We start from the raw sequence: 1,039,923 nt of genomic DNA, 5'->3' as shown, positions 1-1,039,923 counted from the left end.
AATAAGTTCTCATTAAAAATGTCATTTTTAAAAAAAATAAGAACATTGCTTTATTTTTAAATATACCCTAAATTTGTATTTAGCCTATTAAGAGCATTTTTATATATAAAGTAAGAACTATGTTTTGATCACCGTGATTGAACTCTATTGCAGTATAGTTTGTCCTAGCTTATCTGACTTTTTTTTTTTTTTTTTTTTTTTTTGATTAGTGATATTAAATGAGGAGATTATGTATTCGAACTTTACAATATCATTTGCTCTACAATGATGTGTTCAAACTTTACAATATCATGTGATTTCAAGAGTCAAACGAGCGTTAAATCTAATAATCTACTCGAAACCGGGAATGAATCTAATAACTTGTTTCTACTTGTTAGCCGTGTTCAAGTTCTGACGATCCCCTTGCCGGGAATCTACCATTACCGATGGGTTTGGTGTTGATATATATGCTTTGGAGGGATCGAAATCGTCTCTTCTTAGGCCGACAAATGGAATCCTCCAAATCTTCTTCTTCATCATCTTTCCCGAAAATCTCTTCGATTTTCAACCAAATTGACGTCCCAATTTGGTATCTCTTCTGATCAACCTCCTCCTCCTCCCCACCGCCACCGCGGTCGCCGCCGTGTCCCTTTTTCAGCTTCTTGTTCTTCTTGTTCTCCGCCGCCACAACGACATTGCTACTACAGTTTTCGTCGTCGTCCTCATCCTCGATGCTCAGCTGCATCAACAGCTGCGCCGCAACCAGTACCTCCTCCGACGAGTCTTCTCCCATGGAAAAAAAAAAAAACTCAGCTTTAGAGAGAGAAACAAGAGAGAGAATGAAGTTGAGTGATCAAGTTCCTCTCTTTTTAATTTAGCGTAAGTAATTTCTTATGGGTTTTTATGGGTTTTGCGAAAGATCTCGTTTTTTTGAAGTTGCAGACTTTTTTTGAAGAGAGAGAAACAACAAACAGAGGAGAGAGAAACGTTGGTGGAAAATGGAAATTATAATATTTTCTCTTTTTTCTGCTTATATAAAGTTGTCCGGGCTGATCTGCTACATCCGGTTCTATTATAAACAACGAATTTATGGAGTTCTCCAAACCGTTCGATTCTTACTATATTATTGACTTTCTTGACCTCTGACATTCCAAGTGTACGCCGTCGGTTGAACAGGGTTTAAATTTGAACGGTTGTGATTGATTGGAGGAAGGTCAGTGGAAATTGTCAAACTCGTAAATATGATGTTTTCCCTAATAAGGGTTAATTTGGAAGAATAAAAAAATAATGACTTTTGACTTTGACCTTTGACCTTTACCCTTTGACCTATTTATGGTTTGGGCCTTACTACATAATAATTAAGCGTGTGGAAGACTAATTACTTTGGAGGCAAAATGGTTACTTTATTATTATTATTATTTGTTTTTTTTTTATTTAAATATTCCTCTAATGGAAATTACTATTCAATTTCAATTTCTTAACTTGATTACTATGCTTAATGCTTAATTCTGTTTAAAACCTATGACAAAAGAAACATAAGTTTCATAATTCATATGGGACGATACGAACTCGGATACAACGAAAAGAAATGTTCAGCTGATGTCATATCTCGTTCTTTACAATTCTTTATAGTTGTTTGGTGTCACAGTTATGCTTGTTCAAGGCTGGTTGTCTATGGCCTCATATTGGATGTTCCGATCATGCTTGTCCATGACGTGTTTCATAGTTTCTTGGTGTCACAGTCATGCTTGTCCAAGACTGGTTGTCTATGGCCTCATATCGAATGTTCCGATCATGCTTGTCCAGGACGTGTTGTCCATGACCACATATCCGTTCCAAACCCTTTTTACATGTTTTCATCTTAGATAAACCTTTACTATTTCATATTATGTCAATACAGGGAGAGATGACTAGTCATCACTTTTTCTACTCAGGTTATATACTATCAAAGTTGTCGTTGTTGCCTATTCGTTTTTAGCGTATAACAAAACAATTTTCTCAGACGTGACCCGACGTTCAAGTATACACCAACATTGTCCACCACCAGTCCAAACTTCTCACGACTAACTTGTTCGCAGGACTAGAACAAATGTCACGTAATCACTGCAAGAGCACTATGATTCATCGCTTTATCTGGTTCTCCAGCAGTATCTATGTGGTTCACCACAAGAAAACTATGATCAAGTATACACGAATGATATCTGGTTCACCACTTTAGGCACGCACCCATTAATTTGAGGCGAAGAACAATGAGATTGAAAGTTGAAATTGAAATGGAAAGTCAAGAACATTGAATAGAGGAAGAGATGACGAATGATGAACAGAGATGATATCCCTGAAGAGTTTGAAAAGGGAATAAATTATAGTATTTGAGTTGAGATTATGCAGGGGACATGAACAAGGAACGAACAATTTAGTAAGCACCCAGAGAACAGAGTAATTTTAATAAAAGAATCGAAGAAATCTATAGAACAAGTAACAATTCCCCACCTCTATCTACATCATACTGCTTCATTAACTTTCTTCCCACAAAAATTAGTCAAATCTCCTGCAAAAACCATAATCTTCTCGTCTTCTCCCGTCCCGTCCCGTCCCGACCCACCGACCAACCTGTTCCCTAATCACAGTTCAACCCGCAAACTTCTAAAACAGGACCATCTCTGGATACAAATGGGTTGATCCTTACCCAAAGTAATGTTAAGATTGAGGCTAAAAGAATGGACCAAACAACGATGATCGTCGGTATCCGATCCTGTTTCCCTAACAATCCCTTCAGGAACGGGTAGAGGTGGATAATCACCCAAAGAGCGAAAAATAGCCTCCCGAAAAGAGGACCCCAGGAATCGTATCCATTATTGATGGCATCTGAGATCCCGACGATCACACCGACGATGTTTATGATCAACAAGGTCGTGGGAGGTATTAACAATGATGTCCACTTGAAAATATAGAGCTCTGAAAATTCACCATCATCGGCTGCTTTGGATGTAACTGTGAAGTTGGTACTCACACCAGCTAAAACCTTGAGTAGACCTTGGAAGAGAGCAAAAAGATGCGACGAAACGCCTCCGATAACCCAGAACTGCTCGTTCCTCCACCAGTCGTCGATCCCGACACCGCCCCACTGCATCTCGAGGATACCGGTCGCAGCAATTGAAATGAAGAGTGCCATGAAAATAAGACTAGCATAGTTGCTAATCTGCAAATGGTGGATTAACCAAGCCAAGTTAACACGAAATGGAATAATTTTCTACTCAAATACAAATCAAAGAGACCTTCAAGTGAAGAAAAATTCTTGTAAATGTGAGAGAGATTACCTCAGGAACAATAAATTTTCCAGTGAGAAGACAGATAGCTGGAAGACTACAGTAAACGAGCAACGGAATCGAGGTCCACGGATAGACCACCGAGTTTATGTACGAAAATCGTTCCAACCATTTCAACCCGCCTCCATAACCATACCAGATAGGACAGTGTCTGCTCAAGAATATCTCGACGGATCCTAAAGCCCACCGAAGAACTTGGTGTAGACGATCCGAGAGATTGATCGGAGCTGACCCCTTAAACGCAGGTCTCTTCGGAATACAATACACTGACCGCCAGCCATGACAGTGCATTTTGAATCCAGTTAAGATATCTTCAGTCACAGAACCATAAATCCAGCCAACCTGAAATCGTGTTGAAAGGTTTCAGAGACTAAATCTCATAGAACGCAAAAAACGTCACGATTTTCGTTTATTACTAACCTCTTTCCCCCATTCTGTTTTATCTTCATAACCACAACTGATGACTTGAATGGCTTCTCTTAGAAGAGATGCAGCACTCACATCATGAGGAACGCCTCCATTTTCCAACAGGGTCGAGGCGACGAACACTGGAGATTGCCCATATTTCTTCGCCAGTTTTATTTCAGACACGCTCAGTTTCTCTACGCTTAGTTCTGCGGAAAAAACATATGGCGAGTCGTGTTAAATATCTATTATACAAAAAGAAAACAGCATCTTTCAAAGTCGGATTCGTTACCTTCGATTCCCTCCTCGATATTCTCGAGAGCATGGATCTGCTTTGATGCTTCTCTGTGCTTCGTCTTCTTCTTTTTCTCTTTCTTAGCCTTTCCTTTCTTGTTCCTTCTAGACCCACAACATAGACAGCACCATTTTGGCAAACAGTTGCATGTTTTGCTTGGCGGTTTTTTCTCGGCAGGAGCGTCAAATCCGTAGAGGGCAACCCTCCGGAAAACACATCCCGTACCGACGTATATCGGTCCTTGTATTCCGTCTAATCCTTTCATGTTAATCTGTATTAAAAAGTTTACATTAGTCTTTCAACTAGGCAATGGTAGACAAATTTAAAGAACACTATCCAACCAATGAATCATATACGTACATCAAAGAATACAACGTTCCGGTTTGAATATCTATCGTGTCGATCGATCCCATCAAATCTTTGAGGAAACTGCACATAACAAACTTTCTTCCCGGATGTCGGATCCATCATGAAACACATAGCTTCTCTAAGTGCCTTGCTATTGTTAATGTAGTGATCACAGTCAACATTAAGAAGATAGGGAGCGTTTGACAGAACAGCTGAGACCCGAATCTACGAAGCAGAAAATGGAAAGAAGAGTAAGGTTTACGGGTAGTGTAATCGTGATCAAATGGCAGTAGCTGAGTGATGGTCGTTTAAAGATTCAGGGGAAGAAGATTTTAGCTTAATACGTACCAGTGAATTCATGGCACCGGCCTTTTTGTGATGTTCGAACCCTGGCCGCTTTTCACGAGAAACATAAACCAAACGTGGTAGCTCGTTTCCTTCAATGTCGCATACTCCGTTCTGGCCAAGGAAAACCTGTAAAGGCACAAATGCAAAGTATCTTTAGCTTGTACTGACATGACCAATCAGACCTGAATCATGCCATTCATTTGTAGGTTTTCGAGCTTCAAAAACAGCAAGCCGTTCTTGTTAACGAAATGCTGACAGATTTCGAAGACATATTACCTGAATCATGCCGGGGTGGTCTCGAACATTGTTCCCAGGCCATGGAGTACCGTCTTGCATTGTCCAGCCATCCTCGGGAACCTTTTGAGACATGGAGACCAAAGCATTTATCCTAACCTTAAACTCTTCGTACTCTCTCTGTTGAAAGCAAAGTGAATGAACAGACAGTCAGTAACATTGTCACAGCAAACCAGAAGGATATTGTAACAGTCGCTAGCAGATATTGTCCTTTTTGGACTTTCTCTTTCGAGCCTCCCTAGCAGACGCATTATAAAAACTTTGAGGGGAAGCCCGAAAGGAAAAGCTCGAAGAAGACAATATCTGCTAGCGGTGGGCTTAGGATGTTACAGATATAGTATCAGCATCCTAACTTCAATCACCGTTCTAAATGAGGTTATATAATTTGCACAAATTGAAAGGAAAAAACTACGATTGTAACAAACCTTCATCGCTCGCCTTTCCCTGACAAATGCTGGGTGGACCTTGTTCTTCAAATAATCGATCTTCTGAGAGAAATAAAACTCGGGGGCACGGGGCTCGATATTGAATTTCTTACAGAAAGGGACCCATTTCCTTGCAAATTCAGATGTCTCCGAGAGTGCTTCGAATGTTAACATGGCTGCACCATCATCCGAGACATAGCATGCAACTTTATCGACTGGGTAGTCGACTGCAAGGATGGAAAGTACTGTATTTGCAGTGATCAATGGAGGTTCTTTTGTCGGATCAACAGTACTAACAAATACGTCCACGCTGGCTAATTCAGAAGGCTTCCCTTCTTTCTCATACCTGAAAATGTGAAAACCGAATAATCAGGCCGAGCTTCTGAAAGTACACGGAGAAATCTCCAAACTACCAAATAAACGTTTTTAATCATCACCTCAGTGACAGCCTATCGAGATAAGTTTCCCGTTCTATTGGACACCATTTTGGGAACTGATCCAGAATCCACGAAACGGCGAACCATATTTCACATATTACCGAAGTTAACCACAGGCCATAGGCATCTTTAACAGGATGAAGAATTCTGTACTGGAAAAACAGGCCGAGAATAACAAGACGAAGCAAGATGATTAATCTGTACGGATTTATCCTGCTCGAAGAGATGGGTAATTTCCTTGATAGTGGTTGCCTAGCTTCATCCATCCTGTCGAACGGTACAACGAGAGTAAAAGAAGCCATGAAATTAGTTGAATTTCTTGCCAAATCGTCCACATGAAACTACACGGGAATGCTAAAACGTCGAGTTACAATAACAGATCACGAAAGATCAAACTTAGATAGCGTAACACACGAGCATGTAAACAAGCATATAACATGCACAAAACACTTCTAACTAACAGTGGCTTACATGGGCAAATCGGGATCATCGATATCGTTTCCACCATCATCGACCCCTTGGTGTTTCACCACTTGAAGTTTATCATTTTGCTTCTTCTTCCAATCTTCCATTCGGTCCTTCCATGCCACGCTTCCATAACCATACACCGCAATATCTTTTTGGGGAACCATCGGTCTAGGTTGAGCTACGGGATGGGAATCGAGATATCAACCATAATGTATAAACCATGCGTATTAGAAACAAGCATTTGAAAGCCTCAACAACTTACAAGGAATTGATGGATCATGGAAAGGCATTGGATGGACTCGATTCCCGTGACCCATAAAATGGGGCACAAGAGCATGTTGGTCAGAAGAAATCTCATAATCCTACCACACGAAAAGGCATCATTACACAGGTTTCATTATGAAAATCAACAATTAGCATAACCAAGTCGACGAGAGAGTGTTGAAGAACATCACTTACCACCTCGCCATATGTCAGGAGAGGAATCTCAGAACCAAGGGGAGTAGGTTCAAGCTCCGACTGTCCACGGCCCGTGTTATGGTACGAGCCATACGTTCCCTCTCCAGAATGATAAGGGCCCACAGAATCAAGGTTTGCATAGTCGAACTCGTTGTCCAAATCATCAATACCATCTTCATCCTCATCACCCTCAACCCTCGGACTACCTGCAGTTTCCAACAACGATTAGAACCCGAAAAAATCATAATAATATAAGAACGATGCTAAGAACCCTACCTTTAATACGTTTGTATCTGGTTTTACACTGTGGACAGGCTTGGTTTCCCTCTCTTCTCTCATACTCATAACAAGGTCTACAAACTGGGAAAGCACATTCATTACAGGCAACAAAGAGCTCTCCCTCAACAGTTAACTCAACCTCGTCTCCACAAATCTGACATGTTTGTCCACTCAATTCCTTCACAGCCTTGATCTGAAAAAACCAAACAAAAAAAGGAAACACTAGAATAAGAACAAGTTCAGCACTGATCATCTTGAACAGTACAGCCAAAACTTAGCTGAGGCGAGATTTTGTTCCAGCCCTTTTCAGGGTTAGATCATAAAAGACTATATGAACATGTTAAAAAATGAAACTTTACATCACAAAGCAAAAAGCATCTGAAAATTTTTGCAGTATCAAAATGAAATAGAAACTAAATATCTTCAATTCAATCAACTCCTACCAAAAAATCTACACAAGCAACAGGACATGCATAGAAATTCCCTACAAGAACGAAGAATCAAAGCCCCAAATTGTCCATTTCCAAGAAACCCCAAGTTAAAACGAAAAACAAACTCAGAAAAATCCTCAAAAAATGAGCCAATGTGTCGTATTATCGAAGCGTGAAGGGGTGCTAATCTTACCCGAGCAGTCTCGTCTGCATTGATCAGAACAAACTCGTTTCGATTATGAGACCCAGCAATGAGTCTCCCAGCGGTATCCATCGTTCACAATAGCACTCTTGAAGTGAAACAAAACCCAGATTGTAGAAATAGGGGAATCCTAATTAGAAGCCGATCTCGAAGCAAATGAGTCCGCCCCTCACAAATTACCCCAAAAAAACTTCATCTTTGCCATAAAAAAACTTCAATCTTCAGCAACCACCATGGAAAAAACAACTAGAAACGCATATTTTCGTGGATTCCCTGAGTCCCCTTAGCAAAACTGGGTGACCCCCGTCTTAATCTATGCCAGAACCAAAGGGATAAACAAGAAAAAAGGAAAAGAAAGAGATAGAGATAGAGAGAGATGGAGATAGAGAGATTGTATTTTTGTGTGGAAATGAGAAGGCGTAGAAGAGAAGGAGATAATAAGAGAGGGATAAAGGGGCTCGTATGTGTGAGTGAAAAGAAAGGTGGGCCCAGAAGTGTGGTGGTGGCGCTGGGCAGTGCCCACCACCGGAGTTGGTGGCGAAAGCGAAGAAGAGAGAAAAAAAAAACGAAAACCCACTTCAAAAAACAGAGTGTTTGGGTAAAGAAACACAGAGAGAGAGAGAGAATCTGAGAGAGAGAGCGAAGAATTTGAGAGAAACCCAAATGAAATTGGATTAAGAAGAATAAGGAGAGATTAGAGAGAGATAGAGAGAGGAGGAAGGAAGTAGGATCTGCTGACTGCTCACGCGGCAAAGATTATGTCCTTTTCCTTTATCTCTCTGTCTCTCGCGCATCTGTGAGCAGTGTTGGCGCTTGCTGGAAAACGCGTTTTTTACTTTTTATGGGTTTTGGGTGTAAGAAAAAAATGTAAAATCTGAAACTTTTTTCATTTTGATCTTCGCGATCGAATTCCTTTGGATCACAATTGGGAATTAGGGTTAGGGTTAGGGTTAAAAATGGAGCGTTACTAAGAAGACGGAGTTGACTATTAAATAACGTTTGACTATAGTACGCTTCCCTTCTTTACCTTCCAAGTTTCTTTTTTAGCCCTTCCATGTTCCATCTCGGTTTTCACCCGGTTTTTTCGGGTCAAACCCGACTTCTTCTTTATTACCTTTTTTTTTTTTTTTTTTTTTTTTTTTTTTTTTTTTTTTTAATGTATTTTATCTTGTTTTTTGGTTCCATAAATTATTAAAATATACTTTTTACTTTTAGCTTTGGAAAATGTTTTTTCTTTTAAAAGTCTTATTTTTATACCAACCCATCCCATCCATCCTTTAAATCATCGAACAAAAATTAAGATTTAAAACGATGCAATGATAGCTTTGAACGTAAAGTTCTATCGTCACACCATGTTCGTCTATATCCCATGTCGGTTGAAGAGGATAACGAAGTATACTTTGTAATGGTGTGGAAACCTCTCTTTAACGTACGCGTTTTAAAAATCATAAGGTTGATAGCAATACATAATAAGCAAAAGTGAACAATATTTGCTAGCAATGAGTTTGGGCTGTTACACTGTTCTAGATCATAACCATCCTTTTTCGCGTCACTGATTGATCTAAAACAATAAATGTATTTCTAAACCGTATGTCCGTTAATAAAAAATTAAATTATACTAATGAAAACAAAAATGTAAATATTAATATGGAGATTAGTACTGGAAATTGAGATTAATTAGTAAAATCGATAAGTTAATGTGGATGAACCACATTAATTAAAGAGAATAGTCATAAGTTTAATGATTTGGGGCAATACACATATTTGGGTCTCTAAACAAATAACTTCTTCCACCTAACTTTTAATACATTTCTTAATCATCCATTATTATCTCCATTAATAATCCCTTGACCCAACCCACATTAATATTGCTCCTCCAAATTTTATAAACCATAAGATTTATTTTTCCTTTATATTTTTTATTATTGTATTTTTCTTTTTTAATTATTAAATATAAATTCTTCCCGACTATTTTATATTAACCGCTTTAATACAATATCGTACTTTAGTCTTGAGGTGATATTTGTCTGAATGTTACTAAGGATTAAAAAAACAAACATATAAATTATAGATAAGCTTAGAGAGATTCATTGGATGCTCATTTTCGTCCCTATTTTCTATTATAATTTTAATTTATGCAAAAAAAAAAAAAAATTCATTTATTTTTCGACGATTAAAACAAAAATTTTAATTTCAATATTACGATATAGTATTTTACACTTTATATATATATAAAACAAGACAGAGTCGAGCACAAAATAATAATATTTTGTTTCAACAAAATTTCACATTTTGGAGTTTATATTAAAAAAAAAAAAAAAAAGGGTAATTTAAGTAATTTAACTAAAAAAAACCCAAAATCTAGGGCTAAAATGGGAGAGGAGTAACTTTGTCGTGTTTTATTTACTTTTAAAAAAATTACCCGAAGATAGAATCGTGGCGCGGAAATTTACGTAGCGGTAAAAAAAGCGTTATTTTATGTATAAAATAAAATGAAAATTTGACCGAAGGAGGACGGGGAGTCACGGAGTCGATGTCACACGGGGCCCACCACTGTTTATTATTATTATTATTATTATTACTATTATTATTTATTACCATTTACCAGAAAAGACACAAAAAAACTACCGTGTCTGTTCGTTTAGAAATTAGAGAAACTGGTTGTGGAATTTAATAAATTATTATATTTCTTTCCCGAGCTATTTTATTTTATTTTATTTATTTTCCCAGATAATTAACGCAAATGATTATTTCTGAAATGCCACGTGGTACCTACCGGTGTCGGAGGATCAATTAGAAAGAACGTAGTTTTAATTTTTTTTTTTTTTTTTTTTTGTTATTTTATTATATTTTTAAAGTTTTCATTTTCTTATTATAACTTTAATCATTAATGTATCAATGTTACTTTCTCATATTCTCATTTTGACCCCTTGCTTTTTCTAAATTTGTGTTTCTACCCTTCACAATCTTATAATTAAAATATTAAGTCTCTAACATTGTAAATTTGTGTTCATGTCTGTATTTTAAAGAACGTAACAAATTTGACATTTGGAAACTTTTAATTTAAATAAACGACATTTTCCATAAAAAAAAAAGTAATTTTAATTTTGGTTCGTTTTTTAAAAAGATATATTTTGATTTATCTTTTTTAATTAAACGTTAAGAAACGTTTGTCTTAGTCGTTCTAATCTAGAAAAATGACAAATTTAGTTGTTTACTAAAAGTTAACACAAGTTTCGAACCTAATAAAAAAGCTTTTCAAAGTCACGAATGCATTTCGAGAAATTTACACGAATAAGACGTCATGTTAAAATATAACGTCAAAAAATAATATTTATTTGAAATAAATTGGCAAAAGATCTCACAGTTCACTCCCTTTGAGGGCTAGCATCCTCACTGACATGCTGACACACCATTCAATGTCTGACTCCAAAACTCACTACTAGTAGATATTATTATTTTTGGGTTTTTCCTTCTTTGTTTCTCCTTATGTTTTTTAAAACGAGGCTATTAGAGTAAGTCTATATGATCATATGGATCAAAAGGTCATAGATCGGGACGTTCCCATGGCGAAGGGTAATTTGGGAAATGAAAAGAGAATGATGGGAAGGGGTTCACACGTGTGAGGATGTGAAATTTGGTTGCTTTTGTTGGGAGGGCGTGAGCCCTAAGGAACACAGCCTCGCCCACACTATGCAATTTACAACAATCCATGTGATTTTGCCCCCCTCTCTCTTTATTCACTTTTCTTCAACATTCAGTCACTTGCAAATCAATGTTCATCCATTCATTTATTTTTTTATTTTTTTTTATTTGATAATAATTTTATTTTAATTTATAAATACTATTTCGACTTATAATTGTTATTTATTAGACGTAAGCATAATAAAAAGTCTGAATTATTTGCCATTGTATTTATATAAAATTTACGGAAAATAATATATGAATACAATAAAGTTTTATTTATTTATTTGTATGTATAAATTAAAATTAAATAATAAAAAAAAAAAAAAAAAAGAGGAGATTTTGTCCATGATTTAATTAGGAATTTTGCAATGAAACTGTAATCTATGGGAAAAAAGGGTTTAGGGTTAAAAGGGGAAAGGAAGTACAATCAGAAAGTTAATTTAATTTTTTAAACCAATCACCGAACGCCACTCATGAAAAGTGCTTAAGAGGGGGCCCACCGTTAGAACCCAAAATAATAATCACAATGATAATGATATTTTGAAAATTAATTAACTAATTGATTGATTTAGCCACGGTGGATTATACTCAGGGACTTCCCAATGGGTGAGCGCCACGTGGGGTGGACAAAACAATGGGTTTAGGGTTAGAATTGGGGATTGAAGTAGGGCCGTATTAGCGTTTGGTTCGACGAAAAAAAGAAACACACAAAAAAGTTAGGGCGAGAGTGGCGTAGCCTCCACCCCACGAGAACCCCAAAAAATAAAAATTAATAAATAATAATAATATATATATATATATTTTTTTTTTTGTAATAATCGTTGGAAATAAATATAAAAACGAATTTCGAGTGAAATGTTTTAGAAGTTATCTAATAATTTATTTTTTTTTTAAAGTTGATATATGAATTACAAAATTGTAATTTAAAAAATTTAGAGGTCAAATGAACGGTGGGATGATGATGGAAGACAGGTGTAAGGGTAGAGTTGTTTTGGTTTGGTGGAAAGTGAAATGGAATTTTAGAGAGAGAGAGGGGGGGGGGGGGGAGAGAGAAAATAGGGTTTGGGGGTTTAGAAAGTATGGAAGAGGGAGACAATGGGAGGCAGCTCCCCATGTGTTAAAATGAGGAATCCAGCCTAGCGCCAGGCCAACCTCTGTCTCTTCTTTAGCCACGTGTATAATATATATATTATAAATGAAAAGAAATCCGTTAAAAATAAATGAATTTTTTTACGATGATAAAGAATGAAATAAGAGGTGGAGAAAGAATTACGCTTAACATTTAGTCTTCTCTGGTTAAATTCATAGACGAAAAAGAATATTTATTAAAATTATCTTTTTTTTTTTAATATAAAAAAGGTTAATTTTTAGATGAGATGATTTGTAGAAATTTACAACTCATGAATTAAACGCATTGGAATTAATTCCCAAATAATATTCGTGTATTCTCTTTCACTCTCTCTTTGTATTTTTTTTTTTTTTTTTAGAATAATTTGAGATAAGAAAAAATGTAGTAAAAATAATATTTGGTTAATTTATATGAAATATATGCTGCAATAAAACCATATATTAAAAAGAATCAATGAATGAGTTAGCTTCAACTATTTTTTTCGATGGATTTAATTTCAAAAGTGTAAAATAAAAAAATAACCAATTATTCTGATTTGGACCGCGTTTGTAAGCTTAATGATACTCATTTTATCAAATCAATAACGTCATTTATTCTTTATCGTTCGATAAAATACTCATGAACAAGGACTAAATTTTAACTTGGATCAAAGTTGTAATTTAATGATTTTATTTGTTAATTTTTAGTTTAAGATGACTATATGGATTTCATATTTTGTGGTTTACATTTTAGGAGCATTTTTAAAATTTAAGAAAAATTTTGAAAACTAAAAGAAATAGTTTTAAAAAACAAATAGAATTTAGCTAAAAACTCTAACATTTACATAAGAGAATAAAAACCAGGATTAAGAAACTGTGAGAAAGCCTAACAATTTTTTTAAAAAGATTAAAAAAAAAAAAAACCAAATGATTATCCGACGAGGTCTAAATTTGTAATTTATCCAAATATTTATAATTTTTTTATCTTAACATGAGATCCAACATTTGGAGAAGGAAACAAAACATTCATTACAATGGTGTGAAAACTCCTCCCTAACAGACACACCTTAAGAACCTTGAGAAAAAGTTCTTGAATGAAAAATTTAAAGAGGATAATATCTGTTAACGGTAGCTCATTATTAGTTCTCATTTGGAATAATTGAGTGAGTATAACTACTACCTGAAGCTAGAGAGTGAAAAGTCCCAAACACATAAGCTGAAGTTAAGTGAGAGAGAGGGAACACTGAATAATGATGAGTAGGTGAAACTTGAAAGCCAGAAGAAGACATAGGAAATGATGTCAGATGGAGAAGGATATTTCAAAGTGATATTATGATGGAAATTTAATGAATTTGGAAGGCAGGTCCAACTACTGACTTGTGTTCAACACAATCTTCATTTACTTTTGTCAGTGTAACCCAATGCCACTTGATTCTTGTAAATTTGGTACACCAAATTTAAGGAATCAACCTTTGTTTTGGCTCTGTAATGAATATGTTTCTGCACTTTCTTCCATTTTGAGGGCAAACAAAGTGTCTTACCATTGCTGATTGCCTCTCTTCCAGTTCTTTACCTGATGATTTGATGGATGATTTAGACACTGATAAAAGGAATAAAGACTTCAATTCTAAGGGTCAATGAGTGAGAGTTGCACAAACTGTCATAAAACAATATGGTTTCGTCGTCCGAGTTCGGAATTGGAATGGACAACAAACAAGTTTATGAGCTTTAGCTGATACCCATCAAGGACTAAGTTTGAGACATGGAGAGGGTTTGGATGATCAGTCAAAAAGCAACCAGATATTACGTTTCGGTTACGATTGGCATTCTGCAGAACCTGAAACAAAGCACACAGGAGATCAATCTAAATGCCAGAAATCTACACAAGAAGTTCCAGAGAATGGACAATAAATATTCAACTAATTCACTTGAAATTATCAGTTTTGAGATACAACTTTCAACAGAAAATGGTCTAAAACGAATTGTAATCCACCAGGTGAAAACTCTTGTAAAATGCAGGCTGCCTATGAGTGTACGTAATGGGACTGTATCAGGTAAGGGTAGAACAATAAATTAGGGGGTTGAGATTGTTTTAAATCTCTTGATATCAAAACCTATCTTATCTTGTACAGCTAAGACTTGTAGGGTAAACTGAATTCAAGTTTGAGACCCAAAGCAATAAGAAACAACTTTTCAGTCAAGTAATCAAACGTTATCAAGCAACTTCATTAAGTTAATGACCCAAAATCATGAATTATTGTACTCGTAAGGATTCTTATTGTCAATCCGTCTATGTCAATTTGATATTGATTGATAAATTAATATTCAGCACCATTATCGTGGCTCTTAAACACCACAGGTTTCAAACTCTAATAATTCAAGATTGGAATAACTGCATTAAATTGTATCAAGAAGTGGAAAATTAAACACCTCAGATCAGCATAATGTGCATTATTAATAAGTTGGGTAAATTCATTTCTCCTTACTCTTGGTCCTCATGTCTTCCAAACCCGAATCGTCCCGTCTACCGAGGCAGTTATCATACATTTATCTTTCGGGTGGTAACTCACACTCGTCACCTGTGAAAAGGAAAGAAGCCTCTGTAAGTATCTGTGTATTTTAGAACCATCACCATCGCCTTAATTTCCATCTTGCTGTACTTGTATATGAGTATTTAGATAACAATGTTTTTTTGTTTATCAAATATGTATATATATTAAAATAAAAGCACTTTCTGCACAAGAATGCATTATGATTATATACAATTTCATAAATATAAACGTTTTTTTTCCGATAATGATAATACCCTGAATGTACTTTACAGAATCCTCAAAGTTCAGTTTATTTTCTATGCCACTTAATTCACATCAACTAAATATTTCATTATAAATTACATATTTAACTATAAGGAAAGACAATACATTCATTAAATTTAAATTCAATTATTAGAACAACTTAACTTAATTAAAATTTTATATAATCAAAGTTAATTTAATTTTAGTGCAATTATACTTTAATTAGTGTTCAATTAATTGTAAAATGAGATATTAACCAATTTAATAGAAATTCATTTGATATAAATGTGGGTACAGATACAAATTAATTCCATGTAGCTATTTAGTAGTGAATGACATCAATGTATTGATAATTATTTTTAGCATAAAATTGAAAGTAAGGAATACAGAGAATTAATGAAAAAGATATAAAGGGAAGTGAAAGACAAAAATGTCATAAGATGATGATCTCTGAATGTCATTGCATCGATATCCTACGTTCCTAAAAAGAAGATGGAATTAGGGGGTGGAGGGGCACCTAACATTAATGAAGAATAGAATGGTCTCATTCAATACTCTATTGACTCAAAGGAAACAATGACATTTAAAACCACCCATCGGTTTTTGCTGCAGCTCTTCATCCCATGATTCTAACTTCCGAGAGAACATTTTTAACCAACCCCTGAGCTAATATTATTCAGGACATCAATTGTGGAGAAAATCCAACATAGGCTTCAAAAATGGAGGTTTTCTTTTCATCTCCAATGGAGGTAGGCAAGCACTCATCCAATCTACCCTTTCTAATGTCTTTGAATTATCTATCCTTGTTCAAGATGCCAACCAAAATTGCAAAAACAATTGAAAATATTATTAGGAACTTGCTTTGGGAAGGTGCTAAGGAAGATGGCGGATGCACAGGCGAGTTGAGCAAAAACTCAACTTTGTCTTCAACGGTTGGTTTAGGTATAGGCAATCTCAAGCATCGAAACAACGCTCTTTTATCTAAATGGATATGGATATGCCTCTGTGAAGATGGTGCTCTTTGGTAGAATGTCATTAAAGCAAAGTACTACCCTATGGCCGGAAACCAATGTTGGCAATATCTTCCAATTTAGGTCTTCAAAAGCTCCATGGAGATCTATTTAGCATGATGTTTGGGATGGTTAAAACCTATATTAGAAGATGTTTGGTCAAGGGTATTCACACCTCTTTTTGGCATGATGTTTGGGTCAATGATACTGAGTTGGCCCCCTTGTATTGTATCCTAAGCTGTATAGGCTCTCCAATCGATCTAATGCTACTGCGGCTGATGTTTGGAATGCTGAAAACGAAGTTTGGGATATGGGGCTTCGAAGGAATGTTAAAGATGATGAAGTTGTAGAGTCGGCACCTCTTTCCTATCTTCTAAGTCAATTCTTTAACGACTTTGAATGATTCCTGGAATTTAACTCTTGACCCATCTAAAAAGTTTACAGTTTGCACTTTGATGGATGCATTAGTGAAGCCGAGAGGTCATGTCACTAAATCATTATAAGAGTTGACCTAACAAAACAGTCCTCATATGGAAACAATCTGAAGAACTTTAAGTTTGAGGGTGCTAGGACGAGGTCTTCTAAAGTGCCTGCAAGGCAAGCAACGAACTTGGACTCCACTAATAACTCATCTGATTGGTAAACTTTCTCTCCAATAAAACAATCCTCTTAACCTTTCAAGATAGATCAATGATAAAACGGTGTACTGTTGAAGGAAGTGACATAATGTTAGGCCCATTAACATTACTCACAGGTGTAGAAGAACGTGATTAAATGCCTGGTATGACAGATGTCAGTGGAATCATTCAACTGAGCAGGAGATCAATTTCCAGCCCCATTCTTTCTCATCCACACTAGACAAAATGATCAATAAAGATGGTGATTTACATACAGATTATAACACTTGAAAAAAAACTCATTTCACACAAGTTCCTGATCTGTCATAGACTCCTAGACGACTGCTTGATTAACTAAGCAGAACCACCATTACTCAAAGCTGGCTTTGGAATCTAAGATATCAGTAAATCTGGGTTTAACTGGTGAATTTTTTCAAGACAGCATTTTGCATGCATAAAGGAAATTTCAAGTTCTTGATACCCTTGGACTTAGCCAATGCCCACTCCAGTTTCTAAGCCTTAATGAGTAAGATATATAAACCCTTCCTTGGGATGCTTGTAGGGGTCGTTTCTATGACTTACAAATATAATTGTTTAACCTTGAAAGAACACATGCACTTGGCTACATAGAGACAAAGAGCATTTAGGTGGTGATGCCTTCAATCAATCCGAAGTTAAGTCTTCTACCAGAGTGTTTTCAATCTTGTCAGGTGCTTGTATTAGTGCATTCAAGTAAATTTTATCCAGCTTCTACAATGTGCAGATGGCGGTTGATTGGAGATCTTGGTGTGAGTATCAAGTAGAGAATGTGTGTGATTTTGGCCCAATGACAATTTTGTTGTTATATCCATGTGCATGGGGGAGCTTAGGCTGTGCCCACAGTTCGTCACCACATCCCTAAATTGTGAGAGTGCTTCTATGTAGACATGACCTTGCGAACAAGACTAAGTTGACCAAACAATTCGCACTCTTCTTTATGCCCATTTGTATTCTTTCATTTTATCTCAATGAACGATCAATTTCTAATCCAGTTGATGGAGTAACAAACATAGGAGCTAAACATAAGCATGCATAAGTTGCAGTGTGTGAGATTTGCAGATGCATGCAGTGTAAATATTGACTACCTATAATTTGTGCAAAAAAAAAAGCTGTTTCAGTGTCAAATCACACTCACTACATTCTAAAGGTCATCTATTGCCTACTAGAACATTATTAAAGCTCAGATAAGAGGTCTAGAATGAAAACTACGGAATGAATATGCAGCTTTTTTTATTCTAAAAACTTTATCATAAACATAAAAAATAACTGAGAGAGAGAGAGAGAGAGGGATGCACTAGATCACATAAACCGAGCAGGTGAAGGAATAAAGACTTACAACAGAGGAATGAGCTCGAAACTTGGAGACAACAGATGCATCTACTAAATCCCAGAAATAAATGTATCCATCCTCAGATCCGCCAGTTACATGCGCATCAGTATTCGTAAGGCAGCAATCCAGCTTGTAAGACTAGTGAAAACACCAGAGATGTACCGACTAATAAAGTATGATAGTCAAGATTGAAAAATAATTGAGGTGTCTAAATTTGAAGAATATGATGAGAGTACGCATAAAAATTACTTCAAGGATCTATAAGAGCACAGATGGAGTATAAATTACAGGAAAAAATAATGATGACATACCCATTATTCCTATAAATTTGATTGTTAAACAAACTAAATTAAACGGAGTATGGCACTGCCAAGATTCAGATCATGCTAACCTTACAAGTATGGCCCTTGTATTCTTGTAATAGCTCACCAGAAGACCTTACATGAAAAAAAACCAGTTTAAGAGTTTTGAATATTAATACACACGCGTGAAGAAACATTTTACATTATTACAAAAGTTAAACATACCTGTCCAATAGTCGGAGAGTTGAATCTAAGCAACTAGCTAATACGCAATTAGCATCATTGGACATGGAGATACAATTTACAGGCTGCCCCAAGTTATCTGATATTTCTCTATTCATAGAAAAAAAAAAAAAAAAAAAGACGAGTTGTCATTAGCGAATGCAAGGGGCTTCTCGTCTTTGCCTAGTTTAAAAACTTATTTTCAAAAACCAGTTTCTTTCTTCCATTTTTTTCTTGGACGAGAAACAAAAATCTACCCACGGCACACAACCAAATTGTTAAAGAAGAATCCTTTGTGAGGGAATCAAAAGTAACAACACTATCTTATTTTAATAAATCATTTAGCTAAAATTCTGGTTTGCAAGAGAAGTTAAAAAAGCTCAATTGATCTTCATTGTAAAACTGATGGGATGTTGTCATAACAATTGCAATCCTAGCAAAGTCCCCCCGCCCACCCCCCACCCCCCACATGACTACATACCTGCCAATTCGCATGTCAAAAGTTCGAACAGTGCCATCAACACTTCCTCCAATAATTTCACTTTTTGTTAAGCAAACAGACATTACACTGTCTGAAAATGTATCAATGATCTGAAGAACAAGCAAATAAGATAAACAATCGACTAGACTGACAGCTAATGAAACTTCTTGAGAAGTGAAGTAAGAAGTAAAAATTCAAACCTGAATTGGCTCAGTGCTATGAGATCTGCAATCCCAAGCACGCAATGATTGATCATAGCCTGCTGAGACTACGACAGAAGCATACTCATTAAATTTCACAGCATTCACCTAAAATAGAAAAATGTAGATAATTGCAAGATTACAAGAAATGAAATCAAGTAAGACGAATTTAATTCTTCCAAAGGCAGCTTGAATAGAAGAAAAGAAAACAAAGATTACGAAGGATCCAACTGGAAATTTTCAATAAACTGTTAGATGGTTCGAAAATTGAACTTGAAATCATAAATATAAAAGAACACGGTTAACCTCGCCATCATGTCCCCGAAATTTCCGAATGACGCGGCCTGTAGATACATCCCAGTAGAAGACTTGCCGATCACCGCCGCATGAACATAACTTGGAGTTGTCCCTAAAGCAAACAGGGGAACATACATACAACACATACATTAGTTGAAGTGCAAACGAGCCCTAAAATTGAAATCTGAGGAACACTCCAATTCTTCACAGAAAAGGGGAAGAAGATAAAGGAATTACGGGGTGACATGGACGTCGCGGACTTCACGGCCATGTGATTTGTAGGTCTTAATGTGAATACCACGGTGAGGATTCCAGAGGCGAATGGTGCGGTCCTTGCCACAGCTGAGGCAATAATTGCCATCGCTATTGAACCTCGCAGCTAGAACTCCACCTTCATGCCCTTTCAGGACATTAGCCTCCTTCGTCGGTAATTCTGATACACTCATACTTCTCCGTCCCCGCCTTTACAGCCTCCTTCTTTCAATGAGATTCATCGCCGGATGGCGCGCGTACTCAAATTTAAGTCCCTTTTAAGGAACTACGGAAAATACGAGATTAAAAAAAAAAAAAAAAAAAAAAAAAAAAAAAAAAAAAAAAAACATCAAAATCCTAGATATACATACGCGACCAACTCTAGGGCATAACTCTAATACCATGTTAGGCATCACGATCTCCACAATGGTAAATTTAGGGCATGACTCTAATACCATTCTAGGAATCACAATCTCGATATGGTTCACTTTGAGCATAAGTTTTCATGACTTTACTTTAGGCTTCCAATAAAGGCCTTATGGCAATGGAGATAGTATTCTTTTATTATAAACCCATTATCACTTCCTAAATTAGGTAGACTTTCATCCAACACTTTTCTCGAGGTCGAAGACTCAAATTCACCTCGCATAATGTTCCGAATTAATTAGGTTGATTAAGATATACCATATTACTTGTGGTAAATAAAATGAAAGTTATCGATTAATAATAATTGTGCTCTGTTTTATTTATGAGAATTATAATATTTTTTATGTAGGAATAATGTGTGGCCTATTAGCTCAGTTGGTTAGAGCGTCGTGCTAATAACGCGAAGGTCGCAGGTTCGAAACCTGCATGGGCCATCTATTCTTTTTTTAAGTAGTTCGTTCTCCTCCCGTCCACCCCTGTGCTTCTTATCCTATAGTAACGTAACACGAGGAAAATGAAAATGGGCTTTGGGCTTTGTTACGGGCCCATATGTTGCGAATATTAACGTTCTTATTTCTTCTTAGATTTTATTTATAATAATTTCATAACCAATAAAACTTATTTTAAATTCATTTCGATTTAATTTAAAACATGATTTCTATCTTAAACTATTGTTATGGTGGTTAAGATATCAATTACGGTAATTAAGGTAGCATGAAGGTAAATTTCAAGAACAATTGTTTATATAGATAATTGTTTGAGATTTTTAGCACTTTTGGAAAGCAACTCAATTTGTTGGATTGTTAAAAAAAATTAATTTATCTATAATTTATAATTATTCCATAAAATTTTAGATAAAATATATTAAAAATTTCCGAACATATACAAATTAATCTATAATTATACAATTAAGTTGTAATCATAATAAAATAAAATAAAAATCTTTATCAACCAAACAAATAAGAATTGTAACTTCTAACATAGTTCAACGTGACCATATAACTAAAGACAACTAAACATATGATAAAATAAAAAAAAATAACAATAAAAATAAGTTCCATCCCTCTACTAAATGTTCCCGTAAAGGAAGAGGATCCCTATAGACCGAACCCATACTCTAATGGAGGATAAGGCATGCCTATCTACGTTTTTATCGAGCCCTATCTCCACTTTAAGTTATTGGGAGAACCCAAGTATCAGATATACGAACATGTTTTTTTCTCAACTAATTATCAAAATTGGAACAGGTAGCTGATATGGTTGAAAATTCAAATTTTAATGGGATTAAATGGAAGTTAGGTAACTAAGACATACTGATTAATAATAATTATGCTGTTAAAAGTGTTTTATTTATGAGGCTTGTATAATTATTTATGTAGGGATAACGTGTGGCCTATTAGCTCAGTTGGTTAGAGCGTCGTGCTAATAACGCGAAGGTCGCAGGTTCGAAACCTGCATGGGCCAACTATTTCCTTTTTCATAATTCGTTCTCCTCCCGTCTTCCTTCACGCTCTTGTGCTTCTTATCCTTTAATAATCCAACACGTGGAAAATGAAAATGGGCTTTGTGACGGCCCATATGTTATCTGTGCAAGTACCAAGTTCTTATTTCTTCTTAGATTTTATTTTTTATAATAGTTTTATATCTAGGAACTCTTGCATTCTCCTCTCCAACCGAAATGAAATCGCACAATCCACTCCCTTAGAGGTTTAACGTTCTCACTGGCACACCGTATAACGTCTAATTCTAATATTAGTATCTAGCTCTAATACCAACTGTAACGGTCCAAGCCCACTGGTAATAGATATTGTCTACTTTAACTCGTTACATATCGCCATCAATCTCACAATTTTAAAATACACCGAGTAATAATAGATTTCCATACTGTTACAATGAATGTTTATTACTTCTCTGTGAAAGTAAGTGGCTCGGTGGGCGCTTTGGGTGGGAGGTATGTCTAGCACCGAACTCCCAATTCTGAGAGGCATAGAGGGCCACAGCGGAGGGCAGCCCTGCAATCCCGGCCCCCACTAATCAGCATCACCACCCCTCACTCCATCACTTGCTTTAACCTCTTTAAATGCCCATATCCATATCTCAATCATCTCCACTCTAATAATTCAACCCTATTAATTTATTTTTATGTATGCCCTCATTTGCCTTTCCAAATGTGAACCTTCAAACCAATTTCTTACCGTCGTATATTTCAACGAGTCAACCTTTTGAACGTTGCTTTAATTTTTCAACCTTTTTCTTTTGTTTGTATCTCGGGAGAAGACAGACAAGACTCTCTTCCAAAACGCTCTAATAATAAATAATTTGATCGTGTAGTGAGTATCTATAACGTAGGTCAAGAGACAACCTTAAATTAGATACAGGCCTATCCAATAATATAATAAAAATAAAAATGATTAAATTTAAAATTATAGTACAACACAAATTAAATATTTGGAGGGGCAATTTGTTAGGATTATGGTATTTAGATTAATCTATGTTTAGTAATTAAATAGAATTAGATAATAATTAAAAAGGATTTAGGGAAAATGAAATGAAATGAAGTGGAAATTATAAATTTGGTAAAAAGGGGAAAGGTGAGGGGTTTAATTCCAAAATTAGTAGAATAAATGGGCCTGGATTTGGGCCATTAATGTGAGATTATTTTTTGTACCACGCGCCAATGAATGCGAGTGGGGAAGGAATTGGGACGGTCAGAGCTGTGAGGGGGAAGAAAAATCCTATCTGGATATAGGAACAAATTTCAACCCAACACGCTTCAATATTCTCTTTTCACATTCCCTCCATTCTTTCTCAGATCAATTTCCGGCCGTCGTTTCGGTTCAGAAGCTTTGGGTTTCGTTTTCATGGCGGAGCTCTGTAACAATTTGAATATCGCTTCTATGATGAGAATGATGCATGAGACAATTAACTAAACCGGAAAGTCCAAAAGGGAACAGGAAAAGGAAAATTCTCGATTTGGGTTTTAATTTTGGGACATTCTTTTTCTTCTTCTTCTTCTTCTTCTTGTTCCAGCCAATGTAAATTGCCTCATCGAACAATTTCCCTGTGATTTTTTGGGGACGAAATTCGGCTGTTCCTCGTTTTCTTGAGGAATATTCCGCGGTTTTTGTTTTGGGTTCTTTTTAATTTATTGTTCCAGTTTCTTTTTCTTGTGTTTTTTGTCTGTGTCTTGGGTTTTCGTTTCGAGGAGTCTTCTTCTTCCTTTCGAGGGCCACTGTGAATTCGGATTCCTGAAAACGATCGGTTTTTAACTTTTGTTGAGGATCGAATCAGATCTATTCTGCGTCATTTGGGTTGTTTGTTTTTTTTTTTTTTTTTTTTTTTTTTTTTTTTTTATCCTTTCAAAAGATTTCCTAATGGATTATGACGATTTTGCTTTTCCGCCACTGGGTTCTCTCTGGAATTTCTAGCGTTTTGAATAGTGAACTTCCTTCTTAGATCGGTTTATGTTTTCAGAGTCCACTACTGAAAACGAGAAGTACAAACGTTTTTCAGATTGTTTATCGGGAAGATAACCTTTCTCAATCGCCGATTCTTCTTATCGGATTCACTATAAAATGGTTCGGTTGGATTTAGATGATTTCCGGACCATATTGGATACAGCCGGTGTCGATGTTTGGACCTTCATCGATACAGCTATGGAGGTTGCTTCATTGGATTACGGCAATCAATTGAAGAATCGGAGAGACGGAATCGTTGAGAGGCTCTATGCGTTGACTTCGCCTCCTACTCGATGTCGGAATTGCGATACGGATCGCTATAACGACGGCCGTTCTAATGGCTGTGAAATCAAACAGAGCCCCGTTGAGGCCAAGGAAGCTTCCCCTTCGACGCCGCAGTTCGTTGTAGTCGAAGGAGACGACGAGAGAGTAGACCCGTATGGAGGTTTGTTTGATGATGAACAGAAGAAGGTTTTAGAAATAAAGGAGCAGCTTGAAATTCCTCACCAGGTATTCTTCTTTTGATTATGATTATCTAGAATTGTTTGATTGTTTTTTGGGGAAATTCTCTTAACTTACCCAATTGGTGATTGTTTGGCTTGTTTCAGCCTGAAGATGCCTTGGTTGAACTGCTTCAAAACTTGGCAGACATGGATATAACATTCCAAGCTCTTAAGGTGATTGTTTATGGTGTTTTTTCTTGTTCTTTGTGAATGTAATTCTTTTGAATTTCTGGGTTCTGTTGCTTCCTTCTTCTTCTTCTATGTTTCTTAATTGTTCTTGTTCTTGTTCTTGTTTTTGTATAGGAAACTGATATTGGAAGGCATGTGAACCGGTTGAGGAAGCATTCATCTAATGATGTTCGCAGATTGGTGAAACATCTTGTCAGGTTCGTATAAGCTTTACAAATGGATAAAATGGTTGATGCTTGGTAAATTTCAGAGAATGGTTGGTGAATCATCAGCTCAAACGGTGTTAATAACTTCAATTTGTTTTGGTGTTGTTCATCAGAAAATGGAAGGAGATTGTGGATGAATGGGTCAGGTTGAATCAGCCTGGGGAGCAGACAGCTACACTCATAGGTAGCAAATATATGAACACCAGTTTTAACTTCATGATTCAATTCATTCAAAATCTTAATCTTAGTCACTCTGTTGCCAAAAAATTTAGCTAAGAATGGTTTCTACTGTTATTGACAGCTGATAGTGACTCACCCCAGCAAAAGGTGCCTCAAAATGGTTATCACCAGGTGAACGGAAATCATTGATCTTATGGGTTCGGATGTTCGTCTTCTGTACGATTGTGTTTATAATGTTTCGTTGTTGTGTAGGTTCCTGATTTTGCATACTCTCCGAATCCACACAGTGAGTATTGCATTATAGTGATATGCAGACTTCAGCTTCTTGTTTCACTTGCCTTCCACTGATTTGGTTTCTCATTTTGTCCCCCCTTTTCTTTGTCTTGTTAGATGGAGGTTCTGGGTCAGATAGAAATAACGTAGAACCCGAACCGAAGGGAAAGTCCGTTCCAAGAAGAGATGCCCCGCCAAAACCAGCACAACCGGCTCCAATGTCGTCATATACTCCTCAAAATGTATGGTAACCAAATTAGAGTCCTTTAACTCTATGTTTGGTTGCCAAAAATGGAGGAAGAAAATTGAACTTACGATTCTTATGCTTCCGAAAACATAACAAACTTAACTCAAACTGCATCAATTGTGTTGAAATTTGACAAAATTTGAGTGGTAGGTCTAAATTTTCTGAGGTCCTAGATGATATGCCTGGTCTTACTTACAGTCTGCCAAATTTGTCTTCAGCAAATAGCTGTTTTAGGAAGATTTTCTTATTATGTCTATTGAATTGATGGCCATTTGCAGAGACAGAAAGAACAACAGAAGGAAGCAAATTTTGATTCCCAAAAGCTTGCATCAGCTAGAAAAAGGCTTCAAGAAAATTACAAAGAAGCTGAAAATGGTTTGGCAACAGATTTCTTGCCTTTTATTTCGTTTCTGATTCTTTTCGAACAAATCAATACTAATTGCTCTGCTTGTCTGTTTCCTTCATCGAAGCTAAAAAGCAAAGAACAATCCAAGTAATGGACATTCATGAGATCCCAAAGCCAAAAAATACCTTCTTCTCAAAGAACAAAGGCACCGGCGGTGGCTCTCAAGGCAGACATTGGTGATATTTGGCAATGCAGCAAAGCAACATCTTCAAAATTAGGTCTCGGTATCGTCGAAACTGGAATCGGTTTATCATCCTTTCTATTTGTTACCTTTTTGATCATTAAAATTTAAACTGCTCTATCAAGCTTAAAGAGAATCAAAAACTACTTTTCGCGTAAATTTTCTCCTAATAAGCAATGCTAATGCTCTGATATATTGTTTATTTAGAATCCCCAAGTCTTAAAATCTCATTGGTGTAATTGGATCAACTTCAAATATAAAACTCAAATAGGAGGAAGGCCTTGTTCTTATGTCCATTGTTGTTTTCTGGTTTGGATCATATCAACAGGGGCAGCAGGGTAGAGGGTAGAGAGGTGGCTCATTAGTCATATTTGACCTTAAAAAAGATTATTTATTACAGCAACTTAAGGTTTGGGGGCCAACACATGTGGATGGGGTTTGGTTTGTTGGCTTGCAAGTGGTCACTCCCTTATTTTCTTGATATAATATTATGGAACATGGGGCTTGGCCTAACATAAAGAAGGGTGGTTTTCCACATACAAAAAGCTTCTACTTTTCAAGGGTGTGGGGTAGAGGATGAGAAATTTGATGCTCATTCAAAGATCTTGAAGATATCTCTTTTTGACAAAGGATAAATCTCGCAAAAGCTGTATATTTCATTAGTGTTTGGACTTGAATCAACCTTGCTTTATGATATTCTATGTTTGAATAGGTAATTTAGGGTGTAAAACCAGTAAGGGGGACCTCTTTTTACCTTTAGAATCTTTCCACTGTGAAGTGATTTATTTACTTCAAGAACAACACCCGGTAGATGCTTTCATAGCTTAAAGCCACCCAATGTGATTGATGATAAGCTTAATACAATGCTTTCGTACTTTCTTTTTACTGCTTGGTGATTATGATGTTTGCTGTTGGATGGGGTAAAGATGAAGAATAGTTTGGTTATGAGAATGGAAATTGGCCAAGCCGTTATTGTTGACTATTGACTATTGACTATTTATTATGTTGTTCATGAGTTGCTTTCAAGGAATGATAATAGTCCATTATTATCATAAACAAAGTCTTGAATGACAGCAGAATAATCCCTCTTTTTGGATTACATGTGTCTGTAAACCCAGCTGTTGGTTAAGACTTTACTTAAACAACCTCAAGCTGTAAAACCGTGTCATTTAGCTGTAAAGAGACCAGAACCATAGATCAACCACTGTCTTGTGGTTGCGTGGTTCGCTGTCGAATGGACCCTTGGTCCTACGACTGTAGAAGATCGTTCTCATTCTCGGGCAAGTTCAACCTCTGTTTTATAGATTGTAACTGTGTCGTTGAGTTGTAAAGAGACGAGAACATAGGTCAACCACTGTCTTGTGAGTGGTGTCCTATGACTGTAGAGGATTGTTCTCGTTCTCCGCAAGCCTGCCCTGCTCACTTCTTTCCTAGCATAGTAGAGAACCGTCTGCTATCGGGACTCGGGACTGCCAGCCCAATCAGCATCAGAGAACGCAAAGAAGGTGGTTAATGGTCCTGTAGTGACGAGAACCCTTTATATATTTTAAGAAAATTACAACGAATACTAAAAAGAAAAAAAGATTACAAATATACCAAAAATAGTGGAGAAGCTTTCATTAAAATTTAAAAAAAAAAAAAAAAAAAAAAAACATAAAACTATCACACAACGGTAAAAGAAACTCATTTCATGTGTTTGGGCCAATTTTTCGGCCCAAACTGAGAACGTTACTTTAAACTAGGCCCATTCAGTTAGGTCCAAAAGGTCGGCCCAAAATGAGAACGTTACTTCAACATTGGGGCCAACGTGGAATTTACCAATAATCTTCCATTAAACTAGGCCCATTAAGTTAGGTCCAAAAGGTCGGCCCATGATCATACCAATGGTCCCATAATAATAATAATAAATAATAAATAAATAATACTGATAATGAGGCCATGATTTTTCTTTTTCTTTTTCTTTTTGTGAGTGGGAAATTAGGGAGAGAAAAAGAATATAACCCTTCTCTACCACCTATTTTAGGGTTTCATGGCGTTAAACTGAATAATATCATGTATAAGTTTTTTTATTATCGACCATTAGTATTAGGGTCATGATTATGATTTAAATTTAGTTGGTCGTGTCGTGTTCTATTTGAGTATTTTTCAGACATGATAAGAACAAAAACGAACTCTCATTATTGTTCAAGGGAAGACTCAAATGAGGTATATGAGCCTAAACAATTATCTTCGTCTCCCGATAACCTTTTTATTTTTGTTTTTAAAGATCTTGAGAACATCTTTGAATCCGATCAATTCTTGGTCGAGAGTTTCTTTCCCCTTTACACAGATGGAATTGATTTTGGATGATAATCAGCTTTCTCTGTACCTTTAACTTTAGGCTAAACTAATGCATTAAGATTCCTTTTTCTTTTCTTTTATCTAATTTCTTACCGTATATCATTCATTACTATATTATATAACACTACAATAATTTTATTGAATATTGTAACAATAAATAAATAAAGGAAAACATAATGTAACTCAATTGATATGAAAGATTCTTAGATATATCAATTTGAGTATAGCTTAACTCGTGAGAAGTGTTGAGATGGATAGAATCATTTTTAGAATCATTTTCGAATACTGAAAATGAAACTCGGGAAGGAAGCTAACGTTGATGGGATAGATGTCTTACATTTGATTTGACTCATTTGATTGGAAGCAATCTTAATCTCATCTATCTCAATCGAATAAACTTCTTGAGTTTATGGGATGATTAGTTGTTGCTTTCGAAGCATCAGTGGAGTACGAATTCTTGAAACAATGCAACGATGACTTAAAATGGTATGATAGTTTATAAATTTTTATTATGGGTCCGAGCCAGAATGTCGAAAGAATCAAGAACAGTAAAAAGGGGAAAGAAAAAGAGGCAAAACCTTGTCTTGTGTTGTAGGGGTCTTCATATTCTCTGGTAGAGATAGCTGAGAAGACAAACAATTGTGGAGGGCATTGGGGATTGTTCTTGTTTTGGACAAATAACGTGTGTGTATTTGAATGGATAGAATGCCCCAATAATGAGTTCCATATACATGTATTTGAAGCACGAGGAAGGCAATTAGATATGAACATTCATACTATCTGAGCAACTTGAAAGAAGAACAAAGGGATAAGTTTGGGACATCATGATCATGATATCATTCCCATTAACCAAATTCTAGACATTGAATTGACTTGTAAACCCACCATGCAACCCACTTCCTTCATTTCTTCATTTTTTCAGTGCTTCATCATTGTAAACCTTTTATTCCTTTGTAAATTTATTTGTTTAAAACAAAATCTAGTAGAATATTAGATGATACCCCTAAAGTTAGTGATCTCGTACCAGAATTTTCACTGTTTCTTGTGTTTGGTAAAGTAATTTACATAAAAATCACATTTTGAATGTGAAATTTTACCTCGGTTAGAGAGGGGAACAAATCATTCTTTATAACGGTGTGGAAACCTCTCCTTAATAGATAAGTTTTAAAACCGTGAAACTGATGGCGATATGTAATGGGTCAAAGTGTATCAGAGCTAGACACCAAGCGGTGTGTCAACAAGGACGCTGGGTCTCCAAACGAGGTGGATTTATTGACAAAATTTTAATTTTTTTTATTCTTTCATATTGTGAACGACGATGGTATCTATATTGGTCATAAGGTAATGAACTTCCTTGTTTGATAAGTTACTAGCCGCACGAAAAATGTAATGATTTGGGCACGGTCTCGAAGAAAAGTTCAGTGAAATAGACATGTCGACGAAGATATAAACTATCTCCACTTGGACGAAAAGACCTTAGAAAGCTTTAATAATGTTCCCTAAAATTAGGTGGAGGCCGAAAAAGGTGTTATTCTAGGGACCGAGACGCCATTATGATCATATATCGAGCCGAAGTTGTAATAATTTGTGTAATGCCATTACTTTTAATTTGATTCATATTGATTCTGATCTTTATCACAAAATCAAGTATCCTTCTTTTCCAAAACAAAAACTCTGTAAAGCTTTGAAACCAACAAGAAATGGCACCAATCATACTCTAAATTACAACAAGACAAAGCGGCATGCAAGAAGCCTCTTTTCTTTAAGCTAAAAAGCCACAAAGTTAATGTGTATCCTATGAAAGGAATATTACATGGGGTAGGGAGTCCCCCACCTAATCTTCGTCCACGGGTCCCGAAACGAAGGAACCTCTACTCTTTAAGGGTTTGGTCTAGAGATATTCATAAGACTGGTGGGGCAGGACAGGAACGAGGAAACCTTCCCCATCTCCGTTCCTACCTCTTTTTCATTTATTTTTACAGGGAACGATGCGAGGATTCCCCTAGATAATTGAACTCAAACCCGGCTAAAGAACGTTGATTTTGTTTGTATTTCGTTATAAATATCGTAATGGGCCAAGAACACAACCAAAAGAATTGCTAATAAATGAAAAAATAGCATGAAATAAAAGGAAGAACAAAAAAATCTGCCCAAAATCCCTTTTGTAGAATCAATTATAAAGCACTTTAAATGCCAACCATTGCTGTCACACATCGCATTATTATGATCCAAATATAATGAATCTGAACTCATTTGTAAGTAAAAGATAAAGCGCAATAGTTTGTGGGTTCTTTTTGAAATTCATTTCTGTTCATTCACCTCCCTTTTGCCCCTTATTTAAAGGCAGCCCCAAACAATGAACACTCCAAATTATCAGCCTTACCATCACCAAATATGGCTTCCAACAACCCTTACATCGTTGCATTTTTCATCCAAATCACCTACGCAGGTATGAGCCTCATGTCCAAGGCCGCCTTCGCCTCGGGTATGAACACGTATATCTTCCTATTTTATCGTCAAGCTGCTGGTACTCTTGTTTTGGTCCCGCTTACTCTACTCTTAAAAGGGTACGTTTCGTTTTCATTGTTTTTTTATTTAGATTTGTTAATATGAACATAGCTCAACTCATTTTATTGCAAATATGTTTCAGGAAGGAGAAGAGACCGTTGTCTTTGAAGCATTTGTGCCACATTTTTGTCATTTCATTGATAGGGTGTGTATTAATGTTTATCATTAATGTCCCAAACATTAGGAATTAGAATTATCCACAGTGGTATGATATTGTCCACTTTGAGCCTAAGCTCTCTCATGGAGATGTTGTATTCCCTACTTATCAACCCGTAATCATTCCCTTAATTAGCCAATATAGGACTCCCTCCCATTCTCCCCTCGAACAAAGTACACCATAGAGCCTCTCTTGAGGCCTATGGAGCCCTCGAACAGCCTCTCCTTAACTGAGGCTTGACTCCTTTCTCTGGAGATCTCGAACAAAGTACACCTTTTGTTTGATACTTGAGTCACTCTTGACTACACTTTCGAGGGTCCCAACTTCTTTGTTCGACATTTAAGGATTCTATTTAAGAATTTACAACTCTCCAATGTAGGACTCACTCCCAACGATCCTCAACACACTAATGTATATCAACTTTTTATTTTATTCAACGAATCTTATTCTAGTCTCAATTATGAATTGGGTTTAGGATCACTCTAGCATTGGATGCATATGGAGTAGCGATTAACTATACGTCTGCAACATTGGGCGCCGCAGCTTTCAATTGCGTTCCTGTCACCACATTCTTCTTCGCACTCATACTAAGAATGGAGAAGGTGAAGCTAAATAAAGCAGCCGGGATAGCAAAGGTGGTGGGCATAATGATATGCATGACGGGCGCCGCCATTCTAGCTTTCTACAAAGGCCCTTATTTGAGCCCAATTTTGAGCCACCACCAACTATTCCACCACGTCCAAACCCAAACCCACCACCCTCCCACCTCCCAAAACACATGGATGATCGGCTGCTTCTTCCTCCTCGTCACCAGCGTCTCTTGGGGGATCTGGTTCGTTCTCCAGGCTCGATTCTTGAAGGAGTACCCGCACCCGATGGAGTTCATGTGCGCGCAGACCGTGATGAGCACGGCTCAGACCTTCTTCGTAGCCATCGCCATGGAAAGAGACCCTTTGGAGTGGAAATTGGGCTGGAATGTTCGACTCTACGCTGTGCTCTATTGTGTAAGCTCAATCAAACCACGACTTGTTGTTGGGCTTACCCAAAAATGTAATCTTTACTTATAAATTCATCATTATTTCCTAAATTAAATTAACATCTGGTTAACATCTGGCGCAGGGCGTTCTGGTTATTGGCGTTGCAAATAATGCGCAATGTTGGGTCATCCGAGAGAAGGGTCCAGTTTTTCAAGCCATGACGACGCCGTTGAACTTAATGGCGACAATAATTGGTTCCCTATTGCTACTTTCCGAAGGAATTTACGTGGGAAGGTAATAAATTACGGTAATTTAAGCAGTAAATTTTTGTGTTAAAAGTTACTGAATTTAGTGTTGTTGTTGGGATGACAGTATAATTGGAGCATCGTTGCTGGTAATGAGTCTTTACAGTGTTTTGTGGGGTAAAAGCAAGGAGCTTGTCACTGCTCCAAACGACCAACAACCGTCTCCACCACTAAAACAGGCTGATGAGCCGACATGTCGGTCTGAAGTCAACTCCACGTTAGTCTAAGCAAAAGCTGTGATGAACTTGTTCGTGATATTTAATTTCTTCTCTAAAATTGTATTTTGGTTACTAAATGCAATACAATTCTCCTATCAATTTCAATATTATGAAATGCATTTTCCATTTATCACTATAATTATTAAGAAAAATAATTATATAGTTTTGGAAATTATGAAAAATATTATAAAGTTTAAAACTTATATGAATTTAGAATCAAAATCTTGAAATAAAATAAAAATAAAATTGTCCCTGCAGCAACGAACCGGCTGCAGGGGTTTGAGCCGCACGCGCGCCGCACACGAGAATACGGCTTTGGGTCGGCTGTCGGGTCGGCTGTCAGGTCGACCACGGGCTAAGTCGTGAGTCGCTGAGTCGTGGGCTGATGGGCTGCGACTATGGGCTTTATAGTTGGGCCGAGGATGCGCAAGTGGGCGAGAAATTGGGCCGAGGACGAAATTGGGCCAGAATGCTAACTGGGCTGATGGGCTTCAGATTCAATCATTCTCAGAAGACTGATTTATTATTACTCGGTTTATCTCAAAAAAAGGAAGAAAAAAAGTGACACACCAAGCTTTTCTTAATTGCTGATTACTTTGATCACTGGTTCCTCTGTTTCAGTGGGTTTCTCCGGCGACTCTGTCTTCTCCGGCGGAGGCTCGTTCTCATCGGAAACTTCGACTTTGGTATTGCTTTCAATTGGTTCGGCATTTTCTGTAACAGAATCGGAAACTGGTGGCTCCGGCTCCGGTGGGTTGGTCTCAGACGGCTTCTCCTCCGTCGGAGGGTTTATTTTCTTCTCTGTTTCCGGTGGGATAGTTTCAGACGGCTTCTCCTCCGGCGGTGGGTTCATTTTCTTCTCAGTTTCCGGTGGGATCTCTTCCTTCTCCGATGGATCCGCTGCTGCTGTCTTCTCCTTTTCATTAATAAATTACATCCATTTTTTAAATTAATAAATTTATTAGACATTAAAGGGAAAAAAAATAAAAGATAAAAACAGGGGCTGACAGAGAAAAGACAACCACCATTGCATTATTACTCATGTTCATCAAGATTCTTTTTTTTTTCTTCTTTTTTTTTTTCTCACGATCCAAACAGATTAAAAAAAAAAAAAAAGTTCAAATAAATTACCTGATCATTGAACAAATGGCTGAGACAACGAGGCTTAGAATCCACCTTGTCTTCATCGACGATCTCCGTGCCCTGGGCGTCGCTGCTGCCATTCTCCAGTTTAGTTTCGGGCACCGTCTTCTCCGGAGAAAGCTCCGGCGCTGGAGCCGGTGCCGGAGCGTCGCCGGAGTCAGCCTTGAGAACCTTTGGCTTCGTCGCACAAGCTCCCATCCTTGTGTGTGTATGTGGGTGAATGAAAGTGTATGAGAGAGAAAATGGGGGTAATGATTTATAGAGAGAGAGAGGAAGAGGGATTTCGGCAACTTGGGATTCCGACAATTCCTAAGAAACAACGAAAAACACAAATAATTATGGGAATAACCTATGTATCTATGTATGTGTCTATATAACAAAAATATCTTCTTCTTTTTTTAATAAATATTTTAGTTTTTTCTACTATGTAATTGGAGCGGACGGTAAAATAAAATAATGTGTACAGTCCCTATTTTAAATTGTTTCATTAGAAAAATAATATAATTTTCTTGTTTAATTTTAATAATAGTTGAATGAAATAAGTTAATTCAGGATAGGTGTCGGATCAAAGTGTCCCACGTCGGTTAATTTAGGGAATGATTATGGGTTTATAATTAAATAATACACCCTTCATTAGTACGAGATATTTTGAAGAAGCCCAAAACAAGCTCATGAGAGCTTATTCTCAAAATGGACAATATCATACTATTGTAGAGAAAAAAATGGTTCGGTTCATGTATTAGGAACATTTTTAGACGACCAATCCAATGAATTCTAATGTTACTACTCAACCCAACTCTACTAAATAATAGAAGGTCGAGTTGAGCTGAGAACTCTACCATTCGAGCTACTAGCTCAACCCGTATACACCCGAAAATTTTGGGTTTGGGGAATATTATGGGATTTTGAGGAATGGGTTTGTTATGTTGTGTAATGATACAGGTTTGGCCGTATTGGAGAAATGGGCTCGCCACCATTATTTTTGGGATGCGTAATTTTTCTCTTAAATAACCATCAAAATTAGAAATTAATTAATTAACTAAGTACATATTAAATTTCATAAAAACATGGAAGCAAAGTTTGTGGGCAGCCATTAGCATATAATTAATCATTTCCTCCGATAATAATTCACACATAAACAAGAATCATCATAAGTTCAATATCTACAAGTTAACGAATGTTGTTTTAAGGGTTATTATTGGATCGTAAATGAATAAGTCAAAAGTCGTTTCAAATCATATAGCGATTTAAACTTAATTTTTCGAGTCGAGCATGGTTTCACTAGTTTAGACATGAATTATCGATCTACCTACGAACATAGGAAGCTATTATTCAAAATTCTAGACTAAGGATTGAAAAATTAACCACCATCATACATTGTATTTAAAATCGAGAAAAATGGGGGAAAAAAAATCAAGAACAGAGAAGAACAACAGAGGAAGAAATCATAAATCCATAGATGAAGATCAAGAACCCGAAATGCAGAGCCCAATTCCTCTTAAACTTACCCAAATAGCTCTCCGGCGGCTCCTGGTAATGAATCTCAAATTCCTCATCCGCGGCGCCGCCATCGAGGCCTCCGCCGGCGGTAGAGATCCTCATCTTCATGAGTTGGAGCTTCTCAGTGGCCAAACCCAGAGTGAGTTTATGGCAACGGCGCTGATACTTGAAGGCATTGATGCAGCGGAGGGTCTGAGCGACGGAGACATAGAAAGTGAGATGGGAAAGGGAGAGGAGAGCAATGGGGATCCAGCAATGGCGGCACTGGAGGCGGGGGGAAAGGGATTGGGCTAAGAAGATGAGAGCCAGAAAAATGAAGAAGAGGTGGAAGAGGTTGTGGAGCTGTTTCTTTTGAAGATCTATGGCGTGCTTCTTCTCTAGGGTCTTCTCGAAATGGAGCTGGATTAAGGTGTTCAGAGCCTGGAGAGCTGTCTCTGTGGAGATTGATGGGTGTGGCCGAGTGTGGGCTTCCAAATCCGCCATTGATTACGAGCTTGCTTCAATCTGAGATGGAGGGATGGATGGGGAACCGGCAGAAAAGGGATTTGATGAATCAATCCGTGAAGAATTCAATAATTTGGGGCTTTTTGTTGTCGACAAATTTTAACTAATCTTTTACCTCATATTTATTTTATTTTTAAATTTTAATAAAAAAAAATTATTTTTTGTGATAGCAAGTTCATGTAACACCCCATCATACTCGTAGTCACTCCTCTGATCGATGTGTGGGACCCTCCAATCCACCTCTTTTGAGATTCGGTATATCTACTTGCGCACCGCTTCATGTTCACTCCCCTCTGGGGCTCGGCCTCCTCGTTGGCACATCGTCATTCGTTCCCTTCTCTAATTGATCCACCTCCTTCGTGACCCAGTATCTTTGTTGGCACATCGCCATTCGTTCCCTTTTCTGATTGATCCTGACCCAGTATCTTTGTTGGCACACTTCATGTTCACCCCCTTTCAAGGCTCAGTCTCCTCGCTATCACATTGCTCGATATCATTTGTAATAGCCCAAGCCTACCATTAATAGATATTGTCTTCCTCAGACTTTCCCCTCAACGTTTTTAAAACATGTCTGTTAAGGTAAAGTTTACACACTCTTATAAAGAATATTTCGTTGTCCCTAATCGATGTGAATCTCACAGTTCGTGATAGTTTTGTCACGAGCTCGATTGATGTTCAAAAAAGTTCTCTCATTTTAGCCTCCTGTATTTACTCGAGATTGAACCGAGATTAAACGAGGACAAAAAAGAATTATTACCATGTGTACAAAAGCTTACGATCCAAATTCATTTGAAGCATTAGATGAAAAAACCGAGATCCAAGGATCCGAGACGTGAATTCTCATTAGAAATGAATGTGGTTGGAATTCAGATGTGATCTATAATTTCCTTTTGGGGTGGAACAGAAGGATGGTTCTTGGTTTCTTCATCGCTGCAACTCATTTCCTTCCTTTTTCCCCATAGAACACTGTAAAGGCTCAAAACCAGCAACATGGCGCCTATGGCACTGTTCATCACACACCCAGAAGAACCAAAAATGGGTTAAAATGGTGAGTAATAACAATAAGGAATGGACCATCCCACACTCACCTCCCCAAGCTAACTCCATCGTTCAACAGCAACTGTGAACCAATGAGTGTAAAAATGAGGTTCAAGGGTGTGGTAACAGCTTGGAAAACAGGGCCCTTCTTTTTTATGACCCAACTTGACAGAAAGTTTGCAATGCATATTACAAAAGTTCCCTGCAACAACGTTTTCAGTAACAATAAGCTATTAGAGAATGAAACGAGCCTATTTTTACTAGTTTTGCTTTCGGTTTTAACCAAAAAGATCTCGTGTTGATGAAGTTAGTTGTTGTTGTGAGATCCCACGTTGGTTAAAGAGGGAACAAAATATTCTTTATCAGGGCAATGGAAACTTCTCCCCGAGTACCAATGAGGACGCTGGACCTCGAAAGGGGGTGGATTGTGAGATCTCACATTAGCGGGACTGGAGAACGAAGTTTTATAAGAGTGTAGAAACCTCTTCCTAGCAGATGTGTTAAAAAAACCCTGAGGGAAAACTTGAAAGAGATAGCCCATAGCAGTGGGCTTCGGCTATTATGCTCACAGCCACTTGAAGATTGCATGCATGTACATGGCTAAGTTAAGAACAAGTGAACATCTTCAATTTTATAATGATTCACTTTGAGCATAAACTTTCGTAGTTTAGAGAGAGAGATTCGTACGCAATAAAGAACAGAAACGAGGCGAATGTTCCAACCGAGCTGCCACTCAGAAGTGTTTCGTTCCACTGCAATGGCCACAACAAACGACTGCAAAGCGCTTGACAATGTTTGTCCACACGTTAACACGAGTGGCGATGAGCCCGTCTTCAAAATCAATGCCTGAAAATATACGTTTAAGTTGATGGGTTACGATAACAAAAGACGACAAAGAAGGTGGAGTTTGGTAACTAACCTGAAGAACAAACCACAAACCCCATGAAATGCAGGCGAAGAGAAGCAAAAAACAACCAAGAATCCATGTTTTGGGGGAAGAAACATGAGACTCATGGGTTTCAAAAAGATGATAATGGAAGAATGGCTTCATGTATGGGCCTCTGTAAAATGCAAGCACTGCAACCCCTGCAATGCACACAATTATGCCTCCAACCTTTGCCATTCCACTTGCTTTCCTTATCTTTACTTCCTCCATCCTACATATACATACGAGCGTTCATCAAACGAGATCATAATTTTCTAACAAGCTAGCAAATATTGTCTTCTTTGAGCTTTCCCTTTTGAACTTCCCCTCTTTAAAACACGTATACTATGGAGAGGATCTAGCCCTACTCTAAACAATGCTTCGCACCATCCGGTGACTGACTCTGATACCATTTGTAACAGTCCAAGCCTGCTTTGGCCTGTTACGTATCGCCATCAGCATAAAACGCATCTATTAGGAAGAAGTTTCTACACCCTTATAAGGAATGCTTCGTTCCCCTCTCCAACGCGGAACTTTGGAGAAAGATTATGGTTTAGAACCTGAAAATAAGAGCAAAGAAGAAGGTGGTGACAGGGAGACAATTGAACGCTGCAGCACCCAAAGTTGCAGAAGTGTATTTAACGCCTAACCCATAAACATTCAAAGCCAGTGTAAACCTGCACGTTTTAAACACAAATGATTGCTGAAACGATCCATGAACAATTTCAAATTCAGAGAGTAAATTTACTTATAATTGTACTGACCCTAAACTGGCCTGCATGAAAATCTTGAACATCACTCCTACTGATAAGCCTGCTATTTCCTGTCTGTAATCCATGAAAAAACAAGAAACCAACTGTTACGGGTATGAAAAGATCTCGTGCGAATGAAGATAATTATCTCTTGATTATGCATGTATGATCTTCGAATCACTCACGGCCACTTGAGGATTGCATGCACATATGTGGCTAAGTCTAGAGCTTGGTTTTGAACCAGTGAACCTCTACAACGTCATAATGGTGCATTACGAACGACATGTTTCACTAGCTCCCACCCCGTGTTAGGCCATTAATTGGGGGACTCTACAAAGTAGTTTAACAAAGAAATGTATGGCTTTGGGGTTGACTTTTGAGTGAAAATCTGACCTTTAACAGCAGTCGATTAGTCCAACTAAAAGATGTGAGATTCTTGAAATATGAACCAATACCCCAATTTTAGAAGAAAAATGGCTAGGACTCTGTAACGGCCCAGATCCACCGCTAGCAGATATTGTCCTTTTTGGGCTTTCCCTCAAGGGTTTAAAACACGTCTACTTTGGAAAGGTTTCCACACCCTTATAAATGGTGGTTTGTTCTCCTCCCCAACCAATATTCAGAATGGACTTTTTCTTCTTTTCTTTTTCGGTATTATGTCGCCCCTCCCCTGAATTCAAAAAAGAAGATGTGACTTTGTCTGTCCTTCAGACTGTGTTTAACCTAAATTGGCTCTCCCCTCTCATGATAATGGTGTGATATATTCTGCTTTGGGTTAAGCTCTCGTAATTTAGTTTTGGTTTTATCCAAAAAGACGTTAAGCTAACTGAGAAAATCGTCTCTCGACACGAAAAATGAAGCTTAAGTAATTAGTTACCTTTTGAAAAATATGGTGATGGGCAGCAAGAAGAGAGTTCCAACAGCTTGCCTGTAGAAAAGGAAGATATAAACATTCATACCAGAAGCAAAGGCAGCCTTTGACAATAGACTCATCCCAGCAAAAGCGATTTGGCAGAGAATAGCAGCCAAGTAAGGCTTCTTTGAGTCCATTCTCATGAAACCAAACAACTATTTTGATCCCTCTTCCCCTTCAGCTCTGTGTGTGTTGTTTAATAAGACCAACAATCCAACCATCACCATTCAATAAAATATGTAAGTGCTTCATCATAATTGGAAGATTACTTTTCTAGTGGGAAAAGTTTTGTTATTGTGCATTACACACACCTTTATTAATGGTTTTGGGTTCAAGTCTACCAATCTGTTAGGATGCCTTAGCTGCATACATCAATGTACTTCCACTTAACACCTATCGTGGAGCTAATAGACAAACTATGATCAAACATCGCCACTAGTAGATATTGTCCTTCCTCGAAGTTTTTAAAACATGTCTGTTAGGGAGAAGTTTCTACACCCTTATAAAAAATGCTTTATTTCATACTTTATTAATATGTTTTTTAATTAGACAAGTTCTAAGGAATCATTTTCTAAAGTAAAGATCACTATCAAACGGAAAGTATAAAAGAAGTGGGCAAGTTCTTTCTGTTGGTGATAATTTCATGAAGATTTAGTCTTTTAGAATCATTTGATTCTAACAAATAAAAAGGATGGTTAGTATGGTTTTGATTGATAAAATAGAATAAAGAGGTTGGCCAAAGTGCAATTCCAGCTTAACCTCAACTTCTACAGATTAATTTATAACAAAAAAAGAAATGCTTCCCAAGCCCCTCAGACAATACTTGTGGTTTTTAAAAATACAAACCAGATTCGAACATTACTTGACTTTGACGTATTACATAGTTCTTAAGGTAGATTACAAGAATTCCCTACAAAGATTAACTCAAGTTTGGTTTGAATCTCGAACCTGGAGACATAGATTCAATGGGTTTAGCACATGCGAAACTCAAAAGAATGGATACAATTCAAAATGTACCCAAATATTGCTATCGACAAAAATAAACATGCACGTCAAATTTTTCCTACCCAAAAAGTTATATACTATTAAAATCGTGATATTGTCTTTTACGTGTAGTCATATAACATTGTTTTCAATCTTGCTTTCAAACTCTCTCTACTTCCGTTTTTTAAGACTTTCTTCTCAAAACGGAGCAGGAGCTTGAGCACACGTTGCCTGACCATAAACAACACAATCTTAACGATCTTAAGTTGACTTGATTCACTCAGTACTGAGAGTGAGCCGCACAATTGCCAAATCCAAGTGCGATAAACATCATTTCATTGTGATTGTGACCATCATTTCAAATACCCACTTCTAATGACCTTAATCACCTTATAGGTATTGAATCTCCCAATAGTTTCTTTACTTTTCATAATGGGAATGGGTAATTAGGAATGAAACTGGATGGAACATACATTCATTTACTTCACAAAGGTAAGAAACATTGAGAGAGACATCTCTGGAAAGCTCAAAAGGCAGTATCAAGATTTCAATTCCATAGCAAGTTTACGACCAAAAACTGACACTAATATTTCGCATACAATAAATATTAACATTAATGTTCTCAGGAAAAACCTTCAAAAAGAAAAGAAAATTGGAAAAAAAGTATATATTTAGGAAAAGCATCACAATCACTCTTTCTGCTACGAATATCCCTAAAATGATATGGTCGAGAACCACAGATGACAGAACAGAACAGATTCTTTTTGCCACAAATCTGGAGGGTCACCAGCAATTGTGAGCTTCCAACAACAAGGCCACCGTATGAATGGAGAATCATAGTGAATGAAAATGCATTGATACAACAAATCTAACAGAGTCCCCCCCTTCCTTCCTCCTTTGACGCCAACCAATCTCAGTTCAACATTACATGACACAAAAAAGCCAACTAAAGGGAAAAATAACTCACCAGCAAAGAAACTGACCAGCAGCTCAGAAACACTTCCTGTGGACAATGGATGGGCCCGATTCATCATATTCACCCTTTGAAATCCACATCTGATACAACAAAACGCAAGGGTTAGTGCCATTTGTGAATTCAAAACTATAACGAAATACTCTGTGGATGCAAGAATAGATTTACCTGCTGGAAGGTACTTAGGGATGCGAGAATAGACCCTCCAATCCAGACACTGTATTTCCTTTCGGGTGGGGCAACAACCTTAATCTTCATGCTGCTGGGAGCGAGGGCTGTAATTTCCTTGCTCATCCTGTCTGCAATGCCAGGGAACATGGTTGAGCCACCACTGAGGACGATGTTTCCGTAAAGGTCCTTTCTGATATCTACGTCACACTTCATGATGGAGTTGTAGGTAGTTTCGTGGATTCCTGCAGCTTCCATACCGATGAGAGATGGTTGGAATAGAACTTCTGGGCAACGGAATCTCTCAGCTCCAATGGTGATGACTTGTCCATCAGGAAGTTCGTAGTTCTTCTCAATAGAGGAACTGCTCTTTGCAGTCTCGAGTTCTTGTTCATAGTCAAGAGCAACATATGCCAGCTTCTCCTTCATGTCACGGACAATTTCCCGTTCAGCAGTAGTGGTGAACATGTAACCTCTTTCGGTGAGAATCTTCATCAAAGCATCAGTGAGGTCACGACCAGCAAGGTCTAAACGAAGAATTGCATGAGGGAGGGCATAACCCTCGTAGATGGGAACGGTGTGACTCACACCATCACCAGAATCCAGCACAATACCTGTTCAAAGTAGAATCTTTATCAATACCAAATAATCCAAGTTCAAAATTACATCATTGTCATTCAAATAGAATTCATATACACACCAGTTGTACGTCCACTAGCATATAGGGACAGAACGGCCTGGATGGCAACGTACATAGCAGGCACATTAAACGTCTCAAACATGATTTGAGTCATCTTTTCTCTGTTAGCCTTTGGGTTGAGTGGAGCCTCAGTCAGAAGCACAGGGTGCTCTTCGGGAGCAACACGAAGTTCATTGTAAAATGTGTGATGCCAAATCTTTTCCATGTCATCCCAGTTACTGACTATACCATGTTCAATGGGATATTTCAAGGTAAGGATACCTCTTTTGGACTGAGCCTCATCCCCAACATAGGCATCTTTTTGGCCCATTCCAACCATGACACCGGTATGTCGGGGACGACCAACAATACTGGGAAAAACGGCCCTAGGAGCATCATCACCAGCAAAGCCAGCCTGCACCACAAAAAATGACATTAAATTAGAGGAGGAAATGAAAATCCTTGGGATAAAAATGGATGCAACCAGGACACAAACACAAGAACACAGGATAAAAGACCCAATGAACTGACCTTCACCATTCCAGTTCCATTGTCACAAACAAGTGGCTGAATATCTTCAGCGTCTGCCATTTTTTTCAAGAACTGCACAAAGCATTATAAAAATAGAAGTTGAATAAATAAACCACACATAGCAATCTAGTATTCATGTCTCGGGCATCTTCCATTTACAATCCATTAATTAACTTCATGTAATTGATCTTCCAGACTCATCAAGTAATACAGGAATCAATATACTACTAAAAACGATTCCAGACATAAGACATCAAACCAGTAATCAAATATCTTATAGATCTTACAAACGAAAAGGAACACGAGCTGACAATAAACTGACAATCTTATCCGTTTTCAGATCGAGAAGCTACCAGAACTAATCTGAGTGATAAAAATGACACAAAAGCAGAGAACAAACACACTAAATACCAGATCAGACAACCAAAAGACCAGAATAGTTCGTCCATCAACTAAACAGACAAGAAATAAACAAAAACACGCACCAATCACCAGAAAGCTGCGCAGCTATGCGCGATTACAGAATTGCATGCGGAAATCAAAAGCTACGCATCGCCAAATCCTAGATCTCAGTTGCATAAGTACACACAGTCAAAACCCAAACCAAAATTTTCAGATCAGTTACATCGATCGGACAAAAATCACGGATCCACACCGATCGATGCAGAATTCCAAACCAGACACAAAGATCAGCAAAATTTCAGAAACCTCATCAGCAGAAACCGAATTAAAGCAACAAATCAGAAAATGAGAGCCCTGAAAAGCATAATTTACCAAAAAAACAAAAACCGCAGATCGAAGTTCAGAAGAATAAGAGACAGAAGCAAATGGCAGCAGAGTAGAAAGAGTGAAGTTAATAAAAGAATGCAAGTTAGAGAGAAGGAGATGAAACAAACCTTGGATTAAAGAGAGGAAAATGAACGAGGAAGAAGAAGAAGCCAACCTCCAAAGACGAAGGTGTGGCTGAGAGTAGTGAGAGTCGACCTAGCTAGCTGTGTTGCACGACAGGAATTACAGGAAGAGAAATCAGGGGAAGATAGGGTTTATAAATAGAGAGAGAGAGAGAACGCGCGGTAATGTAAATTCAAATGCAAATGCAAATGCAAATTCGGATGAAATGACGAATTTGGATTGGGAATTGAAGGAATCATTTCCACCACCAGAAAAGATAGGGTGACCTGGCTGACAGCTTTGCCCAGCCCCATTCTTCCCCTTCTTTCTCTTTTTCATCCAATCTCAACCGTTGGATCTTATCAAATATAAACATATTAATTAATAAATTCTGAGAAAATATGTATAATAAAACCCTTATTAATAAAATTTATTTATATATATAAGAAGAGGGATTTACACTATTTTATTATCTTATTATTTAGACAAAGTTGCTCTCTTAGTGGCAAACCATTACTCTTAACTCTACACTTTATATTATTATCTTAATTTGATTTTTCTTTTTTAATTAATACGATATTTTTAAAATGACAATTTTAAAATTCAATCCTAAAAAAAAAATTTAAAAATATAATTAATACGTGTTAAACAGTTAAATTATGTTCTATTGGCTATAGTATATTTAATAATTTATTCGTCTATCACCATGCGTCATCAATAAGAATCACTCATATTTACAAATAGAGATGTTTATAGGATGAGACAGAGATTTGAGGAATATTGAGGATAGGGACGAAATAGGAATGGGGATACAACTCATGTTTCTCGGCCCTGTTTAGCCAACAGAGAGAAATCTCTTATCATTCACTCAGTCGTTTCCTATCCAACTTCAAATTATAGGTTAAAAGAACCTCTCTATTCACGAACCCTAAACCCTAAAATAAATGAAAATACTGTTTTGCCCTTGAAAAACAAAAGAGGTTGGAAAGAAGATAATTGCTAAAATGATGTTAAAATCTTTTTTACTTTAAGAAACAAGAAAATATGAATTTTTTAAAAAAAAAATGATATAGAAATATGAGTTGGAAAGTGGGGAAGAAGGCAAGGTAGATGTAAATTAGAAGCAAAGATTAATTGGAGGATGTGGGTTTGGTAGTGTGTCTTTGTTAGGTCCAGTTTAATAATGCATTGAGGATTTGATGGTGGGGTGGTGACAGATTCTTAAAAATGGTTCCTCAAACTCCGGCAATTTAATGACGGCGGCCTTTAGATCTTCTCATCCGGCAACCCCCGCCCGCTTCGCATCCGATCTACGGCGGCCAAACAGAATTCAGCTCGTCCACGGATGGCGGCGGGTCCGTCAGGATTGAAGCTTTGGTCACTAATAGCTTCCTGAAGTCAAGAAGAAGGGAAAAAAAAAGGAAGAAAAGTTGGCGGGCAGCGGCCGCCGGCGGAGATGGGATTATGGTGGAGAGGAGAGAGAAAGATAAAAAGTTTTTACAAAAAAAAAAAATAATAATAATATTATAAATAATATATATTTGTTTTTAAAATGATGAAGCTGACTAAGATAGTTTTAACATTAACTTCAGAAGTAAAATGTATTTACATTTATTATTATTTATTATGATTGAAAATAGGAAATGTCACGAGCTAAGAGTGAGAATATTACCAAGTGAAGTATAAATAAGTTTAAAAAAATTCTAGAAAGGTCGGGATTGAGAGGGATGTGTCGAGGTAACATTCGAGATACACATCACCAACAACATTCCACAAAGACAGCAAGACAAAGGAACATTTGCACATGGTACAATGCTTCTATATATATATATTTTTTGAGGTATTTGGGTTGGTGTATGTGATATATTATATATGTGTTCTAACAAACCCAACATGTGAACTCTATCATCCAAATTCTCCCTTTTTCAGTGCAATTTATGTTTTGCTTTTCACTCTCACCTTCCATTCCCATTCCTCTCTTGCCTTCCTTTTTTTTGCCCCTTTTTTCTCACCTTCCTTTCACTCCTTTCTCCGATCCATTCAAATTCTAGACGAGAATTGCGCTAATCACGTGACACGACTTCATATTAATTAATATCTAATCAGAGATAATTCATTATTTAAGATTAATTATCGACCTTTTAATAGTTTTTATATTTAATAATCATTATTGGTAATGAACTTGTCACGGTAAAGAATTCTTAGTCTTCCTATATATATATATATTCATTTAAAAGAATTTTTTAATGAAAATTTTATGTTTTTCAATATAGTTTTAAAAATATAAAATATTTTAATAATATAATATTTCACATAGGTTCTAAAAACTCAAATTTCAATATTACTAAAATAAATTTAAAATTTTATAAATTAATTTAAGAGTGGGGATGAAAATAATGTTAAGACAAAAGTTTAAATTTAGAGCTAATTGATCGGAAAATTATAACCGAAACCTTTTTATTTGAGGGGAAAAGAGTGGAAGAGGTATTTACATTTGAATTTAGTACCCTAATCTTGGCTAGATGTAATAATCCTAATTAATTAAAAGAAAAAAAGAAAAAAAAAAGATGCTTACTTGTAAGCTAAAGCAAAAAGAACCAAAATGCTCCATCAATCACAAAAAAAGCCCAACCCCACAGCCCCACTTACCACTTCAATCTCATCTACTACTTACTTTACCTATAGTTGCACACCAAGCCTTCCCGTTCCACCGGAGCAATAACAACATTCACAACCACTTCCTCCCCCGGAGGTGGCGGCGGTGGCGGGTCAATAGCGATGAACTCGCCGTCAGGCGCCTCCTGGCTGCCTCCAGCGGCGATCTTATGGCAACTGTCAGTGAGGCAATTGCGGCACTTGGGGCAAGAATTATGGGAACTCAGCCATTTATCAATGCAATGAACATGGAAGCCATGGTAGCATTTGGGCAATACACGAACCCGATCCCCACCCTCGAATTCCGACAAACAAATCACGCATTCCCCATCGATTCCCCTTAATTTATTCCCCTCTTTTGGGTATTCCACCGTCGGAAATTTCTTTAAGACATTTCGTCGAACACCTTTCGGATGCACCGCCAAAATCCCACCGCCAAGTCCACCCGACATCGTTGCCAACAAACTGGAACACCGCAACGCGCATTTTAGGATCGCGTTGAGACCCAGAGAGCAAACTAGAGCACAGAGGAGAACCGAAAGGACCATCACTACGTTCATGTCAAAGCTCCCGAACCCAGGTCGCAGCTGCGCTGACACCGGCGGACTGGCGGTCACGGCGGGAAGGAGAAGCCTCCTTGAATTAGTGATAGACATGTGGGGAGAATGTTGAAAGATTAAAGATTGGAGTTTTGGAATTGTAATTCATTATTTGTGAGAATGATGAGAGAACCTTATATAGCAAAGGCAAATTAATGGATTGTGGGGATTGGGGAAGAAGAAAGCTGACGTGTCTTTATATATATATATATATATTTTTTTGGGCTGTCTTTTATTTTTTTAAAGCTTTCTTCACTGTAAATTTTATTTTTTTTATTTAGAAAAAAAACACCATTTGCCTTGGAAAATCCAAAATTTTAATTGGGAGTAGATTTTATTTATATAATTTTCATCCATTAATATATATGATCATTGAAATTAGAAAGAATTTATACCATAAGTTTTAATTTTGATTTTTTTTTAATATAAAATAATTTAAATAAAGTGATACGATTTAAGTTGATAAACTTCTTGTCTTAAATACCTATAATTCGAGATTTCGAGATTGTTCATATTCTTTATCTAAAATAGAAAGAAAAAAAAAAAGCATCTTTGAAATTTCAACACTGTGCTCATGTATATCTTCCAGTATCGTTGGGAAATTTCGTATCGTGAGGCTGACAGCGACAATATTTAAAAGGTCTTGTCAGTAGTAGACTTAAGCTCGCTCTTACAAAAGGTCTTGTCAGTAGATTTAAGTTCTTACAAAAGGTCTATTAGATACTTTTTAAAGTTCGTGAACATTCTAGAAACAAATTTACAAGGTGAGGCAAGAAAGTATTATTCATTTTTATCTAATTCGGAATTTAATTTCGATTTTTTTTTTCTTTTTTGAGGGTTTAAATATATGACCTCTTTATTAAAGACAACCGACACGCCTCTTTAAGACGGGTTTTGAGAGACCTCATTTTTTAGAACGAGGTAAAAATGAAATCTCGATCATCGACTCTTGAGAAAAAGTAGAGAATGTTACAAAAAAAAAATTATTGCAGTGGGTTCCAATTGCAGCCATCCTTTAGAGCAACAGCTCAAATGCCATAAGCTTTGATCTTTTTATTTTATATGCTTTCTTTTAACCCATTAATTAAATAACAAAATAAAATAAAAAATAAAAAAGCACACTATTTATGATATTGAAATTAATTTTTTTGATTGATAGTGATACTTAATTTGAAGAATAAAAGAGCGTTACAGCAGATTCCAACTATCCAATGCTTTCTTTTTATTAATATTTTTTTAAAAAAAGTTGTTATTTTTCTATTCAAATCCCAAATTAATTACAATTTTAGAAATTTAAATACCGAACAGTCACAGACTTTAAATTATCTGTGATCCAGTCACTGAAAAAATGTGTACTTTGTTGATATAGGTAATAACTTTCAATTTTTTTAAGTCATTCTTAGTCCTATTATCTCCAGTATCACTCTCATTCGGACGGGTCTCGGTTAGTTTATATATTTCTCCTAAACTCGAACAACACATTATCCGAACTAAAACTAAAGGTCTTAGAAAAAAAAAATCTAAGAGGCGGGTTTGAAAGTGCTTTATGAAAATTGCTCCTAAAGACGAGACTTTAATTTTGAAAAACTTTATTCCTTCTTTTATTAAAAAAAAAAAAAAGATCTTCTTGTGATTGTTGAACTTCAAGAATTATTACGATATATATTTTCGATCAAGAGCTTAAATGTTTAGAAATCTTCAACGAATTAAGATATGAATAACATTTCTTTATAAACACAAATCCCTTCGTCACCGTCGAAGAGATCATAAAATCTTAGAGAATTATATTAAGAGATAACATGTCTAGCTATGGGAGGTTGAGAAAACTCGTAAAAAAAAGCTTTATAAAAAGTGATTAAAAAGAAATAATTTTTTAAAAAATAATGGGATATTTGAAGCTTGGATTTGATATTATCGTATTAAAGTGATATATCAATGTAGACACATGAAAACGAGCATTATACTCAAACTAAAGCAATGTTATCTATTAGATCCTTTTGGGTAAAGAAAATGAAAGCTTATAATTTTTTAATTTTTTTTTTTAAATCATAATGATAAATCGTCGCCTAAATCTATTTAGATATTAATTGTTATAAAAAATAACGTATGGCACTTTGTGATTAGATATTATATGTTTTAATGTGAAAATGGTACATTAAATTCTAAGTAGTTGTATTTTTTATTATAATATGGTAATGTTTGTCAATTTTATTTAACTAGATATGTTTAAAAAATGAGATTCTTCTTTCAACTCGAGACGGGTTTGCTAGAAATCATGTAAGTATCATAAGCTTATAGATTCTTTCGGCTCGAGACATGTTTTTTTAGGTGAGTTATGTTGTTTTCTCCATAATAGTATTAGTGTGAGATTTGAAATCGATTAGGGAGAGGAAACCTCTCCCTAATAGATATGTTTAAAATCGTGAACCTGACGACGATATGTAACGGACCAAAACAGACAATATCTACTAGTGGTGGGTTGAGCTGTTACAGTTGGTTATTCCACTCTCGATAAGCAGCATTGACAATATCATCATTTGGTCTCGATAATATTTTCATGCATTTTATTTTTAAATATTTAATTTTAAGATATCTTAAAAACTAACGCATAAATAAGATAATCATTAAAATTACCCCACAATTATAATTTTTTTAACGACACAATTTTATAATTGGGTTTAAAATATGCGATGATTATGAACATTGTTATATTGTTATTTTATAGTACGCTTTAAAAATTATTTTTTTGACAATAAAACTATCCTGAAAACAGATCTTCTATGGGCCCAAATGGGTTGCTTTTTAAGGCCCAGGCCCATTTAAAGCTGAAACACAGATCTTATATGGCCCAAATGGGTTTCATTTTAAGGCCCAAGCCCATTTAAAGCCACGAGATGATTAAACATTTTTTAGTCCAAAATTTGCTATTTTTTTTAGACTTTAAGCTGAAATTATCGATAGACAACTCGTAGAAACAGATTCTTTAATATTAATTTTAAATACATTTTTAATTGACAATATTAAAATTTTAATATTTAACCTAATGTTTCACCTATAAACATATATAATAGGTTAATTTTGAACCGTAATTTTGGTATATTTTTATATAAAACGTGAGTGGACGAAGATTTCACAGAGTCAGAATGAGGACGGGAATTGGGATATAATATCCTGTTTAGTTGCGGAAAAAAAAATCTCTTTCCACCATCTCTCCTCATTCCCTATTTAAATAGAATTTCCACCATGTTTGGAGCGGATCATCCTGCGAGACTGAGATTTCACCGGTTAAATGAATATTTCTAAAACTAATAAATGTCAATACAAAATTAACTCAGTTGCCATAAAATATATAATACATCAAAACATTATGTTTTTTTTTTTTAACACGAAAAAGTCATTAAAAGAATAATTTTTTGTAATTGGGAAGGAAAAGGGTGGCGATGGCATTCAAAACCAGATAGTTCGACCCCTTCCCCTTCGTTAATCATACAGTGTTCAACGGTGGATCCACGCTTGGTCTCTCTCGAATCGCTTTCTTTCGGCCTTCCAACTTTAAAATTTAAGTTCGTCATCACACCATATACGTACGCTACCTTCTTCAATTTCTTCTTCTTTTATGTTGCTTTTTCCTTCTTGGATAATTCGAATTTCAGCACTTTTTCCTTCTTTCTCGAACCGGGTTTCTTCACTGATCTCATCTTCCCCACATCGATTATCTTTATCGTGTTGCAGTGAATCGCAGTCAACTGGGTCTCCAAACGCTCCAATTGGGGTTTCCGGTAAAGGGTTGGTTTCAATTTTACTCAATTTTTTGTTCTTCATATGGCTTCTTCTCATAATACTCATTCCGAGACTGCAAAAGTTGAGCAAATTCTTACTGAATTCTTCCCTAAAACGCTACAAATCATACTTGAATCGAGGTCCCCTTGTATTTCATCGCGTAATTTCAGTGGTGATCAAGTTTTGTGTTCTCCATCTTCCTCCTCCTCCTCCTCTTCGAGTATGAGGCCGAGGGATAAGTGGTTCAATTTGGCCCTTCGTGAATGCTCTGCTACGTTAGAGAATATTGACCTCTGGCGTCCTAGCTATCACGAACCCATGGTCATAGATGTTATTTTGGTGCAAAGGGAATTTGGTTTAGACTCTGTGAATGCTTCTCCTAGGAAAGATCTTGTTAGGAACTTGTCTTTGAAAGACAAACATCCATTTTCTTTGAATTCTGATAAGGAAGAGTTTGGATGTCAAACCAAGAGTGAGAAGGTTGTAGAGAGATGGATGGTTCATTATGAAAGTAGGAAGAACCGGGATACTAATTCTGGCTGCAGAAGGTCTAGTAATAGCACTGCACACACTTACAAGAAAACCATTTTACTCTTAAGATCTTTATATGCCTTTGTGAGGCTTTTACCTGCTTATAAGGTTTTTCAAGATATCAGTTCATCTGGTCAAATTCACCCATTTACACTTGTTCATCGTGTGTCGTCCTTTGTTGAGCCTTTCACTCGAAGAGAAGAGGCCGAAATGCAGCGTTTCGTGTTCACTCCTGTGGACACTTCTTGTGGTAGACTCTGTCTCTCTGTGTTGTACCGTGCATCCCTTTCTGATATAAGCTCTGAACCATCAACTCCTATGTCGCCTCAAGTTATTCCTGAATATGTTGGGAGCCCATTGACAGATCCATTGAAAAGGTTTCCAACACTCCCTGTATCGATAGCCCCATCCCATGGATCTCCATCGTCGTTACAATTCTCGAGACGTCATAGTTGGAGTTATGACCGCTTTAGACCCTCCCCCCCTTCGGTCTCCTTTTCACCTTCGCCAACGTATTCAGAATCTCATGCTTTAGTTTCGAATCCAGCCTTTTGCCGCTTGCCTCCTTCGAGCTTACCTTCACAAACAGCTGAAATGGCTATGGGACATAAAGATAATGTGAATTATGATGAATATTATCCTTCTCCTGTCTTTTCCCCCTCACCCTCGTTGTCGCCACCAATTGGTATTCCTGTAAGGCGATTGCCGAATGGTCTATTGCAGTCTGAAAGTGCTCCTCAAAGTGCACCTATAGCAAAGCTTCCCCATTCCCCTGCATTATCAAGCAAACCGAATTTGTCGCCATCCTCTCCCCTTAAAGCTTCTGGGCCGGGTATTCCATTGCCCGCTGGCTCTGCAATTAGAAAGGTATATATATTTCTTCTTATCGTTATTTCCCGCTCTGAATGTGTTGTGCTCAATGTCTTGATTTGTTTTTATCTTCTTTAGTCATTTTCTCTTGGAAGAGATGAAAGCCGAAGAATTTCAGGCTGGAGGGTATCGTCGAATAACTCACCAATTTCAAGAAGCTCCAGTAGATCTTTTCCAGATGATCTTGATGATCCAGAGTTTCCCTGCCCCTTTGATGTGGATGAGGATGAGATGACGGATAGAGGTAGCAGGTAATGACTGCTCACATTCTTCTCTTTCTGTGACAGTAATAACTAAATATGCAGAGATGTTGTGATTGAATTTATTTCCCTGCTTATGTTTGAGATCAAATCTTGTCTGCTACTTTTCTACTTTGAACACGACCAACTTACTCTTTGATTATTTCCTATACACATTATTTTTCCTCCGTAGCTATTAATTGAGAGAGCCAAAGGGATGAACTGTACAGATCTAAAGACCCCTTTCTAGTTAGGACATAAATCAAGAGATTCACTCTATTCAAGGTAATAACTTGGGTTAAAAATCCTCTGATTATGTTCTAGCAGACGTGTTTTAGTTAGAACCTTGAGGGGAAGCCCGGAAGGGAAAGCTTGAAGAGGATAATATCGGCTAGCGGTGGGCTTGGGCTGCTACAAATGGTATCAGAGTCAAAACACCAGATGGTGTGCCAGCGAGGACGCTGGGCTCCGAAAGGAGGGGGGGTGGATTGGGAGATCCCACCTCGATTGGAGAGGGGAACGAGTGCCAGCAAGGACGTTGGGCCTCGAAGTGGGGGTGGGGGTGGATTGTGAGATCCCACATCGATTGGAGAGGGGAACGAGTACCATCAAGGATGCTGGGCCTCGAAGGGTGGCGGATTGTGAGATCCCACGTCGGTTGGAGAGAGGAACGAAACATTCTTTATAAGGGTGTAGAAAGTTCCTCTCTCTAGTAGACGCATTTTTAAAACCTTGAGAGGAAGCCCGGAAGGAAAGTTCAAAGAGGACAATATCTGCTATCGGCGGGCTTGGGCTGTTACGCAAAGTGTAAAGAACAACCGGAAACTCGGCTTAATTGATTCAGTTATCAGTTAACCAATAGCTCAAATTTCAGCTTTCCAGAAACTTACAAAGAAATTTCTACCATTCTCTTCAGAAGCTCCTTTCCAGAAGAAGTTTTGGATAGTTTTCTTTAACTTCTTAATTTCTCTTCTTTTGGAGTCCAAAATATCTCACAATGGCACTTCCTGATATGATAAAAGCCATCTCTCAACATCAAAGCTCCACGATTTGGTTAATCGAGGAATAATTCGAGGTTTCGTTGGAATTTTGGCGGTGCTGAAACCGAGCATCTCAAAGAATAGTAGCAGGACATAAATTCCTTTGCTTACCTTTCCTAAACTGCCATTTCCTTCATGTTTTATCCTGTGATATGTCTACAATATACTCAAATTGCTGTCATACTGAATTTGTACATTTAAATCTCGCCTAGACCTGAATCCTTTGACCAAAAAGGAAACATTTGTGAGATGCTGGAACCCGGGGGATTCTTCCCAATCCGTAAATCTCAAGACGCTGCCGTTGGCGCTCTAGTACGTATGCTTCAAAAAGCTCCACCACTTCGCCAGGACTTCACCGATTCAGCCGCAGATCTTGTACGACCCTCGACACCCGATTCCCCAAGTAGAAATCCCCAACAGGGAACTCAGATATCTAAATCATTGGCTTCAAAGGGCCGCTATGCTGCCTCCTCTAGTATCACAACCTCTGGTCTTTTTGTGCCTAAAACTACAGCTGATGCATTGGAAGAACTACAGAGCTACAGAGAGATGAAAAATTTGTTGCTCAGGCAAGCTGGAAAGACTCCCATATGATCTGCAGTGTAGGTACCCATCTATGTGAATATTTAAATCCTATGAATACATGTACAGTAGTTTCCCTTTCCAAGTTGCAGCTCTGGTTGGCTTCCATTTTTCTTCATGTACATATTTATATGTTATATATTTGGGGAGACTGAGCGTCAAGTATATGCAGTTATGACCATATGAATGACCCTTTGAGGGCACTTACAGCTATATCCTCTGTAAATAATTTAGTACAGACTTGCTAAATCATTGAACTGTTTATTCTGTTTTTCATTGGAAATTTGAAGCTAATTTCATTAGTTTATGTTGTGCTCTGTCAGAACTGTCTGTACTGATTTATGTATGTAGAGATAAATGTTTTCTGCTGTTTCTTTTTCTTTTTTAATATGTTATTAATGATTCGAAGTTTAACAAAGTGTCTAATAAATCTATGAAATTTTTAAGTTTGTGTATATTTGATTCTTAAATTCTATAAAGTGTCAAATATGCTCTTAAACTTCCATCTTTATGTTCGATAGGTTCTTGTATTGACATGTTTTATGTTTTTTGAAATTCATGGATTTACCGAGCATAAAATTGAAGGTTTGAGGGACGCAATTAAATATTTTAAAAGGTTTTTTTTTTCTTTTTTTTTCCTGCTAAAATGTATTAAATTCTAAATGATTTACCAAAACTGTATTTTACCCTTAAAAACAACTAAAAGGGCTCGGAAAGGTATGGAATGAAAATACGATACTTGAGTACTAGAAGGCTGGGCTGTGGTGGTGTTTCGTTTAATCGCATGCTCATATTGTGTTTCCATGACGCATTTTGTTGTTTTGCCATAACTTGGGTCACACTGTTAGGTGCGGGTCACATTGTTAGGTGCGACAATGGCTCTACTAAGAAGGCACACAAAAATTTGGAGACTAGGTCATCATGGCTACTATCCTGACTTGAATCCATTTCTTCTAAGCCCTTTACATGGCCCTTATTGAACATTGGGCCAACTCATTCCCTCTAGACCTATTGTTTACACCAGGACTATTATAAATTTTCATAAAAAACATGTGAGTGAGAACAAAACATAAACGGAAGAGTAAATATCGTGACCATGACATAAGAGAATACCTTAATCCATTTTTTCAAAACACAAAAAATAAAACCAAGAAGGTAAAAGTATGCATCAAAATTGGCACCAAATGGAACCTAAAATTTAAAGAATAAAAGAAGGAATAAAATATTTTGGCGGGAAGATCATCTCTTTCACTCGCAGGCTCGCAGGCTCAAAGACGGAACCCTCAAATCCTCTGCAACTTCCAGGCTTACACAAGCCGCTATATCTGTTCCAATCCTAAGCGACAAATACAGTCGCCGACGTTCATCGGAACTGCCCTCACCGGAATGACCCGAGACGGCGTACAATTCGACGCGGCGAAACGATCATATCGAAATTCTAAGGCCGAGGGGAACCGGCACGAGGAAGCCAAATGGGCCAATGTTATCGGCAATATCTTGAAGAATAGAGGAGAATACGTAAAAGCACTTAAGTGGTTTCGGATTGATTACGATGTGTCGGTTAAGTACTTACCTCAGAAGCATATGCTGGCAACGTGCCAGTCTCTGGGCGAGGTCTATCTTCGGCTTGAACACTTCAAAGATGCTCTTATATATCAGGTGAGATTCTGGCTTTGGATAGCGTTCGTGCCTAGGAATGTATGGAGTTAAAAATTAGGTTTGGTCTGAAAAAAATACGTTCATAAAATTTCTGTAGTTCTCGATGCCAAATTGATTATGCAGGTAAAGATGTTGGATGTGGATATGATTTAGTAGTTTTTGTTTTACTTGCTGGCATTTCTTCCCCATAGACTTGGAAGGGATAGTTTAGGATCGAATTAACCCGATCATTCGGATTCCGTAAAAATGCACAGGGAAGTAAACTTGAAATTAACAACTCTGATATAGTTCGTTTTTTCGTGTTTTGCTCTATAGTCATTGAAAGTTTCATTTCATAGTATTTTGGCAGCTGTACTGGACTCTGTCGACTAATCTCCAACTTAAACGATTTAGAAGTGCCGTTGAATCATTTGTAAACCGATAGTGCTTTTATTTTTCAGTGTTCTGTCAGTAGCCCGTCTCTTACGTCTCCTATACTATGTGTTTTATCTTCTACTTCTCATTTTATGTTCTCGTGGAATATAAACCAAATTAGGTGCTGTTGTACAGCTCAATAACATATCATGATGGCCAGGAGTAATTTATGTTTACCATTCTATTTTCAATTTGTTTTTTATTGTTTATTACGGATTTCATATTTAATTGCAGAAGAAACATTTAGAGCTAGCCAAAGATGCCAATGACCTCGTGGAACAACAAAGAGCTAATACTCAACTGGGTCGTACTTACCATGAGCTATTTTTGAAATCTGACGACGACCATTTTTCAGTTCGAAATGCCAAAAAGTATTTCAAGGCTGCCATGGAACGTGCAAAGTTTCTGAAAGATCACCCACCAAAAATTGGATGTTCATTCCTCAAGGAATATATTGATGCTCATAATAATTTGGGAATGCTTGAAATGGATCTTGATAATTTGGAAGGGGCCAAAAAGATCTTAACGAAAGGACTAGAAATTTGTGACGAAGAAGAGGTGGATGAGGATGATGATGGTCGTAGCAGGCTCCATCACAACCTTGGAAGTGTATATATGGAGCTAAGAATGTGGGATCAAGCTAAGAAGCATATTGAGAAGGACATAATTATCTGTAAGAATATTGGGCATTGCCAAGGAGAGGCTAAAGGATACATTAACCTTGGTGAATTGCATTACAGGGTCCAAAAGTATGATGAAGCAATTCATTGCTATCGGAAGGCTCTTCATCTAGCAAAATCAATGGAAGACGAGGATGCTTTGGCAAGGCAAATTGATCAGAATATTAATACAGTTAAGGAAGCTGTACAAGTGATGGTTGCACTAAGAAAAGAAGAGCAGAATCTTAAGAAGCTAATGAGAGAAATGGTCACTGCTAGAGGCACACCTCGTGAGCGCAGATGTCTACTGCAGCAAAATGCTTCTCTTGATTGCTTAATTGAAAAATCAAGTACGATTTTTGCATGGATGCAGGTGAAAGCAATAATTTCTAATGTCATATTATGTTGCACTAAAATTTTTTAATGAGAAAGTAACTTCTTTGCAGCAGCGGTGGTTGTTTTTCCTAGACTTGAACCAAACTAAAGTTACAAAACGTCTTTAGGTTTGATTTTAGTTCCTTAGGTATAACGTACGGCAGTGCTTAGTCCATGAATTGCATGTTAGAGTATGCAGAAATTTTAGTTAATTTTGTGTCCGTTTAGTTTGTTTTGACGTGGGCTTTTATTCTATTTGAGTATTTGTTTGAAAATGTTTCCAGACATTTGTCAATGAGCTGACTATATAGTTTTCTTTGGGACAAGAAAAAATTGACACATTGGTTTTGTAAATTATTAATTAGAATTTGATTTAATGTTATACAGCAGACAACTTCTAATTGGAGTGCTCTCTCTATCCATGCAAGTTCATTTTTGTAACTTCAGCATCTCTTTGATCAATCTCAGTTGTTGTTTCATGTAGTTTTCTTTTATGATAAATGGAGCTTTCGTAGAAAATAAGGAAAATGTTTCATACGTTTTTTGCTGGTTGGGGTATTCTGCTCCCTCTGCATTTGACTGCAATTCTTCCTGCCTACGAAGCATTTTTTAAAATAAAAGTATGGCTCTCTATATGAGTTTTTCTTCCATGTTTTTTTTTTTTTTTTTTTTTTTTTTTTGATGAATTTAGGAGGCTTTTTGTGCATATGAGTTTAGGTAAGGATTATATACTATGGTTGTGGTACGGATGTTTTCCTTTTTGTTAGCATTGTTGTTTATTAATACTTCTGCTGTGGTTTAGCATCTTGAATTTGCAAAAAGGAAGAAAAGGGTTGCAAATGAACTTTGCGACAAGGAAAAGCTGAGTGATTCTTATCTGGCTATTGGTGAGTCATATCAAAAACTAAGAAAATTCACAAAATCCATTAAATGGTATGTGAAGAGCTGGGAAGTATACAAGTCTATTGGTAATTTAGAGGTAATGTTTGTTCCATATGTTTTATATGTAATATTGAAAGAAGCCTCCTAAACTCTACACCCTAAAATTAAACCACCTCTTCAAGATATTTGTCAAATTAGAATTTACAATTATTTTTTGTATATTTTATTTACTCATTTGTAAATAGCTCTTAATTGGTACTTGTTTCCTCGTATGCTATTTTCCTTCCAAGTTTGTTTTCTTTGTAATCTCATTTACACTCTTCTTGCGGGTCTTAATGTTGAATTTGATGCGGTTGGAATAAAATTTTTGGGACCCAAATATTGGGCAAAGATCTTCATCACAAGCAGAAGGATCAACCATGAAAGTAGGAGGTATCAAAATGAATAATCAAATCACTCACGCTGAATCTAACAACTGGGAAGGAGAAGAATCAGGAAATAAGGATAATTTGGTGTGTACTTATTGCAAAATACCGAGGCATACCAAGGATAAATGTTGGAAACTGCTTGTGATGTGGGGAGTCCACTCGGGTATGAGCAAACTGGAAATAAGGTTTGTAAAGTGAAAAAAGCATTGTATGGATTACTTCAGATAAAAAATTATCTTAGAATACTTGAAGATTTCATGGGAAGGAACTATGAAACTTTACTGTGGTAATAAGCCTGCCATCAGTATTGTCCATACTCCAGCTCAACTTGATAGAGCCAAGCATGTAAAAGTTGTTGAACACTTTATAAAAGTGAAGTTGGATAGTGGTCTCATTTGTACTCCATTTGTGCCCACCGATAATCAAATAGTAGATATCCTCACCAAAGGATTGAGCAACAACTTTGAGAATTTAGTGAGCAAACTGGGAATGGAAAGCATTCATTCAATGGCTTGAGGGGGAATGTCAAATTATAATTTACAGATAATTTTTTTGTTGTATATTTTTCTTTCTTATTTGTAACTAGCTCTTAATTGGTAATTGTTTACATGTATGATATTTTCCATTGTTTTTCTTCTATATAGATTAGTCTTGTACCGATTCTTCTTCAGTAAGAAAGAATTATCTTCATTTGTATAGATTTTTTTTTTCTCTTGCGAATATTATTTGGAAGAACTGTGAAAATTTAACCTATGCGAGAATTCAAAGTATTTTAACCTATGAAAGAATTATCTCCTCAAATGTATCTTGTGAAAACATATTTGAAGTCAAAGTATTTTAACCTATGCGAGAATTCGGATTCAGTGAGTTGAAAATTTTCATATGTGGTGATAGTGCTATTCTGGTTTGTTTTTATGCTCTTTCAATCTTTTATATTAGGGACAAGCACTGGCCAAGATTAATATTGGTGACGTTTACGACTGTGATGGCAAGTGGACAGAAGCATTAGATGCATTTGAGGAGAGTTACAGGTATTCAACTGCATTCTTTAGGATTTCCATTTTTCTTTCCTTATCTTCTACTTCATAGAGCATGTAAGGTTTTATTGTGGGCTTGGGATTTTTTTGATGTCCTTGCATTCTTTCATTTTTTTTCTCAATGATATTGTGATTCATTATATATATATAGCGCATGTGAGGGTTGAAGGCATTCTTCCTCAGTGTCGTTTTTGAGTTTAAAATACAAAAATTTAGCAGTTGATACGTTAGTTCTTCCAATTGAAGAGCACTAGTTCCCAGAATTTAAACCATGTTTTTGTGGGAACACATAAACTCACAGTTTACTAATACTGTAATCGATTCTTAAATGATGCATAGTAAGAAATTCGCTTCATTTTGATTGGTTTGCACCTTATTGCCTTCGCAAAAAACCTTCGGGTCTTTCCTTTTGGGTTCCTTGTTCTGAGATAGACTTACTTTACTTCTGAAATCATAAAATTTAGAAGAGATTGTGTTATGCTATCTTCTAAAGTTACACTCCCGGTAATCATTGATCAAAATACTTAAGAGCCTAAACTTCTGCAAGTATTTTGTGTTTTTCCCCCCCTTCTTTTTTCTATCTTTTAATGGGGTTTTAATTTAAAAATTGATGTGATTATGGATGCTTTTACGCTTTGATAACATATAAATTACCGTAATGATACTTCTTTGAGCAATTTGAAAATAAGATTGGGTTGCTTCTTTATTCATTACCATTAAACTTGCACTTGCATTAAAAAGATGAAGAGTGCAAAAATTAGTTTTCTCAAAATCAATGGTTCAGGCATTTTGATAAACACTGATGGCACATTTAATGTCCTTGCATTTGAGGGATAGTTTGATGCTTATTTGGTTGCCTATATTGTAGGATTGCTCTGGAGGCTAAACTTCCTTCTGTCCAGCTTTCAGCTCTGGAGAATATGCATTATAGCCACATGATACGATTTGATAATGTGGAAGAAGCTAGGTAAGTGTACTATACGTGAAGTGAGAACATAATCAGTTTATATTTATGGGACTTCTTCATTTAGTGATTAGAAAATAATTTTGGATATTATAGAGCTCGATTTTTTCTTTTATAGACGTCATGACTTGTTAAGCTTGTTCGTGTTATGAGCTCCCATAAAATAAATAGAGAAGATGATGTCTATTTTGCAGGCGGTTACAGTCCCAAATTGACCAATTGAAGGAAAAAACGAAAAGTGGTAATGAAACAAAATTTGTAGCAGAGGATTGCTGCTCTGAAACTGATTCAGAAGAGGCTCTGTCAGACATTCCATCTAATGAGTGCTTGTCAGAAACTAGAAAATCTTGTAACAGCAGGTTTAATTCTTCAAAATCTTTAGCTGATTTAGAAGAGCCAAATGACCCAGTTACTTCTACGTCATCCCTCAAGCGGCATGAAAGTTCACCTAAAATCAAATCAATTGACATGGAAAAATACAATGCTTCTTCTAACCCTTCTGAATTTTCGCCTAAAAGTTTGTCTCAGTCAGCTGGTAGCCAACAGACTACCATTGGTCGTAAACGTGTTCGTGTGATTCTTTCTGATGATGAGGGTGAGGATGAAATGATTGATTTCTCAAAATCAAGGCCTCATTTATGCCGGGGAGAGAATTCTGCAACTTCTGATGAGAGTTAGTTTTTACTCCTTAACTTGTTTGAGCTATAGACTTTCACAACCATTGACTGAGTGTTGGCTGTGTTTGTTCCTCAATTTCAGACAAGAATAAACAATGCTCAGGAAATATTGCTGCAGAAATTAAGGTATATCTCAAATTGGGTCTTTGAGGATTATCATGCTTGTGTTTGAATAACTTTTATCGTTTAATATTTTGTTTGGTAGGAGGGTTCAGTAACAACCAGCAAACATGCAAGCAGGTCTTGCGAAGACATTGAAGAAAGCACTGGTTCATATAAATACAAGAGTCGAATTATCGCTTCTCAAAATGATAAAGTTTTTGGAACTCAAAATGCTGAAGAAATATTTCGTTCTGATTCTGCTGCTAGTGGCTCAAAATTTGAAGTTGACATCTCGGAAAATCTGTTGCATAAATATAATGCTACCAAGTTGAATCCTTCTGAGCAGGGTGTAAGTGTTCTTTGAAATGCTAGCTTGAGATACTTATTTTGTCAATGGCTTACACTCATGCCAAGATTATTTTAAATTTAAGTTTTTTGTTTACTGTTGTCATAAGCTTCTGACCTAACTCCTAAGATATTCTCTAATTGCAGGAATGTGTTACATTCAAAATTGATAATAAGCTGATACACATAGAGATTGAATCATTTGGAGATATGCTAACCATTGAATCTGCGAAGGAAGAACTAGCATGCATTTACTATCTACAACTTCCCTTTGAAAAGAGATCAGAGGGTATTTACCAGATACTTACATTTTTTCTGCTCAAATATCTTAAGTAATTATGGGTACATAAGATGGATGGCCTTACTAAAAAAATGAAATAATTAAAATCATGGGGCTAAATGATATTAATCTATGATTGTGATGTCCCACATTGGTTGGGGAGGAGAACAAACCACCATTTATAAGGGTATGTGGAAACCTTCCCCTAGCAGACGCGTTTTAAAGCCTTAAGGGGAAGCCCGAAAGGGAAAGCCCAAAGAGGACAATATCTGCTAGAGGTGGATCTGAGCCGTTACAAAGGGTATCAGAGCCAGACATCGGATGATGTGCCAGCCTTCTCGCTGTTCCCCGAAGGGGGGTAGACACGAGGCGGTGTGTCAGTAAGGACGCTGGACCCCAAAGGAGGGTGGATTTGGGGGCGGTCCCACATCAATTGGAGGAAGGAAAGAGTGCCAGTGAGGACGCTGGGTCTCGAAGGGGGGTGGATTGTGATGTCCCACATTGGTTGGGGAGGAGGAACAAACCACCATTTATAAGGGCGTGGAAACCTTCCCCTAGCAGACGCGTTTTAAAGCCTTGAGAGAAGCCCGAAAGGGAAAGCCCAAAGAGGACAATATCTGCTAGCGGTGGATCTGGGCCGTTACAATGACAACGTGTCAACATGTCTGAATTCTTTGTAGACTAAATTGAGACTTCTCCACGTGAGTCTATGTTAGTTTCAAATCTTCTACTGTTAGTTTTTCCAAGATTACCTCTTTGGCGTTGTTTTCTTTGAAAATGTCCCTCATTCCAAGCGGAGTAATGTTGGAGGGGAGAGCAGCTAGCGAGGCAATAGGTCTTGAAGTGGGTTAGATAATTAAGAATTCTAGAGTGATCTGTTAATTACTGAAAGCATGCCTTAAATGAAGTTGAGGATGTGTTTGATATTTGACGAAGGCTCTTTTCTAGAATGTTGAAGGATTGGGTGTATGTATAAAATGAGCACAGTTAGTGATTTGTTTATTCCAGTTAATCCAGACATTGTTATTCTTCACAGAACCAAATGTCAAAAGTATTTTTATGAGTTTGGTTAAAAGTTTATAAACGATATGTGGTACGAAATGAGGAGAATTAGAAGGCCTAGTTGTTGGGGTATCATGAGTCTATCTCTGAATTTACCTCATGTTTGGGAGTATATTTTTCTAAAAGTAGTGTACCAAAAATTACTAGCAATGGTGATGATAATAGAGTTCTCGGCCAGTCTTCGTAGATGTCGTTCTTGTTGTAGGCGGATGAAGCACTTGGTCTTCCTATTGAAAGGAATCCGTAGATCCTATACTTCGGTACTTTCGGGAGAATAAAGGTGATAAAAAAATTCCTGAAGTAGAATGAAGCTTTTCTAGGAGGACAGATTGACCTTTTGTGGTCTCTTTTTTTTTATGCCACATTCTTCTCGTTGAAACACTTTTTTTTTCTTATAAAAAAAAAAAGAATTTTTTTTATCCAATCAGCATGCTAATACCTTTATTTGTTATATGCTCCTATCAAATTTTCCTCCATTTCTTCCCAGAAAATTTGTTTGATAAAAGCAGTTTTTATTGATAAATATAAAAGAGTGCTTGTACAACAGATGAAAGCCTATGACAAAGGAGCCAAGAAAACAAAAGGTTAGCTAATGACACAAGTACGAGAAAGGGTTCCATTTCCAAGAAAGAGAGAGAAAAGGACAATCACTTCTTAGTATAGAGACCTAAAGTTAGAGTTTGTACCTAACCAAGACCTAAACCTTCTCCATGAACCCTCTGCTTCTATAGAAACCCCTAATCTCCCCAAGCCAAATATTTTACAAGACTGCGAAGAAAGTAGTACACTGGAGGGCTATCCTCTATCTCGAAAGGGTGGATGGCTGTAAAACCTTCTCCACGATAGCCCTTCATGGTTTGGAGGTTGGAGGTTGATTGAAAAAAACATCTTATGGATGTTGATTTAAGCATTTAGTCGGGTAAAGTGTGTGGAGAAATATCTATGAAAATCAAAATAGCATATTCCATCTGTTGGTAGCACAATCAGTTTTGTCCCCTTGTATCTCAATTTTAAAAATTTGATTTTCATCGACATGTGTGATACAGTGGGCTAAACAATTCCTAATATTTTTCTTTTACATGCCTTCTTAGGTCTGTTACCTGTGATTCAACATATAAGTTGTGATGGGAGAACTCTGGAGAACCTTGAATTTTTAAAACCCTATGGCCATGAGAGAAATCTTTTGTTTGATGCCGTCGTCAATGGTATGTTTTATCATAAACTTATTTTCATGATTTCATTTTTGGATGTATGTTTTATCATAAACACTTTGTTCTCTAAGCATTGGTAGAAATAAAAATTTAGTCTCTTAGTTAAATTACCACCAAATCCAAAAGCTTAAGCTGATGGGTTATGATAAATTTAATTATATCAACACTTCATTTGTGATCTTGAAAATTTTTTGAAGTTCCAAGAAGTTGAATCAATATTAATTGGGGAGAAAATGACATACATGAATTTAAACACAAGATCTTCTGTTTCGATATCATGTTAATCACCACTTAACACCCTAAAATTTAATTTGTGAGTCCTTACGATTCCAATTTTGTAATAAATAAGTCTTTATACTTCAAAATTTGTAACTATTTAGTTTTGGTTGTGAAAAATATTATTAACATTTAATAAAACTCCTTATCTATTAGATTGGTCAATTTTTTTGAGACCAAGTGTTTATAAACTATAAAGTTTAAGTAATTATGTTATAAAAATTGACACTCAAAATTTAAAAGTATAGGGACGACTAAATTGTTACAAACTAAAGGTTGATAATTAAATTGTTACTTTAAGGAGAGTTTAGGGACCAAAAGTGTTCTTAAGCATGTCAATCTTATGTTGTATATGGTGCGCGGTCTCATCCAATATTGTTTATCAATATGCCATTTCACATCGTGGATGGCACGGAATAATGACTTTTATTCTTGTTTCGTCAATTGTGATCGTTTCAGAATTTGGGAGTTGTCCAGTTGTTGTATATGAGAAACTAGGTTTCTATCTCAGCTTTTAGTTGAGGGAATTGTCAATATTAAGGCTATTGATTGAACCAAAACCAATTTCCCCGGTTTTTGGTATTTTTCTGAACTGTTTATCTATCATTTAGCCTTATACTATAGTTCTGTATATCCCACGATTACTTCAAATAACAATATTATCAATCTCATTGTTCGCCAAATGTAGTATAAATGCTGTCATTAGTTTCTTGATTGCTGAACTTAAAGTGACACCAGACGTATAATTCTGTGTGTCAAATAAATAAAATAATTACTTACACCTTGACAGGATGTGTTGTTGTTCACAAAGGGGTTATTTGCTGATAGAGTCAACTTAATGAAAAACATCGTTTTATACCTTGACAGGATGGGTTTCAAAACCCTTGATAAAACTCTATATTGATTACTGCAAGGAGTTATCCGAGACACCTAACATGAAGTTGCTGAAAAAACTGTACAATCTGGAGGTATGTCATTGGTGTTAGTTGACCTAATGCTACCCTCATTCTGAATGGGACAAACTCTTGCAAGAAATGATTGCAATGTCTTTCTTCAAGGTGGATTATATTGATTTGACTGGCATCTATCTTATGTATTCTAGGCTTCAGATGACGAGATTGCGGTGCCTGATTGTGATCTGCAAGACTTATCTATAAGTCCACTGTTGAATGCGCTGCACATCCAGAAAACTTTTGCTATATTAGACCTTTCTCACAATTTCTTAGGCAAGTTTATTCTTATTGTTAAAATTGACGTTCCCAAATAGAGACCATTTCACATACTTAAAAGAAGTTAAAGTTTTTTTGGATTTTTTTTTTTTTTAAAATACTAAGATAGGAGTCTGTATGGTTCGTATTATTACTAACTTTGACACTTAAGAAGCAGCTCCGTTAGAACATTGAAATATCTGAGAAGAAAGTATTACACGTGAAAACTTGACAAATGAAACCTGAACTGAATAGGACATGCAAACTATACTATTAGTATTTGGGGTAGTAGTACTGTTTGCGTTCTTATAACTCATATGCTGCAGGAAATGGAACGATGGAGAAAATTCAGCAGGTCTTCAAGCAGTCCAGCCAGACACATGACTTAACGTTAGATTTACACTGCAATCGATTTGGTCCAACTGCTTTATTCCAGGTTTCATATATCCTTTTAAACATTTAAATTAAAGTTTTCTTTGACTCTTCATGCAAGACGTTTACATCTAGGAGGATTACTAGAACTCTTTTATGGAGAAAGATTTTTGTTCCTAGAAACATCTGAACCTAGATTACAGTTTTCTTTTGTATTGTTTGCTAAAAGTGATGTGGTTACAAAGTGGATATTTGGGATTGGATAAATGCAGGGCTGCAAGATTGTTCCCGTTTTGTGTTAGGACTGGAAATGATTGTACTGCAACGAGCAAGGAGTGTTGTTGCCACAAACAAACTAATAGAGGCTTCAGGGTATTAGATCTGATTTGAGCAATATTGAGTGTGAATAAAGATTTCCTTTGTGAGTTCTTTGAGAGAGCTTAGGCTGCATTGGGTACTTTTACTATTATTTGGAGTACTCAATTAGAAAGAAACAAAAGCATTTTTGCATTTGTAGAAGGGCATTGAAAGGAGGTTTGAAGTGTGCTTCACTTCAATGCCTCATTTCTGGCTTTTGGTTTTTAGCATTTCTTGGGCGTCTCTTTAATGTTGATTTTCACATTCTTTTTGCATCTCCCTCGTTTGCCTTGGCCTGTGTTCTCGTGTAGCCCTGTGCTATGTTCTTTTGGTTTATTATTTTTTAAAATTCTGGAATTGTCTCTGTTACTAATACCCCAATATTCAGATTTGTGAATGCCCTATTCTTTTCACTCGATTGGAAGTGCTTAACATATCTGGAAATCGCCTAACCGATGCTTGTGGATCATACCTTTCAACTATCTTAAAAAACTGCAAAGGTAAATGCATTGCCGATTTAGAAGTGATTTTATAAATAGTTCGTGTCGTTTGAGCCCTATATGAAATTTGGTTGGTGTCTCTACGAATTTCTTTATTCTGTCTTTTTTTCTTCGTATTTTAAAATCATTGATGCATCTTGATTTCAGCTATATTAATTGAGTTCTAATAATATGCACTGAGGTTCTGGTTGAATGTCAATAACCTTTCACTTCGATTTATTTTTCAGATATAGCTTGATTGTTTTCATTTTCCCAGGTCTTTGGAGCTTGAACATTGAACGATGTTCCATCACATCTAGAACAATTCAGAAGGTTACTGATGCATTGGAAGTTGGAGCATCCCTTGAAAAGCTGTATATAGGTTACTTTTTTTTTTTTTTTGCATGAATTGAAAAAACAATGGCAATACTGGTATCTTCCTCTTTATATTTAGGGACTTAAATTTTCCAATCATTCTTCGACAGGATACAACTCAATCTCTGGAAATGCCCTCAGTAGTTTATTTGTTAAGCTCACGGCACTGAATAGGTTGGATGAACAGAATTATATTTCTGCTTTTCTTTGCAGAGTTTTAAAGTTCAAATCTCCTGGAGAAAATTTAAATGAACGACCTGGTCTTTTTGTAGGTTTACAAGTCTTAGTCTAAGTGGTTTGAAGTTGAGCAAGCCTGTTTTGGAAGGCCTTCTCCAGCTTATTAAATCCTTGGGGTTGTCTGGATTAATGCTTGGGAGCACTGGTATTGGAGATGTGGGTGAATTCTATGACGCATTCCTTTATTTTTTTCCCCCTCTTTTTGTTATTTACCTTTCTGTGCAGTAGCAAGCATTATTCTTCCGTTTGGTGACAAGACATTACTAAACTCCGCAGGATGCTGCATTAGAGATAACTGAGTCATTTAGCGGAAGTGAAGAGCTTGTGAAACTTGACTTAGCTTATTGTGGACTGACATCCAAGTACCTTGTCAAATTTGGTGGTTGCATTTCTATTATACAGCGCATTCATGAGCTGAATCTTTCTGGGAATGCCATCATGCAAGAGGTTCGTTAAAATCGCCTACTTCTATACTCTTCTCATATTGGTCATGGTTGTTTAGTGATTTTCTTATAACAATACAAGTTATCCTTAATAAACTTTTATGCCATTTTTTGTTAACTAAGCTATTTTAACTTCTTATCAAGTTACTTTGTTGGATTATGCACCAAGTACACTTTCACCTATCATTCACGAAGAGGGCTAAAAAGGAAAGTTTGAATAGTTACGTTTGGGAAATGTTCTTGATATGTAGGAAGTGCGGTGTGGTTTGCAGTTACGAAGTTGCTTTTAGGAGAGAGGTAGCCCCATTGAATAGGTTATAAACTCTCGATTCATGAGTGTGATTGCGCTGAGATTACACAATCCATATGATAGTTAATTTGGGTTGTGTTCTTAATTAGATACGTATCAGACATTTTAATCCTGCTAAGAAGGAACCGTATCTTCTGAACAATGGAGCAAATATGATTAATAGGTCAATTATCGGACTTCATTTTGATTATGTTATGTCATCGAACCTGGCATGCCTATTATTAAGTTGTATTCTGTTTACCTTGACGTTGTAAAGTCAGCAATTTTATCCTGACTGATTCATTCGCGCATTCAAAGTCCTGATTATTCAGCATGACCACAGGGTTGTAATGCAGTATCGTCACTAATAGCTAACCCTCAATGTGGCTTAAAAGTCCTGCTTCTCAACAAGTGTCAGCTTGGCCTAGATGGAGTAGTTCAAATCATTCAGTCTGTAGCAGGTTGTAACATTAATGCAAAGTTTTCATACGAGGCCCAAAATGGCCAACTTTTTGTTATTAATGTTAATTTTGTATCAGGTAACTACTATCTTGAAGAGCTCAATCTTGCCGACAACGTTGATCTTGATAGACATGCCCTGCAATGTAACATAACAGAGAAAGAAAGTAAAGAACTTAAACAACCGTGCCACGATATATCTAAACCTCAAGGCCTAACATGTTCAATAGAGGAGTTGGACCCTGCCCAACAGAATTTAGAGGAGGTAAACGCTGAATACAATCATCTTGAAGTTGCAGACAGTGAGGAGCCAATTAGAGAGGCTGCAGCATCTGGGATTGATGATAGTTGTGCAAGTTCATGTGAAAGGAAATCCGCGTCTCTTGATTGCCAATCTATTTTACCACTTTCAACTGCCATTGGGATGGCAAAAACGTTGCAATTACTGGATCTTAGCAATAATGGTTTTTCTGCCAAGGAGACTGAAACAATGTTTGGTGCATGGTCAACTTCGAGAACTGGTTTGGCCCAAAGACATATTAAGGACAACATAGTACATCTATTTGTAAAGGGGACGAAGTGTTGTGTGAGACCCTGCTGCAGGAAGGATTAGTTTAATGCTGCTGAAATCTGTTATATCAGATTCTTTCTTTGAATACTCCACGTCCAGACGGCGAGGATTGAAGAGGTCAGTTCTCAGTACGCCTCATTTCTACTTCATCATGCAAATAACCATCTATTGCCATGCACAAATTATTTGCTTGGATTAACTGTTTAGCATTGTGTATTATAGGGGAAACCGGCAATAAGTTTGATTAACATTTCCAATATTCTATCACATGTCAAGTTTCTTAACGATTGAACAACTTGAAAATAGTACAATGACTGAGTCATTGAGCTCATAACTATGTATTTAAGATGTAATGTTCTTTAGAAAAAGATAGGCTTTTTCCACTTCCCTACCCTTTACGCAAACCAAGGGTGATGGTTTAACTTCATTCAACTGCATACCTGTCTTGCACCTTGCAACATGTGATGTTTCATGTAACTAAGTGTTTTTTTCTCTAGGCAGGCTAAAATTGCTTCACGGGTGGACCGACTTAAGGCACGTGGAGGGACCGGTTTTTTCACGTATAAACAAACCTTTTGGTTCCTATATTTTTCATCTTCTAACTTGTTAGTTCTTAATACTCTTTACAAAATGTATGGAAACAAAAGAAAAACAATAGAGAAATTGTATATCCAATAAAATATCAACTCATTCAATGTAATATTCAAAGTTAGGTAGAAGTTTTTGATTTCGCTATTATGACCAAATTTAAAGAACCTGTCCAAATTAATCTCATAATTGATAGCATAAAGAGATTTAATTTTTAAAAAATGAATTTTAAAGTGGGTTTAAGCTTATTAAAAAGAAAAAAAAAAAGAGGGTATAATAATTTAATAATGGCAAAGGGGAGAGTTGTTGGCATGCTTCTCAACAAATTGCAGTGGGATTCCTTTTGCTCATTTAATTCATTTGCTCTGTCCCTTCCTCAGGAACCTCCTGCCCCTAACTTTTGCTTCCTTTACCATTTTCTTATTGCCTTTATATCTTTTAGTTTCGTGTGCTAAATCATGCTTCCCTCCACATTCCTTAGCACGTGTAATCAATATCTCTTAAATTTGGTTTTGTTTCTCCTAAAAACCAATTGAATATCTTTTATTTATACATATATGTAAGATTGATTGATCAAACGCTCAACACTAGAAAAATTGAAATGTCGGGTTTGAAAACTCTAGAACTTAATGCTACCACCCAATCTCGAAGATCATGATATTTTATCTATTTAGATACGTTTAAATCGATGTTAGTTACCAAAAGTTATTTTCTCGAAGGTACAAAGGAAGAAGGAGAATTTTCCGTCCTATGCAAAAGGGGAACAAGGCAAGTGTAGAAGCAAAGAGATGATAGCCAAAGATAGGATGAATTGAAAAGTGGTGTTAAGTTAGGAGTAGAGTGAAAGGTTAGTTTGGCCCATCATTTTATAGCCGAAGAGAGAGTTAAAATAAAAAATACCCAAAAACACTAATGTGATCGATTTGTTTAGCTTGATAAGGAAGGAAAATGATATTACAGATGATGATGTTCATAATAATCGTCGTGTAAGACTTTATCTTAGTAGCACACGTATATTGTAGAACTATATGTATTATCATACGAATCACACGAGATGATGATAATACGTAGAATGATTGAATTATAAAAGAAAGAAACTTCAATGATCGATTACATTCTTTTTCGGTGTTATTTAGACTTTTAAGCAATGATTCATAAAGGGGGTTTGAGAACTTTCCGTTACTGTTGAACAATGAGTACAATTTGTGGAGAAAAAGCTGATAAATTTGGTTTAATTAACTGGATTTTGGAGGCCATCATGATCTTCCTTTGTATTTCTATGCACCAAAATGAATGGGGAATTCAATTATTTGAATCCAAAGATCTTGTTGTCTTCGATTAACTCTCACCATCAAAAGATCCTTCCCATAATACCTCTTTTGATCATATTCTATGTTGACATTGGTTAACTATATAGATTACTACTTTCTTGTATTGATGGAGAAGCTTTTATGTTCTTTCCCGTGTCGCTTTAGTTTACATATTCAACAAAATTTAACGCTTTATTAATCCTTTGAACGTAGCTTGAAAATCCTACTGTATTCCTATCTCGGGTCATGTCTCTAATCTAAAGTTTTAGCCTAATCTTAGACAAAGAGAAAGGAAGACGTGAAGCACGGATGATCACAAACCCACAGTAATACCTACAAGCATCAAACAACCAAGTAACCTTAGAATGATCTCTGCCATATAATTTAAAGGAAGACTCGCCCGAGAGGAACCCACATTTATGACTATACCCCTTATGGAAGACGTGACCACTGAAGAGACCAGAATAAAATCAAGGATGCTTATGGATAGACATGGTTCCACCTTGGTGCAAGGGAAGGATGCCCTAATTAAACATCTTCCAAAGGTCAAATAAATAACGACAAAAAAATAAATAAATAATTGGGCTATTTACCGATCGAAAATTATACCATCGTTGAGCATGGGTCTCCTTGCACCAAGGTGCACCAACAATATTCAAAGAAAACCTAAAACGTGCACTTCTCTACCAATTTTTAAAGTAATAATGCATTAATCTTTTCGTTCGTTCGTACAATTTAATATATGATTATCTCGTTAATCTTTCTTAATCAACCATAATTAGGTTTGAATTATTATCGATGAACATAGATGTAGAGAAGCACGCTTAAGAAGTTTGACAAAGGGAAAAAGCGGAGAGAAATGAAAGCAATTAATTAAGTTTTCCCTTTTGGCTAAGTGGATATGTATTCAAATCATTGCATTTTCCCTTTGAGAAAGCATAGTATATAATTATGGAGCCATACATGTATGATTTATAATATATAGTTTCAAAACAATATATTAAAACTAATATTTCATTATATTATTTAGTCAATAAAAACATGGCTAAAATTAAATATTCAATATATTTAATATCCCCTTTTAAAAAATTATTTTAAAAAATAAAAAACCCATGGGTATTCAATATAAAATTAATTAATTAATTAAGGGGTATTTTAATTACTCAATATAATTTAATAATATGAAAATTTTGATTCTCTTACTTTATATATGTAATATATAGTTTCCTTTTTGCCATGAAACAAGGAAGTGGGGGAACCATTGCCCCCTTTGACTTGGTCAAATAATTCATTAATTAATTTTTATAAAAATAAATAAATAAAAATAATGAATATGTAATTAAAATGAAGATAAGGGTATATGATATAATTGAGGACTAAAAAGTCTACAATATTTAGGTTGTGACCACCCACTCCTTATTTTCAAAATTACTATGCTTTCTCACATATACTTATATAATTAATGCTTCCCTTTGACTAAAATTATATATATATATATATATATATATATATATATATATATATATATATATATATATATATATATATATATATATATACTTTTATTTTCTTTTTTTTTTTTTACAGATTCTACGTCCATTCGTAAAAGGAAACAAAGACTTCCTTAAAAGTACATAGAAACCTCTCTTTAGCAAACACGTTTTAAAATTGTGAGACTAACGTCGAAACGGGTTAAAGTGAACAATATCTGTTAGCAGTGAGTTTTGGCTATTACAAATTGTATCAGAGTCAGGCACCGAGCGAGTACACTGGGTCTCCAAGGAGGTATGAGATTAGAGATGGCTTTTTAATTTTATTTTAAAGGAATCCAATGTTTACCATTGAATTGTTTCTTTCCTTTTAGGCTGTCAACATGTCTCACAATTGAGCTAAGAAAATTTCTTTTTTTTTTTCTCTTTTTTATTATCCATATAGAATGAATTTTCACAAATAATTGAATTTACTCTATTATTATTATTATATATCATGTTTTATTTTTAAATGTTTGATACGTTAAATTATGTTCGAAATATCTTAATTCATAATTTACGATAAAATTGTAGGTAACCGAGTATTATGGAATTATTCATTTAACATTAATATTTACTAATAATTCAATTCAATTTCTAGCTTGATGAAAATAAAAAGGACATTTTTTTTTTTTTTTTTTTTTGGCTAAAATCCAACGCCAATGATTTTGTTAGATTTGAAGACAAATTAAATTTTATTATGATAATGATTCCAATATTACAAACTAATCATCATTACTTTACTATTAACCTCATTAAATCAATCCTCCTTTAATCACTATATATATATATATATATATATATATATATATTCCCAAATCAGTAATTTATACGCACGAAAATACTAAGTAGATTACATTAACATTTTTATTCCTAGGAAACCCCGAACTCAACCAAAAAACAAAAAAGAAAAACAAAAAAAAAACAAATTTTTTTCAAAAAATAATAATAAAAAAAGGGTAATTCTGAATTTTTTTTCTCTTCTGATGAACAAAAATAAAAAATAAAAAATAAAAGAGAGAAATTTAAACATCCATTACATATATATATATATATATATATATATATATCAAAAGGCTAGCATTTTTGTGAAACATTTAAAAAAAAAAAGGAATTTTTAGACTAACCCATGAAACAATCCGATGTACAAATACGAACCCATGTCTCAAATTTTTGTCCCAAAAAAAAAAAAAAAAAAAAAAAAAAAACAAGAACAAGATGATGATCGATCACCTTTACTGTGAAAAGAAAAAAAGAAAAAAAAATTGTAATGAAATTTGAGGATGAAGCGATCTTCAAGGCGCTCTCCAGCTTCTTAATCCAATATCGTTGTGTTTCCTCGAAGGACCAGAGGCCGGAATTGGTATTCTTCTGGGCAAGAATCCGAAGAAATGGCCGTATGAATGAGGCTTTTTGGGCTTCAACTTGAACAACAAGGCGTGCTTGGTTGGGTACCCATTGCAGCATATGAGTATCTCCCCGTTCATCAACAACATCACCAATAACATCCAAGCAAGCTTCCTTGTTCTTCCTCCACCCACGAACACGATCATCCTTTTATCTTCGATTGTTATTGTTGTTGCTGCTGCTGCTGCTGAAGATTTGTGATCCAAAGTGGATGGTTTGTGATGGGAGATTTTGTTTTTGAAGAGAGAAGTAAAGGAGAGAAGGGGGTGATGAATTATGAGTTCTTTTAAAACAAATTAGATGCTTCTGTGCCTTGCAGAACTGATATGTTGGGACGCTACCACAAACTTCAAAAGGGGTTTCAAACAATCTCTCTCTCTCTCTTCTTTTTATCCTGTCCTTTGGAAACCCGTCTCATGATTTTAAAACGCATCTGATGGAAAGAAGTTTTGTCTCACAACTAGTAGATATTGTCTGCTTCGACCCATTATTATGTAGCACGGTTTTAAAATCCGTCTACTAAAGAAGAGGATTCCACATCCTTAAAGAAATAATGTTTCGTTTCTCTATCCAATTGATACGGTATCTCACAATTCATTCCCTGCTCGTTTCTCTCTCCAATTGACGTGGGATCTCACAAGTTTCCACACCCTTGAATACTTCGTTCTCCTCTCCAACAACCGATGTGGGATCTCACAATTCACCCTCTTTCGGGGCTCAGCGTCCTCGTTGACACTCATTTCTCTCTCTGATTGATGTGAGATCTCACAGATTTTCACACCATTAAATGTTTCATTCTCCTCTCCAATCGATGTGGGATCTTATAATTCACCCTCTTTCAGGATCCAGCGTCCTCATTGGCACTCGCTTCTCTCTCCAATTGATTGGGATCTCACAAGTTTTCATACCATTGAATGATTCGTTCTCCTCTCCAATCGATTGTGGGATCTCACGTAAAATTATTGACAAATTTGAAAAAGAGCTAGAGAGAAACTCGACAACATGACGGTGACCAAAACGTTTATTTGATTTAACTAATATTCTAATCGATTTTCCGTCTAACAATTTAAAAACGTTAACGAAAGATCGATGATAATATTGCAACTTTTAAAAGAGAAAACGACAGAAACACTAAAGGAAAAGGGGTTGTTTGTTTATGTCATGTTTTCGTAGGGTTAGGTGAGTGTTTGGTCCTACAATACATTAATGGCCGACGAATGGGAAGTGGTACTGTTGGGTCTGTTTTTTCACTTTCTTTCTTTTATCTTTTAAGGCCAAGGGAAAACAATGGGACAGTCCCACAATTTAAGGGTCTGTCAAAAACAACATGAACCCCCAACAGCCACTCACCCACAATCTACTCGTAGTTTAAACGTACCTTCTCGAGATACCTAGTTAAACATACGTTCTCGATCCAACCTTTAGAGTTTTATTTACGAAGAACTCTAATAACTCACCGATATCAGTTTAGGGTTTAGGGGTTACAATAAATTTAATTATGAACCTCTCGTGTTCTTAAAAATATAATTATATAGAGTAGTTATGATATGATGATCAAGTTAAAGTAATGTATAAATTGAACGTCAATTACGTATATAGGGTTGCAGTTAAGAACAGTGTGCAATAATGCAGGTATAAGTGATTTCATCGAGAAATGTTTTGATGAAACGTAAAACAATTCAGGTGGAAGATTCATACTCCGACTCTAAAATTTTCTTTGACAAAGACTATATGCTGGTAATTCTATGGCACGCCTTAAAGTAAAGTGCTCCTCCCTTGGTCCACTGTCGTTAATTTTCGATGACCTACCTTCAGTGTTCTTACCGCGCTTCATAATCTTTATAAGGTTTGAACCGTTGATCTAGACTCGGCTACATTGATTAGTTGAAACATATCAAATCATCCGTAACGATTCAAAACGAAGAAACCCTAACGAAATTAGAAAACGGGTATTAGTTGACACGAAACAAGAAAAGGGATGGAATTAATGGAGTGTCAATTCCGTTTGCGTCTTTCAAAGTTTCACAAGAGAGTGGACCCAAAAGTTCTCCCATATTTGGATGAGTGAAAGAAAGATGCCCTTCATATGGTGTTTGGCCTAATTGACAACATGGGAAGGGCACCCATCTTTGTATCATTATATCGAACTCTTTCAATAATTTAAGTTTAACGTATCGTGTCGTGTCGTGTCGTGTCGATCAATATTCTTAGAAGAAATCATAGACGACAACACATTTAGGTTACGGTGAGTTGGTACCATTCATGTGGGTCAAAACTTACCCGACAAGAAATTTTACTACCTTAAGATTATTATAGTTACAGTCGCCGTTCACTAAGGCTTCGGCCACCAGCTCCTTGTCATCAAGTCTTCTTGACCTTCCATGCATGGTTGACTTTGTGGAGACCTGTGTGTGTGTTTTTTTTTAAATAATTGTTCGAGTTTAACCACAGCAACCAACCCATGAGGAGGCACTCTCGAAACTATTTTGTCGAGCTCTTTAAAAAGAGTTGTCCGTGAATATTATGTACCTATGAATTTGTAGCGTCGAGCTTTATTAGAACGATACAAAATTAAAAGTTTAAAGACGATGAGACAATTTAGATGGAAGAGAATGCGCGAGATGTGTTCGATGAAATGCGGGACCGAATTAAATGGACGCCACAGCAGAGGGTCAGGTTTAAATGATAAAACACAGAAACAGAGCCTTTGACTGTGACTTTGAATTTCAGAAACTGTCAACAATCTTTTTTATATACTTTTTTTTTTTCTTTTTTTTTTTTTAATAAAATAAAAACATAGAACAACTATTTTTCTTCTACTTTTTATTTTTTATTTCATGAAATTTTAAATAAATATCCGTTATACGTCTAAAGAAAAATAATAATAATAAATGTCGACAGTGACTATACCAACGCTCAATTTAAATATTTTTCTAGCCATCTTAGCTATTTGACTGCGTTACCGCTTCAATAGTCATCTAGCCTAAACATTTTAGCTTCAAATTGAAGCCATTTAGATTTAGCCTATATGAATTAATGTACGTGCTTCTCAACCAAATTAAAGGCTAAGTCGTGATCCTACTCGACATATCAATTAATTAATTAATTTTGAAATTAAAAAATGTTAAGATTTTATTCGGGTTTGTTTAATAATGGTAATTGGTTTAGTAACTTTACTACATGCATATTTCATTTTTTCCCTAACCAATTTTGAAAAGGTACCATTAACATCATTCATTTGGACAAATTAAGGAACACACTTTTTTTTTCCTCGAATCTCGACCATGTTGTATAACGTTGTCATTATATGGGTGTGTCGAGATTTATTAAGTCATATATCCTAATCGTATGAAATTGAGATCGAACAACCAATTTAGTTTGAGATCACATACCTCAATCCAAACACCAACAGTACTCATCATCAGTTATGCACAACTATATTGCAACTTGAATTTCGTCGATAATGTGAGTTCGTTATTAAACCGGCCTCTTCCCTCGACCGAAGAAAAAATGACATGGATGATATTTAAAAAAATAATAATAATAAATAAATAAATAAATAAATAAAGTAAGACAATTATTTCTGATTTTATTTAATGCAATTAAAAAGCCCAGACGGTAATAATGCTCTACATAATAGAGGGGCCCATTACCTAATTAGGCCCAATTTTGTACAAATAGCCGAATATGAATGAAGTACATTTAAAACTTCCAACTTTCCATTTTTACCCCTCAAATTCATTTTATTATAAAGGTAAAATATGTTTTCTATCTATAGCTTAATTTCTATTTCGTCCTTCAATTTTAACCAAATTACATTTTAACCCTTAAAGTTTCAACTAATTTTTATTTGATTCTTCCTATTATTAAAAAAATTGAGTTGTTATATATTATTTTTTTTTAATTGAGTTAAAAAAACAATTCGACAATAAATACATTTATGATTAAAAAAAAATTGGTATGAATTTAATTAATTCCACGTGATAAATATTATAAAAGAAATTAGGAATGGCTTAAATTAAATCAAGTTAAGATGGTTCATACATAAAAATACACCTAAAATAACCCTTTTATTATTGTTTTATTTTGAATATAAAAAGTTTATAAAGTAAAATAATATATATATAAAGCAATTCCTCCTTAAACAAGATTTAATAATTCACAGTAACTTAGAAGATACACTTCAATGATATCCCAAATACGTGTAACAATTAATACATTGCATATTACCCCAACCCCCTATCTTTATTATTATTATTATTATTATTATTATTATTATTTAATCAATAATTGAATCTCTATTTTTTTTTTTCATAAATAAAAATAAAATTAAAAAATTAAAAAAATTAAAATTAAAAAAAAAAAAAATGTCTCCCTTATCTAATATTTAATAATTTTTTTCATAAATAATTGAAATTGCAGTTCTTGGATCTAACAAGAAATAATTAAAAGTCAAAGTTCAAACTTTTCTCTCTCCGCGTTAAGTCAAAAGTGTAAGAAAATAGAATGGGAATAGGATAAGGTAGATGGTGGGTTTGGTTTGGTTTGGTTTTGGTAAGTGGTTTTTTTTGCCACACCCCATTTACGACCGACATCTTTTACTTTATTGTTATTATTATAATTTAATTCTTAAGGAGATCAAATTGATTAGATTTTGTTATCATTATATGTATAGATTTATATAATTATGACATATGAATCAATGCATATTTCAAAAACCTTATCATTTACCCCTAAATCTAAATTTCATTTTCACTTGACCCGTATGCGGTTAGTTTTAAAACGTGTCTATTAAGGGGAGGTTTTCACACCCTAACGTCCTTGTTAGCACATCTACCGGTGTTTGGCTATGATACCATTTATAACAGCTCAATCTCACTGCTAGTAGACATTGTTCGTTTGGCTCGTTATATATCGCTTTCAGATTCACGGTTTTAGAACGCGTCTATTAAAGAGAGGTTTCCTCGCCATTTTAAAAAAATATTTCGTTCCTTCTTCGACATTATACTCGTGGTCCAACCAATTTGATTGGATTGTGATGAGTCAAACATTAAGTTTGAAAATGGTAAGAAAATTGATGAATATTAATGTTAAGGGTTAGGTATTATTGTTTGGTCAATTGGTTGCCAATCTTGATCGTTGAATTTTACACCATGCACGTCCTTTTCACGCCTCCTCTACATATTTTCCTTCCTTAATAATAAACTTTTTTTAAAATATATATTTAAAAATAAGAGAAGAATAATATACCCGAAATAAATAATACTATATACCATATAGCACGTAATCTACAAACTAGTATTATCCGTTCAAGTACGAGAATTTAAAGCGAGTAAATAAAAAATATTATTTTTTTTTTATACCCAGTGGTTAAATCCACATAAAACCACTGTGGGACCGGAGATCACTTTTTATTTGGCCCGAGTGAAATGATTCAAAACTATTGAGACTTAAGCATTTCTCTTTCACTAATTAATAAAGACGAAACTAAATGGCATATAATAAAACGGCTCGTGTTGGTCGGTTTTGGAATGAAAAGAAACGGGATTTCGATTAGTCGTGCATGGGATTGAAGATTCATAATTGCTAGTCAAGGATCATGATCATAAAGCAAATGGGCAGCATTTGAAATGCCTCAAAAACCACAAAGAAAGCTCTATATGTCCATCCCTTTTACCTTATTGTACTCGAGTGACGAGAAAAAAACAGTAAAAAAAAGGAACTTTTGCTTCATAGCTTTTCTCGTGGTGCCTTCGAGGAGTGAATTATGCGTACCCTTTAAGGACGAAGCTGCTTTCGGTGCCATCATTCTTCTATTTGCCTTCAAACTTGTAATCATTCTTCACACACATAATAATATCATCCCCATTATCCCTCACACGTCCAAAAAAGATCATTATTTAGGGTTTATTCGAATTAGAGTTTGAGTTCGGGAGAGTTGAGTATACGAACATTTCGAAATAGTTATAGTTGTTTGAAAGAGGAATATTATAGCTTTAGTTGCACGTTAGATGGTTTGCATTGCACGGACATTTGTATGTGGGTTGGTAAGGAATGATTTTTAGTGGTTGATGGTAATTTGCCAAATATTGTAAAGGATAGACTTGTTCGAATGTTGACTAAAATGCACGTTGTAAGGATGAGGGAGAGTACGACAATTACGCTGAGCTCATCTTGGTGGGACTCGTAGGAAATCTTTTACCATTTCCTAAGGTGTAAGTTTGTGATTCCATACTCTGATTCGAGATTGTGACTCATGGCGGACCTTTTCAAACGTGTAATCACCTCTCATTTAAGAAGCACATGCTCTTTAGAATATGGAGTGTGTGCTTTTATCGAGTCTTTTGAAATTTAATTAATTAATTAATATTTTTCTCAAACATGTTAGATAATGTTTGATTTTGTTGACGTATAAAAATTAAATTAATATCTTTCATTAAAATAATAAATTAAGAATGGAAATGTTGGAATACCAAGTGAGACAAGCTTGCAAAAATGAATATAAAATTCGTTATTTTTTATTATTATTTTAATTTAAAAAATAATTAAAGTTCAAATATTTTATTTATTAAAAAAAATAGAGGTTGGAGAAGAGGGAGACAGAAGTGGGAGAGGCCGCTTGTTATCCTCTTTCAACGAATATATTTAATAAATAAATTAATTAATAATTAATAAAATGATTTATTTAATTTATAGGCCGTGGGATTAAAGTATAAAGAAAAAAGCGAAATGAGGAAATAGGACCGACCAACGGAACCTTACGGTGGTCCCCGCCGTATACAATCGGGCAGAAAAGCCTCCTGCTTCTCCGTTCCCACGTGTACCCCATTTTCTTCTTCAATCTGGTCCGTTGATTTGGACGGTTGTGATTCCACCATGACCATAACAAATTTAAATACATCCTCTTCGTTGACCATGGACCAAACTTCTTCTCCGACTTCGACTTTTTTTTTTTTTTTTTTTGAAAAGATGACGTCACAGTACCTTTGACTCTTTCTCTCTCTTCCTTTAAACCCAAACCCACGTCTGTTCTCTACGCCTACGACTCACTCTTTCTTTCTCTCTCTCTCTCTCTCTCTCTCTCTCTCTCTCTCTCCTCCGACGATTTTTCTCTTTCAGATTCGTTTCTCCGGCGGTAGCGGTGGTGGTGGTGGGGGAGCGGGGGTCGGTTGACGGAAGATGGTGAAAGATGACTTGTGTATTACGATTCCGAGCGATTTCAGGTGTCCGATCTCGTTAGATGTGATGAAATCTCCGGTCAGTTTGTGCACCGGAGTGACGTACGATCGTTCCAGTATCCAGAAATGGCTCGACAATGGAAACAATACTTGTCCGGCCACCATGCAGGTTCTTCAAACCAAGGAGTTCGTCCCTAACCATAATCTCCACCGCCTCATTCAGATTTGGTCTGATTCCCTTCGCCAACGACTCCACTCGCCTGATTCCTCCCCTGTTTCTGACTCGGCTCTCTCCTCAGATCATGTTCTCCGCCTTCTCAAGCGCATGGAGGACGATAAATTACGCGCTGATTCGTTGTCGCGGCTTGTTTCTTTTGCAGCGCAATCGGTGGAGAATCGGAGGCTTCTTTGCGGAATTGACGGCCTCGTGCCGGTTCTTGTCGATCTTCTTGGCAATGTCGATGGCGATGTTTTGATTGCGCAGACAGTACGGCTGTTGCATTTGATTCGGAATGAGATTGAGGATAAGGAGCGGTTTGCGAAGACGATGTTGAAAAGCGATCGTAATTGTATTTCGTCTCTGCTTTTGATTCTGAGGAAAGAAACCGTCGAATTGAAAATCTGTTCAGTTAATCTGTTAGAGCATCTCGCAATCGACGCCGAGGCGAAGATTGCAATCGCGGAAACAGATGGATTGATGCAAGATTTGCTGAAATTAATGAACTCTGAGAACGATTCAGCCCTAATCGAATCGGTTCTATCGTGCCTAATTTCAATTTCAATGCCGAAACGGATTAAAATCAAATTAGTCCATCTCGGAGTGATTAAATCGGTAACGAAGCTTCTCTCGGAACCGAACTCGAGTTCGAGCATTTCGATGACGGAGAAGGTTCTGAAAGTACTGGAAACGGCATCGACGGTGAGGGAAGGGAGGACGGAGATCGGAGAGGACTCCGCGTGCATAGCGGCAATAGTACAGAAGGTGTTGAAAGTATCGAACACAGCGACGGAGCACTCAGTGACAACGCTGTGGAGCATTTGCTATCTGTTCAGAGACGAGAAGGCAGCGGAAGCGCTGACGAAGGCGAACGGATTGACGAAGATTCTGCTGTTGATGCAGAGCAACTGCTCGGCGCCGGTCCGGCAGATGGCCAGAGATCTGCTGAAGATTTTCCGGATAAATTCCAAATCGTGCCTGTCGAGTTACGACACGAAAACTACGCATATCATGCCCTGTTGATGTTCTTCATGTTCTTCATGTTCTTCATCCATTCTCAACCATTTCGATTTCTCTCTGTAAGTTATTATGAAGATCTGAGGAAGAGATTTTACTCTTTTTTCTTCCGTTTGTAAATCAAAGAAATTTTGTCATTCAATACAAACAAAATTATTCCATTTTCAACTTCTGTTCTTGCATTTTCATGTAATCCTCGCCTCATCGGATTCAGTTCAATTTTCGTTTTTTTTTCTTTTAATTATTGTTTACAGTAAATTCACAAATAAATTAAATTTAGGAATTAATATACAGACAATATTTTATTAGTTTTGTAACAATAATTTAATTTTGGTAAATATTAAGATAGAATGTATTTTTTTTTAATATTTATTCTTTAAAAAAAAAACGTAACTTAAAAAAGAAACAAGTAAAGAAGAAGGATGTGAATAAAATAAATAAATAAATAGGAAGATTTGGTCAATATGTTCACATGTGCCGTCCCAATCATTAACCCTTCCCTCCCCCGCTCTTCATTTTTTTTTTAATTAAATTTTAAATATAGTATCCACAATTATTAACATTAATTTTTTTTTATAATAAATATTTAAGTTGGTCATTTTAACTAAAATGATAACAATTTACTCGAAGACTTTTAAAAAATTCAAATAAATGACTCGAACAAGGTTATCCCCACAATTGAACATTAGTTTTCACGTACTTCAAGTCACTGAAAATGAAGGTACACGTTGTTGGTATAGATAGTAAAGAACAATAATTTCTTGACCATGATTTCATATCCACTCTCATTTGAATATGGTCTCAACGTTCTTGTTTGAAATAGAAAGTCATCTTTCCGTATCTTGAGAGGTGCAATCCATGAAAGCCCATTAAACATTCATAAAAATAAATCAAAATCAAATCAAAACTTTTTTTTTTTTTTTTTGGTTGAATAGTAGGGTGCATGATAGAGAAGAAAGTGAAATAAAAATGGGTTTCCCATTATCCCATGGTATAGGGAGTCAAATCAAGCATCATCCAACCAAATTTGTGCCTAAAATAGGTTTGAGAATTGTAGTGGATTCCCAAACAACAAATGTTCGGAATCTTTCTCATTTTTTCATGCTATTCCCCTCCAGTCCAACCTCATCACGAGTAGATATTGTCTTTTTGGGACATGTTTCGCTCTCCTTCCATCAATGCAGGATTTCACAATCCACCACCTTCAAGACCTAGTGTCCTCGTTGCCACTAGTTCCTCTGTTTCATAACACATGAAAGAAATTGACAGGTGTTATGTTCATAGACAGAATGCTCCAATTAATGGTTGGTGTTTTGCTGACTGTAAACACAAACTTTCAATTTGTTTGATAGCCACAAAAGTAATTTAAAGGGGAAAACAAAAAAGTTTGTAAATAAAAAAAATGTTTTATATATTAAAAGATTTGAAATGAAGTTAGACCCTTCAAAGTGCACACTCTCCCTCTCATTTATACGTTCTTTAATTCACAATCTTATGAAAAAGGAAGGATAAGATCTTCTTCCATGTCTATTAAATTATTTCACAACTCCTTTTCTTTTTCCTTTTTTAATTCACAAAACACTTTTTAATTTTTAATTTTTAAATTATTTCTATTCATATTTTCTAATAAATACTTTTAAATATCTTTCACATTTTTTAAAAAAATAATTAAAAAAATATATATGTGAGATATCTGTACTAAGTAATTTGTACGTAATTTTAAAATCATTCTTATTTTGTATCCATTATAATCTTTGTTCATATACGTAATTTGTAGTTCGTAGGTAGGTGAGTAGGACCGTTAATGTTTAAATGGAGCGTGATGGTTCGTCCAACCACTTAGAGAGAATGGGTCACCCACTTGATATATATATGCATTATTTGATAGGGATGTGGGTTTTTGATTTGTAATGTTTTGTTGGTCCAAACAGTATTTTATTGAAATAAAGTTGGGAAGTGCTACCAATTCAATGCCAAGCTCACGTGACCTGAACCTGTTCGACGAAATGCCTCAACCAAATAGGGGTCCCTCAAAGCCAATGGCTGCCATAGGCCCCCACCCCCTGCGTATCTGTGGTGCGTGTGGGGCTGACCCAATCATCCATGCTTTCCCATCAGCCCCCACCCTCTTATTTCTTGTTTACAATTTGGAAGAATCAATTCTTTTGGTTGATGCATTATTGGTCAAGTTTTTGAATTTCGATTTTGAGAGATCTAATGTAATGCACGAGTTTCGATTTTACTTTTTGCTGCTCCTCCAAATGTCACGATCCTACTCGTGAGACTGATGAGGTCGGCGTTTTAAATTTCTGTTTTTGTAAGTTTCTTTAGTTAAAACTCAAATTTGTAGGATTAAAGCAAACCAGGTAGCCACTTCAAACACCATCGTACATTTGAAAAAGGTTGTCTCGAAATACTCGAAATAAACGCTATTATTCTTATTATTTTAAAAAATAATCAAAATAAATAATATGGAATTTGTAAATAAAAATAAACAATTTAACCAACAGCTCTCGTAGCTCAGTTAGTTAGAGCACCCGTTTTGTAAGCGGGAGGTCTTGAGTTCGACTCTCAACGAGAGCATTGGTTTTCCATTTTCGACAAAATCTTTTATTTTCAGTTTTAAAATAAACAGTTAAAAATTTATGGATATGTAATTTGAAAAGGGCTGAAAACCTATGGGCTTGGATTTGGGCTTTTGGATCACAACTCTCAAAACCCAATTTTCAGAAAGAGGCCCACCAAATATGTATTGGGCTGATCCATTACATTCAAATTTTCAAAAAAGCATTAAAAAAAAAAATCTTATAAAGAGAAATTATGGAATTTAATTAATGGAATAAAAAAAACGTCATGTCGTTGAGTTGATGTCGACGATGTCGGCCGTGTCATTTACTACAACCGACTCTTCAACGACGCCTTGTTCCGTACACTAAATTAATTCTAAACGCACCCCATGCAATCACTCTCTTAATTTTTTTGCTAATTTCATTTAAAAACCATAATTAATTTTTAATTATGTACTTAAAACATTAAACATTTAGTTTCGCGTAAGATATAATTTACGACTCGTAAATCGTTATTTTTCTTTATTTTAATTAATTTCATTTAAATATTATATTTTTATTCGTCATATATCATATCAATATACGTGAATGACGTTGTGAATAGTATAATAGGTTTTTCAATTTTGTACCTTCGCCGAAAGCTACTCTATATATTAAATTTAGTCGTTATAAGCATAAAAACAATGTGTCATTCGATGATATAGCAATCATCGTGTTTTGTAATTGAAATAAAATTGATAGATTCAAATAATGTTTCAATTATTTAGGAGTAATTTACTCCTTTATGTTTTTTTTTTTTTCCAAAAATATTTGAATTTTTATTATTCACCTATTTTATATGCTTTTCTGGTTTGTTTTTGTGCTTAAAATTTTTATTTATATTTAGTACTCTTTTAATTAATTGATTTATTTATTAAAAAAATTATTTAATAAGTTAAGTTACGAGAAACTTTAATTTGGATAAAAAAAAGTAAAATTAATTACGGTCTCTTATGGTGTCATGTCGTGGAGATTAATTTATTTTTAAATAATTAATTAAAATAAATTAATTAATAAATAAAAACGTGACTTAATTTATAGTCGGGAGCGCCGAAGATTGATACAATGCCTTCTCCGCCAAGTCAGCGCACCATCCACACGCTGAAACGTCAAACCCTTTTTTTTATTTTTTTAAATAAATAAATTTAAACATTCAAATATATGGGTTACAGACTTTTTAAAATATAAAAATAGAATAAATAATTATAATAAATTAAACACCGTTCGTAATTTTTTTTTTTTTATAATTATTTCACTTTTAAAAGTCGTGAATATTATTTTTTTAATTTTAATTTTAATATTATTCTAAAAAAAAACTCAATATTTTTTCATTTTTTTAAATGATAAAGGCTTCATTTTAAAAAAATAATAAAATAGTTTGATATTTAATATTTTGTAATGAAAAATGACATGGATACACATTATAAAAGATATAAAAATTAAAAATAATAATAATAAAAAAGAAATAGTCAGAATCTTAACGATAGTTTTCACGTCAGGCTTGATAATGGTAATCTCAAACGGAACACGATCCGGCCGTCACGCCGTCTCCCCTCCCACGTTTAAAATTTCTCACATTACATTATTTTTTATTTTATATATTTCCTTTTAATTTTGCTTCATTAATATTATTCCATGCTTTTTCTTCATAATTTTAATTAATTTCACTCGAGTAAATTATATCAAACACTTTGTCTTCATATATCACAAAAGATCTCTCACGTGATAATTTTATCGGTTCGTTTTAATCATGAAAAACAAATTATTATTACAACTAAAAACCTTATAAATTTTTTTTTTTCAAAACTTGTGTTAAATTTTAAAATATTTTATTTTTAAGGTGAATTTTAGACTGGGTTATCACATGTCGAGCCAAAGTGTACGTCGGACTCATAAAATTGTGACTTAAACTCACATGCATTGAATTTGATATTGATTTGAAACTCCATGACGTAAGACCAACTATATATAGATGTAAGAACCGAACGAGAGAGATGAAGGCGAACCGAACGGAAACGAAAAGGAAAGAGGAGAAATTTCTTGGCAATAGGGTTTAGGGTTAGGGATAGGGACAGATGAGGAGGAAAAACCGCTTGATAGAGAAGCATAAAAAGAAGAGTACTGTTTGAAGGCTTTTCTAAGGGAAACCATCAAATATTGCAGCTTCCCACTTCACATGAAAACCAAACTTATTGTTCTTGTTCTTCGGAGCTGCCCACTTCACATGAAAACCAAACTTATTGTTCTTGTTCTTCGGAGCTGATGAGATGCAAACGCCTTTGCGCGTAGCAACCCAAGTCCACCGCTAGTAAATATTGTATGTTTTGGTTCATTACGTATTACCGTCAGTCTTACGATTTTAAAACATATCTGTTAGAGAGAGGTTTCCATACTCTTATGAGAATTTTTCCAGTGTTTAGCTTTGATATCATTTCTAACGCCCTAAGTCCACCGTTAATAGATATTGTCAGTTTTAGCCTGTTACGTGTCACCGTCAACCCCAAGGTTTAAAAAATACATCTATTAGGGAGAAGTTTTCACACTCTTATAAAAAATATTTCGTTATACTCTTCCACGGATGTGAAATATTATATGAGGTCTTATCATCTAATCGTAGCCAAAAGGAAATTACTTGTCCCCTCACTTTAAGGTAAAAGGGTAAGACTTAAATTCGTCTATATTAAGGTTATAGCTCGTGTCGATGAGCTCGATTTTACATGAAATTACAATAAACAAATGTCGACGACACATTTGATCCCTTAACTTTTATTAAAATAATAATTTAGTTTCCAAACTTTAATTCACCTAAAAACACTTATAATTTAACCCATTTAAACTTAGCTCAACTAAATGTTCCTTTGTAATTAGTTGATGAGTTTAACCCGTACAAAATACTTTATATTATATTATATATATATATATATATATAATTTAAATAAAAATCTTATTTTTTTTATATATTAAAAAAAAACTATAGAAATGAAGTGGGGCTTGATTTAGAAACTTGAAAATTATATTAAGCAATTTGACATCTTAACCAATTTTTTTTTTTTTTTTTTTTTTTTTTTGTAATTAAGAAAAGTCGGTATAAATCAGTGAATGATAGTTTTGTATTAAAATAATAATAAAAAAACTATAAAATATAATTGATTAGATGGATAATGATTTAATTATTTGTTGCTTTCTTAACATGACAGTTTATTGAATAAAAAATTACCATTTTTGCTACATTATATATATATATTTTTTTTTATTTAAATAATGAATTATTTACGAATTTAATAATGTGAATTTTCCATTAGACAGTTATAAAGAAATTAACTAATTATGTCACGGAAATCAAATGCATTCAAAACGACAATTCCAACTTTACGACAATAAACATTCAAAAAATAACTAAATAATTAAAATTTAAATAACATTTCTTCTAGAAAAAAAAAAAAAAAAAACATTCTTGTTTCTCGTTGAAACAAAAGATTATGGTTGTGTGTGTGTTTTTTTTTTTTTAAATATTCATAAATTTGTATTTAATATTGATCGATTTTTCATTTGTTCATAGGGGTAAATAAATTAATCAACTACATCCAAATGAGAGCAATCTCGTGAGAGAGAACAAAACATGTTAAGAATCAAGTCAACTTAGGTATAACTCTAGTATTTATGTTTGTTTTTTTTTTTTTCTTTCATATTTAAATTATTAAAAAGAAAATAAACATATTAGACAAAGAAAACATATGGAAGCTGAAAAGGGGGAAAAAGAATAAAATTATTAAATGGGTATTTAATTAATAACATAAATGATTCTCGAAGATCATTGCTCTTAAAAAAATATATATATTGAAAATTTTCAGGTGGGTATGATTTTGTCAGACGTTTTTTATTTTAATTTTAAAGAAAATCGTGAATTAGGTAAATTATTGAAGATCGTGGTCTCTCTTAATCCGTTTTTAATTTAGAATATGATTAGGGTGTTAATCTCTATAAATGTTGATTAAACAACCATACAAAATCTTTATAATCTTCAAAATATTAATTAAAATAAGGTTGAATTGCCAGTGAAGCATCTAAAAGGCAACCAAATATAAAATTCATAAATTATTTGGTTGGAAAATGGACACCAAACACTTTTTCAATACGGTTTAATGAACACAAATATATTAAATAAAAAAATATTGTAATTAAATGTTGGGATTTGTGTGGGATTTGGCATAAAGTGCAAAATCCCTAAGTCAAAGGTTTGATTGCAAAGTCAAGTGGGTATTGAAGGGATGCAAACAAGAAGGCATGTGGAAGTGGGGAACTTTGGTTTGGTTTTTTGTTTTTTGTTTTTTATTTTTATTTTTAAATTTATTACTAACAACCAAACATCTCATTAACGTCCTCCTCGACAAACTCTACAATAATTAATTTAATCGATTGTTCTTGTTCTTCGTTTGTGCTTCTTTCTACGTCATGATGTCATTTACTATCATGTCTTCGATTTGCTTGTGTAACTAGGTGAAGAATGAAAAACGTCGACTAACGCCCACATTTAATTAATCAAAGGTTCAACTAATTCCACATTTGTACGGTAAATATGCAGTCACAAATAGTCCATCCAAAGTATCACAGAAACCTCTCCACACCAATTTAATATTAATATATTCTAAATTTAACACGATAATTATAATTTACGTATTTGAAAAATAGGTAGAAATGTCTCGACCCATTGGAATTTATATCGTTTAACAACATGTGGAGTTGGGAGATTCAAATCGTTGATTACTAGGTCGAGAATGTATGTCTAAACCAGTTGAGTGATGTTTGAGTTGACATATATACTAAAATTTTATCACCCTAAACCCTAAACCCTAGCTCACTATCCAAAGTTGATATTTTTGAATGGTTAAACCGAAAAGTAGGGCACATTTATGGATAGTTATTATTATTCTTATTATTATTATTAAAATGTTTTAAAATTAAAAGGATTATTGCTATTTTTGTTTTATTTTCGAACAGATTATATTGAAAGTAAAAAAAAAAAAAAAAAAAAAAAAAAAAAAAAAAAAAAAACATCAAGGTGGCTGTCCAAATCTTTATGTTTTTTTTTTTTTTTTTTAATTATTATTTATTTATGGGTGAAAATGAAAGGTGGAAGAAATGAGTCAGGTCCCATAAAATGTCACGATAGCAACAGTATGTCGATGGAAACATATATATATATATATATATATATTATATATATATATTACAACAAAAAGAAAAATCAGTTGAATTTGAGAATTAAATTATATTTTATACTTTTTTCTTTATAATATTATTTATTTTATTTTTACTCATTTGATGAAGTTTGTTTGGTCTCTTTTATGACTACATACATCGTATAATCGGTCGGGACTTAACTCTATTTACTCAGTATCAATTGTCATCGGTCGAAGCTCGGTTATCACTTGATACCTACCTCTAAATAAGTTAATAAGTCTTAGGTCTTATCCTATGAACGAAACCACTCACAAAAGTCTATATATTCCCGTATTCCAAAAAGAACTTATAAGACCTAAATTCATTCCTTTTATGTATACACGATGCACGAAAATTATTCAAACCCATTAGATAAAATGATATACACGTTGTTGCATGTCGACGAGAATTTAGGTTATGATAATATTCGAAAAGTGTGTAAACATATCATAGTATTTAATAAATGTATTTTTCATGAGATTGAGAGTTGATCGGGTGTAAATATTATTTTAGATTTATATCGAGATAATGAAAGTTGATCGGGTCGTTACGGGGTTAAAATGGTAAAAATGAAAGAAGGTTTATTATTGATGGAATGAGAGACGAAATGGAGGGAAGATTGAGAGAAGATATGCAACAACCAAAAAGGTCCCATCCATTTTCCTTCTCTCTCTTCCTTACACTATCTTCTCTCTCTTCATTTTTAAATTTTTTTTTTAATCATTTAACATATAAATACTCCACCTTCCTCCATAAACTCATACCCAAATTCCTCTCTCTCTCTCTCTCTCTCTCTCTAACCTTCCTCATTTGGGTCCTTGGAAGCCATTTCTGCCATTGTTGTAAAGCTTCACAACCAGTTAGTCTCTCTCTCTCTTCTGTGTAATACTTTGATTTTGTTTCTCTTTCTAAAAATTATGATATGGGTTTGTTCAATCATGAGGTTAATTCAGAGTTCATTGCATAAAGTTTCAATTTTTCCATATTGATGTGTTACTTAACTGATCTCTGTTTAATGGGGGTTTTTTTTTTTTTTAGTTTTTGAATTGGTTTGTTTGTGCAACTGTTCTTCGTTACGGGGTGTTTGTTTCCTGAGAAAATGAGAGGGAAAATGGAGAGAGAAAATAAGGCCAAAAACACTCCACATTTTCATTCCTCCCACTAGATTTACGAACTTTATTTCTGGGGTCAGAGAGAAAATAAATTATTGAGATGAACAGTGAAATGGAAAATGAAAGAGAGTGGGGGATTGGAGATGCTGTTCCTAAACATATGATTCTAATAATTGAGACAAAATGATTCTGCATAATTTTAAAGCAACATTTTCCCATAAAAACTGTCCTTTAAATTCATAAACTAATTCTTAACCATTCAAGCAATTTATGGGATAAGAATCAAAGAAAAAAGTTTGGTTCTTCCTCCACTTACTTGGGTATTAAAATATATAATTGATTGTTTTTAATGAATTAAAAAAGAAAATTAAGATTTGTTTGAACAAATGAAAAGAAATAGAATAATGGGTCGATTGAAGTTTGGTTATATTTTATTTTTAAATAGAGATTAGGTTGACATAATTAGTTCTTACATTTGATGGCTCGCTGTCGGGGTTATTTGAGGCATTATTATCTGCTTTGTTATCTATAATGGGTAGCAATTAAAATGGGATATTGGGAAGATTAATGAAATGGGGGAAAGCGGGGATTTATGGATTAGGGGATTTCTGTTTGCCATTTTCTTAATCGGTTGTGAGGACAGAGGGATGAGCGGCGGGTACGGATCATCGCGAGTGCCACTGGGATTTGGAAGCTTCGGAAAGGAGGTCGTGTCATTAATGGAGAGGGCATAGAAAAGGAAACACCCGATTTGATCTTATCTCACTTGCTCCATAGTGATTATTTTAATCTCTCTCGTTCCCCCTTCCTCTTTCCCTCCCCCCCTATTTCTGGTGCTTTCTTTTGAGAAATGGACGCGTTTCACTCAACTTGGATTCTTCCATGTCTTCTCTGTATGAATCCAGAACCGTGCGAAGTTCATACGGGGCGATGAGAGAGGGCTGAGGATATGGTGATGCCTTTTCTCCTCCTTTTTTCTCTATTTCTTTCTCGTTTTTGATCCTCTCTGTTGCTCTGTTTTGTTTGGATCTGTTGTCCGCTGAGTTTCTTCTTATGAATCTGATTCGTTTTCTCAAAACCTGATCGATAAGAGATCGACCCTTTTGGAATAGCGACGTTTAATGCCTAGGTTTTGTTATTGTCTACGAGATTTCTACGGTTTTGGGAAAAATCTGAGGATTCTATGCATATAATGGGAAAGGGGAGAGACCCTTTTCGATTAAGGTAAATATATGAACGGATTAGAGAGAACCCAGACTCCAATGTTCTTGTTATCGCTGCCAATAAGAGCCCCAAAACATACCCAGAATCCAGAAACCAGGAACGTGAGTCGATCGCTTGCCTAGCCCATTGCATCTAAATTATGTGTGATTTGAACAAAAGGGTTTAGCTGCTGCATCAACCCCTGTGAATTTAGCCAAAGTTTATGGAAAAATCATGAGTATATTGTAGGTTAGGGAGGATATCTCCATTGATTAGTGATGTTTTGAGTGATTCTAAAAGGAAATTTATGAGAGAAACAATACCTTACCATTCTAACGTTGATGTTCCTAAACAGAGCGATAAAAGAACGCCTAGATGGTTTAGGGCGTTGGTAGATGTGGCTTGTGGCTGTAGCAGAGGGAGCTTTCTCAGACACTCTGTCTGCTTCTCTTTTCGCCTTTCCTCTTTATATTGCTGTAATTTGTCCATTAAATGCTTCGTTTCGAAGCACTCAAAAAGGCTATTATATTGATGCTGAGCTGAACCCATCTGTTTTTTTTTCACTTTCGACAATTTAATAGCTTAAATCTCTCTTTATTCTCTTATGGGTCTTAGGATTTGGCTTTATTTGCGCGTTTCTTGTAACTTTCCCATCTGGGTTTGGCTTCAAAACGTGAAATAGCTTCACTAGATCAAGCATCATTTCTGAGAAACCTCACGATCCATATTTCCAAATGGGTTTCTCTAACTTGATGTCATTTAATTTCCTTCCTTCAATGAATATAATGTCTGATACCCATTTTAATTGGTTGCTCACATAGATTGGTGCGCTTCGCAGATAAGTAGGCGAGCACAGAGTGGCTGCAGAAGCACAACAACAGCCAGAGGCTTCTGCTTATCGGACCGCGCCGCTCTTGTTTGTCGCTCGTGCGCTTACAATTTCAAACACAGATCTCGAGGCCCTTTTACTCTTGGCTATAACAACTGACATCTGTTTTGCTTTTACACCATTTTTTTTGTTCCTTCCCCCGCCATTTTCTCTTATTTATTTAGAGGCCAATCTTCCTCCTCCATTGGGTTTGAGCTCAATACAAAGCACTTGGATTAGTTTTTTTTGGGTTTGTTTTATACTTTGCTCAAAGGCGTGGGGATTGACTCTTGAGAAGTTGCATCAGCCATAATCTTAGCCGGGTCGGTGACACTCTGTTGAATATTGCTGTTGCTTTGCAGTGATCTCGAGGTATAGCCTTCGAACCTTGCTTCCTTGGGCTGTGTTTCCTGTATTTGATTATTCCAGTCACTTCCTTTTGTTTTATATTGTATTCCTGAATGAAACTCGGGCCGTGATAATTGGATTACGTGCAAATATTATAGAAGTTGCTGAGTTCTTTCCTTTGCTCTCTTGTAGAATCGTTAAGTGTTTGGCTTTTGATGTGGAATACTGCTCCTCGATCAAGACATGCTGAGCTCTGATGGAGATGCAGATGTTTTCTTCGACTCGGAAGATTACTTGCCATTGGAGGAGTCCTTGGTAACCGAAGAAGTCGATGCGAGCAAGTCGGGATATGAAATATGGATGAGAGAGCCTCAGAGCATTAAGAAGAGAAGGGAATATTTTCTTCAAGAAGTTGGTTTGAATGAATTTGCATCTTCTTCAAGTACTCGTACACAGGATTCAGAGATTGAATCTAGTTGTTCATCAGGGAGGATAGAATTGGACAGACTCACAGAGTGTAGTGGAGCTGTTTCAAGCTCTGACTATGCACCTAGCTGTAATGTAGAAGACAATGATTCAGTAGTACACCACAATGATGTGCAAAGTGCTGAATTCAGCAACGAGGCAAACGAGGCAAACGAGGCAACCAGTCGACCATCTTCTGTTTCCGACTCCAGCTTTCAACGGTGCCAAGGTGAAGGTAACGTCGAAGCTTGCAAGGATATCGATGCGAGGAAAAAGAAGATACTGACTTGGTGGAAATCCTTAAAAAACAAGGCAGCAAGACTACGAGCTATGGAGTTTTCTGAGGAATCGAAATCAAATCCTGCGAAATCCGAAAGTTGCAGAATGAAGGTGTGCCAAAACAAAAAGAAGTGTTCAGAATTTAGTGCATTGTATATGAGACAGCAGATTTGTGCTCACAAGGGCTTGATTTGGACAATGAAGTTTAGTCCAGACGGGAAGTATTTGGCAAGCGGAGGAGAAGACGGAGTCGTTCGCATTTGGCGTGTAACACGTACAAATGCCTCTAGTGAGTTTTTAGCAAATGACGCCACAAGAGAAGGGAAGTCTAGTTTCAGCAGTAAACCGTTGAGATTTGCCACTGTTGTCATTCCTGCTAAGGTTTTTCAGATAGATGAGTTGCCAATACAAGAATTCCACGGACATTCAAGTGATGTCTTGGATATAGCTTGGTCTACTTCAAACGTAAGACATCTGTGACAAATGTATGTTTTTTTTTTCGAACTGTTGAAGAAACGAAGCTAAACTCGAACCTCTTGCTGCAGTGTCTTCTTTCATCCTCAAAGGATAAAACCGTGCGCTTGTGGCAAGTTGGTTCAGATCAATGTCTCAATGTTTTCCACCATAAAAACTACGGTAAGTTGTCGATTCCTGCGTCCGTTTCGATCATTTACAGGTCGCATTCTCTTTTCTAAACTGTTATTACCTTCTATATTGGAACCAGTTACTTGTATCCAATTCAATCCAATGGATGAAAACTACTTCGTCAGTGGCTCAATCGATGGAAAAATTCGGATTTGGGGCGTCTTGAAGCAGCGTGTGGTCGATTGGGCTGATATCCGAGATGCAATTACCGCGATATCTTATCAACCAGATGGGAAGGTGCGAATTGTGAACTCTCACAAAATAAGTTAGTAACAATTGCCATATGCAGGGCTCTGATCATGCTTTGTTCTTCTATGTTAGCAGGGGTTTGCTGTTGGTTCTATCACTGGCAGTTGCCGTTTCTACAAAACATCAGGTACAACCCGTGGTGCATCCCTCACAATGTTTTTCTGTGTATGCAGATTTTGCCTCCTTCAATTCTTTTACTGATTTAGAGTTTTATGGCGTTTTGTAGGAGATGATTATATCAATCTGGATGAACAGATCAATATTGGCGGTAGAAATAAAGCCTCGGGTAAAAGGATCACGGGCATTCAGGTTTTACTCAGAACTTTGATAGTTTCGCTGAAGAAAGTATGATCTTTAAATAACGTTGCCTCAATTTGAAACCTGTTCTTTGCAGTTTTTCCGAGAGAACTCTCAAAGAGTGATGATAACTTCGGAAGACTCTAAAGTACGCATATTTGAAGGAACCAAAATCGTCGGCCAATACAAAGGTACGTATCGAGTCCGATCAGCTCACTAGAATTCGTTTTACTGGATAATCGCTGCTTCCAAGCCCACCTCCTGGTTGTCATTGCTCAATCAATCAGGAATTTTCCTAGCTTAGTTCCTCCCCGTTTATATCTTCTATTATCCCGGATTCGGCTTCAAGTTTTAGATGACTTGTAGTTCATTGAATCTTTAAGGTCTAGATGCTTACCTGGCTGTTTTCGATATGTAGGTCTATCGAAGTCGGGTAGTCAAATGTCTGCTTCCTTTACAGAAAATGGAAAACATATAGTATCTGTTGGAGAGGATTCTCGTGTATATATGTGGAACTACGATAGCGTTCGTCTTTCGTCGACGAACGAGACGAAATCTCAGCAGTCTTGTGAGCATTTCTTTTCTGATGGTGTGTCTGTTGCTATACCATGTCCTGGCACTGGAACTGAACCAAAGTGCTTGGGTAACAGCCAACCACAGTTGTCACAGAGACGGGATAACCAAGGGGATGACAGTGGTTTGGAGTGTTTTTCGTTCAGTAATTGGTTCTCTGCCAATGGTCTGTGCCGAGGTTCTGCAACATGGCCAGAAGAGAGACTACCTCTCTGGGATTTACCAGTTGCAGAAGATGAACACCAAGATTGTCATCAAAAGAAACTAAATGGCCATAACGGCGACGCCCACGACCAAGGATCTCGACTCGAAACATGGGGCCTTGTGATTGTCGTGGCTGGATTAGATGGAACTATAAAGACATTCCACAACTATGGATTGCCCATCAAGCTTTAGAAGCGCTGCTTGAATTAGCTCACTTTTCCCTGAGCTTCCAAAAGCAAAAGAGGTTTCAGAATATCAGAAAACATGGCATTTCATGTGGTCGATTCTTTTTCCTGTTTGTATCTTCCAACGGAAAAGCCTTTCTATTTTTTTATTTGTTCTAAGAGGTCCGAAATCTTGTAAATCCAAAGAGGCAGGCCACCATTTTTGCTTGTTTAGTTCTTGTGAATATTACCTGCCAAATGTAAATGAAGTACACTTAGCAGATTTCTAGTCATTTTGGTGCCTTTCTTCATGGGTTAATGTTAATTTTATTGCTTTTAATCTCAAACATGCCACACTTGGAAGAAAATTTGTAAATTTGTTCATAAGTAGTAGTCTTAAAATGGGTCAAAATTATACATTCATAAATGTTCTTTTTTGCTTCAAAACTCTAGTCGATTGAACGTATAGAGGCTTATCCAATGTCCTCCAGCAAGGAACATTAAAAGAATGCCCTCCGAGTATCACAAACTCTTATACCGAAGCAACGAAATGATATCTATTTCCCTGCGATATTCACTACAAACAAAACACAAGCTCCAACTCCCTTATTGATTGGAAAAGGAGCTGAGTGTGAGGCAGAACCCTAAACCCACTTTCAATTCCGCATTCGGCAGCCAAGAGAAACGAGAAAGACGGCGGTTTGTAAAGGGGGTGATAATCGTTCTTTGTTGTTCGTTTCCTTGATGGCAATACCCATGTCCCGTATTCCCTGTTCCAGTTTTGCTTCTTATTCTTCCTCCTCGTTTCCATTGCAACCTCGTAATCCCTTCAAGCCCCATCGCCATGGTTTAAAGATGGATAATCCCACCTCAAATGGGTCGCTCGTTGTTAGCTGTTCCGCTCGCGAAATGGGTTCCAACTCTGACCCTTTGAACGGGAGGTATGGATATCCCGCCCCGCCTGCCCCTGTACTTTTCTGTGTCATTGATAATTGCTTCCAAGTTATGGGTCCGGGGATATGGATGAAATCTTGAACGAGTGAATATAATTTGTTTATGGGATATGGTTCGATTTCTAATGTTGGTTTGTTTTGGTTTTGAAGTTCCGGACTTCAGATTGTAATGAACACTTTAAACATAACAATATGTTTGTGAAGCATCTGAAGTAGAAACTTATTTTATTTCCCTAATGAGTTTCAACTTGTCTCCCTGAGAAATTGCTGTTTTCTCTAGCATGAAGCATCAGATATCATCTATGGCTCCTAGCGGGATGACACTAAATGAAGCTTCCATGTCCATGCCATCGTTTAAATGGCGAAGAGTATTGCTTAAAGTAAGCGGTGAAGCACTTGCTGGTGATCGGTTGCAGAATATTGATCCGAAGGTTGGTGTTTGAAGGATGATAGTCTGCTACAAGCATATAGTGTTCTTCTTTTTAAGATTTTTGGCACCTTGCATTCCTCTTGAGCTACTTTTTGACTGCAGGTTACTATGGCGATTGCGAGGGAGGTTGCAGCTGTAACACGTCTGGGCATTGAGGTAGCCTGACCTTTATTTGCATATAAGATCTTTTTCGAATTGAATCTCAATGTTGTAGCAGCAATAATCTGTTTACTGTTTGGAGAGATACAAATCCGTTGATAGAATATGACTTGTTCTTGACCAACTTTCCTCGACTCTCGAACAAACTGAGTAAAACAGATTTGGATATTCTGATTCTTCACTTGCGCACACCTTGTGTCTGTAAAGTAGGTGTGAGATCCCACGTCGGTTGGAGAGGGGAATGAAGCATTCCTTATAAGGGTGTGGAAACCTCTCCCTAGTAGACATGTTTTAAAACCTTGAGAGGAAGCTCGGAAGGAAAAGTCCAAAGAGGATAATGTATGCTGGTGGTGGGCTTGGGTCTAGACACCGGGTGGTATGTTAGCGAGGACGCTGGACCTCCAAGGGGGATGGATTGTAAGATTCCACATCGGTTAGAGAGGGGAACAAAATATTCCTTATAAGAGTGTGGAAACCTCTCCCTAGTGGACGCGTTGACAATATTTGCTAGCGGTAGACCCAAAGAGGACAATATCTACTAGTGGTAGACTTGGGCTGTTACAGTAGGCCAAGGAAGCCAGTTCTTTTTCCTTGTTTAAAATGTGCGATCGTTATGGATGATGCGTTGTTTCAGGTTGCTATAGTAGTTGGTGGGGGTAACATTTTTCGTGGATCGTCGTGGGCTGGATGTAGTGGCTTAGACCGTTCGTCTGCTGATTACATTGGGTAATTTCCTTTATACTATATGTTTCTAGACGTTGGCTGATCGTTAGCTACCACATTTCGATATTACTTACCTGCATACAAGCAACATGAAAGTTCACACAAAATGAAGATGGAATAGGAAAACGAGAACATATTACACATGTTCTCCTCCTCATGAAATCCTCATATGCTGGCGCACATTGTGTTACTATCTTTGAATTTTAGCTCTCTATTTCAGGATGTTGGCAACAGTGATGAATGCTATATTTCTTCAAGCCACAATGGAGAGTATAGGCATTCCCACACGAGTGCAGACGGCGTTTCGTATGTCCGAGGTTGCGGAGCCATATATTCGACGTAGGGCTGTGAGGCACTTGGAAAAAGGCAGAGTTGTGATCTTTGCAGCTGGTATAGGCAATCCGTTTTTCACTACAGATACTGCAGCGGCCCTCCGTTGCGCAGAAAGTGAGTCAAATCGTGTTAAAAGTCTGTTTGAAATAACGTTTCGAGTGCTTATGCATTTTTTAAACATTTAGAAAGTCATTTCAAACCGATCTAAACTTTCTACTTTTTAACTAGTTGCTGAAACATGTTTGGTGGTGTGAGATTCCACATCTGTTGGAGAGGAGAACGAAACATTCCTTATGAGGGTGTGGAAATCTCTCCCTAGTAGACGCGTTTTAAAACCGTGAGCCTGACAACAATACAACACGGGTCAAAGTGGACAATACCTACTAGCGATCAGGGTCAACATTGGGCGGTGTGCCAGCAAGGACGTTGGGCCCCCAAGAAGGGTGGATTGTGAGATCTCATATCGGCTGGAGAGGGGAACGAAGCATTCCTTATAACGGTGTAGAAACCTCTCCCTAGTAAAAGCATTTTAAAACCGTGAGGCTTACGATGATACGTAACGAGCCAAAACAGACAATATCTAGTAACAGTGGATTTGGGTTGTTATAGGTGGTTAGTAATTATTTATCTCTACAGCTCTAACTTTCAAAATGTCTATCCAGTTAATGCAGAAGTTCTGCTGAAAGCAACAAACGTTGACGGGGTTTATGATGATGATCCGAAACAAAACACGAATGCACGTCTACTCGAGACTCTTACATACCAGGAAGTGACGTCGAAGGACCTTTCAGTGATGGACATGACAGCGATTACTCTATGCCAGGAAAACAACATTCATGGTATGTATTGTATATCACTTTATACAATAGATCACTGTTCTTCAAAATAATTGAATACACAACAGAAGGCAACCCGAGCTTTCGACGTCGGCTTTGAATAAACTGAAGTAACGATCATTGTTCTTCCTGATGCATGAAGTAACGATCATTGTTCTTCCTGATGCAGTTGTTGTCTTCAATCTAACAAAACCGGACAACATCTCGAAAGCTATAAAGGGCGAGAGAGTCGGGACGTTGATCGGAGGAACATGGAACTCAAACGTAACAAGTACGTGACAACAATTCTTGTATAGTAGGGATTTGACAGGAGATTTTGACATTGATAGCTTTTGGAACAATTTATTGTTTATTTAAGGTATTGAAATCTTTTGTAAGATCTAAACCTCACCGCTAGTAGATATTGTCCGCTCTATCTCGTACATATCGCTGTCAGCTTTATGGTTTTAACACGCTTCTACTAAGGAGAGATTTTCACACTCTTATAAGGAATGCTTCGTTTCTCTCCTTTTTTTAACTAATGTGGGATCTCACAATCCACTCACCTCATTGACACATCGTTTGATGTCTGGCTCTTATACCATTTGTAACAGTTCAAGTCCATCGCTAATATATATTGTTCACTTTGGTCACTGCTAGTTTCATGGTTTGGCCCATTACGTATTTGTTAGCCCCTTATTTTAAAACTTTGGAGTCTATTTGACGGAAATGTTCAAATTTGTATTTAATAAATTAATTAATTTTTTAATATTTTAGATACTTTGTATAAAATCTTATTAATATTTTTAAAGATTGGATACTTCTAAAAATAGACCAATTTTTTAATAACATGAATTAAAATTTGGTTGAAATTTTTAGACCAATTTTTTAATAACATTTAATGTGAATTAAAATTTAGTTGAAATTTTAATACGTCGTCGTTTCTGCTTGTGCTAAGGTCGAAGCCAAAAAGCTGCCTTTTCGGCTTCGTCCCTTTAAAACCCCCGAAACGAAACTCGAGGGTTTTTCATCTTCGAACTCAGTCTTTGCTCTCTTTCCGTTCCGCCATTAACAATGACGAAGTTCAGAAAGCTTGGTCGACATGCAGCTCACCGGATGTCTATGCTGAGGTTGCTCACTTCTTTCGGCAACTATCAATTAAGTTTTATGTCCCAATTTTTGAACGTCTGTTCTCTTCTTTTGGCAGAACAATGGTTTCTCAGTTGGTGAAGCACGAGCGGATTGAGACTACTGTTGCAAAGGTATCCCTATTGACTTTGTTCTTATCATTTATTGGAATCTCGATGTTTAACTTTTCTGAATTTTGCTTTTCCAAGTGATGCATTAGCTTCATGTTCACCCGAACCCCCTTCGGTTTCGTTGTTAGATTATTTTATCTTACTGAACTCTGAAGTTAATCGTAGGTTTGTTGCATTGTAAATGGAATTATCGGGAGGTTGAAAATTTTGACGTCTTGTATTGTCTGAACTGAGCTTAGGTTTTGTTTTTTCTTAGAATCTGAATTTACAGATTTGGTTAGTTACATATTTGTCATCTCTTTCCCCTTGGGTTGCATCTTTTCTGTTCCTTCAAATTTTAACCCCAAGCTTACTGTTGAAGGATATGTTTCATTCCTTGAGATCAAGTATAGATTTTTTTTTATTTAGAACATCAACACTATTATGAATTTATGACCATATTTTCAACTTATTTCTGCATTTGTCTTTCAACCTGTTTGCAGGCTAAAGAAATTCGGCGGCTTGCTGATAACATGGTTCAATTTGGAAAAGAGGTCCGTAGAACTTAACTTTTGTTTTCCCTTCTCAATGTTTTTTTTTTTTTTTCTTCTTTTCCCCTCACTGGGGAGGGTGTGTTCTGCCTCCAAATTTTGATATAGGTTGTATGCTAAGAAGCACAGACAGTTTAGTCTGGCTCACATGTTCATGTTTGACAGACACTCCAACACTTATTGGACACTTGGTAACACTAGATTTGTATTAGATACTAGTTGTAGAAAGCCAATATTAATCCAATATTTGTAAACTTCTTTAGCATACTAAATAGACAAATAATAGTATACGACAAAAATAAATTTTGAGTGTAAAATACATCAAATTCATTGTATATAAATCCATTAAACTTGTTGAATTTAAAATTTTCATATTGTATAAAAAGGATGTATATTTAAAAAAAAAAAATGCAAATTTTAACAAATGTGTCCTTATTGTGTGTGTCTGTGTCCTAGATTTGTAAAAAATGACATGTCATTGTGTTTGTATCGTATCCGTATCCATGCTTCATAGGTTGGATTCTTTATCAATTAGATTATATATGAAATTATATTTCAATTATTAGATGAAGGGCTAATTGGTAAAGGACAAATGCAAATGCCATGGTTCAAGATTTAGCTGATCTAAAATGAGTATGATGTAATAATTCGAGGGAGAGAAAAAGACAAGGCTCTGAGGTCAAGTTTTGCAATTCAATTCTAATGCAGGAAGCAAGAGATGGTATTGGGCATGGGCTTGATAAATATGTTTGCCGGTAACGGAGGAAAATTGGATTTGGTCTGCAACAACATTGGAAGCTAAGCCAAATAAGAAAGAGGCATGTCCAATTAATGAGTTAGACCACTAAAATTTGGGCCCAGGATGATGCCTTTATTTCAAATCATTCTTATTTCAGTATTAGTAATCCTCAAAAGATGGAAACCATAAATTAATTACGGGATATCAGTATGGAGAAAGAAAGACCTTCGGAAGGAAGATTTGTTGTAACTATTTGAAAGTGAAGAGGAAGCCGTGGTTTGAAGTTTGTTGGATGTTGTTGAAATTAAAGTAGCAAAGCAGTTCCAGAGACATCATATAATGTTTGATTTTAAAATGTAATGACTCTGCGTTACATAAAGGTGTATATAGTTGGGTTGTCTTCTGCTTACTCTTATTTGCACCAAGGACACTGTCATTTACTTCAGACTCTAACATGCTGTGATCGAGAAGAAAACCAATGAAATCAACCACAAACAGAGTTCTTTTAAAGGAATTATTAAATTATCTTTGAAGTTGATTAAACTGTCTTTGCTTCAAAGATAGTTTAATAATTATTTTACACCTTGAATTGCGTGCAAAGACACCCTTCCTGTGTTTTGTTCTCGAAAGGGTGCACTCTCTATAGGAGGCTTGAGAAGGATTTGGATCTTCTGTTTGAGACTGCCAGTTTGCTCTTCATATTCGGAGTTGATGGCTTAGAGATTGATGGTAGAGCCCAGATTGGGGGTGTTTTTGCGCTCTCCTTTCAAGGAGCATGGTAGAGTTTTGTGGTAGGCCAATTTCTTTGTGTTTTGTGGGGATATCTGGTTTGGGAGGAATGATGGATTTTTAGAAAGGTCAAGAGATCAATTGATGATGTTGGTTAAGTGACTAGATTTAATGCCTCTTTCTGGACATCAATCACTAAATCTTTTTATAATTATGAGCTTTGTCTTGTTCTTGGGACTGTCCTTTTTTGTAGTTAGAGGCGTACTCTATTTTTTGTGTGTGTGTGTTAGGGCGGGTGTTTTATGTATGTCCTTGTATATTCTTTCATTTAATGAAATCATGGTTTATTATAAGAAAATCTTTATTTCACTATTTTCATTTTATTCATAAAAGATAAACATGTTGTCACTTTTTTCCCCCCCAATCTAGGGTTCCCTTTGTGCTTCAAGGCATGCTGCTGCATTTGTAAGAGGCGATGATGTCCTTCACAAACTATTCACAGAACTGGCTTATCGATACAAGTGAGTCCCAAATTTGTTAACCCGTAGTTCATGCTTTTATTTATAAGTATTAAATTGGACGGATGTTATGTTCAACAGAGATAGAGCTGGTGGATATACAAGACTTCTTCGGACGCGTATACGTGTTGGCGATGCTGCACCAATGGCTTATATAGAGTAAGTGCTTACCATCGACAGCTGCTATGTTTCTTCAGTTATACAGCTGTATTAAATAATCGATAGATGATGTACGAAACGGTTATAAATAAATACTGCTGGTACAGTTTTTAATTGATTATTTGTGCTGTTGATACAAATTTATTGAAAGTTGAATCAATGTATGAATTCATAATTTCTCTATGCTATCGATACAGATTTATTGATAGAGAAAATGAGCTGAGACAGTCGAAGCCTCCAAATCCCCAACCACCTCAGAAGGCTCCAATGGATCCATGGACAAGATCACGGCTTAGCAAGCAGTTCGCACCACCCAAAGAGATCAAATCTGACTCTGAAATCTGATACAACTTTTATGTTCAATAAAGAAAGCTTTTCTTTTCCAAGAAGTTCACCCCCACCCAAATTGTTTTGCAAACTTCAGATGTAAACCAAACGAGTATAGACACTGCGTTACATACATTATCTCTTTCTCCATAGGCTGAAAGCTTTCCCTCAAACAAAGAGTAATTTTCGGCTTTCAAAGTTGCCCATTTCTTGAGAATTCCCTCCGAGTCTCTCTCAAGTCTCATCTCAACTTATTAAAAAAACATATGGTTTAGGTGTTTTTGGATGAATATATAGGTGAGGACCAAGGGCGATGGTGGACTGTGCATCGTCTTGTAGACAGCCAGCAATTGCTTTGCAGCAGCAACAAAATTTGGACATGGCTTCAAATATTGCGAGCCAGGTATGACCGAGAGCCTTCTCTCCCCAACCGACGTCGCTGCGTGCATGCATTTTATTGTATTGTCATGTGTCAAGTTATCACGTGTAGCCTACTTGCTTTGGAGGCAAATTGGTGACGGTTGGTTCACAGGGGAAAAGGAAAGCGGGTCAGATATGTTTTTCTTTTTCTTTCAAAATTTGCTTCATTTATAATTCTTGAGAATTAATGCCATTTCCTTCCTGTACTGTGTATAACTGGACATGTGACATTTTCAGTGGGGATTTCTTTATAATTAGTGCATTTTTTTTTGTCTTCTACATTTCCATTAAAATGCTTATAATGTCCATAATGTATTGTTCTTAAATTTAATATAGTCGGGGAGAGTCTCAAAAGCTTTTATTTTATTTTATTTTTTTTTTTAATTCTTAGTTTTTTACCTCTTAATTTTTTGAATTTGTCGTCAAATTTACAAAATAAAAATCAGTTTATAATTTTATTTTTTTTAGTTTTCAATTTTCGACTTTTTGGAAAACAAATAATTTTAAGGGTGATTTGTGAAGGAAAAGAATAAAACAAGCCATTATATTTTGACATATTAAGATGGTTTGGTAATTATTTAGTTTTTTTTTTAAAATTAAAATTTTAAGTTAATACACACTTCTTACCGATGTTTTTTAAAATATTTACATTCTACCAATCAACTCAATTTTTTTTTTTTTTTTTTTTTGTAACAATATTATGAATTTCTAATATGTTATAAATAAGAAACGAAATTACTATATTGAAGGAAGAAAAATCACCCACTTCGGACACTAAATTTGATTATCGAAAAAAGCTAAAAAGGTTGGTTCTTGATTAGGTTCTTGTTGTGGGGAAGGATAAAAAACAGAACAGAACCCATTGAAGACGAGACGAACATCAAAATTTGGAGGTAACTACGAATTATGTTTAAGGAAAAAAGCATCGCGAAAAGATAATTGGGTCTTTGAACCCTTTTTGCTCATCGCCGACTTCCTCACTCTTCGTCTTCCTCCCACTCACTCTGCAAACAAGATGCCCAAAACATCCCTTATGAAGATTTAGCTTGGTTCTTGCCCATATTCTTCTTCAATCAAATTCTAGGGTTGCACAATCGCCGCTTTCTGCCAGAAGCCCTCTTCTTTCATGTGAGTTCTTTGTTTCTCTCTTCCCTTAATCTTCTACAGTTTTGTTGTATGGACGTTTTCGTATCTGGGTCTTGATCTCTTACTCGTTTTGTGTCGGACTGTATGTGCTGCGAGGTTCTTCAACTTCAAAGTTTGGGCCTTTCCGGTTACTACTCCCCATGCCCCCAACTCGATCAGTAACGCGTTCTTCCTTTGTTTTCTTTTTCTTTTTCGCCAATGTATTTTTCTTCTGTTCTTGAGATTGCTTGTGCTTATGGGTATCTTTGGGAATCGATGACTTAGAATTGAGATGTTTTTTTTTTTTCCTTTTTGCCTTCTGCTCAAGTATTTGAAACGAGAGGTTGCTTTTTGAGAAACGGAGATGATCTTTCCTTAGGATTTGATTACACTTACATAGAACCCTAGTTCAGCTGGATTTTAGGCAATGTTAAGTTGATGGATTGAGTAGTTTCTGAGTTGAAGATTAACGTCTGATGCCCAAAAAGAATGCTGTACTTTGGAGTTGATAGAACTTCAATACTTTATTTGATTGTTGTAAGTGGTTTTTCTTGAGAAAGAAAAGGTTATTTGCGCTTATGATTTTTCCCATGGATTTAACCACGGCTCTCACATCCTCTTTACACTATTAGTTCAATTTTCGTAACTTGGAAGTCATATCTCTTCAAGTGCGGATTTTAAATTGATCTTTGGAGGAGATTGGGATAGGGAGCTCAGGCTACCACTCTAGATGCAGCCATGAAATTTTATTGGTGGGGTACACATGACTTCGGCACCCTGTAGTCTATTTTGACAAGTGAAAGTCCTCATGCTTGGTTAGTAGCTAGGTTATGGAAGGATTTATTCAATTGATTGAAATTAAAAGGAAATATCTTCTAAGCACATCTCGTAGGTGCTTACTTCATAAAAAAAAAAGGTGAGCTACGTGCAGATTGTTAGTGTTTAATAGTGCAACATTGGACCCTTTTTTCTTGATGTTGGCATATACAATAGAGTGGAATGCTTGTGGCTTGTTTATTTTATAGTTGTCGTTGGAATAGGTTTTCTAAGTGATGTCATTGGAATATAGAATTTGGGGGAACATTCGTTCTTTTGAAGGCTAAGGTTTGGGCGTTAAGATTTTATGTTATATTATCTGGATCTAGTAATGAAATGATCTTGGACAATTAGGTAATAGTTCAATTGATCATATTCTTTGGAGCTACAACTTTGCTCGGATAGTTTGGAGTCTCTATCTTGACTTTTTGATTTTCAGTTTGCTACTTATGGGTATAGGGAGATGATCGGAGAGTTCCTTTTCCATCCGCCTTTTCGAGAGGAGAGTTTTTGTTGCAAGCGAGATGAATAATAGGACCTCTAGAGAGGTTAGGAGGGACCCAATAAATGTTTGGTCCCTCATTAGGTTCTATGTCTTTCTTCGAGCGTCGGTGATAACATTTTTTTGTTACTATTCTCTAGGTCTTATTTTACTTGATTGTTGCCCCTTTCTTTAGTTGGGTTTCCTTTGGTGGAGCTTGGTTTTTTGGATGCCCTTGTACATTTCTTTATTCATTTATTTTCTGAATGGAAGTTCAGTTCTTTAGTAAGAAAACAGATCCGTTGGATTAAATACCCCCTCCACCCAAAGTCTCTATAAGAAACTGGAAGGCTCAAGTTTATCTTGCCAATCTAGGTTTTCTCGTAGAAACATTGTGAGCACGCTTCTTATTTTCTGCGACCAATCAACTGATTGATGTAGGATTGTTGTGTGGAGAGCTCAATTCATAATATCTGTGGGTGTGGATATGAAAGTCAAAGAATGGTTGTCTATTATTTCATGTGCTCTTTGGCATGTTTGTCCATGGGAATCTGCTGCAGAGTTCTATTGGCGTGCACATGTCTGGTCCCTTTTTTAGTTTTTCTTTCTTGCCTATTTTTTGAATTTTAATTGCCGTAAATTTTTACTACCGAAGTCTCATTAGTTTAAGCATATCCTTGAAACCTACACAAAAAATGATTCATGAGCATCTTTAGCTCCACAGAATATGGTATTCTGTTTATATTTCTCTTAAAATACCGTGTGGCTGGTCTTAGTATTTAGAACACTTGCAGTTTGGCTGATTTTCTGTCGTAGTTTGTAAATCAGATTATTATTATCATTTATATTACTCATTAAACTTTAGGCTGAATCAATAATTTAGTTACTGGATGTTTATTAATTCATTTACCTCTTGCTTAAGTCTTGGGTTCTTTTTTCTGCCAAAGTTAACTGTTCAGACCCCAACATGTTAGGTTCTTTGATAGATGCCCTCTTCTTTAGTTAATGTATCACGTAGAGTGTGCTAATGTCAAAATATAATTTTCTGCAGTATCTTCACGTGGTCGGTTGATGGAAAGATTAGCAATGGTGTTCAATAATAACTTATGGCAATGGCTTTCTGTTCCGCTACAAGAGCAATTGGGCATTAGCACAAATTCCTGGATCTAAGTCAATTTTTAAGTTCAAGCTTGTTTTCAAGGAATTTTATGAGAAAACTATAGTTCCTCAAACTCAAGGAGAATGAATAATGGACAAAGTGCTTGTGAACTTCTATAGTGTTCAGAAGTGTGGATAAATTACATGGTGAAGAGAGATGCGTGGATTGAAAAGTTTACTTAGTATCTTATTAGTCGTTGAAGAGTACATATGGTTTGTTTGAAGGGTTTCCATGGGTAGTAGTTCAACTGGTCTATTTTTATGGTCGTTGTCCACTTCGAGCATTGTAAACTTACCCTTAAAGACAATGTAATTTATTCAACGTGTAACTCCCACCTTCTTTGTGACCTTTAAGTGGCTTTTTTACGGCGTGCTATGTGAGCCATCCCTTATACTAGCAGCGACTAATGTTCCATTGTGTACTATATTTCGATATTCCATGCAACCGAAGTGACAAATAAGGTGGACAAAAAGGGGGGGGGGGGGTGGATTTCATATGGAAAGGAGAGTTTGGAGATACTTATTTTGCCTATTTTGTTTTGTAGAATATGCAAATGGTTATGAAGCTTCTTAGGGAAATTGAGCATTTTTATATAAGATTATCTAAAGCAAATTCAACAACAACAACAGGTGTCTTCGTAGGTCGAAGCTTGACTTTTTTTTTTTTTTTTTTTTTTTTTACATTTTATATGTTGATATAGCGAAGTGAAAAAAAAGTTAATGAACGAATGTACTTCTTCTCCTCGTGAACGAAATGAGTTAGGGAGAAAAATAATAGTAAGTATTTATGAGAGAGCTTGTAGGATGGTTCACTAATACGAGAAACGATGACAGCCACTTTTGAAGCATATCATGGAACATCTCTAAAACTCAAATAACCCTTGAAATTCTACTTAATCGAAGTCATGTATGCAGAAAGAATATCGTTTTGTAATGATAAATGGAACACCTTACATGTTATGGTAAATTTCTAGCTTTTACCCTATGGTTGAGCTACATGGCATTGTTGGGAAAGAAATGTCGGAGGAAGATCTTGTGGATGGAGGATAATGATAGGAAATGTAACGAGGAATCTCAATGAGGACGAGATGATAGAATTTAGATACTAATTCTTGTTATTGAACCATGGTTCGATTCCTAATTGAAGGAAGATGGAATTGTGTGTTTGGCTAGAATTGTCGAACTATTTCCCTTTCATGATTACTGGGCAACAAACAACTTTTATAGAGGGTCGACAAATTCTTGATGCATTCCTCATGACAGAACTTAGAGATGAATGTGAAAGAAAGAAGGAAACAAAAAGGTACAATCATTAAACTTGACATGGAAAAGGCATTTGACAAGTTCGATTGGACTTTTCTCGAAAACATTATTGTAGGATTCATTTCATCCACAAACTTCTCCATCATCATCAATAAAAGATCATGAGGAAAGATCTTTGCCACACAGAGTCTTCGACAAGGGGACTCACTATCCCCTTTTCTTTTCATAATGATAATGAATTGCCTCGGTCTTTTACTCACAAAGGTTGAATACGAAAGACAGATATAAGGCTTTCAGGTTGGTAATGAAGGCTTAAGCATCAACCACCTTCAGTTTGCGGATGGATACAATCCTCTTCTCTGATTTGTCTAATGTATCTTCCATAAAAATCATGATTAAGACAATAAAATTCTTCGAAAGATTCTGTAGACAAAATCTCAATCTCCAAAAAAATAGAGATTATGGGCATCAATTTTAGCATATGGATGATTGAAGTCTTTGCAGCAAATACGGTTGTGAAAAGGGTGAACGATCGAATATGTACATAGGATTACCCGGGAACTGACTATAAATCATTTTCCTTCTGGAAAACCATTATTAAAAAAAAAATAGAAAAAAGGTTGTCAACGTTATAACTTCCAAAGGCGGAAAGCTCGCCCTAATACAAGCCACACTGTCCAACTTCCCCTTTTAGCTACATTTCTCTATTCGAAATGCCACAAAAAGTGGCTACAGAAATAGAAAGACATCGTTGATGGACTCATCCTAGGATGACATCTCACTTTTCCCAGGGAGGTAAACGATTTATTGGGCATGACCTTAACGTACCACTCTTTCAAGAATGCAAAAGCCCTACTATGAAAAAAAATCTCATCATTGCTTTCTTTTGGAATTTGTGAAAATAAAGAAATAAAAAAGTATTCATAGAAAAGAAAAGACACAAGCTTATAGAAAACTCTTCAACAATGTTGTTTATCATGCTATATTTGGGTGCAAATTGTCTAGTATCTTTGTTTCCTTTAGTCATGTCTCCGTCTTTGTAAATTGGGAAGGTCTTTTGTAAACACCATGGATAATAGTCTAAGCTACTTGCTAGCGAGGGGATGAGGCATAAGGGATAAGGGATAAGCTTCATCATTGAGGTATAGATAGTCTAAGTTACTTGCTAGGGCCACTAATGATAAAATGAGCTAGGGTGCAGTGGAGAGGAGGTTTGCCTTGAACATATGGTTAGAAGGGTCGAATATTGTTGAAAAATACCAAAAAGAATCTTTTATGCAAATATTCATGTGCTACCTAAAGGCTCCTATAGTATGAAAGAGTGAATAGGTTATTTCGTTTTTTGAACCTCTACTGGATGAATATGCTACCTAAATGCTCCTTGGTGTGATAGGGAGACGGGAAATCGAGCCCGCATTAATGTAAACTTCTAGAGATTGGTTTTAGTCGTGTTGAAAATGAGGCCATTTCGAGGATCGTGCTTGACATGTCTCAATATCTTATACACAACTTCCATATGTTTCTCATAGGGTTTGTTCAGAAATTAACTTGCTACACTAGCAACAAAGCTAATGTTTGATTAGTGACGAACATAGTGTGACTAGATTGATACTGGGTATAGCCATCTTGTTTCAGCATATTTATAAAATTTTCAGACCAAGCCTGGTTTACTGCTTTAGACGACAGACTTCCTAGAGTCTACATACCTTCCACTAGTATATTTGTCCTCAAATCCAAGAGGTATGTCCATGTACACCTCTTATCAAGTACAAATAATGACAACCAAGATTTGCTGCAACAGAGAGATATACACGAATCATATTTAACTTGGCAACTGGAGCAAATGTTTCATGGCTAAAGGATTCACCTAGGCTGGGTGAATCCTTTAGCCATGAGGCGAGCTTTAAACTGTTCTATACTGACATTCGGTTTGTGTTGCATCGAAAAATTTTATTTGCGTCCAACCATACGCCTGCCTGGGGGCAAATTTGTAAGGATCCACGTCCCACTTTTTCTCAAGAACCTACAACTTCTCTAGTATGGTTGTTTTCCATTTACGTTTTTTGAAGGCTTTCTAAATTGTGTTGGGAGTTTGTATCGGTTTTGGTGAAGTCACAAATGCTTTAAAAATTAGTGACAGATTAGTGTGGTCTTTGATTGAGCGTTCTACTGTGCTCCTCTTCGTGTGCATGCTCGACTGTTTTCCTTGTGTGTGATAAATGTCGGGTTTTACGACGAGCTATTGGATTAATGATTTTGTCAGATTGGTTTATATATCCTCGGATCTTCTCTTCCCATCATGACAGGGTTGTATCATATATCTTGCTAGACCTTTTACAATGATCACAAGTTGGTGTTCTACACTGGCACTGCAGATAATTTTTCCTTGAAGTTCTCCTGCAAGCTTCTTTTGATTTTGATACCCTCACTTTTGAGCAAACACCATTAAAATTAACTTATGTTCATCCTGCCTGTATTTAGGAGAAAATCCTTAAGAGTTATGAGTGGAAGTGGCCGAAAACACTCGTCAAAGTGGGATTTGAGAGAAGATTCCCACTTTGAAGCTGATAGTGTACAAGACCATAGTTGGCCTGGAAAAGAATCACGACCTGGTTGGATTTCTGCTGAAATAGCGAGTGATGATGGTTCCAAGTGGTCTGGTATGGCGACTACCAATACCGTTTCGAAACCTACGCAAGATTGGGGATTGCTGTCAGAGGAGGAACCTTTACCTGGAACCAGAGCTTCGCTTAAGGAGGATCGCCCTAATAAAGGCTATAATAAAAATATGGACGGCACTGCTGAATGTGATGCTGACAAAAGCTACGACACGAGAATGTCCCCTGATCTAGATGGACGGAGAAGTCATGGCTCTGACCTGTCTGATAGAAATGATTGGATCAGGTCAGTGAGGTTAGATACACTGGTACTAGCTTCAAGAGCTTATATCAACTTCCTCATCCTTTGAGCACAATGTTAATTGTTCAAATCTCTCAAATTTTGTGTGGGCATACATGTTCATTCATTTGAACGAGAGTTTCTGGATTTATGTATTTCTATAAGGATTGGTTAGTTCTTCTCCAAGGGATGGGATGATCTATTGCAATTTCATTCTCGATTAAAGTTGCTTGTTTTGATTGTGTTTCAGGGGTAGGAGTAGAAGCCGCAGTTGGAGTAGAAGCCCTCCTCATGGTAATAAGCGGGACTCGGGATTTCACGATAGAAACCGAAATAGAACACGTGTTTCTACTCAATTGTGCAGAGATTTTACTTCTGGAAGATGCAGGCGAGGTAATGGTTGTCAATTTCTTCACCAGGACGATCAAAATCTGGACGATAGCTTGGAAAATAGGAACAGGAAGGGGGGCCGATCCTTTAGATCAAATTCCCATGATTTTAAGGACCATCCCAGGAGTGGAAGATCAGCTGCTCATTGTACTGACTTCGTGAAGGGAAGGTGTCATAGGGGAGCCTCTTGCACGTTTTCTCACGACAGTGCATTTCATGAATTATCACGAGATTCTCCAAATGATATTGCTAGACACAGGAAAAATGATCGGAGTAAAGAAGTGTACTTCTCACGTGGTGAGCGTGAACCTTGCAGCAGCAGTCTTGTTATCTGTAAATATTTTGCTGCTGGATCTTGTCGTAATGGAAAAAATTGCAAGTATTCTCATCATAGCCAGCCACGTGCAAGTCCAGAGAGGAAGTCGAGTACTGATAAATGGGAACACGTCCAATGTTCAGATGGTAGGGAACAGTCGTGGGATGGCTTAAAATCGAGTGAATTGGCTAGTGGTTCGGATTTCACTCAGTTGATTGAGGACAAAAAAGAAGAAACTGCTAGTGAAGAGCCAAGATATACATGGCCTTCGGATAAAAAATGTGATCATGGTTTGAATAATGAGAGCAAAACTCGGTGGGATCGAGCTGTTGATATCAAGACAGTGCGAAGCAACAAGAACGATGCCATTCCGAGCAAGGTAGAGAATGCTGGTGGTTGCACAGGCAGTTCCGACCCTAGAGGTCACAGGAAGTGGCCAAGTGATGATATGGAGATGTCTCCTGATTGGCACTACCCTGTGCAACCATCCAATCATGTAGTGAAAGGCGATTGCAACGTTATGCAAGATTCTGGCTCTCAAACTTCCACGGGTTTAGCCATTAGCCATGCGATAGTTCAAGAGGCTCTGGCTAAGAATCAAGACATTGCCATAGAGCCCATAGTAGTTGATATTACTCATTTTCGGAAAAACCATACTTTAACGAAAGATGATACTATTGCATCAGCATCCAATGATAACATTACAATTGACAGAACGGTTGCTTCATATGCTGAAGGCAATCCTTCGGGTAACGTTGTCCTTGGACAAAGAATGGCATATCACAGTGACCATCCCGACGGAACTGTAACGAATCCGAAAATTTCAGATGGAAATTTCAGAGTCAAACTGCAGGAGGAGGATGAAAGCATGCCAGGAATTAATTCTGGAACAACCGTTACTCCGAACATAGTAACGAACGATCAAATTAGGCAAATAACTGACCTTTCAGCTTCTCTTGCACAATATTTTGGAAATGCGCAACCATTGCCTCAATTGTATGCCTCCCTTAATACGCAAAGTGTGTCAGAAGCACCTTCGTTCCCTTATTCGGACGCATCCGTGGGTGCTTTGGGGGCATCGATGAAGACAGCTCCTGTTATTGAATCCTCAAAGCAACATGATTCTGCTCTCTGCAATAGCTTACAGCTGAAGAAACTTGAAGTCACTAAAACACCACAGAAGAGCACTACAGAAGTGAAGGGTGAAGTACAGATACCAAATTTGCCTCTATCATCTGGTCCTTGTGGCATCTCTGCTGAAGAAACTCTTCATGGGAAGCCAACGGCTGATGGTGATGCTATCAAAGAGAAGAATGGTGATGGCGATAACGAGAACAAAACTGACCCAGCAACAAATGAGGACTCTCAAAAGATTGATACGACAGAAAATGCAAATGGAAACGATGAGATCCATGATAAGAAGAAGAGTAAGGATACGAAGGGAATTCGTGCTTTCAAATTTGCACTTGTGGAGTTTGTCAAGGAACTTCTAAAACCTACATGGAAGGAAGGTCATATCAGCAAAGATGTTTATAAAACCATAGTCAAGAAAGTGGTGGACAAAGTCACAGGCTCCTTGCAGGATGGTCATATTCCTCAAACGCAGGAGAAAATCGATCACTATCTTTCGTTTTCGAAATCAAAGCTCACAAAACTTGTTCAGGTAACTACAAATTTCCTTTCAATTGAGTTCTTTTGTGTTGACTTTGCATTTTATAGCATTTATACTTTGCACTGCCGGTATCTCCTCTCAAATTATCCATTTTATGTGTTTAACTCTCTTATACTTGACAGAAACGATTGTTGCATTTGTTTGAATACAATCCTTTTGTTGCACAATGGTAGGTTATGCACATACTCAAGATTCAACTTGTTGCTACGATAACATTTTGACGGGCCATTTTTTAGACGTTTTCATCAGGCTACGAATGGTAACATTTTGACGTGATTTTAAGCAGATCTGGAAACCTCGTCACAGACTCTTTTTATATAAATAAGAGATTGTACTAAAACAAAAACTAAGAAGAAAAGGACCATGTGGAATTGAATAAATGACCTTACAACCCAAAACCCTAGCACTAAAGATCCTAATTGAGTCATTTTCAAAATCAAACTTGTACATCTACAATCCAAGAACACCATAGGACAAGTTTCATAAATTTTCATGAAAAAACGAGGAAGATATGGTCGATCAAGGTTGGGGAAAAACTTGAACCGTAGCTTTGGATTTTTGTTCTTGATCTTCTCCTATGGGTGTTTTTACCTCTCGACCTCTTCAAGGAATGTGTAGATCTCCTCCTCACGAGTCTATAGAGACAAGAATCAACAAAAATTATCCACAATCAAGTAAGTTATTGCCTCTCAAAGTTCACGAGAAACCTAAAAACATACCTTCAACCCCGGTTCACCTCCGTTCATGACCTCTCGTGCGTTTGTCTCCCACGACTTCCGAGCCTCCTCCTTCTAGACTGTGAACCCCAAAGAGACGAACCCAAACGACAACTGGAAAAACTCACAATCTCATGCTCAAACCTGCTCCAGCGAGCCATGGGAAGAGTAAACACTTCTAAATATTTTGTGGACAATATCTACTTTTGATCTTGATTTAGATTTCAAAATTGCTGGGACTTGTGCAAGTTTGGTTTTGATAAAGTTTTTTACTTGTATTTAGCTTATTAGAGGTTGAGCCTTCGAGGATGATAGAGAAAGTTGTATTGATCTTCCATTTTGGAGGAAAGGCTGTGTGCTATGGCAAGTTTGCTTCTTCGCTGTTTTGTGGTTTATATGGCTGGATTGAAATAGAACACAGAAGTAGTGTTCGTTTTGTGGTGCATTAATGCCTCCCTTTGGGCTTTTTATTTCAACATGCTTCAGAACTGTTAACAGCTCAACTTACCTAAAGCTGTGGCTCTCTTTTGCCAGTTGTTTGTGTTCTCCACACCTGTTTGGTCTTTTTTGTGTAGCCCTCTCTTTGTACTTAAATTTGTTCAAACGAAAGCTGGCCTTTTCATTGTAAAAACGAAAGTCGTGTCACGAGCGTATTGGCAAAAGGATACAAGGGCTCTTTAAGAGTAGTGAAGGGTATTCATGGTTGGCTAGGGTTGTTCGGTTTATCATTTTCCAAATCTTTGGAATAATTTATGAAAACTGGTACTTTAGGATCCAATATGCCATTTCTAACCATAACGTGACTAGTAATAGTTTGATATCATATATTCATAGGGATAGTGATAGAAATGTGTTTCATTAATGCATCGAGTAATGTTTGTCAGTTTGTCAAGAAAAAAAAAATCATTCTCAATGTGTTCACAAGGCAACATTAATATTGTTGATGGGTATAGCAAAAATGGCATCCTTCATCCTTGTTCGAGGTCACGCGTGCTGATTGAGACTATTATCTATTCTGGAAATTACTGTGAAAAGATCATATAGGCCAAAATCGGTTGGAGAGGAGAATGAAACATTCTTTATAAGGGTGTGGAAACCTCTCCCTAACAGACGTGTTTTAAAACCGTGAGGCAGACAGAGATACATAACGAGCTAAACCAGACAATATCTGCTAGCAGTGGGCTTGGACTGTTACAAGCACTATGTGTTGTCACGAATTGATTGCCTAACAGAAGTTTCACAAGCAGTAGGATTCATTGAGATGTTTGAGCTCACCTAGACGTGAACCTGAACAGTAGAATCTAGCATTACTCAGTGAAATAGGATATACTGAGGCACTTGAGTGACTGGAATTTTATACACCTTACATCAGCTGATGATATATCTAAAGACAGTGTAATATCAATTAGAGGGTCATGCAGAACTTGTGTAACGATTTAGCCGTTTGGCTCATGACTGTTGGGGGCAGTACGGTGTACCCCCGATGCTTGTAAATATACACCTCTTATAACCTCTCTGGTATCGTTTAAATTGACTCAGTCGCAGTATCTCGGATACGCCAGGACCTTGAAGATGGCAACCAAACACTACTTCCACGGCTGACCTGCACACACACACTTTTATATGGTCCTTGTTCTTTTGTTTGGATTCATTCTAGCTCAATCTAAAGTATTTGGTCCTCTCTCAAATGTTCTGCTGTGACAAATAGTTTACTCTCTGTTCTGTTCTGTATAATATGTTTCCTCAACGTCTCTCGTTTTCTTGTCAGGCGTACGTGGACAGAGTTCAGAAGACGACCTGAGAAGGCGAGGTTATCGAAGTAAATTCTCGTGTTTTTCATTTTTAAAAATCATCACCGTGTATTAATTTGTTAGAATGCTGCTGAATGAAATATGTCATGTGTTACTAGTGTAGTGTAATGTATCTCCCATTAGCAGCCTTTGGAAATTTGTTGGTCTTCTATTTTGTGCATTCTTCCATCTTTTATTGTTGAATCAATGGCTATCACTTTTCAATAGCCAAAGGGCTTCCATTCTTTTCCTTCTTTTTAGGTAACTTTAAACTTGTTCGATTCCTATTCAAAACTAAAGGATCGAAAATTCATGGACTAAATAGACAATAGACCTCTTTGAAGCTCAAAATACTCGATAGATATCAAACTCAAACTTGAACGATCAAAAGTGATCGATAGGTGGGGTCAAAACTACACCGTCAAAGGGAAGAAAAGGGGTAATTAAAGGGCCAACAAGTTAAGGAACAGCTTTTGCAGAAATAGCAAAGAGGTGAAGGGGAAGTATTAGTCAGAGTCCAGATTATGAGGAGGGGCAATGCCTGGAAATTGGATTTCTTTTGAATGAATGAATGAATGAAATGAAAATGCATGGTTTTCTGATCCAAACCAAACCAATCCTTCTCGTAAAATGTTTCTCTTCTCCCCATGGAATCACCCCATAAAAGCTATGCCCTTTCCCTTTTCCTTTTTTTTGGTCTATTGCCTTAAATTTCTCAGTCAAAAAGCACCGGTTGATAATGTGTCGGAAATAGCCGGTATAGCTCTCTTGGTAGTGCAAAGGACTGAAAATCTTCGTGTTATCGGTTCAAGTTTCTCCAAACATATAAACAAATTGACCAATATGAGCATAACTCAACAGACATAAAGTATATTGGGCAACACATTGCATGTTCATCTATCGAACTTTAGTTATGGCGGTATGAATAAACCAAAAAGCTACACCCGAGTTAGGTTTATTGTTAACATTTTTGTGTTCTAACAGAGATTGGGAGCAGGCTGTGTACCAAGCAAACTAAATTAGCATACCCCTTTATGGCCTCCATTTATGTGCCTCCAACCCTTGATGGTCCTTGCTCTAACCTCTTATATCTTGCTGCCTTCTACAACACAACCACATGCTTGGGAGCAACCATAAATGGCCTGCTTCTCTTTTCAATCTCCTACTTCAATACCTACTCTTTCTCAGCTGGGGAAGATAGTATAAACGGTACCGATCGAACGTTTGGTTTAGTTGCAGCTATACTGTTAACTCCATCGATGATCGCTTGTTGCTTTAAACGCATAGAATATGTGGATGGAGAAAGTTTATGATGTATTTGACAAAGACCAAATTGATTCGATGTTGAAATTTTTTATACTCAAATTGGAGATTGTAGTTTTCTTAACCTCACTCGAGACTCTCTGTTTGACTAATACTCTACGTTAGCTCTTTTATCGGGATATTATTTCCTAGGTTTGTAAAATTTGAATGGACAACAGAGCATAGGTGGCAAGCAATTATATGGACACAAAGCTTTACCCGTAGACGTTTCTCTATCTCTTGTAAGAATTGTATGGGAGTCATCCTTAGAGGGATTTCTCGAATGACGGTACCAACGAGCCCTCTCTCGTTGCTATTCCCGGATCACCCGTCCAAGTGAAATTCGATGAGATCAGATATCTCGAACGAAGTTCAATAATAGGAAAAGAAAACAGCTGACAAGAGATCTCTATTTATTACTACCTCCGTACTCATCGAAAAAAGAAAGGATGTGACAACCCGCAAAGGTCAAATCGTCGTACCCCAACTTATTGTACTAAGAAAAGTTATCATGTTTACGCGCGCGCACATATATATGTTATGTTTAAACAAGTGAATCAAACATAACATAACACAAACATTGATCAGTTGTATTTTATTAATAACTCAATATCATAACCAATATGAACATAGCTCAACAATAATAAATACGCGATCTTTTCTTTCCTTGAGTTATTTGGTTAAAATCTCCGTAACCCATATTTTTATCATTTAAGAGGCGAAACACGAACCCTAATCTATAAGAAAATGTTACGAAAATAGTCGAAGCATATGAAACTCGTAGAGTTTTGGAAGCTAATGAAGAATTCATGTCATTATAAAAAGTAAAATCCATACAGATTTAATTGTTAGTGAATATGAAAAATATAAAACCCTAGCTATGCCTAAAAATGGGGATTTTCTCATTCTATAAACCCTAAAATGATTGCATTAGGGCATGCGCAAACTTGTACGTGTAAAGAAAAATGAAGGTACCCATCAAACTTCCCTACGGACACACAAAAGAATGACGTAAGAAAACATGCCCCCCATGGAGGCTGATCAAATTCAACTACAATTTCTTGCCTTGATTTTTTTGGGACCATAAAAAATCTCGAAGTCTGTTGCCAACCCACGACATACATGTTCAAGGGCATTTTTGTAATTTAACTCTCGTACATCGAATAATGCAGGTGTAGCATCGAGTAGTTGCTCTTGCTATTCTCGAAAGAAAGCTTAAATCTTTATCATAACGAAGGTCAATTAGCTGATGAATCACTATTAGGATTTTGAGTCTAAGATTCCCTGTTCAAGGGCATTTTTGTAATTTAACTCCCATACATCAAACAATGCAGGTGTAGCATCACTAGTAGTTGTTCTTACTATTCTCGAAAGAAAACTTATAATCTTTATCCTAACGAAGGTTGATTAGTTGATTAATCACTATTAGGATTTTGAGTCTAAGATGCCATATTCAAGGGCATTTTTGTCATTTATCTCTCGTACATCGTACAATTCAGGTGTAGCATTGCTAGCTGCAATTCAGTAAATAGTCACTCTTACTATTCTCGAAAGAAAGCTTATAATCTTTATCATAACGAAGGGTCAATTAGCTAATGAATCACTATTAGGATTTTGAGTCCTGTTCAAGGGCATTTTTGTAATTTACCTCTCGTACATCGAACAGTACATGTGTGACATTGCTAGCTGCGATTCAGTAAGTAGTCAATCCTACTATTCTCGAAAGAAAGCTTATAATCATTATCATAACGAAGGTTCGTTCGATTAGGTTAATTAAGATGTCGAGCGTAAAAAAAGGAGATCGCATGTGGAGTAGCGGAAGATGAAAAGAATAAGGGTAACCCATTTGTAAGGGGTTTGATTGATTAGTAGGGGCAATTCCTTGGAGGGAAAGTGTTCCAAAAACAGGATGAAAATAATGTTAACCCTAGCTCACTCCTTTTTCCTCTTTGCCCATCCAAACTCTCTCTAAAAACCCTTATTCTTCATCATCAACCTTTTATAGAACCAATACAATAGTCTTCTAGTTTCTTACATAACTCCCTCCAAACCCCATACCCTACCTTTTCCTTCTCCCCCATCACCCTCCTCCATGGAGCCCCATCACCTCTCAAACCCTTCTCCCCATCTCCATCACTCCGCCATGGAAGACCATCATATCCTTCACCGTCATCACCACGTCCACGTCCACGACCCTGACCCTGATCCTGACCCTGACCCTGACCCTGATTCCATTTGGTCGTCGTTGTTGCCTTTTCATCTCCCCGACCCTCATCATCAATTCCCTAGCTCCTCAACCCACCTGTTGATCAGCTACGGTATGTTCACTACTCCTTCTTTGATATCATGTTAAATCATCGATGATAGTATGTTTAGTTTTTTTTTTTTGTATTGTTTATAGCTACTCCGAGTTCTAGGGTAGATGATGACGAAGAGCCGGAAGAAGAGCTTGGTGCCATGAAAGAGATGATGTATAAGATCGCTGCGATGCAACCGGTGGATATCGATCCTTCGACTATCCGAAAGCCCAAACGACGAAATGTACGGATTAGCGATGACCCGCAAAGCATTGCAGCTCGTCTTCGACGAGAGAGGATCAGTGAGAAGATCAGAATTCTTCAAAGGCTTGTGCCTGGTGGGACGAAGATGGACACAGCTTCAATGTTAGATGAAGCAATTCGCTATGTCAAGTTCTTAAAGAGGCAAATCCGGTTGCTGCAGTCAAGTGATCAGCCGCAACAGCCAAGAACTGACGGCGGAGCCGCCGCTGGAGGGTGGCCTCTTACATTCCATATGGCTGATGGTTCAGCCTCCTCGTCCACGTCCATGGAGACTACGCCTGCCATTATTACACCATCAGGATGGTGAGAGAATTAATATTTACTTAATTAATTACATGATTATGAGTAATTAGTGCTTAAATTAATATGTTTGTAATTGTACCTTCAAAAAAAATTAATTAAGCAAATGCCATCCATTTTTTTTTTCTTTTTTCTTTTTTATATTTAAAACATATTTTTAATAAAAAGTATTTCAATTATTTCATTTATATTAAAAACGTGGAGAGAAGTACCATGAAAAATACGTCGCACAGGGAAATTATATAAAAAGTGGACCTTTGATTTATAAACATACCTTATATGAAAGACCACGCGTGTCTGTAATGTCTGTAATTTCACGATTTTTTTTAAAAGAAAACATAAAATAATAATAAGAAGAGACTAATTATTATGGGGCATTTGTCAGTAATTAAGATGTATTGTATCAAATGTAAGTATATGGTCGTAACCAATCTTATCCATTATGACAATATGAGCCTACAAAGCTCTTGCGAAGATGCCTAATGAATTGGTGTCTACTATAGAACAGATGGACAAACAACTGTATATCTGGAACCTCTTTAAAGAGAGCGTGTGAGAATTGTTTAAACGGCCTCTTATTAAAATTTAGACAGTGGGTATAGGTCGATTTTGTTCTAGAAGGTTGTACTCAGCGTTTATTCACATTTCCGTCCCCGTGTTAATTCAAGAAGAAAATTTAATAATTTATTTTATTTATAAAAATTAAAAAAAAATGAAAATTAAAAAGCGTATAATTAATAGCTAATATATATGTTCACTTATGAGTTGGTGATTAGTTCGAAGTAAGGCAGTCCAAAAAGGCGCCAATTTGGGCGCGATCTTAACACATTTGGACACCTCATTCAAAAGGGCGCCAAATTCCAGGAGCAGCAAATTCCTCTTTCCTTCTCCACTTGAACCCTAGATTTTCTCCTGCGATTACTCACTTCCCTGTCCAAAATTGGGACTAGGAACAAGAAATGAAGGGTGGGACGCTTCAGATCAACTGGCACGACTCAAAGCCAGTGCTCACCCTAGATTTCCATCCACTTTCAGGTCTCCTCGCAACCGGCGGAGCCGATTTCGATATCAAGGTCTACATTCAATTTCCCTCTTCGCTTCTGATTCTTATTTTTTATGAAATTCGGCTAGCCACTTCAATTATTAATTTATTTTTTGCAATATTGGCTATTAAGGGATATGTTCTGAGTATTTAGATTTGACTGGTTGGTTGGATGTATGGCAATGGGCTAACTGATGCCTTTGATTCTATCAGATTTGGTTATTGAATTCAGGGGATGGACAAAAAAATGTCCCTGGTGCTACGTATCAAAATAGCCTTTCTTACCATGGTTCTGCTGTTAATAGCCTGCGTTTCTCACCTTCAGGTATGTAGAATGTATCTGCGTCCCTCAACATTATGTTTAGTGTTATGAAGCTAGTTCGTTTCGTGGAATATTTGTTAAATATTAGTACTTTGTTCGGTAGATTTCATTAACTGTATCGAGATCAAGCTTTAATTTTATCGAAATCTTATGGTTTGCAATTTTGATTACATCAGTGCTACAAAAAGTAATGTCCCTTCTGTAAATCATTAGCTTAATATGGTAGTTATTTTGAGTCTTTTAACGTATAACCATTTGGCTGAGTAAAGATTCCAGGACCTCAGTGTTTCAAAATGGTATTTCCCCTTTTGTAAACCGTCAACCTAATATGTATTGTACATCAAGTCTTTGAATACATTGAAACGATCATCTATACACCAACGATCATGATGCAGCTAGAACAATCCACTAAATTAAAATTTATTTGTAATACTGACATCTACCTTTCTCCATTCAAGGGAGAATGAGCACTTTGGGAAGGAAGGTTACTTCCTTACCTGCACATGGGGTGGGGTGGGTGGATTTAGTTTGGTATTTTACATTAAAAAAATTTGGGTCAATTTGGTGCTTTTACAAAAAGGCTCTTGAGCACTAGAGTTGGAGAAGTGTAAACTAATATATTTTGTGGTACATTTGAGCATCTCTTCTAATTTTTTATTTGCTTGTTTGCTTTCTTACTTCAGATTTAGAAGTTAATGTCCATTGTCTTTTGCAGGAGAACTGCTTGCCTCTGGTGCTGATGGTAGTACTTCCGCCTATTACAGATGGTGTTTTCAGTACATATTTGAGCCAGTTGCTAAATCCCAGTAGATTTTTTCTTATATATATTAGTTTTCATTTCTCACAGGAGGTGAACTGATCATATGGAAATTGCACCATTTGGAAAGTGGCCAAACTTGGAAGGTCCTGAAGACATTATCGTAAGGCCATTTATCGCCCTCCCTATTTTAACGTGTTAAGAAGCCATGAAGTTCAAAAAGTTGATATGAAAACACCCAGTATTGCATATTTAACTTCCATGACCTAGTGTCAATAAGCACTGATGTAAATGGTGAAAAATTAGTTCAAGTCACGGTGACCACCTACCTAGGAGTTAATATGCTATCGGTTTACTTGGCTGTGAAATATAGTAGGGTTAGGCAGTTGTTCTAGGAGAATAGTTAGATTTGGGCAGGCTAGTCCAAACGCTCATGAACTAAAAGGAAAAAAGAAAAAAAACCACACCCGATAGAGCAAATTTAAGTTGTAATTGTAGGAACATTTCCTAGTCATTGTTCTCTTGCAGAATTTCCACTAATATCAGTATTATCTATATTGGCTAGATTTCACCGCAAAGATGTGCTGGACCTACAGTGGTCTAGTGATGGTGCATATTTGATGTCTGGATCCGTAGATAATTCCTGCATCATATGGGATGTAAGCAAAGGTTGAACAAAAGACACTCGCAAGGGAAAAAGAGAAAAAGAAAAAGATAAATCCATTACTAGAATTAAGCTTATTTATTTGTTTTATTAACCATTTAGCTCTGGTTGTTCTTCTCCATGTTCTTCAGGATCCGTCCATCAGATTTTAGATGCCCATTTGCACTATGTTCAAGGTGTGGCATTGGACCCACTAGGAAAGTATGCTGCTTCTCTGAGTTCAGATAGAAGTTGCAGAATCTATGCCTATAAACCCCCAACCAAAGTAAAAAGCAGTGAGAAAATGAATTATGTTTGTCAGCATGTCGTTACTAAGGCAGAAAATATTTCAGTTGATGATTCTAAGGTAGAAGATGTCAAGAGTATTGTAGTTCAAGCATTTAGTATGTTGATGTTTCCTCTATTGATTGTCATTTATGCTCCAACACTGCAGTCTGTCAAAAACCACCTCTTTCATGATGAGACATTGCCATCTTTCTTCCGAAGGTTGGCCTGGTCACCTGATGGATCTTTTCTACTTGTGCCTGCAGGTAACGGTTGGGGTAGATGTCGATTGCTATTTACCACCTATCCACGGTGCTTAGGAAAATTTTCATTCTGACTTGATGAACCTTTCTTAATTGTTTGGGGCAGTTTTGGTGCATTTATCATACTATATTTCTTTATTAACTTGATTAATACTTATATTGCATGTAGTGGATCGCATCCATTCATACTAGAGATGCAGTTAGGTTTCCCATCAGGAATGTGCTTTTCGTGTGGTTTCCATTCTTCATCGTGGTTTTCATGTTACCTATTCCATTCAGCATTTCTCATGTGCATGCATATTTAAGTCTCCATTCATATTTTTTCTCTGATTGTTTGATTTGCTGCCCACTTTTCAGGTGTTTGTAAAATATCGCCGGCATCTGAACCAGTAAATACAGCGTATATATTTTCTAGAAAGGATCTCTCAAGGCAAGACTTAATTCTTTGTTATTACTAGTTTGATAGTAATGGTTATCATGATGAAGCAATAATGATAGTGATATCGAGCATCTTTATTGTCACTAGTAGTTCAACTTTTGCTGCACCCGTGCCCAATTACATTATAGTGAGTGATATCTTGGAAAGATTTAAAAACTAGAACGATCCTTTTTTAATTTATATCATCTTTCCGATCAGGCCTGCTATTCAACTCCCTGGTGCCAGCAAGCCGGTTGTAGCAGTTTGCTTTTGTCCAAAGCTTTTTAGTCTTAGAGGATTAAATTCAGGTGCTCAGATGATTTTTACCATGTTTTATGCATTACTTGATTAATTTTCAAGAGAAGTTTTATTGGTTTGGAAAATGACCGACTTCAATTTTTGTATTATGAATTCTGCAGCTGGGTTATTTAAGCTTCCACATCGGATCATCTTTGCAGTAGCAACCTTAAATTCTTTGTACATATATGACACTGAAAGTGTTGTGCCGCTAGTAATCATGGCTGGTCTTCACTATGCTGCCATAACAGATGTCGCGTGGTAAATTTTCTGCTCCTATCTCGTGACTACTCCCTTTGGCAGATTCTCATTTTCTCAATTCTGAGTTTATTGTTCTTAAAAGGTCGGCAGATGCTCATTATTTAGCACTATCTTCTCAAGATGGTTACTGCACTTTGGTGGAATTTGAAAACGATGAACTGGGGTCACCACTTGCTCTATCAGGTCACTATTTACTTCTCCCTTCCTTCCTGTTATGTTTTCTCGAAATAATAGTTTTCTTTGGTTAATTTGTTTCTCATAGTTTGCCTTCAATCGATGTAGAAGATAAAATAGGCACGACAACCAATCAGAATACGAGTTTAACAGGCGTGGTGACTGTAAACGACGATCAAAATAGGAAAACAGAAGTAGAAGAGAGACATGAAGAAAACAAAAGCGTTGAAAAACCAGAAAACATGGTGATCGAAAAACCAGAAAACATGGTGATTGAAAAACCTTCGAGTGGAAAAAATCTTGCAGAATCAGAGGGCAGAGGACATGAAATGGAAAAGAAGGAAAGTAAACAGGTATCTATAAGCTCTTCAAGCAACTCTGTTACCAGCAAGCCAGCCAAAAGGCGCATTACACCCATGGCTATTGATCCATGAGAGAGGTACGCTATGCTATCAACTGTATATTCTCTTCATCCCTACAGATTATGCTGAGTTATTACAAGCATTTTGTTGGCGGTGCTTGATCAAATGTGGATCACTGATGTAGCTGAAATGATATTTTTTTACAATGATTTGTGTATCATCTTTGATCTCATGTTCCCTGGTGATTAAGATTCTAATGATACTTGGCTCGGTAAGCTCTTCTTGGGAAGAGTTCTACGATATCGATATTCAGTTTTCGCTTCTTTGTTCTGTGCTTTTATCCCAACAAACTAACACGAAGAATAACATGTTTTTAATTTCATGCTTCTAAGGGGGTCACCAGCCAAAAATCGTTCCACAGGTATTTGTATTTTTAGACTTTCTATTGGAAGGAGTCTTAATGATAAACTTCCCGTATATACTTTATGATATAGATTCACCTCGAGATTGAGATAGATCAAGTTTCCATCTATCTAGGTTTGGAATATAACACGTCTCATCTTGAGTTTCCATCTATCTAGGTAGAAATATAACACGATGAAATTAAGATCGAGACAATGTAATTTACTGTCTCGATCTTATATCATTAAAACTAATATAATTTGTCAAAGTGAGCATAAGTTATGTACCTTTTCTGAGTCGGAGTTGTCGGAGTAAATAGGGTTTAATCCAAAAAGGTTTGTCCAATTTTTATTTTCTTGAAAGAGACATTCATACATGGAGGAAACTATTGGATTTGGAAGCCAATTAAATATCAAATATGGACCCTAAAAATAATGGAAGGATCATTTTCATCTAATCTTTACTTTATCTAATAATTGAAGTTTTAAATCTAATTACAAGATTTGCTTCCAATATTATATTAATGGAATCTCAAATTAATATTTAACGTATATTTTTATAAACGAATATTTTTTTAATACGGTAATAAAGAGTATTAAATTTGTTAATTTAACATTTTTTTTAGTTGGAATAGAAATTTGAACCTATGACCTCATCGATAGTAGTGTAAGATCGAACAATTCATATTTGAAATGCAATGACCTATGGACCTATAAACTTAAAATATATTTTCGATCAACACGTGTGAAACACAAACTCGAATTTTTTGAGCTAAAAAAACACATGAATCCAGAAGAAGTAGGAGTCATTAAATTCCTTTAAGAACATAATATGAAAAAAAAAAGATCAAATTTATTACACAAAATAAAAAGCAAAAGTAAAAACAAAATTATGATTTAGATGAAGAGTGAGAGACAACAATGATTACCAGCCAAGAAGATCCAGAATCCCCAACACCACTCTGCAAATACGCTTCAGCCCTTCTTCCCGCCGACGAAGCGTCGCCGGATAAGCCACCGTCGGGAACACTTTGAAGCCATTCCGGCAAACATTGGCATAATCCGCCGCCGCAGCCACATGCATATACGCATAATCATAAGTCTCTTCGGCCAAGTCTTTGAGAGAAGCCCGAAGCGCTTCAGCTGCAAATGCGTACTTTTCGGAGCATTGTCGGATGAGTTTTGTTCTGTTGCTGTTGTTCTTGTTGTTGTTGGCCGAGGTGGGGAGCTGAGATGAGAGGTAGGCGGAAGTGGCGGTGGCGTTGGCAGCGCCGATGGAGGCCATGATGGCGGCGAGTCCCTTGGTGTCGGCGGTGAGGCTGGTGGGGTCTGATTTCAGGGAGGACATGCAGAGGGCGTAGTAAAGAGTGCTTCTGCACGTCTTTTGGATTAGGGTTTGGTCGGCGGCTACAAACGTTGTTGGGGTTACGAGGTAGAGGAACAACAACATCACCAAATTCTTCATACCCATTTCAGATTTCCCTTCAAAATCTCTTCTTTTTTCCCCTTTTTTCCTCAATGGAAGAGAGACAGAGAGAGCTATGAAGCAGAGGATCTCTCTGTTTAATGGTTCTAAGATATAAACAATTTCTTGTCCGTTATATGTCTCTTAGTGATGGACTTAGACTATTACCCGTAGTATCAGAGTTAGACGGTGGTGTATCAACGCGGACGTTGGACCTCTTAAGCAGGTGAATTGTGAGATTCCACGTCGATTGAAGAGGCGTAAAAACTTCTCCCTAACACACACGTTTTAAAATCGTGAAACGAATGAAGATACACGATCGAAAGAGGATAATGAATAAGGCACTCACTCAAAGCAACGTTTTTTTTTTCTTTTTTTTCTTTTAAGTGATGGAGAGGGATGTAGAGAGGACAATGAAAAGATAGCACTTTGTGGGGGCAAAAGCAATGTTTTCTTTTACGCGTTTTGATTCGAAATACCCGATACAATCACTACAATATGGCTACTAAAACTTATATAGTTGGATGTACGAAAGAAAACCGGTAAAAATACCTCGAATATCGAAATTATTAATTAGAACTCTAGACAAACCCTTTTTTTTTTTTTTTTTTTCTTTTCGTTGTTGTTGTAAATAATTAGAGAGAGAAGCATTAGTAATGTGAAGAATTATAGAACAGTTTACAAAAAGCAAGAAGAAAAAGATAAAAGAAAAAAATGATTCCATTTTAATTAATAATAACACTGTTTGACTCTCCAGAAAATATAATAAATATATACACACACACATAGTCACGGGCCAAAGCCGACGGCATAAACCACCGCCACTCAACAAACACAAAATGCCATTTTTTTCAAGGTTTTTTGCTATCATTGTTTCCTCTTTTTTTTTTTTTTGTCTGTTTTCACTCATTTCTCCTATTTTACCTATTCATACTAAAAGGTTGATTTTGAGATCTCACGTTCATTCTTTATAAGGGTATGGAAACTCCTTTCTAATAGACTCGTTTTAAAATTGTAAGGTTGACAATACTACGTAACGGGCCAAAACGGACAATATCTACTAGCAGTGAGCTTAAGCTGTTACACATCCAAACTTAGTGATAGTAATTGATATCTTTTTCATTGAGCTACACTTTGATAGAAAAAACGCACTAAAAAAGAAAGAGGTGAAATTAGGATCCCATATCCAATGGGAAGAACAGTAGTGGCCCATGTTTTTACAATAAGATTACACGGTTTATTAGATCTCGAGCTTAGAGGAGATTAAATAAACAAAATAAAAAAATAAAAAAATAAAAGTATAGGTAGGTAGTTCATAATAAAATGTAAGAATCTTAATTTAAAAGGGAAATAATGTAATGAAAAGCATTTTGATTATAATGTGTTGGGTTCCTGCTGTCATACACAAAATATCCAAAAAGTTTAACTCCTTTTCACACATTATATTCAACCATTCAATACTTTAATTCACCCACCCTTCATTTATTAGTTATTGAGATTGATTATGCTTATAAAACGGTAGCTATATATAAGAGGATCGTGTTTAAATAATAATATAAATAGTCGATACTGTATACATATAAGATATTCAACCTTATCCATATATTATAGTTAATATACGATTGAGCCACAAAATACTGAGTTGTTTCACGGTATAAAAAGATATGTAATTCAATCTTAATCCTAAACGAGCTATGGACTCGTGTATGAGAAGAGCTTGTCGTTTGATTTTCTTGGGGTGAAAATGACCTTTTTACGTCGATTCAATAACTCTAACATTTAGAAGACTTGACCAAATAAATAGTTGAGAACATAAGTTTTGTACCAAAAATAAAAAAATAAATAAAAAATCACTTTTTCTCATACAAAGAGAGTAGAGGAGCAGTTCGTTTAAGTACTAATTCCCGAACTTGAACAATAGGGTTTGACCATGTCGTTGGTTCGAGATGGACTTGATTTGTGGTTGGATCATAAACAAAGTATTCATTAAAGAATCGGTTGCATGTTTGTGATATTTCTTTTTCTCGGTTTATATTAACACAATATTTAAATCTAGGTTAGGTATTTTTTTTGGAAATTATAACATCAGAATTCATTATAATATAGATTTATTTTTCAGCATTTATTGATTAGTGTAGGTGAAAATAAAAGAAAAAGGCTACAATGGGCCACCTACTTGCTATGAATTAAATAAATATGTTTTAAATTCAAAATTAAAATAATCTAATACCCATAATTTCTCTTCCTAATTTTTTTTTTAAAAAAAATAGAATATAGAAATGGATTGAGATCAAGGATACTTAATACATTTTCAATTTACTAAAACTATATATATATATATATATATATTGGTTTAATTCTGAAAATTATAAATTATTTTTGGGTTTTTTTGTTGAAAAAAAATTATGTATGGTGGAGTATTATTTTGTGAGTTTAAAATATTAATTTTATAAATAATGATAACAAGTTTAGTTAGTATTGAATACGTCTGTGGAAACTAAAAAAAAACTTATTAAAATTCTTAATGAAATAAATCTATATTAACACAAAGTAAAAATAATTAAATAAGCTAACCAACACCCTAGTTTTTATAGCTAAAGACTTTTTTTTTTGGACAATATTTAATTTTTTATTTATTTATTGAAATCTAGCTAAAGAAAACATATTAACTTAATTGATTATTATTTTTTTTAAATGGTATATTAATTAATTATCAAATTTCTCCAAAAAGAATTAATTAAAACTATTGACAAATTAACTAAAACTAGAATAGGTTAAACCTATTCAATTAAATATATTGCGTAGAAGTAATTTTTTTTTAGTAATTATGATTAGTTATTTGATTAACATCATCCTTAAATTATTTAGAATCCATTAATTAACACTTATTGGTTGATTCGTTCATTGGATTTTATTTTATAAGTATATATATACTTAAATTTATTAATTCCATAAAACAAACTCGTAAATCCACATTCTCGCTTAATACCAAATACAGATATATTACTTTTTATTAGTAAAAAAGAAAAATGCTATTAATCTCTAAACTCTTATATTTTTAGTTTGTATAAGAAGAAAAATTATTGTGGATTTTTTTTTTTTTTTTTTTCAAAATAAGAAGATAAAAGTAGAAGAAAAAAAATGAAAAATCAATCAAATTTAATTTTTAAAAAATGGCTTCTCCCTGTTTGATTATTGGAGGCTAATTAAATTCATTCCACAACCAAACGGGCGAAAATGTATAAATCCGCAGAAAATTCAAACTTTTTCCCACCGTTTGAAAGCCTTGTGTTTCATAATTTCATTATTTTCTTCTAAAGCTAAGCTATGGAGTTGAAGCTGGAGAAACCCATGTCGAAAAAAGCTCTCAACCTCGCCGGAGACGATGCAGAAAGTGCAAGCACCGAACGTAATGTAGCCAAAGTTCCGGAGGTTGGGGGCAGTCGAGGTCATTTCAGACGATGGAAAAGGACGGCGCTCTGTTTCCCGGCACGGCGGAGGAAAGGCTGGTTTGGCTGCGATGTCAGATTATAGGTAGAGATGCAGAGTTTAATTCTCCATTTGGAGAATGACGAGTGTGTTATGCTGATCATACAGCTTCTGGTCGTTCTCTTCGTTATATGGAAGATTTCATCCTCCAAAACGTTCTACCTTTCTATGGTGATTTCTCAATCTAAAAAACTTAGAAATGGTTTAGATATATATCTTTGCTCAGTTCACCAAATCTGCAGGCAACACTCACACAAGCGACAGCTACGTCGGGCAGCATACAACAAAGATGGCGAACGATGCAATCGCATACATCAAGAAGTGCTTAGGAGGTGGAGAAGAAGAAGCGCTTGTGTTCTGTGGCCAAGGCGCAACTTCCGCCATTAAAAGACTGCAAGAAGTGATGGGAATTGCAGTGCCATCCATTCTGAGAGACAGGGTAATAGGGACCCTCAAGGAAGAAGAAAGGTGGGTTGTTTTTGTTGGACCTTATGAGCATCACTCCAACCTCCTCTCATGGCGGCAGAGCTTGGCGGAAGTGGTAGAAATTGGAATGGATGAGAATGGGGTTTTAGACATTGAGATGCTCAGATCCCAACTTGAGGCGTATAAGAAAGCTGGAAAGAGGCTAATTTTGGGTTCTTTCTCAGCTTGTAGTAATGTAACAGGAATTTATGCAGATACAAAAGCTATTCCTACACTGATCCATGAATATGGAGGCCATGTTTGCTTTGATTTTGCTGCAAGGTACCTGAATTTTACCCATTTACTTGAATCAAAAGCATTGGCTAAGTGTTTGACTACGATGCAGTGGCCCATATGTGCAAATAGATATGCAATCAGGGGAAATTGATGGCTATGAAGCGATTTTTCTAAGTACTCACAAGTTTCTTGGAGGGCCTGGATCACCTGGAATCCTTCTGATGAACAAAAGTCTCTATAAGTTGAAGTCATCTCCTCCATCAACTTGTGGGGGTGGTACTGTGAACTATGTCAATGGCTTCAGTGAAAAGGTAATGCAAAAAAGCTCACCAGATTTTGAGTTTTGTTCGAGTGGAATCCGTCTGATCGAAACTGAAAATTTGGTATACTTTGACGTCTGTTTCTTTGCTCATGGAAGATTTTCTGCAGGACACACTGTATAATGAAGACATAGAAGAGAGGGAAAACGGTGGAACACCACAGATTATAGGAATAATAAGAGCAGCTATGGCTTTTGAGGTAAAGGAATATATCAGCAACCATGAGATAGAGAAGCAAGAGCACCAGTACGTAGAGAGGGCTTTGAAGAGACTTCTCCCAAATAGAAGCATCTGCATTTTAGGGAGCACGTCTTCTAAGCGTCAAGCCATATTATCTTTTATCGTTTACTCTTCGACTAATTCGTCGCCCAACTGTATCACTGATAGATTATGTAAACCTAACAGCAGAGAAAAGGCTGAAAAGATTTACATGTGGAAAGAGACAGGGTATATGAGAGCAAAACCTCTTCATGGCTCTTTTGTTGCAGCACTCCTGAGCGATCTGTTCGGCATTCAGGCTCGAGGAGGATGCAGTTGTGCCGGTCCCTATGGTCACAAGCTGCTCAACATTGATGAAAAATGCTCGCATGCCTACAGATCTGCCATTGCTAAGGTATCTTTCAATTTTGCATTCCATGAAACAGTGAACTTTGTCCAAACTAAATCTCTAACAACCTAATAGGGCTATGCTGGAATAAAACCTGGATGGACAAGAATAAGCTTTCCCTACTACATGCCAAATGAGGAGTTCGAGTTCATTTTAAAGGCTTTAGAATTCATAGCTGATTATGGACAAAGATTCCTTCCTTTGTATGCCTTCAATTTGAGAACTGGCAGCTGGACACCGAAGAAAAAGGAGCTCGCCGACCTACTCGGGAAGGAGAATTACAGAAACAGTCACATCTTAGCATTCAAAAACCGGTGTGCCAATGCAGAAGCTAAGTTAGCAGCCACAGTATACAAGCATAAATCATATATAGAATCTGCCAAAAAAATCGCAAATCTTCTCCCCAAGTTTCCTCCTGAGAGAAAGCTTCACGAGGACATTGAATCCTCTCTATTATACTTCAGAATCTAAAAAAATACCACATTATAGTTGCGTTGTAATCTTGGTTAGCACGGTAGTGGAATAACGATGCCCAACAAATAAACAATGCACAAATAAATTCTTTTTTCAAATTTTTTTTGCCCACTTCTCCAGATATCATAATCCCCTTCTTCCAAGTTGGCAGCGTAGCATAAATGAAAGGAAGAAAATATTTCTTCATTGATAAATATTAATTATGATGTGGCGTGTACAAAACTTTGTGAACGATACTCAAGAAAAACGTTAACTAAATAAAAATTTATATGACCCGATGAAAAAATGGTACAATTTACAGGGACTACTTCAAACAAATACCTCTTCTCAGTGATGCTAACTCAGGCTGAAAGATAATTCCAGCAACTCAGTCGTAATTTCAGCAACTTCTCACAGCCTAAAACAAAATTATTGCATCATCTTTACTGGATAATAAGAACCCATGAAGTCTCCAGCAAACATAGTTCTCAAAGGTGCAATTTTTCCAAGCCTTCATCATCTGCAGTAAAACATAAGCACCCACAAAGTCACCAACTTACATAGTCATCAAGGATGCAATTTTCCAGACATCCAGGAATCTGGCATTTACTGCCAACATTTATGATCTGCAAGAGAAGAGTAAATAGAAATCATCAATTGCTTCCCTGCGTTCAAGTGAAAGCACTCGGGAAAAATGAAAGGGAAAAGTTATTAAGAGTGTACGAGCTGCACTCTGCATGAAAAAGATGACATGATAATAAAATTTCAAACCCTGGTAAAGATCCTATGATACAAACACAGAGAGAATGAGAGGTAGAGTCATAAATGGTAGACCAATTTCTTCAGGAAAGTATCTGATTTTATGGGATCATTGCAAAATTCAAATTAGAAATAAGAATTTCTTTGATTTTTCTTCATTCTTCCTCCCAATCAAATAATTGAGCAGCTATTTCTTCCACTTAGAAATTTTAGAGTTGGAAATAGATATTATTTACAACAGGGAGAATGCACGAAGACCATAACAGGATAAGGTTAAAATGGGCTAAGGTACTATTTCAGTTTAATGTTGCCCAGTAATTCCAGAAGATCTACACCCACTATTTTGCAGGGATATTTATCGTAAGATTGCAAGTGAAGGACTAAAATTAACAGTACTACGCTTAATTAGGTCATAAAGCTCAGATAAACAAGCATATTTTTTTAGGAAGAAATGACGAATGACAAGTTGTTTGGGATAGAGTTCTTTTTTCTTTTGATACTTTTTATTGGTCAAAAATGTAAATGTAAGAGTTTGGCAAGACTTCTTATCCACTCTACTAGGACAAACTCCTGTAATTTCAGTTTCTTTCGTTTGAGGTTTTCTCGTCCCACTACATATTTGTACTATTGTATATACTTCTCATTATCAATGATTCATTGCCATGTATGTTTTCAATTAACAAGAAAAGGAAAAGGCTAAAATGGGTGCATGAGTAAAAGACTATGAGTGAGAGAGCTAACAGATGAAGGAAATTGTTCTTACATTCAAAGGAAATGACTGGCCATCAGAAGTTGCGGCTTCTCTTCATCTTCTTCAACATCTGCAGAAACTTCAGCTCTGATTTCCTGAACCCTTTTTTCCCAGATATCATCAATTAGTTTCCAAGTTTCGTCATTAACAACTTGTGTCTGCATAAGGGTTCAATTCACCGAGGAAAGATCCAATTATCAGTACTTCAACATTATGGCTTAGGTAAATCTGAGCATTATAGATCGATGTTACCTCCATAGGTCGAGGCGCACCAAAAGTCACAAATCCAACATTTCCAGGTGCAAATGTAACCCTTCCAGGAAGTGTAACTCCATAAATTCCCCACCGTCCAGCATACAGCAGAGCTCCATGTTCATCAATTGGACGCACAGCAGGCTGATAAGGTGCAACCAAAAATTTCCTTAAATAGTTTGAAGACACAGAATATCTGAACATTCACAAGTGAAATTATTGAATAACATAAATCCAAACTACATTGGGTGTTTCATTTAATATTTCCACATCACTATCTTTGAGACCATTAATAAATATTTTAAATACCTAAACTTCGGATTAAGAATTTCTTATCTAGTTTACTATGTCAAATTACATCACTATCTAGTTTACAATGTCAAATTCCCATAACTGAAAAATCAAGAGCATGAATTTAGATGATGAAGGAATCAACAATCTTTTGTCAAAAAGAGACTATTTTGAACCCCTAACAAACCCCTCAATGGATATTGGGGATGTTTTCTAGGAATTTCAGGCATTGATTTCTCAGTCAAGTCAGCTTTAAAAGAGATCGTCGTAAGACTTCAGGTGCACCTGGGGAAGGAACTCCCACTTTTAATATATGCAATTTAAAAAACAAAGAGACAAACCGAACAACTACCATGTGAAAGTAAACAAGCTATGATAATCACCAATGATGGAAATACATTTTTCTGAAGCAAGAAAAACCACCTGTGGAAACCGAGGAGCCTTTTCATATATGTCCCGAATTTCCTCAGCCCTTATCTCTCCCTTTTCAAGTAAAACATCTGCATAATACAAATGCTGCATATTCAATAAGTGATAGATCTTGCATGATACCGACTCATTAAAAGAAATCAACTTTGTTAATTTCCAGTGCATCTCGATATTTAAGCTAAACTACTGTGAAGATTTTTCAACAGTTGACAATTGTTGTATAAATTAAAATAAAGAATTACATAAACCAATATGACCTGTGATTGTCTCTACAGCGGAATGGTATTCTCTCAAGACTGAAAAACATTTTTCCACAGCATAACGCAAGTATTCCTCACGAAGTGCTTCAAGTTTGGATGCAAGCTGTAGAAAGTATCCAAAGTAACTGAGTTATTGAAATATTTTATTATTTAGAAAATAACAGTCATAAAGACTTGAAGAGTATTGAGTTTCAATCATGAAGACAAACATTTGGAACAAGATCACCATGATTCCTGTAGTATGCTTTGCCAAAAGCTGTCATCCCTGTCTGCAGAATCAAAAATTCTGCCAACTTGGAAGCATCTAACGTGGCCTTTGAAGAGATCCAGCACATATTATCAACCCCAAACATTTCCTCCTCAATTACTCGTGCTGTGAGAAATCCAGTGAGAAGTATTAATAACTTAAATGAAGCCAGTGAATAAAGTAGTGATTCTAATATAATTTTAAAGAGTGAATGCCAACGTGCAAGAGACTACCCTGGAAGCAAAATTTATTTTTGATTTCACATTTAAAAAGGAATTATCAACATTTAATAGACAATGTAGGACGGAGGTGGGAGTGGGGAACTGACAAGCTGAACCAATAAAGGCAAAGCCATTAAATTCGCGACTCTTCATACCTGACACTTTATACTCTGTCTAGATTCATTTAAAATAAGGTTTTAACATCAGGTATCGGTTCCATTTATTTATACAAAAGAAAGAAAAAAAACCCTGAATCCAATAAAACAACGACTACAATATTGAATTGGTAAGCTAGATACGATCCTCTCCCTTTCTCAATTTCTTCCCAAAGGAAATCCCTCGTAAGCTTCTCCAAGGATTTACTGTGGGGTGGTTCATGCAATTTACCCAAAGTTAAATTTCACCACACATAGCAACTCACAATTGAAAATTACCCATAGAAAATTATAAAGTAAAGCATAAGAATTTTATATAACTTACGAGCACATGCACGGACAATGGAATTAATATAATCTATTTTTCTTGAAAACACTCTCCCTGGAATTTCAGCATAACGCATATTTGGCTGACTACGGATTGATTTTATATCCGTCTGCAAGGATAAGAATAAAAAATAGTTAACATGCCTTTTTACCAAGGAAATGTTATAAAACTTTGAAACAAGACAACAACACTACCTCGATGAATGGGCGGTGGGTATCTGGAAAATAGGAAGCCAGAATCGCAACGGCTGCTTCCCTATATGCCAATCTTAGTTTCAAATCTTCTGGAATTTCAGTACTATCTTCCTGACCAGTTTCAAAGGTACCCTTTTGCTGCAAACCATTGAGCAAGTAGAGAAATGTTGATAATGCAGCAACCAACAAAAAATAGTGCAATGCGTTTATCCTTTTACAAGGAAAAATTGCTGTATCTAATCTCCTGAAGAATGGAGGGAGTGGCGGCAGGCAAATATGTACTAACCCTTTTCAATGCTTCAAGCAACTCTTCACGTCCAATATGGTCCAGATCCTTTCTGGCAGTCAAAATTCCAGCTTCGTTTCTGTCCAAAATTGAAAATAAATAAATACGCAACTCTCCTTTGAAGTATAAAATGCACATAAAAAATCTTGTTGAAATATAGTCACAGCTTAAATATTTTCTTATTAGTACAGTATATTTTGCAATTCTGCCCCTGTGAAATCTTCAGTTAGCTCAGCAATTTCTTGGAGTAGAGCCTCCTTAATCTCCTCAGAACGAAAAAATTTATTTCTAGCATGCACCTGCAATCACATGCAGATCCTAATAAGATATCATAACTTTTTAGGAGTTTTCTGACTCTAAGAACGAACCAACTATCTGTATACCTTTAATATGGCCAATCTTCCATCTTTAGATGGCAAACCAACTCTTATAATTTTATCAAAACGGCCCTTTCTCAACAGAGCAGGATCGAGAATATCAAGTCTATTTGTTGCACCAATAACTAGCACCTGAAAAATTCAGATTTACCGATCAATCAGAAATTAACTCTTTAAGTTTAAGAAAAGATGAGAAAAAATTCCTAAAAATCTAGGTGGGATGATTTTTTTATATGGGGGAGCTCTTTCGGATCTTAATTGACCCAAGAGAGTTAATATTTCCTATGATATAAAGAAAACTTTTTTTTTTTTAAATGAGAAACGTAACATTTCATTAAGGAAATGGAAAAAAAAAAAAAAAAAAAAAAAAACTAATGCTCTAGAAATACAAACTCCACTAGGAGAAAGAAAAAGAAGGAAAACTATAGCAAAATAAGAAAACTTTGAAAGTCAGTGAATGATTTCTATGAAAACACAACTTCTTCCATGATTAACAGCTCCCAATTTAAAAAGTAATGACTTCCGCTTCCATGTACCACTGCAGGCTATAAACACCTGGATCTCCCATCTCTCGTATTCTAAAATAACTATCCTGCTCCTCTTATGTGGACTGAATAATGAATATTAAGCAAAATTTAGATTAATAAATCATAGAAAATTGGAAAGGAAACAACCTATATTCTAAAATATGGACATATATAGATGAGAATCTGTGGCTTGAAATTAACAAGACTTCCAGATAGGATACTATACAATAACAATAAGTTCACGTTCTCTCCATACCTGTGCAGTAGAAACCTTGAATCCATCCATCTCAGTCAATATTTGAAGTAGGCCTTGTTCCCTTTCTGCACCACCCTGCATAACACATTCTATTAAATCTATATTGCATGCAATGAATATTCAAGTTCGTGCATGTTAAGTGAGGAGCAGAGTTCCATAGCAAAGCCACTTTACAGCATATCCCTTAATATAGATGCATTTGAAGCTACAAAATCAGGTCCATATTCAATAGTAATCATTTCCAGCTGTCAACCACAGACACACAAAGATGATAGTTCGGCACACAAAGATGATAGTTTGGTTACAGGTCAATCACAAATTACTGTTGTTGTTGCAAGTCTAAATTAGACTGTTTTTTTTTTTTTTTTTTTATAATTATTTTTAGAGAATTCCACGTCCCTCTTATAGGAAAAATCGACTAAATCTAAATCGATAAATAATCTAAATTCTCTAGATACGGGATAATCTAAACAAATACCTATATAATGGGTAACTAAATCTAAATAATAAATACTTCAATATCATGTGTATTGTCTTTTTTCATACAGGGACGACAAGTGGAGCTCAAAGGAATACATTCCACTATGGCAGAAGGCGCCTGAACTCAATTCCTTGCATCCAACCACTATCCAGGACATGCAACTTCAGAAATTGCTAGTGGAAAATGTTTCTCTCTTTTATCAACCAACGGGGATGTCTCCTAGCCCATCTTGTGATCACCGAATTCCCTTGGAGACTGAAGCTACACCCGTGGTGGTGCGCCCCTACAGATATCCCCACGAACAAAAGGATGAGATAGAACGCCAATGTGCAGCCATGCAACAACAAGGGATCATCTGTCCCAACTGGTCTCCTTTTTCTTCTCCGGTAATTCTAGTTCTGAAAGCTGATAATTCATGGCGCTTATGTGTGGATTACAAGGAACTCAATACAAAGACCATCAAAGACAAATTTCCAATATCAGTCATTGATGAACTACTTGAAGAATTGGGAGGAACAAAGTTCTTCACAAAGTTAGACTTGCTATCCGGGAATTATCAAATTGCCATGGATCCTCCCGATATTGAGACGACAACCTTTCAAACACATCAGGTCATTTCGAGTTTTTGGTCATGATTGAGTCATAGTTCAATTGATATAGCAACATTGTACCTAAAAGTTTTCAACTTAGTCTTGAGTACTTTAACTCAGAGGTATTAAGGTTCCCTTTACTTGAGTCTTACAAATTCAACATAGGTCGAAAGACGAATTCTACTTCTTCCCCTAGACAAACATCATCTACCTCCACTTACGAGAGACCCATAACTCAATCACAAACTTGGGCCCGTAACAGAATTATTTTCCTTCCCTTACCTGAATCTTATGATAAGCTAATATTAAAATAATTAAATAAATAATAATATTAAATTTAAAAAAAAAAAAAAAAAAGAACAAACAAACAAACAATAAAACGTTGTAGAGCTACTTAATAGCTTTAGAAATTCACCAACCGAGGAAGGAAAAACTAATATTTGACTGTGGTCTCACCAATGGAACAGACATAGGAAAGGGAAAGGCAAAGATGATTATAGTGACTAATCGCACAAAATTCCATGCTTTATTTTAATAATGATTATTTCTAGTTTCACACTTCAGCAGGATATCTCACTTTCTTGTCCTAAGAAAGCCTAAATACTCTGAGGCTTCAGTCAACTATATGCAAGTTGAGGTTGGCCAAATAAAAATTTATATTTAGCAGATCTTATGAACTGTTATTGAAAATGACAAATATATTAAATCGAGGGTGAACAATAAACAAAGAATCAAGGAGGTCATCCACTCCCTGCTTCTAGTAAACTTTGTACTCAATTTGAAACTTACAAGAGAATAGATTACGGAGTAAAAGGCCAATAAGAAGATATCATATAAAATGAACTTAAAGTTCAATTCCATGTAATAATCACATAAGCATATGGCAGAAAAAATGAAATACCAAATAAAAATGCAGGTGGAAAATTTTGAGGTAAACACATTATTTAGAAAATGGGATGAAGAAAAAAGTGTGTTTTCCTTACTCCACCAATATCAGGTCCACCACGTTTGCTACCAATGGCATCTATCTCGTCAATAAATATAATGGAAGGTGCATATGATCTGGCGCTAGCAAAAAGATCCTTCACACGGGAGGCTGCCACTCCCACAAACATCTGGAGAAATAAATAACAAATTGCTAACGTTTCTGAATCCATTTTCTTTAATCAAGTACATCAATCTACATTTAAACAATGATTTTTATTCATGTTGCAACAACACATGATTTTATAACTAACCACCCTTAATATGAAAACCCGAGTGAATTGAAACTAGGAACCCTTTGGTTATGTGAACTTAATTCACAAACACTAAAACCTCTAAATCTATTCGATTTCAACCCTAAGGACTAAGTTAGACAAGGATTGCCTTAAGATCAAACTCTTGAGACAGAACAAGTTGCTTGGCCCAAGATATGAACACTCCACAAAATAGGATGATCAATCCTACTTGAACGTTCTTGGCATGCAACTCAACGCATGAATTGCAAAATTCAACAAGCTTTTTTGGCTAAACTTGAAAGAAGCACCAAGGCTAAAATTCAATCATCACAATCTATTTCCAAAACAACCTGATGGCTAGGGTTTAGATAGCCTCCCAATGAAACCCTCATGCCACATTGACCATATCAAAACTACAATAATGCCCCTACTTAATATCATGAAAAGGATAAAATTGAAAAACAATAAAATTACATCAAAATTATTAGATAAAATGTGAATAACAATTCGGTGTTCTTGGTGATTCATATCAACCCAGTCAGCTCATTCCAGAAAGAGTGAATGGGCTGAACTCAGATGCTGTACCCAAAAGACTGAGCACCGTTAAATAGAATAAGTGAGACTGGTGCAGAATAAGCGCTTTTCATTTGGCCTCAAGAAGCAATATTTCTACTTCCATATTATCATTTGATCTTCAAATAAAATGTGTATTTGAATCAAACCTTCCTCTTTTTATTAACCAGGACAGTGAAAAAAACTAGCAAAAGGAATGGGAAATTCCACGATTTTTTATAACAAACCATTGGACTAGAAAGGAAGTGTGGGATTTGGCAAACAAGATGACCGGCCTTTTTTATGTGTACTCTTCACTCAAATTTTTGTACTCGTAATCCCTCTTCCATTTTTTTTCTCTTTTTTTTTTTTTTTTGTTGCTAATTTTAGTCTTTTTGTGAACCCCTTTCCCTTTCAAGTTGGATGAGCAACAAACCTCACCTCTACAAAATCCGTTCCATTTACAGCAAAGAATGGAAGTCCAGCTTCACCAGCAATAGCTTTAGCCAGTAGCGTTTTACCAGTTCCAGGAGGCCCATGGAGTAGTACTCCTTTTGGGCAATAGATGCCCTTTTCTTGGAAGGTTTCGTCATTTTTGAGAATTCGTACAATCTCTTGCAACTCCCTCTTTATATACTCCTGTCCAGCAAAATCACTGAAAGTGATACCAGTAGTTTCTTCGGCTGATATAAATTTTGCCCTGGTAAAAAGTCATAAAGATTAAATTTCAAATTCCAGGAATGGCACAAAAGATGATCATTACAACAAAAATATGTAACAACACATAGGGATTGGATTCAGAAACCAGAGAGAGAGAGAGATAGACCTTCCTTTAAAGAAATGAAAGTATTGAACGTCGGTCCACTAGCACAAAACTATTTATAAGCATTCTGAATTAGAGAAATAGGAGACTACTAAAGCAATTAAAAGAGCCGCAGTCTACATTGAAGCTTTTGCAGAAGTGTCAACCAACTGAACAAAATTAACATTAACCAGGGAAATATTCAAAAAATTAATCAAAGATATCTACTTACCGACTCTTTCCTAAAGATCCAAGTGTCTGGCGCTGGAGTGGTGGTCTAGTTGTTTTTGTAGGAACTCCCAAATCACAAGGTATCAACTTTGCATATATTGGTCTCATCAAGTTATCAATCCAAAGATACAGTGCAACAGAGAGTGCTAGTCGCATAGACCAAATAACTGCAGTTGCAACAGATGAATAGACTTCTGCAGGGACTGCATCCACATTAATTACATCAACATTTACTATTTGTTGATGTAACCTTTTCCAGACATCGTTCCAACAATCAATTGGCATACGATCAATCACATGACGCCGAAAGATGACTTCATTCTTTGCATTTCCACCTGTTCCATCCTTGTAATATGGTAAAATAACTGCACACGTATAACAATCAACTATCAGAAATTTTTCAGGAAGTAAATATTATACCCTTCTACAGAGATCGCTGAAAGAGAATTTCTTGAATACGTAACTAACAATCAATTGTTAGAGACAGAACAGCAAGAATGTCTTAAAAAACTAATTTACAACAAAATATCTTAAGCGGCTCTAGAAAATTGTGATTACAGTACCCCTTCCAATTTGCTAACTGTAGTCTTTTTTTTTCTCTTTTTTCTTTTTCTTGCTTTTAAATAAACTTGAAAACAAGAAACGTACATGCGTTCTGAAATATAAACAGTGACTACCTGACATTGTCTGACCGTAATTTGAGTACTCAATGAACTGGACATTGCTCGAATTAAGCAGTGTCAAAAAATCACTAAAATTAATTCTGTGGGAATTCTCGGGATCCCACTCGGTTCCCTTTAATTTTCCACGCATGGTCAATAAGGCCCTACTCCAACTAGAAGCCATTACAAGCTGCCTCTCTAATTGCAAATTCGCCTTCCTCTGAAGTTCTTCCCACTTATTTATCCGTTGTCTCTCATCATCCTTCAATTTCTAAAAAATCAAGAGAGAAAAAAAAGTTAGAGAATCAAATTAGTATTGACTTTCACCTAGAAAAGAAGTTCTTCAATTGCTGTTAAATACATGTGCAGGCACGCGTTGAGTCACTGAGAGCCAAACATATGCCTAGTCTATTGATTTTCATTAGACATAACGATGTCTTCGTCATTGCAAAAATAAAAGACAATCAACATAACGAATTTATGCAACAAACGCCTTCCATGTAGTGGCTACTTTTAGGTTTTAGTCGTCATGTAAAAGTTCGTTTTCTAAACACGAGTTTCAATTTCAGGAACTGTAGAACACTTCTCTCTCGTTCAGCCTCAGCTAACGTTTCTGCCTCTTCGACTTATTCAGTAAGCTAGCACCAAATACATACGCCAAAATTACCTTTCTCTTCTTAAAGTCCTCGAATCTCCCTAATGAAACATCAATCAGAATTTAAACATAGAAAGGAGAAGAAGAAAAAAACCTCGAATAGCTGAGCTGACTCGACGTCTTCCTCGACATTTGTGGAGGCTATCACCGCATCTATGTCCGAACTTGAAGCTTTTGGAGTGAAAACTCTGTGCTGCCGGAACTTGGGGAAAGTAAAGATGCGGTCTCTGGAACGAGTTTTGGTAGGTGAACCATGATTGCTACACGATGAAGAACAGGATGAAACTAGCTGAATTCGACCGAGAGATGTAGTGGAAGGAAGAACGGGATGCGATAATTGCATTAAATTAAGTGCGTTTGAAGCCATAAACATCATGATTCCAGCATTTAGGAATGTCTTCTACTCCTCTATCTTGTCGTCGCACTCAGTTTCTTGAGAACTATGTGATGAAGTAGAAGAATGGTGGCTGTACAGACGCGGGTTTTATCTGAGGTTTTTTGTATGTGTTTTTAGTGCTTCGTACGGGAAAATATTTATGATTTATCAATACCCAATTTTCGTAAAATAAAATAAAATTAATACTCAATTAATAAAAATATTTATTAGTCTAAAATAATATTTTTTAATATTATTTTTTAAATGTTATGAATAGTTTTATTTTTTTAATCTAAATGTATTTTGAATTTTAAAAAAAATGAAAAGTATTAATTTAACTTTTGAAAACTCGAGAATATTTCTAATATTTTTAAAACTATTTTTTAAATTAAAGTATTAAGTATTTCGTACTTTTTAACAAAATTTAATGATAATTTTATTAATTTAACCGATATTTTTAATTCACAAAATAATAAATTGTAAATTTAGTTCGATTGGTTAAAATATTTTAACAAAATGTTCTCATTTGAACGGACAAAAAATTAAGATTAATTCATATATGCAACATGTTTAAATAGGCAGTGATATAGGTTTAATAATGTCCGGATGTTTTTAAAATATTTAATTTTGATCTTTCGAATTTTAAATTTATTTCTAAATAATATATTTAAATAGTTTTTTTTCCGTTAAAATGAGATGAAAATTAATAAAAAAAATATGATGCGGAAAATTTGGAAAATGTGAGATTTAATTTATAGCATAATTTAATTACAATTAAATAACATACCAAATTAGATGAATATCCATCATAATTCTTGTGCTCAGTTTTATAAGGTAAATTTTCATATATGATTTGATGTTTGAAAATAGTCAGTAACGTTTCACATTTTTATACATCATCATCTTTAGTTGATATGAAATCTCACAATCTATTCATTTGGGCCCCAACGTCTTACCTGGTAGACTGTTCAATATCTGAGTTTGATAGCATTTGTAACAATCTAAGCCAACTATTAACAGATACTGTTCGCTTTTCCCGTTTTCATCTCCAATCGACGTGGGATTTCACAATCCATCCACAATTGAGCCCAACGTCCTCGTTGACACACTGTCTAGTTATATTTAAAATTTGAAGATGCAGTAAAAACTACGTGTATACGCGTAAGAATGTAATCTATAATCATCCAAATTTTATTAATCTAACCATATCAGTTAATATTTGCACCCATGAGGGCAGATTGGTAATTTGACATGCAAGTTCTTCAAATTAGGAACATTTGGTATGAATTAATGACGATAAAATGTAAAATCGAAAAGGCAACGGGTTTGAAAATGAAAGCTTTGGAAAGAAAATAATAATAATAATAATAATAATAATAATTTATTAAATAAAAAAAAACGCTTCCCCGTTTTCCCACCAGGACAGCTTCGTGATCAGCAATTAAAATAAATAATGAAAAAATGAAAATTAATTGCCACTTACGTTCTGTCTGTCTCTCTCATCTTCGACCTTTCTTTCTCTCTCCCTCCAACAATTTCGACGACCACCACCATCTCTGCACTACTCCCCAACACCACCTCCAGCACTTTACCCCCCACGCTGCTCAATTTCTCACACGGATTTCAAGATCCACACGTTCAACCTCGGTTCTTCTTCGCGCCATTTCTTCAATTTCTGTTTCGAACCAATTCGATTTCACTTCCTGCTCAAGGTGTGTGGTTTTCTATTCATGTCTTTCCACTTCTGATTGATTCTCTCTCAGCAACTTACTTGCATTATTCGTTTGGTGTTTCTTTTCATATTCCGTTCACTTCTCCCCTTGGATGGGCTTGAAGGAATCGCTTCCCTGTTGATTGTTTTAAAAAGAAATTGGGAATTGGGATTTTTGTTGACGAATGTGGTTCAGTGTTGGCGTTGGAATTTAGTGGTTCTGGAGTTTGAACTCAGTCGGTTTTAGGAATTCAAGTTGTTTGTGGAGGTTTGAGTAGGATTTTTTGTGTTGTGGTGATCGGAATTTTTGAGAGGATTTTGGGGTTTCTGGTTCTGTTTGAGTTGTTGGTTCGGTTTATGATGATCGAGTAAGAATGGTGAGGTTTCTGGGACTACGTGGTGACTCTTATGAGTCACCACGAGAGATCGCCTCCAGGGCCACAACTACGAGCGAGAATGGCGAGAATGGTTGGCTCATTCGGTTCTTTGACTCGGCTTTTTTCTGTGAGTGGATTGCTGTTAGCTATCTCTACAAGCACGAACACTCGGGGGTCCGTGATTATCTCTGTAATAGAATGTATACGCTGCCTCTATCGGGCTTGGAGAGCTACTTGTTTCAGATATGCTACATGATGGTGCATAAGCCTAGTCCATCGCTGGATAAATTCGTAATTGACATGTGCTCTAAGTCGCTTCAGATAGCTTTGAAGGTGCATTGGCTTTTAGCGGCTGAGCTTGACGACTCTGATGATACTGATGGAATAAGTAGGATTCAGGAGAAGTGTCAGATTGCAGCGACCTTGATGGGTGAATGGCGTCCTCTTGTCCGGCCTCAAGGAGAATCAATGAGCCCTGGAAGCAAGAACCAGGTTTTGAATAAACTATTTTCATCAAAACAGCAGTTGTTGTCCCTTGTGTCTTCTCCACCTGACCGAAGGTCCATGTCATTCTCGCCTTCATCAGGGAACAGTTGGCAAGAAGATGCTGGTCAATTATCGCCTGATGAGAACAATATTTTTAAAAAATTTATCCCAAGCCCAAAAGTTAGAGATGCATTTTTGTTTAGGAAGTCGGTAGACAAGGATGGTGATGAAACTGAAAAGGATGGGTTCTTCAAGAGGCTTTTAAGGGACAGTAGAAATGATGATGACTCAGGTTCTAAGATTCGTGATACTCTGCTCTTCAGGAAGTCGTCAGAAAAAGACAACGATGACTCTGAGAGAGAGAGTTTTTTCAAAAGGATTCTGAGGGACAGTAGAGGAGAAGATGAGGATGTGACTTCAAGCTCAGAGGGTTTTTTCAAAAGGTTGTTTCGTGATAGTAAGAATGATTCTGTGGATAAAATAGCTTCCAAGTCTGGTTCTGGGGAGGAGGATGAAAAGGAAGGATTTTTTCGAAAGCTTTTCAAGGATAAGTTTGACGACAAGCGAGATGGGAATGACAGAAATGAAGTTGATATGAGCTCTGAAGAAAAATATTCTAAATCCAGGGAAGATGATGAAAAGGAAGGGTTTTTTCGCAAACTTTTTAGGGATAAAGTTGAGGACAAAAATAATGTAAATGATAAGGTTGAAGATGCCAATGGGAACGGGGAGGAAGAAGAGCCTTCAGACTTCTCATTGTTTCGCAAACTGTTTCGTGTGCATCCGGAGGAGGCAAAAAGTATTGAATTAAATGACAACGGTAACATTGATAGCCTTCCTGAAAGTAGTCGAGGGACAGAAAACTTTTTCCGCAAGTTGTTTCGGGATCGTGAGCGTTCAATTGAAGACTCGGAGCTTTTTGGATTGAAGAAGCACAATGAGGTACGTTTACTGTTGGTCACTGATTCATTTTCCAGAAAGAAAGAACTATGTTCATTTTTCTATGATTAGAAGCATTTTTTTTAATAATGAAACTATAAGAAGGTGATATCACCTGGATGTTTCAAAAAGACTCCTAATGGCAATAATAGAACAGAAAAAGTATGGAGGAATTTAGGCTAATAGAACCAAGAGAAATTCAAAAGAAAAAAGAAAAGAAAAAAGAATGCTGCCCTAAATTTCCTCATCCTGAAGAGAGCACTAAGGGTATAGAATAATGCAACACCTAAGGTTTGAACTGCATCAGTTGCCTGACTCTCTGCTACAACTTTTTGGCACCCTAGTCTGAATTATATGCTTATAACTTTATAGAAGCATCCGGGTTCCCCGAGGCAGCGAAATGAGAAGTCAAATGTGAAGCCTCCACTTCCAAATAGTACTGCATCTCAATTCAGAAAAGGAGCTTACCATGAATCGTTGGATTTGGTTCACTCATTATGTGAGACATCGTATGGTTTAGTGGATGTATTTCCAATTGAAGACCGCAAAAGTGCACTCCGAGAGGTTGTTTATTATTTTTGTGCCAATTGAACTCTTATGTTCTTACATTTTTTCCTGAGTTCCTTACTGATATAGTTCGTACATCTCTTGTCATTCTGTTTAAAGTCTCTTGCAGAAATAAACTTAAAAGTAGCCGAGGCTCAAAATAATGGAGGTATGATCTTATTTATAGGGTACCTATATTGATGCTAATTTAGAAGTATTTTCTTTGCATATCGATGGGTGATTTCTCTCTGTGTTCTAGCAAATGTGCAATGCTATGATACTGCAAGAAATTTGTTTTGGACGTTGAACCTTTTGATTATTTAGATGTTGTTTGTATTTTCAGGCGTTTCCTTTCCTATGGGAAAGGGGATGTATCGTGTTGTCCATATTCCTGAAGATGAAGCTGTGCTTCTCAACTCTAGGGAAAAAGCACCTTACTTAATATGTGTTGAAGTACTGAAAAGTGAAGTTCCAAAGTAAGTTCCAGCAGGCTGATCTGCTTTGATGGCAATTACAGTTATAATTATCAACCCATTCAAGTCATTTTAATATTAACATTCAAAACTTTGACCGCTCTGTCTCTGTCTCTTTATCTTATTTTTGTTTTTAATCAATTTGTTTTAGCAACGTAAAGGATGCCTCCAGTGCTCAAAAGTTATCTAGAGGAGGAATTCCTTTAGCTAATGGAGATGCATTGTTGCCGAAGCCACCTCCCTGGGCCTATCCATTGTGGACAACTCAGGAGGCATACAGGAATAGTACTGATCGAATGTCCAGTTCTACTGCTCAAGCAATTGATCAAGCAATGTCGCATAAGTCAGATGCAAAGGTGAAATTTGTAAGTTTGAAACTTTCTGTGGAGAAGCAACTGCAGAATGAGTCAAAGAACACTGAAATAACTGGTTCAGACCCCGCCGAAATTGTATCGTGTCAACATGGTACAGCTGATGTTGCTCATGGTTCAGGAGCAGCTCCGAGCAGTGACTTGGAGTGGGTGAGAGTTGTGCTGACAGCTGATCCTGGAACAAGAATGCAAGACATTGAAGTACAGGGAGCACCACGTCGGAGGGAACACCGCCGGGTCCCAAGTACAATAGCTATAGAAGAAGTAAAGGTGAGATTTTGCATTTGCAAATAGCGTTTACTTTTGTGCAGAATAATAATAATCATCATCATCGCCAGTGTCTTAGAGATTTGTGATAACATCCCATATGATGACCTTCAATCAAGTTACTTCTCCTTTTGTGCAGGCTGCTGCAGCGAAAGGCGAGGCACCTCCTGGACTCCCTCTTAAAGGGGCTGGACAGGATTCATCAGATGCACAGACAAGGGTGAAGACTGAAAAAATGGTTATATTTTTCTATATTGCGTGATTGTGGTGGTTCAGAGCTTACTAATCTCTTTTTAAAACAGGCAAATGGCAGCACACCCAAGGCCAGTGATGCCTTATCTGGAGAACTTTGGTCAGTTAAGAAAGAAAGGATACGTAAAGCTTCAGAATTTGGCAAGTTATATGGTTGGGACTTGCGTTCCGTAAGTTCTGTTTAGGTTTTCTGGGATCTTTTTTTTATTCAACATACATTTTTCGTTCTGTACTGAAATCACATTAATCTTTGATAATACTGCAATTGATTGCCCGTTGTAGATATAGCCATGGACTTCATAGAAGAATTCCCAACACCCCAATGGCACACGATCTTGAATAGTGGATATGCTCTCTCTAGCAGTGGTCAATTCATATCTTTAAAGCATTATTTGGAGCCACTAAAGTGGCCAAGATCTGTCTTTAGGAAATAATTTATATGAGTGGATACTGAGCATTGTCTCAGATCAAGACAACATTTTTTTTACTTATGTTGGACTATAGTATTTCATCTGGAAGGCAAGGCATTCAACTCAAAAAGGAGCACAACCTATCACTGTGAAAAAATTGAAATAATGAAGTGGGGAATAGATACTTTGGAGCTATAATTTGATGCTTTGCCATGTTTGAACTTAGACATCTGAATCTTTGTCATTTGTTTAGTTAAGAAACAAAGACCATATATCAAATTTGTTTCTCACCCAAAAAAAAAAAAAAAAAAAAAAAAAGAAAAAAAAAAGAAGAGCTTAGACATTAGAATCAGTGGCTACCTCAGGTTACACTCTGGTACAACTTCTATTAGAGTCGTACCATAGAGTGCCAAAAGCAGCTTCTTTTTAATCTTCAATCCTGGGAATTTGTATCGGCCCACATTTTGCTGGTTAAGATCTGGTGAATCTTGACGTGCGTACTAAGAAAGAATGGGAGCATATTAAGTTCCCCCTCCATCTGCCTTTTTGTGAAAATTACCGGTTTTATGTTTCGGGGTGTGTGCTATTTTCTGAGATCTGTGGAGTGAGAGGAATTATTTTGTGTTTAGATGTTTGGTCCTTCGTTAGATTTGATTTTTCTTTTTGGGCTTCAACTTCAAAGAGCTTTTGTAACTATTCTATAGGTTCTTTTTTGCACATTTGGAACCATTTCATATAGAAGAGCCTCCTTTTGAGGGCTTGTCTTTTTGTATGCCTTGTATTCTTTCATTCATTTTCAATGAAAGCTGTTGTTTCATTAAAAACAAAATGTAAAATAGCTATCATGGGGTGAATGCATCCGATTGGTAAATATTTAAAATAATTTGCTACATCTTCCACATTTTGTTACATATGTTGTCATACTTCATGAGTATTAACTATTATTATCGATTTCCTTCAACTTGACGACATATCAATATGTTACCCAAGCACAATAATCCCGTGTGAACTTCTATTACTCACTTTCTGTAGGTTTTGGGTCTCACTTTTTGTGGGACTTATTTCTTTTGTATGCCTTTGTATATTCTTTGATATTGATTAAATGGAAGGGTTTCTGATAAAAAAGAACTTTCTAGAGCGCCAATTAGTTTATGGATATCCAGATTTGCCGTTGTTTATTTCCTCTTCTTTTTTTCATAGGTCATCGTGAAGAGTGGAGATGATTGCAGACAAGAGCATCTTGCTGTGCAACTTATTTCACACTTTTATGGTATGACCACTTTTTAGGGCTTAATGTTCAATCCCTTGGCTGAAGGCTAAGGGTACAAGACATCCCTATCCTAAACTTTCATATTGAAAGAAGATCAATGCAGGGAATTGGTAGGAGAAATACTCAATTTAGTTACTTGATAAGTTATAGATGCTTCATTTTAGTTTTGTTAATTTGTTAATTGATTGGTTTTGTCTTCCTTGTTTCTAAAGCTATAAAAGGCTTTAGATGGGTAAGTACCAAGTATAAAAGAAAAGCCTAGAAAAAGAATGACTGGATAAAGGAGCAATCAGGAACAGAGAAAAATAACATAAGAAAGGAACAAAACATAATCACAAGAGACTGCTCAATTTTTAAGAATTGGAAAAGGAGGTTAATGTACAAAAAACTCCATAAGGAACATCCAGAGAGTGGCATTGAGATGCGCTGCATTCTAAACCCTCATTTCAGGCCTTAAAATTGTACTATTTCTTTTGAGCTATAAATTGTAAAAATAAGGACTGCTACTTGCCAAAGAATCTGAAGTCTGAAGCCTATTACTAAAGGGGGATTATCAAGCTCCTTGTCATCATGTCCTTAAAATGTCTGGAAGAGGGCAAAATTAACTCTACTCACTTGTCTCAGTCGCAAGAATGTTAATAATAATATATTTCAAATTTCTTGAGCGTCTGTAAATTATTTTGGTTTTGACATCTTTGTTTTGTCATATTGCTTGTTACCAGACATATTTCAAGAAGCTGGTCTTCCTCTCTGGTTACGACCCTATGAAGTATTAGTTACTTCTTCTTACACAGCTCTTATTGAGACAATTCCAGATACGGTAATCTTATACTATTTATTTAGTTTAAGTTGACATCGAAAAAGAAAATGAAAACTATACAGATCACCACTATTTCTCTTACAGGCTTCACTTCATTCTATCAAAAGTAGATTTCCTGGCATCACTAGTTTGCGTGACTTCTTTGTTGCCAAATATGAAGAAAACTCTCCAAGTTTTAAACTTGCTCAGGTACCCTTTTTTCCTTCTAATTGCAGTTTCTTGATATTGTACATTTAGGATTCCCCTGAAAGCTCTCTCTTTAGACTTCTAGTTTTCCTTCTTTCCAATTTTTGAAAATTTCATTTCCCTGGGGTATAGAGGATGGTTTTATTGAAGGTTAAAAAACTGGACGAATCAAATTCTACGTTTCTGTTGCATTTGCTAATATGATGCTTCCATCTTTGGGTGTTGGATGAAACATGAATGGACAATTTTTTCAACTCAATCAGGACTTTGAGTAGGTGTCAGATTTGAATGTTATCTTGTCTAAATCTGTTGAAGCTCTTCTTTCAGGGATTCTATTCTCGATAAGAATAAAATCAACATTAGGTTGATAAGTGGAATATTAATTTTTTATCTTCGAAGATGGTCGACTTCTTTCGTGACTAAAGTTCCCATAAGAAGAATTTGACTTTAAAGGGAAATGCGTATTATCTTTGAAAATGTTAGCCTCTCTCCACAATTCCTTTCTACAAAAGAATCGTGTCCCAAGAATCTGAAGAACCTAGGCTTTCCTTTTGGACTGAGATCTCTTAACATCTAATATATATGTATATATATATATATGTACACACATACATACATATATATAGAATATGTATGCATGTATGTACACATTGCTCGAATATTTAGCTTATATTGCATTCATCAGTTGAAATTGTAATTCTATATTGTTTTTTTTTTTCTTATATGATTAGATTGAAATTCATCTGTCTTTTAGAGATAGGGTGGGGTGGGAAAGACAAATTTCCCTCATAGGAGCGAACTCATTCCCACGTTCGTTAGCTGCACAGCTGGAAACGGCAGCAACTAATAGTATTGTTATTGTTGTTACTTCTTTTTTACTAGTGGAAGCATAACACTACTAGAAGAAAATGGGGATGTTTTCTTGTATTTTATCCAAAACTCTATTAGCCTACATAGTTGAACTTCAAAATTATACATAAAATATTTTATTGATAATCAAATATTTGAGATGGACAAAGACTCAGTATACCTGATTTTCCCTTTTTATTTTTTCACCTCTGTTGTGATTTGTTTCATTCTTGTTCAAATACTGTACAGAGAAATTTTGTGGAAAGTATGGCTGGATATTCCCTCTTCTGCTACCTTCTGCAGGTATTATACTGATACTAGTATTGTAACTGTGTTGTTTCAACTCAGTATTTTTCAGAACCACTACAGACATTTGAAAAGAATTAGTGGAAGGGGCTGACTCAAATATTATTTGTCTTTTATATTCAATCATTTAAATTATTTCATTATTAGCTAGAGACTAGATAAGAGTTCATGCTTCTATAATAAGTTGGCTTTGTTAAGTCCTTTTATTGGTTTTTCCTACTGTATTTACCAGGTTAAAGATCGGCACAATGGAAATTTGCTATTGGATGAGGAGGGTCATATAATACATATTGACTTTGGCTTCATGCTCTCTAACTCACCTGGCGGGGTAAATTTTGAAAGTGCTCCTTTCAAATTAACCCGAGAGCTTCTAGAGGTATGTTCACTTTTGTATGAGACATTCGTGGGTGGCAACCTACACGCGTCTTCCTTGTTTATTTATTTATTATTATTATTATTATTATTATTATTATTATTATTATTATTTGACATCCTATGATTATTCCGATTATTGCCTTTTTAATTGTCAAATAATTGCAATATTGATGCTAGGTCATGGATTCTGATGCTGAAGGGGTTCCAAGCGAGTTTTTTGATTATTTTAAAGTACTCATAAACCCCTCTTTTGTCGTGAGACCTTGATATTCTTCACATCTTTCTGCAACACTGGTCTAAATTTATTGCTGCTTTTGCCCTTGAAACCAGGTTTTATGCATTCAGGGATTTCTCACATGCCGTAAACATGCAGAATGTGTTATTCTTCTTGTTGAGATGTTGCAGGTAGAATTGTTTTTTTTTTTTTTTTCACTTATGCCCAAAATTGATCTCTACACTGAACTGAAGCCTCAGTTAATAAAAATTCAAATCATTATTTCTTGTTAACTTATTGAATTGTCTGCTGAATCTTTCTATGCTGTGGAGGTAGTCCAGAATTCTATTCACCCTTGCGAAGAAATTTTGGTCACATTAGTTAATATTTTTTGTTTTCCTTTTTCAGTTTCTTGATTAGTTATTATTTCTTGTTTCATCTTTGTTGAAATATAATAGAAATGCACTTGATATCCATTCCTTTGTTTCTTGTACTCTCTTTTTTGTTTTCCTTTTTCAGAGTCAGATTGTTAACTCGTTTGTTTTCTCCACATTGGAATCAGGACTCTGGATTTCCATGCTTTAAAGGTGGTCCACGAACGATTCAGAATCTTAGAAAACGATTTCACCTCAGTTTGACCGAAGAGGTTCTAATTAATATACTTGTCGTGCGTGACTGGATATCGCATTGATAGAATCCTAACTGTGAAACTTTTTCTCATGCAGCAATGCGTCTCTTTAGTGCTTTCACTTATCAGTAGCAGCTTAGATGCATGGCGGACCCGGCAGTATGATTACTATCAGAGAGTTTTGAATGGAATATTATGAGGTTAGATTGGATTCTTTGTTTTACCATTTGAGACTGCCAGCCTAGTAAACTGTTTTGGTTGAGATTACATCTCTAATCAACTAGCAGTTCAAGGCTAATTTGTTTCTGTTGGGGTGGCTTCAAGGTTTCCCTGGATGTCAAAGTAGATTCTTTGCTGTTGGTGCATGGGCTGTTTGTCCACATGAGTGGGGTGAATCTGTGATTTTATAAGCCGATGGAAAGTACTGCTGGGCTAATCAACCGCTGGAGCAGTACTAATTTTTAACTTTCTCATTAGATTTAGTGCATAACTTGGCTTCTTTCTGGGAGAGCAGATTCAGCTTCCCTTTCCATACCAAAAATGCATACCCTGTATATAATAATTCCAGTTTCAATGAAGAAGACAGACCCCGAACTCGCGTGGCTGCCCGTACCATCTATGCTTAATGACATCATGATTGCAACTCACATAGGCGTACTTAACCCGAAGCAACAGGCATCAGTGCGAGCACATCTTGGTGATAGAACGAAAATCTCTCGCATTATATAAAGGTTTAGTTTATCTTGTTTACATTTTTGAGGTGTTTGGATCCCATCTGTGCTACAACACTTGTTGTACCAAAGAGGTTGTGATAGAAAAAAATTGTTCAGTGCATCATTGTCTGTTTCTTGTGCTATCGATTCCCATTTGCTCGCAGTGGAAAATTCTCTAATTTGATGAAATCATATATTATGAGTTTTAATGGCATTGATCTCTGCTGTTATTTAAGGCTCCTTATCTTACTGGAAGTGACATTCTACTGTTAATAATCTATATGTCAATAGCATAAATGCTTGGTGTTTCTACCTCTTTATTATGATCTTATGATGGAAGATTTTACTTCATTTTCTAATGTGTCACATCTGCATTGATTGAATGTGTACAAAATGTCAAATAAAAACTCATAGAGTAAAAGTTGCAACCTTATAAATTTAGAGTATAAGTTGATAAACTAAAAGTACGGATAACTCAAAAAACTCGACCAACCTAACTTAACTGGTAACCTCGTTGGGTTGGATTGAAATAAATGAAAACCTCCTAGATTGGGTTGGTTCATGAGTTTTGTTAATATTAAATTGGGTTGAACCGAACTAACATGTTTTCACTTACGACAATATTTTATTTTATTTTTATTTGATGTCATAATTGTTTATTTATTTATTTATTATCTTTTATGATAATCTTTAAACTAATTTTTCAAATTATAATTGAGTTGTAAAATTTAATTTAATGTTTGAAAAAAATAAATAGATATTTTATAAACTAATATTTTATTTTTATTAAAAACAAAAATTTGAATAAATAATCCGAAATAATCCGAAAAATTTACATCCCGAATAATTGAGGGATAAAATTGATATAAAAGTATAATATATTTTTTTTTTCATTTAGATTAGAAATTCAAGAGAAGAAAAAAACACCACCACAAAGGCTTACATTACGGTATTTGGGAGGGAAAAAGAAACAGATATATTTATTTAATTCCATTTATACCCCCATCCTCCTTTCTCAACAAGGCACCGTGCTGCAATTCTCTTCTATGTAAGCCTTTCATTGACTCCACTTCCGAAGTCCTCAAGCTTCATCGCCCCTTCCCCATCTCTCTCTCTCTCATCCACTTGCCACCTCCGCTTCTCCCCCGCTCTCTTCCTCGCAAATTTGGTACGGTTTCTGGGGTCTTTCTCTCAAAATCTGCTGATCTCTTCCCCCTTCTCTCTCTCTATCTCCCCACCCCTGTTTTTTCCATGGCGGTGGTGATTGGTGTTTATGATCGTCTATGGGGGTTTCTGAGTTTTCGTTGCTTCTGTTCTTGAGTTGACCTCGTTGGTAACTTTCTACTTTGTTGGTGAACGAGGGTTTCTCTGGATTACTCTGTGCATTTTCTTAGTACCCTTTTGATCGTTGTTGGATTATTTCGTTATTTATTCTGCAGCTGTTAGTTCGATGTTATTATTTAGAAACGGTGTTTTTCGGTTGCTTTGATTGATTTGTTTCCGAAAGATGTGATGTTTTTGTTTTGCCTCATCTGCTATGGGAACTGTTTTGTCGTGATTTGTTAATCGTTTTGGATGAATACTGTTAAACCTAAAATAGATCATAACTGTATATACTAAAATAGTCTAAGATTTACTAGTTTATGATTTGAAGGGTTTGTTACCAAATCTATGATTTTATGGTTTGTTACCAAATCATAGATTTGGAATGTAATCTTCATTATACGCATCTATAAATACATGAGGTCGTGACCCATATAGGTCATTGTGCCATTCAATCTAACATGGTATCAGAGCATGAGCTAGAAGGGCTAGGCCAGTTTCAACAATATGACGATGCTTGCGTTCAGCAGACCCATTTTGTTGATGTGTGTGAGGGCACGAAACACGATGACCAATTCCAAGGGAACGAAAAAATGTGTTGTGAATTTTCTGATATTCCCCACCCCAATCAGATTGAACCAGTATGCAAAACACGCAAACCTGCTCCATTGCCGACTTGAACTTGTTCACCTCCATGATAACGTTCACGCACAACGAGACGATCCAGGTCACTGGTGATATGGTCCGTAGCGCCTGTGTCGCTGTACCAATTTGGGTCAATCTTGTAAGAGGAAGTAGCCGCCAGTGCCGTAGGAGGAGCAGAAGAAGGTTCATCTTGATAGGACTCATCCATCCTATGCCAGCAGCGGATAGCAGTATGCCCCACTTTGCCGCAGATCTGGCAGGAAGGACGAGCAGAAGGGCCACGACGATCACCAGCAGGACGAGAGGGTGCATAACCTTGAGAACGACCACGACCGCGATCCCTACGCCCACGATTCTTCTGCTGACCACCACGACTAGCATAATTGGCAGAAGATCCAAGATTTAACTGAAGTTCAGCCTGGTGTTGTAGTTGGCGAGCTTCATACGTCATTAGATGTGCAAACACATCATCAAGGGTGAGGGCTTCACTCTTGGTAGTCATTGAGGTGACGAAGGGATCATAGTCAGGGCCAAGACCAGCGAGAAGATACGCGATCACATCATCATCCTGCAAGGCAGAGCCGGCGGCGGCCAGCTCGGTGGCTAGCCCTTTGATCTTGCAAAAATAATTTGCAGCAGATTGATCTCGTTTCTTGGACGTGGCAAGCTCAACACGAATCTGAGTAGTGCGAGCACGAGTTGACGATGAAAACATCCGCTGCAGGGTATCCCACGCCTCCTTGGACGTAGTAGCGGCAACCACATCATGAAGAATCTCCTCAGACATGGAGGAGAGAAGGCCGCTAAGGACTTGTTGATCCTGATCATACCACTGATTATAGGCCGGATTAGAGACCAGCTCAGCACCAGCAGCAGTTGAGGAAGGGATCAGCTTGGCAGGTGCAACATTGGTGCCATCGAGGTAGCCCATAAGCTTCGTACTCCGTAGGTAGGGTAGGTAGCCCATAAGAGAACTTGGATCCAAATTAATTCGGCAGTGGCATCAGCAACCGCCTTATATTCGGCTTCCGTACTAGAACGAGAAACTGTCGATTGTTTCCTCGAACTCCAAGAGATAAGGTGTGCCCACACCTATGCTTCCCAGTGAGAAGTTGTTATTGAATGGTGGTGAAAAGCTCTCACCTGAGGATACTACTCGCTATCGAAGTGTCGTTGGTGCTCTCCAATATTTGTCTCTGACACGTCCTGATATATCCTTCTGTGTCAACAGAGTGTGTCAGTTCATGTCCTCTCCGACTTCTATACATTGGGCGGCAGTCAAACGAATTCTCCGTTATCTACATGACACTATTGATATGGGTTTGTGTCTTACAAAGTCCAGCACTGATTTGTTGAGTGCCTTTTCAGATGCTGATTGGGCTGGGAATCCTGATGATCGTCGAAGCACTGGAGGCTATGTGATCTTCTTTGGTGGCAATCTTATCTCTTGGAGTTCGAGGAAACAATCGACAGTTTCTCGTTCTAGTACGGAAGCCGAATATAAGGCGGTTGCTGATGCCACTGCCGAATTAATTTGGATCCAAGTTCTCTTGCGTGAGCTCGGGATCTCGCAAGCGCGAGCGCCTAGCCTATGGTGTGACAACATTGGTGCCACCTACCTATCCGCCAATCCAATCTTTCATCGACGGACGAAGCATGTTGAGGTTGATTATCACTTCGTTCGTGAACGAGTATCGACTCGTCAGCTTGATGTTCGACTCATATCTTCCAAGGATCAGCTCGCCGATATCATGACAAAGCCACTGCCAGCTCCTTCTTTTAGCTATTTTAGGCGCAATCTGAACTTAGTAGTACATCGTCCAGATTGAGGGGGGGTGTTAAACCTAAAATAGATCATAACTGTATATACTAAAATAGTCTAAGATTTACTAGTTTATGATTTGAAGGGTTTGTTACCAAATCTATGATTTTATGGTTTGTTACCAAATCATAGATTTGGAATGTAATCTTCATTATACGCATCTATAAATACATGAGGTCGTGACCCATATAGGTCATTGTGCCATTCAATCTAACAAATACCACTTGATTGAGTGCTTGAACTTTACTCACTGTTTGGCTCAGCGATGCTACTTTTGTTTGGTGAAGAAAATGTTTTTTAAGATGAAGTTGCCTAATATATCATCACTGCGTCTAATGCTCTTCAAAACAGGGATTTCCTAGCATACCGATGTCTTTAGAACTCCAGAGGAAGAATTCATCTAGACCGTTTGATTTTTGTTTCATGAACCGGGGGGGATTCTGGTGCTTGTGGAAGGTCTTGTTTCGTCACTGGACTTGACGTTTATTTTTCTTCTCTCTTTCCCCCCCTTCTTTTCCTTGGTGGGGGTATGCGAAGCTATTTGAAAATTGGATTCAACACTTGGGTATATTTCTTCTTTTAGAACATTTTTTGAGAGCTATTCGTTTCAAGCTGATTGAGATAAAAGAAAATTTCCATCCTGCTAGTGGGAAAGTTGTTGATACATAGTACAGTCCCTAAATTTATCATGACGGAAAGATCACTTCCTCCCGGGTTTCGGTTTCATCCAACTCACGTTGAGTTGGTAATGTACTATCTAAAGAAGAAAGTGATGCAGCAGAAGCTCCCTCAGGGAGTCATTTCTGAGTTGGACATATACAAATATGCGCCCTGGGACCTTCCAGGTACTTACTCATTTTTATCTGTTATGGCTTGTCGTCGTTTATTTATCGATCATATTTGATAGTTGCTAATAATCTCCCACTATATGCTTCTTACGGAAATTGGAACCCTTGTTTATTTTTCAGATAAATCTTGTTTGAAAAGTGGAGATCTGAAATGGTACTTCTTTTGTCCGAGAGAAAGAAAGCATGCAAGTGGGACTCGAATAAGTCGTACTACACAATTTGGGCATTGGAAAAGTACTGGAAAGGACAGGCCTGTAGCTTACAACAATAAAAACGTTGGGCATATTAAGACTTTGACATTTGTTAGAGATAAAGCAACAAAAGGGGGTCAAACTGACTGGGTCATGCACGAGTACAGGATTGAAGAAAACAGTCTGTCCTCAAAAAATGTTGCTCAGGTAATCATTAAAACCATGATTCCATAACCTTGAAATTTTCTTCTTTCATATGGTAGTTTCAGTCGTCTGGAGTTGATGTTGTGGTTTAAAGTTAAACTTTGAATGTGCAGTACATATGTAATGCTTGGTTACTTCTTCTAATCATAATTGTTGCATGGAGTATGGCAAACATTTATAATAAGTGGTGTAAAACTTCAGGATTAAGGGCCTCATCTTGGCGTTCCCTTTCTAAGCCTTTTGCTAGTATTTCATCATACGATATCTGTTTCAATTGAAATGCTGTTATTTTTTTCTTTGACTCACTTGTTGATTTTGTATCTTTTGAGCATTAATCTCTTTTTATTTCTCCGATGAAAAGTTTTGGTTCTTGTTATAAGAAGTTGGTAATTAATCTCCTTCGACTCTATACTCGTATGGTTCCAATCCACCGTCTCCTTTCCCACAATTGAACTTTCGATGACTGACAAATAGAGAAGACTATTTTGCAAAGGTGATTAATGGGATTGATATCTGTGATACCATTGTAATGATGTGTTCATGGCAGGATGCATATGTTCTCTGCGTAATATTTCAGAAGGATGGTCCAGGCCCAAGGAATGGTGCCCAGTATGGAGCACCATTTAAAGAGGAAGATTGGAAAGAGGATGGTGTGGAGGAGATGGGTTCTTTTGAAGTTGATCTTTCCTCCGGCCTGTCAGTGCTATCTAGTAAAGAGCCACTGAATTCATTTGCTCCAGACACCTCTATGACACCAAGTAGTGTTTTTGGCTGTTCTTCAGCATCCTGTATTTCTGAAAATTTGGCATCTACTTCGAAGGAGATTCCTCAGAACATATCCGGGGGTATTGTTCCAGTGGAGATACCTCAGGATCTGGATTCTGCTGACTATGTATTTACAATTGAAGATATTTTCCCTGAAGATGGAAACTTGAACATGATCGTTGATGATGGATTTCAGGTGCACTCGCTGCTTTACCCTTTTTATGCTTTGTTGATTTGACTATGATAAATGAATTTTTAAAATTTTCTTCTTGGTGTCATTAAGTTTCTTAGCTTTTTGAACGGTTGTCCCTACTAATCTTGAGATTTGATTTTGGCAGTGTTAATAAATTTGCATTCAGATTCTTGGAAAGTTAAATAAACATGGTTTCGGGAGGTTTAAGAAAAACTGTGGGAGGGAGGGACTGCTGCTCAAACCTATGAACTCATCCAAATTCATTCCACAAACATGAGTTCAACGTCTCAAACCCACCTAAATTCAAATCCTAAGATTTGGCTCAATTCTAAAGAAAAATACTCTCAACTTTGTCATTAATTTGAAAAAACTACGTACATTCTATCATTAACGTTTTAAAACTACCATCGGAGAAGAAAATTATGCCATCCTTTTAGACTTAATATAACGCCTCATGTTGAGGGTTCACATCAAGATTTAACACCTGATAACTATGACATTCTCCTGCATTCCTTACAACATAGTAACAGAAAACTATCCACATCAACTCACACGAGTCCATTTGACATATTATGTACTCTTTCAGTGCCTCCTAATAAACCTTTCAGAAAGTCACCTAACATAGAACTGTTCTAAGCAAAACACGTAGAGTTCTACTAATCCAAGTAAGTGTCGATTTTCGTCCAACATTCTAACAATTTCTACTTCAAGACATTGATAAAAGATCAAGAGTAGTAGTACATGTGATAAGGAAAAATCAATTAGATAAACTTATATTTGTAAAGTTGTAATCTAGAGGTAGAATAGAGAGGAATAATTGAAGAGAGAAAAAGAGGGAGATTAAAGAAAAGCAAGCTGAGTTAAGATAATTAAAAGTAAATTATATAATGGGATAGTTTTAAATCTAATTTCAAAATGTTGAATCTTCAAGACGGTCACAGACTTCATTCATCTATTTTATTTCGCTACCCTGGGAATGCTTTGAATAAATCCTTCCATTTTAAGCAAGAAACCTGTTTTTCTATTTCTTTGAAATGGCATCTGGTACATGGTTGTGTGAAATCCATTTAAGTTTTGCAGCTGGTACATCTTATTGCAGTATTTGAAGCAATAAGATGGCAATCCTATTCGTCTAAGCCTTTTTTCTCTTGAAATTATCCCTTAGGTGTCGTCTCTTTTTGGATGGAATCCTTTTCTGTGTAGTTAGTCATGGGCCTTGGCAGTTCTTTTTGCAATTTATTGATATGATCTTGTGCTTTCATGGTGTGACTTTGATTTCAATCTGTTATTGATGAGGTTTACTCTTGAGGGATATCTCCCAACTGTTGAACACATGTTGTGGTTTACAGGCGACTGTTCCTGCTTCAAAACATACAGATCAAAATGATCCAATATATGGAGGTTTAGGAGACCTAGGCGCTTGGTCTCAATTGAATGCTAACATCACTGAAGATGGTAATGCTTATGTTACTGGCAATGGAGCGATTTATAGTTCTGAACAAACGTTTCCAATTTACTACGAAGCAATGTTTAGTTCAGACCAAATGCCATACTTGGAGCTGAATGATCTTAACGCTCCATTGAGTGATACTTACCGAGACACGCAAATCTCTAATGCTGTGTACAATTGTTCTAGCGTTATCGAACAGCCGTGTTTCCATTTTAGTTCCTTCGGAGCTGCCAATCAGCATGTTCCTTCATGTCAGTATCTTTCTCTGCATCATTCCAGTGATCAAATATGTCACCCCACTGATCTTGGATACCCTGATGCAAACATGTCTGCTTCCAGCCAGGTACAGAATCGGTGAAACTGTTTAAACAACTCTTTAATTATTGTTTCTTTTTATGAACATCTATCAACACTTAACCTGAATATATGAATGTTTCAGGAAAATACTCATTCCAATTCAAATGGGGGATCCAATGGCTATAAACCTCCCTGACTGGATCATGATGCAAACCTCCCCTGAGGTATTCCATAAAATATTCATCCCAATTCAATGCCATTTGCACTAATGCAATGACAATCTGTTCTGAGAATGAATGTGTAAATGCAACCTAATGTACAATACCATGATGCAGGTTTCTGGATAACTACGAACCTCGTGGCGACGCTGTTACTGTAACTTGATATTTATCATCGTGCAGGGGTTTTCTGTGGCAGTTTGTGAATAAATCTATTGTGTTGAGAGATGAGTAGTTTAAGGTATCAAATGAACAGACTGAATTAGTGATTGTGTGGCAGATATTCTTGTTAAAGAAAAGGATGATCACAGTCTCTGCTCTACAGGGTAAGTAAAGGTTTGGTTCTCCCTCTTGAATGGAACTTGCTCTTACTGCATGGTTGTTAAGTGTTTTAGACACTCTGCTTCATCTGGGAGTTCTTATGGTATCATCTGTTTATCATCACCGAAACTCGGTTTCGGTTTCGGTTTCGGTTTCATTTGAGTTTCTGAATTTTCAAATTAATAAAATAAATATCATTTAAATATTATTTTGGTCTTTTGATTCTGTTCATTTTAGACCCTTTTTGTTCAAAAATTTTTGACCCGAAACTCAAAGGAAAAAATAAGAAATCAATATCCCCAAACTATTAATATTAATTAAAGCGTGTTCATTTGGGAAGAACCATTATTATTATTATTATTATTATTATTATTTTTTTTTTTTTAAAAGATACCTTTTGTTGTAGGGGATTTGAATATCCAAACACAAAAATTATGGATGTTGAATCGTACAGATTATAAGAGACTGAGAGTTTCTTTTTTTTCTTTTTATATAATCATTGCTCTTCAGAAAAGAAGAGGAAAAAGAAAAGCATTTTTCTTGGGAATCCGATGAAGATTGAGACCCATCAAAATTCGAAATTGTGTTCTAACTTCTGGGTCTCCGCCTGTGTTTGTAATCCGCCATTAAACTAACATACCGAACAAACCTCCAAATTTCGCCATTCCCAAAGCTTTCATGAGAGCTTAACCAGGACAAAAAAGGGCTAAACAGACGTGTACTTTTGGTCATTCATCTTCTTCTTCTGGTTCTTCTGGTTTTCGCCGCCAATCTCGCTCTTTCTATGGAGGATTCTTCCCGGCGAAAAACCGGTTCGTTTTTGGACGCTCGTTCGCGTCGGAGATCTTGGTGTTGTTCATTTGCTGTGCCGCCTTCCAGTCCCGATAATTTTGTGGTTTCTCGCTCCAAAACCCCTCGCAACAAGTCTGAAAATGTGGTCAAACCTAGTGCTTCTGTTCCCAATTCCCCTCAGAGCTCTAAATCCGGGTTGAGTTTAGTCGGTCGGATTGACCCAAGAAGGATCTTGTCTCCCGGCAGAGTTTCGCCGATTGACTCCGACCAGAATGTTGAAACTTTGGCGCAACAAATGGGCACTGAAAACTCCGCAGTCGTCGATTCCCTCGTCCAACCACGAGTCGAGAGCTTTCGTGCCCCGAAGGAAAAGTATCGGGATCCTCCAGCCGGCTTGTCGCGCTCTGGTTCAGTTGAGTGTAATAAGAAGGATATCTTTGATGTGAGGTTGAATTTGAGGGCAAAGAACGGTGGATGCATGGTTTTGGAGGTGAATTCAGAAGCACTGTGTGCTAATTCAGAGGTTTTTTCTGAGCTGATTCTGAAACATAAGAAGGATTCAGCATCAAATGGCAGTCCTTCGCGTTCAAAGCTGTGTAGAATCGAAGTTCCTGAGGTGGAGAATTTGGGGATATTCAGAGAGACCATGGAGCTTATGTTTGAGGATGATATATCAAAACGCCTCTCGAAGATCGGCGTCTATCGGTCCATCGACATACTCGAGGTTAGAACATTGATCTTGATGGTATTGTTTTTGTTTTCCTTTTTGGTTTATAATTTGATTGCAATTTGTTGTGTATTTGTTTTTCTTATCAGCTGTTTATGTTTAACCCCAACTGGCAAGAACAACATTGTGTGAAACTGAATATCTTTTTTTCCCAGAAAATGTAGTATCTGATTGAGAAAATCCTTAGGTTGAACCATGCTTAACTGTAGAACGTTGAATGAAATATTTGGAATCGAAGAGCCTGTGTAACTGTGAGATGGGAGAACGAAACATTCTTTATATGGGTGTGAAAATCTCTTCCTAACAAACGCGTTTTAATAACCTTGAGGGAAAGCCCGGAAGGAAAAGCCCAAAGAGGAGACATAAGTTCTTCGATTTGAAAAAGAATAGCTTGTGTAATTGTGAGATCCCATATCGGTTAGGGAGGAGAACGAAACATTTTTTATAAGAGTGTAGAAACCTCTCTTTAAGAGACGCATCTTAAAAACCTTGAGGGGAAGCTTGGAAGGGAAAAGCCAAAGAGGACAATATCTGCTAGCGATAGACTTGGACTGTTACACATGATATCAAAGCCAGATACCGAGTGGTGTGCCAGCGAGGATGCTGGGCTTCAAGGGGGGTGGATTGTGAGATCCCATCTCGAAATATTCTTTATAAGAGTGTGGAAACCTCTCCCCAGCAGATGCGTTTTAAAACCTTGAGAGAAAGCCCGGAAGGGAAAGTCCAAAGAAGACAATATCTGCTAGTGGTGAGCTTGGACCGTTACAGTAACATACTCTTAATAATTCAGCAAACAAAAAAAAAAAAAAAAAAAAAGAGTGTTGCTCAAAAGAAAACTTCACAACAACTATAACTTGTAAGAATTATCCGACCAAGTTCTAGTCCCCTCGAACTATATGTTCTACGAAGCAGCCGAACAAATTTCTTAGAAACGCTTAAGACATACACCTCGTCCAACATTTGACCAAAAGGCTATAAAATCTCTAGAAAACAGCTTACGCCACCACCTGACGAGCTTACCAGAACCTTCTCCCGAACTTACATTTCCTAAACTGATGCTAACTCTGCTTCTAGAGAACGCTTTACTAAGATCAATTGCAATTCTCTTAATGTAGTAGTGATTATCTAGATCGAGCATGATCGATGTGTTAGTGCATTCCATGCACTAACAAGGAGTATCTTTTATCACATAGATATCTGCAAGTATCATGTTCACGAAGTGCGTCGCTTCATGTTTAAAGTACTTAGAGGCCGTGCCTTGGACCGAGGAGGAAGAAGAGAAACTAAGGAATCTGTTTATAAAAGTCGAGTTTGACGATGCAACAAGTAGAGATGTCATGGCTAGACTACGCTTGCTCGACTCGGTAACTTCACATCAAAGTATAGCCAGACAGCTCGTTTGGTCCATTTCCACTTGTACTAACTCCATTGCAAGAAATGAACTCAAGTCTTTAGTCAAGGGACTTCTCTGCAAGAGCTCAGTTTATGAGAAAGATCATCTGGGCCTCAGTAAAGAGGACCTTTATGCAGTTTTCCATACTTGTATAGCTTCATTAGTCAGCCTTTTGAAGGGATCCTCGGACACGGTCTGCCCCCGAAGATTCGTTAGGAATATAACCGAGAAGCCATTAATCGAACAAATCGCAATCGAGGTAGATAACATGAACTGGCTGCTTGAAATTTTACTTGATTGGCAAATGGCTGAAGAATCTGTCAATATATGGGCAGATCAGAAAGAACTGATTCAGATGCACGAGATCACTTCACCTATGGTTAGATACGAACTCAGTCGGGTTTCAGCTAACTTATTCATCGCAATAGGGATGAGAAAAATGAACTGTCGTTCGGAATCAAGGTCAGGACTACTACAGTCATGGTTCGGTCCAATGCTACTAGACTTCAGCTGGCTACAGCGCTGCAAAAAAGGACTGGTATGAAACTGCTGGAGGAAGCCATGGGTCAGGCTCTGCTTACTCTACCTATGAGGCAGCAGCATTTGCTATTCATGGACTGGTGTCGGTTCTTCTCGAAGCACGGTACCGAGTGTCCGAATCTTAGCAAGTCGTTCCAAATATGGTGGCGCCGTTCGTTCGTTCCTTAGAGGCTCTGAGACCTACTCAATTGAATCCAGGTAGCTCTCCCTGCACCACTTTCTTGAGCTACATAACACCAGTGAAACAGTTGTGTAAACCTGAAAGTTAACGATAGGATTGTTGTAACAGCTTTTAGAGCAAACAGACAACTTTAAAATTTACGAAAGCTTGTACTACTGATTTCCCACTTGTTTGTCACTCTCTGGAAATTATGTTCTTAAGCACAGTGCTAATGAAATTCTTAGGGTAGATTTTTCATAATACCCGTTTTAACCCCTCATATTTCTCGACCAAGCTAAATAGCGCATATCTATGACATGGAAGTTTCTTACTGAGTCGTAAACTTAAACATAGTTCAACTAGTTTAGATATATATTCTCGACCAAGCTACGTAGTGTATATCTATGACATGTAAATTTCTTATTGAATCTTCAACTTAAATATAGTTGAACTAGTATAGATATATATTCTCGACTAAGCTACGTAGTGCATATCTATGACCCGTTTCTTATTGAGTCGTAAATTCTTGACCAGCTACGTAGTGCATATCTATGACTTATAAGTTTTTTTACTGAATTTTCAACTTGAACATAGTTCAACTGGTATAGATATATATTCTCGATTAAGAGATTAGATAACTGAATTTTTCAATTTCTACACGTTATTAGACTAGAAAAAGAAGGGTCTCTCTCTATCTCCCATGTAATCTGGTATAAAAAATTTCAATTCCTCCCGACACCTACTTTAACGATATCAATCACTTTTTTCATATATTGATATTTGTCAAAATATTCTATCTTTTCACATTAAATGTGTTGGATAATCGTCACGTAAGCCTTCATTCTATACACTCTAAAAAGATTTTATTTTATTTTATTATTATTTTTTGGCTGTTTATGAGATTGGAAATCCTACCGACCTTTTTTTCGTTGATTTTAATAATAAAGATGATGATAATTGATAGTAACAACAATTATTATTATTATTATTTAAAATATGAAAAAAAAAAAAAAAAAAGGGGAATTTGGAGGTGGCGGCTGCGTGTTCACACCATGTGGTCCGAATTTAACAATTTTTGGGCCATAACAATAACCCTTTGTGGTGGGACCCACTGTGAGTGACGTCATTGCATATTTAGCAATATTATCCTAAATTATTTCAATATATATATATATATATATAATAAAGATTTTTATATTTACATAAATTATAATAATGGTCACATTTCAATTTTCAGTATATAAGTTAAAAGTATATTAGTAGTTTATTCTTTTTTTTTTTTTTTTTTTTTTTTGCTTATCTATAGTTATTTTAGAATACTACTTATTCATTTTTATTTTATATTTGTAATTATGTTTAAATTAAGAAAAATTTAAAATATTAGGGATATAAATGAAATTTACCACTTCATAATTGTCCAATTTATTTCAATTAAATTTTTCTCGAATTTAATATTAATACAAAATTAAGATTTGGTACGATAATAAATTTATTTTTTATTTTCTATTTTCTAAAATTATATTATTTTTTTAATATGAGTTTTACCACTCTTATAGTAATAATTTAAAAATAATCTCGAAAAAACAAAAAAAACAAAATAGTATCCAAATCCAATAATAAAAACAAATAAATAAATAAAGATTCCATGCATCAATAATTAGTGGAAAATGCCGTTACAATAGATAACCAAAAATATTATAATTTGTTGCTACATTCTAATCATGATATTATAATTATTAAATATAATGGCCCATTATTTAGGCATGAGATACAGGTGTTATTTGGTAATTTGAATTTTTAATTATATTCTACTATTATTCAAATAACCAATCTTTTTAAATATTGATGACATCATAAATGAAGGGAACCATTAATTATCGACTAATTAAGATATATATCATCGATTAAAATATTTTTATTTATCATATTTATAAATAATTTATGATATTGTAGCTCGGTTTTACATTTTATAACTATAACTTACAATTAACTTAGAAATTAGGTTAAAATTATATATATTAGATTTTTCTTGTAAGTCTTAGCCCTAAGAAAAATTTGAAATTATTTACGATAAATTAATAAAAATATCTATAAATTAAGTTTTACTAAATGTAGGGAATAAATATTTTTACCATGTGCAACCATTATTTATTTATTTATTAAGTAAAATGTGGCATTAAAAGGAAGTTATTTAAAAAAAAAAATGCCACGTGGATGACGAGGTGTTGAAATGGGGTCAGACTGAGATCCCGAGAGGTCTCCTCTGCAATTTTGACTCATTCAAAGCTTTTTTTTTTTTTTTTTTTTTTTTTAATAATTTTTTATTATCTTTATTTTTACGAAATAAAAAATTGGGATGGCTATAAATTCAAAATCAAATCATGTTAAAACTACTTTTGGAATTTATTCCATAATATATTTTATTTTCTTTTTTTATTCTTAATTTATAGAAATCACGTTTATTTATTTATTTCTTTTTGAATTATTGTTAAATTTTAAAATGATATTATCTTTTATCTGACCCTAATAATCTCATATATAAATTATTAATTTTTTTTTAAAGAAAGTTAAATAATTATACTTGAATTTTATGAGACAATTATAAAACTTGCAAAATTGGAAATATAAACTAATCACGTGGAATTGGACACTCATTTATTTATTTTTTTTAATTTTAAAATTGGTATAATATTAGCCCAGCTGATTATGGATATTTTTGTTTTTTTTTTTAATTATAAAAATAGAGAGATAAGTTTATATTTATTTATTTTTAGAGAAAAATAAAATAGATTTAAATGTAAACATAATCTATAATATTTATGATTTAGGAGATTTCAATATGAATAATGCTGTTGACATTTAACTCATATGTTTACTATCCCATTTTTGTCAACATGTTTTTTTTTATTATTATTTACTTTAAAAAATAACTTTTTCATGTCAAAAAGTCAACTTTTCATGAGTCCTTTTAAAGTTATTTATTGCCTTTTTAAAGATTGCAATCTAAAAGTCTTTTATTATTTACAAAAGTTTTAATTATCATTGAAATTAAATTTATATATACAAAATGACAATAAATTTCGATAATCCCGACCTGTTGCTCTAAATCTCGAATTTTTTTTGTTAAGAAAATAAAAAATACTCAAAAAGAAAGATAGAGCGATCAAAATTTGAGATAATAGTACGTGTTTTGTCCACACGGCAGAATGAAATTTAATGGAAGTTGAAAATTAAAATTAAAACGACTAAAAATTAATTTAAAATTTACAAATTATATCCTAATTTATTAATACCATTCTACAACAAAAATCCAAAAACTATAACGAATACTAATTTTTTTCCTAAAATTTATTTTTATTTTTGAAAAAAAGATATAAATTAATTTTGTTGATGACATTTATTTAATTATATAGAAGACGTAATATAATGTTCGGCATAAGCATTATTTAGTAGTAGTAAGTTCCAAAATTTAAATAATTTTTTAGTTTTTTTCGCCTATTAAATTTTTTTTTATTATAATTACAAATATTAATACGGTGTGATTTTTAATAAATCATAATTTACTAAAACAAATTTATTACATACTTCTAATACCCCTTTTTAAAATTATATTTTTAAACGTTATTATCTAATTTTAATTTCTACTTAATCCTTTGGAAAAAAAAAAAAGAAGAAAAAAAGAAAAAAAGAGGCAAATTTGGTTGGTGTCTGGTGGGCGTGTGAAAGAAGGGGAAAAGGAAGGAAGAAGAAGGTTCTTAGTGGGTGCCACCAAAAACAGGCAACTGGGTTACACGGAAATCAATTGAAAAGGATACCCTTTTCTTCGTTTACAGATCGCACACGCTTTGCCATTGTTTCTCTCACTAGCCCAGTAACCAAAAACAACCCTGTGTTTCTCTCTCTAAAAAGCCCACCTATGAAGTTGCCACGTCCTTTCCCCCCACCACTTTATCCAACCACCGTCTGCCCTCTGATCTCAATTTCTTCTTCGAGTTTTCTTCCTCTCTTTAAACCCTTTTCATATTCTCCTCTTGCTTCTTTGATTTTCCTCGAACCCTCCCTCCCTCCCTTTTCAATTCCTCTCTCTGATTCTTTCTGGGGTTTGCTGATTTCCCTCTCTTCTCTACCATGCCGGCTTGGTGGGTAAGAAAATCGAGTAAAAACAAGGACCATCACAATCATCCCACTACCTTTCTCAACTTCTTCAACTCTTCTTCTTCTTCTTCTTCTTCTTCTTCTTCTTCCCCCAAAACTGAACCTAAGAACGTCAGCGACAAACCCAGGAGCTTCGATGAGGTCTCTCCGGTGATTTTCTCTCGCAATTCCCCCAGGTGTAGCAGGGATCTGGGCACTTCTGGTGCCGCCTCTTCTGGGTTTTCCGGTTTTGACTCCGATAGTGGAGATACCAGTGTTCCTCTTCCTCGACCTACTACTTCCGGCCTTGGGATTGATCATGGAGTCGGGAATGGATCTGGGTCTGTTTCGGTTTCAAGTGTTAGCTCCTCTGGCTCTTCCGATGATCATCCATCTGCTCAAGAACACCTTCAATTTGGAGGTCTCAGGTGGGTTTCCAGTTTCGAACGTTTCTGACTCCGATCGTTGCTTGTTTGTGTTGTTCTGATATTGGGGTTTTGTGAATTTTTTGAGTTTGTGAGTTATCGTGAAACTCAAGGACTTAATTCCCCTGTTTCTGTAGTCTTCTGCTGAAGAACATGGAATATACAACCAATTTTGCAATCTATTTGGCCCTGTTGGGATCTTAATATCTCTTTACCTGCTTTGATTTCTGAAACTGGGCCTTCTGGTTTATTACTGTGTTTTGATATCTTTGTTCTGTTTCTTGTTTAGCTCCGTTGCTTAATGCTGATACGATATGAGCTAGTTTATGTTTTAAACATGTCACGAAAAGCTGGGCTTCAGCTTGTTGTTGTTTCTGAATTAGCTAATACTCCCATGGGTGAGAGATTAGAAGTAATGGCTATCAGCTTTGTCTCTGAAATGCATTTGGAAATTTAGTCCACTGTGTTTGAAATTTGATTCAGAGGATTTGCTGATACAAGAACAGAGAAAAGGCCAAGAAGTCCAGGTCCAGGATCAAGAGGACCCACCAGTCCTACATCGCCTCTCAACCTGCGGTTCTGTGGCATGAGTTTGGAGTCTCCTACAGGCAAGCTAGATGACGGGATGAGTCGATGTCACAAGCTGCCACTACCTCCAAGTTCTCCCACCAGCCCGTCTTCCTTGACCAGCACGAGAGCTATCAATATTGGCGATAACAACGTTGCTACACAACCGAAGTGGAAGAAAGGAAGGCTTCTAGGAAGGGGAACATTTGGGCACGTTTACCTTGGATTTAACAGGTAATGGTGATTTTGATTAGTATGTTTTCATGTTCTCATAGTAATGGATGCATTGAAACTATATTTTCTATTTCGGCATGCAATTTAAACTCGTTCCTCGGAACGTATAATGTTCGAATAATGATTGACCAAGATACTTGATCTAGTTTCTTGTGCTACTTGGGAGTTGATCTCCCTGTTAGCATCTCAAAGATGGCACCATATTTGTTTTTATGATTACTTCTGTAACCCATTTTCTTGGATTCATTGCAGTGTAAGTGGCCAAATGTGTGCAATCAAGGAGGTCAGGGTTATAAGCGATGATTCGACATCGAAGGAATGTCTCAAGCAATTGAACCAGGTAATTCTTATTCTCTAGCTCGAGTTCATTGCGTTTTGAAAGTTTTAACGGGTTTAAAGGCTATCATTTTGATGGTTGGTTGTAATTCTAACCAATCACTCTGTCTAACAGGAGATTACCGTGCTCAGTCAGCTGTCGCATCCAAACATCGTCCGGTACTATGGTAGTGAAATGGTAAGTACAATTATTGTAACCAAACATCGTCACTGTGAACAAAGCTTCGACTCATTGTAATTCTAACGTTTATAATCTTACAAATTAAATTTGCGCTATCAGGGTGACGAGTCCCTCTCGGTCTATTTAGAATACGTCTCTGGTGGCTCAATTCACAAGTTACTTCAGGAATACGGTGCCTTCAAAGAACCTGTCGTAAGAAACTATACCCGAAAGATCCTTTCCGGGCTTGCTTATCTGCACGGGAGAAACACAGTGCATAGGTATTTGATTGTAAATACTGCTCAGGAATCTTGTTTTCATACTAAAGGGTACTTCCTACTTTACTTCTGAACATTCATGGAATATACTTCTCATGGCAGGGACATAAAAGGGGCAAATATCTTAGTCGATCCGAACGGCCAGGTCAAGTTGGTGGACTTTGGCATGGCTAAACATGTATGTATATTAACTCTTCCCCCGAACACTTAAACGTGTCGTTTTTTCTTTATCGTCTTTAACTGATCCACGTTTTTAAATGCTTTGCTTTTTGGTTCGAATCAGATTACGAATTGTACTTCGATGCTCTCCTTCAAAGGTAGTCCTTATTGGATGGCCCCCGAGGTACTTTCTATCACCTTCTTCCACTCCCCCCGCTTTAAACAAAAGCCGAGTGCTAAAGAAGAATAAATGAAAAGAAAGAACGAATCTTTTGTCATCGAGTTTATGAAAACAAATGTTCCTCCACATTCTTCTGTTTTATATCGAACCCTTTTCTCTTAGTTGTACACCTGCGCTGTGTCCGTCCTTACCGTTGTTGCTCGTCGTGGAATCTCAGGTTGTAATGAACACAAATGGCTACAGTCTTGCTGTAGACATTTGGAGTTTAGGGTGTACGGTTCTTGAAATGGCAACATCCAAACCGCCTTGGAGCAAATACGAAGGGGTTCGACATCTTCCTTAGATATTGCTCTCAAATTCTTCATGAGCTCCTCATGTTATATTGTCTGGGGACATACTTATCTTATATCTTGACATTAACAGGTGGCTGCCATTTTCAAAATTGGGAATAGTAAAGACATTCCAGAAATTCCAGACCATCTCTCGAACGATGCTAAAAGTTTCGTGCAATTATGCTTGCAACGGGACCCGGCTGCACGTCCTTCGGCTGCAGAACTACTGGATCACCCTTTTGTTCAAGATGCAGTAACACCAAGAGCGTCCGATGTTAATTTGTCCATGGATGCATTCCTGTTTAGTTTCGATGGAAGCCAGACTCCGGTAAGCCTTTCGAACTTAGAATCACTCGGAAAAGTTGGCCATGAAGTTGAAACCTTTGCAACTTTATATGCAGCCATTGTTAGATCGGCATCCAAACCGAAAAAGTATAAGCATATGCGATGGAGATTATGCAACAAACCCAACAATCTCTTCCAGAGCTTCGAGGAGTCCTAGGTACTAAAACATCATTTCTTCACAATCTTCTCTTTGTCTAATTCTATATACTCACTTCGAGACCAATGCGCTCGCTCGCTCTACGTGCAGGGGAAACGCAAGATTGATCACATCCTTGCCTGTCTCTCCTAGTTCAAGTCCATTACGGTCGTATGGCCCCGCACACCAGAGCTGTTATCTTTCACCACCACACACATCTTACATGGGGTTGGGTCAAAGCGGATACAATTTAAACGAATATGCATATAACACAAGACCGAACACATTGTTCACCCTCGATCCATCACGAGAGTCGTTACTATTGAAAGTTCGGACTCACGGCGGATCACCAAGAAGACCTCTATGACTGAACTTTTCTTTAAAAACAAGGAAGAAAATCATCTTCCTGACAGCCCCAGGTGTGATTTTATCCATTATGTAACCATTGTGAAAATTTTGCAAGTGGGGTAATGACATATGATGTAATTGGTTAGAGATATCTTTTTGGTCCTTGTAAAGTGACGGTGGTCTGTATATGTAATACTCAGTTCAGTAGCTCTGCTATCATCAACTTAGATCAGGCATTCAAAACAGATATCTATTCAGGAGGTTTCTATAGATCAATATATGTGTAAAATATGTAGTTTTAACTACAAATCTTTACAGAAACATGAGGAATAAACCTTCAAGTGAGGCATCCTTGATTCAAAGCTGTGATTACAGTCTTTCGTAGTTGAGTTTCTCCGACTGCCAGAACGAGAGAAGGCATCATAACATATGCAACAAATGGTTAGCAAAGGAAGTAAATAGGAAAAGAAACAGGAAAGAAGATCAAAGCAAAGTCGTAGGAGTAGAGATGTCCACGGGGCAGGACGGAGAATATAATCTCGGTTTTGGGCCCGTTTATCTAATGAGGATAAAATATTCCCCACTCCTTCCTCCATTCCTTGCCTAAACGAAAAATCTCCTCTCCATTCAGGGTAGGTCTCCACGATTTTAATGTTTAAATATATGGTCTTGCTTATTCGAAACTCGTCACGAAGAACAAGATATCAAGAAACAGCTTTTGAATAAATACCTTTATAAGCATGTCAGTCGGCAGCCAAGCTGGTGCAGTTGGGACACCAACCCATGCAATCTGTCCAAGAATTTTGTGTAAGAATGTAACACTACAAATATATAGCAGGAATGAAAGAACTTGACATAAGATGGAAGCCAAAGCATCATATACAAATGGATTCCAAATGAAAGTTACTCACAAGTGCATACTCCCCCGTCTCGAAAATGCGAATATCCAATACCTGAAAAGAAGATCGACTCGTTAGAAGTCTCTCGTATATTTTAGCACGTTCGTGTGTAATCCGTGTAAACTGACCTCGCCACGGTCTTCGTAAATATAATCCAAGCCCTTGTAATAAGGTGGATGCCCCACAGATAGATACTAATGGTAAAGAAGAAGAAAATATTGTCATCAGTCCAATACAATAGGAAAAGGGTATGTCCTAATTCATGGGAGAAATGAGAAGAAAGGTTAATTCATTCCTTTTAACATTATGTCGTGTTTTCCATTGCTCCAATTTTGACAATAATAATTGAGCACAAAGGTCGGGTCATCACAGAATTAATGTGTGAGATCCCACATTAGTTGGAGAGACGAATGAACCATTCCTTGTAAGGGTGTGTAAACTTCTCCTTAACAAACGTGAAACACGTGAAGCTGACAGTGATACGTAACGGGCCAAGACTGTTACAAATGGTATAAGAGCCAATCACCTGGCAGTGTGCCAACGAAGACGTTGGCCCCCAAGGGAGGTGGATTGTGAGATCCCACATTGGTTAGAGAGTGAAACGAAACATTTCTTATAAGGGTGTGACTACTTATACTAATCACCCAAAAACGATTCCAGAAAACTACTTACATTAACGCTATTAAGATACTTCTCTTTATCAACTCGCACAATCTGACCCTTCTTCACTACAGAAATCACATAAAAAAGAAGGAAATCAACAAATCTAAAATGAATCGTCAAATTCACGAACGAGGGCAGCAGAATAGCAGAAGAAACTCACTCGAATAGACGGGCTTCTTTAGAACCTTGGGAGAGGCGGCGGGGGAGCTTGAGGTTGAAGGTTCAGCCATGGGGGGCTGCTGGGTTTTGGTCTCCGATGCCTTATTCTCCGGATCAGTGGATTTTAGGGCTCGAATGGGATTAAAACGAAGTGGGTTTCTTCTAGAACTCTGTGGGTTTCTTCTAAAACTTTGTGGGAACTGAGTGAGGCATGAGAAAGAGTTGTGCGAAAGAGATGCAGAGAAAGCCATGGCGGAAAAAGGATAGAGATTAGTGTGTGAGCTATAGAAATGTCCCTCACTCGATGGGTAGTTCAACGGAGATAACGCTAAAATGATAAACCACATATCCACAGCATAAATTTTTTAACAGGGCTGTTACTACTTCCTCACATCATCGTGGGACCCAACAATTTACCCTCGTGGGACCCAACAATTCACCCTCTTTGAAGCTCAGCGTCTCGTCGGCACATCGCTCGAATTCATCCCTTTCGAGGCCAACATCTCGCTGGTATATCGTCAGGTATCTGGTTTTGATACTATTTATAACAACCCTAACCTATCGATAGTAGGTAGGTTTTCACACCCTTGTAAAGAATATTTCGTTATACTTTCCGATCGATGTGGGATCACACAAATTGTTTTGTGAAAATGTACGGGCAAAGAAAAATCTACCCTTGGAAAGAAGTGATTCATGTTTCACGTGAGGTTCTATCGAAATATGCTTCACTCGAGGATTGAAGTACTTATTGTAGCCTTGGTGTTGGATGTGTTTTTAGCTTGTTGATCTAGTTAAAGATTCGATCTTGAGACCGTCCGAAATGAAGGAAAGCTACTTTATTCATCGAGCTTTCCATATACGTAATGTGTGATTGAACTTAGTAGACTCCACCTCGACCCAGTTGCTCGAGTATTATTTATCTTGGACTTAACCCCTCGAGCTTCAGGCCAATTTACTATTAGATGAGCTTTTTTCATTGGGCTTATTTTAAATTGTCATTTCTTATCTTCATTTTAATTTGAGACATGTGTTAATTGCAATCTATCTCAAATTCAATAATTAAATAACTTCTTCATGAATTTGAGAAACGTGACGATTTGTGATCAACTAACTCGTTATTAGAATTTGAACATCACTCAACTAGTTAAGATATTATATTTGCGAATCGAACGCATAAAATTTCACACTATTTGGAAGTTGAGAATTAGATACAAAGACTTGAAATGGTTTCTTGCCTTCCCTTCACCATTTCCAGAAGACATTGGAACCACACTTGTACTTGTCCTTCCCCTCACACTCCAATTCCAAATCATCAGAGATAAATGGAACTTTCTGCAGCCATCAACAACAGAACAGAGAAATGACTTAGCTACTCAGCAAGAACTCATCACATATTATCTAGCATTTCAAAGGCAATACTGATTAAAACTATAAGCAATGTCCAAACCAAACCTTTTGTTTAGCAAGATCTTGGCACCCTGTGAAGTTCTCTGGGAACTTGCATGTTCCAAATTGAACGGTGTATGCCCTTGCAAAGTTTGCCCCACTTGTTGCCAATCTTTTCTTGTCATTCAATTCCTGTTGCAACAATATGCTTAGAAACATCATAGAATTTGCAGCTGAATCCTAATTCAGCCCCTTTACTTTGATCCTTTCCTGTGTTTAGCTTTAAACTTAAGCGTTAGAGAGTCTAAGCTCGTTGCTAACTGATATTAGTCCAAAAGGAAAATCCTAAAGAAACAACATCGGTTGATCGACTTGGGCCGTTAGAACAACTTTCAGCATAAATCTTGGACTCCCTACTTCTAGTTTAAGATAAGACTTCTGTTTCATAAACTATGGAAATCCAGCAACTACAAGAACCATATACATTTTTGTGCAGAGTCAAAGAATCAAGAACCAAAAACATTTTCATTATTTTAGCTAACTCAAAGAATCGAAACAGGGCTATGCATGGTTTGGTCAGCATAATAGGTAGCTACCTTGTTAGCTTTACTCTTCTCAAGGTACTCTTCAATGACTCCAGCATTAGCAGAGGAGTTGGAGGCAGCCGCAGCCGCAGCAAAGAGGGTGGCACCAAGGTACAGAAGCGCAGACCTCCTTCCGTCATTCTTGGCTTCAGGAACCCTAGCCTGTTGAGCCCTAATCGCAGGCAACTTGTAACCCACAACCCCAGGAGATGCAACAGAAGGGGCGGCGTTGATTTTAGAGCTCAGGTCGGCCGATCTCGCGCCTGAAATGGCGTAGTTGCAAGCCAGAACACTGGAATTCATGGTCGCCATTGCTTGCTGCGTAGGTCTCTGCAACTGCTTGGACGAAATCAAAGTTGGAATTAATGGCGGTCAGATGTTAATGGGGTAATGAGATTACGAGGGAAACTGATAAAAAAAAGAAAAAAAAGAAAAAGAAAGGGATCTATGAGATGGAATTGGATAAGGGATTGTGGTAAGAGTGTGGATAAGGTGAGATTTCCTCACTCCCAATTGGCAAACACCATGGCTGTGATTAGGGCTTCGGACATGGAAATGTGTGTGGCAAGCTTCAATTCTGGACCCACTTTGAAATTCCAGTTCATCTTATAATTCCACTTCGGACTGAATTTTATTATTTAAAATCCGCTAAATTATAATTCCAATCCCTTTCAACTGCATTTCATTTTCAGTCAAACAAAACATCTATTATGAGAGTGTGGAAACTCTCCTAAGCAGACGCGTTTTAAAATATTTGCTAACAATGACTTTAGAACTGCTACAAATGATATTAGAGCCAGACATCGGGTGGTGCGCCTTTTCCTAGTAGATGTATTTTAAAATCGTGAGGTTGATGGTAATATATAACAGGTCAAAACAAGCAATATTTGTTAGCGATGACCGTGAACTGATATAATTTTCTTTAAAAAAAGATTAATTGAACCAAACTTAGCTATAAGGAAAAATATCAAATAGATTATCCAATCAAATTTTATAGATTCATAGACATTTCAAATATTAAAGAAACAAATATTTTTAAGAAGTCAAAAAGTGCACCAAATAAGTTTAAGAAACAAAAGATCATCATTTATACCTTGCCCTTCAAATTCAGCTTCCACTTAGCTTCAATAAAATTGCTTGACTTCAGCAGTCATAATAAGCAAACACGATTATGAACAGTGATGACAGAGTAGACAGATGATCACTTTATCAGAGCTAAAGAAGAATGAACTTCTTATCATGCCCTACCTACTACCTAAAATGATCATATTAACAATGTTTTTCTATATACATATTCCTGCAATGATCCCTGGTAAATTCTAAAGGACCTGAAAAGGATGAAACATACGTTATGTAAGCAAAATACAGAAGGCCGAGAAGAATTTTGAATGCTTTAGAATAAATTAACGTAACGGCCCAAGTCCACCACTAGCAGACATGTTCTCTTTGGTGTTTAGGGATTATGGTTTAGGAAAGGCCCAAAAGGGAAAGCCCAAAGAGAACAATATCTGGCTACTAGTGGGCTTGAGTTGTTACAATTACAGTCTAACCACAACGGCAAGACTTGAGCTATGCTTCCATGTGGACATATCCGCACCATAACACGTGACATCCAGTTAATCTTGGCTGTGCTTGTTGTAATCTGTGCTTTTTACTCCATAAGCCACCAGATCTAACATCATCATACGAGTCCGAGTCGAAATCAAAGTACTTCAAATCCATATGGGAATACAACAGCGAACAAGTGAGCAGTTTATCTTATTATTGACAATCTTTTTCTTTTCCGGCTCTTCTTTGGCATGGCCTTTTTGACAATATTGGATTCCAATGGAAAAGCCAGGGTAGATGATGGTTTCCTACAACTGGTTCTTCCCTTTCCAGAGGCCCATTTCAAGGGCAGCTTATTTACCACAGAGCTAATATCATTTGAAGAATTCAATTCAACTAGTTTCTGAATTTCATCAAGGATTTGATGGGTCCAAGCCATTGACACATCCAAGGCAACAGAATCATCCATTGGTAGCTTCCACATATTCATCAGTATTTCCTCAAATGATTGAAAAGACATGGAAGGTTTGTAACTCGGGCGATTTTCACATATCATATTCACCTTGATCACATGTTTGCAAAGATTTCCTTGCAATGACCAAGAACAATCGCAAAATGAGAATTCTGACCCTGGATTCCAAACTATATGTGAAACACTGCTGTCCTTTTGGCTCAGAACTTTGGCAAAAAGGTGATTTTCCTCATCCAAGGAAACTGAAGAATCTGGAATTTGCAGTGCACGGTGCCAAGAAGTAGAAGAAATATACTCCTCTTTGACATTTTGAAATGAGTCACTTTCATCGGCGTATCGATCTAGCCAGTAGGTTGAATGCAATTCAGTGGTCAACTTGTGAACCAACCAGTCCACCCTCTGGAAAGCACCAAGATGAGAGTCATCAAACAGTTTTGCCTTCAGCTTCATGTGATAGGCTCCAATAGCACCAGATGCCTCTTGGCTTGCAAGTGGAAAAGCTCTCATAGCAGAAAGCCACATCTCTGTAACAGTAGAAAAAGATTGACAAAAGGAAAATTCAGGGCCAAGTCTATATAATAAGGCTAAACATGTGCAATCCCTTCAATTATTAAAATATATAGCACACTAAAAAGGTTTGAGAGCAGAGATAGATTGAATAGAAGAAGTCTAACCAATCTTTGGCACCCAACAACCCTTGAAATATTCCATGAAAGCAGTTTGGTCAACAAAATCACGGGTAAAATCTTCCAAGACAACCGAAGTATCGACTCCGTCCCAAATGCTGTGCACTAACTTTCCCAGCCGTTTGAACATTTCCCTCTGAACTTCAATGCTACTGCATTTCCTAACAACATTTTTTAGCCATGATCTACGGATGCGCCAAAGGGAAAAAAGCACAGGACAACAGAATATGTCCCTGAAAAATGAATCAATGTTAATTATAACTATGTTTAAACTATACAGAGTTGAGGAAGGGAAAAAACAGAGAGATTGGTCAACCTACGTGATAGGATCAGTCTCTGTGGCTGCGTCGTCAATTAAAAACCCACTAACTTTCCATCCGGGCTCTACAGAATGAGCACGATCAAGTAAGGCCTTCATCCATTTGGATACATCTGATTTTGCAAAGCTGCGAGTGATGACCCATGCAACAGGGAGTGCATGCTGTCTAGAATCAAACACAAGAAGTGTACACAGGGGGTACTGCACAAATAAGGAAGATGAAGCATCTACAATTTTTAGTAAACCAGAAGCGATTGACATTCACAAATTTTTGTAAATCGTAAAGCACGTTCAATCACCTTAAGCCTCTTAATGCCAAATGTTGAATCAGCAGCAATGAGACTACGATGGCCAAACCGAATCATCTGTTGCAATTGCCATTCTGTTTGAATCCCAAGAATGAAAGGATTTTCTTCTGAAGTATCCTGATAAATAAATATGGATTTTTTATTGCGCTCAACCCACATGCGAATGCTAGCTTGATCATCCAGATCGAGCTCATGGGTAGACCGTTTGATGATCATCCCAAGCTTGTGAACATACTGGGAAGCAAGACTGTTTGCTTTTGCATTTGAACCACAGTATCGCTGAAGACACTCAAGATGTTTCTCAACAATGTTTGCCTCAGGAATTCCCAGATAAATCATTGACATTGTTTGTTGTTGGATCTCATTACAAATATATGGGATCCTATTGGCATTAGGGCCAATGGCCTCTCTGTCGAGTGGCCCATGGCAAACAAAGCCAGACTTGTTCACATGACGCCTCTCATTATATATTATAAGTGCCAGAGATGGACGAGCGTACAATCGCTTTACAACAAAATGGCAGGTGCAACCTCGCATTGATTGAGGTCTAGCAGCACGATTTCGCGTGTTAAGCCTATATCTTCTACTAGGTAAAATACATCCACCTTCCCCATAATTTTCAGGACCAAATGAGCACCAATATCTTCATACATGCATAAAAGGACAGGGTGTCAATGAAAGAAATTAAGGAATTTATAGACAGATACAATGAGGGAGACCTATGCAAGGGTCACTTTGTAAGAACATTGCTTTTGTTTTTTTTTTTTCAATGACAGAAACTCAATCTAGATTTTTCTAAATGAAAAAATAAAATCCTTAACTTGCTGAACTTTTTTTAGAAGGATAAATAAGAAATTTAAAAATTGCTATGAAACTTACTGTCGATATTCCAAATATTCATCATCCTTGAACTCTTTCAAGCTTCCCATCGATCGTTTCTTTCCCTTCTCAATATGAAACCGGGTCGGGCACTCTATATTAGTACATTCACCAACTATAAATGCATCTACTCGGACGTAAGGAATCAAAGCTACTTCATCATGATGTTCGACAGTGCCAAACTTGGTCCAAGTCAAATCAGCTGAATAGAACTCCTCCTCAGGCGGATCTTGTACCTGAAGATCAAGTATTGATTCAACGATAGCCATCGAAATGTAGCTGCCAAACTCCAATTCCTAGCAATCTGCAAAGCTCTGTGCATGGAAGAATGTTACTCCATAATTGTATAATCATAAGCAGTCACGAAAGCTAAGATAATTCACAATTGTACATACTACATTGCATATGCACACCTTTCTTGTTAGAGATAGTAGGGAAAAATAAGCATTTTTTCCAGTCAGTTCTATTAAGATATGATTTAAGAACTAATAGAGTATGCTTTCTTCTTCCCGCTTAAACATTATTCTTATTTTCCCCAAAGGCGTCCTGGGTCATTTCGATAAAATTTAACCCCAACCCTCTTGGAAAATCCAACCATTATTTCCACATGGGCAAGACCACTTCATAAACTGTTTTTACAAGAAAACCAACCCCTTAGAACAATTAATCACAGACTTTCAAAATCTTAATCAAACTTCATCATCCCATGTCTAACAAAGCCAAGACATAAACTACAATAAACAAACCCGTCGGTCCTATTGGAGAAACAAGAAAAACAGATAAAGACCAAAATTCACAGCAATTTATCTCGTACGAATCCTTACAGAGCATCAGGCGAAAACTAAATTCAATTAGCTAGAAACGCGAATTCTGAACGCAAAAACCAATCTCCGAAGTAACAAATTCCTGGCAGGTCTGGTTGCTGGTCAGTCAGTTCTGGGTTTTAAGAACATGCTTCTGCGCATATGGGTCAAAAACTCGAGCTTGATTGTTCCTTCTTGGAAATGAATGCCAAGCAGTCGGTGACGGTGGAACAAGAAAAGAGTCTGACCAGCGATGGTTTTGTGAATCCCTGAAGACGCAGGCATTAATGAAGAGTTGAAACAGAGGAGAACGAACGAAGAAAATGTTTGCAGTATCTTCCTCGTTAGCCTGCACCGAGAGAGAAAAAAAAAAAAATACAGGTTAAGAGTATCGGTCTGAGCCCTAAGCCCAATGGGCTTATTATTCGCTTGGCCCATTTAAATCGACATGAATAAAGCCCAAAACAAAGTGGCCCATGAGTCGGCCCATGAGTGACTGTTCTTTGGGCCGTAAGTCCTCTTATTTTATTTATTTATTTATTTTATTAAATTTAAAATTTTCTTTTTGGTAATATTTTTATCGTGTCACTGGACCCATCCATACATCTATTTATTTATTCACTTACCAAATAAATAATTAAATATATTTTTTGTTTTTTAAATATTATTAGATTTATTAATATATTTTATTTTATTTTTTTAATATAAATTATATTGAAAAATAAAAAATACCCATTAAAAATATAAAAATGGATAAAAAATCTCCACGAGGAACATAATCCCGAGATTTACTCACAGAGATCCCTACCTCGATTCTTGTAAAAATAAATTAAGAATTTTGCTAGGGTTAAAGAATGAAATAGGAGACGGGGACAGAAACAGGAAAGACTTACCCATCCCCACCCAACATCGTGGACATCTTTAAGAGCTCGTCAATAAAAGATCTTTTATTTCATTTTATTTTTTAAAAAATGAAACGTATAAATACTAAAAAAATAATAATGAAAAATATGCATTTCCAAAATTTATTCCGTCCAATAAAATTTTCATAAACATAAAATTATTAAAGAAGGGGCGAGGACGGAGAGAGAGACACAGAAGGAGATGGCTATAAATTTGTTGAAAACTGTCCCTAAAGTTCAGTGCTCCATTACTTCAAAGCCTTCCACCTCTCTGTTCTTCACAACCAGAAGGTCCTTCTCCGTCCCCTTGTATTCCCCACTTGCGTTGGCTGTTTGTTCGATGTCTTACGAGAAGGAGCTCGCGGCTGCGAAGAAAGCGGCCTCTCTCGCCGCTCGTCTATGCCAGGCAATTCTCTCTTTCTAATACCCTTATTGTTTTCCATGAAATTTGTGCAATTCTGTAAATGTGAGCGAATATGGGTGACTTCCATGATGAATTGGATACAAATCAGAGTGTGGTACTGTGATGTGATATTGTGATTTGAACCCTGCTTGTGTAATCGTTGTATGACCTAAACCGAAGTTATCAATTCATCGTACATTTACGTATCCTCATTGCTCGGGGGGTTTTATTTAAAATTCCTACGATTGAAATTGTTCTTCTACAATGTTGCGCTCTTGGAAATTTCTTTAACTATACATCTCATTCTAAGCTGATTTCATCTGCTGTTTCTGGGCGCAGAAAGTGCAGAAGGCGTTGTTGCAATCTGATGTTCAATCGAAATCAGATAGAAGTCCAGTGACTGTAGCCGATTACGGTTCGTAAAGCTTCTGTCGCTCAGATTTGTTCTGTATTTTGTTGTTACCTTTGCCAAGCCAACGAGTCAGCTAGTCTGGTCGTTAGATCACGATAATACTTAGAGTAAACAATGTGGGAATATCTCTTGTTTCGACTTCAATGGAATATCACGGTCCAAATCTTGTGGAATTCCATTAGCTTCTCTAGCTTGGGTTTAATCATATCAAGCTACCGCATTGCTATATTTGTAGCTGTGGTGTTCATTTTGATCCACTTAGCATAATCTCACGTTCTTTTGGTAATTTTGATAGCTGCTACTTTTGTCTGATCACGAGTAGCTGTCTGAGTTTCCATGAAATGTATATTGTATAACTAAGGAGATAAGCGTCAGCATAGAAGGAAATGTCGGGCTCTCAAATTATGAAAAATTGATATGATGGATATATTGAGAAAATCATTGAAGTGGTGATTGTCTTCTGCTTTCTTCACTTATGATCCCTTTTGCTTTTGTTAAGACAGGCAAATCCCTTCCCAATTCTTCTACTAGCGTCAAGATTAAGACAAATAATTTTAGTTCGTGTGTGCCTCACTGCAGCTTAAAGAGTTACTTTGATATGTCAGAGGCTGACTGGATGTACTCTTTCTATGGCTCTTCTATGTCCAGGTTCACAGGCGCTGGTTAGTTTTGTACTGGAAAGGGAACTCCCTTCTGAACCTTTTTCAATGGTAGCTGAGGAGGTCAGTATGTAGTTTTTATTATATTGTATTTAGAATCTGCTTTCTTTGACTTGTCTCAGCAAAATAATTTTGAAGTCTGGGGTCTCTAGGATTCAGGAGATTTACGAAAAGAGAGTGGCCAGGAAACATTACATCGCATTACCGAACTTGTAAATGAAACACTTTCCAGTGAGGGATCATACAGTGCTTCAACCTTAACGGCAGAAGATGTGCTCAGGGCTATTGATAATGGGAAATCAGAAGGAGGTCCTACTGGTAGACATTGGGTTTTGGATCCCATAGATGGCACCAAGGGGTAAGTTAGCAAATCAGAATTCCCTTTCTATTTTTTGCACCTGTAATTGGTTTTCGCAAATGTCATAAATAATGATGTAGCTTCAAACAATCTGATAGTTTTTATTTAGAAGTTTTTGGATTTAGAGGGGTTTTTAATCCAATTAGCCATATTTCCGGGATGTTTACTTTTGAGTTTCATTAATATTTTATTCCCCACTTAATAGTTCATATTGATGGGTTTATCTGTCTATATCATGCGCATGTGTCTCTGACCATCTGTGTCTTAGATTTCTAAGAGGGGACCAATATGCTACTGCATTGGCATTGCTTGATGATGGGAAAGTAGTTTTGGGTGTCCTAGCCTGTCCAAATCTTCCCTTGGAACCAATTGGTAGCAGTAATCAGCATTCTCCACTTGGAGACGTCGGTTGCCTTTTCTTTTCTACAGTTGGTGCAGGAACATATATGCAGTCGCTTGCTGGTTCTACATTAACAAAGGTTCGTTCTTCAATGTTTTATCCAGGAGTTTCCTTCTTGAGTAGGAAAAAAGAAATGAAATAATATGTGAGGCATTTTGCTGCACTTTAGGTGAGTGTCAGTACCACTGAAAATTCTGAAGAAGCATCCTTCTTTGAATCATATGAAGCTGCTCACTCTCTGCATGACCTCACTAGCTCCATTGCACAAGTAAGCCATTCTTGGTCCACATTTGATCTATACCAGTTGTGTTTTATTCCTTGAAAGATATATTCTATGTGGTTTGCTGAGATGATTAATTACCAAACAGAAACTTGGTGTTAAAGCACCACCCGTTAGGATCGACAGTCAAGCAAAATATGGCGCCCTTTCCCGAGGAGATGGAGCCATATACCTTCGTTTTCCTCACAAGGGATACCGTGAAAAGATTTGGGACCATGCTGCCGGATGCATTGTTGTTACAGGTGAATTCAAAATTTGGAGTTGTTGAATTACTAGTAGACTTAAGAGTTGTTAAATCATTACTAGATTTTAATGCTTCATTATCAAGTTCTGGTGATTTTAATCATTTAACATATTTTCAACGCTTCCCGTGGATTCAAATGTTAGTTTGATTATTCGAAAGGCCCATGAACTATTAACATTTTGTTTTCGTTGAAAATTCTACAGAAGCTGGTGGAGTGGTTACGGATGCAGCTGGGAATGCATTGGATTTCTCAAGAGGAAGATATCTGGATCTGCACGAGGGTATCATTGTTACAAACCAGAGACTGATGCCATCACTCCTCAAGGCAGTTCAAGAAGCTCTTCAACAGAGAACTTCTTCAACCTTGTGATTGTTCTTACGCTTGATTCTGTTCACATTGTTTTCAGCTCTGAATCCTTTTCTTCCACCCTCCCAGCTCTTCCCTCAATTGAAGCTTTTTTGAACTTCAACTGAACAAACCTTATCATTAGCAATAAAACATTCTGTAGTTGGGTTATGCCCTCTTTTTATGATCATACCATTAGACTAAGTAATACCGGAATTTTGAGGTTTTGGATTCAAATATTCTGGTGGTATAGCAAAGATTTCAAGCTCAAATGAAATTCAGTTCTTTAAAGCTTTGTCTGACAATTTATTCAAGAACTTTGCTATAACATTCCATTCATATAAGGATGACTTGCTTTATTTCATCAGGATGCCTTTATGTCCTTTTATCCATAGCCACCAATTCACATATTTCTCAGAGTGTTTCAAAACCTAAAGACAGGTTACAACAGTGGAAAGTCAGATGGGTAATCTTGTGGGTGTGTTTTGATTGTTTTTCTTAACCATCTCTCTTGCTCTTCAAGGTTGGAGGGAGGAACATCATACACATCTGTGAAAGCATCTGCCACAGGTGGCTTCTCAGATCTCTCTGCCAACTGAATTTCCTCTAATAGCTGTTTGAACCAAAAACACAGCAAATTAAGAATGTACACGACTCATTTGATGCTTATTCTTGTTTGTTTTCTCACCATTTCTTAGTTCTCGTGAAAGTATTTTTCAAAATTATTTAGTTCTCGTTGGTTGTTCTTTTTGTTCTCATTAGCAAAAAGAAAAGATATGGCAAGGAGGTTGTTTAGTTGATGCACTGAAAATTTACCTGTTTTCTTAGGCTACTTCTAAGCTCTGCTTCGGCCTCATCACTCCACCAACCATTGCTTTCAATCCATTTCCTAAATCTGGAGACAGGGTCCTTTGCAACCCTCCACCACTCCATTTCCTCCACCGGACGATACCTGGTCGAGTCATCTGATGTCGTGTGGTGTCCAACTCTATATGTGAGAGCCTGTTAATGAAACAAAAGATATCAGAACACCATAGTTATCCATTTCAAGAGATAGAGATTCAGTACCCTTCTTACCTCAATTAAAATCGGCCTTCGTTCTTGAATTGCCATTTTTCGAGCAGCTCGAACTGTATTATATACAGCAAGTGCATCATTGCCATCTACACGGATACTGCGAACTCCATAAGCCCGACCTTTTACAACCACCCCATCACCTACAAAATAATAGAACACTCTAAAATCTAAATCTAAACTACGTAATACATTCTTCACAACTGTAAATAGTGAGAAGAATGAGATACTTCGAAACTGGTCTGAAATGGGAGTACTGATTGCCCATCCATTGTTCCGGCAAATAAAAATCACAGGCACCTCCAAAACTGCTGCAAAATTCAAAGCTGCGTGGAAATCTCCCTAATGTAACATGATTCAAGAAACAACAGAAAAATCAACCTTGCAACTTGAAAGAGTACAACAAATTCGAACACTACGAGTTTTTCTTAGTATTCTGTACCTCGCTCGTTCCTCCATCTCCAAAATAAGTGACTGCACAAGCATCTCTTTTTTCCATCTTCATTGAATATGCAGCACCAACGGCATGGGGGATTTGAGAACTACAAATTAGAGTAAAACATGAGTAATAAGAGTTAGAAGTGTCAGAACATCTGCTCAAAAGTTTTGACAAATTGAGCTCAAATCTTACGCTATCGTTGATGCTACAGTAAAGTAATTGTGTCTCTTCGACCCGTAATGGACAGGCATCTGCCTCCCTTTACAATAATCATATTTGTTTCCGAAGCACTGGCTTGCAAATTCTTTCAGAGTAAAACCGCGCCATACAAGTACTCCTGCCTCCCTGTACTGTATGACATGGGAGAATTACACTAAGAACTATCAATCACACAATTGTGGTGTAACAACTTAAGCCCACCGTTAACAGATATTGTCCTCTTTCGGCTTTCTCTCTCGAGCTTTTCCCTCAAGATTTTAAAACGCGTCTACTAGGAAGAAGTTTCCACACCCTTATAAGGAATGATTTGTTCCCCTCTCCAACCAATGTGGGATCTCACAATCCACCCCCCAAGCGTCCTCGTTGGCGTATTGTTTAATGTCTGCCTCTGATACCATTTGTAATAGTCCAAGCCCACCACTAGCAGATATTGTTCTCTTTGGGCTTTCCCTTCCGGGCTTCCCCTCAAGGTTTTAAAACGCGTCTACTAGGAAGAGGTTTCCACACCCTTATAAGAAATGTTTCGTTCCCTTCTCCAACTAATGTGAGATCTCACATGTGACTAATTAGGTAAGATATTAGTGCAAGCAAATAATATTCTTTCCATGTGAGGATTTGAATGTGCTTTATATTACTAAGGAGGATGATGAGGGGGAGGTATGAAGTAACCTGTGGAACAATGAGGTCATCCAATGACAATGCTGCAGCAGAAGCAATGTTGATTGCTTCTTCTCCAAGGGAGGTCACATAGAAGGAAATTCTTCCTTGCCTTTGCGCTTCATAAAAGATAGTGTCCATTGTTTGAAGAGTAACCATGTCATTATACATCTTCATAGCAATCTCCTTGCTCACCTAAATGAAAGTACCATCAAGTTCATAAATGCCTATCGTTTCACTTGAACTTGGGACATGCTCAGCATAAATTACCTGTGTAAAATTACTGAACATACTAGGCTGGCCGTTGTCATCAAGAACACGAAAGCAGGGTACCCGCTCCTCCTCGCGCTCAGGGACGAAACTCAATTGAGGAGTAAATTTAACCTTTCCTCCTGGAAAGTTCAAAACCTTGTACAAGAAATGCAAGTTTCACTTTCAACAAATGATATCAGGAACTTGTACACAATTGAATGACAATGAATATTATGAACTCGTTCACAGTTGGTAAGAGGAACACAGAGAGATTTAAGGTGAGACTTTGAGAGGAATCTCTACTTTTTGAATAATTTATGCTCAAAAAGAGATTTGTTCCACTTTATTATGAGGTCTTTGGTGTGAGAAAAACAATAGAATCGTCGAGAGGCGTGAGCGAATTCGTAACTCTTAGATTCTATGTTTCTCTTTAGACTTCTGTCACAAGGTCCTTTTGTAATTACCTATATTGGATTTGCATTGAATTGCATCGTTGCTAGAATACAGGTTCCTTCTTCCATAACTCGAGCTTGGAGAAGGCTGCAAGCAACAATGGTGGAAAAGCCATTGTGCGCTAGCTTGTAGTTTAGGAACCGGGATTTCGGGTTCATCTAACATAGTAGCAACAATGGGAGATTTAGAATTTGGGGGTCTAACTTCTTCTACACGAACCAACCCGCGAGATGGGCGGACCCAGGACAGGTCAAGGGGAACTTTCTTGATGAACTCAATGAATCCCAAAAGTAAACACCTTTACATGAACTCATTTTCCATCTTCCAGACTACACAAATGGAATATACCATAATGACTTGTAACTTGGGAGTTTGAGCCACTAAAATACACAAAAGATTAAGGAATAATCTGTTCCCGTCAAAGTCTTACCTTAAATCTCTCTCTGTTCTTATAGAGATTCCTCTCGAAGTCTTACAAAGAACAAGGGGGAAGGAGTTGACAAGCAGAATGGAAAGGAAAAACTACATTGTCAACAAATAATCATTTAGATGCAGTCTCCGCAAACACACAATCCTCAAACGAAGATTAAAAAATTAAGAGGAATCTTATCTAAAAACGATTAGGGATTATAAAAACAAAAATACGAAACATGAAATTAGAAAACAGAATCAAAGTTGACCGAATCAGAGTGCATTCTACCTGATTGTCACGATCATCGTTGACAGAATCTATTTGTTTCTCCACTTTCGTCGATTTGAAACGATGAGCAGACAAATGGTTAAGCATATTTTCGAACCCCAAAACTTTGTTTCCGATCTTATGAACTGCAAATGGAGTTTCACGAAGCGAACCCAAGAACCGCATCCCGTTTCTAAAATGGGGGATGATCTTCGTTGCTTTTCTCACATGAAACGCCATCGCTGGACGGAGAATGCTTCAGATCGAGTCTTGAACACCGCGCAGAAGAATTGGGTCGTTGGGTTTCGTAATATAGATTAAGGGTCAGAGGGACATTGACAAGCTTGTTGCGCTTGGACAGATTTCGCCAATTCCATTAAACGAATTCTTATCTAATTTAAGATTCCACTGTCAATCGGATAAGTAGCCATCGCACGAACTTGTTGGCACTCATCCATATCCGTCTGAGAAAAAAGAGGCATTCTTCTTTATACAAGCGAAGGTGTTCATGTTCTTCACGACTCGTTTATGAAATATTTTGTTTTCAAATCATGATTACGATGAAAACTTTGCATTTATTTTCATTGCCAAATAGTTAAAATTTTAATTTAATGTTTCTAGATTTAAATTTTTTTGGAACAACCCAAAATTTTGATTTTGTTAGGTTGAATTTTGTTCTCATCTCCAATAGACGTGGGATCCCACCGTCCACCTTTTTGACACCATTTGTAAGAACTCAAGCTCACCGCGAACAGATATTGTCAGCTTTAGTCTGTTACGTAATCATTAGCTTCATAATTTTAAAATGTCTATGTTAGGGAGAGGTTTCTACGCTCTTATAATGAATATAGTTCGTTCCCATTTGAGATCTCACAATAGCCAAAGCAAACAATATCTCTTAATATTAGAGTCAGTTACCGAACCATGCAAGACACTGGTCAGAATAGAGCTAAACCCTCTTCACAAGCTAAAGTAGACAACAAGTACTAGTGGTAAGCTTGGACCGTTACAAGTAGACTATAATATATATATATATATATATATATATATATATTCATTCATACATAGGTCAATGATTTTCAACGGCTATCGTTAATAATCGTGGGTTTCAATTAGGCCACGTAACAGATTCAGATTGCGAAGTTCCGGCTCCGCCAGCTTAGCGCCTCGCCTGATATCTGGCGCGCAGTGTATCAACTATTCGTTTCCGTTATTGAAGGCTCTCCTAATGGAGTTTCGCATTCTGCAACAATCTCCATCATGTTATGCAGGTCTCTTGCTCCTTCGATTTCAGATTGCGCTTCAAAAACTCAAATTGCTGCTTTATTTTCTTAATGTCTTCTTTGTTCTGGATTGTATTTGATTTCAAGTCTAAATTAGGGTGTGATTTGATTTTCTTCTCTATCTGGGTTCTTGTGTACTTTCCTTTTTCTCGTCTCGAATTGATTTTATTGATTTAGGGATTCTGATGTTTTTTGTTTATTAACTTCTTTAATGGTCGACAAATTTATGATCAGATATCACTGAGTCTTCCAGTTTTAGTATTCGTTACGTGTACACGAAGGTGGGGCTGCTATCTGTTAGTAAAGTTATGACGATTTGGGGTTGCAATTTCAGTGGGGAGCCTTCTTTACATCCTTGTTTGATGATTTTCCCCAGGATTTTTATTAGGTTATTCGATTATTTGGATGAGCGTTTCTGAATAGGATTGCAAATTGAACAGGAAATGTCTTTTGCTCGGTCCAGCCTCGTTTCGGAATTTGGAAGTTTCTTAATTGGGCTTCCTCGAACACAACATTTTTGCAGAAGAGATGTTCACGAAATGAACCTAGGAGAAAAACACATTATCGTTCGGAAGTTAATAGGGCGGCTGTACTCTGTTCTTCTAGTTCAAGTGACAGTCCATTGAAGCTCTATGATAACGTGAAAATTATTTATTCTGTTGCTGCTGCTACGGGTCATAATCAGGTACTCCGAGTCTACTTAAGACCATGTTTGATTAATATACCACATGCATTGTGTTACGGTCATGCTCGTCCAGTATGAAGTTTTCGGCAAATCATGTCTATGTCTGGTAGACTAAGCGTCAATTCTTCCTATCTGGAGTTATATGCTATCTAAGCCGTTGGGTTGCTTTTTTTACTTGCTAGCCTATGACATTGCTTTCAAACTCTCTTTTGAAAATCTCCCTACCCACTTTCTACTCAAAGTAGGGCGAGAGACTTGAGTATACGTCATCCGGCCAACGGCGGCACACATTAGAATTGGCTGACTCATACAATGTTGTCACAACATTGCACTTGCTAAGAATACTAAACAAAGTAATAAACTGGGACAAAAACAATAAATTCTAACTGGACCATCAAAGATCTTTCTGCTTTTCCCTACTTGTTTATTTACTTAGCTCTTGCATTGATTTGTTCCTTAAATTTTCTGTAACAGGAGTCTCATCCAGAATCTCATCTCAGGGTCCCTGCAATAGCGAATGCTCTTGAAAATATGGAACTCACACCTAAGGTAATGCTCTTGGAAACTCACAACCTGATTCTGAGAGGTTTTTTCAACTGTTGGAAGCCAGAAATTATAAAACACGAGAAATCAGATTTTGAAGCCAACAAATCACACTTAGTCCCACATTTCTATCTCTCTATGTTTCCATCTCTAACTATCTCTTTCTCTTGCACATTTCATTCACTATCAAAGTCCTTTAGCCTTGTGCAATTCCTCCATAGCTGTGGTACTTTTTATTCATTATATGAACGTATGTTTTAAAATTGAACATTTTCCTTTTTTTGGTATAATATATTGCAGTTTCAAGGCTCAAATGTCGTTGAACTTCAAAATTACAAACCTGCTTCAGTTGATGACATTGTGAGTGTTCATTCAAAATCATACGTGACAGGCCTTGAAAAGGTAGCCTCTTGTTTTCTATTAATTACAAGTTTAGGGCCATGCTATTGCCAAAGTCGATGTCAAAAATAATTTTGTTTTATTTTGAAATCACTTTCAGAACAGGAATGTAAATGTTCATACGTTCTAATGACTGACTATGCATGGGTATTTGGACTATCAAAATCTTCTTTATTGATATCAATCTTGTCATTCATGTGCACACAATATAATGGAGGTTGGTTTTTTCATTTAGTTGGGAAAATTTGTAAATGCTCGCTTTATTTTGGTCAACTTGTTTCGACAACGTTGTAACCCTAGATCTTGCTTGGAGTTGCAGAGGATTTATTTCAGTTGTAATCTTTTTTTTTTTTCTTCTTCTTGCTTCTGATATTTTAAAATGTATCAGGACGTTTATAACTTAAAGGTCTTATTGCAATGGTGTTTACTTCTGCATATTTGCAGGCTATGGATAGGGCTTCTCAAGATGGTCTTATTTTAATTGAAGGCTCTGGACCGACTTATGCCACTGCCACTGTGAGTTTGTCTGGTGCAGCTTTTTATGCTTAATAATGTCAGTATGGAGTCGAGTCAGGACCTAAATCATATTCCTTCCATCATGAACTCTAACCTTAATTGTGATATAGTAAGGCAGGACCCTACAAGTCCAGGACCATATCCACTAACGTCTTTGATGGCTAATCTTGAACATAAAGACCAAGGACTATAGCCCCTCCTTTCCCTCCGAAGGAATCTACTAAACATCCAGGGGAATATTCTTTAATAGAGAATCTTTGTAACTTTTTGCTTAAAAAAAGAAGAAAAACACTTGACCATTTCCACTCTCCCTCTCTCTGCAGCCAGTTGGAATATGTCAACCATTTCCAGGCTGCAATTATGAGAATAAAATTTTTGTTTTTAGAGACACCTGGCGAGTTTGTTTTAGCAAAATTTTTACAGCATTGCCTGTGGATGTGGACAAAGAAAACTTCTATTACCTACAGCTGTAGAATTCCATTGTACTTAATTGTGAAGTTAACAATTCCCCACACCTAAGCATATTCCCCTTTCAAACCTGGCTTATATTTTCTTCTTCTGATGGACAAGAAACAATCAAGAATCATGTCCTTAAGGTCACTCTAACTACAAAGTAGCAGTGATCACTCCCCCTGTCGATTCCAACGTCACTTGATTGATTGTGAATTACTTATTTTAAAAAATATAATAACCATTTACGTGTAGGTGCAATAATTGTGCCAATATTATTTTAAGGTTATGCTACTTCAGATTTTAATTGAAATGCATATTGGGTTGTGCATCACTTATGGAAATTATTATCTTTGTAGTTCTTATAGTGATTACGTTTAAAAAAGCTATAAGAATTTTTTTTTTCTGCTAAAAACAATAATGTATTAAATGCATTAATTTCTTTTGATGAGATGCAATACATGAACGAAAAGGTAACAATGTTTTAAGAAACCCTTTTTTTTTTTCTTCGACAAAGAATACGTTTCTCCCATAAAAACTATCTATGAAGGCGCCTGATTTCTAACCGTAGCAATCTGATCTCTGATCTCACGCACATATGTCACACTCACACATGTCAAGTATGCGTCTTTTATATAATGTATCACATGATACTTCAGCATTAATGTTTTTTGTTTGGAGCAATACCATTAGCTTGACCACATTTTGATACTGTTGGCAATGCAGACATTTAATGAATCACTTGTTGCAGCTGGAGCAGGAATTTCTTTAGTTGATTCAGTGGTGATGTCTCAACCCAGCACGTTAGTCACTTCTTAATGATAATTTTGTATGTAATCCCATATATTAAGCCAAACTGCCAGTTTGATAGGAGAACTTCTGAGCTTTCTACTTTTAAGTGTTGAGACATTAGATTTTAATTCCTTAGTGTCCAAACCTTCGCATAAGCATAAGTAGTTGAAGTTTCATATTCTTGTGTAATTGGTTTCAGGTCAAAGCGTCAAAAACCTACAAGAATCCGCCAATTGGTTTTGCATTGATAAGACCTCCAGGACATCATGCAGTACCCAAGGGACCGATGGGATTCTGTGTTTTTGGGAACGTAGCTATTGCAGCTCGTTATGCTCAACGTGTGCATGGATTGAAGCGTGTCTTTATTATAGATTTTGATGCTCACCATGGGAATGGAACAAGCGATGCATTCTACGACGATTCAGATATATTCTTCCTTTCAACTCACCAAGTTAGCATTCTTTAGAAACAATATGAAATATATTTCACTCTTTGATGTGGTTATCAGAAACACGCATGAACAACTGAGACATGAGAAATTAACTGTAAACCTGTAATGCACAACTGTTGGTAACTGCATACACTTGGGGTGGTTTCCTGGACTTTGCCCTGTTTCTTTTGCTTGGTGTCATTAAATTCCATTGGTAATTTAATCCCTTCTGGTTCAGGATGGAAGTTACCCCGGAACTGGTAAAATTGATGAAGTGGGTCGTGGAGACGGGGTAGGAACAACTCTGAATATTCCTCTACCAGGGGGCTCTGGTGATTATGCCATGAAAATGGTGTTTGACGAAGTTATTGTACCCTGTGCTCAAAGATTTAAGCCTGATATCATTCTTGTCTCTGCTGGGTGAGTTCCCCACTAGAAAATTTTAATAAAGCTTGAAGATCAATCAACTTTTCCTTTTCCTTTTTGCATTTGATTTAGAAAGTTAATTATGTTCTAGTCTGAATACGTATGATCTTATTTCTGCAGGTATGATGCTCATGTCTTAGATCCGTTAGCCAGTCTGCAATTCACGACCGGAACATACTACATGCTTGCATCCAATATCAAGCAACTGGCAACGGATTTATGCGAAGGTCGATGTGTATTTTTTCTGGAAGGAGGCTACAACCTCGAGTCTCTTTCATATTCAGTGGCTGACTCGTTCCGTGCGTTTCTTGGCGAACGGAGCTTGGCGTCGGAGTTTGATAACCCTGCAATCTTGTATGAAGAACCATCAAGGAAGCTTAAGCAAGTGATCCAGAAGGTAAAACAAATACATTCACTTTAAAGTTCAATTTATTTCTAGATATCTTCTTTTCATCCTAATTATTGTGTGTACTTTCAAGTAGACCTGCATAGTAACTTGATGTGTATTTGATGAACATATTTTCGAAGATAGGAAATATAAAGCAATGATATCTTGTTGTTTGTACATGATTTCTACCCCTATTGATCACAGATCATCAACATGTATAATCTGATGCCTTGGTTTGGGGGAATCTTGTAAGCATGTAAAGGAGTGGGGCAGTGGAATTCTCGTTCCAGGATATTCCTATGCAACTCTTCTACTTTTCTTCAATTCATGGATATTTCTATACATCTTTTCTACCTTTTTCTCCATCAATGAGATTCTCATTCCATGAAAATTTTGTACACTTCCATTAGCATTATAGAACTTACTAGTTCAATGAAAAGATCTCAACGAATCTCTTTTTGATAAGGGCAAATTTATTGGTGTGGGAATCCCTTTAGTAGAAAAAGATTAGGAATAAAATAGTGTAGGTATCCATTATTTCTGGTAGCGGGAATCTCCTATCTGATCTATTATTTCTTGTAATGATTTGCGTAGTTTATTTGGAGACATTCTTCTTCATATCCCTATGTCGAAGAATTTTAGAAGTATTTTTTTTCTCCTTTAAAAATCACATGAGAGATAAATTTTATGAGATCTCACGTCAGAGGGGAACAAAACATTCTTTATAAAGGTGCGAAAACCTCTCTAGTAGACGCGTTTTAAACCCTTGAGGGGAAATGGGTGAATTGTGAGGTCTCACTTCGATTGGAGAGAGAAACGAATGCCTTTGAGGACGCTAAGCCCCAAAAGGGGTGGATTGTGAGATTCCACATCAGTTGGAGGAGAGGGGAATAAAACATTCTTTACAAGTCATTGCTGGGCCTCAAAGGAGATGGATTGTGAGATCTCACATTAGTTAGAAACAAGGAGATGGATTGTGAGATCTCACATTAGTTAGAAAGGGAGATAGGGCGTGGAAACCTCTCTCTAGTAGAAACGTTTTAAAACCTTTAGGGAAAACCCAAAAAGAAAAGTCCAAAGAGAGTAGTATCTGCTAGCGTTATTTACGGAAAGGGGAATAAGGATGTGGAAACCTCTCTGTAGCAAATGCGTTTTAATACTTTGAGGGGAAGAGGGGAAGTTCGGAAGGGAAAGCCCAAAGAGAACAATATATGCTAGTGGCTCGTACATCTGGATAAGATAAAAATAAGCTTGGTCCTGCCCGACAGAATTGGATTCAAACGCATCTTATCTAAACCATGAAATTCTTTGTGTCTGCATACTAACATTCCATGACATCTCAACTTCTATTATTGAACTCTTACGTCTTCGAAACAACTTCCTTTATATCCCTTTGTCACGACGAACCTCAACTCTCTATAAATATCGAGCTACTACGCCATATCCATACACAACAAGCCCACATTATTATAAACTTCTCTTCCAACTATCCACCAAAGATTACAATGGATCTCAAGGTAGTCGCCCACGGACAAAACGATGCCTTGCTTCACAAGCCCAAGTCTTGTGATTGGGAACCAGTTAACGTCCATGACCCATACGTGCAAGAACTGGGAAGGTTTGCAGTGATGGAGCATGTTCACGGGCTGTGCGGTGTCGGGATGACGTTCGTTCGTGTGGTGAGCGGCGAGAGTAAGATGGTGTGTGAAGGAAAAAAGTACAGCCTTGTGGTAGAGGTGAAAGAAGTGCTGGTACTTCCTCACCAATGCCCTGCTATTAAGTTGTATGTGGCCGAGGTGCTTGACAAGCAATGCGCCAAGTCCTGGGAACTCTTGGCTTTTAAGCCTTTCTGCCTACCCCCCATGGGCCCTGGCCCTGTCATCCACAATGCCTAAGCTTTCTCATCTACCTTACAGATGATGCATGCTATTGTATTATCTTTATCTATTACTAATTATGCAACAATAATATAAGAATAATAAAATAAAGACGATCTACGATCTTACGTTTCAGTCGCTTATTTCTTTTCTCTTAAAATCATAGTTAGCTTGTTAACATGAACATAACTTAGCGGTTATTGACATATATTTCTTTCATTGAAGCTGAAAGATTAGATTCTCGTAACATTCTCCCATTTGTTAAAGACTATCTATGTCTAACGACCTTATGTTTAGGTCTCTTTACCACGACCAAATTTTCGAGGGTTCGAATCTCGGACTGTGACTAAAAATACGAAGACAAAAACAAATAAAAGATGAAAATCCGATAAAACTTAAATCAAATAAGACAACAACATCCAAATTAAATACAAAATCAAGTTATTATAAATGGGGAAAAGGGTTCGGGATACAATTACAAAATGAAATAGAAAAGACTCAAATATAAAAATGAACTAATGCTCCGGAACGACCTTCTCTATAACCGCGCAGATCTGGAATGCTCCTTCACCTCGATTGGCAACCTACGGATAGCTGGAGAAAAAAAGGAAAGAGGGAAGATGTGTGAACACAGGAAGCAAAAATACTTGTAAACTCTCTAACCAAGTAGGTATCCACAAACTTTACTTTAAATTCTAGGAAGGAAGTTCGGGTCTAACCTCTACTGTTACCCACGTGTCTAAGGTGCTTTGAAGTTCCTAATAGTACTTCCGCTGCTTACAATCCCATACTGGATTCGAAAAAGGTGGTTCGCCATTTTCTTGGGTCGCAAATCGATTCGCTTTAAAAGAAAAAATATTGTTTACGGACTAATTTTTATTTGTTAATATTATTTTTATTTATTCATAATTAACTCCTTTGCTTTTTTTTTTTTTTTTTTAATATTTATAAATACCTATTTGAGTGAAATGCATAGATTACACTGTATTTATTGTTGAAATTAAAAGATTAAAATAAATGGTTGGAATAATAAATATGTACTAATTTAAAAGAGAGAATGAGAATATTTGTACCATTAGGTTTACAATTTTGCTTTAATATTATTTCTCATTTATAATTATTCAAATTATCTTAGCTTATAATCTTCTTTTATTTTACAATTGATTTTGATGATGGATGATTTCTATGTAAAATTGTGCGGTCATCGGAAAACGCGCGAGTGTCGGAATTCTCGCACCTGCAATCCACGTTCTCTCCCCGACTCTAATCTTTTTTTTTACGAGAGAATAATCAATACCGTACCATATTCGAGAGAGAATAATCTTTTTTTTTTCATCTTTGAAAAATAAGAAAGAATTAAAAACACGTATAACATTGATTCTTTATTTTGTTCTTGGGAATGTTTTAAAAAAATGAAACCTTATATATTTTTAGATATAATTTAATATTGTCCGTTCAATTTAGCTCAATCCAAACTTTTACTCATTGTATCCAACTATTAATGTGTAATTTATTACTAAAACCGAAAAATATACCTACAAAATGTTTGTACTACCCAGTAATACACTGGTTTTAATTGTTTGACTAAAACAATGCGGCAGTCATCCAAATTAAAGATCTTGATTCGAGTCAAAACAATGCGGCAGTCATCCAAATTAAAGATTTTGATTCGAAACTATCTCCAAATAGATGAATGCTCAATTAATTTGATTCGAAACTATCTCCAAATAGATGAATGCTCAATTAATCTGTGTTGTAAGATTCGATTATATAAATTTGAATAGCGTTTAACAACTATAAATATCGAACTCCAAAATATTCATGAGCAAAGTAAGTTGGTTGAAGCTATCTATCAAAGGTGTTTTAGAATGAGTTCGGGGGAAGTGTGTCCTTCAATTCCACTTCCGGTAATTAAGGATGTCAACGACAAAGAAGTGCAAGAGGCTGCAAAGTTTGCAGTGGAAGAGAATAACAGAATTGGTGGACATTGCTTCATTTACAAGCGTGTGGTGAACGGTTTGTTATATGGTATGGCCAACATACATATTGTAATAAAGAATATATTTTGGTGATAGAAGTTCAAAAGGATGATGGTATTCCTTGGTCATATATTGCAAAGGTGCGATTCAATGTGCGTCCCCTAAATGAGATGTATCTCGAATCCTTTGAAGATGCCCTTAAGGATTTCAACCGGCATTAGGCTGCGCCCTCTCTCTCTGTACTCGCAGTCACTGTTCTTAACTATGAAAATGACATAGAGTCACAATAAAATAATCACATACTAATCTATCTATCTATATATATACTTATCTCGTCCTTTTTTTTTTCTCAAATTTTGTCAAACTCGACTCTTATTTATGCATATTAAGGTACTACGAAGCTTCCTCATCGCTAAGTAAATATGATGATTATAAGTAAAATGAATAATTGTCTCAATCGCACTTTTGATGGCAGCGGACTTGTGATTGTACGGCACTCACTTCCCAGCAAGAAGTGAGTTAAGCCAATTCGTTCTTGCGTCGCCTACGGCCAAACGACGTATGCTCAAGCCTCTGGCCCCAATTTAAGAAGAAAGTTTTAGAAAATGGGGGCAGAGAGATTTCGAAAGAGAATTTTGAAAGCAACATTTGAGAGATTGAAATTAGTGTTATATGTGATGCAAGCAAAATGACAGCAACAACGACTTACAACATATAACTATCAGAGTAGGGAGATTAGTTATTACTTCCTCGAATATAAATATTAAAATGATTAGTTATTAAATATCGTTTGAATTAAAGCGCTTATAACTAGAATGATCTTCCAAACCTAATTTATAAAAATTAAACTATCCGGTATATTATACCATAAACAAATATAATAAATTATTCCTAACTTTAACGAGCATATTATCTTTTGGTTTGACACACATACAAACATGAACGAACTTGAATTTCAAGTTGGGTGAGTATTAAGGATCATAATCGATAGTACCTTGCTCGTAACTTCGAGCATTCAAGAGGTCGAATGTTGAATTTCTTTAGAAGGGTAAAAAAATAACCAAATAATTATTGTCGAATTTCAAAAAAACGCACCACAAATTTCATTTATAGATAAATGAAACATTAGCTGATATAAAATCCTAATTATACAGTTTCATCTCCTTTCCGAGAATTTATCACATTTGTTAACAAAATGTACGAATTACTTTTAATTTATAGACTATTAAAGAGAATCTACTGACCGTTTTTTGTTCATATCATTATTAGATTTTACTCGGGCAATTTAAGTCTAATTCAATTAAAATGTGTGATATAAAAGAAAATATTATAAAATTTTTAAAATAAAAAATACAATAATTTCAATAATTATATACATAATATTAAAATTAAATTATAAGTCTTATATATATATATATATATATATATTTTGGGTGAATTTATTTTTTAAATAAAAATATATTTAATTTTAAAAAATTGATTAATGCCTATCTATATCCACATTAAAAAAAAAATTACTCATTTAACTCTCACATATTTAATATTTAAACGGATTAAACAACATATAATATATTAGCAATTAGAGCTATTTGCTTACGTAAAAAAGGTGTTTAACTTAAAATTTACTTTAGAGAGAATAATCAATACCGTACCATATTCGAGAGAATAATCTTTTTTATCTTTAAAAAATAAGAGAAGAAGATTCGACTATATCAATTTGATTAGTGTTGAGCCACGGCTATAAATATGGAACTCGAAAGTATTCATGATCAAAGCAAGTTTGTTGAAACTATCTATCAAAGGTGTTGCCAAAATGAGTTGTAAAGATATGTTTCCTTCAGATCTATTTCCAATTAAGGATGTCAATCACAAAAAAGTACAAGAGGTTGCAAGGTTTGTAGTGAAATTGAAAAACGAGAGTGGTGGACATTGTTTGATTTACAAGCGTGTGGTGAACGGTCTGTCCGATAAAATCGACAACGCCTTACATGCTCATCAATATTATATTCTTGTGATAGAAGCTATAAATGATGATGGTATTCCTTGGTCATATATTGCAAAGGTGAAGCACTTTGGGCTTAACTTGATAGATCCTTATGTCTTTTCCTTTGAAGATGTCCTCAAGGATTTCAACCATCGTTAGATTGCTCACTGTCTTTACACTAAGCCCTCTCTCTCTCTACAATAAAAGAGGCCTTACTGTCTTTTAAGTATGAAAATGGCATAGAACCACAGTAAAATAATTACATACTTATCTATCTATGTACTTATCTTTGTTTACACTCATTCAAAGCAGTTTAAAAACTGGAAGGCCGTCAAATATTATAATTGACCAACTACAATTTTAATTTTGTTACTTAAGGAAGGGTCGACTTAAAGAGGGAAACGAAAATTAGAACGAACATAAGAATGAAAAAGAGAAATAAAATTCTTAATTTAAAACATATTTTCAAAAATAGGATATGATTTCTTTACACTCCATCAAACCATATTTGAGACACTTTTAAGATCAAAGGTTTTCTATATATATATATATTTTTTTTAAAAAAAAAAAAATTTTACAAAATATTGTTATAGTTAGTTTTGGATGGAAACCATTAATACTTTGTTTAAAACATATTGCTGAACTTTGAACTATGTTTAAAAAATGTCGTTGAATTTTAAAAAAAATTCATTAATACGCTCCCACTTGTTTTAAAAAGTTCAAAAATATACCTTCTTATTACATATTTGTTTCAAGAAGGACTAAAAAGGACAATATTACTGCCTACGCTTGAGTTCTTGCAAAAACATTAAAAAAAAAAAAAAATAGAATCACCAAAATAAATTTAAAAAAACATATTAAAATTAATTTAATGAAATTCACATGCTTAATACAATTATAAAAAAAAACATTTTATTTTAAAACTAAAAAAAATATTCGTGTACTAACAATTATTCTCAATTGTTTGTTTGACGTGAACAATACAACTCTATCAACTTTTATTTTAAGATTCCTTTCTATCAATTTAAATAGCATTCAGCTACAACTATAAATATCGAACTCTTAAGTATTCATGAACAAAATCGGCTTTACAAAGTCTCTTGAAACTATCAATCAAAGGTGTTAGAATGAGCTGTGTAAGTGTGTTTCCTTTTGATGAAGCACCAATTAAGGATGTGAATAACTTGATTGTGCAAAGGGCTGCAAGGTTTGTAGTAGAAGAGATTAACAGGAGGGGTAAACATCATTTGATTTACAAGCGTGTGGTGAACGGTCTGTTTTATGATCTTAGTGGACGTTGCATAGTTTATATTCTTGTGATAGAAGCTATAAATGAGCACTGTATTCCTTGGTCATATATTGCAAGGGTGGAGCACTTCCTTCGTGACGATAAGTTCACATTCTTATCTTTTAAAGAAGTCATCGAGTTCCCTGCCCCCAAGTAGCAGTACAACTACTAGACTGTTATCTCTACTTACAATAAGCCCTTTCTCTGCATAGCCATAATGATATAATAATCCTTATAAGTATCTTTTCTTTCTCTCTCCTTATTTAGTACCCTCTTTATCGCTGTATCAACTATGTCACTATGAAGATTATAAATAAAAGCGTATGAATATAATTCATCAAAATTTTCTAATCAACTTTCAATTTTAGTCTCATAGGCCGAGTAGAATAGAAAGTTAAGTTAAGTGGTATTTTTAAAAAAAAAAAAAATAATAATAAAATACAACTTTTTTTTTTTTTTTTTAAGTTACAAAACATTAAAATTTGAATCAATAAAATAAATTTTGAAAAAAAAAACGTAACACATTAAAATTAATTTAACGAAATTCATAAATAATCATGCTTAATAAAATTAAAACTAAAAAAATAATTTATTTTAGTTTTAATTTAACGAAATTCATAAATAATCTTTAAGTTAGGCTTACAAAGTCGTTTGCAACTATTTATAAAAGGCATTTGAATGAACTTCAAGAACATGATATACAGATATGAGACACAATTATGACACCACACAAACATAATTTCATGCCATTTTTTAAGAAACCTAAGACATAAATACAAAAAAAAAAAAAAAAAAAAAAAAAGAACCCTCAACTCTGGGAGTGTATAAAATACTCTTTGACCGATTTAACGAAAGCATGAAAATAATTTATTCTCACGTCCCATCTTTGAAACCATGTCCTAAAGTTTAAGGCTTTTATTCCCTTTTCTCTTTTATATGTTCATTCCCGACCCATTAAATGACAAAATTAAAGTGTAATAGTTAGTCAATCGTAATATTTGATGTGCTAGTTTTCAAACTAATTTGAATAGGTAGAAAGAAAGCATCAAAATAACTTATTCTCATGTTTCTCTTGGACACGTGTTGGATATCTATTTGAACACTTGTTAATACAATGAATATGTTAGACATTTATAATCAAACATTTGGTATCTGACATTTGATTTTGAATAAATTTTTAGAGTGAAACATACATTAAACTATTTTTAACCGTACAAATATATAAACTCATTTATTTTGAATTTCTTTCTAATATAAAATTGTTAAACTTTTTAAAAAATATATTTTTTAATTAATGTGTCATTGTCGTATTTGTGTCCTAGATTTTTAAAAAAAATGTCATGTTACCATATTTATGTCTCGGATCCATATTCATTTACTACTGGCAATACAGTAGTCTTAGTTGTTTGACTAAAACAATGCATCCATTATCCCATCTATAAAGAATCCGATTCCAAGCTATCTTCTAATTCGGGTATATCAATTTAAATAGCATTCAACCACAACTATAAATATCGAACCCTGAAGTATTCATGAGCAAAGTAAATCTGTTGAAACTAGCTATCAAAGGAGTTCCAGAATGAGTTGTGAAGAACTGTTTCCTTCATTTCAAAATCCAATTAAGGATGTCAATCACAACGAAGTGCAAATAGCTGGAAGGTTTGCAGTAGAAGAGAATAACAAGATTGGTGGACATAATTTTATTTACAAGCGTGTGGTGAACGGTCTGTCAAATGGTATTGCCAATGCACTGTTCGTGAGGTTTATTATACTATTGTGATAGAAGTTATAAAGGATAATGATATTCCTTGGTCATATATTGCAAAGATATAAATACGACAAAACACATTTTTCTTTCTCCTTCCTAATTTCTTCATTCCCACGTTTAAATACTATAATTCTGGAAGCGTATTAAATACTCTTTGACCGATATAAAAAAAGCATAAGAATAACTTATTCTCACTGTTTTTGTTCCCTGAATCTAAAACGACCCGTTAAATGACAAAATTAAAATTGTAATTAGTCAAGCATAATATTTGACGTTCTAACTAGCTTTCAGGCTGCTTTAAATGGGTCTAAAGAAAGCAACCAGTAAATTATTCTCATGTTTCTAATCGACATGTGTTGGACATATATGGAGACATTTATAATCCAATGTGAGAGAATAAAAAAAAAAAAAAAAAATTGATAGACAAGTATTTCACTACAAAATTAGCCACTTTACCTACGATCTTTCACATACATAATATAACAGTAACCAATGTGATGCTGGAATAAATGAGATATACATGAATAAACTAATATTTCTTTCCACGGTAATCCTTCCATCCTCAATCCGCACTATAGAATCTACAAACACCTGTTCCACACAACTCATTATAATATATTTGATTATAGTATCTCTAACATCTTTCTTATTTGAAAGATTACTAAATTACTACACATTTTAACTCTAAAATATTTAATATTTAAAGCAATTAGTGTTTGCTGGGTCGAAAGTCCAAATTTTTTTAAAAAGTTGCATATTATATATATATCAAATATTTTGATGCTCTCTCAAGTTGTTTGCGTTTAAATGTTGAAAAAAGGCGGGGAATTTATTTATTTTTAAATACAAATATATTCCATTTTAAAAAATTAATTAATCTTTTGCATATCTAAATGTACGTTTTTTTGTTAAATAGATCACTAGAAGAAAAAAAATTACCCACTTAACTTTACCTAGGTAAAAAAAATGTGTTTAATTTAAAATTCACTCTAGAGAGAATAATTAATATCGTTTCTTACCATATTCGAGAGAATAATATTTTTTATCTTTAAAAAATAAGAGAGGAATGTTGAATTGGTGTTTAGTGTAACATTCGACTATATCAATTTGAATAACGTTTAGCCACGACTATAAATATGACACTCCAAAGTATTCATGATCAAACCAAGTTGGTTGAAAGTATCTATCAAAGGTGTTACAAAATGAGTTGTGAACCTAAGTTTCCTCGAGTTCCATATGCAATTAGGGGTCTCAATCACAAAAAAGTACAAGAGGCTGCAGAGGCTGCAGTGAAATGGAAAAACGAGAGGGAAAAACGTTGTTTGATTTTCAAGCGTGTGGTGAACGGTCTGTCCGATGATATTTGCAACCACGACGATCCTCAACTTATGTTCTTGTGATAGAAGCTATAAATGACGATGGTATTCCTTGGTCATATATTGCAAAGGTGAAGCACTTTAGGCGTAACGGGAAAGAGCCCCATGTCTTTTCCGTTGAAGATGTACTCAAGGATTACAAGAAGCATTAAATTGCTCTCTCGCTCTCTACACTAAGCCCTCTCTCTCTCTACAATAAATGAGGGCGTTACTGTCTTTTATCTATAAAAATGGCATAGAGCCACAGTAAAATAATCACATACTTATCTATAATATATATATATATATATATATATATATATATATATATATTTTTCAAACTCAACTCTTAATTATGCTTATTTATGTTTATGCTTATTAATGTACTACCAAACTTCCTTATCGCGACGTGAATAGAAAGATTATAATTAAAAGACTAATTTATTATACAAATTCTCTAATTTTATTAGGGTACGAATTTTACTTCCTCAATATCAAGTGTTTGAGTATAAATATTAAAATGAATATTAGGTATTGTTGAATTAAAAGGCTTATAATTCGAATGATCTTCATCACCAATTCATACAAAATAATAAAATGTATAAAAAGAGTTTGTTGTAATTAATTTATTCAGCGACCTTTAATTTTAAAATTTAAAATATTACAATATTGTGATTCAAATCGTCCACTGTAATATAATATTAGGCAAGAACTAATTCTTTTAGAAAAAAATGAAAAAAAAATTCTTAACCCAAAAAAATATGTATTCAAAGAGGGAAGAATTTAAAAATAAATAAATAAATAAATAAAATAAAATAAAATAATTATAATATTAAAATAAAATTGTAAATCTGATGCTCTCTTTTCGAACAAATTTGTTTGCACTCAATTCTCATTTCTAATATTAGTGTATTCATTTATATTTTCTTTCATCATACAAAACAAATATTTAATTCAAAAAAGCATCCTAGCTAACAAACCCACCATCTTCTGAGGCAGCAAATGTCTTACTAGGAAGCAAAGCTCAATGTCCAAAAGTGAACTTTTAAGACAAAGGAAGTTATATTTGAGCAAGAAGAATCATGTTCCATGTGTCTGGGATACCGGGAAGACACCAATGCAAGCAATCACTACCACCCGAAGTTCCTTTGATACTGTAGTGGGATCTGTGAGCCTCATCCCTCAGATCGGAAAGAGCAGTTATATCCAACATCCTTACTTGTGTGCCTCTTACAGCATCCTCAACAATTGGATCGCTTGATCTATTCTGTCCTACTTTGCTTCCCCTTGATAACGGTGTGGTATTGACACAACTACCTCCATTATTCCATTCCCCGTTGCGAAAATGACGAAGAGACATGGTCCTGAAAAAAACCTTGAGTCGAGGATGAGAGGAGAGTTGTGAATCCAGCCATTGGACAATACTGTGCACAGTATAATTCTTAGCTGTTTCAATTTCTTTCAAGTTATCAAGTTCACTACGAATTCCATCTTTGTACATCACCCACCTATTTTCTCTAACTTTTGCTCGGTTCCAGTGATGTCCAGTATTAAGAACCAACACATCAAACAAATGGAGGAAGTTTCTCAAAAATGCTAGCGGACGGTCAAGATGCATGGCTACATCAGTGGTTGGGTCTGACATGTTCAATGGCAATAACTCGTTGAGGCTTGTTGACCAATAGTATAAAATAGTAGTATTAGTACTCGGAAAACGATATGCCCACCCATCTGGACGAATAGCGCCCTTAGCTTTGACAAGACCATATTCCCTTTCCTACGTCTTTAATTTCAGGACTCTCTTCCCCACCCGTGGCCATACACATCAAAGATTGAAATTGCTGCCAATAAATGCAATGATTTTGTCCTGCATTCTGAAAAAAACATATTGAGATCACTCAAAAAGTGTCAAGAATAGCAGACAAGTTGAAGACCATAAGATAAGTTAGATAACTATACTCTCAAGTCTCAGAATTCAGGGCAGGATGGAACTTGTTTAATTGCATATTTTATAACTAGTTCGCTAAATAAAAACAAGACAGCTATACATCATCTTTTTTTTTTTTTTAGGTGCGTTTGAAAACTATCATCCCGAACATACTACAGGTTACTAGTGACAAAAGAATGAAAAAAAAAGCCCACTGTTATCGCTTGTGGGAGAAAATCTGGATAAATTAACATTCACTTCCCTCGTGGAAAGTGGAGGAAGGATTCCAGCTTACAATATGCTAAAAACAAGAGGGAAGTCAAGTACCTTTTCAGGAATTCAGACCGCTCGAATGCTGGCAATTCACAATCTTTGGGAACCCAACGATATCTTTCATAGGAAAAATCAGTCCGCTCTGTCAGTCTACAAGCCCATGTTGCTGATAACCATCGCTTACATCCAAAACCAGAGTATAGCGGTCGACTATCGTCAAGGACCCATTCACCATTTCCATAGCTACAGGCTGAAAAGTTTAAGAAATAAAAAAATAAAGTAGATTCGAAAGCAGCACCACTAGTTTGGGCTAAGTACTTACTGTTCTCACTACTCTTGCTCCTGTTAAAATTTATTGTGGATGCAGCATATGTGAGTGTAACTTCTGAATGTGTATCATCTTTTGCGGTCTCTTCTTTTGTACTTGAATTTGAATATGTTTTTTCAGTGCTCTCTTTTACTGTGTCAGGTATTACAGAACTGTATGTGGAACCTACCATGAACCCTAAACAATCATCAGCTCGTAGCAAGAAAAGAAAAAGTGCAAAATACACTATATTTGCATTTGAATATGTTTCAGCATTTAACTAAATTCATTACATTTATCAATCATCTTTTAAATAACCGATTTTAACATTTTCAATTTTGTCTGCCAGGTGTAAAGGAGTATTGCATGTTCACTTGGTAAGTTTTCAATTTTCAAAGCATTAAGGCTGAATAGAGGGGTGCGAGAAAAGGGATAGCAGCATGTATCAAGAGAAAGAGTTGAACCTATGGTAAAATGTAGAGATGTATTTTTAACTCGTAGGGTGAAGTCTCCATTTAAACGAGGAATGGGGGAAGGAGCGGATAGAGATTTCTACCCATTAGCTAAACAAGGTTAAAAATCCCAATTGTTTCGAACTTTCTCATTTTGGAATGAGATAAAAATTTAACATTCAAAAACTAGTCTAAAGGTTCCAACAAGAGAACGAAGAATGCCAAGAACTAGTCTAATTACATAATCGACATGCTCTACATTTATAAACAAGGGTTGACGAGCATACCTGAATAAGAAGTTCTATACCATGCTTGAACTGACTGAGAAGTGGTAATAAAAGAATTTTCCCCCCACGCCCACAACACCACGATGGTGAATGCAAGAGCAGCCATAACAAAGGAACAATGCTTCCCTCTTGCGGGGAAATTATTTCTCAATTTCATCTCTGCAAACTAATTCATAAGACAAAGCTCGATCAAACCTCAGCACCCAGAAATATTACTTCCAGTAACGAAAATATTACTAGAGGATTACAGAACGAAAAGCAGCAAAATCAAAACCCCTGAATGTCAATCTTAGTTATTCTTATCCATGTTGAAATGTTGAATGATGAATATTCTTATCCATTACCATCCCAATCTTAGTTATAGGCTACAAAAAAATAAATAAAAATACAGGTATCCTACTTGATAGCAATCTGTCCTTTTCAGCCTTGTAGCTTCACATTCTCAAATTCTTTCCTTAAAATTGCTAGCTTCTTCAATGTCTATACATTTGCAACGCTGTGATCCAAATAAATCATGCTTAAAGTTCAAGTACTCTTAACCATCATAAAAGTAAATACCATCGTCAAGAGGCATGTAACCAAATTTTTTCATATGATCTAGTAGTATGAACATTAACTCGTATATCTCACCCATCTGACTATGGGAATTATCTCTTGCCACAAACTTATGTCTTACGTTTCTTATTTCTATGAAGCTTTGTGCTACTTCCTTCTTGAAACCTCTTTCTTCCATAAGTTTTCTCACATTATGGGCATCCATCCATCTACTTGCTGCTGCAAAGACATTAGATAACATTACATATCTTCCAGCATTATCTGGTTCCATCTCGAACAAAGTTTCTGCAGCTCTTATAGCCAGGTCCAAATTGTCGTGTATTCGACAAGCCCCCAGAACTGCACCCCATATACCCACGTGTTTTGATGCATTGGGTGCCCTGGATATTAAATCCAATGCTTCGGCAAGTCTATTTTTTCTTCCAAACATATCGATCAAGACTGCATAATGATCTAAACTAAGCTTAATATCATTAGACTTCTCCATTAACTCCATAATATATAATCCTTCAGATGACAAACCAGTATGGGAACAGGCAGACAGCACACCAAGAAACGTCACTTCATTAGGCTTTATCCCTACTTCTATCATCCTCCTAAATGCAATAAGTGCTTCCCTTCCGAGCCCATTTTGTGCAAACCCAGTTATTAGTGAATTCCACGAGACTACATCCTTTTTAGGAACCAAGTTAAACAACGTCCTAGCTGATTTCATGTCACCACTCTTACTGTACAAATCAACTAAAGCATTACACATGTATACGTTCGGAAAATTAAGGTCGCTGCTCCTTCTGGTTATGATTCCATGAATCTCTTTCCCTTTTGCTATCAAAGCAAGATCTGCACACGCACTTAAAACACCTACAAATGTGAAAGCATTAGGAGAATATTTTTCCTCCAACATTTGTTGAAACAAATCCAGGGCCTCATTGCTATACTTGTTTTTCACAAAAGCATTAATCAAAGCAGTCCATGTATGAACATTTTTTACTGGCATACTCCTGAACACTCGAAAAGCATCATCTAACTTGGATGTCTGAGTATAGGCTACAACCATGGAGGTCCAGGTAATAACATCTCTCTTCTGCATTCTACTAAAAACAGAATATGACGTGCCCGGTTCGCCACATTTACCATAAGCATTAATTACAGCATTGCAAACAATCATATTGAACTCCAATCCAATGAAAATAGCTGCTCCATGAACCTGACGCAACATTTCCAAAGCACCCAAACAGGCACAAGTACCCACAATACTCACAAAAGTAAACTCGTCCAAGACTAAACGATCAAAATCTTGTTGCATTTGCCAAAAGATATTCATTGCTTCTACATACAACCCATGGTGAGTAAAGCTAGAAATCAAGGTATTGTAGCTAACAATATTTGGATGAGGCATTTCATCAAATATCATACGAGCTTGACTCAAAAATCCAGCACGTGAGTAGGAAGCAAGAATGGTATTCCACGAGTGGATATTTTTAAAGGGTAAATCATCAAATGCCTTCTGTGCATTTTCCATAGAATTACATTTGGAATACATGTCAATAAGACGGTTAGCGAGGAACGGATCAAACGAAAGAGCGGACTTAATAAGGTGGGAGTGCAAGGACATCCCAACCTTCAAGTGTTTGTGTTTGATGCATTTTGAAATGAGAAAAGCATAGTGATCAAAGGATGGGAAAAAACCAGACAGAGGCATCATTTTCAGATCGTGAAAAAACAGAGAATTAGAATCGTTAAAGTGGGCTAGTTCATATAAATCTTCTACAAATTAAACGTCCTAATGCCCAATTAATACATTGAAGATTGTCCATTCACACTCTAGCAGGACGGCACTCAATGAGTAGTTCACCAGTAGTTGACGAAACTCCAACAGAGCAAGAACAAAATCGTATAACCAATATTATATCATACAAGATGACAATCTCTACAACAAAACCTTCATCAAAATCACCACGATTACTTCCGTTTCAACTCTAAACCAAGGCCAGTAGTTGAATCTGAAATATAATGTTAATTACTAACTTAAAAGCGTCCAACATTCTGCCAAATCGATGTCCAAACAAAGAAATTCATACCTTCACGAACTCCGGAAACTTCAACAACAAAATGTCGAGCATTGTCTACAACCTGCTCGCAAATTTCATGGATTCACTAGAAAAAAGTTTACCTCAATTCACAACTTTCCTCTTCCGTGTTTCTTTCACAAGCCGTGACCTAGAAATCCGACATGTGAACTTCAAACTTTTTTCCTCAATCCCCAATCGCAAAACCAAAGAAGCAACAAGAATTTTTCTTGAAATTCTTGGAGTATTCACCATATTTACTAGAAAACAAATTCCGCGTAGGGAAGACGAAGAACAGTAGAACACAACCTCTCAGAATTTTTCTACCGCTTATCACAATTATAATGAAGTATTTAATTTAATCAAGTCGACCTAAATTTATTTACGAATTTTTCTATTTTAATTAAAATTTAAGATTTTACCTTTATTTTTATTAAATGTCAAATTAACAAAAATTAAAATATATAAAAAATTGCAAATTTTGGACAAAAATTAACCCACAATGCCGAGACTATAATAATTTTTTTTTAAATATTATTTTTTGCATTTATAATTTCAAAATATCTATATTTCTAGGAGCAAATAATATTTTTTTCAAGAAAAAAACAAATTATCTGTCTACTGCAAAAATCCAGACTTTCCACGATGGTATGATATTATCTACTTTGAACATAAGTTCTCAGGGGACTCACTTCTAACACTCTTCGACACATCCACATCCACATCCCCATCCATGGCCCTGCTGTTGCTCCGTTTAATTTACATAGAGAGAATTTCATATAATAAAATGTAAACCGTACGTGTTTGATGGTAAGAGTTCTCGAACCTAAAGAAATCGATTCTACCCTAAAATTCAATCAAATGATAGATGACTTTTAACATACCCGAAAAGAAATATACGCTCTCGAGTTTCTACTTACCTCGTTGCTACCAATCTTGTTCAACCGACGATGAATCAAAATGTTGCTTGGTATGGTTGGAGGAAGCTCCGAGTCCCTGTCATGCTTTGTTCTCTCTCTTCTACATGCATGCATTAAATAGAAACTCTCCATTTTCTCTCTCATGCATGCAAGCAAGACTTATACCCTGTTCATTATTGCCCTTACTCATATTTTTTTCTAACGTGTTACCTTAATTATTATATTTGTCAACTTTCTTTTATATGATATTAATACGAGATTTTCGAGTTTAAGCTCGTATAAGGATCGTTTCACTTCTCGTCCTAAACTCGTATAAGTTATATTTAAGTCTTTGAATTTTCGAACCTGACATTTTAATCTCATTTACTTTTATAGTTGACGCATTCGTTCTTACTAATCATACTTATTAGATATTTTTTTATTGTTTTTAATTTAATGTGACATAAATATAAATTAAATTTATGATATAAATAATATATATTATATATGTGGGTATTATTTTGTGTATTCTTTTTTAATGTTTAATATAAAAACATTAAAACAATAATGTATAAAACTAAAACTAGAAAAATAAAAAAATAAAAAAAAAACAAACCTTTGCTTTCATCTTCATCCTCACCCTCGCATTCTTGTTCATCTTCATCATCTCTCTTTTTCTTTTTTCTTTTTTTAAATTTTATTTTCCTCTTATTTCTTTATATTTCTTTATATGTGATCACATACTATATTTGGAATATTTGGAATGAACAAAATGTGGGCGGAAATAAATTTGGAACTAATTATCGAGCAGATCCACATCGAACATGCTTGATTCGTTTTTACCTGTTTTGTTCCACGTAGAGAATATCTAATTTTGAAATGCCTAAGAATAAGACTGCAAATGTTGAGGATAAAGGTTAGTTTTGACCTGTTATATATCATCATCCGTCTCACAGTTTTTAAATGCGTTTACTTGGGAGAGGTTTTCATACTTACTGCTTGTTTTTCTCTCCAACTAAGGTAGGATATTACAATTTTAACTCAGTATTTTTTTTATCTATTAAAATTTTATTTTTCCAAATATTTATAAAAGTTCGAATTTATTACACCCATAAACTTAAAGTTTTAGGTTCCACGATGATTTGATTTCATCATGACTAAATTTCTCTCGAGCTTTCTTGACATAATTTTTCATTCTCAAACCATGCTGGTAAACTAATGAACTTTGATTTCTTCCGTCATCTCTTTTAAACGAACATCAAATACCAAAGTTTTATTTACTCAAATTCTCTATTTTAAAGTCTTTGAAATTTAATTGTTTAAAAGAAATCTATAAATTTGGTATGGTTTGTTTGTTTAATTGAGAAAGAAATTAGATTAAAAAGTTAATCTTCAAAATAATTTTTACAATAAAAAAAAATGCTCTTTTAGAAATTAAAATAAATTTGAAAGGAATAAAATAATGAAAAAAAAAAAAATCAATGATCAATTTCAACGGCGTGGATCGAGAGTCGCTGTCACGTCTTCTAGAAGACGAGATTGAGATCTAAGTGCCACCTTACATTAAATTAAATTATATAGCGAAAATAAAAGGAAAAAAAAAAAAAAAAAAAACTTAACCAGCTTTAGTCCATTATTTTTAAATGTTTGAATTTAATATTTTAAAAATAATTTTTACCAATTTAATAATATAAAGAGGTGGAGAGTGAATCTGCCACCATACTAACTTAGTAGTAATTGAGATTTTTTTTTTATTGAGTAAATTTTTAATATTTAGAATTTATTAAATAATTTAAGAATAATTAAAAGAAAAGAGAATTAAATATTTTTTTTATAAGAGTGTGGAAATTTCTCCTCGTTTAAAAAAAAGCATTACAAAATTTATTCTCAACTATATATATATATATATATATTTTAAAGTCAACATCAAGAGATAGAGGGAATATTGCAAAAGAAAAAAAAAAATGAAGCATGAAAATTTTAATAAATAATGTTTAGTTTAATCATGAAGGGCCACCTGTCATTCGCCCACATCCGATGTACGGCGTGTGTTTGCACGCGCACGCGCTTTTTTGAAAATTACACCATAGAAAGCGCGCGCGTGTTTCGCTCACTCTCCTCACCGCGTGTTTTTTTCTATTATTTCTAAGGTCGGTGATTCCGGACACTGTTCGATAAAAAAGAATATGTTTAGCAAATGAATCATGTAATTACAAAACATTTAAATCAGTAATTTGATTAATTTTTGGTAAAAAAATTAATTAATTTAATCCACCATCTACTAATCCTCTCTTTGTCTCTCTATTTTCTCTATTAATTCTTCTCTCCCCCCCTTCATTCGCCCGACCATTACATTTCATCCTCTCTGCCTCAGAAAAATGGTGGAATAGTTTCCAACTTTATTGTCTTCTTTTCTAGATCTGTTCTTTCCAAGGTAAGCCATGGCGCTATCGCTTATTGTTGGCTGTTTAGATCGCGTAGATCCCCTTCCATGTCCTCTCGTTGTTTCTTTCTTTGGTTCTTACATTCAACATGTTTTAGCTTTCTTGCGCCTTCAATGCTCTAGTTTCTGGTTTCTGCTTGCTTTTTCGTTTATGTGTGTTTTTATTGTAGATCTAATTTGGTTTTTCGCAAACTGTGGTTCCTTGTTGCTTTTTTGCTTCGCATTGGTGTTTGATTTATTCGTTTTTGTGCCATTTGAATTTAGATCTGGTGGAGTTTGTTTGAATTGTTATTGTTTTGCGTTGTGTGTGAATGAATGATGTTATCTTTTCATTATAAGTTTACGTGATTTTTGGATTTTGTTTACGCGGGTAATTTATGTTTTTGTTCTGTGTTCTGGATCGACCTTGTTAGTATGGACGTACTAAAACATTGGTTGATATGTTTTAATGTGTTTTGAAGTTGATTTATCCGATCCTCCTTGTCTATGTCTCCATTAATGTGAGTGACTGATTGCTGTAATTGTGTCGTGAATTATGGCTGAATTTTCTTTCTTGAATATTTTTCTTAGTGCTCTAGCCAGATCTATGTCAAGTTTCTCTCAAGTTGAATTTCTGTTTTTCTGGGACTTTGAATTGTTTGTTTGACGTTGATGTTTGAACGACTTCATGGGACCAAGTTTCACTTTTCATAATATCTTTTGCTAGTATGAATGCAGCTGTCAATGACCTTTGTGTATTCAACTAATTAATACTTAGTTTATTTTATTTTAAATTTCTAATCTGTCTATTCCCTTTCCATTCTCAGGTGAAAACTCTATAGGACAGAACTTTACAATTAGAAATGGCTATAGGGAAGTATTCAAGAATAGATAACCGAAGGTCTTCGTCGAGTTACTGCTCTACAGTGACCATTGTTGTATTCGTTGCTTTATGCTTGGTTGGGATATGGATGTTAACATCATCATCTGTAGTTCCGGTTCAAAATATTGATGTGCCACAGGAGAACAAAAATATTGCAAAAAGTCAAGTGGTTGAGACCAATGAGGCCAACACTCAGCCTTTTGAAGATAATCCAGGAGATTTGCCTGATAATGTAAGGAAAGGGGATGACAATGAAGGTTCTAATCAGCAGGAAAGCCAGGATGAGAAGCCTGAAGAGAAGCCTGAAGAGAAGCCCGAAGAGAAGCCAGAAGAGAAGCCTGAAGAGAAGCCGGAAGAGAAGCCAGAAGAGAAGCCAGAAGAGAAGCCAGAAGAGAAGCCAGAAGAGAAGCCAGAAGAGAAGCCTGAAGAGAAGCCTGAAGAGAAGCCAGATGAACAGAATGGGGACAAGAGTGGAGGGAATGAAGAAACTAAACCAGACGATGGAAGTAAAACAGAAAATGGTGATTCTAAGGAGGAAAATGGAGAACCAGGTTCTGAGTCTAAGCCAGAGGCGGGTGACAATGGATCCGGTGGACAAGGAGATCCTGAGGAGAATTCTAATGAGAAACAACCAAATTCAAATGATACAGAAGAGAACAGCAAAGACGACAAAAAAGCAGATGACTCAAATGATACTAAAGATGGAGAAAACGGTAACAGAAAGGAAGAGGAGAATGCGAAGTTAAATGAAAATAACCAATCCAAAAACCTGACTTCTGGTGAGGTGTTTCCTTCCGGTGCTCAGTCGGAGCTTTTGAATGAAACGTCAACACAAAATGGGGCATGGTCAACTCAGGCAGCAGAGTCGAAGAATGAAAAAGAGACTCAAAGATCTTCCACGAAACAATCTGGGTATGAGTGGAAAATTTGCAATGTTACTGCTGGATCAGATTACATTCCTTGCCTCGATAATTTGCAAGCAATTAGGAGTCTTCGAAGTACAAAACATTATGAACATCGAGAAAGGCATTGTCCTGAAGAACCTCCTACCTGCCTTGTTTCACTTCCAGAGGGCTATAAACGCCCAATTACATGGCCAACTAGCAGGGAAAAGGTTAAAAAGATTTAATATCTTTGCTTCGAAAATACGTTTTATGTTATAAGTTCAGTTTTTGAATTGTTTTTCTTTTTTCCCTTCATTCTTTGATTGTCTAATTGAGTGTGTTTCTGCAGATTTGGTACTATAATGTTCCCCACACAAAACTTGCTGAAGTTAAGGGGCATCAGAACTGGGTAAAAGTTTCTGGTGAGTACTTAACGTTTCCTGGTGGTGGGACCCAGTTCAAGCACGGTGCTCTTCACTACATTGACTTCATACAAGAGGTAACATTCTTCTCCTTGAGCTCCTGTTAGTGTAATATGTTACATGCCCATTTGGTTTGCACATTAGCATCTCCATCATTGGTGGGTGTGATAGTGTATCTGTATACTTTTCAGATCTTGCATTGCAATGATGATGCCGTGTCTTTTATCTAATCTACTTTCTCCACCACTTGCTGCTTTATTTAACTCATTCAAGCTAATTAATTGCATTCTTGATGGAAGTCACTCAGGGATATTGATCAACCTCACTATTAGCCGAGCAAACCCCCACACCCCACTTTCTCTGTTTTTACACAAATAGGTGCAGTTTATAACATTACCAAACACAAAAAAAAAATTCTTAGTAACATTTGGTAGGTAATAAATTTATTTTCTACTTTTAGCAAAATTATTCTCGTTGTGTAACATTTCTTCATTAATTCTATTGTTATTGATGCTTTGGATTGGAGGAAATTTTATTGTATGATATTGATAATTGACCAGTGAAGCTAATGGTGTGCTTGTTTATATTGGTCGTTCTGGTCTGTTATTTTTTTACTTCGTTGGAAAATCTTTTTTGAGTGAACTTGTAAATGTACACAATTTCATGCAATCTAAAAATAGATGACGATGTCTACAGTTTGTGGACGTATTGAACTGAAGAATAATGCTTTGTGATTTATGCTAAACAAATTTTCTTACCGTGCAGTCTGTCAATGATATCGCTTGGGGAAAACGATCACGTGTAGTTCTGGATGTTGGATGTGGAGTGGCAAGCTTTGGAGGATTTCTTTTTGAAAGAGATGTACTAACCATGTCATTGGCCCCAAAAGATGAACACGAAGCACAAGTCCAGTTTGCACTTGAGAGGGGAATTCCTGCCATATCTGCTGTTATGGGCACGAAAAGACTTCCCTACCCCGGAAGAGTTTTCGACGTTGTCCATTGTGCTCGTTGTAGAGTACCATGGCACATAGAAGGTAATGTGATCATTAGTACGTTTGTTGGATAAATTTCTATTGTTTGGAACCGACTTCAATTTCATGTAGTGAACAGACTTCAATTTCATCACGTCAGTGACTAAATTTATCCATTTTATCAATAGCTTGAGTTTCAATATTCACTTCTGAAGAAGCTGTGCAGGTGGCAAGCTTCTGTTGGAGCTGAATCGTTTGTTGCGGCCTGGTGGCTTCTTTGTGTGGTCTGCTACACCAGTCTATCATAAGAATGCTGAAGATGCTGGAATATGGAATGGTTGGCCATCTCTAAAACCCTCATGATCCTTTATCAATTTTAGTTGTAAATGTATATGTAAAACTAGAGATCTTCAAATTTAGAGTCCTAATAGCTTTGCATCTTGTGGAACTATTTGCAGCCATGACAGAATTGACGAAAGCTATGTGCTGGGAACTTGTATCAATTAACAAGGATAAGGTGAATGGCGTTAGTGCAGCCATATATAGGAAACCTACTAATAATGATTGCTATGAGCAGAGATCTGAAAAGGAGCCGCCTGTCTGCCCGGATTCAGATGATCCAAATGCTGCCTGGTACTTATCTCTTATAATTTTAATTACTCCAGTTAAGAAATGTGTCCATCCATACTTACTCCAGTTAAGAAATGTGTACTTCCATACTATCCAAGATCCAATTACTATGAAAAGGATTCAGCAAATATTGAGCCTCTAGTCCAGAATCATTCCCCCTCATATATGCGTTCTTGTTTGTTCAATTCCTTATTTCTAAGTAAAGCTTATTAGACCAAATGTACTTGTAATTTTCTTTCTAAAATAGGTAAGAAAAGTTTATAGCTTTGTTGCTACTACAACTGAATTTGTTCAAACCATCTGCAGGAATGTGCCACTCGAGGCATGCATGCACAAAATCTCGACAAATGAATCAGAACGTGGTTCTAAATGGCCCGAACAATGGCCAGCGAGATTGGAGAAACCACCATACTGGATGTTGGATTCTCAGGTTGGAGTTTATGGAAGAGCTGCTCCTCAGGATTTTACTGCAGATCATGACCACTGGAATCGTGTCGTGACAAAGTCATATCTAACTGGCATGGGAATTGACTGGTCAACGGTGCGGAATGTGATGGACATGAGAGCTATCTATGGAGGGTAAGATTCTCCTCCCCTCACAGGAAATATACTTCAAAATAGCTATCATATTTCTGTCGCTTGGCAGTAAATCTTATCAGTTAGTTTATATCTGGTTCTGCAGTCTTCTACAGTTAGAGTTGTGTGTAATTTTATAATTATTAGAGTTTGAAAGAGTTTACTACGTATAGGGTATAGAAAAGATGAGTGTCACTACCGGTAAATCTGTTCTTCAAATGTTGGGGCATAGGGTTGAGTAAATATATGAACGGTTCTTCACTTTCTCACAGATTTGCTGCTGCATTGAAAGATTTGAAAGTGTGGGTCATGAACGTAATCCCAATAGACTCAGCTGATACTCTCCCAATTATCTACGAACGAGGTTTGTTCGGTATATATCACGATTGGTGTGAATCATTCAACACCTACCCGCGTTCGTATGACCTTCTTCACGCAGATCATCTTTTCTCCAAGGTCAAAAAGAGGTAAAGCTTACTGCTTATTATAAACAACATCATTTATCACTCCTTTACTATGTTAGACGAACACGACTCTCCACAATGGTATGATATTGTCCAAAAAGGCCTCATACCAATGGAGTTAGTATTCCTCACTTATAAACCCATGATCATTCCCTAAATTAGTCGATGTGGGACTTCCATCATCCAACATATTAAACTTTTGCTAATGCCTTACTCGATCGATCCACGTACGCAGATGCAATCTAGCAGCTTTAGTTGCAGAGACGGACCGAATCCTCAGGCCAGAAGGGAAGCTCATTGTCAGGGACAACGCGGAAACAGTGAACGAGCTTGAAAACATGTTCAAGTCGATGAAATGGGAGGTTCGGTTTACGTACTTCAAAGACAATGAAGGATTGCTGTGCGTTCAGAAGTCAATGTGGCGACCAAGTGAGTCTGAAACACTCCAGTATGCTATTGGTTAGAGCCGATGGGTGGGCGTCTGGATTGTCATTCAACAGCACCATCATCTCACTCTACTTGATAATGATGCCAAAGGAGGAGGGGAAAGGTTAGGTCATATTCTTTTTTTGGTTTGGTTATTCAAAGTTTCAATTTCATGGGAATGCTACTTCTTCCTAACTAGGCAGTGTATCATCATCATCATCATCTTCATCTCATCTCATCCAAGGCCGTTGGGTGAAATTCATTTTATTCCTTCTTCAAAGGCTCAGTTTTCTCTGTACTCTATCATCTGATACTCGAATAGTTATTAATGAAAAATCACATACATTCTTGCATACACATGTATTTTCATTCTATCAGTTAAGGATAATTACACATTTTAGTTCTCTTTGTAATAGTTATGAAGCCGGACCTAAGATAGATAAATGACATTTATTTTTAGTTGAGTTGGTTTCTGTTAGGCATGTGAGTGTCTTCAAAATTTGTTGACTATGTAAGCTGAATTGGACCGGACAAGTCACATGTCGATTTCGTTGTTTAAGGTAACTTATGAACTAATTTTAAATTTTCTTAAATATTTTAACTACCTTAATTTTAATTCTAATGCTAAAATTACGGAAATTGTCTGACTTTCATTTTTCTAATTGGAGTCTGATTTTAATTGTTAAAATAATATTTTTGTCTAAGTTATTTAAACTTAATCGTTCTATTTTTAACCACTTTTAAACTTAGTCTTTTTAAAATTAATTTCGTTTCATAGATATTAATTAAATTTTCTAATAATTTCTATGAAAATAAAAACACTATATGCATATATTTCCAAAGAATACTTTTTTATTTGTTTTTAAAAAGTAATAAACTAATAACATCAACTGCATAGAACTAAAATTGGACACTTAAAAATATAAATATATATATTATTGATCGTGTTTAAATATTTAATCACTAAAAAAATTAAATTACTACAAATTTATTTGTTTTATTTTATAATTTTGAAAATTATAACAAAAAAAATATTGAAGTTAGTATATAGTAGAAAGGTTCTTATTATAATCGTAAGATGGCCATAAATATTCATTATAAATTATAACTATTCAACAATACCATAAATACCCTCAATCCCAACTGTTGTGCCAACACCCAACGGTCATTTTGTCGAGGGTATTTTTTGTATATAAAAAATACCCACGTTTTCCTTAAATGCTTTTAACTACTAATTAATTATTATAATTTAATATTTAGTCTTAAATTATTCTCACCTTTTTTAGTTCAATCATGAGCTACATTTAAAATGGCTAATTTTTAACATTTTCTAAATTATACCAAATATGATTGAACTTTAAAATAGGTTTTAATAATATTCTTAATATTTGTTAAAATTTTATTTTAAATTTGTTTCAAAATAATTATTTCATTATTTTTTAATTAAAATAATTAAAAAAGTGATGTGATCGTGACTTATAAAATACCAATGCACATGGCAACGACATAGATCTAGGTTTGTCCTGTGGGTTTTATATACTTAATATATTTCCAAAATTTCGCTCATTGTTTTAAAACAATTATTTTTATTAATTTTCTTATTAAAAGAAAGATAAAAAAAATAATGAGTATTAATGTAATTTTTAAAATTATTAGTAATTTTCATCTATATTAACGGTAAATAGTTTTTTTTTTTATAATAAAATACTTACCCTTTCCTTAAAAAGAAAAAATACATGTATTTCTATTATTTTTATTTGTTAAAAAGTTTTAAAAATATTAATTACTTTATGGCTATTTTTTTTATATAATATACCAAATTCAAAGATATTTTATATAATTTAACAAAAAAATCTTTAAAAAAAATTAATTACTATCTCATATCAAAATATTATTGTATATATCTAGCTTTACAGTTGGTTGAGAGTTTAGTCATTAAAAAGGGGAAAATTTCTGGCTTTTACTCCCATTTGAAGATGGGTACACGCATCAACAACCAGCCTTTTGCTTAAAGTTTGAGGTGATTTATATCGCATATTCAAATTCCCTTTTGGCCTTCTTCTCTGTTTGTATCTGTTTCCATTGCAGGCCATCAAAAGCTCTCTTTTCTCTCTTCTGCTCTCTGTGAGTTTCTAATACTGCTTGTTCTTAGATGTAACCCTTTAATTATGCTTTGATTTGAACTCAACGCGTCTGTTTTCTTCTGTTCACTGCTATTTGGACCTCCATGGCTTGATTTTCCTTCTGGGTAATGCTCAATTTAGCTTGGATATGGAGCTTTGAGTTCAATTCACTCCTTACCCATTGTTTTGGTTCAGCAGCCAAAGTACCCAATTGCATTTTCCCCACATTTAGTTACTAATTTTATGTTCTCTGCTTCAATCATGCCACGTATGAGATCCTATGTCGGTTGGGGAGGAGAACGAAACATTCTTAATAAGGGTGTGGAAACCTCTCCCTATTAGACGCGTTTTAAAACATTGAGGATAAGTCTGGGAGGGAAAGCTCAAAGATGACAATATCTGCTAGCGGTTGGCTTGGATTATTACAAATAGTATCAAAGCCAGACACTGCACCAACGAGAAGGCTAAGCCTCGAAGGGGTGGACTTGAGAGGGTGTGCCAGCAAGGACGCTGACCCTGAAGGGGGTGGATTGTGAGATCCCACATCGGTAAGGGAGGAGCCTTGAAGGGGGTGGATACGAGACGGTGTGTCAGCAAGGATGCTGGGACCCAAAAGGGAGGGAGGTGAATTGTGAGATCCCACATCAGTGGTGGAGGAGCCCTGAAGGGGGTGGACATGAGGCGGTGTGCTAGCAAGGATGCTAGGCCCCGAAGGGGGGTCGATTGTGAGATCCCACATAGGTTGGGGCGGAGAATGAAACATTCTTTATAAGGGTATGGAAACTTCTCCCCAGAAGACGTGTTTTAAAACCTTGAGGGGGAGCCCGAAAGGAAAAACCCAAAAAGGACAATATCTGCTAGTGGGCTTGGACTGTTACAAATGGTATCAGAGCTAGATATCGGGCGATGTGCCGCGAGGAGGCTGAGCCTCAAAGGGGGTGGATTTGAGGCGGTGTGCCAGCAAGGACATTAGACCTCGAAGGTGGGTGGATTGTGAGATCCCACATCGGTTGGGGGGGAGAACGAAATATTCGTAGGGTGTGAAACCTCTTCCTAGCAGACGCGTTTTAAAAACCTTGAGAGGAAGCCCGGAAGGGAAAACCCAAAGAAGACAATATCTACTAGCTGTTGGCACGACCCTTTTTCCTTCTAGCATCGATGAATCGAGCAGGGTTCTTGCTTATGGGATAATCATAGATTTTCAATGTTTGACTTAGGAAGTTAGAATGATTTGTTAGCTGACTTGATAATCAAAATGTGGTATTTGAGTATTCAAAGGATGCTAAACATGTGGATGTTGTCATGTTGCTTTGAAGGATTGAAGTTCTGAGAAAAACTACTTTCTCCTTAAATGATAACGTGCTCGAACCTTTTTGTAGGCAGACGAATAAATGGATTCAAATCGTCATCGTAAAATCGATTATCGACGTATTGCCGATAACTTCACCTCATTGGATCAGGTTCTTTCTTTTATCCTAACTGCTTAACTCCTGTGTAAAAGCATGCTGAACAGTCCATACTACGTCTACTTCGTATCGTTTTTCGGTTTTTCACCTAAGATTAAGAATAGAATTACCATATCCCATGAAAATTATGTTCAAGAACAAATGATCAAGCTGACATTCACTCGAGTACACGTTTCGGTCAGGTTATATCTGCATTGAGACACGAAGGTCTTGAATCGTCGAATTTAATTCTCGGAATCGACTTTACGAAGAGCAATGAGTGGACAGGTGAATCTTTCTTTACTTGTTAATCATTATGAAGGTTATGAATGCTTCCATAGATTGCTAGAGGATATATGTCACTGACTGCAGGGAGGCGTTGTTTTGGAAGAAGAAGTCTGCATTCAATTAGCAGCACACCCAATCCATATGAGCAAGCAATATCTATAATTGGTCAGACATTGTCTCCTTTTGATGATGATGGTTTGATACCTTGTTTTGGCTTTGGCGATGGTTAGTCTTAGTTTGTTTTTTAGATTCTTCATTGAACTGTGAGTAACCACCTTATTTTTGAGTTCTTTTTTCTGAAGCATCGACACGTGATCAACACGTATTCAGCTTTTATCCCGATCACAGGCCATGTAAAGGGTTCAAGGAAGCTCTTTTTCGATATCGAGAAATTCTGCCATACCTGAATTTATCAGGTTCATTTGAACTTTTCAGTTTACTTTTTATTTTGCTATTGATCATAATGAAGAGCTAGTTTTTAGTATCCATTTGTGATAATTTCTGTGGCTACTCTCTTCTTCCTTTGGTTCTTTCGTTTTGTTCTTGTTTCGTTCTCTATTGTTTATATGGATGAGTGAGGAAACTGAAGATAGTAAGACTGTGAGATCCCACATTGGTAGGAGAGGAGAACGGAGGAGTTCTTATAAGAGTGTGGAAACCTCTCCCTAGCATACGCGTTTTAAAACTGTGATGGGCCAATGCGGATAATATCTGCTATCGATGGGCTTGGATTGTTACAAATGGTATCATATTGTGAGATCTCACAGTGGTTGGAGAGAGAAACGAAGCATTCCTTACAAGGGTGTGGAATCCACTCCCTAGCATATGTGTTTTAAAATCGGGAGGTTGATGGCGATATGTAACGGGCAAAAGCGGACACTATCTGCTAGTGATGGGCTTGGACTGTTACAAATGGTATCAGAGCCAGTCACTGGACGATGTGAGACATTGGTCGAAGTAGAGCTAAACCCTCTCCATAGTAGACACATTCTAAAAACCTTGAGAGAAGGCTCAACAGGGAAAGCCCAGAGAGGACAATATCTAGCGATAGAATTGAGCCATTACAAATGGTATCAAAGCCAGACACGGAGTAGTGTGCTAGCGAGGACGTTGGGCCTCCAAGGGGGGTGGATTGTGAGATCCCACGAAGCCATTCGTTATAAAGGTGTGGATATCTCGACATGATACGTAACCGATTCTTTTCATTGAGATTGACCATGTAATTTTCTTCTGCCCAAGTTATAAATGTTCTAACGATGAACTGAAGCTTATTTGTAGGTCCAACCTCTTTTGCTCCTGTCATTGATTCTGCTATTAGCATTGTTGAGAAAAGCAATTGGCAGTATCATGTCCTTGTTATTGTTGCAGATGGACAGGTTGTTGGATGTGTTCTGTTCTCATGTCTGCTTCATTCTCTTAATGCCTAACGTTGTATGCTATTGAACAGGTTACGAGAAATCCCGACACGCCACCTGGAAGATTAAGTTATCAAGAGCAGGCAACCATAAACTCCATTGTTGCTGCAAGGTAAAACATTAACTTTTATAAAGTTTGGTAGCTTTTGTGCTCGAAGTCTCATAACGTTCGAATCACCAGCCAGTATCCTCTATCGATCATTCTAGTCGGGGTAGGGGATGGACCGTGGGATGCTATGCAGAAATTTGATGATAACATCCCTCGACGCGCATTTGATAATTTCCAGGTATTTTCATTGAATCTACTTGCTTGGTTGTTTTTTAATTTTCTTGGAGTTCTGAATGCAACGTTTGGTTTTGGTTAGCTTGTGATGGTTTTTGTGAGATTTCACATTAGTTGGAGAGGGGAACGAAGCATTCTTTATAAGGGTATGGAAACGTCTCCCTCGTAGACACGTTTAAAAATCGCGAGGCGATGTGTAATAGGCCAAAGCAGACAATATTTGCTAGTGGTGGGTTTGGGCTGTTACAAGTGGTAGCAGAGTTAGACATTGGATTGTGTGACAGCGAGGATGCTATGCCCTTAAGGTGGGTGAATTGTGAGATCCCACATCGGTTGGAGATGGGAACGAAGCATTCCTTATAAGGATGTGGAAACCTCTCCCTAGTAGACACATTTAAAAATCATGAGGCTAACAGTAGTACATAATGGGCTAAAACGGACAATATCTGCTAGTGGCGGGTTTGGACTGTTACAAACTGTATCAGAGTCAAACACCGAGCTGTGTGTCAATGAGGACGCTGTGCCCCCAAGGGGGTTGGATTGTGAGATCCCACATCAGTTGGAGAAGAGAACAGAGCATTCCTTATAGGGGTGTGGAAACCTCTCCCTAGTATACGCATTTAAAGATCATGAGGCTAATAGTGATATGTAACGGACCAAAACGGACTATATTTGCTAGCAATGAGTTTGGGCTGTTACAAATGATATTAAAGTCAGACACCGGTCTGTGTACCAGCGAGGACGCTATGCCCTCAAGGAGGTGGATTGTGAGATCCCACATCAGTTGGAGAGGGGAACGAAAAATTCCTTATAAGGGTGTTGAAACCTCTCCCTAGTAGACGCATTTTAAAACTTTGAGGGGAAAAGTCCGAAGAAGATAATATCTACTAGCGGTAGTTTGTAACTTAACTTTATATCGGCTTCTCTGTGTTGGTCCAGTTTGTAAACTTCACAAAAATCATGTCTGAGAGCAAAGAAGCATCAAAGAAGGAGGCAGCATTTGCCCTGGCTGCGCTCATGGAAATTCCATTTCAATACAGAGCCACCCTCTCTGTGCAGGGTTCAAAGTAAGCCCAGATTTTCAATTCCAAGTGAATTTACAGTTCCTGTTTTGATTTGCAAAAATGACAGTGAGTATCATGCAGGAGAGAATCTGTGTACGCAAAAAGTGCAGGGCCGCTTCCTCCTCCTCCTGAAGTCATCAATCATGACAATGCTGAAAACCAGAGTTCCTCATCCGAATTGGTAACTTCGTTTTCATTTTAGATCCCACGTTGGTTAGAGAAGGGAACGAAACATTTTTTATAAGGGTGTGAAAATCTCTCCCTAACTGGTTGACGGCGATACATTACGGGCGAAAGCAGATATTATCTGTTAGCGGTGGGCTTGGACGGTTATAAAGGGTATCAGAGCCAAACACCAGGCGGTGTGCCAGCGAGGACACTGGCCCCCAAGGGGTGGATTGTGAGCTCCCACATTGGTTGGAGAGGGGAACGAAGCATTCCTTATAAGGGTGTGGAAACCTCTCCCTACTAGATACGTTTGACACTGTGAGGCTGATGACGATAGGTAATGGGCCAAAACGGACAATGTCTGCTAATAGTGAGCTTGGGCTGTTACAAATGGTATCAAAGCCAAACACTAGGCGGTGTACCAACGAGGACACTAGGCCCCCAAGGGGGTGGATTGTGAGATCCCACGTTGGTTGGAGAGGGGAACAAAATATTCCTTATAAGGGTGTGGAAATCTCTCCCTACTAGACGCATTTTAAAACAGTGAGGCTGACGGCGATACGTAATCAGCTAAAACGGACAATATCTGTTAGCGGTGGGCTTAGACTGTTACAGTTACAGGGTTACAAATTTAGAGCCGGTTTGGAATGAAGTACTTAAAGAACGTTTTTTAATCTTCAGTGGCCTCATTATTATAAAAAAATTTAAATTCAATTTCTGTTGTTGAAGGTCTGCCCCATCTGCCTGACAAACCCAAAGGATATGGCTTTTGCATGTGGTCATACAGTAAGTTCTCTACCATGCAACTTTCTCACACTGCCAATACTTTGACTAATATTTTCTAATGAAATGATATCGTATTACCCGACCGAGACACTCACGAATATCTGCTCACTATTCCGTCGCTGTATTCTTACCAGACCTGCAAAGACTGTGGGGTAACCATCTCAACATGCCCACTGTGTCGAGAACCTATAACGATGCGCTTGAGACTATATGCCTAAGTCATCAAACAACTTCCTGCAGCTGTGTCTATGCAATACCAAGTTGTAAAAACGATACCCGGTTCGAGATTACTTTGCTTTTTGATTCAATTATAGTTTATAAAAACTTGTTCATCTACTTGTAAAAGTCTTATATTTACTATAAATTTTCAAACGAGTTAGATTTCTACCCGTCTTCAACTATAACAGTCTAAGCCTACCACTAGCCGATATTGTTTTCTTTGGACTTTTCCTTTCAAGCTTCCCCCATAAGGTTTTTAAAACGTATCTATTAGGAAGAGTTCTCCACACCCTTATAAAAGATGTTTCGTTTTCCTCTCCGGCCGATGTGGGATCTTACGTAAACTACGTCGTCTGTGTTTATACACTAAAAACAACAGATTGAACAGTACAAGTAGGCTTAAAATGGCTTTGGTAAAAGGGCATTATATAGCAGCAGAAGAATTGGAAAAACACAGAGAATATGAATAAGAACAAAGTAAGAAAAAAGACAAAGGGTTTATAATGAAATTTCAAATGGAATTGGTGGAAGGTGAAGATCGCAGCCAATGAACAAAGCTTTGTAGTGTAGCAACATCAGCTCTGTAATGTTTTTGTGTAAACTCCAAAAGATCTGACCATGTGAAATCAGGGTACTGTCTTGGCCCTTCTCTGCCCACCAAATCTCGTGGGGGTTGCACCACTTTATCATCTTTTGGGCACACAAAGAACACCAATGACCTCCTCACTCTCTTCCTGTTCACCACTGCTCTATGCAGACAGCTCTTGTACGCCCCGTTCGACAGTGCCTACATTATCAAAAAGGTCAGAGGTTCAAATCTTCTCGACCCATTACTTAAAAACTCAAAAGGGTTTACCATAAAAGTGTCTCCAATGTTAATAACCAAAGCATCTGGTCTGGGCTTGACAGAGAGCCAAGTGTTGTTAGCGAACACTTCAAGACCACCAACTTGGTCCTGATGGAGGATGGTGAGGGATGTTGGGTCGCAGTGAGGGCCTGTGCCGAAGGTCAGGGCGGCATTCTCGCATGGTGGGTAGTAATTGCATCTCATAATAGACCTTCCATCTTCAAAGAACTTCCTGTAATGGAGCCTCTCTACGCCCAAGCTTATTGCTAGAAGCTCCATTATCATTAGCCCTGTTCTTGTCATTTCCTCGCAGTATTTTTGGTATACCCATCTTCACAAATCACAACAAAACTTATTAAATAAAAGACAAAACCTTGAAAGAACACGTGACACCTTAATCGAAGCTAACTCCTTTTATGGAGTCTTCGAATAAAGTACACTCTTTGTTCGACACTCGAGGATTCTATTGACATGAGTAGGTTAAGAACATGACTTTGATATCATGTTAGGAATCACGACTCTGTACAATGGTATGATATTGACCATTTTGAGCATAAGCGCTATCATTCTCAACATCAGCTAAAGTGGGACTACTACCGAACAATCCTCAACAAAAAAGAAAAAAAAGTGAGAGGACGACAAACCCGGTTTTCTCGAAGTCTTGTCCCAAGAAGGATTTGAAGTAATGAAGAACATGGAGGCGTTGAGAATCATCGCTACAATACTCAAAAGAGAAGGTTTCTTTCCAAGGCAGCTTGGAGCTGAATCGGTCAGCATGAGCTCCTGAATATCCACACACTCTCCCTGCCTTCTTTCCCACGCTTTTCTTCTTCCCCAATGGCATTTTAAATATCATCTCCACCTGTTCGTACGCCGCCCTTATCAGATCCGGGTCCACCCCATGATTCGTCACCTGGAACAATCCGTGGTTCCTACACGCCACCCGGATCATCGCCGCCGCCTCCGCCGTCGCCGCCGCGTCCCCTCGTCGGAATCCGGCTAAATCTATCAATGGCTCTTGAAGCTCTTCTGGGTCGTCGACAATGGCGGCTAAGTCGGCGTGTGGCCAGACAAATTTGGTCGGAAGGTTGCCGTTGTGAAACAGTGTCGGAGGAATTGCGGCGGTGCCGGTGGAATCCATTTTTCTTTATATAATAATAATATATTATATATATATAATTTCCTTCAAAGGGTTGGATTTTGCTTTAAATATACCATGGAATGGAACTGTACGGCGATGTGATTATGTTAATGTTGCTAAGTATCTATCTAGTCTCTATTATAATAATAAATGAGTTCTTGTCTTTTTTTTCTTTTTTTTTTTTAATTAAATGAATAAAATGACACTTTTAATCGACTAATCCATTATGTCTGTTTGTCACAATTGTACTAAAACAAGAGCGTACAAAATGTGACATGCAAGTGACACTTATCAGATTACGTGTGATCGAGAAAGACAAGTATCATAATGTGACCGAGGTCGTTTTCTTACCATTATGTTATTCTGTCATTTGATATTACTTGCCAATTACTTATTTGAGTCGAGTCATGCATGACATATTCGAAAGCAAAATAATATGGGGTCAAACGGGTTTTATTTTTAATATTAATACATTCTATTGAACTAGGTCAGTATTAATATTTTCAACGGAATTTTTCGGATAATTTATTCAATTTTATTATAACATGTTAGAATTAAAATCAAGTTATAAGGTTTTTTTGGAAGTTAATTATAATAATTGTCATATTTTATTGTAAATTTTTTAAATAATTGCTGATAATTATGGTTTTAAAAAAATCCGGTGTAAAATAAAGTATGATAATAATTGATATATTAATAATAAATTGATGTGTTTTAATTATTTAATTATTATAAGATAATTAATTAAAAATTATGTACTTTAAATTGTATTTAATTTTGTTTAATCTAAATTAAAAAATAATTTCATAAAAAATATATAAATATGCAAGGATAAATTTGAGATTCGTAATTGTCCATAATTACTCTTTTACCCTTATAAAAACAATGTGTAACAGTCCCTTAATTGAGAAACAAATTTTCTTGTAATAAAAAACAACTTAAAATTAGCTAATAAAAAAAATACTTATTAAGTTTATGTTTTATTCTTTAGATTTAAAAAATTAAGAAAATAATATTTACATTTATAACCTCAATTTCTATTTATCCTTTTTGGATTAAATTATAAATTTAATCAAGATTGGGTTTTATTTGATCAATTTTCGACATAAATTTTAAATTTAATTTCGGTTGGAAGTACATAACTGTACATTTGGGAGTCCTGTTTTTTGTTTTTTTTGTTTTTTTTTTTCTTAAAAAAAATTACCATTATTTATTTATTCTGAAGCCGCAAGTAGGAAATGAGAAGGGCAAAATCGTAAAATCACTTGTTTAATTGATTCCAGCTGCTGGCTGCAACTGCAGCAATGTCAGTGTACTTTGTGTTTCTGGTCTCTTCTTAAACCATGAAGTTTATTGTTGATATGACCAAATTATCCCATAATTATATTAATTATTAATAATTAACCAACATAAAAATTTTGAGTTAGTAAAAAATAAAAAATAAAATAAAAATTCCATTTTTTTTCTATTGCTTTATCATTATAATAATTTGGCCGAAAAAAGAAAAAAAAATATATCTTTGAATTTTCAGTCGAAATAGTTTTAAATAAAATTTACGGACGGTTCTAAAAATGACCTGAAACTGGTTTAGAATAATCGAGATGATAAAAATAGGTCACAATCATTTCTCGAATCTCAATACGTCCTTTAAATTTGCCCCTATAAAAGTATAATAAGAAACAAGAAAGCAAGTGAGTAGATTTTTTATGTCCTTTTGTTGTTGTTTACGTGACGAATAATCTAAAAGAGAGCTTAAAAGTACACTCCAATTATCATTTCATAATGCATACTTCTTCTTATCCTTTAATTCATCAATCCCAACTCAATTATTTCCATTTTTTATACAAAAACTTTACTACACATCTAATCATGCTCATACATCGTAACAAATCTTCGTGGATTACACTTCAACTCCAAACATTGATCGATGTTTTGATCGATGTTTTGAGTTCTTTTCAATACACACACGTTCATAACTTAACTAATTGTGAGGTACGAGTTTTAAATTCTTTGTAATATTATTTATTTGTTTTGAAGTGATTTTTCGTAGTAAATACTATTTACACATATAAATATAAGTTATTTCAGCATGTTCTGTCTTTATTCATGTGTTTTTTTTTTTAAATCTCAAGACATCACCAAATATAGAATTACTGGAGTTCTTACAATTGAGTGTTAGGCATAGACGATAACTATTACAGGTTGGTTTTTTTTTTTTTTTTTTTGGTGGTGAAATTTATTACTTTATATTTATAATATTTTAAATATTCCTAATAATTGAGATGTTTCATTAAAATAAATGATTTGATTATGTAATTAATATACTACAACCATACATTTATTATTTTGGTTTAATATTTAAAACCCAATTTCTCCAAAATTTGTATCTGCCGTCATTTTCTCTTTATTATTTTTTGTTTGCATTTTATGTTTTGTCTTTTTGCACCATTATTTTCTTTTTTCCTGTTTTATTGCATTAAAAAAAAAAAAAAACATTTTTGATGTCTGCAATTTCTTTTCTTTTCACGTTAAAAAATATATTTTTTCTTATTAAATTCTTATGTTTCTGATTAATATATGAACATAAGAATTTAATAAGAACAAAAATCATATATATTAACGAACGCACGTGGATACGTAAGGTCATTATGAGTGCATAAACATGTTAAAATATTGTTATCGATAACAATAGTGTGAGACAATGGACTGTATAGTTTTGCAGATGAGTCATGATTTTTTTGTAGTGGACGGGCTTCCAAGTGGAGGGTTTTACGAGTGACAGTAAGAAGATATGTAAACTATAGATATAGGATCGAATTTGTGGCCGATAGATGATGGCAACAAGTGTTAGACGGAAATTTCTACAAATCTTCAACGACGACATCGACAACAGTTGTGAACAAAAAAACACTCTCTTCTTTACCTATAACTTTTTTATCTATAAAATTATAAAAATATAAACAAGTATATATTATAAATGTTGAAATGACCTATTTTAAAGGTGAGATATTTAAGTGTTCGTTCTAGGTTGTCACGAAGTAGAAGAACTAAAATAGCTCTCATATGTAACATCAAATTGATGGTCGTGTCGACCCGACAACGAAAGTAAATGAAAAAAAAAAGAAAAAAAAAAGAAAAAGGAAAAAAAGAATCCAGTTGTCGTATTGCGATGGTACGAATTGGGGGAAGGGAGGGGGGGGGGGGGGGGGAGACAGGAAGCAGACCAAAGAGGTTTCACGTGGGTTATATTCCCATGCACTTCGACCGGAAGCACTTCTGTCCCCACCAACACGTGCTTCTCACGTGAATCCCCATATGCCTTAGTTCTGTGGGCCCTCCTCTTTTTTTTTTTTTTTTTTTTTTTTCTTCTTTTTTTGGTGATGGAGAATTTATTTATGGCCAAATTCAACCATGTGACATTAGAATACGATATTTCAAACCTTATTAAATGCTTTAGTTTTTAATATTCAATTTTTTATATATATATATATATAAAAGGAGATTTCTTGTTTTTTTTCCCTTATTTTATTTTTTTAATAATTTTTTTATTTAGAGAATTTTAATTTTAAAAAAATTATTTTTAAAATGAATAATAGAATATAAAAATGTCAGTGAACCGTTAATATGAGTAAATGATCTCAGCGTTCCAAAGAGAGATCAGAGATTTGAATTTCTCCACTTTCATTTCTATTTGAACTTAAAAAAGAAAAGAAAATAAAAAAGACGGGATCACCGATTTTGGAATCAACTTATATTTTCATAAACCAATTTTAGATAATACAATGAAAATATAAAATAAATAAATAAATATATATATTAAAAATATGGTATAAATCTAATGATGTTAAAGTGTGGAAGAAGACGAGAAAATTAAATAATTAATGAAATGGATGTAGTCAGGAGCTCCAAAGGTGTTTTATGTCCTCTTGAAAAGTTTGGTGTCGTAATTACACTTCTGCCCCCACTTAGATTTATTGACTAATTAGAACCCAAAAATAAATTAAATTTATATTCTATACAAAATAAATTTGTCAACAATTTAATAAGGTTTGGGGTGGGGCTTTGTGGGATAGAAGAAATGGAACATTTTTTCAACCCAATATTTAATGAAAATATCAAAGCTGGACTCTAAGGACCAATAATACATTAATAAATTGTTGTTTTTTTTTTTTTTAATAGATATCTAATTCATAAAGATTAGGTTTGTATTATCGAGCATAGCGTAACAAAACTTATAACGACAACAAAGGAGAGTTCCTGCTCATAGAGATGATGAACAACACTAATTATCGGTAGGTCAAGAATTCGCTCAAAAAAACTGAGTCTCAAGGAAGATCTTTATAATGTTACTTTTCAATCATTTTTTACTACAATACTAATTATTTTTCTATGCGTTGTGAAAGTCATTCTTAATAGGTCATAAATCTACTGTTTTGACACTCTTTACCTGTAAGGTACCGAAAATATAGTATTTTGGGTCGCTGGATCCAGTTATCACAACCCTACACATGCATAGAAAGAAGGGTTCAAATGGAACAATATATGGAAATAACCTTAACACACCACCCTTAAAAGAATGCAAAAGCCCTACTATGAAAAAACGTCATCATAACTTTCTTTTAAAATCTGTGTAAAGAAAGAAATCAGAGAATATTTGCAGAAAAGACACAGGACCTACACAACTTTTCGACAATGTTGTTTACGAAGAATATAAGGAAATCAATGGGCACAAAATCTAAACATTGACAAGATACTTATGGCCACTAACTATGGAGTATGTTTTTTTTCATATGAAACGATAAGTATAAGAAAGATCAGGAAAAAAGAAGACATTTCCATGCATTTAAATAACAAAGAAACAGATGAAACCTTAAGAGATGTTCAGTTTTCGTGGCTTAAAGACAATTGCAAAGCGTGTTCTGCCTCCTTCAGAAATAGAGTGGTTAGCTGCTTCTGTCCCTGGCGATAAACAATGCTACACCACTGGTTCCTGCTCACCAATTTTCGTTCCTTCCTGTCATCATCTGACCTTCTGCTGCGGCCGAGGAGAATGGGAATGGAGAAAGATAACAATTGTAAGAAATGATGGACTTTTAAGAATCAAAATGGGAAGAGTTTCTTTTCAGATGCTAAAATAGAAGAATTTTGTAACGGCCCAAGCCCACCGCTAGCAGATATTGTTCTCTTTGGACTTTTTCTTTCGGGCTTCTCCCAAGGTTTTTAAAACGCGTTTGCTAGGGAGAGGTTTCCACACCTTTATAAAGAATGTTTCGTTCTATTCCCCAACCGATGTGGGATCTCACAATCCATCCCCCTTTCGAGCCTAACGTCCTTGTGGGCACACCACCTCCTCGCTGGCACATTGCTTGGTGTCTAGCTCTAATACTATTTGTAATGGCCCAAGCCCACCGCTAGCAAATATTGGCCTCTTTGGGCTTCCCCACAAGGTTTCTAAAAAATGTCTGCTAGGGAGAGGTTTCCACATCTTATAAAGAATGTTTCGTTCTCCTCCCCAACCGACGTGAGATCTCACAAATTTGAAGTCATTATTGTCACGTAAACATGATTCATGCATATCTCTACGGATTAACATTCTTTGGTTTAACTCAATTTGGTATTGATGAACCTCTCCCTCTATCCTAACACAAACACATCTAGAAAACTACAAACAGATTATTGCTTTTCCATGTACTCAGAGTCACAAAAACCATTGTAAGGTTAAAACTTATTCACCAATAAAGGATGGTACCTTGCAGATTCCGGATATGAGCCATTTACGTTCATGCTTTCAATCACTTGGACCTCTTTTAGCATCATAGTGTCGCTTTCCAGAGTTCCGGTGCCCTCTTCAAGATCCATCATCCTAAAACATGGACGGTTACCATCAGTTACCTCAAAACTCAAAAGGGATGCCTTGTAAATGCTTTTTGGATAGTAGAGTTTCAGAAGGATATCTTCACTTATTAAAAAAAAAAAAAAGGAATAAAAATTAGAGGACTTGAAGTGAGCCACAACTCAAACTTCCTCTCAGGACACCTACGAGGGTTATGATTAATATTGCATTTTGAGTATAGAAAGTAGAACAAACATCGCTAAAATACAATCTAGCAATTACTTCTTTTGAAGAAGATCAACAAGTAATTGCAAGGCTCCAGAGTCACCACAAGCCTCCCAGACTGCTGCTTCGACATCAGTTTCAGTGGGCTGCTTATCCCCTTCAGGTCCAACAACCTTACAGAAGAAAAATAATTTCAATTAGCAGAAATATTAAGCTTGACAAGAAAATAATTTTTTCAAGTTCCTCAACAAAAAAAATATACTTTCAAGTTCATATAATATTACTTCAGAACATGAGAATTTGCAACTACATAAAGAATAATCGATAGCTCGCTCGTGATGTCTCACCTCAACTTCTCATTGAATAAAAAATTTCTGTACAACATCCAGTAAGAAAAAATTTAAAGAAAGATATTATCAATTACTAATATATTGAATAACAGAACTTCCTGGAATATCATGATCAAGAGCAAAGAATTTCACATGATTCTTTATCATTAAAAGATTATTCTATTCTCTGTTTTTCCTGTTTCAGATTGGGTGAGACCAAGTAGTCAATTGTCTATGAAAAAATGTGCATGATGATTAGAATATGTGATCAACTTTCACTTCATCGAAAGTCTAACTTCTTGAGGTCTCTCGTCCTCATACAAAGATTTAGACCAATCCTACTACAGTTAAACAAAAGGGGCGTTAAAAAATATACGGATTTTCACATTCAAGACCATTAATGGTTATATCTACTTCTGATAATTATTACTGAACGTTGTACCAAGCAACAAGGAGCTTCAGCATATTGGTTTAAATGAACCCAAAAGTTGTAGCCCTACCTCTGCCAGTAATGATGAAACCTGCATAAGCTCATCCTCCTGCATAGATATAGTTCTTAAGGCAGTTAAAAATTTCTCAGGGAAAACCAGCTTGTCCAAGTAAGCAGGTATCTTGCGCTGACCGCTCCAGCTGTAATTGCAGGCTCTGTTGCTACAGACATCACTTCCTTGGATATTTGAGGTTTTTGGTGGGTGAAATCCATGATCCAGCAATCTTCTTGGTAAAAGGCATCGCATTTCAGCCTTCTGTAAACAGGAGTTAAAAATAGAAATTTGAACTCATTAGATTCAACATTTTTGTCCAGACAATGAATCGACTAAGCATTTACAAATAGTAAAACATACTATCTGTTAAATATGATAACCATTGAACATAATATAAGCTATGAACGTATATTTTAAAATCGTTAACCTGTACTTCAAGGAGCTGCATCTTCGAATCAGAAAAGGGAACATTCTGGATTGCTTCTAAAGGATAGTGTACCTACATACCACCCATCAAACAACTGGTTTTTGTATATACGAAAACAAATCTTTATAAGTGGAGGGCATAAACAAAGATTGAAAATCCAAATGATTTGAATTGGTTTGATTGGTTCGACTTTGTATAATTGTAAAACGAAAAAATATTCAACTTCATTTTTCTTCAATCTCCTAAATCGTCAGCAGGCGTAGAGTCAGCGTTGACAAAAGACTGACCCAAACCAACCCTCCTACATACCCCTAACTAAAGGAAAAGGGTGTCCAGTAGTCCTACTGTGTTAGATAGCATTACCATGAGATAATCATCTGGATTATTTTCAATGACAAATCCATAAAGATAAAGAAGCTCCTGCCAAGGATGGAAAAAATATAACCTTATCAGAAAGATAGAATAAAAATAATAAACACTAAGCTCACTCTGTAAAGGAATTTCAATGCAGAAGAAAACTGTGGACGTAACAATTTAATTTAGAGTAAGCTAAAGATGTTTCCTTCTATCATATATGCCCAAGTACAAAAAGATGAAAGCAATATTCACGGTTCACAGACAAGATTTTCGAAACTAAAAATTGATACCTCGTTCCCCTTGTTACCGTAACTGATTGAAACCTCCTCAATTCCAGAAGACCTTGCACCAGCTTTTCCGAATATATCAAGTATAAAGAACTGTTAGAAATATGCAGTAACATTATACTGAAAAGAGAATGGAAGAGTGAAATGACAACAAGGAATAGATGGTTTCATTGGCCTCGGGGGAAAAATGAAGTTGATGAAAGATAACAAAGAGGTCCTCACTTTTCCAACAAAGTTGAGTATTTAATCATTTCAACACCAAAGCTCAAAGAAATCTGAATCCTAGAAGGGAGAACTCTAAATCATTAGAAACAGAAGGATAAAAAAAAGGGGTGGAGAAAGGATATGGAATTCCAAAATAAGCAATGAAGAGTAAAAGGCATTATAAGACCAGAAAAGATCACAATACCAGAGAGGAGGTACATTGAAAAAGGCACTCCAGTAATTGATCCTGGTCCATCAACTTCCCATGTTGCTGTTGCTTTCAGATCTAAAAGTATGACGTTTAGTCAGAGAGTGACTGATGTCAGAATTTCGAAACCATGGCCAGTATCAGACAATGTTGACAAGCAAACATCCAAAGAAAAATTCATTCCATCCAACAGCTCCAAAAAATTTCCAGACAGCACATTCAAGAAGAATGATTTCCTGATATTTTTCCCTCAATCTCTTCAACACTACCATGAAAACAAAGTTTAAACAGGCATTTCCTGTTATTTTCCATTTTTTTTAATTAACTTATACACTTGAAAAAGTTGATCACTATTCCGGGAGGTATCTCTGACCCAATTGATAATCCATTTTTATAACATGATTCTATTGATGAAAGAAAAAAAGAATTCATACATGATTGCAATGAAACATCATCTGTATAGAATTTGTTCAGAATAAAGTGAAATAAACACAAAAGTGAACAAGGGATCAAAAGAACTGTAGTATCTGATAAATTTCTACACACCATGATTGCAAAAGTCAATGCCAGGAACAAGACCCTCCACCCAAACAGTTTCTTGTTTTAAAGACCCAAATGTTTTCTCACTAGCTGTGCTGTCAATTATCTGATGATCTTCACATCCTGAGATTGACTTAGTTGTAAGTTCACGTAAAATAATTCCTCCCCAAAAACTAACTTCAAATAACTTAGGTACAAGGGCGAGCACCATTTTCATTTTTCGGGCAAGCCAACTGCACCTCAGAGACAGTAGAAGTTGAAACCTCAGTATTTTCTTCGGTCAAGGAGACACTTCCAATCTCTTCTTCAATTTTAGGAAACACATAAGCATGTGGCATTGGAATGTTCAAGGCACGTGCCCAAAAAATGGAATTTGCCCTAAAAAAAATCATGTTCAATCTTGGATGAAACATGAATGGATAGTTAAGCAGAGGCTCATCAAACAAGATTAAGATAAAACTATCCTGCTAAGTTGCATACCATAGGAAATCTTCAAAGCTCAACTCCCTGAAAAAAATGAAAATAGAATATAGCACATAAAATGACTTTCCTTTGCATCAGTGAACAGCATAGTGATACAACATTAAAGACAAAAACAGACAGAGCAAAGTCTAACTTTAAAAGAAAAAAAAAAATAACCAAACTTTCATTTGTAGAATACAAGGGGAATAAAGACAAACAATCCAGACAAATGAGCTGAGTAATAAAAAGAAATTCCAATCAAGCAAAATAAAACCTAAAGGATAATAAAAAAAATGCTTTAAACACCAAAGACCACTGAGATTCATGGAATGGAACCTAACCAGGAACTACACATCTGAGGACCTCTCAACCACTTCAAAGATTCTATGGTTCCTCAAAATAAGAAACTTTAAGGATAAGATACAATCGTATATCAAAGTAGGAAAATTTTTCTAAGGACATACAGTAAAAAAAGAATTGTTTCCAAATGATCAATTTGAAACAAAAGGAGATAATGAAATCCAAGTTACAGACCTTACTGAAGACCCATCAAGAGTCAACAATCTATTAACCAATTTCTTCACTTTTTTTTCATACAATGACTGCAATGAATTTTTCTGCAAAACAAGAAAAAAAAAAAAAAAGATAATAGATTCTTGGTTAACAGGTAAGTCTGGTATGAGACATCACCATAAAATTGTAATGCCGAACATGATGATTCATATAACCATGTACAGTGAGATTCTGTGTGTGTGTGTGTGGTGGTGGGGGATACCTGTGATTTCCTGGCCGTCTATTTGTAAAACAAAAATAAAATTAAGGGCAATAGGTGTAAACTACAACTGCATTAACCATCATTTTTAACGTGCAACCTTGAGACTCATGCAGTTGATCATGAAGATTGATCATAAATGGTATTCAACAGTATCAATAAATTGACTCCATTCTTCAGGTGATGAGAGAGTAGCAACTATTCTGTATGAACTAACACTAAGATTCATATAACATATACCAAAATGAACTTTGCACCTGCAGTTCAGTTGCTCGATGAAGTGTGGTACCCTTCAGTTCCAAAAGCTCGTTATCAGTAAACCAAAGTGGATTCCCAAATCTTGCAGGAAGCACATCAAGGTACCTGATAATTAAATCACTGAGATCTCACCAACTATAGGACAGAAAAGTAAATGATCATTTAGAAAGAACGTTTATCAGAAACATAAATTAAGAAATGTCAAAGATACATACGGTTTCCATGAAGAATTTTCACGCAGCCGCTCAACCATGAGAAATAAATTCATCAAAAATCTATCATCTACTTCACCTTCTTCATACATTGCTCTACACTCTGGTCCATACAGAGGATCTTGCAAAACTCTCATTGGAGTAATAGCCAAATTTAGGGGAACAACTAATAGAACCCCTGCACAAGTAAGAAAATGATTTAGTTCCCTGAGAAACTGAGAAGTTATGACAAAAGTTACCCTGAAATACTCCTAACCAGTACGATTACAAAAGCAAGTGTGTTAGCTTTTCTTTTTCAATAAGTAACCATACTTCTAAAGATTGATGTTCAGAAAACTTCTAAAGTCCTTTCAAGAGGAGGCGACTCTAGAGAAGTGTCTAACATTTTCCAATGTTCCTTGCATAAGTAGCAACACGAGAGGGAAATTTGATGGTGTTTGGTCTGGAAACAAGCTTGTATGTTAAATGTTAATACCAAGAAGTTTTAAGTTCAAAGAAATTTTTTAACTTTTTCAAGACTCTGTATTGCAAAAAAGTTCAAGAAAAGGCCAGGGGAAGGGAGACCTCCCCTCTGCAAAATTTCAAGAAAATAGACTTGGCAGAGAGAACATCTGAGCTTTTATCAGTCAACTGTCACTAATCTTGGCTGTTGGAAGGCTCATAGTTTCACAGCAAGAACAGGAGGCCCAAGAGCCTAGGACTGATGTGCTCATCACATAACCAGCGACTGATGTGCTATCTATCTATCATCATCATTACAGAGAACAAAGAGCCTAGGAAGCCTAGAAAATTGGCTATGTAGCAGCTACCAGCATCCAAGAGTCCTTATAAAAAGAATATTACTATTTCTTCCTACCTTCAAATTCACTCTCGCCCACCAAATTATTTAGAGACTATATACCAATTCCATTGAATTTAGTCACCAGAGCTACTCTGCAGGAACAATCAGCAACCTCCACTGGAAAAACCAGATTTACTATGAGTGCACCGTACCACCAACATCAAGTTTGATAGAAGTGATTTTTATGAAAACGAACTACTACTTTTATTTTTATTTTTTTTTTCCTTAATTCTTTCATAGACGCCTATAGTTAGAATTATTTGTATGGCACATCTACGAAATTCAAATTCATTTCCAAAATAGGTCGTGTGTATAAAAAAAATAGATAAAAACTTTGAATGATAAACTCTCCACATAGAAATTCATGAGCTTCTAGCCCGATATTTATTTCTCAAATAATCAAACAACAGCGAAAGCCAAAGAAACTGCCAAGCAATTTGGCTTCATACTCAAATACTACCGCATGAATACAATTCAATGTGACAATAAAGAAGATCGAAATTTAGAATACCGTCAGAGGCATCGTTAGCAGAAAAAAGTCCACATCCTTTGCTTAAATCGCTATATTTGATCGTGCAACCTCGAAGTTCTGCTCCATTAACCTGAATTGAATCCCAGTAAATGAAAAGCCAAAGAACTCTAATTCATAACTCAGCTACACACGCATATGAACACCACTTGACTGAAAAATAAGATGCTACTGATTTCCGGAATCATGGAAACTGAAACCATTAAGCTGCTTAATTTTCTGACATCGTTTTCTTTCGATTACCTATTCAGGAACTGAGAATAAGTTCACCGTTGTTACCTGTAACCATTGGAGGAAAAGTTCGAGCTTAGCTTCAATGGAGTTCGCCATTTTTTGATGACTGCCGGTGACTGTTGCGTCTTAGGCACACGAACACAATGGCGTTTTTGGAGGGTAATGGCCGAGCGGCATTCTACAAGGGCAAACTTGTGAAACCATTATAAAATTTATTATTTTTTATATTACTCTATTTTGAGACCATAAAACTGCCTCTGCCGTAGCGCGAAAATCAGCCCCGCCGTCACGCTGCCCCGGTGGGCTTCCTCGTCGCTCACACAAACAGTTCTTGATTTCTCTCCCCTTCTGTAAGTTTTCGGTTCCACTCGAAGTTACTCCAATTCTCTCGGTTCGCAATGGCCATTTGGTTCTGAAAATCCCGAATATCAATATTAAATATTTGACGTTAATGGTTAATTGGAGTTCGTCTTCTTCTATAGCTATGGAGATTGAGTTTACTGTGATTCGATTCTGTAAGTTTCCTTGTTTCAGATTTCGTGCATTTAGGTTGTGTTTATTCCTTTGATTTAATGCGTTGCAATAAGTTTTTCTAATTCGAATTCGAAATCGAGGGCTTAGCTTCGTCAATAGATTACACCTTTAACTTTTAGAGTTTGAGTAACCATTAGTTAGTAGTAGTCATCGTAAACTTAGCTCAATTGGTTAAGCCATATGCACTCGACCAAGAACTCAAAGGGTTCAATCCCCCATGTTTGAGTGTTGTGTTGAATTCAAAATGGAAAAGGTAATAATCAGTATGTCTTGGGACAAGATCATATTGGTTTAAGTGTTAAGTGACCAAGAGACCAACGGTTGGCGGCTGCAAAATCAATGTACTCGTTCCTGTAAACTCAATGTATTTCCTAGTTTCTAATGTAACATATCATGTTTTCAGGATGTCTCGGGTGCGAATTCTGGTTATGTATAATGGCGATTGGATTTTTAGTGAGTGGTTTTGAATTCAATGGTGACGAACTAAAAGGAATCATCGTCGATGAGAAGATTACGTATATTGATCTTTTGGACAAAGTCTATGTCGAGTTTTTCATTGGTGAGAATCTTGTAGACGACCGTGGCCGGAGAACCCCCTTGTGCATCACTATCAAACGTCGAGAATCACTAAGTCAAGGGGAGGAGGTACGTTATCCGGTCCCGTTCGATTCTGGAAGTGTAAGTAATCGAACTTCTGGTTTTGTTCCTACTGCACAAAAGTCTGAAATTCCTCCCTTTCTTGCTCTTACTGAAATTGAAGAACAAAACACAACTGCCATAAGCTGTGGTCCTCAGGCAGACTTGAACTGTGATGATGAGATGCAAAATGTTGATCAACATCAACATGATGATTGTAATGATGATAGAGGACATGATAATGAGGTAGAAAACAAGCATATGCAAGACGATACTTACGGTTGTAGCGATGAGATTCATCCCCATACCTCGAATGATATGTATTTCGATAGTCTTACCATCCGAAATGGCAGAAAAGACGTCCAAGAATATGTAACATCTGATCCATCGAACTCGAGCATTCAACCCTGCTTATATTCTGAGCAAGCTGAACACTGATGTACCAAAAAATTTAACTATTGAGCAGTTGATGTCGGGTGATACTATAGCAGTGGGTCAGACTTACCCAAGCAAGAAGGATGTACAGAGCAAGTTAAGTCTTATGGCTATAAGGGGAAATTTCGAGTTCAAGGTAAGGCGTTCGACAAGAGATTTATTGTTCGTTATATGTGTAGACAAAAGCTGTAAGTGGCGACTTTGTGCATCGAAGATGAACGATTCGGACTGCTTCTTGATAAGAAAGTTCCACACTGTCCATACTTGTTTGACAGAGAAGGTTCATTGCAACCATCATCAAGCCAGTAGTTGGGTTGTTGGTCAGCTGATTAAGTCCAAGTTTGAGGAAGGTGCATCTGATTATAGACCAAATGATATAATCAAGGAGGTAGAGGAACAACTTGGAGTTACTATATCTTATGATAAAGCTTGGAGGGCACGGGAAATTGATTTTCAATGCCTAAAGAGATCCCGGGATCGAGAGAGGCGGTCTCGGGGGAGGCCAAGGAAGGAAAAACTAGTATCGATTGACAAAGAGTCGTCTCTACGATTGTGTGGGACGTGTGGTGGTCGTGGCCACAAAAGAAAAACTTGTAGGACTCTTCTTGTTTTGCAGTGAAGTGCTAGAGAACTGGGAGTTGATGAAAGAGTAACACCATGAATCCCAAACCAAAATTTATTCAGGATATGTCATGGGTAAGAGTTTATAATACTAAATAATAATTTAGATGCACATTCGATTAATTTTTTAGGGATAAGACTCGATGATTTGTGTAGCATATTAAAGAACAAAACCTCAGTTCTCGTCTCAAAATACATATATGGTCAGCCTCAAGCCTCACTCGTGAGAAGATTCAGTCTTCGCATCACAATACAAACTATACATTCAGCACCTTCTGAAACTCGTCGGTGATGTCGATGACTTCACTTTCATGTTCTTTTCTCTTCAATTCAGAAAGCTGTAAATTCAGTTCAACAATTTGCTTCTGAATTCTTTCCCCCCTGTCTGGTAATCTTGAGATAAGTACCTGATCATTCGTTCATCCAAAGAAAATATGAGCTGTTTGGATCAAATGAATTAAAACCAAAACGACGCCGGGAGGTGGCGACATCTAGAGGTTTAATGGCTCGTTATTGACATTGGTAAATAGACTCTCTAGTAACTATGGTCTGGTTTTGATTTTGTTGGATTGGATCTGTTTTTTGAGCTACCCCGGAAAAAATAAGGCATTGTTTGCTGGTTAGTGTCAAGATTTTATCGTTTTGAACTGTCACTCAAAAGGGAAAGTTGCATAGAACCGTACCTTATTTTCTAGAGTTTGGGACAGCCGATTGATTCTCTCTTTGATTTCCCTTTCAGTTGGCTTGCTTGGACTGCTGCTTGCATTTGTAGCAAATCTATTCAACTTCACATCCTTTGGGTTAAAAGCAAACCTTGCCCTGGAAGCAAACGTAAAGGATGTTATCATACCATGTGACAATGTATTTCTTCGGTAACTGAAAAGTGTAACGTATGAACTCATACCCATCTGTATCAGGATCGGGTGAAGAACTTGATGTTGCTCTTTCACCAAAAGCAAACTCCTTATTCCTCCTACAACCATATTAACATACAACTGGTTAGTTTAAAAAGGTAAAGAACATTGCAAGGCTCATAATTATCTTTTGTTTTTGTTTTTTAAAAAAAAAAAATAAGGACAAGACTAATGATGATCGACACACCAAATATGAAATATAGCAGCCTCCTGCAAACAACACTTATTTAACATGTTTGATTACTTTTATTTCTAGACCCTGGTACATGGGAACTAAAAGTGCTCAAATCCCTCCCTTTAAAAAAAGAAATAATATTATCGTCCGAACTCATCTCATTCACTTTTTTCCCATCATCCTGCGGTAAATTATGATTAAAATTTGCCAAATTTTTTTTGATGTTTTCCCTGGCTAAATGCTTAGAAATAGAAGTGGAACGTAAAATAAAGCTACCTGAACGATGCCTCTTCTTCCTCCAATACGTGCACAGGTTCTGGAGCTGTCTTAGAGAAGAGCAAATTGTGGTGACTAACTCCTGCAATACCTTGTGTTTCCAGGAACTTTATGTGACATTTCAAAGAATCGTCCCTGTAGCCATGAACAACGAGTGAAAACGGGAAAAGTGGAAAGAAAAAAATGTTGACAACTGCAAAATGTCGGTTATGGTCTCCCGTTTAGCAGCCCCAAAGGACTTCAAAGACTAGTAAAACAGTAAGACAAATCAGGACGCTAATTATCAACCTAACTGCTAATGCACTCATTTCATCTCACGCAAATTCTCGACCAAATAGAAGTGTAAACATGTAGGGTATCGAAATCATATTTACCAAACTCCGTAGACACTTAACAAATCATACTAATATAATCCATTAACGATCTGACTCAACTAGTACAGTCCAGTTGATAAAAAAGTTTTCATCTAAAATTCAAATCTCTCCAAAACGCAGAATGCTAAATATTGAGGTGTTTTCCACCTTGGTCAAATTTAGTATCACTTGAAACCTGTAGTCAGATGACAATATCAAAAATTTAAAATTCTTGTATTGTAAACCATAGGCATAAAGTGTTAAATGTGAACGTGCATCTGGATGCCTTATCATATGCTTTAGTGGAATCTATTATTTGAATCGTACATTGTAATTTGTCGATCATGTTCCTCATGCAATTGTTGTTGTGTGACAGATATATCGAACCCATCTTTTGGAAGGCTAAAAAGCTCCCGAAGATCCTGAAAATTTTACAATGTTAACCACACAATCCAACAGGCAAAACAAATAGATTATTTACATGTATTACCTGTTGACTAAAGTACCGTATCTGTTCTTTGTGCTCTGTTGCGGTTTTAAACAGTCCCCCTTTATAAATCTACACATAAATTTTAGAAATCAAAATTTCTCAGAGGCATCTATGAGCCTCCCAGCAGGAGCGCAAAACTAAATTACTGACAAATATGGTCTATGGATAAATCATGGGTATATATGTACAGGGAAAAAAGTTTACCCATTTGGCCAGTAAACTATTCTACATTCTCAGGTTTATGTATGACACATATTTAACATCATGCTTAATAAGACTTGTACATCTAACAAACATTTATAGAATAAACATTACCTGTTTCCTGTAGATCTTTTCTTCAACAGTCCCACAAGTCATTAATCTGTACACTATAACATCTTTCTTTTGTCCAATTCGGTATGCTCGATCAACACTTTGGTTATCAGTACTACAAACAGATTGAGAACATCTAGTCAATTACTACAAATTTTGTATATAAAACAAAATAAAAACTTGTCCCTTTTTTTTTATGTATCCAAATTTATGATGCTTTGAATATGGTTGTCTTCAATCCCAACACTACACTAGGAGATTTTGATGCTACACTTCCACAATTTCCATTGTCAATAATTGTGTAACAAATCTTAACATTCACCATGCATCTTGTATTAAAAATCAACTGCCTTTAAGTTTTCATATTTCTATTTTTGGATTATGAATTTTTGTAGCACATAAATGGCCCATTCTCCCTCATCACCCCTTCATTAAAAAAATAAATAAATAATAATAATAATAATATTTCATCTGATTCTTCTCCTTCTATTGCATCATTCCTTTAGACTGAACTTTCCTCCCTAAAGGCTAAGTGGCTTATTTCTTTAATTGATTCTATCAAAGATATACAGATAAACAAAGATTTTATCTGTATTTCTTCAATTTATCGAAGATATACAGATAAACAGGAAAATAAACTTGTGAATAATTATCCACAACTATCTTTTCAGTCATTTTGTAGGAAACAAACTTTAATTAAAACATGTTTGTTACTGTTTAACCAATCAATGACAATTTTCTCATGTATAACCATAAAGAAATAAAATAAAATGAAACAATAATAGCAGAGAAAAAAAAGATGAAAAGATACAGAAATCCGCCTTAATTGAAAGAAGATATTTAGTCATGATATTCTTCAACAAATTTGAGCTGCAACGTTGATGCAAGCATGAGAAAGAAATAAACATATATATTTCAAGAACCTTGGATTCCAGGCAGGATCTACTACAATTACACGATCTGCTCTGGTAAGTGTAAGACCTAAACCACCAACTTGAGATGTCAAGAGAAAAATAGAAGGTCCTCTACCTTCTTGAAAATCCTAAGAAGAGGGAAAAGAGTTCATATCAAGACTAAGGTTATATGAATATATCTTAGAGTCTTTCGGTACTTTACTTACATTTACAATCTTTACTCTGTCGGTGGCTTTTGTAGTACCGTCAATTCGCAAGAACTCATAATCATTGGATAATAGTGATTCCTATAGAGAAAAAAATACCTATATTAATTATTTCAACATTAACTTCTAAATATCTTGATTAGAAACGGTGGTACTCGTTGCAGATGCCAATTCAAGTTTCCATGAACTGGTGCATTTTTATTCAATTTCACACAACAAATACTCCCACGAACAAGTAGTTTCTATTAAAGATGTCCCTTTTAACTTTTAATTTTTTTAATTTTTTTAATTATATCAACGAGAAGTTGTTTCTTATTAAAAAAAATATTTGGATGGATAAATTGCATGCCACTGTTTATACCAAAGTTGTTTAATAGCATATTTATCATCAATCATCCTGACATTTTGCACTATGAACCAATAACCCTATTTTGTAATGAAAAGTGTCATTTGAATACCAAACGTCAGCATAAGTCAGAACCAACCTCAATAAGATTGAGCATCTTGCGAGTTTGAGAGAAGATTAGAACATTATGCCCCTTCGGGATCAAATTATCCTGCCAATAACAGAAAGGACGTTATATTGAATACACTAGCTTTTATGAAATTCAACAACGGATTCAATCAAACATCACTAACCAATAAAGACATTATGAAGGATATTTTGCAAGAGACATTGTCGTTATACACTTCATAATCATCCCTATCAGCCACATTTGCTAAATGCATTGCCAGCTTCTCTGCTACACCAGCATCTTCTGGGCTTAGCACAGTTTCCATTCCTTCCAATAGATCTTCAGCTGCTCTTTTCGTCAAAAGAAGTGGATGATCGCATATTTTCTTAAGAATCTACACCGTACCAAATGAATAATTAACTTACATATAACCTGTGGCACTCCCCCATTTGTGGCATGGGTGGATGATGATGCCATTTCAAGAAAGAAAAGATAGTGTTAGAACATAGATGAGGGCGGGGTGTATCACTTGATCTCAGCTTTATTGAATGGTGGATTAGTTTTTCTTTCAATTTTCTAATTCAAAAAAAAATTGGGAAAAAAATTAGCCCAACTTGCATTGTGAATAGTAGGGCATAAAATTCCAAAAGAAGAGACGTAAAGGCATTGTAGTTAATGAATGTTCTTAAATAAAAAAGCCATCGTTCATTAGTTCTAAGACAATCCACATGAAGCAAACAGCACTGTCAAGTGTCAACAGAAAAGCAGTAAATGATAGGTAAGTTGCATAATAATAGAATTTTCTTAGATATTTAATTGTTCCAACAGCGCAAACACTGCTTCAGAATAAGAGAAGTACCGTAAGAGCAGCCAATGGTGAGCCATCAAATGCTGAAAGTACCAATTCACTCTTCAAAAAAGCTTCATAAAGTTTTCGCTGCATCAATTAATTTGGGAATGCATTATTATTATACTTTGAATGATGTGATCAAGAAGAAAATTGATAAATAATTGATCGAACCTGACAACTAGTCAATTTGAGCCAAACAATAATGTCATTCTTTTTAGAGAGTTTGGTAGCAGCTTGATCATTATCCTCGTTAAACACTTCACTCTTCATACGACGCAAAAAGTAGGGTTGGATACGTTCCCGTAACTCCTGTAAAAAGGTACCAAATAACCATTTTCGAAAAAGAAGGTTGGAAAAAATGCAATATGTATATATATATATACACTGACCACGATAGGAGGATGCAGCTCCATTAATCTACTTACAATGCTACAGATAGCTAGTAGAAGTGTTTATTCATAATGAACATAAGATGGAAATTATTTCATTCATTGATAAACATTACAAAAACCGAAGATAATGAATTCTCCCAAAACCAAAGAGTTAGTTTTTTTTTTTTCCCCCCTAGCAAACAAAAAAAAAAAAAAAAAAAAAAAAAAAGATTTCCAGTTAGCATGAATCAGAAAAAGAACAGACAAAACTGGCCATCGAAAAGAACCTCCTGAACCTGCTGTTAGAAATTTCAAACCAAAATTACCAAAATATAGCACCAACCAACAAAAATCATAATCTACCGTGATTACTAGTCACCAAATTATCACGGGATGCAGCAACAAAAAGAATCTTTGAAGGAAAAAAACAGAGGGAGAGAGAGCTGGTACTTCCCCTTTTCACAAAACACTGTTGTTTTCTTCCAGCTCACACGCAACAAGAGAAAAAACCCAATGCTTTTTTTCCCTTTCTACTATTATAATAAATAAATCTTAATTCCCAAAATTGGGCTAAACTGGCAGGCGACAACAAAAAGGTTAAAGGTCCATAAACAAGCAATAAACATTACCTTTGCAGCCATTGAACCAACACGCTTATCTCTTTCAGAAGCCTTTTTGTCATTTCCACGAAGAATTGCACACTCATAGTACTCCTTAAACCTGAGCAAGTCCAAATTTCATACCAACAATACATGAATAAAACTTTGAACAAGTAACATGAAGAAGACGAAAAGATATCTAAAAGACAAAACAACCAATAGTAAAACAAGGATGCATACCATTTCTTGTCACCCAATAGGTCAGGACAGCAAAAATTAAACAGGGCCCACAGTTCCTAGTAGAGAGAGAAAGAGAACGGAAATTAAATATGTATGGGATCAAGCTAAAAATACACCTCCCATGGAGTATTTATGATTGAAAGCAGGAAAAAGAACTGGTAATGTGATACCTTCAAATTGTTTTGCAATGGTGTGCCACTTATAATTATGCGATGAGCACTAGGAATTTCAAGCAAACTTTTGGCTCTTTGAGTGCTAGGATTCTTTATAAGATGACCCTGGATTATAAATGGGTTGATCAATCACACCGATATATATAACGAATGGAAAGTCTACATTAATTTATAGTAAACAAGTTATTTATGACTGGAAATATCCACTACATTCAGGTAATGGCATGTCGATTGAAATGAGTACCAACCTTCAATCTATTTCAAAAAATTCAAGGCTAAAAACCACAGAACCAGTTCTTGAATCTCGGAAATTTGGACTTCTAATAAAAGAATCTAAGTTTGGTATAGAAGTTTGAATCTAACCAACTAAAACTTTGATCTGTAGGGTAGAATATAGTATAGTTTGTTTATTATATGGAACAATCAGTACAAATAAAATAAGTGTATCAGCTAAGTATTAAAAAGATTATATATATATATTATATATATATGAACAAATTCATAATTAGTAAATTACAAGTATATAAATAATGACCTCATCAAGGATCATATAATCCCATGTTGTTCCATCCTCAGTTTCTTCATCATCAAAGAAGCTGTTTCCTTGTAAAGACTTTGAATTATTCCTTACAATATCATAAGTCGTCAGAAGAACACCTTTATCCTGTTGCGGACACAAGTAATACAGACAAAACAGAACTTTCAATTATACGCAGCAATTAAGAAACCAATTGAAGGTATCCGATAATTTTGGTTAATCCCAACATAGGTAAAATTTGATTAATATCACTGTGCAACAAATTTCTACCAAGAATAATGCAATCTAATATTTAGAATTGTCTTTGCTTCTTCTAATCAATGGTTACAGGCTTAGTTTAATCACAAAACTTGGATATATCTAACCTGGAGAATATAATTAAGCTCATACTGTCGAAGTTTAGCCGACGTCCCATAGTATCTGTACAGGAATTGGAAAGCTCAGCAGCTGCATTCAGTTCTATAACAGAAGTAAAAATATATGTTTAAAATAATCCGGGCAATAAAGGGTTACTCTCTCGTCTTCTCAGAAAGACCCACAACAGCTAACTCCTTAATCCAATGGGGCAGGAGAGTTTTAGGAGCCACAACCAAGACCCTCTTTATTAAACGCGAATAAAAAAGTCCAGCTAGAAAGCCACAAATCTGAGAAGAAAGGGACAAAATATTGTATTTAGACACATCCAAGCAAACAAACAGATTGAGAGAGAACAGTTCTTTCTGTTATTACCTGCATTGTTTTCCCTAAACCCATGTCATCCCCTAAGATTCCACCCTTACCCCGACAATGTAGAGACCACAGCCAACGCAACCCTTCACGCTGATGTGGATACAGCATCTTTGCAATTCTACCTTGCAATTTGAAAGCAGACTTGTGACCAGTGGAGCTTTTTCCCTCCAATATAAAATCCTCAGCAGATTTATCAAACATGTCAATCCCATCAGAATCCTCACTCTTCTTTTCATATTTGTCATGTCGCCTTCTCACTTCATTAAAATTCCTGGTTTCACAATTTAGAACTACGCAATCATCCTCAAGGTCTACCTCTCCTTCGTCTATCGACGCAGGAGTTTTTCCTAGGGAATTATATGACCTTTGGACATCCTGATGCGTGTATTTATCTCGTCCTTCGTGATGTTTATTGTTTCCATATTCTAGATTTAGAAGTTGTTCACTCCCTTTACTGCACGTATCAACTTCATGAGTTCCCTTGTAAAACACATCGACCTTCACCTTATTTGGGGGAATTTCTACTCCATACTCACCACTCAAACCGTCGTTAAGAGTCTTAACAACATTCTCAACTTTTGCATGTTCACCTAACAAGGAATTAGATGGGTTGGTGGAGAACTTCAGACTATCAACCTCACGTTCATCGGCTTCACTTGCTTCCTCGATCCCTTTTCCACAATAAGAAGCAGATAAGTTTTCAAGAGAATCAAATTTTCTTGGTTTTTCACGATTTTTCTCGACAGACAAAAGCTCAAGCTTCGTGCTCAAGTCATTCAGAATATCCCTGATATCACTTTCCTTGTTATCGCGATGATCCAAGGGCGGTGGAGGTGGGGGAGAAGGAGAATCAAAATCTGTAATACCAGAAAAATTGGGTTCATTGAAATCAAACCCCACTGGATTATCCACGTATCCATCTTCTCGGGACGAAAGTTTGCACAGACGGCGTCGGCCACCAATCTTAACTTTCCTCGGCTGTTCGTCCACTAAAAATTACGGATGAAAAAAAAAAACAAAAATAACATCACCGACAGGAAAAGATATTACCAATAAATTCTATGGTTATGGAACTGCAGGAAGAAAATGAAATCCGTACCATTAACACCTGAAGACTGCGGAATACTATTATCATGAAGTTCGTCAACATTAGTCGATACTTCACTGAGGCGACGTTGATTCGCAAGTTCGATTCTCGAGGGCTTTTCATCTTCGTCTCCTGCCCTCTGATCTGCACACATACAAATAAACTCACGAGCGATTACTACAGAGCTACGAAATTGGAGAACCAAGAAAAAATGCGGAGTGCGCAAAAGGAAGGAAGTGAGTGTACTGTACTGTACCACGAGCGGTTGCTAGAGAGGGTTTGGGTGGAGCAGAAAGATCCTGAAGGAGGCGGTAATGACGATCGTTCAAGCTGAGAGGTTTCTTCCTACTGGCCGTGGAATCGGCCATGCCTGAGTTGAACTGGATTAGCGTTTCTTCTGCCGGAGAGATTCTGGACGCCGGCGGAACAAATCCGACAGAGGGTTTTGGAAATGGAGTTTGGTTTTGTTGGTCTTGTGTTTGAATACTACATGCGATGGATTTCGATACCTTTCCCGCTTCCCTGCAAGAAATTCGAACAATTTATATGAGATTTTTCACTCTCTTTTTCCTTTTTTAAATCTTTTTAACGTAGGGTTTTGTTATTTTTATTATTATTATTTTTTTTTTACTTTTAAAATATTTATTTTAATCCATAGACTATTTTAATTTTTATTTGCAAAATTTTAACATAAAATTTAAAAACAATGAAAAATTTTTTAATACGAAAACAGATGGTTAATTATTTTCAAATAATCTACTACAAGTTTTATTTATATTTATTTTTTAAATATTTCTAAATTCTTTATATAATTTTAAATATTTTTAATCCATTGTTTTAAATTAGTATTTTGTCTATTTGAGAAACATATATTTACTTATTAAAAATTAATTTTGATAGTATAATGTGAAATAAAATATTAAATTAATGTTATGACAAATATCCACAAAGTTTGGAATTTGTGTTTTTTTTTTTTTTTTTAATATAGTAGTTAATTAAAAAATGGTGGAAATTAATTTTATATATAAATCAATGAATAATTTTTTACGGGAAAAAAAAATATTTAAATTAAATAAAAGAAAGTAGATTTTACCTAAAATCGTTGGGAAGAAATAGAATTAATTCCCTCTATCAGTCATCGCCGCCGCTTCGGTCCTTCGCGCGAGAAACGGTCTGAAAGAGTGCAAGAAATGGAGTCACCCAGCAAATCAGAGACCACTTGCGGAGACCTGAGGATTGAAGAAGAAAATGATGATGATGATCCGCCATTGTTGAGCTCTCATGCCCTAGCTGCACTCAAGGAGTTTCTTGACGAGCAAGCCCAAACTCAGCCCGATCACTTGGAAAGCGGAGTTTCCGAAGACTCAGAAGTCGCTTTAGTGACGGAGGATTGGAGGCTGAGTCAGTTCTGGTACGACCGCGACACGGCGGAAACAGTGACTAATGAGGTTCTTACGCTGTGCCAGAACTTCGAATCTCCTCGAGTCGCCTGTATTGCTTGTCCGACTCTCTATACCTATCTGAAGGTAATTGGATCGTCGTTTTCTTTTCATCACATTTCGAAACCAGAAATTTGTTCTTAATTTTCTGTTCTTGGAGATTCTGCTTTAATTTACTCAGTATAGGTTGAAATTTCAAGTGTTGGATAAATATACATACCTTCAATCATACCGATGATCGGAATGAGTTCTGTTTTGGATTGGAAACCCTAACCAGCTGCTCCATTGGTTGTAAATATATATTGACTCTGTCTGATCTTCATTTCTCAGAAACTCGGTCCGCATGTATCTGCACAACTTCTTGAGTATGACGAACGCTTTTCCCAACATGGTAGTGAATTCACATTTTACGATTATAATGAACCGGAAGAATTACCGATGGAATTGAAGCATGATTTTCAGATTGTGATAGCAGATCCTCCTTACCTGGTGAGAGATAATGTCTATAGCTTACACGTTTATGATTAGTTTTTTTTCACACTTTTGGATACTTTGTTTGTGAATCAATTTTATATGAGCTTACTGTGCTAACATAAAGAAGTCTGAACTCTGAACTCTGAACTTTGGTGGATTACCAAAAAAATTAGGGCTGGCAAGTTCCTGCCTCTGGCTTTCTCATAACTCGGTAAAGAGACCATGACGCGTCTCCCTGGTTGATAATCTGGATAAAATATGGATAGGCGTGTCTTATCATCCAAAAGGATGTAGAAAGAGCAGGGTCGATCCCGCGTCTCATAGAAAGGAGGAATAACAGGGATGATGAGGGATAACGAACTCTACGTCTTACAGGAATGGAGTCATTCCACATTACTCCTGATTTCCATAGCTTGATTTAAGAGAAAATGGGGAGTCGGGTGAAGAAAAGACTGTTGGAACGATTTTAGTGCTTGGGATTATATGTGTGTGTGTGTGTGAAACAATGGTTTTCTATCAAGCTATGAATAATTTGTGCTCCCTTCTTGTTCGTTCTTGCAGAGCAAAGAATGTTTGGAGAAAGTCACTCGTTCAATTTCTTTCCTGGCACAGAATCGTGAATCTTACCTCCTATTACTAACAGGTATAGTGATGATGAATAACCTTCCTGCCAAGCAATTGGCTTTTTTTACTGTAAATAGATGTTCTATCAGTTGCCTGATTACCAAGATTTCTAAGATACTGATTAGATTCTTGGGTTTAATTCTGTTGTTTTGCTTCTGACAAAACATTGTGTAAAAACGAAATGCAGGAGAAGTGCAAGCAGAAAGAGCAGCTGAGCTAATGGGTTTTCATCCTTGTGGTTTTAGGCCACACCACTCTAGCAAGCTTGGAAACGAGTTCCGACTGTTCACAAACTACGATCCGGGGTCGAGATTAGGAGGTTGGGAGAAATAGGTTTAGGATCGCTAATTTTCGACATGAATAGAAATCTCCCTGTATCCCTTTGAATCTCGTTATCAAGTCATATTGTTGGTTCAAGCCTACAACGGAAGAAGGATTTGGTGAGAACTCTGAGTGAACTTCTGAAATGGAACGATGCAGAAGCCAAAATGTAGTAGAAAAAAAATGCTACTTTTGGAGCATTATTATGCAAAAGTAGCGAGGAAAGCAAACACTTCGTAGTATTTATCATTGATGTATTTGGGAACTTCATGATCTCAATTTGGAGTATTTGTTTGAACAGATAATGGAATTAATGTGTCTATTTGTGTACAATTGAGTTCATAACGTGACGTGACTATGAATCGATCGATCACGAATAGCTATAGTAAAATTCTTATTAGAAAAGAAAAGTCTTGCCTGAAGGGAATGTCTGCCCCAAGTCTTTTTGTATGTCACAAATAGAATTCCTCCACGAGATCCTTGGCATTGCTCTTCAAGAAAAAAAAAAAGCTTTCACTGTATAGTCAAATAAGAACAAAGGGGAAGAAAAAAAACTGGGTAATTCAACATAGCTCCAAGAAGCCAAATCCTTCCATTCAACAAACACCTCATTACTGTATGATAGGAATGCTGCTGACCAGTACATCTATCTCTAGTGATCACTCTATTAGCTCGGTATTACCTTCGAACTCCTAATCCCATACCAATGAACAGTCTTCTACTAGACAGATTAAATATGCAACCCAAATCTGCCCCATTATCATGCTGATTATATGGTGATCTTGTTCTATAAAAACCCATCACGTTTGAGAAAACATGTGCTTTCTATCTTCACTATCCAAGAGCTGGAGATTTACAGAGTTCTCTGCCTATTGAAGAAGAAATCCTGATGCAAGGGCAAGAGATAGGCCCTCAACCACACACTCTTTCGGCCATCAATCCTTTTAAGATTCAATAGACACATTTAGAATTAATATATACACAACTAACAACTCAACAATTCAAGGATGGAACTGCATACCCTGGCAAGGAGAAGCTGAAGGGCGGGACTAATATCATTGATTAAATCTCATACACTGGCTCAAAAGTTTCAGAACTGTAGGGTTGACAGACACACTCAATTGCATGTATCAGTTTTCTACGCGGCCCCACCGCATTGGCGCCCATATCTTTCAGCTTTTTCATGGTTAGATTTACCAGGTGAAATTTACTGATACTTTTTCTCTGGAAAATACCCACAAATTGGTTTAGTCCTAGTGATTCCAACCATCTACTTAAACCACCAGCTTTCTGCAGCTTCCTCTCCAGATTAAGTGCTCTAAGTCTCTGATTTAACAATGTGCTTCCAGTGAGAAAGACCCCAGGGCAATGTAAATGTGTAGGCTGCTTCATGGATTTCGCACTGTTCAATAATCCTGAAACCTTACAAGGCCTTGAATTGCAAGCTTCATCTGGGTTTGGGGAGACAGCTAGCTTCAGTGGCTCTTTCACTGTCGAATTACAGTGAGCAGCAACAGATTGCTTAACATTTTTAGAAGTTGATGGCAGTACAACAGCAGGTGATTCTAGACATGTCTCTTCAAGAGTTCCTGCTTGGCAATTTGATACTTTTTGGGTAATTGGCTGCAGCTGACTTTGTCCAGCATTGGGAGATGAGTATCTTGTTACTATTGAAGTGGGAGGCACTAGGATTGTGACTTTCTGCTTCTTTACCACCACCCAACTATCATCTCCGTGCAAATCCAAATCAATATCAGAGTTTGAAGAGCCAGAAAGATGAATAGGATTACTATTCTGTCTTTGCTTTGTTTTCACCATCAGATTCAACCTGATTGTTTTAGACAATAAGCAACTGAAGTTGTTGATCCAAAGTAATGGTATAACTATGCAGAAGGCATGCCAGAGTTTATATCATATGTAGCTACTTCTCAGTTCATCTACACACAATATTGTCCTGCAATCAGCAAAAATGAAAATTTTGCATCAATAGACAACAAGATACATTTCCAGTCCCCGATAAGGACATCAAGAAGAATTTCCAACTAAAAAGTTAAGGCCAACACCCAAATTCCGTGCTCAAATGCTTAACCTTCCACAGTGTTGGTTCAAGTATAAAAGCATAACTAAACGCAAACACATATCCAGTACGAACAACTAGATCGATGGAAGTTTATCTCTATCTGGTCTCACGACACGCTAGATAATTAAGGTTTTTGGTTTAGATGTGAAACAATTGAGTCAAAATCCATTTGGGATCCCGACCAGTTCCTCACCCCTTCAGCCTTACCGAGTATAATTTTGTAAGCTTTTTCCACTCATAGCGTTCTCTTTACGAGCTTGGCAATCCGCATGAACTTCGAAGTTTCAACCCTGTTAGGGCTCACAACACATCCAAAATTCGCAAGCTAATTTGCATTTTCGCGCCGACGCCTTCACAATGACCTATGCTCCCAAGTGTTTCGTGAGGTAATATTAAACTTCATAGACATACAGCGATAGCGTTTATCTAAGAACTAATTTCTGTAGAGAAGACCACAACTGACACCAAAAAATCAATTAAAATGATACATCTCTAATCGCAGAAAAGAAAATTGCCCGCGCAAAAAACTCGAAACTGATTTCGGACCTAAAGATCCTGAAGTAACACTACTTGACGGGTGAACTTGTTCGAATGCTCTATTTAAGCTCACGATCATAATTTTCAACTTCATCTCGACATCTCAGACTCAAATAATTTCTACAAAATCAGAAGCAAAAAAAAAAAAAAAAAAAAAAAAAAAAAAAGAACAATAGTGGAAGCATACCATCAATCAGATCCAATCGAGAGAAGACGAAGATCTCCACGTTGCAATACAGAAGTCAGATCATAATCGAATAGAAGGAGCAAGGATCGTATAGTGAATCTGTCAAAGGAGCCAAAAGATCATTAGATGTGAGAAAGAGAAGACGGATGAGTCTTCTACTCTCCACGTTCGTTCTCCACTTCTCGGTTTCTGTTATTCTTTACAAATTTCTCCTCCTTCCTCCTTTTATGGAAAAAAAAAATTCACAATTTTTTTGTATTTTTCAAACCAAAATATTAATTATTTCCATTAAAAAAATAAGATAATAAGAATTATATAAGTAAGAGAAGTCAATCAAGTAGATTTGTAACCTCGAGAAAAGGATTGACTATGACGACTCGGCACAGGGTCCTAGTCTCGAATCCGTCCGTCGTTGGTGTACTACTCGAGCTGCTCTTGCAGTTAGACCGAGTTGTTGCATTACAACTAGGAGATGGGCTGGCAACACACGATTTTTGGCGTGTTTCAGCATATACGTGCTCTTGGCATCGACATGTGGGCTCCCCATTCGACTTGTCTTGAACCATAGACTACAAACAAAGAGACTTCCTAGTTCATCATGCACCCAACGAGGGGTGCTCATGGAAAGGGAACGACGTTCACATGAAAAATAATTAAATTAAACTTTAAAGAAATTAGAATAAATGAGTTAATAAACTTTATTTATAACAATTGTAAAATTTATGAATTTATTAAATTTTATATCTAATAAATTATAAAATATTTAATTTTTTATTTTAAAAAGAAATCGAATAAAAAGTTTGAGAAATTATTATATATTTATTGTTCTTGTTTCCCGATTAACACAAAAATGTTCTTCTCGCAGCAGTTCTTCTGTTCGGTCTAAACTCTGAACTGAAATTCTCATTTTCTTTCGTCTTCATCTCTTTCGTCAGTCAATCCATTTCTCCATACGCTTCTCTATTAGCATGTTTCTTTGAAATACAACTGCGGTTATTATTAGGGTTTTGATCTTCGATTCATCATTCCAAGAGACGGACCGGAAGAGTTCGTCCACCTCCCATCGTTTCTCCCTGGCTTGCTGTTTGCGCAATAATCTTCACCTATCTGTTCTTCGGCTGCTAAATCCTTCTGGAAATCGAGATTTTAAACCAGAGATATGGAATCAGCGGAGGGGCTTAATCACTTCAAAGTTGGGCTTCTTCCAACAGTGTTCTATATTCCCGACTTCATAAGCGACGAAGATGAGACTATGATTCTGGATAATGTACCAAATTTTACTATTGCTTTTCGTTCTTTGCCCTTTTTTTTCGCCCTGTAATTGTTCGCTAAACTAGGTAAGTTTCATTTGTAGATTTATAAAGCGCCTGCGTCAAAATGGAAATCCTTGAAGAACAGGAGGCTGCAAAATTGGGGTTTGTTGAATAGCGATCTCATGTATTTTTGCTAATTTTTCGAAGTTCTGAATCTTTGAAAGATTTGTAAGATTGCTTTCCTTATCCATTGATTTCTTGCAGGTGGCGTTGTGCATGAAAAAGGTCTTCTTCCCCAAGAATGTAAGTAAAGAAAGAACTAGATTTAAATGTTTTTAGTTAAGCTTGAACTTGATTGCCATATATCAGCTAAAACTAATGCATGGAGATAGACTTCTTATTGACTTGATTACAGAATTCTAGCATGCTCTATTCACAATAAACTTTCTATATTCAAAGTAATAGTACATTTTGTTCCCTGTGCTGTGCAATTTTTTCTTGGAACGTTTAAAAATTGAAGACAACCAGCGGGATAAATTTGGTTCATGAGAAATTAACTTCAAATTAGAAGTATAAGGCAACTTATAGGACAGGTGAACGCACTGTGGAGGTTTTGGAGTGCAGCAAACTTCATTTTTGTCTTCCTGAAGGCTGTACTACCAAATTTAACTTTTGCTTTTGATTGCGCTGGGGAACTATTACTTTTGGTTAGACTGGTTCAATTCAATCTCCTTGTGGGAATGACAGAAAACAGCTGGAAAGACTTATACTGTGAGATCCCACGTTGGTTGGAGATGGGAACAAACCATTTCTTATAAGGGTGTGAAAACTTCTCCCTAGTAGATGCGTTTTAGAATCGTGAGGCTGACGGCGATACGTAACGGGCTAAAACGGACAATATCTGTTAGCGGTGGACTTGAGTTGTTAGCCATCAAGCTTGCAATTGGATATTAGTGCGGGTTTACGAACTTACTTGAAGAGAATCTGTTCTATAGGTTGTATAACGGTGTCCTTTGAGCTCTAAAGTTTTGATATTAGCACAGTTTTCTTACTCATCTACGTTGGGTAGTCCATATTTTCATGTCCCTTACGTAAAAACTTGGATATTTCACATTCTTCTACGACGACTGCTTAAGTAGGACAAACAAGCATCCATATCATTTATCATAGTACACCACTTGATCCCCTATGCAGGTTGCCAAAATTGTTTCTGTTTTCTGCATTGCCTAATTCTCCTCTATGGTTGGCACTCACCTTGATTTACAGCTTTACATATATGTTCCTTTCTCTAAGAGATTTGCCTCTCTGGATGTTAGGTGAAAAAATTGGACGAATTCAATCAGTTAAATTAACAAATCTGTCTTTTGATGTTCTGCAGTGCCTATATGGCTGACGAATATCACCAAGAAGATCTATCAAGAAACAAATCTATACCCTGCGCCCATAAACCATGTTCTTATCAACGAATACCGTCCTAATCAAGGCATAATGGTACGAGCTGACGTTTACCTGTTCTTAGCGCAGTTCTTGTTTGAATTATAATTATGTTCTTGCCATGATCCTCATCATAGAACTAATCTATGATGTATGTCTAGTGCTGTATTTTACCAATTAGCAACATCTTAGAAACAGTTTTTGGTTCTTGTGTAGCCACACCAAGATGGGCCGGCTTACTTTCCTGTAGTAACAATTCTGTCTCTCGGTTCTCCTGTCGTTATGGACTTCACTCCCCATTCGAGGTTGAAATCATGTCCAGACCAGTTGACGGAAAGCTTCGACGACAAGGATTCTAATGGAGCTTCTGATGTCGAGACTCACTGCCCTTTCTCTATCCTTCTAATGCCTCGTAGTTTGCTCGTTTTTAAGGATGAAGCTTATTCAGGTAAATCTTGGCCTTGATTTTGTCTTTTAACCTTCCCAGTTTACTTGATTTTGTCTTCTAATGCCTCGTAGGTTACTTGCATGGTATCAGTGACAACAGTCTTCAATGTTATGAACAGGTATGATAACAACTAAATGTAGCTTTTGCAGGATCTAATTGGTTCTTGATATTGATTTCATCATAGCAAGTTTGTTTTTCATTTCTTTGCTTTCTCAGGCAGTGAACAAAAGTGAAGTTCGTAACTGTCTATTAGAAACTGAAAATCCAACCGTTGAAGTGAACTGCAATCATAGTTCTTTCGAGAGAACGAATAATCGGCTTTCGTTGACATGTCGACTCGTACCAAAGGTTCACAAGCATTTGTTCAGGCGTTGAACGGCTCTTGAAGAAACTTTTGGTTTGTACAATATCACAAGTTTTAAATAATTTACATGGCTATCCTAGGTACGCTAACTATTGGTTTTCTTGGGTTTTATGTCCTAAAACTCATAGTTTGTAAACAAAGATATTCAATAAAGTTATTATTGATGTTTATTCAGTAAAAATTGTTATTGAATAAAGTGAACTTTACGATCATTAATCTAAATCCAATAAACTAAGAACACTTTGGCTATAGTATGATTACTTGAACTATATGTAGAGACATAAGAGTGGATCAAGTTCAAGTATATAGTCAAAATGATCTATAGTATAAGGATAAGGCTGAGTACCTTATTCTGGGGACACTATGGATGCGGCCCACTTTTGTATATGATATAAACAATGTGATCACTAAATTGTGCATGTGGAGACATGTGAGTGGGGGCGTCCTATGCAATGAGTATTGCATAAGATCGGACCATGAAGAAAACCACTCTCACTTTTTCTTTTCATTCGATAACCTAGGTAACTCGGTTTTAATCCTGAGCTAACCATGAACTCCTGTTTATTCGGAATTATCCTTAGATTTGCATGGGTGAGAGTGGCTCTAGTTCGCCGACTCAACAGGCCTCCCATTTCAGGGGTAAGACTGGGTGAATGGCTGGGGACGTGGGGTGCAAGATGGAATTCACTCCTACCCACTTTTAGGGATAGAAGAAAGGTAGTTCCCTTAAGCACTGACTCCAGGTCTTGAACAAGGGGCCCCACCCTCTCATTGGCCTGAGAGGGATTCGGTTTACTGGTTGGACCACAAACCAATTGTTCATTAGAGGATCAGTGAGACATAAGGAACAAGAAGTAACTTCAGGGGTAAAACGGTAAATTGACCCAGCTCTAGTTACGAACAACCTGTGAAGGTTCGACTTACTAATCATGGTTATATCAGATGGACAGAAATATATCTATAGTAAGGGGAGTGCAACTACTAGGCTATAGTGGAGTGTCCTAGTAGTTAACGAATGTTGGTTAACCAGGTTAATGAGTTTAATCGGTTAATCTTGGATCGTTGGAGCCCATGATCTATAGGTCCATTAGGTCCCTCTGCTAGCTCATATCGGACTAAACCATAGAACAGTGTGACGAGTGAGTTCGAAGTGTTCGAATTCAAATTAGGGAATATGCGTTACATATATACGATATATTTAACCGCAATTTTGTTTTATTTACGAATTAAACGAAAAGAGAGAATCTGAGATATTTAAATAAGATTTAAATATCTTAATCAATTATGTGTCGGAATTGATTGGGATTGGCATTTGAATTAATATTAAATATTAATTAAATAGTTTAATTAATCATTTAATGTTACTTTAATTTGAAATTCATTATTCAAATTAATTGTTGAATTAAAATGAAGAAAGTCAAAATGTTGACTTTCATCAAATGGAAAAATCCATGTTAGTGGAATTTTGAGGTGTCAAAATTTGGTTTAACCAAACTTGCATGTTTGCTAAATAAACCCCACAAGTGTCAAAATTTGAGTGGAATTTTAAGTGTCAAAATTTGGTGATCTCAAGTTTGCATGAACATGCAAACTTGACTCTTTAAATAGAGTGATCATGATACTTGGAAGGAATTCTTCATCTTGATGAAAAACCTTGAGAAAAACCTCTCACAAACACTCTCTTTCACATATACAAAATCCCTCCCAAGTTTAGTCACTCACCGGATTCCACAATCCCGTTCTAAGGCCGGAGGATAGTGGAGAAGACACTAGTGGTGGTTCGAAACCGGTTCGTGAGGCAAAAGAAGTTTGAACTACAAAAGGTTAGTATTTAAACCCATTAAGTTTTAATACTTATGAACATGCTAGTTATTTACAATAATTGATGTTCTAAAAGTGTCTAAGATCCAAATTGCTTCCGCATGTGTTATACGAACACCAACAGGTTTATGATTTTATAGTTTAATAATACGAGGTAAAGGATTCAAATTTTTTATTTTGTAGTCGTTAGTATGTGTTATAAGTCGAGTTATAACAGTTGAAAATTACAATGCAAAATTGACCGTCAATTAGATACGACATTTATGAATTATCGTCACCATTACCATTGCCCTTTACTAGATCAAATTAACTTCTACCTAAACTTGGACTAGCTAAATTAGAACTTTTAACTTTTAAGTGAAATTTAAAACATTATAGTTTACATTATAATTTAAAATTTGTGACATCCGATATAGATGGGCTAAAATAGATAATATCTACTAAAAAATAGATAATATCTACTAATTTAATTTTATTTGAGTATTACAATTTATATAATTTTTTGCAACACTTTGACAATATAATTTTATTTTTCTTTTATCATATACATAATATCATTTATTTATAATTAATAAAGGGAAGATTTTGATTTACATTTATATTTTTATTATATTTTCTTATCCACACAATACCATATAGAAATGAGTTAAAAATAACAAGGTAAATTATGTTTGAGATAATTTTTTTACATCAAATATTTTGACAATATCAATTTTATTTTTATTTTCTCATCTACATAATACCATTTATTTTCCAAGTAACAATATTAGAAAGACATTTCAACCTGATTTATCATAAGATATTTTGAAGAAAAAAAACTACAATAATGTTATTCTAGAATATATATACACATAAAATGGTGTTCCAACTTGACACATGGCTCCATAAGGTCGGGCACGTGGCTCGCTGCAAAAGCTCAATTAACACCTCTGCTCTATAAACTAAGGATCGAGTACAGTAGGTTTTCACTTTGTGTAGTCGAGGGAAAAAATGTAATAAATGAGAGGAAGGGGAAAGAAAAATAGAAGAAGCAGTGCAGGAAAAGAAGTCAAGAAAGAAAAGAGAAGAGTGGAAGAAAAAGAAGAGAAGAGAAGAATAAATGGAAAAAGATCGATAAAGCAAAAGAAAGAAGATGAGAAGAGGTAGAAAAGAGAGAGACAGAGAAGCCAGAAGAATATGTGAAAGAATGAAAGAAAGAAAGAGAACATGTAAAGGAAAAGGAAAAGGAAAAACGAGTTCCAAAAGAAATGGCCTCTTCAATTTGAAAAAGAAAAAGATGATTTAGACACAATTAACTTAAATCTAAACGCCTTCCAATTCACTACGGGTAACCAATGAATTTCATAATACAAAATTAAATACGTAGACATAATCTAAGAGTGAAATACGTCATCGATCAACATGTTATAAGTTCTGGAACTCAAAAGGAATGACATGACATCAAAGATTCAATATCCATTAAACATGTCTTCTCAAATCAACAAACTTGTTATATTAATTTTAGTGATATATATCCTCACTAAATTTTAGAGAGCACAAAACTCGAATTTATTAACTAAACTTGTAATTAACAAGAAGAACAGAAACAAGAATCACTTCGTAATAAAGTTACTAAACTCAAAATTGACGGATGAAATTCAGGAAACCAATCCACATCATAAAAAGAGAGACAGAGAGATAGAAACATTACATGGCGAGCACAAACATCCGGAAGAAACTAATCTTTCAATATTTTGAATCTACTTCCATCTTTCGCAAACAAACATTAATATGTTCAAGGACCTGCAGCACTCATAAGATCTAAAGAAAAAAAGAAAAAGAGAAACGAAGAGAGAACATAACGATGCTCGAGTCACCAGATCTCTGCTTCTTCCTCGAATCGGAACTTCTATTACACACAGAACTCGACTTCCATTGAAATCGATCTACCTTCTGTAATCGAAACTTAAAATTTCTAGGTTTCAGGAAGTGAAATAGAAAACCGGATGGAGGATCAGGTGGAGTAGCATGATGCAAGTGAAAGAGAAAGAGAGGAAAAACAATCCGTACACAATTTGTAAAGCCATAGTCGAGAAATTACGCAGATCGGAGCCTCTGGTTTGATGATCGCAGATCTCCGATTCAGAGAGAAAGCGGCTAACCCAATCTTGCCGGAAGGATTTGGGATATTTTGAATTGTTTATATTATTATAGCAATCGCCAAGCCGAACGTGGCAAACCCCAAACAGTGACTTTGCCACGTGGCCACAGAACGGAATTCATTCCGCTAATATAATATCGGGTGAATCCCAAATTTACCTCAACATTTGGATTAAAATAATTTCTAATGTTTATTGATTTTATCTAACAAAATTTTATATCAAACCTTTTTAATAACATAAAATATTTACGATAATAAATAGAATAAAATATGTACAGTAAAAAAGTCATAAATATAATTATAAACCAAAAAATAAAAGAACTACTATAATTATTATCACTAGTATTTATTAACTATCACTTATTTTTAATCATAATTTAGTTAAATTAATTTTATTTTCTTAATTCTTGAAGTTTCTATTTAATAACTATTTTATTTTTTATTTTTAAAAATAAGATCTTAAAATTTTAATTTTAATTTTAAACTTTTTATTTTATTATTTATTTATTTTTGAATATATTTCAGCATCGAATTAATCAGAATCAGGATTTCATAAATGGATAAAAGAAAAATTAAAAAAAGAAAAAAAGAAAAAAAGAAAAAAAGAAAAAAAGAAAAAAAGAAAAGAAGAAGAGTAAAATAAATACAAGAAATATGTTTGACCATGAAGAAGGTTGAGATTGGAGCTTCGTTGCGGCGATCGAATGCGATGGAATCAATCTGTTGAAGAAAAAGTAGGGCGAAAACGACGTCGATTCACCCACATCCATCCAGATCGTCTGCTTCAATCCCGTCGACTGGCCAATGGAACTTGCTCTGCCAGAGGAGTCGACAACGGCGTCGGAATCGGCGAGGTCCGGCAAACCGGACAGGTCGGGTGAAGCCTCAGCCACGGATCGATGCACTTGAGGTGAAAGAGATGGCCGCAATCAGGCAAAGCCCTAAGAACATTCGAGTTCTTGTAATCGGCCAAACAGATTGAACAGCAAGAGGCAGAGGAATCATTCTTCAGAAGCTTCGCCTCCGAATACAGCAATTTCGGATAACTCTTAATCGTTTCCTGATCGAGTCCGACATCGACGACGACGGCGGCTTCTCCCTCCGCCTGCGGCGGCGAGCGATTGGTGTTTCTCTCGACCACGGACGTCGACGATAAGCCGTTTCTGGTGCAGTAATAGGAAGCTAAGAGGATCGTAGTGATGAGAATCAAAAGCCCTAACGAGACGCCGATTCCGTAGCCGAAACCGCCGATGTTGTTTGAGGACAGAAATCCGCCGCTGTCCGCCGTGCCGTTGTTCATCGCGGTGAGACGCAGAGGATCAGTAGCCGGAGCCGGAGGAGAAAAATGAGAAGATTGGGTTTCTCAGTTGCCATTGTTGTAAGGCTCATTGATTATTTGGGAGTTTTCACGGCGCCTCCACTCAAAAGTCAATGCCAATTGCCAAGATGAGATTTGAACAAAGGAAACCCAATTTTATTTATTTACTTATAATGTAAGCTAAATGTATAATTAATAATGTTTGAATCATTCAATTATTTTTTACGTAATAAATTAATAAATCAATTTTATTTGTAAATAATAATAAAAATTTAGTCTCTCGGTAATAATTTAGTCCCTATAGCAAAATATATTATTAATATTGAATGAAATTATATATTTATATTATATTATTAGATAGAGTATATATTATTAAAAAAAGTATCATTTTGAAATCTACACATAATTTTTTTTTACATGTGTGACTATAAAGATTTAATGCAAAGATATTTGATATTGATGCATACGAGATTAAATTGATCTTATTTGATATAATTATAATAAAAAATAAAATTGAAAAATAATGCCAAATCAAAATTTATAGATAGTTATTAAAAATAAAGTCAATGGGTATCCATGTGATGGGGAGACTAAGTATGCATTATCACTGGATGAGGATTTTGAATATTTTAATCATATTTTCCAAAGTCAACGCTCTCTGTTTTTTTTTTTTTTTTTTTTTTTTTTTTTTTTTTTTTTTGCACAACAAATAATGAAAAAGAAACTGAATGCTTTTAAGGGTCATTATTTATGTATATTTGTAATCGATTTTATTTTAAATGAATGCTAAAATATCTTCAAAAAGTTTTAATTACAAAATTCTAACCATTTTCATCTCAGATTTTTTTAAGTTTTAAATATATTATCAAAACTTAGCATTTTGTTAATTTAACCAGAATCATCTTGATCATCCTATTCATCGGGATCCGAAGGATTTTATATTTATTAATATAATAAAAACAGAAACTGCTAGGAGTGTGGGAATAACTTTATTTTAAAAAATTTTGGTAAAATTATATAAAATATTTTGTTGTAATGATATGTTCATGCATGTTAAATAACTATGAAATTTTAATTAGTATTTGCGTATTCATCTTAGTCAATGCATATCTATCTAATAAAATTAGGCAAAATTTGAAAGTTGACAATGCGATATTGTTAATATCCAAAGAAAGAAGGATATTGATCGAGTTGACCTTTCTGATGAAATATGTGAGATCCCACATCGGTTAGAAAGGAGAACGAAGCAAAGTGTGGAAACCTCTCCCTAACAAACACGTTTTAAAATCTTGAGGGGTAGCTTGAAAGAGAAAGCACAGAGAAGACAATATCTGCGAGTAGTAGACTTAAACCGTTACAAAATAAGTGATCTTATAGACTATTTTCTAAAAATGAAATTAATCCATTAGTGCGTTCGTGACATAGATCATATTATTGTAACGTGGATGTGTATAAAGTTCCCTTAAGACTATAGTTTCAGAAAGTAACTATGTATAACTTCCTCAACACTTAATAAATATTGCAATTCCTATGCTACACTTCCATTTAATCAAGAACATAGAACTGGCAATGAAGCATGTGATGGTTTCCACACAACCCATTAGCTTACAGCATAGCCAGATTCTTCACACATATTTTCTATTCTGTTCTATATTAATCTACGAAAATCGGCCATAGTGATCCGGGAGTTGCGCTATTCTACAGGGATCACACACACCCTAAATAACGATCCTTGGATATGCATCTACCTACCTAACATAACAGACAGTTTTGCAGATGAAAGTTTGTAATGTATCTGCTTACCATGTATAGATAGGATTTTCGACCTGAGGAGGAAGGAGACGGAGGTCTTTACAGTGCTGTCTGTCGTAATCACGGGTCCCCGGGATTGCTCCGGTACAGAGTCTGAGGAGTTCGTTACCAGTAAGACAATAATGGGCAAACGCAAGACCGCCATCAACGACTTCAGTCAGACTAGGTGTTGAGATCGACTTCCTGATCGCTTTCCGATCGGTTCCGTTCGATTCCAATTCTTTATCACTGTTCAAGACTTTGTTGATATCAGAATACTCCAAGAATCTCTGGGTAGCAGCCTCCCATGAGAGATTGTATCTTTCCTCAGGAGTAAGAGGGTGAGGTTCGTTTTCCAATGCCTCTTTCACTTTGGCAACAAAATCTTCGGATGACTTGAATGTCAAACAGTTGGGGAAAGACCTGAAGAAATCATTGGATGGATGATCTGCACATACTACAAACTTTCCCATGGCAAGAGCCTCCGCCGTAGCGGTACAGAGCACGTCGCTGACGCTCGGGTTTATAAATACTTTGTAGCTTCAGGGAGAAACACAGAAATATACTTTCAGAGGAAGAACACAAAGAAATTCTATTGCATAAGCATTGAAAAAGAGGGTTCTTACTCGTGAAGTGAATCATCTGCATGGTCCCTTCCCCTCAAGAAGTTTACATTCAGCTCTAACTTTTTAGCTGTGCTCTGAACCTCGTGGGCGTCCTCTCCATTTCCAAACACATCCAAATTGAACCCATCAAGCTCATGCTTGTGCTTTGCAAGCAAATCTATCAGTTCTCTGTATCCTTTTGCCCAGACCATTTTGCCTAAGAAATATGCGCCTTTTGAAAAAGTTATATTCCCAAGCTTTCTATCTTCATCGACTTTTTCTCCAATTTTTAAGAACTTTGGATTTACACCATGCACATTGCAAATAACAGACTTGGGAAGATCTTGGGTGGCAGCAGAAAGTCGAAGAACCTGGAAAAAAGATAGAACAAATGGTCGAGTAATTGAAACTGTGAGAACCCACAACAATGTTAAGAGCGATCCAATCACGAAGAAACATCTAGAGGAATGATATTCTTCCATAGCAAACAAGAACAGTTCAATTAGACCAGAACAATTCAGATCATCCATTATGATTTGCCCAATTAGACTAATACCTTATGACAGTAAGCTCTGATGACCCAGTTGTTTATGTGTTTCACAAGGAATGCTTGCAGAGCGCCATTTTTCTCCCGCTTGATGTATTCCAGGTAGTTCGTATGGACCACACCGACAACGTGGTTAAATTTATCGGTCCAACGCCTGCCATGATGGTACCAATTAAGGTGTTCTGGTTCTTCCAAGATAGCTATGTCAGCGTCCTTGGAAGGGATAAACTGAGAAGTATCACCAGCTGGTATGATACTCCGCCTCTCTTTTGAGAACTATAAAACAATGAATCAGTCTAAGTTCAATCCCTCAGTGAACAAAGTTGTTAACAATTCACAAGAAACTCACCTTTCCTGGATAGAATGAAATTTTAAAATCAGGCTTAAACCCAATTCTTTCCTCAAGCCATTTACGAATGTAAGTCTCTTGCTCTTCTGGAGAACTAAAGGTGAGATGGTTAGGATAAACTAACTCCTGATCTGACATGGAAAGCCAAGGAACTAATAACGTTACACTTTGTTTTGCAGATTGTGCAAGATATGCAGCCCTAAACAACGGGTTTACAGCTGTTCCCGTCATCCATGGAAGGCTAGCGGTCGTGACGATAGCAACGTGCCTTTTCCCATCTGATGGTACGTGCTTTCCATGATCAGTCCAAAACCCACCATCATAGCAATGTCCAGTACTTTCTAGGACACTAGCTACCCTTGAATCCAATTCATCATTTACGCTATCATTTCCTAAAATAGAGGTTTCTCCTGAAGTGGAGCCCCATAGTAATTGATTCTTGCGTTTGTTACACAAGTTTTCCACTATCTTATCACAAACATCTGCAAGAAACCGATCAACCGGTTATGTACAAATTAAAACAGATAGAGGGAGGAGAACGCATCAGGACATCTTGAAACAGCCTAAGCTCAGCGTTAGCAGATATTGTCCGCTTTGACGTTAGTCTCACGGTTTTAAAACGCATCTATTAAGGAGAGGTTTCCACACCCTTATAAGGAATACTTCGTTCCCCTCTCCAACCGATGTGGGACCTCACAATCCAACTCCCTTGGGGTCAAGCGTCCTCACTGACACACCACCCAGTGTCTGGCTCAGATATCATTTGTAACAACCCAAGCCCACCGCTAGTGGATATTGTCCGCTTTTACATTAGCCTCACGGTTATAAAACGCGTCTACTAAGGAGAGGTTTCTACATCCTTATAAGGAATGTTTTGTTCTCCTCTCCTACAGCATCTTAAGCTGCAGTACTAGATAACTATAACAGGTTTGAAAATTTTACCTCTTCTAATGCCAATTTGATCAAGGAAAGATCCAGATTGCCTAACTAAGCATGCTAAAAGCTCAGGAACACCCAGTGGTGGCACCTCCTATATGCACAAAAATGGTGAGATTATTAGCTTAATTATACCACAGAAAAGAAATTGAAGCATGTTTCCCACGACTTGAACATTTTAGAAGCAAAGATGAGCCAAACCTTTGAGTCTTCAGGGTCCTTGCAGATTGATCTCTGCAAACAAGAGATTCAAGCAAATCATTATGGAAGGGACAGAAATATAACAAGTCTACGATGATAGCATTAATCTAAAGGTCATGCTAAATAAGATTAAAGAACAAGAAACATACCAAGCTCGACTTCACTTTCTCCACGAAGTCCCCGTTCTTAAAGCTTTCAAACATCTCGGCCGACGAACTCCGCTTCTCGAACTCCCTCAATCTTGTTTTCAACGCTTGGATTGGCTCCCAATCCCTAGTAACGGCCACCTCCTCGCTCTCGTTCTCTCCCCAAAACTCTCTAAACCTCACTCTGTTCCATTTCCTCATCCCAGCACCATCGATAACCCCATCCCCAACTTCCACCTCGGACACAATTGCGTTCTTAATAGCAGACAAATCGATCCGAATCCTCGTCCTGGGCTTCCACTTCTCCAGTACAGTCTTGCTAAAGTCCGGCGAAGAGTACACCCTGCGAAATTCCGATATCTTCGGCTGCAATTTCTTAACAAACTCGATTTCAGCAGGAGGAGAGGAGCCAGAACCAATTGCAGGAACAGAGAAACTAGAAGCGGAATTAAAGAAGTTCTCGATTTCCCGGTCGAACGACGTCGCCAAATTCTTGAAAGAGTTAGCTCTGTCCTTAATCAACTGAAGATCCGCATCCGCCGAGTCGCGAACCTCCCTCCAGCCTTTGGAAAGAAAGGAGAAGGCGTTGGAAGAAGAAGCATCACCGGCCATTGCGGATTGTGATTGAAGGCAATCACGAAGTCGGAGAAGGAATCCCTGGGAAAAGGAATTACGAAGGAAGAAGAGTTACGGAAGAGAAATTAGGAAATTTGGGTAAAAGATTTAGGGTGGGGTTTATCCTTCTGAAATCTCCTGGAAGCGAGGGAAGAAGAGCCCACCTGGAGAAGAGTGGAGGAAGATGGAAGATGGAAGATGGTAGATGAGAATGGAGGAATGGAGAGGGAGAGTGACGTGGCGAAGTGGGATTGGAGGGATGGAGGAGAAAGGAGAATCGTTTAGGGTTTCATTGCAGAATATTCTGAAGAAGAAAAAAAAGAAAAGGAAATGTGAACGATGGATAACAGATTGTGAGCACATCCGTTTGTGGCTGAGGTGACGGTTGGGGATTTTCCCCCAATTTTATTAGCGGACACGAAAATTGAAAATACCCTCTTTTTTATTCTTTTTTTAATTCACATTATTCTTTCTCATCGTGCCAAACTTATTTTCAACCGTTGTCATTCATTTAATTTATTATTTTTAAAAAATTATATATATATATATATTAATCTTTTTTTTTTTTTTGGTCGGCATGGACTACCATAGTATCTAACTCCCATGCTTTAGCACCCCACCCATGCTTTAGCACCCCAGTGTCGATAGGGACCCGATTCCCTCGTAGATCTCCAAAATCCACCACTACACAAAATTTCACTCACCTGCTTAAAATCAACCCAATTCATCACCTACCTTGACGATTGTTAAAATAAAAAGTTAACCACGTTTGATTACTTTAGCATATTCATAAACTAACAAATGTCCAGGGCATATGACCATTTTCCACATGTTTATGTATTGTAGATTGATAATCACTGTTCCTGAAAACACATGCAATTAAATGATACGGGGGGGGAGAATATTAGCGTGTGGAGAAAAAATCCGCATGAAAAGTATATATATTTAAATAAGAATACATTTGTGGTTACATGTCAAGGAAGAGAGCTAATGGCCACACAAAAAATTGACAAGAAAAAAGTAAGATTGTTGCTACCACTTCAAAAATAATGCCTACCTGTGCTCCCCCAAGTCTACTTAAGTTTCTTCAGACAAGCAGAACAGCATTTATGCAGCCATCATTCTCCGGATTATTGGTCACCTGAGCATACTTCCCTGAAGAGACCACACAAACAAAATATAATGTCAATTAACTTTCATCCCAAATGAAGAAAAGTCCAAAAGAAAGGAACGAAAATCTTAACTTTCATCCCAAATGAAGAAAAGTCCAAAAGAAAGGAACGAAAATCTTTACCCCATACTACTTTCCCAGCTGGTGTGACCAATCCAAGTTCACTGACATTCACCTAATGAAAAGGAAAGGAAGGGAATATGTGACTAATAAGAAACAGAATTCATTGAAGACTTCACGCACAGTGAAGAGGTTGAGCGTATGAGCAATGTACCTCAATAATAGCTCCCTTGGTCATGACACCAAGAGAAGTATACATAGGACCATTTGGATTTTTCTTCACTCCGATGATCTCGAGATTGAAAGTGCATTTAAGTTCGGGATGTGTTACATGTGCTTTTGTAAATCGAAGCCCAGATGGGCGGATAAACCTCTCATACTTGGGAGGTTTTCTTGTAAAACTAGCCCCGACAAATGTAGCTTTTGTGACCATCCTCTTCCATTGTTTTGCTGTAAGAATGCATGGATTAATGATTGCACTTTCATAGTTTATAGACAATAACTGAAGATTCTCGACAATAGCTACACAGATTGTATTGCAGAAAAACTACAATTCAAGACGAACGTTTGCAAATAAACGAATAAATCAGATATCGATACTTACTTTTCCTTTTACCAGTTCTTATCACTTTAAACATTTCATCCTCCGCAACAGGCCTGACCTAAACAATGAGGCATAAGAAGAGTGTAACCCACGATAAAAACGTTACTCTTAAACAAGCGATAATTAAGGCAACCACAAACAGCCCTTACCTTGGGCAGGGGAACTTCCCACTTTCCAGCTTTTTCTTTCCTCTTTTGCTTAATGGTGTTGCTAAGAACCTATTTTAAAGTACACAGTCAGATTCCCAGATTTATTTAGAAAAACTACATGACTAAGTTAAAAGAAAGTTCCAATATTGCATACTTTTGCCCGAGCTGTATTTTCACGATCCAGTAGATAGGCAGGAAGAGCACCTTCTTGAACATCATCATCAACCTTGCGTCTACTTGAAGACTCCTCATGCATAGCCAATCTGTTGAAACAAGCATACAGTAATTACCAATCTAACACTATTTATTTCATTCAAACTGCATTAATGTAATGTAATGAAATTTGTCAAACGCCCTAATCAAGAGAGTGCCACTTTATCGAAACTACTGCTACTACTCTAATCAATTATAGCAATACCAAATGCACAATAAAATAATGAACGCTTATCAAACTACTACAACTCCAGTCTACTATAGAAAATACGAAATGCACAGTAAAGAATTGGAAAAATGATAGAATTAAACCCCTAAAGGACTGTTGAAATACAAAATCAAAGATATTAACAACCGGAGAAGAATTCACAAGAATCCACAAAAGATACTCACGTTTTTTTCATCAGAGCCTTCTCCGCATAACGTTTCTTCGCGAACATCTTGCCCTTGATACCCAAAGCCTGCAACATTAGAGTTCAATCAGAAAGAGAACGTCAACATCATAACCAAATTGAAAATTACAAATAAGCGGAAATTGAAATAAGGAACTGAAACCAACCTTCTGAGCCATAGCAGATCGTTTGTGCACTTCACGAGCCTCCTTCTTGCGTTTGCGCTCAAAGTGATCATGGCGGTAGCCATGTCGCTTCCTGTGAAGCTCAATGTAATCTCCCTGCGGCTGTTGAGCAACAAAATAATACAGAAACAATATTTCAAATGCAAATAACTGGAAACATATACAGATTAAGTTTACGAGTCGAGAAGCAAACCATGGTGAAATTTCACAATCGCCGGCCGGATTGTTCGTATAAGATAAACCCTAGAGATGATGAAAATTCGATCAAAATTAAACCCCCAACAAACTACAGGGAGCTCTTTTGGGAGTATTCCTATGTTAGAGAGAGGAGGTGATTCAACTCTCGAAATCTTAGGTTTAAATGATAAATTTGGGCTTCAACCCATAATCAGGCCCATTATAAGCCCACTATTTACTCGGCCCACTTGCTCTTTTCTTAATTGATATACTCTAAATATAATAATAACGTGACTAATCTAACAAGGTGATTCTCTTTCTGTCCTTGGAGCATTTTTTACGACATTATGATCAATGAATGGAACTTAGGCGGAAAGTGTTTTTGCCTCTATCCTTAACTCGGGTAGCGGTTTCTGGTGTTTCAGTCACCTTTCAATAGCTCTCTTAATTACGTGCGAGAAAGCACCTTCGTCGAGTAATAGGAAGCAGGCTAGTTCCCAAAAATGCATGTTCTTTTATCGTCGGGGTCCAAAATCTTCTTTGATGAGACTTGAATTGGAGTATTGTAAGAGTGTGCACTTGAAAAGACCTTTAAAGAGAGAGATGAACTCGGCACAACCAAAGTTGGTTCGCAAGTTTGACATTTTTTTGTTGTGTTAACCCACGTAACCCAAAAATAGAGAATCGGGTTGGGTTAAGTTACTAACTACCCAAATTTGATTGAGTTATTTTAACTGTAATGTATTTAATTACAATCGAAAAAGCTTCACGTGCATTCTAGTATATTTAATCAAAAGTTTCATTAATATTTTGTAAATTTAAAAAAATAGAAATATTCTTAACGACAATTGAAAAAAGACTCAAGAAATTTAAAAAATAAAATAAAAAATTTTGGAGATAATTTATAACGTGTTAATTAATAGTTCCATCCTTATACTGATAATAAGATTTTTTTTTAACCTGGACGTGTGTTAATAATACTTTTAAAATTTAATTACTATTTTTTAAATATTTTATATTTTTTAAATAAGGACAATTTTTAGAATATTTTAAAAGTTTAAGGAGTAATTTTTAAAATATTTAGAAAATTTAGAAGGTATATTTTTATTAATTTAGGGGGAAAAAAATTATTATGTTTATTTTATTTTATTTTATTTATTTATCATCCGTACGCAAGATCTTCTCCGGGTAATTTTCGCGGTTTTCAAACCGGGTCTATTGCGGTGAACCGTCGGTATATAAACGGGGCCCATATTCTGACAGCGAATAGCTTTTGGCAACCACCTTAATTTTCCGTCCTGCATTTCGAAGGGAGACCTGAAAAAGGCTAAAAAGGCTAAAAAGGAAACAGAAGCTAGCTGAATTCTGTTCTTGAATCGGCTGCTTCGTGATCACGCATCTGCACTTCCATTCCGGTTTCTCTCCCCTACCAGACACACTGGGAGGAAATTTCCATCTCCAATGGGGGTTCCACAGACGATGGAAATTCTGAGCGCGAGAGCCGCACTTGTGAGAGAGTCGCTGCAGAAGAGCCAGAATGTCACAGAGAACATGGTCTCCATTCTTGGCTCCTTTGACTACCGTCTCTCCGCCCTTGAAACTGCAATGCGGCCTACTCAGGTGCTTTTTAATGATTCGTTGGTTAGCTTGAAGAATTTAGAAATGCATTAATTAGACACTGTTTCTTTGTTCTGAGGATTCTGCGAATTTATTCATATGTCGCGTACTATGTGTGAATTTGTGTCGTTATTGTGATCGTGCTGTGTATTTAACGTTAATTATAAGATCTGCTCGACGATTTGTTGATACGTTTGATTGATTTTAAGGAAACAGGACAGTTGCTGTTATTGTTATCTTCGTTTGTATTTTCTTTTATTTTTACTATCACGTTCTTGTTTTTGACGCGACAGATAAGAACTCATTCAATCCGGATGGCACATGAAAATATTGACAAGACATTGAAGGCTGCGGAAAGTATGCTGGCTCAGTTTGATCTTACACGCAAGGTTGATAGCTCTTACCTTCTTATTTATTTATGGCTTCTGATATGGTGTTTGTTGTTAATATTATAAGCGTCTTGTCCTATAGCAAATGTAGTTAGTTGGAATAAGTATATCATCCCCAAGCCACGCTCGTAATTCATGCCTCGCGACTGATTGGATTTGAATTGACTATAAGTTTTGTGTGATTTTTTATTATTATTATTATTATTATTATTATTATTATTATTATTTTGTGTGGATATTTGCGGCACTGGAAATTTACATGAAATTGGTAGCGTAGCATTCCTTGGTCACTTCACGTCTCAGATTGTTTGGGCACTTTAAGAGACTGGCAGGTGATAAAATCTTAAAAGTTTCCATTTGCACCATCCGGACAGGTTTCTTTGCCCTCTTAATCCTATTTCATTACGTCTACAACTTGGAAGCATAAATCATACCAGTTAAATATATAATCACCTGGAAATACGAACATACCGAACATACCAACACGACAGAGGCACATGTTGTACAAAATTAGTTGGAACTTCTTTTGTTCTTTATTGTTAACATGGTGGGACACACAAGATGTAATTGAAGCCCTTGTGCGTTCTTCTCTGGTTCACACAGAGCACATGTTTACTTTTGTCTCGGGCTGTAGGATTGTTCTCCTCCAACTTGATTTCTGAACGAATTGATGAAAAATCAGTCTTTGTTTCTCATTGTCTATTTCTCTTTAATCATACTAAAGGGGGTTGGCAGCTGCTGTGCTTGGTTATGAATCCTATTTTTGTTCATCAAGTGAAGTGGTAGAGACAAAAAGAAAAAAGTAGCTGCCGAAATAGTTGGCTTGAGCAGCACATTGCCTTTTATAGTGATGAAAATGTGATGTTCGCTTGGCATTTTGGCCATTTATGACAAAAATTTATCCCGGATGTTTAGAAGCAAAATGAGTTTAGCGAAAATCACCTTTTCTGTATGTCTGTGTATGTATGATTCCGTGAAAATCATATAATCAGTGCATTCTTTTGTATTGATAAGGCAGTAGAACCAAGTTAAATCATATATGTGATTACATGTTATTATCGTGCCTCTATTGCATTATCTTAATCATTTGGATGACTTTTTTGTTGCAATGCCTGGTGACATGTTCGTGCTTCTTAATGTTATTTTATTATGTAAGAAAGACTGTTGGCAGTTGGTGGCTTCTGTAGTTTGATCAGAGAATTTACAGTGTTAGCATTTGGGTCAGTAAGTGGAACAGAGTTCCTATTTCTTTAGTTTCATATTTTTCTTTGAACACTATTATTGTCACTATTTTCAGTGTATGCAACTTGATTTTCTGTCTGCAAATGATTATATTACTTGAATTGAAAAATGTAGGCCGAGGCTAAAATACTCAGGGGGCCACATGAGGACTTAGAAATGTACTTGGAAGCAATTAGTCAGCTACGGAGCACCAATCGCTACTTTACTAGTAACAAAAATTTCAAAAGGAACGAAGCTATTCTTACCCATACAAGCAACTTGCTTGTCAAAGCCATTTCAAAGCTGGAAGATGAGTTCAGACAGCTTTTAACAAATTACAGGTTTGTTTTCTATTTTTTTTATTGCTTTTTATGGGTAACTGTACGTTCACTGTTGTAACGTTTTTTAAGAATTGTTTTATAATCATTTGAATATTTTGATTTCAAGTAATCACCGATATAAATAGACTTCCTCGTTTCTTTTCTTAGAGCTATTCTCGTTCAGTTAAAGGTTTCAAAAGTTTGTGACAAAAAGGATATAACAGATGTTTCTCTCCTTGTTTCTGATTTAAACTAATAATCATCTTGTGAACTTATGCTTGGTTAACATTTTTAATAATGCTTTTATTTTTCTTGGAGCTGTGGTTTCATAGAATAGATGTTCGTTTTTGTAATTTCTATTAGAATGAAAATATGAGGCCTCCGATAGTAAAGACATATGAGAGTAAGGGCAAAATGTCATTAGGGGATGCGTTGTGCGGGGGGACAGTGAAAGTGTCATTAGGGGATGTGGAATTTCTGGCAAGTAAAGTTAGGAAGAGAGGTTACCAGCTTTCTGAAGTCAACTGGGTGTTTGGGGTCAAACCCAAGCCCGGGATGGGAACCTTAGATAAATGAACAGAGGATTCCTTGCTATGGTCACTTTGATCAACCCAACATTTTATAGTTTTAATTCCATCCTTTGGCTGTTATATTGAGCTGTCAATTTTGTTATTCAGATTTGCTGCCTTCCTATCATAATTTAGTCCTGTAGAAAAGCTAGGCAGTTGTTGTAATTAATATTTGAGATATTTGTACCACATTGTACTATTAATTGGTATACAAGAACAATGAATGTGGACTTATCAAATTGCAGTAAGCCAGTGGAACCCGAACGTCTATTCGACTGCCTCCCCAACTCGTTGCGTCCATCGTCAGCATCTAAGCAAGGTGATAGTGGTAGCAAAAATAGTTCTGAACATCACAACAAAAGCTTAGAAGCTTCCGTCTTCATTCCCCCAACTCTTATTCCTCCCAGGGTTCTTCCATTGTTGCATGATTTGGCCCAACAAATGATTCTAGCTGGCCATCAGCAGCAACTGTTTAGAATATACAGGTATCACCTCTTTTCCGGTTTTCTGATGATGTTTGACTAGTTAACGTTTTGAATACAAGTTTGTTCAATATGTGGGTTGTTTTTTTGTGAGATCCCACATTGGTTAGAGAGTGGAACAAAAACATTCCTTATAAGGGTGTGGAAATCTCTCCCAAGTGGACGCGTTTTAAAATCTTGAGGAGAAGCTCGGAAGAAAAAGTTGCTAGCGGTGGGCTTGGTCTGTTACAAATGGTATCATAATCAAATACCGGGTGGTGTGCCAGTGAGAATGCTGGGCCCCTAAGAGGGGTGGATTATGAGATCCCATATCGGTTGGAGAGAGGAATGAAGTATTCCTTATAAGAGTGTGGAAAACTCTCCCTCCTAGACGCGTTTTAAAACCTTGAGGGGAAGCCCGAAAAGGAAAGTCCAAAGAGGACAATATCTACTAGCAGTGGGCATGAGCTATTACATTTCTCATGCGACTTGTCACGTCCTTTGTTTAATATGCAAGTTGTAGATTTCTAGATTTCGATGAGAACATGTTATTTTATGCGGACTTTTTGATGATGCTAAGTTGCTGACTACCGACTTGAAATTCTGTATATTACGTCTTTTTAGATAAAGTAATGAAATTTTGAGTACTGTTTGAGAATGAATCAGCCTATCCCTGTTCATTGTTCTTGTATAATTCATTGTTATACTTTAGGAAGCTTATACACGGAGTGATCAAATGTTTAAAGAGCGTTTGCTTAAAGAATGTCGCATCTTACTTGTCTTACTTTCTTTTCAGCCTTTCAAAATATGGACCAATTGAATAAATTATTTCTCTTATTTCAGGGATATTCGTGGTGCAGTCTTAGAACAGAGTCTTAGGAAATTAGGTGTTGAGAGGCTTAGCAAGGATGATGTCCAGAAAATGCAGTGGGAGGCTCTTGAAGCTAAGATTGGGAACTGGATACATTACATGCGCATTGCTGTAAGGACTTGCCGTATTTGGTTGTGGTCATTTTAGCGTTCTATTCTGCGGTCCTATTTTAATTTTTATTCTCAACTATTTACTCCTGCTTGAAAAAGGTTAAATTGCTGTTTGCTGGGGAAAGGAAAATATGTGATCAAATATTCGAAGGGGCAGATGCTCTCCAGGACCAATGCTTCGCAGATGTGACTACAAGTAGCGTGTCAGTGCTACTAAGTTTTGGAGAGGCAATTGCCAAAAGCAAGAGATCTCCAGAAAAATTGTTTGTTCTTTTAGACATGTTTGAAATAATGCGAGAACTGCAACCTGAGGTACAACTTTATCCTTGCTTTCTTTTTTTGTCTGTTTCATTTGGGAGTGGAGGGATGGATGACACCTTATGGCTTCTCTTTCAAATACCTGGGATTCAAATAATAAACGTTTTCTTCCAAATATCGGACATTACTTTTAATATTTTCAAATTTATGATATTTGGGATATTATTGTATATGTTATATTGCACTTTTACCCCCGAGTGTAAAATTGCCAATTCACTTCTGAGCCATATAGTCGGTCTTTTTCAATGGTTGCGGTTGTTGTTTGCATATTTTTATGGGTTTATACCATCAAGCTAAAATGAACCATTGGAATCTGAAATGGGTGACTTATTAAACACTGTATTTGCTACAGTAAATTGATGTCATGCGGTAGGTTTTTATGCTTCTGTATGTGAGAAGATCAAAATCATATTTCCACGAGTGCAACTTGCCAACACTAAAGTGTATTTTACTTTTCAATTTCCTTTTGATGACGTGCTAAGAGCAGATGGAAACACTATTTGGAAGTAAAGCATGCATTGAAATGCGGGATTCTGCATTGAGCTTAACTATGCGCCTTGCCGAGACAGCTCAAGAGACCTTTGTTGATTTTGAAGAAGCCGTAGAAAGAGATGCCACAAAAACTGCTGTTCTTGATGGGACTGTTCATCCCTTGACTAGTTATGTGATAAATTACGTCAAGTTTTTATTCGAGTAAGTTAATACTTTCTGTGGCTTCCACTTCAATATTTCTTGTCATACTTTTCCCCCTTGAAACTATGACCCGCATCCCAGACATACCATACAACAACAGCTGCATTGTACGTTCTCCAAGTTGTTGCCTGAAGTACACGCCTTTCTCAATCATATTTACAATTATTACATTGAACTACAGCCTATTTTTTCTGCTCTGGAACGTTTTGTTTTAATTCATAGATGATCTCCAAAAGAACTTTTCTGGCTCCCCTTTTCTTCTTCTTCTTTTTCCACCCTCGTTATTTGGTCCTTCGAAGAAATGATTTTTGATACATTTTATAAATACATCAGTCTGGCTGATTGGCGCCTTTTCATATGATCTCCTGGCAGTTGCATGTCTGTTGTTTTAGTTGTTGTTTTTATATCCTATTCGTACCCTATAGCTACAAAACTATGTTTCTCACAAACATCGTAAAATGTACAGCTACAAATCTACTTTGAAGCAATTATTCCAAGGTTTTGAAGCTAGCGATCCAGATGCTCAGTTAGGCGTGGTAACTAAAAGAATTGTGCAGGCCCTTCAGACTAACCTTGATGGGAAATCTAAGCAATATAGGGATCCTGCACTAACTCAATTATTTCTGATGAACAATATTCACTATATAGTGAGATCTGTCCGAAGGTTTGTAGTATATTTGGCTTGTATGTCAAAAGATTATGATTTATCCTATTGGTAATAGTTTGTTACATTGAGTTCTCAGATCGGAGGCAAAGGATTTGTTGGGTGATGACTGGGTGCAGATACATCGAAGGATTGTGCAGCAGCATGCAAATCAATACAAGCGGATTTCCTGGGCAAAGGTTTGGTTCACTCGACTCTTTCTATTGCAAATCAATACAAGCGGATAACTTTCGATCTTTTACTTTCGGTTTTTCTCTTCTAATGCAGACAATAGATCAGTCTAAGAGCAAAAGTTAGAGGAAGTCCTATCCTTACCGGAACTTTGTCTGTATAGTGTATGATATGATCTTTATGATGTCAAGGATGACATCATGAACTTGTAACCACTTTGGTGAAAAAGTTGGTTTATTTTTCATGGGACAACTGAACTGGTTGTCTTGACAAAAAGAATTGCACTTACTTATTCAACTGTGTGCCTCTTCTTTACCGAGAGAAAAAAGAATAAAGGGAAAAAGAAAATAACTCATTTACATTAGGATGGGTCAAATAACGATCACAACTCACATTTATCACTGTACAATGTCGTTTAATAAGGTCGAGATGTAACCCTTAAAATGCAAACTTTTTCTAGGGAACGTGAAGATCATGGAAAACATATTAGCTTTTTCTCAGTATTTGCTATCAAGTTCCAAAAAAACCAAGAAATACTCTGGAGGGTTAGTATTCTAAGGTTTTTGTTTCTTGTTTGCAGATTTTGCAGTGCCTCACTGTTCAGGCCTCAGGTAGTGGTGGTGCATCGGGAGATGCTGGCGGACTGTCAAGAGCTATGGTGAGAGATAGGTTCAAGACTTTTTACATTCAATTTGAAGAGCTTCATCAACGGCAATCTCAGTGGACAGTTCCTGACAGTGAGTTGCGGGAGTCATTGAGGTTGGCAGTTGCTGAAGTTTTATTGCCTGCCTACCGATCTTTCATCAACCGTTACGGGCATGTTCTCATTACTGCACTCTAAAATGATAAAACCTTAACTTTTGTAATTGTGTGTATTTATGTGTAAACTACATGTGCAACAGGCAGATTGAGAATGGAAAAGCTTCTCAAAGATACATCAGATATTCACCGGAGGATCTTGAGCGTATGCTAAATGAATTTTTTGAGGGTAAGACATTCAGTGAACAAAAGCGCTAGTAGCTTCTCCAAATGCTCTGTACATGGACAAAGTTAGCGCAGGTACTTCCCCTCCCCCCCCACCCGTTCTTTTCTCTACAATTTGTATCATTAGATTCGTTCATCCATTTTTTAATATTTTCAACATCTACATGCTCGTATGCAGTTTCTAGCAGTATGACAAGTCCTTCCTCTTGCAGGCACCCTCATTTTTTTAATGGTCTTGTTGTGCATATGTCAATTTATTCTCGCGAGCCTGCCTAGGAAAATATTCAAAGTTGTGTTCATTAATTGTATCTCTAGAAATTTTCAGAACCATAATAATTCCTGTCAATGTAGAAGAAAAATTCCAAACGCTTGAGCTTGGCTACTCTTTCTTCATTTTTCTTTAGATTTCTTGTAATAAAGGGACAAAAACTTAACAAAATTTATAAATATGGCTGAAGGAAACGAAAGACTTCTTCATCAAATTAAATAGGATATGATTCATCTTCCTCTCGGCTATGTAGTGGTTTCTGTCCAATATACTTGGTGATTTCCAATCCTTGATATTGTAGTAGTAATAGTAGTATACGATGCTCTCCTCCACACTTTCCCTTATAAACAAACTTTCCAAAATGCCCACCGGAACCTTTCCTCTCCTTATCCTTCCTTCTCACTTCTGAGACCTGAGCACACTTTTTACATCTATTAGGTAGGTGAACAAGACCTTTTCTTTGGTGCCTACGAGTAAGAATTAAGTGACGCCGATGCGTTATATAGATTCTTTTCTCTCCTCGTAGTCTTGATTTGCCTCATGAAAGATTAATATGATTGCCAAAGAGCCATTAAAATCACATGAGGATGCCAAGGCTTATACTTTGGTGCACCTTGACCAACTAAAGATACGCCAAGGTAAGCCATCTGATAGGTTATATGGATTTTCCTTAAACTTCAAAGATCAAAAGTACAGAAGGCAAGCCTTTTGATCATTCAAATGGCTTCCTTCTGCACACTCAATTGTTGGAGATACATGAGGGAAGTAATTTTCTGTCATCAATCATGGAGGAATGTTGACTATATTTGTTCATTTTATTCCGTAGGCTTCAACTTTACATCGATGTATGCCCCTCCCTCAATTTGAATAATTACTACAATTTATCCTAGAAGTTGCTAAGCTTGGAGAGATTAGAGCGTCATGAACATGTTGATGGTTTCCTTAGAACATCAGGAATATTAAGTAGAAGCCTGTTATGCTATTAGAATGGCCTCTGGTTGCTTAGGAAAATCTTCGTTAGCGTCAACATCGACATCTAAAACCTTGAAAATTAGTAATGTCACTCTTTGAGCTAAAATATTACAATAATTACGAAGGGAAAACGTCTGAATTATAAAGCCAAATCATGATATTTGATGGTCGAAGTTTTGCCTTATTATTATTAGAGGTCTTATTTTTCAGTTGAGGTGGCTTAATTTGTTTGTACATGGGATATGTTAATTTCGGATAGGAAGTCATATTCATTGTCAAATGGAACATAAACTAATAGATTTTGTTCATTAGTTTATGTTCTATCGTATCTGAATTTATCTATTTTTCTTTTACATCTTTTGAGTAGGGGTGTTCATTATCGAGTTGTGTTGAAATATTTTTTAGATTCAACTCTATTGCTCCAATTCAACCCAACTTGATTGTGTTGGCTCCAGTTGCTTGTGTCATTTATTCAAATTTTTGTTTGTAATAAATGTATGATATTAATATGCAAAATATCCACTTTATTTATTTTCTAACATTGAATCAAAATTTGGCCACTCTATTTAAATATGTATTTTAAAAAATTATATTCTAAAAAACTTCAGAATAAATTATTGAAAATCACATTTTTTATTAAAAGTAAAATAAATATATGCATATATAAGTGTATTCATTTGTTTTTTTTTTATTATTATTATTTTGCCATTTTCTTGCTTGGAATTATCACATGTGAGAATTTCCAAACCCTAAAAACTTTCTCCAAGCGCGTGACAAACAAGGTACGTGCTTTACACGCATCCAAAAGCATATCAAAAGAAGACAAACGCCGGCCTTATCACTTCATCAACTAGAGAATTTCTACCAAATTTGTGGTGGTTACCTTAATTAATATATATATATACACACATAATAATGTGTAAAATGACCGACACCAGTCGTGGGTGATTCAATTTTCACTCTTGTAATTTTTGAACTAAAAAATAATAATTATAATTATTTAACTGAAATTGTTTAATTAACATGTTACATTTAAATTCTCTAATTAAACATTTAAATTATATACATATTATATTATTATCCACGTTGAATTGCAAAAGGCTAGTCATTTCAATTCTTACCACTATTTTGCCGTTAACAAATAGATAATATGAAATTGAGTCACATAGTTCGCTCAAGACAATTACCTTATCCAATTATTATTTTTAAAAAATAAAATAGACCCTTTAAACATATTTAGTGACAGAATAAAATAAGTTTAAAAATTTGGTAAAAGGTAGGATGAACTCATCTATATTTTTTAAAGATTTTATGTATTAAAATATATATAGTGCATGTATTATATATTAAAAAAAAAAAAACTCCTTGAAAAAGGGAGAAAAAGAAGAAGAGAACGAGGAATAATGGGGAATCGAGGAAGATAGTGTAGGGTTGTTTAGGAGAACAAAAAAAAAAAAAAAAAAAAAAAAAAAAGGAAATTAATTGAAACACCTTAAGGCCCAATCCCAATAATTCCATTGCTCCTTTTCCACATGCCTCTTCCTTTTTTCTTTCTTTCTTTTTTTCCCACCATACAATTTTTTATTTAAATTAATTTCCAATTTGTTCTATTCAAATGTTTTATTTATATATATATATATATATATATGAGAAAAGACAAGAAGAGAGAGGGGATTGTCATTTAACTTTAGATTTTCTATTTTTTTATTTTATATCTTATACATCTAATAAAATTTTTAACATTAATATATATGATTTATTGATCTATTAAATGTGAAATTGAATTTTTTATTTGATGAAATATACATAAATTTTAAAAAAAATAATAAGTTTTTAATTTCAATTTTGTAATTTAATCTAAAATTCATTTTTAAAACATGGGTTTATTTTGGATGAGTTAATGTCAGTCAATCAGTAACTATGGTCAATAGTTTGGTTAACACCGTCTTTGAATTTTTTTTTTTTTTTTGTAGGTTTGTCTTTTGATTTTTTCTTGATTTATTTATTTATTTATTGTCTAATATATATATATATATATATATATATATATATATATATATATATATATATATATATATATATATATTATTCTATCTAATCGATTTAATTTTTCTTTTAAATGTATTTTTATGACCTAGAAGAAAACGATGACCTAAAATTTAATGAAAAAAATATATAGGAATAAAGACAATATAAGATTCTTCTCAAGGATTGACGACAAAAGCGTTGTACGTGTCAAAAAAACCTAACATTTCAACAATACATATATACACATGTATTATTTTATGTACATGAACGTGTTTAATCTTGACTACATTCAAATAAAAGTAAGCTACTTATTCGAACAGATTTTCTTTTGAACTTCAGTCAAATTCTAAGAAAAAGAAAGACGCTCAGTTAGATCCAAAAAAAAATGTTTTTAATTAGTCACATTCATCTAAAAACGGACAATGATAAGTTAAGTGTCATAGTTTTTTTAAAAAATAGTTAGAAATTATCTAATTATATGTATAAGAAATTGATATAATTGTCGTTATAATTATAAAAAATAGGTTGAAAATGATCGGATAACTACATCTATAAGAAAGCGATTTGATATTAAAAATAATAGTTTAAGCTCACTTATTCGCAATAAATTTAAAAATAATTTTATGCTTTTTATATGGTCAAAATTTCACTCTAAATTAACTCTAAATTTTTTTATTAAATTAACTCTAAATTTTTTTATTAGGATATTCATAAACATGAAAGTAGCAATAATATATTTTTATATTACGTTTTATAGTATAAGAAAAATAAATAATTAAAATAAATAAATAAATCGAACGGTTATAAAAAAATCGGTAGCGAAAGCCTTTTTGTGTGGTAAAGCATGTGAGCTTTTTGTTGAAGAAAATGAAAGCACTCGATCAGCTTTAATACATGAAATCCGGAAATTACCCATTTGCCCTTGTCAAGCTTAAACGACGATTTTTTTTCCGAGTCAACTTGACCAATTTGAAAATAGGGTTACAACTCAATCCAACTCTAATTTTATATTATTATAAAAAATAAAAATATTTAATATTTATAACTATTGTGATATTTATAAGTGTTTAATATTTGAGATGTATGAGATTTTAGTTATTAATGTAATATGTATTTTTTTTAAAAAAAAAAAAAAACAACCGGACAATCTAACTCAATTCAATCCAGAATCGAGGGTTAGGCTGGGTCGAATTGTGAACTCTACTCGAGTTGTTCGGATCATCAATTTAACCTAACTTAACCGAACACGAATGTACCCCTCCTGTTTACGGTGGTCGGCTTTGGCGGCTCGAGGTGTGGGGCTTGAATATTCTCCAATAACTCAAATGTGGAAAGGAAAAAACGCCATTTTGAAATTAGCTTGGAACCTTCCTTTGCACGTTATCCCCACATTTTCTCTTTCCTTCAACAAATAATAATATTAATAAAAGACGACTTTCCCTCTTTCTATAGTTGACCTAAATTTCATTACAATATTACCATTTTACCCTTTAGTATCTCAATTAGATGCACATTTTTTGTTCGTGTACTTCTTCAAAATTTCTTTATCCGGAGTGACCTATGCAAAACATTGTCATTATACGTATATATTTTTTTTAAACTATATTATATATATTTTTTAAACGTCCATCAAATAAGGTCGATGAACAATTATTCTTTTTATACCCGATGATTAAATAGAAATTTTAGTATGAAAATGGCTTTCAGCTATATCATTAAATTTAAGTTCATTAATTATAGTATGAAGTTCATTAAAGTATGGAAAAATAGACATATGTATTTTAAGTATAATAAATGACGGTTTTAACCTTTGACTTTAAAAAAAATAATAATACAGCAAATGTTATTTTTTATAATACAAATAATTTAAAAAATTATCGAAAAAGTAAATAATTATCTAATAACGCTTGGAATTTCTTCATTTTATTATTAGAAATAAAAAAAGTTAAAAATAAATGATTATCCAATAACCTAAAAAGTAATTAAAAATTAATGACAAAAAAAAGAATAATTTTCAAAGAGAAAAGAAAAAAGGTGAGTCATCAAACACACAAAAAGGCACCAAAACTCTTCAATAATTAAATGTTGCTTTTTTTTTTTTTTTTTCACAAACTAATTATTATTGAAGTGTAAAATAAATTATATCCCTTTATTTTCCAACTACTACAGTACCCTGATATTCATTTTCTTTATTATTAATTCTTATTTATATTTTTTAATTGTTGTCTTATTCTTTTTATATAAATTAAATCTTTTTCATTAATTGAAAATAACTTTAATTTAGACGCGTATTTTTATTCTTATTTATTTTTATTTCGTTCTTTCAAAATATTTATATTCAATTTTTTTTAGTTCATTCGAATGAATATATATATATATATATATATATAAAAAGATATCCACAGCTCGGAGCTAAAACAAATAATATACGCGTGTGTGAGAGTGAGACTAGAGGCGAGAATATGGACGGAAAATATAATATTCGTCACCGACTCAATTTAGCTAATAAAGAGAAATCTTTCCCAGACTCTTTCTATGAAAACGAGAACGAGAATATGATCTCAATAACCCAATTTAGTTAGATAAATCTCTCTCCACAAACGAGAACGAGAATTTTTTTTGCCCCTTTCGAAATGGGTCATAGTGGATCGAGACTGTGAGATCCCAGATCAATTGGAGAGGAGAATGAGTGTCAACGAAAACGTTGGGCCACGAAGGAGATAGATTGTGAGATCATACATCTCTATGCTAGTGGTGGGCTTGAGCTGTTACACCGACCGTACCGAAATACCTTAATAAGTTAAGAATACTGGAATTAAATTTAATAATTTATGGTAAGTTATGCTTTAAAATATTATTATATATTTATATCACAAATTTGTGGTCCATAAATAACACTCCAAATCATCATTTTCCCAACCAATCGCCACTACTGATGAGATAGAGAGTTGAAGAACGACTTCAAAACCGCCTTCTTCTCTCTCCCTCTTCAACAGATTCTGATTCACCGGCACCGGCACCGGCACCGGCACCGTCGACAATATGGTTAAGGAATGCGCTCACCACAGCAAAAAACGCCCAAAACTAATCCGGCGAATCTACGCCGGAGTCCTAATCTTCCTCTTCCTTGTCCTTCTCACGATCCTCTTAATTTGGGCCATTCTTCAGCCGACAAAGCCCAAATTCATCATCCAAGACGCCACCGTCTTCCTCTTCAACGTCACCGCCGCTAATTTTATCTCCTCCAGTATCCAAGTCACCATCTCCTCCCGGAACCCTAACGACAAGATCGGAATCTACTACGACCGCCTCGATGTCTACGCCGTCTACCGGAACCAACAGATCACTCTCCGTACCGTCATTCAACCTAACTATCAAGGCCACAACGACATCAACATCTGGTCACCGTTCGTCGTCGGTAACGCCGTTCCGATCTCTCCCTACAACGGCGCCGCTCTCAATCAAGACCAGGCCGTCGGCACCGTCTTGTTGTCCATCAAAATCGACGGTCGCGTCCGATTCAAGGTCGGCACCTTCATCTCCGGCCGCTACCATCTCAACGTCGACTGCCCGGCGGCTATCATGTTCGGAAATCCAACCGCCGGTATTATAGTCGGTAATAACGTCGTTAAATACCAGCTGGTACGGCCGTGCAGCGTCAGTGTTTAAGCTCCCGTTATTGCCGTCAGAATTCTTGCTCTCCGTTTTCTCTCTCCTTAACGCCGTTAGTTTCCTATATTTCTCTGTCCTTTTTTTTCAATTTAAGACGATACGTCAGGATAAAGGTCTGTGAATTGTAAATTTTTCCAAATAATAAAAATGAAAAATGAAAAAAATAAAAATAAAAATTATTACGTGAATTTGTAAAGAGAGCAAAAATTTAGAGGTCGGGGGCAATTGTGTAATTTTCTATTACATTTGTATTTAATATTTATAATGAAAATTTAATATAATGTTTTAGAGATTATGCATATCTTCTCCCCATTGCCATTTTGCTTGAGCTTTGGACGTTGCCACGTCATTTTCATTTCATTACTCAACTTATTTTTTTATTTTTATCCCCCACTTTCCAATTGTACCCCTCTTTTTTTTTCTTCATTATAATTTCCACTTGCAATTTTCACAAAAATTTTTAAAAATTTTGCGATTGAATCTCTAAAAAACTTGAGTCATGCCCCCGACCCTTATTGAGAAAATGAGTTATCTAGTGATGACTAAGTTAAAACATGTCTGATTGTTAATTTCCGAGCCGTTTCGATCAGTTATGAATTTTATTTTTTAATATAAAAATCTTCTTGAAAGTTCGTGCCAAAGCCCATCCATAAGCCACCTACAAAGTATATATATATTTTTTAATAAATATTAAAAAAAAAAACAAAATTGAATAATTGGGGGATGGTTTTAGGTGGGGTGGGTTGATTTTGGATGCATATGGTAATGGGAGAAAATGGGCAAATGAAAAATGACAATTTCCTTACCTAACAATAATTGAATTAACAAAATATATATATATATATATATATATGTTTTGCTTTTATTTGTCTCCACTTAATCATATTTATTTTAATTTATTTGAATGAAAAATGATTTATGAGGTAATTGAGTCAATCCAAAGGTTCCACATGCCCTCACCAACTTACCCTCCATTTTATAAGTAAATTATTCCTCTAATTTGGTACATTTTGGTTTAAAGTATAAGCTAACATGTGATGTCTTTTCTAACCAACTAATTAAAAATGTAGCTCATCTTTCTACCTAATAAATAATTAATCATTTTTTCTATTTATTAAGTTTTTATTGACTTGACATTATATTCAATTACATTAAATAATTTTTTTTTTTTTTTGTTTTGTTAATACAATGATGTCCATTGATATTTGAATTTAATAATTAAAAAGTATTTTAAAGTGAGGTGCAAAATTAATCGATGTTTTCTATAATTTGGTAAAAAAAAAAAAAAAAAAAAATGATAATATTTTCAAACCTAAACAATCGGTTAACCCAACCCAACCTAATCATATTTTTATTGAATTGAGTTCGGTTATTTGGACTATTTATTCAAATTTTTATTTTTAATAAAAGTAAATAATCAATTCTTAAAATATATATATTTACTTTTCCCTATTTTAATGTATGTTTTTGAAAAACTACTTTCCAAATAATTAAAATTAATCCATTAGATAAAAAATAAAAAAAATAAAAATTATATATATATATATAACTCAAAATATATCTTTAAACGGTTTTAACCCATAAATTCAAGTTGGTTCTGTTCAAACCAATCTATTTAGAGAATTCATGAACCAACACAACTCAAACCTTAGGTTCAAACTAATCTAATTTAGGTAAACTCATGAACCAACTCAACCCAAACAGTACCAGTTGAGTTAGGTTGTTCAAACTTTTTGGATATTAGTTTTTTTTTTTTTTTTTTTTTTTTTTTTAATACCGTGCATGGTATTCATCTACTAGTCACAAACACATATTTTCCTTTTTATTTTTATTTTTTATCATATATATATATATATATATTTATTTATTTTCACATACATACATACATACATACATACATATTTAACCGAATACCGCCAGGTGGGAGTACATAAACTAGTTTTTACTTTTACCCCCTCGGTACTTTCTTCTTCTTCTTTTTTTATTTTTATTTTTATTTTTTATTTTATTTTATTATTATTATTATTATTTACCGCAATTATATCATATTCATGATCAATTTCCGGTGCATCTCTGCTTCCGAAATCCGATTCTCTCTTTCGCCAAATCATACTGCACCAAAACATTCTGCTGCTGAAACGCCCCGAATATAATCGCTGGCCCACCGCCGCCGCCGAGGAAGGTTACATCCGTTATCATCGTTAAGCACACCACGCCGGTATCCGTCACCAACGCCAAGTAATTCGCCGGCGGCAAAGCCAGCGTCGCTCCGCCTTTAAACTTCAAAATCAGTTCCGGAAACTCCACTGATTCCTCCTTGGATATATCGAAGCACGGCCTCAAACCGGACTCTGCTTCAACGACCTTAGCTCGGGGATATTTCACCAGTTGTTTCTCCAACTCTTCCGCTACGGCTTCGAAAATTGGTTTATCCAGAAACGTGAACGTCGAACCGGAATCGATGATCGCGCCGCCGTTTCCGACGGAGTTTGGCACGAGGTATTTGTATGGGAACTTTACCGGCTTTCTGCCGATGAGGATTCTCCGAAGAGTAAGGTAATAGTACTCTCGAAATGCGGCGTTGGATCCTGATGGATTCTCTCGGAACGGTGCGTAAATGAGACTGTTATTCTTCGATTCGCCGGATTCCGAACTGGAGTCTAGTACGAGAGGGCTACTCACTGGCGAGTCGTCGAACTGGCGTGGAACAAGGCAATGGGAGAATCGTTTCAGTCCCATTTGCGAGGGCAGCGATTCGGGACCGCGGCCGAATCCAGCAATGCCGGCTGGTTGATGAACGGACACGACGGAACAACCGACGAGAAAATCCGGGACTCGTTTCTCGGGGAAATCAAGCGTTTCAGAGAGGAGAAACCCGGCGGTTGCGCCAGAGCCGTATTGAATGCCATATCCAGGACAAGTATCGGAACATTTTCGCGATCTAGGGCTACAACTTCTACACAAGGACTTCAAATTAGGGCCAAAAATCCAAGAACATTTTCGATTTCGGCAACCAATAATCTTCGCAGAGGAAGATAATTTGGGGATGAATTTCGGAATCGTTGCAGCATCGACATTCGGAAACGAACAATTGGAACAGCGGTAACCGGCAGTACATGGGAACCAGACGAGACTACTTCCAGTATCGAAAACTAAGGATAAACTCTGCGGTGGAGTTCCGAAGGCGAGAGAGATTGAATAAGCTCCATAGCTACGAGGGAACAGAGCAACATTCTGAATGGAAGTATTTGATTTAGTTCTTGGGGTCTTGAGGTGTTGAGCTCTGGTGAGGGAAGCAGAGACAAGATGCTTGATGTTTTTCCATGGATGAGTAAATGGAAGTGAAGGGAAGACAGTGAGGGGGAGTGTGACGGTGGTGCTGGAGGAAGAAGATGAAGCAGAAAGAAGAAGAACGATGGAAAGGAGAAATGGAATGGGAAAAAACTCCATGGATTTGATTTGATCTGATCTGATCTCTGCTCAGAAGAAGATGGTTTGGGGGAAATGGAGCTTTTGATTTGCAGAGTTAATGGAGATGACAAGTTGCTGGGCACTGCAATCCACCGAGTCCACACTGCATGCCACGTTATTATCTGCCTACGTCTATGCCCAGCCCTGGTATGTTCAATTTTCCCATTGTTTATCGAATTGATTTTATAAACTTCAAATAGGTCAGGTACAAATATCACAGATTAGATTATAAACACCAAATATTCTTAGTGGTCTTGAAAGTATGGCAGAGTTGGATCAGGTTGTAATCCTATTGTTAGGTTGGTTGGGTTGGTCCAATCGAAGACATGTCAACTCTTGAACCCACTCGAATTTTCGATTTTTCAAAAATTGAACTCAACCCTAAGCTTTAAAAGAAATCTAATCCAACCCAAGGTTGGGTTGGTAGTCTAAGTTGATCGAGTTCTCTCGTGATATGAATACTACTATTGGATTAAGAGGTTAGATATTCATATTTTTAGTTAAGAATTATGTAATATTCGAGGATAGAAGATGCATTTATTTTGTTTATGGATGCGTTTTTAGCCCATAACGGACCAAAGAGACCATATTATCCTTCTTTTGTTTTTTTTCATCAAGATTGTGAGCTGCACCTTTCGTGTAGCCTAAAAATAAGCAATGGAGCTGTATATCACATGGTAGTGGTTGTAATAGCAAATGGGAAAGTGAGGAAAATAATGAAACGTTTAATTATTACCATTTAGATTAATGTTTGGTTTTTATCCCAAGAAGGGGTTTGATTCTTTTTCACAAACTTTTAAAATTTTCATTTTAGTCCTTCCATTGTTTTCTTTGTCATTTTGGTCCTTCTTTCCTAATGGAATACACATTACTAGCAACTCAATTGCACAAGTGTTAGTGTATGTATAGTTTGTTCCACTAGATAAGATTTCTAAGATTGAATGTGGCCAATGCCACTCAAGGGGAATGATTCATATGAATGTGGATTAACTATCCAAATTTGTGATAGTGTTTTAGTGTACCACAGTTTTTCTGTTTTTGAACATTAATGAGATAGGCTTTTCCCCGATACTATGATCAGTTGAGGAACAATACCCAAACCTGAGAGGGCGACCATCGAGATAAGCAAATTGGGAGGAATCCTTTCCTTATTTGACGGGTTCTTTTATCGTAAACTTGGGTATTGTTAACTTGAATGTAGTTCAGTTGACTTAGGTATGTACTTTATACCAAAGGTCAACAGAGAAGATTTTCGCATTTATACGTGGTTGAACTTCAAAAAAGAAAAAAAAAAATGATTTCATATTAGGACTGTGTCAAGTTATGTTGAGGTTGTGATAATTATTAGGGTTAGGTGAACTTGAGTATAACTCAATTGGTTAAAACATATATTTTCGACTAAAAAATTAGATATTTGAAATTCTCATTTGTACCATCAAGGAGGAAGTGGTTAAAAAGATGACAAAGTCTTCTTAGAATATATGAAATCAAAATAGTTTAGTTTCACCTAACTTGTTTTATATATATATATATATATATATATATATTCTTGTCATATTAATATGAGAGTATATTATTTTTGTCAAAATTATGTCTACACCTACCAATGCTAAAATGCCTTAAATAGTGCTATAAGAGATGTGATTAAGTGTCAATTTTTCCTACTCGATTTATATGCTATCAAAATTATGGCATCAAAATTATGGCTGTTGCTTATTCGCTTTTAATCGCATTGTCAAAAAATTAACTTATTTGCTGGGTTAGAATAAGTGCGGCACAATTGTGACACTAAATACTTAAATTTTAAAAATATCTAAAATAATTTTGAAATTTTAATATTGTATGTATCATGTCCCTAATTTTTTATATGTTTTCAACGGTTTTTTATCATTTAAAGTTTTTTAGTTTACCTTTAAAATGGATTTAAAAAATTCAATTAAATACTTCAACTATTATTTATTACGTTTTTTATTTCTAAACTTTAAATACTATTATTACATTTTATTTTTATTTTGACTTTCGAAAATTGAATTTCAATTTGGTTCTTAGTTTAAAAATGTATTAAAAATAACCTTTCAGAAGGAAAGCCGTTCGCTTCGTGCCGTTGAATAAACAATTTGAAATAAAAATGAAAATTAAACTCAAAATTTGAAAGTTGAAACCAAATCCCGTGTCATGGTGGGACCCACTTACCACCATGCTTCCAATCAAATCGCGTAGCGTACAATAAAGCTATCTCTTTACAGTTTTTGGAAAAGTAAATTTCAATTTCAAACACAAATGTAGCTGAATTTCAACATTGAATTTAAAAACAAAACAAAAAAAAAAAAAATTGAATTAATAAGAATTCAGTAAAAACAGATACGGATCAAGAACTAATAATCACAGCAGATCAATCCGGAAAAGAGAAAGCAAAGAAGATGGCAGATAATTGAGATCTAACGATTACAAGTCATAGCTGCACTTGGTGGTTTCGAACACACCATTTGAAGAAGAAGAGGAAGAGGAAGAAGTACCATTGGATGTTAAAGGCACCTTCAATGGACAGTTGATCTTCGGTTTATAGTGCCCAAATTTCACAAAGCCGAACTTGAATCTGATCCTCAAGTTAAGCTTCACATCAATCTTGAAAATCCCCGAGCTCTTCTCAGAATTAAACGCCGAAATTCCATCCGTCCCTAGCAGAATCATATTCTGTCCGACGAACGTAGGGCTGAGTAAACTGGTGTTCTTGTGCCCCTGGTAAAACTGGCTCAAATTCACCGTACTGAACCGCTGAGATTCGTAGAAGGCGCTAACCTCGACGTCGTCGTAGTAGATCCCGATCCTCCGATTCGGATTTCTGGCGGTGATATTCAAAGCCAGATTGTAGTGGAGGTTATTATTAGCAGTGGAGAAATTGAACTGCGTAAGAGAGGCATCGACGGCATGGAATTGGAGGAGATTCGGACGGAAGATCAACCACAAGAGGAACACAACAATGCCGACGAGGATGACGACGGTGATGATGATTTGACAGATGAGATTGACGATACAACCGCAGCAGCAGTTGCAGAGGCAGCCGAGACAACCGCAGCAGCCGCATCCTCCGTCGCCGCGGGAGGGGCGGTGGTAGGACTTGGAGGGGGGAGGAATGGAAGGGCCGTAGAAGGCTCCGTTGAGATGAGGCTGCCCATTGGCCATTGTAGAAGAGAGAGAGGAGAGTTGAGTGTGGGGTTTGAAGGGATGAGGGGAAAGGGGGAAATTTGGGGATTTATAAAGAAATTAGGGTTTGAAGAGTGAGAGAGAATTTGAAAGCGCGGAATTAATAGGAGAAGGGTTTATCCGCTCATCGGAGACTCTAAACTAAACGCGGTTTGACAGAATCTGAACGTACAACAACACCATAACCTTCCTTCCTTAGAAACCTTATAGGTCACCAACACATCTCTCTCAATCTCTACCCTAAATTCTTAAAAGATTTATACTTTTTAAATAATTTTGAAATATCTATCAAATATCCAAAATATAAAAATATTTTCCAAACAAAAGTCTATGCTCGAAATATTTTTAATAATGGAAACAATTATTTATTGGGTCTTTAAATTTTTAATATCTAATAGAAAAAAAAAATCAATAACCTATAACTTTATACATTTATATTTTTAAAAGTTTGAATGTATCGAGAAATTATTAGATATAAAATTAAAAATTTATATTATAGTTTTGAAAGAAGATTATTTAAAATTGATATTTTCATCTTTGTTATGGACTTGGACTTTCATGTTTTTCACATTAATTAAAATTCATGAATTTATTAGAGGTAGAATTTAAATTTTTTAAATTCATCTAGACTTTTTAAAATTAAAAAATTTATTAGACATAAATTTAAAAATTCATAGAATACACTTGTAAAATGTTGCAAGGGATGTCATGTTGAGGTTTGGTTGGCTCCTTCAAAAAACCTAACTAAAAAGAAAGAAGAAATTGATGATGTAATTTGCATTTTGATTAATTCAAGCATGTAAGAATTGGAATCCTAAAATAGTGGACTTTTTTGAGTTCTTAATTTGACTAATTATACCTCCAAAATAAAAAAATTTACAATGACATCCTTGTTTAATAGACTAATTAATTGATTAATGGATGATTGTCTTATTATGGGGCCACGTGGAGCCGCCATTTCTTTCCAAATTTCATTATTATGGGGTCATGTGCAACTCTACATCACACATTACAACTTCTTATAACTTTTAAACATGATGAATTAGATTGTTCATCCGAGCACAACTTAATGAAGACTAAAGAACGAGTGACCATTCCAAAGGGGGTCGATGATTCGATTTCCCACCTTCACAATAGTTGAACTCAAGGAAAAAAAAAAAAAAAAATTTGAAATCTGATTGCCTTGTTCATTTAAAAATGAAAGAACAAAAAAGATGTTACCTTCATGAACAAAGTCATAGTTCTTCAAATCCTTCTTCATCTCCTTCATTCTCAATCCTCTCGAATTCCTTCCTCCAAATTTCCATCTGAAAATAATCATATATCATATATCTATGCAAACTCAAAGCATTCAAAGCATTAGCAACTACAAGTTAAAGAAAATAACTCAAACACTACTTCTTTTAGAATTAATCCAAAGAGAATAACATCACAATGAAACTAGAGTTCTTAGCATGTTGACAGGAACCACACAGAAAAGAGGCAGCAGGAGCAAAATATTCTACCTCGTAATCCGAAAATCGCAATTGTTCTGCAACAAATGGAGTATTCTTATAGGGTTCCAATGTCAATTCCTTGCCTAACGTCCTTGCAAATTCCTCGAGGACGATCGTTTCCACCCGAAAACCATTGCTCATAAAATTTTTGTCCATCCACTTCATTGTACTTGTACTAGACTGGAATAGGAATCATACAAATGGCAGCATGTTTAGAGAGGCAGAGAAGCAATTGAAAGACAGAAAAATGTTCCTCACTCAATGCAACTAAAGCAAACTAACCCTGGACTTAATTTCAGCTTCAGCCAACCAAGAAGGTAATTCACCCAAGAAATAGCTTCCTTTCATAGCCAAACTGCTAACAATGAACAGAACATCTTCAAAATCCACCAAAGTCTTAATGGGAAGTCCCTGAAATACAATAAGAAAATAAAAACTAAGCACTTTTACCATTGCTACTCCACACAAAACTTAATTTCTTTCATCCATTGAACTCCAAAACTTAATTTCTTTCCTTGAACAAGAGTGTTCATTAGGGGTGTACATTCAACATGACAATTTGGACCAACCCAACCCGAATTATAGGGGTTGGGTTGGATTAATATTCCGGGCTGGGTTGAGTTCATTTTTCTAAACCCGAACTGATTTGGTTCGGTATCGGGTTTCATGGGACAAAAACTTCGAGTTGACCCGAACCGAACAACAATTTATAAGATATATTAAGAACTGTTCATCACCTGCATCACCCATATACTCGGTTGATCTCCTCGAAAACCTCTATTGCAGATTTCTAGCGGTATATTTGGGGATTCCAATGGGACATGGCAGAAAAAGTTGCCTCTTGGGATCTTGGCTCCACTGCCTAATCATTTTCAAGAACATTAAATCATATTCTATAGCGGCTTCATAAGCCTTATAGCTGCAGTGAATTTCATGAACATGCTGCTTGCCTAATCAATTTCATGAACATCAGATCAAGTTCATGAACCTTGCAGCTTATAGCAATTAATGATTACAACAGATATTGATAACTGAAATAGTTAAATGGTAAACAAATTGGATATCTCATAAATTAAGTTCAATGTAAGGCTCAAGTTAGCAGCAATTAACAGACAAAGATCTGTTTATGTAAAAACTTAGATAGAACAAACCTTGCAGATCTCGAGCCGCTCTTCTAAAAACATTGTCAGGAGATATGTCGAATATTGTTGTCGACATGGGCCAACGAAGCCTATATGGTCTAGTATCCATTCCATCCGTTAGCAACACAACCTACACATGTTAGAAAAATGTTAAGAAACTGATACTTGTTAAGTTCTGACTTATTTCTTATAATTATTTGCTAATACCTGCTTAACTCCATTAATATGATTGACTTGTTTAATCAACTTATCATCTAAGAACTTTGTTGCAACACAATAGTGGTGAGACTTTTGCTTGATTTGAGGATTATGAGCAACCCAACAGCCGGCATATTCATCAACAAAAAGGGGCTCTGCATACATATAATTCATATAAAATCAAGTTCTAAGTGTTAGATGAACACGACTCTCTACAATGGTATGATATTGTCCACTTTGAGCATAAGCTCTCATGGCTTTGCTTTGGACTTCCCCAAAAGGCCTCAAACCAATGGAGATAGTATTTCCTTGATTATAATCCCATGATCATTCCCTAAATTAGCCGATGTGGGACTTTCATTATCCAACACCTCCCCTCGAACAAAGTACGCCTCCCCTTAATCGAGGTCTGACTCCTTCTTCTTTTGGAGTCATTTGTTCGATATTTTGTTCGATATTTGGCATGGCTAAGTTTAGGGCATGACTCTGATACCATGTTAGATGAACACGACTCTCTACAATGGTATGATATTGTCCACTTTGAGCATAAGCTCTCATGCCTTTGCTTTGGGCTTCCCCAAAAGGCTTCAAACCAACGATGATAGTATTCCTTGATTATAAACCCATGATCATTCCCTAAATTAGCCAATGTGGGACTTTCATCATCCAACGCTAGCCACGTTAAAACAATTCATAAATTGTTTCATTTGCTCTACTACACAACACTCCACTGATTCTAAACTCCCTGCCCACTACTCACTATGTGCACACCAGTCGTTCGACGAAATGTCTCCCCGAAATAATATATGGAAACTGAACATACCAGGTTGGCGGGATTCCATGAACCGGAGAGACGCAGCTTCTTTAGCACTGAGGAACAAAGGGTCGTCGTCTTCACAGAGATGTGCTCTGAGAACCCCAACTCGGTTCTTGGTCCGCAGCGAAGGCGAGCGAAGTACCACAGTCCGCGGGGAAAGCATGTTTGCTCTGGGGAAGCTCCCCGTGAAAGCCATGGGTGAATCAGTTATGATGGATTTAAAGACACACCGATGCAAGAATCACTCCATGCTCGTCGACTGTGCGGCCATTTCTCTCTAATAATTACTCGAAAGCTCCAAAAAGCAACACAAATGGAGTCACGGTTGACGAACGAAGAAATTTAACCTCGGCTATGGCTCAAACTGTTCGAACCTCATCTCAATTTCTTCCGTAACTGCAAATCTTCATTTTCAATCAGTTCTCAGTTGTGAAATTTCTTTACCAAAGAGAGAGGGAAATGCCGGTAAAGGAAAGGAACCGCTCTTTCTAATTTTTTTAAATTATAAAAAATACCCCAAAACTATCATTAATTCTAATTACACTCTCAATTTTGAAATATTTCATTTAAATCTTTGTTGAATTTTTTTCAAAAATAACCCTAAATATTTTTGTCCACAAATTCATATATTTGTTGGGTATAAATTCAAACATAACTTATAAGTTAATGATTATAAATTTGAATTTATTATTTAAAAGAGAGAAAAAATTATCTATAATTTCATGTGGGGTTCTTATGCAATATGGAAGGATTTCAGGGGTCAAAATGCAAATAGTTTTTTTAAAAAAAAAGGTATTTTTGTTCCGCTACTCTTCCCTCCACATCCATCTAAACAAATTTCCCTCCTCCCATCTAAAAGCTACCAAATGCTATTCCTCAAATCTTCACCTTTAGTTCCACTCTGATCATAGAACCCTATTCCTCTTCTTCCTCGGCTTTTCATCCCATCTTCCATCTTCCATCTTCCATCTGCAAATCCTCTGTATTCGTTTCCTCTTGGCCTTTGGATCCTCCATGCGTGGCGGCTCTGGAGCTCTGAACAGGTCGGAGCCACTGCCCCACTCACAAACTGCTCAGATCCTGCCGCCTCTTAAGCGTCAGTTAGCTTTCGAGTCGAATAAGCCGCTGCGTGCTTCTTCCAATTCTTTTGATCAAGAACCTGATTCCATCGCTGTTAAACCTCTCGTGAGTGCTGCAATTTGTTTATTGACTTGTCTCTATTCTGCATTGCTGCATATTTGCTATTTGCTTCCTTGGTCACTTGTTGCTTTCAAACCGTATATGGATTCATGTACCATTGCACGTTCGTCGTCGCTGCTTGTATGTTTTAAATTATACTTTTATGAAGCCCTCAAAGTGAGTCGATTCGTGTATTAGTCTCAGTCTGAGCTGTTTGAAAATGGAATGTTTTCCTCATCATGGTCAATCATTGTGTACGTGTTTTTCTGTGGAAGTATTCATAGTGGGGCTTTCCAAACGTTGTTGAACAAGCCTTTCTAACTTCTTATCAAAGAACATTTGAAGTTAGATGTCTGTGTCTTCAACTCCTGTTGCTTGTTATAAGGACTAATCATTTATGTTTTACACCTTAAACATCATTAGAGAATCTGTCTCACATGCTGTAGATAGTTTAGATATTAAGGCATTCCAACAATATTTTATATGTCCTAGCAACATCTAGCGTTCCTTAGATTTCAACTCTTTCTCTTGTATTCTTTCTTCCTTAGGTTTGCCTCCTGGGGCTGTCCTAGGAAGATTGTGTTTTGGACCCCACGATCTAAAGAATTAGAGGAAGCTTTCATAATGGATGAAGTTTTATGTATCTAGGCTTGAGAGCAGTAAGGCATATATTAATCCTGTTTGACACGGTGAACATTCCCACTTACTTTATCTCCCTCTTCAATTACCAAGTAAAGTGAGCTACCTACATCATTTCTGAAGGGATGGGTTTCAATGATCGTTATCACTCGGCAAATTAGAAAGGTAGTTTATTTGTCCCTTGAAGGATGGAAGCTTGGTATAACCCCGTATAGGGAACAGGCAGTTCTAGTGAATAGAATGCTTCTCTCCTTGCTAAATGCTCTTTAGAGATTTTAATTAGAAAGAAAACAGATCATTAAATGGAAAATTATCTCTTGTAAATATGCAGTGATCCTTCTGGATGGCATATTATTGGTAAATGCTCTTGTTCCTTGGCTAATAACCCTTGCATATTCATAGCTAGGTGCCCTTGGCTTGCTCCTCAAAGTTTGATGTGGAAGTGGAAACGGTTGGGTTTTGGGATGCCACTTGATTTGGTGATCAGAATGTATGTGTTTCTTTTTGGAGATTGTATGCACTGGCTTCTTGTAATCTCTCTAATACTAGAAGTTTCTGAAATGCTGTTGAAAATGGGTTGAATTTATATTTTCGATGCAATCTCAATGACAAGGGGGTGATTGAGTGGATTTGCTTTAGCTCTTGACTCGGCTCCTCAATGCTGTGATTCTAGGGATTGCAGGATTTGGAACATTTTGATTCCACTTATAACTTCTGCCAGATCCCACTTTCTGAATTCACAACTACATGGAACCTTTATCAAAATAATTTCTACCGATCCATTTGGAGGGGAAAATACTTAAAAGTGTTCAATTCTTTTGTTTTGTTTTTTTTTTTTTTTTGGTCTTACTCAATAGCCATTCTACAAAAGGCTTAAGTTTTGTGGTCTACCCCGTGAGACCCATTTTGAGAGTTTTAATTTATCTGGGAAGGATGCTTCTGTTGACCTTGTAAGCGTATAGTTACTGAGAACATGTATTCTGAACTGATCTCTTAGTTTCTATTTCAATTGCATATATTGTTCAATCCTTCTTTGCTGTGTTTGAAAATTATCTTCTAATATTCTACTTGCTTCTAAATTCTAATATATATTCTACTTGCTTCTAAATTCTAATATTGTCGAACCCTTGATGTTTTTTTCAGAAACCAAAGCAGACAGGTGTTATGTATACCAACGTGGTTGAATCAAATGACTGCATTCAAGATCAGGGATTTTCTAAAGATTCTCTAAGTTCTGTTCAGACACCCGTATCTGCAAAAGGAGGAAGGATGTACAATAAGTCAAAAACTTCAAGGAGAATGACATCTGTGTTGGTGACAACAGAAAACTGAAGTGAGATTGAGAGGAGGAGTGATTTGAGTGATGGGGAGGGAGGTCCTTTTATAGGGGGATTCCCGGAGTTGGTTGAGATTTGTGTGGATGAAATTGAATTCACCTCCTCCTTCTCTTCGGCAGTAACTCATTCAAACTCTATTATTACCTTCAACACCCTCCCTTAAACTGAATTCTGCGGAAATCAGTTTAGGACTTCACTTCGTCATCTTGATATACATCTTGGATTCTGCACATCCCCATCTTTCTTCTAAGCTTCTCGAACAATGGTTGTTTCAAGGGCTTTGTGAATAGGTCTGCGATTTGTTCATCACTTCGGCAAAAGTTGAGTTCAATAATGCCTTCTTTACACAAATCACGCAAGAAATGAAATCGAACATCGATGTGCTTGCTCCTTCCATGCAACACAGGATTTTTAGACAACTTAATAGTTGACATATTATCACAATATATAACCGTCGTACCTGGTTGCTTCTGATTAAGAATTTCAAGCATTTTTCTTAACCAAATTGCTTGGCATGAGCATGCTGCTGCTGCCACAAATTCTGCTTCTGTAGTTGAGAGTGTTACAATAGGTTGCTTCTTTGAAGACCAGCAAATAGCTCCTGAACTCATCATGAAAATACTTCCTGAAGTACTTTTACGATCGTCTATATCACCTGCATAGTCGCTATCTGTATAGCCAACCATCTTCGGATCATCTCCTTTCTTGTAGAATACCCCCAAATCAAAGGTTCCTCTCACATAACGAAGTATCCTTCTTGCTGCATTGAGATGTTTTTCCGTTGGATGCTCCATGTAACGACTTATCATACTAACCGCATATATGATGTCTGGTCTTGTTGAAGTTAGGTACATCAAACTTCCCACAATTTGTTTGAAGTACCTATTATCAACCTCTCGCCCGTCAATATCCTTGTGCAACTTTAAACCCAATTCTGATGGAGTTCCAACTGTGCGCTCATCCAATTTAAATCTTTCAAGTAATTCTTGAGCATACTTCTTCTGACAGATAAAGTTACCTGCGGGAGTTTGAGTAACTTCTACTCCAAGAAAATATCTCATCAAGCCAAGATCTGTCATTTCAAATTTCTTCATCATGCTCTTCTTAAAAAATTCAAACATTTCTTCATTATTGCCAGTAAATATTAAATCATCAACGTATAAGCAAATAATGATAATGTTACCTCCCTTTTTAGTTTTCACATACAACGTATGTTCATACGGGCATTTAGTGAATCCCATCTTTTCAAAATGAGAATCAATGCGACTGTACCATGCCCTCGGAGCTTGCTTCAAACCATACAAAGCTTTCTTCAACTTGTATACTTGTTCCTCTTTGCCTTTTTTAACAAAACCTTCTGGTTGCTCCACATATACCTCTTCTTGAAGCTCTCCATGTAAGAAGGCCGATTTCACATCAAGTTGATAAATAGGCCAAGATTTCTGTGCTGCAATAGAAATTATGAGCCTGATAGTGTCTTGACGTGCCACTGGTGCAAATACCTCCTTATAATCAATTCCATACTTTTGCTTGTATCCTTTTGCAACAAGTCGCGCTTTGTACTTATCCACCTCACCGTTTTCATTCAACTTGGTTTTGAAAACCCATTTTACTCCGATTGTTTTCTGTCCTCTAGGAAGATCGGTGAGCTCCCAAGTCTTGTTCTTCTCTATGGATTTGATTTCACTGTCCATAGCTTCCTTCCATTTCTTCTCCTTTACCGCTTCTTCATAGACAATTGGATCACTATCCATAAAGAATGCAAAATAACCGCTATCACTTGATTCATAGTCCATCTCATAATCAATCATCCAATTTGGTCTCTTTCTTGTTCTTGGATTTCTTTGATTATGATCATGATCTTCTTCTACTGGTTCTTCTTGTTGAGCTTGTGATGAGCTCTCTCCATGCTCAAAGTGAGGCTGAATCGGGGCTTCAATTTGTTCTTCTTCAAGATCTACAGGAATCTGCTGATTCACAGTGATCTTTTCTTCCCATGTCCAAGTCTTCGTTTCGTCAAAGACTACATCACGACTTACCACCACCTTCTTTGTCAAAGGATCGTAGAGCTTGTACGCCTTAGAGGTCTCGCTTACTCCAAGGAACACACACTTCAAACTCTTGTCTTCAAGTTTCTTCCTTTTCTCATCAGGAACGTGTGCATATGCTATGCACCCAAAGATTCTAAAGTGGTCTACTGCAGGTTTTCTTCCGCTCCATGCTTCTTGTGGAGTCATATCTCTAACAGAAAAGGTAGGACTCCGGTTGAGAATGTGAACGGACCACACGACAGCTTCTGGCCAGAATTCCTTCGGGACTTCTCCTTTATTTAGTAAACTTCGAACCATGTTGAGAATGGTCCTGTTTTTCCTTTCGGCCACACCATTTTGTTGTGGTGTATATGCTGTTGTTAACTGCCTCCGTATGCCCTTCTCTTCACAAAATTTAGTAAACTCGTTCGAGCAGAACTCTCCACCTCTGTCAGTTCTTAAAGCCTTGATTCTTCTTCCAGTTTCCGTCTTCATAGTAGCACAAAATTTTTTGAAGCAATCAAAGGCTTCTAATTTGGCGTGCAAGAAATAAGTCCATGTTTTTCGACTAAAATCATCGATGAGGGTCATGAAATATTTCTTGTTACCATTTGATGCTGGAGAGATGGGACCACATATGTCCGAATGAATCAACTCCAAAATTGCTTGAGCTCTTCTTGATTTTCCGGATGAAAAAGAGTTTCTTTCATGTTTTGCTACTACACAGCTCTCGCAAATTTCCGTTGGTGGAGTAATATCTGGCAACCCAGTTACCATCTTCTTTGAGGACAACGTCTTTAATCCTTTGAAGTGTAGATGACCATACCTAAAATGCCAAAGCCATGTGGTATCTTCTTTCTTCACCATCAAACTTTTGGCAACGATATTTAACGTCAACGGATATAGACGGTTGGTGGTCATCTTCATCTTAGCAATCGATCCTCTTTTGGAGTCATAAATTTCACATTCATCATTTTGGAATGTGATCACATACCCCTTTTCTTGTAACTGACCGATACTAAGTAAGTTGGCCTTCAGATCAGGAATGTAGAATACATTAGAAATAGACTCTACAAAGCCATTTCTAGTCTTGATATCTACGGTTCCTTTCCCCATCACTTGGAGAGTTGAATTGTTTCCGAGAGAAACCGTAGTATGAAAATTTTCATCTAGAGTTGAGAAGAATTCCTTACAACCTGTCATATGATTGCTGCATCCAGAGTCTACGACCCATACACCTTGATCTGCAACCTTCATAGCATGGAATGACATTAATAATGTTTCTTCTTCTCTTCTCTCCACAAAATTGGATTGATCTCTTTTCTCCTTTTGGAGCCTGGTATAGCATTCATTTTTGTAATGTCCAAGGCGTCCACATCTGTAGCATTCCACCTTAGACTTGTCAAAGTGTCTCTTGCCTTTGTTTTCATAATCATTTCTGACTAGGTCTGCTGACCTGCCAACATCTCCACTTCTTTCTCGACTGCCTCTCCCACGACCTCTGCCTCTTCTTTGCCCTCTACCTCTAGGGCTTGAAGCTTCACCTGGTGTGGATATTTTTAAGGCTGTCATCTCCTCTATTGCACTTGTACGATTGAGCCTCTGCTCATGTACTAACAGGGAGCTTTGGAGTTCATCTATTTGCATCTCTTCGACATTGTTTGCTTCTTCGATAGAACATACAATGTAATCGAACTTTGGAGTTAGTGATCGCAAAATCTTTTCTACGACCGCAACCTCCGTGATTGAACCACCATGCATCCTCATTTTACTTGCAAGACTTATAACCTTGCCAATATAATCATTCACCGTTTCTCCCTTTTGCATTTGGAGAATTTCAAAGTCTCTTCTGACGGCTTGTAGTTGAGCACGTTTTACTTTCGTTGAGCCTTGATACTTCCTCCTCATAGAATCCCAAATTTCCTTGGATGTCTTCTTCTGAAGCATTGTTTCCAAGATAGTCCTATCAATTGACTGAAATAAATAGTTCTTGACCTTCAGGTCCTTCAACTTCGATGCTGCCAACAGTTGCTGTTGACCAGCTGAGAGTACCTCGCCTTCATTTGGCTCTTCATAACCCGTCTCCACCATATCAAAGAACTCCTTTGATCTGAGAAAATTTTCCATCAACATCGCCCAATGATCATAGTGACCATCGAACCTCGGGATGGCGGGCTGAACGTAGCTCTCAACTTGTTTTTCTGCTGCCATTTTTTGCTGCTGCAAGATAGCTCTGATACCAGTTGTTGGTGACAACAGAAAACTGAAGTGAGATTGAGAGGAGGAGTGATTTGAGTGATGGGGAGGGAGGTCCTTTTATAGGGGGATTCCCGGAGTTGGTTGAGATTTGTGTGGATGAAATTGAATTCACCTCCTCCTTCTCTTCGGCAGTAACTCATTCAAACTCTATTATTACCTTCAACAATCTGGGACTCAAACACCTATCTCAGACACTAGTGAGAAATTTTATATGGTTTTAATATTCTTAGGTTGAAAGTTGTAGCTGGTAACTTTTTTTTATATGACATTGTTGCTGAAAATTAATTGGTCAATATTTTGAATCCTGTTTTGTTTGTGGGGCGTTATGGGGTATGGACTTTTTAAGGGAATTTCTGAATTTTAATAGTATAATCCTTTGATGAGTATTAAAACAGCATGAATAATATTAATTAGTTTTCTCTTATAGCAGGCATTTATTCTCCTCTTACTCCAGCTGGAAACTGTCGATATGACAGTTCTTTAGGTAACTTTGCAGTTCTTGCCAATTTAATATTATTCATTCAGTCCAAGCTACCTCGATGCATGGATTCTTGTCACATCAATGGTGTTTGAAAGTATCTGAAACTTTTAGGTCTTCTGACCAAAAAATTCATCAATTTAATTAAGCAAGCAAGGGATGGCATTCTTGACTTAAACAAAGCTGCAGAAACTTTGCAGGTAAAATATAAAATACATTGAACTTTGATTTTCTGTCTAGTGGTGACTAATATGAGATATACATCACACAGGTGCAGAAAAGGAGAATATATGACATAACAAATGTTTTGGAAGGCATAGGTCTCATAGAAAAGAAGCTGAAAAACATAATATATTGGAAGTAATGTACAATAGATGTGTTGGTTCAGTTTTTTTTTTTTTTCGTTTTCATTTCGTTTGTTAAATAGAAATATTGATAATAAATTGAAACAAATGATTCATTTAGAAGTCTATTCAATATTTTCACAGGGGATTCAATACACAAGTTCCAGGAAATGTGGATAGTGATACTTCTATGTTGCAGGTTTGTAGCTTTGACTACTGTCTTTGGGCTTTAAAACTCTGGCATTTTTGTTTTTAAGAATTATTTTAAAGGAAGTTCTAGTTTTCGTTTGTACAACTATGTACTGAAATGTCCAATAATGTCTTTATCTTGAACCTATTCTGTGTAACAGTCCTAATTTGAGAGTGCACTTTGTATCCTGCAGGTGGATGTTGAAAACCTTTCTTTTGAAGAGCGTAGATTAAATGATAAGATAAGGTTGCATATTTATTCTGTTATTCATTTCTATATCTTGAATAAAAAACGATAAACTCATGTCCATAATTATATTGCAGAACATTGCAGGAAAGACTGAGGAATCTGAGTGAAGACGAAAATCTCCAAAAGTACAAGTTCTTTTCTGCTCCATTCTGTTCCATTTCCACTTAGTGCTATATGAATAAAATAACAACATTGCATATGTTTCCAATCATGATAGATGGCTCTTTGTGACAGAAGAAGACATTAAAAGCTTGCCTTGCTTTCAGGTGAACTTGTCATAAATACTTTATTTGAGCTCGAACATTACTTCTAATTTTAATATTTATTTATATCGTCCTAACAAACACAAACACTTCAGTTTAACTAGCGTATTCATGTCTAACACGTGTTGGACACCTCACACGTATAAGACACTTGTTAGTGAAATGATGATCGGATGGAGCTTTAGCTATATATTAATATTTTTTACAGTAACTTTTATATGAAACCGTACACGTTTAGTTCATTATATGAAAACCTTGCTAAAACTTAAACTAGCTCTCCTTTTTTGGGCAGAATGAAACGCTGATAGCAATTAAAGCTCCTCATGGAACCACATTGGAAGTTCCTGATCCTGATGAAGTAATGGGCTTAAAGTTTTTAGAAAGCTATTTGTTATGCGCCATATCCTTTTTGGTCCCCCTTTTCTGATAGCTGAAAGCACATTCTTATTTTCATCATGCTAGGCTGTTGATTATCCACAGAGAAGATATAGGATAGTTCTTAGGAGTACGATGGGTCCTATCGATGTATATCTTGTCAGGTATCCTTTTCCCTACATCATTGTGTTATTCTCTTTAGAGGCTGATTCTTATAGATCACATTCCGTGAAGAGTTAATTAAATGATTGTTCATATAATATCCATTTTTCTATCTTTTCAGTTTTTCTTATTTAGTAACTGTAACCTTTCTTATGCAAACAAGAATTTAATTGTTTTTTCGTATTAAAATTCTCCTTGTTTCTTAGTCAATTTGAGGAAAAGTTTGAGGAGGTGAATGTGGTCAAGCCACCCAGGAACTTCCTGCATGCTTCCAGTTCAGGATCAAACGAACATCTAGCAACAGAAGCCATCGGGGAGAGTAGTAGAGACGAAATAGAGCCTCAAGCTCACCTGTCCCAATACAGCAGTAGCTGTGATGTGATTGGTTCAAATGAGTTTCCTGGGGGAATGATGAAGATTATTCCTTCAGAATTTGATGTAAGCAATCATCCTTGTATAATATATTCACATTGAGAAAAATGTCAAAAAGAGCATAGATAAATATGCCACGACATACTTTTCCAGGGAATATAAAGAGAATAGATTGGGATACATGTCCTAAAAGACACCTCGCTTATCTTCACTCGTTTTAACTCATTTCACTACAATGAATTACATGATATGTGTGTGTTCACATGCGTGATCTGTGCAAATGGCTTTGGTCCATCATTATTCATGAGATCAGATCATGGTTGATTGCTTTTTATATGCTCCTATTATTTGATTGCAGAATGATGCAGATTACTGGCTGTTGTCAGATGCTGAAGTTAGCATTACAGATATGTGGAGAACAGATTGTATCCTTATTTAATACCACCATCTTGTTATTCATATTTTTTTAATAATAAATTTCAAGAAAGGGAAAGAAACCATAGAAAGAACTGACGATAGAGTTGAATTCTTTCACTTTAGCTACAGCAGATATTGCATGGGATGAATCGCATATGGTTTCTCAGGACTTTTTGATATCTGATGTCAGTGCCCAAAGGCCAAGACCAGGAAGCCCACATTCGGAGACAGTCGAAGCACCATCTGATGTTAACTTAAGACAGAGGTGACAAAGGAACAGGTCGGACTTTAATTCATTAATTATCTGTTCCCATTCTCATTACTCAAGATGTGATTTATAGCCAAACAAACAGTTGAATTGTACTGGAACTCAAGCTCAACTGTACAGTGTAATTTCTATAACCCAAGTAATGTACTGGGAAGATATTCCAAGCATGGTATAGAATATAAATTGCAAGGACTAGTCGTACGCGGTGTGCGGAGGTTCGTATTTACATATGCTTGTGCTTCTATCTCTTTCGACCTCTATTCTGTTTGATTTTTTATGAACTTGGATCATTTCAGGAAATAGAAACAAACTTTTGTAAGGTTGCAGATGGGCAGACGCATGTAAGATCGGTTTCCAGACATTATTAGGCCACCAAGAGCTTCAATGCGTTGGTAAAACTTTTCATCTTCAGTTTCAAATCCATTTTAACAATAAAGGGGTTTGATTTGAGATATCTCTGATAAGGCGAAGAAATAGTTTGATTTAATTGAAATTTTGAGACAAAGTTTGTTGTTAACCAAGGATTATGGAAACCATAGATTACTATAGACCTCGGTGCATTCTATTTATTATTATCAAAAACTTCTTCGAATGTTTTGGTTAAAACACTTTTTTCATGTTCGAAGTCACTCTCGAACAAGCCTTTCATCATTCAAAAATCAATTTAATGCCATATTTTATACTTTTAAACATATTTTACATACAATTAAAATTGATTTTGAAAGAATTGTTTTATTTCTAAACATTTTAACACCTTTTTTACTAGGAGGAAAATTTAGAAGCTTTTATGTAAAATCGAAGAAAAATGGATGGTTGAATACATATTTATTTGGTCAAATTTGATGGGTTTGATTCCACCTAAGATTTATTTCAGTAAAATCTTAGTATATAGTCTTCCTTCAACTTTATGTCATTGAAATCTTAGTATATTATATAGTCTTTAACTTTATGTCATTGAAATTTTAGTATATTATATAGTTTTCAACTTTATTTCATTGAAATCTTAGTATATTATATAGTCTTCACTAACTTGGGTGGAGATCTGACTACGATGGGTCCAAACAGTTCTGATTGGTCCGCGGTGGGTTTGGCTTTGGACCACCACAAACTTTTCATCTTTTTAAAATATTTTTGTAAATTTTAATACATTTTCATCTTTTTATTTATTTCTTCTAACATTAATATTTATTTTTATTTTTGCAAAATCTTTAAAATGAAAGAAAATTGATCAACTCCATCTTCATTTGGAATTTATGAAAATTTTGCTTTACTTTCTAAAATAAATTAAAAAAATTTACATCTACGTTTATTTTTGTTTCATTATTTTTAATTTTTTTTAGAATCTATGTAAAACGAACCCACAATCAAAGTTGACATTTAAAAAAAGAAAAAACCATAAATTTAAGAATCAAGATAAGATTCTTCTTTAAAATTATGAACCCACAAATCATGAATTAATTAATAAGATTTTTTCTATTTAAAAAAAAAAAAGTTCAAAAATATATTGTCATTTTAATAAAGTCAAAAGTTCGAAAATATATTGTCATTTTAATAAAGTCTGTCTACCAACAAAATTAAACTTTTCAAAGTTATGGAACCCACAGGTCACTAATCAATAATAAGTTAACAATTATAATAATTTTGGATTTTTTTTTGGTTATTTTATAAATTTTATTTATTTGTTTGAAGTACCAAAATCAATTATTGGTAGTGGGAGGCAAGTCACTTGGTCTATCTAAATAAGAATATAAATTATTAAAAATGATTTAAATACTATTGGATCACGCTTAAAAATATATTTTATGTTGTTTAGAGATAACTGGAACATAATTCAATTGACATAAAACATTTCAATCGACATAAAACATTGACCAAATGTAAAATTTGAAAAATAATTAAGGAATTAATAGACTATTTTAAAAATAAGATATAATGATTTTCTTTTAAATATTTAGAGTTTTTAAAAACAAAATTAAGAATATTTGTGAAAATTGTGGAATATTTTCAATAATTTAACATTTAAAAAAATGAAAAGGAAAACACGTCAGAAAGAGACAAGTTTGCAAATAATTGCGAAGGCGAAGCCTCCGTGTTTTCTTTCGCCACAACGTTTTTCTTTTCCTCTGACTAAAACCGTAACCATCTTCTCTCTCTACACATTTTCGACGTTCTATGGCCAAATCCGCCGCACAGAAAACCTACCCACCGCCGTCGCCGTCGCCGTCGCCATCACCTGCTAATCTCTGCCGTAGAAGCTTGATTCCCTCCTCCGCCATGCCTCCGCAAAACGGCACCCTTTCCCCTGCTCCACCGCCGTCCCCTATTGACTTGAGGCTCCTCTCCAAGTCCTCTTCTCAATCCTACACCTCCCTCAAGGACATCCTTCCCTCCTCCGCCGTCGCCGTCAACTCTCCCACCGCCGCCTCCCCCGCTAACTCCGGCTACGAAATCTTGATCCGCAACCGCCTCGTTAAGCAGGCCGCTTGGGCTTATCTCCAACCTATGTCCGCTTCTTCCTATTCCGCTGGCCCCAATCTTTTCCACGGTTTCTGGCTCCGATTCTCTACCGGCAATCCGATCTCCAGTTGTCTCGGATTCATCAGAGGCTGTATCATTCCGTCAATAATCCGAGTATTCCGGTCCTGCATTTGCCTATGACGGCGTGGTTTTCTCGGGATTTTGGATTGGCCTATTGACGACGACGACGACGACTTCTTCAGCCGCTGTAATTGACCTAAATCGATTCGATTTCGCTGTATAAATCGCTCTTATTTTCAATTTCCATGCACAAATTAGCAAAATCCAATCTCTAAGGAGACTAGATTTTCCAAATACATTCATAAAAATAGACACAGTTTCAACATTCGAATAAATTCGCAACATAGAATTCCATTTTCAATTATATTTTCCCTCTGAATTCGTTCCATTTTTGTACAGCTTTCTCACATTTACAAACATCTATGATTGTGGTTTAATTCGCCTTAAGCGAGCTCGAACCGCTGGGGGATATGGAGATGAAGGTTTATCTTCCTCATTAACGAAACTCTCTGTTTCACAGAAGTCCGGAGACTGGCCGCCGTCTGCTTCCGTCATGTCCGGATCGCCGCGGACGATTCCGACGGGTGACTGCGGCGCGCCTCTCGGTGAATCGGTCATCTTATCAGCGACTCGGGACGAAAACGAGGGCAATTTGTTCGGAGGCGGTGACGACGCCATCGGCGAGTTCTGATCGACTCTCTGCTGTATTTCAATTAAAGTAAGAATCGTTAGTGAAAATCTCAAAGATTTTTGGAATCTGAACAATACTTTGAATTAGTCATCGGAATCGCTATAAATGCCATTAATGGCGACGATACTGAGTCCAATTTCTTTAGAATTTACTGAAAATAAAATGTCGAATCGTAATTCGTAATTAGGGCAGAATATTTATCGACTGAAATCAGAAAATGGACCATCCAGTTTCTGCCACGTGGCTCAAATCTATTAAGCATTTTATTAGTTTATAATCCATAGGTTAAATTTTTAAATTTTTAAATTAGTAATAACTAGAATCTTACGCGTAATCCAGATTAATTATTCAGCTCCATTGGGCTGGGCTTCATCATTGGGCTAGAGTCCAATTTCTCTTGGGCTTTTTCAATCATTCAAGTGGGCTGGGCTTCATCATTGGGCTAGAGTCCAATTTCTCTTGGGCTTTTCCAATCATTCAAGCCCATCCAAAATTTACATCGCCCAATTTTCGTATCAAATTTCAAATGTATGCTGCAATTTAATTACAGTTTGATAAGACATTACTGGGTCGTTTTTTCTTCTTGGCTCACTAGATGAGACACTAATTACTGGGTCGTTTTTCTTCTCGGCTCACTAGATGAGACACTAATTACTGAGTCATTTTTCTTCTCGGCTCAACAGATGAGACACTAATTACTATGTTTTAGAGATGATCCAGAGAGAATGGGAAGGAATAAAGCAATACCTGAATTATGAAGGGGGAGTTCTTGAACTTAGCAGACTGGAAATCAGCAGCACATTTGAGGACTTTAAGGAAGCCAGCATGAGCCATTTCTGAGAAGTTTGTCCAAAAAAGGTAACTCAAATCCCAAGCCCTCACTTTCATTTCCACTGTCATTCTCTCTATTTCTGCTTCATTCTTCGCCAAATATGGCTGCAACATTGTTCCATACACGTGCCCACTCCCCTGCATTATATTATTAGTAGAGATGTTCATTAAACTTACGAGGCTATACCTCCATCAGTATTCACCCACCCACCCCGAATGGATCAGTGACAGCCCGAATATTAAAATTAACACAAAATTACCTTGGTTTTTGGATGCCACAAGTAGACAAGAAAAAGCAGCTTCATTTCTCCATACACAGGAAGCCTTCTCAAGATTTGTTTGTTTTTTTTTTTTTAATTTATAAAAAATAAAAATAAAAAGCATAAGACAATAAATATTACAAGAAATTAAAGAAATAAAACCCAGAAACAAGAAGCATACCAAGCAATTAAAACATCAGCAATCCTCTCAAAAAATGTAAAAATAGCCACAATAATCCTACAAAAACAACAAATTAAAACACAATAATTAACAAAATTACCCTTAATAATTAAATTAAATTAAATTAAATTAAATGAAAATTACCAATATTTGCACCAAAAACGAAGCGATTCAACGTCTAGGCTCCGGCTGCTCTTCTCCAGTGTTTTGTAACATTCAAATGCCGGATAGGCATATCCAAAAACCATCCTTAAAATCCCCAAATAAATTAATTTAAATGTAAAAAAAAAAAAAAAAAAGAAAAAAAGAAAAGGAATAATTAAGATGAAAAATTAGAATTACTTACAAGAGGCATCGTGTGATCAAAACTCCAAACATGTTTGGAACCCAAAAACCAGAATCCCTTCACAGAATTATGGATTATGGATTATGGATTAATATGGGATTTTAAAATGAATAAATAAATAAGTAATGGGAAGCCACGAACGGGCTACCGGCAACCGGGAACGGGAACGGGGTGACCTCTTATTTTTGGTGGTTTATTTTCTAGTTTTAAACCTGAATAATAGGATTTACCGTTTTGTCGGTTTTTAAATTAGTTAAGGCCTTCAACACATCCTCGGGGGCCTTTTCGTCATTTCCCTTTTAACGGTTAATTTAGGATTCCATTTCCTATTTTATAGGTATAACCAATAGACTTTTCAATTTTTTTAATGGCTTTTTAAAATAAAAAAAAAAATAAAAAAATATATTGAAATTGGAGTCTTTTACAAATTATATTAAGATTATTTATATTTTTTTTTTCTTATAAAATATTATTGAATTTATTACAATATTTTAATTTATTTATTTTTTTTTTATAATAAAAACTATGTATTTAAAAATAAATGTAAAATAGTGATTTAAATAATAATAAATAAATAAATAAAATACAAGCGAAGTAAAGGGAAGACATGTTCACCGTTCGATCCACCAAATTCACGATGTTCATTATCATCACTTTAAGCTAAACTTTTCATTAGCCATTTTTTGTTTGATGTAATGCAACGTGGTGCGTAGTTTCTTCAATTTTTCATCACAGTGTTGCACCATAGTCAACACACTGCTCCCTTTCACAGCCAGCTAATTCACTTGGAAAATCGTTGAGGTTGAACACTTTTTGGAGTTGTTCGTTTGTCCATATGGATCAAGAAGATCTGCAATCGTTTAGTAGAAGGCGTGTGGAGTTTCGTTTATGCAATGTATCAGGGTAATTGATTCTCGTTTATGTTTACTGGAATTTCTCTGGAATTTCGTTTTCTATGAACTAAATCGCCTTGCCCTTTCTGGGTTTTGATAGCTACACCAATGAATTGCTGGAGATTCACTCGGATAATCCATCATTGCACGTATTGTTCATACCTGGAAATCCAGGTGCATTTGGCTTTTTCGATGTGGGTTTTCGATGATTTTGTTGATTTCTACTTAACTTCTGAATGTGGATTGTTTTGGGGTTTGTTCTAAGACAGGGATTATTTCGTTTTATAAAGATTTTGTGGAATCATTGTATCAGTTGCTTGGAGGCCGTGTTTCTATAACAGGCAAGACCATGAGTTTTTGACTTTGTTCATATCCTTTTCATTTTTTTTTTTCTAAGAAAGCATTAAATCTTGTTGTATATTTGAGCTTACACTTTTTCTTGTTCCATTTATGTTCTTTGGCCCTGCTTCTGTCTACTTTCAGCTATTGGACATATATGTCAAACGAAGAAGGTACTTGGTCAAGGGTTTATGTAAAGTTTATATCTGTTATGCTTAATTTTATAAATTTCCCCAGTAGTTTTTTGCAAGAACAAATTTTATGCTTAATTTTATCTTTCAGGACTGGGAAGGTGGAAGGTTATTTTCATTACAAGAACAAATTGATCATAAGGTAACTGTATGTTTTTCTCCGTCGATTTGATTGAATTGTTTATGACTTAAAGGAGGAAACTTGTGAGATCCCACATTGGTTGGGGAGGGGAACGAAGCTTTCTTTATAAGGGTGTGGAAACCTCTCCCTAGCATACGCATTTTAAAACCTTGAGGGGAAACCAGAAGGGGAAAGTCCAAAGAGGATAATATCTACTAGTGGTGGGTTTGAACTATTATAAATGGTATTCGAGCTAGACATTGGGTGATGTGCCAGCGAGGAGGCTGAACCCCGAAGGGGCATGGACACCAAGTGGTGTGCCAGCGAGGATGCTAGGTCTCCAAGTAGGGTGGATTGTGAGATCTCACATCGGTTGGAGAGAGGAACAAAACATTTTTTATAAGGGTGTGGAAACCTCTTCTTAGCAAACGCATTTTAAAACCTTGAGGGGAAGCCCGAAAGGGAAAGTCTAAAGAGGACAATATCTGGTAGCAGTGGGCTTGGGCTTGTTAAACAATGATACAGTTCCTTTATAAGCTAGGGGACTTCATTTTGCATGTCCAAGATAGCTTTGTAATTGGAGATAGCATTGCAGGCCCCTTTCCCTTTCATATTTCAAGGGTTGATATCAGAATTCTGAATGGGGCTGAACTATATTCATCTTTCTTTTGCAGATTGAATTTGTTAAACAAGAGCTACAGAACAAAGAAATTCCACTACTACTGGTATTTACACAATTGATGCTATATTTTCACAATAGTCATAAAAGAATTGCACGGTGCAAAATTTTCGTTTGTATCGTTTCGATATTATCCGTGTACATCTTATTCTTTGCCCATACACAATAGTTGCTTGTTGTGCTGCTTGTACTTTTCTTGTTACTTGTCTAATAACAAGACAGCCCACATGATTGTTTGTACTTGTACATTATATTTTCCGTGGTAACTGACTCGTTAGTTATCTTTAAAGGTTGGGCATTCTATTGGATCGCCTATCTCCATTGAATTGTGCCGTTGGTTCCCGGATCGGGTATGGCCTTAAACTCTTTGTGCATCTTATGTGTTCTTAACTTTCAAGACATGGTTCAATGGAAATTCTTCTTGATCCTATAGGTTGTGTATTGCATTGGATTGTATCCATTTATGATGGTGAACAGACAATCACGTTGGCAACTTCTTATCGAAAAACTCGCAGGGTACGTGCGTTATTTTGTCTGATAACATGAATTCTACCTTCCCGCATCTACATTTTAGATACTCTATTTAGTTGGTAGCAAATGAGACATATAGATGATAGTTGATGGACTTTGAGTTCGAGACTTCGAATCTCGAAAGTTTTACTTTCTCAAACAGCTATACACCGCACCGTGTAACATGGCTTTGTTGGCTTGACCACAAACTTGTGTAATTTGGAAACTTTCGGATTCTGTTGGTCGTGTAGGAGAGTATCTGCGTTGTCCAGTGCGTGTGCACTCGGGTTGAGCCAATTTGAAGTCACTTAGAAGTTAAGACTAATGGATATGTGCTTGGTTGTTAACCAGTTAAGGGTGTTAAATATTGGTTCATATGACCTTAATAGTTAATCAAACTGGACCATGTAGAAGTCCTTCCATTCATTGCCCACAAACTGGACCTTAATCCTTTAAGCATCCATTAAAGCTAACCTATGAGGTCATTCTATGTTTTGGTAGTGCAAGTTTTGTCTCTCTGAGCTCTGCTGGGTTGAAAATTTGGTGCAGATCCCCACTGCTATCAACTTTGTTTTCTTCTTTTGCCGCGCTGTTGGGCGTATTACCGGTTCGAGCTTCAAGTTTTGTTGTGAAAAAAACTATTGGGAAGTCATGGTCCAGAACTGCTAGTGAGGCTGCTTGCTCTCACTTGCTAAAGGTGAAATGAAATCTAATATATTATCCTTAGTATGTGCTTTTTTAGTATCTGCTCGTACCTGCTACAAATTTTGGTTCGACGACATGACTGTTCGTTTTGATATTTGGAATATTATCTTTGTTTTCGACAGTACCATACAATGCGAAATGTGCTATACATGGCAATGACGGAGTTTGAGAAGGTACTCACTATGAACAATCACTTTCGTTTGGTCGTATTGGATGCCATGAGATTTGTAAGCATATGATTGTACGAACCATAATTAATCGTAAATCTCATTTGCATAACATTTTTTAATCATTGAGAGAAGCCTAGCTTGTTTTAGTTTTTGTTCTAATCTTTTGCTCTGAGGCGTTGCACTATCTGAAATATAGTATAGTTGTAACAGCCCAAACCCATCGCTAATAGATATTGTCCGTTGTAGCCCGTAATGTATCGCCATCAGCCTCACGGTTTTTTGTCTACTATGGAGAGGGTCTAGTCCTACTCTGACCAGGGCCTCTTGGGAGGTGTGCTAGCAAAGACGTTGGGCCCCCAAGGGGAGTGGATTGTGAGATCCCACATCGGTTGGAGAGGGGAACAAAGCATCCCTTATAAGAGTGTGAAAACTTCTCCCTAGCAGATACGTTTTAAAACCTTGAGGCTAATGGCGATATATAACGGGTCAAATCGGACAATATCTGTGAGTGGTGGGTTTGGACTGTTACAATAGTAGTCCAAATATAGATGCGTTCCCTTGTCACAAGATGTAAATTTGAGGAGTTTGTCCAATTAGTTCAATCAAAAGATGTAAACAAATGACGTTTCACACAGAACAAAGCCTAATATCAATAATCAATCAAATTTCTACATCTGATTGTTTATGGACAATGTTCAGCTTTCAGAAACACCAGATTGGAAATTTATGAAGAAAGCAAGTGAGAAATTATCATTTTTGTTCTGTAAGGATGATCACTGGGCTCCTATGCATGTGTTTGAGGAGGTAAGATATGAACTGTTCTTCCATTTTCATTTTGTGAACCAATTCTGCTGGACGAATGTAGTTTCTTCAATACTTTTGCTGAAGAGTTTATAGTTCATATCGTTTATGACGATCGGAATCGGGAAGTACAACGATAAGCCATTTGAGAAAAAGGAAAGGGGCTAAAGGGCTCAAAGTAATGAGACTGCCATGGTGATTTCAAGTTCTAGTTTGATAGTTTATGTTGTCTTTGGTCCACAGATTTGCAAGCAGGTCCCTGAAATTGATGTATCAGTTAAAAGGGAGGAGGGCCATAAACATGCATTTTGCTGCTCTGAAGCTGGCTCACTTCATATTGCTCAATATGTGGCAAGCTTGATCAAAAATCATCTCGCAGATTAAGGTCAGATTCTTTCTGTTGTTCACACGTCTCTGTACTATTATCCTTATTAAGAACTCTTAGAACATAAGCAAAAGAAGGAACAATGAAAGCATTCCTGGGTTACTGATACTGTTGGATTATGCTTTACTTTGAACTAGTTATTGTCTTCATGATGTTGAGGATAACGAGTCGATGCGACGAATCGTCTTTTCATCGACTCAAATTATGGGTTGTCTTAACAAGAAATGTTTTGTTTATTAGTGTATAATGACTAATGAAACATGTTGTACTTGTATAACTTTAGCCTCGAGCCTATCTCTAGATCACAATGAGTTGAGCATTTCGTGTTGACACTGATATAGGATTCTCTTGTAACAGCTCAATCTCATTGCTAGTAGATATTATTCACTTTAGCTCGTTATGTATTAACGTCAGTTTCAGTTTTTAAAACGTTGAGATCCCACATTAATTGAAGAGAGGAACGAAACATTCCTTATAAAGATGTGGAAACTCCTCCCTAGCGCACGCGTTTTACAAACGGTGAGGCTAATGGTGATACGTAATGGGTTAAAGCAGACAATATTTGCTAGCGGTAGACTTGGGTTGTTACAAATGGTATTAGAGTTAGTCACCAGACGATGCGATGCACTGATCGGAGTAGGGTTAAATCCGGAGATACGTAACGAGTTAAAGTAGACAATCACGGACATTTTACCCGATAAATAATGAAAAATATCTTTTAAAAAGTGATGGGCTCCGAGGGTGAGTAACTAAATTAGGTGGCAAATAACGTACCAAGAACTCAACTTACAAATTAAAATAGTTATTTAAAAAATATATATATTATAAAAATTCAAAAAATGAAATGTAAATTAAGAATAATTTAAATATAATTAAAATAATGTTTGAATTAAAAATAATAATAATAAAAGTTTTGCAAACTGCCATCAAATCCGAAGGACAGCGACTGTCCAAATATAAATTCCCGCAAACGGTTTTGCCAAAACTCATTCCCAATACTCTCTTCTTCTTCTTCTTACAGACAGCTCTCCAACTTCAACAATGGCGGCTCGCCGGAGAAATCTCCAACTCACCTCCCTCTCCGTCGATCTCAACATTTGCAGACCAAAACTCTCTCACCTCTTCCACCATCTCAAACCAAAGTCCTCCTCCAAATCCTCCAATCATTGCTTCTCCTCCGACTCCGATTCGCCGCCTTTCTCCGACTCTGACTCCGATACCAGAGCCTCCATCACCTTCCGTGGCTTCGGAAAGTCCGGCGGCGAGAGCGTCGCCGTCGAGAAGGATTCGGACGATCCGTACCTCGATTTCCGGCATTCGATGGTCCAGATGATTCTGGAGAACGAGATATACTCGAAGGATGAGTTACGAGGGCTCCTTCGCTGTTTCTTGCAGTTGAATTCCCCTTCTCACCATGAAATTATAATTAGGGCTTTCGCTGAGATTTGGGACTCTGTTTTCTCTGCCAGGTTCCCGGTTTCTCCCCCGATCTTCCGCTTTTGAATCTTAGCCGTCCGATTAAGATCCCCCCCCTTAATTTTGGATTGAAAAGTTTTTATTTATTTGAACTGTATAAATATCTACCACTTTTTTTTGTTTTTTTTTGTTTTTTTTTTTTTTTTACGTTATATCAATGTTTAATTTTATTATATTTTCTTTCATATTCTTAATATAAATATAAATATTAGCCGAGATTTAAATCAATCCGAACATAATTCATCTCATACAAATATTAATTTTTTTTTTTATATATATATATATAAATCAAAACTTCAGTTACCATCTTATCTTATGTTGATAAGTAAAACAAATACTTAAATAATATAATAATTTGAATTTTTTTAAAAAATTGTTGAAATATATTGGTCGTTCTCTTTATTTTAGTCTTAGTATAATCTCCGGTGAATATAATTAGAATCTTAGTATAATATAATTTCTAATGAATATAGAAACCGATTAAACAATGGAATTAAAAATAAAATACTTCTATCACGAATAAATAAAATATTATTATATACGACGAAAAATAAAAATAAAATCCATATGAATTTTATCAAATTACTTTTATTATCAATATCAAGTTTAAAAAATACTCATACAATAAAAAAAAAAAAATAACAGTAAAAAGTTTGGATATAATTTATGAGGCAACGATAGACCAATTTTGTCCGTATATTGATGGTAAGAATTCAAGCGTAATAATAATAATAATGAAAAGATGTTAAATTTGAACAAAATTTTTGTAAAGTTCATAAAGAAATTAATTACTCCGATAGCTATTAATTATTAAGAAAATAAGTTATTAATTATTATATGAAAATATCGATAACTAGTTGGCAGCTATGTGTAATGGCGATCATAGGATGATTAAGTTATGTGAAAAAGTACAAACAATCAACTAAAGACAAAAAACGACTATTAGAAACAGTTAACGGAACTTATTTCATTATTATAAGAAACTTAAACGAGTCTTATCGATCAAGCTTTCGAGCCAACTGTGTTGAAAACGTAGCAATAAAGGGATGAAATGAAAGGCATGGTGTAGTTTAAAGAGTTAGTCAAATCCAAAGCAATGGAATCTTAGAGATAATGGAGAACATGAGGGGCCTTTCTCTTCCCATTGCAACCATATCTCTTAAGAACTGCTCCACAAATGAGTGTTTGAACCCTAAAAAGCCTATAAACCCTCTTTGGTTTCAACTCCTTTCTTGTTGTTGCTATCATTGGCTTGTTTATATGGCTTTAGTGGGTGACATCTTTAGTGTCTTTGTTTGCCATTTCACTCGATAAAAGTTTATATTTTCATCGTGATATGATTGTAGAAGTTTGTTTTTGCTCGTTTTAGATTCAGGGTTTTCTTTTTTTCTTTCTCGAGTTGTCTTTTTTTTTCCTTTTCTTTAGTTAAAAACATCTCAAACACTCGTTAAATGTAACAACTCAAGCTCACCGCTAGCAAATATTGTACACTTTGACCCGTTACGTATCGTCTTAGCCTCATGGTGTTTGCTAAGGAGAGGTTTCTACACACTTATAAGAAATGTTTCGTTCCCTCTCCAACTGATGTGGGATCTCACTATCTACCTCCTTTGGGGGTCAGCGTCCTCGCTGACACAATACTCGGTGTCTGACTTTAATACCATTTGTAATAGTTTAAGCCACTGTTAGTACATATTGTCCACCCGATTGGAGAAGTGGGTTTTGAGATCACACATCTGTTAGAGAAGAGAACTAAGCATTCCTTACAAGAATGTGGAAACTTCTCCCTAATAGACGTGTTTTAAATTTATGAGCCTGATAGCGATACGTAACGAGCTATAACGGATAACATCTACTAGCAGTAGACTTGGGTCGTTACATTATCCCTGTTTCTAGAATTCATTGAATGTTTTCAATAAGACGAAAGTATTAGTCATAATAAGAAAAAGAATCATGTCTCGAAAACCTCTTTACAAAAGGGTCATAACACGTCACGTGACATAAACTCAACTACAATCGAGTATCGATGTTGAAAATTGAATTAACACCTAATTCAAATTTGTCTTTTAACAATTAGACTCCACTCTAATCTTCTAATGTGATGTCCCCTCGTTTCAATCTTTTCAAGACCGAACTCGAATAATCATATCAAGAACGCGTTAGATAACTGAAATGACAATCTAAAAAGTTAACAAAGAATTAACGTTATTTGCTATTAAAACGATCTTAAACAAAAGATATCGAGTCGAATAATAATTAATAAACTACCTCAACCTAAAGTTTAAAGATAGAAGAGATAGAAAGGGCATTGGATTGTGTCAAGCAGCTGCTGAACAAAGAGCAGACATTGGTGGAAAGCTCAAAAGGCCATATATTTGTGAAAGAAATTTGTGTATTACACAATCATTAAATTTTAATATTAAAAAAAATGATTTTTGATTTGAAAACTCAAATCTAGGGCATTTGAAACCCTAATATCAGACATGTAGGCCAACCCATCAACTGAAAATCTTAGGTTCGAAATCATCCTTCTCCACGTCCCGACACATCAATTATCAGGGGTTGAAAAGTTTGCTGTGAAATTGTAACACCCCATGTCGAGAATTCAGGGCCTGATGGTCTCGACATTCCTCTACAACATGATTAGGTTACGAGGGAGTTTGTGCTAGCCGTATGCAGTGAGAGTCTCATGTATGGTAATGAGGGAGTTGACCTAATTTCAGGCCCTGACTCAAGACGACCCTGGCAATCTTAATGATTAGGGTGCTTGTGTATTTGCTTCTTTTGATGGTTGGTCGGATAACAACCGTAACTATTGATTCTTTTGAATATTTCTCACTCACGATATCTTCGAGATCACTTTTATTCAGACGTGGTCTCGATTCATTCTTGTCTGAGTTTTACTTTAAGAAAAGGTGCATCTAAAAGGAATTGCAGGGTTTTTAAGGAACATAGAAAATGGGGTTCTTGTGGATGAGCCAAAAAGATGGCCATTGGATGAATATACAAATAAACATTTAGCTTTTTGTGGTTTTAAGTACTTGTAAAGCATTTATATTCATAATTCTTTGTTTTTTAATATATAGTGTTTGGAATATGTTACTTTATATTATCATATATATATATATATATACATATACATAATTTTTCTATTTCTCGATGTTTATCCATTTAATTATGTGTTAGATATGAACGTTGCCATGATTCCTCATTCATGCTATAAATTTCTCTCGAAGTTACTTTCTTTCAAGTGATTTGATTCATCAATAAGGGAGATATGGAGCTTGACTTGAAAATTAAGAGCGCCCGCCAACACGAGTTCATGATATTCAGAGCCCGCTAATACTAATCTAATAAGTTCAGTCGTCGTCGTCTGACCAATTGGCTCGGACACCAAACCACTCGTGCCTGCCCCCATAACCACACGGGCTCGCCCTAAATGGAATGACTCTCTTAGTTACGTTACGTTCTGACCCGAGACCAATAGCTACCTTGACTTCTAAGCTTCAATATAACGACAAATATATATATATATTCTAAGGCCTATCTTTCTCCTAATTATTCTCATAGATTTATGTTTCTAAAAGCCCATTCCCTTGTTCAACAATTCAGCCCAAATATCAAAGAAAAATAAATAAATAAATAAATTCCTCTCAAATAATATAAAATAAAGATTTAAATATCATTAATTTATTTTGATCCATACATTTTATTTTATCTCTGTCTCCATACTTTTTAAATAAATTGACCATTTTTTTTATTTATAAAACTCTAAAATGACATCATTCATAGTAATAAATAATTTCACAAAATTGTACGGTTTTTTTTTTTTTAATCCCGTACATCAACAAATTTGAATATAGCCTAATAGATAAGACACACCGGTTACTATCTCTCAATTTCTACTCCACAAAAAATGACCATTTAACAAATACGGTCTTATCGAGTAATAAATTTCTTTTGTTATTTATCTGTCGACTAAACTATTTAAATCTGTAATAATTTAGAAAATGAATTTGAAATGAAATGATTTTTTATTTTTTGTTGAAAAAAAAAAGGAATAATTTGAAATATGGAAAAGATGCATATGTGGTGACAAATTTAAAACACAGACATGCCCACAGCCGATGAATATGCAGCTGCAGCTGCCGCAGCTGCTTCTGCTGTGTAAGGCTAAAGGAAAAGGATGCTTATTTATTGCCAAATTTCTGCGCTGGACTTCCATTGCTTTCTGTCTTTTGATAATGACCACCTTTTTTAAAAAACTCCATTGCCTCTCATTGGTTCATCTTTAGGCTCTTTCCACGTGGACCGCTCGATCTCGCTTATCCAATTACCCGTTCTACATGTGTGTGCACCTGATCGATCGCCCCCAACAAACCCCTTTCAAAATTTTCATTTTTACCTCTAAGTTGAATTGAATAAGAGTTCTTAAAGTTATATTTTACATCAAATTAAAGAAATTAAATAGATGATAATAATAATAAAAAGTAGGTATATCAGAAAGGATATTATCGATATCATTAACGTAGTTGACTAATTAAAAATCTTCTTCCTCCTCTTCGAACAAAGAAGATAGACAAGGAATAGTAGCAGGAGTTGAGGAAGAAGTACTACACTCTGACTCGACAATATCGTCCATAATTTCAATGGAGTTTGACGATATCGTAGAACACGAAGAACACGAAGAAGAAGAGTACGAAGAAGAAGAGTATAGAAGAGAGGAGGAGGAACTAGAAGAGGAGGAGGAGGAAGCAAAAGCAAGATCAACCAATAAATCCACAAAGGCTCCAATAATGAGGTCATGATTAGGCTTTCCATTAGCCTTCAAATACCAACTCAAAAGCATTTCCATGCCTTTCCAATCCTTCAATCCATGAGCTTCAACCATCACCTCCATTGACTTCTTGAAGTCCAAATATGGCTCCTTTGAATCCATTGCCATTGCCACACTCTCCTTGAATGGAACCTGGTTGTTTCCGCCCACAGCCACGGCCGCCGCCGCCGCCATTATGGAATTAGTCTCTTCCAGCTCCAAAAACAGCCGCTTCCCCTGCCTTAACCTTAGCCCTCTCACTAAGGCCTCAATTTGGTCATCATCATCCGACATGTCGGCTGCTGGGTTTTCTTCTTCTTCTTCTTGTTCTTGGTAGGCTGAGTTGATGGTTCTGAAGATGTCGTTAGAGGTGCGAAAAGAGAGGGTTCTGGATTGGGAGCAGGAACGCCATAGCCATGGGGATTTATTGAGAAAATTAGGAAGCTTTTTCACTTTGTTGGCCATTTTTTTGCTTTCTTTTCTCGTGGGGTTCAAATAATGAGGGAAAGATGAATTCTTTGTTTGGCATTAATGGAGGAGTCAGAGAGAGCTGTGGAAGGGAGACAGCTTACACACAGACTGGACAGAGACCATAGGAAATTTTGTTTGGTTTTTTTTTTTTTTTTTTCCTTTAAACTTTACAATTCAAATCATGTGTATTTTCTAATGAAAAATCATTATTAAAAAAAAAACAAAAAAGATGGGGAGAGGTGTTTGACTTAGGCATTACAAAATTCGTACAGTTACAGCTAACAGATCAATATGAAATCTAAATCCAAGAAATTTAGAGCGCGATAGAATATGAGCTTAATTTTTTATTTTTTATTTTTGAAAATTAAAAAAGATTCGTTTACAATAAAAAGGTAAATGTTACTCTCTCGAACATAAACTCCTCATCCGACCAAAGTTGTCTGGGCAGATTCCGAGTTTATAGATTTATCTTTTTTAAAATATATATATATGAAGAAGGTTGAAGATAATGTTGGTTGTGTTTGGTTAAATTTAGGTTAAGGTTGGAAGTTTGGAGTGTTTGATGTTGACATATGCAAGCTGGTAGTGGTCCTAACCTCTATGTCATCTTTCATCTATTTACTTCGGAGTTGGAAGGAGATTAACTTTTTTTTGGCAAATGAGTCTCACTTTTCGATATTAAAAAATAATATAAAAAGACAATCAAACAATATCAGGTTGATTCGAGCATATACTTAGTGGATAAGATACTCGTTATCATTCTAAACACCAATAGTTTGATCTCCTCCTCTACTGTATACGAACTCTCATGCACAAAATTGACTCGAAAGAGGGTTGTTCTTTCTTAATTTCAATCTAAACAAACCCGAAACACCAAAATGTATGATGCATAGATTATCAACTATGTAACATGCATGACACAAACGCCCGTCGACGTGTTTCTAACCTATTTGTTAATAACTAATTAATATTTTATTCGAAACTAATACCTTGATTCCTCAAATCTCAAATCAGGGAACGAGGCAAGGACGAAGATTAACAATCCTTATTAGGATGGGTATGTGAAATGCAACCTTGTCTTCACCTGTAAGCTGCATCATTGTCATCCCTAACTTGAACTAGATTTCTTTTATGGATCGGTTCCACGTCCATTAGGAACATGCATCCATGTCTTCATCCTTGCCTTGCATCATTGACATTTCTAAGTTGATCTAAAATTTCTTTATGTGGTTCGATTCCACCTCCATTAAAAAAAGAAACAATGAAAATAACAACCTTCTCTGATCCATTCGGGTTGGGCCTATTAAAAGTGTCCAACCAGTAGAAATTAGACGTTTCCATTTTCTAGATACAAGGTTCTACGTTCAAATCCATAAATTAAATGTAAGATTGTTTGTACTCTCTCGAGACAAGTGGAACCTCTCCAAAGGCTAATAAGAGGTGAGGCGGTGTGAGATCCCACATTGGTTGGAGAGGAGAACGATATACGGGTGTGGAAACCTCTCCCTAAAAGATGCATTTTAAAACCACAAAGTTGATGGCGATATGTAATGGCTAAAGCAAACGATACATGCTAGTTGTGAGCTTGGATTGTTACACTTGGTAACAGAGCTGACACCGGGCGGTGTGCCAACAAGAATGTTGGGTCCCCAAGAGAAGTGGATGTGAGATCCCACATCGAAAGAAGAACAAAACATTTTCTTACAAGGGTGTGAAAACCTCTCCCTAACAGACGCGTTTTATAACCGTGAAGCTAATGATGATAACAGGCTAAAACGAACAATATCTGCTAGTAGTATACTTAGACTGTTATAGAAGGATTAGGGTCTCGAAACCGAGTTACTAAGAAAAAGAATATAAAAAATAAATAAATAAAGGAAGGTGGGGTTAGGGGACCAAAAAAGATTAGTGTGGTGAGGAGGTGGTCCAAAGATGCACATGGATGTTTTAGGGTCACAACTCCAATTGGCTATTCAGTTTGCCATGAGAGCAACCAAACAAACTACACAGCATGGCTTCATGTCCCACAATCTCCTCTCTTTCATTTTTCACTCATTTCCCTTCTCTATTACCTTCTTTTTGTATTCTTTTGGGTTTTGTGAGACATACACAGACAGATAGGGGCCATGTTTTTCAATATAAATATACATTTGGTATTCAATGCATCCAAATGTATAGCCATTCAGATTTTCTATTTTTCTACACTATTCTTCCCATACGTACACAAAACAAAAGGAAAGTATGCTCTAAAATATAAGCACTTCCTCTAAGATCAGGTAGCTCTAAGATCATCTCTGTTATATAATTTCCTAATAATGGAAGATCAAACTAGAGAAAGCAATATAAGAAGAAAAAAAAAAGTAGGGTAGGACCAATAACAACTCAGTTTATACTTATCTTAAAATGTAGGACCCATTACAGAAGTGACAGATTGATTCAGACTTTTATGTATTCATAACAAGAAACAACAAGATTCATAAAAATAATTATCACAGATAACTGTCAATGAGTATTACAAATAATTAGCAACACTGTACCTTGAATTATTGTGGTATAAAAGTAACAGTGCAACGTATTTATCTAATTATTATCAATTACTATTATGCTACGTATAGCAAAAAATTGAAAAACCAATTATCCTTAATATCAAATATAGGAGAAAAGAGACAGAGGAAGGAACCTGTGAAATAACAAGCGTGATGACGAAAGGCCGTAGAAAATAACACCTTCATTCATTGATATCATCTACGTACAAGAAGCTGAAAACTGGCACAAAAGAATCAGTCATAAAACACAATTAAACTGAAGACCGATCGATCATAAACTAGCAGTAACGTAGAAAATTTACCATCCACAATCCAAATAATAATCAGAAAACAACCGGACTATACTCATCTGGAACATGAGATGAAAAATCACAATCATTCATTTCTTTCTGTTGGAACATAACTCAACTATAATTACAAGAAGAGAGGAATAAAAGAACTCGAGGCATAAAAACCAGCACAAGGGAATATACTTAGTAGGACACCAAAAATTTCTCCAACTGTCATTAATTAAGACGGATGCTTCGATACAGAAGGCCATCATCTAGGCATAGGTTGAACAACCAGAGCAATTGAACAAGAAGCTCCAACAATTAAATACATGAAGATAATTTTTATTGAAATTGGTTAAATAAGAATAATAATAACTTTTATGCAAGAGAAACACAATGTGAATATGTTCCCAAAATTTATAGATAGAAAGCCAAATGAGACTGTTTTTCTTATAAAAAAAAAAGTTGACCAAACTAATAGCATGAACAAGTTTAGGATTTATCAAAAGTACATATGCTAAATTTGGTCAGTTAAAAGTCAAGAAGCTAAAATAGAATAAAACCCAAGGTACAAAATGGTATTTTAACCAAAACTGTTTCTTTTAAGAAAAATAGAGGTGAGGAAGATGTGATTCGGCAATCAACCAAAATCTCGCCTATTAATTTTCGTTCTCCCTCAAGGCCTCAACATGCACTAATAAACTCTTTGGGCTCCACACCTACATGAAAACAACCCCTCATACAGTTCCTCCTTCCTCACAAGGCTTACGATCATACACCCTAGTAATTTGGAGCCTATCACTTTTTTAGCCCAAAAAACCATAATGACTCTGCTGCCCAGAAGGATGCTGAAAAATCAGAAACGATCTGTCAACCTCAAAAGGCACATTCAACATCCTTAGGTAGACTTTCATAACCAGAAAGCTAAGCCTACAGAGATCCACAAAAACTAGTTTGTAAATTCGAACCCAAATCACAGTTGTATGAACTCAACTCAAAGGACTTCAGAGTTGCCAGTATTTCAAAGTAGAATCAATTTACAGATCATTTCCAGCAGTAAGTTCCTATGCTTGCTGTTTTGAAATGCATATACAATGATACTTATCCATATCTGCCTCATAAAAATTGCAAACAAAATAGTCCAATAAATGTTGAGAGAGAAAACGAGGAATTTAGGGAGAAAAAATTAAACTGTCGAATGCGCCCACGTAGAGATGCAATATTAATTACTTCACTAATGATATTCTCCAATCATTTATTTTGGTAACAAGAATTCTAGAAAGTTGATAGAACCTAAATGTTTTGAAATATATATATAATGGAAATACAATATAACCCTCCAAGCATTCGAGGTACTTGGACCCTCTCGTTCTTGAGATCACTCAAGTCCTCGACCAACTAAACAATTGTCTACCCTTTCCCCGCACCCTATTTATAACAAACCACCCTAACAACTTCCTTAGCTAATTACTAATATACCTTCAATTCCCTAGCCATGTTTGTAATTCTACCCTAACAGCAATCCTATCAATACATTTGGGTTCTATCACAAGTCTGCAAGAAGCTGATCCCAAAGTTTCCTGTCATTGAGGTTTCTTCTAAGCATTGGATGCCATCCATGACCAACATTTTTAAACTAAAGTTCGCATCAAGATCTCCTTCCAAAGGGGTTAGGCATACAAGCCATAAGCCTCAACCTATATAGAAGAATATCCATAATGACAGAAGAAAGTAAAATCATCTATCATTAAAAATAATAACTATATAAAAGAGTAGAAACACACAAAAAACTCACCTCCATCTATTGTCACTTCTAGAATAGAGATTCCTGGTCGTTCTCAAATCTCAACATCACAATTATCATCAATGATAGAATCCATTGGCTCCTTTAACTTTTTACTTGAGTAAAAAATCAGCCCCTTGATTTTTAAAATATTGCTGATGAAAATGTTAAAAGGAATTTACTTCTCTTGGAGTTGAAGGCTCAAACCCCTTCATTTGTTCGACTCAAGGAAAAAAAAAAAAAAAAGATTTGATGGCAAGGATATGCAGAATTGAAATTCAAAGGAGCATCATCAACGGACCTTGAAGTTTAACCCTCGTATCATTTCCAGATTTCAGAGGATAGACTAGAATGGATAAAACAAACAATTAGATTTAGCGATACAAAATCAGGAGGTCCTAGTGTTCTGAGAAGGTTGTTGCAGTAATAATCCAAAAGAATTTCACCATGTCTGATTGCAGATACTTTACGCCAAAGGTTACATTAGTCTCTATGGGGTACAATTTAAATCTTCAATGTAAAAGATGCTAGAAACATTAAGAACATGTTAAGGGATTGTAACAAACATACTATGCAAAACTCCCCTGTTTTATTCTCCTTTTTTCTACTAGCAGTGCACCAGATCCAATTTTTATACCCCAACAGCTACAAATTTCATCTAAAACCAAATTCTTTAAATGTTAAAGTACAAATTTGGTCCCTATGGTTTTGGATGAATTCTAACTTTCTCCAATAGGGACAAAATTTGTAATTTAACCTTCTTTACATTTCCACCTTAAAAGATATTTGTGCACATTCAATATTTGTTATCTTGAATAATACAATGAAGGAACGAATGACTAAGGAGACTAGAAGAGCTAATAGTTAATAGCAAACCAAAATATCAAGCAAAAAATCAGGAGTTTACTTCAAGAATGAAAGTTGACAAATGCATAGACCTAATTGTTAGGCCTAAGCCAACAATTTAATTATCAACAAGGAACAAAGGAGAGATTTGGGAGTTTCCCACCTCTCCCAGATTCACTGAAGAGAATGTCCAAGCCAAAAAATGCAGAAAAAAGATACCCTCGTCTCACAAACGCTCCCTCTATAACAGCCCTCCCTTACGTAACCCTCATTCTAACTACCAAAAAAAATTAAAGGCCCTGCTCTACAAAGCAAACTACCCTTCACGCCCGCCCCCGTCTTCACATGCCTACACTTGAAAACTTTTGTGATTCTCCGCCTATCACTATACTTGGCCACCAGCCTTGTGATGCATTAGGTCAGTTTTCAGAATTTAGGGTGCTGTAATCCAACGCCCCAAATGTTTTCCTCGTCTTAATCACCCCACATATCATCTTCTAACTCAAAAGAGAAAAAAAATTGCAACCGTTAAAACCAGGGTACAACTCCACTGCCCTAGCTATGCCACATTAAATCCATGCCTCGATATTACCTATAATCTCACAACCTCCATTACCCTATCAATGATCAATACCCTTCAAACATTTATATTTCGACAGATTTAGGAGCAACTGGGTGGTTGAAAAACATAAATATCAGCCAACTGAATGCAAATTGTCGCTCAGGAAGACAGTCGTGAGTTCATAACTAAAATGGAATTGATAGGAATGATGCGTACAAGTCATCGCTCAGGAAGATATGTACTGTTAAAATGAAAATTTTCTAGCTGTAGACAAATGCTCTAGACAATACAAAATACCAGCATACTTATCAAGATTAGTATTGTTAAAGTACACTTCCCTCAACTTCGCACTCAAGGTCACCAAGCTATCTGAGCCGACCATATAACTCCTCCCGATTTCACGCTTCACATTAAGAATTTAGTCAAACCCTGTTAACGCCGCCGTGCTAATCGGGGAAGAATCTCATCGAGAAACCATAGGCACCAAGAACACCCTCACATAATTTAGTAAATCCCTAAAATTAAACTACATGTCCGTGCCCAAATCCGGAAGATTACCTTCCTAATCAGCGAGCGTAACTCCAACCTGGATCAACTTGATCCAGTCAAAATTAGCTATTAAAACGTGTACCTGATCTCCAGTTGAGTTCGCCGAATATTAGGATCTGCCAGGAAATTCGGAATCCATAGAAACCTGCGGGAAGTCTTCTATGATGAATGGTTCAACTCAAACTTAGACTCCAGATTGTAAAACTAAACGAATCGAGATACTGTGAACTGAACCGGCAACGGCGGCGGGAATTCAGAGTCGGACATCGCCTCGAATCGGAGAAAACACTTGAGTTGGCGTTAAATTTTTTTTAAAGGAAACATTTATATACATTTTCATTAAATCTAATTAAAAATTTGGATTAATAACCAGTTAACTTTTTTAATATTAGTTTTTAACTAGTTCCTATAATTCAATTAATCTTCATAAATCGTTTGATTTATTAACAAAATGATTATTAAAATCTTTATTAATAGATTTCTTATTACCATAATGCAAAACTTCATTCGGTATTTATTAATCTAAATATAATTAAGTTGATAAATGACTTAAATTTTTAATTTAATTCCAAACAAAAAAATAATAATTTACTTGAACGATTCTATTGACATAATATCTGATATCATGCTAGATGAACACACTCTTTTAGCTTTGTTTTGGACTTTCGCCTTATACCAATGAAGATAGTATTTCTTGATTATAAACTCATGATCATTCCATAAATTAGTCGATGTGGAACTTTCATCCAACAAACCCCTCATTATTTTGAGATTACCATATCTAGAATTTAGAGTTTGTCTCATTTGGTATCGTCTTGTAACCTGCACCAAAATAATATTTTACTCTTAAATGTCCGGTCAACTATTGCGCCGTCTCAACAAGGAGAACCAATTATCAGTAATTTGAATGTCACATCTGGGTGAAAAAAATAGTTGGACAAAAATAGTAAAAAATGGAATTAAATTTGGATTTGATCATATTGACGTAATACCCTTTATATCCTTGGCTTGGTTTCATTATTCCCAACCCCCTCAATTACTCTTGCATTTATGTTCTTCCCCTTCCATTACATTATAACTCCCTCTCTTTTCTTCAATGCTCGAACCACTTCCCTCTCTATAATATATATATATATAATATTTACGATATGTTCGATTAGGGTTTCACCGAAGTAATTATATGTTTGAATACGTTTAGTAGTAATAATTTAAATATGAAACAATAAATTAAATTTTGATAAGATATGAAATATACCCTTTATACTAAAATTATTTTTTATTTAATAAAAGTTTATAAATGGAATAAAAGTACTTGAAAAATCATAATTAGAATAAAAATATTTAAAAATAATAACCTTGGGAATAAAATATAAAAATATGAATATAGTTTTTTTTTTTTTTTTTTTAATCTGTTTTTCATGTGGCTCATTTAATTAATGTTGTTTGAAACTTTTCGTTAGTTGAAAATTTATTTAATTTATCGCCCAAAAGAATTCATGCACTGCACATGATTTAATGGAATGTTTAAATCACCTACCTTCTTTTACGTTGTTTATTAATTAGTCACCCCCCAATTGGAGCGTGCCATGCCATCATGTGTGGGTCCCACTGCCATTTCATTCAACTACTGGGCCCCACTGGAACTCTTTCCGTTGGGCCCACCTCTAATGTCCCCACGCTTCTTCTTTTCTTTTTTTTTTTTCGGTTTATGTCATTACTTCGATATACTAATGTTTTGTTTTTATATTTATTATTTTTAAACATAATTTTAGATAAATTTAATGTCTAATTGAAGATTAACTCAAAATTAATGTCCAATGGAAGATTAACTGAATTATAATATATTTGTGAGATAAAGTTGAGAAAAATAAATTTTTTAATTTTAAAAATAAAGATTTTAATTAGCACATCGTAAATAACTTAATTATACATTGATTTCTTTTTATATGTTTAAAAGTTGGCTATACAGTCCCGTTCTTCATCTTCTTTGGCTAGCAACTCGACGCCGTTATCCTTTAAGGAACATGTAGATGACGGTACAAGTATCTTCCTCTTCACGCAATTGTAGCTTGGATGATGCATTTCTTAGTACAACACTTGTAATGACCCCTAGACGTTCATACTACATGCTATGCATGTCTGGTCCCATTTGAGGGACCACCCAGCATTGTTAATACTCAATATTTTGTAAAAAAGAAAATTCTTTGAAATTAATTATTCCTTTTTTTTTTTTTATTTTATGTTTAATAAAAATTGGAAATTTTAAATATGGTAAAAAATAAATGATAGATGACTTTATCATTTAATATTTAATTAAATACACTTCCTTGCCATGTAATATTTTTAATAAACTACTTTTAAATATAATGAAATGAAGTAAATTCAATATAATAAGTTAAAAATAAACAAAAATAAAAAAAAGGAAAAAACATGAAACATTTGGGCACTCGCAGTTAACCGCTGGTTACATAGTCCTGTGCTAAAAGAGACAGAAAAATCTGGTCTCTAAATATTCTTCTTCAACCCAAAATTAAAAATTTAAAAAAAAAAAAAAAAAAAAAAAAAAACTAAGATTCTTCATCTTCTACAATTCTACTGTCCTATCAACAGAGTAAAACTAAGCTTCACTCTAAAATTCCAAAAAAAAAAAAAAAAAAAAGAAAAGAAAAAGAAAAAGAAAATATCTCTGAACTTGTAGAATTTGATGTTCTTGGTCTCTGTTTCTAGTTTCTTCTGGTTTTGACGGCGGAGTTATCATGGAGAACGTCGAGAAGAACAGTGCTTTTGCATTTCGGACATTTTGGGTCTTCTTCCGACAGCATAACATACATCAGACACCGTGGGCATCCGACCAGCATCATCGATGTCGCTTCAGGGCTGCTCGAGTATCTCACTCTCCCCACCGTCATCTCCTCCTCCGACGACACACACGAGCTCGGCGGCGACGTCGGCGACACCGTGGCCGACCGGCTCGGTGACTCCACTCCTCTATTCGCCCTCGGCGGAGACAGGTTCAACTTCAGCTCCAGCTTCGGCGCTGCTGCTGCTCCTCCTCCTCCGCCGCCACTGTTTCTCCGGTTCATCTTCTCTTCTAATCTCCACAAATCTAAAACCAAAACAAAAATGGGTTATTTTTTAATGGAATCTTCACATGCAAATAAGCAAAAAAAAAGAAATTTTAATTCACCTGAAAATAAAAAAAAAATAAACAGAGGAAATTTGAAAAAACAGAGCTTGGGATTGCAGGGGAGTTGAGTTGGGGCCTGTAAGAGGGGCTTATTTATAAGGCCAAGAATTCGTCTGGGGTTTGCATTTTAGTCCTTATTTAATTGCGTATTTCAAAATGAGGCTTGTATTGTATATAAATTAGAAGAAGAAAATAAATAAAATAATTACTTTGCCTTTTCTTGTATTCAATTCAAATTAATTAAGCTCCTCCACTCCATGTTCCATGTTAGAGTAAGGTGAGCAAACAAATGAAGAGAGAGAGAGAGAGAGCCTCTTAGCTAAATTATTTATAAACCCATTAATATTTTCAAAAATTCAATAAAAATTAACTTTATTTTTTTTTTCTAGTAAAGTCAAAACACCACTGTAACGGCTGATAGCAGCGTCACAGTAAAACCATGAAACCTGCGTCGGTAATTACATTTATTTAGTAGGTCATTTTCATATTTCTCTTCTTTTATTTCAAGAATTTTATACTAACGTATAAGTTCATGACATTGTTTTATAAAATTATTTTAAATTAATGTTTACGTAGAATGTCATGCAGGGATAAAATTGTAATTTAATAAGAAAAAGGAGAGATAAAAGTAATTAATTATATATCCATATAAATCAATTGTAACAGCTAAACTAGAATTAAAAACCCCATCAACGGCTCCCAAAATATTTAAACACAACGGTACATGGGAAAATTAATTTGTAGCACTAAATCAACTGCATGGGGAAGAACAACTTGTTAAATGTTCGTTTACTTTATTGAGATTTTTTTAAAAAAAAAAAAATTGATTCATTTATTTTTTTAATTGCAAAATTTGGCAATAGGTTTGCAATAATATCATTTCTGGCCCTCTTTACCCTATCTAGACAGATCTTCAATTTCTTTCACTATGAGGGTTATTTTGGGCACCCATACTCCATTTTTAAATTTCATAACAATTCTATTATTATTATTATTATTATTATTATTATTATATACCAAAGTTTTTTTAGGGCTTTTTCATGCATGTGTTACTAATGAATGAGAATGAATGTAAGCCAGCTTAGTTAGTTTGTGTGGTTGGGAGCTAAATATAAAGAGAAAATTAAAATATATATATATAATTTAATTTAATAAATATAATAGTAAGTTGTATGGGAGAAATTGCACGGTTGATATTATGCAATATATGCAAATAACTTAGTTAGACGTATCTAACAAATAATAGGTTAAAACTGTCGTGCTTGACCATTTGCGTAAATGCTTCGTACATATCTAAAGAAAAAGAAGGCTAATTGCTCGAAAATACTATATTTATCGTAATCTTAACCTAATTTAGCTCGAGTGAAACTTATCCTTAATGCACAAAATCAATCGAGAAACTTACCAATTAAATAAATAATAAAAAAAAAAATATTAATGGTATGGTAAAACGCACCGTATTTAAGCCTCGCGGCATCAACTTCGGGTTATTAACTTCATGACACTGATAAGAACCTGCCAGCAACCCCTAAATTAAACCTAAATATTAAGTTCCCCCACTGCCCTTTGACATCTCCCTGTCAGCCCATGCAATGCCATTCTTCTTTAATTTTCATTTAATTATTATTTTAACAACTATTTTTATTTATTTATTAAGATTTAAGATTATTCACATGAAAACTATATATTAAAAATAATTTGATGAAATACATAAAATATTTATAAAGTATATAACATTAAAGTGGTCAGACTGACCAAATCTCTCTAAATCTAGAGTTAGTACTATGCATATATTTGTACTAAATTATAATTAATTTAAAAATAATTTAAAAATAATTTAAAAAATATTTAAAAAAAGGAATGAAATATGGGGGAGAGAGAAAAATGAAGAAAAATAAATTAATGGAAGAAGTGGAAATTTGGTTAATACAATAAATTGTAAGGTGGTTTGAGTTTAATGGGATTTAATTGGGAGCTTTAAATGGGAGCCACCAAGAGGGGAAGGCTAGTTGGAGTAATTTATCATTATTCCATTTTATTATTTTTCAAACGATAAGCTCGTATTTATTTATATCCAACCATATTATTTATATTTCTTTTTTCTTGCAACGGTTTTTTTTTCCCCACAATTAAACAACCACCCCCTAAATATAATTATTTTTGCATTCAATATTTCTGTTTCAAATGTTTCCACCTAAGTTCAAACTCTACCAAATTTTAACTCTCTTCCACTTTAGGTTGGTTCCACCCAACCTTCTCACTTCCGCTCGTTCGACTATACTTAGTCTATAAATATTAATTACGAGATCTTAGAGCCAACCTTTTCAAAAGGAGTGGATTTGTGAGATCTCGCATCAGTTGGAGATGAGAACGAATCATTCCTTACGAGAGTGTGGAAACCTCTCCCTAGTAAACGTGTTTTTAAAACCGTGAGGCTGATAACAATACGTAATAGGTCAAAATGGACAATATTTGCTAGCTGTGGGTTTTGGGTGGATTGTGAGATCTTGCATTGGTTGGAGAGATAAACGAATCATTCCTTATGAGAGTGTGGAAACCTCTCTCCCTAGTTGACGTATTTTAAAATCGTGAGACTGATGACAATACGTAATGAACCAAAACGAACTTGCGGTTGATTTTGACTATTACAAATGGTAACTGAGTCAAACACTGAGCCCCAAAAAGGATGGGTTGAGATCTCGCATCGGTTGGAGAGATGAACGAATCATTTCTGAAATTATGAAATTTCTATTCTTATTGAATTTATTTTTAAATTTTAAATTTTTATAATTTCTATTCTATAAAGTTATAGTTGATATTATACCAATTTATTAATTTTTAGCATTTTTTTAAATTTTTTATCTATATATTTTTTTTTCAAAATTATGAAATATAATATATAAAAAAATATGAGATATATATTTAAAAATTTAAACTGACTGACTCGATAATACGATGAATCTACCCAATTTTTAAAATAGTCAGTCGTATACGACCAAATGAATAAATAGGTTAAATTAATTAAATAGGTCAAACTTTGACTTTAATCGAGTCTATACCGAACTTCGGCCGACCTTTGGGCATGAATCGCATTATAAAACAAACTCATACATTTATTCCATTTGGACAATTTTATTTAAGAATTCGTTGTTTTGATTTTCAAAATAGAATAAAGTTTTTAAAAAATAATTAAAAAAACACTTTATAAAGTAAAACGTGTTTGACACATGGTAAAAATATAAATTAAATTCAATAAAGTCGTTTCCAAAAGTAGCCATAGTGGAACCATGGGTGCATTCACAATTAGCCACAAATATACATTTAAATAAATAAATAACTAAATAAATAAAACCCCTCAGCAGTGTAGGGCAACAGTTTCACGTTCAAATTTTTGAATTAAATTCAACTCACTCCATTGTACAACGGTTAAAAATATTTTTTTTTTCTTTTTCTCTCTTTTTTAAAAAAAATTAAAATATTAATTTTAAAAAAAATTGGATCAACCCAACCAACCAAAAAATAGGACCCTTACTTTTAACCAACTGAGTGTAATATGTATGGTAGATAAGTATATTTTTTTTTAAATAATTAAAACAATAACCAGATAACCCAATCTAACCCGAAAATATATAGGTTGGGTTGTGAACTTTCTTTGGTGGTTCGGGTCATCAATCCCACCCATATGAAATTTTGACGTATTATCGAAAGCTTGTAATTTAATTTAATAATAATAAAGAGGGGAAGGTGCACGTATTAAATAGGTTATTGAATTTAGTTCAGTTTAGAAGCCCAAACATATGAATGGGAAGGACGCCCCAAAGGCAGCGTACATAAAAACATAACCTCAACGCCATATTTATTCCTTCCTTAAATATTTTACATTTAGATGTAATAATGTTTAAATGTCGTTGTCCAAACAAAATGTCTATAAAAATATATTCATATTTACTAATAAGTTAAAAAAAATATTTAAATTAACATATAATTCAATGTCGTTTCATCACTGTAACAGTTCAAGTCTACTGTTAGCAAACATTGTTTTCTTTTGTCCGTTACGTATTCCCGTTAGTCTCGCGATTTTAAAATGCGTCTACTATAGAGAAAGTCTAAACCTACTTCGACTGATGTCAGCAAGGAAGTTGGACTCTGATGGTGGTGAATTGTGAGATTCCACGTTGGTTGAAGAGGGAGAACAAAATATATTTTATAAGGGTGTGGAAACTTCTCCCTGATAGACGCGTTTTTAAATTGTGAGACTGACAGTGATACGTGACAGATGACAATAAATATATTGATAAAAATTTAATAATGTTATATTCCATTTTTTTTTAAAGGAAATATGAGAAAAAGGGCCAACAAGGATCACATCATATCATATAGTAAAAGTAAAAGGATGTTTATTTGTCGAGTGTATGAATATCTTGTACTTTCCACTGACAACTATGCCCTCCATTCAATTCCCTTTTATTTCCCTCAACACCTTTTTTTTTTTTTTTTTTTTTAAAATCAAACATTAATGTGTTCTAGGTCATTCAATGGGGTTCACATAGAATGAATATCAAGCTCACCCATTTTTAACCATACCCGTTAGGACTCGAAACATAATTGATAACCAATCGAATGTTAAACGAGGAGAAAATTAGGTCAAATGGCCAAAAGCCCACATCGATGGACTAGGACTAGAGTGGCTAAGGTGAGACGAGTCTGAAAGGATTAATGTGCGCACCAGCACACGATTCTTTATTTTCTTTAGCAGGTCACATTATTCTCTTGATCAACAAATTTACGGCCAAAGCACTTGCAAATCAGATCAGATAAGGTGTAATAGCCCAAATTTATCGCTAGCAGATATTGTCATATTTGAGCTTTTGTTTATGGACTTTCCCTTAAAAGCTATTAAAACGCTGTTAGCCGATATTATCTTTTTTGGGCTTTCCCTTTCGAACTTTCCCTCAAGGTTTTTAAAACGCGTCTGTTAGGGAGATGTTTCAACACTCTTATAAAGAAAACTTCATTCTCCTCCTCAACCGATGTGGGATCTCACAGTCCACTTTTTTTCGGGTCCCAACGTCCTCGCTAGCACTCATTTCTTTCTCCAATCGATGTGCGACCCCTAATCCACCCCCTTTGGGGACCAGCGTCATTGCTGGTACACCATCTCGTGTCCACCCCCCCCTCCCCCTTTTGGAGCTCAGCCTTCTCGCTGACACATTGTCTGGTGTTTGGTTTTGATACTATTTATAACAGCTCAAGCCCACCGCTAGCACATATTGTCTTCTTTGGACTTTCCCTCTCGAGTTTCTCCTCAAGATTTTTAAAATACATAAACTCGGGAGAGGTTTTCACACTTAAATAAAGAATGTTTCGTTGTTTTCCCGAATCGACGTGGGATCTCACATAAGATCATCACACCCTTACTCTCGTATTAGGCTCCACATTTATGATAAAGTTATTGATATAGTAATATAGAACATAATTCAAGACTATCTATTATTACTACTTGAATGAATGATGTTGGTATGAAATGACATGATGAATTCGTTATAACAGCTTCAAATATATAAAGATGAATTTATTATTTATTAACTAACGCGCGCGCCTCGTGTGCCATTTTATTTTTTATTATTATTTATAAGCCGTAATATTTGGACAATTATTGTTCTTTTTTATTTTTCCAAATTAAATTTGTATTTATTTTATTTTTATTTTTGGAAATTGTGGCCTCTCTAACATTTATATTGACATCATCCTTTTATTATGAGTTATAAAATCTTACCTAATTAATATATTTGCTGTTATTATTTCTTTCCATTTTTGTTCTATTCACTCCTTGTTTGAAGTTCATTCAAAGCTTATTATAAAATAATATATATATATATATATATATATATATACAATATTTATTTATAACTAAAAATAAAGAAAAATAAATAATATTATTAAAAATGTGACATCAACCTTTTGATAGCTAAAACCTTATTACAATGGCGAATTTAATTATTTTCTTAAATTTTAAGGGTTAAAATGTTAAGTTGAGGCATATCATCAATGCTTAAATGCTCACTCCGAACCACTTGGGCCCAAGCCCAATACGCATGCAAAAGCCTATATGAAGTGATCGAATGTGGCCCATTCCATAGCCCATTTATTTTGGGCCTCATGATGGGTTTCTTGCTTAAGCCCAAAAGTGTATTGTTCTAGCGGCCCAAAGTATAAAAAGCCCAATTAGAGAAATAGCTAATTTCTAAATAGAGCAATTTAAAAAATGGTTCTTGCATTAAATAAATCTATTTCAAGCTCTTTGATCTTTCCATTCAAAATTAAACCGTCCAACAAGACGGTCACAAATATCTTCAAGTTCTTTTACCCTCCACGTTGATTTACTTCGGTCTCTGTCTTTCTATACTCTTCTATCGTTTTTACCACATTTACAAAGTATGTACATATTTTTATCGCCGTTTTTCTATTTGAAAAATCTCGTGCATTCGAGATTATTCTTACTAGTGTTGTTTGTCTGGGTATGTTTTTTTTTCCTTTTTCATTTGACCTAAGAAGATATTGGTCAAGGTCTACATTTTTACCACGGTTGTTTATTTTGCAAAATAATTTTTTTTCTTAATCCATTATGACATAAAATAATTTTTAATATATATATATATATATATATATAATTTCAAAAAATAAATGCTTTCATAAAAGACCAAGCTGGCCACGTGTATTATATATATAAAATTCATAAATTCATATAAATAAAATTTTAATGTATATTATATGTACAGAACTTGACTATTTAGGGTTGAAATTTTTTATATTTATATTTGGAACGTTAAAAAAATAAAAAAATTTCTCATTTTTATTCAAAGTTATAATATTTAAAAATAAAAGAGGTATTACAAATTAAAAAATAAAAATGAGATTTAAGAGGATATTTAAGAAGCGAGAAAACTTGAATTTATTGAATCATAGGTCGAGAAATCAAATAAAAAAATGATCTATCGAGGGTAAATAAACCGTTCCATTTGTATACTGACAAATCACTTTTTTTTTTTTTTTTTGTAAAAATATTTTTAAATATATTTTAAAAAAGTTTAATAGTATAAATAAAATTTAAAAGAATAGTAATGAAAATTTTGAAATTTTAAAATGATTTTTCAAACCATTTAAAAAATTTAAAAATATTTTTTAAACAAACATTTATCCAAAAACTAATGAAAAAAAAATTAAAGTTGAAATTCAAATTGTTAGGCATATAATACCAATAAAGAAAGAAAGTAATAATTAATATAATAAAAATTGAGAAGTAATGAGCTGTGTTCATCTATAAATAAAAGCACGACGAATTAGGAAAGTCCAGAACGCCCAGGGGAAACAGATTCCCAATTCAAATCCCCAGAAATTTAATTCTTCACAGAAATGGACGAATCCTGTTCTTCCAAGAGGTTAATTTACTTTCCCTCTCTTTCATTTCTCTTCCCTCCACAATCCTTGGAACACTGAAAAATCCAGTAACGGAACCTCTGTTTCCTTCAATTTGCAGGTTGAACGGTAAAGTTGCCATAATCACCGGCGCCGCCAGCGGATTCGGCAAGAGCACCGCCAGGTTGTTCGTTAAACATGGCGCCAGTGTGGTCGTCGCCGACGTCCTCGACGATCTCGGCCGATCACTCTGCCAAGAACTCGGATCTGAGAAAACTGTTTCGTATGTACACTGCGACGTGACGAGCGATTCCGATGTGAAGAACGCTGTCGATTTCGCCGTCGAGAGGTACGGGAAGTTAGATATAATGTACAACAATGCCGGAATCACCGGCGAAATGGATCCGACGATTTTAGGTACGGATGGGGAGAATTTCAAGAAGGTATTCGAGGTGAATGTGTACGGAGGGTTTTTAGGAGCGAAACATGCGGCTAGGGTTATGATTCCAAGAAGAAGCGGCGTGATTCTCTTCACTTCCAGTGTTGCTTCGGTGAATAGCGGCGAATCGCCGCATGCTTATACGATGTCGAAGCACGCAGTGGTGGGATTGATGAGGAATTTGTGTGTGGAATTGGGGGAATTTGGGATTAGGGTTAATTCGATATCTCCAGGGGCTATTGCAACGCCGTTACTGAGAAATGCGTTGGGATTCACGGAGGAGGCGCTGGAAGAGGTGGTCCGCTCGTCGGCGATTTTAAAGGGGGTAGTTCCGACGGCGGAGGATGTGGCGGAGGCGGCGCTCTACTTGTGTAGTGATGAATCCAGAGTCATAAGCGGGCATAATCTCGTCGTCGACGGCGGCTATAGCACCGCCAACCGCTCTTTCTCCGCCGCCGTTATCAGAAAACTGTCGTCTGCTCCGTGAATATTGTTAATTTAATTTTTATTATTCTTAATAGCAGATTGACGTATTTTCATTGAAGAATATTTTTAATAAATAAAAAACGTAGAAAAAACTCAAATTTGGAAAAATTTATAATTCGACTAAAAATGGGGGGTTGTGATGGAATTAATGAAAAGTTGAGGGGGGTGAGTTGAAATTTGGGAAAATATAAAAATGGTGGATAGATGATGATGTGACGTCGTTTTCAATTGTCATAGTAAAACGGTGAGTTTTAATGCTTCATCCTTCCACACGCTTTTGGAGCTGCCCGCATTACTACGAGACCGGACAACTCAAAATTAATTCGTATTAAAAAAATAATATAAAAAAGGCTAAAAATCATCCACTAGAAGACGTAGGCTAAAACATAAATAATTGTAATTTTTAAGTTTTAATTTGAAAAATTCATATTAAGAGTCAACATTGGCTGCTATTGCTCCTTATCTACAAAATTTAAACTCAACTTCTATGATCATTTTAAAAACATTTTGAACGTGTGGGGATGTTCTTGTTTAGTTTTAAAATAAATCAATTAAATTAAATAATTTTTTTAAAAGAAATTTCTCATAAAAATAAAAATAATATTACCTGTCAACTTATTTAAATATATAGTCTAAATATTCAATCATATGGTTAACATTATTACAATAATATTGCTAAATTAGAAAAATAGGTATTGAGGGTGGGGATGGTGAAAGGGGTAGTACGTGAAGTCCCCGTCCCTATTTATCTCATGGGCTCGTGGGAATTGCTTCCTCACTCATGAAAAATGGACGTTTCTTGTTAAGTGATAAAACATTTATAAATTTCATTGAAGTTGGAGCTAACGATGTTATATATTCCCTTCTACTCTCATTCTCGTTGTCTTAAAATTTATTTTCTATATCAACTCGTGAATGTAACTAGTCACAATCACGAGTAAAAGATAAAAAATCTAAAGGAAGTGGACGAAGATTTGAATTTATCCATAAAATAAAAAGAAGAAATTCATGATTTGACGCAACAATTGAATTTGGCTAGAGGAAAATAAGGGAATGAAAAATGAACATTTAAAACGATGATAAAAACTGGGATATTTTAGAGAGGTCATTCTCAATCTCAATCCTAATCTAAATATGACAGTTCCCAAACAATTATTCACCAGAGCTGACAAAAGGCATCTCAATATAATAAAACTATAAGTTTATAGCCACTCAACAATCAAATATACATAAATACACATCAGAGGGCTTTGATTTTGAGATGGCAGGCGGCGGCGGCATGGACTTCAAGCTATTTTGTTGGATGCTGTTATTTGGGGTAGCCTTGTGGCGGCTGTCGGCGGTGGAGCACGGAGGAGATGGCTCGGAGCTCCACTCACTGACTCAGAAGCTGATGGGTTTGGCAAGGGAAGGGGATTTCATGGAGTGGATAAAAGGAGTTAGAAGGAGAATCCATGAGTATCCAGAACTGGGATTTGAAGAGTACAGAACGAGTCAACTCGTGAGGTCTGAGCTTGACTCGCTTGGTATCAGTTACCAGTGGCCTGTTGCCAAGACTGGAGTGGTGGCTTCCATTACAGGGGCTTCTCTTTCTTCTTCCACACCTGTTTTTGCTCTAAGAGCAGACATGGATGCGCTTCCTCTTCAGGTACTCCCCCCCCCCCTCTCTCTCTCTCTATATATATATGTAGAGAGAGAGATTCAACCTTGCTAATTGTTGTTTTCTATAGAGATGATCTTGCAAGGGTGAACAGTTTCAGATTCTCCAAGCTTAATATAAAGTTTATTCTCTTCATAATTTTGAAGGAATTGGTAGAATGGGAATTCAAAAGCAAGGTCAAAGGTAAAATGCATGCCTGTGGTCATGATTCACATGTTGCTATGCTATTAGGAGCAGCAAGGTTGCTACAGAGTAAGAGACAGAAACTTAAGGTAAAAATTTTCAGCCTTATAATGGTAAATCCTGTTTTTTTTTTTTTTCTTTTAACCAGGGAAGGAGCTGACCAGGATTGTTTGTATATGATGTTGTTTGAAGGGAACCGTGAAGCTAGTTTTCCAGCCAGGAGAAGAGTGTAATGGAGCTTATCAGATGCTACAAGAAGATGCCCTTGATAACATAGATGGAATCTTTGCATTGCACGTCTTGCCTTCCTTACCAACTGGTGTCATAGCCTCCAGGCCGGGTCCTGTATGTGCTGGAGCAGGACATTTTTCAGCCTTAATCCGAGGAAAGGGTGGACATGCAGCAGCCCCACATAAGACGAAGGACCCAGTTTTGGCAACAGCCTTCATAATTCAGGCTCTTCAACAGATCGTATCTCGTGAGACAGATCCTCTTGAGGCTGGGGTAAGTTTTACTCCCTCTAAATCAAGTCCCTAATTTTATCAATTTGTTAAGACCACAAGAATGAGATAACTTTTCAACAAGATTCAATACTTCAGTCCAAACAACAACTCAAAATTGTCTGAGGGCTCCCCCTTCAACAGACTCTTAAAGGTTAGGTTATTACCTGCCTACTTTTACGGAAGAGGTTGTCTTTGAACCGACTTGAGGTCATAATAGATCGGAACCCGGAGCGATAAGAATGAAAGCCCTACCCACTGCTACACCTACTGGCGCTTCAAAAGGCTTAGATTCTATGCTACTGAAAGCCTTTTTTTAGGTTGGGGGATGTAAGCCCCGGAAGCCTTTAGTACTTCAGTAGGTATATCTCGATATATCATTTTAAAAAAACAAAAGGTTTGGAACCCTTCCCATATTTCTACATTTCATTCTCTGTTCGGCCCACCTCAGACAAAATGAGAAAAAAAGGAGAGAGAGGCCTATTGATTCGAAGTCACTACGAAAGAGTTGGTCAATAGCATAACTCTTTCTTTCCCGGGTTTCCTTTTGAAGGGGAAAGGCCTTCTCATTGGGGGGCCGTTAACTCATTAAACTGAAGGAAACTTGAAAACAGATCATAGTAAACTAATAATCAGCAATGTAGGTGGTAACGGTTGCATTTGTTGACGGAGGGCAAGCAGAAAATGTAGTTCCTGAAACCGTGAAAGTTGGAGGAACTTTTAGGAGCTTGTCCCCTGAGGGTCTCTCTTACCTCAAGGAAAGGATCAGAGAGGTATGGCCTGTTTTTCAATTGATCAACTTAACAAATTCCCATATTTTTTTAAGTTGGACAAATCTTAATTTCTACTCAACAGGTCATCAACAAACAAGCAATAGTGCACCATTGTTATGCTTCAGTGGAGTTTATGGAGGATACACCAGTAATGGTTAACAATGAAGCATTGTTTGAACATGCAAATAGAGTAGGAAATAGCTTACTTGGAGAATCCAATGTGCAACTCCTTCCATGGACCATGGGAGCTGAAGACTTCGGTTTCTTCTCACAGAGGATTGCAGCTACCATATATGGGATTGGGGTAAGGAATGAAACTCTGGGATCAAGCCGGCCGTTGCACTCACCGCACTTTGTCCTTGATGAGGAGGCCCTTCCCATAGGAGCAGCTCTTCATGCTGCTGTGGCCATGTCTTACTTGGAACACAATTCAGTTTTCAGTGATTAATTTCAATAAACATGGCAAAGTGAGGATGCACATATTTCCCAAATTAATACCAGCATCGTAATGATATTGTTAGTCTAAATGAATCAAGATGTTAACCAGCTGGTGCAGTAAAATTGCAGACAGTGTATACACACTAAACCAAACTGCGACGGGGTATTTTTCAGAGCCCTCTTTCATTCATCTGGTTCCGCACAACAGACATATCCAGCCACCTTTCTTCTGCAGCATAGATATTGGATAATAGCACATAATTGCCTGCATTTTGAGGCTCGAGCTCAATAAGTTGATAAGCTACCACCTCTTAATCAGAATATAATTTTCAGGCCGCAAACAATATGTCACAATGCACCAACATGAGATTGAACAAGCACGGATTTTATGAGCTCGTAAGCTGCTCATAGTCTCCCAGATCGACTAAGAAGATCAATAATACATGCATAGTGATTACGCGTCATGATTTCAAAGAAATGTCAACCTCCATCCACAAGTCCAGCATGGCTACAAGCTGTTAAGATGACTGTTAAGGCTACTACATCGGGAGTTAGATCTTCATCTAACATCCCCTCGAAGAGTGACACAACCTGAGCTCCACGCCCATGGACTGACAACCCTTACATTGCAGAACAACAGGGAATTAGATCCCTTTTAGGCATTTCTTCAAACAGATTCATGGCTCGCTTCATGTTTCCACACTTGGCATTCATATCTTTAAGAGCTGCCCTAACATGAGCCCCACAAAGATCAACTAAGCACTTGGTAACATATGAATCAACCCACGTGAGAACAAGCTGACATAAAGCTTGCCAATAGAAACTCATCAGATTTCACATTCCTAGAACCCATTTCAAGAAAAGTTTTGACAGCCTCATTTGGCTGCCGATTTCGTGTATACCCAGATATCAAAGCCGACAATGCCACAATATCTCTTTCAGGTGCCTTTTGAAACAAATTCATGGCAGAAAGCATGCCACCGCTTTTGCATACCCACCGATCATTTTTGTGAAAGATACAAGATTATTCACCGGCATTTCATCGAACACCTTCTCGGCAACACTTTAAATCACCCATTTTCATGTACCCACCAACAATTGCATTACATGACGCCACATTTCTCTCCGGCATCGAATCGAAACTTCTTTGCCTCCACCAAATTCCCAATGCTCGAATACCCAACAATCATAGCCGTCCATGAAACCACAATCTTCTCTGATATCAAACATCTTACGTCTCATATAAATCCTCATCAACATCACATCTCAAGATGAATCCATGAAGGCTCATCCCTTCCATCACCTTCCCCTCGGTTGCGCGCGCCTTGAGAAACGAATGATAGCTTTTGATTATGCCGGTCAACTGTAAATCAAATAAATAAATAAACATCTTACTTTTTATTTTTGATTTATTACTCAAAAAATTAAATATGAACAAAATTTAATTTGTAAATTATGTTTGATCATCATTTTTTAAAGTAAATAATTTTAATATATTATATTTAGTGTGATAAAAAAAAAAAAAAAAAAAAAGAAGAAGAAGAAAAGAAAAGAAAAGAAAATTGTTTATTTTTATTTTAAAATCAGTCAAGATTTGAAAACAATTAAAATTATAATAAAAAAGAATTAATTTATATTTATTTACCTAATCAAGAGTACGTTGAAATTTTCATTTATTTATAAATCAATTTTTTAATAAAAGAAAAAAAAAGTTTCTAAATTTGTATGTATGTTATTTTTTTTTAGTATAATTTATAATTTATCTGTATTCTAACAAAATGGTTTTTTTTTTATAATTTAATTTTTAATAAAAGACTTCAAAAAATTTTAATTCATGTATAATAAGACAAAAAAATTTGAAATTTATTTATCGCTCAAGAACAACCCTTCACTCTGTTTTCCTCTCTGTTTTCCTCTCCGTCTCTTCCCTTTTTTTCCATCGATTCTTCACCCAAAATTTTCCCGGAAACATCTCGAACCAATCGCCGTCGCTGTCGCCAAGAGCTTGTGGTTACTCCAATGGAAGATGGGTTTGGGATGAGACTTATCCATTCCACTCGTACGCCGAGAATTGCCCCTAGGCTGATCCTGGATTCCGGTGCGTCCAAAATGGCCGGAATGATGACGGTTACCGGAAGCGGTAGCGGCGGACGGACGGCTGCGATATCCCGAGGTATGAGTATGGCTATAAACTTCTCGGTCTTGAATTCTTTTAGAATCCTTTTCAACTCATCTGAGAGTATGAATTTTCAATTCGCCATTGTTTATGTGCGGAAGTACTGCAAATGCTATTAATCCTGGTTATATAATGGAAAAACCTGCTAGGGAAGACAACCTCTCTCCGAAGTAAGGAGGATAGGAACCAAAAAGTGTAATCGTATGGGATCTTAACAAAGACGTGGATGAAAATATGGATTTTGTGTCCCAAAACAATCTCAAGAGAGATTCAAATCGTTTAGGAAAATTGATAGCACAATACTTCAGAACACTAAGGTTCGATTGTTCTCTCACAATCCAAGCATAGTTTAGTAAACCAACTGGATTAATTATTTTCATACAATTGTGAATCTAGATTGAGTTTCGACTCTAGATGTAAACATTTGACCAGATTACTGCCACATGTTAGCTCAAGGATTAATACACCTTTCCTATCAATAAACGGGAAAAGAGAAAGTAACATTCATTTTTGTTTCAGAGGTTACTATTTCCAAGAAGAGGAGAGACTGAATATGGATGTAATGGAAGCATTTCGTGGGTCGCTACAGACATCGAAGCGATGGGTGGATGAACATTTGGATCCAAACTGAACTTGAGTTTTCTTTCGAGGGTATTCTCCTGTTCATCAAGGGTAAATTATAGTCATGTTCATGATGAAGCCTAGATGACTGAATTTTGCTGGAGGGAGCAGTCATTTAGAAGTTAACAATGGTTAGTAGCTTTGTGGAACAAGCTTTTTGTGAAGTGGTCATTGGGATACTGATAAGGGGGCAGAAAGAGACTACAAAGCTGGAAGATGAGCCAGAAAACAATATTTTCATTTCAAATGTAATAAAACAAATGGATTCTGTAAAACATAAAGTTCAGGTATTGAATATTACATATCTAACAGAGTTCAGAAAGGATGAACACCCTTCAAAGAATCGTGAGCCCGACACGCCAGATGAAGCTTCACTGGTGCCTGCCTGGAATACCAGATACGAGGAATAAACTTGTTTATGCTAATATATTATTGTCAAAAGGATTCAGAAAGTAATGTAAAGTATGTTCAGAAGAAAAATAGCTAACCTCATGTTTAGAACTCTCGTTTCCATAACCCTACAAAATGCAAGCTGCTTCACTCAGCTTCTTCTTCCTCAGTGTTCTCATCTGAGTTTACTTCACTGGTTTTCATTTCCTTAACTTTCTCAAGCTGTCTCAATAGATTCAACCTTTCTTGTCCATATGTCGATGGTATCTGTATGGACAATGTTTATTTCAATCTTAATATGAACGAGCATGAAAGTAAATTCTATCTATGAATCTGCTAAACACTTTGAAGTCATACCAAGGATGGTACATATCTCTGGATGGCAGCCAGCATAGCTGCATGTCCAACTGCTGTAACCTGGAAATATAAGTGTATAAATCACCAAAAATCAAACCAGACAGGCATACCAACCAAGATAAATAATCTAAATATGTAGAGCACTGAAACGTACTGGAAGAAGCATCAATACACCAATTGGAACAACAGATGCTAGGTCGGTTAGGGTTCTTCGTAGGGCATTCTTTTCTTTCCCAGTCAACTCATCTCCAATCAGTACCCTCCTAAGCAATCCCATAGCAGCAGCAACATCAATAGCCAAGAGTTGAGTGCCTTGCCATACATCCTGCCAATCAAATACTCCATCAGTGACAATTTTCGGATGCCGAGGTCGAGAAACCAATCAATCAAACCAGAACGGGGGGGCTGGGGGAAGGAATTCAAGCAAATAGACTTCCCCAAACATCATAACAATACAAAGGATTGCATGGATGAGGATCCATGCAAACAGGACGAGAGATGTCGAAAAGGAAGAGATCCAACTAGAGTATCATAAATTTACTAAATGCTATACACACGATAATTGAACCACGTAAAAATGGCTCAACTCGAGTAAATTTAATTGCTTTCCCACCATAAACCAGTGGCAATCATGAGATTATCAAACTTCAAGTCAAGAGGCCTTATGCCTTGACTGATGATAAAGGACTACGATGAAATGAGTATACTAGAAAGCATATAGTTTAAATGTAAGAAGATTGTACGAACTCATACTGTGCTAGTTTCCTTAAGCTTGTCAATAGATTTTTCAATAATATTGTCTTTCTTCTGAATCTGCAATAGTTGACTATTCTCACGATTACGGAAACTGCTTGCAGCATCATCTGTATCCTTCGGATCCTGGAGAAAGAAAGAAAACTGTGGTTAGTCTGTAAAACAAAATTAATGATAATAATGATAAATAAACAGATCAAATTTAATGAAAGACTAGAATTCTTTAAGCGTATTACTTGAATGATTATGAAAAAAAGAAAAAAAAAATTAAATGAGTCAATTGACAAGAATCCAACGTACAGAAACAGTGAACTCAACAAACATAAAAAAGACAAACAGTAGCATACTTAATAATGTACCTCATCAGTTTCTGATTCTTCCGAGCTTTTCTGTACCCGTTTTTCAAGTTCTATTAGCTCATTTCGGAGAAGTTCAAAACGATGGAACTCATTCAATTCTGTGTTCATTACATCTATATCAGAAGTGTGACGTCCAATGGCATCCTCCTGCATATGTAAAATGGTACTTCAATAAATCACAACTAAGTATGCAGCTCTCGCCAGGAACTACATGCTTGAAATTCAAGACCTGTATTCCTCAAAGGAACAAAAGACCAATAATACATTGATCCTTTCGATGTCTATAAAACATGACGGTGTTTTAGGTGATGTCCTTTGATACATGATAATGATGGCTATACGTGGCAGGGCACTTTATTTCCTCATGTCAACTACAATAAGCATCTAATAGAGTTCCATTTTCAAGGCTAGCAAACAAGAACATGGAAGAAGAATTCAGGCCTAATAACAAAGAAAATTTTCACAACAAGAGACCACAAGTTTTTTCAGTTAAGAGAAATAGCAAGCACAATTACGAAAATCTAGATACAAAAATCTTACATATTATGAAGATTAAAGCACAGAATTCCCAACATCATTACAATCGGAAGCTCACACATTCTTGAGAAATTGTAAATATGAACTATATTATTTTTTAGGAACATAAAACTATTTTATATCTGAAATAGCATTCTAGGTAGCGAAACCTTTTAAAGCTCTTTAAACACAAAAAGTAAGAAAAAAAGAGTTAAGAATGGCTTCTCCCAAACGTTTTATCCACTCCTATCCCCCAGCCTTGATCTGAACTCTTCTAGTCTATTCCATTTCAAGGGAAATTTGGAAATATAAACCCTCTTTTGTCATAATTTGAGTATAAAAAAAAAAAAAAAACCAGCAAGTTTTGACGAGGAATCTAGAGGAAGCAAGATTCATATTAAGGAAGTTGGAAAATGAGGCTCCTATTCATTCTTTTAGAGGAAATTGGAAAATCAAATTCCTCTATGATACACCATTGAAGGAGCACACCAATTTACACATTTGAACGGCAAAAAGAGTGTGCATACGCACAGACACACCAAATTTGATATACAAATGTTTATGCTTTATGGAACAACAATGACAGTGGATAGAAATCGCAAAAACACATAAAAGCAATTGTGGTTGGATGAATATCAAAAACCTAATGAAATTAGAAAAAAAAAACAATATTAAATAAAAGGAGACATACTGATCCGTCAATGCCCGACTCAGGATCAGGTTGCCAAGTAGAAGGGACCAAGTTCCATAGCCTACGAGTTCTGCCACAAACAAAATATTTGTTTTCTTTAAATAAGGTAAAAGAAATGGAGAAAGGAACACTCAGTTGCTGATAAAGGGTAAAAAACAAAATGTAGTCATTGAAATGAAGCTTCTCAAATACAGGCAGGATGTTCTTGCCTGTTGCTCCTGTTGTTAACTGTCTTAGCCCTCTTTTTATTGTTTCCTTTCAGGTATTCACGTTGGTTGCTACTGGAACGACTTTCATCAGCTTCCTGGAATCAAGTACCGATGTTCAAGAATGATGAGTCGGAAATTATAGAGGTTCTGTTACCATCACTACATGGAGCAGATATGGGCATAACAACCGAGAATAATAAACACATTATAGAAACATACATCTTTGATTCCATTCAAACCATATGAAAGAAATTACGTGCTTCCAAGATTTGATGTGAGATCAACATTACGAACTCTTGCAAGCTTAACGGTTGAAATAAGGTTCTAATTCTTGCAGACTATGCTGAATTTGTAAATGACATTCATGAGTTCAACCTGTTACGACATGGACTATTTGTCCCAGTTTATTTTGTCCATCCACCAGCCTTAGTTTAACCAAAAGTGAGAGACATGAGAAGGAACACTCACTAAACATATGTTATAATCATGCACATCAGGTTAAAAGGTACTCTACTCATCCTGCAAATAATGCAACTCTCCAATCTTCATATACCTTGTGGACACCAAGATTAGTGGTATATGATTGAGTTCAATACGTTTAGTTTGCAGATAAAATAAAAGATTGGATGCAGTGGGAAAGAAGACTTGATTATCAAACCTAACTCAGCGAGTTGATGTATGTAGATACAATATAAATTTGTATTTTGTTTTAGCACTCGAGTGCTCTTACTCTTCCATCCAATCAGATGACCTCTAACAAAGACACAATATCTTAAAATGGATCGTCTCCTTCCTTCAATACTCATTTTTTGCATTAATGCAGGATCTTCCATCAAACAATAACTTCACATACTGATCTTCTACCATTAGGTTCAGGAGTGTACCAGAAATCATCAAGATAAATGAAATACCTGCTCAAGAAAAGCTGCTTTTGCTCTGAAAGATGCCTCCAGAAATTCAGCTTCTTTCTTTAGTTTCCTTATTTTCTCAAGGTCAGAACAAGCAGCTTTTAAATGTTCTCTTCCAGAATTTGTACTTGATAGATGCAGTTCTTGAAGCAACTGTTCAAGTCGTTTCAATGCTTCTTCAACACTTTCCAAAGCCTAAATTACCAGAAGACTCGAGTAAAGTCCAAGAACAAAACAGAAAAAACAAACGAAAAATTTATGATAGGCAGATATCATGATTTATGATTCTTCATTTTTTTTTTCCCATCAAATACTCCGGCAAAAAAATTCAAAATCAAGAACACTATAATATGTGAAATTGAAGGTCAACCTATCAAAAAATAATATATGAAAATTTTTACAGGAAAAACAAATTGTCATTTGTTCTGTCTAAAAGAGCATATGCATATGCATTGCAAAAAAATATTTACATCATTATATACAAAACACGGCATGGAGATTAACTCACGGCAAAAAAGAATGGAATCTTCTGAAAAGACGTATATAAATTAGTAATTAAACAAATAATTACATGTTATCACGAATTAAGTTCCCCGCAGTCAATGAAGATTGAAAAACCCTTAGAAGACATCAGAACTTTGAAACTCAAAAATGACAGACAGTCCTAACTCAATAAGGCTAAACTTAGAAGCTTGTAAGGTTTGTCTATGCAACCCTCCAAAGTGTCTCACTTAACATGTTTAGTTTTGTAGGTTGACTGGACTATAGGCCACATTGGTAGAACAATGTTACCAGAACACCCAGCATGTATCTCTACAATTAATTTCCCAACACTTTCTAAAATGGTCTATTTTAGTGTTTATTGCGTTTAGAGTTACCAGAACATCCTCATGGCAAAGATCTCGTCAGAAAAAAAAATTCTTTCTTTTGATATTTGCTACACTCCATGCCAAATATCTCTAGGAGTATTATTCAAGCCAAAATCCACCTTCTCTGCCATGGGTCAAAACCTTTAGCAAGAAGAATCACATAAAAAAAAGATAAAAAAATCCAATCAATCTAGTCAAAAGATTTTCCAAATTCAAGCTCAATAAAATTGACCTTCATCAATAAATTCATTCATGAGACAAGAATCAAGGATTTGAAATGGAAAACAATATACTCAAAAGAAAACCTTGTCAAAGGATTCAGTTTCACGCTTAGTGGTTGAAGAATTACTTGATCCACTCTTTTCAAGAGAAATATTGGCATTTCTCTCTAGCATCTCATTCCTGAAAGACATTTTACGAAGGTTAAAAGGGCAAAACACCTGCTACTTCAAGAATGAGATTAGATCTCCAATGAATACAGAATTACTAGCTCCTGAATATAAAAGCAAGAAAAGGAGATGAAAAAAAAAGTGAAGATGATCAAGTAATTGCATCATAACAATATTATCTTCCTATAAGATGACAGTTTGAATTTGATCAAAAATCTCATCGCAATTGATTAGGAGTCGGATAAAATAAAGTAGAAACAATCAAATATAACCCATTAGCCTGGTAAAGATTTAAAAAAAAATTAAATAATAAGAACATGAAAGACGAGCTAGTAATCCCCAACTGCGGACATGATGAATAATTTGTTTTTTTTTTTTTTTTTTCAGTCGAGCAATTTTAAAATACAAAAATAGATATCTGCAAGCTTTGGACAAGTGTGAACTCTTTGCCCTCCTAATATTGGTTTGATTTCAACAAACTCATGAAGCATCAATTAATTTTGGGTTTTGAAGACTTAATGCTGTACGACATGAAAAATTGAGTGGGGTGGTTCTTGTTCTGTCAGAATCAAACATTTCAGTAATCAGAGGAAGATCGGACAAAATAATTCTACATTCCAAGAAATGAAAAAAATGTACAAAGGCATACACAAAATAAAATCAAACACATAAAGAAGAAGTTCATCCACTAATAGAAAAGGATTCCAATCCAAAATAATCAAAGATCATAATTACAAGAAGATCGGGTAACAAACATCGATAGGGACACATCAAACCTATCAACCTCATAGACTCCCACGATTTCTCCACCTCCCTAAAAGTTCTACAGTCTTAGGTTTCCTACATCCAACCCTCCCATGACCAAAGGTTTTGAAACTTATCCCATTTAACCCTTTTTACCCATTCCCATAAAAAATCATCTATCCACTTCTGGTAAGTCTTGCTCACTAAAATATCGTCCTAAACAAAGATTGAAATAACTCAGAATACTGCTTAGAACTGACAGAATAAGCACCAATCTTTTCCCTTGGAGAAAAAAGTCCTTTTTAGGAACTCATCCTAAACTTTTTCCCCCACAGGAATCCAAAAGACTTGGACACTTCAGGTTACCACCCAAGGGAGCCCAAGATAAGAGCATGGAAGGTTATTCACCTCATTACTTACCAAAAAGTCCAAGAATTCAACTTTTCAGGGGTTTAAGCCTATGATGAAATTTGTACCCCTATTAATTTTAGAACCTGAAATAGATTCGAAGAAGATAAAACACCATTAAGATTGACAAAGGACCCTTAATGGCCTGAACATGACAACAAGCCAAAGAAACCAAAAATTCGCCATTCAAATATAATGAAAATTTAAGGACTCAAACCCCTAAGCCCCGGACTCCAAATATAATGGCAAGAGTTTAGACACTTTTTGATCAACAAGGCACTGAACACAAGAATTGCATCAACAAAACCTCAAAGCCAAGCAGATTTTCTAAAGCGTGTTTTTTATTTTACCAAACTGGGTTTTAATTATGAACATATTCAAAATTTAATTGTGAGGATGCCTTTTTGATCCAACAAAAAGTAAAGGCAAGCCTTTTCCCATTTAAGAAAATCATACTCTGTAAAAATTATTTGGTGAGGAAAACTGAAGGTGAGAGTGAATATCCTTATGAAACTGAGAGATGACAAGTTGGGAACTGTAAGGGAATGGTGTAAAGAGTCAGTTCATAAGCTATCAGTTCCGCAAATGAGACTAACCTATGTGCTCGAATAGTCCGTGTATCAGTTTATATCTGTGTAGTTGTGTATGTATATAACAAAGAGAGAGGAGATGGCATCAACTTACTTCATAATACCTAGCTCTTCCATACATTCTGTCAACTTGGTATGCCTAACATTCAAAAGATTTTGTTTAGGGGACGGGATCCAAATGCAGCTAATTGAATCATATGTCAGCCATACCCTTGGTTCAAAGAGAAAAATAAAGAGTTCAATTACCCCACTGATAGAAATTTTGCCGCCTTTACATTTGAAGGACTCTCCAACCATTTACTGTACTTGATGAAGCACTCAATCCAATGAGCACAAACATCTAATGCTTGGGGGATTGCCTCAACATTTGGCGGACCTTCTCTTTTGTTCATATGCCCATCAGATGGTTTCAAATAGCCAGGGTTGTTTGGGTAAAATGGAAGCCAATCCAGCTCTTCACAGACTACCTGAAGAGTTCAAAATTGATCATAAATCTTTAATGAACCAAAGTGTCCTTGTATATGCAATGAGCAAAATGGGTACTAACCTCCACATATAATTGATAAGAACTGATTGATGAAAGGTGAGGATAGTATAAGACGCTTCCCCCTATAAGGTACCTGCATTAGAACAAGAAGCCATATACACAACCAAAACTTGAAAACCAGCACCATATTTTTTTAGGAATCCTCAAAGTATACCTGATGAAGCTTCCAAGAGAATCATCTAAAACTTCAAATCCATTAGCAGAGAGAAAAGATTGTGTGCTTCTTCCCAAGGCAATAAAGAATCCAAATATAGCCAAATCTTTCTCCAAAACCTGCATTAGGTTAATACATGCTTCCATTTTCAGCTACAATATGATTGAAAGTTAAAACAATTGGAAAAAATATGAGAGCAAATAAAAGACATTCCCCCAACTTAACCAAAACAATTTTATAAATTTTGCAATGGTGGATTCATCCACGGGGAATCATTGATATTTTCCACCTATAATTTCACCTTAGCGTTATCCTTTCCATGTAAATATTTTTTCTTTATTGATAGAACAGATTATATATTCAGTAACTGAAAGTAGTTATCTTATCAATAGATAAGAAAAAGCATTTTCGCTCGATATAGATACATGATTGATCATTCTCGAGACAACGTGTTAAGTCGTGAAGTCACCATTCTAAGTATTCATTATTCCAAACACTTTATTCATTTTTTAACATTTGTAACAATAATCGTTAGTAGTCCACTAAGTATCAGAAGCAAGGAAATCTCTTTTAAGTACACTCAAGACTCAAGGATCTTGCTTCCATCCTAATCTAACAGACAAAAAAATTTAAGTACCCAAAATCTAGCAGCGTGAGATATAGGGAAAATTAAAGGTGGGTTAGGATCAACTTACAACTATAAGATGATGTGTTACTCCTACAAAGTTATACCTAAATAACTTTCAATTAACATCTTTATTCAACTTTAAATTCAACAAGTTATCTATGGAGATACTCTTTCTCTAATAGAACGCTGACCTCACTACTCTTTTGATAATGTTACATTTGTCTAGACCATACTCTTTCTCTAACTACACCAAAGAACTGTAATTAAATTCAATAAGGCAACTTTGGAGGGTTAAGATGTATGAGTTGCTTGAAATTATCCAAGGTTAAAGAAGTTAATGTCTACCTCAATACTTTCTGATGTTGTCAATCTGGACCATATTCTTTCTCTATCTATAGCTTGCTGTAGCTGCTTCTGTACAAGACCAACCCAGAAGATTACTTCTTCTGCACCCCAGTCATTTTTTACTCTGCAAGCAGCTGCTCGAGAACCAAAATGAAGAAGGAATTCTCGACGCAGACCAATGCTCTTTATGGATTCAAAAGCTTCAGAAATAGGAACATATTCTATCAGCGTGTCCATCAATCTACCAGATATCTCTGGAATTATAGAAAAAAATTGTGGACAAGAGACTTTTGCAGGCCCAAGTTTTGTGATAGCAGCAAGACAAGCCAGTGCAAGCATGAGGAGTGACACACTTGTACTGCCAGAGTCCATAGATAATCCTCTGCCATCCCTGAAGTGAACAAATTTGGCATTATTCCTTCACGTACAAAAAGATCATAAACATTCATGGGGCAATTAAGATGATACATACAATGCAGTTGCAGCAGAAAAGTGTGGGTCCTGTTCAAAATAATTGACAAATGATGCTGTCACCACCGGGATCTGCTGAGACCAAAACCAGTCATAAGTTTCTGGTTGCTTCGCTAATAGTTTATCTCTGATTAAGCTCTCCAAGGGAGCAGATTGGCGTAGTAAACTGCAAAAGGGTAATGATTAACAATTGATGTCTTCAACGATGGCAAAAGGTAGAACTGCAGATCAATAATCAACCCACTAACAATACCATCGAGTCATGGAGATCCTTTAGTAGTACTTTTGCGAACACAAAATTCAAACCCAGTTTCAATAGCATCCAAGTAATTAAATTAATTAGTCCTTAAATTTCTATCCAAATACTAGAATATTAATGAAAATTACTTTTATTGAATAATGTGTTGGTATCATGCATAGCCAGATCCTGAATCATTTCCATGAAAATGTTCTCAGTCTGCTGTAAGTTATATATATAGTTCAATATGTTCGTCGGGAAAAAAAAAAACAGTCTAACAAAATGACTTCAGAATTAATTACCTTCTCTCAACAAAAACGTTGACATCTTTGTCTCTATTATCACCCCGAGATGAAATTTCACAAGCTGCTTGCAACAAAGAATACACAGAGGCCTGTAAACAATACGCACTTTAGATAGCAGAAATAATGTATGAGATTGAGACACCTGATGACATCAAAATTATTGAGCTGTTAATTTGATGCTAACAAAATATAACTTGTGTTACTATACCAGACAAGATATCTAAACGTCAAAACTATCACGCAAGCTGGATAGAGACGACATTACGAGTACAGAGCTCACCACTGGATTAAACAATAATAACAGTGCGTACCCACAAGAAAGTTTCAATCAATACGTATGAACTAAAGAAATTATTATTAGGTTCACAAGAAACCCTGGAAACGTAAGAACTCGAGACAAAAGAGCATGATATTGTCATCAATCTATACCACTAGCAGTACCACCTCCAATATGTCCCGTATATTAAAAAATAATAATGATAGACCGTCTGTAGAATATGAAGTCCTTAAATATACTCTTCTTCATTCCATATTTCTCAATTGTTTTTCAAATTATCTAAATCACACTCATGTACTTAAATGAAAACTGTAAGAGATGTTATTTACCACTTTAAGAACGTGACAAGGAAAGGAGGAGAGGAAGGTGAAGCCTAAGTTAGTTGAAAATGTAAAGGTCCAGTCATTAGTTATTACCTGATAAGACAGCGACTTAACCCATGCATTTCTGTCCATACCAAGCCAAGCTGTTGAAAACCAACGCATTTTTGAGGACGCACTGTGTTCTTTAATAGCCAACTCAAAATTTCTTGCAGCATCATGCAAAGATTGAACAAGGCCATCATTACAATCTTGTTTCCGTGAGTCATCTAACCTGATCCTCATTTTCTCAACATCAGAACTAGTGCTTGCTTGGGGACTCCCATTGACAGTTACACTCTCATCTGCTGAAGCGAGGGGTGAGAGGTTTCTTTGTCTGCAAAGTTGTAAATAGCTTTTCTTAAAGCCTATGAAACTAGGATTGAGACTACTGTCATTCTTTTCTGATAAAACAGCTCTTATAAGGCATCTTTTCCTTGAATTTCCCCAGCTGCTTAGCAGGCCGTCCAATTTGGCTCTTTTACATGAAACATAAGTCCGAGTTGGATTGTATGGAAGCCATGTTGTCGACGAACTGAAGACATGAGACAGCATAGTGAGCCCAAAAGATTTAAGGATAAAAAGCACTTAAACTATTCAACGACATCAGGAAAGTTTTATTACAATCACGTTCCTGAGAAAAATATAATCACGTTCAGAAATAACGAAGGGGCAATGGATACCGATTTAACAATAACCGGTTCTCATGATATATTATCAAACCTAATCCAACTTGATCACCTGCCCATTCATTTCTAATCCATTCAATTAACAGTGAAACCATGCCACCCCATCTAAATTTTAAAAAACAGAGCGCCATCATTCTATTCCACCAACTACTGTTAAACAGTACAATCCATAAAAAAAACGAACATAATTTAAAATACTAAAAGAATAATAATCAAAAAAGGTAGTCCCTAAGTGAACTTAATATCCAAAGGTTCAAGCGAAACACATACAAATTAACCCAAAACTCAATACCCATTCAAGATTTCCAACGAGCATCAAGTTTCCACTTCCCCTTCCTCAGTTAGCCCAAGAATCAAACATAACCAATAATAATCCAGATAACCATAGCAACCCAGAGGACAAAAGAACCATGGCGCAAACCCTAAACTCAATAAAGTTACAAACCCAAAAGAGAAAACTAGGGAACAACCAACAAATCAAATACAAAAAATTCTTTGAAAAAGAAAAAAACGCAAACGAATCCATTGATCATATATCATAGTACCTTGACGGTAGAAAGGTACTACCCTGAAATTCAAATGCCATCTGCAAGCGATGGGATACAGCGTAAGAAGTCGCAATTCAGCTCTTCCAGAAACATGAAAAAAGAGAATCAGAAGAAGAGTACCGAAGTGTAGAAGGGAAAAGTTTGGGTGTGTTAAAGAAAAAGTGAAAGCCGGCGTGTCGAGAGAGGAATTATCCGTATACGTGGAGAGGGGAATGGACACAAGAATGATTGATTGATCGATGAGCGAAGTGTAGGAAAATGGCGTTATCTTCTGCACAGTAATAGTTGAGACTCCAGCAAAACCAAGCTTTTTTTCGGTTATCCACAGCCACAAGAACAGAGGACTCACGGTCTTTTTCCAATGTTTTTCTTCTTTTTACACAACCTCGCGGCGCGCAAACCCACACAGCCCACGCTCATTCCTTTTTTTTTTTTTTTTTTTTGAAAAAATAAATAATATAATATTATGGATTAAAATTTTAAATTAATATTAGTATCAATATAATTCTAAAATAAATTTGTAAATTAATCAAATTAGAGAAAAATTAATACATAATTCTTCTGAAATGAGGAAAATTTACTAAAATTTAATTAAAATGTTATTATTATATATTTGATTCATACATTCGTCATAAAAAAAACAAAATTCTCATTAAGAATTTATATTATTTGATAAAATTATTTAAATGGATGCAATCAAAAATTTTGAGTTTTATACCATAAATGAATGCACAAAAAAATCCCCATCATAATGTATAAAAGTTTAAATTAATTTAAAAGACCAAAACATTCGAATTTCTATGTTTTTTAAATAAATAAAAAAAGACACAATACAATATTTTAAAAATATTAAATTAAAATTTTAAATTTTAAAATCTACGAATGTGGTAGATAAGACAAATTTAAAAGTTTAAGAACTAAATAACATAAATTTAAAAGTTTAAGTACGAGATATTAGACAAAATGTTCGTCTTTAAATATAGTTTTACAATCCACGTCGTCCGTCACACAAAACACCGGTGGAAAAACCTCGACCAAAATTACAAAAAGAAAATTAGATTAAAAGGGTGAAGAACACACTAAGGGAAGTTCCCAAAACAAGAGAACTCAGCTAATGAGAATCACCAGAAAGTGAAATACTGGAAACAACAAAACTTGGAATGAGGAAGAGCAAAGTTCCTAAGAGTACGAAACTGAAAGAGGGCATGCAGCAATATCACACCATGGCATGCGTTTCTGTCAGCAATACCTCAAATCAAAAAGAGCTTTAAGAACAACCAAACTCTTTATAATTTTACACTGAAACAGACTCTCTACACTGGGAAGAACCACTAATTTTAGACATAATTCAGTGTGAGTTATATGTACACATCTAATTCACACACACATTTGAACTCAATCAAATCCGCCTCTTGACCTTCTCAAGATACTCAAGAATGGTGCATCTTCAGCAGTGCTTGGTAAAACTTATCGATAAATTGATCATCCTAGCATATCAATCAATATTCAACAGGTCAGCCAGCACACCCAGAAATAAGTGTTTTTATAATGCATAAACTTTGATTGAACTGGATAATGAAACAGAGCTATACACACCCAGAAATAAGTGTTTTTATAATGCATAAACTTTGATTGAACTGGATAATGAAACAGAGCTATATACACCCAGAAATAAGTGTTTTTATAATGCATAAACTTTGATTGAACTGGATAATGAAACAGAGCTATATACACCCAGAAAAAAGTGTTTCTATAATGCATAAACTTTGATTGAACTGGATAATGAAACAGAGTTATATACACCCAGAAAAAAGTGCTTTTATAATGCATAAACTTTGATTGAACTGGATAATGAAACAGAGTTGTATACTAGAAGTAAAGCACAGAAAGAAGGGGAGGATCGTTAAGCCTCTCAGCCATGATATAAGAAACAAATTTAAATCGCTCCTCCTCGAAACTGGCAAATTGTTCGACGAAGAATCGAACTAACAAGTCAAAAATAAGAGGGAAGAACTGACAATTGGTTCTACACCTGCAACGGAACAACACTATTTTTCTTTTGCAGACACTCAGTCAAAGGAAATTGTTTAAAACATGTGCTTCGAAGTGTTGAAATTGTTTAAGACAGAACATGGGAGCATGAAGGATGAATAAGAATACAAGTTTCAAATTGCAATGCAATTATGGTTAATTGTGAACAAGGCCATTGCTGAGGGTATCATCAATTAGTGAGTTGTAGGGAAGAATTCTTAGTAGGCAATAGACATAAATCTGGGCAAATATCTTTCTACATTCATTTCCATATTCTTTTTAGTTATGGGCTGGAATTCTGGTCCTAACATAGGTAGCTAAAAACCAAACCACACCAGAGCATAATATGGCTAATATGGCTAAAAAAATGTGAGAAAGATACCTGAACAAGCATCAGAAGTGCATCACGAACTTTATCCCTGTTAATAAGAGGCCCATCATTGAGAGCAGGGGCAGAACCAGGCGTAAGTGAAGGCGGGGGATTAGGTGGTGGAAATGGCTGGAGCATTGGGGTCCCATATGGGCTTTGTAAGTTAAGGGGAGGATGAAGTGTAGGCATTGGCATTGATGAGGGCAAGGAAGGCCTCATTGGTGCAGATGAGAAAGATGGAGGTGGAAAGAAAGAAGAAGGCTTCACAAGATTAGTGACCTGATTAGTGCCATTGTTTGGATCAGGAGGTCCATAAGGAGAGGTTAGCGTAGTCGAAGCTACGATGGGAAAAGATGGCTGTGGAGCCAGTGCAGGAGCTGATACAACATTAGGAGGAATCAAAGATGGAGGGTTTATAGCAGAAGCATGATATGCCTGCCTTGAATCCGGTATATTTGGAGCATTATTTCCAATATTCATGGCCGCCTGCAGAAATACCATCAAGGTAACCGAATGGCATTGAAAATCAAATAAACCACAATGATCACACAATTACTGAATGTACAAGTTCCTTGGTAGATATCATCCCAACCAAGACAGTCAGTGGTTTGTAAGAGAATGGAAGTCTCCCGAACTTAGAGTTTCACCATAATGCAAAAAAGGGTCTTATTTCCATAAATGTCGTTATGTATAAATTTTTTACCCCTCGGTGGAAAGTACAAGAAAAGAAGCGAGGGAGACAAACATAATTAACAAGATATTTAAAAGAAAAAAAAAAAACAGTAAAATTATAATTAGGCTAAATTAATAAAAATACCCTTAAACTTTGCCTTTTGTCTCAAAAATATCCACTTAAACTTTAGAAAAAGTTCAATACTACCTTTACCGTTAGTTGTGGATAGAAACCATTAATACTTTGTTTCAAAAATACCTTTTAACTTTCAAAAGTTTCATTAATACTCTTAAGTTTGTTTAAAAACTTCAAAAATACCTTAAACATTTTTAGAAAATTCAAATATACTCTTACCGTTAGTACCATGTTCCGAAAATACTCAAGAACTTTCAAAAGTAACATTAAAAAGTTTCTTTCAAAAGTAACATTAAAAAGTTTGGAGATAATCTATGAAGTGCCGATAGATGGTTTTTGTCCATATATCAATGGTAAGGATTTTTTAAAACTTTTTTTTATCAAGGCAGAGGGTGATAATGTTATTTTTAAAATTACATGAGTATGTTGGTACTAACGGTAATGGTATTTTTGAACTTTTTTTTAAAGAAGGAAAGGTATTAACGAAATTTTTTAAAGTTCAAGGTATGTTTGAAACACTATTAAAAGTTCAAGAGTATTTTTGAAATAAAATACTAACGTTTCCATCCAAAACTTACGGTAAAGGTATTTTTGAAACTTTTTTGAAAGTTTAGAGGTATTTTTTAGACAAAGTACAAAGTTCAGGGGTATTTTTATTCATTTAGCCTTATAATTATTAAATTCAGCTATACAGTTTGATAGGATACTAAAAAGGAACAATATAATAATAACATTATTACATCTGCAAGCTTCAGTATCTGATTTGCAATTGACTAACCTAAAGAACAATTTTGAGGTACAACGAAAAATTTAGCCAGAAAATGAAATTTAATGTGAACTAGAATTTCATAAGAATCTGGTCATTCACACCAATAACTATGTAATCAATTCAGACCAGCAGTTCTAAAGCCAGTTAATAGATGAGCTGATGTATTTCTAGGTCTAGCAGATGAATCATCTCTTAATCGGTAAACTTCTTTGTCAACATTTGCAACCATTTTAACCTGAAGTTCAATAATAGTTCTGTTTCATTCGGAAGATTTTCATTCAGTAAAAGGAATTTTCATCAGAATTTGGTAAGCGCATATTTTATTTTTTATCTCTCATTGACAAAAATGTTTATTTTCAACAGTAGACAAACAAAGTTGGATAAGAAAAGGTTTACAGTAGCACAAGTTCGATATATAAAGATAAAATATTAAGTCCATGAAAATGAAAAGCTTACAACGCTACCACAAGAAAGTAACTAAAAAAATAAAAAGAGCAGAAAGACAAGGTTAGAGCACTAACACTAAAGAAGTTCACAAAGGAAGGATCTTCAGGGGCATCGGTGACAGTAGAGGGTGGTGCTGAGGGCTCCAATGGACCTTCAATCACTGACATTGATGGCACTGCCTCAAGCTCCTCAAAATCACTGGGTTGGAAAATAAATAAAAGATAGAGAAAAGTAGAAAATGAGTTAATATCCAGGCCTCAAAAATATCCAAGCCAATCTGGAAAACTGATTTCACATAACTATATCAATCCAACAGTTAACGGGGTACTGCTTAACACGTAATCAAAGAACAGAGAACACCAAATCGTAACGCCTAAAACCACACGTAGAACAGAGAACGTCAATTATTCAGTTTAACACTTAAAGCCCTTGAGGAGAATAGTGGACTATGATAGAGTTCAACACCTCCCTTTGGATGTTTCTAACCAAAGAGTTCTGTGGCTGTCCTGTGTCGCGTCTTCTCAACCATTGAAGACATTTGTTGTAACATTCTTTCTCTTGTAGTTCTAGCTGCATATGCTCCTTTTGCATTGGGTTCTCTAGTTTTTTTTTTTTTTTTTTTTTTTGAAGACATTTTTTGTAACATTCTTTCTCTTGTAGTTCTAGCTGTATATGCTCCTTTTGCATTGGGTACTCTAGTATTTTTTTTTTTTTTTTTTTTTTAATATGACTCTCTTACATTCTTTCATTTACCCTAATGAAGGTTAAGTTTTAATATGGAAAATACAAATGCTTTCCAATAATTCAATCAAATAGGCAGGTAAAGTGATATGGCCATTTTTAATTTTATGGGAAACATGTTGTGGCTTCCATCAAGCAAGATTCAATGACTCATATAACAAGCAATTGACATTCGTACACAACAATGTTGCCAAAAGGCCATCACTGTACAAATGTAGAAACTAAAATGCTTCAAATTATCATAATAACATTATTGTTACCCCTTGCTCGAAGAAACTTTGGACTTTAAAGGAACCTTCGAGAATGCATTAAGTATTCTGCAAAATAAAATGCACAAGTACGGCTCATGTAAGAAACCCATAAAAAATCAATGTAAAATTTCTTTGACAGTACAATGAAGGTCAAGGTTATAGTATTTTTACAAGAGAAAATTCATTAAAAGGTGAAAGGACTTGATGCCCAAGCCTAAACATGACGAATGGAGGTGAGTGCTATGAGCCATGGGGAACAAAGGTCTTGCTTTGATAAAGAAAGTATGCAAAGAGACCACAGAACACATTTTTCTCTCCCCCCCCCCCCAACCAAAAGAAAAAAAAAAACAATATGATTAATAGGGGGTAAAGAATGTGGGTGGGTGGGGGGATAAATTCCCCACAACATATCTGAACAGTGAACACATCCACCCTGAATCCCTACACTATTCCTCGTACTGTCCTACTTCTCTCTTTCCAAACCACTCACAGAATTAGGACCGCTACATTTGGCCATGTGACTCTGGATCTGTAAGACCCTAGGACCTTACAACTTAAATTGAGAAACTGTACCTCTGCTTAGCCACTCCCCAACAACAACAACAATAAATTTCTTGAAGCTTCCCTCGAGAAATGGGCAAAGGGAGATAGCACAAAGAGAAGATCGATTTTACCAGTGATAATTGTATTGGGAAACCTCTTAACCCATCAGCCTACAAACACCATAATTATTTTTCCTCAAGTTCCCTTGGCCCATAGACACCACAGTCCAATGACCTAGGTCCACCCATCCACCCTCGTCCACTACTAAATCTCTCGTGATATATCAACCAATCTATCCTTAAAGAAATGTTGAATAAAGGCAACGTGTTGAATACGATCATAAAAGTGGTCTAATTGATAAAATTATGACAAAACCCAAACTTCATATGGTAGTTTAATGACAATAAACAGGGTCTGAATGTCTGGCTAACAAGATATCAATGAATAAAAAGGGTATTATACCTACTGAAGAGGTTTGCAACATCCTCGCACTCCCGCGGATTGTAAAACCAGATGCCATTAACTTCTTGAGCAGCATTCCGGTACAACAAATAAGGAGCTTGCACTTCATACTCAAAATCCCCAAGTAGATTCTCCACTAGATTATCTGGATAAAACAAATAGATAAATCAAAAGCCAAAGTTTGAGCATACAAGAGCTAAATTCAATGCTATCTATATTGATAGTATGCAATTTCAACAAAAATTAGAAGTTCAAATCTTGTTGAGAACAAAATAGATAATGCAGTTTACAACATCCAAGATACGGATTTCACTTATTAGCTTGCGTATTAAAATTTCAAGTTGCATGTTTACACAAATACAACCAACAATTTTCACTACAATGAAAAGATTGGAAAATTGATATAAACTCGAGCTTGAACCATTCTCAATTCCCATGTTAATAAATGTGCTGATCTTAAAATCTGCTGTAAGTTATTTGTGGCCAGCACAAAGATTGGATATGATTTGGAATTAGTAGAACGACGTAAAAAGAGATGTTTAGCAATGGGCTCTGAAGGATAATTCCTATATTGAGAAGATTTTTTTTTTTTTTTTTTTCTCTAATTGAGAAAGCATTGCACTCTTTAAAGTTAACAAGAATGACATTACTAACCCGTGTTGCGTCGATTCATCACAATGAATTGGAACCGAGGTTGAGCATTTCTTGAAACAAGAAGACAAATATTAACATCAGGGAATTCAGAAACAAAAAATCTCTGCCAAACAACTACGAAACAAAGAATTGCCCGAAATTTAAATTTAAAGAGAGAGCTGGAAAACCTTTTCACTACGAAAAGAGATCCTTCTACATCCTTGCGACTCTGCAACCAAACAAAAACGAGATTAAGAAATATAAGAATATTAGAAACAGCCACATAAAACATTTAACATTAGCTTGGGATATATCGCAGGATAGGAAATCGTAAAAACAATTTCGTGGAATGAATTCATTCGTCCAACAGATCAATAAGGAATAAGAATCATAAGATCTTGAATTCCACCTCCCAACATTCGCGGTGTGAATAAAATCTGAAGAACAACAAAATAGCAAGTTTTAAGACTAACCCATTGATTGGTCTCGATATTGAACTCGTAGAATGTGACATGGGCTGCGGTGATTAAAATCTCTTCAATGAAAGGATCTATTCTCTGCAGCACAGTAAGATTAAGCATTTTGGTGCTCTGCTGATCGAGATTCGGCATCAGTTTTCCGGATTGAGTCATCTTCTACCACCGACGGAGAACTTCGTTATCTAAAGCCCTTGGATTTATTCGCTCCTGAAACTCTCTGCCCTGTCGTTTTTTTCCCGGGAAAGTGACAGCGGTTGGGGAGAGACCAGACCAGCTTGGAGGCAACGAAACGGGACACTAATCTGGCGAAGGTGGAAAGTGGGCGGCTGAATCGATCGTGAATCTCTCAATTTGCAGTTCTCCGCATTTACGACTTTATTCGTAATGTTTGTGTATATTTGGTCATTTTTTTTAATTATAAATTTTATTTTTCAATTTGTAATTAAAAAAAAAAAAGATGTAATTTATATTACACACAAAAAATTAAATTTAAATTTAATGTATTAATCATTTTTAAAATTTTAAATCATGTGAAAATTAATAATTTAAAAGTTTGTTACTACAAAATTAAAATTTTAAAAATTAATTACACACTTTAAAACTTTTTAAAAATAAAATGTTTAGATATTAGACACTCTTTTAATACGTTGATTGCGATAATGTTTTTATGAGTATAATTGAAGATTCAAATCTCTAATTTTTTATTTATTATTTTTTTAATAGTTAATAGGTTTAAAATTAATTAATTTTGTTATAACACATTTAATATTATTTACAAAAAAAAAAAAGTATTTTTTTTTTCAATTTTACAAAATTATTAAAGATAAATTTTATAGTTAATACTCTAATTTTCCTTTCATTATTTTCCCTTTTTTTTCTTTTTTCTTTTTTTAGAAAAAATAACCCATTTTTCATTTATTTACTAAAACGAGATTAGTTATTAATTTTTTTTTTTCAAAATTCAATTTAATGAAATTAATAATGTCAACATTATAATTTTTCTACTCCAAGTAATTTAATAATTATTATTTTTTTGGTTTTATGTTTTTCAAAATTAAGAAATAAATTTATAAATGTAAGGCAAAATTTTAAAATTTAAAAAATAATTAATTTTTTTAAATAGTGTTTTAAAGACATGTTTTATGAAACGACTACCGTTAGAACGTCTCTATTTAATTATTAGAAGAGGCAAACAAATAAAAACAAGACCAATAAATTCAAGTCGAGGATACGAACAACCTATTTTGTTCAACAAATATAGATTATATCACAACTTTTTAATTCATATAGAACAAATTTTACACGAGTAAATCCCAACAAACAGGTAAGAAAAAGAAAAAAAAAAAAGTTACAGATGAATAATTTCTTCAACCCCATATTCCACAGACAAGAAAAGGACACAACCCAAATGGATGCATAAATGGAAGCACAAAGAAGAAGAAGAAGAAGAAGAATGAAATGATATCAATGGGCATTCTTGAGGGACAAGGCAGAGAACAAGATGAGTAGAAGGAAGAGCAAAACAGCAGCAAAAGAGCCCACCACAGCCCCACTCGCTTGTTGGCAAAAGTCCCCAAATTGGTTGCACACTGCCAGCCAGTTCGTGCTTGAGTTCCCACTGTGTGCAAGCGCCACCACTGCCGCCGCCGCTCCTGCTGCTGCTGTGCTCAACGCCAAAGCCACCTGCAAACCACAACATGTACGTTTCTTCAAGGCAGTCCTACATTCGGCTAATTTAGAGAATAGAGAAGCTTAGTGTAAAGTCACGAGAGTTTATGCTCAAAATGGACAATATTATGCTATTGTCGAAAGTCATGATTCCTATGTACGAGGTCTTTTGAGGAAGTCCAAAGCATCAAAATGGACAGCATCATACTAATGTGGAGAGTCGTGGGTCGGAGTTTTATGTGATACTTACGGAGTCCAAAATCAAGAGGAGAAGGCGAGGCCCAGCAGCGTGGGGACGAATAATGCAAACAATTGAGAATGGAAGTGATAGAACCACATATCCCGCAACGATTCCCATTACGATCACAAAAAACCTGCAAATTTCAATTCAAAATTTCAATTATTTGTTTAAGTAATTCAATCGCAATAAGAAGAGTATTTTTTTAAAAAAATGAAAAGCACCCAACTGGAAAGTGGGCAAATCATCGTAGCTAGCCTCGAACTGGAAGAACTGAGTGAAAAACGGCAACGTTTGGCCACTGGTTCCCATGGTGGCTGCCGCCGCCAGCGCCGAGGAAAGGGCGCCGATTCTCAGAACGATGTCGAAAATGGCAAGCCCACGTTTCATCCGGTGGGTTCCCCTGTCTGGCCGGATTGGGACCTCCGCCGCTAGCAACGGCGTCGTGCTCTTCTTCTTCCCAATTGGGCCGCTGTTGGTGGTCTCGGAGGCAACATTGATGGCAGAGGATTCGGCGTTCTTCATTTTTGGGTGATGGGAGAAGGAAAATTGTGAGGATTCGCTGTTCTTAATTGAGAAGAATGGGAGCAAATTGTGAGTGATGGGAATGTTTGAAGAGAGTTGGGAGTTAAATAAAGAGAGGAAATTGGGTTTGATCGGTTGTTGGAGCAGATAAAGTGAAGGGAGTTGTTGTTGTTTAAACCTTCTCCATTTGGGTTTCATTAATAACATTGAGAGATGGAGAAGCTGTTGCATTATGGGGAAGATGAGTTGGGGAAGCAACTAAGCAGCTAATCCAATATGAATATATGATTTACAATTTTTTTTAATAGTGTTTTGACCTTTTTTATATACTTATTATTTTGTTTAACCGATCTCATATTTCGTTTTTATATACTTTTTATTTTGTTCCTCTCTACGGCCGGCCGATGTAAGATCTTGCAGTCCACGGATATCAGTGTCTTCGTTGGCACACCTGTCTCTATACCATTTTTTTTGGCTTTATACCATTTTTTTTTTTTTTTTTTTTTTTTGCTTCATACTATTTTTCGATTTATGCATGTCATCCTTGTATAAGGTTATACTAATCCCAATTTTTTAAATAATAAATAATACTCTCGAACATATAGTTAATATCAATAAGAATATTCTAGAACTATAGAATTGATATCAATTTTCCTCCCAAATTTTAAAAGTTTTATGTTCTTGAAATTTATTTTAAAATAATTGTCGAATAAAAAAAATTTAGGACTGTTTTGAAACCAGCTTCAACGGTTAGATTTTTTTTTTTTTTTTTTTTTTTAAAGTTTACGGATATAAATGAAACCAACCCCATAATTCAAAGATATTTTTGATAATTTAACATTTTAATTGCATTATAATATATATATATATATATAATATTATTCGATTAATTTATTTTATATATTATTAAACCCCATAAAAGCTACTGATATTGTATTAAGATGTATTTAATAACCTATCAAACACAATAAAATAAAAAGATTTATTCAAAACAAGATTGAAAAAGTAAGAATCTATCAAACATTTTTCGAAGTATCCAAATCAAATAAATACAAAATCTATAAGTTTAAGGACCAAATCTTTTTCTTTATCAAATTTTCTTTCAATATGTACAAATGTTCTTCATATAATCTAAAAGTGTCCTTTTCGCAAGATTTTTCTTTTATTCAATACAATAAATAAGATACGAAAATTTAAACCTCCAACGTCATCAAACAAACAAAAAATCGATGTTAATTACCAATCAGCTTATTAAAGTAAGCTCTAATCATGGACAAGCTCAAGCAATTCTACTAATCGCTGCAAATAATCACTTCAGACGCAAACATTCCCATAAAAGAGTTTCCAACCACCAAAGCCAATCATATCTACAATTCTAAAGAATTTTGCACCTAAATATCTCATAAAACTTTCTTCCATGGGAAAGGCATCTCCCATAACAGCACAAGGGGGTTATAATAAGACACTCTAGACGCCTCCCAACCAGACACTGCCTAAGACAAGCCATTTGATAGCTGAAGAAAAGTAAAAGCTCTACGATATACAGATGACTCCTAATTTTCTATGATTCGGTAGGAAAAAATGCAGTACAACTATCTCTAGCAGTAGCAGTAAGTTTCCAAACCTTTATTTTTCTCCAGGCCGAACTCGAAGATATCGATCAGTTGCGACTTAAGAGATGCTGGAAATCTTGACCAATACTTTGTCGATGCGGGCAAAAACAAACACTGCTTCGTCTATCTCCTGTAAAGTTTTCAAAAGAACTCCATAATAGACACTATCAAATTCATGTTTCAATTGAGCTTGCCTGGTTTTTTGGTCGGATGCGAAAGATCTCCATTTTCTCCAAGGGGGGAATCGTCGATGACGACCGAGGAAACAGGACAATGTCCATTGGATTTGATAGATGTCGGGCTCTCCTTCGAGGCAGGAATGTTCAATTCCGTTGCTGTAATTAGCTCTTCCGTAGTTTCTTGCTGTTGTAGGATTTCTAGGCGCCTCAATGATGGCACATCTCCTTCACAGTATCTCTGCCAAATTTTACGATATGTGGACTCCAGATGAAGGATGAAATTTGGCCCATCACAAACGGGAGACTTTGACATGAGATTCCGAAGACTCATTCTTAAGTTAGAAAGTGCAGTTACATCAGATGCTAGCTGCAATGCCAACTTCACATATTCCTCCTCATTTTTAGCAACCAGGTGTCCTAAACCTGCTTAGAAACGTGCACAATGTCGAGTATTAATTAATGGCGACAGATCGCAATTATTGAGATTAAGATCATCTAGATAGATTTGAGAAAGCAACTAGATGTTCTACATATTTCCAATTTATTGTTCCAATTTCTACCTAAGTACTACTGGTGTCTACAAAAACAATGGGGGCGATATCGATCGACTCTTACTATTTTTGGAACATTATCGTCAGTCTTTTCCTTCTACCTTCACCTAGTTCAGCACCTAACCAGTAGTAAAAAAAATTCAAGTCAAAGGTTCAAAGGGAAAACGAAGGATCTATGGAAAGACATTTCCCCATTTAGATATTTTCATATGTTAAATGAAAAGCTTTATTTCATATTGGAAAAGGGTGGAAGAAAAAAGGGAAAAATGGTAAAAAGAAACATGGGAGCTCTGATAAGGTAGAAAACAGTGCATTTGATATTCTGGATGGAGTTTGGATCAAGGCCTTTTGTTTCATTCATGCAAAATCTACTTTATTTATGAATCTCTCTCTATTTAGTTTGGCGGTTGTTAAATCTACCAAACAAGGCTACAAGAATGAAAGGATGCAAATTTAAACAGAACAAAAGTACACCTACTCACCAACATTGCTGAGAAGACTAACACCAACATTGTGAGCATGAACAGATCCAGCCATTGTTACACATGGAACTCCCATATACAACGATTCACATGTAGTTGTAGTTCCAGCATATGGAAAAGTATCCAAACTACACAAATTACAAATAAGAATTATTAAAAATCTCAAAAAGAACAAGAAGGTAAAAATGGTACCATTAAATCTGAGGTCCTAGATGCACAAGTAACCACATACATTAATCATCTCAACCTCTCTTGTCAATCTTTCTTACAGAACCAGAAGCAAATACAGTAAGTACTAATTAAACTTGAGCGTAATTTATAGAAATTCTTTGAAGGAAGACTCTAGTCCAAACGTTGATATAAATTGTCAACACCTGCATATTCCTTTAAACCAACAGCCTAAAAAGCCATTACTGATGTGTTTTAAAAGTGTTCGTCCCCTTTAATTGAGCAAGAAGAGAGAAGAAGTATTATTGACAAATGATTGGGTAGTGCATTAAGGAACAGAGTTTGCACGAAGATTCCTATTCCATGCAGCCATCCGCAGTACATTCAATCTTCGGAAAAATGATTACAGATAGCAACGTCTGACTCAAAAATGAGTTGGTCAAGATCGCTCGGTACATTCAATTAATTGCTTGGAGAGCCAAGATCTAGCAGCAGCCAAACTAACATGAGACGTTATAATGGCCATGCCAAGATCTAGTTGGAAGTAGCTTTTGAAGGGGTTAGCTACCATAGACTTGTCAATTGATTAGGCAACATATAGCAGCAGTAAAACTGACATGAAATATTATAGTATCAATTTATCTTGTTTTAGGTTAGACTGCCAGCTACAGCAATCAAGAGCTATCGCCTTGATGCATGGTTTGGTGTAGCTTAGTATTTTATGTTCTTTTTTTCACGTAGGAAAAGATACTTCATAGACATGACCCTGATATAACGATATACAGAAAAAGGGAATGCACCCAAAAGGCCTGAAGGTTACAAAAAGACCTTCCAGTTTAACAAAAGATCATTCAAACTATAACTGGTATGCTGAGTAAAAACATTTCCATCAACCAGAAGCATGAACAGAAACCCTAGCACAAAATTGTAAAATGGGAAGGATTTGTAGTTAAGAGTTTAATGGTTATTCTTTGTCCAAGGGCCTTGGCGCGTGTTTCTTTTTAAAGGGAGGATTCTAGTTCCTTCTAATCATAAGAATGTTGCATATGCTTTTTAATACCGATATTTATATTTTTAGTTTTTTATTTTTAATATCATATCATTAAGTAAATAGTTAGCAAAAATATAGATGTATCTAAAAGAAACGAAACTACATGTACACAACATGTCCCTAGTCTGATTTTTTTTTTTTTTTTTTTTTTTTTTTTTTTTTTTTTTCAAATGATACATTGTTGTGATCATGTTGCATCATGTCCTCGTTTTTGCTTTCAACTCAACACAACATAACCCAAAAAAAAAAAGAAAAAAACAAACCACTTGATATAAGGTAAAAAAATCTTCTCAAATTTTACCTTATATCCATTAAGGAGTAGGCCTGCATATGGTCATGGTTCAGTAGAATAAGAGGAAGAAGATCAACCCGTTGCGATTCCAAACCGAGCTGCTCCAAGGTTGAAAGAAATCTTTGTCGCACACTATCACAACCGAAGGGTTTACACTTCACCACGAGTCTAGAATTCGGTATGGCACATAGAATCCTTGCCCAAACTTGTAAGACTTTAGGCGTAATCTAATGAGAGGCAAAAGGAAGGAGAAACGGCAATGGCCATCATTAAAACACAAATTTAACCGTGCAGAAATTGTATGGTTATAGTTACCTTCAAAGAAATGAATGATTAATTGGATAAAAAAGGAAGAAAAAAAAAAACAGGGTAAGAAATGCATGAAGACAAATATAAATTATTGTTAATCTATACCTTTGCAAGATTATTGAAGCTACCAAATGTAATGAAGCCATTAGAAAGGGCTGGAGCACTGGAAACAGTACCAGCTTCAGGAGAAGGTGTATAACAAAGGAAGGATTCTGGCAACCTAACCAACTCCTCAACGTGCCTGTGATAAATAATCGCATGATAACGCACATAATTGATGTAAAATCCAACTCCACAAGGTTTGTGCTTAAATTAGTATATACAGGAGACCTACTTCTGTTTTGTATTGGGAGGATCTGCCAGTGCATCTGAAATCCGGTAATCAATAGTGGGCAAGCCAGTTGTGTTTGGGTAGCCTATCCAAGTTACCTAAATAAAACCCAGCACCGTGCATCAAAAGTTAACAAAACATTAGAAGATCTGAACAACTGGTAACTGGAAAATTCTAAAGAGTAAGTAAGAAATATGCAATAATAAAAGCGGAGACTTGAGGTAAAAATCACTAGATCCATTTCTGTGTTTCTCATTTTCGGAAAAAGAAACTAATTTCATCAAATAAATGAAACTATCGAGGATGGGGAAGGAAAACTAAAGCCCTAAGCTAATAAAGGAAAACTAATTTCATCAACTATATGAACTGTCAAATCATTTAATATGAACATGACATTAATGTAAGGGCAAATATCAAAAGCATCTGCAAAGAAAATTCAGTAACATCGAAGCAAGTATCATCAGCTAAACTCTTGAAAACACTGGAGCACAGTGCCAATTACATAAAAATACATTCAACAATACATAAACTATTTTATACAGCAGGACACCAAAATGTAGATGGTAGTCAGTTCAAAAACCAAAGATGATGCAAGCTAATGAAGCAATAGTCTGTCAAGTCAACGAAAGAACGAGAAGTATTTAATCCAGCATACCTGAAGAGGCGCAGGTCTACATGCCATCATCCCCAACTTGTTATTAGCTGTATGGCCAGTAAGCTCCACCAAGATATCCACTTTGTCTTCCCTGACCATGCTTGCAACCTTTTTTTCATCAATTCCATATATATCCCTCCAAACCCCACCTTGTTTTAAGACTTTATCTCTAAACCTAATAGTTTTTGCATCTCCCTGTAAAATCATGTGAAACGATCAGTATTGTAACTGAAGCAGTGAAAAATAGCAGGAATGGACCTCTTTTTTTGGTATAAACTTCCAGGAAAAAAGAATGGAAAGATAGTTAACAGAGTAATTCAGGAGTTGTAGAGCAAATAAAGTTATAAGATTGAACTTCAAGTCGAGTTAATGAGAATTTTGAAAGTACAAACATTAGAGGATGGCAATCATGACAACGTTTACAAGAGAAGAATTTGAAAGAATCTGTGAACTGGTAAGCTTGGGAATATTACTGATAAAGTTTGAGAGTCGTTGGAATCTCAAGAAAGGGTGCTTTTAGTACTAGTAACATGATAAGGGAAGCGCTTTGATAACAAAACTATATATGGTGCAAAGTGATAAGTAAAACAAAACATAAATAATCAAACAGAATAAAAAGCTCGCAACACTGTAACTGTATACCTTCACAACAGCAGAATAGACTACAACTTTGTAATTTGCATAATCATGATGGACTAGCGGGGCTTCAATGAAATACGACACTGAGTGAGTAAAATAATCGGGAGACACATAGCCAATAACAAGTGGACGCTCTGGATCTTTAGGGTTATCCCATGATTTATATTGTGGATACAGCCTCATAAATCGCCTGCCCCAATCCCTATATAATCACCAACAAATCTACTTAAATATAGGACCTCAAGTTAACATCAAAGCTACAAAAAAACATTTGACATCAACATATTTTAATATTTATCAGTATAGAAACAATAAAATAAAAAAATATGCTAGTGTATATTGCTGATCACAGAGCGAAAAGAAAATCTGCAGGTAAACTATGGTTCTCTCATAAAGGAAGAACTTCCCAACAATTCTCCATACAGTTTCAAATAAGGTAATCAAGCTTGTTCCTTAAAATCATGCCCCAGAATGCTTTACTAGACAAACAGACACAAGAAGTGCAACCGGCTACGGTGGGTTTGAACTGTTCGAAGAATCTCAAACCAACCACAGTGGAAGTGCTTTTTACTAACAACAACCAAAATACTGAACGACATCTCTGTCAAACAGGTCACTTCATAAGGCAAACTTATAATGTCCTCTCAACCAACCTCCCTTGGTCCGACCCTGAGAGCATGAGAAGCATTTAAGGAGCAACAACTTTGTACCCTTTATCTTGCAGCATAATAAGTACTTAGTTGTGGTGAGGAATAGTTATCTTGCAGAATATTAAGTACTTAGTTATCTTGCAGAATCGAACAATTCATTCTGGATGAGTCAGTCTGCGCAGTTGCTTGCAGGTGGTCTAGGGCTATTATGACAGTTAATTGATTAAGATAATTCATCCACATATGACGAAATTCACAATCACAAGTTTCCAGTTCACTTACTAATTGGATTCTCCACTAATCATCACAGAAATAACTTTTCTAGGGAGTTTGAAGCCCTAGAGTTAAGAATGAGCATCTTTCAGGGTTTTCTTTGACTTTTAATAGGATCTAATGCGATGTACAGTGTCAGGGGTCTAAATCTAGCTTTTACCTTCATGTCAGGCTTTTGATATTGAGCTGTCCTTAGACGACACCTTACTGCGTCTACACACATGTGGAGTTTGAATTTTTAGAGTTAATAAGAATATCCCTCGTCACTCAATGGAGGATTTTTCTTAATTATAAACAGATAGAATTCTTCTTTATATTTATTTCATCATATCAATGAAATGATTTGTGTTTCCCATAAAAAAAATATATTTATAAGAAAAAAAACTTTGATTTGCTTTATTATAGGAATATTAAGATGATTAGAAGCAATAAAAATAAAAGCAAAATGGTAAAACAAAGTTAAAGCATGCACGCAAGATTGCTAATGTAGGGAGTTTTAGGGTGGAGGAACCATCTGAAACCTGTGAGCCTCGTAGAGTTTATGTTTGTGTCCTTCATCAATGTAGTTCATAGCAAGCAATCGGTTCTGTGAGAACAAGAAATTAATGAGCAAGAAATCTTTGTCTGAGGAAGAAAGTACAAATTTAGAAATTAGAAGACAATTTTATTGCGTTGTGTACAAGGAACCATATCCATCCTTTTTCTTTCCACATTAACTTATGGCTGGATTCTTTTTCCAATAAGAATCCATTTATGTATTGTGAAAAAAACACCAGGACAAACACCAAACACATCCCCAGCCCTAGGTTGTGAGATAATTGAGATGGAAGGAAAGACATGTGGGGGAAGTCATTAGATAAATATAGAGAGAACTGCATGAAAAACACCAGGAGACTCCAAACACCAAACTTTGCGGTCTCCGTAACCATAACACAAGAAAGTCCTTGAAAGATGGACGAGGCAAGAGACAACTCTAAAAGGCTTTTTAAAAGAACAAGGACATAAGACTCACTAGATACCCATTTGACACTACAAAATGAATAAAGAGCTACCTGGCCAGCATTCCGAGAGTCAGGGTCTATTTTAAGGCAGCGCTCATAAGCATCAACTGCCATGGAAATGTTTCCAGCATCCCTATGCAAAACTCCTGCAAAAGTAATCAAATGGCCATTTTTCTTTTTAAATCTTGTTTTTATTATTATTATTATTTCTTTTTTTTTTGTGGGGGGTGGGGACAAACTACAAAGAACAAATGTTACATACCACAAAAAAGGTCCTCAACTATTCTTGTTCATAGATAATTTGACTCGAAAACAGTTTTGAAAAAATAAATAAAAATAGACTTTGACCTCCAAGAGACGATGTAAAGAGAGAAAAAAAGGTAAATAGATCATGTTTTATCTCAGGACTACTGCATCTTTCAAAAATAAATAAATCATCTAAATTTTTGTAAAAAGTAAATAAATAATTATCTACACTAAATATCAATGGGCTACAAGAGAAGAAAATTTATCAAGGCATGTTTGCTTTTTCTGTTTTTTTATTTTTTTTATTATTTTTATTTTTTTTAATACTATAACCATGTCCTTAACTTCTTATACCAGTTTTTCCATTTTCATTCAAGCTCTGCATTGATTCCCTTAAATTGAATAAACATCATTGTTTTATACTAATTAATTATATAGAGTTTGGTCTAATACTAAACAATAAAATGAGGTAGGCAGCGAATAAGTGTTGAGGTGGCTACAAATTCGGCTGAAACAACTTGGGATGCTTTCCAGAAACTATTATGAAAGAAAAACTACAAATGCTGTATAAAAAATATAATTCATAAACATGTGCAATGCATGTGCGCAATGAATCATATGACCATGAGAAGTAGTAAGGTCCTACATAAAAAAACACAATGATATATAAGAAAAAGAACAATCCCAATAAAAACAAATTACTAGACCTAATCAAAATAAATGAAGATCGAAAATTTTCAGCACATTCACGTGACAGAGCTGAACATTTTACACGGGCGCATTCAAGGATAAGATTGTACATTCCAGAGAAAAAGTTCAGAATGGACCTAAGTTATTGTAAGCTTCTGCATAAGTTGGATTTGCAAGAATAGCTTTTTCAATCATGCTTGCTGCAGCATCCATTTTCCCCTGATTATAGATGCAAATTTATGAATTCAGCATCCCAAGTAAAAGTTCACTTAAAATTCAACCATCAGTCATGAGTTAGTACACACACCTGGACCGTGTAGACAACACCAAGATTGTTCAAGGACTGAGAAAAGTTGGGCTTTATTGACAAGGCAAGCTGTAAATAGAAACACAAAAATGATAGAAAATCTACAATGTCAACGTTATAGAAGTCACATAGGAGAAGGAAAAAATCAAGTGGATGACTAGGGAAAGAAGTAAGCTTACTTGATAACATTCTACTGCTTTGTCCAAGTTGTCCTGATCCTTATATATAACTCCTAAATTATTACATGCCTCCGCACAATGAGGATTGAAATGAAAAGCTAGCTCATAGGAAACAATAGCCTGCAGAGCCAAGGAGATTAGGAAGTTCAGTAAGCGGAAGGGAGAGAGATAATGGATGGTGAGAACATGCATATCTGCGTACAAAAGAAACACTAAGGGGAGGTAGAAGAAAGGAATTTGTCCTCCACAAGAGCTAACCTTGTCAAACTTGAGCATTTCACCATATGCAACCCCAAGATTGTACAGAGCATCAGCATAATGCCAATTGTAATACAGAGCTCTCTTATAATATGCTACACCCTGGCTTATATCCCCCTCCAGTTTAACCTGAAAACAAATTTAACTTCATAATCAGGAACCCTCAACAAAATCTTAAGAGGAAATTTAATAATATAGATAACTTTAAAAAAAAATGGTAGTTCTTGAGCCTGTTCTAACTCCTAATATAAAGAAAGAAGAGGGGAAAAGACCAAAAAAAGAGAAAAAAAAAAATTGATTGTCCTTGATACTAGCAAATTTAAAGTGAGATGATAATTTTAATAGGATTTTATAGCGAAGTGAAGGATCATCTCCTTTCCAGGTTCCATAGCCAAAGGTCTCATGCGAAATAAGTAAATGGCTGACAACAGAAGTGAGAGACCAGCGCATTCCTCAATGTCAGCTTTATTCAAGTTCCTCCTTTGTCTAAGGTTCCAATTGTCAAATTGCGCAGTCCATGATTCTGACTTTTCTACAAGGAGATAAATTATAATAGGGGAAACAGTGATGTCAAAGGAACATCCAACAGCCAATGTTCGTGCTAAAGGGAGGTGGTTGCTCCATTGCTAATTTTGCAAACCAATCTATCCATCTTGAATAAGGCTTTGGTGCTTCAAAATCTTTTTCCAGGCGGCATTTGCAGAGCTTATGATCTATTGTTGGGCCTACTATTGAGAGAAGATTTACCATATTTAGTATCAATAATTTGCCTCCAAATAGCTTTATTCTCTTTCTGATACCTCCAAATTCATTAGCCAAGAGTGCTCCGTTTCTTATTGTGTAGACCGAGACCCCTTGCTCCATGGGAAAGAGAGTTTTCTCCCATCTAATAAGGTGTAAACCTGAATTGAGCCTCTCCAGAAGAAATTTCTGTAAAGAATTTCTATAGTAAAGCCAACCCTTAAGGCAATTTGGTGGGGGGGGGGGGGGGGGGGGGTTAGATAGGATAGCTTTAGTATGCGTAAGCCTACCACCTTTGGCAATATGAGAATGTTTCCTCGTCCTCCTTTCTACACATAGGAGAAAAGTTTCAGTCTCTTCACAATATCCTAGAGAGAATTGTCCGTTAACAAGTTCAATGCAATACTATTCACAAGTATTTTAGTATAATCAGAACCTTCAAACAGGCTTTCTGAAGCAAAAGGCAAAACACCTCGATACATAAAACCTTACAACAATTTTAGATTCTAGTCCAGCCAACTAACAACAAACAGACATGATGCGTGGAATTAAAATGGAGCACCAAACAATGTATATTCACAGACACCCAGTATAAAAGTAGCAAAAGAAGAAAACTCTAAGGAAATCAATAAAATTTCAAAAAATTGAAAGGAGTCGGGAACCTTTGTTCCTAAATCTGTCAAGGCAATTGCCATATTATTCTTTGCAATCTCAAAGTTGGGTGAAACGGCTAGGCACCTGCACCACAGGGTAACCAATCAGCTAGATACATGACCAGCATTAAATAAACACAAAGACCTAAGATCTGAGAGAAAATTAAGCAGAGAAACAACAGATAGAAATCAATGGCAGCATAAAACAAATGAAAGGGTAAGACTACCTCTCATAACAGGCAATAGCTGATTCTAGATCGCCACGGTTTTTAAATATTACTCCCATGTTGCAATATGCTTCCGCATACATGGGTCTCTCAAATGCAGCCTTCTCATAGCAATTAAGGGCTGTGTCATATTGCATCATCTCAGAATAGACAACGCCAAGATTATAATATGCAGGCTGCAGTTGCATGGGAGTAAAAGTATAAGAACATAGTTTATGCATGGTATAATTTAAAAGGTAGATGGCCTGAAGTAAGAATAAGATGAGTTTTAAGATTACAGCGTAGTGTGGATCTATTTTGAGGGCTTCATAGTACTTCTGAATTCCATCTTGACTGTCGCCAGAGAGTTTTAAGCTGGTCCCAAGGTCAGTCAAAACAACTGCTAGGCATTCAGCAGCTGGTCTGTAAGAAGGGTCTACTCTCAAAGCCTTTTTATACGACTGTACAAAGCAAATTGATCAAGAATAGGCAGCAAAATTAACATAAAATTTTGCAAAGTAAAAAACATAATTAACATACAACATAAGCAAAAAGTTGGGATGAGGTATTAAGTATAAAGACCTGCAACAGAAAAAACTAGGACTTTTATTTAGAGTAGAATAGGCGAGCATGCAAAAGGCCTCCCAGCTTGATTATGATTTCAAAACCAAAATTCACCCTTGGACCTACTTCTAACCAATCCTTACTTGGAGAAACTAAGAAATTACCAAGGTGAGAAATTAAGCTGAATGAATTGCTCATCAGATAAAGGACCACTCATAAAAACGGCATGGTTGAGGAAAGGTAGTGTGTCAAGACTATAAGAATTATGAAATTTAGTAGACATTTAAAATGAAAATGCAACATATACAGAAAATAAGAGATATCCCATTAAACATTTATCAACTTTTGGGCTTATTCATTTTCTATATTGAATAAGACAAACAAAAACAACAACTAATTTATGCATTAACCGTTAGTGTATCTGTCGGAGATGAAATCTAATAATAATAAGAATTCTGAAAAAGGAAATTTTCAGAAATATTAAAAGTGATAAAAGTATACATGGAAGGGGATAAAAAAGCTAGGATTTTTCTATTGGTCTCCCAAATAATAAATTGATAATAGGCTATCAAATTGCCTTAGTCATTTGTTAGCTCATAGTGTGTGAGAATGGATAGGATTGTATCTCATCCTGTAGGTAACTCCCTTCTTCGTTTGAATCACTTGCAATTTTTACATGCAAGTGGAATTCTTTAATCTCTAAAAGAACACACCAAGAAGTCATTCAGGCTCCAGATCTGTCCATGACAATATCAATTACTACAAAAGAATTTTCTAAGTACGCAAGAATGTGGTAGATTTCTAATATGAAGCCAAGAATGAAGGAATTGACCCGTCAATTATAGATTAGCAAGTAAGAACCGACTTAAGGGAACTCAGGTACAGCAGTAATAGGTTTCAAATGAACTACATTCTTTATCTCTTACATGGGATGTTAAGTTTGTTTATCTTACAGGTGAAGTTTCATAGCATACCTCAACAGCCTCCATAAGACGACCTTCTTCCTTGTATAGAATACCACGATGGGTGAAAGCGCGTACATTCTGTGGATCCAACCTGATGGCTTCTGCAAAACTTTCAAACGCAGGCTTGATCATGTTCTGCATCTGTAGGCATATTCCTTTGCCAATATGAGCTTCCAAATTTTCATTATCTTTCTCTAATACTTTCTCGTAGAGGACAAGCGCATCTGCAAATTTGTTTCTTGATCGAAGAATGTTGGCAAGGAAGAGATTATCCTTGCTTTCGACCTTCTTCTCTGCTGAATCGATACTCACCAGAGGTAAACTAGTGTTGGAAGAAGACTGTGATCCTTGCAAGAAACCATTTTCTCTCACAGGGATTATCTCCCTTCCACTGCTATCGCCTTGTTCTGTCCACTCCATTTATGCAGAACAGCAACCTCAGATTACAGAATCAACAATCACCACTGGTAAAAAACTCCACCATTGATACCTCCAAAACCAACTTAGCAACAGGCCCTAGAATGGCTCTAAAACAAAACCCACTGCACCAAGTCAGAAGAAGCTTCTTCAGCCTAACCTGTCTCAGAAAATGCTCCTCGAACCCTATTTAATTCGATTCCAATCATGAAGAAATATTAGATAAAAACCAGCTACACAATCCCCAGTACCCAGCAACAAAATTCATTACACAACGGATAGAAATCCGAAATCCTTAAACCCAATAACTAATCAAACAAACAGCAAAACAATAAAGACAAATAAAACACCAAAAAAAAAAAAAAAAAAAGACGATCACTAAATAATCAAGAACAAGGCGTCAATAAAGAGTTCGAGCTTACACAAAATGTTCAATCCTCCCCCTCCGAGTTCTATATCATGTAAACCAGTAAACAAAGAACATTGACAGCAAATACCAAGAACTGACAAACTAACCCACTGATAGCGGAAGCTGCTTAAAACCCCCCCTCCGTCAAGCCCACTGATAGAATCGGAAAAAGGAGAAGTGGTAGAGAGGAGGAAGGAAAACCCAGCGCCGGTGACCGGAAGAGAGAGAGAGAGATGGTTGGTGATGAAAATGGCGGTGGCGTCAGCCGAGAAGTAGCGAGTCGTCTGCTCAGCTGCTCTGCTACTCTCTCTCTCTCCGTGAAGGCGTACGATGATTCGATTATGCCCAAAATCCGTCGGTTAATGGGAAATTTAGTAACTTTTTCCTTAATAACAACCAATCCAACAGATTAGAGAAATTAGGGAATTGGATACGCCTTTGCCTCCGAAAAATTTGCGATTCACGCCAATTTCTACTTGCTTTATATGTGTTATGAAATAATGATCCCGTTGCCTTCCTTTTTATAATAAATAAATTATTTTTTTTAAAATCCAATATTATTTTGTTTTACCCGATTTAAAAAAATCCAAAAAATCCCGTAGGATCTTTTCCCCTAATTGTATTGAATCAATAAAAAAGGAGGTCAGTGATACGACTCCCTATTGTTTGATCCAATATTGACTGGGGACGAGCCCCGACTAGCATAGGTCCTTGGTTTGACCTCCTATAGTGGTCCTTGCTTTTAATAAAGCGGAGCGGGAGTCCGTTCACATGTCGATTTATTTTTTATCGAGCCAACCCAACCAACTCGAAAAATAGGATTACAACTCTGTTATAAGATTATTATGAAGATTAAGAATAAACGTAAGTTTGTAATTAATATTAATGATGTATTTTTAAATAATTAAAATATAATAATAAATAAATAAAAATGCCCTTTTCCAAATGGGATACGAAGCTCATAGTTCCAATTTTTAGCTGAACCAGATTCTGTTAATAAGCCTACATATGCACCAAAGGTAGCCAAAAGAAAGAAGAAGAAGAAGAATCCCTCTTAGGCCGGACCTCAATTCTTGCCTTCTTCGTCGCGATTGAGGGCAAGAATCATCGCGCATCGCTGCTGCCGGAACTTCTAGCTGATTGTAATGGCGATGACATTAGAAGGTACAGTTTGCAAATTTTCCATATTAATTTGATTTCTTGCGATGATAAGCCAGTTACTGAACTGAATTTTTGCCGGCTTAAGGATGAGCGCTTTAGAATTTATGCGTAAACTTAGTCTTATACCAGGTTTCCGAACGATGGATTTTCGTCGACTAAGAATTTATTTGTTCGCAGCTATTATGGAACGAGGGATTTAAGGGAGCAGTGTCGATTTGAATTTATTGGGAAATTGTTGGGGATTGTATCTTCTATCTCGTATTTGAATGAAGTTGTGGACATGGGGAGAATCATGCATGACACAGGAACGGCTAGTCTGAGGGGATTTTTCATTGTTCATAAACTGTTGTTGAATTTTCGTCGATGTTCTTAAGTACTTTATTCTCTGTATGGTAGTTACAGAATGTATGGAGCAAGAAAATGCAAAAACCCTTCCTGAATAGGATTGAAAGTGATCCCATGATATTGAATTTGAGTGTGTGATCCCAATCGGTTTGAGAGGGGAACAAAATATTCCAAAATATTCCTTATAAGAGTGTGGAAACCTCTCCCTAATAGATGTGTTTTAAAGTCGTGAGGCTGACGGTGATACGTAACGGGCTTAAGGCAACGAAGCATTCCTTATAAGGGTGTGGAAAACCTTTTCCTAACAGACACGTTTTAAAATCATGAGGTTGACGGCGATATGTAATGGGCCAAAGCAAAGCAGACAATATCTGGTAGCGGTGGGTTTGGGCTGTTACACATGGTATGAGAGACAAATATCGGGCGGTGTGCCAGCAAGGACGCCAGGCCCCCAAGGAAGTGGATTGTGAGATCCCATATTGGTTGGAGAGGAGAACGAAACATTCCTTATATGTATGTGGAAACCTCTCCGTAACAGACGCGTTATAAAACCGTGAGGCTGATGGCGATACCTAATGGGCCAAAGCGGACAATATCCGCTAGCGACAGGCTTGGGCTGTTACATTAAGTTTATCTCCCTGTCTATGAGAACAAATATAAGTATATCTAATAACCTGCAAAATCAGGTCAAAACCATTCTCAATGAAGCTGTACAAAGTGATTCCATTTTCTAGCTTTGAGATATCAGTATATTTGTTAATTGTTCTTAACATGGTTGTTGGTCAATACTATATACCACTGCCCTAGAGTTTCATTTAAACCATTTGGTCCATTTGTTGCTCGTTTTCGCCTTTAGATGTATCTGTCATTTAACGTTAACTAATGTTTTTGATCTTCATTGGGCGGTGGCTCGTGCTGTTCGGGGAACGTGGATGGACCTCATTTCTGTAGTGTGAGTCGAATTTGTCAATACTCTGTAACCATAGTTCTGTTTTCTGATGTCTAACTTTATGAAAAAAATCTAAGAAAACGTCCCTCGGTCGCGCAGGTTAGCTGGGCTCGCGTTTATGTTTTCTTCTAGCATCTTGCTACAGATTTTGGTATGTTTTATAGTACACTTGTAATGGTTCTCTATCAGGAGGATTCCCTTTTATCTCTCAGTATGATTGTTAGAATTTTGAACGACTATTTTTCACCTGATTTTGTTATCATCCTGGCAGGCTTGTGCACTATACAACAATTGGTGGCCTTTGCTATCAGGTGAACATTAAGTTTGTTAGTTTTCAATCGATAACTTCTAATGACTGCTAAGCATGTTTTCTCTGCAGCGTTGATGTACGTGCTCGTTCCAATGCCATGTTTATTTTTTGGAGGCGGGTCGACGCAGTTTCTGATTAGCCGAGACGGTGGAGGGTGAGTATCTCTTAAGCATTCATATTGAAAATAGGTTCTCTTCAATTAAATGAACTAACCTTATGGAGATATGCTTGTGTCCTGGTTTTTGAGAAACACGATGTTCTTATTAATGATATCGTGATGCAAGTATATCGACAGTATTCGTTATATCTCGTGGTGTCACCCCTTGCATACACTCCCATCGATTAATTGTATCGCTTCATTTAGAAGTCCACATCATTGTGCTTACAAAGATTGAAAACGTAACAATACCAACACTCGAGTGCCTCGTCCTTCCCTTCGTGTTCTAACTTTTATCCTTCTTTCTGGCTGGTGTTCGTGTCGTTGCCGACTTTCTAGATGGATAGGTGCTGCTAAGTTCTTGACGGGAGCGTCAACCGTTGGGAGTTTGGCAATTCCTATTATCCTGAGGCATGCTCAGATGATCGACACAGGAGCCATGTTCATAGAATTCGTTTCGTTCTTCATTTTTGTTTGCACTGTGTTGTGCTTCCACCGTGTTAGCCTTGAAGATGATTGGTGATCCCATATTAATTCCAGAAGATTACAACAATTTCTTGTGTTAAATTTTAATGCGTTTCTTTTGAACAGTTGATAACAAGAAGAAACTTGCAGTGGGGGAAAGGAAACCGAGTTCTAAGTTTCTCATATGTAAATTAATCTAATGTATGATAGTAGTTCTCTTTTTTTCTTCTGTTCTTATTCTGTTCTATTAATGCTTGTGAATGGAAATAAATCAGTATTTGGCAAATTTTAATTTAGATATATATATATGAATTCATAAACTTTTTAAGTTAATTTTTTAGAAATATTTACTTTGATCTTTGCCTCAATTTTTTTTCATTTAGGATCGTGGCTTCGTAAATATTTAAATTGTTTGTATACACGGTTTTTAATGTTCTCGAATGGAACTTTTTTTTTCAAAATCGTCATAGATTCTTTCTTTTTTATTTTTCGAATTCTTAACTAGTCTCAAACAACATTCCTAACTTCAATTCAAAGCATTTTTCGCATGTGCACTTTGAAATCTTTTAAAAAAATTCGTTGATTCTTTAGTGAAAGTTGAACTCCAACTCGATCAGGGGAGGCAAGAACAAACAAGAATAGACCCGACTCTAAGGATTAACCAGAAGTGAAAGAAGACAATAAACAAAACTTTTTTAGAGTTCTCTCGCTTCATTCTTTGTTTATGGGTCAAATAATTGTTAAATGTCATTTCTAATTATTAATAAAAACAAAGAATTGAACAAAAAAAAAACGAGACCAATAATTGAGTTAAAAAGAAAAACAAAATTACTTTAAAAAAAAAAAAAAAAAAAAAAAAGGTGTGAAACAACCAAAACTTCTACTCATTTCATTTGGGTTTGCGTGGAAAATCCCAATAATATCATATATTTACGTGTATTATACCCCACGACCAAATTGACTTTTTACTATTTTTTCTAATATTATCATACGCTATTTTTCATTTTATTTTTTAAATGTCCAAACATTTAATTACATATTTTTAAATATTATTTCATTCCATCATTTTAGTATTATGATTTTTTCAATAAACTATTTGATACAAATGTTATTTATTTTTGTAATTATATATAGAAATATGTGTTTTAATTTATAAAAAATTTAAACACTAAAAACTAAAATATTACTGAAAGATGAGGGGCCAAAATAAAATATTTATAAAATTTATAAACCAAATTGAAATATGTACAAAATAATTATTATCGTTAATTATATGTTAACAAATCTTATACACCATAATATAATAATAATACACTACAAATCACATAAATCATAATATAGGTTATAAAAAACTATAATGTTATCAAATATTTTTATTCTTTACACTAAATATATGTTTTTTTTAATTCATTCTTATAATAAAGTTTTTTTAAAAATTTGTATTTAATAAATTTCAATTATATATATATATATAGTTTGTTGTCAATGTTAAAATTATGTTATTAATGATCGTTTTCCAAATTTTAAATGTTTACTTAAAAAAACATTCAACAAAAAAAAAATTGTTTTCTGTTTATTTTTTTTCGACGATATATGGAGAGTCATGATTATAATAGAGCGATATAAAAAGTTTATGATAGCGTTTTTTTTTTTTCGTGCTCAACTTGTCAAAATTTTAAAAATCTTCTTAAAAAGCAAAAAATAAGGAAATTTATTTTTTATTATATATACATTAAAAGAAATTGGGCAATAAAAAAGACAATTTTTCATTCTTATAAATATTAATACATTGATAGATCGAAGATCCGTACCACCTTTTAAATAAATAAAACATAATTTAACGACCATATTAAATTATGCTCAAGTTAATAACGTGTATAAACGAGTTTATGATAATTAGTTTTTTAAGTATATAAAACTAGAGCCAGTTCAAATTGCTCCAATCCCACACAAGCTCATAATTGTCAACTTCCATCTTCAGCTGCATGTTGTAGTTTGTGGTGGCTGCTTCTCCATGCCCATCTCCAGATGAAAAAGACTCCAGCGAGCTTGCTCTTTCTGCCGTTAATGGCGGATTCGGTAACTTCTGGTCGTCGGCGAACTGATTGTCAGCGTTATGCTGAGTTCCTAGACATTGCTCGGGCGGACTCGGAGCCTCCAATGGCGGCGGTTGCGGGCGTCTATCAAACGCTCTCAATGACTTTGATATCTTGTAAATTCGACATAAGCTCAACTGCATGCATGCATGCAAAAAGTTAGTATCGTAATCTCGAGAGTGTTGGTATAAAGATAGAAACGTTAAACGGAATGGGGAGGGGATTTAGACCTTAGGGTGACCGATGAGCTTATATTCGTTCATTTTCCATTGAGTTTTGGTTCCTTTGGGAGCTCTTCCATTGTAGAAAACCATAGACCTTTTAACACCAATGCTTCTATGGGTGTTTGAAGAGTACACATAAGTTGGAGACCCAGTGGCCTTCCAATACCCATTGGCTGTCACTCTCTTTGGCCTTCCTCCTCTTGCTTCACTTTCTTGCCTTGGTATGAAGAAAAACCATTGCTCTTCATCTCTCTTGCACACCTCCCCAGCAAACTCTACAAACAATGTTTACACTCGAGTCTCGTGAATCAACTTAATATTTCGACCTCGATTTAAAAAGATTAAGATTTTTTTATCGTTTTGAAGATGGGGTTTTTATAAAAAACGGAACTTGTCATAACTCTAACGGGACTAGCTTAAGCTTTTGAATTTAGTAACGAACTAACTAACAAAACCTAGTATTGAATATTTGTCATAACCCTAATGACTGATTTACTATTTTAGATCTAAATTCATAAATATTTTGTGTAAATTAGTTTTTTTTTTTTAAAAAAAATCGAACTTGTTATAACCTTGATTCGACTAGCTTAAGCTTTTGAATCTAGCGATCTAACAAAACCCAATATTGAGTATTTGTCATACCCCTATTGATTTATTATTAATTCATAAATATTTTGTGATCGTTTTGAAAATGGGTTTTTTAATAAAAAAAAAATCAAACTTGTTATAACCTTGATACGACTAGCTTAAGCTTTTGAATCAAGAAATGATCGATCTAACAAAAACAAAGTATTTGTCAATAACCCTAATGACTAATTTACTATTTTAGATCTAAATTCATCAACTTAATATTTCGTGATCGTATTGAAAGATGGGTCTTTTTGAAAAACCGAACTTGTGGATCAATCTAACAGAAACCCTATACAAAAAACCCTATATAACCTATCAAATATTGTTCATAAACCCTAAACCCTAAACCCTAAATCCAAACATAAAATGTGTGAATTGATGATCAAAAAGAGAAAAAAGAAGAGATAATGTGAAGAACACAGAAAGGTAATTAAGAGAGAAGAGAGAGAAAGAAGTTACGTGGAAGATCCCAAGGATTGAAGAGATAAATATTCAAAAGAGGTATGGTTCGATCAACGGCTCGAATCAAATCCTGGGCTCCACCTTGAAGCTTGTGGAACAAATAAAAGGAAACAAGCTCTTCTTCAGTAGGGTAAAACCTAAACCCAGGAGGCAAATAATCTGACATTGTTGTTGCTGTGAAGAACTATAACCAACAAGGAAATTGTTCAGGTATAAGCTAAGCAATAATGAAATGTGAATATGGAAAAGTTGAGGGGATTCTAAGAAATGGGGGAGGTGTGGGGATAGGGAGGAAGAGAAAATAATAAATGCTTGAAGTCCGGGGTGATTGCAAATTACGTGCAAAGACAAAAGAATAAAAATGGGTCAATGAGCAAATAAATTTAAGAAGTCAACTTAGAGATGGAAAGTGTTTGCTATTAGAACGTAGGAAATGGTTTTTATAAATATGTGGAGTATGGTTGGAGAGAGCAATAATGAATATTAGCTCAATTCTCTCCTTCGACCAGTTCCCACTTAATTCGGGGATAAGCTCAATTAGAAGAGTAATGCTTTTACAATTGGGTCATTGGAAGTCTAATTGAAGACAAAGATTGATTGTAAAAAAAAAAAAAGTAATTAATAAAATCAAATCTAATGAATGGGAGTCCGCTTTGAAATCGTCTGCCCTACAGCTCCCCACCCCAGATATAGTACATTGGCGACTGACACATTCAGTGACTTTAGCACTGAACGTTTCCAAAAATTGGGTACTACCGGATCGTTCATGGGCGGAATGGCCATTTATCACAAGGCTTTTGGGAAGAGGATCAAGTAAGCCCTCCAACGTAATGCAATATGGCAATGTGTAATTAATATTAAAATCATTCTTCGAAATATGCTTTAACCAATAATTCTTTTAAAAAAAAATCTTTTTTTGGATAAATTTTTAATAGTATGTTAGCCAATATTCGATATATTAATTTATAATTAATTATTGTAGATATTGGACGAAATCATACAACAGGAATTGCAATTGAATTATATTTATAAAAAAAACCATGTAATCGTATAAAACACGTTAATCAACAAAATTAAAAATGAACTAAACAGAAACTGATTATTGACATAAAATGTGAATTACAGGGCTAATTTTCATAATCTGAAGCCTTCATATGGTAAGTTCTTTGGATTGGTCACATGGAGTGCTATTTGGAGCCCAACACAAAACCAGACTTCTACAAAAGCACCATTCAAATCTCCGTTCTTTTCATCAATCATCAGGCCAAAGAACATACCATTTAAACTCCATAAATATGATAAAACAAATGATTATGATTACGGCCTCAGAGGTAGTGACAATCTGCAGAATCATCATCCTTAACTCTGGTAATACGTGCATCCAAATGCATCATCGGCCAAAACTAAGACAAAAAATTAACAATTTGAAGTGCATCAGAGAGATTCCCAACGACAAATCATCATCCTCCTACAGGAGTGCTGATGTCCCTGTCTATCTTATCGTCACTTGCACACTTATAGTAAATAACTATTTTGATTAATTAAAAAAAAAACATGAAACAACTGAAGAGGGGGGACTTTGATGCCTCAGATGAAGTTCTTTTCATAGAAAATAATCTCAAAGTATATTTAACACCATCATTGGCATCTCAAATTCAAATAGTTTTAGATGAAAATGAAACAACTATAAGAAAAATAAGTAACAAATAAAAGTTACAAAGAAAAGATACTAGTGAACGTCGTTAATCATAACAGGGGAGAATTTTTCAAAACCGATTGAAGACTTGTCTTCAATAACATCCAAAAGATGTGTAGAAGTTTGAAAGTCGATTGCAGTTTAACTGCTACTACTCAAATACTAAAAATCTACATAGAGAATTTACACAATTAACAAAGAACTAATTTTAAAAATTAGGTTGAATTATTATGCAACAAAAAATTGGATGTTATATTTCCGGCAAGTCAGACAAATAAAAAATGCCTCAAAAATTTAAGTTCAGGAAGGACTAATCCTTTCACACATCTAATTGAATCATCATCCTTGCCATGAATTGATAACAATTTTGTTGAAAACTTCTTAAGAGCCGAAAGTGAAAACAAGAACATGGAGCTAATATAACCATAAAGGAATACGAAATGTAACCCACCTTAGAGCGAGACATAGACAACATCCATACAGATCTGAAACACCAATTACCTGAAACTGAACTAACGAATCAGCAGAAAAGCTAATTAATTAGGGTTTCAGGTAACAAGTAGTAGGAGATCCAAAGGCGGAAAACAAATGCCTCAAGAACAAGTTCAGGTGGGAAATGGCGAGAAATCCAGAAGGAAAACCCTAAAGAAATTCTCGGAAAAGAGTATTCGTTGTAGCGCGGCTATGACTCAAAACGCTTCCATTTCACACTGAGGAAGGCGATCTTAAGGGCCGCGCAATGAAATTCGCCATTAAAACGCCGCAAAAAGAACTGCACATAAAAAATATCGTAACAAAGAAAAAACCCTAAAGAATGAAGTAGACAGGGTGGCTAAGAGCGAAGGAGAAACCCTAAATTGTGTATTGCAGAAGAATGGGGAGTGGTATTTATAGGCTTCATCCGGTGAAAGAGTCGCGCCCGTCTTTTTGGGCCTCCAATTATGGACAACGTTAATGGGCCTTGCTATAAAATGGGCTGCTGCGCCCCTTCTTTTGGGCCTCCGATTATGGACAACGTTAATGGGCCTTGCTATAAAATTGAGCCCATTTTTTAGATTTTAAGATCGAATTCTTACTCACATGTGTTATATTGAATATATATATAATAAATAGAATTAAAAAGAACGATAAAAACTACTTTTCCTATAATATTTCAAAATTAAATTTAATATGAATTTCATTTTAATCTGCAAAAACACTTCATTTATGTTGTAGAAGCTTCAATTAATGCCATTAGAAAGCTTTGCAAGCAGCTGCAATTCCGTAAGGCACGTTGATCCGTTTCGGCAATCGGAGTTTTAAATGTGGAGTGGATTATTATTGTTCTTCCGGATTGAAGATCTCCCGCGTCTTCCATGATCGTTACTGCAATTACGAGCGAGAATTTAACGTGATCATTCATCTTTCCTTTTGGATTTTGGAATTCGTGTTGTTTGGTGGGCTATAGAAGCATGGAGCAGGAGAGAAGCATGCCAGGTTCATTGCTTAGCCCTAGATCTCCGTCTTCGCAGCCTTATCTGTCAGTTTCGGTGACTGATCCTGTGAAATTGGGCAATGGGGTACAAGCTTATATCTCATACCGAGTTATTACAAAGGTATTTGTGCATTTATTATGTTTTTCAATGGTCTTCGAACCTTTTGTTTGATTTTTCGTTCATTTATCATTTCATACGTGATGACATTTTTGAACTGCCATCAGCCTGCTGGCATTTTTTATGTTCAATTGACTGCCAACTAGGTAACATTATGTGAATTTTGTTTGCGATGTGAAGTGAAGAATGCTGATTGTGTACCTAACTAAGAAACTGGAAGAGATCGATTCATTTGCATTCAGCTGTAGTTTTACTCGGTATTTGGAAGGCAATAATGTGAAATAAAAAAAAAAAAAAGGAATGCAGATTGGATATCAAATGTTACCATCGAATATAATGTGCAATTTCCGGCTTCAAAGCCGATGGATGATGTGAGAGATGATTGAGGCTGACTTTTTAAAGAAAATGAACAGGGATGTCCTTTTGTGGGAAATTGCATAGGCCGGATAGGAAGTTCTAAGGAGGAGTTGACGTAAATAAGAAAAAGCTCTCTACATGGTGGAAAATAGATGAATGAATGGTTGTATTGGACGAGGTGCAATGGCTGAAGGTTTTCTGAGTTTTTAAAGAGTTCTAAATTTAGGCAGCGTTGGCTGAAGGTTCTACTAAAACTACGAAAACTCTTGGAGGGAGCTCTTGTAATTTCCTCATTATTTTGCGAGAATGGTAATCAATGAGTTTGCTGAGCTTTTTTATTTTTGAATTCTATGCTTATTTTCCCATTATAATCCATGAAACCAGAGCACGTTTGCTTTCATCATGCTTCAAGGGGCATGAAATTGTCTTGCTGAACAATGAAGAAGAAGGATTGGCCAAAAAATTGAAAAGTGAAAATCATATCTTAAAGAGACAAATTTTATTTCTTAACATGAAATCCTTACTTCAAAAGACAATATATTAAAAAAATCACCAAGGATTTCGGGTTCAGGAGGGAAATATCAGCTGTGTATACTAGGTAACTTTCATTGGAAACAAAATACATATAGTGGACGTAACATCATTTTCACATGAGAATCCTTTCTGTTTGTGCTCTTTTCCAGAGATGATTTTATCAAGTATATATTTGCCTTTTATTTTATGTTTAGTATGTATAATGATTGACCAGCATATCATTTGTTATAATTTGTACTGGCAGACTAATTTTCCTGAATATCAAGGTCCAGAGAAGATTGTCATTCGGCGATACAGTGATTTTGTTTGGTTACATGATCGGCTTTTTGAGAAGTATAAAGGCATTTTTATTCCTTCTATTCCAGAGAAAAATGCTGTAGGTAAGAAGATTATGAGTTTCCTTTGCCGTTATATGTTTCATTATTTTGAGGTTGGATTATGTCACTAAATAATAGTATTTATGTTTTCCTTTCCATTGCTAATACCAAGGGTTCTAATATTCTTTCAAACTATGAGTTTTCATCAGTATTAAGGTGTACTAAATAATAGTACTTATGTTGTTTGGTGTTTAATCTAATTAAAACTGAACCTGCGAATAATTATAATGTTTAACAGTATTAAGGTGTTGAGATGTACAAATATATGTTCCAGAATATGTTTGAGCAACGTGTTCAACTATCAACTACCATTCTGTTGAGTGGGTGTACATATGATTACTTCTTTTTGCTGAATTAGTGTTTGTTGGTATGATATATAATCTATGAATTTGATATTGAAGGTTGATTTTTTCTATATATACTTGTACACAGAGAAAACAGAGAAATATAAGATCTAGAATTGCCATTGATAGTTTAATACTTTGTTTATATCGTGAGGTCATCCAAAGTAATGAAAAAGATGCGCCAGATTTGATGCTGTTATACATTTAATATTTATGTTTAGAATAAGTCATAAGTTCAGTTTTTGTGCTGCAGAGAAATTTCGTTTTAGTGCTGAATTTATTGAAATGAGGCGTCAAGCTTTGGATATATTTGTAAATCAGATAGCTTCACATCACGAGCTTCAAAAGAGTGAGGATTTGAGAACCTTCTTGCAGGTGGAAGAAGAGGTGATGTTCAAGGACTTTTTATGCCGTACAGTACATCCTCTTTTTCTTTTCTCTGTCCACCATACTATGTTGTACTGTCCATCCTCTTATGTAAGAAGATCCATCAAGTTAATACATGTGTTATCTTATGAGCAGACCATGGAGAGGTTGAGGTCTCATGATTCCGGAATTTTCAAGAAAAAGCCAGCTGATTTAATGCAAATGTTCAAGGTAAGAAAGTGTTGGGGTGGAGGAATGATACACAATTCCTAATTTGATTGTTAGTGCGTGTGTAATTTAACGAAAAATAAATTTTATTTCATTTCTGAAGGCAAGTACTGCCAGACTCCAGAGATACGAACAATTTTATATCTATCAAAAAGGTTAATATAGCAGCGATGTGAACAATTTTAAATGTCCTGTCGATGCAGGAAGAAAAGTGGAGATTGCTTAAAAGCTCCCTCATAGAGGAGACGCAAAATGGAAAAATTTTCAATTTCTGCCTGTCTTTAGAAAAATGGAGATTGTTCAAAAAAATTTGAACATCTGCCTTTGTCTTTTTCTCTTATTTTGAAAATTTCTGCCTCTGTTTCTTTTTCTCTTATTTTTTTCATCTAAACATCTCTCTCTCTCTCTCTCTCTCTCGTTCTTTTTGTTTCCGCGGATCAATGTTTTATGTTCTGATGGGTCACTTTTTTGAAAAAGAATTCTTGGACACTTTTTTACTTTCTGAGTTAGGTTATTAGTGCTACTAGATGCAAGTTCTGGTTTCACTCAGATGATAAGATGATAAGTGAAAGATTCAATATAAACAGTATTCCTGTGCTCTTTCTGTAGAAGATGTTGTTGCTGGCTTTTTTCAGACCTCCAAGCCTATGTGGTTTGATCCTGCTGGTTTTGTGGAATATGTATTCTAGGCTGCCTCTGGTCATCTCTTTAAGAACAAAAATGACGTTGTTTGCATGTTCTAGTTTCTCCTTGAGAGCAGTCATGCTAGTGTTCTTTTTAAATTTGAGGAGTCTTCGCAATACATTGTCTGTCGTGAACTTAATTAAACATTCAATTGGTATGATGTCTACTCTGCTAGTATTTTGTATTTTGTTAAGAGACATTTTTTTTCAACTCCTTTTACTAGGTGGGAGGGTTTATTTTCCTCTCGTTTTTGCGATCCTCCTTTGACTCAATAACACTGTTCCCCCCCTCTGGTGGACGTACAGTCTAAAGTAAGTGACATTGTTCTTGGAAAAGAAAAACCAGTGGAAGAGTCAAATCCTGAATATGAAAAGCTAAAACACTACATCTTTGAGCTTGAAAACCACTTAACTGAAGCCCAGAAGCATGCATTTCGACTTGTGAAAAGGCATAGAGGTATACAAAAATCTTCAAGATCGTTTAGTTGTAGCTAAAATTTGTAATTTATGTTTTTGCTACCACTTTATTTCGTTAGAAAGCAAATGAATAATGTCTGATTATTTCTGCTTGTGCGCTAGAGCTGGGACAAGCATTATCAGATTTTGGAAAGGCTGCCAAGCTTCTTGGTGCTTGTGAAGAAAAAGCTGTTGGCAAGGGGTTCTCAGAACTGGGAGCCAAGTCAGAGATGTTGTCAATTAAGTTGCAAAAAGAGGTATATTTAGGGTGTTTTTGCATAACTTCTTAACTGATTTATTTAAAAACATCTTTTTGAGAATTACTTGCAAGCTGTTTTCCCAAAAAAACTGATTTTGAAGTCATTGACCCAGTATAAATTCACTTTATCGAAATTTGGATATTGGCAGAGAGGATTTTGTTGTATTAATAGTACTTGTGTATTGATGTGAATCTGCAGGCTCACGAACTTCTGTTGAATTTCGAGGAACCCTTGAAAGATTACGTTCGTGCGGTTCAATCTATTAAGGTAAATTCCCCCCCCCCCCCCCCCCCCCCCTTGAGTTGATTTTGAATGTCCTGACTACTACCAAATTTGTGGCATTATTTCCTGTTGTTCGTACAAATTGGGGTTCAAAATTTAGATTTCAAGTTTGTCACACTAGTATACTGTACCTGTTTAGTTGAACTTTTCTACTATAAGTATTGGTATATGTCCCATGATGTTGGTACAAGTTCGAGTTCAAAATTTGGATTTCTTTTTCATGCAGGGGCTGAAATGATTTGTCTTGGAGTATATCTTCTTTCTCACTGTCATCTTGGTCTATCTATTTGTGTTTGAATTAATTAACGTAAGTTCGTGTTTATTTGGTAACTGTCCTTGATAAGACTTGATTTCTTTGTTTGAAACAGGCCACCATAGCCGAGAGAGCCAACGCCTTCAGGCAGCAATGTGAACTTGCAGAAACAACAAAGCTGAAGGAGATAAATCTGTATGCTTCCAACATCTCATCTCCATGTATATTTGTTTCTATTTATGTTGTCATAATAGCAGCATAGCTCACCGTCCTATGAATTTACCTCTAAAATTCATTCTATGGAGTTCTATCTGCTTACCATACCAATTTTCGTTATCTTTTACCCTTTCTTAAGAATCCGTTGTAGATTGTTCAGATCTTTGAACGTTTTCTTATGAGAAACTTAGTTTATAAGTTCAATGGTTTTCAGAGACAGACTCGTGCTAATGAGATCAGACAAAGCGGCTGAGGCTGAGGTGGAGTACAAAGAGGTATATGAACTTCTATGAACATAATTTGGTCACTACTCAAAAAACAAAATTTGTTCTCACAAGTAGTTTGGTTGTACAGTTGAAGGCAGCAAGTGAGGAAGCGACAAAAAGATTTGAGACAATAGTGGCACTAATGAATCAAGAGATCATACGATTTCAGGAACAGAAAACATTAGACATGGGGCTTGCTTTCCATGAATTTGCAAAAGGACAGGCACATTTGGCAAATGGGGTTGCCGACGCATGGCGAAGTCTCCTTCCCAAGCTCGAGGCTCTCTCGGTTTCGTGAACAACTATGTCCTGCTACAGCAATAACATGCTTCAGTAGTTGTCTCGAACAGCCAACACCAAGATTGTAGTAACCAAAGCAACACCTATTTAAATCAGCTGTTTATGCGCCATGATTGTGATTCTGCTTTTCCATCTTCTGTGCAGGTCTAAACATGGTGTTGTAGTGTGTTGTAGTATTCTCCACTGTGTTGGGTTCACTCGGCAATTTTCCTACTTAAATGGTTCAGTAGTCTATGATACTTGAAATAAGTGACCTTTATGGGTTGAAAATGGTTTTTGTTCTATGACTGCGCTTTACGAGATATTGTTCGACACTGTTGTTAAAAGATTAAAAGTTCGACTCTACCTTCAAAGTATTCTTTAACTAAAAGATGTGAGGACAGATTAATTTTTTTTTACGTATATATTTAGTATTTTCTAAAAATTATATATTCTACCTAATAAATAAAAATAATGAAATTATTTCATGTTTAAATTATAACATTTTCAAGTTTTAAATTTTATTTATACTTGTTTTCTTTATACTTGATCTTGAAAACTTTCCATCAGTTATTGAATAGCTTCTTTCAAAAGGACTTCGGTTTTAGGGGTGAATATCTTGGTGGAAGATATTATTTCTTGAAATTGAGGTTTATTCGTTTTTATGCAAGTACGTAACTCAACGAGAAATTTACTTGTTCAATTTCTAATGAATCAAGAATAGTCGTTATCTGTTCTTCTAGTCATTATTTGTTCTTCTAGTCATTATTTGTTCTTCTACCGTGAGAGGGGTTGATTGGGATTGTTATCGTTGTCTTGATTGTTAAGTTAGTTTATGTACCGTGTAGTTTGGTAATAGCCAATAATTTTACTAGTAAATTGTATTCGTGTTCGAGCTATCCAAAAAATGGGTTTTCCTTCGAGTGCGACCATAATTATACTCTTCTCTAACAGTCAATTGTCACATTCATAACTATACTCTTCTCTAGCCGTCAATTGTTACATTATCTCCATCCATATGAGATTTTTCTATTGTAATGAAATCATTTTTTTTTTTTTAATTAAGAATTCCAACAAAAACGATTAAAACATAGCAATTTTTGCACATGAAAGAAGAAAAATATATAAAGTTTTAGAAAATGAAAGACCAAAATGTGAGCAATTTCCCAAAATTTCTGGTTATAGTAATCCCCTCATTATACTTCTGCTAAGGTACAAAAATGGAAAGTCAGAACTGGTAGGTAGGCAGAATGCCAAACGCTTCTCAAAGTAAGGCCTTGCAATCGCATTAGCCTATTCCATTCTTACATGTTCTTCCCTTTCTCAACCCCCAAATACCCAATTCTCCCTCAAAATTCCCTTAAACCCTCGCTTCCTTCCATCTTTTGCTGTTTTCGATGTCAATGCCTTCTATTTTCGCGCCTTCCCCTCGTTTTCGCCTCCCAATTTCACCTTCGAAGCCGTCTCGCTATTCCAGAACTTCAATTTTCTTATCCCTCGGTTATCGGTGCCGTAAATCCATCAATGCACCCTATAGAGGCACTTTCCGACGATCACTGCAAATCTGCTCTTCTTCGTCCGATGGCGCGTCTGGTTCGGTTCCCGCTGATAGCGATAACACTCCCAGGTTGGTTTTTGGTGTTTCTTTTTCTTTTTGTTTGTTTTTTCTAATGGTTGTTAAGGAGATGAAGTTCGGTGGAAACTGTGGAAAGTATAGTTGGCCGTAAATTTGCAGAGAGTTGAAAATAAAATTTAACGAAGAAGCTACTGGTTTAGTACTTGTGGAGTTCGTTTTGTTTGTTCTATGGTGTCTGCGTAGACGAAATCCATGTGAGCGCAATGGAATTTATTGTTTTCCTTGTTCTATTGCTGTTTTTCAGTAACTTCTGTATCATAGAGGGACCGGAGACCGTTCAGGATTTCGTTCAGATGCAATTCCAGGAAATCCAAGACAACATAAGGAGTCGTCGTAATAAAATTTTTCTTCTAATGGAAGAGGTTAGGTTCCTAATTGGAAGTCGATCCTTCAATTTTTCTCCCTTGACATTGGATTGTAAAGCTATCACCTAATGAAATAGAATGATCGTTTGAAGGGATTTTCTAACTATTTATTTGTCAATGGCGGTAGGTTAGAAGATTACGAATTCAACAACGCCTAAAGACTCTAAGAGTTACTGGTGAGAATGACAATGAAGAGGCGAATGAAATGCCCGAGATTCCATCATCTATCCCTTTTCTTCCCCACGTGGTAACTGGCAAAATTATCTTTTGCAAAGCGTATACATTTTTTTTTTTTTTTTTTTTAGTTCAACATGTGGAGTTGGAATGATTTAAACATATGACCATCTATGTCGAAAAAAATTGCCTAAAAACCACCCTGTTCCCCTATAAAAAAATAAAGTCCAATTCTCCTTTTGGGGCTTCGACTCTCACATAAAGTTCTTGTTTTTTACTAATGAATCGATACCATTCCATTCCGGTTACTGGGAAAAAATCTTATGTTGAATCGGGATCAACTAGGACAGAAATAAAGCATTGGGTCAAAACTCTTCTTTGGTGTCTAGGTAATCGCTATGAGTAGTTATCGACTCCCGGGAAAGGGTAGAAGAATGGGACCTATTATGAGACATACAATGCATTACAGACGTATGATCATTACGCTTCAACCGGGATATTCTACTCCACCTCTAAACTAATTGAATTCTGCTTAGGTTGGGAGCACAATGTATACAGTTAGAATGCTATTTTTTTCTGCCTGCTTCAGGAAGCTCAGGGTCATTATGACATTGAGAAGTTGAACTAAACATTGGCATCATACATAAGTTGGCTTCACTAAATGATATGCTAAGCTAGTGGGTGACTGTTACAATCATCACAGATAATTTAGATGAAATTGCAGGCATAGTTTTGAATAAAACCTGAACCCATTTTTCTAAGCCTGACGAACTATAATTGTGGTTAATAAGTTGTTTACTTTCTTTAATGATGGGTAAATTGTACCTGAACTTTATGATGCACCATGTTTCTTGTTTCTCTGTTTTGTGTTTTAGTTACTCTGTCTCATTGTTATTTGACTTGAGTGATTTCTACACTTCCTCCTTTGTAGACACCAAAGACGCTGAAGCAGCAATATTTAACCAGCTTATTGGTTATGTGGGGAATAATTGTCTTCGGTGGCCTTATTGCCCCAACTGTAAGTTGATCCCCACCCCCCCCCCCCCCCCCCCCCCCCCCCGGACTCGTTCTTCACCCTTATGAGTAGTTGTAGACTTGTTGTTTGGTGTATTACCCTTATATGTGGGCTGCAGTTTCATATCCCGCCACTCCACTCCATCCCAAAAATTTAATGAAGAGATGAAACTGAGTAGAAAAACATAAAGGCTTTTCTTGAATTTAAAAACCAGCATGATTTATGAACTGTGATTATTATTTTTGTGGATGCTTTTAGAATTCTATGGAGATCAGTACTTTTAGTTGCTTGAGTTTATATCAGAGCAGAGTCAGCAAATGTTTATCCTCATGGGATAACTTATTGAGCTGGGGAATAATAGAAATCTCTAACTCAAACGATGATGGCCTTTCTTTTAGATTCATGAGAATATGAAGCATAATAGAAAAGAATTTTAATGGAACTTCATATTTGAGAGTGAATAGTTATCAGATATTGTATGCTTTACCATGCGAACTACAAGTTAGGTGGAATAGATCTAATATTTACTGCTTTTCAGGAAAATAACGAAGGATATGGGTTCTGAAACATAGTGATGAATTCCCCTTTTTTCAATTAAAGCATAACTAACTTATTGAAGTCTTGACGATCATGCTCAATGAATTTCTACATTTCGCACTTGGTCTATTAATGGCTCCGTCCATCTAAGTTTTGGTGAAAAAAACCCCTCCCATGGCAGCTGGAGCTAAAATTGGGATTAGGTGGAACTTCGTACGAAGATTTCATCCGCAACGTGAATTTGCCTATGCAATTAAGGTATTTCATGAAATGCAACTTCATTCTAAATGTGAATTCTGTAGCTAATTCAATTTTTGCTTCAATTTCCTTCTTTTTAAATCTCAATTTCAGTCAAGTGGATCCCATTGTGGCGTCATTTTCTGGTGGAGCTGTAGGTGTCATTTCGGCCTTGATGTTCGTTGAAGCTAGCAACGTTGGCAAACAAGAGAAAAAAAGGTGCAAATATTGTCATGGAACTGGTATGTATTCATTTTAAGCGATTCTATATTTATTAGTTTTGAACTTGTGGAATTGAATGTCGCCATTCTCACACGTGTTGTGATAAAATCACAATCTCAATTTATCACCGATTTAAAAAACAAGTTTAATTTTCTAATTTTGAGAACTAGGTTTATTTGGTTCCTAAACTTTGGAGTGTCTAATTGATACTCTCAATTTTGTATTTAATTGCTTCTTGAACTTAAAAAATGTCTAGACTCCTTAAGTTTCTATTTTGTATCTCGAACCTATCAAAATTTGTTAAATTTTAGGAATCAAATGAAAGTTTAGGGATTATGAATTTCATATTTTGATAGTTAAGCATCCCTTCATAATCTTATGGACAGGCTATTTGGCTTGCGCCCGATGTTCATCCAGTGGTGTATGTGTAAGCGCTGACCCCATCTCACTGTCTGCATCTTCTTCAAGCCGCCCTCTACGGGTGCCCAAAACTCAAAGATGCCTCAATTGTTCCGGTGCAGGAAAGGTACAAAATTCTATTTTCTTCATTAATTCAAAGGGTCGTTGGACTTGGAATTACCATTATCTTGCATCATTGGTCTCTTACCCTGTCGTGTTTAGAAACAATTCTATTTTTGAATACCAACTTGTTTGGCAGGATAATTTTTTAAACTATTGTTATTGTCCTATGCCTTCTTTCATTTTTTTATATTCAAAGTTGATCATTTGTCATTTTTTTTAGTACAACTTGATATAAGTGTACTACGTATTTAAATTATTGGCATGTTTTCTTGTAACCATTTGATATAAACTCGAGGCACTCCTTGTTTATACGTCGGCTTCATGGAATAATTTCTTTTGTGGGAGACATCCGATACAACAATTAGAACGATAGAAAGAAAGGTTCATCTTAATTTACTTATAATATGAAACTAAGCCTTAGGATGATGTGGTTGAATTTGTTATATTTGCTGAGGACTTAGTATGATTGTTTAGGTAATGTGCCCAACATGTCTGTGTACTGGGATGTTGATGGCAAGTGAGCACGACCCAAGATTCGACCCATTCGACTAAGGCTAAACTTGTAAGTTTCTTTCATATCTATCCTCTAACTAATTAATGAGTTTGAAAACTCTCCTATATTAAAAAGAAAAAAGAAAATGATGAAGAATTGTTTATATGTTATTCTAATTATAAAATTCCAAATATATTTTATCTTTCAATTATTTGCAAATCCATTACGTAATATAATCTTATTTGTTTATTATTATTATTATCAAGTACATAAAGTATCACTTTATTTAAGAGTATTAGAATTTATTAAATCTTTGCAATAATTTCATAAAAATGCTCCACACGTTGAGCATATTAAATAGAAAAGGGAAAAAAAAAATATCTAAAGGGAATTGCTTCATTCATAATTATAAGAACTTAACTGTTTGGTATTTAATGTAATTATAACAATTTTGTTATCAATTTTCTAATCTTAAAATCTACACGAAATTTTAGAAATGTAGTTTAAAAAATGGTTATTTCCCTTTGAAATGAATTTTAAAATATATTATAAACAAAAACAAATTGATTGAGATTCAAGTTATGGTAATTGCATATCTAAGATACGTTATTCTGTAAGTTTATATAAATAAATGTTAGCCTATTTCACAAAAGAAATTAAAAAATGTCACATAAGAATCTGGTATTATAATTTTATCAACTATTTGTAATTTTAAAAATAGAATTTTCTGCAAATATAATTTCAATATTGAATTTAGAAGGGTAATAAAAAAAAATTTAACTATAAAAACCAATGTCTTAAGTCAATTATTTATTTTATAAAACGTCATTATTTAAAAAAGTTAATTACATGTAAATGTAAACTTAATTTATTCAGAATATGTAATTTCGAACCAAAGGTAATAATTTCTTTTGTTTTTTACAAAGTTCATCATTTATCTGTTTTTTTTTTCTTTTTTGGGAAATATTAAAATTTGTCATTTCTTAGGTTAAAATGAAATTGTAAATAAATCTTTAAAAAAATCCAAATTTTCATTAAATTGTAGCATAAATTCAAATTCAAAGGAGACAGCTTTGAATGAATGGGTTTTTTTTTATTATTATTATTATAATGGAAACAAAATTACAAAAGATTTCTTTGAAATTTGGAAACAAACATAAAACTCTCATAAAATTACACACTTTTTCATCCATTGATTTGATTCCTACTTGCTTCTTGGTTCATTGCACTTTGACTTTTTCTCCACACACAAAATTCCATAACCGGCAACCGGCAACCGGCAACCGGCATCCAGCACACCTCATTTTGTCTCACTATTTCTAAAAAATATTTGTATTAGGAACTAATCCTCTAAATTGGGATGTGATTATGTCTGTTGCTATTTAAATCTTAAAATACTTCAATTATGTTTCTATTTTACTCACTATTTATTTCATCAACTAAATACTGAATATCTATATTTACACACACACACAAAATACAAATAATTTAATTTTCTTATTTCATAAAGTATTTTTTGAAAAACGATGTTTAGGTTTGTAAAATGCATAAATTTGGTATTTTTTTCAATTATTATTTTCAAAATGAAAATTGTTTTCTTAAAATTAAAATATAAAAATATCATTGTAAACTATTGTCATTACTTTAAAAATATATATATATTTCTTCTAAAAGGTAAATTAAAAAAAAAAAAATTGTATTATCATTCTATCTATCTAAGTCGATACTAGCCAGTATGAAGTTAAAGTATTTTTTCCCGATAAAAGATAAAAGTTTTATAAATTATTATTATTATTATTTAATATGATGAAAATGAAAGGTCTTAAAATATTAAGAATGGAGCTAAAAAAAAATGTTAGCGTCGCTGAAAAGTTATATAATCAGCCAAAAAATGGGAATAGAAAAATAATCATTTCTTGTTCATTCCTTGTGATCTTTGCTTAGTAGCTAATGCCAGCTGCCATGAAAAAGTATCTAAGAACTTTGACAAATTAATTACCAAAACACAACTGTCATTCATACATATTAATTACAACTACAACTACAATGACACTTTGATCGCAGAATTACGGCTCTGATTTTACAACTTCCCAAGAAAAATGGAACATCGAGAATCGAATTGGGCATGAATTTGAATTTTGAGATGAAGAGATTCACATTCTGCACCCAATCGAACAGTAAAAATCGGCTGAATTCCATCGAATCGTATCCTCCTCGGTTTCTTTCAACAGAAATCGACGACGAATTTCACTACCGAACGGATCAAACGATACAAACCCTAGCGAACGGATATTCCTCTGCATTTCGTCTGTTCTACAAAAACTCCTCAACAAGCTCGCCGAAATCGAATCTGCCATTGCAGCATTCGACCGCGCTCACAATTTCTTGAAAAGCAGAGACGCTACAAGGAACCATAAGCGCATTCCTCTGCTCGAATCCGAACTCTCTGTACGCTTTATCGAGCAGCATCCTAAAGAGCGGATGCGACAAGAAACTCGTCGGCACAACGAAGCGCTGCCGTTCATCGCCGACGTAAATCGCGAATGAGCCAGTCGGAGTCGACGAAGGCGACTGAGAATCGTGATCCTCCGGTGGTTCCAGTTGATCTCTGAGCAAACATTCGTTGTACGATGCTTCACCCTCCGTCCCGACTCGGACCTTCACTTTCTTAGCGAGTTTCTTGAAGGAAACCATTTTCTTGCCTAGCATTTCTCCGATCTGCAGGAAAATGGAAGGAAAAATTGCAGAGGCGAGTAGGCTAGGGTTTTTGAAGATGAAGCTCTGGATCCATGGACATGGAGAAATGGAGGGTCTGAAAAAGGATTTTATACTAGAATGGACAGGCGGGTCGGGGAAGAAGGAGACGAATAAAAGGGATTTTAATTATTATAAAAATACAAAAATAATAATAAATAAATAAAAATAAAAATAAAAATAAAAGGATTTTTGACTTTGACGGTTACTCATCGAGTCTCAATTATTCAATCTCTATGCCTTTAAATTAAATTATGTTGGACGAAATAAGGTTTTTTAAGGCGAAATTACAAATTTAACCCCAATTTTATAAATTTCAAAATTAAATTATAAATGAAATATTAAATTATTTAGTATAAGTTTTTTATTTATTTTTAATTATTTATTTGTTTAAATTGTGAGAATAAATACAAAAATTTAAGTAAGACATATTGACTTAATACGATTGAAAAATATATATCACATTAAAAAGTCAAAAGTCTTGATTTTTCTCTATACAATAATTTACAATTTTCTCATTGCTTTTGTCTTTCCTAACTTATATATTTCCACATTTTAAAAAAATATATTGATATTTTACTACTGCTTTATTTTACGAACATTGTGTTCATCAATTTCTCCAAATTATTTTCTCTATGCACGTTTTTTTTTACCAAACAAACACTAAATTCACGTACTTTAAAGAACCGACCACCGTCCTTAATTATCTTGTTATATATTTTCAAAAATACATGTTAAGTGATCTACCGACTGATTTCGATGGTCAATATTAGTCGACTTATAATTTAAATTTTCTTTTAGAAAAATTTAATTTCTTGGACTTTTGATGTATTTACAACTTGTAGATTGACAAAAGCTTTAGTTAAACGTCGGTATTTCATTGAATTATGACGATTATACCCCTAACGTTTGATACCTTGGAATATTCTAGTAATAAGGGTATTGATGGAAAATGTGAAATTGAAAGGGTGGCAGCATAAAATATTGGACTTTATGCTCAACCACGCAGAAGAGAAAAAATTAGGAAGGTGTTTCAGTTTGAAATAATGGCAACCACTTATCATTTGAAAACCCTTTTGCCTTTGACTTCCAAATTTTAATTACCAAAATGACCCTTTCACATTACCAAATAAATAACCCACTTTTTTTTTTTTTTTTTTTTCAATTTTAAAATAAAATTTTATAGATTAAATACCATTTTTATACATATGTTTTCTAATAATCCTAAAAATATTATTTAATTTTAATATTTACAAAAAATTTCATTTTTATAATTTATAATAAGTTGAAATTCTGTATCTAAAAAGTCTTATATTTAAAATTTATATAGGTGAGAGTCATTATCCAATATTGGTGCATTTTTTAAAAGAAAATTTTATTAAAAATAATAACATAACATTTTATTACGATGCACGAGTATACATGAATAACTCAATTTCATATACAAATGAGAGTGATCCTACGATTAGTGTGGTTATACAGTGATTTAAAAATTTGAAAATAAAATGATTTATAAAAAATTATAAATTAAAGTTGAAAATAAAACAAATTCTAAAAAATTGAAAATAAAAAAATTTGTGGTCAGAGAATCCAACCTACTGTTCCAGAATAATTTATGAAGTTGCGTTTTATAGTTACCCTCCACATTAATTAATTAATTAATTAATTAATTATTGGAAGTTACACAGGAAATACCATGTTTCTAGAGGGAAGCTAATGATTGTGGTCAGCATGAACGGTCACCTAATTAATTTTATTTATTTATTTATTTATAGAAATTATTATTTATTTATTTATTATTATTATTTATATTAATACTTTTTGGGGTGGGTTGGTGCAGGCATTCTTGTTTGAATGCCTCTGTGTAAAACTAAACGCTTGAAAGTAAAAAAGAAGTCTCTTTTTTATTTTTTTTAATTAAAAAAAAGTAAAAAAAAAAAAGAAAGTAAAAAAGTATATTTCTCTCACGTTTTTTTATCGTTTATTTATTTATTATTTTACTTTTAGCATTTTGTTTGTGACCCAGTCAGCTAGACACGTTTTTTATTTTTTATTTTTTATTTTTTATTTTATTTTTATTTTTATTTTCACTGTGCTCGTTGAGGACTTGCCGAAATTACTATTTTTGTTCCTTGATTTTCATTTCTTTTTTTTTTCTTTCTAAATTTAATTTAAAAAATTGTATAATTTTTTTAAAAGTAAATAGATTTAAAAAAAGTGAATAGTAAAACAGAGAAATTCGTGAGTAAAATTATTTATAAGCTTATTTTTTAATTCAATAACAAAAAATTAAAATCTCTTGTTTTAAATTTTTTTTTATAAATAAAAAAACAAGTTTTTAAATTCTTTTATTAATAACAAAAATTTTAAAAAATATAAATACTACAAAATTAATTAAAAAAAAAAAAAAAAGTAAAAGACCGTCACGCAGTCATTCATAACACATAATAGGCCCAAATTTTAGAAGGCCCAAAAGAAGTTTTCGGCCCAAATATGTCGACATCTGGTGAACAAAATCCCAAGGCTTGCAGTGACCTTCTTCTTCATTAATTAGGGTTTTTTTTTCTTCATTTGTTCGTGCTCTGTTCTGCAAAAACCTTTCCACGTCTCTTTCGTTCGCTCTACACCATGAGTAGGGCAGGCCAGCCTCCGGATCTCAAAAAGTAAGTGTATTTTAATTTTTATCTTGTTCATCGTAATTTCGGTTCGATTAGTTCAACTATTTTCATTTGGTCCTTACTTTCCACTTCTTCTTGTAGGTACATGGACAAGAAGCTCCAGAGTAAGTTCTGTTCCCCACGCGATTGTTTATCCTATTCGTTGTTGTATTTTTTTCTCTGGCTCAGTTTATTTCTGGAAAAGTTGGTCGAGAAATGGCATGTTTCTTTCTAGAAGTCCAGAGTCCGTTAATTCTGTTTGTTTTCTTGGAAGTTATGCCATTTGATTTGCAGTTTCGTTTGGTACTGATTAGTGTGTATTTTAGCGCGCACTGAAAAAAAAAAACCTGTCTGTTTGTAATGTAGGGATCCAGAAGTTGAGTCTACCCAGTCTAGGGTTTAGGGTTTAGTATCTACAAATTTTTTCGGAGACCAACGGAGGAAGGATTATGAATTTAGAGCGTTTCATTATTTAATACTTAAGCTTATTTCATATATTTTTTTTTTTGTTTTTTTAAGGGAGAAACATAAATTCTTGTTTAGTTACTTAATTAATGGTCATCTGCTCTAAGATTGAAGAAATCTTACATGTCGAATGTATGTGTATACTAATTGATTTTGCTTCTGAACTAATTTTTGCAGTAAAACTCAATTCCAATCGGTTGGTAGTTGGAACTCTTCGTGGGTTTGACCAATTTATGAATCTAGTGGTTGACAACACCGTGGAAGTGAACGGCAACGAGAAAAATGATATTGGCATGGTGGTGCGTAGCAGTTATTTTGTGCTTCAACCCTTGTATGTTTACTTGAATTGTTTAACACCGCTATTGTGCAAGAACTGATTGCCCTTCTTGGTTTCACTTTCAGGTGATCAGAGGCAATAGTGTTGTCACCGTTGAAGCACTTGAACCTGTAAACAGAATGCAATGATGGTGGATGTTGAAATTTAGTTCAATTCTTGCTGAATCTGTTTATAGATTGAGCGGGTAAATCGTTCGGAACTGTAGTATGTATAATTTTGTGATGTTATGGATTTTAGATGGAATTATTGTACCCCATTCTGGACAGGCGGATTATAAGTTCAAACAATAGGATATCTGTATTATTCTGGGAGAAATTCATTGCATTTTGTTAGATCTTCTCACGAAACCTTTCGTTCTTCTCTGCTTCAGCATCAATGTCCATGAACATTGCAATGAATGAATCCCTTATCAATTTAGATTCTGCAGATAAAGAATTCAAAAAGAAATAGTGTCAGGACCGATCATTTGCTAAACAACTTTGCTTCTTGCGTGTCTCCTGCGCTCCATTGTAAGGTTTTGTGAAATTTCATATCGGTTGGAGAGTGGAACGAAACAGTTTTTATAAGGGTGTGGAAATCTCTTCCTAGGAGATGCGCTGATGATACGTAATGGGTAAGTAATGGGTACGGCAATACGTAAATGGGTTAAAATGGGTAAGTAATGGGTACGGATATACGTAAATGGGTTAAAATGGACAAAATTTAATACGTAAATGGGTTAAAATGGGTAAGTAATGGGTACGGATATACGTAAATGGGTTAAAATGGACAAAATTTGTGTGTGGCTGACGATATGTAATGGGTCAAAATGGACAATATTTGTTGGCGATGTGCATAAAGTATTACATGAAGGTATAAAGTCTGCTTATCGAAAAGTCAAAGTTGATTCCAACCGGTTAGTGATGGATTTGGCTATAAGTTTATAATTCACCATGTAATGGTTTATTCAAAATCAGTTTTGCATGCACATTCTTAAGTGATTTTGAAAGTGAAAAAAATGATCGCTTGAATAAAATTTATAATCCTAATAGGTCCATGATTTTGAATAAAAAGGCACACAAGAAGTACTGAATTTATAATTTAACCGGAAAGGAAATAAGTCCATGATTTTACCAATAATCCTTACAAGAACAGCTCCCATTTCTAAAATGATGGAAGCGAGTAGCGTCTCGAACAGTTAGTTGACGATGAACAATTTTACTAACAATCTTGAAAAACAAGTGACAATCTTCACATATCCTAAGGTTTTTGATGACCACAACTTCAGTCCCAGCTGTGGTATTCAAGAGTCCAAAGGCAACAGCCAATTTTTCACTATGAACTCCAGCCCCAGTAAACAGATCTTTGTTGCTTTCTTCTCTATCAGCTCTTTTAGCCTCTCCAAATTCATGCACCAACGCTTCTAACTCCTCCAACACTCTATATATCTCTTCAGCCTGGGGATGGCTTCTATCCCCAACTACAAATGGATGAACTCTGCCCTTCAATTCAACATAGCTACACCCAGGATCCTTCTTCAGCTTCCTCTCCTTCATCATAATCCGGATCCTCAAAACCCCTTTTGAGTTCTTGGTATCATTATAAATGTTTGATAATAACACATAGTATCCTATGTTTGCAGGTTCAAGCTCGACCACACGTTCAAAAGCCAACTCTGCCAACTTGACATTCTGGTGGATCTTACAAGCACCCAGAAGAGCTCCCCAGACAGCACCATCAGGCTCTATTGGCATGGATTCAATGAGATTCCGAGCTTCATTTAGCCGCCCTGCTCGCCCCAGAAGATCCACCATGCACGAATAATGCTCTGGACCTGGTTCCAATTGATAGTTTCTTCCCATCATCTTGAAATATTCCATGCCCTGAGAAGTGAGCCCTGCATGGCTACAGGCAGACAAGACACTCACAAACGCAGTTCCATCAGGTACAATGCCACTCCTTATCATGTCTTCGAATAGTTGCACTGCAATTTCTCCATGTCCATGCATTCCATAGCCACCTATTATTGCTGTCCATGAAACTAATGTTCTTTCTGGCATTTCATCGAACAATGCTTGTGCCTTGGTTAAATTTCCACACCTTGCGTACATATTAATCAAAGCATTATTCAGAAACTGATTATTGGTAAACCCACTTGCTTGGATCTTAAGCTCTACCTCACGACCAACACTCTGAGCCCCAAGGTTGGCGCAAGATGATAAAACCCCAACAAGAGTGAAGGGATCCGGGTGAATCCCATGTAACTCCATGTTATGATAGAGCTCCAAAACATTAGTTGCCAGCCCATTTTGTGCGTACCCAGAAACCATAGCGTTCCAAGAAATCAAACCCTTCTCAGGCATTTTATCAAACAGGTTCTGTGCATGATTAACCGAGCCACATTTCATGTACATAGTAATGAAACAGTTAACAACTGAGACATCTGAATCCAATCCATATTTCAATGTTGAGCAATGCAGAGACAATCCAAGCTCCAAATTAATCGGAGATACACACACTGGGATCAAACCCAGCAATGTAACTGAATTAACTGGGACACCCTCTTCATTCATTTGGCGAAACAAAAGAACCGCGTCAGAACTTTTAGAATTCGAAACATAGCCGGAAATCAAAGCATTGTAGCAAACGGTAAGCTTTCTGGAGTGGGATTTTTCATCAAACACTTTACGGGCATTTCCGAGTAATGAACCTCTGCAGTACATAGAAATCAAACCAGTTTGCACAAAAGGTTCAGATTCACAGCCAACTTTGATAATTTGACCATGAAATTGGCCGCCGAGTATGGGGAGCGAGAGGGCCGCGCAGGATTTGAGGGCAAACGGGAAAGTGAAGGCATTGGGGTGATCGCCATGGCGAAGCATTTGGGCGTAGAGACTTAGAGCTTGAAGGAATTGGCATCGTTTTGCTAATTCTCTGAGCTGAGTGTTCCATGGCGTTGAGAGAGCGGTCATAGATTTTGATTTGCGATTTCAGTTTTCCGTCCTCATTTGTCCGGGAGTTCAATACGCGAAGTTTGAATAAAGAGCGTCGATTCTGCCACGTCGTCAAAATGGACGGTTAATATGTAAACTGAAGAGGATAAGCGAAAAATCGGATATAATATCTGAGTGGATAAAAGATACCGAGACTTTGCAGAGAAAGGGGAGCTAAGAGAAAGGGGAGCTGAGAGAAAATCGTCGGATTTGGCAATGGAGGCATTGCAAATTTCGATTGTTTCTTCTCGTCATTTGGCTTCGAATTCTCAATCTCCTTGTGCAAGTAGAAGCTTGTGCCATGGTTCAAACTGTGGGAGAAAATCCTCGAGTATTTCATCTTCTTGGCTTGGTTCGAGTAATTTGAAGTCGCTCTCGTCGAGGAATTTGTTCGCTGTAAGACACTGATTGAGTTATTTCTTGCATATTTACGTTGATTTCCGTTTGTTGCCTGGAAGTTATGGCGATTTTGAGGATGAACTTTGTATATGGCGATGTTGTCAACTGTTTTAAAAGGAGCGCTTAAACTTTGCGACTCCATGCGGTTAGAAATATTAATCTGGAAATGTAGATAAAGCGAAATAGTGAATATTTCAAGGTCTAGATTGCTTTGTAAACTTCTTCCTATCAATGGAGCTCTGTTTTCTGTTGAATGATGTTACATTATATTAATACTTTCTTAGGTTCAGGGAGTTTGTCAAGTTTCCTTAGGCTTGGTTTTGATATTTTCCACAGAGGGAGATTTGGGGTTGGCTTCATGCCAAGACTGCTAACAATAGGAGAGATATGCGTGGGGTTGTACGAGCTGAAATGTTTGGCCAGTTGACAGGTGGTCTGGAGGCTGCTTGGAACAAGCTCAAAGGAGAAGGTCTGCATATATTTAGTCCTTTCAATGGGTTTCCCTATATTAAAGTTTCTTTATATATATATAGCTACCCTGTACTTTGATAATATATGGAATACTTCAGTAATAGTTGATAAAAGAATACAATCAAGAAATAGATGTTGAAGATTTACTAAACACATCAGATGTCAATGGAATTACCTCCACAGTGTTCTTGTACTGGAAGCACCTGAGCTGGTAAATGATACCTTACTTATGAGTCCTTTCACCACTGATTGGATCGGGTGGGGTGGTGGGAGGGTGCAGTCGAGTGGGCTGGGAAGGGGAATTTTTCCTTCTAATGTGAAACCTACTATACATCTTGTTAGTTTGTTTAACGAAGAAAATGGACTTAAGATAGGGATTCAGCCAAACGATATATACGTGCACACAAACACGTTTTTCATTTTTAGGCTTCATTAAACAAGATCTAATTCAGAGGAACTAATTTATTCAGCTGGAGTACTTAATTTTTTTTTTCCGTTAAATGTAATCTGATAACAGCTGATACTTAGACAATTCATTTGGTTGATGGAATATTATCTTCGTCTAGAGGTTTTGTCAAAGGAAAATATTGTGGAGCCAATGCGAGATATTAGGAGAGCTCTTCTGGAGGCTGATGTAAGTAACTGCTACATACTTTGTATATAAGTGCTTAGATATAAAATAAGGGTTTTTGGGTCATGCTTGGTTAATGTAGGTAAGCCTTCCTGTTGTACGAAGGTTTGTGCAAGCTGTCAGCGACCAAGCTGTTGGTGTTGGAGTGATTCGAGGAGTGAAACCTGATCAACAATTGGTTAAGGTATATAAATCACCGTGACTTTTACCTTTGTAATCTCGCATTATCCTTCTGCTACAATGTACATGTGGACTTGGTTATTTTTCAGAAATTAGCTGTCCCTTCAAGTTGTACTTGTACAACTTGTATTAGTAGGTCTCCTGTCGTATGCGAATGCTTTCAAATGAAAACCATGTTCTATTTTCTTTATATGTTGCTTTTGTCCTGGATTTCATGATGTCTCCTTGGGAGAAGCAAGTGCCGAAATTGAAACTATTATAGATTGGAAGCATTTTTCGCATTTGTATCCTAGGGTATCTTGGTCTATATTAGTTCAAGGTCGGAGATCATCTATTGTAGTTTACATTAGTATGCGTATCAAAAAAAAGTTGACAACATTATCATTAATTTTCAACTATTGGTGGTTAACTTAAGCGTAGAAGTTACATTGCTGGTGCGTATAATTTCTTATTGAGCATGGTTTTATATTTTTTTATGTAACATTTTTATTGCTTGTAGGTGAATCCTTGGTTACATTTGAGATTCTGGAAAGTTGAAAAACTTTTTTCAGTTTATTAATGTAATTGCCTAATATTCAGCTCTTATCTCTTATAGATTGTACATGATGAGCTTGTGAAATTGATGGGTGGAGAAGTCTCTGAACTTGTTTTTTCAAAGTCTGGCCCTACTGTCATACTGTTGGCTGGTCTACAAGGAGTTGGAAAGACAACCGTTTGTGCAAAATTGGCCAATTATCTTAAGAAACAGGTGAGTTTATATTTTTTCATCGTCCTTTATCTAAGTGTGTGTATTATGCTGGTTACTTTCTGTTTTTCCTTCTGTCATCTTTTTTAATCGAAGTCTTTTTTTAATTTTTTTAATTTTTTTTTTACCGATGTTGACCACAGGGGAAAAGTTGCATGCTGGTGGCTGGAGATGTGTATAGACCTGCTGCTATTGACCAGTTAGTTATCTTGGGAGAACAGGTATGAAATTTCATTCTCATCATTATCATTCGCTTATTGACTACCGAGTAGTAAACCATTGTGTTATTTTTATACGATATGACTAATGAGGCTGACCACAGGTAGCGAAGAAAGATATTTAGTTAATTTGTTTTAGACCTTATTAGGTTGACACTCAGCAGGAATATGAATACATGACATGTCTGCACATAGAATAAAATGTAAAGGTTTCTAGTGAAGATAGTGTGAACTTAAATGATCTTATCCGAATTATAATAGTGAATTTTAGATTGGATCAACAAACAGTGTACAGAGTATTTAACATAAGAAGAGGGACGGCATCTTCCCTGATTGTTCTTGTTGATATTTATCCTTTAACATTTGGCGTTAAGGTGATAACTTGTTCAGAAATTTTGTTCAGAGTTGTAGTTTAAATTCAGGAGTTAAGAATTGTTAGTTAGATGATTTGCTATGAGTGTCAATCTACTTGATCGTTTCCTAAAGCAGCTGCTACTAATACTTCCGGAAAAATGTTCAGTTATAGAATATAGTGAAGTAAAATGGGCTTTAAAGTTTAGCTCAAAAGGGAAATTGGAGATGATTTGAATACTTGAATCAGATTGTGAATGGTGCCTAGAATTGGAGCTTGTTCTATATGTCTCATTTAGTTGTTTTTATTTTGAGCATATTTAGCTGGATGATCATAGTTGGAATTAAGCAGGATGATGGTTCTTGTCACTCAAAATTAATTTGTAAATAAATTATTTAAATGGATCGTGATGTACATACCTAATTAATAGTTATGAACTTATCTAGATAAAAATATTAGTAATTATTTTAACCTCGCTTTCTCATATGAATTACAGGTGGGGGTGCCTGTTTATACAGCAGGCACTGAGGTTAAGCCTTCAGACATTGCAAAACAAGGTCTACAAGAGGCTCGAAAAAATAAAGTAGATGTAGTAATCGTGGATACTGCAGGAAGGCTTCAGGTTCTCATTATTTTTCGTGCAAAGAATACGTGGATGGTCCATAATAATATAGTACTCATTGAAGACAGTCTACCAATCATTTATTATACTCATTTAAAAATTGAACAGATAGACAAGGCCATGATGGATGAATTAAAAGAAGTGAAACGAGCAATCAATCCAACTGAAGTGCTCCTTGTTGTGGATGCCATGACTGGTCAAGAAGCTGCAGGTACTTCATTCAGCAACCTTGGAAGACCACAAGTATTAAAACCGTTTTTCTAATGAACTGAGGACAATTGAGCCTATTGCCATCTAATATTGTTTTGCAGCCTTGGTCACAACATTCAATATAGAGATAGGGATCACAGGTGCTATTCTGACAAAGCTAGATGGAGATTCAAGAGGTGGAGCAGCTTTGAGTGTCAAAGAGGTATGTCCATTTCACTAAACTAATGTACATTCACTTGTTCTAGAATTAATTTACTGGAATATTTTTTCTTTTAGCTCGGTTCTTGTTCCGTACTCCGTTTTCAGTATCCCCAAATTCACAATAGCACTGGATAAACTTAGCAATATATTCTGTTTGTCAATTAATTTTTTTTTACAGGTATCAGGAAAGCCAATCAAGCTTGTTGGCCGTGGAGAACGTATGGAGGACCTTGAACCATTTTATCCCGACCGTATGGCAGGAAGAATCTTAGGAATGGGAGATGTACTCTCTTTCGTGGAGAAGGCACAAGAAGTGGTAGGTTGTAATTAATTTTGTTTCACTTTCAGGTAAGTCTATAGTTTTTAACTCAAATTGTGTATATAGATGCGCCAGGAGGATGCAGAAGATCTGCAAAAGAAGATAATGAGTGCAAAATTCGACTTCAATGATTTTCTGAAGCAAACTCGTGCAGTTGCTCGAATGGGATCCATGACTCGTGTCCTTGGAATGATCCCTGGTATGGGAAAGGTGGGAATGCAAGCGTTCTGAACTTCTACATCATAGTTTCTTTGTACCACTAATAAGATACACAACTATTAGGTGCTTATGTTTCAATTTACTAATAATTCAATGGGTATAACCGGACTGTTTCCATGTTTTCGGGGCATACAATTTCATGGATTTGTCTGCTTTACTTAGGTCACTCCAGCCCAGATTCGAGAAGCAGAAAAAAGTTTGAAAATAATGGAATCAATGATTGAAGCAATGACTCCTGGTATTTTCTCTTCTCCTGCTGCTTTCTTCCATGAGTTAGGATTTCATGATAAATCATGCTTAAGAGGCTATGATAAATCATGGACCACGTGCATTTTAAGCATCTGTTTCCATCTTTATTATTAGAGGGTGTGGATTAGTCTAGATCTGATTTGATAACCATTTAGTTTTTGAAAATTAAAATTATAAACACCACTTTCGTCTGTTAGTTTCTTTATTTTGTCGGCTACTTTTTGAGTGTTCTAAAAATCGAGCCAAATTTTGAAACTAAAAAAAATAGTTTTTGTTTTTATCATTTGGCTAAGAATTAAAATGTTTAGTTATTAAGGATGGAAACCATGGTAAAGAAGTTGTAAGAAAGCCCGTACAATTCTAAAAAATCAAATGGTTATCTAGGGACCTTAATTGATTAGATTAGGTTTTTTTTTTGCTCGATGAGAAGTTTTCCTCAATTATTCTGATCAAATATTGTTCCTTCTGCTTTATTGATCTCTACTCACTGAACCTTTTCTATCTGACAACTTTTCACTTGTTTAATGACAGAGGAAAGGGAGAAGCCAGAATTGTTGGCAGAATCACCTGCAAGGAGGAAAAGAATTGCTCAAGATTCGGGGAAAACAGAGCAGCAGGTATGTTAAGTTCTTTTTTTAATGCAATTTTTTTTTTATTATCTTCACATTAGAACTCCCCCTCCGCCACCACCTCACATAATGCGGGAATCCACTGACAAAGACAATGTTTATAAAACACTAGGTGAGCCAGCTTGTGGCTCAACTCTTCCAAATGCGTGTTCGTATGAAGAATTTGATGGGTGTGATGGAAGGTGGATCCATTCCAGCATTGAACAATCTTGAAGAAGCTCTTAAAGCCGAACAAAAGGTTCCCTGTTTTTCCTACCCTTCTCTTCTTGATCTATATTTTGGTTAGAGCTTGAAAAAAACATGAACATCTCTTAATCTATTATTCAGTCCTTGTTTGGATATGTGATGATATTTGGTTGTGTTTTCATCAGGCCCCTCCGGGTACTGCACGAAGGAAGCGAAGATCCGAATCCATGAAGCAGCTTTTAAACTCAGGAACAAGGCCAAGTCCTCGTGGTTTTGGGAGTGGAAACTAAGCAAAAGCTTATCAAGAGATGCATAACAAAAACAGGTTAATGCTCCTTTGCTCGGATGTCTTTATTTACCATCGCATTAGGTATTCAAATTTTCTTGTTCTGTAATTTTACTACAGACAATGTTCCTGCACTAGGCAATAAAAATCTTTTTTTCTTGCTTGTATAATATTATAAGTTTGTTAGTTTAGACTTTAGGATTTGGGCTATCAAATTAATCACAGAAACCAACGTATTTGGAAAGCTTTTCACTCCAGAAATACTCTCTTAAGAAGCTGTCAGGTTAAGAAGTCAAGACATTAGAATGTAATGACCAAAAACTTGATTTGATGCCCCTCTTTGACCCTTATTTTGTTTAGAAAGAGAACTAGAAAGTCAATCATGAAGGACAAGTTTATATCATCCAAAATTGTGGTTGGAACATTGAAAAGCTGTTGTTTGCAAGAGCCGGAAGGTAACTAGTGCATAACAACGAACATCTGTGGATTCAAATCAATGTATCATAGCAAGAGGCTACTTAGCCCCCAAGTGGAAGCCTTGTTGGAATTTTTGAACACTCCTAGGTTCCAAGTTTGAGCTTTAGGTGCTTGAGCTAAGGGGAACTATTTCCCATGAACCCTAAAAACCTTAAACCCATAACTAGAAAATCCTTCCCTCACCTTCAAGAAATCTCCTAAATGATTAATTCTTTCTCATATAATCATCTAAAAATCCCATACAACAATTTATGTGACATCATGGAGAAAAAAAGGCATCTCAGAGAAGAAATCTTAATATTTCTACAAATTCATTTAGAAATGGAGAGGAATTAGGAATTTTTCTCTCATAAATGAAACTTTTGTTCCTCTAAATTTTCACGAATTCATTAAGTATATCATGTAAGCTTATCGTCAATAAATTTTAACGTTCATAAGTAACGAGAGAATAAATTTTAAAAAAATGTTAAAAATATAAGTGCTAAACTGAAACTTCTTCCTCAACAAGAACTAGATTGAAAAGGGTAAAATTTTACGTTACAACTTTTTAGATCTATGCAATCCGGAGAGCTAAGTTATGATTTAATTTTCCAAAGATGATTTAGAGGGGGGGTTTGTGGAAACAACATGGTCTAAAAATTGAACCAGAGTGTATGTTGCTTGCATTATGATTCAAAGCAATGGAACTACTAAGGATCTCTTCATTTTCAAGTATCAAACACTCCATAATTCAAAGTCATTCCGACATAAAAATATCTGTATCCTTCTGGCATAAAAAAAAACAAAATTCTTTGCCAGATGTTTACCACTTCCATTATGACATTGGAATGTCGTTGTTTATACTCTTTGACCAACTTATTCATATTAATGGTTCTTCCCAAGTTCTCTCCTTTGTTAACTTCTATATCTACGACCAGTTACGACCTCTTGAATATGGTCAAAGTCTATATTTTGATTAGATGAGGAGAAGATTATAGGTATGTAAATGAGAACAACCATCTCTATTAGTATACGGTATTTTGGATGAAACCAAACGAAAAGTCGGAAAAACTTTTACTCAAAGTGGACAATATCATACAATTGTAATGATAGGACGATTGATGGCCTTAACAACCATATTTTAGATTTAAACTTTTAATTTCTCATTTCCATTTTGATTTGATCGTATCATTTTCTTCAATTACGTACTTATTAGATAGACATAAGGTTTCATCTCAAGAGCAATTGTCAATGAGGGGTAACCCGTTTCTCCATGCTTTCGACGTGAGATCCAACATGAGTTGATATCTCTTTAGGTTTACCATTCTTGGGTCGGATCCTTCTTAGATCGAATGCCTATTTAGGTTTCATGGATTCTGATAACATATTAGATAAACATTGGATTCTTGGGTCGGATCCTTCTTGGACCGAATGCCTATTTAGGTTTCATGGACTCTGATATCATATTAGATAAACATTGGATTCCATTTGTCCGGAAACCAAACGGATAACAATTAACATTACATTGTTGGAATCAAAACTCAATTTTCAAAGCCAACCGATGATGCCAGGAAGGCAAGTATTGACCGTGTTCAAAGAGCAGTTAAAAAGAAGGAAAAACCAAACAGTAAGGTAATTAGTCAAACATTCCCACTGACTTTTCCATGAATTCAGGCTGTCATTTCTTCAATAGGTAACTGCAACTGCCAGAAAAGTCTTTTCTTTCTTTTTGGGTTCTTTTCACATTTAGCCATTGAAAAGTCCTCAAGCCAAGCTTTTACTTTAATTTATTTTGTGTGCCCAAAAGCTAGGCCTAAGATGACTTTGATGAGTTGTTTATGTATTAACAGTGCTATAAAAGAATTGTTTGCTTGAATCACGTCTAAATCTAAGAAGATTATTAGATGTTTGAAATAGATTCGTGAATTTTAATTTTTTTTAAATAGATCAAAGATTTATTGGACAATATTAAGAGTTCAATGGCTTATCAGATACGAAATTAAAAAATATTAACTTTAAGAGACGTTGTAAAGTTTATTTTACCATTTTTTAAACTAGAAATGAATAAAATAGTTAGTAAAATATAAATCAATTTGAAATAAAATACTTCAGAAAGTTCATAATTTGAAGGAAAATCTATAAATTTATAATTCTTAAAGTAATTTTAAAATTTTATAATTAAGACATTGTGGGCATTCTTTGACGCAGCCCACTGCATGGAACAGTTAAGTGGACCATTAAAAACTATAATTTCTAGTTCTTTGGGGAATAAAATAATTTAATATTATTTTACATTAAAATTCTCAGGAGTTTTTATTTTATTTTATTTTTTATAAATATTTTTAGTAATAAATAAAGTCAGTATCAGTACATAAGTTTCTCTCTCTTTTTTCTTTCTTTGTTGTCTTTAGTCTTTTTCTATTTTTTTTTCTTATTTTCTTAGCTTATTATCTTAGTTAAAATAAGTTGATAGGACCCATTTTTCTACGTCTCCATGTCCCTCCTTTGTGACGCATGGAACACACCTCCGCCCAGTCAGGAAATCAAACCCAACCTCCTCCTTCTCCGTTAATGTGAGTTCTTGGAGAAGATTAATTTGTTATCTCTAGAGTAACTTTTATTCGTTGAGTGACAATCCTTTTACTCGGCAATATCATCGCAATAATTAATTTAATTATCATGGAATGACTTGACTTTTAAATATATATATATTTTGAAATCTTGGATTCTAGTTATTTATTTTTCTTTTTGAATGCTCACTTATTTCTATGTCAAGGAAACGAACTTTTATGAAAGAAATTAATTGTTCACGTGCTTCACTTTCATGTGAAATTGTTAACATTGCATGAATAGTAAATCTTGCCCTATTCCTATAGTTTGTGTGCTTAAATTAAGTTAAATTACTTTGAGATAACAACATTTACCTAAAAGTTATGTCGTGTTTCTCAACTTAAACTAAGAAGATTGCTTAGCTACACATGCTATTTAATAGACTTTTTTATTTCATGACTTCACCGGTCGTTATTACAATGAATTTTTCATCGTAATTTCGTGACAATTTTTGGAAGTCTCTTATATCATTAAAGAACAAGAAAGTTCAATCCATTATTGCAATTTCTTACGCCCTTGTATACTAAAACTTCAATGTCTTTTTCCTTCTTTCAAAATTGTCTGTTTTTTTTTTTTTTTTAATATGAAAAAAGAAAAAAGATTCTCATATAAAGAATTGGACTTTAAATTATGTTGCTATTAAATTAACTAATTAAGTTTGTCTTAAAAATAATAATAATAAATTTTGTGGGAATAAAATTAAAAAAAAAACATTAAAAATAAGTGGGCCCAACGGAAGGAAACGGTAGGTTTGAATCAACCCAATTAAATATTTTTTGGAAAATAATTATGTTGAACAGAAAAAAATTATGTTGTAGTATAATTATAAGGTCTAATCAATTTTTAATGACACGAAAAATATGGCTATATAATTAAAAAAAAAAACATTTAAATTAAAAAAAAAAGGCTTTTCTGCACCTAATTGGCGCACGGAGAACACCGAAGAAGTCAGAGAAAAGGATCTCCATTCTCATTATTCATTCAATTCAAGAATTCTTCTCTTTTGCATCTCTCGATTTTCTCTCTTGATTTCGATTTCTTGTACGATGCCGCAGGGCGATTTACAGGCCTTCCTCACCGGCGGTGTTGCTGATGAACGGAAAGCCGAGCGGATGCCATTGGAGGAGGAGCCGGATCGGCCAGAAGTTCCTCCTGACTTCCCACCGGAATCTTTCTGGCTCTCCAAGGATGCGGAGTTCGACTGGTTCGATCGAAATGCCTTCTTGGAGCGGAAAGAATCCACTAAGGCCAGTTCTAATTCCACGAATTTGAATCCTAATTTACATCCGCAATCTAATTCGAATTCGCAGCGATTTTCGTTGAATTTGAAGTCGAAGGCCTCGATTATCGGATTGCCGAAGCCTCAGAACACTACCTATGTCGATGCGAAGAATCGACGAAATTGCAAGTCCGGAAACATACGGTTGTTTCCGAAACGGTCAGGATCCGGTGGAAAATCGGTTTCGTCGATGATCGAGCCTTCTTCTCCCAAGGTATCGTGTATGGGGAGAGTGAGATCGAAGAGGGACCGAAATCGGCAAAAGACTAATAATCACCATCACTCATCAGAAGCAGAAATAGCAACAAACGCAAAGGAGAAGAAACCAGTCGAGAAACAGAGGAAAGGATTCTTCGCGAGTTTCCGCGCTGTTTTCCGGAACGGTAGAAGAAGGCAACCAGTCATCGAGCCGACTGCATCTTCCCTCACTAACTCACCTCCCGAACAGGACATCACAGCACCTCCTTCCACCTCTAATCCTCCGCCGCGCGACGAAACCGAACCGCCGTCCTTGGGCGGTTTGGAGCGATTCACATCGAGTAGAAGATCCAGTTCGTGGAGCGTAAGCGAGGGCGGTAAAGACGTGGAGTAGGTGTAGAGCATTGACTCTTCCGCCATGCGAGGGATCATCGCGTAGTTAGTGCACGCCATCGGGGCCCACCGGAAGATTTTAGATGTTTGCTCGGTAGGACCGAATCGGATCGAATTTGTCGTCGGATGAACAATATTTCTACTCCATTGTGATCTGAAAGGTAAAACATCGATCTCATACTCATAGTCCTCCTTTTCATTATTAATTTGGTTACACTTGAAACCTTTTTGTTTGAATTAGACGACGAAGATCAGTAGATAAGAGTTTCTTGAACGACTTAGTTCATGTGACGCCTTTTAATATATATATATATATATGCTTGAGTTTGAAAAAAATTAATTAAAATTGAAGTTTTATCATAAATAAATTTATTAATTGAGTGGAAAATTAGTTGAACAATAAAATTAAATATTAATGGAACACAATCATATTGTGTGATGTATGAGAATTGTTTGAAATGTATTAAATTATGGGAGCCCATGGGAGCAATCTTTCTAAGAAAGCACTTAATTGAAATTAAATATTTAAAAATTAAACTTCGGCAAAGAAATTTAGGTCAAACCAGATATAACTCAACTAATTAAAGTCGTGTATTTGAATGCAAGTACAATAAATATGAAAATGAAAATTTAAACTTTCGAAAAATGAATACCATGTTCGTGGAATGGGTCCCGTTTTTTTATTTTAATTTTCATCCACACAAAATTTTCTAATTATTTTTATTTAACTCAAGTACAATATATATATTCATTTCATATATTTTTTTTTATTGTATTATTTCAATTTTTCAATATAATTTCTAAAAATAAACATATAAAAACATCATAATAAAATACAATAATATTTCAAAAAAATATAATATAATATTATCTTAAATTTAGTCTTGATCGATTTAGAAACTGATTTTTTAGTATATTTATTGACTAATAATATATTGTGCTTAAAGAATAATTTTAACTGGTAATTTTTATGGTTTTTATTTTTGTTAAAGAAAAAACTTCCCTGTTGAGTTTAATTTCACACGCTCCGATTGTATGGGAAAAAAAAAAAAAAAAAAACCGCGCGGTTCGATGTTTAGATGTTCGCTTGAATCTATCAATCAAATAACAAAAGAGAGTTCCCCCATCAATCGTCTCAACTTCAACAGCGTCGCTGGAGATCTGCGAAACCTAACTCGCACAGATCAGGAGGAAAGAAGTTCAGATTATCACGGCCATGGATCATGCTGCGCGTAGGAGTGGAGGAGGCCTCCTTGAAGGGCTTTACAGAGTAATTATGCGCCGGAATTCCGTTTATGTCACCTTCATTATCGCCGGCGCTTTCGCTGGAGAGCGGGTAAGGATCATAAATCATCTCTTTATTGTGCACTGGATTCATCTTTTTGGTTCCTTTAGTTACCTGTTTGCTGAGGGTTAGAGAGAAGTGAGAAGAAAAATACAATGTCAGTGGGCAATAGACCGTATTACTATGTCAATTGGTTTATCTGGATTAGCGAGATTCGGATGTAGGAACCATTTCTAATTGTCGAAATGTTGAATTCTGAAATTAACTGGCTTATTAATGTTATCTTCGTTTTGTTAATTCGAACCGATAATCTCCATTGCTGAAAAGGAGAGGGAAAAAAAAAAGAGCAATTTCTTGGACGTTTTGGACAGAAGTTGCTTTCTGGAAGGAATTCGGTTTTTGATTTTGCGGCTGTGAAGAAATCTATGGACATGAAAGTTTCATATGGAACCTTGAAGATCTAATGATATGCTTGTTTATTTTCATGTAAATTCGTTCCCGCCAAATGATCTCTGTAGAGTTTTAGTGTGTTTTCTTTTGGATTATGCAATTGGCTTGCCAAACCTCCCGATACTAGGAGAATTCTTTCATTTGTTCTTCATAGTGCTCGTTAAATCTGAGGGGTGAAGTATTTCATCATTTTGGGGTGTGAAAATTTTGTCAACCGTTTTCACATTCATTCTTCTGTACCATTTGCTGGAACATGCATTCCATTACTTGCTACAAAATTATTTGGCGTTCCTTAGATTTATTCTTTAAAATTATTTTGGTTTTCTGGGTTGTGTAAGACTATGAACATCGGTATTAGCTTCTTACTAGTTTTGGCTTTCCTGTTGTAGGCTGTGGATTATGGAGTTCACAAGCTCTGGGAATACAACAATGTTGGGGTATGACATAACTATCCTTTGGTTTATTTTTTTTTTAATTTGAATTGTCTTTGCAACTGTTATGGAACTGAAGTCGAAAATCACTACCTCATTTATCATATCACATTAAACTTTAAGTTTGCTTTCTGAATGGGACCAATTTGTGAACCTTTTTTTTGTTTATTATGCTTATTTGTACTGAGAGTGGAATAAAATGTTCAAAGTTTTGTGTCATTTTTTTGTTTTTGTACATTCTATATGCAATATATGAACCAAAACTATAAAGATTGCAATTTCATTGATGTTTTCAAAATGTTGAAACAAGAATGAGAAACCAATTAACAGGAAATTGGATATGCTTTGAAAAAGTTAGAAATGAGAAATGGGAAACATTACTAAATATAAACGTTTTTTCAACTAGATCAATAAGAACAATGTACATAGTTAAGGGCTTAAGGGGATGAGTTTAACTATGGTGCCTTGGTGCCTTGATATACTACGAAGTATTTGGCAACTATATGTAGTAGGGTTAAGTGGTTTTCTTGCGAGAATAAATGTTTGTAAAATGATTGTCTTGTGGAAATAGTCGAGGTTCATGCAAGCTAGTGTGAACCTTCACCGATACTAAAAGGTCTGTCCATCAGTTTAAGTATTGTTTCCTCTCCACCCAGTTCAACTTACCCCTCTCGAGTTATTGGAGGTGTTTATTGGCATACATGAGGTCTGCAGAGTAGTGGCCAAATTTCTGAGATAGAACTTCAACCTGAAAACTTATTACTATAAGCAATGTTTGTGGCTGAGTATTAGCTTTGAATTTTGATTGTGTTACCCCTTTTGCTGCAGAAACGGTACGACTACATTTCGGTTTTGGGGCAAAGACAATCAGAAGAATGATAGTTGCCTCGATGATTCGGTTCTCACCATTTCTTTGTTTATAACAATAGCCATCTGATTAATTTTTTTGAAATAAGTTTTAGATGTCGGATTGTGGACACCTTATATATTGACTCTTGAGCTTGGTGGTCTCTTTCGATGTCGTTTCTCATTATTCATGTTCATCTATGAAATTACTAATGAAATGTTCCTCTTTTATCTGGCTAGATTATTACATAGCAAATCTATGGGTCTAGACTTATAAAAGCTCCGTTTAAAATTGTATGATTATAAGGATATCTCGATATGGAGTTGGATCATCGGACTTGGTGGTGGCTCCTCTTACTAGTAAAGGGAATTGGACGGGATGATATTGGTGCTACTAGTTACGCTCTTGTTATCATAGACAAGTATGCTTATTTTTTCCTTATTTTTTTTTCGAGGAATTGTTTTCTTTAACCCGGGTATTGTTCAACTCAAAAAATCTTTTCGCCCTAACGTATTTTTAATTAAAAAAAAATGATTAATTGGGCAAAATGTGCTTGCCAAAATGTATGTATGATTACATACATAAAATATTATTTACCTCGGTTCAAGTTTAGACAAATAAAATTAAACATTTAAATACTAATTATTTATAAAGATTAAAATGGAAAAAATAATTATAAAAAAAAAAAAGTTTGAACCAAAATATGGTATTTCTTTTTTTGGGCATCCGGGACCATCCCTGTCGTCTCTTCCGTATTGATTTCCCCAGCAGAGATTCCACTGAAGAACTGTGGATTTGAGGTCGCATATTTCTGTCTCTATTCCCTCTGACCTCCTCCATTGACGCTCAAGCTCGCTTGTGCCGGCTATCTTCAGCCACCAATTCCGTCGCACAATCGCCGCCTGCTACTGGTCTGATTTCTCACAACCTTTCTCTCCGCTTCTTCTTTTTCTAATTTCCTCTTCCTCTTCGTATTTCTAGTTTAATCACACGAAACCTTCTCCCCTTTGCACTTGATGGATGTTATTTTAATTCATTTTTTATGGAATCGACATTTCCCTTTACAGTTTCGAAGGCGAGAAATCAGCTTCCTTAGATTGAAATGAGGTTCCAAAGCCTTTGTTCTACAAGAAGTTCCAGTGTCTATGCGTTTCTCGGAGTTTCGAGCTCTTCTAATTATGGAGCTATGAAGATTGGAAGCATTAGAGCGACGACTTCATTATCTTTCAGTAATCCGGCATTGGCCTTCTTGAGATATTCGCATGTATTGTGCTTTATTGTAACTCGTAAAAAATTTGGCTCTCGTTTTGATTCTGGGCAGGATCCTCAAGAATGACTGTTTGCGCGGTTAGTTTCCGCCCTTGTATTGATATTCACAAGGTATTTTATCTCTTGTTTGGCTACATTCCTCAACTTCCACAGATTTATTATGTTAAATGACTTTTTGAATCGTGCAACTAGTGGGATTCAATTACGCAATTTACAATTTCAACAACTTATTTAAGTACCGAATATAATAATCAATACGGCTTCTAATTCCTCGGTTAAAGTTGGAAAATGTTGTGTTTCCTCTGATCTTAATCTGATTTTCATGTTTGAGATATGATTTTATAAGGGGAAAGTGAAACAAATTGTTGGATCAACTCTCCGAGATTCAGAGCAGGAGGGATCAACTCTTCTCACCAATTTTGAGTCAGATAAATCAGCTGCAGAGTATGCAAACTTGTATAAACAAGATGGGCTTACAGGTGGTCATGCCATCATGCTTGGAGCAGATCCTTTGAGCATAGCTGCGGCCATCGAAGCATTGCATGCCTATCCTGGTCTGTTCTTTTTTTTTTCATCCCTTGTTAAGTTCAACAGTAACATTCTATGGCGCTTAAATTCCCTGTTTATCTCAATAGGTTGGTTCGATTTTGTTGGTGTTATTAGCTCCTCTTTGCTAGTCATTCTTGGTTTTATTTAATTATAGTGTCATGTTGGATGCTGTATCTACTTGTGGATATCTTTAGATGTATTTACCTGGCATCCAAGTGAACGTAAGTATTTGTTTGTGGTGTATTTAATTTTCGGTAATTTCCCTGATTTCTTATAGTCTTGACAGTTTTTGAGGATACTCCTGTGCACATAGACTCTATGGTCAAAGATTTTAAAAACTTTCAGAATGTTCCTCTGCTTAATCTAATGCTATAAATGATGAAACATATAGGTGGCTTACAAGTTGGGGGTGGGATAAATTCAGAAAATGCTTCTCGTTATATCGAAGAAGGAGCTAGCCATGTCATTGTTACTTCAGTAAGTTGTTTCCTTTTATCTATTTATGATATCGCTTAATGTATTAGCCATATTGGAGGCAGTGTAACACGATTCCGAAATCCTGCAACACTGAACCTCGTTGAGTTGTTGTAGTAGTAGAATATAGAAGATAATTAAGATGTCATTAGAAAAGTTAATTGGTCTGAAGTTAATTGTTTTGGAACTTCCCATTTAATATGTTGTATGTTTCTTGGTTCTATCACAGTATGTGTTCAATAATGGACAAATGGATCTTACAAGGCTTAAAGATCTTGTTCGTATTGTTGGGAAGCAAAGGCTTGTGCTGGATCTTAGTTGTAGGAAAAAGGTATTTCTTTTTATTCTACTGTTGCTGAGTTTGGAAGCTGTCATGACTGGTTAACATCTTAGTTATGGTTAGCCCTTTAAGCATATTATCTATCATGGATTCACTCTGAGAAGTCACCCGAAGTCATCATCTGCGCTCAAACAAACAAACATCTTACAAAAATAATTTTGTAACTCGTGGACTGAACGAACTTTAAAGCACCTTCTTGCTCTAATTTTTATTCAACATTGCCCTTTTCAATTTGGGGCTTTGCCTACATTTGTTTAGGCTCCTGTATTGATTATCATTTAGTTTCGATTTAGGAAGGTAAATACGCAATCGTGACTGATAGATGGCAGAAGTTCAGCGATGTATTTCTCGATGAGGAAGTACTGGCTTTTCTGGCTGACTATGCAGATGAGTTTTTGGTCCATGGTGTCGATGTCGAAGGGAAAAAGTATGTCATAAATGCTGCTATTATCTTGGTGTGGTTGTAATAATTTATATATCCTAACATCTGTTGTTTGATGAATATAGACTTGGCATTGATGAAGAGCTAGTGACATTGCTTGGCAAGTATTCATTGGTTCGTCTACTCCCTCACATTGCCTTCAAATTTCTTTCCTTTTTGGCCTGTCTGCTCGAAGGACAAGAGATCGATAATGATATGCTAATATCACCATTCTTTCTTCTTGAGTACATTCAAAATTCCTGCTCTTATGCTGCTGCAAAACACTGATCTTATTTTTGAAAAATGGCAGATTCCTGTCACATATGCAGGTGGGGTCACAACAATGGCCGACTTAGAAAGGATAAAAGATGCGGGCAAGGGGCGTGTGGATGTTACCGTGGGAAGTGCTTTGGATATTTTTGGGGGAAATATGGCATACAAGGATGTTGTTGCATGGCATGCCAAGCAAAAGGTACCAACAGTTTAGTACCCTCCTGTTGTTTGCTGCATAATTTTGTTTACTGCTCTCAACTCTTACTTAGGGAGTGCTGTTTTAGACACAACCCAGAAGTCCGAGTGCCTTGGACATTCTTTATTCACCCAAAGATCTTAACGTTTCAAAGTTCCTCATTAATCTAATGTTCTATGTTATTCATGTCTGAGATCAGGTTACGACTGTTTTTTTTTTTAAAAAAAAAAAGTTAGGTCCTATCCAGGGGATTACGATAAAAAAGGGGGTTCAAGAGTAATTCTTAAAAGTCCATGTCCTGTCTGGATAACGTTAAGCCCTAGGATGTTCTTGTCCTTTTTGAAAGGGTGTCCAATCATAGTGATGGAACAAAGGGTCCAAATGTCGTTTGGTGGAGCCATAGATCATCCAAAAGTCTCCTAAAATGATAGCCCAGATTGTTCTTGCAAAAGGGCAATTACTGAAGTGGTGGGAATCAGTCATAGATGCTGATCTGCACTTATAACAGTAGCTAGGAGTGATATATGGACGATGAACTTGTTATTAGAAACCACGAACCTCTATAATGATATGATATTTTCCACCTTGATCATGAGCTCTCCTGACTTTGCTTTTGGTTTCCAAAAAAGCCTCATACCAATAAAGATGTATTTCTTACTTATAAACCCATGATCAACCCCTTAATTAGTCGATGTGGGACTCCTCTTCCAACAATTCTCACCAGACCTCCCTTTGAAGCAATCCATGCGTGCTTAACCAAGAAAGTCCGAGTTCCCACATAAAAATCCTAGACTTTCTTAGGGTATTTGTGTTTCCAAATGGAGCAATGAAGCTCTTGTTTCCCAAGAATCTGGTTACGGGTATGAATAGGAATGAATGTTTGTGCTTGGATATGCAAGAGTCAAAATTTAATTATGAAATTTAGTGGGGGAAATTAGTTGATTAATTGAGTTGATCGACCATTTTGATAATGAAAAAATGGCACTACATATCCCTCGTGCCCATTATGGAAGGAGCTAATAAGCATCAAGCCACCATATTTTTCAATAATTATACTCATGAAACAAGTTTTATTATGCTAATATGACTCATTAATCTTCTCTTCCCCCCTAATCTTATCTTTTACAATTTTACTTCTGCAAATTAATCCATTTTAGCTGCACAAACTTTTAAATATAGTTTAATTAGTTTAGATATTGTATTAGCAAAAACTTTCAAGGATTTTTGTTTTTAAAAAATATAATAATTATTTTTAATAATAAACTAGAAAAAAAAAAAAAAAAAAAAAGATAATGTCGAAGCCATAAATTTTATGTTACTTTTCCCAACCCACCTTCTTTTCTGTTATTATTCTTTTACTTTATAATGTTTAATGGACCAAATGTTTCTTCACTAATCTTTTTAATTAAACATAATCATTCACTTTTTATGCCTATGATAATATTATATTTCTTATTCCATTTTAAAAAAAAAAATAAAATTGAGCGGGTCGAACACATTTAAAATTACAAAATCGAGAGTTGGGTGAATATCTGTAATTCAAGTTTATTTCTATCTCTATTCATTTTGTCCTGTTACGACCATTCACTTTGTCCTGTTACGTATGGTCGTCTACCTCACAGTTTCTGTGGCAAAAACTTTAGTGTTTTCTCATTATGTTTAAAAGTGTGTCATACACTTTGTTTGTATATGTTAAACTAAAAAAGAAAAAAGAAAAAGGAAGGAGTTAGCTAGCAAGCAACTTCACTTTCCGGTATGCTTTGAAGAGCAGGCTTCCATCTCTGTTCCTCATCTTCCTCCAATTCTGTGCAACTAATTTCCCCACTTCCACTTTTTATCTTACATATCATTTCATCTCCCGAAATCCCCCCTCTTTCCACCATCTCCTGCAGCTCCTTCTTCGTCATAACCAACTTTATTCTAACCACCCGCCCCGTCCCCCCGCCGTTCTCGCCGCCCCCATCACCGCCGCTTTCTTCCTTCTCCGATTCCGCGAACCTAACCGTCTTCTTCTTCGGCTTTTTCTCCGCCGCCTCGGTGGGGATCAGAAAGTAGAGGTGCCCGGCGAGGAGCTTGGCTGTTGGGTGGAGATGCTGGGAAACTGGAACGGCGTCGGAGATTTGGTGGCCGGAGAAATCGGAGAGGACTTGGAAGACTCTGGTTGGGGATTTGTATTCGAGGATCTTGCCGTCGGTCTTCATGATTCTGATGGGCTTTTGGTCGACGAACAAACAGTTGGAATTGCCCATTGTTTTGGTTAAGAATGGGATAATGGGAATTTCTCGTCTCTGCAACTGAAGAGAGCGTGGTAGTGCGATTCATTTAGGATTGCCTATTTAAAGATCCTAGCTTCACTTTTTGCCCAAATTCCTTTCCTTTATTACACAAATGCCCTTCCCCCATTTGTTTTTAATTTCAAATATTCAAATTTAGTATTTATGATTTGGATGGTAATAAAAGATATTTGAATGAACTAAAACTACAGTCAAATATGATTAAAGTTAAATAAGAAAGAAGTTGCCGACCGGATAACAAGGGAATCGACGATCCAAGCCCCGATGAACGAAAATCGTAACTATAACGATTTTAAGATACCGAATTTTTTTGTAGGGTAAAACTCTTGCCTCAATCATAGGAACTTCATAGTTAAACGTGTTTTACTTGAAACAATTCTATATCGGTGATTTCCTAACAATTTTCCTAGAACTCATATAAGTGAAGACAAAATATGCTAGTATGACTCGTGTTGAAATAATAACATGACCATGTACGAAGAATGTAAATGAACGTTAGACCGAAGTGCAATTCTCGAGAATTGCACTCAAAATCATGGCTTAAGAGCAATAATTATGATGCTTGGTTTAATGGGTTGGTTTAGTAGAAAAGGAAAGTGGTTGAAATGGGAAACCCATGGAACTTCTTCCTATATAGCTTTTAATTTAAAGTAAGTACTAAATATTTTTCCACACATTTGCTTCCATTTTCATTTGAGCAATAATTACAAATACGTTAAACTTAGAGTAAATAAAATGTCTTAAAATACATTAATAAAATACAATAACTCTAGATTCATATAACTTTAAAACAATATATTAAAATTAATTATATTTTGTTTTGTATGGTTTTAATTAATATAAGACTATATTAGTATCTGAATTTATTATCGAATGCGAAAACAGTGAAACGTGTGAATAAGTTGACTAAAATAAAAAAGTAAAAAGAGGAGAGAGAGAGAGTGAGTGGGGTTAGGAACCACACAAGTAGTAGTGTACAATGGGGAAGAGATCAAAGAGGAAGAAACCGGGCCCGGCCCATCAAATCAAACACCCAATCTCAGTGGTTGACCACTTCCCCGCGTTGACTCTATTTTGACCTAAATAATTAATTTTTTTTTATTTTTATTTTTTATGATTCCAAATCAAACTCTCATTTAAAAATACATACTATTATATAAACAGATTAGATTAAATTAATACTAATTGAAATTAATATCAAACATTATTGATATGTTTGTTATGTTTGAAATTTAATTTTTAGGGAGATTTTGGAGTTTAATTATTTGTTTAAATAAAAATATAAAATTCGTTGGTCTTAACGTTTTTAGGGCTCCTTCAAAGCTTTTATTATATATATATATATATATATATATGCTGTTGTAATCTTTCATAGGTCTGATGGCACTTTTGTAATTATGGCCAATCTACGATGTCAATCTCGTCAATGAATGTAGGGATATTATATCACTTTTTTTTAATAAATTTGATAAGGCCTTATGTGAGCTTTTGAATGGTAATTGACGGCACTCTTTTTAGATCGAGAGTGATCTAGAAATTCAAAATTTATGACGTTTGAATCAAACTATGACCCAGTTTATTCTTGGTCGGGAATGTTGGATTAAACTACAACTAAGCTTGTTTTCAACCGAGAGATGACTTTGATGAGCTAGAAACCCAAAATTTATCTTTTAGAGATTTGTTTGCGACTTTTAGAATCAAACCAAAATGAATCTGGTATGATCTCAAGCGTTAATTGAAGGGTTAAAAAATTAAAAGTTTTTCTCTTTTTTATTTGTTTATTTGTTTATTATTATTATTATTATTTTACATTAGTATATAAATTTAAATAATATAAAAGGTTTCTTATAGTGGAAACATTAAAATATGGTTGCAAAAGCTTTATTATTATTATTATTTAAATTAGATTTGAGATATTTTAGAAATATATATATATATACAAGATGAACAAAAAAAAAAATCCTGCCGTCCGTACGATATAATAATCTCAATCCAAACCGACTTTTCTTTTTATTTTCTTTTAAGGCTTACAGATGTTCGAGTGGCACTGCCTTCTTGCCTACGCCTTCCACATTATTATTCTCTCAAAAAAAAATAAAAATAATAATAATAATAAAAATATCCAAAACTATTAAAATAACCTTTAAATTAAATATTTTTTTAAAAGTTAAAAGATATCTTTAATTTCAATTTCAATTTTGGATGGAAGAGATGATATTTTGTTTCATTAAAACTTCAAAAATAACTTTAAATTTATTTTAAAATAAGTATAAGAATAAAATAAATAAATATTATTTTATTTTAGTTCTTAAATTTTAAAAATAAGTTACATTTTATTAATATTTTGTTTATAAGTTTATATTTTTATTATTTTAAATTTAATTTTTATTTAGTTATAGATTTTAAAATTTTACTACGCTAATACTCACTTCCTTACTAATTAATTAAAAAATTAATTAAGTATAATAAAATAATTAATGGTTATTTTTTCATCTTAAATATTTCCTTCATATTTTTGAAAACCAATTAACTAATGTCAATAGAAATTGAAGGTAAAATTGAAAAATCATAAAATTTAAAAAATTAATGTAAATATAAATATAAATTTAATTGAAGATCCAAAATTTGCGATTTAGGTAATTCAGTCAAACATATGTTAAGCCCTAAGCCTAACAGAGACGGGTTTTGGAGAAGCGTGGAAATCTCTGCAAATATTGTTGATGAAACGCCGGAAGCTGATCGGATTCTGATCGGAGACAGATTTCTCAGTTTCCCCATTTTCGTGGAGCTCGAATTTGTGATGAAGAAGCTCCCACCCATCCTGAGAAAGCTTCAAACCCCTAAACCAGCTCCCCCGCCGCCATTGCCCGACGCGATTTTGCCCCCTTCTCCTCGAACCCTTCTCGCTCCTCTTCCTAATTTCGCTCTCTCCGCTCCCCACCATTACGCGCAACTCCTCCATTTCCTGAAGACCCACCTCACGCTTCCCTTCACCCCGAACAATCTCCTTCATTTCCTCAAATCCAAGCTTCATTTTCATCCCAAATTCACCCACTACGACTTCCATATATTCAATTGGGCTTCATCCATTGATTCCTTCCGCCATGATCACTCTACCTTCGCCTGGATGGCCAGAACTCTTGCGGCCACGGACCGTTTCGCTGAGCTCAAGTCGCTTCTTCAGTTCTTAGCTTCCTCTCCTTGCCCCTGCTCTGATGGTATTTTCTCTTGCCCTCAAACGGAATCCATTTTTCAATTTGCCATTACTGCCTATTGTAGAGCTGCGAAATTTGATGAGGCTGTTTTTGCTTTTGATTCCATGAAAAAATTGATTGATGGGAAGCCTAGTGTTGTGATCTATAATATTTTGATTAATGGGTTTGTGAAATCTGGTAGATTTAACAAGGCTTTGGGGTTTTATGATAGGATGCTTAGTGATCGGGTTAAGCCTGATTTGTACACTTTTAACATTTTGATTAGTGGGTATTGTCGCAATTCACAATTTGCACTGGCTTTAGGGTTATTTAAGGAGATGAGGGAAAAGGGTTGTTGCCCAAATGTGGTGAGTTTCAATACTCTGATTAAAGGGTTCTTCAGGGAGAGAAAGTTTGATGATGGGATTGCCATGGCTTATGAAATGATTGAACTGGGATGCAAATTCTCAAGTGTTACTTGTGAAATTGTAATGGATGGGCTGTGTAGAGAAGGCAGGGTTCATGAAGCATGTGAAATTTTGATCGATTTTTCGAGGAAGCGAGTTTTGCCGAAGGATTATGATTACTTTGGAGTTATTGAGAAGCTTTGTGGGAAAGGGAATTCAGGGAAAGCCATGGAAGTTGTGGAGGAGCTTTGGAGGGAAGGAAATGTTCCCAGCTTCATTGCTTCCACCACTTTGATTGATGGACTGAGGAAAGAAGGAAGAGTGAATGATGCAATGAATTTAACAGAGAGGATCCTTAAAGAAGCAATGGTTCCTGATAGTGTGACTTTGAACTCTCTTCTCCAAGAGCTTTGCAATGTGAGGAAAACAGTGGAAGCTAATAGGTTGAGGTTATTGGCTTCAAGCAAGGGATTTGAACCAGACAGCAAAACGTACTACATTTTGATTTCTGGTTACACCATGGAAGGCAACAAGGTGGAAGGGCAAAGGGTTGTGGATGAGATGTTGGATAAGGAGCTTATACCTGATATTGCTACGTATAATAGATTAATGGATCGGTTGTCGAATGCGTATGAGAAAAGATCTTTACTGTCACGATATCCATCAAGTTCTAAGCTCGTAACGTCAACGTAATGACGAAACAAGCAGAGGTGAGACAATTGCTTCTCAAGTGCTATGTATGATCGCAGATAACTCAGGTGATATGCCAAGCATGGACCGTTCATGTTTATACAATCTGCACTGATCTATGCTTGAGCTTGACATCTCCATTATGCAAAACTTGGATTTAGAATGCTTCTGTGGATGGATTTGGGGTGGAATTTATGGTGGGCGTTTACTAGGGGTTGCAAGATGTAACATCCCAAGCCTATCGCTAGCTGATATTGTTCGTTTTGGCTCATTACGTATCGTCATCAGTCTCACAGTTTTAAAACACGTTTGCTAGGGAGAGGTTTTCACATCCTTACAAGGATTGTTTTGTTCTCCTCTTCAACCGATATGCGATCTCACAATCCACCCTCTTAAGGGTCAGCATCCTCGTTGGTAAATTGCCCAGTGTCTGGCTTCAATACCATTTGTAACCGCTCAAGTCCACCGCTAGTAGATATTGTTCCGTTCTCCTCTTCAACCGATGTGGGATCTCACACTGACGATTCAAGAAAGCAGAGTTTTCTGTTCTTGGTGTATGGAGACTCTCACACGTTGATGCTGTCTGAGGAACGGAGTTCAAATTATTAATATTTTAGGTAAGAAAAATGTAGGTAAATTGTTGAATTTTGATGAATTAAATAAATTTTATTATAGCAAAATGTATAGTTGAAATATAGGGAAATAAATGAAATGGACAGAGTTCCTACCGTCCAAAAATGAAATTAAATATGATGTGTGATAAAATAACGACATGTCGAGTTTCTTTAATAGAAGAGATTCTTGTTTGGTAGTGAGTGGACCCACTCTATAAATAATGTTCTTAATGATTTGAGGCTCTTATTACAAGGGAGAAGCATTGGGAACAATTATATGGTATAGTTCTCCATACGATCTTAGGGATAATTGATATACACTATTTTATTTGATTCGAGACTCGAAGCTTGATATCTCACATCTGTAATTTTTATCTACTTTTACCACTAAATTATGCACATGTTAACAAAACCCAAGTATAATTTTCTAGCTCTCTATAAAATATTTTGAGTTCATGACCATAAATTCGAACAAAGATTAAACCCAAGTTTACGGTTCTAGAAAATAGATACTACAACAATTTTGACCTAGAACTTCGTCATATAAGTTTTGATGACATATTAAAAACTGTAATCTTTTCGATGTGAGTTGCTAATGAATAGATAGATGACAATTGGAAAAAATCACGACATCGGTGATATCATCTGTTTCACTTTTTTAGCATCTGACTATGGTTGTCCCATGTAGTTTACTTCCACTGGTGATATCATGAAAATGAGCTCAATCTTGATCTTCTCAATTTTGATAGGTAAAAATAAAGTACTCTTGTCTCCCATACGATGCCAATTATTGATGTCAAAATCTAGTCAGAAAAAGTCTCATCCAACCTTCCCGTGTCTCAACAGTAAATTTGTATTTAGAAAGAAAAAAGTAAGCTATAAAATAGTCAAAACTCACGGCTAATAGATAACCTTCCCATGTCTCAACAGTAAATTTGTATTTAGAAAGAAAAAAGTAAGCTATAAAATAGTCCAAACTCACCGCTAACAGATATCGTCTTCCTTAAGCTTTCCCTTCAAGGGGTTCTTCTCAAAGTTTTTAAAACGCGTTTGTTATGGAGAAAGTCCATCTCTACTCCGTGTCTTGCACAGTTCGATGGCTGGCTTGATACCATTTGTGACAGCCAAAGCCCACCGCTAGTAGATATTGTCTGCTTCGGCCCTAATTCGTTATCCTCTTCAATTGATGTAGGATCTCAAAATGTTACAAATGGTATCACGTCAAGTCATCGAGCAGTGTGTCAGTGAGGATGCTGGGCCTCCAAATCAGATGGATCGGACTCCCAAGACAAGTGAATTGTGAGATCCCATGTCAACGAGATTGATTAGGGTTTTGAAAAAAGCTGATCATTTCAAGGTTCTATATGAGAGAAAGTGGAAAGACAAGACAGATTGGAACTATTATCCAAAGCCTTCCATGCAATTCCATCTCTCTTTCTGAACTGTTTTCCCATATAAACCCATATTTGCAAGATGCATTTTAATTCTACATGAAGAGTTCAACATGATCATCAAATAAAACATCTTAGATCTAATAAGCTCCAACAAACAACAACCACAACAACGACAACAACCTTCGATGACGATGATAATAATACGATGATGATGATGATAATAATAATATATGTTTAACAACCGTTTAATATTCTCAAATCTCCGGCAGCGGCAGCCGGGGCGGTGGTGGTGGTGGTGGCGGCGGCGTTGTTATTCGGCGACAATCTCTTAGCATCTCGAGCCAAAGCCTGGCGAGCCAACACGATCCCGGAGGGGAACAAAGAGGCTTCAAATGCAGAGCCGTCGATCCAATCCTTCAGGAACTCTTCTTTTTCCCACTTGTCGGGGATCCAAACGTGCCCGGCCACGGCAACACGGTGGCGCTTTAACCTCTCACGAGGGGTGTCGTCGGAGGTGTGAAGGTTGTGATCTGAGTGTTGGAGATGAGACGATAATGGGGAGTTGGGTTTGATAGGGAGAGTCATTATGTGTTGTGGGTAATGGAAAAGATTGAAGCTTGGGGTTTGATTATGCTATGTATTTGGTAAGTAAAGGGGGAAAGGGAATGGGTGGAAAAGTTGATATGCACGTCATTCAGACCTAACATAAACATCCGATCTTCTTTTCTATGGTAACTGACAAATCAACGTGTCTTTTCTCTCCTTCCATTCCATTCCACTTGTGTGCCACAATCTTCTCTCTTTCTCTCTTTGAGAGAGAGAGAGGGAGAGAGATTTTTTTACAAATAAAGTGAGGTTGTTATTAGAGAGTGCATATATTAAGTATTTCTAAGTGTGGAATTTTATCTGATAAATTACAAATTTAGTTTAGTTTCTAAACTTAAATATTGGATCTATCAAGTTCTCAAATGTTAAAAAAATGTCAATAAGTCTTCAAACTTTAATTTATCCGTCCTTTTTGATTAAATAGAGATGTTCATGGGATAAGACAGAGAAATGAAAGAAATAGAGATGGAGAAGAAATGTAAAAAATGTTCATGGGTACGACCATCCCCGCCATCTATTTTCAATCCCATTTAAGTAGGGTGCTATTAGATAAAATAAAGAATATAATCTCATCTCCAATCCCATTTATCTAACAAAAAAAAAAAAAAAAGGTTTATCTAACCAAAAAAAAATGTTTATCTAACAAAAAAAAAAAAAATGTTCCCCATTCGAGAATGGGAAATCCCTCTATTCAGAGCAAATAAAATGGACAACTCTTGTGCATAATAATACTCTTTACAGAATACATAATTAAGATACTTGGAATGGAATAAAACTAATGAAGATTCAATTATATTTAATCAACGTGCAACAACGTATTAAGGAAATTCCATGAACATTTACTTACTTCAGCCATTGCAGTATTCTGCTAAAACTACTGTTGAGCAATTTTATCAAAAGGAGAATACAACTAACTCAAGCTCCTCAGCTACAAACATATTTCATATTGTAACTACAGATGAGAGACTGAAAATAATATGAGCTATTTATTACTCAACCAATATACAGAGTAACGAAACCGAACAACAGTATACAGATACTACCACCTATAGCAGCATATTATATGTACGTAGGAAGGAAGGTTGCGGTGGCAAAGGAGAGCTAAACGGGAAGAAGGTGATTAAGCTCTAGGATAGCGTGACCGACCTTTCTTCTTCAAGAATTCTGGGATTTCAAACGAGCTACCTTCGTTGAAAGAGGAAGGTCCACGGTTGATTCCTGAATAGTTTTCTCCCTGTGATAGTTGACTGGCCTATAGTAAAAGAAACGAAACGGGTTCATCTTAAGCTTTAGCACGCTTTCGTGTATCTTGTCACAGACCTATACACCAGAATACTGAATTTAACACCATATTTTATGCAGACACAACAATACCTGAACGGGCCTTCCTTCACTTTCTTCTTGGCGCTTAAATCCAGTAGCAATTAGAGTTATACTAACCTGAAAATGGAGGGGTGGAGGTAGTTTATTAATTAGTTAAATCATCATTATGGTCATTTATATCAAATCCATAGGACCAGACCATGGAAGAAGAAAGACATCATTATGGTCAATATCCACAAAGTTGGGATTCAAGTTCATATGGTTCACTTCTTGGACGGTAGGAAGAAATAAAAACTTCAGCACAGTTTTAGTATGTGGATGAACCCAACACATCAATGCCTGACTATCAAATCCAAATGAAACTTCAAATGAATTGTGGTAGAACTTATAACTTACTTGACCACTAAGTGAAGGATCTATTACTGCTCCAAATATTAAATTAGCAGTTGGATCCACGAGGTCATATATAACCTCGGCTGCAGCATTCACCTGTGATTATTCACGAGAAATTTTGAGAACAAACAAACACTACATGATATAATAGAAATACAGTGATTCGTATCAAGTTAGAATTTTGGTTAAATTACAAGTTTAGTCCCTCAACTTTAAAGTTTGTGTCTAAAATGATTTAAAATTTTCTAATCTTACAATTCTAACTTTGAACTGTTCGGTCTTATTATTTTCAACATTCGATTCTCAGTTTCTTAAGTTTCGTTGGTTTTGGGATTTAGGAAGAGAGAATACTTGAGATTTTATATAAAGAGACTTAGATTGGTTTGTGGGTACGAATTTATCTTATGTTGTTGACATGATGAATCTATAAACTACTATCTGAAGGCTTGTTGGTACGAATTATTGCATGCATATATGTTTGTAGGTATTTTCTTAAGTATATGTGTCATCCTTTCTGTATCAGGAATTTTTTTAGTGACGACTTCCAAGTGAGTAGTTTCCAGGATTCGTAAGGTGGGATTTACGCGACGTGGGCTAAGAATTACAACTCCATAATGGTAACGAGAGGAAAGAAGTAAACTCAAACATCATAATAATCACCAGCCACTACATCTAACTTTGGTTCATGGTGAATTGTATCGATGTCATAAACATGGTAGGTCAAACATATGACATACATCGGGTATATAAATTATGAATTACGATAAGTGATTAAACTTTTAAGAGCAGTGAGATAAAGATGCATAAATAGGTTGTGATAGGCAGGTGAGAGGAACAGAGAGAGCCACACCTCATATAAAGTCAAATCACTTCCACCCGTTATGTTCCACACAATTCCAGTGGCCCTTTCTATGCCAATATCTAATAAAGGTGATTGGATAGCGTTTAAAGCAGCATCTCTTGCCCTTGTCTTTCCTGCATCGATGTAAACAAGAGGCAGAATTGGTTTATATTAGAGCAGCTGATCAAATATTTTAGACTTTGGAGAGAAAGGGAAGGGAGAGAAACATCTCAATAGGGAAGGATTTGGTTATATCATGCTGGTTTACCCCAAGACACAAGCTTGTTTATCAAACAGGTTACATAAACTCATACTTATGATATCTATCTTTTATCCTACGTATTAGTTTTTATAAATCTTAGTTTTCATAATTCGTTCCTTTGGACAATCCAAACACAAGTTACACATATTATATTATAGCCTTCTCTAATTCTATTCAAGCTTTCTTCTTTACAATGTCCAAAGGCCACTTTCTTTGATGCTGAAAGCTATTAGATGCATTCTTCGGGACATTTGATTGGAAAAGAACAGTAGATTTTTTTTTTCCAAATGTGAGCAGAGACAGTGGAATGATGTGGGGTGGGGAAACATTAGTTGTATAGCTTCGTCTTGGTCTTACTTGAATAGGCCTTTTATAGTTTTGATCTTTTTCTATGATATCTACCAATTGCAGCAATTTTTGTTGTTCTATTGGTTTTTCCAGCTCAGTGCCTTCTACGTTACATTAATCCATGAAATGTTCTACCTTAAAGAAACAAAAGAAAAGGTAAGATCCATGGACATTGGAAGGATACTATTGTGAGATCCCACATCGATTGGATAGGGGAACGAGTGCCAGCAGGGATGCTGGGCTCTGAAGAGGGGTGGATTGTGAGATCCCACTTCGGTTGGGGAGGAGAACAAAGCATTCTTTATAAGGGTGTGGAAACCTCTACCTAGCAAACGCATTTTAAAAATCTTGAGGGGAAACTCGAAAGGGAAAGCCCAAATAAGACAATATCTACTAGCGGTGAGCTTGGGCTGTTACAACTATCCAACTCAATCTATTTGGATCTTTGATAATACGGAGAAACCGTGGGAATTCAAAGTATCCAAATAAGGTTTAGTTTCTCTAACGAGAGTTGAAGAATAATGAAGCAACTCCATAAGTTTTTAACATTAAAGGTCGTTGATAAAATGAAAATTTTGGCAGCTCAAAGTTGAGACCAAAAAGAATTGGACAAGACATCATACATGAAATAAAATCTTGTAAATCAGTAAAATTATGCATCTTAGAGTTACCGGTAGCAGTTCCTATTCCCATCAACGAAGAACCAGCATTTGCCATAATAGCACGAACATCAGCAAAATCTACATTTACCAGCCCTGGTATCTGATTGTTGCAATGCAGTAACAAACCATAAGTTAGATCCCAAAGGGTGTTTATAAATCACTTCTACTGATAAATTTATGCCTAAAAGACGTTTTGATTTCCCTCAAACTGAAAAGTTATCTCAAAAAGTAGAATTACATATCCAATAAAATCTCCTGGTAGATCTTGATAACGCAATTTTGACAAATTATTTTAAAAGTAAAGGTTTTCATACTCTCAGTAGACAAAACCACTAAATAGAAGAAATGAACTCCATATAGAAAAGCTCTATAAAAGCACAGAGAATCTAAAGTTCAAAGTTTTTTGAGGATTGTATATACCATGATGATATCAGAGATACCACGAACACCTTGCCGAAGTATGTCATCAGCCAAATTAAACGCTTCTGTTACAGGAGTAGACTGTGAAACTGCTGTCAGTAACTTATCGTTCGGGATAACTATCAGTGTATCAACTTGGTCTCTTAAAGTTGCAATTCCTTCCTGCGCTTGAACGGCTCTCTTTCGTCCTTCGAAAGAGAAAGGAGTAGTAACAATACCAACTGTCAATATGCCCATTGACTTTGCAATGCCTGCAATGATAGGAGCCCCTCCAGTGCCAGTTCCTCCACCCATTCCAGACTAAAGCATGGAAGTTAATCTTGAAGTTAGAAAAGAAGCTAGGTCGCAGTTCAGATATATATAATCAAACTTGAATGATATAGTAAGAGAACAATACTTTTAAGAGCTAAACAAGCTTAACTTACAGTGACAAAAACCATGTCAGATCCATAAAGTGCTTCTTCAATAGCTTCTTTACTTTCGTTAGCAGCATTCATACCAATCTCAGGGTTCCCACCAGCACCAAGACCTCTGGTAAGTTCTAGACCGATTTGTAGACGGTTCTCGGGATAAACAGGAGACATTTTCAACGCTTGAACATCTGTATTAACAATCCAAAACTCCACACCCTGCATTGAACTTTCTATCATACGATTAACTGCATTTGATCCACCACCCCCCACACCAATAACTTTAATCTTTGCCTCATTGTAATTACTACTGGATGCATCTTCCAAGCTCTCGGAAGTAATTCCACCCAAATTGTCCTTTCTTGGGCTATTAATTGTACTGCTTCCCTCGCCTCTTAGCATTGAAATTTCAGGGTGTAACTCCATAAATGGATCCCTGTTCTGATAATGGCTAACATTGTGAGAATTGGAAGAAGACTTGGCCAAATTTGATTTTTGATTGATACCCACTAACCCACTCCTATCCTCGGGCATTTTCATATAACATTTCCCCGACTGATGCTCCATAGATAGTCTGCCTCCAAGAGCAGACAGCATTCCAACAGGGTTTCGAGTAAGAGAGAAATTCATCGACACATAACTAGCCATCATCTAACACTGAATCAATGCAGCTGAAAATGAAAAGAAATTCAGATACATAAAAGGTCTAAAATTCAGAAGATTAGTGGCAGAGAGACAATCTAAGGGAAATGTAACAAAAAACAAATTCTAGAAATCAAGATTTCGCAGAAACTAATAAATGAACTCTGACTTGCAAAAGTGTATCTAATCAACCCCACAGCTGAAGAACAGAAGAAAACTCGAAACCCATTACACATTATCAATCGAATTCAATAGCAGAAGAAAATTAGAGCCAATAAACCGAGCTACAAGGGAAAACACACTCAGAGCAGAGAAAAGACAGAACTTCAAAGCAAGATAACGAAAAGGGAAAATGCGTAATGCATTAAGGGCACCTGAAAATGCTTCGCAGTAGTACCGATAATAGTTGGAGACCGCTATCGATGCAAAATCCAAATTGGGTCGAGAGCTTTCCGCCGAAGAGATACAGAACGAGTAATAATCTTGATTCTTGCGCAGAGCAAGGGCAAACAATAGCAATTCGGTTCAACTAAACCCCCGCTGCCTCTGCTCAACCGCAGTCTAATCTTTTTCTACTAATTACTAATCACTAAATTACAAACTATATGCCATAAACTTAAAATTGGATGAAAAAATTTTAGTCACAATGACTATACATGTAATTTAAATTTTAGTCATGGAAATTTAAGCTATATAGTCTTTACCTATGCTACATGGAAAAATCTTTACCAAATAATTTTACCCTAAACTTTTTAATACATATCCATTTTGCTCTTAATTTTGTAGTGAATGGTACATTGAGGTTAAATTTTTTTATTAAGAAACAAAAAGATCATAAAAAAATGAATTATATGTATATGGTTAAATAAATACATTTTTAATGAAGGTGGATTATAATTAATTAAGTACTGTTTACAAAAATTAGATAAATTTAAAGATTTTATAGATATTTGAAATGTCTTCAAAACTATCATATCATAGAGTCCTTCCTTCCCAATGCAAGTAGCTATATTATCAACATGTGAAGAGTCAAATGTTGTAATGATGAGAATGGATGATCAACCCAACAATTTTTGTAATAGTAATTAATATCTTGAGCTATACTTCACAAAAGGGATTCGATCCACCAAAAGGCTACAACAGTCCAAAGCCAAAGTTATAACAAAAACAAGCGTCGATCATCTTTTAAAAGCCTTGAGGCTTTCTCAGCTGCCGCTTAGTTCCCAGATATAGAGTAATTTGAATGGTTTATGGGTTTGATTTCATTTCAAAGGACAGGGTAGGAAAATTCAGCAACGGTTTCAGTAATTTCTTTCCCAATCTTGCTTCATCAATCGCTTTCCCCACCTCTCTCCCATGCCAGATGTTGTCAAAGTACATCTGGTACTCAAATGTGTTTGCAATGGTAAAATTACACCTTTTGGGATCATCTTATGTCATATACTTCTAGCAGAGGAAACCTCCAAATGCTCAAATGCCCAGTTTCAACTCATATCTCATCTCATATGGTTGAAGATGGTTGGGAAGGAGTTCTATTCATTTAGGAAATGGTCCTGAATTTATAAATAAGGAATACATCTGATTGGTATGAAGCCTTTTGGGGGGAGCCCAAGCAAAGACACGAGAGTTTATGCTCAATGTGTACAATATCATATCATTATGGAGAGTCGTGATCCCTAACATGGTATCAGAGTCATGCCCTTAACTTAATCATATCAATAGAATCCTCAAATGTCGAATAAAGAAATTGTGAGTAAGTCTCAAGGTGTAGTCAAATTGACTCAAGTATAAAATAAAGGTGAGGACTCCAGAAAAGAAGTCGAGCCTCAGTTAAAGGAGGTTGCTCGGAAAGGCTATAATAGAATTTTATTAAGGGATCTCTTTTGGATACTCCTCCTCTAGTAAATGAAAATGTACAACAGATCAAACATACATGATGTACACGATATATAACATCTATCAAAGAGTTCGAGCATCTAACAAAGATAACACTATGATTTTGCATCTCCAGGAGGACAAAATGGAAGCGAAAAATATTAGACAGTTAAAGACTAATAACTTCTTACACTCTTTCATCCGATCTTTATCATTTTTCATCGTATCAAGAAAAGAAAACGATTCATAAAGCAAGCAATGCAATTGTAGTTTTTGTTCATACTTGAAACTATAAATTCTTTTTAAGCTCCTTCGAGTAAAAGGAAGCAAAGTAATGAAAGGAAGAGCAAAGCTGAGGGAATAAAAAATTATGCATCTATGCAGAAAAATGCGGAAACCTATCTATCTATTATGAAAAACTCAGAAAGTCCTGAAAATATAAACCGTCACTTCGGATTACGAATCAGACGCATTAGGGTTTTCAAGAACGGATTTCTTTCCATCGTTTCCGACGATTTCTCAGCAACAAAACAGGCCAAACAAGGTCAGTGATCTCAAGATTAGGCCGATAAGAGCGAATAGAATAAAGCAGATACCGAGACGAAATATTTCCGATATAGCTTAGGGATTGAAATGAAATCAAAGATTATTGCAAGAAAATGAAAAAGATCATCGGAGTAATAAGTAATCACCGTCGTTCATCAGCCACAGACGACAAAGGTATGCACTCCCCGGACGCACATCCTCGACGCTTTGAAGAAGAAGCGTGTCTTTTCCGGTCAGTAGCTTGGAAAATCCTCGCCGAGAATGGGATTTGGCGCCATTCTTGATACAGCGAGCCAGATAATTGAAAAATGGAGGGAAAAGTATAGTCCTGCCGGGCTTTTTTTTATTTTTATTTTTATTTATTATTTATTAATGGTGTCAATTTTCACATTTTTAGGGGTTTTTTTATAATTTTTCTTTAATTATTTGATTTTTTTTTTATTTCTTTAGAATTTTATTAGAAATAAATTGAATTAATTTTTTTTTTAACATATTAAAAATATATTGTATGCAAACTTGAAATCTTAATGGTCTTTGGGAAGCTTATAATTTTAATTTTATATATATATATATATATATATATATATATATATATTTTTTTTTTTTTTTTTTTTTTTTTTTAATTTTAAGCATATGAAAATGGTTAAAATTTCAATTAAAAAAACTCAGTTATTATTGAAGTTTGGGAGTTTTGTGAAATTGATTTTATTAAATTAATAAATTTAGGATTTTTTTTTAATTAGTAAAAATATAATATGAAAAAAAAAAAAAAAAAAAAAGGTAAAAATATGAGAAAAGGATTATAGGGTTTAGAGCATAGCATTGGTCAATGTTTGAAAACAAATTCCCACTCCCAACTTTTATTATTTTCATTATTATAATATTTATTTTTTTTATTTTTTTTATTTCTTTCCATCGCTTCCTTTTTCTCAAGCAATGGAACGCGAAGTTCCGATTCCGATCTTATCTTTGTTCGATTTCCATATGTTTTAACTCCCATCTAATCCCTAATTCCTCGTTTCGCCGGCGAATTGCTATGGCCGCCGTGTTCCAGTTCGATCGAGACTATTTTCGTCTCAGTATCGAGTAAGCCAAGTCACCTATTCAGGATTTGACTCTTCTTTTTATTATGTTTACGTATTTCAGTTCATAGATTAACGCTTCGATACTTGTATAGAGAATTAGATTGGTGGTTCGACCTGTTCTAACTCCTTCAATCTGGTTGCGTCAATTTGTTTGTTTCTGTTTGTTGACGATCCGATTTCCTATACAGATTGGAATTCGGGGGATTTGAGTGAGCATTATTGTTTTAGTAAAACCCTTGATTATAGATTTCATTAAGACTTTAGATGTGAGAATTTGTTTTTGTAGATAATTTCTTTTTTGTTCTGTTTTCAGATCCAGTACTTTATTGGGAAGTTGTCTTGAATTACTTATGTCAATTTGATTGATTTTGGCGATACGAAAACCCGTGTTTATTCGTTCTCTTCTTCTTATTAACTGCTGCAGATGGTACAGATGATGAACACAGGCCGACTTTAGTTAAAATCCTGTAATTGGGTGTGTATTCATGGTTTTGGGTACTGTAATTTGATGTTGTGTGTAAATTTCTGGAAGTAATTGCTTCATCTGTGCTTACTTTATCGGAAATGGAGCATCTTCCTGTTGAAGTGATCGGAAACATACTTTCCCAGCTCAGAGGTGCCCGAGATGCAGTGATTGCTTCGGCAACTTGCAAGAAATGGAGAGAGGCTTGGCGCAATCACCTTCACACCCTCTCTTTTGATTCTCATGATTGGCCTGTCTATCATGAACTCTCAACCAGCAGATTGGAAATTCTTATAACTCAAACAATATTTCAGACAACTGCGCTGCAACATTTAGCAATTTCAATGGATGAAGTTGATGAATTCTCTGCTGCACCCGTGATGGCTTGGCTCATGTATACCAGGGATACTTTGCGCCAACTGCACTATAATGTGAAGACAACCCCGATCTTTAATATTATTGAGAAATGTGGTCGACAGAAGCTTGAAGTGCTGGCATTGGCTCATAACTCTATAACAGGGGTCGAACCCAGCTATCAGAAGTTCCCTTGCTTAAAATCTCTTTCACTTAGTCATGTCAGTGTCTCTACATTGGATTTGAGCCTTCTTTTGACCACTTGTCCTAAACTCGAGAAATTGGCTCTGATCAGTCCGGACATTGCTATGTCTGATATGGAAGTTAGCAGTTCTTCATTGAAAGATATATATGTTGAAGCAATCAGTTTGGACAAGTTTATATTGGAGGCTGATACCCTTGAAGCAATGCATTTAAAAGATTGTACCCTTGAGCTGTTTGAAGTAGTTAGCAAGGGAGCTTTGAGAGTTCTAAGGATTGATGATGTTAGTGTTATCCATCTTGACATTGGTGAGAACACGGAAAATCTCGAGGTTGTAGATGTCTGCAACTTCACAATTATGTGGCCAAAATTCTACCACATGATCTCGAAGTCATCGAAGTTAAGGAAGCTTCGGCTTTGGGGTGTTGTATTTGATGACGACGACGAGGTAGTGGATTTAGAGACTATTTGTATGTGTTTTCCTCGGCTAAGCCATCTATCACTATGTTATGATTTGAAAGATGGAACCCTTCAGCATAGCTTGCAGGGGTCATCTCATTTGCTGAATGTGGTAGTGCTTGAGCTTGGATGGAGTGTAGTTAGCGAATTTTTCTCTGAATGGATGGGGAAACTTCTAGGAAGGTGCCCCAATTTGAAGAAGTTGATCATATGTGGGGTTGTTTCTGAGGTCAAAACCCATGAAGAATGCCAAACTTTAGCGAACTTCACTTTCTCCGTTGTCCAGTTGATGAGAAAGTATGCGCACGTAGACGTTCAGTTTGAATACGAATAGAAAGTTCATGGATGTCTCCAAATCGACTCGAGGGTCGTATGAGAATGAGATTATATCCACCCCACCCCATGAGGATTCTGACGATCCTACTTGTTCCATTGTCAATTCTGAAATCCTTTGTGTTTCTTTACAAGCATTCATTACTTTGAGCAATTGTCAATTGCAGTCCTTGTTGACAAATGACGAACTTTTATTTTCTTTTTCCACAGAATCATTTTTTAGAGACTTCCTAGGATTCATAATCTATGTTCTCTGATTTTGTATATTTTTCCAAGTCCCCTGAACTCTTTAACCAAATAGCGTTGACAAATCATGTGCATTCCATTTATACAAATTCCAAATCAGGAACATGTTTTAATTACTGGTTTATGTAAACCCTTATCTTCAGCTGTTGAATTTGAGCACGAGCATCCGTGAGGGTACTTTCTACCAAAACTGAGAGCAGCACTATCAAGGGACTTCAATCTTCCAAGCTGCAAGGTTAGCACTCTGATAAACCTATCCTTTGATATACAAGGAGCATTGGCATGGAATCTTTGCCCATTTTTTCATTTTGTTTGTTCTTTTTCTTTCCCTTAAATGATAATGCCATGAAAACGTTCTTTGTCCTCATGATTTTACTTCTGTCTCTGGTGTTTTACAGCTACTTTAGTTTTTGTTTATCTCCCTGCAATTGAAATTGGGGAATGGAAACGAACCATTGTTGATCGTTACCCAATTATGATTGATTGTGTTTACCAAATTGTAATGAGCTTCTTAAGCTCATTAGTTCTTTTAGGGCTTTTCCTCGAGGTTTTAAAATGCGTCCACTGGAGAGAGATTTCAACACTCATAAGGAATGTTTCGTTCCCCTTTCCTACCGATGTGGGATCTCTCAATTTCCCCACCCCCTTGGGGCTAACGTCCTCGTTGGCACACCGCCCAATGTCTGGCTCCGATATCATTTGTAATGGCCCAAGCTCTATTGTCCTCTTTCAGTTTTTTCCTCAAAGTTTTAAAACACATCCATTAGAGAGAGGTTTCTACACCCGTACAAGGAATGCTTGTTATCCTCTCCAACCGAGGTGGGATCTCACGCAAACTCTCGAATGGAAATCAACTATGGGGTATTTATTGTCTTCCTCCCTCACTCACTCTCTCTCTCTCTCTCTCTCTCTCTCTCTCTCTCTCTAAATGTTTGGATTCCCATATGCCAGATTCTATGCCTCTCTTCTCTCTTTTCTTTCATTTTACTTGTCACTCTCTTTTGTGGATCGCACTATGTTTTCCAGATTTTTTCCACTGCAAAAATTGATCCCAAAAGCATCCTGATTGATCTGAAATATGAGTTTTTTCGGTTCTTTATGACTTCCCTTCAGAATCCAAACCCTTATCCATCGAATCCTCCACTTGACGTGCATAAATTCTTAAGCTCACCATTTTAAACACTAAACCCTTGTGCTTTTTCAAGTATAAAAATATAATAATTAAATAAATTTGGGGAAAAAAAAAACTGAATAAAGAACATCTTTACAAAATGTATTTTAAATTAATTGGAAATATAAAAAACACATTCCTCTGAACATCTAAATTTCATTTCCATTACATATGAAAGTAAACATCACCAACTACATTGTGATGTGCTTCCGACGTTCATCAATCTGCCATAGACAGTGTGACTGAGAATTTTGAGGTGGTGTGTGACTGAGAATTTTGAGGTGGTGGGATCCCTTTCATTTTAGGTTGCCGTTCGAGTTTAATTTTTTCAATAATACGATATTTTTCTTCAACACCGTTGTTCGATTTAAACTCTCTTGTTTTTACTTGTGATACGTTGCATGATTACGAACATATATAGAATTATGAGTAATAATAACCCCACATTACAAATCCCCACAAATATAATCATTCTTGCACCATCCTTATGCCTTAAGATTCAAGCAACAATAGTAGTTGGCCGCTGAATTTAAGAGCAATCAAGCATGCACCAGATTCAATGGGATACAATCATGGCGTATTAGCCATTTTTACAACTATCATTAATAAATTAAATTTTCTATGTGAAAAAGTTATATAATTAAACATAAAACACATCTTATACATCAACTTTTTATATCTTTTTCCCCACTTTAATTCATCATCTTCCACTCTATTCGGGATTTCATAAGATTTTCTTTTCACAATTATCTGACTAGAAAATTTTTACAAAAGTTACTCTAGAATATCAAATATATGTTAATTATGTTGAATTATGTTCATGTGAAACAGTTAAAAAATGAAAAATAAAAATAATAATTAGTAAGAACATTGTGAGTGAACTTTGCATCCCATTTACTCAAAATCAAGTCTATCCATTATTCTATATAAACCCACAAACCCCAGATTCTTGGAATCATCAAAATCAGAGAATTTGATCTCTCGCAATTCAAATGAAAATGTGTCTCAAAATCCTCATACCCATCTTCGCATTTCACCTAATTCTCACAACCGTCGTGGCCTCAGATCCCGACCCACTTCAAGATTTCTGCATCCCAAATCCCAAATCCACAAAAAAAGACGACCTTCCATGTAAGAATTCAACCGCCGTCACCGCCGACGACTTCGTCTTCTCCGGCGGAAAATCCGCCGGACCCTTCTCGGAAAGTGGGTTCGCATCGGTAGCGGCAAACCCATCTCTTTTCCCGGGATTGAACACGCTGGGAATGTCGTTCGTACACGCGGATTTCAAGGAGGGGGCCATAAATCCGCCGCACGTGCACCCACGAGCAGCGGAGATGGTGTACGTGGTTCAGGGGAGGGTGTACGCCGGATTTGTTGACTCGGCGAACCGGGTGTACGCGAAGGTGATCGGAGAAGGGGAAGTGATGGTGATTCCGAAGGGGCTGGTGCACTTTCAGATGAACGTGGGGAAGGGAATGGCGAGGGTTTTTGGGTGTTTTAATAGTCAAAATCCGGGGACTCAGAGAATGGCGTCGGCCATATTTGGGTCTGGGATTAAAGAGGAGCTTTTGGAGAAGGCTTTTGGTTTGAGTTCTAATGAGCTTAGGAGGATGAGGAGACGGTTCGAATCTTGAGAATTCTCTGTTCTGTTCTGTTTTTTTTTTTTTTTTTTTATCTTTTTTTTCAATTCCTAATCAATGGACAAATCTGAGTGTTTTCTTTTAACCATTATTAAATTGGGGTTTTGTAAGGTCGGAGGTTTGTACGCTTTTATAAGAAAAGTTTTAAGGTTTGTTCCTCTCTCCAAGGTTGCTGGGTCATTATGAAAAATGTACGTGAGATCTCACAATCCACCTTTTTTGGGGGCCAGCACACTGCCGGTGAGGTTTGTTCCTCGTATGAGGTTTCTACACTCTTATAAAAAAAATGTTTTGTTCCCTTCTGTAACCGACGTGAGATCTCACAACTTATCTCCAAATGTTCCCCTCTCCTACCTACGTGGAATCTCACAATTCACCCCACTTTGGGGGCCAGCGTCCTGACACACCACGTGGTGTGTGGGTTTGATACCATTTGTCAAACCCTAAGTCCACTACTAGTATATATTGTTTATTGACTCGTTACATATCATCGTCGACCTCACAATTTTAAAATGCATCTTTTAGACAAAAGTTTATACTTTTATAAATAATATTTCGTTTCACTCTCTAACTAATACTAATGTGAAATCTCATAGTATTTTTGTATCTACCTCTAGTTTTAATGGATGAAATTTTTTTTCATTTTTGTATGTAAATATATATTTAAAAAAATTAATGGATAATTTCTATTTAAGAAGGTAAAGCATCTTAATAAATTCAATAATAAATACACGTACGTCTCATATACCAAAGATGTTCTCATGTCCAAATTTCTACGTTCAACCTACTTTCTTACAAAACATCCCTCTCATATGCTCTTCCTCGAACAAAACTTAAAATACGCTCTTAATCTAAGGTCCAATACTCTAGTCGCCAACGAACATTTAAAAAGATCTAAAACATACTCTTTGAACCCATATTTGTTGGGTTGAAATCTATTACGCACAAAATAAAAAATGGAGGTTAATGTATCACATGTCAAATACTAGCTAAGAAGGGATATATATATATATATATAAAAGGGACTGGCAGAGTTGTAATGGGAAGGAAACTTTTTCCAGTTAAGTGAAGAAGTTATAAATAAAGGAGTGTTCTTGGAAACCATGTTTGCATAAAGAAACTGTCTTTTCTAACCTCAAACAAAACTAAAAGGAAAAGGAAAAGACCCTTTACTTTACTCCATGCCTCTCTCTCAAATGGCAACAAAAATGGCCGAGCAGCCTCTGGTTCTGGGAAGAGTGATCGGAGATGTGGTGGATCCCTTCATCCCAACCATTAAAATGTGTGCCACTTTCAGCAACAAGCAAGTCCTCAACGGCCATGAATTCTTCCCTTCTTCCCTCTTCTTCAAGCCCAGGGTTCTCATTCAAGGAGAAGACATGAGATCCTTCTTCACTCTGGTAACCTTAAATTCCTTTTACCCTTTCTTCTTTCTAAATTTGACCCTTTTTTGTTCTTCTTCTTCTTCTTGCTTAGATCATGGTTGACCCGGATGTCCCTGGCCCTAGTGATCCATACATGAGGGAACACCTTCACTGGTATTTCAGCTACAATGTGCAATAACATCATTCTCTGAGGACTAGAGTTGCAAAAAACATAACTTTCTTGAAAACCCATTTCCAAAAATGGATTTTTTAAAAAGGGTATCTAACAAAATTCGAAATGGTCACCAAATTCTTGGTCTTTTTTTTTTTTTTTTTTTTTCAGGTTGGTGACTGACATTCCAGGAACTACGGATGCTACTTTTGGTAATAGGGTTATTTCCTTTGGTTATCATTCATTAAAAGGGAATGAAATGAAGAGATTTGATGGGTTGTTTTCTTTTTCTTTTTTTGGGTGAGACAGGAAAGGAATTAATGAGCTATGAAATTCCAAAGCCGACAATAGGAATTCACAGGTTTGTGTTTGTTCTGTTCAAACAAAAACGGCGTCGTTCAGTCAACCCTCCATCTTCAAGGGATCGTTTCAACACTCGAAGATTTTCAGCTGAGAATGATTTGGGTCTTCCTGTGGCTGTTGTTTATTTCAATGCACAGAGAGAAACTGCTGCAAGAAGGCGATAGATAGAATAATAACAATTGTTCTTATGTTGTTTCTTTTATAAAACCAAATTTCAGTTGATTTGTGTTACGACAACATAAGTTAATCTCTATCGTTCCAATTTTATCGGATGTTTCAAAAAAATTATGTTTTTTACATCAATTTTGGTTCATGCAAACATGAGAGGGAGTGTTAGAAAAGGGTAAGAGTTGAGAAGAACAGTGGATGGTTTGAATCATGCAAGAGAATCTCTTTGTACTCTTTGATGTAACGCTTAACACAAGACCTAGATAACAAACTAAATAATGCATACATGAAAACAAAAAGTTATGCATTTACTCTTTCATATATAATTGAGTTAGTTTGTATTTAGATTTAAATTTGGATTTTTGCATCATCGAAATGCACGTTAACCTAATATTTTTAGTCTAATTTCGAGAATTAGACCGAAAGAAGTATAGCTAGTTTGCCCTAACGAATGAGAGTTTTAATACTTTTAGTGTTAAATACCATATTGGTTGGGGGAAGGGAACAAAATATTTTTATAACGGTGTGAAAACCTCTCCATATGTAGGCTGATGGCGATACGTAATAAACCAAAGTAGACAATATATGCTAGCAGTGAGTTTTGGTGATATGTAATAGACCAAAGTAGATAATATAGTGAGTTTTTGCTATTACAAATGTTATCATAGTCAAACACCAGGCGGTGTGCCCCCAAAGAGGGGGTGGATTGTGAGTCTCGGAAGCATTCGTGGATGGTGAGATCTCAGAAGCATTTCTTGCATAAAAACTTCTCCCACATGCTCCAAGAGGGTAAATTGTGAGATCCCAGAAGCATTTCTGGATTGTGAAACCTTGTGTGAAAACTTCTCTCCCGAGCCTCCAAAAGGGGTAGATTGTTAGATCCTAGCAGCATTTATGGATTGTGAGATCCCAGAAATATTCCTTACAATGGTGTGGAAACTTCTCCTCGTTTTAAAACTGTGAGGCTAACAACAATACGAGTTATAACAGACAATATCGGCTAGCGATGGACTTGGGCTGTTACAAATTCTAACAAATCCAGACATTGGGTAGTGTGCTAGCGAGGCTGCTTTGAAGTCATGCCTTATAAAAGTGTGAAAACTTCTCCCTAACATCCGCGTTTTAAAATAGTGAAGTTAACGACGATACATAACGGATCAAAGCGAACAATCTCAACTAGCGGTAGACTCAGAGAACTCTTATAAGTTAACGGTGAAGCAAAAGAGAAATTAAGGGAAGGAATGAAAGAAGGGCGTAAGAATTATAAGTTAATGGGGACTTGGGGATGCGTTAATGGTGGGACGTATAATCTGCAGTAACTTTTTGACGTGCCAAAGTCTAAGCAGTTGTTATTGTCTTTGAAATGTATGAATGGTTGGAGTTTTCATCTAAAAGCAACGCCAAAGGCACAGGCGCACACAGACGCTGAAAAGGGGCTTAGACATGTGCCATTGCTATCCCATCCATCGCCCTTCCATCCTTTCAACCCCTCTTATCGCCTTAGCCTGTTTGTCAGTTTGGTACTCTTTTTCTACTTTCTCATCAACCACTTGTCTCACTCTTTCTTTTAACCTCTTTTACCTTCCTTCTCTATTATTCATTTCATCTTTACTACCCTCTCCTATCAATCCCGTCTTCCGTATCTCGAAAAATTATTCAACGACCCCTTCATAATATGACTATCGATTAACCATCGAATATAGATTTGAGGTACTTTCTCAATCTACGTCTAATGCCGCAATCTCATTGAATGATTCCTCTTTGTTCTCGATTCCATGGTAAAAAGAGTAAAACAAAATGTTCTAAGGGTTGATGACATATGTCTATTATTGGCGTTTTTATTGACCTGACTTGTTTCTCCGACATCTCGAAATTCGTGTATAATTTTAGACATGCCTATATCTCATGAGGGGCATGACTCTATTACTACGTCCCTTCACTTTGGATATTTATGTCCTCGAAACTTTATTTTCTTTTAGGTAATTAGTAGATATCGATCGTGATGAAATGTATCATGTCTAGAAAACATGTTTAAAGCTATATAAACGGAAAATATATTCCTTTTGTTCTCTTTATTTTCAATATTAATTGGTGGCTTGATAACAGGATTTATGAAGAATTCATATTCTACAAGCAGGGTCAGAAGAGAGGCTTGTAAACGAGAACGAATCGCCAACGACAGCTACATCGTCGTCGTTCCTGTGCCATGTCCATTGTGCATGTGTCGCGTCCGACACCTCAAACTGGCCATGTCCGAAGCTCGCTTCCCTGAATACTGAAATCGTTGGCTTTGGATCGATGTACCTACAAAAGATTAAATTTATTGTAACCATCCACTTAAACTTTTGAGTCAAACGTCGTTGTGTGTTTGAACATAGTATTACTTTTTCGCAAGGCCTTCACGGTTGCCACCGTCCCCGATATTGATATATACTGGAGCGCAATTGTTTGCTTTCCCATCATAAACACGAGTCTGCAATAACAAAATGATCAAAAGGACGTACGCATATTGAGTTCTTACAAATAATGGTATGATTGTTAGAGAAACTTACGAAGCGCTCGTACGCATGGACATGTCCAGCAAACACAACGTCGACACGAGCTTGATAGAGCAAAGCTTCCATGGAAGCCTTCATGCCATCAGACTGTTTCTCTCCCTGGTGAGCAGTGTTGGAGTTATACCATGGAGCATGAATAAGCACCACAATCCATGGTGTTTTTGAGCGATCAATCTTTTTCAAATCCGCTTCAAGCCATTTGTACTGAGCTGAATCCGTGTCGAAATCGGTATAAGATCCCAACATGATAACGTGCACGCCCGCCGTGTCGAATGAATAGTAAAGATTGGACGTCGACGAGCTTTGCTCGAAAGGCATGTGCCATCTTGCATTGTATGCTGTGAAAGGCTCAGGATGAACCACTGGTATGTGCTCTACTTCATGGTTGCCTTGAGTCACCATCCATGGCCTTTGGCTAGCCAATGGCTCGACGAGCCTGCCGAACGAGTCCCATAGAGGCTGCACGAAATCGGCATACGCCAAGTCACCGGGTAGTATCAGCACATCATAGGCTGATTTGGCTACATGTTCAAGAGTTGTCTTGGTCCATTCCGTCTGACCAAGATCACCTACCAAGAACATACGTGTAAATTTCATCATATAGAGATATCATATAACAAAATTCACATTAGTTACGTACCAACGACAGCAAATTTAATGGGGAGCTTAGCAGGAGGGGTTTTGAAACTGAACGTCTTGGCCGAGTTCGAGCTGCATCGATAGTAATAAGTCGTGTCGGGGTTGAGAGGACCGATGGTTACTTCATGAATGTCACCAGATCTATATAGTGTATATTTGTATGAGGAAGTAGTTCCATTTACAGCGTTGGCGTAAACTCCAGGGGATGTGCCATATTCCACCAAAGCTGGTGCAGAGTCCTCAGTAATCCATGTTATCCTCATTTTATCAGCGCCCACAAGCGATATATGTACCTGAAAAGTTTTTTAAGATGCTTTTAACTCTACATTGGGTCGAGCCAACCATATCCGTCAATAGTGGATTTGAGCTGTTACAAACTGTATCAGATCCAAGCATTGAATGGTGTGCCAGCGAGAACGCTGGGCCTCGAAAGGGGTCGTGAGAATGTTGGCTTAATTCACCCCACCTAAATGGTGTGAACGTTATCTATTTATAATAAAAAAATATGGAAAAAGTAATTCCACAAATGGAAAGATAGTTATGGTGAGATATTTGTCTTCTAATAAAATATCAAATATAATATATATGGCTAACTATAATTTAATATTAAATATAGATGGATTGTGAGGTCCCACTTTAATTGGAGAGAATAACTATTTCACTGAAAATCATTCAAAAAACATGTTTTTAATTATTTAAAACAAATTTAATGTTTTAAATTTTAAACATGTCTCGACAGTGCCATAAATATATGAGTTCAAGAACACGAAGAACAGTTAGTTCAAGAACACGAAGAACCGTTATTGGAACCTTAGTTGTTTGGTTGGTAATCTAATATTTTGAAATATTATTTCTCCAATCCAAAGTAACATTTTTCAAAATTCCTTTTATACCCTTATCTTCACCTCTCCAAACAAATTCCTTACAGTTTTCCCCTCCCTAATTTAACGACACAAAAATGAGGTCCAAAGAAGAAAATAAATACCTGTTCTGGAGCGTTGGATTCGAGATCTAGACGGCGAGGAACGATTACATTCGGGCGAGGTGGCGGCCGCTGATAAGACAAAACAGAACAGAACAGAGAAGCGAAGGCGATGGCGGCGATAGTTAACGCCGCCGTATACGACGGCGTTTTCCTCTGCGAATCCGTCATTTTAGAATAAACAGAGCAGTTTTTTAATGATGGATTTTGTATAACGTCGAAGGGTTTTTATATGAAAACGACGAAGTTTTCAGATTTTCAAACCTTAGTCACGGTCCTCACCCCTGTCACGTGTACGATTCAATTTATCTTTCATTTCAATTTTATTTTCGTCTCATTCGAGGCAGGTCCCGTATAACTCCGATACGAGCATATTCAATGTTATAATTGGTAAGAATTTATTTAAGACTATCTACACCACACCAAACAACTACCATACCATATTTATTCAATATTATCTCAAATTAAAAATAAAATCACGAGAAAATTTCATACGTGTCAATCTTTAACGGGTGGAAGTTGAAAGTTATAATGTCCGAACTTTGACTTCAAAATCATTTATATTTTCGACTGCTTCCATATTAGTATATATTTAATGACGTTAAATTGATTGTACAAGAATGGCATGGAAACTAGATACTCGAGTCATACGTGCCATATTAATTCGATTCTCTTATAACTTAATTAATAATATATATTTTAATTAATTGAGTTATATATTTAGATTCATGCTAATTCATCCAGATTTGACATTTATATTTATACGGACTGTATTATTTCATTATCTTGAATTACTTTTAAAAGTTTAGATGGATTTTGGTCTGGCTCATATATTTTTTTAAGAGATTATTTAATATCTAAATTAAGTATATTATTAATATAATGAAATTATCGACTTAATTTAAATCATCAAATATAGGGCATTTAATTAGAATGTATTTTTATTTGGTACAAAATTTATTGGCTCGCAAAGTCAGTTTCTGTTGCCAAATTAGTCAACGGAAGAGATGAAACATTGGACCGCCCATAAGTGGTCTGTTCTGCAACCAAACCCAGTTCATACTTTACATTTTTAAAAATTTTATTATTACTTCAAAAGCTTTTTTTAAAATTTTAAAAAATACTCCCGATCTAAAAAGAAGTTTAAAAGTATCTTCATTTTAGTATCGGATTTAAAAAATATTCATAAATTATCATAATATTTGTAGCGTTCAACTTAAAAAAAAAATAATAATAATTGTTAGTACATGAGGATAAACAAACTCAATCTCTCCCTGTCACTGTCACTCGCACCGGACAGTCATGTGCATTTTTAAATTTAAAACGTCTCATTTTGTCCTAATTGATTAAAGTATATATTTTTTTATCTTTAAGTTCAATATTAGGATATTAACTTTTCTAAGAAGTCGGTCTCTTTCCATAGCTTAAATAGACTTTTTTTTTTTTTTTTTTTTTTTTTTTTTTTTTGAAGTAGTTACAATTTCATTAACTAGTATAGAATCAGCGGTCTTTCTTTCCTGGTATTCTTTTCCTGCTTTTCACGCAACTTGCCAACTAGCCAGAGAGAGGCTGAGGGGATCATATCAATCAATATGTTTTTTTTTAATTAATTAATTTATTATTAATATTATTATTATTATTATTTTGCTTGTTTCATTAGTATTCCATTCGGGTATGGCAACCCTAAACCCAATGTGGAAAAAAAAATGAACGGTTTATTTGTTGGGAAGCTATACATTAAGTGAGTGGGTTAATCTGACACGTCAGAATTGGTTACCAGGGCCTTACGGCACAAAAAATGAGTATTGAAGTTGTAAAATCTAAATGGCCTACCCTCAACTATAGCATATTTGGATTCAATGAAAAGAGTTCGGTTTAGATTAATTCGTGCAAGGCCCTAAAAATGTAGAAGAAGTGGCCAACTTCTACCAAAGCTTTACTCACTTTCATATTTGATCGAGAAGTTGGCGCCAAAGAGAATTAAAGATTTTTTAAAAAATAGTTAAATAAACAATATTAAAATAGTATTAGTAAATGTTTAATATTTTTAATTAATTTAAAATTAGATTTTTTATATAATTATTTACTAACTAACCCATTGATATATTTGAAAATTAATGTTAAATGTTAAAAATAATAATTAAAATAGGCTAAGTTAGTAGTTTAATCCTTGAGGCATATTTGGTCCTTTATAAAAGGGTTTTCTTAGTTCAATTGATGGGTGTCTATGATGCGTGTTGCATAATTGTGGTGATGATGCAAGCATATGATGTGGCATGCTAAACAACAATTCAAGTGACACGTAGCAAATTGATGACGTCCCTCAAACCCAATTATCATTTTTTTTTTTTTTTTTTGTTTGGGTGAGATGACAAACTTGCTGGCCGACACATTCGCAAGTGATGTGGTGGACCAATGGAAAGAAATCCATGGCAATATTGACATGGAGAGAAGTGTGGCTATCGATTCACCGACGCACATATGGTAATGCAAAGGGCTAAATACATTGGAAGGTTAATGTGACGGTCATGTTTATCTAAAACATGTTGGTTGCATACAAAATTCTTATTGTTACTGTTTTTATGATCTTCATAATGTATAGTTTCGACTAATATAGAAAGATACGACCAGTTATGTAATGTGTTATCTTTTGTTTGTAGTCATATAAAGTTCCTTTTAAAATCTCTGTCCACTGTTTTCTAAATCTTTCTTCTAAAAACGAGGCAAAGACTTAAAAGCACAAGTTGCATATTGGTTGGCAATTACGAACACACGGGGACATTTGCATCTCTCGAGATAATGATAAAACATTAGGCAAACTAAACCCATCAATGATCAAAGAAGCTCAGTCACTTCAATTGATCAGACCCTCTCAGAATTTCTAATTTAGCGTTGGGTTTTATGAAGTTCGAAGCTCGATGGATTTCTGCAGAGAAGAAAGACGAACACCATTCAATGGAAGTAAAGATCAATACTTTCAATTCTCAAACCAAAAGGGAAAAAAAAACTGAAATTCTTTTTTTACAAGAAAACCCATCTTCCACACTTATTTTTATATCGTAGCGAGAGAGATAGAGGAGGAGAGAGCAGCAGCATAATCATCATCGAGTGCGACGGTGAACGGGAACAGCTGAGAGAGAGCTCGACGGCGGGAGAGGTGATTGGATATTCTGCCAGCGAGAAATTTGCTCTCAATCGTCACGTCGTAGAGTTGTAAGGGCCTAAGAAATCGATCAAATTCTCTCCAGTTTATCGGCTTTGACGATGGGGTTCGCTCTAGCGATCTCCTCCCTTCCGATTGACTTGAAATCGAAGGTGCACCCGTGTTTCTCCGGGTACCTATGAGCCCCACAGAAGGTGGTTCCGCATCTGCATCTGAACCCGGTCAAACCCACCTTCTTACGGCACGATGAACAACGGTTCGGGTTCGGGTTCGGAGTCGGGTTCGGGTTCGGTTGGTTCGTAGCCTCAGATCCGACCGCCGCAAGGGCGGGGATGGTCAGTTCTGTGGTGGCGTCCGGCGAGGACTCGGCGACAACAGGAGGAACGGGAGGAGGATCGATTGAGGAAGAGGAGGCAGAAGGAGATGATGAGGCCGAGAGAGCGGCTTCGATGGTGGATTTGGTGGAGGCTTGTTCTTGTTCTTTAAGGCGGATGTCTCTGTAACATTTGGAGCAGAGATCCATGGTAGCTGGGCTACCGAAGAAGCCGCAATTATTGGCGCAGAGACGGTGGCCTTCAGGTGCTTGGCATCGGTGCTCTTCCGCCATGCTTTTCTTCTTCACAACCTCGCGCTTTCGGATTTACAACGGAAAATCTCCACCTCTACGAGATCGGATTTCGCAGTTTCCGACCGCGTTTTACAGATCTGGAAAAAGTAAGCCCTAAAATTAGCAAATCCAGAACGAAAAAAAAAAAAATCGAAATCAAACGTTCGTTCACACCAACGGAGGTTACGATCATATAATCAGAATCATCAGAAAACCGAGTAGATCAATAAGATCGATTAGCGTGGCCGTTCGGTTGTCGAGAAAAATAGAAACAAACAGAGAGGAAGGAATCACATGAAGGAGATTCTAAGAATCAATAAAATCATAGAAATCTCATTTCTATACACCCTAGAAATGAACAGATTCTCGAATTCAGCCGATTCAAAATTTACCTAAACTTTATCATCCAACATACAACATCATAAACCAGAACAGAAACTAAAGAAATCGAAAAAAATGAAACGAACAGCAACGTCGGAAGAAAGTGTACCTGAAAAGCGAAGGGGATTGAGGGTTTTCTTCGAAACGGATTGAAGATAAAAAAGGAAGAAGAATCTTAACAATGAAGAATCTACAAAAGAGGTCAGAGAAAATGAAATTAGGGGAAAGAGGGAGAGAGGGAGAAGTAGAAACAACGAAACCGGACAAAATAAAAATAATTAGACATCTTTTTTAAAAAAAAAAAATAGTAAGAAATAAAAATCGGGAAAGCCAGGCTGGAAGCAGCCGAAATGGAAGTCTAGCCAGCCCAATATAGCACGACGATGACGAGACAAAGACCGTGAAATATTGGACGAATTTACAATTTTAACCCCTAAATATCCCACTCTAAATATCTTCTCTAATTAAAATCACAAACCAAAACTAATAATTTTTCCATTTAAAATCAATTCAAAATAAAAAATTATTCAAAAAAAGTATAAAAAAAAAAAGGAAAATTTGTGTATTTTATTATAATATTTATGGTTAATCAATAAACACATTTTCAATAATATAATTTAGATATAAATTACAATAATCAATAAAAGTATTCATCTCAGTATGATTTACATCTTCAATTGTTCTACGAGTTTAGTCAATAATTTTGTTTGTCTTTATATAAATCACGTAGCATTAACTATAACAATTTTGACAATTAAATATTTGTGTGGTCATACCTTACGTGGTTAAATTAAAAAATATACTTTTTTTGAAGAAAAAATTGAAAATTAGAAGCTTCCATTACCCCTAGTAAAAATTATTTTAACTTTTGGTTTAGTGAATTATTTGAAGTTCAGTGAATTACCCTTTTAAAAAAGTTAGGTAGGTGATAAAGATTAAAATTAAATATTCATTCAATGAAATTAGGTACGAAAAAAAGAAGAAAAAAAAAACAGTCGAAGACCAAAAATAAAGAAAATCATGAATAAATAAATTTAATTAAAAATGAAAAGCATGCGCATGAATGGGCGCGCGGGCGCGCGTTAGTAGATAAGTTCGGGGGAAGAATGATATTCGTTTGCGGTGTCAGCAGCGGCGCAGGATACGGATGAGAGAGAGGCCGTTGTAATAAGCTAATAATTTCGTTTTTTAATTTAATTTTCTATTTATTATATTAATTTATTTTTTCAAAGTTTAAAATATGTTTGGAATATATTAAATTAAAGTTTAAAAATCTTATTCATCACGTATCAAAGTTTTTAAAGATATTTTAGATATAAATTTTAAAATAAAATAAAAAAGAAAATTGTAACTTAAATAGTGCTCGAGATTGAACTGCCATATCGAAGGTAGTAGTGGCGTCCAAGTAGGATGGTGATATATATTTTATGTCGCCATTTAAGACTATTAAGAAGCTGTTAGAAATTCGGACGATAATTGTGACGAATAATCCTATCTCGAGGATAAGATTATTAAGAAGAACTTAAAAATAATTGGTGATATATACCTTCCGTCAATTGAACTATACTCATATTGATATGTTATCGAAACACTTTATATATTATAATGCATTAAACTATATTTCATCATAAAGCTACATATAAATTTTATTTTATCACGGTAAAAGTGAGACGACAGAAATAAAATAAATTTCTTCGATAATTTAGAATTATATATAAAAAAAAGAGTAAAATAATACTCCAAAAGCCTCAGGAGTCTGTCCCGCTCGACCTTGGCCCGTTGACACACGAGGCACATCTTCACATACTCAGCAACGTCGTCTCGCATGTCTGGCCAGTAGTACTCCCGCTTTTGCAAGGCCCGGTGGTCAACGGCGGATGGGGACATGAAAGAAAATTGACGGACAGGATGGGAGTTGAGCGTCAAATACGTTTCAATCTCGATCCATCCAACCTTAAAGGATATTTTCGTAAAAAGCACTCTCTTATAAAATCTCATAAACTGTTGCGGATGAATTGGCATTAGCCACCAGCCGGGGATTTTACCTTCGATCTCCACTTCAATGGATTCTTCGTCACAGTCACCGTCCGAACCTCCGGCAGCTTCTTCTCCTCATCCACCTCCAGCTACAACAGTCTCCTCCGCCACAACTTCCGTTGCAGCTCCACCGCAATCATCCCCAAATGCAAACCCTAATATCAATCCGAGTTCATTCCAAAATCAGAACCCCAATTCCAAGGCCTCAACTCCTCTGCCCAACCAGCCGTCACAACAGCAACAGTCTCTCCCCACTTCACAGCAAGTAACTAGGCCTTCCACCGCATTGTCTGGAACTTGGCAACCGCCCTCGCATTTCTCTCATTTTTCTTCTCCTTCGCCTTCTGCTTCGTCTGGAGTTCCTTCACCTCGCCCTGTTGCTGCTTCTTCTCCAGCCCAAAGGGGCGGCATCGCCATTGGGGTTCCAGCTCACCAGCCGACTCCCTCTCCTCAGCCTGCTTCATTTTCTGCATCTTATGGCCAGCACTTTGGTGGGTTGGGCCGAGGTGGCGTCAGCATGTCGGAACCGGCCTCCAATGCAACTCCTTCCCAGGTGTGTTTTTCTCCATCATTTTACATATATAACGACCGTAGAAGTAGACTTGAAGAACTTTAATTATAGACTTTAGCCTCTTTTGTTATGTTGTACACTGATAGTCTGCTAGCAACTTTTTTTTTTCCATGATTTGGCCACCTAAATTTTGTGAAAGTCAAAGTAATCGACTTGTATAGGAAGTAACAAGACGAGGGATACAACAACAATTGAGTAACATCATCTATTTTGTTAAATATGAATGATAAGTTAATTAGTGTTCGAGGTAAATGGTACAATTGTAATAGAATGAATCTAAACTGACTACTAGTCAGTGTCAGATGTGGCTATAAAAGTAATTATATAGTGGGGCAATGCTGGTCTGAAGATTCAAAGTCTTGGGATTTTGGGTTTAGAAGAAGTCTTACGGAGGTAGAGTGCAGGGAAGAGGCAGATCCTATCCATTCTTGTGGCCATTAGCCTTTTGACGAGGGAAGATTACAAAAGTTGGTCCCTCCATCAAATTGGGAAGCTTTCTGTTAAGTCACTGACTCCAGCTCTCGGTAACGGTAACAACTGCTCTGCTTTTGATCCAATTCTGATTGACATCACATGGAAAGCCAACGTGCCTAAGGAGGTTAAAGTTTCTCTCTGGACATGCCTCCAGGAAAACGAAGCACTAACAATTTGATCCGAAGGAAGAATTCAGAGTTATGCTTAGCACTCAGCTGGTGTGTTATGTGTAAAGGTAGGCTGGAAATTCATGAGCATCTGTCTTTTCATTGTGACATTACTCGAGGCCTTTGGGGCAAGCTTTTTCAGATTTTTGGTTTGCAACGATGCCTCTCAAACTCCATTAGTAAGGCTGTCATTCAATTGGGATGTGGGAACCCCTTTTCTGGAAAGAGTTCTCTGGACAAATGCTTTCATGGCTCCGTTATGGAGGATTTGGCTCAAGAGCAGTCAAAGGATCTTCAAAGAGAAGTACATGAGTTCGGAGGGAATTTGGGATTCTATTCAACTATTTGCAAGCATCTGGTGTATTTCGAATTCATTTTTCAATTATGACTTTGTGCATATTCTTACCAATTGGGCTTACTTTTTGTAACCCATTGGTCTTCAGGGGGGTTTCTCATCTCCTTTAACAAGTTTTATTACCCTATTGTTTCTTTCGATTTTCATTATATGGTAGCGGTTTCTTATAAAAAAAGTAAATATATTTAAAATGTACACATTCTTGCACATCAAAACCATAAGTTAGTTGCTTTAGTTTTTCTATTTCATTTCCCACAACCTGCAGTTTTTTCTTTTTGGGTTTAAAATACTGCTATGGAAGGATAAAAGTAAAACAAGAGAAAGAAAGTTCCCTCCTTTTTAACAAAGAATATTGACATTCTGAAATTAATGTTCTGGTAAACTAATCCTACCATCGAGGTATGAGTAGACATACAGAATTTGTAACAAAATTTGTTTTCTTTCCTTTCCTTTCCACCATCTGTAACTGGTGTTGAAAAATAGTGATTCAGGTGTCCTGGTATAAACTTTTTGTAGCATTTTATATGCATAGTTTATCGTTTGCATCATACTCATATGCTCTTCTGATTGGATTAATTGTCTGCTACTTTATTTGATGGTTGTTTGGAACATGTAGGTGAGACCTCCTATGCAAGGAATGCAGGGTTTGGGAATGTTGGGATCAAGTGGTTCTAGTTCTCATATGCCGCAGAGACCAGTGCAATCCTCTCTCAGGATGCCATCTACCCCAAACTCAACTGCCCAAGTTAGTAACAACTATCTAGCTAAAAAATTGATTATCGATTATAATATTCTGTTTGGATCCACGCGTTTGGTTAAAATGTTGCTGCAATCAAATACGTATTTCGAAGCTCATAGTCACAAACAAAATTTTCATCTATTTTGGGAAGCCGTGGGTTGTCTCAATCCACTATTATTTTGTGCTCATTTCTTGATTCTTTAAGATCTTCAAAATCTTCATATTACAAAATCGTGATGGCAATTGCTTTTGCATGCTATAAACAACTCATGACCCAATTAGTTTATTCATCTTTTGTTGGAACGGTAGTTGTTGAAGAGAGTGGACTTCTCATTTGGTTAGGTGAGAGATTGTGTTACATTTAGTTTAGGTGGGAAAATGTTCAGTTTGTATTAATGTGCATTATGGTGGTATATGTCTTAACTGTGTGTTTGTCTAGCTTTTATATTCAAATACATTTTCTTCTTCTTGCTACCTCTGTCCAAGTGGATTCTCTATGAAGAACTTTATTTTATTAAACTTGCGCCTTTCTTACTAAATTTTGTTAACTTTTCCAAATTTTAGAACTTCCAAGGCCATGGACTCTTGAGAGTTCCATCGGCAAGTTCTCCAAGTTCTTCATTGCCAAACACATCACAAGGTATGCAACCCTCCAATCAGCCATGGTTGCCATCTACCTCACAAGGAAAACCACCACTTCCAACACCTTCATATAGACCACAGGCAAACTCACCTGCTTTGCAACAAAGATCACATATCCCTCAACAACAGAACCATCCCTTAACTCCAGCTTCTCAGCAACAGCAAATTTCATCAACCCCTCAGCAACAACCTGCACAATCACATCAGCAGCAAGAGCATTTTGCACAACAGTTTCAACCATCAAGGAGTTCACAAGGCTTACCACATCAACAACAGGCTGCAAGAGCTCAGGGGCCAGCAAACCCGAAGGCTTCTCCTCTTGCACCTTCACAAACTAGTAATACACAGACAATGTCCCAGAGCAGAGCTGTAAGCGCAGAAACTGAAGAACCCTGTAGTAGAATTCTCAGCAAAAGAAGTATTGGCGAATTGGTTAACCAGGTTAGTAATTAGCTTTTCTTTTCTTGTGAAGTTGTTGTTGGTGACAATAATTTGGATTATGGTGCATAGTTGATAGGATAGAGATTAAATAATTTCTGAAGTCAAATATGCTCTTAACTTATTTCATGCTAATTTTATTCGCCTTTAATTTTGGTGTTGGGTCTCCAGTCCTATATTTTACTTCTGATTTATGGAACTTTCTTTGCGCAGATTGATCCATCTGAAAGATTGGATCCTGAAGTGGAAGATTTACTTGTTGATCTAGCAGAAGAGTTTGTTGAATCAGTGAGTAATTAAATTTAACGTTATGTTCATTAGAATATTTATAGTTTCTCATTATTATTATTCCTTAATCGCTCCAATGGATTAGATTTTGGTTTTTCACTCTTAAAGATCTCATTTTACCCAACAAGGATGAGAAATGGACTATCCTCTTAAATGGGTAATAAGAAAGGATGGAGTGGAAATCATTCTTCAAAATTCATTAATGTTTTGAACTACGTTATTAATAGTTTTCCTTACTTAAGTCACTGATAGGAATGCTATTAGGTATAATTAGACATTTTAAGGTATAATAGTAATTAGTTAGGGAAGTTGTTAGGGTGATTGTTATTAATAGAGGAGGTGGAAAAGGATGAAGGTAGAGAATTGTTTAATTGATTGATTTAGACTTGAGTGGTTTCTCAAGAGGGGAGGTTCCAAGTGTCTCAAAACATGGGGGAGTCATTGAATTCCATTATCTTTTATATTTCACTATATTAGGGTTCTATCAGTCTTAAGCTAGGTTGTTGTTGTTCCAAGGTTTTGTTGGATGTTTGAGTATATTAGAGATTGGATGCCCATGGATGTTCAATGTTGGATAGTGGGTTTGGTTGTTCGTACAATCCCAAGAGCTGTACAGGAATCATAGATGGCAATGTTAACTTTCAAATCATGTTTAGCTAGTATTTTCTCATGATAAATTGAATATTTCATTACGTGTAGTTTAAATTATCATAATTATTTATCTACTACCTATCGGCTATCCTCAGCAAAAGGAGGAGAGAGAATAGAGGGAGAGGGAAAGTGGGGTCCTTTTGAATCCTTTGAGGCTATCCCATCAAGTCCCTTGAATTTCAATGGGAATGGAAAATGCATTTTAAGAGTAAGAGTGGTGGTTTTATGATGCAAGACATGCCAAAGTGTAGAAACTACCAAAGCAAGAGACCAATTGAGGCTTGAACTTGGGGTGGATGAAAAGATATTCATAATAAAAATAGTATGCCTGTAAGAAACTCTCATTCAAGCATATAAATATTGCAACATATAAAATGATGATAGGAATTTTCCAACCATATTAAGAAATATCATACTTAATTTTGCGCCAGTTTTGTTCTGAAAGGAATCTCCATAGCCATTAGCTATTTTATTGAGAAGAGCAATGTTTTTGTATTCAATATGTTGGCCAATGCCAAGGGAGCCCTTTAGATTTAAGAAGGCTAACTTTTCTCCAAAGAACAAAATAGGAGTCCCGAGAGGCATAAATCTAGTAAGCGACCAGATATCCTCCCAAGGTATCCTTATTTGAGGTTTGGGAACCCAAGAAAAGGAACCCCCTTCACTTGAGGCATCTTCGTAAAAGATATTTCTTAGAATCTTTTCAAAATGGCAAAGCTGTTCACCACTTCACTGATTTTGGCATATTGAATAGGGGCATGTAATAGATTGAGAGGTTGCATGTATATACATATATCCACCTATGATGCTTCTGAAATGTTCTTTAAAGGTTAAAACGATTGTAAAAAGTTATTTTAAGGTCTTACTGAAATCTTTTGAGGGTGCATCTGAAAAATAGCGAATATTTGGAATTGATCAATTTGGACTTTCTGTTGAATCATTTGAGGGTGTGTCTGATATGTTTATGTTGCCATACTTCCCCTTAGCTTGTTATTAATTAATACCTTTTCTGGTTGTTTGTGCAGATTACGACATTTGGTTGCTCATTAGCAAAGCATCGCAAATCAACCACATTGGAAGCAAAAGACATCCTTCTACATCTTGGTTGGTTATTTGCTACCGGACAGCCAATAGCCATGTTTAAGACTCGAATCTTACAAATATATTGTTTGCTCATTATTGACTCTCTCTTCTACTTCTACGCAGAAAAAAACTGGAATATAACACTTCCTGGGTTTTGCAGTGACGAGATTAAGATATTCAGAAAACCGGTACATATATAATTGGTGGCTAGTATCTGTAGTGGCAGTTGTGCTAATAACTTTCTTCTTGTCAATGGTGGTCAAGCCTTAAAGAATTGAACTTTCTTTCCTCATAAAATTTATCTGAAATTTTTGCAGCTTACAAATGATACTCATAGAGAGCGTCTTGCAGCAGTGAGTGGCCCCTCTCTATTATTTATGGCACTTTTGAAATGTGATGTTACGGTTCATTCAATGTCAAATCCTGTTTTTTCCTGGCAGGTCAAAAAGTCTATTGTGGCAAGTGAGATGGCAAGTACCAGGAGTTCTGCCGGACAGGCCGCTGGAAATACCAAAAGCAGTCTGGCAAAAACACCTGCAGTTTAGCATGCTCACCAAAAGCTCCAGCTATGTGAATTTGTATGAGGTATATACTGATGGTACTGGAATCGAGAAGGTATGCAAGTTGTTTGTGGCTAGCATATAAAACGTGTATCAGCAGGTGCTGATATTTGTAACTTGTATTGACATACAGGAAGTGTCATAATTTTCGACGGTGAAAGATTGAAGATTGAGAATTGCGCTCCATTGCACGTCTGTAAAGGTAGAGAGGCTAATGGTTTGTTCAATACCTTTAATCTTTAATTTGTCAAAAGGAGAAGGTTGGAGAATCATTTTGACACTGTTCTGGCTACTCTAATCTTGAAAAGATATTTTTGTTAACCTGTGCAAATTTTTTAGTGAATTATGTTATGACTGCTTTAGTGGCTCTGACAATTGATCCAGAATTAGTTAGTCTATTGTCAACTTCAAAGGAGGTTATCAAGGATGTAAGTATTGAGTAGATCATTTATTCATCAATTCATTTTAATGTAGGAACAATCAGATAGTTCGGTATGGTGGTTCATCGTTTACTTAAACAATAAGCATGAAAGCATATGAGAAGTGGGTCTATACGTTTATGAATTCGATGGTTCAGGGTCATTATATTATAAAATCATCTGAAATTTTGAGGGGAAAGCCTGGCACTTAATTAAGCAGTTGAGCTGACCACACTTAGAAGGCTTCCTTTGCGCCAACTTGCTTGAAGGAACCTTTGAACTTCCCCTCAAAGAAGTTAGTTCTGTGGGATCTGGGTTTGTGAGATTCCATGTGTATTAGAGAAGAGAACGAATGATTTTTTATAAGGGTGTAGAAATCTCTTCTTAAGGTGTGCTAGCGAAGACGCTGGCTCCAAAATGAGTGGATTGGGAGGTCCCACATTGATTGGAGAGAGGAATGAGTGCTAGTGAGGATGTTGGGCCCCGAATGAGGTGGATTGTGAGATCTCACATCGGTTGGAGAGGAGAATGAAACATTCTTTGTAAGGGTGTGGAAACATGTCCCTAGTAGACACGTTTCAAAACTTTAGGGGAAGTCTAGAAGGGAAAACCCAAAAAGGACTATCGGTTAACGGTGGGTTTGGGCCGTTACATTCACCCACTCCAATTACGTTATAATCCTCCTTATAGAAAACCCCCTCCCCTACCAATCTCTTATATATTACATTATACAGAAACCCAATTCCATAAAGTAACTTACAATGGGTTTAGTTTATCAATTATTCATGCTTTTTCTCACTTAGTTTATCAATTATTCATGCTTTTTCTCACTTAGTTTATCAATTATTCATGCTTTTTCTCACTTAGTTTATCAATTATCGGGTTCCTTTCAACCCAATCTCTCATTTTCTGTGATCCCTGTAATTTTCTTTTGTTTGGAACAAGTTTTGATTATGGGTTTATGGTCTTTTGAAGGTAATTTTTAAAAACTTGGGTTGAAATTGAATTGCAAACTTTAATTTAATTTTTTTAAAAAAAAATAAATAAATATTTCAAATACGTAAAACAAAAGTTTTATCTCAATAAATCTAAAATAAATAAATAAATAATATTTTACATGCTAACATTTTATGATGATTGAGTCTATTATTTAATAATGGTTACATATGTTGAAAAAATGTTTAAACCTAACTTAACTAGATTCAATCCTTCCATTCATAACTTTCGTCGTAAAGATTTCAGTTTTGATTCGCGAAATTCATTTTTAAATTAGATCTCTCAAAATTAAAATCATGAATACAAAAGGAAGATCGGCTTCATCATCATAATACTAAAAAAAATATATAAGGAAAAATAGATTTCAATGTTTGGTAGGTAGCTAATGTCATTTTTATACACCGTAGCTCCAGCTATAATTTACCAAAAAAGTTAAAGCCCGACGATTAATCCAAATTTCTTGTGCCACATTACCAATAAATAAATAAATAAATATATATATATATATTAAACACATTCCACAATATAATATATGCTTTACCCACAAATAATATATATGCAATGTCATGGTCATATGATACCCTCCTCAAAAAATCAGTCCAAATTACATCTATTTTGCTTTATTCTAAAACTAAATGATTATAAAACGGAGCACAACTGATGAACTTCTTCTCGTTCTATTTCTTTTCTTTGCCTCCTCTTTTCTAAAATAAAAAAATAGTCTCGTTTTCTTTTTGTTCATGTAAACTTGAATGAATTAAATGATTACGTCATATTTATTTTGCATTTTAAGTTGAAAATTACTTAGATTCAAAAAAGAAAAAATTGAAAATCGAACCCAAAACAAGAAACTTAATTTTGATATTTTCGGAACTTTTACGAGAAACAAGAAACTATAATAATTGTGGAACACTCCTATGTTTACAAATTAGAAACAAAAATATTGTCAAATAATTCAGTTGAAGGATGAAAAACAACTGTCCAAAGTGATGTCGTTTCTTTGTCGTTAAACATTATATTATATATATATTGTCGCATCTTCACCGATTGTATTCAAGCTTACAACAATAAGTGGCATCTCCGCCGGCCGCCGCTTAACGTTTTTCTGGAACCACCATCCCTAATGCTCTGTAATATATAGCCCATAAAATCACACCATCGAGTAATCAAACTCCCTTTCACCTTATAATTGAATCATTGTCAATATAATGGATTTTGTTCTCCGCCTTCTCTTCTCTCTCTTCCTTCTCATCTCTCTCTTCTCAGGTTTGGATTCTGTGCTTATTTCATTTACTTCAAAGTTTCTGTTTCTTCTCTCTCTAATTTCTGTCATTTAGGACGAGGATCGGCTGGTGGCGTTTACAATCACCACCACCACCACCAGCGCCACCGTCTCCGGCCAACAAAGCTGTTTGTTTTCGGGGATTCCTATGTTGATACTGGCAACATTCTTATTCCCCTTTCCAGCGCTGAGAAATTTCCTTATGGAATCACTTTTCCAGGAAAACCCAGTGGCCGTTTCTCCGATGGTCGTGTTCTCACTGATTTTGCAGGTAAACAAATCTCTGTCTCTGTTTCGTCTCTGTTTCTGTCTCTGTTTCTGTCTCTGTTTTTGGCTCTCTGTCTCACCGATTTTCCGACCATCCTGTTCTTACCAAAAACAAATGGCTGTCACACAAGGCCTTAAAATGATCTTAATCTTGAAATGTAATGGAACGTATGGGAATAATTGAATGCAGCGAGATATGTCGGGTTGAAATCTCCGATCCCATTCAGTATCCGAAACAGAGTCGGGTTGAGAAGATTGAAAGAAACAGGAGTAAACTTTGCATTTGGGGGAACCGGCGTCTTCGACACATCGTTTCCTTTCCCAAACATGACAACCCAAATCGACTTCTTTCAACAGCTCCAACATGGCGAATCTCTGTCCACCAAAACAGACAACCAATTCTCCGCCGCACTCGTCTCTGTTTCCGGCAATGACTATTCCTTGGACATAATCACTAACGGCCCTAAACAGGTACCAATCAATTCCGTAATCTAACCCCAAGAGAATCATAAACTGAAATTCCGATGTGTTTTACAGGGATTGAAACCGTTCATAAACACGGTAGTGAACCAGATCATCGTGGATTTGAAACGCATTGGGGAATTGGGAGTGAAGAAGATAGCGGTGACAGGGCTAGGCCCATTGGGGTGTCTTCCGGCATTTACAGCTCCCTCGTCGTTCAAGAAATGCAATGAAACCATAAACTCGTTCGTGAAGTTTCACAACTTTTTGCTGAAGAAAGCAGTGAAGAAGCTGAACCAAGAAACGAAGCATTCTTCGAAGGTGTTTGTTCTTGATATGTACGGGGCGTTCACGTCCATAATTGAAGGGGAGAAGAGATACAACAATGGAGAGTTCAAGACGCCATTGAAGCCGTGTTGTTTTGGAGTGAAGAGTGGATTTGATTGCGGGAGTGTGGATGGAGAAGGGAAGAAGATGTTTGTGTTATGTAAAGATCCCAAGAAAGCTTTCTATTGGGATGCAGTTCATCCTACACAACAAGGATGGGCTGCTGCGTTTTCCGCTTTAAAAGCCTTTAGAAACCATTTTTAAGTTGAATTAGTGGAGAATGATGTTATGGCATTGTGCCACACCCACCATACCAACATGTTCTAATAAACCTCTTCCATATCAAAATCAATTGACACATCTTTTCATCTAATTTTTTCGTGTAATATTAATGTTTGTTAAAATAAAATGTAGGACAAGAACGTGGGAACCTCTTGCTAGTAGACACGTTTAAAATTATGGAAGAATTTTCGGAAAGGCAACCTAAAGAATCGATCTTTCTTTTAGTTGTTGAATCTCTCTTTCGTTGATCCGTGTGTGATATTCCAAATCTTGGTTACTAATGAAATTGAAGGAGTAATAAAAACATCCTTTCAATTGAATAGAATCTATTACTTGAATGAAATTAGATCTCGTGGAATCATATTGAATATTTGACAAGATATTCTGTGTCTTGCTAAAAAAAATGTTCCTTATTTATCAACACACGTTATCTAATGAAATCTAATTGGAGCTAATGACTATACATATGGGACCAAAATGGACAAATATTTACTCGGGGTAGAATTTGATTGTTACAAATGATATTAAAGCTCGGTAAGAGGGGTGGATTGTGAGAGGGAAACATAAATGAAGAATTTTATGGAGATGAGATGAAATGAGAGGCGAAATAATCTTCTTCATCTCTATCTTACGTAGTGAATATCCCGAGTTGGAATAATTTTCTTATTTACTTCTTTGTAATAATTTTTTAGAAGGTTAAATTAATAAAAAAATACATATAAACTTTTATTTTATCGCCTTTCAAATTTTCAGTAATAACGTTAAACTAAAAAAAAATCTAAAAAAATAAAATTGGAAAAGTGTTTCTTTTAAAAATTTAAAAAATACAAACATTTTTTAAAAAATTAAAAAATACATGTTGAGGAGAGGAAGTCAGAGGTGAGAGAAACACACGCTCAAGATGAGAGAGAATAAGAAAAAAAAAGATGGGTGCAAAGCCCACGTGGCCCAACATGGGCCGTGCATCCCATGCGGCCCAGATCGGGCACTCGGCCCAACGGGCGTGCGGCCGACCCGACGACCCGCCCGGGTAGTGGGCCGAACCGATAGCCCAACCCGGTTATGTCCAATTGGGCCAGTCTGACCTGGTTCTGTTCAATTGGACCAATTTTGTTATTTTTGCGTAATTTTCTCGTTTTAACTCCGGTTTTTGTAACCCCAGTGAAAGTGTCTTCCCAACTGAATAACACGCAAAACCTTTGATTTAGTTATGCTCGTACTATATATATGAAAGTATGATATGAGAAGTATGTTATAGAAATTCGAGCATGAAATGAATTAATTTGATGTATGCAAATGTTATGATGTACATTTATCGAAAAACTCAATTATATATGTTTGAGCATAGAATGAGTTGAAACGACACATGTTGAATATGATTATGTATGTTTACTTAAACGTGTACGCACAATCTTATGAAGTGAGATTCATGACTAAGTATTCATATTTAGATTGCTATGTTATGTCTCTATGTCATATGTTTATGATGTACGTGGTTATATGGAGACAATTAGGGGTTCGACAACTGACTCCTAATCGTGAACCTAACTTGATTGTTAGGAGTTTGGATAACCATACAATTGACTTATGATATATTATTATAGAGAAACGATATTATTGAACACGTGGAAATTTGAAAATAGAAAAACAAACGAGAAACAAAAAGATTACCAAACAATTCATTTAAGGATGAAAAACAACTGTCCAAAGTGATGTCGTTTGTTTGTCGTTAAACATTACATGTATATATTGTCGAGTCTTCACCGATTGTATTCAAGCTTACAAGAACAAGCGGCTTCTCCGCCGGCCACCGCTTAACGTTGTGAAAGCATACGATCCAGTAATCAAACACCTGCAACAATTTCCCTTTCGCCTTATAATTCAATCACTATCAAGATAATGGATTTTGTTCTCCGCCTTCTCTTCTCTCTCCTCCTTCTCATCTCTCTCTTCTCAGGTTTGGATTCTGTGCTTATTTGATTTACTTCACAATTTCTGTTTGTTCTCTCTCTAATTTCTTCCATTTAGGACGAGGATCGGCTGGTGGCGTTTACAATCACCACCACCACCACCGCCGCCATCTCCGCCACCGTTTCCGGCCAACAAAGCTGTTTATTTTTGGGGATTCCTATGCTGATACCGGCAACATTCTTTTTCCCATTTCCCCCGCTCTGCAATTTCCTTATGGAATTACTTTTCCAGGAAAACCCATTGGCCGTTTCTCCGATGGTCGTGTTCTCACTGATTTTGCAGGTAAACAAATCTCTGTCTCTGTTTCTGTCTCGTCTCTGTTTCTGTCTCTGTTTCTGTCTCTGTTTCTGTCTCTGTTTCTGTCTCTCTCTGATTCGCCGATTTTCCGACCGTCCTGTTCTTACTAAAAACAAATGGATGTCAAACGCGGCCTTAAAATGATCTTAATCTTGAAATGTAATGGAACGTATGGGAAAAATTGAATGCAGCGAGACATGTCGGGTTGAAATCTCCGATCCCATTCAGTGTCCGAAACAGAGTCGGGTTGAGAAGATTCAAAGAAACAGGAGTAAACTTTGCATTTGGGGGAACCGGCGTCTTCGACACAGAGTATCCTTTGCCAAACATGACAACCCAGATCGACTTCTTTCAACAGCTCCGACATGGCGATTCCATATTCACCAATAAAGACGCCCAATCCTCTGTCGCACTCGTCTCTGCTTCCGGCAACGACTATTCCTTTTACTTCGCCATGAACAGCTCTAGACAGGTATCAATCAATTCCTTTAATCTAACCCCAAGAGAATCACAAACTGAAATTCCCATGTGTTTTACAGGGATTGAAACCGTTCATAATGTCGGTAGTGAATCAGATCATCGTGAATTTGAAACGCATTGGGGGGTTGGGAGTGAAGAAGATAGCGGTGACAGGGCTAGGCCCATTGGGATGTCTTCCGGTGTTTACAGCGCCCTCATCATACAAGCAATGCAATGAAACCATAAACTCGTTGGTGCAGTTTCACAACTTGTTGTTGAAGGAAGGTGTGAAGAAGCTGAACCAAGAAACGAAGCATTCTTCGAAGGTGTTTATTGTTGATGTGTATGGGGCGTTCATGTCCATAATTGAAGGGCGGAAGAGATACAACAATGGAGAGTTCAAGACGCCATTGAAGCCGTGTTGTTATGGAGTGGGGAGTGGATTTAGTTGCGGGAGTGTGGACGGAGAAGGGAAGAAGATGTTTGTGTTATGTGAGGATCACAAAGCAGCTTTCTTTTGGGATTCGGTGCATCCTACGCAACAAGGATGGGCCGCTGCTTTCTCTGCTTTTAAAAGCTTTCGCAACCATTTTTAAGTTGAATTAATGGAGGCTAATAAACCTCTTCCCTATCAATCGTGTAATCTTTTCATCTTTTCAACTTTGGATACTTATTTTTTTTTCTGGGTAATATTAATGATTGAAATCTCTCCCTAACAGACATGTTTTAAAATTGTTAGACTAACGACAATAGGTAATGGACTTGGACTGTTACAAATGGTATAAGAGCACGCTAACCCTTGAGGGGTGGATTGTGAGAGGGAAACGATAAGGGTGTGGAAACCTCTCCCTATCATATACATTTTAAAACTGTGAGACTAACGATGATAAGTAACGAAGCAAAGCAGACAGTATCGATGAGTTTGAACTATTACAAATGGTATCATAGCAACATTGAACTTTACACTTTGTCTCAAAAATACTTCTAAATTTTTAAATTTTCACTAATAACTTTAAATTTTAATTTTTTTTTTTTTAAAATACCTCTACCAAGTTTTTAAAAATTTCCTTAATAATTTTAATTAATTTTTTTTTAAGTACCATATTTTAAAAATACACATAAACTTTAAAAAGTAATATTAAAAAATTTAAAGATAATTAAAATATTTTATAACGTGAGTATTAAAGAAACTTTTATGAATAAACATTTTTAATAATTTTCATTCAAAATTAATTATAACAGCATTTTCTTTAAATTTAAAGATTATTATTGATATTTTTAAAAGTCGAAGACTATTTTTATTAATTTAGCCAACAAAATAATTATATAGTTGTTGTTATTAATTAACCTAAGTTATTAGCCACCACAATCTACAACAGTGAGTTCAAGAACTTTAGGCAGAAGCTTTATTAAATTGATAGAGAGAGACGGGAATTGAGTGAGGCAAAGGTAGTAGACAACATAAAATGGTGACCCACTTGGTCTACACATGTTGTTTCATAGCGGAGATCAAGAAGGTAAGCGCCGCAATCCATCCCTGTTGAGTTGGGTGCACCTCGTCCCAAAAGAAGGCTGAGTTAGGATCTTCGCATAATACATACTTCTTCTGCCCATCTTCATCCACACTCCCACAATAATACCCAGGGCTTGCTCCATAGCAACATGGCTTCAATGGGGTTTCAAATTTTATGCTTCCTGCATCCATAAAACCAGCTAAAAAAAAATTAGGGTTTCATAGCGCTAACAGATATTATTCCCTTCTAGGATTCCTAAGGTTTTAAAATGGGTCTTTGAAATAGCTTATAAGCCCGAGATATTTTTCCACACCCTTGAAGCAACGTGAATTTCTAAGCATAGAGCAAGGAAATAGTTCACTGCAGGAGTATGAACGAGAGTTTAACTTTTGTTTATCTGCTTGCTGTAGGTTTGGGCTTGGGTTGTATAAGTGTGCCAACGAGGACACTGAGTCACTAACGGGTGTAGATTGTGAAACCCCATATCGTTTGGGGAGTAGAATGAAACATTCTTATAAAGGTGTATGTACAAGTGTGCCACTTATGACGCTGAGCCCCTAAATGGGATAGATTGTGAAACCCCACGTTGGTTGGAAAGTAGAATGAAACATTCTTATAAGGGTGTAGAAATCTCTACCTAACAGACGTAAACGAATTTTAAAATCATGAGGGAAAACCTAAATAGGGCAATATTTGATGAAACATGAAGCGTTAGACTTAGGTTTACCTTGAGGGTCTCCTTTGTTTTGGATTATAGATAAAAATGCAGCATGGAGATCAAGAATGAAGAAAGGAGAATCATTTGTTTCCTTGTTCAGTTTGTCCACAGCTTGTCGCAACAAAAGGTTGTGGAAATCAACCAACAGTGCTAGACTTGAATTGCAGTGCTTGAAATCAGAACTTGATGTGATTTCAGGCACACATTGCAGCGGCCCTAATGCTGTTATACTTATTTTCTTCACTCCCAAGCTATGGATACGTTTCAGGTTCACTCCGATTTGCTTTACGACTCGTACTATGAGCGGTACAAAGCCCTACACCCAAACACCCACAAACACAAATTTAACAAACAACCACAAAAATTCTCTACATCCTTGACAATAATGCAATACATGCATACGAGATGCATGAACCTATTCTTTACCTTAATCGAGCCATTTGTGGAGAGGTAATAAGAATAGTCGTTGCCCGAAACGGAGACAAGGGCAAAGGAGGAGTTAATGTCTTGAGGCGTGAACGTAGAGTTTGCAATAAGGTGTTGTAGGAAGTCAATTTGTGTGGTCATTGTTGGCAAATCATACCCCGTTTTGAACACACCGGTGCCACCATAAGCAAAGTTGACGCCATCTTTTGCCCCTTCCACTCCCTCCTTTTCCACAACTCTATATGGGACTGGAGATTTGAGGCCTATAATTCTTGCTGCATATGTTCATTGGAGGTTACAACACAATTTACGAACAAACTTAGAGTGCGATTGCGATGTGAGGCATGATCATTTACCTACGTAATCGGTCAAAACACGACCATTCGAGAAACGTCCATCGGGATGCCCGGGAAAAGTAACCCCATATGGAATCTTTGGATAATTTGGATCAGACGGACTAGTGTTGCCCGTGTCGACGTATGAATCCCCGAACACAAAGAGCTTGCTCGTTTGAAGATGGCGATGCTGATGATGGTGATGACGAGCTAACCCTAGCCCTGAAAAACAAAAACATGCACAGCTCTTCAACTCAAATTCAAAAAGCTTTAATTATCTAGAAACACCATGACACATTGATCTCCAACCTGAGAGAAGAGAGAGAGTGAAGAATGGAAGGAAGAGCTTTGTTGACTCCATTGACAAGTTTGGTCTTGTGTTTCACTTCATGCTCAAACCACTTCAATGGCATCGTATAAATAGTGTTTCGGAGGTGCATCAACCGATTAATCGCGTCGAGCGTATAACAAATCCATAAACTTTTAATATTATGATTCACTAATAAATAAGTGGTCAACCTCACTACTTAATCAAACACAAAGTTTATAGACCAGACTTGCAATAATTTATGCTAAAGAAGTAATAGAAGATATCTAATTTAAACGTAGCAATGATATATCATTTCATCGTAGATTTCAAATCGTGTTCGATGCCCTAAGAGATGAGACTCAGAGATTTTGGAATACACACACAATTATAGATCAAGTTTCACGTGTTATGAAAGAAGAAAGATGGGATAAAGAAACAACGGGAAGCAATATTGGCATACTATACGTATTGTCTATTGTGTAAAAGGACTTGGCTTTCTTGATTTTTTCTGTCACATGATCCCAATCCACGTCCTTGTCCCAATCCATGTCCTTATCGGTGGTTCCAAATTACACCCACGACGCAATGGTTTATGTGGTTGAGATTCGTACCTCTAACTTCTACGATTGGTATCTTAGATACTTAGTTAAGTAAATTTTATGCAACGTTGTTTGTGTCGGTTGCTGGTTGCTAGTTGCTACGGTTGATGATTATTAAAAAGAAGATCATGAATTTATTAATAAGAAATAGATGAGGTCTCTCAGAGACACCAAAAGTAAATACATAAGTTTAAATCATTTTAGATGAATCAATAGCAGCATCAGACCATTAAAAGAATGCTATTAAAAAAATGCTGTCCACTTTGAGCATAAGCTCTCGTGGTTTGGTTTGGACTTCTCCAAAAATTTTATACCAATAGAGATAGTTTTTTTTTTTTTTTTTTTTCCTTATAAGTGGAGGATGATTATAATTAATTTGTGAGATATTATGTTAATTTAATGCAATATACTGATATCATTTTGGAAAATCCATTGAATATGATTTGGTAAATTAATGGATTGGTTGACAAATCGATATTGAAAGAGCGAAGTGATTGATGCGAACACGGAGGGGCACGGCGTCGATGGTGGAGAGGGCGAGGTTGTACGCCCTGGCCGAAGGGACGGCCCGCGTCGGCGTGCCTTTAGCGCGAATAGCTGTCGACAAAATGGATATGCTTGCCAACTTTGGGGTTGATTTCTGTCTCCATAGGCTCGCCAGCGATGGATTTGTTCAGGGACGGCCAAGCAATTGGGGCCTTTTAATGCCATGAAGAAGGGGATTTTGACGGCCCTGAATTGTCCACCGTCGAGAATGTGCACACATTTTCTGCATTAGGGATAGACATCTTGGCTGCTGCTTATACAAAATTGGCAAGCTAGGTGGAGCATATAGGTGGAGCATATATTAGACATGTACATAAATGATATCAGAACTAGACACTGTGTAGTGTGCCAGCAAGGACATTGAACTTTTTTAATTGAGGGTAGACACTGAGTATTGTGCCAGCAAAGACGCTAAGCCCGAAAGAGAGGTAGACATGGGACAGTGTGCCAACGAAGACTCTAAATCCTGAAAGGGATGGACACTAAGCAGTGTGCCAGCCAGGACACTAAGCCTCAAACGGGTGGACACCAGACGATGTGCCAACAAGAACGCTGGGCTCCAAAAGCAAGTGGATTGTGAGATCGAAAAGTGTTGGACAGCAACAACAACCAAACTAGATAGTAGATGTAAATCTCGACAGCAAAAGTGTTGGAGAGGCATTACAATGTCCATAGGATTCAATATCAAACATCAAAGCATAGAAAGCTGGGGAATATTAGTTTAGTTTCCAGAGGAATTATCCTGACATCCATTGCAGAGTTCAGAACAGAAATTTACAGCAGGTGATTCAAAGTTTGGACCTTGTGCAGAGCCAACAGTTGGAGATAGATTAACAAACTCCAAGGCTTGTACTCTAAGTTCCACAGGATAGTCAGCTACACAGCCGATTCTCGGACCAGCTCCCGTTGTCCACTTCAGTGACAGCTGATGCCCCAATTGATATGATTTTGCTGTTTTCTTGGAGTTTATCCTCTCCAATATGGCACTCCTTGGGAGCTCGGCCCTCGGGCTCGGCAGACCCCCGGATAACGTCCTTCGGTATTCTGTTTTGGTTTCAGCTTTGGAAACTTCAGCTAATCGGCTTGATGATATGAAACTCTCATCGCTTCCACCTTCATGGCCATAGCTTTCAGAATCATCGCTGGCCTTGTAGACCTTAAGACACAACAGAGAGGTGAAATGTTGATCAGATTTATAATCCCAACAATTTTGGAGTTCTCAGGAGTAACAAAATACCTTAACTTCATCGAGATTTACTCCATTCTCATGAAGAAAGGATAAAAAGCTGACAAGACTAGCCTCAGTTGGCCGATAATGTCCACTGTAAGCTGATATAGTCTAAACAACAACAAACCCATTAATATCATCACATTTTTAAGTCTACTTTTAGCAGATATTGTTCGCTTTAATTCATAATGCATCGCTTTATAATGAATGCTTTGTTCCCCTCCCCAATCAACGTGGGAGGGCCAACGTTCTCGCTGGCACACCTTCCGGTGTCTAGCTTTGATACCATTTGTAACAGCTCAAGTCCACTACTAGCATATATTGTCCGCTTTGGCTCGTTACGTATCGCTGTCAGCCTCACAGTTTTAAAATGTGTCTACTATAGAGAGGGTTTCCACATCTTTATAAAGAATGTTTCCTTCCCCTTTCGTGCGATCTCACACTTTTGTGCCTTAAAAGCTGACATTAGAGTGAATGACTTATGTCACTTCAACTAGAACACTACAAGCAACTACCTTAAGAACTCCGTCCTCAGTTTCCAGCCTTCCAGCAGCTAATGTTGCACCCCCAGCCAAGAAGCTAGAGTGATGGAACATTCCCTTTTTCTTCTGTAACACATTCATATACTATTAATTATCCCATTGCTAGAAAAAAACAGAACATGAAGACAATATTCAAAGAAATTCTCACTTCACCAGCATAAAGTTTCTTGGCAGTGCACATGACAAATATCCACTTCGCTCCAGGTGATGATTCTTTGTTTGTGTCCAAGAGTTTCCCAGATTGTTTGTGGATAATCTTGCCTTGCAGTATTATGTATTCATAATCTTCCCTCTCTTGCTGAAAACAACCTTGAATTATCAATCTGTTACTCAATCATTGCTCAAATTGTATGAAATTATGATAAATGAAACCACCTACCGGTCCAAGATACACAATACATTGCTGCCTGAGTTTCGATCTCGGGCACTCGTTTAGTTCTAAATCCTTTCCATCTCCTACATCTAGCCTGTACAGTGAAATGTATGAAAACCTCTCCCTAATAAACACGTTCTAGAAATATCAAGGGAGAAATTATTTCTGACCAATAGAAAAAGGGCTGACCAGCATCGCCTTGACACCATTGTTCGTAGTAGAGATGCAAGTTATGGCCATAGCGATGGCGTGGATCAATCTGCAAAGCCCAAAATTGCTTAGCAAAAGGGAGAGGAAAAGAAGGGAATTGAATAATGGAGATGTAAATTACGGCTTCGATCCAATGCTGAAAGGCTAACTTATGTGCTTTTCCATCTTTGGACAATCCCTTACCCACCTTCAAACAAAACAAAACATGTTCAGCAAAATTTGAGCCGAAGCATCTAACATGGGTTCCTGTTAGATTCATACCTTGGAAGCATTTAACATGATTCGGGTCCATCGGGAAGCTGCAGTTTCAGGTTTAGAGAAATTGAAGAAAGAAATTGTACTGTGATTCAGTCTCGCATAGTCTAAGGCTCTCCACCTTCAACATCACAAAATAAACACCATTTTCCACCATCAAAACAACAAAACTCAAATACCCAGAACCCAAAATGTGTGTTACCAGAGTTCTTCTGCCACAACGGCGGAATCAGCCAATCTCCGGCGAGTACGATAGCTCCTGTAAACCTTCTGCAGTTTCAAGGCAGCCGTCGGCTCCGTCAGTACGGCGAAGGGAGGAAAGGAGTCATCGGCGTTTGATGTGGAGGGAAATGCAATTCGAAGGGAGGTGGAATCATTGCCGGAGATGGAACCGGCGGGGGTCGGGGAATGGGACATTTCCGTCTGGTGTGAGGAAAATGGGAGGCCCATGCGGTTTAAGGAGTAGGAAAATGGAGGAGCGGTGGTGGTTGAGACACGGTCAAAGGCGGTGGAGAAGCTCTGAGTTTGAACCTCCATTGAAAGAGTGTATGAAAGCTGGAGGAGCTGCAATGGAAGAATGAAAGCCTGGATTTTAAGGCAAGGCTATTTACAGAGGGTGTTCCACTCTTTGCTTTGCATTTATTTCTATGGCCCAATACTCTACCTGGTTTCTTCATTATTTACTCTAAAACTATTCTAAGACGACACAACCCATGAAATAGTAAGAAATTTAGAATGAATATGCGGTCATGGACAACACGTCCTAGACAGACATCCAACATACGGCCATAGCCAACACGCCTTGACTAGGCAAGACCGTGACACAAAACATATAAATAAGTGATATCAAAGTGTTCCACTTTTAAGTGCACAAAGTATGTTTTAGTACAGTAAATGATATTGAATCAGTTTTAACTACACTCAAATCATTTTAAATTTTATATCTAAAAGATTTTCGTGACATCAAATGAATGATTCGAGGGGCAGTTTTTAGTGAGTCCCTCACTTGGCTGTCCCAAATATGGGCTGTTTTATTTGTATACCACACCCCTTGCCTCTTCACCAACCCACACAAATAAATATACTCCACATTATCTTCATTTCTCACATTTTTTTCCCCTTTTTTTCTCTTCACGTCGGCTTCTTTTTTTTATTTAGAGTAAATATTAATTTAAATTTTTAATTTTAAAATTTTCATTTATGAAAGTTTTAAAATTTAAATCAATAAAATAATAATATATGTTATTCGAGGATATTGTTACACAAAATAATAATAAATTTTAATTTTATCGATTGTTGAATTGTTTTATATTATAATTTACACACGTGTATATATACACGAATCTCAACAAATATTTTATTGAACATTATTTTGTAAATAAGTTTAGCTCAATTTTAATTTTAATAAAAATAACCCTAAATAGATAAAGTATTTTTATTAATTGATTCATTTAATTCATTAAAATATTATATTGTAATAAGAAGAATGTTTAAAAATCCAATATAAAAAACATTGTATATAAATGGTATTTGGATAATTAATATAATTTGCGACCCATCCAATCAAATTCCACCATATCATATGGAATTGTTGAATACTTGCATGTAGTGTTATAATATTTGCACACATAAATCAAATTCGTGTCCCCTCTCAATTATTTACGAGAAAAGCCATCAAAATTCAATTTAATCAATTTAAACTATATTTATTACCAAATATATAAGTTACTATTTATTTAATCTCAAAATATATCGTTAGAATTATTTATACATCTATTTTTTATATTAGAAATGTCCTTAAATAAAAAATTAAAATTTTAAAGTTTAAAAATAAAAAAAAATATATTTTTTTAAATTTAAATAGTCGAAATATGATGTTTTTGAAATATATTGGAAAATTTAGAGAGTAGAACTTGGAAAGTTAAAATATTTTAAGGTAATTCTTTTTTCCCCTAAATTTGAATTTAATATATAAGGAAATTCTAAACGCAATATATGGACTAATAAATTAACCTAATTTTAAAATTTATTAAAAAATATATGGACTAATAATAAATGACCAAAATGGAATAAAATTCTAAGTTTGATAAATTTGGAAAATATTTCAAATTAATGGAGAAATCAAAATTATGGAACAGCGGGAATAAGGAAAATTTCTCCAAATTTCCCCTTTAAATTCTTTCATATAGCTTAGTTTGTTTCTCCAATTCCACCATTCATCTTGTGCGATTGTGTTCTCCTCCGTCTTCGGTATGTTCTTCGTCTTCTACACCCATTCTGTTCTTGTTTTAGTTACAGTTGGCAGAGTGTTTTAACACGGTTTGATTCGAGCTTCCTTTTCTTTTTATAGATTTTCAGAGATGAAGATAGTTGCAGCGTATTTGTCGGCTGTTTTGGGCGGAAACACTCACCCTTCCGTTGAGGATATCAACGCCATTCTCGGCTCTGGTATGATATTTAGGGTTTTGTTTTGATTCGATTACGTACTCATTAGAGTAGATTAATTGGATTTCGCGTTTAGTCTGGTTGATTACGGTAAATGCAGTTCATAAATTGAAAATTTGAACTGTTAATCGGCGTACATTCGCAGTTGGAATAGAGGTTGAAGATGAAAGAATAGAGTTGCTTCTTTCCCAAGTTAAGGGCAGAGATTTAGCAGAGGTCATAGCCAGTGGAAGGGAGAAGATGGCATCAATCTCTTCTGTTGGTTCTGCTATTCCTGTAGCTGACGGCGGCGGTGGTGCTGCTTCTGCTGCTGTGGCTGCCGAGCCTGTGAAAGAGGACAAGAAAGAAGATGAAGAAGAGTCGGAGGATGTAAGTATCACAAATTCATTCAGAATCCTAATTAAACTTGTTTTATTCTTCTAACCAATATCCTTATTTGTTTCTTGCTTGTATGATACAGGAGATGTGCTTCAGTCTCTTTGATTAACCAGATTTTGCAACCCTCCCTTACACAGTACTCGGATTCATTCAAACTGCTATCTAGAGACCTGGATTTTTGGTTACTTAATTATGATATAGGATGAACTATTATGACCAGTTATAGTTATAGACCCATTTAGTTTTATGTGAATTTATCAATTCCTGGCTAGTTTATGTCTCTTGTATGGCATGTTCTTCAGCATTTCTATAAAATATTTCCAAGTTTTGAAGTGTTTTGTCAGTTTTCTTTCACCCCTAGCTCAAGAACATCTCTCTGATTGGATAGCCCATAACTTGTAAGAAACTTGCTTTAATTTATCTATGCTTAAATTTATGTATGATTGGATATCTCTTAGCTCAAAAAGTTCTTGACTGATGGTTGAATCCAAGCAACTTTGCAAAGAGGTGTGGGACGCTCATAAGGAGCCACCTGACAGTAGGGAATATCCACAGAGCATTGATGCCAAACCAAATGGGTATTGAACGGAGTCATAAAGGGAGGCGGGCAGTGGGAAGGCGGCACCAAAGCAGAGACACTGAAAAGAGGGAGACATCCCATCTCTCTGTTTGAAACTTTTTTGTTGGGGAAGCTGACAAGTTCACAACCATCTCTTTCATGGTGGTCATAGCATCTGAAAGCGATGGCTTCTTGTGCCTCATTATTCTTCTATCTCTTTCTGTATTATTGGGTTTTCGTTTCACATAACATATTTATAACTATCTTATAATAATTAATTCACTCACCTACCTAAATCAACCGTAAAAACTAAAATCCCTTCTCGTATTTGTATCCCAACTAAATTGGTTCATGATTCAAATATCTTTCGAGTTTCTCATGCTTATAAGGGATGTGTCCTTGATGGCACACTATCTGATATCTAGCTTTGATACCATGTGTAAAATGAATTTAATGAATATAAAATTCAAAAAAATAAAAGTAATATGGAGAAATTAAAAAAAAAAATAGAGAGAAATAGAAAAATAGGAGGCAGCCAAAAGTGGTCAGAAGAAGAAAATGTGAATTGTCTCCTCCTTGTCATCTTACTTCTAATTTTATCATTTTTCAAATTGGATCCTATGCTTCATGCCCTTATTCAATATATGTCCATATATTTATATATCTCACAATAATTAAAAAAAAAAAATGAAAATTTGAGATTTTAATTGTAAATTATTATTTTAAAGTATTTTTAAAAAGATATTATTATTATTAATTTATTATATTTGTGTGTTGCATTAAACCCAGTGGGCAGTGCTCATAAGGTGCCAAAGCGGGGCCTTATCTCTCCTAAGTACTCAGAGGCAGTCTCAGAATTCTGAACAGAAAGATACTATTTTACTCTCTCTTTCTCTCTCTAGACCTCCGTTTCTCCCTTCTTCTCTCCGCCCACCGCTCCGGACCCCAAACTAGGTTTTCCCAAGTGTTTATGCGTTCGTCTCCTTTGCATTCTTCACAATCCTATCACTGGGCTCCATTGCGTGCGCCCTTTCAATTCACTTCGCCGCAGGTAAATGCCGTCTCTGATCTCACTCTTCCTCCTTTTTTTTTTCTCTTTTGATTTTGATTCCTTGTGGAGTTCTTTCTGGATTTTGCTATTCCAGCTATGTTTTTGAGCTCTCGCTCTTGGATGCTGAGGTTTCTGTTTCTTTTTCGCTGTTTTTGTCAAATCCCATTTTCCTGCTGTCCTTTTGTTGTTATGTTAATTCTGTTCGTTTTCATCACTCTACAATGTCATTTAACGTATTGCTGTAGAGTCTAAGAGGGGATTTTGGTGGTTTGAAGTTGGAGTGGTGGGTTTGTGGTTTATTCGATCCATCCGTTTTTGAAAGCGATTAATATTTTCGTCTTCTGTTGCTGGATTCATTGATGTTTCTAAATCTTGAGCTGTTTTATGAATGCGTCTTCGACCATTTCTTGGACGATGCAAGTGACTATTGGGGCAAATGGTATAATGGAAATAATGGATGCTAATCATTACCCAGTCTGCAGTTAATTGTACTTCCGTTATTTCTTATCTCTTCATGTCTCCTCTTAATTCGTATCTTGATGTTTTTGTGATGATTAGATGGCCTGAATGTCGCAGCTTATGGCGAGTGGAAGAGCGGATAATCAATGTTCTAGTGATGCAAAGAACAGGTCAAGAGTGTGAGACTCATTATCTAAGGGCTTTCGTATAGCGAGTGGAGTTAGTAATGGGAACTGGTACTTGTGAAATTGTTGAAGCAAGGGAAGAAATCAAACCTGTTCAAAGTAAGGTAGGATCTCATCATTCAGATTTCTTATCAAATAAAGATCGGAAACTTTCTGCATTGAAAATTGGATTCAAAGGATCTCTAGAGGATGATATCAATCAGATTTTTGAGTCAATTAGTATTAAAAATGCATCCAAGAGCTTAGGTCATTCGAAAGTAGAGGTAAATGCACTGAGAAAAAGTACACTAAAGAAGCTGATCACTGTTGGCATACCTCGCTCACCAGGTATTGGTACTTCCGATTCTGGTAGTCTGAAGCAAGCACTTAGGGAACTATGTGTTTCGAAAGCGTCTGAAATGGCTGCTATGAAGAGAGCATCAAAATTGTCTAGCTCTTCAAGAATCTCCGAAGCTGGGCGGATCAAGACATTGTACAATTCAGTTATGGTTGAAGCTACTGAGTCAGGCTCTTCTTCAAGCGTGGTTGAAATATCTCTGGTTCCAGAGGAAAAGAAATTGAACTTCGAGAAGAGACTTGAGCATGTCCAGGCATCTGCTGTTAAATCTCTGGTTGAAAGTGCTCGTCCCTTTCAGTTGCCTGTTGCCAAAACAAAAAATTATAGCGAGGTTGTTACTGTGGAACAAAATGTCAATACCACATCGTCAAGGAAAGTTGGATCTCAAACATTAAGGGCAGAGCTGGACAAGGAAGAGGAGTCCGTTACCCCACCATCGTTATCTTCCTGCACTATTGGCAAGGTTTTAGAGAAGGAGAAGAAAATTCTTGCTGGAAGCAGGGTAGCAGATAAAGCGGCATCGTCCAAGGCAGGACGAAAAGGTAGGATGCAAACTGCATCTTCGTCTAAGTTGGGTAGTGGCAATAAGGTTACCAAGTTATCTAGAAGTGCCTCCCGTTCGGTTAAACCCGTTATTAGGAACAAGGGGCTGGCTAAGAAGAAAGTCAAACAGGATTTGAGTTCTCCAACATGTAGTTCAAGCACATACAATGCAGTCAATGATGATACGGATCCTAGTAATAGGAAGTTGATATGTGAGCGATGCCACTGTGCACTGAATGGTGCAGCTAAAGACTCAATGAAGGCCTCTGCATCCCAGTTTAGTGGTCTTGGCAGTGGTGTAAGCATGACGAATTCGAAATCAGGCGTTAGCAAATCAGGCATCTACGGGGATGGCAAGGCTTCTGATGTTAGAGTAAAAAGAAATACAAGGGCACGCGATAAGGGCGAATTTTCTCAAAGCTCAAAAAGTAGTCAAGGTGATTACAGTAGCAGTACGACGAGTATTATAAGCGATGACAGCAATGGGCGTGGATCCAGTAATGGTAACAGACCTCATATGTCGAAAGATGTTAGGTGGGAAGCCATACGCCACGCACAATTGGAGCATGGGGTCCTCAGCTTGCGGCATTTCAATCTTTTAAAGAAGCTTGGTTGTGGGGACATCGGAACCGTGTATCTTGCTGAGCTAACTGGCACTAGTTGCTTATTTGCCATCAAGGTCATGGACAATGAGTTTCTAGCAAGACGGAAGAAAATGCCGAGAGCGCAAACTGAGAGAGAAATACTTAGAATGCTAGATCATCCTTTCCTTCCAACACTTTATGTTCAATTTACTTCAGATAATTTATCATGTCTGGTCATGGAGTATTGTCCTGGAGGAGATCTTCATGTTCTTAGGCAGAAGCAGCTTAGCAGAGTTTTTCCTGAACCCGCAGCAAGGTAAGGTTATATGATATTTGATTTCACCTTCTGCACCTTGTTTGCTGACATTAAATAGGCTCAAAAATCACACGAAAAATATACAAATTTGAGGCAAATGCTGCTCGTGTATACTTATTCTGTACTTGTATGCGTATTACTATAATTTTCGTCGCAAATCTGGAATGTATATTCGTTGCATTGACGATCGGTCACAGAATTTGGCTAAAACCGCTCGTCTATACCATTTTGCAGATTTTATGTTGCTGAGGTCCTCCTTGCTTTGGAGTACTTGCACATGCTTGGCGTTATTTATCGAGATTTAAAACCCGAGAACATTCTTGTCAGGGAAGATGGTCACATAATGCTTACCGACTTTGACCTGTCGCTTAGGTGCACGGTCAGTCCAACGCTCCTGAAGTCATCATCCTTCAATGCAGACTTGGTGAAAACCTCAGTTCCAGGTAGAGATTCTAGTTGTGTTGAGCCATTTTGCATTGGACCATCATGTCAAGTCCCATGCTTCAGCCCCAGGTTCTTACCTGCTACAGCCAAAGCAAGGAAGTCAAAACCTGACCTCACAACACAGTTCAGGTCATTGCCCCAGCTCATTGCCGAACCGACCGATGCACGATCAAATTCCTTCGTTGGCACTCACGAATATTTGGCTCCCGAGATCATTAAAGGAGAGGGTCATGGAGCTGCAGTCGATTGGTGGACGTTTGGTGTTTTTCTATATGAGCTTCTATATGGTAGAACCCCATTCAAGGGTTCAAACAATGAAGAAACATTAACCAATGTAATCATTCAGAGCCTCAGTTTTCCCGACAGCCCGATCGTTAGTTTCCAAGCAAGAGATCTTATCCGAGGACTGTTGATAAAAGAACCCGAAAATCGATTCGGGACAGAGAAAGGGGCTGCAGAAATCAAACAGCACCCATTCTTCGAGGGTCTAAACTGGGCATTGATCCGTTGTGCAATCCCTCCAGAACTTCCTGACTTATGTGATATGGACATTACAAGCATGATTGCTCAACAAAACAAGTTCAGGTATTTGGAAAGCAAGTCCACTGGAGAACACCTCGAGTTCGAACTGTTTTAGAACTCGCCGACCTTGCTGTAATTAATATTGTAGCGTATGATGTAAATTTGGTCGAGAATATTTGTATCAATGCTTACCATTTTCATGGCTTCATCATAGGTCTCTGAGTTCAATATTATGTATCAACATATCCTTTTGGTAGCCTCTGAATACAGGAAATCTTATGCCAACTTAGGGTGAGATATATATATATATATATTAAGCTTCATGGATGGATCGAACTCAGAATGTGGAGGGTCAATTTGCTTCACTATAAATTGTTCATTAGCTCAGCTTAATTTACAAAATTATTTAAATTATTTCATTTTTGTGCTATTATTATATTCAAGTTATTGTAATTTGCTAGCAATTCGACTCATAAAAAATTTAGAATTAATTTTTTTTCAAATAAAAAAAATATATTGTGAGTTATTCGGAATAAAAATAAAAATATCTCTAGTTCAGTTGAACCACCGCCTCCATCGTTCTCGAACCTTCCTCTCATAATCTCATCAACTTTGCCCTAGCTTTGCTTCGATTTCAAAAATTTCTTTTCTTTCCCTCGATTTAAACGTTTTCTCCTTTGATCTGCGCGCCGATCCGCTCTCTGTCCATTTGATCTTTCTCAAATTCTTCCGGATCCTGCCTTACCGAGTCTTCGATCACCCACATACGAGGAAATTTTCCAGGTAACTCCCTTTCATCTTCTGTTTGGTTCAGCCCCTTTGCCTTGGGGTTTGAGTTTTTGGCTTTTTGGGGATTTTGTTCGATAATGTGGATGAACTATATAGAAACAGAATTAAAACGAAAAAGGAGTTTGAGTTAAGTATAAGCTGGGCATTATACTATCCTGTAACAATATGGGAGTCCGATTAAAAGTTCTATTGCGGTTTCAATCTTAGTACATTTGATATATCTGTAACTCAACTAGCTTCTGTGCATGTCTTGTTGGTTTAACGAGTTCCATTTGGAAGGATTTTAAACTTGATTGTCGTGTTTTAGTTCCAAATTTGCGGAAAAAATGCCCAAGATTAAGACGAACCGTGTCAAGTATCCTGAGGGATGGGAGCTAATTGAACCAACTCTCCGAGAATTGCAAGCTAAGATGAGAGAAGGTCTGTCTTCAATTTGTTACCAACTCTCCTCACTGGGGTTTATGACTCTGATGTTGGCTTACTCTTTTGATGATTGCAGCCGAGAATGACACACATGATGGTAAGAGAAAATGTGAGACGCTGTGGCCTATATTCAAAATAGCACATCAGAAAAGCCGCTATGTCTTTGACCTCTATCATCGAAGGAAGGAAATATCTAAGGAATTATTTGAATTCTGTTTGGATCAAGGCTATGCAGATCGTAACTTAATTGCAAAATGGAAGAAGGTTTGTTTTTGCCTCTCCTATGTTATCTGGTTCCATGTAGTTGTTGTTCTGTGACCCTTTCAATGTGAAGATTCAAATGTGCCTCCATGTATTTTCTGCTTATTCTTTCTTGGTCTTTGACCTCCAAACAATCTATTCTTGTGTCGAACCTCCTCTGCACGACGAAATCGTTTCATCCATATCATTAATTTTTCATAGATCGGTGAATTTTTAAGCTTGGCATGATATGCATTTTGCTCGTTTGCTTAATAGTTTTGGCTTACATAGGTTAGGGGTGAAATTGGTTGGTTTCTTTATTAAAAAGATGTCACATATAGGGATTAGCACAGAATATTTTGCAAGTTAAGTGGCTATAGAAAAGTGAGTTTGAAGTAACCAAATAACTCTTAAGCCTAAGTTCTGGGAAGAAGTGTTGCAAGTTAGATAAGTCCTTTTAAAAGTGTAACATCTCAAGTCCACCTCTTTGGGCTTTTCCTTTCGACTTTTCCCTCAAGATGTTTAAAACGCGTCTGCTAGGGAGAGGTTTCTACATCCTTATAAAAAATGTTTCGTTCTCCTCTCCAACGGAGTATAAGAAAAAATAATATAGTGAAGTATGAGATAGCTGAAAAGTGTAAGAAATGGGGGTTCTCTCTCTCTCTCTCTTTTTAATTTTTTTTTTTATATTTTGTATGAAATAGGCATCCTAGCCAATGCCACGACCTTATTTGAACAGGATTTGATCTATAGGTTGTACGAGTTCTAAAGAATAGGCATCCTAGGCAGAAATTTGAAAAACCTGGCCCTTTCTTCATTAGTTGAGACAAATAGAGGCAAGTACACATTACAGATAAAAGTAAGGCACACAGCAATGCACCTAGGTGCCCTTTGAAACAGAAGGGTTGGGATGAAATCCTATGATTTTGAATGGACTAATATCAGTTGTCTCAAATGTTGTAGCTTGTAAGCTTGCACTCATTCTATTCCTGGAAGTGTTCAGTCATGTCTTACTTAACTTCTTCTGTTGTGCAGCCTGGTTATGAACGTTTGTGCTGTCTAAGATGCATACAACCACGAGATCACAACTTTGCGACAACATGCGTGTGCCGGGTTCCCAAGCACCTGAGGGAGGAGAAGGTCATTGAGTGTGTGCATTGTGGTTGCAGGGGCTGCGCTAGTGGAGATTGATATCTTCTCTTAGTTTGTGTCTCTGTGACGATATCAACCTCCACCCAATGTTCATACCCTTGAGTTGTACTTCGGTAAGAACTCTAATTGTAACATTTGCACTTTGTGGAACTCCTTTCAACAATCCTCAAGAACTAGTATCCAACTAAATACGGTTTTATTTCTCAGCCTGACCTTGTGAACCGACAAGAAATTCCCTTCGTCTTCTTCGGTTTGTGGGTCAGGTTGAGCTAGACCCATGAGCTCGACAATATTCACTCCATAACACTTATGTTTTTAGAAACATAAAATGTTTATTTGTTTGCATGGATGAGTACAATGCGACCAAGTAGTAGTCTATTATATACTTAAAATGCATTCTCTTAGAGAGCACGAACATGCTACCATTCATTTATATATTATTGTACACATTTGTCTAGATTGAATATTTAAATTTATTAATTAAAGTAATTAAGATATTTGTCTAAGATTAAAGATTTAAATTTAGGTAGAGATCATTAATCGATTAAGGGTATGGTTGTAATTTGATTGAAATGGTATTTTCTTCTCTGTCATTTAAATAAGTATTATATTCAAATTGGCGGTATTTAAATAAAATACTACATCACACATTTGTCATTTCTAAGTAATGTTAAATTGATTTTAAAATTATTACAAATAAAAAATATATATTTTTTAAAATAATACAAAAATTCAATACTGTTACAGTCTGTGGTTCTGATAATTCAAAAATAAATAAATAAATAGCCCTGATCACACGTTAATCTATTTTGATTTCTTAATGATATTATATTGCTGTGATCATAGAATTTGCCAAATTAATAATTATTTAATAAGTCAAAGTTTGAAATGTTCGACAATCACCATATTTTAATATGCCTTAAAGAATCTTTAGTTCCAATGTTTGACCTGGTTACACCCTTTAAAATACTCCACATTTTTTAAAAATTTTATTTAATTTATCGTAATTATTGTTTTTATTTTAAAAAAAAATTAATATATTACTACCTAAAAGTTGAGTTTAGGCTATCAAATTAAATTATCCGTTATATTAAAATATCTTTTATAAAATTAAATTCTCAAAAGGGTTAATTTTCTAAAAATAGAATTAATTGCTTGATGCTCGTAATGAAATAAATTATCGGTTATACTAAGATATCTTTTATAAAATTAAATTTTCAAAAGTGTTAATTTACCAAAAATATAATTAATTGATTGAGCTCATAATGTGGAAGAGCTAGCTTATGGCTTGGTCTATGTAAAACTTTTACAGTTTAATTGATTTGTCCCCTTCTAGAAGGTGTTATAATAATATTTTTTTGGACGATAATTTTAATTTAAATATAAATAAATAATAATATAATCAAAGATTGCTTCCCAATATTTGAATAGGTTGGCTTATATTCTAGATCTTTTTTTTTAATTCTAAAAAGTCAGACTAAAAATTATAGGATGCTACTCTCTTTTTTATTTATTATTATTAAAAATTCAATTTTTTTCATTTTTCTGGCGGAGGTGAGTCTAAAATTTCGAGTCTATAATCTCTTGATTAAAATATATATATATATATTAACTGGTCGAGATACATTGAGGTAATAAAACCTCTTATAATTACTAATTAAAATAGGAAGACATGAATTATTCAAAGAAAAAAAAAATATTATAATGATTAAAAAATAAATAATCCAACTAAGGGACCAAATTGGTGAATAAATTATTATTATTATTATTACCAATGATTGACTAAACTATACTAATCATAATTAACTAACTTTTTCTACTAGGATTATTTGTCTAAAATAGAGCCGTTTAACAATTGAGGAAGATTAAATAGTACGTGGGTTTATTCAACCCATTCATCAAATCAATAATGTGATTCACAATGCCAATAATTTAATCAATATAATATCTGAATCCAATAAAGTTGCCTACCCAATTAGTCATATTCATACGCCACATTCTTTTTAAACACACATATTCATATATTCTTAATTTCACCAAAAAAAAAAAAAAACAAACATGAATATTAGAATTATAGTCTCAAAACATTAAAATAAAGCATAGACTAAAATAAAATGATGTGAATTCAATGATGAAAATATAATTACTATTTAAATTTATGTATCTAGAAGTTGAAGAATTTATTAATTTAATTTATGAATCGAATAATAAATAAAATAATTAATCGGCATGACCGTCCGCCCTGTTTTCTCTGTCTCTCTGTGTGTATATATATATTATATATATATACAGATTGCTTCGTATAATCATCTTCTTCCTCCCGGAGTTCCGGTCAACTTCATCATTACTTTAATCCTCTCCCATCTCTCTCTCTCTCTCTCTCTCTCTCTCTCCCCTTCTTCATTGCCGGAGTTCCCTCTTTAAAACTTCCGCCCCATTTCACCACAATCCAAATTCATACCTCCATTTCCAAACAATTCCTCTTCCCCTGCACCATTAATGGCGGCGGCGGCGGCAACGACAGCAGCAACAACAATCCCCTCGCAGTTTCTGACTTTAATTCCCCGTTGACGCCGTCTGATTGCCCGAATCTTTCTTCCATATCAACTCTCGTAGAAGGAAATCCTCTGTTTTAATCGTATAGAATACAGAGCGTGATCGAATCAGTTGAATAGTTATGGCAGCCGCTCAGATGGTGGCTGATGATCTAGCGAGATCTATGAGTCGACGGAGTTGGGCGTCGACGAGTCAGAGAAGTTGGGCGACGGCGAGCATCAGAGAAGCATGGCAAGCACCGTCCGACGTGTTCACTCGAAGCGGACGGCAGGAAGATGAAGAGGAGCTGAAATGGGCGGCGATAGAACGGCTTCCGACGTATGACCGCCTCCGAAAAGGGATGCTGAAGCACGTGCTGGATAACGGACGCGTAGTTCACGATGAGGTGGACGTAACAAAGATCGGAATGCAGGAGAAACAGCAATTAATGGAGAGTATGCTCAAAATCATCGAAGAAGACAATGAAAAGTTCTTGAGAAGGCTCAGAGATCGCACGGATAGGTGAGTTTTCATATAAACAGGATCAAAATTAAATTTTGAGTAATGGGTTTGGGTCAAAAGCTGATTTTGTGTTGAATTTTTTGAAGGGTGGGGATTGAGATGCCGAAGATCGAAGTCCGGTTCGAGCATTTATCGGTGGAAGGTGAACTGCACGTCGGCAGCAGAGCGCACCCCACTTTGCCCAATGTTTTTCTCAATATAGCTGAGGTAATTTCATTTTATTTTTAAATTTCGAAATTTAATTAAGTATTGGGTTGAAGGGTATCAAAAAAAGGAAAAAAAAAAAAACAATTTTTTTTTTCATATATTTGATTTAAATTGACAGAGTGTGCTTGGTTTGGTTCGGTTGACCCCACCCAACAAGAGGAAAATCCAGATTCTGAAGGATATTAGTGGCGTGGTGAAGCCCTCCAGGTGAGTGAGTTCAATATTATTTCATTTGGGACATGATAATTTATGAAGTTTAGGTGATACCCATTTGGTGAAATGGATGTAAAAATGTAGGATGACTCTTCTTCTGGGTCCTCCAAGTTCTGGGAAGACGACATTGCTGCGAGCACTTGCAGGGAAACTGGAAAATAACGTGAAGGAAGATGGAAGAATCACGTATTGTGGGCACGAGTTTAAGGAGTTTGTTCCTCAGAGGACTTCTGCGTATATCAGCCAACACGATCTTCATAACTGGGAAATGACAGTGAGGGAGACGTTTGATTTCTCAGGGAGATGCCAAGGGGTTGGAACTAGGTATGAAATGTTGGAAGAGCTTTCGAGGAGAGAAAAAGAAGCTGGAATCAAACCCGACCCTGAAATTGATGCGTTCATGAAAGCCATTTCAGTTTCAGGGCAGAGAACCAACTTGTTCACTGACTATGTTCTCAAGGTTTTGTTTCTTTCCTTCCTTCCTTCAGTTCTTAGTTTGTGTTTTTGTTTTTTCGTTTTGGCTGAAGCTGAATCATCTGTTGCAGATAATGGGTTTGGATATTTGTGCTGATATCATTGTTGGGAATGAGATGAGGAGGGGCATTTCTGGGGGACAGAGAAAGCGTGTCACTACTGGTATGTTCCTCCATGTCAACCATTTTGATGGGTCACAAGTAACATTGGTGTGGAAACGTCTCCCTAGTGGACGTGTTCTAAAACCTTGAGTGAAAGCCTAGAAGGGAAAGTCCGGAGAAAACAATATCTGCTAGCAGTGGACTTAGGCGGTTACAAACGGTATCAAAGCCAAACACGGAGCAATGTGCCAGCGAGGACGCTGGGTCCCGAAGGGGGTGGATTGTAAGATCCCACATCGGTTGGAGAGGAGAACAAAACTCGTTCGTTCTTTATAAGAGTGTGAAAACCTCTCCCTACCATACGCATTTTAAAAACTTGAAGAGAAATCTAGAAGGAAAAATCCAAAGAGGACAATATCTGCTATAGACTTAGGGTGTTACAAATGGTATCAGAGCCAGACACAAAGCAGTGTCCTCGCTGGCCCCAAGAGGGGTGGATTGAGAGATCCCACATCAGTTGGGGAGGAGAACGAAACATTCTTTATAAGGATGTGGAAATCTCTCGCGTGTATCAAGCCCAAAAGAGAAAGTCCAAAAAAGATAATATCTACTAACGGTGGAGTTGGGCTGTTACATTGAGTCGGTTTTGGTTGGGATTGTGTTTTTATTCATAGTTCTTGTTTGAAATTTGGCAGGGGAGATGTTGGTTGGACCAGCAAAGGCATTGTTTATGGATGAAATCTCAACTGGGTTAGACAGCTCCACAACTTTTCAGATATGCAAATTCATGAGGCAAATGGTTCACATAATGGATGTAACAATGATCATTTCTCTGCTACAGCCAGCTCCAGAAACCTTTGAGCTTTTTGATGATGTTATTCTAATATCAGAGGGTGAGATTGTATACCAAGGCCCACGAGACAACGTTCTTGAGTTCTTTGAATTCATGGGTTTCAAATGCCCAGAAAGGAAAGGAGTAGCTGACTTCCTGCAAGAAGTCACATCCAAAAAGGACCAAGAACAATACTGGTTTAGAAAGAGCCAACCATACAGATACACTTCCGTTCCTGAATTTATACAAGGATTCAAAAAGTTTCATATTGGACAACGTTTGAACACAGAACTTAGTGTTCCTTTTGACAAAAGGAACACTCATCCAGCTGCATTGGTCACCCAAAAGTATGGCTTGTCCAATTGGCAACTCTTCAAGGCTTGTTTTTCAAGGGAGTGGCTTTTGATGAAGCGTAACTCATTCATCTATGTGTTCAAGACAGTTCAGATAACAATCATGTCTTTAATTACAATGACGGTGTTCTTCAGGACAGAAATGAAAGTGGGCACTGTGGAAGGAGGTGGAAAGTTCTTTGGAGCACTGTTCTTTAGCTTAATCAATATGATGTTTAATGGAATGGCAGAACTAGCCTTGACCATCGTCAGGCTGCCTGTCTTCTATAAGCAAAGGGATTCTTTGTTCTTTCCTGCTTGGGCTTTTGGGTTGCCAATTTGGGTACTCAGAATTCCTTTATCATTGATGGAATCAGGCATTTGGATTTGCCTTACTTACTACACAATTGGGTTTGCTCCGGCTGCTAGCAGGTATGTTGAACCGACCATCTGCATTCAATGTTTGAATTGGAGAAATGTCCAACTTTTACCAACACTAAAAGAGCTTCCTTTTGTTAGGTTTTTCCGGCAACTCTTAGCCTACTTTGGAATCCATCAGATGGCTCTCTCCCTCTTTCGGTTCATTGCTGCAGCTGGGAGAGTACAAGTTATTGCAAGCACTATGGGAAGTTTCACTCTACTAATGGTCTTTGTATTAGGTGGCTTCATCATTGCCAGAAGTAAGTAGATTAAACCCTCTTGCTCTTAACTATTTCGAGATCCCATATTGGTTGAGGAGGAGAACGAAACATTCTTTATATGGATGTGGAAACCTCTCCTTAGCATACACGTTTTAAAAACCTTGTGGGGAAACTCACAAGGAAAAACTTTCTTTATATCTAGTAGTGGTGGGCTTGGGCCATTACAAATGGTATAGAGCTAGACACCAAGCAATGTGTTAGCGAGGACGCTGGGCCCCGAAGAGGGTGGATTGTGAGATCCCACCTCGATTGGGGAGGAGAATGAAACATTCTTTATAAGAGTGTGGAAACTTTTCATTAGCTGATGCATTTTAAAAACCTTGAGGGGAGCTCGAAAGAGAAAGCTTTGCTAGCGGTGGGCTTGGGCCGTTACACTTCGAGCCTAACCCACAAGCCACAATCTCTACGTGAATACAACCGTGCGGATTCCAATGAAGTCTCAGCTTCTTCCAAGGTTGGATATCAATAGTACTTACATATCTTTGATATTTGCAGGTGACATAGAGCCATGGATCATATGGGGTTACTACTCGTCTCCTATGATGTATGGACAAAATGCAATTGTCATTAATGAGTTTCTAGACGACAGATGGAATCAGGTATGATGTTCATAAAATCATAATCAAATGTGACAAACAAGTCATTAGTTTCCAAAACTAAACCTGTATTGGCTTGATGCAGCCTCCAACAGATCCCAGATTAAATGGAACTACAGTTGGGAAGATTCTCCTTGGTTCAAGAGACTTTTATGATACTAATAAAATGTATTGGGTTTGTGTTGCTGCACTCTTTGGGTTCTCTCTTCTTTTCAACCTACTCTTCATCCTTTCATTGACTTTCCTCAACCGTAAGCCAATTCTTCTGGTTTCCATTCAAGAATTCTGTATGAAATCTTTCCTTTTTTGCTGTTACTGAACTATCTGACGAACCAAATTCAGCTTTGGGCGATTCAAGAGCTGCCATTGCTGATGACGCAAATAACAACAAGAAAAATCCATATTCTGCATCCAGAGGTAAGAAACTTGAGCTCAATCCCTGTTTTCTGGGATGGTCTTGTCTGAATGTGTGGTTAATTACAGGTACTCAAACGCAACCTGCAAAGTCTTCAAATGTGGCGAATAATTCAAATAGTCCAGCAAAGAAAGGAATGCTTTTGCCCTTTCAGCCGCTTTCCCTTGCATTTAACCATGTCAATTACTATGTGGATATGCCTGCTGTAAGTTACTCGTTCTTACGGCATTCTTTTGAAAGTTAATGGAGTTTACAAAGCTAATGGATGGCTCTCTTGTTCAAATTCTTCAGGAAATGAAGAGTCAAGGAATCGATGAGGACCGCCTTCAATTACTGCGGGATGTCAGTGGAGCTTTCAGACCTGGTGTCTTGACAGCACTCGTAGGTGTCAGTGGAGCTGGAAAGACAACTCTAATGGACGTCTTAGCAGGAAGAAAGACAGGAGGATACATTGAAGGAAGCATTAATATATCAGGATATGCTAAGAATCAAGAAACATTTGCTCGTGTGTCAGGTTACTGTGAACAAAATGATATTCATTCCCCACATCTTACTGTCTACGAATCAGTGCTCTATTCAGCATGGCTCCGCCTTCCTTCAAGTGTCAACACAGCTACCAGAAAGGTTTCATTTGCCTGAATTTTTGGAGAACAAAACAGTTTGATGTGCTTGAAGTTTGTTATCCTTAAATTTCTGTCTGTCTTTGTTGTAGATGTTTGTGGAAGAAGTTATGGAACTGGTGGAACTTAACTCTCTGAGAGATGCTTTAGTTGGACTTCCTGGGATAGATGGTCTTTCAACAGAACAAAGGAAGAGGTTAACTATAGCTGTAGAGCTGGTGGCTAATCCATCTATCATCTTCATGGATGAACCAACATCTGGTCTTGATGCTAGAGCTGCAGCCATTGTCATGCGGACGGTGCGAAACACTGTCGATACTGGAAGAACTGTGGTCTGCACAATTCACCAGCCCAGCATTGATATTTTTGAATCTTTTGATGAGGTATGACATTGATATGAGCTTTATTTCTTTTCAAAAGTGAAATGAGCTTATATTTTGATCTTGAAACAGCTGCTGCTGATGAAACGAGGTGGACAAGTCATTTATGCTGGATCTCTTGGTCACCATTCTCACAGGCTCGTCGAGTATTTTGAAGTAAGAACTTATTAGTCAATTAAGAGATCCCACGTCGGTTGGAGAGGAGAACGAAACACCCCCTTTATAAGGGTGTGGAAACCTCTCCCTAGCAGACGCGTTTTAAAAACGTGTGCTTGGGCCGTTACATATACTTTTACTAACTCTCCTTTGAACTGCAACAGAGTGTTCCAGGGGTTCCAAAGATTAAAGATGGCTACAATCCTGCTACATGGATGCTTGATGTCACAGCTTCATCTGTTGAGACTCAACTTGATGTGGATTTTGCAGAAATTTACGCCAACTCTGCGCTTTATCAGTACGTTCACTTTTATCTCAATTCTTTGACTCGTCTCCTAGGAGTTGTTGAGGATTGTTGGGAGGGAGTCTCACATTGACTAATTCAAGGAATGATCATGAGTTTATAAGTAAGGAATACATCTCCACTGGTACGAGGCCTTTCGGGAAAACTCAAAGCAAAACTACGAGAGCTTATGCTTAAAGTGGACAATATCATACCATTGTGGAGAGTCGTGATTCATAACCGGAGTCTCATAAGTTTCTATATATTTTTCAGGAGAAACCAAGAACTTATCCAAGAACTGAGTACACCAGCTCCCGGATCTCAAGACCTGCACTTCCCAACCAAGTATTCTCAGTCATTCAATGTTCAGTACAAAGCTTGTTTCTGGAAATGGTATCGGTCATACTGGAGGAACCCTCGATACAACGCGGTGCGGTTCTTCATGACAACCATTATTGGACTTATGTTTGGGCTTATCTTCTGGAACAAAGGAGAAAAAACGTATTGATCAAAACCCATCCTCACATTTTGTTTTTATTGAACTTCAACAAGTTTCGTTCACATTTATTGCTCAATTCAACAGTGATGAAGAACAGGATCTGAGAAACTTCTTGGGTGCTATGTATGCTGCTATTCTCTTCTTGGGAGCTAGTAATGCCGCTGCAGTACAGCCAGTGATAACCATAGAGAGAACAGTTTTCTACCGTGAAAGAGCTGCTGGCATGTACTCTCCACTCCCCTATGCATTCTCTCAGGTAACAAACAACTCTGTTCATATCCCACATCGGTTGGAGAGGGGAACGAAACATTTCTTATAAGGGTGTGGAAACCTCTCCCTAGACACGTTTTAAAATCGTGAGGCTGACGTAGACTTGAGCGGTTAACCATTTAAGCTGACAATGTGGAACTCCCTTGTTGTGCAGGTGTCCATAGAAGCAATCTACAACGCAATTCAAACAATAATTTACTCTCTACTACTGTTCTCCATGATGGGATTCGAGTGGAAGGCAACAAACTTCCTATGGTTCTACTACTTCATCTTGATGTGCTTCGTCTACTTCACAATGTACGGGATGATGATTGTTGCACTAACGCCAGGCCCCCAAATAGCAGCCATAGCCATGTCCTTCTTCCTCAGCTTCTGGAACTTATTCTCCGGATTCATGGTTCCAAGAACAGTAAGTGAACTTGCATATTTCATTGATTCCCACCAAGAATGCACTTCCATTGATTCCTTTTCCATTGATTCTGATATGAAATGCAGCAAATCCCAATCTGGTGGAGATGGTATTACTGGCTATCTCCAATCGCTTGGACGATCAATGGGTTAGTGACATCCCAAGTAGGTAACAAAGAAGGTAATCTCCGGGTAGCAGGGAGAGGGGAGATCCCAGTGAAAGCCTTCCTGAAAGACACATTTGGATATGAATATGACTTTCTCCCTTACATTGCTTTGGCGCACTTTGGTTGGGTGTTCATCTACTTCTTTGTGTTTGCTTACAGCATGAAGTTCCTCAACTTCCAAAAGAGATGATTTTTGTTATGTTTTTTTCCATTACTAAACTGTAAAACTTGTCTGTAATCTGAATTGGGGGAAACCCAATGAGTTTCCTCTCTATTCTTTATATTATTTTTACCCATAATTACGGGTTCGAGTTCGAGTATATAAACTTTAGAAAGTGTCTAATAAATCTCTAAACTTTTAATTTGAATATGATGAAGAGATTTTAAAGAAGATTACGGAATTGCCCGCCAATTCGTATTAGAAATTAATATTAAAAAAAGAAAAGCAAAAAATGAGAGATTAATTAAGAACTAAAATAAAGAAAGGAATAAAGCAATAAAAGAAATAAGAGAGAATAAAAAATAGATATAAAGAAAAGTAAATGGGAAATGATTGGTTTGAGACCATAAATAAACTATTAACATGGATAAAGGTGAAAAGTCGATCCTGTCCTGTCGTTTTTGACTCATTATCGTCCGCCGCACAAAAGTGGCGCCACCTGCCGACAACCGCCGTGGGGTTTGCGTAACAAGTGGCGGCGCTGCTACTCGAGCTGACGGTTACACCACCCTAACTAAAATTCCATATTTTCATTTCTCATTATATTATAAATATTTAAAAAAAATTGATACATGACATAAATAAATAAATAAGTGGTCCTATGGATTAATAATTAAAATAACGTAACTTAGGACCGCAACAACGAAGCAAATGAAATTGAGCTGTAATTTGGATATGATATGACCGATCCCCAAAATTCAAAAATCAATTAATTAAATACAAATATAATTTTGTTTTTTTTTTTTTTTTTTTGTTTACTAAAAAGTCTGTTCTCCCGTGGATAATCCAAGGGTCAGAATTTGAAGATCTATTGTAAAAGCAAAAGAAAAAAATAAAAGTAAAGAAAAGCAGCGGCGTAAGAAAAGAAAGGGGAGGAAAGGAGAGGGAATTCATTCATTCATTCGTTCATACAAGCAAGAACAGAAGCGGTTCCTCTGGAGGGAAAAGAGAAAAATCAAGAGATGCAGAACGAGCAGAATCCGCAGCAGCTTCAAGTAATGTTGCAGAATTCTGGAAATTTGAGTTTCAGTAGCAAAGAAGATGAAGAGATGTCCAAATCGGCGCTTTCGGCTTTTAGGGAAAAGGAGGAGGAGATTCAGCGGATGAGGACTGAACTTCAGCAAAAACTTCAAGCTCGACTCGGCCGAGTCGAGGAAGAATCAAGGCGTTTGGCCTCCATTCGAGAGGTTGTTCATCTCTTTCCTCCCTCCTCCCTAAGGCCTAAAACCTAAAACCTAAAACCTAAAACCTAAAACCTAAAACCTAAAACCTAAACCCTAACTCTTTCGTTTTCCTTTCTTTTTTTTTTTTTTTTTTCTATTTCATCTCTGCAACTGCAATTCGTGTTGGAATTCTGATTGTGTGAGAGTTTGATTTTAATTTATTTAGAAATTTTGGATTAAATGTGGAATGATGAACAGGAACTTGAAGGCATAGATGGAGATCCAACGAGGAAGGAAATTGGACAAATCCGTAAGAGAATTGATACGCTAAACAAGGAATTAAAGCCTCTTGGACAAATATGCCAAAAGAAGGTGAGTTCCATGGCTCTACTTTCGTATCTATAAATTATAGTTCTATAAAAAATAAAAATAAAAAGAAAAATGGTTGGAATTGTTTGGTGGGAGCAGGAGAAAGAGTACAAAGATGCCCTCGATGCTTTCAATGAAAAGAACAACGAGAAAGTACAGTGTATATCAAAACTAATGGAGGTTAGTAGTAGCTTTCTTCTTCAGTTCTTATTCTTTTATTTAATTAATTACTCATTTAGATTACTTAATTCGGTGTTATTTGTAGATGGTTGGTGAAAGTGAAAGGGTGAGGCTGAAGAGGTTGGAAGAACTGAGTAAGCATGTGGATAACAACACTTCCTGATTCAATTCCCCTAAAATTAATTCCTCTGTTTCTGTTTTTGTTAGTTTTCTTCATTCTTAAACTTTTAATTTGTTTATGTCTGTTTGAGTGATTTGTTTCTCTTTTTATTTCATTTAGGGTGGCTCACATATATATCTATGTATGTATGTATGTATGTATTGCTTTTAACCATACTATATATATATATATATATATATATATATATATATATATATATATATATATATATATATATATATATATATCTTTTCATTTCCTATACCTTATTTGTTTCTTCAAATGGCTTTGAAAATTGGGGTCGCCCCACTAAATAGTTAGGTTAGTTTAGATTGGGGTCGCCCCACTAAATAGTAGACTGGGCCTAGCCTCTCGTTTAGATTGGGCCAAGGTCTGAGAAGGAACCCAATAGATACTAGATTGGGCCAAGGTCTGAGAAGGAAGCCAGTGAATTAAATATTAGATTGGGCCAAGGCCTAAAAGCTGCGGTGGCGTCGTTAGGTGGTGGTACCATTTGTTTGTTATAGGGATAGGGGAAATATATTATAAGGGAAGGTGGGTGGGTGGGTGGGTGGCGGTTTGGGAGGACATGTCTCCTATAATTAAAGTGGTTTTTGTTAAGATTCTGTTTTGAGGTAAGAATTTTGAGAAACAATTTGGAAAATAAATAAAAAGAAGAAGAAATGGGAGGCGACAAAGAGCATCGGGGTCCCATAAGGAAGGAATATAATTTTGTCCCATAACTAAAAATAATTTCATCATGCTTTTTTCATTCACTTTAATTCCAACAAAAAATAAAAAACCATATATTTCCCATATCCTCTTTGATTTAGATTTAGATTTTGATTTAGATTTGTCGACGACTAGGTGATGAGAACCCTCTCCCCGTCCCCATTGCATATCCTACTTTGTTTTTTGTTCTTCCTTTTCTTTTAATGTATATATTTTTTTTTTTCTTTTCTTTTGTATAAGAAAATACCATGCCATGTAGATCTCCAACCCGACCCACGTTTGGTTTGGTTCGGTTCGGTTCATAGACCGGTATAGAATCCTATGTTAGAGAGAGAGAGAGGTGGGAAGTAGAAAGGGCGGAGAGGGGGACAAATATCCGACCGTTTCTGAAACCAGGATGCGGCGTTTCAATCTTCCACGTGGACTTCAATCACTGGATTCTCGCTAAACGACATGGCTTCGGCGCACCCCTTGACGGTGCTCTCTTTTTTGTCCTTTTCCGGCTTCCCACTTTCATTTTTCCACCCAATATTAAATATTATTGTTACTTAAACTTCATCGGGTCTGCATTTTGTTCCATTTTTTGTAAATTTTGTTAATAACTTACCTAAAATTGATTCTCCACATGCTTAGTTGGCGGCTATGTTAAGTCGATTTTTCAGTATTTTTTAACCATCATATCTTTAAGATCACTCTCATTTAGAAGACGTAGTGTTTGATTAAAACCGATTGAGAATGTGTTAATTATGGAAAACATGGAAGGTTGAGCCGAAGTTTAAACCTAAAAACAAAAGTGGATTTCATAAAGGGCATAGTTGCAATAATTATTGAGAATGGAAAGGGGTAGTTGACTCGACAAAAAGAACACATGAAACCCAAATTACATATTTTCCCATAAAACCTAGGTATTAATAGAAATGTAATCTAGAAAAGCAACCAATTATAAATCTCCAAGCTTTTCTCCAAACAACCCTTATGATATCACCCACTCCTCTCCTCGCCTCTCCTCGTGCGCATTAAATTTGTTAAAATAATTTTATAAACCTAAATGGGACTAATATTTCTTAAAATCATAAAACAATTAGTGTGAAGTAAAAAGGAGTATTAATTACTTTAAATAAATAAATAAATAAATAAATAAATAAGAGAGAGAGGGTTATATTGTCCAAGTGGCGACAAAAGTGAAAAAAAATATGGCGGCCCCCACAAAATCTTATTATTTCAATATATTTTATGAAAAAATAAAAAATATATTATTATTATTATTATTATTATTATTAGAAGACTGAGAGAAAAATAATATATAGAGAAGGAGAATTTGAATTAAAGGTGAAAGAGGAGTAGTGGGATTGGAAATAGATTTTAGGTGAAAAAAAAAAAAAAAAAAAAAAAAAAAAAAAAAGAAACGTGAAAGGACTCTGGACACACAGGCACGCGTCTTCGTTTCCTATAAAAAGTTGCCTTTTTTTTATTATTTTTATTTTTTATTTTACCATTTCCCTAAACCCATTCAATTTCAATTTCAATTGCTTTTATTTAATATTTAATATATTATTTCATTTTCATGTAATTTTAAATAATAAAATTAATATTTGGATAAAGATATTATGTTCGTATTTATGAGAAGTTGAATTAAAAAGTCACAGAATATTACCATTATTTGTATTAAATTTGCAATCAATGAATGTTATTTCTTATATTACTTATCAAAAAAATCATCAATGAATTATTGAATTCAACTTCAAAACCAATTTTTTAAATTAATGCTAAAAGTAAATAAGAAATTAATGGAACAAATGGGAAAGAGATTTCCTGTTTAGACCGGGAATGTAAGAGGGAGTAGGAACCCTTTTACCTATGAGAAATATATATATATATATATATATTCAATCCATATCCCGTCTATCCCATGAACATCTCTAATGTCATTCGAAGATTTCAGAGTAGATTTGTCAATAGAAGAATTCTAGAAAATATTTTGGTCAATTACACAAATGAACTTTGAAACAACAGTGTCGTCATATTTGTCTTATGTCAAGCATCGTACACTTTTAATGGTCCATTCCTTCATGTTAACGGTCCTTTGTCTCTACACCTCTTACTTTATGCAACCCACCTTAGTTCTTAATTTTCTTATAAGTTTTTTAACCATTACATTCACTTTTCTCGAGAAAATATTTGAACTCTGAACTAAATTTTTAACACGTTCTCAAAAAAATATATTCTTTTTTTAAAACATTGATGTAATGTTGACCCAAAATTTGTTTTTGGAGAAGAGGAGGAAAGAAGGAAGGAGGGATGCAATTTCCCATTAAAAAAACAAAAATGTTTTGTAATTTAGCTGAGACAAACACTGCGCATTACATTATGTTTATTACGTGCTGTACTTTCTGGTCTCTTAATTTCCAATCTCTATTACATAACATAACATTATATGTGTGTATATATATGTATGTATGTATATATATATATATAATTCCTCTGCTTTTCTCTAATCACTCTGTATTTCATTTGGTTTACAACTCTGCAATTCTTTATTTCATTTTTGACATAAATTTCTCTCTCCCTCTTTTGTTTTTTCCACTTCTCTCCCTCCTTTGCTTAAATCTTCTTCATCGTCTCCGTTTTCTCCTCCATTCACTCCCTTTTCACGCCTATCAATTTCATTTCCATCGGGAAACCCAATCGTTTCAATCTCTGCGCTTCTTGGCTTCGATTGGGCTCTGTTTGATTCATCCATGATGCCTCTCAAGAATTTGCACCAGTTGCTGGAAGAGGATCAAGAGCCCTTTCATTTGAACACCTACATTGCTGAGAAACGGGGTAATCTCAAAAGGGTTTCGTCTAAAACCGATTTGCAAGTTAAAAAACGGAAACCCATTTCGACGAATTCAATTTTTCCTGGAAATTTCTGCAAAAATGCGTGTTTTACGTCCTTCCAGCCCTCGCCGGATTTCAGGAAATCTCCGCTTTTTCAGTTTCGTTCTCCGGCGAGACATAGCCCCTGCAAGAGCCCCAATGCTATTTTCCTCCATATTCCTGCTAGAACGGCTGCTTTGCTTCTGGAAGCTGCTCTCAAGATTCATAAACAGAAATCGTCTATGAAGGCTAAAAAAACCCAGATTAAGAATCAGGGGTTTGCGCGATTTGGGTCAGTGTTGAAGCGATTAACTCTTCGAAATCGGAACGCCAACCGTGAAACTGGAGATTGTGGTGGTGGAGCGGAGTTGGCGTCGTTTGGGCAAAGAAAAAGCTCTGTTCGAAGGCACATAGTGCAGGGCGAGACGAGTTCCCACAATGGAAGGTCTAGCTATGGCTTCTGGTCCGAAACCAACGAAGAAGGAAGATCAATGGATTTGGGAACTTCATGTAGTAGCCAATCCGAGGATTCAGAGGAGACTTCTGTTGCTTATTTTGGGGAAGATTACTGTGAAAGCCCATTTCGATTTGTTCTTCAACGAAGCCCCTCGTTCGGCTGCCGGACGCCGGATTTTCCATCGCCGGCGGCCTCTCCTTGTCACCGTTACAAAGAGGTTTGACATAACCATCATCTCAAATTTGAAAATTTACTCTGTTTTTAGGAATTCCGTTTCCATTTCAGGAGAGGTGTAAGCGTGAAAATTTTGAACTTTGACATTAAATGCTCTGAGTGTTGTTGATAGTACTTTTGAGCATATCTCTGCAATCAAGATCGTTTTCTCTTTTTTACTATCTGAGTGGGAAACTATTTGGTTAAAACAGACAAAAACCACTTTCTTTTTTCTTTTTTGCTCTTGTATTGCAGTATTGCCTTACTGCTTTCCTTTTTAGAATACAGTAACTTTTTGCAGTACAAGTTTCTGACCAATTCTTTTGAACTTTTATCTGATCAAAACTGATTAACCTCAAGTTCATTAGTTTCAATGGATGATATTCAATCACTAATCCTTGAAACTTCATTTGGATGCTTAAAATTAGGCTCATTTTAAGTTTCTGTTCATGGTTCAAACTTAGTGAAGGAAAGGAAATTAAGTAGAGAATCTAGATTTGACGTTATGTTGATATCCATCATCCTGATTTTTGAATTTCGTTTGCATGTTTGTACAGGACGAAATAGTGAACAGTGCAGAAAGTTTGAAAAAAATTCAGGAAGAACAAGATGAAGAAGATAAGGAGCAATGTAGTCCTGTGTCTGTATTGGACGCTCCTTTTGATTACAGCTACGACGAAGGGCATGGCGACAGGGAGAGCGACGGAGACGGGAACGGGGAAGAAGAAGAAGAAAATTACGGTTTGGAATGCAGCTATAGTCCATTTGATAGTCTATGATTTGCAGTTTATCAATTTCTGATCACCATTTTTACATATATGTTAGGAACAAAGCAGCAACTACTAAACAAGCTTCGTAGATTCGAGAAACTCGCGGACTTGGACCCGATTGAGCTTGAGAAAGTAATGCTAGAGGAAGAACTAGACGAAAATGATCACGATTACTTCAATAACGAAGAATGCGAGTACTACGATGGGTCAGCTCAATTGTATAATGAAAACGAGATTGAATTGTTTGTGAAAGAGGTTGCGGACAATGCAAACTTGTGTAAATCCAAATGGTTTCTCCCTCGAGACATGAGGAAACTCGTGACCGATCTCGTTTCCGAAGAAGAGGCAGATCGAAGAGACGATGAGACAAGAGAGGATGTGATACAAAGGGTTTGCAAGAGGTTGGAGATGTGGAAAGAGGTGAAATTCAACACGATTGACATGATGGTGGAAGAAGATTTGAGGAAGGAGGTTGATGAGTGGAAGAAAAACCAGGCGCAGAGAGGAGAGGCAGCCACTGATTTGGAGGTTGCAATCTTTAGCCTGTTGGTGGAGGAATTGGCTGTTGAACTTACTTGTTGAAATGGCTAAAGTTTTGGGAAATACAACAAATTTCTATTCAATCTCTCTATGCTTTCTTAAACAAAATATTAATTCATTTGGTCAATCAATCTGAAACCACAAACAACTGCTCGCTATTGGTCTACTTCAGCACCAAACACTCCTCGTTTACCTAGGTGTCCACCGCCGGAGCTCCGGATAATGGTTGTCCGAGATTAATGGCCGCTGGTTGGCTCTCAAAGGCCCCGACGCTGACCTTCCTAACTCGGCGTCTTCGCTACCAGTACTAGTTTACACTGCGGCACATGGCATTCAGGCTGGCAGCAGCGTCTTCTCTACGGCGGCGATAGGGGGCAGCTGCAGCTACAATGGGGTTTGATGGTGATTCTGTTAGTGCGGTAAGGTTATGATATACAATATAAGAAAATCTCTGAGAGCATAAGCAAAATTGACTCAGACTAAAAATTCTCTAACACAAAACTCCCATCACGAATGTTGTTATTAACCGATGACAAACATCAAAATTACAACAGAAAACACGAAATATTCGGTTCTTCAACTGAAATGTTAACAAAATAGACTTGCAAAAACCTCACATGCAAACACTCTCCTCAAGCTTATTATTACCAACGTCTGGCGTAACCTGATGTTAGCGGTGGGATTAGAAAGAGAGCCATATATGAAGCCTGAGAATCCAAATACAAAATGCCGCAGCTTATCTCTTTTTGGGTCTAAAAACAAGAGCACTCCCAAAACTAATCAATAGCTGTAGTTGTCAACGTGGAGGCTCTCCGAGGCACCCTCGCTGATCTTGGCATCACCCTTGTAAGTTCCAAGAGTAGCTTCAGAGTTGGCCTTGCACCTTACTAGTAAAGCAGCCTGAGCTTTGGGGATGTTCTCTTCCTTTCCGGACCATGCCTTCAGAGTACTCTGCTGCAGGGCTCGTCCAAAGGAGAAGGAAAGAGACCATGGCTTCTTACCCTTGAGTTTGTTCATGGCGTTAAGGTTGACGGTGGCCTCCTCTTCGCTCTGTCCACCAGACAGGAACACCACAGCAGGGACTGCAGCAGGAACTGTACGCTGTAGGGCACGCACGGTGTACTCTGCAACAACTTCAGGTGCAACCTTTGCAGATTGAGATCCAGGGGTAACCATGTTGGGCTTCAACAAGGTTCCTTCAAGGAGAACATGGTGGTCATTTAAAGCCTTGTAGCATGCAGCAAGGACACGTTCAGTTACATCAGCGCACTTGTTGATGTCATGAGAACCATCAACCAAGATCTCAGGCTCTACAATGGGTACAAGACCGTTCTCCTGGCATATGATAGCATATCTGGCCAATCCGTTGGCATTTTCATTGATAGCCAACTGTGAAGGTTCGTTAGCACCAATCTTGAGCACAGCACGCCATTTAGCAAAACGAGCACCAGCTTCATAATACTTCTGGCAGCGTTGGGCAAGGCCGTCAAGACCCTGGGTTGTCGTTTCGCCATTGGTTCCAGCAAGTTCAACAGTGCCCTTGTCAACCTTAATACCTGGGAGTACACCACCTTCCTTCAAAACATCAACGAAAGGCTTGCCTGCACAAAGGAACAGAAGGGAAATAAATAGTTAGAACCATCAATTTTGTCTGTAAATAAGATTCAAAAAGTGCAATTCAAAATGGTAAAGACCAAAGACCGAGTGATTAGTTAGAATACCTGCAGAGGTCTTCTGGTAGAGAGTTTCTTCAAAGAGAATGACTCCGCTGAGGTATTGGAGAGCATTAGGAGCAGTGAAAAGGAGTTCACGAAGAGCACGTCTGTTTGTTTCAACATTCTCGACATTGATACTGGCAAAACGCTTTCCAATTGTGCCAGTTGATTCATCAGCAGCAAGAATACCCTTTCCAGGAGTTCCAATGTAGGCAGCATTGGCAATAAGCTCGTCTGCAAGGTGAAAGAAAATATAGAAATAATGATCAACAGCAGAATGGATAAATGTAAATTCAGAGAAATACTCAAGAAAAGTACAGAAATGTCAATAGCATCAGAATGCCCAATAAACTTTTGTCTACAGGTAAAAACTAAATTCAACAATATGGTCTCATAAATCAAAGGTACATACACAACTACAATTACCACTATCAAAGTACACACATTTTCCAAAGCAAGGATGCCGGGTAGAAAAAAACATAAACTAAAATCATGACATCAAACACTATTCGTAAGATCTGAATCTAGACGCCAGTGGTACTCGGCGACCAACTTCATTCAGAGCAAAGTTCAGTCTTTTTGGGTATACTTTTTCGGAAAGAGTGAGGAAAGGGTATCCTCTTCCATGCTCTTATTACGTATCTAACGGAGGAAAACCCCCGAACACACAGATCTGAACTGCTACCCTATCGATCTACTCACCAGCAGTTAGAACTATCCAAGTAAACTAGAGAGAAAGAGGAGCACTAGCTACAACGAATTTGAACGAGAAAACATATAAACATCTGAATCTCGTGCCATACAGGCAATTCACATAAGCTTCAACTCTCATTGAAGTGAAATAGTGCGTTAAATGGCATGAGAACACGAAATGAAAGGCAAAACAGATGGATCAGATAGTAAAAAAAAAAAAAAAAAAAAAAAAAAAAAAAAAAAAAACAGAAAATTGGAGATCGGAACACAGTAAGTAAATGAAGCATCCAACACAAGATCTGAACTAAAGATGAAATGCATGAAAAGAAAACAGAGGAAAAAGATGAAGAAGGAATCCATTACCAGCGTATTTGCCTCTGTAGCAAGACATCTTGGATACGTAAAAGTAGAAGTGAAAGATTGAAGCTTTGTGAAAAGGCAAAATAAATCGATGAAAACAAGAAAGGGTTAGGGTTAGGGGTTTTAAGGCGGGGCGGAAAGATCAAGAAATGTGCATCCACATGGACTTTTCATCATTTGCACGTGACATTTCCACCAACGGACCATTTTGTGATTTTACCCTTTTGCCCTTCACTGGAACCGTGTGCGATACGGAAAGCGGCTGTAATGGTTTTGTCGATAAGTTGTTGGTTTTGACCCTTTGGTTTGTGGATCCCTTTTTCTTCACCAAAATATGTATGTGTGTATAAAAAAAATCCTACTTTAAATTACTATACAATAATAATAATAAAAAGGGCTCTTTCCTACTGTTTTTTACCCATTTAAGACGTTATTAATTAAAATTTTAAACTAATAATGTGATGTCCCACGTTGGTCGGAGAACAAACCACCCTTTATAAGGGTGTGAAAACCTTTCCCAAGAAACGCATTTTGAAGCGTTAAGGGGAAGCCCGAAAGAAAAAATAAAGGGTGTGGAAACCTTCCCCAAAAAGACGCATTTTAAAGCTCGAGGGAAAGCCCGAAAGAAAAAATCCAAAGAGAACAATATCTACGGTGGATCTGGAATGTTACAAATAATTTTATTGATAATTATGCTAAAAGAAAGAAATTATTGATAATGTTTGTAATTTTGTAATTTTACTTAAATTTTGTTAGGAAATTCATAAGGCTGGGTATAAATTGTGGATCACATCTTGTATACAGAACATAACAAATAACTAGAGTATCTCCCCCGTGTATAAAGAACATAACTGAAGTACTTGAGAAATGGGTATACAGAAAAATGGTACAAAAGATCTGATGGAAGTTACATAATTGTACAATATTAACACTTCGATGCATTAATCTAATGTGACAGCTAAAGAATTAGGAGCGGCTTTTGGATCTACATATTAACATGAGACACTTCAAGGGTTTAGTAAACCTCTCTGTTAGAGCTGCCGGGAATTGAATGTTTCGGTAATATTTGTTTGTACAAGAGGGGAAAGTTAGAGCTGACGATAGAGAGGGCCGCTTTTGAGGGCCGCTTTTGATGGACTCAGCAGCCGCGGTGACATTATACATAGAAGAGCACAACGCTGGGGGTTGACATTGCACAACTGGAGAGGGAATAAGTATACTTTGATGGTAAAGCGAGAATATGGGCGTCAACAAAACTGAACCTTGGTTCGCCTCAAAAATGGAGATACTTCAGAAAAGAAATCAATATACATCAATGAATCTGCAACCAAACACAAGCATTGTGCCATCAATAATTTGAACATTGCATATCAAATAACAGAGGACTCCTCCCCACCCAGGACAGTTCAATTCTCTACCATTAGGAACACATGTACGGGGAGAACAGAGTAGAACCAGGACAGAAACCTTACCAACACACACATGAATCTATCTGAACAGCATCATATCTGCCAGACAAACCTTTTGAGAACTCTGTTTTTCACATGAACAAAACTTAGGAGTCCCTTGGATTCCCTCATTGAGTAACTAATGACATGTTTGGGCGAACTTGATTAGGTGTAGCTGGTTTGATCAATGGCTTCAATGATTCCATTATTTCATAAAAGGATGGACGTTTCCAGGGCTCGCTGAAATATAAATCCAATAATTGCTTGAAAAATATTGAGAGTAAAACGGTGAAGGAAAACCTTGCAGAAGTTCAACTCACCTGGCGAAGCAAGCCTCTATAATAGTAGCAACTTGAGGATTTAAATCACATGGGATCTCAAGCCTTTTGCCTTTGAAACCCACGGCGGCCACAACCTACATAAGAATATTCTCCGTCAGGCTTAAAGGGCAGATTAACTATAATTCTATAACATTTTGGGGTTTGGCAATGACCAAATTATCCGTCCTCCTAATTTACTGAGTCACAGACAAAACAGAAACTACAAACAAGTAAAATATCATACTACAATATAAAAGAAATTACCAATTGCCTTACAGTGTAAATTTACAGCATTGTATAGTAGAATAAAAATATAGGATAAACTGAGATAAAGAGTAGATGCAACAAATAAAACGTGAAGGGTATTGCATCCATAATAGCATCCACAAAACACTAAATTCCAAAAATTGCCAATTCTTTTTAAAACTTTATGGATACTTAGGATCAAAGAAGTGACATACATCACTCTGAAGCGATTGCCATGAAATACCAATGCCAGACTCGGGTTATTTTTTGATACCAGTTGCTCTAGAAAGTTCATATTTCAAAGTATTATTACAATTCTCTGACCATTAGGACTCGAGGACAAAAGGGTACAACCTAAAGGTCCTTCAAATAAGGTTGTTTATTAACCAGTCTTCAACGGACAAATATCCCTTCAAAAGATTTGTCTTTAACAACCTTAAAAAATTATCAACCAGGCAATGAAAAATCAAAGGAAATTTCTCGTTATAGCATCATTAATAATCTTAATCTTGAAAGCAAACCTGCGCCGGGTTCAAGTTGCCCCATGGTTGCTGCAGTGAAGCAAGCTCCCACAGTATCACACCAAAGCTATAAACATCTGATTTCTCATTTGAAGGCTCATCACGGAGAACTTCGGGTGCCATCCATTCAGGCTGATAAAAAGGAAGTAGTATTTTTGTTGGTTAATAAAATGTCCAGATTCGAGAAACATCTCACAATTACTACATGGAATAATGCTGTAAACACAAGAACTTACAGTCCCAGCAGCTGATTTTGATGAAAGAAATGTGTGCGCCTTCAAGCGTGAAAGCCCAAAATCACAAATCTACAGGCACATCAGGCAGATAGAATTCGATCAATGCAAACAGAGAGAGAGAGAGAGAGAGAGAGAGAGAGAGAGCAGTTTGGAAATGGATGGAACTGAAGTGTCATCATTCATCACTAAGAACGTGGTTGAAGTATCAACCAAAAAGTCAACCTTTTCTAGAACAAAATTCATTTCCAATTCCCCCTTCCCCAAATAAAAGCAAGTTGATTAATCATAAACAATCAGGATTCTGCTTTAACACTAAAAGGATCTCCTACTTTAAGATATATTCAATAAATCCAATTTTTATTCAAAGAAGGCCAACTAATATAATTACAACTTTGTTTGGAAGAAAAAATGTAGTTAGTCAGAATTCTGCTATAGCAACACCCTAAAAGGATTTCCTCCTGTGTACTGGTAAGCTCATGTGTACATATAATAATCAATTTTAACACAAAAGTGTAATAAGTAGAACACAACTTGATAGGAGATTAATTATTTTAGAACTTTGATCATTCCACTCCATGTGGTGTTAAAGTCTGTTTGCAACTTTGACAACATATAAATGCATATGCATTGGAGAAAAAAAAAATGTCATATCCTGAAACATTACTGAACATAGATCAGTACAATTCATTGACTTAGATAATTCAAGTTGAAGTCTTGCCAGTCTCATGAAAATATATAAACATTAATCAGAAATGAAGTGCCATAATATGTATGCATAATCGGTAAAATTCAATACTGAGGCAGATTATTCCCGAACATCTGGGTGGTCCATTGAATAAATGCACATCAACTAATATGACAACTACTGAAAACAAGTCTTTCCCGCCAGACATGACTATGATAAAAAATTTAATAGACAGACTAACACACGGAATCTTTAGATATAATGTCAATAATCTATATAGAAAGCCAGAGATTCTCAGTTCCAACCTTTACTGTGTACTTCTTATCAACCAAAATATTTGGAGATTTCAAATCACGATGAACAATTGGGGGATTACGTTTGTGAAGATAATTCATCCCTTTTGCCTGTTAATATCAACGACAGAACAGTAAGCTCAAAAGGATGAACAGATGTCAAGACATGATGATGATAATTGATAATAGCATTCACAGAATAAAAGATGCAATAACTAAATGCTATGGTTTGAAAATACATACAACATCATGTGCCATGTTTAACCGACGTCTCTCATCTAAGACTTCTCGTGCCCCAGGTCTATGCAAAAGCCTGTGCAAACTCCCTCTGCAATTAAGTCATCAATTGGTGAACATATATCTTTTTGAAGGGTATAAGCATTCAACACTTGAGGAATTTGAAGAACCTTGATAAGTATTCCGTGACAATGGACAAGTTTGGAGGCTCAGTGACTGCACCCATAAAAAGAACAATGTTCGGATGTCGTAGAGATTTCATTATGGCAACCTGGAAAAGCAAAAGAAGTGATTGAACCTACTGAGTGATTACTTGCAAGTGATGCGCAATTGTAGGAAAATTATCTTCAAAATATTATGAGTGCTTCAAATTTTTGGAAACATATACCTCCCTAAGAAATTCCTCGAACCGTTCTGCATTAAGGTCTTGTTCCATCAGAATCTTCACCGCAACATCCTAAAATTTCAAAGGCACAAAAAAACAGTCTTCATCACATATGGTTAAATTTTAAAAGTACATTAAAAAAAAAATTGATGAAAAAACACAAAAAAAATGATGATAAAAAAAATGCAACACAACTTTGAAATCTGAGACCTATGTTAAAATAAAAGAATGGAAGAAAGAAAGAAAATTTAAGGTTCTTACTGAGCCGTGCCAATCAGCATGATACACTGTCCCAAAAGAACCTGCATTAACCAAGTAGACAGTAAGTGTGGCAACATAGAGAATGATGATATGATATTATAAAGACTACATCTCTCGCTGGCTAAAATTCATATGTGATGAAAAAGCAGAAAATGTTTCTGTCAGAATGAGAACATATATATACCTGCTCCAATTTTCTCCCTCAAAACAAGATCATTCCATGGAATAACAAAATCTTCTATGCCGAAGGAAAGCTGATTCGGTTTTTTAACCAGCCGATTACCATCAATGAATGATAAATTATTAGCAGGATCCATCCTTAGACAGGGCAGTGCTAAGAGAGGCTCAGAATCTCTGGAATCAATCTGTGAGATCTGGTTTAAACGAACCACATTTTCTACAAAAGGGGTAGACTGTACACTATGCTGAGCAGTAGAATCACATGATCTAAATTGCTCAGACTTTCCATCTTGAGCATTCCGTTGAGTAACTTTTGGATTCATTAATTGAGGACTTCTATCCCTGTCACCGGCAAGCACTATGTTTTTTCCATGTACATCCTTCCTGTTGAATGGCCTTTGATAGACAGAGCATGCAGCATCCTTCCCAGATACAACATTCCCTGCAATTGAAAATTCTGAACTTGTTAACAGAAACCACTGTGTCCGAGAACACATTACAACACTGATCATCCAATTGTCGAAGTCTATTTATGATTGGCTGGTGGAAGCGTTCTCATTTAGTAGTTGGTCTAAACAAGCTTAATTATGGCATGTTTAGCTGGACAAAACCAGAGTCTTCAAAGATAAGACTTCTCTTGAGTTGTTTTGTAGAATATTCAGATAACTTGCTCTTGGTGAACAACTGAAATGCTCTCTTATAGTTTTCTTTTTTGGGAGGGGGTTCACTCTACCCTGGGCCCCTAAGCTGTTATTCCTTTTTTTTTTTTTTTCCAATCCTGTATAGTTTCTTGTCCTAAAAAAAAAAAAAAAAACACTGATCATACAATCTCAATAACAAGTCCATTTACAAGAGGTATGCAGAAAAACGATGGACGTATCATGGAACAGAATTGATCAAATTCTTAAGAAGAACATGATTTTAACATCATGTCAAGGCTCAGTACTCTATTGCACATTTATGAAGCATGTCGTGTAGTTAAGTCAAACTTTCAAAAGGTATACACTCCGGCTGATAACGGAAGGTGAACAATTAAGAAAAGCCTGCACTCTGTCTACTACCATAAATAACCAAATAACACACAAATCTAAACAATCACTAATTCTGAAAACTTGTTAAGCATACTGAGCTCAATAAAGATGGCTTGACAAGTTTCAGGACTGAAAAGAAGCTAACAATAACAGTAATCATGGTAATAAGAAAAGCTTCACATTCTTGTTAAGTAATCACCTGAAGAAGCTTCATCAAATACAATATTAAGTGATTGACTATCCAAGAAATACTGTTTGGCCAGTGACCTGAAATCAATGTTAGATTCAATAGGTTTTAGTCTTGGAAATCGCAACGGTGAAGAAATTGAGATGGATGATGGACCATTGAGCAAACAATCAGGTTCGCATAAGCAACCAGGCTTCCCAATCAGATCAATGACATATTCCCTGAAAATTAGGACTATCGTGTTAAGAACTTAGGTATATCATGAAAACTCTAATCAATCAAGAACAGCCAAAAGTGGACAAGCATACCTATCAAGACCAAACCTAACAAGGCAAGATGAAGCATCATCTCTAGTGCAATATTTACAGCCCCTGGCAATTCGACAAGGCAAATCAATTGAATCTGCTAGCACCTGCAAAACTTATATTTTTAGGCATGTCTGTTCTAATAATATTCATACACGGTTTACTCTCGAACCATTAGTATCACTTATAAATACTATTTATGGTCATTCACACTGATGCATAAACAATTGTAAGATTTTTCACTGACTAAAAGATGCAATCCACCAAAACACCTGAAGTAACATGTACCATTAGAAGTAATGATAACATTAAAAGAACGCAAGTGCAATCTATAAAATGTTTACGAATATACAATTGATTTGCATTAAATGAAATTCTCACTTTGAATAAAAGAGCACGATGCCTGCAAAGGCCAACAGATAAGCTGCACAAGGGAATCACAACAGATCCCAAACATTCTTTTAAGTCATCGCTGCATTCCCTCCAGGAGGGAACTAAGGCATCTTCTCCCTCAGAAACTGAACCCCTGTTCATGCAATTATTGATTTTATAGTACTCATAGAACAGTTTAAATCTCAACGACTATCACAAGAAGTGTAGACAACTCACCCCATATGATTGCATACCAGCTTTGCTAAATGATCCGCAACCTCTTCTGTCGTTATACAGCTAGAAGAAATATTATGCACCCTGTTTTGCAGTTCCTTTAGGCTAGCATCACTATGCCGATCTATGAAAACTACTTCAATTGATGAACGGATGCTGAAGTCAACTGTCTTCAGAGATTCAAATGATGGTATACGCCCATCCTCTTTCAGATTGGTGCATAAAGACCATACATAAGGGTCCATCCCATGAATTAGGTACAAACCATCTGGCACCTTCTCAAAATATGACATGCATCCATTTACCTGATGGGTACCAAATTATAAGATAGCATGCTCAAGCAAAGATAAAGAATTATATATTGTGTCAAAATCACAATTTATGAATCCTTAGCCATCTTTTGAAGGTGCTAAGAATGAAAACAGATTGAAGTTTTTCGGGCAGTGTGTACGAAAGGCAGAGACGTAGTCAATGCCAGCTGAAAACAAATTGAAGTTGATCTTCCTTTTTTTTCTCTTTTTCTTTATTGTCTCTCCTTCAAACATTAACACGACAAGCTCTGAGTTCCTAATTAATTTTATGTACCTAAATTTGCAGTTGGCGGAAGGAAATTTTGGATGTTACTTTAGACCTTTAATTTCCCGGTTTTCAGTTTTTACTTGAGGGACTTTTTAGAGTTGGAGAACCGGCACTTCAAGTTACAAACTACTATATTAGTAAAAATGTAACGAATCAAGCAGACTCAGGATGCTTTATGACTACGTTTGAACAATCTCATTTAAATCTTCCATCAACTCAGAAAGCAAATATTTTCTTCCGAGTACTTTTTTTCTTTTTTTCCTTTTTTTCTTTTTTCCTCAAGGAAACCCAAAATACCGTTAATTTCACAATCCCAACCTATAAAACATCGTACCAAACAAAAAAAAAAAAAAAAAAAAAAAGGACATTATGCATCCTTCGACGACAATAAAACCAAAAGAATGATAAATTTGTAACACCCAATAGATTATTCGAATTATAATAACATGACAGTGAACTAGGCTGTTTGCGCACCCTTGAGCATGCTTTAAGGTATCTATGTGAAGCAGAATAAAGCAAAATGATTAAAGAACAAAAAGAAAACGACGATGAAGAGATTAAAAAACGAAAACAAACTCTAACCCAAAATCGATGCGAGATAGCCTCAGCTGAACTTGACAACGATCTTGAAGCTGCCTCGTCTGGCATCAGATCCATACAGTTGGGATCATCGGCACAAGTGGCCTCTGAAGAAAGCCTGAGAGCCAAGGCCAGCTGCAACTGATAACTTTCTTCCGTCTGCTGTGCCCAGCTCTTCCCCGACGAACCTCCACTTCCCACAGCTTTGACTCTAAATTCATCGTCGTGGATATATCCCAATGCATTTATCTCATTTGCTGCTGCGTTTGAGAGCGTTGGAGCGTAGTAATCACTGGCGAGAGAGCTATCATCGTAGCTACTTCCACTAGAATGCCTTTGCAAACCAATCCATGAATACTGGTTCCCAATCCGATTCGCCTGCGTGTTTAACTTGTGATCACCACTCCCATCCCAATCAAAGACTCTATCCGTTCTCCCCTTGCTAATGTTTGCCTCAGCTGCTATTGACCCGAAAAACGAGGTGGAAGGTCCCGTTCCAACCTCCTCGTCCGGAATTTGACTTAAAAACGTGTAATCTGACCTCCTTCCAGGCATTTCCATCGAGAAAACAAGAATCCGTATCACCTTAAACCCTTAGAAACCCTAGAATCCACCATTGTTGAAGGGCTCGGAAGGTTTCTGTATGTTAGAATTTCCGGCTTTGTACCTCCTCTCTCTTCTCTAATATTTCTATTGTGGGAAAGAGAGGAAGAACCAAAAATAATTTATACGGTGGCGTAAGTAACCGCAATATTCCACTTTTTCATGATTTATTTATTTATTTATTTATTTATTATTGTCATCATTTTTTACCTGTAGTATTTTTTTTCATTAATTTTTTAAATACCATTAATTTGCATTTTTAAAGAGTTCATCCTTTTATTTTATAAATTCAAAATCATAAGAAATTCATAAAAACATAAATGTAACGACCCGAACCCACCACTAGCCGGTATTAAAATAATTTTAAAATACATCTATTAGAGAGAGATTTCTCCACTCTAAAAGAAAATTTTTTTTTCTCTCCAACCGATGTGATGAGATCTCTGAATACGAAGAAAGAAATGAGACAAAAGTGAAGTCAATGGTTGGTAATTACGTACAACATTTTAGTCAAACTTTGGGTTGGGATTAAAGGGAGCATTGAATAGAGACTCCTACTATTATTATTATAATAGTAAATACTAAATTATAAATTTAAAAATAAAATCCAAGAAAGGCCGAAACACTAAAACGAGATTGAAATAGGAGTTTGGTTCACACTATGGCGGTGAAAATGAGGGGTTTGGTTAACCACATGGGAACTTGTCCCTGCCGATTGGATTGAGTGTGGAAGCTATCTACTTTATAACTTGTTTCCTACGCCTCTCATGACATTTTGGCCTGAAGTGGTCGGCGCCCGCCCAAGCAGAAGCTGGGGGCTGTAGTTTTCCACCCCATGTTTTATGTTTTGTTGTTTAACGTTATTAAAACTCACATTTGGAATCACATCGAACCCCGGAGACTCAGCATCGGTGTCCTCAGGGCAGCATGCTTCACCAGTGTTCCCTTTTTCTGGTTAAGAGATAGCAATCTAAGACGACTTTGTTGTCAAGCTTAAGAGACAAGCTAACTTACAGTATTTTATCTACTTATCATTTGCCTTGCCTGTCTTACACTATTGTTCTAGTCAACTTGCTAGCTGCAAGATGCAATCTGGCTATCAAAGCTATCTCCACTCACATATTAGACAAGAGCATGTGTAAAATGAGTAAATGGATTTCTCCTGCTTATCTTTATCTTTTATTGAAAAATCACGAATTCATGTTGATCCATTCTCATCATCATTGTTGAAGATCATGTGTAAGTGCATTGTTAGATTGTAAGCCACTACATAAATGGTTTGAGAATCTAAATTCTCATAACCAATGTATTTGAAATTTGAAATTTGAAATTTAGCCAAGAAATTGTGAGAAACCAGCAAAATTTTCATAAACTAAAAACTAAATCATCAGAAAGGTCTACTATATTCCCAGTCAAAATAAACACATGAAAATACTCAGGACAATATAAGCAAAATGAGAAATCCAAGGTGTATTAGCCAACCAAAGCAAACTTAAAATATTTTCAATGGCAGCTCCATAGTATTTCTCTACGAAAACATCAATTAATGTTGGAAATACAAAACAATTCAAAACAAGAAAGCGAAATTACATCTACTTCTGTCTCATAAATCCTTAAAACTTACTTGATTATGGAATAGGGAAATCAACCTTACGAGGACATACATTTTTCAGCATTACAGAAGTTGTAGAGAGAAGCTTCCTTCATGTTTCCAACGAAACATCACATCAAATCCTGCAAATCCTCCAGATAACAGCCAAACCTGTATTATGAATACGATGGTAAGCTGCCTAAGAAGTATTTGGGAAAGCAGGAAAACCTGAACCTGCAAAACTCGCAGCGTATGTAAGAAAGATAAAAGAAAATTCAATAAACATATACAAATAGTAAAAAAAAAACCATAACCACAAGTGCTTCTATTTCTATTTTCCTGTTAAGATGGGAGCATGGGCAGGATAAAAACTTTCAATTTGACCGACAACAAGCTCTAGTTCAGCTTTAGGTGTGAATCTAAAAAATTGAAAATATTGAAAAAAAATACTAGTCTAAAAAATTAAACCAGATCTCAAGATAACAAATATGAAGAAGTACCAGTTCGGATGAGTAAATTTTGGGGGCTAGAAAATAATATGATAATTACCAACGTATTAACATTATTCTGATTAAACAGTATATTTAAGAAAGAGGTAAGCATCAGCAAACATGAAGGCTGGTTCTAAGATTTTGGTCTTCATCTTTATGTAAAAGTAAAGCATAGACGGTTTAAAAAATAGGAAAAAGGAAAGAAAAACTAAAAATGGTTTTCAGACATCTTTCCTCGAGACTTATGAAGCTTAAACGCTACACATACACATCCTAATTTTAGCTAATACCAGGATTTATTTTATCATGTAATTCCCATAAATATGGTGGAAATGCATTTCTGACTGAGGTGAACGTAGGTAGAGTTTAAAACCAAGGAACAAAGAATAGACAAAAGGAAGAATGGATAGGGATAGCTGTGACCAATTAAACAATGGTATGGAATATTGTAGAATTTCTTAGAGACTTACTCACTAACGACTATTTCTATACTAGTTAATTTCTTTTTTAGGGTGAAAGAGACGGGGTTAACAAAACTGGAATTCACATTCATTAACACGTGACAGGGAACCTGTCCTCCACCTGCACAGTGGAAATGGGCAGTGAGCTACTTCTTTTAAAAAATGGGCTGTTTTATAAAGGGTACAGTATTCTACTATGGCACCTATATTGAATCAATAGAAGGGCAGAAGCAAACCAGCAATGTTCCTTTCAGGCAAGCAACAGCATCCAAGATTTTCTCTAGTACTGCTTAGAAGGATCAAATTCATCTTCATTTTGTACAAGGCCATTGCTACCACCATCATCCTTGACATCCTGGTGACCACTACCATTATCTGCCGTTTCCCTGTCCCTGTTCCACTGTTCAATCTTAGCCCTTCTTTCAGCACTACTTTCCCTCACCGGACTTCTATTCCTCCTCCCTCCAGGGCTCCTACTCCGTCCCCCTCTATGCCTAGGGCTACGGCTTCTAGGCCTCCTGCTTCTATCATGATACCGAGGGTCCTTGTCTCCATCTCTTCTACTAGGTCCACGTCCACGACCACCATGGGGACGGTCATCATGTCCATGATGCCTGTGGGGGCTTCGACTTTGACTTTGGCTTCGGCTACGCCTGCGTCTGCTCCTCCCAAATAAACGCCTTCTCAACTCTCTAAGAGTACATGAACAATTACAACAAAGAGAATATGATCAGTAGCCAGCTAATTCTTTTTCAGAGGAAACTAAAGAATCATGCTGATGTGATGATATACCTGCTTATCTTCTTCAGATGCATAAAGTTGCAATAGCCACCACGATTACATACATTTTCCTCATATTGCCTGCAAGTAGCTTCTCGAAAATCCGTCACAGGAGAGAAGTCAACAATGATGGGTCGACCTATCACGAATTTGAAAAACAAGACCAAGTAACTACACATCCGGGCCATCTTAGGCACAAACAAATAATGAAGAGTATATAGGAATCATTTTTTTCCTTTTAGCAACCATTGATGAAGTGTATATCCGCTGGTATAATAATAAAAGCCGTATATATATTCTTGCAAAATAGAGTTAGTTGGTCCAAGTTTTTACAGTTTACCTTTGGGAAAACTCCATCAAACCTCCAAACAATCTTGCAAGGTCGTTATTGATTTCCAAAATCGCATATCGAACTCATAAATATTTAACTACATTATCAGTGTCTAATCATCCAATAACAGATGTACAGGGAGCTTTTAAAACTTTTATTTCCTCGTCTAACAGTTAGACTAGTGATAATCCAGGAAATATGATGAAAAGATTCCCAAAAATGAAAAGTTCTAGTGATAAATCCTTGATTTGAACCAAGAATCCAAAATAAAGTTCATTAAGTCATATTAGAAATACTTAAATAGAACGAATTCGCATTTTATCATAATCAAGAATATTCATTACACTGGGTGTCACGGGCTCAAAACTCACTATCAATCTTTCGACCCTCGTACCACTGAGCAACCCAAAGAGTACTCATATAGAATCCACAAGATTGATTTCATCGTAAATCGAAAACCCATAAGGAAAAAGGAAAGTATAAGACATAAAACCTGCATAAAAGCGCCCATTAAGATTCTGAAGCGCATTTGCAGCTTGTTCTTCTTCCCTAAACTGAACATAGACATTGCCCACCTGTCCACAGATTTAAAACCAAACTAGTCAGTAACACAGATCCAAATACACCTTTCAATTTAAGAAGTCGATATCAATATACCATATGGTCAGCCAAATTATCACAAATATTTAAGCTTTCGAGATCTCCATATTTGCTCAGCTCCTCGAATAGATCTTCATAAAAGTCCTGCATTCCAGACGTTTCGGCATTGAGAAGATGCAAGTTTAGGGAAAAAGAAGTTTCAAAATCCAAAAAAAAAATAAATGTAAATCAATGAAAAGCAAAAATCTCAGACCTCGAAGTGATCTTGAACCTTGCGCGGATCAAGGGCTTGGCCCTGAGGGTCAACACCGGGGGTGATCATGTCAGGTCTCTGATACATATTAGAGAGGAGAAGTGTAGGGCTGATGCTGGGCTTGGTGTGAAGCCGAGAGCACCGATCTCCATGTCTACAGGCTCCAATCTTGAAGTAGAAGGGGCAGTTAACCCTATCCTTTTCCGTTCCGAAAATTGAAGCCAAATGTTCCGCCATTTTCTTTTGCTCGAGACCGGCAAAGTTCTGCTGTTCTTCTCCTCCTGATCTGGTTTTATCGATTAGGTTTTTAGTGATGAAAAATAATATTTATTTAATTAAAAAAATTGTCCCAAGTCAAACAGCAGGTTTGCCCGAGAGGTTAAGGGGTAAGACTTAAGATCTTCTGCACATAAGTGCGCGTGGGTTCGAACCCCACAGCCTGCATTATTACTTCTATATTTTTTAAGCTATAAAACATGAACTAATATTTAATTTTCATACCTTGAAGACACAGCAGGTTTGCCCGAGAGGTTAAGGGGGAAGACTTAAGATCTTCTGCACATAAGTGCGCGTGGGTTCGAACCCCACAGCCTGCATAAAATCTATAATACTTTTTTTAAGCTCTAAAACTTGCCCTAATTTTTTATTTTCAATTCAAAAAGAGATATCGGGCTCGCCCGAGAGGTCAAGGGAGGAAAGTTCGCACATAAGTGTGCGTGAGTTCGAATCCCACAGCCTGCATAATTTTCTTTACTCCATTTTCTGTGAAGCCTAACCGTCATTTTTCAATTTTCGTATTTAAATAATATATTTTATTATAGATCAAATAATTATTACTAAAATTTGAAATTTATTGCGAAATGTTTTTAATAGATATGTGAAGTTAACGATTACATGATAGGTTATCACTACCAAATATAAAGATGTAAATCACAATTTATGTTGTATAACTTTAAAAGTAACAATAAATAAGACATCAAGAACAGTCCTTTTCTTCTTATGAAAAGGACCTATTGTTTCTTTTTACTATGTTCTGTAATGCCATTAAAAGAGATAGAGAGAGCGTCGCAGCAATCTAAGACTTAAAAAAGGGCACTCATTCATTCTTTGAAAATCAAAGCTATGCTGCAAATATCATGACAGATATCATCATGTCTTCCTAACTTCTCGGAACTATTGTTCAACCTCTCAGAACAAAAACGTTCTGAAATTATTCAAGGGAAAAGGGGATTCTCTGAGTACAACAAAACAACCAGTCTCACAACCAACACTTATTCACGGAGTTAATGAGATGGATCCACAACCTTCACCACTCGTCCAGCATCATCTAGTACGGTTCAACGGGCTTGCGGAAGTTCGCTCCAGCATATACTGCAGCTGAGCCAAGCTCCTCTTCGATACGCAACAGCTGCGCATAGGTGAAAATAGACAACACATAATCAGAATAAACAGGATTCAGAACACAGACAATGAGCTAAGGGAATGAGTCTAGACGATGATATCAACCTGGTTGTATTTGGCAAGACGTTCTGATCTGCATGGAGCTCCAGTTTTGATTTGACCCTGCAATAGAAGTAGGGAGTTAAATCAGTAGATGGACGAGATCGATTAAAGATCGTGATATGTAGGGTTTCGGGATCATATTGAAGGACGACGAAAAATACCGTAGCCAAACCAACAGATAGATCAGCAATGAAAGTATCCTCTGTCTCTCCACTGCAACCAAGTAGAACTCAATTCTATTACTCACTAAAACTGCAACCAAGTAATATTTCTATGAAACCAAACGGTAGGATTAGGAAATCCGAACCTTCGGTGGCTGGCCATAACTCCCCAACCAGCACGTTTCGACATTTTTACAGCCTCGATACTCTCAGTGACAGATCCGATCTGGTTAACCTTGAGAAGAAGGGCATTGCAAGTTTTTTCCTTGATCGCCTTCTCCACCCTCTGTGGGTAAGGAAAAACAGAGAAGTAAACTATTAACAATCTATAGGGAAAGGAATTCAAAAAAGGGTTCGAGCCCAAATCGTATACCTTCGGGTTGGTAACCAAGAGATCATCTCCCACAATTTGAACCTTTTCTCCTATTTCACTGGTCATCTTCGAGTAGTGCTCCCAGTCATCTTGGTCGAATGGGTCTTCAATCGAGACAATAGGATATTCGGAGGCAAAAGACTTGTAGAGGTCCTTCAGAGCATCTCCTGAGATCTTCTGTGAGCCATCATTGTTCTGCATCAAAATTCATACGTGTAAAGTCATATAACTTAGTGCCGCATTATGAAATTTGGAACAATTTGAATTAGCAGTAACTCAGCTTCAAAAGGAGAAAAGATTTGCTCAACTATATGGTAAATGAAAACCTACCTCTTCTTTGAAGTTCAAATCGTAGGTCTTGTCTGATCCATAAAATTCAGATGCAGCAACATCCATTCCAATAACAACCTAACAGATACAGTCCTGTGAATCTCCTGATAATGGATAGTCCACCAAGAACAGTGAAAGGAAGAAACTAACCTGGCTAGTGTAACCAGCTTTGGCAATTGCAGTTTTGAGCAATTCAAGACCTTCCTTGTTCTCCTGGTGAATATGACAAGCAAAGATGTAAATAGAGAAATGAAAGGGTAATGAAAAGAATATATTTAAACAAATGAAGCAACAACGTGCTACTTTACATGTATACCTGAATGTTAGGAGCAAATCCACCTTCATCACCAACGTTTGTTGCATCTTGTCCATACTTCTTCTTGATGACAGACTGCAATTATGCACATAAACATTACATAAAGGCTATGAACTTGAAAATAATAGTGATACGTGATCCTTTGTTTTTTTTTTTTTTTTTTTTTTTTTGGCTTTAACTGAGAAAAATTAAAGAATATATGGGCATACAAAAAAGAAGCCCGCGAAACAATATTGCAAGTATTAACATCAATCTTTGAAGGAAAATCCCTAGAAAAGAGAATAGATCCAAACATGTTTTAAATTTGATGAATAAACCACATTGCTCGTTGTAGTAGCCATATGTTGATGCATGAATATAACCCCGACCCACCCCCCTCGGAGGAAAAGATCTCCTAATAATCAAAAGCAATGGGGAGGGGTAAAAAACTATGGTCAACCTTCAAATTGTGGTACACTTCCACCCCCATCTTCATGGCCTCTTTGAATGAAGAAGCTCCAACTGGTAGAATCATGAACTCCTGTAGATATGATATGTTAGCAACAATCTAGATATGTTTATACATACAGAAATAGATGCGAAAAGGTCAAGATCAATAAAGCATGCCTGCATTGCAAGCTTGTTTCCTGCATGTGATCCTCCGTTAATGACATTGAATGCAGGAACGGGCAGAACCAAGCTCTTGTTACCAGCAAGGTTGGCGATGTGCTGCATAAAAAATAAACTGGGATATGAATATCGACACATCTTACCCATCACAAGTAATACAGTAATACATCTTCTAGAGTCACTTATGCAGACTAGTCTCTGATGATTTGAAAAGCAACATTATTGACTGATCACCATTCTCTACTGTCTAGAAATCGACACACGAAAATTTTGTTCACATCCCAGCAGTGACCGGGAAAAGACACGAGAAGTCAAAAAAACAAAAATAATCAAGTAACTAGTCTATGTTGTTCCGTTATTAGAGTATTTCTCGTCAACAGCTTTTGGCAAGGGACACGAACACCTTTAGCAACACTTTTATTTCCCAAACTTTACACTAAAGTACCTTGTACAGAGGAATTTTCTTCACGCTAGCTCCAGCTTTGCAGACAGCAAGAGACACTGCGAGGATGGCATTTGCTCCAAGCTGAAAATTGAAAGACACATCATTTATAAAGATTGACTCGGTTTCGTTTAAAATAATAATGGGTAACATGTAGAACGCTACATCAATAAGGGAAATCCAATAAATACCTTTTGCTTGCACCATCCCCACTCGTTAACAGTTCCATCGAGTTGTTGAACCATGAAGTTGTCAATCTGGACCTGCTCAGTTGGGTCCTGCAAAGAGAATTTGAAAAACCTGTCGTTAACATATAGAAGAAAAACAAATACTACTTAAAAGACAGGGTAAAGCTTGGTTGAACAAAACGTTTAGAGAATTAGTGCACAAGGATGCCAATGAACGAACCTTTCCAACCAATGCAGGGCCAATAATTGCATTGACATTCTCAACAGCCTACATAAAAAGCCAAGTAAAGAGTTAGGTATAAGACACTAACTGCATCGAACTCTAAATGATCGATGATTACCTTCAAAACACCTTTCCCCAGGTAGTCAGAACCTCCATCTCTCAACTCAAGTGCCTCGTAAATACCTTTGGGAAGAAGAGATTACGTAAAGGATACGCATCAGCTAAATTTATCAGACAGATCGAAACATATTTTCTTAATGAAATCAAAGCATGAATACTACGAAGTGGGGGAAGAATAAGAACAACTTACCAGTAGATGCACCGCTAGGAACAGCTGCTCTGGCCAGGGTTCCATCAGACAACACAATATCGACCTACAACAATTAACACAAAAATGAAAAACAAGAATTCAACAATCTCACCCTGATTTCAAATTTATAAACAGAAATAGAAGATCAAGTTCAAAGAAAAATTGTAAAACTCGTTATTCATTAAAATCAACCAGAAAACTAGCACATCTAACGATCCACCACTGATAGGAGGGAGGTTTAAGGGAAAATGTTGAAAAGTGGAAAGGAAGATAAGATAAGATAAGAAATGGCAGCGGAGAAGACAAATAGGCGATGTGAAGTGGAAGCAGAAGTGGAGGGAGATAAAGAGGAGTACCTCGACGGTGGGATTCCCACGGCTGTCGAAGATTTGCCTGGCCTTGACGGATTGGATTGTAGCCATTTGCAGTGAGCTCAAAAATTAGATGAACAAAAATGGGGAGCAACAGAGGAGCAGCTGTGAGAGTTGCGGTCGATTGCAAATCTGTGAAATCACAGACGCCTCGTATTAGTAGATTCCTTTGGATAATTTCAGCCGTTCGATTTGTGTTTAGGTTTTTTATCTTGCGCCACACGTCGATGTAGACCACACACATTTTAATTACTTTTTAAAATATGGTTGAATTAATAAAAATAACCTAACTTTTAAAAATTTAAATAATACAATTTTTATTATTTAAAAATACTTTAAAACTTTTAAAATTATTTCAAAAATACTTTTTCAATTTTCAAAAGTTTCATCTTTAAAAATACCTTTATTGTTTTTATTCATATATTGACCCTACAAGAAATTAATAAAACTAAATGATATTATTATTACTTTTAAAATTTCATACGTATTTTTTTTAATTTTAGGAATATATTTCAACTTCTAACCAAATTTACCACAAAAATTAAAAAAAAAAAAAAAACTAAAATTAAATAATTATTGGAGGGACTAGTGGTTTATTTTTGGAAAAAAAAAATATGGGTGGGGCCAACTCTACGGAGATTATATTCCAATTGGCTTTCTCTTCTTTTGCTTGTGGCTCAAGTCACTGGGTGCTCCATCTCCTACCAAATGTGTTTTTTTTAGCAATTATTCGATGAATGTTATCGAACTTCTAATATTTTGATTCGCACAATATTACGAATTAAACCATATTTATCTTAACAACATTCTATATTTTTCAAAAATAAATATTGTTATTATTTTTTATAATTATTTATTATAAAATTTTCATTTATTATGATTCGGACTTTTTAGGAAGGGTTTTGAAATCATGCTTGTATCATAAAAATATGAAAATGAAATATATTTAGCAAGCTAGTTACGAAACTATGTAATAAGAAAAATAAATATCTTTGCTATAAAATATATTAATTTTATATCGCGCATATTACAAAATAATACGTCATCGTGAATTTACACTAAATCAAATCACCTAAAGTTGAAGCTTTCAGATATTCAAATCTTTATATTATATGTATCGAAATGAGCATATGTTCTCTCAAGTCGTGTAGTGCTACAAAATTTACATGAAATAATTTAATTGACTTTTGGTAGGTTGGGGATTGCTAAGCCTATTAATATAGGACATGTATAGTCAACGCCTTTTGTAAGCATCCAAAATAAATGTCTGTGCTTGTTCCAATAAATAGATATTAAAGGGAGAAGAAAGTTGTGGGCATTAAGAGAAGTTGAGAGGGGCGGCGGCCATGGCGGATTCCGGTCAAGAAGAAGAAACGAAGGTGCCGGCTCCGACGATGCTGAAGGCTAGCTTGAACGAAGAGTAAAATTAAGAAATTCTCAATTTTCGTTCAAAATTCAAGAAATTTTTTTATAATACAAGATTAAAAAAAAAAAAACATCATCTAAAAAGCTGTCGAAAAAATTCTAGGTAGAAGATGGTGACGACGGTGGTGTTATGTTTAAATTGATCTCAGTCTTTGGTTTATATGGAACTGGGTCCAATGTTCCAATCACAACCTGCAAAAAATGAGTAGCAAATGGAAGTGATTTTGAAACAGAGCATTCTCAAACATGTCATAGACAATGTATACGAACATGCATGCGTGTAGCCGCTATTAATGGACCAACGACAGTGCCTCCGATGACCCTCGCGTCCTGCAAAACCATCGACACTGTTAAATGAAGACGGCCTCCTGCTCCACCGTTGCCTGCGCTTTCGCATTCACTCGCTACAAACCTCCCTGTTAATGACAGTATTTCGAACCGACCCTACACAAAATCGAAATTGATTCATCTCTTTCCAAGACAATTCATGAGTTTAATTTTCCCCTTGATTACCTCCAACGCGACTTCGCTTGCAGGTCCACGAAGGGTGGCACTTGAAACTGTCGCTTCGGCATCGGCTCTCAAAACTGTAGCTACCCGATGACCCTCTTTACAGAATGACATGATTTTTTCCACAATGTCCTGCATTACCCAATAGAAGTAGAAAAAGACTGATTAAATGTAACACCTCTGACACTCGTTCGTTTGAAATTCAGTTCGTTTGAAATTCAGTGTCCTTGCTGGCACATCTACTCTGTCCACCCCTTTTCTGAACTCAGACTCCTCGTTGACACATTGCTCGATATCTATCTTTGATACCATTGATAACATTGTGATCTTTGAGCTTTCCCTTTTCGAGTTTTGATCTGACATTAAAGTTCAAGATTTGAAAAGAACATTTGATTGTAGGTCTTACCTGGCCGGGGTAAATGTGGATTATATTTTGTTTTAAGTTGTCCCCGGAAAAAGCTATTACGCCTTCAAAAGAACCATCTTTTCTGAAGAAATTTTAGTTCTTGATATAACCAAACATGAAAGAATGAAGCTTTCTGAAGATCTTTGCGTACCCATTGAAGCAAGAATGTCAATGCTTGTTCGTAGTCGTTTTGGAGAAGGCGGCGGTGGCGCAGCAAAAAAAGCATCCCAGTCTTCGGTTGTTGTCGGTAGAATTGATATTGGCGTCGACGGAGCCACCGCCATATAATTTGGCATCGAGTTTTTCCAGGTATCTTCCAGTAGTGATTCTTCAATGATTGGTTCCAGTGAAGCGAAGATCTGAGGGGAAGAACCATCTTCCATTTTCCCTGTTTTGGTTATGTTTGAATCTAATGGACTTCATTTAAAGGCTCATGTGACTTGGACCAAGAAGGTGATATGGGCCAACTTAACGGCCCATAAGGGCCCATGTTTGTGTTGAATCAACCTGTCGTTCTCTCTCGATTACCGGCACGGATTCTTGCAGCAGATCGGAAGAATGGCGGCAACGAAGGGGAAGATACTTTACAAGGTATATAGAGCGTTGAGCTATGGACTGTCGCCATTGCTGTATCTTCATCTCCGATGGCGAGTGCTTCGTGGCCTCGAGCACCCTCTCCGATGGCCGGAGCGTCTTGGTCGCCCTTCCCATGCTCGCCCTCCCGGTCCACTTCTCTGGTTTCACGCCGTCTCTTTAGGTTTGTTCTCTATTACCATACCATTTCCTTCTCCAGACAGAGAAATTCGGAATCAACCATACTGCCTTGTGCAGGAGAAAGTTTGGCTACGATTCCTATAATCAAGCAATGTATTCTGAGGAGGCCTGATTTGAACATTTTGATGACAACAACCACTTATTCTGCCTTGTAAGAATCGATGTTATTTGATTTTCTCTTTAAGTTTTGACATTATTAGTTCTTCTTTTCTGGAAACGAGCGAGTGCTTACTTTCTAGGCATTTCTCACGGAGAAATCCGACCTGATTTTCATGGTGGAATTATAAGCTTAGCTGAAAATAGGAACACTAGTATCGTTTCTGGACAGAATTATGTAGCTATACATAGAAGGGAACATGAAAAGTCTATAAGACGACCTAATTATATTTTCTTCTTGTGCAGTCAGGTAGTGAAGAATTGTCTTCCTACCGGTGTCATATATCAGGTACTCATTTTACATTCCCTCTCTTAACCGAAAGTGTTGTTAGATCAATTTTCTTTCCATAATAGAGATCTGAAACGATGTATGTAATGCTGGTCCTTTATGTTGATGAACTATCCCTCTGTATTTTTCTAAAACATTTCTTCCGATTGTGTGATACCACATGTTTCGGTGGAATGGTTAACACTTCAGTTTGATGTATGATGAAGAACATTTTTTTTCTTGGGCACATAGAGTTGCTATCTGTTGACTGTTTACTTTTCTTGGAGAATTATGGGATGTAGGGCCAAGAGGAATGCAGTGAAATTGCTTAAGCACAAAACCTATAAATCCTCAAATTTATCCCATGTTTACCTATTGACTGTTCTTAAGAAGTTTGATTTGTCAAAGCATGATTATGTTTACAACTAACACATTCTTAATATCTAAATGTGATCCAGATCGGTGAGAATATTTCTTGCCATGTATCGAAACTTCTTGGTTTCAATTATTTTCCTAGTTGTTTGACGCTCAGTACACAATAACTTCAAAGTATAATAATCCAAAATATTAAATTTTTCTCTCTCTCTATCGCGTAGGTGACACATTTTCCCTTTCTTAAAACTAATCATTTTTGTACTTTGTGGTTTTGACATGCCTTAGGCTATCCAGATTTACTTTCCATGGTATTCACATTTTTTTGTACAAATCAGTTTGCCCCACTTGATACAGCTGCTGCCATAGACACTTTCATTGCACATTGGAAACCTAAAGTTATTATTCTAATGGAGAGTGAACTTTGGCCTAATCTTATCTTGGGTGCTTCACAGCATGGTGTAAGTTGTGTCTTCTCATTTAGACATGATTATCTTGATCATGGCATCGTTTTATTTTAATAATATTTATTCTATTTTAAATGATTCTACCTCAGAAAGTCAAATTTGGTATTGATGCGTGTGATTTTTACATTCGCCCTTACTCTCTTCAGATTACTATGGCATTGCTAAATGCTCGGATGTCAGCTACGTCTTTTAAGCATTGGTCAATTCCAGTGTTTATTCCCCTGATTTCTTTAATGCTATCAAAGTTCTCATTGATTCTCCCATTGGTATGGACCTTCTAACTTTTCTTATTATAACTGTTTTTTTTTTTTTTTTTAATTGTGTCATTTATCTTGTTTTTTGTTTTAGAGCAACCTACAGGCCATCCGGTTCCAGCTACTGCAGGCTCCACCACCGATCATCAGTTTTGCTGGTGATCTGAAATTTGGTACATAATCAACCTTTTTCTTTTAATATGGTGGAACAAAACTTATGTTTTCTGTAATGAATGCACAGTTGGTTTGTCAACTGTTATTGGACAAGAATGGGATCGGTGTAATCACCTTTTCAATAAAAACATCAAACCACATTGTTTTCACTATTACTTTCGCTGAATTTGATCAGCGTGCTTTTGCTATTTGAACTATAAATTACTGTTGGATTTTGATTTTCTTTTTAGCCGTTGAAGATATTGGAATGTCAGTGGCAGAGGTAAAAAAGGTTGAAGATCTAAGAGCACAATTGGCCCAAAGACAAGTTTGGATGGCTTCATCCATACATCGAGGCGAAGAAGAAGGTTAATTTCTCCTATATTTTATTTTCTCCCATAAAATCAAGTTATGCATGCATAACTACTTCTAATGTCAGTTTTGATGCTGTGGCATTTCTATGATTTTCTTGTTCAAATCTGCTAAAGAGCAAGTTATTTCCCCTTAGCTTTTGCATCCATAGAGAAATGCCGCAAATGCTTTTGCAATTTACACTTTGATGTGTGTTTTGAATTTGACATATTTTTTACTTTATGCAATCTCTCTCGAGTTAATATTTCTTGATGTTGAGCTCTATTATGATGGTAAGTGCATAGTTGAATAGTTCGATATCGGTATCTTGGAACATTAGTTCTTTGTTTTGGAGATCCAAATAGGTGAGTTGAATGCGTGTGGCAAAATCATGCATTGCTGTAACAGAACATAGAAATGAAATTTTAATGCCATGAAATTAATATTGGTTACGTTTCTCATTCTGCAGTTATACTTGAAGTTCACAAAATGCTCTTAGAAGCACACCCAAATCTAGTCACTATTATTGTACCTCGACATCCACTGCATGGAAAAGAGATTGCTCTAGTAGGTTTCTATACTTCGTTTTTGTGCTTTTTACACAGTATTGATAATGATAATTAGACAACCTTTTCTGAAAGATACAGTTGTCTGATAGCTCCTGTTACTAAGTCTTGTCAGTCTCACCAATTACTTCGATCATTAAATATAATGTGGGGTTTTTTCATTCATTTTCTTTGAGATGTTTATGCCCTCAAAGAGTTTTCTAAAGTTAAATATGCTGCTGAGTCATGTGAAAGATGCTTGATGCGGGGAAAAAATCCTTAAATTAACTCTTTGATCAACGACTATATTTCAAGCATAAGGTTTGGTAATGGAATATCTATAAATGACCATTCTATGTCGAACAACTATACGAGACTGGAATTTTACTTGTTAATTTTCTTCGTCAGTATAACCTTTGACATATGTGGGGCTCTATTTTGACGATTAGCTCCAGGTTTGATTTTGGTATTGCCATTTTAATTAGCACAGGAAATGCAGAAAGAAGGGCAGAATGTAGCTTTGAGATCTCAAGGTGAAAACATCACATCAGGAACGAATGTATATGTTGTAGACACATTAGGTATGCAATATCGATACCATATGGTGTTTCATTCGAATGTTTACTTGAATTCATTCTTTCTCTTTAGAAGTGAGCTTCTAAGATACTAGATATATAAAGATATAGTCTATGAGCTTTGTTAATTATTGTACTGAATAGAGGGCCATGTCCATAGCTTTAGAGGGAAAACCGCTGGTCAAGTTTTTCAGATAGGATGATGACCCATAATGAATGAGACACATAATATATACAATATCTTTCTTCATGTTTTGGTAAGAAAGGTATTTTCCATCAAAAGTAGAAATGCAAAAAGGGTAATTGAGGAAACTAATTGCTTGAACGGTAAATTCTACCATTTCTTTCTCACCATATTTACCAAATTAAGGATTTTGAAAAATCTCCTTCCAGAAATTCATTGAGGAACATTCTGATAGGAACTTAGCAACATCTTTTAAGAGGCACCGATTGAAACTGAGAATTCTTAAAAGGTGCATTTAACTACAATTGAGATGAATTTCTTGTAAATCAGCAACTGTACATTTCAGAGTAACTTTAACATCAATGGCATGCCACAGTCAAATCTTATCATCTGATTTTGTGGGCCCAAGGAACAAATATATTTTCTGGATCTTGTACTGTTAGTTTCAAAGCTTAGGAGGGATGTATTGGTTACTTTTGGATAAATCTTCTAATGTGATTTCCACGTGCAATTTAGGTGAATTAAGATATTTGTATGGAATAACTTCCATTGCTGTGGTTGGAGGATCCTTCTTGCCTGGTCTTGCTGGTCACAACATATCAGAAGCTGCTGCAGCTGGTTGTGCTGTTTTGACTGGTGAGTATTTGCTGCCGTAGTCTTTATGATCTGTACTCATCATCCTTAAATGTCCTGTTCTCAGGGACTTGTTCCTTTTCCTCTGCCAGGTCCATATATTGCCCATTTCTCAAGCATGGTGGCTAAAATGCAGCAGTTTAATCCAATGTCAGTTTTGCAGGTGAACAGAAAATATTTTACCTCTTTACATTTCCCTTTTATTTCTCTGAAAGGAATTCTCTGTCTTGGATTCAGATATTGGACGTTTTCTTTGAGTCATTGGAATATTTCAAGTTTGGTCCTCTATCCCATATTAGTCCAAGATTCCAAGTATTAACTGTCGGGATTTTAACTTTAAGATCTTGATACGACCTTCAAATGCCAGTTAATTTGATTTTGGATGATAGTTCTTCTGGTTTGATGACGGGTTCATATGAATAGTTGGTGTAAAATTTTCCACCATTCTCCATTAGGGTAACTATGTCGATGCCTGCTTCTATAAGAAACTAAAGGTGATATCCTATCAAAAAAGAAAAAGAAAAGCGATAGTTATCACTTGGTAATTGTACTGCTGATTGCTTAGACAATTGGGAAGGTCTTATGCAACTTCCTCCCCTTTTATATATTTGATTAGTTCAATGAAATGCTGTTATTTTCCTAAAAAAAATTAAAATTATCAATGAGGCTCAGACTACAACTGATTACAAATCTCCGAAACAATGGCTATGTTATTTTAATATTGAACTTGGCTCTTCCTGGCGTAGCTGTAGAAAGTAGGAAAACAAATGTTTCTTAAAAGATCTGAACTTTCTTCCTTGACCATTGCTGACTGGTCTTTAGTATTGAAATCTCACTTATATTCAGCTGATTCAGGTTCATGGAAAGCTGGACCTTGCAGAGGCTCTCAGAAATCTCCTTGGAGATGACAAAGTTTTGGAAGCTCACGGATTGGCCGCAAAACATGCGCAGCAAGCTTTGGCGTGTGGCATCATTGTGGGTACTTGGAATTCACTACATTCCAATGTTCTGAGAAGTGCGTTTGGTGTAGATGACATGCACAAATGCAGGTGAAAATTGCTTGAACATCAGTGGTATGATCTTTATACTTAATGAAAAGTTAGTTGCATTTTTTTAATTATTAATTTTGATAATCAAACTTTCCCTTTCTTTATATAGTGACTGTTGGCCTCACATGAAAATTGCCAGCCTTGTCATCTTTGCACATGCAAGGATGCCAGAACTTTCAATTCAGCAATTACGCTAAACGACGAACTTCATCATAAACTTTTTTTTTTAATTTAAAAATAATCATAAATTTCCTTTTTTCTTTTAATATTTTAATGATATTAATATAATATTTAGAAAAACAAAGCTGACCATATCCATCATTAATATAATATTTGAATAGTTATTAAATAGTTTATTTATTTTTTTAAAAAAAGTTTTAAATGGTTGTTTTTTTTGATTTATTGAATGAATTGAGTTTTTTTTTTAAATATTTTTATTGCTTTTTGTTGAATTATAACGGCATATATAAGGTAAAAAAAAATGGAATAAACTTTTAAGGCATTATTGTCAAGATTGAGACACCTCATCAAATTTACAAATTTATTATTAATTTCCCTTTTTTTAATAAACTCTAGTAGGGTTTTTATAATTTAGATTTGTGCGCATTTGGACGCTTACGTGTTACGCAAGTTTTCCGCGGCGCGGTTTCACAACCCCCCAATTTCTCACCGCATCCACACCAATTACTCCATTTTTCGCGATAATTTGAAATTATTTATTTATGTTAATATTTTATTTCAAATGTATTTCTATGTTTTCATTAATATTTTTAAATTAAAATACCCTTTAAAGTTAAATATTTTAATAAAAATAGTTAATATTTTGTTTGGGTGTTAAACAAAACTATTTCTACAATCAAGTTAATTATAGCATATGAACTAAATTAAAATTTTAAATCATTGAAATTAAGATATTTGTTTTAAAAAAGTAAAATATATATATTGTAAAACAAATAATGACGTAATATAACAAAGTACAGAGTTAAAAGGAATTATTTTTTTTTAAGTTAGAGGAACAATAAGAGAGTGTGATGTGATATAAAAAAAAGCATAGAAAATGATAGCCCTGTTGACAAATGAAATGGCAACGCACAAACGATTCTTCCCACGTGACTAATTTATGGACATGATTCTGATATCACTCGACCCTCGAAATATCTCGACAGCCATATTATTTTATTCTTTTTTAATATAATTCCATCATGACTCTAATACCACTGGTAAGGACATCGAACATTTTACATATTCCCGTAATAGTATGGTTACGGTGAGATCCCACATCGGTTGAGAGGAAAACGAAGCATTCTTCATTTTTTTTTTACAAGGGTGTGGAAATCTCTGCTAGCAGACACGTTTTAAAAATCTCGAAAGGAAGTCCGAAAGGGAAAGACAAAAAAGGACAATATATGTTAACAATGGACTTGAACAGTTATAAATGGTATCACAGCTAGACACGAGATGCCAGCGAGGAGGCTAAGGTAGTGTGTCAGCAAAGGAGTGGATTGGGGGTTCCCACATTGATGGGAGAAGAGAATGAGTGCCAGTGAGGACACTGGGCCCAAGGGGTGAATTGTGAGATTCCACCTCGGTTGGGTAGGAAAACGAACCATTATTTGTTTTTTATAAGAATGTGTAAATCTCTATCTAGTAAACATGTTTTAAAAACATTCAGATGAAGTCTGAAGGTTATAGAAATTCGCTCCAAAATCCTTTACCCATTGGCCTTCAACCGGTGGGCGCACACATGCTAGTTTCAATCTCGTGTCCCTAAACCCTTTTAAAAAATTAATTTATATTCATCAAATATTACCCTACAATCACTTGAATTGGTCCAATATTAAAGTTGCTCAATACTTATTTTATTTTAATTAAAATGTGGTTTTACAATTATACCCTCTAACCCTAACGAAGAATCAATATCTTCCACGTATCCCAGTTCTAACCACAAGTAGGTTAGAAGAGTAATTTTATAATTTTGTTATGAATTTCTGAAGTGATTTTTTCGCGAGATTGGTAAAAGAAAAGAGTAAGGGAAGAGAAGTTGAAAAATATAATTCGGAATTTGGTTGGCAGTTTCCTGTGGAAAGCGCAGAACCAGGTTTTCTCTCGTTCCGCTCTCGGAGTCAGAGATAGAAAGTGTTTCATCCCCAAGGCATATTCCACGATCCTCCCTTCGATTGTTGATTTATTCCCTTCTTCCTCTGATTTCAATTCTGTTTTTATTTCTTCTTTCAAGTTCTTCTCCATCACCGCCGATTACACTCATCCAAGATGCATTCCAATCACTTGCTTCTCGAGGAGCCTATTCGCATGGCCTCCATCCTCGAGCCATCCAAGGCTGTAAGTTTCCCTACCCTTTTCATGTCCTCGATTCCTCTTGGATCTATCAAGCTGTTTTATTTCATTCTCAATACCTGATATGTGTCGTTCTCGATTGTTTTTGTTTTCTTTTCGGGGGTAAAGATGTTCTTTCCACTCGCGATTCATCGTTATTTTGTTTGTTTTTATTGATGGTTTTCTTTTTTTTTTTTTTTCATCAGAGTTTCTTTCCTGCTATGACCAAGATCGTTGGGACTCTTGGTCCAAGGTCTCGATCTGTTGAGATAATCTCTGGTTGTCTGAAGGCTGGAATGTCGGGTATGCTTATTGTTTTTTTTTTTTTTCTCTCCTTTCGAATCTGCCCCTTTTCATGGCTTATTTTGATAGCTTGTGTTTCTAAATTCCAATTACTTTTGTTTTCTTTGTGATAGTTGCTCGTTTCGACTTTTCATGGGGTAACCCTGAATATCATCAGGAGACTTTGGAAAATTTGAAAGCGGCCGTGAAGATCACCAAGAAGCTTTGCGCTGTATGTTACAGTTATAGTCGTCCTTACACCCAATCAAGAAAGCCTTGCGCTGTATGTTATAGTTGTGAAGGGGAAAAACTGATGCGATGCCTTTCTGCTCTTTTCAGGTTATGCTTGACACAGTTGGCCCTGAGTTGCAAGTAATAAATAAAACCGAGAAATCCATTTCACTTCAGGAAGATGCCATAGTCGTCCTTACACCCAATCAAGATCTTGAGGCGACTTCAGAGCTCTTGCCTATTAACTTTACAGGACTTTCAAAGGTATCAACTTCGTACTGCTGTTATTTTCATGAAGTCTGTCTTGTTGTTAGAGTAATAATGAGTTCGATGTTATTTAGTCTGGCATTGTTAGTTGGATTTGCTGTTGGAAGTTAGCACTTGGTCTCTTGATGTCATTGTGATGCCATATTAAAATATGCTTTCACTAACAAATCTGTAATACTCGAGAAATTAATCTAATTTAATTCAAACGTCTCATTCAATATTCGTTTTCTTTTCTTTCCAACTTTACCGATTGCTTATAGCACATCTGAAATTGTGCAATTTTTATGAATTATATAGTTCTCCAACTTGGCCGTTCAACTTTGATTGATTTTAGTGATTTTCATCAGAAAGTTAATACTATTTGCAGGCTGTGAAGAAAGGAGACACTATTTTCGTGGGTCAGTACCTTTTCACTGGAAGTGAATCAACTTCTGCATGGCTTGAGGTAAGGAAAACTTCTAGCATCTGTTACCAATTCTTTTCCTCCTTGTTTAGTTAGTTCAGAGTTACACGTTAAAACTATGGCTTTTCTAGATAGTGGCTTCATTTCATGTTTTTGTGTGAGATTTGAATATGTACTTGTCTGGAGGATTTCCAGTTAGGAAAATATAGTTTACGGTTTACCACATAAAATTCATAATATTCTTTATCACAGACTTCTTTTGAATATCATGTCGAAGAAATGACTTTGTACATGGTTGTGTTTTTTGCTGTCAACATGATCAGGTATCTGAAGTCAAAGGCGATGATGTTGTTTGTGTAATTAAGAACTCTGCCACTTTGGCTGGATCACTGTTCACTTTGCATGGCTCTCAAATTCATATTAATCTTCCTACACTTTCTGAGGAGGATAAGGAGGTGGGTGAACTTTCTGATTTGCACTTTGTCATTTTCCTTGAGGACTTTATTGATTACCAACCATTGGTACTTAACAGTTAACATTGCTTATTGTGTTAATTTCAGGTTATTTCTAGTTGGGGAGTGCAAAACAAAATTGATTTCCTCTCATTATCATATACTAGACATGCCGAAGATGTTCGACAAGTATATTCCCATACATTAATCTCTCTCTCTCTCGCCTCTCTTACTAGATCATTTAAGTCACATAGATGACTTTTATGTTGTACACAGGCTCGTGAATTCCTTTCTAAGTTAGGTGACCTTAGCCAAACCCAAATCTTTGCCAAGATTGAAACTGTTGAGGTTAGTCATTTTTAGCTTTTTAATCTTTTTTTTTTTCCGTTGGGGGGGGGGGGGGGGTATATTCATGACAATTTGCACATTTCCATATTTCCATGATCCATTTTGTAGGGATTAACCCATTTTGATGAGATTCTACAAGAAGCAGATGGTATTATTCTATCCCGTGGGAATTTGGGTATCGACCTCCCACCCGAGAAGGTTAGTTTCCTTCTGTACAATCTCAAAATAAACTACAATATTCTCCTCATAAATCCTTCACTTATTGATGGTCTTGATCCGATCTTTATTTTTCTCTCACTTGTGACCATAAGGATCTATTACTTATGATAGACTTCTTTCTGATCACTTCTCCATATGTTGCAGGTGTTTTTATTTCAGAAAGCTGCACTTTACAAGTGTAACATGGCTGGAAAGCCTGCCGTGGTTACTCGTGTTGTGGACAGTATGACCAACAATTTAAGACCTACTCGTGCAGAAGCTACTGATGTTGCAAATGCGGTCCTTGATGGTAAGTCATACATGAAAAGTATACCTTGTTTAGTTTTTATGATATTTATCCTTGTCCTGAAATCGTTGGTTTACAGCCTAAAATACGGGTGTACTCTTTGAAATTTGATTCTCAATTACTCTCTTTCTCCCTCTTTCTTTCATTTTTAACTTCTATTTTATTTGGCTTATATTAATTATTTCTATGGAGTTAAGTTTCCATTTACTTGTCAACATTTTCTTAGATCAATGGATTTGTCATCAATATGAGGGAAAAATTTTCTTTTCCCGAAATAATTCGAAAATGTTGATTAAATGTCGAGAAATATTAGAAATGTGGACAGAATGTTAGACAATAGGAATACAAATACCAATGTTGGTTATTTGTAACCTATTTAAGGGATGCCAATTTTATTTATGAATTCAAACTATTTAAGAGTTTTTGTGATCTTAGTGATTCTTTGGAATATCTTTTGACATGAATGATTTCATTGAAGTTCCATAACATTAACACTATTCTCACGGATACAGGGAGTGATGCAATTCTTCTGGGGGCTGAGACTTTGCGTGGACTGTATCCAGTAGAGACTATTTCTACTGTTGGTAGGATTTGTGCTGAGGTAAAAAACACGTAATAATTGGAGATCTTGATGGTACTTGTTCTCTTCAGCTTTTGTATTTTTGTTCTTGATGTTTATACCCTGCAATTTAGTCAACATTTTAAAATTTTTGGGAGAAAGATACATGTGAATTTTGACCGCTCTCTGCTAGGCCTAATGGATGAACTAAGAGAGTCATTATTGTAAACTTGAAGGATTTGTGGATTTATCATCATCTGTATAATTTTTATTTATTTTTTTCTCTTTCGAAGTATTTATACTTTCTTGCTCCCTGGGTGCTCTCGTTTAAAAAAATGCAGTCTGATAAGGTGTTCAATCAAGACTTGTACTTCAAGAAAACTGTCAAATTTGTTGGGGAACCTATGTCTCACTTGGAATCCATTGCCTCCTCAGCGGTACTGACTTATAATTCTGGTTATTGTACATATTCTTTTCAATGGATTTATCAATGATCTTTTTATATTGTTGTAGTTCTACCATGGTTTTCATATTCAATAGGTTTATTCTGTTTTTAGGTCAGGGCTGCCATTAAGGTGAAGGCTTCAGTTATTATTTGCTTCACTTCATCTGGAAGAGCTGCAAGGTATCAGAGTTTGGGAATCCAGTGTTGGTCTCCAAACAAGCTGAAGTTCTTTTAAAATTTTTGTAGCCAATTATTTCAGAGATCTAAACTTGCTACTATACAAATATGCAGATTAATTGCTAAATATAGGCCCACAATGCCGGTTATATCTGTTGTCATTCCTAGGCTGAAGACAAATCAGTTAAGGTGGAGCTTTACTGGAGCATTTGAGGTATGCCTTGTATCATTTTGTGCCGTTGTTTCCCACTGCTGTCACCTCATTAAGTGATTCATACACATATTTTAACAAATAAAAATTTCCCGCTCTTGGAGTGGTTGAGGATTTAGTAAGGGAGCCTTTTTATGCATTTTACCTCAGTTCTAGCTACTAGTCGGTGAACTGTTCAATGCTGTCTTGCTATTGTGGCCTCTTTTTCTTGTGCTTTTCAAAAACAATTATCAGAATGCTGAAGAGGAATCGGTATTCAAACTTATTGACTATGTAATAGAATTGATATACAGTCTCAGATTCATCCCGGCAAAGTTTATGTTCAAAGGCGATTAAAATAATTATGATATGTGCGGCCTATATAGTTTCTGCTTTCATGTCTTGTATTTGCTTGTGTATCAATTGTTCTACATGGTTGTTGGATATTCGTTATCGATACTTTAGGCATGTGTAGAAGGGATTGCATAATTCTCTCTTTTGTTTTAAGGTAAGTATTAACGTGCAATAAGAAGTCGTGTATTTGTATAGATCAAACTGAATGACATCAGATTAACTATCATCTGTTATTATCTGCACTTCGTGTCATTGATTTCAAACATTTCCCAAAACGGCAAAATTTTGGATCTGTTGTTTTAACTACTTAAATTGGTAATTTCTATTTTTGGTGACGTGTTATTTGGTATTGGTCTATTTCAGGCTAGGCAGTCTTTGATAGTAAGAGGCCTCTTCCCTATGCTTGCTGATCCACGACATCCTGTAAGTTCCGTTTTCCATTTATTCTACATGATGGATAGTGTAAATGATGCTTTTAGTTTTATATCTGAATCTGCTTTCTCATTTGTGATACTTTAATAAGGTCAGGCTGGTAAAAGTAGACGCTTTAGCTTCGAAATTATTCAGAAGGATTTGATTGTTGGTCTATTCCTGTTTTGCTTTTGAACAAAATTAATTGTGATTTTCTGGGCCCTTCACTTGAAACCAGAAAAGGAGCATGTGCAAGTACAATGTAGGTAGGATATACAATGGAACAAAACCTCTAGAAAAGGTTTGAAGTCATCAATAAATGAGGGGGGCCCTTTGTTGAGAATGAATGAATGGCTGCATTTATTATGGACTTGCATGATAAATAATCATATAGACGCGAGAAATGTGCATTTATTTTATCAAGAACTTTGTGTACAGGGAAATTTTCCCATGTGTACTACAATGCATATTAACAATGGACTCCCAACTGATTTATGGTTTCGCATTGTATTTATGGCTTGGTGGTAGGCGGAGTCTACTAGCGCAACAAATGAGTCAGTTCTAAAGGTTGCTCTGGATCATGGGAAAGCATATGGAGTAATTAAGTCGCATGACCGAGTTGTTGTTTGTCAGAAGGTTGGGGATGCATCAGTGGTAAAGATTATCGAGCTCGAAGATTGAAATGACCTTTCCAGATAATTTTTTTTCTGCTAATTTTTTGAAGTGACCGTTCTCTTGGTGCTATCCACCACCATATGAGGTATAATCATGAATTAATACATGGTTTTGTTGGAGATTGAGGAGATCTGATAAGTGAGAAAATGTAAAATGACTCAAGAAAACATTGTTAACTTTCCCAAATTTAGAAGCCATGGTGTACATGGCAAATCTTAATTTATTCACAACTTCTTGTTCAGCCAATGCCCAATTCATGATTTCCGGGTAGTTTCATTTCTTGATCATGCACTGAATTGTTCTTTCTTTGTAGTTTTGAGATTTACATGTTGCTATAGAAAAATCTGTGCCATTCTCTTTTGAAATCATATTGTAGAACAGTTGTTGAAGACCCGACCTAAGCAATGAAGTCACCAGTGGACTGTAAGTCATTTATATACCTTTTTCTTATTGCAAGTCATTTATAAGCTTTAAGGGTCATGTCTGACATTTACAGTAGTAATTAGTAAGGGACCATAAGAATCATACAGACCAATGACTATATGCAAATGATATTAACAAATGGCGCATGCGCATATAAAATTGAGTAATAGTTTATATATTTTTTTATTTTTTATTTTATTTTTACTACATACCAATAACAACCAATAAATGGTAATATTTACTTTGATGTTTATTATTCGAAAATAATTTAGAACTGTAAGATTTAAGAAAACTAAGATAATATTAATTGATTGAATTGGATTTGGTTTGATTAGTTTAGAGAGAGAGAAAGGATAATTGTTGTATAATGTTTGTGAATCCCACCTAATCAAGGATTTAAATTACTCATTTTAACACAAATCTCTTCTCCAATCGTAATAGATATAAGTTGATGATAATGTACTTGACAAAATAATATTTTGAAACAAATGAATTAAGGATTTGAAAGCCATGAGCATATATTGACTGATAAAATTTTTGTATGGGTGTGGTAGAAATGTTTAGAGAGAGATAGAATGTGGTGAAGCAGGAGGAGTAGCCGAGTAGGGTGGTGGACTGGTGGACCAGGTGAGGCGTTGGTGCTGGTGCTGGTGCTGATGCTGGTGCTGCTTGCTTTATGGAGTTATAAATTCAGCCCACCTACAGCGCCGCCTGCGCACAGACATCCCCACAGTGCATCCCTTGTGGGTGAAGTAATCTCATCCTCTCTTAATTTTGTCTTAATTCTCGCACCATTCAGCAATCAATTCACATAGTTTTAGCTCATTTTCTCCTTCCTTTTAGGTTTTAACTTGCTTTACATACAACAGTCTTCTCCATCACAGCTTCTCTGTTGTTCATAGATGGACCACTCACTCTTACACTCTATTCCAACTCTCTTTTCTAAGCACTATTTCTTTTACTCAACCCAACCTTGGAGGTTGGTCCTCCTACTTTTCTTTCTCAAATCTAATCTCATTCTTCTTTGGTTATTCGTTAATCATTCGTATGTCTTAAGTGATATAGCACGTAAGTCTTATATCATACCTAAGTGCTAAATATTGAAGTCATGGAGTCTTTGAACTTAGCATCTAACCTCAGCTCAACCTAGTTCATCCTAGAGAATCTATTTCCTCTAAGTTTATCATTACTCGTAGCCTAGATCCTAAGAGCTTACAGTTCCTCATACTCTAGCTCTTAGAAACTTGTTGTCTCTCATAATCTAGCTCCTTGGAACTTATTGTTCCTCATAATCTAACTTATTGGATCTCATCGTTTTCATTAGGGTTGCTTGAATTTTTAGGATAATATAGTTAGCTCTTTACTTTTCCCAGTAGATAATTTTCAAACCACTCGCATACTTGATATCTAGGGCACGACCCTCTGATTGATCATCATCTGATGCTATGTGGACCTCGTTTTGATGATTCACGTTTAAGGATAAGTTAGTAAACCTCTCACACCCCACATAATAACGTGATCGCATTATCTTACATATCACAATTCACTAATGCACTATGTGACCCTACCCTACCTTGACAGTCCACGCTTGAGGGTAAGCTAGTAAATCTCTCGCCATCCCTACATAGGAACATACTCATGTCATTTCATATATCAATCACTAAAATTTTAAGTAGGCCCCGTCTTGATGGTCCACCGTTCAGAATAAGCTAGCAAGTCCTTAACTATGCCGACCTAGACACATAATCATATCAGAAATTGTAAATCATGGATAATAAAGGTATAGTAAATTGTACAACTGCATCACCTAGCATGCTTATAACTTGTCTAATTTACCTGATATTTCGTAAGAATTAGGCATACATGCATACTTCAATCATTTATCATACTTTCGACAATTAATTTCAATCGGTTCAATTCTAATTCATCCTTACCATCCAATACTAACTCATATCTAACCCACCAATCACTTAATGTGTTTCAATGCATCTAATTCTACAAAAACAATCAATTACCAGTAACAGTCCAAATCCACCGCTAGTAGATATTGTCCTCTTTGACCTTAAAGAAGAGTAGAGGGTGAGATTTTACATTAGTTGTAGAGGAGAACGAAGCAATTCTTTGTAAGTAAAAGTTTAAAACCTCTCATTAGTCGGAATAGGGCTAGACCCTCTCTATAACAGACGCTTTTAAAACTCTAAGGTTAACCGTGATACATAAGAAACTAAAGTAGTGGACTTGGGGTTGGGGGTTAGAGTACTGAGTCACATATTTGGTAACCATTGGTAGTCAAAATTAAACTAGCTACTTCCATTGCCATTTATGAGTGGTTTGTTAGGGTTTTGTGAGTCCCATTGTGACTGACGGAGCGTCGTACATTGGGGGAGAGGAGAGAGAGAGAGAGAGAGAGAGAGAGAGAGAGAGAGAGAGAGAGAGAGAGAGAGAGAGGGGTTGATGTTATGATCAATCTCTTTCGGTCATTAATAGGGCTTCCCCTTCTAGTCTGCCAACCTTAAACCAATTCACGTTTTCACTTCTCTTTCTCTTCTTCTCTTTGTGTGTTTAGCCGCACCTTAACCAATCCACTGATTCACCCAACCCTCCATGGCCTGCACCTGTTTTAGCTGACAACATATATGCTCTGCTCTGCTCTGCTCTGCTCTGTTCTGCTTGCAGCTGCCTTCCTTCCTTCCTTCCTTTTACTTCTTTTTAACCTCTTCCTCTCTTCCTCTCTGTAAAAGAAAACTGAAGAAAAAAGCATGGAGTGGAACAATGGCAGTCTCACTCCTAAGCTTCTTTCTCCACCACTACTACACCATCGATCTTCATACACTCCATGCTACAACTACAACTACATCTACAATTTGGATCATTTTCCTGGTAATTTTCTTTTCTTTTCTTTTCTTTTCTTCATTCTACAAACCATTTTGGATCATCATACCAAACGTTTCTCCCTAAACCCATTTCTTAAAATGTTGCTCAAAAGCTTCTGAACCCTGTTCGATGTTCGACGGTTCCATAGGTCTTGGGGGCAGGGGAAGATTGTTGAGGATTATTGCGAGGGAATCCCATTTTTTATCATGGGTTTATAAGTAAGTAATACATCGAGCTTATGCTCAAAGTGACAATATCATACTATTGTGGAGAGTCGTGATTTCTAACAAACCCACGAGTAATTAAACTCGAAATGGGAAATTTGATCTTTGTTTAACATTATGGGGTTTAATCAGTGTTAGAGAGGAAGAATCCGGCGGAGGAAAGTGTGGTTGGAGGAGTGGATCAGAAGAAGAAGAAGAAGACCAAGACCAAGTTGAGTCCGGATCAGTTGGAGTCATTGGAGAGAAGGTTTCAAGAGGAAGTGAAGCTTGATCCTGACAGGAAAATGAAGCTGTCAAAGGAACTTGGACTCCAACCAAGGCAAATTGCAATTTGGTTCCAAAATAGAAGAGCTCGCTGGAAGACTAAGCAGCTTCAGCATCTCTATGACACCCTCAAGCAAGAATTTGACACCATCTCTAACCAAAAACACACCCTTCAACAACAGGTTTCTATCTTTCTTTCTTTTTTCAAATCTCCTTTAATTAGTTATATTCCATGCACAATAACATTGTTGGATGGAAGCAACAGGTAATGAAACTAAAGACCATGCTGCTGCTAAGAGAAGAAGCCACCAGGAATCCTCAAGGGTCGATGGCTTACACGGACGAAGAGACGGCGGAGAGCACGTCGGTCGGGGTTCGGAGCAGTACCAATAATTACACGTACAATAATAAGGTGGAAGATTTGGTTGAAATATCAGGTTCAGGTCCTCCTCCTCCTCCTCCATTCTGGTGGGGTGCTGAGGAGGATGCTCACCGCCCTTCTTACCCTTAATTACCTTTAATTTATTAGTTTTGGTTTAGCTTTCTTAGTGTTTGATCACCATCAAACAACATGCTGTTGTCTTGGAACCAAATCTTTGAATGGAATGCTGTTGTCTTGGGAGATTATGTTAGCTTTCTTAAACTTACAATAATAACTCTGTTTTAAGATACATATAATATGGTAAGTGAATAAGTAGTCTCTCGTGTGACTGTAGGACTGACATCCATCCTTTCCAGGAACTTGGGAGGTCTTTTTAAGTTTGTCAGTCTCCAATTTTTGACCCTCCCATTTTAATTCACCTTATAATGATAATGCACACACCTCCATGAAATGAATGTCTTATTCTTTTTTTTGTTTGGTTCTATATTCTCTACAGCGGTTAGCATTCCATTGATATCTGTTCCAGTAAGGGGTTTAGAATGTGTATGATGTTACTAACCATTTTTCTTTACTTCTCACCACACTTACTCTTAGATTGAGATCCCACGTCCCCTGAAGGGTGGAACGAAACATTTCTTGAAACTGTGTGGAAACCTGTTCTTTTTAAGAGACGCGTAACAAATGGTATATAAGATTTGTTAGAATCACACAACAATACACACTCGATTTAGATGAACTCAAAAAACATAAGAGAGAAAATTAAGAAAAAATATTGGCCGAAAGTTTATATTGATAAGTATGTACAGAACGAGAGAATACAACATGTATATATAGCAAGAAAGAATACAACATATGTATAGCAAGAGGTATATATATGATTTCAGTTTATAACTTATCCTGCCCAATACTACATACTATATATATATGCATATACATATATATATATATATATCTTATCTACCCTATACATGTCTACTAGCTTTTGATTATAAATCGTCATTTACTATACACGTTCATTTTCAATATATAGTTTTACTATCTATTACACTTGACTATAAATAGTCGTTTACTATATAGGTTCATTTTCCACTGTCTATAAGAATAGTCTTGTGTGTATATGAACCTACATAGTAAACGGCTATTTATAGTCAATTGTAATATATATATATATATATAGAGTTTATTTTCCATATATACTTTTACTATCTATAACAATTGACTATAAATATAGTCTGTTCATTTTCATATAGTACATGGTTTGGTATAACTTATCTATGGCATAATATTTCTATAACTTTTTACTATAAATAGTCGTTTACTACTCTATAACAACACTCTACAGTCTCTATGACCCAAAATAAGATTAGCTGTGGGTTGTGACTTTGAGCGGTTATATAACTAATAATATTAATGATGGTGGTGGCCTTGAATTGTTATAAATGGTATCAAAGTCAGACATCGAATAGTGTGCCAAAGAGGACACTAGTCTCCGAAGAGAGGTGGATCGTGAGATCTTTGGAAAAGTGAACAAAATATTTGTTATAAGAATGTGAATACCTTTCCTTATTAGACGTTGACAGTCATATGTAACGAGCTAAAACGAATAAGAAGTGTTGGTCATGAACTATTACACAAACTACATATAAATGATGGGATAAATGTGGTGCATAGAATAGTGTGATATGAGAGTTAGAACACGAAACTAAAATGAAATGTCCAAATGCACACATAAATGGAACAAGAAACGCAAAACAAAAATAGTTGTGTCCTTTTTAGTGGTAGCTGGGGAGGGAAAGGCAAGATATATTATGTCAACATCATCTTGGGGCACATAAAATATGATTATGTTTGTGGTGAAAGAGTACTGAGATATTTGCAGGGCACCTGAAATTGGAAGATGGTAGAGCACCTGAAATGTAGTTATAATGCATTGTACGTTCCTTTCCAATAATGTAGACAGCCTTTACTTAGTGGAATGGTTTTGAAGTTGTTGAAATTTGACGGAAGAAATCTCATTTCAATGCATTATTTGTTACGTTACTTTCCATTCATAGCAGCAGCACCGTACCGGAAGCTCCCCGAACCCTCCATGAGCAGCTCCCCCATTTATTAAACCCTCAAACCCCCCCTACCTCATCGCGATCGCCATCGCCATCTTCAAAAAGAACAACCCAAATCACAACATAGGAGCTGATCGGTAGTTGGAGGGTATGGAACCTCTCCCTAGTAGACATGTTTTAAAACCGTGAGATTGAGGACTGTTAGTGAAAGAGGGAGGGATTGATTGTGGAGAGTCGTAGCTCTAATACCATGTTAGACAAACACGACTCTCCACAATGGTATGATATTGTCCACTTTGAGCATAAGCTCTCATGGCTTTGTTTTGGGTTTCCTCAAAAGGCCTCGTACAGTTAGTATTCCTCACTTATAAACCCATGATCATTCCCTAAATTAGTCGATGTGGGACTTCCATCATCCAACACCTCCCCTCGAACAAAGTGCGTCTCCCCTTAATCGAGGCTCGACTCCTTTGGAGTCTTAGTCATTTTTGACTGCCTTCGAGGAGGCTTGACTCCTTGGAGTTCTTTGTTCGATATTTGAGGATTTACCAATCTTTTGGTACGACTAAGTTTAGTTGTTAGTGAAAGAGGGATTGATTGAATGATTGATGAGATGATGAACTACGAAGAAGCAAGAATGCTCTATATATATACAGATAATACAAAAACATATTTAGAAAATCTACCTAAAAATCTGCAGAAAATTTAGTAACAAACCCGTAAACAAATCTAATCAAATCAAAAGTAAATCTAACTCCTAACCGAGATTTAATTAGATACTAACTGACAGCAATCTAAACAAATACGACACGTAATGGGTCAAAGTAGACAATATCTGCTCACAGTGGATTTGGGTCAAGAATGTTGGATCCCAAGAAGTGGATTGGGGAAGGGAACGAAACATTGCTTATAAGGAACCGATATGTAGGGGCGGTTGAGAGTAAGGGTGGTTTCCAATGATGGAAGGGGCTTTTATTTGAACAGCCTTTACCTATTTGAATGGTTTTGATAGTGAGTGAAAATTTAGGGTGGAAATTAAGTTCGATGTATGCATGCATGCATGCATTGGTACGTTACTGTCCAATGACAGAAGGGCTTTTTGTATTTGGTCAGCCTTCAGTGGTGGGGTATTACAATGCTTTGTCGTAGTTCGTGAGAGGTGAGGTTAGAAATGTAATTATGATCCTTGCCTAATCCTACTTTTCACTAATACAACACAACGGCTATTACATTATTGGGACAATATCATTATTCTCGACAAAGACTGTACCCAGGTTGAAAATGAATCCAACGTGTCTTGTCTTTTTATAGTAACTAAGGGTCTTTGTACCATTGGATCAGATATTTTTTTTTTTTTTTTGTAATCCTCGATAGATATTATCTGTTTTTGGCTCGTTACGTATCACCACCGTTAGTCTCACCGTTTTAAAACGTATATGTTAGGGAAAGGTTTCCACACCCTTATAAGAAATGTTTCTTCCTCTCTCCAACCAATGTGGGATCTCATAATCCACCCTCTTTGGGGACCACACCGCCCGGTGATTGGCTCTAATACCATTTGTAATAGCCCAAGCCCACCGCTAGCATATCGCCATCAGCCTCAGGGTGTTAAAACGTGTCTGTTAGAGAGAGGTTTCCACACCCTTATAAAAAATGTTTTGTTCCTCTCTCTAACCAATATGGGATCTCATAATCCACCCTCTTTAAGGGTCAGCCTTCTCGCTAGCACACCACCCGGTGATCGGATATAATACCATTTGTAATAGCTCAAGCCCACCACTAGCAGATATTGTTCGCTTTGGCCTATTACATATCGCCATCAGCCTTAAGGGTATTAAAACGTGTCTCCGATCTCACCGTTTAAGTTAAAAGAAGTATTATCTGTTGTATTAGAGAAGAAGATGGAGAAGTGCAAGAAACTTTTGAAAATTTAAAATTAAAATGGTTGGATGCCATCACTAAGCACGATCAAACTCCAACTTGTTCCTTGGTCGTAGTGTTCTTAGACAAAAAAAAAAAAAATGAGCCTGTTACGTTCCTCTCCTGGATCAAACTCCAACTTGTTCCTTCATCATAATGCATTGTTACGTTGCTTTTGTAATAAAAACAAGCGCTTTTATTGGAACAGTCTTAACTTATTACAATGGTTTAACAAGTACGATGTACCACCTCAAAAACAAATTATTAACGTACCAACCCCCTACGTTGTCAAAGAAACATGGATTCTTTTACCAATTAAATATAGGGTTTGATGGATCCTTGCCTATTTGCATAAAACAAAAAACTTGTATGCTCTCTGAACTAATATCACAATCGAATGAGAGTGATCTTGAGAATTTTGAGTGACCGATCATAGAAATTTCAAGACTTAATTTTTGTAGAAAGGGATCGTATTGATGATATCAGACAAATATTTAACATGATCATATATGGGGAGAATGCCAAAGACAACAAGTATCTTACATAGAAGTTTTGAATATGGAACGTGTTATGATGAATTTGTTTGGGCATTGATGACCTTTTTCACTATCATCATCACCAAAAGGCAAAACCCAAATGAGAAAGAAAAACAAAGAGGATTGGGATCAACTTGTGCATGCTCATCACTGCTTTGACTGACAACATATATGCCAGCCAGCCAGCCAGCCAGCCTGCCTGCCTGCCTGCCTGCCTGCCTGCCTTCCTTCCTTTGCTTCTTTTTAACCTCTCCTCCATCTCCACTGCTATACTATTCCTTTCTTCTTCTCATCTTCTCTGTGGGATCCAATATTCTAACTAACCCATATCATCCATTTTCCACAAACACACACCTGTGCAAGAAAACAAAATAAAAAACATGGAGTGGAATAGTGGCAGTCTCATTCCTACCTTTGTTTCTCCACCGTCGCCCTACAACTATTACTACAATTACAATTTGGATCAGTTTCCTGGTAAGTTCTAAAGTTGTTCATACATACATTGTATGGAAAATTTAATGTTGACATAATTTTGGTTTAATCAGTGTTAGAGACGAAGAAGCAGGCGGTGGAATGTGTGGTTGGAGGAGTGGATGAGGAGAAGAGGAAGAAGAAGAACAGGTTGAGTGAGGATCAGTTGGAGAGGTTAGAGAGATGCTTTCAAGAGGAAGGGAAGCTTGAGCCTGATACCAAAATGCAGCTATCAAAGGAACTTGGGCTCCAACCAAGGCAAATTGCTGTTTGGTTTCAAAATAGAAGAGCTCGTTGGAGGACTAAGCAGCTTGAGTATCTCTATGATACCCTCAAACAAGAATTTGACACCATTTCTAAGGAAAAACACACCCTTCAACAAGAGGTTTCTATCTCTTTCTCATCATCTTTAATGTATCTTTAATGTTCTTCATGCACACATCTCTCTACCCTAAACCCTAAACCCTAAACCCTAAACCCTTTCACTTTCAACATTGCTTACAAATTTTAGGTTATACTTTCATTTTTTTTAGTGTTTTAAGTCGTTCGGAGGAGTGATTACGTTCGACTCCGAAAAAGAGTTAGAAATGACTTAATCACTAAACTGTGTTTAGGCTAACATGGTTGAGTTAGGGTTGTTGAGAATTGTTGGTAGGGAGTCTACGTTAGCTAATTAAGCAATGGTCTCCAAAAGCAAAGCCACGAGATCGAGTTTGTGCTCAAAGTGGACAATATCATACCATTGTGGAGAATTGTGGTTTCTAACATGGTATCAGAGTCATGCCCTTAACTTAGTCATGTCCATAGAATCCTCACATGTCGAACAAAGAAGTTGGGGCTCTCGAAAGTGTAATCAAAAGTGACTCAAGTGTCGAACAAAAGGTGTATTTTGTTCAAGGGCTCTAAAGAAAAGAGTTGAGTCTGAATTAAGGGGAGGCTGTTCGAGGGCTCCATAAGCCTCAGGAAAGGCTCTATGATATATTTTGTTCGAGGGTATGTCTGTTGAGGATTGTTGAGAGATAAGTCTCACCTCGGCTAATTAAGGAGTTGATTATACGAATGAAACACATAATGTAGTGTAGTCGATCGCTTAATTAGATTGGCAAATGATATTATAGAGAAATTTATGAGTTAGTTAGGTTAAGCTTTTAGATTAACTAATGTTGTTGGATGGAAGCAATAGGTGTTGAAGCTAAGAAGCATGCTACGAGAACAAACGATGAGGAATCAAGAGCCGATGGCATACGAGGAGTTGGTAATGTAAAACCCAAATAAACAAATACACACCTAGAGAAGTTGGTAATGTAAAACCCGCCATTTTATAGGGAAAATGTGATCAACCAAACCTTAGAGAAGTTGGTAATGTAAAACCCAAATAAACAAATACACACCTAACTCTTATCAAAAACCAAAAGTTAATTGACCGATTCACAACAATTACCATGAGAATTTGAAAGCCCCAACCCAAAAGTAATGACCCTCCTGGGAAATCCAGAACACGATCGAAACAGAGGGAAACACCCTACTACTCCCTACAGCTGGAAAATACCAAGTTTTAGATGAATGCAAAAGGTAAGCAAATAATAACCCACGTTGAGGAAGATTATATGTATATATATATATATTATATGAATCCAAAAGGTAAGCAAATAAAATTTGAAAGGAAATTCATAAAAACCAAGAACTTCACAAAAACCAAGAGTTTCTAATCCCCTTTTCAGCAATCGAGTTATAACTCATAATTATGTAAATTGAAGGGAAAAAATGAAGAACTCTGATATTTGGGACATAACTGGAAGAAGAAATGTGCCAAAATAATTTATCCATACAAAATTTTGGAAATAATCAAAGAACATAAAAGCTCACAACTACTCTTCCTAGCTTGCAGCATGGAGAGTTCAACGTTTGCCACCGCCACCACCAAGCTTTGGTCCTTTCGGTGCAGCTCCCCTACCAACGTTAGCCTTGTTCTGTGTCTTCTGTGTTTTTGCCGTCACTTCTGCCTTCTTTGCCTTCTTTTCATCCTTCGTTTTCTTAATTCTCTCCTTAATTTCACTACACCCCAAAGATTAACAAATTCAATACATTAAAATAATTTAAACAAAATATGTGGCTGATCAATAAATCATTCAGTACTCGTTATAAACATATAAATGTCTACATTTGGCTTTTCTTGAGATTTGATGGCATGCAATATTATCAAGAAAATTTGAAAAATATAAACTTGGAACAATCACATACCGGAGGGCTGCTTCTCTAGCAGCATCACGAACCTCGGGCTTCTCAGCTCTCTTCTTCTGGATAACCTCCAATGTAGCACCCACTATGGACCTTGAGTAGGGCTTCTTAGTGGTACGTCTCCTCTTCTTCACAGCCTCTTGAGCAATATCCTACGGAATGAAAAGAAAAGAAGGATTCAATAATTCACCAATTATTTAGTAAAAATCGTGGTTAACAGGGCATAATACAGTAGATAATTATGATCTACAAGAACCACAGTCAAAACAATCTGTTTCAAAATTACCCGTCCAAAATCAAAGCTAACAGACAAAGAACAATATGATAGACTATAAATATACCCAACAAGAAAATAAATCCAGAAAATAAATTTAACTACTTACCTTCTTATGTTGCTTCCTGTACATGGCTGTCCAGGTGAGCTTAGAAGGCTTCAATTTGTTATGGAAGTACCTCTTGCATTTGGAGTTTGCAAACAGGAAAACCTGGTGAATCCAGCCAAGTCAGAAATTAAAATAGCAGGTACGTATACATCAAAGTACAAAATATATATCAGATTATCCAGATACAACTACAACTCAATCAGCGGCCACGCAGGTTTATTACCTGTGAATCAGCACGGATAAATCTGATTCCTCTACCGGGATATATCTTAGCGCCACTGAAACGACAAAGCTCGGTCCTACCAAAACCAGCATTATATTTCAGAATCAATCAATAACGAATTACGCATATCTAGCACCACAAACATTCTCATTGGATGAGCCACTGCATCTTCAAACCCAACGATCATAATGAAATCTACTGACAAACATTTCAATTCACCAGAAAACCTAGAGATTTCAAGGATATACATCTCCAGGCACTGAAAGTTTAATTAAACAGCACACATAGGTGACATTGTTCTTGCTCTATTTCACCACAACGACGCAATCACCGATTATCAGAAAATAATAATAATAACAATAAAAGGATCCGGAAAACAAAATGAAATCAATTCAACAAAAAAAAAAAAAAAATCAGAAAGAGAGTAATAGAGACTGACTTCAACACCATGGCGGCGGCTGCAGTGGCTACTCCTCTGTTTCTTCGTGGTCGCCGAAAACCCTAGAAAAGAAAACTGTCGAGGGAAAGGATATGTATAGTTTGAGGTATATCTGATTACCCCTTTAATAGCGTTTAACCACAATAATGACACTGGGCCTAGTACAGTGTGTGGCCCAATTTGTTAGTCCGGTTCCTTTCAAGAGCCCAATATCTTTAAGGCCTGTTTGAATTGTAATTTTTATTTTAGAATATTTAAAAATTAAATGTCTTTTGAGATTATGAAATATTTAAAATATGTAGAATCATTCAAGCTTGAGCGTTAGGGTTTTCATTTTTTTTTTAATATGTTTCGTTCCTAGACGATAGCTACCTTGGACCAATTATGTTGTTGATCACCAAAAAAAAAAACAATATTTTAAGTAATTAATTCAAATAAATTAAATTTTAAGTTTTTAATTAAAAATATAATTTAGTATTAAATGAACAACACTCCATCTCTACTAATCTTTAAATTTAAAAACAGATATTGTTCTCCATAAGCTCAGAGATTTCCACACTTATAAATCTCACAATACAGCATCCTTGTTGACACATCGCCTCGTGTCCACCCCCTTCGGGGCTCAGCTTCCTTACTGGCGGGATACCATTTGTAACACCTGGCAAATATTATCTTATTTAGGCTTTTTATTTTGGAATTCCCCCAAAGTTTTTAAAATTAGACGGCTAGGGAGAGGTTTCTACAATGTTTTGTTCTCCTCTCATAGTGAATGTGGTGAACTGAATGATGTTTGTTGTAGCGGAAGCTGGAGTATGATCGATTGCACTCACACACTTCACGAACATAAATGAACAAAGAGGCACAAAGATCTACAAGTGGTAGCCAATCATTATAATTTTTAAGTGTTTAAAAGTGTATCTTTCACACTTTCCAACTATAAAATCTCTCTTATAAAATTTGTGTACATCTGAATTCAGGGGCGATAGAGGAAGGATGATGATGATAGTAACAATAATAAAAAAAGGAGAACAATATTCGAACACAACATTAACTGATAAAAAGTTCAATTAACAGATGATGCTGTCAGCGAGGTGCTAACAGAACATAACAGCCAACCACAACACTACAATACAATTTTGAGACATTCAAATAACTTTGGAAGGTACGATGATGCTGTCAGCGAGGAGCTAACAGTCATCAATCACCTCATTATTTTTCTTCACAGGCAACATGGGATTGAGAATTGGTCAACAAGGCGTTGGCCAATTCTATGCTTAAACAAATTCAAACCCTCTTTTCCTCCACCAATCTTCTTTCTATTCTTACACTTTTCTGTTTGTGTGATGAATCTCTCACTGGCTGCTGCAGAAATCCAAGAACCCCATGAACTCATGATTATGTATCATCGTTATACTTTTCGATACTCCTACAATGCCTGCAAAACAAAGCGAACCCACGAGTTGGCTCCTCAAAGTTTAGTCATTGAACTTTCAAAACGTTTGGTTACGTACCCATGGTGATGGCACTGGCAAAGATGACACCAGAGAGTACAAACACAATAAGTGAGGCTCGTCTCAGAATGGCGATCATTTTTCTAACAAAGAACTGCCCCCAGAACCCGGCTAAAACCGACACCGACGTAAGATACAGAGCTGCAAACGAAGTCGGAAAGAAGAGGTTAGGGATGATTTGATGATAGGAGATGAATAATGAGAGAATGAAAAAGGGAACCCACCAAATGGAATGGGGAATCTGTGGAGCAAGTAGAATTCAACAACAGACAAGGATGAGGAGAACATCATAACAAAAGTGGCAGTAGCACTAGCAACCTGAGGGACAACGCCAATCTCCAAGAGCAAAGGGCCTAAAACAAAGCCACCACCAGAACCCAAAAGGCCTCCAACAGTGCCTCCTACAATGCCAGAAAGTGCACAGAAAGCAAGGTGTGTGCCAGTCCATCCTATTGAAGCCTCACAAATGTGTTCCAAGTTTCCTGCCTCCATCCTCTTCTTATGTTCATTGTATAGCTTTCTTGCTTCATATCCAAACACTGCAAATGCTACAGGAAACTGATACAGCTCCCACAAACAATCCCGTTCAGTTCATAATCATCAAGCTTATGGTAAAATTCATGAACTTTTATTAGTCAGTTCATAATCATGAATTTGAAAATGAAATCCACAAACCTGCAAGGAGAAGAGGATCCAATACCAAGGGCTACAAACTGCTACATCATTCTGCATCATTGTTCAGTCAAGAATATACATCAAAAGATGAACTTTGAGAGAGAGAGATTGAGAACGAAAGAGAAGGAACTAACCTTCACAACTTGAAGTATGAGGAAAGAAATCCAGACAGCCAACAAAATGGAGGTCCTTTTCCACCTAAGATTGAAGCACATTAATTCCTGAAACAGACACAAAATTATGGTAGCTTATTCAAATCTTCAACTTGCAGAAACAATGAATCAAAGAAATTATTGGTGGTGTTTGAGCCCCACCAGTGCTGTCTTCTGCTCTTTGGGTATCAGTGGGTCATACTCTACATCAATCAATACTGCAAACCCACCAAGAACACAAAATATCAACCCTTTATCCTATTTTCAACATAGTTAATAACAAATCCAAACATGTTCTACTTACATTCGCCACGAGAATTCACAAAAGTCTCACTTTGTTTGGCGAATTCTTTCTGGGGAAAGGAAAACCAAATTATGAATCTCTGAACAAAACTAAGAATTTGGTTAAGAGAATGAATTAGAAAACGACCTTTAGAATGGTTTCTTCTTTCCACATCTCAATTCCCTTGAAGAAAGACCTGGAGGAAGTCCCTGAATCACAAACCGCCACAAAATAAACTCAGAATTGTGCAGAATTTGGAGAATTGGAAAAGGAACGAAGAGGAGGGGAAAAGGGCAGACCAATAAAAAGGATAATGATGAGAACAGTGATGAGCCAATAGGGGAAAACAACGCTAAGGGAAACACCAACGGTGATTCCAAGCATCAACATGGGCTGAAACAGCAACGCCAAATCATGGTCTATAATCGGCACATCCTTCGTTGGATGCGCCACTCTCAAATTGTACCAAACCGACGAGGACGAAGCCCCCATTATCATACCTGCAACAAAATAAACACACCCCATTTGAAAATTTTTCTTCAATTTAGATATATATGTGTTGGGGGTGGTTTTGGGTTGAATAGAATAATCGCAATACATTTGGAAATGGCAGCAGCAGATTTGGTGTCGAACCCAATAATCAAAGTAAGCATAGGGACAAAAATGCCGCCGCCACCAACTCCTCCGACGGTTCCGCAGGCGGAGCCGAGAAATCCAATCACCGTCGCCACCACAAGCCTCCAACTCAGCTCCAAATCCTTCACCAGAAAAGAAAAATTAAGAACGAGGACATTGACGGAAACGGAAAAGGAAAGAAGGAAGAACGAACCGGCCATATCTTGTCGGTGGAGAGAGAATCGGAGAGGACGAAGGAGGAAGAAGGAGAAGAAGAAGGGCTAGAGAGGTACAGAGCAGAGAGAATGGCGATGGAAGAGGCAGAAAGTAGGTAAAGAAGAAACCCAGAAGTAGCCATGGCAGAAAAAGAGAAGCCGGAAGAAAAATATATATCCCGCCGATGTTGGTCTCCGGCGGGTGTGGTTTCAGGATTCTGCGGATTGTGGTGGTGGCTGTGGTTCAAATAAATAGAAAAATATTCAAATTCTAAAATGGCAATTAAATTCCATTGCAAATTTAGAAAACACGTGTCGAATACGTATTGGCTGTTACCAATCTCTGCCAGACTTCTACGGGCCAACATTTATTAATAATTACCCATTTTTGTCATTTTATTTATCTCTCAAATTATTAAAAAAAAAAAAACTATTTTTCACTCTTTCCCTCCCCCTATTATTCGACGAGGCCTATCTTTGGAAAGACCTTCAAATTCACTTTCAAACTAGGCTAGTTTAGTTACGCAAATTAATTCATAGCTTAAACAATCAAATTAATATTTAATTTTTAAGGTATATGTCAAGTAAGATCATCAATGCAAAATTTAAAAAAAAAATTAGATTATCCATTTCTTGTAATAGAATATGAACACTTAATGAAAATGATAATAAATCATTTATAAATATTAATTCACGTGAAATATGAGTGAATAATTTGAAGTGGTATAAAATAATTATATTGAGCTAGCCATCATCATTGATTTTTTTTTTAAAAAATCATAATTTCAATAAAAAAAACTATATAATAAAAAAAACCAATCATACAGCAACTATAGTAAAATATAATAATAAAAAAAGAAATTCAAATCCATCACGGAAATTTAATAAATGTGGCTGCCTCGAAGATTCCAAGTCCACGTTAATTCGGAGAAAAATAATAATAATAAATCACAAAAAATGGAATATTCTCACCTTTATGAAAAATAAATAAATAAATTAATTAATAAATGTGATGTTGGATTTAGATTTACATAAAATCAATGTCAATTCATACAAACAAATTATATTTTGGTTTTATTTAATTAATATGGTCACGATTGGGGGAAACTATTTTTCGTTTCTTTTTAAATTAATGTTTTAATTATCAAAAAAAAATTGATTGACATTAATGAGGAAAGGTATTTATTTATTTTATTATTATTATTTTTTTGTCTTTAAATTATTCATCGATGTCTTTATTTTATAATATTTTGTGTAATAAAAATATATAGTCATAAAATCCTTAATAAATATTATAAATTATAAATTTAATAGTTTATTAAAGTTTCTTGATGACCTCACACCTCTGTAGCTCGATTCTATTTATATGTAAAAGAAAAATTAATATTTAATATTATTTATGATTAAGGAGTCAAGTAGAATAATAATTAATTTTGTTAAAATTAATTAAATTGAATATATAATTTGTTAAGTCCCAATAATGCATGAGAGTTGGAAATTATTGGATGATTGGTATCTTAACGTTTGCAATGTTCAAATATATACAATTTAAATAATTACTTAAGTTTGAATATAATTTAAACAGCTATTTAGCATATGTTTTATTAGGCCACTCTTTCATTTACGTCCTATATATTACTTACTAATTATTTAGAAATCAATTTCAACATTCAATAATTAAATATAAATCAAATTTAAATATTAAAAATAAATATAAAATTATATTAAAAATCTTAGTAAAAAGTGTAGACTATGAAAATGGACTAATTTTGGGTCATATTTAACTCTACGAGTTATTTTATTTGTAATAATAATGATAATAATAATTTGTATTTTTTAATTTATTTTAAAAGAAATGAATATATAATTAAATTCCTAATGTTTGGTAATGGTAGTATTATAAAAGCTATGGGAGCCACACGCTTATTTCGGGAGCAAGAAAGGGATGAACAAACTTTTTGGAGTGTAGCATTAAACATGATCTTAGCCATATATTTTTGTACTAACAAAAAAAATCAATAAATTTCGAGAATTTGAACTGTGCCCCTCAACGTCTTATTTTTCCCTTTTGAGCCACCCAATTAAATTCCACCTTAGGAAAAAGATATTTAAAACCTTAAGCATTGCGCACATTGCATACATTTTTATTTTTATTTTTATGATGTTAATTTTTTTAAAATTTTATTTGAAAATGAAATGATGTCATTTCTTGCCAAAATATGATCCACGACATAAAAGAGAATTTTGATTTGATTTGATTTTCCACGTGGAAGTGGAAATGAAAGTGTTCCTTTATCTAAAAAGATATTTGTGTATAAGGTCAAATTTTTTGAAATTATAACCCGTTGTCATATTTATCATATTTATGTAATTTATTTTCACTATTTGCGTGTATATTGTAATAATAAATAGATAAGGATAAATGTTTCATTAATTTAAATAAATTTATCCTATTTTTATTTATTTGGAGATAATGAAGTCAAATTTTGTGGAAAGAATATTTTAAAAGGAATTATGTAATATAAAGTAAAGGAGAAAAAGAAAACAAATTTCTACCATCGTTATCTTCTATCTTTCAACGTTGGCAACTGGAAAATGTACAATTTATATATATATATATAAGATAATTAATTGATGAAGACTCGAGGCCCTGGAGAGAGGAATAAATGTCGGTAATTAGGAAAAATAAATAAATAAATAAATATTAGGTTGATTAATTAGAGAGATCCGACCGGACATTACAGACATTTCTGGTTTGGATGGGATGGAGAATGGACAACCACCCAACCCTTGTTCTTCGATCTTGTCCGAATCAGACACAAAATAAATTGACCAATATTTATTGATTCAAAATGCACTTTTTAAATATTTTTTAAATAATAATAATAAAAAAATGGGTAAATCTTGAAATATCCCAATAATTCATGAGGTTAACTTCATCCGCTCGAATTCACCGCCTTCTTCCTTCTGCTGCGTTTGCACTTTATCTTTTCCGGTGACCAAATGGTCGAGCTCTTCTACCGGTATAATGGTAAACGCTTTCCTTTTCACCATTCGCCGCCGCCGCCGCCACTTCCTCTGTCTCCTCCTCCACTTTCTTCTTCTCTGACGCCGTCGCTGATGTTCTGCTATTTTAAGATTTTTTTAATCTCAACGGCGTCGTTTTCTGTGAAATAAATGAAGAGACACGTGGAGAACGGCGCTCCATCGTAACGGCACGTAGCCAATTGGTACCATACTTCTGCTTATACGCATGACGTGTTCTCTGACAAGATATCTGAACATGTCAGTTTTTCAATTATTTAGCATAGTTTTTTTTTTTGGAAAATTTTAAAAATTTCTAAACAGTATCCTTCCACTTTAAACTGGTATAGGCTAACTTTTTTTTATTATTAGATATTTAAAGTCAAATTTATGTTTTTATTTTATGTTAAATGAGGTGACAAATCATTTTTAAATTTTAATAAGAAAAAGATAATTCCATCACAATTAGCTCAGTTTAAATTGGAACATAGATCCCAAACTTTTTTTGTATTATATAATTTATATTTTGTTGTTATGCCATTTTACGTTAGTTTTAATACAAGAAGTTTTTATTTATGTTGGTTTAATACCAGAAACATTATCTTATTATTTAAACTATTAACGATCTATATCGTATTAATAAATTATTCAAGCTTATATTTTCTTTACGTCCCATATTATCTGTTCTTGTATTAACACATATACATATACATACATATTATATATATATATATCCTAAAGTTTGTGATTTATTTATTCTAAATTTTCACAGAAGAATCTACAATGTTTTTTTTTTTTACATATTCCTATCCAAATTTAATAACACAACTTCTAATAATAAATTAGACACCCCACCAATGACAAATATATGAGGTGGCAACCTGATTTTGAATATGAAAAATGATTTTAAAAATAGAATACCCGATTTTAAAGGAAAGAAAAGGCTAAATTAATAAAATTATTTGTCAACAATGCCTTAACACAATATATATATACTTACAATTAGTCTTATGAATATTAGTATTTTTAAAACTTTCATTAAAACCTTTAAATTATTTTAAAAAGTTTAAAATTACTTTTACTTAGTACACTGATTATTTACCTTAAACTTTCAAATTAACATTAATATCCTTAAATTTTTAGAAAAAGGTTTAAGATTATTTACCATAAGTATCTTATAATCAAGAGATATCTATGAGATATAAATAAATAGTTTTCATTTAAATTTTTTTATATATTAAAAATATTAGTGTTATTTATAAAAGTTCAGTAAGAAAATTATAAGTCTTTTTAAATTTTTTAAGTTAAAATGATTCGAGACTATTTTTTAAAAATAATTTTTAAAGATATTTTTGAAATAAAATAGACCGTCATATTTTTTTATTTTTTTTAATTTAACAAAATTATTAAAAGTTTTGAAAATTTTAAAATATTTTTTATAGGGATATTTTTGTTAATAAAGGATAACTCATGTATTCAATTCAACGTTCCTTTAATCAAATTATTAATCCATAAATCTAAAAAAATTTGAAGAAAAAAAAAAAAAAAACAAGTAAATACGTGTACAAATTCAAATTATAACCCAAAAATTAACGGTCAAGGATCCCGTAGTCCAAGATTGAGTCTTCTAAGCCACACAGAATGAAGGATCATATGGTAAACATCGAATCTCTTCGGCGGAAAGTTGACTACGAAGTGTCTTCTAACGTTGACCACTCTCCGGTACATTCTCAGGTACTGCCGCGTCGATATTCCGGCGAGGATCTTCTTCAAGTTCGGAATGTCGTTGACCGAGACTTCGACGGAGAAAGATTTCCAATTGAGGACGTCGCTGAACGGCGGGACGTAGTGATCGGAAATGAGGACCGGAACGCAGCCGGTGTAAATGGCCTCCACGATTCTGGGACTGGCGACTTCGTAGCCGCTGGGGCAGAGGCAGAACCTGCTCTTCCTCATCATCTCAATGTAAGAGACCCCATCCGGGAGGTACTGGTGGACTCGAATATCCTGGTCCTTGTTCTCCCATTGCTGGATTAGAATGGGCCTTATTGGGCCGTGAAGTCCGCCGGCGAAGAAAGCCAGAATTGGGCGGCGCGAGGGAGATGGGCCACCTAGAAATCCTGTCAACACACCCGTCTGCAGATTGATTTCCGGGAGTGATACGTCCTTTGATGGGTTGAAGCCTTCGGATGTGTTGGCGTTGCACAGTACCCGAATGGAGTTCTTGTACAAATGGGGTTCTGATTTTGATACTTCCGGACCCTGTGATCAAATCAATTATGGGCTGTTTATTGGATGGATTTGTGGTAAGTGAGGTGATACTTACCCAATCGTGGCAGGAGAGCATGAAATGATCAGCGCCGAGGGTGCGGTTCCAGAATGGATATTTGGTTCCGATGACATTGACATAATCAGCGACGGTGCGTCGTAGTGGAGTGAAGTCATGGGAGTCGTGAACGTAGACGAATCGAACGAGCATGACAACACTCAGAGGAAGGAAGAAGATATGGGCCTTGTTGGGGTCGTTGGTTCGAAATCGGGAGTCCATCTCGATGGCATGGATGAAATTCCCTTCCGTTGAGTAAATGTTCTTGCAGGGGCCGTTGTGAAACAGGGGAGGCTCTCCTTCTTCGTACACAAAGATCTTCAGCTCCTTCTCCATTTCTTGGTAACTCCTGAAATTCCCATTAATGGAAGAACAAACAAATTACAATTCCCATGAAGAAACCGAAATTTGAAAGAAACTCCAAGAAAAAAACCAAATTTACAGAGACATTCTCTGTTTATCCATCAAATTTGACCTGTGAAAAGTTTTGGCATTCCAATACATTGGTCCAGAAGGAACGAAGTCGGAATCTTGTGTTTGGTTTTGGAACATGGCTTCTCTAATGGCGGCTCTTGCTCCTCTTAGCTCCGCTTCGATTCTCTCCAATTTTGTACATCTCCTCTGTTTTCTGGCTTTCGCCGCCGGTTCATAATTACTTCCAGCAGAAGCGTTCTTGATCACTTCATTAATGGCGGTTTCTAGAAACTCTTCGTTGACTCTCGTCCTATTCTGTTTACATAATTATCCATAGCCAAATAAGCTACATTACAGTTTCAGTCAAAACAAGAATTCAAAATCTTGAAAGATGCATGCATCACAGAAAGAGGCTTTTCTGGGTTCATCATAGTTTAAGTGAACGAAAGATTAAAAGAGAATCGAACAAAGACCGGTGGAAGAATCTGCACTTCGTCGATAGGTGGTGGCGGTGGAGAAGAAGAAGAAGAAGCAAGAACAGAGTGATTTGAAACAGAGTGGTTAAACAGAGGCTGGCGTTGTTGTTGTTGTTGTTGTTCCACTGTTTGACCATCCACCGTCACCGGTACCGGTAGCGCCGCCGTGGGATTTGAATGAGAATTCATTTCTGAGGAGGAAGAAGAAAGAGAGCTCCGGAATGAAGCATATCGATCAAGGAAAGTGAGCCAGTCCGACAAGAACGGCGGACCCAAAATGACAAAAAGACAAGCAGCGATCAGAGGAATCATAAAAAGCGGCAACTTCATCGCGGCGGAGGCGGTTGTTGCAGAGTCAATGAAGAGGAAAAGGGAGTGGCCATTTATAGATACAATATCACTGCCATTAGTAATTACAACCTCAGTCTGTTCTTGTTCTTTATTCTTAATTCATTCGAATTTTACCTTATTATTCCCATTCTACCCCCCTCATTCGCCTTCTATAATATCTAATTTATTAAATTAAATGGATAAATAACGTCTTGTACGAAATTAAATAAGTGTGAGTGTGTGTGTATGTGTATATATATGGGAAGATTAATAGTGGTTGTATTAGTCGAGCTACATCTAGTCATAGCAAGAGCATTAAACGCACCAACATTGCCCCCCTCAAATTGGTGGCAGCAATTGTGATCATTACTGTGATAGTAGGATAACGATTGTGCGACACTCATATTACTATGATGAATAAGTCAGTCGTATTACTATGATGAAGTTGGATTTTGTGGATAATTTTGACGTAAACTCGAGTCTCTAATCACGTTTGAGAGAAATATTTTAAAAAATATAAGTGAGAAAATGAGTTGAAAACAATTTGAAAGAATCAATGTTATAAGTGAAGTGAATAAGCAACAATTACATACTACACTACAGTTTTGATAGCATATAATATGAGTAGGAAGAATTGACAACTAGTCACGTCCCTGATGGGTGTAGATATGATTTCGGTGAACGGTCATACCACCCCATATTATATTGATACAATGAGAATAGTAAAGGCTTATCTAACATGAGAGTAAGTATTGAACTTCTAATATTAATTTTTTAAAAAATATATATAGCAATTACGACTGTTTTGTATGTTTAATAAATCTCTAAACTTCGGATTTAGTGTCTAATAAATTTTATTTTTTTAATTTTTCGTGGAGAATGAGAATTTGAACGATCGACCTCAAAATAAAAATAAATGTAATTTATAATAAAATTTAAAACCATACATTTCCCCTATAAATAGAGAGTTTAGATGGAGTGAAAGGAAGAAATGCAAGAGGATATGGAAAGTCTAAAATCCTAATTTGAATCCTGACCTTATATTTGTTGATATGATTTAATCAATCACATGCAATTAGTTTATGTATTTTTATCTTATACATATATATATATATATATATAATATATTTGGAAATAAAAAGAAAATTGTAATATTTATTATTAAATTTCCCTCAATTAAAAAAAAAAAAAAAAAAATTGAAAATGAGAATGAAAATATAAAAGGATGATACGGATAAGCGGAAAATGAATATGTGAGGTGGAGTGCTGAGTTGGCACAATCTTACAACCTCGGGCCATGTATGCACTTACCATAATGCCCCTTTCCCATTTATTATTATTTATTATTTATTCTATAAAAATGAGTTTATTTTACCTTTCATTTTATAATTCACAGATCCAGACCCAATAATAGAAATAGTCCCAGCTCCAATTCTTATATTTTATTTAATTCTCATTTTAAAAAATTAAAAATATTCTTTTTACCAAAATTGAAAGAAAAAAAAAAAAAAAAAATGATAATCATAATCATAATTATGGCTCTAAAATTAGAGTTAAGACTGGTGCCACGGTTGGATTACCGGTAAGTACATACAATTAAAACACCCTTTTGATATGGACAAAAACCCTTAATTGCAAACCTGAAATTTTGACTGGGAAATGCAGAATTTAAGAACCCCTGGCTCTCTGCAATCTCCCATTAAACCAGAATTTCACCATTACTAACTACTACAAAACCAGCAGATTCACAACCAAGCTATACTGATCAAATGCAAAGATATGAGAATTTCCAGAGACTCTAAGCTTAAAGATATGAGATTATGATAATATGATCAGAAGTAAAAAATAGTTACCAGTAATCTTTACATGAGCATTGTCCATCTGCAAAGCAATGGAATCCTGAAGTATCCCTGACAAATATTTTCCTTCTGGTGATAATAGAAACATATTTCAAGAAGGTATGGCAATCCCCACACAAACGAACACTCTTCACGATTCGGACGGGCTGTCCCGGTCTCGTCATTAGAATGCCGAAAGTTGCAGCTAATTTCCCACTGTGATAGAACAAAAATTCCTTCTTTTGGTGTTCCTCTACTTCTTGAAGAACAAAACTCGTGTCTGGAACATAACCAGCTTTTAAACATTCCAAGACTAGTATGTCTAGTCCACTGTAAATGTCTTTTACTTGGGGATGGGACTTGTCTCTGGCATAGAATGAATGAATTCTGTTCTCATGGATGATCCAACTCTGACTTGGGTGTTTCCTGAATCCTTTCTCCCGCATATCCTCTCTTACCTTTTCAGAATAATGCCATCTCCCTGAGGCAGAGTATAGATTCGATTTAAGTATGTAAGTAAATGGATCTTTTGGTTCCACAGCCAGTATGCATCTTGCAGCAAGCTTTTCCAGCCTTTCGTTTTTGTTGATTCTACAACTATCAAGCAAAGCGCGCCAGACATTAACGCCCGGTTCGAAAGGTATCCTTCTGATTGTTTCTTCAGCTTCTTCGAGATGACCCCAACGACCCAAAACACTGATAAAGGAGGCATAATGCTCTGATGTGGGTTTGATATTGTACTTAGTTTTCATAGAGAAAAATAAGCTACGGCAGCTATCTACTAAATCAAATTCAGTGTGTTTGTACGCTGAAATAACCAAAACAAACGTAATATTGTCAGGTTTTACTCCTGCTTTCTCCATCTTCTTCCAGATTTCCAAGGTTTTATCACCCTGTCTATGAAGCAAATGTCCAGAAATCAAACCATTCCAGGAAACTATGTCTTGTGTGTTCATTGTGTCGAATACTCGGACGGCATCGTCCATATTCCAGCACTTCGAGTACATGCTAACGGTTGCGTTTCCGACGCCTGTATCAGTTATGAGACCTGATTTAAGTGCATGGCAATGCATTTGCTTCCCCATCTCATGAAAACCTATACTTCCACAAAGAGAGAGTATTGACGTTGACACAACTTCATCCATGACAATAGCTCCTTCAGATTGACCAGAGTGAAAGAGAGAGATCGCTTCATTAAGTTGCTTGTTTCGAGCATACCCACAAATCATTGATGTTAGCATTGCAGTGTAGTCATTCTCTAATGAACGCTGATGAAACATCTTTTCTGCATCCGCCATCCTCCCTAACCTTGTATACATGTCAACCAATGCTGTTTCAATACAAGAATTTGACAAAATCCCAAACTTGATGATGAAGCCTTGAATCTGCTGGCTGAGTTTCAAATTCTTGAGCAACCCACAAGCATTGATGATGCTAGTCAATGTGCAATCTGATATTTCCATGCCCTCATCCAACATTTCGATGAAAAGCTCCAGAGCTCTCGACCGGTCGCCATTCCTAGAAAGTCCAGCCAAAACTGCATTGTAAGAGACACAATTCCTCTCTGGCATGTTATTGAACACTTCGACTGCCAAATCCGACTTTCCGAATTCCATGTATGATGTTATCATTCCTGTCCAAGTAATAACATCTCTTATTGGCATTGCCTCAAACAGTTTCATTACATCGTTTACACTCCCACATTTAGTATAGAACCCAATAAGAGAATTGCTCACGCTCAAATGAGACTCCAGCCCGACCTTCAATCCAAGAGCGTGAAGTTGTTGGCCCTTCATTGGCTTAACACTGCCAGTAGAAGCTGTCAATAGAGTAGAAAGAGAGAAATGATCCACTCTGAGCCCCTCACTTCGTTGCATACCACGAAAGTAATCGAACGCTTCATCATACCTGAACTCATTCACCAAACTAGAGATAACAGTATTCCACGAAGTAATGTCTCTCTCAGGCATTTCGTCGAACAATCTAAGTACAAGTTCCAAAAACCCACACTTGCTATAGAATCCCAAAAGTGCATTGCAAATGAAAACACAATTCAAGTACCCCAATTTGATGATAATATCATGAATTTGAGAACCTAATTGATAATCCATGTTTCGAATGCAAGCAGTCAAAATTGCAACAAAAGTGTATTCATTCGGCTCAATACCCGAGTCCAACATCGCAAAGAAAAGCTCAACAGCTTCATCTTCCCGGTTCGACTTGGAAAACCCAGAAATCATCGCCGAATAAGACACCACATTAGGACACGAAAGGCCAGAAAAGACTTTATCAGCATCTCGAACAAGCCCCAACCTGAGATAAGCTGCAATTAAAGCATTACCCAGATAAACATCTTCCTCGAGCTTGAGAAAACAAGCATGAACAGCTCTGGCGAGGTCAGCGTCACCATAGCGAGTGGATAAGCGAAGCAAATCGAAGCTGGAAGTAATTGGAGAGGTAGAGCTATATACAGAGCGTGAAGCGAAAAGGGGTTCTGAAATTGACACAGCGGATTGTGCGCAGGCTAGGAAATGGGTCGGAGATGTGGAATTGAGTGGGAGGTAACAAGGCTTTGGGTTACAGAGAGATAAAGAAGTTCTGGATAAAAGTGGCGGCGGTGGCGTTGAAGGTGAAGAATTAATGGGCATAGAAGGAAAGCGGAAAAGGATGGTGGAAGGAAGAAGAGAAGCTGCAGAAATGGCGTTTGCAGAGTGCGGAACAATGGCTGCCATTCAAATGGTTTCATCCAAAGGCGCCAACCTTAACCATAACTCATATTTTCTTTGCTCTGTTCCTTCCCCAAATGGTTTCGAATCCTCACTCTCGCCCTTCTTTTCCTTCCCCAACTCTCGAGTGTTTGTAATAATCTAAATTGAATGTTTTTACTCTTTTATCTGTTACCTTTTATAAATGTTTTTGAAAAAAAGATGAACATATCTAAATATTATTTTTTCAAACTTAACGTCCTAATCACCATCATATCACTCCATGTCAGTGTCACGTTCAACAATTTTTGAAAGAATATATATACTCGTTATTCTATCCTTTGAAAATGAGGACAATTTACAATAAACAATACTTCTGTGAGATCCTACGTTGATTGAAGAGAGAAACAAAAAATTCATCGAATTTTGAGTTTATTAGCTATGAATCTCAAAATTACATTAACTAGTTGCAACATTTCATTCATATAAGGAGAGTACTAGAAAAACGAACCCCCACCCCTAATTGTGTAAGTAGAGATAACAATATCAAGTTTACATTACAAAATTTCGAGGTAAAGGATACTCGGTAGCTCTTCGAAGCATCGAATGCCATGTCTCTAATACGATGTACAAGATTTGGAGTTGCCGAGTTGATAATAAGTTGACATTAGAATCAATTTAGAGGCTTGTGGGTTGGTCTATGATGCATTAGAAGTTGAAAGATACCATCATCAGTTACGACAACGTAATCGTACCCGACCCTCCTAGCACGTTCATGGAATTCGCCCATCTCGGGTTTCTCAATCTGAAGCCCAACGAATATATTTGCACCTGTTTCGCCCTGTCGAAGTAGACAATATTCGATACATTAGAACAGTCATAGTATATAAAGGAGTAATTAAAGGTCACAGCACAGTTTTAAACCTGCCCATGGTAGTGAAACAAACTAATGTTCCAGCGAGGGCTAAAAGCATCTAAGAACTTCTCTAGAGCACCTGGCCTTTCTGGGAAGATAAAACGACAAAGAACCTCGTTTTCAACATTTGATCTGCCTCCCATCTGCGAGGAGTTGTGAAGTGTTCATTAGAAGAACATGGAAGAATGTATTTTGGCCATAGTTCCTAATCCTGCTCAAGTTGAGCTCACTTTGATAATGTCCAATGCTTACAAAGAATGTAAAAGACAAGATTTTGAGTAAAATAAGGTTAGGATCTCAAGAAAACAGCTGAAAAATGATGAAAATATAAACCTACAACTACTCGAAAATGGCTTTCTCTGCGAGTCTACAAGTTTAGCTTCCAACTAAGGCTTAGGACGGACCCATAGTGTAACCTTCCAGGTAATAGCTCAAACCCACCGTTAGTAGATATTGTTATCTTTGGACTTTCCCTTTCAGGCTTTCCCTCAAGGTTTTAAAACGTGTCTGCTAGGGAGAAGTCTCCACACTCTTATAAGACATGTTTCGTTCCCCTCTCCAACCGATATAGGATCTCACATTCCAAAACTACGTCCCATACATCTTGTGCTTCGAGCAAGGGAATAGAGTCTATTCTTTCTTTCTATATGCACGGCGTGATGGCAAATCTTTCTATGGATTGCTTCTTTTGCCTCTTTCGTGATCAAAGTGCCTATGGTACCAGTTCTTGCATTCCCTTTGCTACCCACCCATTGGCTACTTGAATCATGCCACAAAAACCATCTGAGGCTAACTAGCAATCCCTCTCTAGGTGGTAGTGCATGCATATCTAAGGAGCAACCGAGTTGAGTTCGATAATCATTCGGTCATCAAAAGCAATGGTTGTAAGTAAGCATTTGCCAAGTTCATCAGGAAAAAGAGAAAAAAACATACCAAGTAACGCAGGTGATCCTTTACAAGATCATTGTTTGTGAGATTATAAGTTTCAAGCTGAGAAGAATTCATCCGGTTCATCATTTCTTCCAGTTCTGAAGGCATATGCATACCAACACTACAAAGCACGATGGGTTATCAAGAACAAGAAAACTCTCACAAACCAACAACCACTTCATAAGCACTTACCTATAAAGAACAACCGCTTCTTCTTCAGAATTATATCTATACTTGAACTCTGTAATGTTCATAGCCCCAATCTGCAGATGATTCAAACACCTCAGTTAGCACCATCCTAAGATCTCTGACTATCATCCAACAATGAAACACTAGAACAAACAAACCAGTTCACAAAATCTTTTAAAGCTTCCAGGTTTCTCCGGCAATTTAGTCACGAGCACAGCCTCTTGTTCACGACCAACATTGGCAAGTTCAGTAACTATTCTCAGTTTGTCAAAGTTCATATTTGCACCACTTGTTATTACCACAACGTTTTCTCCCTTCAACCCATAATATTTGCAGTATGCCTCTGCTCCAGCAAGAGACAGAGCGCCTGCAGGTTCCAAAATGCTTCTCTTCTCCTCAAACATATCCTGGATATGACAACTAATATAAGAATATAGAACACAAGTTCCACAAGCAAAATCATATCGTTCTTATCCAAGTAGAAGCTCAAACCTTTATGGAGGCACATATAGCATCACGGCCAACCAGAACTACGCCATCCATGAGACCTTTGCAAAGGCGAAAAGTCTCTTCACCCACTTCCTTAACTGCTACACCATCAGCAAAACCTCCAGCCTTTTCTAATATTATTCTTTGACCATGACATAATGATAATGCCATAGCATTTGCATCAGACGGCTCCACCCCAATAATCTTTACCTGTATGAAAGATGTGAAAAACAAGACCGTTTAGAAATCAATATATCTATAATAGACAATATTAGATTAAAATACTGAGACCAACAGACCTCAGGAGAAACCCTCTTGACATAAGCAGCAATACCAGCTATTAGACCACCACCCCCAACAGGCACGAAAATAGCATGCAATTTGCTCTTCATTTGGCGCACAATTTCCATCCCAACTGTACCCTGCCCTGCTATAACATCAGGGTGATCAAAAGGAGGTATGAATGTGCGGCCTTCGTCTACGCTCCGCTTTTTAGCATACGCTTGCGCCTCGTCGTATGAATCGCCAACAAGAACAACAGTTGCACCCAATTTTTGAACTGATTGCCACTGTAACGTTAGAAGTTCACATTTTCATTAGTAATCCAACATTGGTATCTGTATGAAACTAAGACCAGGACAAGGAGGAAGAGAAATGAGTGCACCTTAATTTCAGGTGTAGTAACGGGCATAGCAATCACAGCATCACATCTTAATCGCCTAGCAGCTAATGCAACCCCTTGAGCATGATTTCCAGCTGATGAGCATATAACTCCTCTTTCCAACTGTTCTTTTGGAAGTTTGGCCATCATATTATAAGCTCCTCGGAGCTTGAATGAGAACACCTACAAATGCCAAAACAACAGCCCCCAGTTATGCGTATTCATCACCTAAAGTTAAGGCTCAACCCATCAACAAAAGAAGCCGTCTTCGTCTGATGTTCAAACCAAAAGGCAGGACAAAGAACATTTTGATGTACTAAAAAATGTCGATGAATGCTAAACAATCAACGTAAAGCTTTGATTGAATACATGGTTACTAATTCACTCAGAATTGTTGAACAAATGACCAAAGAAATGCTAGATTCCAAGCCGATAAATGAAAAAGAATTAGAAACTGTGCTTTAATTCACTTACGGGTTGCAAGTCCTCCCTCTTGAGCCAGATATTGACCCCCAAACGCTCAGACAACATGGGCGCAAGCTGCAACGGCGATTCAATAGCGACATCATACACCTTCGAACCCAAAATTCTAGTCAAATACTCCATCGCATCGAGACTACCCTCTTCATCATCAGACCCCAAACGGTCCGGAACGGCGCCGAGATACCCAGGCGGGAATTGCAGCGAATCCGCCAACACCCTTTTGCGAGGAGGCAAAGGGACGGCCACCAATGCGTCTTCAAGAGCCACAACCGCAGTGTTCGACACAGAATTGGGAAGGTTCTCAACCGTGTGTTTTGAAAGCGTGGCTTGAATGAATGGCACCCTGGTAACTCTAATTCCGTTTCGATTGTCATCGATCGGAATAGATGTCCCATTCAATAAGAATGCTGGAGATAAAAGGGACCATTTTCGAGAGAGCGGGTGCGAAGTGGGCGCGTTAAGAAGTACGTTCATTGCAGCTGCAAGCGACTGGCACAGCAGAAAAGGAAGCTGTTGAAAGTGGAAGGAAAGCTGCGAATGCCTTCACTGCTTGGTTGCTATTAATTAAGCGTAACCAACCATTAACAGGGAGAAGTCGGATTCTCTTGTTTCACCAATCAATTAACACCATCAGAATCTTGGCTTCCTTCTGCTCTTTATAATAATTTTTCAATTCAACAGAGAATATAAAATTTTAAATTAGTAATTAAGTTTTTTTATTTTTGTTTCTTATTTCAGGTTGTTGATCGTCCGTGAGTGATCTAACCCTCCCATGATTTTCTTATTTCCACCACGTGAAAATAAATCATACTATATTCTCATACTAAAATCCAACCGATGTATGATATCTTATTGTCACGTTTCTAAAAATACTAAAAAAATTTAAAATACATATAAAATTTTAAAAATGACACCAATTCTTTGTCTTTATAATTTTTTTTTTAATCTTTTTATAATATATATATATATAAAAATTATTTATGACACTTTATAGATTATCTCTAAACAATTTAAAAATTATTTATGACACGTAAATATAACAGTTGATTTAGTAATGATTTAAACATTAATTTTAATTAAAATATTGGGAGAATCCCACCAATAGGTATTAAAAAAATCAATGTTTTTGTGGACTGGTATGGTCTGGGTCCACAAATAATTACAAAATTGAGGTTCTCAATAAAACCAATTAAATTTAAAAAAATGTAAACTAATGAGTGATCCAAAATGATGCATGAGATGAGACCCTACAAATATTAGAGGTTGGTAAATTTAGAAATTTTGAAGATTCTTTCTTTAAAAAATACTTATTAAATAAAGAGATTTATCTTATTTTATGTCGATGAAAATGATAGAAATTGAAGAAAAATATTAGTATTAATATACGAGACAACATCTTCATATATTTTACATGTAAGTAATTATTTATATGAGCCAAAGTGAGCATAATTCAATAGTAATTGATATGTACTAGTTTGTCTGACACGTCAGATTTGACATATATTATCTTTTTTAAGTCATCGCTAGTAGATATTGTCTGCTTTGACCCGTTACTCATTGTCATCAATCATCTTTTTATACCCAGAACAATTGACATATATTATTATTTTTAGCTCATTGCTAGCGTATATTGTCTACTTTGGTCCGTTATGTATGACCGTCAGTCTCACAATTTTAAACGGGTCTAGTAAGAAATATTTTTACACTCTTATAAAGGGTGTTTTGTTCTCCTCTCCAACTAACCGTGTGAATATCAAAATATTGATACATCGAAAAAAAATGTAATTATACTTGTAACTAATTAATTTTTTTACTAAATTTTGGTTGTCGTATTTACAAACAAGAATCGAGAACTATTTAGGAAATTTTTGAACCCTTTCGTGAAGTTTTGGTTATTTCTACTTTATTTCTTTTTGTAGCGCACATTTTTCATGTTCAATTTATACTTTGTCTTGTTTCTATTAGAGTTGAAATTCGCATCGAAACTGGTGACTATTTTCATGTTTGATAATATATAGAGAAATAAAAAATATAAAAGAAGTAATCGACCGAACCTCATCCATAACCATTGTGGTTCCAAAACGAGCGCAAGAAGAGCTAGACCGAGTAGTCTAAATTTTTTTTAATATGACAACTAATGCTAAAATTGATAGTGTAAATATTAACTATAATCTCAATATTATATCTAATTCTAAATGATATTAGGTGGGTTTATAATTTTTATATATGGATTATTACTTTATTTTTTATCATTTATTTTAATAAAAATATATTTTTGAACCATTTTAAAATTGACAGCTAACTATAATTATTGCTCTACCATATTATTAATTAATGAATTAATATTTTTTATATATAGCAATTAATAATTTTACTAAGCATTTTATTAAAAATATAGTATATCTAAAATTATCGTGATGAAATCCTATAAAAATTATTCTAACAAATTATATAAAGAATTTTAGACGGTCTTTTGGAAAAGTTTCATTATTTAATTAACGAGTAATTAATAATCATTATTTATCAGCATCTCCATAGAAGATATATAGGTGACATTATATATAGAAGTGGCAATTTAGATATGAAATTTGATTAAATAGATAAACCGTAACATTATCTTAATATTTTATATGGCTGTGAATAATATTACATACACTTTTTTTTTATTCACTCTAATTCTCATCATTTATTTTAACAAAAAATAATGGTATAATTTAATCTAACAATAACTAATCATTAATTAATAAATTAATAGTTTCATTATTTTTTTGGTAATTAATAGTTTCATTAAGAACTTTATTGCATATATTTAAATAAATTAATGTTTTAGCACAGAAGGCTAAATCCGAACATTATCATTGAAATTTTAATGTAATTTAATTTACATATTTTAATTTTTAATTTAAAATATTAAGTAAATAAATACAAAAAAAAAAAAAAAAATACAAAAGGTATAAAAGGATGCATGGGAGTGCTCATTCCCATGTTTATTTTAATAAAAATACTTCTTTTTTAACTCGAATAATATTAATAAATTTTTTAAATAATTTTAAAATACTTCAAAAATAAATTTCAACGTTTAAAAAATTTCAAATAATTTTTAGTTGATTTAATATGGAAGCTGTTTTTTTTTATAAATAAATATTTTAAAAATTCCTCTATTTTTTTTTTTTCAAAACTTTGTTCAAATACTAAAAACGAAGCCATATCAACACATTTACGGACCTGTGTTGAGTGAGTTTGCCTCTACTAAAATGAGTACCAATTACATCGTTTGATGTTCGAGTCTAGCATCTCGACAGAGTCGATAAGTATATTTTATAGACGTTTAAATATCAACCACTGTTCATTTATTAATATAATTTTTCAACTACGAATAAATGAATCGATTGGTTTACACAGTTTTATGATCTTTAAACTACGCTTTGAGAATTGTAAAGCGAGAAGAAGTGTATTTAGACACGAAAGCAATTGGTTTGGGAACCAATTGCAATACTTTTATTATAAGACATACATAGATAGTTGAATACAAATACAGCCAACTTCATTTCACTGATTGCCATCATCATCTTATTTAGAGCTATGAAACTAATTTATTCCCAGGTTCAAGCGAATGATTCTTGATGGATTAAGTGAAATGAACAGCAAGGGTTGTGATGGATCTAGAGTTTTGCAAGAACATGGGCAGAATCATCCGGAGATATTGCCTCGTATTGATACCCAACTTTCTTCGCATACTCATCAAACTTTTTCTCCTCTGATTTCTCAAGTTGGATTCCAATTAACACTTCTGAAGTAATAATACCCTGTTCAACAAAAACATTACCCAATTGAATCAACCATGAAATGATTATCAGAATAGGGTCTAATAAGAAACTCGAGACTCAAACATATACCTGATGACGATGGTGCAACAAAGAAATGTTCCAGTTGGGCTGGAAGCCTTGGAGGAAGTGGTTGAGAGCACCTGCCTTTTCTGGGAAAGTAAAACGGAAGAGAGTTTCGTTTTCAACGTTTTGTCTGCCTCCCACCTGGAAATGAAAAATAAAAGTGTTCATTACAAATTAATATTTGAGGCGTTTTCCAAATTTAATTTGAACAAGGAATATGTATACGTATTTACCATGAAACGGAGATGGTTTCTAACAACTTCATTATCTGATAAAGTGTAAGTTTTAAACCCACAAGAAATCAACTCTGCCACCAAAGTTTCAATTTTAAGGTCTTTCTTCACGGGTCTAACTCTGCATATCATTATATAAACCAAGTTAAATCTATAATGAGAAAGTATGTTTCATTGACGTAAATTTGAGGAGAACTTACTTATAAACAAGCAGAGCGTCTACTGAGCCAGAGCTAAATCTATAAGTCATTTCTGTAATGTTGAAATGCATCTGTAGAGCCAAAGTCACCCCATTAAACATGTTAATCAAGGTCCAAATTATGAAATAAGAACCACATTTTGTGACCTGAAAATCACTTTGAAACGACAAAACTATATCTAAAGAAATGAATGAATGAATGAACTCACTCGGTCGACCACGCGGGTAAGTGGTTCTAAGCTGTTTGGGCACTCTGACAACCAACTTGCCAAAATAGACTGATCAGAATTGGCAAGATCGGCAATATGACCCAATTGGTCAAAGTTCATATTTGCACCACTAGTAACAGCCACAACATTTTCTCTCCTAATACCATGATACCTGCAGTAGGCCACGGCTCCAGCAATGGAAAGAGCACCGGAAGGTTCTAAGATGTTCCTGCCGTCGTTAAACATGTCCTGTCACATGCATACAACCAGGTATCTATCTTAGAACAATATTATGAATGATTGTTGGAAGTAACACAGAATTAATCCATCCAAACCTTCAAAGCGGAAGCTATTGATTCTTTTTTAACAAGAATTACACCATCCAGGAGTTCATTGCAGATTCGAAAAGTCTCGTTCCCCACTTGTTTAACAGCTACTCCATCTGCAAAATTTCCAATATCATGAACATACACTACCTTCCCACGATACAATGCCTGCGCCATGGAGTTCTGATCATTTGGTTCCACCCCAAATACCTTTACCTGTATCATCAACACAACAACACTAATCAACCCAAAATTTAATCAACAACAAGAACAAGAACAACAAGAACCAGGAACAGATATGGAGGCACTTACATCAGGATAAACCAGCTTGTAAAAAGAGACAATACCAGCAGCGAGGCCACCACCCCCAACAGGAACAAAAATAGCATGGATTTTGCCCCTTATTTGACGCCCAATTTCCATCCCAATTGTACCTTGGCCTGCTATAACATCTTCGTCATCAAAAGGAGGTATGATTGTGAGGTCTTCCTCTTTGCTCCGCTCTTCAGCTCTTCTTTGCGCTTCATTAAAATCATTGCCAAACAGATCAACAATTCCACCCAAGTCCCGAACCGCTTTTACCTATATATTTTTATGATTCAGCGTTAATTTGAAACCTCAAAAATTGAAGTTACAAAAGGATATGAGTTTAGTAGTGGCGACCTTAATTTCAGGAGTAGTTTCTGGCATAACAATGTGGGCTTCAGTTTTCAATCGCTGACCAGCTAATGCAACTCCCTGGGCATGATTCCCAGCGGACGCACAGATAACCCCCTTTTTCAATTTTTCTTTGGGGAGTAGGGAAATCATATTATACGCTCCTCGAATCTTGAATGAGAACACCTACATTCCGAATGTGAGTTAGAAGGGTGTTGAAATTTGTCCGTACCTAAATTATTTTGAGTGATGGATAGTGGTTACCTGCTGTGCATCCTCCCTCTTGACCCACAGATTGACCCCCATTCGAGTAGACAAGAGGGGAGCAAGCTGCAATGGGGTTTCAATAGCCACATCGTACACATTTGAACCTAATATTTTTTGAAGATACTCCATCTGCCTCTTAGTATCCGGGTTGGCGGGAGGGAATTCCCTTTTCACGATTACCCCTTCCTCAACCTCAAGGTTCTTCCACGACACTACCGAACCGTCGGCTGCTACATTGAGAGGAAAGGATGATGCCATAATGGTAAGAGAAAGAAAGGGAAGATCTTAAACTCTGTTTTTGTTGCTTATACTTATTGCTGTGTGATGCATTGGAGGGAACCGGTCGGGTTTAAATACCCCCAACTCAACCTCTTACCTCCCGTTTCATTTTTCAAATATGTCCTTTTCCTCCTTTTTAATTACACTAAAATCGTTTTCTATAAAATATAATTAAACTTTATTATTTAATATCTTTAAATTAACCATATTCTATTCTTTATCTTCTCTCAAAATGTCCATTTACTCCTTCCTAAGTTATTATGGATCTCAAAAATATATGAAAATATAGGTTCATCAAAACTTAAGTGAGAGAGTCCAAATAAGAAAATACCTTATAGTGTTAGGCTTGAGCAGTTACAATATGTATCTATCTGTAAAAAATATTTAATATCAAATGTTATATTGGGATCACACCAATCTCATTAACACTTTGAGTTGCATTGTTAAAAACGTGTCTATATTTAAAATATATAATTTATTTCCCTTTTCAACAAAATTATTGAGTACGTTTGTCATAGATTATGATGAAGAAGGGGGCAAATTCTTATATTCCAATTTTACCATTTTATATATATATATTTTTTAATTTTTTTTTAATTATGATGGCTAAATTGCAAATTACTTATAATAGTTACAAATTTAAATGCCCGAAATTAAAGCTTCGTTTAATAATAGTTTGGGGTTTTCTACATTTCATGTGATTTTTTATTTTCATTTTTTTTAAATTTTGCACCTTTTTTTTTTTGTTCAATTTCTTTCCTATTTTTTCCTATTTTTTTTAATTAAACATTCAGTTTTTAGCTAAATTTAAAAAACAAAAATTCTTATTTTTTTTTATTTTAGCTTGGAAAATATTCTTAAATACTAAATAACAAAATCACTCGAGATAAATTAATAAAAATACATCTGAACTTTTTAATTTATTTAAAAGATAACTTTAAACTTTTAAAAAAAAAAATCTTACCCTTCTGAATGGGCATGGGCAGTACTTATAAAAACCCTCATATTTTTAGTAATTTTTATTAATATCCTTCAATTTTTTAAAAAACTTAAAATTAAAAAAAAAAACTTTAAGAATTTCAACGTTACTTTTGGAATTCCATAAATATATTTGAAATGTGATACAAACCTTAGATATTTTAAATATTTTTGAAAAAATTTAAAAGTATTTTAAAAAAATAAGAATATTAATGAAATTTTTTAAAATTAATTTTTAAACTTTTTGAAGGTCGTATTTTTTAACTTTTTTGAAAGTTTAAGTTTAAGCATATTTTTTAAACAAACATTAACGGTGTTCATCCAAAATCAACTGTAAATATATTTTGAACTCTTTCAAAATTAAATAGAAATTATTTAAAAAATTTTAAAGTTTAAAAATATTATTTAAAATTTTTAAAAGTCTAGAATATTTATGAGATAAAATAAGGAGTGGAAAGATATTTTTATTAATTAAACTCTTTTTAAATAATGATAGCAAGCTTAATATAAAATAAAATAAAATAAATGGAGCTTAGTTTTAGTTTTTGAAAATTCTTTTTGAATTTTTTTAGAATTTAAAAACTAGAAAAAAAAGTAAATTTTAAAATTATTTTTTTATAAGAGTTACATAATCTTTTCACTAAAAGTAAAAATTTAAAGATCCATTGTTTTTTTAATTTTTTTTAAAGATTAAAAAAAATATATATTTTTTGACCACTGAAATGAGAAAATTACACTTTCACGATTTTTTTTTTTTTTTTCCTGTCTTAAAAAAACGAAACAAGAAAAACATGTGTTAATTATATTAAAAAAAGAAAACAGAACAATCAAAATCATTACCAAATTGGACCTAAACTTTGAAAAAAAAAAAAGTAAAAAAAAAAAAAAAATGAAGTTATCAAATTGGACACAACCTTTGTGTTCGTTTAATCTATTCCTTCATTTATCCATAGTTTTGGCTCGAAAATTTCTTTAAGTTTGAAGTTGAAGCCTAAGTTGCTCCATTTACGTATGAACTCGAGATTGTAAACTTTATATGGCTAAATTATAAAATTATCTTTTTAACTTTATATAAAAAATATCTATAAATTTTCACAAGTTTTAATAATATTCTTTTAATTTAAAAAATATATATAAAAATATATATTTTTAAGTTAGTTTTGGATCAAAATAGTTAATATTTTTTTTGTTTAAAAAATATTCTTTTAATTTTTAAAAAAGTTTAAAAAATATACTTCATACTTTTAATTTTTTTTTAAATTTCAAAAATACTTTTAACTATTAAAAAAAATAAAAAGATATTTTATCATGAGTATCATATTTTAAAAAGTAACATTATAAAATTTAAAGATAATCTATGAAATGTCAATAGACGGTTTCGTTCGTACATTGACGATAAATTCTTTTAACTTTTTTTATAAAAATAAAATGCATTAAAAGTTACTCTTAAAATTTCATGAATATTTTTTAAATTAATTTACTCATTTATTTATTTATTTATTTTCAGACACAAGAAAAGTTAGAATTTATTATTATTATTATTTAAAAAAATAACATATAAATAGGCATACTAAAAATTTAAAGGTAGAAAATTTCAACTCTAGTTTCATTAAAAAAATAATATATTTTTGTTCATATTAACTATTTAATGGATGAATACAATAAAAAGAAACTGTATTTTATAAAAAATAAAAAATAAAGTAAAGTTTTTTTATTCTAAAAATAGATTTTTAGTTAAAAGTAGAGGGCAGGGGCAGATTTGAATATTAGAGTATATTAGGAATATCTTAATCTATAATATTTGCATGTTTTTAACAAGTTTTTTTAGTTAAATGATGAAAAATTATTGTTTAATTATCGAAAAAATAGAGAGTTTCATTCTAAGGATTCAATGTTCCATTAAATTTATTATAAAAAAAACTTTTTTCACGTGTCATATCGGTCATATATAAAATTAGATAAAAATAAAATAAAATAAGAAGCATAAAGATACGTGATAGATGAGGATTATCGCTCCTAATTACTAATTATACTTAATATAATGTAACATATTAGAACAAAATTAGTAATATAATTTATATTACAAAATTATTATAAATTATTATAGTAAATACATTTGCTTTGGAATGTAATAGTAAGTTTTATTCTTCTCATTTTTAAAAAATTTCATTAATATTTTAAACTTTTTTAAAAACTCAAAAAACCTCTCCTTAAAATATTTTATTTTCATCCTTTTTACTTATAATATATGTAAAAACAATCCGTCATAGTGATTAATTTTAATTAATATTGACTTTTTTGTTCTTATCAAGAATAGAAGATAAGAAAAATGAGAAGGATTCCAATTCCGTGTCTCAAATGAAATTGGCGGACTAGAATTATCAGTATTCTACGAGAGAAGTATTCTATGAGATCCAATAGTATGGTAGAAAGAAATATATGATTTCCTCTACTCGTACCATGTTTCAAAAATACTTATAAACTTTTAAAAGTAACTATTTTCATTCCGTTTTTATTTTTTAAAACTGGAAAATATTTTTTAAACGTTTTAGAAGGGTAGAGTACCAATGTTTTCTCCTTTCAAAACTTTTAATTTTTTTTTTAACTTAAAAATATTGTTTATACAAACTATGGAATAATTTTATTAATTTAAAATGGATGTTTTGGAAATTTTGTGTTTATTTGTAAAAAATTTCTATCCCTGTTTATTTCTCAACTCAATTTCTTTAATATTTTCTTTAATTATTGATGTCTATCATGGAAAAAACGCTCTCATTACCAAATATTTATTCATTCTTTAATTCTAAACAAAGTAATTGGGTTGAAAAAAAAAAAGTGAATGGAAAAAATTAAATTGAAATTCTTAGTACTTTGAAAATTTAAAAATTATAAAAACTAATCCTAAATACCAATTAAAAAAAAAAAAAAAAAAAACTACACATAAATTTTCCTTTTTTTTTAATTATAATTTTTATTAAAAGAATGTAAAATATTTTAATAATTTCGGACGAATTTTAATATTACACCATAGTCTTTCACTTAACTATTAAAATATAATACAATATACATTTTCAACATGATTTAATTCAAGGGATGGACACAAAAAATAATAGTCTCGATTCGTTTAGCTAATATAGATAAATCTCTCTACTCATTATTTCATTTTCATCCGCTTAGTTAATATAGAGAAAATTTTCTCTACTCAGTACTATTTCATTTCCCACCTCGTTTAGAGCGTGTCTCGAGGATCGTGATATATATATATATATATATATATATATATATAGTAGTAATTTGTTTTTACACGTGTGTACAATTATTGTTAAATTTTTCAAAAAAGACATTTTGTTTAACGAATTAGAAATAAGTTAAGTGTAGGAGGGCGTGGAAAATTGCAGACAATTGCGTGTCGTTGGAACATGGAAGCTGGCGGATAACTTCGCTCAATCATTCAAATGATCCAAACACGTGGCCCAATCACAGTACGCTTCCATTTTCCATTTTCTTTTTAATAAATATATATATTTCTGTACTTCCTTTTTCATCGTTTAATTCCCAAATCTTTAATAATCTCATTTTTTTTATTTACAATTTTTTTCATATTATTTTTATTCCTTATTTGTCATAAAATAATTATTTATAAACTCAAGTATTAATACATAATACATTAATAGTAGTTTGGATTTAATGAGTTATTTCACCGTATTTAATGACTTATATAACTTTTGCAACTAATATCTCTTATTGTCGGTTGATACTTGATCTTACAAGAAATTTACCCTAGTTTAAATGTGAGCGAGTGGCTAGTGGGGCTAATAACGCCTTAGTTGATGGCATTCCTCTCTAGGACTAGCACTCGAGGAACCACAAGACACTCCACACGTAGCAAGCAAGTTTTGGAGATGAGAAGCCCGCGCAAGGACCTCAATTCTCATTAGGAGGTCAAACCAAGGACTTACGGTAGTCTGGGCTACCCCCTCCCCATGACCAATGCAACAGTGTCCTGAGGAAGGAGCTTAGAGTCGTCTTCCATGGGATCTACTATTTTTTTGGGGAGAGTATGCTAATATGATCTTAATAAAGTCTGGGGCTTTCCGTCTAAGATTCGTTGGACTTCCCTCTTTGGGGTCTTGCATCCCAGCATTTTTTTGCAATAAACCCCCTGTCGGAAGACTAGTGGTAGGCAGTTCTGCGAAACTTTCGAAGAAGGGAAGCTTAGTGTGTAAGCACAACAATGAACTGCAACGAACCCTCAGACGTCCTATCTCAGATTAAGGGGGAGATTCTCAATAATGGTGACCCTTTCACTCTTCCACGAACTGATACATATACCGAATGCTCATACGAAAATAATATAGTCGAAAACGATGATCACGTATATCGTATTAAAAAAAATATGCTTTATTGAGTGAGTTTGACTCTACTGAAAGAGTATCAATTACATCATTTGAAGTTCGAGCCTAACATCTCATTTGACAAATACAACCACCCTTCATTTATTAACATTACTTCCCAATTACAAATAAACGATCTGAGAATTAGAAAGCTTGAAGAAGTCTATGAGAAAGAAAGCAATTGGTTTAAGAAAACCAGTTGCAGTACTTTTATTATAAGTCATACATAGATAGTTGAATACAAATACAACCAACTTCACTTCACTCATTGCCATCATCATCTTATTTAGAGCATTGAAACTAAGTTATTCCCAGCTTCAAGCCAAGGATTCTTGACGGATCAAGTGATATGAACAGCAAGGGTTGTGATCTATCTAGAGTTTTGCTAGAACTTGGGCTGAATCATCTTGAGATATTACCTCATATTGATACCCAACTTTGTTTGCATACTCATGAAACTTTTTCTCCTCTGATTTCTCAAGTTGGACTCCAATCAACACATCTGAAGTAAGAATACCCTGTTCAACAAAGAAAAAAAACATTACCCAATTGAATCAACCATGAAATGATTATCAAAATAGGGTCTAATAAGAAACTCGAGACTCGAACGAACATATACCTGGTGACGATGGTGGAACAAAGAAACGTTCCAGTTTGGCTGAAAGTCTTTGAGGAAGTGCTTTAGAGCACCAACCTTTTCTGGGAAAGTAAAACGGAAGAGAGTTTCGTTTTCAACGTTTTGTCTGCCTCCCATCTGGAAATGACAAATCAAAGTGTTCATTACAAAGAAATTGAGGCATGTTCCAAATTTAATTCAAGAACAATATATGTATACATATTTACCATGTAACGGAGATGGTTTCTAACAACTTCATTATCGGATAAAGTGTAAGTTTTGAACCCAAAAAAGTTCAACTGTCTCACCAAAGTTTCAAGTGCTGAATCTACTGCTTTAACTCTGCATACCATTACATAAACCAAGTTAAATATTAGAAGAAAAGGCAAGAACCAATGCTAAATAAGCTTCAAGAAAGCACTTACTTATAAACAACAAGAGCATCTGTTGAGCCAGAGCTAAATCTATAAGTCATTTCTGTAACGGTGACACCCAACTGTAAAACCAAACTCACCCCATTAAGATCATATATCATCTAATCATATGTCAAATTCTAAACAAGGGATTTAGCAAGAACGAACGAACGAATGAACGAACGAATGAACGAACGAACTCACATCGGCGATCAGGTCGGTAAGTTGTTTTAAGCTTCCAGGTGTTTCTGGCAACATAGTTGCGAGAATAGACTGATCAATATTGGCAAGATCAGAGATTTGTCCCAGTTGGTCAAAGTTCATATTTGCACCACTAGTAACAGCCACAACATTTACTCCCTTAATGTTGTTATACTCGCAGTAGGCCTTGGCTGCAGCAATGGAAAGAGCACCGGAAGGTTCTAAGATGTTCCTGCCGTCGTTAAACATGTCCTGTCACATGCATACAACCAGGTATCTATTTTAGAACAATATTATGAATGATTATTGGAAGTAACACAGAATTAATCCATCCAAACCTTTATGGCCGCAGATATTGATTCCTTTTTAACAAGAATCACATCATCCAGGAGTTCATAGCAGATTCGAAATGTCTCTTCGCCAACTTGTTGAACAGCTACTCCATCTGCAAAATGCCCAATATCTGTCACATTCACTATCTCCCCACGATACAATGCCTGCGCCATGGAGTTCTGATCATTTGGTTCCACCCCAAATACCTTTACCTGTATCATCAGCACAACAACACTAATCAACCCAAAATTTAATCAACAACAAGAACAAGAACAACAAGAACAAGGAACAGATATGGAGGCACTTACATCAGGATAAACCAGCTTGTAAAAAGAGACAATCCCAGAAGCGAGACCACCACCACCAATAGGAACAAAAATAGCATGGATTTTGCCCCTTATTTGACGCCCAATTTCCATACCGACTGTACCTTGCCCTGCTATAACATCTTTGTCATCAAAAGGAGGTATGAATGTGAGGCCTTCCTTTTCGCTCCTCTCCTTAGCTATTTTTTGCGCCTCATCAAAAGTATTGCCTTTCAGATCAACAATTCCACCCAATCTCTCAACTGCATCTATCTATATGTTTTTATGATACAAAGTTAATTTCAAACCTCAAAAATTGAAAGAAAAAAAAAAAAAAAAAAAAGTTAAAAATTGTATACCTTGATTTGAGGAGTAGTTGTTGGCATAACAATGTGGGCTTTAGTGTTTAATCGCTGCCCAGATAATGCAACTCCCTGGGCATGATTCCCAGCTGATGCACAGATAATCCCCTTTTTCAATTGTTCTTCAGGAAGTTGGGAAATCATATTGTAAGCACCTCGAATCTTGAATGAGAACACCTACATTACATAAATAAGATATTAATAATTTCTAACTTCACTTCTTCTTCTCGTTACCCTTTTTCTTCTCTGTACCTGCTGTGAATCCTCCCTCTTGAGCCAGAGATTGACACCCAATTGAGTAGACAAGAGGGGAGCAAGCTGCAATGGGGTTTCAATAGCCACATCGTACACATTTGAGCCCAATATTTTTGTAATATATTCCATCTGCTTCTCAGTATCCGGGTTAGTGGGAAGGGGCTGCCTATGCCCGGTTGACCCTTCCTCGTACTGTAATTCCTTCCACGACACGTCCTTCACACCCTCCGCCGCAACCGCCGCAACCGAACCGTCAACTGCTACATTGGCAGACACCCCTTTAGCCGCCCTTCCTTTGGACCCCGACGAGGAGGCCACGATGCGCGGGGCCTTGGTCGTACCTTTGTTGGTTCGCCTGATGTCGACCTTGGTGCTCACCTGATTCGGGAGGGAGGAGGAGAAAGAGAGTGGGGAAAGCGAAGAGCGAGGCAGCGGGAGGTTTGAAGTGGTGGCGGTGAGAAGAATGGATTCCATAATTGTTGGAGAAACAAAACAGAGGATGTTGGAATTCAGTTTTTCTTGCTTCTTGCTTTGTGGAGAATGGGAGGGAATGGGTCGGGTTTAAATAGCCAAACTTAACGGTAACTTCTTATTTACATTATTATTACTTTATTATTATTAGTTTATTAAGAACTTCACAAAATAAATAAATAAATAAATAATAAACTTAGGGTCCACACGAGATTCCATCTATCCATTCATGTATTCGATTTCACATACTACTTATTTTCATACTACACCTAGAACACTGTACTCAATAAGAATATGAGTTATCCATTGTTGTGTCGAATAAAATTAAAATTAGTCTATCCGACCAACCCAGTCTGTGAACATGGCTATAACTCATATTTAAAATATGATTTAAATTTTATATAAAAAATGTTAATGGGTAAATCTTAAAAAGTTATTAAAAAAAAATATAAGTTATTATATTTTGAAAAATTAGATTTATTTGTTATATGAAGGTGGATAAAAGACAAAAGTTTAATAGGGGGCTTACAGAATTAGGACCACGTGAATGTCCGTATTAGGTTTTGGGGCTGCATTATTGGAGACTCCATCGTGGAATTAAAAACGTGTCTAATTCTTTAAAATATTTATTTTCTTTCCCTTTCCCAATTTTGTATTACTAAATTTTTGGGTATCCTACACGACACACTCACCAATTCTTATCTTCCCAATTGTGTGGATATATTTGTATATATTGAACGATGACAATTTAGTTTTTTTATTTTTTTTTTTTCATTTTGAGAATGTACTAGTTTCTTTCCACTTTTTAAACTAAAAATTTAAATTTTTAGCCGAATTTTAAAAATAAAATTAAGTTTTTAAAATTTACATAATAATAATAATAATAATAATAATTAATTGGTGGCTTGGTTTTGTAAGTAATGATGTTGCTCAATTTAAAATAAAATAGATAGTTATCAGAGGAAAACAGTTATAAATGGAGCTTTGCTATTATTATTATTATTTTTAATTATTTTAATTTCTTTATTTCTTATCTTGATTATTTTCAAGATTTAAGTGAAAATTACAAAATTAAGCTAATTTAAAAGTTGAATTAATTAAAATTTATGCATTTTAACTTTGAATCTATATATGTGTGGAAACTAATTACCCCTCAGGTATAATAAAAATTATTTTTAAAAAATATAAATACTCTTTTTTTTATTCTAAAATTTAGATGTTTGATTCAAACTAGAGAGTCCATCCAAATTCGAATATCCTATATAAGTATATTACAAATATCTTAATCTATCAAATTACCACGTTCTCAAAAAAAAAAAAAAAAAAAAAAAATCGGATTATTACTAAATTTATTAAAAATATTAATTTTGTTTATTCTTAAATAAATTTGTCATCTATTGATTATCTCGATGAAACAAAAAGATTATATGAAGATTATCTATCTTAAATCTTATTTTAATACTCGTAACATGTTTCAACGAAATAGATAATATAAATATATGTTTTTAAATTATTATGGGATGAATTGAGATAAAGATGATAACAAACATATAGAGCATGTGATAGCTGTGCAAGTTTTTATATTAAGTAAAAGGCTAAGTCTTCTTCGATAAACGAATTTTTCAAAATATTTTATTCACATTGTTACTTTTTTTTTTTAGTTTAAATAATTTTCACACAACCTTCAAGAATGGTTACAAAATATATATGTATCACCTCAAAAACTATAATAATCTAACCTTAAATTATTATTACTACGTTAAAAAATGGTTTTGAAATAATTAAATTTGTTTAAAAAATGTATAAATATTTTAAAAGTAATATGATTTGGATCTCTAAAATTGGTCCCAAATAAAACGTCGTCGTTATCAACAAGTTGGTAATTATTGACACGTGGAGAGGGTGTGATAATTTACGAATGGATATTTTGGAAGCTTGTGTTTATATGAAAAGGACTATTCTACCACGTGATTTCACATTCAAAATTATTTTTTTTGTTTATCAACTCAATTTCTCTTTAATTATTTATGTTCATTATTGGTGACTGGTTATCGGGAATTTTTTTTATATTATATCTGATCTCGAGAAAAAAAAAATTAAAAATTTAGACAATTTTTTTATTTTTAAATAAAATTTATTAAAATAATATAAAATATCATAATAAATTCGATAATACTAAAAATATTATAATGGAGAGAAAAAAAATATAAAAATCGAATAATAATAAGAAGAAAAATTTGAAATGATGAAGGTAAATGATTTTAGATTATTTAAAAGTTTCAATTCTCTCTCCACGTTTCTTGAACTATTTTGTTTTCACTCGAATAAAAAAGAAAAAAGATTATTGAAATTTTAATAAAGACAAAAAACAATTAAGAATAAAATAAGAGTCGGTACAATAACGAGGTGGGCGCGGAAGCATGCAGCACTTCCCTCAATTATTCATACCATCCAAACACGTGTCACAATCACAGTGCGTTATTGTCTTTTTTTTTTCTTTTGTCCTTTTTTGCATCTAGCATTTTCCATTTTTTTATAAGAAATATATATTTTTATAATTTTAAAAAATCATTTGACAACGTGAGAAATTTCAATGTATTTTATAATTTCAGTTAATAAATTAAAGTATTTACTAATGAAATTGTTGATTTTTTTACTAATTAGTGCTTATAAATAGTAGTTTGGATTTAGTTAGTTTTTAATATTTTTTAATTATTTTAAATATTTTTTAAAATTGGGGATGATTTTTTTTTTTTTTTTTTTTTTTTAAATTAAGTACAATGAAAACACTTGTCCTGTCCATATCTCTACAAAAAAATAATCAAGATATGGATAAAAGCATCACAATTGATAATAATTGACTAAACAGTTAATCTAACATTATTGAATGAAACGGAGGAACTCTTCTCGAGTACCACAAGATTGATTGATGACTCATTCATCTTCAATCTAATCATTTATTCTGCCAAATTTTGAATCTACTATTTATAAGCACTAATGAGTTTCAAAAGTGTTAGTAGGTTGGGTTGGGTCGGGATTAAATATTTTCTAAGTCTAACCTAATTGTTCTTGATGTCATTTTTTTCAACTCGAACAATATTTGTTATAAAATGAACCCACTGAATCCAACGATCAATTTTTGGGTTGAATTGGTTCGAATTTTTATTTTTTTTCAACTTAAATAACTCTTATTAAATAATAAACCCATCCAATCCTACAAGTTAGAACAGTTGAGAGTTAGTTTGATTTAAATGGCCGTATTTCAAACAAAATAATTGTATTTTTATTTTAGAATTAACAAGTTAATTCAGTTCAACTCATTATTTCAATACAAACAATAAATTTTTAACGGAACAAGCCCACCGCTGCTACCCGATAGTGTGCTCTAGCCCATTACCAGTCAATCTCAAGATTTTAAAATAAATCTACTCGAGAGAAGTTTTCACATTCTTACATAGTTTACTTTCTAACTAGTGTGACATCTCACAATCCATCCTTTGAAGCTCTTCATTGGCACACGAAGGGTGTCTGATACCATTTGTAACATCACAAACCTACCGGTGAATAGATATTATATGTTTTATGACTAAACAATACAACAAAATCAGACAAGCTAAATAATACCTATTTTATTTTATTTTTTTTTAAAAAGAAAAAACTATGGCCACAAGAATTTAAGCGAAAAAATGGAAAAAAAGAAACAAAAATATGGTGAAACCCATTTGTATAGGAACACAGGCCTTATGAAAGATCAGAAATAAATTTCTAAACGAACAGCTCTGACCTCATAGCAGACCCTTTGATGGGTGGTAGCTGAAGAACGAGGTTGAAGAAAAGGGTGCCTGCATTTGGGCAGATGGAATATACAGGCACAGGAATGATCTGCTCATTGAATTCCGTTGAGGATTACCCAATTTCATTACAAATTTTGCAGTAAACCAATTCACTTCCATGTAACTTCAATCAAAAGAAGAAGGATCGAGATAGAAACAAATTGGGTTTTCTGTACACACCGCCGATACTATTTTTTAGGCCCAACATTCCCTAAAACTAGAAGAATCCCATCTCCATATCCCTCCATTAAATCACCTTCCATTGCCGAAGGGGATCCCCCCACGCCCACGAACAGTGGTGCAAAATCCGGTTCTTGGGTCAGCCCTGATTGCCTCACCTCTCCGACTCGCTTCATTACTGATCTTCTCGGCGCTGCTCTTTTTCTTCTACTCTTCAATTGGATGAATGACTATGGACCCATTTACAGGCTCGCCGCTGGCCCTAGAAATTTTGTCGTGGTTAGTGACCCCGCCATTGCTAACCACGTTCTCAGCAATTATGGGACTCACGCTAAAGGGCTTGTTTCTGATGTCTCCGAGTTCGTGTCTGGGTCGGGTTTCGCGATTGCAGAAGCCCCTCTTTGGACGGTAATCTTTTTGCTTTTGCTAACGGTTCTGTTGATGAGCAAAGACAAATTGAAAATTTATCATCGTGTATTGCATTCTTAGTAACTATTAATTTACGGTGATCAGGAGAAGTGTTGAAGAACTCATTGCAAAATTGCAAAGAAATTGTGGAAACTGAGGAGGAACATGTGAAGGACGCTGATCCAAGCTTCCTTTGATTTTTGCTGGCCAATACACAAGAGGTGTGTTCTTGATAGCTTTAAAGTTTTCCATTCATTACCAACATTTTGCAAAATCAATCAAGAACTGAATACACAAAGAATACTTACATTCTTACTAAAATTGAAGTAAAAACCATTTATTTGTCTCAATTGTTCTTTAGGTTGCCAGTTTGGAATTATATTTTGGAGATGAGGAAAGTTGAACTTGTTCTTGCTCTGTGAAGTGTTTTGCACAATGTTGTAACTCCCACTCATGTTTCAGGGTTTGGGATGAAGCAGAAGTGTTTATATCAGAAAGATTTGAGTTGGAAGGTCCTGTGCCTAATGAAAGCAATGCAGATTTCAGGTACTTATTCTGTTTTTGTGTGGAGACTACCCTGTTGATTGTTTTAAATAGTACAGTAGACACTTACTAGTCGCTCACATGGCCATGTCTGGTGCAAGAAGCTTGACCTCGGGTTAGTTGGGAGGGAGTTCTACATTGACTAATTAAAGGTTTGATCATGAGTTTATAAGTAAGGAATACATCTCCCCCATAGCAAAGCCATGAGAGCTTATGCTCAAAGTGGACAATATCATTTCATTGTGGAGGTCTGTGATTCCTAACATGGCATGATGCCTTTAACTTAACCATGTTAATAGAATGCTCAAGTGTCGAACAAAGAGTGTACTTTGTTCGAAAGCTTCAGAGAAAGAGTCGAGTCTTGATGAATGAGAGGTTGTTCAAGGGCTCCATAGGCCTTAATGGAGGCTCTATTATAGTATACTTTGTTGGAGGGGAGGATTGTTTCCCAACATTGGATAATTAAGAGGATGATCATAGGTTTATTTATAAGTAAGGAATACATCTCCATCGTATGAGGTGTTTGGGAAAAACCAAAAGTAAAGTCATAATATCATAGGAGTTCGGTGACTTAGGTTGATTATTCAGAAAGCATTTCCAAAATATTAGCCAACAGAGAAGAAAAGGCTTCCCCTAAGAAAGAAAAAAAGTATTAAGTGGCCTGAATTTTTGTTGGGTGCATGTGAACATGAGAGTAAAGGATGGGTAGGGATGAATACAGGCACGTGTTGAAAGGACAAATAGGAAAAGAAAGGTAAAACAAAAGGGAAAGTAAGGCCACCCAATTTTAAAAATCAACTTTTGAAATGGGGTCTCCTGTTAGATGATCAAGATTGTTTGTTTGGCCCCAAATTAAACAAATTTAGAAGGCTCAGGCCTCATAAAGTTTGATCTAAGATTTAAAAATGAAAAGGAATGAAGATCTAGTACAGTGAGATGCAACTTAGGTTGAATGGAGATGAGTTGGTATGGCATCTGCGATGTTGCGGGGAAGAGGAGATGCCAATGCCAAAGGCATATCCCATGGAAGATGCTGAAAATTGCTTCCTTTTCAGTCGCTTTCTGCTTTTTCTATTCATGTTGTCTTTAACAAAAAGCCACCACAAACTCCCTTCTTAGGTCATTTCAACCTTTTTTCATTGCATTAAGAAACAAACCACATCCTATATAAAACCCAACCCAACCCAACTTTGATGATCAGTCCCTCTCAAAGTTGCACCAACCCCACCGCCCCGGATGGCGGTGGTGGTGGTGGTGGTGGGTGGAGAAGGAAGCCGGTGTGGTTGGGTTGCTGATGGGTTTCCTTGGTGGAGCCTCTGCTGCTGCATATTTGGTTGCCTCTGCTGGTCAGGAGGTGAGAGGTGGGAGATTGAAAGGGCAACTAACATCCTTTGGCATGTTTTTTTCCAAAACTTTCCTCTGAATCTATGGATGCGCTTTTGTGGTGTGATGTTGGGATTCTGGAAGCTATGAACAGGGCAACACCACCCTCTTTTTCATTTACAATTTAGAATTTTACAATTTTTGGATTGGGATTGAATGTGTATGGGAGTCTACATGTTTGTTTCTCAACATCATTAAACATCATTGTATGTCCATGAAATTTATGCATATTCATAACTCAGTTGTTTCCTTTCAATGCTTCAATGTTTTATTATACTCACAATTAAAACAAAAAGTTGCCATGTCTGCTCTTATCTTTCCTCTTCTGACTTGTAAATTTTTAATTTTGTGTTTAATCGAAGTTTATTTTAAGGATTGGGGAGGGAATCTAACTTAGTGCTCGAAATATTCTTTTCCCAGGCATTAAAAAAAAAAAAAAAAAAAAAATTGCTATGGATGGGTTTTTAAAACCCATTTTTTCTCTTCTTTTACTTTTTTTATTTTTTATTCTTGTTCCTTTTGTTTTTTTTTCTTCCACTTATTTATTTTTCTCGATTATTTTTATGATTTTTTATTATTTATATTTATTATTACTTTTAACTCTATTTTCTTTTTTCTATTAGATGTATCTTTTGTTGAAGTATAAACATAAATAATAATAATAATTATTAATAATAAACTGTAATTAATAACAATTTAGTAAGTATGCTATTGTAATACATTTTTTTAATTCTTTTTTATTATTTTATTAATAAATTATTATAAAGGTATAAGATTTATAAATGTATCTAAACCCTATACAACATTTGATTTTTGAAATATAAGTTAGGCTAAATATTTATAATTAAAAGTTTATATAATTTTATTAAAAACATTAGGGGATAATTATTAAGATTTATTCTAAAATAAACTCAAAAACCCATAAATGAAAATTTAATTAAAAAAAATTGAAGCTCAAAATCTATTTTAACACACTTTACGGGTTAAATTTGTTATTTAACCTAGCTGGTTGATTAAAAAAAAAAAAAAAAAAGAAGTAAAAATAGCAAAAATTTCGAAGGAGATTATATTCGTTCTAGATTTTATACATAAATATAAATAAATATCTAGTTTATGATTATATATATATATATATATATATATATATATATATAGAAGGAAATTATAAATGTAAATTAAAAAACGGTACATATCATATCATATCCTATCTCCATGCAACAAATCTCCAAACACAAACACAAAGATCAAAACAATCTTGAAGCCAAATCCTTTTTTTTTTTTTATCTCAGCCGCTACGGCCGCCGCCAAACACCTCTTCTCCAATACACCCCATCCGATGGCTTCCTCAAACTCCTCGAACAATAGCGAGGTTGTTCACTTCGTGTTGTTCCCTTTAATGGCAAGAGGCCACACCATTCCCATGGTAGACATCGCCAAGCTCTTATCCCAAGCCTCTCCCTTTGTTCATGTCACCATTTTGACCACTCCCCACAACGCCACTCGCCTCAAGAATTCCCTACTCTCTCATCCCCGAATCCATCTCACCCTCCTCCAACTATGTCACGCCTACCAGACCATGGACCACCTTCCCTCCTTCAACCACTCCCTCTCTTTCTTGTCCTCTCTGGCTCATCACCTCCAACCCCAAGCCCTCGCCCTCTGCAAAGCCCTCTCCCCAAAACCCACCTGCATTATCTCAGACATCTGCCTCCCATGGACCCTCCACATAGCTTCCCATATTGGGGTCCCTTGGCTGTCCTTCAACGGAGGCTCCTGTTTCGGCAATGTCGCCATGTCCAAGATTCTCGGGTCGGGGATTTGCGAGATGGTTGCGTCCGATGGGGAGTATTTTGAAGTCCCCGGGTTGGAGCATAGAATAGAGGTCAGCAAGGCTCAGTTGCCCATTGGATTTATGAGTGATGGGATGATGAAATTCATCAAGCTTATTGGAGAGGCTGAGAGGAAGGCTTATGGGATGGTTGTGAATAGCTTTGAGGAACTTGAGGGTTGCTATGTACGTGAGTTGAAGAAAATGAGAGGGGATAGAGTTTGGTGTATTGGGCCTGTTTCTTTGTGCAATAAACGCTATGAGGACAAAGCTGAAAGAGGTAGCGTTACTTCAAAGGACAGCAGCAATGATGAAGTTATGATATGGCTGGACTCACAAGATCCAAACTCAGTGCTGTACGTTTGTCTTGGAAGCCTACACAACTTAAAAACCCCACAACTAATAGAATTAGGGTTGGGGTTAGAAGCATCAAAGAAGGCATTCATATGGGTGGTGAGGGCCTCAAACAAGCTGGAAAAATGGATTGAAGAAGAGGGTTTTGAAGAGAGAATGAAAGGAAGAGGGGTTATCATAAGAGATTGGGCACCACAGCTATTGATATTATCACACCCTGCCATTGGGGGATTCCTTACTCATTGTGGTTGGAATTCAATCCTTGAGGGCGTAGCTGCTGGCTTGCCAATGCTCACTTGGCCTCTGTTCTCAGACCAATTTCTGAATGAGAAATTCGTGGCTGATGTTTTGAATATAGGTGTGAAAGTTGGTGCTCAATATCCAGTGATGAAAATGAAAGAGGAAGGCGAAGAAGAAGAAGAAGAGGAAGAGGAAGAGGAAGAGGACTGGATAGTAGAGGTGAGGAAAGAAGATGTTAGGGAAGGCATTGAAAGGGTGATGGGGGAAGGAGAAGAAGCAGAGGAAAGAAGGAAGAAAGCAAGAGAAGTTGGGGTTATGGCTAACAAGGCCTTGGAAGATGGTTGCTCTTCTCACCTCAACATTGCATTATTGATTGATGATATACTGAAACCAAACAACATTTCGGCCTAATCTTTTCCATTCTTATGTTCTAATTCCCTTTAGAACCTTAGTTTTTAATGCTTTACTTGGATGTTTTGGACTTGTAATTGATTTCACTTTCCCTTCTTGATTGTTAGTTTGGTTGATATTTGTGTCCATTTGGATCTCAATGACTTTTTCATACGCTTCTAACAACAATTGGATATTCAACGACGGATGTGAAAGTACTATAGATTAGTCGAATTCATTTAGAATGTTGGGAAGGCATCACCGAGTGTTTAATTGTTTCGATGGATGATGGATGATGGATGAGGACTACCATTGTTGTTTACGTATGTAACTTGGAACAATACAATTCTGATAAGGAAGACATTAGGCATAATGAGGCGATAGGCCTCTTGCCACGAGGAAGAATCTCACCGACAAGGAAATAGAAGAGTTCTTTGTTGAGAAGACGTGATGAGTAACAAATTGAGAAGAGATGAACAAGAAGTCCTTGTAGACTGGAATAGACTCGATGTTGAGATCTATTGGAAATGCGTCAAAAAGCTTGAAGCCAGCGTTATTTTTTAAGGTTGAGTTCATGAAGAGTCGGTTGACATGTCAACCATTTAAGTGGGGGAGGATGTCACAGCTAGGATTATTTAAAGCGTGTTATCTGTAGCTACATGCCCATTCCAAATGCTTATTACTTGATTTTTTTTTTTTTTTTTTGTTAGTTAGTTCTTTATTATTTTATGACTTATTGCCATAATCATATTTACATATGTAAACGCTAAGTTACTCAAAATGGACTATAGAGAATCTGATTTGTTGTCAATTCCTCGTATCTGAACAATGTGCTATCAAAATCGTTGTTGTTACCTATTTTTTGCTAGCTTATAACATTGTTTTCTCAGATCCAAAAACCTTTTTGACCTCGTATTCTAAACATGTTTTCCAAAAACGAGGTCGAAGGTTCATACTAATTTGTGCTAAATGCGATCCAAGTTAGATGATTGGCTTACTTGAGGGTGAGACTATGTGCCACCCAATCAGGTTGGGAGTTTTGACAAGATAAGATTGTGATGCATAACGTCTCAAATCAAATTCTAAGTCGAAAAGTTGAATAAACTTCACCGACTTTCGAGACACGAGTTACTCATTTCATTGGTCATTGATTTCATGTTTACCTAATATGGTATTATAGCAATTAAGTTACCATAATAACATAAACCTTGATGCAAATAAAGTAATTATGACAATCAAAATGATAAGGCAATCAGCACCAGAGAGGAAAGTTTAATATGAAATCAGCTAAGGAAAGTTTTGATACCAAATAATATGAAATCAGTACGAGGGGAGTAAGATTCGGATTACCTTATTGATCGAATATCTCTAAGAACACTTGTTTGAGATTCAAATCACTCTACAAGTAAGATCGATCATGTCTAGCTTTAATGATTCTTATTGATCAAATATCTCAAGGCAAGAACACTTGTTTGAGATTCGAATCACTCCACAAGCAAGATTCATCATGTCGAGCTTGAATGATTCTACATGCAACCTAAACTACATAAAATTGCAAAAAAAGAAAAAAAAAAAAAAAAACCTAGTCATTGACTCAAGAAAGCACAAATGTTTCTGCACTTTCGAAGCCTCTCTTACAAAGATAACATACATGTAAATAAGCCTTAAAATATATTAAAGAAACAACAACCCTAAATTATGATCCACTCAAAATTTATAACAATGAAACTTGGTTCTTTGATATGACATGAAATTGAAATATCTTTTGAGAATTTTAACAACATTTTCTTCATATTTTCATTGAAATATATTGTATGATTAATGTGTCTCGATTCAAATCACAGAACATATGCAACAAAATAAAATGCCTTTCTAAACAAAATAACAGCAAAATATCTTTTTAAAACAAAAAACAAAAGGTCTTTTTAAACAAAACAACAAAAAGCCTAAACCATGAATAGAGTATAATCATTTATTTTATTTTCCATAAACAACTTCACAAAGAAAACAACCTTCTTCAAGTCGTTTTCAACTCCCTCTCTCTCTCTCACAAATCCCAACTGTTTCTCAGCCATTACGACCGCCGCCACCGCCGCCAAAAAATCTATCTTCCCTTAGTTCCCATCCAATGACTTCTACAAACTCTTCCACCAACAACAACAATAGCAACTACGACAACAATCACGACGATGACAACAACAACAACAACGATGTTATTCACTTTGTCTTGTTCCCTTTAATGGTGCACGGCCACACCATTCCCATGGTAGACATAGCGAAGCTCTTAACCCAAACCGCTCCGTCCATTAGAGCCACCATTATGACGACTCCCCAAAACGCAGCTCGGCTCCGACACTCCCTCGCCTCTCATCCCCGAATCCATCTCACTCTCCTCAAGACATCTCAAGCCTGCCAGAATATAGACCAGCTCCCTTCCATGAACCACTCCATCCCTTTCTTGTCCTCTCTGGCCCATGAGATCCAACCCCAAGCCCTCGCCCTCTGCAAAGCCCTCTCCCCAAAACCCACATGCATAATCTCAGACGTCGGCCTTCCATGGACCCTCCACATAGCTTCCCATATTGGGGTCCCTTGGGTGTCCTTCAATGGAAGCTCGTGTTTTGGGAATGTGGCTATGTCCAAGATCTTCGGGTCGGGGATTTGCGACAGCGTTGAGTCCGATGGGGAGTATTTTGTGGTGCCCGAGTTGGAGCATAGAATAGAGGTGTGCAAGGCTCAGTTGCCTAATGGATATATGAATGATGGGATGATAAAGTTCATTAAGATGATGGGAGAGGCTGAGAGGAAGTCTTATGGGATGGTTATGAATAGCTTTGAGGAACTTGAGGGTTCTTATGTAAGTGAGATGAAGAAAATAAAAGGGTATAAAGTTTGGTGTATTGGACCTGTTTCTTTGTGCAATAAACACTATGAGGATAAAGCTCAAAGAGGTAACATAATGCTTTAAATACCCTAAGGAGACGTTCAAAAATGTGTTTTGAAACCCTAATTCAATGATTTTTATACATAATAATATGAATATCATATGAATATCTAGTTAACCTACATGCAGGAGTTCAGCATTAGTTAATTTAAGAAATGATCATGAGTTTATAAGTAAAGAATATTATCTTAATTTCATTTGATGCGAACAGGCAAAGAATTTAGAGGGGAGAAGGACAGCAGCAATGATGAAGTTATGATATGGCTGGACTCACAAGATCCAAACTCAGTGCTGTACGTTTGCCTTGGAAGCCTACACAACTTAAAAACCCCACAACTAATAGAATTAGGGTTGGGGTTAGAAGCATCAAAGAAGGCATTCATATGGGTGGTGAGGGCCTCAAACAAGCTGGAAAAATGGATTGAAGGAGAGGGTTTTGAAGAGAGAATGAAAGGAAGAGGGGTTATCATAAGAGATTGGGCTCCACAGCTATTGATATTATCACACCCTGCCATTGGAGGATTCCTCACTCATTGTGGTTGGAACTCAATCCTTGAGGGCGTAGCTGCTGGCTTGCCAATGCTCACTTGGCCACTATTCTCAGACCAATTTCTGAATGAGAAGTTGGTGGCTGATGTTTTGAATATAGGTGTGAAAGTTGGTGCTAAATATCCAGCGATGAAAATGAAAGAGGAAGGCGAAGAAGAAGAAGAAGAAGAAGAAGAAGAAGAAGAGGAAGAGGACTGGATAGTAGAGGTGAGGAAAGAAGATGTTAAGGAAGGCATTGAAAGGGTGATGGGGGAAGGAGAAGAAGCTGAGGAAAGAAGGAAGAGAGCAAGAGAAGTTGGGGTTATGGCTAATAAGGCTTTGGAAGATGGTTGCTCTTCTCACCTCAACATTGCATTATTCATTCATGATATACTGAAACCAAACAACATTTCAACCTAATTTATTCCATTCTCATGTTCTAATTCCCTTTGGAAGCTTTAGTTTTTAATGGTTCATTTCATGCAATCAATTTTTATGTAATTTTAAAATTTTCTCATTTCTAATACAAATAAAAAAGTCTTAAATGTATAATTAAACAAAAAATTAAAGCTCAGTAGTGCTGTTTCAGTCATCTAAATGAGATGATGTTGTGGCAAACCCAAGTTCCACGTTAAGCACTGAAATCATCATCGCTAATAGACAAATTGGTGCTTCTTGTTATGATATAGCCATTAAATTATAAAAGAGAAAAATTACTTTTTTTTTTTTTTTTTTTTTTTTTGTTAAAACGGTTTAACGATTCTTTAGTGTAAAAATGGAGAAAAATTGATTCCCACACGAGAATGAAGGAAAGGCTTACAAAAACAAGATGTTCTTATTGGTCAGTTGAGGAAAAGGGTTGAATCATTCCATTGATGAAGGGATATAAAAACCAAAGCAACACCCAAATTAATTACAAAGCCATTTGCTCTAAAAACACAAGCACCATTTTGGAGTAAGAAGCCTAAGTTACATTACAATGGCTCAACAAAACTTGGTTTCCCTCTTCCTCATCGCCGCTATCTTATTGTGTTGCCAAGCTCATGCATCTGACGTCTGCGACAAAGCAGAGTATGTGGACCTTTGCAAGTCCGTTGTGAAAGGCGCCACCGATCCCAAAGCGGCGATCAAGACATCCCTTGAGTTTCTGTTGTCCGAAACACAACGCCTCAAAGCATCGAGCGAGAAGTTCAAGAATTCGCAGTTCATTGATGTGTGCACAGAAAACTATGACTCTGCCATTGATGACCTCAACAATAGCCTCAAGAATTTGCAGAGCAACGACATAGCCAGCCTTCAAATCACCCTCTCCGGATCCTTATCCTTCTACGAAACCTGCAACGATGCGGTGGCCGAAGGTGGCAAGGGTGTCGTGAAGGTGGCTTCAAAGCTTGTGAAAAAAGATAATAAGCTTAAACATATAGCTGCCAATGCCTTGCACTTCGCTACTTTGTTGAAGTGATTTTCCCATTGGCTTCGTGCATCAAGCACACTCATTTCATTTTCGATCATCTTGATTTCAAACCTCTGATTCCCATTGGCTTTTGTCTTTTTTTTTTTTTTTTTTTTTTTTTTTGTATCATCTCCTCATGCGTTGGTGCTGGGGGAAATGGAAAGTTATTATTTGAAAATAAGAACAATCAAATTGACGATCTACTAACAGCCAAGTACACTTTTTCTTAATTAAAATGATTTCAAATTTGATTTTAATTTTTAGAATTTTGATTTAAGAAGAAGAACTAAGGGTTGAGGAGAGCTGATTGAGCCATTACGTCTTGGATGAACAGTGAGAAATTGATATGAGAAGATCCACCATTTTCCATTGCTTTGGATGCCATTTTACTCAATGCTCTGCTTCTTCTTCTTCTTTCTTCTCCTTCTTCTCCACCATCCATCGCCATTTCAATTGCTTCCTCGATGGCTTCCTTCTTCACCAACACTCCACCTCTTTCCTCTTCCCCCCATCGCACTGCCCCTTCCACCCCTATCCTCACTCCGATCTTCAGTACCTCCACCACCAGCTTCTCATTCAAGAACTGCTCTGCAAATTGAGGCCATGTGATCATCGGCACCCCGCTGCAGATCCCTTCCACCGTCGAGTTCCACCCACAGTGCGTTACGAACCCACCGATTGACGGATGCGATAGAATCATTAGCTGGGGAGCCCAACCCCTGATGATCAATCCCCTCCCTTTGATTTTCTCCTCGAATCCCTCTTCTGATACCCATTTTTCCAGCTCAGAGCAATTCTCGTCTCTGTTCTTGATAATCCAGATGAACGGACGATTTGAAGATTCTAAGCTCTGCCCAATTTGGATGAGTTGTGAAGGAATCATTCGACATAAGCTTCCGAGACAGATGTAAAGGACTGATCTTGGGATCATAGAATCAAGCCAGTTTAAGCAATGGCTCTGTTTTATGGGTGCTCTGTTTCCCCTGTTGTATTTTTCTGAACTCGTTTTGTTGCAAAGCGAAACCGGCCCAACGCACCACAGTTTCTTGTTAATTTGGCGCTGGTAAATTTCAGAATACCCATCTTCCAGCTCTGTAAAGCTATTTACCACAACCCCATAAGCTTCCTGTTCTGCCTCTCTTATTTTCTCTCGGATATCATCGAAATCAGGGGACTTTACTAAGGATCCAGGGAGTTGGGATTTTGTAATTTCAATCTTATGAGGCAATCGAGGCACCAAAAACGGCTGTTTATCAGAATCAACCGAGGTGTGGGGACTGTAGAGTTGGAGATTGTGTGTGCTCAAGAGTGAGAAGCAGCCAGTGCCATGAAAGATGACCCTTGGGCATCTGAATCTGTGAGCAATTTGTGATGTCCAATACAAATACTTATCCGAAACTATGCAGGTAGGAGGAAGAAGATGATGGTCCAAGAACTGCTCCAATGGCTGCTGAAGCAGAGACAGAGCTTCGTAGAAATTCCTGAGAAGGGCACGAGATGGCAGAGCGTCGAGATTCTCGCAGCCGAGAGGGAGGCCAACTTGGAGGCAAGGGAAGGGGATTTGGAGGAGCGAAATGGGGAGGGCGGATTGCTTAGCCCGAGCGAAGAAGGATTCGAACCTGATGGCATTGAATGGGGTGGTGACGAAGGTGACGAAGATGCCGCGATGCGCGAGGAGGGTGGCGATGTCGGTCATGGGTATCATGTGGCCTTGAGCCATGAGCGGGACTAACACAAAGTGGGGCTGAACCTGAAGCTGGTTTCTGGGGGAACTCGAAGCCATGGATGGACGCCAAACTAACAGGAAATGGTTTGCTTTTGTGGTAGAGTGTCTTGGTTCTATTGTTCTTCATATATATATATATATATATATATATATATACATAAAAGAAAAGTGATTAAATTATATTTTTTTTAATAAAAAAAAGTCCATAAATTTATCATTTATTTATTCAATAACATTATATTATAATTTAACTAAGGGATAATCTTGATTCCAATTGTATAGTTATTTAAATTTTTTATTTTTATATATAGTCTCTATTATTAGTGATTAAATTAATTTGTGTGGATAAAACATAATTTCCATTAAACTTCCCAAGGCAATATCAATCCAATAAGGAAAGATGACAAAAACTATAAAAAAAAAAAAAAAAAAGGTTTAATAAAATAAAAATAGAACTTCCACTATTAAAGGTAGAGATAAAAGTGAAGGAAATTTCCAATGGAATTTCCATATCCAAAGTGTATTCATATTTTGTGGCATTTTGGTCTAAAAATAGTTCAAAAGTTAAATGTTAGATTAAATGAGATCATTTTTTTTTTTTGTTATTTTCATGCCTTTCATTTTTTTTTTCATGTTCTAAAAAAAAAATTAATAGGGTTATTTTTGTAATTCTAATGATTTTATAGTACAAAAACATTATATATGTAAAAGGCTTGAACGAGTTATAGATAAAGAAATAATAAGAGAGAAAGCGATAAAGGTGGATCTTTAGAGAAGATTAATGAGACAAAAAAAAATATGAATAGACTTGCTACAATGATCACCGTATCAAACACGAGAAGAGAAAGATGAAATGAAATTCCAAGAAATTTCATGTGAAATTATATGAAAATGTCAATTTAAACGTTACACTCCAAATAATGCACTATTTTATCCTAAAGAAAATATTTTTGTTAACATAGAAACTAATAAACATAAACCCTAAAATTAAGGAACGTACTAAGAAAAGATAATTAGACATAAACCCTAAAATTAAGGAACGTACTAAGAAAAGATAATTAGATAAAAAAAAACAAAGAAAGATGCACCAGCCGGGAATCGAACCCGGGTCTGTACCGTGGCAGGGTACTATTCTACCACTAGACCACTGGTGCTTGTTTTCAAGTTATAGCCAGTAAAACAATAACATCTATTTAGTCTAGCGGGTAGCTACCACCCTACCAGCCGAGGGGGATGGCAAGGGCGCCAAACATGATCAATGTCATCACTCCAACGGGTAGCTGGTGCACCACCCTCCCAAATTGGTGGCCTCGCCTTATTCTCATGCATATGTTCATAACCTTATGAACAAGTACTTCTATGTTTAAAAACATTTGTATAATTATTATTTTTACAATAATTTGTAATATGAAGTTAATAAGTTTTTTAGTTAGGCAGTGGAGAGGAAAGATTTTGAACTTATTATTTAACAAGAGTTTATGACTTACCTAGATGAATACAACAAGATGCATAATCATTTTCCTTTTCATTTACTTATTTTATATGGAGTTTAGCAACCAACTTTATGGTTTGATTTTGATTGGGTAACTAATTTTATTGTTCTTCCAATTGGTATACATGTACTACATCAATCCGAGACCATACTCAACTGCGAGAGAGACTTACTAGGTCTCAAAATCAACATCATCAAGATCCAATTTCCATGAAAGGAAGCCAAATTGCTAGAAGGGAAAGCAAATCAATACCAGCTTCCATGAATTAGCCTTTATAATTCATAATATATTAGGTCTCTAAATTGTTATAAATACTTTATAATTCATAATATATTAGGTCTCTAAATTGTTATAAAGACTTTATAATTCATAATATGTTAGGTCTCTAAATTGTTATAAAATTAAAAATACTTCAACCAAAGTTTAGGAATAAAAAATAATTTATAACCTATGAATTATTTATTAAATAAAATGATTTTAAGCCTTTAGTTTATTTATCGAAAAATATAAGGGTATTCGTGTATTGGGTTGAGACAATTTTCAAACCCAGCCGGATTGGTCTGATTATGAGTTTATTAATGAGCTCAACCGAGGTTTCAGAAGGCTATTTGGATTACATTAACAACCATCATTGAATACAATGATAAAGAATCTTGGTGATGAAACACAAAACAATGTGTGTATTGAAGAGTTTAGGGATATCCTTCCAAATGAGATAAAAAGAATTCCAACAATCGAACATCAAAACCTTGTCATTTTTAAATTGTTTAGAAACAACACTTTCCTCATAAGTTAGAACTCAAAGAATCACTCTCTCAAATTTTGCATCCCAAGTTCAAATGCACAAACAGAATATACATGATTTCAAAGAAAATCATATATACAACTGACCCCGCAGACAAGACACAAAATTACAGTCCAAATTACAAACTTTACAATGGTGATGCCCGGATTGCCACACCGAATCCATCCATGTCGTCAAAGGCGTGTGATAATCGTCAACTTGTTCTTGCTGGAAACCTTCAACCTCCAGCAAGCAATCAAGAGTGTTATGTTTGAATGCATCAAGATTTTTAAGATAGCTAATCTATGAACTAGCTTCTAGCCAAGTCTGCGGGATCAATTCGAGCTGCTCGCCATGATAGCAAATTGGAAGATTTTAATAACAAGCCCAAGGCGGATGAGCAAGTTGCTCTTACAATTGCTTCTCCAGATCGACTCATCTTACCAACCAATAAACCAAAAACCTAATCAAAGTAATAAAATGATTTTCAGATACGACTGTAATGAATCTTAAACGTATTCAGTAGCTGATAGTTGGAGAATAACCTGCGTGTAGTGAAGGGACAGAACGTGTGGGTCATCAGTCAGAGCTAGCATACTACTAGAGAAGTAAATAGCGTTTGCCTGAATCATTGGCCAAGGTGCATCGAAAGCCTGCCACATGTCAAACTTTCAAGATAAGAACAAAATTGTCATAATAAAAGGTTAAGCAAAAAGACTAAGAATGTAATTTAACCTACCACTACTACTAATAAAATAGTGATGATAATAATTTTAATATTGAACAAAGAATAATATCAATACGCACACACACATATCTAAGATATATATATGATAGAATGGTCAAAGATGGTCCAACAAGATAAGTATGGCTGAAGACAGTCAATCCCAAGGGAGGTATCATTGCCAGGAAGAAAATAAATCCCCAATGTCATATTTCTCTTGAAGATATGTGGGTCAGAATGAATACCTTTATTGTGGTTGCCAAGTAAGAGTCAACCCTGGAGGGAAGGTACTGAGAAATTTGCTTTGAGAAATCACGGACGAAGTTTTCATAGTCATTTCTGAAATAAGGCAATTAGGCATATTTATAATTCATTGCAGTGTGGAAATAAATAATATTAATATCCATTTCCAAGAGTCGGCAGCCATGTCAAACTTTATTGCTTACCGATGATCTGAATTGAACAAATGCATGTTGAAGAGGATAGGCAGCTCCTCAACTTCTAGTAATGGTGCAATCCGCTTAAAGGTATTCTGTCCCCAATGATAATATCAAATAAAGAAGGATAAGAAACAAAAATAAGTTGTATTTCAAAGGGATAGTAGACGTTAAAATATCAATTGAAAAGATTGTTAACCATTACCCGGCAAGCTTGGCGAACACTAGTATCATCATCATAGACATGCAACACAAGGCGGGGAATAGTTGTATGAACCTGAGGCCAAAATAGTTGCAATTAAATCTAATAGAACAGTCCCCTAAAATACTCCACCAAAATATTTACACACAATAAATGTGATCGACTCCCGTTACACTAAGAGATGAATTATAAAGAGTAATTCGTGAAATCTAGAATACAGATTTTTGCAATGTGAATGGCTCACACGAGTTATACCATAGAGAAAATGGTCATGTGAGAGATGCAAAACAAAGATCGATTTTTTTCTTCTGTATCAAATGGGATAAAGTACGATATTCAACTAGAGGAAAGTGGTTCCTCAAGTATACAGGATTTCTGAATGAAGACAATGCAAGAAAATGCAATTCTAAGAAAACCTATTAGCCACACGAACTCCTTTTTCTCCCACGCCCGTTACCTACATGCCCCATTTATCCCTCATTCCGCCATCAATTAATATTGTAGTCCCAAGCAAGATGCCTACTCTCCAAACTTCTCCAGCATGAACAATGACCTATCACATCCTCTCCCTCTAACCTCTGTCTCATATTTTCCATTAAGTCAAATCACCATTACATATTAGCCCCAACCGAAGTAAGAATATCAAGTCCATAAATATACGAGGAAACTGATATTTATTGAAACCAAGCCATGGCATATACATTAACTCTGTAAGAGTCCATGATCCTTTATAAATCACATATGAAAAAAACAATAAAATAAGTGGACAAATTCGTTCCAAAGAGATAAAAAAAACCACAAGTAACCTGGGTGGAAAATAAGACAGAAAAAAAAAGAGAAGCATAAAGGAAGTCATCAAAAGATAAGTAGACAGAGATGACCGAGTGAATTGAGGGATGCTACACCACAAGTAGAAAAATGACAGGAAGTCTTCTTGAGGTTCAAAACATAAAAATAAAAAATAAAAAAAGTAAAGGGAAAAGCATGTGATTGTTATCTCAAAATTTTAGTGGGTAATTGTGGTAGGGACAACCTGCTCAAGAAACGCCTCATGTTGCTGCCCAACTCCGAAGTTACTTAATACTCCAAATGCAGCAAAGGCATTAGCTCGTATAACCGTATTCATGCAGCTCTGTCGCATACAACTCGGATTAGTTAGTTTGCTTTTACAAATTCTTGCGATAAAATTATAAGTGCACTTTTCCTTAAATCTTTCTTTCTCTCTCTTTTTTTATTTGGGGGGGGGGGGGGGGGGACCTCAGTCAGTTGAACAGAATAGTGGGATACATATAGCTGATTCTCATGTAACTATCCCTATTCATACGTCCTACAAAGGGATCATTACTTTTTTTAATAAGATCACATAAATTACCAATCAATACAAAAAAAAGAAAAAAGAAGATCAGATTTATTCCATCATTCAGGACTTTTTAGCATAAGAATAGTGCTGAAGCAGAATTTAGGGTGTTAGCCCATAGTAGTTGTGAGAGTATATGGATAAGAAGACTAATGAAAGAATTAAAATTCTCTTAGATGACGCCATGCACATTTATTGTGACAACAAGGCAACAATTTCCATTGTCCAATCCAGTCCTTCATGATAGGACAAAACATATTGAGGTACTTCATAAAGGAGAAGATCGATGCAGGAGTAATATGCATTCACGGCCTTCCTTATTCTTCCTTATTTGTAATGAGTGTTTCTTCTATTTAAAAGAACTTAATTCTTCTCCAGGAAATAAGACAGAAAATATTGTTTTCAGCAGTTATATAGACTAAATGAGAAAGGAATGCAGGAACACACTTGGAGATGGCGGAGCCGCACAGAGACATTTAGCAGAATGGGTTCCACTGCATCGTTGGGAGATGCTTCAAGTATCTAAAACAAGTAAATGGAGTTGATAAATACACAGACCAGAATTTAGAAAATAAGCAAAACAGATTCGATGTTAAATTGAAAAGGAGGAACTAACCATAAGTAAGCACGACAGTGCTGTTGATTGCACAGATTCATCAACATCATCCAATAAAGCTAATATTACACCCAGAACTTGAGCTGTATACTGCATAATTTGAATAACTGGTATCTGTAATTTCAAAGTTTAGAAAAAAGTCAGCTATTCAAATTTGTACAAGACAAGACTGCTAATGGATTAAAATGACAGCAGCAACAATTATATTTACGACAGGATAATTGTGATGATAAAGATTGTAAATTTGTGTAGATTACAGTTGCATTTACATTAAAAATATTAATCATTTGTCTCTTAATTAATTTTAGAGATCAAATTTCCATTTAATATAACTTCCCTTGGCTGAGAAAATTTCTCTTGTATTAAATTTACCCATTATTGGGTTGGAATAATTCACAGATATATCTCTCCAAAATGGATATTCGGTTCAAAATTGGAACCCAAAGAGACACTATCTTAAAGGGGCATGTTGAGGATCACCCATCGAGAAGATGAAGAGACTACAAAGTCTTTATAAGATACATGGGCTACTCATCTCATTGCCAAATAGTTTTGAGATGGAACCCCATGTTTATATAATATGATAAATAAAGTAATTATGACAACCAGATATATGTAAATTATTGTATTGTAGCGCATAAACTTGTGTGAGAAAAATCAGTAAACTATTCGTGTAGAGCCAGATTCGTATTGTTCCAACAGTGTAACAAAACTCAACTTTTATATCAAAGGGGCAACTAATAGAGGCATGACATCTCACATTAAGATATTGGACGTCAATTTCACTTTCTATAACTGATCCATGGAGGAAGTAACTATAAGGAAAATTGAATACCTGTACAAGTCCTCTTAAGCACAAACGTCTAACAGTTGGAGACTCATCAGATACATTTCGACAAAACACCTCAACAATTTGTTCTAACAGGGAGCCAATATGTCCACTACAATATCAATAGCATTTGTGAGTTAAAGTCAGCGTCAGTTTAGAATAAAATTACTTGATGACTCAAAAAAGACAACAATTATATTGATTTCTACTTTTCAGACCTTTTACAAATTTCTAAGCTCAAAATGTGGGAGAGTATTGAAATATCATACGCCATTTTGTTTGTTTATTTGTTGGTAGCTTAGATGTAAAATATTATAATATCGTTTTTGTAACTTTGTTTCCCAACAAGTACCAGTCCTAGCTCTTCAAGTCGAAAAAAATTTAATTAGGGCAATATGTGGGGTAAAATATAGAAAAATGTCTTTGTTAATAAAAACAGTGCTTATAGCAGCTTAAAATTGTGTTTAACCAATAAACATTTCAGCATTTTCACTTTACGTACAAGCACTGCTTGTCATTTTTTTAGTTAGTTCACCTTTATTCATGATGATTCGTTCTTAAGAGAGATTCAAAGAAATAAAAGCAAAAACAAACATTAAACGATCTATAGTACGTAAAGTGAATAAAAGAAATCCAACAAAAGAAAGCAACCAAGGAATAGGATCGTTCTCCTAATACCTGTACCGGACAAACTCAGATAATGCAGCAATAGCAGCTTCTCGTTGATATCTTTGATGTTCATCCACTGATTTACTCAGTATGGAGCATATATGTTGGACCTGAAAGATTAACCATAAGATTTGATTTCAACTATGTGACATATTACTACGCAAAAGCATGCCAGAAGAAAACCCTGTAAAGTTCTTGTGTGGGAATTAGTGCGAATGATTTCATAAATACCATATAAATGTGATGATCAATGTATACTCTTTCTAGACAATTATTATTTTTTATTTGGGTCCAAAAAGACAGTTTAGTACATCTGAAGTAATACGAAACTAGCAAGACACTGCTTGCAAGTAACCTCAAGCATCTGAGCTAAAAGCCATATGTCCTTAGTAGTATTTACATTTCATGTTGTGGAAAAGAAGGGACTTTATATGCATCCTTTTTAACAAGAAACAGATCCTTCTCATATTCTTTACACTGTCCCAACGGAAAATTCTCAATTTCTTACCAGAAAGAAGGAAAAAAGTTGCAAAAAGGCACCCCGACGAAGGAAACCCTAAAATACTACAAAACGGCACCCCAGCAAGAATTCATTATATTAGAAGAGTAATTGCTAATTTCTTTAGAATAAACACATCAAGTATCTGCACTATATGTTCCAGTCTCTAATCACTCATCTTAATTAACATTTTTACCTCAAAATTATGTTGGTTAATCTCTGTCCAAATGCCCCCAGAATTGCTTTGTATACATCAGTCCATAATAATTTAGCTCTCATTCTCAACTAGTGACCACATAGCATGCTGAAAATATTATTTTTAACAGCTAATTTCTACATTTTACAACTGTAGGAACAGTGTAGAAGGAAATGCTGAAAATTTCCAGTGGAGAACGTGGGTATTAATCGGGATCAATTGATATAAAGGATTCTATAACAAGAATTAATAGGTCAATTTTCAAGTTTGACGGGAACTAAGCAGGCATGTAAACAATTCTTTGATATTTGTCCGACATTTTGGTGAGTTTTGGTGAATATGAGAACTCTTCCTCCCTTGGTTCAGGCTCACAAGAGAGTGGTGATGGATTGTGACTAAATTAAATAGTCAATGTTAAATATGATCCCTTGAAGGAAGCACTGACAATTACGAGGCTTTTAATCAGTAATACCACTCCAAAGCAATACTGTTTACCTCCAGAAAAAAGATGGATTGAGGTCAAGCCACAAAGTCTTCTTTGGACCATGAAAAGGATGTCCGACAAAAACCAATGCAAGGAGATAAAAAATGTTGGTAAGGAACGTCATTGACCAACCAAAAGCTTCCAATAAAAATAACCAATAACGGGAAACAAATGGGCAAAGCCCAAAAAGTTGCCCATGATACTCAGCATTAGTCGCAAGCATGATGCACCAACTAGGGGATAGGTTGAGGTAAGACATTCTCCATTGAAGCCGATCTGGTATATTAATGACCCCAGGATTTTTTAATTATCTTCAGATAAGAATCCTTCCACATCACGGAGTATAGGTCCTTTATCAAAGGATTGGCAGTGTCCACCAGGCCTTCCATACGAGATTTAACCGTATACATACTAGAAGAATCAAGAGGACATAACCGTGTGCCACGAGTATTCCCGCAAATTGATAAGGACAGAAGGTGTGATAGGTTATCCATTCAATTGTTTCTAAATCATTTAAAAAAGGCACAAAACCCAGGTTTCTGTTTCCAAAACCCAAACATCCACCACAGAGCTGTCTGGTTGAGTTGTGAGGCGATACAAACATGGAAAAACAGTCACTATAAGTGAACAGCTTAACCAAGAGCCTTTTTAGAAAGTTAAAGAATTTCCATTACCAAGACAAAGATGAGCACGACTAACAACTAGGTCTAATGTACGACAAATAAATCTCCAAGGAAACTTTAAAGAACCAGCCTGTATGGGTCGAGGCCAATGACTCCCAATCTCAGCATCATAGTATTAACATCAGTAAGTTTATGTCATATTTTCCTCATGGAGAAACGCCATATCCTTTTTCCAATAAGGCAGAATTCCGATGTTGAAAGTTTCCAATGTCAAGACCTTCCCCATCAATTTCGGAAGCTGTGGTCTCCCCATTAACATCATGCATTCCCCCATCATCTCTAGAACCTTCCCAAAAGAAATCCCGAATAATTTTAGCCATAATCTTAATAACTTTTGTAGGGACTTTAAACAAAGACAAGTATTATGTCAGCAAACTAGTGAGGTTGACCTGGATAAGGGTATGTCTACCACCTTTTGAAATGCATGCATACTTCCAATTATGAAGTGTGTGTTGCGTCTTCTAAATAGCAGGCTGCCAAAACGACAAAAGATTTTGAGTTCCCTCCCAAAGGGAATCCAAGATAAGTAGATGGCCAGAAACCTTGTTTGCATCCAAAGTATGTCAACATTCAATCCATTTATGAATCCTCAACGTGAATCTCCAACAGTTCACTCTTAGAGAGATTAACGTTGAAACCAGAAGTCCAATCAAGAATTTTAACAATTTCAATGAGATGTTCTAATGCAGTCCGGTTAGAAATCGAAAATAAAAGGGTGTCGTCGGAAAATTGTAAGTGATTCAAACAAAATAATGATGCACCAATGGGATGGGTTGCAATGGAACCCAATCTAGCACCTTGGGCCTAGAGTCTACTAAATATCAGGATACAATACGAATAGAAGAGAATAATTCTACTTCATATTCACAATATCTAGTCTACCTTAAGTGAAGAACGACTTAACAGATAAAAGTTGAAAATCTTAAACATATAACCACATTCTAATTACAGCTAATAAATATAATAAAATGAGTATTAAAAGCATAAACAACAAATAGCCTAGCTGTTTTCCAAAAAAGAATACTAAAAAAATACTAAAAACAAGATCTTAGCTGTCATTCTACACGTGTACCTCTTTTGGCCTCTTTATTGAGATGCAACCTGCAAGGTCCCCAATAAGATTTATCCACCTCTCATTTTCATTCAGCTCTCCATCTCTAGCTAAGATCTACAAATGAAAAATTTTCATTAGATCTTCTTACAATACAGGAGGGACAGGATGCTAATAGATTGTCCACCTTTCCCATTTCTAGATCTCCCACACATTCACAAAATGCCTGGAATGCTGTGAGAAGAGCCCTGCAAAAGTAGAGGAAAACAAATGAAATTATGATTTCCTGTCAATCAGAAACTTCAATGCAGTCAATAAATGAAAAGAAAGAGTACACAGTTAGCATGGTTGCCAATGACCTCAAACTCTAGGAAAAAAAATGATGTCTTGCCATTATTCTTCCAACTAATTGAAGTACAGAAAAAAAAAACAAACGTGGACAAGATCTGAAATGTTTTGGAGTGAAACTACCATCACAATACCACACATTGATATGGCACCTAGATTCCTCTAAATACTTGCTTATATTTATCTACTTGTATTTCCAATGTTTTACCCATTCCATAAAATACCACTCTTCTTCTTTAGTATGGTTTCTATCATTCCTGGAACATCTTTGATACATCACCCCAATTCACTCTTGGACCTAACTGCCTTCCACGTTAATCCGGAGTCTTCAAACAATGTGTAATTGGGTTATGAATATGTGAAAATAAATCAGAACTGCATGGAGTACGTAATGTTAGTGAACAAAGTGGACAGGCTTTAGGCTTCATTTAAAAAATATTTGTAGCTACCTTAGTTGTTCGGGCTGGCCTAAGCTTGCTTGACGATGGCAACTTCCCAGCTGGAGAATAAGTTTGGCAAGAACTAAAGCATAGTTCTGTTCAACAGCTTTCTTTCCAACTTTACCACCTCCTCTACTCCCGGAGAAAAAAACAATAAATTATGCAATTGGAATAAGAGATAAATTCGATGGGCTCAGTTATTATTCCACTGACCTGAAAAAGGCAGTTAATGAAACAATAGCGGCCTGAGAAATATCATTCTCTATATGATCTGGCCCATGGCTAGAAAATTCTGCTCTCTCTTGACTGAGGGGAATTTGGTTGAGGACAGATAGCACATGCTCCAGAAAAGAAAACGAAAGTACTGTGTGCTGAGAGAATACCTGTAAGACAATAATTTAATATGCATAGGTTTTTATCTTCGGAGATAGTTCCAAATCTTCTGCCAAATCAGAGAAAATAATACGTGGACTACATGAGGTATTGTTGCAAGTCTAAATTATCTTGCTACTTTTCATTTAATTTTGAGAACGGTACACATGTCTCCTATAATTTAGGATCATTCCTTCAACAGGTATCGTTGACAATGTAATTTTGTTAGTAAACACGAATACATATAGCTTCTTTTTCTTTTTCTTTTTTCTTTTTTTTCTTATATTATTTTCAAGAAGCAACATACATAGTGCATTGAACCAGAGGAATATCAGTAATTACAATAGAAGTCTAAAAGTCCACTAAGGCTTTAAATAAGGACAATACTAATACAATATTTAAAGTATGGGTCCCCTAGGACGTTCTTGAAAGATGAGCACTACCTCACTTATCACCACCTAAATTTGCTTAAATTTCATGGGTCAAGTGTCAACAAGATAAGTCTAAAATCCTCAGAGAAGTAAAAAGCAGAGTAATGTAAGTTCCAGAGCAAACCAGTAGAACATTCTAAAAAGAGAAAACCAAATAGAGCTCACATAGAATGCATCTGGAATTGTCCAGCCACCACGGAGCCTAGATATATCTTTTGTGACTATATCTCTTCCAGCAGTAGCCAACACTTCATCAAAGACAATCTTTGGACTTGTATTCTCAGCTAAAGAAGAAATCTAGTTGGGGTTAAGGATATTCTATACAAGGGAAAAATGAATAAAAGTACTTAGAAAAGTGATCAATGCGTGAAAATAGATATAGCCCAAAGAACACACATATAAACACTGAGAAATTACACAGAAATTTGGTTGAGGAAGGTAAGGTAAAAATATTAATCTTTTAATGTTTGGTTTCAAATTGTTTGTTTGTTAATTGTTAGTTATTGATTGTTTCTTTTGTTGGGTATAGTTAATAGTTGGTTTAAGAAGTTGTTTGATTAGTTTGTTAGTTTGTTAGTTTGTTTAGCAGTTGCAACTACGTCATTTCATATTGTTAAGTAATTAATTTGACATCTCTTATAAGTAGAGAGTAGACCATTTTAAGCTATCTAGCTTTTAGAAATCTTTAGAAGCTTTAGATGCATAGTTGTATCATGTATATATAATGGATCTTATTCTCAAATGCATTAAACATATTGTAGTTGTCGTGTCCTTGTAGTAGTTCCATCACATAGGCATTCACTCCCACCCCTCTGACTATCTTGGAAGGTTCAACTTTACATGTGTTACATCATTGTAATCTTACTCTCATTATTTTGGAGCTCCATGTATGCCTCTGCATACTTAATTTTAGTGTATAGAATGAGAAGAGTTATTCTCCCTTACTTGGTCTCACGTTAACAATATACTCCATCTGGATTCTATCGTTTCATAAATGTACTAAAACAAGATCCCTTACTTGTCCAACCTCCTATGCCTATTAGATGCTGTCGCATATCTACCAGTTCAATGACTTCAATCCCTAGATATTAGATAACATTAAAATATAAATAAATTCTTAAATACTATGTAACAATAAAGCTTATTTATTTAATGGGATTACACGAGTGTCTCCTAACTTAAGGATAGGAATTACACCAATATAATTAGGTCATTCCTTCCACATAAACAATTTCAGACAGAGATTTAATAGTCAAACTTCATATTATTGACGCTAATTAAGCTTGTAGTATGCATAGATCCCATTGTTTCGGCCTATTGCTACTCAAACAACAAATCAAGTTACCTAGAACAAAGTTAGATGCTTTAGTTTGTCCATCATTTTAGGAGGTAGCTAGCTAGTAGGTGCAACTTTTTGGATTTGTGACAAATTTCTTCCATAGGCTTCACCAAAAAACAAGTTCGAAACTTGGAATCTATGGTTGCTAGTTTTGAGAATTCCATGTAAATTGACAAATCTTTGAAGATGAAGCTAGCGCAATGAATATTACCTGTCATCCTAAACAGGAAACAATGCCTCATTTTTACTAAAATGGTAGCTACACCAGAAATAGGTAAACATTAACTTGTTCTTTGTTTTTTTTTATATAAAGAAAAGGATACTGCTCCAAGAGTTTCCAGTCGTATATGCTTCTCAGTAACATGAACCACTGCAGAGAGTAATGCTTGGGTTGACCTAAACAATAGCATATCATATAAAGATATTCATAAGAAATATTCATGAAAAATGGTTTTCAATTCCTTTCCTAATATTTGAAATATATCACAAGTTTTTATTATGTAAAACCTTGCAATCTCCATCTCACTTAGCTCATTTCCTCTCTTGGTGACGAACTCAATGACAGCTTGAATGGCCCCTTCAGCGGACTGCTTGATCTTATCACATATTGCCCCTGAACAGCCATGTAAGGTAGCAACAAGCTGCAGGACATGAATGAAAAATAAATTTGAAATTTAGGCGATGAACAACAATCACATACAAAATACCGCTTACCTCGTCCTTTGTCAACAAAATGCAGACAGAGGAAACAATTCTGTTGAAAACCTCAGAGGGATCAATAGATGTATCCTATATGGAAAAACAAACCTTGTCATCCAAACATCATTCTGTAAAGATGGTCCAATTAGGCCAAATAAATAACATGAACGAAACATCTTTGGGTAGAGGCATTATGACAAACATACACTCCTTAAGATGGCTATAACATCCTCTAAAGATGACAAAGCAGTGTAGGATTGTTCTATATCTTCACCAAATTTAGAAGCTGCTGGCCTAGGCAGTGCAAGAGAGATGCTGAAGAGTTGATCCAAGATCTATAAAAAAGAAATATATAAATAAAGGAAAAAAAATATAAAAAATAAAAAATAAAAAATAAAAAATAAAAAAGTAGAAGGCAGAAACAAAACTTACATAGTTGCATCATATCCGTGGGAATGTTAGAAAAAAAAATAGCAACCAAAAAAAAATCCAGCTATTATTACCTGAGCAGAAATTTTTCTAACTTCAGAGTATGAGTCTGCACAACGTGGAAGATAAGTAATAACCCTTTCTCCTAAACACAAGGCTTCGCGACTAGGTAACATAAATGCTGCTATCAATTTGGTAAAAAGAAAAGGTGAAGAACTGTAGAAATGTGAAAATAAAAAGAAGCAGACAGCGAGAAAGAAGAAGTAACTTTGAAATATAATGCTAGGATAAACTTTACATGGCAGCTTGGGACCAATTCCTTGCATACTCCGATCAATTTGCCGGTTGTGTGTGCAAATCCCATGGCACCCTAATGCACAATATCCACTAATGCAAACCATTCGAAACTTGACAAGCATCTCATGCACTGCAAGGCAGCCCCTTCTCCTTTGACATTCCACTGGTGATGAAACATATGGATCAATTTGTCTCAGAATATGCAAGAGCTGCTCTGCACGACTTCGACCATCTTCTCCACTAGTTCGTCAGATAATAAGCAATTCAAACTAATCAAGTTTCAGGTGATATTTAGGCAACAGGCCAAACAAAAAATTAATAAGATGTATTTGAACAAAATGAATATATGGCAGACATAACCATCCTCTAGTAAAATTGGAAGAGCAGGGAGGTAAGAGAAGGATAGCATAGAGAAAAAAAAACGTTATAGCAGGGTGGGCTTTTTAAAACAGATTTGAAGGCTACTATAAAACAACCTCATTTATTACTTCATTGCCCTTTCTCGTCATTGTTGGAATGCTTTATTCTCTCAACTCAACATGAGTCCGATCTTGGGGAGGATTCAAGGTAAAATATTCTACATATTCTTTGTTGTCTGATACTTCCCAGAAAGGCTAATATCATGATTAATGCTTCTAAGGCTATTTTCTCGGATATTTGGTTGGAAAGAAATCAAAGTAATTTTTATGACAAACCTCTGGAATGGATTAATCATTTTTAATTAATCAAGACCAAAGTTCCTGGTGGTGATTGTTGTCTTCTCTTAATGATATTAGTAACAATTGGGGGGGCTTCTTTTTTTCTTTTTCTTTTTTTTCTTTTTTGCAAGGGTTGAAGCTTTTAGCCATTTATGTCTTTGTTCTTTTTTGCTATTTCTGTACCTTTTCCATACTAAGACTACTGTTTGTAGCCTATGGATGATTATATTTCATTACCACTTTCATCAATCTATGAAATCTTGTTTCTTGTTTAAAAAATAATAATAATACAACACGTAAGAAACTTCACAATAAAGCAACAACATATCTGCTTAAGTCAAATTCAAAACTTATAAGGGAGGCATCGTTGACTTTATATAAGGGACAAAGAGATGGTTTATTTAACAGATAAAAAATCAAAAGAAACATATGAAATTCAAAAGTTAAATACCTTGTTAGAAGGATTGTACATAGAAGAGTAATAAGATTGTCAATAAGAGGATTGACTACATCCACTGGTTCACTTGCTAAAGTAAAGAACCCTAAGGTGGCCTGAAAAAAAATCAGATATCCACAAGGACTCAATCATCAAAATGAAAATTTCATACCAATTCTAGTAGAAAGTGACAATAAATATTACCTTCATTATAAGATTCCTAGTTTCAATAGTCAGTTTAGGTTCAAGAGAAACCAATGTAGTGCACGCACTTAAAGCAAGAGCCTAGAAAACATACATTTGATCAGTGGAAATACAAATCAAATATAAATTGGCCACAAAGATTCTTCATAACAACACCTGAGTGCGCAGAAGTTCAAGATTAGAATCAGCAAATCCACCATTATCGTCTCTACCCATTAATGTCAATATGTAATCAAGCAACTGATCCCTTCTCTTCAGAGGAAAAGTTGACCCATTTTCAGCAGCATTAATGACAGCGCGGCCTATATAAAGTAAAGATCAACACTACCTTCATTTCAACATCATAGAACCTTCAAAGTAGAGGCCCAGTATCTACAATGTTCTCTTACTTTAATTTCAACAGAGGAAAATCATTAAGAGAAGACAACAATCACCACCAGAAGCAATTATAACACAACAAATTTTGGTCTTGATTTTTCTTGCTCTAACTCCCATTTATTCTTGTAATTATAACACAACAAGTAGAGGCCCAGTATCTACAATGTTCTCTTACTGATCCCTTCTCTTCAGAGGAAAATTTGTCTTGCTCTAACTCCCAGTTTATTCTTGTATTGTAATGTAGGTTGTGACCATATACATTTCTATCTCCTATAATTTTAACTAAGAGAAATAATAAGAGATGACAGTAATGCTGTCAATATGTAATTCATTATGGATTAATGCTGTCAAATCCATAACTTCAGGCATTTGGTTTGAAAGGGATTAAAAGAAAAATTAAGACAGAGAGTATGGATGGAGCGTTTTGATTAAGCCATTTTCAAAGCTTCACATTTGTGCTTTCTTTCTAAATTGTTTAATCGTAATTTTACTAGTAATATTTGTATGAATCAATAGTCTTTCAATTTTTATCTTAGCTTCTTGTATTTTTTACTTCACTTTTCTTCTTTATCACACTCCTTATAGGAGTTTGTTTCCTACAAACTTTTCGTATCTTTTCATTAGATCAATGAGAACATTGAAAAGTTCATATCTTGTTAAAACCAAAAAAAGGGAAAAAATTTTTTTTAAAAGATTCTCCATCTCACCCAAGTTTCCTTACCTCCCTACCGAGTTGAGCATGGAACAACATATAGGCACCACCATACACTTCAGAAGTATTATAAATAGATCCTTCAAATATATTTATTAGGCAGGCAATGTATGCGTTTTCTTATTCCTATCTTGGCTACTATTTCCTTTCTTAGAATATAAAGCTGTACACCAATAAATCGTAAATAAAAAAGCCAATTGTAGATAGACTGCAATAAGCTAGTCTTAAACTTCTATTCTTTCTAAAGATTCATTGGCAGTCAAAATCAAATGTACTTCGATACGGAAGAATACTCTCTGGATCTTTCAAAAAGTATGTTTCAACTGAACCAAAAAAGATAGATTGTATTTGGTAAAAACTTGAAATGATGTCAGATGTGGTATAAAATATTCAAACCTAATAAATCAATTGCAGTGATGACGGCTTGTTTTGCTGTAGGATGGTGGACATTAAGAAGCCGTGATAGCATATTTGTACCCTGTTATATAAATAATAAAACATACATTAGGAAATATGTAACCTCAAAACTCATAGCAGAAAGATGATTAGGTAAGAAACATCAAAATTCAATAACAAGGTAACCAAGCAAGCACACATCCCAATCTTGCAAGATTGTAAGTTTTACAGTTTTGGAGGATATGAGCCCCTCTCTCAAACAAAATCTAATGAAGCACACATCCCAATGTTGGAGGATATGAGCAAGGCTATAATTAAGAGATGTTCAAATCCCTTTCACTTTATCTTTATCTTTATTTTTTATTTTTTTAATTCTATTATTTTTCTTTTTTTTTTTTTGGGGGGGGGGGGGGGGGGGGGGGTGTCCTTTGTATATACATGGTATATCGGACATTACATTTTGGGAGTCATGCTGTACGAAAACAACACCCATTGTCAGATGAGAATAAATCTTCATAAACTTAGACAGTTGATTGTACTTTCATTTCTTCCATTTTACTGCAAGTATAAAATATTCAAACACATACTGGATTTTTTTGCCTCATGCATCATTGTTCAGTTCTAAAGACCTTTTGTGTTTATACGGATTACTGCAGAATTGCATCAAACAAATGGACAGCAGAAGAGAAATAAGTATTCCCTCATATTTTACTCTGGGGAGTCAATTGGCAAATTATAAAGCAAATATTGAATTTACTAATAAACCAAGAAGAGTACAAAAGAAAGGAAAAGACTTCTCACAACAAGTGCATCTATCCTGGCCTCAATAATGGTTGATGGAGCATATTTTGCAGCATAGCCATACATGAGAGCCAAAGCAGCATGTATGTCGTCAGATTCCTCTTTTTTAAAACCATCAGAGAAAAGTGACAGGAATCTGCATTTAGGTGGAAGAAAGAGCATCTCTTGTCAGACTCCTCAGTAGTCAGTTATATGTTTCAGAAAAATGAAAGTTCCACATATTCTATTTACTCCTTAAAAGGGTGAATGAGTTGCACACTAAAAGTGAAAGACAAAAGGAGTAAGACAACCACAGAGTAACAATTAGTTTACAGGAAGATGGAAGGAAGAAAAGACATTTGTATCTTATTCAACACAAACAATAGCTTCTCTTGCATATGAATGATAATAAACATGCGCAACATAAACTTGAATATTAGCCGCCACATTCTCATCTATGGAAAATAAAAGCAGGTTTCATAGCCAAGCATGTAAGCAACATTCATTTAACAGATAGGATGGAGCTACACTACCACCCACACTTAACCTTTACCTTCTTAAATACAGAAAACATTTTGAAAATATCAAGCAGTTAATCAGGGAGGAATGCTCAGGGAAAAACGACATATTAATCATAACCCTAAACAATCAAATAGAAAAGCAGTCATGACATCTAAGCACGAACCTCTGGAAAAAACTATGCCCCATATTGTCCAGAATGTCTTTCAGCTTTTCCAATACAGTATCCAAGTGGGATGATGCAACCTGGACCAGCCAAGAACAAAAATTATTATATGAACTAAACAATTGAAGAACATGACAAAGAGTCAACAATAAATACCAATCCCATTGCTTTTGCCAAACCAAGCCTATTTGTAGGAACAGCAATATTAGCCTGTCTATACATCAAATCTATCTTATCATGTACATACGCTCTATCATTGATCTTCTGAAGAAGTATGCCCAAGCACCTATAAGAAAGTGTGAATTAAATAAACATAGATGATTGACGGATAGCATGATAGTTAGTGGCATATGCTGCCAGAGATAGTAAAAAAATTACATAGAATGCATGAAATAAAAGAAAATTTTACAACCTGTGAAGTAGTGCAGAATGTTCATCATCAGAGACATAAAGTTCATATTGATGGCTGAAAGCATTTCCAAGAGATATAACCCAATCCGTGTCCTGAATCACATCCAAAGATTCTGCAAGAAACTGTGACTCAAAAATAGAGGTAAATAGTGAGGATCACGAAGAAGGGCCTTCACTTTCACTCTGCATTTATCCAAGCACTATAGTTCTTCCTTTTTCTTTTTCCGAAATAGAGTTACTCTTCATTCATATATGACAAGAGTACACTGATAAAGAAAAATCAATGGGATAAAGAAACTCAACAAATATTTTAGTTATAGAAACTTTTTAGTGACTTTTCCTTCATTTTAATTCTTTACTTTATTGGCTCTTTATGTATGTGTGTGTGTGTGTGTGTGTGTGTATGAGGCTCTAAGAATTTAATAATATTAAGTTTTTCCCCATTCTTCTCTTACTCTCAGGTAGACTACATACTATAAAAAGCACCTTTTCTAACAAGATACAAACTTTTCATTGGTAAAAAGTCTCATCTTTTTTACTCCTGGATTGCCAAAAACACCTCCTTTCTGAAAGGATTAGAAGCACCAAAAGTGCTTTGACAAGGAACTAACTAAAGGATTAATTTTCCAACCTTTCCAGTCTTCTTCATCCCTTACGATCACCATATCTATCATGGTCTTATTGAACATCCAAGTGAAATAGGGATATGTTATCCATCTATATTCATGCCATGACATTTCCCTCAAGGTACCATGTCTTCTAATTGGGCTAGATCCAAAGATGGTTGAAGATTAACCTCAAGATACCATGTCTTCCTAGGAAGTACTTTGGCTTCATAGAATAGGGTTTCGTGCTTAAATTCTTACTCACAAGAAGAAGCTATAGTGCAGGTTATGTGTGAAGTAATATGGATACATCAATTCCTTATTAAGTTGCAATATTACAATTTTGATCAAAATGCATGGTGAACAAGTTGTAATTCATATGACGTCGAGTCCAATTGTTTAAAGAGAAAATATAACATATTTATGTTGCTTGCTATTTTATTTATGAGAATGGGGGTTAGGATTCTAGCTTGAAGGGAAGCATTATAGCATGAATATTATTCTATAATAATGAAAATATCTTATTTCTAGAAACCAATTAGTAATTTACCTTTTATTATAATTTTGCATTCTATTAACTTGAGGCTTATGTGCAGACATCTATGTGTATGACTGATGTTTTTCTATTTTTGACTTTTTATTAGGCCACATTAATTAGAAAATTGAGTGATCTACTTGGATTATTGAAGAATAACTGCAAACGATCTAAAAAAAATTCTAATTGAGTACCACAATGTTACCAAAAAAAAAAAAAAAAGATCAGAGCACCGTGAGGATTAAATTAAAACGGTGCAGATCCAAGAAAAACAAATTAATAATAAGTTGAAACGTCCATGTTTCTAAGAGGAACACTTACGTTAATTATCATGTCATCCCAAGTCTCTTGATATAAAGGGTTCTGCTTCAGATCTTCTGAATCACTAATATATGCCTTCATTTTAGGTATCTAGAACTTCCCAAAGCAAAAATCAATCAGATTCAATAGCATAATCATCCTTATAACACAGTAAGAACAATAAAGAAAGACTAGTAATAGCATGATAGATAATTTCCCCACATGGCATACTATATTTTATATGTCAACGACTGGTCAATGTTGAAGCATTTCAACACATTAAGAAGTTATCATGATTTATATACTCAAAAATCAATCTGATCCAATTTATAACTTGGTAGCCCAATTTCTATAGTATCTCAGATTTATAATTAACAAATATTAAAAACACTGCTTATTTCCCTTGACAGAATGCAGATGCACGAGAATGATGAAAAGACCCTAGACCCAATTTACCCATCTCACCAATAACCATCCTAACACAGAACACAGAACGTTTAAAACATATAACTAACAGCATATTCTATCAATTGAATTTCAAACAAGCCTAATCGCCAACAATGTGTAATGTGAGAATTCAAACTTCAATCAAATGCCTTTTAAAGAACAGATAAGTTACAATATAAATTGACTAATTTCTATCCATGAAGCCTCGATATATTTTGAATGCATTTCGTAATTTATATCCAATCTCACATGATAATGTTAATTTAACTTTTTTTTTTTTTTTTTTTTTGTGAGTGCCCAGCTTGTTTGAACATCAACTATTCAATCTCACATGATAATGTTTATTTAACATTTTTTCTATATCCATGAAGGTCTGAGTTAGCTCGTACACACCTCAACTATTCTTATGAGACAATTGTATGGCCCTACTACATTTGGTTGCCAAAGAAACTCAAAAGATATTATTAAATTCTAGAAGGGTGATCATTGGCCACCATGACTTGCCTCGTTTCCTCTAACCCCTATATTATTTACATTTGTCCTTGAGCCAACTCATCGTGGTGGTTAAACAATTCTCTTTTCTTCTTTCCTATTGAACTAATCTAAATATGCTATCTATTGGTAGAAATTTCTTTCAGGATATTTTTGTTAAGATCTAGAATTTTTGGATACTTCTAAGTTCTAAAAAGAATCTACCCATCGCAATTTGCTAACATATTATTGAAAGCTCCCACAAATCCATATTTCGAATCACAACTATAAAACATAAGAAGGAGAACTATAAAACTGTGTTTGGGGGTGAAGGGGTATCCCAATCAAAATCAAAATAAAAAATGACTGAGGGGTATCAAAATCAAAATAAATGAACGCATGAGATAAATATGGAGACTATCCCAGTTGCAATAATTTAGTCCTAATTTGATTACCATTTGGTTTTTTGTTGTTAGTGTTTGAAAATTATGCCTGTTTTTTCACCATTTCTTTATCATAATTTTTATCTTTCCTCAGTAACATTTTAGTTCTGAGCTAAATTCTAAAAACAAAAACAAATATTTAAAAAATACTTTTTTTTAGTTCTCAAAACTTGACTTGGATTTTGAAAGTAATTCGTAAAGATAGACAACAAAACAAAGAAACCAATAAGTGAAAGTAGTATTTATAAGCTTAGTTTTTTAAAACTAAAAATCAAACACAGCCAAAGTTGAATCGCTACAGTAACAGTTCTTAAAAATTATAAATAGGCTAAAATAAATTCTACCAAGCCACTGACAAGACAGAAAAACTTACATTACACCCAAAAAAAAAAGAAGGATTAAAAAGAAATCAGATGCAACAAAGAAACAAATATACATACATTGTGTGTGTGTGTGTATTCAGAATTGCAATGACAAATGAAAATTTCAATGCGACAATTTGAAGATTGAGATGAAAATTTTGTTTCCTTGTCATAGAATAATAATAATCACCATCACCATCACCATAACCATCGAATGATTTGATAAAGTAGTACCTCATCTTGCCAAAACAAATTGATGTTTTTTGGGAAGAGAGGGGCCAGATAACACAAGACCTGTAAATAAAAAAATAAATAATTGTACCAGTTCAAAACACAACAAAAGAGCAAATGAAACAACGATTGGACAACTATATCGTCCATTGCTAGCTAGTTAATTATTCTATCGAATTGTACTTTTGGTAGTCCTTTAGCCAACACATCGATAATTTGTCCTGTACTAGAGAGATGAGCATTTAGAGTTTAAAATTCAAGACATTGGAAGGCGTTTGATTTATTAGATAAACAGTTGTGAGAACTGCTTCCCCCTATAAGTACTTATGAACATTCATAGAAGACATGATGGCCCTAACAACATCTAGGAAAGGCCTATTTTTAGGTTTTTCAATACCATTTTGTTGAGGGATATCCTGACAAGTGGATTGATGAACAATATCTTTATTTCTAAAAAAACTCACTCAAATGTTAATTGAAATATTCAATTCCATTATCCGAATGCAAGATCCCTATTTTTGTTAATCATATTACAAAAACATGTAAAAACATCCTTCACTTCTTTTCTTTTCTTTTCTCTTTTTTTTTTTTTTTTTTTTTTTTTTTTTTTTTTTTTTTTTTTTTGTTAGTAAAAAAAAAGACCCAAGACAAACAAGTGTAATCATCAATGAAAGTCATAAACCAACATTTGAAATCAGCAGCTAGGATTCCAACGGTGGTGGTGGCTAGGGTATTATATAGTGGCGGCTAGATTCTTTTTTTTTTTTAAAGGTTTTCTTAGACAGTTAAGTTTTATTTATTACTCTGATACCGTCTTAATTTTAATGGAATAATATTTGTTTTTTTCAATCTCAATATCATACGATACATAGCATTTTTATATAGGAGAAAGAATCCATACATAATAGAAAAGAATAAGATTAAGAAAGAAATAAAATCATTAATGCATCATTACAGCTAATTAGCACATTTACAACCAAATAAGTTTAATTTTGAATCATCTATAATTAATTCTCTCAAGTAAGAAAAAATTGACATTTCATTCACTCAACCAAGCTTCATCCTTTTTGGATTTTTCTGAAATATCAGCCAGTGTTCATAAATTCAATAACTCAACATTTTTGTTGATGGCAGCAATTTTCCTTCCAAAAGTTAAAAACGGTTGTGTATACAAATTTATGATTACTTACAGTCAAAATTTGTGTTGCCAACTGCTCTCTTGCTAAAGGATCATGCAAAAGGACCACTAGGCGAGCAAAAAGTTCCTAAAACATGGTAACCACTCAAGTTAATAGTATCATAATATGGACTGATTAAACACCACATACGGAAAGTTGACAATCACCTCAGGATTCGGAATATCAGCACGAGTTTTACATTCACTTAACATACTATCTCCATAAGATCCATGTCTGCATAATTCTGCAATGCATCTACAGACCTGCAGTGGTGACATCAATAGAACGTCTTGTACAAGCACTCTACTTTATCTGTAATCACACATCCTATTTCTACACTCGAGAAGAACGTAGAACCATGCAAAGCCAAAATCCCCACATATGATCAATGAAAAAAGGTGTTATAAAGACTTACCGTGGCAGCTGCACCGGTATACCTCCTTGGAATAATCATTTTCAATAAAAAGGGCCATAGAATATGCTGCAATGTAAGATAGGTATTATATATAATTAAAATCAGATAGGAAACGAGAAACAGGGTAAATAAAAAGGAAGACAGAAAGAGTGAAATTTCATCTATGAATGTACGAACGTAGATTAAAAATCCAGCATAATACCTCCATTTCAGGAATTGTAATGGTCAGTAGAAGAAGACCTTTCTCACTAATTGCTCTTAGTTGTATAGGAGAAATTGTCCCCATCTTCACCTGAAAGAATTATAACTTTATTAAAAGAAATGGTATCTACACATATTAACATTTTGGAATCAGATTTTATAAATTACATAAAATACACAATGGTGGTATTTATACAGTAGTATGTGAACCTCCATTCTCTTGTACTGGAAAGGAATATAAGCACCATTCATCCCAGCCAACTCCTTTGAGCTTCCAGGATCATTTCTATCAATTTTGATAGCACAATGACGCACAAGATACTCAACAAACATCTCTCCCGATGAACCAACTAGGTAGCAATGCGATGCCATTACCACAATCAACTACAAAGTAATAGACATTTTAGTACCAAACAAAATAGAGCATTTCCAATTCTAGTACCAAAATCGTACATAGTGTATGTGTCTATGTGTGTATTATGTATCTATGTGTGCATGTGTGTGTGTGTGTATATATATATATATATGTATATATGTATATACGTATTTGTATATATGTATATATGTATTTTTATATATGTATATATGTATATTTAAAGCTACTCCAACACTAATGTCATACCTCCGAAAGTGCCTTTCTAACGCCTAGATTTTGCTCGTCCAGCAAGGACTTAACAGCTTCAGTAAGTAAAGGCCTTTTACCATGCCAAGCTTCGGATAACCTAGATAATAAGAATGTCAAATCAGGAACCAAAAGAAATGTCCAAGTGTTTGGTTAAATATAAGGAGGCCAAAAAACCTTGGCAAGAGATGCTTCATAACACAAAGAGCGCCAAAAGTTAAAGGCTCTTCTTTTAACCTGCATTTCTGAGTATGAAAAAAGAGAAATAAAAGGAATTATTAAACTCAAAAAGTTTCAGAAGTGTAGCACCTAGCATACATGCTCTCAAACTATTATAGAAAAAATTGTTGTGCAAAATGTAGATTTGTATTAATGAAAAAGGATATATTTATTTTTATTAGATTGTAATAATTTTTATCTTTTAGTTATTCGTCATTCTTTCTTAATTGAGAAGTTTCTAATATTACAGTAAGATTTGTTTTCCGTTGTACTATGTTTACTTTAATTAGTTTGTATGTGGTATAAGAATTTGCGAACTAAGTTCTCCCAAAACTACATGAAACAATGTAAACATCACTCACATTTAAGAGAAACATAAATAGATCCTCAGGATATATCAAGCCGACAGTTAGAAAGCAACGCTGTATTTCATTATATGTCTGCACACTCAGAAAACAAGATTATAATGTGTATAACAGAACTGCCAAGAAGGAAATGACTTATAGTTGCCGGTCGTACCTTTAATCCTGTTGAGAGATCAGACTCTTTGCTATCATTATTAATGCACACCACTGGGAGAAGCGTCGACAAAATAACTGTGAGATCCTACAATTGATCGTAAGAGTAATTTTCAATAGAATTAGACATACCATGCAGATTAAGAATGTATACACTAAAATATTATATCACATTTATTTTAACCTCGCTTCTAGAAAGTTGCATGAATAGAAACTTAATTGTTTGAAATGCATGCAGGTCGTGCTTGTTAAATTTCTACACCACACACAATCCATCAAAAATAAAAATAAAAATAAATCCAACGAAAAATTGTACAATTATTATACTTTATAAAACTATAGTTTGCATTTATGTTCACAAAATTATAGATAATAAAATAATAATAGTTATTTCTATTTGCATAGATACATATTTGCTTATATTTGGGATTTATTTTGACAAATAAGTGTTTGTTAAATTTCTACACCAAACACAATACATCAAAATCACAAATATTTTGCAACGACAAGCAATACCTTCACCACCACCATTATGATATGTTATAAATTAATCTATAGAAGTTGGTACAATAAAATTTGAATCTTTCAATTAGACATTTATCCCTCAAAGTTATGAAATTGTTGCAATAGAACCACATTATTACAACTAAAACATATGAATTATTATAATTAAACTCAAAAGTTTAAGTTGTGTTATTTTAAATTGAACTATATCAATACTTCAACAGGGAGCATAAGAGAAATGTCGAACCTTAGTGATACAAATCCAAAAGAAAATGTAAACTAACATCCGAGAATGCATAAAATAATAAATTGAATGATCCTTTTGTCTTTGAGAACAGAAAAATGTCTTTGAGAACAGAAAAACTAACATCCGAGAATGCATAAAATAATAAATTGAATGATCCTTTTAAAGTGAATGTGGAAAGAAAACAACATGCATTACCTCAAAGTCAAGGAGAGGAGGGCCACTTTCTGAATGTAAAGAAGTGTTTAGGACATTATGCAGACTGCAAGTTGTTACAAACGCAACATCCTGGCCTTTCTTATATCTGATTAGCAAGGAAAAGAGAAAATCGAAAATTTTCAGTATTGCCACTATATGAGATTTACTTCTAAGGGTTGTTGGGCAGTTTTTCTCAAAAAACGGTTCTTCATTTTTATTTTCAAACCAATTTTTTGGAACAATTTAAGTTGCTTGTAAAAATAAACATTATTTTTCCCTCGAAGTATTCATAATCTCATGATTTGAAGGGAAATTAACTTCATCAAGAAATTAAGTTATAAAAGAAATAAGAGAAAAAACATGGTACTGTATGAATTTCACTGAAATGTGTACTCTAGAGAGAAAAACTATTTTCCAAAACAGCCCCAAACATCCCTTAACTGATTTAATACTTAAATTTATCTTACAGTTCCAACATGGTAGGGATAAGTCTGGGCAAAGCAGCCTTTAGTTGTGCCCTAGTAATAAGACCGACAATTTGACCTAATGCTTCCACAGAAGAAATACGAACCTACGCCAAAATTTAAAAGAAAAAAAAAGGAACATAGAAAAGATAAGACTTTTATAATATGTAATGGTATTAAAGATAAGACTTTCATATTAAAAAAAAAAGGTAACAAAGATATACAAAATGTTAATAAGAGGGGCAAAATTCAAGCAAAAAATAGGGGAATTTATATCATGCAGGTAGTTTCCCTTGTAGTTAAACAACTTCTGCAAGACCAATGCAACTGCAAGTATCTACATCCTAACCCCAAGTAGTGTTGTTAGGGCTTTCTGGTGTTCGGGAGAAATTCCCCAAAGTCCTGGTTTCAAGCTTTCAAGTAGAAAGTTTAATAAATGAATACTCTAGCTGTCACTTGGAGACTGGAACTGGGGTGTGTGTAATTCTCCCCATGGATTAGTAGGACCAATAACAAGGATATTATAAAACTTCATGAGGGAACGAAGGATTTAAAAATTAAAAAATAAAAATAAAAAAAAAATAAAACTAAAAACAAGAATGAAACTTTTCAATTGAGGCAAATATACCGAAGAGAAAAGCCAGCGAAAGCCTTTAAGAGAGAAAACCAAGAGAAAGCCTTAAAAGACGAGCCAACTCAAATCTGCCCAACCAAGAGAGCTGCTTGCCGAGGAAAATTCTTTTATTCCTTTCCATCCAAATTTATGAAAAACTCGCTTTAGCCGCATTTACCATAAAAGATCGGCCTTGGGCTTCAAGGAGGGCCAGTAAGTAAATGAAGAACGTATCCATGAAACTATTAGTGAAAATATACTTCAAGTATCTTTAGTAGAGCCAATACGTACTCGTGAGAGAATAACCAACAGATTAGGGAAATCAGGAAGCATCCCATCCTTTAAAAATCTGTGAGAGGTAATATGCAAAGAGAGAATTGTTGCATCCAATGAGAAGCCACTGAATCATTTGCAGTGGAAGAAATTTTAAATAACTGAGAATAACAAAGCTTCAGAGGAGAATTATTTAGCCCTGAGTCATGCCAAGATAATATTATTCTTCCATTTCCCAATTTAAATGAGCAAGAGAACCCATAGATGCTGATTATATCTTTCCTCCAAAAAAGAGTGAGCAATAAAAGTCCAACTAGAGGAAGAGAACCCATAGAGGAGAATTCTTAGTTCTTATTCGGTAACATATTTCAAAAAAAAATATTTTTTAATTCTTATTGGATAAAATAGAAGTCCAACTACACTACCAGGTAAGAGCTAACTAGTGAAATAAGTATCAACGCATACTTATCTTATCGTAAGCAAAAAACAAGAACAAAAACAAAAATAAAACATTTTTCCAACCTTTAGATCACTGGAAGCAGCCCAAACTCGTAATAAAAGCTCAAAAGCAGAATTCAGAAATGACCTGCAATTTGACAGGAACCCGTTTCTTTGACAAAAATGTTAAACTGAAATATTGAATGTAGAGTGATACTGAGCAAGATAGAAATTGTCTCACATGACATCACCATCAATTGACGAATGTGAAGGAAAGTCCACACTATGTTGCCAAGCAGCTTGACACCAACATTTAATTGCTGCAGAAGAAGAATGTGTCACAGGGTGGCAGCTAGAAGAGAAACTGAAGATACGATAAAAAATCAACAGTTTTTCACAGGATTCATTAATTTGGCTACAAGAACAACGACAATAATTGATGGTGAAAAATAAAATGAATGTCAAAATCATTAGTAATTTGATCCTAACATTTCAAAACGTCAAGTACATCCAAATTATATTACCTATCAACCTCAATCCTTTTGAATAATAGAGTTAAATTAAGCGCAAATATATTCTTTGAATGATGAACCAGGGAGATAGATTTGTTAGCCCCCGCACCCCACCTCACTATAGTCCCTCCTCCCTCCCTCCCCATTCTCGAAGGAAAACCTCCAACAATCCCTCTTTCCCCTCTACAGAGCTCCTTCCTACGAAGGCAAGCAGAAAAGAAAAATTGGTGATAGTGATAACAATAAAATAAGGCAAGCTTTCGCATTATGTTGTTTCCAATGAGAAAATCTTCCATTAAGAGTGAAAATGTAAACATCATTTTAGGTGCCTTAAAAGTGCCATTGTCACTAGAGAGTCACCATCCGAAGATCGAGACCAGAGATTGACAATAGTGGAAAGTGCACAAACAAATGACTCCATAAATGTGGGTCATTCTAGCAAGTCCTAAATTAAAATACAGAATTTATGATACAATAGGTCAAGTACAGAAGACCTCGTTTAAATTGAAAAGCAAAGCAATCCAATCCATCTCTCTCTCTCTCTCTCTCTCTCTCTCTCTCTCTCTCTCTCTCTCGCAAAGAATCCACCTTGAAGATGGAGAAAAAGCTTCAAATATTGATAAGTTGGGTGGGTCTAGACAGTTGAGATGATTAGTTTAGTGCCAAACGTAAGATCAGTTCTTGTACTTCAATAAGATATAGAAAGTCACCAGACCATTTGCAAAAATAGGTCTATGAGCATCTCGAACATTTCCAAGGAGGGGCAGAACTCTGGAAAGCACATCTTTTAGTCGCGGTGTGAACTGTAATGCTTTAATGAAGAGTAAAATCACAAAAATCATGTTATCCAAGTTGGAAAATAGCAGTAAAGCAAACATAGAGTTCTGAAGTTACAAAAAGTAAATAAATAAATAAATAAAATGCTGTTTGTTTACAAACCATCCGAAGAAGCAAAATCTGCTAGAATTTGAACCATAGCTGGCAAAGCTGAACTAGGCCCTCCCAAATGAAGATATATTTCTTCCATCATCTTCCACACCGCCATAAAGGAGAATAGTTATTGCAATATCAATAAATAATTCACTGAACTACGGGTGACAGAGTACACACACACATTCAAACACACGAACATATTTGTACAAAGATATGTTGTAGTTATATGGCTTTTGTCAGACCTTATGCTGGAAGCACGAAATTATAAGATTATTTGGCAGATATTAAATTATTGATCACTAGGAAACTTGGAGCCTAGAGCAACATAAAATAACAACCAGAAAGGGTTAATAAAATTTCAATCATTTCATTGACTTCCATGAGGAAACTTCTGTAACCAATTAAGAAAGAGAGAAAGAAGAGGAGAGGAATTTATAGAAGTAACTGCATGCTTGACTGTATTTTCACATAAGAAGTATGCTTGACCGATTCTTTCAAATCCTTTTTTGTCAATGTCCTCTTTACCATAAGTTAGAATGTTAGTCTAGTCATGTAATAATATGTAGCTACATAATATTGAATGCAAGCGTTTATGCTAAATACATGTTCTCCTGCTCTTATTTCCCTCAAAATTCATAAACAACATGAATTATAACAAACTTACTAGGTCAGGCAAATGTGAGCCTATCGAAACAAGAAGCCCTGCAGCAGCTTTTTGCCACTCAGTATTAAGTTCCTACATCATCGACAATAAAAATAAGAACTAGCAACAAAAGAAGGCATTCTAGAACATTGAGCAAATTAACATCGGTACCAATAATTCTGGAGATTTGAATTCTTGTGGAAAGAGAAAGAAATAAACGTGGTAAAGGAGGAAATAGTAACTCCAATAATAATAATGGGCCCAATGCCAATTATATGGAGAATTGGACATACTGTACTGAAATGCTATTTTAGATTTGATCCCACATTTCACAGAGTTAACTCTAATTTCACTTTTCCCTCTAATCCCATAGAATTCAGATATGCCAGCTATGATGGTTTCACCTAACCTTAATGTTCATACTAATTGGTATCTTGATTTCGTAGCAACAAACTATGTGACAAATGATCTTTTGGATCTCACTGTCTGTTCTCCTTGTCGATCAGATAATCAAGTACATGTGAACAATGGAGCAGGTTTGTCCACTGCTAATATTGGATCTTCTCATTTTTTATCACCTATAATCATTCCTTTATTATCAAAAATCTACTCCACGTTTCTCAAATAACCGAAAGTTTGATTAGTGTTAGTCAATATATATATATATATATATATAAGATAGAACAAAGCGCTACGAACGAAAAAATGGAAGTATCATAAACTATGAGATGACGTGCCAACCTTGCAATTGCAAAGTTACAGTAGTCATACCTCCTAAATCAAAGTACTAGTCCCCGAATTGAAGCTTCTATTTCAGAAATTAATATATTTACAAGCCAAATAAAATATCATTTTCTTTTTTGGAAATAACTCATGGCTTGAAATTTCTAACGATCCTTAATGTAACAACCAAAAAAATAGAAATAAAAAAAGAAACCGAACAAGAACTTTAGTATGAAAAAGACCTTGGAAGAGATTATCTCAGTCGTTGAAATCTTTGCAAGCTTAGACATGAAAGCTGGATCAACATCTTCTTTGTCTAAGGCTCGCACTCCGAATGACATTACTAGAAAAGCCCCAGCCATGTTTCCGAAACGCTGAAAATGACCACCAACTTTTTAAACGCATTGTCAATAAAGAAAAACTAAACAAAACTATGAACTACAGTCATGATTCCTGTGATGCATGACGAAGAAGTAAATACTGTAATTACCCGGCGTCCTCCTCGTGAAACAGCATAGCAGCAGTCGAGAACCAAAAGAGGACTCCTGATATTGCAACAGAAGTTCCAATTCACAACTCACTATAAATGAAAGCAGACTCAAATAGCTAAAGACAACAAGTGAGAAAGAATGAATACAATGCAGCTATGTCCTTGAGCGAAGCCATGGATGCCTCCCTCACCACGGACGATTCATCAGCAAGAGATGAGACTAAAATCTGAACAGCCTCTGCAGAATTAGTGAACACGCGCGCACACACACACACACACACAAAATGATCAAAACCGAGCTTCCATAAGACATGAATGATCGTTATATCCATTAAAAAGTTGGAACAATCAAAAAAGATTGATTGAAATTACAACATATAAAAAAGTGAAGGAACCTGGTGCAGGAATTGAGTTTCCGGAGCCCGACGACGCCATGGCAGGAAGGAAACAACAGCAACAGAATAGAGAGGTTCCCACACAGCGATCCTATTGCTTAGTTAAATTTCCATGGCGAATTTGCAGGGAGAGGAAGAGATGAGCAATTCTCAAGTTTCAACGGCCGTGGATCAAAAATTCTTTCGTCGTGAATTCTTCGCGTTTTTATAAACATCAACAGAAAATTCCACTTCGATTTCTTTCTGGCATACTATGAACTAACGGTGGCATGAGGGATTTGATCTGCACAAATTACCTCTCCAAATTAACCTTACAAACGTCAATAATACATGATCCCAAAAAAGTAATAAAAAACCGTGGCAAAAGATATAAAATATAATTATTCAAGTCTAATGGGGGTTTTCTCTAATTAAAACATAACTCATACAATAATTAAATTTCACTTTTAAATTATCTTAATTCGTAAATATGACCGCATTTTTTACTTAATTAAATTTTCATATTCTATCCAAACCATTAGAAAAGGATTTGAACTTTAGCAAAAAATAAATAAAATAATAAAAAAAATAAAAAAAAGCTAGATTGATAGGACGAAACGGTAGCAGTTAAAAAGTTGTATTCTTCCAAATAATAACTCACACGTGCCAATTATATAAGAATTTATAAGATTCTCTAAAATATTTGATTGATTTCGCACAGAGTATTATTTCAATAAATGTTTAATTGTGCTAAAATTGTAATTATTACGTTTTCACTCGAGAGATTGGAGTTAGACTAACTCTAAACAAAGTTTACCTGTTATATATGAAATTTAGAAGGATCGGAGAGAAAATTTTTTACTTGAAGATCAACGTTTTATATTTTCATTATTGCTCATATTTTATTTATTTTATTATTATACTAATAGTAAATTATTGATGGTAATATAGAAATTTGAATTTTAAAAAATTAACTAATATCTTTGAAAATATTCACTTTCATAAATACATAAATTATAATTGAGAAATAAATAAATAAATAAAGTAATAAATACATAATAGGACGGGGACCGAGACGAGAAAGCTTTCCCATCACGAGCCATAGACATTTTACCAATTTGGCCTCGATTTTTTTAATTAAAAACAATTTCGACTACTTATTAAGTTATTTTGAAAGATGATTTTAAACAAATAGCAAGTTTGAATTTTTGAAACTCAATTTATAAATATAATAGAGTTTCTCATATTCTGTCGTTTATTATATAACATAAATGAAAATTCCAACGTAAACGACAAACATAAAAGTCTCACATTGACCATCAAACCAATAAGCTTGCAAGCTGGAGGCTTTGGTCCATTATGAAAAATATTCTCTCGGTTTATAAATCACGCCATAAAAAAATATTTTGTAATTATTTTAATTACATAATTTTTATTGAAATACCGAATTTTGTGGGAAAAATGTGGATTAATGAAATTAAATTTACGATAAAATTAGTGAAATTATGGAGATTTTTTTTTTTTTTTTTTTTTGGGTCGAAAATAGTGAATTTATTTTAATTTTAGGAATTATTGGATAAATAAATACAAGGAGAAGGTGGAAAATGGTAAAGTGACAGAATTGAGGTGAACTGATCCCATTGTCCATATACAAATTTTGGAGGCAAAAAAACATGTCACGCCTACACAAACCCCTCACGAATCTCACTTATTTGTATCCAACAAAAACTAGCTTTCAGAATAAGGAGAAATATTTTTTAATTATTTCTCGACCACCAGATATATCCGTTAAAATCGCCGTTAGCTTTTGTTATGTGAGCTGTCGTCAGTGCAGCCATGAGCTGACGTGGCCGTATCTCAAATACTTGTTATATAAGACCTTCCTACTTGGGCTGGGCCTTTTGCTGTAGTTACGTCGGGCCCAATAGTTTATATAGCCCACTCGGTCCAACAGGTGGCAACATAATAAGTACTTAAACGACATACATTTTTACTTTACAAATTTAGTTAATTAACTTAATAATAATAATTACGACAAAAATAAAATACACAATATCTTTCTCTATTAATTATTAAAAAACTATTTAAATTTAAATTTTTAGAAATTATAATCATTAGGTTGAAAACTATATTATAGGAATGCAAATTTTTTTTAAATTAATTTTTTTGAATTGAAAAAAGGAAAAATAATAAACGATGGTCAAGGACAAAAAGTGATGCCATAATTGGCTCCAGCCCTGCACGTAAAGATACTTGTTTGATCATCGTAAGCGTAACTATAAGCCTGGGGGCATTGATCCTTGAACACATCGTCGAATAATCCGTGGGCGGGCAAGTTTGTGGCTGATTGTGGTCGCCGCTGCAACAAAATTCCGGCTGATTGAAAGCCATACAAGCACTTTTACACGCGATCACTGCCCCATCTTGTCCTCTGATGGCTAATTCCGGTGGACAAATTGCATTTACATTTCCTGCACAAACTACCGCTTGGCACTCACTGGTTCCGCCCATTGGCGTCACCGAAACAGGCAAATTAAAGCCATCAACGAGGCTGATGTCGAAGTAATCTACGCCACCGGTTGGCGCTATAGTGAATTCAACAAGGCTTGCAGGCGGAATAGCGCCAGCGCCATTGCATGCCACTTGGCCGCTGCCGCAATCAGCGGTTCCGCAATTGAACTTCCCACTCGCGTCTATGGAGCAAAGGGTTCGAGCCCAAAACCTGCCGGACCACGGCAGAGATGTGGTCACCGTCGACGTTGATCCGGGGAGTAATTCGAAGCCAGTGGTGGAGAGAGGGGTGCCAATTCCGGTCAAGGCTCCCGGCCAAATTGGTAACTGACAATTATTTGTAACGGCGAAATCAACGGAGTACACCACCCCTGCAAGATTAATATAATTATTGATTTAAAATCATGAAGAATTTGGCCTTAAATTCAGATCGAACGAACAGATAATGTACCTGAAAAAGAGATGATTATGAATGAAAGTCTTAATAATGGAATTTGAAGCGCCATGGCTGTGGACTCCCTTCGTGATTTTGTAGGTAAAGTGAACAATGGTATATATTATATGGTCCATTCATCGAATTAAAAAAGGAATTATGAGTATTTTATATGGCATAGATTTTAGGTACGTATTACAAAAAAATATTTTGGCATGGATTATTTCATAATTTCGTAATAAATTGGGCAAGTCCAGCAATTTCCAAAAAAATATAATATATATATATAGAGAGAGAGAGACAACGATAAATGCTAAAATCATTTTTAAATTCATAAATATTTGAGAAAAAGAAAAATATATAATAAGTTTATTTTATTGCATGAAATATGACTGATTTTGCATTTTTTTTTTTTTTTGTCTCCAATATATTCAATATTTTATTAAATTAGTGAATTTATTTATGGGAAACATGAAATTAAAATTTATAATTAATAAGATTTTGAATATGTATTCAATAAATTTGTTAATTCTTAAAAAAAATTAATATGATAGATATAAAATAAAAAATAGGCATATTGTTATAAATTTATTAGAAATGTGGTAGAAATTCATGAGACATTTGACTTGCAGGGGTGCACATCATAAATTGAGGCTCTTGAAGAATGAGTGACTGTGGGGTTGTTCTACTTAAAGTTCTTGCCTTCGAAGGTCTGACCAAACTGCCAATTGGCGGGAGCAACATGCCATGCAGTGGAGAATCTGCCATCGCTGGCTCGAACCCTGAAGGTGAGCGACTCGCCAACCATCATGGCGTTGGTGGTCCATTTTTGACCCCACAGACGAGACAGGGCGGTCCATTTCAGCTTACGGTGGCCCTTGACTTGGACAGCCGTTATGTCCCCAGCTCCTCCCACGTTCCACACCATTACTTCGTTGAAGTATGGGTTTCCGGTGATTGTGAAGCGAATTCCTCCTTGCTTTTGGCATGGAACCCTACGGTAAGTGATGGGAATGACGCCGGCCTTATAGTCGGCAAGGTTGGCGAAAACAGGCTTGGCTATGTCGAAATGCTCGAGGGGGGGATTGCACCATCCGCCATTGTCATTGGCAGCGTTGTAGTTGGGTGGACAGTGGTTGGTGCCGGTTACCACGAGGGAGGGCTGCCCAGGCTTGCAATCAGGATTGTCCATGCATTTGAGTTCAAAGCAAGCGCCGCATTTCTGCCCGTTGTTAAACAGCGCCATGCTTAATGCCGCCGTCTGCAGCCCATACCCTTCCTTTTCCACGTCGCTGTACCCACATGCACGACCTACACATACATATATGCAACTCCATTTTAATTTATTATCATTGCTGTTAGAAGAACACGACTCTCAACCATAGGAGCATAAATTCTCATGGCTTTACTTTAGATTTCTGAAAATGACTCATATATGATGATTCTCTAAATTAGGCTATGACTTTCATTATCCAAAGATTACTACAATACCCAAATGCCATTTAATTATAAGGGAAAATAAAATTATTAGGCTTACCAAAGGTTCCGGGGCCACCTTCATAGAAGGTAGCACGAGCGCGTTTCCAAGGGCCGGGCTTAAACGGCGGCCTGTTATGCTTTTTAACAAGCCGCGCGCCTAATTCCCTGTGCGCTTTCGCGTAAGGGCGATGCCCCATCGAGGCCGCGGCGTGTGCATGGGCGATTATAAGCAACAGCAGGCTTAGCAGAGATGCCAACAGGCATGTCGATGGGAAGGATGGCTTCGTCATTGGCACCTCAACAAAAGCCAACAATATTTTTTATTGGTATAGCCTCGAGGTTTTCTTTCCTTTTCATTTCCTTTCTTTTATAATGGTTCCAATGAATTCAAATTGGTCGTGGTTTCTAAATTTAAGGTGGTTCGTTATATCCTATTTTGGTTTTTGTTGAATTGTGGCAAGAGGATGGGAATGAATTCAGGAATTAAATAACGAAAATGTTTTTTAGTTCAAATAAAATTTAATAGATGTAATAAAATTCAAGTCCAAAAGCAAATTTGATAAAATAAAGATGCAATTTAATCTCTAAACTTTAGTTTTTTTATTTTTTTTTATTTTTTGTTTTTTGTTTTTTTTACTTTAGAACTTCTAAAATTCAAATTCATATATAGTATATCAATTAATTTTTAAAAATTTGAAATTTTTTTAGAGATATATTTAGATACAAAATTTGTTAGACGAAAATTAAAATTTTAGGAATATATTTGACATTTTTTATTTATTCAGATTAAATAAACATAAAGTTTAACTACACTTATAATTTAATAACAAAAAATTAATGAACATAAAATATCATGAATGCAGACAAAACCGTTCAAGCAAGTATCAAGGGAATACAATTTTCATATAAGCCTTATTTTTAAAATAGTGAGATACTTATTTATTAATTTAAATAATTTGTATGAATTTATTATTATTATTTTAAAACAGTAAGCTCGAACATGTTTTTTTCGAAAATTAGAATATCAAACTAAATCTAATTATTAGGCCTCATTTGATTTTTAATTTAAAAAAATTAAGTTTGTAAGCACTATATTTCTCTGTTTTATTACTTAGTATTTTAAAAGCCAAATTAATTTTTCTTAATTTTTTTCTTTTCCTAATTTTACTGCGAATTCAAATGTTTAATTATTATAAGAAACATTATTCATTTTTCTTTAGTTTTTAGATTTTTATTTTCCATTTAAAAAATAAACGTATATATCTACTGCCAGTAGGGTACTCTGAATTATAATTTTATGATTTAAATAAATTTCAAAAGTCCTTTTTTTAAGTTAAAAATAAAGAAGCCTTTTATTTTAATTTCATCCATTAATATTATCCAATGTATATAAATTTCAACTCTAAGAAAGTACTCAATTCTAGAATTGATTCTATTTATGTCAGAATAAACAAAAGGAAATTCGATTCTATTTATTTCAAAAAGAAAAAAAATATATTTATTTATTTATTTAAAAAATACATATTAAACAAACAATAATGAAATATATCCGAATTATTCATTTCATATAAATATATAATTACTTGATGACTCTGTATTAGACAAATAAAACCCAATTTTATTTGTAATATTATATTTAACACAAACATATTATTTTAACAGATTAGACAATGAATAATTATTCATTGAAACAAATATTAAAAAAATTGTATAAGCATCTACTAAGTGAGTGAGGGAGATAAGGTTGTTTTTCAAGGCTTGCTCTTGTAAATGAGATAAAATTAGATGAACTTTACGCGGGTTGGTTGGACTAGTGACTTCAGGAATTCGAATAAAGTTCATAACTAACTTTCTATTATTTGAATTTTAAAAAATTAACTATTAATAAATTAAAATATCAAATATTCATACTTTACAATATATCATTTACATTTGTTGCAAACGTAAATATTTTTTATATTCATTATAATCTTAAAAGTAGAATTGAATTGGGTTGGGTCGTAATTATACTTTCTAGTTAGTCGAGTTGATTTGATCAAAAAAAATATCAAATCATGAACTAATATGATTTTTTTATTTTAAAAATATTCAACGCAATCTAACTTTTATGATTTGGATTGAATAGAATCCAAATTGATTAAACTTGTAGTAAAAGTAGTAAAAGTAAAAAGTAGGGGAAAAAGTTAGAATATAAAATAATTAATTAATAAGTGAGAGAACACGTTCAAATGTTTGTTATTTGTTGATTGGATTAAAAAGTAAACGGTTCATAGTTGAAAAGAGGAAAAATAAAGAATCGATTCTGGTTTTTGTTTTTTAATTGAAATAAAAAAGAAAAAAGAAAAACAGGAATCGTGTTCCCGCCAAATTTAAATTGGAGAGGAAATGCGAACGGTCCGTCATTCGCGCTACTTCAGAGCTTGGTGGGCGAAGGGAGAAGTGAAAGAGACCGCCGGACAAAGGAAAGAAGATGGATTTCAGTGTTCTGAAGAAAGAGGTGGACGAAGCCGTGCTGGTTGACGCTCACGCCCCCAACGACGCCAAGCTTGTCCGGATTATTTGGGTCGATGGTTCGGGACAACATCGATGTCGTGTAAGATTTATTTATTATTACACACTTTTCAAATTTGAATTTAATTTTTATTTAGTATCGAGTTTTAAAATGTTAGATTATGTTATAATTATTCAGGCTGTTCCATTTAAGCGGTTCAATGATGTCACTAAAAGGAATGGGATTGGGCTACCTTTTGCCGTTATGGCAGCGAGTTCTTGTAACGATTGTCCAGCTGCTGGGAGTAATCTTAGCAGTGTGGGCGAGATGAGTCTGATGCCAGATTTATCAACCAAACGGACGGTTCCTTGGTATGTAGCTTTCAATTCTTCTATCATGTAAAAATGATCTCTGTTCGTTCAAGTAGGGCATTGATTAGTCCTACCATGAGAGGAAGGACTCGATATTGACATGTCTTACAATTTACTTGTTTGTACGTGTTGGGTATGCCAAGATCTGTATTTTTACCGACTCAATGTCACTGCTAACCAGCTAATTAGTTTAGTTCATTAAACCCTTGAGAAGTTCAGTTCATTGTGATCAAATTATGCAGACATTTGCATTTTTACAGACCCCGTAACTAAACTCTAGATGAATATGCATATTTTATGTCAATTGAGTTTGGAGTGGAAGCATTTGGTAGTGTAATTGGGATTTTGTATAGCTAACTATTTGTCCATTAGAGTCCAATTTTTAAGTCCTTTGTGCCCACGTTCGGTTAGGAATCACGACCCTCCACAATGAGATTTTGTATAGCTAACTATTTGTCTTCTGGAGTCTAATTTTTAAGTCCTTTGGGCCCACGTTCTGTTAGGAACCACGACCCTCCATAATGGTATGCTATTGTCAAAGTTTTCGTGGATTTACTTTTAGTTTCTTTAAAAGGCCTCGTATCAATGGAGATACTATTTCTTACTTATAAACCGATAATCTTCCCTTTAGTTAGTCAACATGAACTACTCCTCCTAATAATCGAAAAGTAGATCGAAACATACCTATTCCATTGATTTCTTGAACAGGAACAAGCAGGAGGAGATGGTTATGGGTGATATGCAGCTTAGACCTGGTGAAGCCTGGGAGTACTGTCCAAGGGAAGCCTTACGAAGGGTGTCTAGAATCCTGAAAGATGAATTTAACCTGGTAGGGAAGATTGTTCAAGTCTTATGATGAATAGATGATGTAGAAAATATTTTTACTGTGTTAAATGGCTGTCTTGAATCCAGGTAATGAAAGCAGGGTTTGAAATTGAGTTCTTACTGTTAAAAAAGGCAGTTAGGTAAGGATATACTATTCACTTCTCTTCTCTATGGCCTTAATTCATTTCAAATTGTTAAAGTTCTATTGCTCTATTTAATTTGAGTTTCGTAGAGATGGGAAGGAAGATTGGGTGCCGTTTGATTCAACGCCCTATTGTTCTGCACTTTCATATGATGCTGCCTCTCCTTTTCTTCATGAAGTTGTAGCTTCTTTGAACTCCTTGAATATTACCGTGGAACAGGTATGCCAAAAAGGTCCTTAAGATACGTTTTGAAACTGTGAGACTGACGGTGATACGTAACGGACTAAGACAGATAATATCTGTCAGCAGTAGATCATATAAGATGAAGCGGTAGAGTTTCAAGCTAATGCATATTGATAGGGATTTTTGTTGTGTCTTGTAGTTGCATGCAGAGGCTGGGAAAGGTCAATTTGAGATTGTTTTAGGGTATACTGCTTGTCTCAATGCTGCTGACAACTTAATTTACACGCAAGAAGTGATCAAGGCTACTGCAAGGAAGCATGGATTGTTGGCAACATTTTTGCCCAAGTATGCAATGTTCTAAAATATGATGCGACCTGGAGTTCTAAAATAAATAACATCATGGTTTCTTATCATTGCTTAGGTATGCAATGGATGACGTTGGTTCTGGCTCCCACGTGCATGTCAGCTTGTGGCAGAATGATAAAAATGTTTTCATGGCGGCTGAAGGCTCTTCTCAACATGGAATGTCAGCCGTCGGGGAAGAGTTCATGGCAGGCGTTTTACATCATATTCCAGCAATTTTGGCATTTATCTGTCCAATCCCCAACAGGTGAACACCCCCGCTTCATATTCTCTATGTATTCTTTATAAATGTGATGTCCGGGTTGGTTGAGGAGGAGAACAAACCACCATTTATAAGGGGTGGAAACCTTCTCCTATTAAACGTGTTTTAAAGCCTTGAGAGTAAGCCTAAAGAGGACAATATCTGCTAGCGGTGGATTTAGGTCGTTACAAATGGTATCAGAGCTAGACACGGGACGATGTGCCAGCCTTCTCGCTGTTCCCCAAAGGGGGGTAGACACGAGGTGGTGTGCCAGTAAGGACGCTGGGCCCAAAGGGAGTGGATTTGGGGGCGGTCCCACATCGATTGGAGGAAGGAAAGAGTGCCAGCGAGGACGCTGGGCCTCGAAGGGGGTGGATTGTGATGTCCCACATTGGTTGGAGAGGAGAACAAACCACCATTTATAAGGGTGTGGAAACCTTGCCCTAGTAGACGCGTTTTAAAGCCTGGATTGTGATGTCCCACATTGGTTGGAGAGGAGAACAATCCACCATTTATAAGGGTGTGGAAACCTTTCCCTAGTAGACGCGTTTTAAAGCCTTGAGGGCAAGCCCGAAAGGGAAAGCCCAAAGAGAACAATATCAGCTAAGCTAACAGTGGGTTTGGGCTGTTACAAATGGTATCAAAGCCAGACACTAAATAGTGTGCCACCGAGATGCTGGCTCCAAGGGAGTGGATTGTGAGATCTCACATCAGTTGGAGAGGAAAACGAATCATTCCGCTGGCTCCAAGGGAGTGGATTGTGAGATCTCACATCAGTTGGAGAGGGAAGGGAAACGAATCATTCCTTATAAGTGTGTGAAAACCTCTCCCTAGTAGACGCGTTTCTTGAGATGAAGTCTTTAAAGGGAAAGTCGAAAGAGGACAATATCTACTGCCGGTGAAGTGGCTTGACTTCTAACATGTCCCTGCCAACTTGTTTGCTTGTAGTTATGCTCGTTTACAACCCAATACATGGAGTGGAGCCTATCAATGTTGGGGAAAGGATAACAGAGAAGCTCCAATTAGAACTGCTTGTCCTCCTGGAATTCGTGAAGGTTCAGTCAGTAACTTTGAGATCAAATCATTTGACGGTTGCGCAAACCCATACTTGGGTCTAGCCGCTATCCTTTCTGGTGGACTAGATGGCCTTCGGCACCATCTTCAGTTGCCTGAACCCATTGGTAAATTTCCTGTTTCCAATAGGTTATTATGTTATTGGTAAAGTTTCATGTTGTACCTCATAACTTGAATCATATAATAAACAGCCTTCAATCCTTATGAGAATGCTTCAAAGCTCAAAAGGTTGCCCCAATCGCTTGCTGAATCTGTAGAGGCTCTGGAAAAGAACAATACCTTGACAGAGCTTATAGGTGAAAAGTTGGTGGTTGCCATAAAGGCAGTTCGCAAGGTATGTATGCCATTTGGATGTGTTTTGTTTCTTTTGATCAGTTCTACATGGGCTCTTCATTTTGATTGATAATCTGTAAAACATTGTGTCATTTGCAGGCAGAGGTGGAATACCACTCAAAGCATCAGGAGGCATACAAGCAACTTATACACAACTATTAAGGACTGACTCAAACACCTTAAAGATTTATAATTATGATATTTTATGAACACTTTATAAAGGTTTTATAATAAGAATCTCATTATAATGTTTTAACTTCGACTGAAAAGTGAAGTTTTTGCCATTTTAATGCTTTAGAAATTACCAATTTTCTTGTCCACTTTCCGCATAAGCTCTCGTAACTTTATTTTTTGTTTTTCCAAAATGCCTAATACCATATTGTTTCCTACTTATAAACTCATAACATAATAGATAAGTCACGTGAAAGAATACAATAATAAAATGGAATGTTAAAGATTACTTTTCAACCTTTTTTTTTTAATAAATATTATGGATATGCATAATGGGGGGTTTTAGAGCGACAAATATTTCGCCTCTCGAGTTTAGCCGTCCAATCTATTTGATTCACTAGATTTTAGAACCACACTTCCAATATTTAAGGTTTGAGATAGAGATGTTAATAGATCATGTTGGGTCATATTGGGACATTTTTAGATTCGATTTTTCTTACTAAATAACCATTATTAAATAATGAATTCAACTATACCATTTAATGGTTCAAGTAGTTTAATCAATTTTTTTTAATAATAATAAAATGTTAACATGTGAAACATCTTTTTATTTATTAATATTAAATCAAGATTTGCATATCAATTTTAATATTATTTTGAAAAATTATATAGAATTAAATAATTTTTCTTTTTACTTTAACCATTAACAATAAATCTGTGATGATTTTGTTCAACCTACGAACTAATCAAACTCATATCCATAAAGTTTTCATTTAATTGAACCCAACTTTAATAAATTATTAGATTTTTTGGATCATTTAATTTTTTTAATACCAATTTAAATAATTGTTATTAGCAACCTAAAATTAATATAAGTAATTTAAATAATTAAGAAAAGAATGACAACTCATACAACAACTATATTAAAGTTTTTTCCCAATTATTTGTAATTAATGCTTTACATATATTTAGTTCACGTGCCATTCCAAGTCTGTTTTTTTAATTATTTAATAACGTGCCATTCTTATGCAATTATTATTATTTTGTTTATTTTTAGTAATTTATATTTAATGCTCATAAATTCTCTCAATTTCCTTATCCTAAAAAATTGGAACTTTTCTTTTTAAAGAGGAAAGAAAACAAAAAGACAAAACATACTTCACGTGTTCAAGTGGATATGATGACTAAAACGTAATAAATAGTTAAATTAACACTAAAAAAACGTTTTATATTATTTTATTAGGATTAATTTTTTATCCATAAAAAAAATCACCTGTTTTTTAGAAAATAATTTGTCTCATTAGTAATTTTGGCAGCAATTTTCTTAATTTGTTTTGAAAAAGAAACAGATATTTGTGTAATATTTTAGCGTACAAAATAACGTTATCTTTTTAGACATTAAATTGGACATATTTTTTTAGTTATTTAAAATTGCGACCGTTTGATTAAATTATAGATTCTAAAGAAAAATTTATTTTCTTTTAATATTTACGAGAATTTTATCGGTTAATATTCTATGAATTTCAACGACAAGATTCAACCCGGCAATGAACGACAAGATCCGTTGATGACTCCACCGTTCGCGGTTCGAGGCATTGACTGGTGATTCACTTCGGGATTTTGTAGATAGAAAAGAGTTCGTCGGCAAACGTTAAGTCGTTGACCGACAAGGTGAAGAGCTCTGCCTCCGGGAATGATGGATTTCACTGTTCTGAAGAAAGCAGTCGATGAAGCTGTGCTGGTTGACGCTCACGCCCACAATCTGGTAGCCGCCGATTCCACTGTCCCTTTCATCAGATGTTTCTCCGAAGCTCACGGCGACGCATCGGCTTTTGCTCCTCATTCCCTCTCCTTCAAGGTATCTGTCATCCACCGCCTCAACTTTTTTTTTTTACTGCCACGTTCTTCCTTTGCCGCTTCACTGAACTGAGATTCGAGCCCGATTGGAACACGGACCGATTTGTTTTATGTCATTGCTTATGAAGTAAAAGGAGCTACCGATGATTATAGTTGTTAGATGATGAAAGTTCATATCGACTAATTTAGGAAATGATCATGAATTTATAATCAAAGAATACTGGGGTTATGCTGAAAGTGGACAATATCATACCACCGTGGAGAGTCGTGTTGATTGAAGCTATGATATTGATTGAGATCTTTATTTCTGATCGATTTGTGATTTGTATAATGCAGAGGAGTTTGAGGGATATCATTGAACTTTATGATTGTAAACCATCCTTGCTTGGGGTCGAGGATTACCGCAAATCCTCGGGATTAGATTCAATTTGTTCTACATGTTTCAAGGCTGCAAGAATATCTGCGATACTCATTGATGATGGATTCGAGTTGGACAAAAAGCATAACATAAATTGGCACAAAAAATTTGTTCCCATTGTTGGTAGAATATTGAGAATCGAACGTTTAGCAGAGAATATTCTTGATGAAGTGAGGTTTATCTGATTTCTCGTTTTGAATATGCTTTGAACTTTATTTTTCCCTTATTGATTTATGCTTTTAAATAGGATTTTCAAGGTGGATCATCATGGACACTGGATGCATTCACAGAAACATTTATTCAGAAGTTGAAATCATATCCTTTGTTTGTTTTATGATTTTATATGTTACTATTGGTGTACAATGCTCTCCTCTCTTGTGTATTTCTTATAAGCTGTAGTACATTGGCTCATGACATATATGGACTGAAAAGTATAGCGGCGTATCGTAGTGGTCTACGAATCAATGTGAATGTCTCGAGGAAAGATGCCGAGGATGGTCTCGTTGACGTTTTACAAGGTTAATAAAACTTAAAGAAGGTTTTGTTTGAATTCTCTATTTATCTGAATAATATACTAATGAATGTATGAATCCAGGTGGAAAACCTGTTCGAATAGCGAACAAAAGCCTCATCGACTATATTTTCGTTCGTAGTTTGGAAGTTGCTCAACAGTTCAACCTGCCAATGCAGATACATACTGGGTAACATAAATTACCAGCATTTGTTTGATCTTCATTGTGCTATGACTTAAACGGAAAGCTTATAAGCTATGATATTATTGGAGATTGCTCTTTCCTAAGGGCTTTAGGCTGTTTTGGGTTTGTTTGTTTTGATACATATCTCTGTTTATTTTTGACAAGAAGCATAAACTCTTCATTGATATTTGAAAAGTTACTTTGAAACCAAAATTTTAAACAGATACTAAGAGCAGCACGAGATATCAAACTTGCTACGAAGCAACGCAAAGGTCTTGATTGAATAAATTTAAAAAGTTTCAGTAAGATCGTGTCAAGAAGCCACACGAAGCTTGATTTGTTCGAAGCTTTAATCCCAAGAAAAACTTGCTTGTTCCTTTCATACCATATACCCAAAGGCTCAAATAGTAAACTGAATAGTGTTGATCCAAAGAATTCTTGCTTTTCCTCTAAACCCATTGCTGCTGTAAAAGACTCAAGTTATTACTTTTAGCCTTGAAATCATGAACTCATACGCGTCTTGAGTAGCTCAATGGAAGCCGCTAAGCATTGGCTATACGAACATTGGGAAAATACATGATAAATAGTACTTTATTTTCAGTCGTACGTTGCTTATAATTATGTTCGTGATTTTGTACCTATAGATTAGGAGACAAAGATCTAGATTTGCAGCTAGCCAATCCCCTTCATCTTCGGTCTGTTCTGGAGGATAAGAGATTTTCCAAGTGTTGCATAGTTTTGTTACACGCATCCTACCCGTTCTCAAAGGAAGCGTCATTTCTCGCTTCTGTTTATCCTCAGGTTAAAATATTCATCATTCAATCCATTATGTCTTTAATCTTGATTAAGCAGTAGCTTTTCTTCTTAATTTTATGCTTTTAATCTCTCAGGTTTACCTTGACTTTGGATTGACAATTCCTAAGCTTAGTGTTCATGGGATGATATCTGCACTCAAAGAACTGTTAGAGCTTGCTCCAATTAAAAAGGTGAAGGGAGTGCTGTGCTAACTGTTAAGATTTTTAATAAGCTGTTTCCTGAAACATGTTTTATGTAAAGCAACTTTCTTGGATAAATATGGAAGCTATAGTTTATGGTATGCCTTTTATTTATCATTTTTGTATGCTCGAGTTTATGAGTTCGTGCTGTTTGGCTAATAGTTCGACAACCAAATTGCAGGTGATGTTCAGCACGGATGGATCTGCCTTTCCTGAAACCTTCTATTTAGGTGCGTACAATATGAATATGTATTAAAGGTATCTCAAATGGCTGCTGAATACTTCCATTCTCTGCACTTATTATTAGTTCACATTTCGAACGGATTTTCCTTGTTTTGTAGGTGCAAAGAAATCAAGGGACGTCGTCTTATCTGTTCTACAGGATGCTTGTATTGATGGTGATCTCTCAATTTCTGAGGCTGTTGAAGCTGTGAATGATATGTTTTCACAAAATGCCATGAAATTGTACAAGATTAACCTGATGACAGAGAGTTCCATGTCAAATAATTCAACATTTTCTATTCCTTTGATGAAGACCAACGTCGTGCAAGAAGATGCCAAGCTTGTTCGAATTATTTGGGTTGATGCTTCAGGACAACGGAGATGCCGTGTGAGATTTCTTTCCATATATGTGTGTATGTGTGTGTGTTATTTCTTGACATATCCGACCTCAAAGTATATTTTTTCCTAATCTTTCTGGGGAACACAGAAGTTAATGATGTTCTAATCACTTTAGGCCGTTCCCTTTAAGCGGTTCAATGATGTCGTTACAAAGAATGGGGTTGGTTTAGCTTGTGCCGCTATGGCAATGTGCTCTTATGCTGATTGTCCAGCTGATGGGAGTAATCTTACTGGTGTGGGTGAGATCAGACTGCTACCAGATTTATCAACCAAATGGACAGTTCCTTGGTATGAAGCTTGCTGAATGTTTTCGATATCATTTTTTTTGTGTCACGATTTTATCGTTCAATTCTTCTACCTATATATATATATATATACTAACCTTTTGGGCATACTGACTACATGTGGCTGCTAAGCTACTAATTAGAGTCTAGTTCATAGCATGTTTATCTGATAATATGTAAAGAGCAAGAACACGACCAATACGCTTTTTAATTGATATCACTTCTGGTTCAACCTTTTCCATTGATTTCTTCAACAGGAACAAGCAGGAGGAGATGGTTTTGGGTGACATGTATCTTAGACCTGGTGAAGCCTGGGAATACTGTCCGAGGGAAGCCTTGCGTAGAGTCTGTAGAATTCTGAAAGACGAATTCGACCTGGTACGAAAGATTGTTCAAGACGTTTGAATTGATGATCTAGAAAATATTTACTCTGTTAAATGTGTTATGTCCAGGTAATGAACGCAGGCTTCGAAACCGAGTTTTTCCTATTGAAAAAGGCAGTTAGGTAGGGATATACAATTCTATATGGCCTTAACTTTTTGAATTTTGCAATTTGCCAATTGCCATTTCTCTATTTGATTGACTTTTGTAGAGATGGAAAAGAAGATTGGGTGCCATTTGATTCAGCACCGTATTGTTCGACATCGTCGTTTGATGCTGCCTCTCCTTTTCTTCATGACGTAGTCGCTTCCTTGAACTCGTTGAATATTACTGTGGAACAGGTATGAAAAAAAAGTCCCATTCTAGCAATTACATTTCTGGATTAGCAACATCATTAAAGGAAAAATTAATGATAATCTTGTAGGTGCATGCAGAAGCTGGGAAAGGTCAATTTGAGTTTGCTTTGGGGCATACTGTTTGTCTCAATGCCGCTGACAACTTAGTTTACACGCGTGAAGTGATTAGGGCTACTGCCAGGAAGCATGGACTGTTGGCAACATTTATGCCCAAGTATGTTTTAGGATTGAATCAAGTAAATGAGACCAACAATTTTGTACTGGTTCAACCAGTTTATGCTAATGTTTGGGAGGTGATACCATGGCTTCTTATCATTGATTAGGTACGCACTGGATGACATTGGTTCTGGCTCCCATGTGCATGTCAGCTTGTGGCAGAATGGTGAAAATGTTTTCATGGCGTCTGATGGTTCTTCTGAACATGGAATTTCAGCTGTTGGGGAGAAGTTCATGGCTGGGGTTTTACATCATATTTCATCAATTTTGGCATTTACAGCTCCAGTTCCGAACAGGTGAATACCCTGTTCTTGGGTGTGCAATTTATTGGCCGGTTGATTATTTACAGTTTTATTCAAAGTATCTGTTCCCTTCTCTCCCAATCATGCATAGTTTCGGGTAGAAAACTGATATCTTGTAACGGCCCAACCCCACCGCTAGCAAGATATTGTTCTTTTTGAACTTTCCTTCTCAGACTTCCCTTCAAGATTTTTAAAAAGCATCTACTAGGGAATATTGTCCTCTTTAGGTTTTCCCTTTCGGGCTTCCTTTCAGGATCTTTAAAACACGGAGAGGTTTCCACGACCTTATAAAGAATGCTTTGTTCTTCTCCCAAACCGATCTGGTATATCACAATCCACTCTCTTCGGGGCCGGCATCCTCGCTGGCACTCGTTCCCTTCTCCAATCGATGTGGGACCCCCCAATCCACCTCCCCTTCGAGGCCCATGGTCCTTGCTGGCTGACACATTGCATGGTGCTTGGCTCTGATACCATTTGTATAGGCTCAAGCCCACCGTTAGTAGATATTGTTCTCTTTCGGCTTTCCCTTTCGAGCTTCCCCTCAAGTTTTTTAAAACGCGTCTGTTAGGGAGGGAGAGGACAGCCTTATAAGGAATGCTTTATTTCTCCTTTTCAACCGAGGTGGAATATCACATATTTGGATCCTAATGAATCAAGTTATCAAATAACATAATCGTTGCTTCTCATTTGAGGTAATGTGGCAACCTGTTTGCTTGTAGTTATGATCGTATACAACCCAATACATGGAGTGGCGCCTACCAATGTTGGGGAAAAGAAAACAGAGAGTCTCCACTTAGAACTGCTTGTCCACCTGGGATTTCGGATGGTTTAGTGAGTAACTTCGAGATCAAAGCGTTTGATGGTTGTGCAAATCCGCACTTGGGTGTAGCCGCTATCGTTTCTGCTGGAATAGATGGCCTTCGGAACAATCTTCAGTTGCCTGAACCAGTTGGTAAGTGCCCTGTTTTTAATAAATTGTCTGGAGCGTTACTATTTATAATTTAGATGGAACCATCTTCAGTTGCCTGAACCAGTTGGAAGTTTATGTTGTACTCTAATAACAACCTGGATCCTATGGTAAACAGATACAAATCCTGATAGCCTGAGTTCAAAGCTCCAAAGGTTGCCCCAATCGCTTTCTGAATCTTTGGAAGCTCTTGAAAAGAACAATATCTTGACAGATTTTATAGGCGAAAAGTTGGTGGTTGCCATAAAAGCAATTCGGAAGGTATGTATGCAATTTGACTTTCACCGCTTATCTCATGGTATTCTTATGATTCTTGTGATCAGTTCTGCGTGTTGTAGCTTTAAATATAATCATAACCAAATATTTTATCCTATATGCTTCCATGCCCTTGCTTCAATGTTCTTCTCCTTCACTCGAATGCAATGAATGTTTAGGATGTTTAATTTGTCGGCAAAGTTGAGCCGAAGTGTCCTTAGGCAGTAATTACGTAGCTGTTTTGTTATCGACACTTAGTTTCTAAGTTTCAGTCGACAGATAACAGTCAAATGGCCGGTTGAATTGGGTAAGTGTTTAAAATACATTTTCTTTCACTTAAAAACACTTTTCAAGCATTTAGAAAGTCGATCCAAATAGGTCTCAGTAAAGGGTTCTCTCTAATCACAAATTATAATCTGTAAAACAATTGCCATTGCAGGCAGAAGTGGAGTACTACTCAAAGCATCAGGACGCGTACAAGGAACTTATACATCGCTATTAAGGACCGACTCACGCCAACACCTTCGAGATTTACAATCTTGGTGTTAAGTGATATCTTTGCAAAGATTTGTGTTATAAGGTCTTGATTGCTTTCCTTCCACTTGTATTACTAAACTGTTTATCTTTCGTCAATAAGGAACATCTCATCTCTAGAATAACTGTTTTTGAAATATTATATGACTTGCTAAGTCATATATCTAAATGTATGTGCATTCTACATTTGGTGAATAAAGGGGATGAAAGTTCAATATGCTTCCTTTATTATATAAATCTTATTTATTCACATCAAGTAAAATTTCACTTCAAAATTACAAACACGATAGAAATCAGGTGAGATTCACAAGTAATTTCAAAATTTTCATCTCAAAATTGATTTTAAAAAAATAATGAAACACATTTCAATCTCTTCCAATTTCTATGAATATGCATTGTTAAAAGTAATTTCAAAAGATTTGGATAAATCATTTTCTTAAAACCATTTAACTCATGAAAGAATCTATACTTTTTTAATAAATAGGTATTCGATTATCCAATGTTGTCAAACAAAGTAGTAAACTAAATAATAATATTCGAACTTTGCCAATACGGTTGAAATTACATTACTCTTTTACACTATTTTTAAAATAGCTTAAATAAAGTCTTCGAAGTCAAATGAAATAGCTTTAAGTGGTAACAAACCTGGAAGCCAACAGTGGCTTGTAACGCCATAACATATAGAGTTGCGGTGGTGAGAACCACCCAAAACCTGCACGGAAAATCAGTGTTGCAACAGAAACTTTGCTTAGCAGTTCCTCTAAACCAAAAAAACGAGTCTCGGGCTAACTAAAATCAACTCCCACCGACCAATATGCACCCCTAATTGCGAGAATTTTGGTCGTTCGCTAGCAAATTGTCCCAAGTATAAAAGAGCTATGTAAGCACTTCCAATATTTCCTCAATAAATGAAAGAAAATAAAATTCCACAATTAACTCACCTACATGTAACTTAAACTGCATTTCTAGGTAAACATAATAACATTATAACAAAATTGCAGAGAATTTCTTGCTCTTATAATAGTAAGATCAAAATTGTGAAGGATATCTTACAAACTCTCCTCAATGCCTACTTTGTGCTGATTATGGGTATGCGTACGGCCATTTCAGCCTCCTTGCAGAATTCACCTCTACAATGCTGCTGTCCATCGATCTTGGTGAGCGATCATCTTACAATCTTCCGTATCTTCCTGCAGAACTGCACCCACTCTACACAAAGTGCCGAAGTAACAGGTAGGAGCCAACTTATACCCAAGCAAGTGGGACAGTGGATTTACTTGTTCTTTTTATTTCTCTTTCCTTGTCTTATATCTGTCCTCATCTCCAAACGCTTTGAATTTTGGGAACGAATTTCTTGCAGCTTCAATTTAGCGTCTTGAAATAGTGCGTCAGATCTCATGGCCATTAGTTGCTGAAATGAACAAAAGAAATAAATTATTCAAAATGCCTAATCATGGCAAACAATTGCAGAAGGATATGAAACTGAAACACAGACCTTGAGATGATCCATCGCTGCTAAGTTGAAACCAATGGTGTCTTTGCATTCCTATGACATTAGACATTCATCTTGTCAACGAAGCGCATATTTTTCTAATTCAACAATATCGTGCAAAAACATGCTAAATTGTATGATAATTAAATACTACAGAAACTTGGGGATCATGAGCGTTTCGAGTCCTCTTCTAGTGTTCACTCTTCTAAACTTCCTTTCGTGATTTATTCTCCTCTCACGATTAGCCCATTTTAGTAAAATTTATTCTCCTTTCACTCTTCTAGTGTTCACTCTTCTAAATTTTTCTTGCGGAAGGAATGGTACAAATCACTAGCCATAAGTGAGTATAATAGTTGTCATGAAGAAGCCCCGACCTCGGCGTAATACTTATGGTCCATTCCTGATTCAAAATTGGGTCTCAAATCAAGAATCAAAAAAGTGATCCTTCCTGACAAGATGCCTCTAAAATAGTAATATCGGTAGTGCAGAACCATACTAGAATATTTACATAACGTTACTTTGGAAATGTCAGATGAGACCATAAAAATGAGAAAATTAGAGGGGGAAAGCATGTATAAAATATTATAAAAATCGCAGGAGTACCTTGATTCTAGCGTAAAGAATGTCTCTTAAAATAGTCAACGCAGGCCTTGCAGCAGGGGTAGTAACAAGCTGATTATGGTGTGTCTGCAACAAAACTGTAGATATCCTGCAAATGAGCTCAACCTGCAGATAACACAAACAAACACAAGGGGCCTTTAAAAAGAATTATGAAGACATTCTTTAAAAAAAAAAACTCATTTTTATGATAAATAAAGTCCATAAACTTCAACCAACAATATTAAATTCCAATCAAATGAAGCAACAAGATAAATGCAATAAGTACAATAAGAATGTGCTATAAGGTCTGACCAACATAACAGTAAGCTATTGTTTGTAAGAAACCAGATCATCAATACATATGAGACTGATAACTGTAGCTAGGAGTCTAGGACTACCTTGTCGGGTTTGGAAGTCCAATCTTTCAAGTAAGATAGAAGCTTCAGAGAATCAGAGAATGGTAAAGCCTGCAGAGAAACGAAATGGCAATCCGGCTTTCAGTATTGAATACCCAAATTCGAGATTGAAACTAGAAATTGCAACCTCTCAAAGACGAACAATAAATACAGGCACCAAGAAAATCTCTGGCCCATTCTAGAAAACCATTCAACATGCAAAAGAAACCCAAAGAAATAAGCAAAAAAATGTGTACAACAAATACTCAGTCAAGCTTAGCAAGAGCGTAAGCATAAGAGTTTGAAATAACTTGTAGGCTTGTGTACGAATCTAAATCACCCATGAATTTATAAGATGAGATAACACAGGATATTTCAAGCAAAATAGCAATGCAGTTCTATCAACAAGAACTAGCATTTACCTGCCAAGCCTAGAAATTTGCGTGAATGAAACTGAGACACACTTGATTCATATCGTCCCAATAGAGCATAAGCATAAGAGTTTTGCATAAATTATAGGTTTGTATACGAATATAAATCACCCGCAAATTTATAAGATGAGGTAACACACGATATTTCAAGTCAAATGGCAATGCAGTTCTATCAACAAGAACTAGCATTGATCTGCCAAGCCTAGAAATTTGCGTGAATGAAACTGAGCACTTGATTCATATCGTACCAATAATGTCTGCTCTAAGTCATTTGTGTGAACATTTGAAAGGGCTCGGAGAACGTAATCAGATGGTGAGAGGCCAAGCATCATAGCATTTGGCTCAAAATGAACAGCTTTCCCATTTCTCTTCTCCTCCTAAGCACAAAACATTAAATCAATTTTTTTTATAATATACAAAACATTAAACCATTTATTTGATAAGATACAAACATTAAATCATAAACTTGAATAAAGTAAAAATGATGAAACTTGTTAAAAGTTCACAGACCTCATTTTCAGCCATACGCTTGCTTTCTGCCTCTGCCATGTCCAGAGAATCTATAATTAAGTCTGTAGCCGAAATAGTTTCTTGAGTCTTTTTCCCAGCCAAAGCAACTGCACCCTCCTCTGGAACTTCTTCACTGGGAACAAACCTGTTCTCAAATGCATTGTCAAGGTCGGACTCAAACATTTCTTCCAGCCGTTTTTCTTTCTCTTCCTGAAATGTAAAGAAGAATCTACCGTATTGAGAATTTGTCCATTCTGGTTATTATATGATTATATTGAACAACATTAATGGAATATCGTTCATCAATATAATGTCATCTGATACTTTGGAAGAAACAAATGACTGCACCTCTATGAAAAATGGTTCTTCAGTTCGATCCCAACGACGTATGGATCGATCATGAGATCCTGTGACTATGAAATCACCACGGTTGCTGATAGCAAGACACCAAACATCAGCATGATGCCCCTCAAGCGTTAAAAGTAACTCAAATTTGTCAGCATCCCAATACTTTACAAGACGGTCCTTTCCAACACTGAACACATAGTGAGTTTTCTTCACAAACTGAACAGCCATGACACTGAAACAAGAAAATTGCAATCAGTAATCGTTCAGCAACATTTTAAAATATAAAGACATCTTATACTGAATGCATCACCTATCAGAATGAGCAAAAATAGACTTATGACAATCACCAAAGTCCAAACCCCAAATCTTCAAATTTTTGTCTGCAGAGCCAGTCACTAACAAATCTCCATCTGACGAGACATCCATGCACAGAACAGGTAGCTTGTGACCATATAAAGTACGGAAAACTTTGAAGGTATCCATAAAGAAGACCTAGAATCAAAAGAATGCAGGCATTCAAAAAACATTATCAACAGACTTGAAGCAATAATATAGAAATACGTTTGGTATTATTTTATAAGAGTGTGATAGAAATACTATTAAAAAAAAATGAAGATCCGTTTCACTGAAAGTGAGGCTATAAGAATTATGACTTGTCTCTTAATACAAATCCAAATACTCAAAAAATTTGGAAAGTGAGATGTTTGACTCAAGCTCTAATAGTGTGAGCTCCTTAGGTAACCTACCACAGTATCCCAGCTCGGTCAAGGAAAGCATTGTTAGGAAAGTCCAGATTACTTAAAAATAAGTGGTACAAAGTCATTAACAACGCCACATGACAAGGGACGACTTGATTTGTATTACTAAAAAGTGAACAAAGGCTAGGGAGAAGAAAATTAAGAGTCACTTCACTCCAGTTGAACTCAAACTCTATCAAAAGCAATACTCAAGAAGCTGATACAAACGCACAACAGTAGCTTGTTATGAAACTAGAGATTTTTATATGCTCGTAATCAACCATAATAGCAAAAAAAAAAATTTAAAAATTTAATATGACAAGGAAAACTACACCTTCACTGTGGAATCCAACAGTGCTGCAGCAATATATTTGGCATCAGGACTAACAGCAGCCACAAGAACATCATCATTCATCTTCATACTCCTCACAAACGTTATAGAAAGGGTTTTAGGCTCCTGTAAATCAGATTACAACATTGGACCATCACAACGCTTGAAAAGGCCCAGATTCTAATAATGAAGACTAAAAACCACAATTAAATTGAATCTATACATAAAGTAGAAACAAATTACGAGAAAATTGTGAAAAGACATCAGATTTATAAATGCAAATATGCAACTTCCTAAATGCTTCAAATAGTTCATCCACACAAATAATTAAACCAAATGTCGAAGTTCTACTAAACCCAAATATAAAGCTAAAATTAATTCTTAAAGAAAATTAAAATATCTGCGAAAAGGCTATTTCATGAATATTCCATTCAAAAGCATCTACTCTGGAATCCGTAATCTAAACATTCAGGCAGAGACATGGTTCCGAATTGAAAAGTTATTAAATCAATATAAAATGCAAAAGCATGCCGAGCAAAAATTGGATTCTTCATCAACTACAAGCTATCTAGAAGGTGACATCTAAGAGTTGTAATTGCGCACTACACTACTTCGGGGACAAGACCCATCTTATTTGAATAAAACAAGTTTTCATTTTATCACAAAAAAAAAAATAATAATAATAATCCTAATTATAAGAAGTTTCTTAAAGTCAAAACGGGAAAATATGGAGATCATGGGAGATGAAGAAAGAATGAGAACATACTTGATCCGATTTTTTCTCAATATGATACTCCCAAAACTTAATGTCATGGTCAGCGCTAGCGGTGACAAATCCATTTTCATTTGGTAAACCCACAATTGACCGTATTGCGCCACCATGAGCTTCTACAACTTCGATGCAACTGCCACTTGCAATGTCCAAAATTTCTATAGCCCCACTTTTGTTTCCAACAAGTGCATACTTGTTTTGAGGAATTATTAAACCACAAAGCCCGTATCCAGAATCAATAGTACGAAGACAAGAACCAGTACTTGGATTCCAAATTTTTACAGCATTGTGACTAGTGGACATCAAAAGAGAATTATCGGAACTAAGTGTTACACTTCTGACATCCGAACGGTGCCCCAGGAGTTCAATAGAATGTAATTTCGTAACTGCGCTGCTTTCAACTGAATAAAACTCTAATAAATTATTGTTCAAAGATAATGCTAATGTGGACAGCGAATTTTTTGGAATTGATGGACAGAAAGAAATGGAACAAATTTTCTTGCTAGCCCGAATTGTGTGGAGTAGCTTAAATACGTCAGGAACTGTAATAATGGAGCCACTTCCTTCTTCTCCAGTAGCATGATTTGTCTCACCATTTTCAATTACATCCAGTTCTCCCTTTCCAGCTTTCTTTTCTTTCTTTCGCTTAATACGACGTTTTGCTTTATGCTTTGCTTCAGTTTCGTCCAAAACATTGAATAACTCAACAGTCTTTCCTGCCACTTGACAGGCCAACAAATTTCCAGACTTGTTAAATCTCACAGTAGCAACTCTATCCTTACTTTGTCGCATAATTTCACCAAACAGTTTTAGAACTTCCCATTTACTTTGAGTGGATTGATCTCTGTCCTTCTCGGTACCATTTGCATTAGATTCATCGACAGACTTACCAGCCACCAAATCATGTTTAGTTGTGAAAAAACGAAGTTCCTGATCAGCAGATCCAGTAACTAAAAACCGCTCATCTGGATCAATGTCCATTGACCAAATTTCACTATGATGCCCACCAACTATTTGCATACAGTGCTGTGTTTCAAGATTCCACACCCTTAAAAACTTGTCTTTGGAAGAACTGACGAGTTTTTTACTTGAATCTAGAAATATTAGATCAGTTACCTGCATAAAGAATAAGGAGAAGGCATTAATGGACAAAAAAATAGCTATGAAAATGACAGGCCTCCTATATGATTTACATATGCAAGAAGGAAGCTATCAACTGGATTGGGCCTTAAAAAGGGGGGAGGGAATCCTTCGACAGGGCAACTATGTAGTTTACATACATTAATCAACTACATTAGACATAACCCAACTTGAACAAGATATGTTCTAGAAGTTGTACAACTGTGCCCTTGAGTTCTATGGAGACAAGAATCTAAATCAACTAAATTGGAACTGAATTGAGTGAAAGGAAGAGGCCAAGTATCTTGAGTTGAGTCGTTTAGAAATTTAAACAAATGTTTTTGGATGAGTTGTATGGCACCTTAAATTTTTTAATAATGTGAGCACAATAAATCAAATGAAAGGTTTACAATATTTTCCATTTTGTTAGGAGAAAACTCCACTGGATGGAAAAGGGGAAGCAATGAAAGACTTGAGCCTACGGAGATCAAAATGCAATAATTGTGAACCTGATCACGATGGCCACGGAGGCGAAAGAGGCCTGTCTCGCCAACAGCATCCCACAGTATAATATCGTTATCTTTGCTTCCAGATGCAAGCATAGAACCAAGCTTGTTGTACCTAATGACGGTAACAGCCCCTTTATGTCCATGTAAAGTAGTCTCACAGGTTCCTTTGTCAGCATCCCAAATTCTTATACTACCATCAGCATATCCACTCGCGATCTGAAATAATAACAAATAATAATAATAATATTGAATGGTAATTCAATTTCCCATTATATAAATTCAGGCAGCGGCAAATGCTAATTTGTTTATAAATGGCACCAAACCTCCAGCCAGTTCTTACTAATATTAACCTGCATAGCGAGAATATGCATAACAGTAAACGAATTTCAGGTCCTACGTGTGTTTTCAATTTTTTAAATCGACAAAGCAATCCGTGCATACAGAAACTCGAATAATGATGAGGATGAAATCTAATAAAATTAATTAATTATTTTCTTGAAGACATTTTCACTTTAACTGACGATGAAACTTTCGACTGAAGAAATCTCCGCGATCTCGATAGCGGGAAGAACTTATATATCAACAGTTTTCTGAAATCATTTGAACTATAACAATTCAGAGTATTGACATCATCCTTGACTCCATGTTCAGCAGTAGCAATCTCAAACCCTGGAACTCTAAAATAAATTTCTCCATTAGAAAAACGACTTACCAGAAAAGATGGAGCCGAGGCGACGGACGTAACAGCAAGAGAAGGACCACGAGAGCCCTGAGTAGGTGTTAAATTCTTGGTGCAGACACCTTGACGAACATTCCAGACTCCAATCTTTTCAAGAGCTGGAGCTATGAGATGCTTTCCGGAACTATCGTATGTAATATTGGAATCAATGGAGACAATCACTCCGAAAGCCGCCGCAGGCTCGTATCGGAGGTAAGCCTTCACCATGGAGAGGCGTGGAAGACTGAGTGTGGAGCTTACCACGAGAAGCTGCAGAAGAACACGGAAGCAGTCTTACGGCTACGAGAGTGGCGTGCCGGCGTGCGTCTGCAGCAGAGGTATAGGAGGGCGAGATGGGGCGACGGCGTGCGGCTGCAGGGGGGAGAACAAAGAAAAGGGTGGAGGTTTTAGAAAAGGAGGGAGGATTTGGAGGGTTTTACCTTTTAGACGTTTTAATTTTATGCCTATTTTATATTTAATAAATCAGTTTTATTAAATATAGATATGAAGATTAGTAAATTAGACACAAATTTAAAAGGGATTATTTTATAATTTAACTATTTTTATTTTACATGAAAAGATTAATTGGGTTGATTTATAAGCTCGAATAAATCATTAAATTTAAAAATATTTTTATTTTTATAAATGTTAAAAAATAACCGTGATTTTAATTATTCCCCATCTGCCTCGATTAAATCATCCAACCCAGCAAATAAGAAATAACAGTAGTTTGATGAATGGGCCTGAATCCAGTTTAACGGATTTGTAGGCCGAAGCCCATTTCAGCAGTTTTCTATTGGGCCGCCTAAGCGTCTCCATTGCCTTGCAACTCAGTCCGACAATAATTACGTCATCCTCGGAATTAGCACACTTTTTTTTTTTAATTAGATTAATCGCCTGTGTCCTAAATAATTCGAATAAATTTCATCCTTCAATCTTTTTATTATCCTTGGTTTGGGCTTTCCAAAAGACCTCATAACAATAGAGATAGTATTCCTCACTTATAAACCCACGATCTTTCACTAAATTAACCAATGTGGGACACACTCCCAATAATCATCAACAATCCTCCCCTCAAACAAAGTACACTATAAGTCTCCCCTGAGGCTCGTGGAGCTCTCGAATAGCCCCCCTTTCTCTGGAGCCCAGACACCAGACGATGTGCCAGCCTTTTCGCTGTTTTCCGAAGGGGGTAGACACGAGGCGGTGTGCCAGTAAGGACGCTGGGCCCCAAAGGGAGGTGGATTGTGATGTCCCACATTGGTTGGGGAGGAGAACAAATCACCATCTATAAGGGTGCGGAAACTTTTCCCTAGCAGATGCGTTCTAAAACCTTGAGGGGAAGCCCGAAAGGAAAAATCCAAAAAGAACAATATCTGCTAGTGGTAGATCTAGGCCGTTACAATTACAAGTTCAATTTTATAATCTAAAAGCTCTCAATTTGATCTCTATTACATGTAAAATTAAATTTGATATCTAATAGAATTATAAGATTTCAATTTTGTGTCTACATATTTTAAAAAATATCAAAATTTACTACCAAATTATCTCAAAATTCAAATAATAAATTTGTATAATTCATAAATGTTATTAAACTATATATAAATTCATAAAATTCAAATGTCTTTTATTTAAAATAAATAATAACAAAAAATGTAGAAGTTACATGGTTGGAGAACTTCTGCTCTACTGGCCACTGAGAGTGGCCGGTGGCGACCAAGACGGCCGGCCGGCTGTATGTGTCAAATATTACTGCACTCAGCTTGTCCCACATCGGCTAAACGGTCCAAGCAACTGCACGAGATGAATATTTAAAAGCGACGCTTCCTCCTCGCTCTCCCGCGTAAATGTCTCAGCCAATCACCTATCGTATATATTATCGGTTCAATATCATAAAGGTGGGCCCCCGGCCCATATAGTGTCAATATAAATTCAAATTTTAAATAAATGAAAAACCTATTTTTCCAAGTTGCAGCGTCCTTTTCAGTGGCCCACCGGGCCGTCCAAGCGCCGACCATGCGTCGCACCCACAAGCTTAGGGCCTGGCTTAACTCTCCAATTTCGGCGCGACAAATAAAATTGGAAGGGAATTTTCGTAAATGCCCCTCTTCTTTTGACATAAATAAATACTGCACTCTTAAGTCATAAGTATAATAAATATCTGTCGGTCTATTGAAATAAATTATGTGAATGAGAATTAAGGGTGAAATGAGACAAAGAAAAAGTGATATAACCGACCATTGTATTGCCTCTCGCTTTCATTGCCACCCACCACTCATTTTTACAATCATTTTCTTCCATTCAAAATATGTTCGAGCAATTCAAAAATGAATCTCGGTCTCATTAATTTAGCCGACTTAAATTTTATATCGTTCAACTTTTCGTCCATAATTAATATATTTTTTTAAATATAATATCATACAAGAATATGTTTATTTTACTTTAAAAAAATGTTTTTAAGGTTATAATGAAAATAATTAATTTTTTTTTTTTAATGTTATATATTTAGAGAGGTATTATAAGCAATGACATGAAAAGATGATATGTCTTTAGACACTAATATATCCGCCCGTTGAGGATGGCTCTAATCTAAATATTTGAAAATGTTTTGTTTTGTTCTGTTAGACCATGAGAATAAACTTACCGATCTTTGGACTAGAAAATAAGCCACGAACAAGTTCTGTCGTTAATAAACTCGAACTTTGTCAATAAAAGCTTGGATTTTGTCCCGATTGATATATAGAAAACCAACGAACATGCCTCATCCGAGAAATAAATATTTCATTTAGGTAATCTTGTGTAACAATAAAACATTGAATTAAACTATAAAAAAAAATGAGGCGGTGAAAAATAAATTGTAAAACGACAAAGATTCGCAAGACATCCCTCTAATTTCCATTTTCAAGTAACAACGACAAACAAGAGAGAGCCAATAGCGAACGCCAGCCTGGCTTCAACATGTTTGGTTCCCTTCCTTCATATTGACATTATCAATTGCCCTTTTTATCCGGCCTTTTTTTCATTTTTATATTTTCAATATTATATATATAATATTATAGATGTATATGTATATTATATAGATGTGTATGTAGAGCAACTAAAATTGAAATGTTCGAGAATTCTCCATCCTTTCAAGTTGGTTGAAATATATTTAGTCTGTATTGATATGCGGAGGGATCTATGTCTGTCTTCAGCTTTCTTTCAATCCACATCGACCAAGTGAGATATTCTTTACTAAAAGTCGTCAAAGGAGGAACAAACATATGCTAGTTCGATAAGTTAAGGAAAAACAATCATTGTTTGGTTTTGACACTTGCGATCTAGCATTTCAAAATTCGATGTAAAGGTTATATATCGCCACTTCTATCGACCTAACTACTCATATTTTCTTTTTAAAATCTAACATGAAAAGTGTACCCCTAGAAAATCCTAGATATCGAATTCCCCAGTGTAGGTTGGACAAGTTTAGATGTTCGTACTCTCAACAAGTTATTAGTCGGGATCATGAAACTATCGCTCAAAAAGTAAGCAAATTGGTCCCTATTTAGTCACAAGGACAATGGTTCTTATTAGGTTAGGGGTGACCGACCAGAAGATTACCGAAGATTGATAAAGTATGCATTTTTATATTACGACCATGCAAATTAAAATACTAAGTAAATTTGCACATTTACACGTCCTTGACTTAATTTAAACTTTTAATAATAAAAACAAATAATTTTTATTCAAGATTTAAAATTTATGAAGCTAAATATATTTGAAAGCACTTAAATTTACAACATTTGCCCCACATTTTAATTTCAATATTAACATATTCTAGAATTCTCTACGCCCTTTCCCTTCGGCCACAAAGCAAACTTATAATAATAAATGTCATTTTCAAGATAATATCATTACACGCCGTACCCATTTATGGGATCTTATCTCTTTCCACTTTAAAGCAATGTACTTTCGTTACGTGGCTCAAATCAAACCATACAACCCCAATTTTATATGATATTGTTAACAAAAACAAATAGAACTACAATGGAAGGTGTGTATTCTCATTGATATTCCTAACGTAATACCTATAAATAAAGAAAATATAAATTAATTAAATATTGAGAATAAAATAAAATATACTACTAATCAAATTATAGGATTATTAATTGATTACGAATATTTAAGGTATATGCCATAACTAATTATTATAATATATTATCTAAATAAATAAATAGAGTGGTTTTGTTGAATTGGCTTTAAAATTTCAATAACATTATTTTAAATTAATAATGCAAATAAACAAGCTTAATTTTTATAAATAAATTATTCTTAATAATAAAATGTTTGTATTTTAACTTTTTTTCATTATTTTGTTGTTAATTGTTTAATGGATATATAAAACAACTTTAAAATTAAGAAATTTTGTGCCGATATGAGCATTGTATTAATGGTTAGAATATATATTTATATAGTTTTTAAAATAAATAATTATATTTAATTATTCCAAAGTGACACGCAAGTTAAAATTTCACGTCAATATTATTAAAATTGAGAATATTTAAAATTTATAATATTTGATATTTGATTTTTATAAGATTTTAGTCAATTTTTAAAATAATTAAATAAAATATTTTGACAACCTAATGCAACTCAGTCCGAAAATAAAAATGTTGGGTTAAATTGAATTAAGTTAAGTTGTGAACTCTATTCGAGTTAATTAGATTATTAATCTAACCAACCTAAACTTTTAGGTGGATCGAATTATATTTAATTTTTAATTTGTATGTTTATAATCTAAAAGTGTTTAATATGTTACATAAAAGATAAATTTTATAGTCTAAGTTTATACATATGTGTATTGATTACATGAACTTGTCAATGAAATCACGACCTCTAAACTTCGTATTATCAATTTAATCAGCTATGATAGGAATACTTTTAAAGCAGTTAAAATTAAGAACGTCTAAAAATAAAAAATAATAATATAAAAATGATGAAATTTAATATTTATAAATAGAAAAAGACTTGTCCCACCAACGTGACATTGAATGAAAATTATTATATGATTAGTCGAAAATGATTTATCATTTTTTAGAACAGAAAAGGATATATAATTGAAGTTTAATGAAGTTGATGCATATCGCCTGCGGTGGGATCGTTTACAATGTTTTGTTACTAAACAAAAACAAAAATAAAATAAAATAGGGAGAGGGCAAAGAACATCCAAGGGAATATTCTAATATATAATAATATTTTTGGGTTTTTTAAAGATATTTTTCTGGTTATTTTGGACGTTAGTTTGTCCTATTGCTTTCGCATTAATAAATTTATTTTATTTTCAAATTAGGCGCATAGGCTATAACATTAATACGACTTTATTTTTAATATAAGCTTTAAAATTTGTCCTATTCGAAAATTAAGAGAAATTAATTTTCATTTTCCTCTCAATTTTTATTTTTTTAATTTCCTATTTAGCTCGAGATCGATCATTTTCAAAGAACCAATTTAAAAAAATTTGTATTTGATATTATTAAATATCATCCCATCTTAAATTATCCAAAGATTCCATTAAGATAAGTTAGATAATTATTCACTAATAAAAATTTAAATTATTTAAACAAATTTAATGGTAGACTTTGTGATTTGTGATTTAATGTTGTACCTAAACCACTTATTATATTATACTAATTCACAATTAATTAAATCACTTCATACTTATATTTTAAAACGAGTATGAGTAAAAATTTAGCATAAATGGTAATAAATAGAGTTTAAAATGTCAGTAAAATTAATAGAGTTACCTTAAGAAGTATATTTACAATGAATATTTTAAAATTTTGATTAAATAAGGTGTCATAATAATGATATTTATAAATATTAAATTTGTTTTGATTTAGACTTTAAAACAAAATAAGTAAATAAGAAAAAGTAATTCTAAGATATTAATTATTTGAAACGAGTTTTTATGATTTACAATTAATTAGTTAATTAATTGATAGCCTTCCAAAATAAGAATTTTTTTTTCTTGAAATTCAATTTTTGAGATTATATATATATATATATTTTTTTTTTTTATTTGGATTAATAATAGCAAAAAAAAAAAAAAAAAAAAAAGAAGGAAAATGGAGAAATAATTGAACGTGGGAAGTGGATTCGATGTCTCCAGAGAACAAGCGAAAGAAGACGAAATCCACATCATTTGCACGTTACGTGTCCTTATCAACAAAAGGACACGTGTCAAAATCACGACAGTCTAGCACCGAATTGCTTCGCTGGATCTGGGCGGTCTTCGGATAACAGCGGCAACCAATAAATATTTCCCCTTATATTTAACAGCCTGGCCATGTCCACCAATCACGTTCAACTTAATTAATTTTTCATCTCAAAATTTCCCAATTATTACCGGCAACCTGTTACAGCCGGTTAGGTCTGCTCCGGAACGTTCTCATTATAAGGCCAAGAAATGGACGTGAATATGGAGTACTAATCTTAGAGTGAGTGAAATAATTCATTTTAGAGCTCTCCAATTACAGCCATGCCGATCCGTAACATCGCCGTTGGAAGGCCCGATGAGGCTACCAGTCCGGATGCTTTGAAGGCTGGGTTGGCTGAGTTCATTTCCACCTTGATTTTTGTTTTTGCCGGCCAAGGTTCCGGCATAGCCTTCAGTAAGCTTACTGACGGCGGCGCCGCCACTCCCGCTGGCCTCATCTCCGCCTCCATCGCTCATGCCTTTGCCCTGTTTGTCGCCGTCTCCGTCGGCGCTAACATCTCTGGTGGCCACGTCAACCCCGCTGTTACCTTCGGCGCCTTCGTCGGCGGTAACATCACCCTCCTACGTGGCATCATCTACTGGATTGCCCAGCTCCTCGGATCCGTCGTTGCCTGCTTGCTCCTTAAATTCGTTACTGGCTTGGTGAGTCACCTAAAGTTTTTAACATTAAATAATTAAACTAAAATATAATCACAGGAAGTTAACACAATGCAGCTGACAATTTTTGTATATAAAAAAATTCATTATAATTATATAATGTAAAATTTTAACACGCGTGAAAATATGTCAATTTTACTGCGAAAAAATATTTTAAAAAAATTATCAAATTTAACAAAAATTTGAGTTAATTATTCGGGTGAGATGTCGTTATTTCCGTTATATGGAAGAAAATCCCGTTTACTGGTAAATAATTGAAGTTGGGGGTTATGTTTGTGTGCATGGCAGCCCACCGGAAGCTTCGCTCTATCAGCTGGAGTCGGTGAACTAAACGCCTTTGTTTTCGAGATCGTGATGACATTCGGATTGGTGTACACAGTGTACGCGACCGCAGTGGATCCCAAGAAGGGCAGTTTGGGAACAATTGCACCCATCGCAATCGGTTTCATCGTCGGAGCTAACATCTTAGCCGGTGGAGCATTCACCGGAGCCTCAATGAACCCAGCTGTGGCATTTGGACCATCCGTGGTGAGCTGGTCATGGGACAACCACTGGGTCTACTGGGCTGGACCTCTGATCGGAGGTGGTCTTGCTGGGCTCATCTACGAGTTCATCTTCATCTCCAACTCCCACGAGCAACTCCCGACCACCGACTACTAAGCAACAACCACCACTCACGGCAGCGGCGGCCATGTTTAATTTGGTGTATTTGGTTTTGTTAATTGTTTTTAATCGGACGGGTTTGGGTCGTGTCTTATTTGTGACCGTTGATCTTTTCACAATTTGATCATCATCTTTACCTGGGACCTACGGTGATTTCATTGAAGATGAAAATCAAGGCCAGGTTGTAATATGTGTTATTCTGCTCCTGTCTGTACGTGAATTTTCAGTCTTCTCCTTCTTTGTCCAGTTCGATAATTTTCTAAATTCAAGACTTTATTTTTCTCCATTTTTCTGAATAATGCAGTGGGCCCCATTTGCCACATTCGGAATTGCTTGGATAATAATAACATTTATTATTTTTTTCTTTTTTTCTTCAATAATGCAAAGCTCAGATTGCATCACATAAATCCGTAATGCCTTTACCAGTTACGTGTTTCAGTAAATATTTCTTTATTTATTTAATTTTAAAAATTAATTAAATTCATAGGAAAATTAAAAATATATCTAAATATTAAATTTATAATTATATTTAAAAATATAATATAACCCAAAAAAAAAAAAAAAAAAATTAAATAACAAGCACGTGATGGGTAGATCATACAATTTTTTTCTTAGGTTTTAACTAATATCCAAACTTTTTAGCTAATAATTACAAATAATTTAAGATTTAATAATTTTGCTTACGGCTCTCTTCCCTTCTCTTGCGGGGAATCCAATGAAATTAGTACAAACAATTTCTTTATTAATTTGATCCATTTTTACTTTTAACCATTTAATTACAATTTTGAAATAATAAAATTTTGAAAAGCTGCGTAGAGATTAGAGATAAACTCAAGAAAATTAGTCGATATTTGTGTTTATTTAGTCATAAATTTTAAAATTTTAAAATATATGTATACTTTTAATTTTACAATCGGTAATTGCTGAAATATTAAAAAAAAAAAAAATAAATAAAAATTAATAATCTCCAAAGATCTGGCAATATGGTCGTCGCAAATCCTCTCATTGTTTCTGTAAGATCGCAGAACAAACACAAATTGCGTCCTGCAAAGAATCCGGTGAGGAATTTTGGCCTGAGGATGTACCTGACGTCGACGACGGCGATATTTGGCCGGCGTATGAAAGGGAGGAGCTGAGAATATCGGCTTGTCATTCCCTTCCGTTGCTCTTTTCAATTTCTATCAATGTGAACACAGCTGCAATCTTGCAAAATATCTTCCTTAATTGCGCTTCGCCATCACCCATCAGCTCTTCCATCTCTCTATTAAGTTTGGATTCATTGCGCTGCAGCTATGGGAGGCGTAAGATTCAGCATCAGGACTTTACGAAGTTCTGTCCCAATGAGGAATTTCGTCTTGCAAGTTCTATTGGGCCGATGGTTCACCGTCTTCGCTTCGTTACTGATCATGTCCGTTTCCGGCGCCACATACATGTTTGCACTCTACTCCGCCGACATCAAATCCTCCTTGGATTACGATCAGACCACTCTCAACCTCATCGGCTTCTTCAAGGATCTGGGTGCCAACGTTGGAGTCTTCTCGGGCCTCATCAATGAAATTACACCGCCTTGGGTCGTCCTTCTAATTGGTGGGGTAATGAATTTCTTTGGCTATTTCATGATTTGGCTTTCTGTCACTCAACGAATCCCCAAACCCAAACTGCCCGCTATGTGTTTGTATATATGCCTAGGTGCGAATTCTCAGACATTTGCTAATACAGGGGCTTTGATCCCTTCAGTGAAGAATTTCCCCCAGAATCGAGGTAATGTATTGGGTTTATTGAAAGGATTTGTTGGGTTGAGTGGGGCAATTTTGACTCAGATTTACCATGCTTTTTATGGAGATGATTCTAAGGATTTTATCTTGCTCATTGCTTGGCTGCCTACTGCTGTTTCTTTCTTGCTTCTTCGGGTTGTTAGAGTAGTGGAAGTGAACCGAATATCCAAATCCAATGATCTAAAGAATTTCTATTATATGCTCTACACTTCCCTTGTTCTTGCTGGCTTCCTCATGATCTTGATCATTATTCAAAACGAGCTCATTTTTACTAGAATTCAGTATTTGGGTTGTGCATTTATCCTCCTAGTGCTTCTTTTTCTTCCCCTTGTCGTTGTTATAAGAGAAGAATTCATCATGAGGAAGAGGAAATCACAAGATATGGATGTAATTTCTGTGCTTCCACTAGACCCATCTCCCGTTGAATTATCATCCTCTAGACCACCAAGTTCTTGCTTTAAAAATGTGTTCAGACCGCCGGAAAGAGGAGACGATTACACCATTTTACAAGCAATTTTCAGTGTAGATATGTTGATACTGTTTGTTGCTACAATCTGTGGGGCTGGTGGGGCTTTGACTGCAATGGACAACTTGGGTCAGATAGGCAGCTCCCTTGGCTACTCAGCTCATAGCATTTCTACTTTCACTTCCCTCGTGAGTATATGGGGCTTTCTCGGTCGAGCATTTTCAGGTTATGCTTCTGAATTCTTATGGACCAAATATAGCTTCTCTCGCCCTCTGTTCTTCACTCTTGTGCTTCTTTTCTCTTGCGTTGGTCATCTTCTAATTGCCTTTGGAGTCCCAACTTCCCTTTATTTTTCTTCAGTGATCATTGGATTTTGCTTTGGAGCACAGTGGCCATTGATTTTTGCCATTGTTTCTGAATTATTTGGGTTGAAATACTATGCAACTTTGTATAGCATAAGCGGCATTGCTAGCCCAGTTGGCTCATACATTTTCAATGTGAAAGTAGCTGGCTTTTTATACGACCAAGAGGCTAGAAAACAAATGGCTGCCTCTGGTCTTGTAAGTGTTGCTGGTAGGGACTTGGCCTGCAAGGGCGTCCATTGTTATAGATTAGCTTTTCTGATAATCACTGCTGCAACCGTGTTGGGTTGTGTTGTTTCTTTCATTTTGGTGCTTCGAACTTGGGAATTCTATAAGGGTGATATCTATAAGAAGTTTAGAGAGGAAAGAAGGGAAGCAGAATGATAAAGTTAGTATTCTCGGATCTATGAAAGGTGAAACGTTGCAGGTCTCCGGCATCAAAACCTCCCATTTCTTTTGACCAATGCGTCATCGAACCAAGCAGTTTAGTCTCCACCTACATTCACCCTTTGTCGGGTGGAAATAGTTGTTGGAACTAGTTTTCCAATTCCATCCCGAACCGGAGTTGAGCATAATGTTACCTTTTGTTTTGGTGAAAGATAGAAGGTAAGATCTTCATTAACACTATTGATACCATCCAAATTTAGTGCTGCTTGTGTAGAGAGGTGATCTACCATTTTGCTCAGAAGTTGTAATCTACGGAATAGTAAGTGTTTTCTTTTGTACAATCTGGAGGTTGTTCACCTTAGTTTTACACGAAGCTTGAGATTATTTATGTGTAGGTAACCATTGTGAGAGTGGAGATCGAACCATCAACTATTGGAATGATAATTTGTGACTTTATCCCACTTATACCCACTTGAAAATAGGTTCGTCTCGGTAATGTTATAGCCTCACTTTGATTTGTCCCAGTTGGAATTCATCTTTGTAACTCCATATGCCTTCTGCTTTCATTTCCAAATTACCAATTTATTAATAAACCAGCTGAATTTGAATGATTCGTTATATTTTATGGTATTTAATAAGTCAATTTAATGTTTGGGTAGTAAAAGACTCATTCACCCTCGAACTTAAATTTTTTTATTTTTTTTCATAAAAACATTGCAATGGTTTCTGTTCATCCATTCGAATATATATATATTTTTAAAAAAATGTATATATAAAAAAACTATTATAGGTTGAATTTATATTTTATGTTATATAAAATATAAAAGCATAATCAAAATTTAATAACATAATTTATATTTTATAAAAAATTTATATTCCAGACAAAATTGGTGGGCGATAAGGTAAAATCTAACGTGATAGGTACAGAATGAATTAATGTAATTTGGATGAATATCCTTATCAATTCTTAATTGTTTAAATTTAATTTCCATTCACATACATATCATCATTATTATTTCCAAATTTGCGAGGTTAAAAAATAATATCACAAATACAAAATTAATTTTTGTCCAACACTCCTAAATTAAAAAAAAAAGTTAAAAAAGATCTTTACAGTTAAATTCTTTTCATATTATTTTTTTAATTTTAAAATACTCTAACTATTAGTGGAAGAAAAAAAAAATGAATTTGAACTTTTAATATTCTTATTTAGAAAATTTTAAAACGACACATTAAAAATCTTTATAATTATTTGGAATATTATTACTTGAAGAAAAAAAAAAAAGGTGTTTATATGCCACGTGGATACTTCCTCACTTGTTATCCACGTGTATACTCATAAGCCACAGCCAGTCGTGATTTTTGTTGCTGATTTGTTTATTTTTTATTTTAAAAAAAATAAAATTATAAAAGGAAAAAAAGAAAAAGAAGAAGAAATAGTCATTCAAATGCGGGGGAAACAAAAATATAAAGATAAAAGCATTATCCAAAGTTTGAATATAATTAATTATTATTTAAAAAAAGGAATAATAATTCAAATTATTATTTGTTTTTTAGAGAAGGAAAGGGAAGAGAAGAAAAAACTGTCGAGTGTCTATAAAGGCTTTATATGCAATCATTTCTGTTAATTATCCTTTTTTTTATATATATATATAATTTATTTTTTCTGTTTTTAGCTTTTCATTCCTTTCTTTAATTATCTTCCACTTCCGCTGTTCGAAATCTCTCTCTTTCTGGCTCTCTGGGGCTCTGTTTCTCTGATCGGATTGATAGCCGGAATCATATCGCTCGATCATTCCGCCGGCATTTCGGCGATTCGACTCGGATGACTCATTACTTGGATCCATTGACGGCCAAGTTTCACAGAGATTGTATTCCGGCAGGGTAACGTTTTTTTTTTTTTTTTTTTTTTTCTTTTTGTTTCTTGTTTGATTCCGTTTTCCCGTGTCCCAATCCCTAATTCCAGATCCATGCTTGCTTCTATAGATTTTTTTTACAGTTAGAATTGATTAGTGGGAGAAGGATTTCATTCCTCTTGTTTAATTATGACCTAGGGCTATTAATCCGCGCATGTTGATCCATCATTTCTTGGAATCGATATCCTATAAAGCGGTGGTTCATGCTTCTCTTTTGATTCCCGTTCCTTGAACCTACCGAATTTTTGGATTAGGGTTTGTTGTTTTGAGGAGACATGTTTAAGAAAATTATGAAGGGAGGGCATCGTAAGCCCTCCAAGTCCGACGCTACTGATCCTTCACTTTATGGCTTTGGACCGTCGGGGAATCGCAATTCTGGGTCTGTTTCGACTACGAACGTGGTGGTGAATCATGCTTCTCGGCCTGGACCTGCTGCATCGGCCCCCAATTCAAACTGGGCTCTGGGGGTGATGATGTTGACGCCTCCTACCGGCACTATCGAACCTCTCCCGTTGTTCCGCGATGCACCGGCTTCAGAAAGACAGAATTTATTCATTAGAAAATTGCAGATATGTTGCTATCAGTTTGATTTTTCGGACACAATGAAGTCTGCCAGAGAGAAGGAAATTAAGCGGCAGACTCTTATGGAATTGGTTGATGTGATACAATCGGGGTCGGGCAAAATCACAGAAACTTGTCAAGAAGAAATGATTAGAATGATTTCAGTTAATATTTTTCGTGGCTTGCCTCCAGCTTCGTATGAAAATACGGGCCAGGAAAATGCTGATCCTGAAGAAGACGAACCTTATCTGGAACCGTCATGGCCTCATTTGCAGATTGTATATGAACTTTTACTGAGATATGTTGTGTCATCTGATACTGATACCAAAATTGCCAAGAGGTATATTGACCACTCATTCGTGTTGAAACTTTTGGATTTGTTTGACTCTGAGGATCCTCGTGAGCGGGAATATTTGAAGACAATCTTGCATCGTATATATGGAAAGTTCATGGTCCATCGGCCATTTATTCGGAAGGCTATCAATAACATTTTTTATCGGTTCATTTACGAGACAGAAAGACACAGTGGTGTTGGTGAGCTTTTGGAAATCCTTGGGAGTATCATCAATGGGTTTGCATTACCAATGAAAGAGGAGCATAAATTGTTTCTTGTTCGGGCTCTTATTCCTTTGCACAAGCCTAAATCAATTGCAATCTATCACCAACAGCTATCCTACTGCATAACACAGTTTGTTGAGAAAGATTTCAAGTTAGCGGATACTGTTATAAGGGGCTTGTTGAAATATTGGCCCTTGATCAACTGCCAGAAAGAAGTTCTTTTCTTGGGAGAGCTTGAAGAAGTACTAGAGGCCACACAATCAGCGGAGTTTCAGCGCTGCATGGTTCCGCTTTTTAGACAGATTGCACGTTGCCTGAATAGCTCTCATTTTCAGGTTTGAAGTTATTAAATATTTTCAATGTTCTGTTCATTAGCATGATTTGTATGTCCGATATTATAACATAATGCATTAAAATCTAGTCTCAACATAGAGATGCATAAGTAATTTGTCTTGCTGATAATCACAAATCTAATTAACTGTTTATCCACGCTCTTAATAGACCAATTTTAACTGTTTATAACTAGGAGGAACATTAGTTATTAAGTTGTTTTGTGTCTTGCAAGATTCGATGTTTGATTTTGCCTCTATAGTTTGATTTTCCCATATTTGAATTTCTTGTCGCATCCTTTTTGTCTATTTTCCTTCTAAATCATAAATATATATTCTCGTCTCTCATAGAGAGAGAGAGAGAGAGAGAGAGAGAGAGAGAGAGAGTTGAGGGGGGGAGCAATAGTTGTTATCCCCGAGGTTTGTTTTCCTTTTCTTGCTATCATTCTTTCGTTGTTAATCGTACTTTGAAATACCACTAGTTTGTTTATTGACTCTGGTGGGATGGATTGGATGGCAAAGAAGAGGACAAACATTTTCTTTAGTTTATAATGTGGTTGTTTCTCAGTTACTTTTTGATTTTTTTTTTTTTTGGATGTTCTGAGTTGGCCTTGCCCCTTTTTGGAACATAACAACCTATGTGCATCTATGTTCTTTTCTTCTGCTTCATAAAAAACCTGATGTTCTGCCCCAGGTCTGGATTTAATGAATTTGATTTGTGAATATTGTACCTTTGATCGCATACCAGTGTTCTTTTCTTCTGCTTCTTAAAAAAACTGCTTTATAACAGTTTCATAGTCAAATTACACGAATTCCTTTTTGTGATGAGTAAAATCCTTCTGGTTCTATAATTTTTCTTCCTAATTGAAAAATCTCTATTAATTTCAATTATTATTGAAACTTAGATATTACTACTTATTTAATTATCTGTGGATTTACTTTACATGTACGGGGATTCCTTTTCTCTCAATTTGATTTCCGCTTTGTAGGTTTGAATCACTAATTGATGTCATGGGGCTTGTTCAATTCTTATCCCCTGTTGGGAGGTGTTTTTAATGTGGGGACTCCAGATGTTGTCATCGTAGGGCCTAGTTAAGGTTTTATTATGACACAATAGTAATGGTTTGAGGAGTGATGACCAAAATTTAGATTGGTATATATTTTTTCGGCCATGTGATTGGGTACTAAGTATTTCATTGGAACATATGATAGCTGAAACTAAAAGGCCAAGGCTACAACAAAATCCGTCTTCAATAGCCTCAGTAGAAGAAGGAATGTAATTATTAAATCCTCTGCTGTGAGAGCACCAAGAATAAACAAAAAATATAATAACATTCCAAATTTGGCCCAACCCTCTGTCAACACCGTGGAAAGTTCATGCTCCTTTATTCCTCTTTTAACCGAGTTTCGTGATGAGTAGCCCTTTAAGCATAAGAATATTACTTTTCCTCTTGAAAGGGATGAGTTTAAACTATAAAGTGAAGATGTTATGAAACTGTAAAATTTCTCTAGTGCAAACTATCCCCCTCAACCAAAAATCTGGAAACGCTTGTGCCGGAGGCTAGTAGCAAAAGCGTGACAAGGGAATGGGTGGTCTATTTTTCCTCCCTTGTGCTCCACAGAATGCCTAAGCCGAGGACAGGTTCAAATTTAGGTATCTAAATTTTAACATGAGAAGGGAGGGACACCATGAAAAACCATTAGGATCCATTTAATTTGCGGCTTGCATAAAATTATAGGATGCATGTCAAAGATGTGTGTTTAGTTTGTATGGCAATGCATTCAAAGATGTACGTAAGTAATTTCTAAACAGTTAATTTAAGTACGCATTTATTTTAATATACTCTAATTAATTTAAATTAGCTGTGTAAAAACATTAATTAGAATATTCAATTTATTGGTCTAAAAAATTCAATTTATTATTTAAATGATTGATGATGGCATCACTATGATGGTAATGTAAATGTGCATTAATTAATTTATATCCATAAGAGAAATCTATTCTTCAACTTTAACGTCATTTTAGGTTTCTTCTTGTGGTTTTAAAATGTATCTTCTTAACGTGTAAAACAGGTGGCAGCCTGGGGGATATATCTCTGTTTTTTTCTGATGGGTGTTGCCTGTTAGTGTGCGGCTTCTAATGCTTAAGATTTGGACTTATAGACGGTGAAAAGTATAAGAATGTCTCGTTTTGTATAACGAGCCACTAGAAAAGTTTAAGAATGTGATGAATTGCCTTTTGTTTTATAGGGAATCTAGTTGAGATTGAGCTATCCCAAAATATAATCTGTTGTTGGAAGAGAGCTTTTGGTTTGATTAGTATGTGTGATTTGAAAGCATTTATCCATGAAAGTATTCTTAGGGCTTTCTTTGGTGAACGAAAACGTGTTTGCCTTTTGTTTTGCTGACAAAGGCTTGTGTGATTAGAGTTTTCACATTTCTGAAGTATGCATTTCTGAAGTATGCATGCATGAGCATTTGGAATGATAGACAATGTAGACCTGCCTGACAAGGATTTGAAAAGCTCAATTATTCTATATGTGCAGTTCAGTAATCCATCTTTTTATTAATGACAAACCAAATGCTTTTTGAAGTCTCCTCCGGTATGATGCTGTTGAGGGTTGTTGTTGTTCCCCCAGTTTTTATAAGGCCCCTGTGAATGTATGATGCAGGTGTCTGAAAGAGCTCTGTTTCTGTGGAACAATGAACATATTGTTGGTTTGATAGCCCAAAACCGGGCTGTGATATTGCCAATAATATTTCAAGCATTGGAGAAGAATATCCAAAGTCATTGGAACCAGGCGGTTCATGGGCTGACTGTCAATGTTCGAAAGATGTTCATAGAAATGGACGAGGAGTTGTTTGACGAATGTGAGAGGCAGTACATAGAGAAAGAGATGAAGGCAAAAGAGGTGGAAGAGCAGAGAGAGTTAGCTTGGAAAAGACTGGCAGATGTTGCACACAGAGTGGAGACTGCGTGGTAACAGTTTTAAACATAAATGACTGATATAGATGGTCCAGATTTGACCCTCTCAAAATTTTTTGGTATTCTTTTTCATTTTTTTCACTCCCAACTCTCTTTCTTTATCTTTTTTTTTTCTTTTCTTTTTCTTCTTGGAATCCAAACCCCTGGGAAGGTGAAGGTGAAGGTATCAGAAGAAAGAAACCAGCATCAGCATCCGCATCCAGCAGCAGTAAATGTAATTTAAAATGTACGGAATTTTTTAGTAGTTTTGCTGCAGATTTAAGAATGATTTGTGAAGTATTATTATGTGCTTTATAAATATATATATTTTTTGCCCTTCTCACTTAAAATCCTCATTTTTTTCTTTTTTAGCTTTCTTATGATGATGTTTCTGTTGCTTGAAAAATAATGCACAAGTATAAACCTCCTTTGCTGAGCACCATGTAGATGCTCTTATTTTCTATCTCTTTTTGAGATAAGGATGTTGGAAAAGGGAATGAAACATTTTTATAAGGGTGTAGAAACTTCTTCCAAGCAGACTCGTTTTAGAATTGTGAAGTTGACGAGGATATGTAATGAGCTAAAGTGGATAATATCTGGTAGCGGTAGACTTTGGTTGTTACAAATGGTATCAGAGTCAAACATCGTGCGGTGGTGTGTCAGTGAGGATGTTAAGACTCCAACGGGTTGGATTGTGAAGTGAATGAAGTATTACTTATAAAGATGTTGATACATGAATTGATATTGATACACAAGTTCAAATCCTTATATAGGTTGATATTCATCACAAGTTCAAATCCTTATATAGGTTGATATTGATACATGAATTGAGAATGTTTGGCTCTCAGTGGATTGTGAGGTGAATGAAGTATATTACTTATAAAGACGTGGAAACCTCTCCTTATATAGGTTGATATCGATATCCTTCTTTTATCCTAGAAAATGTGGAGCTTGTGAAATAGACGTGTTTAACTGTGAAAGTAACGGGTCCCGTACTACTATAAGTTTTTCTTTTTCAAGCTAATACCACTCTAGCTGATTTAACAAAAACAAATTAGATAAACTCAAGTCAGTTTTGGCATGAAATGGGTGACGAATGGATTTACATTTTAGGCCTTTGTGCCTTTTAAAAGAATGTAAAAACCACTCTCGCTGTCTGTTCTGTCGTAAGCTTTCATCCCCAAATGCTTTCAATGTCGTCATTGCACAAATGCGAGTGCCAATGCGCAAAAAGAACACAACAACACAGACAATACCATGACAAAATAAGGAGACCCAATCCGAGACAAGCTTTCCGACATGTCGTCAGTGTAATCCGGACCAGACCCAATGACAAAGCCTCCCCCTCCATTGGGGCCAGTGGTCCACATCCCCAGATTGTTATCCCTGCCGCCGACGCCAAGCGGGCCAGCGTGCCAAGTGAGCTGGTCGATCAGGGCGACTGATTTGGGCTCGACGCTGTAGGCCTTCTCGTACTTGACTTCGAGGCCTTGGCCAGAGGTAACGAAGAAGGCGCCGTTAACGAGGATGTCGCCGTCGGAGCGCCAGTTCCAACCCCGCCACTCGGACTCGGATGTTTCGACCCGCTTGGTCACCTCCTTGGCGTTGCGGTCGTATGGGGCGGTGTAGCGGTTGCCTTGGCTGTTGATGGTGGGGCTCCCACTGCCGCCGATTGCGTACATTTCCCATTGGGTGAAGTCGTTGTTGACGACGTGAATGTACCCTCGCCGGCATCGCGGCATCCTTTGAACTAGCTTCTCGCCGAAGTGGTTGAACGCTATTGTTACCTTTATAAAAAGCAAAAACCTTATTTTATTAAAAAAAAGAAAAAAATTATAAAAGAATAAGGGTAATATTGTAATTTCAAAAACGATTAAAATTTAATAGATTTAACTAAATTTGAAATACGACATTAAATTAGTAAAAAACGAGGATTAACTTTTAATTAAACTAATTTCAGTAATTTACGGAGAGAAACAAGTAGGGGATGGGGAACTTACCTGCATTCCGGAATCCGGCAAGTAGCTATCGCTGTGACCCAAAAGCATAACCTCATCGTGATGTGAGAAATAATTGTTTGAAATTGTGATTCCGGTGGAGCCCATCACCGCATCAATCAGCCCATCTTTGCAATGCGAGAGTGAGCAATGGTCAATCCATATGTCCTTCGATCCGAAGATGGATATCCCGTCGCCGTCCGATTTCGTGCGGTATCCGTAATGCGTCGGACTCGATCGGACCATGGTGTTACCTGCAGAGCCAGAGCCAGAGCCAGAGCCAAGCTTCAGATCGATGCATTTCGTCCAACATTTGGTGTACAGGAAGGTAAATTAGGTTTTTCGATTTCGTTACCTGATGGATAACAATGGTGGATGTGGATGTTGTGGATGATGACGTTGCTTATGTACTGCAATGTAATGCAGCCACCGCCGACGATGTGGACATTGGCGCCGCGGCCGTCTAGGGTTTTGTAGCTGTTGAAGATGAGTTCCTGTTTGAGTTTGATGAGCATGTTGGCCGGGAAGACGATCCAGAGAGGTTGAGGCTGTATCACGGCGTATCGTAACGTTCCGGGCTTTGGATTGACTGCATCGTCGTCGGAATCGTCTGTGACGATGTAGAACTCGCCGTTCTTGCCGCCGAGTGCGTACTGGCCGAATCCAATGGCGCAATCGGCGAGGCGCTGGCGGTTGTTTGGCCAGTTTGGATCGCATTTCCAGCAGTCGTCGATGGGGTTCCCGGTGTAGCAAGAAGAAGATTCGTCTTTCTCTAAGCTTTGGAGCAATTGCCTTCTCGTTACGGAAGCATTCACTTTCCTGCAACAGGTAACAATTTCCTTCCATAATTTAGGATTTTCAAGGAACTTAGCATTAAACCTAGACAGTATAATCTAAATGTCAGCTCCATAAATGGTTGAATCTGCCAAGATATACCTTCAAATTCGACAAAACTTGGGGATTTTCAGTACTTTTCACCAAAAACAGAAACAAAAACAGAGTAGCCAATAACTGTAGCGAAGGAGACGGATTATGCAGCATTTTTCTTTTAAAAATGCCGAAATCTAACAAAGAACAGTGCCTGAAGATTAAGATATGAAACGAAATGGAAAACTTTGGATTTGAATGGCATTTTCTTTTTCTTATAATTACTAAATCTGTAAAAGTAGGTTAAGATTTCAAAAATGATTCAATTTGTGAAGAAATCCAACAATGCACCTAAAAGTTTATACAATGGGTCAGAAAGATAATAGTTACTGAGCAGAACAAGATTGGAAGAGTAAGATTTAAGCATAAGTTTTATATGTTAATGCCTAATAATTTGGTCAAGAAAACTCAAAACTGAAAAACAGAGCAACCAAGAACATAGAAACAATAAGACCGGGCTTTAAACTTGATTTTGTACTTCTAATACATGAAATCCTACAAAAAAAGAAGCATAAAAATCTTGAAACTGGCCATTAAAGTAGAGAAAATGGACAATGTAGCTAAAAGTTCCAAAATGCAGACAGTTAGAGTGAGAGCCAAGCCAAGAACATAGTGATTCTAAAACAATATTTGTGGAAAGAATGGAAAATTGATGGACCTGTGAACTTCTTGAGCAACCAGTTCAGGGCTCGGATGCTGGCCAGGGAGAGTGAGGTTGAGAGCGGCGGCACCTAGCGGCCAGCAGGAGGGTAGCAGCAAAGCTAGCAGCACAATGCAGGTTGTGGTCAACATTTTGGAGCAAAAATGGTAAACTCTCTCACGCTCTCTCTCAGTCTCCCACCCCACTCACTCACTCTCTCTGCAGGCTTAGATATTGCCCTAAAGTTGTATTTGTTTGTTGTCTGAGTGGAGAACTGTGTTTTATTTGTTTTTCTTCATTTTCTTCCTTCCATGTTACCCTCAAAAGCATTCTCAATTCTCCTCCTGTCTAGTATAATCATTGTCATAGACTTTTGGGATTCAGTTAGAGAGAGAAAGAGAGAGAGAGAGGGGGAGAGAGAGAATCTTTGGTTCTCGAGGAGTAAAGTTGTATCCAATTTACTTTTGAACCAAACCTTTGGGTTTGGGGTTTTGAGTTTTTGATTATGTTGTCTTCTTTAGAATATTTCTTTATCGCCTTCATCTTAAGGTTTTATAATGCGTTAGGGAGAGGTTTACATACCTCTTGTAAACCCTCTTTGAAGGCCTAAATTCTCCTTTTTCAATCGAAGTAAGATTTTTTTATTGATGTTGTCTTCGTTAAAATATTTCTTTATCGCCTTCATCTCAAGGTTTTATAATGTTAGGGAGAGGTTTACCTACCCTCTTGTAAACCTTCTTTAAAGGCCTAAATTCTCCTTTTTCAATCGAAGTGTGATTTTACCGTTTTAATCTGTCGAGCATACACCTTTCTTATCCCTAATTCAAAATTTCAGACCGTTTTTGTTTCAAAACAGAGTTGCAGCTAGTAATCCAGGGGGGAGTGGTGGTGAGGTGGCAGAAGATGATTGGGCCGTATAAATAATTGTAAGTATATGGGTTTGGAACTGGATAATGCTGCAACGTAAAGAAGTTAATGTGGAGAGAAAAGTGGTTCCTTTTTGACTATGGGACTGACTCTTTGAAGATTCCCCTCTTCCTCTTCTCTCCTCTCCTCTGTTTCTTTTTCCCTTTCTTTCTCTTTTTTGTTTTTCTTTTTAATCTCAATTTCTGAGGTGGTAAAAGGATATTCTCCACTCTTTACTTTAATATTTACTCATGTTTTCTCCTTTTATGTATATACAAAAGGGTTAAAGTGGAGATTCGAACCCGTAGCCTATTATTTTTTATATCAACTAACAATCGGTTGAAGTATTGGGAAGTGGACGTTTTTGTATTAGGTAAAGGTTAGGAATAAACATTTATATTATGGGCTTTCTTTGTTAATCTTTATCATTCTCCGTTTTTAGATTTCGAAAATTTAACTCGTATTTCCACGTGGTTTTTAAAATCGTTATCTACTCTCGAAAACAAATTTTAAAATGTAATTCAAAAACTGTTTTTCGTTTTGAAATTTGATTAATAATTCATTATCAAACTAAATATTAATAATTAAGTGTTAAAAATAAACAATAAAAGTAAACATAATTAGTGTTAGAAATTTGTCATTACAATTTACGAAGTAGGTAATTTTAGATAACCTGATAAAATAGTAAAATAATTTAATTAAAAATGTTATTTTACTCTATATGTATAGTGTAGATTCGAATGTTTTTTTTTTTTTTTTTTTTTTTTTATTTGTTGTCAATGATAATACTATTATTTATCATTTAAAATTAAAATAGTGAAGATAATTGCCTTTTGTGTGTGTGTGTGTGTGTGTGTGTGTGTGGGTATTTATTTATTTATATATATTTCCTTCATTAATGGTAATAAATTCAAATTGTTGGGTTATTGGGTGGCAAAAAAGTGATTTCACCGTTTCCGGCGTATTACAAGGCACGAGCGCCCCAAATGGAACACGCGCGCCAATCCACGGTAGATTCTTCTCTTCTTTTTAACGACATCGGGCCCCACAAAGGGAGTTTAGGGTTTATTTTTCTTTTACCTTCTTTAAGATTTAAATTTTGTTCCTAATATATATATCTTAATAAATATTTTTCAATATTACTTATAAAAATTATCTTAAATAAAATGCTCATGTATTTTCTAAAAATGGTGTAATTGCTTTAAAACTAATCCAAACTAAAATTTTCACAGCATCCAAATTTAACAAATTTTGTTTCTTACCAAACACACCTTTTAACCTTTTCCGAGTTAAAAGATTTGACCCTTTTCACCGCAATTCAATGGTAAAATAGAGCGAACTTTATTTCTTTCCAAATGCACACTCTTCACTAAATTATTGACTTTTTTTCTTACCAAAATTCGAACTAATTTTATTTCTTTATGATCGCTTTATACTCCCTATTGGTACCATTATGAATTTGTATGCGACTTTTTTTTCCATTCGCTTTTAGTCGTGGAAAAATGAAGTATCCAAATGGCTTATACAAGCTAATGTGTCCATAGAGTAAAGAAAAATACACTTTTTTTTTTCCTCTTTCCTTTTCTTCTCTTTAATTTTTTCACGTTAAAGTGTTTATAAAAGAACCCAAAGTCGAGATTCCTTCCCTCCATTATCTCATCTACTAAATATTCCATTGTCAAAGATTTATGAGATTGATGTTTACAAATACGTCTTGAAGTTGTAGAGAATTGGACGGTTTGAGATGATTTTTTTCTTTCTATAAAAAATTATAGAAGATCATTCAAGGTAGAATTGTTTTAAATTAAGAAGGTTTAACTTTAGAATTTTTATCATTGAGCCATAAGAAAAGAACGTGCACTTTATTTTTTTCATTCTCTATTTTAGAACCACTTCGTTTATACGTGATCTATGGAACATCACAAATTATATGGAACATCACAAATTAAATGACAGTTATTACTACGTATGTTTTGGTTCTCCAACTTGAAAGGCCATATTCCATTTTAGCCTCTAAAGATGTATTTAATCTCTCTTTTAATAGGTATTTAAATTTACAAAATAAAAATTTTAAAAATAGTCTTTACAGTTAGTTTAAAGTTTTTATTTTTATTTTATTTTTTTTATCGAGTTTGATAAAATAATAATAATTATTATCATTCATCAAGAGGTTTGATAAGTATATAAAAATGAAAATAATAGTTTAATCTAAAAATTTATCATCCTTTGATAGCCTATAATTTTTTTTTATATATTTATTTATTTATTGCCAACATTATCCAAAATTAAAATATAATTGTATCTCTGATGGTCTTATTTATTTAAATTTAATAAAAAGAAAAATAGTATTTTTATTTTCTTGATATGATTGATGGTTTTGAGTCTTCCTTGATAAGAGAGATGGAAAGATACTAAAAAGAGAGCCCTAATTTCTTGGCTTTACTCTATTATTCAACCTTTAATCTCCTTATTATTATTAATTAAAGTTATGCGTGTAATTGGGGTTACCAAACTACTTCTAAATAAATAAATAAATAAATAAATAAATAAATAAAAGGAACCTCCGCATGTTCTTCGAGGCCCATACCTTTTGTGTCTCTTTCATAATTAATCAATTTTATATTATTAAATTATATCTTTTTATATTGAGATTATTATTTATCTTTTGAGCCCATTATCATTTGGGCCTTCATCAATCAATTTTCGTTTTCAGCCCAATCCACAATTGAGCCCACTATTTCACTTCAACATAATTTTGTACATTAAAATTTTGAAATAAATATAATAATTAAAATGTAAATATATAATGAAGTAATGGGTATTATATTATTATTATAATGTCTATTTTTTAATATTTTAGAAATAAATTAAATCTTGAAATTTAGAATCGCAACCAACCAACCATTAACCTAATATTTAGTACTTATATTTAAAATTGGATCATTTTTAATCTATATATTTTCAGCAAATATTAAATTTAGCATTTCAAAGTTTTGTTTTTAATCCAAATTGGTTAAGTAATAATATTTTGCATGTCAACGTTTTATTTAATATTTGCATTATAGAAGCTGAAGGGTATTTAATGCATTCACACTCTCTAATATAAAAATATTTATTGTTTTTTTTTTTTTTTTTTGTGCCAATCATTTGAAATATATTCCACCAATCTGTTTGGTCCGAAATAAAAATTAAATGAACCTATCCCAATAATTTAATAGTTAAAAGCATCTTTACATTTTAAAATTTACCGAGCAGTAGTTTTCACAAATATAAAATTATTTTTTAAAGAAAATTCTCATTATAATGCTTCACAACGTTTTGTTAATTTAAATGGTTTAAATTATTCTACAATAACAAGGTGGCTGTAGTTTAGTGGTGAGAATTCCACGTTGTGGCCGTGGAGACCTGGGCTCGAATCCCAGCAGCCACATTCATTTTTAATTCTAAAAAAAAATTAATTTTACTTTTTTTTTTTAAATTAGATATTTTCTTTAAAATAACATTTATTAGCTAAATTATATAAAATTAGGTGGAATTAGGCGATATCATTTAATCTCAGTTTTTAATTATGTTGAATATTAAGATAGTAGATTTATTTCCAAATTTTGATATTATTTAAAATTAAATTTCTGCACCCATTCTTTTATCGATTTTGGAACAATTGTCAATATTTTTTAGATAATTTAAAATTACAATATATATATATATATAAGGCATTGGAAAATGACTCGATCAGCGCTTCCCGCCTTCCATGGAAGCGTTATGAACAGCAACTCTCCAAACTTTTTATTCTTCTAGCTTTTCATTCTCCATTGGATCAGAACCTCCCCAGAAATTTCCCACTGCTCTCTGTCTCTCTCTCGTTGTTTATACATTATATATTGTTCATAATCTGAGAGAATTGACCGAATTTCGACTCCGATTCCATTGCTTTGTCTTGCAAATCCGTTTCCTCGATTCAGTTTTCGCTCCAGAAGCCATGAAAATTGGGACTACACTCATCGTTTTCTTCTCGCTTCTGCTGTTTTCCCTACATTTGTCTTCAATCTCGGCGCAAGAAGTTGGTAAGCTCTTCACCGTTAATGATATATCTCTGTCTATGTTGTTTTGATTTTCCCTTTTCCTTTTTCTATCTGCGTTTTGCCTTCCATTTAAGCTAATTATGTTTCGGTCTCGATTTTTTATTTTTGATTCTATCAATTGGTTTTGAGTCTAAGAGGGCTGCTCTCGTCTGAATCGTTTGGCGATTCATTTACCTAATCGTGTAAAAATCGGTGTTAGATCTTGAGATGGAAGCTATAGATTGTTTGGCTCGAATATTTACATTGTTAATTCGAAATAGTTGCAGTAAACTCTTGACTGCAAGTCTGCAACATTGTTTTGATTTCTCCCACCTCCATTTTCATGTTGTTTTCAGATCATATGTTAAGGTTTCTATTTCAATTTCTGGTTCTACTGATTAGTTTTTCGACGTACCGCTTGTTAGACGAACACACTCTCCACAATGGTATGATATTGTCCACTTTGAGCATAAACTTTCATGGCTTTGCTTTGGGCCTCGCCTCACACCAATGGAGTTAGTATTTCTCACTTATAAACCCATGATCATTCTCAAAATTAGCGGGACTTCCATCATCCAACACCTCTCTCATCTGAATCGTTTTATGTGAACAATTTTTCTTTCATTTAATCGTGCAAGTCTGCATCATTGTTTTGATTTCTCCCACTCCATTTTCTTGTTGTGTTTAGACCGTATGTTTAGGTTTCTATGTCCATTTCTGATTCTACTGATTAGTTATTGAATCGACGTACCGCTCTCATCTGAATCGTTTTATGTGAATAACTTCTCATTCCTTTAATCAAAATTAATTGTAAACTCTTGAGATGGAAACTAGAGTTTTGGCTCAAATGCTTACTTCGGTATTTCAAAATCATTGGGTTGCAGAGGATGAGAGGGAATTTGATTACAGAGAAGGGAGTGAGAAAGGGCCAAGACATTGGGGAAAGATAAAGAAAGAGTGGGAAGCTTGTAATAATGGGGTTTTGCAATCTCCCATAGACTTATCCAGCCAGAGAGTGAAGATTGTTCCGAAGTTTGGAGTCGTGAAGAGAAGCTACAAACCTTGCAATGCAACGATCAAAAATAGGGGCCATGACATTTCTGTAAGAAATTCAACAGATTCCTTCTCTCTTCATCAAATTTTGTGGTTTCTGATTTCTCTATTTTCTTTCGTTTAATGTGCCTGTGGATGTAGATATATTGGGTTGGCAAGGCAGGATCAATCAAGGTAAACGGCGTTGTTTATGATCTTCAACAAGCGCATTGGCACTCACCTTCAGAGCATTCCATCAATGGAAGAAGGTATCTCTTTTGCATTAAAAAGATGTTACAAACCCATCTTCTTTGACCCTGAAATTAATAGAATATTTTAATTATTGTATCAAGATATAATTATTCTTTTGAATTATCTAATGATGATTCTAAATTGTTGATTAACATTGATAACCCATCAGGTATGACATGGAACTCCACATGGTTCACCAAAGTTCTGATCTCAATGGGAAGAACAAGATTGCTGTTGTTGGTCAACTCTATACAATTGGCAAACCAGACTCTTTTCTCGCACAGGTAAACCACCTCCAAACACAACAAAACAACCCAATTCAAATGGCTCGATTATAAGCTTGAATAGGTCCAAGTGATTTCTGAGTTTTTTTTGTGGTCTAGTTCATGATTTTCCTAAAATTGATCTGTGAGAATTCGAATCAGTACAAATTATTAATGAAAAGGATAACATTTTACCTGTTATGAGTAATAGTTAATTATGCATGTGTCTTTTAATCTGATTTTACTGTATTCTTTTGAGTTCTCTTCAGCTCACAAACGTTTTCTTGAAGCAAAGATTAGTTCAAATCTTAGAGCATTGTATTTAATCTCATCAAATGTACAATTTTGAATAATACCTGTAAAAATTGGTCAATAAATTTCGAACTTACAACTATTTTGTTTCTTAACGGTTTACTTGTAAATGAAGTATTCAAACTATCCCAACCAACCAATCCAATCCCAATACTGTGGATTAGATTAAGGTCATTTGATTCAAACAAATTTATAATCCAAATAACACACGGCAACCATTTTATCATTCATTAACAAAAACTTATTGTTTCTTGATGTTCAGTTCAGTAAGCAAATAAGCTACATGATTGATCGAGAGCATGAAATGGGGATTGGAGAGATAGATCCTGCAGATATCAAGTTTGGTGGTAAAAAGTACTACAAATACCTTGGTTCTCTCACTGTTCCTCCCTGTAGTGAAGGTGTAATTTGGGTCATAAACAAGAAGGTGAGGAAGAGTTTTTTTCGAACATCGAAAGTAAATCTTAAAACAGGTTGATAGAAATTCCCTTCTTGACTGTGTCCAAAATGAATGAAATATCATAGGCAGAGTTTAACATATATCAAATAGATTAGAATAGGAACAGGTTTCTGATTCTTCGAATCGAAAACTTTGAACTTAGCTCTAGCCATTTCGAGTTTGTTACAATATTGCCTACATGAATAGCTCAATCTTATCAGAGTTTTTGAATGGTAATGCAACAGATAAGAACAGTTTCAAAAGAGCAAGTGCGACTTCTGAGAGAAGCTGTTCATGATGTAAGAAACTCAATTACTTTTACCACTAATTTCTGATAAATTTGTTGCTTCAAATGTTTTTGAGTACATATTTTCTTAATTGCAGTATGCAGAGCGCAATGCAAGGCCATTGCAGCCGCTCAATAACCGGGAAGTCCAAGTCTTATCGACCTTTCAAAGATCTAGAACCTGATCACATGGACACCATCTTCATTGAATGTCAAGGTCCCTGTTTTATAATATTTTGGTGAAAAAAAAATATATAAATTTATCACTATCCTTTTTATAAAAAATATTATTATCCATCATCAATGATTTTGTTCTTCATGATAATCTGCTAAAATTGTCAATTTAGTATACTAATTACTGTTTTAAATTTTTATAATTTGATTTTTCACTCGAAGGAGGAGTATGAGTATTTTCTCCGGAGATCCCTCCGGTTCTTATTTAGTCCCCTCCATTTTCTTTCAGTTTCATAATAAGAATGAGTGAGCGTAGTAGACACAGGTAATAAATAAGAGAATACTAGAGATTCTAGCCATAAAATTTCTCAATTATGATATAAGGTATTTTGGAGGATCATACTCGATATCAAATATCATTTAATATCATTTAACTGGACTAATTAAATTTAATACTTAATAAGGTTAAATTAAACAAAATACGTAATAGGGGTTGGTTTTAATTATGTTACAAAATTTTGATATTTGATATTTTAAATCTTAAATTTATTTTTTTTTTTTGTTAAAAACAAAAAATAAATTATAAAGTGTCTTATTGAAATTAGATGAAAAATAAATATTTAAAAAGCTAGAAGATATATATGACATTATTTTATGATAATTATGTAAATTATTCTAAAGATATTTTTAAAAAATAATGGTAACAACTATATTAATCTTATATTATATAACTATAAATAATATCACAGTGTAATTTTTATATTTCCAACCATCCATTTCTATAATTTATTTAAATAAAAAAATATTTTTAAAAATGATTTTAGAGTTCAAAAATATTTTTTAAGGACAAATTTAAAAGTGGAATAAATTGCAAAATATGATTTACAATATTTTTAAAGGGCTGTAATTGTAAAATCCACGGTATTTTTGCAGTACAGCTTCAGAAGGCGCCAATGAGCAATTGACTGTGTTGCGTCTCTGAACTGTCGACCACCATGGCTGCGAAGCCTTCATCGCTCCTTATCTTCCAACCTCGCCTCAATCTTCGTTTGAAGCCCTTCATTTTCTCTTCTTCGTCACTCGCTTTCAGTATCATTCTTAGAATCCCCTTTCCGAAGGCCTCATTCTTCGGTAACCGCAAATTTCATTCTTCTCTCAGCGCCGTCTCTTCCGTCCAGTCTACCGGTGACGGCGGAAATGGTGGCGGCAGGTCGGGGGCGCTATCTCCGACGCTGGTCGCTGAAGAATTGCAGAAGATCGATGTTAACCCTCCCAAAGGAACCAGGGATTTTCCGCCGGAAGATATGCGACTCCGCAACTGGCTATTCAATAATTTCAGAGAGGTTCCGTATCCGAATTGTAGTTTGCTTTGTGGTTTTTGTGTCTTTGGTCTTTAGTTTTTGTTGCTGAATAGGTTTCACGAGTATATGGATTTGAGGAGGTTGATTTTCCGGTCCTTGAGTCGGAGGCGCTGTTCATTAGGAAAGCAGGTGAAGAAATAAGAGACCAGGTTGGTGTCGGTGTAATTTTTGTGTTGGTTCCTTCCTTAACTAATTTTGGACACTAATTTCTTGAATTTAACCAAAATCTTGATCATACAAGAAAGGAAGAAGAATGGCTATATCCTGTAATTACATAAAATCCTGAATATACAGTATTTTGGCCCTTTACTTTATTCACGTTTCAAATTTTTTTGAGCTTGTATTCTGTGCACCATCTGCCTTCTTCCTGCCCCCACCCTGTTCATATGTTGCAAACAGTTGCCTCTTCACATATTAGGGCATATTGGTAGAAGAATATTGGAATAAAATCTAATTAATGTTGGAATTTTATCTTGTGTAATCGCTGGTTAATTTCGTGCTCTTTGTTTTTGTAGCTCTATTGTTTTGAAGATCGGGGTAATCGTCGAGTTGCTTTGAGACCTGAGCTGACCCCTTCTTTGGCAAGATTAGTGATCCAGAAAGGGTACTTTGCATTATTTGATTCACTTTGTTTTCATTTATCTTGGAACGTGTTGGTATATTCTATCACTTTTTTTGTAAATAAAAAAAAAATTGAAAATCGTGTGTGTGAAAATTTAGTATCTGTCTATTTATTTATTTTTAATTATCTTTGTATCCAGGTGCAGATGTCAGAATTTGATCTCCATCTTTTTTTCTGTCCAGAAAATCTTTGTCCCTTCCACTGAAATGGTTTGCTATAGGGCAATGCTGGCGGTATGAGAGAATGACTAGAGGTCGGCGTCGTGAGCACTACCAATGGAATATGGATATCATTGGTGTACCCGAGGTTACGGTATGTGAAGTTGTAGACTTGCTAGTGGAACATTGGGGTTGGATTGAGTATTACTTTTCTAGTCATAATGAGCTTGTTTTGTGATATAAGAAATCAACAATCATGAAACTTTCTATCCCTTCAACATGGGATGTGTGTGCCTTCATTTCATGCCTTCAAGGGTCTGTACCGTGAGATGCATGTGTTCTATTTCATCTTCATGTTGTGTAAACTAAACAAAAAAAAAAAAAAAAAAAAAAAAAAAAAAAAAAGAACAATCGTTTTAGGGAAGCAAAGTATGTAATGTGTTTGATGGCATGAAGTCCCAGATATCAGTTGAAAAAGTTGCTGCGGGTTATCAAAGTTCAGCAGAAGGCATCAGTTTTTTTTTACATCTTTTGAAGAAAAGAGTTTTTGCATGATTAGGCAGCTTTGAAGCTGTGAATTTCTTATGGTTTCCAATTTGTTGCTTCCAGCTTGTAGTGAATATAGCTCATGCGTTCTCTAAAGATGCATGATGCAAAAAATGGTATTTTTGTTTTCTGGTGCAGCAAAGAAGATAATAGCAAGCACTTGAAAAGTCGGATTTCTGTCATTTTTTCTATGGATATTTCTGTTGGTAAATCTTTAGTCTTCTCAAGTGTTTGTGGGTTCTGAGCCTGTAATTTAGTTTATCTCGTCCTTCGATAGTTGCTACTTTTCATTTCTTTACCTTAGGAAAAAAAAATGCGAACCCATCTAGCCATGTTGACATGTTCTAGTTGCAATGAAGTTTACTCTTTGGTCCTGCCTTGTTTGAACAGGGTACTTTTTTCTATACATACCATGCATGTGTGCACATTTTATTTAAACTGATATATATATTAATATATATTTTGTGTAGGCTGAAGCAGAGCTTCTATCTTCTATTGTTGCCTTTTTCAAGCGAATCGGACTTACAGCAGCAGATGTTGGATTCAAGGTTTCCAGTAGAAAGGTATTTTTTTCTGCATCTTTTGTGATTATTCCAATTTAGTTATTGCTTTATTAATCGTTAAACATTCAATCATGAACCAAAGACTTTAATTGTTGTAGTTTCTGTAAATGCCTTTTTGATGGTAGGTTTTGCAAGAAGTATTGAAATGCTATGGAATACCTGAAAATATGTTTGGCAAGGTTTGCATCATCATAGATAAGGTTGGTTATCTATGCCTTCAAGTTCCATAAATATTTACATTTTTGTGCTCGTTCTTGACGCACGTCTTGATGTAATAATTTCTTCTCTGTCTCTGTTTCCTTCTGGCTATTAATATTAACAACAGATAGAAAAAATTCCATTGGATGAGATGAAGAAGGAACTGAAGGTTGTTGGTGTATCAGAGGATGCTATCGAGGAGATGTTGCAAGTTCTTTCAGTAAAGTCTTTGACAAAATTAGAAGGTTGTTTCTGCAAATGGTTAAGTTTTTAGCAAATTAGTTGAAATGCATGTGATAATTCTGATGAATGCATTTTTGTTTCCAATTAAAAAAAAAAAAAAAAAAAAAAAAAAAAAAAAAAATCTGATGAAGGCATTGAAATTAATTGATGCGTGATTGTTATCCTTGCTTAGAGATACTTGGAGGTGGTGGTGAAGCCATGTCTGATCTGAAGCAGCTATTTTCTCTTGCTGAGAAGTTTGGTTATTCTGATTGGATCCAATTCGACGCGTCAATTGTCCGCGGCCTTGCTTATTACACTGGTATTGTTTTTGAGGTTGGTATTTGATATTCACTCCTTGTTGATTTGACTTGTCTTCAGGCTGTAGAATAGGTCAAACATATATTATATGTCATTAACTGAACGAATGCCGCTAAACTACAGTGAGCTTCTAGATTCTCATGTAAATGGAATAACGTCGGCAAAGCTTCACACTAAATGGCTACAATCCCCAAGTATAGTCTAATATTTATAAATTATATGAATTTTGAATATCAAATAATTTCATATATCTTGGTGTATTTGATAATAAATCTAATATCCAGCTAAGGAATGGATTGGTAACAGTATGTTTTCTTTGTATATCATCAAACATAATTGCTGCAACCGAACAATATGCGTGTTTATTCTTTTTCCTCGTTTCTTTAGTCAATATTTCTTCATGAACTCTGTCTTCATATGAATAAATGTTACTTGGCTATATTTATCTCTTGCTTATTGTTTTATGGAAATAATTGGTAAACTGATCGAAGTCGTATTTGTTCTCTCGTCATTGTATCAGTTTAATTGAAGAAAAGACAATGCCATGAAAATTTCTCTTTCGGTTCCTTTTAATTATGCAGATGCTTTTTCAGGGGTTTGACAGAGGGGGAAAGCTGCGAGCCATATGTGGTGGGGGTCGGTATGATCGTTTGCTTTCTACCTTTGGTGGTGACGATCTTCCTGCTTGTGGGTTCGGGTTTGGTGATGCTGTTATAGTAGAGGTACGTTTTAAGCTGAACTCTGCATCCTTACACAATCATTAAAAAATTCTATGAATTTTATGCTTAATATTAATCATAGAACATAACGTGGATGAACTTTTACTGAGGATATTGTTAACGTCATGTTTTTTGATCAACTGTGTTCGACTGTTCATTATTTCATAACCACCTTGAATTGGCTCATAGTTAAGAATCTTTTGGTTCAAACCATGTAGGCCGTTTATCTCATGTATTATTAAGTATCCTACCAATTTCTTGATATCAAATCTTTTAGGATTAAGTGGTTGTTTGGTAGATTTAGTTGAGGAGTGTTAAACTAACTCATACTCAGGGAAAACTTTCAATTTTGTTTTATTGAGTATTGAAGAAGGGGTGAAATCAATACCTTCTCAAAACTAAATTAGAACATTGTTCATCACTAGCCAAAAAAACCACACAATCTCAGCTAACTAAGCATTCAAATTCAAGTCATAGAAATGCTCAAATTGATCTATGAAAAATACAAAGTAGGTACAAAAAATTTAAAAAAACAAAATCCTAAACTGAACAGTAAAATGCTTAATCCTAGGTAGAAGACATCCATATGATCAAAATAACCCACTTTCACCGAAAACTGTCATATCCCATCACAAGAACGCACATAGCTGACTGCAAATCATGTGAAATAAAAAAAACCAATGAAAACAATGGAACTGAGATGGTTCCCCACCCATTGGAAGTACACCCATTAGTTCAAGTCACTAATATCGATTTCATGGGTCATTTCTATGATCAACATTATGTTGAACCAAACCACTTAAATCAACATGCCTTTTGAGGAAAGAACCAAACCACATAACTCTCTACGTGGTAGAAGTTTTTTGATGAACACACTTTTTTTATCATACTTTTCGATAGCTCGGATTTGAGATATTTGTTTTGTGCCTGGACGTGGGGTTTGGTTGTAGTTGCTTAAGGAAAAGAAGTTGCTGCCAGAACTGAATGTTGAAGTAGAGAACATAGTTTGTGCTCTGGATCCTGATCTCCAAGGCGCAGCTTCAAGAGTTGCTACCATTCTTAGGGAAAAAGGCCAAACTGTTGATTTGGTATTGGAGAATAAACCTCTCAAATGGTATCATTCACAAAACCCGATTAACTTCATCAAAATTATCACAATTTCTGATCCACCCTGATTTGCTTCATCTTTTGCAGGGTGTTTAAACGAGCGACACGGATAAACGCTCAGCGGTTGATACTAGTCGGAAGTTCAGAATGGCAACGAGGCATGGTCGGAGTAAAAGATCTTTCCTCAGGTGAGCAACGCGAGGTCAAACTTGATGAACTCAACTAACTTAACCTTCATTCTTCTCTTCCACAGATTATTTATTCATATGTTTCGCTTAGATATCAAACTTTCCATTCAAACATTTTCCTATTTCAGATAGCTTTGTATTGAAATTGTTTGCGACTGATTTAACATGGGATGCGTATTTAAATTGAAAGTTTAGTTCTCGAACTTTAATAATTGTGTCCAATGGGTTCTCGGCCCTTAAAATGTCCTCTTACATTTTTATCTAATAAATCTTTTTTTAGTATTAATATAAAAATGTATAATTGTTTTATGAACTAAACTCTTAATAGATTTTTAAATTGTCAATTTTTTTTCTTCCATAATAATTCCCTTAAATTTGAAAAGAATTGAGTCAATATCAAAAGGTAAATAGGATTTAGAAGTTTATTATAATGAGTTTTCATGATTATTCAAATTTTTCTTTTTAAATTGAAAATTTAGGCAATATTCAATATTTTTTTTCACTTTTTATTTTTAAATTTGAAAATATTAAAAAAATTAAATAAAAAAAATGGTAATATGAGTTAATAATGGGAAAGTTGAAAATATCAATTATTAATAATGTGTTTGAAATAATATTTGTTGTGCAAGGTTTATATTAAAATGTTCATAAGTTTAAGGGTTCTTCAAAAAAATAAAAAATAAATAATAAAAATAAAGAAGTACAAGAACATGGTAAAAACAATTTCTCGATTTTATATTGTAAAATTTGATCCAAACCGGAGGAATCGACAGTTTTAGTCGGCTTCCACCACGATTATACGACGTCGTTCTGTAGCCTAAATGCGATAGCTCTGGAGTCCGCGGAAGAACTAACCATAAAACCCTGGAGTTTACTATGATTCTCTTGTAGTTAGGCTCTTAAGACTCTCCATCCCGATTGACGTTTCCCGAATGGCTCTTAAGACTCTCCATCCCGATTGACGTTTCCCGAATGGCCGTGTTCTGACCAATTACACGGGTAAATGATCATCCCTCACATCCCACTCTACCTAAATCTCGCAAGTATGAAAATGGTTGAAAAGATGAAAAGATTTCACAATTGATTTTGATATGGAAGGGGTTTATTCGTACATATTGGTATGGTGGGTGTGGTGGCACAATGCCATAATATTAGCCTCCATTAATTCAACTTAAAAATGGTTGCGAAAGCTTTTAAAAGCAGAAAATGCAGCAGCCCATCCTTGTTGCGTAGGATGCACTGAATCCCAAAAGAAGGCTGCTTTCCGATCCTTACATAACACAAACATCTTCTTCCCTTCTCCATCCACACTCCCACAATCAAATCCACTCTTCACTCCAAAACAACACGGCTTCAATGGCGTCTTGAACTCTCCATTGTTGTATCTCTTCCGCCCTTCAATTATGGACATGAACGCCCCATACACATCAACAATAAACACCTTCGAAGAATGCTTCGTTTCTTGGTTCAGCTTCTTCACAGCTTCCTTCAACAAAAAGTTGTGAAACTGCACCAACGAGTTTACGGTTTCATTGCATTTCTTGTATGATGAGGGCGCTGTAAATACCGGAAGACATCCCAATGGGCCTAGCCCTGTCACCGCTATCTTCTTCACTCCCAACCCCCCAATGCGTTTCAAATTCACGACGATCTGATTCACTACCGACATTATGAACGGTTTCAGTCCCTGTAAAACACATCGGAATTTCAGTTTGTGATTCTATTGGGGTTAGATTGCGGAATTGATTGATACCTGTCTAGAGCTGTTCATGGCGAAGTAAAAGGAATAGTCGTTGCCGGAAGCAGAGACGAGTGCGACAGAGGATTGGGCGTCTGTATTGGTGAATACGGAATCGCCATGTCGGAGCTGTTGAAAGAAGTCGATCTGGGTTGTCATGTTTGGCAAAGGATACTCTGTGTCGAAGACGCCGGTTCCCCCAAATGCAAAGTTTACTCCTGTTTCTTTGAATCTTCTCAACCCGACTCTGTTTCGGACACTGAATGGGATCGGAGATTTCAACCCGACATGTCTCGCTGCATTCAATTATTCCCATACGTTCCATTACATTTCGAGATTAATATGATTTTAAGGCCTCGTTTGACAGCCATTTGTTTTTAGTAAGAACAGGACGGTCGGAAAATCGGCGAATCAGAGAGAGACAGAAACAGAGACAGAGATTTGTTTACCTGCAAAATCAGTGAGAACACGACCATCGGAGAAACGGCCAATGGGTTTTCCTGGAAAAGTAATTCCATAAGGAAATTGCAGACCGGGGGAAATGGGAAAGAGAATGTTGCCGGTATCAGCATAGGAATCCCCAAAAACAAACAGCTTTGTCGGCCGGAAACGATGGTGGTGGTGGTGATTGTAAACGCCACCAGCCGATCCTCGTCCTAAATGGAAGAAATCAGAGAGAGAAGAAACAGAAATTCTGAAGTAAATGAAATAAGCACAGAATCCAAACCTGAGAAGAGAGAGATCGAAAGGAAGAGAGAGAAGAGAAGGCGGAGAACAAAATGCATTATATTGATGATGATTGAATTATACGGTGAAAGGGAAATTGTCGATTTCAACGTTAAGCGGTGGCCGGCGGAGATGCCGCTTATTGTTGTAAGCTTGAATACAATCGGTGAAGATGCGACAATATATATATACGTAATGTTTAACGACAAACGAACCACATCACTTTGGACCGTTGTTTTTCATCCTTAAATCAATAATTTTGTAATGTTTTTGTTTCTAGTTTGTTTTTCTATTTTCAAATTTCTATATATAGAACGGTTCGGTAGTTATTATCGTTTTTAGTTTTTCATATGAGCACGACTGTTGAGAAAAGCCAAGTTGTGACTCCCTCCCAACAATCCTCAATAACTATAAAATTGCTTAGCAAAGGAAATTTCTTGTCAAAGATATCCTTTAGTTTATACACTTAGCTTTAATATTTTTTTCCTTTTGTAAATCTTGTTCGTTCTGTTTTCATTTTGTTTGCGATTTTTTCTTAATTCAATGAATGCGCGAATCACGCGATGACATGGTTTAAGACGACCTATTGAAACTCGACATGTGAATTATAAATAGTTTTAAAATGAAATTTTAATGGAGAGTCTATGGGAGGTTTTAATTGATTTATTTTAGGATTAATTATGCTATATATATATATATATATTTTTTTTTTTTTGTTGAGGAATTTTGTGATTGATTGTATAGTTTGGTTGAGATATTTTATGGTGGGGTTTAATAAATGAATTGTATTACAAAAATAAAATGAATGAGTTGATGTGATGTTTTTATATTATTTTTAAGCGATTTTTCTCAATACATAAAAGTAGCGATGGTGGTGATTCCGCGAACAATTTTCATTCCCGCTCCCCACGAACGAGAATCGCCTCGCGACAAAAGCCAAGCGCTCAGAAAGCTGCAAATGCTCGCTCACAGAATTCGCGGTGAGAGACTGAGGATTTCGCTTTTCCATGGCTACTAATTCTCAGTTTCCCTCGTTCTTCTCTCTCTCTTCTCCGAATTTTTCTTTCCTGGATCAACTGCAAACGCGGAATCACCACACCAAGCTGCTTCACTGCTTCGGCTTCCATCAGCACCGTCCTTTGAGAAGAGAGTACTCCGTTTGTGCTTGTTCTATCAGGAATTCCAGGTTTTTCTCCCTCCATTGCGTTTCGTTTCTTCGTCATTTCTGGCCTCGTTTTCCGCGGTATGGGAGGCTAATCTCGAGGTTTCGTATTTAGTTTTGATTTTGTGGTGGAATTTTTTGATTCAGAGCTAGTAGAAGGACGAAGAGTAATGAGGAACTCTGCAATGACATTCGCGAGTTCATTGAATCGGTCGGACTTCCGAAGGATCACGTACCTTCCACAAAGGACCTATTGCAGCACGGAAGGTTCTTTTTTGTCTGTTCAGTGTTCTCGTTTTCGTGTTAAATGGAGTTGCATGATTTATGATTCTAATTATAAATTCTGAAACTAGAATGAGAAAAAGATGTGGAGAGGCATATAAGGTTTCTGAACACCTCTTCTCGTGTTTTACCTTAGCAAGCTCGAGGTGTAGTGTTCTCTTTTGGAGCACTTTTGATGGTTGTTGATTAAATGCTTGGTTTGAATGAATGCATTCAGGATTGACCTGGCGAATATCGTCAGACGAAGGGGCCACAAACTTATACGAGAGCTTCTTGTTACCAACTCAACCAATACAGTTCAAACTGATTGTGACTTAGAGAACGTTTTCCTGACAGGTTAATACATGATTCTTCAATCCGTCTGTGTTAATAAATCACGACTTCTCGTTCGAATATTTGATAACCTTCTATTTCTCAGAAGGCCAGGATGGCGAGGTGAAAGATGTAGTTGAAGACCTTTCTTCACCAAACAAAGTTCTGGTCTTGGAAAATCTTTCTCCCAGTTCAAATACCAACCACGCTTTTAGTTCCAATGAATATATTTTGGCTCCTACAAGTACAGCCGATTTATCAGTGGTGGAAGAGCTGCCAAATGATCAAATATGCCATGACGAATACAACGAATCTCATAGTGAAAATAATGAGAACATGGAGAAAGTTGAAGATGATACATCCTTGAAAACTGAAGTCACCGTTTCAGTAGATTCTTTTAGTAGTTCAAATATTGGTTCAGATGTTACGAGTAATGACTTCACTGGAGAGCAAACTGAATTTACAAAGAATTTATCAGTGGAAAATCCTGAAAGTTCACTGGAATGTCGAATGGAGGTAATAGACAATATGGTTGATGAATCTTCCCAGTCACCCAAAGTCCTTTCTGGTGAGAATTATATGATAAATTCCACTGTTGATGGATATCTCGACATTCATGACCATGATGACAAACCTCTGCTATTGACAACTGGTTCCTCCTCAAAGGAAGAGGCCTCGTATTGTTCGAATGAACAGCTAGATAAAGTAGATAACAATGTTGATGACTTCTCCTTATCGCCAGAAATGACTGTCTTGGATGACCAATCTAGTGATTTAAATATTGATAAAGGTCTTGAACATGAAGAGTCTAATTACAAGTTGATAAAATATTCAGAGGAGTTATCCCTAGCAGAGAAGGTGGCTAGATTTATTCAAAATGGAGATCTGGAAATGATAGATGGTAAGTTGCATCGACTATTAATTTTAGAGTGTCAACATAAATTTCTATATGGATGCTGTAGATAATTTTCCAACGTCATCTGTAGCATCAATTAGCATTCTGTATGATATGGAGAATCACACAGTTCAACAGCACAGGCTGCATAGTTTTGCATTTAGAACCATTAGAGTTGTATTTTGTATGATTCGGTTTTAAAATCAACATCAATGGTGTTGTGGTCACAACTCACAATAAAACACGGTGCCTTAATGCTTATGTTTGGAATCAATCATACTTGTTGTTATCATCTGATGCAAAATCAGAATATTTTTTATAATTGTTGTCCAAAGTTAGATGCACATTGATAGTCGTGAAGTCTTTGTTATGTTTCTCACTTTAGCCACAAATTCTTATGTACACTGTAATGTGTTAATTTTCTTGAGCTTCGGTTACTTCATATAAATAAGGTTTAGATTTGGTTTATAGAGGATTAGAAAATTACATTATCTATTGAGAAATTTTATGTTCGAGGAAATTTTTCTGTACATCTCACCCTCCGGTTGGTCAGCTTCACTTTGATTCTTGTGATTGACAATGTGTAATTTCTGTAGCAGTGAAAGCTGATGCTTGTAATGTATGTCTTCGTAAAATTTGTGATCTGTATTTCCAGGAATTTGATGTTAGAGATAATTTCATATCTTATTTAAGTATTATGTTGCTGTGCATATTCTTTTCAAGTCCCACTAGTTTCAATGTCTTTGCATAAATAAAAACACTCTATCTCAAGTATTATCCTGCTTTTGCCTTATATAATCTGGTGCTTCTGAAAACTTGAAGTTGAGCACGTGACAATGCATTGATGCTCAGATAATTTCGATGCCACATTAAGCGAGATCGGAGCTGGAGAAGGCAATGGATCCCTTACAGCCATCAATGCAGAAGATTCTGAAATAAACTCCCATGTTGAGGCATCCTCAGAAGAAACCACAAATAGAGGTTCTGTGATGGCATCAAATGGGAGTGCGTCAGAATTTGAGCATGTTATATCTTCCACAACTGTTGGTCAATTAATTAGGTTAGGAATTCAAACAGCAACACTGCCATATTCGAAGTCTTTTATGTGATTTTCTGTCGTCTTTGTGGTTGCCCAAATGATTGTTTTTTATACCAAAAAAATATCCAAGTTTCATCAGACTTGCCATGCCCTCTTTGAAATTTGATCACCTTTCTAAATCCATATCATTTGACACTATTTGTAGGGACGATCAACCTTCAACTGAAGCTTCAAATTATCAAATTGACAAGGTCTTGGGCGCTGAGGTACATACACTTCATCAAGAATGTTACTAAGATATTGCTAGATCCAATCAATTGAATTTCTCTCTCTATGCTACAGATAAAAATAAATGAGAATCAAGTTGACATTGATCGTCTCAAATTTATGTTGGTATGGGTTTATATTTCATCTGCTTCAAATATCTTGTGCTGAAGTTGAAATCTGATGTTTCCCACTCCATGTCTTTTTTATCTTTAGCATCAGAAGGAGATGGAACTTTCTCAGTTGAAGGAACAGATTGAGAGGGACAAGGTATATCATATATGACTTTTTCTTCATGGTTATTCAGAGTAAAGTTTTCATAATCTGATGCATATGAAATCATTTCTTTTAAATAATTTCTACCAGTAGATAGGGCAATTGGCATTAATCTTTGTTATAAAGGCCTCAATTCTAGTTACCATTCTATTTGTGCACCAAAAAACATTTTAAATGATCTGCATAATGATTAGTTAAGGATTCCATAGGGTTAGAAAATTTAAAAATCTATTGCAAAAATACCCATGCTAGATAAATTTTATATAATTGCTCTCCTCCCAATTGTTAACTTACTTTCACCAGTCTTCCTAATCTGTGTTTATCTCATTTCTGTGTCTAACAGACCGGAAGGTAAGATATGTTTTTGTTTCATTTTTTATATCATCGAGTGGTCCGATACTGTCATGGATTTTTTTTTAACTTATGGGCTCAGGGTTTCTTGATGTTTAATTTCTTTTATTTGCTTTTAGTTAGTTTACCGATCTGTTTGGTATCCACAGTATTCAAGATTTAAAGAGATTAGTTCATCTAACAGTTCTTGTGGTTTTATCTTGTGCTGATGTTTTTGCATCCGTGCTTGATTTTGCTTTTTAGTTATTACTACTTATTTTTCTGTTTATATGTTTATTCCACTGCCAGCTTGCTTTGTCTGCTTTGCAAAGCAAGGCTGAAGCAGAGATCAGCAAGGCCCAAAAACTCATTTTAGAAAAAGATACGGAGTTAGTTGCTGCGGAAGAGAGTCTTTCTGGATTGGAGGAGGTACGTATCTGGCTTCTTTTCTAGTTGTAATGTTAAAGATCATAAATACCTTAGGATCCTTTAACTCTGCGCATATTACATTTTTCTTCTGTTCTTTTCCTTCCCTTTTCTCTTTGGTGTCTCGAGCACACAAAATGCTTTTGTAATTATAACCTAGGTCAAACTCCAAGATTGGGAGGCGGTGCTTCATTAGCTGCTGTTACCTTTCGTTGTCTTTTAATACATCTTTTGTTTCTTATCAAAAAGAAAAAAAAAAAATGATAAAATGTTTATTAGCATGTACCATAGAATGTTCTTTTCACTTGATAGTTGATATGTTGTTGAGAGAGTTAATAGTGAGGAATATCATTACAAATATCAGCACCTTCTGTAAATGCAAGGTAATATCAGCTGAACAAAAAAAAGAACTATGGTTTTGGCTTTCCTTTTTAGGATCCTTATGACTGCTGACTGAAGCTTGATGTCTGATTTATCAGGTTCACATCCATTACGGTGGGGAAGGAGAAATTGTTGAGGTAGCCGGTAGCTTCAATGGTTGGCACCATAGGATTAAGATGGATCCACAACCATCGTTCAATGTCTTGGACTCCATTAATTCAAAGTTCAGTTCTTTTCCATCTTTTAGCTGATTTCCGAAGATGTTCCTGCAAATATGTCATTGCAAGTTAATGACATTATAATTTAGTACACAAGTGATTGGAAAGGATTCTTGTCTTTCGATTGGTTCTAAATTCTTAAGTACTTCAATTAATTAACTCTAATTTTATTTCGACTTTGAAAATGAGAGTCAAAGACTAAAATATAAAGAAAGTAAGAAAGACAAGGATTCTAGAAGTTAGATGTTCAATGTCAATTTCCCTAAAGTCTTGCCAATTAATTTTCTTTTCAGTTCTCTCTTGTTTACAGAGCATAAGTTCTCGATCCTCTAACTAGCTTTCTTGACTGTCGAATTCTGATACCCCAAGGTTCAAATGCTTAGGGTGCCTCGAAATGTTATACCTGCACCTACTTCCTCCTGCTTGGTTGATGGGGTCTAGGTAGATGGGTTTGGGTAGCTTGGTTCACTACAAAAGGATTATTCAGGTGTGGGTGGTATTTCAGTCTGCCTCAAATACTTGACTTCGTTTACCTTTGTTCAACCATTAGGGAAGGTTTAGCTGCCCCCTCTGTCATTTGTCAATACAACCAGGAACAAAGTTGAAACTGTTAGACTTGGATTTTAGTGATAAAGTATTCCTTTGCCTGTCGAGAATATTCTCATCTTCATGTCCCCTTGTTGAACATATAAGCTGACAATGGTAATGTTTTCCAGGAAACCCAGGCTTTGGTCAACAGTGTTGTGGCTTTATCCTGGAGTTTATGAGGTGTGAAAATCCTTGTGTTTATTACTATTATACCTATCGTTAAGCCGTTAGTCTGATTCTTTTTTTCTTTTAATTTTAAATTTTCTTAGTTAGTCTGTTAATTATATTTTGTTTTGAACGTATTGTTAGGTAACATGTGTCTTGTTTGAGAGGGCTGCGTTTTTTCTTATATGTGCAGCTGCTTCCTTCGTTTTTGCTGTTGAAATCAACACGATGAAATTGCCAGCATCTCTGTTTTGATCATTTAGTTATACCTATTTATGTTGTGGGAGTTCAAAATTTGCCTATTGGCGGCTCAAGAACGTTTAATCTTTTAGATTTTTGCATATCTCTTATCTCATTTTATTCATGATAGAAAAAGTCTATATTTTGTTTTGTTTTTAAGAGGATGCTTTATTTTCCCTCTTTTATTAATTTCTCATAATATAATCTTTTACTTTCTATACTTTGTATGTATATTAAGTCAGAGTAGTTGGGTTGGATATAAGGGTAAAGATTCTTTTATTCAACTAGGTAACCGGTCAGAGTTGAAAACCTTTTGGTAACCACGTATTTGATAGAGAACCTTACTAATTTTCTCTTTCCAACCTCTTGCAGATAAAATTTGTTGTCGATGGACAATGGAAGATTGATCCTCACAGAGAGTCGGTGATCAAGGGAGCAATAAGTAACAACATCCTCCGGGTTGGCAGATGATACTATGATAATGACATCAAGTAATTGGCGCCTTAGGTATTTGATTATCTACCTTTTTCAGTTCCTTATAAATTCAATCTGGGTATTATGGCTGGCATACTTTTCTTCACACTCGGCATAAAAGTCATAAACCTTGCAGTGAAAGCTCATTCTTTAGCTGATGGAAATTTTGGATAATCTTTGTTTTAAAGAAGTCCTTTTGATGGGATCACAGGATCCAAAAATCTTCCCCTAGAATCCATCTTTTTTTTTTTTTTTTTTCCTTTTTTCTTTTTTAACGAGAGAAACATTCATTCCTTTTTCCTTAATATGCATTTTCATTAAGTTGACATTTAAGCTACCCGATAACTTTAGGGAGATCCTTTTTTATGGAGCTTCTTTTGATTCCTTACTTTCTTCAAGTTGTTGATCTTTTACCGGAAAATCTACATTTTTTCCCCTTCTCTCTTTCTTTTAGCAGAATCGCCCCATTCTGTTCTACTTCCATTTAATAATGGTGACAGTTCAGATGGGTCACTAGGATGAATTTGTGATGACTTTTTTTTAAAAAAAAAAAAAAAATGAAAACACTTCTGGAAGAAGCACACTTTTTCAAAATCACTTTATTTTACTAGGCTAAAAACGCTTCTTACCGTCTCGGAAATATCTCATCCTCTTACTTCTGGAGCTTCTTTTCTTTTCTAAATTCATCTGTAATTATTCTATATCCTTTTCCTTTTGCCCAAAGTTTTTTTGTGGCCAAAATTTTGTTTTTAAAAAGAAAAAAAATTTGTTCTTCGCATTCATCTTCCTACCAGTGCCCTTTTTACCAGTCAGATAAAATCTTTTAGGACTTCATATATCTTTTACCATGTTTCATATGATTGAATGGCATGTCAACATATTATTTGAAATACAGTATCGAACTCAAGGACACGATTGTATAACCTATAAAACAGATCATGTTCAAGCAAAGTCATAATATACGAAACCTGCTGCATACTGGGACACTAGTGAGATAAAAAGTCATGAAGAACTTTGCCCATATAGACTTGCTGCCAGCTGATCTGTAGTGATATTTTCATTACTTTAACCTCAGTTGCAGGCACAAGAACGAACTTCCACAAAGTCGTGCACGGTCGACAGTAACGAGCCTACCTGCTTACACATGGGGCACATGAACCCTGTTTCTTCTGGGGGGGCTATTTCTACTTGTCGGACGAATTGAAAGATAAAAGGGTTCACTTGTAATGTAATCATGTATGTGCTTGTGTATAGCAGCTACTTTTTAATACATTGTTTGGTTTGTTATGCCAAATAGGGTAGAATTCATGGATGTTGCCATTAGTGAGATGGGCATATCAGGGAATCTACATCTGCAGCAATTTTGAAACACTACCAGAGGCCCAGAGGCCCAGATTCTCTGATTCCCAATTTTGAAGGCTAGCTTCATTCTTAGTTGTACACATTTACCTTTGTTGTTTAAAAAATTTCATTTCTACCATGGACCTTTAAAACTTTACATATATTTTTGAACCATTTATTGTTAAAAAGAAGCAAGGGAAACTAACGACTATTGAGTTATAAACATGGTAAATGTATATTGAAAAGTAATTGGTCAGTGGTGATCAATAGTTCCCACATTTGCCATTAAATTTATTGAAAACCACGTCTACCGTTGTTTCATCCAAAAGTCAATTTCTATCATATGTAAAATTGTTTTAAAATAGTTTTCAATTATGCGCCAAAAAAAAAAAAAAAAAAAAGAATCCAAAACATAACTTGTTGATTTTCTATTTATAAATGATGAGGGAAAATTCACACGTGATTTGATATTTACAACATTATTTATATAACTTTCCATCAATATGTTCTATTAATTTCTAAAACTAAATTTAAATATATTTAAAGATATATATAAACTAAGAGATGAAAATTGAAGTCCCTACTAATAAAATATTGGGTCCACCACCTAGAATGTTGAGCAGTAGGAGCGTGTCTCTTTCTGGACCTTTCCCTCCATTTCTTCTACACTTTTTCAGTCATCTCTCTCTTTCATTCAAAATCCAATCTCCGTTTCTCTGCAGCCATAAGCCACGCTCCAAGCATCTTTATCTCTCTCCATGGCTACGCTAACTGGAGCTTCTTCTTCTTCTTCTTACATGTGCTTAACCAAGGTATTACCCCCATTCTCTTCCACTTCACTCCCCATTTTGTTGCCAAATCTTTCCAAGGTCCCTCGCGATTCTTCTTTCTCTTTGCCTTCCCCTGTGACTGGAAGGAGAAAGGTTCGGTTCAATCCCTCTTTTGCTCGGGACCGCGAGTTCGGCGATTTGGTGGAAATGAGGGAGACGACGGAGACGCGTTTGTACTCTCTCGCGCCTTTTCCTTTACTGTTCGTCGCTGCTCTTCCTGGAGGTACTTACTCATTTCTGTTGCTCTTCAGTGGTTTGAATCCTTTCGATGTTGTCTTGAAACTGAGTGCTTGGTTGCTGTTTGTAAGTCTTCTTTTGCAGTCGACGTTTACTGTATCTTCCTGATGTTAGAATGATTTGTGTTTTACTTGACCTTAAAAACTGTTGTCGATGTCTTAGAGGTATTACGAAAGGATAATTTGTTATTGCTCTGAACTTGCGAGATTGATTCGAAGAAACTTGTTTTCATGCTCACACTAACTCGAGAAAAATCATGCGAGAGAAAGTGAATTGATCTTCTCGATGAATTCTGTGTTCTTCCAGGCACATTATGCCTGGACTGAAAAGATTGGTAACACAAGTGCTAATCCATTAAAATTTCAATACCTAAGAATGCTGCATCTATATGTCATGAGGTACAGTGTATCAAGGAATTTATGCAGTTCAGGTCAATCTTGTTTACACTTTTTAGGCTAACGAATGTTCGTACAATTGAATCCTGTGTCTGCGATGAAGAATTTTATGCACATTCATGAGGAAGCAAGCATGATATTTCAATTTTGGACTAAAATTAATTTTCAATAGATTCACTTTTCCCAATACTGTTAATCTCCATTTGTTGGCCCCTTCGAGAGTTGATAGTCTAGGTTTCCCTGCTGGCGGTTTCAAAGTAAAGAAAGCAAGATTCAATTCCATTTGGTGGACTAGTTTCATTCTGACTGAGACGTCAGATACTCTGTTGGATGCAAATTATAAGAACAATTGAAAATAAGAAACCAAACCTCTAAGACGTTTGGAATGTGGTTTAGATTTTCTAGTAGCCAACAGTTGACCCCCCTTTTTGGTTTTCGCTCACTGAAGAGTTTTTTTTTTTTTTTTGGTAAAAAGAAATACGCATGTTCCTTGGCATCTCTTCATAGGACGTCTTGTTCTTCCTCTTGTCTATATGTTCGTGATTTACAAGTGTAGTAAAATGTTTCTTGTCTTAGACATATGCACATGGAAAGCACAAATAGAAAATATTTTTCTTTTCATTTCTTCCTTTCAATTGAGGCGAGACGCAATCTTGGGTCACATCTCATGAACTTGAATATCTAAATTACAGCGGGAACTGTGAGGTCTCTCTTTGGTCCTTTTGTTGAGCTTGTTAAATCTTGGAATCTTCCTGAATGGTTGGTACATTGGGGTCATCCAGGCAACATGGTAAGTTCTCTTTTGTTTTGCTTCTTGGGTAATAATAGTATAGATCCAAATTACTGTTACAATGACTTTCTAAGTTGAGTTGTGTCCTGATTAGGCTGTTGTGCTCTTCGCCATGGGTGGCTATGGAACATATTTAGGTTTCCGAATCCGTTACTCTAACGATGTGGTATGAATTAGCTTCATAACTTTTCTGCAATTGCCGAGGAATTCTGCATTCGCAATTCAATGACATCTATTATTTGAACTGATGCAGGAGGAGAAAGCCAATGCCAAAGACTTGCATCCAAAGCTTCTTGGTGGAATGTTCTTCTTTTTTGCTCTTGGAGCAACAGGTGGAATCACTTCTCTACTTACATCAGACAAACCTATATTTGAGAGGTACAGTGATAAACCAATTCCCTTACCCTTTCTCCTCCTGATCAAAAGGACATACGTATAATCTCAATTGTCATAATGTGTCCGAACGCTGAACTACTTTATCAACTTTTAACTCGTGCCATAAGCTGCCATAAGTTGATTATTTCTATGAATAATTTTGGATGGCAGTTGCCTCAATGTAAAACAGTTATTAACAGTTCATATGAAGCACTTCCATGAAGGCTTGTTAACTATTTTATAGACCTACCATAAGTTCCAAGGACCAAAATTTTCAGCTTAGACAAAAGGTAACTGTCAATACAACGTAACTTATGCTTTCATCTTGTCTATAGTCCACATGCTGTAACGGGATTCATCGGCCTTGCGCTCTTGACTTTACAGTCTCTTCTGCCTTCACTTTTTGAGGTAACGATCAATGCTTAACCTTCTTTTCTCTACTTGTTGTCCTCTTATTGTTATCCTCGTGTGCAGGATAATCCTGGGCTGCGGAATATTCATGGTATTTTGGGTAGTGGAATCATGACACTGTTTCTCATCCATGCTGCACTTGGACTTCAACTTGGCCTCAGTTCCTAAACCATAGCTGCAAGTAAAGCACCACGTAGGTTGTTGTTTTGAGTTTTTCAGTACAATCTCCTTTCGTTGTCGCGCAACCTGCAATCGTTACGTAGGAGGCCTCCATGCAGTCCTTTCAGATTAGGAAAACTTCATATTACTGCCTTTTCTCAGATCTACCAGGCTGCCTTTCTTGTTCACAGTATATTCATTATTCTTCTAATTTTAATAAATTTATGTTGGGGCCTCTGAATTCTACCTGTTCCTTTTCATGCTGTTGGCGCTAGTATATGTCAATCTGTTGGCGTTCATGTGTGTATGAAAGCATAGATGGTTTGAACTTTTAAGATAGTTTGGTTTCTTAGATCCTTTTTGTGGTCATTCGGTTCTGATTCCTTTTCTAGTCATTTGGGGTCGAATAAGCTCGATCATTTTGTGTCTTATAAGTTATTGACTTGTTCTAATTCATGAATTTATTAAATACAAATTTAAAAGTTTAGGAATGAATTAAACATTAATACGAAAAGAAAAGAAAGCTTCACTTTTCTAGCCCATGGACTCATTTGATGGTTGAACCTATATGAAATGACCTACCATCCATATAATTCCTGTTTGTCACAATGTCCAATTCCAGGTTAAAAGTGAGCTCATTTCAACAGTTTGACCATTCTTTACTCAACCATTCACCAAAATCTTGCAAGTGATGCTATAAGAAATTAGGTTGGCTTATAAAATATTTACCAACTATTTGATCACAAATACATAAACATATTCAATCAGACAAGGGGACGTATATGAAGATTTGAATATCTAATCTTAAGAAAATAAATACATGTCAATTATCTCTAATCTTAAGAAAATAAGTACATGTCAATTATCGTATGTTTACTTTAGCAAAGTTAGATAGTTCATGTTATCATCATACCTGCATCTCTATCTTTACTAAAAGTTGGTTGGTTTTTAACCGTTTTTCTTTTATCCTTTATTTATTTTAGGTAAACTACAAATTTAGTATCAAAATGTTCGAGACTTATATCTATTTGATTTTGAACATTAAAAACTACAAATTTAGACTTGGAGCTTTCAATTTTTTTTTTTTTTTTTTTTTTTTAATTCATAGATAATAAGGAGATAACATTCAAATTTATATTTAATAGATAAATTAATTTTTAAAAAAAAAAAAATCTCTAATTTATCATTAAACAATTAGAGACAAAGTGGAGCGTCTATTCTTACATGGGATATGAATTGATGGTAGTTGAGAAGAGTGGAACACAAGTGATTAGGCAGTTGAAAGCTCCCTAAAATTGCGAGGGAAGAGCGATTCTTTCGAATTCGGAATTCGGACTTCCAATCCTTCCATCCTTCTATAAATCTTCATACTTCCTTGTTCTCTCAACTTCCTCCTCTTTAATTCATCCTTTTCAAGCTTCGAATTCCTCAGGACTTTTCTTCAATTCAGGTACAATACAAATTCTCTGTTTTTTTTGTACAAACAATTCCAATCTTCCACTGTTCTTGATTTCTTTACTGACTCTCCTGTTTAAGAACTCCTTCTATATGATTCTTACCTTTTATTACGTATTTGTTCCTACATTTTGATGATTTTTGTACCAAATGACGATTCGTCTGCTCTTATTGATCCTTTATGAACCAGACTTGATCTATTCTCAAGTATCTGCCGATTGATTTGTGGTTGATGTTTCGTAGACCTAGTTTATGAAATCGTTGCATTTTGTTTTTGATGATTTTTGTACCAAATGTCGATTCGTCTGCTCTTATCGATCCTTTATGAACTAAACTTATTCTGAAGTATCTGCCGATTGGTTTGTGGTTGATGTTTCGTAGACCTAGTTTTTGAAATCGTTGCATTTGTTTTTGATGATTTTTGTACCAAATGTCGATTCGTCTGCTCTTATCGATCCTTTATGAACTAAACTTGATCTAATCGGAAGTATCTGCTGATTGATTTGTGGTTGATGTTTTGTAGACCTAGTTTATGAAATCGTTGCATTTTGTTTTCTATTCTGTTTCGGTTCCTTCCAATATAATGCTGATTCGGTTTGGTTCGGAAACCAACTCTTTGGCACTATTTGTATCAGTCGATAATGGATACCTTCCTCTTCACTTCTGAGTCTGTCAATGAGGGCCATCCCGACAAGATCTGCGACCAAGTTTCCGATGCTATTCTTGATGCGTGTCTTGAACAAGATCCGGAGAGCAAGGTTGCTTGTGAGACCTGCACCAAAACCAACATGGTCATGGTGTTTGGTGAAATCACAACCAAGGCCAACGTCAACTATGAGAAAATAGTTAGAGATACTTGCAGGGGAATCGGATTCGTCTCGGCCGATGTCGGTCTCGATGCTGACAACTGCAAGGTACTTGTGAATATTGAACAACAAAGCCCTGACATAGCACAAGGTGTCCATGGACACTTGACCAAGAAACCTGAGGAAATTGGAGCTGGCGATCAAGGCCACATGTTTGGTTATGCTACAGATGAAACCCAAGAGCTCATGCCACTCACTCATGTCCTTGCTACCAAACTTGGTGCCAAGCTCACTGAGGTCAGGAAGAACCAAACCTGCCCATGGCTTCGACCTGACGGTAAGACTCAAGTGACCGTTGAGTACAAGAATGACAATGGAGCCATGGTCCCCGTTAGGGTCCATACTGTTCTGATATCCACCCAACATGATGAAACTGTATCAAACGAAAAGATTGCTACTGATCTGAAAGAGCATGTCATAAAACCAGTGATACCTGCTAAGTATCTCGATGACAAGACTATCTTCCATCTCAACCCATCTGGTCGTTTTGTCATTGGAGGACCTCATGGTGATGCAGGGCTAACAGGAAGGAAGATCATCATTGATACCTATGGAGGGTGGGGTGCTCATGGTGGTGGTGCATTCTCAGGGAAGGATCCAACCAAGGTAGACAGAAGTGGTGCCTATATTGTTAGGCAAGCAGCAAAGAGTGTCGTGGCTTCGGGACTTGCTCGTCGCTGTATCGTGCAGGTTTCTTATGCAATAGGAGTAGCAGAACCTCTGTCAGTGTTTGTAGACACCTACAAAACAGGAAAGATCCCTGATAAAGATATCTTAGTCCTCATTAAGGAGAATTTTGACTTTAGGCCTGGAATGATTGCAATCAATCTTGACTTGAAGAGGGGAGGAAAGTTTAGGTACCAGAAGACGGCTGCTTATGGTCATTTTGGCCGTGAGGACACAGATTTCACTTGGGAAACTGTAAAGCTCCTCAAACCAAAAGCCTAATTAGCTCAACTTGATGTCTGCAAGTGATCATCACAACCATTCGTGTGCTTGCAGGAAAAATAAAGAAGCTTTTTTCTTGATTTTTTTTTCTTCTTGTGTTTCTGTAAACTCAAGTGAGAAGCGTGGCTGAGTTCCACCAGCTCTCCGATTAGCTGAGGCAGCCCTGTCCTGAGTTTGTACAACTTGAATTCCTCTATGTTGTTCCTCTATTAATTTCATTTGGCATTTTGATTTAGAATTATACCCTTATTTCATTCTGTGCCTTCTATATTTGGATTTGAAATTCTGGAGCTGATCATGAACAAGTTTAGGCCTTATCATTTAACTTTAGTGTGTATGCCATCCTAAAACTACCTATCTTGCCTTTAGGAGTGCAACCAAAACCTGCCTTGCAGCTGTTCTTCCCCAGCATCAAACATCTCAACGACCCCTTCATCAAACATTTCATCAATATCTCCATAGATGAAAGAACCCTTTGGAAGTTGGAAGAATCCACTAACTTTATGGGGTATAAGGAATCTTACAGTGGTTTTGAAGAAACAACGAAAGAATATGCTCTCTATAATTTTTCATCATGTCGGTATACGATGATCTCAACATTTTCTTAATATCCTCTCTATAACTTTTCATCATGTCGGTATTTGATCACGATGATCTCATCATTTTCTTATATCCATCCGACAATATAATTTAGAAGTTGAATTATTTGAATGGAAAGGGATTAGAATTTAAAACTGAATTAATTGGATGGAGTGGGATTACAATTTAAAATAACTCCCTTCAATCACAATCTGTTCCCATAATTTCACGATGTATTTATTTAAAAATTTATTGTGGCCTCTCTATTATTGGAAGGGCTAGTTTCCTTAAATGCCCCTTTCTTTTCTCTCATTTTCAAAACTACGTACATTTGGGAGCATTGCCATGCTGAAAAGTACACACATTTAGAATGTCAATTTGTAGGGACATTTAAATAATTAAATAAATATACTCTTCTTTTACAAATATCTCCCTGAACTTGCATGCAATATAAATTTGGTATATGACGTTTTTTAAATTATTTTTTTTAGTTTTAAAATTTAGTTGAGATTTTTAAAATTTAGTTGAACAATATATATTTAATATAAATTTGGTCTTATGGTTTGGACTTTATTTTCAACTTGGCTCCAAAAATTAAAAAATTTAAGTTAAGAGTTAGACATATATCTATAAGAATACAAATTGCCAAATTGTCAAATTGGAATTTAAGATTTTTTTTTATGGTAAGAATACAAAGACTTAAATCTCTATCCCTGAATGAAGAAATAAGTATATGTTAATTACTGTTTAACGATGTTTACTTTCACATAGAGAAATGCATTTGACTTCTTAAGTCGAAAACTTGTATCGAGTATAGTAAAAAAATCTTCATTTAAATTGAAAATAGGGGAAGGATGAACATTATATTATATTTTTGTATGAAATATTATTGAATTTATCTAAAAAAATTATGAAAAGCTTGATACAAATTTTTAATTTTTATAAAAATAAGTAAGAATTTCGTAAGGATAAAGATGGCAAGAGAAAGCAAAGACAGGACAAGAATTGAAAGGAAACTGCAACGAAACCACATTAAATTAACCCACTTAGAATTTGATTAAAATTATAAGAACCAAATTAGTAATAATTTCATTAAAAACAACAAGATGTTATAAAAAGAATTTATAAATTATAATTAAAAGTAGAAAAGGACAAGACTCCAAACACAAACCCTAAGTCAAGAGAAGGTGAAAGGAAAAGACAAAGCTATCCTTGTAGGATGTGGGCTCCACTCCTAGTTAGGGTTCATCCACTCAAAGGGAGTAGGGTCACTTTAGGGAAAGGAAACATCATGTAATTACCTCCAAAAAAAAAGAAACAAAATACCACTTTTTTATAAAACAAAATTTTATAAATATTTTTATATGATAATTCTAATACATAAAAAGACGGTCTAAATTTACAAGTCCTTGCGTTATAAGTTTAGAGGTTCTTGCACTACAAGTTTATGAAAATGATAATACGAACTTTCTGGTGTCCTCAAGTCGAAAAAAGGACCTATAAATAAATATATATTTTGTTTTATTAAATAAATAGGACCCAAATAATTAGAGAAAGAAATTTAATTGGCTTTATGATCAATCAAAGGTCCCTCCTTCACATGCTACAATTGGGTTATGCATGCCAAAAGTATAGTTGAAATGTCAAATGTACATCTCTATTGTTTCTAGTCAAAAAAAAAAAAAAAAAAAAAAAAAAAACCACTTTTTCTTCCATTATGGCCCAAAACCTTTTTCATTTACACCAACAACCCCAAATTACAAATATTTTACTCTTTTTCCCCCTCTGAAAAATAAATTAACTATAATGTTTAATAAACGGGGGACGATCATTTATTATGAGTAGGTAATGAGTTACATGTAAGTGACAATGCAACCGAATTTAAGCTCTTGCATTGAAAGAAATTTATTGTCGGTAAGACTTTTTTGTTTTTTTTATAGGGGTTCTCGTATGAGTTGAGTTGAGTAGGATTATGACAATTTTTAGATTCAACTAAATTGTTCGAGTTGTAAATTGTTTCAACTTAAACCATCGTTATTAAATAATGAACTCAACTTAATTCAACCATATAGTTTATACGTATTTTTTAAAAAAAAATTAAAAGTTTAAGAGTATTAATTAAAAGATATTCTATAAACAAAATATTAATAATTTCTTTAAATATAAGAATATTGTTAAACTTTTTAAATTTTGAAATAAAATACAAAAGTTAGATGTATTTTTATTACAAGTATTTGTATAACATAAATATAATAATTAATTAAAAACATGCAATATTTATAGACATCACTAACTTTGTCTCTTGAAGTTTTAAAAAAATTAAAAATAAAAATAAATAAATATTGGCTGTTGAATTTGAAATTAGAAAATCATTCATATTTATTATACAAAATAATTAATAATTAATGATGTTGATATGTATAAATAATGTCAAACTATATATCTAAGACTCTTTGTGAATCACGCCTAAAGGATAATGAAAATATATTGCATGAATTGGACTATACTAATCTTTAATTTAAATAACATAATCATACCTAAACTAACTATATATTTTATTCTTACAAATCTTTGAAATTTTATTTTTTTTAATGCATGGGTGGTGTTCGATTCTCATAAAATGTGTATTTAAATTCAAAAAATATTGGTCGGTTCAGCGTGAAAGTGAATATTTCGTTAGGTTATGTATGAATGTTCGATATTATTCGACTTTAATATTTAGTAGCTCGTGCTATTTTTAGTATATTATTTTAATATTTATATTAGAAGAAAGCATGTGGCATGACTTATGATCTCGAGCTTTATAAATATCGCTAATATTTGTATAATGTATAAACTACATTAAATTACGAGCGTGTAAGTCCTAAGCTTTTCATGCTTTAATATCCTTTTAATTATTTATGTTATTTCCTTTGTGGTTTTTTCACTAACCCTAACCGAAATTAACATCTGATAGTCCTGAAAATTCTCTGCAATATGGTCAGCCTCCACAAGCCAATATGAGTCCCTCAATCACATTCACAGACCAATACGAGTCCCTCAATCACATGCTTCCGAAATTGACATTTGATAGCCCCTACATCCAGCCATATGGTCAGTCTCCACAAACCAATATGAGTCCTTCACCTGCTTCTAACGTTTTTTTAGAAAGGCCACCCAACATAAAATTGCTCAAAGCAAAAGAATTATCGAAAAGAAATGTGCACAGTGTTAGTATAGACAGCAACTTTTAATTTTTTAAGCAGTTTTTAGTCATCATATCTTCAAAATCACTCTCATTTGAAACGTAGTTAGAAACCAACCCTTACATAATTATTAGTCTGAGTATTCATTAAAATTTGATTATACTATTATTCGTGAAACATAAGGTTTTATTTTCTTGATTTTTTTTTTCTAAAAAAAATTGTTTCCCATTTTCCATTATGTGAAACCAAATTGGATATAACTTCCCCACTACTTTTCTTTTGTTTTGTTCATATTATTATAATATTTCTTTCCCCATCATTGTCCACTACATTTTAAAAGTTTAGTACAGTAAATAAATAAATAATTGTGAATTATTATTATTATTAAAATAGTTGTTCGGTAGATTAGAGGATTAATTTTTAAAAAAATAAATAAGACGAATGGAAACAATAATTATAATTTTTTTTTAATATAAATCGTTATTATGTAAAATACCAGTAAAATCGTTATTATGTATTTTTTTTAATATAAAAGAGTGTTTACAAGAAATAAATACTAAAATATATTTCAAATTTAATTCCCAACTTAAACTTATCAAATTGTAGGACCTTAAATTTATTTTATCAATAACGTGACAATTTTTATCTTCAAATTTAATTTTTTCTAAGTAATTTTTTTATCCTAAATTTATTAATTTCAATAAAATAAATTTTTGCACAAAAATAAATTTAGACCAAAAAAGTGAAAAAAATAACCACATTTAAAATAATAACTTATTACATAATTAAAAAAGTTTTAAGGGTGAAGACTAAGATTTGAGATTGTAATTTGATATTTGAAAGTTTTAAGAAATTAAAATTATTATTTTCATAATTATAACTAACGGTAAAAAATGTTTAGAAAATAAAAAAAAAAAAAAGTTATTAACACGTGTGGTCAAGTCAAATAACGAGTCAAATACGAACGGAGTCTAGATAGACGGCCAGGCGGAAGCAACCATAATTTTCGTTACTTCCCAAAAAATATTAAATTAAAAAAAAATGGAAAGGATGAACCATCATACATACGCATCATACATACATGAATGGCACATCATAAATCCACGCTGTCTATAAATATGCATTTTATGCCCTTTTTTCTCTCTTCAAGCAAAGAAAATTTACAGGCTTGACATAACAGATGGGTGAGGTTAGTTGCAGAGCCCAGACTCATACGCTTTACGCTTCTTTCCTCTTTTTTTTCAATTTCTTGTTCATCAATTGTATGTTTTCGATTCTGAAGGATGAGAGGTTGTTGTTTGTTGCTGTAATTGTGGTGGATTTGAGTTTAATTTTTGGTTTTCGTTTTGATTTCAGAAAGTTGAAGGTGCTAAAAATGACGGAGAGAAGAAGGCCGGCGATGCCGGTCAGAAGAAAGACGACGGTGTAGTCACTGCCGTTTTTAAGATCGATATGCATTGTGACGGTTGTGCTAAGAAAGTGAAACGAGCTGTGAAGCATTTGGATGGTAAATATCCATTGACTTCACGATTATTGAGTTTTTCTTAGGTTTTCGTTTCTTTTCCCCTAATTTTTTTTGCATCAATCTGTACTGAAGCGATTCTGTTTGTCTCGGTTTTTGTCTGCCTTTTATGATTCGGCGATTCTGTGATCCTTGATTCCTCCAAGAATATTCTGCGATTTTCATATTTTGATTGTCGATTTTATCAAATTTGATTTTGGCTAGGGTTTTCAATCTCTGTTTCGTCTCTGGTTGGTTAATTGATGTAATTTACACTTTGTTTATAGGTGTGAGTGACGTGAAAGCGGACTCTTCATCCAATAAACTCACCGTAACCGGTAAAGTAGATCCTGCCGTAATCAAAGCGAAGCTGGAGCAAAAGACCAAAAAGAAGACTGAAATCGTTTCTCCTCAGCCTAAGAAAGATGGCGGTGGTGATAAGAAGCCCGACGAAAAGGCTGCGACGAAGCCTGACGAAAAGGCTGAGAAGAAGACCGAAGAAAAAGGAGAGAAGAAAGCCGACGAAAAGTCAGATAAGAAGACCGACGAGAAAACCGAGAAGAAGGCCGAAGAAAAGAAGCCTGAAGAAAAGAAGGCCGAAGAAAAAAAAGCAGACGACAAAAAGGCAAAAGAGGTAAAACCAAAAATATTCAACCAATCTGATGGCTGAGAACAGCTAGCTGCCGGCGCGTGTAACACACGCGAGTCTCTTCTTTGAGCTCAGCTAGCTTATAATTTATTCCGGAAGTAAATTTTAGAAATAGCTACTAATTTTTGTTCAATTCGTTTCTGGAACAGAGCACTGCGGTTTTGAAGATGCGATTGCACTGCGAAGGTTGCATTCAAAAGATTAGGAAGGCACTCATCAAATCCAAAGGTGAAGAAATATATCTCTCATTCGAAATTCGAAATTCAAAATTGAATTGAAATCAATTGTACAATCGATAATGAAGAGTACTAACTCGACGTCTCTGTAATTTTTCAGGAGTCAATGAGATTACAGTAGACGCTCTGAAGGATCTGATAACAGTGAAAGGCACCATAGAAGGAAAAGATCTCGCAGGCTACCTCAAAGACAAGTTCAAGAGGTCCGTTGAAGTAGTTCCTCCCAAGAAAGATGAACTCGCCGCCGCTCCCGCTGCCGCTGGAGGCGACAAGAAAGAAAAAGAAGCCGGAGGAGGTGGTGGCGACAAGAAAGAAAACGACGGAAAAGCCGCCTCCAGCGGTGGAGACGGTGGTGGCACAAAAATGGAGGTGAGCAAGTTGGAGTACAGCGGTTCATCCTATCCGCCTTCAACATTCTATTACGACGCTCCAGTTCATTCTCAGTACAGTTACGCCATGGAAGCTCAACCAAGCTACCCTCCAGTTCATTCTCAGTACAGTTACGCCATGGAAGCTCAGCCGAGCTACTCTCCAGTCCACAGCTTCGCAAATTCCAGCGGCTATTACGCAAATCAAAATTACGCACAACAAGGTTACGCCATTCCGATGTACGATCACTCTCACGCGCCTCAGATGTTCAGCGACGAGAATCCAAATGCTTGTTCTGTCATGTGAATAAACAAACATATCCATTAATGGTCCTAACGTAATACATACGCTGTAATGCCAAGAAGAAGAAGAATTAGATGTTTATTTTTGTTAATTTTCAGATATGTCGGCCGGCCGGCCGGCGACGGTAGGTCAGCTGCCGGCTAGTTAGTCCAATTCAATTCATTGGGGGAGTTGGTCGTTCTTTTTCTTATTTTATTGTAACTTTTGTTCTGTTAAAAAATATGACGTAATAATAGAGCCTGTTCCGTGTAATTTTGTCTTTAATTATTTTCGCCCACATTTATTATGCAATAATATTTATTGGCTATCATTACCAAATTAATTAAATTCATTTATGAAATATGTCACCCAATCCATAAACTTTCAAAATTATTATAAAATTAAAAATTTATAAAGTTTAAATTTATATTTAATTAATCCATTAATTTTAAAAAAATATTTTTAATAATTTATAAGTTGCAAAATTAAAAGTTTAAATACTTTTAAAATTTTCTCCAACCAAGTATATTGATAATATCTAGAAGCCAGGAATGTCAACGATGCCACACTGATTCCTTTTTCTAAATTTAAAATTCTTTGACGGGATCGAAAATGGTGCTAATTGGACAGTATATATCTGATTAATTAATTAAATTAATTATCATTGGTATTTTTAATAATTAGCAAAAAAAAAAAAAAAAACTCAAGAAAATTTTAATGGTAAATAATATACTCCTTTTTAGGCTAATATTACCATATATATTGTATAAAATGTACCAAAAAAATATTAAATCAGAAAATTTTAAGTCAAACTTCTTATAGAACTCTCTAAAAAAAATGAAATTCATATTATGAAAATAATTAATATATCCTTTTACAACATTTAAAAAATTAATATATTTTACATCAATGATCAATCATATGCTGTCTTTTTTTTTTTTTTTTTTTTTTAATTTCATGAAATTACTTTTTGTAGAACATCATGAAGCTTGCCTCTCTATTTTTATTTATTTATTAATGGAATAAAACTCAATAGATAATTTAGGATTGTTTTAATGAATATTCCGTTTCTTAAAAGTTACTTATATAAGATGTTAAACTACTATTTTAATGAACATTTTATTCAGTTTTTTTTTAATTTTTAATTTTTTATTTTATGCAGAAGTCTTGAATTCAGCTTTAGTTTAGTCTTTATCAATAATTCAATAATTCAATAATTTTTTTATTTTATTAAAAATTAAATCAGTAAAATATTTATTTTTATCTAGAAGAGGTATAAAAATAATGCGAATTAATAACGAAATTATAATATATATATATATAATCAACGACATTTTGCCACAAAAATATATCTAAGGTTGATTACCTCATCCTCCTTTATTATAATTATTATTATTAATAATTGGATTTTTAGGTTTGTATAGATAAGGACAAATATTCTGACGCATGTATATATATCAGCAATTTAAAATAATCAATATTTTAAGATAGATAAACAAGTATATATTGAGTTGATAGACAAAATATTATTTATTTATTTTCAAATATTTACCTTTTAACTTTAATATATATTTTAAAACATATATTCTAAATATTTAAAATTTTCATAGAATTATTAGAGAATAGATGATAAAAAACTATTAGATAAATTTATAATAATAGAAATAGGTGGATTCCATGTAAACTTTTTAATTCATTTATTTAATTCTTAGAACTTTAAATCTTATCTAAATTAAGAAATTAATTATTGAATATCTTACCATGTTAATTTTAAATTTATTTAAACAAAAAAAAATGTAAATTAGGGTAAAAACAATGTACGAGTAAAAAATATATATTATAATATTTCCGACGGTTTTAGCCAAATCTGGAAGTGGTTTTGGACGGAGGAATTGTCGAAGAAGCAGACAAAATCTCTGCCTAGTCATTCGGGGCCCACTCCACCTAAGACGCCGTTGACCTGTTGTACCATTGGATTTTCCACGCCACTTTTTTTGTTTTTTTATTTTAACATTTTGTTTAAATAAATAAAAAATGTAATTATTTTTTTATATCAAAATAGATGTCACGAATAAGCTAACACATAAACTATTGAATAAGATTACTATATATTATATGAAACCGACATGGCACACGCACATAATAATTTCCATATAATACAATATAATAAAAACTATTTAAATTATTAATTCATAATTCCAGCTTGGATAATACTTGGATTATATATATATATATATTGGACGGTATATGGATATGGTTATGTAATGTTAAGAAGGTTTATTATATTAGTAAAAAACTATATATTTTATATATACGTATTTAATAAGGTTTATAACGTATTTAACGTTTTTTAATATTAATTTATTTATTAATATTAACCACTAGCAGATAGTGTTCGTTTTAGTTGGTTATGTATTGTTGTCGGCCTCTCGATTTTAAAACGGGCCTACTAGGAAGAGGTTTCCACACTTTAAGGAATGCTTTATTCTCCTCTCCAACCGATATGAGACCTCACCATCCACCTTCTTGGAGCCTAGTGTCTTCATTGGCACACCGCCCCGTGTTTGGTTCACGTACCATTTGTAAGAGCCCAAGCTCACTGCTAGCAGATATTGTCTGATTTGGTTAATTACGTATCGTCGTCAACCTTACAGTTTTAAAACGCGTATACGATGGAGAGGGTCTAGCCCTACTTCGATCAGTGCCTTGCACCTATCCATTTTAGTTAGTTACGTATTGTTGTCAATCTTACCGTTTTAAAAGTATATGTTTGGTAAAAAAAATATTAAACTACAAATTTAATGTATGAGCGTTAATAAGATTTCTAACGTTTTAGCTATTAAATATAAAATTTATAATTTATAAATAATTAATTACTTCTAGATAAATATTAGAGATGGTTTAAAAAATTGAGGGTTCAGAATTTATTATATACAAAATTATTTGAAAGTAATGGAACTAAAATTATAATTTAATATAAAAAAATATGGGACTAAACAAAGAAATTTATTTAAAATATATATGCTTATTTTATTCTCTATACGGCATTGAAAAATTGTGTTTATTTGGGGTTTTTTTAAGGAAAAAAAAACTCAGACCGGTCGCCGATTTTTGTAGACTATGGTTCTTCTGGGTTTCGAACGGTCAAATGGCCGAAAAGTCCTTAGAATTTGAAGCCTTAAAAAAAGGTCTTTTCAAAATTTGAATAGTCAATTGCCCCAATTTGTCTAAGTTCTTTGTTCAAAACAATTACACTTTTAATTATATCATATAGTCTATAAACCCAAACACTTTCACACTTAATTGTTATGAGCAATGCGATTGAGCTAAAGGTCGAAAAACTACGTTTGTTTGACCATCGGTTCATCACGATCTACAGTGTCTTAAAAGACTCGAGGACGACAGTTTTGCCACTCTTCCTCTTGAATAAGGATTTGAATCAACTCAATGACGATCAGATTACGACACATATTCCTACAAACTTGACATCATTGTTGGGACGGATAAATACCCTAAAAATATAAAGAGATTGCCCAGAATTAAAGGGATGCAACCTAACGTTGTTTTGCCCGATGAGCCCTCGATTGTACATTGTTTTAAGTATCGGTGTATGTTGATACCACTTGCAAACTACAAGTGATAGCGACCTGATCTTATCTGCTTGACTAAATTAGCGAATAAACGATATAAAAAGTCATTGATGATTTATTTTAATTGATATAACTTTAATATCGTCTTACATTACTAAATTATACTTGAGTGGATTGAAGTCTTAGACAATATTTTAGTTCATAGTCATTTAAACTTAAATTAAATGTAATATTCAAATCTTATGTTTAATAACACAAAAAAGTAATATGGTTGTAGTTCCTAATTCAAACCGCACGTGCCTTTGATTTAGGTTTTATTTATTTTTTATTTATTTATTTTCATTCTATTCTGACCAATGCCAGAAATAAACAAGGTATTAAGATAATGTGTATTAAATTAGCCATTTGATAAATTTAAAAAAAAAAAATGAAATTATAAATTTAATCGGGATAGTTTGAAAACTTTGCACTCTAGCCCTTCATAAAATCCAAATCATATATCTATTTTATGAGAATTTTAGGTTACTATAAAAATTATTTATGAAATTTAGAAATCATATGAATTAAATTTTAATTTTATAAATTATAGGGACTAAATTTAGAAGACATTAGAATGGAATAATACGTACACGTTGTTTTAGTATTAAAGAAAATAGCATTCGTCTAGCTTGTGACAACCAAATCGAGGCACAATTTCAAAACCCAAACACTAGGGATATAGGGAACCACACATTTATTGTCCCAAGTACTAAAATATAGATGTCTATATCAACTGAGCGAGGACGGGTTGTAATTGTGTAGTACTATACGAAAACCTAAACATATATATACCCGATTGAAATATGATATGACTGCATCTCGATACTTGATCCTCTTGTTCAGGGATTCCAAACGAGGAAACCCTAAGTGACCTGAAAATTCCAACTATCTTTCATATACAATTCATATTAGATATGACTAATTACTCATCCTATCTTCTCTATTGACAACCGATCGTTGTCTTAGTAGAGCTTTTTACGAGCACATTTTGGTCTTAGTTTCTTATTAACTCGGGTGCTCAATACACCATATATATCTATGTGTGTGTGGAGAATTGGGCCTATGAGGCCTATTGGGCTATTTGATCCATTTAGAAAAATTGTTCTCATTGGGCCTATTGGGCTATTTGATCCATTTAGAACAATTGTTGTCTCATTGGGCCTATTGGGCTATTTGGTGCAAAATATTCCCAAAATTCTTTTAATTGGAAAAAGGACGTCCAGTGAGTTCCAGAAATTTGCATAAAAGCCGATGTTTCCATATTGATAATCCAATTGGGGAAAGCAAAAGAAATAAATGGCATCTTCGGCAGCTTTAGGAGGATCAATCGGTCCACTGATTCGTAATCGCTCTACCAGATTCCTTCCATGTCGGAACCCTCACCATAAATGGAGCTTCATCGATGCTGGTTCTCATTCTCGATTCTCCGTTATCCATTATTCTAGCTTTTCTCCTCTTCATAATTCTCTTCCGCTTCGCTGTCGTCTTCTTCTTTCTCCTCCTCCTCTTCATCTTCTGCTCACATCTCGTTTACCTCATTTTCGATCTCCTCTGACATCAATGGCCTCCACAGTTTCTGATCAGGCTGGTCCGGAGACTCCTCAGTCCAATCAGGCAAAAACGGTGAGTATTGCTTTTGGATTTCTCTGTTGCTTGGCGATTGACGCAGTGTTCGATTTTTGTGGTAATTGGGGCTTTGGCAATTGCAGGTTAGGGTTGTGATTAAGGGTAGGGTTCAGGGAGTGTTCTATCGGGACTGGACGGTGGAGAATGCTAAGGAGTTAGGGTTGAAGGGATGGGTGCGGAATCGTAGGGATGGATCCGTGGAGGCTCTTTTTTCCGGCCGCCCTGAGTCGGTGACGGAAATGGAGCAACGGTGCCGCCGTGGTCCGCCGACGGCGATGGTCACCGGTTTTCAGGTTTTTCCTAGCTCCGATGACCCCGGGCCTGGGTTTGAGCGCTTACGGACCGCGTGATGATCGTGAAGGTGGAACCGGACCGGACATGACGTCGTGTAAGAAATTTATTAGGAAAAATAAAATTTAAATTTAAATACTAGCACAACATTTTTCCGCTTAAAATCAGTACCGGCCTACTTTTTTTGTTCTTATTATTTTGTTAATATAATATATATTAAAAATAAATATGGGAATGTTTATTGATAGAAAATCAAACCAAATTTCAAATGTGTACAATTATCTGTAAAAAAATAAAAGTTAAATTATATAAATTCATATCTAAATAAAAGTTAATTTATATAAATTCATAACTTTTTATCTATCAATAAAAAGTTACATTATATAATAAAAGCTACATTCTAAACTCTTGTTAATGACCTCTCAAACTGAGGTAATTAGATTTTTTTTTCCTAATCCTATAGTAGTAGTCTCTGTAGAATCAACAAAGTTGATCAATGATCAAATGATGCTAACTAACGGATAAAACAATTGTGTGACACTTATTTTAATTCAGCGAACAATTTAAAGATGAGGAATTGAGGAATTCAAACACACTAATACAGCTGTAACCAAATAAAAGAACACCACGACTTATAGTATATAATTTAGGGTAGAAAGAGACAAAACTCGCGGTAGGAGAAAGAAACAATAGTCATATCCAAACTTTTGGAGCATTTTAACCCTAGCGGGTATAAGACGTGATTTTGGTGAACTTCATACACCCCGTACAACATGAAAACATGTAAAAGGGGTTTGAAACGAACATGCAAGCACGAACAACCAAGTATGACTAGGACATCTGATATGCGACTATAGACAACACGTCTTAGACAAACATGAATGTAAAGCTATTCATCCCTACCTTTTTACCTTTTGAAACACCGTCTAAAAAGATGGAAGGAGGGAGAATGAATTGTATCAAATTTTCACACTAATCTCAAACATGTTGGAACACTTTTATCCTATTTTCCACTTTCTTTGAATTCACCAACAAAAAGTAATGAAAATCTCCAAACAATGATCAATCCCACGGACGTCCTGGAAGTTCTTTCTTTCTAAAAACTGTACTTTAATGGTACCTTCCCGTTCTTGGAACCTGCAGGGGACGCTAGGCGACTAGGCGACGGCAGTCCAATCTTCAACACCCTGCGTTAAACTTGAGACTTAAGACAGTAAGACCAAGCCAACGATAAAATTTCTTGGTCAACAGAAGGGTGTCGGTCGTTCAAAGTATTGGACTCTTCAATATCTCCTCCACACTGCATTAAATGCAGTGATGGCAATGGAAACCAAGAACCAGCAGCTATCTATCCCATTCCTATTCTAAGATCAGATCAGATCAAGGATAACAATTTTCATCATCTGATCTGAATCTCATCCCATCCTCCTCATTTCTCTAATTCTTTCACCACTCAACTTTGGGAAAACACAACTACTTTTATCAGAGTGGTTCCTGAAATTACTGTTCATGAGCCTATGATCTTGAGAGCAAGAACTCTAAATTAATAATTAGAGAAAGACGGGATTATTGGGGAGGAACCATAATTTTTCAACTTTACTGAGCCAAGTAACGTGTTTCTTTTTCATTTTTTCCACAGATTAAAGACAAACATCTAAGTTATCAAATCTCATCCTATATTGTCTAGTTTCTGTTTAGGAACCTAACGCTGACTATCATTTTTCTGAGACAGAAAAGTTATCTGACCAAGTCAGCATTAAATGGTATGTTGATGCTACCCACATGGAATGGTTCAGGCATGGCCCTCTCAGAAGCTTCAGTGCAATTTCTGATGTACGTCCCCAACTCGATATAAATCTTCTCCTAAGTCTCACTTGGCTCTATCCGAAGTCTCGAGTTCACATAAACATTTGTTTACCACGCCAAATCGTGGGAACAAAAGGGAAATATTACTACAGGCTTCGGATTTTCATCCTGATGAAGCTAAGGTTATTCATCTCTATGCTCCAAAAGAGCCTTTCTCCACTGATGTCTAAAGAACCTAAACACGATAGTTTCGACGAAGAATTCGATGCAGCAGTTATGGTGCCGAAAGACGTGGAAGAAGGCCATTTTGTGGTATTTGCAGCGGATGGTGATGAGAGAAAGAGGTTTGTCATTAATTTGAAGTTCTTGTCTAACCCTGCATTCTTGAGGCTATTGGAGCTGGCAAAGGAAGAATATGGGTTCCAACAAAAGGGAGCTCTAACAGTCCCTTGTCCGCCTGAAGAACTACAGAAGATTGTAGAAGAAAGAAGAAAACAGAAAACTGGGGAATGGATTGCATCTAGTGTTCATATCATAACTGGCTACTAGGCAACTAAAAAATGCACCTCCTTTTTTCTCTTCGTTTCTGCACAGTTGAGATACAAATGGCTACACAAATACTCAAATTCCTTCATACCTTTTTAATCACTATTCCCATTTATTTCTCTTCAAGTATTAGACATACACTACGTTCTTAAATGAGGAACAAAACAGGAATTCATTTAAGACATGCAGATTGCAGCAAGAGAAGGCTTATATATAATGTATTGCTGTCAGAACATCCAAATCTAGTTTAAAATACGTACAAAATTCTTCGATGTTGTAAGCCGTTACTTTATCTCGGAACAGTTATTTGGCCCGACTGGTTCTCTCAAGCAATTAGATATCGCCATGACAGCTGCTTCAATAGATGCCTCTTCACCCTGTTTAAGTCACCAAAGCGACAATATGAGATGTATTAGGAATCACGAATCTCCACAATGGTATGGTATTGTCCACTTTGAGCATAAGCTCTCATCGTTTTGCTTTTGGTTTCCCAAAAGACCTCATACCAATAGAGATGCATTCCTTACTTATAAACCCATGATCAACCCCTTAATTAGCCGATGTGAGACTCATCTCCCAACAATCCTCAACCAGATGCTCTCATTATGACCCTATTTTACTAACCAAGCAAAAACTCACAACGGTAACTGTTGTACAGAAGTATCGATTGGAGATGTTACCTTCTCTTTCCAATAAAATATGTTTCCGTACTTTCCAGCCAAACGGCTCCAAAAGCTCCTTGGAATATCTAAATCGACAGACGCTCCAACGTTGAAGTTCAATATGTTACCTGAATGACGATATCAATCAATGTCAATGTCAATAGTATCATAGACATAGGTGTAGAAAAGTATCGTGACATTGTTCATACCAAATGTAGGATCAGCAACAAACACGATTGTTTTATCATCCACTTGCCAAAAATCTTTGATCGCTAGCCCTGTAAAGACCATTAAATTGATTGTTTCTGCCGATTAGATTAGAGATCATCTATCTAACTTGATAAACTTGACATGCGTATGAGAGAAACTTTCAAAGTTATGAAGTGTCAATAAATCACATATACAATGTTCTAGTAAGATTCAGTGAATGTACGTTGAAATTTTAATAATAAAGTCCTCGCCATTAAAAGTGAGATTAATGCAATGATCTGCTGAAGATAAAACATAGAACATACCAGGCGTCACAGGATAATTTTGGGCCAAAACTCGCAATTTATATCCAGTATCCTTCTCAATGTCAGCAATTTCTTGTTTGAGCCTTAATTCCTGTTCATAGAAAATCAGAACCAGCAATGGCCAGTTGATCATGATCAAATACCCTAAATTACATCAAAGAACGCAACAAAGGAAAAAAAAGAAAAAGAAAAGGAATGAGGCGAAGCAACCACACCTGGCCATCAGATAGAAACCCAGCGACATCAATGACAGAGGTGAACTCCTTGGGAAGTAATTCTGGCTTGTTAACCCCAACTTTGGCGTCAGCAAATCCAACTCCTACAAGGTACACTCACTTATTACTGTTAGCACTTCATAAAATTCTTAAGTTTCTATGATAGAGTAGAGCCAATCACTTCAATAAAACAAACGAGTATCTAAAACCAATTATATAACCTAAACATTCCATCTCGAAACAATTCAGACAGAACTTAACATTCCTTTTTTCTTTCTTCATCTAACCGATGATAATTTGCAAGAATGATTACCAGAGAGAGCTACTCCGAGCGCAAGAGTCCAAGAGAGCGCGAAACTCAGAGATTTTGGTGGGAGATGAAGAAGGCAGTTGGTGAAACCAGTTAAGTTATGGGACGGAAATGAAACTGATGGCGGAGAGAAGCGAGATGATGCGAAGATTGATGATCTGTAAACCGGCGGTGAAGCTCCCGGAAATGATAGCGATGGAGATGGAAGGCGATGATGAAGATGCATAAACGCCATTATTGAATTTTTCTAGCTCCTCGTTGGTGTGTTTGCGCCATGGATTTTGGATGGACCTAGTGTTCTAGAAACAGAGACGGTTCTGGATAGCGGATAGGGGTATGTCATTTAATTTGCATGTTTGATACTTTATTCAGAAAATAAAATTTTAATAGAGTTTAAAAAATATACCAAGTTTAATTAAGTAAATAATTAATAAATGATATATATATATATATATATATATATATATATATATATATATATATATATATATACCAAGTTTAATTAAAAAGTTAGTAAATAATTAATAAATAATATATATATATATATATGTGTGGTAGATGTACACCTATTTTTTTAAATATAATTTTCAAGTTTTTTTTTTTTTTAAATTAATGTATTTTTGTTTTTAAAGTTTAAGGGTATTTTTGAAATACTATTAAAAATTGAAGGGTATTTTAAAAATAAAATATTAACTATTTTCCTAAGGAGAAAATGTAATTTTGAGATTTTTTTTTAAAAGTTTAGAGTATTATTGAATTTTTTAAAAAAGTTTAAAGTTTATTTATTTATTTTTTAAGAGAAAGTATACAGGAGTTTTTATTAACTTAAACCATATTTTTTTAAAAGTATTGCTATTTAAATAATTGCCTAAATTAAATAATTTCCAACGGTTGGATTGTAGAAGACTAAGTGGGCCCAAAATAAAAAACCGGGCGAACTCTTGTAGAAAATGGAAAAAACTCGGTTCGACGCCTTATAAATAAATGCATAATCGCATCTCGGTTATTCATCGATCTCGTTTTTTCATGTTCTTTCTTTTTTCTTTCCATTTTTTTCTTCGAAAAATTTGCTTCCTCTTCGATCTCTGTTTGCGAGGGTCTTACAGGGGTTTATCGTTTTTTTCTCCATCAATTTTCTTTTTCCTCATTTGTGTTTGAATTCTTGGATTCCCTCCATGTCGCTGACTGTCTGTAAACCCTAGCGATCTTCTTCTTAGGGTTTCAGTTTCGTTTGTTTTTCTCCTGGTGTCTCCTCGGCTTTGAATTATCTGTGTTGATCGTAGATTTCACCACTTGTTGGAAAGCTTGGGTGAGTCTCTGCATTTCTTCGCCAATTTTGAAGTTTCTTGAAGTTTACAGGCTCTGTTTGGAGTTATTATCATTTTTTTTTATCTGGGATTTCTGACGAACGAGGAAACAAGAGAGGGACAGTGCTTTTGGTTTGGAAGTCTCTGCAATTACGGGTCTCAGGAGGAGGAAATATTGTTTTTCCTGCGAACTTTCAAGAAATTACTGGCCTGCTCTTTCAATCTTGAATTTCATGCGTTTTTTTTTTTTGTTCTCTCATTTTTTATGAAAGGCTAGAATGAGAGTTGCTTCCCATCTCAGATGACGTTTGATTGGAAGATGCTTGATTTTGGCGCTTAATGATGGGGTGAATCTCGCAGTCCCAGTAAAACCTAAATGACACGAGGATTTGAATATGAGCCATGGAGGTGGGAACATTACGCGAGAGAATGAAAACCCGGCGGATCGTTTTAGGAGAGCTGGAGCTGATGATTTCGGGCGTGAGGTGTCGAAAGTTGCAGCAGCGCAGATATGCCAGAGTTTGGGATTCCAGGGATCGAAAGAGTCTGCTCTGGACACGCTTGCGGAAATTGTAATAGTATATCTTAGTGATTTGGGAAAGATGGCGAATTTCTATTCTAACTTAGCTGGTAGAATTGAGTGTAATGTGTTTGACATTATTAGAGGACTTAAAGATTTAGGAGCACCAGGGTCTCATCAAGATGCTGAGGTTAGCCGTTGTCTTGCAGGTTCACGTACAATTCAAGAAATTTTTGAGTATGTGAATTCGGTACAAGAAATTCCATTTGCTCAGCCAATGGCGCAGTTTCCTATTATTAAGAGCAGCAAGGTACTGCCGAGTTTCATTCAGATGAGGGAAACACCTCCTAGCAAGCATATACCCAATTGGCTACCTGCTTTTCCTGATCCCCACACTTACATTTATACGCCGGTGTGGAATAAGAGGATGACGGACCCTCGCACTGACAAGATTGAGCAAGCAAGGCAGAGGAGAAAGGCAGAGAAGTCATTGTTAAGTCTGCAGCAGCAGTTGGTAGTTAATACTGACCATCTAGAGGAAGAATTACCTAGTTTGGATAGTAGCGCATCCCATGATACAGAATTGCAACCGAGGGAAAACACCGTTTCTGTGGTCAAATCTCCTCTTAAACATTCAGACACTGTGTTTGATGATAGCAGTTCTGTGTTAGAGGCATTTGCTCCGGCCATAGAAGCTGTTAAAGGGAGTGGATTTTATGATGATGAAGAGGGTGAGAAGAAGGAACTTCCCATTGTTAGGCCTGCTGTCCAGTTTAAGTTTAAAACTGGGAAGAAGCTTCTCGGAGATTCTTTGGATTTGATCATTCAAAAGAAAGGAACTGGTAGAAGAGGGTCCTTGGTTGGACGGGACGATGAAAGGGATGATAAGAAACGAAGAGCTGAATACATTCTTAGACAGTCTGTGGAGAATCCGCAAGAACTCAATCAGTTGTGAATAAACATATTGACTGGCGTTCATAATTTAATCTAGGTATTTGGTATCAGCTGGTGCAATTGTTGCTTTAGTTTAAACCATATCTCCTTGTAGTACGGCCATTCTTGTAATTTACATGAGTTCCTTGTATTTCCACTCAGGAATTTTTCAGAGACCCAAATGCTTGTGAAAATTTTATTGAGAAGGTTTCACGTCTCTTTTCATCTCTCACATTGTGTTTTTAACTGTTTGTTCTGTTAAATTAAGATATTGAATCGTTTTCTTCTTGGTTTGTGAACTCCCCTCTGTGAGTATCAAGCTCCAATGCAGAAGTAGGAGGCATGACCCCTTACTCTGCTAAATAAGAATGCCCTTCAGCATTACTTCTGTTGTGTTTTTCAACAATTTAGACACTTGTACTGCCACTTCTCTTGATGCCACAATATGGTAATACTGCCGACAAGAAAGGATGTCCATTGGGACTTCACGTTTTATGTGAATGAATGTTTAGCTTTGTTGTGCTTTATGAACTAAATTTGCATAAGATATTCAAGTCAATCTTTGCAGCATAAATAGCTGGAAGACAGGATGATGTTCAAGCCAATCTTAATGAAACCAAGAGGCTACTGGGTTTCTTTTCTCAAGGTAAGTACTGAAAAATTGTCACTCTTGGTTATTATATCTTCTTGTATTACCTGCTTGAAGTGAAAGATCAAATTCTTCCTTATTTTCTTCATGGTAAAGGTGTGAGAAGAAAGTATCTTTTTCTCTATTTTTTACAGTACAGAGATTTGATTTGAGCATTTTGTTACTTAGATTCACCGAATTCCCTTTTGTCTAGGAAGCCTAGTGCACGTTTCTGAATGGTTTGGTTTGTCTGTAAGAGTAAAACGTTGAGGTTCCGGTGTAGAAAGAAAATGAAACTGCCTCAGACCATCTGCATCAATAAAGAAAAATGATGTAATGAATGTTCTTTGTAAATGCATGGGAAGTTTAGATAGATGAAAACCGAATGTTTACCGTATTTTTTCAGAAAAAAAGAGCCGAAACGAGCCTCGACTGTTGAAGCGTCATAAGATCTCGCATATATATGCCTGTTTATTATTATTATTCTTGTTACTGTATAGCTTAATTATTGTGTTTGCTTTCTTCCACAATGGGGCCGTCAATCTAGTTGTTGTCTGGAAATTGATTATTGATCGTCTCAGTGTCGTCTGGAAAGAGATTATCGATTCAATTGTTGAATTTTAGATGAGGAAAGCATTTGATGCACAAGTTTTAAAAGGTTCTCATTGAATTGTTGTATATGGAAGAAGTTATGTTATGCATATTCTTCTGCTTTATAATTGTTCATAGCTTCCACAATTGGCTCTTCTCTTCCTCCATTCATTAAACTGCCCCCTCCATTGCTATGATTGGTTGTTTAGATCCTTTGCCTTGCTGGTTTTAATGTGTCTTCATCGTTGGGCAAACACTCCTACAGTACAAGCTTTCCCCAGACTACTTGTGATCAAGGCTTTGGCTAAATAAACTTATGAAATGTTCCCCGAGCTTGGCCCTTAGCAACCATACAGTCAAGCTCGTCGATCTCGTCGATCCTAATGAACGATGCTGAGCCGACCATAGGGCAGTTTAAAGTTTGGCCTTGGTGTGCAAGCCGCCCTATGCCACCAGTTATCCAGGTTTCAAGTTTCAAGTACGCAATATTTTGATTCTGAGACTTTATGATTTCAGCCTGATGATGTTGAACTAAGGTTAGCTTTCTTGTTTGATAATCAATTTTAGGATCTTCTCCTTGCTATATTTTGTGGCTTATGTACATTTAGGTGACAAATTGGACACATTTTCATGAAAGAGTTGCAGGGCTTTGTACTACAGAAAATGTCGTATATAAGATTTAGTTATTACCGTGCAGAAGAAATTGAGTTATCTCGCTTGGAAATGATAATAAATGTTTCACCTATTTAGGTACGTTGAAATTTATTTTATATTTTAAAAAACATATTTTAAGAAAGAGACTTCAATCTGTTCCTCCAAGACCACTTGATTGACGCCATCGAGTAAAAATCTCCCTAACTTCAAAGCATATTTCTCTTAAAAAAAAATCTTATAACTAATTTATTTAATTTCGTTTAAAATTAGATAACCTATTCATCGCAAATAGAATTTGTATAATTTGATTCTTTCTTATCTTATACACACTTTCTAGCTTTATAGCTTTATGTATTTTTTTATTTTCAAATATAAATTTGACATTTTTCACTTTTTTTTAATGTTTTTGAATTGTAATGGTAATTTTTATTCCAATTATATTTTTTAACACTTGCTTTATTTTAATAAATGTTAAACTTTGATAACATAAATACGTGCTTTAATTCGTTTAAAATATTATAATTTTTATTTTAAAAAACATCAAAATAATATTTTTTATTATTTTTTATTTTTTTAAAAAGTAATTCTGAAAGAAATTATTAACCTTTTCCATGGTAAAAATACTTTCTGTATTTTTTGAATAGCTTAAATACATTATTTTAAAAAAAATTGAAGGATATTAAGAAGAAAATTCCATAATTTGGGTATACAACCTTCCTCTCTTAAGAAGAAAAGGAGCAAACCTATGGCATAAATGTCATATCTCAGCTTATCTGAGCTCAGATCTTTCCAGATACATTCCATAGCCATTTCCCTTCGTTCTTGCAGTCGCCTGTTATCTTCTGCTCCGCCATCGACATGGCGAATCAAGCTGAATCCTCCGATTCGTAAGCCCTATCTCCAATTTCCCAGATCCCCGTTCTAATTTTTTTGAGATGAGTATTTTCCGTTGTGATTGTTCGTTTGTTGTCTGATTCCGTTCTCAATTCCTTTTTTTTTATTTCGTTCTTCCAGTAAGGGTGCCAAGAGGGATTTTAGTACCGCGATTCTAGAGCGTAAGAAAGCCGCGAACCGGCTTGTTGTCGATGAGGCCACCAATGATGACAACTCGGTGGTTGCGCTTCACCCTGACACTATGGAGAAGCTTCAACTCTTCCGTGGCGACACGATCTTGATTAAGGTCAGATGTTATTCTCGTTTTTTTCTTAAAAAAAAAGTTTTTATCTTTCGTTAACATTTCTTTGACATATTTATTGTTCATCGAGTTAGGTTTTTGAAAATGTTTTTGCCGGAAGTGATGTTGCAAAATTGTGTAGGATCGGGGAGGTTTTCTCTTCTCCTTTCGGAACGTGCGAATCTTTCCATTTTATTTTATTCCCAATTTAGACTAATTGGCGGTTTTGTATTTAGGATTGGTGAATTGAGCACGTTTTGATGTGTGGATAAGATGTCGTTACTAGTTCTTCTAGGTGACATTTTCTTGACTGGTTTGGAAAGTTTGACTTTGTGGACTTTGTTGTTGTTTTGAAGTTTGGGTTGAGTTTTCATAGCTTGAGGACGTGAATGAGTTACTTTATATAGCTCATGTTTCATATCTGATCTGTGAGTTTGAGATATATGAATGTTATGAAAAGCCTAGAAGATGAGTTTCGAAAATCTGTGTAATTTTATTATTTCAACACTTGAATTAGCAACATGTAATAAGTAAACTCACATATCAAATAGAGCTTCTAGTATAAAAATCACACCTATGAATCCAAAACCCTTAGTCCAAATGCCCTTTTAGTCTTAACCTCTCTCTCTCTCTCCACCCGCTAAGTAGAATATATGCCTATCCAACTACATTACAGGATGAACACACTTTTAATGCAACTCGCACAGTAATTGTATTTGCTCGATGTTTCTCGGAGCTGTGTTTCTTTACATAGTAAGAACGGTGACACCCTGGAATAGTGGATTTGCGCTGCCCATTTGCACCATCACTTTTTTTTTTATTGTGTGCAAATTCCCAATCTAATAACTTAATGACTGTATTAAAGTAGCAGTAATAGCCTATAGCTAAAATTGGAAAAAGATAATTTCACCTGTTTGTTCGTTAAAAAAATTCCAATTCTTTCTTACTTTCTCCTTGGGCAAAATTCTGCTAGCCGTTCTCAACATTTGTACCATGATTAAAAAAATCAGATCCTAAACGAACATTGGAGAAAACTTGCATGGAGGATGGAAGGAGGAAGGAATTTTTTGAACTCAATCAGGGCTTCTCTTTGTTTGTGAAAAGTTGGGGTTTGTCTTTTTCTTGTGGGTACATTTTGACTATGCTAGGCATAGGTCTCTTTTAAGTGATGCGCAAGTTCCCTCTGAAGATCTTGTAATCATTGCACTCCACGCTGCTGGACCAACTTTTGAAATATTAGTTTTAACCCGTGGCCTTTTCCTCGTCTAGAGGCAATCTTTTTAAGCAGTCTTTAGTGGGCCATTTATCATAATTTAGAGTCAAGTCAAGTTATTTCTCAATTTTCCTTTGTTCTTGAAAGGAGGGGATAGATGTCTCTTGCTTCCCTTCTCCTCGTCCATTTTCGTTTTAATAAATTTCTAAGAAAAAATGCAGCTTTCTCATACCCACCACTTGAGGTTATTCTTGAATTACTTGCCATATTTTGTTCGTAACTGTATCATTTGTCTTCCTTCTGGAGTTTAGGGGAAGAAAAGGAAGGATACAATCTGCATTGCTCTTGCTGATGACACTTGTGATGAGCCAAAAATAAGAATGAACAAGGTTGTGCGAAGCAACCTTCGTGTCAGGCTTGGAGATGTTGTTTCTGTGCATCAATGTGCTGATGTTAAATATGGAAAGCGGGTACACATTCTTCCAGTCGACGACACTATTGAAGGTGTCACCGGGAATCTTTTTGATGCATACTTGAAACGTGAGATTCTATCCCTGATCTATGTACTTCCCCTGATTTGTCTCTTTCTTCTTGTATGATTAGATTATGATGATATCAATTCTGGCAATGTGCCGGTTGCTCAGACATTTGGATGGAAACATTTTTGTTGACTTTGTGATATTTGATATGCCAAGCCTTCTAATGTTTTTTTTTTTTTTTTTTTTTTCTTTTAAACATTTATGTATATTCCTGTAAGTTCTGTTTTGCAGTTACCCCATGTTTTTTTTTTTCATTCATTAGCATGAAAGGAATTGCCAGGAAGCAGCTTGTTTATAATAATAATAATAATTATTATTTTTTTGGAAGCTTGTTTATAACTTTTTATTTAATCATGATTTAGTTCCTTTATACATTTAAAATATGGTGCAAACCAATTTTGTCTTTCCCAATCCTTTGTTTTCCTCCAAACGTGTCTTTTCTCATTTATTATCTACTTTTTTTAATAGAAACAAGTTAAACTACCTGACAGTACCGGGTCTGGTATCAAGTAAGTTGAGTCTACACATGAGTAATGGTTGTCTAAGGAGGCAGCTGTAGGATGGTTGTCCATGATCTTCAAAACTTTTAATGCGCTTTCCTAAGTTCTAGCTAATAATACACATATATTCGTGTGTGTGTTTTGGTACATGTTTTTATATTAATCTGCTACAAAGGAAGATAACTTCTCATGTTAAACGTTGGGTCAATTTGAAGTATAGATTTATTTTTCCTATACATGAAGTTTGCATCTTTCTTAATTCTTACACTGTTCGTATCCTGCAGCTTACTTCTTGGAGGCCTATCGTCCAGTGAGGAAGGGTGATCTCTTCCTTGTGAGGGGAGGAATGAGAAGTGTCGAGTTCAAGGTCATTGAAACTGATCCTCCTGAATATTGTGTGGTTGCCCCGGACACTGAAATCTTCTGTGATGGGGAACCTGTGAAAAGAGAGGATGAAGATAGATTAGACGAGGTTGGTTATGATGACGTTGGTGGTGTTAGAAAACAAATGGCACAAATTCGTGAATTGGTGGAACTTCCTCTGAGACACCCACAGCTTTTTAAATCCATTGGAGTAAAGCCACCAAAGGGAATTCTGCTTTATGGACCTCCTGGATCTGGAAAGACTTTGATTGCCAGAGCTGTAGCTAATGAAACTGGGGCTTTCTTTTTCTGTATCAATGGACCAGAAATTATGTCGAAGTTAGCTGGAGAGAGTGAAAGTAACCTTAGAAAAGCTTTTGAGGAGGCAGAAAAGAATGCTCCATCTATTATCTTTATTGATGAGATTGATTCAATTGCTCCTAAGCGAGAAAAAACTCATGGAGAAGTTGAGAGAAGGATTGTTTCTCAACTCTTGACACTAATGGATGGGTTAAAATCTCGTGCTCATGTCATTGTTATTGGAGCTACAAATCGTCCGAACAGCATTGATCCAGCTTTGAGACGATTTGGAAGGTTTGACAGGGAAATAGATATTGGGGTTCCTGATGAAGTTGGGCGTCTTGAGGTTCTTCGCATCCATACTAAGAACATGAAGCTTGCTGAAGATGTAATATTTCTATTTTCTACATTTATTTCTAATTGTCTACATTTATTTCTAATTGTCTATGCCCGTTGGTTGCTGCATCATCAATGAAGTACACTGGTTTTCCTATGTTGGATATTACAGGTTGACTTAGAAAGAATTTCCAAAGATACACATGGGTATGTTGGAGCTGACTTGGCAGCACTTTGCACCGAGGCTGCACTTCAATGCATTAGAGAGAAAATGGATGTTATTGATTTGGAAGACGAATCAATTGATGCTGAGATTCTTAACTCAATGGCAGTCACAAATGAGCACTTCCACACCGCCCTTGGAACTAGTAATCCATCTGCTCTACGTGAAACTGTAAGTGCTTGTGTTATTTCAATCAATGGCGTTAACTGTGGTTTCCTTTCTAATGCACGTTGAATAAATTGCTCTGCTCCAGGTTGTCGAAGTGCCTAATGTCAGCTGGGAAGACATTGGAGGTCTTGAGAATGTCAAAAGGGAACTTCAAGAGGTAATTGATGATACTGTGGAATGATATTCTTCATTTGGAGGAGACTGCTTATCTAATGCTTAATCGATCTGATTTTATTCTGTTTCTCAATCAGACCGTACAATATCCAGTGGAACATCCGGAGAAGTTCGAGAAATTTGGCATGTCACCCTCAAAGGGAGTTCTTTTTTATGGCCCTCCTGGATGTGGAAAAACTCTTCTGGCCAAAGCTATTGCAAATGAGTGCCAGGCTAACTTCATAAGTGTAAAGGGTCCTGAATTGCTTACAATGTGGTTTGGAGAAAGTGAGGCCAATGTTCGTGAAATTTTCGATAAGGCGCGCCAGTCTGCACCTTGTGTTCTGTTCTTTGATGAGCTTGACTCTATTGCCACTCAGGTTTGTATTGTCATCCTTATGTAGCTCTCCAATATTATTATTCTTTAAGCAAACCCTCATGTAGAAATGTAATTAAATTAATTCTTGCAAATGTTCGTTTTTTTGCCTGTTTTTGTTCCAAATTATCTGCAGAGAGGCAGCAGCGTGGGAGATGCTGGAGGTGCTGCTGATCGAGTTCTAAACCAACTTCTGACGGAAATGGACGGAATGTCCGCAAAGAAAACTGTCTTCATTATTGGGGCGACCAACAGACCAGATATTATAGATCCTGCACTTCTTCGTCCGGGACGTCTCGATCAATTGATTTACATTCCTCTTCCTGACGAAGATTCTCGTCACCAAATTTTCAAAGCTTGCTTGAGGAAGTCGCCGATCTCGAAAGATGTAGACCTTAGAGCCCTTGCTAAGTACACTCAAGGTTTTAGTGGTGCTGATATTACAGAAATCTGTCAGCGTGCTTGCAAATATGCTATCAGAGAGAATATTGAGAAAGTAAAATCCTGCACTTTGAAAATGCTATCATCGTGATTTCTTTGATATCGAAGTGTTACAAATTTTCAGTTCTGTAATTATCAGGCAAGCTCACGATCAAAATCTTCTTTATTGCAGGATATTGAGAGGGAGAGGAGGAGAAGAGATAATCCTGAGGCTATGGAAGAGGATGTAGAGGACGAGGTGGCAGAGATTAAAGCTGCTCATTTCGAGGAGTCAATGAAGTTTGCTCGTAGAAGTGTGAGCGACGCCGATATTCGCAAATACCAGGCATTTGCTCAAACACTGCAGCAGTCGAGAGGGTTTGGTTCTGAATTCAGGTTCTCAGAAAACACGTCTGGAACTGCAGCCGCCGACCCGTTTGCAACATCAGCTGGCGGGGCTGATGATGATGATCTTTACAACTAGGGGTTTCCATATGTGATGTATGTTTAGAACAGTTCTTCTAACACTGCAAATTTGTGTCCGTTTCTCATAGAAAGATCTGTGGGGGAAGAAGGAGCCTTCAGTTGGAGGGGCGTTCGGTCCCAAAGATGGCTTCAGGGCGCCCCCTTGGGTAGTGATACTTGCCTATAATGTAGACATATCAGTTGGTTATTTCCTGTTACTGCTTTAAAAATGGATACTTCAGAACACCGTAGGATTGCTGTTTGGCCTCTACTACTTAACTAAGTGCAGGACTTTTAAAGCCTTATCCGTGGCAACTTTTCTTTCTAAGAAAGTCCGAGATGCTTTAATCAATTCTTATTGTTCACGCTTAGTTGACCGTTTTGCTGGAGCTGTAGCTCAAAGAGAAAGTCGAGTAGAATCAAAAGATGCATTACGGTTTTTGCAGAGTTTTTTCTCATGTTTCTACCAACTACATATCAAATAGGATCGTGTCTCTACCCGCCACGTATTAGATGGGATTACGTGAGCCTTCACCACACAAATTTTACTCCATCTCACCCAAGTATAATTTTCAAGATATGAGTGGAGAACAATATTGAAAAAGAACATCCTTGAAGAAAAAATTACAAACAAGAACATTGATAGGACAACGTTAACAAAGACATATCTCTCTGATGTCAAAGTGGAGGGGAGTAAAGTAGATTGAGAGTGACAAGGGTAGGGACCAAAAAGAAAAAAAAAAAAAAAAAAAAAAAAAAAAAAAAGGGAAAGGATTCAAAATGACTAAAACTCGAGGGGCCATGATGAAAATAATTGAAAACAAGATCGAAAAGTTAAAGATTAAATGTGGGATGTTTGAGATTCATATGAAATTGTTGGTGTGTTAGGGAACGAGTAATTGTTGGTGTGTTAGGGAACGAGTCCTCAACTTAATAATTTGTGTGTCAATGAAACCGTGGAACTTTGAGATTCATGTTCTTTAAAATTGGTAAATTTTATGTTTTTTTTTTTTTTTTTTTTGTTGGGACATCCAATCCTATTCCTATTCTTAATAATAATAGATGTTAATATATTCCAAATAAATTAAACATTGATTTTGTTTTAGTAAGTTTATGAATTCCAAAAAAAAATATTAAAATGATGAATCACTAGTTGAATGTTTCGAGTATGAATGTTCAAAAGATTCGATGATCTGAAAAACTGATCAATCTAACTCAATCAATACAGTGGATTATATACTTATTTGGATTGAATTCAAATAAATGAAAACCTTATGAATTTTGTTGGTTAGTGAGTTCCCCCAACCTAGATTAAGTTGAACGGAAACCTATTGTTTTTTTTTTTAAAATTCGATAGAATTATATACTTACATTATTTTTAATTTTATAACTATTTTTTTTATTATTATTATTTATTCTCTAATAAAGTTTATAAAATGAAGTATTAAATTTGTAATTTTAGCGGAGTGAGAATAGTAGGAATACAAAACCCTAACTCAGAAGCCATGGAAACCAGTAGGAAAGGTAGGATTTTGAAGTGAAACCCTAATTCGAAATGATTGAAAAGCAAAGCAAGAAAGAAAAAAGAGGAGAGGGAGGGCCGCACGAGGGGTCTCTGAACATCAGAAGAAGCTGCAGATGATCGTACCCACTCCTTTTTCCTGTCGCCCCCCTTTTCTCTCTCTCCCCCTTTCTCTCTCTAGCCTAACTCATTACCACTAATTTATGTATACCTATTTCTTTCTTTCACATTCCAGATTCAATTCCATATCTCATATCTTATAAAACAAAAGACGGATCTCTTATAAAAGAGCCGATGGAAACGGGTCTAGTTGAGATCTTCGCTTTTATCTTTAGGCCGTGAATAAATGTAAAAGTGAAATGGAAGTGTCATTCCTTACTTAAATCCGTTGGTCTTGTTCTTCCCCAGAGTTTAATGTTGGCTCGAGTTGGAAACAATTACTGAATCTTGATTTTCAAGAAGGATTTTAATTTCTTGTAAAAAAAAGTATGTACACTTAGCTCTCGTTGTACTCATTTCTTTCCTACTGAAGGTTCAGTGATATATCATTTGTTATAAAAGAAACGTTCTTTTATAAAAAAAATTAAACCATAGATATACAAATAAAAAGATACGATAAGATTTTATGTTATTAAGAAAGCGCACAAAAATAATACTAATAATAATAATACAAACATTGGGTGCTTGTGTCTTGTCTCATGTTCACTTTAGGATTGAATTGACCAATCATGTGGGATACTTACAACAATTTAATGAATTTGATTTATGGGTTTATTAAAATAAATGCAATTTTTTTAGAACATTATATCCTACAAAAATTGTATATGCTTCGTTCTTAGAACATATGTTTTAAAGAGTTAATTCTACATTTTCGATATATCATACTCGATCAGTCTGAAAAAACATAATTGAATAGTAAGCCACGTCTATATTAAAATTTTAATTTCTCTTCAAATGTCCTGCTTTCTTAACAACAAAAGAGAAATATGGCCGTTATTTAGCTATTTGTAGAATTCGTGTTAGTATGAGTAAAACTCAACTCGTTTAGACATATGCTCTCAATTAAGCGATCAAAAGTTTGAATTTCTCACCCAAACGTATCGTTCTAACCCTGAAATCCCTCTATAACTCCATTAGAACAACAAAAATGGCTTCAATTGGAACTCAAGAAAGAGTCATGAACAGAATTAGAAAGAGAGATGTTATTAAGATATCCTATAAACAAAATGAAGTTCAAAGAAAAGAAGAAGCACACCGGCGTTGGCGCAACAACAGCAGAGGCGGTGGCAGTGGCGGTGGCGGAGGCTTGTGTGTGTGATATCAAGGGTCGCCACGCTCATGCGAGCAGAGAAGCAAAGCCACACAGCGGCGGAGGATGTAGAATTTAGTGCGTTGTTTCTTCACCAAATTGCTGCATTTTTGGCCAAAAGATGAACAAGGATCACATGGGTATTCCCCAATTCGTCTCAAACTGCTCGAATTCCCACTCTTTTCCTTCACTCCTTCCATTCTTAGCGCCTCTTTCTCCTCCTCTGTTTATGTACTCTTTCTCTATATCTCTGCCTCTTCCCAGTTCTGGGCTAACCCAGATTTGTTCTACACACAGAAACAGAAGAAGAAACAAAAAACAGAAGGATTTTGTGTGCCTGATTCACAAATGGAACCCACCATTGTTTAAAAATTTATTTTCACCTCATTTCGAATGGTAAAACATTAAGAGCAAAAGGTATTCTAAAATGTTGTGTTTCCTTTTTGTGTGTGGATTACTAGTGACAAAGGCCTCCTTAGGACCTAATATCTATATGTTGTTGAAGAGAGAGAAAAAGGAACCAATAAACTAATAGAATCTTTTCTATTTTGATATGAAAAATTATAGAGAATTTCATATTCATGTACCTTAAAATGAACCATTACCACTAAAAGGTGAAGAAGAAGGGACCCAGTTAGTAAAACTTAAAAATTGAAGACTTCCAAGTGTTATAATAATGATCAAGAAAATGGCATAAAGTAGGGGAAGGAGAAGAAGAAGCATAGTATATGTATATATAGGCAAGCAGGAAAGTTGGAGATGCTTCAAAAATGGGGCCAGCCATGTGCTAAGCCAGCATGAGTTGGTCTTTTTGGTCTTAGGAAAGCCCCTTTCAATGATGGGTCTCCATCTTTCACAATCCATACAATCATTTCTCCCTCCCAACTTAGTTTTCTTGTAGAAGATTGTATTAGGAATGATTACGACTCCCAACTTAGTTTTCCTGTAGAAGATTGTATTAGGAATGATTACGATGCTAGAGAAGCACTCTCTTAATAGTAACAGCCCATGTCCACCACTAACCGATATTGTTCGCTTTGGTTCGTTACGTATCGCCGTTAGCCTCGCGATTTTAAAATGCGTCTACTAGGGAAATGTTTCTATTCTAGGAATGTTTCGTTCTCATCTCCAACCGATGTGGAATCTCACAATCCACCCCCCTTGGGGTCGTCCTCACTGGCACACCGCCCAGTGTCTGATCTTGACACCATTTGTAACAGCTTAAGCCCACCACTAATAGATATTGTTCACTTAAGCCGATTTCGTATTGTTGTCAGCCTCAAGGTTTTGAAACGTGTTTACTATGGAGAGGTTTCCACACCCTTACAAAAAATGATCGTTCTTCTCCAACCGATGTAGGAGGAACCCAAGCTTGAGTTCATCCATGGGTCAAACAAAAAGGAGGGGAGGAACAAGATTTCCCCTTCCATAATCTGTGTTTTCCTGTCATTAACTATCTACTGTTTCTCTAAACATTCTATAGAATGACACTAAATCTGAGAAAGCTCGAGTATGATGATTTTGCGATCGGTACAGGATGGTGCGACAAAAAAGTACTGTTCCTTCATTTTCGTTGAATATCATCTCTGGAATGAATTAAAAGATAGAGTTTAAGATGTCAGCATATATCATCAGTATCAATTGCTCGACATCTTGAAGAGCAGTACCAGGTTGTACTGCACCTAAAAAGGATAACAAATGACCTTCATATACATACAATACATAGCTGTTTGACTTACAAAAAGTATTGTTTGTATCACGCAGAATTCTTGATGGAGACCTTCCAACTTCCCAAAACTACAGCTTCTGGTGCGGAAGATGAAATGTTCAGACCAAGCTGATGCATATACAACAAAATGCATTGGCCATCTGATCTCATATCAGTAAATTGGTATATGCGCCAAGCCCTTGGCTGTTGCAGCATCGTTTTAGCTTGTATAACGCTCGGCTTTCAAGCTGTCGCACCCTCTCCTTGGACAAACCAAACATGTTGCCAATTTCCAACAGTGTCTTCTCTTTACCATCTTCGATACCAAATCGTAATCTGATTATCTGTCTCTCTTTCGAATTGAGAACGTTAAGGAGATTCCGTATGTGCCTTCGCATAAGCTCCCTCTCTACACTGATATCCGGGGTATCAACTTCAGAGTCTGCAGTTATTTCCTGTAATATAATTCAGAATGCATTCTCAGATTATGGTAGAGAACTGTCAGCATGATGTTGAGAATGTATATATCATCTGCCTAAATGGATTGACTCTATGTATCTAACGAGCCCGATAAAATCAAATATATCCACGCATTTTCTGCGTTGGCAACCAGTTCTGTAATGTATCTTCAAATGATACATGCAAAGCAACTTATAATCACTAACCAGTGGCAAACTAACTAATACCAAAGCTTGGACAACAGACATATGATGGAACTTAGCTAGATGGATTTTCAATAATGAATACACATCTCTCATTCATCTCTATTCCTGACATCATTAGTCTCTTTACATTTAAAACGGTTTCCCTGTCGAATGATAATACCGTTATAAAGCGAATTTCATCGGTAACCCAGCATTTAGCAAAGCTGCACGGTTCCGTTACTCTGAGCCACATTTACAGTAAAGTAGTACAAGACTTACAAGCTTTTTGGAAGGTAAAAATCTAAAATCTTACATTCCGGAAGCAGTATGTTTCGAGTCATAACCTGTTCTTGTTTAATTTTCTGTTCTATTCTATTGGGTTAAAACTCGAGAGAAAAAGTGAAAGATACCTGAAAAGTTGTATCTTGGTCAGCCCATACAGTTTGCTGCAATGACTGTGGGATTCTCGACATAAACTGTAACTTATCCAATTTCTCAACTGTAATTCCAACATGGGCAGCTAACTCTTCTTTAGATGGTTTATAATTACCTGCTCGAACAAAATAATTCTTTGCCTCTGTTACCTTCCCAAGGAGGCCATATACATTTTCCTGTGTGAATGCAACTTTTGTTATACTTGTACAAAAACATAATAATAAAAAGAAACGGAGAGTTAATAAACAGTGAAATTTTTTATAATTCTTCAAGAATGAACCTAAAGACTAAAGAATTGTGATTACCGGCAAACGAATAGTTCTGGAGTGTTCGAATATTGCCTTTCTGATTGATTGCCTAATCCACCAATAGGCATAAGTGGCAAAGCGGCAACCAGCTTGTTGTTTGAATTTTTCTACGCTCTTCATAAGTCCCAAGCTTCCTACCTAAGACAATATAAAAAAATGAACCAGGAAATATCATTAGCCTATGCACGTATCTCAACATATTTGATAGAGGATACTATTTTAAATAGAAAACACAAACGCAGTCCCTTAACTCGAATAACTCAATATTAAAGATTCGTATAATTCCTGTGGCGAGCAGGACTTCAGATAATGCTCAAGTTTACCAGCAAGATAAGGAAGAATAGCATGAGTGTAATGTAGAGGATAATATGTTTGTACCACAGAACTAGTAGTTAATCAGGGCATGATGCTCAAGTTTGAGTGACAACCCACATGAATGAGCCTTCACACAGAGATTCAAAATTAGAATTTAGATCATGTGCCGTATTCATTGTCTAAATTTTCAGATCTTCTTTTTTCCTTTCAAGATATAATTTGAGTAAATAACTTAAAATCTGTTCACCAAATACAAACAATTATGCCATGGCCTATAAATAAGATAGATAGGCAGACAGATGGATGGATAGACGAGACGAGGAGAGATTTTTAAAACCAACAAGGAAAAAAAAACGTCGAACTTAAGCATAGTGCCTGAAGCATAAGGTTCGAGAAATACATGTCTAGCACTTTGCTCAGTATCGTTTGCCCAGTGGCCTAACTTTGACAATTGACTCATCTACTGACTGGAATGGAAGAGAGTAAGGGCATAGCACCATAGATGCATGCCTCATAATTAGAGCATAACCTGCAATAAGTCGTGAAGGCTGAGACCACGACCCTGATATCGTTTAGCAATGTGAACAACCATTCGCAAATTTGCATTAATCAGCTTTTCGCGACTGACCCGAAAGGAGTGAAGCTGTGACTGTAAGCGTTGACAAGTAAGCCCTAGGGCTTCAGCCCATTCAACCAAAGTTGGTTCACGGCCAAACTGAGATTGAAGTCTAACTTTCACGTTGTCCAGTATCATTAAATCCTGTAACAAATCAAGAACGCATTACAGTCCTAATGAATAGAAGACGTATGAAAACTGAAAACTGAAATAATAGCCTTCAGTTCACAAGCATACCTGGACTTGGACTATCAACTTGGCCTCTTCTTCAGCTGTTAAAAGCTTCGTTGTTTCGGGACCCCACAAGAACAGTCGTAGAGGATCATTAGGATCAAGGTTTTCGCCTGTTTTTCTCCGTGTATCTTTCCGCCTGGAATGATTCTCATGAATCATTGTTACATGTTTTGGCACCTTTCGCTTCTTAGATCGTCTATCTTGCAGTCTAGTTGACTTTACAGTTATCCCCTCCTTGCTTACAGAACTAATCAATGAATATGTAACAATATGAGCAAGATTAGAGTTGAAATGAGACTATAGTACAAAAATGTGGCTATCATAAATTGTGCACATAAGATTAGAAAGATATAACTTACTCTTCAGGAGAAGAACAGTCCAGATTAGTTCCAACTAATTCAGACTTGCCAACTAAAGATGCTGCTTGTTTTGAAACTGACAAAGCTTTCTTAGCAAGAGCAATGACATTCTCTACTTCATCTTTAACAAGCATCTCCCTACCAGTGTTATTGGATTGTTTCTCGATCGCTGCGATCTTATTTTCCCCCATTTGTAAGGATGCCCATCTGCAAAATAAATATATTTACTCAATATGAAAGAAAGGATACATTCTTATCCATCTTTATATTGATAAAAGATGGTCAAGAGAAGGAAGTTTAGTCCATCTTACGATGATATTAAACCAGGCCACTCAACCGCTTGATGCTTAAGCTCCCAGACCAGACGATCATGGTCAATCTGGTTCCCTTCATCAATTGAAACACTCCTCCCGATAAGCCTCCTATCTAGAGTCATCTTCACAATGGGCATCAAATGAACCATTAATTGGAATTCCCAAATGCAGATATTAATTGCAGATACATATAACGTGAGATCCCACATCGGTTCAAGCCCACCGCTAGCAGATATTGTTCTCTTTGGGCTTTCCCTTTCAGGATTCCTCTTAAGATTTTTAAAACGCGTTTGCTAGAGAGAGGTTTCCACACCCTTATAAAGAATGTTTCATTCTCCTCTCCAACTGATGTGGGATCTCATATATAAATACTTAAATATGAGGTATAATTGTGTGACAAATGGAAATTGGAAAAACATGTATATAGACATCAGCACAAACATAGGTACTGTCAGCCAGAGTATGCTCAGTGAAATTAAAGGCTTATTGAGAACGACTTTTTAAGTACTTAAAAATTCCGTTTTAAACCAATTAGAAAGTCATTCTAAACATACCCTAAGAGGCATTACACACTTTAACAGACAGATCAGAACAACATAGTTAGAACAATAAAGGAGTGTACTTCCTATAAAAGCATACAGCCATTCATAAACAGAAGTCAATGGACAGAGAGAGAATCACATATTATTAAGAAACCACAAAATGCTAATATAGCTCTATATACAATACAATAATCCAATTTAAATGCAGAAGTTAGGAGAATTCTAACCTGGGATGTTCTATCATCCTTAAGTATTTGTGATTGAGGTCTACACTCATGGTGCTGTTCTTGTGAAAGAAATGAGGTTGAAAAGCATCGAGGAGTCACTTGCTCATGAAACATAGAAACTGCAGGATTTCATAACAAACATGTACGTAAGTAGATGTAGAATTTCTAGACACACATGTATGTAAGTGAAGAAAACTAATTAAAAAAAAAAAAAAAAAAAAAAAAACAAATGTCCCGTTTGATAATCATTTTGTTTATAGCTTTTGATTTTTGAAAATTAAGCTTATAAACACTTCCATCTCTGAGTTGCTTTGTTCTGCTATTCACTTTCTACCAATGTTCTTAAAAATCAAGCTAAGTTCTAAAAACTAAAAAACTTATTTTGTTTTTAGAATCTAACTAAACATCAAATAAGGCAAACCCAACTCGAAATGTTTGATGGAACTATCTGAGTTTCACATTTGAGGTATCAACGCAACAGAAAAATTCCATACAAAGCACAGAAATGAGCTAAATATCAATATCAAACTGCAAATACAACCTGAAGAAGAGGAAGAGGAAGAGGAAGAAGAAGAAGAACAAGGAGGAAGGAAGCTTCTCGGGTGGCATCTCGAAATGAAGGGCGATGACGAAGAGAGCAAGTTGAGTCCAGCCTCCATACGTAAAAATTCACTGTTCCTTTTGAAGTAAGACGAAGGCTAAGAGCGTCTCCTCACATGGAGGTCTCTTAGGACTGTTCACTGAGAATTTCACCGCCGTTTAGTCTCTGTAAAGCATCTGGGTTCTTGTTTTCTGGTGAATAGCTTCTGAGAAATTTGGTAACAAATGGGTTGGGGGAGGTTTATGGATAAAGGAGGAGGAGGAGAGGTTCTTCGGTGGTTTCGCAGAGCAATCCGCACCTCAAAAATCGGGAGTTTAGATTTTTTTCAAATGGATCGGGTTTCAATTATATACTATCGTTGTTTCAGATATATTCTTTTTTTTTTTTTTTTTTTAATCCCAAGAAATTATTGGTGGGTTCTTGAGTTGTTGGGTCAGTGGGTTGACATGGCCCAATGATAGCAGATTAGGCCCTTTCAACTCAAGAATCCAAAGCCCAGAAGCTTTCAAATCCAGGCCCATTTATTGTCCTCTTTTTAGGAAGGCTCCGATTTATTATTATTATTATTATTTTTAATGCTCAAACTGTGCCCAATAAACATCAATATACTTTTGAAATTTACATATAAATTATAAGTTACAATCATTGAAAGAGTAATCTTAATATATAATAATGATTTATACTAACGATACCAAACTAAATCCCATCGCACTTCATATAAGAATTTTTTGAATAAACATACGAATTTCTTAGGAACAAAACGATCGTTGGGTACATTTTAAACAAATTCACTCAATGTTCGATTGTTCATCCACCAATAGAAAACGTGACTGGGTTGAAAGCTTGTGAGACTGGTTAGTTTTACTCGGATTGATTCACACAATTGGTCACCCAACTTAAGTGAAAAGGCCAACGGTGCAAAACTACCCTGTGCCCAGCTACTATATATATTTATTTATTAAAGATAGTGTTAAAATATAAGTAACACTGTCCCTTCCCGTCTAAAGAAAACGTATCCACATGACACGAGAAAGACAGCATTTCACTTTTAGTGCTGGAGAAAAGATACTGGAGACTTAAACCAATAAAGTTGAATTAAAAATTGAAAACAAATTAGGAAATTTGAAAAAAAATAAAAAAATAATGACCAATACTGAGGATGGAAGGGGAGGATTGTGAATTTAGCCTTAAAATTGAAAAGAGAATAAATTTGAAAGAATTGAATCGGGCCCACTTGTTGGGTGGGGCCCAAAGGTGGAGTGGGACCATACAGGAAGTGGACCCAGATGTGAGTTATTTTATTTTATTTATTAGTTATTCCTCATCGGTGCTTTCCTCTTCTCATTCCGAAGCTCTCTTCTGAAACCCTAAGACTTCCTCCTCCTCCTCCTTCCGATCAAAACCCTAAAGACAAAAAACCCCTTTCATTTCTTCCTCTTCTGAAATTAAATCACAGTATTTCGACTATGGGATCGGAGATCGCTCTACACAAATTCCCCTCTTCTTCCGATCACCATTCTCAGCCCACCGCTGCTTCTCACTCAGTCGTCCGTAGTAACGCATCTCCGACCAACGTCACCCAGCAATCCGTCGTTCCTCGCAAATCCACCGCCTCGTTATCATCCTCTTCTTCTTCGAGGGACCGTCACACCAAGGTCAACGGAAGAGGGCGGCGTGTCCGTATGCCGGCCCTCTGTGCCGCCCGAATCTTTCAATTGACGCGCGAGCTCGGTCATCGTTCCGATGGCGAGACTATCGAGTGGCTTCTCCGTCAGGCTGAGCCCTCCATTATTGCCGCCACTGGTACTGGTACTGTTCCGGCAGCTCCGATCTCAACCATCTCCCCGGCTATGGCCTCGTCCGGTCCGTCCGTTTCTTGTCGGGTTCAGTCGGTGGGGGTTGCCGCCGATGAGCAGGGGATGTTCGCGATGCCACCGCCGAGCTGCCGTCTGGATTTATGCCAGCCGGTGGGGTTGGACTACTCTGCCGCGGGCAATGATTATCGCCACATGCCGTTTACGGCGCTACTGTTGCAGCCGTCGACGGCAGACGAGGCGGAGGAGAGACAGGAGGAGGAGGTCTTCAGAGAATAATACAAATTTGAAAGGGATCAAACAGACACAGACAGCAAATTGCAGTACGGAAATTTACCCTTTTTCATCTCTTCTCCGTTCTCCTTCCTCGTTCTGGTTTTGGATGGAATTTGTAAAGGGAAGAAGAATCTGTAGGCTCTTCTACTACTGCTATGGAAATTCGATTATTTTTCTTTTTATTAAAATTCAAATACCTACCTTCTCTGGCTCAACTGAATGATTGGACCCACCATTGTCAACATGGCCTGCTTATATCTTCCAACGCATTACATTTTCAGTGGGGCATGAAATGGAACATTCCTAGTACTGGAAATTAAATATTATAATTATTTGTTTTTTGTCAACTAAAATCATTAAAAATCTGTTAAAGAAAGGAACTTTCAGATCAGGAAGGGATGAGATTTCTAACCTCAAAACATTTTCTGTCAAAAGAATCCATCCCTATGCCGCTTTTGTTCTGTTACTCTGCTGCTGGGTTAGATCAACTAAGAGAGAAATATACAATTGAAGTAAATACTGATACTCAAATGAAAACATCCCTTCTACTTTTAATCAAGTCTGAATGGATAGAATGGGATTTGCAATGAAGAACAGAAGAAAATGGAAGGGAGATAATATCAAAGAAGCTGCAGAGACCGTAAGATGCCTTTTTAAGTACAGATCTAAGCATCTAAAGGTTATTGGAAAGGGAGGCCAATATGAATGAGATGCAACAATGTTAGATCTATAAAAATTCTGAACTAAAATAAAACAACTCCAAGTTCGTTGCGTTCTCTTCAATCAAAGCACAAAGCAAGGGGTCCATAAAGTGCAAGAATCCTGCAACCTTTATTAATCTATTTAATATAAAATTGTAAAATAAGATCCAGAGCAGGACAGACCGAGTTTCTCTGGTTACAAATTGAAAACATTGAAGTCCAATCATCGGAGTCAATATGGAATGTTGTGGAGTCCTCCCCCCAAATCTTTATTCATGCAATAAACTGCAGATGGGAGTTATTGATAAAAAGGGGGCCCGAGACGCGAGAAGTCTTCTTGAAATTTAAAGAAGACGATGCAGTAGAGGTTAAGTCTTAATGCACATTTTGCCCGGAGTCTCAGTGCTTATGTCCAAAAATCCACCATCTCCTCCTCTTTCTACTGTCATTTGATTGCTCATCTGCAACTGAGGAACCATCTGAGTAAAATATGGAGCTATGAGTTATGGACTTGTGGCATTAATGATTAGCAGCTAATTTAGACCAACTTGATCCCAAGAAGAAAACGTCTAAGGCATCAAAAGTGAGGGTTGGACCATTAAAATTAGAGAGGTACAACTATAGAATCAATATGCAAGCCCAACCAATCAAATCAAGTTGGTAAGGAGCTCGGTGCAATTCAAGAAAATGAAACTTACATACGTTCTTATTCCGACTAAAGAATGGAATGATTACCCACGAGATATAATATCAGGAAGCTTTAGATTCAGTATGGAAAGAACAGGAAAATATTTACCTTCTTGGGGATAGATTGAATTGTAATGCACCTCTGCCCAAAAGCTCAGGAAAATGACTGCATATGGCACAACAGACTAATATATGAAGCTCTTTGCAGACAAAATTACATACATGTAACATTGATGCAGAGTTCTATTAATGAATAAAGAAAATAAAGAATGGTGGATCACAAAAGGAGGAGAGAAGTCAATGAATTTGAATATTGGAATTGTCTCTTTTTGGTATAAAAGAGATGGGTTTTGGTTTATTAGCAAGAGATAACAGGTTCGCAGTACTCAGGATACAACAAATGAAACCAAAAAGAACTGAAAAACAGTGCGGAAGGGAAAGAACAGATGCACTTTCAAAGACCATCTTCCTCCATTCAATCTGACTGAATTACAAAGGAGAAGAAATTGAAAGTAAAAATGCTAGTGAAAGAGTAAGAACAAATGAAAAGGCGTACTGCACTAAAATTCCATTTTCCAAAAAAATCAGCAAGAGAATGAGCCATGCATGGGCTCATAACCAGGTAGAATAACCAGAAAAATTACACGAGTTAATATAAACATTTGAGTGAAGAATTTACCTTGCCTTTTCTTCTGAAAACTGGGGAGAATCTCTATACAACAGGTTTCCTTAAAAGAAGTCATAACGAATATTTTAACGCCATACTGCAGCAAAAAACAGTCGTAGACACATTTAGCTTCACGAACTTTTACATTTTCATATCAATCTAGCAAGTTCATTCTAATTGACTGCATTATTGGGCATTGTTACGTCACCCAAGACATATACCGTTAATAAAATGGACATTTAACTCTGAAGTAATAAATAAGCCAATGAACACAAAATAGCTGAACCTAGAACGTTCAAATCTCTGTCATAAGTTTGCTTAATTGTTTTAGCCATTCTAAATATTAACATGGTCAAAATTATTTTAGATTTCGGTTCACTGCATGAATGAACAACAAACATATTTTAAGCTTCCAAGTTTCAACACTATTTGAAGAAAACACTTCAAAGCCGGAGACAGTGTATTGCGATGACCATACCCAATCTGCAGCTGCCTGAAGTGTTACATGATCACCCCACTCACCAGTCCTAGAAAAATTTCAAATGAAGTAGAATAAGAATTCTCCAAACAGGACTAGAAAATGGGGTTGAAAAGAATTAAATAAATAGAAGATTAAATGATACATGGACATCTTTTCCAAATAATCATCATATGCCATGGGAACATATCCCTCATAAATCTCCCGATGTGACTTGAGCTGGTATGAAGAAAAAAAAAAGAGAGAGACAGAGGTCCATGTTAAATAGGTCATAATCCAGTAGATATGAGACTGCCTCCTACGATTAAGAAAAAAGAAATAGCATTAAAATATATTTTTATTGACCAATCAGAATTGCCTCTTAGGATCTATAATGGCCTCAAAAGGTCCAATATACATACATTATTTGATCTTTTGAAAAATAGTCGAGACGAACTTATGAAAATGAAACATTTTCGCATAGAAGACGTAAAACATATATTAGACATTCTCGAAATGGAAAAGAATTTTGCATAAATTTAAAATCCATTGGATTTTTTTTTGTAGAAAAACTTAAAAAAAGACTGAAAATGAAGTTTGAATAAGTGTAGAGCTAAAAGCAACAACGACATACCTGATTCACAACATTTTCTCTCACCAACTTGTGGCGATTAGATGTTCCAAATAGTTGATCTGATAAAGCACGGAACTGAAAATTGAAAACTGATATATGTCATGGTCAATTCAAATTGTTCAATTGTGATCAGAACCACATGCATGAGAAACTACTAACCTGACAATTACCATCCCCTTTAACCTTACGTTCAACAAAATCATATACCTTCAACCTAAGATTGAGAAGGCAGTGGATAGATAACAATTAATACCCAAAATTCAATATCAAACAACAATCATACACTAAGAGAAAAGGCATGCAAGTAGCAGACTAAAAAGGATAAAAGAAATTCAAACACACACACAAGCTATAAACAATAGACTACAGATTCAACCATATCAAACAACAGAGAGCTTCTGAGATATTACCTATCCAGCAACCGTTGATGATCTGAAGTTACTTCATCAATTGATGGAATCTCACCATTAATTCTTGGGACATGCTGCCCAAATCACATGAGAAATTGTAAGGCAACTTTGTAGTAGGCAGGCAAGGACAGATATTATCTTGGGTCCCGCATACTTGTGTTAACACAGAAATGGGAAAAGAAGCAGAGGTGGGCTTTTGCAACTGTATAGTTTCAAAAGATTCCTAGATTGTCGTTCAAAAAATTAAATAAATTGTGAAAATAAAAAATAAAAAAATCAGCATATTGGGAATCAGTTAAAGAGAGCATGAGCAAGTCAATGGTTCACAGAGAAAGCATCTACCAAATGTACAAGACCCCTAAGATTCCAGTAACCATTCGAGACTGACAAAAATGCAGAAATGTTGTAAGAATAGTTCAAAATCTTCCAGAATTTCGAAAAGAAAAAAGAAAAGAACCTACGCAAATCATTATAAATATTTCCCAATTATGAAGAAATCAATTCCAAATTCTAAGAAAATATAGAGTATTCCTAGATGTCGGCAGTCACAAGCCCCAGCTAAAAAGCATGCTCCATAAAATGTCTTGCATAAATTGATCAGTCTAGGAGGTAATATTTTTATCGCAATGAATCTATGGTTTACTTCAACTGCTATGTCAAAATAAAAAGATGTAATTAGAAAATCTCACGGGTGCTGGAATCACTTGATCCATTTTCCAATCTACTTGACTATCATGCCCATGTGGATAGTAGCTATCCTCTTGACCTGGACTAGAACATGAACTAGAAGCCTCCACAGTTTCAACTACATCTTCAATAGAATCATTTTCTGCAGATTATAAAAATTTTACGCACCGTATAAGGATCACTATCCCACATACGTAGAAGGAGTAGATAGCTAGTATTAGTAAGAACCTGAACCGTAGTTCCTTGAGGATGGATTGTCCCAACCAAGCTCATACTTAGATGCTTGGGAGGGATCTTCTATATTTGAATAGCCCGAGGCCTCTGCGATTTCTAATTGGGAAAACTCCTCCTGAAGAGTGTGCGCAATAATCTCATCGTTCTCCACATGGTTAACCTCATTATTGCAATGATTTCCATAATAATGCTCATAGAAATTAACATCGTGTTGTGCCATGTCAGGAAAGTACTCGGAACTATACGATGAATCCCCATTGAAAAGACGAAGACCCCAACTAATCGCATCGGAATCATAATCGTTCATGACCATCTTCTCATAACACCTATTCAAGAAGGGGTAGTTTCTCCACCAGAGACTGCTTCTTTAGCAAGTTTGCAGAAATACCAACCCCAAAAATTTCTTACCTACCAGAGAAAGATTGAACTGCAGTTGATTACAAGCATGAGATCAATAATCAATACTTGATGTCTGAAAAGTTCCTTCTAACATCGAAGTTTAATAATTAAAAAACAAACAAACAAACAAATAAGGGACGTATTTTGATACTGATCTAACTAAGAACGCCTCTATGCATTAATATCTTCGGATGCCGATCAAAAAACCATGCAATTTCTAACCAATCCAAAGCTTTCAAGCGTGGATAAATTTGAATCAATCAAATAACAACAAACTCGTACAAACATCAAGAAGAAGACGAAAACAACTAAAAAAACGTACAGAAGAACGATCAAAACAATGGCAGACTGGATCAATGATGAAAATATGACATTAATCATCAATACAAACACTCACCTGCAGTTCAATCAAAGGCGAAAGCGATGAACGCGGTTTAAGGCTGAACCTTCCTATCGAAGAAATGTATGAGAAAGAAAAGAAAGTCCCAGAGGACTGCACATTGAAAGAAGCATACGGATGCAATAGACGACGACGACAAATGTTGTGAAAAAGCGCATTTCATGCCCTTTATATACAGTTACCGCGCGGTTGATGTGTTGTGAAAATACCATTCTCTCCCCCTAAATTATGCGTATTTCTTTTTACTTACTTAAATTACAATTTTACTTTTTCTCTATAATATACATTTATTGTTGATATATTATTATGCGTGTGAAATAATTTTCTATTATAATACTATTTAATAAGATATTGATATGAAACTATTGAAAACTTAATGGTATTTATAAAGGGTATTTTTAAAACCATTTTGAAGAATATTTTTTTATAAAAAATTAAAGGTATTTTTTTAGATTTTTTTCAAAGTTCTTTGAAATTAAAAAGATATATTTATTAATGTAGTCTAATTTTTATATATATTTTTAATAAATAAGCCACTAAAAGAATTATTTAATTGTTATCCATAATTGTTGAGTAAAATAAGACTATGAAAATTGATTTTTTTTTTTTTTTAATAGTTTCTCATTCACTACGATGAGAAGAAACAACTAAAAGACGTGTTCTTAGGGTATAATCGTAATTAATATATAGAAATCTATTAAGTGTGGGACCCACTCCATTATGGTTCAATAAGTTTACTAAAAGTTTTCAAACTTCCTTTAATTCTTTTTTTTCTTCTTGTTTTCAATCGCTCTCTCCTCTGTCTCGTGATAATTGGCTTCCATTTTCTCCATGTCCTCAGGCTTCCATTTCCAGCGAAAGAAAAACGCCGCCGCCGCCGCCGCCGCCCTCCGGTTGAATTCTACAAATTAGGAATTCTCTGACGCACCCACCGGCCTCGAATTCCTAAGTTTCATGGTCGGGATTTTGAGTGCAACTTCGCCGTGCTTCCGCCTGCAACTCAACCACTCTGTACCGCCCTCTCATAGAGCTTCACTTGACGGAAGCAGGCGGTGGAGATGGCGGCGCCTGAAACTGCGGGGAGTGTGAACCCCTGAAAACGAGTATTGTTTTGGCACGTGTGGTATGCACCACGGTCCATTGAAGCATTAAACATCACTTTCAATCCTTTGTTTTCGTTACTATGACGTGGCAATTCCGAAGCATTTGATTCGTCAACATTTTGCCATTGTTAAAAAGTATTTTTAAATTTTCATAAACTATTTGTTATTGTGCTAAAAACAGTTGTTAAATTTGTGTTATTTATTCAATAAATGTTTAGATAATTTTAAAATCCATCAATTTACTAAATACAAAATTATACAAAATATATATATAAAAAAAAAACTAATAAATAAATAATTTTTTTAAGACACAAAATTAAAATTTTTAAATTTTATGAGACACTTTTAAAAATATATAGACCAAAAATAAATGCTGAATTGTGTGTATAGTCAAAATGGCTACTAGTCCAAATTGGAACCTTAGAAGAAGACAATCTTAACGTGTGGGCTTATACCATTAGCTTCCCCTTTTGCTCATAAAACAAATGTGGAAGCCAACTCCAACACCGCCCTCCAACTTGAACAAGCAAAGTTGTTTTTTTTCTCCTCTCTCTCTACGTTGATATTGATGGATGACAAGAAAATAGCGTTGTTTGGTTCACTATAATGTTGGTTTTCGTTTAGACTTTATGGGAATGTGATATTCTTAATCGAAGATTTTAATAACATATCTAATTATAATTTTATATGTAGATCTTTTAGCAACGATATCGAGCCAGCTTGCTTCACTCGATTCCATTGATATGTGGAAATCTAAAGTTTGACAAATTTGATGGGTCGTTTGCGCTATGTAGAAATCTAGAGGCTAGAGCTATAGAAAGTCTAACGTTTGACAAATTTGACTGCTTTTATGTGGAAATCTAGAGATTTGAGCTATGCAAAGTCTAACATTTGGATCGCTTGCTCTATGTGGAAAACTAGAGACTAGAGCTGTGAAAAATCTAACAAAGCTAAACCAGCAACAAGAAAAGGGACTTAAAAAGAAAACTTAAGATTCATGTCAACCAAGTCCCAAATACTGCAAAAATGACGTGTATTGTAATGCTAAATAAATATGAATGTTCATAACGAGTCAGCCTTTGAGTATCACATGCCTTGTATGGAGTTCTGCAAAAGCCAAGAAAGAGCAGGCCGACTATCTTTGACTAAAACAATAAGATCCCTTCACTGCTACCAAGTTCAGTAACAATTATGGTATACTCATCAACTTGTTAAGAAGAAGACAGTTTCCTGGATATAGTGTATGGAAAATCAGCCGTGTTAGCTAATTCTATTTGCACAACACGGAAGCATATGTTACAGGATATCATCCGAGTTACCTTGCACCCGAAATCGATTGGCCATGCTCATCAGCTGTTACTTCAATCAGCACGTCCTCGAAAGCTTCTTCAAGTCACTCATAGACACCGAAACCAACCATTTTCGCTATGTTGAGAATCTATGGTTTTACTGTCATTCCTTGATTGGGCGACCTTGGGAGTTTTTGAGGGTGTACAACTTTCCAAGGGTGTTTGAGAGTTCCCTGTTTCTGTCCAAGCGTCTGCAATCCCGCTGACCATTTCCAAAATATCGCTCATCTTTGGACGATTCTTTGGATTTCGAACGAGGCAACGGTTTGCTACGCTTGACAGCTTATACGCAGATTTGATGTGTGATTTCCCCTTCAGCCTTGGATCCAGTATTAACTGGAACTTCTTTATGTCTGTCAGATATGGCTTCACCCATCCTAAAAGCTTCTGCTCACTCTTGGGACGGTTTTGGTCTATCGGGGCCCTACCCGTTAGGAGTTCATAAAGGAAGACCCCGTAACTCCATACGTCGGTCTTGGATGTGAGATGTCCAGTCTGGATATACTCAGGAGCTGCATATCCCATTGTTCCGACAATCTGACATGCATTGTTGTCATATTTACTGAGTTCCAAGAAAACATAAAAAGTTCTAAACAGAACTACAGCATCATGCATGTTTCTTGTCGTTTGGAATTAGTATATCTTAAAATATGTGTCAAGACCTTGAGATAACCCTGTTCAACATAGCAACTCAAAAACCAAAGCTGAACTCTACAATGACAATCCTATTAAGACCACCTGTGATGTGTGTTCGAGACATTAGACGAGTATAGCATAAAAAGATTGATGGACGCCGGGAACGACGAAGTTCATTTGGAGAGAACTGTCAGATCGTTATGTATGTGTGTGCACGTGAGTTTGTTTGGTCTTCAGACCTGAATTGAGCAATGTTCGATTGATATTAAGTAAAGTGGGTGGTACTGATCGAGCTTACCGCCGTGGAGACATGAGTAAACCCTTCTGGAGGTCCTAACCTGGCGAGCCCGAAGTCCGACAGCTTTGCATTCCATTGCTCGTCCAGAAGAATGTTTGAAGATTTGAAATCCCGGAAGATTATCTGCTAAATCTTCAAGGAATAAAGATACATGTACCCAAAAAGCTGGGAAAAGTTGCTTACACAAAGGAAGAAAAGTACCTGAACATCTAATTCTTCATGTAGATATGTTAGTCCGCAAGCAGCATCTCGGGCAATTCTTAATCTCATGGCCCAGGAAAGAGTTTTCTCTGCTCGACTTGATAAATGGTCCGACACACTTCCATTGGCCAAAAACTCGTAAACGAGTAGACGCTGTATTCCTCGTTCATCATCATCGGCACAGTAGCCTACCAATTTAACAAGGTTTTGATGTTCAACAAATCCAAGAAAATTCACTTCTGTCACCCACTCCTTATGACCCTGCCAACAAGAGGGAAGAACCTTAATATGCAAACTACTAATCCTAGGATGATTTCTGGTGATCACGAAAAAATGGAAATCACAATGATGAAGATTATAGTACAAAAATTCATTAAGCATATTTTCTGTAATAAGTTCAAAAATAGCTTGTAGCTGAAAGCCATATATGATGCATTCGGTAACGACAATCGTCTCGTATAAGTTAAATACTTGTAAGAATTGCAAATGGGTACAAAATATATTCTCATCTCCCATGAAAGTATGGAAGAAAACAAAAAGAAAAACCCTCTAGAAAACAGCACACCCTCACCTTTATCTTCCATGGAACTGCTAATGTACTTTGCTCAGCAAGACATTTTCAAATGAAATCAATGAAAAAGTAAAATTAAGTTGGCCTAAAAACTCTCATAAAAAACTAAAAAGAGCTTGCTAGTTAATATCAAGAGGCAGAAAGCTTGCCTGCAATCCCCTTTTACCAAGCTGTTTGACAGCCACTTCAACTTTTTGCGATGGATTGTCTGCACTCTTGATTGACCCTCTATAAACGCATCCAAAACCACCTTCTCCGACCATACAAGTTCGACTGAAATTCTTAGTAGCTGATTTGAGATCAGGCACGGTAAAAACTCTGAGGTTGCTAGCTCTTTCAGACATGCTGAGTACGTAATTTCTTCTTGAAGATTCCGAGCTACTGTTCGAAACGTTTTGCGAAGTAAATTCCGACCCAAATCTCCCAACTTCAACATCGGTATTTGTCGAGTTGGTGGACAAATCTGGTGTCGTGTTTGAGTTCACTGGTTTATCCCTCTTGACACCATTACAAAATGAGCAAAACCAACTCATGTCTCCTGAAATGACCAGCACATTGACTCTTCAACAACCAATCTAAGCGTTGCAGAGAAAACATGGACATCAATGTTCAACTATACCAAATCAATCAAAGGAAAAGATTGAAGTTCATTGAGCTAAAAAAGATAATGTAACAAAGTGATAAATTATCCATGCCGAGCCTTGAAAGAATTGTCCATAATTCTTCCATTAAAGAAGAAAATGGAGTATACAGAATCCCAGATCTTCTAGTTTCTTTTCTTCATAATGACAAACCAATTCATCATCCGAGAAATGATCAATTAAGAAAACAACACTTCTCTTAGTCCTACATCGTAATCGGCCCACTGTTGTAGCAAAAAGGGAAACGCGTTTAAACAGAACAGCATGAAAAGATATTCAAAAAGAGAGCAGCATCCCAGATTAGTAACTTTAATCCAAGAAAAGCAAAAAGAACAAAAAAAGGATCAGAATCAGATAATCCAAACCTATTACGCTTTTCACAAGATTGCAGGAACCATGAATCCCAACTTCCTTAGAGAATTCCGAAAGAAAATTCAAGAAGAAAAACGCCCAAAAAACGTAGAAATCGGTGGAAGGATAGGAGACGACCCGGTGAACCTCAAGAGTCTTCACACGGCAGCTGAAGTCAATCGGTCTGGTCAGCTAACGAATGGAGATTAACGAACAGGCAATCTAATTTATTGAGTCTAGGGTATAAAATATGGATTTAAGCGCAAATGCTTGACTCGGTAAGTAACAGAAGAATGATGTTGATTAAGAAGTGAAGAACGGCAGTGTGAAATTGACGACGAGAAGCAAGAAGGGCAGAAAATCGAAATGGTGAACAGGAAAACAGTGGGAGAAGTCAATGAATGAGATTCGTGGAACGAAATCACTGGGAATCGGCAGCAATTCTTAGGGCCCGCCATGGCTGTGAATGGGGTCCTACAGAACATGAATTAAAGCCGCGGAACTGCTTCACCGACCCGCAGATAAATTTTTTCTTGCCTCTTCGGCATTTATGGAGTAAATATGAACACGGATTGGCACTCTGCAACTCGTGCTATACTCGGCGGCCATTATGAACATGATTCAATTTCTAACATATCTTCCATTGTCGTCGTGTAATTATTGAAATTAGAAAACGTAAGGTATATTCATAAATATGAAAATGTATTAATTTAAATAATTAATTCATAACTGTGAAATTTTATTATATCTAAATAATGTGTAAATAATAACGGTAACACCAATTTATTGTCTGACATTTTTTAGCTACATAGTTACATTATCTAATCCTTTTTTATAAATGAAAACTATCTTCATAAACTAACTCGAGTCTTTTTAGCATGTTTTGTATTTACTTATATGCATGCTAAGAAAATTTTTAAAAAGTCGTTCAACATAAAATTTTTCCAAAAAATACACTTCACCGAAAAAAAGACGTACTTTGTTAGTATGACCAGTGTTTTTCAATTCTTTCAAGTCTAGCTTAGTCATCTTATCTTCAAATTCGCTCTCATTCAAATATGATCTCAATTCATCCATGTATCTCTCGTTTACTTGAGCATCACAATTGTAAGTTTACTGTAAGGATGAAACATAATTAATAATTATTGAAGCTTGAAATTTTAAATTAAATTTATTTTACACTAAATTGCAAAAGTTTAAATTATAAATTATATGAAAAAATTATAGAGTACAATTATTCTAAAATAATAGTTTAAATTATAAAGGACTAAGTTATTAAAATTTAAAACTTTTTTAAATTTGTGTAAGTTTCTAAATTTAAAAAACGTCAAATAAAATATTAAAAATGAATTTTAAGTAAAAACGTGATTTTCTTAAATATAAAATTAAAAGTTTATAATTTTTTTGGGATAAATTTTAAAATTAAGTAGTGAAAGTTGGAGGCCTCGTTTTGTAACTTAAAAACAACCCGGTCGGGCGAGACCGGAGTGGTTGAACCGATATTTGACGGTTATAGTGGTCCAACTAGCGATAGATCATCTCGCGCCACATTCCATCAACAAAATCATTAAAGAATTTCACTCTTCTCAAATTCTCGCGGAGTTTTTATCGTCTCCATCAATTTAGCCACCCATTCCTCCCCGCCATTTCTTCATCCCCAAATCAGGACTTCCTTTGGAAATTCCATGGCCTCCCTTGACCCAGTTTCAGCAGGTCTTCCCGATTTCTCCACCTCCATTGGAGTTCCAACTTCCATAGCTTCTTCTTCAACCCGATTGCATTTACAGATACCTTTGGATTCATTCTATATTTTCTCAACTCGAAGACTATGGGTCTCTTTCTTAAACATGCGTAATCGCACTTTTTTTTGTTCTTCACCTTTATCGTCGTGATCGTACGACTATCAATTACTCGGAATCTCCTCTTCGCTCAGCGTTGCTGATTGCGATGGATACCTAAAGGGAGTATCCGTTACATTGCCATGGTTTTGAATCATCGCAATTTTAGCTATCTATGCGAACTTATATTGGGGAATTTTAAGCACTAGGAAATGCATGTAAAGAAGATAACCGGATGCTGTCTATCTCATATTTTGTTGTTTATAGTCATTGTTCTAAGTCGATTTCCGACTATTCGTTGTGAGGATGAAGATGATTACCGTCAGAAGGGTGACCCGGCCTTACTTTCTTCGGTCACACAGATAGTTAATGGTCGGCTCACGAATATGACACGCATTATAAGCAATGACATTGGTACAAATTGGGGGTTCTGTGTAAAAGATTTGTGCGTATTCATGTGATATAGTTTGCTACTTACTATTTGTTGTATTCATGTTCTTATCTTGATAGCTCCTTGCTTTCTACCAGGGATTCCGATTGGAATGGTGCATTCAATTATCAGGATAACATCGATTTCTTAACTAAGTGTATTAAGAAGACAAAAGGTATAGTATTATAAGTTAAGTTTTTATTCTCTCTAATCGTATAAGAAGGTTATAGGCTAAACACTATATTTTTAATCTTTGATCGTATCATCTAATGTCATTTTAGTCTTCGAGGTGAGAGGAACTGCACGGAGATGTGTTGGTTGAGGGGTGATCGACCTGGTTCTTTAAAATTAGGATAACGAAAGAAATTTGTATCCATTCTGGTGTAGTCAATGTGTCTTTCTTGATCTGTAATTCCTTTTTCCACAGATATGGCATACTTACTTATTTGAATGATCTTCATCGTATAAGAAAAAAAAAAAGTTCAAGAATTACAAAATATGGGACTATAGGGGTCCATATAATACAACCCTAGAAAAAGAGAAGATTTTAACAGAGGTGAGCATACAACTAGATATCAATTGTTAGAGCCAAAATTGAAAATTGAACAAAAATGCAAGGACCAAATGCGACATAGGTTGAATCGTTTTGGGGGATAATGCTCTAGTGCTTTCACTGCTATCTATTTTACCTACAAACTCAAAATTAAGTAGTGTAATTGTTATTACACTAGAATGTAGATGACATATCCTCCTTTTTAGATGTCAGTGGCTGTCTGTTTATGTTTCTCCACGGCCTCATTATACATTCAAATGAAAAAGAGTTGAGCTAGTTGAATTGGTTGCATTCACTTTTATCATCTTTCTTTTCTATTTTCATCGCTCAGTTATTAACATTTTCTTACGTCTTACAACTTTTCCTCCATATTAATTTCTTAACAGGAGATCTTACAACACGACTGTGTACTGCAGCTGAGCTTAGATTCTTCTTCAGTAGTTTCAGAGCGAGGGGGCCAAATTCAGGGATCACGTACACTTACATAAAACCTAACAAGAACTGCAATTTAACATCGTGGGTTTCTGGATGTGAACCAGGTTGGAGTTGCAGTGTTGGAAAAGACAAAGTTGACCTTAAAAGTACAAAGTTTCCTTCTAGAACGGAGGATTGTCAATCTTGTTGTGAGGGTTTCTTTTGCCCTCAAGGTCTTACATGCATGATACGTAAGTATGTGATTAAATAATCTCTTGTTATTTTCTGCCCTCATTCTGAACTTGATGAAGTCGCACTTGCTTAAAAGAATACTTCTGTATTTGGGAATCAATTAAATACAAACCATAAGGTGTAGAATGCTTTCTACGAAAACAAAATTTTGTTAACAAGCATATAAAATACTTTGAGCTAAAACTGCGTTTACATTGTATTTCCCTAACCAGGAAGCTAACTTGATGTACTCTGGACTAAATATTTTTCGTAGTTTATTGTTTATAAGTTGTTACTTAATTTTCAAGACTTTGCCAGTATTTTTGATGATTCATTATGGATTACGTAGCTAAAATGTGGTTTATGCTTTAAAAGGATTCAAACAGTAAATTTGTTTACATTGTGTTTCCCTAACCAGGACGATACCTTAGCATACTTTGTACTCAATATTTCTGACAGTTTGTTGTTTATTAGTTATAATTTAATGTTCAAGCTCTTTCCCGACATTTATAATTTGATTTATTTTGCTGAAAGTCTTGAATGAAATATTTGAACATTCACCTAACATGTTCACCTTCTTTTTTCCCAAAAAATCAAATGAAGCTTGCCCGTTAGGATCTTATTGTCCTTTTGCAAAACTGAATAAGACAACTGGAATATGTGATCCGTAAGTTCATACCCCTTGTCAAAGTCATTTTCCACTTAAATTACTAAATTTTATGTTGGGCCTATGTCTCTGAACTTTGTGATATGATCTGTAGGTATAGTTACCAGATACCTCCTGGACAACCTAATCATACATGTGGAGGAGCAGATTTATGGGCCGACGTTCGAAGCAGCAGTGAAATTTTTTGTTCACCTGGATCATACTGCCCTACTACAACAAGCACAGTTACTTGCAGTAGTGGGTATTAATCCTCATCTGTGTACTCGGACTGTTTGTCATGTATCTCATCTTGATTTCTTCAAGGGCCTACATGAACTGCTAATTATTTTATTTCACATTAGTATGTGATAATTACTTTCTTCCTAGTATCTAGTTTACATTAGTATGTGATATTTGCTGTCATTCTCACAGTGTCGGTGTTCTAATCCATGTTCTTACTTCTGTGTTAGGCATTACTGCAGGATGGGTTCTACTTCTGAACAACGTAAGTCGTGCAAGTTAATTCTCATGGCATGCCATTTGTTATCAACTTGAAAATTGAAATGGTATTAAATTCTATATAGTAAGCTAATTCTGTTGAAGTATGCGAGTCCTTTTAGTTCTATCTATTTGCATAACATTTATTTTGGGTTATTTGTAATGGAAGTTCAATAATATCTAGGATGAGATGACCTTCTTTAAATATGGTGTATGACACGGGAGAAATATAATTGTAAAAGTAAAGGGATGAAGTTGATGGGAAGTAGAATTTGAAATGGAAATTTCTGATGATGTTGATCTTTATTATTATTGAAAGAGAATAATACAAAGGATTTACGAAGTATTCCAGGGGCTTACTTCTCTTCCAAAGAAAAAGGGCTTCAAACCCTTTCCTATTTTGGTTCGGAGCATGCACCAATCTAAGCCTTAAGAGAGTAAAGGAAAGTAAAGAAATATAAGATCAAGTCGAAAAAAAGCCTATACAGAAAGTGGCTTTCAACAATTTGAACAAGGATATAGATTAAATGAATTGGTGACCATTGAGATCGACCACTTCTCCCTTATTTCTAAGTATGAGTGCGCAAGGAACATTGTCCATCATGATGAATAAAATGGGGTAGAAGGGAATGCCTATCTAACATCTCCAGAATGCCTATCTAACATCTCCAAAGGCTATTATGAAATTAGAGTATTTAGGCAATTGCTCATTCGTATAAATTCCTTCTTCTACTTTTACTTATGCTTGCTTACATGATGTTAGAGGTTTTGTTGCAAGATGTCTTGGTTATCAAGTGCACTTCTGTTAACAGTGGACAAGACATCATAAAGTTGATGAAAGGGATTTTAGAGTGGTTGGCAGTCAACATACTGGGTCATAGTTGGTGTTTGACTTTATATTTCGATAAAAGTGAGGGTTCTGCATGTGTTTATGGATTTTAGTACTGTTGTACATCATTGACATTTAGTTGGTGACATATCATTTGGAGAAGGTGTTTTAACTAGGGCTGGATCACAATTTGATAAGCTGTCTGGTAAGAAGGAAAGCTCAGTTAGGATTTGATGGTTTTCATCTTTCATCACGTATACACCCTTCAGAATTTTGTTTTGGAACGGTTGATTTTGGTAATACAGAACAATCGATGCCATATGGTTTGAGGTAATGCACTTAGCTTAGATATTAAGTGGACAGGGTATCGAGGCAAATAGAATTAACAAAATTGAGAGAGATGTAGAAGATAGAAAATTTCAGCAAAAGGGGAGAAAGAGGGAAAAAGTGATCCAAAAATGGATTTGACCTTCGGTTTCAGGGTATGTCTGACCAAAGATTTTACTCGACTAGAATTGTAAAAAATGTGGCATAAAAGATTCTACTCACTAAAACTTGAGACGTGGTTAGGCTAGCAAGTTGAACCGAATCACAGATGTGCACCCGCACTTTGTCTACCCACTTTACTTAATGTGTTTCAATCAATGTGCTCAGTGATGATGTTGCCTTATTTTCCAGCAATGACTGGTGAAGGTCATGGGAGAAAGGAAATTTTTCTAAGAATGATTGTTGAAAGGTGAGACCCCCTAACATATGGAAAAAAAATCAGGCACAAATTTGGGAGATATAAGAATATAGGTGGGAAACATAATGATCATGGTAATATATTATTTACGTTCAACAATTGCAAAGAGCCAACTAAGACTATGTGAGGATACATGATTAGAATGAAGAATTATATTCAAGAAATTCTGGAAGTACTATCCAAGGATAAAATACTATAGAAACTAGTCCGGATAATAATATTTTCCTTTCCTGCTCCATATTTAAATTTCATTGTCAAGGATTTATTGTGCTTTTCTCGAGTAACTTGTTTATGGAAAATAAAATGATCCATGATTAGCAAACTTTCTTTTTAGAAACCCATTTCCCACGAAGTAAGAATTCAAAAGTTCTCATTAGGAGGCTTTTGGATTTTCAAAATCTTTTTAATCCATTTACAAGTTCTAGGTACCACCTCCAGAATTTGACATAACAATGTTATACATGAATAAATATAGGTTGGCCCGACTTGTAACCTTTGCATAAATTTGAAGAAAATATTGAATGACTATCTGACTTTTTTCCAAACTCATTCCTTAATTTTTCCGTAGTTTTTATTTGAGAAATCTTAAATCACCTTGTAATCGTATAAGGAGTTCAACATTCACCCGATTACAATAAATTATTTTTAGTAATGGTTTTGCAGCATGCTTCCAGTTGGCAACCTGCAATCCACATACTGCAAACCAAAATATACATGCCTATGGGGTCATGCTCATTGTAAGTAACTCTATTCTTTTCCCTCCTGCATATGCTTTGGAATGATAGCTGACATCAAATCTTGATTGGATACAGGCTATTTTGGCTGGATAGGTAGATGTCGTTCTCATTTATGATTCTGGATGTCATACTAATTTTCTTCTAAGATTAGAACTATGCAAGTTCGTCAAATTGCACTCTAATAACCTTTCTTTCAGTCGTGTTCAATGACTTTTCATTCATGATCATTCTATTTGCAGAATTTTTGGTGTAGTCATAGATTGGACGCTTCTTGGCATAAAATGAATAACTAACGTATACATTTGTGAAACCATTTTATGCATTGTCAAAAGCCTCTTATTCTGAATGTTCTTCTGCTTATTTAATAGAAATTACTTTTAGTATGGTAGGTTATTGAATCGCTTCTTTGTTGTCAACAATGTATATTGATATTGTTCACATCTTTGTAGGTTGCATTAAGTACTATACTGCTGATCATTTATAATTGTTCTGACCAAGTTCTTACTACACGGGAAAGGAGGTTGGCAAAACGAAGGGAAGCTGCTGCAAGACATGTTCGAGAAACAGCACAAGCCCGTGAAAGGTGGAAATCTGCAAAAGATGTTGCCAAAAAGCATGCAGGATTGCAAGAACAATTGTCACAGACATTTTCTCGTAAAAAATCCTTGAAGCAGACAGATCAGTCGAAAGGTTTGGGTCAATTACCACCTGTACATCCAGGCAGTTCAGGTGCATCAGAGCAACAGTCTGCTACATCAAAAGGAAAGAGAAAAGATAATAACCTTACAAAAATGTTGCAGTCCATTGATAATAATCCAAATAGCAACGAAGGCTTTAACTTGCAGATTGGAGATAAGAATATCAAAAAGCATGCACCAAAAAGCAAACAAAATATAATTACTCACAGTCAAATTTTTAAGTATGCTTATGGTCAGCTAGAGAAGGAGAAAGCAATGCAACAGCAAGCCAAAAACTTGACTTTCTCAGGAGTGATTTCGATGGCCACTGATACTGAAATTAAGACTAGGCCTGTGATTGAAATAGCTTTCAAAGATCTGACTCTGACATTGAAGGAGAAAAACAAGCATATAATGAGGTGTGTCACAGGGAAGCTTATGCCAGGTCGGGTTACAGCAGTCATGGGTCCATCAGGGGCAGGGAAAACAACATTTCTAACGGCTTTGGCAGGGAAGTCAACTGGGTGCATTATGACTGGTTTAGTTCTTATAAATGGAAAACCCGAGTCCATCTATTCATATAAGAAAATTATAGGTTATGTACCTCAAGATGATATAGTGCATGGAAATTTGACGGTTGAGGAGAACCTCCGATTTAGTGCTAGGTGCAGGTATGCCAATTTTCTTTATTCAGAACTTTACCACTCTTTACCTAAATATCAAATCACATTCTTATACTGCGACATAACGTGAATGGTGACTAGACTTGCTTGGATGCTAATTATCCTCAACTTACGTTTTTTAAATTTTTTGGATTTTATACATGTAAATTTTATCACCATTTTGAAACCAACACTAATTTCCACTTTGCTCTTGGTTGCATGCTGCGTGTAATTTGACTGTAAAATTCTTGTTTCAGAAAAAAGATACTGTAAAATTCTAACTGGCGATGGTCAAGTCAGAGGATATTGCGATAATTGTCAATCCTAACCTTTTACCTCTACAAAAATTTAGAATTTACACCAGTGGGTTGGGTCTGTTAAAGCAAAAAATGGGAATATTTTGGTTAAATATTGTTTGTTCCATATTGATGGATTGTTTTGACTTCGTAGATTGTCAGCTGACATGCCAAAACCTGATAAAGTTCTTGTGGTAGAAAGAGTTATTGAGTCCTTGGGATTACAAGCAGTGAGAGATTCGCTTGTTGGAACTGTGGAGAAAAGAGGAATCTCTGGAGGTCAAAGGAAACGAGTTAACGTTGGGCTTGAAATGGTCATGGAACCTTCCTTATTGATCCTGGATGAGCCTACCACTGGTCTAGACAGTGCATCTTCCCAGTTACTTCTTCGTTCACTTCGGCGGGAAGCCCTTGAAGGTGTGAACATCTGCATGGTACTTCACCAGCCTAGGTATGTATAGCATCCTTTCACCAACCTTATGTGGAACTTTAGACTGCCATTCCTCACGATACTTGTTCAATACTCCTTAAAATATATATGAACATAATTATTTTTTGGACCTTCAATTATTTATACCTGACTTTAGCACACACACATTTATATACACACTCACGCACACACACATTTATATACACACTCACGCACACACACATTGGCATCAAAACCTTGAAATCATTGGTAATTCATAGACAATTCCCCTCTCTCCGAATGGGCTCTTCTAATTTTTTAATTTATTTTTGTTTCCTGTAAGGAAACCTTCCTCTCCTTCTCCATCTCTAACACGTCTTAATTCGATATTACTTTTACTTTGCCTTATTTGGTTCTGCAGTCATAAATAAACTCATTTTAATTTTTTTGGAGTCAGCTATTCGTTGTTTAAGATGTTTGATGATTTGGTCCTTCTCGCCAAGGGTGGGCTTACTGCGTATCATGGACCTGTAAAGAAAGTTGAAGAGTACTTCGCTGGTATAGGGATCACAGTGCCAGAGCGTGTTAATCCGCCGGACCATTTCATTGACATTCTTGAGGGTCTGGAAAAGCCAAAAGGAGTTACTCACGAACAACTTCCTGTCCGGTGGATGCTTCATAATGGGTATCCAGTACCTCCAGACATGCTGAAATTATGTGATTTTGATACATCTGCAAGCGACTCAACACATGGACAAAATACTAAAGATGATGCTGGAGAACCATCTATTGGTGGCAATGTAAGGCAGGACGTGAAGTCTAATGTTGAAATGCAGCATGATCACTTCTTAAGTCATAAGGATCTATCTAATCGAAGAACACCTGGTTTAGCCAGGCAGTTTAGGTATTTCATTGGAAGGTAAAAATTATAAATATTTCTTAATTACTTGAACTATGCTGGTTGACAAGGATATGCCATTCTTTCAAAATAGCATTCAACACATTGAATATTGAAAAATTTAGCCCACTTTTTATGCCTCTCTAGTTTTTTTTATCCCATCCCTCTTTTTAAATTTTTTCTCGCCCACAAAACTCTTTTGTCCCTACATGGCCGTAAATTTTTCTCTCTTAAACTTTTATCTTTTTTCCTCTTAAATATTTTTCTCTCATTTGTTTGTCTGACCCTTTACTCTTTTTTTTTTCTTAAATGCAATGTCAGTTTTAGTAATTTGATTATTCTAAAACCACTTATAAAAATGCATTAATCATTAAAAACAACTGATTGAATCGAAATCACTTTTATAAGCATGAAACCAACCATTAAATGATTTATAATTAAAAAAATTTACGAAAGTAATTATAGTTAAATTACTTAGGGTAAAACACTTAAAATCATTAGCAAACATGCACTAAATTAATTTAGTGAAACATTGACAACTGTCGAAGTGTACAGGCAAATTTCAATTTTGTGCTTGTAACTTTGCCGTTGGTCTGGCTTATTGAATAGTTTGCAACTGTAGGCATCTTTATGATTGTGTGTGTGTGTTTGTGTTTTTTTTTCTTTCTCTTAAATAATAATAATCGTTTGTACATGGTTTTTCTCGTTTTGTCAGGGTGACCAAGCAGCGACTACGAGAAGCTAAAATTCAGTTGACTGATTACTTGATGTTGTTACTTGCTGGAGCCTGTTTAGGAACTCTTGCTAAAGTGAATGATGAAACATTTGATTCCCTTGGCTATACTTTCACCGTCATTGCTATCTGTGAGTTGCCATGCGTGAAGTAAATAGCTTGTATAATGCCTTTAATTTACTGTTTATTTTGATTACTGCACCAATGAAAGTGGTGATGTCTTGCATCAAACATACACCTGTAGGTTTTTTTAAAACATATATTCAATAATAGTTGGGATCACTTGATTATACGCCATGACAATAGTAACTTCTCCACGAACACAATTCAGACACTGCGTAGTCTATATGCTTGATTACTGACAGTTTGAAGTTCATCCCACTATATGTCTTATGTCATATGCTATTTGCTTATTTGCAGCCCTACTCTTTTTGCAGCCCTCCTATGCAAGATTTCAGCATTGAGATCGTTTTCCCTTGACAAATTACAGTACTGGAGAGAGAGTGCATCAGGGATTAGCAGTCTGGCGCATTTTCTCGCTAAAGACACACTTGACCTTTTCAATACAATCATCAAGCCGCTGTTTTATCTGTCTATGTTTTATTTCTTCAATAATCCAAGATCATCTTTTTCAGATAACTATATCGTTTTAGTTTGTCTAGTGTACTGTGTGACTGGAATGGCCTACGCATTTGCCATCTACCTTCAACCGGCTCCTGCCCAATTGGTACATACCCATAATTTACAATGCTAACTTATGACATGAAAATTAAGATTGCAGCATTTTTACCTATTTCGAGCAATAGGCATCCCTGTCTTGGGTGTCATATATAGTGTTCATTATTTGGTCTGAGGACATAAAGTTGATTCTCCTTACTCAACTTCCTCTTGCAGTGGTCCGTGCTTCTTCCTGTAGTTTTGACCCTCATTGCGAACCAAGAGAAAGACAGTCCAGTAGTCAAATATTTAGGAAACTTATGCTACCCTAAGTGGGCACTCGAAGGCTTTGTCATCGCAAATGCAGAAAGGTAATTTGTATCCTCTTCCTCCCGTTTTTTCCAGAATATAGGAATCTATAGCATGTTCCTTAGAATGCAATCTTCTTAGCATACTTCAGCTTGCATATGACAAACAAAAATACTAGTAATAAATATTCGAGATGTATGCACGGTCAATATTGTTATTGTGACTAGAACAATATTCAATATCCATGTTGAAAACAAATGCTAGAATTTAAATATTTGTTCTTGAAAACTGGTAATATAAATCACCAGTTGGTTGAGAAATCTTGGGACTTCAAAGAATTTTAATTGGTCTGTAAGTTTACTTCTAAAATGGATTTGAGGGCCGGGAATTTCAAGCCTCTGCCTGATGATTTTTGCAAGATCAATTAAAGAAACGATCGTTTCAATCTTAGCTATAGGCAAAAACAGCTTTATATATTTAATATTTGGTTCAGAAATCAGAGAAGAATCACTTTTTTATTTTATCTTTTGTACCTAATTGGAATCAATAGTTATTTATGGAACCATGACCTTGATCTTGGTTCCAGATTTCTTGCTAAAATAAAACCGTTCTAATTGGAATAATTATGCTGTATTATCAATTGAAAAACAAGTGTTGTGACTGTCTAATGTCCTGTCAGGTATTCTGGTGTGTGGCTGATAACTCGCTGTACTTCACTGATGGAAAATGGGTACGATCTTCATGACTGGCATCGTTCTTTAGTGATGCTCATCTTGTTTGGCGTAGTCAGCCGTGTCGCTGCTTTCTTTCTTATGATCACCTTCCAAAAGAAATGAGCTTAGTTAGTTCTTTCATTTTGCTAAGTTTCCATGGTAATTCATGGATCTCTTAGCCTATAGTACTCTTGAAGGCCAAAATTTTAGTAGATTTGTACAGATTAGATTCAAATCTTCAACATAGATATACAGGGCATTACTTGTTGTAGCTTAATGCCCATTTCTTGATACAGCAGCCAACTGACATGAAATGTCCAAATTACTACCATGTATTGTATTGCTTTTGGTAACAAATAACAATTTTATGACCAAGTTTGGATTTCTGTTTTGGAGATTGGGTTCCAAGTCTTACGTCAAGTTCACTCTTTCAACATGTAACGTACCAATTATGTAAGAGTCCAAGCTTAGATCCATCACTAGTAGATATTATCTTATTTAGACTCAAGTCTTTCAAGATTTTAAAACACTCTGTTGGAGGGAAGACGAAAAGAGACATCTCTAAGTTGGATTAATGGAAGGGATGATTAATTTGTCTTAGTTAAAAGATTTTGTTTCTAATTTCAATTTTTTTTTATTAGAATGTCTGACTGGGAATAAAAAAGTTAGGATGTACTATTTACTTCTTTAAATTTAAATTTCAGTATAAAAATTCTCCAAATAGCCAAAGAAATTGTATTAAAAAATATATTTCAAAATTCTCTTATGAACTGAGGGAAAAAAATAAATCGAGATGTCTTATTATAATTTTCATAAATGTCTCACATTTTAAGATTTTTTTTTTTTTTTTTTTTTTTTTTTTTTTTTTTTTTGTGCATGCATTTATCTAAAATTTTGATATGTAAAAAAAGAAAAAAAGAAGAGAAAAAAGAAAAAAAAAAAAAAAAAAGAAGAAAAGAAAATCGGAATGCCCAACGGAATGGAAACGACGCGGTAACCTTATCAGGTTAAATTACACCCCAACCATCCCAATGCCGTCAAAACGGTAACGTTATGTTACCAAGTCAAAGTGTCAAACCGTAAAACTGCTAACGAAATCCACGTGTATTCGTACCGGATTTCAAACGAGTATAAATTGAGTAAGAGAAACGGGATCGGAAAACGTTTGGAATCCGGCAAGCAAAAACGCCGTATAAATTAATTTCTCCTCTTAACCTCTCTGCCATCGCTCTTTTGGCGGTTTAAAAGGATTGCATTTGTATTTTTTTTCTTTTCGGTTTGGAACCTCTGAACGCAACGCTCGCGTCTCTCTCCCCAATACTCTAATCGAGCTGAACTCGGATCTTCAGCTTCCTTGCTGGTACTTCTCCTCTCCTCTGCGAATTTCGAATTTGTTGGTTTCTCTATTACTTTCTGCTTTAGATTCTGCCAGCTTACTGATCGATAGCTTTGATTCAGTGGACTCAATGGCGACTTGTAGTCAGTTTAAATTTACTGTTTGTTGGGCTTCCGGGTGATGGAGGAAAGTGAAGATCATAAGTTCTTCCTTTCTGTATTGTTTCCATTTTCTATTGCGTCAGATTGACTGTGCTGATTGGCTCCGTGCATTCCACCTGCTATTTGTTCCTTTCTTACTTCCACACTCCGAAATCTCATTTTCACCACCTCCGAACTCGAAATTTGATGCTTTATTCTGTCTGAACTGTATCTTTTCCCTTTCTGTATCCAATCACTGTCCGAGACTCTTTCTTTTGTGAATCTTCTGTGAAATTTGGTCAATCTTTAGTTTTGTCGTCATTTTCTTTTGCATTGCATGACTGTTGAAGGTTATGCGACTAACGCAGAAATTAGGATATGAATACTTTATATTTAGGAAATATGTACAATATAGACTTAAAAAAGGTAGATTATTTCTTTATTTATTTAATTATGTTGCTTTATTTTCGTTGTTAATGACCTCGGTGGATTTAGTATAACAAGTTGATACGTTTTAAATTCTTCAAAATGTCAGTCTTTTAAACACAATTTCTAAATAGGTGAAATTGCATGTTGTGAGTCAACATGTTTTGTATGGTAATTGTGAAAGCATAGTCATTTAAGTAGCGGAGTGGTTCATTTGTTACCTAGAAGAATAGGAAGATTATATCTTTAGTTATGTGGCGTGAGCGTGACTGGTTGCAGTGTAAATTGTAGTTTATTTTATTCATTATCAATGCTAGATAATGATCGCCAATTAGAACATAGTTGAGTGGATAAAGTATCTATTACCATTTCAAAGGTCGATGATTTGATTCCCCTCTATAATGGTTGAACTAGAAAGAATAGTAGCTACTGACTATGTTGCGAACGTCTCCATTCCATACCTGAAAGTTTGACCCAGAAGATGAGAAACTTCTTCAAATGGAACTTGTGAGTTACACCATTTTGAAAGGAACGAACTTGAAGTGCGCCTTTTCAACTTAATATCTCTGATGGTATTACATCAAGGATGTAGAAGACTTCAATGAAGTGTTTTATCCCAGTAGTTGATTCTCGTTCACAAGAATAATTATGTTGATATGCCTTTAATTTTTTTTTTTTTTTTTTTTTTTTTTTTTTTGTGTTAGAGCTACTAATCCGTATCAGAACATGTAGGATTGAGCTTAGGAGTAAATGGATCAAGAAGTGCATTTCTGCCAGAAGTTCACAAATATGAATTATCATTGGGTGAGAAGCTTTCTATTATCAAGAAGTAACTTCTACATCTAACTGTTGTGAACACCTTGAATGTATACCTTATATTGCTTGCCTCATCCTTCCAACATTGATATGTGTGAATGATTTTGATGATTTGAGTCTAAACAGTTGGAGAGTTTTTGTTATGTGGAAGACAAATAAATGCATGGTTATAAACTTCCAATGTATCGTTAGGTTCATATTGTGTAGATATCTAAACTTTGATAACATGATAATGTTCGCACCTTTGCTTAATATTGGAGAGTTTTTCTTATTATGGAGGAACAAATATAATGCATGGTTCCAAACTTCCAATGTATCATTATGGGCATATTGTGTAAATATCTAAATTTTGATAACACGCCTATCTACCCTTGTTAACCTATGGAGGTGTTCTTTGTAATAATTTTCCGATAGAATCTTGTTTTGTATCCCATTTCATCATATAAATGATTTCTTTCTGTTTTCTAAATATCTAAAAGAGATAATATGAGCACCTTTGTAAGTCCTCATCAATTTTTGCCTTATCAGTTCTATTACCTTTTTACAGCATAATATAAATACATATGAGAGAGAATGCAGATATGAATATGCCATAAAATTAAGAATATGCAGGTATAAATGTAGGTGGTTATAAATAGAGGAAATTAGAAACTTGGGAGAACAATTTTGGATATAGTTAGTGGAAGAGTTCATACCTCTTGAAGTGCTTTGAAAACTTGTCATTTTCTTTCTTAATTTCAATACTATATTTTGGTATTCTTCATTAGTTTTGTAGTTTACGGGAGAGTCTAGGCCTGTCTTGAAGGTCTGGGAACACTTGTAGTTTTTCTTCTCATATCACTACTATTTTCTGTGAATTCCATTTTGATTCTTGTTTCCTATTAGAGTATTAGTCATTTCAACACATATCTCCTCTCTAAACTGCTTTACTTTACTTTTTTTAATCTTGGTGTGATTTTTCATCAATTCCAAATTGGTAGTTCGTAAAATAAGATATGCTTCTCTGCATAATCACAATTTTAGCCTAACTTTTTTTTCTCTAGATATTATCTTTCTGACTTGTGGCGATTTGCTATTTTTTCTTCATAGGTAAAAATGGAGGGGTCTTTTCTTCCTGCACCATTAAATGAATCAAATGAAGTCGATCATTTTCTTGTGGAGCCTAAAAGCGACCATGAATTAGGAAATTGCTTGAGAGTTCAAGATTTCTCTCGTGACTTTGGCTACGAAATACAAACAAATGGTGGTGAACTCTTATGATCCATTCCTTATGCTTTTATTAGTGCTAATTTGCACTCTACTCATTGGGCTTCTTCCATCCATGTTCTTTTGTTTTAGTATTTGTTGGCGAACTGTAGTCTTATCCTATTTTCCCTATAAGCTCAACATATAGAAAGGGTCTTTATTGGTCTGATGTGAATATGTTTTGGAAACCTTTCCTTGTATATGTGGACAAATCCAGAAAAGTGATACTAATTATTGAGTTCAACATGCTTAGACATTTTAAATTTATTTTCCAATAGTTTTTTTTACATCAGTAAGCAATCTAATCCTGGCCAATTTCTTTTATTACCTATAAGGTGGATTGGATTCTAATAGCAAGCAGGGACGCAAATATAAACTTAAATTGGAGTATGCTTCTATCTTATGATATTTTCATGTCATGCGAATTGATCATTTCATCATGTCTTAAAGTGGTAGAGAGGTTCAACCTTTGAGAATCAAATGAGGGAAAGTATAGATGTTGGTGTGCTAAATGGTTGTTTCTTAGTTTTTGACCTCCTCATTGAAACTCTCTCCTCTTTTCGACCTTAAGGACCCAAGTTATTTGCCTATGAATCCTACAATGATCTCCTCCTCATTGAAACTCTCTCCAAAGACAATTTTCCTTTTGTCTTTTTCCCTTAATGATGTATTTTTCTATAGGTTCCATCACGAAGATCTGAATCATTTGTTGTGGGAGTGCAAGTTCGCTAGCTACCTTTTAAGCATTACAATTTAAACCCCTTAGGGAATGAAAATAAAATTTTGGGAGAAAAAAGTTGGAAGGAGGGAGGGACAAAAATTTTTAGATAGAAAGAAGTTAGAGAGTGCAAAAATATTCAGTGGAGAAAAGTTGGAGAGAAAAAAATTAGAGAGAAATAAAGTTGGAGAGGTAGTGTCAAATTTTAAAGAGAGATCAAAATTTCCCGAAATTAGGGTTGAAATGGGGTGAAATAGAAGGTTATTCTTGATATTTATAATTATAGTTATTTTTTAAATTTCTTGCCAATCAATTTTTCCAAACTCACCCACCTTATACTATCAAAACCAAGTAGTTTTGATTTTTCCAAAGAAAACACTTTCACACCATCCAAACACTATCATTTTAGAAGTGGGCGGCAAGTAACTTTGGCCAAACATGCCTTCTTGAGCTGCCAGATGGCTGTGGTTCCACTCTTTTGTAGAAACCCTTTAGAGGGGGAAGTTAGAACCTGTTAAGGCTCCTCTTTGGTCTGAGAGGAATAAGAAAGAATTCCAGAACTCTCACATTTGCTTGGATGTTTTTCAGAATTTAGTTAGATTCTTTACTTTCTGTGGAGTACTTTGTCCAAAGCCTCTTTTTCACTATGACGTTTATTTGATTTATGCCAATTAGGATTGATGTAAACCCATGGGTTCCATAGGCGTTTTCTCATCCCCTTTTTACCATTCCTCCTCTTGATTTAATATAACGGATGGAAAAATAAATACAAAAAAGAAAAAAAAAATTAAAAATGTAATACTCAGATTCAGAGTTAGCTTTATACATTAATTGATTGAAGTGAAATGGAATTTTATAGATCTTGATCAACTGCTGGATGATGTCGATGAATTAGGGAATTCCATGCAATAAACAATCTGCTAAATACATGTGAAGTTTATCTTCTCATTATATATATAATTTTTTTGTTAGTCTTGTGTGGTTGTATGCTAACAAATTTCATATCTAGTCAATAATCTGAAGCCTCTGTTTCCCCTCTCTTTCTTTATCCCTGTTTTTCCTTATCTTTAATCATGTATTCTTAAAGCACAGATGCCGAAGTTGATGAAAATTCTTTCAGACAGAATAGGGGATTACAATTGGGAAAGCCAAGTTCAGAGACTAAATCTCAGGGATCAAGCAGGAGTGATACTGATGCTTTTGAAATATCAGAATTGTCAGCAACAATGGTAATGGAGGCTGAATTCAACAATACACCTGTTGAGAGAAGTTTGACTCGTGAGTTGTTCTCTGGTCTGAGGACCAGAGGTGGGTGTGCAACACCATTTGAAGGCAACATCTGTGATACAATACTTGATAATATTAATATCCATAAGTTCAATACTAATGAAAACTATCTTCAAAATGAGAAAATATCTGATGAAAATGTGAAGGGTGATATTGTGGCAAGCAAACTTGCCAGTTGCTCAAGAGAGAGGAGATTGCGCAAGCCTACTCGAAGATACATAGAAGAATTTGCAGATTCAAAGTCTGAAAATAACAAGGGAAGGAGAAAATCTCCTACAAAAGATAAATACCTGAAAGTGACATCTACTGTGGAATCTAATTACATTAGACATAAGGTACAAATGTTGGCCCCTAAAGATGAATCGCATTGTGGTACGTCTGTTCCAGTGCAGTCTCGATCTCAGAGAAGACATCCAGAGAAGCATGTACCAGTTTCAGTATGAGAGTTTTCTCTCTGATATCTGTTCATCCTGCCAATATAATTATCATTGAAATTTCTCTGTTTTATCTGCCTTCCATATATTATTTGTTTTTTTTTTTTTTTTTTTTTGTTTTCTTTTTTGTGGTTCATTTGGTTTGGCCCAAGTCTTTCTAGATTTAAAGTTGAAGCCACTTTATTGAAGTCATTCATGATGCCATATCTTTTTTTTTTTTTTTTTTTGAAACACATTCAATTTTGTACACCCGTGTGAGTTGTAAATAGACAGTATAGGCACATCTTGTTGTATATGTATAGGCACATCTTTGATTGTTTCCTTTTAGTAATAATTCAGATGATGATAATATTCATCACTCAGAATATAAATCTTGAATTGCAAAATGTTGGTACTATAACTTTTGATTGATTTCTAAATAGTTTGACCTCAAATATGTGGTGCATCAAGAAATGATTGAACTCATCTCATCCTAGGAATTAAAAGCTTTTAAGACTCGTGGTAAATTTAAGATGACTCAACTGCCTTTGACCGTGGACTTTCTTTTGTTTATATCTGGGGCCATTGCAGACCTGATACACTGGTGCTGGTGAAATACATTATTCTGATGTGCAGTTTTTACTGTCTGGTCTTCTGCCACTCCTTCCCGCTCACCCTTATTTCTTCTCTGTAATAATTCAGTTGCTTTTCTTCCCCCCTCCCAACCCTCTGTGTCTTTTTCCTCTATTATATTTGTTTGTGCTCGAGACCCCAAATATACGCAACTAATTATGCTATAGTTTAGAATTGTAAGTTCTACTATAGTTGAGAATTGTAAGTTCTTTCATTCTACATTTCAGGGATTTCTGTCTGAAGACGAACCTTCTGCAACTGAGTGTAAAAATGTTTATTCATCTGCCAAAATATGTAAAAAGTATGATAGGAGGAAGCACCAGAAGATGTGGACCCTTACTGAAGTAATGCGATTGGTTGATGGAATTGCTGAATATGGAACTGGCCGCTGGACTCGTATAAAGAGGCACCTATTTGCGTCTTCTCCTCATCGTACGCCCATAGATCTCAGGGTATTTATCCATTCACTATTCTGATTACTTCACATTTATCCAATGAATTTTAGTTATCTCGTTTTCCCTTCAGGACAAATGGCGGAATCTTTTGAAAGCTAGCTGTGTTAACATACAGAACAGTAAAGGGGTGAGCGTTTTTGTTCTTTATGCTTCACCTTTCTAGTGAATCTGAACTGTCTGAACTGTGCATGCCATAGATGAACCTCTTAATGATTTTTTGTCCATGTTCTAATTCCAATGAATCTTTTGCATGCAAAGTAAATTTTTAGCATGCTTTAAGTCGGGTGAATGTATTCAGTTACGGTTTTGTTTCAATTATACAGACTGAATGTAAGCAGCCACATGCCTCACGTCCACTGCCGAAGTCCCTTCTCCAACGTGTTTATGAGTTGGCCAATATATATCCATACCCGAAGGAGCGCAGTCCAAAACCAGTCAGAGAAGCTACACCTCCCATGTATCTTATTGAAAGTAACTCGTTGTCATTCAATTGGGGGCGGAAGAAGTATGAATGATATCTACATTGGAAGCAGCAGAAATGCCTTTGCAATGAAGTGTGGAAGTCTAAATAGTACTTACAATGAAAAGATCTCTGTTCCTGTTTTGACCCTTTTGTAACGGTGATATGCACTTGAAACTGGGAAGAAAATCTTCCATAATAAAAGCCGCGGAGCTAATTAACTAAGAAATCTAGTATCATCGATTCCATTTCCTCGTCTGTTCTTTTTTTTTTTTTTTTTTTTTTTTTTTTTTTTTTTTTTTTTTTTTTTTAAATTTGGGTAAATCATAAAATATTTCATGTACATTTTCTAATACCAATTGTTAATTCTTGAGAAGGTAGAGGTTCTCAGAATCTGTTTCAGTGAGGAAAGGAAGTCATGTTCGAGTCGGTAGTAATTTCTCGGGTGGAGGAGAAATATGCTTACCCCTTGAGCGAATATCTCCGTGGTTACTAATGTTTGCCTCTACTGAAGAACAACCACTCTCGTGTCTTGTACTAACTCCGACTCATTTATGGGTGAGGTAAGTATGTGTTTTACTATTCGATCTTTTTCAAATTGATTATTACTTTAATTCTTTGCCAGGGATGTATTTTTTCTATTCTCAATCAACTTATTTCTTCCCCATACTAGGTAATGTCTTATCTGGATTTTTGTTTACAGTATCTATCGTTTGGCATCAGTGTCTTCTTATTAATTGTCGTTTCTCTCGTAGATACATGCATAAACATAGACCTGTATACACTAAGGGATGACCATTATCAGTCCTTCGGATTTTCTAGCAGAAGGTATGATTACTGGAGGAAAGCGCACCTCCCTCTACCCTCATACCCTGCCCTACTCCTTGGAACATAGGAACATCAACAGCTAGAGCAAAAAGAACTAGGATCTTCTGATATGCTGTATCAAATAGTACATATTAGCCTTCTAGATTTGCAATAGTTACCCACTTCCATTGTCATTTCCTTGCGAAGCTCCACCCTTCTCGTTGAAGTACTCTCTAGGCAAAGAGTGATGGTTGCTAATGCCACTTTCTGGGTGCTTGAAATTGCTCTTTCTGCTGTTATTTTCTTCAGCCGTTTTTGCTTGCTTTAAGAAATGTTGGTTTCCTTGTTCATGAAACCCTGCCAAAGCAATCTTTCTTGAAGTCACTGAGCAAGTGTAGCTCAAGATCATCATTGATAAGATGAGGACTAAGAACTTCATCCTGGGGTTTCAAGTTTCGTACACTTAGATACATCAGAAATAAGGCTTCAGCATTTATAGAACAACAGCTAAGTTCTTAGATTTGATGATTAATATTTAAAAAATGCCCTAGTGGTTTTATAATAGAAAGTTAGTTTTAAAAATGAATTATGGAGTCTCCACCAGAAGACTAGACAAGATATAAAGCTTGTTGGAGTTAAAGGTCAACGCGCTTTATTTAATAAGCGAATGGTTATGGTTGAAATAGTATACTTGGTCCACTTTATCAGCCTCACTAGGGAGCATCCACCTTCGTAATGGAAATCTTTACGAAGACCTAAATTTCAGTTAGGCATAATGATGTTTCCTGTTTGAGTTGCTAAGTGATGTCAGTTTATAAATTGCAAACAGTAGTTTCTCACAATGTTTTGCAGCGAATCACCACTTAAAATATCCTGTTGGGGCATCCTTTTATTAGTGCCCTCAGTCCGGGTTCAGTTAAAGTGCTTCTTGGTAGAGACTTGGTAGGAAAATGGAGCACAAGTCCACCGCTAGCAGATATTATCCTATTTGGGCTGTCCTTTCCGGACTTTCCCTCAAGGTTTTAAAACGTGTCCACTAGGGAGAGATTTCCACACTTTTATAAGGAATACTTCGTTCCTCTCTTCAACCGATATGAGATCTCACAATCTACCCCCTTGGGAGCCTAGCGTCCTCGCAGGCACTATCCAGTATATGGCTCTGATACCATTTGTAACAGTTCAAACCTACCACTGGCATATGTTGTCTTCTTTAGGCTTCCCTTCGAAGTTTTAAAACGCGTTGACTAGAGAGAGGTGTCCCCACCCTTATAAGAAATGTTTTGTTCTTGTTTAACCGTAGCACGAGCACGAAAAATTGAGCGTTTCTTATCACAACCTTTTTTCGTAGCAGAAGTATTTACGGGTTCCCCGGGGAAATACGTTGGGCTAGCAGAAACAATTAGAGGGTAGGATCTCACCTAAATAGGGACTTTTAGTAAAATCTTAGTACATTATACAAAACCATGATTTTTAACTTGGTATGCATTTTTATAATAGAATGGATAAATGTTCCATCTTAATTTTGTGGGCTCTAAGCTATAATACATAGAAATTGATTCATTGTGGTCTATGAAGATATTTGAACATGGTTCGAACAAACGTCTTCATTTCACGCATGTTGTAGAGTCATAACTTCATTTCACGCATGTTGTAGAGTCATAACTGACTTTTGAAATTTACATACCAATAGCTTTGAATTTCTACATTTTCTATAGATTTTCATCTTATGTTTCTTCTACTCTCAATCTGGTTGTTCATACCTAATGTATATTAAAATTAATTTAAAAATTCTAATTATCTGATGCTGATGCTGATATTAAGTGTAAAGCACACAATCCCTTCTTAGGTCATTAATGCATTAATGTTGAATGCTTCTACTGTTTATTTATATATTTATTTATTTTCGTTCCTATGCTAAAATATGAATAAAAATAAAGCATGAATGAATGGGATGCTATGCTATATGATTTATGATAAATAACTTCATCAATCATTTTTTTTAGTTTAAGAATATAAGGTTTAAAAAATAGATAATTGATTATAAGTTTAAATTTTCAAAAACCAAAACAAATATGTTGGACGGTGTTTTGATTAATTAGGATGGTATATTTATCGAGGCTTCCTTTTGTATATGATCAAATATAATTTGTAGGATTGATTGAACTAAGTATTCCTGATCGAGCTATTAGTTATTTCAGTTCTTTAGCACACCGGTAAAAAAAAATTATTCGTAAATTATCTACTAATTCACAATTCATCTCGTTATCATTGACACATGCAACTCCAACCAACATGGTTAAATTATTAGCAAATTCAATTTAAAAAAAAAAAAAAAAAAAAACCTTTAATTTATTAAGAATTCAAATAACGAAACTCCCTTGAATTCTCATATAATTGTCTCACAATAGAGATCAAAACAAGAAAAATAGAGGAAAAACAAAACAAATGCTTCCAAGAGGAAGCATGGGAAGTTATAAATGGAAAGATATGGGGCAAATTAATATTTAAATGAAAATAAATAAATAATAATAGCCAGCTTCTCTGACCTGCGGGGCATGTTATCACTTTCAACTACAGCTTGTTAGATCTGAGAACTGCATCTTGACTCTATCATGTTCATCCATCATCCCAACCCAAATTCAAATCATCATATCATTACCTTTTCCTTCTTCATTTTCATGCCAATTTTGGGAATAAAAAACACAACATCTTTATTCAGTACTAGGCAAATTAACTTGCCAATATCGCGTCTCGAACTACTGAATCCGCTGCTTTACATCCCCGAACCATTTATAAATGGAGATAAGGATTTGGGTCTATTGGGGTGTTCCTCCAAGTGTTGCATGCCAACTAGCTAGCTACCTACATTTTTCTGAATCTTGAGTGAGCTCGAGAGTTTGGGTTTGCTATCTGTGTTGTGAATGTGGGGAAAGGTTTTGCCCACTTCAAAACAGAAAGGCTTGGGGTTGGGGTTCTTTCAGTTCATAACCTCCATGGTTTGCTTCAAAAGTTTTCAATTCAGAAATATATCAGAGAGAGAGAGAATGAATGAATTCAAGTGAGTTTGCATTAAGAGCATTTGAAAGTGAGTGAGAGGGAAAGGTGTCTTTCTGAAGAAGACCCAACCAAATCAAACCCACAAACACTCCATTCTCGTCCTTGGGAGATGAATCAGTGAGCTGTCATATGCTCAACAAAAAAAAAAAAAAAATGAATGAACCAAACGGACGCGACTTATCTTTTCCCAATCAGTCTCATACAAAAAATTATTTCATTTTAATACTTACCATCAGATAATTTTCCTATTCACTGCCATCAAAATAAAGGTCTTATGGTAATTAGTGAGATACCACTATAGAAGAGCTAGAATTTTAACCTTGTATCGAGACCTACAAACCAAGGGAGTTGAGCTGAGCTGAGCATACAAAATAGTGCTATAGAACTTTGGCCGAATTCTATGTTGAATGACATGACTCTTTCGAGTTTTACTGTTGGATACAAATGTTATTACATCTGGTTTGAAGTTAAGAGTTGAATGATGACTCTAGTATCAGTAGTGTACTGATGAATGATGTAGAGATGTAAAGAAGTGGATTTGGATATTCTGTGAAGCAAAAATGATGTCAAACAACCATAAGACGTATCAAGCAAGAATCTTGGCCCATGCCCATTCTATCTTTCCCCCACACACTTGATCAACAGTTCAAATATCTGTCCAATTCAATTCATTTTACTTCGGTACCTTAAGTCCACCGCTACTAGATATTGTCCGTCTTAGCCTGTTATCTATCACCGTCGGCTTCACGATTTTAAAATGTGTTTATTAGGGAGAGGTTTCCATACCTCTATAATGAATGCTTTGTTACTCCCTTCAACTAATGTGAGATCTCACAATCCACCTTCTTTGGAGGCCCAGAGTCCTCGCTGGCACACCGTCCGGTGTCTAACTTTGATTTCGTTTGTAACAATTTGAACTCAACACTAGTAGATACTGCCCACTTTAGTCTGTTACCTATCGCCATAAGCCTCACAGTTTTAAAACGCATTTGTTAGGAAGAGGTTTCCAAACCCTTATAAAAAGATATTCTGTTCCCCTCTCTAACCAACATGGGATCTCATAATCCACCCATTTGGAAGCCTACATCTTCGCTAGCACATCATCCAGTGTCTAGCTCTGAATACCATTTGTAATAACTTAAGCTCACCGCTAGCAGATATTGTCCGCTTTAGCCCGATACCTATCGTCATCCGCCTCACAATTCTAAAACGCGTCTATTAGGGAGAGGTTTCCATACCTATATAAGGAATGTTTTGTTTCACTCTCCAACCGATTGGATCTCACATAAAAAGCTCATAATTCCTAAGAGGTTCTTAGATTAAATCCTTAAATTAAGAGTACACGAACCGAGTCGAAGTATAAAACATTTCCCTAGGAATGAGAATATTTTCAGCTTTCGTTCTTCATATACAAACAGACTTGAGAAGAAGATTAAAAAAAAAAGGGTCCAGATAGGAGGAACTGACAACTGAGAGGAACCAAATCTAGGCTCCAGTACCAAAACAAACAAAAATATATGTAAATTTTATTGAAGTTTAAGAAGCAAGATGTTTGAAAACTGAAATAAAAGTTATGTTTGAGTGAGAGAGGCCCATTACCTGCGCCCAGATGTGATGCTGCAGACAAGCTTATCCCAAAACCATCTGCAGCAGATGAAAGAAAAATGGATAGCAATGCAGCTGCTTTCTGCATATTGCCATGTTCCTTTTCAACTCAGAACTGCTCCCAACAATTCAAAGATGATTTGGAGTACACATCAATCCATGAATCCCTTGTTTTCATAACAAGAAACATAACTAATGAAGAAGAGATTCAATAATCCATAGTGATCAAAGAAGGCCTGTTTTGGTTTGGAAAATGACGTTGAGATTGGCACGTACGAGCTAGAGCAGGGACATTGGGCATCCTTGCCGGGAAGACGAGGGTCTGGAAAGGGCGTATAAAGAATCTCCTTCTTTACTCCCTTTATTCTTCAATTTTCGAGATCGATATAGCCCTCTCGAAACAAAGCTAGGTTGATAGCGATACGTAATGGGTGACATCAGAGCGAGACACCAGGTGGTGTGCTAGCGAGGACGCTAGGCCTCAAAGGGGAGGTGGATTGTGAAATCTCACTATCGGTTGAAGAGGAAAACAAATCATTTCTTATAAGAGTGTTGAAACCTCTCCCTAGTAGACACATTTCAAAACCATGAGGCTGATAGCGATCCATAACAGGCCAAAACAGACAATATCTATTAGCAGTGGATTTGGGCTATTACATCGCCACTATCCCCCCTCGACTTCAAATCTCATCTCTTGTCCACTCCAATCATGTGGGGCCATAACAAAATTAACTTCAAGCAAGAACTTCGGGAAAAAAATCAGTCAACCATTACTCCTTTGCTTAACACCATTTTTCCATATTTGAATATATAAAATCTCATCTCAAAACTATGCAATGAATGTTCGTACAATTGGTATCATCTAGAGATGCAACAATATAATAAAGTAAATTGGTACAGCCAGGCAAGGGTGCATCTACTATGATATATATAATGCACTGTCAGACAGAAAATGGCATACAGAAACGGAGCCCACTGCTTAGCTATATCTATAATGTCAACCATCTAATAGTGTTCTTCATCCACTCTTATATATACCTTTCAGTTTCTCCATCACTAGCCAAAGACTAAAGCTACACACTGATAATATGAAGGGGGGGTTTATAAGAGCATGTGCAAACAAATGGAGGAAGATAGGAAGCAAAGTGGTACCTTGTGCAGCCTGCGAGCAGTGTTGCCAATGGGTTTTGTGGTCTCCCTTGCATGAGGATTGCTTCATTCCGCGAGACGTCCCAAAGGGTCACTTGGTTGTGTATGTGGGTGAGAATAACAGAAGGCTTGTAATCAAAATTAGCCTTCTCAATCATCCTCTGTTCAAGGCATTGCTGGATCAAGCACAAGATGAGTTTGATTTCACTACGAACTCAAAACTCTGCATTCCTTGTGATGAGAACCTTTTCCTTAGTGTTGTCCGCCGCGCTACCTCACCTGATAATCGACAGAGCCCTCTGTGTCTTTGAAGATAGGTTGTGTTGAATTATATCCTCTTTGAGAATGCTAATATGTATTTAGCCACCATTTGTTGTAAACTAATGTAACTCGTATAAATGGGGAAACGCCATTCACTCTCCCTTCTAGACTACTAATTCTATCTGTATTTGCACTTGGAAACATCTCGGAGCTATGCACAATCTAAGATCTCAGACAGAGTCGATTATTCCCCTCGAAAACAAAGATTTGAAGTGGTCTATAATTTATTGAGTACTCGGTATGTGAGATTCCACATCGATTGGAGAGGGGAAAAACATTTTTATAAAGTGTGGAAACCTCTCCTAAAGCTAAAGAAGACAATATCCGCTAGTGGTGTGCTTGGGCTGTTACAAAGGGTATCAGAGCCAAACATCGAGCGATGTACCAACGAGGACGTGGAACCCCGAATGGGAGTAGACACTAGGCGGTGTGCTAATAAGGATGCTGGGCTCCGAAGAGAGATACATTATGAAATCCTACGTCGATTGGAGAGGGGAACGAAACATTTTTTGTAAGGGCGTGGAAACATCTTCGTAACAAAAGAAGTCTAAAAGGAAAAGCTCAAAGAAGCCAAAAACATCTTAGTAACAAAAGAAGTCTAAAAGGAAAAGCTCAGAAGCCAACATCTGCTAGCAGTAGGATTGAGTTGTTATACGGTATGGGTATGACTGACTCGCGCATTCGTGTACACAGACCATTTGCAAATGAAGTAACATGAATATGTCAATCTATTTCCATCAAGTTTGGTGTTTCTCCCATAACCTCCTACTTAGAATTCTGATTTTAACATAACGGTTGCAACATATAAACTCCAAGCAAAATTTTAGACTCTCCCTTTGACCAATTAGCACTTACTCTGCATAGCTTGCACCACAGAAACTAAACTCTAGCTTCGCACACAGGCTGCTGAATCTGATAAATTGCGATCACTTTAATGCCAGTTAACAACTCCACACAAAATCCGCAACAGTGGCCAACTACAATTATAGCAGGTTCAGTCTGCCTTAATAAACTGTAGAAGCATAACAGATAGGCTCTGCATAATGAGAACGTCAAGTAAGAGAAGCCATAAACATCTCTTGGAGCCTGCATCTGAAACTCAATAGAGCTACCTAATACTGCCCAAGTCCATCAGTTAATATAGGAAGTGACAAAGCAAGAAGATGATACAGAAAAAGACTGGCACATCAAAACGCATCATAAATTGATCACATGCCATACAATTGTGGCACAACTTCAAGGATAATAAGACTGGTTCTTTTTCGTCTTTTACAAACTATGTGACGAACACTAACATAGTAAAAAAAAAAATGGGAAGACAAAGAAAAAGCCATGTTTTCGTAGAAATAAATTTGAACAGATCTCAATCATCTGACATTGTATGGCTGATTACGAGAACAGAGCCGTTTCAGTTATCCTTTGGACGGCCCGCAAAGGATCAATGGCTAAATATAGTAGCACCCTTGGGATAAGCTACTTCAGAGTCATCAATATGATCTGAGCTTATTACGCTTCAGAGAAACTATGAAAAGATATGAAGAACGCCTCCAGAATGTTTCCCAGAAACAACGTGTAAGACTGCAAAATAAACAATGAAAGACATCCCTCAAATATGGTCACAGATTGCATTGGTGAACTCGGTAGTCGATGATGAACCGCCAAGGTCAGCTGTTCGATACTTCCCTTCTGCAATGGTGTTGAGGACGGCATCTTGGATCCGATCAGCTTTGTCATGGAGCTCCAAATGCCGAAGCATCGTGACAGAACTCAAAAGCAATGCAGTTGGATTTGCCAAATTCTGTGCAAGTTTAACAAGCTTTCAGATACATGAAAAATACTTTCCGATAAAGAAATGCAACTAATGATTGGTGCAAGGAACAAACTGTCTGCCTTGCGAGTTTGCAAAATATATATTCAACCTCATCAATTACTTTTATATTAGTTGTGCTTTTGTAAAAATGTGTGAATATGGACTCCCATTTGAATTCGAGTTAATTGGATACAATAAAAAATTTAAAAGAAAAAAGCTCCGAGTGAGAACCAAAGCAGGCCATGGACTTAGATCTACCAAATGAAAAAATGCTTCTGAGATTCAATCATAAACTACTTTGCCTCGGTTGTATCCCCTCAACCCCGCTAAAGTGGTAAATAAGGGTTGGGGTCTCATATTATTTCTATCTGAAAGGACAAAAAAATAGGAAGGGATGGTTCTTCCATTGCATTGATAGAAGTCTAACTAGAAAAAAATCTCTATTCCTTTGAGAGCTAGAAAAGGATTCAAAAGATTTATTTAAATGTATGTTAGGTTGAACTACTGCCAAAAAAAAAAAAAAAAAGAAGTCGTCTAAATGACTCTATGAAGTGAAATTTTAAGTCACATGTCAAAGAAAATATGTAATTCCCTAAGGACGCTAGCTCAGATCCATCTTGTTCAACATGCTTTCTTGTAATTCTGTTCTTTATTGGAACCTTTGTTCCCTTCATACGTGCCCAATCTGCACTTGTTCTCCATTCTTCCTATGAAGAAGATTTATTCCTGATTCTGATATATAAGGGGCTAAATATCAAGGGTATACGTTGGTATCCAAAATACAACTGCTTTAAAGAGAAAAGAGCTCACCCTTTAACCCGTGTTTTCTATACCTTTTTTGTTTTTCTTTTTTTTTAACAAAAACTGACTTGTTTGATAATCCGGTCTTTCTTGTTTCAATTTTTCTAAAAGAAAGGTTTGAGAGATCTTAGCATTTTTTTTCCATAAGAGGTTTCCCAGGAACGTTTTTATAAATATATTAGAAGTAACATTTTCTCTCGCTACTCATTTTCCTACACACTTCTTCACAAGCTGGATTTCTGGTGCTCGATCTTAAAATTTTTCTGAAGACTAACCTATATTAGAAGTCATCGATAAAGTCCAAAGAAATAAATGAAAATGCAGTCATGTGAGTCATCGATCTTAAAATTTTGAAGACTAACCTTTCCAGCAATATCTGGTGCCGAACCATGCACAGCCTCAGCAAGAGCAATACCTCCCTCACCAATATTACAGCTGCACAAATGTTTTTTGACATCAGATAATCTTTAAACTTACCAATAAAAATAAAAATAAGGCACAAATACCTTGGCGTTAACCCTAATCCTCCAATCAGCCCAGCACAGAGATCACTAATAATGTCACCATAAAGATTTGGCATAACCAATACATCAAAGAGTGATGGATTCTTCACAAGCTGCACAGAGTTGATACACAATCAAAACCAGTTCCACCTTACTCACACATGCATTACAAAAGTCAAATTTCACTGGAATTCTATTCTACGAAAACTCTTTAAAGATCCCAAATTTCATCATCCAATCAATTTATTATCACGTCCTGAAGAATACACTAGGAGTTCTAGATTGACTCTCCCAGACCTCCACATCACCTCTAAGAATTAATTTCCGTATGGGTGCATGATTCTTGAAAAGAAGTTTATCCATACCATCATACAGCAATTATCAATGACAACTTCCTCATACTTTATCTCAGGATACTTCTCTGCAACTTCACGGCAACACTGAAAGTGAAGACACAAAGAAAACTTCAGATGGGGACGCCTCGGTGAAAAGTGCATATGAGAAAACAGTTAATACTTTGAAATGTAGTCCCACCTTAAGGAAAAGACCATCAGTTTTCTGCATTATATTGGCTTTGTGAATTGCAGAGACTCTCTCCCTCCCATGAGCTTTGGCATAGTGAAAAGCATATTCTGCTACCCTTAAACTTGCTTGACGGGTAATGATCTTAAGGCTTTCAACCACACCTCTAACCACCTAGCACACAAGAAATCCTACACGTAAATCACATTGAGATTGTTTTCCACCCCCTCGATCGAAACAATAGATACTTACTTGATGTTCAAGTCCACTGTACTCCCCTTCTGTGTTCTCACGGATGGTGATCAGATTTACATTATCATAACGTGTTTTATAACCAGGTAGGCTGTAGCAAGGCCTCACATTAGCATATAAATTAAGTTCCTTCCTCAAGGTAAGGTTCAAAGAACGATGGCCTTTTCCAATTGGCGTAGCCATGGGTCCTTTCAAGCCCACACCATTACGTCTCACTGATTCTAAGCTTTCCCACGTGAGGAAACTTTGAGTTCGGGGATCTATTTGGTCGCTGACATAGTGTTCTTCCCATTCGATGGGCACATCAGCAGTTCTGAATACCTGTATAGATGAAAAATGAAATTCATCACAACACCCTAAATATCACTTAGTAAATAAAAAGAAAGTATCTTCCCCTTTAATGCTCCGTAAATTGTTCGACGCAAGGAATTTTCCTCTTAATTCTTTGAAAAATATGACTTGCGATTTCAAGTGCATGTGACACTCACTAAGATTTGAAAAAAAAAAAACAGCAGTACTCTTGAATAACCATCTAATAGTAGGAAAAAAAAAATCTCAACGATATGAACCAATGAAACAGATTCTTATAAGAGAAGCACACAAAAAATACCCAGCAACACCGTACTATTTAACGATAAAACAACAAATTCAGAACAATTTTCTCGAGTTATTGCGAGGGAAATTCACATAAGGTACAAAATACGGGCTAATTATCGTGCTGAAATAGAATTGCAATCATGGAGAGAAAGCAATACCTGTTTGACGGACTCCGCAATTTCGGGACCAATACCATCGCCGGGGAAGAGAGTGGCTCGGATCGGTGAAGCGGCGGAAGAGAAAGCCCTAACGGGGAGTGGAGAGGAAGAGCTAAGGTTAGATGAAAGGGAGAAGATCTGACCCGACTGGTTTCCGAGAGCGCGTCTCAGGAGCTGCAACGCCATGATTGACGAAGGATTGAAGAAAAAATCACAGAGAAGATGTCTTACCAAAAGTGTTCTGTTAATCAACAAATAAATTTAGTTTTAAAACAAAAAAGGGCCGCATGAACTCAAAAGCTGAAGATTCCTGGGCTTCATAGTGGGCTCGTATGATGGGCTCTTGGGCTTCTTAGATACTATAGTTTTTTCTAAAAATATCACTAAATAGTATTTTTTTAATTCAAATTTTAGATTGAATTAATAAAAATTTATAATTTATCTAAAAAAATACTCTCCAACTCCCAAACATAAGGACAATCATATTTTTTAAATTTAAAAAAAAAAAAAATTAAAAGCATTTTTTTATTAAAATTTTTAAAAGCATATTAAATAATATTTTTATTAATTTAACCTAAATTTTAATTAAAAGAAAAAAAAAAGGATTTATGGATAAAAAGTTGGCCCAACCTTTACAATGTCCTTATTACGCCCTTATTTATTAAATACCTTTTCCAAAAACAGTATTCCATAGATTATGCTGCTGTTTTTTTTTTTTTTGGTTAAATTATTAATTACTATCCATAATTGGATATTATTTATTTAGCTTTATGTTAAATGCTTTCCTTAAATAATTTATTATCCAAAAATAAAAAAAATGTACAAATTTTTCGATATAATTTAGATTTTTGATTTTTCAATACATGGATGTTTATTTATGGAGAATTTTCTTTTTAATTAATAGGGATAGAAAAAAAAGGTGTTATTTTAGTCTATGTCCTTTCCTTGGATCGTATCTAATTTCTTTTTATATTATGCAAAAATATATATTAAACCCATTTAAGCATGTAGTTTGAAAAAAAAAAACAATTACTTAAAAAAAGATAAAGGAGAATTATAATTTGAAATAAATAATTTGAAATAAATAATTTGAAAACATATGAAGCACATGTTTAGTTTAGTGGGTAGGAAGTACATTTGGGTATAAACATATAAAAATTAAAGTAAAAGTCATCAAATTTGACCTTTGAAAATCACTTTCTCATTCGCCTAACAACCTTCTCTCCATTGTTCTGCTTCCACCAACCTTCCTCTCAACGTTCATCCAATATCTATTTAACCCCCACCCTTTCTTCTCATTCCTTCAACTTACATTAATCTTTCATTCTTTTGCTTCTTCTTTCGGATCCCATTTCCTTTCTTTCTTTCTTTCTTTCTTTCTTTCTGCATAAATTAAGATGGCCCCCATCCAGGACCCCCTCAACTGGGGTGTGGCGGCTGAGTCTCTCAAGGGAAGCCATCTTGATGAGGTGAAGCGCATGGTGGAGGAGTACCGGAGGCCCCTTGTCAAGCTTGGTGGTCAAACCCTCACCATTTCCCAAGTGGCTGCCATTGCTACTAGGGACTCTGATGTTACTGTCGAGCTTTCTGAGTCTTCCAGAGCTGGTGTTAAGGCCAGTAGTGATTGGGTTATGGAGAGTATGAATAAGGGGACTGATAGCTATGGTGTTACTACTGGCTTTGGTGCTACCTCCCATAGAAGAACCAACCAAGGTGGTGCTCTCCAAAAGGAGTTGATTAGGTTTTTGAATGCTGGCATTTTTGGAAGTGGAGCAGAGTCCGATCATACTCTGCCCCATTCCGCTACCAGGGCGGCCATGTTGGTCAGAATCAATACTCTTCTTCAGGGCTACTCGGGTATTAGATTTGAGATTTTGGAAGCCATCACCAAACTCTTGAACCATAATGTCACTCCTTGCCTGCCTCTTCGTGGAACCATTACTGCTTCTGGAGATCTTGTTCCTCTTTCTTACATTGCTGGACTGCTCACTGGCCGACCCAACTCGAAAGCGGTTGGTCCAAATGGAGAACGTCTTGATGCAAAGGAGGCTTTCCAACAAGCTGATATTCCTTCTGGGTTCTTTGAGTTGCAGCCTAAGGAAGGGTTGGCTCTTGTTAATGGCACTGCTGTTGGCTCTGGGTTGGCTTCTATTGTTCTGTTCGAGGCAAATATTTTGGCTGTTTTGTCTGAGATTCTGTCTGCAATCTTCGCTGAAGTGATGCAAGGCAAACCTGAATTTACTGACCATTTGACCCATAAGTTGAAGCATCATCCTGGTCAAATTGAGGCGGCTGCAATCATGGAACACATTTTGGATGGGAGTTCTTACATGAAAACCGCTAAGGAATTACATGAAATCGATCCTCTTCAAAAGCCAAAGCAAGATCGCTATGCACTAAGAACATCTCCTCAATGGCTTGGTCCATTGATTGAAGTTATTAGATTCTCCACAAAGTCAATTGAGCGAGAGATCAATTCAGTCAACGACAACCCTTTGATTGATGTTTCAAGGAACAAGGCTATTCATGGAGGTAACTTCCAAGGAACTCCCATCGGAGTATCCATGGATAACACTCGTCTGGCCGTTGCTTCAATCGGAAAGCTCATGTTTGCCCAATTCTCAGAACTTGTGAATGATTTCTACAATAACGGGCTACCTTCAAATCTCTCTGCAAGCAGAAACCCAAGTTTGGATTATGGATTCAAAGGCGCCGAGATCGCCATGGCTTCCTATTGCTCCGAGCTTCAATATCTAGCAAACCCGGTAACAAGTCATGTCCAAAGTGCTGAGCAACACAATCAAGATGTCAACTCTCTCGGTTTGATTTCTTCCAGAAAAACCGCAGAGGCAATTGACATTTTAAAACTCATGTGTTCCACATTTTTGGTTGCTCTATGCCAAGCAATTGACTTGAGACATTTGGAGGAGAACTTGAAGAGCACCGTGAAGAGCACAGTAAGTCAAGTAGCCAAGAAAGTTCTCAGCACAGGTACTAACGGCGCACTTCACCCATCAAGGTTTTGCGAGAAAGATTTATTGAAAGTGGTGGACAGAGAATACACCTTCGCCTATGTGGATGACGCATGCAGTGCCACTTACCCATTGATGCAAAAGCTGAGACAAGTTCTTGTGGAGCACGCACTCGCAAATGGTGATGGCGAACACAACACAAACACTTCAGTCTTCCAAAAGATTGCTGCTTTTGAAGAGGAATTGAAGGGTGTGTTAGCAAAGGAAGTTGAAAATACAAGGTTAGCATATGAGAGCGGAAATGCAGAAATTAAGAACCAAATTGAAGAATGTAGATCTTACCCATTATATAGATTTGTGAGGAAGGAATTGGGAACAAATTTGGTAACAGGTGAAAAAGTGATATCTCCTGGAGAAGAATGCGAGAAGGTATTCACGGCTTTGTGTCAAGGAAAGATGATTGATTCTATCTTAGAATGTTTGAAGGAGTGGAATGGGGCGCCAATCCCCATATGTTAGGTTCCTGAGGAAACCTTAGCCTTTCGGTCTTTGTTAAATGCTTCTTATTTCTATTTTAAATACTTTTTTAATTATTCTCATTTTTGTTTTATGGAAGAAACAAATTAATAACATAATTTCTTGAATTTATTTTTGGGTTTATTCATTTCGGTCATTTTATCATTACTCTTATAAAATATTTTTTAATTTTAATATTACAGTATAGAATTCAAAAAATAATAATAATAATAAACTTAATGATTAACTTAAATATTACAACCATAATCTCAAGATCCATGGAAATGTAATTTTAATATAAAATAAATATAAAAAATTTGGTTTATTATCATTTATAATAGAATATTTATTTATTTATTTCTATAATAAAAAATAGAGAAGAAATACAATCTCATTCCCAACTCTACTTGTCTAACCAGTAGAAATCTCTCCCTCATTCCCTATTTAAACGTGTACTATCCATCGTGTTTGGAGCTAAATTTATTTTATAATAATGCAAAAAATTCCCAACCTTGGTTATTTTTCTTATTATGGAAAAAAGAAATATAAATAAAAAGTAATCAAAATAAAAATTTTAAAATCTTTCAATTTTCTCCCTTTTATTTATTTATAGATATGATATACAAAAGTTAGATATAATAATATATAGGGAATGGGGTTGTTGGGACCAAAAGAGGGCTTCGATGGTCAACCGTCAACGCTTGCGGGAAGGGAAGGAAGAAATTAGGCATGTTTTTGTTGACAAGTCAACTTAATTTAAGGAAAATAATTGACAAAAATAATAATAAATAATAATAATAGGGTAGGATGTCATTTATTACCTATTTTTTAAAGAATAAATTAGGGATTTGCGTTTAAAGGTGAGGTTTCATTTTCTTAACAACAAAATAAATAATTAAATAAAATTATAGGGAAAATATGTTAAATGTTTGATTTTTTGTGATTTTATTAATACAAAATTAACCATTTATCTCTCTTTTCCCAAATCAGAAAATATTTCATTTGTTAAAAAATTTATCATATTTGTACTATTCTCTTTAACAAAAATATTATTTTAATTATAAAATATATAAATTAACGTCATTTCAATAAGAGAGAGCCCTATAGGATGAAATATTAATATTAAACTTCAAATATTCAAATCTCATTACTTCATTTAAAATGTAATGTTGTTAATATTAAATTGTTATTATGTTTGTATGGTAGTTTTAAAGTTCAATATAAAAACACATAAACTAAATATTATTATTAAAATAAAATTGATTTTTTATGCACTCAACTTAATTATATGTATCAATATTCATAACCACAGCGTAAGAAAAATCAAATCATTCATCTAACAAGAACAAAAAATTGATAAGAAATTTATGTTGAAAATTAATTACGGAAATATTTCCAAAAATTTAATACAAGGCAAATAAGGCTAAGGCCTTTTTTATTTTTATTTTTTATGTTGAGTAAATTGAACTAGCAAATGGGGATTGGAGCACCATTCCATTCCTTCAAACACTCGAGAATCGGGTCGATCATGTTTCCTTGGCAAAGAGCTGTGAATACCTTTTCACATTCTTCTCCCGGAGATATCACTTTCTCTCCGGTCAGTAACCCCGTTCCTAGCTCTTCCCTCACAAATTTGTATAGCGGATAGGATCTGCATTCTTTAATTTGGTTCTCAATGGCTGACGTTCCGTTTTCATACGATACTCTCGCATTTTCCACTTCTTTGGGCAACATGGCTTTTAGTTCCTCCTCGAAAACTCCTATCTTTTGAAAGATTGAAGTGCTTGTGTTCTTCTCATCTTCCCCATTTTTCAAAGCGTGATCCACTAGAACTTGTCTCAGTTTTTGCATCAATGGGTAAGTGGCACTGCATGCATCATCCACATAGGCGAAGGTGTATTCTCTGTCCACCACTTTTAGTAAATCTTTCTCGCAAAACCTTGATGGGTGAAGTGCACCGTTAGTACCTGTGGTGAGAACTTTCTTGGCTACTTGACTCACTGTGCTCTTCACGGTGCTCTTCAAGTTCTCCTCCAAATGTCTCAAGTCAATTGCTTGACATAGAGCAACCAAAAACGTGGAACACATGAGTTTTAAAATGTCAATTGCCTCAGCGGTTTTTCTGGAAGAAATCAAACCGAGAGAGTTGACATCTTGATTGTGTTGCTCAGCACTTTGGACATGACTTGTTACGGGGTTTGCTAGATATTGAAGCTCAGAGCAATAGGAAGCCATGGCGATCTCCGCACCTTTGAACCCATAATCCAAACTTGGGTTTCTACTTGCAGAGAGATTTGAAGGTAGTCCGTTGTTGTAGAAATCATTCACAAGCTCTGAAAATTGTGCAAAAATGAGCTTTCCAATTGAAGCAATGGCCAGACGAGTGTTGTCCATGGATACTCCAATTGGGGTTCCTTGGAAGTTGCCTCCATGCAAAGCCTTGTTCCTTGAGACATCAATCAAAGGGTTGTCGTTGACTGAATTGATCTCTCGCTCAATTGACTTTGTCGAGAAACGAATGACTTCAATTAATGGACCCAACCACTGGGGTGAAGTTCTAAGAGCGTAACGGTCTTGCTTGGGCTTTTGGAGGGGATCCATTTCGTGTAACTTCTGAGCCGTTTTCATGTAAGAACTCCCATCCAAAATGTGTTCCATGATTGCAGCTGCCTCGATTTGACCGGGATGATGTTTCAACTTATGGGTCAAATGGTCAGTAAATTCAGGTTTGCCTTGCATAACTTCAGCAAAGATGGCGGACAAAATCTCAGACAGAACAGCCAAAATATTAGCCTCAAACAGAACGATAGAAGCCAATCCAGAGCCAACAGCAGTGCCATTAACAAGAGCCAACCCTTCCTTAGGCTGCAATTCAAAGAACCCAGAAGGAATAGCAGCTTGTTGGAAAGCCTCCTTTGCATCAAGACGTTCTCCATTTGGACCAACCGCTTTCGAGTTGGGTCGGCCAGTGAGCAATCCAGCAATATAAGACAGAGGAACAAGATCTCCAGAAGCAGTAATGGTTCCACGAAGAGGCAAGCAAGGAGTGACATTATGGTTCAAGAGTTTGGTGATGGCTTCCAAAATCTCAAATCTAATACCCGAGTAGCCCTGAAGAAGAGTATTGATTCTGACCAACATGGCCGCCCTGGTAGCGGAATGGGGCAGAGTATGATCGGACTCTGCTCCACTTCCAAAAATGCCAGCATTCAAAAACCTAATCAACTCCTTTTGGAGAGCACCACCTTGGTTGGTTCTTCTATGGGAGGTAGCACCAAAGCCAGTAGTAACACCATAGCTATCAGTCCCCTTATTCATACTCTCCATAACCCAATCACTGCTGGCCTTAACACCAGCTCTGGAAGACTCAGAAAGCTCGACAGTTACATCAGAGTCCCTAGTAGCAATGGCAGCCACTTGGGAAATGGTGAGGGTTTGACCGCCAAGCTTGACAAGGGGCCTCCGGTACTCCTCCACCATGCGCTTCACCTCATCAAGATGGCTTCCCTTGAGGGAGTCGGCAGCGAGCCCCCAGTTGAGTGGATCATTAGGGGTTTGGCACAAGCTGCCTTGAATCTCCTGAAGAGCTGCCATAGTTAAAAAAGAAAGAAAGAAAGAAAGAATGAATGAAATGGAAAAATGTAAGAGATTTAGGGAGGTGGGTGAGGTGTGAGGAGAAGAAGAAGAGGAAGGGGGTTAAATAGGAAGGAAGGCGTTATAGTGAGTGGTGAAGGGGTTGGGAGTAGTGGAGATTGGTGGGGTTGTTGAAGACAAAGAATAAGAGAGTGAAAGTAAGGGGACGATGGCTGCTGCTCAATCTCTCTGGTCGTAGGTGCGATGTGGTGGGCGATGAATGGGAAAAGGAAACACCATCAACAAGTCTTGTGGTTGGTGGAAACAAATTACAAATATATTTCTTATTAGTTTCCATTGGTCAAATTTGGGTGATTGGAGACTTTAATTTATATAAACAAAATAATTTGTATTTAAGTCATGCTATTTCAACAATCCACTTGCAAAAAAAAAAAAATAATAAATAAATAAAATTAAAATTTGTTGGTGAGAAGTAGAAATGTCGACATGCACAGATGGAAAAGACTTTTTCATCCTTGTCCCTACTCCAAATTTCATTTCATTCCCGTAATTTCATCTACTTTATCAAAACTCTCCATGTGGAATGCACAAAGTTTCCTCAAAATTATTTTTTCATTTTCATTCTTTGAGAAAAATGGTTCTTTCCAAAAATATATATATAATTTTTATTAAAAAGGTAAATAAAAATCTAATATACAATATACTTTCTAACAAATTAAATTTTAATATTATAACTTAAAATTTTTAACTTAAATATTATTAAAATAAAGTATAATAAACTGAAATTAAATGAGGACGGATTTGTAAATGTAATTGTAGTACATAAAGAAATATAAAAATTTTGATTTAATTATAATTTATAATAGAAAATATTTTTTTTTTTTTATAGTTAAAAAATGCTGATAGGGACAAAAAATAATAATAATAATAAAAAATACAAATGCATAAGTTTATGTAATTGGTAGAAATCTCTCTCATTCTCTATCACTTAATTTAAATGGGAATCCTTTATCAAGTTTGTTAGATGTCGTGAGTAAATAAATATCTCTAATTACAAATTTTTTTCTTAATAATAGAACGATTAATTGAATTATACCCAATTTGACATGAAAATATTTATTTTATACCGATAAACAAAATTTCCCAACATTCATTATTTTCTTATCATGAGAAATAGAAATATTAGTAAAAACTGATTAAAAAGAAAAACCGTAAAGCAAATTTTAAAATTGAAAATCTTTCAATATTTTCCTTTTTATTTTATTTTATATAAGATATACAAAAGTTGAATATAATAACGGACCAAAAGAGGGCTTAGAGCAAAGCAAATAAATCATGGTCAACGGTCAACGGTCAACACTTAGCTTGAAACCCAAAGGAAACCACTCATCACACGAAAGGAAGGTGCAGCCGATGTTTCAAAGGAAATTAGGCGATGCATGTTTTTGTTGACAAGTCAACCTTACTTAAAGGAAGAGATTTCACAAATAAATAATAAAAATAATAAAATAACGGTAGGATGTCATTTCTTACCCCTTTTTTTCTTTTTTCTTTGTTTTTTTTTTTTTTACTTTTTAACAAAACAAGAAAATACTATAGGGAAAATATATTAAATGTTTGATTTTTTTTTTATTTTATTAATACAAAATTAACTACTTAATCTCTTTTCTCCCAAATCATAAAATATTATAAAATATACAAATTAACGTCATTTAGATAAGAACTCTATTTAATAAAATATTAGTACTTGTCTTTTTTTATAGATTAAACATTACTTCACTTCAAAAAATGGGATGAAATTAAATTATTATTCTCTTTGACGATAATGTATAATATGATTAAATACCACATTAAATAGTTTTAATTGTGTATTTATTGTAACTTTAAAGTTTAATATAAGAATACATAAGCTAAATATTATCATTAAAATAAAATATATTTTTTATGCACTCCACTTAATTATATGGATCAATAATAATCATAGCAGGGTAAAAAAAAGACCAAATCATTCATCAAACAGAACAAACTATTTATAAGAAACTTATGTTGAAAATTAATTACGGAGATATTTCCAAAAAAAAATTAACACTTAGAAGTCGGTGAAAAAGTAAAAAAAAAAAAAAAAAAAAAAAAACACAAAATAAGTAAAGCTAAGGCCTTGTTTCTTTGTTATCTTGAGTAAATTGAACTAGCAGATGGGGATTGGAGCACCATTCCATTCCTTCAAACATTCGAGAATTGGGTCGATCATCTTTCCTTCACACAGAGCTGTGAATACCTTTTCACATTCTTCTCCCGGAGATATCACCTTCTCTCCGGTCAGCAACCCTGTTCCTACCTCTTCCCTCACAAATTTGTATAGCGGATATGATCTGCATTCTTTAATTTGGTTCTCAATGCCTGATGTTCCGTTTTCATACGATACTCTCGCATTTTCCACTTCTTTGGGCAACATGGCTTTTAGTTCCTCCTCGAAAACTCCGATCTTTTGAAAGATTGATGTGCTTGTGTTCTTCTCATCTTCCCCATTTTTCAAAGCGTGCTCTACTAGAACTTGTCTCAGTTTTTGCATCAATGGGTAAGTGGCACTGCATGCATCATCCACATAGGCGAAGGTGTATTCTCTGTCCACCACTTTTAGTAAATCTTTCTCGCAAAATCTTGATGGGTGAAGTGCACCGTTAGTACCTGTGGTGAGAACTTTCTTGGCTACTTGACTCACTGTGCTCTTCACGGTGCTCTTTAAGTTTTCCTCCAAATGTCTCAAGTCAATTGCTTGACATAGAGCAACCAAAAATGTGGAACACATGAGTTTTAAAATGTCAATTGCCTCTGCGGTTTTTCTGGAAGAAATCAAACCGAGAGAGTTGACATCTTGATTGTGTTGCTCAGCACTTTGGACGTGACTTGTTACCGGGTTTGCTAGATATTGAAGCTCGGAGCAATAGGAAGCCATGGCAATCTCGGCGCCTTTGAATCCATAATCCAAACTTGGGTTTCTACTTGCAGAGAGATTTGAAGGTAGCCCGTTATTGTAGAAATCATTCACAAGTTCTGAGAATTGGGCAAACATGAGCTTTCCGATTGAAGCAACGGCCAGACGAGTGTTATCCATGGATACTCCGATGGGAGTTCCTTGGAAGTTACCTCCATGAATAGCCTTGTTCCTTGAAACATCAATCAAAGGGTTGTCGTTGACTGAATTGATCTCTCGCTCAATTGACTTTGTGGAGAATCTAATAACTTCAATCAATGGACCAAGCCATTGAGGAGATGTTCTTAGTGCATAGCGATCTTGCTTTGGCTTTTGAAGAGGATCGATTTCATGTAATTCCTTAGCGGTTTTCATGTAAGAACTCCCATCCAAAATGTGTTCCATGATTGCAGCCGCCTCAATTTGACCAGGATGATGCTTCAACTTATGGGTCAAATGGTCAGTAAATTCAGGTTTGCCTTGCATCACTTCAGCGAAGATTGCAGACAAAATCTCAGACAAAACAGCCAAAATATTTGCCTCGAACAGAACAATAGAAGCCAACCCAGAGCCAACAGCAGTGCCATTAACAAGAGCCAACCCTTCCTTAGGCTGCAACTCAAAGAACCCAGAAGGAATATCAGCTTGTTGGAAAGCCTCCTTTGCATCAAGACGTTCTCCATTTGGACCAACCGCTTTCGAGTTGGGTCGGCCAGTGAGCAGTCCAGCAATGTAAGAAAGCGGAACAAGATCTCCAGAAGCAGTAATGGTTCCACGAAGAGGCAGGCAAGGAGTGACATTATGGTTCAAGAGTTTGGTGATGGCTTCCAAAATCTCAAATCTAATACCGGAGTAGCCCTGAAGAAGAGTATTGATTCTGACCAACATGGCTGCCCTGGTAGCGGAATGGGGCAGAGTATGATCGGACTCTGCTCCACTTCCAAAAATGCCAGCATTCAAAAACCTAATCAACTCCTTTTGGAGAGCACCACCTTGGTTGGTTCTTCTATGGGAGGTAGCACCAAAGCCAGTAGTAACACCATAGCTATCAGTCCCCTTATTCATACTCTCCATAACCCAATCACTGCTGGCCTTAACACCAGCTCTGGAAGACTCAGAAAGCTCAACAGTTACATCAGAGTCCCTAGTAGCAATGGCAGCCACTTGGGAAATGGTGAGGGTTTGACCGCCAAGCTTGACAAGGGGCCTCCGGTACTCCTCCACCATGCGCTTGACCTCGTCGAGATGGCTTCCCTTGAGGGAGTCAGCAGCGAGGCCCCAGTTAAGTGGGTCGGGGTGATGAGCAGTAATGGTGCAGAAAGTGTCATTGTTTTGCTGGGTGGGTGCCATGTTAGAAGAGAAGAAGAAGAGAAGAAGAAGAGAAGAAGAAGAGAAGAATAAAAGAATATAAGAATGGAATTGGTTTGGTGTTATGAGGGAATTATGAGGTGTGGGATAGGGAGGGGTGGGAATGTTGTTTAAATAGGAAGACCAGGGTGGGTTCGTTTGTGTGTGGTGTGGTAAGTAAGGGGAAGCGTGGTGGAAGCAGAACGACACAAGAGGTGGTTGTTGGAAAGCGTGTATCATATTTGAAATAATCAGCGTTACCTAACTTCTCTCATTTTCAAACCTCATACTTCGTCACTTTTTTTTTTTTTTTTTAATATATGATTAAATATAAAGCTAAGACTATATAATAAAATTAATTCATTAAAAGGGAGTCAATTTAATTTAGGTTTATATTAATTTTAATCAATATTATTATTATTTAGTAGAGTGTTGTTATTGATCAAGAATGGTATAAATAAACGTACAAGTCTTAACCGATCTTAAATATAAATGGGAATATAGGACCTAATTTTTGTTTGTTTAGTATAAAGTAGAAGAAAGAAGGGGTTGTTGATATAAAATGTAAGCATGGCGTAATTGAATTCCTGGTTGATTAATTTGGTTTATACGTTAAATTTAGGAAACATTTGATATTATCCATTTATAAAATTTTATGCGACTAAATGACCAAAAAGCCCATCAAGTGCGTCTCCAAAAGGGTTTGGGGTGGAGAGGAAGGGAGTTGGTGAGAGTAATTGAAGCAATAATTTAGAGAGGGGGAGTTGGTGAGCTGAATTTAGTGCTTGGTGGAGCCCTTTTTTCCTTGGGAGGGTTGGTGGTAGGGGTAAAGGTAAATGATTTTCTTTCAAAGTTGTATTAAATTTTGTTTATGATACCTAAAAAAAAAAGTATATAATATTTATATTTGGTGTTCATATTATCAAAATTTTATATAAATAAATATATTTGGTCAATTATTTCTAACTATTTTACTAAATTAGTTCATTTAGATAATTAATTACCGTAAGTAAAACATTAGTTAAAATTGTTTTGGCTAGAGGAAATATATTTGGAAAGTGTTTTTTCTCGGCTTCTATTTTAAAAGCTCCAAACAAACATGGGTTTGACATACAGAACCCGTTCCCACCCTTTTTTTCCTATGATCCAAATGAGAAAAAAAATTATAATTTTAGGTTAAGTTCTTTTTCTCTAAGAAAAAAATATATGAATTCTTAGCCAGCTGAAAATTTTAAGTGTATCGGATGAAAATAAAATTGTATTTCATATTATAAACAAATTTTTGTTCTATGTTTCTGTTAGTCTTTTAGATATATTTTAAATAGCATGTTTATAAATTAGTTCTTGATTTAAATAATCATCAATATAAAATTAGTTGTATAAACTATTATTAATTTATCTACGAAAATGATTTATATTAATTTTTTTTGTATAATTATTATTTTATAATAACATATAATTTAAAATATAATTAATTATATACTATAATTTTAATACGGTATAAAATAAAACATTATATTTATTAATGTTTTTATAATTTTGAACATTGGTCTACATTTAAAATTTAAATCATATTAGAACAAAAAAGATAACTTTTTAAGAAACTTTTCTTAATTAATTTTAAAGTTAAAACAAAAATAAAAATTTAGAGTATTTAAGACCGTAACTGAAACATGTTTTAAATTTGACGAATTTTCTTTTTGAAATATTTGTTTTGTAATTATTATTTGTAAAAGATTAAGGAACTAAATTTAGTTATGTGGTGGTAGGTGAGATGGCGGCAGAAGACCACCACGAGGGAGATTAGTTGAAATTAATCTTGACCGTAAGATTCAACATATTATAAAATAATATCTGGCGGCTAACAATCATGCACCGTGTCATTCAAGTGGATTGCTAGTGGACGTGGCTTGGTGGAGATATTATTTATTAATTGCTTTTACTAGTGGACGTTTGCGACCTTAGATACCGAAGATGTCCTTGGGATGATCTCGTAGTTCCTACGGGGTGAAAACTAATCCGTAATGGCCTAATTTGGAGAGAGACTGATTTGAAATGGGCTCAACTAGGTCAAAATCGTTGTAAATAGTGTCGAACCGGTCTAAAAAGGAATAGCTGAACCGGTCAACATTCGAGTGGGTCGGGTCGGGTAGGCGCGAACCAGTTCAAATGGATGCTGGATGCCCGTAGAGGTCGATTGACATTCGGGTCGGGTCGAGTGTCGTTGGATCGGGCGCGACTAGTAGGCTTCGGCATAACCAAAATTGGGCTTGGGCTATGGTGGGGCGGGGGTTGGGCCGAGTGGTTTTAGGCATGGATGCTCGTGTGGCTGGACTAGGGTGTCTCTACGCTGACATCTGTCCCTGCTACAACTCGCGTACACCGGCGCCAGCGAGAATCTCCGATTGCGTCAACGACCGTGCGGCGGTGGGATAACAGCTTCCTGCGACGGCTGGTGACAGATCTATGGCGTCGGTGGCCGATCGAAGCGGCGCCATTCCCGGCCGCGCGCTTCTCCCACGCGATCTCCGATGGAAATTCAGGAGACGAGAGTTTAACTTCGCATTAGACTAATTAAATTCAAACATCTTTATGAAAATGAACAAATATAAAATTAAAATATAATATAAAACATAATATAAAATTAGACAAGAATATGGTAAAATAATATTAACTAAATTAAGTTTCATCCCAAATTCATTTATTTATCTGTTTCACGCAAAAAGCAACCGTCCAAGATACAACGTAATATCACACAAAGCATATTTGGAGGAGTGTTGGAATTGGATAGATCAGTTGGGCTTATCTTGGGCCTGCAAGGGGGGAGCAGGAGGCCCATAGTACATTGGAATTTGGGCCGCTTGCCTTCGTCTACGGGCCCTTACGAATAGGTAAACAGTAATACCCACAATCACAACGAACAGAAGCATCCATAGAGGAATTATCAACACGTATCCCATTATTATAATCCCTAACATCAAAATATTTGTATTTATAATTAATTTAACCATATATTTTAGTAAAAAAATAAAAAATAGTAAATCAAGAAAATGAAATTAAAATCTGTTCCATTAGATGCTATGGAAGAAGAATAACGAAATACATAAAGAGGAGAAAAAGAAAATCCAAAAATATGAAAATAATAATAATAAATAAAAATTACGAAACAAGAGGTGAAGAAGGCGATCCAAGTAGCAGAAACATAGAAGAAGAAATTAAAAAGAAAAAAAAAAAAAAAAAGGATTAATTTTGGTTACCTTTTTAGATTTGTATCGCCGAGAGCGAGCAAGAACAAAGGCAGGAGGAGGAGAGAGATACAGAAATTGATGAAAAGGAAAGTAAATTCCTTTATTTATATATATTTATATATATTAATTTGATAAATAAAATATGTGTTTATCTCTACGCCACTTCAATAAAGTCCAAAGGTGGGGCCCGGTGACGTGACCCTTTCTGAAATTTTCGTTTTTCGTTTTTTCGTTTTTCCGAATCATAATTAAAGACATAATAAATCATTTTTAAAAATTGAAAAATGGATAGAATCAGATGCGCTTGGTAAAATCCATTCACGCCCACAATTTCTACGGGATGCTTGGGATGAGGATATTGGGCTTTAGGCCCTGTAATATGGTGGCCCATTTTGTTATAAGATTATGGGCCACCTTACCATGTTCTGTAATATGGCGGCCCATTTTTATTACAGGTTTATGGGCCACCTTATTCTCAAATTCTGTAATAAGGTGGCCCAAAATCTGGCCGGCCATGTTTTGCCTTCAATTAGGCCCATGCGTGGAATATTATTCTCCTTTGTGGGCTTTCACAGCTGATGTGGCCCATCTTATTGTCTGCGTTAAAGCCTTTCTTTGGTTTAGTAATGCTAGTTTCTTATTTAAAAAATAATAGTAAAATCAAATATTAGTTCAAATATCAATCAAAGCTAGACTAAATTTTATAAATAAAAAAATTTGAATAATTTTGTGAATTTTTTAGGAGTACAATGTAAAAAAAAAAAAAAAAAAAAAAAAAAAAAAAAAATCAAACTTTCTTATAAACGATAAAAATTAAGCTTGAATCAAAATAGAAGTCTTAAAATATTAAAAATAAAAGTCAATTTAGGCGTAACTCAACCATTAATAGGATTTCATATATACTCGAAATACATAAAAAAAAAAAAAAAAATGATATCATGTTTCAACAGCAAACGGACTGAGAGATGTTCCATTATTAATACCAATGTCTCCTCAACAGAGGAACCAAACCCCCAAGTGGGCAGTTTTGAGAATTGTCATTCAAGCATTATTCCATCGACATTAGGATAAACCAACAGGATTTTGAACCTCAGAACATTGCAGTAGCTGCCTAGAAACGTTCAAAAGAAGGAAAATGGGGGGCTAAAAAGAAAAGAAAACCCAGAAACTGACTAAAACATCTAGATATGAACCAATTCAGATGATCTGAATTTGACAAAACAAGCACACTCATAAACCCGAGAGGATCTAGTTGTTTTTTGACTCGTTGACGACGATGACGACACACGAAACAAAAGGAAGTAGCCCCATCAGCTAGAAGGCAGGCAGACTGGAATACCTTTGTGGACAGGCATTTTTGAAATGATCATAAAGTTTTGCACAGACAATATATACAGCACATTAGCTCTGTCTGCTCTATACTAACATTTTTCAACTTTTCAGGTCATCTCTCCAGCAGTTACTTTTGACACAAGTGACTGGTGCAACCATCACAACAACAATCAACTTTCCATGTGAGTGAGTTTGCACTAGTTTCCTCGAGTTTTGCAGCAACTAAAGGTCCATTCAGTCACATCCTATCCATACTTTAACATATGGGAAGAAAATTTGCAGCAAAAGGCATTGATACATGTTTCGAGATAGAGTGAGTGAGACCAAGACGGTGGCATCTCGTTCCAAACCATGAGCTGCTTTCCAAAATTAAACAGCTGGGTGATCTGATCGCCATGTTTGAGTAAATGCTATGAGCTATAAGGAACGGATGTTGCTGGAAGCTTGCGCGATATAGATGATACTTCATGAGTGGCAACAGGCTTATTGGATAACCGCCGCTTGTAGCGTTTGAGGACGGATGCCAAGTTCTCCTTCCCCTTTGGGAACGCTACATCGCCTACAGCTGTACCAGTTCGGCCCTTTCGGCAAGAGATCGCAATCTCCACATCCTTGACCATATCCAGAAGCATTGCGGCAGTGGTGCATTTTCCCTTGCCAGGTTTTGCAGCAGGAGGCAACATTCCGTTTGCAATTTGTGGGCTTGACCTCTGCTGAAATGCTTGAGGAATTTGAAGGCAGAAGCATGGCGGCATTGGTATACGAGGCTTTGAAAATGCAGGATCAATAATACCCTGAAAGCGTGTTGCCATTAGAGTTCACAAAATTAGTGTGTCAAAAGCTGAGAAAAATAAAGCATGTTATTGATACAGAAAAATACTCGACGTGTACCTGGAGACGATTTAGTACGTAAGTATATTTTCCCCATAGTTCTGGCCGACTTTCCATAAGTGAGAGATCCAGAATTCGGTGAATGCACCATACACCAAAACTTACAATCAAATCTGATCTCCAAATACAACCCTCCCCACAATGAGATACAGAGGATATAGAAACGTTTGTAGAGTTCGTACCGTTCTTCATTCCAGAAACCGACCTCCTATCAGGAGAAAATGAAGGAGATTCTTTCATACGGACCCCCCGATTCATCTCCCCAGCCTCAGCGTCATAAAGAAATTTCTCCCTTGCAGCTACACAATCAATTAGTTCCTCATCAGCACCATCACTTTGCCCAAACAACCACTCTGATCCTTCCAATTTCAGAAGTCTGACAATGCAGTCTCTGAAGGACTGGAGAAGTCTGGCCTCTGAATTCACAACAAAAGAAGCTTCATGACTAATTGAATGCAGCAGCTTCCCAATGCCTCGACTCTCAGAGTTGCTATTTTTATCCATGCCAAATTGCTCAGAAGGCTGTCTAGACCAGAAAGATCCAGAATCCAAAGGAGGATTCATTTGTGGTGATAAAGCACCACGGTAGACATTCGACGGAGAAAGTTCATCAAATGCTAATGGAGCAACTGATCTTGATCCAGAATTTGTGTAGGACACTCCACGAGATGTTATTCTACCAATAGATGATCCATAACCAGTCATATTATCCCACTGAGAACTCTTATCTGATACATGCTGATCCCGGTGAATATCGGGCAAGCTATGGTATTTCTTTGTATTAGATACACTTGACAAATTCTCACCAGTTCCAGAAGGAGAAAGATCATAATATTGCCTCTCAGATTCAGAAGCAGGATTCCTGGATACCGCAAAGTTAGAGAATCCAGGGGAAGGGGCCTGACAAGCACCCAAGCCATTTTGTAACTTTTGGCCCATGGCAAATGCAACCGAGTCTCGCAAGCTTGCACCACCAGCACCACCCAAGGTATGATATTTAGAGCCTGATGAATCCAACTGACCATTCAAGTTACCAGAAATTTTGTCCTTGGCCATTCTACTCAGGTAATTAAACTGATAGCCATGAACTGTGGCAGGCTGATAATCCCAACTCTCTGAAGAAGGTAAACTGCGCAAACTAGAATAGCGCTTCACTCCAGAGTCAAGACCATTATGGCTAGATTGATTCATATATGCATCCAAATGCTGGATGTGGTTAGACCACAATGGTTGATGTCCCTTTTGTATCCCATAGGATGATTCTAAACCACTTTGTACCTTGTGACTCTTCGGGGAGTCGTATAGACCTGAAGGAATTGGATCAGATGCTTTGCTTCCAAGAGGTGATGAGAAAGGAAAATCTTTTCCAACAGCATCCAATTTCAGAGAGGAAGTTACAAGTTTCGAATCAATTCCCAGCAACAAATCTAGTTTCTTAACCTTTGCATTTTGAGTGGCCACTCCATGAAAATCATATAATTGTCCCCAAAACTCATCAAGAATTGCAGTTAGTTGGCGCCTTGCAGCACGTCCAAGTCCAGCCAACCTTGAAAGACTACCAGTGCCAGTCCCACCTCCTTCTTCGCTTTTCCCACCGATACTTCTAAAAGATCCAGGACCCTCAGATGTTGAAGATGGTATACTCCCAGAGATCTCTTTCAAGGACTCTTCAGCCTCCCAGTTATCAACTTCATAATCATCCTTCTCGGAACGTAAGTCACCATCCAGTCCAACAGTCTTTTCAATGGGCTCCACTGAGTCAATTTTTAAGACCTTTTTGTCAGCCAATGTTTGATCAGGAACATCATGAGTCACAACTAAGGACGAGACTATCTCCTCAGTGGATTCAAGTTCATCTGGTACATATTTTAGGGAGCTTTGAACAACACTAATAGATCGATTCTCACTTTGATTAACTGAACCAAGCATCTGATCAGGTTCCATAATATTTTCAGGCAAACCAAAATCAAACTTTGCAGCAGACAAGTCTGAATGACTTTCTACAGGTTCTGCACTGTATGAACTTTTCCCCAAATCTATGTCTTCTCTCTCTGCAGCTGAATCAGGAATGACCTGTGGTATATCCCATTTCAATACTTGAGTATCTAATTGGGCAATCGTAGTGGCAGACTTTAATGGGGTAGCAGCCAACCATAGCATCAGACAAAACGATGAACAAGCAGTAATAAGAAGAATCACATATGGGATTGACATACCACTCCCCATGCTCCACCGCATATTTAATGCCCAATCACTGTTACCAAATATCATCTCTATAACAAATATAATTTTCAGTCCTAATATTCCAATAAAGATAGCAATTGCAATGAATTCCACGAGCTGCGATGTTTTGAAGGCACCCATTATTGGTCTTGATGAAGCAATACGATAGAGGGGAATCACAGAAGATGGAAGCAATACAGCAACCATAACCTGAGAAAATATAAGAAGCTGATACATCCCTTCAGCTCCTGAACTCCAGACACAACAAAGTGCTGGAATAATGGCAATGATCCTAATTGTAGCACAATGGAGCCAACCAGGAATATCTAATTTTAAGAAATTAGTCAGGACGAGTTGACCACCAAGACTCCATGTGAGTGCCGTGATTTGATTTGATATAAACAGAACAAGTAAGAAGAGAACATATACCACTGGGCTCCTAAATACCTGCATAATTTGGGGGGAAGTAGGGAATAAGATCAATACTCATCCTAGTGTAATACTGTGCTAATGTAGCATGTAAACAAGCAAAAAAAAAAAAAAAAAAAAAAAAAATTAGAAAAGAGGAAGGGGGGGCTCTAAAAGACCTGCTCCATTAGAGATAATGCATCTGGAAAGGTGTGCAAAGCAAGGCCACTGCTATAGAATACATTTGCAGCTGAGTTCATCAGGACATTATTCACCACATAAATTCCACTGAATATGCAGAAAATGGCAAACAAATGATTATAACACAAAACTTCTTTGGAAACATTTGGCGGGCTCTGGTGCTGCTGCAAGAAAATATTGGAAAAGCGTTACAAAGGAAATAAAGACGTCCAAATTTATAACATGAAAAATGGAAGTTTTTCCCTTGTAGAGTAAAAGAGAAATCTAGATGCTTAAAATTAGGGACGAAGGATGTAAGTACAAGTTTTTCACATTCAAGGCATTATTATATCAGCAAACATTTAGAGGAATCTAGATGCTGAAAAATTAGGACCTGTGGAACGTAAGTATGAGTTAGCATGGAGCATATCAGCAAACTTTTCTAGCATGGAGCATTCAATCCCAGAAGTTTGGGTCTAAATGAACTGCCCCGAACGACATCCTAATCTTAAGATATTGGTAACAAAAAAACATCTCTTTTTGACTGTCCTTGTTCGCTCATACACATTGACTGGGAAAAGTAAGACATTTGCAGTTTTAAGCTCAAGCAAAGACAGGCAAATAGCGAGAGAAGAAATGAGAAGTACCAGCACAATAGAAGAATGGACATAAAAATTGTGAGGCATGACACTTGCTCCGAGAAGACTCATAAGAGTAAAGGCACTTTCCCCATTTAACCGTGTCAGCGTGAGATTCATGGAAAGTGGGATTTCAGGTTGACTGATTAGTACTCCAAGAACCAAAGAGATCAGTATAAACCCCGCCATACATATATACAGGAACTTCGCCTTGCTATCTTCCTAGAAAATAGAAACGCATTGAGGTAATGAATTACATCAAAGGGAAAATTACGAATGATTGTGATTAAAAGTTTCGCTTACCAGAAGGTCGGCAAAAGGGGGACATAAAGCAGAAGCAACACCCGTCAAAAGGACACAGGTGAAGAGGTCCCATCCAAGCAGAAGGTTAAGTCCATGTGAAATGCCCAAGATCTAGTACGTTTTTTAAATGCATATTAGTCTTATAATGAAGTTAGTTTCCAAATCTTAAGAGTTAAAACATGATTGAATTAGACCATTCTCCACTAGAAATTTCTCTTATCAAAATTGAATCACGGGTTGGCTTGAATAAGTTAGAGGAACAAAATAAAATTACCATAGTAAGGTCTAACAGAATCACCGAAGCCTCTGCTTGAATTCCCAGAAATATGCATGTACACTTATCGTACTCCTCGCTGCAAATCTTTGGTGGTATCAACAGAAGAAAACAGGAAAAAAATTATCAACTTCCCATAACATTTAGCAACGAGCAGTCAAGTAATGAAATAAAAAATAACAGAAATCAACCTATACCCATGGCACAGAAAAAAATGAAAGAGGCAGAAAGTGAAGGTTAAAACCTAATGTTTCAAACATAACAGATGAGTACAGTTCTCGAGGGTAACCAATATTGGTCAACAGACTGATTTTCAGATAAAAGCTGCTTGGTAGACGCCTAAAACAGTAACATATGTACAAAAGGCAAGGGAGATACACCGCTCATATAACATAGACCACTGATTTAAATACAAGAAAAGAACAATAGTTTCACTTCATTGGTAAAAATACTGAAGCCTTGAAGACACATAAATTATACCTGGGCAAGACCTCTTCCAGTGACCACGCCAATGCTAGCAGAGAGATACTGGCACAAAATAGCAGCAAGATTGAGAAGAAGCACTAACACAAACAGATCAAACCCAAACCGTGCTCCTCCTTCCACAGTTGCAGCCCACTTTCCAGGGTCAACATAACTTATCGAAACCAGAAGTGCAGGTGCAATGAAAGGTATAAATCGATCAGTAGTGCCTGATCCATGAGTTGTATGCAATGACGTAGATTCCATGGTGTAAATGGGGAATTCCCACAAAATAGTCTGATAGATCAGTGTTAAAGCGTGGCTAACAAGTCCAGGAAACTACAGACTTCCTGATAAGCACCAAGATAAAAAATTTACATCACAGCTGTTCGTGTTTCCTACAATTACAACCATTCGCCTCTCTTTTACTGGAAAGTAACAATTTCCACAATAAAAAGTTTCATTCATTGTAAACAACCCCCCTGTTCAATCATATTTTGCAAATATAACATGTTCACCCATGATTGGCCCAATAATATCATTTTAGCACATATTTTGTGATCAATCCCTCAGTCCTAATATCATAAAAATCCTCGAATCGTGGCTGTGGTTAGCCACTATAGAGTACCCTATCAATTTACTGACCGTTCCAAACAAATAAGAGAGCTCAACCCGGAAAAGAAAAACTTTGATCTGTAATATACTATCCTGCTCAAGAAGGAATATTCTACTTTCAACGATAGAACAGATCCTGATACAACAGCCACCTCCTCCAATGCTCACTATGACCTAAATCAATAAAATGATATCCATCAGCATCAAAACAAGATGAAGAGAGAGCTGTAATGTAGAAGAAAATAGTTTTAGTGTTTATGCATTGCATTCGGAAAAACAATAGATGATAGGATCTCAAAACTACAATCATAAAGTAGAAACGCTGAAACTTCGGAATCCAAATTTTGCTATTAACAAAAAAATCTGAAATCGTGCATAGTGTCACAGTCATGCTTGTTCAAGGTATATTGTCCATGGCCGCATGCTCGTTACACGCCGAAACCCTTTGCCTTGTACTACTTTACCGCTTTCCTTTACTGCTTTCATGTTGTATTATTTCTTTCTTGTTTTCTTGAAGAGTATGACATAATGGCGAAATCATGGTTACGCCATGAAATGCCTCAAAATGTACTATAGGGGGATGCGACTAGTTGTCAAATTTTCGCTACCCGAAAAGTTATGTACTGCTTAGGCCGTTGTTGTTGCCTTTTTGCTTGCTTGCTATATAACACCACTCTCAATCTCTCTCTCATTCTTGCTTTCAAAACTCTCTTCACAAAACCTCTCTCTCTCATTCTTGCTTTCAAAACTCTCTTCACAAAACCTCTCTCTCTCATTCTTGCTTTCAAAACTCTCTTCACAAAACCTCTCTCCCTTGTTTTCTAAAATCTTCTCTTCAAATTGGGGCCCGAGGTTTGAATACACGTTGCCCGACCATAGGCAACGTGATCCGAAGTTGGCTTGACTCACTCAGTGCTGAGAGTGAGTGCCGCACAATCGCCAAATCCGTTGCCAAGAAACGGCAATTGTTATCAGCAGTTCGTTGAAGGATTCTCGAAGCGCACAGGTCCCTTGACCGAACTACTAAAGAAGGGAAACAAGTGGAGTTGGACCCCACGTTATCAAGAAGCCTTCGACAACTTAAAGAACGCTATAATGGAAGGGCCAGTTTTGGGGATTGCCTACGTGAAAAAACCCTTCGAAGTCGAAACGGATGCGTCAGACTTCTCCCTAGGGGGCGTCCCACTGCAGGAGGGACACCCCATTGCATACGAGAGTCGGAAGCTAAATGAGGCAGAAAGAAGGTATGTAGCATCCGAGAAAGAAATGCTAGCAGTAGTCCACTGTTTACGAGCTTGGAGACAGTTCCTCCTCGGACTTAAGTTTGTAATTAAGACAGACAACAGTTCCATATGTCACTTCTTTGACCAACCCAAGTTGTCGTCGAAACAAGCGCGTTGGCAAGAATGTGTGGCAAAATTCAACTTTCAGTTCGAACATAGGCCAAGTAAAGCAAATCAAGTTGCAAATGTCTTAAGTTGGAAGAGCTAACATGCAGCCCTGTGCATGTTAGCTCATCTACAAGCAAGTAAGCTGAACGGAATAATACGAGAAAGTATTAAAGAACACCTAGCCAAAGACCCGGCCGCCCAGGCCATCATGCAACTAGCCAAAGAGGGGAAGACTCGCCAGTTTTGGGTCGAGGACAATTTACTCTTCACCAAGGAAAATTGTTTTTACGTTCCCCATTCAGGGAACTTGAGGAGACTCTTACTTAAAGAATGCCACGACACACCATGGGCATGCCACAACGGGTGGCAGAGAACCTATGCCCTCCTAAAAAGGGGGTACTATTGGCCGAACCTCCGCGACGATGCGACACAGTTTACAAAGACTTGTCTTATCTGCCAACAAGACAAGGTTGAGTGAAACAAAATTGCAGGACTACTAGAACCTTTACTGTTTCCTTCCCGACCGTGGGAAAGTGTTTCTCTAGATTTGATCACACACCTCCCCAAGGTAGGAGAAATGGAGTCCATCTTGGTCATCGTTGACAGGTTCTCCAAATATGTCACATTCATCCCAACTCCCAAGTCATGCTCTGTTGAAGCGACCGCACAACTATTCTTTCGACACGTAGTCAAGTTGTGGGGCATTCCCACTAGCATTATCAGTGATCGCGATCCGAGATTCCCAGGGACCTATTGGACCGAGTTGTTCAAGCTATTGGGGTCGATAAACATCTCTTCAAATTATCATCCCCAAGATGACGAACAGACTGAAAGGTTCAACAGTATGCTTGAGGAGTTCTTACGTTATTTCATCGATGCGCGACAGAAGAACTAGGTACAAATGCTTGATGTTGCTCAGTTTAGCTTCAATTGCCAACAAAGCTCGTCGACAGGAAAAACCCCTTTTGAAATAGTATATGGTAGACAACCACTTATGCCCCATGTTATTGACCACCCCTATGCTGGGAGAAGCCCTCAAGCGTACAACTTCACCAAAGAGTGGAAGCAAACCTCTGAAATAGCACGAGTGCACTTAGAGAAAGCCTCACGAAGAATGAAGAAGTGGGCAGACCAAAAACGAAGATCATTAGAGTTTTAGGCTGGTGACCAAGTTATGATCAAGCTGAGATCAAAACAATTTAGATTCCGTGGGGATCGGGACCATCGACTAATGTGAAAGTATGAGGGAAAATTGAAGTCATTGAGAAAGTCGGAAGGATTTCATATCGTTTCCAACTACCTACATGGATGAGAATTCACCCCGTCATCCATGTAAGTAACCTAAAATCGTATCATCTAGACGATGATGACCATCAACGCAACCAAGTGACACAACCCCCCCAGTGACGATGAAAGACTCAAGTAAAAAGGAAGTAGAAGAGATTTTAGCTGAGCGAACTCGTCGCATTGGCAAACCAAAGCGCAACTTACAGGAATTTTTAGTTAAGTGGAAAGGACTTCCAGAAGAAGAAATCAGCTGGGAATGTGCCGACGACCTGAAGACAGCCGCACCTCAAATTGCAAAGATTGAAGAAATGAGACGATTGACACGGCCGTCAACTAATTAAGTGTGGGAGGATGTCACAATATGCTTGTCCAAGGCGTGTTGCCCATGGCCTCATGCCTGTTACACGCCGAAACCCTTTGCCTCGTACTACTTTACCGCTTTCCTTTACTGCTTCCATGTTGTATTATCTCTTTCACGTTTTCTCTAAGAGTATGACGTTTCGACGAAATCATGGTTACGCCTGGTAGACATGAAATGCCCCAAAATGTACTATAGGGAGATGCGACTGGTTGTCAAATTCTCCCTGCCCGAAAAGTTTATACTGTTTAAACCGTTGTTGTTGCCTTTTTGCTTGCACGCTATATAACACCATTCTCAATCTCTCTCTCATTCTCGCTTTCAAAACTCTTTTTACAAACCCTCTCTCCCCTGTTTTCTAAAATCTTCTCTTCAAATCGGGGCCCAAGGTTTGAATACACGTTGCCCGACCGTAGGCAATGTGATCTGAAGTTGGCTTGACTCACTCTGAGAGTGAGTGCCGCACAATCACCAAATCCGCTGCCAAGAAACAGCGATTATGACATACAGCATGAAATATTTGGGAATCAAGATAGATATTAATTAAACAAACTGAAAAAACCCAGATGTATAAGAAAGAGTGATATTCAAGAAAGTTAGTCTAGCAATCTTTAATAAACGCTTGATTTACGGAGGTAAGAGAATTCCAGAAGTATGTTCACAACCATGAGTAATCCTACTAATAAATAAGCCTGCCATAGCCCCAAATCCCCCCCCCCCCCCCCCCCCCCACCCTCTTTCTTCCTTATAGAAAGTCAACAACCATAGCTGCCATTGTAGTCATAGTAGCTCAATTACTGAAAGCCTAACAATTCAAACCCTAGACAGTCAAAAACCACCAAGGACTTTCATCAAACACAACAAAGGCATGACAAAAATTGCAGTGCACAAATCAAAAACAGCTCAAATAAATCCCAACCCAGTATCCCATAACAAATTCGCTACCATAAAGGAAGATCAGAATAATAAAATTGAAAAAAACCACGGATCCGATGCAAGTCGAAGATGACAAAGAAGTAAAAAGAAGTAAAAGGGAAGCTTCATTAGCACGGATTTCGAAACATATCATTGACAGCGCTGAAAAGAAACTAAAAAACGAAAACAAACCCACACGAAGCAGGAAAAGAAAAGGTAGGGTTTGAAAATTGTTCTTCCTCCTTGTGTTAATCACCTGGTTTCCGTTTCTCGCTTTATTTGAGCCAAATCCCATTCAATCCATGTATTTAGTCTGGATAGTAGATCTCGTAGATACTTCAGAAACGCCACAGAGTTAATTGCACAAACTTTATATAAAGAGAGAGATGGAAAGAACAGAGTTGTTTTGGGGAATGATGAGGGAGAAAGAAAGGGAAAAATATAAGAAAAAAGCAACTGGTGGGGTTTGAAGGTAATCTCGGCGAGAGAGTTTTTGTGTGTGAGAAAGTGCAGAAATCCCACCACAATAAATTAAACCTTTTTGATTTATAGGCGATGAGAGTTAGAGAGTGGTTTAGGCTCAGCTTCCACACTCCCCAATTTTTCTCTCTCCTCTCTCTTCTGTTCTTCTTCTTCTTTTCTTCTTCGCTAAACCTCTCTGCTCAACTTATCTGGAAAATTTCTGTTCTTCATCTCTTCCTTTCTTCCATTGGATTTGTGAAGACAGCTCACGGATGATGCTTACTTTTCCTTGTTTCAGCCAACTTTAGGAATAGTACGGTCAACTTCAACCCAAACGACGTGTCGGCACAACAATTGTAATTTCTTTCAATTTTTACAGTTTTCGTTCCTCGATTTTCTCACTTTTATTGTTATTTTTTATTTATTAAATCTCGAGATTCTCCTCCTTAATTTTTCTTTTATTACTTTCATAATTAACTTACCCTCAATTCCTCAAAATGTATTAAATTATTCTCTTACTGCCATGGTTCCACACAGCTTTGGACATTTTATTTAGTTTTTTTTTTTTCTTTTGATATTATATATATTTAATGTATTCGTCAAATTTTTAAAAAATTATAGTTTCTCTACTCTGCGTGAATGTGATCGTTCAAACCATACTTAGACACTGTCATGGCTATTAACACGTCTATGAATTTGTTACCTCAATCCATTCTTCAAACTAAGAGAAGGGAACGAATATTACTTATAAAAATGTAAAAATCTCTTCTAACAAATACGTTTTAAAACCTTAAGAGGAAGCCTAGTAAGGAAATCTCAAAAAGAACAATATCGGCAAGTGGTAAGTTTGAACGGTTACAAAATGATACAACGGGACGGTGTGCTAGCAAGAATGCTGACCCCTAAGAGGGTGGATTGTGAGATCTCATATCGGTTGGAGGAGAGGGAAACGAAATATTCTTTATAATGGTGTGAAAATCCTTCCCTAACATATGCGTTTTAAAATTTTAAAAGAAAACTCAAGAGAACAATCTGCTAACGGTGGGTTTAGTTGAGTTACGATGTTAATTTGAGAACTCGGAAGAGTAGTTAAATATAAAGAATGATATGAAGTAGTTAATATGCAAGAACTCACCTGGTTTTCTTAGGCAGTTTGGAAGTACCTGCAAATGAAAACAAATCCCATAAGAGTTAAAAATTCTTAAATGGATAAGGAAGTGAGTTGATGTCAGATAGATATCCCTCGCCCAAAAAGTTAGTTCAAGAGATAAGACTTGTCCATACCTATAAGAATCAACGTCCCATGCCTTTTTAAACAACTATAATAAATAGCTCTGCGTTCTGGAGCAGCACAGTTGTAAATGTCAAAGAAAAAGACAAGCACATACTGTAAAAACTCTTCAAATAAGTGCACAAAAACCCCTCAATTTCCGCTTCCACGGTATCTAATTCTATAATGTTCGAGCCCTCTCTAGCTATGTGTACTTCAAAAACAGGATGGATTTTGGAAGAATAAAAAACATACAGATTAACGCCCAGAAGTTATTATTATACCTGACGTCTGGGCTTCATTCAGAGGAGCAACAAAAGTTATTACCATACTGGATAGATCGGCTTGTGTAGCTGATGGCATCCATGAAGAAATTATACATTGGGAATTGGGCGTAGGATGGGCGGGTTGGCAGGGTCAAGGTTTTTTCTTTTGGTTGTGGCATTTCATCAAACACTTGGCGGGCAGAGACCAGAGAAGCTGGGCTGCAACCGCAGAATTGGCGATGACCCACGTCAAGAAACAACACGACCAACTTGCAGTTGCAGATTACCCAAATGCAGCTTTGTTAGGTTCCAAACCGGCCCACATCAAAAACAAAAATCAATCTTTCTTCCCTTAATATATATATATAGACAGAATATGAATATAGCAATGTTTTTTTTTTTTTTTTTATTCTTTTAAATTTTAAATATTAAATATTCACGAGTCACAAAGCATATTAATATCCGTTATAAACGTTAAATATTTTTTACATTAATAAAAGTAGGGTAAAGTTTATTATAATTATACTTTTAGGTTGGCCGACTTGATCGAATTAAAAGAAACAAAATCAACCTAGGAATCCACTAAAGTTTCCGTTTTCAAAAAATTCAATCAAACCAAAATTGGAAAAAAATCTAACATAACTCAACTCAAACCAACCTTTATAATTTGGATTGAACAATTAAAATTAGTCAAATTTTCAGACCGAACACGTGTTCATAAATAAATTAATTCGATGAATAAGGGAGTTAAACTTGCTTTAAATGGTGAGAATTAAAATGTTTGTTCCGAAGCGAGAAGAGAGCGGTGGGCACCATGAAATTGGCGTTATCTCTTCTCATTCAATGCACAACTTTGCGAATCTCCTAGAAAATTCAACCCCCTAAACACAACCAAGTTTACTACTTCCAAACCGAGCCCCCGGTAAGTTGTAAAACTATGGTCGGGTTTTGATTAAGAGATTTTATTTTATTTTAATTTTAACTAAGTTTACTACGTCTAAACCGAGCCCCTGTGGTAAGTTGCAAAACTATGGTTAGGTTCTGATTAAGAAATCTTATTTTATTTTAATTTCAACTAAATTTACTACTTCCAAATCGAGCCCCTATGGTAACTTGCAAAACTATGTTCGTGTTTTGATCAAGAAATATTATTTTATTTTAATTTTTTAAACAAATAATTATAATTTTCTCGAGTATACGTCTAAAAAACAATATCAAATTTCATATATACAAGGAATGTAAGTAATTAAAATAATATGACTGTAAGATTCAAAATTATACCCTAAATTTAGATCATCCTATTTCAAAAGTCAATTTCGAGATCAACACCCACACAAAAACATTTAACAAACTCAAACATGTTGATTGAACTTTAGCCTTACAATAAATAAATACATATATATATATATATATTGTCCTCACATTATTTATCATTTAATTAACCATGAATCATATCATATCATGTGCTCTTGAGTATTTTTTTAATGCTTTAAATATATATTTATTATACTCACATTATCTTCTGAAAATACAAGTATTTTTTAAAATATTAGAATTTTCCCTCCATTTTTCTTGGATTGGCATTGCTCCAATAATAAGTAATTATATATATATATTGGAGAAGATGCAAATTTATGAAATTTATGGGGTTTTGAAGCAAATATGGTTAATGTTCTTAAAAGGAGTAGTTGGTTCATTGAATCTCTATCTAACAAAAAAACAAATGTGTTTATAATTAAGAGGACACATGTTGAAGAGTATCATTTTAAATTATTAATATTATGATTAATAAACCTTGTATTTTTTTTATAATTATTTATTGCTCTATTATATAAATAGATATGTACTTTATATACATAATTAATCCAGCATTATTTAATTCGTACATATGCTAATTTAGACCAACCTTAATTAGTGAAGCCATTATGGTCTTTAAAGAAAATTATTGAAACAAACCAAATTAGTTGCAAATTGATAAAATTTGGGCAAAAGTCTTTTTTGACCGATCCGAAATATCGAGTTCGTTGGGTTGATGACTCGAACAACTCGAATAAAATTCACAACCCAAACCCTTTTTGGGTTGGATTGTCGGGTTGTTCTTTTTTTATATATAATTATTTTTAAAAAATTATATTAATCTTCAATAACTAGAATTTCATAAATCTCAAATATCAAACATTCATAAATCACAATACAAGGCATTATTGACCTCCGTTACAGACATAGTTGAGTTGTAACCTGACAAACAAAATGTGAACTTGATCCGAATTTTTCAGTTTTTTTTTTTAAATTCAACTCCATCCAAACTGGAAAAAAAAAATCCAACGTCAATCTTAATTGGATAGTCTGAATTGATTAAATTATTGGGTCATTTCGAATATAATATTTTTAAATTTTCATTAAGTACATTTCAATTCATTTCAAAGTTTGTTAATTTTTTAGTTACAAGATAATATATTTAAGAAGTTGAACTATATACACTAAATTCAACATACTAATTAAATCAATTACATATTACATACATAATATTTCAAATATTTAAATACTATATTGGTCAATGCAGCATCGGCTTTTGTACACTAATATCCGGAATATGGATATCTTTATCCGTACGGAGCAGCTGTAAAGCGGTATGTGTCTTGAGAATGCGAAGAAATGGGAATAACCATTTCGGAATAGGAATATCCCTTTCCCCAAATGTTCGGAATCCCTTTTTGGGCCGAAGCCCCTAAAAAGGGCTAATACTGAGAGTCCAGTCCAGTCCAGTAGCAGCCCACTTCAAAACAGACCCAATGCTAAAAATGTGCCATTTATTTATTTATTTTTAAATATCATAAGATAAAAATAATGGATGATTAAATTAATATAAAAAAAAAAAAAAAAACTTATCATTCTATTCTCTTATTTAAAATTCTAATGCCAATTCAAAAAATCTAAGTGAACGTGACGTATTAATATTTTAAAAATTATTAATATTATGTGATCAGACACAAAATTAAAAGTTTAAATTAACATAATTTTTCGGTGCTATAATACTATTGACTTTGAGTAATAACGTCTCATGGTTTTGCTATGGGCTTCTCAGAAAGCCTCACACTAATATGTGAGATAGTATTCCTTGATTATAAACTTATAATCCTTCTCTAAACCCACGAATTGTTAGCTAGCTCCAAAATCTGAAACACGGAGACCCTTTTGGTTTTGATCCATGAAATGAAAACACGTGAAGCTGTGGCCAACATCCAGCTGCCCATTTATTGAATTTCACAAGGTTTTTAGTGGACGAGAAGCTAAGATGAAAAGAGTGAGAGAAATCAGGCTTTTAGAGTACTAAAAGGTTGAAATTTTTTAAGAAAAAGTTAGGATCTTCACATGATACTCATAAAATAACTTAGTACGATCGCAAAAGGGCCTCCATGGATCACAGTTTTTTCAGCTCATGAAAGCTTAAATGGCCAATAATGGTTAATTTCAAAAATTCTAGTTCGAGTTCGAGTTCTCACGTCCATGGAGATGGGATCAGTCACAGTAAGGTAATATTAATATTATTATTAGTGTTTGAACTCATAGAGTTTGTATAATCTTTGATGGGTCTGGGGATTGACGTGTAGATTCGAAGAGGAAGAGCTTGAAAATGGTGAATCAGAGAGGAGGAGAAAGAGAGGGAAAAGGAAAGAGGCGGAGGATGGAATGGTATTAGATCCAAGGCTGCCCATATTGAACGCATGGAACAGGATTTTTCTGGTGGCTTGTCTGGTTTCACTATTTGTGGACCCTCTCTTCTTCTTCCTGCCCCTCGTCAATACCGAGGATGTCTGCGTCGAAACCAGCCGAGGGCTCGCCGTGGCGCTGACCGTGGTTCGATCCATGGCGGATGTGTTCTACATAATCCACATAGTGGTGAGGTTTAGGACAGCTTATGTAGCTCCCTCCTCCAGGATCTTTGGAAGAGGGGAGCTCGTCAGTCTCCCTTCCAAGATTGCTGCCAACTATCTTGGTTTCGAGTTTTGGCTTCATTTCGCTGCTGCTTTGCCTCTTCCACAGGTCCCTTTCCTTTGCCTCTTCCAAATATTCCAAATATTTCTCATGCATTCTCTCTTGTTCTTTATGTTTATCTAGATCGAGTGCGTGCGTTGTTATGTGATTCTAACCGTAAGGACGACAACATAGATGATAATTCAAATGATGGCATGTTACACCATTTCAAATTCTAATCAATGGTGTGAATGGACAGGCATTCATATGGGCTGCAATCCCAAACATGATGAGGGGTTCAAACATGAGCCCATGGAGTTACTTGGTTCGGTTCTCCATTCTGTTCCAGTACCTGTTGAGGCTGTATCTCATCTTCCCTCTATCTGAACAGATCATTAAGGCCACTGGAGCTCTGATGAAAACGGCATGGGCTGGAGCTGTCTATAACCTAATGCTCTTCATGCTTGCAAGCCACGTAAACAATTTGTTCTTCGTTCTTGTTCTTGTTCTTTTAAGTCTACGCAAACATTCTAAAGTGTTCGATATGTGTTTAGGTTTTGGGGTCGTGTTGGTACCTTTTATCCATAGGACGACAAATGGAATGCTGGAAAAAAGTCTGCAGTTTGGGGGAGCTGGATTGCGGATATGGGCTTTTTAGTTGTAAGGCTAGCAGAGGTGCTTGGTTTGAAGCAACCAATGTTTCAAATCTTTGTCATCCAAGTGCCACCACTTTCTTCCATTTTGGCATCTTTTCTGATTCTTTTGCATCAACTTCTTCCTCCTTTTTCAGTAGGTACTTCTACTGTTTTTGGTGGGGGCTCAGGAATTTAAGGTACCTACTTCGATACCCGATCACTCGTAAAGTTTAGTCCCGAAACTTTGAGATAATCCGTGCTACGTTTTTGCAGCTCTCTAGGACAAAATTTGCTAACAAGTAGCAATGTGGGAGAGATCAATTTCGCCATTGTGATTGCGATTGTGGGCTTGGTTCTTTTCGCTCTTCTTATTGGAAATATGCAAGTAATTACTCTAACCTCTTCTTATAGAGTAAAATTTGGTTGGAATTTGAGTAGTTTGGTTTGATAATGATGTGGGTGGGTGCAGACTTACCTCCAATCGACGACATTGAGGCTAGAAGAGTGGAGGGTGCGGCGGAGAGACACAGAGCAATGGATGCAGCACAGGCAGCTGCCATACGAACTGAAGCAAAGCGTGAGAAAATACGAGCAATTCAGATGGATGGCAACCCATGGGGTAAACGAAGAAGACATCCTGAAAGGCCTTCCTCTGGACCTCCGACGAGACATCAAGCGGCATCTCTGCCTCGATCTCGTCCGCCAGGTTCCCCTGTTCGACGAAATGGAGGAGAGAATGTTGGACGCTATATGCGAAAGGTTGAGACCCTGTTTAAGCACTTCCAATACATGCTTGGTCCGGGAAGGCGACCCAGTCAACGAGATGCTGTTTATAATCCGTGGCCATTTGGATTCCCACACCACGAATGGCGGCCGGACTGGGTTCTTCAATTCCAGCCGTCTCGGACCGAGTGACTTCTGTGGCGAGGAGCTACTTCCATGGGCGTTGGACCCTGGAGCAGCCGCGGTGCTACCATCGTCGACTCGCACTGTGAAGGCCGTCACGGAAGTGGAAGGGTTCGCGCTCATTGCGGAGGATTTGAAATTCGTGGCGGCCCAGTTCCGGAGGCTTCACAGTAAGCAGCTTAGGTACACTTTCAGGTTCCACTCGCACCAGTGGCGGACGTGGGCGGCGTGCTTTATACAGGCCGCGTGGTTTAGATATAAGCGGCGGCGGAAGGAGGGGAAGAAGAATAACATTAATGTTGTTAGGAAGTATGCCGACAACTGTAGGAGGGTTGTCGGAGCTGGTGGTGGTGGCAGTAGCCGATGTTGTGATGGCGGCGAGATGAATGCGGTTCATGGTTCGCTGCTGAAGCCACTTGAACCTGATTTCTCGGTGGAACACAGATGAAGAACAAAAACATTATGTTTTTTTTTTTTTTTTTTTTTAAATTTGTATTTTAATTCGAATTTATATGTGGCTTACGTTCAATCTTGTTCTGATTTTTCTTTTTCCAAAATTTAATATTACAATATAGTTTTTATAATTAAAAACACCTATAATAAATAGAGTTTCAGGCCCATTTACTTGACATGGCATTATTGGGCCTTGATTATTGCTAAAAAGCCTCTCCAAAATGATTTGGGCTCAAGCCCATTATCTGACCAATGTGACATGTCCACACAATCATGATTTTAGAATTTTTCTTTTTCTTTTTAATTATTGGTGAAATGGATTAATATGAAGGAGAAATATTCCCAAAATTTGAGTATTATTGATTCAAATCATTAAACAACTCTGACTTTACAAAAGGGATTCCCTCCCCCACATTTATTTATGACTAAACGTTAATTAGCAAATTAAAATGAAATAAACAAGTTATATTATAACATTAATCATGATTTCATGAGATTAAACAACCCAAGTGATGTAACATGTCTGGTTTCATATAATAATAATAATAATAATAATTAATAATATTTATTTTTTTGGAAAAAAATAGGAATTGATTTGACAATTGAAAATATGTGGGGTTATGAAAGAGTTGAGATTCCAATTCCAAAGGAATATGTTTTTATGTGTTTGACTTATTATGTTCTATGACTAACCATTAAAAAAATAAAAATAAAAATAAATAAAAGAGAATTTCTTTTTCACTATATTTTAGGCTTTTTTACCCCTTGGAAAAAGAAAACAAAAATGGGTCCCAATAATTAAAAAAAAAAAAACATGCTTTTAATTTCACTTTTTAAAACCTTTAATTTTGTCAAAAAAAAAAAAAAAAACACTTCATCTGTTTGAGTGGTCTAATAAACACTTTACTAATTCAAAACGTGTCATATTAGAAGTTTTATAAAGTTTATCCGTCTTTTTTTAAAAATAATTTTTAAAAATGATTAATTTGATCTTTAACTCCCAATAACTTGAATTATTAAATATAAAACAAGGTTTAAAATTCAAATTATTTGTTTAAGAATGTTTGATTTTCTCCTTTTATATTAATAATTTAGATAATGTTTTTTTTTTAATAAAAAAAAAATAAGGTAGATGAATTAAAATTTATTTTTAAAAAAATTAAAACTTTAGTTTGTGTTGTCTCTATCTCATGTGTGAGTGACTTCCAAGTAGATTAGCAAAATATGCAAATATATATATAAAAAGAAAAGAAAACGAAAACTTATAAATTCACAGTTCAATTAGTAGATATTGTTTGGTTTGATCTATCGTCGTTTAACTTCACAATTTTAAAACACATCTACTAGGGAGAGATTTCCACACTATTATAAAAAAAAAATGTTTTATTCTCATCTCTAATTGATGTGAGATCTCACAAAAATTCTATTACGAAATAGCGAATAAAGAATACATGTACTCATCTCGACCCGATTCGAGTCTACGTCAAATCACTAAAGTCCATGTTTTAATCCTCAAAAAGCATCAAACTTTTTGATTTTGTTGCCAAAGGTTTGTTCGTTAAAACCAAGTTCTTTAACACTCTCTCTAAGAAAATGGTCAAATTTTCCTTAAGAATAGGCTTTTTTACGCAAATTGGAGTTGGATGTGATGTGACCAAAAAAATGTTAATTTCCAACCTCAAAGATGCTTTGTTTCTTTTTTTCTTTCCATAAACTAAATTGAAAGGGATCACTTGGAAGTCCAGACAAAGATAAAAAAAAAAAAATAAACGTTTTACTTGGAATTTTAATATGCTTGAAGGAGGTAACGTACGGGTTACGTCTATTTATGATTTGTAATAGCTAAAGTGACTCCATAAATACAAGTAACAATGGAGAATAATACCCCACATGAACCTCTCGTTAAATTATCCAACAAGTATGCATAATCGAACTCAACATTATAGGTGACTAAGCACCCACTCAACATGAACCCCTCGTTTATTGTTGGATTGAGTAGTAACCCTATTTTGCGATGATCGGGTTGACTCAACTAAACAAAATATCAATCGGCGAACGAACCCGCAACCCAAGTCGAAAAAATGTAATAAAAGGAGAGGATTGGAGGGGTGAAATGAGTAGAGGTGGAATAAAAGAGGATAAGCACAAGGATGTGAGTGTAGGGAGGTGGAGAGACATGGAAAAGAAATTGGTAAAAGGCTGCAAATAATCTCTTCCTTTTCTCTTCCTCTTTCCCTACACTGAAATTTCCTTCTTCCTCAAACATCCACAATAATGGAAATTCTCTTCTTTTTTTTTTCTTTTTTTTTCTTTTTTTTTAAAATAGTCTCTTCGTCTCTACCTAGCACGGTAGACATCTCTATATATGTCACCCTAAATCGGTCACACTCTTATTTTTCTGAAACTTTTCGATTCAACATATCAAATTCAAAAACGAGTTATTACTTAACAACTAAAATTGTGTGTTCGGTCATTTGAAATTATCTAGTAGTTGTTTATGTTTGAATCTAAAAGAACGAATATTGTTCTCTCTTATCATTTGGATGTATGTTTGGGGTACGGTATGAATGAAGAAACACCAATAATTGAAGAGAGAATGGATAGCCTTTTTTTTTTTTTCTTTCTTTCTTTTAAAAGGATCCATATAAGGAGTAAGTGCTAACGATGAATGGTTTGCAATAGAGTTGTTTGGTACTCTCGTTGCCTTTCTCGTACCATTCTCAGCTCGAGAGAGAAAAAAAAAAAAAAAAAACTCATCTCGATCTTACTTATAGAAGGAGATTAAAATAATTTCAAAGTTGAATGTTAGCTTATAACCAACAGACACGTATCACGTTCTATTAGTTTTTACCTCAGTAAAGAAATTACGTAAAAATGTCTAAATTAAGGTGTGATGTTTTATATATATATTTGGAAAATTATATGTGATTTTAGTTTATGAAGAAAATATATTGTTACTTAAACCAACATTAAGGATATATGTGTAGTAATGATGAGTTTTTATAATAAAAGAAGAAGGCCTGTGAAGGACAAATTTTGGGGATTTGGGAAGTGAAAAACTTTATAAAATTATTATTATTATTATTATTATTAAATTTTGGTGTAATCCAGGCAATGGAACCAACAATAAAATAACAAAATTATGTTAAACTAATGATTCAATCTGACACAAACCTTGGTCAAAATAATGCTACAAAATGCCTCACTCATCATAATATAAACAAACCTTTATTCATTTCTCTCTCTCTCTCAATTATAAAAATTAAAATATATACCAAACAAAAAAAAAAAAAATTAATAACTGAGTCTACCTCACATAAAATAAAATAAAAAAAGTTCATCTTTGTTGATATAGGTAGAAACTATCAATTCTTTCATACCGTTCTTAGCTATATTTGTATATTTTCAGAATCTCCCTCTTGTTCTATTGTGGTTTCGGTTCATTCATGTATCTCTTATTGACTCGAGCAGTATAGATATATGATGATCGAGATTACTTATAAAATCTACTACTTTCTAGCTGAGGTTAAGAGTTTAGTCATACCCAATAAGAGAGAGACCCAAAATCTTGGAAAAGGGTAAGTTTGAGGAGAGAGAAAGAGGAGAGAGAGAATAATGAGTGAAGAAGGTAAAGCATGGGATGAGGAGAGGGAACAAAATGGTTGGAGAAGGTGAAAATGGAGGATATGGGGAAAGGGAAAGGGAAAGGGAGCGTGGCAATTTTAAATCAAATGTTTCCTTTCAATACACCAACTTTTTTGTCTCCTAAACGATGCTCTACGAGAGAACACTTTCATAACCCATAATCCCCACATGTTTTGTTTCCGAACAAATTTCTACATCCAAAACTGAAATGAAACCTCTTGTTTCAAAATCTTGAGAGGAAAGTTTAAATAGGACAGTATCTATCGATGGTAGGCTTTGGTTGTTACTTAGTAGCTTACGGCTATAGTCATTTGCCCCATAATCAGCCCCATACTTTGTCCTCAGTTTATGTATTATAATATCCCCTGTTCCTCTCCTTCTAGTTCTGGTTCTTTCTCTCGACATTAAAATAAAAACTTTAAAAAATAACCTAAACCCATTTCTTAATGTCTACCATTAGAGCCTTTTCTTTAAAAAACAAAGAGTTTCATGTTTGTTATATCCAGCACATCACTGCCTAAAAGTTGTAAGCCTTTTACTCAAACTTTGGATTTTTGTTTTTGTTTTCATCCCTTGTTTTTGTTCCATCATCAGAGGATGTTTCTATGTCTCCACATTATAATATGTTTGTTTAGGCTTCGTTCCGTAACAGTTTCATCTTATTTTTTAGTTTTTGTTTCCTTTCGATTTCTTTATTATGGGCTTTGTTTTTCTCGAATAAACATTTCAATTAGTAGTCAGATTCCAATACACAAAAATTGAAAAATTATCTTAACATTCGAGTGAAACAAACAAATAATAGTATGCACGACAACATAATAAAAAAACATGTTTATGAGCGATTTTAGAATGGTTAGAATGACTAAACAACGAGTTTAAAATCCTTCCACATTCCTTTAATAGCATGAAAAACTGCATCAAAATTGATTAAGAAGGGCTAAAAATACAATCAAAAGTTATTCTAAATCTGACAAAGTGATTTTGGGTAATGTTTTTAATGTGGCAATGAGTGAGTGAGCCATAAAATTTGGGCCTAAGAAGAAAGAATGTGTAATGAATTTAGAGTTGTTGGTCATACATGCATGGAAGGGTGCAGAAGCGGTAGTTAGAGGGGTGTGTTTGTGGAAGGATTGTGAGTAGTTGGTTGGGGTTGAAAGGGTTTGTGAAATAAAAAGAAGGGTTTTTGTTAGAAAATGTGTAAGAACCAAAAAGGCATCGACTTTGTGTTTTGTGGTAGTGGGCAGTGGGCAGTGGGCAGTGGGCAGTGGGTGGTGTAAATGAAAGAGAAGGGGTGGTCCACGCGTGCGAAGGTGTGTTTGTATTAAGGGTGTGAAGGTGGGCGTAGGAGCGTGCTGAGGTACACGCAGTCACGTGTAAGAAGGTTTATATATACGCACTGAGGAAAGGGGGAAGGAAAGAGAGAGTAGTGGCTTAGAGGCACAAAGGAGTGTGGCCTTTCATATTTTGTATTGTTCTGTGACACACACGCATACAGAAACAGAACAACAACAAGAACACAATCAAAATACACAGATTATGGAGGTTGAGAATGAAATGAGGCAATCCAAGTTCAGAAGAATTTGTGTGTTTTGTGGGAGTAGTCAGGGCAGGAAGAGTAGCTACCAGGATGCCGCCATTGATCTCGGCAACCAATTGGTATTCTTCTTCTTCTTCTTCTTCTTCTTCTTCTTCTTCAATCTTTTCTTGTCTATCTCTATGCTCTGCTTTTCTTCTTTATTATCAGGAATCATTTGGCTTTGTTTTTGTCCAAAAATGGTTGTTTCTGTTCTTTCCATCTCTATTCTGATACCTCTGTTTTCTGTCATAACCTGTCAATCAAAACCCCCCTTTTACCTTTCTTTCCTTTTGTTTCTTTTTTTGCCCATCTTTTGGAACTTTCCTATCCTTTTCTTGATGTGGGTTTCATTGTTTTGAAGGTTTCGAGGAACATAAACCTGGTGTATGGAGGAGGAAGCATAGGGCTAATGGGTTTGGTTTCACAAGCCGTTCATGGCGGTGGAGGACATGTCATTGGGTAACCTTAACACTAAATTTGCTCTTTAATATTTTGAAAACGCCACTGAGAAAAGTAGGAACGGGAAAATTAGTATTCATAACTAATTTTTGTCTTCTTCTTGTTTTTCTTTTTTTTGTTCTTCTCAGAGTCATTCCCAAGACGCTCATGCCTCGAGAGGTATGTCTCTCTTACTGCTACAAACCATGCTTAACTCCTCCATTGATGTGTGTATTCTCCATTGTCTCTTTTGTGGCCCTTTATCTATGCACCACCACTTCACTTGCCTATTTGGCACCAATCAAAAAATGGTTGGCTACACTTACAGACATAAACATTTGGGGATCCTCTGTTTACTATTTTGAGGTCTATGAGTATTTGTTCTTTATTCCTTGGCCTTTTCCTTCTTGTGAACATTTTCTTTTGTTTTATCTCGTTTTGTGAGCTTCAAATTTTGTGGCTAGGGAATATCTGACCAAGAACTTATTCCTATTCATCATTACTTCACTGCAAATCTCCCTTTCTTTCCATTGAAAATGTGTTTATCCCTTTGCAGCTCACTGGTGAAACAGTAGGGGAAGTGAAGGCAGTTGCAGATATGCACCAAAGGAAGGCGGAGATGGCTAAGCATTCAGATGCTTTTATTGCCTTGCCTGGTCAGTACAAGCTTCTCTCTTTCTGTTTTTTGAGCATTTAATGTTAGGATGGTTGTGAGGTAGTCACACGTTGGCTAATTTAATGAATGGTCATTGATTTATAAAGAATACATTTTCTTGGTATGAGGCCTTTTGGAGAAGTACAAAGCAAAATCATAAGAGTCACATTTAACTCGGTAGCTGAATATCTTTGTGCAAAGAGAGTAAAGAAATGGGAAGGACAAACAACCTAAAAAAGGGAAAGAAAAAAGAGGATTTATTTTGCTTTCGGTGCAGCCACCTTTTATGTTGAAGTCCATTGAAAGCTCTAGTTTAGTCCCTTTCTAATATTGAAGCAAAGGATCTGTGTTTCTTTTTTTTCTTTCTTTCAAGTCAAACTGAACGTTATCTTTTACTTCAATGGCTTCTGCTTGCCTTTTAAGGTCTTTTCATAATTACTACTCATCAACAACTTCTCACGAACCCCAAGACACAATGATTATTGTTTAGCCTTTCAAACCCTGACCTCTTGACTAATGAATCCATCCATATGTTAGTAACTACGACTCTCCACAGTGTCATGATATTATTCATTTTGAGCATAATCTCTCGTGGCTTTGCTTTTGGCTTCCCCATAATGCCTCATACTCTTGACTTCCCGCAACATTGTTTGTGTCTCATAATCTTGATCTTAATTCTTACAGGTGGTTATGGAACCTTAGAGGAGTTGCTTGAAGTAATAACTTGGGCTCAGCTTGGAATTCATGATAAACCTGTAAGCTATCTCCAAAAAATACTTATATCCTTATGTTCATAGCGATCGAGTTTAGGATGGCATCTTCAAATTTTGCAGGTGGGTTTGCTGAATGTTGATGGATACTACAATTCTTTGCTGTCGTTCATCGACAAAGCTGTGGAAGAGGGATTCATCAGTCCAAGTGCACGTGAAATCATCTTATCCGCTCCAACGGCGAAGGAGTTGATGATGAAAATGGAGGTATTATCTTTACCTTTCCAACAATTTCTTTCCAAACTGACTCTGTTTCTTGGATTCAATGAATAATTGAAGAAAAACATGTTTGTTTCGTCAGAAAAGAAAGGCTCTGAATCTGTCATGTTCTTACAGTGAGTGTTGATTATTGTAGGAGTATTCCCCTTGTGAGGAAAGAGTTGGTTCGAAGTTGAACTGGGAAATAGAGCAGCTTGGCTATCTCTAGAAAGGATATAGAATTGGATAAGGAAGAAAGATGGAATCTGAATTTTGAAGCTCTTAATGTCTATTTTGGGGGATTCTTTTTTGTAAATTACTGCAAATTGACCTCTCAGTAAATGAAGTTTACTATGTTTCCTTCTCTATGAAACACTAATTTGCTTTTTGAAATTGTAAGTAAATGAGGTTGATGAATGTTCGTTCCCCCTCTGAGAATCAGCTATCTACTAACTTTAGAGGAAAAGAAATGGAAAAACAGAGAGATTTTTGCAAGTGTTCATCATTTATTGTTCTGTTCATGTCTTCTGTCTCTGTAAGCTAACAGGAAACCTCCATTATCATATCATATCCATCTGGGTATTGGTAAGAAATGGTACTGAATTCAGATATTTTGCTATCATGTCAGTGCCAACTTGGTCTTGTCAACTGGAATTATGACATCAACACATTACTCGTTTAAAATGGTCATACAAACAGATCAAATTCACATCAAACGACTCTATGAACACATCACTCTTTTAAAATGGTTATAGAAATGGATCAAACTCACATCAAACGACTCAATGAACCAAATTTAGCTCAACTGATAATCAATGATGAGGTCAAAAAGTTGCTTACTTTGCATGGGAAAACAAGAACCATGGACATAAACAGTAGTCCACTAAGAGAGGGTTAGGTGGCAGTTAGTTAACAAAGAGGAGGATGAGGGGGCCAACAAAGCTAACAATGCATTTACCAGTTTGTTGTTGACAGTTCCTTGGATGTATGTAGACAACAGATAGAAAGTGAGGAAGATAGGGCTTAGAAGGTCTAGTGTTGGGTGGGAGGGGCAATTGGTGGGGGCAGGGAGGGCTCCTATCAGTACCCTTAGAAGAACAAGTGGTAGGATTCAGCTGTTCCAAACAAATGGGACTGTGACATCTGTCATGGTGGAGTATGTCAGCAAGTGTTTTTTAAGGAATGGCCTCAAACGAATGTACTTGGAGACATAGGGAAGTGGGTTGGAGCCAATAACACGACGACATCTGTCGGTGGTGTGACTCATGTCAGCACATAGAACAAAATGGATCATTAGGCAAGTAGATGTGGAATGTTAGATGAGAAGGTCATCAAACTTTATGCCGGTGATTCATTTTCTTCATTCGTTTATCCACAAATAAATCATACAAACAAAAGGCCTTCCTGATGTGGAATGTTAGATGAGAAGGTCATCAAAATCTTATAAAAAAATGTTTTGTTCTCCTCTATAACCGATGTGGGATCTCACAATCCACCTCCTTTGGGGTCCCAACGTCCTCGCTAGCACACCGTCCCGTGTCTGGCTCTTATACCATTGTAACAGCCGAAGCCCACTGCTAGCAGATACTATCCTCTTTGAACTTTTCCTTTCGGGCTTTCCCTCAAAGTTTTTAAAACGTGTCTTGTAATGAGAGGTTTCTACACCCTTAAAAACAATGTTTCGTTCTCTTCTATAACTGATGTGGGATCTCACGTTAACCTTAATCATATTCATGGCCCAAGTTCTATAAAATTTAAGATCCATGCCCATTGTTGAGTCCTAGCACAAGCAGGCCCAAATATTTGGTAGTTGAAGAAGGGTTTTGAAGCTAATTCAGGTAGCTGTTATATGTTCCCTATCACTCTTGTCTCTCTCCCTCAACCAACCCCATGAACAAGAAGAAGAAGAACAAACATCAAAGCCAGCTCCACAAAACCAACATCTTACTCCAAAGCAATTTCCAGTCAAAGGAACATGTTTTTATATCAATACTATATTGTTCAGAAAATAAAACTATAATGTTCCAAATCAAAATCAATGTGTAACAAATGTAACAGTGATGTTTCAGCTTCTTACTACAGTTGCTTTGAAGCCTTGTTCATATCCCCAAGTTGTTTTGCTTTCACCCATCGCTAAGTGAAAGCTTCATTTCATAGCCAGCTTTGCCTCTAACAACTTCCAAACACCTAACTTATCTTCATCTTTTTTTGCTTATTATAAGCAGCAACCATGTTTCAAACACAACATCTAAAGTTGAAGACAGAACAGGAATCAAAAATGGCAATCCTAAAACATGGTTCTAACCTGGGATTGCTGTTTCTCCTCGCATTGTCTGTTGGGTCTCTCCCATTTTTAGCTGAATCAGCAGTCAAGAAGTACAAATTTGATGTGGGGTTTTCTTTCTCTCTTACTTTCTGATATGAGATTGGCAGATTTCCCATACATACACATACATAAATGTAATGGACTTCTTTTTTCCTTTGTTTCTTGGGATGATTCAGATTCAAGTGAAGAATGTAAGCAGGCTATGCAATGCCAAACCAATCGTCACGGTGAACGGAATGTTCCCGGGACCGACAATATACGTTCGAGAAGGCGATCGGGTTCTCATAGATGTCACAAACCATGCACAATATAACATATCCATTCACTGGTATTGAACATATATACCTACAAACTAACTTATCTTAGGAACTATAAGAGTGGTGAAATGGTAATGTGTTTGAATGCAGGCATGGGTTGAAACAACAAAGAAATGGTTGGGCAGATGGGCCAGCTTATATTACTCAGTGTCCGATCAGTACAGGAAATAGCTACACTTATGACATTACCATCACAGGACAACGAGGGACTTTATGGTGGCATGCCCATATTTTGTGGCTAAGAGCCACAGTTTATGGGGCTTTTGTTATCATGCCTAAGCTAGGAACTCCATTTCCATTTCCTCAGCCATATTTGGAAGCTAATATCGTCTTAGGTTCCTCCTCCCTCTCTATCTCTATCTCTATCTCCTTTTCTTTTAACAATTGATGTAACCAGGAAATGTGTAAATACAGGAGAATGGTGGAACTCAGATGTTGAAACCTTGGTTAATCAAGCCAACAAATTGGGGCTTCCACCCCAAGCCTCCGACGCTCACACCATCAATGGCAAACCAGGCCCTCTCTTCCCCTGCTCTGACAAACGTAGTACTACAAAGTTTCTCTAATTCATAATGCATAAACAGTCTTTACATTCCCATTACTAATTCTTGTGCATTGATTATCATGTTCAGACACATATGCTTTAGAAGTAGAGTCTGGAAAAACATACCTGTTAAGGATCATCAATGCTGCGCTTAATGACGAGCTCTTCTTCGCCATCGCTGGTCACTCGCTCACCGTCGTGGAGATCGACGCCGTCTACACAAAACCCTTCACAACCACTGCCATTCTCATTGCCCCCGGCCAGACTACCAACGTTTTGGTTAAGGCGGATCAAGCCCCTGGCCGGTACTTCATGGCAGCCCGCCCCTTTATGGACGCGCCAATTCCAGTGGACAACAAGACCGTTACTGCCATTCTGCAGTACAAAGGAATCCCAACCACAATCCTTCCTTCTCTCCCCACTCTGCCTCTTCCCAACGACACCAATTTTGCTCTGTCTTACAACAAGAAGCTCCGGAGCTTGAATACCCCGCTGTTTCCGGCCAATGTCCCGATTAAAATTGATAGGCATCTCTTTTACACCATCGGTTTGGGGGCAAACCCATGTGCCAGTTGCTTGAATGGAACACAGCTGACAGCTTCTTTGAACAACATTACCTTCGTGATGCCTAAAACAGGGCTTTTGCAGGCTCATTACTTCAACATCCCTGGTGTCTTCACTCCAGACTTTCCTGACCGACCGGCGGTGCCGTTTAACTACACGGGTGTGCCGTTGACGGCGAATTTGAGGACATCTTTAGGGACGAGGCTGAGTAAGGTGGCGTTTAATTCGACGGTTGAGTTGGTGTTGCAGGACACCAATATGCTGACGGTTGAGTCTCATCCGTTTCATCTCCATGGCTACAATTTCTTCGTGGTCGGCACTGGAATTGGTAACTTCGATCCCATCAGAGACCCTTTGAAATATAACCTGATCGATCCCCCTGAAAGGAATACGGTCGGTGTCCCCACCGGCGGCTGGGCCGCAATCAGATTCCGAGCAGATAATCCAGGTATGACCAATCAAACTTTCTTTCATTCCCATTTTCAGTCCTCTAAGGTTCACTAACAAACATATTAATGGTTGATTAGGGGTTTGGTTCATGCACTGTCACCTGGAGCTGCACACAATGTGGGGTTTGAAGATGGCGTTTGTGGTAGAGAATGGAAAGTCAGCTGAAGAATCAATTCTGCCGCCGCCGCCGGATCTTCCACCGTGCTAGTGCTTTCAGATCGCAGAATCAATTATTCCTTGACGACGGCTTTATACTCATTTTTTTCAATTTCCAATTCCATTGCTATAAATACCGATGATGGTGTGAGCAAGAAGAAGATGTATACCAAATTTGACTTTCTTCTCCATTCTTTTCCAAACTTAGAAATCACGCATACATTTCTACCATAAGTCTCAACCTAAATCTAACGAATTAAATAGTAAATACTATAAATCATTAATTTGTAATGACCCTTTTAAGTGTTTAAATAAAATTCAAAATTAAATAAAAATTATTAAATTTGTGATTTTTGTATCTGATAAGTTATTAAATTCTCAATTTTGTATTTAACTGTTCTTAAAAAATTCGAAGTTTTAAAAATTAATTCATATAAATTTAAATTTTACGTCAATACTAAACGTTTAATTTTTTAAACTACGGTTGAAAAGTATTTGAAAACAAAAAAATATATATATATATATTTTAATAAATAAAGAAATAAAAAGGAAAATAAACTAATAGTTTAAGTTTGGTCCAAGCCCATTAAACGGCCTAGGACCCATAGGTCTACTGAATAGGGTCCTTAAAATTTTTGGGCTATGATGATAGCTGTTACTGATCCTATATAAATCTTTCCATAAACTAGGAGCCACCTTAAACATACTTTAATTGGTAAAAAAAAATTCGGAAAAAAATCACTACTTTTGTTTCTGGATCATTAATGGACCATGTTAGTCATATAATAAATTTACTAAGGAAAATAACATTTGCATCCACCCAAGCGAACCCAGGTCTATCGCTGGTAGATATATCGTCGTCAGTCTCACAGTTTTAGAACGCATCTATTAGAGAGATGTTTCTGTACCTCTAGAAGAAATGTTTTGTTCCTCTCACCAACAAACGTGGGATCTAACAATCCACCTCCTCCTTGGAGACCCAATGTCTTCGCTGGCACACTGTCAAGTGTCTAGCTCTAATATCATTTGTAACAGTCCAAGCCCACCACTAACAAATATTGTCTACTTTGATCCGTTACGTATCATCGTCAGCCTCACAGTTTTAAAACACAGTCTATTAGAGAAGGATTCTCATACCCTTATAAGGATTGATTTGTTCCCCTCAGACCTCACAACATTTTTCCAAGGGCTCATTTTCAATCACATTACAACTGGATACAATTTAGACCTTAGTTTGACACCTAAATATATTTGTTGGTATTTCTAAGTCAATACCAAGTGGCACATCAAAATAAAGCAAGTCCTCAGCCATAGAACTTCCTACTACAAACAAACAAAACGGGGAAAGTTGTGTTTTTTTTTTTTTCTCCTTTTCTTTTCCAAGCTAACAAAGGTCAGACATGAGGCTGATGGGAGTGGGAGTAACAAGGAAAGGGTTAAAAACATAAGTTAATGATGCCATTCTAGACGTTTGAATAGCCAAAATCATAGCGTTGAATAGGTCGCCAAGGTTCACAACCAATTTCAAAACAAGTTTAGTCACTTACAATTCTCTAACTAATCCGTTTGTCAAAGCATTTCTTTTTAAATTTAGACTAAACTAGCATAACTTAAGATGGTCGAACATCGACCCGAAAACAGCATAGCATAGAGGACATGCGTTCAATCAGAGCCAACCTCTGGAACTTTTTGAGTTTCAACCCATTTGATCGCAGAATAATAACCAACCCCACAAACTAAAATTTCAAACATATTGATTTTGTGAAGTGTCAACAACACAACAACCAGCTGCCCAAAAAAAAGGCAAGGTCGTCTTTCAGGCATTCTATCGAACATGTTGTGGGCATTAAAAAAAAACAAACAAAACACAGTTCATGGTTACAGGGAAAGGCCCATCTCGTCTCGATATGAACGATTGACTGGTTGAATTGGTGAATAACGATGAGTATAAAAACAAAAGGGGAGTTGGGTGGGGAGACCGAAATACCTTGAAAGGCGAAAATAGAAGTTTCTGTGCGAGGGCTTTGTCGGGTGGCCTTTAATAGGTAAATAGTAAAGTATGGACGTTGATAATCGCATCCCACTTGCAGTTGGTAGGATTAATCAGAGATGAAAAGAACCGTAGGGTTTAGCAGCGACTGCGACTGCAACTGCGAGCGTGCCCGTGTCTGTTTTTTTAGAAACTAATCAAATGCGCTCTTGTTCTAGTACAGTGAACAATTCTGACTTATGCTCGAATATCAAGCCATATTTAAAATATGTTCGAGAAAAAAAAGAATTAAAATGAAGTATTATGAAAGTCGATTTAAGCTTTGAACCGACACGTTAATTAGTGATTTATATATATTCTTGTTTTTTTTCATTTAAAATCACCACTTTTGTTAGCAATAGGCCCATTATAGATGCATGCAATGAGATCGACCGTAGCCCAGGTGGTTAGGATGTTTCCGAATGTTTCTACTTCTTTTGTTCTACGAATTTCGATTGACTCCAAATACTTTTATTCCTTTGATTCTTTGAATCCCAAACTATTTTTTCTTTATGGTAACAAAGGTCTAATTTTATTCTTTCAGTGAAGAAAACAGTTCTTTGAGTTACTCGAAAAATAACTTCATTAAAAGTATTTTAACCAGAATAAAATTTATAAGATAATATTTGTAATTTGAAAGTTGAATTTTAATAGTTTCTAAATAAATTTATTAAAGTTTAGAATTAAAATGGATAAATAAATAAATAAATAAAAACTTATAAACATATTCGAATTGTGGTGGGGGCGGAGGGGGGATGGTGATTGGTGGGAAAGTGGAGGAAGAAGGAGAGTAAAAGGGAAAACGACAAGTCGGCAATGAGCAATAAAAACGGAAACGCACTATCGACATAAGAAAAAAAAAACCCAACAGATTCCGGGAGGGAGAAACAAATGGAAAAGGTAAGCTGACGTGGAACCCTCCAACACGTGGCCAGTAGAAGCGAAAGTGGTGAGGTCAAGTGGGACCCGCCAAGGAGGAGAGAGGAGTAACCAAGGACCGTTGATTTGACGGTGAGATGGGATTTATTTTTATTTTTTTTCATTAATTTATTTTCTTTGACGTCAATGCTTGCCTCCATTAATACGTGGAAGAATCTCTTGTCAGACACATCACCGTCAAATGGGGCACACGTGACACGCACACCACAAATATATATACATTTTTAAAAAAAATTTAATTTCACCTATTAAATTTGGATGTTAAAAAAATTCATAAAATATTAAATTTTGGGTTACTTAACGTATATATACACATTAATTCCCATTATTTTAAACCTATAATTATTTAGTTCAAATATAAATATTATTGATAATTTTTTTAATTAGTTGAATTGAAGTGTTAAATGTCGGAAGGAAATTATTTTATGAATATGCATCGATTTTCAGATCTTTAAGGAATATACGTGCGTTTTGGTTAATGGTTAGTAAGTCTCGATCAAAAGGGGAAGACTTAGTGACAATGTGGGGTTAGTGAACAACACAATGACAACCAAATGGAAAGGAACATAAAAGGAGAAAAACATTGAGTAATCATGTTCCTTCTTGGCTATCTCCATTTCAATGTCTTTCCGTGCCTTTTTCTTTATTCTTCGTTTCTACATACTCGATCTTTAAAAACATTTGTTTGATTTTGTTGTGTGCGCGACAATGTTCATAATTCCTAAGTTGAAGATTGTCAAAGTGAATATAGCTTAGCAGTAATTGATACGTACTCCTTTCTTCGGGATCAGAGACTTAATTTTCTAAATTCCTACTTGGTTGACTAAAAAACACGTCTAAAGTAATATTTATAGTTTTTTAGTGGGTAAAAGTTAAATTTAAATCTTTGACCTGACATGTGAGATCCCACATCGGTGAGAGAGGTGAACGAAACATTTCTTATAAGGGTGTGGAGGAAATCTCTCCCTAGCAGACGTATTTTAAAACTGTGAGGTTGAAGACGATGCGTAACATGCTAATGTGGACAATATTTGCTAGCAGTGAGACGACGGTACGCAACAAGCAAAATTAGACAATATCTACTAGTGGTGTGATTATACTGTCACATCGTGGAAATATGATATAATAGAAGTTACATGTTTGAAATCTTAGAAACTTTAAATGAGAAGAAATCGAAACTCTTATGAACATCTTGGGATTTGATCTAACAATTTTGTTGAAAAATCCAAGAACCCAAAAAACGACAAGAAATCAACTAAAGTGAAAGTTTTGGTACGGATTACCTTAATGACTAAGATCAATAATAAATAAAACTTGTGATTCGAATCACTCCACAAAATAGCTTGATCAATACTACTCAACGACTTTAGCATGCAGATCTAACACAATAATTGCAAAAGAACGATTATTTATATCTAAAATCCTCATACTAGAGCAATAACATGAATAATTATTTATATCATAGCAATTTTTTACCATAGGGAACATAATAAATGCCAAAGGTCCCTCACTTTTTTTTTTTAATTTAAATAAATTCTAAAATAGTACATGAGCGTTACAAAATAAATGTGTGAAATTATTAATGTTAGACGTGACATATTCTTCATTAGTACTTTTCTATCACATGTGTAATAAATAAAAATTTATATAAGTCAATTTATCTAAAATATTGAAAAATATATTATAAGTTCATAAATTTTTTATTAGATACTAATATATATATATATAATTTAAAGAAGTTAAAAAATTATTTGATATAAAATTGAATTTTATTAAGAAAGTAACTATTTTGTCTTTAATCTCGGCTAGTAATAAATAAATTTGTGTACATTAATCTTTATAATAAGAATTATTGTTAAAATTTTATAAAAAGAAAAATGCAATATTTTAATAGGATTGTAGAATGAGGTCTTCATTAATACGGACTTTTGATAATTAAATTAGAAACTAAAAAGGAATATTAAAGGAATTATTAACCACGTGTGTAAAAATAATAAAAGAAGAATATATGTAAAATTTGACCATTGAAAAAGGTAAAATGGGTCAGTTATTTTTACCGCGCACCGAGATCTGAATCATCCGACCGTTAGTACAGTAAGTACATGCTACTTGTCTCGACCACTTTCCCCACGCGCTTAGTTAAGAGCGTCCATATTTTTCACTTTTTTTAATCTTTTTTTATGACGCAGTAAAAATAAAACTGGCCCTTCAAAATGGAATCTCTACTTTCATGTTTCAATTAAAAAACAGATTCTACAGCTTCGAAGACCAGGCCGACGCGCGTCAACTCCACAGATTCGTCGGTGTTGTCACGCAATTCATTTTTATCTTTTTAAAAACAACACGTAATTTATTTATTATAAAATAAAATTATTCGTTCCACCAAATTAATTTGAAAATGTGTTGGATCTATAATATTAAAAATTTTGAGGGAGAAAAATATAGAAATAGAAAGGTATATCCAAACATAACTCTGGAGATAAACACACATTCTATTCGTCGCTCGCAGGTTTACCAAGAGTATAATTAAAGCACATCCTAAAATTTAAGGATATAATAAAACTTATTAAACCACGTACATCATTTTTATAGGTCATTGTCACGTCATTTTTTAATATTCATTATAACTAAATGGTTGACCTAAGAGTTATTTTGAAATATATTTAAATTTTAAGGTAAAAAATGAAACTTTTAAGATGTTCAACCTTTATGTTGAACCACGTTCAAACAAACGACATAACAACTCGACCGACAATCTACAAAACATGTTGATTTTACCATTTTTACCATTTCTTAAAGCTAAAATAATTCAATCCGTAAATACTGTTTTTCATTTTTGCCTTTTCCATATACAAACGGTAAAAACAAAAATCCCTAAATTTTATGGGTTGGTGTGTGATTCAATCCATTGTTATGATTCTTTTTTATTACCATTCACAGCGAAGTATCAATTTAATTTTTACCCACTTTGAAAGTTAAAAAAGCGTAAAAGTTTGTGGTTAATTAATGATCCATATCAAATATTTTAACAAACAATTCAGTAAAAACAATTACATACGATATAATGTAAATATTGGTCGTATGGTAGCATATACGTCTCGAAAATTTCATATATTAATGTAGAACGAATGATACCCATTAATTAATTGTCACGTTTCTATCTTATTAGAACGACGAAAAGAAAAATTACCCGTTCTTAATTGTGGCGTAGTTGTTTGAACTAAATCAAATATCTAAGAGAATTGGAAAATATATAAAATAAAGAGAGAGAGAGGAAAAGGATAGGATGGGTTTTAAAGATCTTTGTTTTTTTGGTGTCTCCTCAACATAGCCTCACTCTTTCTTCAGATCCGAAGAAAAAGGTAAGAAATCCCTTTATTTCCATTTTTTTTTAAATTTTTTTTTATAAAATTTTTACTTCTGCTCTCTGCTTCTTAACACTTGCATGATCCTGATGATCCAAAAGCTTCCTTCTCTCTCTTCTCTTCTGTGACTGTCCGAGGCTTTTTTATCTGCCTCTCTGTCGGCCATCGACTCACGAACACGAAGAACCAGATGATTATTGATACCACGTCCTTTTGAGCACCTCTGATTCCTCTCTGGGTTTTCATTTTTGTTTTGATTCTGCTCGAGTTTCGAATCAAAGAGGGTTTTACCCAATTTGAGTTTGTGGGTTTTGCGCTGTAATCTGTGTTTCTCATGTGGGGGTTTTCCCTGATTGACACAGCAATTGATTGCCTTCATCTGAGATGATTACGTTTATGGATTCCAAAGAGAAATCGAAGGAGATGGACAAATGTTTAGATCCTCAGCTATGGCATGCCTGTGCGGGAGGAATGGTTCAAATGCCGCCGGTGAACGCCAGGGTTTTCTATTTTCCTCAAGGCCATGCCGAGCATGCTTGTGCCTCCCCAGTTGATTTCAGGACTTGTCCGAAGCTTCCTTCATATACCCTTTGCATAGTCTCTGCTATCAAGTTCCTTGCGGATCCTGACACCGATGAGGTCTTTGCCAAACTTAGGTTGATACCCATAAATGGAAGTGAACTAGATTTTGATGATGGAATTGGGCGGCTTAATGGGTCTGAACAGGATAAGCCAACTTCGTTTGCAAAGACACTGACTCAGTCTGATGCTAACAATGGAGGGGGTTTCTCTGTTCCAAGGTATTGTGCAGAAACCATCTTCCGTCCGTTGGATTACTCTGCTGATCCGCCTGTTCAGACCATTCTTGCTAAGGATGTTCATGGCGAGACATGGAAATTCAGGCACATTTATAGGGGGACACCTCGGCGGCATCTTTTGACCACTGGTTGGAGTAGTTTTGTTAACCATAAGAAGCTTGTTGCGGGGGATTCCATTGTGTTCTTGAGGGCTGAAAATGGTGATCTCTGCGTCGGGATTAGGCGGGCGAAAAGGGGAGCTGGAGATGGTCCAGACTCGTCGTGTGGATGGAATGGTGCAGTCCCTTATGGAGCTTTCTCTGCTAATGAAAGTCTTATGGGAAAGGGGAAAGTGAAGGCTGAATCAGTAATTGAAGCTGCTACACTTGCTGCAAATGGGCAGCCATTTGAAATAGTATTCTATCCAAGAGCTAGCACTCCTGAATTCTGTGTCAAGGCAGCACTGGTGAAAGCAGCATTGCAGATCCGGTGGTGCTCAGGTATGAGGTTCAAGATGGCCTTCGAAACCGAGGACTCGTCTCGTATTAGCTGGTTCATGGGGACCGTCAATTCGGTTCAGGTCGCTGACCCACTACGCTGGCCGGAGTCACCATGGAGGCTTCTTCTGGTAAACACTGTTCTTTTCTCCTTGTCTGCATTCATTGCTAGTAATCAATGTATTCAGAACATGATGTTTCGGGAATGAATATGTTTCTGCTTTAGAAACATTGATGTTTATAAGTTGAGTGTTGGTTGAGATATGATGCAAGTTGAAAACTGTGAGATCTCATGTCGTCTGGAGAGGGGAACAAAACATCTTTATAAAAAGTGTGTAAACCTCTCACGTGTTTCAAAAACTTTGAGAGGAAGTCTGAAAGGGAAAACCCAAAAAAAAGACAATATTTGCTAACGGTGGGCTTGGACTGTTACAAATGGTATCAAAGCCAGATACCGGTCTATGTGCTAACGAGGACATTGGGTCCTGAAGGGGGTGGATTATGAGATCCCACATCGGTTGGAGAGGAAAACGTAACATTCTTTACATGGGTGTGGAAATTTTTCTCTAGTAGACGCGTTTTAAAAACCTTGAGGGGAAACCCGAAAGAATCCTTACCTTCTAACTTGCTAATAACATGTTTGTTGCAGGTTACTTGGGACGAACCAGATTTACTTCAGAATGTGAAACGCGTTAGCCCGTGGTTGGTCGAATCGGTATCGAACATGTCTCCCATACACATTGCCCCATTCTCATCTCCAAGGAAAAAGCTCAGATATCCACAACACCCTGATTTCCCCCTCGATAACCAGCCTCCTATGCCATTGTTCTCTAGTTATCTCCACGGTTCCGGCAGCCCTTTTGGTTGTCCTCCCGACAACAACTCTGCTGGCATGCAGGGAGCCAGGCATGCTCATTTTGGTCTATCCTTATCAGATTTTCATCTCAGTAAACTGCACTCAGGTTTGTTTCCGATTGGTTATCGATCACCCGATCCAGCTGCTGAGTCAGCTACACTTTCTTGTAATGCAATGACTGAAAAGCCAAGTATGAGTGAAAATGTATCTTGCTTGCTAACCATGGCACATTCTACTCAAGCCTCGAAGAAATGCGACGGCGTAAAGACTCCTCAACTAATACTTTTTGGTCGACCCATACTTACCGAATTGCATATGTCTCAAACCTACTCCGGCGATACTGTTTCCTCGGTTGGTACTGGAAATAGCTCGCCAGATGGAAATGGAGATAGAACAGAGAAACGTGTTGATGGTTCTGGATCTTCTCTGCATCAACAACGTCCATTGGAAGGCTCGTCTTGCGAAAATTTCCAATGTTACAAGGACGATCGGCAAGAAGTCGAGCCTAACGTTGATCCAGGCCATTGTAAAGTCTTCATGGAATCAGAAGATGTAGGTCGCACCCTTGATCTTTCTTCACTTGGGTCTTATGAAGAATTGTACACAAAACTTGGAAACATGTTTGATATAGATAACTCAGAGACATTGCATCTCTGATCGATTAACGCTTCGTTTTCTGTTTCAGCGACTTCATCAAAACAGCAAGAAGATTGACAATTCTATAGATTCAGGAAGTAACAATTTAGGAGGAGGTTAGAGCTAAGCTACTTTTCTCAGACTCGGGATGAACTACTCTCTCGCAAAGAGCCTTCGCGGGTAGTTCGTTTTTCTTTCATTTTCTTCTTGGTCGGCGAGTTGATTTCAATTGTACAAATGGTGAATATCAGGTAGCTGCTGCTAATATTCAAGGCCTTTTGAACTGTGAAAGCTCATTATTTTGGCTTTGCTTATAATGATTAGTTTGTTCCCCAATCCAACTTGTGGAGGGAATGTTTGAATTTTGAAACTTGCTTACTTCCTCATGTGTTAGCCGTTGTCTCGTGTTCACGAGACAATCCTTGATTAGTGGTTACGAATGGTTACGAATGGTTACGAATGACCGATTTTTCTCAATCTTTTTGACCGGCTCTCTACCGAAACAAGCTAGAGAGATTGGATTTATTTTTTTACCAGGGTTGGAATTTAAAAAAAAAAAATTAGAGAAAATTGTGAGTCTCGTGGGACAATAAATTAAATATTTAAAGATATTAATTTATTTCTATTGGGAATAGGGATTATCAATAGAAAGTCAAAATTAGTATATGGTTCGAAGTTTAAAAAACAAATAAAAATAAAATATTGGAAATTATGGAAAAAAAAATTATAATTGTATTCAACATTTGACATGTCACAATTATTAAATGCTTCTTATTTGTGTAAATAATTAAGAAATGAAATTAAAAAAATAAAAAAAAAAATCTCATTAGTTATGACACGTTGAATGTGGAACCATTTGGAGCTTACGTGGCGAGGTTTCATAAAGATTCACGTGTGTCTGACGTCATCTCATTGAGGGCGGAGTGGCTCGCTGCTTGTGTCCCGGCGTTTCGTCGTGTGGACTGTTTGGTTTGGTTTTACCTTTTCGTTTTATTTGTTTTTTCAATAAATATTATTATTTTTTAATTACAAATTTATTTCTTACTTTTTCGATTTTTTTTTTTTAAATTGACAGATAAAATAAACCTAAATTAATACTTTCGAGAAATAGATTTGTAATTCAAGAAATAAATTTATAAATTTAAAAGACCAAATAAATAACAAAAAAAAAACCTCAATTCAAACCGAGGAAGACATAAACCCTTTCCATTTTATTTATTTTTTTCTGTTAAGTTTCTTTCCCACCAAATACGGCACCGTTTCAGCATATAGGCAATAAAACAGCGAGACCAACAAAATCATGTGCGCCTTTAATTAGGGTTTCCTTTGCTTTAGAATTACGGTCACGTCAGTCTTCTTTCTTAGGGTTTTTGAGAGATCCAAAGTCCTAAAAACCAGGCAAACTCCATGCAAACATTATTTTAATTCATTTAAGTCAAACGTTCAAATTCTCAATAATTACTAGCCAGAATATATACTTTAATCATTTAAGTAAAAATCAAACTGACAAATTCACGTGCGACCAAACATTGAGTTACGTGTATAAATTTATATGTTAATAAAACAACAATCGAGCATTAGAATGATAATTGATACTTTTCATCAAAATTTTAGTTCAATGATGGTAAAAGTGAAAATTGAGTTATGGAGCATTAAAATGATAATTGACATATTATTTACTAATTAGTGAGTAAACCAACGAAAACTGAACTAGGGGTGTTCAAATGACTCGATAACCCTATCAGCCCGAACTTGGTTTGGGTTTAATTAGATTTTTTTTTATTGGGTTGAGCTGAATTTTTTAAAAATCGAAATTTTGGTTGGTTTATGGATTGACATTTTTTATGGTCGGGTTACAACCCAACTTTATCATACGCCATTTTTTAGATTATTATGAAGATTTAAGAATATTTAACGTTTGTAACCGATGTTAGTAATGTGTTGTGACTTGCAAATGTTTAATATTTGAGATTTATGAAATTTTAGTTGTTAATGTAATATGTACCGTAGATAAGTATAATTGAAAAAATAATATGACAACCAACCCATCTCTACTCGAACAAAGAGAACTAAGTTGGTTTGAGCTGTGAACTCGATTCAATTTGCTCCGGTCATTAGTTGAATCGAGTTAGTTCAAAAGATTTTTTTAACCTAATTCGTGTAAACCTATAAATTCAACCGACATAAAAAAAAATAAAAAATTATATATTTAAGTTTAAGGTTGAATTTGATGAAACTAATATTTATTTATTATTAAAAACAAAAATGGTGGTGACGGGAAATGGTATTATTATATAATTTATTGGCATCCGAAACGTTACCCGTGCGGTGGGCCCCACATTTTGTTGCCAACTTGAAATCCACGGTCTTGACCGACATCCCAACGCATAACTATGCCGACACTGATCTCGTTCCTGACTAAGAAAGCGACATGTCGCATTTGTTTTTGGAAATTGAAGAGATGGGCCCATTATATATTTAACCCAATAAGCTTTTCAGAAATTTGAAATGGGTCGGCCCATGTGCGGCCCATTCGAAATTCTTCCTCACCTCTGGCCGTGGCTGCTGCTTCCCCTTTCTCGGTGCTTACTCGTTTCCTTACTAAAAGTGGTGGCCGGTGTCTGTTTTCGATGGAGGCGTCGATGACGATTTCATGGACTTCGGATCTTCCACTCGCTCTTTGATTGAATAGATTATACGGCCTTCAACTGAGTAGCTATACTTCTTCATCTTTCTCTCTGTGCTGTGTTGGCTCGGCTGCGACCGATTAGGGTTCTGAATAATGGAATGAACGCGAAAGAACTTTTGTTTCAGCTTAGTGTTTGAACAGTTAGATCGCCGTGGAACGTGATGAACGTGAGCCGGCCTTCGGTGCATCCAGTTGAGGCGCCACCACTAACGGAAGGAGCGGTACACAATGGGCCGAGAGTTAGGATGAAGGATGTGCAGGGTATGCCTGGTACAACAGGTGGACTTGCACTTCGTCTCCTTCAGTTCATATTTGCTGCAGTTTCTCTGTGTGTTATGGCCACCACTAGTGATTTCCCTTCCGTCACGGCGTTTCGGTACGTAATTCTTCAATTTTTGTCTCATAGTGTCCGGCTCTGTGTAACTTTTCGATGTTTTGTTTGTGATAATCTCCACGTTACAGAATCAATGAGCTGAAACTAGGATGCTGGATAAGTTTAGATATATTTAGCGTGATTTCGACGTCGTTCAGAATATTTTATCCATTAAGAACGCGTGTTTTTTCGTCTTTTCTTGCCAATGATTCTGCTCAAGAACAGTTCTTTGGTAATTGACTTCCTGTCCAATATTCTTAGGGATGGACCCTAACCTCTGTTGATGGTGATAGCAACAACTTGTATTACACTATCGCCGAGGTCTAGCGTTTTCAATGTGTTGTGAGTCGCGATATAGCCCTCGGGTACAGAGGGAAGTGGATATAGACATGTAGAAAAGTTGTCGCCTTAAATTTGAGCGTGTTCAACAAGAAGGAAATCAAGAGTCTTGTGTCGTTGAGTTTTTGTTTGAGTATTCGAGGGATTTATTATTGTTAGTGCTGTATTATTTTCCCCACAGAGTGGATAAGAAAAACACTATTGAAATCACTATTTTCTTTCAGCAAATAGCTGTTGGTCGATTATTCAGCTCATGATCAAGTTCAAATTTTCGATGAAAATATTTTCTATACGTTTCATGTCAGTTCAACAACACTGCTTGTGATCAAGAATTTTTCGTTGGTAATTTTCATCATTCTATTAATACCAACCGGAGTTTTTTGCAACGTTGGTTGGTTTTTGAAAGTTCGGAAGGTATCTCATTTTCTGCTCTAGCACTTTTCTTTAAGACACCGAAAACTGATTAGTTGTTTCTCTTACGAAGAAGTTTGTTCTGTTGGAGAATGTTATTCATGATCAAAACTTGTGATTTTTAGATATCTTGTATGTTTGAGCCATCAACTTTGTGTTCAATTGTTCGTATGCAAATATAATGGTCTATCATTTATCTCAGATATCTTGTTGCTGCTGCTGGCTTGCAATGTTTGTGGAGCTTTTCATTGGCAGTAGTTGATGCATATGCCTTGTTAGTCAGACGAAGCTTGCAAAACTGCTCAATAGTTGGTTTATTCACCATTGGTGATGCGGTAAGAATAATTTGTATGCCAAACACACATATTAGATCTGCATGCATCTTAGATTTGTAGTCTGATACGTGATGTGCAATCCAGGAGCTTGTTGAAGTCACACGGTTTTCATAAAATTCTGAGATTGACATCTAGTTTTTATTGGATACTATGCTTATGCTTGGTTTGCAAGAACGCAAAAATCAACAATGAGAAATGAGAATCCATGTGTAACCGTCCAAGCCCACCGCTAGTAGATATTGTCCTCTTTGAGCTTTTCCTTTCGGGCTTCCCTCCAAGGTTTTCAAAACGCGTCTATTAGGGAGAGGTTTCCACACCTTTTATAAAAAATGTGTCGTTCTCCTCTCCAACCGATGTGAGATCTCACAATTCACCCCCTTCGAGGCCCAGCGTCCTTGCTGGCACTCGTTCCCCTCTCCAATCGATATGGGATCTCACAATCCACCCCTTTGGGGTCCAGCGTCCTCACTAGTGCTCGTTCTTCTTTCCAATCGAAATGGAATCTCACTCAAAGAGAATCTTTTTGTTTGTTTAATTATTGGGTTCGCCTATTTGTGAGTTGTAATAGAAAAAGCATCCCAATGGAATGCTGAGTCTACCAATACGAAGGAATGAGCCTGATATGTTATTACTCTTTGGTAATCATAATATAGTATGATATTGATTCTTATATTTGAATCAATTTGTTAAACCAATATAACTTTAGTTTATTCAATTTCTTAAGTTCAATTAGCAATTATAATCGTGGATATAGATAACGAACTGTGTCTTCCTGCAGATTACATCCACCCTTACATTTTCTGCTGCATGCTCATCAGCTGGGATTACTGTTCTCATAGGCAACGATCTTAACAAGTGTGGCGTGAACCACTGTGCGCAATTCGAGTCCGCTACTGCACTGGCCTTCATTAGCTGGTTTGCTGTTTCACCTTCATTTCTCTTGAACTTTTGGTCTTTAGCTTCTCGGTGAGATTCCATAGGGAGAAAGTTAGCTTCTTTTTAGTTATTGTCTCACAAGCTACTTTTTTGTTTCTAAATTATACCGTGCAAATTTGGAAATTTTGATGTACACGTGTAGGTTTTTGATGGGTTTGATTGAGAATTGAGATAATAATGAGTGAATAAAATCACTTCATTTTACCAATCTCTTTCCCTCATAGATGAGGCAAGTCTAGCCTTAAATTCTCACTATCATCATAATCCAACTCTCATCTTTCTGGGATTTCTTTCCAAATAGTTGAAGGGCCAAGTCAACAAGACTACAAAATTAGGTTTTTTTATTTTTATTTTTATTTTGAGTTCAACAAAAAGTGTGAGTGGGGTAGTTTAGACTTGATTGTTCTCGTATTACTTAACTAGTTGAGTTATGTTTAGGTAAATCAGGATCTCACATACTAAACGAACAAGAATTTGTTGATGCTGTTCTTTTTTCTCCATATTTCTGCTAAAGGGCAGGTGAATAACGGTGGGTACTTCATCTCTTTGGGTCTCGAAATTAATATCATGCAATTCCCTTCCCACCATATATATATTATCTATCCCACAAAGCTACCTTAAACTTGTCAAAGTTTCAATACTCAAGAGATAGAGATTAGAGAGAAGTATTGTTGTCACAGTTTCGTGTTTGTGTCCATTTTATATATGTTTTTTTTTTCTATAAAAAAAAAAAAATGATGCAATTTGATCAATTGATTGAGATGATTGACAACAAGGCAACGAGTGTCCTCTGTAAGAGCTAATTTAGCTAAATTGTTTGGTCATATGGAAAATTTTTGCTACGACATACTGCATATGAGCTGAGAACTGACCCAACCAAATAACTGCAGTATGAGCTGAGAACTGACCCAACCAAATAACTTCTGTTGTCTCCAAAATGAAGACTATTTTTTTTAGTACAACAAATGTTGATTTGAACTTTTAACTTTTTACTTGCAAGACTAATTTATTTACATTAACTACACTCTCATTGAAGATAACTAGTTTGTAGTTTTGATTACTTGAAAAATCTGGAAAAATGTGGAAGTGCTGTAATTAAAGTGAAAAATGAAATTTATGAATCAAAATTTTGATATCAACATCAAAATTTTAATTTTTTTTTTTTTTTTTTTTTTTTTTTTTTGTTAACACTTATTTCATGGATTGGTTTCTTTTATTTGTTTTTATTTTTATGTATGTTTCAAAATTGAAGCTAAATTTTAAAAATAAAAACAATAATTTCGAAAAAGTTGTTTTTGTTTTTGAAAATTTTTCATTAGAAGAGTTAAAAGAGTTATATTTAAAACTTATGAGCATTATTTTAAAAAAATTGTTTGTTTTTTATTATTATTTATGAATACTAAACTTGTAAACAAAACAAGATTTGAAAACTAAGAAAAATTAATTTTTAAAAGTTTAAATTGTGACTTAAAGAAAAAAGAAAACAAAAACAAAATCGATAGCCTTAATAATGGGCCCTTTCTGGGGGAGAAAAAGAAAAATGGGCCAGAAAGCCCAAAACGTAAGTGATAGCGGATGAAAAAGGAGAAATGAGTAATTTCACGACTCCCAATCTGTAAAACCCTAGCTTTTATACGTTTCTTCACAGCCTTACTCTGTCTTTGAAGTTCGATCTTCGCCTCCGCCCGTCGCCTCTGAACTCAGAAATTCAATTCAACTAATCTTATTATTCAATTATGCCGCCCAAGTTCGATCCTTCTCAGGTTGTCGATGTTTTCGTCCGAGTTACTGGAGGTGAGGTCGGAGCGGCCAGTTCTCTCGCTCCTAAAATCGGTCCTCTAGGTCTCTCCCCTAAGAAGATCGGAGAAGACATTGCCAAGGAGACGGCCAAGGAATGGAAGGGTCTCAGGGTCACTGTCAAGCTCACTGTGCAGAACCGTCAAGCCAAGGTCTCGGTGGTGCCATCTGCTGCTGCCTTGGTCATCAAGGCCCTCAAGGAGCCTGAGCGTGATCGAAAGAAGACCAAGAACATCAAGCACAATGGTAATATCTCGCTTGATGATGTGATTGAGATCGCTAGGGTTATGAGCCCCAGGTCTATGGCTAAGGATCTCAGTGGAACCGTCAAGGAGATACTCGGTACTTGCGTTTCTGTTGGCTGTACGGTCGACGGTAAGGACCCGAAGGATTTGCAGCAGGAAATTACTGATGGGGATGTTGAAATTCCCCAGAATTGAGAGTGAATTTTTCGCCTTCGAACTTATTTTGTAGTTTCAGTTTTGAATATTTAAATATGTCTCTTTTTACTCTCTTCAAATGACTATCTACGGATACAAGGATTTATTTAATGTTGGAAAGTTGTTTCATTTCATTTCGTGGATGAAAGCATTGTGGTTCCATTTTGAATTGAAGTTTGGACTCTTTGTTTTTATTCAAATCGTTGCATTTCCGGTTGTATTATTGAGAATATCCCTTCTATGATTCCTTCGTTAATCTGAACGCAGGTCATAAGTTTTCTTTCTGGAGGCGTTTTCATTTTTGTTTATTCATTGATCTTGAATTAGTGGTCGCGTTATTATTTAGCATTCTTTGTGTTGCTTGTAATTCGTCTGTGCATCATATTTCCTCATTGGAAACAATATATTCCAGATGAATTGGGTCCTGCGATCTGTCTGTTGACTCTCTTTGTCCGTAATCATTTTCAAGCATCTGGGTAAATCTTGTGAAGTTTGGTCCTAGAATATCGAACTACATTTTATCATTTTTCATATGCCCATTAAGTTGCGTTGAACTGTGCAGTGACGGCGTTATGATGTGTATGTTGTCCAAAATGGGGTAGAAGTAGGTCTCTTCGTCTTACATGGGGTAATTTAATGAGACAGCTCTGACATTTTGAATCATCAAAATGTAGCCCAATCTGTGAGCTTGTTGTGCCCTTTATTTTCTTTTGCTAGTGAAGTGCTTGTGCATTTACTCATCTGAAAAACATATTTCTAGATATTACAAAAAGAAGTCACATATCTGGAATTTTTTGTACTGTTCAAGAACTGATAAATACTTATTTTCCTAACCTCTTTAGACTTGGAACTAAGGTTATTTTTTGGCATGATGAAGCTGTTAAACCACGATTTACTATTAATGTTGATTTGGTTGACATCATTAGTTGCTATTTTGTCGTCCTGAATTTTTTTATTTAATTTTTCTTTTTTGTGTGTTTGACCTTTATTCTTGAATGTTTAGCCACTCCTCGAAGGACACTTTATACAATCTTTTATCTTTCCATCAATATACTGGGGCAGTTCATAATTTGTTTGGTTATGCCGATCAATCTTTTCAGGAAATTTCTTAATTCTTCAGGAACTATGGATTGGTGTAGCAAACTAGATTGGCTGCATTCTGAACAAATAGTAACTGTGAATCATGTAATCAGTTGCCTCTTAAAGACATCAATGGTTATCTTTAATTTATTTAGTTAATGATATTGATTCATAGATATGTTCGTTTGCTGCTTGTAGTTTCTTTTCGTCTATATCTATGTAGAATACTGGATTTTGAGTAACTTGCATGCTGTCTTTCAGGATTTTGAGTCAAATCTGTATGGTGATTTCTGCTTGGATAAACGCTTCTAGTATTTCCTTCTTGATCCTTCCTACCACTGCATACTATTAAGAATAAGATCATTGAAGTCAACTACTTTGTAGTGACCTAGAAGGAGTAGTTTTAAGTTCTCCCTGTGCATTGGTTTCTTCATTTGGAATAGAACCTTTTAAACCATTGAAACTAAAGCGCACATCCCGAAAGTGATTCTAGTTTTTTTGGTAATTCTGATATCTGTGGCCTTTGTTGTTTCTCTCAAACAAGAACCGCTAGAAATAGGAGTTAGATACTGTTTTTGAGCTTTCTATTTCTGACCATTCCTCTGCATTCTTCCACGTGCATCTAAAAATCACCTTTCATTCAGTTTTTACCATATTAAGCAGTTGCTTTCCTTATTTTTCTGTGGTTCCGTTTACCTTCCCTTCATCTGCCTGTGTGAACCACCTCCATCTTCGTAACAAACTCAATTCCCAGTTGGGTTTCTTCCATCGTATATTAGAAGAGTGAATTGTCATTTGTTTTGATATCACTAGAAAGAAGTATCCAATCTCTCTCTCTCTACTTGTAGAGGAGGAAGAGGGAAGATTGAAATAAATTAGAAAGCTTTGCAATTTCCCTCATTCCCTAGGAACTCCACCAATGGCGAAGAACGTCATGAAATTGAGTTCTTGGGTTGAGGTTGCTCCAATTCTCATCACTTACCGACCGAAACCCTCTACCATCCCATCGTTGGAACCCATTGTCGAAGAAGATGTTGCAGAGGAATATGATGAGGATTCATGAACCCATTTCATTCATTAGTTTTTGCAGTTTCAGTTCCCTTTTCTATTTATTCATTACTAGTTCTCATAGTTTCAATCCTTTTCTTGTGAATAGAAATCCGATTCAGATGATCTGATCGTATGCCTTGTATCTCTGTTTGAAATGCAACTGTTGCAATGGCTGATTTCACTCGCAGGTTCTAAAGAGATTGAAGCATCGCAGAACAAAACAAGTGTAAAGATGATGGGGAAAAAGGTTGTATTTAATAAACATTTTCTCCCAAACCGAGCCAACAACCCCCAATATTGTTGGAATTCCAGGTCATTCCGTTCCCATTATGTTGTTTCACATGGTGTAGTTTATTGAGCAGAGTTTGTATGTGGAAGAAAAACAAATCTTTTTCACATGTGATGAAAGCCATGGGCGTAATTGATTACTTCCCATGTGGTTTGGTTTGTTGACCCACTCGGTTTTACCCCTTTTTATAAGTAAGAACTCCCACTCCCCACTTCCCCCATCAAAGCCCCGATCATCTTCACCCTTCTCTCAGAACCAGAGCTCCGTCGGCCGATCGTTAAGAGTTCCGGTTCCGAGATAGGATCAAGCTTCATTTCTGGGTTTAAAACAATGTGTGAGAAGGTTCAGATTCTGAGTTGGATGGAGAAAGCACCAGCTTTGTATGTTCTCCCAAACAGGGCGTCTGTGTGCCCTGCTTTGGAGACCATTACAGAAGAGGAAGAAACAGAGGATTGCAATGAGAAAGAAGGGTCGTAGTCTTTTCTTTCCTTCTCTCTCTCTATTCTGCCCATTTTAGAACTGTAGTTTGCATAGGTGTAATATCTATTCAATTATAAAATTTGAGCCTTCTTATTCTTGCTTGTTTCTCTTTAGGTTTTATTCAATTTTATTTTGGAGGATCAAGTAGAAGAAAATGATGAAATGCAGTATTAAATAAAAAATTAAATAATTATAAAACGGGTCTAAATAAAGCTTTTAGACATTTTATGCTGAAAGTTGCTTGCTTCGGAATAGTCTTCACGAGTATATCGAAAATTTCATGTAGTCTCACTAGAAAAATTCTTGGTAGGTAGTGAAATTACCTTTTTCCCCTTTTTTCCGGGCCATGTTCACTTTTTAAAACATTCCCATAGTAATAATGTGGAAGGGGTCGGATTGGAAGGGGTCATATTTATCTAACGAGAGTACGAGTAGTAATAATGTTTATAATGTTATAGCAGGTATAGTAAGTAAAATAATACGAAAAGAAAAAGGAGGATATGAAATAACCACAATGGATACATCGGATTCATATTCCGTTAATAATAGGCTTAGAGGCTTAGAGAACCTTCATGTTTGAATGGGCATTTACTCCCTCGTTTATGACTTGCTTTTAAATAATATTTAAAAAAAAACAAAATAAAAAGAGTGCTCTAATTTTACGAGATATAGTAATTGATATGTTCCAATTCTAATAAGTTTCAATCCAAGATGCTACTACTTACAAGTTTGTCAAATCTTTCCTAGCATATTTTGTTATCTTCGGGTTATTCTTTAGGCTAGGTCTCTTAGACCCTTCACTTTCGAATTGGAGCTTGCATGCAATTGACACTAAACCCCAAACATATCATTGGGAATTCGAGTTTCCACTAAACCTAAAATTTTAATTTTATATTAAAAAGATCAATTAATTTTTCTTAAAAAAAATTAAATTTGTCAAGGATGCATTAGTTTTGAAAGTTCATAGATCATACAAATACAAATTTTAAAATGTACCGTTTAGGGTTTAGAGTTTTGGGTTTAGGGTTTAGGGTTTAGAGTTTTGGGTTTAGGGTTTAGGGGTTTTAAAATGTAGAGACTGTTTTAGAGTTTAGGGTTTAGGGGTTTTAAAATGTAGACACTGTTTTAGAGTTTAGGGTTTAGGGGTTTTAAAATGTAGACACTGTTTTGGGCTTTTGGCTTTTGGTTTTGGGGTTTAGGAGTTAGGGTTAGGGTTTAGGGTTTAGGGAAGTTCATGGCCAAGGGTAAAGATGAGTAATAGCTATTTTGGAATGTACTCAAAATGGTGTTAATAAGGAATATGTGGGATCGAACCAAGTGTCACCTTTTCCAATCCTATTTTTTAATTCTAAATTATTTTAGATCGATCAAAATAGGATTTTCGGGATAAACAATAAATGAACCTTAAATCAAAACATCTTTTTGCAGGGACTAAACTAGTAATTAAACTTAGCTATAGACCGATTTAAAGATTTAATTTTTACGAATTCAACTAGTTCATCTAAGAAAATTCTTCCATTTCCTAAAAATATTAATTATTGAGGTCAAAAGGGAGGTAAGAAAATAAGAACTCCCTAAGTGGAAATACCATTTTCTTTCTAAAAAGCTTTTTATGACAATAGCGTGGGAGATACTGATGTTTTGGGTCATCTTCTTCGAGAACTAATCTGTGTGTCCCATTTGTTTTTTGATCTGTTAATTGCTTATGCAGCTAAGCCTCCTTATTCTCCTCGTTTGGACACCATTTCATCGGGACCATGTTCATCAACATCTTGGGAGCCTCTCTCCCTCCCTCTCTCAAATTAGAGTTATGAACCAAATAAATGACAATCATGAACTTATTCTTCATCAGAACTTACAAAGCAGATGTTTTAAAATATTGTCGAAAAGTCCAAAGAATACAATATCGCTAGTAATGGGCTTATGTTGTTAGAAATGGAGGTGTAACGGGCCTAATTGCACCTTGGGATCGAACTCGTGGGGCTGTTGCAAAGGCACCCATATTAGGTAAAGAGGAAGTTAAAGGATACCATAAAAGGATCCATAAAAAGTTAAAAAATAGTAAGAGGCAATATGCAGGCTGCCATCCAATCGTTTCCCCCACGCCTATTTCCATTTCATTTCACTATATATACAGACCCAAACACAAACACAAAAACACAAACACAAGGAAAACCAAACAAATCGGTTCATACAAATCAAACACAAACAAAAGAAAGTTGCAGAGAAATTTGAGGTGGAAAATGGGGAAGAAATCAATAAGAAACTTGAGGGGTTTGATCAATGAAGTTGCTCCATCTCCCATCATTTCTCCCAACAAACCCTCCACAGTTCCTTCGTTGGAACCCATCACAGAAGAAACCCCAGAGGATCAGTACGATCAAGACTCCTAAACTCCTCACCCCCACCGGATCTTGGCAGTTTCTTGTCGGACACATCTTGGCAGCTGTTCTTCTTCATAACCAGCTCCTTTAGTTTATCCATTATCACAACGTTGATGTACATATTACTTCAAAAACTTCTCTTTTTGTAAATATAACTATGTATATATGTGTATATATACTGTGTCATGAATTGGATTATATCAAATATTCATGATTTGCTTCGTTTTTTCTGTCCCAAATTATTATCAATTTCAGATCCAACTCCAAAGTTGAGATGAGTTATGAAATTATGGGTTAGATTCAATTCAACTAAATGAAATCTTTATGAATTTGATTCAACTCAGACTTTTCAGACATCATAAACAAAACTACAACTAAAAGTCTCGATTAAACAAGATTAAAACGTAGTTTAGCACAAAAATGAACTCGGAATTACATAATTGGAAGTGGAAAACAGAGACATAAGCAAAAGTAAAGAACATATTTTTCATTTTGATCCTAGAAACGAGATTTGGATAAGATTTATAGGGCGGAGGAAGTTTTGAATGATCCAAGAGCTTTAACAGCTCCTGCTCTAATTATGACTTGATGATAAATTGCAGCAATGGCAGCTCCGACGAACGGCCCAACCCAAAAGATCCACTGTTCAAAACAACCAAACATCAGAGACGATCTGTAAAACAGAGATCTAAATGGTTAAACAGAAAAGTTGGGGAAGAAAGTTACATGATGATCCCAGGCCTCCGTTCTGTTATAGATCACTGCAGCTCCAAAGCTTCGAGCTGGGTTGATGCCGGTGCCGGTGATCGGAATGGTGGCTAAATGAACTATAAACACCGCGAATCCAATTGGGAGTGGCGCCAAAACCTTGAAATTTTGAGACTAAATTAGTTCAATGGTAAACCCAAACAAAACTCAAAACTAACTGACTTACAGGGACGTGAGAATCTCTGGCGTTTCTCTTGGGGTCGGTGGCGGAGAAGACGGTGTAAACAAGAATGAAAGTTCCGGCGATCTCTGCGGCTAAGCCGGTGGAGATGCTGTACCCATCGGCGAGTATATTGGTTCCACCTCTGTAGCGAACGTAATAACCCTTCTGGAATGATTTAGCCAACGCACACCCACAAATGGCGCCCAAACATTGAGCCATAATGTAAAACACAGCTCTGATTAGGGAGATTTTTCGAGCCAAGAACAGCCCAAATGTCACCGCCGGGTTAATATGCCCTCCTGTATGGTTCAACCAAAAGGGTAATCGGACAGAGTAAACAGAGAGAAAGGGGAAAAAAACAGAGCAAGAGAAGAAAACTAAACTCGCCTGAAATTCCAGCGGTGCAGTAAACGAGAACGAAGATCATTCCACCGACGGCCCAGGCAATGCCCAAAACGCCGACACCGCCGCAGACATTGGTGGCGGACTGGGTGTCATAGCCAATCACAGTGAGAACAAGAATGTACAAGAACAGAAGCGTGGCGACGAATTCGACGGTGATAGCTCTGTAAAATGACCACTGAGTGAACTCCCCGGCGTCGATGAACGGAGCGGGCGGCGGGTCTTGGTAGTCCTTGGCGGTGGCGGCCAACCCACCATTGCTTCTGCGCTCAAAGACACTGTTGGACGACATTGCTCCTGCTGTCTTGGAAGCAGAGGAGAGTTGTGTTGGAAGGTAGTGCTTCAAAGATTGAATTGGTGATATATTTAAAGCTAAAAAAAATAAAAAAATAAAAAATCCTAGATTTTCAAAATAACAATATTAGTTCTACTTTATCGGGATTGTATGAATTGAATCTTAGGGAAGCATATTTGATTTTGTTTCCTAATTTATTTGCTATAATTAGAATTCAATATTTTGAGGTTCATTTACAAATATGTCCCCATTTACATGCCACCTATTATTTAACAAGGAAATAATAATAATAATTAATAATAATTATTTTATTATTATTATTTTGATGCAAGATTCATGCCACGTTTCTTCCTTCTTACGAAAAATCATGCCCCATTTGCATGCCATCTATTATTTAGAAAGAAAAAATAATAATAATTATGAAAAATAAAACAGTTAGTAATATATGCAAGAATTCTCAATAATACCATTCAACTATTTCAAAAATATTAATTTTGGATGTAATTTTGGTTTATAAAATAAAATTTTAAAAATTTCCTTACAACTTTAAAAATTTTGATTTTTTTTTAATAAAGTTATTTTTTTCTTGACACTAAGTTATCTTGAGTTCGAAATAAATTTACGTTTTCTAAACATAAAAAATATATTTACCATTTTAAAAATGTTTTTTTTTTTTTATTTTTAAAATAAAATAAAAAATAAATATTAAATATATTTTTAAATTAAGTAATTTTGAATATTTAAAGATGTTTTTTTTTTTTAAATAAAGTAATAATTCAAGATTTTTTTTTTTTTTTATTAATTTAGTCTAAATTTAATTTTCAAGTAATAAGGTATTCATAAGTTATTCCTTCCATATGAATATGTTGTGCAAAAGTATATATTTACGGAACTTTTTTGAATTTGTGGGAAGAACTAAAAACTGGTTTAGGGCTGTTTTATTAAAATTTTATGATGGTAAGCAAAAATTTATCATCTAAATAATTGATTTGAGTCTGAAAAACATTCCAACCCAAACTGATTCGACCTATGAACACCTTATATTTGATTTGAGTCTGAAAAACATTCCAACCCAAACTGATTCGACCTATGAACACCTTATATTTTAAGTGCGTATAAATATTTAAGAATGCACAATATATATAGTAAATATTGTTAGAAGAACACGACTCTCCACAATGGTATGATATTGTCCACTTTGAGCATAAGCTCTCATGGCTTTGCTCTGGGTTTCCCCAAAAGGCCTCATACCAATGGAGTTAGTATTCCTCACTTATAAACCCATGATCATTCCCTAAATTAGTCGATGTGGGACTTCCATCATCCAACAAATATATGACGTTTATAATCATGTTTGATGCTCGTGAAGTCCGATAATGACATGAAAATCTATTTGGCATTAACCCATAACTTATCAAAATTTTCTTTATGGATATGAAAAAAATTATATACTTTGCCTAAAATATATGAAAAATATGAGAAATAGTGTTACCGCCTCATCCTTCCGCTAGCAAATATTGTTAGATTTTTCCTTTTTACTCAAAGTTTTTAAAATGTTTCTAGTAGGGGAGGTTTTCAAATGTTTCGTTCTCCTTTCCAACCAATGTGAGATTTTCCAATCCACCCCTTCGTAACCGAGTGTCATACTGTTCCTCTCTCCAATCCACGTGAGATCTCACAATCCACCCACCTTTTGGGTCAAGCGCTCTTGCTAGCATTTATTTCTCTCTTTAATCCGAGGAGTGATCTCACAAAGTAACTCATATTATATGATTACAATTATAGGCACGACCCAGTGGATTGGATCGAACTTTGCATTGAAAAAGAGGCGAGAATTACATAATCTGAGGCCAAAAACAGAGGAAAAGGTAAAGAAAATACAGCAATTGGATTGATGGATAGAAGACACACATAAAAACCAGTGCCTTTGGGAATTTGGGTAAAGAAAATTCACACTTATTTTGGCCCCAAACGAAGAACAACATAGATTTGTATTATTAGATTTAAACGGCGGTGGAACTTCTGAACGATCCCAGAGCTTTAACTGCCCCTGCTCTCAGTATGATTTGGTGATAAATTGCAGCAATGGCAGCTCCAATGAAGGGGCCAACCCAAAAGATCCACTGCTCAAACACAAAACAAAAACAAATAAGCTTCAATTACAGAAAACAATCTTATAATAGAGCAGGATTAGGGGAAAATATGAAGTTACTTACCTGGTCATCCCATGGCTTGTCTTTGTTAAAGATCACGGCGGCTCCAAAGCTTCGAGCTGGGTTGATGCCGGTGCCGGTGATCGGAATGGTGGCCAAATGAACCATAAACACCGCGAACCCAATTGGGAGTGGCGCCAAAACCTTCAATTTTTAGTTGGAAAAAGTTTAGTTTAATGGATTAAGCTCCCAGCTGAACTCAATTTGAGGCATTAAATGAACTTACAGGAACGTGAGAATCTCTGGCATTCCTCTTGGGATCGGTGGCGGAGAAGACGGTGTAAACAAGAACGAAAGTTCCGATGATTTCTGCGGCTAAGCCGGTGCCGGTGCTGTAGCCATCGGCGAGTGAATTGGCTCCACCGCCGTACTCACTGTAATGAGCCTTCTGGAACGATTTCACTAAAGCACACCCACAAATGGCGCCCAAACATTGAGCCGCCATGTAAAGAACTGCTCTAACCAAAGACACTTTCCGAGCCAAAAACAACCCAAAAGTCACCGCCGGGTTAATGTGCCCTCCTGCAAAGTTCAACAAAAAAGGCAACTTTTTTACCAACGGACAGAGTTAACAGAGAGAGAGAAACAGAGCAAAATAAGAAAACTAAACTCACCGGAAATTCCAGCGGTACAGTAAACGAGGACGAAAATCATGCCGCCGAATGCCCAAGCGATGCCAAGAATGCCGACCCCGCCGCAGATTTGGCCGCCGTTTTTGGTGTCGGACTGGTTACTGTAGCCAATGACAGTGAGAACAGTGACGTACAAGAACAAAAGAGTGGCGACGAACTCGGCGATGATGGCTCTGTAAAAAGACCATTGAGTGAACTCGTCGGCGTCGATCAACGGTGCTGGTGGTGGGTCTTGGTAGTCCTTGGTAGCGAACCCACCGGCTTCGAGATCCTTAGACATGGCTGCTGCACCTTGTGGGTGAAGTTGAAGAAGAAATGGAGGAAGGAATTGGGATTTGAAAGCAGAGGAGCTGCAGAGGGGAGTGATGAAGGTTAGGGATCAAGTGGGGGATTTATATTCGAGGGTTCGAAATTTGAATTGATCAGTGATGGCTATAGATTATAATTAATTCAATTTTCTTATGGAATTTTCTCGCCGCCCCATTTTGCCGACCCCATTCCAGTAATTATTACATCATCCATATAATAAACATTATCTTCTACCAATTCTTATTGTGTTTATGTTGAAAGTAGACAACCATTCCAACCAAACAATCGGCCGAGAACGATTCTCTACCATCGTTGGACTTAAGCCCGTTCAGCCAATAATCATGTTTTAGTCACAAGACAGTGGTTCATTCACTCGACTTTGGTTCTTGTCTCCTCATAACTCAAGGACACAGTTACACGACCTTACTTGAATATGATTTGTTCTATAGGTTATACAATTGTGTCCTTGAGTTCTAAAGAGATAAGAAGTAAATGAACCACTACCCAGTGAGTAGAGCGTGATTAATGGCTCAATGGGCTTCAGTTCTATGACTATGAAGGATTATTCTTCATCCTATCATTAAGGAGATTTGTTGTGTCTAGAACTAACCGGAAGAACCAAAAATACATTTTCGAAGCTAAAAAAAAATTAAAAAGAGAAAAAAAAAAAAAAAAGGTTAGTGTCATATAAGTCACGTGGGAATAAGTGTGACAGCGGTCGGCGAGAGCTGATGAGTGACTGAACCGACTAAATGAAATCCATTATACAATAAACCACCACCGTCCATCTTGAGAGAGGGTCCACCACTGTCGAAATTACGAACCAATTACGTCGTGCCACGTAATAAAATTCAATCATCAATGTTATTATAACCTCAAATTTATGGTCGGTCCAGTCAACAAAATGTTCAACGTGGAGAAAATTCTAGGAATTGCCCGAAAAATATAGAAGTTGTAAGGTTTGTGGTTCTGGATGATCCACGTGTCGAACTTTATTGCTCATTGAAACAATTAAAAACATTTTTTTTATGGATGAAATTTTAGTGCATCATAAGGTTTGTCAGTTCATCCTTGGATGGGCGGTAGCCGTTGGGATGTCTTTATAATTTTTTTCCTTTCTTTTTTCTAAAAAATAATTTTATTTTATTTTTGTTGGATGAATTATTATACATTTTAGTTATGGGTTTGTTTAAAACTAATAATTAAATTGTGAAGGTGATAATGTTAATTATTTTAATTCTTTTTTAATTAATAATGAAATACTATTTGGGTTGGTATGATTGGATGAAAGTCCCACACATCTGTTATTTTAGGAAATGATCAGAGTTAATAATCAATAAATACTCTCTAGAGAAGCCCAAAGCAAAGTTATAAGAGTGTATTTCCAAAGTGGACAATATCATATCAAGAGAGTCATGTTCATCTAACATAGTATCAAAGTCATGCCTTAAAATCATCGCGAACTTTGTTCGAGGGGAGGTGTTGGACGAAAGTCCCACATCAAAAAAGTAGATAATATCATATCATTGTGGAAAGTCGTGTTCATCTAATAAGGTGTCAGAGTCACCTCGACTTCGTTCCTCATTTATATATGTAACTCAGTCAATTATATTTAGCATTTATTTTTTAAATTTTTTTAATAAAAATTATATTGAAAAATGAAAATTATAAAAAGAATATTATAATTTTAAAGTATAAAATTTTTATTTTATTATTATTTGTAATTCTAGATGCCTGTTTTTTATATTAAATAATAAATACTATTTATTTATTATAAAAAAAAAACAATATTTAATCAGATTCAAACAAACCCATAAAGATAAAATTAGACAATAATTAAGTTCATTAATTACTTTTAATATGGTTGGATACGTACTTATATATAAACAACATCATGAGATGTTAAGTAATTACATAGAACACAGAAAGCAAAACTAAAACCAAATAGGCATTTTTCTTTTGCCAATTATTTAACACGACGGCGCCCATTAATCAGGAGCTCGTAAATGATTATTTAACACAGCGGCGGCGCCCATTAATCAGGAGCTTGTGAATGATCCCAGAGCCTTGCCGGCGCTTGCTCTTAATATGAACTGATGGTAAATTGCAGCAATGGCAGCTCCGATGAAGGGTCCGACCCAAAACATCCACTGTTCAAACATGCCAAACGTTAGATATATACATTATATTATATATTACTTCAAATCTAGAATGAACAGCAAATTGGTTTTGTATGTACTTGATCATCCCATGGCTTGGATTTGTTGAACACCACTGCAGCTCCGAAGCTTCTAGCTGGGTTGATGCCGGTGCCGGTGATCGGAATCGTGGCTAAGTGAACCATGAACACCGCGAACCCAATTGGGAGTGGCGCCAAAACCTTGAAATTTTGAATTTATAAGCCATTAATTTCTGGTTTTCTAATCAGTTTTGTTGGGTTTTTTTGGGTTTCAAATTTCTTACCGGAACATGGGAGTCTCTGGCATTTCTCTTCGGGTCGGTGGCGGAAAAGACAGTGTAAACGAGAACGAAGGTTCCGATGATCTCGGCGGCTAATCCGGTGCCGGAGCTGTAACCGTCAGCGAGCGAATTGGCTCCACCGCCGTACTTAATGTAGTGGCCGTTTTGGAATGCCTTCACTAACGCACACCCACAAATGGCGCCCAAACTCTGCGCCGCCATGTATAATACGGCTCTCACCAACGACACCTTCCGAGCCAAGAACAGCCCAAATGTCACCGCCGGATTTATGTGTCCCCCTGCATATCCCCCAGCAATATTCAGTAACAAAAAATTAAATTAATCTTGCCCTATTTGATTCATTGAACTCACCGGAAATACCGGCGGTGCAGTAAACGAGTACAAAAATCATGCCGCCGAAGGCCCAAGCGATGCCCAAAATGCCGACGCCGCCGCAAATCTGGCCTCCATTGTCAACATCACTCTGAACTTTATACCCAATGACAGTGAGAACAGTGACATACAAGAACAAAAGGGTAGCAACAAACTCGGCTATAATGGCTCGGTAAAATGACCACTGAGCAAACTCCTGTGCGTCGATCAATGGCGCTGCCGGCGGGTCTTGGTAATCCTTGCCGCTAAACCCACCACGCCCTCCGGCTTCAATATCCTTCGACATGCTTCAAACAAGAAATTTAAATTTGGGAAACTGATTGCTTCGAAAAACAGAGCAGAATTTGCAGATTGAGGATGAAAAACAGAGGAATGGGAATGCATATTTATAGTGGGAGAAGGAGGAGTGCATTGAAGACTGGAAATTTGAGGATCATGAAAAGTTTATGGTGTTCTTGCGCCGCCCCATTTTGCTCTGTTCTTTTCTGTTGCTTTTCGTGAGCTCTGTCACTGCCACTCACAGGCAGCGGGCGGCGCTTCTTCGCTTTTCTTGTCGTTTCCTTTCTGGTAGGTTTTTGAAACTAGTCGGTAATTAATTAATATTAAGCTTTTAATTATTTCGGTTTAATGTGTTCTATCTTCTTCGAATGTTTTAGGTTTAATTATTCCATTTCATATCAAAATTTGGATTAGGTGCGTAATTATTAACTTAAGCACTTGTTTATTGTTTATTATAGTACGTTATCTATTTCTATTGCACATTAGATTGGATAGAATGTTAATTTATTAAAAATTTATTGAACGAAATTTATTGAACAAGAGTCGAGAGACTTGAAGTCAATATCAACCTACATTGTCGAGTTTGTGAAGAGTCGGTTGACAGAGACGTCAGCCAATTGAACGAGTGAGGATGTCACAGTTATGCTTGTACAAAGCGTGTTGTCTATGATCGCATGTCGGATGTCCTGGTCATACTTATTCGAACGTGTTGTCTATGGCTGCATGTTTCTTTCAAACCTTTTTACATACTTTCATCTTAGATAAGTCTATACTCGGGGTGTACGACCAATGGTCAAAATCATGTTTACGCCCGCTTGGGCTAGATTGTCATGTAGTATAGGATGACCGGGACAATTTAGAATTAAATAAGTAATTTAATTTTTTAAAAAATAGAATAAATTGAAAGTTTAATAAAGTGTGGTTGTTATTTATTATTATGATTATCTTAAAATAAAATGGTCCAATAATGAAAAATAATTCATTATTTGTAATATTGTGGAGTTGGTGTACGTATTAGGCGATGAATCCCGGCTGAAGGATACAGTCACGTGCGAGTAAGTCGGTGAGGCATGATTGAAACGACCAATCAAATCAATATCCACCGTCCATCTCCAACTGGGCCCACTCCTTTATTTCCCCTTCTCCGCATTGCCTTTTTATATAAAAACAAAATATCAAATTTTTAATGGCATTATTAAAAAATAATAATAAAATACGTTTTGGAATAGAAAAGAAAAAAAAGTGTGGCTGTTGATTTCCCACGTGTCATGCCAAGTAATTTTACTCGTTTTATCGAATTTAATTCATTTTCTTTGATATATTTTAAAACTATTTTTAATTAACATGGGCCATTATATTAGTAAACATTTATTATTTTTTTTTCTAGAATTTTTAAGGGATATTAGAAATTCTCTCCCAAATAAGAAAAAAAATGTATAATTTCATTCAACAGATAAAATTTATATTGTAACATATAAATACATTGACCCCACTAGATATAGGTTGAGAAATGAACATTTTGTCGACACAAAAGGGTAGGAGACTAGGAATTTACAAAGCATTTGTCCTAACTCGAGGAAATAATAAAATGATAAATGATAAATTATGACTACGCATCATTCAATTAACATCCTAAACAATTCAGAAGCGACAGAGAAATCATAAAAATTAATTTGTCTATGATTTTTTCATTGGCTCCAATGGGAGAGGGAAAAGTAGTGACCTTCAATGCACCTCCTGCTCCTGTTTCCCACTAGTTTCAGCATCGCCCTGAATCTCCTTCCCATGCTTCGTTTCATACAGATGTTTCGATTCCTCCAGCTGCTTGGACACCTAATCATTAAGAAAAAAACCAACCAACAAAATTCAAACTCAAAAATTTCCAGAAATAAAGCAAAAAACGTTCTACTATACTTCCAGACATGTTGGTCTCTGCATATTTTGGCCATAAAAGATGAGATCTTTCAATGGAAATGAACGGAACATGGAAGCTTCTAACTAATAAGATGAATGTGGATTTTATCACCCTTTCGAACATATCAACATTAAGCGATTGTTACTACCTATTTTTTATTTTACTCTAAATTTGGGTACCCTGATTAGATTATATACTTCATTCATCAGATTCTCAAATCAAATAACACAACGTAGAGATGAACATGATGAATCAGATTCCTTCATGTGAAACTGCCAAACGAAATACTGATGTGATGACTTACAACGCATTGATTAACAAGTTCCTTATTTGGTTTAAATTCGATGATAAAGTGTTCAGCAAATTCAGATCCATTACCATCATGCGTACGCAACAATTGAAATATTAATTTTCATTGTTGCCAAGCTGGGGCTTGGGGAGGGCGGTGTAGATAGAAAGGGACGTACTTTAATTGAGTAAGCCATGGGCAGTAATGTATCTGGATCCATTGCATCTTCTGGGAAGTTTCGCAAAGCATGTATGAGTTTTTCAAACGGCAACTTTACCTGCGGAAAACAAAAAAAGAAAAAAAAAAACAATATTAGGATCTAGCAGCAATGTAAATGTGGACGCCGAAACTATTTGAAGCAATTCATAACTCACCAAGTCATCATGGCAATATTTTAGAAGAGCCAAACCAACTTTAAAAACAATCGTAACACCCTGTGGTTAGAAGACATTAATAATAAGCGTGAACTTCTTTATAGAAGAATTGTGTTGCAGAAAAGGATGCATATGATTTCGAGTAACCAACCTCATAAAGAAAGACATCCCAAATTCGTAGAGCCAAATGGAAGGGGAAAGAGTAAGAGAAAACGGTAATAAACCATTGGCTCGCGTACATGCTAGGATTTATCATTTCCTGTGTAAAATGCTCTCCAAGCTTGGGCAGCTGCTCTCTCACAAGGTTATCAAATTGAAATAGGTACTGCTGCACTAGAGGAAGCCCCGCCTATCCCAAAAAAAAAAATATATATATAATAAAATAAATAATAAAAAAACTAAAAGCTCTTCAAATGGACCCCAACACAAGTCAATCAAAAAGTATTTAATATTTGACACAACCCTCAGAAACGTAATCGGTGGCAAGACTTTAGACCACTTTATAAAAAAATGCACCACCATGAACTTGGAAGAAAACTCTAGAGTAGTTCATGCAAGTTTATAACCATTCATTACTCACAAGCATAGGATCATGCAGAAATCATGATTGGATGAATAAAAACAAAAGAAAAGCACATCAGAAACAAAATAAAATTTAGTATAACAAAAATCTACCATGAGGAGCTACATGAGTTACTCAATGATAGAAAGGTGGCCGAATGGGGCAATCTCCTGGAACTTCTTGAGAAAATTTGGATGTAGAAGAGGTCAGAATTGAGGAAAGTTGGCTCACTTAGTTATAGTCACTAGCAAATCATTCTTGGTTTTTATTCATGGGTGGGGGTAGGGGGAACTGGTGCAGTGATATTGTGATAAGTCCTTTCCTTAATTTCTCTTTTCATTCGTTCTATTTCTATTCTATTGTTGAGCCCATGCTAACAAAATAGGAAGCTGTCAGTCAGCCGTTAACAAGTTACTTGTAGTTAATAACGAACTCAATGGTTATTAAGATCATATAAAGGGAAGCTGACCCATATAAAACAGCTATCTTTTCATGTGAATAAGAAATCAGAAACTTTGTCAGGATTGATTTGGCTATATAAGACCCACGACTCCTAGATGAAGGTAGCTAGCATTAACAATTACGTGATCCAACAAGAAATATTTAATTCATATTTTCTTAATCATTTCATGCTAAATAGAGTAGAGTCTAAGACTCTCAATGGGAATAGCCACCAACAATCATTTCACGATACTTTTCAGTTTTCACGATAACCAATGAATAAATTTGTTTCGATTGAACATGAAGCATCAGAAGGGAGATTATGTCCATTCATTTTTTCTGATTCTCAAATTTTCTGGACTGCGAACTATTATAAAGTTGAAGTCACAATAGAGAGATCTCAAAGAACAGCGTTACCAGATACAATCCTTCCATAGGAGCATGAACTGCACCTTTAAGTAATGCCACCAACAGCCAGAATGCATCCTCTTCACTCATATAGAGAAGCAACAAACCAGCTAAAAATCCCATCCCCTACACGCTCAAAAACATACAAACCATTCACCACAAAATATAATTGTTAACATATCACTGATGATAAACTATAGAAGATTGAGAACCTGAACATATCCGACATTCCGATCAAAAACTGAATATGCCTTTAAAACATTGTAGAGAGATCTCTGACCAGGTCCATGTCTCTGTTGGAAGAAAACATGTGAAGGAAAGGTACGAGAGATATCTCGAATAATATCCAATTCAGAAGCTGATGTCTCATATATTACCAATTGCTGCAAAAAAATATATACCATTAGATTTCCATCATCCATGGGACTATAGATGTATAAATATATATATAAAAAAAAAAAAAATGGCATAATCTTTTCATTTATTGAAAGAAAAACATGTGAGGGTAGGTATAAGAAATATCTCAAAGTACATACAATTCCAAGGAAAATTACCAATTGCTGCAAAAAATAAGCCACCTAAAACCATAATTCTTAGAACTATATATTTATAAGACTACAAAAGAAGACCATAAAAGTAATCACGTATGGCTTTGTTGAATACGATAAATGTATAGGTTTCTACTTTACTGACAACAAACCCAAATAAAAGGTTACAATTGCATTCTCATAAAAGAAGCACAGAAACAAACTCAGTAGTAGCCGACTAGCTGGGTAACATAAACTTCGATAAGTATATGTGGTACAAAACATTTATAGTCACAGTCAGACTAATCATATCATATGACCACAGGTGAAACATAAAGCAGTTAAGTCCATCCTGATATTATGACTTTGGTTTCAATCATATATTTGATCTTTTTGATTTGAGATGTAAATCAAATTTGACATGAAAACACATTCATTAGTAACAATAAAATTTTACAACCCTAGGTCATACAAACACCATAAGCCAAACCAACCATCGAAGCCACAAAAAGAAATACAGGAAAGGACTTAAATCATTAAGAATAAAATACAAAAGGACACATTAAAAGAAATTAGAAATATACGTAAAAAATAGGCATTGAAGTGAGCCACACTTCAAACCTTTCTTTCAAAAATAGGCATTAAGCAATAGGCATTTGCTTAGTGCGATTGCCAAATTTGATAGTGAAGTAAGACTCCAGTACTTTTGAGGATTCAGTCCATACATTCATTAGTTTTTTTTGTAAGTTCATAGAGTAAAACGATTGAACAAAAAACTTACCGACTTTAATTTAACTAATCAGAAGTTTTTCATTGATTAAATATCTTAAGCTTTTAAAAGAGCCATTTGTATTTTTAAAACTTTAACACTTTGAAACAGTAACTAGGATACAGAAACTAACAATTTTTTAGATTTTAGAAAGCTTGCAACAAAAATATTTGCAAGAACATTTTAAGACCGCAATCTCAAACAAATTCCAAGAGAAAAACATAATACCTCATAAACTCCAGGGTTCATCAACAGTAAGTCTCGACTTCCAGAAATCAGCTGCCAAACTAGACCCCTTAAACAATCGGGAATACCTTTCCTTATACGCCTTTTAACAACATGAGGTTTTCTCCTAACATAATGCTTCCAGTCGCTCCCTCCAATTCCAATCATCTTCCTCCATTTTCTAACTCTCCTTTCCTCCCTGAAATTGTAGGGCATCCATAATGCATAATCAACTCGATTCTTAATAAAGAAAGCAGAATGTTGAAGAAATTATTGAGCCATGAATAAAAGCGTACCTCTCCTGTACATGGGTGGACCTGATTTTGGTTATAGCATCTGGAGAACTATTGTGTTCCTGCTTTAAGAATCCAAACCTGTCTACTTGCCTGGGCGAAGGAAGTGGACCTGGTTCAAAGTCATCTATTGTTTTCCTTTCCATTCCACCATTAAATATGCGCTGTCACCTCTGTCCTCCTCCACATGATAGACTTTTACTGACTACAAAAAATAGGCGAATAAGAATCAACAAATAAATATAGTAGATATAAGGAAAGCCCTATGAAGAGCAGGCATACATAAAAAGATGCAGTAAAGTAACAATTTTACTACAACTTCATAGAGACAAAAATAGTCTAGTTAATATATAGTGCAAAATCAGCCCAAGCATCAGCTCATCTCAAAACAATTCAAACAGAATGTAAAAACTAATATTTATATAAAAAAAACGTAAAAAATACAAACCAATATATTTAGCACTTATGATGATAATTGTCATCATAAGATACCAGATCATCAAATTTTCAACCATTGGAAAATACCCACAACAAGCTCCCTAGAACAACTGTGTTTCAGTACTACAAGATTAAGAAAACCAAAAAGTTCTAGCAACAAGAGACAAAAATTTGAAAAGGAAAATGGGAAGGTGCAAGAGATAAAAGAATTAGACAAGAGACATGAAAGTTGACAACATCATTCTATTCTAGGGAACCCAAAAAATCTAGTCTTGTAACAAATGAACTAGACAAAATCATCATCTCAAACTACTTCACAATAATTCAATAGTTAACAAGACAGAAATAAGATCTAAACGAGGCAGATGGACCAGTATCACTGATCCCCAAACTAACTTTTTTTTTGTTCATGGTAAGTGTGAAACAAATATGAAATCAAACCATATTTCATTATTTCTTATGGAAGAATAGTCAGTCCTGTTCTTAATCTTTAATTATTATGTTCCACTGATTCCGTGGATAAAAATTCTGGTAGAAAAAGGAATGTTACCAGAGAATGAACACCATGTATGGCCTTGTCTGAGGAGTGGAAAATTATTTAATTAAAAATCGACAAGACCTGATAAGTTAAACACTGAGCCAAATTCAATGATTGCTATAAACCAGAAACAAGAAGCAGAACCTTACATGGTCTTCCTTGCATTCCGATGCAAATATTCAAATTTTCTTTTTTCTAAAATCACATACAGACAGGATTTTGTTTCAGTTCGCATAATTTAGATAATAGTCACTCTCTTAAGAAAGTGAGAAGTTTGGCATATTCCTCCATGGTCTTAGGATCTCTTGAGTGGCATTCCATTAACCACTTGCTTGATTTATCTACACCATTCGTAGAGAAACAAAATGATGAACTTGAAATTTGAAATGGCAAGCTAAATAGGAGAGGATTTGAAAATTGCAACGGAAATCAAACGCCAATAGCAAAATAAAGAGAGGTCTAGACCGAATGTAGTTGTAGAAAGTAAACAATCTGTTTGGCTGCAAAGAAAAGAGAAATGTAGGATCCAAAATACAGAATAGTGATTAATTATCGAGTTGGCTTCATTAATTAGATATCCAATCTTCTTCCCAGCCCAGCCGAAAGGGAATACAAAACAGTGATTGTTAATCAAGTTTCTGCAAATTGCTATCAAGACGAAAAAGGATCTGAGTTTCTCCTGATCCGAAGAGTCCACAATTCAATCCCGAAATTCCACAAGGCAGACAAATCTCAATAAAAATAAAATAAAAAAATAAATAAATGAACTGCAACAAATAAAGATCAAATCGTAGGGGAAAAATAAATATGTCAATCGAAAACAAATTCAATCAACTAGAATGATAGAGAAACATACCCGAAATCAATGGATAAGAGACGATTCGCTTGTGAAGATGAGAACCAATGAGATTTCGGAACGCGAGAAGAGAGATCTGTGGAGAGATCCTGTAATAATACAGACACAACCCCTTAGTCGAAGGGAGCAAATATTTGAATTGTATTTAAGAATTCTATTTATACGAAAACAAATAAAGTTCCTTCCATATCATAATTTCACAAATAAAAACGTCAAAAAAAAAAAAAAAAAAAAAAAAAAGCAAAGAAATCGTTTTACAAATAAATTTATGTAAAATATATTAATTTGTATCATAAAAACTTTTATTTTATGGAAATTTCTACTTCCAAATTCAATTTTCGCTGATTAAAATCAATAAATTTCATAAAAAAAAATTAGGTTTTTTCTTTTAAATTTTATCAAATTTTAATATAAAACACATTGAACCAATAAAAACAAAAATTAACATTAAAATTGCATTTTTTTTTACTCGGGAGTAGAATTTGAATATGTGACCTAAATAACTTAAATCAATCCGATCTCAATTTTTTTATGGTTTAATATTTATTTGATTTTGAAACAAACTCTTTAGCATGTGAATTTTAAAAGTTATTTTATATAATGACATGGATGACAAAGTTATCTGTTTTTTTCCTTCGAAAGAATAAATATTCTAGAAAATCAAGGAGCTTGCAAGGAGACAGCGATGATCAGGCACTTGTTTCTGTGGACAATTCTTAACCTTAAATCAACTTCTGGGAAAAAAATGTTTTCATAAATAAGTTGAAAACTAATTGAAATAAAGGGTCGTAAATATCTCGTAAACACGTGGAAAAGAGAGCTTTCAATATGAGCTAAGAATATATATAATTAGGAATAATAAAATAATACAAGGAAATGTTAGACATGACATGGGGTTAGTCGGTCGGAAGTTTGCCGCCTAGTTTATTCCTGGTTTTCAACTTCGAAACGAATCCTTTTCGAAGAAATCGAGGCCATTGGAAGTTTCAGCAACCATGGATTCCAGTTTACGTCCAAGAATATTTCATTTCTTGACCTATTTATTATGATTCCCTTAATCAAACATTTCTCCTTCATCTTCACTTCACTCACTCTGCAACTGCTCTGCCCCTCCTCTGTTTCTTCAGCCCATGTCTAAGGATGTTGAAGCCGGAATCCGCGGCGGCTTTTCCGCCGGGGACTACCTCGATCAGCCTCCAGCTCCGTTTTTCGACGCCGACGAGCTTTCCCGGTGGTCGTTTTACAGGGCCATCATCGCTGAGTTCATTGCCACGCTTTTGTTTCTCTACGTCGGAGTGCTCACTGTGATTGGAAACCAGAGGCAGTCTTCTGCCTCCGCCTGCGGTGGCGTTGGCGTTCTGGGTATCGCTTGGGCGTTCGGTGGCACCATCTTCGTTCTCGTTTACTGTACCGCCGGCATTTCTGGCGAGTTCTACTCTGTCTCTCCCTCAATTTAGATTAAATCCATGGCTTTTTGGTCCTAAATTTGGTCCGGTGCAGGAGGACATATAAACCCAGCAGTGACATTTGGGCTGTTCATGGGTCGGAAGGTTTCGTTGGTCAGAGCTGTACTGTACATAGCAGCTCAGTGTTTGGGAGCCATTTGTGGGTGTGGGCTGGTGAAGTCATTAAAGAAGGCTAACTTTAATGACCTCGGCGGTGGAGCCACCGAGCTCGCCGACGGTTTCAGTCCCATCGCCGGCCTGGCCGCCGAGATCATCGGAACCTTCGTTCTTGTATACACCGTCTTCTCTGCCACCGATCCGAAGAGAAAAGCCAGAGATTCCCACGTTCCGGTAAGCATTTCTAATTCTTATCCAACGATTATTAGCAGTTCAATAATTGTTAAGCAAAAAAAAACTCAATTTCAAAAGGTTCTAGCGCCGCTGCCAATTGGGTTTGCCGTGTTCGTGGTGAATTTGGCCACTATTCCGGTCACCGGCGCCGGCATTAACCCAGCTCGAAGCTTCGGCTCTGCAGTGATGTTCAACAAACACAAAGCTTGGGATAACCACGTATTGTCTCTTTTTTTTTTTTCCTCAAACTTGAATCAAACCATTTGAAATTGTTTTTCAAAGTCTGTTGTTTTTTGAGGAGCAGTGGATATTCTGGGCCGGACCTTTCATCGGAGCTGCAATGGCTGCAATTTACCATGAATTTGTTCTGAGAGGAGGTGCTGCGAAGACCTTGAGATCCTTCCGGAGTTCCTCAATTTAATGGATTTTCTTCTTCTTCTTCTTCAATCAGTTCTTTGTCTGATAGAATCGCAATTTTAATTATGCTCTTCAACCTCTAAAATTTTTATGGGTTTAGGGTTTAATAAACGGTCTTTTAACAGCGAGTCCACGCGCTCACTTCCGGGCGCGACGGCGTCGTTTTCTGGATCAGCAACTTGCGCGACACTAGCCGCACTGTGCTGGCGCTGCCCATTTATATTATATCATATTCTATAGATCTCTAGAATACTCTTAATCAGTAATATATGATATGGTGATGGGTAAAATAAAATGCATGTTTGAAGTTATTATTATTTCATTTGGTCGTTACTTATTAAATATTTTGGACATGTGAATTTCCAAGTGTATCTACCTTATAATAAAATATATTAATAACATGCTCTATAATTCATATTATATTGCCTACTTGTTAGTTAGAATATTTAAGGTGGGTTGGATGGATGCGTTGGATTATATTTTTAAAAATATAGACTATGATCGTAGTTGTTTTAAGTCACTATTACACAAGTTCTAACTTCTATCTAAAATTTAAATGATTTTTATTTCGATATTAGTTTTTAAACTTTTATGAAAAGTTAATAATAATGTAGGTATTCATATAACCCGATAATTCGACCAATTCGAACTATTAAGATTATCTAATTCAAACTATAAAAGTTAAGTTGAGTTAGATTTTTTTTTTCGGTTTGGGTTTGAGCTGAATTTTTGAAAAATTGAACATTTAGTTCGGTCTACAGGTTGACATTCTTTTGTTGGGTCAACCTGTTAAAAAAGGATTACAACCCAATTCTTTTTTTTTTTTAATTGAGAATATTTAATGTTTGTTGCCAATGTTAGTAACTTGTGGTGACTTATATTATCATTAAATTTATTTACTTGAAAAGATTAGATTTTTTAAAAGAATGGATATATCTAATTATGTCCTTATAAAATTATAAAGATGGGTGAATAGTTGTACGAAAATTGTAGGACAATACATGATTTAAATTATTATTTGTGCCCTAAAAATTAGAGACATTAAATATTTTATCAAATAACTTAATTATTAAATAACTTAGTAATGATCAAAATCAGGTGGGAGCTTAATTAAGCTGTCATGTGCTGTGGAGACCACAGCTTAGATTAATAAGTATGATTAAAATCAAGATTATGAATTTTGTTAGGGTAAATTATTTGTAATATAAATTTATTAAAATACATTAATTTTAGAAGAGATGTTGGAAAATATTGGATTCTTTAAGTGTCCAAACATTCACAAGAGATTACCCAACATAAAATTGTTCGGAGCATAGTTCTATTTGTACTACTAAATAAAAGTATTCATTATTCAATTTTTTAAAATTATTTTTCTCTATTGTTTTGGTCTAAATTTAGGGTTTATTTTACATTAAAAAATAATAGAAATTATTTTATTGTCTATTTTAATAGGGTCGTTATCATTATCACTCTCATGAACAGAAATTAAACCTAAACTTAAATATAATATAAATGTGGATGGAACCAAATTAAAAAAGGTGTCAACTTTTTGACAAAAGGATGTATAGCTTATTGGGCAAAGTATTAACAAGTCGATAAGATATGAAGTTATGAAGTTCTGGATCGAGAGTTTATGTTGAACGATGCTCGGGTTGGGAAGGGGTGAGGTAGAAAACACATTTGGATGAAAGTATAAATAAAAATGAAGATTTTGTTGAGTTGGGTTAGGATTTGATTGAATTTAAAAAGAGGGTATTAGCTTGGCATGAATCTGTTGTCCGGTTGGGTATTGCTCTGCTTTTTGCGTTGCCATAAATGGTGAAGAGGCCTAATTTTCAACGTTGACAACCACTAAACTTCCATCTTCCTTGGATTTCACAGCTCAATGAAAGTGTTTCCTTTAACCTTCTTCACCCTTTTTGTGGTCTGTGAAATTGGTCTCATCAACTATATTCAGTAGTTTCAGATTCCAAGGGGTCGAATCTAATCTAAATCCAAGCCGTAAAAAAATGGCGAAATCCACGTTCTCTCTGCGTCACCACCATTACTCTCATCTCCTCCATTATACTTCTTCTTCTTCTTCTTCTTCTTCTTCTTCTTCTTACTTGAGCAAGCGGAAAGAGCTTCACAAAGCCAATCACAGACTCTGTTTTCTGTCCATGACACTACTGAATCCATTCCAAAGCAACCCACAAGAGTGAGTAGCTTGGAGAAATCATGGGAGTTCATCGTACCCTTTACAAATCTTGTAAATTGCTGCCACCCCTTTGTGTTTTTTTTAATCTTTTCTTTGTTTTCGTATCTGGGTTTGGATCAATGGCTCCTATTTCAGCTGCATTTGGCCCAGATGGATTCTTCTGCGCTATTGATGCCAGTGGCAAACAGGAAGTTATTTGTTGGGGTAAGAATAGTTCGTCTCTTTCACCATCTTCCTCATCTTCTACCTCCATCTTCTCCGTCGACATTCCGGCAATGGCTGCTCTCTCAGGCGGCGAGGGATTTCTTTGCGGTATTTTATCAAACACTTCGCACGCGTACTGTTGGGATTCGATAAATCCAGGTACAGATCTCGTCCCGTTGGTTTTTCGAGCCACTGCTTATTCGCATATTGCCGCGGGAAAAAGCCATGTTTGTGCAATTAGGGGATCTTATTATTCTGACGGCGATTCGGGTCCAGTAGATTGTTGGGATATATCGAGAGATTCAATTAATAATAATAGTCTGAGCTCTAAACAGAGCTCTCTGTTCTATAATCAATCAATTGCCAGCCTTGTCTTTAAAAGGGTTGTTTCCGGCGAAGGATTTAGCTGCGCCGAGCTTCGAGATGGAGGGATTCTTTGCTGGGGACCAAACTCAACCAATCTCGACGTTCCAAACGTTTCTGAAAAATTCGTAGCTCTAGCCGCCGGACAAGATGCCGTCTGTGGAATCTCAGAGGTATCCGGCGGAGTTAAATGCTGGGGTAGCGCCGATTCATTCGTCGGCCTTCCGGAAACCGCCGGCTACGTGACGTTGACCGCCGGCGAGCGGCATTTCTGCGGCATCCGAAGGGATACTCACGAAGTGGACTGTTGGGGTAGCTTGAACTCATCCTTGATTCCTAAGAACACAGGATTTATGACGATTGCTTCATCAGACCGTTCAATCTGCGGCATTAGAGAGGACAATCTTGTTCTTGATTGTTGGTTTTCACATTCTCCTGAGGCTCCTCCTCCTGGCTATGATCCTCCTTTGGAGCTTTGTAGTCCAGGGCTGTGCGCTCCAGGACCTTGCCGTGAAGGGGAGTTCTCTTTCAATGCCAGCATTTTGAATGAACCAGATTTGAAAAGCTTGTGTGTAAGGAAGGATCTAAACATCTGTATCCGCTGTGGACTGAATTGCTCTGATGGGCACTTCTTGTCTAGCCCTTGTACTTTGAATTCTGATAGGATTTGCACTGCTTGCTCTCTTTGCCAGAACAGCTCTTGTTGGGATACTTGTGGAGTTCCATCATCTCCTGAAACGAAGCAGACGCATTGGCATCAATGGCGTCGTATACTGCTAATAGTTGGTGGTTCTGTTGCTGGATTGGTACTGATTCTACTCGGTTGGTGTGTTCATACTCGCATAATCGGTTCGAAGAAACACGGGAGCGGGAGCAAGAAACATCACAATTCCGAGTTGGAAACTGGTACTGAAACTGATTCTTGTGCTCCACTGGCTTCTCTTTGTCCTGGGATTCCTCAGATTTTTCGGCTTTCGGAGTTGAAAGACGCCACGAACGGGTTCAAGGAGTTTAACGAGGTCGGTAGGGGTAGATATGGGTTTGTGTACAAGGCTGTGTTAGCAGATGGGCAGCAGGTTGCAGTGAAGAGGGCAAATGCTGCTACCATTATTCACACCAACAGTAGGGACTTTGAAATGGAGTTGGATATCCTTTGTAAGATAAGGCATTGCAATATTGTGAATCTGTTGGGTTACTGTTGTGAGATGGGAGAGAGGCTTCTTGTTTATGAGTACATGCCCCACGGCACACTCTATGATCATCTCCATGGCGGTCTTTCTCCTTTAAATTGGTCGCTGCGGTTCAAAATAGCGATGCAGGCGGCGAGGGGACTCGAGTACCTTCACAACGAACTCGTGCCTCCTCTACTCCATCAAAATGTCAAAACTTCCAACATTCTTTTGGATTCCCATTGGGGAGCCAGAATTGCAGATTTCGGGCTTATAGCATCGAACGATGACAACGACAATGACAATGACGATGCTAGTGCTGATTTGACGAGGGATGTTTACGACTTTGGTATCGTGCTTCTTGAGATCATCAGTGGAAGGAAAGGTTATGACAGAGATTACACACCTTCAAGCATAGTTGAATGGGCAGTGCCTTTGATCAAGCAGGGTAAGGCTGCTGCCATAATAGATCGATACGCCACTCTACCCAGAAACGTGGAGCCTCTACTTAAACTTGCTGATATAGCTGAACTAGCTGTACGAGGAAATCCCAGCAAGCGACCAACAATCTCAGATATCGCATCTTGGTTAGACCAAATTGTTAAAGATGGATTGATCTTGTAACACTCGTACCTCAACACGGGTTCTCGGCTTCGAAACATACGTTTTGATCGATGCAACAACACATATTCCTTTACAGCTTATGTGACTGCTGCTCTCTGCAACTGTAAATTAGTTATTCAGCTTCAGCTTGTACATGAACACATCCAACATTACACTATTTCTTTCAGTAAATGAGTTTCCATTTGCTTCTTCCATCTAGACCGTGCCACCAATGCTGCCAACCTCTTAAACCACTATCTAAACATTAATGGCTGCTTAGTGTAACCGCTCAAGTCCACCACTACCAGAAAGACCAATCAATGTGGGATCTCACAATTCACTCTCATTCGAGGCTCGACATCCTTACTAGCACACTGTCCAGTGTCCACCCCTTCAGAGCTCAACGTCCTCACTGGCACACCACCCAGTGTCTGGTCATGGAAAATAAGGTAGGTTGTGGCTGATGGAAGGCTGACCCCAACCTTTGTAACAGACAAACTCTGTATAAGTACTGCTGTGGTAACTCTTTCTTCCCATCTTCCAAACAAAATATTCTGAAACCATGAGCTTATAATAAATCATAAGCAGTGCTTTGAAGTGTTCAGGTGCTTCATTTTTTGCTCTTTCATTCTTCCTTTGGTTCAATTGCAGAAGCATATAGGCATCATATGCCTGCCTCCCTGTATGCCATTTGCAAAGCCCATCATCTGAAAATAGGTGGCCTTCTCGAATGCCATGCAAGGAGCCATGCATGCATCAATTTGCCTCTTTAACCACAACAACATTGCCTTTCAAGGACTTGCTTTGCTTTGTTTTTGTTATAAACAAAGATTTTGGAGAAAGTTTCATTACTGACTCAAACATTCTTCTAAAGAGGTTCACGAAAAAGAAAGTTTCATTACTGACTCAAACACTCTTCTAAAGAGGTTCACGAGAAGGCAGGGCAAGACAGATAAGTCTCGTGATCACTTATTCTTTGGATGCCCTTTAGTAAGAACGGTTTGAGGGAGGTACTCTCTTAGACCCGGTCCACATATCGAATGTGTTATTAGAACACATAGCTAGAGCTTTGCTCCCTTGGGATCTTTTTTTTTATAATTGCTTTGCTCGAGGAATGAGTTGTTCATGACTTGTTTTACGGTTTGACCACAAATTATGGGATCTCTCTTTTTTATATAATATATTACCGCTAAACCCTACACCCTAAAAATTAAATAGCTAGAGTGGTTAGAGATGAAAAGTATAATTAAAAATTCATCACTATAATAATATTTTTCAAAGCCACAATTACGAACCACATGCATCCACCACCCAAGTCGCTTGTTCAAGAACTCAATATAACACCAAACCGCCACAAACTTTAGATCTTAAATAATTTTACATTATTATTTAATTAATCTTTTAATAAAATAGCTTTCTAATCTTAAGTACTTATATATAGCAAGAACAACAACTTTAATTATATGCCTTTTAGTTTAAAAAAATTCAATTCTTTTTAAATAATAATAATACTATTTGTCTAAACCCTCACATTACTGGATAGGTGTCGTTCATAGGTGGCATTATGATATTATCTGTCTCGACCCTCACGTTACTAGTTAGGCATCGTTCTTGGTGTGGCATTATGATATTGTCTGTCTCAACCCTCACATTACTAGATAGGTGTTGTTTGTAGGTGGTATTATGATATTGTCTATCTCAACCCTCACGTTACTAGATAGGCATCGTTCGTAGGTGGCTCATTAACCTACTCTCTTCTCGATATGGTTGTGACATCTAATAACCACTTCATACTATTATTATTATGATCGTATTTTTAAGTAGACATGCAAATAAATTTCAATCATTCTAACTATTTTAAATTGGTGCATGTGCAAAAAAAAAAAAAAAAACATGACCATTTCTAAATTCTGATATTAATCTTGGTCTTAACTCGGGCAGTTAATTGAAAACTCATGGAGATGTTTCTTCTTGAATACAGTGATTAACAAATTATTAACGGGCTTCGAAGATACAACACATGAAGATTTCAGTAAACTCGGCATCCTACCGGCGAATCCAATCGTTACTGGAGAATTGATTCCGATAACCACCGCCCCAGTTCCACCGCCGGCGAGGACCCGCTCAATTTCACCCACCACCAAATCGGGAACAGAGATCTTGAACTTGCCTCTGAATAAAACGAAATGGAATGAATCATTTGGGTAATCAAGTTTGTACCCAACTTCCCTCTGTTTCAGCGAGATAAACCGACCCTTATCAATCCCGACGGCGCCGGGAAATCCCAAATCCCGGAGCACCGATGCGGCGGCTGACGAACTCTCTCCGACGAACAGAGCTCTGGCGCTATGGTTGAACAGATGCTTTTCATCGACCAGTTCCCTGACGACGGAGATGGTGAGATTCACAGTTTCTTGGCAATGTTCTGAATTTAAAGAGTCCCAGATGGGGTTTAGGAAGTGGCCCTGAAACAGGTACGAGCCTCGGGGGAGTTGATCTGCGCCGCCGTGACTGGCGGCGTGACAGGGTGGGGATTTGGGAAAATGGAAAGATTTGGAATCGTAAGAGGTGAAAATGTGGACGGCGGGAATAATGGAGACGGCGAAGGCGAACAAGAAGAGGCGGAAACACAGTCGCCTTGCGAATGCAGCGTCGTGTAAGATCGGCGATTTCCCGAGCTTTAAATCCATCGGAAAAAATCTAAATCCCAAAAAATGTTTAAGAGATTTGTCTGTTCGAGCTCTGCCTGTGGAAATGGAAGCTCGCTTGATTTATGGAGAGTAGGGTTACGGCTTGGGGACGAAGAAGATGCTGACGTGGAGTAAAGACTATGAGCGAGTGAGTGGTCCCCCACTGCAAATTGGCGAATATCTTTTAGGGGAATTAAAAGTAAATTAAAAAACTAGAAGAAAGAAGAAATGGGAAACACGTGGCAGAATTTTAATGGGTATAATCTGACATGAGCGTGCCCCAAAGTTGCAAAGCAACTAGGCGTGATTCTATAGGGGAAGGGTAGCCCACCCTGACAACCTGTACCTATGGACACGAGTCAGTTTTATTTTTATTTTTTATTTTTAAATAATTATTATCATTAAATATAAAAATAGATCCATATTTTTGGATTATATTTTAACATTTTGTGTTATAGTTTATTTAATTCTTAATTTAATTTTAACTTTGTCAGCTTAAACCATTAAGTACAGTAGTCAACCTCACAGTTTTGAAAATGATTGTACGTAACGAGCCGACAATACTTACTAATACTGTGTTTAACTGGTTAAAAATAGTATTAGAGCCAAACACTATTGTCTTCAAGGAAGCAAATTGTGAGATTCACAACGGCTGGAAAGTAAAACGAAACATTCTTTATAAGGTGTCGAAATCTCTCTCTAGTAAACGCATTTTAAAACCGTGAGATTGGCGACGATACGTAACAAATCAAAGTGAATAATATCTACTCGCGATAGGCTTAGGCCGACTAATTTTCTGTCGTTCACTTAATAAAAATTTAGATTTATTAAATAAATGCATAAAATTGAGATAGATAATTAAACAATATTTAAAAATTTAATGGGAAGATTTCCTATTACCATAAAAGCTTCCAAATTTAAATAACAAATTAAAAGACTATAACTAATTAAATATTTTTCTCTTTGAAGACATAATCATTTAGCAGACTTTCTCGTAAATGTTAGAGTCATTATATGGTCCACATCATTAAAATTTTTTACTCTTAATTTTTTTTTTACTTCAAAATAAATTAATACACACTTGTTACTTTTGAAAATATTATATCACATCGATAACGTAAATTATTTTATTATTTTTAATGTCACCATATAATTGGTGAAACAAACTTTTAAAATAATAATTAGTATTTTGTACACTTAATGGTTGGGATTGCCCATCTAATAATAAAAACTCAAATGAAATTTAGAAATTAAAACATAAAAATTAATATAGAAAAATAATATATAATGTCACGTTAGATTTAATCGTCTAAATTTATTAGATACAGTAAGAAATATTCAAAATATAACTCAATTCATATGAATCTTATTGGATCGATTGGTTTTTTTTCGGGCTATTTGAGTTTAAAAAAAAACCCTAATTTTGAAAAAATTACCTAATGAAACTAAAATCAAACCTAATCTAATTCAACTTTACATATACTTTTTACATGATGAACACAATTATGAGTTTCCTTTTTTACTTTAGCTGCTTTTCATTTGCTCTTATCTTCATCAACAACCCGGAATCCTAAACAAATTAATAAATTATTTGATGTACAACATAATTGACCTAAATCAATCATATAATAGGCATACCCTATACCTACAAATAATATTAGCATAACCCATTATTAGAAACTCTTAGATTACCATTACAAACATACTAGATTCTCTTCCCCTATTGATATGATCACGTTAGTTATCAATACGTTCGAGTTTCTTCGTGTATCTTAGGATAACCTATGCTTAGGACATGACACTTGATAGCTCCGATATTCTTTTATAATATGGTCACGTTACTTACTAACACAAGTTGATGTGCATTTTAGGATAACTCGTACTCAGAACATGACACCTAATAGCTCCGATATTCTCACCATAGTTCCTCGAAAACTTCAATCCGAAGGTTCCTAAAAAGTTGTCCCTTTTAAGAAGCAAAACCAAATGTTCTTGAATCCCCACCAAACCCAAAAAAAATGGCCTTCACTCTCGAAATACTCTGTTTTTCCTGCTTCCTGAAGCAAAATCCCTTCTCTTTCCTCTCACCAAAAAACCCAATCACTTTACATTCTGAAATCCCCATTTCACCAAACCAATTTCCTTCTCTTCCCCTTCTTATAAACACCATCTCCGATGCCTCAAAAACAGAGCAATTCTAACAATAAAACTCCTCTGTTTTCGTTTCCCATTCATCATCATGAACGCCCTCTTTCCCATCTCCTTCTTCCTTGTTTCCGTTCTGTTCTGTAATTCAGTTTCAGCTCAATCCACTCAGTCACCAGCCCCCTCCGGTCCGACCAACATCACCGGAATCCTCGAAAAGGCCGGCCAATTCTCGACCTTCATTAAGCTCCTCAAAAGCACACAACAGAGCGACCAAATCAACAATCAGCTCAACAACTCCAACCAAGGCCAAGGCCTCACTGTCTTGGCTCCCCCTGACAATGCCTTTGCCAATCTCAAACCTGGCACTCTCAATTCCCTCTCCGATCAGCAAAAAGTTCAACTGGTTCAGTTCCATGTTCTCCCGAATTTCATCTCCATGTCCCAATTTCAAACCGTTAGTAACCCACTTCGAACCCAGGCCGGGAACAGCAATGCCGGCCAGTTTCCGTTGAATGTCACCACTTCTGGCTCTCAAGTCAATTTGACCACCGGCGTCGTCGACGCCGTCGTCGCCAACACTATTTACACTGACGGTCAATTGGCTGTTTACCAGGTCGATAAAGTGCTTCTTCCGGTTGATCTTTTTGGTAGTGTAGACGCGCCAGCGCCGGCCCCTGCCAAGCCGGTGAAGGCTGTTTCGGGTTCTGATGCTCCTGCTGCCGCCTCTAAGGACACTTCTAGTGACAATTCTGGCGCCGCTGAGGCGCTGAGTTACCGTTTCGCGGCAGTCGTTGGATTTATGGTTGCGCTTGCTTTGCAGCAATGAGGCTTTCCTCTTTGGTTCAGGGGGGATTTGACGGATGTGTATTTTTTTGGGTGATTACTTGAAGTTGGAAGTGAATTCGAAGAATAATTTTATTTCTTTTCAATGTCTCTCGTTTTGTCTTTGCTGATTGTGTTTTTCAGTTTTGTAATGAAACTAAGAGATTTATTTTTGTTGTCATTTTCTCAATTCAAATTTGCACGTTTTATGGAAAGCCATTTGTTTTGTTCTTGTATTGTTTAGTATACTTTTGGAAGGTTTAAAGTACCTGCTTCATCCAAATTTGAATACCATTTTCATAACAAGTGTCTAAATGTACCTAAAATTTAGTGCTCAAAGGACTCTTTTACAATAAGTTTTTCTGCCTGTTCGCTACCATGAACAAACTTTTTCCTTTTTCCTCTAGTTCTTTCTCTCTCTCTGCCTTAGGTTGAATGTTGTCATGGTTGTTGGTTGTCTCTTATCGTTAGTTGTCACTATTGCATCTCAATGGCGTTAGGTGAGTTGTGCATTCATGGATTATTTAGAGAAGAAGTGAGTTTAGATTTAGGTTAGTTTATCAAAATATTCTCAACTGTACTAGCCTAAGTCCATCGCTAACAAATATCATCCGCTCTAAGTCCATCGCTAACAAATATCATCCGCTCTAACCCGTAACGTATCATTGTAAGCTTCATAATTTTAAAACTCAGTCTAATAGAAAATTTTCTGCACCTTTATAAGGAAGATTGTGTTCCCCGGTGGGATCTCACAAGAACACTCTATTCAATTGAGTATCCAAATAATAGTTCATCCTAACTCATTTAGGATATTTCTTCCATGTATACCTTAATTCATAGAGTGAATTATTTCTTTGGCATACTAGTTTCTAATCCATCTAAAGATTTATTTACCTTATTAATCTCGAAGGCCTGTACTTTTTTCTTTCTAAAGTACTTTTCAAAGTACAAGATTTTTCTTTCTAAAGTACTTTTCAAAGTACAAGAAGTATATGTCAATTATTATCGAGTTATCGAATACCTTCCTACATTGACCTATGATCTTCCTAGTTCAACAAAAGCCGGGCTTTTATCACAACCTTAATATAGACTCAACATCTCTGTCCCCCGTAGAAACATGAAAAGCTATGTTTTAAACTGTACATGGAAGAGGAAGAATAGGATGGCCTACTAAACTACAGTTGAACAAGTCTTTCTTATGAGAAACTACCACGTTCACAGTATCCTTTAAATGGAAGAGAACTGACTGACTTGGTAAGAAAGGAAGGAAAGAAAAAAGCCTAATTCTTTCGGGAGGAATTAGAGAAGGAAAGAAGGCTTACCAACTCTCTTGAGGTAGAACAACACAGAGTAGCTCACCGTTGCTTTCTCCATAGCAAGTGGGAGCTCAGTGATACCACACTTATTCCCTGCTTTTGAGATATGATGATAGCTTACCGTTTTCTAAAGCAAATTCCTGAAAAAAGCTACATCAGAAAAGAAAGCTTCTGGACAAAATATAATTTTTGGTAGATTGGCTGTTCCTTTCAGTAATATGAATACCAGAAAAAGTTATAAAACTATATTACACCAACTTCAGAGAGAAAGAGAGAGATGATAAAAAAAGAAAAAAAAAAAGAAGAAGAAACTACATTCAATGTAACTTAAGCAATGGTTTATGCAAAGATGGTTATACATCAACGTATTACAATTACAACTCACGAATTTCCCCTGAGATCATCTGCTGAATATTTTCTTGCTTCATTAATAATGTTATGCATAGCAAAATCTTGCTCAATGAACATTTTTCTGAACTAAGAAGCCTCTATCAGTAAGTCTACCCTAAGGTATTTCTACTTTTCAGCAAATAAATATTTTGATCCCCCCCCCCCCCCTATAGTTAATGTTTTCTTATCACCATAAAAATGTCAGAGAAAGGAGGAGGAACCAGTGCTTTTTGCTGAAATCAGAAATGGTACTCAAAGCCACCACCGGGAAAGCCACCCCCACCAAATCCACCGTCGAAAGTAAATGTAAATTGCTGTCCTCCACCACCGAAAGGATTGAAACCTCCTCCACCGCCCATGCCCATTTCTTCAATGTCTTCCCCTCTATCATATCTTGTACGTTTTTCTTCATTGCCGAGGACCTGCAAGACATGACTTGTACCACTCAGCTACATGTTATCCATCCATATTGCATTAGTGCCTGGTTTTTCAGTGTCCTAATGACCAACTTTTCACAGGGAAAGAATTCATTATATGCATGTACCGTTAAAACCCGAAATAAGTAAAAGCAATTCCAGCAAATGGTAAGCAGAAAGTGTTGGAACTATGGTCTTTTTGCAATGGATAAGAAGTATAACATTTAGATATTTTTTTTGTCTGACCTCATATGCAGCAGCAATATCTTGGAATTTGGCTTCTGCTTCTTCTCTATTTTCCACATTTTTGTCAGGGTGCCATTGCAAAGCAAGCTTCTTATAGCCCCTTTTGATTTCAGCAACAGAAGCAGTCTTCGAGACCCCCAAAATTTTGTACCAGTCCTTTCGTTTGCTCATCTTTAAAGCCTTTTCAGCCCTCATCAGCGACTCCCTAATATTCATATCCTGCAAACATCATTGATCAAATTGACGATAATCCACAAGTGTAAACGAATTAAAACTTTACCCAATTTTGTTTCATCTAACGATGATTAGTTTTTATTAATATGATTTGGTATAAATTAAATTTGTCCAACCAAACTTATCCTATCTAACATAAAATTTTAGATATTTCGTGTGTAAATGAAAAAAGAAAAGAATAAGACAAAATCTGTACTTATTACATATACCAACCTCGCAACTAGACTAATCAATAAAATATTAAGAAATGGTCTTTCCTTAATCAGAGAAGGCTCACAATGAGATTAGTTCTAAATTGATGTATTAAAGCAAACAAGAATTTTACAAACAGTTTTATCTGCATCTTATATAACTATTAAGGCTACCCGAATAGTTTTATCTACAACTTGCAGAACTAAAGGAAAGGGTTCTGACATCCCAGGAGTTGAGGGGAAAAAAACTGAATGATAACTAACCTGCGGTGAACTTTGAGCCGCTGACTTCAGATCTTCAACAGCACCCTCCCAGTCCTCCGTTAAAAGCTTTGCTTCACCTCTCTGGAAAAGACAATTCCCAACATTAAAGAACTTGAGATCTTATACACATGCACTAACAAGCTTCTGTCACTTTCATTAAACTAGATTACGGCAATTGCCAAGACATTCACAGCAGATGGTTTAAAACGAACTTAGGATAAGATATAGGTTAGTTGATGCTTGGGTCTCCAACAATGCACAAAAATATAGATCTTCGATACAAGGAAGAAGATGATAATCATAGCCCAACATATAGCTTAAGCATGGCGAAGGTGAACCAGAGCAACTTTCATAAACACACTATGGAGATAAAGTGGGTCCAGAAATGGAAAAGCAGTGATAAGCAGAAAGGTTCCAACAGTAATAAAGTAGATGGCATCGACATCCACTTTGGCAAAATAGAATCCACAAAAAGGGGAGAAACAGAGAGATGAAAGTTCAAAAGAAAAGGCAAACCTGGACCAAAGCTTCAATAAGGTCTCCATCAATGCTTAGTGCTTCACTGCAACTTGTAACAGCATCCTTTCCACGACCAAGATTGACCAGTACCTTGCATAAGCCAAGATGAAGATGTACATTGTGTGCGAGATGATTGGGGTCTAATGCAAGGGCTGCATAATATTCCTCCACTGCTAACCGCAGCTTACCCTTGCTGACATTATCCTCTGCCTGTCAACGAAGTATAAAAACTAAAATGAAGCACAAGATGAACAGCTTTTAAATTTCATCAATTAAAAACTTAATCAGACCAAAAGGGTCCAAAGAGATTTCTTTAGTTGTAAGCTTCCCTCTGCCAAACAAAAGCAGAACATCCAAGAAAATGTGAATTAATAAATTTGTTTATGTTATTTGGGCTTACAATCTTGGTCTTCTTGAGCAGATTCTTCAGTCCAAAATATGCTTTCTTCAGTTCACCATGCTCTGGATCTAGGCGAAGGCCCTTCTGAAAATGCCTGGAAAAATTGTTCATGTGTAAAAATATGTCCATGTTCTATTAAGTAATGCTTTCAACAATATGTACTGTCAAATCAACCTCGAGGCAACATCATGATCTGCCAAATAGTAGTAGGCACGCCCACGGAGTAATAACGCATCCAGATTGCTTTCATCTTCTTTAAGAATATATCCAGTCTCAAGGATGGCAGCAGAATAGTCCTTAGTTGCCAACAACAATTTTATTTTCAGGAATTTTGCCTACATCATATCAATATGCACGATAAGTAAGGATTCAAGAGGATAATTCAAAGTACTAAAAAGCCTAATTGGATAAAAGATTGCATCACCTCAGAGCATGCTGGAGAGAAAACAAGTACAACTTTATCCAAAAATTCCAAAGATTTTGTGTGATCTCCTGTATCAAAAAGCTTAAGTGCCGTTTCTAAAGCACTCTGAGCCTGAAGCAATTGAGAAAGCTCCTTTTCACCCGCTGGATTTCCAGGTTTCAACTCAAGATACTTCTTGTAGCTCTTCTCGGATTCATTATATCTACATCAGCCAAAAAGTTCCTGAATCATATAATTATACAATCAGAATGGAAGGTGGAGAGTGAGAGTAAGGTTTTCTACATGCCACAATGGTTTAAATTTCCTTTATAATATTCTCCATCTTAAATATAATTTTTTTGTGAAGTAAGTCAAAAATCTTCAATGAGAAAATATACTCTTTGTTTACTTAGGAGCCAAGGTTCACAAAACAAAATGATGTCACAACTCCACATACCAATATTTGGTTGGAAAGACGTAAAATAATTTTGAGCGCCAACAGTGAGAATGCTGAAAATACTTGGGGTTTTTTTTTTTTTTTTTTTTTTTTTTTGTTTTGTCATGTTTGATTAGAAAGTAAACTCTTCTAGAATTTATATTTTCTTTCCTTTGCGTCCATCACATTTGAGATAGATCCTTTCTTTAATTTATTTTTATTTCCCTCAAGATGATGCCGCCTTACCCTCTTTATTATTTATAGCATCTTTTTATTTTAGCACAAGTAAATCTAGATTTCTCTTCTACTAAAAAGTATATGAAATTGTAATATTTTCATTCTCATCACTTTTGCCAATAACCTTTCCAATTTGTGATAATATTTTTCATTCTCACCATATGCTTCTCACAATGAAAAATAGAACAAAGAATATCAGAAAAGGAAGCTTTTAAGACAAGACTCAATAGGGAGAGGTGAGGTAGAAAGTAATGGAGGCAGTTTTATACCTCAGCATAAGCAGGCATCCATGTACATGTCAAATTAAATCATATTTCCAGTTCAGAGACAATTCCAAATTTCTAATTCCTAATCGTCAAAAATCTGAAAGTTAGTAATTTCCTATGCCAAAATTATAGGTTTTCTCGAATTTGATGCAATAATTTGCAATGACTTTCAATAACAAGAGGAGGGGAAACCTGCATAACTGGCGAAGAATTGAACCACGATGGAAGTATGCTTCTGAAAGTTCGGGGTCTGCCTCAATAGCAGCATTAAGATCATCAAGTGCCTCACTATAACGCTTCACCCTCACATTTTGTGAAACTTTTTTAAACAACTCAGCAGAGTTACCCAACTTTCCATCTGGAGATATAAGCCAATCAATTACAAGAAGCAACTGACAATGAAAACCACAAGTAGAAACACAGATGGCAGAAAAGAAAAGGTGAAGGGAAAAAAAGAAGAAGAAAACAAAGAAAAGGGAAGCTTCCAATTTCTTAGATAGAGCCTTGCACCAGCCAGCTTATGCAGGAAACCAAATGCTACATCCCCTAGGAGCAATCTTATGCTTCCTAAGAAATCTCACATTCACAGGTCAAAGATGAGTTTTGGTGATCGTGTATAGTTAATAACAAAGACAAAAATTCCTAATACTATCATTAAGTATTAAAGATGAGTTTCCAATCATGTATAATTATTTCAACCATTTAATGGAGGTAAGGGATTTAGATCATTAAATGAAAGAAAATTCACAAGGACAGTAGAGGTAAGACAGAGATACTAACTTATATTAACTTATATGCAACAAACGATCCAACTCGAAGGCTCGCAAGGGCTTATATACTAAGCGGCCATCATTTGACGTCACAATAGGGAGACTACAAAGCCTCCTCATAGTAATATTTTGAAACCAAAGAGATAACTTCTATCTAAAGCTTGGTGAGCGGGTCCCTCACCATTAATCCTAGACGATTTGTGTTATACCACTTATTGAACCATTAGAGACAATGATCTCAAGAATTTTAATCGGACAATATTTAACCTAAGACCAGGAACTCTTCAGATGAATTTTAACCAGAGTGGCTCCTTCAGGTTCCACAACAAAAAATTTAACCAAGAAGAGATGGAATGTAGCATTTAAATTTCGCTGCCAATCTTTATTAACAGCAGAAAAATCAAATAGCAGCTGAAGGAGAACTACACCAATAATACCAAAACACAACACTGATCCTGGTCGGACCAAAAAACGCGGGAACAGAAAACACGCACGCCGGGGAAACTATAAGCCAAATAACAAACAAATTAAAACTGCCACAGTTATCGTAGAGCTCCAAACTTTGGCCTCAGACTCGTCAACATCTTGAAACCTTAACAGGAGACAAATAAAGAACCAAAAGAAATATCGCACATTCAAGAACTGGATCTAGGTACCTAATCGAATGGAACAAACCGAACTGCAAAATTAGAAACTCCGCCTAGTTTAATTTTTCCAGCGAAGAACAGGAAGATAGATCAGACAGAAATCACACTAACGAACCTGCAGCCGAAACCAAAGGTTGAAGAAGGAGAAGCTGACAGACTAGAACGAAGTTGAGAAGAAACGCCGTGAACGCTAATCCTCTCCAAGCTGAAGCTTCCATGGCGGGTAGCGGAATCGAAAATCTCAGCATTGTTTCTTACAGTTCCAAGTTTCATGTACAGAATCAGAGTATGTCTCAAAATTAAACGTGAATTTATATTTAAATTAAATTTTGATAATTAAACGAGTCGTTCCACGTATTTATATCCAATGAACTGCTTACACGTGGATATAATTTTAATATCGGTCGAGTAAGGAAATTTCATTATTTCTTGCTTCGTGGTAAGCCGGAAAGAAAATCGAGCCTATTGGGAATCCGCCACGTCAAAGATAATCATCGTCGTATGGGTACGGCCCATATTTTTCTCAACCGGCCCACTAGATGGGCTTCAACCATTTGTGGGCCGGAACCATTTTGAGATTATATTAAATAATTTCCTTTTTAAAAAAATTATTAGTAACAATGGGCCTTCTGGCGGCCTCAAGCCCATTTTAAAAAAACAATAAAATATAGTAGGGGCATTCCGAGAATTGAACTCGGGACCTCTCGCACCCTAAGCGAGAATCATACCACTAGACCAAATGCCCGTCTGGTTGAGGGAACCTTAATTACTTTATATAAAATATAATAAATTTCTAGATTTATTTATTTATTTATTTATTTTTTATATATAAACTAATGGAAAACTCTAAAATTCCCTGAAACTATAATTTTTTAGGATCAAGAAAATTCAATATCAGCCACCACTTTAAAATTTAAAAAAATAAAATAAAATAGTAGAACTAAAATCTCAACCACAAACTTTATTTATTTATTTATTTATTTATTTAATGGGTTAAAAGCTGCTAGGGATGTCAAAATAAATATAATTACCTCCATTATTCACAACACGTGAAGCCTCCAAATGTTGGAGTGCCACATATAAACTATATAATAATTAAAATCATAATTATCAAATCACTTGCCTTCAAATGCTACTTTCACTAATTAGGAAATTAATTGGAATTTTGGAAAATGGCCATTACCAAAAGTCAAATAAATTGGCTTCGTGGGCTTTTACCTAAAGCTCACTCAATTTTTTTTAATTACAATTAACTCTTTTTTTTAATAAAATAATTCAAATTTTTATATTCTTATTAATTTACCTATATATATATATATAGTAAGAGTATATCAAAGAGATCATTAGTAAAGATGGATGGGGTGGGCTCAAAATTTGCTTTTCTTCTATTGTCCGTGCTCCTTTTTTCCAATTCAGGTACTGTTTTTCATGCAGTTGTACGACAAATGATCTGAGTAAACTCTAAGTTGATAACGTTTATTTTTCAAATATAGGAAAAAGTCAACAATTGATAGTAAACTACTATAACGAGACGTGTCCAAGAGCGGAAGACATAATCAAAGAACAAGTTTTCTCCTTATACAAAAAACATGGAAACTCGGCGATTTCATGGATTAGAAACCTCTTCCATGATTGCATGGTGAAGGTAAGTATATGAAGAACATATAATGAACAAACAAATGTTATTTATATTTTCTAATTGGGTTTTATTTATTTTGTTAAATACAGTCTTGTGATGCATCTCTTTTGTTAGAGATCAAAGAGGAAGAAGGTGGAATTGTGTCAGAGATGAAGTCGTCAAGGAGCTTTGGGATTAGGAATCTCAAATATGTTAATAAAATCAAACAGCTTCTTGAAAATGAGTGTCCCGACACTGTCTCTTGCGCTGATATTATGGCTCTTGCTGCAAGAGATGCCATTGTTCTGGTATTTTGTTGGCTCTCTTTTAATATCGTGTTAATTTTAATTAATCTCTAACTAATTGTGATTATGTTGTGATTTGTTGATTAGATGGGAGGATTAGAGATGGAGATGAAAACAGGGAGGAGAGATAGCAGAGAAAGCTATGAAGGAGTGGTGGAAGAGTTCATTCCTAATCATAATGATTCTCTTTCGTTGGTTCTTTCTAGGTTTCAAGATATTGGCATTGATGCTCAAGCTACCGTTTCTCTTTTAGGTTTATTTTCATTTATTTTAATTCATACGTTTTCTTTTTTATATTATATTAATTTGGTTGATTAGAGATATATCTATTTAATATGAGACTGGGTTCTATGGGGACTCGCCTCGTAGGGCAAAGAACTGAGAGTTTGATAGAGAGAGTTCTTCGCCTTAAAGGACCAAGATTATATTCTCTGTTACTAATTCAAGTTTTTATATGTATATAATCTTCGTCATTTAGGACGGAAAAATTTTATCTACTCGACTCTTAGTTCTTTGCCCCACGAAGTAAATCTCCATAGATTATACTAAATTTCTACCGACCTTTGCAATATTTAAGTTTAAATTTTTATAAATTGTGAATATAATATTATATTTTGTTTATGAAATATTTTTAATTGGTTAGAATTTTTATTGAAAATGAAAACTTATGGGTTTAATTCTTAAAAAAAAATAAATAAATAAATAAATAAATTATTAATATATTTAAAATTGGAAACTTTCCGTTAAATTATTATTGAAAAATTAACAATCATTCAAATGTTGAAGACATTTAATATTATAAAAACCAATATATATTTTTGTTCGTTTGTTTTTATTACTTAAAAATATTAAAATATTGATTAAATTATCAAATTTGTGTCTATTTAATTTTTTTAGTTTATTTAATTCTTTTTAGTTGATTGAGCTTAAAATTTATTGGTAGAAATAGACAGAAATGCAATAAACTTCATTGTATCCTATAATTTTTTTTAATTAGGCTGAGATTTTCAAAATATTTTAAATTTAAAAATGATTTGAGAAGGGTATTTTTTTTTTATTATTTTAAAATAATCTTAATTCCATGTGTTAGGAGCTCACTCAGTGGGTCGGGTCCACTGCGTAAATCTAGTGAACCGGCTCTACCCGACAGTCGATCCGACTTTGGATCCGGATCATGGAGAATATCTAAAAAGAAGGTGCCCGAGCCCGAACCCGGACCCGAAGGCAGTTTTGTACGCAAGAAACGATTTGGAAACTCCGATGGTGCTGGACAACAACTACTATAAGAACGTATTGGGCCAGAAGGCCCTTTTGTTGGTGGACCAACAATTGGGCTCGAGCCCAATAACTCTTCCTTACGTCCAGCAGATGGCCTCCAATAACACTTACTTTCTGGCCCAATTTGCTAGGGCTGTGCTTTTGCTGTCAGAGAACGCCCCTCTCACCGACGAAGAAGGAGAAATTAGAAAGGATTGTCGACGTGTCAACAAGTGAAAGGCTAGTGTGAAAGACAATATGGTCTACATGTTCCTTTTCATGTTATATTACAAACTATATAATTTTATATACTCTTTTTATGCGTTTGATATTGAATGGATGCATAGAGTTGGGAGAATTACCTCGAGTTTCTCCTCTCCAATTGGATCATGGGCAACTATCATTCTCGAGTCAAACTGGCTAGCCTCATTCTTTATTGAGGTGAGGTGGGCTACACGAGTGTTTCAGCCTATGACTCATTTAATTTGAGGCTCGTTTAAGCCTTAGATTTGGTATTTCGGTCCTAATCACTGTCGATGCGAGGTGGGCTGCATGGGTGCTTTGGCACATGGCTCGTTTGGTCCCAAGGTCGTCTAGGCCTTCAGCTTAGTATTGCAATCCTAAACCCTTGGGGCGAAGTGGAACACACAAGTTTTGGGTCCGTTGCTCATTTGAGCAAGGCTCGATGATTTTCTTTTTAATTTCAATTCCAATCCAACTTTAAGCAATATTACATGGAACAATATTAAAAATAATCAAATAAATGATTTGAAGAAAAAAAAAAAAAAAAGACAAATAACATATTAATTTTGAGTCTTTTTCTTTCCTTTTAAAATTTATTTATTCTTTTAATTTATAAAAAAACAATTGGCCGGAAATACCAAAATCCGAAAACGGCGTCGTTTCAGTCCCGTGAGTGGAAATGGCCAAATACACTCTCCGCGACTTCCATCTCTTCGTACCTTTTGTATTTTTCTGGAAGCTTTGGCGGTTCATGTCTTTGGTACATCACTACAACAGGAACTCGTTGTATGCCATCTCTCCGCTTCTGAATTTCAACCATGGAAGAAGATTTCGAGTTCGGTGACAAAGTCCCGCCGGTCGTCAACCGCATGGTACTCCAGAGCTCCCTTGAAAGTATCGCGATGTCATTTCTTTCTTGCTTGTTTGCCGCCTAATCTGAGATCCCTGTTAATGCAGCTTATCCATTCTTTTTCTCCAACGAAGTTTTGATTTGGACATGGTTCTGGGTGTTTACTTTGAGTTTACGTATAATTGTCGATATTTTCTGTTCGATTTCGCTCTTGAGATCTGGCTCTGCAATCGACTGTAGAAAATAATGCTGTTGAATTTGTCTCTGCAATCTCTGCAATCGACTGTAGAAAATAATGCAGTTGGATGTTCCGTTTCTTCTTGTATACACACCTTGCTAGGTGATTCCCTTGTATTCTTAGTTTTTAGGTGGAATTTCTTTGTTCTGATTGTGTATAATTCGGTATCAAATATCTACTTTTCTGAAGAATGGTGCTGTTTTTGCAATGTTTTTAGGATGATGCGGATGCATGTGATCATTGTGTTATTTGGATGTCGGAAAAGATTTAAAAAAAACTGCACACCTTTTTTGCAATTTCCTGAAAATGGATGGAATTTTAAACTATAGGATGATACATGAATTTGTTAATTCGATCCTAAATGTATGACCGAACTTAGAATTGGTGGATGGTTTAATTGTACCTATTCAGTTAATAATAATAATAACAGTCCTGATCGGTTCAGTTTTTGATAATGTTAGAGGATTTTCCGTGCATCTCTGATATGGTATCCTCAGCATCTTTCGTAGCTAAGAATCAGATTAATGATTAGTTGGAGTACAAGGCTACAATTGATCTCCTTTTCGTGTTTACACATAACTTTGCTTGCATGAGATTGCTGAAGAAACCAGCCAGCTTCCTTTCTGGGGTGGTTCATGAGTTCCTTCTACAATTCTTGTTGTTGTGTATGTTCTGGTTCATGGTGATGAACAGTTAATATTGGCCTTGGTGCACAGGGGAACGTGATTGGAGATGCGGATGGAAGAGGATTCAATCCATGACTGATTGTGCTGCTCGTAGTTGGCGGGCTGCTCTTGGCTTTTCTTGTTGTGAATTATGCTCTCTACATGTATGCGCAGAAGACCCTCCCACCAAAGAAAGGAAGAAACCAGTTTCCAAGAAGAAGATGAAAAGGGAGAGATTAAAGCAAGGTATCTCTGCACCTGGCGTGTAGTAGTTAGTGCTAGACTTTTCTCTTATGTGCTATATTCCTGTGCCTCACTTGGGGGAACTAACAAGTTCTTCCATTTCAGTGATTGAAGAGTAGTTTTGTTTATGTTGTTAAGTTGTTCAGAATCTGAACATTATAACCGGAAGTTCATAGTCCCTTGTATCCTTAGAGATGAGAAATGATAGTAAGAGAGTAGTTTATATGGTATATTTTGATCCAATGCTGTTTGCCTTGCCTTTCTTGCCAATCCTAGGATTTTCTGATTCACATTGGTTACCAGGAATATACACAAAATAGATTAAGGAGAAGGGAATAGTTGGTAACTTGGACATGCTCACATTTAACAATATAGTTATAGTTCGATATGTTAGAGTTCTCCTAGCGATATTTGGTTCGGTTTCTTGTTTGATTCTTTATTTCTTTTTGAGCTCGTAAACGTGTAAACGTTCCTGGTTTAAAGATACAAGAAACAGCACAATAATTTTTGAACATTCAAACTTCAGGAAACAAAGCTGGCCCTGGTGGCCAAGAATCTTCAACAAATTCTATACACAAAGGAACAAAATATTATCCACAAATAGGAAATGTCGTCTTATTCTGAAACCTCGTCAGAATATTTTTCCCTCTGAAAACTTAACATCCGAGACTCATCAGCCCCTAATACATTGCAGGTCAGCAGCAAGACGCCACTGCAAAAGAACATGGAAAGCAGGAGGAAGATGATATCAGACTCCACGCCCCATGGACTGTTCTGCAGGTGGGATCATGACTAACACAGGACGAGCATTGAACCCTGGGTGAGGCATCCTCCGACGAAGTTCACGACCTTCCTGGCAAAGTGCACAGGTGTGACAGAAGACATGAGTTGCAAAGTCACAGACAGATTCACAGTGCTCACGCTGAACTTCGTCTTCAACACAGAGTCCACAACAGCCACATGACCTATGAAGTGCCTCGCAGTTACCCTGCTCGTCATGAAACAAGGTAATGTATAAACTTTCCTATCAATTGAATTGAATGTCAAGTCATGCATTCATTTGCAGATATTGAGAATCAAGAATGGTAAAGGAGAAGGTTCAACTTGCCTCCAGATTGAACATTCGGCGGATAGCTGTGCGGGTAGGAAATGTAAACCATGGAGCAAGGCAGTTCCAACCAAAGAAAGAGGTTCCAATTAAGTAGAGACCAGAATATGACATGCAATGGTTTGCAAAAGCCCCAGGAGTAGACCCAAGTCTCTCTGCGTTGCTTCCATACAGCATACAAGGAGCCACACTTCCAACAAGACCTACAAACACTCATTGTAAGTTGCTGTCCCTTATTTTCTCTAATTTTATTTCACTTTCTTCCCTAATTTTACCTCTTCAAGTTGAAGCAAGAAGTAAAACCCTAGTAGTCAGTACAAATCCCTCCCTAAAGAAGTTTATAGCAATACCCTCCTATAAATGTGTTGAATTCCTCCAGCCCCTCCTCCCCGTGAAAATAAGGATTCCTTTTCTTATTGTAATCCAGGCCCCATCGAGACCCCAAGGATCAGAATGGATATTTATTGGAAGATTAAGGATTAGGGAACTTGTTTATTCAAACCAATTAAAAGTGATAGAATGGTATTAGAGATCCAAGAATTCTGCATAGCCCAGATCTTATCTGAAACTCTATTTGAAGAAACAAAAGAATACTCCAGCCTAAATAAGTGCTAGCATACTAAGATCATGGTGGATAAGGCACCCTGTCTAAAGTAAGAAGAAGAATGTTTTGGTTGGAATAAGCTACAAACCCAAAAATCAGGGAAAAAGAATCACGTATCCCCAAAGCCTAACCTTTCAGCAAAAACTCAATTCAAATGAAGAAAACGAATCGACTTACAAACTTCTAGATCGCTACTGCAGAACTCATCGTGGCGACCAAGACAAGCGCAGAGACCAGTTTCCCATTGGGCCCGACCTACCGGTTCTCCCATCACACTACCATGAATCGGCAGCCCATCGGCAGTCCACCCATAATCACAGCCATCGCCGCCGTTCTCCTCCTCCGTATATTTCCGGACAGGAGGCGGCGGAGGTACCGCATCGGCCCTATCCCCCGTGGAGATGCGATGTGTATCCTTCTCATCCGCTTTTTCAACGACCTTGCCGAGAAGTGGGCTTGATTCCTCGAGGTTTTCGCCGTTGGCCATGATGAATTAGCAGAGAAAAGAAGAAACCCAGATCAAGAATTCAAAATCTAATGCGAAGAAATGGAGGAGACAAGGTCAGAAACTTAAAGGAAGCGCGATTCTTCCAAATTTTCTTCTCGTACGGGAGAAGGAAAACCATGTGTTCGCGGCTCCGCAGCGTTTTATTAGGATGCGAAAGCTTCCACCACTGGTTTTAATTGCACCTCAGCTATAATTAGGCAAAAAAAAAAAAAAAAAAAAAAAAAAAAAAAAAAAAAAAAAAAAGAAGAAAAAAAAAAGAGCTATTTCGACGGAACCATGGTTGGTTCGGCTCTAAACCGACCGACACAAACTGTCGTTTGGTTATAGGTCTCTGTTTCTCGCATTTGTCGTTTCATTCACACAGCCACGGTTACCGTCGACTACTCAGCCGCCATTTCACTAAAGGGTTTCTAATGCATCAAGCTCTTTCGCAAAGGTCAAGGGTTCAAGGAAGATTGTGCATCAACTTCTTTGCAAAGGCTAACTTAATCCTCTTCCAAAGGGATTACAAATGAAGGTTGTCGACTCCAACTATCTTTCATGTATGATCTATATTAAATCTGACTAACTTTCCATCCAACTTTTTTCGCGTTTGGAATATCTCATCAATGTCTCGTTAGAGTCTTTCAATGGCATGCTTTAATTCTCTCTCTTTACATAACAAAAGTGGGTCATCGATTCAAGTATAAGTATAACAACTCAAGTCCACCACTTGCAAATCTTGTCCAATTTGACATGTTATATATTGCTCTCACAGTTATTAAATGTGTGTTTGAGAGATGTTTTCATAGAATGTTTCGTTTCCCTCTCTCACCGAAGTGAGATCTCACACAAAATACTACCAACAATTAGATGTCCAACCTGTAATTTCAATTACCTAATTACAAGAGTAGAGCTCTATCAACTAAACTATATCATCAGTGATAGACAATTTTAAGGTTTAAGAATTTATTATACATATAAAGTTGAAAAACATTAAGAACTTTTAAAAATTAAGAATTAAACAGATACGGTAATTTAACCAATAATAATAATAATAATGTTGTGTATAATTAAAAATGCACAAACCCCAAACATACACACAAAAGATTGATGCAGTCATGTTCTGTACAGAACTATACTTGAAAAAGATGATGAAATTTATATCTGAAGTTCACTAAATCTGATTTTATTTGTAAACGTTGAAATAAATGCTTCCAAATCTTCAATTATGCACCCACCTTGCTTCCCTGCACAAATAAACAGAATAATTACGAAACTATAAAATAAATAAAAAATAAAAAAAAGTTATCTTTATTTTATTTTATATATTATGAAATGTAACATAAATATCCACTAATTTAACAAATAATAATAATAATAATAACCTAAGAAATTAATCTAAGCAAGTTTGGTTAAGTTCTTGGTAAGCTACGTGCTAAAATATAAATAAATGATTGCCCAATACACTAAAAATAAACAAATTCTTTACCCACCAATAATATTTAATGGGTGGGTGGGACAAAACAAAACAAACCTCAATTTTTAGTTTTTTTTTTAATAAATATATTTCTTTTTTTTTTTCATTATTATTATTACTCTTTTGTTCTCAAAAGTACCAATTTCGCACGTACATATGGAAATTTTATTTTTTTAAAAAAAATATTTATTATGGAAGTAAATACAAATAAAATAACCCTTTTATTTATGTTTGGAAGTAAACGAACTTCACTATTTTTTAAAACGCAAGAAAAATAAAAACATATAAACAATTTAAATAAAAATTATGTAAAAAAAAAAAAAATATATATATATATATATATATATATATATATATATATATATTGAAGCTAGAGATGTTTATTTCAATTAAAACGCTCTAACTTAGGGAGAATGGAGAGTGAGCGGAAAGAGACTTTTTTCCATGAGCTAAATAGAGTCGGGTCGGGAATTCACATGGAGGATCTTCATATCAATGAATTCCAAAGGATCTCCATCTCAATTTTCATAAAATTAAATGAAATAAGAGGCAGAGATAACCCCTCCCGCTCCATGGACATCGAACCATTTACTCTAGCTAGATAAACAAATCACTCCGAAAGAATGATATTTATCGTCACAAACAAAATCGTAAAAAGAAAAAAGATTGATAAGTAATAAAATGACCTTGAGTGGGTATGGAGGAGGGTGGAGAGGATGGTGATGATGAACAATCCATGGCCTTCCATGGGAGGGATGGGGAGGAGAAATATGAGAGGAGTGAGTCTCTGGTCCTCTGTAGTCTATTTCATAAACCTCTGACGAAGAACCCATGCCACCATTTTCAGATCCACCTACAAATTAAAATTAAATCAACCATTATATTTGTGTAACACCCATCATACGCAAATTACACACACACCTTCATTTGAAGAACAACAACATAATGAAGGGGTAAGCAGAAGGAAGAGGAAGAACACAGTGATCCTAAAGCTCATTTCCATGGCGGAAGATGGAGAACAACAAGAAGCAGTGATGAAGAGAGGAGAAATGGGAATATTATTTTGTGATTATTGCATGTATTCTTTTTCAGCTTTTGGACATTCAAACCGTCGCCATCCTTACAGCAATAAGTTGCGAGGTAACTGATGTCGATATGTTGGGTTGGAACATTTATTTCCCTCTAAATAACCCCCCACACATATATATATATACACACACACCCATTGTCACAATCGTACTCTATTGTACTTCTGTAAAAGTTGAACAACGATTGTGTGACATTTGTTCAAATTCAATAAATAAATCAACTGTGTGGTACTTTATTTTGTAATGGTAGGGTTTCATAAACGTGAGTCCATAAATGTAGCGCGCGTGAGATTAGTCGACCTATAATTTTAAGATAATTGAATTGGTGTACTAAATATAAGCTCGATTGGTTTGCCGCAAAATGTGAACCATATTTATGTGAGAAAAGTAATGTGTGCAAGTGCATGTGTGCATATAAATTGTAATGTCCTAACATTATACTTTCTACCTACCTTTCTTTTAATTCAAAAATTAATTCATACAAAATATTATATCCATTATCAATATTTTACCATTTAGAAGTTATAAACTAAATAAACTTGGAAAAAAAATATAAAGTATAGTTTTTATTTTGATTTTATGGAAGATGATTTGAATTTTAGAAACAAAAAAGAAAAAAACCTTCGAAGCATGCTTTTAAACTTATTTTTATTTATTATTTTTTAGTATAATAAGTAACCCTCAAAAATTTTAAAAATAAAATATGTTAAAATATACTTAATTGTGATTATTTTAAATTAAGTATTTTTTATAATTTAACCTTAAAAAATATATCGCACCTAATTATTTATAATAAATGCTTTGAAAATACAAGTCATACACCATTAACATTAACCTTTGAATTCAAATGCCATGTAAGATAGACACGTAGGTGGCTTATATGGACAGCCAAACAAATAGTTACACGTGTTTAACAGCTGGACGATATGCTATTTATTTTCTGCATTTAAGCCTGGATCTACCTGCTTCCTTAAGATATTATATATTGAATGTAATTTAGCACTTTTTTTTTTTTTGGTATTTTATCACTTAAAATTGTCAATAAATTTGTTGTTTTAAATTTTTTTGTTAAATTTATTAAGAAAAATGTTGATTTTAATTTTTAAATTATGGTTTTATTAACCTAGAAATATCATTGCGGTTTTGAATAAAATGAATAGGGCGATGTGATGTGGCGTTCGAGTGACTTCCAAATCAATTAAGATGTTAACATACGAATGAAATTTTATACTGATGTGGTGTTCGGTCTCGTGTACTCTTAACTTAGCATTTAATTTGAATTAGTGTTGAAATGAGCTGGAATGATATTTGTACCCTTTTGAAAGGAGTGATCTCCACCGTGTTATAGAAAAGTGGTTATCAAGCATTGTCTTGACAATTATGACTACTTGTACGTGGGGGTACGCAAATTGTGCGTCAATGGCAATCATACACTCATGTCGACCACATGGCCAAGCTTGTGCCTATCAACGAGTGCCTTGTTGTTGCCAAGGACTTCAGTTTGGACATGTTCTCTTCGATTATCAGACCACATGATTAGGGGTGTGCATTAAACTCAAAAGCCTGAGATCTTGAACCGACTCAACCTAAATTGTATGGGTTGGGTTAAATAGAATTTTGAGTCGGGATGAGTTGATTTTTTAGGACCCAATCTGATTCTAGTTGGGTACGGGTTCAGTGTACAAAGAATTGAGTCAACTCGGCCCAACCCGATTGTATTAAAAAAAGAGAGAGAAGAGAGCGAGTTGTCAAGCCCAACCCGCCTTCTTTTTCCTTGACCCACTACCCAGCGTTACAGTATAATCTATATAACCCCAACCCGATTACTCCAGTCTCCTTCTACCTTTGGACTCACCCTTTTACGAAGTTGAAAACGTAAGTATCAAATTTAATGTCTTAAATTGGAATTTCAGCTACAATTTTGAGAGATTATATATTCAACACCATATCTTTAAAACCAAAATTTTACATGTTTATAAAAAAGAATTCTAAACGCCCCGACATTCTTTTATAACATGGTCATATTACTTCTCCAATCTATATTGCCTTCAATCCTGTTTTTAATGGGTAGCATCTTCCTGAGTGGATGGTGTAATATGCATATACGTGTCCAGTAGGTGCAAGAATTTAAACTTTGGACTTAAAATAAACCTCTAATTAGCAATTTCTATTTAAATTAAATAGTAAATGCACAGTTACCTTGCGTCTTCAGCCATGGAGGAAAGAACAAAGCTGGAAGACATTTAGTCATCTAACCGCAAGCTGTTCAATGAGTAAGAATCCTTCGCATCCATTGCCGACCTTTCTTCTTCCCCAAGATTCAATTATCCGTAAAGTTCCTCCCTAATTCTGCCAGGTTCCGATTTGCATCTCGTTAGAATCAGGCTCCGATTGGACATTGAGTTTTCCTCGATTTTGCTCTCTTTGTTATTTACAGAGCTTCGATCTTCTTCTCCGTTTGAATTTTCGAGTTTTCGGAACATTCGCTCCGAATTTTGGGACTCATTTTTGGATGCCGCTCCGTTTCCATTATTGTGCTCTGTTTTCTCTCCTTCTCCTTCTTCTTCTTCAGTTCTGTCGCTCCTAATCGACGAAATCTCGTACCGATTGCCGTAAAACGACGACCGATGAGGTGCAGATCTACACCTCGTCAGGATAAGAGCGTTTTTCGGCGGCGATGGAGCCGATGACGCAAAGACCTCATCTCTGGCTGCTCCCTCGCTCTCTTCATTTTGCTCCGAATCTTCCGCTTCGTCTCGGACGCGAGATTCAGTGATCGATGATTTTCGTCTAATTTCACGCTTTCCTTGGAAGAACATCGTCGACCTGTTCCAGAAGGTTCTACAATGGCGTCGATTGAAAGAGAGAACGCTTCTAATCCATCGGCATCGCTTGGCGGGAGGTCTAGAGGAACGTTTATTGGTACGGACTTGGCCCATACAAGTAACCTTCGGAGAGGACGGCTCTTGAGTTTCAATGGCGACGTTCTTCTTCCTGATGAAGATCGGACTGGAGCGAGACCGGCCGCTTTTACTCCGATTTCCGGCATCAGCCCTCAGAAAGCTCATCAATGGCGGCGGAAACAGGTCGATCCGACTGGGACTGGAAATCGGTTTCACCGATTGCTTCATTGCAGTGATGAAAATTGAAACACGGATTGAGCGAGTGGTTTGGTTACGTCTCGACTCGTCTCGTCTCGTCTCTACCTCCACTACTAAGAATCTGTGCAGCAGATTGGTCGCTATGGTTTCATGTCACAGAGCTATCTGTTTATCCCCTTCGAGTTTGTTTTCTTTCTATTTTGGAAATTGGCATTTGGTGCTTTTGCATTCCAAATTTTCTCCTCCTTTTTTCTTTTCTCCTGAAATTATTTGTAAATTCTAACAATCACAGAATATTTGTTGCTATAATATCAATCCTAAATTATTACTTTTTTTTTTTCTTTCAAATAAAATATATTCATATTTTGTTTCATATTTTACTTGGACTCAATTTTCTTAATTTGGTGGATTTCTTTTTCCTTACATAATATCTTCAACCGACATACTAAATATATATTAAAAAACAATAACATACGAAATACAACTATATTACCTGCTCTTTTAAGAATATATATTCCACTTCTAGAAATTTAAATTCTTCTAATTTTTTAACTAAAAAACGGTCTTTAATAAGATATGTTTAGAGACAAAAACGAAAACCTAATTAAATGATTTGAAAGCAATTCGACAGTAAAATTATTTTATAGTGTTTTTTAAAATGTTCCACCATCATAATTTTTTAAAATTTAAAATTTAATATTATACTATATTCTTTAATAATTAAAAATAATCTATAACATAATTTTTAATTTAAATATTATAATTAATTTCTCAAAATTAATTAATTTTTTTTAATATAAGAAAAGAAAAAAAAAAGCATATATATATATATATATATATATATTTATTTATTAACTTAGGGCAGACACCTATATGGTATATAATGCCTTGATCAATCTATCTATCTCCATTATAATAATGTTGGCTACTTTTTTTTTTTTTTTTTTGATGGATTTGACATGAAGATTTGGAGGACTTGTTTGGATTCAAATCAATCCCAACATCTTTCATTTCATAATTTATCATAATTTTTTTTTATTAGCTTGGATAGCCGAGCGGAGCCATTCCCTTTTATGATACTGAATCGGACAAATCAAGAAAATTAAGAAACAAATTTATTCGTCGAGCAAAAGTAGAGAGAAGAATTCGAACCCTCGATAATTCTTTGTTTCAAAAAAAAAAAAAAATAAATAAATTTGATCTCCTAAAAAAACCCAATCAACCTAACTCAACCTGTATCATTTAAATTGAGAATTCAAAACTAAGTTAGTTAATTGTTTTCTAGGTGGGATCAAATCAATCCAAATTTAATGGTATTAGAAAAAATGTGTTTTTACTTATAATAGCATATATTTAAACATTTTAATTTTTATTAAAGATAAAAATTTGAATAGAGTATCCGAACAACTCCAGCTAACTATTTTTTTTTTTTATAAATATTTAAAAACATATTTTTTTAAAAAAATGTAGTTTTAAAATTGTTGTCAAATAGTATTAAAAAAACACCCAAATATAAACTACAAATTCAATCTTAGTTTTCAAAATTTCCCTATTTTTCTTGAAAATATCATCCTATTGGGCTCGGAATAAAGTACGAGATCCGGCCCAAATCATTAGGTGGGTCAAGGTCAACCCGGAAGGTTTGGCCCAAATTCTTTTATGAGTTCTCAATTTATTAAAAGAAATAAGAGAGAATTGTTTTAACTTTTTTTTTTTTTCTTTTTTTTTGAAATTTGCTAACACATTCAAATATTTCATGTATGATTTATATACTAAAGTGCTAGAAAAAATATATTTTAAATACAATAAATTTCAAACAAGTAATTATTCGATTTTTGTTTATTTTCTCAGTATTTTAATTTTATTTCGTTAATTTTTTTTCCAACATAACTAAGTTAAATCTGTATAAAAATTAGCAAAATGGAAAAAAGAAGAACAAATAAATAATATATAAATATAAAAAGAATGAAGTGAAATAAATAAAAATAAAGAAGGAATATATATCAAATAAGTTGGCGGCACGTTGGAAAAGCGCGTGCAATGGCGGCACAATAATTAATGGCCACGTGGCTCTTTGCCAATTGTCAACTGCCAGCTAATTTGCTCTTAATCCGCTTCTCAATTTCCAAACTAATCGCTCTTAAACTTGATTACATCTGTTTATTTATTTATTTGCTTTTCTCATGCCCTCTTTTGTCTTTTCACTATCCCTCTCTTTTCGACCCACTCTATATCTCAACCAATTATATAATAATTAAAATATAAATTTAATGCTAAATTTTTTTAACTCGTTAACAATTTTTCTAATAGATTATCAACCGATTAATTATATATAATTTAAGTTAAGGATAAATTAGATATATATATATTTTTTTGTGTGTAATATTGGGGTCACTATTAATGGATAATGAAAGAAAGAAAAATTAAATGGATAAGCTGTAAATAAATGTTTGATTATGAATGGACAATTAATAATTTTCTTTTATGAAATCATATTGCTTTTCCAAGATTTCCATAATTTTCTCCTTTCCAAATTCGCATCAAATTTCAAAACCTTATTCAATGTCACACTAAAATATTATTTTGAAATTTAAATTAAAAAAACATTTTTATAATACTAAAAAAATATTTTATCTATAGTTTTATTATTTAACTTGGTAAATTTTTATTTAAAAATATATTTTAGTCTCTAAATATTAAGTTTGCAATTTTTAAACAATAAACTTGGTATTTTTATTCTTGATAATTTAAACCAATAAAAAACAAATTCTTTATTACCTGAGCCGTTAGGAAGGTCTGACTGACAAAAGAGAAAAGATGAGAGAAAAGAAGGTGTGAAGAAGAAGAAGAAGAAGAAGAAGAAGAAGAAGAGCAGGAAGCGATTTTCTCTTTCAGTAAATGGAAAATCAAAGCAAAAAGTAGTGGGGCCGTCTGATTAGAGCACAGCCCACCTAGTTTCTCTTCGTATTCTCTCCCATATCATTGAGCCCTTCTTGGCGAGATCTGATTATTGCTTTCCCTTTGTTTTCCCCTTTACAAAAGCCACACGGAGAGAGAGACAAACCCACAAGCCGACGCCAAATCGCATTCACAGGGCTTCCTAAGTTCGTCCTCTCCAATCCTTCACCCCCAACCCCTTTTTGTTTTCTTTAGCTCAGAAAGCTAAGGAAATGGAACCCCACTGACTTGAAGTGAAGATTGAAGAAACCAAGCTCCTTCAGATCTGAATCTTCTCATTTCAGGTTCTTTTCCTTTTCTGCTGCTTTGTTCATTCAAATTTTGTAATGGGGTTGTGGTTTAGTTCGTAATTTCACTTGGGTATTCTTTCGATTCAGTAATCATCTCTTTGTTTAATCTTTTGTAATGGGGTTGTGATTTTTATCTCAATTGTGCAATGTTTTGGTTGGGAGCTGTCATAAATTATATGTTTCTTCTGTGTTGTGGGGTTTTTTTCTGCTGAAAGAGGGAAGAGAAGGTGAGATCTGATGACTTGGGTTCCCTCAATTCTAACTTATGAAGTTATTTGGCCTACAACACAGGACTTCCCTCCTCCCTCAACTGCATTGTTCACAGGATACTTGTATTGTATTTATGCAAAAGTAACTTTATCGTATCAATGGCCATAAGTGTGACTGATATATTTTACTTGTGCCCATCAGGGGTTTAGGCATAGGAATGATAAGGAGATGGGAAAGAAAGGAACTTGGTTTTCTTCTGTAAAGAAAGCTCTCAGTCCAGATCCCAAACACAAGAAAAATCAGGTATGAAGGTTACTTCATCCTAATTGAGACTGATTTCGACTTTCTTAGGTTTCTTAGGTTGTTGAGTATGTGTAACAGCCCATGATCACCGTTAGTAGATATTGTCCTCTTTGGACTTTTCCTTCCGGACTTCCCCTTCAAGGTTTTAAAATGCGTATGCTAAGGAGAGGTTTCTACACCCTTATAAAGAATGCTTTCGTTCCCCTTCCTTGTTAGGAACGAAACATTCCTTATAAGAGTGTGAAAACCTTTCCTTAGTAGACACGTTTAAAAACTGTAAGGTTGACGCGATACGTAATGGACCAAAGTGGACAATATCGGCTAGCGGTGGACTTGGGTTGTTACAAATGGTATCAAAGCCAGTTACTCGCCGGTGCGAGGCACTGGTTGGAGTAGGGCCAGACCCTCTCCATGTCAGACCGGTTTTAAAAAACCTTGAGGGGAAGTCTGAAAGGAAAAGTCTAAAGAGAGTATATCTGCTAGTGGTAGGTGGTGGCTTGACTGTTTGAGTGTCTGTGCAGAATTCTAAGGAGTCAAAGAAGAAATGGTTTGGAAAGCAAAAGCATCCCAATTCAGATTCTACAGAGGCTGTAAGAGTGGCATCACCTCCTCAGCCAAAAGAGGCAAATATCATCCATTCAGAGAGTGAAGAAAACAATGAGCCTTGCTACGATGAAGTTGCTTCTGCAGCTACTCAGGCTTATGAGGCTAGTGTTTCTACTATTGAGCCAAATGTTGCTACTCCTTTTGCTGCAGCCGAAGTTGTGCAACTCTCTACACAAACTCATATTTCCAGCCCACCTAAGGAGGAAATTGCAGCAATCAAGATCCAAACTGTATTCCGTGGATACCTGGTAATAGTTCCTTATAATAGTCTTGCCCTTGAAATCTCTCTGAATCTTGTGCGAGGAATGACCGTAGAGGTGAAGAACGAAGCATCCTTTATAAGGGTGTGAAAACATCTCCCTATTTGAGGGGAAGCTCGAAAGGGAAAGTCCAAAGAGGACAATATCGGCTAGTAGTGGACTTGGGCTGTTACAATCACATACCCACAAATGTCTTATAGTTTTATTGTTTTACTTCAGGCAAGAAGGGCGTTACGAGCATTACGAGGACTGGTGAGGCTGAAATCACTGATGGAGAGTTCTACTGTGAAACGCCAAGCGTCGAATACCCTTCGTTGCATGCAGACTCTTGCTCGCGTTCAATCTCAGATCCATTTTAGGAGAGTTAGAATGTTGGAGGAGAATCAGGCTCTCCAGAAACAACTCCTTCAAAAACATGCAAAAGATCTTGAAAGCTTGCGGGTCTCTTTCATTACCATTCTTTTATTTGTTTCATTCTCACAACAATGAATCCCAAAATGTCATCTTTTGAGCATAATATCTATAAACTCAACATATGATAGTAGCTTCTTAAGCCCTTTGTTAATGATTATACTGCAGATTGGAGAGGAATGGGATGACAGCTTACAATCAAAGGAGCAGATTGAAGCTGGTCTACTGAGCAAATATGAGGCTGCAACGAGAAGGGAGAGAGCCCTGGCATATGCCTTCACTCATCAGGTGACATGTTCTAAAATCCTCATCCATAGATAATGATAAGGGTATCGAGTTTTTGATGAATGAAATTCTAAGTTTGTTATCTGTCTACAGCAAACCTGGAAGAATTCTGCAAGATCTGTAAATCCAGCGTTCATGGATCCAACTAATCCCACCTGGGGTTGGAGCTGGTTGGAACGATGGAGCGGGGCTCGGGTGCATGATGCTCCTGACCTGACAAGAAAAGAGTCGAATAACAGTCGCTCCGGTACGAAGACGACAAGTCGTGGCATTGTTGGCGGAGAAATCAGCAAATCATTTGCCCGCTTTCAGTTGAACTCAGAGATGGATTCCCCAACTGGCAGTCATAAGACAACTCACTCTGCTTTCAAGCCTTCCACAACTCCTTCCAAGCCAGCTTCATCTTCTGCATCAAAAAAACTAAAGCCTCCAAGCCCAAGAATCCTCTCCATTCATGACGATGACTCGAAAAGTACTGTCAGTGTGCAGTCTGAAAGATTAAGAAGGCATAGCACGGGAGGAGGATCATCGGTTAGGGACGATGATAACATGTCGATCACAAGCGCTGTTCGGAGTTACATGACACCTACGGAATCTGCAAAAGCAAAATCCAGATTGCAGAGTCCAATGGGAGTAGAGAAGAATGTAACAACTCCAGAGAAAGGGTCTTCAGCAACAGCAAAGAAACGGCTATCTTACCCTCCTTCACCAGCCAGGCCAAGGCGACATTCCGGTCCGCCTAAGATCGAAGGCAACCCGGATGCAGGGAAGAGCGTTAGCAATGGAGTTGGTGGCTAAATGATACTCAGAATGATTTGAACTGCAGAAAGGCAAAGAGTGAAGAAGATTGGTTAAATCTGTTAACCTCTTACAATTTAATTCAAAAAGTTTTCCACACACACCACCTATCATTTGAATTGATACATGAAATGGTATTTATTCATTATAAATGTGTTTAAATATGTTCTGGGCATCTGTTAAAATCTTGAGTTGATACCCAGAAAACCACAGGACAAGGCAAGGATATGTTGTGGGTCACTGCTATTTCCATCTTCTTTGTGATTATCATACTGAATCAATATCATTCATCAGTTATTATTATTATTCTTATTAGTAAAGACGATCAAGTAGTTCGTTGAGGTGTATTCGAGCTCACCGAGCTCACTTGCAACATAGAATCTCACACCAAATGTGTCTACCCAACCCACTTTAATACTTATGTTAGTACTGAGTTGAAGTAGTGTCGAGCTAAACAGAGTAGAATGACATGTCTTATTAGAAAAATGAGTTTTGAAGTTTATTCTAGTTTTTTTAACATTCTTAATCGCTTCACGTAGATGTTCAATCGATTTTTGAGTGAATTTTTCAACCTATTTGGTTAATTGGTAGACTTGTTCCCTCGCTAAGGGGCTCAATCGCCTTATCAGTTGATCTCCCTTGTCTTATCGTACCTCTAGTAAACAAAATTTGGGTAGCGTCTCTCTCCTTAACTCGAACTCAAAGATCTCGAGGTTCCATTGCTTCCCCGAGTCTTGCACTCGAGTGAGTAATCCAACTGCAAAATATATATATATATATATGTTCACTTTTTGTTTCAGATACAATTTACAATATAATAAAAGAAAATATAAGATCAATTTAATTGCCGACACCACTTAAAAATTAGAATTAAAAATATTTTTCAAAAAATACAGCTAATATTACAATTTATTAAAGAATTAGAAGCGAAATATTTTCAACTTTTTTTTTAAGAACCATATAAATTTAAAGTTAAATTTTTAATTAAAATAAAATATCTTAAATGGAACTTGCCGACCAAGAAATTCCGAAAATAGGATGAGCTAAATATGCGTTAATATATAAAATTTGTAGGTTTTATAAAATATAGTAATACTTTTCATATTCCGGGACTTTTCTCGGCCCTGATCAAATTCGTGTTCCAGAAACCCTAGAATCCAATTTTGGAGGAAAGCCAAAACCCATAGCCATTGAATGACATTTTTCCTTCCGTCGAGCTTAAGCGTTCTTCATTGATGGTGAGTCTTCGATCATTCTTCGTTTTCTTTTATGCGTGTCCATCGGCTCTGGGACTTTTTTTTTTTTTTTCTTTTTTTTTTTCTTTTGTGCTTTCTTGTTGGTTGCTTGTATGTTTTTGTTCGAGAACTTGAAACTGCTGATTCTTTTCGAATTTTAAGACTGCGGTATTGCATTATGTATCTGTTAGTTTGCGGGGTGTGTTTGTTTTATGAGAAAATTGGAAACATTTCGGTCTAAAAACTGTATTTTGATACTCAAATCCATTTATTTCCCTAGCTAGCAATTTTGAGTTCAGTATTGTTCATTCTGCTTTAATGGGATTTTGCCACTTACTTACTAGGGCTTCTGCTGCCTGAATCTTGTGGAGTAGATTCCATCGTTTCCTATTCTTGCTTTTATCGTTCGGAGGATTTTCGAACTTCCTATGTTACAGAACACTGATTTTCGCAGCTGCTGTTCTATTGGCAACTACTCTAATATTTTGTGTGTGTGTGTGTGTGTGTGTGAATCATTGTAGGCTACACCATTGATTACAGGAATTGCTGTTGCTGCAGCAGCTTACGCTGGTAGATATGGTCTTCAGGCTTGGCAGGCATTCAAGGCGAGGCCGCCAACAGCACGACTGCGCAAGTTCTATGAAGGTGGCTTTCAGCCTACAATGACAAGGAGGGAGGCAGCTTTAATTCTTGGAGTTAGGTATTTACTGAGTCTTATATGAGACAATCAAACTCCTGTCCCTCATAGCTCCGTTAGTTTTCCTCCTATTTTTGTTTTCATCTTCTTGGCTGTGTTTAGATGTTAAACCCCTTTTGAAGATAGAATATCTGTGCGCGCGCGTGCTTTAGAGCTATCATTCATCATAATGATCTGCATACTCTCCCTAATACGTCTACCCTGTGCCTGCCCGTGTCTAAGATTTTATCTTCATTTATATTGTCAGGGAGAGCACTCCAACAGAAAAGGTGAAAGAAGCGCACAGGAAGGTGATGGTTGCAAATCATCCAGATGCCGGTGGCAGCCATTATCTTGCTTCCAAGATCAATGAGGCCAAAGACATCCTGCTTGGGAAAACCAGAGGAAGCAATTCTGCATTCTGATGATTGTTGCTGCCAGTTATTTGTTCACTTAGCAAGCATATCTCAACAAAACGCCGAGGACCGCCAATTTTCTTGCTTACCTGGTGTGCCAAAATTTTTACATTAATTAAATTTACTTATGTCTGATTGATTCCTAGAGATCTCATATGTATACTTCCTACTCTGGATTTATTGAAAACAATGAGAAATCCTGTTAGTTTGACTGTGATTACTTGCTATTTAGCAATAATGTATTATGGATAAGCTTCTTCCTATAAATTCTGGGAACTTTTCTGTGTTCTTACTTGCATTAGCACCCACTATTGAACCCTCTGCTGAACAATCCAGGTTTCTGAGAAACTTAGATCTCATTTCATGCTGCATATTAGGTTTAATAAGGACATAAAGAAAGGGTATGGGATATTTTAATCTTATCACCCATGAGGTAGATTGCACAAGGTTAAGTTAAACTAATCCTACAAAATTTCAATATTAGCCAAGTAGATTATGTTAACGCTTGTTTTGAGGTATAAACTCAACAAAAGCTAATAGCAACTAGCTCTATAGAGTTCCAGCTTCTCTTGTAAACTAAACAAACCTACCTAACTTTGGAGGAAGATTGGTTATTTGTTGCGAAGTCCAGGCGAGTTTAGTGAAATCTGATAAATCAATCCTTGTGTGATCCCCCCTGGGAGGGTCCCAGAAGGTTCTAAATTTAATGAGAGGAGACAAGTGGATAAGCATTGCCCTTAAATGATTTTGACAGAGAGATCCAATCTGATTTTGTGCTCCAAATGAGTTGCCTTTTCAGTTTGTTCACTTTATCATGTGTTTGTACTAAGAACCACCTCCATCCCATTCCTCACAAATGAAGAAAATTAAAGTAACGGTACATCCTGTATTATGTATTATGTGGTTCATTTGCAAATGAGGTTTAATAGAAAATTGGCTCGAAGTCCAAGACTAATAAAGCTCAAGTCCAATAGGTCACGTCCAAAGTCGATTAACCTCATGCTCACACTCTTCATGGAAGGCTCTATAGATGAACTCGACGACAATTGAGTGCACTTTCTTTTTAAAGTTCGAATACTCAAAAGACTCTTTATAACTTGAAGATCAAAATCCCTTTGAAGATCAAAGGCGCTTTGAAGATTAGAAAACTTCAAGACACGGCATGAAGGCAAGAATCGATCTAACTACAAAATCAACGAGCTAAGTATACTTGAGAATAAATGCTCCAACCCTAGAGACAAATTTACATTCGAGAGCAAGCTATAAAGTCCTTGTTGAGAGAGGAAGAACCATGAAACAAATTAATATAAAATCAAGTTCATTACACGCAATAAATCTCTCTACACCGCTCGTAAGAACAATCTAATTAGAAATTCTTAAATGAAAAAATCTTTCCTACTTTCAAATCAAATTCACAATAAATATGGGCCAATGGCATGTCCAGTCCTCGGTTTAATTACAAAGTGACTTGTCCCCAACTAATAGCCAAGTTGGTTTGCTTTGGTTTTGGTTTGATGTTCCAAGATAGGGCCATCAATGCAAGCTTACCCTTTTCTAAGTCTACTCCATTATTTCTTTACTCTATTGCCTCCCTTCCAAGCAAAGCTACACGATGCCTAAATTTTGAATCTTGGGTGATATCATTTATTATTATCCACCCATCCATAAGCTATCCATCCATTGAATCCAATACTAAGAATTCTATGCTACAAATTTGCATTACTTAATACAACTTACATTCTTACAACTTTGCAAAAGCAAGACAAATGGGTAATCTTTTTTGGTTCTTTTAAGAAAAAAAATCCAAACTTTAAGGTTCAATTGACTTTTTGATTGTGGTAGACAAATGGGTTTTCATATGAAATTTGAATGAATTTCTTGTCCAAGAATATTTTTTACTTTTAAAGAGAAAAAGGGGATTTTTGAATGTTTTTACTCTCTATTTTTGTTTTTACGATGGCTATCACAATTGCCTACGACTATGACACAAGAAAAAGGGTAACAGAGTTGTTTGAAGAATCTCAATCATTCGAAACCCAAGTGGTTGAATGATGAATAAGATCAGATTTCATTTCAGAGAGGCGCTGTTTTCACATGGGATGAAGTGTTGGATAAGAATGGTGAAAGAAAAATGATATGTTGTGTGTTCATAGGGGGGCAGCATAAAGGGTAATTAGGCGTTTCCATGTATAGAGAGGAGCTGTGAAGGTGGTGGTCCTGTTCTGTTCATGGAGAAGGTTATCCCTGAGATCCAACCAATCATGGGTCCTTTTCATCACATGGATACCCACATGTTAGTCAAGGCAAAGGCAATTGCTTTGAAAAAAATTTGAGCGGTGACCCATAATCAAAGCTCTCACACAGTTTCTCCATATCAATCGCTGAAGTAAAGCCAAAGTTGTTGGAATCTGATGGCTGAGTTCTACCTTCCAAGTCAAAAACAGAGGTGGGGGAAGCGGAAAAACAAGTGCAGAGTAAGTGATCCTACCGCATCACGTTACTTTTCTAGCTTCGTCTGTGACTTCCTGCGTTGCGGCACATAAAACAAAACTTTTTCTCTGAGGACAAACTTCAAACACCTGGTGGGCATGGCTCATTTCCGCGAAATCTTCTTCCACCATACCCCGTTTTGGTAGTAGTTGAAAACCCAATATGCAATTTGTAGCTGACATTTCTGCTTGTAAGATTTGACAGTGGGCAGTGATTTCCCTCACGGGCTTTAACGCCATCGCCAACACTGTAAAGTTATATACTACTTGCTACAATGAGATAGAGAGAAAGAGAATCATTGCATACCAGGTTGTTTCTCCAAGCAATTTGGGTAAGTAAGTTGTTAAGAATGCTTGGTTTTTATGCTACTTTTCTGTCTTGAAAATTCCTGATCGTTTGAGTTGAAAGTTCTTGTTCTTTGATTTGTTTGTGTGTGGCAAATTCTGCTTGTGATTCCTCATCTGGGTTTTTGGTTTCTGTTCTTTTGTTTGTTCATACGATTGTTAGCTGCTGTCCCATGACAACAATATCTGATCTACTATGTTTCAGTACAAATGTTCCATGATATTGTTCACTGTTTCTCAAATAAACAAACAAACAGGTTAGCTCAGGGAGAGGGAGAGCACTGTTAAAGCAACGAAGTGAAAAAGGTGAAGAAAAGAGATTTGAGAGAAAGCATCACCATATACCTTTTCTTTTGGTTTACGTATATTTTTCCTTACCAAAGTGGCTTTGTTTGGTAGAAGTGGAGGTGGTTTCTGAGGAGTTTCTTTGAAGGGACATTGTTTCTGTTGATTCTTTATAGTATTTTACTTGTTTTATGTTTGATTTTTAATGAAACAATCCTTTGATTCTTTGAACTGAAGCAGTTGTTGTGGGTCAGAGAGGTTTGAAGGGGAATACCAACTGTTCATTCAACCTGCTTTTATTCTTCAGCAGGAACTGCAAAATATGCAGACCTCAAAGCCTAAGTAAGATTCTCAGTTTTTCATGTTCTTGTTCTTCTTTTAACTTCCTGTTCAGATCATCTTCAAACTCATATTGGAATCGTTTTCGTTTTCGTTTTCGTTTTCCTTCTTTGATCTTGAATACACTCCACGGGTCATCCATGGCTGCGGTGTTCATTGTTCTTCTTCTGTTGTGAGTGCAGAAATTTAGAAGCTCCGCTGAGAAAACCTCGACCCACTCGACAACTTAAAGCGCCTGGTTCGGATTCTGTTTCGGCTCCGGCTTCGGGTTCTCCGCTCCCTCCGAGTAAAATGACGAAGGAAAGAAGTCCTAGACCTGTTGTTACAAAATCAGTTCAGAGCTCAGTACTTGAGGTATTTCTCCCCAACCATGTTTTCTAGAATAGAACTTAGTGAAAACATGAGGCAATTTGACATGATTTTCATTGTTTGTATATCTTTGAACTCCAGAAAAAACGCCCAAATCGAGTTTCTACAATGGAATCACAGATTGCTCAACTTCAAGATGAACTGAAAAAGGCAAAGGATCAACTGAACTCAGCTGAATTAGGGAGGAGGAGAGCAAAAGAGGAAGCTGAAGAGGGTAGGCAGCAGCTTGAAGCCATGTCGTTGGAGCTTGAGGAGTCCAGACAGCAGTTGCTAGAGCTTTCTGCTTCTGAAGATGAACGGATTCAAGAGCTACGTAAAATTTCACAGGATCGAGATAGAGCATGGCAGTCTGAACTTGAGGCCCTCCAAAAACAGCATTTAATGGATTCAGCTGCTTTGGGTGCTGCCATGAATGAAAATCAGAAGCTTAAGCTTCAGCTGGAAAGGATAGCTGGTATGGAGGTGAACCATAGTAGACACGCCGAATCTGCACAAGCTGAGATTCATAGCCTCAGAATAGAACTCAAAGAAACACTCTCACTGGTGGAGGAACTCAAATCCAAGCTTTGTGAATATGAAGATTCTGAAGCTCAGAGTCTTGAAGATCAGAAGAAAACACAGATGGAACTAGAAACAGCAAACGAAACCATTGAAACACTTCGATCCGAGGGAACCAATGCGATGAAAGCGTTCAGCTCCGTATCCTTGGAGTTGGAGCAATCCAAAGAAAAAGTTGCATCATTGGAGGCCCTTGTTAGCAAATACCAGGTCGATTTGGCTGAGATTGACAAGAAACATTTGGAAGATCAGTCTGAAAATAAGAACAGTGAGAAGGATGAGGAAGAAACTGAATACATCAATCAGCTTAAAACTGAGCTTAATTGTGTTAGATCTGAAATGGGTCAATTGAAACTGGCTTTAGATGCTGCTGATAGAAGGTACCAGGACGAATATCTTCGGAGTACGATACAGATCAGAAGTTCTTATGAAGAATTGGAATCTGTAAGATCCGAATCGCGTCTTAGAGAGGCTGCATTTGAAGCTGAACTCGTTCGAGCAAAGGCACAAATTGAGCAACTGAGGACGGATCTCGAGGATAAGGAAGCTCAACTTCTGAGCATTGCCAAGGAAAAGGAAACTTCAAACATGAATCAGAGAAGCAAAGAAAGTGAAAGGGAATCCGATGATAATACAGAACAGCTGAAGAAGTTAGAGGCTGATATTGAGGAGTTGAAGGCAAGCCTGCTAGACAAAGAGACAGAGTTGCAAGGAATCATTGAAGAAAACGACATGCTCCGGGTCGACATTCAAAAAATGGAAACAGGAAGGAAGATGGCGAATGGCGAAACTACCGATCTGGAAGAGCCAGCAAACGAAGAGACTTTGAACAAACTTGGGAGTGTAAACGAAAACTCGGAAATGGAGGCGGAATTGAGGAGGCTAAGGGTGCAGTTAGAGCAATGGAGGAAAGCAGCTGAGGCAGCTGCTGCAATGCTCTCACCTGGGAAAGATGGAAAGCTTGTAGACATTTCAGGTCCTATTGACAGCAACTATCCTCATGGCTCGTTGTACTCCGAAGAGCTCGATGATGACTCGCCGAAGAAGAAGAATATCAACATGCTGAAAAAGATAGGCGTTCTATGGAAAAAGAATCAAAAGTAGGTGAGAGAAGTGCAGCAAAGTATTATGCAAATTGGGTTGGGTTGGGTTCTTTTCTTCTATAATCTTGGCTTGAATTGATAGGCAACCAAATATTTTATGTGGAACTGTATAGTATAGTTGCTCAAACTGGTAAGTTTTGATTTTTTATAAGTTACAAATGAATTCATGATGCGTTTCTGCAGAATACAATAAGTTTTTTGCACTGCCTTTTTCATCCTTCTCCCTCTACTCACTCATCCACGGTTCTCAACTTCTTTTCTTATTCTTTCCTCCCTTTATATTTCTTCCCTTCTTCACACACACACACACACACATATCCTTTCCCTCTTCCTTCTGTGAAGCTGTTGCATGAAACCAAATTGCTTCCGTGCTCGATCAAGTACTGTTGCTTTGTTCGTAGGCCTGCTTTGGTTAAGGGGCATTGCCCTTCAGTTCGTACCAGTCTTTGTGTGTAATCAACATGGTGTTAGCTTCAATTCGATGGAATAAGAACTATTGATTTTCTCTACTATCTATTTCTTATTCATTCATAGCCTTCTCCTGATGCATGCTGTTTCTCAAACTAGAACAATTGATTTGAAATCTTGATTTGACATTTGATGTGATGGCTCTGACATTCTCTTGCAACATAACTATGTTAACTATTTGTCTTGAATTGTTCATAAGAGAGAATATTCTTCTCCACTCACATATTTTTTATAATAAATTTCAAAAGGTCGACCTAAGTAGTAAATATCAATTACTTATAAATATCAATTATTTAACCTAATTAGTATATCTATAACTAAATATTGGTTAAATGACTCACCATTAGGTATTAGATTATGTTTAGGTTGATGGAGGTAGTTATCGGAGTAGAACCATGCGTTTTAAAACATGAGTCAAACAATGATACTTAAGCCAGACACGGGCAGTGTGCCAACAAGAATGTTGGGTCCTCCCGAATACACGATTTAAAAATCTAACGTTGATAAATAATCGATCAAAGTAGACAATATCTACTAAGTTGACAAACTTTGGTCAAAGATTGGGCTGTCAAGTGAGAGAGAGATCCAATCAAAAACTCATATAGGTTGAAAACTCTAATCAAAGATTACCTTACGAACAAACTTTAGCCAAATCTCCCAAAATTTAACACATTATAAATTATCAAAGGCGAGTCTGCTTCACTTTTCTCTTGAAGTTTGAAGTAAACTTCACAACCTTAATATAAATTCATAAACACTACAAATGAAATAATAATAAAAAAAAACACTCCCCCTAGAAGTGATTTCAGGCACTTGTAACAGCAATTTAAGTGTAGCACAAAAATATTTTTAATGAATAAATTGATGAAGCCCAGAATATTCCCAATTTAATGAATAACAAGGGTCGTCTATTTGTTCATATCTCAAAAGCCCATCCCTACAATGGTTACACCTAAAAATCTAGCGAACATGAATCAAGGCATGTAGGGAAAATGATATGCCAATGAAGAACAGGGCATCCAGGAAATTGACCATCGAAAAACAGAAGATTATCAAATCATAGTGCATACAATATCGGTTTTGGCAATAGATACTAAAACAAAGATTAGGAATCTAGATAAAAAACGGGAGAGGAAAAGACCAAAGAAAATTATCTATGTTATTTCACTCGCTGTTCTCCCAAATTACTTCCCTTCATAAACGCAAAAACAGTCAAAACCAGAAAAACAACTCCTTAACAAAATAGATTAACAAAGTAATGAGGTCTATGAGATTTTGAATAAAGAAAAACGAAATTACTGAGAGACACCAAGCCATTTCGAGAAGTTCTCGAACTCGGTGTAATCACTGTCTGAGATCATTGTCTGATACCAAGCCTTTCCTGCACTTTTGATTGTAGTAGCCTCCTCCTGTAAATTCATGTACAAAAGGGGAAAAGAAAATCAGCACCGAGGTTAGGATGTATACAATCACAAAATGCAGATAATATGAACATATGTGCCACCATATTAAACAAACTGTGGTCATGGAGTATCGTACTTTAAAACGAGAAATATACAAGTCTCATAAGAACTTCACCAAGATGATAATACAAATAAGTCCCAAAAGAACCCAGTTCTCAACCAGAACCCAGAAAGATTACTAACACTCTATGTCATAACTGCAGCTATAATCATCATTATTACTTGCAGTGATATGTACAGCCAGATTGAAAAGAAGAATATACTGTTGCAAAACCTATGAACACAAACCATTACAGTATAAAGAAAAAACAGGAGGAGAGAGTCAATAGTAAACCTGAAAATGGATGCATTTCGAAGTTAAACGATGGCTGGAAATAATTAAACATGAAGCTTACCAGAAGCAGAACCCTTAACTATGAACCACTTGTTCAACAAGAATGTATGTAAACGACCAATCAAATTAAGCCATTATATCAAACCAATTATGCCATCAATCAAAGAATGGAATAAACCTCACAGCAACAAATAATTATTAGTATTTCAAGGGCAGGAAATATCTTCAGTCATGTCTAATATGAACATACGCACTGGTTGATTTCCAAATGAATACAAATAACACTTAATGAGCAACATGCAAAAGATTTCACTAAGAACAGGAAAGAGGTACCTTTGTAGTCAAATTTCTCTTCTTGTCAAGTTTCTCCTTCTTAGCCTTAACACGTTGCTCCTCAGCCAAAAGAGCCATTCTTCTAGCAGTCTTGGCATATGGGTTAAGCTTGAGCATGGCGTTCAAGTTCTTCAATGGGTTCTTCTTCAATGGAGCTCTCTTAACCTCCTTCTTAATCGGCTTCACTACAGATTGCACTTCGTCGGAGTTAATAATCCTTGACAAATCTGCATTCACCATCTTAGACCTCGGAAGAACATAACCCTTTTTCTTCTCTGAAGGCTTCTCAAAAGATCCATAGATAGAATCAAGCTTCTCAAAAGCAGACTTGGTCCAGATCACAAACCTTCCAAGGTGTCCACCGGGAGCGAGCTTCAACAAATTAAGCCTCTCAACGTTAGCAATCTCAACTCCGGGAATATTACGGAAGGCCTTAACAAGCTTAGCACCCTCAGTTCCGTAAACAATCAATGGACCCTTGCGAGAAATGTAACGACGGTTCCTCATCTTACCCTTACCTGGACGGATCGAATGGCTATCTTTGGCCTTCTCAGCATCGGGGAATGCACCAACCTGTTTAAGAACCTTGAGTGCAGCAGAGGTCTTCTCAACGCCTTCAGCCGAGTCGCTTACAACAAGGGGCAATTCAGGGACAGACTCGATTCGATGGCCACGAGCAAGAACCAATGATGGAACAGCAGAGGCCGCGATAGCTGAAACAACAGCATACCTCTTCTGATTCACATTGATCTTGCGGTGCCAACGGCGCCAGATCTTAGTAGGAGCGAACATTCGACCACCACGACACATGTTTCCGAAAGCACCCTGACCAGCACGGTGAGTACCTCCACCAGGAACACGGGGAATACGGGAAACAGCACGTCCAGTACCCCACGACTCCGCGGAGGTTTGGTGACCAGCACGCTTGCTGACAGCGTAGGGCTGGCGGCTGTTCTTCGAGATGTTGGAATGAACAAAGCTAACAATGTCCGGCCGAATTGAAGCCTTCATCACGTCCGGAAGTGGGACGGTGGGCACCGCATCGGTAGCCATGTCCCCTTCGAGGGACTGAACCGAAACCAGGGGGCGAGCGGCAGCGGCCATTGGAGAGTGATTGTGTGTTTGAAGAACAGGGGAGAGAAACGAAAGGAAGAATTAGGGTTTTATGGCTGCGTGTTTATAATATATATGCGAGTATCAGGGTTTGCTGATGATGACGCAAAAATATTTTAATAATGAAAAAATTAATCGAAATAACATATGAAAATACATTATTAATTTAAACTTCTCAATTTACTGTCCTTTTGGCATTATCTTCGCGTAGTAATTATAACATAATTGGGCCAGCCCAACAAATAGGCCTGATTATAAGCCCATTTTACTCGAACCCAAGACTGTCTACTCTTTTAAAAAAATATATATATTTTTTTATTTTTTATTTTTACATATTTTATATGAATTAAATTTCAATTATTTTTTTAAATCACCCCTACAAAACATAAGCTTATGATAATATTTGTGAAATTTGAGGGAAAAAATGAAGGGTGATGTTTAGAAATAATAATCGTGGTGAAATTCTAACCGTCCAAATCTACTGCTAGTAGTTATTGTTCACTTTGGTTTGTTATATATCGTCGTCAGCCTCACAGTTCTTAAAACGCGTCTGTTAAGGGAAAACTTTCCACACCTTTAATAAGAAATGTTTCGTTCATCTCTCTAACCAATGTGGGATCTCATAATCCACTCCTCTCGAGAACCCAGCGTCCTTGTTGGCACATCCCCATGTGTCTACCTTTGATACCATTTGTAACAGCCAAAGTCCACTGCTAGTTGATATTGTCTGCTTTGGCCCGTTATGTATCGACGTTTATACTGAGCACAAATTAAGTAATTAAAACAAATTTACTTGCCTAGTGCACAATTTATGTGTCAAGTTGTTGTGGTGTAGTGATTATCACGTACACACTAAAGATCCCTAGTTTGATCCTAGGCTGCAACATAATAAGTTATTTTTAACCTAATTTCATTAATAGTTTGATCCTAGGCAGCAACATAATAAGTTATTTTTAACCTAATTTCATTAAGGTTATACTTAGAAAACAAATTAGTTAATTAAAAGAAATTTACTTGCCTAATGCATATGGTGTAACAAACGGTCCATAGTTTGATCATAATTTCATTAAGTTTATACTTAGAGAACAAATTAGGTAACTAAAACTAATTTACTTGTCTAGTGCAAGATTTATGTGTTCGGTTGTTGTGGTGTAGTGGTTATCACCTTAGTCTTATACACTAAAGGTTCCCAATTCGATCTTGGATAGTAACATAATGAGTTCTTTTTTAACCTAGCTAGTTTCGTTAAGTTTATACTGCATAGTTTATGTGTCAAGTTGCTGTAGTGTAGTGGTTATCATGTTAGTCTTACACATTAAAGGTCCCCAGCCCAATCCTCGGCAGCAACATATACTTATACTTAAGAGCTAATTAAAAAAAAATTACTTGTCTAGTGCACTTTAGGTTGACACCAACCATTACACATATATTCCATTAGTTATAGAAACATTTGACATCTGTTCCTTGCAACCATCTCAGCGGTTATATACCATAAGTCAATCGACCAAGGAAAATCAACCTAACAAAACTTCCGTAAGAACCAATTTGAAAAATAAACGTACACAGTAAGAAACTCTTTATCATTGGCACAATGTTCTTTTCTCCCATAGAACTCTCACTGCGTTCTTCACCTTGCTCATTGAATGAAGTAAATCTTTAGCACATGCCACTGAAGCAACAAAAACTGAAGTACCAGCGGCCATGGTTATAAACAGATATTGGTAGCAGTATTGTATCATCTAATCCACGATCTACTTTTGACGGCGAAGATGTTCCCGCATATGTGTGTGTATGTCTGCCTTCACTACCAGTCGCAAGGTTTTCGAGTCCTCCCATAGCAACCCATTCCATTCCCGTGCATAGTCGCAAGCAGCCTCGAAAACTTCCTGGAATACCAAAGCAATTCCTTCTCAGGTGATTTTTCAGGTGAATGTACAAGTAAGCTTCAAAGTTAAAAGAAGCAATATTCAAAATTCATACCCTGGAAGGGAATTCGTCGTAAAAATGTGCGGGAGTTATATCAACTCTATTAAGATCCGATTCCCAAAGCCTAATCTGTCATGGAGTAAGGAGCAACGGAAAACATCAGGAACAGTACAAAGATTTGATAAAATTGTCAGACGATAACATATATAGACGTTTTTGGTTTCCATGCCAAGCAAGGGTTGATTTGTAGGCAAGAAACCATTGGCTTGCCGCTTGCCAAACATCAAAGAATTTAATAAAGCAACCCAAACCTGATCCGTGACATTTTCTGGGACTGATGGTATTCTCTCTGCAACACGAGGATGTGCATTCTGCTGTAGAAAAGTAACTATCTGCAAAACAATAGTCAGATATCAAGCAATTTGAGATCAGAAAACCAGCATAGAAAACTGTAGTAATGTCCTTAATGTAATTGAATGAATACATGTGTCGTTCGTTTTAATATTTTTTTGAACTCAAAAAGATATTCAGAGTTTACATTAAGTTTATGAGAGAATTTAGATTGATGCACACAAGAAAAATAGAATGATTGTTTCTTGTGGATTAGGAGCCTATGCTACTTGAAGTCCTTTGTGGCTGGCCGATAACAATGGGTTTGGCACTTGTACGGAATAATAATTAGAATTGGGGAGAATTCTCCAAGTACACCACTGCTAGCAAGAATTAACAGTGCTACGAAAGCAAGATATTGTGAACTAATGAAGCGCAAAGGAGAACTGGTCTACTGCAATCCATTGGCAACTTGAATATAATATAATGGTACGCATACTTCATAAGACTAGCAGTAACGTGTCAGGGTGAACGAGCAGAAAACTTGCCTGCTGTGCCGTAATCCCATTCTTAAAAGCATTATACAAGCTTTCTTTCGTTATTGCTCCAACTATAAGATTTGGAAGTTGATACTCAATCCTGCAGAAGAACAGTTTCGTTTTATGTACCATTCTTGAACCAAATAGAAAGTTGATAAGTGTGGTTAGATTGCTTCACTACGTGGTTCAATTCAACAGGAAAGGAAATTACTGCATTCACCACGCAGTACGTAAAATGTAGAATGTTGAACTTGAAAGGTGAAATAATCAAATAAATTTGTTGTAAAAATTTAACACAAAGGTGAAAGAGAATTATATTTAGTTAAGAAGAGCAGCAGCATTTCTAATTTACACAAGTATAACACTATAACTATTGAATTATTATTAACATATTATGTAACAGTATTCCAATGATTAATTGGCCCTACTGACCTTACAGAATCTATCACTAGTTGCTTGCAACCTCAAGAAGCATGCTAATGACTAAGTTACCCCTCTGCTTGCCCCTTCTTCCTCCAAGCATATGTGAATTTCAAGAGGGTCTAGCAGGGGTGGGGAATTCAAATATATTTAGCATTCAAGAAGAAAAAGTAAGATGTAAATATTAGTGTTTGAGCCAGTTTGTACATTTTCAACTATTCTCACGATTCTCACGGAACAACTAATTGACCCTATTACATTTGGTTGTCAAGGTAACTGGTTGTCAAGGTAACTCGTAAGATACTAATCTAGTGTAGTTGGCATATATAAGTTATGTCTTATTTACATGGGTCCTTATTGACCCAATAGGTCAACTCACAGTAGTTAAAGCTAACTCGAACATTGGTTATATTATGTAATATAACATTAATTGATAACATATACCTCGAAAAAAGACGTAATATTTCACAATGTAGTTTGGAAGAAGAATAAGCATACATCCTGAAATTTGTCTCCACGACAACAAATCCCTGGATAAAGAACAGGAAGAAAATTAAGAACAAAAAAAAATTATAAAGCCTCCGAACTAGGACCAAAGAAAAAAAGACAACTGAGTTATTTAATACCAAAAACAAGTTTCTGTCAAATAATAATTACAGAAAAGGTAACGAGGATAAGGCATATACCTGAGGATACTCTATATGTATAACTAAAAGATAATTATGGAAAAAAAAGCTATCATACAAAACACACAAACCACTAAAAAAACTAACAGTAATAAAATGAAACTTCTGAGAAATATATCAAATTTAAATATAATTTAGAAACACTAACCTGTTTCCTCGAAGAAGAATCTGCCAAACTCATTGAAAGATTCGTGGCTAATTTAGTAGGTATGAACCAACTGTCTTTTCTACCCTGGACAAATTAACAGCGAAAAGCACAACAGAAAAAGAAAAAGAAAAAAGGTGAAGTTAAAATAAAGTAAGAACTTGAGCAAAGGTCATGTTCAATTTAAAAAGCAGCAGAGGCTAGCCACAAACCTGCTGAAGCTTAACTAGTCCCAGATCAGCAAGGTCCTTGATAGCATACCTCTGTTCTTCTGTCAGTGTATCAATATCATAAGCCTACAAAACAAAGACGAAACATGTTGGTTATTAGACAGTAAATAATGAATTAATTTTATAAAAGTTAGTTATATGGATCATTAGTATTTATTATAGTTCTCAGAGGATTAGCGTGCAGCTGTTCTTGATTAAGAGACGGGAGAGAGGGATGATGAAGGTTTTGGAGTTACATTGTGGAAGTAATTTAGCCCTCTTAAAATGCGTCTAAGTGGAATTGATAGAGACAATTGATTTACATCTACTAGTTCACCATAGGAAAATGAGAAGCAGCAGCCCTTGGAAGTTTGTGGTGAGGTGAGAATTAGTAGTTTCTCCTTCAAACTTGTTAACGGAACCAACAAATAGCCACCACAAAAGTACATAGGCTTTGAATATTCCTCAGAGGGTAGTTATCTGTAGAATTCAGTTGCCTAGCTTTAAAAATGAAGAGTTAGCTGACTGCTGGAATGGGAGAACTAAAAGATTGATTTCAATAGGCCACTAAATGATAGAGAAGCTACTGAGTACTTGTCTCACTCGGCTGCTAAGCACTGTCAAAAACCACAGTCCAAATTGACAACCTGCAGATTGACATGGAATTTGGACAAACTCTAGACTTGAAATGATTACCATTTCTGCTAACAGAGATGCAACTTGTTTAAAAGGTTACCTGAAGTAGAGGTGAGGAAACCCAAAGAAAAGTATATTTTTCATTTTGTATCTTGCTATGAGGAGGATTAATACTCGCCACACTTTCTCAAAGGAGAACCCATATGATCCCTCTCTCCTTGTGTATCACATGCACAGGAAATATGGAAACTCAAAACCAGATCATTTTATGTTGCTAAGACCACGATGCAGCAAGCGTTGATGAAAGAAACTCATCCCAGTGGTTCTTAACTGGGTTGACGCCTTTCCTCAACTTGTTCTTTATTCTCCATAATTAATACAGTTATTCACTCTTACGCTGGAGGAAAACAAAACCCTAAAGCCCTTTGTTTATTTTCTAAAACAAACTCTTCACGTAAGAGTGACAATCATTATATAAATGAAAAAGAATATGGATAAAGTTCCAATCAAATTCAACCTGAACATAAACAACCGAAGGTAAATTAGGATTAGTGCACCGTATAACAAACTACATATAATCAATCTGTGTTAAGAAAAAAAATCCTCCTGAATCAACCCAAAGTAGTTCGGCACTAAAATGATATGAAGCAAAAAGACTTAAAAGAGGAGTTCTATAATGATAAAAAAGAAGAACACAACAATAAAAGATAAAGATGAAAACAAGGAATTAAAAGATGATCAAAGAATTGATACCTCTCCTGTCACGTGAAAACTAAGCTCCAGCAGAAAAGAAATCAAATCTGCAGGATCAACATCTCGCTCCTGCACCATATTGATAAAGCATTTACAAAAAAGGAATAAGAGAAAATAAATAATAAAATTACACAAACCAATGAATCAAAAGAAAACAGTCTAAAAATTAACAATAGTTGGTTTTTACTTTGAGTAACAATAGTCCATCATTGGGATTCAAATAGAAAGTGTTCCAAATTAATGACAGAATATATATAGTTTTTCCTCAGAGGAAGGCAATAGGACATGACAATAAAAAATGGAAAACACAAACAAACCTCGGCATTAGATATATATTCTCTGATGATATACCAAAGTTGTGCATTTGTTTCCATCAACTGAAGTTTACATACATCACAAGAATCCCTGGTGAGATAGATCAATGCGGATTTCAAGAAGTCTATGGTTCATGTGATTCATACCAAGAACTGGAAACCGCTCTCAGTTAATCGTGGAGTTTCTTTATCCCTGGATACCATACATGTCATATTATCAGGCATAATAAGTCATTGCAATATATAAGCGAGTGTACATTGAACAAGATTTTAACCTCTGACTTAAAAGGCCTTTCTGGAAAACTTTCATCACAGAAGAACTAATATTTGAGGGCTTATCAGCTTGGCCTGAGTTTATCAATTGCAGCAAGAAGCACTGAACGAACACAATAACAGATCATAAGAATATCCACGATCAAAACTTGTAAAGTAAGCAACTGAGAAAACAGGTAGCCTTTCATTGAGTCCAAGAGGATGGAATCAATACTAGCCGCAGAATAAACTAGAGAGGATGCAACCAGATACATATAATTAAAATTATTTTGATAATTGTCCAACCTCCCACTGATCCAGAGCATAAGCCTCAAGTTCTTCCAAATTTGGAAGCCTCACGGTAATATTAGAAGGCATGGGTTCTCTGGCTAGAACTTCACTGCAAGATCCCAAATTCATTGTCATTTTTTAAACCAAGAGTAAATCACTTTTAAATGTTAAAATCAAGGTGTCTAAACTCCAGGATCAGCTTCCTTTTATAGAAGATGAGTAATCATCTACTTGAACTTGGTGAATGCAAATAAGGCAGAAAGTAAAAAAAAATGTGCATATATTAAGAAAGATCCATGCATCATAATGTTTGTGCTGAGTAGAATGGAAATGGGACAAATCACGTATCCCTCCTTGCATATTTGGTTTAGAAATGCATTCACCGAGCCAAGTGAGAGAAAACATACCCATGTATTAAAAGCTTTTGGAGGTTAGCTTGGAACGTTGGATTTAGCTTGTAGGTTGTTTCTCTTTTCCTATCAATAAAATGGGGGTTCACAGAAAACATTACAACAAAGGATTGGGTTGAGCACTACAAACCATGCAAAACTGCTGACAGAATTATAAACAATTTCAGTGAGATCAAAACAGAAATAATGCAAAAGCATTTACATATTGCTCCACAAGTTCAAAATTTAAATTTCTCCTTGCATGAACCTCTCAATTCTGATGATATCATGATATGAACAGGTGGGCAATCTATCAACTGATGGAAAGAAACATCAGAGAAAAAGATGAAGATAAAAAGAAAAAGAAAAAGAAAAAGAAAACTCCAAAAACTTGGCCTTCTAAGGATGCATTTGAAAAGCATTGTGATAGAATATCAAATACTATGGAAAATGCGAGAAGAGAATAAACACCTATCCGCAGTCTCAATAAATACTCTCAATTGAATCAATCGATCAACGGCAACCTTATACTTCGAGACTCCATCTGGGAGCACCCACTCCTCCATGGACTTGGCGGTTACTGGAGCATCAATGTATAACATTTGTAAAACAAACTTCTTGGCCAGGGGTGGAAGTGACCTGATTACAAAAGATGTTTGGCACTCTTATAAATGAAAAACTCAAGAAACTAGGATTAACTAGCTACTTCTAAGTTAAATTCACTAGCAAATACCAAGAACTTTGCCCACGGTCCTCTAACTCAATGAACGAGAAGGAAAAATGACAAACAACTAATGAAAAAATATGGAAATTCAGCATCAATAACAAAACTAGAACATATGAATCAAATAATAAATAAAAAAACAGCTTCAATGACATCGTATAATGAACAAGTTTCCAGGATATGAAAATCATGGTCAGATGGCCAACACAATCACATACAAACTCAAGGTTTTAGTCGTTTCAGTAATTAATAGGACCCGAAACAAAAAATAAAAGCATTTAGAGTGGCAAGCAAGGACCTGAGAATGGCTTCGCAGATGAAGGCATTCTCATAGAGTTGATCGAGCTTCATGGCGGGCAAGGAGGCCACCATGTCCATAAAATTCTTCGCTATGATCTTTACTTGAGGCATTCTGGATTGAGCTTTCCTTCTTTCCGTAGCTAGTCCTTTAGGGTTCTGCAAAACTTCCAGCAATCAAAGGAGAATCCCTCGAGTGTCGGATACACAGAATCAGGAATTATAAAGAATTGCAGCTTCCAGCTCGGGAGTGAGACCGCAGTGAGAATTTATAGCCAATGGTGAAGTCTTGGATCTTCTGAAATCAATCAATCAAATAATTAACAGCTAATCAACCTTCGTAGTTTGACGATTGACTCTCTGCCTGCTTCCCGTATCGTCCATTCCGAAGACCGAAGACGAAGAACGACACGTCGTCTCCATCTTAAATTAAAATGTTTAATTTTATTATGCTATTATATATATTTATTTATTTGTTAATATATTTAAAAATAATACCTTTTATATATGTTAGCTTTAATAAGCCAAAGTGCACTAGCCGGCTGCTTTAAGCCGCCACTAATACGCCAAAGTACACGTGGCACTTTATGAATTGAGAGAATGACGTCATATTGGACGGTAATTTGTGTTTCTAGTTTTGGAAAAATAGTCCTAATATTGTAAAATAATTTTGGAGCAATTTTGGAGGCCTAATCTAAAAAGTTCCTCTTCAAGAAAATAATAATTAAAAGAATAAGAGAGAAACTTCAACATCGTCTTCTAGGTTTTTCTGGATTGAATTTCAGACTCGAGTTTCGATCAGTTCTCTCTCTGTGTTTTGCCGGTTAGGAAGAGCAATGAGTGGTTCCGTGAAGGACGTGCAATCTAAGGCGGAGCTTGACGGCCTTCTCCGGAGTGATGCTCTGGTTATCCTACATTTCTGGGCTTCATGGTGTGAAGCTTCCAAGCACATGGACCAGGTCTTTTCACATCTTGCTACCGATTTTCCTCACGCTCATTTCGTAAGGGTGGGTCTCTACCTCTCTTTAGTAGTTGTTTTCGGTGATTTTTGCCTGTGAGTTTTTATTACTTCGATTGTTTATCCTCTTAGTTGTTCATGGAGATTATAGGTTGAAGCTGAAGAGCAACCCGAATTATCGGAGGCTTACTCGGTGTCTGCCGTGCCCTACTTTGTTTTCATCAAGGTCGGTTCAAATTCTTTGTTACGTTTTTTCTTTGTATGGGAATTCTTTTGCGTTCATTTGGGAAATGATTGTGCCCAAAGTTTAGTTGAATTATTTATAATTTCCAATTTGGTTTGGTAGATTATAGAATCCTATTACATTTCCGACTTGACAAGTATAGTTTCCAATCGGATACTCGAACCAGTAATACTCTGGAGAGATGGTAATGCATTTACGTCTGATCTTTGAACTCGACATCTCAATTTTCCTGGTTCCTTTCGATGATATTGAAATTGTATTACGGGGTTGACGACTTGTAAAGGAATAGGTTCCAACCTTAAGTGAGACCAATTGTATTCACTGAAGGGATGGTAATTGATTTACGTTTTGGGTATTGATCTTTGAACTCGGTATTGTACCTCTCTTGGTTCACTTCGTTGATTTCTTTTAAAGCAAGAAATTAACTTTAAATTTACTGGAAATGCTGTATTTCGTCATGAATATATCAGCGGAAAGAGAAGTAAAGCAAGAACAGTTGAGGACTGAGGATATGTGGTAGTAATAGACTTTCAAGTAGTCGATCAGTAATTCTTACATGGTGACTCTTTGTGCTTTCAGAACTTATTGAAGTTCTTTTTACTTTTCCTTTTCCTAGCTTGTCTTTTCTTTGCAGCGCCTTTGAATGCAATGCTGTAAGTGAAGGTCAAGGATACTATTCTATGTTTTCATATTAAGCACCAAGCAAGTTAGAGATACTTGGGATGTGTGGGTTTGATGTCTATCATGGACAACTAGGGTAATTGTATTATAATTAATTTCATGTTTCAGGATGGCAAGACTGTTGATACCTTAGAGGGGGCCGATCCATCTAGCTTGGCTAATAAAGTTGCTAAAGCTTCTGGTGCAATTAATGCTGGAGAACCTGCAGCCCCAGCTAGCCTTGGGATGGCTGCAGGAGCAACTATCATTGAAACAGTGAGAGAGTTGGCAAGAGACAATGGCTCTGCTACTCAAATCAAGGTGCAACCTGGACTGAGCGGTGCTTTGCAGAAGAAAATTCAGCAGCTTATTGACTCTAATCCAATCATGTTATTCATGAAAGGAAGCCCTGAAGAACCAAAATGTGGGTTTAGTAGGAAAGTAGTTGACATTTTGAAGGAAGAAAATGTGAAATTTGAAAGTTTTGATATCTTATCAGACAATGAAATTCGTGAGGGATTGAAGAAGTTCTCTGACTGGCCAACATTTCCGCAACTCTATTGCAAAGGGGAGCTACTAGGTGGGTCTGACATAGCCATTGCAATGCATGAGAGTGGTGAGTTAAAGGAAGTCTTCAGAGATCATGGCATTGAGAGCATAGTTTCCAACGAGGTGAAGACTGCCAAACCTGATAAGGCAGATGGTATCTCAGAAAACTCTGGGTTGAATGCAGCTCTAGCCTCCCGTCTTAAAATGCTAGTTAATTCAAGTCCTGTTATGCTGTTTATGAAAGGAAAACCTGATGAACCCAAATGCGGTTTTAGTCACAAGGTCGTAGAAATTCTTCGTGAAGAAAATGTGAACTTTGAGAGTTTTGATATCCTTTCTGATGGTGAAGTCCGCCAGGGGCTCAAAGATTATTCAAAGTGGTCCAGTTACCCCCAACTCTATATCAAGGGTGAACTGATTGGTGGATCCGATATTGTTTTGCAGATGCATAGAAGTGGAGAACTTAGGAAAAGCCTAGAAAATAAAGGAATCATTAAGAAAGACACTATTGAAGATCGTTTGAAAAAATTGACCTGTTCTTCCCCAGTTATGCTCTTTATGAAGGGTACACCGGATGCTCCAAAATGTGGTTTCAGCTCCAAAGTTGTTAATGCCCTCGAGGAAGAAGGGATTGATTTTGGGTCATTTGATATCTTAACTGACGAGGAAGTGAGGCAGGGATTAAAAGCTTACTCCAATTGGCCGACCTTTCCCCAGCTTTATTACAAGGGCGAACTTATAGGAGGCTGTGATATTGTGCTGGAGCTAAAAAATAATGGAGAATTGAAATCTACTCTATCCGAATAGTATCAACATGAGCTGCTTGGGGTGTGTCTGCATGCATTCAACTGTTTCGCCTTACATCAATCTATTGATATTATACATCTTCTAAAGCTTGCTTTTTTAGTTTTGGTTGATCTCTTACCCGTCAATGTGGGTCTGTTCTACTGCATATAAAAGCAAGGGTTTACCCTAATGACCGATATGATATATCGTGTGGTGTTTCCCGTTACCGGTAACTATGTTCATTTTTCTAGTTTCCTTAGTTGGGTTTTCAATGACGAGAAACCTTGAACTCATTATAAAAGTTGGGATTATATTTCTTGGCCTGAAACATCTCGACTTCTCATATTATCTGCAAATGAGTGTCACTGATAGGATTTGGAGGACAGGTTGAGATCCATAACTTGTGCTTATTAGGGAAAGGGCCTTATGAAGACATGCTGATCAAAAGAGCGAAGGCGAGAGAGGGTAGGCGAATGATTCTTCCTCGTTAAAGGAAAGATCAAGGGGTAGGTGCTATGGAGAAAGAACTGGCGCTCGCCAGTTCTCTTTTCCCTTTTCAAAGTCAAAATCTCTTACTTTGTAGACAGGGTTTTGGACTTTTAGGATTAGTAGGCCAATGCAAATTGCAAACCAAATTCTCTAGGAAATCCTCTGCCAGCTTCTGGTTTCTTCAAACTTAATCATGTTCATCTATTCCAATTTCCATTTATTCAAATGCATTACTATCTTTCTGAAACTTTCACAACCAACCCATCTTTCTAATTATCAAAACTCCTTAGGCTATTTTTCAATGCGTCGACCTACACAGTCGAGTAATCTAATATGAAGTGCTTTGAATTGAGCTATTTGAGCCTGCAATTCCAGCTTCTGTCTTCTTAGGTTCTTGTTCTCCTCCATTAGTAACAGATGGTCTCCATTCTCCTGATCAACAGCCATTGTTGCAGCTCCTTCATGAGAAGATCTTAGAAAGGCTGGAAACACACTCGGCTCACATTTCTTACGTACAATCTCCACCAGCATGTGCCTGTTTCCCCTCTGAAATTTCTCGTGCTTGAACTCCCACCTCTTTGGCGACGTCTTCTTGAACCCCTGACATCAATATTGCAAGAATTAGATCGAAACCCGATCCAATAAATGATGTCAAGAATATGTAATCAACTCAATTCTTTAAATCTGTTCGCAAGTTATCAGGAAATGGCCAATTGGATCCACTTTACAATTAACATCTTTTCCTGGAGATGTTTGTGAGAAGAACAAATGGAGGGGGCATTCTCAAAAAGAGAGAAAGAGAGAGAGGAATACATACATAAGTATTAAGCTGGCGAATGAAGCTAGAGAAGTTATTATGCTTAAAGTATTTAGGCAATAAAACCTCAGAGAAATCAGCAGGAGACCAAACTATGAACCCACTTCCATCTGCATTCCAGGACACAATCCTGTTGCCGCCGCCATTTTCTTCAGCTTCTTCATCTTCTTCATCTTCTTCATCTTCTTCATCAGCTGCTTTAAAATGGAAGCTTCCAGCTTCTTGTAACAGATCATAAGTCTTTGATAGAAAAGGAGCAGGGTTTCTGATTCTTGAAGACTGCATAACTAAGCTCATCCCAATTTTCAGAGCCAAAGATTGTTCAAAGTTGAGCAGCTTCTGTACTTATAGCCCTGCATCTGCAGCCATTTGCTAGGAAGCTGCCAGGTTCTATAAAGGGTGGCTGTTGCCTTTGGTCTTTATTTCCTTTTTCCAAATCTGCCTTTTTCTTCAAGGGTGTTTGGTGAAAGCTGGACCCATTGAAGCAAATCTATATATAAAAATATATATGTTAACAAAATAGTTCCAAAATCAAACCTTCTTGCTTCTTCTAGTAATACCAAAGTACATGATATATCTAGACTATTATGTTATAATGGACTCTACATACTGATCGATTACGTTAACAAGTGTGAAACCAAAGTCAATATGTACTTACTCATAAATCATATGGTTCAAGTGCTTAAAAGAGGTAGAAGATCTGATACGACGATATCTATTGAGCCAAGGTAAGAGACCTCGATTGATTGAACCTATAGTACTAGTTACCCTTGAGGAAAGGTACACAACTACCATTTATCGATTCCTACATATATTTAGTAACAGAGGGTTAGCATTTGACCTACACATTTGTTCAAATTGATACCTCAACAATTCTTTTTTTTAGTAATAGGTTATATAGAAAGTTTTTTCTTATTCTCTTTTTTTAGATGATGTGAATCGTATGTCGGAAAATGTAACAAGAAAATGAAATTAATATATAGTTTTTGTGTAAATTATAAAATCAATATATAGTTTTTGTGTAAATTATAAAATCAGAACAATTTAATTGTTTTGGGATATTATTTTCCATACCATAATGTTGAAAATTGACATATAATTTCAAAAGAAAGGCCGCGAACTCTCACCCACTTTTTTATGTCTCTTTCATTATTTTAAGCGGGTTGAAATATGTTCAAATTAGATCTATAAATTTGAAATCATAATATTATAGTAAAAAATAAATATAGGTATTAAGATAAATTTATTTATTTATTATTTGTGGATTGGAGTGGGGGCGGTGGGAGAGACTGATAGTATTACATGTATAAAAGCATATCCCCAACTACCCACTTGATGGTGAGGGAAAAGGGGAAGAGGATTTTAGGGATGTAATGGACGGCCATGATTCTCCTCTACATATTGATCAGATGAAAGGAAGGGTTAGGATGATGCATTATGCATAGTCTAGTAAAAATGTTCAATAATGATTGCTATTGGGATGAAAGAGTCTTGTTGTGAAAATAAAAGGGAGATTATGGGTCCTTTAATCCCTTGCACCATAATAAAAGAAAGAGTCGCACCCTCTTATAAAATGAATGTGAGGCCTTGCTAAGGAGTCAACTTGCAAAGACGAAAGTTTTCCTTGGGATCACGAGGAGGAGTTACCATTCTTTTCTGTCTATAGAGAAGGTAAAAATAAAGGAATTCGACTCGGAGAAAGCTCATCTTTAATGATTAGAGTTTAGGGTTTAGGCTTCGAAATAGACTTTGCTAACGGGTGGGTTGAATTTTGATACTAAGCGAGTATAATTTTGTGTGTTGTGTAGCATTTGTGTGGTCTTCATTTTCTATGCATAGGGAATAACTTATTTGGTTATCAAGATTAATTTTAATGTTTTATCAAACATTAGGTTGCTGTGGTGTAGTGGTTATCACGTTAGTCTTACACACTAAAGGTCCCCAGTTCGATCCTGGGCAGCAACAGATTTTGTTTTTATTTTCCAAATTTTATCTTTTTTATAGTATAATAGTGCATCACTTAAGACATGGAGTTGCTGTGGTGTAGTGGTTATCACGTTAGTCTTACACACTAAAGGTCCCCAGTTCGATCCTGGGCAGCAACATTTTTTGTTTTTATTTCCCAAATTTTATTATTTTTTATACCTCTTGTAATAGTGCCCTACTCAAACATGAAGTTGCTGTGGTGTAGTGGTTATCACGTTAGTCTTACACACTAAAGGTCCCCAGTTCGATCCTGGGCAGCAACACATCTGCTTTCTTTTTTTTTTTTTTTTTTTTCTGGAATTTGTTTAATTTCCCTCTTATCATGGGCGAACAACTATTCACATTTACACATTCTTTTTAGCGGGTTGATTATTCATGCATTTCATCTACTGTTGTTGATCATTTCCAAAGAAAACAGTAATTAAAAGTCTTCAAGAACCCTCAGAAAATGCAACAAGTTTTCTGGTACAAAAAGCCTATACAAAGAATACAAAGACGACAATGCACTTTATTTGTGTCTTTCTTGTCTTGAAAATGGGGATGTTTCCAGGAATGGAACATCATTAGAAGACAAGAACGCATAGAATTACACAGCAGAACAGGAAAATGGAGATTCTGTTCAATGACTTGGCTACCTGCATTTCCTGTCTTCTCAACCCATCCCTTCTGCTCCCTGTTCCCAAGTAAGAGTTTAAGTTGTCTGAGTTCCCAAAGACCCTCGCATACACGAAATTGCCAATCATTCCTGCCACCCGATGATCAAAACCACTGAATGATGTTCTCCCAAGGTTTAGCAAAGAGGCTGCTGAATCTTCTTCATAATTCCCAAAAAGAACGGGGTCGTGGTTCGGTCGCTGGTAAGGATTTCGATATGGAAGTTGCTGCTGGTGTGTGCTGGGAGTAGCAAGCATCTGGTTACCACAAGCTGAAGGTCTAGGAGGTATATCAATGTCACGATGCATTGCTTTAGCTTCAGGCTCGACTTGCTCGGCCGTTCGGCCACGACCGTAGAGAGGAACCATTGTGGTGTGGGAAATATCAGCCTTGCAAACCGGGCACTGTGGGTGCTCGTCAATGGCAAGAGAGGCACTCTGGACGTGAAGCCATTTGTAGATGCAAGGCCAGCAGTATAAGTGGCCGCAGAGAGTTACCACTGGCTCATGGGCAAAGTCAAAGCAGATGTTACAATCAAAGCAACCGTTGTAGTGTTTCCATCCTTGCACAAAGTACTGCTCATAGGCCATGAATTGATCAAGCAACTCCAGTTATTTCCTGGAAAAGCACACAAAAACAAATCAGACATCAAATACTCGTATGGAATCTGGAATTAGGCTGTAACCGCCCAATCTCATTGCTAGTAGATATTGTTCGCTTTGATTCGTTACGTATCATCGTCAGCCTCACGATTTTAAAACGTATCTACTAGAGAGAAGTTTCCACACTTATAAGGAATGTTTCATTCCCCTCTCCAACCAATGTGGGATCTCACAATCCACTTCCTTAGATACTAGTGTCCTCGCTGGCCCACTACCCGATGTCTGGCTTTGATACCATTTGTAACAGCCAAAGCCCACCATTACGTATCGCTATCAGCCTCACGGTTTTAAAATACTTAGGAAGAGATTTCTACACTCTTATAAGGATTGCTCCGTTCCCATCCAACATGGGATCTCATATGGGAAACATTAACTATAAGCAGCATTTGAAGCTAAGTTTAAGGTTAGAGGGAAGAAAGTTGAAAACAATAGATCATTTACAGAATACCAAAATAGAAGGTTAGTGAATCAGTTAAAACACCTAAAACCCAACTGGAAGCCACCAACCATCTGACCGACTTTACTTCAAAGAGTTAGATCATGCCCAATTAACTCATCCTGTAAAAGTTTAATTACTCAATGCGAACCACAAAAGGAAAAAGACTATTAACAGGTTACGGACAAACCAAACCAACCAGAACCGGAAAAAATTCTAAAAAACTCAAAGCCCAGTAGAATCAATCAGCCAAAAGGTGAACTCAAATTGATTACTGATGTGTTTAGATACGAAGCTTTGTAGAATTTCATCAGCTATTGTAATGAATTAGCAATTAAAGTAGTCAAATAGAGACCTGTTAGAGCTAACCACGAGCATAATACAAGAAGGGCCAGCATACCCAGATTTATTCATATTCCAAAACGAATAAATACAGAATAGAGGACCTGAACGTTAAGTGATAATCTAACTAGTTCGCCAAGAAGAAAAATGTAATCCTGACACATGGTCCTCCTCCTCAGTGTGCTTTGATTAACCCATCACGCTACCGTTCAATTCGACCTACAGCGCAAATTAATGATATGCAAGCAGAAACCTATTGATTTATCAGATATCAACTCCAGAATCAAGACACCACTTATCCCTTTCTCACTCGTCCGGAATGAAAGAAACTTAAAAGGAAAAAAGATCAATTAACAAATGGAAAGAATCGTCAAAACTTCGACCTCCACGGACAAAATCACAGCGAAACGGAGGAAGAAAACCGTAGTTGCGAAGAAAAAAAAGATGTAGAAGTAATCATGAAAGTTCAAATTCAGTGGTTCACCTGAGAGGGAGGGAGAATCGGCAGTTTGCTTGCAGTGCCTTCCTCGTAAAGAGGCAAAGTTAATGCAAAAGTGAAAAAGTTGGAGATGGAAAAGAGAACCGAGAAGGGAGATGGTTGATAATGATCTAGCGGGGAACTTAGATGGGGTTTTATGGACCAACCTCCATTTTCTTCACTAAATTATAAAAAAATAATTTCTTTTTCTCTTTCTATCATTTTGATCTCTCCCAATATTAATTTTAGATATTGCATTTACAACATTATTCATTATTTCCTTTTTCTTTTATCTTATTTTTTTTAAATTATAATTTCATCCTATCAAATTTGAGATATTTAATAACTTCATTTTTCAAACAATTACAGAGATAGACGGCCAATCATCGTCTTTTAGAATAATAAATAATATTTTATCTACTAAATTATAATTATATTAATTTTTTTTTTTTTTTTTTTGAGATAGAGATATAAGCTCTACATCGAAAAAGTATTGATTATTAAAATAATTCTCCTTTGCATTACTTTTCTCTACTTCATTGTTGTATATATATTTAAATTTTTTAATCTATATAAAAATGTTTTATTTTTATTTTTTTAGAATAAAAAACTATGTTCATGAAATAAACCTAGTGAATAATTTGAGATATTAAAAAATAATTTAGCTACGTTAATTTATTAAATATTAATTTGAAGATAGCAAGGAGGATGGTTTCTGGGTTGGCATAATTTGTTGGTTTCTCTTATTTTAAAATTCGTAAACTTATAATACAATTTTTAATAAAAGACGATTTTGTAGTACTCAATGGTATCCGTCGATTGATGTTCTAGAAGCATGATTTCATATTACCTCCGAACCTACCGATGAAAAATAATAATTAAATTTCCACTGAGACAATAACCAATTGACAGCATAAAAAACAAATTCCATATATATATATTTTTTTGTTATTAAATTTATCAAAAAATCCTTTTTTAAAATATGGGTTTGTTTTCAAATATACCTTAAAACTTCCAAAAGAACAAAATATTCCCTTCTGTTTCAGAATAACATTCAAGATGGTGACTTAATATTGATTATATTGGATCAAATGTGATGGTTGGGGAGGTGGGTCACACTAATCTCGGACACTGTCTGTTCCACTGGCGAAGGGGTGCATAAATAACAAAGGGAAAATACCTCAGATTTCATAGCAATCTGCAAACAGCGCATGAAAAGAAGGCCTCCTCCGTTGCAGAAAAGTTGGAAATGAGGATGTTAAAATCCAAAAATATTCTTTGCCTGATGCAGAATAGATTTCAGCTACATAAAAGTCAATAAACTCAATGTATCTCGATAATCTACCCTACTATATTATCCGGAGGAGATACTGAAACAAATATAAAAGTGAATTCCAGGTTTTCTATGGACAGTAGTGGATTGGTCTCACCCTACACATGACCCAACAAATTGCTCTCTATAATCAAAGTAAAAGTAGTTGATTGCACATACCCTTGACCTTCTTCGTCTTGGATAAAAAGACAGCGCCATCGACCGGCTCCAAAGGTGGTGGTTGATTGATACGAATCCACCAATCCATAGAATACTGAGGCCTTGAGGAGGCCGCGGCATACCTCACAAAACTAAGCTACAATCATTTCCAATTTCTAAGGGGACGCGCCCTCAATGCCTCCAGACTCCAACAGTTTGCTTTCTGGTATTTTACACCATACTAATATAATATATCCCGGAGATCGTCCAATATGCGAGAGTTGATAATAAGCTGAAGAAGGAAATCAGGATCCTTTCTTCTTTTGGTCTTTCAATGGTTTAACTTCCTTTGTGAACATCCGTGGCGCTATTGCCATAGCCATAAGCTCTTGGAAGAGAAGCTTACAGGCATAAGGGATATAAACCTGCATGCACCCACATAAAGTAAATAATAAAATAACAGTGCGAGCATGTAAAAAGGTAAATGCAACCTGTAACGTATTTAAATATGTGCATAAAGACGTTAAGACATTGGTCTAGATATCACCTGAACGATGTCCGTTTTGTTTTTACATCCCCTACATTCGAAGGAACTCTTCTTGAGATTTGCAATGGCTATCAATCCGCAGCACTCACAGACATGGATCCTATATGCATCACTTTGATCGAACAACCTCTCCTTGAGAAAATGAGCAGCACCATGGGCAATCATGCAGTCACGCTCCATCTCCCCAAATCGGAGACCACCATCACGTGACCGACCCTCAGCAGGTTGTCTCGTAAGGATCTGCACAGGACCCCTTCCACGTGAATGTATTTTGTCATCAACCATATGCTTCAGCCTTTGGTAGTAAGTCGGACCAAGGAATATCATTGCTGAGAGCCGCCGGCCTGTATGGCCATTATACATGGTTTCAAATCCACGCATCTGATAACCACACTTATGCAGAGCCTTACTGATGTTATCCACCTGATCGAACAAACGACATTCATAAATTAGCTCTTTGAAAGCAAACTCAAACAGTCAACATTATACAGAAAGATGTGCCCTAAAACTGGCCTGGAGAAGATGTGGAAAAAGCTTACTGGAATAGTTTAGAAAGAAATGTAGTTAAACAAAAATCATTCCATCACCAAAAATCATCATAAAAATTGCAATTCTCGAGGACTCAAACACAACTTACAGTGACATCAGTAAATGGGGTAGCATCTCCTTCTTTTCCCATGTGGGCTGCCACCTTCCCCATGATACACTCAATAAGCTGACCAATTGTCATACGAGAAGGAATAGCATGTGGATTCACGATAATATCGGGGGTGATTCCTTCCACAGTCCAAGGCATGTCTTCTTGTGTGTAAGTCATTCCCACTGTCCCTTTTTGTCCATGTCGACTACTGAACTTATCCCCAATCTGGGGTATTCGAACAGATCTCACCCTTACTTTTACGAACCTCAATCCATCAGCATTTGTAGTCAGTAGAACCTGCAAAAGACGTAAATAATTATGCATGCAGTGTAGAAGATTAATTGTAAGTTACATAATGTTAAGGAAAGAACCATGACAACAATTCAAAATGAACGATGTAGTCTTTTTAAACAAAACTTACTTGATCTACAATCCCATTTTCACTATGACGTAAACTAATGCTATGATCACGTCTTGAGTAACGTGCAGCTTGTCCCTGAGCTTCTTCCTGAGAAATAGGAGTAGTCTTTCCAATAATAACGTCCTCACCTGATACTCGAGTACCCTGAAGCACAACAGTGCCACAATCAAATTCAATCAAGTAAGAGACAAAATGCACTACACCCGAATACAATAGTGTGAAAGCAACTGTTTTGATCACTAAAAAAAGCGAAGAAAAGTCAAAAGAAAATGCATGAGAGTTTTATACATACAGGTGGTGCAAGACCATCGTCATCTAATTTATCATAGGAGCCATGCCTCATACCCTGCAAAAGAAAATACTCATGTTTAGCTTAAATTTTGAAATGGTTAAAATCATTTTTTGTTCAAATAACCCCAATACAGGTCTTTAATTTAATATTCGATTTTACACTTTTAAATAAAAATTTCATACAATTAATAAAACTGATTTTGAAACATTAAAAGCATGTTTCAAAATGATTTAGACAAAAGTGATTTTATATATTTTAAAGTCACTCTCAAACATGCTCTAAGTTCTCACCATAGTATTAGTCCTGTCAGGCCGTCCAAAATCTTCTTTTACAAGAGTTCCCATCTTTTTCTCCTCATCCCTGAAGATGGACGGTGTACAAGCATATCATTAAGAAAATACCGAAATAGATGCATGCATACAAAATTAAGGAACTGGGAGGGATAAAATTACCTGTAAGACCGGAAGAAAAGTGACCTAAAAAATCCACGGTCAATAGAGGATTGATTCATGATAACAGAATCTTCCTGGTTATAACCAGAGTAGCAAGCGATGGCAACAATGGCATTCTAAGACAACAGAAACAAAAGAGAATGAGAAGATATGCATTAGCAAAACCAAGAGTAAATTTTCTAAAAGAATCATATTTCAAACATACAATGCCAGCTGGAAGCTGCCTGAAATGGAGATGCTCCATAGCTCGTGTAGTAACAAGAGGCTTTTGTGGATAATACAAAACATAGGCCAAAGTATCCTAAATAAAAATCCAGAAAATTATTTGGTTAATTTGACAATGGGGAAGAACCTTGAATGATGAATTTACTTTAACAGGAAATAGAGTATACCATTCGGAATTGGTAGTTGGTGACATAGATTCCCATAGCTTGCTTACCCATAGCAGATTGATACGTGTTACGTGGGGACTAAATATACCACACATGGATCAGTGAGAGAGAAAGATCAACATGAAACTACATTGCAGTGTCAAAACTGACAAACCTGGTTATGGTCGGGAAATGGAATAATTGAAGCACAAACGCCCAAAATCAATGATGGATGGATTTCACAATGAGTATAGGTGTCAGAATAAGCCTCAACCGGGTTGACCCTTGCTTGTATAAGATCCTGATTTATTTTCAAAAGATCTTTTAAGTTTTTTTTTTTTTTGGTAAATTATCATCAGTCTAGCAAATAGATTTTTTGTTCACTCACACTAATTGTCATGGAAATCATGGTGGTTTCCTCTTCCTCCGTATCTATGTATTCAATGAATCCCTTTGCTACAAGATCATGCCAACCACCGTCTTCAGGGGATTCCTGTCATCAGAAATCATAAACGTATTAAAAGCAATAAGAATAAAGAAAGATATCGAGAGTTTATCACTCACCCTTTGCTGAAGAGCATGGATATCCTTCTTCTTTATGAGAAGCCTTTGTTTCTCAACAATGAATAATGGACGACTACAACGGCCATAATCAGTATATATCCGTAGTTCTTTCAAGCGGACATCTCTAACTACTCCAACTTCAGTATTTACATCAACCTAGGCCCAAAAATTAGCTGTGATTAAAATCCATAATAAGTTACGAAATAGAACATAAACACCCCTACATGTTCAACAGTCCGTAGAAACTCAAATGTTAAAACATCTTCAGTTTACAAGAAATGTTTTATGATACAATATCTACACAAGGAAAAAAAAAAAAGAATATTTACTCGTCGCCTCAACCGCCTCAAAGTCTTCACCAACATTTCAGGATCACGATGGATCCCAACCCAACAACCATTGACAAAAATTTTTGTCGCTTGAGGAATGACAGCAGGAGAAATTTCCTACAAACAACAGAATACATTAGATAATAAAGGGGAGTAAAAATGACAAAAACATCATCATCATGAATTGGTCGAGAAGTTAAAATTAGGCACCTCAAAATTTTCTGTGCCCCATTCTTCCAAAAATTCCAAAATAGGATATGCCGCAGATCCAACTGTTATATAAACCATCAATGCAAGATTCTTTACCAGTCCACAAGCCTGATGAAAATTCAGATTGCACCCATAAGTGACCAAGTCAATTACCAAAAATAGCTCATACCGAGAAATCTGTTAGCATTTATACTCACTTGTCCTTCAGGTGTTTCAGCAGGACACATCATTCCCCATTGTGAATTATGCAACTGCCGAGGCTTGGCCAGTTTACCTGGTATATGACATTAAATTCTGAAGAAAGTCAACAACTGTGTACTGCTAGAAGCAAAATGTAGGAGAAGAAGGCAGCCGGTCTTCATGATTCCATCCACCAAAATAAATAAAACAAACAGAAGTAACAACATATGTTTTCACCTTCTCGTCCAATGGGTGAATTCAGCCTTCGTAAGTGAGACAAGGTAGAAGCATATGTCAAACGATTTAACACCTGGAATAATATGCAACACCATTACCGTTTAAGAAATCAAAAACTCGCATTTGAAATAACATGAAACATAATCTGTAGACATTTAATGAAAATGAAAGTATCAATAGTCAAAATTGAAAAAAGAACTGGTTTGTCTAATGAAATTTTATCCCCCACCTGTGATACTCCAGCTCTTGTACCGGCTGCATTTGCCTGCCCCCAGTTTCCAGTGGCTAGCGAATATTTCAGGCCACTAGTAATAGTTTTTGCTTTGATGGCAAATTGCAAATTAACATCCTTTCCATTATCAACACACTGCACCATGTTCAAAACACACATGCAATTGAAAAGTTTATAAAGAAAGCACAGCTACATGAAAAGGAAAAGGAAAAAGAAAAACTCCAATAACACAACCTTTTGTACGTAACCTCTCACATCTCTTGTTAACTTTCTAAAGAGCTGCATTCAAACAAATAAAAGATGATGAGAAAATCTCAAGATGATAACAGTACAACATCTTCAACTAAAAAATGAACTTCTCAAATAAATAAAAATAAAAATAAAAAGCAAACCATTCTAAACAAGCCTCCAAGTAAAGGACCAGCAAGGTCCAGTCTTTTGTTCCCATAATGATCCCTATCATCTTCTGCTCTCCGGCCAAGAGCACATAAGAGTAGCCGGTGAATTATATACCTGCCACATGTAATGTCAAGTGAGATAACTTAAGTACTCATAGCCAAAATAGTTCGGCAGAAATGATGATGCCTTGGACAAGGATGATAGTACAAACAGTAATATTAGAAATGGAAAGGAAAATAAAATAAAATAAAGATAAATAAGTGCCATACCCGAAATAGTATGCCTTCTTAGTCTCACAAAATTCACCTACGCCAACATGAGGAAGCATTTCTTTTTGAAGGATCTCTTTGGCATACCTGAGATATCAACATAACAAACATGTTGAAATATGCTAAAAAAAGTTTCGTACAGAATATGATGGGGCAGGCCTAAATTTATTGAGATAACGCATACTTAATCCTCTTTTCCTTAGTCACACCAACTGTTGATCCTCTCTTCCCAATGTAGTCAAGTGCAACCTACAGTTAAGGAAAACCATATCAACCAACCATGACAGTTACAACTTACTGGACAAATAAAAATCGTGAAACGTATAATTCAAGCATGCGTGTGTCTGTGTGAGCATGAGAGAGAGAGAGAATAGGATGGTAGACTCGTAGCATCAAAGAAATGGGAGACCTGCTGATTTTGGATAACAAAAGCCTCTTCCAGGGAAGGCCGAAGCAACTCCATCATTTGAGTATCAGAGAAGTCATAACATATATGCTCTAGAATATCTTTGTCAGCAACAAATCCTAGAGCACGAAACACAATAATAATAGGAATCTCAGTTCGAATGTAAGGCAGAGTGGCACGTATGTATTGTCCTGAAGAGCCCTGAAATAACATTGATGAATTGCAAAAAATATATATAGGTTAGAACAGTATTTACTTCAACATGGAGGAATAACTTCTAAATCTTCAGAATATGAAAAGAAATGCATTACCCCCTTGGCACTAGTTTGAGAAAGCATCCGTACGAACATGGTACTAGGTGGTCTATTTTGTGACTCAGCCATAGACCGGACTTCTGCCACAAAGGCATACTTGTTAGGCTGTCTTTTTTTGAAAACATACACATGATTTGTGCTCATCTTCTCTTGGGCAATAAGAACTTTCTCACTCCCATTGATGATAAAATATCCTCCTTGGTCATATGGACACTCCCCGAGCTCAGTCAGATCCTTCTCAGAATTCTGATACAACGTGCAATAACTCGACCGGAGCATGATGGGAACCTAGAGACAAAACAGGATGACACTTGTATAAAAATTAATTTTGATACATCTTTTTTCCATGCAGTGTTGGAAACAAACCTTCCCAATAAAAACTTTTGTAAAATCTTGGGTTTCAGTGACTTCTTCACCATCATGACCTTTCTTTATGACTCTTTTTGAGACATCCACATATAAAGGCGCCGAGTACGTTAGATTCCTCAATCGTGCAGCCTTAGGAAATAATGTTGCAGTCTCTCCATCAGATTCGGTCATCATAGGCTTACTCAAGTATATCTGACCAAAGCTGATCTTGTATATCGTCTACACATAATACACAACCATATTAGAGCCACTGCAAATGACGCCTGAAAGAGCATGATTTTTACATTCATCAAGAATAGGAATGGACATGGTGCATTCAATCAGTATCAACATGATTGAGGGGAAACAGACACATGGATTTTATGGTTCCATAATCGATATGGAACAGCAATTCAGTATAACAAAAATGCATTAGCAAACCACATACAAAATTCATTAACTATTTGGAACCCTTCTTTGTTCTCCATTCTAGTTAGCAAAAATGGAGGTCCGAACTTCATTTATTTGCTACCTCATCCAAATATTTTAACTGTAAACCATCTGTCAAAATCAATTATCAAATTTTTAGAAGCACCAAATCTTGATGAATCACGCATTCAACAGGTTACACACCCATATTCCAAAAAAATACCTTCATTGAGATTGATCATCAATCTAAAAAAGGCAAATCTAATCAGGATGAGAAGGAGGAAAATGAATTTGACAGTGATTACACTCTTGAATAAAAGAGCAGAAAGTGGTAATAAAATCATTCGCAAATTGGACTATCAGTTAAAACCATCCAAAACCTAAAGATAACTCAGCAAAGAAAATTTAAATGACTTGAGTGCAGTTCTCATAAATAAATAAATAAAAAGTGGCTTGAGAGCAGTTCAAATATTACGTTTAAAGGCATTTACATGTTTACAAAAAGAAAAAACAGCTTTTTTATGTACAAGCCCATTTTGCAGACTAAGTTTTAAAAGTAGTTACAAAACAAATAATAGCAAAAACAGAGACATAACTTCTTGCTTTCATACAGATACTATTAGAGATTTCCCAATTAATTGTTCATTTATAACTATAAATTCTTATAACTTGATTTCAACGTGTTAAAGGAAATAAATAAAAGTGCAAATATAAATGAATATCCTTTCCCCAAATCATTTTAAAAATTAGAAACAACCTAAAATGGTTTTAAAATATTAGTTTGCTAATCATTTTTCTGAAATGCAACCAAACAACCTTACAACTTTTTCAAATGTCTAGTGCTCAAACACTTCAACTGGACGAGATGGATAAAAAGAATTGAAAATATAATTTCAGCCTCTACGTTTTACTTAAGTTTCAATATCATTATCCACGAATAAAAAAGAGTCCAACGTGACCATTTATTTGCAACTGTGGCAAATAAACTCTATGATGTGATATGTAGGGTTTAACAATTTGTGTTGGTTGGAAATAGTTCGAGCGTCCAATAAAGATGGAGGCTAAAAGCAGACTAAATTGAAACAGACGTTTAAGCATGGACTGAGAATGTAATTCAACCTAAGAAATAGAAAAAAATACAGCATTAGAAGAAACATTTATCAACATTGCACTATAGAATTTAACTCGGCACCACTAAAACTTCAATCCTCCCCTATCACTAACAAATTCGCCGAGTATAACAAGCCATTTGACCTTGTCAAGTGAAGTTCATCCAGGAAGTAGATACAATATCATAACTCATAAAGTCATGAAACGGAGGCAACTAGAAAGAGAGAACGCGCGGAAAAGCCCTCCCTAAAAAAAGTAATCAGAAAAGCGCACCTCAGCAACATCAGACTGGTGCCCGGGATTGTGCTGCGACTCGGGACGAATCTCGATGTCAGCAGACTCGTCCACGATTTCTTGCATAGTATTCTGAATAAACTCATCGAAGGAATCGAGCTGCTGCCGGACCAACCCCTTCTCTTCAAAATAGGCTGAAATTACTGCCCAAGCATCTTCCTGCGTGATCTCTTCTTCATCGTCGTGCATAGTCTGGTCAATATCGTCGTCGTCGTCATTCATATTCCGATCATACTCTTCGTACTCGTCCATTCTTGCAAGGTTGCCCGACGAAATACAGTTTTAGAGAGGAGAACCCCGCGCGAGCTCGAATGACCTCGGTTCTCAGAATGGCCGACTCTCTATTTATATGGAAACCAAGTGACCCGTTTCAAGGCCCATCTCTTTAGGCGTTCACGGCCCATCTCTTCGTTCAACTTTTTTTTCTTTTTTTCCTTTTAAATCAATTTATACCCAATAGAAACTTGAAACTAATAATTCTATAATTAAAAAGTTTTATAAGTAATTAATTATATAACTTTTATAAGTAAATTGTAGATTTTCTATTCATATTTTATTTTAAAATTATTAATCTATTATCTTCATTATGAACTATAAATAAGATGGCATAGACATAAAAATAAATAATTAATAATTAATAATTAATTAAAAAAATATATCAAATCTAAAATATAGTTTCATGAAATTTTGAAAAACTTGTCGAAATAGTAATTACTAAATATTTAATTAAATTATATACTATTCTGTAACAACTATTTTATAAAATTTATAAACAATCTTGATCATTATGCCCGGATCAATTATATGAGAAGCTTTTAATGTAGCTTTTTTTGACTCGGGTCCAGAGTGATTCACGATATTAGTCTCTCGTTGCTCAGGTACTTGTGGCCTGCATACAGTAGTCTAGCATCTTAAAATCTGGCAGTACTCCATTTTCAGAGACTCATCATGATAATGCCTTAACAAAAACGGCATGTAGAGATACAAATTCTGTAGTTGGATCAATGTACCTCAACCTCTGCCAATCATAGCCGACAAAGATGCACCAAATAGCATTTTAGATTCAAAATTTGAGCATGCACAAACCAATATTTTAGTCTTCGCTTGGACCAGTTGATTGCTTTTTAGGAAAAACCGTTCATTCATCTCTCTCATCTCATTTCAATTACATGTAAGTTAAGAAATATTGACAAATATTCTTGTAAATAAAAAATATAAAAAAGTTTTAACCTTCAAACCAAGTTATTGAAGCTTTTTGAGAAAAAAGATATAGAAGTTAGTACTCATGTTCATATTGGAATGAACAGATATAATATTGATGTCAAACCCTTATAGGATCAGTAAATGAACACCAAGTAAAGAAATCTTATTATCTCCTATCAAGCTAGGGTCCATGCATTGTTCAGGAGACAAGTTCAGCTTCATAAACCTCCATGACACTAGACGACATGAATACTAAAAACTCTCATAAACAACTAGTGTAATATTCACACCAATCAAAGTACTGTTTATTTATTTCACAGATTGTCTGCAAGCTGCATATTATCTACATAAAACACCACAAGCCACACACCAGTGCTAGTTTGCAACAAATTGACGACAGACCAGTATTTTACAAGGCATACACCGACTTTATTTATAAACATTGGCTGAGCATGAAGTTCATAGATATTGATTTGTGAGAAAGTTGAGGGATCAGACCATTTCATGCCTCGAAGAATTGGCTGCAGTCAATTCCCTTGCTTGAAAACGTCTTGATGAGCCTTGGATAGATCTTAGCAAGCATAATTTTGAATCCAGTAGAACTTTGGTTCGGGTTTACGAGTTTTTTTGCTCCACTGTGATAATCAGCTCCTACTGGAGTTCCTTCCATGTATGCTCTACAGGCTGCTAGAATGTGTTGATAACGTCTCCTGAAGTGTTCCTCCACAAGTGCCTCAAAATGCTGCAACAGAAAGAAACAGACATTTTGGATAAAGTCGCAAATCATAAGGGCCTTTAACGATCTTACTTCTGATTTATCAAATGATTGGAAATATTATTTCGGAAAAGAACTATTATATGATATACGTTAACACTAGCCATGCAGACAATGTTTTATCAGTGAACTTTCAATCAAGATTTTTCTGGCACATTAATCTGCCACCATATGGCATAATTAGTTCCACAAAATAGTCAATTTTCATTCAATTGCCAGAACAATGGAAAGCTATTATACCTTTGGCGGCTTGCTTAGCAAGTACATCATAGATTTGCAGGTAACAAGAAACGCATTCTCATTGTAGCTCGCGGAGTTTCTCTCTCCCTCAGCTCTTCCTAATTGAGCATCGTATCCTGCCTCGTTATAATATGGCTTCTCATTTAGCACGAGAGCCTGAAGGGAAAGAAGAACTTGAAGTATGGTAGAACTCCCAGGATTCCACACTTCAGAGCCGCTGCCTGTCCAAGTGTTCAGTAAACTTAAACAGACCTTGCCAGATTCATACAAGTTTGGGTTGACGCGGAGCCCACCAGAAATATAATGCACTAGCTGAAAAAGGTATGAAGGAACTTGAGCCTTAGATTTTTTAGATGAATTTAAATATATTTTCTAGCTATAAAATTCATGACGAGACTGAAAGTTTGGAACAGTAGTTCCTTATGTATACAATGAAGAGAGAGCGTATCCATCAAAAGCGCAATAGAAACATGGTGCACAGAGCACCTAACAATGCAGAAAAATATTAAATTGGCAGTAGAAAGAAATTGATTTATCAGTCACTATTTCAAGCATGGACACTACAAAATGCAGAACTTAATGAGAAATCTTACAGGTGGTATTTGAGGGTACTCTGGAGGAAGAAAAATGTCAAAGAAGAAAAGGCCGTCGTGGTATGGTGTTCCAGGTGCACCAATGATGACAGCTCGAATAAGGTCCATCCTCTCCTCAAAGACACGAACATAGACAGTTTCTACAAATATTTCTCCCATTCAGTTGAACAGTTGCATATGATCTTCATAAGAGTCAATGATTGAAACTAGAAGATAAAATGCTAACCAGGAAGATTATTTTTAAGAATGCTCCATTCTTGCTGGACCTTCTTAAGCCAACCTCTTCTTGCCTATGAGAAATCAGAAGGAATATGAAAGGATCATCTCGACTGCTGCAATAAAATGACAGACCTAAGATTCTACGGTATGTTTCTGACCTGAGAGAGCATAGATGCGTTTCCTGATGAAAGAAAATGATGGTCCGGGCAGTCACTGGCCATGTCAAATTGTGTAAATAGGTCGTAGTTCTCACTTGACGTTGAAAGTGTTGAAGCTTCATTCTCGTGAATTTCTTCTATATTCAAACTTGTCTCACCAAAACTTTTTAATTTAGCCATCTGTGATCTCCCTGTGGACTGGCTGCAAGTTTGCAGCACTTCTTTCTCAGGGAGTACATCAATGTTGTCCCCACCTTCAAATGATTGAAGGGCTGTAAAAGTGCCTGATTGAATTGTTGATCGAACTGATCCAAACAATGTCGTAAAAACATTCGAGAAAAATTCAATGGCAGCTCGAGACAAGAAGCAAGTAGTATCCCTTCTGAAGTTTTTACCAGCAGCATCAAAATTTGGCATATCCTGAGCACAAAGGAGGTATTCACCGTTTAGTTTAAAATGAATTAAGAGTAGATAAAAATAATATTAAAAAAAAAAAATCTCAACATTAGAATGATTAAATTTAAAAGGGAGTTTTTTCATCGGGGGTTAACAAAATAGTTCCGGAGTTCTAAAATGAATGGTACAAATATGTTGACCAGATTTTGGAAATGCTCGAATCGCTTTACCTTTCCTTTTGGGATATTGTCTGGCTTTGAAGGCTCAATCTGGTCTTGTCTCAACGCCTCAACATTATCACCACTGGGTACAGCGATTGCAGAAACTTCATACTTATCAATGGGGAAAATCTCGTGAGGTGAAACCTACAATCAAGTGCAAAGGAAATAATATGACTACAGCAGCTATCTCATATAAGATCTTGTACATGGATAATTATTACCATGTAACGGGCCTTCATAAATTCAAACCAAAAACTAATGCAAATTGCAAGGGCAAACTTCAAATTTTATTGATTAGATTTCATAAATTATAAAAAGAATCCCAAATGATGATGCAATTTCTTAAAAACAGGAACTATTGGACCTACAAAATGGTTCCCTTAGAGAATCCTATCCTCTAGTGAAAGAACTGGCCATTCACAAAGCAAATGAGGCAGACTATTACAGCTAGATTCATTAATGCTACAAATGAATATATGTGGGATCCCTGCTACATGTATGATGAAACAGTGAAACAAACGAGGTTACTAATAGAAAGTAGAGACATTAACTAAAATGAATACCATGCTTGAAGAACAATTAGCCCATTTGACCTCCACGGTGCCATCTTTGAAGCTTGTAACATTACCAATGAAAGATAGGAAGTTGTCCATGTTCATGTTATTACTAATGATGTGACTCTCCCCACTCTGAGCAAACTCCTCATTCATGGAAATTTCAGAAGTTATATTATTTTCATCAGATTGACTGCCAAACGATGCCAACCTAAACACAATATCTCCAAGAGCGAAGGAATAATCTGGGTGCTCAACCAGTTCATAAGCACTCATTGTTTCCTCCACCCACAGTCCATCCAGATCACTACCTTCAGTCAAATCACCGGTTCTCAATTGAACCTTAACAGTCCGTTCCTTTGCATCAACAGCCTGCACAACACCCCATCTTTGAGTTTCAGACATGCTTGAATCATCACAATTGCCCTTCTCCATAACGAACTGTTGAGGCCAAAATTCATGAGCATTCATAGCATTTGCTGGAGTTAAACAATGGGAATCTAATCCTCTGGAGTGGCAACCATCCTGCCATAGAATATCGACTTTAGTTTTTTTCTTCACAATGACAGAGATTTCCTGAAAGCCTGTATCACGATATCCTCCAGTCAATAGGTCATGAGCAGTAATGAACTTTTCACCAAGAATATCACTTTTTTCATCCACAGGGAAAATACACCAATCACCAAGATGCCAATTTGCATGTGGAAAGCACGACAACACAGTCAATTCCTTTGCATGTTGCATACGTGGTGGAGCAGTTAAACTTGAAGAACAACCCATCAGAATTGAGGCGAGCCAATCAACATATACTAGTCCTGCATCCACGGAACAGACTGTTCCTTCACATCGGTTATCTTTCCAACCAGATAACCATCTAGGTGGTTTGGAAGCATTTGAGAACCTTACTCTTTGTCCAGGGTAATAAGGGTACTGTGAATCATCAAGTGCATCAACAGATATGGGCAAGAGCTTCTCTTGGTCCACAGCAATAATTTCGCACTTGGTCCCATCATCAAAAAGAACACTCACAGAATCAATAACCTTTTCTACTCTTCCAATCCATTTCCCATGAACAACAACATCTCCAACAGAAATGGGACGGATTTTTCGAAGATCTTTAGAATTAACATCTTTGATTATGGGTCCATGATTTGTCTCCAAATCAACAAGCATGTCTATACCAACCACCTTTCCCATCTGTCCAAATGGATCATTCACAGAACACACTACATCTCCAAGCATGAATTCCCTCTCAAAGGAAAGGAATTCATCAATCTTTCCAATTGTCTCCTCTAAGCTTGATAAAATGCAACTAGTCTGGCCATGATAATATTCAGCTTCCTCTAGGTCATCACTGCTATCACAATCACTTGAATTCTCCCAATCCGAGTCACTTAGAATCAGGTCCATCAATAGAATGTCTATACAAGATAACATCACAGTACCTATGTTATTAACATAACTACCAATCAAAATAAAGATGAACAAAAAATTATAAGAAAAAGACCTCAAAGTATCCTCCAAGTAAAAATTCAAGCCTCAAACAGAGTTCGAAATGCTCTAATGTATTTTTGCTTAAACTTTTAGCACCAGAACTTCCCTGAGTAATTTATAACTTCACGCAAACATCAATCCCTGAAAATTAAATATAGACAATATATCATTCAAAAGTATGTGATAATGATTTTCATGCTTTCCTGCATTAGAGTAATTTTGTCAGCTATGAATCATAATTTTTTAAGCAGAAGCATTGAATCGCTCTTAAAGAACATCATCAACAAAAAATTCATCGAAGGAACACCAGTAAGTCGAATATGGAAGGTACCATTCAAATTGCACTTCTTTTAGTAGAACTTCCAACTCCTGGGTAGGATCCAAAAGTTAATTGATTTGTGTTGCACAACCAACTGAAGTTTGAAGATAAATCTGAAAAAATAGAAATTGATGATTGTAACACTTGTCTATATCTATATTCCAAATGAGAAATTTCCAATAAATATATAAATATTGTACCTGAATGAATCAAAATGAACTGTAGGATACCTTGTCTGACAGAAACAGAGCAAATTGCAAAGAGGTTTTGCAAAGGGATAATATGAGTCAACTAGGACCCAAATGCCAAAGGAGATTTGCCCAATAATGGACTGAAGTTTCAGCCAAAGAAACTTCTGGATAATATTTCCCAGAACTGCTGAAGTCGAGAAGCAGCGATACTGCCAAATAAAGACTTCTTGGTGCTGTTCTGGAACCAAGACGGATGATGACAAAGGAGAATTTTTTAAATTTTCAAATTGACTGCATCAACCATAAGAAACTATTTGCCAAAGGAGATTTGCCCGAGCCGGAAAAATCTTCAGAATAATTATAAATGCTGAAAAAACTAACAGAAATATTAAACTACTCTCAATGCCCAATTTCTAATGCCAAAGGAAATTTGACCAAACATGAAGCTTTTGTCCCCATGTCTATCGGCTCTCAACAGACTTTTTCCTCTAAAGGATGTTAATTAATGTTCATCAGCAGTACCAACGGAAATAACCAATCCACCACATATATCCAGCAGCTTGATCTAGAATGGAGAAGCCACATGTTGCTTGATTACTTCAAGAGAGCTATTTCATCAATTATTCATGGCTTCAACGGCCCAACAAATCTATTGCCTTCCTTTCACCTGCAACCACGATTACTGTTAATAATTTCCATTAAAAAACTGACAAGGAGAGAAAAGCATATTGATTAGAAGCCACCACTTTTGGTTGTTCAAGCAGCAGCACTTCAAATTATTCCTTGACCAGATGGTGAAGAAAGTATATATCTATATACACCGAACGAAGTGCACTTATCACTTTTATCATTTATTAACCACTACTTCCTTTAACGGCATATGAAATGGACGAGCATAAGAAATGGATCTTGTAAGTAACACTTTCTAGAGAAGAAAAACAGAATCCATCGTTCAATTACATAAGAAGAAAAGTTCAAAATACACGGTCAAAAAAATATTATCATCATACTAACGATTTCAGTGCGCTTCCCAGAAAGTTATACCGGGACACTTCAGGAAACAAACAAGAGTGAAGGGGTTAATCTTGTGACTGCACAGTTCATCGAATAAATTCCAAACGGGAAGCCAAGAAAAACGCAAACAATAAGCTCAAAATGAGAAAGGTATTATTATTCAACATAAACGAGGACTGATATCCCAATTAGAACAGCTCAAGACACTCTTCCTTGAAAACCCGAAGATGATAAGTTAAAAAAAACAGAAAAACTAGGCTAAATGCTTCAACTCCATGCTTCAACTCCGAAGATGACAGATATGATGCAAAAAGAAAAAAGAAAGAAAGAAAGAAAGAAAGGAAACGAAAATCAAGCAAGGTAAGGTGTGGGTGTGGAACTTTCTACCTCAGAAATTTCATGTATGGCCAAAGGAACTCCCAGAATAGAGCGAAAGGAGAACTCCAGCAAATCGAAGAAACTCAACGGAGAACATAATTCACAGTCACAGCCAGAAAAAACACCTTCTCCCAAACGAAGCAAATGAGGAACACAATGGAAAAGAGAACAGAAGCGGAAGATTTCAGAAAGGCGAAGTTGCAGTAATCCAAATCCCGGTGTTGGCAACACTTTCGAGCCTTTAAGCCATTGCAGAGTTTCTCCCCCTTTCCCTCTTGTCGCTCAGCTGCAGGTGGCGCTCAGAGGATCCACGGCCAAATTAGTTCATATCGAGAAACTCCATGAAGAAATACCGAACAGAATATGCCAAAAAGATTTCAGGAATAAAGTAGAATGACCTCTAAACAAGTTTCTTCGTTCATTTGGATTATTTAAAATTCGGTATGTTTAATTTAATTAACGTCATCCTTTTATATATTTTTTTTCCTTTTAATTTATGAAAATGGAAATTTTCAAATCTATAATCACCCCAATATGTACTATATAAGCTTAATTTGAGAATTATTTAAATAGCATTTTAGAATAATTTTGTTTTTTTATTTAAATAATATTAATTTGGATGACAAAATAAATAGTGGGAGGGGAGAATAAAATGAAATGGTTATACTATTCCTCAACTTTCCTCTCTCCATTTGTTAAGTTTATTCTCCCCCACTACTCACCTTCCTCTCGCTTTCTAATTATATCCTTTTTGCCGCCAACAAATCATGTTGTGATTTTCATATTCTAAATTAAAAATTCATATGCATTTGTTGATCCCAAAATTTAACTAATTTAGTCTCCATTTCATGCCATCAAAAGTGTCTCTCGATTCAATCTCAAAGAATGATTGATGAGATATTTTTCTCTTTGAGAACTCGGAGATTTAAATGAGCTTTAGGCACTTGAGTTAGAGCAGTCGATTCCATAATAAATATCAAATTAGTATCTTTAGCCTCGTAATTTTCTACAAAGTTAATATATTTAGAGCGACAAAATATTGATAGTTATTTAGTATAGCACATTTCTCTTTTAAATATACGACATGTTTTATTTTTCAAACGAGAAAAACAAGTCCAAGAGTGGATTATTACATATTTAACCAGACAAGCAAGGTTGGGTGGTTGTTACTGTCAAAGAATGTGATGTGTGAGAGAGAGAAGAAAATATAAAGAATAAAAATATTTGGTTAGAGAAAAACCATACATAAAAAGAAAATTAAGGATAGAAGAGAATAATTCAACACCATTTAAGAAAGGAAAGAATAATGGCGTACAGTCTACTATTCAGGCAGTTTGGCCTACTAATTCGATTCGCTTTTATACGACAAAGAAATGGTTTAAAAGTCAAGTTGATTACTTGATAGATGATACTGTATCATTGCATTACGACAAAAAAATTAGTTCAATCTGCCTATTGAAATGATAATTTCTTATAATAAACCTAAAATCACGTAAAAAGAACTATATGTACATTAATTTCTTTTAAATTTTACACAAAATATCTCGTACCACACTCATCATCTACTATATCTCTAGACATTGGTTACAGTCATGTCAAAAGTCCATTCAACACAATTTTGAAGATTCATCTACTATATTTCTAAATATTGGTTGCAGTCATGTCAAAAGTCCGTTCGAAAAGTAACAAAGTTTTGAAATGCATACCATCAGAGATAAGACATCACATATCCTTTTCCAAATGAAAAACAAAAAAGAAAAGAAAAGGGGGGAGGAAACTGGATAAGCTTAGAAGCAAAGACAAGAAGCAAATGTTGGTGATAAACAGAGGACAAAGCAACACAAGGCAACTTTTATTTAGCATTGTTTAGGCATAATTTGAATTTTGGTGGTGGGTTCAATTGTAACAACGCATTGGCAATGGCTCCCACTTGTTTTATTATTTTACGAACTTAACCATTCCCTTTTTACTTTTTGGGTGGATTTCAATGTGATCTTTGTTTGTACCTTTTCAATGTTGTGGCTCAAAACCCATCTGCTCCCAGATTGTAGTGATCCTCTGGAAAAAGAAAGCCACAACTCTGCCACGTTTCAATCTGTAAACAAGAGAGGTAAAAAATTGTCTTAAAAAGTGTAATAACTTAATGGAGAAGCACAGAGAATCCATGAAAAATATTCAAATATATAACCGAGTGTTATTTTGAAAAGTTGTTCTACAAAACAAAACAAGTCACCAAACAATTGTCCCATTTCGACCTATGAGCAGCTTGAACTTGCCTACTGTTTTACTTTTGTACTAACCAACCTTCTATGAGACAATCGCCGTTACTTAAAAGAGGAGTTGTCACAATACTTTTTGTCTGCCAAATCTTCAGTTGTTTTCACGGCTATGGTTATATCTCGTGTCTTCAGAACCTTTTAAACCCAACACTCTGGCTGCTAACATGGTTTGTTTGTACTTTCTCCCTCTGTCAAAAGCTGCTACAAAGCTATATATCAAACAAAGTTTATGGAGAATATTGGGTTGTTGGTATCTATGGGACAGCACAAGCGCACAACATAGACCAATCGTCAAGTTACAGATCACTTCCAACTCCCTCTCTTAATAAAAGAAAAAAAAAAAGTCTTCCATCCAGATTTTGATTTTCCTACTCGTATTGGTTGGTTGGACTATTCAACTCCGATTGCAAATCCATTTTCATGCAAAGAAGAGATAATGGTTGATTGCATAGCACAGCAGAACATAGACAAATGCTAATCCACGATAATGAATGAGACCCAAACTATACTAATTTGATTCAATAAATCCAACACACAAACTAATATCAACTAGAAATGTGATAATGTGGTTTAATACCATAATAAATAACCATTAAATCTAAAAGCTATATTCCTGAGAAGAAAGATAACAGGCAATCTAGTGGCAAGCATTTAACAAAAGTAAAAAAGGGAAAGAAGTTGTTGTTGTGGTGCCGACTATTTTGGCGTAATTAAGCAAAGTAACTAGTGGAAGGACTGTTGAGAGGAAGAACTGTGTTAGAAGCATAAACCAATTTTAAATCAAAGTGGAAATCATGCAAAGTAGTGAGGTCCGATATAAAGTATAAAGAATAAAAAAGAATTCTCTAAGTGGAAAATAAAGTGGCACCATTTAAATCCCACTTTTCCTTCTTTATTATTTTTCTTTTTTGTTTTTTTTCAAACAATTTGAAAAATCCAGGCCTTCCAAGCCTATACCCTCCCAAGGAAGATTTTGAATACAGAACAAGTTTATAAAGTTTACTGGAAACAATTTTAATTCTATTGACAAGTTCCAACTATCCTTCAAATAGAATCCATTTCATTTTTTTTTATTAAGATTTCAATACTTTTGTTCGGTTGGACTCTAGTGGCCAGATCATCATAATTAAAATTTTATTCTTGTATGTAAATTATTCAACTTAACACCAATAAAGTGCTTTATCAGGTTGTTTTCATAGTCAACTCCACAACTAATGGCATCCAATTTGGGGTTTGGAGTTTTAGCATTAGAGACAGAGTTCAAATAGCATATACATGTCTCTAAATTACTCTCATTTCTTCTCACTCCAGTAAGATTAAACTGGATATAAAACCATACAAACATCAAAACATATATTTCTTTTTTCAGAATTCGAAACTGATCAACAACATATACTTGTATATTCATAATATGGGGCAATAAAATCATTGGAAATTTAACAATACACGGATTATATCACTTCGAGATTATAAATGTATTTTAACCTAATAAATCCAATAAACTAAACAAAACCTTTAGAGCGAAACCTCTATATATAGTGGGATTGGTGGCATCTTAACAAATAAAGTTGTAAGTAACAAAAAGGGCAGTGGTAGAAAGTGGAGAGTTAGTATATAAGTTTGGAGGCATTAGTCAACTGAAGAGGCAAACTACTGTCTGGTTTGCTTGGTCCATTAAGTTGATATTTAAAGCGAGAACTTTCGATTCAATTGCCTCTTCCTGTTGGAATTGGAGATAATGGGAATGTATTGCTCTTTCCATTATCGTTTAACCCAACCTTTCAATTTCAAAACCACGTCCTCTCCATTAACCAGAAGTTCATAGTTTCATTGTTTCCAACTAATCAAAAATAATTTTAACTCTAATATTCAAAGATAATAATTAAATCTCAGAAACAGAAAGAAGCTACCATGAACTTGTCTAACAAACCCCAAAAGTACCTTTCCCTTTTCCATGTGTCCAACGTTTCACCGTATCCGTCCGCCTAAGTGGACTCTCTTTTTAAAGGTTCCCACTTTCTAGAGGGGATTCTCTCCAAAGTCCACACTGCCCTCTTAAATCTCCCCAAACTCAGTTTTCTCACTTTATAATAATTAAGCCTCATTCGCTGTAACAGAATCACTTTCACTCCCTCAAATCAATTTAAACAACATCGATTGGCCTACCTTCAATCAGCTTACACTTCACGGAATCGGAACTTTTTTGGTTTTAAATTCTAGGAATCGGGTCCCACCCCACTACTCCAAGGATAGATTCATAACCTCCAATGTAGGTCGAGATACAGCTCATTTATTCAAAAAAAAAAAAAAAAAAAAAACTTCTTTTATCAATGGCTAAGTATCCTAAACCCTTACCCCAAGGACTGAGATGTGGCTTTCTAGAAATGGCACATTCTTGATAACAATTTACCTGAGCATTCGATGACAGATCAGTAAATCCTTAATATAAGATGTTTTATTCGCTGACTTCTAGTTAAAAACTAATTCATTTTTTATGGAAAGTTAACTAGTGGCTTGTTCATACCTTCTTTATGCGCTACTATCACTGTCAGCTTCGTTAATTCCCACAATAACGCAACATACGACCCAAGAAAGGTCATCACATAACTTGGTAAAAGCAAACATTCAGGTCCCCACCCCCACTCGTTGAACTGAAAAAAAAAAACATTCAGGTGTTAGAAATTGGAGAGAAGAATTTCAATGATGTCTGTATCTAAAAACAGAACCTCGACTTATTGATAAGATGACATTTTAGGGCAACAGTAACTTGATGGAAAAGGTAATGCCGTGTGGAATGGGCACATAAAGACAACATAAAAATGCAGCAGCTTTGTAATTTATGACATAGAAACAATGAAAGAACAGAAGGAATGCAAGACAATATTTGATTATGGATTATGACACGCAGTTTAAATTCCAATGTTTGCTTCTTGAAGCTCCATCGACACCAAAACCACTAAACACAAAATTAACATCACAAACAGGTGTCAAGCCACCACCTGCACGTCCCTGAAGCTTTAACTTAGTGGAGAGATGAATTTAAAGTTTTTTGTTTGGATGAAGAGCTTGTTTCAAAGTACTAAGTACCTAATGAATTTGAAAAGGTAGAGAACAAAAAGACTATGTGGGGGGCAGAGCCAAAAGCCGGATGAAAATTGTAAATTACGGAAAACTAAAAGAACCAATTGAAGGAACATATAGGAGTGTATCACGTCATCGTTCACCTCAAAGAATTTCTGTATGTCAAAACATGTCAATTTCCATGGCTGAACTCGAAACCGGCGAGGACTGAGTTGCAAGAACAACAAAAAAGATAGTGTGCATAGATGATAAATGTCAATGATATCCGCTTCCACCAATTCAAGAATCTGACTATGAAATGGCAAAGTTGTAAATCTGACAGCAACCAAACAACGCTCGTAAGGCTTAAAAACCCGCTGACTTATCATAATTTGTACCGAATGGCAGTTGCTTCCAACCTCCCTCCAAAACCCGCTCTCCAAGCTAACACAAGAAGCTGGAATTTGTAAAGACAAGTTCACTTGGTAGTGATTCAATCAAGCTAATAACCAGATTACCTAGCTAGTTAAAAACACCAACTGAGTAGCTGCAGTAACAGGATTGCTCATCAATTAGAAAACTCAGCGATTATGATTAGCTCATAAATCCTATGAACTCTCAGTAACAGCAATAATACTCAAGCTGAAGATTATACTGGAAATTATCACCAATATGCTCTGTACCATCTCCACTTGATCCATCCTTCCGGTCAATGCACATATGTCAGTTTTTTGGATCAAGTGCTGAAACATGTTTTGCAACCTTAGCTCCAAGGTCAAACTTTTTATGCCTTCTGCAAGCCCCAAGCATTGAAGTCCAAACTGCCAGACTTGGGTCTTCAGGAAGAATTTTTTTTGATAATTGATAAGCATCATCGAGAAATCCAGCACACCCAAACATATCTACCATGCAGACATGATGTTCTACTCCTGGAACTAACCCATATACTTCCTTCATGCTTGAAAATACCCGATGAGCATCATCAATCAACCCTGAATGAGCACATGCAGACAAGACTGCAACAAATGCAATATTGTTAGGACAAGGACCATAAGCTCTCATTTCACCAAAAAAAACTTCGTTGCTTGCTCACCATAGCCATGCATTCCGTACCCTGAAACCATGGCTTTCCAGGTAACAACATTCCTTAATTTCCTTCATGGAGTCAAAAACTTCCCGCGCTTTGCTTACATTCCCACATCTAGTGTACATGTTAATCAATGAAGCACCAAGAACAACGTTGAGATTAGCATAATCATGCAACCAGCAACCGAAATCACGAGCCCATAGTGAGAATGGGAAGATAATAAGCTCACTGTTGTCATTGGATCGGGTTGGAAGCCCAACACCAACGTCAGATGGGAATCCATTTTGCTCGTATCCGGATATAAGTGAGTTCCAAACTATAATTGTTCTTTGTGGCATTGCATCAAACACCTTCTTGGCGACTTCCATATCACTAGCTTCTGGCATACAGAGCAGTTAGTGCAGTCTGGACATACATATCAGAACTATTACACGAGAAAGAATTTCTCTACCCAACCTCAGAGCTGAAAGATCTGCACAGGATTTGATCACAAACTTAAAAGGTCTAATTCGACTGAGGAACACCCGAGAAAAGCATTTGATGGTAAAACAAGACGGTATCAGGAGTCAAACAGGAAAGAGTCAGGATTTGGCACAGTGGGGAACAATCGCCGAGCATAGGTAACTGAACCAGCGGCACAAACCGGAGAAATAAGCTTAGTGAAGAAAAGTCGACCTCTATGGAATCCGGAACCGATGATATGAGCATGAACTTGTGGAAGGTATCTCAGACGACTATCAGCTTGAAGAAACGCCGCATCAGACTGAAGAATGAATTACAGGATGTTGAAATGCAAGGTATTGGGCTTCCAGTTTAATTAGAGACTTCGTTTTGTTCATAATTGAACTGATTATTTCTCGAACATGAATTTTCTTCTGCATCTAATCCCTTTTGGAGTATGAGATAAAATCATCCAAACTACTAAATATTGGAACAAAATTAATGTTTACGCCCAAAACTACAACAGATCAAGTAGTAGTCTTACAGTTGCAGTTCCTTCCGCCTCGCTCTCCTCCTTCAGAAGCTCCCTCTCCGTGCCCCCACCCGAATCCAAAGCTCCATTGTTATCTTGGAGCGAACACCCAGAAATGTACGTCTCCGAAGTATGAAAATGCGGTTTAGTTCGCGGCAAAAACATAGCAAAATGGATCCGTACGTTAATAATTAAAAATATTCTTAATAATATATACATCGATCTTATAATAACTACATATCAATTATCCCTAAACTTTTAAATTTGATATTTTAACTTTCCTTAATAATGGTTGAGGTTAGATTTTTTTTTTTTTTTTTTTGTATACACGTAAAATTTTAATTTTAAAAATAAAAATTTAAAAAACACCCAAAAAAGAAAAAAAAAAAAAACTTTTACCTTTATAAATAAAAGTTAAAAAAAAAATTATCGTCAATATATAAATAAAAACTATATATAGACTCTTCATATATTATTTTTAAACTTTTTAGTATTAAGTTTAAAAGTTTAATATTCACGGTAACAATAAATAATTGTTTTTAATTTTTTTAAAAAAAATTTAAAGGGATATTTGAAGTTTTCTTCCAACCTAATTATTATAGATTATTATTATTATTTGTTTCATATATGCTCTGTCCACGTGTGATTATTATCTAATTTTAAAAGGATAAAGCTCAAGTTGGTGGCATAAAGAAGTATTATGGAGATAAACAAAGTTGACTTGACACCATTATGTCAGACTAATTAAAAAAAGAAAGAAAAATAAAACCCAGTTGAACATTATTAAATACCTTTGAAAATAACTAAACGGACAACACTTCAAAAATTAGAAAAATAAATAAATAAATATGCAATTAGTTATGTAATTAATTACTCTAATATTTATGAATGTAACGAATTTCGAAATTCCTCAACTAATTGGCTATCAAAGCATTTAAAGAAGAGCAAAAAGGAGTACGTGGAAGGTCTGGCCTCTCCAGTCTGCGTTGCCATTTTCCACATTCAAAGGTTCCATCTTTGACAAATCAGCTGCCTCGTGAGCCATTATTAGCTTAGCAAATATATATAGCAATCGATCAAACTTTTGATCAAACTTTTCAACGTTACTTTTTTAATCTGTCGTGATTATTATTTCGATATGGTTTGACACCTTATGAGATATGCTCGCCAGTTGATTATTTTGCTAGAATCGAAACCAGGCACGAACATGAAACTAAAGATACACAAGTTCTTCATAAACAAGAGCCAAAAAATGGGAAATGACCAGCGTTTAGTTTTTAATTACAAAAACAAAAACTTGGCTAGGTAACTAAGAAAGTTGGGACATAACATGGAGAGCAATGGAGTTACGAGAATTTCGGTTTCGGCACGGGCGAGGAGGATGAGGTTTCAGGATGCAGGGGGCCAGGGCCAAGCTTTTGAATCCAATGGAGCAGCCCTTTCTTATGGTCTTGGAAACTCGACCGCGGGTTCCCCGTTAAACTCAGTGTCCCATCACGGGCAAGCGAAGCTTCGAATTGCTCTAATACCTTCACAATCTGCCAGAAATCAGGTCTCTTGTCTGGTTGCACAGACCAACATTGCTCGATCAAAGCTCGCATTGCCAACGGGCAGTCGCTCGAGATAACAGGCCTCAGATTCTGGAAACCCCAATGCACAAACTTCATTTAGTTTTCTTGAAAGAACATAATATACAAACAAAGAACATAATAGTTTTGTTTCTTAGCCATTTTTTTAGTTAAAACATTTTCGAAGCAGCGCTCGAAATCGAGCATCGATGATATTCGTGGGCAAGAAACAGTGGCACTCACTACATAAACATGTAACATGTGAACTTCCAGAAGCAAACATAGAATAGGTATCAATCAAACACCATGGCTCACATGATAAACCTAAAGAAGAATCTTAGTCAAGGAACACGTGATGAATAAAACTGACCTTATTGACAACAGCAAAGGCTGCTTGAATGGGAGTCATATCCTCGTAAGGAATTGCACCAGACACCATTTCCCACAACATGAGCCCAAAGCTGTATACATCAACTTTTCGACCATAGGGTTTATGTTTGATCATCTCCGGTGCCATCCATCGATACGTTCCGGGATCATCGGCTAATGGGTCAAAAAAGGCCTCAGGACAAGCTATCCCAAAATCTGCAATTTTCAGGTGGAAGTCCTCATCAATAAGAACATTCTCAGGCTTGAGATCCCGATGGATTATGCCTTGGGAATGAATGTATTCCATGCCACGAGCCACATCTAAAGAGAACTCAATTAGTTTCTGCAAAGGGAGAGATTGGCGCTCGAGTTTGAGCAAGTACGCCCTTAATGATCCTTGAGACAAATATTCAGTAATGACACAGTAAACTGGCGGGTTCCTACACGCAGCTACAAACTGCAACAATAAGTAAACAAACATCAAGAAAACCAAGAACAGCCCAGTTCATAATATCGTTTATAACCCAACAATTGAATTACCTTTAAAACATTAGGATGGTGGAGACGAGATAAAAGGGTTACTTCTCTGGTGAATTGCTTCTCCAATCGAGAAGCAAGCGCTCCACTATCGTCGTCCTCAGGCACTCTAATGAGTTTAACAGCAACAGGTTCATCGTTGTATTTTCCATGATAAAGACGACTGTGAGCTCCATGAGCGAACCTTAACCCAACAAACAGCTTGGATAGATCAACGCTCCAGTCGTCAGCGGTTTCGACCGCTGTGACTTTTCCGCCACCGGAATCGAAATATTTGGTCCAGGAAGAGTCCTTCCGGAACTTTGACTTTTCACCTCCTTTGGACGAAGCTAGGAGTTTCAGGGGACTGGTATTCGACGATGTCTTGGAAGTGGACGATTTTGAATCTTGCGGGTCCTTATTGAATAGCTTGTTCTTGAATTCTCTAGTTCGTTCTCTAAGTCGAGGCGTTGGAGTCGAGAATCTCTTACTGGCGGATTTTGCTTCCTTGAAAACTTCAGAGAGGTTGCTCTCGGGAAGAGGAGACAGAGACCGCTGTTTGTTGGCTATGAAATTTCGCTGAATCTTTGAGATATCAGGATTTGGTTTCTGGGCGGATGAAGCTGATTGAGGCCTCGATTTCAAGCCGTAATTCCGAGGTGGTGGTTCGACGATGAAAGGAACAGGGTTCAATCTTAATGAGTCCCATCGATGATAAACTGTGTGCGAAAACTTGGTTCTCCTAAGCCAAGAATTAGCCTCTTCGTCCATTCTTCCCCCTCTCGATTCCTGCAATTCCTCGATGAAATAAAACCCTAAAAGATCTTGTAACAAAAGACGTTCTTAATTTCCTCCCACTCCTGCACAGGAGGAGGACTAATTTGATGGCTCCAAACGCCCGATTTCTTCAAACCCATCAAACAAGACTAACGAAGAAACATTCTTCGTTACATCAAACTAAAGAACCATGGAGACCCACAAAGACCCACAATAAATAATCGAGAATTTGGATCGCCCAGATCCTGTTCCTCCCACCAGCAAAACAATCGCTTAAAGCAAAAACCAACTACCAGATACAGAGATGGCTCGCAAGCCACAGACCAACACTCTGCCTGGTTAACTCCAATCTCATTTCCTCCTTGAGCCCCATCTTTTTAATTCGATTTCAAAGTCAAACTCCACCTTGAGTAAAAGTCTGGCAAATCCCACACAAAGATCCACAAATAAATAAATCCAAATTATGTATAATAATAATAATAATAATAGAAACGATCAATTGCACCCAAATAGAAAAATCCCCCCAAAATAACCAAAAACCACAAGAAAAGTCGTAGGCCAAAGAATTTATCCCCTTCCCCTTTTACTATTCAAACAAACCCATTAACCAGAAACCCGACAAAAGAGAAAAAAAATAATTCCAGAGACCTAAAAAACAAGCAGTAAAAGGAAAAACCCAGGAACAATGGAGACCTCACCTCAATCAAGCATGCGGCCAACCTTTCATTTCACTCCGCATCCCATTCACTGAAGAAATCGGTCGAATGATCTAGGAGACAATCAAAAACATGGAAACCCATCTGTCAGGCGAAGGGGGATTCAATTTCGCGATGATCTGTTGTCATCATAGAACAAAAGACTATTGGAGGGCGGTAGTAAATAAGATTCCATAGAAAAGGGGATATTTTCTGAAGGAGAGATGTGACGGTGCGTGGTGGGAACCACATCGGAAAAGTCGTAAAATAAGGAAGAATAGAAAGATGAGATTGGAATTTAAATTAGATTAAAATACAAGAATTAGTGGAATTATTGAGGTCATTTTCGGCAAGAATTTATTGGGTACGAGTCACCTTTACCCTTTAGGCCACGGCAGTCCAGCGTGGTTTTGCAATGTTTTTGTTTTGGTACGGTTGCACGGATACTGTGTACTCTTTTTATATATAAATATATTTATTTACTTATTTATAATTTCTCTCTTGAACTTAGGATTTACCAGGCTTGGAGATATTGGGTGTTTTTGTCTCCATTTATTTATTTTGTTGGACACCAAACAGATTAAAGCATCGTTTGAACGACTGGGCCGGGTTGGGAACAGCGTATTAGAGAAGCCCAAAAGAAATGTCAGTGGAAGGCCCAATTAGAGCAAGAATGGGCCGCCGATTTTGGCGTTGAAAACGACATGATTCCGGAGGTTCTTCTTTTTCAAAATCATATCTTGTCCTTTTCTGTCTGTCTGTCGTTTTGCCCTTCTTTGGTCGTTTCCTTCCACAACGGCATTAGCAGCACATGATCCCATGATCAAGTTTTTTTTTTTTTTTTTTTTTTTCAATTTAGATAATAAATCTGTGATTTTACCTTCAAATAAAGAGAACGTAAATGGAAAGAAATAAGCCGAATTATGAAAAAAAAAAAAAAAAAAAAAAGCGACATAATGATAAAATTGTTATTATATATATTTCATAATAATAATTAATCAACATATTATTTTTTTAACTTAAAATTAAAATTTGAAAAGAGGTGCAGGGCATTTCCTAAAACCCCCTATAAATTTTTGCCTCTACGCTCTGCAAATATCGTCCCCTTCATTCTAAATCCGTTCGAGTCTAGCAGCCATGGCTTCGACTCTCTTCAAATCCTTCTTTTTTCTCCTCTTCTTCGCCATTTTCGCCGTCTCCACCGCCGACGACACCACGGCGGCGGAAACACTCGCCGCTCCTCCCCATCACTACGCCGCTGTACCACCTGCTCATCACCATCACCACCACTCTCCCACTCCGGCACCAGTACCTCCCCCGACCCACTTGCCACTTCACCCACCGGCTCAGCCACCGAGCCACCACCACCACCACCACCACCACATCCACAGCCAGCCTCCAGTTCACCCACCCCATTTCCACCTCCCTCCAGCTCACGCGCCGGCTCCCGGGCACCACCACCATCATGACGTCCACCCATTGCCACCTCCTACTCACTCGCCGGCTCCGTTACACCCTCCGAAGCCTCGGCTGCTGAGGAGCTTCATTTCAGTTCAAGGTGTCGTTTATTGCAAGTCCTGTAAATACGCCGGAGTTGACACACTTCTCGGAGCTACCACCGTCGCTGGTTAGTTCTAAACTCCTCTTTTGCTCGTTCCTTCAACTCTGAACAGAAATTTTACCCTTTCAGTAACTTTAAAAAAATGTAAAACCCTTTGGATTCCGGTAAATAAAATTTAATGATGAACAGAGTAAAAGAAAGTTTGAAAATTAAATTTAAAAGTTTAAACCCTTTGGTCCAAGCTCATAATAAAAGCCTGCAATTTTGCAGTACGACGTGATATAAATGATGATGTATGATTAATGACGTGGCAGGTGCGACCGTGAAGCTGATTTGCCAGAACACCAAATACCCATTGGTTCAAACCGCCACCACTGACAAGAACGGCTACTTTTTCATCACAGCACCGAAGGCCGTCACCAGCTACGCCTTCCACAAATGCAAGGTCGTTCTCGGCTCATCCCCCACCCCTTCCTGCAGCAAACCCTCTGCCCTCCACGGCGGCGCTGCCGGAGCACCCCTCAGGCCTCAGAAGTCTTACATCGACGCCAACAAGCTCCCCTACGTCCTCTACTCCGTTGGCCCTTTTGCCTTCGAACCCACATGCGCTCATCATTAGTTTCTTTTTTTTTTTTTTTTTTTTTTTTTTTTTTTATGCCTTGAAACGATGTCGTTGTTTGGGTTTCTCGTTTCTGATTTCTACCGCTGCTTTCTGTACGGCGCGGTTTGTTGTTGGTTGCGTTCTGAGTGCAAATAATATGTTTATTTAATTTAAATGTTTATTTTTAATTATCTTTAAATTAAAATTAACCAAAATCTCAAATTGACCGCTAAATTAAAAGTAACTGACGTGGATTTTCCGGAAGGGTAAAAAGGGAAAGGGAAATATGGGTTTCCCGTTGTAGACCAACCAATCAATAAAAAGGCCATTTACATGCAAAAAATAATACCTTTTTTTATTTTTGTAATAATTTGGCCTCTGCTTTGTTACACCGAATCACTCCTCCAATAATGTTGCTGACCACTACTTTGCCTTTTTTTTATGGCCCCACGCGCCTCTCCCTCGTCTGCACTCACGCCCCGAAATCTTAATCATTATTATTTTTCTTTGAAAATACCTATATTTTTTAAAGATAATTCTTCATAATTAATTTTGTTAATATGGAGCGGGCCGCTCTACATGGCCCATTTAACCAACCCTCACACCACCCTGTGGCCCATTTGGCCTCATGGGCCCCACACTTGCACTCCAGCCCAGGTTGCTACAACTAATAATTTAAATGCCCATTAATATATTCTATAATGAAATAAATAAGTAAATGACCGTAAATCCATAACTCTCACCTACTCAAATTAATTATTAGTAACGTTAGAAATATAATATTGCTTCTTTTTATATATAAATAAAGGAACATGGGACAAAAATTTGGAACCTTAAATGCTCCAAATAATGTGAGGGCAAAACAGTCACTTTCTAACGTCAAAATTTTCTAATTATTTGAACTAAATAATTGGCATAATTATTTTTTTACCTTTTACATAAATTTGTGGTTAATTTTTTTTATTTTTAAAAAAAATTTGTTAGCGACTTTTCATGATTAACTTATTTTTATTTCAATTTCTATATATTTTAGTGAAATTATGTGTTTGATTGGATATACTAAGTGATTGAAAAATAGAATATTATTGATATTTTTAAAAATTAAATTGCGTATGATTATTTATTTATTTATTTATTTATTTGGTATTTAAATGCCGTCGTGTTGAGTTGTTATGGGTCGTGGAAAAAGTCAACGGGAAAATTGAATTTGGATTTGACCGGTTTCAGTGTGGCATTGTGTGTGGACCCCACAGCCTTCTCTTTCTTTATTTAAAATTCCAAACACTGATTTTTTCTTCTTTTATTTGTCTCAAAACCCAATCCATCCATGAAAATTTCTCCAAGACACCATCCAAATTACTCCGTCAGTTCAACCACCGCCGCCGCCGCCGCCGCCAAAAATGATGAACAGATCCGAATCCACAAACCCATACCCGACCACTTTCGTCCAAGCCGATACGTCCTCCTTCAAACAAGTTGTCCAAATGCTCACCGGATCGCCCGAAACAGCCAAGCAAGTTTCGACACCCGATCCGCCTTCCAAAACGCATATCCCTTCCATCAAATCTATCCCCCAACGTCCACACTCCAATTTCAAGCTCTATGAGCGTAGAAATGCCCTTCGTAACCTCCAAATCAATCCCGTTTTTGCCTCTGTTACTGCCGGTTTCTCCCCCAGAAACCACCCCGAAATCCACTCTCCCAGTATGCTGGATTTCCCGTCGCTGGTCATCAGCCCCGTCACGCCGCTCATTCCCGACCCCTTCGGCCGATCGCAGCCGTTGAATTCTGAACCGTCGAACAATGTCAGTAGTAATTCGGGTTTGGACGTGGAAGCAGAGGCTAAAGCCATTAGAGAAAAAGGGTTTTATTTGCACCCGTCGCCGGCCACCACTCCCAGGGAATCGGAGCCTCAGCTTTTGCCACTCTTTCCGATCACTTCCCCTCCACGACCAGGTCCAGGTCCAGCTAGCTCTTCTCCTTCCTGAATTCAGGGGCAATTAAGATATTTATTAATTTTTTAAAATTTTTATTTAATCCGTTTGGAATTCGAATCGTGAATGCTGTGGAGAGGAGAAACAAGTCTGGAATGGGGTTTATTTGCAGACAATTTCAATGGAAAATCCTTGTTCCTGTTGTAAAATTCAATGTTTTTACCCGCTCGGTAGTCAGGTTGTTAAAAAAAAAATAAAAAAAAATTAAAAAATAATTACCTACCATTTATAATTATTCAATATATATATATATTAAAAATTTATAAACAAACACAAATCAAACTATAATCCCGACAATGGCAGATATAAGAAACAAAGGAATGAAGCCTGAGTGCCATTTTTACAACATTGAGTTACAAGAATGGATACAGTCAAAGGAAAAAATGAAACAAAGGAATGAAGCCTTTCCCTGCTCTTCACTTCCACAACTCTTCCATTGGGATGCCACGCTCCCTTGCGACATCCCGAAACTGTTTCATCTTCATCACGGCGACCACCGTTGCTCTGGCATTGTTGAGGGCATTGTTACTTCCTAGTTGCTTCCCTAACGCATTCTCGACACCCGCCATTTCGAGGACGATTCTCACTGCTCCACCAGCAATCACACCAGTACCGGGAGAAGCAGGTCTTAGCATTACTTTTGCTGCTCCATAATCTCCCTCCGACCTACAAGTTTCCACACTTTACTTACCCAACATTTACACCTAAAAAGGGAAGCATTCTATAGATCTCTCATTGTCAGGATGCTTATTACGTTCTATATAGATAAAACTGAGAAATATATCTAAACATAGTCATCTGCAATAGACAAATAAAAAACATCAAAAGAATGCAGCCACAAGCAGCAAATACCTCCACTGACCAACTTGAAATGATGATTCAAAGTTCAAACTGCTTACTGACCACAGAATTCGATTAACTAAAGACAAATTCATTCAACAGTTGAAACAAGGATCGAACGTGAGATCTCACCTTGGTTAGAGGGGGAACAAAGCATTATTTATATGGGTGTGGAAATCTCTCCCTTATAGAAGTTAATGGCGATATGTAATGGGCTAAAGTGGACAATATCGGTTAGCGGTGGGCTTGGGCGGTTACAAATGGTACCAAAGCCAATAACCAGGTGCTGTGCCAGCGAGGACGGTGGCTCCCAAGGGGGCTGAATTGTGAGATCTTACATTGTTGAAGGAGAAACGAAGCATTCCTTATACGAGTGTGGAAACCTCTCCTTAGCAGACGGGTTTTAAAATCGTGAGGTTGATGGCTATATATAATGGACTAAAACATACAATATCTACTAGTCATGGACTTGGATATTAGATTGAGTCATCAGCAGACAGTGAAGTAAAGCATTCCTACAAATCACAATAGTAATCCTATTCTACAGTTCCTTAAATCCCTTTTTTTTTTTGCTTCAAACCCTGCAAAGGTGGGGAATGAACGTTCAATCTTTGAAATAGGGCATCCATTATTCGACTTAAGTCCCATGTTCCTAGTTGAACGCATTCCCATATCAGCAAACCAAAGTCTAACAATAGCTGCTACAGAAATTCCAAGAACAATAGAACATCGCCTAAAATTTGAAAATAAGCCCAACAGTTCTACTTAGTAAATGGAAAATGAAATGACTAACCTGTGGGGAAATGTTAGGTACTTGGTCATGGGAACAGTGACAATATTCCGGCGAGCATTGATGGCCGATTTCTGAACAGCGGAGATGACTTCTTTAGCTTTACCAACACCAACACCCACTTGCCCCTTTTTATCACCCACAACAACAATTGCCCTAAAATGCAACTGTTTCCCACCTTTAACCACTTTAGTCACCCTACGAACTTGCACAACCCTCTCGTCGAACCCATCCCTCGCCTTCTCCTTCCTGGCCTTCGATCCGAATCCGCCCACTTTTTTCATCTTAGAATCCATGACATAAATGTCGTTTCCCAGAACACTGACTCCACTGTAAGCCGGCCCATAGAGCTCCTCGTAAGCGGCCGCAATTTCATCCTCGCTTTCCAATGGGCCCTCGTCAAAGGAGGGAGGGGCAACGAAGCCTTCCGGGACTTCGGGGGGGTCATAAACCACGTCTTCTTCGGGATTGATGCTCTCGAAGAAGGTGGTGTCGATGTCTGAGGGTTTGGCTCGAGCTGCAGAGAGAATCAAGGAGGATGAAATTGGGGGTACGGACACGGCGGAGTGAAGGACGGTGAAAGGCTTCAATGGTGGAATTGGGAGGCAGTAAGACGGAGAGGAACGCAGGGAAAGAGAGGAAATGGGGACGATAATCGAAGAAGCCATTGAAGAAAGGAGAAGGAAGGGTTGAGAGGGAAGGTCTGTGGATTAAGAGATGGAGGCTTATCCCCAATGGACACCGGTCCCAACGACGTCGTTTTTGAATATGGTGAAATTGGATAAATGGATAATTCCATTCGTTCAATTTAAAAAAATACCCTGTTTTCAATTATATCTCCAAATTTAAAAAAAAAAAAAAAAAAAAAAAAAAAAGAATTTCTCAATCAATTTAATTAAACTTAAAGAGTATCCCATATAGACATAAATATAAAAGGATTAAACAAGGCTGGCCATATCAACAAAAATTAACAAGGGTGTTCATAAGTATAACAAAAGCAAAGAAGATAGAAGAAGAGAAGGCCAGAAAGTAGGTAGAACAAGAACAGTGTCATATATAATATAATGATACACAAAAACAGAGCATCTGGCGAGCGGTTGCTGAATGGTGGGCCTTATATGTTCACGTTCTGTCATTGCTCAAATAGTCAAAAAGAGGGAACTTGAATCCACTAACTTCCGGCAGAGTATCAAGCCCTCTAAAGCAATCTTCCAACCCATTCACGGCCTGCAAATCCTCCCCCCCTTCCTTACTCCCATTCTTCTTCTTCTTATTATTATTACTATTATAAATCCCTTTTGCAGCAGCTCCCATCATATTGGAGGAGGATGGCTGTTGTTGAGTGGTGCTCAAATATGAATCCGAAGCCATGAGGGCGTTGTTGTTGTTATTGTTGCTGCTGCTGTTGCTGCTGCTAGTGCTGGTGCTGCAGGACAGCGGGCGGTCCTCGTCTTCTGGCTTGTGTTTGAGCTCTTCGATTAACATAGCTAAAGAGGCGTCCTCTTCTTCGTCTTTAATGCACATGTTTGTGAAAGAACACGGCTGGTTGTCGTTGTTGTTGTTCTTGTTGTTGTTCCTCGCCATCTCCTCATTTTCTTCCCTTGAATCATTCTCACCTTTCACAACCGCCACGTACTGTCCTCATGTACAACCACACACACACATATATATATATATGCAACCCACACATACTCAACAACAATAAAAATCAAATTTAAATTTAAACAACTCCCGGACATAATAAATCAATTATACCAATTATTAATGAAGGTTTTTCTTTTAAAATCATCTCTTAACCTATATTTAAAATTATCCATATTCTTTTATGTTTCAAGAAGCCTGGTTGTCACTCGTTCTCTTCTCTAATTGATATGGGACCCACCAATCTACTCTCTTCAAGGCCCCACTTAGTGTCCACCTCCCCTCTCCAATGGATGTGGAACCCCTTCGAAGCTAAGCCTCCTCGCTAACATATTACTCGATGTCTGGCTTTGATACCATGAGTAATAGCTCAAATCCACCTTTTTTTTGGGCTTTCCCTATGCTAATGAAAGGTTTCTATACATTTCTATAAAAATGTTTTATTTCTCTCAGCAACTAATGTGAGATTTGACTGATAATACTGTAAGAAGAAAAAATGGACTCTATGGGGCTAAGTTTTATTAAATTTTAGTGGTTATTTGATTTTTTTTTTAATAAAAAAATGTATATAAACTTAAAATGTAGAGAATTAAAAAGAAAAGAAAATAGGATGAAAAAGAAAGTGGGAAATCCTATCTGGCAAAAAGAAAGTAATTATAGGAAGAAGAAATAAAAATGATATGGTACGTGTGGAAAGTCGCTGTTAATATTTGTCCATATTATTATTATTATTATTATTATTTCTTTGTTTTCCTTTTCCTTTTCCTTTTCCTTTTTGGGTCTCATCTCTTTACGCATCTTTCCAAGCGTTACTAAACCACCATATTAGGAAACCCCACACATCATAATTATCTTACTAATTTTCATAAAATTCTAAATCAAAGTCAAATTTTGGAGGCCCAAAAAAAAATTAAAAAAAATTAAAAAAATACTCACCATGTTCTTGCATTCATCCTCGTAAAGGGTCATCAAATCTCCCATCTTCAGACCATTTTGTCTAACAAAATCACCTAAATCGCATCAAAAAACACATACAAATCTGTAATCATCATCTTCAAGAACAAGAAGAACAAGTAAAGTAATGAGTCATTCTATGGGATTGAAACCTGTGTTTTCCAGCACATACATTCTACTTCTGTTGTTGGCCCAGTACCTATAATTAAATTGAATCCATTTGTTACACGAAGAACACGAAGAACACGAAGAACGAGAACAAGAATTAGGATTTTCCTTACTTGTATTTCATGGCCCATTTTTTGTTTGAGTGGACCTCTCTCATCACAATTTGGATGCCTTCCTTATCAGTGAGCAATGGTAGATTCTCTTCTGCCTCCCTCTGTAATGATATGAGCAATTCGTCAGGAAATTAATAAGTAAAAGTTTAAAATTTGATAGCTGTTTGAGTGCTTTTCCCCATTTGCATGTTTTTCTGGGGATTATTTTTATGTTATTTTCACTGTTCTATTGGATTTTAAACAAATTTCAAAATACAAACCTTGGGGAGGACGATCCTGCCCAAAGACCCCACATCGCTGTTCTTCAGGTCCTTCTTCAGCAGCATTCTCAGAATCTACGAAGAACAATAACACCAACAATATAATAATAATAATAATAATAATGATGATGGGAATAATAAAAATCAAAACTTGATGACACCCACCTTGTTATCTGGCGTGCAGAGGGTAAAATTATTTGGATTGGCGTTGTTATGTGTATCGGTGTTTAGGAAGTGGGTAGCCATTAATCCCTTTGAATATTCATCGTTATTATAGCCAAAACCGGAAGAGGAGGCGGCGGAGGTGGAGGAGGAAGAAGAAGAGGTTCGACTTAAAGTAAGGGTTCTTTGGCGGGCGAGTCTTCTCTTACTTCTAGCCACTTTGGTACTCCAAGCATCAAGAACCCTTCTGCCTTCGTCTTTTTGAAATAAAGAAGTTGTGAGATCGTTGAAGCTGTAGGAGAGGAAGGCGGAGGAAGGCGGGAAATGGGATGGGAGTTGGTCGTGAGGAGGCGGAGGAGGTGGAGGAGGAGGAGGAGGGTTTGTGAAAAAATAGGATTTTGGGGCGGGGGAGGAGAAGCCTAAGCAGTGTTGGGAGAGAATAGGTGGGAGATGGGAGTCTTGTGGAGGAGGAGGAGGAGGAGGAGGATGAGAGAGGAGAATGGTGGCGGCGGAGAGAGTGGCGGAGGAGAGTGGAGGCAGATCGTAGTGGTGGTTGTCATCGTCCATATGAATGGTAATTAAAACAAAAAGGAAAAGAGAGTTGGGGAGATGGTTGAAAGTAAAGTCTTATTTGGATGTGTAGGTCAGGCGAGCGAGTGGGGGTTAAAAAGGGTGGGAGAGAAATGGGGTTTGGAAGAGGGAAATGAGCGGTCCGAGGCGGCGGAGAGACTGACAGGTGGTCGGAAGAGTGTGGGTTTTGGGAAGCACATTCATCTGAGCCAAAAGGTCAAGAGTAGTGTGACTTGACTATATATATATATATATATATATATATATATATATATATATATATATATATATATCGAGATATATAGTATTAATTTATTTTTATACTACCTCTTTTTATTATACTTATTTTTAAGTAATCATAAAATTAAATAATATATTATTTAATAACGTGTCAAATGTTAAATAGTGAGGAGTGTTTTTTTGGCTCGTTTCTTTAGAATAAAACCAAATACCATATGAAGACACCCGGGAAAAGAAAAATTTAAAAATATGCTATAAATTTAGTCGGTGAATTTTAATGTAAAATTTTGCATCGGTTAAAAGGATAATATTTACGTTTATTTAGTCTCAAATTTTTTTAATGAATTTGTAAATTTCTAAAAAATTATAAGGGTTTAGATAGTTTTATATTGGTGTTATTAAAATAATAATAATAATAATAATGTATTCCAACTCTATAATATTAAATGATACGAACATTAATATTTTTCTTATAACATCGATAAAAAATACTTATTATTTTTAATTTTTATTTTGGAATATTTGAACAGGTTGACTTATCCAAGTAAGCGTAGAGACAAAAACTTGAATTTTGGCTAAAAAGAATGTTATGGAACAACCATATTTTTAACTAAAAATCAATTAAATGGATAAAGAAAACAATAAATAAATTGTCGTGTCGTGTTTCATAATGTCATGCTATAATTGGTGGCAGCGTAGATTTTTATATCTTAAAAAATAAATCTATTGGCAGTGAGAGTGAAGGAATCGTTAAATAATTATTTTATGATATTATGTGAGAAATAATATGTAAGATTAGTCTTATTATTTATATTTCAAAAATAAAAAAAGGGGGAAAATGTGTAGGATTTTTTTTCCAAATGGAGTAAGGCTTTTTTTCTTCAAATATTTATTAAGGCTCCAATAAAATACAATTTCAATTTCAATAAATAATATACCATCTTCATAGAACAGTCAATAATAGGAAATTATGAAAATATTTTAGCGCTGGTCCATTCTTGTGTGTAATGTACGTATTTAATGGAAAATTACAGATTTTATTCTATTTATTTACCTACATAATTTAAGAGTATTAATGAAACTTTTGAAATAATTTTTAAAGTTTAAAGATATTTTTGAAATATAGTAATGATTTTCGTTTGAAACTCATCGGTACAGATAATTTTGAATTTTTTTTAATTTAAAGATATGATTGAAATTTTTAAATTTTAAAAAATATTTTTTTAGGAAGAATTTAAAGTTTAAAGTTATTTTTGTTAACTTGACATTTTTTCCTTAATTAATAAGTAAGTTATCATTATTACAAAACATTAAAATTCGTAACAATACCGTGGGAACTGGTGTGATGTGAATTATGATCTGGATCTTACAGAACAGACCCATCAAACGTTGCTTAATCCTGCAAACGTGGCAGCAAACGTGGCTGCAAACGTGGCTGCAAAAATACTGACTCCATTTTTCTTTTTAATTTTAATTCCTAATTTTGTTTAATTGGACACTGGGTCACTTTAATGAATAGATGGAAGGAAGTAAACTCTCGAAATAAATAAATAAATAAATAAATAAAATCAACCATTTCGAAAAATTGAAATACAAGTTATATGAGGTAAAAATCTCATACACGATTCTAACGAGTGTCAGTCATGTCATATATGTCAACTTTTCAAATTTTGTCGGTACTTTAAACAATTAAGTCGGTTCCAGTTTCAACTTCAAGGAAACACGGATTGGTCGTAATATAAATTAAAGAACAACTCCTCCATGTAGTGGTTGTATGTCTTACGCAACCTCATACTTTATATAATAATTTAAACTAAAATAAATTATTTTACATTATTTTAAAAGTGATATATAGCATTGTTTTTTTTTTTTTTCCGAATTATAATATATACTTCAATATATATTATGGAACGAAAAATGAAGGAGGAAGGTATTATCTAATTGGCAGATATTTTTGAAATCTCAAATTCCAAAGTAACGCAGGCCAGTTACCGAACAACTGCCGGGCTTGCGGGTGGGAATAATGGGCCACTCCTTTTACCCTTAAAATCGGCCCATATTTATGCAAAATGGGCCAAGAAGGCTCATTGACTTTTTTTTTTTTTTTTTTTTTTTTTAATTAAGAAAAAGATTTAAAAAACGAGAAGCACGATGGAGCGCGTGGGAACGTAAACAATTGGGAGACTCCAAAGGAGCAGTTGAAACGGCTGAAGGACACGCGTCACCATCCTGTTTCCCACAGACAATGATATTGCATATTTAATTATTCCAAAGGTTAAATTATTATTAAAACTAATAAATGAAAAAGACAAAAATGTAAAATTAAAAAAAAAAAAAAAAAAAAAATGTACCGATGAACGAAACCGTCAGCCACCGCCAGCGCCGCCGTTGATGGCCGCCAGAATCTCAAATATCCTTAATTTAATTTAATTTTTTTAATTTTTGTTCAGCGCATCAAAAGCCAAAAAACTGAGGTTTTTCCAGACCATCATGTTTTTTCTCCCCAATAATAGAAGCCGTACTTCTGCGTGTCTGAAACTGAATATCATTTTTTGGGGCTCACAGATTAAATTGAAAGCCCCATCTTTGGTTAAGAGATGCAGCGGCGGGTTGTATCAGGATCAATGGATCAATGGATCAATCTTTGAACAAAAGATGCAATTTTTCTGATTGGGTTTCAATGGATCAGTGGTCGGGAAAGGCCGTCTTGAGCTCATGCTCTCCGGCGGGGTGGCCAGAAAGCTACATAACCAATTCTATTTCTAACCCTATGGCCGCGCCCGAAGGTGCCATTGTCTGGAACGCTGGCACCGTCCCCGCCAACCCCAGTAACATTAGTGGCGCAATTAAGCCTCCATGACATGATTTAAAGCAGCAGATACCATAGATCACAATCTTAGGAATTTGATTCTTATTTTGATTCAAAATAAGAATCAAAATATTATTCTTTCACTAATTCACTTGACCAGATCTTGATGAAATTCCAATGATCCGATGGAATTTGAACCCAATTTGTTCAATGCTGGTAGAACAAGAGGATAGTTACCAAAAAAAAAAAAAAAAAAAAAAAAAAACACTTATGTTTGAGATTGTAACAACCTAAGCCTACCAACAGATATTGTCGGTTTTGACCTGATACGTAATGGGTCAAAATAGACAATCTCGGCTAGTAGTGAACTTGTGCAGTTGGGGTGTGCTAGCGAGAATGCAACCCCCCAACTGGAGTGGATTATGAGATCCCATGTCAAAGAAATAAAGTATTTATAATGGTGTGAAAACCTCTCTCTAGGAAATACGTTTTAAAACCGTGAAGCTAACGAAAATACACAAATCGACTATAAATCGAAGGATCAAATGAAATCGGTAAAATTATGGATGAAATTGTTAAATGAAAGCATGCACGAGTGGAGTGATAATGATAACATAAGAAGCACATCACATTGCCCTACGACGCTGTGGGTACCCCGCCACCATCATTTGGTCACCTGCCCCTTGGCCAGATAACATAACCCTTTCCATTCCATTGTTGACTAAACCATTATTAATATTATATGTCATATATGATGATACCCTCTTTCTCTTTGCTATCATTGCATGGAATTGTTTAGCGCCATGAATGCCCCTTCCAAGCTTTTAAACCATAGCTGGACTCATTGCCCACCTTCACCTTCTTCTCTGCCATCATCACCCACTTCCCTTTACAATTGACCCTACTCACTCAATTACAATAACAATTACTAACCCATATAGTACTTTAATCTATTCGAGATTATCACAACCATCATCCATTAAATAACGCTCGTGTCAAACTTACGTATCTTAAAATTGAGCTACAAAAAAGATGATCGGTTTGTACGTTTCTTGTTTCTTTCTTGTTATTGGGGGAAAGGGAAGAAAAATGACAAGATAAAAGGCAAAAAAAGAAAGAAAAAAAAAGTGTCTCCTTTTGTTTATGATGCAGCTAGGCTAGCTTTGGGACCAAACTTGAATTGAAGTCACTTTAGTTCAAGAGACAGCTTCTTCATCATTAAGTGACGCTCGAAATTGGGCTGCTCGATTATAATTTGAAAACGACTCCACATTCCAGAAAGAACTCGACTTTCATAATTAATTGTCGAAGGTTAGCTTTAAAATGTCGAAAAGATCACAAATTCGAATCTAAATTTCATTGCCATTACAAAATAACAAATCTTCCACTGATTTCTTCCTATACCCTTAGCTATACATACCCACAAAAAAAAAAAAAAAAAAAAAAAAAACGTATTCGATCCCTTTGAATGCATGCATGTAAGTCCATGCGTAGGTGAGGTTAGTCCAAATTCTAAATTGTTGATAGGATGGTATTAATAGGGACGAATGAAAGAGGATCCGAGGTTCCTCTCAGCGCAATTACCTATAAAATTCTCAAACCCACATCGATAAAGTTTAAGGGTTTGAGCTGTTCTTGCAGCTGACATGATCTCTCCGATCCCACTCCTCTCCTCAACTTTATTCTTTGTCTTTTCTTATATAGACAGCCAATGCTTTGATCTCCTAGAATAGAGAAGCAATTGAGGACCCATTATTCGTTGGATCATGCCAATTGCTCGTCGCCGTGGTTGCCGAGTTCCAGAACCGAGAAGGGTCGGAAAAATTCGATGGATCGACTTGCTCGGTTTGATTATGGGACAGCCTAATAAGTCAATGCGAACAAATGATTAATTTTTGTACGTACAATCTATTAATTTAAACTTTTGAGTTCAAGGGTGATTTACCTATTCAAGTCTTCCTTCATCAAACCAGCTTCGAAATTACCGAAAAGCTGCGAATTTCGATCGAATGAGATGGCAGGAGGATGGAAGTGAGTTGCATGAATTGAAATATCTTGAATTTGCTTAGGGGAATTGAAGGTTTCACGGAGATCACCGATGTGGGAAAACCCTAAACCACTGCCAATGGCGTCGAACGGCGGCGGCGGGGAAAGGTTGAGAAGACCAGAAACAGAATCAAGAGTTGAAAATTGAAGATTTAAGGGAGATGGGTTAGTGTTATGAACCCCAAAAAACATTGGGGAAGAAGGAATAATATTAGTAGCAGAATTGATGATGGAGTTGTTGTGAAGGCGAGGTTTTTGAGTTGGGGTTGACGTGGGAGTAGCGTTGACTGAGGAGAAGGAAGAAGAAGAAGAAGATTTGAGGCGCTTGTTCTTCCGGCAGCCACCACCGACGGGGACATTTCTTAGGGTTCCGCCGCGGGTCCAGTAGCGTTTACAGGCTTTGCAGAAGTGCCGTGGCTGAGAGAGGCTGTAATTGTTGTAGTAACAAAATTTGGTGTTGGAAGAATCACAGCGAGGGCACTTAAGAGCCGGTGCTACCCGTGGTCGTTGTTGTTGCTGTTGTTGTTGTTCTTGACGGGGTTTATCCATAATCCGGGAAGCTGAAGCCATTATGGATCAACCCTTTTTATCATTTACCAGATTCTAAAGCAAAGAGAAGAGCTTTAGCTTGAAGAAGAAGAAAGAAGAAGAAGAAGAAGAGAGAGAGAGAGGCTTAGATGTTGTATTAGGGTAAAATAAGAGAACAGAACCAGATATTCTCTTCCAAAAGCAAAGCAACAAAAAGGGGGGGGGGGGGGGGGGGGTGTCATGTTGAGTATAATAATTGGAGAGAGAGAAAGTTGTGGGCATTTGTGAATAGAGTTGAAGAAAGAAATGATGTTGCAGTTGCTACACACTTTCTCCACTCAAAAAAAATCATTGAAATCATGTTGTTATGGGATTCAAACATTGAAAGGCAGTGAAAGTTTTGATCTTTACAAGTTTTATGATATTTTATTAAGAGGGTTTCTTGAGTTCTTGTGAAAAATTAGAGCTTTATTAAGCTAATGTTTTTGTAATGAAATTTCACGTGGTGGGTCTGAGAAAAAACCCCATAAAAAGAGATGGGAAAATTCGAAAGGGAAGGAAAAGACAAGGAGATAAAAGTAAAGCTAAGGGAAGTAATTAATGGTTAAGAGAAAGCAAATGAGGGGTTATAGGGAAGGAATGGATTTTGTTTTGGATAAAGTAAGAGTACACTCTGATCTGTGCTACCAACCTCAGTTTATGTTGAGTTTTAAAGTAATGTGGTTTATAGGATTAATGAAGGCTTTTAATTGAAGCCTGGGCTGGCGTGTTGAAAGAATCTTTGGTTTCTTCCATAAAAGAATACCTGCCAAAAGCTTTCCACTTTATTTTCATACTCCTACACACCTCACCCCACTCTCGCTCTAAAATGGGACGCCTGTTGGAACTACCCTCCCTTTCACTACCTTGCTCTGTAATTTGCACTTTGCAGAAGTGGGACTTACAAGGAAAACAGTCATTTCTTGTTTAATAATGATATTATCATCTCTATCTCTTCATTGGGTGGGTGGATCGTGCTTTGAGGATGGTTGAACGAGCAACTCATGAATGATGTCAAGCTGAATGAGCTAATAATTCGAACGTATGTTTCTCATTATGTTGTGAGATCCTATGTTGGTTGGAGAGGAGAATAAAGCATTTCTTATAAGAGTATAAAATCTTCTTTCTATTAGATGCATTTTAAAACCTTGAGGAGAAAATTCAGAGAGGATAATATTTATTTACAAATGATATTAAAACTAGACATCAAGCAGAGAGGTTAATATTTATTTACAAATGATATTAAAACTAGACATCAAGCAGTGTGTCAGCAAAAACTTTAAGACGTCAAGGGAAGTGAATTTTGAGATCTCATATTGATTAAAGAGGAGTATAGGTCATATGGAGTATAGGTTTTGGTAAGTTTGGTAAGTGGGGAAGGAATGTGAAATCCATGGAATAGAAAATGGATGGAAAGATTAGGAAAGGAGGGAAAGTGGATGGAAAATGTTTGAACTTGGAATTTTGTGCACCATGGTTTTCCTCAACTTCTGTGGAGCTTCCTCCATTTATTTATTTATTTATTTATTATTATTTCTTCCATAAAGAGGAAGAATATCGTAAAAGAGAAGTAAGAATTGGAATTAGCGAAAGGGGGTGGTCCATAAGCACAGCACAGCCACAATTTCATTCAATTTCTTCCCACCACCGCCACCGCCGCCGTCCCCATCAATCAAGAGAGATCAGAAAGAAACTAGTTCAGAGAGGTAGATGCAGCCATCAATGGCTGACCACAGCCCAACTTGCAGACACAAACATCTCTGTCCTTTGATTCATTATCACACTTTTGTGTAATAAAAACACCCCACTCATTTCCCCATCTCTTCCTTTCATTTCATCATAATCACGCATTCCCTTACCTTCAATTCCAACCCAATCCTCTAATATATATATATATATTGTTCAACGATTAAACCAATCTGGACAATATTTCTTCTTTGGATCACGGAATCAACTTCAGGCCCATTTTTCCCAGGTGAAAGACTAAAGCTCCGTAATCACGACGCAAAACTTGGGCCTGTAGGCCTGGTTCCTGCAGGAAACTTCCTAAATGGGCTCAATATTAATCGTAAGACCATGCGTAAGGGAAAAATATTAATATTTGGTGGTGGTGAAGATTCTAGTTAGTTAGTGGAAGAAACATGAAAAATGGAAGTTCAATACAACTTTTAAGACCATGCGTAAAGGAAAAATACTAATCGTAAAGGGAGGTTTCATTTCAAATACCTGTTGGTGAAATAAAAATCGATTCAGAACATTTAGAATCGTAGCTAAATGTCTTCATCTCTGAAGCCATGGAGCCAATCATATAAAGATATTGAAGAACACACTCAAAACCAAAAGCAACGCTGTTTTTAATCATTGTGATGCAGTTCCCATCAGTTTTCTTTCATCTCATCAGACGTTTCAGCCTGTAGAATGCCCAAAGTTTGAATGGTCATAGCTTGCTACGGATCACATTAGATGGAAGTTTTTCCTCCTCGTTATGAAGAGTTGACTTTCGGAATACTTCTCGTCGTTCGGCAATGAACTTCGCAAATCGAGAACCTTTCCCCTTTGTTTCATGGTCTCCACCTGGCAATTGAGGCAGATCAGGCAGAGGAGAGGGCTTGGGAGATCGCTGTGACATCAATGCCCATATAGAAGAAAGCTGTTCATCTGGTTCATCCAGAACTTTTAGGACTGAGAGGTCCTTCATGTCTGCAAGTGGAAAAAACACAGCAATTAGAATTAGCACACATGGCGTGGCAAGTTATGGTCATGGATCGTAAAGAAAAAAAGCTGGAAAAATCACAGTAGGATTAATTCAGCTGGCGCACCTCTAAGGAACCTATGAATGGGTTCCAAAGCTGCACAAGGTATGCTGAAGTTCAAGTGTGGAATAATAGCTCCTCGCCCGTGCCTCGCATTGCTGTATCAACATTTCACAGAAATTATCAACTTCCAGAGGTAATCCACCATAAAACTGATGGTGGCTCGGTATTAGAAATCATTGACTAACAACACAAAAAAAGCAGGCATATCATTTAACTTGTTCCCACTTATGTGTATCTGGATAATAAAGCGATAACATTAGTGGACTGTTTTCATAAACTACCAGGGAATCGAGGAACAAATCCAATAAACAAGCATAATCTGATGTGGATAGATTGATCTTTATTTGTTGCACTGTACCTTGTAACAAGTCCAATCATATGCCCTTCTGAATTGACAACAGCACCCCCACTACAACCAGGATGCACTGCAGCTGTTGTTTCAAGCATCGCCGGAAAATATTCTAATGAATCTCCTTGATGATAAGATGGGGGAATCTTTGCTTTCACCACATTGGCTACCACACCAGAGCAAACAGATGGGGAGAAGCCTAACAAAATTCAAACTCGATTCAGTTAATCTAAAAAAGGGAAAGAAAAAGAAAAGGAAAAAAAAAAAAAGAAAAAAGAACTAAACTTCATCTATGTAATGCAAATAAAAAATTCTTTTCCTTCCAATGAATCCATTTTGGCAATCAAGTAACCCATTAAAAAATAATAATGGTGACTGCTAAATAACTGTTGAAACTGAAAATATTCCTCCGTCTGGTTCATCCCTAATCCTAACAGAACTTTTTCTAACACCAATTTAACATGCCAAACTAAATCACACAACAAATTTGACAAGAGGTACCCGATTTCGGTCCCAAAAGTCCATGTCCAATAACATGTATCTTTGATCCTGCGGACGGCCATGAAAAATCCATAGTAATAGATGAGAGTTGCTCTGGAATTTGCTCAAGCTGCAACAATGCAACATCCCAAGGTCCCTTGCAGATGTACAGCACTTTAGCATCACACCATGTCCAAGGCTCAGCATGATTCAAGCGAACACGCAAGTTTCTACGACCATAGTTAGCAAAATTCAACTTACTACCCTCAATTTGGTTCTGGAGAAGAATATTTGCATTCTTAGAGGCATTTTGTGTTAAATTTCCACTCTTTTTGCGGCCAAAAACACCATTGTGCATTGAACACGGAGAACGCTCAGTGTAGGACTGCAGGAGCTTGGCATTTTCAATCGATCTTTCTCCACCAACATTTGCTTTCCCAAATCTCCATGGCTCTATCAAGTGGGCATTGGTGAGTACTAGGCCTTGGCTATTGAGCAAAACGCCAGATGCCCATATTCCTTCACCAATTGTAACAAGACAAACAGAAGCCATTGCCTTCTCAATTTTAGATGGGAAAGGACGAGAACAACTAGAGTTTTCTTGGATACTGCAAAAGGCTCCCTCAAATTTGTGTTCCTTATTCATTGCCTCATTCCCCACAGCACTAATACACCCATTGTCGTTGTCAATCCTTTCTCCAGCATTATAAGCCCCTAGAAGTAGACCACTGCAAGCAGTGGCGATGGCTCCCCATGGAATCAACAGCTGTTACCCAAGGCTAGAGTCACACACAATGCAATAACTCCAAGAGATATTAAATTAATAGCACATAAAGTGAAGCAAACAGTATCGTTATACCTGAATCTCAGCACCAGTCATATAATGCACAAGTGGTCTAATCAGAACACCGATGAGACATGCATGTTCATCAAAAACCGGACAGCCCTCCATTCCTAACAGATAAAGTATCATAATTGTAAGAAAGAAACCACCAGAAGAAAACAGAATATAATAGAACAGATAGATGTGCATACCAGGAAGGCACCGCATGTCAGCAATCAGCAATGACTTGCTCGAGTTAGGAGGGTAGCAATTGGAAATTGATCCAACCGATATGCTAATTTGAGCAAACAATCAAAGACTACTAGTCACAAAAAATACAGCAGCTAACTTTTGGAGTATAAAAAATGCAAAGAAATATCATGTCTTCGTGTGTGAGCTTTAGACATAAATGACAAGAAGCATTTTTCAAACCCATCTTTTGCAGAAATCACTCGGCGCAAATTTCAAATCCAAGAATCAGTTCAAACAATTTGTTGACATGATGAGCCTATATATTGAAGGTACTGGTCCAAGGAAACTGTCAAATTATAACTAAAAGGCTATATGGTCTCTTTTGCTTTACAAATTGTATGAGGAAAGTAGTCCTTTTTTTTTTTTCTTTTTTTTTGGAGGGGGGTAATAATCTTTTCAACACCTCATAACTCATCATCTGTAATTTACAGCATGAAGTAAATATAGACTGAACCAGAATTATTTGGTAGTATATTTTACCCTTTAAAGCAATTTGGCTCCGCAACCAGAAAATAGAGAGCAAATTGAGAAACATGCTGCCGAAAAGAAAAATCTTCTATAGCCATCTGCAGAATTTATCTATCAATTAACTACTAAATTCATCACTGAGATTCCAGAATACCATTTCGCCATGCTGATATCAATACTAGCTGAACTAGAAAAACATGAGAGGAACAGCCACTATCATCTAGGATTATACAAAGTTCAACGTGAATAAAGTCCTAATAATTTGCTAGTCTTGACCAGTTTTAAAAACAATAAAACTTTATTAACCAAATGTTAGAGAAAATTGACCTACCTGTTAAGGAAATGCACCGGTGATAGAACACCAAAAGGGGAACCAACAGCAAGAAGAAAGGATCCTCGCTGCCTTGAGGGAGATAAACGGATGTTTGGCATGTCCTAGAAAGAGTCCAAATATAATAACTAACAGTAGACATCTACAAGTCAAGAAGATAAGGCTACGAATATTCATGAAATGCCTATCTGCAGTTTACAAAAGAGCAATTTTCTAATGAATGACAGGTAAGGAGAGGTAGAGATTCACCTTTGAGAATGAGGGAACACAAAGAATCGCAATTCTTATTGTCAAGTCATTATTCTTGTTAGATCCTTCCGTATCCAAATATCTCTGGCTCCCAGCAAAGGTATTCTCGTCATTTTCAATCTGAAGATAAACAAGAAACTACACTCAGGAGACTAAAATGAAAAGAAAAAAAATGATAAAAATATGGTGACAAAACAAAAGATAAATTGGTGGCTTCAATCTTTGATAAATAGAACAATACTTGAGAAGAGCCAATGAATATATTACTAAAAGGAACTAAATAATGAATTCTCAACTGAATATCGCTGGCTCTCTTAAAGTGATTTTTTCCACAAATATAATTAGTACAAACTGGGGTAACTCTGTGAAGCGTAATGGAAAGCTTAGTTGATGTAGCTAGGTGTCTCCTTCAAGCATTATATTTGGCTTTGTTCTAATCCTCATTTGTGTCCCCTTTTAGTTCTACTTTCCACCAAAATAATAAAAGGTTTTCACTTTTTTTTAAATGAATGGTTGTTACAAGCGAATTCAATCTGATAATGCCCAAATGCAGCTTCTTTGAGGTGAACCTCCGAACAAGATTCTATCTATTGCAAGCCAACCTTTTTTTTAGTTTTCTATAATGGTTAACTGAGATGTCTCGTGTTATATAGATTACAAGAGAGAGGAATGTGTATATGGTGATTGAAGTTCTAACCAGAAGTAGAACTCCCGGATGTGAAATCTCCGCATGATTACACCATGGTAATTCAACCTTTTTTTTATCAACCCAAACATCACTCACCATTCTGAACGATGGCTCTTCATAGAGAAATTTTTCTTTACAGAATAATAATTAGAACAACCGCTAAATTTCATTTATCAAGAGTTAGGTTCATTTCTTTCTTCAAGCAAGTTTTGCTTTAGTTCATTAGTAAAAGACAGCAGATTTAAAACCTGTCCACGAAGAGAATCCCTGAAGGATGGAGAACCATTTTTATATGAGGCCAAAGACCAGCCGACCTCCCATCTCTGATGTAATGAATCCAAAGAAGCATCCATGACTGGTTTAAGAGCAGAGGCAGCTGTAGGTATATCATACTGCAAACATGGTATCTAAATTACATGAAAACAATTGCATGCCAGATAAATAAACTCAAAAATATGATAAAAGATAGAAAAAAAAAAAGTGCCCTTGCTTGTTGTCGGAGGCAGAGTAGCTGAGTAAACATGACATTGTTGGAAAGGACCCGTAATCCTAAATTTATGTAATGTTGGTTTATACGGCAATGGGATCAGCAAACTTGTAGTTCAAAATAAAACGCACATAAGAAAACCTATAGGCTAAATTTTATCCACAATTACAGAAATTTACCCTGCGATCTAAGCATCGCCCTCGAAAAAGAGAAGTCGAATTTGGATTTCTTGAAACTGTTAGAACCCCAACTAATTAATAAAAAAATATGAATGCCTACCAAGGCCAACAAGTGGGCAGCATGCCAATGTGGAGTTTTACTAACATCAGAATCTCTCTCCATCAATGAGTTACCCTGTGCAGCAATGATTAATAATGTGTGATTTTAAATGCCAAATTAACCATTCAAGAAGAGCTGTGAACTTATCAAATATACAATTACAACCTTATAAACTATACCTCAACCATAATATCAATCTGAACACCAGGAATTAGCTCAGGCTTTCCCTGCAGCTCATATATTGGATAATCAAATATATTAACCCAGGTAATGACATATATGACTACGGGAAACGATAATTTATAACTAAAACAAAACCAGAACATACATTTCCCCCCCTCTACAGCATTGTAAACGAAGTTAACCTTGTGAATAGTATTTCTGTGTTGAAGTGGCATAAAAGGCTCAAAAATGGAGGAAACAGTCAGAACCAACGTTGCAAATTGATCCTTATAATTACCAAGATGCTTAGCGACCCTGGTATCATACAGGGTTTCAGGTAACATCATTCCAGATGCTGAAAGAGTTGTCCTCCCAGAACTTTACATGCCAAAAAAGATAGAGGGAATCAATAAATCTTGTTCAAGTTAAAAACATACAACCCTTAAATAAATCTATCAGATAAGAAGGTTCTCACTGATACTGATGGAATGCATGTTTTTGCATCTTCAGGCCCTTCGGGTCCTAAATCATAAGGCTCGCACTGATTTTTCACCATCTCAACGGAAATTGCAAGCACGGGAACAGGGGAAAGGGGCAAGAAAGATAAGGACTCACAGGGCCTTGGACTCTGACCATGACGGCAAAATTTCTGGCATGATCCACAACTTCCCGCGTAGCCATGACAGGAGGACAGGCTGGTTTGGAGGAATAGTACAAATACAAATAAGTTCAATTGCACAAACGATTATGCACAGTTTCCACCATTCCCATGAAAATAAGCTTAGAATTCAAAGGACAGCTAATAAAATGAATCTGCTATTCGCTTCATGTAGAAACTTGCAATTTATAAAATCACATAAGCTAAGCCAGGCATCTACATTATAACACTTATTCCAATTAAACAAAAGGATTCACAACACTCCTGTTGAATTCACTGATCTGGATTTTCTGGTCTTAATTTTGCATTAAGAAAGGATACTGATTTCTATATCTACTACTCACTCGTTTCTCCCACACCCTACGAAGCTCCTCAAGCCACTAGCATATCATCAGAGGCTTTCCAACCAATACGCATAGGATTGTACAATTTAAAAGAAAATGCAAATAGATCATTTACACATAGGATTATAATCTTTATTTTTGTCATAAAAATCCATATTCACATCAAATACTAAATTAATTTTCTTGGTTGTTTGAAATCTTAATAAAATTATTAATCTCTTTATTTTTCTGGACATAAATGAAAATTATTTAATTTTCAATGAAATTTCTATTCACCGTTTTCTAAAACCTCAACTTCTGTTAAATATCAATTACATTCTTACTTTTCATTATTTTCGTAAATATAAGAATATTTTTAATAACTAAATTAAAATGGGAGTAAAAAAATAAAAAAATCATATTGTTTACTATACAACCTAAGTATGGATAACAATCAAAATCAAAAGTTTTTCCTCCAAGCCAATATCGTTAAAAAAGTGACCAAGAAAACATCTTTAGAAATTATGTTCGGTACTTATCTACGTTAGGTATTACATTCTGTGACTTATCCATTTTCTAGTTTTTTTCCGTCTTAGTTTGAGCTTCGATATTAATCACTTCGTTTATAATTGTATGAATTACAACCTGAGTACTTGATTACTTCTTAATGAGAAATCAAATTGGGGAAAATTCGAAAATCATAACCTCTCAAAATAACTTCACGTCAAAATACAATGGAGAAATTACTGTTACACCAAGAATTAATGAATAATTGTTAGCCCAGGGAAGGCGCAACTAATCGAAACTATCTTCCATATTCATCTGGTTCAAAATTATCCACCGAACGCCCTTATCTATTATAATCGCATAAAATTGACCATATTCGATGCTAATTTCCGAGAAATTAACATCAGTTTCAGATGCCTTGCACGGAAGGAGATAAGGAAATGAAAGAAAGAAGAAGAAGAGGAATGAAATGAAATGAAGAAAGAAAGGAAGGAGTGAAGCTAGCTTCGTTATTAATCTAAACATAGTTACAAAAAGATTAAAGAGAAATAAATTAAAAAAATAAATAAATAAATAAAGAAAGAAATGGAGCAAACTTCATTATTAATTCAAGCATAGTTACAGAAGATTAAAGAAAAATCGGGCCGAATGAATTACCTGTGAGGTACAGTGAAGAATCGAGATGAAGAAGACGGTGCTGAGGTCCTTGAGGATAGCAGCCTTCGGTAGAAGCAATCAGGCAGTAGACCTTCTTGGGGCGCGCGCGGGCGAGGAGTGCGCGAAACGAGGCCGCGAACGGGGGAATGTGAGTCTACGTCTTTATATATATGGGTGTGTGTGAGTTATGACTCTGGGCCTGGGGTAAGATATTCGACAGTATTATCTTACTAAAATAAAATAATAATTATAAAAACTAAATATTGCTTAATATTAAATGGTAATTACATTTAGAATTGGTTAATATTAGGTAAAATTGCTTTTTCGTTGGCTATAAATAGGAAACAAAGCGGGATGCGAGAGAGCATTCCTCTGGTTCTGAAGTTACGAAACCGAAGCGGATCACCGAGTTGCATTTTTGCGCCTCTCTGAATCAGTCTTTTACAAGCAAAATCCCTTGAATATGGTTTCCAACATGATACCTGAAGAAGTCAAGCAGAACGAAGACATTGTTCTTCGGTTGAACAAATTGGTCATGGAGGACTCAGATCCAGAATTCAAGAACGAACAAGATGATCGAAGCCTTGCAAACGAAGAAAACGATGGCGGATTCAAGCCTAAAATTCAAGAAGAAAATGCGGAGGATCTCGATAACGATGCATCACTTTCTCGAAACGGTATCAAGAAAAATCCGATCAACGATGACGAGGAAGAGTCGAATCGTTCAAGTCTTGCAGACCTCCAAGTTCTTCTTCCAACCAAAGAAAAAGAAAAGAAAGGGGAAAACAAAGAAGAATCTGTTGCGGAATCTCACGAGATGAAAATAGCGACAAAGAAACTTGAAGATGAATCGTTTGATCCGTTTGATTCAAGTTTGGACACTCTGGAAGCACTGGAGAAAATCGTGTTGGAATACTACGAGTTCCTCAACTACGCATTACGGATTTTGAAGAAAGGGATTTGCGTGAATCAGAATACAGACAGCCAATAATATAGGTATTTACCGGGAAAATTAATTCATAGGGAAACTGGAAATGGAAGATAAGAAAGAATCTGAGAAATTTAGAAATTTAAGCTGTTCTGTTCCTCTGCTTACTGATGGATTTGAGGTTGATTTTAGATTTTAGATTTTAGATTCTAGTTTCAGATTTTTTCTTTTGTATAAATAAATCAAAGTTCTTCTTCCAATCTGTCACGATGAACTAGATTCTTCTTCCAACAGCATATGATTTTTTTTAATTTAATGTTCTTGAAAGTAATGGTAAGTAAACTTGACATGAAATAAACAAATAAAAACTAAAATATGGGGTTTTCCTATAACTTGATGTTCTTCACTGTCCATGATTACTTTCCAAATTTCTCCGAGGAAAAAAAAAAAAAAAAATCAAAAACACTATCCGCATTAAAACTAAGCCCATTTAGCCATCAAAGACATGCCTCCAGCGCCCAGAAAAACCGCAACGTAAGCCCATATATGTAGCGTGAGATTGGCTTGCAACTTGGGCCCCATGAAATCAAACGCCAACAAATCAACCAATGCCATATAATTCAGCAACCCAGCAGATAAAGCATTCAAAATCCCCACAACTATAAGAGCCGTGGGACTATTATCACTATACACATTCGACAACCCAATCCCCAATGCTATTCCAAACGGCGTCGTGATCGAGAAGAACAACACCATGATTGCTTTCATCTTGAACCCGTATTCCGCTTGCAGAATGCACCCTCCAAGCCCCATCCCTTCAAACAGCTGATGGAAGCAGAGAGCAGCGATGAGCGGCCTTATGGTGCACGGATTTTCCGAAGCCCCCATTGAAAGCCCTATCACCACCGAATGCACAACGATCCCTGCTTCTAATAATTGCGCAATAACACGGTGTCGTACCAATTTCGCACCAAGTTTTTTATTGGTTCCTTCTTCTCTCCCCGAGTTGTCATCGATTTCCATGCCCTCGTTCTGTTCTTCTTTTGCAACTTGAGCCTCCATCAACTCTTTCTTGTATCGACTCATCGAAAACGAGTCCAACATTAAAGTCATCACAGCCGAAATCATGGCTATGAATGTGGTGAAAGGGAATTTCCGCCATGGGTTCTCCGGCAAACAAGGGGATGTCAAGCAATTGAACGAATCGGGCAAAACGTGCATATACCCAGTGGCTAAAATCACGCCGGAGGCAAATGCCTTAACGATTGCGAAGGGGCTTCCCTCTGGTTGAAGCAGCGGTACCGCGCGGGAGAACAGGGGAAGACAAACGCCGATCATGCTCGCAACTAAAATGGTTGCGATGGCGATGAGCTTGAGTTTGAGGGACTTGTGTCTGTCATGGCAGCCTTGTTGGAGCTGAGTTTGGCATTGGGAATTAGGAGTTGGAATTGACTCCGAACACGATGGAGTCCAGAAGGAGACGAGAAGCAGAAGCACTATGAGTGCATGGAGTCTGAGATCACGAGCCATGGTGCAAAAACTAATCGAAGAAGTGGGAGATATAAGCTGATTTCTGTTAGAGATTTAAGGGATTCAAACTGCTCTGTGAAATGACAGTAATAGCCTCCATGGGACGACGGAAAAAGCTGCAGTGAGATTGTAAATAAGGTGAAATGAAGGGTGTTTGTTAAAGCTGACGTGGAACGGTAAAAAAGTGAGGTAGGCGTGTGGCAGTTGTGACGTACACACACTTTGACTCAACCTCTCGAGTAGATTTACTATCTAAAGCTGACGTGTCATTGAGTATTGACTTTAACCGTGTGTTACAATGCCACATAGATAATTGCTCTCTCTAATTGGTGTTTTTTATTTAATATTTTGAATATTGTTTATGTTTAAATCCTATTTTAATTTAATTTAATCATATTAATTAAAAGTTTTTGTGAAATCTGTTAGTGATAACACAAATATCTATGCTAAAAAGTCGGAAGAGACCATTCCAAACTCCTATGTAGAAGACATGGATGAGGCCATCTTTCACTTTCAGCCACGATTTAAACAACAAAATATGACGTGGATGCCATGTTATCTGAACAAACTACCGTCAAGAAATTAATGTTTTTAAACGGAACTTACAAAGAAATTAAATCGCACTCATGTCAGCATTAACTAACATTATCACCCAACTTCAATAAACTTAACAAATCTCAACAGAACCTTCTTTATATTCAATATAAAAATGTTACCCCCAACCAAATTTTAATAAAGTGGATATACAAATATATATATATATATATATATAGAAATTATTGCATAAAGAACAATTAGTAGTAAAAAAAAGAAAGTTTGAATATTTATTTATTTATTTATTTTTGTAGGATCGACCAAGTTTACAAGTAGAGATGTCTGGATGTAGTGGGGACGCTAAGCTTTACGTGGAGATTGTGACATGGATTCTCCCACGAGAAATTTGTGGGGACAGGATTTCGACGGATAATTTTTACCTATTTATTATTTTTTTAAAGCGGATTAGTTATTTTAAAGTTTTGAATTTTGTAAGATAATATTTGTTAAAGAAAAAACATAAATTGGACATGGGAGTATAATTTGGTAAAAGGGAGCTGCAAAGAGAATGTAGAAGCAGACAAATGAAAGAGGGGGGAAAAAAAAAAAAGGTAAAAAAATGAGTTTATGATGTTAATAAGGAAAAATAGGAACAAATGGGTGTATGCGGATTTACTAAAATACCCTAGAGTAGCTTGATTGTGGTGGATGCAAATTCGTATATATGTAGACTTGATGAAGGACCGTTCCAAAATTGTTTGGTGTGCCTTTTCTTTTATCAATCTGATGCCGTGGAAATTTGGTTTGTTGAAAGAAAAACCACGAACACGAGGCTCCCTCCCCCCTTTGCCTCTGCCATTTTGCTCCACCGCCCCCTTCATCATCTCTACCAACGTCAATTTTGGTGAACTTACAACTTCTTTTCGTTGTTTCTTCAACTTATTTTGCTTCAACCCAAAGCAATGCCGGCTCGGAAGCGCGTTTACGAGACTGTTCATGCTGATCTTTTGCCGCGACTCCATGATACCTTCAATGATCGCTCTGAAGATGGAGAATCTGAGGGTACGCTTCTTTTTCTGCTCGGCACCCTAAATTTTCATGATGCAACCCAATCTTTTATGTTCCTGCATTCCATATATGTTATTATTTGTTTGTTTAATTCCTTTTTTGTGCGTGTACTGAGTTCCTGGTGTTCTATGTTGCTCCTTCTTTCTACAGAATCCGATCGAAGCTCTTCATCCGGTCAAGAAGATAAGGACGAGTATGTTCCGTTTATTATGAGCTCTGTTTTTGGCTTGCTTCTTTTTGTTCGTCATCTTCTTAGCGCTGTTCCTTTTTACTCTATTTTCTCTTTTGACTTATTTCATCTGGTTGGTTATGGAGTTCTTTGGTGCTTAACTGCTTGGGATTGTTTTGGGATCTGCATGGTCTGCTTCGTGGTATTGTTCAGTAAGTTCTTGCTACGACCGTCTTCGAAGACCAGCTGTGTAGTCTTCACGTCTGAGGCTTCGTCGGTTTTTATCCTGCACCGGAGTTTTCTTTATTTTTAGTTTTAGTTTCTTTTTCGATTAAGGTTAGTGGAATTGGGTGCTGGATCTTGTTGGCTAAGTAGGTTCTTGAGGTCGTATATGCGATCAATCTGTTTTTACATATGCTACGAGTTGCTGGGTGGGTAATGACGTTGGAGCTCACATGGTTTTAGCTTCTCTACCATGTTAAAGCTCACATGATCCGAGATCAAGCATTCACTCAACGTGGAATCAAGCTTACTGTAACTGAAGTTTTCACGGAAAAAACTTGCTAATTCCCGCCATTCATCGTTGGATCCAATTTTACGCAAATACCGAAAAGTTAACGACGGGAAACCCGACATTCCATTAAGAACGATTTTACCCAAAATTTTGACAACTTGAGCGGTACTCTTCCGCTAGTTCGATGAACGAACTATTTGGGTGGGTTGCGTTGTAGAATATATGTGTCCGAATTAAAAGTTGTTTATCGGGTGTTTAGTTGCCTGGTGAACAGTATAGCACGATCTCAGATGTTTTGCCATTGTTCCGACTTGCTAAATCTTCTGTCTGATTTTATTTTCCAGATTTGTAGCCGTGAAATTGTCAGACATTCGGAGAGACGTGCAATGTCCTATTTGCTTAGGTATGTTTTAATAATCCTTGATGAACCTATTATCTCAAATAAGACAAAATTACTATTGATTTGAACATTAGGTTTTATTCTTTATACAATTCATATTCTTAAAGGCCTAAACACGCATACTACAAACAATCTTGCTGTTTAATATTGGTGTCAGCGTGTCATCCAGGCCTTTACTGATTTTAACAAGTAAGATTGTTGTCATATCTTGAGTTTGAATTGTAAAGAGACGTTATGTTGTCATATCAATCATATTATATGATGAACTTATTTTTGTTAGGATAAATGTACATAGCAGTAAGGTCATTTGAAAAGCTTGATTTGTCCGGGATGAAATGTGAAGAATGAGAGGATTAATTTTTATGAAGTGTTGAATCAAGTGCCACCGGCCCATCTGATCTAAGAACCTTTTCTGATGTAACAAAATTGATTTTTTTTGTATATAAGTTGTGTCAGAGAACTTAAATCAATTCTGATGTAACCAACCTGAGATTTGCGTTCCACTGTCACAAAATTCCGAATCTGGGAGCGATGGCAAGAATTTAAATCTCAGGTTGGTTCTTTATATGGACTGTTGATTTAGAAATGGATTCTGATGTGGCTTCTTTATCAAATTATGAACGCATACAGTTCATTCTTCACATATTTGCTTTGACTTAGAAAGGTTATCAGTGTAAGTTGTCGCCCCCCACTCCCCATGGGCCTTGCATATAATTCTAACTCTAAAATGATAGCATTTTTTCGGCTCCATGGACCTTTGAACGTGTGTTTATATTTTAGGCGACACTAATAAATGCCATCCTTCTGATTTTCTTATTCCCCACAAGTAAATTAGAAGTTAAGATGACAAACATTTCCCCCTTCACTTATTTGTCCTAACATGGACTTTGTTATGGAGTTTTGCATTTTGTGATTAGGGAGTTCCTTCAAAGAGTAACTAATTGGACCATAGAGGGAGTGAATTCTTGAGCATATGAGGTTATGGAATTTGGTTTTCATTTTTTTTTTTTTTTGGTGTTCTGCCTTATCAAATCTTACCCGTTCAGGCTACATATAAGTTCATTTGGAGGCACTGCTTTTATGACAGTGTTGCATGTATACACATACAATTAGTGAATTTATGTATCAACTCGTTAGTCAAGCTCATATTGTAAAGTTTCTTGATCCTTACTTTCAGTTCATGCACACACAGCTATCTGATAAAGGCAACACCAAAGAACCATTTTTTTTTTCCATAAAAAAATAACTAAATTGACATTTTTAGTGGATGTATCCAAATACTATGAGCAATGACATTCTAAATGTTAGCATGCTTGGGAAATATATTTAGGTGGATTTGGTGAGGAAACCACAAAGCTTACGTAGGAAGGTCATCTCCATGTTTATGCATGCATAGTCTTCTTAGGAGATCGATAAAAGTTTTTCAATTCCTAATGTGCAGGAATCATCAGAAAAACCAGAACAGTGATGGAATGTCTGCACCGCTTCTGCAGGGAATGCATTGACAAATCAATGCGTTTAGGGTATGTTCTTATGTAGTTTTTATTTTGATTTTGCTAATTTCTGTACAGCTCAAGAAATTAAAGATATATTGTTGCACAATTTTCCTTCAACCAAATTGTTACTGAAATTTGCTGCAGTAACAATGAGTGCCCTGCTTGCCGCACTCATTGTGCCAGTCGACGCTCTTTGAGAGATGATCCAAATTTTGATACCTTAATTGCTGTGTTGTATCCAGATATCGACAAATATGAGGAGGAGGTGGGAATATTATGTTTTATCATGCAAGCTTGGTGTTTGATGATTGTTATCGTCATTTCTGCATTCTCCAATATTAATTATTTTTTTAATTTTATTATTATTATTATTATTATTTGTAGGAACTAGCTTTTCAAGAAGAAGAGAAAGCTCGTAATAAGCAGGTGAGAAGGCTAAGTTTTGAGGATTTTTTTTTTTTATGGACATGCATTTGTTCATTTTCCAGAGTTGATAAGCTCACTTGACATTGTTCAATGTTCAAGAATCCACATATTTTGTCATGCTGAAATTGATTAAAAGAGAGAGGAATTATTTAAATCATTATTTGATAGATATGTAACGCAAAGTTGTGGGAGCATCGGGATATGAAATAGGAGCATGTTTTTCTTAGCTGTTGTGTTTTTCGATTCCATTTGACTTGGAAACATCTCGTGCTGAAAATCAACATGGCTATTATCGATTGTACTTATATCAGGTATCTTTATCACAATTGATTGTTCTATCTGTTAGACGAACACGACTCTCCACAATGGTATGATATTGTCCACTTTGAGCATAAGCTCTCATGGCTTTGCTTTGGGCTTCCCCAAAAGGCCTCATCCCAATGGAGTTAGCATTCCTCACTTATAAACCCATGATCATTCCCTAAATTAGTCGATGTGGGACTTCCATCATCCAACACTATCTTCATATTTGGTCTAAAATTGCTACTTTTCGGTTATTTTGCAGATCCAATCTTCCATTGCTCAGACACTTAAACGACAAACTGAAGCTTTGGGTCGGAAACGTTCAAAACCTTTGAGGAGATTAAGTTCTAGAGGACGAAAAAGCTTCCAAAATCATATTGAGAGTCTAAGCTTTGATGAAAACGAGGACGAAAATGATTATGATGCCAGCAAAAATTCATCTTCTGCTGATGAGCGTATGGATACTAGACCTAATAAAAGATCCAGGAGAGGTGGTCCTGTTAGATTTTCCCAGTCTTCCTCAGCTACTGGAGCAGACGGAGCAGATGGTGGCAGTAACGAAAATGATTATGAAGTGAACAAAGAAAGAGTTGGTGCATCGATGGGGCTTGTTAGTAGGTCAGAAAAACTTTCTTGGGGCAAAGGTGGAATAAGGAGTCACACTAGATATGGGGGTATTAATGGGGGTGGCGGTAAAACTTCCAGGAATAACCGCATCACCAAGCTGTCAGATTATGTTCGAAACTCGGAAAATATCAGTGAGGAGGAGGTAAAAACGACAATTTGAGTTGTTACTAAACTTCCTTATGAATAAACTATGGACATGTTAACGTATAAATGGCTCGCCTATTGAATGACATGCATGCTGCTATACCTCTTGTAGCTGCTTAAAAGCTCAACATTCCTTTATTGTTTCTATCCATCAATGACTTTTGGCTTCTCTTCCTGAATCTTAGTTGGACGTCCACCTTATGCTCGTTTCCATGGATAAAACTAGAATACCCGCGTTGCGAAGTCCATATATTTGCTGCAGGCCATCTGTGACGATTGGACACCTACGTCAAGTAATCTTTCATTAAATGGACAGCACTTGCACTTCATCCAATTATTTAGTTGATTCTTGAGCTTCCTTTCTTCTGCAGTTGGTTGCTCTTGAAACCGCACTTTCAGTTGATGTCATTGAAATGTACGTGGTGAAACAGCTGCAAATGAAAATCAATCCTTCAACCTCGGGAACTTTTCTGGACCCATGTAAAGAAAGTGCACAGATATTAAACCAGCAAGAAACGCTGTCAATGGACAAACTCAAAACACACCGGCTAGCTTGTGGCTATCTGGTATGCCTTGAACCTACACCACACAAATGCTTGAAAACAGTGCACCCACTACTTGAATAAGCATTTGTATAAGCCTTTTATACAACATTTTAAGCTTGTTGCCTTGATTCCAGCTTTTGGCATATCAGAAAAAGGGTTAAGAGTTCTGTGAAGACGAATTTGTTTGGCTATGAAGAAAAAGGCCATCAAACCTTTATATGCAGACAGACACACTGTGCTTACTACCAGTTCATCCTTGAAATGAAGATTTAGGTAAATTTCCATACATGTGTCGATTAAAGATATCAAATGCTCTAAGAAGTTCCAACTCCATGTCTTCCCCCATCTGAATGTGTTGTTCTCTAACCACCTCCATTAGCTATTGGGTTTCCTCTTTCGCCTGTAATAGACGCGCCATGTACCTGTGCAATTCTCATCATCCTTGCAGTATTTAACTGAGGCGATACTGATAAAAGCTGTGATGGGTAATATAGATACCATGAAATATGGATGGCTTTGAGAATGTAGAGCGATTTTCGTTACATTGCGTCTCCTCAGCTCAAATCTCATCACGATAGTTTGTTACTGAATATGTGAGTTTCTCTGATTTCCTTCCAATATTTTTATGCAAGTATTGTTGCTTTAGGAAATATCAATTGGAAACTTAGTGGGATCAAATAATCAGTCAACTTTTCGGAGAGATTGCGTGCAAAAAAAAATTAGTCAAATCTGGTTGGGTTGATTCAAACCAAAAAAACATAATTTAGATTTGAATTATGAGATCAAACAGCCTAAATTCAGAAGAGATCTTAAAGAACGCCAGCCAAATTTGGACATGAATCTCGATTTAACCACATTCCATTAGCTTTTGTGTTGGACATTTTTGGGAATTTTGTAGCCATTCCCTCGGATAAAATGGAAAAGATATAAAATTAAATTCATTAGTGTAGTGCAATAATTGTAGCCTCCTACCTACCTCACTACTGATTCTGACTCTATCCTTATCCATAAACCGCTTGTTTTTTAATATTTTAATTTCTTTGGATTTTTCCATACTTTCCACATTTGTGGGCCCTGACTAGAAATACACTCGGCCCACTACCAGATCTTTTGCGGGTGGTGGGCCCTGACTAGAAATACACTCGGCCCACTACCAGATCTTTTGCGGGTGGTGGGCCCACTCCATTACCAACTTTCCCATACACTTCCGTAACGAAGGGATTTATCATAATTTAATGCTTATCATCATCATAATCTTGCACTATCAACTGATTGATTAAATTTAAAAGAAAACAAAGACCACATTTATTTAACATAACAATCGTGAGTCGCTCATCACCGCCGTGCACGGCGGACTCTATTAAGAGGCAGTCCGATCATCGGCCGCGACAGCAGACTTAAAACTTAGTTAACTACGAACTCGCACATATTAAACACTACTATATAAAAACTTGCTTGCCAGATGCCAAAACCTAGTTAGGACATGTAAATCACATAAACATCCAAAACCCACCGGTCCACGTCAACAAACACGACTTTTTTACGACGCTATTTACATAAAACCGCCGGTGAAAGCCGCCGGAGTCTCCATTTAACGGTGCTTGCTCCTGGTCTCACCGCTGTAGAGCCTGTAGTCACAAAACCAACAGTTTCATATCAAAATAGAAGGCTCAGATGTCAGGACCATGACGCAGTCAACAGATCGGACGGCTTGGATCTGAACCAAATTTTCGAATCTTTTTATCATCCCACCGACTGTTGGGAATATTAAGGACAGGATGCCTCAGAAACCAATATCACTATGATTTTAAAGGTTTGATTATACTCCGTCCAGTAGGAAGGGTGGAAAGTGGCGGTACGTACCAGTCGTAAACAGTTGGAGAGTTTGGTTGAGGTTTGTCGAAGACTTCAGCACCAATAGTCTTGGTGGCAAGGTTTCTACCAGGGTTGAACACGCTCCTCCAAACATTGTCCTTACGCGCCGCCGTTAACGGCGTCGTAGGTGTCACCGGCGTGGTGGGTGTTGCCGGACTATTCGGCATGGACAACGACCCTTTGCTTCCCTCTCCATCCAAATCTGAAACCAATAGTAACAATAATCAACCAAGAAATGGTAAAAAACAGGAAACAATTCTCATTCTCAAGATTCAAGGGTAAACCTTTAACGATGGGGGGATTAATGGTGATTTTCCTGAGCTTGCCGAGGCCGCGGTCAGGGCGAGGTCCAGCCACAATATCATCCCAAAGCTTCTCAAGCAGAACCATTGTTGTTCACTTCACTTCCCACTTTGTTTTGAACCCAATTCCGTAATCATGTGTATGGTTTTATAGATACAGAGCTCTGGCTGCTCAAAGTGTCTTGTCCATTTTTTTTATTTTTTTTAGATTTTCTTTTCCTCATTAGATAAAAAAGAAAAAGGGTTAACCTCCTTTATTTACCCCAACATTCCTTGTGAAAATTTAAAGGCAATGAGTATACACTTGCGAAAAGCTTGCGTGGAGTACTTGTAATTAGGCCGAATTACCACTCGATAAACCCATGAACATGCTAAAATTCTTAATATATTCTATAATTTATTATACCAGTTCCGATCAACCCAAAGTTTTTGTCCTAAGAATGCGAAATCGAATAGAATCAATTTGAGTTCAGAAATATTAACCAAATTCAATAAAAAATGCTAATTCAATCCAATTCAATCCAAGTTAACTTCTATAATTCGAGTTAACTTCTATAATTCGAGTTAAGTTGGTATAGATGGTGGAGTAGTCGGATTGAAGTACACCCGTAGCTGGAAAAGAGTATGTGAAATGGATAAGGATGAGGAGACAGAAACCATGGTAGCAGAAACCAAAAATATCTACTTCAGATACAGAGCAGGGTTGCTCTACACGTGGAATCTCTGCCTGCTGTTAAAATATAAGAACAAATGAGGGCTGGGGTCCAGTGCAAAAGGACACATGATTTATTAACACAACGTGGATACCTTCTGGTTGTTCTTCAACTCTATGGACGGCCCAGATTCTGTTCTCAGTTGGGTATGGAGAATAAGATGCCACTGGAAGAATCTGGAGTTTGCTTGGGTGGAATGGAGGTTGTTCCACGGTCTGAGCCAGCAAGTTTAAGGCTGCTGCTGGACTACATTCATTTTGGCCATCTAAAGCAAAATCAGTACAGCACTTGGGATATATATTGGCAAGTGAAGAAAACGCTGAATATGGTAATGATATCTGTATATATATACAGCAACGCTCAAAGCACGCCATAATACAAAGACCCTTTTCTTAATCACCGAAACTTTTGAGGACAACTTAAGAGCAGTAGGTTCACTTTGTTAAGACACAGGAGGTTCACAGATGACCAACGACAGAGAAGCATAGTCAGAAGAGTAGTGTATTTTGATTCAGAGAAGTTCACAAAACTGGAGAAAAGTGATAGTTCAGCAAACGTGGGGATGCAACATTAGCAGGTTCCTCCATCACACCCAATTTGGTTAAGCCATCCGAAGAGAGTCTAAACTCAGTAGGCAACCCATTCCTTGAGGCAGAAACCCCTCTATTTAAGGGGAAATGATGCACCAAAACCAGTAGAAGGCAATTTCTGGCAGTCAGGAAGTTCGCTCAAAAGTGAATCCTCCCTCCGGTGCAATCAAAACTGAATCCCCTTCCACACTGTTTAGGCTAACTTTAGATTCAGCATCAAAGTCTTCACACCGAGAGGGAGAGAGAAGTTGTAGAGTCTTTTGATACGTGAACACTCGAGTAAAGGAATGATAACAATCTCGAGAATAGGATAGCTAGGAAAGTAATAAAATAATTGAAAATCACTACTTGTACTAATAAGGTGGACATTCTATTTCGGTAGTTCAATCATAAGAACTCCGAAGTTAAGCGTGCTTCACTTGGAGTAGTTCTATGTTGGATGACCTCTTGATTTTTCGAGAATGATGTGCGTGAGAACAAAGCATACTAGAAAGACTTGTGTTGGTATGTGCGGGGATGGTCTCTACTCTTAGAAGCGAGAAGTAAGTAACATTATCATGTTGTAAGAAAATAATGGGGTTATCAAGTGCCGAATCCTAGGCATGGATCGTGACAAATGGTATTAAAGCGATACCTTATCTAATAAGATGTGGTTCGGGGACGAACGAAGGTAGAAACTGGTGAGCATGTGACACCCAAGTAAATGAGGGATACATAAATGAACCAAGACTACAATCGAATCAAAACGATCTTGAGGATAGAATGACTAAGACAGACTTAAAAGAATTGAAAGTCACTACGTATACCAATAAGGTGCACATTCTTTTTTAGTGACACAATCATAAGAACTCTAACATTAAGAAGACTTTACTCGGAGCAATTCTATGTTTGAGTGACCTCTTGGGAATTTTCTTAGGATGCATATAAGTGAGGACAAAGCATACTAGAATACTCGTGTTGGTGTGTAGAGATAGTCTTCCCTCTTAGAAAAACGAGAAGTAACGTAACCATATCGCAGGAAATGCAGTAGAATATTGGGAGTATTCGGTATCGAACCTAGATTCCGAATCCTAATCCAAATCCTCCAAATCTTGAGAAAGGATTGTGACAAATGATGTGACGAATCAAAATAAAACCTTCTAAAGAGGAATGTTTATAGGTACAAGGACTGGGAATTGAAGGCAGATAAGTTGTAAGTACCCACTAGTCTTACAGAAGGCCAAGAGACCTAAACAATTTTCTTCAATTAAATCAACATCCATCGTATTATCATCGATGAGTGAAACAGAAGAAATGATTCGAGTATAGTATAAAGGATAAGCTACAATGTAACAAACCTCTATGACACTCGACAACTTTAAGGATTCAAGAGCATTAATGGATGCCTGAAATGGGGACTCCAAAATCTCAAAAACTAAGCCCTAGAAATCAAATTGATAGCTAAACATCTAATATTTGAAGGAAATGTCTATCTTTAACTTAAACCATTCAAAACCCACATACCAAATACATTCAGATAGAAACAGAGAGAGAGAGATACACAGAGAAACATACATATTCGACGTTGAAGCTGCACTGGGAAGACGACTCCAATTCTGTATGAAATAAAATTATTTTCTTTGTAATAATTCAAAAATGGGGGGACACGTGTCGAAATCAGGCGAGGTGGAGGGAGTGAAACGTGGTGGAATCAGGGCGTACATAGGAGTGGGTCCGGATTCGCCTTGAGTGCCACGTTCTTCATCAAATCAAATCAAAGGCTAACCTTCACACTTTCTTCTGTCCATCTTATGGGATACAAATCCCATTTCTCAATATTTCCTCACACCCCACCCACGCGCTTTCGTCGCGTGTGTTCTGTACGCCCCCCATACACCTCAAACCGTCGTCGTTTCCTATGCCTTTTCCTTCACTCGTGTGTGGCGTGGCGTGTCGCCTCAAAATGCAGCAACGTCCACGTCGGAAGCAGCAGCCGCCGCCACCCACTCATTTTCTTTTTATAATTATTATTTTAATGTTGCGAGGTGGTGAGGTGGCTGGGCTGTGTTCTAGATTAGGGTGCCAAACGTGGCACATCATAGACATAAGGCATCTCTCACATTTCGGCCGCTTTTATATATATTTTTAATAATAATAAATAAATAAATAAATAAATAAATAAAGAAGGTGGTGGGGTCCACTGCCGGCCGAACACGCCAAGTTGCCGGTGTGACCATCTGTCTGTCTGTGTCCAACACGTCAACACGTTCTCAGCCCTCACCCCGCGCCGTACGTTGCTCCTGCCCCAAATTTAAACATTTAATTTCCCATTATTTGGATTTTATTTTACAAATTTTTTTTTTAAAAAAATAATAATAATACGTATAATATTATGAGTGCGGCGGACCTAATCTCCATAAGCATATTTCTCCCGCATTAATCTTCCGCCGCCTGCAATTCTATTGACTCCTTTTCCTTTTATTTATTATTTTTATAACCAAAACAAATATAATAATATAATAATATAATAATATAATAATATAATAATATAATAATATAATATTGGTATTTGGTTTGGTTGGGTAAATGGAGAATCTTCCAATCACCATCCTCCTTTTTTCCCTTCTAAATTTGCGTTTTTTCTTCATACCCAAGTTAAGAATTTTTTATTATTTATTTATTTCGAATACAAATTAATATATGTTTTATTTCTTTCCGTTAAAATAAATCAAAATTGAAGGTTTTTGAAATAGGGACCACAATTTTTAAATTATATTATTAATAATAATAAAGTGAATAGGTGTAGGGGTAGGATGGAGAGATTTGAATGTGTTGGTAAAATCGGCAGCCGCGCATATCCCCACTTCTCGTTTGGGGGAGTGGTCCCCATTACGAGACCGCCCCTTCGGGTGTCGTATGCGTAAAAACCGGATTCAAAGCTGCTGCCTCCATTGGCCGCCACGCACGTGCCCCCACCTTTTCCTTTTCTTTCTCAAGCGTGTGGGGGACGCCATCGCAGCACCCACATCCATCTCAATTATTATTATTTATTTTTTAAAAAGAAAAAAATTGGTTCACACAACTGTACCAAAGCCGCCGACGGATGAATATTTGATTACACGTGTTGTCTGTGTTTTCTCCATCCACCTCGACAACGACTTCCACGTGTCGAACGACCTCCCGTCTCTAAACTTCCGGCGGTTTGCTTTTTCATTTGTTGCCCTGAATTATTAATAATGGTAGAAGGGGTTTTGTTTGAATTTTTTCATTTCAAGTAGAAACCATTTGATGATGATATTATATGTAAACTGAAAACTACAGCAGAATTAATTTTTAGGGAAATTAAATACACAAGTGATATTGCAAAAAGATCCCTCGCCGGAGAACAACCGGTAAACAGCCGGAGAATGATGAGAAACTCCATACATGGGTTTTCATTTACTCTGTGCTGCAAAAATGAGGAGATCGGACGTATTTGTATTCACAATCGTATCATCTTCCTTCTCCACTTCTAACATTTCGTATTTAAGTTATTGTCGTTAAACACATATTTTGAAACAAAAAAGGGAACTACTTCAATATAAATCCCAGCCGTTCTGTCTTGCGTGGGTAAAAAAATTCAGGCGGATTCTGGTGGGGGAAAGTTCAGATCCAAATCCAGGCCGCCAACGCCGCCGCCGTTTCGGGGTTTGAGGTCCTGCCCGTTCATGTCTACGACGGAAGAGGAGTCTGAATCGCTTTGAACACCGCCGCCGGCGTACTCGCGGCGGAAATCACTTACGGCTTCGTGATGATGGTCGAAGCGTAGCCGTTGGTTTGGATGAGGATGGGTCTTGATCATTCCGGCACGAAGGGCGGCATCGAAATACAGAACGTGGTTTGACGGTGGTATGCCGCGGGAAAAAACTTCTCCGATCATGGGAATTTGGTACCGCTGGAACGGGAAAGTGACGGCTCCGGCGGCTGTGAGTCCGGGCATGCCGTGAGCGAGATTGAGATTCAAAGGTGAGGAATCAACCATTAGAGGTTGCTCACGGCTGGAGGACTCAACCGTGCTACTCTGACTCGGGCTCTGGTTATTGTTGATGTTGTTAATCTTATTGTTAAGGTTAAGAAGATCGTCGGAGGGCAAAGGGAAATTGGTTTTGGCCTTGACACCGCGGAACTCTCTAGCGGCTTTATCGTAGGCTCGGGCCGCCTCCTCCGCCGTATCGAAGGTTCCGAGCCAAACGCGGCTCTTCTTACAGGGATCTCTGATCTCAGCGGCGTATCTCCCCCACGGCCGCTTCCTCACTCCTCTAAAATGCACTTCCTTCACGTTGCCGACGTTGGCCTTGACGGCAACCGCCTTTTCCCTCGGCGCCATTAATCCCAAAATCCGATGAAAATCAAATGAAAGAAATGAAAAAGGGGCCGGCGATTTCTGCCCGTTCTTTTCCCCGTCTTTTTGGGTGTCGGGTGAGAGAGATGGATGAAAAAGGGGGGCAAATGGGTCGAGATGCCGAGGAGTGGAGACGGGATGCTGGGAATTTATAGAAGGGATGAAGAATTGGGGGAATGAATCGGCGAGGAATTGATTATGATGATGAAATGGGGCCGAGGGTGTGGAGATAAGAGGGGGGGGCACAGTCAACAAGAGAATTGACTGAGAGAAAGGGGCGGCTAGTCCGAAGGGTGTGGTGGTAATTTCGCAATCCAGTCCCCGAATTAAGTGTCATGTGGGGTTGTCAATACAGCAGATCCACAGGGAAGGGCGCGTTTTGCATTACTGTTGATTACGTTTGCCTTTTACCCTGAACCACGCGCTCCTCTCTATTACCACCCCGCGTACCCTCCACTTCCTCCCTTCTACTCACTAACGTCAAAATAAATAAATAAAAATTCATTTTCTTTTTTAGGTCTCTCTCCCACCAACTTTTTTACTTATTTGACATTTAAAATAAATATAAAAAAACCCATATGATAATTTTAAATGTAATAAGTAATTTAGAGATATTAAACGGAAAATTAAGAAAATATTAGGAATAAAATTGGAAGTTAATGAATATATAATAATAATAATCATAGTGTTAATGGTATGAATTGAAAGGAAAGAAAGGGGTGATCTCCAATTCAATAGAATAAATGTGGGAGTCAAAACGCAAGCGTTTAGCATTGAATTAGGTTAATTAGAAATAATAAATACATTAATTAAAAGAAATTAAATAATAACAAATTTAAAAGCAGGGGCAATCCGGACACAAAATTCAGGAGGGTGTAATTATAAATAAATTAATTTAAAAAAGAAAAAGGAAAAAGAGCGCGTGTAGCGGAGCAGCAGGTGGAAAAAAGTTGTCGGCATATTCTGTCAATTCGCCTCGTGACTAGGATTTAATTAATTTTAAACTCAAGCAATGACGTGTCTTCTTTTTTGGGAAATAAAAATAAATAAATAAATAAATAAATGGGGGCTACGACTGCTCCACACACAGAGATGAAGATAAGAGGGGTTTGAAGCGGTCCATTGACCGTGTGGTTGAAGCCAATGAGTGGTGGACGGGTGGCGTTGAAATGGCCTAATAACGCGTTGGCAGACAAACTGTGGGTTCCGCAGCCACGATTACGAACTATGGGCTGCCGCACACGCACACATTCCCCGCACCACGCCGGTTTCTCTTTCTCTTTTTTTTTTTTTTTTTCGATAAAATCTATTTAAATTGAAATTTGAAATTGAAATTAGGCTTACAATTGAGCCGTGGAAGGCAACAAGTTTTTGAATTAATTATGCACGTCTTTCTTTTTTATTATTTAAACACTAAGAATATTAATTTTATACTCCACTCTTATTTGTGTGCAACAAATATTTAAATGAAAAATTATTTAAAAGTTAAACTAATGGATTTTTTTTTTTTTTTTTTAATATGAGAATGGAAATGGCAAAAAGGACAAAAGGAGGGGGAAAAGTCAATATTAGAGGCGGAAAAGGCGGCGGAGGGGTGCCGGAAAGTTGACCCATCAAAGTGATAATCAGACTACTGACTTAAATTGACTTGTAATTTGGAGGTGAATTTATTGATCCAAAATTAATAATAATAATAAATTGGGTTGGTTGCGTTCATGGCAGCAAATAATAAAAGCAACAAAAATATATTTATAGAATTATTAAAAAAAAAAAAAACAGAAAGTTAGTTTTAACGGAAAGATGGGAAAACGTTGACTACAAAATTAAAGAAAAAAAAGGTTTAAGAAAAAAGTAGCGTGTTTGATGTCAGTTTGACTGAAAATGTCCGTTTCTTCTATTTTTTAAGACAATTTAATTAAATGCCAATTCAAGAATTACATAACAAGTCCAATATTTGCAACGTTAGAGTTTTCGATGTAATTTTGAGTAAAGTTTTGAACCATGGATTCTAAGCCTAAATTCTCGTGACTTATTCTCAAATAAACTTTTTTTTTTTTTTGTTAAAAAAAATGTTGTGTTTTCAAATAAAATCAATAATGCTAGGTACTAACCATAACCAGGACACGCTGTATAAATTTAGAAATATATATTTTTAGTAATTTTTAATATATTGATATTATTTATATATTAGGATTGGAGATAGAGTTCAGTCTCCTTTTATAGGCCTTCGTAGGCTTTTAACAAAATACACTATTTATTTGATAATTAAGAGTTCTATTGATATGACTAAGTTAATGACATAACTCTAATACCATATTAGAAATCACGAACTTCCACAAAGTACACTATTTATTTCATACTTAAATATTGAACAAACTACTTTATTTATTTGATATTGAACAAACTACACTATTTATTTGATATTTAAGGGGTATTTTGATATGACTAAGTTAATGACATACCTCTAATACGATATTAGAAATCACGAACTTCTACAATATTGAACAAAGTACACTATTTATTTGATACTTGTGGGTTATTTTGATATGACTAAATTAATGACATACCTCTAATACCATATTAGAAATCACGAACTTTCACAATATTAAACAAAGTACACTATTTATTTGATACGTAAGATATTGAACAAACTACACTATTTATTTGATGGATTATTTTGATATGGGTAAGTTAACGTCATACCTCTAATATCAATTTTGATTTACTTATAAACTCATATTTTTCTTTTAATTAACGACTATTTCTTTAGATAATTCATATCAATTTTGATTTACTTATAAACTCATATTTTTCTTTTAATTAACGACTATTTCTCTAGATAATTCTCGAACAAAGTTCACTTAATATTATAATATGATTGTGTTTTAACGACTATTTCTCTAGATAATTCTCGAACAAAGTTTACCTAATATTATAATATTGTCAACTTTAGGTATAAATACTCGTGATTTTGTTTTAAAGACTATTTCTCAACAAAGTTCACCTAATATTATAATATTGTCAACTTTAAGTATAAATAATTTTATTTTACTTACAACCCCTTAACGACTATTTCTCTCGATAATTCTCGAACAAAGTTCACGGAGATATGTCCACAAAGTTCACGGAGATATGTCCTGATCTCCACCCAAGAAGCCATGAGAATTTAGATATTCATGCAATTCAATTCATATTCTTCCAGAAAAAATTTTCATATTCATGCAATTCAATTCATATTCTTACAAGAAATTTATTTTTCAAAACCAGTTTCGCCAAAATTGAGTAATATTTAGTTCTCTTGAAATTATAAACTAGTTGATATTGTAATCCACTCCATAAACATGAAAATAAAGAGTATGAAAAACAAGTTGATGAATGTCAAGAACTCCACAAGAATCGAAGTCCATAGAATTTAATCTATTTGTATCGTGTAAATTGATTATTTCTTCGAAATTAGATTATTTCTTCGTCATCATCAGGCACATATTACAGTGTAAATCTAGATTACATATTAAATCACAATGTCGGATATATGCTTTAGTCTTCAATCTGCTGCTGTTCATCTCCAATTAAATGATCCACTGCTCGCCTTCTCCAATTTCTATCATCCAATCGCGCCCAAGAAGCTGAAATCACGAAAAGAAAAACAATCGACACATTAGCCCCAACATTACGCCGAGGATACTCCAACATTCATCAAAATCCTAGTACATAGGTTTAGTGGATCATAAAATTTGGTAGTGGAATCGCCGAAAGATCCATAGAGCGACGTCTTCAGAAACAGAGGGAAATGCCTAGAATCGACGATCGCAGAGGGTGCAAACCAGAATGAAACTAAAACTGGAAGGAGAAAAGGGAGATAATGGACGGATACCTGAGAGATCGGACGGTGAAATGCTGCCAGAGAGCGTGGAAGAAGAAATTGGCTCCATGAAGGAAGATCACAACTCCGGTGCAGCCCAAGACGAGAAGCTCCAACGCCATTGGAATATAGAATAATTTTACTCCGATTTCTTCAGCTTTTAGGGTTTCTTTTGTTGAAGGGGAAGGGGAAGGGGAAGGGGAAGGGGATGAAGAAAGTGAAAAAGGATGAATCGGGTGGGCACGTCACCCTTCACATTCTTATCCAGATTTATTTTATTTTCTTTTATTTCATATTAAGTTGGTTTTCCCAAAAAGGAATTATTTTATTTTCTCATTTTTTGGGAACCGTCTGATGCTAATAGGGGAGAATTGACGGTGGAGATGAACGCACCTGACCCGAGAGTAGTTAATAAGTGGGGTGGGGGGGGGGGGGGGGGGGGGGGGTACCTGTGGATCTATGGGCCTATGGGTCGGCCCACGTGCCGGCAACTCTGTCTGTCCCCATACACCGACTCTTTCAATTGCTCCACTTTTATCACACCGCCGCCCTAATTATTTATGCAACACAAAAATCATTTTTAGTTCAACTAAAAAGTATAAAATATTGGCAATAAAAATTTATGGAACTTTCATTTCATTGGTTTAGACCAAATTTGATGCCTGTATTTTCTTAGGGTACTTATGGTTTCTGTATTTTACGGTCTTTATAAGACATTGTTAGCTAAAGACCTGGATAAACTTGTAAACCAAATAATTCTTGAGAATTCTGTAATTTCTAGGATTTTTCAAAGATATTTGTATGTACCGACGTATAATTGGGACATGAACGCACACACCCATCGACAGACATCGACTGTTGAACTGAAATGAATTGAAAATCACAAAAGGCAGCAACTGTCATGTGTGTAATGTTCCCTTCCATGAACATTGGCATCTTTTGATCTCAACTATAACACCAACATCCAATTCATCATCACGCTATAATAAATTCAAAATGATAGGTCATCAACATAGTTGTGTCACAATGAAAGGAGAAGGTTTTAAAAGAACAGCATTTGTAATTTCCTTCGAACTAGCACTAGGCCTATCCCCAGTAGTTGCCATCCAATTGGAGATTCTTACGTTTGTGTTGTTGACCATCCAAATTTCTCCTTGTATGGCGTTGTATAGTCTGGCTGTGCTGGTACTGCTCGGCCGACCTTCGAGCGCCAATGAGCATAATAATGCTCCCCTCTTGTCGTTCATTATTCTGAAATTTTTACATTCAAATTCTTCTTGCAGCACAACCACAATAAATAAACAGACTTTATATTCAATGGAATTTATTCACTGGTTATAATGAAGGATATTATCATCAACCATACTCAAAGAGTGTTTGATCTCAAAGAGTTTCATATTGGGTCGATGACAGATAAAGCCATAAGAATCAATTCAACGTCTGTTAATTTATTCATTTTAGCATCATTTTGGTAATAACTTACTGCTTTCATTAGTCCTCTAAGAGAGTTGAGAAAAGCATATCCCGCATAAAGCCTGCTCTCCCAATAGCTTGTCTCATTCTTTTATCCCGCTCTTCCTGGCTCAAAGAAGGATCAAACCTGGGGAGAGGAAGAAAAGTGTTGATACTAAACAACAGGAAGAGGTAAGCAGAGGCCGTAACTAGATTAATTCCACCATTGATGCAAAAATAGACAATCTTTGTTACTTGACTATGGCAACACAAGTAGCTGTAAAGGCCGATGGAACTACTAGGATTGGGTTAAAGCAAAGGGCCTTTGCACTCATGGCATATAAGGGAACTAAAAGGCATAACAGTTTCTTGATCTAACCAAAACCCTTTTTGATGAACAGACACAATAGTGGTTTGAGGAGCAACAATAAGAGAGAAATCCAGCAAACCAAAAGGAAAAAGTAAAGAAACAGAAAGGGATGTGAACAAGTACCTTGATTTCCAAATAGGTGATGGTGCCACAATCTCTGAAGATGTGTCTTCGGCACTGGTTAGCATGGATTTCGAGATATCTTCAACTTCAGATGCAGGATAATTCAAAATAAGTGATGATAGAAACGGATCATGAGCTGCATTAGCCCCATTAGTGGTGCTTGTACGGTACCCACTGCTCCCAAGAAGCACCTGCAGATGAGCCTCGCGAAGGTCCCGGCTCAAGAGGGACAATGCCTGACTGCTGGGGATGGCAATCTTACGCAACCTGCAGCCTCTCTGAAGGTGATCCTTTGTTAAGCAAACAAGATGGGCATGGTGAAAATAATAGCTTCCTCCTCAAAACATAGCACTTAAATGACAGGGTTCAGAAAAAACAAGTATCAAATTTAAAGGATATCTTGAACATGTGTCCATGGTGCAATGTTATATGGCTCAACATGTCCCCCATGACTTTAACCGAGCAAATGGGACAAACCTGCAAAGCAAATACAAATTAAGCAGAAGCCTAATTTCTCATAAAACAAAAACCTAAAAATGCAGAAAATAGAGCACAAGAAACAGTGAGAGCTTCTTTCTCCTCACAGTTTCTTAAAATACTTCGGGGATCTCATCGAATAATGGGTAAGAAGAAAAATAATTTCACAAGAAAATGGAAGATTAACCTAAAACAATTCTTCCACACAACAACTTCCAAGGATTGGCAGAACTATAACCACCGAATGTCCAGAACGACAATTGCTAAAATCTCTAATGAACTAGACTGGAAATCGTTTCTATAATTTCAAAATCCATAAATCTTATGTAAGCCTAATAAAGAACCTAGGCGAGTAGAGACGCTGAAAACTTTCAGCATCAGCATCAGTATCGAGCAGCTGTCAGCATAAACGGAAACAATCATAATAGCACGAATAAAAATTCATCCTCCTAGTCCCAGGTGAATAGCATATAAACTTGGTTGCACGCAGAAAAGAGAAAGGAGGAAATACGTACCGTGACTCTTGTCTCGCAAGAGTGTTCGTCTTCCAGATGCGAACAAAGGGACATAACGTCAAAATTCTCATAGCAAAAAGGACATGAAAAATGGGGGCGAGCGTCATCATCCATCTCCAAATCATCGATTCCCAACAGATCTAAACCGAACCAAATCAACAAATCAGAAAGCAAAAAAAAAAAAAAAAAAAACAAAACAAAACAAAAAAAAGGTAGATGAGAAAATGAAAACGGAAGGGTTGCTAAACCTAAGTTGGAGGTTTGATGATGATGATGATGATGCTGCTGCTGCAACATATACTGGCGTTTGGCGGCGGCGAGGCGGGAGGTCCAGAAATCGGAATCCATTTCTGGGAACGAAGGAGACGAAAGTGGAAGATAGAGTTTCAATCTCGATCAGAGGTGGGGGGAAAACAGACGAGAGTGCCTTCCCGAGTAGGTGGAAAGAAGAAAGAGAAGTGAGGAATGGAGGAGAGGCGGAAGTAGCCAGAGAGAGAGGGGAGAGGAATTGAATGAATGAATGAATGAATGAATTGATTTGAGGTTTTGGAGAGATTAGATTGAAGTTAGAAGATTGGAGTTGGAAGTTTGAAGTTGGGAGTTTCTGAAAGTAGAAGGCATTTGGGTGGACACACAGAGATGGGTAATGCCTCAGCTTTCCATCGCCATGCGAGAGCCAATTTCGCCACTTCTTTTTTTCTTTTCTTTTCTTTTCCTCCTTTTCGTGGTTCACATTTTTCCGCATTTTCTTTCCTTTTTTTCTTTCTTTTCTTTCTAATCCATCTTTTTTACCCCTATATAAATATGCTTAATTTCCTTTTTTTTTTTTTTTAAGATTTATAGCATTTCAAATTATTGATTTTCTTAATATGTATATTTTGAACTTAAAAACAATTAAATTACTTATTTATCTTTATTTTTTTCACAATCACGAACATCTCTAATGCTCTCCGTCTGTTCTTTCATGTGTATTTTTTCCCTTTCAATTTAGAAAAGAAAATGAAGTATAGAAACCAAGTACTATACGGATAAAAATTAATATGAAACAACTTTTTATAGGATGTGGAACTCGAGAAAAAATAAATAAATAAAATAAGCCTATTAAAAAGAGAACATAAATGAAAGAAATAAAATTATGGAAGCCAAAAGGTTACAATGATGATATCAACCAAGAGATTCCGATTGGACAGAAGAGAAAAGGATTTGTTTTTTCTTTTTCGAGTACTCAGTTATGGGAGCATCATATTAATAATAATAATAATAATAATAAAATAATAAATTATTGAAAAAGCGAGGTACTGATATACAGAGAGAATTTCTAAAACGGGAAATCGGCGTTTCAGGGTTGGAAAATCATTTTCCTTTAAAAGAAACCTGAAAATACTTCAAATTTTAATTATTGTTTTAAAATAGGCAGATGTAATTATGAACTAATATACATATATATATATATATATTGTTGGAAAAAAAAAAAAAAAAAACAAAGCCATATATAGTTTCTATTTTTTGCAAACAAGAAATCATCATGACCAAGTTTCTACAATCATATATTTTTAGGTCTTGAATACTCAAAATAGAAGTTAATATCTAAATGAGTTCACCTAAAATGCTACCATGAATTCACACCAAGAATCTAGTACACACCCTCCCTTTCCTATGAACATGGAGGGAGGTTTTGCTCTCGTTGGAACAAAAAGGGTGAAAGGGGAAAAAATATAAGGAAATTACTTACTGTTACTTGCAGGTAATCATAAAAACATAATTCTACAGATGGAAATCTTAAATCACAAATCACGTATCATCATCTTAGTAAAAAAAAAAATCTTACAGTCTCCATTCAAATTCTCGAAACTATGATCGATGCACCGCATCTCAACAGACAGTAATCATCCATCTACAATACAAAAAAAGAAAAGGGGCAATGTCGATTATAAACATTGTCTAAAAACTGTAACCAACTCATCTAAAGTTCAATTTTTATGGCTAAAACATCATGATTAACAAACATGTATATTGTTATTCTCCAGCTTCGAAATTGTAAAGGTGTCCACCCCCCTAGGACTTCTAAGTCAAGTAAACAGTAAAGAATCACACAGCAAGTCGCTTAGCCAAGTTCAGCAATGAGCAATCTCTCACGATCCTAGAGAAAGAAACACGTGGAGTTAGATACATAAAGGCGCAAAAGATTGATGATGGATGCAAGGTTACATTCTAGAGATTGCATATCTGAAACCTATTTTAGACAATGTGATTGAAGATGGAGGCGGAGCTGAAGGGAGGCTGATAGCAAATTTCGATGGGATATGAGATTTCAAGAAGGAAGACCATCATGAAAAGTAATGCCCCTAAGGGATCAGTCATAGGAACAGTTAGGGAGAACTAAATTCATTTGTAAATCACTACATAAAATTTTCTTTCAAGAAGTACCAGCATAGGACCTTCTATATGTTTACAAACCCCATAAACTATTCCCCTTGCACTCTCCTAGCACTAGGACTCATTTCAACTGCACTCTGTAATCTATTGGATCCATTTCGTGCATGCCACACTAAAATTTTGATGTTAATGTCAGTATGATTCTTCATAATAATCTTTTAGTTGCAGGAGGGGACGCTAACCTAGAATTGATTACCTTAGGTAAGTCCTGCTCAGTGGTAGCATTCATCATTCAAGAATCTACAACATAAAAGCAAATGTAGAAGTTTCACTTTTCAGGGTGACAATGATGTAATAACACCATTTTATAGAAAGTAACATTCGAAGGATACGAACTCAAGTAAAGTCCCCAAAGTTTCAAGAGAAAGAACAGTTATACAGCAAGGATAACTCAAGGATGTGAACTGTCATTAGGAATGGTGAATATAACAAAATTATGCCTCACCAACATGAATATCAACCTACGTGAACTCAGTTATGAGTTTGTTTCTTCCTATAGCTATAAAACCCAATGTCACTGAACTACTTGCACACGAAAAAACTAGCAATACATGACTTTATTTCAGCATCTTGTCTTTAGAGCGCAAGTGCTCGAACCATCCGACATTCATCATACATCATCATTGCAATCTGAGTGGTAAAAGAAATCAATATCACCCTTGTCATATTACTAAAATTAATGCCATCAATGAACACAAAACGAAAAAGAAAATTCAAAGATAACCTGACTTTCGTCACAAAGCTGACTACTTACTATGGTCTAATATTAATTCAAGATCCCAATATAATAAACAAGATTGAGCTCTTTAGGTTCTAATTTTTAAAATTCAGACAGTGGCTAGATGGTAATACCATAGAGCATTGAGAGAAGAAAAGCATAAAACATAGCAAGTGAATTCTAATTCTTAGACTATAAACATGGAACCAGAATATCATATTGGTCTAAGCCCTAAGGATCCAATGGACAAATAGAATACAAATAAAATTTTCGACTTAAAGATTCAAAATAACAAGATCTGAATTCAATAATTTATTTGGAATTTCATCAGCCATCAATCTGACCACTAACTCCATAAAGTCATAGGAACAAAAGGTTGAATCTCTGAGCTCGGATTCACCACAAAAGAATGGTTTTCTAACACAATCCACTCGAGAAATATTTTACCACAATTTCCAAAAAGTCGACAACAAAAATAAATCCAGTCATTCCACCGTTCATGCTGAGACCTCAAATAGTCTCGTCTTGTCCTACAAAAGGAAAAGCAATGTGCACTCTTTCATCGCGCAAGAGACTAAAAGATGGGTTGACGAAAATGAAAATTAAAAATTCTCCAGCCACACGAACAAAATTGTTCTTTCAAATTCTCAATGAACATTTACAGCTCAACCACATTTTGAATGCACCTAAGATATAACCCCCCACCACCTTGGATTAGGGATAAGGGAACCATAAGAACCTAGCCATTAAAAGAAGGAAGAATCACCAACCCAAAGCTAAAGCTAAACAGGACAAGAGGGAAAACTCAATTGAAAAAAATGAACGAACAAGCAATTCAGATGTTTACATAGAAAAATTCGGCGATAAGAGCATGAAAGTACCTTCAGAAGTCCAACCGTAGCTACGACGAGAGACGGAAAGCATAGACGTAAGCAATGCAGAGGCAGTAGCAGAGTGGTAAGGAAGCAACGATTCCACACAGCAACTCATTTCAACAGGAGATCTTCAAGATAAAAATCCATCAGACACATAACAAAATTCGAAATACCAAAGAAGTTTCATCGAAAATTTACCTCAAAATGCGAGGGGACTGGGAGAGTGGATTCTGCTTGGGGATGCTGAACGGAGATGCGGGTGATTTCACTTTGGCACCATTGGTAAGTCTGCGGGAGATAGTGGCTCGGGCTAGGGTTGATCTGAAGGCTGATCTAGCAGCCATGGCAGCGGCGGAGGACATGCTTTAGGGATTTAGCAAAGGAATTCGGAAATTTCTTCGTTGGGGTTTTCTTGAGGTTTTAGCCCTTTACTTCGGCTTTAGGTATTCCTGTGTATGCGCTCGTACCGTACGAACATACTTCAGAACCTATGAGATCAGATCACTCTGATCCAATGGCGCAAATATTTGGATGACTCGTCTCTAATTACTATTAAACCCTCGGATCCATCTTCATTTAAATTTTTTAAATAAATTTTTGGCTTTAGTGCCAAAATTCTCCTATAGATACCGTCCTTTTTGAGCTCTTCCTTCCAGGCTCCATCGAGAGGTTTGGAGGGAGAGGTTTCCACATCCTTATAATAGATGTTTTGTTCCCCTCTCCAACCCACCTCCTTGGGTACCGAGTGCATCATCAATGAGAGGGAACTTTTCACACCATTATAATAAATGTTTCGTTTCCTCTCCAACCCACCCTTTAGGGACCCAATGTCCTTGCTGGCTTACCGCCTCACGTTTTGCTCTGATACCATTTGTAACAATCCAAACCCACTGTTAAAAGGTATTATCCGCTTTAGTTCATTACATATCGTCATCAATCTCACGATTTTGAAA

At 36.0% G+C, this 1,039,923-nt stretch overlaps 184 protein-coding genes, 7 long non-coding RNA genes, 16 other non-coding genes and 6 pseudogenes across 340 annotated transcripts; 109 read left to right on the top strand and 104 right to left on the bottom strand.

The window, feature by feature from the left end:
- Nucleotides 1-2,293: 2,293 nt before the first annotated feature.
- LOC111803521 (cellulose synthase A catalytic subunit 2 [UDP-forming]) lies at nt 2,294-8,579 on the bottom strand. Its single transcript, XM_023687962.2, has 14 exons — nt 7,688-8,579; nt 7,061-7,256; nt 6,785-6,990; nt 6,588-6,687; nt 6,329-6,503; nt 5,858-6,124; nt 5,421-5,766; nt 4,978-5,115; nt 4,702-4,827; nt 4,366-4,578; nt 4,003-4,276; nt 3,726-3,919; nt 3,297-3,647; nt 2,294-3,178 (listed from the first exon to the last, which is right to left on the bottom strand). Exons 1-14 carry the CDS (start codon nt 7,766-7,768, stop codon nt 2,597-2,599), a joined length of 3,249 nt encoding a protein of 1,082 aa, XP_023543730.2. The 5' UTR covers nt 7,769-8,579; the 3' UTR covers nt 2,294-2,596.
- A 5,515-nt stretch (nt 8,580-14,094) lies between these two features.
- LOC111803140 (Transducin/WD40 repeat-like superfamily protein) lies at nt 14,095-20,304 on the bottom strand. Its single transcript, XM_023687424.2, has 9 exons — nt 20,021-20,304; nt 19,793-19,895; nt 19,487-19,594; nt 19,287-19,396; nt 18,809-18,916; nt 18,673-18,718; nt 18,288-18,419; nt 14,977-15,069; nt 14,095-14,327 (listed from the first exon to the last, which is right to left on the bottom strand). The coding sequence occupies exons 1-8, from the start codon at nt 20,227-20,229 to the stop codon at nt 14,986-14,988; spliced, it is 900 nt and encodes a 299-aa protein (XP_023543192.1). The 5' UTR covers nt 20,230-20,304; the 3' UTR covers nt 14,095-14,327; nt 14,977-14,985.
- A 517-nt stretch (nt 20,305-20,821) lies between these two features.
- Nucleotides 20,822-20,895, top strand: TRNAI-AAU (transfer RNA isoleucine (anticodon AAU)). The gene has a single exon. It is a non-coding gene; the product is annotated as a tRNA-Ile (tRNA).
- Nucleotides 20,896-21,851: 956 nt separating this feature from the next.
- Nucleotides 21,852-21,925, top strand: TRNAI-AAU (transfer RNA isoleucine (anticodon AAU)). Its single transcript has one exon. It is a non-coding gene; the product is annotated as a tRNA-Ile (tRNA).
- Nucleotides 21,926-23,187: 1,262 nt separating this feature from the next.
- On the top strand, nt 23,188-26,400 carry LOC111804407 (putative mediator of RNA polymerase II transcription subunit 26c). Its single transcript, XM_023689201.2, has 9 exons — nt 23,188-24,429; nt 24,528-24,596; nt 24,726-24,808; nt 24,931-25,001; nt 25,119-25,168; nt 25,250-25,283; nt 25,388-25,512; nt 25,796-25,892; nt 25,988-26,400. The coding sequence occupies exons 1-9, from the start codon at nt 24,037-24,039 to the stop codon at nt 26,101-26,103; spliced, it is 1,038 nt and encodes a 345-aa protein (XP_023544969.2). The 5' UTR covers nt 23,188-24,036; the 3' UTR covers nt 26,104-26,400.
- A 4,397-nt stretch (nt 26,401-30,797) lies between these two features.
- Nucleotides 30,798-32,776, top strand: LOC111804178 (WAT1-related protein At5g64700). The gene is made up of 5 exons (XM_023688894.2): nt 30,798-31,011; nt 31,095-31,157; nt 31,645-32,173; nt 32,289-32,440; nt 32,519-32,776. Exons 1-5 carry the CDS (start codon nt 30,839-30,841, stop codon nt 32,676-32,678), a joined length of 1,077 nt encoding a protein of 358 aa, XP_023544662.2. The 5' UTR covers nt 30,798-30,838; the 3' UTR covers nt 32,679-32,776.
- A 397-nt stretch (nt 32,777-33,173) lies between these two features.
- Nucleotides 33,174-34,151, bottom strand: LOC111803296 (uncharacterized). 2 transcript variants are annotated; one of them, XM_087127396.1, is made up of 2 exons: nt 33,801-34,151; nt 33,174-33,579 (listed from the first exon to the last, which is right to left on the bottom strand). In XM_087127396.1, the coding sequence occupies exons 1-2, from the start codon at nt 34,008-34,010 to the stop codon at nt 33,250-33,252; spliced, it is 540 nt and encodes a 179-aa protein (XP_086983522.1). In that variant the 5' UTR covers nt 34,011-34,151; the 3' UTR covers nt 33,174-33,249. The 2 variants fall into 2 exon arrangements, with proteins under 2 accessions (XP_086983522.1, XP_023543402.2); XM_023687634.2 differs by having other exon boundaries at nt 33,174-33,585; nt 33,801-34,142.
- A 1,013-nt stretch (nt 34,152-35,164) lies between these two features.
- Nucleotides 35,165-36,014, bottom strand: LOC111803295 (uncharacterized). Its single transcript, XM_023687633.2, has one exon. The coding sequence runs from the start codon at nt 35,793-35,795 to the stop codon at nt 35,226-35,228; it is 570 nt and encodes a 189-aa protein (XP_023543401.2). The 5' UTR covers nt 35,796-36,014; the 3' UTR covers nt 35,165-35,225.
- A 531-nt stretch (nt 36,015-36,545) lies between these two features.
- Nucleotides 36,546-39,883, bottom strand: LOC111804423 (WAT1-related protein At5g64700). The gene is made up of 7 exons (XM_023689225.2): nt 39,409-39,883; nt 38,544-38,606; nt 38,340-38,456; nt 37,774-38,011; nt 37,542-37,700; nt 36,905-37,056; nt 36,546-36,821 (listed from the first exon to the last, which is right to left on the bottom strand). The coding sequence occupies exons 1-7, from the start codon at nt 39,585-39,587 to the stop codon at nt 36,683-36,685; spliced, it is 1,047 nt and encodes a 348-aa protein (XP_023544993.1). The 5' UTR covers nt 39,588-39,883; the 3' UTR covers nt 36,546-36,682.
- A 1,061-nt stretch (nt 39,884-40,944) lies between these two features.
- On the bottom strand, nt 40,945-43,829 carry LOC111803495 (actin-7). The gene is made up of 5 exons (XM_023687928.2): nt 43,676-43,829; nt 42,780-42,851; nt 42,270-42,663; nt 41,570-42,183; nt 40,945-41,484 (listed from the first exon to the last, which is right to left on the bottom strand). The coding sequence occupies exons 2-5, from the start codon at nt 42,837-42,839 to the stop codon at nt 41,419-41,421; spliced, it is 1,134 nt and encodes a 377-aa protein (XP_023543696.1). The 5' UTR covers nt 42,840-42,851; nt 43,676-43,829; the 3' UTR covers nt 40,945-41,418.
- Nucleotides 43,830-46,098: 2,269 nt separating this feature from the next.
- On the bottom strand, nt 46,099-46,981 carry LOC111804233 (RING-H2 finger protein ATL78 pseudogene; annotated as a pseudogene).
- A 3,533-nt stretch (nt 46,982-50,514) lies between these two features.
- On the top strand, nt 50,515-54,268 carry LOC111804393 (Autophagy-related protein 13). Its single transcript, XM_023689179.2, has 3 exons — nt 50,515-52,102; nt 52,184-52,356; nt 53,597-54,268. Exons 1-3 carry the CDS (start codon nt 50,747-50,749, stop codon nt 53,976-53,978), a joined length of 1,911 nt encoding a protein of 636 aa, XP_023544947.2. The 5' UTR covers nt 50,515-50,746; the 3' UTR covers nt 53,979-54,268.
- A 923-nt stretch (nt 54,269-55,191) lies between these two features.
- On the top strand, nt 55,192-69,827 carry TSK (tetratricopeptide repeat (TPR)-containing protein). 4 transcript variants are annotated; one of them, XR_015422719.1, is made up of 22 exons: nt 55,192-55,625; nt 56,274-57,071; nt 57,876-58,052; nt 59,323-59,414; nt 60,289-60,387; nt 60,579-60,743; nt 60,903-61,057; nt 61,144-61,187; nt 61,267-61,512; nt 61,656-61,797; nt 63,942-64,055; nt 65,205-65,305; nt 65,440-65,563; nt 65,872-65,981; nt 66,663-66,774; nt 67,031-67,135; nt 67,239-67,302; nt 67,401-67,521; nt 67,642-67,812; nt 68,441-68,558; nt 68,637-69,244; nt 69,625-69,827. XR_015422719.1 is itself a non-coding variant. In XM_087127753.1 (20 exons), exons 1-20 carry the CDS (start codon nt 55,353-55,355, stop codon nt 69,167-69,169), a joined length of 4,023 nt encoding a protein of 1,340 aa, XP_086983879.1. In that variant the 5' UTR covers nt 55,192-55,352; the 3' UTR covers nt 69,170-69,461. The 4 variants fall into 4 exon arrangements, 1 of the variants encoding a protein (XP_086983879.1); XR_015422718.1 differs by having other exon boundaries at nt 60,579-61,057; nt 69,629-69,827; XR_015422717.1 differs by having other exon boundaries at nt 60,579-61,057.
- Nucleotides 69,828-81,025: 11,198 nt separating this feature from the next.
- CMPG2 (CYS, MET, PRO, and GLY protein 2) lies at nt 81,026-82,541 on the top strand. The gene has a single exon (XM_023687477.2). It carries the CDS (start codon nt 81,141-81,143, stop codon nt 82,377-82,379), a length of 1,239 nt encoding a protein of 412 aa, XP_023543245.1. The 5' UTR covers nt 81,026-81,140; the 3' UTR covers nt 82,380-82,541.
- A 2,341-nt stretch (nt 82,542-84,882) lies between these two features.
- TRNAT-AGU (transfer RNA threonine (anticodon AGU)) lies at nt 84,883-84,956 on the top strand. Its single transcript has one exon. It is a non-coding gene; the product is annotated as a tRNA-Thr (tRNA).
- Nucleotides 84,957-90,971: 6,015 nt separating this feature from the next.
- Nucleotides 90,972-96,899, top strand: LOC111804314 (uncharacterized). Of its 5 annotated transcripts, none has more exons than XM_087127725.1 (9): nt 90,972-91,058; nt 93,353-93,754; nt 93,923-94,939; nt 95,020-95,110; nt 95,199-95,356; nt 95,441-95,495; nt 95,595-95,677; nt 95,763-95,856; nt 96,084-96,899. In XM_087127725.1, the coding sequence occupies exons 3-9, from the start codon at nt 93,974-93,976 to the stop codon at nt 96,632-96,634; spliced, it is 1,998 nt and encodes a 665-aa protein (XP_086983851.1). In that variant the 5' UTR covers nt 90,972-91,058; nt 93,353-93,754; nt 93,923-93,973; the 3' UTR covers nt 96,635-96,899. The 5 variants fall into 5 exon arrangements, with proteins under 5 accessions (XP_086983851.1, XP_086983849.1, XP_086983852.1 ...); XM_087127723.1 differs by lacking the exon at nt 90,972-91,058 and adding an exon at nt 91,885-92,263; XM_087127726.1 differs by lacking the exon at nt 90,972-91,058 and adding an exon at nt 91,885-92,263 and having other exon boundaries at nt 93,336-93,754.
- Nucleotides 96,900-97,083: 184 nt separating this feature from the next.
- Nucleotides 97,084-100,528, top strand: LOC111803210 (Amino acid kinase family protein). The gene is made up of 7 exons (XM_023687517.2): nt 97,084-97,547; nt 97,840-97,990; nt 98,092-98,145; nt 98,783-98,874; nt 99,092-99,318; nt 99,867-100,043; nt 100,210-100,528. Exons 1-7 carry the CDS (start codon nt 97,351-97,353, stop codon nt 100,317-100,319), a joined length of 1,008 nt encoding a protein of 335 aa, XP_023543285.2. The 5' UTR covers nt 97,084-97,350; the 3' UTR covers nt 100,320-100,528.
- A 467-nt stretch (nt 100,529-100,995) lies between these two features.
- On the top strand, nt 100,996-104,497 carry LOC111795618 (uncharacterized). Its single transcript, XM_023678149.2, has 6 exons — nt 100,996-101,149; nt 101,227-101,281; nt 101,761-101,811; nt 103,706-103,797; nt 103,876-103,953; nt 104,151-104,497. The coding sequence occupies exons 1-6, from the start codon at nt 101,094-101,096 to the stop codon at nt 104,296-104,298; spliced, it is 480 nt and encodes a 159-aa protein (XP_023533917.2). The 5' UTR covers nt 100,996-101,093; the 3' UTR covers nt 104,299-104,497.
- On the top strand, nt 104,321-117,552 carry LOC111803378 (Zinc finger C-x8-C-x5-C-x3-H type family protein). 8 transcript variants are annotated; one of them, XM_087127315.1, is made up of 7 exons: nt 104,321-104,459; nt 104,556-104,828; nt 105,522-106,004; nt 112,025-112,456; nt 112,692-114,810; nt 114,993-115,078; nt 117,304-117,552. In XM_087127315.1, exons 3-6 carry the CDS (start codon nt 105,931-105,933, stop codon nt 115,038-115,040), a joined length of 2,673 nt encoding a protein of 890 aa, XP_086983441.1. In that variant the 5' UTR covers nt 104,321-104,459; nt 104,556-104,828; nt 105,522-105,930; the 3' UTR covers nt 115,041-115,078; nt 117,304-117,552. The 8 variants fall into 8 exon arrangements, with proteins under 8 accessions (XP_086983441.1, XP_086983439.1, XP_086983440.1 ...); XM_087127313.1 differs by lacking the exon at nt 104,321-104,459 and having other exon boundaries at nt 104,545-104,683; nt 104,787-104,828; XM_087127314.1 differs by lacking the exon at nt 104,321-104,459 and having other exon boundaries at nt 104,556-104,683.
- A 3,033-nt stretch (nt 117,553-120,585) lies between these two features.
- LOC111804433 (transcription factor IND-like) lies at nt 120,586-122,399 on the top strand. 2 transcript variants are annotated; one of them, XM_087127309.1, is made up of 3 exons: nt 120,586-120,945; nt 121,029-121,491; nt 122,265-122,399. In XM_087127309.1, the coding sequence occupies exons 1-3, from the start codon at nt 120,720-120,722 to the stop codon at nt 122,272-122,274; spliced, it is 699 nt and encodes a 232-aa protein (XP_086983435.1). In that variant the 5' UTR covers nt 120,586-120,719; the 3' UTR covers nt 122,275-122,399. The 2 variants fall into 2 exon arrangements, with proteins under 2 accessions (XP_086983435.1, XP_023545006.2); XM_023689238.2 differs by lacking the exon at nt 122,265-122,399 and having other exon boundaries at nt 120,595-120,945; nt 121,029-121,597.
- Nucleotides 122,400-122,420: 21 nt separating this feature from the next.
- Nucleotides 122,421-126,635, top strand: FAS2 (Transducin/WD40 repeat-like superfamily protein). Of its 2 annotated transcripts, none has more exons than XM_023687338.2 (12): nt 122,421-122,561; nt 122,744-122,855; nt 123,568-123,594; nt 123,700-123,772; nt 124,175-124,278; nt 124,405-124,619; nt 124,707-124,803; nt 125,158-125,230; nt 125,438-125,526; nt 125,638-125,776; nt 125,859-125,959; nt 126,062-126,635. In XM_023687338.2, the coding sequence occupies exons 1-12, from the start codon at nt 122,448-122,450 to the stop codon at nt 126,382-126,384; spliced, it is 1,467 nt and encodes a 488-aa protein (XP_023543106.2). In that variant the 5' UTR covers nt 122,421-122,447; the 3' UTR covers nt 126,385-126,635. The 2 variants fall into 2 exon arrangements, with proteins under 2 accessions (XP_023543106.2, XP_023543105.2); XM_023687337.2 differs by having other exon boundaries at nt 126,059-126,635.
- An 863-nt stretch (nt 126,636-127,498) lies between these two features.
- C/VIF2 (cell wall / vacuolar inhibitor of fructosidase 2) lies at nt 127,499-128,536 on the bottom strand. The gene has a single exon (XM_023688696.2). It carries the CDS (start codon nt 128,182-128,184, stop codon nt 127,639-127,641), a length of 546 nt encoding a protein of 181 aa, XP_023544464.1. The 5' UTR covers nt 128,185-128,536; the 3' UTR covers nt 127,499-127,638.
- A 2,802-nt stretch (nt 128,537-131,338) lies between these two features.
- On the top strand, nt 131,339-133,791 carry LOC111803692 (uncharacterized; annotated as a pseudogene). The gene is made up of 5 exons (XR_015422685.1): nt 131,339-131,838; nt 131,910-132,414; nt 132,479-132,680; nt 132,799-133,302; nt 133,372-133,791. The product of XR_015422685.1 is annotated as an uncharacterized LOC111803692 (transcript).
- On the bottom strand, nt 132,292-144,769 carry EMB3144 (AAA-type ATPase family protein). 12 transcript variants are annotated; one of them, XR_015422684.1, is made up of 21 exons: nt 144,370-144,769; nt 143,636-143,891; nt 142,960-143,323; nt 142,367-142,625; nt 141,137-141,268; nt 139,083-139,157; nt 138,306-138,431; nt 138,112-138,221; nt 137,923-138,001; nt 137,637-137,774; nt 137,440-137,551; nt 136,701-136,864; nt 136,489-136,594; nt 136,226-136,302; nt 135,512-135,655; nt 135,272-135,417; nt 134,310-134,375; nt 134,092-134,167; nt 132,934-133,557; nt 132,552-132,804; nt 132,292-132,418 (listed from the first exon to the last, which is right to left on the bottom strand). XR_015422684.1 is itself a non-coding variant. In XM_023689289.2 (17 exons), exons 1-16 carry the CDS (start codon nt 144,649-144,651, stop codon nt 135,274-135,276), a joined length of 2,568 nt encoding a protein of 855 aa, XP_023545057.2. In that variant the 5' UTR covers nt 144,652-144,768; the 3' UTR covers nt 133,933-134,375; nt 135,272-135,273. The 12 variants fall into 12 exon arrangements, 1 of the variants encoding a protein (XP_023545057.2); XR_015422679.1 differs by having other exon boundaries at nt 132,552-132,587; nt 132,700-132,804; nt 134,092-134,375; nt 144,370-144,768; XR_015422677.1 differs by having other exon boundaries at nt 132,934-133,069; nt 133,154-133,557; nt 134,092-134,375; nt 144,370-144,768.
- Nucleotides 144,770-146,124: 1,355 nt separating this feature from the next.
- Nucleotides 146,125-156,058, top strand: LOC111804473 (phosphatidylinositol 4-kinase beta 1). Its single transcript, XM_023689285.2, has 17 exons — nt 146,125-148,167; nt 148,537-148,728; nt 148,831-148,879; nt 149,054-149,186; nt 149,335-149,824; nt 149,961-150,041; nt 150,124-150,243; nt 151,684-151,753; nt 152,476-152,573; nt 152,658-152,762; nt 153,858-153,911; nt 154,147-154,290; nt 154,467-154,520; nt 154,620-154,694; nt 155,066-155,149; nt 155,229-155,331; nt 155,456-156,058. Exons 1-16 carry the CDS (start codon nt 146,737-146,739, stop codon nt 155,328-155,330), a joined length of 3,282 nt encoding a protein of 1,093 aa, XP_023545053.1. The 5' UTR covers nt 146,125-146,736; the 3' UTR covers nt 155,331; nt 155,456-156,058.
- A 785-nt stretch (nt 156,059-156,843) lies between these two features.
- Nucleotides 156,844-164,137, top strand: LOC111803635 (NAC domain-containing protein 82-like). Of its 4 annotated transcripts, none has more exons than XM_023688139.2 (7): nt 156,844-157,012; nt 159,986-160,479; nt 160,603-160,880; nt 161,425-161,838; nt 163,185-163,628; nt 163,725-163,806; nt 163,918-164,137. In XM_023688139.2, exons 2-6 carry the CDS (start codon nt 160,323-160,325, stop codon nt 163,776-163,778), a joined length of 1,347 nt encoding a protein of 448 aa, XP_023543907.2. In that variant the 5' UTR covers nt 156,844-157,012; nt 159,986-160,322; the 3' UTR covers nt 163,779-163,806; nt 163,918-164,137. The 4 variants fall into 4 exon arrangements, with proteins under 4 accessions (XP_023543907.2, XP_023543908.2, XP_086983789.1 ...); XM_023688140.2 differs by having other exon boundaries at nt 156,844-157,177; XM_087127663.1 differs by having other exon boundaries at nt 156,844-157,196.
- LOC147790453 (small nucleolar RNA Z247) lies at nt 158,250-158,389 on the bottom strand. The gene has a single exon (XR_015422797.1). It is a non-coding gene; the product is annotated as a small nucleolar RNA Z247 (small nucleolar RNA).
- On the top strand, nt 163,989-167,994 carry LOC111803634 (BTB/POZ domain-containing protein At2g13690). Its single transcript, XM_023688138.2, is given in 5 exon segments — nt 163,989-164,126; nt 164,632-165,637; nt 166,834-167,569; nt 167,572-167,726; nt 167,728-167,994. Coding segments are annotated over 4 exon segments (1,671 nt in total). The 5' UTR covers nt 163,989-164,126; nt 164,632-164,905; the 3' UTR covers nt 167,776-167,994.
- Nucleotides 167,995-171,594: 3,600 nt separating this feature from the next.
- Nucleotides 171,595-175,730, top strand: LOC111803795 (mitogen-activated protein kinase kinase kinase 3-like). Its single transcript, XM_023688351.2, has 11 exons — nt 171,595-172,295; nt 172,776-173,093; nt 173,346-173,433; nt 173,545-173,607; nt 173,710-173,870; nt 173,970-174,045; nt 174,151-174,210; nt 174,425-174,532; nt 174,631-174,867; nt 174,941-175,041; nt 175,132-175,730. The coding sequence occupies exons 1-11, from the start codon at nt 171,862-171,864 to the stop codon at nt 175,385-175,387; spliced, it is 1,902 nt and encodes a 633-aa protein (XP_023544119.2). The 5' UTR covers nt 171,595-171,861; the 3' UTR covers nt 175,388-175,730.
- NDHO (NAD(P)H:plastoquinone dehydrogenase complex subunit O) lies at nt 175,605-177,451 on the bottom strand. 3 transcript variants are annotated; one of them, XM_023688353.2, is made up of 6 exons: nt 177,091-177,428; nt 176,940-176,995; nt 176,396-176,461; nt 176,280-176,321; nt 176,099-176,158; nt 175,605-175,767 (listed from the first exon to the last, which is right to left on the bottom strand). In XM_023688353.2, the coding sequence occupies exons 1-6, from the start codon at nt 177,338-177,340 to the stop codon at nt 175,738-175,740; spliced, it is 504 nt and encodes a 167-aa protein (XP_023544121.1). In that variant the 5' UTR covers nt 177,341-177,428; the 3' UTR covers nt 175,605-175,737. The 3 variants fall into 3 exon arrangements, 2 of the variants coding, with proteins under 2 accessions (XP_023544121.1, XP_086983937.1); XR_015422748.1 differs by lacking the exon at nt 176,280-176,321 and having other exon boundaries at nt 176,322-176,461; nt 177,091-177,434; XM_087127811.1 differs by lacking the exons at nt 176,280-176,321; nt 176,940-176,995 and having other exon boundaries at nt 176,322-176,461; nt 177,091-177,451.
- Nucleotides 177,452-178,230: 779 nt separating this feature from the next.
- On the bottom strand, nt 178,231-179,525 carry LOC111803079 (photosystem I reaction center subunit N, chloroplastic). Its single transcript, XM_023687349.2, has 3 exons — nt 179,072-179,525; nt 178,542-178,667; nt 178,231-178,421 (listed from the first exon to the last, which is right to left on the bottom strand). Exons 1-3 carry the CDS (start codon nt 179,369-179,371, stop codon nt 178,332-178,334), a joined length of 516 nt encoding a protein of 171 aa, XP_023543117.1. The 5' UTR covers nt 179,372-179,525; the 3' UTR covers nt 178,231-178,331.
- Nucleotides 179,526-180,123: 598 nt separating this feature from the next.
- On the bottom strand, nt 180,124-184,425 carry LOC111803459 (SWIM zinc finger family protein). Of its 3 annotated transcripts, none has more exons than XR_002816379.2 (7): nt 184,096-184,425; nt 183,272-183,585; nt 182,384-183,035; nt 182,086-182,285; nt 181,754-181,998; nt 180,610-181,603; nt 180,124-180,387 (listed from the first exon to the last, which is right to left on the bottom strand). XR_002816379.2 is itself a non-coding variant. In XM_023687861.2 (6 exons), exons 2-6 carry the CDS (start codon nt 183,538-183,540, stop codon nt 180,813-180,815), a joined length of 2,157 nt encoding a protein of 718 aa, XP_023543629.2. In that variant the 5' UTR covers nt 183,541-183,585; nt 184,096-184,425; the 3' UTR covers nt 180,124-180,812. The 3 variants fall into 3 exon arrangements, 1 of the variants encoding a protein (XP_023543629.2); XR_002816380.2 differs by having other exon boundaries at nt 183,272-183,575; XM_023687861.2 differs by having other exon boundaries at nt 180,124-181,603.
- Nucleotides 184,426-185,150: 725 nt separating this feature from the next.
- LOC111803461 (3'(2'),5'-bisphosphate nucleotidase 1-like) lies at nt 185,151-188,249 on the top strand. Its single transcript, XM_023687864.2, has 8 exons — nt 185,151-185,382; nt 185,719-185,794; nt 186,440-186,513; nt 186,603-186,808; nt 187,077-187,287; nt 187,378-187,476; nt 187,577-187,730; nt 187,936-188,249. The coding sequence occupies exons 1-8, from the start codon at nt 185,179-185,181 to the stop codon at nt 188,100-188,102; spliced, it is 1,191 nt and encodes a 396-aa protein (XP_023543632.2). The 5' UTR covers nt 185,151-185,178; the 3' UTR covers nt 188,103-188,249.
- A 164-nt stretch (nt 188,250-188,413) lies between these two features.
- LOC111803460 (thiamine diphosphate-binding fold (THDP-binding) superfamily protein) lies at nt 188,414-192,341 on the bottom strand. Its single transcript, XM_023687862.2, has 9 exons — nt 191,873-192,341; nt 190,738-190,875; nt 190,480-190,662; nt 189,784-189,941; nt 189,595-189,694; nt 189,383-189,494; nt 189,156-189,295; nt 188,895-189,080; nt 188,414-188,691 (listed from the first exon to the last, which is right to left on the bottom strand). Exons 1-9 carry the CDS (start codon nt 192,089-192,091, stop codon nt 188,521-188,523), a joined length of 1,407 nt encoding a protein of 468 aa, XP_023543630.2. The 5' UTR covers nt 192,092-192,341; the 3' UTR covers nt 188,414-188,520.
- Nucleotides 192,342-192,918: 577 nt separating this feature from the next.
- On the top strand, nt 192,919-200,507 carry HDA14 (histone deacetylase 14). Of its 3 annotated transcripts, none has more exons than XM_087127792.1 (10): nt 192,919-193,122; nt 193,575-193,819; nt 194,294-194,368; nt 194,663-194,764; nt 195,206-195,277; nt 196,454-196,510; nt 196,719-196,970; nt 197,188-197,369; nt 197,496-197,772; nt 200,193-200,507. In XM_087127792.1, exons 1-10 carry the CDS (start codon nt 193,080-193,082, stop codon nt 200,232-200,234), a joined length of 1,347 nt encoding a protein of 448 aa, XP_086983918.1. In that variant the 5' UTR covers nt 192,919-193,079; the 3' UTR covers nt 200,235-200,507. The 3 variants fall into 3 exon arrangements, with proteins under 3 accessions (XP_086983918.1, XP_086983917.1, XP_086983919.1); XM_087127791.1 differs by lacking the exon at nt 200,193-200,507 and adding an exon at nt 197,968-199,775; XM_087127793.1 differs by lacking the exon at nt 200,193-200,507 and having other exon boundaries at nt 192,920-193,122; nt 197,496-197,940.
- Nucleotides 200,508-208,816: 8,309 nt separating this feature from the next.
- Nucleotides 208,817-214,236, bottom strand: LOC111803630 (pentatricopeptide repeat-containing protein At2g21090). Its single transcript, XM_023688129.2, is given in 7 exon segments — nt 208,817-209,788; nt 209,790-209,857; nt 209,860-209,888; nt 210,269-210,464; nt 210,537-210,719; nt 211,261-211,426; nt 211,937-214,236. Coding segments are annotated over 7 exon segments (2,940 nt in total). The 5' UTR covers nt 213,521-214,236; the 3' UTR covers nt 208,817-209,074.
- A 2,828-nt stretch (nt 214,237-217,064) lies between these two features.
- LOC111803628 (putative methyltransferase PMT26) lies at nt 217,065-222,816 on the top strand. The gene is made up of 9 exons (XM_087127322.1): nt 217,065-217,217; nt 218,033-219,202; nt 219,322-219,471; nt 220,160-220,430; nt 220,594-220,704; nt 220,826-221,000; nt 221,304-221,576; nt 221,846-222,040; nt 222,273-222,816. Exons 2-9 carry the CDS (start codon nt 218,069-218,071, stop codon nt 222,499-222,501), a joined length of 2,538 nt encoding a protein of 845 aa, XP_086983448.1. The 5' UTR covers nt 217,065-217,217; nt 218,033-218,068; the 3' UTR covers nt 222,502-222,816.
- Nucleotides 222,817-224,397: 1,581 nt separating this feature from the next.
- LOC111804537 (E3 ubiquitin-protein ligase RGLG3) lies at nt 224,398-230,420 on the top strand. Of its 2 annotated transcripts, XM_023689383.2 has the most exons (12): nt 224,398-224,587; nt 225,966-226,046; nt 226,235-226,319; nt 226,404-226,544; nt 226,622-226,735; nt 227,598-227,695; nt 227,767-227,846; nt 227,916-228,021; nt 228,957-229,084; nt 229,163-229,262; nt 229,979-230,035; nt 230,170-230,420. In XM_023689383.2, exons 2-12 carry the CDS (start codon nt 225,978-225,980, stop codon nt 230,251-230,253), a joined length of 1,062 nt encoding a protein of 353 aa, XP_023545151.2. In that variant the 5' UTR covers nt 224,398-224,587; nt 225,966-225,977; the 3' UTR covers nt 230,254-230,420. The 2 variants fall into 2 exon arrangements, with proteins under 2 accessions (XP_023545151.2, XP_086983449.1); XM_087127323.1 differs by lacking the exons at nt 224,398-224,587; nt 225,966-226,046; nt 226,235-226,319; nt 226,404-226,544; nt 226,622-226,735 and adding an exon at nt 226,742-227,484.
- Nucleotides 230,421-230,659: 239 nt separating this feature from the next.
- LOC111803447 (gibberellin 20 oxidase 1-D) lies at nt 230,660-232,271 on the bottom strand. The gene is made up of 3 exons (XM_023687846.2): nt 231,746-232,271; nt 231,111-231,432; nt 230,660-231,041 (listed from the first exon to the last, which is right to left on the bottom strand). The coding sequence occupies exons 1-3, from the start codon at nt 232,240-232,242 to the stop codon at nt 230,766-230,768; spliced, it is 1,095 nt and encodes a 364-aa protein (XP_023543614.2). The 5' UTR covers nt 232,243-232,271; the 3' UTR covers nt 230,660-230,765.
- A 4,648-nt stretch (nt 232,272-236,919) lies between these two features.
- On the bottom strand, nt 236,920-244,953 carry LOC111803121 (SET domain-containing protein). 2 transcript variants are annotated; one of them, XM_023687401.2, is made up of 16 exons: nt 244,491-244,953; nt 244,194-244,284; nt 242,845-243,019; nt 242,629-242,734; nt 242,134-242,216; nt 241,618-241,644; nt 241,346-241,515; nt 241,144-241,260; nt 240,595-240,675; nt 240,189-240,250; nt 239,905-239,961; nt 239,542-239,613; nt 239,130-239,375; nt 238,358-238,473; nt 237,992-238,105; nt 236,920-237,277 (listed from the first exon to the last, which is right to left on the bottom strand). In XM_023687401.2, the coding sequence occupies exons 1-16, from the start codon at nt 244,539-244,541 to the stop codon at nt 237,124-237,126; spliced, it is 1,722 nt and encodes a 573-aa protein (XP_023543169.2). In that variant the 5' UTR covers nt 244,542-244,953; the 3' UTR covers nt 236,920-237,123. The 2 variants fall into 2 exon arrangements, with proteins under 2 accessions (XP_023543169.2, XP_023543170.2); XM_023687402.2 differs by having other exon boundaries at nt 236,920-237,274; nt 244,491-244,951.
- A 430-nt stretch (nt 244,954-245,383) lies between these two features.
- Nucleotides 245,384-246,738, top strand: LOC147790452 (uncharacterized; annotated as a pseudogene).
- Nucleotides 246,739-246,747: 9 nt separating this feature from the next.
- CHR24 (chromatin remodeling 24) lies at nt 246,748-256,587 on the bottom strand. The gene is made up of 23 exons (XM_023687397.2): nt 256,447-256,587; nt 255,610-255,875; nt 255,366-255,497; nt 254,267-255,255; nt 254,051-254,181; nt 253,903-253,957; nt 253,535-253,663; nt 252,997-253,104; nt 252,827-252,882; nt 252,617-252,707; nt 251,788-251,925; nt 251,626-251,703; nt 250,951-251,160; nt 250,797-250,868; nt 250,312-250,392; nt 250,115-250,233; nt 249,195-249,306; nt 248,880-248,948; nt 248,717-248,811; nt 248,037-248,171; nt 247,576-247,644; nt 247,355-247,490; nt 246,748-247,078 (listed from the first exon to the last, which is right to left on the bottom strand). The coding sequence occupies exons 2-23, from the start codon at nt 255,719-255,721 to the stop codon at nt 246,929-246,931; spliced, it is 3,267 nt and encodes a 1,088-aa protein (XP_023543165.2). The 5' UTR covers nt 255,722-255,875; nt 256,447-256,587; the 3' UTR covers nt 246,748-246,928.
- On the top strand, nt 256,544-258,544 carry LOC111803123 (nucleic acid binding / methyltransferase). The gene is made up of 4 exons (XM_023687406.2): nt 256,544-256,879; nt 257,123-257,281; nt 257,828-257,909; nt 258,078-258,544. Exons 1-4 carry the CDS (start codon nt 256,544-256,546, stop codon nt 258,221-258,223), a joined length of 723 nt encoding a protein of 240 aa, XP_023543174.2. The 3' UTR covers nt 258,224-258,544.
- On the bottom strand, nt 257,919-261,227 carry LOC111803122 (Sterile alpha motif (SAM) domain-containing protein). 5 transcript variants are annotated; one of them, XM_087127340.1, is made up of 5 exons: nt 261,016-261,227; nt 260,499-260,749; nt 259,233-260,165; nt 258,629-259,152; nt 257,919-258,309 (listed from the first exon to the last, which is right to left on the bottom strand). In XM_087127340.1, exon 3 carries the CDS (start codon nt 260,027-260,029, stop codon nt 259,274-259,276), a length of 756 nt encoding a protein of 251 aa, XP_086983466.1. In that variant the 5' UTR covers nt 260,030-260,165; nt 260,499-260,749; nt 261,016-261,227; the 3' UTR covers nt 257,919-258,309; nt 258,629-259,152; nt 259,233-259,273. The 5 variants fall into 5 exon arrangements, with proteins under 5 accessions (XP_086983466.1, XP_086983467.1, XP_086983465.1 ...); XM_087127341.1 differs by having other exon boundaries at nt 260,499-260,653; XM_087127339.1 differs by lacking the exon at nt 260,499-260,749 and having other exon boundaries at nt 258,629-258,702; nt 258,819-259,152.
- Nucleotides 261,228-261,845: 618 nt separating this feature from the next.
- Nucleotides 261,846-266,508, top strand: LOC111803198 (oxidoreductase). The gene is made up of 8 exons (XM_087127447.1): nt 261,846-262,282; nt 262,370-262,430; nt 262,533-262,571; nt 263,647-263,759; nt 263,919-264,150; nt 264,222-264,268; nt 264,367-264,609; nt 266,460-266,508. Exons 1-7 carry the CDS (start codon nt 262,175-262,177, stop codon nt 264,523-264,525), a joined length of 759 nt encoding a protein of 252 aa, XP_086983573.1. The 5' UTR covers nt 261,846-262,174; the 3' UTR covers nt 264,526-264,609; nt 266,460-266,508.
- A 2,494-nt stretch (nt 266,509-269,002) lies between these two features.
- Nucleotides 269,003-269,988, bottom strand: LOC111804419 (RING-H2 finger protein ATL70-like). The gene has a single exon (XM_023689220.2). It carries the CDS (start codon nt 269,773-269,775, stop codon nt 269,260-269,262), a length of 516 nt encoding a protein of 171 aa, XP_023544988.2. The 5' UTR covers nt 269,776-269,988; the 3' UTR covers nt 269,003-269,259.
- A 1,322-nt stretch (nt 269,989-271,310) lies between these two features.
- LOC111803471 (digalactosyldiacylglycerol synthase 1, chloroplastic) lies at nt 271,311-275,372 on the bottom strand. The gene is made up of 7 exons (XM_023687885.2): nt 274,372-275,372; nt 274,223-274,255; nt 274,028-274,115; nt 273,086-273,567; nt 272,746-273,012; nt 272,211-272,560; nt 271,311-272,124 (listed from the first exon to the last, which is right to left on the bottom strand). Exons 1-7 carry the CDS (start codon nt 274,978-274,980, stop codon nt 271,593-271,595), a joined length of 2,361 nt encoding a protein of 786 aa, XP_023543653.2. The 5' UTR covers nt 274,981-275,372; the 3' UTR covers nt 271,311-271,592.
- Nucleotides 275,373-275,895: 523 nt separating this feature from the next.
- On the bottom strand, nt 275,896-278,112 carry LOC111803470 (uncharacterized). The gene is made up of 9 exons (XM_023687884.2): nt 277,951-278,112; nt 277,740-277,859; nt 277,574-277,641; nt 277,122-277,230; nt 276,968-277,036; nt 276,819-276,876; nt 276,429-276,664; nt 276,278-276,329; nt 275,896-276,138 (listed from the first exon to the last, which is right to left on the bottom strand). Exons 1-9 carry the CDS (start codon nt 277,951-277,953, stop codon nt 276,071-276,073), a joined length of 783 nt encoding a protein of 260 aa, XP_023543652.1. The 5' UTR covers nt 277,954-278,112; the 3' UTR covers nt 275,896-276,070.
- Nucleotides 278,113-279,215: 1,103 nt separating this feature from the next.
- On the top strand, nt 279,216-288,004 carry LOC111803142 (exocyst complex component EXO70A1). Of its 4 annotated transcripts, none has more exons than XM_087127937.1 (12): nt 279,216-279,554; nt 279,845-279,940; nt 281,297-281,502; nt 282,296-282,535; nt 283,355-283,493; nt 283,592-283,804; nt 284,298-284,503; nt 284,970-285,167; nt 285,247-285,346; nt 285,919-286,158; nt 286,245-286,397; nt 286,501-288,003. In XM_087127937.1, the coding sequence occupies exons 1-11, from the start codon at nt 279,396-279,398 to the stop codon at nt 286,353-286,355; spliced, it is 1,908 nt and encodes a 635-aa protein (XP_086984063.1). In that variant the 5' UTR covers nt 279,216-279,395; the 3' UTR covers nt 286,356-286,397; nt 286,501-288,003. The 4 variants fall into 4 exon arrangements, with proteins under 4 accessions (XP_086984063.1, XP_086984062.1, XP_086984061.1 ...); XM_087127936.1 differs by having other exon boundaries at nt 286,535-288,002; XM_087127935.1 differs by having other exon boundaries at nt 286,245-288,003.
- A 4,490-nt stretch (nt 288,005-292,494) lies between these two features.
- Nucleotides 292,495-293,563, top strand: LOC111804507 (NDR1/HIN1-like protein 1). The gene has a single exon (XM_023689337.2). The coding sequence runs from the start codon at nt 292,633-292,635 to the stop codon at nt 293,257-293,259; it is 627 nt and encodes a 208-aa protein (XP_023545105.1). The 5' UTR covers nt 292,495-292,632; the 3' UTR covers nt 293,260-293,563.
- Nucleotides 293,564-295,006: 1,443 nt separating this feature from the next.
- LOC111803523 (putative aspartyl protease At4g16563) lies at nt 295,007-296,715 on the bottom strand. The gene has a single exon (XM_023687968.2). The coding sequence runs from the start codon at nt 296,710-296,712 to the stop codon at nt 295,318-295,320; it is 1,395 nt and encodes a 464-aa protein (XP_023543736.2). The 5' UTR covers nt 296,713-296,715; the 3' UTR covers nt 295,007-295,317.
- A 2,336-nt stretch (nt 296,716-299,051) lies between these two features.
- LOC111803526 (NDR1/HIN1-like protein 3) lies at nt 299,052-300,102 on the bottom strand. The gene has a single exon (XM_023687970.2). The coding sequence runs from the start codon at nt 299,914-299,916 to the stop codon at nt 299,179-299,181; it is 738 nt and encodes a 245-aa protein (XP_023543738.2). The 5' UTR covers nt 299,917-300,102; the 3' UTR covers nt 299,052-299,178.
- A 759-nt stretch (nt 300,103-300,861) lies between these two features.
- On the bottom strand, nt 300,862-304,066 carry LOC111803524 (S-adenosyl-L-methionine-dependent methyltransferases superfamily protein). Its single transcript, XM_023687969.2, has 7 exons — nt 303,597-304,066; nt 302,783-302,928; nt 302,585-302,705; nt 302,171-302,295; nt 301,716-301,844; nt 301,443-301,613; nt 300,862-301,244 (listed from the first exon to the last, which is right to left on the bottom strand). Exons 1-7 carry the CDS (start codon nt 303,784-303,786, stop codon nt 301,173-301,175), a joined length of 954 nt encoding a protein of 317 aa, XP_023543737.2. The 5' UTR covers nt 303,787-304,066; the 3' UTR covers nt 300,862-301,172.
- Nucleotides 304,067-304,414: 348 nt separating this feature from the next.
- On the top strand, nt 304,415-314,700 carry LOC111803522 (transcription factor E2FA). 9 transcript variants are annotated; one of them, XR_015422729.1, is made up of 18 exons: nt 304,638-304,775; nt 305,318-305,573; nt 306,552-306,717; nt 311,205-311,231; nt 311,462-311,518; nt 311,627-311,712; nt 311,784-311,872; nt 312,001-312,055; nt 312,240-312,292; nt 312,370-312,420; nt 312,513-312,561; nt 312,851-312,916; nt 313,021-313,097; nt 313,302-313,533; nt 313,826-313,892; nt 314,014-314,149; nt 314,226-314,367; nt 314,449-314,700. XR_015422729.1 is itself a non-coding variant. In XM_023687966.2 (16 exons), the coding sequence occupies exons 1-15, from the start codon at nt 304,605-304,607 to the stop codon at nt 314,151-314,153; spliced, it is 1,386 nt and encodes a 461-aa protein (XP_023543734.2). In that variant the 5' UTR covers nt 304,415-304,604; the 3' UTR covers nt 314,154-314,164; nt 314,449-314,700. The 9 variants fall into 9 exon arrangements, 5 of the variants coding, with proteins under 5 accessions (XP_023543734.2, XP_086983906.1, XP_086983909.1 ...); XR_015422727.1 differs by lacking the exon at nt 305,318-305,573 and having other exon boundaries at nt 304,415-304,775; nt 311,465-311,518; XR_015422728.1 differs by lacking the exon at nt 305,318-305,573 and having other exon boundaries at nt 304,415-304,775; nt 314,017-314,149.
- A 1,591-nt stretch (nt 314,701-316,291) lies between these two features.
- Nucleotides 316,292-317,051, top strand: LOC111804081 (uncharacterized). The gene has a single exon (XM_023688764.2). The coding sequence runs from the start codon at nt 316,325-316,327 to the stop codon at nt 316,808-316,810; it is 486 nt and encodes a 161-aa protein (XP_023544532.1). The 5' UTR covers nt 316,292-316,324; the 3' UTR covers nt 316,811-317,051.
- Nucleotides 317,022-319,150, bottom strand: LOC111804082 (putative HVA22-like protein g). 2 transcript variants are annotated; one of them, XM_023688765.2, is made up of 6 exons: nt 319,000-319,150; nt 318,798-318,902; nt 318,654-318,710; nt 318,473-318,536; nt 318,129-318,350; nt 317,022-317,392 (listed from the first exon to the last, which is right to left on the bottom strand). In XM_023688765.2, exons 1-6 carry the CDS (start codon nt 319,029-319,031, stop codon nt 317,111-317,113), a joined length of 762 nt encoding a protein of 253 aa, XP_023544533.2. In that variant the 5' UTR covers nt 319,032-319,150; the 3' UTR covers nt 317,022-317,110. The 2 variants fall into 2 exon arrangements, with proteins under 2 accessions (XP_023544533.2, XP_086984031.1); XM_087127905.1 differs by having other exon boundaries at nt 317,022-317,389.
- LOC111803277 (uncharacterized) lies at nt 318,110-324,070 on the top strand. Of its 2 annotated transcripts, XM_087127904.1 has the most exons (13): nt 318,110-318,239; nt 319,772-319,902; nt 319,993-320,066; nt 320,162-320,233; nt 320,376-320,404; nt 320,514-320,564; nt 321,218-321,268; nt 321,513-321,572; nt 321,656-321,738; nt 322,282-322,429; nt 322,560-322,610; nt 323,307-323,411; nt 323,652-324,070. In XM_087127904.1, exons 2-13 carry the CDS (start codon nt 319,835-319,837, stop codon nt 323,790-323,792), a joined length of 933 nt encoding a protein of 310 aa, XP_086984030.1. In that variant the 5' UTR covers nt 318,110-318,239; nt 319,772-319,834; the 3' UTR covers nt 323,793-324,070. The 2 variants fall into 2 exon arrangements, with proteins under 2 accessions (XP_086984030.1, XP_023543375.2); XM_023687607.2 differs by lacking the exon at nt 318,110-318,239 and having other exon boundaries at nt 319,654-319,902.
- Nucleotides 324,071-324,834: 764 nt separating this feature from the next.
- On the top strand, nt 324,835-325,296 carry LOC111804375 (transcription repressor OFP6-like). The gene has a single exon (XM_023689151.2). It carries the CDS (start codon nt 324,835-324,837, stop codon nt 325,294-325,296), a length of 462 nt encoding a protein of 153 aa, XP_023544919.2.
- A 4,470-nt stretch (nt 325,297-329,766) lies between these two features.
- LOC111803305 (transcription repressor OFP13) lies at nt 329,767-330,693 on the bottom strand. The gene has a single exon (XM_023687646.2). It carries the CDS (start codon nt 330,548-330,550, stop codon nt 329,810-329,812), a length of 741 nt encoding a protein of 246 aa, XP_023543414.2. The 5' UTR covers nt 330,551-330,693; the 3' UTR covers nt 329,767-329,809.
- An 8,785-nt stretch (nt 330,694-339,478) lies between these two features.
- LOC111803624 (protein GL2-INTERACTING REPRESSOR 1) lies at nt 339,479-340,383 on the bottom strand. The gene is made up of 2 exons (XR_015422755.1): nt 340,302-340,383; nt 339,479-340,220 (listed from the first exon to the last, which is right to left on the bottom strand). It is a non-coding gene; the product is annotated as a protein GL2-INTERACTING REPRESSOR 1 (transcript).
- A 7,206-nt stretch (nt 340,384-347,589) lies between these two features.
- LOC111803623 (short chain aldehyde dehydrogenase 1) lies at nt 347,590-348,750 on the top strand. The gene is made up of 2 exons (XM_023688123.2): nt 347,590-347,740; nt 347,839-348,750. The coding sequence occupies exons 1-2, from the start codon at nt 347,715-347,717 to the stop codon at nt 348,641-348,643; spliced, it is 831 nt and encodes a 276-aa protein (XP_023543891.2). The 5' UTR covers nt 347,590-347,714; the 3' UTR covers nt 348,644-348,750.
- A 1,098-nt stretch (nt 348,751-349,848) lies between these two features.
- On the top strand, nt 349,849-352,249 carry LOC111803622 (IAA-amino acid hydrolase ILR1-like 3). Its single transcript, XM_023688121.2, has 5 exons — nt 349,849-350,290; nt 350,449-350,574; nt 350,678-350,989; nt 351,630-351,758; nt 351,841-352,249. Exons 1-5 carry the CDS (start codon nt 349,904-349,906, stop codon nt 352,204-352,206), a joined length of 1,320 nt encoding a protein of 439 aa, XP_023543889.2. The 5' UTR covers nt 349,849-349,903; the 3' UTR covers nt 352,207-352,249.
- Nucleotides 352,250-352,339: 90 nt separating this feature from the next.
- On the bottom strand, nt 352,340-353,709 carry LOC111803687 (putative pentatricopeptide repeat-containing protein At5g37570; annotated as a pseudogene).
- A 336-nt stretch (nt 353,710-354,045) lies between these two features.
- Nucleotides 354,046-355,552, top strand: LOC147790451 (uncharacterized). Its single transcript, XR_015422787.1, has 2 exons — nt 354,046-354,369; nt 354,892-355,552. It is a non-coding gene; the product is annotated as an uncharacterized LOC147790451 (long non-coding RNA).
- Nucleotides 355,211-367,072, bottom strand: LOC111803236 (uncharacterized). 3 transcript variants are annotated; one of them, XM_023687553.2, is made up of 20 exons: nt 366,858-367,072; nt 366,735-366,775; nt 365,558-366,035; nt 364,862-364,953; nt 364,323-364,487; nt 363,851-364,241; nt 362,878-362,996; nt 362,724-362,796; nt 362,423-362,643; nt 362,271-362,315; nt 360,351-360,447; nt 359,180-359,371; nt 358,269-358,363; nt 358,060-358,129; nt 356,853-356,999; nt 356,494-356,619; nt 355,895-356,065; nt 355,741-355,800; nt 355,482-355,650; nt 355,211-355,378 (listed from the first exon to the last, which is right to left on the bottom strand). In XM_023687553.2, exons 2-19 carry the CDS (start codon nt 366,773-366,775, stop codon nt 355,531-355,533), a joined length of 2,703 nt encoding a protein of 900 aa, XP_023543321.2. In that variant the 5' UTR covers nt 366,858-367,072; the 3' UTR covers nt 355,211-355,378; nt 355,482-355,530. The 3 variants fall into 3 exon arrangements, with proteins under 3 accessions (XP_023543321.2, XP_086984074.1, XP_086984075.1); XM_087127948.1 differs by having other exon boundaries at nt 365,558-366,134; nt 366,735-367,072; XM_087127949.1 differs by lacking the exon at nt 362,271-362,315 and having other exon boundaries at nt 366,735-367,072.
- Nucleotides 367,073-367,777: 705 nt separating this feature from the next.
- On the bottom strand, nt 367,778-374,654 carry LOC111803237 (mRNA-decapping enzyme-like protein). The gene is made up of 8 exons (XM_023687554.2): nt 374,266-374,654; nt 373,981-374,021; nt 373,814-373,863; nt 373,160-373,304; nt 372,164-372,220; nt 371,237-371,360; nt 369,151-369,624; nt 367,778-368,224 (listed from the first exon to the last, which is right to left on the bottom strand). The coding sequence occupies exons 1-8, from the start codon at nt 374,422-374,424 to the stop codon at nt 368,168-368,170; spliced, it is 1,107 nt and encodes a 368-aa protein (XP_023543322.1). The 5' UTR covers nt 374,425-374,654; the 3' UTR covers nt 367,778-368,167.
- An 814-nt stretch (nt 374,655-375,468) lies between these two features.
- Nucleotides 375,469-376,905, bottom strand: LOC111804396 (casparian strip membrane protein 1). The gene is made up of 3 exons (XM_023689184.2): nt 376,407-376,905; nt 376,190-376,313; nt 375,469-375,954 (listed from the first exon to the last, which is right to left on the bottom strand). The coding sequence occupies exons 1-3, from the start codon at nt 376,898-376,900 to the stop codon at nt 375,736-375,738; spliced, it is 837 nt and encodes a 278-aa protein (XP_023544952.2). The 5' UTR covers nt 376,901-376,905; the 3' UTR covers nt 375,469-375,735.
- Nucleotides 376,906-377,909: 1,004 nt separating this feature from the next.
- On the bottom strand, nt 377,910-391,017 carry LOC111803489 (putative UDP-N-acetylglucosamine--peptide N-acetylglucosaminyltransferase SPINDLY). 5 transcript variants are annotated; one of them, XM_087127606.1, is made up of 18 exons: nt 390,545-391,017; nt 389,715-390,308; nt 388,476-388,637; nt 388,198-388,373; nt 387,980-388,055; nt 386,577-386,705; nt 386,319-386,438; nt 386,140-386,208; nt 385,970-386,051; nt 384,948-385,042; nt 384,417-384,481; nt 382,976-383,174; nt 382,334-382,528; nt 381,682-381,776; nt 381,453-381,588; nt 381,048-381,265; nt 379,528-379,655; nt 377,910-378,920 (listed from the first exon to the last, which is right to left on the bottom strand). In XM_087127606.1, exons 2-18 carry the CDS (start codon nt 390,123-390,125, stop codon nt 378,496-378,498), a joined length of 2,781 nt encoding a protein of 926 aa, XP_086983732.1. In that variant the 5' UTR covers nt 390,126-390,308; nt 390,545-391,017; the 3' UTR covers nt 377,910-378,495. The 5 variants fall into 5 exon arrangements, with proteins under 5 accessions (XP_086983732.1, XP_023543687.1, XP_086983734.1 ...); XM_023687919.2 differs by having other exon boundaries at nt 377,910-378,917; XM_087127608.1 differs by having other exon boundaries at nt 389,715-390,247.
- Nucleotides 391,018-391,489: 472 nt separating this feature from the next.
- On the top strand, nt 391,490-394,147 carry LOC111803112 (vacuolar protein sorting-associated protein 55 homolog). Of its 3 annotated transcripts, XM_087127392.1 has the most exons (6): nt 391,490-391,695; nt 391,870-392,989; nt 393,086-393,137; nt 393,258-393,297; nt 393,366-393,450; nt 393,793-394,147. In XM_087127392.1, the coding sequence occupies exons 2-6, from the start codon at nt 392,970-392,972 to the stop codon at nt 393,974-393,976; spliced, it is 381 nt and encodes a 126-aa protein (XP_086983518.1). In that variant the 5' UTR covers nt 391,490-391,695; nt 391,870-392,969; the 3' UTR covers nt 393,977-394,147. The 3 variants fall into 3 exon arrangements, with proteins under 3 accessions (XP_086983518.1, XP_023543155.1, XP_023543153.2); XM_023687387.2 differs by lacking the exon at nt 391,870-392,989; XM_023687385.2 differs by lacking the exon at nt 391,490-391,695 and having other exon boundaries at nt 391,702-392,989.
- Nucleotides 394,148-395,698: 1,551 nt separating this feature from the next.
- Nucleotides 395,699-399,881, bottom strand: LOC111804527 (NAC domain-containing protein 90-like). Of its 2 annotated transcripts, XM_087127368.1 has the most exons (4): nt 399,478-399,881; nt 397,328-398,733; nt 396,245-396,513; nt 395,699-396,151 (listed from the first exon to the last, which is right to left on the bottom strand). In XM_087127368.1, the coding sequence occupies exons 2-4, from the start codon at nt 397,494-397,496 to the stop codon at nt 395,837-395,839; spliced, it is 753 nt and encodes a 250-aa protein (XP_086983494.1). In that variant the 5' UTR covers nt 397,497-398,733; nt 399,478-399,881; the 3' UTR covers nt 395,699-395,836. The 2 variants fall into 2 exon arrangements, with proteins under 2 accessions (XP_086983494.1, XP_086983493.1); XM_087127367.1 differs by having other exon boundaries at nt 397,328-399,881.
- Nucleotides 398,759-398,844, bottom strand: LOC111804590 (small nucleolar RNA R44/J54/Z268 family). Its single transcript, XR_002816554.1, has one exon. It is a non-coding gene; the product is annotated as a small nucleolar RNA R44/J54/Z268 family (small nucleolar RNA).
- On the bottom strand, nt 398,910-398,981 carry LOC111804589 (small nucleolar RNA Z267). Its single transcript, XR_002816553.1, has one exon. It is a non-coding gene; the product is annotated as a small nucleolar RNA Z267 (small nucleolar RNA).
- Nucleotides 399,283-399,380, bottom strand: LOC111804588 (small nucleolar RNA Z266). The gene has a single exon (XR_002816552.2). It is a non-coding gene; the product is annotated as a small nucleolar RNA Z266 (small nucleolar RNA).
- A 326-nt stretch (nt 399,882-400,207) lies between the features above and the next one.
- Nucleotides 400,208-405,789, top strand: LOC111804292 (sorting nexin 1-like). 2 transcript variants are annotated; one of them, XR_015422571.1, is made up of 11 exons: nt 400,208-400,621; nt 401,754-401,889; nt 402,484-402,617; nt 402,753-402,827; nt 403,814-403,964; nt 404,087-404,220; nt 404,422-404,490; nt 404,874-404,953; nt 405,189-405,249; nt 405,329-405,604; nt 405,685-405,789. XR_015422571.1 is itself a non-coding variant. In XM_087127343.1 (10 exons), the coding sequence occupies exons 1-10, from the start codon at nt 400,478-400,480 to the stop codon at nt 405,536-405,538; spliced, it is 1,194 nt and encodes a 397-aa protein (XP_086983469.1). In that variant the 5' UTR covers nt 400,209-400,477; the 3' UTR covers nt 405,539-405,789. The 2 variants fall into 2 exon arrangements, 1 of the variants encoding a protein (XP_086983469.1); XM_087127343.1 differs by having other exon boundaries at nt 400,209-400,621; nt 405,329-405,789.
- A 955-nt stretch (nt 405,790-406,744) lies between these two features.
- Nucleotides 406,745-410,931, top strand: LOC111804294 (protein ORANGE-LIKE, chloroplastic). The gene is made up of 8 exons (XM_087127965.1): nt 406,745-407,146; nt 407,400-407,522; nt 407,653-407,767; nt 408,626-408,712; nt 409,428-409,504; nt 409,598-409,725; nt 410,092-410,231; nt 410,702-410,931. The coding sequence occupies exons 1-8, from the start codon at nt 406,917-406,919 to the stop codon at nt 410,777-410,779; spliced, it is 978 nt and encodes a 325-aa protein (XP_086984091.1). The 5' UTR covers nt 406,745-406,916; the 3' UTR covers nt 410,780-410,931.
- A 1,688-nt stretch (nt 410,932-412,619) lies between these two features.
- LOC111804295 (auxin-induced protein 15A-like) lies at nt 412,620-413,600 on the bottom strand. The gene has a single exon (XM_023689045.2). It carries the CDS (start codon nt 413,427-413,429, stop codon nt 413,034-413,036), a length of 396 nt encoding a protein of 131 aa, XP_023544813.1. The 5' UTR covers nt 413,430-413,600; the 3' UTR covers nt 412,620-413,033.
- Nucleotides 413,601-416,000: 2,400 nt separating this feature from the next.
- LOC111804297 (putative small nuclear ribonucleoprotein G) lies at nt 416,001-417,265 on the top strand. The gene is made up of 4 exons (XM_023689048.2): nt 416,001-416,137; nt 416,234-416,256; nt 416,774-416,895; nt 416,999-417,265. Exons 1-4 carry the CDS (start codon nt 416,103-416,105, stop codon nt 417,059-417,061), a joined length of 243 nt encoding a protein of 80 aa, XP_023544816.1. The 5' UTR covers nt 416,001-416,102; the 3' UTR covers nt 417,062-417,265.
- A 770-nt stretch (nt 417,266-418,035) lies between these two features.
- On the bottom strand, nt 418,036-420,001 carry LOC111804290 (Pentatricopeptide repeat (PPR) superfamily protein). The gene has a single exon (XM_023689040.2). The coding sequence runs from the start codon at nt 419,882-419,884 to the stop codon at nt 418,043-418,045; it is 1,842 nt and encodes a 613-aa protein (XP_023544808.2). The 5' UTR covers nt 419,885-420,001; the 3' UTR covers nt 418,036-418,042.
- A 48-nt stretch (nt 420,002-420,049) lies between these two features.
- Nucleotides 420,050-425,992, top strand: CPSRP54 (chloroplast signal recognition particle 54 kDa subunit). Its single transcript, XM_023689041.2, has 15 exons — nt 420,050-420,301; nt 420,641-420,773; nt 421,342-421,409; nt 421,489-421,590; nt 422,182-422,334; nt 422,475-422,552; nt 423,398-423,523; nt 423,632-423,734; nt 423,835-423,935; nt 424,113-424,250; nt 424,320-424,463; nt 424,635-424,710; nt 425,253-425,338; nt 425,463-425,588; nt 425,722-425,992. The coding sequence occupies exons 1-15, from the start codon at nt 420,122-420,124 to the stop codon at nt 425,824-425,826; spliced, it is 1,719 nt and encodes a 572-aa protein (XP_023544809.1). The 5' UTR covers nt 420,050-420,121; the 3' UTR covers nt 425,827-425,992.
- A 3,779-nt stretch (nt 425,993-429,771) lies between these two features.
- On the top strand, nt 429,772-432,020 carry LOC111803134 (uncharacterized). The gene is made up of 2 exons (XM_087127766.1): nt 429,772-430,919; nt 431,838-432,020. The coding sequence occupies exon 1, from the start codon at nt 429,935-429,937 to the stop codon at nt 430,757-430,759; it is 825 nt and encodes a 274-aa protein (XP_086983892.1). The 5' UTR covers nt 429,772-429,934; the 3' UTR covers nt 430,760-430,919; nt 431,838-432,020.
- On the top strand, nt 431,959-434,009 carry LOC111803133 (cytochrome b-c1 complex subunit 9, mitochondrial). The gene is made up of 3 exons (XM_023687417.2): nt 431,959-432,094; nt 432,883-432,930; nt 433,753-434,009. The coding sequence occupies exons 1-3, from the start codon at nt 431,975-431,977 to the stop codon at nt 433,801-433,803; spliced, it is 219 nt and encodes a 72-aa protein (XP_023543185.2). The 5' UTR covers nt 431,959-431,974; the 3' UTR covers nt 433,804-434,009.
- A 488-nt stretch (nt 434,010-434,497) lies between these two features.
- APG10 (Aldolase-type TIM barrel family protein) lies at nt 434,498-437,479 on the top strand. Its single transcript, XM_023689343.2, has 9 exons — nt 434,498-434,682; nt 434,839-435,000; nt 435,093-435,151; nt 435,387-435,594; nt 435,981-436,066; nt 436,293-436,394; nt 436,697-436,830; nt 436,911-436,959; nt 437,135-437,479. The coding sequence occupies exons 2-9, from the start codon at nt 434,874-434,876 to the stop codon at nt 437,309-437,311; spliced, it is 942 nt and encodes a 313-aa protein (XP_023545111.2). The 5' UTR covers nt 434,498-434,682; nt 434,839-434,873; the 3' UTR covers nt 437,312-437,479.
- A 1,436-nt stretch (nt 437,480-438,915) lies between these two features.
- On the bottom strand, nt 438,916-439,629 carry LOC111804252 (uncharacterized). The gene has a single exon (XM_023688988.2). The coding sequence runs from the start codon at nt 439,540-439,542 to the stop codon at nt 439,024-439,026; it is 519 nt and encodes a 172-aa protein (XP_023544756.2). The 5' UTR covers nt 439,543-439,629; the 3' UTR covers nt 438,916-439,023.
- Nucleotides 439,630-442,213: 2,584 nt separating this feature from the next.
- Nucleotides 442,214-444,714, top strand: LOC111803107 (pentatricopeptide (PPR) repeat-containing protein). The gene has a single exon (XM_023687381.2). It carries the CDS (start codon nt 442,241-442,243, stop codon nt 443,879-443,881), a length of 1,641 nt encoding a protein of 546 aa, XP_023543149.2. The 5' UTR covers nt 442,214-442,240; the 3' UTR covers nt 443,882-444,714.
- Nucleotides 444,715-447,264: 2,550 nt separating this feature from the next.
- LOC111804377 (cell division protein FtsZ homolog 2-1, chloroplastic) lies at nt 447,265-454,518 on the bottom strand. 3 transcript variants are annotated; one of them, XM_023689155.2, is made up of 8 exons: nt 454,361-454,518; nt 451,167-451,822; nt 450,742-451,041; nt 450,331-450,421; nt 449,059-449,183; nt 448,212-448,304; nt 447,867-447,932; nt 447,265-447,744 (listed from the first exon to the last, which is right to left on the bottom strand). In XM_023689155.2, the coding sequence occupies exons 2-8, from the start codon at nt 451,800-451,802 to the stop codon at nt 447,613-447,615; spliced, it is 1,443 nt and encodes a 480-aa protein (XP_023544923.1). In that variant the 5' UTR covers nt 451,803-451,822; nt 454,361-454,518; the 3' UTR covers nt 447,265-447,612. The 3 variants fall into 3 exon arrangements, with proteins under 3 accessions (XP_023544923.1, XP_023544922.1, XP_023544921.1); XM_023689154.2 differs by lacking the exon at nt 454,361-454,518 and adding an exon at nt 452,191-452,367; XM_023689153.2 differs by lacking the exon at nt 454,361-454,518 and adding an exon at nt 452,168-452,365.
- A 570-nt stretch (nt 454,519-455,088) lies between these two features.
- Nucleotides 455,089-457,376, top strand: LOC111804273 (F-box/LRR-repeat protein At1g67190-like). The gene is made up of 2 exons (XM_023689015.2): nt 455,089-455,300; nt 455,724-457,376. Exon 2 carries the CDS (start codon nt 455,864-455,866, stop codon nt 457,109-457,111), a length of 1,248 nt encoding a protein of 415 aa, XP_023544783.1. The 5' UTR covers nt 455,089-455,300; nt 455,724-455,863; the 3' UTR covers nt 457,112-457,376.
- A 1,994-nt stretch (nt 457,377-459,370) lies between these two features.
- LOC111804451 (germin-like protein subfamily 3 member 2) lies at nt 459,371-460,217 on the top strand. Its single transcript, XM_023689258.2, has one exon. The coding sequence runs from the start codon at nt 459,520-459,522 to the stop codon at nt 460,162-460,164; it is 645 nt and encodes a 214-aa protein (XP_023545026.1). The 5' UTR covers nt 459,371-459,519; the 3' UTR covers nt 460,165-460,217.
- A 992-nt stretch (nt 460,218-461,209) lies between these two features.
- LOC111804434 (protein TERMINAL FLOWER 1-like) lies at nt 461,210-462,416 on the top strand. Its single transcript, XM_023689239.2, has 4 exons — nt 461,210-461,570; nt 461,647-461,708; nt 461,878-461,918; nt 462,016-462,416. Exons 1-4 carry the CDS (start codon nt 461,352-461,354, stop codon nt 462,231-462,233), a joined length of 540 nt encoding a protein of 179 aa, XP_023545007.2. The 5' UTR covers nt 461,210-461,351; the 3' UTR covers nt 462,234-462,416.
- Nucleotides 462,417-464,275: 1,859 nt separating this feature from the next.
- On the bottom strand, nt 464,276-466,658 carry PAP20 (Purple acid phosphatases superfamily protein). The gene is made up of 5 exons (XM_023688832.2): nt 466,420-466,658; nt 465,436-465,727; nt 464,790-465,364; nt 464,622-464,710; nt 464,276-464,541 (listed from the first exon to the last, which is right to left on the bottom strand). Exons 1-5 carry the CDS (start codon nt 466,585-466,587, stop codon nt 464,358-464,360), a joined length of 1,308 nt encoding a protein of 435 aa, XP_023544600.2. The 5' UTR covers nt 466,588-466,658; the 3' UTR covers nt 464,276-464,357.
- A 2,714-nt stretch (nt 466,659-469,372) lies between these two features.
- Nucleotides 469,373-470,836, bottom strand: LOC111804410 (zinc finger A20 and AN1 domain-containing stress-associated protein 4-like). 2 transcript variants are annotated; one of them, XM_023689205.2, is made up of 2 exons: nt 470,677-470,836; nt 469,373-470,284 (listed from the first exon to the last, which is right to left on the bottom strand). In XM_023689205.2, exon 2 carries the CDS (start codon nt 470,184-470,186, stop codon nt 469,650-469,652), a length of 537 nt encoding a protein of 178 aa, XP_023544973.2. In that variant the 5' UTR covers nt 470,187-470,284; nt 470,677-470,836; the 3' UTR covers nt 469,373-469,649. The 2 variants fall into 2 exon arrangements, with proteins under 2 accessions (XP_023544973.2, XP_023544974.2); XM_023689206.2 differs by having other exon boundaries at nt 470,579-470,835.
- Nucleotides 470,837-472,611: 1,775 nt separating this feature from the next.
- Nucleotides 472,612-478,947, top strand: TAF12 (TBP-associated factor 12). Of its 2 annotated transcripts, none has more exons than XR_002816489.2 (9): nt 472,612-473,157; nt 474,788-474,916; nt 475,475-475,993; nt 476,204-476,278; nt 477,955-478,033; nt 478,136-478,200; nt 478,330-478,365; nt 478,453-478,627; nt 478,706-478,947. XR_002816489.2 is itself a non-coding variant. In XM_023688970.2 (9 exons), exons 1-8 carry the CDS (start codon nt 472,630-472,632, stop codon nt 478,555-478,557), a joined length of 1,536 nt encoding a protein of 511 aa, XP_023544738.2. In that variant the 5' UTR covers nt 472,612-472,629; the 3' UTR covers nt 478,558-478,597; nt 478,706-478,947. The 2 variants fall into 2 exon arrangements, 1 of the variants encoding a protein (XP_023544738.2); XM_023688970.2 differs by having other exon boundaries at nt 478,453-478,597.
- Nucleotides 478,948-481,080: 2,133 nt separating this feature from the next.
- LOC111803677 (GDSL esterase/lipase At5g03610-like) lies at nt 481,081-482,667 on the top strand. Its single transcript, XM_087127908.1, has 4 exons — nt 481,081-481,253; nt 481,325-481,540; nt 481,727-482,007; nt 482,074-482,667. Exons 1-4 carry the CDS (start codon nt 481,196-481,198, stop codon nt 482,587-482,589), a joined length of 1,071 nt encoding a protein of 356 aa, XP_086984034.1. The 5' UTR covers nt 481,081-481,195; the 3' UTR covers nt 482,590-482,667.
- Nucleotides 482,668-484,365: 1,698 nt separating this feature from the next.
- On the top strand, nt 484,366-486,013 carry LOC111804317 (GDSL esterase/lipase At5g03610-like). Its single transcript, XM_023689078.2, has 4 exons — nt 484,366-484,564; nt 484,636-484,860; nt 485,067-485,347; nt 485,415-486,013. The coding sequence occupies exons 1-4, from the start codon at nt 484,507-484,509 to the stop codon at nt 485,928-485,930; spliced, it is 1,080 nt and encodes a 359-aa protein (XP_023544846.2). The 5' UTR covers nt 484,366-484,506; the 3' UTR covers nt 485,931-486,013.
- Nucleotides 486,014-486,717: 704 nt separating this feature from the next.
- Nucleotides 486,718-488,793, bottom strand: LOC111804234 (GDSL esterase/lipase At5g03610-like). The gene is made up of 5 exons (XM_023688967.2): nt 488,637-488,793; nt 488,349-488,549; nt 487,993-488,267; nt 487,576-487,882; nt 486,718-487,029 (listed from the first exon to the last, which is right to left on the bottom strand). Exons 1-5 carry the CDS (start codon nt 488,686-488,688, stop codon nt 486,818-486,820), a joined length of 1,047 nt encoding a protein of 348 aa, XP_023544735.2. The 5' UTR covers nt 488,689-488,793; the 3' UTR covers nt 486,718-486,817.
- Nucleotides 488,794-490,416: 1,623 nt separating this feature from the next.
- Nucleotides 490,417-493,042, bottom strand: LOC111803181 (IQ domain-containing protein IQM3). Of its 3 annotated transcripts, XM_087127815.1 has the most exons (9): nt 492,593-493,039; nt 492,397-492,511; nt 492,257-492,322; nt 492,096-492,184; nt 491,932-492,019; nt 491,701-491,850; nt 491,526-491,618; nt 491,020-491,121; nt 490,417-490,938 (listed from the first exon to the last, which is right to left on the bottom strand). In XM_087127815.1, exons 1-9 carry the CDS (start codon nt 492,925-492,927, stop codon nt 490,504-490,506), a joined length of 1,473 nt encoding a protein of 490 aa, XP_086983941.1. In that variant the 5' UTR covers nt 492,928-493,039; the 3' UTR covers nt 490,417-490,503. The 3 variants fall into 3 exon arrangements, with proteins under 3 accessions (XP_086983941.1, XP_086983940.1, XP_086983942.1); XM_087127814.1 differs by having other exon boundaries at nt 492,096-492,322; nt 492,593-493,041; XM_087127816.1 differs by lacking the exon at nt 491,020-491,121 and having other exon boundaries at nt 492,096-492,322; nt 492,593-493,042.
- A 1,463-nt stretch (nt 493,043-494,505) lies between these two features.
- Nucleotides 494,506-495,653, top strand: LOC111803182 (large ribosomal subunit protein P2B). Its single transcript, XM_023687472.2, has 4 exons — nt 494,506-494,640; nt 494,741-494,838; nt 494,981-495,204; nt 495,296-495,653. Exons 2-4 carry the CDS (start codon nt 494,751-494,753, stop codon nt 495,320-495,322), a joined length of 339 nt encoding a protein of 112 aa, XP_023543240.2. The 5' UTR covers nt 494,506-494,640; nt 494,741-494,750; the 3' UTR covers nt 495,323-495,653.
- Nucleotides 495,654-496,588: 935 nt separating this feature from the next.
- Nucleotides 496,589-500,441, top strand: LOC111803556 (serine/threonine-protein kinase KIPK2). Its single transcript, XM_023688023.2, has 3 exons — nt 496,589-496,823; nt 497,382-499,247; nt 499,482-500,441. Exons 2-3 carry the CDS (start codon nt 497,509-497,511, stop codon nt 500,326-500,328), a joined length of 2,586 nt encoding a protein of 861 aa, XP_023543791.2. The 5' UTR covers nt 496,589-496,823; nt 497,382-497,508; the 3' UTR covers nt 500,329-500,441.
- A 321-nt stretch (nt 500,442-500,762) lies between these two features.
- LOC111803557 (protein BUD31 homolog 1) lies at nt 500,763-503,162 on the top strand. 2 transcript variants are annotated; one of them, XM_023688026.2, is made up of 4 exons: nt 500,763-500,996; nt 501,324-501,422; nt 501,502-501,689; nt 502,701-503,162. In XM_023688026.2, the coding sequence occupies exons 2-4, from the start codon at nt 501,329-501,331 to the stop codon at nt 502,854-502,856; spliced, it is 438 nt and encodes a 145-aa protein (XP_023543794.1). In that variant the 5' UTR covers nt 500,763-500,996; nt 501,324-501,328; the 3' UTR covers nt 502,857-503,162. The 2 variants fall into 2 exon arrangements, with proteins under 2 accessions (XP_023543794.1, XP_023543793.1); XM_023688025.2 differs by having other exon boundaries at nt 500,764-500,996; nt 501,310-501,422.
- A 2,021-nt stretch (nt 503,163-505,183) lies between these two features.
- Nucleotides 505,184-512,896, top strand: LOC111803555 (pleiotropic drug resistance protein 2). 3 transcript variants are annotated; one of them, XM_023688022.2, is made up of 19 exons: nt 505,184-505,874; nt 505,961-506,081; nt 506,200-506,288; nt 506,379-506,754; nt 506,840-506,930; nt 507,565-508,465; nt 508,553-508,713; nt 509,230-509,333; nt 509,416-509,581; nt 509,673-509,747; nt 509,814-509,950; nt 510,037-510,369; nt 510,458-510,748; nt 510,818-510,901; nt 511,066-511,199; nt 511,458-511,685; nt 511,768-511,939; nt 512,108-512,362; nt 512,449-512,896. In XM_023688022.2, the coding sequence occupies exons 1-19, from the start codon at nt 505,495-505,497 to the stop codon at nt 512,716-512,718; spliced, it is 4,368 nt and encodes a 1,455-aa protein (XP_023543790.2). In that variant the 5' UTR covers nt 505,184-505,494; the 3' UTR covers nt 512,719-512,896. The 3 variants fall into 3 exon arrangements, with proteins under 3 accessions (XP_023543790.2, XP_086983979.1, XP_086983978.1); XM_087127853.1 differs by having other exon boundaries at nt 509,673-509,950; XM_087127852.1 differs by having other exon boundaries at nt 507,565-508,713.
- Nucleotides 512,897-513,609: 713 nt separating this feature from the next.
- LOC111803564 (uncharacterized) lies at nt 513,610-514,735 on the top strand. The gene is made up of 4 exons (XM_023688035.2): nt 513,610-513,935; nt 514,170-514,283; nt 514,380-514,460; nt 514,546-514,735. Exons 1-4 carry the CDS (start codon nt 513,711-513,713, stop codon nt 514,621-514,623), a joined length of 498 nt encoding a protein of 165 aa, XP_023543803.2. The 5' UTR covers nt 513,610-513,710; the 3' UTR covers nt 514,624-514,735.
- Nucleotides 514,736-517,838: 3,103 nt separating this feature from the next.
- Nucleotides 517,839-520,276, top strand: LOC111803561 (uncharacterized). Of its 2 annotated transcripts, none has more exons than XM_087127715.1 (3): nt 517,839-518,885; nt 519,439-519,652; nt 519,707-520,276. In XM_087127715.1, exons 1-3 carry the CDS (start codon nt 518,091-518,093, stop codon nt 520,231-520,233), a joined length of 1,536 nt encoding a protein of 511 aa, XP_086983841.1. In that variant the 5' UTR covers nt 517,839-518,090; the 3' UTR covers nt 520,234-520,276. The 2 variants fall into 2 exon arrangements, with proteins under 2 accessions (XP_086983841.1, XP_023543798.2); XM_023688030.2 differs by having other exon boundaries at nt 517,840-518,885; nt 519,439-519,622.
- A 401-nt stretch (nt 520,277-520,677) lies between these two features.
- Nucleotides 520,678-523,123, bottom strand: LOC111803562 (fructose-bisphosphate aldolase 6, cytosolic). Its single transcript, XM_023688032.2, has 3 exons — nt 522,963-523,123; nt 521,913-522,140; nt 520,678-521,792 (listed from the first exon to the last, which is right to left on the bottom strand). Exons 1-3 carry the CDS (start codon nt 522,988-522,990, stop codon nt 520,972-520,974), a joined length of 1,077 nt encoding a protein of 358 aa, XP_023543800.1. The 5' UTR covers nt 522,991-523,123; the 3' UTR covers nt 520,678-520,971.
- A 644-nt stretch (nt 523,124-523,767) lies between these two features.
- On the bottom strand, nt 523,768-531,866 carry LOC111803560 (serine/threonine-protein kinase CTR1). Of its 2 annotated transcripts, XR_002816388.2 has the most exons (16): nt 531,062-531,866; nt 529,904-530,205; nt 529,676-529,820; nt 529,298-529,401; nt 529,002-529,210; nt 527,776-528,213; nt 527,592-527,632; nt 527,334-527,402; nt 527,116-527,216; nt 526,952-527,036; nt 526,721-526,819; nt 525,731-525,799; nt 525,495-525,626; nt 524,728-524,822; nt 524,432-524,647; nt 523,768-524,280 (listed from the first exon to the last, which is right to left on the bottom strand). XR_002816388.2 is itself a non-coding variant. In XM_023688028.2 (15 exons), exons 1-15 carry the CDS (start codon nt 531,617-531,619, stop codon nt 524,536-524,538), a joined length of 2,559 nt encoding a protein of 852 aa, XP_023543796.2. In that variant the 5' UTR covers nt 531,620-531,748; the 3' UTR covers nt 523,768-524,535. The 2 variants fall into 2 exon arrangements, 1 of the variants encoding a protein (XP_023543796.2); XM_023688028.2 differs by having other exon boundaries at nt 523,768-524,647; nt 531,062-531,748.
- A 1,241-nt stretch (nt 531,867-533,107) lies between these two features.
- On the bottom strand, nt 533,108-536,467 carry LOC111803563 (splicing factor U2af small subunit B). 3 transcript variants are annotated; one of them, XR_002816389.2, is made up of 6 exons: nt 536,169-536,467; nt 535,973-536,059; nt 535,809-535,890; nt 534,997-535,123; nt 534,408-534,896; nt 533,108-534,325 (listed from the first exon to the last, which is right to left on the bottom strand). XR_002816389.2 is itself a non-coding variant. In XM_023688033.2 (6 exons), exons 1-5 carry the CDS (start codon nt 536,403-536,405, stop codon nt 534,485-534,487), a joined length of 945 nt encoding a protein of 314 aa, XP_023543801.1. In that variant the 5' UTR covers nt 536,406-536,467; the 3' UTR covers nt 533,108-534,325; nt 534,441-534,484. The 3 variants fall into 3 exon arrangements, 2 of the variants coding, with proteins under 2 accessions (XP_023543801.1, XP_023543802.1); XM_023688033.2 differs by having other exon boundaries at nt 534,441-534,896; XM_023688034.2 differs by having other exon boundaries at nt 533,108-533,423; nt 534,441-534,896.
- A 62-nt stretch (nt 536,468-536,529) lies between these two features.
- On the top strand, nt 536,530-536,612 carry TRNAL-UAA (transfer RNA leucine (anticodon UAA)). Its single transcript has one exon. It is a non-coding gene; the product is annotated as a tRNA-Leu (tRNA).
- Nucleotides 536,613-536,681: 69 nt separating this feature from the next.
- On the top strand, nt 536,682-536,764 carry TRNAL-UAA (transfer RNA leucine (anticodon UAA)). Its single transcript has one exon. It is a non-coding gene; the product is annotated as a tRNA-Leu (tRNA).
- A 480-nt stretch (nt 536,765-537,244) lies between these two features.
- Nucleotides 537,245-541,138, bottom strand: LOS2 (Enolase). Its single transcript, XM_023688027.2, has 16 exons — nt 540,980-541,138; nt 540,624-540,687; nt 540,432-540,496; nt 540,311-540,358; nt 540,094-540,180; nt 539,906-539,986; nt 539,458-539,559; nt 539,291-539,371; nt 538,852-538,926; nt 538,686-538,748; nt 538,536-538,613; nt 538,206-538,400; nt 537,979-538,118; nt 537,833-537,884; nt 537,675-537,731; nt 537,245-537,576 (listed from the first exon to the last, which is right to left on the bottom strand). Exons 1-16 carry the CDS (start codon nt 541,043-541,045, stop codon nt 537,496-537,498), a joined length of 1,335 nt encoding a protein of 444 aa, XP_023543795.1. The 5' UTR covers nt 541,046-541,138; the 3' UTR covers nt 537,245-537,495.
- Nucleotides 541,139-542,166: 1,028 nt separating this feature from the next.
- On the bottom strand, nt 542,167-543,117 carry LOC111803684 (AT-hook motif nuclear-localized protein 2-like). Its single transcript, XM_087127953.1, has 3 exons — nt 542,933-543,117; nt 542,690-542,863; nt 542,167-542,611 (listed from the first exon to the last, which is right to left on the bottom strand). The coding sequence occupies exons 1-3, from the start codon at nt 543,065-543,067 to the stop codon at nt 542,519-542,521; spliced, it is 402 nt and encodes a 133-aa protein (XP_086984079.1). The 5' UTR covers nt 543,068-543,117; the 3' UTR covers nt 542,167-542,518.
- Nucleotides 543,118-543,844: 727 nt separating this feature from the next.
- Nucleotides 543,845-549,345, top strand: KDTA (KDO transferase A). 4 transcript variants are annotated; one of them, XM_023687502.2, is made up of 13 exons: nt 543,847-544,092; nt 544,167-544,260; nt 544,512-544,554; nt 545,244-545,366; nt 545,519-545,638; nt 545,721-545,799; nt 546,031-546,147; nt 546,600-546,697; nt 547,166-547,256; nt 547,951-548,070; nt 548,160-548,230; nt 548,914-549,140; nt 549,226-549,344. In XM_023687502.2, exons 1-12 carry the CDS (start codon nt 543,894-543,896, stop codon nt 549,118-549,120), a joined length of 1,362 nt encoding a protein of 453 aa, XP_023543270.2. In that variant the 5' UTR covers nt 543,847-543,893; the 3' UTR covers nt 549,121-549,140; nt 549,226-549,344. The 4 variants fall into 4 exon arrangements, with proteins under 4 accessions (XP_086983471.1, XP_023543270.2, XP_023543269.2 ...); XM_023687501.2 differs by having other exon boundaries at nt 548,923-549,116; nt 549,226-549,343; XM_023687500.2 differs by having other exon boundaries at nt 543,850-544,092; nt 548,914-549,116.
- Nucleotides 549,346-551,183: 1,838 nt separating this feature from the next.
- On the top strand, nt 551,184-556,990 carry LOC111803875 (pyruvate kinase 1, cytosolic). Its single transcript, XM_023688476.2, has 16 exons — nt 551,184-551,456; nt 551,657-551,753; nt 551,867-551,964; nt 552,072-552,227; nt 552,598-552,675; nt 552,957-553,088; nt 553,194-553,274; nt 553,362-553,433; nt 553,542-553,631; nt 553,797-553,941; nt 554,451-554,539; nt 554,839-554,934; nt 555,055-555,122; nt 555,234-555,333; nt 556,027-556,086; nt 556,603-556,990. The coding sequence occupies exons 1-16, from the start codon at nt 551,388-551,390 to the stop codon at nt 556,753-556,755; spliced, it is 1,584 nt and encodes a 527-aa protein (XP_023544244.1). The 5' UTR covers nt 551,184-551,387; the 3' UTR covers nt 556,756-556,990.
- Nucleotides 556,991-559,592: 2,602 nt separating this feature from the next.
- On the top strand, nt 559,593-561,310 carry LOC111804241 (homeobox-leucine zipper protein ATHB-22). 2 transcript variants are annotated; one of them, XM_023688974.2, is made up of 3 exons: nt 559,593-560,052; nt 560,403-560,716; nt 560,800-561,298. In XM_023688974.2, exons 1-3 carry the CDS (start codon nt 559,932-559,934, stop codon nt 561,043-561,045), a joined length of 681 nt encoding a protein of 226 aa, XP_023544742.1. In that variant the 5' UTR covers nt 559,593-559,931; the 3' UTR covers nt 561,046-561,298. The 2 variants fall into 2 exon arrangements, with proteins under 2 accessions (XP_023544742.1, XP_086983575.1); XM_087127449.1 differs by lacking the exon at nt 559,593-560,052 and adding an exon at nt 560,063-560,264 and having other exon boundaries at nt 560,800-561,310.
- A 4,361-nt stretch (nt 561,311-565,671) lies between these two features.
- LOC111804242 (homeobox-leucine zipper protein ATHB-22-like) lies at nt 565,672-567,167 on the top strand. The gene is made up of 3 exons (XM_023688975.2): nt 565,672-565,906; nt 565,978-566,288; nt 567,087-567,167. Exons 1-3 carry the CDS (start codon nt 565,813-565,815, stop codon nt 567,165-567,167), a joined length of 486 nt encoding a protein of 161 aa, XP_023544743.2. The 5' UTR covers nt 565,672-565,812.
- A 50-nt stretch (nt 567,168-567,217) lies between these two features.
- On the top strand, nt 567,218-567,736 carry LOC147790450 (uncharacterized). Its single transcript, XR_015422602.1, has 2 exons — nt 567,218-567,475; nt 567,545-567,736. It is a non-coding gene; the product is annotated as an uncharacterized LOC147790450 (long non-coding RNA).
- On the bottom strand, nt 567,655-569,333 carry LOC111803100 (large ribosomal subunit protein eL24). The gene is made up of 5 exons (XM_023687372.2): nt 569,187-569,333; nt 568,748-568,823; nt 568,525-568,626; nt 568,145-568,293; nt 567,655-567,958 (listed from the first exon to the last, which is right to left on the bottom strand). Exons 1-5 carry the CDS (start codon nt 569,195-569,197, stop codon nt 567,802-567,804), a joined length of 495 nt encoding a protein of 164 aa, XP_023543140.1. The 5' UTR covers nt 569,198-569,333; the 3' UTR covers nt 567,655-567,801.
- Nucleotides 569,334-570,220: 887 nt separating this feature from the next.
- On the bottom strand, nt 570,221-572,875 carry LOC111804378 (Sulfite exporter TauE/SafE family protein). The gene is made up of 11 exons (XM_023689156.2): nt 572,637-572,875; nt 572,406-572,565; nt 572,107-572,307; nt 571,955-572,016; nt 571,829-571,877; nt 571,687-571,742; nt 571,507-571,593; nt 571,373-571,423; nt 570,922-571,255; nt 570,698-570,838; nt 570,221-570,621 (listed from the first exon to the last, which is right to left on the bottom strand). Exons 1-11 carry the CDS (start codon nt 572,778-572,780, stop codon nt 570,539-570,541), a joined length of 1,368 nt encoding a protein of 455 aa, XP_023544924.2. The 5' UTR covers nt 572,781-572,875; the 3' UTR covers nt 570,221-570,538.
- A 4,245-nt stretch (nt 572,876-577,120) lies between these two features.
- On the bottom strand, nt 577,121-579,290 carry LOC111804140 (Exostosin family protein). The gene is made up of 4 exons (XM_023688838.2): nt 578,875-579,290; nt 578,463-578,716; nt 577,988-578,336; nt 577,121-577,923 (listed from the first exon to the last, which is right to left on the bottom strand). Exons 1-4 carry the CDS (start codon nt 579,205-579,207, stop codon nt 577,258-577,260), a joined length of 1,602 nt encoding a protein of 533 aa, XP_023544606.2. The 5' UTR covers nt 579,208-579,290; the 3' UTR covers nt 577,121-577,257.
- Nucleotides 579,291-581,001: 1,711 nt separating this feature from the next.
- Nucleotides 581,002-583,912, bottom strand: EMB175 (Pentatricopeptide repeat (PPR) superfamily protein). Its single transcript, XM_023687449.2, has one exon. The coding sequence runs from the start codon at nt 583,775-583,777 to the stop codon at nt 581,057-581,059; it is 2,721 nt and encodes a 906-aa protein (XP_023543217.2). The 5' UTR covers nt 583,778-583,912; the 3' UTR covers nt 581,002-581,056.
- A 253-nt stretch (nt 583,913-584,165) lies between these two features.
- On the bottom strand, nt 584,166-588,041 carry LOC111804339 (threonine dehydratase biosynthetic, chloroplastic). The gene is made up of 9 exons (XM_023689101.2): nt 587,410-588,041; nt 586,939-587,118; nt 586,574-586,843; nt 586,278-586,484; nt 585,944-586,192; nt 585,789-585,859; nt 585,600-585,717; nt 584,675-584,809; nt 584,166-584,591 (listed from the first exon to the last, which is right to left on the bottom strand). The coding sequence occupies exons 1-9, from the start codon at nt 587,890-587,892 to the stop codon at nt 584,424-584,426; spliced, it is 1,881 nt and encodes a 626-aa protein (XP_023544869.2). The 5' UTR covers nt 587,893-588,041; the 3' UTR covers nt 584,166-584,423.
- Nucleotides 588,042-590,872: 2,831 nt separating this feature from the next.
- LOC111803084 (threonine dehydratase 1 biosynthetic, chloroplastic) lies at nt 590,873-593,506 on the bottom strand. The gene is made up of 9 exons (XM_023687354.2): nt 593,197-593,506; nt 592,939-593,118; nt 592,588-592,857; nt 592,285-592,491; nt 591,950-592,198; nt 591,742-591,812; nt 591,542-591,662; nt 591,315-591,449; nt 590,873-591,224 (listed from the first exon to the last, which is right to left on the bottom strand). The coding sequence occupies exons 1-9, from the start codon at nt 593,455-593,457 to the stop codon at nt 591,081-591,083; spliced, it is 1,638 nt and encodes a 545-aa protein (XP_023543122.2). The 5' UTR covers nt 593,458-593,506; the 3' UTR covers nt 590,873-591,080.
- A 5,516-nt stretch (nt 593,507-599,022) lies between these two features.
- LOC111803317 (threonine dehydratase biosynthetic, chloroplastic) lies at nt 599,023-601,877 on the bottom strand. The gene is made up of 9 exons (XM_023687659.2): nt 601,333-601,877; nt 601,078-601,257; nt 600,722-600,991; nt 600,419-600,625; nt 600,084-600,332; nt 599,892-599,962; nt 599,694-599,808; nt 599,470-599,604; nt 599,023-599,368 (listed from the first exon to the last, which is right to left on the bottom strand). The coding sequence occupies exons 1-9, from the start codon at nt 601,807-601,809 to the stop codon at nt 599,225-599,227; spliced, it is 1,848 nt and encodes a 615-aa protein (XP_023543427.2). The 5' UTR covers nt 601,810-601,877; the 3' UTR covers nt 599,023-599,224.
- A 3,663-nt stretch (nt 601,878-605,540) lies between these two features.
- On the top strand, nt 605,541-611,087 carry LOC111804505 (UDP-glycosyltransferase 73C4). Its single transcript, XM_023689335.2, has 4 exons — nt 605,541-606,227; nt 606,333-606,448; nt 606,690-606,773; nt 609,443-611,087. The coding sequence occupies exons 3-4, from the start codon at nt 606,698-606,700 to the stop codon at nt 610,984-610,986; spliced, it is 1,620 nt and encodes a 539-aa protein (XP_023545103.2). The 5' UTR covers nt 605,541-606,227; nt 606,333-606,448; nt 606,690-606,697; the 3' UTR covers nt 610,987-611,087.
- A 1,892-nt stretch (nt 611,088-612,979) lies between these two features.
- Nucleotides 612,980-614,915, top strand: LOC111803683 (UDP-glycosyltransferase 73C4-like). The gene is made up of 2 exons (XM_023688199.2): nt 612,980-613,916; nt 614,121-614,915. The coding sequence occupies exons 1-2, from the start codon at nt 613,094-613,096 to the stop codon at nt 614,855-614,857; spliced, it is 1,560 nt and encodes a 519-aa protein (XP_023543967.2). The 5' UTR covers nt 612,980-613,093; the 3' UTR covers nt 614,858-614,915.
- A 395-nt stretch (nt 614,916-615,310) lies between these two features.
- LOC111803682 (uncharacterized) lies at nt 615,311-616,007 on the top strand. Its single transcript, XM_023688198.2, has one exon. The coding sequence runs from the start codon at nt 615,417-615,419 to the stop codon at nt 615,897-615,899; it is 483 nt and encodes a 160-aa protein (XP_023543966.1). The 5' UTR covers nt 615,311-615,416; the 3' UTR covers nt 615,900-616,007.
- LOC111804337 (UDP-glycosyltransferase 73D1) lies at nt 615,980-617,732 on the bottom strand. The gene has a single exon (XM_087127450.1). The coding sequence runs from the start codon at nt 617,671-617,673 to the stop codon at nt 616,177-616,179; it is 1,497 nt and encodes a 498-aa protein (XP_086983576.1). The 5' UTR covers nt 617,674-617,732; the 3' UTR covers nt 615,980-616,176.
- Nucleotides 617,733-618,699: 967 nt separating this feature from the next.
- On the bottom strand, nt 618,700-618,770 carry TRNAG-GCC (transfer RNA glycine (anticodon GCC)). The gene has a single exon. It is a non-coding gene; the product is annotated as a tRNA-Gly (tRNA).
- A 999-nt stretch (nt 618,771-619,769) lies between these two features.
- On the bottom strand, nt 619,770-649,998 carry LOC111803478 (ARM repeat superfamily protein). Of its 4 annotated transcripts, none has more exons than XM_023687898.2 (51): nt 649,673-649,997; nt 649,425-649,515; nt 649,278-649,332; nt 649,030-649,161; nt 648,086-648,157; nt 647,428-647,518; nt 647,204-647,299; nt 646,218-646,296; nt 646,061-646,124; nt 644,656-644,759; nt 644,189-644,294; nt 643,244-643,330; nt 643,087-643,164; nt 642,683-642,750; nt 642,506-642,605; nt 642,094-642,267; nt 641,885-641,974; nt 641,683-641,748; nt 641,435-641,530; nt 641,280-641,354; nt 640,093-640,152; nt 638,157-638,246; nt 636,697-636,818; nt 636,441-636,570; nt 636,285-636,364; nt 635,621-635,756; nt 634,820-634,901; nt 633,490-633,635; nt 633,334-633,414; nt 633,145-633,245; nt 631,997-632,235; nt 631,773-631,882; nt 631,476-631,604; nt 631,285-631,359; nt 631,078-631,211; nt 630,894-630,966; nt 629,397-629,528; nt 628,642-628,811; nt 628,438-628,560; nt 627,828-627,888; nt 627,662-627,757; nt 624,737-624,837; nt 624,065-624,170; nt 623,230-623,343; nt 623,061-623,135; nt 622,290-622,388; nt 621,260-621,331; nt 621,064-621,149; nt 620,863-620,956; nt 620,439-620,546; nt 619,770-620,356 (listed from the first exon to the last, which is right to left on the bottom strand). In XM_023687898.2, the coding sequence occupies exons 1-51, from the start codon at nt 649,710-649,712 to the stop codon at nt 620,204-620,206; spliced, it is 5,142 nt and encodes a 1,713-aa protein (XP_023543666.2). In that variant the 5' UTR covers nt 649,713-649,997; the 3' UTR covers nt 619,770-620,203. The 4 variants fall into 4 exon arrangements, with proteins under 4 accessions (XP_023543666.2, XP_023543667.2, XP_023543668.2 ...); XM_023687899.2 differs by having other exon boundaries at nt 631,773-631,879; XM_023687900.2 differs by lacking the exon at nt 622,290-622,388 and having other exon boundaries at nt 649,673-649,998.
- Nucleotides 649,999-651,851: 1,853 nt separating this feature from the next.
- Nucleotides 651,852-652,668, bottom strand: LOC111804562 (thaumatin-like protein 1b). The gene is given in 3 exon segments (XM_023689414.2): nt 651,852-651,962; nt 651,965-652,533; nt 652,614-652,668. Coding segments are annotated over 3 exon segments (735 nt in total).
- A 484-nt stretch (nt 652,669-653,152) lies between these two features.
- LOC111803680 (expansin-A9-like) lies at nt 653,153-654,415 on the bottom strand. Its single transcript, XM_023688196.2, has 2 exons — nt 654,133-654,415; nt 653,153-653,906 (listed from the first exon to the last, which is right to left on the bottom strand). Exons 1-2 carry the CDS (start codon nt 654,362-654,364, stop codon nt 653,281-653,283), a joined length of 858 nt encoding a protein of 285 aa, XP_023543964.2. The 5' UTR covers nt 654,365-654,415; the 3' UTR covers nt 653,153-653,280.
- A 2,027-nt stretch (nt 654,416-656,442) lies between these two features.
- On the top strand, nt 656,443-660,357 carry LOC111803297 (uncharacterized). The gene is made up of 10 exons (XM_023687635.2): nt 656,443-656,667; nt 656,764-656,936; nt 657,645-657,765; nt 657,849-657,901; nt 657,994-658,123; nt 658,287-658,432; nt 658,509-658,697; nt 659,640-659,872; nt 659,957-660,099; nt 660,198-660,357. Exons 1-10 carry the CDS (start codon nt 656,545-656,547, stop codon nt 660,258-660,260), a joined length of 1,374 nt encoding a protein of 457 aa, XP_023543403.1. The 5' UTR covers nt 656,443-656,544; the 3' UTR covers nt 660,261-660,357.
- Nucleotides 660,358-661,732: 1,375 nt separating this feature from the next.
- LOC111804023 (protein fluG) lies at nt 661,733-668,367 on the top strand. The gene is made up of 18 exons (XM_023688672.2): nt 661,733-662,127; nt 662,463-662,714; nt 662,792-662,859; nt 662,947-663,062; nt 663,140-663,245; nt 663,884-664,040; nt 664,130-664,225; nt 664,416-664,464; nt 664,576-664,844; nt 664,971-665,143; nt 665,397-665,517; nt 665,592-665,644; nt 665,732-665,861; nt 665,945-666,090; nt 666,200-666,388; nt 667,114-667,346; nt 667,480-667,622; nt 668,056-668,367. The coding sequence occupies exons 1-18, from the start codon at nt 661,963-661,965 to the stop codon at nt 668,116-668,118; spliced, it is 2,529 nt and encodes an 842-aa protein (XP_023544440.2). The 5' UTR covers nt 661,733-661,962; the 3' UTR covers nt 668,119-668,367.
- A 662-nt stretch (nt 668,368-669,029) lies between these two features.
- Nucleotides 669,030-676,549, bottom strand: LOC111804057 (uncharacterized). The gene is made up of 12 exons (XM_023688735.2): nt 676,107-676,549; nt 675,395-675,610; nt 673,761-674,882; nt 672,998-673,120; nt 672,237-672,418; nt 671,927-672,158; nt 671,579-671,788; nt 671,317-671,445; nt 670,641-670,709; nt 670,246-670,368; nt 669,646-669,696; nt 669,030-669,561 (listed from the first exon to the last, which is right to left on the bottom strand). The coding sequence occupies exons 1-12, from the start codon at nt 676,338-676,340 to the stop codon at nt 669,424-669,426; spliced, it is 2,829 nt and encodes a 942-aa protein (XP_023544503.2). The 5' UTR covers nt 676,341-676,549; the 3' UTR covers nt 669,030-669,423.
- Nucleotides 676,550-682,540: 5,991 nt separating this feature from the next.
- LOC111803870 (aquaporin TIP1-1) lies at nt 682,541-683,974 on the top strand. Its single transcript, XM_023688468.2, has 2 exons — nt 682,541-683,010; nt 683,314-683,974. The coding sequence occupies exons 1-2, from the start codon at nt 682,630-682,632 to the stop codon at nt 683,683-683,685; spliced, it is 753 nt and encodes a 250-aa protein (XP_023544236.1). The 5' UTR covers nt 682,541-682,629; the 3' UTR covers nt 683,686-683,974.
- Nucleotides 683,975-684,646: 672 nt separating this feature from the next.
- LOC111803866 (protein NUCLEAR FUSION DEFECTIVE 4-like) lies at nt 684,647-687,289 on the top strand. Of its 2 annotated transcripts, none has more exons than XM_087127729.1 (2): nt 684,647-685,275; nt 685,378-687,289. In XM_087127729.1, exons 1-2 carry the CDS (start codon nt 684,981-684,983, stop codon nt 686,673-686,675), a joined length of 1,593 nt encoding a protein of 530 aa, XP_086983855.1. In that variant the 5' UTR covers nt 684,647-684,980; the 3' UTR covers nt 686,676-687,289. The 2 variants fall into 2 exon arrangements, with proteins under 2 accessions (XP_086983855.1, XP_023544231.2); XM_023688463.2 differs by having other exon boundaries at nt 684,647-686,897; nt 687,074-687,289.
- A 1,041-nt stretch (nt 687,290-688,330) lies between these two features.
- LOC111803868 (serine/threonine protein phosphatase 2A 57 kDa regulatory subunit B' beta isoform) lies at nt 688,331-693,357 on the top strand. Its single transcript, XM_023688466.2, has 3 exons — nt 688,331-688,562; nt 688,733-690,048; nt 692,715-693,357. Exons 2-3 carry the CDS (start codon nt 688,870-688,872, stop codon nt 693,024-693,026), a joined length of 1,491 nt encoding a protein of 496 aa, XP_023544234.2. The 5' UTR covers nt 688,331-688,562; nt 688,733-688,869; the 3' UTR covers nt 693,027-693,357.
- Nucleotides 693,358-694,043: 686 nt separating this feature from the next.
- On the bottom strand, nt 694,044-696,723 carry LOC111803869 (putative pectate lyase 12). The gene is made up of 4 exons (XM_023688467.2): nt 696,590-696,723; nt 695,360-695,823; nt 695,008-695,258; nt 694,044-694,794 (listed from the first exon to the last, which is right to left on the bottom strand). The coding sequence occupies exons 1-4, from the start codon at nt 696,721-696,723 to the stop codon at nt 694,207-694,209; spliced, it is 1,437 nt and encodes a 478-aa protein (XP_023544235.2). The 3' UTR covers nt 694,044-694,206.
- On the top strand, nt 695,185-697,888 carry LOC111803873 (uncharacterized). 2 transcript variants are annotated; one of them, XR_015422688.1, is made up of 3 exons: nt 695,185-695,332; nt 695,431-695,832; nt 696,613-697,888. It is a non-coding gene; the product is annotated as an uncharacterized LOC111803873 (long non-coding RNA). The 2 variants fall into 2 exon arrangements; XR_015422687.1 differs by having other exon boundaries at nt 696,512-697,888.
- A 2,947-nt stretch (nt 697,889-700,835) lies between these two features.
- TRNAH-GUG (transfer RNA histidin (anticodon GUG)) lies at nt 700,836-700,907 on the top strand. Its single transcript has one exon. It is a non-coding gene; the product is annotated as a tRNA-His (tRNA).
- Nucleotides 700,908-701,209: 302 nt separating this feature from the next.
- On the top strand, nt 701,210-704,447 carry LOC111803871 (alpha carbonic anhydrase 7). The gene is made up of 7 exons (XM_023688469.2): nt 701,210-701,541; nt 702,423-702,640; nt 702,733-702,839; nt 702,992-703,106; nt 703,660-703,824; nt 704,082-704,135; nt 704,221-704,447. The coding sequence occupies exons 1-7, from the start codon at nt 701,457-701,459 to the stop codon at nt 704,305-704,307; spliced, it is 831 nt and encodes a 276-aa protein (XP_023544237.2). The 5' UTR covers nt 701,210-701,456; the 3' UTR covers nt 704,308-704,447.
- Nucleotides 704,448-705,215: 768 nt separating this feature from the next.
- LOC111803867 (Class II aaRS and biotin synthetases superfamily protein) lies at nt 705,216-710,513 on the top strand. Its single transcript, XM_023688465.2, has 11 exons — nt 705,216-705,639; nt 705,711-705,806; nt 706,173-706,261; nt 706,462-706,591; nt 707,454-707,546; nt 707,672-707,746; nt 707,872-707,989; nt 708,160-708,302; nt 708,881-709,009; nt 709,957-710,120; nt 710,201-710,513. Exons 1-11 carry the CDS (start codon nt 705,292-705,294, stop codon nt 710,337-710,339), a joined length of 1,524 nt encoding a protein of 507 aa, XP_023544233.2. The 5' UTR covers nt 705,216-705,291; the 3' UTR covers nt 710,340-710,513.
- An 843-nt stretch (nt 710,514-711,356) lies between these two features.
- LOC147790449 (GDSL esterase/lipase At5g03610-like) lies at nt 711,357-712,952 on the bottom strand. Its single transcript, XM_087127478.1, has 4 exons — nt 712,767-712,952; nt 712,489-712,695; nt 712,055-712,335; nt 711,357-711,988 (listed from the first exon to the last, which is right to left on the bottom strand). The coding sequence occupies exons 1-4, from the start codon at nt 712,822-712,824 to the stop codon at nt 711,473-711,475; spliced, it is 1,062 nt and encodes a 353-aa protein (XP_086983604.1). The 5' UTR covers nt 712,825-712,952; the 3' UTR covers nt 711,357-711,472.
- A 681-nt stretch (nt 712,953-713,633) lies between these two features.
- Nucleotides 713,634-721,188, top strand: LOC111804065 (5'-AMP-activated protein kinase-like protein). Of its 2 annotated transcripts, none has more exons than XM_023688748.2 (13): nt 713,634-713,951; nt 714,075-714,194; nt 714,427-714,545; nt 714,628-715,422; nt 716,269-716,476; nt 716,661-716,721; nt 716,798-716,848; nt 716,936-716,989; nt 717,635-717,754; nt 718,231-718,355; nt 719,067-719,118; nt 719,716-719,850; nt 720,893-721,188. In XM_023688748.2, exons 1-12 carry the CDS (start codon nt 713,773-713,775, stop codon nt 719,812-719,814), a joined length of 1,983 nt encoding a protein of 660 aa, XP_023544516.2. In that variant the 5' UTR covers nt 713,634-713,772; the 3' UTR covers nt 719,815-719,850; nt 720,893-721,188. The 2 variants fall into 2 exon arrangements, with proteins under 2 accessions (XP_023544516.2, XP_023544517.2); XM_023688749.2 differs by having other exon boundaries at nt 713,635-713,951; nt 714,631-715,422.
- Nucleotides 721,189-721,780: 592 nt separating this feature from the next.
- On the top strand, nt 721,781-724,596 carry LOC111803268 (translation initiation factor). The gene is made up of 6 exons (XM_023687597.2): nt 721,781-722,211; nt 723,313-723,410; nt 723,505-723,576; nt 723,664-723,788; nt 724,121-724,193; nt 724,260-724,596. The coding sequence occupies exons 1-6, from the start codon at nt 721,917-721,919 to the stop codon at nt 724,362-724,364; spliced, it is 768 nt and encodes a 255-aa protein (XP_023543365.2). The 5' UTR covers nt 721,781-721,916; the 3' UTR covers nt 724,365-724,596.
- Nucleotides 724,597-725,612: 1,016 nt separating this feature from the next.
- On the top strand, nt 725,613-727,878 carry LOC111786323 (S-adenosylmethionine synthase 3). Its single transcript, XM_023666629.2, has 2 exons — nt 725,613-725,805; nt 726,446-727,878. The coding sequence occupies exon 2, from the start codon at nt 726,452-726,454 to the stop codon at nt 727,622-727,624; it is 1,173 nt and encodes a 390-aa protein (XP_023522397.1). The 5' UTR covers nt 725,613-725,805; nt 726,446-726,451; the 3' UTR covers nt 727,625-727,878.
- Nucleotides 727,879-732,438: 4,560 nt separating this feature from the next.
- Nucleotides 732,439-734,698, top strand: LOC111804511 (heavy metal-associated isoprenylated plant protein 3). Its single transcript, XM_023689342.2, has 5 exons — nt 732,439-732,577; nt 732,745-732,895; nt 733,177-733,523; nt 733,688-733,766; nt 733,875-734,698. The coding sequence occupies exons 1-5, from the start codon at nt 732,569-732,571 to the stop codon at nt 734,447-734,449; spliced, it is 1,161 nt and encodes a 386-aa protein (XP_023545110.2). The 5' UTR covers nt 732,439-732,568; the 3' UTR covers nt 734,450-734,698.
- A 4,616-nt stretch (nt 734,699-739,314) lies between these two features.
- LOC111803991 (acylphosphatase family) lies at nt 739,315-740,198 on the top strand. Its single transcript, XM_023688621.2, has 2 exons — nt 739,315-739,677; nt 739,764-740,198. The coding sequence occupies exons 1-2, from the start codon at nt 739,351-739,353 to the stop codon at nt 740,028-740,030; spliced, it is 594 nt and encodes a 197-aa protein (XP_023544389.2). The 5' UTR covers nt 739,315-739,350; the 3' UTR covers nt 740,031-740,198.
- A 1,110-nt stretch (nt 740,199-741,308) lies between these two features.
- LOC111803675 (uncharacterized) lies at nt 741,309-742,680 on the top strand. The gene has a single exon (XM_023688187.2). It carries the CDS (start codon nt 741,754-741,756, stop codon nt 742,324-742,326), a length of 573 nt encoding a protein of 190 aa, XP_023543955.2. The 5' UTR covers nt 741,309-741,753; the 3' UTR covers nt 742,327-742,680.
- Nucleotides 742,514-744,371, bottom strand: LOC111803368 (thylakoid lumenal 15.0 kDa protein 2, chloroplastic). The gene is made up of 6 exons (XM_023687734.2): nt 744,029-744,371; nt 743,716-743,819; nt 743,501-743,591; nt 743,195-743,263; nt 743,004-743,113; nt 742,514-742,700 (listed from the first exon to the last, which is right to left on the bottom strand). The coding sequence occupies exons 1-6, from the start codon at nt 744,258-744,260 to the stop codon at nt 742,608-742,610; spliced, it is 699 nt and encodes a 232-aa protein (XP_023543502.1). The 5' UTR covers nt 744,261-744,371; the 3' UTR covers nt 742,514-742,607.
- Nucleotides 744,372-745,027: 656 nt separating this feature from the next.
- Nucleotides 745,028-747,017, top strand: LOC111804206 (transcription initiation factor TFIID subunit 8). 2 transcript variants are annotated; one of them, XM_023688926.2, is made up of 2 exons: nt 745,028-745,334; nt 745,634-747,017. In XM_023688926.2, exon 2 carries the CDS (start codon nt 745,728-745,730, stop codon nt 746,805-746,807), a length of 1,080 nt encoding a protein of 359 aa, XP_023544694.2. In that variant the 5' UTR covers nt 745,028-745,334; nt 745,634-745,727; the 3' UTR covers nt 746,808-747,017. The 2 variants fall into 2 exon arrangements, with proteins under 2 accessions (XP_023544694.2, XP_086983701.1); XM_087127575.1 differs by having other exon boundaries at nt 745,610-747,017.
- A 2,340-nt stretch (nt 747,018-749,357) lies between these two features.
- Nucleotides 749,358-755,240, top strand: LOC111803648 (cell division cycle protein 48 homolog). Its single transcript, XM_023688158.2, has 9 exons — nt 749,358-749,545; nt 749,673-749,838; nt 751,357-751,585; nt 752,369-753,135; nt 753,256-753,477; nt 753,560-753,631; nt 753,726-754,007; nt 754,140-754,499; nt 754,617-755,240. The coding sequence occupies exons 1-9, from the start codon at nt 749,517-749,519 to the stop codon at nt 754,905-754,907; spliced, it is 2,418 nt and encodes an 805-aa protein (XP_023543926.1). The 5' UTR covers nt 749,358-749,516; the 3' UTR covers nt 754,908-755,240.
- Nucleotides 755,241-759,260: 4,020 nt separating this feature from the next.
- Nucleotides 759,261-764,347, bottom strand: SIGF (RNApolymerase sigma-subunit F). Its single transcript, XM_087127490.1, has 9 exons — nt 763,963-764,347; nt 763,422-763,540; nt 762,650-762,774; nt 762,339-762,545; nt 761,983-762,226; nt 761,659-761,889; nt 760,812-760,952; nt 760,482-760,682; nt 759,261-759,882 (listed from the first exon to the last, which is right to left on the bottom strand). The coding sequence occupies exons 1-9, from the start codon at nt 764,078-764,080 to the stop codon at nt 759,595-759,597; spliced, it is 1,674 nt and encodes a 557-aa protein (XP_086983616.1). The 5' UTR covers nt 764,081-764,347; the 3' UTR covers nt 759,261-759,594.
- Nucleotides 764,348-765,423: 1,076 nt separating this feature from the next.
- Nucleotides 765,424-766,332, top strand: LOC111803496 (transcription factor TCP11). Its single transcript, XM_023687929.2, has one exon. The coding sequence runs from the start codon at nt 765,489-765,491 to the stop codon at nt 766,113-766,115; it is 627 nt and encodes a 208-aa protein (XP_023543697.1). The 5' UTR covers nt 765,424-765,488; the 3' UTR covers nt 766,116-766,332.
- Nucleotides 766,333-766,818: 486 nt separating this feature from the next.
- LOC111803497 (OVARIAN TUMOR DOMAIN-containing deubiquitinating enzyme 12) lies at nt 766,819-771,525 on the bottom strand. Its single transcript, XM_087127491.1, has 11 exons — nt 771,386-771,525; nt 770,584-771,016; nt 770,358-770,497; nt 769,669-769,742; nt 769,418-769,472; nt 769,259-769,333; nt 768,791-768,864; nt 768,646-768,694; nt 768,180-768,264; nt 767,610-767,666; nt 766,819-767,292 (listed from the first exon to the last, which is right to left on the bottom strand). The coding sequence occupies exons 2-11, from the start codon at nt 770,900-770,902 to the stop codon at nt 767,213-767,215; spliced, it is 1,008 nt and encodes a 335-aa protein (XP_086983617.1). The 5' UTR covers nt 770,903-771,016; nt 771,386-771,525; the 3' UTR covers nt 766,819-767,212.
- A 1,941-nt stretch (nt 771,526-773,466) lies between these two features.
- On the bottom strand, nt 773,467-777,121 carry LOC111804316 (serine/threonine-protein kinase PCRK1-like). Its single transcript, XM_087127900.1, is given in 5 exon segments — nt 773,467-773,985; nt 773,988-774,377; nt 774,775-774,897; nt 774,976-775,236; nt 775,696-777,121. Coding segments are annotated over 5 exon segments (1,200 nt in total). The 5' UTR covers nt 776,080-777,121; the 3' UTR covers nt 773,467-773,943.
- A 1,010-nt stretch (nt 777,122-778,131) lies between these two features.
- LOC111803939 (putative white-brown complex homolog protein 30) lies at nt 778,132-789,221 on the top strand. 3 transcript variants are annotated; one of them, XM_087127732.1, is made up of 14 exons: nt 778,132-778,821; nt 778,905-778,981; nt 779,746-780,024; nt 780,608-780,671; nt 780,766-780,912; nt 781,121-781,155; nt 783,386-783,459; nt 783,909-784,807; nt 785,249-785,545; nt 785,961-786,407; nt 787,117-787,265; nt 787,572-787,861; nt 788,029-788,162; nt 788,780-789,221. In XM_087127732.1, the coding sequence occupies exons 1-14, from the start codon at nt 778,589-778,591 to the stop codon at nt 788,934-788,936; spliced, it is 3,282 nt and encodes a 1,093-aa protein (XP_086983858.1). In that variant the 5' UTR covers nt 778,132-778,588; the 3' UTR covers nt 788,937-789,221. The 3 variants fall into 3 exon arrangements, with proteins under 3 accessions (XP_086983858.1, XP_086983857.1, XP_086983859.1); XM_087127731.1 differs by having other exon boundaries at nt 778,133-778,821; nt 785,961-786,422; XM_087127733.1 differs by having other exon boundaries at nt 778,311-778,370; nt 785,961-786,422.
- Nucleotides 789,222-790,014: 793 nt separating this feature from the next.
- On the top strand, nt 790,015-796,971 carry LOC111803529 (uncharacterized). Of its 4 annotated transcripts, none has more exons than XM_023687979.2 (7): nt 790,015-790,173; nt 791,448-791,519; nt 792,621-792,774; nt 794,587-795,218; nt 796,055-796,279; nt 796,353-796,409; nt 796,606-796,971. In XM_023687979.2, exons 2-7 carry the CDS (start codon nt 791,466-791,468, stop codon nt 796,795-796,797), a joined length of 1,314 nt encoding a protein of 437 aa, XP_023543747.2. In that variant the 5' UTR covers nt 790,015-790,173; nt 791,448-791,465; the 3' UTR covers nt 796,798-796,971. The 4 variants fall into 4 exon arrangements, with proteins under 4 accessions (XP_023543747.2, XP_023543745.2, XP_086983820.1 ...); XM_023687977.2 differs by having other exon boundaries at nt 792,621-792,777; XM_087127693.1 differs by having other exon boundaries at nt 790,036-790,173; nt 791,439-791,519; nt 792,621-792,777.
- Nucleotides 796,972-800,986: 4,015 nt separating this feature from the next.
- Nucleotides 800,987-803,888, top strand: LOC147790447 (protein SMALL AUXIN UP-REGULATED RNA 12 pseudogene; annotated as a pseudogene).
- Nucleotides 803,889-804,861: 973 nt separating this feature from the next.
- Nucleotides 804,862-808,577, bottom strand: LOC111803747 (isocitrate dehydrogenase [NAD] catalytic subunit 5, mitochondrial). Of its 2 annotated transcripts, none has more exons than XM_023688282.2 (7): nt 808,325-808,576; nt 807,570-807,890; nt 807,330-807,491; nt 807,161-807,235; nt 806,799-806,908; nt 806,655-806,727; nt 804,862-805,479 (listed from the first exon to the last, which is right to left on the bottom strand). In XM_023688282.2, exons 1-7 carry the CDS (start codon nt 808,508-808,510, stop codon nt 805,288-805,290), a joined length of 1,119 nt encoding a protein of 372 aa, XP_023544050.2. In that variant the 5' UTR covers nt 808,511-808,576; the 3' UTR covers nt 804,862-805,287. The 2 variants fall into 2 exon arrangements, with proteins under 2 accessions (XP_023544050.2, XP_086983580.1); XM_087127454.1 differs by lacking the exon at nt 804,862-805,479 and adding an exon at nt 806,039-806,223 and having other exon boundaries at nt 808,325-808,577.
- A 1,092-nt stretch (nt 808,578-809,669) lies between these two features.
- LOC111803746 (phenylalanine ammonia-lyase) lies at nt 809,670-811,949 on the top strand. Its single transcript, XM_023688281.2, has one exon. The coding sequence runs from the start codon at nt 809,722-809,724 to the stop codon at nt 811,813-811,815; it is 2,094 nt and encodes a 697-aa protein (XP_023544049.2). The 5' UTR covers nt 809,670-809,721; the 3' UTR covers nt 811,816-811,949.
- Nucleotides 811,950-813,165: 1,216 nt separating this feature from the next.
- On the bottom strand, nt 813,166-815,478 carry LOC111803833 (phenylalanine ammonia-lyase). Its single transcript, XM_087127716.1, has one exon. The coding sequence runs from the start codon at nt 815,404-815,406 to the stop codon at nt 813,280-813,282; it is 2,127 nt and encodes a 708-aa protein (XP_086983842.1). The 5' UTR covers nt 815,407-815,478; the 3' UTR covers nt 813,166-813,279.
- A 1,957-nt stretch (nt 815,479-817,435) lies between these two features.
- Nucleotides 817,436-819,823, bottom strand: LOC111803837 (phenylalanine ammonia-lyase-like). Its single transcript, XM_023688426.2, has one exon. It carries the CDS (start codon nt 819,728-819,730, stop codon nt 817,595-817,597), a length of 2,136 nt encoding a protein of 711 aa, XP_023544194.2. The 5' UTR covers nt 819,731-819,823; the 3' UTR covers nt 817,436-817,594.
- Nucleotides 819,824-822,397: 2,574 nt separating this feature from the next.
- On the bottom strand, nt 822,398-823,097 carry LOC111803838 (uncharacterized). Its single transcript, XR_002816431.2, has 2 exons — nt 822,985-823,097; nt 822,398-822,698 (listed from the first exon to the last, which is right to left on the bottom strand). It is a non-coding gene; the product is annotated as an uncharacterized LOC111803838 (long non-coding RNA).
- An 819-nt stretch (nt 823,098-823,916) lies between these two features.
- On the bottom strand, nt 823,917-835,025 carry LOC111803836 (ethylene-insensitive protein 2.1). Of its 4 annotated transcripts, none has more exons than XM_023688425.2 (8): nt 834,509-835,025; nt 829,705-830,475; nt 829,225-829,311; nt 828,951-829,061; nt 828,657-828,869; nt 828,009-828,191; nt 825,199-827,868; nt 823,917-825,101 (listed from the first exon to the last, which is right to left on the bottom strand). In XM_023688425.2, exons 2-8 carry the CDS (start codon nt 829,951-829,953, stop codon nt 824,718-824,720), a joined length of 3,897 nt encoding a protein of 1,298 aa, XP_023544193.2. In that variant the 5' UTR covers nt 829,954-830,475; nt 834,509-835,025; the 3' UTR covers nt 823,917-824,717. The 4 variants fall into 4 exon arrangements, with proteins under 4 accessions (XP_023544193.2, XP_023544190.2, XP_023544189.2 ...); XM_023688422.2 differs by having other exon boundaries at nt 828,009-828,194; nt 834,449-835,024; XM_023688421.2 differs by having other exon boundaries at nt 828,009-828,194; nt 834,509-835,024.
- A 4,549-nt stretch (nt 835,026-839,574) lies between these two features.
- LOC111803155 (protein CNGC15b) lies at nt 839,575-842,418 on the top strand. The gene is made up of 6 exons (XM_023687441.2): nt 839,575-839,783; nt 839,862-840,294; nt 840,485-840,700; nt 840,780-841,057; nt 841,134-841,245; nt 841,330-842,418. Exons 1-6 carry the CDS (start codon nt 839,758-839,760, stop codon nt 842,212-842,214), a joined length of 1,950 nt encoding a protein of 649 aa, XP_023543209.1. The 5' UTR covers nt 839,575-839,757; the 3' UTR covers nt 842,215-842,418.
- A 4,918-nt stretch (nt 842,419-847,336) lies between these two features.
- LOC111803156 (cytokinin riboside 5'-monophosphate phosphoribohydrolase LOG3) lies at nt 847,337-849,996 on the top strand. The gene is made up of 7 exons (XM_023687442.2): nt 847,337-847,520; nt 847,802-847,899; nt 848,028-848,058; nt 848,435-848,534; nt 849,218-849,288; nt 849,367-849,510; nt 849,659-849,996. Exons 1-7 carry the CDS (start codon nt 847,401-847,403, stop codon nt 849,728-849,730), a joined length of 636 nt encoding a protein of 211 aa, XP_023543210.1. The 5' UTR covers nt 847,337-847,400; the 3' UTR covers nt 849,731-849,996.
- A 1,763-nt stretch (nt 849,997-851,759) lies between these two features.
- LOC111803192 (laccase-11) lies at nt 851,760-854,212 on the top strand. Its single transcript, XM_023687486.2, has 6 exons — nt 851,760-851,890; nt 852,004-852,155; nt 852,235-852,479; nt 852,559-852,687; nt 852,777-853,700; nt 853,780-854,212. Exons 1-6 carry the CDS (start codon nt 851,780-851,782, stop codon nt 853,908-853,910), a joined length of 1,692 nt encoding a protein of 563 aa, XP_023543254.2. The 5' UTR covers nt 851,760-851,779; the 3' UTR covers nt 853,911-854,212.
- Nucleotides 854,213-860,093: 5,881 nt separating this feature from the next.
- LOC111804298 (auxin response factor 18) lies at nt 860,094-863,454 on the top strand. Of its 2 annotated transcripts, XM_023689052.2 has the most exons (3): nt 860,094-861,616; nt 862,135-862,893; nt 863,027-863,454. In XM_023689052.2, exons 1-3 carry the CDS (start codon nt 860,576-860,578, stop codon nt 863,096-863,098), a joined length of 1,872 nt encoding a protein of 623 aa, XP_023544820.2. In that variant the 5' UTR covers nt 860,094-860,575; the 3' UTR covers nt 863,099-863,454. The 2 variants fall into 2 exon arrangements, with proteins under 2 accessions (XP_023544820.2, XP_023544817.2); XM_023689049.2 differs by lacking the exon at nt 863,027-863,454 and having other exon boundaries at nt 862,135-863,006.
- Nucleotides 863,455-865,609: 2,155 nt separating this feature from the next.
- Nucleotides 865,610-868,315, top strand: LOC111803036 (CASP-like protein 5A2). Its single transcript, XM_023687285.2, has 3 exons — nt 865,610-866,042; nt 866,992-867,124; nt 867,903-868,315. Exons 1-3 carry the CDS (start codon nt 865,828-865,830, stop codon nt 868,092-868,094), a joined length of 540 nt encoding a protein of 179 aa, XP_023543053.1. The 5' UTR covers nt 865,610-865,827; the 3' UTR covers nt 868,095-868,315.
- A 1,374-nt stretch (nt 868,316-869,689) lies between these two features.
- Nucleotides 869,690-870,471, top strand: LOC111804481 (large ribosomal subunit protein uL11z). Its single transcript, XM_023689304.2, has one exon. The coding sequence runs from the start codon at nt 869,797-869,799 to the stop codon at nt 870,295-870,297; it is 501 nt and encodes a 166-aa protein (XP_023545072.1). The 5' UTR covers nt 869,690-869,796; the 3' UTR covers nt 870,298-870,471.
- A 5,439-nt stretch (nt 870,472-875,910) lies between these two features.
- Nucleotides 875,911-877,235, bottom strand: LOC111803674 (aquaporin PIP2-1-like). The gene is made up of 4 exons (XM_023688186.2): nt 876,899-877,235; nt 876,515-876,810; nt 876,307-876,447; nt 875,911-876,222 (listed from the first exon to the last, which is right to left on the bottom strand). The coding sequence occupies exons 1-4, from the start codon at nt 877,203-877,205 to the stop codon at nt 876,103-876,105; spliced, it is 864 nt and encodes a 287-aa protein (XP_023543954.2). The 5' UTR covers nt 877,206-877,235; the 3' UTR covers nt 875,911-876,102.
- A 1,842-nt stretch (nt 877,236-879,077) lies between these two features.
- Nucleotides 879,078-880,438, bottom strand: LOC111803098 (aquaporin PIP2-2). The gene is made up of 4 exons (XM_023687371.2): nt 880,036-880,438; nt 879,648-879,943; nt 879,425-879,565; nt 879,078-879,331 (listed from the first exon to the last, which is right to left on the bottom strand). Exons 1-4 carry the CDS (start codon nt 880,331-880,333, stop codon nt 879,212-879,214), a joined length of 855 nt encoding a protein of 284 aa, XP_023543139.2. The 5' UTR covers nt 880,334-880,438; the 3' UTR covers nt 879,078-879,211.
- Nucleotides 880,439-882,176: 1,738 nt separating this feature from the next.
- On the bottom strand, nt 882,177-883,727 carry LOC111803183 (aquaporin PIP2-1). Its single transcript, XM_023687473.2, has 4 exons — nt 883,195-883,727; nt 882,826-883,121; nt 882,602-882,742; nt 882,177-882,512 (listed from the first exon to the last, which is right to left on the bottom strand). Exons 1-4 carry the CDS (start codon nt 883,499-883,501, stop codon nt 882,402-882,404), a joined length of 855 nt encoding a protein of 284 aa, XP_023543241.1. The 5' UTR covers nt 883,502-883,727; the 3' UTR covers nt 882,177-882,401.
- Nucleotides 883,728-884,915: 1,188 nt separating this feature from the next.
- LOC111804349 (uncharacterized) lies at nt 884,916-891,288 on the bottom strand. Its single transcript, XM_087127487.1, has 9 exons — nt 891,130-891,288; nt 889,301-889,502; nt 889,008-889,203; nt 887,696-887,866; nt 887,493-887,609; nt 886,224-886,421; nt 886,073-886,132; nt 885,877-885,975; nt 884,916-885,327 (listed from the first exon to the last, which is right to left on the bottom strand). Exons 2-9 carry the CDS (start codon nt 889,441-889,443, stop codon nt 885,220-885,222), a joined length of 1,092 nt encoding a protein of 363 aa, XP_086983613.1. The 5' UTR covers nt 889,444-889,502; nt 891,130-891,288; the 3' UTR covers nt 884,916-885,219.
- Nucleotides 891,289-892,259: 971 nt separating this feature from the next.
- LOC111803147 (aquaporin PIP2-2-like) lies at nt 892,260-893,702 on the top strand. The gene is made up of 4 exons (XM_023687432.2): nt 892,260-892,554; nt 892,630-892,925; nt 893,004-893,144; nt 893,230-893,702. Exons 1-4 carry the CDS (start codon nt 892,260-892,262, stop codon nt 893,344-893,346), a joined length of 849 nt encoding a protein of 282 aa, XP_023543200.1. The 3' UTR covers nt 893,347-893,702.
- A 1,370-nt stretch (nt 893,703-895,072) lies between these two features.
- On the top strand, nt 895,073-899,049 carry LOC111803146 (serine/threonine-protein kinase-like protein CCR1). Of its 3 annotated transcripts, none has more exons than XM_023687431.2 (2): nt 895,073-895,590; nt 895,675-899,049. In XM_023687431.2, exons 1-2 carry the CDS (start codon nt 895,560-895,562, stop codon nt 897,897-897,899), a joined length of 2,256 nt encoding a protein of 751 aa, XP_023543199.2. In that variant the 5' UTR covers nt 895,073-895,559; the 3' UTR covers nt 897,900-899,049. The 3 variants fall into 3 exon arrangements, with proteins under 3 accessions (XP_023543199.2, XP_086983612.1, XP_086983610.1); XM_087127486.1 differs by having other exon boundaries at nt 895,073-898,327; nt 898,530-899,049; XM_087127484.1 differs by having other exon boundaries at nt 895,073-898,397; nt 898,530-899,049.
- A 751-nt stretch (nt 899,050-899,800) lies between these two features.
- On the bottom strand, nt 899,801-900,687 carry LOC111803673 (uncharacterized). The gene has a single exon (XM_023688185.2). It carries the CDS (start codon nt 900,566-900,568, stop codon nt 899,807-899,809), a length of 762 nt encoding a protein of 253 aa, XP_023543953.2. The 5' UTR covers nt 900,569-900,687; the 3' UTR covers nt 899,801-899,806.
- A 1,878-nt stretch (nt 900,688-902,565) lies between these two features.
- FLA11 (FASCICLIN-like arabinogalactan-protein 11) lies at nt 902,566-903,772 on the top strand. The gene has a single exon (XM_023687609.2). It carries the CDS (start codon nt 902,808-902,810, stop codon nt 903,540-903,542), a length of 735 nt encoding a protein of 244 aa, XP_023543377.1. The 5' UTR covers nt 902,566-902,807; the 3' UTR covers nt 903,543-903,772.
- A 1,375-nt stretch (nt 903,773-905,147) lies between these two features.
- On the bottom strand, nt 905,148-910,563 carry LOC111803059 (dnaJ protein P58IPK homolog). The gene is made up of 9 exons (XM_023687318.2): nt 910,389-910,563; nt 909,049-909,214; nt 907,939-908,140; nt 907,689-907,849; nt 907,515-907,608; nt 907,112-907,324; nt 906,596-906,676; nt 905,907-906,125; nt 905,148-905,666 (listed from the first exon to the last, which is right to left on the bottom strand). The coding sequence occupies exons 1-9, from the start codon at nt 910,519-910,521 to the stop codon at nt 905,484-905,486; spliced, it is 1,452 nt and encodes a 483-aa protein (XP_023543086.1). The 5' UTR covers nt 910,522-910,563; the 3' UTR covers nt 905,148-905,483.
- A 383-nt stretch (nt 910,564-910,946) lies between these two features.
- Nucleotides 910,947-911,018, bottom strand: TRNAP-AGG (transfer RNA proline (anticodon AGG)). The gene has a single exon. It is a non-coding gene; the product is annotated as a tRNA-Pro (tRNA).
- Nucleotides 911,019-911,625: 607 nt separating this feature from the next.
- Nucleotides 911,626-913,782, top strand: LOC111803670 (peroxidase 21-like). The gene is made up of 5 exons (XM_087127941.1): nt 911,626-911,689; nt 911,767-911,918; nt 912,002-912,199; nt 912,284-912,449; nt 913,287-913,782. The coding sequence occupies exons 1-5, from the start codon at nt 911,626-911,628 to the stop codon at nt 913,688-913,690; spliced, it is 984 nt and encodes a 327-aa protein (XP_086984067.1). The 3' UTR covers nt 913,691-913,782.
- A 621-nt stretch (nt 913,783-914,403) lies between these two features.
- LOC111803062 (uncharacterized) lies at nt 914,404-918,562 on the top strand. Of its 4 annotated transcripts, none has more exons than XM_087127940.1 (5): nt 914,404-914,590; nt 915,501-915,695; nt 916,387-916,699; nt 916,759-917,018; nt 917,228-918,562. In XM_087127940.1, the coding sequence occupies exons 1-3, from the start codon at nt 914,515-914,517 to the stop codon at nt 916,482-916,484; spliced, it is 369 nt and encodes a 122-aa protein (XP_086984066.1). In that variant the 5' UTR covers nt 914,404-914,514; the 3' UTR covers nt 916,485-916,699; nt 916,759-917,018; nt 917,228-918,562. The 4 variants fall into 4 exon arrangements, 1 of the variants encoding a protein (XP_086984066.1); XR_015422783.1 differs by having other exon boundaries at nt 914,406-914,886; XR_015422782.1 differs by having other exon boundaries at nt 914,409-914,568; nt 917,605-918,562.
- LOC111803060 (cell number regulator 8) lies at nt 916,177-917,891 on the bottom strand. The gene is made up of 3 exons (XM_023687319.2): nt 917,582-917,891; nt 916,801-917,003; nt 916,177-916,680 (listed from the first exon to the last, which is right to left on the bottom strand). The coding sequence occupies exons 1-3, from the start codon at nt 917,889-917,891 to the stop codon at nt 916,441-916,443; spliced, it is 753 nt and encodes a 250-aa protein (XP_023543087.2). The 3' UTR covers nt 916,177-916,440.
- A 378-nt stretch (nt 918,563-918,940) lies between the features above and the next one.
- Nucleotides 918,941-920,480, bottom strand: LOC111803061 (uncharacterized). The gene is made up of 3 exons (XM_023687321.2): nt 920,293-920,480; nt 920,058-920,224; nt 918,941-919,141 (listed from the first exon to the last, which is right to left on the bottom strand). Exons 1-3 carry the CDS (start codon nt 920,372-920,374, stop codon nt 919,121-919,123), a joined length of 270 nt encoding a protein of 89 aa, XP_023543089.1. The 5' UTR covers nt 920,375-920,480; the 3' UTR covers nt 918,941-919,120.
- A 1,492-nt stretch (nt 920,481-921,972) lies between these two features.
- LOC111803666 (uncharacterized) lies at nt 921,973-923,873 on the bottom strand. Its single transcript, XM_023688174.2, has one exon. It carries the CDS (start codon nt 923,588-923,590, stop codon nt 922,784-922,786), a length of 807 nt encoding a protein of 268 aa, XP_023543942.2. The 5' UTR covers nt 923,591-923,873; the 3' UTR covers nt 921,973-922,783.
- A 2,507-nt stretch (nt 923,874-926,380) lies between these two features.
- On the top strand, nt 926,381-929,987 carry IQD2 (IQ-domain 2). Of its 2 annotated transcripts, none has more exons than XM_023687317.2 (6): nt 926,381-926,802; nt 927,220-927,321; nt 927,843-928,175; nt 928,407-928,628; nt 928,767-928,886; nt 928,977-929,987. In XM_023687317.2, the coding sequence occupies exons 2-6, from the start codon at nt 927,247-927,249 to the stop codon at nt 929,679-929,681; spliced, it is 1,455 nt and encodes a 484-aa protein (XP_023543085.2). In that variant the 5' UTR covers nt 926,381-926,802; nt 927,220-927,246; the 3' UTR covers nt 929,682-929,987. The 2 variants fall into 2 exon arrangements, with proteins under 2 accessions (XP_023543085.2, XP_086984065.1); XM_087127939.1 differs by having other exon boundaries at nt 927,100-927,321.
- A 773-nt stretch (nt 929,988-930,760) lies between these two features.
- Nucleotides 930,761-932,296, top strand: LOC111803130 (mitochondrial import inner membrane translocase subunit TIM14-1). The gene is made up of 3 exons (XM_023687413.2): nt 930,761-930,919; nt 931,438-931,616; nt 931,861-932,296. The coding sequence occupies exons 1-3, from the start codon at nt 930,917-930,919 to the stop codon at nt 932,015-932,017; spliced, it is 339 nt and encodes a 112-aa protein (XP_023543181.1). The 5' UTR covers nt 930,761-930,916; the 3' UTR covers nt 932,018-932,296.
- Nucleotides 932,297-934,028: 1,732 nt separating this feature from the next.
- LOC111803937 (interactor of constitutive active ROPs 2, chloroplastic) lies at nt 934,029-937,704 on the top strand. Of its 4 annotated transcripts, none has more exons than XM_023688558.2 (5): nt 934,030-934,829; nt 935,100-935,148; nt 935,368-935,469; nt 935,649-935,820; nt 935,917-937,704. In XM_023688558.2, the coding sequence occupies exons 3-5, from the start codon at nt 935,450-935,452 to the stop codon at nt 937,495-937,497; spliced, it is 1,773 nt and encodes a 590-aa protein (XP_023544326.2). In that variant the 5' UTR covers nt 934,030-934,829; nt 935,100-935,148; nt 935,368-935,449; the 3' UTR covers nt 937,498-937,704. The 4 variants fall into 4 exon arrangements, with proteins under 4 accessions (XP_023544328.2, XP_023544326.2, XP_086984032.1 ...); XM_087127906.1 differs by having other exon boundaries at nt 935,048-935,148; XM_023688560.2 differs by lacking the exon at nt 935,100-935,148 and having other exon boundaries at nt 934,029-934,829; nt 935,365-935,469.
- Nucleotides 937,705-939,102: 1,398 nt separating this feature from the next.
- On the bottom strand, nt 939,103-941,260 carry LOC111803948 (large ribosomal subunit protein uL4). Its single transcript, XM_023688570.2, has 2 exons — nt 940,095-941,260; nt 939,103-939,373 (listed from the first exon to the last, which is right to left on the bottom strand). The coding sequence occupies exons 1-2, from the start codon at nt 941,196-941,198 to the stop codon at nt 939,260-939,262; spliced, it is 1,218 nt and encodes a 405-aa protein (XP_023544338.1). The 5' UTR covers nt 941,199-941,260; the 3' UTR covers nt 939,103-939,259.
- Nucleotides 941,261-942,612: 1,352 nt separating this feature from the next.
- Nucleotides 942,613-949,531, bottom strand: LOC111803566 (transcription factor-like protein). Its single transcript, XM_023688037.2, has 15 exons — nt 949,120-949,531; nt 948,569-948,736; nt 948,116-948,184; nt 947,724-947,817; nt 947,441-947,541; nt 947,313-947,358; nt 947,169-947,228; nt 946,852-946,920; nt 945,466-945,549; nt 945,257-945,340; nt 944,867-944,952; nt 944,012-944,102; nt 943,445-943,525; nt 943,188-943,262; nt 942,613-943,093 (listed from the first exon to the last, which is right to left on the bottom strand). The coding sequence occupies exons 1-15, from the start codon at nt 949,230-949,232 to the stop codon at nt 942,959-942,961; spliced, it is 1,356 nt and encodes a 451-aa protein (XP_023543805.1). The 5' UTR covers nt 949,233-949,531; the 3' UTR covers nt 942,613-942,958.
- Nucleotides 949,532-949,814: 283 nt separating this feature from the next.
- LOC111803565 (monothiol glutaredoxin-S17) lies at nt 949,815-952,643 on the top strand. Its single transcript, XM_023688036.2, has 3 exons — nt 949,815-950,125; nt 950,228-950,302; nt 951,110-952,643. Exons 1-3 carry the CDS (start codon nt 949,955-949,957, stop codon nt 952,334-952,336), a joined length of 1,473 nt encoding a protein of 490 aa, XP_023543804.2. The 5' UTR covers nt 949,815-949,954; the 3' UTR covers nt 952,337-952,643.
- Nucleotides 952,644-953,006: 363 nt separating this feature from the next.
- LOC111803567 (heat stress transcription factor A-2b) lies at nt 953,007-954,084 on the bottom strand. 2 transcript variants are annotated; one of them, XM_023688039.2, is made up of 2 exons: nt 953,688-954,084; nt 953,007-953,404 (listed from the first exon to the last, which is right to left on the bottom strand). In XM_023688039.2, exons 1-2 carry the CDS (start codon nt 953,916-953,918, stop codon nt 953,096-953,098), a joined length of 540 nt encoding a protein of 179 aa, XP_023543807.2. In that variant the 5' UTR covers nt 953,919-954,084; the 3' UTR covers nt 953,007-953,095. The 2 variants fall into 2 exon arrangements, with proteins under 2 accessions (XP_023543807.2, XP_023543806.2); XM_023688038.2 differs by having other exon boundaries at nt 953,622-954,083.
- A 1,429-nt stretch (nt 954,085-955,513) lies between these two features.
- TRNAV-UAC (transfer RNA valine (anticodon UAC)) lies at nt 955,514-955,586 on the top strand. Its single transcript has one exon. It is a non-coding gene; the product is annotated as a tRNA-Val (tRNA).
- Nucleotides 955,587-955,653: 67 nt separating this feature from the next.
- Nucleotides 955,654-955,726, top strand: TRNAV-UAC (transfer RNA valine (anticodon UAC)). The gene has a single exon. It is a non-coding gene; the product is annotated as a tRNA-Val (tRNA).
- Nucleotides 955,727-955,797: 71 nt separating this feature from the next.
- On the top strand, nt 955,798-955,870 carry TRNAV-UAC (transfer RNA valine (anticodon UAC)). Its single transcript has one exon. It is a non-coding gene; the product is annotated as a tRNA-Val (tRNA).
- A 139-nt stretch (nt 955,871-956,009) lies between these two features.
- Nucleotides 956,010-958,359, bottom strand: LOC111803250 (E3 ubiquitin-protein ligase RMA1H1). 2 transcript variants are annotated; one of them, XM_087127434.1, is made up of 3 exons: nt 958,186-958,359; nt 957,806-957,954; nt 956,010-956,879 (listed from the first exon to the last, which is right to left on the bottom strand). In XM_087127434.1, the coding sequence occupies exon 3, from the start codon at nt 956,849-956,851 to the stop codon at nt 956,171-956,173; it is 681 nt and encodes a 226-aa protein (XP_086983560.1). In that variant the 5' UTR covers nt 956,852-956,879; nt 957,806-957,954; nt 958,186-958,359; the 3' UTR covers nt 956,010-956,170. The 2 variants fall into 2 exon arrangements, with proteins under 2 accessions (XP_086983560.1, XP_023543343.2); XM_023687575.2 differs by lacking the exon at nt 957,806-957,954 and having other exon boundaries at nt 958,186-958,354.
- A 1,076-nt stretch (nt 958,360-959,435) lies between these two features.
- NRPB2 (DNA-directed RNA polymerase family protein) lies at nt 959,436-968,010 on the bottom strand. Its single transcript, XM_023688060.2, has 25 exons — nt 967,674-968,010; nt 965,880-966,101; nt 965,511-965,801; nt 965,203-965,400; nt 964,978-965,042; nt 964,794-964,880; nt 964,518-964,638; nt 964,360-964,404; nt 964,123-964,260; nt 963,894-963,966; nt 963,674-963,750; nt 963,477-963,584; nt 963,267-963,383; nt 962,938-963,093; nt 962,762-962,866; nt 962,549-962,674; nt 962,395-962,472; nt 962,208-962,303; nt 962,003-962,118; nt 961,841-961,910; nt 961,551-961,604; nt 961,259-961,402; nt 960,835-961,134; nt 960,198-960,620; nt 959,436-960,075 (listed from the first exon to the last, which is right to left on the bottom strand). Exons 1-25 carry the CDS (start codon nt 967,944-967,946, stop codon nt 959,956-959,958), a joined length of 3,603 nt encoding a protein of 1,200 aa, XP_023543828.1. The 5' UTR covers nt 967,947-968,010; the 3' UTR covers nt 959,436-959,955.
- Nucleotides 968,011-969,180: 1,170 nt separating this feature from the next.
- PHO2 (phosphate 2) lies at nt 969,181-975,870 on the bottom strand. The gene is made up of 11 exons (XM_023688415.2): nt 975,459-975,870; nt 974,067-974,724; nt 973,879-973,979; nt 973,561-973,688; nt 972,063-973,474; nt 971,509-971,643; nt 970,883-971,302; nt 970,732-970,795; nt 970,506-970,645; nt 969,913-970,224; nt 969,181-969,639 (listed from the first exon to the last, which is right to left on the bottom strand). The coding sequence occupies exons 5-11, from the start codon at nt 973,461-973,463 to the stop codon at nt 969,400-969,402; spliced, it is 2,712 nt and encodes a 903-aa protein (XP_023544183.2). The 5' UTR covers nt 973,464-973,474; nt 973,561-973,688; nt 973,879-973,979; nt 974,067-974,724; nt 975,459-975,870; the 3' UTR covers nt 969,181-969,399.
- A 1,412-nt stretch (nt 975,871-977,282) lies between these two features.
- LOC111803270 (pentatricopeptide repeat-containing protein At2g33760 pseudogene) lies at nt 977,283-983,041 on the bottom strand (annotated as a pseudogene). The gene is made up of 3 exons (XR_015422593.1): nt 980,941-983,041; nt 980,253-980,379; nt 977,283-977,544 (listed from the first exon to the last, which is right to left on the bottom strand). The product of XR_015422593.1 is annotated as a pentatricopeptide repeat-containing protein At2g33760 pseudogene (transcript).
- Nucleotides 983,042-984,056: 1,015 nt separating this feature from the next.
- LOC111803893 (Protein kinase superfamily protein) lies at nt 984,057-986,981 on the bottom strand. Its single transcript, XM_023688504.2, has 4 exons — nt 986,777-986,981; nt 985,326-986,496; nt 984,787-985,242; nt 984,057-984,488 (listed from the first exon to the last, which is right to left on the bottom strand). The coding sequence occupies exons 2-4, from the start codon at nt 986,070-986,072 to the stop codon at nt 984,195-984,197; spliced, it is 1,497 nt and encodes a 498-aa protein (XP_023544272.1). The 5' UTR covers nt 986,073-986,496; nt 986,777-986,981; the 3' UTR covers nt 984,057-984,194.
- Nucleotides 986,982-987,830: 849 nt separating this feature from the next.
- On the top strand, nt 987,831-989,104 carry LOC111803166 (uncharacterized). The gene is made up of 2 exons (XM_023687452.2): nt 987,831-988,400; nt 988,649-989,104. Exons 1-2 carry the CDS (start codon nt 987,911-987,913, stop codon nt 988,951-988,953), a joined length of 795 nt encoding a protein of 264 aa, XP_023543220.2. The 5' UTR covers nt 987,831-987,910; the 3' UTR covers nt 988,954-989,104.
- Nucleotides 988,205-988,704, bottom strand: LOC147790446 (uncharacterized). Its single transcript, XR_015422686.1, has 2 exons — nt 988,564-988,704; nt 988,205-988,438 (listed from the first exon to the last, which is right to left on the bottom strand). It is a non-coding gene; the product is annotated as an uncharacterized LOC147790446 (long non-coding RNA).
- Nucleotides 989,105-990,247: 1,143 nt separating the features above from the next.
- Nucleotides 990,248-991,389, top strand: LOC111803167 (VQ motif-containing protein 4). The gene is given in 2 exon segments (XM_023687453.2): nt 990,248-990,315; nt 990,317-991,389. Coding segments are annotated over 2 exon segments (660 nt in total). The 5' UTR covers nt 990,248-990,262; the 3' UTR covers nt 990,924-991,389.
- EMB3113 (Ribosomal protein S5 family protein) lies at nt 991,155-993,310 on the bottom strand. The gene is made up of 2 exons (XM_023688834.2): nt 992,563-993,310; nt 991,155-991,595 (listed from the first exon to the last, which is right to left on the bottom strand). Exons 1-2 carry the CDS (start codon nt 993,225-993,227, stop codon nt 991,346-991,348), a joined length of 915 nt encoding a protein of 304 aa, XP_023544602.2. The 5' UTR covers nt 993,228-993,310; the 3' UTR covers nt 991,155-991,345.
- A 127-nt stretch (nt 993,311-993,437) lies between these two features.
- LEC2 (AP2/B3-like transcriptional factor family protein) lies at nt 993,438-996,602 on the bottom strand. The gene is made up of 6 exons (XM_023688833.2): nt 995,861-996,602; nt 995,696-995,770; nt 995,436-995,536; nt 995,307-995,353; nt 995,137-995,210; nt 993,438-994,194 (listed from the first exon to the last, which is right to left on the bottom strand). Exons 1-6 carry the CDS (start codon nt 996,422-996,424, stop codon nt 993,682-993,684), a joined length of 1,374 nt encoding a protein of 457 aa, XP_023544601.2. The 5' UTR covers nt 996,425-996,602; the 3' UTR covers nt 993,438-993,681.
- Nucleotides 996,603-1,000,811: 4,209 nt separating this feature from the next.
- LOC111804001 (Dof-type zinc finger DNA-binding family protein) lies at nt 1,000,812-1,002,204 on the bottom strand. Its single transcript, XM_023688640.2, has 2 exons — nt 1,001,422-1,002,204; nt 1,000,812-1,001,339 (listed from the first exon to the last, which is right to left on the bottom strand). Exons 1-2 carry the CDS (start codon nt 1,002,090-1,002,092, stop codon nt 1,001,201-1,001,203), a joined length of 810 nt encoding a protein of 269 aa, XP_023544408.2. The 5' UTR covers nt 1,002,093-1,002,204; the 3' UTR covers nt 1,000,812-1,001,200.
- Nucleotides 1,002,205-1,004,270: 2,066 nt separating this feature from the next.
- On the bottom strand, nt 1,004,271-1,011,779 carry DEG15 (protease-like protein). 5 transcript variants are annotated; one of them, XM_087127817.1, is made up of 15 exons: nt 1,011,619-1,011,779; nt 1,010,089-1,010,168; nt 1,009,949-1,009,995; nt 1,009,677-1,009,851; nt 1,009,491-1,009,538; nt 1,009,312-1,009,386; nt 1,008,794-1,008,937; nt 1,007,858-1,007,977; nt 1,007,609-1,007,712; nt 1,006,770-1,006,852; nt 1,006,594-1,006,688; nt 1,005,756-1,006,500; nt 1,005,264-1,005,453; nt 1,004,909-1,005,000; nt 1,004,271-1,004,789 (listed from the first exon to the last, which is right to left on the bottom strand). In XM_087127817.1, exons 2-15 carry the CDS (start codon nt 1,010,152-1,010,154, stop codon nt 1,004,527-1,004,529), a joined length of 2,247 nt encoding a protein of 748 aa, XP_086983943.1. In that variant the 5' UTR covers nt 1,010,155-1,010,168; nt 1,011,619-1,011,779; the 3' UTR covers nt 1,004,271-1,004,526. The 5 variants fall into 5 exon arrangements, with proteins under 5 accessions (XP_086983943.1, XP_086983944.1, XP_086983945.1 ...); XM_087127818.1 differs by lacking the exon at nt 1,008,794-1,008,937; XM_087127819.1 differs by having other exon boundaries at nt 1,009,772-1,009,851; nt 1,009,949-1,010,168; nt 1,011,619-1,011,772.
- Nucleotides 1,011,780-1,012,977: 1,198 nt separating this feature from the next.
- On the bottom strand, nt 1,012,978-1,014,402 carry LOC111804461 (fe(2+) transport protein 1-like). The gene has a single exon (XM_023689268.2). The coding sequence runs from the start codon at nt 1,014,074-1,014,076 to the stop codon at nt 1,013,027-1,013,029; it is 1,050 nt and encodes a 349-aa protein (XP_023545036.2). The 5' UTR covers nt 1,014,077-1,014,402; the 3' UTR covers nt 1,012,978-1,013,026.
- A 951-nt stretch (nt 1,014,403-1,015,353) lies between these two features.
- Nucleotides 1,015,354-1,020,844, top strand: LOC111803482 (putative E3 ubiquitin-protein ligase RING1a). Of its 5 annotated transcripts, none has more exons than XM_023687906.2 (10): nt 1,015,354-1,015,672; nt 1,015,829-1,015,871; nt 1,016,706-1,016,764; nt 1,018,203-1,018,284; nt 1,018,402-1,018,522; nt 1,018,642-1,018,683; nt 1,019,249-1,019,755; nt 1,019,943-1,020,050; nt 1,020,129-1,020,323; nt 1,020,437-1,020,844. In XM_023687906.2, the coding sequence occupies exons 1-10, from the start codon at nt 1,015,573-1,015,575 to the stop codon at nt 1,020,461-1,020,463; spliced, it is 1,284 nt and encodes a 427-aa protein (XP_023543674.2). In that variant the 5' UTR covers nt 1,015,354-1,015,572; the 3' UTR covers nt 1,020,464-1,020,844. The 5 variants fall into 5 exon arrangements, with proteins under 5 accessions (XP_023543674.2, XP_023543673.2, XP_086983947.1 ...); XM_087127821.1 differs by adding an exon at nt 1,015,994-1,016,562 and having other exon boundaries at nt 1,015,600-1,015,672; nt 1,020,129-1,020,844; XM_023687905.2 differs by having other exon boundaries at nt 1,020,129-1,020,844.
- A 739-nt stretch (nt 1,020,845-1,021,583) lies between these two features.
- On the bottom strand, nt 1,021,584-1,022,643 carry LOC111803483 (auxin-repressed 12.5 kDa protein). Its single transcript, XM_023687910.2, has 3 exons — nt 1,022,462-1,022,643; nt 1,022,166-1,022,379; nt 1,021,584-1,021,930 (listed from the first exon to the last, which is right to left on the bottom strand). The coding sequence occupies exons 1-3, from the start codon at nt 1,022,565-1,022,567 to the stop codon at nt 1,021,894-1,021,896; spliced, it is 357 nt and encodes a 118-aa protein (XP_023543678.1). The 5' UTR covers nt 1,022,568-1,022,643; the 3' UTR covers nt 1,021,584-1,021,893.
- An 849-nt stretch (nt 1,022,644-1,023,492) lies between these two features.
- LOC147790445 (uncharacterized) lies at nt 1,023,493-1,025,933 on the bottom strand. The gene is made up of 2 exons (XR_015422749.1): nt 1,025,337-1,025,933; nt 1,023,493-1,024,056 (listed from the first exon to the last, which is right to left on the bottom strand). It is a non-coding gene; the product is annotated as an uncharacterized LOC147790445 (long non-coding RNA).
- Nucleotides 1,025,934-1,027,121: 1,188 nt separating this feature from the next.
- On the bottom strand, nt 1,027,122-1,028,318 carry LOC111804465 (ethylene-responsive transcription factor 11). The gene has a single exon (XM_023689272.2). It carries the CDS (start codon nt 1,028,125-1,028,127, stop codon nt 1,027,381-1,027,383), a length of 747 nt encoding a protein of 248 aa, XP_023545040.2. The 5' UTR covers nt 1,028,128-1,028,318; the 3' UTR covers nt 1,027,122-1,027,380.
- Nucleotides 1,028,319-1,031,514: 3,196 nt separating this feature from the next.
- On the bottom strand, nt 1,031,515-1,032,424 carry LOC147790444 (uncharacterized). Its single transcript, XR_015422689.1, has 2 exons — nt 1,032,017-1,032,424; nt 1,031,515-1,031,768 (listed from the first exon to the last, which is right to left on the bottom strand). It is a non-coding gene; the product is annotated as an uncharacterized LOC147790444 (long non-coding RNA).
- A 482-nt stretch (nt 1,032,425-1,032,906) lies between these two features.
- On the bottom strand, nt 1,032,907-1,035,709 carry LOC111803626 (protein DEHYDRATION-INDUCED 19 homolog 4). The gene is made up of 6 exons (XM_023688125.2): nt 1,035,190-1,035,709; nt 1,034,942-1,035,081; nt 1,034,349-1,034,426; nt 1,033,950-1,034,233; nt 1,033,488-1,033,604; nt 1,032,907-1,033,255 (listed from the first exon to the last, which is right to left on the bottom strand). The coding sequence occupies exons 1-5, from the start codon at nt 1,035,287-1,035,289 to the stop codon at nt 1,033,496-1,033,498; spliced, it is 711 nt and encodes a 236-aa protein (XP_023543893.2). The 5' UTR covers nt 1,035,290-1,035,709; the 3' UTR covers nt 1,032,907-1,033,255; nt 1,033,488-1,033,495.
- A 1,011-nt stretch (nt 1,035,710-1,036,720) lies between these two features.
- Nucleotides 1,036,721-1,039,469, bottom strand: LOC111803050 (uncharacterized). 13 transcript variants are annotated; one of them, XR_015422594.1, is made up of 5 exons: nt 1,039,169-1,039,466; nt 1,038,977-1,039,098; nt 1,038,543-1,038,625; nt 1,037,560-1,037,617; nt 1,036,721-1,037,081 (listed from the first exon to the last, which is right to left on the bottom strand). XR_015422594.1 is itself a non-coding variant. In XM_023687307.2 (4 exons), exons 1-3 carry the CDS (start codon nt 1,039,330-1,039,332, stop codon nt 1,037,610-1,037,612), a joined length of 294 nt encoding a protein of 97 aa, XP_023543075.1. In that variant the 5' UTR covers nt 1,039,333-1,039,464; the 3' UTR covers nt 1,036,721-1,037,081; nt 1,037,574-1,037,609. The 13 variants fall into 13 exon arrangements, 7 of the variants coding, with proteins under 7 accessions (XP_023543075.1, XP_023543077.1, XP_023543078.1 ...); XR_002816336.2 differs by having other exon boundaries at nt 1,036,721-1,036,835; XR_002816335.2 differs by having other exon boundaries at nt 1,037,574-1,037,617.
- Nucleotides 1,039,470-1,039,923: the final 454 nt, after the last annotated feature.

Source organism: Cucurbita pepo, chromosome 10 (genome assembly GCF_057944985.1).
Source record: "Cucurbita pepo subsp. pepo isolate OVF chromosome 10, ASM5794498v1, whole genome shotgun sequence".
Taxonomy (NCBI): domain Eukaryota; kingdom Viridiplantae; phylum Streptophyta; class Magnoliopsida; order Cucurbitales; family Cucurbitaceae; genus Cucurbita; species Cucurbita pepo.
The sequence above is the reverse complement of the archived record's forward strand: the minus strand, read 5'-3'. Positions and strand labels throughout refer to the sequence as shown.

Coding starts and splice junctions, on each gene's coding strand:
- LOC111803521 (XM_023687962.2), bottom strand. CDS start 7,768: ATGGATACCGCTGGGAGACTCATTGCTGGGTCTCATAATCGAAACGAG. Junction 6,991..7,060: donor CAGATACAAACGTATTAAAG/GTAGGGTTCTTA, acceptor TGGAAACTGCAG/GTAGTCCGAGGGTTGAGGGT. Junction 4,579..4,701: donor CCGGTGCCATGAATTCACTG/GTACGTATTAAG, acceptor TCTGCTTCGTAG/ATTCGGGTCTCAGCTGTTCT.
- LOC111803140 (XM_023687424.2), bottom strand. CDS start 20,229: ATGAGTGTATCAGAATTACCGACGAAGGAGGCTAATGTCCTGAAAGGG. Junction 19,896..20,020: donor CGCGACGTCCATGTCACCCC/GTAATTCCTTTA, acceptor TGTTTGCTTTAG/GGACAACTCCAAGTTATGTT. Junction 18,719..18,808: donor ACTCTCCGACTATTGGACAG/GTATGTTTAACT, acceptor TTTTCATGTAAG/GTCTTCTGGTGAGCTATTAC.
- LOC111804407 (XM_023689201.2), top strand. CDS start 24,037: ATGGTTCGGTTGGATTTAGATGATTTCCGGACCATATTGGATACAGCC. Junction 24,809..24,930: donor TTGGTGAAACATCTTGTCAG/GTTCGTATAAGC, acceptor GTTGTTCATCAG/AAAATGGAAGGAGATTGTGG. Junction 25,284..25,387: donor ATACTCTCCGAATCCACACA/GTGAGTATTGCA, acceptor TTGTCTTGTTAG/ATGGAGGTTCTGGGTCAGAT.
- LOC111804178 (XM_023688894.2), top strand. CDS start 30,839: ATGGCTTCCAACAACCCTTACATCGTTGCATTTTTCATCCAAATCACC. Junction 31,012..31,094: donor CTTACTCTACTCTTAAAAGG/GTACGTTTCGTT, acceptor AATATGTTTCAG/GAAGGAGAAGAGACCGTTGT. Junction 31,158..31,644: donor TTTGTCATTTCATTGATAGG/GTGTGTATTAAT, acceptor AATTGGGTTTAG/GATCACTCTAGCATTGGATG.
- LOC111803296 (XM_023687634.2), bottom strand. CDS start 34,010: ATGGGAGCTTGTGCGACGAAGCCAAAGGTTCTCAAGGCTGACTCCGGC. Junction 33,586..33,800: donor GCCATTTGTTCAATGATCAG/GTAATTTATTTG, acceptor ATTAATGAAAAG/GAGAAGACAGCAGCAGCGGA.
- LOC111803295 (XM_023687633.2), bottom strand. CDS start 35,795: ATGGCGGATTTGGAAGCCCACACTCGGCCACACCCATCAATCTCCACA.
- LOC111804423 (XM_023689225.2), bottom strand. CDS start 39,587: ATGAGAATGGACTCAAAGAAGCCTTACTTGGCTGCTATTCTCTGCCAA. Junction 38,607..39,408: donor ATCACCATATTTTTCAAAAG/GTAACTAATTAC, acceptor CATGGATTACAG/ACAGGAAATAGCAGGCTTAT. Junction 38,457..38,543: donor TTCATGCAGGCCAGTTTAGG/GTCAGTACAATT, acceptor TAAAACGTGCAG/GTTTACACTGGCTTTGAATG.
- LOC111803495 (XM_023687928.2), bottom strand. CDS start 42,839: ATGGCAGACGCTGAAGATATTCAGCCACTTGTTTGTGACAATGGAACT. Junction 42,664..42,779: donor ATGGAACTGGAATGGTGAAG/GTCAGTTCATTG, acceptor TTTGTGGTGCAG/GCTGGCTTTGCTGGTGATGA. Junction 41,485..41,569: donor CCCTAAGTACCTTCCAGCAG/GTAAATCTATTC, acceptor TTGTTGTATCAG/ATGTGGATTTCAAAGGGTGA.
- LOC111804393 (XM_023689179.2), top strand. CDS start 50,747: ATGGCTTCTTCTCATAATACTCATTCCGAGACTGCAAAAGTTGAGCAA. Junction 52,103..52,183: donor CTGGCTCTGCAATTAGAAAG/GTATATATATTT, acceptor TATCTTCTTTAG/TCATTTTCTCTTGGAAGAGA. Junction 52,357..53,596: donor ATGACGGATAGAGGTAGCAG/GTAATGACTGCT, acceptor AATCTCGCCTAG/ACCTGAATCCTTTGACCAAA.
- TSK (XM_087127753.1), top strand. CDS start 55,353: ATGACCCGAGACGGCGTACAATTCGACGCGGCGAAACGATCATATCGA. Junction 61,188..61,266: donor ATATTGCTGCAGAAATTAAG/GTATATCTCAAA, acceptor TTTGTTTGGTAG/GAGGGTTCAGTAACAACCAG. Junction 67,522..67,641: donor GGAGCACTGGTATTGGAGAT/GTGGGTGAATTC, acceptor TAAACTCCGCAG/GATGCTGCATTAGAGATAAC.
- CMPG2 (XM_023687477.2), top strand. CDS start 81,141: ATGGTGAAAGATGACTTGTGTATTACGATTCCGAGCGATTTCAGGTGT.
- LOC111804314 (XM_087127725.1), top strand. CDS start 93,974: ATGCTGAGCTCTGATGGAGATGCAGATGTTTTCTTCGACTCGGAAGAT. Junction 95,111..95,198: donor TTTCCACCATAAAAACTACG/GTAAGTTGTCGA, acceptor TATTGGAACCAG/TTACTTGTATCCAATTCAAT. Junction 95,857..96,083: donor AATCGTCGGCCAATACAAAG/GTACGTATCGAG, acceptor TTCGATATGTAG/GTCTATCGAAGTCGGGTAGT.
- LOC111803210 (XM_023687517.2), top strand. CDS start 97,351: ATGGCAATACCCATGTCCCGTATTCCCTGTTCCAGTTTTGCTTCTTAT. Junction 98,146..98,782: donor TAACACGTCTGGGCATTGAG/GTAGCCTGACCT, acceptor GCGTTGTTTCAG/GTTGCTATAGTAGTTGGTGG. Junction 99,319..99,866: donor GGCCCTCCGTTGCGCAGAAA/GTGAGTCAAATC, acceptor ATGTCTATCCAG/TTAATGCAGAAGTTCTGCTG.
- LOC111795618 (XM_023678149.2), top strand. CDS start 101,094: ATGACGAAGTTCAGAAAGCTTGGTCGACATGCAGCTCACCGGATGTCT. Junction 101,282..101,760: donor TTGAGACTACTGTTGCAAAG/GTATCCCTATTG, acceptor ACCTGTTTGCAG/GCTAAAGAAATTCGGCGGCT. Junction 101,812..103,705: donor TGGTTCAATTTGGAAAAGAG/GTCCGTAGAACT, acceptor CCCCCAATCTAG/GGTTCCCTTTGTGCTTCAAG.
- LOC111803378 (XM_087127315.1), top strand. CDS start 105,931: ATGTGCTGCGAGGTTCTTCAACTTCAAAGTTTGGGCCTTTCCGGTTAC. Junction 112,457..112,691: donor GATTGGATCAGGTCAGTGAG/GTTAGATACACT, acceptor ATTGTGTTTCAG/GGGTAGGAGTAGAAGCCGCA. Junction 114,811..114,992: donor AGCTCACAAAACTTGTTCAG/GTAACTACAAAT, acceptor GCACAATGGTAG/GTTATGCACATACTCAAGAT.
- LOC111804433 (XM_087127309.1), top strand. CDS start 120,720: ATGGAGCCCCATCACCTCTCAAACCCTTCTCCCCATCTCCATCACTCC. Junction 120,946..121,028: donor CCACCTGTTGATCAGCTACG/GTATGTTCACTA, acceptor TATTGTTTATAG/CTACTCCGAGTTCTAGGGTA.
- FAS2 (XM_023687337.2), top strand. CDS start 122,448: ATGAAGGGTGGGACGCTTCAGATCAACTGGCACGACTCAAAGCCAGTG. Junction 125,777..125,858: donor GCCATAACAGATGTCGCGTG/GTAAATTTTCTG, acceptor TGTTCTTAAAAG/GTCGGCAGATGCTCATTATT. Junction 125,960..126,058: donor GTCACCACTTGCTCTATCAG/GTCACTATTTAC, acceptor CAATCGATGTAG/AAGATAAAATAGGCACGACA.
- C/VIF2 (XM_023688696.2), bottom strand. CDS start 128,184: ATGGGTATGAAGAATTTGGTGATGTTGTTGTTCCTCTACCTCGTAACC.
- EMB3144 (XM_023689289.2), bottom strand. CDS start 144,651: ATGATGTTTATGGCTTCAAACGCACTTAATTTAATGCAATTATCGCAT. Junction 135,656..136,225: donor AGGCTCCTCGGTTTCCACAG/GTGGTTTTTCTT, acceptor GCACCTTATCAG/CCTGCTGTGCGTCCAATTGA. Junction 135,418..135,511: donor GTGCGCCTCGACCTATGGAG/GTAACATCGATC, acceptor ACCCTTATGCAG/ACACAAGTTGTTAATGACGA.
- LOC111804473 (XM_023689285.2), top strand. CDS start 146,737: ATGGTGAGGTTTCTGGGACTACGTGGTGACTCTTATGAGTCACCACGA. Junction 148,168..148,536: donor GATTGAAGAAGCACAATGAG/GTACGTTTACTG, acceptor ATAACTTTATAG/AAGCATCCGGGTTCCCCGAG. Junction 148,880..149,053: donor CGAGGCTCAAAATAATGGAG/GTATGATCTTAT, acceptor TTGTATTTTCAG/GCGTTTCCTTTCCTATGGGA.
- LOC111803635 (XM_023688139.2), top strand. CDS start 160,323: ATGACGGAAAGATCACTTCCTCCCGGGTTTCGGTTTCATCCAACTCAC. Junction 160,480..160,602: donor TGCGCCCTGGGACCTTCCAG/GTACTTACTCAT, acceptor TTTATTTTTCAG/ATAAATCTTGTTTGAAAAGT. Junction 163,629..163,724: donor ACATGTCTGCTTCCAGCCAG/GTACAGAATCGG, acceptor TGAATGTTTCAG/GAAAATACTCATTCCAATTC.
- LOC111803795 (XM_023688351.2), top strand. CDS start 171,862: ATGCCGGCTTGGTGGGTAAGAAAATCGAGTAAAAACAAGGACCATCAC. Junction 174,046..174,150: donor ACTTTGGCATGGCTAAACAT/GTATGTATATTA, acceptor GGTTCGAATCAG/ATTACGAATTGTACTTCGAT. Junction 174,868..174,940: donor TCGATGGAAGCCAGACTCCG/GTAAGCCTTTCG, acceptor CTTTATATGCAG/CCATTGTTAGATCGGCATCC.
- NDHO (XM_087127811.1), bottom strand. CDS start 177,436: ATGTGGTTTATCATTTTAGCGTTATCTCCGTTGAACTACCCATCGAGT. Junction 176,462..177,090: donor AAAGAAGCCCGTCTATTCGA/GTGAGTTTCTTC, acceptor CTTTACCATTAG/TATCTATCTGTGGGGCATCC. Junction 176,159..176,321: donor CGAGTCGATCTTCTTTTCAG/GTATTGGATATT, acceptor ATTCTTGGACAG/ATTGCATGGGTTGGTGTCCC.
- LOC111803079 (XM_023687349.2), bottom strand. CDS start 179,371: ATGGCGACCATGAATTCCAGTGTTCTGGCTTGCAACTACGCCATTTCA. Junction 178,668..179,071: donor AGAAGAGTAAAGCTAACAAG/GTAGCTACCTAT, acceptor TTGTTGCAACAG/GAATTGAATGACAAGAAAAG. Junction 178,422..178,541: donor AAGATCTTGCTAAACAAAAG/GTTTGGTTTGGA, acceptor TGATGGCTGCAG/AAAGTTCCATTTATCTCTGA.
- LOC111803459 (XM_023687861.2), bottom strand. CDS start 183,540: ATGGCTATCGTTGAATCAATACTTGATCTTCAGGTACAAGATCCGCCT. Junction 182,286..182,383: donor TTGGCATTAAGAGGCTTAAG/GTGATTGAACGT, acceptor TTATTTGTGCAG/TACCCCCTGTGTACACTTCT. Junction 181,604..181,753: donor TTGTTGGGTGCCAAAGATTG/GTTAGACTTCTT, acceptor CTACTGTTACAG/AGATGTGGCTTTCTGCTATG.
- LOC111803461 (XM_023687864.2), top strand. CDS start 185,179: ATGGCTATAAATTTGTTGAAAACTGTCCCTAAAGTTCAGTGCTCCATT. Junction 185,795..186,439: donor AGTGACTGTAGCCGATTACG/GTTCGTAAAGCT, acceptor TTCTATGTCCAG/GTTCACAGGCGCTGGTTAGT. Junction 186,809..187,076: donor CCCATAGATGGCACCAAGGG/GTAAGTTAGCAA, acceptor TCTGTGTCTTAG/ATTTCTAAGAGGGGACCAAT.
- LOC111803460 (XM_023687862.2), bottom strand. CDS start 192,091: ATGGCGTTTCATGTGAGAAAAGCAACGAAGATCATCCCCCATTTTAGA. Junction 190,663..190,737: donor TGTTCAGTAATTTTACACAG/GTAATTTATGCT, acceptor ACTTTCATTTAG/GTGAGCAAGGAGATTGCTAT. Junction 189,296..189,382: donor CATTTCAGACCAGTTTCGAA/GTATCTCATTCT, acceptor ATTATTTTGTAG/GTGATGGGGTGGTTGTAAAA.
- HDA14 (XM_087127791.1), top strand. CDS start 193,080: ATGGAGTTTCGCATTCTGCAACAATCTCCATCATGTTATGCAG. Junction 196,511..196,718: donor TTTCTTTAGTTGATTCAGTG/GTGATGTCTCAA, acceptor AATTGGTTTCAG/GTCAAAGCGTCAAAAACCTA. Junction 196,971..197,187: donor TCTTCCTTTCAACTCACCAA/GTTAGCATTCTT, acceptor CTTCTGGTTCAG/GATGGAAGTTACCCCGGAAC.
- LOC111803628 (XM_087127322.1), top strand. CDS start 218,069: ATGGCTATAGGGAAGTATTCAAGAATAGATAACCGAAGGTCTTCGTCG. Junction 220,431..220,593: donor AGTACCATGGCACATAGAAG/GTAATGTGATCA, acceptor GAAGCTGTGCAG/GTGGCAAGCTTCTGTTGGAG. Junction 221,577..221,845: donor ATGAGAGCTATCTATGGAGG/GTAAGATTCTCC, acceptor ACTTTCTCACAG/ATTTGCTGCTGCATTGAAAG.
- LOC111804537 (XM_023689383.2), top strand. CDS start 225,978: ATGGATTCAAATCGTCATCGTAAAATCGATTATCGACGTATTGCCGAT. Junction 226,047..226,234: donor ACTTCACCTCATTGGATCAG/GTTCTTTCTTTT, acceptor CGTTTCGGTCAG/GTTATATCTGCATTGAGACA. Junction 229,085..229,162: donor CTCTCTGTGCAGGGTTCAAA/GTAAGCCCAGAT, acceptor AGTATCATGCAG/GAGAGAATCTGTGTACGCAA.
- LOC111803447 (XM_023687846.2), bottom strand. CDS start 232,242: ATGGATTCCACCGGCACCGCCGCAATTCCTCCGACACTGTTTCACAAC. Junction 231,433..231,745: donor CAAGACTTCGAGAAAACCGG/GTTTGTCGTCCT, acceptor TGATTTGTGAAG/ATGGGTATACCAAAAATACT. Junction 231,042..231,110: donor ACATTGGAGACACTTTTATG/GTAAACCCTTTT, acceptor TTGATAATGTAG/GCACTGTCGAACGGGGCGTA.
- LOC111803121 (XM_023687401.2), bottom strand. CDS start 244,541: ATGGCGAACTCCATTGAAGCTAAGCTCGAACTTTTCCTCCAATGGTTA. Junction 239,614..239,904: donor ATCCAGATGATTATCTCATG/GTAATGCTATCT, acceptor GGTGGTATGTAG/GTACACTATCCTTTAGAAGC. Junction 238,474..239,129: donor TTTCATCATTACTGGCAGAG/GTAGGGCTACAA, acceptor TTCTTCTGTAAG/GTTGTTGGACCTGAAGGGGA.
- CHR24 (XM_023687397.2), bottom strand. CDS start 255,721: ATGGCCGATTCCACGGCCAGTAGGAAGAAACCTCTCAGCTTGAACGAT. Junction 250,393..250,796: donor AGATGCTCAATCTTATTGAG/GTTGGTTCTGAC, acceptor TTTTCTCTATAG/GAATCACTATTATCCAATGA. Junction 248,949..249,194: donor AAAAGATCTACAGGAAACAG/GTAATGTTTATT, acceptor ATTTATGTGTAG/ATTTATAAAGGGGGACTGTT.
- LOC111803123 (XM_023687406.2), top strand. CDS start 256,544: ATGGAGTCACCCAGCAAATCAGAGACCACTTGCGGAGACCTGAGGATT. Junction 256,880..257,122: donor CTCTCTATACCTATCTGAAG/GTAATTGGATCG, acceptor TTCATTTCTCAG/AAACTCGGTCCGCATGTATC. Junction 257,282..257,827: donor TAGCAGATCCTCCTTACCTG/GTGAGAGATAAT, acceptor TCGTTCTTGCAG/AGCAAAGAATGTTTGGAGAA.
- LOC111803122 (XM_087127340.1), bottom strand. CDS start 260,029: ATGGTGAAAACAAAGCAAAGACAGAATAGTAATCCTATTCATCTTTCT.
- LOC111803198 (XM_087127447.1), top strand. CDS start 262,175: ATGGAATCAGCGGAGGGGCTTAATCACTTCAAAGTTGGGCTTCTTCCA. Junction 262,283..262,369: donor AGACTATGATTCTGGATAAT/GTACCAAATTTT, acceptor TTTCATTTGTAG/ATTTATAAAGCGCCTGCGTC. Junction 263,760..263,918: donor GTCCTAATCAAGGCATAATG/GTACGAGCTGAC, acceptor GTTCTTGTGTAG/CCACACCAAGATGGGCCGGC.
- LOC111804419 (XM_023689220.2), bottom strand. CDS start 269,775: ATGAACAACGGCACGGCGGACAGCGGCGGATTTCTGTCCTCAAACAAC.
- LOC111803471 (XM_023687885.2), bottom strand. CDS start 274,980: ATGGCCGGTGATGCTTCTTCTTCCAACGCCTTCTCCTTTCTTTCCAAA. Junction 274,116..274,222: donor AGGACCCTGAAGACTCAAAG/GTTTGGCTCATC, acceptor TTGTGCATATAG/GAGGTGCCACCACTGGGTGT. Junction 273,013..273,085: donor TTTCATTCTATCCAGGAAAG/GTGAGTTTCTTG, acceptor ATTGTTTTATAG/TTCTCAAAAGAGAGGCGGAG.
- LOC111803470 (XM_023687884.2), bottom strand. Junction 277,642..277,739: donor GATCTGCTATGGCTCAGAAG/GTTGGTTTCAGT, acceptor CTAATGTTGCAG/GCTTTGGGTATCAAGGGCAA. Junction 276,330..276,428: donor CCAAGGGAGCTATTATTGAG/GTACATTGCTCA, acceptor CCTTTTCATTAG/GTGAATGTCAGTGAACTTGG.
- LOC111803142 (XM_087127937.1), top strand. CDS start 279,396: ATGGGGGTTCCACAGACGATGGAAATTCTGAGCGCGAGAGCCGCACTT. Junction 285,168..285,246: donor ATAGTGAGATCTGTCCGAAG/GTTTGTAGTATA, acceptor TTGAGTTCTCAG/ATCGGAGGCAAAGGATTTGT. Junction 286,159..286,244: donor TCATCAACCGTTACGGGCAT/GTTCTCATTACT, acceptor TGCAACAGGCAG/ATTGAGAATGGAAAAGCTTC.
- LOC111804507 (XM_023689337.2), top strand. CDS start 292,633: ATGGTTAAGGAATGCGCTCACCACAGCAAAAAACGCCCAAAACTAATC.
- LOC111803523 (XM_023687968.2), bottom strand. CDS start 296,712: ATGGAGTTTTTTCCCATTCCATTTCTCCTTTCCATCGTTCTTCTTCTT.
- LOC111803526 (XM_023687970.2), bottom strand. CDS start 299,916: ATGGCCAATGGGCAGCCTCATCTCAACGGAGCCTTCTACGGCCCTTCC.
- LOC111803524 (XM_023687969.2), bottom strand. CDS start 303,786: ATGGCTTTCACGGGGAGCTTCCCCAGAGCAAACATGCTTTCCCCGCGG. Junction 302,296..302,584: donor AGCGGCTCGAGATCTGCAAG/GTTTGTTCTATC, acceptor GAAAATGATTAG/GCAGTGGAGCCAAGATCCCA. Junction 301,614..301,715: donor AAGCTGAAATTAAGTCCAGG/GTTAGTTTGCTT, acceptor TTCCTATTCCAG/TCTAGTACAAGTACAATGAA.
- LOC111803522 (XM_087127780.1), top strand. CDS start 304,605: ATGCGTGGCGGCTCTGGAGCTCTGAACAGGTCGGAGCCACTGCCCCAC. Junction 312,056..312,239: donor GTGATACTTCTATGTTGCAG/GTTTGTAGCTTT, acceptor TGTATCCTGCAG/GTGGATGTTGAAAACCTTTC. Junction 312,293..312,369: donor AGATTAAATGATAAGATAAG/GTTGCATATTTA, acceptor ATTATATTGCAG/AACATTGCAGGAAAGACTGA.
- LOC111804081 (XM_023688764.2), top strand. CDS start 316,325: ATGGCCAAATCCGCCGCACAGAAAACCTACCCACCGCCGTCGCCGTCG.
- LOC111804082 (XM_023688765.2), bottom strand. CDS start 319,031: ATGTTTGGAGTTTTGATCACACGATGCCTCTT. Junction 318,711..318,797: donor CGTTTTTGGTGCAAATATTG/GTAATTTTCATT, acceptor TTGTTTTTGTAG/GATTATTGTGGCTATTTTTA. Junction 318,351..318,472: donor TGTGGCATCCAAAAACCAAG/GTAATTTTGTGT, acceptor AATATAATGCAG/GGGAGTGGGCACGTGTATGG.
- LOC111803277 (XM_087127904.1), top strand. CDS start 319,835: ATGGATCAAGAAGATCTGCAATCGTTTAGTAGAAGGCGTGTGGAGTTT. Junction 320,067..320,161: donor GTTCATACCTGGAAATCCAG/GTGCATTTGGCT, acceptor GTTCTAAGACAG/GGATTATTTCGTTTTATAAA. Junction 320,565..321,217: donor AAGAACAAATTGATCATAAG/GTAACTGTATGT, acceptor TTTCTTTTGCAG/ATTGAATTTGTTAAACAAGA.
- LOC111804375 (XM_023689151.2), top strand. CDS start 324,835: ATGGCGGCTCGCCGGAGAAATCTCCAACTCACCTCCCTCTCCGTCGAT.
- LOC111803305 (XM_023687646.2), bottom strand. CDS start 330,550: ATGGCCAACAAAGTGAAAAAGCTTCCTAATTTTCTCAATAAATCCCCA.
- LOC111803623 (XM_023688123.2), top strand. CDS start 347,715: ATGGACGAATCCTGTTCTTCCAAGAG. Junction 347,741..347,838: donor GAATCCTGTTCTTCCAAGAG/GTTAATTTACTT, acceptor TTCAATTTGCAG/GTTGAACGGTAAAGTTGCCA.
- LOC111803622 (XM_023688121.2), top strand. CDS start 349,904: ATGGCAGGCGGCGGCGGCATGGACTTCAAGCTATTTTGTTGGATGCTG. Junction 350,990..351,629: donor CAGATCCTCTTGAGGCTGGG/GTAAGTTTTACT, acceptor TCAGCAATGTAG/GTGGTAACGGTTGCATTTGT. Junction 351,759..351,840: donor TCAAGGAAAGGATCAGAGAG/GTATGGCCTGTT, acceptor TCTACTCAACAG/GTCATCAACAAACAAGCAAT.
- LOC111803236 (XM_023687553.2), bottom strand. CDS start 366,775: ATGGCATTTGAATTTCAGGGTAGTACCTTTCTACCGTCAAG. Junction 364,242..364,322: donor TTTTCTGCTGCAACTGCATT/GTATGTATCATC, acceptor TGTTCACTTCAG/GGATGGCAGAGGATTATCTA. Junction 359,372..360,350: donor AAACTGAATCCTTTGACAAG/GTTTTCTTTTGA, acceptor CTGGTAATTTAG/GCTTTGGAAAGTGTTGAAGA.
- LOC111803237 (XM_023687554.2), bottom strand. CDS start 374,424: ATGACTCAATCCGGAAAACTGATGCCGAATCTCGATCAGCAGAGCACC. Junction 373,305..373,813: donor GATGAATCGACGCAACACGG/GTTAGTAATGTC, acceptor TGTTTTATCCAG/ATAATCTAGTGGAGAATCTA. Junction 372,221..373,159: donor GTTGCAAACCTCTTCAGTAG/GTATAATACCCT, acceptor TTTATTTTGCAG/AATACTTAATGCATTCTCGA.
- LOC111804396 (XM_023689184.2), bottom strand. CDS start 376,900: ATGAAACCCAAATGGAGAAGGTTTAAACAACAACAACTCCCTTCACTT. Junction 376,314..376,406: donor GATGATTTGCCCACTTTCCA/GTTGGGTGCTTT, acceptor TGAAATTTGCAG/GTTTTTTGTGATCGTAATGG. Junction 375,955..376,189: donor TCCTCTTGATTTTGGACTCC/GTAAGTATCACA, acceptor TGTGGTTTGCAG/GTGGCTTTGGCGTTGAGCAC.
- LOC111803489 (XM_087127606.1), bottom strand. CDS start 390,125: ATGGAGTGGACAGAACAAGGCGATAGCAGTGGAAGGGAGATAATCCCT. Junction 386,706..387,979: donor TGACAGATTTAGGAACAAAG/GTTCCCGACTCC, acceptor ATTTGTTTTCAG/GTTAAACTGGAGGGGGATAT. Junction 385,043..385,969: donor AGAAGCTTACAATAACTTAG/GTCCATTCTGAA, acceptor TTACTTTTGCAG/GAGTTTTGCATAGGGATGCT.
- LOC111803112 (XM_087127392.1), top strand. CDS start 392,970: ATGGACCTCATTTCTGTAGT. Junction 392,990..393,085: donor ATGGACCTCATTTCTGTAGT/GTGAGTCGAATT, acceptor TCGGTCGCGCAG/GTTAGCTGGGCTCGCGTTTA. Junction 393,138..393,257: donor GCATCTTGCTACAGATTTTG/GTATGTTTTATA, acceptor TCATCCTGGCAG/GCTTGTGCACTATACAACAA.
- LOC111804527 (XM_087127367.1), bottom strand. CDS start 397,496: ATGTCAGATTATTTGCCTCCTGGGTTTAGGTTTTACCCTACTGAAGAA. Junction 396,514..397,327: donor CAATCCTTGGGATCTTCCAC/GTAACTTCTTTC, acceptor CATTGTTTGTAG/AGTTTGCTGGGGAGGTGTGC. Junction 396,152..396,244: donor AGCTCATCGGTCACCCTAAG/GTCTAAATCCCC, acceptor GCATGCATGCAG/TTGAGCTTATGTCGAATTTA.
- LOC111804292 (XM_087127343.1), top strand. CDS start 400,478: ATGGAGCAGGAGAGAAGCATGCCAGGTTCATTGCTTAGCCCTAGATCT. Junction 400,622..401,753: donor CATACCGAGTTATTACAAAG/GTATTTGTGCAT, acceptor TTGTACTGGCAG/ACTAATTTTCCTGAATATCA. Junction 402,828..403,813: donor ATTTAATGCAAATGTTCAAG/GTAAGAAAGTGT, acceptor GTGGACGTACAG/TCTAAAGTAAGTGACATTGT.
- LOC111804294 (XM_087127965.1), top strand. CDS start 406,917: ATGTCAATGCCTTCTATTTTCGCGCCTTCCCCTCGTTTTCGCCTCCCA. Junction 407,147..407,399: donor GATAGCGATAACACTCCCAG/GTTGGTTTTTGG, acceptor GCTGTTTTTCAG/TAACTTCTGTATCATAGAGG. Junction 407,523..407,652: donor CTTCTAATGGAAGAGGTTAG/GTTCCTAATTGG, acceptor GCGGTAGGTTAG/AAGATTACGAATTCAACAAC.
- LOC111804295 (XM_023689045.2), bottom strand. CDS start 413,429: ATGCTAGGCAAGAAAATGGTTTCCTTCAAGAAACTCGCTAAGAAAGTG.
- LOC111804297 (XM_023689048.2), top strand. CDS start 416,103: ATGAGTAGGGCAGGCCAGCCTCCGGATCTCAAAAA. Junction 416,257..416,773: donor CATGGACAAGAAGCTCCAGA/GTAAGTTCTGTT, acceptor TAATTTTTGCAG/TAAAACTCAATTCCAATCGG. Junction 416,896..416,998: donor AAAATGATATTGGCATGGTG/GTGCGTAGCAGT, acceptor TTTCACTTTCAG/GTGATCAGAGGCAATAGTGT.
- LOC111804290 (XM_023689040.2), bottom strand. CDS start 419,884: ATGACCGCTCTCTCAACGCCATGGAACACTCAGCTCAGAGAATTAGCA.
- CPSRP54 (XM_023689041.2), top strand. CDS start 420,122: ATGGAGGCATTGCAAATTTCGATTGTTTCTTCTCGTCATTTGGCTTCG. Junction 423,524..423,631: donor ATACTGCAGGAAGGCTTCAG/GTTCTCATTATT, acceptor AAAATTGAACAG/ATAGACAAGGCCATGATGGA. Junction 424,711..425,252: donor GATTGAAGCAATGACTCCTG/GTATTTTCTCTT, acceptor GTTTAATGACAG/AGGAAAGGGAGAAGCCAGAA.
- LOC111803134 (XM_087127766.1), top strand. CDS start 429,935: ATGCCGCAGGGCGATTTACAGGCCTTCCTCACCGGCGGTGTTGCTGAT.
- LOC111803133 (XM_023687417.2), top strand. CDS start 431,975: ATGGATCATGCTGCGCGTAGGAGTGGAGGAGGCCTCCTTGAAGGGCTT. Junction 432,095..432,882: donor GCGCTTTCGCTGGAGAGCGG/GTAAGGATCATA, acceptor TTCCTGTTGTAG/GCTGTGGATTATGGAGTTCA. Junction 432,931..433,752: donor GGGAATACAACAATGTTGGG/GTATGACATAAC, acceptor CTTTTGCTGCAG/AAACGGTACGACTACATTTC.
- APG10 (XM_023689343.2), top strand. CDS start 434,874: ATGAGGTTCCAAAGCCTTTGTTCTACAAGAAGTTCCAGTGTCTATGCG. Junction 435,152..435,386: donor CTTGTATTGATATTCACAAG/GTATTTTATCTC, acceptor TGATTTTATAAG/GGGAAAGTGAAACAAATTGT. Junction 436,395..436,696: donor ATCTTAGTTGTAGGAAAAAG/GTATTTCTTTTT, acceptor GTTTCGATTTAG/GAAGGTAAATACGCAATCGT.
- LOC111804252 (XM_023688988.2), bottom strand. CDS start 439,542: ATGGGCAATTCCAACTGTTTGTTCGTCGACCAAAAGCCCATCAGAATC.
- LOC111803107 (XM_023687381.2), top strand. CDS start 442,241: ATGTTAAGCCCTAAGCCTAACAGAGACGGGTTTTGGAGAAGCGTGGAA.
- LOC111804377 (XM_023689155.2), bottom strand. CDS start 451,802: ATGATGGCTAGTTATGTGTCGATGAATTTCTCTCTTACTCGAAACCCT. Junction 448,305..449,058: donor GTGATTTGACTTTATATGAG/GTGTGGCTCTCT, acceptor GAATAATCACAG/GTGAATGCTGCAGCCGAGGT. Junction 447,933..448,211: donor ATCCTTCACTTAGTGGTCAA/GTAAGTTATAAG, acceptor CTCCATTTTCAG/GTTAGTATAACTCTAATTGC.
- LOC111804273 (XM_023689015.2), top strand. CDS start 455,864: ATGGAGCATCTTCCTGTTGAAGTGATCGGAAACATACTTTCCCAGCTC.
- LOC111804451 (XM_023689258.2), top strand. CDS start 459,520: ATGAAAATGTGTCTCAAAATCCTCATACCCATCTTCGCATTTCACCTA.
- LOC111804434 (XM_023689239.2), top strand. CDS start 461,352: ATGCCTCTCTCTCAAATGGCAACAAAAATGGCCGAGCAGCCTCTGGTT. Junction 461,571..461,646: donor TGAGATCCTTCTTCACTCTG/GTAACCTTAAAT, acceptor CTTCTTGCTTAG/ATCATGGTTGACCCGGATGT. Junction 461,709..461,877: donor ATGAGGGAACACCTTCACTG/GTATTTCAGCTA, acceptor TTTTTTTTTCAG/GTTGGTGACTGACATTCCAG.
- PAP20 (XM_023688832.2), bottom strand. CDS start 466,587: ATGACGGATTCGCAGAGGAAAACGCCGTCGTATACGGCGGCGTTAACT. Junction 465,365..465,435: donor CATTAAATTTGCTGTCGTTG/GTACGTAACTAA, acceptor TGTTCTTGGTAG/GTGATCTTGGTCAGACGGAA. Junction 464,542..464,621: donor CGTGAAGGCCTTGCGAAAAA/GTAATACTATGT, acceptor AATCTTTTGTAG/GTACATCGATCCAAAGCCAA.
- LOC111804410 (XM_023689205.2), bottom strand. CDS start 470,186: ATGGCGGAAGAGCACCGATGCCAAGCACCTGAAGGCCACCGTCTCTGC.
- TAF12 (XM_023688970.2), top strand. CDS start 472,630: ATGGATTCTTCGTCACAGTCACCGTCCGAACCTCCGGCAGCTTCTTCT. Junction 478,034..478,135: donor AGACATCCTTCTACATCTTG/GTTGGTTATTTG, acceptor ACTTCTACGCAG/AAAAAAACTGGAATATAACA. Junction 478,366..478,452: donor ATAGAGAGCGTCTTGCAGCA/GTGAGTGGCCCC, acceptor TTTTCCTGGCAG/GTCAAAAAGTCTATTGTGGC.
- LOC111803677 (XM_087127908.1), top strand. CDS start 481,196: ATGGATTTTGTTCTCCGCCTTCTCTTCTCTCTCTTCCTTCTCATCTCT. Junction 481,254..481,324: donor TCTCATCTCTCTCTTCTCAG/GTTTGGATTCTG, acceptor TCTGTCATTTAG/GACGAGGATCGGCTGGTGGC. Junction 481,541..481,726: donor TGTTCTCACTGATTTTGCAG/GTAAACAAATCT, acceptor AATTGAATGCAG/CGAGATATGTCGGGTTGAAA.
- LOC111804317 (XM_023689078.2), top strand. CDS start 484,507: ATGGATTTTGTTCTCCGCCTTCTCTTCTCTCTCCTCCTTCTCATCTCT. Junction 484,861..485,066: donor TGTTCTCACTGATTTTGCAG/GTAAACAAATCT, acceptor AATTGAATGCAG/CGAGACATGTCGGGTTGAAA. Junction 485,348..485,414: donor CCATGAACAGCTCTAGACAG/GTATCAATCAAT, acceptor TGTGTTTTACAG/GGATTGAAACCGTTCATAAT.
- LOC111804234 (XM_023688967.2), bottom strand. CDS start 488,688: ATGGAGTCAACAAAGCTCTTCCTTCCATTCTTCACTCTCTCTCTTCTC. Junction 487,883..487,992: donor CCACAAATGGCTCGATTAAG/GTAAAGAATAGG, acceptor GTTTGGGTGTAG/GGCTTTGTACCGCTCATAGT. Junction 487,030..487,575: donor AAACAAAGGAGACCCTCAAG/GTAAACCTAAGT, acceptor TTATGGATGCAG/GAAGCATAAAATTTGAAACC.
- LOC111803181 (XM_087127814.1), bottom strand. CDS start 492,927: ATGGAGGTTCAAACTCAGAGCTTCTCCACCGCCTTTGACCGTGTCTCA. Junction 492,512..492,592: donor GTTGTGGCAGAAGAACTCTG/GTAACACACATT, acceptor GTGATGTTGAAG/GTGGAGAGCCTTAGACTATG. Junction 490,939..491,019: donor TAAATCTCGATGAAGTTAAG/GTATTTTGTTAC, acceptor TTGTGTCTTAAG/GTCTACAAGGCCAGCGATGA.
- LOC111803182 (XM_023687472.2), top strand. CDS start 494,751: ATGAAGATAGTTGCAGCGTATTTGTCGGCTGTTTTGGGCGGAAACACT. Junction 494,839..494,980: donor CAACGCCATTCTCGGCTCTG/GTATGATATTTA, acceptor GTACATTCGCAG/TTGGAATAGAGGTTGAAGAT. Junction 495,205..495,295: donor ATGAAGAAGAGTCGGAGGAT/GTAAGTATCACA, acceptor TGTATGATACAG/GAGATGTGCTTCAGTCTCTT.
- LOC111803556 (XM_023688023.2), top strand. CDS start 497,509: ATGGGAACTGGTACTTGTGAAATTGTTGAAGCAAGGGAAGAAATCAAA. Junction 499,248..499,481: donor TTTCCTGAACCCGCAGCAAG/GTAAGGTTATAT, acceptor ACCATTTTGCAG/ATTTTATGTTGCTGAGGTCC.
- LOC111803557 (XM_023688026.2), top strand. CDS start 501,329: ATGCCCAAGATTAAGACGAACCGTGTCAAGTATCCTGAGGGATGGGAG. Junction 501,423..501,501: donor GCAAGCTAAGATGAGAGAAG/GTCTGTCTTCAA, acceptor TGATGATTGCAG/CCGAGAATGACACACATGAT. Junction 501,690..502,700: donor TAATTGCAAAATGGAAGAAG/GTTTGTTTTTGC, acceptor TCTGTTGTGCAG/CCTGGTTATGAACGTTTGTG.
- LOC111803555 (XM_087127852.1), top strand. CDS start 505,495: ATGGCAGCCGCTCAGATGGTGGCTGATGATCTAGCGAGATCTATGAGT. Junction 506,289..506,378: donor GGCGTGGTGAAGCCCTCCAG/GTGAGTGAGTTC, acceptor GTAAAAATGTAG/GATGACTCTTCTTCTGGGTC. Junction 511,686..511,767: donor TGGAACAAAGGAGAAAAAAC/GTATTGATCAAA, acceptor TCAATTCAACAG/TGATGAAGAACAGGATCTGA.
- LOC111803564 (XM_023688035.2), top strand. CDS start 513,711: ATGCAGAACGAGCAGAATCCGCAGCAGCTTCAAGTAATGTTGCAGAAT. Junction 513,936..514,169: donor GTTTGGCCTCCATTCGAGAG/GTTGTTCATCTC, acceptor AATGATGAACAG/GAACTTGAAGGCATAGATGG. Junction 514,284..514,379: donor GACAAATATGCCAAAAGAAG/GTGAGTTCCATG, acceptor TGGTGGGAGCAG/GAGAAAGAGTACAAAGATGC.
- LOC111803561 (XM_087127715.1), top strand. CDS start 518,091: ATGATGCCTCTCAAGAATTTGCACCAGTTGCTGGAAGAGGATCAAGAG. Junction 518,886..519,438: donor CTTGTCACCGTTACAAAGAG/GTTTGACATAAC, acceptor ATGTTTGTACAG/GACGAAATAGTGAACAGTGC. Junction 519,653..519,706: donor CAGCTATAGTCCATTTGATA/GTCTATGATTTG, acceptor CATATATGTTAG/GAACAAAGCAGCAACTACTA.
- LOC111803562 (XM_023688032.2), bottom strand. CDS start 522,990: ATGTCTTGCTACAGAGGCAAATACGCTG. Junction 522,141..522,962: donor CTACAGAGGCAAATACGCTG/GTAATGGATTCC, acceptor TTCACCTTGCAG/ACGAGCTTATTGCCAATGCT. Junction 521,793..521,912: donor CTACCAGAAGACCTCTGCAG/GTATTCTAACTA, acceptor TCCTTTGTGCAG/GCAAGCCTTTCGTTGATGTT.
- LOC111803560 (XM_023688028.2), bottom strand. CDS start 531,619: ATGGAAATGCCTGGAAGGAGGTCAGATTACACGTTTTTAAGTCAAATT. Junction 529,821..529,903: donor CTGGTATGCAATCATATGGG/GTGAGTTGTCTA, acceptor TTGCATGAACAG/GGGTTCAGTTTCTGAGGGAG. Junction 525,800..526,720: donor ATAAGAAGTACACAGTAAAG/GTTGGAACTGAG, acceptor ATGTGCCTGTAG/ATTTGTGATTTTGGGCTTTC.
- LOC111803563 (XM_023688033.2), bottom strand. CDS start 536,405: ATGGCGGAACATTTGGCTTCAATTTTCGGAACGGAAAAGGATAGGGTT. Junction 536,060..536,168: donor AGGTTCAAGATCACTTCGAG/GTCTGAGATTTT, acceptor TCTGGAATGCAG/GACTTTTATGAAGATCTATT. Junction 535,891..535,972: donor ATAATTTGGCTGACCATATG/GTATATTGATAT, acceptor ATCTGTGGACAG/GTGGGCAATGTCTATGTTCA.
- LOS2 (XM_023688027.2), bottom strand. CDS start 541,045: ATGGCTACAATCCAATCCGTCAAGGCCAGGCAAATCTTCGACAGCCGT. Junction 540,688..540,979: donor GTGGGAATCCCACCGTCGAG/GTACTCCTCTTT, acceptor TAATTGTTGTAG/GTCGATATTGTGTTGTCTGA. Junction 539,560..539,905: donor AGAAAATTCCTCTGTACAAG/GTACTTTAGTGT, acceptor TTTTTTATGCAG/CACATCGCCAACCTTGCTGG.
- LOC111803684 (XM_087127953.1), bottom strand. CDS start 543,067: ATGCAGGACATTGTGGAAAAAATCATGTCATTCTGTAAAGAGGGTCAT. Junction 542,864..542,932: donor CAAGCGAAGTCGCGTTGGAG/GTAATCAAGGGG, acceptor GATTTTGTGTAG/GGTCGGTTCGAAATACTGTC. Junction 542,612..542,689: donor TAGCGGCTACACGCATGCAT/GTTCGTATACAT, acceptor CATTTTTTGCAG/GTTGTGATTGGAACATTGGA.
- KDTA (XM_023687500.2), top strand. CDS start 543,894: ATGGCGGCAACGAAGGGGAAGATACTTTACAAGGTATATAGAGCGTTG. Junction 545,639..545,720: donor TCTCATTGATTCTCCCATTG/GTATGGACCTTC, acceptor TTTTTGTTTTAG/AGCAACCTACAGGCCATCCG. Junction 547,257..547,950: donor ATATGTTGTAGACACATTAG/GTATGCAATATC, acceptor CGTGCAATTTAG/GTGAATTAAGATATTTGTAT.
- LOC111803875 (XM_023688476.2), top strand. CDS start 551,388: ATGCATTCCAATCACTTGCTTCTCGAGGAGCCTATTCGCATGGCCTCC. Junction 554,540..554,838: donor TTGGTAGGATTTGTGCTGAG/GTAAAAAACACG, acceptor AAAAAAATGCAG/TCTGATAAGGTGTTCAATCA. Junction 555,334..556,026: donor GCTTTACTGGAGCATTTGAG/GTATGCCTTGTA, acceptor GGTCTATTTCAG/GCTAGGCAGTCTTTGATAGT.
- LOC111804241 (XM_023688974.2), top strand. CDS start 559,932: ATGGAGTGGAACAATGGCAGTCTCACTCCTAAGCTTCTTTCTCCACCA. Junction 560,053..560,402: donor CAATTTGGATCATTTTCCTG/GTAATTTTCTTT, acceptor GGGTTTAATCAG/TGTTAGAGAGGAAGAATCCG. Junction 560,717..560,799: donor AACACACCCTTCAACAACAG/GTTTCTATCTTT, acceptor TGGAAGCAACAG/GTAATGAAACTAAAGACCAT.
- LOC111804242 (XM_023688975.2), top strand. CDS start 565,813: ATGGAGTGGAATAGTGGCAGTCTCATTCCTACCTTTGTTTCTCCACCG. Junction 565,907..565,977: donor CAATTTGGATCAGTTTCCTG/GTAAGTTCTAAA, acceptor TGGTTTAATCAG/TGTTAGAGACGAAGAAGCAG. Junction 566,289..567,086: donor AACACACCCTTCAACAAGAG/GTTTCTATCTCT, acceptor TGGAAGCAATAG/GTGTTGAAGCTAAGAAGCAT.
- LOC111803100 (XM_023687372.2), bottom strand. Junction 568,294..568,524: donor ACAGGAAGCAACATAAGAAG/GTAAGTAGTTAA, acceptor TTCATTCCGTAG/GATATTGCTCAAGAGGCTGT. Junction 567,959..568,144: donor GCTAGAGAAGCAGCCCTCCG/GTATGTGATTGT, acceptor TTTGGGGTGTAG/TGAAATTAAGGAGAGAATTA.
- LOC111804378 (XM_023689156.2), bottom strand. CDS start 572,780: ATGGCTACTTCTGGGTTTCTTCTTTACCTACTTTCTGCCTCTTCCATC. Junction 571,878..571,954: donor AAGAAGAAACCATTCTAAAG/GTCGTTTTCTAA, acceptor TCCTTTCCCCAG/AAAGAATTCGCCAAACAAAG. Junction 571,256..571,372: donor GGATCCTCTTCTCCTTGCAG/GTTTGTGGATTT, acceptor GAGCTGTATCAG/TTTCCTGTAGCATTTGCAGT.
- LOC111804140 (XM_023688838.2), bottom strand. CDS start 579,207: ATGAAGTTGCCGCTTTTTATGATTCCTCTGATCGCTGCTTGTCTTTTT. Junction 578,717..578,874: donor AAGTGCAGATTCTTCCACCG/GTCTTTGTTCGA, acceptor TTATGTAAACAG/AATAGGACGAGAGTCAACGA. Junction 577,924..577,987: donor TGCTCTCCTGCCACGATTGG/GTAAGTATCACC, acceptor ATTTGATCACAG/GGTCCGGAAGTATCAAAATC.
- EMB175 (XM_023687449.2), bottom strand. CDS start 583,777: ATGGCAGCCATTGTTCCGCACTCTGCAAACGCCATTTCTGCAGCTTCT.
- LOC111804339 (XM_023689101.2), bottom strand. CDS start 587,892: ATGAACGTACTTCTTAACGCGCCCACTTCGCACCCGCTCTCTCGAAAA. Junction 586,844..586,938: donor TTACTACACCTGAAATTAAG/GTGCACTCATTT, acceptor CTAACGTTACAG/TGGCAATCAGTTCAAAAATT. Junction 584,810..585,599: donor AGGATCACCTGCGTTACTTG/GTATGTTTTTTT, acceptor AACTCCTCGCAG/ATGGGAGGCAGATCAAATGT.
- LOC111803084 (XM_023687354.2), bottom strand. CDS start 593,457: ATGGCATCATCCTTTCCTCTCAATGTAGCAGCCGACGGTTCGGTAGTG. Junction 593,119..593,196: donor AGAGGGAGGATGCACAGCAG/GTAACCACTATC, acceptor TTCGGAATGTAG/GTGTTCTCATTCAAGATTCG. Junction 592,199..592,284: donor CAATAGCTTCCGCTTTGAAG/GTTTGGATGGAT, acceptor TGCATGTGACAG/GACATGTTTAACGACGGCAG.
- LOC111803317 (XM_023687659.2), bottom strand. CDS start 601,809: ATGGAATCCATTCTTCTCACCGCCACCACTTCAAACCTCCCGCTGCCT. Junction 600,626..600,721: donor ACAAGCTGGTTTATCCTGAT/GTAAGTGCCTCC, acceptor CTGATGATACAG/GTAAAGGTATTTGGGGTGGA. Junction 599,605..599,693: donor GAAACCATCTCCGTTACATG/GTAAATATGTAT, acceptor TGTCATTTCCAG/ATGGGAGGCAGACAAAACGT.
- LOC111804505 (XM_023689335.2), top strand. CDS start 606,698: ATGAAGCAGAAGTGTTTATATCAGAAAGATTTGAGTTGGAAGGTCCTG. Junction 606,774..609,442: donor GAAAGCAATGCAGATTTCAG/GTACTTATTCTG, acceptor TTTTTATCTCAG/CCGCTACGGCCGCCGCCAAA.
- LOC111803683 (XM_023688199.2), top strand. CDS start 613,094: ATGACTTCTACAAACTCTTCCACCAACAACAACAATAGCAACTACGAC. Junction 613,917..614,120: donor TGAGGATAAAGCTCAAAGAG/GTAACATAATGC, acceptor TGATGCGAACAG/GCAAAGAATTTAGAGGGGAG.
- LOC111803682 (XM_023688198.2), top strand. CDS start 615,417: ATGGCTCAACAAAACTTGGTTTCCCTCTTCCTCATCGCCGCTATCTTA.
- LOC111804337 (XM_087127450.1), bottom strand. CDS start 617,673: ATGGCTTCGAGTTCCCCCAGAAACCAGCTTCAGGTTCAGCCCCACTTT.
- LOC111803478 (XM_023687898.2), bottom strand. CDS start 649,712: ATGGCGTCGTCGGGCTCCGGAAACTCAATTCCTGCACCAG. Junction 646,125..646,217: donor TCAATTGATGGTGATGTCAT/GTGAGACAATTT, acceptor GTCAAATTGCAG/GTCATTTCTGAATTCTGCTT. Junction 642,751..643,086: donor TATTTATGTTTCTCTTAAAT/GTGAGTGATGTT, acceptor TTTCATACTCAG/AAATGCAGGTTAAAAGAAGA.
- LOC111803680 (XM_023688196.2), bottom strand. CDS start 654,364: ATGACGAAGCCATCCTTCCCATCGACATGCCTGTTGGCATCTCTGCTA. Junction 653,907..654,132: donor AGGTGGCCCCGGAACCTTTG/GTAAGCCTAATA, acceptor ATGTATGTGTAG/GTCGTGCATGTGGGTACAGC.
- LOC111803297 (XM_023687635.2), top strand. CDS start 656,545: ATGGATTTCAGTGTTCTGAAGAAAGAGGTGGACGAAGCCGTGCTGGTT. Junction 657,902..657,993: donor CTGTTAAAAAAGGCAGTTAG/GTAAGGATATAC, acceptor TGAGTTTCGTAG/AGATGGGAAGGAAGATTGGG. Junction 660,100..660,197: donor CCATAAAGGCAGTTCGCAAG/GTATGTATGCCA, acceptor TGTCATTTGCAG/GCAGAGGTGGAATACCACTC.
- LOC111804023 (XM_023688672.2), top strand. CDS start 661,963: ATGATGGATTTCACTGTTCTGAAGAAAGCAGTCGATGAAGCTGTGCTG. Junction 667,347..667,479: donor TCAGTTGCCTGAACCAGTTG/GTAAGTGCCCTG, acceptor TATGGTAAACAG/ATACAAATCCTGATAGCCTG. Junction 667,623..668,055: donor CCATAAAAGCAATTCGGAAG/GTATGTATGCAA, acceptor TTGCCATTGCAG/GCAGAAGTGGAGTACTACTC.
- LOC111804057 (XM_023688735.2), bottom strand. CDS start 676,340: ATGGTGAAGGCTTACCTCCGATACGAGCCTGCGGCGGCTTTCGGAGTG. Junction 673,121..673,760: donor TTGAGAAAAAATCGGATCAA/GTATGTTCTCAT, acceptor TCTGATTTACAG/GAGCCTAAAACCCTTTCTAT. Junction 670,710..671,316: donor ACTTAGAGCAGACATTATTG/GTACGATATGAA, acceptor GTTTCTCTGCAG/GCTTTACCATTCTCTGATTC.
- LOC111803870 (XM_023688468.2), top strand. CDS start 682,630: ATGCCGATCCGTAACATCGCCGTTGGAAGGCCCGATGAGGCTACCAGT. Junction 683,011..683,313: donor TTAAATTCGTTACTGGCTTG/GTGAGTCACCTA, acceptor TGTGCATGGCAG/CCCACCGGAAGCTTCGCTCT.
- LOC111803866 (XM_023688463.2), top strand. CDS start 684,981: ATGGGAGGCGTAAGATTCAGCATCAGGACTTTACGAAGTTCTGTCCCA.
- LOC111803868 (XM_023688466.2), top strand. CDS start 688,870: ATGTTTAAGAAAATTATGAAGGGAGGGCATCGTAAGCCCTCCAAGTCC. Junction 690,049..692,714: donor TGAATAGCTCTCATTTTCAG/GTTTGAAGTTAT, acceptor TGTATGATGCAG/GTGTCTGAAAGAGCTCTGTT.
- LOC111803869 (XM_023688467.2), bottom strand. CDS start 696,723: ATGTTGACCACAACCTGCATTGTGCTGCTAGCTTTGCTGCTACCCTCC. Junction 695,259..695,359: donor CCACCATTGTTATCCATCAG/GTAACGAAATCG, acceptor CTGGCTCTGCAG/GTAACACCATGGTCCGATCG. Junction 694,795..695,007: donor TGCCGGATTCCGGAATGCAG/GTAAGTTCCCCA, acceptor CTTTTTATAAAG/GTAACAATAGCGTTCAACCA.
- LOC111803871 (XM_023688469.2), top strand. CDS start 701,457: ATGAAAATTGGGACTACACTCATCGTTTTCTTCTCGCTTCTGCTGTTT. Junction 702,641..702,732: donor ATAGGGGCCATGACATTTCT/GTAAGAAATTCA, acceptor CTGTGGATGTAG/ATATATTGGGTTGGCAAGGC. Junction 703,107..703,659: donor CAGACTCTTTTCTCGCACAG/GTAAACCACCTC, acceptor CTTGATGTTCAG/TTCAGTAAGCAAATAAGCTA.
- LOC111803867 (XM_023688465.2), top strand. CDS start 705,292: ATGGCTGCGAAGCCTTCATCGCTCCTTATCTTCCAACCTCGCCTCAAT. Junction 705,640..705,710: donor TATTCAATAATTTCAGAGAG/GTTCCGTATCCG, acceptor GTTGCTGAATAG/GTTTCACGAGTATATGGATT. Junction 706,262..706,461: donor AGATTAGTGATCCAGAAAGG/GTACTTTGCATT, acceptor TTTTCTGTCCAG/AAAATCTTTGTCCCTTCCAC.
- LOC147790449 (XM_087127478.1), bottom strand. CDS start 712,824: ATGCATTTTGTTCTCCGCCTTCTCTTCTCTCTCTTCCTTTCGATCTCT. Junction 712,336..712,488: donor TGTTCTCACTGATTTTGCAG/GTAAACAAATCT, acceptor AATTGAATGCAG/CGAGACATGTCGGGTTGAAA. Junction 711,989..712,054: donor CCATGAACAGCTCTAGACAG/GTATCAATCAAT, acceptor TGTGTTTTACAG/GGACTGAAACCGTTCATAAT.
- LOC111804065 (XM_023688748.2), top strand. CDS start 713,773: ATGGCTACTAATTCTCAGTTTCCCTCGTTCTTCTCTCTCTCTTCTCCG. Junction 713,952..714,074: donor TGTTCTATCAGGAATTCCAG/GTTTTTCTCCCT, acceptor TTTTTGATTCAG/AGCTAGTAGAAGGACGAAGA. Junction 714,546..714,627: donor AGAGAACGTTTTCCTGACAG/GTTAATACATGA, acceptor TCTATTTCTCAG/AAGGCCAGGATGGCGAGGTG.
- LOC111803268 (XM_023687597.2), top strand. CDS start 721,917: ATGGCTACGCTAACTGGAGCTTCTTCTTCTTCTTCTTACATGTGCTTA. Junction 723,577..723,663: donor TCCGTTACTCTAACGATGTG/GTATGAATTAGC, acceptor GAACTGATGCAG/GAGGAGAAAGCCAATGCCAA. Junction 724,194..724,259: donor TTCTGCCTTCACTTTTTGAG/GTAACGATCAAT, acceptor CCTCGTGTGCAG/GATAATCCTGGGCTGCGGAA.
- LOC111786323 (XM_023666629.2), top strand. CDS start 726,452: ATGGATACCTTCCTCTTCACTTCTGAGTCTGTCAATGAGGGCCATCCC.
- LOC111804511 (XM_023689342.2), top strand. Junction 732,896..733,176: donor AGCTGTGAAGCATTTGGATG/GTAAATATCCAT, acceptor CTTTGTTTATAG/GTGTGAGTGACGTGAAAGCG. Junction 733,524..733,687: donor ACGACAAAAAGGCAAAAGAG/GTAAAACCAAAA, acceptor TTTCTGGAACAG/AGCACTGCGGTTTTGAAGAT.
- LOC111803991 (XM_023688621.2), top strand. CDS start 739,351: ATGGCATCTTCGGCAGCTTTAGGAGGATCAATCGGTCCACTGATTCGT. Junction 739,678..739,763: donor AGTCCAATCAGGCAAAAACG/GTGAGTATTGCT, acceptor TGGCAATTGCAG/GTTAGGGTTGTGATTAAGGG.
- LOC111803675 (XM_023688187.2), top strand. CDS start 741,754: ATGGAATGGTTCAGGCATGGCCCTCTCAGAAGCTTCAGTGCAATTTCT.
- LOC111803368 (XM_023687734.2), bottom strand. CDS start 744,260: ATGGCGTTTATGCATCTTCATCATCGCCTTCCATCTCCATCGCTATCA. Junction 743,592..743,715: donor GGTTTCTATCTGATGGCCAG/GTGTGGTTGCTT, acceptor TTCTATGAACAG/GAATTAAGGCTCAAACAAGA. Junction 742,701..743,003: donor TATTTTATTGGAAAGAGAAG/GTAACATCTCCA, acceptor TGACTTAAACAG/GGTGAAGAGGCATCTATTGA.
- LOC111804206 (XM_023688926.2), top strand. CDS start 745,728: ATGAGCCATGGAGGTGGGAACATTACGCGAGAGAATGAAAACCCGGCG.
- LOC111803648 (XM_023688158.2), top strand. CDS start 749,517: ATGGCGAATCAAGCTGAATCCTCCGATTC. Junction 753,478..753,559: donor CATCTGCTCTACGTGAAACT/GTAAGTGCTTGT, acceptor GCTCTGCTCCAG/GTTGTCGAAGTGCCTAATGT. Junction 754,008..754,139: donor TTGACTCTATTGCCACTCAG/GTTTGTATTGTC, acceptor AATTATCTGCAG/AGAGGCAGCAGCGTGGGAGA.
- SIGF (XM_087127490.1), bottom strand. CDS start 764,080: ATGGAGGCTGGACTCAACTTGCTCTCTTCGTCATCGCCCTTCATTTCG. Junction 763,541..763,962: donor TTCCTCTTCCTCTTCTTCAG/GTTGTATTTGCA, acceptor GAAATCCTGCAG/TTTCTATGTTTCATGAGCAA. Junction 762,775..763,421: donor AGGATGATAGAACATCCCAG/GTTAGAATTCTC, acceptor CCCATTGTGAAG/ATGACTCTAGATAGGAGGCT.
- LOC111803496 (XM_023687929.2), top strand. CDS start 765,489: ATGGGATCGGAGATCGCTCTACACAAATTCCCCTCTTCTTCCGATCAC.
- LOC111803497 (XM_087127491.1), bottom strand. CDS start 770,902: ATGGTCATGAACGATTATGATTCCGATGCGATTAGTTGGGGTCTTCGT. Junction 768,865..769,258: donor GAGAAAATGTTGTGAATCAG/GTATGTCGTTGT, acceptor TCTTCATACCAG/CTCAAGTCACATCGGGAGAT. Junction 767,293..767,609: donor TTCAATCTATCCCCAAGAAG/GTAAATATTTTC, acceptor TATTTTACTCAG/ATGGTTCCTCAGTTGCAGAT.
- LOC111803939 (XM_087127731.1), top strand. CDS start 778,589: ATGCATGTAAAGAAGATAACCGGATGCTGTCTATCTCATATTTTGTTG. Junction 778,982..779,745: donor GTGTATTAAGAAGACAAAAG/GTATAGTATTAT, acceptor ATTTCTTAACAG/GAGATCTTACAACACGACTG. Junction 780,913..781,120: donor ACAGTTACTTGCAGTAGTGG/GTATTAATCCTC, acceptor CTTCTGTGTTAG/GCATTACTGCAGGATGGGTT.
- LOC111803529 (XM_023687977.2), top strand. CDS start 791,466: ATGGATCAAGAAGTGCATTTCTGCCAGAAGTTCACAAATATGAATTAT. Junction 792,778..794,586: donor CGAAATACAAACAAATGGTG/GTGAACTCTTAT, acceptor CTTAAAGCACAG/ATGCCGAAGTTGATGAAAAT. Junction 796,410..796,605: donor ACATACAGAACAGTAAAGGG/GTGAGCGTTTTT, acceptor TCAATTATACAG/ACTGAATGTAAGCAGCCACA.
- LOC111803747 (XM_023688282.2), bottom strand. CDS start 808,510: ATGGCGTTGCAGCTCCTGAGACGCGCTCTCGGAAACCAGTCGGGTCAG. Junction 807,891..808,324: donor TTGCGGAGTCCGTCAAACAG/GTATTGCTTTCT, acceptor TCATCTATACAG/GTATTCAGAACTGCTGATGT. Junction 806,728..806,798: donor GGATTAGGGTTAACGCCAAG/GTATTTGTGCCT, acceptor ACATTTGTGCAG/CTGTAATATTGGTGAGGGAG.
- LOC111803746 (XM_023688281.2), top strand. CDS start 809,722: ATGGCCCCCATCCAGGACCCCCTCAACTGGGGTGTGGCGGCTGAGTCT.
- LOC111803833 (XM_087127716.1), bottom strand. CDS start 815,406: ATGGCAGCTCTTCAGGAGATTCAAGGCAGCTTGTGCCAAACCCCTAAT.
- LOC111803837 (XM_023688426.2), bottom strand. CDS start 819,730: ATGGCACCCACCCAGCAAAACAATGACACTTTCTGCACCATTACTGCT.
- LOC111803836 (XM_023688422.2), bottom strand. CDS start 829,953: ATGGAATCTACGTCATTGCATACAACTCATGGATCAGGCACTACTGAT. Junction 829,062..829,224: donor TTCTGTTAGACCTTACTATG/GTAATTTTATTT, acceptor AAAACGTACTAG/ATCTTGGGCATTTCACATGG. Junction 828,870..828,950: donor CCCCTTTTGCCGACCTTCTG/GTAAGCGAAACT, acceptor TCTATTTTCTAG/GAAGATAGCAAGGCGAAGTT.
- LOC111803155 (XM_023687441.2), top strand. CDS start 839,758: ATGGAGATGGGATCAGTCACAGTAAG. Junction 839,784..839,861: donor ATGGGATCAGTCACAGTAAG/GTAATATTAATA, acceptor ATTGACGTGTAG/ATTCGAAGAGGAAGAGCTTG. Junction 841,246..841,329: donor TTCTTATTGGAAATATGCAA/GTAATTACTCTA, acceptor GGGTGGGTGCAG/ACTTACCTCCAATCGACGAC.
- LOC111803156 (XM_023687442.2), top strand. CDS start 847,401: ATGGAGGTTGAGAATGAAATGAGGCAATCCAAGTTCAGAAGAATTTGT. Junction 847,900..848,027: donor GGTGGAGGACATGTCATTGG/GTAACCTTAACA, acceptor TGTTCTTCTCAG/AGTCATTCCCAAGACGCTCA. Junction 849,511..849,658: donor AGTTGATGATGAAAATGGAG/GTATTATCTTTA, acceptor TGATTATTGTAG/GAGTATTCCCCTTGTGAGGA.
- LOC111803192 (XM_023687486.2), top strand. CDS start 851,780: ATGGCAATCCTAAAACATGGTTCTAACCTGGGATTGCTGTTTCTCCTC. Junction 852,156..852,234: donor TATAACATATCCATTCACTG/GTATTGAACATA, acceptor GTTTGAATGCAG/GCATGGGTTGAAACAACAAA. Junction 852,688..852,776: donor CTTCCCCTGCTCTGACAAAC/GTAGTACTACAA, acceptor TATCATGTTCAG/ACACATATGCTTTAGAAGTA.
- LOC111804298 (XM_023689049.2), top strand. CDS start 860,576: ATGATTACGTTTATGGATTCCAAAGAGAAATCGAAGGAGATGGACAAA. Junction 861,617..862,134: donor CACCATGGAGGCTTCTTCTG/GTAAACACTGTT, acceptor TGTTTGTTGCAG/GTTACTTGGGACGAACCAGA.
- LOC111803036 (XM_023687285.2), top strand. CDS start 865,828: ATGAACGTGAGCCGGCCTTCGGTGCATCCAGTTGAGGCGCCACCACTA. Junction 866,043..866,991: donor CCTTCCGTCACGGCGTTTCG/GTACGTAATTCT, acceptor CATTTATCTCAG/ATATCTTGTTGCTGCTGCTG. Junction 867,125..867,902: donor TATTCACCATTGGTGATGCG/GTAAGAATAATT, acceptor GTCTTCCTGCAG/ATTACATCCACCCTTACATT.
- LOC111804481 (XM_023689304.2), top strand. CDS start 869,797: ATGCCGCCCAAGTTCGATCCTTCTCAGGTTGTCGATGTTTTCGTCCGA.
- LOC111803674 (XM_023688186.2), bottom strand. CDS start 877,205: ATGTCGTCCAACAGTGTCTTTGAGCGCAGAAGCAATGGTGGGTTGGCC. Junction 876,448..876,514: donor CCAGAGATTCTCACGTCCCT/GTAAGTCAGTTA, acceptor CAAAATTTCAAG/GTTTTGGCGCCACTCCCAAT. Junction 876,223..876,306: donor CGGAGGCCTGGGATCATCAT/GTAACTTTCTTC, acceptor TGTTTTGAACAG/TGGATCTTTTGGGTTGGGCC.
- LOC111803098 (XM_023687371.2), bottom strand. CDS start 880,333: ATGTCTAAGGATCTCGAAGCCGGTGGGTTCGCTACCAAGGACTACCAA. Junction 879,944..880,035: donor CTGTACCGCTGGAATTTCCG/GTGAGTTTAGTT, acceptor TGAACTTTGCAG/GAGGGCACATTAACCCGGCG. Junction 879,566..879,647: donor CCAGAGATTCTCACGTTCCT/GTAAGTTCATTT, acceptor TAAAAATTGAAG/GTTTTGGCGCCACTCCCAAT.
- LOC111803183 (XM_023687473.2), bottom strand. CDS start 883,501: ATGTCGAAGGATATTGAAGCCGGAGGGCGTGGTGGGTTTAGCGGCAAG. Junction 883,122..883,194: donor CTGCACCGCCGGTATTTCCG/GTGAGTTCAATG, acceptor GGGGATATGCAG/GGGGACACATAAATCCGGCG. Junction 882,743..882,825: donor CCAGAGACTCCCATGTTCCG/GTAAGAAATTTG, acceptor CAAAATTTCAAG/GTTTTGGCGCCACTCCCAAT.
- LOC111804349 (XM_087127487.1), bottom strand. CDS start 889,443: ATGGAAAGGAAAACAATAGATGACTTTGAACCAGGTCCACTTCCTTCG. Junction 886,133..886,223: donor GGGATGTCTTTCTTTATGAG/GTTGGTTACTCG, acceptor TTCTAACCACAG/GGTGTTACGATTGTTTTTAA. Junction 885,976..886,072: donor AATATTGCCATGATGACTTG/GTGAGTTATGAA, acceptor TGTTTTCCGCAG/GTAAAGTTGCCGTTTGAAAA.
- LOC111803147 (XM_023687432.2), top strand. CDS start 892,260: ATGTCTAAGGATGTTGAAGCCGGAATCCGCGGCGGCTTTTCCGCCGGG. Junction 892,926..893,003: donor CCAGAGATTCCCACGTTCCG/GTAAGCATTTCT, acceptor CAATTTCAAAAG/GTTCTAGCGCCGCTGCCAAT. Junction 893,145..893,229: donor ACAAAGCTTGGGATAACCAC/GTATTGTCTCTT, acceptor TTTGAGGAGCAG/TGGATATTCTGGGCCGGACC.
- LOC111803146 (XM_087127486.1), top strand. CDS start 895,560: ATGGGAGTTCATCGTACCCTTTACAAATCTTGTAAATTGCTGCCACCC.
- LOC111803673 (XM_023688185.2), bottom strand. CDS start 900,568: ATGGATTTAAAGCTCGGGAAATCGCCGATCTTACACGACGCTGCATTC.
- FLA11 (XM_023687609.2), top strand. CDS start 902,808: ATGAACGCCCTCTTTCCCATCTCCTTCTTCCTTGTTTCCGTTCTGTTC.
- LOC111803059 (XM_023687318.2), bottom strand. CDS start 910,521: ATGCTGAGATTTTCGATTCCGCTACCCGCCATGGAAGCTTCAGCTTGG. Junction 909,215..910,388: donor ACCTTTGGTTTCGGCTGCAG/GTTCGTTAGTGT, acceptor TTATATCTCCAG/ATGGAAAGTTGGGTAACTCT. Junction 906,677..907,111: donor TTATTGAAGCTTTGGTCCAG/GTTTGCCTTTTC, acceptor TGTCTTTTCCAG/AGAGGTGAAGCAAAGCTTTT.
- LOC111803670 (XM_087127941.1), top strand. CDS start 911,626: ATGGATGGGGTGGGCTCAAAATTTGCTTTTCTTCTATTGTCCGTGCTC. Junction 911,690..911,766: donor GCTCCTTTTTTCCAATTCAG/GTACTGTTTTTC, acceptor TTTCAAATATAG/GAAAAAGTCAACAATTGATA. Junction 912,200..912,283: donor CAAGAGATGCCATTGTTCTG/GTATTTTGTTGG, acceptor TTTGTTGATTAG/ATGGGAGGATTAGAGATGGA.
- LOC111803062 (XM_087127940.1), top strand. CDS start 914,515: ATGGAAGAAGATTTCGAGTTCGGTGACAAAGTCCCGCCGGTCGTCAAC. Junction 914,591..915,500: donor ACTCCAGAGCTCCCTTGAAA/GTATCGCGATGT, acceptor CTTGGTGCACAG/GGGAACGTGATTGGAGATGC. Junction 915,696..916,386: donor AAGGGAGAGATTAAAGCAAG/GTATCTCTGCAC, acceptor AATACATTGCAG/GTCAGCAGCAAGACGCCACT.
- LOC111803060 (XM_023687319.2), bottom strand. CDS start 917,891: ATGGCCAACGGCGAAAACCTCGAGGAATCAAGCCCACTTCTCGGCAAG. Junction 917,004..917,581: donor CAGTAGCGATCTAGAAGTTT/GTAAGTCGATTC, acceptor GAGTGTTTGTAG/GTCTTGTTGGAAGTGTGGCT. Junction 916,681..916,800: donor GCCGAATGTTCAATCTGGAG/GCAAGTTGAACC, acceptor CATGACGAGCAG/GGTAACTGCGAGGCACTTCA.
- LOC111803061 (XM_023687321.2), bottom strand. CDS start 920,374: ATGGAAATGAGCTTTAGGATCACTGTGTTCTTCCTCTTCCTTCTGCTT. Junction 920,225..920,292: donor TTGTTGTTCTTCAAATGAAG/GTGTGTGTGTAA, acceptor TTTAATTTGTAG/GTGGATCTGAAAATGGTGGC. Junction 919,142..920,057: donor CTCCTCCATACCCACTCAAG/GTCATTTTATTA, acceptor TTATTTGTGCAG/GGAAGCAAGGTGGGTGCATA.
- LOC111803666 (XM_023688174.2), bottom strand. CDS start 923,590: ATGAAGCAATCGGTGAAACCGATTTCCAGTCCCAGTCGGATCGACCTG.
- IQD2 (XM_023687317.2), top strand. CDS start 927,247: ATGGGAAAGAAAGGAACTTGGTTTTCTTCTGTAAAGAAAGCTCTCAGT. Junction 928,176..928,406: donor CTGTATTCCGTGGATACCTG/GTAATAGTTCCT, acceptor GTTTTACTTCAG/GCAAGAAGGGCGTTACGAGC. Junction 928,887..928,976: donor CATATGCCTTCACTCATCAG/GTGACATGTTCT, acceptor ATCTGTCTACAG/CAAACCTGGAAGAATTCTGC.
- LOC111803130 (XM_023687413.2), top strand. Junction 931,617..931,860: donor GCTTTAATTCTTGGAGTTAG/GTATTTACTGAG, acceptor TTATATTGTCAG/GGAGAGCACTCCAACAGAAA.
- LOC111803937 (XM_023688560.2), top strand. CDS start 935,450: ATGCAGACCTCAAAGCCTAA. Junction 935,470..935,648: donor ATGCAGACCTCAAAGCCTAA/GTAAGATTCTCA, acceptor TTGTGAGTGCAG/AAATTTAGAAGCTCCGCTGA. Junction 935,821..935,916: donor TTCAGAGCTCAGTACTTGAG/GTATTTCTCCCC, acceptor TTTGAACTCCAG/AAAAAACGCCCAAATCGAGT.
- LOC111803948 (XM_023688570.2), bottom strand. CDS start 941,198: ATGGCCGCTGCCGCTCGCCCCCTGGTTTCGGTTCAGTCCCTCGAAGGG. Junction 939,374..940,094: donor AGAGAAATTTGACTACAAAG/GTACCTCTTTCC, acceptor ATGAATTTACAG/GAGGAGGCTACTACAATCAA.
- LOC111803566 (XM_023688037.2), bottom strand. CDS start 949,232: ATGCCTCAAGTAAAGATCATAGCGAAGAATTTTATGGACATGGTGGCC. Junction 946,921..947,168: donor AATATATATCTAATGCCGAG/GTTTGTTTGTGT, acceptor AATATGGTGCAG/GAGCGAGATGTTGATCCTGC. Junction 943,526..944,011: donor ATGGGATTACGGCACAGCAG/GCAAGTTTTCTG, acceptor ATTGTTTTGCAG/ATAGTTACTTTTCTACAGCA.
- LOC111803565 (XM_023688036.2), top strand. CDS start 949,955: ATGAGTGGTTCCGTGAAGGACGTGCAATCTAAGGCGGAGCTTGACGGC. Junction 950,126..950,227: donor CTCACGCTCATTTCGTAAGG/GTGGGTCTCTAC, acceptor TGGAGATTATAG/GTTGAAGCTGAAGAGCAACC. Junction 950,303..951,109: donor CCTACTTTGTTTTCATCAAG/GTCGGTTCAAAT, acceptor TTCATGTTTCAG/GATGGCAAGACTGTTGATAC.
- LOC111803567 (XM_023688038.2), bottom strand. CDS start 953,918: ATGAGCTTAGTTATGCAGTCTTCAAGAATCAGAAACCCTGCTCCTTTT. Junction 953,405..953,621: donor TTCGCCAGCTTAATACTTAT/GTATGTATTCCT, acceptor TATTGATGTCAG/GGGTTCAAGAAGACGTCGCC.
- LOC111803250 (XM_087127434.1), bottom strand. CDS start 956,851: ATGGCCTATGAGCAGTACTTTGTGCAAGGATGGAAACACTACAACGGT.
- NRPB2 (XM_023688060.2), bottom strand. CDS start 967,946: ATGGACGAGTACGAAGAGTATGATCGGAATATGAATGACGACGACGAC. Junction 965,401..965,510: donor CTCAAACTAGTGCCAAGGGG/GTAATGCATTTC, acceptor ATGTTATTTCAG/GGCTCTTCAGGACAATACAT. Junction 961,135..961,258: donor AAAATGGGATTGTAGATCAA/GTAAGTTTTGTT, acceptor CGTCTTTTGCAG/GTTCTACTGACTACAAATGC.
- PHO2 (XM_023688415.2), bottom strand. CDS start 973,463: ATGGACCTGATTCTAAGTGACTCGGATTGGGAGAATTCAAGTGATTGT. Junction 971,303..971,508: donor ACAATATCCCAAAAGGAAAG/GTAAAGCGATTC, acceptor CTTTGTGCTCAG/GATATGCCAAATTTTGATGC. Junction 970,796..970,882: donor ACGCATCTATGCTCTCTCAG/GTCAGAAACATA, acceptor GATTTCTCATAG/GCAAGAAGAGGTTGGCTTAA.
- LOC111803893 (XM_023688504.2), bottom strand. CDS start 986,072: ATGGACGAAGAGGCTAATTCTTGGCTTAGGAGAACCAAGTTTTCGCAC. Junction 985,243..985,325: donor ACCATCCTAATGTTTTAAAG/GTAATTCAATTG, acceptor TTATTGTTGCAG/TTTGTAGCTGCGTGTAGGAA. Junction 984,489..984,786: donor CCTTTGCTGTTGTCAATAAG/GTCAGTTTTATT, acceptor TGGGGTTTCCAG/AATCTGAGGCCTGTTATCTC.
- LOC111803166 (XM_023687452.2), top strand. CDS start 987,911: ATGGCTTCGACTCTCTTCAAATCCTTCTTTTTTCTCCTCTTCTTCGCC. Junction 988,401..988,648: donor CGGAGCTACCACCGTCGCTG/GTTAGTTCTAAA, acceptor ATGACGTGGCAG/GTGCGACCGTGAAGCTGATT.
- EMB3113 (XM_023688834.2), bottom strand. CDS start 993,227: ATGGCTTCTTCGATTATCGTCCCCATTTCCTCTCTTTCCCTGCGTTCC. Junction 991,596..992,562: donor TACCTAACATTTCCCCACAG/GTTAGTCATTTC, acceptor GGAAACTTGTAG/GTCGGAGGGAGATTATGGAG.
- LEC2 (XM_023688833.2), bottom strand. CDS start 996,424: ATGGACGATGACAACCACCACTACGATCTGCCTCCACTCTCCTCCGCC. Junction 995,211..995,306: donor GTATGTGCTGGAAAACACAG/GTTTCAATCCCA, acceptor GATGCGATTTAG/GTGATTTTGTTAGACAAAAT. Junction 994,195..995,136: donor AGGATGAATGCAAGAACATG/GTGAGTATTTTT, acceptor ACATGAGGACAG/TACGTGGCGGTTGTGAAAGG.
- LOC111804001 (XM_023688640.2), bottom strand. CDS start 1,002,092: ATGGCTTCAGCTTCCCGGATTATGGATAAACCCCGTCAAGAACAACAA. Junction 1,001,340..1,001,421: donor ATGAAGGAAGACTTGAATAG/GTAAATCACCCT, acceptor TTGACTTATTAG/GCTGTCCCATAATCAAACCG.
- DEG15 (XM_087127817.1), bottom strand. CDS start 1,010,154: ATGGCTACGCGGGAAGTTGTGGATCATGCCAGAAATTTTGCCGTCATG. Junction 1,009,539..1,009,676: donor ACAGAAATACTATTCACAAG/GTTAACTTCGTT, acceptor TATGAGCTGCAG/GGAAAGCCTGAGCTAATTCC. Junction 1,007,978..1,008,793: donor GGGATTCTCTTCGTGGACAG/GTTTTAAATCTG, acceptor GTTTATCTTCAG/ATTGAAAATGACGAGAATAC.
- LOC111804461 (XM_023689268.2), bottom strand. CDS start 1,014,076: ATGGCTCGTGATCTCAGACTCCATGCACTCATAGTGCTTCTGCTTCTC.
- LOC111803482 (XM_023687905.2), top strand. CDS start 1,015,573: ATGCCGGCTCGGAAGCGCGTTTACGAGACTGTTCATGCTGATCTTTTG. Junction 1,015,872..1,016,705: donor GGTCAAGAAGATAAGGACGA/GTATGTTCCGTT, acceptor TTTATTTTCCAG/ATTTGTAGCCGTGAAATTGT. Junction 1,018,684..1,019,248: donor AGAAAGCTCGTAATAAGCAG/GTGAGAAGGCTA, acceptor GTTATTTTGCAG/ATCCAATCTTCCATTGCTCA.
- LOC111803483 (XM_023687910.2), bottom strand. CDS start 1,022,567: ATGGTTCTGCTTGAGAAGCTTTGGGATGATATTGTGGCTGGACCTCGC. Junction 1,022,380..1,022,461: donor TAATCCCCCCATCGTTAAAG/GTTTACCCTTGA, acceptor TATTGGTTTCAG/ATTTGGATGGAGAGGGAAGC. Junction 1,021,931..1,022,165: donor TCTCCAACTGTTTACGACTG/GTACGTACCGCC, acceptor TTGTGACTACAG/GCTCTACAGCGGTGAGACCA.
- LOC111804465 (XM_023689272.2), bottom strand. CDS start 1,028,127: ATGGCGCCGAGGGAAAAGGCGGTTGCCGTCAAGGCCAACGTCGGCAAC.
- LOC111803626 (XM_023688125.2), bottom strand. CDS start 1,035,289: ATGGATTCCGATTTCTGGACCTCCCGCCTCGCCGCCGCCAAACGCCAG. Junction 1,034,427..1,034,941: donor CTTGCGAGACAAGAGTCACG/GTACGTATTTCC, acceptor TTTGCTTTGCAG/GTTTGTCCCATTTGCTCGGT. Junction 1,033,605..1,033,949: donor TCACCTATTTGGAAATCAAG/GTACTTGTTCAC, acceptor TCCTCTCCCCAG/GTTTGATCCTTCTTTGAGCC.
- LOC111803050 (XM_023687303.2), bottom strand. CDS start 1,039,332: ATGTCCTCCGCCGCTGCCATGGCTGCTAGATCAGCCTTCAGATCAACC. Junction 1,039,099..1,039,168: donor CAGTCCCCTCGCATTTTGAG/GTAAATTTTCGA, acceptor TTTATCTTGAAG/ATCTCCTGTTGAAATGAGTT. Junction 1,038,835..1,038,976: donor CTACGGTTGGACTTCTGAAG/GTACTTTCATGC, acceptor TTTAATGGCTAG/GTTCTTATGGTTCCCTTATC.